Source organism: Camelus bactrianus, chromosome 4 (genome assembly GCF_048773025.1).
Source record: "Camelus bactrianus isolate YW-2024 breed Bactrian camel chromosome 4, ASM4877302v1, whole genome shotgun sequence".
Classification (NCBI taxonomy): Eukaryota; Metazoa; Chordata; class Mammalia; order Artiodactyla; family Camelidae; genus Camelus; species Camelus bactrianus.
In genome coordinates this window covers 30476319-31437477 of record NC_133542.1, presented here as the reverse complement: position 1 = coordinate 31437477, position 961159 = coordinate 30476319, and the positions used below count along the sequence as shown (strand labels likewise).

The following is a 961159-nucleotide window of genomic DNA, read 5'->3' as shown; positions in this document are numbered from 1 at the left end:
CAATACCTCTAGCCTCCAACACGCAGCTAAGCTGCTTATCCAAGACAATAACATCAGTAGAGCATTAGGGAGTTAAGTTCACCACTTGAGGCTTAATTTTTGCACCTGCAAAATAAGGATTTGGGGCCTACAAAAATTCACAATACTAAAGTAATAATTGCTACCATTATTGAGGTCCTACACTCCCCCAGACATTGTAGTGTTAGACATGCATTATCTCATTTAATCCTCACAACCACTATTAAGTACATAATATTCTCATTTTGGAGAAAACAGGCACAGAGTCTTAAAAGTCAGTGGCTTTATTTTACGACTCTGTGTCATGGAGGGTATTTCAGGAATACCCTGTTTATTTAAACAATAGATTCAAGAAAGTAATGTTGCCTTTGGTAATACAATGAGTTATAGAGGGTCTTATAATAACGTATTACCATGCAGTAGTGAACAGTGTTGAGCACAGTGCTAAAACGGAAAGGTTTCATGACCCACCGTGGTACTAGTCTCAGATGGGTGACAGTGTGGTGACCAACAGCGTTACACTCTTCAGATTTAGAATAATACTTTAGACATACACATGGGAAATAAAGTATGCATTCCAGCTGTATGAAAACTGGTGGTCATTATGAATATTCACTTCATTACATTTACAGATAAAGTCCTCTATTCCTATAATGGTGTGCGGGGCTGTTTGCTCACACTACACAGCTCTAAACAGCTTTGGTTCTATTGTCTGTTACAGTTTGCCTGTCCCTTCCCTCACTGTCAGCTGTTGCTTCTTACTGCTGTTAGTGAGCATAGTTCTATTATCCTCCCCACCCTTTTAATTTACTGCTTTTAATCTGTAGGCAAGAAAACCACATAATGAAGATTGTGCAAAACTGTATCTCAGGAGTACTTCAAGGAACTCTCCTTTAGAAAAAATGTATGACCTTTGTGCAAGGACACTGTAACATTGGTTTTAAGCTGCTTAGAGACATTTTTTACCTACTTCCTAATTTGGCCTTTTCCTGGGTATACATAAATATTTTAAGTGAGTTCTTTACAAGTTAGGATTTAGAAGACTTTTCCCTGTTTTAGAATAACTGATAGTATTACTTCTAATCACAGTGAGGTTACTGTAATATGAATTTTTCAATGTTACCACCACACTGAGTGAAATTACCAAGCTACCAATTCAAGGTACAGATTTGGAAACCTGCTAGATTATATATGCATGTATTTTTTAATGTTAAAACCGGTTCTAAAAGGTCCCAGAAGTCCCTTTGCCTGTAGTCAGTTTTGATAGGATCTCTGTTGTGGTCATTTATAAGCTGTATAGTTGGATCTTCACATATGTTGTATATATATTTCAGAAATAAACTGTAACTCAGAGAAAAGACGCAGCAGTGTGTCTAACATTTATCACCTGTTACAGTGCAATAAAAACACTGGGCTCAGTAAGAAAAAGTGTCTAACCAAAAAATATCTGACATTCCTTGACAAATTCAATAAACTGTCAATGCAATAATTATTTGTCAAGTATCCAAAATGGGCCATAGTTTCTGTCTGTAAAATGCCCAAAGTCAGTATCTGTGAATTTAAAATGCCGTATCCTTTAAACTTGCATTATTTTTGCTCTCAGCTTGGAGTGAATGGCAGAGACATCAGTTAAGACATAAGTTAAAAACACATTTGTACCTGAACCACTTGAAAAATAGGAAGCCCTGATTATCTATGTGTGGAGTACAGACTTTACAAATTACTTAAGTACATTCTCAAGGGTAAATTTCCTTTTCAATATTATCTATTAGGTTATTTCCTCCTATTGACATTTACTGCATATTCAAGAACTAATAAGTTACTTTAACATTAATGCTTTTAAAAGGAAAAGCTGCATACAAAAGATAAAATATTGATATGTGATAGGCTTACTTCCAAAAAATTGTATGTATGAGAGTTTTGAAAATTAACATATTGGGCTGTGGCAGCTTATCACTGGATTTGTGGTGAATCCTTTTATAAAGCAGAAATCACACCTGTTTAAAAGTGTTTCACTTGATTATAATATCTGAATTTCTTCAGTTGATAGATACCTAGAGTCTTCATACTCATATGGAAATGGTTTCATTTCAACCAGTATTTATTGAGTACTTATGATATGCAGAGCACTGGGAAATCAGACTACCAGATTACTGGTTGCCTTTACTAGATCTGAAGTTCTGTGGATATATGATCATAATCAATTATATCAGAGAGTGACAGAGGCCAAGGTCATTGAAAACTACATATTTTGCCACTATTCTCTGGAGTGTTCCTAACTACCCATTCCAACCCAAATTATATTTTGGTTTTGAAAATATTACAGTATTTTTTCTCATAGATTTGTCTTTATAATTGTATTTTATTTAAGTAGTACAAACCAACTGTATACTCAGCAGTCCTGAAATATGTCTGTCCTTATATATAACCTGGAATTAAAGTTTTACCCCAACAATGAAAGATGTTAATAGAATCATAAGTTCACTATCTTTTCTCAAGACCAAAATATCTTTTGATATACACATGCAGCTTTTTCACTTCAATTAATGCAGAATCTCAAATACAATATTTGCAGCATTAAAACCAAATAATTGGAAACAACTGAAATATCTATCCGATGGAAGATGGAAAACCAGATTGTGAAATATTCATGCATTGGAATACTACTGAACAATTAAAAGGGATGCATCTCAAAAACAGTATGTTCAGCAAAAGAAGCCAGGTGCAAAGAGTATATACTGTATGAATACAATTATGCATAGTGCAAAAACAGGAAAAACTAATCTATATTTAGTGTTTCCCTATGATGTCAGGGGCAGTGAGGTGGGATTTAGTGGAAAGGAACATGAGGGAACTATCTAGGGTGATGGAAATGTTCTGCACTGTTCAACTTTGTAGCCACTAGCTAACAAAATTCAATTGTACATTAATTAAAATTAAATGAAATTTAAAAGTCAGTTCTTTAGTTACACTAGCTACATTTTAAGTGCTCAGGAGCCACATGTGGCTAGTGGCTACCAAATGGGACAGTGCAAATCCAGACCATTTCTATTATTGCAGAAGTTCTACTAGAAAGTGCTGTTCTAGATCTGGTTTAAAGTAGTATTTACACGTGTTTTAAAATTGTCAAAATTGTAATACAAGGCACATAATATCATATATGCATTATATGTCAATAATACTTGCCCCCAAGCCCCAGAAAACACTAATAGAAGTATTTATTGCTAATTAACCACTTTTTCCTTAATATTTTATTCAACACTGCAGAGAGAAGGATAAATAATAGGTTGTAAAATTATCCTTGGCACATTTTCAAAAATGTACTAAATGTGACCAAACAGTAGGTAATGTTGATTTACTGCTGAAAGAAATGAGTTCTGAAAGAAAAAGATCACTTCATGGTCTTTAACACAACTAGAAACCAAAGGAATTGCTTTTGAAGGCCTAAAGTCATCTAGATGATTTAAGAGAATTTTTTTCCATTTCCCTATTGGAATCGCAATAGCTTAAACATGCTGGAGCTCATATAACCTTCTTCTGAGGTAACACTAGGAGTGTTTCAGAGATTTTCGTACTAACTCTTATGACCAGGTTGAGAAAATCATGTAAATTCTCTAGGTAACAATAAAGACAGACTCAGGGCTTGGAGGTGGAAGGAAATGTTTGTAAAGAAAGGATTAAAATACTTGAATGATCTCAATTCTAAATTCTAATTTTCATGGATTTTCAGAAATGGCACACCAGGTGAATTGATTCAAAATGCTAAACATGTATGTTCATGTTATACTTTTACTAAATGAGGACATAATTTTGGTAGAGTAAATACTATAAAGTTAACACATACTTCTACTAGCATTTATTAAGAATTCTGTGAACCCCAAGTAGATTTTTACAAGATAAAAAAACTTGAACTGAGTGAGAGATTAATTCTTATCAATTAATCAGCAGTTAATGTCACTAGTATATGCTGAAAACTGTTTTATTTTTACTCAATTATTATTAAAATTGTTCATCAAAAATGATTTTATTTTATCCAAAGTCTAACTGCTGAAGAAATTCTTAACTTGGCTCTCTCTCTCCCTTTACTTTTTTGCCCCCTTTAATGTAATGTACAGTATGGATAAAAACATCTCCCAACCTCCTGCAGGGCCACTATTCCTATGTTAAGTGTACTAACGTATCTTCCACTGGAGTATTTCATACATCTCACCCTCCCTGCCTCTAACATCACAGTACATTATACAGCCTACATTTAAATTGTTTTGGAATACTTATGTCAACTGTTAAAGCATATGACTGAATTTTTTCATCCATATATTATATACCAACTTAACCTCAGCCACTAGTTAAAAAAAATAAAGATCTCTGAATCAAATTACATGAATTTGTCCCTTTAGATGCCTTTTTATTTGTTTGAAAAGAAAGAATTTATGTGTATGGAATATTTTTCCAAAATTTTTTGTTTTGCTTACTAACATTTTTATTTTGAGGGACAAGGAATACAAAAAGTACACATTGTATAGTGAAATGTTTAAAACACACTTGCTTCCAAGCACTGTTTGAAATTTTACCTACTGCTTTCCTCTGGGAAAGAGATTACGGTCATTTTTAAGACTTTCATAGATCCGGCTCAGTGTGAAAACACTGATTAGAACTAGGTTTCCAATACCACATCCTATCAAATATATACCCCTTAAAATATGCATAGCGAAGAACTGAGTTTTTGAACAGCATATTAAGTTTTATAGACATCTGATTAAGCATTTGTTCATTTTGATTTGCAGCTTTCTTTTCATATTTTCAAGTCAACTTTTTCTTCAGATCCTTAACATTTTCAGAGGACCTTGAGAAACATATAAAGTCCTGAACACAGTGCTTAGTGAATAAAAGGCCCCAAAATATAGCAGGAAATTTGAATTTAACACAATTTGTCTCAGTTTGTTTTTCTTTCTTTCTAAGGGGTTGGGGTGTTAATTAACCAGAAAAACATAGAAATCTACTGAGGTAAGAAAACTACAGTTAACCTTTGATACTAGTTTCACAAAGATCAGAAAAAAACTAATATAATCAAGAAATAGAAAAATTATTTCCTAAGATGATGACTTAAGTGCACTTGAACTCAGTACCCTAATTTGGCACTACAATCTTTACCTCATTATAAAATTACACATTATAAAAAAAAAAAAGCAAAGACAATTGGATTTACATTACAGGATATCCTATTTGTAGCTTCAAATGTGTGACACATTAATTATAGGCTTCTTATTTAATGTGATATCAGTCTTCACCCAGAAGAAATAACCCTTAAAAAAAGAATACTAATTTGTGTTGAAGATTGATGAAAGACAAGAAATGTTAATGTGAATAATTTAAAAAGATATATAAAAGACTCTGACAAGGAATTTTTCATAGGGTTAAACATGCCTATTTTTGAAAGTGAATAATTTTTTAAGATTAAATTCTTGCTCAAAATCAAATCAAAAAGATAAAATCACATAAAATAACCATGTCATTTTCTTTTGAGTCAGCACTGATTCAATGACCCAACAATGTAATACAAAGCACTGTGTTTCTAGAAGAGCCAGAAACTGTATCAGCATCCAAGGAACCAGCTGTAGAGGTGGTGGAACTGAATGATGCATAAATAAGTAAATAAAAAATGGAGCTTTATCTGAATTCTCACTGCTGAGGGTAATTAAAGAAATATCCAATATAAGTAAGAGTAATTCTTTTAAGAATATTTTTGTTAACTTAGTTGTCTAATCAAAACATTACAGCTTATTAGCATCTCTTAAAAAAGCCACATTACTATATTTGGGTATCATCTTTGGAAAAGAAATACCCTAAAAGTTTATCAGAGACTTCAAAAGATACAGGTAAGGTAGGCTGGAAATTGTAACACTTTTAACAAGGACACTGACAGGAACCTTACTTAAATGTCCACAAGCAATCTTAATCTGATGTCAGCTATAATGAAGCAGTATAAAGGTGAGAGAAGGAGAAAATGTAATCAGAAAATATAATCAACTGAGATGTTTTTGTACAACTGAGTATTGTTTCATGGGTTGCTTTGCTTTGCTTGTTTTTGCATTTGTGCAGAATGAACCAAAAAGGAACTCTAAGGGAAGTAATAGTCCTAGAGGCAAAATGTAGTTAAGATGAGGATTAAGGCTGTAACTAGAAATAGTTACAGGTCATATTCTAAGGACTAGTAGAAAGGAAATATTTCCAGTACTTGACAATTACTGGGCATGTCTAATGTAATATTTTAAATCAACTATACCTCAACTTTAAAAATTTAACATTAAATCTGGAAAATCTAAAGTCTCTTTGACAATGAATAAAATGATAAAAGGATTAAGAAATAAATGCAAAAAGATAAAAAAAAGAAAATTATTGGGCATGAAAAATACCCAGTTCCCAGACATTCACTGAGGAACTGCTATATATGTTATGGTAGTTAATATGGACATTTGGGGGTTGGGGGAAGGAAACAAGGAAGAGAGGATACAAAAGATAAGTTGAAGTTCTTCCCTGGGCTAGATATCTTCAATTTGTTTCTCCACACTCACTCACTCTCTTCTCTTCTTCACCCACCTTTCTAGATGGCTGACATTCCTGGACCACGTGATTGCAGTACCATGCTTACTGGCTGTTAGTTGGTTTCCATCACTGGGCAGCACTGGCAGGAGACTGGAGGCAGGGAGGGAGGAGAGTGGGGTCAGGGTACTTATCAGCATTTTCCCTCCCTGCAAAGTTGCTTCAAGATGCAGCTGCATCCCTTCACTAAAAATTCTGATAAAGGCTCCTCCCCCTTTCACCTTGGGGTTTCCAGGTGGTAACAGCTCCACTGCTCCTTAGGTTAATGCATTATCCTTTTTGGTTCCCAGACACCCACATCATAGCAAATAGGCCCTTTGTCCTTTAAGTCTCCTCGAATTGCTTTCTTTTTTAGTGTGTCATCTGTTTCTTGTTGGGACTTTGATGACACCAAATAAGATCACAGCCTATGTATCACTTTGCTAGGGCTGCCATAACAATGCACCTCAAATTGAGTGGCTTAAACAACAGAAATTTATTTTCTCAAATCTGAGGCTAGAAGTTTAAGATCAAGATGTTTGTAGGGCTGGTCCCTTCTGAAGCCTCTCTCTTTGGCTTGCAGATGGTCATCTCCTTGTGTCTTCACAAAGTCTTTCAAATGTGTGTGTTCATGTCCTAATCGTGTCTTTTTAAATTGACACCAGTCACACTGGATTAGGGCCCACCCTAATGAACTCATTTTAACCAAATTACCTCTTTAAAAAGCTTATGTCCAAATACAGTCACATTCTGAGGTACTGGAAGTGAGGACTTCAACATATGAAATTGGGGGGATGGGGAGCACAATTTAGTCCATAAGGAACCAGTTGAAAAGAACAGAATATGTTAGAAAACAATATCTTGAGGTTACGACTACAGGTTTTCCTCGATTTATGATGGGGTTATACCCTGAAAGATCTATCGTAATTCGAAAATGCATTTAATATATTTAACCTACTGAACATCACAGCTTAGTCTAGCGTAACTTAAACATGCTCAGAACATATAGCCCACATTTTGACAAAATTATCTGACCAAAAGCCTATTTTATAATTACATGCTGAATATCTCATGTAATTAATTGAATACTGGACTGAAGGTGAAAAAGAGAATGGTTCTAAGCATTTCGGTGGTTCACCCTGGCGATCGGTGGTTGACTGGGGGCTGCAATTTGCTACCACTGCTCTGCATCACAAGAGAGTTGGTGTAGTACTGCTTATCACTAGCCTCAGAAAAAGATCAGAATTCAAAATTCTAAGTATATGGTTTCTTCCATGAATGCGTATTACATTTGCACCATCATTACGTCAAACCATCTCAAGTCAAGGACTGTTTGCAGAGTATGAATATTAGACAAGGATAGTATTACATTTATCCTGAGCAGAACATTAGAAAGGGAAGAAGAGAAGAATTTTTTTTAATGAGTACAGTTTTATAAACGTGCAAATTTCAGTGGCAGATTAAAGTGGAGAGGCATGTGAAAAAGAAATCACACGGGTTAGAAAGAACTATCAGGTCTGGAGACTGAAATGAGAGCCATTTTGGTAACAAAGTTAACAATAATAGCTAAGATTTATGGAGCTTGCTGACAAAGATTAGTGGTTATCTTCCTCTGTGATAACAGAATCACTCCTGTTTTTGCCAGCCTTTTCCACAAAATGACCTTTTCAGACTTCCTTTTCTGGTCTCACTTGAAGCTAGATGGAGAATTGTAACTAAGCTCTGGTCAATGGGATATATTCAAAAGTGTTCATGGGGACACTTCTAAGAAATCTTCCTTAAGAGGCACCTTGCTTGTGTCCTTTGCCACTTTATCCTCTTATCCCCTTCTCCATCCTGCTGCTTAGAACAAGGATGCCACAAACTTGGACCAAGACAAACACACAGGACAACAGAGTAGGAGGCTAAGTCACTAGTGATTGGGAGGCTGCTATACTGGCCCTGCACTGTGTTTACAGGGGAAAAGGAACAGCCATCAGGTTTTCTGCCTCACATGAAACATACCCTAGTTAATACAAGCATTTTCTGTGTGCTAGGTACTCTTCTCAGTTTTTTTACCTGTAGTATTTCACAATCCTGTAACAATTCTATATGTAGGTGCTATGATTATCTTCCATAAGGAAACAGACACAGAGAGATCAAATAATTTTCCCTAAACAACACACCATGTAGAGTTCAGTATTTAAACCAGACTAAGAGAGCATCTGACTCCAGAGACGGCCCTCTTAATCGCTACGTCAGTCGGCCACCCTCTAGTCTCTGGTCCGATGCCAAATCATCCCCTACGTGGTGAACACGGTTATTTTTGAAAGCTTTAAAGAGGAAAATCTTACTTGAATTTGGAACATTGTTACGCAGTCTATCAAGGGAGGGAAAGTGAAAGAAATAAAAACTTTGGTAACATTTTCTACATACCTGTAATCTTATTTTCATTGCTTACTTTAGCCTAAAATTTGCTGCAGTTTTGGTTACTCACAATCGGTCTCTTTCTAAACTTAATTTTTAAAAATTTTACTTTGTGAAACTCTATAAATCTAAAATGCATTTGCTTCCTAGTTATCTGGCTGTGATCAGCCCCAGAGAGCAAGACGGTGTTTTAGATCTATGCCACAAACAGCCATATTCTGCCAGAATCCTTCTCAGGATGCCAGCTGGGTTAATCTTTGGTGAGATCCAGGGGCAACTTCTGCACTTAATTGTCAGATTTCTCTTGAGAAAGACTCAGCTCTCAGTCAGGAGTCAGTCCTTATGGTGACAGTCTCTGTTGCACTCCCTTCAGCAGCAGGAGAGCTTTAAGAGGGTTACTGGGCTTTGTTAACCCCTCTCTTAAAGAAATTGGAGAAAAAAGGATTTTAAGGGCATCTTGGTTTTTTCTTTTTTTTTTTTTTTAAACGTTTGGAAAGAGGGAAAAACTGGACCAGTGGATATTGTTCTATTCCCTTTCCATCTGGCCACATAAAAGACTTCAGAAAGGCCATTGGATCTACTCAGAAGACATTAACGCACTATAAGTCTGTAAAGAAATAAGGCATAAATAAGGGGTCCGTTTATTCACTTGCAGTAAGAAGTTCTGAAGGCAGAACACAGAAGGCAAAGGACCTACGATGTCTCTCATACAATTTACTTTCAGGCTATTAATAGTACTGATCAAGAACAGCTTTATTAGGATGGGATTTTGAAATAAGTCTATCCCTATGCCTACTGTGGTCTTTAATTTCTACTTCTTATAACCAGTTTTTCCAGCTAACAAAGACATTTGAAAAGTACAATTTATAATCAGTATTATGCCATCTTGGGGTAGGAAAAAAGTGTAAATTCCTTTTAAAAACACCTTTACTGAGGTACAATTCACATAGAGTAAAATTCACCCATATTAACTGTACGATTTGAAAAAGTTTTAGCAATGTCGTTTGGTCATCACCCTATGTAACTATTGAACCTTTCTATCAATATCAAAAAAATTCCCTTGTGGCTCTTTGCATTCAATCCTCTCTCCTCCAACCCCTGCAACTCACCCCCACCCCTGAGTCCAGGAAAACTTTGATCTGCCATGACTGTATTTTTCCCTTTACTAGAATGTTATATAAATGGAAATATACAATCTTTTTTAAGAAAAAAATTGAGGGAGGGTCTGACTTCTTTTACTTGGCAGGATATTTTCCAGAGTCATCCATATTGATGTGTATTATCAGTTAAGTCATTTATTTTTATTGTGGAGTAGTTTTCCTTTTAATGGATATAGCACCATTGTTTTCTTTCTTTTTTTGTTGTTATTATAAATAATGCTGCTATGAGCATTTATATATAAGTTTTCTTGTGGACAGACGTTTTCATTTCACTTCGGTAGATATCTAGGAGTGAAATTTCTGTCATATGGTAGGTGTACATTTGACTTTCTAAGAAAATGCTGGAATGCTTTCCTAAGTGCCTTTTTCACTTTGTATCCTCATCATATGAGAGCTCTAGTTGCTCTACATCCTTGTCAACCTTTGTGGCAATGATTAAAATATCCTTTTAATTTTAGCTGTTCTAATGGATGTGTAGTAATACCTCATTGTAGTTTCATTTTGCATTTCACAAATGACTAGTAGTGTTGAGCATCTTTTCATGAGCTTACTGCCCATTCATATATCTTCTTTTGTGAAATATCTGCTCATCTTTTGTCATATTTTGAGTTATTTGTCTTCTTATTGAAGTATGAGCTCACAACATAGTTTGGATAGAAGTCCTTTGTCAGATACACATTTTGTAAATACTTCTGCCAGTGCATGGATTCATTTTCATTTCCTTAAAAGTATCTTTCAGAGAGCAAAATATTTTAATTTTGATGAAATCTAGCTTATCAATTTTTTATTTTATGATTTGTGCCCTTTTTTAAATCTAAGAAATCTTTGCCTAACCCAAGGTCATTTGATTTTTCTCCTCTATATCCTTAGCAAGATTTTATTATTTTAGCTCTTAAGTTTAGGTCTATGAACCATTTTGAATTAATTTTTGTGTAGGATGTGAGATAAGGATTGAGGTTCACAACTTTCTATACAGATATCCAACTATTCCAGCACCACTTGTTAAAAAGACTGTCCTTCTCCAGTGACTTGCTGCTCTACCTTTGTTAAAAATCAGTTGTTTGTACGTATGTGGGTCTATTTGGGGATTCTCTGTTCTGTTCCATTGTTATATCTGTCGCTCTCGACTCCATACCACATTATCTATTTACTGTAACTTTACACTAAATTTTAAAATCACATAGTATTAACTCTCCACTTCTGCTCTTCTTTTTCAAAGCTGTTTTGGATATTCTAGGTCCTTTGCCTTTCCACATGCATTTAAGTATTATCTTATCAATTTCTTCGAAAAGTCTTGCTGGGATTTGGATTGGCATTGTATTGAATCACCAGATCAGCCTGGTGAGGATTGACAGCTTAATAGTATAGAGTCTTCTGACCCATGAAAAAGATATACCTCTCCCTTTATTTAAGTCTTCTTTAATTTCTCTCAGTAAAATTTTCAAGTTTTTAGTATATAGGTCTTTCACATCTTTTGTCAGATGTATCCCTAAATATATCACAATTTTGAAGCTACTGTTAATAGTATTGCTTTAAAATTACTTTTGTTCATTGCTAGTGTAGAGAAATGCAATTGATTATACTGATCATATATCATGATACCTTGTTAAAGTCACTTACTATTTCTAGTAGCCTCTTTGTTGATTCCATCAGAATTTCTATGTAGACAATCATGTTGGCTGTGAATAAAGACAACTTTTACTTCCACCTTTTCCAAAAGTAAAAGACTTTCTTTCTTAACAATCCCCTCCCTACGTAGGTCTCAGAGTTCAGCACTGTTAACAATGTTTGATTTTAGTTCCTCTGGCAATCACAGCATTTATGTGGATCTGTGCTTCATATTTAAATAGTATCTATTGACACTCTACAATGAAAGATTAAAAAAAAATATTCTATTTTCCCTTCCTTCATCTTGTTTCCTCCCTCTGATTCCCATTTTCAAGTTACGTTAAACTTTTACATTGCCTAGATTTATAAAAATTATTTCCGTTTCTGATCATATTGTGGGCTAAACCTTCAACAAAAACCAGAAAATTCTGGGCAAAGTATTTTAAACCACTTATCAAGTGCATTGCTGAGGTGGCAAGAAAGAGAAATTCACAAAGATCTAGAAAGGAATGAAAGCCTAAATTTAAAAAAGTAAACCAGTGCTGAAGAGAAAAAAATCTACCATTCCTTAGTAAATGAGAGTTTCCATTTTAACGGTCTCTTGGAGACTGAAGACAAAGACTTGGACCTCACTGGATGAGAAGCTATAATCTGAAACTCCTCCACAAAGCCAAGAACTGAAAGCTGCACCTTCAATAGAAGTATGAATTAGGTAGAAGGAAAGAAACTGTCACATAAGAGAGAAGCAAAGAAGACGTGGAGGGCCGGGGGTCTTGGAAAAAGAAGGTCTTGTACAAAATCCTTTCTAGCATCAATTAAACCCTCCTTCACTTTTAGTTACATAATTATCATTTTCAGTGACTATGGATGAATAGAGTTTCATTTTAATATTTTCTGAATTTAGGAACCAAGTAAGGAAGAGTAGTTGTCCTCATTCTTAACCCTACCTGCAGCTAATCCACAGACAGCCAGCATACCAAAAATATCACTGAGTGTCCTATGCTTAAGGTAGGTCAAAATGAATTTGAATTTAATTTTTAAAATGTTTTTTGTGCTAGTTAAAGAATTAGTATTCTTGACTTTTTTTTTTCCTAGATTCAAATCTAAGATTGTAAGACACTGAGAAAAATACTGGAAAACTGTTGACAAATATATTAGCAATAATGAGTTTGTTTCAAAAACTAGGAAGTAAGGGTATAGAAGTTAAAATACTAATGAAAAATTTTAAACTATAACTTCAAAAAAATCACCAAACTCAATCTTTTGCTCCCTTAAATTGTCATTTCTTAATGTTCATGGTTTGGAATTCTTTTAATCTTGTAACTCCCCACAAATTGATTTATTGGTTCCGTAACTTCTTCTCCACAGAAAATATGAAAAGGTTCTTGATTTCTAACTTGTTATTGTGCTGCAGTTTTTCCTTCATGGTGTGTGTATTTTGTTAATTTAGGTGGATTTTAAAATAAACTTGGAGGCTATATAATCAGTCATTTTTTTCTTTTCCTGTTCTGAAGTATGCAAATGGGAACTTTTAAAGGAAGAAAAGTGGTTATCATCTTCATTCAAAATATCTTTATTCACCAATATGATACTAAATGTAACTTTTCGCTTATGGCGTCCAGAATGATTTGAAATCTGCTGCACTTCCTATTAAGAAAGTTGCGTATTACCCGTGTAATCTTCTCCTGGTGATCCAGCATCACAAGTGTTTACCCAACTTACTTTGAACGTGGGTTTTAGAACTAGCTTTATTACACTGCTATCTTGAGGAAATCATCTCACTTCACTAGGCTTCAATGTTTGATCTGAAAAAGGTTAGCAATTTTTTCAGTTTAAGGAATAGTCTAAAAAATGTGAACAATGTAGTGGTTTTACCATGTACACATAATTTGAAGTAGGTTACCTGATTATTGGTGAAATAACCTGAGACAGTATCATAATGTTTGAGCTCTTAGATTCATACATATTTCAACAGTTTCATTTTTGAATTTTTATCATTTTAATAGGTGTTTAAAATTCTACATTCTACTTGTTATTAGTAAAAGTACTAGGAAGGTTGCAACTGAAATGCTAGAACTTGAATTTGTATAAACTCTAGACTTTACATAAAAATTTTAACATAGTAAATTTTTGACAAAACAGCTATTCATTAAAGCAAATTTTCTTCATATAAATAGGCTTTTTATTGGTCTGATTAATGTAATTGTCTCTCACTATGGCAAAGTATGTTTGGATGACCCATATTTCTTTCTCTGTAAGTAAGCCTGACAAGCTACCTCCTAAAGGCTGTGGGGAAGGTTTTTGAAATATCTCTGAATTTCTTCAAGATTAGGGTTTTCTAAATGAAAAAAAAAAAAAATTTAGACTTATAAAGTATTTTGGAGTCTTTATGCTGTGTAAATCCAAAGTATTTTTTAAATATTCTTAATATATGTTCACTTTAACCACACTGTGACTATAATTCTCTTAATTGTATATCTTTCAAGATATATACTATTATTAATGTATTATATATTATATTATTAGTTAAATGACTTTAAAAAGTCAATGCAGCATGTAAATTTGCTATGTCTTATGCCTATGTTCACAAGGAATATGATTTTACCTTAAGTGAAATTAAAACTATGCAATAGTGAAAAGAAAAGAAAAAGAACTATGCAATAGTGAAATGAGATCATTTACAATGGAACTATGCTGTATTACTGTGGATAATAATGATACCTAACATATATTGAGGGTTTTCTTTGTGCCAGTCACTGATCTGAGAATTCACTCAATCCTCACTATAAGCCTAGAAGATAGATACTATTATAGTTCTCATTTTTACATAGTGAGAAAATGAGGCCCAGAAAGCTTAAATAATTTTTTCCAAGGTCACAGAGTGAAGCGATACACCCAGTCAAGGGCTTTCATTTTACTATGCTACCCCTCCAGAGTACTGATGGTTGTGTAAGTTTACAGAATACAAATCTGTTCTTTTTTTCCCCAAATAAATGAGTAGGCCAACCTGTATTAATGATGAATCCAGACTTTTAAAAAATGCTTTAAAAATTATGCCTATTAACATAGCAAAGGTAAAGTATATGACGGCTGAAGCTTCTGGAATGGTTCAAAAAAGTTAATCCAGTAATAATCAGGCCCTCTAAGATTTAGCCACGCATCCACAGTCACCAGACACTGACTTCCAGAACATAAGAATTCCTCATTTATAATAGAATACACAGACCTAGTCTGGAAAAAAGAATCATCTTCATAAGTATGTCCCTTCCTGTATGCTCACTCAAAAACATGAATGTTGGGGGAGCGGGTATAGCTCAGTGGTAGAGCACGTGCTTAGCATGCAGGAGGTCCTGGGTTCAATCCCCAGTACTTCCATTAAAAAATAGTAACAAAATTTTTAAAATAACAAAAAACAAAACAAACAAACATACATGAATATTTAAGAAGCCAAAACATCTCTGCTGATGGGAATCTCTGCTTAGAGTCCCACAAACACCTTCAACTCAAAACATACAAAATTTGGTCTCACTGTTTTTACCCCAAAATTTAATTTTTTATCCTGGATCCCCTTTCTTGATGAATGGCCTCAAGGCCCTTCCAGGTGCCTGAGCTAGAAATCTGCTAGTCATCTTAGACTCCTTTCTATTACTTGCCTCCCACAACCAATGAGTCACCAAGGCCAGCACATTCTATCTCCATTATCTCTTTTATGCTCACTGTTTTTGCTTCATTCCCACTACCGCTGCTTTACAACAGGTCCCATTGCACTGGGTTTGCCTGCACAGACACTCGCAATGGTTTTTCCTATACCCAGTCTAGGAACTGCTGCCAGAGTGATCTTAAAATAGAAATCTGATCATGTCTTTCCTCTATTTAAATTTCTCTAGCGGTTCTCCATAGTTTTTAGAAAAATGCTCAGATTCCTGAAGTCATAAAGCACATTATAATTTGGCACTGACCTATCTCTCTAGAAAACTGTCCAGGCATCCTCCCTGTCTGGCGGTGCTGGATCAGAGGTAGGCCAGGCTGGGGAGTATCCCAGAGGATGGCTGGAGTTCAAAGGTGAGGCATATTTCCACTGTTACGGTTCATAGAGCCAGTAGGCAAACACCAGGAATTGTGTCCTCTGAAGTGCATAGTCAGGTCTGTAGTAAACAATCCAAATCTGTCAGTTAAAGATTAAGAGCAGAAACCAAAAAAGGGAGCCAAACTGAATTCAGAAAACTAGGCGAATAAGGAGTGAGGAGTGTGGGTAGAAAGATACCTCTGAAGGAATTCCGGAGGTGGGTTACAAATGTTTGTAGCAAACTTTTGCCATTATTTACATGCTGGGTCTAATGAAGGCAAGTTAAAGTGAGATGGGTGTATACCACTCGCGGTTACCCAGAGATGTTATGCCGTTTCATGTCTGTGTCTAACTCACGTCATTCCCTCTCCCTGAAATGCTCTCTTCCACTTCCCTTTTCTCTAACTCTTACTCGTCCCATAAACTCATTTCAGGCATCATCTCTTCTGTAAACAGTACTAGCCAATATAATTTGGGCATTTACAATGTATAGGCCCTATGCCAGATGCTTTAGTACATAATCTCATTTAAATCTCATCAGGAAAGGTGCCTCTATTTTCCACGTTGTACAGATTAAGAAACTGATGTTTAGAGAGATGAATCAATTTGCACAAGGCCCTACAACACTTAAATAGGGAGTGGGGAATTAAATCCAGACAGTCTGACACTAGAGTTTGAGCTTATTAACCACCACTGGCCTTTACCAATTCCCCAGGCTGATTTGCTATGTATGCCTCTCTGTGTGCAACTGTGTTTACATCATCACAGCCCCATCCTTCTCAAATATAACCTTCTATTTATCTGTTTCTCCCCGTAAAGAAGCTTCTAAATCAAAGGTCAAATATCAGCTACACAAGTAGAATTTCAGTAAATGTTTAATTAATTAATTACTACTATCCATCAAGTTGCTAGGAAGCAATAATTAAGGATACTGGGTATTGACCCAAGGAAATTCATGTCAACTAAATGTGGCCTATTGTGTTATTCTTTTGTCCTTTCAGGATTTTTTTTTTTTTTTTAGTAAAATCTGGCATCAGTCAACTAAAATCAGAATATTCTCTAACCCAGACAGTATCAGATACAGATAAAATATTATTTTTCTTTGTCTTTCTTTATGTTTTATTTAACTGTTTGCTTTTGCTAATCATTATCATGCTACAGTTTTCAAGACAATCACTCCCACTGTATTCAAAATATTTAAGTAAAATGTTTTTCCTAACTCATCCAAGTTTCACCTTCATGAACTACTGTCTTATCCTTTTTCTAACTTTTATGTTTTGGGGTTTTAGTGGACACTAAGAGAATCGTTCGACTTTAATCCTGAGTGACTATATTAGACTCAAAGAGGTTTTTAAACAGTTATTTCAAATTGCAAGTTTTAGGGCTTTATTTTAGCCCACCAATAGGTACCCCTCAAGCTTCCAAGGGAAGGGAAAATAGAGGGGAAGAAGACTACAAATGCACCGTTGGGAAGGGTGCACATTTCAACCGGACTCAAGGACATTAGCCAGTATTCTTGTAAGACAGGTGCCTCTGGACCCAGAGGAATGAACTGAGAATCAGATCTATGTGCAAGGAGAGCAGCTGGCCAGCTCTTCCAGGCCCTGCCTGTCTACCACCCACAGCTCTAGGGGCAGCAAAGTGATTTTACTCTGGATCAGAAGGAGCACAGGGGAATTTTATTTCATTTGCTTCCAGATTTAATCCTACCCAATATCACTCAAACTTTTTTTTTTAAACAGGAAGAACAGTATAGACTGACAAAATATGAACATTCACCAAAACAACTTCACAGTACAAACACAAAGAAAAGAAATGGCTTAACCTTTGTCCGAGCTAATTACAGCACTTGTATTAGAAAGGAGAGAAAGACATCAGAAGCAGGTCAGTCAAGACCACAGATTTCACTGGAACAGCTTGCTAGGTGTTAGGAGGTGATGAGAACGTGGCGTGAAGTGTCCAGTGTGGGGCGGAGTAGGTCCCACCTCCAACTGCAGGCTTCATCTACCTTCAAGAGCAGAGGGCAGCCCTGGAGCCCCGGCCTCTGTCTCCAGTGCCTTCCTTCACAGCAGCTGTTCCATGGCCCATAAATGCCCCCCAGCGACCGACACACAGGAACAAGTCTCCAAAAATTTTTGTCTGTCATGTTGTAGCCAAACAGAGAAACCCTAGAAGATGTGTGCAAGATGGTTGAGGTACAAAGTGAAAATTGTCTCAGGAGAGCAAGAAATACTCATCTGTTGTGTCAAACTCCTGAGAAGTTAGAGTTTATCTGACAGAGCAACTCACTTTATCCTACCTAATTAGGCTTCCACAGACTGGCATGGGCCTGCAAACCCACAGGAAAAAAAACTGTATTTTCTGAGTCAGATCATCTAGTTTTCATTTGGCTCCCCTTCAATCTTTGATTAAACATTTTTAATATCTCAGTCCTGGCTCTGTTTCCTGACATTAGAGGAAGGATCACAGGTCAACTTTGGCTCACACTCAGACAGTTAAGGGAGGAGCAGCTCCTGTCAGAGACTAGATTTTTGGTGGTAGCAGCATTAATTAATTATTAGCATGCCTAGTAACAGGCATTAATGGAAAGACAAATCTTGAGAAGAGAAGCAGGAGTACATACAGTTCTCTTTTCAAAGGAGATTTTCCGCTGAGTCCCAACTCTGGAAACTCTAATATTTATTTGATATATTTTTATTTTGAGGTTGTTGGTTTCCTTTAGCTTTTATTTTTATTAGGGAAAATTGTATTTTTTTTTTGTACTAAGATCTTACCAGGTATGTCTTTATGCATATTTTAAAATATAAATGGCCATAAGTAAAGTAATTTTACAATGACCAAAAAATGTTTTCTTATATAGTTTACATTTCCATTAAAATAATATTTACAACTTCATGTATATAGTTTCAAGTTAAAATTCAGTGTAGCTTTTGGTCAAATTGTCATGTACTACAAGTTGGTGGGATATAAATTAATATTTGTATCAATTTGATCAATATGATCAACTGCCACCAAAATTTATCAGTATAAAATTAGAAGTTTCATATGTTGGTCTCAAAATGCAGTATGTCAAACCATGTTGTTACAGAAGGAAAAAAGAACACGTGCAGGTAGAATCACAGAGAAGTTACTTCCTTAAAAATCAGAACAGGAGATTCCTTAAAAAGCTCAAATTGCTCAAGAATTAGAACAAGTTCCAGACTTTCTGAAGAATTTTGGGACTTTTGGTTCTGAAAGCTCCCAACAGCACTAGGCACTGTCTCAAAGTATTTCAGGAAAGTAAGCTCTTTGTCATGTTATCTGAAAAAAAAAAAGTTCCCTTTTTACCATGGCTGACATTTACAATTCAAACAAGTAAAAAATACAAAATTGATATTCTCTGAAACATTTGAGTGGTGGGAAAGGGTGTATTTTATAATAAATTTTACAGTGCACCTGAGTGGAATTAGCTGATCATTTGAAAGCTTAAATCATATCCTATACGGCTTTTTAAAAGATACTAGCAGCAGAACCAATGTAGAAAACAAGAGACAGTAATATCTACACAGATTTCTAGTTGAACAGTAATTGTTCCTTTGTCTTTCATAAATCACCAAGGAGAATACTACTGTTAATTAATGGTGACTCACGCTCCAGTGATCTATTCCTATCCCCCGGCATGCTGCTCTGGAGGTGGTAAGCAGCAAAGTGTTGATGACTATATCGACTTAACTTGGAAAGAGATTAAGAATCTCAGTGTGACAACAAATATGTATTTTCCTGTTATAGAAATATTTCACTCTTCTGTTCAAAATCAACAGTAACTTTCTTAGCCCTTTTGAATAGCAGCCAAACTCCTCTGCCTAACCTTTAAGGCTCATTGTCAATTCACACCTTGTGCTCAATTTACTTATACAGACTCAACTCTTATTTATTTATTTTTTGTATGTGTCCCCTTTTGCATCACCAAAGTTGTTCCGTTCTCTTCTTCCATCCACGTCAACTGTGAAAATCTACTGTAGCTGTTGCAGGAGAGGAAGATAATACCCAGAAGTAATGGGGTGAATAGTATGTTTACCTGGTAACCTTCTATCGTGTTAGTAGAAGACACTGCTAGCTGCCTACCCAAAATCCAGCCCCCTTCACGCTCGGTAGCAGGATTCCGGTTTTGCTCAGGGTAGCAGTGTGTTTTCCTAAAAATACTTCTCCAGGCTCCCTTGCTGTTAGGCTGGGCTTGTGACACAACTCTGGACAATGAGACAGAAGTTAGGGCTTTCTTAGAAAGCTGTCATTTTTTTTTTTTTCATAAGGAGCCCTTTCGTTCTCTCCACCAGGAATATTGATGCAATATGTGCAGATACAGTGGTTTTTTGTCACCTTCAAGTGACAATCCTGAGGACAAAGACCTACGTGCTAAGGATGATGGAGTGGGAAAATGGAAAAAGCCTGGGCCCCTAATGTTACCCCTGAGCTGCCACGAATGGCCCTATTCTGCCTCCCTCCTCTCCCCTAGTCTCCTGTGAGTCACATAAACTTCTCTCTCTACGCTATTGGAGGGGTTTTCTTGCTCTTGTGGACAGACACATTCCCTAACTGCAACGACTCTTAGATTTTTTAACTGTAAGAATGAGTTACTTTTATAATAATAATTGTTTTAAGTTAAAAGAAAGTACACAAGAACCCAAGCTTTGGTGTCAGACAGGGCTAAATTGGAATCCAGATTTTCCACATACTAATTGTCTGACTTTTGACAACATAATTGATACTTTTGAGTCTCAATTTCCTTATCAATAACAAAAATAATAAAGATGATGACAATATCTAGCATAGCAAAATAAGGTGGTTGTAAGGCACACAGTGAGCATCAATATGGCTATTATTATTATTATTATTGCTACTAAGTATCCCAACATACACCCACCCCCTCCTCTGCTGTGTGTTCCTAAAACAGGCATGACATACACTGGAGGTCAAAAGAGTTGGTTTTCCTCTACCATCAGTATGCAAGACTTTGGGAAATACATTACTTTTCTTGGCACCAAAGTCCACATCTGAAATATAGGTGGGACAAGATTATCGCTAAGTAATTTCCAGCTTTAAAATTCCATAATTATTTTTAAAAAAACTTCAGGAAGCAATTGTTAAAAAATCAGAATAGTGGTTTTCTCTAGGGGACAGGAAGAGAGTTGTAATCGGGCAGAAGCACACAGGATGGGGAATTTCATGAGGGTGGAAATACCCTATTTATTTACTTAGTCGGTGGCTACCTAGTTGCTTGCTTTATAGTTGTTCATCAAACTGTTCACATATGCTTTGTATACTTTTTATATATATCTTATATTTCAGAATTTTAGAAAATCCTCATAAATTTCTGTTTATACATATACTGTTTGCCTCCGCCCAGTTACAAATTTTTTTTCTACTTGTGTTATTAGGAATCAGGTTTGTGATGCACTTCTCTATACATCCTCCTTGTGGTTAGGATGGCTTCTTCACTGTCGCCTTGCACCTTTATCTCCCAGTGGGAGGGGCTGGGTGGGGGGCAAATACCTCGTCAGGAAGGAGAAGGATGGACATAGGGTGAGTTCCTGAAAGCCAGTAGAGGTAAGTAAGAGATAGCTCTTCAGGGTTTTGGAGAGGGGGCTGGAAAAAGTAGATCAGTCATAAAGTCTTTGCTCACCTTCAAGCCTGAAACCCTGGAAAGGGATGACATAGATTAAAAACGAAACCTGAGGGGATGTGACTTTACAAAAATTAATAGACCACTCTTTGAGCAGTTTAAGGTTTATATAATATTGGAGTGAAAAGTACGGAGTTCTCATACACCTCCTTACTCACCACCCACAGTTTCCCCCATTATTAACACCTTTCATTGTTACCGTAACTTTATTACAGTTGATGCACCAACATTGATACATTTTATTAACTAAAGTCCATAGTTTATATTAGGGTTCACTTTTTGTATTGTACTTTCTATAGGTTTTGATAAATTTTTTTTTTTAGTTTTTTAAAACTTATTTTATTTGGGGTAGGTAGTTAGGTTTATTTATTCATTTTTTATATGGAGGTGCTGAGAATTGAACCCAGGCCCTCATGCATGCTAAGCATGTGCTCTACCACTTGAGCTATATGCTCACCTTGACAAATGTTTAATGATTTGTATCCAACATAACCATATCATACAGAATAGCTTCAACTGCCCTAAAGATTTCACGTTCCACCTTCATCCCTACCTCTCCCTGAAAACCTGGCAATCACTGATCCTTTTACGTTTTCCTATTCTTGCCTTTTTCATAATGTCATAAAGTTGGAATCTTGCAGTATGTAGCCTTTTCAGACTGGCTTCTTTTCCTTAGCAATACGCATTTAAGATTCTTCATGTCTTTCCTTCGCTTGATAGCTCATTTATTTCACTGAATAATATTCAGCCTATGGATGTACCACAGTTTGTTTATCCATTCACCTACTGAAGGACATCTTGGTTGCTTCCAAGTTTTGGCAATTCTGAATAGAGATGCTATAAACATTTATGTGCAGGATTTTGTATAGACCTAAGTTTTCAACTCATATAGGTAAATACATTTCATGCCTTTTTGGAGAGACACAGTATCAGACATGAAGTCCTTCCCCACTTCCTCTTGCAAGTTAGAAATGACAAATGGCATAGTAAATCTGGAGATCATTCCCAAGTTTGCACTGGAGCCATAGCTAGCTTGGAAGGGATTTCTGAATGTTCCCTTGTCTTAAGAAGGCCACAGAAGTAGTGAATCCAAGGACCAGCTGACTGGTGCCTGCCATTCCCATCCACCCTTACTCTAAAAGATTCTACCAGGGAAAAGAGATCTCATGCAGAGGATTTAGAGAAAGATACTGTCAGGAAAAAGGGAATGCAAAGACAGCACCTCTAAAGATCCCTGATGCCAGAAGGCTGTGGTGGTATGTGCCCAGCAGGTGTCTGATGAACATCAAGTGTGCCCCATGATACAACCAACCACTGGAACCCACCATTGACAGGAACCAGATTGGGTGAAGACAAGTGAATTCAGAGCCAGGAAAGAACAGCTCACAGACTTCAAAAGGAAGTGCCAATCCTAAACCTCACTGTCAGGTGGGACAAATGTCATCTTGAAAACCAATCAAAATACGTGAGAGATGAGGCAGGCAAAATACCTGCCTGGGTTCCTGAAACCCCTTCTCATCACTGCAAGGATGCAGTTGCTTCCTCTTGGACACAGACTTCATCTTTGAAAATAGAAGAGAGAAAGGAAACAGACCTAACAGGGATCTGAACTTTGATTTAAATGACTACTCACCTGAAATGGGTCTAAGAGACTTTTAATCAACATGATTAGGAATGCTCCCTTCCATTTCTTCCTACCCCTCCTTAACTAGAAAGAAGGGCCAGTATCTGTAAGGAAGTTTAAAACTTTAGGAGAAGGAGGAGGAGGAAGAGAAGGAAAAGAAGAAGTTGGTAGCCTAAGGGAGGGAGTGTGTTACATTTTCATACCACTATATGGGTTATGTTATATAACATAGTTTGCACAGAGTGCAGTGTGGTATAGTAAGACGTAAAGCACTGCTCAAAGGACAGCAGACGAGAATGTCCCATCCTAAAGGGAATGAGGTCCACCAGTCTAAGGGCTCAAAGCTTGAACTGCGTATGTCCGAATCCCAGCATCCTCACTTACCTTGAGCAAACTAATTAACCTGGCCAAGCATCAGATTATTATTTTTTAAAAAACAAAAATAAATAAACAAACAAAAAACTACTATTATTTACTTCATGGGCTGTTTCAATGTTTAAGTAAGAGATACATATAAATCTTAAGCATAGTACTTGACGCCAATCAAGTATTACTAAGCTCTAAGCCTTACACTTTGTACAGTGGAATATTATTCAGCCATAAAAGAGTGAAATTCTGCCATTTGCAACAACATGGGTTGACCTAGAGGGTACTATGGTTAGTGAAATAAGTCAGACAGAGAAAGACAAATAGTGTATGTTATCACTTATATGTGGAATCTAAAAAACTAAAACAAGCAAAGGTATATAACAAAACAGGAACAGGCTCACAGATACAGAGAACAAACCAGTGGTTATCAGCGGGGAGAGGGAAGGGAGAAAGGGCAAGTTAGGGGTAGAAGATTCAGAGATACAAACTACTATGTATAAAATAGATAAGCAACAAGGATATATTGTACAACACAGAGAAAAACAGCCATTGTTTTGTAATATTTACAAAAATATTGAATCACTATGTTGTACACCTGAAACTAATATTGTTTTTTTACTTATCTCTTTTAAGGGGAAGAAATTAGGTTTATTTACTTACTTATTTTAAATTGAGGTAGTGGGGATTGAACCCAGGACCTCATGCATGCTAAGCACACACTCAACCACCGAGCTATACCCTCTCCCACTGAAACTAATTTTATAAGTCAACTATACTTCAATAAAAATTGTAATAAAAATTAAAAAATAAACTTTCCACTTTGTACAAGTCACAAGGGCTATTTGATTCCAAATTTTTAATGTGTCATGAGAGAATTACCGCCTCCTTCACAGGTTGTAAGGATCATATGAGGTAACCTGAATAATGGGCGAGAGCATCATATATACTTAGAACATGTTAGTTTCCTCCCCCTTCATTTCTAATAACACCTAGAACAATGCAATGTTTATAATAGGTACTTAGAGCCCTTAAGGATCCGTTAAGAAACTAGCTTGTTTCCATTTCTGAAACTTCAAGTCTCTTTAGTGAATTATGTACCAGAGGAGACTAAATAATAGCTTTATAGCTCTTACGGCCCCAGAGTTGAGTCTGGTTAACTTCATGAAGGAAGTATGCAGCACTTTGTACGCCCTTGTTTCTCTCAGCACATTTTCCCCTTCTATCCTTCCTGACTCACATCTCCTTTCACTTCCCAGTGTCTCATTTCAGTCCTACCCAAGCCTCCTTCCCCTGGGCCACAATAACTCTTTTCTATCAAATCTTGTGCTCTGAGGGCTTTCTCCCCTGCTAACCAGTGGAGGGCTAGTGGCCTGAAAAATGGATCCTTCTTGGCTTCTTCATTAACAATAATGGGTTAATTAGTGTGTCAGTACTTTTACCAAAGTGTTCCATTTTAACAGGATACTCTGGTAGACTTTGTGCTTTTAACACAAAGGAATAATTTCTTAGTCCTAAAATCACATTTGAGTACTCATAATGAAGTATTTTGAAGTTAGACAGTCTTTGGAGGCCCCTCATATCACACTCAGGCCTGTGTACTCTGCCAACACATGGTACACCCCACTGAGGACAGTGTAAACACTGGTATCCTAGAGACCTGAGAATGTTAATTTATCCCCATCACATGGTGCCAGGGAGTAGCGTGGGGCATTGCAAGCATAAGCCAAATAAAGGAAATTTACTAAGTGGAAATAATTTTACTGACCTAGAGATAAAATTCTGCCCTCAAACCCTTATTCGAGTTCTACATTTTATATTGGAAACCTAAGAACACTATAAAATTCCCCTTAACATAGGCATTTCACAAAAAGTATATACGATAATGTGCTCATTGGGAACATACTGTGTTTATTTTTGTAAAAGCCAGCTTTGCCCAATGGTTGTGTCTGCCATGAATTTGGGACATTAAAAAAAAAAATCTCAAATCTGTGCTGTTATCACAGGGTTTTCATGCTTATCATCTTTGTTCTTTCCACAAAATACAGGCGCCATTACCATCGCCTCTCACCAGTTCTTGACAGAACCACTCCAGCCTGTTACGTAGAGGGAAAGAAAACAGCTCCTGCTCCCTTTGCCTCTCATCCAAAGGCAGGTTTTCTGCTGTCTCTCCCTTCTATCAGGTCACAATGGCGAGTCCTGCTATCCCTTCCTGACGAGCTGCAAACACTGTGTGTTTAGAGAAAACCGTAATAAGGTTAGATCCTAGAACTGATTCATGATAACACCACTTGGCTTAAAATATTTGAAAACTCCCTTCTTCATCATGAATTCATTCACTTAGCAATATCTGTTGAGCCCACCTACTCACAAGGCACCAATGCTAGAAACTGGTGGTTGCAAAGAATCATTTCTTCCCTGAATGGCTCTTAACAAAATACAGGGAAGGCAAAGATCACGCGATGTAACTGGGATGTTCCTTTAACACCAAGGATTGGCAAACTACAGCCCGTGGGCCAAATCTGCTTCATGGACTGTTTTATGTGGCCTGCAAGCTAAGAAAGGTTATGTATGTTTTTAAGGAATTGTAAAAAGCAAAACAAAATAAAAATGAAGATCATATGAGAGGCAGTAACGCCAATGGAGCCTAAGATAGTTACCATCTGGCCCTTCACAGAGAAAGTTCGCCAACCCCTGCTCCATGCAGCTCTGCATGTAAGTAATAGGAGACAGTTTCTCCCCAAGGGCAAATACTGGAGAACATTCTCATGGTCCCCGTACACATACACATTACACAAGCTCTTCTCTAATGTGTTTCCAATGGTCGCACATGTTTCTCTATGTCTTGAGAGAATTTTAGTCTGTCTCAGCGCCATCTCCTAGTGCTGACGTGTGCAGAAGGGCATTTGCAGCAGAATGGTAATAGCAGCCTTGACCAGTAGTTGTGTCCAAAACACAGAAGCGGGGTGAAGGCAGATCCCCAGCCTAATCCCTCTATACCCTGCTAAACAGGAGCCCCAAGTATTGGAGCACATAGCCATTAGCTCTCTGTTGTCACATCAGTCATCTTCTCAGCTCTGAGTTTCAGCACTCACTCCATCATGGACCCAGAATGTCTGCTCTCTTGCCTACCAGTCCAACTCTCACCCCAAAACTGGGAAGGCTTCTATTCACACCCAAGATCCTATGTTGTCATCCTTGCAACCAAATCTAGTTGCCGAAAGAATACTGGCTTGCACAGGGTCCACAATTCAAATCCATTACTCAGTGCTTTAAAAAAAAAAACCAAAACAGATTTCATGTAATACATGAAGATCTTCCAGAGCCCTAATCCGTGGGAGCTGAGTAGCAACTGTCCCATTAGAGGAGCCATAGGCTCTCCAAATGACCATTGTATCAGCCACTTCCTACTTTTTCTTGGACCCTGAGGACCAAGGTACCCGAATCTGGTACCATATACTATCTTAATGGGCCTACCTCACTTGCTCATAGTAAATTCCTTGGCCACTGTGGAAGTTTGATTTTGTAACTCCTGTTTTTAATCCTCAAAATGTAAAAGATCCACTTCATACCCTTTAGGATGACTATTGTCAAAAAACAGGAATAGAAAATACCAAGTGTTGGTGAGGATGTGGAGAAATTGGAACGTTTGTGCACTGCTAGTTGGAATATAAAATGGTGCAGCCAATGTGGAAAACAGTATTGTGGTTCCTCAAAAAATTAAAAATAGAACTACCATATGATCTAGTAATTCCACCACAGGATATATACTCAAAAGAACTGAAACAAGGACTTGAGCAGATATCTGTACATTTGTATTCATAATAGCATTACTGGCAATAGCCAAAGGCTGGAAGCAACTCAAGTGACCACTGACTGATGAATGGATAAACAAAATGTGTTATATACATACTGGAATATCATTCAGCCTTAAAAAAAGAAGAAAATTCTGACACATGCTACAACATGGATTAACTTGGAAGACATTATGCTAAGTTCACAAAAGGACAAATACTGTATGATTCCACTTACATGAAGTAGCTAGAGGAGACCAATTCATAGAGACAGAAAATAGAAATGGTGGTTTTCAGGGGCTAGGGGAGGAGAGAATGGAGAATTATTGTTTAATAGGTGCAGAGTTTCAGTTTTACAAGACAAAAACAATTCTACGAATTGATGGTGATCTAGTATCTACCTATTCAAAGTATTGTTTGTGAGAATTACAGGAGCATCTATTGTGAAGTGATTTGTAAATAGTAAACCACATTCCAGGTGGGGGATAAAGGCCACGTGAGTGATACAGGTGAATGAAATTTGCGTAGAGTTGTGATCACTTCCAATGGGAATAAAGGAAGAGGCTTTCATGAAGGACCTAGCATTTCAGCTGAGCTTCAAAGAATGGGCAGAATTTGAGAAGCTGCAGATACATCAGGGCATCTGGAACTGAGAGAGAGGCATAAGTGAAGGGCCTGAAGTGGACCAATAAATGGTATATTTGAGAAAATAATCATGTTTGATAGGAGGATAGGGTGAAAAAACCAAAAGCAAGGGGTTATGTTATGGAAAGTCTCGACTGCTTGCCTAAGAAATTCGATTTTCATTCAGTAGACAATGGGAAGCCATTGTGTTTCTAAGGAGAAGGCTTACTAGAGCTTTATTGGTACTATTGCAGAGGTATATAGAATAGATTAAAATATAGATAGACTGGAATAAAAGAGATCAGTTAAAAAGCTATAGATTTTCAAGTCATGAGTTATTCAGGGCTAAGCTAAGATGGTGGCAGGTGAAAGGGAAAGAAAAAGATACAAATCCAGATGTCAGACTAGTAAGAAAATCTTGTAGCCCCTTATTACCTTATGGTTGATGGAAGGCTGACAGTAATTTCAGATCTCTCTAACAGATAATTCCAAGAAGAGATTATATATCCAGTCAACATCTCTATTCCAGGTTTTAGAATCATCCATCCTTCTGCCTTTTGGGTATTGTCATCTGAATATTCTCCAGGCCCCTCAAATTAAGGATGTTCATTCTTGAACTTATAAACCTGCTTATTCTCCAATTTTCTGATTCTTAAAGAAATATCATTTATGCTTTTTTTCTCTTATTTAAAAAAGAAATATGTAGTATTTGTTGAACATTTGGAAAAATGATCACAGGGCAAAAATACAAAGCAAAATATAATCTTCATTCTACTCTAAAAAATTTTTGATAAATGTATTTGATAAACATATTTATAGTCTTTTTATACATAGGATTAACTTTTTAAGTAAGACGAAATTAGCATTGAACTTTACATACTATTTTGTAACTTTTTTTTTTGTTTTGGTGACCGATTATTATTATAAAATAATACACTAACACCATTTCCCCATATCCACATGGTTAATCATTAACCATGTGATCTTGAGTAAACCATCCCCCCTTCTATGTTCTTTACTCTAAAATGGGTATGCTAATACTTAGCTCGCTGCACTGTTGCAAGGGGTTCCTAAACCGTGCTGCACATTAGAATCACCCCATGAGCTAACATCCCAAGCTGCAGGTCACACTTCAGAATGTCTGGGAATGAGACCTAGGCATCGATCATTTTTAATCCAGGTGATTCCAACTTATAGCAAAGCGGAGGAGTCAAATTTAAGGTTTAAATGAGACGACATGTAAAAAGCACCTGGCAGGTAGAAAGCACACAATAAATAATAATCTCTCTCATTTCAGAATGTCTACCAGGTATCCCACACTGAACAATTCTGTATTCATTACTTCTTTTAACTCTCATCATATCCCTGTGAGGTTTTTTCTTTATCCTAATTTTACAAAGCAGGGAACTTAGATTGATTAAAACTTACTCAGTGTCACACAGCTCATAATTAAGGATCCATGATTCAAATCCAGGGCTCACGGACTGAAGTCTATCCCTTTTCCCCTTCAGTCTACCAGGCTACAGAAATATTATTGTTTTCCCCCTTTTCTTCCTAACTTCTCCAATTCTATTTAAATCAGTTTATCATAGTATTTTCCAAGCCGATTAAGTTGCCTACAAAGAAAAATTAAATCTGCATGTTGTGGGGTTTCTAGCCATATCTTCTGTAACTTTACTAATTCCCATTTTCAGCAAAGAAAATAGGGGTTAATTTGTGTGGCAGAAGCAGATTGTGAATGTCTGTTTGATATACACTGTTAATTGAGTGTAAAATGTATGTTTTATCCCTTTACCTAAAGGCCAGTTAACTACAAACAGATTAGAAACAATTATATTCATAGATTCCATCTGAGGCCCTATTCAGTCATCTTTTAACGAGGTAACATTTGCTATAAGAGAATCTGTATTGGCTTAAGGCAAACTAATCACCACCATTAGAAAATTAACCGCATATGTATACGCATTTTATATACACATATAATTGTTTTGAAACAGACAAAATTCCTGGCTACACCATGCTTATAAGGCCTGTAATGATGACTCTGCTCTAACACGTTGTCAGAGCAGTACTTCCATCTGTGGATAGTTAGGAATCGTGTCAGTTTTTATCATGTAGTAAGACACAGTCAAATTATTTCCAAAACTTTTGGAAGTTACTCATTTCACATTTTCTTTATTATTTTTTTTGGCATTTGAGGCTATTTTATTGCTCTGACCAAATGTCTATGTCTTGATAGCAAAAACATTTGCTTTCTTCTCATCTTGCTTGATATTTTTGGAAGAACAAATTGACAACTCCCATGAATGATTCTGAGCTAGCAGGAGAGCATCTGCTGCAGGATGGCTCTTCCTCTTTTGAAGTTCGCTGAGAAGCGAATTTCATCATTTTAAAAGCAAAAAAAAAGTGCCCAATCTGAGGTGACAATGAAAGGAATCTAGATGCAAAGTCTGGACCACTCACACCCAGGAAACATTAAAACGTTAATACTTGGTTGGTAGACGCTAGCAGATGCTGTCCATACCAATAATGCACGTCCATAAATATGACTCCTGAACTGGCCTATCTTGTATTCACTTACTTTTGGGTTTTGCCATTTATGTTTGAAAACTGGATATCCAGGATGGGTTTTATTTTCAAAAAGTTTAAGTGGTGGGGAAAGAAACACACTCATTATATTTGATAATACTTTCATGTTAAAATTGGTCAGTAAAATCATTTTCAAAGGAATTGTCATATCTAGTTAGTAATGGCACATGGATTCATTTCTTCATTCTTCATACTGTGAATTGTCTTCATCCAATTTTTAGCATTCCTTTAGTGGCCCATTTTTGCTACATATTTATTTTATTGACTAATTTTTTAAGGATGCATGGATCTTTCAAGATCTTTGGGAATATGTTCAAAAATGTTAAAACACTGGGCTTAGTAAAATTACAACAGGCAATATAAGCCAGATTGAGAAATATCTTGCCAAATAGTATTTCTCAGCAAGCCATTTGGAGACACTAATTTCTTTTTAAAAAATAGTTGATACCTTGATCAAAAAAAAAATTTTCTCCCTTTCCCCCTCTCTAAACATTAGTGTTCTTTTACACATATTAATTCCTACCTGGCTACAATTCTAAAATATTCCTGGCATTTGTATGAGAATGCATATAAATGTTTGTCTACAGAGAATCAAAAGGAATTCAGAGGTTCTCAGTGGCAGACATAATCTTTAGAAAATTAATTTGGGATTCTGTTATAACCGTTGGGCTCTGAAACCATGAGCTTTTTCCAAAGTAAGGTGGAGAGGTGGGTGGAGATCATTTTCTTAGTGACCAATCCAATATGTGAGATTTCCCTTGGGAGGCAAGTGTATTTGAGTGGCTGCTGACTTTGAGTCTTTGTGACCACCAGAAAAGAGAAAATCTCTGCCTACTTTAGGTAACAGGGTGGGTGTTGGGGTAGGGGAAAATCTATTTAGATGAGGTGGTCAGGAAATGCCTCTGAGGTGGCAAATTTAAAAACTGAATTCGGAAGCAAAGAAACGGAGCAACTGATGTGAAATGTGGAGTAGAGGAAAGAGTCCCACAAGGAAGGATTGTACTGGTTAAGACCCATCATTAGGGTCCTGGTAAGCATAGCAAAGAGTTCAAATTTTATTTTATGTTATTTATTGAGTAGAGTTTTAAGCAGAGCAGTGACATGATTTAACTTTGGTTTTAAAAAGACTACCCTGACGCCTAGAATATAAACTGGAAGAAGCAAGACCAATCAAGAAAGTTTTAAAAAACAGAAATGACCAAAACTGGCTCAAGGCCAAATCTGTTTCAAAACTGGCTATAGAACAAATCACAAAGGTTAAAAATTGATCACTGAAAAAAGACACCAGGCACAGAGGGTTTTAGAGATGAATTCATTCTAACCACTAATGAATATATAATTATTTTTAGTCCACCATTTCCAGACTGTAGAAACATATGAAAACCTCCTGAATAAAGTTAGAATAGCCTTAATAAAAAAAAACCCAATGAAAGTAACCAAAAAAGTTTGTACTTTTTCCTTTTTGAAATGAAGGTATCCACCAAACATTACAGGAGAAAAACTCTATGATTCTGTCAATGATTGTCATAGCGGTATTTGAGAGGTTCATTAGTCATTCCTAAGAAAAACTCTAAGTAAAATAGGAATAAAAGCTCTGCGGCAGGTCTAAGCAGTCAGAGGATGAGGGGGTATGGGCCAATTCATCCGCTGCTACAAAAGAACTAGTTTGTCTACCTGTACAGCCTGTGTTCTACCTGAGGGACCCCTGCCAGTGACAACAGGCGTGGAGGCCTTCAGCACCATTGGCAAGCAGCCCCAGTCCAAAACCTACTGCTGATCTCTACTTCTAGGCCCAGCAGAGTGAGCGGTCCTGCTTCACCAACTACCAGTGCTCTGAGGGTCAGCCCTTCACTCCCCAAGCCTGGCCACTTCTTTGGCCCAGGGGATGGGGTATTTTACAAGTAGTTTTGAGATACCCACTTCCCTTTCCCTCCCTCCAGGGGACGGGAGTCTTTAGAAGCTTGGCTAGGCAGAGTTTCTCAACCATGGCGCTGCTGACATTTGGCACCAGGTAAGTCTTTGTTGTAGGGAGCTGCCCCCACAAAAATATCCCACCCATTGTGGGATATTTGGCAGCAACCCTGGCCTTTATCCACTTGATACCAGCAGCACACAATACTCTCCCCGAGTGTGGCAACCGGAACTATCTCTAGACATTTCTAAATGTCCCCTGAGGGACAAAGTCACTGCAATTGAGAACTGCCGGGCTAGAAGACAATGGCATGACTATGTTTATCATAATTTATGGCTTTATATGATTGCATTTACACCAATAAATTCTCAGTTAGGAGGAAAAAAGGGAAACTATCTGTCTTAAGTCAGCTTGAGCTGACAAAAGAAAATACCATAGATTGAGTAGCTTTAAACAACAGAAATTTATTTTCTCACAGTTCTGGAGGATGGAAGTCTGAGATCAGGGTACCAGCAAATTTGGGTTCTGGTGAGATCTCTCTTCCTGGCTTGCGGATGGCTAACTTCTCACTGTGTCTTCACATGGCAGATAGAGACAGCTCTGGTGTCTCTTCTTTTTCTTATAAGAGCACTAGTTCTATTAAGCAGGGCTCCACCTTTATTATCTCATTAACCTTAATCACCTCTTTAAAGACTCTATCGCAATAGTCGCATAGGGAGTTACCTGTGCATAATATATGAATTTTGAGGTGACATAATTCAGCCCATGGCAATAACTAAATAAGACTTAAAAAATAAAACCAAAAAACTTCTCCCTAAACCCAACAACTACATTATATACAACAGCTGTTTATAAATTAATATCAGTAACATAACAGGGATCTCTGCTATTAGTACTATTCTTCAACACATTTGGAGATTGATAAGGCTATAAACTAAAACAGCAGTTTAAATATGAGGACTGAAAAGATGATACTATATTTCCAGTTGGTATGATTACATACTGAGAAAATACAAGATAGTCCGCTAAAGACCTACTAGCACTAATGAGTGAATTTGGTAATGTGGGTGGCCAGATACAAAATTAATAGCTTTTCTTTCTACTAATATTATGAAATTAGAAATTGAAGGGGGAAATAACCCATTCATAAGGACAATAAAAAGGTAAATTACCCAAAATAAATCTAAGAAGACAAGAACTGGATCTAAATGAAGAAAATAACATTTTATTAAAGGACGTGTTTATAAGATCTGAAATTGAAGACATAGTCCTTCCTATATTAATACATAAATTTATTGCAGTTCCAATCAATTTCAACTTTTTTTTTCCCAACTGGTCAAAATAGTTTAAAATTACATGGAAAAATAATATACAATAACTTTTCATTTAAAAATGATATTAAGGGTAGACCTACTCAATCAGATATTAAAAATACTGTAAGGCTACTGTGATCAAAACACCATGTACTAGCATACTAATAGAAAAATAGATACCTGGAATAAAATAAATTATAAAATGAACATAATAAATGGTAAAGTTGACATTTTGATTTAGGAGAAAAAAAAGTTTCTCTCTTAAATGATGTTAGCATTCCTGGTTAGTTATCTAGAGGAACATGAAAGTATCCTACAATGGCTAAAGACCTAAGTGTAAAAAAATTACAAGACAAAAATATCAAAAGAAAAATTAAAAAACTTTTTAAAACCTTGGAATGGAGAAAGCAAGGCAGTAAAGTCTTGAGAACATATAGAAAAAGCAGTAGATTTGGTTACAATATATTAAGATATTTCTCCCCTAGAAGCTGCTGCCGTCGTCCAAATGAGAGGTGAGAGTAGTTACAACAGTGATGGCCAAGGAGATGGAGAGAAGTAGACATACTGGATCTATGTCTTAAGGTGGCAAAAACAGGAATTTCAGATACAGTGGATGTGGATTTGAACATGGGAAGAAGGTAGAATTTGATCCAAGTTTTATGAGATCATTTTTAAGAAAAAAAATTAAAACTACTCACTCCAAATTAGATACAAGTGAATGTTTCTTTAGAATGAGAAAAGAAGCCACAACTAATTACAAATTTTAAAAAGCTGCCAAATACTATAAACATTACCAAATCCAAAAAAAAAAAAAAAATAGTAATGACATACGATTTTTAATCAATCAACTGCTTGAAACACTTTGGCAGTGGACTCTTTGATATCATCTTTTATATGTCAATGATTTTGTAAGATAATATGTTAAATAAAGAAAAGAAAGATTATTCACGCTGTGTTCTAGTATGGCTGATCAACTTTTTTTAATGGGAAATTGTGATATATAAAACGTGACATCACACATAGATGTACTTACTATCTGTAGTATAGCTTTAAGCTTGGGGTCTATATGAAAAATTCTAATAATTCAATTTCATTCAATTTTCATCTTTAAAAATATGGATTACTTCTAATTATATATGTTGCATTATTGAGGATTTGTGGCAAGAGAGAACTTGCATTTTGACTAGGCACCATTATGTCTCAAATATTTCAATATTTAGCTAAATAAATACTAAATAGCACATGTCTAATGATTGGGAAAATATTCCACAGACTAACATCTGGCTCCACAAATGTCAAGTAGTTCTCCTTTCTACACGATACTTCTGAGTGAGAAAGATCATGCCCATTCTGTAGGACCAACACAGGTCCTGAACTTGCGTCACAAAGCTGGGTAAGTCAGCAAAATGAGTGGTTAGGAACTTTCCTAGAGCTACTTCATGCAAGAATACTTAGTGATAACTTAATTATATACAGGAGTGTCTGTGGACAATATAAGCTTATCTCATTAAATCCAAACAAATTGTATCCATAATACAACTTCCTTGTAGACAGATCTCAAAAATGCCTGTGGCAAGGACATGAGGGGAATGTTTATCTCAGGGGAAAAAAAGGTGTAGTTTTAACTCATCGCAGTTAAAATATGCTACTTTTATAAATTTTAAAAAAATATGTGACCACGTGAACACATTTGGCTTCGAGAGTGTTCGACAGGGCTCTTGCAAGTGAGAAGCACTGAAACTTAAGCTTTATTAATTATTAGTAAATTCACTTCCGATTGACAGAGAGAAGAATCATATGATTTTCAGGTTTGTGGCTTGAGTAACACAAGCTAAACCCTTGAGTAAAGACATCTCCTTGTTTGAGGTTCATGTCATTTACCTAAAAGCCAAGTGGCTGGGTAACACCAGAAAGGTTGCCTGGTTCAGGAAGCTTTTGCTCTATGAGTCAAAGAGTCCCTTCCTCTATGTAGAGACACCAGACAGCCTGACTTGGGGAAACTTCTTCTGCCTTTTCAGGCAGCACTGTCATGGACCTTTGGGAGCTCCACTGGCATGAGATAATCACCAAGCAGATGAAAATTGTACCACAAGAGCTCTTAAAACTAAACTGTCTTTAGAATTGTCATAAAATGAAAGACTGAAATAGGATCCAGATTCTCCTAAGATAATAGCCAAAATGAGCAGGACGTGATTTTTTAAAGTCACCTATTACAAACCAATAAATAGGAAGATAACAGCTTGAACAAAAAAGTACAATAAACTGACATAACCAAGATGAATCAAATAATGAAATTATCCAACAAGGATTTTAAAGCAGCCACATTAAAAATGCTTCAATAAGCAATTACAAATTCTGTTGAAACAAATAAAACAGTAGAAAATCACAGAATCAGTGAACTCGAGGACAGATCAGTAGAATCTACCCATTATGAACAAGAGAGAAGAAATAGACTAAAAAAAACTGAACAATAGAAATTTGGAGTAATAATAAAAATTCCAACATTTATACTATTGGCTTCCTAGAAGGAGAGAAGAGAGTGGGATGAGAGAGTACTGGAAGAAATAATGGTTGAAAACTTTTTAAATTTGGTTAAAAAAACCCCAGAAAATAAAAAAAGCCCTAAAACTATAGAATTAAGAAGCTGAGCAAACTCTAAATAATATAAACTGAAAAAAATCTGTGCCAAGACATATAATTAAACTTCCAAAAACTAAAGACATAGAAAAAAATCTTGAAAGCAGCCCGAGAGAACCAACACATTAGCTAGAGGGAACACTACTTTGAATGGCAGTGATTTCTTATCTGAAACCATGGTGGCCAGAAGGATGTGCATCTTTCAAGTGTATAAAGAAAATAGCAGTCAATATCAAATTTTATATCTGGGAAAACTATCCTTCAGGAATGAAGAGGCAATAAAAACACAACCAGATGAAGAATTTGTTGCTAGTGTACCTCCCCTTCAAGGGTGCTAAATAATTTTTTTCAAATGGAAAGAAAATGATAAAAGAATCAATTTTCAGCATCAAAAAAAGAGTAAAGAACAGAAACACAGTACATGCAACAGACTATCCTCATGAGATTTGTAAGTCATATTTGTTGATTGAAACAAATATTACAATGCCATTTCATATTCAAAACAATGCCATATGGAAGTGGGGAAGGTAAAGAGAAATAAATGGAAGAAAGGATTCCATATTTCATTCAAAGTAATAAAATGTTAATATTAGTAGACTATTATACGTCATATCTGTATTTTATATTACCCAGAGCAACTACTATGAAAACTATATAAAGAGACACACTGTAAAAACCATAAATCAAGATGGAATGCTAAAAAATGTTTAAATAATCTGTTTAAGGAAGGCAAAAAAAGAGAAGCAGAGGAACAAGAGCCAGAAGAAACAAATAATACATGGCAGATTTAAGTTCTGCTATATCAATAATTACCTTAAGTGCAATTGTCTAAATACACCAATTAAAAGTACATCAAGAAACACAACCCAACCATATGCTGCTTATAAGAAACTCACTTAAAATTCAAAAACACAGGCTGAGAGTAAAAGGATGGAAAATTATACCATGCAAGTACTCATTTCAAAAAAGCAGGAGTGACTCTATTAATATTAGGTAAAGTAGACTTCAGAGCAAAAAGTATTGCTAGAGGCAAAGAGGCACATTACATAATGCTAACAGAGGATCAATCCACCAGGAAGACAGAACAATCCTAATGTGTATGCGCCACACCTCAAAAATACATGATGTGAAAATCAATACAGCTGAAAAGAGAAATAGACAAATTCAGACTTATTGTTTGGTCTTTAATACCCCCTCTTAGCAAGCAATAGAACTAACAGAAAATCAAGATGAAAATCAGAAAAATCAGAAGAAAAGGATGTAGAAGACCTGAACCATGTCCTGTATTTTCACTGTAAGATTCTTTGCAGTAAAGTTTTGCTGCAAGCATTTTTGCCGCAAACTTTTTTTGCCACATAACTAATTGGCTGTAAGGCATTTTACTGTGAACAGTAAAATAACTTGCTGACAGTTTGGTTTCAGATAGCTATGTTATTGATAGATTTTTTTGAGCTGACAGATGATGATGATTTGCCCCAAGAGTTGATTTCTTATTTTGAATATCACTACATTGGATGAGAAAGAGATTGAAGGCCTCAAATGCACAGAGTTAAACCCACATTTCCTGTAGAACCGAGGAATGTCTATCAATAGACGTGTGACAATGTGCCAAGAGCAAACAACAATGCAGAGGCTTCTGCAATGCAATACAAAGCTCAGGTGCAAACAGGCATCCTGTCACTTCAAAATTGATACATCTCTTAATGAAGGAAGATAGCTTAGCGAGAAAGTGTGATGCCGAACAAGAAGAATCAACAAACTACCAAAAAAAAAAAAAAAAAATTGAAAGGTACTGAACAAAAGACTTGGAAGACAATGCCTAAGTACAACTATAAAATAAAATAACTTATTTGTCCAGTATTGCCATGAATCTACATACATCTTGAATGTATTCAAGTATTTTGCATTTTGCAATAAGGAATTTAAAATTTGTTATTTATTTTCCATGTGTCATTCTACCTTTTTATGCCCCTCTTTTACTTTTTGTTATCTTACTTTTTTATGACAAAACTGCTTGACGGCCAATTAGTTATGCAGTGAAAATAATGGTTGGAGCAAAGATGTTTACTAGTGAAAGAACTAGTCTGAACAACACAATTAACCCACAGAAAATTGACATATATAGAACATTCTACCCAACAAGAACAGTATAGACGTTTTTCAAACATCCATGGAATATTTGCCAAATAGATAATATCTTGAGCCATAAAAAAAACCTTAATTGATTTAAACTAATTGAAATCATAGAAAGTATGTTCTCTAACCATAATGAAATCAAACTAGAAATCAGTAAGAGAGAAGAGGAAGATCTCCAAACACTTGGAAATTAACAACACATTTCTCAACAGTTGATCATAGAGAAAGTCTCAAAGGCAATTTAAAAATTCATAGAAGTAAATGAAAATGAAAACACACCATATAAAATATGGGGATGCAGCTAAAGAAGTGCTGAAAGGGAAATTACAGTGCTTACATTAGAAAAGGGGGACAGTCTCAAACCAATAATATAAGCTCCTATCTTAAGAAATTGCCAAGAAAAAAAAAAAAGCAAAATAACCCCAAAGCAAGCAGAAGAAAATATTGACCACACTCGATTCCTTTACTTCTGTTGTTACTAGGTCTAGATTCCACTGTCCAGCTTTATAATTATTCCCTCACAGCTGTCATTCATTACTCGATTATCTCTCTTACTTTTGTACATAACCAGAAAAAAAATCCTAACTTTCCTTATACAGGTAACTCTCTCAACATTTGTTCGCACTATCTCAGTGTTACTGGAGAAAATCATAGCAGGACTGAACAGAGTAATTTTAAATCCATGACCATACCCCTTGGTGGTCATTTGACACTGACAAACCTACTCCAGTTTTCTAGTAAATTCACTTTACACTATCATGGTGGATGATTCAATTCCTCCTATATCTTCTTCTCCCTTGTTCTAAGCTAAAAACTTGTCTGTATATTTTATACAAAAATAGTTCTACTCCAGTAAGAAATGCCTCATGTTTCAACTGGATGGCCCATCAACCCACTTGTACCTGTACACATACACTGACCTCCCTTCTAGTTATGATAGAAAAGGCACTGCTCCTATCTTAGCTCAACCTCTTCACTTACCTTTATTTTTAAAAAGAAATTTTTACAGTTATTTTTTTCTTTCTCGACTACATTATTAATTCCTCCCACTCTACTGGATCCTTCCCATCGAAACTGAAGCATCCTTTAAGATTACTTACCAAAACAGACAAAAAAAACTAAGCAAACAAACAAAAACTTTGTTGTGATTCCATATCATGCTCCAGCTACTGTTCATTTCTCTGCTGTCCTTCATAGAAAAATACAGCATTGTCTATACTCACTGTTCCTACTTCCTCACCTCCCATTTTCTCTTCAAATCATCCTAATTGGTATTTCTCTGACTTCTCTTAAAGAAAAAAGAAAAAAGAAAAAAAAACAGACCTTACCTCACCAATGACCTCATCGTGCTACAAAACTAATGTTCACTTCTCTGAGATCATCTTGTTTGTGCTCTTAACATTTGACACCAGGCACTATTCCCTCCTTCCTGACACACATTCCTCACTTTGTTTCCAGGATATCATACTTCCCTAGCTTTTCTCTCATCTCCTTGACTGCTCCATCTCAGACTCCCTTCCCTCTTCCCGCAGACCTCTAAGTGTTTTGGTGACCCAGGGCTTTCTTTTTGGCTCTCTTCTCACCTCGATGATCTCATCTGGATAATCGTAGCTAGTCCCAAGGCTTTAAATTCTGTCTTTAGCAGCCAACTGAAATTTATATCTCCAGTCTATTCCTCTCTTTAGAACTCCAAACTCCTATATTCTACTTGACATTTCAATTTGGATGTCTAATAGAAAACTTAAACATTTGGCCAAACAGAATTATTAATACCCTGTCCCAATTTGCTGCTGTAAAGTCTTCCACCTTTCACTAAACAGACTTATCATCTCTAATTGCTCAAGCAAACAAAAAAACACATAGGTTTGTAAATTCTTGATTCTTCTTTCTCTTGCAACCTATATCCAATCCATCAGTAGTAATGTAGGCATGACTTTCAATATGTCCTGAATCTGTCCACTTACTACCATCTCCATAGCTCTAACTTAACTCTACATCACCTACTCACCTCACATTTCCTTAACAAATGACTTTCTGAATTCCCTGAAAACTGAGACATGGCTGGCAGGTCATTTTAAAATGGTAGGACCTTAATGTTCTCCAGAGTCACATATTGTGTCTGAGCGTTTACTTTTAATTTGAGTCTTAAAAGATATTTTAGGGAGAAACTTGAAGAAACTACTACAGATATCGTTTCAGACTGGAACTGTCTGAGCTAATGTTTTGAAAAGACAAACAAAAAGCAGAAAGAGCTTTGTGGATAACCAGTGGTAAACTTAAACTGCTTTGTATGGATCTTTAAGGATGGATTAAGGCATAAATGCTCATGGAGCTAAAGTTTGTATAAAATGATAAGGCAAAAAGAGGAACACTTTAAAAGTCATACTAACGAGCAAGAAGAACAAACAGGAAGGGGTAGGCCCTCTGCTTGAGACAGATGGTGATAACAGATGACAAAAAGGAGGCAGGACCACTGCGTTCCTGTTCTGCCCGTCTTCTGCGTCAAAGACAATGATATTCAGACTGGAGAGGGTAGAACAAACTAGTTTACAAGGGAACTGATGTCGAAGATAGGGGGAATATTCAGAACACCGAGTGCCCTGGCTGAGATGAGCTTCATCACAGAGTTGGAGAGAACTGGGAGGTGAAACTTTCAAACCAGCAACTGTTACCTCTGAGGAGTGGTGAGGAAGGGGAGAGGTGTCACAGGACTGGAGTGAAGCAAATACAGTGCCAATTTTCAACCAGGGAAAAGTGCAAATTCTGCAGTTATGGATCAGTGAGCCTGACGTTAATCCCTGTGCAAAATTATAGAATGGGTAATTAAAATGGAAGGGTTTTCAAACACTGTAAAATGAGAGCATGTAAATTCTTACAAAGGGAAGTGGTATTCACTAAGACCCAGCATGGGCTCATTAAGATTGAGTGGTACCAGACCAACTTCACTTTCTTTTTGGGTGGGTTAACTACTACTGTTAAGAAGAGCTAATGTTTCTTTGGTGCTTACTCGATATTAGGCTCGAGGTTAAATGCTTTCTATGCATTTTCTTATTTGATCTTAAGTATTATTTCTCCCCATTTTATAGATGATAAGAGGTTTTAACTAGCCCAAGAACACAAAGCTAAAACTGGGGAACAAGAATTTAAGCACAGGTAGCCACATTACATAGGTAGTGCTATAATGCCATTAAATACAGGATGGGTATGTCTGAAGAATGCTATTGAAATGGTATATGGCTACAAAATAGAAAAGGATGAATTAGCTGATGGTACTCTTGAGGTGGTGCATAAACGATGGAATGATCATTTTCAAAGAGCACTGATTAATATGTCATTGTTTACTAAGAAAGAAATCTCCAGTGATCTTATCACAGAATTCCATCCTTGACCTATTGTTGGCTAACATTTTCAGGAACAACTTGGCTAAATAAATAAATGGCATCATATCAAATATGTGGTTGACCTGAAATCTGGTTGGTTAGTATGTGATGACAGAACTGGACTCCCTAAAGATCTTGGTACAGGTTGAATAAAACAAGAGGCAGTATATTAGTAATAAATGTTAAATCTATCACTTAGGTCTTTCAAAATCTACCCAATACCACATGGGGAAAAACAAAAAAGGTAACAACAGTTTATGAATAGCTCCCACTCATGTGGCCAGGGCAGTGGTATTACAGCCCCAGGATAAGGCAAAAAAAGGTCAGATAAGGAAGCTTAAGATGAGATCACTGAACTGACTTTTCATGGAAAAGCTCCAAAAACACAGGTGGAAAAAAAAGTGGTAAGAGTCAAGTCCAGAGAGTAACACAGAGGAAAAGATTAGAGAACAAGCAAGTTTAGTAACTGTGAGAATTTGAAGCAGGAGAAGCAGAAAGATTGCAGAAAAATCAAACACGTTCATGCTCCGTTTATTTTCTTACAGATACACCCTCTTTCCTCGCCTCTCTTACGTGTGCAGTGAAAGGCCTCCAGTTACTGAGGGCTTGATTATTTTCCCTGCCTGTACTATAAGCAGGCCTTCAAGTGGTTTGGTAGTAAATAACGTTTCTCAATTTATTATTTTAATGTTTAAAAAAATAAAATGTTTAGGTTTTTTTTTTTAATTGTTCCACATGTGTATTGGTTTAAAGGATTTTAGGCTTAATTATGCATGTGTCCCTTGATGTTAAGGGAGGCCCATTTTCAGACAATGGCAGGTCACTGAAGCTTTCTTTTTATTTAGCTCTTGGTAAGTATTTAGGAAAGTGTGTACAGAGGCTCTAAGGAGCTTTGAAGCTTATGAAAAATACATCTGATATAAATAAGAGTAAAGAGTATCATGGGGCTAGCAAAAAAGCTAAGGTGATTTGATACTACATTGATAGAATTATGATATACAGGAAGAAGGAACTGATTTTATATATATATACATATATATAAATACACACACACACACACACATATACATATATGTATACACACACCTAAACCTGCACATGGATGGATACCTAGTTCTGACACTTTAAGAGGATAAATAGAAATACCCCTGTATTCAGAGGCCACCTGGGTGATGAAGAGATTTGAAATCGTATGAGAAACTCTTAAAGAAATCGGGATGCTTTCTCCTGGAGAAGATGTTAGTCACTATTTATCAAACTGTGAAAGTGACTGGAGTAATAACAGGTTATAAGAGCAAATGGAAAACCAGAGCTTTATCACTTGACGGAGCAGTGCAGTGGCTGAAAGCACAGGTTCCAGAGCCAGGCTGCCCGGATTGACAGCCCAGGCCCGCCACTTACTAGTTGTTTAAACTTACTCGAGTTACTTAACTGCTCTGTGCAGTAGTTTTCCCAAGTGCATAATGGTCAAAATGCAGTTGACTCTTGAACAGCTTGGGTTTGAACTGCACGGGCCCACTTATACTTAAATTTTTTCCAGCCATAAATACTACAGCAGCACACGGTCTGTGGTTGGTTGAATCCGTGGATGTAGGGGAACCACGGATATGGAGGGCCACTGTGAGTCATACATGAATTAACCCCCTCATTGTTCGAGTACACATGTCATTAGGATTAAATGAATTAAGCTATGGAAAACACAGACAATATTGGCTGGTACATGTTAAGCACTTAATACATTTTAGTTTCTAATAAAGCCCAGTAGAAGTTTTCCTTTCGGATAACATAAACTAGTGTTCAGACTTTTGATGACGGTCAGTCAGGAAAGGGAGTGACGGGGGAGGAAAGAATAGTAATGGTCGGGTTTGAGAATTTGAGTTTCCTTGTCCTTATCATGGAATAAATACGGCTGAAGAAAGATACATCATAATTACTAAAGTTAGGATATATTAAACTATCTAGTGAGGTCCCATAACTTGGCAAAATCAAACACAAATTTATTGCTATTTGGTTTTTCAAAACTGTATCATCAAGAAGAGAAGTAATCTAGCAAACCCAGGCAAACTTCTTGAACTTTGCATAAAAAGGCAAGACAATAAAACTTGCAGAGACCAACTGGGAGGTTATGGCAATCGTCCTGACAAGAAATGGAGAAGACTTAGAAGCGGGTGGTGGTAATGGACATAAAGAGAAACAGATTTGGGGTAACATTTGGAGTTAGAAGTGACAGAATTTTCAGCTAGATTGAAGAGACAGAGCAAGCTAAATTACGGATGTATTCTAAGTTTTTGGCCTGAGAAACTTAGTAGAAGTGGTGCCATTTTCTGATATTTGCAATCTTTGGGAAGGAATAGATTTGGGTGGAGAAATAAAAAGTTATTTTTAGAGACAAATTAAGTTTTAGATGCCTATTAGTCACTCAAGAAGAGCAGCCAAGTATGAAGCTGAATATTTGAAATAAGTTTCAGAGGAGAGATGATAAATGGAGGATATTGATTTGAAAGCTTAGACTACCTGAGCCATGAGTGATACCACTTAGTACAGGGCCAAGTTACTGAGCTCGCGGTACTCCAACATTTAGAGACGGGGTAGAGGAAGAGAAGGAGCTAGAACCCAAGACAAAGAAAGGTCAACCTGTGAGTTAGGAGGAAAGGCAAGAGCGATACTAACCAGAAGGCCAAGAGAAGAAGTCATTTCAAGAAGGAGGGAGTGGTTAAATGTGTTGAGGGCGGTTGGGAAATGAGGTTAAGTTACGAACAAATCAAAGACCACTGGATTTGGCAGTCCCAGTGTAATTGTGGGTCCCAGAGCTCAGCTGGAATAAATTGATGAGTAACTGTGAGATGAGGAAAGAAGAGAGCTACTGAAAGAACTACTGACAGGACAAAGTGCCTCTAGAGATGTAATTATTACAGCCCCTTGGAACTGGGCAGGCCCACACATGATACTGGAGGAGCTCAAAGAAAGGGTCACAGTTAAATGAGGGGATTTGTGCATCTGTTTGTGAGGTGGACCAGATGACCTTGGAAATACCTATCATACAATGATGTTCTGGGATTTTTTTTATTCTGTAGTATTTATCTGATTGCTCTGTTGCTTGCCTAAATTGTCAGTGCAGTGTCCCCAGGCTGATCCCTCTGCAACCTTATCAAGGATAAATTATTTTCATTAGACTTTATAAAATACTGGAAATAGCTCTTGAATTTTTATTACTTTCTCAGTAGACTCTAGATTGGAAAAAATTGGTCTCATTCAACTGTCTTATAAAGTAGATAAGGCAATTAAGGCTCTGAGAAGTGAAATGATTAGTCAAATATAAAATTCAAAGACAATAGCAAAGCTAGGACTAGAACCCAAGTCTCCTAGTTTCATTTCTCATCATCTTATTACCCTTCTATTTTTGGTTTGTATCTTTCTAATTCTTATAAACTATCTGCTTACAATAAGAACTTTCAAAGTTCCATTGTTTAAAGTAGCAAAATAAAAAGCAAGCAAACAAACAAAAAACCCCCCAAGGAACACCTGAAATCCTCAGCATCAGAGACTTGAAGTTCCTCTTTCAGAAATGAGCTGAGGCATTCATTCCTCCAGCTGCTGGAGTACTGGCAGCTGATGGCTCCCATCTGAGTCCTTCCCTGGGGGTTCTCAAATCCTAGGGTCAGGTGGACTCAGTAGCAATCCATAATAAGACGGAAGTGGCAAATCCAGAATCAATCATAAATGGGATGGAAGGCACAATTCAGCTGCATTGCCCTTCTCCCTCAGCACGAACCTATGGCCACATGAGGGGTCCCTGATGAAGAGCTCACTGAGGAGGAAAAAGCCCAACAGATGGTTCACAGATGGGTCATCCTAATATGAAGTGCAAGCTGCAAATGGACTGCTGCTGTACTAACGACTCACTCAAGGGTGTCTATGAAAGAAAGCTGTGAAGGGAAATCCTCACAATGGGAAGCCCTTTAGGCTTTTCATCTGGTCCTCAACATTGCATGGAAAGAACAGTGGACCATTAAGTATACCATGATGTATACCAGTTCACGAGTGGAGGAAAATGATTGAGCTGGTTGTTCAGAAAGCAGGAATAAGAAAAATTAAATGATTGGTGAGAAGGGCATCTGGGGAAGATTTATGTGGATGGGCCTGTGGGAATGAGCCCATGTAAAGATCTTTGTATCACGTTAAGGCCCTCTAGAAAGCAGCCTTCTCTCCATCATCCTTCATAGAAGAAGCACTAAATAACCAAAAATACAGACTGGAGAAGCCAATTGCTATCAGCTAGCCTCTGTCATCAGCCATCCTAGTGCTGGGATAATGGTCACATAAACAGAAGTCACAGTGGCAGGGATGGAGGTTATGCGTGGGCCCAACAGCAGGGCTCCCCACTCACCAAGGTGAATCTAGCTTCTGCCACTCCCAAATACCCCACCTCCCAGCAACAGAGATCAGTGCTAAGTCCTGATATGATACTCCTCAAGGACACCAACCAGCTACTTGTGACAAATTGACCACTCTGAACACCTTCCACTCTGCAAGGGGAAGCAATTCACCCTGGCTGGAATCAACACGTATTTCAGGTATGAGTTTGCCTTTGCCAACCACAGGACCTCAGACAGCACCACTGTTCAAGGGCTTACAGAGGGTTTGACCCACTGACATGGGATCTTGTTCAACACTACAGCAGACTGAGACCCACTTGACAACAAAAGAGATAGAGCAGTGAACATATAACCTTGAGAGCCACTGGTGTGATCACGTACTACAGCATCCAGAAGTTGCCAATTGTAGAAAGAATAATGGAATAGCCTTTTGAAAGTGCAACTGAGACACCAGCTTGGATATGAGGCTCTACAAGAATGGGTGCTTATGCTGTCACACCTAGGTACAACCTAAATCAATGACTATTGTATGAAGTTATGTTCCCAATAGGACCTAAGAGAAGGAAGTTGTATCCCTGCTTACCATCCCTCCAAGTGACTAACTTATAGAATTTGTGCTTCCTATCTTTACAACTCTAGACAAGGTGGGTCTAAATGTTCTGCCCCCTCCAGAAGGGGATCTGTTCCATCAAAAGCTATAAAAAGTGTCCCATTAAACTTTAAATTAAAACTACTACTGTTGCTTTGGGGTTCTCATGAAAGAAGAAAGTAGTACACAAAGAAAGGTGTCACCATTCTGGCACCAGGTAGAAGTAGAGGTGCTGCTTCACATCAAAGGCAGGGAGGAATAGTATGTTTGGTACCCATGCAGTCCACTGGGGAATCTCTTGGTTTACTGCATTGCCCAATTCTGACAATGACGGGACAAGTACAACAGCCATGGCCTGAGAAAGACATGGTGACCTGGGCTCAGACTCATAAGGGATAAGGGTCTGAGTCACTGCACCATGTAAGCTACCTCGATCAGCTGAGATGGTAGCCAAGAGTGAGTGGAATCTAGAATAAACAGTAGAGGAGAGATACAATGAGAACTCACTAAAATATAAAAGCAAATTCAAATGGCACAGGAGACAGAGTATAGCAAATATTATTTTATGTCACCTGGATCCCCACTTTAGGACTGAGAGATTCATCACCTCGGTTGCTGGTAGCATTGGCAATTAATGGCCTCTGCCTCTGATTCTGTGAATCACCCCAGCTGAAAGGAGCTGCTTTGCATAAGGTCACATCACTCCTGGGGCATAGTTCCCATTCAATTACTGGATAATAAGAGGGTTCAAAGACTTAGCTCCTTTGCCTCAAGGAGGGACAACTCTGAAGGGCCACCCCAGCTCCAGAGCCTCCCAGAGTCTGTATTACAACTTCATTGTAGTTCCACTCCTCCCTCGACACAATCCTGCCTCCTTTACTTGCCCATGTAAGGGTTGATTCCCAAGGGCACCTACCAATAAAATTATTGCACACAAAACAAATCTCTTTCTTGAACTCTGTTTCTCAGGGATAGCTAGTTCAAAAAGCATATGGCATGTGAGATAATACTTGCTAGTCATGAGAATGATATTGTAGATTATTTCATGAAATGGGGAAAATTAGGTTAGGGCAATTGTGAAATGTGGGATCCCACTTTCATAAATGTACACAAATATATGTAAATATATCCTGGGAAGAAGCATAAAAAAAGCATAAAACATTAACAGTGGTATCTTTGGGTACTAGCCTTGTGATGTTTTTCTGTATTTTTAATAATCAACACTAGATATGTTACTTTTGATCAAATGTTATTTTACTAAAAATGTTGAGTGTGCAATATACCTATAAACCTACAGACGTATATAAAACAAAAGGAAGTAGCAACAGTAAACACAGAGTCCAATATAATTACTGTTTATCCCAGATGACACTTGATTTAAGAATGGAAAACAACTTACATCTCCCCCCACTAGATTGACTGAAGTTACCAGGTGAGATGGACAAATAGGAAACTAACACCTAGGAGTGGAATTGCTGGGTGATATGGTTACTCTACGTTTAACCTTTTAAGGAACTGCCAGATGGTTTTCCAAAGTGGCTGTGCCATTTTATGATCCTCAGTTATTAGATCATGTTATTTTTCCACCCTATTCCAAGCAGGTTTCTCTTATCATCTGAAGTATTCAGCCAGATTTAGATTAGTCTTTTCTCTTAGATGGGTCTGTGCAGGGTCCCTACCAAGAGAAAGACTAGGGAAAGTCAAAAGAATCTGATTGATTCCTGAGGCATCATGCATATGGGAGGAGTAAGGCAAACATCAGTTCTTCTTCAAGACTGACACTCAGCTCTTGGTGCATTTCCTCCCTATTCCTATTTAGTCATTTAAGGTGCACGTGACATTAGCCAACCCACTCAAGAATCTCTACATTAAAGGTGGAAACCTTCTCATTGGTTTGTATAGCCCTAAGATCCTCTCAAAGAAAGGAGCCTCATTACTACCCATTCAACTGCTTTCCTTGCACACTGTAATTAAAATCAGAAATTGTAAAAATTGTTTTTCAGTACAAGATTGTTTTTCTTGCTTTTTAAAAATTATACTCCATAACTTTTATGAACAAGTGATAATTTGCTTTACCTTTCTCCCCTCCCCAGGCTAGATCATTCCAAAATTTGTTAGGAAGTTAGCCGTATACTAGAGTTGAACATCAAATTCAACCCCCACATTCTTGGCACCAATTCTCATCTGATAAAAGGAAGCATACAGTTCTTAAAAACATTTTCTGGTACACAAATTTATATGGGAAGCTATGATTTATACAAGTGGCGTCACAGAGCCCAATGGTCACAATGTCTTTTAACAGTTTCACAGAAAAAGCAGAAGTGTTCTTCAAGTGGTTGTTCCATAATCAACTCTAAATAAAAACCAAATGAATCATATCAAAATAATTTTTTATGAGGATTTTTTTGGAGGAGGTTAATCAAAGGTAGTTCAAGAGCGACAAGGCTGCATTTAATGTGAATTTGAACTTCACTAATTTGAAGTGATGTGGTATGAAACATGAATAATGTCTATATGTACATATTTTGAAATAATTTGTATCCCTTTCAGTTATAAAAACAATCAAGAATTACATAATTCAAAGCTGAGTGAATAAACTATAAACTATGTTTTTGCTATTTTCATGAGGAGGTGGCAAATTAACTGGCAAACAGATCTACCATCCTTTGTCAGATCTGTTGAAATTTAGTCTTGAACTATTAGAAATAAGTGAGGCTTCCAGGAATGTATCATTCTCATTAATGCAACTGCCCTGTACCTAGCTTTCTGGTGTTCTGTCTCCATAGGAGAACTCCTTAATCTCTTAGACACATGGATATGTTACATACTACGTATTTACACATTATTACATTAATGTGTTGCACATTATCTATTTCTTGGCCTGGAGTTAAAATCCCAGCTGAACTGGAGAATTAACTGGAGAGTCATCTATAAGCCATGTTTTGCCATGAGTATTATAGAAGTAATATTTTTCAGTTATTTCTGAAAACATAGTATTTTCACTTGGCTCAAATTTCAAAAGTACAAAAGGTAATGCTGTGGTAAAAGTCTCTCTCCCACTCCTATCTGCCAACCACTCAGTTCTTCTCTACAGAGGTGAAACCAGTAGTACCAGCTTTTTGTGTAAACTTCCAGAGATATTTCACACATATATATGCAAATACGTATGTTCATCCTTTTTAACAGCACCGGTAACAAAGGATACATTGCCTTGCATTTTTCACTTGATAAAATGTCTTGAAGATTAGCCTATATCCTCACACAGAGAAGTTCCTCATTCTTTTTAGCATATGCATTGTGTATTATTGTATGGCTGTACCATAGGTTGTTCAGTCTACCCGGAAATTTTTTAAAAAAAATATTTGTTCCTGGACCCTCTCGTAGACCTGCAGAATCAAAATCTACAGGCCAGAGTGACTGTCATCCAGTCAAGCCAGCAGATTGGTTCTGGGGAATCACCATTCTAGGTTACCCAGTCTGAATATCATTATTTCCAGCTGAGTTTTTCACTGAGGCTAGAAAGCAGAGGTCATATTTTCTGGGAAGAGCCTGACTCATTGGTAGTACTTATTTTTATTGTTTGATTTATAGAACATTTTCAGAAAAAAAAATTATTCCTCTAGATTTCTACCAGGATAAAGTCACCTATTGATTTGCCCCGAATCACACTCAGCTGAAATGATTCTCAGCGAACCTCATCTTTTCTTCTGTTTTGCATAACTCCCCCCAGCACTTTTGTTTTCCCTAACACTCAGTGGTTCTCAGAGGGGAGCTGGAACACAGGAATAACAATGGCCACTGTTTTTGTAATATAGAAAGGCCACAGGAGAGACGCTGATCAAATTCCCAAGGGAAGGGCACCCACCCACCCAGTGGAGAAAAACTGATTCTGAACGAGAAGGCCATGAAAATCTCCTAGGTCACCCTATGTTCATTCAGTCAAGAGAAAATAATTTATTTTTATCAAATAGAAGAATAAAAGGCAATTGATAACATAGGTGTATCTCTCCCCCCACCCCCTTACCAGTATATAATATGTTTTTGCCCCCTCCTAGCCACTTGTGGTACAGGATAGTACATTATTCAACAGTATCTTCCTTAAAGGCCCTAATCATCTAATGCAGTAGTAATGAGTTTGTTTTTTTATCAACAATTCGGGTGGGTGTGGATCTGGAACTACACAACTTACGAAAATGTAAAATTAATTAAAAATATATATTTATACACACAGGTCATTTTGATTTAGAGCAAATTTAAAATATTTGTGAGTACATTGTATAAACTCCCTCTTCCCATCCATCTCTAAACTGAACCTTCATTCTTTAATATTTGCTTCCCTTCTGGTTTTATCAGGCTCGTTGTCAGTAGGAAGGCATAAGCAAAATGGTTCATCAGCTGATTTTTGCTTGGAGGCCTTGCAAGTAGATTTAGATCTAGTCCTGCTATAATTATACACTGGTTTTGTCTGAGCAATTTGAAAAAATAAACTGCTTAAAACAACGAAAAAAAAAGATGTGGTATTTCTTACTGCTTTGGATGTTAATGGTCCATGGATTCCCAGCATCTCAATCAATGATAATGACCTTTGAGACAGATTTCATGAAAGCAGGGAAGAAACTAACATGTACTGATTACATTTTATATAGATTACTTAAACTAAATATATGAAATGTAATCACATGTCCCCATTTTATAGGTGAAGAGATTGAGGCTCAAAGAGGTTGAATAACTTACCCAAATCACACATCTAGGTGAATGGCATAGCTAGGGCTGGAAGCTAGTTCTGGTTCCAAATATCATTTTGCTTCTACTAAATCATGTTCACTATACAGACAAATTACACAATTTAGAGACACGTTTACAAGAAAAAATAGTCAACATATTTAGATGAAAACATATTCACTATTTCATTATGAATCCCCAAACTGGGTAATTGAGGTGATTCAATTTACTAGACAAATATTTCTGACTGGATAATTATGGCGTCAACTGTGCTATCAGATCTTACAGATCACACGCTACTGGAAGAGTGGCTGTTCTAGATATATGGTACTGTGCATATATTGCATGAGTTTAGTTTTAGCTATAACTGAGTATAACAAGTTCCTGAGGGAGTTTCCAAATGAAAAAGTGATTTGCGCTTTTGTTGTTGCTGTTAATGGGTAGTCCTATACTAAATTTAATCAAATGTTTGTAAGTGTGCAGATTTAAATATTGGCTTTAAGTATGGATCACTGACACGCACTATCTCGTGCTTCTGTAACAATGTCACACAGAAAGAAATCAACCTCAATAAGACTAAATTTTTTTTTTTTTAAAAGCTGCTGACCTGTTTGGGACCTGAGTTCAGGAGTGTTGATGTAAGGTTTACCTAAGTTAGGCATCTATACCTAACAAAACCTAGAGAAATTATAGAATATTAGACTTTTATAAAAACAAGAATTTGTTTTAAAAGGATGAGAACTACAGAATTTAATGAGAGCAACATATACTCTACATCTAATCTAGTCATAAGTATAATTACGCATATACATGTATGCATGTGTGTGTGCATGTGTGTGCATGAGCACACATGTATTACATGGTGGATATTGACATCACCTTCCAGCCCTTGGCTAGGCTACGTCTACACCTTGGTCTGTTTTGGATTCTTCTTCCATATTCTGCCTGTCATTTTCCTAATGTCTCACCTTCTTGTCCTAACTGGATGGGATTTTAGGGCCCTTATTCTCATTACCTACTTATACATTTATAAAATTATAAAGTACATCAGAGTACAGTTTTTCTAATCTTTAAATATTTTAATATACACAAGAAACATGCATGTTCCCAACCCCAAGCTCCATCAGATTTACTATTTCGCTTTACTTTCTTTCATTTTTAAATTACAAAACATCGCTATAGTTGATTTTGAAGCTCCCTTAAACCCTTCACTAATCCCGTTTCCCCTCCTCTCTCCCCACATGAAAACCATGACCCTGAATTTGGTGTTAGTCATTCTCAAGCACGTTTTAATTTGTTTACTTAAAATGTTTGTATTTATAGACAATCTATAGGATTCCAGTTAAACATGTCAGACTGAACACACACACATTTATTTTCAGCCCCCCGAAACCTGATGAAGAATGCTCTAACAGCGTAATCATACAGAGAGAACAAGAACAAGTTATTATGCTTTGCCCATTTGACGGTGGGAGTATGTGGAGGGGGAATTTTTATTTCATCAAGATAGAAAACAAAGAAATCTAAAACACCTGGCACTTTTATCAGGAATGCAAAAACTTTCCCTGTTGACTTCTGCTTTTGTGTCATTGGTGAAGACTGAGCCACATGACCACCACAAGCTACAGTAGTCCTAGGACAGAAAGTATTTGCTTTTCCAACCTTAGAGCAGAAACAGGCAAGTGCATATGAGTTGACTAGCCAAACTACTGAGTTTGCCACAGGGCCTCAAGAATTGTACTTAGCTGGGGGAGAGACTGGAATTATCAATTGGGTTCTAGGAGACTGCTGCCTCACGTAAGTTTCATAAACAACATAAGTTTCATAAAATGCAAAATTCCTCCTTTGCTTACCAACACTATCTTTAGCTCTGATTTCCCCGAAGTGTTCTTCTTGGAATGGGATTCTGTGGGATATTTTTCAAGCTTATTTGACATAGCATTATGCAGTCAAATAAGCTTGAAAAATTAGAATTTACCTACTACATTGTTAAAATGTATTTTTACATTATTAAGTTGTATGTAATTTCTCTCTGTCTCAAAATTCCTATTTCTAATATATTATTTAGCAGGGAGTTACTGATCATTACTGATTTTCTTGCCCTTTTAAAATCAGTTTGTAAATGTTAAATTTTATATGAAATTATAGCATTTATAGCATCTCAGGACTCAACTCTAATTTCTGTCCTTTTATTCTAATTCCCTCAAGTAATATAAATCCAAAACATGATTTTATTATCATTTGAGGTTAGAATAATAAGACTTCATCTGCTTTCCTTCCAAGTATTTTTTTTCATATTTAAATTTTATTTTTAACTTATCAAAGTAACATAGGCACATAGTTTATGAAATCAAATAGTCCTAAAATGTTTACAACAAAAACAATGGTTCTATGCCTCACCTCTCTCCTCCTCCTGAGGGTCACTAATCTCATATTTATACATCTCTGTATTTATAAACAATATGCATATATCTTTATCTTTTTCCCTTCTTCAACTCATTTTTATCTCCTATTTCAGAAAATTCCAAACATATACAACAATAACATGAATAACTGAATTAGCCCCCATGTACCCATCATCCAAATTTAATACTTACTAACTTATAGCTAATCTTGTTGCATTAAATCCTCACGTACTTTCTCTTCTCGAGGATTATTTATTTTTCCACTTAAGTATTTTTCATTGGAGTATAACATACATATAGAAAACTGCAAATATCAAAATATATCACTCTCTGAATTTCCACAAAGTGAACACACCCATGGAACCAGTACCTGGATCAAGAACCAGAACATTAATAGTCCCCAGAGCCCCTCATTAGAGCCCCTCACTCATGCTTCTTTCCAGCCAATACCCCTCCAAGAGTAACCACTCTTACAACAGCAATTTCAGTTGTTTTCGTACATTATGTAAATGGATTCATACAACATGTACTTTTTGTTCTGATTTCTTTCGCTCATTAGTAAATTTCTGACATTCATTCCTATGGTTGTCTGATTTAAGCTGTTCTTTATTGTCACTGTTGAGTATTGCTTTAGGTAAATAGACCACAGTTTATTTAGTCATCCTACTGTTGATTGATGAACATTTCAGTCAGATCTGCTTTTTAGCTATTTCACATAGCATGGCTAAAAATATACTAAAACACGTTTTTGGTGACCATATGATTGCATTTTTGCTGGGGACATACGTAGGAGTGGTTCTGCTGGGTCATAGAGTACATATATGTTCAGCTATAGTACGTACTTCCAAAAAGTTTTCCAAAATTTATTATCTTAATATGCATCTTCACCAGCAGTGTATGGGAGCCTGAAGTTATTCCATATCTTTGACAACACTTGTTTTTTTTTTTTCTGGTTTTCATTTTAGCCATTCTGGTGGGACGAAGTGGTATCCCTTTTCTTTTTTTTTTTTTTTAATTTGAATTTCTTGGTAGACTAATGAAGTTGAACTATCTTCTCATATTTGCATTGTCCACTTGGATGTTTTCCTTTGTGAAGTGTCTTGTCTTTTGTCAACTTTCCTTACTGACTTGCAGAAGTTCTTTAAATGATCTGAATATGAGTCCCTTTTCAGCTAAATCTTCTACTCCTACTTGGGTTGCCTTTTCAACCCCATAGTGGTAGCATCTTTTGGTGAACAGAAGTTTTACATTTTAAAATAGTACTGCTATTTATCTTTAAAAATGTTGGCTAGTGTTATCTATGGGCTGTTTAGTAAATCTCTGCCTACCTCACTGTCATAAATATGCTCTCCTAGTTTAATTCTAAAGTCTTTATTGTTTCACCTTTCACGTTTAGAACTGCAGTCTAACTAGAAATACTCAAGTGATCCAGCACTACTTATTGAAAAACAAGCCTTTCTTTACTGTCATATTTGTCATAAATCAGCTCACTATATGGATCTTTCTGGAATCACCTCTTTTCTTTGGGTTTGTTCTTATTCAAATACCAGGTTTTAGTCACTATAACTTTATAATAGATATTGACATCTGTAGGGTAGGCTTTCTCCTTTTTAAAGATTGTCTTAGCCTTTTTTTTTTTTTTTTGGTTTATAACATTTCCATAAAATTTTTAATTACCTTTTTAATTGTTTGGGAAAAAAAGTAATAATAACCTGCTGGCATTTTTATTGGATTGAATTGAGTATATCGATTAATTTGGGGATAATGGGCCATTTTACAAGATTGGGTCTTCTGACTCATGAACAGGCTATACATCACCAGGTCTTATTTACTTTCTTTAAAAATGTCTCGAATTTTTTAGTGTGAACGTTTTGTACTTCTCAGTTAGATTTATTCCTAGGTATTGATTTTTTGATACTATTGTAAATCATATATTTTTAAAAATTTTATTTTCTCTCTTTATGTGGCTGGCGCATAGAGATACAATTGAAATTTTACATTGACTCTGAATTCAGCCATCTTATTAAATTCACTGTTCATTTAGATTCTTCTAGATTTTCTAGGTACACAATTATATTATGTGAAAACCATAATAGATTTCTTTCTTTCAATTCTCTTTACACTTTCTTTTTCCCTTCTAATTTTCCTGGCTAGGACCTCCAGTATGATTTTGAACAGAAGTGCAGATAGCAGGCATCTTTCTCTTGTACCCAATTTCACAGGAAAATTTTTCAATATTTCATGACTATCATATTTGTTACAGCTGTGTGTAACTTAAAAAAAATCACATTAGGAAAGTTTCTTTTACTTTCAGTTTACTAAGATTTATATTTAAATCATGTATCACTACACATATCTACCTAGATCAGAGGTTACCAAACTATGGTCAATGGGCTGGTTGCCTCTTTTTATAAATAAAGTTTTATTGAAACACTGCCATGTCCATTCATTTGTGTGTTATTTATAACTTCTTTTGCACTACAATGGCAAAGATGAGTAGTTGCAACAGAAATACACATGCCCTTCAAGCTTAAAATACTAACAGTCTGGCTCTTTAAGAAAAAGTTTGTCTCTCCCTGATCTAGATGATCATATACTTTTACTACTTCTTCCATTAATGGAGAACATTATTGATAAATTAGAATGGTAAACCAATCTTGCATATGTGGAATAACGTCATTTTGTCATGGTTATCCCTTTTATATTTTGCTGGATTGGATTTGCTAATTTTTATGTATTTATTTTTTCCTTTTAACTGCAATATAATTTTCATAGAGTGAAACACATACATTTTAAGCATAAATCTGGTAAGTTTTAAAGAAATGCATATGCACATGTAACCCACATACCTATCAAGATATGGAATATTTCTATCACCCCAAAATGTTCCCTCATGTAACCCCCACAATCAACTTTCACCCTCCCCACCCACCTAACTAGATGTGGTCTGCACTCTGAATTCTTTTATCACAAATTAGTTTTGTATGTCCTAGAACCCCATGTAAATGGTATCATTAAAGTATGTATTTATTTGTGCCTGACTTATTTCATTCAGCGTATTTTTTGAAGTTCACCCATTTTGTTGCATATAAAAGTAGTTCATTTCTCTATTGCTGAGTTGTATTCCGTTGAGTACATAACCGCCATTCTTCTGTTGACAGACATTTAGTTATTTTGAAGAAAGCTGTTATGAATATTCTGGTAGGATTTTTAGTGTACATATGTTTTCTTTACTCTTAAGTAAATATTAAAAAGTGGACTTGTTGTTGTTTAGTATAGTTGTGTATTTAACTTTATGTGAAAGTGCCAGAAATATTTTTAATGGACTATTTTATATTTGTACCATCAAAATATGAGTACTTCAAACTCCCAACAATATTTGAGACAGTCAGTTTATTTAATTTCAGCTATTCTAGTGAATATGTGGTGGCACCTTATTGTAATTTTAATTTGCATCTCTGATGACTAATGGTATTGAGCATTTTCATCTCTTTATGGGACATTTGCAGATATTCCAATCAAAAAGTGTCTACTCAAGTCTTTTTGCTCATTAAAAAAATTTAACCCATAAAAAATTGGGTTGCCTTTTAATTCTTTAGTTAGAGGAATTCTTTACATATTCTGGATACAGTTCCTCTGTCAGAAGTTGTGACTTGATATTTAACTTCTTAATGGTATTTTTCTACTGAACAGAAAATCTTTATTTTCATTAAGTCCAACTTATAAGTTTCTATTTTACTTTATAGTTTGTGCTTTTCCTGTCCTGTGCCCCCCCCCCCAAATCTTTGCTTGTCCCAAGGTTAAATTTTTTCCATTTTCTTCTAGGCATTTTAAAGTTTTAAAATTTACATTTAGGTTTACTACCCATTTTGGTCTTTTTCGGTATAAAAAAAGATATCCTGTGCTCACAGATTGGTGAGTTAATGTTTTTCAAATGTCCATGCTACTCAAAGGAATCTATGGATTTAATGCAATCCCTATCAAAATACCCATGACACTTTTCACAGAGCTAGGACAAATAATTCTAAAATTTGTGTAGAACCACAAAAGACTCCAAATAGTCAAAGCAAACTTAAGAAAAAACAAAGTTGGATGTATCATGCTCCCTGACTTAAGACTATACTACAAAGCTATAGTAATCAAAACATTACTGTACCAGCACAAAAACAGACACATCACTCAATGGAACTTAACAGAAAGTCCAGAAATAAATCCATACACATATGGTGAACTAACTTATGACACAGGAGGCAAGAATATACATTGAGGAAAAGACAGCCTATTCAATTATTGGTGTTGGGAAAACTAGACAACTACATTTAAAAGAATGAAATTAGAACATTTCTTTATGCCATATACAAAAACACATATACAAAATATATACAAATACATATACAAAATGGATTGAAAACTTGAATGTAAGACCTGAAACCATAAAACTAGAAGAAAACATAGGCAGTATATACTTTGACATAGTTCTTAGCAATATCTTTTTGGATGTGTCTCCTCAGGCAGGGAAACAAAAGCAAAAATAAACAACGGGACCTAATCAAACTTAAATACTTTTGCACAGCAAAGGAAACCATCAACAAAACAAAATGGCAACCTACTGAACAGGAGAAGATATTTGCAAATGATATGTGTGATAAGGGGTTCATATCTGAAACATATAAAGAACTCCCACAACTCAGTATCAAAACAACCTAGTTAAAAAATGGGCAGAGGATCTGAATAGGCATTTTTCCAAAAACATACGGCTGTCCAACAGGCACATGATAAGATGTTCAACATAACCAATCATCAGGGGAATGAAAATCTAAGTCACAATGAGCTTCACACCTGCCAGAATGGCTATTATCAAGAAACAACAAGTAACAAGTGTTGGCGAGGATGTGGAGAATAGGGAACCCTCATACATTGTTGGTGGGAACGTGAATAGGTACAGCCACTAGGGAAAACAGTATGAAGGTTTCTCAAAAAATTAAAAATAGAACTACCATATTAACCAAGAATTCCATTCCTGCATATATATCCAAAGAAAATGAAAACACTAATTTGAAAAGATACATGCACCCCAATGTTCATAGCAGGATTATTTACAATAGCCAAGACATGAAAGCAATTTAAGTGTTCATCAACAGATGAATGGATAAAGAAGATGTGGTATATATGTACAATGGAATATTATTCAAACATAAAAAGAATGAAAATTTACCATTTGCATCAACATAGATGGACCTGGAGGGTATTATGCTTAGTGAAACAAATTATACAGAGAAAGACAAATAGTGTATGTTTTCACTTATATGTGGAATCTAAAGTACAAGTGAATGAATATAACAAAACAGAAACAGGCTCACAGATATGGAGAACAAACTAGTGGTTACCAGTGAGGAGAGGGGGAGGGGAAGGGGCAAGATAGGTGAAGGGGATTAAGAGATACAAATTACTAGGTATAAAATAAATAAGATATTAGGATGTAATGTACAACACAAGGAATATACCCAATATTTTATAATAACTTTAAATGGAATATAAGCTATAAAAATATCAAATCACTATCTTACACACCTGAAACTAATATGATATTGTAAATCAACTATACTTCAAGAAAACAGAACAGAACCAAGTAATTTTCTTCACCTGACACAATTTTACTACTGTATTTCTATTTTTCTTATACTGTGAATTCTTTCATTAACTCACCAACATTGGATCCTTTGAATATTTAAGACAAATGGGGCCAGGCAATCACCCACTTGAATGGAGTAACCCCAAGACATCAGGGTAAACTTTAGGAGTCTTTCACGTGCACTGACGTTCTATGAAAATACACAAACTTATGGAGTCACCTGGGTGACTGAATGCTCTGAGGAACTCATCAGGGCCACACAATTTGCTCTGTGTGGGGTTAAAATCCTCAAAATTAGCTAATGAAATCATGACACTTAAGACACAGGAGGGAAAAAAACCTCAGAATTTTTTAGAGTATCTTTTAAAATGCAGAAATAAATAGATGGTCATCTGTGTGAGAGTTACAGTGACAGAGAATCTTCAGTTTTAAAATAACCAATGCTTCTCAAAATGCCAAATAATGCCCAAGAACAGAAAAATATAGAGAAGCTTAATTACTTCAAAGTAAAACATTTTCTTACAGTTTTGCATTAGATATTTTAGTAATTTAAATGAAATTGCTAATTTTGCTGTACATTAATTAGGATTCTCTCCTCTGCAAGTTGCAGAAATTCAAGTGATTTAAATAGTAATGAAATATATTGACTCACATAACTGAAGTCCAGAAGTACGGCAGACTTCAGAGTTGGCCTAATCTAGCAGTGCTAGCTTTCGGTCCCAGAGGTGGTTCTTTTGGCTCTGACCTCCTCTGTTTATTGCCTTCATGAAATGGTAGAACCAGCTTTCCCTGTACATAACCTCTTTCTGAATGCCTCACTTAAAGGTAAGAAAACATTTTCCAGAAACTTCCAACAAATTCTCCTTGACCTCCCTGACCAGTATTGTACCTTAGCTCTCATTCCTGAGCCAGTCATTAACCAGGGAGTGGAATTACTCCTGAACACATAGCTTTGGGTAAAGGAACTGTGGATGAATGAACGAAAATCAGGGTATTCTTGGTAGTAAAGGAATCAGTGTTGGGTGGGTAATCAACAAGGAGTAATTAAACATATTTGGAGGTTGGATGAAGCAGGGAATTACTTTAGTTTCATAAAATTCATTCTTCGTATAAAACTTGGCTTTTAAGCAATTATGAAAGAAAAGAATCCAAACCTTTTCCCATCTGGTTTTCCCCTTTGCTGAAATGACAACAATAATTTTGAGTGGGAATAACAATATTCTTATGTATCCTATCTCTAGCCAGGTTTTAGAATTCTCAAATGGCTCTGAACACTATCAAAATGTCTGGAGTTTGGAAAAACCTAAGTGGTAATTTGCCCTTAATTTTTAGAACATGGGATTTTTAGAAATGGAGAGGCAATCTGTATGTAATAATCTACACTTCAAAATGTTGTTATGTAACAGCTATTTGATGTTTGACAAGTTTTTGACATTCTTTAATGAGCTTGTTTATATCTTTAATCTCAGAAGTAAATTTTCCAAGTATAAATCTGCACACCAAGTATGATAAATTCAGCATTTTATCCTTGAAGAGTTGGAGTGGCATCTAAATTCAGCAAACCACTTCCTAATTTTCTTAAAGTAAAAACATACCTATATGTCTTAGTGATTTCAGTCTCAGTATCTTTATCTTTTTTTTTTTTTAAACCAAATTAACAACCATTTTCCTGTTACTAGAAACCTCTAAACTGTTGTTTGTGGAGATGAGTTTAATGACCTGAAGTCAGGAGAGCAGCATATAGGTGTCAAGGTAGTCAGGGGGAAAGACATTTTGCCTCTAAATCAGTTTTCTCCTCAGGTCGTTAGACTCTATGAGTCATTCATTCATTCATTCATTCATTCAATGAACATGAACTGACTGCCTATCATGGTGCTGGGAAGTGAAAAAAACCAAACTTGGTCCGGCTTTTAAGACGTTCACTGTAAAGCAACACAGACTGACATCTAGCACAAAGGAATTTTTAGGTGTGAGGTACAACGATGGGGATGTGATTTAGGAGTTTTACCTAGAAGGGATACATAGGTTAAGAGATGGATGAAGGGAAAGTTTTCTTGGAGATGATGATATCTAGCTGAGTATTAAAGAATGTGTAGGCATTAGCCAGCCAAAGGCAGGTTGGAGACAAGGTGAAGCTATTTAGAAAGAGAAGTGTGATTGAAGGCATGAAGTGAAGATGTAGCCTTGTGTATGGGAACCATAAACAATTTATGTTATCGGAGAAAAAATCGTGAAGCATGGAGTGGGAAAAAGGAAGGCTGGTGAGGTGTGCAGAAACCAGAAAGTCTTGAGAGACATTTTTCCTTGTAGGTGACAAGGATTCATAAATTATGTTTCTTAAGGGTTAGATTGAAACAATGTCAATGAGTTTTTCTAACAGTTTAATCTAAACCTGTTTAATTCTACTTGTGGATTTTATCTGAAACATTTAAAACAATCTGAAGGAACTGGTCTACAGTTTATTCTATAATTTTCCCTCCCCAACCTCATTGCCACGACATCATTATTAGTAAGGTACTAGGATATTTATTGAAGCCAAGCTTCTTTCTCTTATTCAATGGAACCAAAATAGTTGTGAAGCTTTTTTTTTTTCTTTTTTCAAGAAAGCACAACGGTGAATCAGTAAAGGGTTTGTCAAAGGAGTTCTGCAAAGCCCTAGCTGTTACCCTGCATTATTCCACCCTCAGTTCGATTTTCTTTCCATTTGCATAAGGTTAACTGTTTCCCAAATAACACAAACTTAAGAACTATCAGAGTAATCAGATTTGCCTTTGTACTCAGATACAAACAAAATTCTGAGTATTAAAACTAATTTTCCTTCTCTTCCTCTTTCAGGTCCTCCAGATCCTCCTCCTTCTTCTTTTACCTAGAAAAGTTTCCTATTAAGATGCAAATTTTAGAAGTTGAATTCCTGAAGCTATCATCTGATAATGGCAGCATGAATCATTGACTAAACAGATTGCCCAGAAGGGAAATGTGCTTGCCATCCACTGTCAAGCGGCCAGAGGTAGAAAAAGGTCTGGAAGTCTGAGAAGGCAGGACCAAACATCAGCTCTGCTTTTGACTGCCGAGAGCCAGGTTCAGCCAGTGTGGTTTTTCACTAGTAAAGCAATCTAAGGTCAAGAAATGCCTAATGCTTTTTAACAAAATAATAGAAAGCTTTATTATTCAGAAGGGGGTGAGCTCAAAGCCACTGAATAGAAGCCTATTTTCTTGTTATGACTACAGACAATATAGTCTTAGAAAATAATGGAATGCTCGCCATGTTGATGTGCAAAACTTTCTCAGTGACCTGGTAGGAAAAGTATTTGTGGCTCTCTACAACTGGGAAATGGACCTGAAATTGGAGCATCCATGGTCATCTTCCTCCTCGCTTATGGGATGAGTGTTTGTCCACCTGCCAAGACTCCCACACTTAGTTTGAATGAACAGATAAGAGATTCCATAAATCCTAGCAAAAAGTGGGACACCTTTCTCTCACAATCCCCCAGGAGAAGAGGTGAGATAACTAAAAACCTTGAAGAGGGTGCTCCATGGGGGTTTGAAGAAAGAGAGAGAAAGGTGGGTATGGCGGCTGTTTATGAGATAGAGAGGGAGAGAGCTTACAAGAGGAGCATTTTCCTCATGAGGCTTAAATCTGGAAGAGCTTTCCTGTGGGCTGTGCCAAAGAATGATTAAGTCAGAGAGAATTCCTATGACCTCTAGTCTTACTCATTGCCCCAAAAGGCTGGCTTCATGGATGTGCTATCTACACGGTCTTAATTTTTTCTTTGAACCTGATAAATGACAACGGAGCATGAGCAGAGATGTGTGCACTGACAATAGGCATGAGTGCCACCATTTTTTACTGCCCCGTTCACATCTGGTGTTCAGAATGCTCCATGAGAACAGAGTTCCTCCTGCCCCCTCAGTGAGTGGGAATTCAGTGAGATTCAAAGCAAGCACAAGGTAAGCCTGTTACATTTATGTCTGAGTAAGCAGAGGCTCTGACAACCACAAAAGGTCAGGCTTTCTGCTTGAACTAGAACTTACTTCAAATACAGAAAGAAGACAATGCTGTTCTAAGAAATACGAACTACCCGCATTACAGCCTTTCCTACTCAGTTACATCCCTTTATTAGCTAACTGCTTATGCTAAAATGATGTCAGTCCTCCTTTCTCATCAGTAACTGAAAGGTAGAAGGTGTTGGAAGAATGTGCAGAGATCAAGAAATGAAATAAAGACTGTAGTTTTGTGCAGTAATTTAAGTGTTCTAGTAAGAACAAAGTATATATGCAAATATGAGCTCTGAATGACAAATTCTGTAACTTCAATGATTCTGCAGGCAAGTTCAGTGTTCTTATATATGCATTTAAAACTGGTATTGTACAAGATAAAGAATAGTAAAATCCACACTAATAATTAAAACTTTTAATTTATCTTTACCTAGATCATTGAATAATGAAGTGAAAAAACACCATGACAATTTGAGACAGCCTTTCAAAAGAAGGAAAAGACTTTAAGTTTTAATACCATCAGTGACACTCTTTTCCTGCTTTTTGGACAAAGGGCCCCACATTTTTGTTTTACGCTGAACTCTACAAATTATGTTGTCAGCCCTGTGGCTTGACTTCTTGAGACCTACCTGAACTTTCAGTAAAAAATGTTGTATATCTTAACAGAACATGTTTAGGCTCGTGGGGTCTTGCTTTCCAGTAGGACTCACACACCGCATCCCAATCATCCTGTTTCTTGCCATCAGAAATAGGTTGGGGAGAACACTGCATTCCAACCCCTACTCTTAGGCATTATAAGTTAAGCTACCTCTCGTTCACTGAACGAGAGGGAGATCCCCTTGGCTGGAGAGACAATCGATTGAATTCCTTGATGACTTCCATAAATAAGCAAAGTACAATCTTAGAAAAAGATATAAGGGAAGACCCAGCTCACCGCTCTTTTTTTTTACTTGAATATATTTGACATGCAACATTGTGTAAGTTTAAGGTGTACAATGTGTTAATTTAACACATTTATGTATTGTAATATGATTGCTGCTGTAGTGATATTCAGCACCCCTATTATACAAATATCCTCTCTTCCAGCCCTCCATTCTTAACACTTGTGATTAATTTTCCCCCACCAGTATATAGGGGCCTGCATATTTACCCCTAGATTTCACTGAAAACAATCAAAGTCTCATCTGCAACATAATTCATGCTTCTAGCATCTTGCCCCCAAGTTCAGAAAGTGCTATCTCTATTAGTTAAGCTTCTGTTCAACGTGAGTGACAGAAAGATCCCCAAAATAGTGGCTATAGCAAGTTCAGAGTGCTTTTCTCTCCAATTTATAAACCTGGAAGTAAGTGATTCAGTGCTGGTGTATGCTCTGCAGTGAGAGCTGCCTGGGTCCACTCTGTCGTGTTGCTCTGCTATGCACAACCTCCATCCCAAGCTTACAGTGAGATTCAAGATGTCTGTAGGCATCAAGACTGTCTGCAGAATGGCAGGAATACTCAAAAGGAAGAAGGAAATGACCCATTCCTTAAAGAAACTTCTAGAAATTGAACCTACGACTTCCATTTACATCCTACCAGACTTAATTTAGACATACAGCTACACTAGGTGCAAAGGAGACTGGAAAATGTAATACTATGTCCTTAGCTAAAAAGATAGGGTTTTGTTACCAAGAAAAATTAGGAGGATGGAAGTTGTGGGAAACCATTACTGTGCCATATCATAGTTTCCAGTCACCCACGACCTCACCTTTCTGCAGAGTTGTCCTGTTAGTAAATCCCTCTAGTGCAGTGCCCAGTACATAACACAGTAGGTAACTGATGAATGCTGTTCACTTGGTTCATAAATAGTAATTACTTACACTTATGATGTCTCCTAACTTCTCTACTCATTTTGGTTGGTAACTCAGGAGCAGATAAAAAGAGTATTATTCCAATGCAATAGAAATATTTTTTAAAATAATAACATGCATTATCTTGATGTCTAATATGAAATCTGCCTGGACTCTGAAAGGTTACCTGGCCTTGCAAAGAAAAACTGTCTTCTTAAAATATAGCCTCAGAATAAAGGTGGGATAGTAAATGTCCATCAATGGGGTATTTGTTAAGTAAATTATAATCCATCCATTCAGTGGAATACTATACAGTCATTCAAAGAAATGTGAAGTAGCTGGAATGTGGATATGATGGCTGGAGCTGAGGTGACCATCTTGAATAAAGGTGCTCTTGGACAAAAAGGTCCCACGTGAAATAGCAATGAGATAGAAAAAGCCACATCCCTGAGGGCAAGAGGTGCTACACCAGCCTGGCCTGCCTTCCTCCAGCCTTGAGTACAAAAAAGACAAAAGTAAAACAAAACAAAAGTCCTTCCTTAAGCGACATCTAACTTTGGGCTTCTATGGTTTCCAAGGTGAAGATAATCAAAACCTATATGACAGGTGATGACAATGTATCACGGTGAGCAGCACTAGTTACACGAGGGGCTCCCCCGCCCAGTCTTGGGGGACTAGGGGAGCTTCCTGAGGAGGTCATAAATAAGGAGTAAGGTAGGCTCGAGTATGCTGACACGGTTCCAGTTCTCACATACATTGGTAAGTAAAGGGGGGCAAGGTATAGAACAATGTTTTAATAAACTATCAATAGTATAAAAAAGGATGTATATGTGTGTGCATGTGTGTATGTATATATAGTGTATGAATTTATCCAATATACATTATGTATAACATACACAATAAATATATGAAGAGAGAGAGAGAGAAGGGGGGAGGAATAGAGACAGAGAGACAGAAATAAGGGATAGCCAGGTCTAGGGGCCATAAGGATTTGAAAAGTCTTTATAGAGGAAATGAAACTTGAATGCATTTTTGAAAGATGAGGGTGGCAGGCTGACAAAAAGAGGAGCTAGTAACTAGGACAGAAGAAGCAACTGATACAAGAAAAGCCTGATTTGCTGAGCATGACCTCTTAGTAGAAATGCAAGCGCCTCAGTGTGGCTCAAGGTGAAGTGCACACAGGGTCGGGGCTGGAAGTGAGTCTGGACAGGCTGGTGCCAGATCACAGAGAGGTTTGATGCCATGCTGAGAGATAGGGCAACGGGGCAGCTTCAGGAAAGGAAATAGCACGATCAGGACCACGGTCTTGAGAGATCACTTTGACAGCAGCGTGGAGGGTGGTTAGTTGTGTGAAACAAGAGAGCACTGTTATGGTCTAGAGCAGAAAGGAGGAAAAACCCCTAAGCAAAGGCAGTCACAGTGGGGATGGAGAGGAGGGGGCGTGCAGAAGGACTCGGTGACTGCGGGAAGGTGTGGGAAACGGAAAAGCTGACCTTAAAAGGAAACCGTCTCAGTGTCGGCTGTAGAGACAGTGAATACAATTTGGAACTTACCAAATGGCCATTAGCTATGTGGGCCCATGGGTCTAATACTCACAGGAGACAGAGGTGTAAGACTGCTGCCTCTTAGGCTTAAGATCACCTCGTATCAATATGTTCCCGGAAAAGCTAGTCTGATAAAGTGTCTTCAGCAATAAATCAATACAAATAAGAAAATGACCTTTCATTTTGGTCTTGTGGTTGATCTCCAAGTTGCTTGCATCATACTCCACCTTCACAAAGGGATTTAGTCTGCTTGAAGAATCATTCATAACAGCCTTAATTTGGGGCCCCTCTGTTTGAAAATGATTAATGGTCCAAATTCTCCCATTTGACCAAGAGGTTTCAGCTTACTCCAAACGTCACATCACGAAAGATTCTGAGACATACTTCCTATTCTCAGAGTGAGATAGGGTACCAAAATGAAAAGAAATCCTGAAATGCACAGCAAATTGGTCTTCCTGGTACCCTGGTTATTGAATTTACAGCCACTCTTGATTTTGCAGTTCTTGAAGAGAGGAATGTTTTTAAAGCAACAGTAAAGTCCAGAAGACTTTTTGACAGGCCAGATACATTACAGTGGGAAACAGTGTGGCATGCCTCTGAAAGCTACTTGGCTTTGCCTGGTGTTGAAAGTGACCACAACTAATCAGGTCCAGAAGAGCATTCAGTAAAGCTGCTTTTCTGACTCTCTGCCTCTGCCCTTCTTGCTTCTGCTGCTGAGCAGATTGCAAGAGACCGGTGCCAACTCTACATCGCTTAATAATAATTCTCATTAGCATGCTGCCTTGGATGTGTATTGCAGAGCAAAATTTAGCTCCTCCTCGGTGTGAATCAAGACAAGAGCCATGAAATTCTCAGACTGAGTAAAGGTTGGGAGATCTCAGAAGAGGGGATACCGTTGGATGCCCAGAGCACCTTTTCTGTTCTCTCTCCGACATGGGTAGGATAGACAAAATGGCATTTTACTCCCTAACTGGGGACCTTGTGTTCTTTCTTCTTCTTCTTCATGTGTGGCCCCCGAGATTTCAGTTGTTTGTGGTTTCTCACCGCACAGTCTGATAAATTTCAAAAGTCTGCAGCCGGCCCAAGCCCAGTGGCCCTGCGGAGTGAACGCTATTAGCTCTGGTCTCTGCATTTGATCACTCGGCAACAGGCCGCGTGTACCTACAGCTCCATGACTTTCCTGAGGTTGTTCGCATTAGCTTTCGTTATGAAAGTGAACGGGACGCTGTTTCCTCTCCTGCAGATGCCAGGGTGACTGAACGACACTCTGAGGAGACACGCACAACCTTGCACGTTCACAGCCTATTTAACAAGGGCCATATTTCCCACAAAGGCTTTCACATGCCATCTGCTGTCACATGATACCACGTGCCAGGTCCTTATACGAAACGGATCTGATCACCCGGTTTCTCACTCCTCCTTTAGAAACAGCAAATTGAACAAGACACTAAGTAGGTTTCACACTAAAGGAATTATGTGCATATCAAATGTAGTGAATTAAAAGGGAATTTTTATTGTCATCGCCAGCTGCAAAGTGGCAATCACATACTCTTACAAAAAATTGAGAGAAGTTATCAGACTTAGTGGCTGGCAGAAAAGATACTTAATTTTTTTGTGTGTGAATTTACTTGCCAACAGAATAACAACAACGACAAATTCAGAAGGGGAGTCCAAGGCATTTTATGCTTCCATATTTTTTTTCATTCTCTTGTTGGCATATGATTTCTCTTGTCTGATCGAATGCTGAACTCAGTGGTAGGGAAGCGCCACATTGGGAAAGGCTAACAGGACCCAAGAGGGAAAGGGAACTTCTGCAAAGTGTCCCAGGGAACAGATGAATGAGTACATCCTGCCAGATCTCACTCTTGAAGGATGGCACCTTCTTTGTTAACTGAAAAGAAATGTAAAACGGGGGAAATAGCCAAAAAATTTTAAAAAGATAAAAGATTTCTGGCTCTCCTTTCTCCCTCCTCGTTCCTGACCTATGACAGCACCCTGTAATGTTTCCCAGCCCTACATTGTCATGTATTATTCTCATACTGTCTGTAGGGAGCCTGCAACGGGCTGCCGGAGAGACAGTCTGTAATTGAAAGTTCTTTTAAGAGAAGGACTTCTATCAGGCCTGCCAAGGGAATGGGAGCTCCACCTGCTGACTTTCTCATGTTTGGCGACTCCGAAAGAATGCAAAGCCTAAGGAAACTGAATGGCAGTTATTTCTTTTATAATTTCTCAGTGGAAATACCATTTTCAAAATTATCGATAAGATATACCAGCCCAACCAGGGCTTCAAGATGAAATTGCAATCTATAGCTTGTTTTAAGAGTGGGGATTATGTTTGGCTTCCCTGAGCCAGTCTAAGTAATTACTTTAATCTGTAACAACATATAAATTCCTAAGTTGTTGTCACTGTGGCTCTTAGGGAGTACTTGACTTTTCAAAGCCCGCATCTCTCAGCCATAAATTTACACTACACTGCTGGTCCACGTGTGTGTTGTTTTAAGAGGCTGCAGTCTCTTGTTATAGATGGTTTGGGGAAAATGCTAGGTGTTTCTGAGCTAAGGAATAAAGATCAAATCCTAGTGAAAACATTGTACTTTCGATAGCATAGACGTGATTCGACTATTTGTTGTCTGCATTTCACAGAGAAGCTTTGCAGCCATGAAATACCCATGTAAAACCATCAGCGGCTCATTTGTTTTCTCCTTGGTGAAAACGGCCATGAGGAATCATGGAACGCAATACAAATAGGCTTGGTTGCTTAGCTCTGTTGACGGCGAGACCCTGGAGGGCAGGTACATCTCCTAGCTCCTTACATCTCAGTGTTGTGGGTTTCATTTCTTATCTAGATTTTGTTCATTACCAGATGATAAGCTAATTACTTGCTGGATTTCACTGAAAAAATAAACCCTATACTTACGGCTTGGGTTTTGTGTTTAGAAAGACATCTTTGTATATTTTCATGGGTGAGTATCGTAAATCCTCTTCTGTACTCGTATGAGCCACTGGAAGTGGCAAAGGTCCCCACACTCAAGTATCCCCTCTGGCCCTATATCAGGAGAGCTGGATGATTCCTATGGAAGTCTTCATCAGTTGGTTTTTTGTCTTCCTAACAATCTTCCTCACGACTCTTCTTCTGGTGACAAACCACGCACCCCAAGAGCTGCCATCTACCCTTCTTCAGGTGTGGTCACATGACCAAGGCCCCTCCCCCTGGTCCAGTCAGAGTTCTTCCCTGGGATCAACACATGGCAGTGGGAGGAATATGCTCTCTTCTTCCTAAGGAGCTGCTAAGCTACAACGATGGTGGCCATGTTCTCTGCCACGCAGTCACCATCCATTTGAAGTGGAAAAAGTGAGCCAGTCCTCGAAGCAACATCAAGACTGACAGAGATGAGGAAACTGGCTGAGCAGCACCCCCGAGGCCCTGGTTCTACGGCCCTCCCTTTGTTTCTGGGGCTTCCCTCGCCATCTCCCCGTGAATCTCATTTCTGGAGTAGGTCCCTTTGAGATGGGTTTCTGTTTTCTGTAACCAAAAGAGGCCTGACTCCCATCCCCCCAGGCAGCAGAAATGAGAGTGATGAGGCTGACAGTGAAATACTTATGAGGACGTCTCCTGAGATGAGAATTATAAAGGATGGAGGAAGAGGAACAGGAAAATTTCTCAAGAGCATTAGAGAACAACAAAACCCAGCATTTGTGTAGGGCTCTACATTTTTCAAAGCACTTGCGTGATCGTTTTCTCATTTGGCCCTCACAATAGTTCTGGGAAGTGGAGGAAGTACAGTGTATAATTATACACATTTACCAACATAACAGAATGGCAAGTGGAAGTTTTCCCTGTGGGTCTGGATTTATAATGAAGGTCCATAGCTGAGCACAAAAGATCCTAAAGTGTTTTATATTATGAGTCCAGAAGACCCTAGTTTCTGGGCCCAGCTCTTCTCCACACAGGTTTACAGGGGAGACCCAGTTCAGAGACTCAACCCACGGACAGCCCAGAGCATCACCTGCGAATACAGGGCATCTGTAAGAAGTGGAGACTGGCATACCATCACCCAGGTGAACATCAGTTTCACCAGAAGCCCTGCCTTGCTGCCTCTAAACAGTTAGAGCACAGAAAATGAAAACTGAGAGAAAAAGTGGAATGGGGAACCAGTGTTCAGAAATGTTCCTTACCAAGGCCATAAACCAAGGTAGCAGCGGAGCTGGGGTCTGAATATAAACCAGTGATGCTCTGCGTTAGCATGTGTGAGCACCACGGAGGGTGTGGGTGGCACAGGGAGAACCATGGTAAAATCTCTGGCTCAGTGAGGATGGGTAAGGGTCCAAGGCTGCCTTTTTAATAACTTCCAGGTGATGCTGATGCCTTTGGCCCTGGGACCCCACTTGAGAGTATCACTCATCTAGATGATCTCGCTTCAAATTCTGGGCTTTGTAAGCTCCTACACTACATCCCCTTAACAACACATCAACAAGTGCTCGTTCCCTGTCCCTGACTGCCATCTCATCAATATTCTGAAATATAATTTTCCAAGAAATAATGTGACATATCAAATACACACTTTCAGTATACCTCTGCAATTTTTGCACTATGCACCTGAAATATAACAAATGCCATCCTGGTTATGAGCTACAAAGGCTGAGGTTGGAAGCAAAAATTCTCAACTCTGAAGTCCATGTTACTCTTAAGTGTGTTTTACTTCAGAAGAGTATGGTTTAGGAGCAGGGCTGGACTTTAGCAGTATACATGGGAAATGGTAACCGGCTTTGCACACGAAATGTACATCAGGAGAAAAAATAAAGCAGAAAATAAACAAGATGAACTCAAAATACTGTAGCAAATGTTGGGCTGAAACACTGCCAGGTGTGGAGGTGTAGAAAAATGAACACACATTTTGGTGGCAAGGCATAAAACTGTTTAAATCCTTTTGCAGAAGTTTCTGAAGACTGTAATTTTGGCCGAGATCTATGAGCAGAGTTACTGGATTTATCATGTACGCAAATCAACAATGTTCTGTGAGAATTGCCCTGTCCAGTCTTGAATGTTGCATAACTCCTCTAAAACATCACTTCCACATATGCCAAAGGATGGAACACAGAAATAAAATCTGAAAGTTTTCTGTGCAGTAAAAATATACTGGAACATCTGAATTCTCAATAAATGGGAACTACCTCCTGCTCTCTTAACAAAGTAATATTCCTACAAAAGGACTCAAACTGATATTTTATGGTATATGAGAATACATATACATAGATGTATATAAATATATTTTCTTTAAAACATTGTATTAGTTTGGTTTACTACAAATTCTAAAATTTCTGACTTCTGGTCAGTGTTGATAGCAGAGGAAGTCTGAGGTGGGAGAAATTAGGGTACGCATGTATGGTAGTGACCATCAAGTTTAAAATAATGACATCTCGAACCCTCATTTATTACCTAGAAAATGGCTGATGCAGGATAGGAGCGGAGGCAAGTGCCCCTGAACATATTTGTTTTGCAAAAAAAAGTAATGAAGTATTATAGCCATCACCATACAGTAACTGCTACCCTGGGGGATGTTCTTATCAGCCTCAAACCTCATCACAGAGCTCAAGGATGCTCAGGGAGCAGGGGAGACAGAGGACTGAGCTCTCTCCCTCTTGGGCTTCATTCCCCCTATGACTTTTCTGATTGTGGAGTCAAGACCCCACCTTACACAGAAGTGGAGAGAAAACACCCTGGGTAGGATACCCCTATCTGGATTTCCAGACATCAAACCATTATTTGGGAGAAAAATAGAAAAAGAAATAGAGGATGCTAGGATGAGGCCATTAGGGAAGGAAGCATGAGAAATCTGTGTACTGGTCAGGGAGTTTAGAAATGCCTTTGGGTTCCCCCAAAGTTTTCTCCTTCAGCTATGTCATCTGACTCGATTTAAAGGTAATACAAGGAGATTTTTACTCTTGTAAGCATAATACTAATAATAATACCAATGTGTGTGTATACATATATACCCAAACTATTGTGTTAAATAATATATTATCATTTATTTATATATAAACAAATTATCTAGGTACAGACTCTTACTAACTTCTAATCATCACTACAGTGTTCAGAGGAAGGTATTTTTAATCCGATAAATGAGAAAGTTTAAGGGTAGAGGCTTGTGCAGAATTTATAAATGAGTGAAGCAGGATGACTCAAAACCAGCTCTCTCTGACCCCAGAGCCCTGATGTTTCTCATGTACCACACTGAGTCCATGTCTTTGGGGATTTAATGGGATATGGGAAGTGAAGATATTTCTTAGTGGTTAGCATCTTGTAATGGATTTAGCAGTAACTATTTGAGAGTTGGGATACGGCATAAATCAAGGATTAGGGAAAGAGAGAAAGCAAAGGGAGAATTTAGGAATGACTGTGGAGATGCCCCTCCGAGGAAGAAGGAACCAATAAAATTAAACCGGCTTTTTAACCTGGTCTAGGTCTGTCCCTGGCATATATTAATTAACCAGTGTGCTGACACGTTTGCTGAGTGCTTCTCACACATCAAGCACCGCACTTGGGTTCGTAAGGCACGCTCACTGCTTTCATGCTGCTCATGAAATGGTTCTCATTCTGCAACTAGAATATTCCGAGAGCTTGGTGAAAGGTCTGATGCCAGGAACCCACCTCCAGCTATTTGGATTTCCTTGTTCTGGGGCGAGAGCTGTGTAGTATTATTATTTTTTAAGCTCCCCTGGTGTTTCTAATGAATAGCCAAAAGTGCAGACCTGTCTAATGGGTGAGATAAGTTCCCAGTGGTAGGACAGGAATGGGTTACAGGTACATTGAGATAATATGCCCCTCAGCCTTTGTAGTGACTGTACAAATATCATTTTCTATATCTGCTATGGTATGTGAAAGGTCAGGAAACACTAGAATTGTCAGCAAATAAACCACTGGCATCCATCACAGTGTACCGGTGGGTATTTGTGTCCGTGTGTCTCTGCAGAGGGGTGGTGGAAGGAAATCTGACCCATAATTTAAGGTAAAGTGCTCCAAGCAGTCTTTCACAGAATCTCCCTCAGTAGGGCATAAAACAAAGTCAGAGAACCACGGGGATCTTAGAAGTCATCTTCAAGCCCAACTCCTTTGTCTCAGAGATAAGGAAGCTGCTTCAAATCACAGAACAACTCAGGGTGGAGCCTGGCTGTGGATCCCCCTCTTCCACATCCTCTCCAAATAGCTTAATGGTAAATCATAACCCTGAATGGGATGTAGTATTTAATTGCAGAAAAGAAAAAATTCAGTTAACTGCCCAGGTCCTATTTATAACGAAGCATCACCCTGTAAGTACTTCACTCTGCCTTTGTTCCATATACTGCCTTCTAAGTAAAGTGACAGGCCAAGAGATAGACGCTCAAATGAAAGGGCCTCCCGAGAGGCTGATGATTTCCTTAAGCCCTACAAGAAAAAAAGAATGACACGCAAAGCTTTCTCCAGGTAGGTAAAATGCCAAGTTCCTGCCAAGCCTTCTTCCCTCTCCCTGGGTTGCCTCTCCAGTCCCTCTGCCAGCTGCTGTTTTCATTGCTATCATTATTTCTGTTTCTCCGAGGACAGCAGAAGGCTGCCAACCTGTTTCTGTCCTCCTCAGACTCTCTCATCTCACTGTTTTCTGAAGAGGCTTCCATCCAGCCCCTAGCCCATTTCTTTCTCTAGCTTTCACATTATTCCTCACTTCTCCTGAGGTTCTAACTGTCCCATCACTCACTTTCTGCCACGATTTCTACTGCTGCTGCTACTCTCAGCTGGCTTTTTGGCTTCAAGCGCCACCATTTCCAGTGGAAATTCTGGCTGTCCTAATTGTGAAAGTCTAAACACAGTTCCTCCATCCTCAATTATGTTTGGTGGATCTCTGCCAAAATGGGTTCAGAACATGAATTGGGTAGAAACTCTCACACTCGGTCTTCGGTACACTTGCTCCCAACAGCCCCCTGGACCTAGCACTCTGTCCCTGTCTTCTCTTTAATACCCTTCTTCACGGTGCCTCCTTCCACATATGCTATTTTTAGCCTTTTTTTTTAAGAGTTCCCAAACTATTTGATATGCTATCTTGCACACTGTTGATACTAAGGACTTTGGCATCAAATATCTTAAGTTGAATTCCAGTTTTGTCACATATTGGATGTGACCATACCTGGGCAAGTCACTGACCTTTCCAAGCCTTTGCAAATGGGGACAACAATGGTACCTACGCCACAGTGTTGTAAGGACTTATCCTGGACTTTTCCTTTTTCCTTCTCCTGGAATTTAGACATCAAGATGAGAGATGAGGGCAACACCGTAGGAAGTGGTTAAATGGGGGTAATACATATGAGGTACACAGCACAGTACTGGCACATAGCAGTTGTTCAGTAACATCAGCTGTTGTTGTTATTATTATTAGACTACACCCTATCAAGCATCTGTCTACAGATTATGATCTGTGTAAATTACATTCAAATTAAGAAAATCACGGATATCCAAACTCTCATCACTCATAATGACTGATGCCAATTAACTGAGAGAAGCTTTGGCATTAACCAAAAATTTCACATTGAAGTTGCACATTTGCTGCTACTCAGTGCAACCTGGTGACCTTTTGCTTTGTTCATTCTGTTCTCCATGGTTTCAAAGGCTATTCCTTTGCTTTTTTAGTGAATGCATATAACATTATATTCTCCTAGATTTCCATGGATAATTCTGTCACATAAACCTTCTTCCCTAAAATCATTATCCCTCAGAGATCAAGCTCACATTTCCTGGCACCATTATTCTTTTCATAAAATACTTTACATTAAAAATTTTAATCCAAATATTTCCATATCATTTTAGTGTATAGCTGAACTGCTGTAACAAACAGACCCCAAGTACAGTGGCCTAAATATTACAGAAGTGTATTTGTCTGTGATACAACAACCCAGAGGAATGTGTGTGGTCAAGGGCACACAAGCCAGAGGTCACCCACGACCCTGGGCTCTTTCTGCCTCATTGTTCTACCACCTCCTAGGGTGTTGCCCTCATCTGCATGGCTGGAGCTAGTTCATCTTGATGTCTAAATTCCAGAAGAAGGAAAAAGGAAAAGTTCAGGGTAAGTGGTTTCAACTTTAAGGAACTGACCTTAAGGAAGTTTTACATGTTAGTAATACTCACATCCATTGGCCAAAACTGAGCCACTACCTAGCTGGACACACCTTTCCAAGAGGCGGCACAAAGTAGTCCCTCTATTACTCAAAGGAAGTGGGAGAGTAGATACTGGGGACACTGAGTGGCCTCTGCCATAGTTACACATGAGTAAAAGTTCAACTAGCACAGAGAGGTGAAAATGAGAGTTATCTTCCCTACCTTTTCTTATCCTCAGTACCATTCCCCAAAGAAACCACTGGGGGAAACCAACTCTGTTGTCTCTTAGCTATTTTGAGGATTAAGATATTATGTAGAGATAAAGGTATAGACTCTAAATAATCTATCAAAATAGTATATCTCTACATACTATTGATGTCCTGTAATGCTAACTAGGTTTTTTCCCCCTCTTACTGAGGACAACTAAAGCAGTTGGATAAAGTACAAAATGTATCTTCTTGAAAGCATCAAAGACTTGCAAGATAGTGGGGAAATCTGAGGCCAAGGTATAGAAGACAACAAGAAACTAGAGGGGTAAATCTAGCCTTTGAAAATGCTTTTTTCCCGAGAGTTCCTGCCAAGTCTGGGAAGGCAGCTGCAAAGCTGAACCACCCTTTTAGTGATGTCCCCAGGGCTGACAAACAGAAGTTGAAGACTGAAGCCTGCCAGGAATAGGGATTGGGTAAATCAAGCTCCCTTTGGGTTGAGAATCTGAAGAGCCAGACCCTCAATATGAAGAGCAACTGCAAGTAAACCAGCCTTTTCATGGATTTGCAGTCAGCTTTGCATCATTTAACAGTACAAGCAAACTCAAGCTTTAATATTATAATAAGATATTCCTGGAATGATAACACCCACCGCTATTTGCAGAAGCAAATGTGTATCTCTCAGGAGGAAGACATCACCATACCAGGCCTGAAAATATCCTCCGAATAATTTGTAAAATATACCATCCAACATGCAACAACAACATCAACAACAAAAAAACAGGTTTCTAAGACAACAGGATGCAATGGGTGAGCAGCAGAAGAAAGGCAGACAACAGAAAGAAGACCCAAAACTTGAATTATCAGAATTATCAGACATGGTTCATAAAATAACCATGCCTGTTACAACTAAGGTAAAAAGTCCAAGCTTAAAAATATCAGAAGTGAACTAGAAACTCCAAATTTTACTGTGGAACATTAAACAACCCAAACTTAAAAAAAAATGTAATATTCAAAATGAAGATGGGGTTAAGGGCAAATTAAATGTAACTATACTAAAAATCTACAAAATGGAAGACAGAAATATGAAAATATCCCAAATGTAGCACAAAGAGACAAAAGGAAGAAAACTCTAAAAAGAAGGTAAAAGGTACATGGGATATCAGTGAGAAGTTCTAGCCTAAAAAGGAGAGAGTGAGAAAATGGGACAGAGGTAAAATTTGAAGGAGTGATAGCTCTGAATTTTTCAAAAGCAATAAAGACATCAATACACAATTTCAGAAATCTCAATGAACCCTGAGCAGAGTAAATGAAAATAAATCCACACCTAGATATTGTCATGAAACTGACAAACATGCATGAAGAGGAAGTCTTAAAAACAGCAGGAGAAAAAGGAAAATTTACTTTCAAAAGAAGAATAGTTAGACTGAGAACTGACTTCTCTACAGTAACAAAGAAGTCAGAAAACAATAGAATGGTATTTTCAGTTAACATTTGCTATGGTAAGAAAATGTTACTTGTGTTTCAGCCCCTTCAAAAATGGGAAAGATTACAATGTGGAAGCTAGTAGAGACAAAAATTGGAATGTCAAAAAAGGTAATCCAAACAGAACACTTGGGACAAGCAGCACAAGTAAGACCACAGATTTAACTCAAGTGTATCAGTTACTGCTTGAATAGAAAAGACTAAATATTCCATTTGAATTAGAGATGTGCAGAATGGATTTAAAACAAACAAACAAAAAAAAAACCAAAAACCAAAACTCAATTATATACTGTTTAAAAAGACATATTTAAAATATAAGGATATGAAAAGTTTGAGAGTAAAAGGGGAAAAAAGAGAAGTCATTTAATTGTAAACTGACTATACTTCAATAAAAAAAAAATCCTCTGCAGGTTTATTAACCTGACCAAAAAACAAACAAACAAACAAAAAAGCAAAAAACAAACAAAACAAAACAAAAAACCCCACTAACTCAAAGAAATCACCCGTAGTTATACCATAACAGGGTAGACTTTAAGATAGAAGGCATTAGCACAGATTCTATAGAGAAATGGCATTTCTGCATAACGATAAAATGTCCTATTCTCCATGAGAAAATAACAATTTAAAACTTGAATGTGCCTAATAACAAGGCCTAAAAACATATGGAGCAAGCGCTGACATAACTAAAATGAAAAATAGACAAGTCCACAATCATAGAAGTTTTTAGTACGTCTCTCCCAGTAACTAAAAGAATAGAACAAAAAAAGAAGGAATATACAAGACTTAGCATGATTAACAAGTGACCTAAGAGACACAGCTGAAGAACACACATTCTTTTCGAGTATGCACAGCCATAAAATTCTCAATAGACTGCATTTTCCAATACAATGAAATTATGGTAGATAATAAAAATAAGTAGAAAATTCCCATAAGTTTAGAAATTAAAAAATACATGTTTACATAATTAATGGGTAAAAGAAGAAATTACAATGGAGAATAAAAATAATTGGTACTGAACCTTGATGAAAATTCAGTAAATCACATCTTGTGGAAAGCAACTAATGCAGTACTTAAAAGGAAATTTATAGCCTTAAATGAATACATTAGAAAAGAAAAATGGCCAAAAAATAAGTGATTGAAGCATTCTTGTAAAGGAATTGTTAAGGAGCAGCAAATTAAACTCAAGAGAAATTAGAAGGAAGGAGATAATAATGATTATAGCACAAGTTAGTAACAAAGACAAACATACAACAGAGAGCATCAACCAAGCCAAAAGTTGGTCCTTTGAACAAGATGATAAAAGAAATAAGGCCCTGGTAGGACTGATCTAGAAGAGACAAAGCACATTAACTAGTATCAGGAATGAAAATGGGGCACTGCTACAGATTCTACAGATACGAAAAACATGACAAGATGATGCTATAAACTACCTATATCAACAAATACAAAAATTTCAGTGAAATCGAGGAATTCCTAGGTAAACTGAACTTACCATTTAAGAAATAGAGACTGTGAATAATTATACAAAATTGACAGATCAATTAAAACCATTCCCATAAATAAAACTCTTGGCCCCACCCAGATGGTTTTAACAGTGGGTTCTACCAAACATTTAAGGGAGAAATTATTACAGACTTTAAAAAAAAAACTCTTCCAGAGAATGAAAATATGAAGTCCCCAAATCACTTTATGAGACGAGCATAACCTTGATACCGAAATCTGACAAGTGAAAAAAGAGAAGGAAACGCTACCAGTCATCCTCACTCATGAATATAGATGCAAAAACCCTAAATAAAATATAAGCAAGCATATGACCGAGTTATATTTTCCCAGGACTATAAGGAACAACATCATCAAGTTCAACATCCGTTCATAATTAAAACGTATGACAAGTAAAAAAGGGAACTGTCTTATGCTGATAAACGGTACCTACGGCGAGGGGAAAGGAATCTAGTAACAAACATTCTTAAAGTTAAAACGTTGAAAATCTTTCCTCTGAAGTAAAAAGTTGAAAGTTTTCCCTCTGACATCAGGACAAAGTAACAGGAAAAAGATACTGTCTTTTCAACATTATGCCTTTTAACATTACTTACTGGTGTAGCAAGGCAAGAAAATAAGAGATTGGCAAACAGTATTGGGGGAAAATATTATTTACGGAATATATGATTGTATATGCAGAAATAAATAAGTGTTAAATTATTCAAATTCATAACTGAGTTTATAAGTTTGCAGGCTAAAATTCAATACACAAAAATCAGTATTTTCTGTAAGTTATAGATAACAGAATGAAATATTTTAAAGCTTCAATTTTTAAACTATATCAAAACACTATGTACACAGGAATACCTCTAAATAATAAAATATCTAATGCTTTTCCAGACAGAACTATAAAAATTTGTTGAGATATTTAGGAAGCTCTTAATAGAGAGGTATCCTATGAACATAGATTGAAAGCTGAATCCTGTAAAAACTGTAATTCTCCCAAAGTTGACATGTAGATTCCATGTAATTTCAATCAAAATCCTGAGAGATGGGTTAATGGGATTGGATAAACTGGTTTGAATTTTAATTTGAAATACAAAAGGATAAAAATAGCCAAGATTTTCTTGAAGACGAAGAGCAAGATGGGAAGACTCAACTCTACTTGATACCAAACAAGCAGGGTATCAGCATAGACCACAGACCTGGGGCAGGATGAAGGGGCAGAGAAACAAACATACACAAAAAATTGACACTTCAGTTGTGACAAAGGAGGCTCTGCAGCGAAGATGGGAGAGTCTTTTTGAAAAAAAAAAAAAAAAAAAAAGAGCTGGGACAATTAGATATCCAAATGGAAAAAAGAATGAAACTGTACCCTTACAGCACAATGTAACTAGATCAATACTAGATGGATTATAGAACTTAAAAGTGAAAGGCAAGACAGTAACACTTCGAGATGACAATGTAGGAGAGTATCTTCATGACTTTGCGTTAGTGGAAGTGTCTTGCACCTGCACCCAGAGCCTGTGCCGACACTGACAGTCTTTGAGGGCAGATTTGCTCAGTCTGCACTGGAACGCTTGCCAGCCCTGTAGGAGCAATAATGTGTCCCGTGTCATGAGTCTTTATGTCACTGCCACCTGGCTATTCTATGAGGCTGCTTCCCTGCTGTGCCACATGAGGACAACTTAAACCAAAGGCCACCTGTGGCACCTGGTGAGAAGGAGGAGAGCCCGAGCATCTTTATTTCTGGATAGAACTGGGCTTCTTGATGTATTCAGGCTGGAGAATGGGAGCTCTGGACATCAACCTTACAACAAGGAAGCTTGCACTGCTAGAACAAAGACAGTGGTTACCTCTTTTTACCTATTCTGAATTTTATGTCAGTGATTTTTTTGTATGTGGGTTAACTGGGGTGTGCAGTGTGGAGTTAAAAGCAGGAGAAAATGAGGTCTCTGCCAAGTTGAGAGTTTAAAAAAAAATTTGGTGGCCTACTTCACTGTAGTGTGTTTTAGTTTTCAAGCCCCAAAGCCTCAGCATGTAAGCAAAGCAAACAGGATTTAAACAGATCTGGAAGGCAAAGCACGTGGAAGAGTCAGGTTGATCCTGAAGTGGGTTACAGGTTGGGCAACTTTCCAGCATCTTCAAAGAGCTAGCTATTCAAGATGTGCACAATTAAAGAGCACCTTCTGGGAACGATACGGGAGCACTACAAAGTACTTCTCTTCCTTTCCTCTCCCTTTCCTCTTCCCCTACCCACCATTTTGAAATTTCTCTGACTTTTTCCACGATTTTTGAAATTTCACCTTGGAGGGATTTCCCCTTGAAGGAATTTCCTATTACAAGATGAGAAAACTCACTGTGGTTACCAGTCTTTTTGGTGTAACTCACTCTAGAAAATAGGTTTTGATGAGGAGAAAGCAGGAAGTACCAACAGGAGAGAAGCAATGGGTTTCTGAGGGGCAGAGGCAGAAAAGCAAGGAGCAGAAGTGGAAGCACACAGGTGCCCCCAGAAAAAGGTGGGACAGGTGGAGCCCAGGCTTGGATCTAAGCAGGAGGACCTGGCTAAATCTTGGGTTAGAATTGTGGCTGTGTTGGGTGACTTCACCAATCAGAGCCTCATTTTCCCACCTTTGTTTAAGAATTAAATGAGATATTTCTGTTAAAACACCTGATGGAATGTTGGTCCCAGCATGGGAGTTTATTAAGTGTTAGCTCCCATATTGCCAGTGATTTGGTTTTTTCCACTAACACATCTCTTTCAGTGGTATTTCCTTCATGGTATCTTACATCTATCTATACACTTACATATTTTCATCGTTCTATGGCTTTTGTGTGACTTAGGAAAATATTCTTTAGAAAAAAGCAGAATGAGCCTATTTTGTATTCCTTCTCTCTCTCTCTCTATATATATATATTTTTTGGGGGGGGTTCTCTTTTTCAGAGGAGCTACCAGGAGTCGGAAGAAAATGAAAATATCATTTGCTTTCGCATTTTTTCCTTACTTCAATTTGACAATGTTTCCTCCGTCTCTCTCCCGATGAAATGTATAGAAGTGCATCATGTGAAATAATATGTGAATAGTTTGGACATGACTCAAGGACACGTATGCTGAGAACGAAGTCTACCTTCCCAGAAGCAATGACACTGTCTTTGAATGAACAAGGCCAAAAGACAATCTAATTTGTTGAAAAAGAACATAGCTATTTCTTTCCCTTTTGAGCAATGGCTTTAAAATTTTTTTTTTTTACCTCAACCCACAGTAATAAATACATTTTACATGGTGAACCGACACACACATATGCATTGTATCTGAGTGTTTATCTGTCTGAAACGAAGTTTCATGGAATAAAACATACCCTTACTGTATTTCATACCCTCAGATATGTTCCTTTCTACTCCAATCTTTTAAAATGACGTTTGAGACCATTATATTGATTTTATGTTTCACACTTCCAAAACCATTATTCTAGGGTTTTACTTATTCTGAGTGAAAATCCTCCTCATGTTGGTTTTAAGTGCATTTAATTTGGTTCCAGTCCCATTTTTTGGATCTGTGTCTCCAAATATAAATATTAGCTAAGATGGAAGAATATTGAGAAGAATCAGTTTCTGATTGAATTGGTTAATTTATCCCCCACACAAGTAAAGGCAGTAAGGAAACTCACAGTCTCCTGTCTATTCAACTTCCTTTACTTTTCTCTATTCCTTTCTGATTTTTCCCAAATACTAATTTTCAGTTATTATGAGGCAAAACAGGATTACTGAGGAGAAGGGAGGTGACTAACATTTGGTGAGCACTGACTGCGTATCATTTCTTTTCAGTAACCACTCAGGTATTTTTTTTTAATGCATCTCTTTTTACTTATAAGGAAACCAGGATTTAGAGAAGTAAAGTAACTTGCCCAAGGTCAAAAATCTCGAAAAGCTAGTTCACATTAGAACTGATCCACAAAGCCAGGTCTGGCAAACAGTAAAATCACTGTAATGTATTTCTTTTATGTCAACATAAAGTTAAAACCACACACACACGTTAAGACCTTATGTTTTTAATCTGCTAAGGCCCGTTAAGCATGCTTGTTTCACTTCTCTTTGAATTGTTTGTTTTTGTTGTTGTTAGACTCATATTTACCAATTATTATACAGAACATATGTTGAACTTTCCAACATGTATGTATGCATTCATTCTCCAAGCACACCGTTTATTCATTGAGACCATTTTGGAGCTTATAACCTACTTACGTAATTTCTTCCCACAAGGATTCCATGTTCTGTTGGCTCCGAAACTCAACATTCTAGTTTATCTTTGCATTACAACATTTGCTTTTATATTAACCCCCTAAACATTGAAGAGAAAATTTAAAAAAAAAAAAAAAAAAAAGCTTTCCTCTGTCACCTTTAGTTCTCTGCAGAGGCCATTAGGGACTTTAAACTAATCATGTGTAAAACTGATTCTTGCACTGGTAAACACTTTGCATGAAGTTAAATAAACACTTTGCCTGTTCAAGGAGAGAGTGGATTAAATTAACCAGCAGTGCATGTCACTTGCCTGAAGTGACAGGAATAAAGAAGAGATTTTATCCACTCCTCTCCTCCCATGAAGCTGCCTCTTTCTCCTGAAATTGGACTGAGATTCCAGGGCACCTCTTAACCAACAGGAGACACTGGATCTAAGGTGCAAGCAGGTACGCAGTGCCTTCGGTAAATTAACAGCTCTGTTGAGTGATGATTTACACACCATACCCCAGGATGGCTTCTACCCACAACAAAATTTCTAACTTTGAAACGTGAAAGGAAAGAAATAACAATAACAAATTTCATGCTTCCACTGTTTTCATTCAACCTGACTCCCTTATAATTTCACTCCCATTTTTGTTCCCCAACCCTCGTTCCCCTGCTTATTGCTCCACACATGGTATACTGACACATCCACCCTGCTCGTTTCACCTGCGGCCTTTCAAGGATTCCACACCAATTACGTTTTATTCCAAGGTAAGAGCAACCATAAAATGGTATCATTAAACTGGAAAATGCAATCATCCCCATGTGAGGGCAGAACTACAATTACACCCGCTGCTTTCCCTTCAGAGAGAAGCAAATTGGCAGGAGGAGTGGAATGTGAGATATAATTTCTCAATCACCATTAACAGTTAATACCAAGTTTTAATAGGACTTGGATGGTAGCAGGAATGGAGACGGGCCCCGGTCTTTAGTGACTAACCAAAATGTGAGACGACTGTCATCCACGTGACGCCACCACGTCGCAGTGGGAACACCAGTGTTCTTTTCTGAAAGATGGTGTCGTTCTTGCATTATGATACTCCTTGTGCCAATTCTTTAATGCATCTAAAGCTGTCAGATATATAAACCTTGTTATAATATCGAAAAGGGCCTATGAAAACCTCCCAAAAATTTAGCCTTAGCTACATTACACTGTGAGTGTACGTTATTCTCAGGTTACAGTGGGAGACACCATCTAACAGGGCACCTGGCTGGAGAAAAGTTAATTTGTGTTTTTTACTCTTAGATGGAAATGGAACATGCCAGAAAACCAACTCTGGAACACACATCTAGAAAGAGGAGAGATGAGGACGTCCTGGAATCACTGAGCTTAGCTGTACTTCATGAGACTGGGCAGGGCAGGTCACCCTGTTTTGAGAGGACAAGGGTATAACGCAAGCCCGTGCTCCCAGCAGTGAGGGAGGAACAGGGGCTGCGCACTGTTTCGTCCCCTAACAGGAGGTTTAATCAGGCGGCTTATGTTTGTTTGCAGGTTAGAAAAGGGACAGTTACCTAAACCTAAGGGTGTAGATTTCCTGAAAGGAAAAGAGATCAATGGAAAAGCTGAGCATTAATGAAACAACTGAAAAGCAAAACTATAGGAAGCTATTTGGCTGAAAATAAAATGAAAGAGCTGCATCTCCTGAAGGACCACAGAGGCTCGAATGGGCATCTGGACAGTGAGGCAGCACCTCAGAGTGAACCAGAAGCTTCTGTGGGACTGCAAAGGGCAAATTCACAATAGCAACATGGCAGAAGCATGAGAAATATCTCAGGTCAAGAAGCTGTACTGTTTTGGACTACATAAGGTCCAGAATTTTTTTTAAAGTGATTTACAGAGACAGGAAGTATTGATTTTCTATTGCTGCTCTAACCAATTACCACAAACTTTAGTGGCTTGAAACAACACAGAATGATTATCTTATAGTTCTGGAGATCTGAAGTCCAAAGTGAGTCTCACTGAGTTAGGTTCAAGGTGCTCCGGGGGAGGGTACCCATTTCCTCACATTTTCCAGCACCTAGAGGCTGTCCACATTCCTTGGCTGGCAACCCCCTTGCTCGAGCACGGCAGGCTGAGTCCTCACACTGCCTCTGCCTGGTTCTTTCTTCTGTCTCCCTCTTCTTCTTACAAGGACCCTCGTGATTATATTGGGCTCACTTTGATAATTTCCTTATTTTAAGGACAGCTGATTAGCAACTTTTACTCTATTTGCCACCTTAATTCTCCATCTGCCACGTGGCCTAAGATATTCACAGGTTCCAGGGATTCGGAGACAGACATATTTTGGGAGGGGGCATTCATCTGCCTACCACACACTGAAACTCCAACAGGGAGATACTGAAGATCCTGGTAACACGGCAGGCGGGAAGCGAGTGCCAGCAAGCTGAGGGATGGACTCAACCCTGGTTCTCAATACTGGCTGTATATATAATCGTGTGGAAGGAAACATTTAAAAATACTAATGCTCAGCTTACACCCTCACGTGTTCTAAATTAATAGAATGGATTCCAGACATAGCAATGCTGGGAGACAGGGCTCTTTTTGACCCAGGTAGTCTTCATGTGCAGGCAGGGTCAGGAACCTGGGAAATGGCCGACGCTATCCTGACTCCAGGGGGCGAGGACATAAACCCAGGTCACGTGTGTCATGGGTCCTGGAGTTCTGTGTTCTTTCCTGACTCCCATCAGTTACTTCTGTTCTATATCAAGTTGTACGTCTTTAATCTACCTCTATCAAATTTAATTTATGGGTTTTAAATGTTCTTAGACGTAAAGAAATCTTTCCCTAGAAAAACTATTATTTAAAATTGCATTTTATACATTCTAATTTACTTTTCCAATCTGTCTAAACTTGTTTTCCAAAAGTACTTTTAACTGAAAAATTACATCATTAAGGGTTCATCAATAATAGTTTATTTCACTGTGTATACCTAGCTCATTTGTAATGAAGAGTTAAACTGTATTTCGTTTACCTTAATGAAGTGTAGTTTCATGAGGATTCACTCTCTAGTGTTTACTTCATAAACACTTGATGGTATTTCAAACAGTTTATGCTTTTTCTATTTTGTTACTTTTCTTATTTTATTTTATTTCATTCTTGCATATAAAATTGTTGGTAGTTGCCATGGCAATTCTAATTGATTTTGTTCTACTGTTTTTGTAGGCTTTTAAAGAGATTTGCACAATACATCATTCATATTGTTATTTTTATCTCTGTAAATTTGTAATGGCCTCAAAAAACACTGTGTAACAAGAGCATCAGATGTTGCTTTGCTCTGTGTTGAAGGCTGGGAGGAACAGAAGAGAACTGAGGAAGAAAAGCCACGCTGGGAAGGGCAATGAAGAAGAGGATTAGAATTCAGAAGTAAAAGAGTGTGCCACACGAAAGGAAGAGTTCAGGCACCCAAGTGAGTGGCAATGAAAAGGGCCAGAGATGTGCTTTTTAGGGACAATTGAACTTGTCAATGTGACTCAGCTCTAGAAGACCAATAAATGATGGAGGGAGAGGCAGGAGAGGCAAGCAGGTAACAATGTCACCATGTTCTTTGTTTATTTTCTGGTGAAAATCACACCTCTGTGCACACACAGACAAACGCAAACACACACACATACACGAGCATGCACTCACGGAATGCATCAGTATTGTCAAGACCAGCTAACACTGTCATTTCCATAACTAGAGATGTGTTCTCTGACAGATGCTGCTTGGTGTGATTAACTACCTTCTTCTAGGGAATGAGCCACCCTATTTGCAGCCCTAAAGATCATGAGAAAATGAGCAGAAAGATTCTTAGGGATCTGGAATACATTGGATATGGTTTTAGGTTCACTGTAGAATTCCATAAAGTTTATATATCTTTTTTTTTTTTTACTTATACCACATCTTTTCCCAAAACTTAATTGCTGTGGAGCACACACACACAAACAAATCTAATGCTGTACAATCAAATAACAAGAAAGTAAAGGTAAGTTCAAATCATTATGTTGTACACCTGAAACTAATATAATACTATGTAAATTATACATTAATGAAAAACAAAGAGAAAGTAAAGGTAGAAGAGAAGAGTAAACCAGAGCAAACTTAGGACACTAACAGGGGCACTATAAAGTCTGTGTAATGGTTAAAAACCAATTGTGAATTTGCCTCTGAGCTTCTTGGTGGCCAAAGCAAAGAAGAAAGTATGATCCAAATCAAGACTCCAAGTGCCTATGCGAAAAATATTTATCAGGTGTACCAGCGAAACAGTCTTTCCAAGAACTGAGACAAGTAAGAAATTCCCCCAGAGGAGGGGTTATTTTAATGCAACGTACGATCACCTTCACAGTACTCCTGCAGTATGAAACAGCAAGTTTCACACAGCCACTTTCCAAAAACCTCCACCAACCAAAGTCAAGGTATATCTCTTGGGTGTGGTGCTGGAACACAACTCAGAGAAAGCTCTTTAATGAAGGTTAAGACTTCTGAAACTCAAATATTCTGCTCTCAGATGATCTCGGTGATCCAGGAAGTCATTCTGTGTGGAAAGAACTACATAGCCAGCATATCTGCTTGAGAGAAAATGTATGCTCCATCCCATTGCATGGTAAATTTGAAAGATCTGATGATATTGTCCCCTACAAGCCTTTTCAGATTCCCACCTTACAGTAAAGAAACATCACCCCATTGTGATGCACTCATGAAAAGAGATCTTGGGAATAGAAAACGTAATTCATCTGAGAAACCCATTGTAAAAATTACATTACACAGGGCTATGTGAAATATGCAAAAGCTTTGGAAAATAAATGCCTAGCATAATCCACCATAAAACTTTTAGATAAATTATTACGACCCTGTTCTTCTGGTACAAGCATAAATGTGTTTCCGATAAATGTGTTTTATTATGTTTTGCTTCATAAGGCCACCCGATTATAAATTCAGGATGGTTAAAAGAAAAATTTAAGATCCTCTCCTCCTTTGGCAGTCAGAACAAGGTTTTTTTAAACCAAAAACATATGTTTAAATTTAGCTCCACATGTGCCAACTAGTTATTGACTGATTACTGACATGTGTTTGAGCTCTAGGGAGCTCAGATCTCTCTGCTTCTCTCCCCAGCTCCTCAACACCATGCATCTCACACACACGGACACATGCACGCACGCACACACGCACACGCATAGCACATACTGGGAATTCTGATATTTAGCAGGTAACTGGGATCTAGTATTCAGAGTAAACACATTCTGTGATGAAAGAACAGTATGGAATGCTGAGTGTAGTGCCTTGCCTTGCGGGGCACAAATGAATGATCCTTGCCAAATTCTGAACACCCCTTGAGCTTGTCTTGCTCGTTAGCAAATTGTTTCCCTCTGAATGTTTCTTGCTTATGTCCATGACATACTAAAAACAATGTATTTTTAAATCAGTTCTTCCCTAGGTAAGTGAAAACAACATTCTGCTGGTGGGATAATCTTAGCAAATTACAGTGAGAATATGGCTTTGAAAACCATCTGGTTTGGTTCCTCCTGGTTGTCAAATCCTGGGTCTGGTGGTAACGGTAATAGGCCTCACAGACCCCCAACCATAGGGAGCGGATTGACCAAGGCTCCAGCTGGGGCCCTCTGAAATCCATCACCACATTTGTGATTGGTGCCATTCTTCCCTCCTGCTCTCAGACAGTGGCTGAGGTGGGCAGGGATGCTAAGGCAGACCCATTCCTGGGAGACCCAGGACTCCCTGACAGCCTTGCATCCTGGGATGCCTCTGTTCAATCTTCCCTTCTTCTTTCCTGCACCTAGCATCAGACTGGCTTCAGGTCTCAAGATTCTTTTCCGGCTTCCTCCCCATTTTCTCTCACACAGGCAGTTCTCCTATGAAAAGCTTTGCCTGTTTAATCCTGTCTTGGCGTTGGCTTCTTGGAGGACCAGGACTAACATCACATACTCTGATTCGTTTTAAAGGTAGGCTATGTTACCTCCACTTAAGGAAATACATCTTCACAGAGTCAAGAACTGTGGTTCTAAATTAGTCTTCTGCTGGAAAAAGATGTATTTTACATTTTGAGCATAATATCGCCATGTAAATATTTGGATCCTGAACTGAAGCAGATTAAAATTCCTTATAAATGATATTCCAAAGTAAATTCCTAATTTCTTCTCTTGTCCGGGAAGCCACAATGTTTCTTCTAATCCTAAAGTGACGGATAATCCATCTATTCTTCTCAAGAATGTTGAGATTTTGTTTTCTAGAACCCCACCTTCACATAAACCATACCTGTTAATTTCATCCACTAGAATGTGCCAATTAACATACATTCTGTAGCCTAAGTCTCAGCCTTGTTATTGACGATATTGGCAATATTCAGCTTTATATTGTTGCTTATGTGAGAAATCCATCCTGAAATAATGTGGGCAAGTCAGTAACAGTTTAAGACCACTTAAGAAAATACAGGTGTTGGGGGTTCTCTGAAGTAGCAGTCAAACCCTATTCTTTCTCTGAATTTGGAACCAAAATATGGTCTTTTAATATTTGGATCATCTTGCATCTAGACCATGGGTTGCCCATCCAATCTAGGTAGTACAAATAGAAAACTGTCAGACTCCTGGCTGTAGGTCTGAACACAGCAGTGGATAGAATGCCCATGTGGCCAAAGGGAGGGTCCAAAGGGAAGAGCAAGTCCTATCTGAGAACAGGCGACCTCAAAAATGAAAGTCTCAGTCTGTTCTCTACCCTACAACTGAGCTAAGTTAATTGTCCTTCCTTGGGGAGCAGTGAGAGACGGACAGAGAGAAGCTCCCTAATTCTTCTGAAAAGACAGCAATTTTATTGTGTGGGCCAAGGTGGAAAATCCGAGAAAGAGAGAGAGAGAGAAATAGTATGTCCCACAAAACCCCAATCCTTGATCTACTGACAGGGAGGTCAGGGCATCCACTCTGTATGTGGGGACAGCAGCACGGGGCCACCCTACCTACAGGCCAGCTAGAACAGGTGTTGCACAGAAAACAAAGCAAACTTTCCTTTCCTTCATTACTCTTCACATGTTTCAGAACAATTCATTCAAGATTCACATAAAGTTAGCTATGGGCTTTTCTAAATAGAGCTCTTACAACTTAAAAATAAATCCAAGGCTTTTAAAGCTCTGCAATTATCTTGTCTATTATCTCATCTGCTGCTTCATCTTTCCTTCCCTCCCTTGGTCTTTTATCTGTATGGGGGTTTGCCATTTTTGCATAGCTTTTAAAGCAAATTCTGGATATTTTCAGAGATGGGGGGGAGGAGAATAGATATGTCGCAATTTGTGTTACTTACTCTTTTTTTGGGAAATTAACTCCTCAAGCACCTGATGAGTAACAGGCACCTGGGCATTTAGAATTTGAATAAGAATTTTAATTGTTTCGTTTCATTGCTGTGCTCGTACTTCAAGATGAAAATTCTTACAGTTTCCTGCACGGTGGCATTCAAACGTTTAAGTCACATTTTAAAATTGTGTTTTCTTAGGGACTCCATCCTGAATGATCTATATAACTAAGTTAGAGCTTAGTGAGCTTAGTGACCTCTGCAGAGTAAACCTACTCTTCTGACAGGGGGCAAATGTGTAGGAAAAATGTGATATATTTCAGAAAAAGTCATGTTTGAAATACCACATAAATAGATGTAAATTTATGGATGGTTTTCTGATTTAAAAAGTTTTACATACTCATGCAAAATTTAGAAATTAAAAAATATATAAGATAGAAGGAAAAGAATATAAAGTAGAATATAACCCATCTTTTTAATTATCACTTGATGCAACCATTAACATTTTGGTATCTTTCTTTGTAGTATTTTACATCACACACATACACACATACACACATAAACATAATGGGTCACACTATGTAGAGTTTTATATCCAGTTTTCTCATACGTGAGCATTCTCCTATGTCATTTTGTAGACATTAAAATATGTTTTTTAATGATGACATACATAAGAACTTATCCAGTATCTTGATAGACCACTCTTAAATATATATTTGTTATTCCAAAATTTCATTATAAATAATGCTGTCATAAATATTCTTGTACAAAGTTTTTGACTATATTGCTGATTTTTTTTTCTATAGGAAATAAAACAAAATTGCTGAATTAAAAGTTATTAACATTTGAAGGCTAAGATCAAATAACCAATTATTAAGCTACTTTGAGAGAACCCATGGAAACACTTCTTTTCTGGTTTCAGCATAACTGGAAAGCCAAATTAAGAGTCACAAGTGCCTTCAGAGAGTACGGAATTGGGGCAAGGGGTGGTGGTCTTGAAGTATATTTCATTTAGGTCATGGTGAGCCTGATATCTGTGACTTCCTCAGTTGAACTGTTGTCTTTATAATAAAATATTTTGTCATCACAAACCATATTTATACAGCAATTTAGATGGCTCTGGCTTGCCATATTTACCATATTATAAAGCACATTAAAACTCTGCATGTGCCCAGATCACACCACACAATCAACAAAGGGCTTCATTTGTCCCACCTTAAATGGGACACTTCTGAAAGGCCACTTCTGGGCCGTGGGCTTTCAGACGAGAGCTCACTGACGTCAACCAGGAAGAGACTGAGGCGTGCTGGAGAACTGAGCCTCGAGGGAGACAGGTGCACATGACACAGATCGAAGAAGAGAAGCAGATACTGATTGCTCAGAGATACTTACGATAGATACTCCTACTAGTAAAAGGTGTAATTTCTATTTTTTTTCACATTTTATATAAATAACCAATTTACTATATACTTTTGACTATTCTATTATTCTTCTGGCAATTTCAATATGTTTTCATTTCTCTTGGGAGTTGGAGGAGTTATGTATGTATTTGCCACTCTCTCACTCCAACTCTCACCCAAAGGTAGGTTTGGAGTCAGACGTGAAACCAAGTTCAAGTACCTGTGGAGACTGAGTAAGAAACTAGCAAGGAAGAGAGTCCGGGGCTTTTCACACCTGGGAAAGTTCACTGTGGTCGTCTTCCCAGTTCGACACGGATCTGCTTGCTTGCCTGAAAGGGGCACAAGCAGGCCAGGCGCTCTGCTGTGTAGCTCTTGGAGGCTCAGTTAGGCTGATTGACTCCTTCAGCTGTAGCTTTGGCGTTAGGAATAACCCTCAACTTGGCAGATCTTAAAAAATGTCAATAATGGAGCCAATATTTAACAAGTACAGAGGGGAAGAGGTACTTGGTGAGCTGAGGAGTGTTCAGAATTCAGAGTTCACTCAGTCCCAAACTGTGATTCATTCATTCCTTCAGCAAATATTTACTACACATTTATGATACTGTGACACTAACTAGGCACCGTGGATTGAGAGCTTAGCAAGACAGACAAGAACAGATCCTTGTTCTATTTTCTAAACTTATGATAGAAAATAAACATACACGAATGTGGTACAATGTTGAGTAGTTATAAGTGCTAGAAAGAAAAATGAAGCCATGTAAGGGGACGGAGAGTGACAGGAGCTCTAGGGGAGGCCAGACCTGAATGAAGTGATGGAGCAAAGCCATCAGAAGGCACAGAGGAAGAGTTCCCCAGGCGGAGGGAACTACAAGACCAAAGGTTCTGAGGCAGGAAGAAGCTAGGCATGTTTGAGATAAGGCAGAAAGGTGGAATGAGCAAGGGAGAGAATGCTAAAAAAATGAGCTCAAAGAAACAGAGGAAACCAAAACCTTCTACATAATGGACAGAAGTCTAGGTTTTATTTTCATTGCTCTGTAGAAAGTCTATGGAGGGGTTGATATGAAGAGTAACATAACCTAATATACCGTTGGAAAATCTAACTCTGGCTGCTCCGTGGAGGAGCAAACAGAGAAGCAGGAAGCCCGCTGGTAGTCCCGACAATGACAGAGTGACTTGGACTATGGGTGTGGTAGGAGAGAAGGTGAGTGGTCAGGTCGATGATAGGTTTTGAAACAGTCAGTAAAGCTTGCTGAAGACTGGATATGGGTTGTGAAGAAAAGAGAATAATAAGAGGATGAGGCATAATTTATTACTCCAGCAGCTGAGATGATAGTGATTTACTGAGAGTGGAAGCCTTAAGGGAATAATAGGTAAAGAAAGGAAGGGAATTAAAAGTTCTGTTTTGGACATGTTAAATTTGAGATGCCTTTTAGACACAGAAGTGGAACTACCAAGTAGGCAGTAAAGGTGAGTTTAGAATTTAGGGACGATGCCAGAGATGGAGGTATAAATTTGTGAGCTGGAATATAGATAATATTCAAAGCCATGGGACTGGATGAGATGGCTTATGGAGAGAGTATGGGTGGAGAAAAGAAGAGGAGAGAGAAGAGAGGTGATCTGAAAGCCTGGCATGTGCCAACATTTAGAGGTCAGTTAGAAGCACTACTGAGATGTTGAGAAAAATAGTACAGAGAAATGACCACTAAAATTTGCAACATGAGGGTCATTGGTAGGGTGATTTATAGTCCATGTAATTTATAGTTCAAACCATGATTTTAAGTAAAAATTGAAATGGAAGTTATTAATACTTTTACCAAGAAAATGAGTGCAAACTGGGACTGTCCTGGGCAAACAAGAACATACATAGGGTCCCCCTAGCCATAGGTGACCTCCATAAGACTGGTTTCAGTGGATTTGTAGTGATGGCACCCTGACTGGTGTGGGCTGAGGAGAGATAAAAGGTGAAGAAATGAAAACAGGAAGCATAGGCAGCCCTTTTGGAAAAAATTGCAATAAAGAAGCTGGTAGAAAATGGGACATGACTAGAGGGGGTAGGAAATCAAGAAAAGGGCTGATGCTTTTCATGGAGATACTACAGCATGTGCGTATGCTAATGTGAAGGATCTGGGAGAGAGGAAACATTCGATAATGCGAGGGGAAAGGAACAGCAACAGAAGCAGCTCTTCCCTGTGCAGAAGTAGGAGCACGAGAGTGGGATTTCGTGCACAAGTAGATGTAAATTGATTCGGCTCACCCATTATAATGAGGGAAGGCAGACTATTTGGATACAGGTGTACACAGTTGCTAGATCTGGCTGTGGGAAAATGAGGGGCCTGATCAGCCAAAGCGAGAGAGATCCCATTTTTTTGTGAAATCCTCTTTCTCTCCCACAAGGAGTCACGGTTTACCATTTGGGGCCAATTTGCTCCACAGGCGTTAAGAAGAGACATGTGAGCTATTTCTTCTCTCAGGAAAATGCTCCAGTGTGGAGCCTTTAATAGTTTACCAGCAAGTGTGAAAATTCTCCCAGGTCTAATTTAGATCTGGCAGAGAAGATGAATATTACTAGTCAGTCAGCAACTGCCTGTAACAGATGTTTTTGTTGAATGTGAACATTAACAGTTCTATTTGGCCCTTTCAGAATTGGAATTAAGAAATGTAAGAAATAGCCCAGGGTACATTGAGAACCAGGTAGAAAAAAATCCTTTGACCAGAGACACAAAATGGAACATCTAGTAAAAACCTGAGCACCCAAGAACTGTGTGACCCTAGGGAAATCACCGCGCTTTGATTGTTTGAGCTGTAGGAGGGAGAGGGTAAAAAGCACACGTCTAGCAGAATTCAGGGGGTTGTGGATATGTGTGGTCTCTATCAGACAACCACTGGTAGGAATTTCAGAGAAATGTAAGCTTTTTGTGGGGGCAGCACAAAATAACCAAGCAAATGAGTATTTCCAGCGATTTAATGTCTAGGAATAACCCAGTTCAATTGATTCAGCAGAGAAGACCAGAAGTGGGTTCAGATTCCAAATTATGTTCTTTCCAGAGTCAAACGCCCTTGACTCTGCTGCAAGGCAGGGATAAAAGCAAAGACCATTTTCTCCTTCTTTTATGAATTAGGCTTACATTTCTCTAGTCAGACAATGTACTCATCTGGAAAATGGGTCTGAGGAGTCATTTCCAGATACGCCTTTAGTTACTGCAGACACTGGCCCATGGCAATAGAAGTATAAAGCAGGTCCACTCGGCATTCTCCTGCCAAGGTACTGCAGGTAGGACCCAGGCCTTCACCAATGAGACACTGCTGCTCACACTGCTAACCTACAACCTACACATGCCACTGCCATAGTGAGAAATCAGCTACACTTGGAAAAAATCAGTGCTCTGTAAATCAGTTCATTACATGGTTAAAGACAGAGTCCCTAAGAACAAACTTTTAAATATGGCACAAGTGTAACAACTGATGGGTGCTGCACTACAGGACAGCTGAAAGAACTGTCTAATGTTCTTAGTTACTGATCCTGTGGACCATTCCGTTATTCAACGACTAAGTTCAACCTGGGTGTACTTGCTAGCCATTGCATCCAAAACCAGCTTCCCCACACTCATTGGGGTAAAAGTGAAGAATGCAATTTAATATAAGCAGTGGGAGATAAAACCAGCTCATCATCTCATAGTGATAACACCACTTACTGAGGAACATTTCCTGTGTGACTATATCCCACCAGTGGCATTTGCTTTAACTGAAACATGTTCTTTAAACTTCCTTTATTTAATGAACAAAATATTAGCTGGAAAAATAGATTAACTAAGGAATATAGTATTTCATGTCAAGTTCTCATTTAGGGTTCAGGCTCGGATGTTTATGAACCACTGCAATTTAGCCATTTCCTATGAACATTGACCTGCCATTCAGAATTCACCTGTGAGGAGCAGAGATCGTGGGCAGCATGATGTGAACTGTAACTGAGCACAAGATGAGGTTGTTTTAATCATTCACAGGCTCTGTGAACTCTTACTTTTGGAGGCCACCCATCTTTTACTACATATGTTAAAATGCATTTATATTCCACATTAAATGTAATATATATAGAAGAGCTGAGTTGAGTTGCCCTAAACTAATTGACATAATGCCACAATTTAAAGACCTTTAATTAAACACTTGTTCATTTCAATGCTGCTAACTTCCTTGCATATTGTGGTGCCAAGAAAATATTTTTTATGCTTCAAACATTTTTGTAGAGGTTTAATTAAACATTTGCTAATTTCAATATTGTAATCTTTTCTTGTAGGGGAGTCTTTTTTTTTTTTTTTTTGGTAATGTCTCACACAGGCTTATAAGCCCTTGACAAACTCACAGGTCTGGGTCATGGCACCTTAATGTTTAACTGGATAAAGTGGATATAGACAAGGACCTTGGCCCTAAACAGTGTCTGAAGCTTTAGCTATGTAAAATTTCAGAAAAATTGCACTGAGATGTAAATTCTTCACATGGCAGTCCACCTTCCAGTTATCAAATGCAATGGAATTGTTCTTCATGACTTTTCCACCTACACTCTGCTTTCCTTTTCTCCTTCCACCACCTTTTTTTTTTTTTTAACATATCTATCACATCAGACACAAAGTATTACAACAGACTTTTATTTTGCCTCCCTGCCTGAAATTCTCCCCTCCTTCAACAGGGGATCAACAGATCAGGCTTACTAAAATAATAGGTAACCAAACAATTAAGTATCACTCAATTAAATAGTTTAATTAATTAAATGGAAACACTCGGATGTTTTGTAGTGATGTTCCGTGTATTTTTGCTACTAAAACATGAATTTTTGGCTTTATCTGAAGTATCCTCTAACTTCCTAGCAAAGTTTTTCTACTTACTTTTCTCTGAATATGCTAAACACATTTTCACCCTTGTTTGTTCATTAATTCAGTCACTCAACAAGTATCATTAGTACCTAGTGTCGCAGACATTGTAATAATCACTGAGAATGCAAGGATGAGTAAGAGCAATCCTCGCCCTTAGGGTGGCCCCATTCTAGTGGGCGACAAAGAGTAAGACGCATTAACCTGGAATGCTCTGGAGGCTTTGACAGAGGTAGATATAAGCTACAGTGAAAAGCACAAATGAATAGCGGCCAGTTCTGCCTGAGGATGGTGGGTAGTAGAGGGTGGTTCAGGAAAAGCTTATTGAGGGAAAATGTCTAATCGTTGACCTGATACATACTTGGACAAGGACATTCCAGGCAGAAGTAGTAACAGGAGCAAAGTCATCAGGGCAAGATGTGGATTTTGAAAGTACTGAATTGATGAGTTCGTATTAATCAAAGCCAAGGCAGTAAATAAACTATTTAAACTTAAAATAATATTGTGAGTTTTAACATGCCTACTCTTCAACTTTTCAATTTTTAAAAACCAGTTTGATGTTCTAGAAAACAGTCATTCAAAAAAATATGGGAAAACTCATATCTAAGGGCACACATTTTTCCTTCCATCTCAGACTCCAATATGGCTTAATGTGGCACTATCAGATCCTATTTTCACTTGAAATTTTGACATTGTGTTCTTCATAGATCTTTTGCATTCATTTTTACTTTAAAAATTTGGTTAAAACATTAGTTATCTTGATTACCGAGTTTTCTGGCAGCCCCTTAAATTTTACACACAAGGTGAGTGCTTCACTCACCAGAACCCAGACCCATTAAAAAGCCATTAGATCTATATTTTAAAGATCATTCTCTCACAGTGCTGAGTATGGATTGCTAAAAATTTGGTGGGTAAGACTGGTGAAATGGGAGCAAAGTCAAAGTCTATTATAATGGTTTAGGTAGAAAATGATTGAACCAAGGCAACAAAAGGGATAGAGTGAAGGCAGGGCTGAAAGAAGGGTCAGGAATGAAGAACAGGGAGCATCTGACAAAAACTGGACATAGGGAAATGTTCTCTATCCTGGGATTCACTCTCCAAATTATGACTATCAAACCCCAACGGAGTTTCCCTCTTTCAGGAATTCTTTTAAGCCATTTCACACCATGGCAAATTTTTCCATCTCCATATTTTTATCTCTTCAAGTAGATTATAATCCTTTTGCTGCCAAAGACCATATTTATTTCTACTATAGTGCTATACACCCAAATGGATGCTCAGTAAATACCTGTTGGAAGAATTAGAATCATCAGTTCTTTTCAACATTGCTACAAGGCAGTGCCCGTAATAATTAAGCCAACAAAAGAAGAGTTTAAATCTTTTTCCTTGGGTATATTTTTAAGGTTAGGATACTCATTTATCTGGTCCAAGATGGCATAAATGACTTCACGGGACCCTTTCCATTACATGATTAACAGCCCTTTTCTGTAAAGGGTTTTATATATGTTACTCTAATGGCAAGAGGACTTCTCCTGGGGCCTTTTTCCCTTTTATGTGATTACACTGGTATTTTAGAGAAAATGAAATTACTGCATCTGAGCTGGGAGGTTCTTTTGAATTTGTAAAATGCAGAGATTGTAATAAGACTGTAAAGTTGAGGCAGGTCTCTTATCCAATCATCAGCAGATAATTTGGGTTTTTGTAAAATCCTTCTTACTAAAGTTCTACTGTGGTTACCGATGTCCAAGATTTGACATTAGTGTGGCCCTTGACAACTGAACCAGAGAGTTTCTCTGGAAACTATTCCAGTTAGAGTAAAAAGATAATTATAGTTGTAGAAAAATTTGAACTTAATACATCTGAGTGTGGCTTTGTCAGATTTCCATTTGTGGTGATATGTTGATCCAATTTTATCTGAAATTACTATTGTTGTTACTATTATCATTATTGCTATTATTCTGGACAAGGTGCTTTTAGTAAAGTTCTTTAAAAAGGGACTAGATCATTCCTGCCTGGACCCTTTGTCCTCTGCCTCTCCCCTTCCTGGATGAAGGATAAAACGCTGAAGGGAGAGCAGCCCCCTACCAGGGCGGGGGAGCTGTCATGCCAGCCCTGTATTAACTGCATCTGGACTTCTCATTTCATGGGAAAAAACAAAATCATTAATATGCTTGTGCCACTGTTTTTCAATTTTATATGATCCAGAGTTAAATATAATTTCCGACTGGTAACAGAATTTGTTGTCTAAAACTGGGGTGCTTAAGCAAACCTAGAATGTAACACTGATTTGGTGGGAGAAAATGGGGCTTTGGGCAATAAGGACTTAGATATTTTAAACTGGAAAGCTGGTGACCTTTGTTATGAAATGACAGAAAATGTGATGAAATGATTCTCTGCCTTACTTGGGATGCAGGCAATGGGCTGAGAGCGTCCAATTAGGAGAAATGGTAGCAAATATTTTATACGTTGGTGTGTGCGACCTCTAGCACTCTCAGCAAAATCCTGCTGAAGGGATGACATCAGACTAGAGCTACTTAGACTGCAAACAGGAAGGGAAGGAGGCACCATTTTTCCAAGCGAATCTTTCTCTGTCTGTGGTCTACAAGTTATGGTGAAGGGAGTCTTGAAGCCAACTGCTTCTGTCCTTCAAACGTAAAGCAGTTATAAACAGTGATGGACAGACAGTAACCTAAATACTGTGCTTCACTGTAAAGAGGACCAATGCCTGCCAGCAGTGATGGGCTCACGGATGCCGCCCTCCCACCGGAGCCCGTCGACCCTCACCATCTCAAAGCAGCAGCTATTGAACTTAGAGCAAGGGAGATGGGCGGTGTGTAGAGACCTGTATTAAAGGAGGAGATTCCTCAGGCTTAAAATCTACATCTGAACAAAACCCTTGGCTATTATTTCTGAAACTTGGACTTTACCAGAAGCCAATAGAGCCAAACTGTACTATGTCTACAGGGAACTGTGTTTCCAGAGAGATCCCCTGCCTCCCAGACTGGCCTGAAATAGCCTATGGCTAATAAATCACTTATACAGCCCCTGGTCCCTTCAACTACAACAACAGGACAGGAAGGTGGCTTTGAGAGCTTTGTAACCCCAGGAAGGGCATCTTTATCAAGCCATATCGGAGGGAAAAATCAGAGGCTGAGGGGAACAGGGATCCTGGGGTTCCTCCCTGAGAGAATAACCCGGCTCAGCGAGCTTGGCCAAGCAAGGAACTCATCCCACGGCAAGACAGGGAGTCTCTGCTCCTCCTGCCAAGTAGAATGGCTTACATGCTATGGGTAACTGACGGTTTTGTATTTCCCATCTTCTCCTTTTGGAATGGGATCTTATGGTCGCTATCCTGTTCCTTCTCCACTATCGTACAGCAAGGGCACACCATCTATCCTTTGATTTACAGACCAGTAGACCTATGACAAACCAAACACACCAACAACTTTCCATCTGTATCTGATGGAAAGACTGTATATCACCCAAAGAGTCTGCATTTTGAGCTGGATGTAAGAAATGCATTAGACTGAGGTTCTGTCTCTCAGGATGTTCTTTTTCTGGAAAGAAACTAGTGTTGTTGATAACTGCTTCACCACTGGCTGGGGTAGGGTTGCATGTGTTTATATACCTATATATGTTTATTGTAAGTTTTAGGGATACGAAGGATGTATGGTACATAATTTACAAATAATAGTATCATAGTCTTTATTATAAATCCCTTGCAGCCAATTGATTCTCACAGAATTTTTTTTTTCACAAACAAAGCAGCTGACAAATGAGTATAGTTCCGACATGAATGTTGGTTGATATGTTTGTTTATGTTAACAAGGAAAATGAAAGTGAAGTGATGACGATGTAACTCAGAATTCCGCTTGTTCATCAATAATGTGAGCAACTTTCAAATACTAGAAGAATATTTCCTCAATTTTTTGTGTTATTCACAATGCAAGGGCTATGATCACAACATATTTTGAAGTATAAGTTGTGTTAGTAACATTTTCTTCATCATTTTTAAGTCTAGACAGTCAAAAAAAAAAAAAAGCAATAAATCAAACTGATTTATAGTATGTGCTGATTTCCATGGCGTAAATACTCCTACTGTGGCTGATGTTAAGAGAACAACTTGATGTCGCTGAAGGCAGAGTTGGGAACACGCTGGTGCCTCACACCATACAGACACGACTGAAGCAAACTACCAAGAGCAGAGATGAGAGCAAAGTGTAGTAGACCAATTAGGAAGTGATGAATTTTAAATATTACCTTTGTTTTGAATACAACTGATTTAACTATGAGTTTATATAATTTCATTCTTAATAATGACTGTGTCTAACTACGAATTCACAGAATTCTTGAAAATGTAACAGCTGGCTTTTGTGAGCTGGTACAAGGCTTATTTCTCACCACTGGAAATGAGTGACTCTGAATGATGGGTAACCAAAGGGATGGCTGTGGCAAACAACACTAGTTATCTACCCAGTAGCTCTTGCTCTATTTTTTCCTTACCAACAAAATCTGATCTCATTAGATGAAGCATATGCCAAATTAAGAAGCGATATTTAGTAACCTTCCATGTAGATGGGGATGGCCCTGTAACACAGTTCAGGCTAATAAGATGTAAGTGAATAATGTTGAATGAGACTTAAAATCGCCTTAAAAGTGGGCTGGAAGAAACTGGCACGTGCCTTTTGTCCTTTGCCCTTCCCATGTGTGTTGGTCAGGTTAGGCTAGATTACGATGCAGTAACAATTTAATTCCCAAATATCGGAGGTTTAATGCAACAAAAGTTAATTTCTCACATCACGTCCACTGCCAGTTGCTGGGGCAGCTATGATCTGTGTAACACTCAGGGACCCAGGTTCAGGGGCTCCACCACCTTGCAGCTCACACCTCCATCTGCAATGCCCAGGCTCCCAAGGTGATATGACAGCTTTTCTATGCCCAGAAATGGAATACTTCATTCCCCCGTACAGCCTAATGGTCAGAATTATTCTTCTGGCTCTGTCCAACTGCAGGGCAAGCTAGGAATGTACCTTCGTTAAAGCCTTTAATTTGTTTCAGGTCATTACTTTTGGATTTCTGTTATAATTAAACACAATTCCTAAGCAATACAATTGTTACCAATTTGTATAAGCTAATACAAGTATAATCTACTATAGGTACAGTCAATGGCATACAGAGTGTGTTATATTCTAGTCCTGCCAGAAGTTTATCCAAGACCAACGACAGAAAGAACGTGGAACTATATGGAGCTGAGACCAACCCTCCTCTCATCAGGGAGGAAGACACACCTTCTAACAAGACACCACAGTTCTTGTCTACTCCTAGAGCAGAGAGGCATAAGGAATGTGATATTCACATGAGAAATAATCTTACATATTAATATGGCTTTCTCATTTGCCTTTCTGAGTATAAAACCTTTACCCCAATCCTCCCCCGGGTATCCATCTGCTTGAGAAGAGATTAGAAATTAAAGCAGAAGGTGTGCAAGAAGAAAGAAGAGGTAATATACAGCTCTTGATGTTAGAAATCAGATTATGCAATAAGAGAATGCCCAGTGAGCCAGAATATTTTCTTGAGAAAGGGTTTTTCCAAATTCCTGCCTGCCCCATATAGCATATCAAAGCCAGGTCTGTCCTTAAGTCTGAGCTACAGTCAGAAAGAGAAAAGACATGAGAAAGAATCAATAAGAAAACCCACCCATGTGGTCCCTGAAAAACAGTAGGAAGAGAGGGAAGGAAAGGAGACAGGGAAGGGGAATATTGTGACCAGACAGGAATGCCCTGGCTTTGTCCTCTCTGGGTTTAGACTGAAAGGCAGAGGGAAGTGCATTGAATCAGTGATGACAAACCTAGTGGTTAAGCTGAGGGGCAGCCACAGAAACACAACAGTCAGGGTGAGAGAGGAGCACCTGTGGTTTAGCATTTCCAAGCGGCTCTTAATTCTTACGTGGTGCAGATACTGAGTTGAAGCCGGTGGGCATTCTTTAAGGTCAGCCCTGACTTCATGAGACCCTAGGGGTGAATTGCCAAGTCAGAGGACAAGACAGACGATGCAGCCAGGGGCTCAGTGGGATCTGGTGCTGCAGGACTGAGTGAGGAGGGGGCAAGGAGGCACAGAACATCACAGGAGCATCACCTGGGTCAAAACAATGGACCCTAAGTCAAATCAGCCCCAGAATGCAGCATTTAAAGACGGTGGGGCAAGGATTACACATGTGGGCAAAGAACAGCATCCCAGAGATTCCAGCCAGCGCACACCCAAGAGCAGCATGTGTCTCTTCCCTATCTAACTTCACACCCCACACAGAAACATGGGCTCCCTTAGCCCTAAACACGGGGATGTCATTTCAGAGAAAGGAGCAGGAGAAAGAGCAGGCTCTTTGAGGACATGAACTTTTTTTTCCCCGGGAGAGACTAAATTTTATTGCAAGGAACCATTTAAATGACGAGGTTGGGCTAAATTTAATCTAGAGCAGATTACTTGATTTATTCACCTACTAACCAGTTAATTTATATTGATCCTCAGGAAGATCACAGGTAGCTATAGACAAAAATAAAGAAACTAGCTTATCCTCAGCAGCGGTGAGAGCTAAATTTTGTGATCTCAGCACAGAATATTTTGCAGGCAGCCTTCCACAAGAATACTTTGCAAAGTATACTTATGATGCTGCCCAGGGTGTAAACTGAACAGATATGTCCTGGAGCAGGGCTAGAGGCTTACTGGCAAAGATGTTTGATTGTGCCTCATTCACAAGTAGTTCATAGAATCAGTACCGTCCCTCCATCCATTCACTTGAATTACCTGGTGAATTACCTGGGATACCCCAGTAAACAGCCACAGTTTTGCCCTTAAAGTATGAATAGGGCTGGGATCTCTTCTCCTCCAAACACATATACATATCGAGACTGTGTGTGTCTGTGTGAGTGTGTGCATATATGTAGGACGGGCTACATAATTTGCAGGGTCTAGTGCAAAATGAAAATGCAGGATTCCTTGTTCAAAAATTATTAAGAATTTCAAGACAGCTGCAGCAGAGCATAAAACTAAATGTGGGGTCCTTCCAAGCAGGACCCTGTGAAACAGCATAAGTTGCTCACCCATGTGTGTGTGCACGTGTGTGTATGTGTGTGCTGTTGTTGAAGACTGCATTGTGCAATTCTTTTTGGAGAACTGCATGGTGTAAAGATACTGGTTTTTATTCATTTATATCTCATCTCATCATTTTTTAGAGTTCAGATTGCTCTGCATATGAGGGCTTTCTAAAAAAAAATGAACAGATTTTAGTCGAGGATAGTGTTTCGAATTTCCATTCACTAACTGCAGGTCTGTGGGTACATTACTTATCTTTCCTGTGCCTCAGCTTCCCAATCTACAAAATAGGGATAGAAAAAAAGACCTAGCTATACAGAGTTATTAAGGAGATGAAAGTCAATGAGTTAATATTGGGAAGTGCTTGGAGCAGGTCTTGCCATACAGTAAGCACTACGGAATTATCTGTTAAAGGAAAACTTTTCAAGGTTTTATTGTGTAAGAACTTAAACCTAACTCACCTCCCCTCTTCAGGACTACGGAACTATTCACTTTCTGCAGAAGAGAACCGTCTGTAGTTTAGCACTATTATAGTCCAGAGGCCACCTGGGGCAAGAAGGGCATGTTGATTTAGGAGTCCTCTATGATGCTAAGGGATGGGAACAAAAGACTTCCGATTAGGGAAACAAAGACACCTGGGGCTGACTACTCCCAACCTGCATGGATGCTTCCTGCTTTCATTAAATGTAAAGTAAATAAATCAAAATAAAAAGAAAGCCAACAACAACAACAAAACACCAAGACATTCTTTTAGTTGCCATGGCTCTAAAAGGAGTGGAGTATTGCAAGAAAGACAAAGCCAGATGACTCCTAAACTCTTTAGTGGTTTTATGGGCGCGACGGCTCCAGAGAAGGGTTAAGGGGTTATATGTAGCGCCTACCTCAACAGCCTGGGAGCTGGCAGAGTTGTCTTGCAATGTGTGGATAGGGAAGAAGACAGAGTCTATGGCTTGAGAAAGAGACAGAGAGAGACTCATGGGGAAAGAGATTGAGATCGAGAGAGACAGACAGACAGACAGACAGAGAAAATCTTAACACTTGCTGATTACATGTGCAAAGTCCAGATGACTGCCTTAATCTCTCTTTATTTGGACCATCGAGCATCCTTGGATTCCATGCAGTCAGCTTCAGGTTGGTATCTGGTGTCCCCCTTTCCTGTCTCCTCCCTTCACCTTGCCCTTGGTCTTCAAAATCAACTTCAAATGGCTTCACTTCATTTTTTTCTCAGCTTTCTCCTCCACAATGAAGAATCCATGAAATTGTGGTTTTTGAGGCATTAGTTTTTTTTTCTAAAAATTATATTAAATACATATATACTTAAACTTAAAAAAATGTTTTCCATATGCCTTCTAAAATTACCTCCTAAACTACAGGGGTTCTGACCTAATTGAGGCTAGAATTTTCAAAAGTGAATGCCTCACGAAAGCCTGAAGGGGATGCTGGACTAGGTGGGTGTCAGGAGATGGCCACGCTCCAGGTCACTTCTCCCTTTTCTCCATGAAGAAAGCCCGTGGGCAAAGGCTAGGGGAGAGTTCTCTCGGGGCTGAGCATTGGTGGGAGGTGTACTGGGCAGCAAGGAGAAATCAACAACAACAACAACAAACAGGACTGGACCAGATCATGTCTAACCACGGAGCTAAAATCTCAGCAGCACTGACCTGAGGACTTCAGGAAGCTGCTGAGCCTCTGCAAACCTCGACCCTGAGGGTCCTCGCTGCAGTAATAGGACTGGTGGGAAAGTGAGACAGTCAGAGAGGTTCCAGAGTCCCAGAAAGGGTGGCATCAAAAATGGCTGAACTTGGGGTCCACAGGGTCTGATGGACAAGGAGCAGCAGGAGGGCCTTTGGCTCAGTAGGGAGCGAGGAAGGTGTTTGGTGAGAATGAGCAAACGAGAAGATCAATTAAAGTAAAATACACACACAGCCACCTCCCCACACAGCTTTCTTCTTTCCCTCTAAGACGATTTTTAAAAGTCGATAGACCTTCCATTTGATCTTAAATCCCCTCTTAAAAAATGAAATAAAAGGATATCTCTGCTTCTGACATAAGCTCTGAAATGTCTAAGAAGTTCCTTGTAAAAATTTACAGTCTTCCGTAAAAATTTACAGTCTTTTTGAATGGATTTTTTTAATATTTTCAATTACAGATTTATGGCAGAATTTTTCATAGGCCTGAATTGTCTGTTTAATATTAAAACGATTCTTGTAGGGAGCCATCTGTTATATGATCAGGCATGGAAATTCTTTACCGGGCTTTACATCAGCACTCGCTCCAGTGTTTGTCATGCTTCGAATATCCTCAGGCACTTGTGTTTCCATTTAGAAGAGAAGGTGAAGGACTCAGAGGTAGGACACGATGTCTCCCTGATTATTCAGTGGCTGGTACTGAAAACACTGTGTTCAGCATATGGTTTGCTAAATTGTCTTTTTCTCTAAACTGCCCTCAACATTTTCCTTTACTATGACAAAACAAGATCTTGAGAAAAAAGGACATTTTGATAATCTTTGAATCTACTGTCAGAACAAACTTGGCTCCTTGCATTCATCAACTCATTTTTCTTCAAAACCCATTGTTCTATCTTTTTTAAGAATAATGTTTCAGCTTACTTTTCCCCTGAGTGCGATTATATTTGAACTAACTGTATTTTACCAAGCAGGTTTCATCACTGGGCTGAGAGCTGCCTGAAAAAGTGCACTGGGGAAGATTCCAAGGCTGTGCTAAGCTCAGCGGGGAAAAGCACCACGGCCGGTTACTTACGTCTGCCACGCGCCTACAGGTAGTGAGCGTGGGCCACACGAGCCATTTATTTGCCATCTCTGGCCTGTTCTTTTTCTCTGCCTGTCTCCTGCTATTGCGCTCATTAATAAATAGGGGGAAGTGGCTGATGCTGGGGCAAGCATACAGAGTAAAATTAACTCGCTAAACTGGAAACGGAACTTGAACCTGACACCACAATAATAATGTTAACAATGAGAATAATAGAAGCTGTGTTTGCTGAGCTTTTGCTGTTATAGGCGTCACTATAGGTACTTTATAAACATTAAATAATTTAATCTACTCTTCACAAACATTCCACAATATAGACATTGCTCCACCAATTTCAGAGAAAAGAAGACTAAATTTCAAAGAGGTTAAGTAACTTCACTGAGTTCACCCTTTTGGTCAAAGCATCCTCAGGAATTCATTTACATAGCTATCTCCTGGAAGAGGCCTTACACAATCTTTTCCCAGTTCTATTGAGATACAATTGACATACAACATTGTATTAGTTTCAGGTCCAAAATAATGGATTACTGAAATAAGTTCAGCTAACATCCATCACCTCACACAGTTATATGTTTCCTCTTGTGTACAATTTTTCTTAATTGCACCATTTAAAGAACTGCCTTACATAGAAAAGATGAAGTAAATGATTAGATTTTCATTCTTGTTACTGTCTCTCTGAATTGGAAACTTGCAGTCAGCCCATTCATCTCACTCCATCAATTCATTCAAGAACTCATTACATAAACATTTACAGAGTGGTTTTTAATATGCCAAGTACTGGGGATTCAGATACATACCAGACCCTCCCCCCACCCCACCATCTAACCCAGCAGACGTATTTCTGTTCCCAGTAGCAGTCCACACAGGAGATCACTCCCTCTTTGAAACACTCATGTCATTCCCGAACACCACACCCTTCGTATTTGCCTTCTACCTCACCAGCCACCTTTTTTTGGCCCTGTTACTGGCATTTTATCTTCTGCCTGGTCTTAGCCCAGGCCATTCCCTCATGTCTGTGTGCGTACTCTTTCTAGAAAGTGCAGGGCTGTCCGAAAAAAAAAAAAAGAATGCAAACCACATACGTGATTTGAGATTTTCTAGTAGCTGCATTAAGAAGATTAAAAAGAAAAGGTAATATTAATTTTAACAGTTTAGTTCATTTAACTCCATATACCCCAAATAGTATCAGTTCAACATGTAATCAGTATAAAAATTATTAACGCAAAATTTTACATTTTGGTACTAAATCTTCAAATTCTTGTGTGTGTTTTATACTTTGCATGTCCCAATTTACATGCTAAATTTTCATTGGTTCATACTTAGATTTCATAAAATTCACAGCAGAAAATGTAGATTCATATACTCAAGTTATTTTCAACATTTTTATGAGCCTACCAATAATTGAATTAAATATCGGTTTTTATATTTAAATTACTTAAAATTAAAGGTTCAGTTTCTCAGTCACACTAACCATATTTCAAGTGCTCAATAGCCACATGTGACTAGTGGCTATCATATTGGACACTGCAACTCTGGCTGCTCTCATATTTTCAAGGCTTCGAATACCTGATACACTGGTGAATCCAAAAGATATAGTTCCAGACAAACCTGTCCTCAGTTCTGAATTGTATACTGAATTGTATTAATTACCAACTTGGATGTCTCAAGGGCATCTCAAATTTGGTATTTCTAAAATGAAACTCTGGATTTCCCACCCCAAACCTGGTCCTCCCTAGTTGCTGAGGTTGGGTTTCCAGAGAAACAAACTCTGCGATCAAGATTTTCCTGCAGGCGGTTTGTCAGGGAGTGTTCTCAGACCAGCACCTGTGAGGCTATGATCACAGAAGTAGGAATGGGCAGTGGGGGGAGATGTTGAACTGTGCTGGAGTTGTGACAGGCCTCAGCTAATTGCATGGGGCACACCAGACCTGAGAGGGGCCTGCAGAGATGAGATGGGGCTGGGCCTTTGTACCCCCACATGAGCAGTCATTGTCTATGGGCTGTGCTTGAGGAGAGGTGTTACCTCAGTTGAGGGCACATCCCAGAGAGCCATGTAGCTATAAGCCCTGACGCTCCCTGCAGCTGGGGGATGCGGGCCACAGTTCAGCAGGGGCCTCTGAGAGGCACACCACACCAGTCTTCCCCGTCTTAGTAAGTAGTCTGATTCCCCACACCTCTCCTTAAGCCAGAACCCTAGGATCATCCTTTACTTCTCATTTCCAAATACTTAACAGAGTGAATGATTGAAACAACATTCAGTCTTCCCCCTAAGCCTGCATCCTGGAACCCTCCAGCCCTCTCTCACCCACATGTCCACTTACACACACCCTCCTTCTTACGTTCCCGGTCTCAGATTAATCACCGTATCCTCAGGAAGCCTCTACCTGACTCCTTTATCTAAAGTAACGCATTTCAGTTTGTAATTATCTTATTTCTTGTTTGCTTATTTTCTGATTCTCCCACTAGAACTGTAAGCTTCAGGAATATGGGTTTATTTGTTTATGGAACCCCGCACCTCGCGCCATGCGCACAGCCTGGAGACTCACTATATGAGTTTGTAGAATGGATCGCTATAAAAACAAACAAGTCAGTAGGATAGGGAGAAGAGAAAGACAATGGTCGTAAATGAACATGACCCGGTGTAGGTAGGTCAGAGCGCTATGGGGTCTGTAACTGAAAAAGCAGGAAGAATGTCCTGCAAAGGTGATGTGTCAGCTGAATATTGAGTGAGCAGTGGGGATCGGCCAGACAGGGAAGGGAAGACGGTGGACTTCCATGGCAGAGAAAACAACTGCCTCATTTCTTTTCTTTTCTTCTTATTGAACTATAGTTGCTTTACAATGTTGTGTTAGTTTCTGGTGTACAGTATAGTAATTCAGTTATACGTATATATATTCTTTTTCATTATAGGTTATTACAAGCTATTGAATATATTTCCCTGTGCTCTACAGTAGGACCTTGTTGTTTAAACAACAACTGTCTCATTTCTTAATGTAGTTCCCAGAACTCTCCTTTCTTACTGTTTTGGATACCTAGAATCACCAGCCCCTTCTATACCCACTCTTGTCATTTCCTTCCTTACATTCAAATCCCAGCTCCGTCTCTGCCTCTGTACATTTCTCCCTGCTTGGAAGACTCCCTTGATAAAGCAGAGAGAAATGCCAGTCTCAGCTCAGCTAAGTAGGACACTCTCTGAGGTCATGATCAGCTCTTCTCTGCTGCTATGAGATGTTACTCCCTATGACCCATTTTGGATAATTCACCCAAACCAGCCAATTGAACTGTTGATTCAATTACATTTTTAAAATTCCCCTTTCAGTGATTTGGTCAATTGCCTGCATTTTGAATTTAATTAAATTCTTATATATCTCAATTTAGTGGTCAAACAGTTAAGTGGATCCAATCTGGGCTTTTCAGTCATTGGTCAAAGTAAGTGATCAATGCCATCAACCTAATGGTCCTTCCAGGAAAATCAGTTGTGATCTTAGCGGTGAAAATACGGTGAAATGACTTTATGGTCATATCCCTCCATGCAAGACTGAAGTAGATAATAATTTTTAAAACGTGGTGAGTCTAGTTCCCTAGTGTAGCTCCTATTGCCAAGAAAGCCAAAACCCTGGTCCTATTGATGGCTGGCTTCAAAATCCTCCAATATAGATGTGAGTCAAACACAGGGTGTGGTACAGACTTGACTACAGCCTCCATTTACATCTTGTCAGGAACCAATACTAGTTCACTTGCTTTAGGAAAATAGCAAAAGAAAATCGCCTTTACGGTTAGGAGACAGAATTGGATGAGTGGTGCACTGTTATTTGCATGCAAATACAGGAAAGACAAAAATCCACCTAAGTTAATACCTTAGGCTCTGTTTATGTGTCTGTTTTCAAGGCTATCCGTGCTGTTTTGAATAAGCAAAGCTTTTGTTTGCCTTGTTAAGGCTTACTTTGCTTTGGGATGCTAGCACATGAAAGGGTTTGGTAAATTTCTCTCTTTGAGGCAAAAGTTGAGAAGTGAGAAATTTAGACACTTGTAAAATGCAAAGATATTTGCTTTTACTAAAGTCCACTTCCAAGACACACTCTTTTTATCCAACAGTTCTTTGGACAAAAGATGTGTGAACTGACCCAATTCACAACCTGACTCGGATACTCCCAGGATAGATACCACCTATTGTATGAGCTTCAGCTCTGATCTACCATTAAGAAAGTAAGGAGGCCAGTTGACTCCTCTCTACTTTTTCTATGAAAAAAAAGAAATTAATGTAAAGAGGTTTGCATTAATGATATCCTCTACTTCTCTGCTTTTTCCAGGATAAATAAAAATAGGTTTTTTTTATCTATCATTTTAGTAATGGATTCAGATTCCACCATCACGATGACTTTGACTCAAGTTCCCCAGCTTACTGAAAGTCTGGCATCTTTTCTTAATTTACCATTATTTAGTTTAATGCAATTCTAAAGCCTTTCCTCTGTCTTCTCTCAGTTCTAATACTATAGAAGCAGTTCCGTACCCAAATCAAAGATGCGTAACACTGTCTTTTCCCCTGCTGTTGCTTACTTCACACATTTAGAACCTCAGCAAGTGTTAGGTCTGATTTTTCCCATCTAAGGTAATGTTTTCCTTTCCCCTCTGCCCACAGATTCATGTTCCACTTATCAACAAGTGTGTGCAGTTCTTCCACCCTCTCTTCTTATATTCTACTTCTACATCTGATACAATCAAAGTATGCTGAAACAAGATTTCCCACCTTTCCTATCACTTGGATTTTGTCTTATTTTTTAAAGATATGAGCTACATCTCCAATTGTTTCCATATGCAAGGTGAATTCTCTGTTTCAAATTTCTCAATATCCCCTCTTCCCCCACCACATGACCCCAAGCCCCCGTGCCTGCCTTCGTTTCCCTTTCAATTCCACAACCAGACTGTTTCCTTGGACAGGGAGGGGATCATCGTATCCCCCAAATCACCTCAACCTCTCCTGGTATGCATTCTTGCTTACTTGCCAACTGGAATGATATGAAAAGGATTTTACATGAATGGGGTCCCTCATTCTTTCCAAGCTCTTCAAAGAACTACTTAAGGTTAAATAATTTTTACATTAGTTTCGTGGTAGCCACTACTCAAAGACAGACTTAAAATCCTTTAATCTATTTTTATCCATATTTCTTTTTCAGTAAAACCTTTGTATAATATGTTAGTACACTTGGTACATTTTTTTTTTTTTTTGACTTAGGAACTAATTATAAATGTTAGAAATCAATTTCGGGTTCTGCTGCTTGGGGCCAGTGGTTTGTTGCCATTTGATTTGCCACAGTATGCGGAAGGAGAACATAGGCAGCTTCCCTCTCTGGGGAAGTGGGTGGAACAGTGTGTCCCTGTCATCTGAGAGTGGAGGCAGGATCTGTAAATCTCCTGTGGTCCGCTACATCATGTACCTGAAAGAGGCAAAAATAACCCCTCCTCTCTCGGGTTCCACAAAGGAATGTACTCTGTGTAATTAGCTCACATTCAAAGCTTTTAAATTAGAGAACAAACTATTGGCTCATTCTCTACTTTTTGCCTCCCCGGTTCCCCACAATTGAAATCAGAATTATTTCACAGATTACAATTTGGTTCATTTTCTATCTAATCAACTTCATAACTCACCTTGCTAATGCTGATAAAATGTCTTTTATCATAACCTATCTTTGGTGAGTCTTCCCACAGGAGGATAGGGGCCAAGAGAGGGAATTATAAAAGAAAAACCCTTTGAAAGCTATTTTTTAGTAGTTTTGGAGAGGGGTTTGGTGATCCTGGCTCCACTCAAAAAATTATTTGGGAAGCATTTCCCCATCAGCTGTCTTCACTAATCACTTTCAGCTTCGTATGGACATTTATCTGTAGAGTTCATTTTTTATCACTTGTTTGTCTCTTTTCAGAGACATTAGTTAGTAAGGTACCCTTTTGATTTCAAGATAAATCGTCTTCTGAGAATAAAATTAGAGAAAAACAATGTTGTGGGAAAATATTTCAAGACGCAGAATGCTGTTTATGCTATATTCAGTGAAAAATGTCATAAAGCAACATGTATTGTGCAATCTCATTTGCATCTACCTACCTACCTACCTACCTACCAACCATCTTTCACATACACACATAGAGAGAGTCAAGAAAGCTGTATAAGGCCATGTACAAATTCTTAGGAGGAAGTCGAATAATTATGGCTGATTTTTATATCTTTTTTTCCCCAAACTTTTTCCAGAAATGATGCATTGTTTGTATTAAAAATATTTTTAAAAGAAAACAGTCTTTTTATTCTCCTTTATCACATGCTGTGGATTGTGAGCAGCAGAAACTATGTCAGAAAGCTTCCATTGCTAATGACTTTGAATGATAAAGACTGTCCTTTCTTGCATGCCTCTCTTTAAAAATTTCTTTTCAGCTGGTAATTTACCAAAATCAACAAGGAAAACAGGCTAACAGAAGGACAAGGGAGAGTCATTTCACTTTTCAGAAAGCACTAAACAATCACAGAACACATAGCTCCCTGACAGCTGTCTGCTTTAGCGTGAGTGGCGGAGAGACGGCTGCTCTGTTCCTGACATGAAGAGAAGGTACCTCAGGGTTGGAGAGGATTAGAGGCCTCCTCTCCCATCATTCTGCAGTCCTGGCCCCAGAAACGTGATACAAAGCTAATATTTGTTCAGTTTACTATATGTATACACAGTTTAAGGAACTTTTAATGTGTTAACTCATTTAGTCATCCCCTAAACCTTATATGGTGAGAACTATTATTACCTTGATTTAATAAGTAGGAAAACTAAAGCACAAAGACACTAATTTGCCAGTGAGCAGCAAACCTGGGGTTTGAATTAGGCAGTGCGGTTCCAGATCTCCTGCTTCTAAGGGCTGCTCCTTTATGACCGTCTGAAGCATCACAAAGAACCTGTCCCAGAGCTGTCCTGCTCAGGGCAGGGGAAGCTTGGGTATCCATCTACCAACAGCATCCCTTGTTGGTCGAAGATTTCCACTGAGAGCAACAAATCCCCAGCATGTCTGGGTTGTTCTACAACCAGGCTGAGCAGGATGCCCTGGTGCTGGAGGAAGCCCTCAGGCAGCAAAACAGAGAGGCTAATGGACCTGGGTGGGAAGCTCTCAGTGTGTAACAGCAACTGCCCCGTAGAGCCCCAGGAGAACTCAGAGGCAAGCTGTGGGTTTGGGAGCAGGGCCTCAACTGTGCTCCCATCAAACCAGTGCTGGCTTCAGTGTTCTTCAAGATGTTGTTGGAGGAAAGGCTGACGAGTCCTCAGGGGATCTCAGAGTGGCCCCCAGACCAGTAGCATCAGCATCACTTGGGAGCTTGTTAGAAATGCAAATTCTTGACCCTCTCCCCAGACCTCTGGAATGTGAAACTCAGGGAATGTTGCCCAGCGAGCTGTGTTTTTAAAGACCCTCTAGGTGATTCTGATGAACACTAAAACTCTGCAAACCACAGTTTTAAAGATGAAAAGGGCTCCATCCATAAATTGATTTATGTTCCTAGAGAAGATGGAGATTTAGAACTTTTCCAATGACAAATATCTAGAATTCAGGTCTCCAAACCCTAGCTTTTCACAGGAAGGATTCAGACATTTTCCCCTATAGGTTTGTGTATTAGTTATTGTAAATGCTAAGCTGCTGTAACAAAAAGACCCCAGAAGGCAATAGCTTAAATAAAATAGAAATGTATCTCCATGCAGTTCTGCTCTATGAAATCATTCTGGGACCCAGGTTCTTTCCTTCTTGGGGGCTCTGCCATCTCCTTGGGTGGTGTCCCATCTGGGTAGTCCAACTAAGTTGCTGTCTTACCCAAATTCTGGCTGTAGGATGTGGTGGATAGAGACAAAGTCAAGAACTAGAAGCTCATCTTAATTTGCAAGTGACCCAGTATTTGAACACATCATATCCTCAAATACTCTATTGTTCCAGACTTAGTCATATGACCACATGCAACTGCAAAGGGCTCTGAGAAACATAGTCTTCAGCTTAGCGACTTTGTTCCCAGGAAAAAAGGAAACAGAGGACAACCAGCAGACAGTCACAGCATATGCCACAGTAGCAGACTTCCTAACACCAGAGGTCTTACTGCTGTTATCTTTTTGTTTTGCTTTGTATCATATTTACTTACATCCTGACTGGTTCTAGGAAGGCACGGAGGCACCTTCAGTATGTGAGTTAGAAAATCTGATTCAGATGGCTTGTTAAGGCACACATATTATTTTGAAGGTGGGAAGCAGAATCAACTAATATCTTTCAATGAAATCCATGCTTAGGTGTAAGAGACCAGATACCTGTCATCCAGTCAAAAGGGAAGTTACTGTGAGAATGGGATTCAGATCAGAACAGTTCTAAAGGGATTAAAGGTGCACAACAGCATCAAGAAGTCTAGATAGAGGAGAAAGAGAGGGAGCAAAGAGAATAAACTCAAAGAAGTATCTGCCTTCAAACCTGTTCCCACTGAAGTTTGGCAGACTTGGCAGGCTCACGGGATGGGAATGTCCGTTCCTCATCTGTGAGTTCTGAATACACCCAGCTAAGGCGCTTGTCCAGCAGGTTAATGCCAAGGTTTGGCTTAGCAGAGGCTGAAACTGGGTGAGCAAGGTATCTAATCCATGGCGATACCGGGAGGAGGCAGGGCTGAAGTGCTGCCAGACTCCAAAGGTCCCAGGACAAAAGTGGAGTAAACTGCAGATCTGAAAGGGAAATATTCATCTTAAAAACAAAAAAAGAAGAAAGAGGGAGCAAAAATCCAGTAAAAGGCCAGGTGAAAAGAGAGCAGAATAAAACAAGGTGGAAAGCAAAGTGAGATGGGTGGTTCCTGATGGTCAGATTTTCCAGTTGCCGGGTGAGTTCTGTGGGTGTGATTTGGAATCCGGAAAAGAATGAGGGTTGGTGGGAAAGGAAAGCACGGAAACAAGGCTTTTCTGAACAGTGTTATTCTCAGAGCTGAAGGCAGAGAACCAAATCCCCATTACTTCTCAAGTAATATGTCACCTCCACACAGTCTCTGGGCATGGATTTCAAATAACAATTTAAAATAAATCACAATTAGAAAGCTAATTAACTGAGGCAACACATGATAAAAGATACAGGCCTTGAATCGTGCCCCCAGAGCCAGCTGACTTGTGCTTCTGCATTTTTTTTCTCCTAGGAAGAGGGCCTCTAGCTTATATCTAAATATATCTCAGTAAACCTAACCGTAAATAGGCTTGAGCACAAGTAAGCCACTCCACATAAAGCAAAGAACCTCACCAGTGTCAGCAAGCGGCAACGCCCTTTTAAATTTAAAGCTTCTATAAAGTCTAAAAGGAAATACCAATCAGCAACCCTTTATCCTTTTAACGAAGGCCAGCAGCTCTCATATTTTTATTTCTCTTTGCTCTCCACCACACAGATCTGGCCTCTGAGTATGTTGTTTTCTCTCTGCACGCCGCAGAATCAGCAGATTATACTTCCAACACGATTACTCTATTCTTTCATCATTTCCTTTGATAGACAAGAAATCTTCGGCACTATTTAATTAAGCTCACGTTGAGTTTCATATATGAAAAAACAATAGAGTTTTCTGGATATTTTAAAGATCCCGGCGTGCTGTGGGTGTCCCATGACTACCCACAGCTTTGCCCCAGGGCAAAGCAGCAGAAGCCTGTCTTTTGTAACCTCTCTTCCGCTTCTCTGTCCTGTGCCTTCTCCTCCACCTCCCGCCCAGGGTCACGATGCTTTCTCAGGATGACAGAATAATCTAGAGCTTAGATTCTGGGGCCACACTGCCTGAGGTCACGTTACAATTCTGCCATTAATAAATTGGTTGGGCGAGTTACTTAAGCTCTCTGAACTCGTTTCCTCCTCTACAAAATGATGACAAATCTAATAAATTTGTTGTGAGGATTAAGTGACAATATTGAGAAGCCCTTTAGAACAGTTCCTGACACACAGGAAGTACTCAGTACGTTAGATGCTTTTCCATCTCTGATTGCTCAGTGACTACACCATGGTGCACCCCGCGCCTGAGTCATGACAGTGTTCCAAGCCCTCAGATTACCCTGCCTGTCTTAGGTCTCAACTTCCTTTAAGTTCTTCCCTCAACCACTCGACGGGAGAGCAGGTTGAGCACAGGTCAGAGCAGAGCTTCTCAAATTTGTCCATACAAATTACATGCGGACCTTGTTATAAGGCCAGTTTGGATTCAGTAGGTCTAGAGGAGAGCCTGAGGCTCTGCTCATGCTGCTGGTCTGTGGACCATACTTTGAAGAACAAGAGGTCGGTGTCTTCTAAATCTAGAGTCTAATCCTCTCAAGAGCTCTGGGACCTAGGGTAGGTTTCTCGACTTCTGCCAGTCTGTTTAAGCTCAAAGGTATGTCAGTGGATCAATGTGATGATTAAATGAACATACAATGTTGTAAATGAATATAAAATGATGTAGAATGTTGAGCAAAGTACTTGGCATGCAGCAGTATATTCCCAATGATTGGTGCCTATTAAGTTGTTAGGAGCAGGGTTATTAGACAATAATTCCTAGGGGAACTTACATTTTAAAAGAGGTTAACATATCTGCTGAGTTTAACTGCTTTAATTCCAACTTGTAAAATCAAATGGAAACTATAAAGTAACCCTGACCACTGGTGTTACTGAAACCAACTTCAAGGGCAAAACTATGCAAAACAAGCTCCCTAATGCCCAAACAAAATTTCAGCTCTAAGAGCATAGACTCTATAACTCTCAAATCTCTTATCAGCCAGCCACACAGAATTCTTCTACTTCAAAACTTTACCAGTGACTTCTGGGCAAAATGTAGTATTTTTTTTCCTTCCCACCTGAAAGATACAAAGAAACAAACAAAAAGACAAAATATACAAAATTTTCAAGACAGTAGAATTAGATAGAGAGAGAAAAAGAGAAATAAATGAGGTGAGACTGACGATTGCTCCAGCTTACTGATCGCCGTGAGAGGACGTCCCTGCCATGGTCCAGGGCATGAGAACCCAAGTGGAGCCCGGGAGCCCCCCTCTTTCAGTTGAGACGGAGCTAGGATTCAGGGAGAACTGGTGGCCAGAGTTTTCAGAACAGAGGACTGGAGAGGAGAGACCTGCATAGAAAAAGATCCCTGCGCGGCTAGAAAATACAAATTAATCTGCATTGACAGAAATTAGATCCAGGAATAGTGGGAAAGAAGGAATTACCAAGGAGCGCTAGGAATCTTCGGGGCATGATAGATCTGTTCATTGTCTTGATTCTGGTGTATACATACGTCAAAGCTTTTCAGTATGCACACTTTATATGCAGTTTATTGTATGCCAATTATCCCTCAATAAAACTATCAAACAAAAAACTTCCCCTGCACCGCATTTCTGATTGTTTGCCTTGTAGTTCCAGGACACTGCAGAGACCATGCAGCAGGGGATGGCCACCGCGCTTGGACACGATTCATTCCATCCTCTTGATTCTCTGAACTCTCTTCCTGAATCATGTAAGTCCCTGATGCTGTCCCTTAAAGCAACTTCAGAATTACAATTTCACTTCATATTTTTGCATTTAACAACAGGAAGGATGTCTAGTATTTTTAAAGTAACAATCACTAAGGCACCTCAGAAAATACCCCCTGAGAATGGGCTTGGTTCTCATAAATACAACAATAACATTTTTTCTGGCACCCTAGCAAGGTCAGTCTGTCTAAAAGGTCTGAAACAAAGTTTGTATTGACACACAATCTAGTGGGGCCCTGGAATTTCTGTTGGACTCTTGGGTCCTTGTTATATGACCTTGCTTTACCCCCAACCCCAACAGCCTTAAAGATATTTCCCATTATCTTGTTTCATGAACTCTGCAGAAAGATATACAAGATAATTCACTCCTAAAGTTTAAACATTGGATAAAGTTTATCACTAGACAGAAAAGTAAACATCTTGTTATGTGATACTGAGACTCAGGGAACTAAATAAGTTTTTTGCCTCTCCACACGATGAGCATATGACCCAATTACATTTGCTGTTACACTTCACTGCTTTTACCTTGATCCAAGCAACCATCACCATTCACCTGATTACTGCAGCAGCTCCTTAACTCGTCTCCCTGGGTCCACCTTTGCCCTCTTTCAGTCTATTTGCAACACGGCTTACAAAGCCACCCTTTAAAAACATAAGCCAGATTGTGTCACTCCTCTACTCAAAGCCTCTCCTCAGCTCCCATTTCACTTAGAGTAAAATCCAACTGCTTCAGTATGTTCAAAGCCCTTTTGACCCGGCCATTGAAACCTCTGACCTCTCGTCCTGCCATTTTCATCAGTCTCATTCTTCTCAGTCTCCCTGGCCTGTGCTCTATTCCTGGGACTTGCCAGGGATGTTGCTGCCACCGGGCCTTTGCACCTGCTGTTCCTCTTGCCTATGAAGTTCTTTCCACGCAGCACCGTTGACTCCTTCCCCTTCTTCAAGTCTTTGCTCAAATGGCACAGTCTCAGCAAGGCCCATTCTGGCCATCCTATTTCAAATTGCAACCTGTGCCCCATTTAGTTTATTTATTTGTTGTTTATTGTCTGTCCATAAGGGCAGGGATTTTGCTGTGCTTTGTTCTCTGATTATCCTAAGCTACTAGAAAAGAGCCTGGCACATAGTAGGCACTTGATAAATATCTGTTAAATGAGTGATTGATTATCTATTCCTTGATCTAGACATGAATACTTGAATGACCTTGGCCTGCCTATATGTAAATAGGCCAAAGTGACCTTCCATTAGGAGGAAAGAACCTGAATTCCAATTTCAGGCAGGGTAGGGTGAGTACAGGTCACCTCTGGTTGCATTTCCAGCAAGTCAGGCAGTCAAGCTCTTAGCTTTTTAACCATTCTCCTTGAATTGTTTTTACAGTTTTATTATCGTGGCTACATTGCTTGTTCTGAGAGGCCCATCTGTCTCACAGCTCGTCCTCACTCCATCTGTCTTCTCATCGCAGGCTCTCCCCCACTTTCCCTCTCTTTGCCCTTATGATTTGAATAAGAGCAAAATGTCTTTGGCACTATCCAGGGAGAATTAAAAGCTGAAGGCTCTCTCTGTTGATACAACAGAGGGAAGCCAAGTAAATCAATTAGAGGAAAGGGGTGGAAGGGAGTGTGGGGTGAGAAGTTAGTTTGCTTGTTTACTTATTTATGTGTGTGTTTGTTTAAATTTCTTTCTAAAAAAAGAATTAAAGCTGAGCCAAGGGTAGGATTTGTTTTCCCTTTCTTTTTTTAGTCTAAGGCAGGGAACTAATAATTTTTAAACATTTTATTATTATTATTTTTAAATTTGGGTTTTTTTGGGGGGAGGGGTAGTTAGGTTTATTTATTTAATTATAATAGAGGTACTGGGGTTTGAAACCAGGACCTCACACATGCTAAGCACACAGTCTACCAGTAAGCCATCCCCACTCCCTAATGATTTTTAAACATCTACCAGTTGTGAAAGGTACTTTGTGTACACACACGTAAATTAAAATATGTATCTTACATATACAAATTTCAAATCAGTTCAGAATTTTTTAAATCATGAAAAATCTCAAATATGCAGAAAATTAGAAAAATGAACACTTACATACTCACTATTCCTAATTACAATTTTTAATGATCGGTCATAATTGTTTTAGCTAGATAAACTTTTACTGAGCTACTAAAAAATTATAGACATCAGGACACATCACCCGCAAGTATTTTAGCACCCATTTCTAAAGAAATTTCCTACATAACCCAAGACCATTAGTGAATTGAAAAATATACTTCCTGATATTCATAAATTTCCACAATTGACCATTGATTATTATTTTTTTGATATTCAAATTATCCTAAGTTTGGGCTGTGGAAGCTCCTCAGATCTAGTTCCTTTTGACACTACTCCCTTAATCTTTAAACATTTCTTAGCTTTCAGGCTCACCTTGCACAATCACTGCTGCAGACCAGAAATCACCTTTTTTTCCTTTAAAAACTCTGATTCCTTTTAGTAGCAAATAGTATTTAGCAACCTAAGTGTCCATCAAGAGATGAATGGATAAAGAAGATGTGGTATGAACAAAATGGACTATTACTCAGCTATAAAAAGAATGAAATTTTGCCCTTTGCAATAACATGGATGGACATGGAGATTATTATGCTTAGTGAAATAAGTCAGACAGAGAAAGGCAAATGCTGTATGTTATCACTTATGGGTAGAACCTAAAAGATAAAACAAACCAGTAAATATAACAAAAAAGAAACAGACTCACAGATATAGAAAACAAACTAGTGGTTATCAGTGGGGAGAGAATGGGGGAGGGGCAAGGAGTAGGAGATGAAGGAGATAAAACTACCATGTATAAAATAAAAACAGCTACAGTGATATGTTGTACAGCATAGAGAACATAGTCAGTATTCTATAAAAAACTATAAATGGAGTGCAAGCTATAAAATTTGTAAATCAGTATCTTGTACACCTGAATGTAATATAATATTGTAAATCAACCACACCTCAATAAAGAAAAGAATAGATTATTTCAGTAGTTGATTGTCTCCCAGAGGTTTTGATTATATCCCACCCCACCCCCCAGGCTTTCCCCTTTCCCTGTAACTATGGTTACAAAGTGTGGACCAGCCCAGATCAGCAGCATGAGCACCCCTGGGAACTGGTCAGAAATGCAAATCATCAGGCCCCACCTTGGACTTAATAAGAAACTCCGGTGTGAGGCCCAGTGATCTGTGTTCCACAAGCCCTCCAGAGCTTCTGGTCACGCTGCGGCTTGATTACCAGTGTTCTACACCTTAAGAGTTCTGCTCTGGAAAGTAAAATTCCCAAAGTCTTCCAAGGAGACAAAGGGTTTTCGTATTTTTGGGCCCCCACACATGCATATAAACTTATCCATAAATGATACAGATAATTTTTTCTATGAGTTTATTTTAAATGAACATACGTGACACCATTCCTTACATCTCGTTCCCCCTCTTACTTTTCTCACTCAGCATTACATTCGATATACATGAATGTAGGTACCTCTTGTGAGAATGAGATTGGAAACGGAGGATATGGAATGAAGAATAGAAAAATAAAAGAGGAACTGACATGGATCACCAATGATCATATGCCACAAATCAAAGAATATGATCACTCTGAAGTTCTTAGACATTTCAGCTTTTAAAACCCAGCTGCACAGAGGTTTCCTCTCACTGTCAAGCTCAAGCTCACTCTTAACGAAGAAACACTTTCATAATTTAAAGTATGCAGTGATCAGGTTAGTAGTACACGATGGGGCACTATGGTGGGATCTTACTACACCTATTTTACCCTTTTAAAGCGCCTATATTGTTGTAATAAGATGGTTATTACTGATCATGCTATCTCAGCTTAGACATATTTATGTCGCCTTGCTCTGTATTCTGCTTTTCCCATACTCAATAGCCCTTGGCACTCAAAATGACATGATTGGAGAGGGAGGGAGATACTCTGAAAGTCTCAAGTCTTATTAGGCATAAAGTCCACCCCCAATAAAAATCAGCAGTCACAACATTTCTCTCCTCATTACTCTTCTTTCTCTACATTTGGGGGGAGGTTATTTAAATCATTTGCATGGTGTCAATCATCACCTCTGTGTTGATGATCCACAAACTCAAATCTCCTGTCCACACCGTATTAGACCTGAGACCCACATATCTGACAGGTTGACAGACATCTTTGAGACCCAGGGATCCATCAGACTCACCTGCCTTCCATCTCCTCTTCCTGTGTTTTCATTATTTTTATACTGTTACTCTCCACCTCGACAGCAAGGCTAGAAACTTCTAACTCCTCTTGGTTCTCCAATTGGTGATGAAGTTATATCCATCCTCCTTTTAAAATGTCATGTGAATATAATCCCTTTTCATGCCTACAGTCTCTTTCAAGATTTAGGGCTTTATTATCTCTTACCTAGACAATTGCTATAGCTTAACTTTTTTCCTTGACTTCAATTTCTTCCTACCTCATTTCTCTTCCAGAAAATGTCTAACTATGATAACTGACATTCATCGAGTATTTACCATTTACAAATCACTGTTCCATGCACTTTCCATATGTTATCTCATTTAATCCTACAATGCATGTATTAATATATCATTTCACTCCCTAGCTCCAAAACCTTCAATAGCTCCCTGTTAGTTTCCCCATAAAACCCAAGGCTTTCCCAGTGCTCTCAACAGAGTTCTCCAGATAAAAACTCATACCATTCCTTCCCATATTCTCATATTCCCTATGTCCCAACCAAACTGGATTACTGATCATTTCCCTAATACATCATGTATCAATGGCTTTGTTTTTACCAATGCTACCACTCAGTCTTCCTAATCTTTCCAACCACCTTTTTTTTTTATTGAGTTATAGTCAGTTTACAATGTTGTGTCAACTTCTGGTGTACAGCACAATTCTTTAGTCATACATGAATATACATATATTCAATTTCATATTATTTTTCACCATGAGCTACTACAAGATATTAAATATATTTCCCTGTGCTATACAGTATAAACTTGTTTATCTATTTTATATATACCAGTCAGTATCTGCCAATCTCGAACTCCCGGTTTATCCCTTCCCACTCCCATCCCTTCTGGCAACCACAGGTCTGTATTCTATGTCTGCAAGTCTGTTTCTGTTTTATACATAAGTTCATTTGTCTTTTTTTTTTTTTAGATTCCACATATGAGTGATAACATATGGTATTTTTCTTTCTCTTTCTGGCTTACTTCACTTAGAATGACATTCTCCAGGGACATCCATGTTGCTGCAAATGGCATTATGTTATATCACTTTTTATGGCTGAGTAGTATTCCATTGTATAAATATACCACATCTTCTTTATCCATCCAGTCATCTGCTGATGGACATTTAGGCTGTTTCCATGTCTTGGCTATTGTAAATAGTGCTGCTATGAACATTGGGGTGTAGATGTCTTTTTGAATTAGGGTTCCTTCTGGATATATGCCCAGGAGTGGGATTGCTGGGTCATATGGTAAGTCTATTTTTAGTCTTTTGAGGAATCTCCATACTGTTTTCCACAATGGCTACACCAAACTGCATTGCCACCAACAGTGTAGGAATGTTCCCTTTTCTCCATACTCTCTCCAGCATTTATCATTTGCGGACTTTTGAATGATGGTCATTCTGACTGGTGTGAGGTGATAACTCATTGCAGTTTTGATTTGCATTTCTCTGATAATTAGTGATATTGAGCATTTTTTCATGTGCCTATTGGTCATTCGTATGTCTTCATTGGAGAATTGCTTGTTTAGGTCTTCTGCCCATTTTTGGATTGGGTTGTTTGTTTTTTTCTTATTAAGTTGTATGAGCTGTTTATATATTCTGGAAATCAAGCCCTTGTCAGTTTCATCTTTTGCAAATATTTTCTCCCATTCCGTAGGTTGTCATTTTGTTTTGCTTATGGTTCCTTTGCTGGGCAAAAGCTTGTAAGTTTAATTAGGTCTCATTTGTTTATTTTTGCTTTTATTTCTATTGCTTAGGTAGACTGCCTTAGGAGAACATTGCTGAGATGTATGTGAGATAATGTTTTCCCTATGTTTTCTTCCAGGAGTTTTATTATACCACCACCTTTTAAACTCCAGCTTAAATAGTATTTCCTCCACCAGACTTTTTCTATCTCTTAAAATAACTCTCTCACTATTGTTCTTTTTTTCATTTGTTATTCATTCAATGAACATTTATTTCCTTCATTAGTCTTTCAACAAAAGTTCTACTGCTAGGCACACCGGCTTCCATATCTATTCTATTTGCAAATTTGTATAGCTAGTACCTTTGTTAGAAATCTGTCTTGGAGTGGAGGTAAGATTAACATGCCTATTTCCTCTCCATGATTATAATCTCCTCGAGGATAAAGGTCATCTCTTTATTTCTGTAGCTCAATCCAGCACCCATTTGACATAGTGCTTAGAATTCATGCATGCGTGTGTTTATTCATTCAAAAATATTGCTTAAAAACTTATTATGTTCCAGGAACTGACAGTGAACAACAAATAACACAGTGACTACCCATTGGATTTTATAGTCTGGATGGTTATAAAAACCTGTTTACAAATAATTAGACTGCAATATGGCATACGCAGGAAAAATGGCAATTAGCCATGCCTTCTCAGGGCAGAGGCAGGTGGCACAGGGCATTTGAGCCAGGTCTTTAAGAATGAGTAGGAGTTCACTATAGGAGAAAGACAATCCAGAAAAAAACAAAGAGTATGTCAAGGAAGACACGAAAGAAACAGCATGATGGGATCAGGTGGAGATCAGTAAATCTGAGTTATCAGAACTCAAGCAGCCAGTGGAAGGAGATTCAGCTGACAGGTAGATGTCAGTCAGATTATGGAAGGCCTTGGATACCAGGCCAAGCAAACACAATTGTAGGAAGTTTAAGGTAATATTGAATAAATATTTGTTGGATACCTGAAGAATGTTTTCTCCACATTTGTATGGTTCTAGAATCTTAAACCATATTATGAATCAATTCCTTTCATCTACTTACATTTGTGGTTCAACACAAATTCTACAACCTCTTTCTGACTCCACAGTGTTCACATACACAATTCACATCCACTGGCAAAAGCTGTCATGAAATTAAGCTGTCATTCTAAGAGGAGAAAGGGCTCTGTGACATACTTCAAATAAGGAAAAGCAGCCTCCTCCAGACCTGGGAAATTCTGACCCAGTCCTCTGAGGAAGACTGTAGTCTTGAGAACAATGTAACTCACATCCCCTTCCTATGTGTAATGTTTTGTTGGTTTGGGTGTTTGTTAGTCTTAATGTGGGAAGAGTTAGTTTTTAAAAATTGATTGAATTATCAGTAAAATCATTCATTTTACTTAGGGGAATAAAATGCAAGAAATCTAAGTCTCAAGCAAAACTGCTCAGGTCAGCATTATTTTTCCAAATCAACTGACCCCCTCAAGCCTGCTCTATTAAGAAGAAAATCTAGGATCAAACATTTGCTGCACATCCATTCCCCTCCCCCTGCCACATAGCCAAACACAAAATGTCCAAGTACCTCAAAGACTGACTTAGACAAAGGAGAGACCTGAAGGTCCTTCAGGCTATAGGTGTCAAGCTTTGACCAGTGTGACCACTGAAACCCGGTCCTGCCCAGCCCAGGGGTTTCTCCTGCGGAGTTGCTCTTGCTTTGATGTTGCACTGGGCTCCACAGTTGTGCTCAGCTCACACTCCTGAGCTGTGGCTGCCCTGATCACTCCCCTCTTGGGCCTTGATGACCTTCAGGTTACAGGCACATCTTATGACAGAATCAGTGTCCCTTAGCCCACATGTTGGGCTTATGGGCTAGATAATCTGCCCAGATAATCTGCCCAAGGTTACACAGCTAGAGAGAACAGAGTTTGGATGCAAAATCAAGTCTTCAGATTCCTATCAATTTTCCATTAAATTCTGCTACCTCCAATTAGAGGAGGTTCTAGGTTCTAGGTTTTAAGTATTAAGAACTAGAAAACAAGTCTTGATATCTGTGAGGTATTTTGTGAGATACCTGAACCTTCAGGATCATGAAGACCTGGATCAGGTTACTAAGAACTTCTTATCATGCCCAGCTGCTCTTTTTCTGAAAGAAAGGATTCGCTGAGTCTGGAGTTGGATAGTTTCACGCTGTATCTTGTAGCTTAAAGCACATGATCTTGAGTCTGAAGGCATTTTGGACAGGCCATCCAACACTTCATGCAAAGCATTTCTGCCTCAGCGGCCTGCTGGCATCGTGCAGGGAGAGCCTTTTTAACTCGACAATTGCTCAATCAAAATATAAACATGAGGGATGAGCAAGATTCCAGACTGCATCAAATCTGGGTGAAAATTCTCAGAAATTTCTTGTAGCAATTGAGATGTATAGTATATAAATCATTAGCACTTTGTCCTTTGGCCACACAGTAGAAAATATGTGCCCAACCACATCAATAATGATATTACGACATACCTTTCAAATTATAATGCTCTGTGTAGGCTGTAACTCCTCTTTAAAACATATAATGAAATAATAAACATAGACGGATTGGGGGAGTTAAAATCAAAACACACTTTCTCTAATTGAAAAAGAAACTTTAAAATGATAAAATCAATGTATCTGCAAAGTGAGCTGTTTCTCAAAGTATCAATGTTTCATTATCTCCCCACCCCCACTTCACTTTTTTGTCAACAATCTACCCCAAATTTCCAAGGGTGACGTGGTCCCCTCTACAAAGACACAGCTCTTTCAACACACCCCGAGGAGGACCAAGCGAGGAAAAGGGTGGAACAGACCCCCGGAGCTCAGTCATGCAGTGCTGGAAACATCGCCCAACTCTAGGTTTCGGTTTGCTCGCCCGGGAATGGAGCCGGTGGTGGAGGAAGTGAATTAGAAAACATCTGAGATTCTTTCCACCTCTGAAATTTTAGACGTCTGCCTGGTAAATTGATTAAATTATCGGAATGCCAGCCTCCTCATCGACCAGGTGAGGACTGCTGTGTACGGCTGCGCTGAAGCTCTCGGACTTTTCTTACATGACTGCACATGAACCCCTGTGAACCCAGTGACGCGACTCAGATGGCTCCCCACCAAGCTGGAGCAAAGCTTTGGAGTATATAATGTTTCTCTTTAAAAAATATTTAATTTAGTGATCTTTTTTAGAAATAAAAACATAATTCCTAGTTGTGTGGTGATTATAAAGGGGGAGGGGTGAGGGAATAAATTCAACAACTCAACACCCCATGTACATCAATCTTAGAGATGTAAAAAAAAAAAAAAAAAAACTCCAGTCCAGGCAACAAAGACTTAAAAGCTAATGGCTATGGTACACAAATGACTAATAGTATCCGACCCTATAACTCAGTCAGGTAGATTCCCTTCTGAGTGATTACAACCAGGCACCTGGCATTACCATTTTTATAATCGAATGCCTGGGTGGACACCAAAAATGCCTACATCCCCCACCCCCACGCCCATTTTTTACAGTAGCAAGTTTCTTTCCTCTCCTGCCAGCGACAAAACAAAGCCTCCTTTCTGGCTCACACGTACCACACACTGGTCACAGACAGCTGTTTACGAAAACGCAGATTTTTGCTGCATAGGAGAGTATTTTAGCTGCTCCCAGGGTTTATAGACAAGCGAGTACCTCTAAACTCTGATTTTAAATTTGGGTTACATAAGATTTATTTGTCCTTCATAACTCCTCCATAAAACAATACTAAATATATACCTAGCCTGAAAGAAAGTTACAGATCTTGCTTTATGAAATCTTTAATTCCTAAATAACACTGTGTCTAACAAGGGTCATGGCACAGATAGAAAAAAGTGTATGCCCACGCATTGCTTAATCTTCCAACAGAGATCACCAAAATCAGGTTTGTTTGGAGGGATACAGATGCCTCAAGTCTGCAATGCATGTCTGTAATGAAAATGAAACAGGCAGTTGTGGGAGGAAACCCTTTGCCTTACTGGAGAGAGGAGCAATCCAGGGGGCTCTTGTACAAGGGAAGTCTGCGGCTGTAGCTGCATTTCAATGCAGTGCTTAGTTTATTCACCAGGGGTCATCAAAGGTCTGGATTTTCTTTGTCTACTTGTTGACTCTTATATGTACACCGTACACTCAGGAACTACTGAATTCTTCAGACCTGTGCATCTGGAAATGTGGCTGGCTGTTCCCTCTCCCCACGCTGCCAGGCCCACCCTGACTACTTAGCATCGAACTGTTCCTCTTTATAGACCTCCGCCAACGCATTACAGCAAGAATGTCAGTTAGGTGCGTGATGGAAATGCTTTTTCTAACTAAAACAACCTATTAAAAAGAAGGAGAAAGAGGAAATGATATCTAATCATTTTTTGTTTGTTTTAGTAATCTCAGCTTCCATTTTTCAAAGTTGGAAAATGGAAGGCTTAGCACACAACTGTTTTCTGGATCAATGAACTGAATAGCATGGTTGGAAAGCAAGTGGGTCATGACTCCCTTTTGTCAGATTTTACTCAGTAGCTGGGTTCCTAGAGGGCCAGAGTAGGTCAACAGAAGAACAAGTTAACATTATTCCATGAGGCTTTTTCAGCCCCATTGAACAGGTAAATAATGGAAGTTTTCCATGAAGATTTTGGCCCTGGCATGAAGGGCAGGGATCCCATAGGTCTCAGTGATCCTGACAGTGTCTGGATTGAATAAATCCTTTTGAGCAGCTCAGGGGACTAATCTCAGTTTTTCTGTGGCATCCTGAAATGTCTCTAGCATGAAGCTTTGGAGCCAAATTGATTCTTTCTTACCTGTACCTTCTGAATAAACCAAATTATATCCTTTGAAAGCTCAAGAGTGAGCCATGCTTCAGCTGCACCGAGGAGTCGATGCAGCTTCCAGAGTTCTCTCTGGGGTTGCCTAGCTCCTATTTAAAAATTGATGTGGCTCCGTATACCCTTCCCTCTGCCCCCAGATAGGCAGAAAAACAGCCTTGTTACTCAAGAGGAAGCATGTGATCTCTATTCCTTTTATGCTTTATTCTAAAATGCAGTATTAGAGCCAAAAAGTCACCTGGGCGTAGAATGTAAAAGCTGGATGTAGCCTCAAAATCCAATTCAATCCTCTTACCTGACATGTGTGCAAACTGAGCCTTAGAGAAGGTAAGTACTGCTTCAAGTCATTTGGTGACAAAAAGGAAACTCTTCACTTTATTCTACACTACTCTTCCCAGATAAAACGTGGGGGAAGACTTGCAATATGAAATACATAGGTAATACTGTTGAAAAAGGCAATCAAGACCATGGAGAGAAAGAGGGGGTCAATTCTGATGGATGGCACAGTTGATAAAGCCGGCTCTGGGCACCCAGGCCACAAGGTAGCACTCAGGACTCCCGCTGATCATCATGGCTTGTCCACGATGAAATGAAGATACTATGAGACATAGGGGGACCACATTTGCGTCAACACAAGATGATGGTTTGCTAAGGCTTGTGGTTAAGAGAGATTGTGAGAGTTGATGCAAGATGGGGAAACCTGGTCAGGCATAGCCCAGTGAGAAGCCAGAAGCCTCTGCAAATCGCCACTCCATACCAATCTCGAGCAAACATTTCCACAAAATGTACAACAGCATAATGCCTGATTTTCAAGTTAAGAAATTACTACTTATGACCTTTTAACCTCTTGACAGAGCAAGGATTTGTTATAATGAGAAAAGGTGTTGGCGGGAGGAGCCCAAGGCAAGATCTGTTACTTTTTATTTTCTCTTGGCACAAGCTCTTTCTTAAGAAGCAGGACTTGTCCGCTCACCCCATGCTGTTTCATGGGAAATCATATAACCCAACGTCAACTCCTGCGAAAGGACTACTTTTTCACGCATCCTCAAACTAAACAGCAGGGACAGTTACTTCAAAGTGACATTTATATTGTCAATGGGGAATAAATGGCTGAAGGGTAAGATAGTCATCAAGAGAAGATTTAATCCCAGGACCAAGAAGAGGCAGATACCTGTGAAAAAGATAAGAGAGCCCAGAGCTGCCCAAAGCTTCTTATTTTTAGACAATTGGGAAGTACTGCAAGTTGCAAAGGCTTTACTAGCATGTGTGTGTGTGTGTGTGTGTGTGTGTGTGTGTGTGTGTGTGTGTGTGTGTGTGTGTGTTACCAGAGTAAGAAACTATTGGCTTGGTCCACTACTTCTTACTTGTTTCTCCATTATTTCCTCTGATGATGGTTGATTTTTGCATCCTCAGATGCATCAGTTTTTGCCCCACTCTCCCCACACCCAGAAAATTATCAGTTAGTTAACATGTGTTTTATTGAGTCCAAAGTTTACTGACAACTATGGGGAAGGTGATCTTTTTAAAAAACCTCTATCTCTTAACCCCATTTTAGTTTGGAGGATTTAAGCACTCTGGAATATATTTCAAAAGTCTGCCTTCTCAGTACCCAAGATATTGTTTGTTTGCTTGTTTGTTTTTGTCTTGGAGGCTCTTTCCATGACTCCTATTTGATAGAGATTAAATGTTTTTAAGGGGCTTTAAAGAAAGATGAAGAAAACCCATAAGTTTCTGTTTTGTGAAGAGAAGGCTGCAGAGGACACTCCTTGTAACCATCAACCATAAAAAGTATAATTACAGCAGATGATGACCCTCTGTTTCCTGTAAAGCACAGCATGATGAAATGGGTTTTTGCAAAGAAGACTGCTGACAATTTAGAATGCATCAATGAGCAATCAGGAGGGCAAGAGACTGGGAAATACCTCAAAAAAAAAAAAAAAAAAAAGAATAATTGAAAGAACTGGGGGGTGTTTAGCCTAAAACTGGGAAGACATTAGGGCAACATGTTAGCTTTCTATAATAACCAAAAGGGCTATTAAAAGGAAGTTCAACTCTGTAGAACCATAACCTAGTAGGTGGAAGTTTTGAATAGGCAGGCTCAAAATTAACACAAGAAAGCCCTTCCCACCAACTGAAGGGGCTGCCTTATACCTTTAGTACTTTCTTACCAAAGACTTTTGCAGAGGCTGGATGACCATCTTACAGGAATGCTGTAGAGAGGATTCCGGGAATGGACAGAGGTGGCATTCGATGATTGCAAAGGCCCTCCCTGCTCAAACACTGTAGACTCAAGATGTGAATAATCTACAAAAGCAACCTACGAGTTGAGTTCATTTATACTCAGAGCTAAACCAGATATAAAACAACTAAATATCACTGCCTTGTTTTTTGTTAATTCTACTTAATATCACACTTGAGCCTTTTTTCCTCCTGCCCCCATACACATTGCTGATCCACATCCCATATCCTTAATGTCCAAAACACTGGGTAAAAATGCACTTGAATAATAATAATAATAGATTTTCAGCAAATCTGAGAGGGTATGTTAGATAGAATTATGCTATATATTCCAGAAAATCTCCAAGTAAAAGAAGATTTAATGAGATAATTAGTTATTTGCTCATCCTTCCCACTATTCTCATATGTGGTTTCCACCTCATGGTCCAAGATGGCTGTTAGAGGTCCTGCCCTTATCCCAGACAGCAGGAAGGGGGAAGGAGAGACAGACGCACACCTCCTGCCCTTTAAGCAGCTTCACTGGAACCCTCACAAAACATTTTCACCACATCTCATCAGCTAGATACAGATTCAAAGAAGGCTAGCAAATGAAACTGCTTATCTGGACAGCACTGGCCCAGCTGAAACTCAGCCTTCTGTTACCAGGGTAGAAGAAAAGAATAGATACTGGGAGGTAGCTGGCAATTTCTCCTAAAGAAGGTTTAGGTATTATAAAAAAACATCATATTATTGCCTGGATTTCTGTCTCCTCAATATTTTAAAGTGAATCCCCTTAAAGTGGAGACTAAAATTTTAAGGTAAACAGTGAGGGAAAATTTCAGGTGCAATTTTATCTTGAAAAATGATACTAAAATTCTGAAAACATATTTTATCTTACATTTAACAAGATTTAGGTGTATCAACTATTCATTAGTTTTTTCCAAAAATGAGTTAAATGCTGATTATTTAATTTGATGGCATTTTGATGAGAAAACAATGTAATCTAGTAGGGCACTGTTTGTGTCCACTTGTCTTTTGCTACATGACCATGGAGAGAATCTCTATGTGAAAATACGCATCACCTTTACCAAGAGCCTCTCTCAGGTTGTTGGTATTCAAATCATTCTTAAAGAGCCAATTCTAGTATCAAAATTCCATATGTTTTACTTCAGAATTTTCATTGGTCTACTTCTGCTAGACCCTTGTATGTCTGGAATTTTGAGAATGATATGATAAAGTTTTCAACATCACTTTCCTTGAAATCTTGTACCACTTGCAAGATATGCAACCTCAATTTGCAATCAATTTTTATTACCAGATGTTCAAAATGTACAATCTACTAGAGACTCATCTACAAATATTAGGATGGATTGGTAGAAATAGACACTACTCTTTAGTAGGGAGGATTTTGAATGTGTATTAATATAAGTGGACAGATCATTGCTAAATATTTTTGCATTATGATGACTCTTGTTTCCATAGACAATCTTATAAATACAGGATTACAGATAACAAAGTTTTGAATAATGGGGACTTTCTATTTTCTGCCCTATATGTTGTACTTCAGTTATGAATTTAGAAAAAGAAACAGAAATTATGTGTGTAAGAAACAGAAATTATATACATATGTATATCTATATTCCTATGTATGTTATATATACATAATTATGCATGTACATATGTAATTAATATATACACATATGTATGTGTACACATATATGTAAAGGGAGAGATGGAGAATTAATCCACCGTGTATCAGGTGCTATGCTAGAAGTATTTTCATGCTATTTCATATAACCCTCATAAGAAGCCTATAGAATAAAGTCTTTATTTCCATTTACCAATCAGAAACTGTAAAGAGTCCAAGTAATTGACAAATGCAGACAGATCGTAGAGCTCTAACTTAAATCCAGGACTGTCTGCCTCCAAGGCCCGTGCTCTTTGCTCCAGAAATACGTTATGCTTCAACGTTTTGATCAATTTGTTCTTAAGGATTGTCATTGTTCATGGAAAGAATAAGAAGGATAGAATATTTCTTTCTGGTTATCTTAACAGAAATCAGGCTTAAACTTCCCTGAAGGCTGGAGGCCTGTACATCTTCATGTTTCTCAGCCCCCATGCATATAAATTAAGATGCTTTCAGCTGTAAGTAATTGAAACCCTTGGCAATTGACTTTTAGACCAGTGATTATCAAAGTGTGATTCCCTAGAGCAGCAACATCAGCATCACCTGGGAACTTGTTAGAAATGCAAATTCCCCACTCCCACCAGGCTTCACTGAGTCAGAGACCCTGGGGGTGGGCCCAGCAAAGTACGTTTAACAAGCCCCTGCAGGTGATTCTGAGGAATGCTAACGTTTGAGAACTACTGTTTCAGACAATAGGGAAAAAATTTCCACACTAAGCCGGAAGTACAAAGACAGAATAGCTCTGGGTGCCGCAGGATCAGGGCTAGGTTCTACTTCTCTGTGATCCTCTGACTTTTATCATTCTCCTCAGGCTAACTCCCCTCATGGCCACCACACCCACCTGTGGAAAATGAGCCATTTCTTCCCTTATCTTTTTCAAAGAGTGGAGACATCTTTCCCAGAAGTCCTCCCAACAGGCTTGCCCTCATGTTTCAAGGCTAGATTTCTGCCACCCAACAACACCTTCAGCCAACTATTGGCAAATTGAACAGAACCAACCCGACTGGTTGAAACCAATCAAGACCCACCTCCTGCCATCTGGTGATACCAAGGAGGAAGCATACCTGAATAAAAGAGAGGCTCTTGTTGGAGAAGGAAAGCAGAGCAAGGAGGTGGCAAATGGGAATAGGTGCTCTACAGACAACCAAGGGTGTCAGCTACAGTCATGAGTAGAGTTGATTCACACCACAGCCAATTCTTAGCTACCTAAGAACGTCAACTTGGAATCTGTACATTTGTTTCAATAATCTGATCATTCTAATCTGTTAGCCTTTGAGGATTTCAGGTCAAAAGCAGCAACCTTCAGATCACTTTTTACGTTTTAGTAATTACGCTCTGACATTTAGAATCAGCTCAGCATAATAATACATTGGAGTCCTTCAGCGACATCATTTAGAGATCTATTTTATCTCTTTTAGCTTAATGTTCTATATTTTTATACCAGAGCTCTGAGACAGTTATTAAAAGGACACAAAACTACGATTAAAATGTGTATTTTCCCTCTACATTCTCTGTGCTTCTTCAAATGACAGGTGTTTCTTCAGAAAGGAAATTCTCTTCATTGCTATCTTTGCTATCTTTCCTCTAGCAAAAATGAATTTTAAATACTGACTTTTGAGAAGAGAGAAAATCTGAAATGAGCAGATTGCTTTGATCACTGCTTTGCTGAACAATACAGGCAGTTGTTTGGAGACAGGTTGCAATATAACAAACATTAAATTTTTGCTTGATTCAGACATGAAGCTATCAGTCGGGAAGGTTAGTAATTACCAAATCCTCAATTCGATCAGACATGAATGCCACACAGCCCTGCGCTTGGTTAGCTGGAATATGGAATTGATCTCAGCAGATGTAGTAAATGAGTTCATACACATAACAGCCTGAAAAAATTCACACAGCCTGCATTTCATTGTTGCTTCGTACTACAGCCATCCCCAGCTCTCCCATTTCTGGAGTTCTTCAATTAAGTGCTTTCCTCATTTATATTCTACATCTGATCAAATACCCAAAAATGTGGATTAGTCACATTCCTACATAAATTGAAACATTATGTAACAAGTGTCCTAGCAGTTTGAGAAGGAACCTCAAGGTGGCACATTGGAAAGAGCTCTGGGCTGGCTCTCTCTAGCTGCTCACCCCAGCTCTGCCACCAACCTGCTCCAATGTGGAGTGAATTAATTGACACTTTGGGGCCTCAGATTTCAGAGGTAAAATTAGGAGACTAGCACTCATCATTTCAAAATTCCCTGGCAGTTCTAACTGTCCTGACGGGAGAAAGATCAGAGGAGAGGCAGCTTGGCATAATTCAAAATCCTTAAAAACCCTTAAGTTCAAATCTCAGCTCAGCTACTTATTAACTGTGTGACCTTGGGCAAATTATTTTAAATCTCTGAGAGTGTTTTCTCATGGGCAGAATAGAGATAACATCAACCTACCTCTCAGGTTGTTATGAGACTTCGAGAAAAATATATTAGAAGTTTCTGCCTGTGGTCGTCACTATTATAATTTAAATGAAGAGGAAGAATTCCACCTCATTTGTTTTTTCCTCCATTCTTCAGGACTCAAATTCTTGGGGCAAAAGAACCACACACACACCAAAAAGCAGGTGGAGCCAGTATCTCCTGGCTCAATTTTCTTGCCACCCTCTCCTTTGTTAACCCCTTACTATCAAGAAATTAACACCTCAGACAAATACAATGTTCTATGTCAATTATATCTCAATAAACTGGAGAAAAAAAGATGAGAAAAAAGTCTGACATACCTTGATCTGCCACATCTCCAAGAAAAACTGAGAATGGGCTCTATCTCCTTCAGAAAGAAAGAGAGGGAGAGAGGGAGAGAGACAGAAAGAGAGAGACAGAGAGAAAGACAGAAAGAGAGAGAGAGAGAGAGAAAGAGAGAAAGAGAGAGAGGAAGAAAGAAAGGTAGCAGAGTACATTTTCTCCTCCACAATTTGCTTGAATGTGCTTCAGAATCACTATGGGGCTTGTGAAAATACAGAGTGCTGAGCTCCAGACCAACGGTTTCTGACTGGGGAGATCTGAGAACCTGGATTTCTTACCGTCACAGGTGCTGATGGTCTGAGGACCACTCTGAGAACCACTGAACTGGTCCACACTAGGCTGATCATCAGAATTTCTCTGAGAAGTTTACAAAAGAAGAAGTTTCTAGACCGCCTTTGGACGTTCTGATTCAGCAAGGCTGGGTTCGGTCCTAGAAATCAATTTTTTTAAAGCTCTCCCAGGTGATTTTCATGTTTAGCAGGTTAGGGGCTGCTGCTCTGGCTGGTTCTAGTTCTGTGAATGTGTTTCCCAAAGCTGCCTGGTGCTTTTGTTGGTGTCGCACATTCCTCTTACAATTCTTATTCCTTCGAGCCTCTCCTCCAATTTCACCAATTATCATGACTCTGAGTTACCTCAACTTTTCTTGATTTCCAGAGGAAACTGATTTCTCCTTGCTTTGATCCCTGTTATTACCAGAAATTGGAAGTCCCAATGCCTTATAATGTTATGTTTCTGCCTCTCAAGACATTTTTCTACATTGTTTTTAAAAGCCGAGGTAACACTGATTTATAACAGCGTGTAAGTTTCATGTGGACAACTGTATTCGACTTCTGTATACACTACAGCGTGCTCACCTCCAAAAGTTGTTTTCATCCATCACTGTACATTTGACCCCTTTACCCATTTTGCCCTCCCCCATACCCCTCTCCCCTGGGTGATCTCTGTTACTCTGCCTCCGTATCTAGGTGTTTGTTTTTGTTTGGTTTCATCTGTTCATTTACTTATTCATTTTTATATTCCACATGTGAATGAAATCATACAGTATTTGTCTTTCTCTAGCTTATTTTGCTTAGCATAATACTCTCAAGGTCCATTCATGTTGTCACAAATGGCAAGATTCCATCTTTTTATGGCTGAGTAGTATTCCATCATATGTGTATGTATGTATATATACACATCTATACACCACATCTTCATCCATTCATCCATCAATGGGCATTTGTTTCCTTGTGGCAACCGTAAATAAACTATGTATATATTTTATTTGTGTTGTTCCTTCTTTCTCACCCCAACTCCTCTCCCCAGCAGGACCAATAAGGTTCTTCAGGACAAGAATTGAGTCCTACTCAAACAACTCCCTAGTATAAAGACTTGCAAGTAGGTAATCAAAACAAAGATGCTAAACCAAAATGCAAGAAAGCCAGTCACCACCACCTCTACCGCCATTATCATAAACCTCTGCTTTCCCCAAAATGGTTCAGTAGTAATGGCCAACATTTATTAAGCTAACTTGATGGGCTTTCTGAGTGTGAGACACTGTTCCAAGCACTTTGTCTGTATCAACTCAAGTAATTCATTTAATAAGCTCAAGGCATCTTGAGGTCATCCAGTGATCTTTCCACCTTAAGCCATCCCCTTTAAGTCAGAGCAGTCATAACTCTCTTTAGCAGGTCAGTAAAATTGAAAGGACTAGATGAAAGATAAATAAGGAAAAGCTGGAAGTCATAGCTGGAAAAGGAAACTACACCTCTACTCCGGGAGCCAGCAAATCCTAACTTCTGCAATGCTGACTCAGTGGCCCTCAGTAAGTCTGAAAAGATCATCACACAGTGAAAACAAGCCTTCTCTTTTTGTATAAAATATGAACATGGGGGCAAAATCCTAAACCTAGTACAAGAAGATATGGGTCAACACCACTAATTAGGATGTACGTGAGTTAACCTCTATTAGCCTATTTCCTTACTAGTAAAAAAATGAGAATAATATCACCTCTCACTGAGATGATCTAATGAGACAGTATTGCTGGAAAGAGCCATTTTGGAAACTTACTGTACAAAATTGGTGGAATCCAACAGTTTCTATATTCAGGGGGTGTTTTTGGAAGTTCATAGGGTCTGGTTCTATTCCAATGATTTCAGATGCCTATGATTTGGGGAGCATTTGATTGGTGGGGATCAGAGATGCCATTTATACTGCAATGTGCAGACAATCCTGTACAATGAAAAATTGTCCTGCCTCCAGTGAATTTTCTAAAGTCACAGACTTAATTCGAGAAGCCAGACGTTTGTGTAAGTGAAAAACTTGTTTATAATAATCTTAGTGTAGGTCCTTACTTGGATTAATATATAAACACCAAGTAATTTTACATGGTTGGAACGTGCACTGAATTTTCCAGATGAAAATTGCCATGTAAATTGAAGAAACACAGAATTTAGTTTTGTTTAGAACTTTTCCAACAAAAGCAGTGTTGAGTCACAAATACAACACATGTGTTTCAGTTTGCATTTGTAATTGTAGTATTCACAGGAATTTATATATACATGCATATATAAACACATGCATACACACACATATATCATTTATATACATACACACATACATACTTACATAAACTTTTCTTTTTAAATATGAAAAAAGTTTAAACAGGAAGATGCTGGTTGAATATTAATTTCAAATTTGTGAATTTTAAGTATGTACAAGCATTTGACTACTTCGTGATTCTCTGAAGTCTAGGTGTACCTCAGTATTTAGATATTGACACACATATTATTTAATTATACATTACTTTTTTTTCATCGCCCTTTCTGCTCGTTAGGACATTATATGGAGGGTTTTGAAATTCCGCTTATAGATAAGTTATTTTATCCATGAATTTAATTTCAGAAAAGTTAAGAGGGCAACACAGAGTACACGCTTTATAAAGCAGAGCTGGGATGGGGAAGGTCGAGGACTACTACACTGAAGAAAAGTGAAGGATTGCTATTTGTCCTTGGTTTCACAAAAGAGACTGACTGAATTAGAATTACCTAGGGATAGAGGGTTCTCTGCTCTCTCTGATGTCAAGGCTGCTGTATTAAACATCTCCCTGTTTGCTTCTGTCCTCTAGTGTGTGTCCATTAGTTGTGGTTGGCTGGGGTCATCTATGAACAGATCATAGGCAGTTTTCTGAAAGAACAGTCAGCTATGGGTGTAAGCAGTAATCCTAAGGAACAATGGTTGCTGGCACAATTGGACCCTTAATTCGATACCCATGTGTGCATTTGTGTCTGGGGCTTAATGAGAATGCGGGTGTGTCTCTTGTCAGCAACTCTACTAAGTGCCAATTACTGTATTCTAACGCGACTATATCCTGGGCTTTGTTTCAAATATTACTCTACTTCTAACCACTTCCTAAGAAAACCTCTTCCCTCCAATATGTCGGTAAGTATGTCAAAATGTTCTTCTCTGAACATCTGAGGCGAGCAAAGATGATGTCAACCAAAAGTCAAGAATGAGACTCATTTCCTAACCTGAGCCCATATGCTAGACAACTCCACAGACAGTAACTTGTTCACTCTCAATCACTCGGAAAACTTGAATTATAACCTCAATTTTTACTTAAGGAAATGTAAACTAAAAATAATGGGTACATTTCGAGCTCATAGACAAGTGCAAAATTTGAGAACCAAACCCACGTTATTTGACTCCAAAGCTGACAGTCTTTCCAAGACATTTCTCTACTCTCTGTCGCTAGCCCATACAAATCTATTCATTTATCCAAACTGTCTGAGAGTCCCAATTGTTGGAAGGACACAGCAATGGATATGAGCTTGACTTTGCCTTTTGAGAAGCTCACAGAATTACAGGGTAGGCAGACAGTAAGAGACTACTGGGACCAAGGGTTTTACACAGCTGCAAAAGAGTGTCTATAAAGATGGCCACCATCACTTTCTTCTTCTCTGTCTGGGCAAGGCACTTGAAGCTCAGCTACCCTTCCGGGACGTGGGGCTTGACCATCCTCTATCTGTCGCAGATGCTCCAGCTGAGGCGCCACACGTGGGATGAAGCCTTCTGGGACCCTCCAGCCCCAGTGGATCTGCCCCAGCTAGGACAGCACAGAGCAGAGGTGAGCCCTGCTAAAACTCCTCACCCGTGGACTAAGGAGCAACACAACAGGTTTCCCACTAAACCATCTGTGTTGGGAAGGTCTGTTATACATAGCAGACATCAGAGATAGAAACACCTCGAACACCTGGACGTGACAGAGTGACTACTGGGGGGTTCTGAGGGGGGTTCATAGAAGAAGGAGCGTATGAGCCAGATCTTACAGGGGTGAGCGGACCCTCAGGGAAAACTTCCCATCGCTGCCCCCTCTCCCCACTTCCACTTTAGCACGTGTCCTATCTTAGGAGCAAAATACACAAATGACAGTTTAGCAAAAAACATAAAAAAAAGGCTCAAATGACCTGAATTTTTGCCTTTGAGATGAGGAAGAATGCCTCTCTTCTGCTGCAGTCTGAAAGAGACCATTGAGGAGTGAACCACCATATTCCATACATGTGTTCAAAGATGCTCCCCAGCTCAGCGTTGATTTTAAAGCTTTCCTCTACATCGAGGTCAGCCCCCTATTCCTCTTCAAAGACTCCCCCTCAATCTTACCAAGTGACTTTATTTGGAGCCATAAAAACATGCTAAGAATATTTTTTCCCCTAGTTAGTTTCTTAATTTTTACAACTTCCAAAGGAAGCACTTTCTAGTGCCTTTTTCCTAGTAGGTGCTCTTGAAATGGGTGTTGAATTATATGGTACTGAGTATGCAATTAATTTGTCATAAAGAAAAAAATTTTTTGCAAAGGAAGCAATAAAAGTCAGTGACTCTTGCTAGATTTCTTCTCACCAAAATGAGTCAATATGTGTCGAGAAGAAGAAATTAGTCAGAGAAGAACATATCCTATTAGACAGCTTCACTTTTGTGAGGGTGAGTCAGAGATTTCCTTGTTGCGGTGTTCTGGGCACCTGGCTGGATGAGTGCAGTTGGGGATGAAGAGAAGCTCTTTCTTAAAAGACTTAAAAGGAAATTCTAGCAGAGAAGTGTTTAAACAGCATCCAATTGAGAAAAAGCAAACCAGAGCCCAAACTTTGGTTCATATGAGAAAACATACGACATTGTTTTCTTCTATCCCACAAATCATCTCAACTTCTAATTGGTCTGAACAAAGGCACTGCCCCAATACACAAGATTAAACAGAAGTAAGATAAGCATTCAGTGTGGTGATTTCACAGCACACTCGGACCAAATAAACAACAGTTTTGACCCAGTGTATTGCACATGTGCCTTGTTTGAGCAACGACTATGTGTCAAGCCCTAAGCTAGGGTGACAGAGCCCAAGGTAAGCAAGCTCAGCCAGCCTTCCAAGGGGATGATACAGAGTGAAAGAGATAAACGACTAGGTGTTACGGTGATGGGACTGACAGGGGAAAACGGGCACAAATTTGTGGAACACAGTCTGAGAATGGAGCTCGCTTGCCTCTACTGCTTCCAAATTATAATGAAAGATTTTTGTTGGAGATGCTTTTAAATTCTACCCTGAGAGTTTAATTTGAGGGCAGGAGAAAGGAATGTATCTGCTTTCTTATATTTGGACAACCATATCTATATGAAGCATATTGCTGGAATCGAAGATGGGAGCCAAGACAAAAACCTTTGAAGTATATGTTATGAACTAAATGTTATGGGCTGAATGTCTCCAAAATTCATACATCGAAGCCCTAGTGTCAAGGTGATGGTATATGGATGTGGGACCTTAGGGAGGGAATTAGGTCATGAGGGTGGAGCCCTCAGGAATGGAATTAGTGTCCTTAATAGAAGAGGCCAAACAGCTAGTTCTCTCTTCTGTCTTGTGAAGCTACAATGAGAAGACAGCAGTGTGCAACTCAAAAGGAGGCTCTCACTGAAACCCAACCATGCTGTCACCCAGCTCTCGAACCTTCGGCCTCCAGAACTGTGAGAAATAAAGTTCTGTTGTTTATAGGCCACGTGGTGTGTGGTACTTTGTTGCAGCAGCCCAGGCTGACTAAGGCAGTATGAGATCAAGGTTGTAGTAGTCATAGCACGATGAGAAAGAAAAACACGTGTTCATTTTAAGGCCAAGTTCAGGGCCCTTGCCAATTTGTGTGTTATTGCACACAGTTCAAAATGCTTTTTATAAGTCCAAACTATCCAGTAATTAATAATATTAGGGCAAGGACTATCGCATGTTTGAACGGTGCTTTTTTATTTTTCAAAATCTTGATTTAAAAAAAAAATCATACTAGTAACTGGAAGGAGAGACATATGGGAGGGCACAGAAGTGGTAAGCAATTATTTTTAAGTTGGATATATTCAAGCCTCACTTCGGCAAGGACCCAACCAGTAAATATCACTGTGGGAATGCTAACATGGAAACTGGTTTCATCTTTGTTTATTTCGTATTTAATAAACATTTACGGGGAAGCTGCGTGCAGGGTATTGTGCCTCCTACAGACCTGCTCTTCCATCTGCCTGGTCAACCTTTCCATAGAGATAGATTGCCAGGACTGCAAGCTCAGCGGGTCCAAAACGAAACTCATCTGGCCCCCAAACCTGTTCCTCCGCCTGCGTTTCTTATCTCAGTAAATGACATCACCATCCTCCTAAATGTTCAGGCCCCCAGTTTTAGAATACTATTAGCTTTCTTCTCTCATTTCCCCTACACAGCACATCAATCACAAATACGATCATATTTCCTATTCATCTCTTTCTCTGCATTTAATTCTTCAAGCAACTTCTTGTCTGGTCTGTTCGACTATCCCCTAAATGATCTCCCCATTGTAAATGGGTAACTCAGTTCTCGCCACCTAGCATTTCCTGCTAAACCAGTAGTTGTTGGAAAGAGAGAAACTCTGTCCTCATGGATTTGAAGAAAAGAGGCTGGAAGATCTAGAGCTGCAGTGGTCTCATGACCACAGTGGGAGAGCCGTGTCTGAAAATGGAGCTACCACGGAGAAAGTCCACGTGGTCCTAATCCTCAGGTAAGGACCCTACTTTTTTCTCTTCCCCTTCCCAGCTGATCCATATATCACAGCTTATTATTACTCTCTCATAAAGTTCTAGTCATTCCTCTGATTAAAACTTACCATGATTCCCAAACAAGCAAAGAATAAATTGTTAACTTTTTAGCATTACCCCAAATCCCTACACAATCTGATCGTAATCTAATTTTCTATCACTTCTTAGTTTCCTTTCAAAATATTGTAAGTATCTCCTACGAACTTGAGTCTTCCAAGTAGGCTCTTTACTCTCATGCTTCTGCCATTTTTCTCCCCAGTTTTAACCTCCATTTGGAATGCTCTTTCTCCATGTTTCTGTTTGTTGAACTATTCAAACTGTGAAGCCCATCTCAACTGCTACCCTCAAGGTGACGCCTTCTTTGCTCCAATTCCCCATTCTCAGGCTTAATGAATAGCTTCCTCCTCGATGTATGTCAACCATTACGGCACTCACCGTGTTGTGCCTGGTGTTGCCTGTCGGTGTACCTACCTTTCCCCTTAAATTTTGAGTCTCTTGAGGGGAGGGACCATGTGTCTTATCCTTTCAGACCCTGTCGTCTGTCAAATGTTTGTTGAATTGATAAATCAATGACAAAACAAACAAATAATCCTCACAGTCTTCCAACACATAAACACTCTAGTCTTTAGCAACACCTGATCCTACACATTCTTCTGCTTTTACTGGAATAATAACAATGCAAACATTTTTTTGGTGTTTATTACATGCCATGTACCATTTCAAATGCTTTATGTTTCATAAGTCATTTAGACAACACAATAACTTTCTGCGGTTGGGCATTATTACTATCCAATCTGATAAATGGGAAAAATGAAGCACAGAAAGGTTAGGTAACTTTCTTTCAGTCTAAACTGTAGAGCTGAGACTTCAACTCCAACAGACTAAATCCAAAGTCAGTGCTGTGACCACTACACTACCTCACCACTCACTTTTTGAGGAAAATATTCTGGCTCACTTTTATCCAGTGCAAAACACACAGTTACAATTGTGCAAATCAATTGATAACCCCATTTTAAAAAAACCTGACAAGTCCAAGTGTTGGTGTGGACATACAGTGACAGGAACACTTGTTTGCCACTGGTGAGTAGTATCGATAGGAACAACCACTTTGGAAAGCTGTTTGGGATTATGTAGTAAAGCTGAAGATAAATAAAACTTGGGATCCAACAATCCATGCTCAGCCATAGGTACCCTAGATATATCTGTGTCTACATGCACCAGGATAAAACGCACAATACTGTTTATACCATCATTGTTCATAATAGCTCTCATGTCCCAGAAAGCCTTTGGCAGTAGAATGGATGATTACGTTGTGTCATATTCACACGATGGAAAGCTCCACAGCATTGGAAAGTAATGAACTGTAGTTTCCTCCAACCACACAGATAAAATGCTGAGTGAATGAAGCCAGTTACAAATGAATACATGTCTGATTTCACTTGTAGAAAATTCAGAAACTGGCAAAACTAAACTATACTGTTTATAGAGTCATCTTGGGGTGATAAAATTAGTAATTAGCAAAAGAGTAGTTACTACAGAAGTCAGACTAATGGTTACCCTGGGGAAGGAGAGAACTGCCAACAGAAGAGGTGTAACAGGGACTTCTATGTGGTGGCAAAGGACTACTTCTTGACTCAGATGGTCATTGCACATGTGTTCACTTTAAAGTAATCAGTTAAACTTTAAATATAGCACTTCCCTGCACTTCAGTTAGATTTCACTATAAATAATTTTTTAAAAGGATAAATGAAAAAAAGCCCAAAAGGAGGGGGAGAGAGGGAGAGAGAGAGAGAGAGAATGGGAGGAGAGGAAATGGGGACATCACTATCTTGTCTCCTTGTCTTTGCGTCAAAGTCAAGATGCCAAGACCCAAGAGAGAGCATCCTATTGGTCAGTCTGTGCCATGTGCCTGCAGCTGCCAGGGCAGGGAAGGGAGGATCTGGGCTATAATGTAGACGTCTCCAGAAGGTGTTCTAGGGTGTTACCAGGAAGGGGGATTTGAATGCCAGAAGGGTCCCCAAACCAGTAACATCCCATAGAAGTTCTAGAACCTTCAGAGATTTTTCTTTTCCACCTGTTAAACAGGGGATAACAGTTCATGTCGTTGTCATCTCAGTGAGAGAGAAGACCTAAAGTTACTCTGGAAATCCAAAAGCTCTGCATAAAACACGTGAGACTTGATTCATAACAGCAGCCCAGAGGGGCCTCGCCAAAGATGTGCTGTGTAATATTTTATGGTAAACCTTTGAGAGGGTCAACCCCATTTCTAGAAACAAGGGCGGGTTGTGGCCAAATTGGCCTAACACACTGACTGGAAAAGAACTGTGAAAACAATCAAGAAAGTTAAAAAAAAAAAAAAAAACCCCAAAACCCATTTCATTCTTTCTGTTCTTCCTTAGCAGAGAACAATGAAGCCACAGGCCGATGAGTTTTGGCAACTTGGCCACAGACCAAACCATGGGAGCGCACTGCCCTCTCACACACACGATTATGGTGGTGGTTGTTTTGAAAGCTGGAACCTGCTGTAACACTCATTTCAAAAAGCTTTTAGGGCTTTTGCTTGTTTTGTTCTCCCTTTCAACAAGAAAATCGAGGGACAACAAAATTCCACAAATTCTTTCATATAAATTATTGACCAGCTTTTCGGGTAACCTTTGTTATGCTAGAGTTATCTGCTACAAATGCACTTCCTGGAAACAAAACAGAAAGAAATCAAATTCCTATAGTCACAGCTTGGTGCAGGCATAGTCCATGGTTGTCCAGGTAGTGGGAGTCTGGCAGCTTCTCTGCCCAAACACTTCTACTAAAAGGACAACGATAACATCGATTCAGTACCCCTCAAACTAGATCAAGATTTATCTGTGATTTTTTTTTAAAAGCATGTCTTGATTGTTTCACTTTTCTTTCATTGCCTCTTCACTCATTTTGTTCTCCTGTCTTGGGTGAATTTGGCAATCTGGCTGGGTGAAAGAATTAAGACCAAAGCAAGGTCATTACCCTATTGAGAAGGAATGCGATGAGGGAGAATGTAAAAGGCTGGGAGTTTATGAGGCTTATGTTTTTCAGATTGTATCACAGCATAGATACAATTTTCCCACAAATAACATCCCTCATTGAACAAATAAGTGTGGTTTAAGCGTAGAGAAGTGTAACAATCTTTAAATGATGACAAGTATAACATGGGATAAATACAGATGCATTTCCACATAGTGTGTTAGTTAACATTTAAAAGCACACATGAGACTAAAAAAATCACTCATGGCCCTACTATCCAGATGAGTGTAAAACAACATTGTCACATCCATCGCTTCCACAGTATTTGCTCCTTTCTGTTTCAAATTATGTTCATTTACCTGGCCCAACCTATCTCACCAGAAGTCTCAAAACATGCCTAAATAAAAACTGAGGTCCCAAATGTGAACACATTAATTCATCTCATTATAAAATTCACAGAGATTTCCAAAATGAAGTGTCCCATCTAGTTTACATTAATAACAAATCAATCAAACTACAATCAATATTCCTCTTCCTCAATTTTTCATTCTGCTCTGTCTCAGCTAGTGAGTTCTCATCTAGGGCCCAGTAAGACCAGAACTCCATCAGACTGTATCCTGGTCTGTCTTCCACTAGAAAGGGCAAAATTCTGCCAGCAACTCCAAATTTTCAAAGTCCCTGGATTCAGTGCTCAGAAAATGTGGGTTAACTCTCAATCACCCCAGCAATTAACCTGGACAAAATGACCTCCCACACCAGCATCACTGCGTTCAGTCTGGACCACAGCAAACACAATTGCCATTTGGGGGAAAGGGAGGTACCATTGTAACAAATATTTCCCCCATTATATTGTTCGCCTTTTAATCTGGTTTATATTGTTTTTGGAAGCAGATTTTGACTGGGGTGTTTTTAGGTATGTATAATTAAATCTATAGACATTTTGCCCTGTGATCTTATTTCATTGCTTAAGGTGCTTCAAATTTAATTTGTAGGTAAGTTAGAAAATGCTTATGTCAGGAGTGTTGCTGATCACATCCCAGCCCAGATGTTTCCAACTGCTCAGTTCAGTGCTCTCCTCACCATCATTATCGACACAATTTTATTCATCATCAATATTGACACCACCCCTAGACACAATTTCTGGGCTGAAAAATACCTGTCACATTGTAAGGAGGGGTTGCCCATACCAAGTAGTGTGACAAGGACCAAGCCCAGTTTCCTGACACAGATGGGCACAACCCTTGATGACCAGGCAACTGGGGAGTCTCCGTGGGGACCGATTCCCTCCTGCACCTATTGGGGAATTTACTGTCATGGACCCGCATTCTGGCAACAGGAGGTTCTCACTCTGGGCCTGAGCATTTGGCTAGTGAACATAAGCCCTTTGAATATTGTCCTTTTAAGTGGTCCTTCTCCAAGTCCAATAGCCTCTTATCTTTTTTCTTTTCTTTTCTTTTTTTTTTCTTTCTTTTTTTTTTTTGGCTACCTTCCCCAGGATCAACTCCCAGATTATGGTAATATGTCCTGTGACTTTCTTGTTTTCTCCTTCTTTCCCCAGTTCTCACCTCACACTCAGAGCAAAGAAACTGATTATTTCACTGTCATCAAATCTTGAAACAGAATCACTACCAAGGGAAAAGCTGATTCTTCTGTCCTTTAGGGTTTAATCTTCATACTCCTCTGAGGAATATTTATAAATCAGCCTACAGGGAATGCTGTCCCCGTCCCTAGATTAAAATGGGTTAGAGTCTTCTAATGTAAACAAAGGGGAAGAAAAGGAAGAAAAACCATGTAGGTTTGTTTCCATATTAAAATAGGCTAAATTAAAAAAAAAAAAACTCATCTATACAGTGTAGCTGCATTTGCAGAGTTTGTTTCTAAAGTTAAAACAACATTAAAAAATCTGTTAAATAAAATAAAGTTGAACATTAAAAATCTTTTAAATCACTTGAAATAGACTTTACTTACATTAACACACTAAAGTTTGAGGTTTATTTCAGAAACCAGAGGAAGGAATTAAAGGATAATCTATATGCAGATGTATAATCATTCAAAGTATTCTGCCTGTAAAATAATAATGATATCCCTGGCAATAAATTGAGGAATGAGTAGGGACTTTTAAAGAGTTTCTGCTTTCCTTCAGAGATCATTCCATCCTATTTTGATACTAAACCCTATCATCATAATCTGTTTTAATAGATGTGTTTGTCACTCTGAAAATTAAATGAGATAGTGGAGTGGCAGCTTACCAGGAGGTAAATTACCAAATAAACAAGTAAATTAAATATATATCTATCTTTCTAACATGTATATATGTATCTCAACAGAGAGATTAGACAGATAGACGGACTCCACTGTAATCCTAACAAAATATGATTACTGCTAATTTAATACATTAGTATTTTCCCTCTAGATCTTTATACACACCCATTGTATATATTGCAACGAACCTTTTGTAGCTAAATATTTTCACACTGCCTAATTATTTCCCAGATTCGCTGTCTTTGGAATTTGTGTATTCTCTTTCTAAACATGCAAGTTTAAATTAAAAATTTTTGCCATCAAATGATGAGACTTAATAATTCATGCCATTTCTCTGTGTGCAATGTTTTTAAAAAGTCTTTGCACTTTAAGATGAAATGAATATTAATCATATTAATTTATACTTTATTTTATTAACTTATTATGTCATGTGCCTTTCCATTTATAGCTCAGCTTTCTTTTGGTGTAAGATGTGTGGTAGGGAATCAAGCTTTTCCCCCAAAATTGATAGCTGATTTTTAAAATTGAGGTACAGTTGATGTATCATTAGTTGATTTTTATCATCATTATTTATTTAATAATCTAGTCTTTCTCCACTACTTGAAAGGCCCCTTATATAATAAATTACATTCTTATTCTATTCTCAGGGTTTTATAACATTCCAGATATCTGACTATTCCTGCACGAGACTACATTGTTTTAATTACCACAGTTTTAGAATACATTTTATTAATCAAGAAAATCTACTTGTTTTTCCCACATAAATATTTTTCTAGATGGTAAGCTTAGCAACAAGGATCACATTGTTTAAGAACTGTATTCACTGAGCCTATACGTGGGCCCAGCACGTGTTAGGCAACAATAGTATCTCTTTTGTAGGTTATCATAGTTTTCAAAGCTTTCCTTTTATTTTCATATGACTTCTTCCACATTCCAATTTTCTTACTAGCCTTTCCTTATCCCTTGTGATAAAGGTTAGACCAAGTGGTCTAAGGCTTCTTTATGCCTCAAATACAGGCACAGGGTAGGTGCCCAGAGAATTCTCATTTGTCAGTCCATACTGCTTCATGTCCTGCTCAAGAGGGACAAACTAAAAAATGATGAGAACCATGATTTACAGCAGTGACTTAACATTCTGATGAAGTGAAGTATAAAAATAAAAGTTCTGTCCTGAACCTAAACAAAATTAGAAACCTCCTAAGACTTTGTTAGATCTGTTGTCTGGACTTGCGACTGCCCTGAACAAATGAATGGGTGAGAATGGGGTTTATGAAGCTTCACAAAGACACCATGGTGAGTGTATTAGGTTCCTATGGCTGCTGTAACAAATTACCACCAACTTGGTGGCTTAAAGCAACACAAATTTATTCTCTATGGCTCTGGACATCAGAAGTCTGAAAGCTGTTTCCCTGGGCTAAAATCGAGGGCCACTGCAGGGCTGGTGGTACCATTTTATGTAGGATAGTCAGAGAAGACCTGATCAGATTACATTTCGGCAAAGACGAAAAAGAAATCTAAAGGAAAAAGTCAGACAGGGGACAAGGGAAAGCGTATTCAAGGCCAGGGAACTAGCTCATGCAAAGGCCCTGGCATTTCACTGTGCTTTGTTTCAGGAATAGCAAAGGGGCCAGTATAACTTCATCCTCCCTAATCTCCCCCAACCACTCCCTCCTCCAGGCTCCCTACTTCTGCCTTCCTGTTCCAGCCCACTCAGCCCTTCACATGCCATTACTATTGTTTTTCTGAGTTCCTCTGGATTGCCTATTGTGTGTTAAGTAACATTCTAACCATAGTAACGAATCTAATTCCCTTTAACAAGTAGGTGAACTGAAGCAAGAGGAGGTTAAAACAAGTTGCCCAAAGTCATACAGCCAATAACTGGCATAGCTGGGATTTGAATCCAGGCAGTTTGGTTCCAGAGCCTGACCACCTACATCATTGCCTGTCATTCCACAGATGTCAAAGCTTTTGTCTTTCCCTAGAATACTCTGCTCCACCCATAAGACTGTCCTTAGGACTCAGCTTTTCTTGTTCCTCTAAATCACTCCCATGAGATTTTCTCCCAACTCCCTACTTCATGGCATTCAGCCCTGTCCATTATATTTAGGTAGTTACAGTCACTCTCCCAAAGGGACCATAAGTTCTCTGACACCAGGGCCATGCCCCAAATTTCGGCCCTTAGCATCCAAAGGCATTGGCACCCAAAGTGCTAGGAAAAAAACTGTGGACTAATGATCGCTTTTCATCAATTCAAAGATGCATACTTTTCCATCACATTTAACATCTCTGAAATCAGTCATTCAAGTGATGGTTTGTCAGAGTTAATTGGCAGGTTTCTTTTCTTTCTCAGCAGCCTCATAGATTTGATAAAACACAGTAATTAAAAATCTTGACCCTGCCCCTTCCTTTGGTGACTTGGTGACTATGAGAATTACTCAGCATGGTGGGGTGAGGAGGAAGTGACCTTGAGCTTTTCTGACCGCACCAGAGCTGCGGCAGAAAGCTCTCTGCTATGATGAGACACCCGCTCAGTCAAATTCCATTTATTATGTGACATCTGAAACAAAGGACACAGTTTTTGCATGTAGAAAATGGCGGTGAAAGACTTAGGACTTGTGTTACTCAAGGCTCATGGTACTGACCAGGAAAAGAGGAGCCCGCCACCCGACAGAAAGTTTTTGAAGTGCCCAGATAACATCTTCTACAATTTATTTTCTCTGCCGAAAAAAGAAACTCATGCAGGAAACATTTTCAAACCAAGTAAATAAAACAGAGATGCCCGCAATTTCCTGCACGTCTGATTAAAAATAGGAACTCTGCAATCATGAAAGTCGCTCAGCTGGCAGCTGCAGGGCTATACCTTGGGAAGCCGAAATCGCAGGCAGCTGCAGAAAGCAGTGCCTGGCAGGTGTCCGTACGTGCCTGGGTCGGGGTAGGGGTGGGGAGGCTACGTTTCAGAGGCTTATCTGGGCAAATAGATAAATGGCTTCTTAATAATAAAAGGTGTCAAAAATTATTTGATTTCTCTCCTGCTCATTTCCATCTCCACCCGCCTACCAATTGTTGCCCCATCCCTGTTCTCCAAAGTGAATTCCAATTCCTTGCAACTTAGAGACAGACTGAAATTCCCCCTAAAAAGGGGGCTGCAAATAAACATTAGAGTTTTACTCTCCCCTCCTTTATCATACCAAAAATATCGCAAGCGAATGCAGACATGAGCTCCGTTACAAATATTTATGGCTTTTTTTTTTTTTTTCTGCCTGAATTACAGGCACATGGATTGGATCTTCAAAGCAACGTACAGGGTTTAAGCTGAGCGATTCTCATGCAAGTCTGTGGGAGGCACACAGCAAGAATCCTGTAATATCTCAGAGGATTTATTCCTTTTTAAGTTCTTTTATAAGAAGCCTTTGCTAAGGGATTTACAAGGACTCAAGATTATTTAGTGATAATAGATGAGAAATGTTGCTGGAAGTGTAAAAGGCAGCCACATTCCCACCAAAAGAATTCCTGATAAATGTCATTATGGTACAAAGGATACCAAATGAACTTAATCATTAGCTTCTAATTGAAGGGCTCTGCCAAATTTGCTTCTCCTTGCTATGTTAGCTATTTTCTGTTCCGTGGGGCTCTGTCAAATGTAGACAAAGAGTAGGTGAAGGAGCATGATTAATTACAGAGCTGGCGAGTCCAGCCTGGACCAGGGGATGGGTGGTGGGAATGGAATATTGCATATTTTATTTCCCTCATGCCCCTCACTTGCCCATTAACTCCCAGAGGGGCCTCTTAATCAATAGATTTAGGCCAGTGGAAGTCAAATAGCGGCTTATTGAGGGACGCCAGGGTAAGATTCTCCTACACAAAGCAAGGGACAAGTAATGCTTCCAGATGGAAACAGAGCACTGTCTTTGAATGAATGTTTCCACTGGAAAAAAAAAAAAGTAACTCAGTGACATGCCACATTTTTAAGATAAGGACTTTACAGTCAAATAAACATTTCTAGGAATTCTTAAAGAGGACATGTATATACACAACTTTATATAGAAATCTTCATAAAAGTCTCAATTATCCAGAAAGCTCAGGGCCCAAATCAACTGGATTGTATAATTAATTAAACAATAACCAGACTTTTTCTCATTTAAGTGTTTGAAAAAACTCACTGGAAAGTATAAATGCATCCTCTTTCATGTCTTATTCAGTAAAGTGGTAGAATAACCATAGTTGACTCTTTTGGTAATTGGGGGTTTTCTAGTTACTCAGGGTTATCTTTTGACCATCAGTTCTATTTCTACAGAATTAGAGATCTAGAAGGCAGACTGACCCTAAGAAAAGTCCTACAAATTGTTTTAAGATCCTTGATATGAATTCTTAAAGCATCACCTCCCCTCTCCAAAAAAAGAAAGGGGAAATTCCAGTTAACTGGAGGTCCTTGTTAAAACAACTGAATGCTTATAATTCCATACTTTTCCATTCACTCAATTCTTACCCACATAAAACTATAGTCAAAATTTTTATTTCAGGATATTTAAATAGATGGTATTCCCTTAACCACGAAAGGGTTCATTGCAAATGAAATCTCTTAAATTTACCTGTACGAAAATATAGCACCTTCTAGGTAACTGTGATTGTGAGAGATGGTGAAATGCATTTCTCTTTTTCACTGCTGAGGCCAACACTGAAGGAAGACCCTCCGTTGTTCCACATGTTGGATGTTTGTTTGTGGAACGGAGACAAGATGGCTGGCTCACTGACAGTCTAGGTGAGAGAACTGCATGCCAGAGCCATCTGTTTTGTTACCTCACTGCACGAAAGAGGGACACTCTCCTACGAGAACACTCACGCCCCAGTACACCCTAATAGGAACACAAACCTTTTAAGGAGCTTCGTGCGGAGTTAGACAGCAGAGCTCCCTGAGTTCTCGGAAAGTCATGTACACCTACGGAGCAAATTTACTCAGGCCTGGGTACCAACGGGCTTCTCAGGGAAACGGCAACACCAAACATGCAGAGGAAGATCAGAGTTTCTAAAGTAATTCTCGTGAAGCCAGTCAGTGTGTAGGAATAAATATCTATATAACATTCTGTTCTAGAAACTTCCATCTAAGGCTACCACTCTGGTTCCCTGTCACTCCTCCACAGACTGGCCTTGTGGAAGAAGGCTTAGTTTATAGAGGTAAGAAAAATGAGAAGGAAAAAAAAGGAGATAAATAAGCAACTCTCTTATCCTCACTTCCTCTTTTTACTCAAAGCCCAGGAGAAGTGGGTATATAAAAAACTCAGGGATGTCTGGGGCTATCGCACCCAGACTACCTAGCTCATTTGGTTTCACTCTTTTGTTCAATTCGAGCTTCACTAAAGATAGAAGAGACACATAAAACCTTCATCCCTTCCTCTACTGTGCTGGCAGTGATGTAAAGCCATCCTTTGGGATCCAAAAAAATTTGGAATTCAAATGGAGTTGTTTTTCATAGAGAAAAGGCAGGGGGAAAAGATATAAGAATGTAAGCAGATCTTGTGAAATCATTCATATTTATATAGAACTTTCTGTTTTCAATGTGCACGGGACACATTGAAATGTTGGAAGAGTGCTTCCAGAAGCTGAGCAGCCAAAGGGGTGGACTGTGCCGCCAATCGATTTACCATCACCCCTCATCCCCAAATCAGCCTCACTGCCTACTCTGTGAAAATGGAGCTTGTCCTTTTAAAGTTTTCCTTTGCTAGATGGCACAATGTTTCTTGTTTGTATGGAGGTTTTTTCAATTGTTAAAAATTGAGACAAATCTGACATAACAGAAAATTCACCATTGTAAAGGTATACAACTCTGTGGATTTTCAGTATATCCACAATGCTGTGCAACCATTAGCACTATATAATTCCATAACATTTCCATCACCCCCAAAAGCCCTGGAAATGTTAGCAATTCCCATTGCCTCTCTTTCCCCCATTCCTTGACAACTAGTCTAATTCCTGCCTATAGATTTGCCCATTCACACAATATGTTGCCTTTGCTGTCTGGCTTCTTTCATTTACCATAGTGTTTTCCAGTTTCACCCATGCTGTAGCATGGATCAGTACTTCATTCCTTTTATTGGCTGAATAATATTTAATTTTATGGATATACCATGTTCTGTTTATCTACATTTTTGTTTATTCAGTTGATAGACATTTGAGTTGTGTCCCCTTTTCGGCTATTATGAATAATGCAGCTATGAACAAATTTTCAAAATTTTGGGTGAACATTTGTTTTTAATTCTCTTAAATATGTACCTAGGAGTGGAGTTTTTGGGTCATACAGTAATTCTACATTTAACTCTTTGAGGACCTGCCAAACTGTTTTCCACAGTAGTTACCATTTTCTATTCCCTCCAGTAACGTATGAGAGTTTCAATTGCCTTACATCCTCACCAACACTTGTTATCTTCTGTCTTTTTGATTGTCAATATCCTAGTGGGTGTGAAGTGATATATCATTGTGGTTTTGATTTGCGTTTCCCTAATGACAAGTAGTGTTTGTGTAATTTTAGTTTTGTATTTTGAACTATCTTTAGGCTTACAGAAAAATTTCAGAAATAGTATTTGGGTCAAATTCTGAACTTTCTATTCTATTCCACTGATCTTTAGTATTTGCCTACTCATGTGTCATCCTAGCTTATTTTAATTATGGGAGCTTAGAATGTATTTTAATGTCTGACTGTGCTAATCCTCCCTTCTAGGTGTTCTTTTTCAGTGATTTCCTAGTGATGCTTGCATGTTTGTTTCTCCATATGAATTTTAGCGTCAAGTTGTCTGTAAAATAACTTCTTGGGATTTTTATTGAACTTGTATTGAATTCATAAATTAACCTCAGAGGAACTGACATCTTTTTAATGTTGTCATCCTAGCCAAGAACAGACAATAGATTTCCAGTTGTTCAGGTCTGCTTTTATGTCTTTCAGGAGTGTTTCAAAATTGTCCCCATATAGGTTTTGCCCATTTTTGGTTAAATGTATTGCTAAGCATTTGATCTTCTGGGCTGCTATTGTAAGTGGAGTGTTCTTTGCCACTATATCCTCTGTTGTTTCATATGTGAAGGCTATTGATTCTGTTTGTTTATTTTATATTCTGCCACTTCACTAAATTCTTTTGTTGTATGAGTTGGTTTTATCATTGATTCTCTGGGTTTTTCACAGTACTATCATATCACCTTCAAACAGAGGTAGTTTTACTTCTTTTCCCATTCTCATGCCTCCAATTGGTCTCTCTTGTCTAACTGCACTGGCTAATGCATTTGGTACAATATTTAATTCTTGACTTGTTCTTGATCTTAATGACAATACCTCTAGTGTTTCCCCATGAAACAGAATATGAGCTTTAGGACTAAGGTATGCACATTTTATCATGTTGAGAAGATATCCCTCCGTTCCTATTTCCTTGAGCCTTTTTATCATAAATAGGTGATGAATTTAGTCAAAGTTTTCTCAGCATCTGCAGAAATAGTGTAATCCTTTGAATATATCCTATATATTAATCCCATTTACATTTTCATTTATTCAGCTGATAGACATTTGGGTTGGTAGTATCCAACACCACTTATTAAATATAACAAACAATATGACCAATAAATTACAATAATCTAATTATTATTGTATTTGTAATAAGCAATTACATATTGCTTACTATATTTAATAAGTGGTATGGGATTATGTTTGCTACTATTGTATTTGTTGGCTCCCTTTACTTTCCCCATACCTTTCTAAAGACTCCATTCAATAAATTTTCTTCAATCCTAGCTGGACTGGGAATTTTTTGTTCAGAATTTTTGCATTTATAATCATGAACAATACTGTCTATAGTCTTCTTTGCTTGTAGTCTTCATTATAACATTATGCACAATGTTATACTTTCTTCATAAAAGGAATTAGAAATTGTTTCTTTCTTTCTAATGATCTAGAATAATTTACAGAGCATTGGGACAATCTGGTCTTTGAAGATTTGATGTAAATCACCTGTGAACCCAGATGGATGGATATGGTAACATTTTTTATGTGGGTTAGTTTCTTATTAACACTCTCTATTTCTTCTGTAGAAATTAGTCTGTTTAAACTTTTTAAATCTGATGGTATCAAATTTGGTAATTTGAATTATCCATTTCATCTAGGTTTTCAAATTTACTTGCATAAAGATCTATAGTTTCTTATATTGTTTTAAATTTTTTTCTGCCTCAGTGGTCATATCCCCCTCATCATTTTAATTTGTATGTTTTTGCTTACTCTTTCTTTCCTTGGTCAAGTTAGCTTGTGGGTTGTCTATTTTGTTAATTTTTAATTACAATTTTTAATTGTTAATTAGATCTGCTGTTTTTCTCTTTGTTGGGCATTCTATCTCACCTTTAGAGTGTGTGGGGGCTATTCCTTATATCTGCTTTTCCTTTATTTTTTTTGAGCTCTCCTTGCCTCTTACTAGCCAATTCCTGATCACATCAATCACTTTTCATAGAGAATTATTCTTTATATTAAACTTTTCCCATTCATATGACTGTGGGGTAAGTCTCCTGATTAGATCCTGACTAGTACATTTGCCATCTCTCAGATTTGTCCTTTTTTTCCCCCACCCACTCAGTGTCCAGTTTCCTCCCACCTTCTCAAGTCTAGATAAATGCAATATTCCGTAATACCTTGTTGATCTCCAAGTCCCTAGTTATGGGTCCCACAACCTATCTTTCATGCTTTAGTCTGTCTAAAGTGCTATTGATCTAATCACTGCCACTCCCCAGTTTAAAAGCCCCCAGTGGACACACCACCCTAAATATGAAATCTAAATTCTAAGCATGGAACACAAGGCCACCTATGCTCTGGACCCTTCTTAACTCTTATTAACCAAATCTCTTGTCTCATCCCCTTTCTCTCTCCCTTCTTTGTGCACTTCAGACAATTTGAAGTTTCTTGAATAACTGGATTATTCCTCTCCTCTTTTAGTCCCTGTTAAATTGTTCCCTCTGCAGGGAACTCTGTCTCTGATTCCCGTCTGTCTGGTGAACACTCCTATCATTCCTCAAGACTCAGTTCCAGAATTCATTTATTTAGGTCTGTCTTCACCTCCTAGAACGGAAAATTTTCTCAAATCTTACTTGTCCTGAATTTCTAAATTCTTCCCCTAAGTAGGTACTAGATATATATGTGTTGAATGTTGAATGAATGAATGAATGTTTATAAATGTAATTAGTCTTGTTACTTTCAGATATCCAAGAAACGGCTAAGAACACAAGAGGGCATTGTTATTCCAAGACATTTTCTATTCTCCATGGTGTGACATTATGCAGGTGCAGAGATTCAAATCTCAAAGCCAGTTCCTGTTTCCTTGACACTGTAAGCTGGGTGTTCTGTAAGCCACTCTGAGAATGATACTTTAATGTCACAATTACCTGTATGACTTAGGACCTCAGCAAGAAACAGAGTGACCTCAACTTGGCTTTTGAAGAAAATCAATTACTGGAATCTTTATAAAGGATCAAGGAAAGCAGCAGGATAGAGTTTTGGGACATTGAGAAACTAGCAATAGTGAGAAGTCATTACCACTTAGTCCAAAAGGGACAAGTGAAGAAAGTGTTCCTGGAGCCTGATGTGACCTGGAGCTATGAAGGGAGGTACAGACTTAGAGATGCAGTTAACTGCCAGAACAAAGCAGCAGGGTGGCAGGGGAAGAAATATCCTGACTTCTCTCCCCTTCTGTCCCCCTATCTCTTGCCAGCACTTCCCCTTGGCACCTCTACTCAACTAGGAGTTACTGGCGAGGGCACCCGGGAGACACAGTCTGGAGAGTCAGCCCCATCGTCTCCAAACATGGAGCAGATGGGAGAGTGCAAGCAAAGAACAACCAATAAATCAGCTCATTTTTTTTATGGAGAGTAAAATACAGATGAACATAGTATATCAGTTATAAATTTTATGCAAAAAAGAATATTTTCTAAGTTCAGCATCAGCAGAAATACCAAATAATCAATAGTTTATTTTTTTCTGGAAAGAATGCTTGGAACAAGTACGGGAACTCTGCTATTCCTGTTCAGTCTGTGGTTGGATAGCTGTCTTGGTTAGAGCCTGGTGTTGCTAAGGCTGAATTAAGAGATTCGGTCCTATGAGCACAGTGTTGTGTGGACACAGGCTACAGTCCAGGCTTTGGCCGGTGTCCAGTCATATTATACCCAGAGCACACCGATCACCACTGCTTTTCAAACCATTGTAACAGTGTGTGCCCCACTGTAGGTAGACAGCAGAGGTGAGACATTCAGGCATTAGAAACAATCTTTATGTGATGTTTTTAAAAATCCGTAAGCCATTCCTAGTAATTAACCAAATCACATCCAACCACTCGATTATAAACTTCCTATAATAAATGCAAAGAGTGATGCCATGCAGCGGGTGTCAGATGGCAGTCCAGGGTATGACTGGAGAAATACCCCAAGGAACTTCTCCTCAAAAAATTTAACCCTATTTGTTGTCTCCACATTCTCATGTGAGAACCCTGGCAATTCTCACGTTAGCAATCCTCCTTTGGTTTATTAACAATTGCTTCAGAAGTTCCATCCTAAAATTATACACAAGGTACTTAAGGTTGGTGACAAATCTGCATGTAGCCCTATGATTTCATTTATCAGATCAGCTAGATCACCTGTTCATTCATCCAACAAGTGTCTGCCGAGAGCTTACTCTGCATTTACACAAAGCAAGAGCAGCACGAGGTACGGGGTATTTGGGGTGGAAGAAGGGTGGGAGGAGGTCACAGAATGTCCAGAGCTGGGGGCCTTATCAGAGAGGACACACTATGAGTGCCTTGTTAGACTCATTAGAGAGTGAAGGGAGAAGGCTAGGGACAGGGGCAAAGAGAAATAACATGAGCTCACTTCTGTCTGGCAAAGAGAAGTCTGGAAGGGAAGGTTGGTTAACCCTCAGGGAACCAGGGGTTGAGAAAGGAGACGAGAAGATTTCTGTCCAGACCCCTGGAGGGTTATAGCAGGGAATGGGGTAAGTGATGAGTCTGAGGACAGTGCGTCAATTACAACGATTCTCACAATTATGTGAGCGCTTACGTGCCCAACGGAGGATTAACATGTTAGAGATTTCTTTATCTTTAATTCTTCTCTCATATGGTGGGTACTGGGATACCCTTTCTTTTGATGAGAATACTGAGATTCAGAAAGGATGCAGTTCATCCATCTCCAAGAAGCTAATACATGATAAAGTCAAAAATCAAATTCAATTCTGTCTTCAGAATCTGCTTATGGGTGTGAATTAGCAGAACATCTTCTCTTACACCTAAAACCTGGCAATTTAAAAAACTGCTTAGACTTTAGTGGCTTACTGAAAAGAGCAAATTCTAAAGTGAATCTCTTACACTTCCAGAGAGCTTGTTGTGGTTCTGCCCTCATCAGTTTTGTTTTCTGAGGAGAAACTAAGAAGACACACTAATGGATTACTCAACAAATGTTTGGGGAGTGAATAGCACTATAATTAAGCAGCTAGAAGTCATGCAACACTATAACACGTAAAACACAAGAAGATGTCTCAATTCCTCCCTAAGACTCACTTCTCATTAAATCCCAATTTTCCACTTGATGAGCTGCAGACCCTCCCAGTACCAACAAAAATGAGGCAGTGTTTCCTTGCCAGATTGATGTTGTTGAGAAGCAAACTGTAACAAGTTGGGGCTGGACCAAATAAAAGACCAATAAATGAGTAACTTCGCCCTATGACTTTCTGGCTTTCTTGGCTTAGCACCTTCCATAGAGAAATAAAACGGGGCTGAGAAGATGAAATTTCAGGAAGTTCTGTCCTCTTCCTTGGAAGGTGTCGTTGTGGTTGGTTCCCAGGCATGGTTTGTCTCTTAATTACTGGCAGCCTCAGAACCACCAAGTTCCATGGAACGGGTGGACCTACAGAAAAATGTCTGTTCCCTGGCTGAATGGAAACCACCTAGACGATGACTACAAGAGGCGAGGAACAAAGCCCAAGCCAGTGGCTTCAGGACGTGGGGCCTGCTCCTCACACACTGTTTGTTTCCAGGGTGGGGCTGATGTAACTCAGTAGCAAGCACCTACTCCGTGTGAAACTGACAGACATAAAGAGAACACAGTTTTCCCAGACAAAACCACCAAAGCTTGGAGAGGCCTGCAAATCATGGAGAAGGACCTTGTACTTCTCTGGCCTGGATGAAACAGCATCCCTACTACAACCCTGTGGAAAGCAGCAGATCCATCTGGGCTTCTCATAAGATCCCCACCTGTCCGATTCTCCTTGTGATGCATCATGGGGACATATTTTGGTTCTTGCCTGACTGAAGGTGGGAGAAAGAAAGAAGCCAGCATATCTCCACCCGAGGCACTCCTCTCACCTGCCTTCCATCAGCATCGCCCCGATTTCCAGGGCTGGCTAAACCTCCTCCTCGTCTCTTGCTCCCACCAGACAGGCCCGCTATGGTCTCAGCTTCTATGGGGTAAACTTGGCTGCTGGGCTCCAGTAGTACCTCCACCTCTTTTTACCCTTCCAGCCCTAGAGGCGGCTGTGGCTTCCTGGCGTTGCTAATCTCTGGGTTGCCTTGTCATTTCATGGGGCTTCTCAGCTCCTCCATCACCCCTGTAATCAAGTCCCTGAATAATCCACTGTGTTATCAACTCTGGCAGTAGTTCCTGTTTTCCCGATTAGATTTTGACTGATACATGTGTATTCTTCCCTTTATTGTGAAGGCAAGACATCAAACACAATCTCAAGTTGCCCACCTCCAAAGCCAGTGTTTTTCCTGGTCTGCCTTCCTGCCAGCTAGACTGCGAGGTCACATGAAGGGTGAGGGAAACTGGAATGGCAGAGGGTGCTCAAAGAGGATCTATTGAGCAAATGAGTCTCCCTGGAATGTTGTGACATCCTGGGTCCCTGTGGCCAGCTTTCAGCCGGAAAGGAGGCAGTGCCATTCTGGGACGAAGCGGGCCTTCCTCCTCTGTGACCTGAGGTAATGCAAAGAGCTTGGTATTCTACAAAATGTTCTAGAAATAAAATTACTTTAGGACATGTCAGGACACTTTATTGCAACAAGAAATAGAAACTCAATCACATTAATTAAAGTCCCCCCCAAAAATATTGGCTGACATAATGGCAAAGTCCAGAGTCTCAGTTATGGCTGGGTTCAAACAAGGCCTTCAGGAGTCCACTCTGTCTCTCCCCATCTCTCTGACTTGCTCTCCTTTGTCTTCATTTCATTCTCAGACAGACCTTCCCCATGATTTCAACAGGGCTTCCAACAGCTCCAAGGTACATGGGATTTTAGTGCCCTCAGTGTCAGAAGGACAGACATTTTTCTCTCTCTGTGTGTGTCACTACTGTTCCTTAAGAAAGGACTCTGATTGGCCCTATGTGAATGTCATACACACCCCTGCACCAATCTCTCTGTCCTTGGGGATCAGGGGCACTGGGAGGACCCTACTCCTCAGCCATCTAGAGCAGGGGAGGCAGAGTCCTTCGACTGAATAAAAAAAGGAAAGAACCCTGGGCAGGTGGCAACAATATTGTGAGGCAGCCAGGAACTGAGGGAAAAGTACCCGAATTAGAAGACTTGAAACTGAGTTTTGACTCCATCACTGACTTGCTGTGGGCACCCGGCAGAGTATCTCACCTCTCTCACCCATGGTTTCCTCATATGCAAAACGAGTGGATTGGGCTTGGAAGAGTGATCTGTAAGCATTTTTAACTGCAAAACTCTCGATTTTAAAAAATCGCTATATGAAACTTGGAGAACCTTAGTGAAGCTGGCTGGAGACGTTGACGGGAGACCCGGCACCCGCATGCTCTTCTCCCCGTCTGTCCTCCTAGGGAGCCTCAGAGCTCCGTTTGAGAAACCTTGAAGTAGCAGATCTGCTGATCTCTCCAGGGCCTCTTCCAGCCTGAACTTTGGGGAATTCTATGTAGATTGTCCAACTCTCTTTAATCTAAATTTTCTCACTTTCTCTCTATTTATTTTTTGGCTAAAATCATGGATGTTGGCTATGTGTGAGAGGCCACTTAGGAAAAATAATCATTTATTCAAATGCCCAGCCAATTTACTTTGGCCTATTTGGAGCTTGTTTTTCCTGATGGGGAGAGAATAAATTTCCAAAACCCACTTTTAAGTTCAGGCTAGAAAAGGTGAGTGTACAAGTGAAGAAAAATGGGCAACGGAAGTTACCAAAGCTGAGCTGAGCTGGAAGCAATAATTCAGACAACCTCCCTCCCCCCCACAGGTGTGCCCCGCTGGGCCTCCAAGGCCAAGTGCATGCTCTGGAGCGGATGGCAGGGGAGGGCATTGTAGATTTTGGCTTCCCTTCTTGTGAAAACTTACTTTTCGGGAGACACCTTCAGCTTCGATATGAGTGTCTTTGATTGAAATAGAGCATCAGGCGAGAGGAAGGGGACAGGCCAGGGACACTGCCTTCCCGCAGCCAGAAGGCAGTGGGGTGAGAAGGAAGTCTTTGATCCACACAGCACCAGGAGAGAGAAACGAGAGCAGAGGCCATTTCAAAGGAAGCCCAGGACACCATCCGGGAAGCCTGGTATTCAGCTGTCATACGCAGGCTGGTTGTGGCTGGTGTTGAGTCTGAGGGGTCGGTGTCCAAGACACATCAGCCATTAAATACTTCAACATCATCCACACTTACGATGTGGGTGAAGTCCAGTAAGGTTTTTGCGTACACTCTGCTACGGGAGCACCGAGTGGGAAAATAACTCTGGGGGAGTTGCAGAAAATAACTCTACAGGGCTGGTGGCATCTGGTCTGCGTCCTAAAGGAGGGGCACTCTGTCACCAAGAGGTGGCGAGGAGGAGGGAAGGGCATTCTAGACCCAGGGGGAGCCACCCTGTTCTGTGGCCTGATTACGCGGCCAGAGGCCGGGAGGACGAGCACAAGCTGCCGGGGAAGGACTGCCGAGGAGGCGCCGGTGGAGCGAGATGGGCCTGTCGAGGCTGCTGACGACGGCCTGGCCTCGCTCACGGGCGCAGCCGGGAGCCGCCGAGCGTGAGCCGCTGAGGGAGGTGCTCAGGCCGGCGTCTGCAGCCGCTTCGCCAGGGCTCCAGGGCAGCTGCGGGAACAGGAAGCGGGAAGCCGCGCCCGCATCACCCCTGCACCGGGGCCCGACAGCTGGCTACGTGTCCCTCTCTGTTTAATGAAAGCCTGCATTTGTTGAGCATTTACTCTGCGCCGAGCCCCTGCGAACTCCTTCTTTCGTAACCCTCGGCACATTCCTGAATCTCCTGACTCCGAGTTACAGGCGGGGAGACCTAGGCTTCGAGAAGCTGCCGTTGGCCCTTTGGGAGGAGGAGCAGAGGGCTCCGAGGCTGCCGCGGAGGGAAAAAACGCTGAGTGAGTGCCGACCATGAGCCATCTCCGTGGGCTGTGCAACCCGTTTAATTCTGACAGAACAGATGCGCCTCATGGATGGCAGCTGCATTCCTCCAGTTGCTCAAGCTGACAGCTTCCGAGACACCCTCTTTCTCTTACATCCCATGTCCAATCCATCAAGATACCACGTGAGTCCTCTACCTTCACAAAACACCCAGAATTCAACCACTTCTCTCCCTTCACTGCGGCCAGCCTGGCCCAGCTCATCCTCTCTCTCCCGGATTCCGCCTCGCACGGAGGGTTCTCCATTACAGCAGCCTGGGTGATTCATGTAGAACCTGGGTCAGATCCCCTAACACTTCTGCTTAAAATCCTGCAGTGGCTCCCACATCACTGAAGTAAAGCCAATGTCCTAACATTTGTCTCTAATGACCAAGCTAACCCCAGCTTGCCATGGCCTCCTGACCTCCTCTCTTACTTCTCCCTGCATTGCTCACTTCACTCCAACCCCTCCAACTTCCTGCCTCTTCCTCAAACTCAGCAGGCACACTCCTGCCTCAGGACCTTTGCTCCAGCTGTGCCCTGTGTCTGGATCACTCTTCCCCAAGGTACTTCCTGCATCTAAGTCTCTTATCTTCAGATTTTTCCTTCTGAAAGCTGTGCTGAGTATGCTATGGAATTCTGGAACCTGATCTCCCAACACAAGGTAAATTTCTCACCCTTGACCTGATTTAGGTTTCTTCTCATATCAATCACCAGGTAAGTGGTAGGGCTAACATTTGTGCTCAGGTCTGCCCAGTGGCAAGTCCTGGACTCTTGCAGCCACGTCTGAGGGGAAAGGAAAGCCAATGGAAGCCTTGAAGGAGGCAGAGTGGGCATGTAGGAGGCCTGACACTAATCTTGCTGATAGGAGGCCACAGGGCAGAGGCTGCAGCAAAGAGGAAAGCCAGCTTCTCTTGATCTAATTTTGTTGCTGTAGTTTTTTAAAAAATAAAAATAAAAAATAAACCTCGGAGCTGAGAAGACATGGTGTGTGCATGTGTGCGTGCGTGCGTGTGTGTAGAGGCACTGGCCTTCATCCTAGAGACTTACCTCATTCAGCAGGCATTTAACAAAGGCAGCATTACTGAATACCAACTCATTATCTGGCAGCAGAGGGAGAGACTGAGCGATGCGGGCCAGGGTGCACCTGTGATGACAGGAGCCATTTGCAGACGTCCTTCAGAAGGAGGCAGAGCCCACAAGCGTGCTTTAGGAGCACCCTGTCCAAACCCTGTATTTACCATAAGTTTTCCAAACCTGAGCAGCTAGGCTGAATTTGCAGGAAAGAGCCTCAGAAGAGGCAGTGCTGCCGGCTGTCCCTGGAGTTGCTGCCCTGGACCCCATCCTGCCGCTGCCACCTGCCACCGGGGTTTGGAGCTGGGACCAGCTGATCCATGTCTCTATGCTCCAGGTTAATACTGTGCTTCTGCTGGTTAGTGCCGAGGACTGTCCCCTAGTATGAAGAGGATGCCACTTACCAAGGTGGCCCCATCTAGAAAGAAGGCTGGATTGGGAGGAGGCAGGGCACAAACACAGAGAAACGGAGGCCAGCCCTCATCCTGGCCAAGGGAGTCACATTCTTCCCTCAACTCTAAGCTCGCTCTAAATATTAAGGCTCAGAAGTGTGCCGTGCGGAGGGGTGGGGGGAGGTGTGTTTTGCTAAAATACATGGGTTCTCTGTAAGGCTCTGTTCAGAAGTGAACCACACCTTCCAGCTGTGGTGATGCATTAAGGGAGTAAGGCTACCAAGTTTCTGTGAGTGATCAACAGAGATAAGGAGGTGCCTCCTGGCTTCTTCCAGGTCACAGGCAGCCCTAGAAGGTAGGACTCTGCTGGATAAACTGCTGTTACGATGAAATTTATTTTGGCCAGAAATCAAATGATCACCCCCCCAAAAAGCTTTCCAAATTACTAGACTGAAAGATGACATTAAAATGTGAGCCCCTGAGGAATTTGTTATAAAATAGCTGCTTACAAGTGGTTTCTTCCACAGAAGAAACATCCAAATCTCCACTCTCCTCTCTTCCATCCCCAGCTTCCTTGTATCGCTGTGCAGAAAAGTACAGGGCTCCGGTAAGTCCTAACCCTGCTTCAGTCTCCACTTGTCAAATGTCATACCTGCCTGACTGCACCACTTGCAATTTGCAGCCTCTGTATCATAAAACACTCCTGATACAACATCATCCTGATCTTACCACTGCTTTTTCAAAGTTTTCATTATAAATGCTCATCATGTCTGCTCTACAGACTACAGTGATTCTGGACATCCTCTGTGCCAGGCGTTCTCATTGCATTCAGGTCTCCTGGAGGGCTGATTAAAATACAGGTCTCTGGGCCCCACCCCTAGAAGTTCTGATTCAAGAAAGTGGGCATTTCTGACAAGTTCCCAGGCAGTGCAGATCCTGCTGGCTCTGGTATCACACACTTAGTGAACCTCTGTTCATGCTTTATACTTGGATTTCTCCTTGAAGAAAAAATAAACAGTTATTTCAGAATTGAACCCAGGTAGAGTTAACAAAGTTCGCATAGCTGTGAGACCAAACAGCAGCAGGACGACCAGCTGGGAGCTGAGGGCTGGGCAGGGAAGTGAAGGTGGGTGTTGTTCATGCTCCTCACGGTTCCTTAGAAGATTTTCTTCATAGGGGAAGAACCCAAACAGTGAAATGGTCATATTGGTTTCAATTCTTTCAGTAGAAAATGACCCCCCCCAAAAAATAGAAGGCATTTATTGGCTCATGTAAATGAAAAGCCTAAAGATGGGCTGATTTCAGGCATGGCTTGATCCAGAAGCTCAAGTGAGTTTTTCTCTGTACCTCTGTCCTTTGCTTCCTCTCTATTTGCTCCATCCTTAAATGGACTCAGATCCTGGTGGCAAGATGAAGGAGAACCAGTTCCTCCCATTGGCTAACTTTTTATGAAGCTCTACTGTGTTATAGTTGCTTACAAAACAGCCGGGGGAGGTCACCTCCTCCCTGTGTGTTCCCGAACAGGAAAGAAAAAGGGCAAAGAGTGGACCAACGCACAGTATATTAACCAGAATAGCTATTATTGCTTAAATATGGAGGAAAGTTTTGACAATATAAAAATAGCACAGCACTATGTTTATCATCAAAGCTTCCTGTTATGCAAACCCAACCCTATCTAAGAAAATGACAACTTTTACCTTGGGAATTTTCACACAACTTTTATCTCCTTTGCCATTATCAAATGTGAAGTAGTTTACTGGTGGGCTTCATGGTGGAAACCTGTCATTTTAATATGAGAACTTGCCAGAGGGGATGGCATAGGCAAGGTGAAATTGTAGCCATCATTTCCCCCAGATCAACAATAACTTTTTAAAAAAATCTTTCCTCCTACTGAAAAACACCTGCCTAGCTACAGTATCAAATAGGAGACTCTGAGGGGACATAATGCTATTTTAAGTGCTATTTTCAGTCACATGGAGTTTTCATTTAGTTCTTCATGTAATAGGCACATGTACAAAAGCAATTAAACTAGAACAAAGCAGAAAATAACAGCAGGCAACTTGCTGCCTTCAGTTACAGTGCTCCCAATCGGGAACACTGTCAGTCATCACTGGAGCCTGCAGAATTAAATTAGTTGGGGGAAAAAATTTTTTTTTGGCTGAGTCAGCATCCAAATATAGGAATCCTTCTAAAGGAGTGCAGGTTTCTAGAGGGCTATGCTGGAGGCAGGGAGTAGACTGATTTTTAAAAGTCTATCCAGGAACAAAGAATTATTGCAAACTGTGCTAGCTTCCTGAGCCATGGTCTGGAAAAACCATTTCTGGGCCCTGGAATCTTGCCATCTGGTTTGAGACCTACACTTCGTCTTTATTTCATTATGCTGAGCCATTATGGTAATCATGTTCCTTGAATGATATACTCTAAAGGATGGGCTGGGGTTGTGTTTTAGTAAAGTTAGGTTGTAATTAATGGGAACTCAAACTCAATTAAGTGTCAAGGGGGTATGTTAGAAAGACACTGGAAGTTAACAGAATCAGAAGGAGAGAAACTGCTGAACTTAAGGGATTTGCTACCATCAAGGCCCACTCGCTCAACACCCTCTCTCCCACCACCTGTCTCTGTCTCCACTCTGCACACTTCTGCCCAGCTTCACCCCCTCCTGCTGAAACCAGATCTCCACAGATGGTGGAAAGCCATCACCAACAGCTTCTAATTCATGCCCTCCAACTTCCATGACCCAAAATACAAGACACTCTCCCTTTCCACTTGAGGATACAACCCAGAGGAAAAGGCGTCCATAGAGAACATCGGGGAAGGGATGCCCTGAGAGGAGGAGAGGAGCCAGCAGAGAACTGTGTCACAGAAGCCGGAGCAGGATTGAACTTTGAGGGGGAAGTGAGGGTCAGAAACATCAGACACCACAGAGGGATCAAGAAGAATGTGATGGAAGTGTTCCTGACAAAGTTAGTAATAGAAAAAAGTCCATGTCACGTGTATCTGTGCAGGTAATGCTGTGGATGTGTAAACATCAATATCACTGTCCTTTTATTAAAGTCTGGTGCCCCAGTGCTGTCACCAGACACATTAACTTGGGTAACTTGTCTATAAATTTGTGGCTCCATGTAGAAGTGGTTTTAGATGGTGGTTTTAAACTCTCTTACATAACATAAAAACAAAATTTGATAAAGGACCCATGAACAATGAAATGAATCTCAGAGAAGAGCCACGATGGGCTGAGCTTGGGTCACAAACCTGCCAAAGTAAAAGAGTTGGCCAGGCTGAGTCACAGCACAGCTTTTCCTGTGGGCAAGGGGCAAGAGGCCGAGTAATATGACTGGCAGCCCCACCAGGATTTCAAAACTGGGGCTGGGGAGAAGCTGCTTCCCAAGGAAGAGAAGAAAGAACGATACGTGGATGACCAACAAAAATGCTTACAGGAGCACAGCTAAGTGTAAACACATCCCCAGTCCTCTGACAGCAACGATTAGCCACATCCACATTTATGCTGCACCTATTATGCGTTACACGGGTGTTAGGTCTTGCATATACAAAGATAAGTGAAGTGAGATCCTGACCTTTCAGAGTTCAGGCTATTGATGGAGAGACATATGTGAAAATGAATCGGGTGCCATGGGGTGAGAACTATAGTTGGAAGGACTTGAAAAGCAGCGTAGGAGAAAGAGTGAGAAAGGGATGAATTCTACTGCGGAGGACGGGTCAGGGTGAGCTTCACGGGGAATCCAAGTTTAAAGGAGGGCTAGAAGGAGGCGACTTCCAGGTGGAGAAGATGGATTCCCAGAGAAGTCTCCCCAACCTAACTGACCACCAAGCCCAATTTCACTGGAGAACATTGTAAGTTTGTGTTGCATAGGACAACAGGGAAATATAGAGCTAATCCCAATTTCACACACAGAAACTAAAGTCTGTAGAGATGAAGTGATCTAACCAAAGTACCACCGCCAGAGAATGGCCAGCCTAGGGTCAGGCCCAGTCTTCTTGACCACCCAAGTAGTGCATCTGCCGTTCCTGCACAGAAAACCCTGAGTAACAAAGGTCAAGAGGAAAGCTGAGCCTTGCCCTGGTTTTTGATAGACCCAGTCTCGAGTGCAGATCCAACCACCATTACTGTGCACCCAGGGCAGGACCAACTCATCAGCCTTGAAGAATTCTAAGTAGCGAGTGCTCACTGTGACTTGTAAAATCACAAACAAGCTGTTGGAACAAATCTGTTTCTGAAAAACACAAATGGTCACCACAGACCAGTGAGTACCTCCCCGGGTTACATCCAATAACTAACAGACGTCGAATTGCTTCAATTAATTGATGAGGGCTGAGTTTTAGGATAGGTGATTTTCTTATTAGCGCTGTGACTCAGGGCAAACGGGGGGCGCTGTGGTTTCCATAAGAAAACAAAATCGCCAAGCTGAGAGGCCCCCTGTTTACTCACATGAACTGGTAGGGCAGACGGGCAGGGCAGACAGGAGCAGAGCGCTGAAGAGAGGACAGCTGGGAGGTCACTGAGCTGAGGCCACCGCTGTGGCTTTAGCATCTTCCTGTGGAAGGCTGAACTGGACACTCTTCCAGATTCCTAAGCAGAGACAGCACAGGACTGGGCTGGGCTGGGCAGTGGGGCCAGACACGCAGGAGGTGCGGTGTGCAGCTGTAGCTGGAGAGGCGACAGCAGCGGCCACGCAGGTAGAACAGGTGTGGGAGTCCCTGCCTTTCCCTACGCTGCCTCCTGGGCACCGGCAGCCTTGGCTCCGCAAATGCCATTCCCAACCAGAAACCGATGGAGGGCAGCAGGTGGGCCCTGTTTTTGAGTTAGGCAAAGGCATGGCCTCACCTGGGGAACGTGGTCTGAGCAGCTGTGTCAGGAATTGCACAGGTATCGTTGTTCACCATGAAGAGGCTGGGAGACTAGTGACAGAGGAATCCAGACAGAGCGGCACGCGCTCGTGGACGGCTGGTGAGGGAACGCGAGCCTCCCCAAAGTCTCAGTGTAATATCCTGTCATTCCAGAGAAAACATCAAAGCTCACAATGGTCAAGAGTGGGGGAGAAACTGTCAAGAGCACAGTAAACCAGCCATGTAAAATGTGAGGCGAGCTGTCATTCTCGCAGTGGGGGAAGAATTCCAAATTGTCATCAGAACAGGAAACAAAAGCAAAGCCTGTTAATGCCACCTCATGGAAAGACCCAATCCACTCAAGCCTAAGGTCACTGCCAGCCTTTCCTTCTCACCCCTTTTGACAACATGTACATTTTTCCTGTTGCAGTAATGTTACTGGTCTGCACTGGTTAGAGAATTTGGGGCCACTTCCTGTGAAGGACTGGGCTAGTGAGTAATTCTTGCTTGAGTATTTTTTTTGATTTTATAGACAGATTCTCCCTGGTATGAATCCTGGCTCTGCCACCGACGGTTTGTGTGAATTTGGGCAAGTTGCTCATCCTCTGTGTAACCCAACGTGAGTCAGAAAATGATGATTTTTTTGGTATGAGATAGTATCTGTACAGTACTGAGCACAGCACTGGAACAGAGCAGGTGCTCAAAATGGTTGCTGTTAATGTTGTTTTCACTGATAAAATTCAGTCATTGCCTTTGAACAGCTCACAGTCTAATGGGAAAAGCAGACCTGGGAGTGACTCACGCAGGATAGAATAGATCAGTTCTCTAAGTGCAGGTTGTAGTTATTTAAGATTGCTTTTGTATAATGTGTTCCAGGTAGATGGTGACAGCATTTGCAAAAGTTCCAAGGAAAAATCACAAAGACTCATCAGGCTAGGAGCATGTTCTAGATTCTAGAACACCTCAAGTTCTTTGTCTAATATGGAAAGGAAGAAGAGACCAAGAGATGCCAGCACCTTTGGGAAGCATGGGTCCCAACTTTGCACCAGGGGAGCTTTTAAAGTTCCAGTGCCCAGTCAACAAATATGCCAACACAATTCAACAAGGAATGGATAGTCTCTTTAACAAACGGTGCTGGAACAATTAACAGCCATATGCAAAACCTCACAACAGAAATAAAAACCAACTCAAAATGGATCATAGGCCTAAATGTAAGAGCTAGAACTTAAGACTTCTAGAAGAAAACATAAGAGAAAGCCTTCAAGACCTTGGATTAGCTGAAGAGTTCTTATATATGATACAAAAGTGTAGTCTACAAAGTGAAAAATTGGTATTTTGCACATCAGAATTAAAAGCATTTCAAAAAACATCAATAAGAAAATGAAAAGACAAAGACTGAGAGAAAATAATGGCAAATTACATAGTTGATAAGTCTTGTTTCTAGAATATATAAAGAATGATTATAAGCCACTAATAAGAAGACAATTTGGCGGAAAAAATGGGCAAAAAATTTGAATAGACATTTTACCAAAGAAAATAGACAAATGGCTAAAGCACTTGAAAAGATATTCAATATCATTAGTCATTATGGAAATACAAATTAACAATTAAAAACACTGACAATACTAAGTGTTAGCAAAATGAAACCCTTAATCATTGCTGTGAGGATATAAAATGGTACACACTGGAATCTAATTTGGCAGTTTCTTAAAAAGTTAAACATAAACTCACCATATGATTTGGCAATTCTGCTCTTAGAAATATACCTAAGAGAAATGTAAACATATTTCTACACAGAGGCATACACACAAATGTTCATAGAAACATTATTCATAATAGCCTCAAACTGGAAACAAACCAAATGTCCATCGTCTGCTGAATAAATGAAATGTGGCATATCTCTCTGGTGGAAAACTGTTCATCAGTAAAAAAGAACATGCTATAACACAGATGAACCTCAACAATACTATGAGAAGTGAAAGAAGCCAGATGCAAAAGACTACTTATGATTCTGATTCTGTCTATGTGGATGTCCACAAGAGATAAGCTGACAGTAGAAACGAGATTAGTGGCTGTCTGGGGCCAGAGGTGGGGGCAAGAACTGACTGCAAACCGGTAGGAGGGAAATTTGGGGGATGATGGAAATGATCTAAAACTAGATTATGGTGATGGCCACACAATTCTATAAATATATATTTTTAAATAATTGAGTTTATAATTACAACAGGTAAATTTTATGCTATATAAGTTAGATGTCAATAAAGCTATTTTTAAAAAATCCTAGTGTCCAAGCTTCCCTCCAGGTTCATTACATCAGAATCTTTGGGGCTGGGACCCAGGCATCAGTATTTTTTAAAGCTCCCCAGGATATTCTGATGAACAGTCAATGAGAACCACTGACGCAGAAGTAAAAGCATGAATTTGAATCGCCTTTTCACAACTCACCAGCTGTGCGTCTTGGAGCATATTATTTAATCTATCTGAACATTATTTTCCTTGTTTGCAAAATAAAGAAATAATACCTTGTCAAGTTTTTTTTTTTTTTTTGAGGCTAATGAGATAAATGTAAAAGAATGCAGAATAATATCAAGTGGAAAACTGTTCCATCTTGTAGGTCCACTGGGGTCAGCAGAGTCTATGTAGAAGAGATGATAGTCATAAGCTGTGAGTCTGAGACCTGGAAGTCAGCTTCAGGTTTGTCAAGAGACTCTGAGTACTACATATCATTATACCAGGATGAGCCCAAAGAGCCTAAGCTCCATGGTGTAGATTACTTTGATCTACGCTGATTTGGGACGATTTAACAGTCTCTCAAAAAGCACCTCAAAGAGATCAGGCTTCTAATACTAACAAACTGAACTAACCAAAAGTTTGCTTCGGCCTAACACTATCTGAACGTCATCAGTAATTTGGGATAATATTGCACTTGGAGACCGGGTCAAATAGTTGAGTTCCTGAAACCTCAAAATTGTCAGCCTAGCCTCTCACAGCTGCTATAGTGATAATCAAATATCTTGCACCAATTAGGCTGTGTTTGCCTGCAAGTAATAGAATATCTTATTCTTAATATCTTAAATCATGATTATTTTTCATTAGCAGATAGTCTGGAAGTAGACAAACAAAGTTTGTTTTGGAAATTCAGTTGTGGCATCAAGGACCAAGGCTTTTTACATTCTTGAGCTTTCTCATTCATCCCATGTGTGGGCAACGTTGCTCCTCATGGTCAGAAAATGGCTGCCAGATCTCCAAGCAACTCATTCTCACATGACAACATCACAAGGAGAAAGCTGGGGTTCCGGGTGGGGGCAGCAACAAAAGTTTTCTCTTCATATACCTCTCTCTAATTAGAAGGAATGAAAACTCTTTCTTTGGAGTCCCAAGAATACTATTGTTTAGCTGAAATGGGGTCAAATGTCCACCTGTTAGCAAGGAAGGAGGAATGATTGTTGGAGAGGAACAAAGAGTGTCCCCTATGTCGCTCACCTTCATATGGTGTTTTACAGCTATGCATATGCAGTAGACAATGTTCCTAATTACGAGCAATAGAAAATGTTCCTGGCTAATTTAACCAGAAAATTACTTTATTCATAGGATTCTGAGTAATTCAGAGTTGTCAGGATGTCTGAAGAATGACGCTTGAGCTTAAGCTGCAGGAAACAGTGTCCAAAATCACGAGCGCTATTCTAATGAAGACGCCCCCACTGCTGTCAGTCAGCACACACAGCACCTACTGCTTGGACCGTCGCTGTTTCTCTGATGAGAACTTGATCTTGCTTTCCCCGTTACTGCCGTAGCCAGCAAAGAAAGAGAGAGCGCGCACGCTCGCTGAACTTGACTGTTGTATCCCTGATGCCCAAGTCAAGGGGTGCTGTGAGTGTATCTGACTGGTGGAGCCTAGGTCATATGATTTTGCCTGACTGCAAAGGAGCATCTGGCATTGGGGGTATTTCTAACAGAAGAGAGTCGTCATCCTCAACCAAGACTCAGTAACTGGAGAATTTCTGACTTAGGTAGAGCTTTAGATTCTGGGGAGCTGGAGGGAATCACACATGTACACTTCAGAGCAGCTGAGGCTCAGAGGTGCCTTGCCATGTCCAAAAAGCTAAGCTCTACAGAAATATGCACATAAGCAGAGATTAATGTTCAAGCATGTTCACTGTGCATTGTTATAACAAATTAATTGAAAACAAACCAGATGTCCATCATTAGGTACTTGTTAATAGTCATTTGTTAGTAAATTATGATACATTTATACAATGGAATGCTATGTAACATTTTTTTAAATGAGGTAGATTTTATGTCCTGAGAAGAAAAGATGTTTAAGGATGTATTAAGGTGGAAAAAAATTTCCAAAATAATATGTATTGTATAACTCCAAATATATCTCCTTGCATATCAAACTGCTAACGCTTGCTGTCTCAGGGAGATATGAATAATGAGAATCTTCACTTTTTGTATTATATATTTTTTGCAAATTTTAAATCTTTTACAATAACTATGTGTTATTTTGCAAGCAACAGAACATGTGATAATTGAGTTTTTAATTGAGCTCACTGATTAGTTGCCAAATCAAGCATACAGGTAAGAGTCTCAGCTGTTTAGAGGATGGGAGGGTGGAGACTGGGAGCTCGTCCATGTTACTTAAGGGCACTTTTGCCTCTGGGACTGAGATGTTGAAATGAAAATTAATGAGGATCTCAAAGAGTATGGCCAGTGAGAGAGGAAAAAGGGAGCAAGCTCAGCATTCACTAGTGGCCAGGTCACAAGCTACTGGGGCCAGAGGGGTGACCTGTGGCTGAAGTTGTGGGAGGTCATGGAATAATGAGAGGATTCCAGGCAGCAGAAGAGTCAGTGCTTGGTCGCAGACTAGGGGAGGATCCCGCAGGCTGAGATAGGGTCAGGCAGAGGGACCAAGACCAGTGCCATGTGTCAAAGAGGCTGAACCTAGGTGGAGACTGGAGCAGGAAGAGTGTGGGAGGCAGAAACTGGGGCCAGGCTTGGGGCAGGGCCTGACTTTACTCTCAGGCACGAAGCTCAAGTCATGCTGTGGAATGCGGTTTTTCTTTTTAATGGTAAATATTTCTAACACAATTTATTATTGATGAAAATTGTTTCTAGCTATAGGAATCCTATATTCCAATATCACAGATGGTATAGTGAAATGGGCAAACACTGAAAGAGAGGCACTAAAGCTCAGTGGAGAAGACTGGGGATTTGCAGTTGGTGGTTTCTCAGGCAGTGCAGATGAAGAGTTGACACTGGATGACTCTAGGGGAGACTCTCTAAAGGAATGGATGGCTTTCGTCAATCCTCCTGAGAAGGATGGCTTCAGTATTGATGGAAACAGCCCAATCCAGGCTTCATCCTGATGTGTGTATGGCCTGGGCTTTAGTGGCAGGTGCTGTGGTGGTGGGAATCCCTCATGATCTAACTCTGAAATGCTCAGGCTTTTGCTATAAAAGAGCAAAACAAAAATGGGTAAAATGAACCAGCTCCAGTTTGTGCTGTAAATCTTATTGATGTGTCTGGAGAAAGTCAAAGCAAACAACGTTGCTCCTTAGCAAGTCAGAATGCCTGACTCCTACTCAACAGAGAAAAAGGATCTCAGCAGATGACCTGGCTGAAGGGTCCACCGTGTTGTCATCTCTCCCTTTGTTTGAGGCTTGATATTAGCAGCTCACTTTCCACACTCCCTATCACCCATGTGGTGTCTGCCAACGCAGGGATCACACAGCTCTGCTGAGGAGCTGTGCCTGCAGAGGCGGAAATCTGGAAAGATCCCCTAAGGCAATTAAGGAGGATGGTGTCCCTTGGCATGATCCTTCCGCATCCGTGTGAATTTTTGGCTAAGTCTCCTTGGTCAGTTCCCAGGCTGAAAATGTGACTTTGAGGCAGTTTACAGATACACCACATGTGTTGGGGTTTCTTCCTTCCCCATTTTGTTTTGCTTTGCTTTCCAGTTACCAAAGCAACTCTAAGCCACTAGACGTAGCCTCAATCCAGTGACTTCAGATGACTGACTTCCAAATGTGCTACCTGTAATCTGTCAGGTATACACACACACACACACACACACACACACACACACACACACATATACACATTACATATTCATGTATATACATACATAAAACAGTGGTTAAGGACATAAATGTCATCAGTCCCTGGGGACCCTGTAGCACCACACTCTAGAGTGTGAGCCCGGGAGCCTGACTGCCTGGGATTGAATCCTGACTCTACCACTAGAGCAAGTTTCGAATTTCTTTGTGTCTCAGTTTCCTCTTCTGTAAAATGATGATAATTATAGTACCAACCTCACAGGGATGTTGTGAGGATTAAATTCACTAATTTTCTTTTTTCCAAAAGGGTGTGCAGAGTAATAGTGCCTGCCATGTGGTAAGTGCTCAATAAATGGTAAGTGTTATTATTCAAGAAACGTGTCAGCTACAGGACCTCTTCTGCAGGCTCTACAGGACCTCACAGGGTGGGAGTGAGAGGGTGAATGGGCCTTGGGTGTTGTGGCGGGATGCGCACCTAGAAAAGTGGTCACCGCAGTGCCCTCACAGGTAAGGGGGCCGAGGGGATTATCCCACACAGATGACTCGCAGACTCACAAAAGGGTTTACTGCCCCTCTGCCAGTGTTTACCTACAGCAAGACTGAGAAAAGGCATGGGGGCCACGCAGGCATTCCTGTAGCAGGTCAGCGTGTCCTTCCCTACTGTGAAAATCTACGTGGGAAACCACGCTTTAATTTGAAAGTCACTTGGTGAACATGCAGGTAGAGCTGGTAACCTCCAACTGCGTATTTCATGCAGGCACCCCCACCATGTGAAGAGCATGTGGGATTTTCACCCACAAAAGGGTAAAGGTGTCTGGTCAGGAAACGCCACTTGTGAACAGGGCTGACACAGTCCTGGCTCTGGTTCCACACAGAACGTCCCATTGTGATAATATTTTTCTCGGGGACTGTGGAGGATTATAAAGAGGGAAGGTCGAAAGATTTGCATATGCTAATATGGCCCCTAGGTGTATCTGAAACTTGTCAGACGTTTGGGCTTCAGGTGAGTTTCTTTCAAACTGACCTAGGGCAGAGTGGACTTCCCAGCGCCTTGAGCGAGGAGGTGAAGCTTTTGATGTGAAATAGGAGGGATCTGCACTGAGCTGAACTCTTCTGAAGGACAGCCCTTCGCAGAGTTGAAGACTGTCTTAGGAGGCACTTGACGTCTGTGTGTGTGTGTGTGTGTGTGTGTGTGTGTGTGTGTGTGTGTGTGTGTGTGTGTGTGTGTGTTGCGGGGAGGGGTGTGCGGATGTGTTTGGACAGCAGTAGATACTCAGTGAATTGCATTCTGAGGTGTATGGCTCTATTAACCACAGGACTTCCGTTTTACAAAGTGGGAAGCAGAGTTGAGACAAGTGAGCGCTGTGCTAGGGTCAGAAAGAGAAGGAGGACCACGCTCTGGAGAGGCAGCCAGGAAGAAACGGACTTGTCAGATGCACGTGTTTGAGGTTGTAGCCACATGGGGAATTAGCCTCTAAAGTGAAAACTTTCTCTTACTCCACATGTGCAATCTCCAGTGAACCCTGACCTCCAAATAATAAAAAGTGCTGTGTGACTGTGGAAAGGGAAGTAAGGGCTTGATGTCTGCTAGACGCGCCTAGGAGGACAAGGATGAGAGGACTGCCCTGGAACCGGGTTTCGCACGGAAGCAGCAGTGGATTTAAAAGTGCTATTTTCCTTGAAGCTTCCGTAGAACTCTCTCTCCTTTGGAACTGGTCTTCTGTTTCACTTTTCCTCCTCGCCTATCCTTTCCCTTGGTCTCTCCTCCCTCCTCTCTTTCCCTTCCTCTCCCCTCCACTCTTGCTCTTCTGGTGCAGAAGGCCACAGCAGTGCCCATTGCCCAACTGTGCTGGGTGCTGCCTATTTTTTGACCCCCGTCCCCCACCGTCCCATTGATTTTGTGAGCTAAGCTATTGAGTATTTTCTGTGAATTCCCTTTTAAATTAATTAATTAGTTTACAGTGGAGCTAATTAGAATTGGTATGTGTTGTTTGTGGCCAAGAATTTTGAACGATACATTCTTATTTTAAAAAATATCCTTTCTCTCCCTCTCTGCCTCTGTCTCTCTGTCTGTCTGTCTGTCTGTCTCTCACTCCCTGTGGGTGATTTACACAGACACACAATGGCAACAAGGAGTAAGGGAGAAAATCAGGGCAAACAGAAAATTACCTAAGTATGGGACACTGCCGGAGTGATTTCAATACACAAAATTCATGATATACAGTTCCATGCTTTTTGTTACAGGTGGGAGCACATCTGAATCTAAGCTTCCTAGTAACCAAAGTGATGACAGGAACATAATTTCTTACACAATTCTCTGCCCATAGAAAAAATACAAACCAGTAGCTCTAGGAAGCCATGACTGATACTGATAGCAAAGAACAATTTCTCCCATGGGTCCTAAAAAGGACACAGAATAAGAAAGTTAACAACATCCTGCACTGTATCTACGTATCTTTGCACTAAATAGACTACAGTTTCGTGAAACTCCAGACGAGAAAAACCGAAGCTAAATGTAGCCCTTTCACCAAAGCATAACTCGGTGAGATGCCTTCTGGGGACACTAAAGCAGCTCAGCCCAGCTGTTGGGGTGGAGCCAGGGCTTAATTTAGGGATAGAACTGAACGAGTCAAGCTTCAAGCAGCCCTTATTTAACAAGGTTATGTTTCTCAACTGAAGTTTGGAAGAATACTGAGCCACATTAAAGTTCAGATTATATTTTCTGAACAAATACCTGGAATGCAGCTCTTCAGTGTTTGGGGGTTAATTGTGTTTGGGGGTTAATTGTAAGTTCATATGTTTCAACAGCTGACTGAACTGGGGTCAGGGATGACTTTCTTGTGAGATGTTAAGTATCTGAGGAGATGTACTTGAAGGGATAACCAACCCAGCTATTATCAGAGGTAGATCAAGGAAGTACCTATGAACAAGGTCAAATATTCTTAAAAAATAAATTAGGTGTCCACAGATGTTCACATCAGCACTATTTACCATAGCCAAAAGGTAGAAGCCACCCAAGTGGCCATCCATAGATGAATAGATAAACAAAACGTGGTATAACATACAATGAAATATTATGTAGCCTTAAAAAGGAAGGAAATTTGACATACAACACAGGTGAACCTTGAAGACTATGTAAGTGAAATAAACCAGTCACAAAAGGACAAATATTGTATGATTCCTCATTTACAAGAGGTGTCTAGACTAGTCAAAGGAAGGAAATAGGCAGGAAATAGAATGGTGGTTGCCAGGGGCTGAGGAAAGGGAGAATGGGGAGTTAGTGTTTAATGGGTGTAGAGTATTGGTTTGGGAAGATGACAAAGTTCTGGAGATGGATGGTGCTGATGGTTGCACAACAACGTGAATACACTTAATGCCACAGAACTGCACACTTAACATTGGTTAAAATGGTCAATTTTATGTTATGTATATTTTACCACAATTAGGAAATAAAGAATAGAAAAAAGTAGATTAGGACTAGCCCCCAAAATGGATCAATGGCCTCAAAGTTTCACATGGTAGAGCCTCACCACAATAATTTTAACTTGAAAACCTTTGAAAGTAGGCATTGCCAAACACCCACCTTGGCTATAAAAAATCCTAGTAAATCTTCCAGGTTTAGAATGTCTAATTTTGAGCAATGAAGTTCCCTAGTAAGCTCTCCAAGATAAACTGATTCTAAAACACACATTTGTGTAAATGGCTTTATTGGTTTTCTGTCTTGGGTTGTTCATGACAGCCGGTTGGGGCCATGATCTTATTAATCCCTGCAACCACCCTGTATAAGTCAGGGTCACTTTGCAGGTGACCAAACCAAGACTCAGAAAGATCCAGTAGCTTTCGTAAGGTCACAGAGCTAGGAAGTGGTGGATCTGGGGTTTCAACCAACCCTCTCTAATACGTATCTTGCCCACATAGGCTATAGGAGGCCCATTATCTTTCAGTACACCTAGTGTGTCCTCCAGCAATGGAAATTCCACCCTGGTTTCCCTCAGCTGGGTTTTACAGGCTCTCAGGGGCCAGTACAAGACAACTTAATTGTAACGAAAGGTAGCCGGCTCTACTTCTCCCAACACACTCAAAACTTACATAGGGGATGAGGGCAGACAGGGTATGTATGAATTTCCTTCACCATTTCATTTCACTTTATTTCGTCATTAGCAAACGTTATTGAAAATCTACTATGTGTCAGACTGGCCTGGAAACTGGGGGTGGGGGGTGGGGTGGGGGTGTCAAAACAATTCATCAAGAAAATATTTGATAGATTCAAGTAGGAAAATCCCCTTTGATTTTCCAATCCCTGTCCTCAAGCATCTGAGCACAGAGCCCATGGCAAGTCAGCTCAGAAAAGCCCTAAGCAGACCACCTTCCAGAGTCCTCCAGAGAAAAGATTACCCAATCAAGCCGGTTCCACATTCTACCTCTTGCCTCTAGCCCTTGTTAATTGCTCCTAATTACATACCTCAAGAATTCCTCTCTCCCTGGGTGTGTGTCGGGAACACATTATGTTTTGTCTTCTCCTGGGCTAATTAGGATCTGCTGAAGGAAGCAGCCGAGCTTGGAGCCCTCTGATCTTCCAGAGAGGCCCTGCCCTCATTTGTCTTCCTCACTGAATTTCCTCCACTCTGTCTGACTTCGTCTGTTTGGACACCTCAGCTGCATAGGGAGCCAGGTGCGGCCATCCTGCTGTCGGAGCAAAACGGTCCCTTCTCTCTTTGAGCAGGTCATTGTACCTCTGCAGACTAAAGAGTTTCTGCCTGGAGTGCTAAAAGCTCAATTTATGCCACTTTTTCTTTTCTGCTTTGCTTAATTGCAAGTCATATTTTATGAAGTTTCAGTGGCATTTTTCAAAGTAGAAAGTAAGTGATCTCCGTATCATTTATCTGTGTAATGTGATCACCTCTGAATCTTTTACACAATGTTTTCTGCTGCATTGGTACCCGCACTATTTATTCACTAACTGCAAGTTTATCTTTCCCCAACTTTTTGATTGATTTCCTCTTGATGATCACTAGAGGCAAAATAGATGTTTCACACCTTCTGTGTCCATATCGCCTTCTGGTCATGTCTTTTCTCCTTGGCCCTGCTGCTATTTCTGCAATAATATTGTAGAAATATTCCAATGCTCTTAAAGAGTTGCTGTGCCGGGTCAGATTTGGGGTGCTGCCCCGAGTGTTTTCTGAAGACGTTTGAAAAAACTGGCGTGTGTTGGAAGGAGAAATGGGCAGTAAGTCGGGAACCCAAGGTGCAAGCTATGATTCCACCATCAGTATCCTGAGGAAAGTTACTCTCTCTGCACCTCAGGGATCTCTAAAGTGAAAATGTTCTACTGGGTGACATCTGTTATTCTGTCTCCCTTTTGTTCCATCAACTTCTTGTTCATTTTGAGTTAAGAGATTTGATGTGTTTTGTTGACATACAAATTGGAGAAATCTCCAGTTGATCTTTATTTAGCCTTATCCTCCCAACAAATGGTTGTCTGGAACCAACTACTTCATTCAGTTCAGCCAACTTTTTTTTAACTGACCCCAAATGAAAAGTCCTCTCTGTTCCACCTGGATTTGTGACTTCCCTTCTCCACCCTCCACCCCCTAGACTCTCCTGGGTCTGGACCACTGCCCTTTCTCTTGGAAGACAGGTTCTCTGCTTTTTCTCCTGTGGAAATCCATTCTATTCCTTCTTCAATATTAATTTTACCCTACTCAATAGCTAAAACTCACCCATGTTTCTCTGAGAGATCTTTAGATTCAGAGAGTAGTATATATGAAGGTAAGACTTAAATTCTTATGAGCATTTGATATTAATTTGACACTGATCACACAAATCCAGAAATAGACTCTTTTTAGAGAGAGAGGAATCTGCTATAATTCCACCACTTGCCTTGGCTTGGAGGTTGCCATTTTGGACAGCAATGTGAGTTTTCTTTCTTTTTTTCCCCCTGATTCTGTGAATAAGGCAAAGCCAGAGACCTTCCCACACCCTCAGCCGACCCAGTACTCCCTGTTCAGGTGCTCCTGCCAACTAATTAACACCTCCTTCACAAGCTGTAAATTGGACGGCAGATGCACATGAATGCAAGACCCAGTGGGGAGTCTCGTGCTTTCTCTATGCACACATTTCACCAAAGGCAGGAAGTGAAATCAAGTAGGCTGATGGGAAACTCATTTTGCCAAAATGGCCACTCCTAGCATCTTAAATAAATTTACGGGGCTTTTCACGCAAAATAAATTTCTCATTATTTTTGTTTTTCAAATGTAATCCAGTGAGTTCTCAAAATTCCAGAAAAATGACTGAATATCTTTGAGCAGCCTTCGGATGGTACCAGAGGCACAGGCACGTTTGCACACCTACCCTGGGCCCATTAAACATTATTGTTCCAACCTCCAAAGACCAGAGTCTGGGTCATTAAATCCCTACCTCTGGCCTCTGCTCCAATCTATCCTTTATTTTGCTGCCAGTGTTCTGTCTACGAGCCCAGGAGGATCATGCCACGGCTTTAACAGTTTTATGCTTCTCCAAACCTCACAGGATATACTCTACACTTTTTAGTCAGGGTTCATGGCCCCTGAGGATTTGCTTCCTGCTTACCTTTCTCTCCTGATTCCTGCTCATACTGGACACAGCAGCCAGACAACTACAAGTCCTCTGCCCGGGTCCTCTCACAACTCTGCTTCTAGATCTGTCCCGGTCCCATTCTTACTCCAGAAGCCGTAATTCTCACTCTCTCCAATGAGCGTGGAAATAATTTTTTCACTCATCTGCAATTCAATTCAATAAATTCTGATGTACCTTTTCTGTGTCACACACTCTGCTGTCTCAGGAACTACAATGATACATAAGTCATAAGCTATCTCTCTGGGGAGTATGCGAGATAGCGGAGTAGGGGAGACGTCAGTAAATAACCATAATGAGCTCTGATGGGTCCTCCTAGAGGGGGTGCCCCAAGGCCTATGGCAGCACAGAATGATTTATTCTTCAGAAATGGTAGCCAGGATGGGAGAGGGCAAATGTGTTGGCGGAAAGCTTCAGAGAGGAGATGAACATTTGAATGGGTCTACTGAAGCTTTCTTATCTCTTTGCTTTGGTCTCATGCTTCCCGGTGGGTATAAGGCAGCTCTTTGTGCAAAACAGGAAGAAAACAACAGAGATGGATCAACCAAGTCACATGGAATGGGCCCAGAATGCCAGGGATATTAAGCATCGTGGATACTGGGAGATGTAAAGAAATAATCTCCCAAATATGCCAGAAATTGGCTAACTTCCCTTTAAGTAGAACTTGTCTTCCTTTCTAAGGGGGAAATGGCTATCTCTTCATACGTATGCACACTCATATCTATAGCAAATTGCCAGTGTTGTGCACAAGCAAAAATGTAGTCTTGTAACCTACTGAGTTTTAACTACAATTTCACAAAAGTTTGAAATTCCAGGTAGATGTGTGAAATAATGGAATAGGCAGATGCCAGAAATACAAGGCAGATGTATTTAAGTCTCCACTTTTTCCTTACTCAGAGGCAAGTAATGACCATAACCAGGATGTGCTAGGAAACAGCCTGTGTGGGTGTGGCCAGGGTCTTCAAACCTGTGCAGTTCAGGCCATACAGGGATGTCCACTTCTGATTTCGGTGCCCGTCTTTGTCTCTGCATCTGGTTCTCAAAGAGTGGTCCCCGATCAGCAGCATCGGCATCTCCCAGGAGCTTACTAGAAATGCAGAGTCCCAGTCCCTTCCTCAGACCTACTGAGTCAGAATGCGTGTTTTGTCAAGATCCTCACCTAATTCAAATGCACATTAAAGTCTGACGATCACTTTGTCACCTCATTCAAACTTCACATCATCCCTCTGGGGTTCTCAGCTCTGGCCTCAAGCACACAGGAGATGCCCGATCAAATCCCTGGCCATGTGTGCGCTCATGTGTAAAGCATCTCAGTTAAGAGAGGTGCCCCAGATTGTATTTACTTGCATTTCATCCCCCATCACATATGTGCACCATACACATTTTGAGAAGTAAATCAATAAAAAATGTTTTCCCCATTAAAACGTCACCTCTGCCTCTCCCCAACACATGCGTGCACGCACACGTGCACACACACACACACCGGTTACCAACTTTTAAGCAGCAATTATAAAGCCAGTGGGCAGGGAGGGGGACATCTGTCAAAGGGGTACCTGATTCATCTTGGAGGAATGAAGAAAAACTTAAATTCTTGTACACAAATTGTTAAGAGGAGTGAAGCCTTGTGAGCCCTCGCTCTTTTATTGTTTGTTGTTGTTGTTTTCTTTTAAATGTTACCTTATCAGTGGAACAGGATTGCCAAACCAACACCGGCCCCACTGAGGGAGACCAGCAGTGAGCAGGTGGGCCCCCGCACCCACACTGCGTCCTTCAGCCCAATGGTACTTCCGTTCTCAGCTGTTCTTGGATAGAACAGGTCATGTACGGAGACTGACAGCCCAATCTACCGGCAGCAAATGTGACTTCTTCTTCTCAAAAATCTCTCTCCCTACTCTTTCTTAAAGCAGTGGTATTTATTTCTGAAGGGGAGAACTAAGTACTGAGGAACTATTGGAAGGACTGACGTCAGGCACTGCTCTCCATGTTCCAAACCACCTGGCCATCTCCTCTTCTACTTCCTCCCCGGGCCAGGTGCCCCTCACAGCCTCCACAGCCACCTGCCAGGGCAAACAGCCATCCTTGCAGGTTCTGCTCTCTCCTGCCTCTGAAGTCTTCACTCTTAAACAGCCTCCAAAGGAACACTTACCTAGCAAGGTGCTTACTTTGAAAATTGTTTTCTGAGGTGATACCTTATTGTAGTTTTAATTTGCATTTCTCTGATAATTAGCAATACTGAGCATTTTGCATGTGCCTATTGGCCATTTGTATGTCTTCATTGGAGAATTGCTTGTTTAGGTTCTCTGCCCATTTTTGGACTGGGCTGTTTTTGTTTGTTTGTTTGTTTGTTTGTTTGTTTATTAAGCTGTATGAGCTGTTTATATATTCTGGAAATTAAGCCTTTGCCAGTCACATCATTTGCAAATATTTTCTCCCATTCCATAGGTTGTCATTTTGTCTTGTTTATGGTTTCCTCTGCTGTGCAAAAGCTTAAGTAGGTCCCATTTGTTTATTTTTGCTCCTATTTCTATTGCCTGGGTAAACTGCCCTAGGAGAACATTGCTAGGATTTATGTCAGAGAATGTTTTGCCTATGTTTTCTTCTAGGAGATTTATCATGTCTTGTCTTAAATTAAGTCTTTAAGCCATTTTGAGTTTATTTTTGAAAAGTCCATGAATGATAAATGCTGGAGAGGGTGTGGAGAAAAGGGAACCCTCCTACACTGCTGGTAGGAATGTAGTTTGGTACAGCCATTATGGAAAACAGTATGGAGATTCCTCAAAACACTAAAAATAGACTTATGATATGATCTAGCAGTCCCACTCCTGGGTATATATCTGGAGGGAACTCCAATTTGAAAAGATACATGTACCCCAGTGTTCATAGCAGCACTATATACAATAGCCAAGACATGGAAGCAACCTAAATGTCCTTCGACAGATGACTGGATAAAGACTGGATAAAGAAGTTGTGGTATATTTATATAATGGAATAGTAATCAGCCATGAAAAAGAATAAAATAATGCCATTTGCAGCAACATGGATGGACCTAGAGATCGTCAATCTAAGTGAAGTCAGAAAGAGAAAGAAAAATATCATATGATGTCACTCATATTTGGAATCTTAGAAAAAAGAAAAAGAAGGACATTGTGAACTCATCTGCAAAACAGAAACAGGCTTGCAGACATAGTAAACAACCTTATTTATGATTACTAGGGAAAGAGGGTGGGAAGGGATAAATTTGGGATTTACAAATGTTAACCACTATATATAAAAACAGATTTTAAAAAGTTTCTTCTGTATAGCACAGGGAACTTATGTTCAATATCTTGTAATAACCTTTAATGAAAATAATATGAAAACAATATATGTATGTATATGCATGACTGGGACATTGTGCTGTACACCAGAAACCGACAAATTGTAATTAACTATACTTCAATTGAAAAAAAAAAAGAAGAAAATTGTCTTCTGAGTGGTAAGCACTGTAGTAGGTACTCTGTTTACATTATCCTTTATGGCAGTAAAATATACCTAACATGAAATTTACCATTTTAACCATTTTTGAGTGTACAGCTTAGTGCCATGAAGTACAGTGGGCTCTTAGCATCCATGGGGGATTGGTTCCACCGACACCAAAATCCCTGGATGCTCAAATCCATTACATAAAATGATGGAGTACAGTCAGCTGGCTCAAAACTTATGGATACAGACGGCCGGCTGTACATGCATTGTTGGGTAGACCACACTTTGTTTATACATTCATCAGCTAATGGATATTTAGATTGTTTCACATTTTGGCTGCTGTGAATAATGCTGCTAGAACTGGTGTCCACGTAGCTGTTTTTAGCCCCTGTTTTCAATACTTCCGAGTATGTACATAACTGCTGGATCATATGGTAATTGTACATTTAATTTTTTGAGGACCTGCCAAGTTGCTTTCTACAGTGCTAACAAGGTAGTTTTTGGAAAAAAGCGGTTCCATGGTCAATAGATTTCATCCTCTCTTTCTTGGAGAGTCACAATGCACTTCAGCATAGTAAAGTCTCTGAGCAGTCTTGCATTAAAAAAAAATCAATGTAACTTTGACCCACTATTCCCTAAACCAATTTGACAGTGGAACCCTTTTTTTTTTTTTTTTTGCAGAGTAACTAGTAACAGTATCCCCTGCTGGGTTGGAAAACAATGCCCTGAGCTCAGTGGGGCCAATACTGGAAGGGCTGGGGCTCAGGGCCAGAGAAGAATCATTCAGAGCCCGGAGCCGGGCAACCTCCAACTCTCAAACTAGCTTGTTGGGTGATGCTGGCAGGTTACCTTCCTTCTCCTAGTGTCTCTGCACATGTGCTTTTTTCTGCCTGGCACATCCTTCTGTTGCATCTTTGCTTCTAGAAGATTAACTTAACCTTTAGGATTAAGGCAGCCATCCCTTCCCTCAGGAAACTCTGACCTTGCTCTCTTGTCTCCCTCGGCAGGGATTGGAAGCTCCTCTTCTGTTAGCTGTTATTAAACTATGTTGCCCTGTTAAATGGTCAGCTTCCTGCACTATATCAAGAGGGGGGTCAAATTCAGTTTGCATAAACAACCACCTGGACAGTTTATTAAGAATACGGATACAACCATCTTAACCCTAAAAATTCTAACTCAGTAACTCTGGGGTGTGCATTCAGTAGCTCTAGAGTGTGCATATTTAATACACACCTGGGGCAAGAACATTGGGCAGATGATTCTTGGAATCCCCCTGTTGTCAGCTGTGAGCATCAGAGCCACTTCTATCCGTGCGTATTTTACACAATAAATATTGAACAAATGAACGAAACAACCTCAGTTTCCTCCTCTGTAAAAGATGAGGTTGGACTGGATGTTGTCTAAGCTTTCTTTTGGTTAAACTTCTCTTTATAAAGTTCAGATTATTTCATCCAAGACACTGTGTTCCCTGCAGTTTAAAGATCCAAACCATACAGAATACACAAACCCAAGAACCCAAAGCCACCAGAGAGACCTGCTGAAGAGGATGTGGTCCATGCTAGTGTTTAGCAAGTGTCTCAGGAGTCACGAATAACCATTATCAATTTTATCACAAGCTAGAGAGACAAAGAGGGGCATACACTCGTGCTCATGTGAATTGAGCCTCATTCTCTCTCGTAAGCACGAGTAGCGGACAGGCGGCATTGTCAGGGCTGCCAACCCCTAAGTTTGGGAATTAGGGAGTGAGGCATCATGGGAAACCAGGGGCCAGAGAAGGTGCTGGTGGGTAGCTCTCCTGCTACATGGAGAGGGCGCAGACCACGAGCAGCATCAGGGCCCCCTGACTCTGCTCCAACCATTTCTCGGCAGAGTCTTTGAACATAAAACTCTGACCCGCCTCTCCCTGAGAACCCTGCAGGTTTTGAGAGGCCGCTTCAGCTTCTCACAAGAGCTACGGCCTGAGAAAAATGAAGTCTCCCACTACTTATAACCTCTCAGCATTTCAGAGGAAAAGGTTGGCTATGGCTGCCAAGATCCAGCAAATATTTGGTTAGCTTGGAAAGAATGGGTGCTCATTTTCCAATTCTCACAGATTTCTCTATGCCCAGTTCTTTTTATTAAAAACTCCAAATCCAGAGATAAAGTCAAATGGCACTCCAAGCTCTAAGCATTCATCTGTATCCCGGGGAGCAGAACCCAGAATCTAAACAAAGAAAAGCTTAATCAATAGAACTCATGAATTTCCTCCAGGAACAGTACCCAGCATAGCCAAGGAATAAGCAGAGGGGCTCCTCACGGCGGTTTTCTTTGGGTGGATATTTATGGGAGGGGCCACAGAATGTTCCCTCCGCTCACCAGGGCCAGCACACTGTGGCCAATGGGGCAAATCCTGCCTGCTGCCTTTTTCATTTGTTTCTGTACAGCCTGTGAAATACAATTTATTTACTGTTTTACATTTTTAAATATTTGAAAAAATCAAAAGAAAAAAACAATTTCATGACATCTGAAAACTACAGGAAATTCAAATTTGTCTCTATAAATGAAGTTTTATTGTAACACAGCCACACCCATTTGTTTGTATATTGTCTATGGCTGCTTTGGAGCTATGACAACAAAGTTGAGTAGCTGAGACCGAGGCCACATGGCCCTAAAAGCCTGAAATACGTCCTACCTGGCCCTTTGCAGAAAATGATTGTAGGCAGGCCCCCGGAGCAGAGGATGCAAGACTTGACCTTCACTGGTATTTGAACTAAAAACTAAAAAGTATTTATGCACAGTTAAGTAATTATAAAGCAAACACCTGTTTAACCTAACACGTGGGGTCAAGAAATAAAATATGGTTGGGCCGGACCCCGGAAGTCCTCGAGAGGTGTGCCCTTTCTTCCTGACTAGAGTTTAATCAGTACCTGGACCTTTGTGATAATATTTTCTGTGCTGGTGTTTACATGTCTGCCACCTAAATCCTGTATTTGAATTTCCTTGTTTTCAAACTGTATCTACATAGAATAACACTGTAAATTTGCTTTTGTGTCTTGTTCTTTTTTTCAACATAGTTTGTGAGACTCGGCTCTGAGTTACTGCATGTGGCCACAGTGGCCGCAGCCCTTGCTGCATCGCACTTCACTCCATTACTTTAGCACAGCTCACTTACTCTTTTTACTGCTGGTGGACAGTTGGGTCATTTCCAGTTTTTGGCTATTGAGGATGGCATTGCTATGAACATCTTGTATCTGAACCATCGTCAACTTATGCAAGAGTCTCCTGAGAGGGGTGTGGAACTGTTGGGTCGCAGGGTATGCGTATCTTCAACTCTTATCAGTTAACCAACTCTACAACATGATTCTCCAAACGGGTTGGACCAAATCACCCTCCCATCAGCTGCCTCCTTTTAGGGAGCACAGAAGCTCTTTGTGTCTTATCAGTCAGCACTATTTCCATCTCCAAGCCCTAAACCACCGGAGTGTGCTGCCTGTCCCTCGTCCCCAGTACTTTGAAGAGCCAGACAACATGGATGGGAGCCATCAGCCCTCTTGCTTTGTATCTTCCCTTAACGTAATTCTCAAGTCTTAAAAATTCAGTGAGAGAACTGCCAGCTTTCTAAGAATGATCCTTGTGAGAAATGTGATGTCTTTTAGAATCCTGTGCTTGGCAATAGGTTGGAGTGAAAGCATCCTGACCAATCTTTCCACTATCCCACCCCCCATGGATGGGAGCCAAGGAAACACGTTCATCACACCAGAGGGTCAGGCGGCCTCCCAAAGCCTGTAGATCAGACAAGACAGGGGATCGGGGAAATAGTACCTGCTCCTTTCCTTTCTCCTTCGGGAAATCAGAGGACTTCAAATGTCAGGGTATTAGGAAGCTGATGCCTGTGTCCTTCTCGGCAGGATTCTAGGAAAACTGGGCAGAAGGGGCCCACTCCGATGGCCAGCATGCCGTAACCCCATCACCTGGAGGACCACGAACTAGAGGCACTTCTGAGGCATGATGTAGCGCTGCACTGAAAAGGCATAAATAAACCCCAAACCCTAGCACACATTTATCCAGTTTTTGAAGCGGATTAATAGAATAACCAATAAAACATGTATAAAAGCTTTAATTAAATCTGATGAAATAAAACTTCATGTTTTATTTATGGACACTCCCAACATGTAAAGGATTCAGGGACACATGCATTTTTACTGCCATTTCATCCTCATATCTATAATTAAATCCAGGCTGCAGCTCTGGCCCAAAGCAACGCGGCATTTTAAAGCTGGCCTTGGCCACGCCCTCCCCAACCCCCATCTGCTTTTAATTATAATTACCATCCTAGTACGAGGGAGGCTGATGGTGAAACTAAACAAAATAATGAAACAAACAAACAAAAAATGGTTGTTGCCATTGGGTTTTAAAACGACACACTGAAGGAGTTCAGGCAGGTGGGTGCACCCTCTATTTCCAGTTTTATTATGTACCAAGTGCACAATCCCTTCATTTTACTTTTGACATATAAAAAGGACTCCATGAAACAAGACAAAATAACTTATGATTATATGAAACATAACTGTGACAAATCACAAAACTATACATATTAATAGAAAAAAAGTGTACCTAATTCTTTAAAAGATTTATGACAATAAGCACCAGATGTGCCCCTAGAGTAAAATCAGCCCCATATCCAGTATGATATATGCAGTTCATTTCTCTACGTGAGTGTGTATAACTATGTACAAGAGTCTGTGTGATTTATGGAAAACAGATTTCCACTTTTTTCCCCCAAAGTGCTTTATGTCAGCAACATTACACAGGATGCTCTGCTGTCTGTACAAAATAAATCTCTTCTTTTTTACACTCACCATTTGTCCATTGAGTGTTTTTGTTTTTTCTTTTTTTGCTTTGCTCATGACAAAAAAAAAAAAAAAAATGTAACCACAGAAATTCCACACCACCAACAAAATGTGCCATTAAAAATGCTGCTATAAAACATGGTCAAAACAGTCAAATAAAATACCAGATAATTAAATTGGACATTTACAATCACTATTTCCAATACGTCAAGGCAACTGGGAAGCAAGGTTGTTGGATAGGGGTTGAACATTCACCTCTGTCCTAGGGTGCTAATGTGCTTGACAACTGCTAATGTTAAAACAACAGAACAACACCAAAGCTCTGTTTCATCAGTGGAAACTTTGCTGTGATCTACTGAAGACCTTCTGTTCATTTTAGAATCACCTAGATAATTTGGGGGAGACACGGGTAAAGGGAGATGCCCCATAGGACTAGTAAATATTTAAATAATATTTAACAGCTGATCAGAGGCTAAATTACAACTTACATTTTGATGCAGTCCCTTTAGGGAATTAAGACAATGCAGCAAATGAAATGTCTCTAGGCATACTGATTTTTTTTTTTAATGTAATAGGATAATTGGCTTCGGGCTGTGTGTATTTTCACAAGCACAGGTTTTTTAAAAAGGGGGAATGACAGTCTCAGTTCGGATGTTTATGAAAATGGTTACATATCAAGAGTAAAAAGGCCAGGAAATGGAAGAGAATAATTTTCTGAAGTTTCCACTTTTACTACTACAAACATAATGATGAAAGCGTATATAAATCATGTGCAATGGGAAAGCAAGCAAGGGACAAATTTTAAGGTCAGGCGAGATCCTGGAATCTCAGGCCAGAGTGTATAGTCTTGAAGGAGCCTGGAGGTTTCATGTCTTGGGCCCTAAGCTCAAACCTGCAGCTGTGGGGAAACACGGTGTGGGGGGTGGGGTGGGGAGTGAGGGGCTTTGCAGGCTGCACTGAGCCCTCCCTCTGCTAAAAGGAATGCCCCTCAGGGGCAGGGCCAGTCCCTGCTGGGGAAGGAGGCCCTGTAGCGGCTGCTGCCAGGTGCCCCTTGGCTCCTTCCCTCCTCAGTGAGGCCAAATGCAGGCCTAGAGACATGCAGGAGCGTCTCCTTCAGCCAAAGTTTCTGAGGTTCAGCTTCTGGCTTTGTCCTCCTTCCCTGTTTCCACCTTAAGTTATAGCAAAAAGCCATGGGCAGGCTGACGTCAGCTGCAGTAGCAACCATCTTTCCATCTTCTTCCTCCTCATCACACAAATATGTTTTGAGTTCCCCACAGAGGATTCAGTATTGAATGGATAGATTGTCTCTCTAAGATATCAGAGCTTTCCCTTCTCTGAGGGTGTGACAAAGGACATGGGTCCCTTTTTAGGCCAAGGGACACAACCCACGAACCCTGCCAGAAGGGTGGGACTTTGTGTGCAGTCTGAGAGCTCATTTGGAAAGAAAGTCTGACGTGCGTCCTTTTGTAAAGCAGAAAAGATTTTTGTAAAGTGAATAACTCGTCTCTTTTGCAGACATGGACATCTGTGTCATGGCTCTTCTCAGATGGGAGCCCACTAGCCAGAGAAACTAGACTGACTGCGTGTGCTGAGTGCACGTAAAGACAGACCCCGTGCTTGGTTCTTTATGTGCCTTATTCTACCGCACGTCAGAGTGAAGTCCGGAATCAGGCAGAACACCACCTCCTGTGCAGCCAGACTGGAAGGACCTGCCTGTCAGGATACAAACTGTCACTGGATCCCAAGTCTGACACCAAGCTGTTTAATTGTCTTGTTGAAGGTTGTAATTATCTCGGTTTGACAAATAGCATTGTTTCATTTTTCTTCAGATAACATTTTTAAAGAGAGAGAAAAGAAATCATGAGACGTGAGAGCACTGGAATGTCACAATTTACTGGGGGTCTTTGGAGTTTGGCTTATTTTTATAGTCTCTGCTATAGGACTCCGGATCTTTTTAACAGCTTGGTAAAGGTGTTTTTAACAGCTTGGAAAATGGCTTCCTGTTTAGGTTTGATATCAAATGGCTAAGAGCTCTGTGAAAATTCCAGGCCCTCAAAAACAGAGTTTCAGTAAAAAAAGGTTGTTTCCTTCTGGCCACCTTTCCAGAGCTGCCCCTCTACCTGCCTTGGGCCAGACCTTGCTCAGAGCTGGTGTTCAGGCAATGGCGGATGGTGGGAGTGCCTGAAGCACAGTCAAGAAGAGGGTGAGAGCGATGCACAATGGGGAAGGGAGAGACAGACACACAGACAGACAGAGGGGAAGTCCTGGCGGAGGAAGCAGAGGCTGTAGGAAACAGCTGTGTGTCGGGCACTTCTGGTTCGGTTTTCTGGGAGAACCAGGAGCACACCTCCATGCTGCCTGCTCTCAGCTTCTAGCTGGTCTCTCGTCACAGCACCGGAGCGGAGGCGACGGGTGGACCTTTTCTTTTGAGCAAGGTCTTCAAGGTCGAGTCATGGAGCAGAGCAGTCAGCCCACGAGGGTCTCTGTGGCAGCACTGGGAAGGGGGTGCCCCCTCATCTCCCTCAGGTGGCCTTGGTTGAATGCAAAACTAACATTCCAGGTGCTCACAGGTGCTGCGAGGCAGGGCCAAGTGGAGGCCGAATGTACGGAGTTGGGGTGATGAAAATAATTATCTCCATCCAAAGAACAGACCTCTAAATATTTTTTTTAACCTTTTAAAGTAGGTATGAAGTCTTTAAAATGAAAGAACTAAGGTAGGTTGCAGGAATATAAAACAAGCTGTAGTGCTTTTCAAAGGACTGTGCTTGACAGACCTTCTTATCTTGCTTTTGGAGAAACACTGAAAAGCAACTGGTTAGCCTGGGAATATCTCAGGGGAGAGAGGCAGCCAGCTCACTGGCACACCAGGCCGGGGCTGGGAAGCCCGGGGCCCCTCTAGGAGCTGAGCCCCCACCGCGCTCCGGGCTCGGAATGTGGATTTCCCTGGCTGTGCCTGGCTTGGTGTCAGCCGGCAGCGAGGAGAGGACGAGCGCTGGGCCCCGCGGTTCACTGTGCTGCTGGCAATTTGGGCTGTTCTTCCCTATTTGGAGTTTTCAGCCAGGGTGATCCCCGAACTACATTTTCACCTGCACATCATTTCCTTGGTATCCTTTGAGGGTTGACAGGCAGGAAGTAACACGTATCCGGTAGAGTGAGACTCTGAATTCCCTTTGAAAAGAGTCCTGCCGGTTACCGGCAAACACAGAGAGAAAAAGGAGCAGCTGCAAACATGCCTGCAAAGCCCAGCTCTGACCATCTAGCCCTGCCTTCCAAAGACACACCTGTGACTTGGTAGGTTCTGTTGATTTGCTCGACATCCTTTTCTTGCAGTCTGTGAAAGCATGAGAACAAAAGGTGGCAAGGAACAGAAGATTCTGGATGCCGGTGGTACTGGAGGCTGGGGGGGCTTTTAGCCTTCAGTATAGACAGAGGAGAGCTGGCTAGGACAGCGGTCCACAGCACTGATCTGCAGGAACGTAGCGTCTTCAGGCCCGCTGCGAAGAGGCTCCCCAAAGAGGCTTGAGGAACCGGAAGGCAAATCATACACTGGAAGAGAAAGAACGCACAAGTAAACCTGGCCTTGGCACATCCGCCAGGCATGCAGGCGGCACCGGCTGACTGGGGGTCAAGGAGGCAGCCTTGCTGGGCCAGGCCCTGCAGTGGGTCTCTGTTTTCGGGCACCTTGAAAGGGACGAGGCTGATGTGCAGGCAGACAGCTAAAATCTGACTTGGCACAAAGTGGTCTGAGTAGGAGTAAAAGTGAAGTGCCGTAAAGAAGGGTGAGGGTGGCCTCAAAAAGGAGGTGATTTTAAATCTGAGTAAGAAAAGGACGGGATTCTCACAAATGGAGAGGTAGAGAAAGAACATTCCAGAAGGATGAAACAGGGAGCAAAGATAGAGAGTAGGGGCATATGGGGCAAGCGTGCCGGCAAAGTGCAGGCGCACAGCCTGTGAGGAAGACACGAGACATGGGAGGGCAGGTCGGGAGAGTTTGATCAGGCTCAACTCCTGGGGGCTCTGAATGCCTCACTGAGAAGAGCAGACTTTAGACACCTGGAAACTATTGACTGTATCTAAGCAGGAAATCACCTTCTTTTAGCCTTCAGTTTTGGAAGGCAATGGTTCTGGTAGCATGGAGGGCAGATGGTAAAGATAAGGAGCTGACTCAGGGACACCTGCTGGAAGGCTGTTGTCTTCGTCTGGGAGATGTGATGGCACGAACGAGGGTGGTGGGAGTGGAAGATGAAGAGGAGAGACACTTCATGGGCAGAGTGAACAGGGTTGATACGGTCTGGGGAAGCCCTCCCGGTCTCACTTGCTAGTCTGCCCGTGTGTCTAAGCCACAGAGAACAACAACACACCTGTAATGCCCGAGTGAGCCGAGAAGGCTCTGTGGAAAACGTCAAAGCCAGCCTGGCCCATGGACGCGGGGAGCAGGCAGTCCTCGAAGGAAGGCCCCACATTGCAGGAGCTGCTTGGTGGCACGGTTCTCTGAGAGTCAGGGTAGTGCGGGGGGCAGAGTGTCTGCAGCTGCCCATAAAATCCTGAAATGCAAGCACAGCCTTGAGCTACTGCAGGGCACAAGTTCCAAAGATCATTTCAACCCAGCAAGACCCTCACTCAGCCTGGCTTCCTATGACAAAATCCCTTTAACCCTAAGTCCACCTATAAAGCCTTCTGAGCAAGTCTCCATAATGCACTCTTTGAGCAGAAGCTCTTCTACCTTCAGGGAATTTCAAGTTTGCTGGTGATGACATTCTTTATTGCTTGCTCCAGTACCTGAAATGGAAGGGGTGCTCACCTTCCTAGACTCTCCAAACAGTCCTAAACACTGAAGATCTGACCTTTAGGGGACATTCCTACCCCCTGCCCTCCCACCAGGTTTTGAGTGCATCTTCCTTAACTTCCTGTATTCTATATCCTATTCCGTATTTCACATTTGGTAAAAAAAACCTGAAGAATACTCTTTTAACAATGCCTACCTTAAAAAAAAAAAAAAGCAACAAAGATTTATCCATTAGTCCTTCTAAGAGATACATCCATACATATTTATATCTTCCTCATTATTTTGAATAGGTACACAGTAGCCCATAGCTGGATATATTACAACTTACTTAACTATTATTACTGTTGATCTTTGCAGTAAATGGGAAAACTGTATGTGAATAAATCATATAATAAATATATGGGAAGATTTCTTAATATTTGAAAATAATCAACATTTGGCTAATCTTGTTTCATTTCTCGCTCTCAATTTTTTTCTTACTTAATGGAGTTTCTTCTTGTGGTCCTATGTGGTCCTTTTCTATGATCCTCCACACCGTCCATGATACCTTAATTTTTCATTCTTCTGTCTTGCCTCATGATAAATTTAAGTAATGGAGTATTTTCTTGAGTATATGTTTTTTTAAAAAAAGTAATGAAACTTTCATTCAATACTTTATTTCACAGTGTCTGTTTCCTCAACTCTAAAATATGGAAGTCACTATCTATTTCAGAGGGTGACTATGAACATTAAGCAAGTCATTGGAAGAGGAAGCCCATACATGGCATTTGAAAGCGCTTTATAAATGTCAGTTATTATTGATATCATGACTGTTTCTGGTGGAAAAAATGAGGGATTAGCAGAGGAAGTGCCCCAGGGTTCCTTCCACAAACATTACATGATGGAGAACACAAAACTAATTCATGGACTTTGAAGCCCTAGTCCTGTGTGCTTTCCTCCACTAGAACTGCTGCTTCTTACCCAAATCACCTATCAGCAGGTGGGGAAGGTGCTCTTTGGGTTCTTTTTAGCCCTCTTTAAGGAAAACTAAGGCGCAATGACACATCCAGCCTACTATGCTCACAGCTCTCTTCGTTTCTGACCAATACTCTCAAGGCAGCCCGTATAACTGCTCAGAGTCCCCTTGGCCAGGAGGCTTGTTCTATGGTGCTACGAACATCACCCTAGAATGTGTGCCGAACTGCTCATAAAGATACAGGCCAGCCCTCTAGGAGCTTAGAATTCAAGACAGAGGTGTGGATACAGATTTATGCACAGGGCACACTCGTAGTAGAAAACAAAATAATAATATCCATTATAAGCAACCAGTAGTATACCTTATATAGAATCAAGAGGAAAAATCCATATAAGGTTTGGGGGAAAGATTAAATGCACATTAGCAGTACTGACCAGGAAAATACATAAAGAAATTCCATGTCAAGGCAGGAGAAGAAAGAATGGAAAACTGCTGGCTCTTCTCTTTCCTAAGGCTTCTATGTGGACTCCATAGACAGATGGGCAAAGGATCCAAACAGACCACTCAAACACTCATATAATTATCAGCCAATATGGACAAATCGTCAGTCCTCTAGCCATCAAAGCAATACAAACCGAGACAATGACAAAATACTACATTCTACCTATCACATTAGCAAAGATTTCTGAAAGTCATTCTTGGTGCTGGAGTGAGGCTGGTGAAGAGGGCACAGTGTTGGAGACACTGCAAAAGAGTATAAGCCTCTGGAAAACAACCCGACAACCTGCGTCTAGAACCTAAATGTGTTCATATTTTGGACATGGGACTTTTACTTCCAAGAATGCTTCCTAAAAGTATATTCTGAAAAACAGAAGAAATTCTGCACAGAGGTAGACATCACAGAGCTAGTTGTTGTAACAGAAAACTGAAGAGTCAAAATAGCCAACCACAAGAGAATGGTGAAGCAAACAGTAATACACTTACATGATGGGAATACTAGGTAACCACTAAAATAATGTCTACAAGGAGTATTTAACATCATGGAAAAACCATTATTAAGGTTATAATGGGTTTTTTATAAAAGCAAGATACAAAATTGAATATGGAGACCGGGGTCGGCTATGGGGAATTCAATGTATAGGACAGATTGCAAGGCAACATATCTATAGTTGTCTTTGGGGGTGGTGGTTTGGCTTTGTATTTTTCTGAATTTTAATAGCGATGAAGAACAAGTACTCTGGAGCCAGACTTCCTGGGTTCAAATCCTAGCTCAACTACTTACCAACTGTGTAGCCCTGATGAATTACTTAGCCTCTGGGTGTTTCAGCTTTCTGCTTTGTAAAATGGAGTTAAAAGTAGTACCTACACCTCACTGAGTTATTATGAAGATTTAAATAGTTAATTAATTAAATATAATACATTTATATATTATATATTATGACTTGATTTAATTAATTATATAATTAATATTTATATGCTTTAATAATATAATTTATATAACTATGTTGCCAAATAAAAAAATTTAAAAGTAAAATTATTTCACAATAATGTAGTCAGTTCCTAGATCCTGCACTAATACACAGATCCTGATTTCTTCATTCATCCCAGTGCAGGCTCAAAACAGCAACACGTTTGAGTGGTCAGAAAGACCTGGGATGTTCACCTTCGTGGTTTGGGAGGTTCCTTGGACCCCTCTTGACTTTGGGTACCCAGTGGCCAGGCACACGTAATCACGGCATCCCCATCAGTAGGAAAATGTTACCATAAACCATCATGGTTGGTTTGTTAGAATGAAATGTCTCCTCACTGAGCAAAATAGACAATAATTGCTATTTATATTCCTATGACGCGCCACTCAAATCTGTCACCCATAAATACCCTGATAGCATTCCTCAGCGTAAAATTAACCTTCCAGGAAGAAAGACATTTTTCACTAAACTCCCACAACTCCCCAAATAGGGACATTAATCATTCAGGTATGTCAGGGACAGTGATAGAGACATTCACTGGCCTTTTGTGAAAACCAATTCATTCTCTCTTTCCTGTCTTCTCCCTGCTTTGAAGAGAGAGAGGAATTTCACATGGTTTCAATCTGCATTTGAATGTTGTGATGTATAAGAGTATAGATGGTTTGTGATGCAGTGAAATACACCGGGTGATGTTAAATAGTAAACCCAGTATTCTGGGCTCCATCTCCCAGTTTCCCCTGTCTGGATGAGTGAGAGGGCAGAGCAGACTGTAATTCCTGCCTGTGGGTGTCTTGGCTCACATGAGAAACAGTCGAGACCGGAATGGCTCCACAAGCATGTTTTATCACTCTCACAGCCAACTCAGGGAAAGAAAATCCTCCTTATGAAATCCCGTCCTCCATGAAGCCAGCTCCTAGAGATGCCAAATACACTGGTGTGGATGACTGTGGCCACTCAGATCAGCGGGCTTTAACGTACCCTCTTCCCACTGCTATTTCCATAAAACTAACAAAATTAAAAAAATTCCATTGGGGTCTTGCCACACACACAAACCCAGAGAAAGTCTAGCTCGTTTCTGATGAATGGCTCCTGTATTCCAGCTGTTGGATTTCATGGAGTAAATTTGGAAGGAACACTAGCTTTAGGACCCAAAGCAAAATGAGGCAAGATGTTAACACATTTCGTGGGCATAAAATATAAGAGGGATGGCAAAGTCGGCCAATCTGTCAGTCAGCCAGGCAATGATAGTTATCAAGTGCTGGTCAAGGTGCTTTTGGAGAGACCAAAGAGATGGAAGTTAAGATCGTGTCCTTGGGTATTGATAATGCAGTTGGAACAAGAACACATACACTTATAATAGCTTAAGAATGCACAAATAAGTTTATGTTAACAATAAATGTTAGCCATTACATTTAGTTAGCAAATCACCCCTTCCCCATTTTAGAAGTTATTTTACCTCCAAGAATGGAGGGGTTGGGGAGGAATTTGCCGCTCCTGAAGGTCAAGGAGAATCATTCCTCCTCTTGTCAATTTTGGCAAGTTTTTTCCTCTTCTCTAAAAACAAACTTGTTTTTCTAATTATAAAAATACTTGGAATTAAGTGTACCAATTAGAAAATATAGAATAGTATATGCAAAGAAAGGAAAAAAAAATTATCTTTATTTCCACAATTCTATATGAGCAGATGTATACACAACAAAACTAGAACATTATATACATTGATTTGCATCCTGTTTTCTCCCCTATTATCTATAGCTTTACATAGCACTACAACTCATTCTTAAAAATCCCTCCTCTTTACTTTGTCACATGGGGTCACTGATGGCTCTGTGGTGACTGGTTAGATCAGGAGAGCACTGTCACTCTTGTTGCTTAATGATAATAAAGCAGCCCCATGAAGCTGGGTGTGGACTGCCTTTCCAAAGTGGAAGGGGAGTGGAGGAAGTTAGAGGAGAAAGGAATCACATGACTAAATATGACAATGGAACAGTATTCTCCAGGGCAGCACCATCCAGTAGAACTCTGTGTGTTCATGGAAATGATCTATGTCTCACTGTCCAACACAGTAGCTGCGAGTGGTTACTGAGCACCTGAGATGTGGCTAGTATGACTGAGAAACTGACTTTTAAATTTTACTTTAGCTTTAATTAATTCAAATTTAAATGGCCACATATGGCTTGTGGCTACTGTACTGGACAGTACCCCTCCAGGGCAATCTGCATTCCCAGGTTTCACATACTTTGTTTCAGGAATGTTTCTGATTAAATTCATGGATTAAAAAAAACATATGACCCACCAAGAATTTAAATAAAAGCCAGATAATGATTTTTAGACTCCTGGCCTTCAAGATAGGAAGTCTACTAGACTCTATTACATTTATCTTTTCCTTACCAATTTACACTCTAGTCTTTGTGGAAGGAACTAGAGTATAAATACTTCAATATATAAATAATGGTCACTCAACTCACAACTCTCAGCAGGGCTGATGACCATTATTTTAAGCTAAACTTCCAGGGCATTTCCGCTTTCCTGCAGGAACCAGTTTCCCTTCTGGAAGTAAGAGATGGAAAAGGGAAGATGTCACCCACATTTCTTCCTGCGGACTGTGGGCCCAGTTCACTGTGCCTACTGGGAGTGGCCACAGCACAGGTGGGTCTCCAACTTCTCTAGCACTATGGTCAAGATGGAATAAAGTCCTACAGAGGCTCTGCCCAACTGCTACAGGAGGTAACTCATGGAGGGAGACGAATACCATCAGCTCCAACTTCGTCAAGGTGCTATGTCAGCAGCTGCCTACCTAGTGGGTTTGTTTATGTAGCAGATGGCTCTGCAAAACAAAATTCTTGTTCTCCTTTATGATGCAGCTGGGAACCACCACCGAACTCTGGGCACCAGGAAAAGTGCTGGATGGACAACATTCAGAAGCAGGACTGACCCTTCCCTGCAGTAGCCTCTTCCTGGACCATAATGACAATTTACAGATGCAGACAGCCCATGTGTGGAGCCCATCACAGGCATCAGGAAAGGCCCCCAGAACTAATTCCCCAACCAGAGTGTGGCCTGATCAGGCTGAGCAGGACCCTTTATGAGGCTCCTTGGAAACAACACTGCCAGTAATCGCTTCCCAAGATCCCTCATAATCTTCAGATGTGAAACCCTTCAACTCCTGTGTGGTCAGAGTATCATTCCAGGCATCCAGGCCAAACACTCTTGTTTTCAGATACTGGAATCCCAGGAGTCATCTGTTCCCTTGACCTTTCAGAAGAAACACTGGCTAAGTGTGTGCTTGCTTTTGCTATTGTGTTTTTCTAAAACGGGGGTGTTCATAGCGCCTACTTCACACAATAACTGCAACGATTAAAGAGGGTTAAGAGATGACCCATGCGAAGGGCTGAGCGTGTGCCTGGCACACAGCACTCCACAAATGTTACTCTTTATTTTTCTTCCCTGTTCTTCTAATAACACAAGCATTTCAACTTTTATGCTTTCATTCACTCAACAACTGTCAGTAACTAAGCACTCAGTCAAGTGCTGGAGACACAGTGGCGAATAAAACACACCCCATGCCTTTTGGAGTTTATGTTTTAGTGAGAAAAAAAGATAAACCTATAAATGAGAAACCAAATGATACAATTTAATATTGTACGTGATGGCAAAATGGAAATTTCCTTTACAGGATGTATAGAGATGCAACACTTTACCCCAGAATGCATTCAAAGTAGGAAGAGGAAAAAGCAACAAATAAGAAAGAAGTCTGGGTTTTTAAAGCTTTTTAAAAAGAGCAGTGGCTGTAGTTCCTTTTGTCTGGCCCCATCTGCTGATGGTAGACGTAATTAGGAGGCTATCCCACAGCTCACTGAGGACCGGCCCTGGCTGAGTGGTTTTTCTGCCAGTGGTGCCAATCAGTGGGGGCCTGGGTAGGAGAATAGGCAGCCATGAGTGGCAGAGGCAGAGCTGGCAGTGCCTCAGTTTTTTTGGGGTACAGGTGTTTGCTAGCCAAGTGGAAGGAAGGATGTATATTTATGAACTTAATGACTCTAATCATTTTTCTGCAGAGACTATAATTTTGTGGGTTACTGTAGGAAGGGTAGAGCTTTTGGCCTCACTCACATGACTGCTGCACATGCAGGGGCATGAATGAGCCCAAGTGATGAGCAAGAGGGCTCAAGTCAAGAGAGTTCCAGGGACAAGGACACAGAAAGAAGATGCACGACCCAACTCCCTTTGGCTTCCCTAATGTCTTCCTAACTCTCGTATGGCCCTCTGTGCATTCCCTCCTACTCTCTGGGGACCCTTGAGCTGCCCCCTTTGAATACCTTCTGTAATCCATAATATAAGCCACTGAACAGAAAGAGACAAAATAGGGAATTCTCTGGTAAAGCTCTTAAAGGCCATGAGACTATGACCTTTGGTGTCATATCTCAGCTTGATTTCATACACTCCCGACTTTACTCAGACAATGGCCCAGGGAATCACATACTAACTGCTCACATGGTAACTTAGTATTAGAAATCTTTTAAGATTCTTTCACGGGCGGCCTCTGATATACCTGTCTTGTAAGTAGGTGATTCAAACAAATATTCTAATTTTATGGACAAAGAGATGGAAGCAGAGGAGCCGTTGAATCCCTTGCCTTTATAACCAATACTTGGTTTATATGAAACTGTGCAAATAAGAGAAAAGTGAAAAATTCATATAATCATTTTAATATTTAAAAAACATCCAGATATTTGGAATTATCTATGGATCTAGCCTTTACCTTAAAACAAATGAGCAGCAGAGCTAAAATAGTCACCACATAATCTTCCACTAAGCCCAGCACTTTCTCATTTGTGGTCCTTTTGCTTAGGCTTTTTGGTAGACATTTTGGTTAGTGTTACACCTACACTTCAGACAATTATGTCAGAAGGAAGGAAAGAAACTAGTATTTATTTGCTCGGAGATGAGCATTGTCCTAGATATTTTATACGGAAAATCTTCATTCTTGAAACAATTTTTTTAAAAATTGAAGTATATAATTGATTTATAATTTGTGTTAGTTTCAGGTATACAGCAAAGTGATTCAGATATATATATATATATATATATATATATATATATATATATATATATATATATATATATATATATATTTCAGATTATTTTCCATTATAGGTTATTACAAGATATTGAATAGAGTTCCCTGTGCCACAGAGTAAATCCTTGCTGCTAATCTGTTTCATGTATAGTAGTTTCTATCTGTTAATCCCATACTCCTAATTTATCCTCTCTTTCCCCTTGAAACTATAAGTTTGTCTTCTATGTCTGTGAGTCTGTTTTTGTTTTGTATATAAATTCACCTGTATTATTTTTTCAGATTCCAATATAAGTGATACCATATAATGTTTTTCTCTGTCTGACTTAGCTCACTAAGCATAACATTCTCTAGGTCCATCCATGTTGCTACAAAGGGTAATATTTCATTCTTCTTTACTTAAAACAAATTTTGAGTTAAGTAGTATTGTCCCCTGTTTGTAGACAAGGAAAAGTTCAAATAACTTACCCAAATCCTCACAGCTACCAAGTTTCAGAACTAGGACTCAAATTCTGATCTGTTTGGTGATACAGTTCATACAAACAGCAGCTTAAGCTCATGAACCAATCAATTTAAACAAAATCTTTTCATTTTTGTTGAAGTCCCTCACTGTCAGATCACAGGCAGAATTACTCATGCTGGATCAACATTTCATAAAGTACAAAAATTTACCTTAGGGAGAAAAGCGTTGAATTAATTAACAAAATGATGAGATTACCTAAATACTGAAAAATTCAAAAAACTCTCAAGAGTAGAAATAGACATTTCAGAAATTTCTTTTGGCCAATTTTCTGATTTGTTCACTATTTTATTTTTATCCATTGCATATAAAACTTGGATCTGGGTTCAAATCAGAAATTTCTTTTGGCCAATTTTCTGATTTGTTCACTATTTTATTTTTATCCATTGCATATAAAACTTGGATCTGGGTTCAAATCCTGGATAACTTATTCATCAACTGTGTGTCTTTGGATGAATTATTTTCCTTCTTGAGCCTCATTTTCTTTTAAAATAGTACCTATTTTCTATGGTTGGAGACAGCATTATACATGAAAGTGTTTATAAAAGCATCTAGTGCATTCCCTGGCATGTTACAGACCCTTGGTAAATAACAGCAATTATTATTATTATCATGAAATGAGCTTGGGTATTTATAGATTCTGCATAATGCACAAGCAATTCTTGAGCAATTTTTCTCTCATCACCCACCACCCTTAGGTTAAAATGATCCTGCTCTTAAAAGTGAAATGTCTACAGTTTGGTTGCCATTTTTTTCCTTGGCTCCTGGTCTTGGCCAACAACCTCAGCCAGGTCTTCATCCAGTTAGAACTCTACTAAGCTTCCTCTCTGGAAGTGGTGGAGAAATTGACTCTTCATTTTAATACGGAGTCTATAAATGGGGGAGCTACAGGAACAGCTCACAGACTGTGTTAGGAAGACAGATTTTTCTTCATGCTGAGAACTGAACCAGCTTGCAAAGCACTCGAGCTATTTAAGACTGACATTTAAGCAACTACTGTACTAAGAAAGAGGAAAATAATGGAAATAATAACCCTTTAAATTCCATTTGGGCACATTTCTATTGAAGGAATCAGGTTACAGTGGTTGGAAAGCGGATCACTGGAGCAACCGCCTGGTCCCCTTGCCCTTGGTCAGATGGGCTGCAGCATGAGGGCTGCAAGTTAAAGTCCACCTGGTTCCAAGAAATGGGACCACTTTGACCTATAACTTCTACCACAGAGAGGTGCCCTCTGAACACTCTGGGTGCTCTCCTCTGCTGATGCCCCTCACAGCACCTCACCTGGTCTGCAAGAACCTGCTAACAGTATTTATTACTGTGAGCCACGTTCCTCCCCTCAGAGCTGAATACTCATGTCCGGGGGTGGGGTAGGGGAAGAGGGAGACAGTCTGCTACAGATGTCTGCAAAGGTTCAAGTAAGGGGATGGGAGTGGGCAGAGCATGTTGCCAAAAGGGACAAAAAGGAAACGGGAGAAAGCAGAGCGAGAAGGAAGGCGTGTGTAAAACACTCTTGGTGCAAAGATGTAATCGATTTTCATTTAAATAACTTCAACCCACCCAAAATCCTAATGCGTGGTGGCCTATGGCTTCCAGATTCTCAAAATGATAAGCTGCCAAAGTAAACTAATTGCAATGTGTCTCAGTAATTGCCATGTGTGGGTATATACAGTTATAGTAAAATGGTTCCGTGAATCCCGACGGTGATAAAGCACATTTGGCAATTACATAAAATAGAGACTCCCAAAACCAGAAAATCTGAAGATTCTTAAGAAGGATATGAAAGCAGGCTTTGCCACTAGTTGGCTGTACGTCCTTAAGGAAACCATAGCCTCTCTGAGCCGATGAGTCTCTATTTATAAATGGGAACAATAATACTACGTGGCAGCATAATTCTCACAGTAGGGGAAGAAACATGGGGAACAAATGGAAAGGGATTCAGTGCCCAGTTGCCCACAATTTGCCACCCACACTCTATCACCTGTCCGTGACCCCAAAATCCTGGATATAAATAAAGCCAAGAATGCAGGATGGAGAATCTGGACATTCTGGGTCTGATGGCCATGTGAAGTAAGCACTTTGGCCACTGGTCAAGAGTGATAAGAATGAGTTGGGAATTTCTCTATTGAGAGGGGGGCCACTATGTTGCTACTAGGTGGCTGCAAGGATCAAGTGAATTCTAAGTGTGGAAATATTCTGCAAACAGTAAAATGCACTGAAAATTCTAGCCCTCTACTGTCTCATAAGCCTGGTGTTATTTACCATCCTACCTTCTCTGAGTACAAAGGTAAATCTGCCCATGGTTGTGTGCAGCTCTGCTCCATGAAGCTCACAAGCAACTCTGTGACTCAAGGGTACTTGGGCCTAAAGCAGAACAAGGAAAGCATGGCAAAGAATGAAGAGTTAATTCTGTCTGCCCTTGCCCTTCCAAGCAAGCTTTGCTGTAAGAAAGGTCTGGCAGAGAAGAGGATTCCGGATGGAAATTAAAAGGGACATTAACATGAAGTGCTGTGGCTTCCCCTGAGGTCCCTGAAAGCCATCCTGGTTCTCTACAGCTCTGAGGTCGTGCTGCAGTTATAGGAGTTCCCCAGGAGGTAAAGGAAGAAGGCAGCTGGAAAGTATTCCCTCCCTCAGCCACCAGCCAGTTGCTTCCTTTGGATTATGTCTGATAGGGGAACCACAGCGAGGGGGCTCTGAGTCCTACACTTAGGGTCTAGGCCAGTGATTCTTACAGTGGGAGTCACAGCACCGGCCCACCTCAGCTCCACAGCAGACTCAGTGAATCAGAACCTCTGGGTGAAGGGCCTGAGAATGTTCATGCTAACTGGCTGTTTCCTATACTGAAGACTGAGAAGCCCTAAGAACATCTTTAGATGATCTTCAGTCTTTTAAACATTTCTCTAAAGAAATACCAATAGGAAAAAACAGAGCAGCTCTGATTTCATTTGAAATGGGGAGGAGGGCTCTTCCAATGGGCATCTCTTCCCCCTAAGCTGACCCCAAGCCCTTCCTGTCAGACTCCAGGGGCTCTTGGGGATAAAGTGATGATGAGTGTCCTAAAGTGACTTTGGATTACAGATATGGATCAAGACGGCCTTCCTCCCCACCCCGCTGCCTTCTCTCACATGTAAGCTCTTGGTCAAGGTGAAATCATGGGGCCTCATTTCAGTGACTCAGAAGTTTTGGTCTTACTGTTGGCCGCACACCGATCTTGTGGCCTAGACTTCTGCCAGCTAACTGTAACCAAACTCCCACATTATATCCGCTCCACCACCTAGGTGACTTCTTGCTTCTCCAAGTCCAAGGCTGTGATTATACAATTTTCCACACTCTCATCTAGGAGTGGGCCTCATCTCACACTTGCAAGAATGGCTGATTTCTCCCGCTGAACCTCTGCCTCACAGCTAAGTCCCTGTTACACACCATTAAGCCTCCCCAAAATTTGCTGTCCAGACTATTATGGTGAGATGAAATCTGGGCTTGAAGTAAAAGAAATCTATATAAGTGAGTTTGAGAAAGCAGAGTGGACTCTGCATTTGTAAAGCCTGAAGAATGGCACTGGGTCCCCAAATTCCTATCACTTGCTTCCATCTGGCCACAGGGAAACTTGCTTTTTGATCTTGTCAGACCTTGTGGGCACCGACTACTAATCTGGACAACTCAATTTATGATCTGCCATCCGCTGCTCCCCACCCCAGCCAGGCAGACTTCCTCCCACTGCCACCTGGGGGTTGCACCCTAACAAGTGTGTCTAGTCCACCGGGTCCTTCCTTTCCTGCTAATTTCATCCCACTGTACAACACAAGGTCTTGATTTTTAAGAATGTATTAGGCATCTAAAAATGTGCCAAGTGCTATAGAGAACAAATAGAGGACAGGATTCCTTGCCTATATATGGACCAGGAGGAGTATTCTCTCATGGTTGAGTTCAAAGGCTTTGCTTGCCAAGAATCTAAACTTAGGACACACAGGGGCTTTTGTCTATTTTTCTCTACTGACGTAGCTTTGGCACCCCAAACAGGACCTGGCACAGATGAATATTTGAGAATGAATACATGGATGAGTGAATGACATCCACAGGTACAGCCTTTGGTGAAGAAACTGATGGTAAGAGCGACTACAACTGAGCTCAAAGATTGTGATCTATGAGCCTTGTACACAGTAGCCTATCAGATGTTTCAGAAGAATAGTGACTTCCCTTTCTAATACTGAAATTTTCTTTAAGAGGAGGAAGAAACAAAGATGATGGAAATACAATTGACCCTGTCTCCAGGTGACCTGGAGAGTTTTGCTGCTCCAAGCCACCCTTTTCTGTTGCATTTCAGGAGGCCACTGAACCTAAAGAGAAAAAAGAGTGGGCAGGAGAATTAAGTGACACAAGTCATCCACAGAACACTTTGCACTCTTTTAAGAAACCATCCCAAGGTCAAGGAACTTAATCAACTAACCTGAGCTTCATCTTTGTAAGGGACAGAAATATATTTCTTACTCTCCTCACAAAGTTATTCTGAGGATTCAGGTATTTATCCAACAGATATTTTATTGAGCAGTTTCTTTATAGTTACCAGGCACTGATAACAATTTAGTACCTAGGAGTAATTTATGAAACATGTATTGCAATATAAAGGTAGGTACTATCACTGCCCTCAATGGTATTGATTTAAAATGCTGCATCAGCCCAGATCCACAGACACAAAAGACGCTGGGGTAAATACTTGGCTAATTCAGATCTCTTGAATCATTTCACCATACTGATGACAGAATTTAAGAACTTGAAGTAAAGGTTTTGCTTTGGGTGTGTGATATGAGATTGGGTTTGTGGAGGAATGTAGGAGGTGGGGCAGCTGGTCATTGCATCTAAATGATCTGGAAAAAATGCCTGAATTTTTTTTACTTCAATAGACTCACATCTTTAAGATCTAGTTCTCAAAGACCTTGCAAAAGAATGAAATGGAGAGTTTAGTCAGAACAATCTGGTTAGAGACGAACATTTTCTGTAATGAGAAAGAGCACTCAGAGTTTTAAGTACACCATCTAGAAATTCTAAGGGAACTAGGATAGTTTTGCTACATGGGCTAAGCCCAGACGATCTAAATGGGCACAGATCAAGCCAGTTCTATTGTTTTATTGTTGTTGTTCTGTTTTATGAACACAGTGGTCTTGTTACCAGCAACACAGATGTTCCTGATAACGTATGGGGTTTCCTCCCTTTAAGGAAACTCCAACCAAAGCTATTCACATTTTTTCTTCTAAACCATCAGTTGCTTATCATATTTACAAGGAAAATGCCAACTAAAAATACAAAAATTACAAGACACAGATTGTCATTAATATGTTCAGATCTGAAGAGTTGAAGTGAGCAGCCCCTAAAATAGAGTTATAAGAAAATATTTAACTTGATTTTAAGAGCTCTATTCACTAGAGGCTAAACTTCATGAGTTTCAGATACAAGACAAAACATTTGCTTCTGGAAAAAATGTCACTGCTTCCCCCAAAGAATGAAAAAGCACTAAATCTGAAATAATGTTCATTAAACACTTTTCTATGGAAGTTTCAAAGTTAACTGACTGAGAAGTCACAGTAGTCAAGAAACCAGAAATTTCCTGGATATTTCCTTTCTCCTCACTACAATTTGAGTTCCAATTAAGAAAACAAACTGTCACACTGCCAGTGACACAACTTGCCTGGCAGGTGAAAGAGCAAACAAACTACTTAATAAATCATAGAAACACCCAAGTAGCAGCTCCTGTTACTTAATCCCCATTATAACTAAATTACCTTCAGAGCTCAACAAAAACAGGAAAAACTGGTCAATCACATCACTAACCAAGGGAAAAATCAAGACAATTCTGCTGTACAAATTGGCAAGAATTAAAATGGTTGACGACATCTAGGGCGGGAAAATGGGCACTCTAAGGCACTGCTGGTCAGAGTCTAAATTGGTATAGACTTCGTAGATGACATTACCTGTCCATCTTTAAAATGTGCACAGCCGTCAGTCCAGCAATTTCTCTTTCAGAAGTATTTCCTAAAAGAAGTATGTAAAGATACATACATAGACGTGTGTGTGTCAGAGTGCTTGTGTAAACACACATATATACATAAAGAGATATGATACAGCATTGCTAATAAAAGCAAAAAATGAAAAAAACCCCAAATGTCTTTCAACAGTGGAATGACTAAAAAATGATGACTTTCTGTAAGTACTATATAATTTTTTTTAAAAAGGAGTTGATCTATATGTGTTGACCTAGAAAGCAAAAGCATATATTTTAAGTTTAAAAAAAACTAAGTCATAAAATAAAATGCAGAATATGAGTCCATTTTTATAATAGGGCACATGTATATGTACGTCCCTATATACATATATATATTTCATTTTCCACAGCATTTAAAAAGGTCTGAAAGAATACTCAGTAACCTTGATAGTCATTACCTTTGGGCAGGGAAACTAAGATGAGTATAGGCTGGAAAGCAGTTTAAACTCTTTATAAATGGCTTACGTACCCTAAGCACCTTTAAAAAAAGGAACAGGTAAATCTTTTCTTTTCTAATTTAAAAAGTCAGTAAGAGTTAAAGACTACATTTAAGGAACGTGTGCTAAGAGTCCAGTAACCCTGGTTTGTTGATTTAGTAATCAGGCTTCCAAACAGTGTCCCCCAGCACACATGCGCCTGAGCAAATGCAGCACATGAGACAATGAACACGTGCGCACACGCCCCTGCGCGGTCACAGCACTGGGGCCAATCAGAGAGTGAGCGCTTCCTTCCCCACAGGGACCGTGGCAGCACATTCACTGGTTAAGAGCGCAGACCCAGTTGTCACATGGTCCTGGGTGTAGTTTCCAGATCCACCATTTCAAGATTAAGAAATCGTGGGCAAGTTACTTAATGTTTTGGTGATTCGGATTTGTCATCTGATGGGAATAAACAATGCTTTCTTTATAGGGTTGTTTTGAGAACTAATGAGAAAGGGCACTGTAAGCATTCACCATACTGCCTGACACAGGAAAAAAAAAAAAAAGAAAGGCAAACATTTTCAGCAATTAGTATGCAAATACACAAGGCAAGCGGTTGGTGGGAAATCTCTTTGTCTCCTGAATCATAGTAGCTGTATTGCCAGCAGAATTTGAGCCCTGTAAGGAACCTCATTTTTAATGGTTCTACACTTAACCTTCACACAAAAATAATTCCCATGTAACTAAAAGCTTCCATAGTACTGTAACTACAGGCACCATCATGAAGGAGAATAAGTGTGGGCTTTGGGGTCAGACTGTCTTTATAAAACCAGCTCTGATCCTCACTAGGTATGTGACTTGGGGCAAGGTGCTTCATCTCTCAATCTCACCTGGGAGACTAGGGTACTTTAACATTTTTATTAATGTTACTGTGAGTATCCAGTGGAACCAGAATCTGGTAGATCAATAGAAAAATAACAACAACAATAATAACAATAGCTCTAAGTAACTGAGCATTACTGCAGGCTTGGCGTCTTCTCTCATTCTCATACCAATTCTGAAAGAGAGGTATCACTATTCTCTTATTATATATGGAATTTAAAACCAAAACAAAATGAAAGCACACTTATAGATACAGAGAACAAATGCGTGGTTTGCAAAGGGGAGGGTGGTCGGTGAAACAGGTGAAGGGGATTAAGAGATACAAACCTCCAGTCGTACAAAAAGTCGCAAGGATGTAATATACAGCATAAGGAATATGGTCAGTAATACTGTAAAAACTTTGGGGACAGATGGTTACTAGACTTGTGGTGATCATTTTATAATGCATGCAAATGTCAAACCACTGTGTGGTACACCTGAAACTAACATAATACTGTACACTGACTACACTTAATAAAAATAAGAGTCAGGAAACTGAGGTTCAGGACATTGCATGACTTGCTCATAAGATGCCAATTCAGATCTGCCTGACCCCGAAGTCTATTTATCTACTTTTTTCTACAGCTCATTGTTTCTCTTCCTGTATCACCCTGGACAAGTCGCGATTTCCTCTTTTGGTAATCTCGTCTTCTGAGATAAAATGACCTAATTATGAGGTACATAAGCTAGTGGCTATGAACGTTTAGAAAACGGAAAAGTTCTTTCGAAAACAAAGGACTTGCCCCTACGTGCCCTGGGAATGCCTCAAAATACCTCTCCCATAGGGCTGCCACTGCTCAGAATTTCACTCGTAGTGGACGCTCAGTGCCAGGTGTGTAAATACCCCTAAGGAGGAGTACTGTATTAAATTTACCTTCATGTTTAAGTGAGTCAGGACAGTGCCCTATTTCCTCTAGAGAGCGGTCTCAGGCAACTGGTAAGCACTAGATAGCTAAAGAGAGGCACAGGAAAATAGAAGGAAGTGCCCAGAGAAAAGAGGAGCGTTGAAAACTTGACTCTAAGTCGCAATTTTGCCAAGGGCTGGCTCCATCGATCAGTTTAAGAAGCCATGAGCAAAAATCCCTGTCCTCCTCCCCTTTTTATTCATTCATATTTATTCAATAAACTTTTGTTAAGCATTATCACGTGACAAACATTGTGAGAAGATACAGTTCCTGTCTCAAGGAAACTTAGAATTTAGTGATGTAGCTCATTCTGTCATCTTAATATCCTTACAGATAGATGGGTTTAATCTGTGAGTGTGTGTGCATGTGTGCAGATGCTTAATTACATGTATAATTATTCACAGTTCAGCTTTCCATAATCAATCAAACAGCTCTTGTGACTGATGACCATCTAACACCCCTCCCACAAAACTCAACAAGCTGAAATTTTGACTAGACCCATACATACACTTAAATTTAACTTTCTTTTTGTAGAATTAGCACACTGTCAGAATTTACCAAGTACTAGTTATGTAAAATTGCTCTCGGGATAATTTTGTAGTAATTAAATACATAAGAGTAAGAATTTCCCTGGTCCTAATCATCATTCCCTAGTACTATACGAGCATTAATAACATCCCGGGTGATTCCAAAAATACATCCTGATGATGACTGCTGATGATAACATCAGCTAATAACATCAGAGTAACATGCAGTACAATCACTGACTCCTCCTTGTGGATACGTCATAACTTCCTCAGTGAAGACTGTTACACTGCTGATGTGCACTCAACCTCATTTGTCTTCCTGAGATTTCAAGGGGAAGTTGTGACACATGCTGAAATTCTAAGCAAGACAATTTCCAGACTTACTGCCTAGTTATTTCACAACCTCACTTATGCAGATGTGACTAAATTTCCTGTTGGGGGGAGTATGTTTATTGTCTCTACAATTTGCCTTTAAAAAAATAACCTTTAAACATTTAACACTATAAGCCCCCAGAAATGAGATCAGTTATGGCTGTAGCCCGTAAGACTCTTCTGAAAAAGGACCATTGCACAATCACTGTTAAGTAAACAGCCAACACAGAGGAAGAAGTTAAACTGGTACCTGCCACTTCATTCTATTTAAATATCAATGCTCTGAGGTTTCTTCAGTTTGAAAGATGATTTGGTTGTTCAGTAGGACAAGCCATTTACAATGTGTTTTGTTCTTGGAGACCTGTTGGTGTCTGGAAATCTTTTGTTTTCAGATGCAGTCAATCCGAACTGGACTGACAAGCTTATTGCTCCACACTGAGGTGGGAAAATGCCACTATTGTCTGGGAGTGACTGGCTTGCTTCTTTAGGGCCTGCAGGCAGGGCACACTAAATCATGAGAAAGACAGCTTATGAACCACAGGAGCCAGGACCAACAGGGAAGGCTCCCACTCCCTGCTGCTGCTGCTGCCCTGATATCAATGGCCCAGGCTGGGGAGACAGCTTCATGGTGATTTCCTAATGAAATCTAACGACTGGATCATGGAGAATGGAAATCTTTTTGCTGGCTACTCACAACCCCGGACAGAAAATAAGAGCAAGCAGCGGAAAGTAGAGAAACCTAAGAGAACTGGGGGGAATGGGCATAAAACGGGGCAGAATACTCAGAAATAGGCCTCTATGGTCTACCACTGATTTCCAACAAGCAATCAGTGTGAATGGATCTGCAAGATAGTTCCATTTCACAGATTAGAAAACTGTTCCAGAGAATGTTTGGCAGACCCTGTGGTGTGTTTATCCAACAAACATTATTACAAAACCTCAGTTTTGTTAAGCATGGCAATGCACTAAAATATCTGTCTTCCATATGATCCAGCAATCCCACTTCTGGGTATATATCTGGAGGGAACTCTAATACGAAAAGATACATACACCCCAGTGTTCATAGCAGCACTATATACAATAGCCAAGACATGGAAGCAACCCAAATGTCCATTGACAGATGACTGGATAAAGAAGTTGTGGTATATTTATACAATGGAATACTACTCAGCCATGAAAAAGAACAATGCCATTTGCATCAACATGGATGGACCTAGAGATCGTCATTCTAAGTGAAGTAATCCAGAAATAGAAAGAATACCATATGATATCACTCATATGTGGAATCTAAAAAAAAAAAGAAAACAAAAGGACACTGTGAACTCATCTTCAAAACAGAAACAGACTCGCAGACAGTAAACAATCTTATGGTTACCACAGAAACAGGGTGGGAAGGGATACATATGGGGGTTTGACATTTGTAAATGTTAGCCACTATATATAAAAATGGATTTTTAAAAAAATGTGGATGAAGAATATTGTCTGCCCAATAGGTAAGCTAAGGATGTTGGGGTAATCAAGCCATCAGCTTCCACAACTACCCACAATGGTGCACCCTGAGGGGATCCAGGATGGAGAAGAACAGGATACTGATCCTAGATAGTTATGGTGCATATTAAAGGAATCATTTCAGTAAGTCCGGATTTTGCATCTTCCCAGAGAAAAGCACTAAATTCATTAGCTTGAGATGTCTAGTTGTCTTAAATTAATAGTAATCTTTTGATGTTCTGACTACCTGGGGTTTTCTGTTTTGTTTTGTTTTGTTTTTTTTGTTTTTTTGTTTTTTTTTGCAAAAACTCCTATATATCCTGGCTCCTCCCTTAGGACTTCTTCAGACAGTCCATCACAGCTACCTGACAGGCCTTCTCCTGGGCTTAAGTCCCCAGAAAGTCCACCCAATAAAACAGTTCTCACCTTTCAAGTTGTGCATTATTCTTTTTTCAGTCTACAGATACAATGTTCCTACCTCTCCCATTTCATTCTCTACACAGTGCTCTAGCTGACTTTCCTAAAATACCAGCTGGCTTCTTCACTTGGTAGCATTACACGTAGCATGGCCCCAAATCCCTTTAGGAGCTGGCCTGGCTGGTTCCTCAGCCTCCTCTCCCTCTGCCCCACTCCACTGCTTAACCTGGGTATCCCAGCCACACACAAACTGCCTCTGGCTCTTCTCTCCAGATACACCCCATGCTGTCAGTTGTGTTCTTGCCTGTGCACTTTGCTTCTGTCTGCCTGGAATGCATCTCCCCACTTGCATTATCCAATCAACTATTTATCTTCAGAACCTCATTCACGAGTCATTTCTACGACCCTTTCCCTGACACCATCCTCTGAATAAAGTGGCCTCTGGGTACTGATTAGATGATGTTCATGTTTGCCTGGCAAAAGTGGGTGACCAGTAAACACTTGGTGAATTGAACTTGGCCTCTCTTTGATGGGTACAGAAGCAGGACGATTGTGAAAATACTGTTCTAGGAATTCCCATGGCATTCTAACAGCCTGGAGTGAATAGGGCATTTAAAAAGAAATCATCCATTAGTACCACAACAAAATGTACAAATATCAACTCTCAGGCAACTAATCCAAGCAAAATTCTGAAGCTTGCCTGGACAAGAGAATGGTCCTAAAGAGAAAGAAAAGACTGGGGAATAAGCTTACATGATTGGAATGAGTTGTCCTTATGTTTACACCTAAAATAAAAGACTAAAAGGTACTAAGAAGTTGCCTTGGAGATGCTCCCCAAACAGAGACCTGTAAATGCTATCAGCATTCAAACATTAAAAGAAATGACACCTTATCCACCTTACTAATGAAGGCAGTGTGAATGGATGGAGTGGATGCAGAATCAACAAAACTGAGCTCTGGTCCTGGGTCACCTGCTAGTTAAGAGAAGTTGAAAAGCAGTGTTATTAATCTTTTCAAAGTATGCCTTTTACAAAATACCTCTTAATAAATATATACATAAAGCACACAACATCTAAGCTCTGTATCAATTAGTAAGGCATGAACGATACCCAATGGACCTCATTTTCTCTTTATCTGTAAGACCAAAGACCCTCTGAATACCAGTCTTTCATGGCTCCATGTGATGCAGCAGCATCTACATACAAGTGTATATTCCATGGAAAGATATAAATGCATATTTATTTTGATGTGCCTTGGATGTAGAAACAGGTAGATTAAGAATGTGGCTTGGAAATGTAGACTTCTTGTTAAAGATGCCCGTATCTTTTACCAAGGCAGCAATGCCTGTACACTTTATATTCTTCTATGTCTCAGTTCCCATCTCTAAAAATACAGTGATGACATTTTCCTCTGACCTCTACCTACCGCAGGGAGCATAGAGAGGATGGGGGTGATGATGCTCATTAAAGCCATGAACTTCTTGAAAGAAAGAACAAACATTCACCGTAGCTACGTGATAGCAAAATTGACACTGCTTGGGGCTTTAAAAATCTAGTTTTATTGGGGATAAAGTTCCTCGTTACCAAGATGCTATATAATACCATTGAGCAAACTAGTCCACCCAGAGCTGAAAGGCGTGGTCAGTAACTGCAACTCACTTAGAGGGTCTCTGCTCCTCTCACTCCCAGCACTGTATCACCCACTTGAAAAATATTAGATAAATTTGTCTCTTATCCTAGGGAGTAGTTGATGAGAAATGCTCTTATCCAGAAAGTTTCAGAAAAGCAATTTCAGAGAAAATGCTTGGAGAAGGAAGTGAGGCTGCATCTGGATCCCTACCCCATAATTCCTAGCACTGGCCCAGGTGCTAATGCATGGACACCCTCTTTGCAAGCTCATCGCTGTGGGCACTTGTCCATCTTCCCAGTAGAAAATCATAATTTCCCAAACTGCATAACTAATTTGGTCTCTTCCAGAAAGGCTTGTCATATGTATTTATTTTTACAGCTGCTATTGTCACTGGTAAAGTCTACTGCGGTCCCCAGGAAAAATAAGATGGAATCTAGGTGATAAGGTAAAACCTCTTCTTTTGTGCGGAGTCTAGTCTCATTTGCCTCTAGGGGGCCTTGCACCTAATATGTTGGATTAGAGTTCCCAGTGCAGAGCTGCTGTGCCACACCCTTCATCTTGGCGTGCATTGTGCATAAGCACTGAGCACGACACTGCAATTCAGGACGGGGATGGCATGCCATGCACAGAAACGCTGCACCAGACCTGCAAGAACTCTGCCCTTCCCTCTGTATAACAGAACCCTATAAAGCAGCCCAGCTTACAGCCTTTCCAGAGCAGTGTGTGCTCTAGAGCTTGAGTTTGCACCTCTTCATTCTTTGATCAAAGAATAAAGCTTTCCTTTACTTCTGAACCAAACTCAGTCTCGTTCTATGGCTCAAACGGCACTGGGCAGAAGGACCCTTGATAGTGACCAACTAGGGAGGGTCAGTAATACTATTAGCAGTTTCTCACTGGCCATGGGAGTTTTTAACAATTAAAGTGAAAGTTAAAAAAAAAAAAAAACCAAAATTTCAAGTTGACAAAATATTCAGTATTCAACTGAAAAAGAGAAATATGGAAGACTCCTTCACCAAGAGGTAGGGCAAAAATGATAAGGCAGGTCCCATTTTCTGTGTCTTCTTGTTTCACTGTTCTTCGGTTGAATGAGAGAGTGTCAATCACATATTCAGTAATAGTCACTAAATGCCTACTTTGCACCAAGTATTATGCTTGCCCTGAGGCTACAAATATTATTCCTATTCTGAAAGAGTCGAATAAAGAAAAGGGAATAGAAGGAAGAGGCTTAAATTAATTAAGCTCCTACACTCTGCCAGGTACTCTTCTTGTCGAATCCTCATAACAACTGAAGAAAGAAGGTAGGTAAGACTCCCCTCATTTAATTGAAGTGAACTGAGGTTCAATAATTTGTCCAGAGTCGTACAGTTGAGTAGATTGGTATTTGCATTCAAATCGGTCTAATTCCAAAATCTCTTTTAAAATTTCTTCATAAAGCAGAAAAAAGAAGAACAAAAAACATCCATTATCCTACCACTATGATTTAAAAAAAAAACTGTTAAGATTTTGGAGAATTTCCTTCCAATTTTTTTTCTACATGTAGGTTAATTTTTTAAATTTTAAAATGTGCTTCACAGTTGTAATCAAAGTGTGTTATACTGCGTTTCATTGGAACTATGACACCATTGACTATAAAATGTTCCATTGTTCTATATAGCACCAGAAAGAAAAATCACTGCCAATTATATGATGCCACTGACTGAGATACATTCAGATTTCAGCAATGTTAAAACATGAAGGTAAAAATCGTGTGTCTTAGAATCTGTGACCTATTCTATATGCTACATAGCCCCAACTCATGTTGTTTGCCTCCTACCTGCAGGTAAAGGTGGCTTCACAGCACCCGGATCCCCCGCAACATTAGACAAGCTCCTTGCCATGGTGAGGAGTCTCCTTTTCTCACACATTCACTGCTTTATGCATAGTAGGCACTCAGCGAATATTTCTTGGTTGAATAAACACATAACTAATGCTTGAGAAGAAACTTACTGTCAGAAGAAGGTAAAAAATTAACATAGGCCCCCAAAATGGTGGAAGCCAAAGTTTTGTTGGGGAACAGGGTGCTTGTGTGACTGTTCTCAGGGAGAGGGGAGAAGACATGGGTGGAACTTTGCGCCAGAGCCAGTGGCCCTGGGCTTTCCAAGATCCTTCCCTTCCAACAGCCTGCCATTGTCTCCACATTGTCTCCACTTCGGCTGTCCAGACCCTTCTTTGAAGCTCTCATCCAAACCAAACTCTGTAGCACTGCTTGATTCTTCCATCTTGGGGAGTTATTCACACTTGTCTGCACTCAGCTTGAATACTGATTTAGATTTGTTTGGGGACACTATCCATTAATTTCAAGTAATAATTCATACGGAGCAAATTCAGGAATCAACGAGAGACAGATGGAGGAGACTCGTATTTTTCAGGAGCTGAAACTCTCAGTTTAAATGGACAGTATCCCTTTGCTTATATAGGTGTCTGTCCCCAGAAAGTAAAAGGCTTTGTATTGTTTGAATCTATATGATTTGACAACATAACTTTCTAGGGGTGTTTGCTAAGACATATGCCAAAGTCAACAAAATTGGTTTAAGTAAAGAAAAGAAATTGAGCTAAATCAGTTCTCCGTGCACGTTCTAGGTTAAACACAAGATCTGCATATCATGATTTCTCTCGCCTTCCTTCCCTCCTCTTCTTCAGCCATGCACCTATCAAGCATCTATGTGTCTTACAAAATGTGAAGAACTGTGCTAAGTTCTCTAAGAGAAAGAACAATGGGTCAGAAAATTCTGACTTTAGAAAGAAGTTTATACATTACAAGTGAAGACAACTTTTACTCACAGAGAAGTAAATTACAAGGGAGGGAGAGCACAGGTAGTATCAGAAATACACGTGATATGCAATCAGAGTTTGGAGCCAGGAGAGAGTATGTCCAGAAAGGAGATCAGGAAAGGCTTGAGAGGAAGGGCCATTCCATCTGCGGCTTGAGGGATGGAGGGGACCTGGGCATATGGGAATGAGGGCAGAGACCTGTGAGAGAAGAGGTATGCATGGGCAAGAGGACTTCCATTGTTCCCTTTCACACTGTTTATTGTTTAAGAAACAAGATGCTGTGGTTAGGGTCTATCCGTGAGGTGCTAAAAGCTCTGGGTCAGTGAATGTATCATCACCTTGGGCTGACCACTCGGGGGTGTCGTAAGTCATACCATCTTAGGGTCAAAGCAGGAAAATACTGCAAGATGTCATGCTGAGTAAGTGTGAAATTTTAGAGGAAAGTCATAAGAGCCAAAGCCTGGTGGTGTACTACAGAACATCTGAAATCCCCAACAGGTAACTAAGACACTTGATTAAAAGGAACAGCACAACATCACTTTTCAAAACTCAAGGGATTGACAGCTACTTGCTTACCATGGACATGGATTCCATTTGGTTGAAAAGAAGAGTTTGTTTCTGGCTGGTAAGACTTCAGGTGTGATCCTGAGGGCTGCTGGGTATGAGGAGGCTGTGTTCTTTGCATTATTGAAGGAGCTGGAACCCTCCGGGGGCTGATGTGGTGAGGAGATGGAGCAGAAGGTGCAAACCTAAGAAAAACAATTATAAAAGGAAGCATGAGAGACGTAAAATAGCACAAGCAAAGACAAACCCTTCAAATTCTAAATCTCTGGCTGTACAAGCGCGACAAAAAGCTCTTTAAAAAAATCTTGACTTTTCTCTCCCATTTTTAACCACTGACTTCTCAACTGAGATACTGAAGGAATAAAAGACATAAACAAAGGGAAAATCTAGTCACAGTCTGAGTTTGTCAATTTTCTTTAAGTATATTTCAAATACTCTGGGTTTGGTGAAATTCAAAGCATATCTTTTGCCAGGCCCCCTTTCCGCTAATTTTTATACCCGTTTGCATTTTAGGGGAAATTTGATCTGTATGTTTCTTATTCATTTACACTTAGCTCATAAACACTTTGTTCTGTAAGACACATCTGAGGTCCAAGAAGTGTTACAAGACTTTATTATAAGCTTCTCTAATCCTATTCTCTTTACAATACATTTTCTTTTGCTAAGAATAAATTAACTTAAACCTCAAAGGTTGAGTGTGGTTTGAAATCCAGAACCCAAGAGATCTGTGTGGGTTCTGTGCTTGCAAAGAACATTGCCCAGGGTGTAACAGGAACACAATGTGGGACATCTTTTGCAGTCAGAAGTGCCAATCACAGTAAGACTACTGGTAGTTTTGGAGGGAGGACATACAGGTGTTTAAATAAGGTGACATCATCAACTAACCTGAGATATAAAATGGATAACTAGCCATTGATCTTCTAATCGTAAGGAAAAATGGCAGAATTGGACTCATTAGGTTTAAAATGACCATTTATACTTTCGAACATTGAATTTCCCTTGAAGTATACTTATGGGAACAATGTTCAAGTTGAGCAATGACCATAGACTATCAAAATGATACTTGATTTGCCAGTTCAGTAGGGGGCTGGTGCAAGTGTGGTGGAGAAAGGAGCAGGGACCCTGTCAGTGCAGTGAGAGGAAGCATCACAGTAATGTGGGAGGAGCTTTATCAGCAGTGAAGTGTTTAGTCTCCCCAAAGGCTCAGTACATTGAAAACTTTCAATAGGCCATTTCTTACGCTGTGTAGAAAGACAGGATTTGTTTTACTCTAACGTGTAAATGGTGCTGTCTGTATACACCACTTATTTCATAAAAACAGGTCCCTTTGTTTTGCTGGGCTTTTTGTGTTGTTGGGCTACAAATAATCAAAGGGAGGATGAACCAGTCAAATTTATCAAGCAATTTGCAATGTTTTGAACCAGAGTATTTAACAAGGCAGAGCTTCTACGTTTGTATTGCTGCAGTAAGATGAAATCCCATTTCTTTTTGCACACCCCTTGCTGAGGTCTGATGAGACTATGTAAGGAGGTGATGTAGGAACCAAGCAGGGAGGATTTGGACTAGTTAACCTCTGGAGAAGAGAAGTCAGAGGAGGCTTAAACCAACTAGCTGGGTTAGGATGCCTGCTCAATCAAAAATTTTTATCTCCACTCAGCTGGAAGAGAATAGTATCTGAGTGTCCTGTGCCTGGTAAATACCTATTTTCCAAGCACATCATCTGAATTGGAATTAGCCTGAAAAGATGTGCTGAATGGCCTTGAGAAAAAACATAGCACATGAATCCTGGCACTGTCCTGAGAACATCTAGTAAAAAACTTATATGTCATGATTCCCTGTATAGAGGTTATTTTCTTGGGGAACATGTCCTCACTGTGTGTCACAGGTCACTCCGAGGTTGTGCGAGAGGGAGGAGTAACTGTGGGGTCACAGACTTCTGGAAGGAGCCCACACTACATACCAACACTGGATCCTGTGGGCAGATCTCCAGGGAGGGAAAGGAGTGGATTTGAATAGGAAAGCAACCTATGTCATCACTGAATAGCCATCGCCAGCACCTCAATTTTGGTTTTGTTTTTTTTTTTTAGGAGGGTATGATATTTAGTAATTTGGAAATAAAAGGTGTAACATGCTCTCGATGGTTTTTCAGTCTTTACTTCTGGTACTTCTGCCACTTTCCCTTTCTGTTGAGGACTGACAAGAGCAGAGATGTGTGGATGGGGCAAGCTGCAGTGTTGAGAAGTATGACCCTGGTATCATCAGCTTGATGGAGGAGAACAATTTTGTTTCACAACTCCCTCCCCTACACCACAGTAAGTCTGACTCATAAACAAAGGTTTGATTAACAAAGGGTAGAAAATGTGTATGGGGAAAGGGAAGGAGGCAAAGATTATCAGCAATATAAAACCTTCTCTTTTTATAATTTGGGATGATGGGGCTATAGGGTGAATTATGATTACTAGCTATGAACAGAGGGCGTATTCAACTAACTAAATGAACAGAATTCAGTTGGGCATTTTAGGTGTCATCTAGAATGTTAATTCCATGTAACAGGTCCTTATATCTATATTTAGATTATTTATCTACATATAAATTATATGTCTTTGTACGTATCTATCTAGAGAGCATATAATTATATGCTTATTACAAATCATTCTTATCTATTCATTCACACAAGTTTCAAACCCTGGCCATGCTCTATATATTATTTAATGTAATAACAATGTTGAGCGAAGAAAAAAATGTGGAAGTACATACACCTCAAGATTTTAGCATCGTTTATCTCAGAGACCTGGGAGGAATAAAACAGTATTTACTGAGCCTTCGACTGGCTCTACATTTTGCTTTTTGCTAATTCAGACTGGATTTTTCCCCATGTTATTCAAATAAATAAGATTATATAGTATAAAGTTAATATACTTTCAAAATATAGTATGTCATGCCACATTAAGTATTAATGAAAATTTAAACTATTCTAAACAAAATAAATGTACACCTAAAGTAGTCTTTGATTTGAAAGAAAAGAATTGATAGAAAAATTCTAATTTTTACGTGTATAGAGAAAAGAGAAAAAGTAATAAAATGTGATCTTGATTATCCAGACAATTGCCAGGAACAAAGAGATAAACAAGAATTCAGCACTTAAAAGTCCAGTGTAAGAAATGAGTGCATAAATGTGACTGATTTTCAAGTACAGCGCATAGAATCAATTTGTTACTGCCTAAAAACACTACATGCTATTTCACTGAAGGCTCTCACAATCTCCCCGTTAATTTAAATTTAATTTTTATAAACTTGTTTAGTTGTTAACCAGCTCACAGTAGAGTAGAAACAGCAAATTAGAATCAGGGATGAGGGAGCAGGAGAGGAGTGGACAAGGTGAAAGAGAAGCCTACTGTTAGAGGCAAGGCCCTGGGAGCAACAAAAAACAATCACTAAGTCATAGCAAGAGACATGCCAGGAACGTTTTTAAAAAGCCAAAAGAACTCAAGAAACTTGAGTAGTTTGAGGCCATTTACTCTAGAAGCAAGCAAGCAAACAAAAACCCTGCACACTTAAACAAAAACTCACTAAGCAAAACTTAAATGTTCTGATTGTTACTGAAAGTAGGATGGGGGTATTCAGAATCCCATTTTCTCAGTGTTGTCACCTATTTTCCAACCTAGTCTTCTTAACACACACATACCTCAAATGAATATGGTCTGAATATTCTGCCCAAAAGAGAAAGCTTTTTTTTAAATCCAAAGAAGGTGAATTTAAAAATTTTGATGCTAAAATAAACAAACCATTTTGATGCTGACTATAAATTGTAGTGATTTATAATTTTTCTCCTATGGACTATCTAATTCCCCCATTATGTCAGAACAAGATGACATCACTCTAATTCATTCTGAGTTACAGCCAGAAGACAGAATGTCTGAAATTTCTAGGTCCGACTCTGTCCCCCAGCTGCTGATCCGCAGTTGACATTTCAGATTTCATTTGACATAGTTTACCAGTCTCTTCCTTGGCCTTTAATACTTCTTTGAAACAATAGAAGATTATTATGTAAAAATGCACACAACAGACTAGAATTAAAAAAAAAAAAATCATTGCTTATCAGAAACAGATCACACAAAAGCAAACCAGAGAACTGAGTCAACCATTTCCACTCATTTAGTAGAGGGGTTTATATAACCTTAGCATGAGCCATGGTTCAATGGCTTGCCAAAAAAAAAAAAAAAAAAGAGAGAGAGAGAGAGAAGGAAACAGATTTTAAAGGGCCCATAAAAGATCTGAAAAAAAAAAAAACTTAGGAAGGTTTCTGCAAATATTTATCTATACACACCTTAGAAAACGTCTGATTACTTAGGAGTATTTCCTTGGTTATGCTCCTACCCTTCTGCGGCCCTACTACCACCCTCTCTTCACACTTGGCTTCCAAACCTTGCTGTGAGGAGGGCCAGAAGCAAACAGGTCATCTCTCCCGTAAATTTAGTACTTAATCTTACATTGTTTGTAGAAGAGTAGATCCCAACTGAAACACATAAAGCTGGTGAGGTTCCTGTGCAGAAAAACTGCAAATGGCAGGAGAAGCAGATGGATGTCGCAGACGACAGATGGACTAAAAGTCAGGCCCACCTGGGTTTGGATTCTGGCTTCATCCCTTACTAGCTGGGTAATCCCGAATAAATTTCTTGACTTCTCCCAGCCTTGATTTCAAGTACAAAATAAAGATACTCTCGACACCTACTGGGGATCACAGAATTTGAGATAACGTATTCATTTTTTCACTTGAGAGGTATTCATTGAGCACCAACCAAGTACTCTGGGTACACTAGGGACAGAGCAACACATAACTCACATCTCTGTTTTTGTGGAACTTATATTTTGGTGAGGGGAGGCAGGTAATGAACAAATTTAAATGAGCAAACTATGTATTGAGCTAGAAGAAATGAGTATTGTAGAGAAAAATAAAGAATGGACGGGGCGAGTTGGGGGTGGACTGTAAACAATTTTAAATTGGGAACTCAGATATCAAAGTACTTTAGACAGTGAATGTCTGACACTTTTTATATGATCAATACACGTTCATAGAATGACTGCTTTAAATAGAATGTACATTTAAGGTATCCCTGACATTAAAATATACCCAATGCTTGAGAGTTATGTAAGAGTACTATGTTAGAATATCTATGGAGTTCTAAAAATAAAAAAATCTTAGGTTTCTTTTCTCCCTTGACTATTCAGATATGGAAGGAAGCTCAAAGAAAGTGAGGCGTTTACTCATCTGGCTAACTTTCTAGCTCTAGGAGCAGTTAGTTGTGGTCTCCTATAAGAGTCTCATTTTTTTTTTTTTTTAGTACTGGCTTTCCCAATGAATTATCCTGAGCTCACAAATCCATACAATCATAATTCAAGTTGAAGGGCAGTGGAGCACCATCTCATCTGGATGAGATAAAGCAGGCCCAGAGACATGAAATTATTTCCCAAAGTCACAAAGCTAGTTCTCCAGACCCTGCTTTATCCCAATAAGGTAAGATGCTCTCCAGTGAAGACGGAAAGCAAGGCAGAGGGATGGCGTGAGGGGGGATGGATGAGGACTCTTGTGGGTGTTTGAGGTTTTGATCCTCATTACTAGACAGCTGATGGGGAAGGGGGAATCAGTAACCTATGCCTTGAAGAAACTTGACAATGTGAGTGTTTTCCAGTTTGCTCTGGTGAATGTGCTCAGTTTGAAACTGGGGTTCTCTTTGCCCAAGCCAGGCTTATACTTTTAGACTTTCCAACTGGATAACTCCTTTCAGTTGCACTGTTTCCCTTGTCTATAAATCCAAAGTATTTTTATGTCAACTAACAATTGTATTTCTTCAAACAAAATTTACTAATAGATTGCATTACAAGTCAAACACATGCTATAAATATGTCTCACTTTTCTTCATTTGTACTGTATACGCAAGCAGTGCTAGCAAGCCATGTGGACTGTGTGTTTTTAGCACTGCTTTGGGGGTTAACACTTTGAAAAGAGGTGTTTACATGATCAACTAGATTAAATGCTGGCTGATATGTGCTTTGGATAGTCCCCTCTACCCCTACCCCGCTGCCTCATTCTTCCATGGGGGTTATAGACCTCCCAAAGAAGGAAGAATGCATCCTAACAGCTTGTTTCATTGTATTCACGTGAAAAATATTATTGATTTGCTGCCAGGGAGTAGAAATAATGAATAGAAACTGGTCTGTGGTGGATTTGGGGAGCTATTCTTTATTCCCCCGAAGAATTGTGGGGTATCATCTGTAGTGGTTTTAAAATTCATCTGTGAAAACTAATCAATGAAAAATGGCTTTAGCAGTTGGCTGACTGCAGAAGGGGAAAAAAGGAATCCTTTTCAAAACCTAAAAAGAAAAGCACAGTTTTAAGGATTTCACATTTGATTTAACATCTAAAAAAACCCCCCAATGATAATACCCCACTTTGTACAGCCAGACAGCGCTCCATTTTAGTAGACTTTAGTGGTCTTTATAACGATTTATGAATCACTTCATGAATTCCTGGCTGACTCATCTGGGTGACTATAGTATCTACTTATACTTCCCTTCTGTCTCACAAAAGAGACACTTGGACTCAGTTCAGTCCAGATTTGTCCCCGAATGAATCACAGCACGTTACTGGGGGAACTGCAAATTGAATTCTGCTTCTGAGACAATCAAGACCAGCTTTTAGTAATGAAGAAACGGCCTTGGGGAAGTGTGGGTAGTTGCAACACTGTCCATCTGGGCAGGACCAAAGCAGGCCAAGAGCTGTATGTCCATCTGAGGACTCTGTCCCAAACTAGTCAAAGAGCTGAATCCATCCCCTGGAAGGGCTTAGTGTTTCTCTCTCCTTGCAAGAGTCTGGGTCAATATTAACTGCAAAACACTTATCCCGTAGGACAAGACTAAGACTCAAAAATGATCGCCTGAGCTTCCACAGAGCACAACAAAATGAGGGCTGTGAAGTTGGCTATAGGTGAAATGATCACCAAGGCTTTATAAAGAAGGCACATATATATCATAATGAATGTTTGTGGGAAGGAGAAAGGATGACGTTCTGGAGGAATGTTACTCCACTTGGGTTTAGGGAGTAAACTGTAAGTCAAGAAAACAAAGTAATCAATGCCCAAGGCAAAGAAGCGTATTTTTTCCTCGCATTTACTGAAATTGGGTCCAGGGCATCACACAGTTTCTCCCCTGTGAAAATGCAAAGGGAGGAGGAGAGGACATCCAGGATATGTTACAGAAATTATGCAGGACACATTTAACCAAGAGCATTTTTTTTTTTTTGGAAGATCTTGACTACAGAATTGGCTGTGACTCAGTTGTTTGTCTATTTCAGAATCTGACATGATGGGGAGAGAGGAAGGAAAAATTTAATTCTGCCAAATCCTTCTTACAAAAAAGCGTCAACCGGAAGAAAATTTATCCAGAGTGGTCTCAGACATTTGATGTCAAAAGTTCTGCTGTGAAAAAAAAAAATTCTGTAATGATATCATCCTTTAGGGGCAGCTCTGAGTAGGTCACAGCAAGGGGGTTAACTCCTGGTCCTGTGCCAAAGGGAAGACTGTCTTGTTCAGCATGGTGTTAGGCACAGAATTCGGTCTGCTTTGCAATAGGAATGCATTAGATGAAAGGAGAACCTTCCGAAGAGAGTGTAATGAGAATGCGCAATGAGAAATGACAAAAAAAGGTATTATTTTTGTCTAAATATGAGGAGAGGTATAGGTAGATAAAAACCAGCTTCTTCCATGCCTTTCTTACAGTCTCAAACTGCAAACACGAGTCTCTTGACGACATCAGAACTTTCAGAACTAACTTCAAATGCAGTACTCCTGCCAAGTATGGCCAGGTCCCTTGGAAGCCATTGCCAAGTGAGACCTCAAAAATCAATAGAATCCATAAATTTGGAAAAAGAAACTAGCTGGGCGGTGGTCTGGTCAGTAAAACACGTGCTGTTTACCAGTGCTTTTTTTTTTTTTTCCTCTATCTGCAGGATGTCAGGTGATTTTTGTAGTAACCAAAAAAGGAATTTCCTGTATCTTCTCTTGAAGATGAGACTCAACTGGCTACAGAAATGAGTTAAAAGAAACAGTATATATTAAAAGAAGTCACAATTAGAGAAGGACTCTTGGCTCTTATAGATGGAAAGAACATCAGATCCTCAGATGTTTGCTACCACTTTGTATCTCCAGCACCCCATCCAGTACTATGCAAAGATGAGTCATAAATTTTGGCTGTTGCTGTTGAAGAAATACTCTGATGAACAGACCACTTGTCCCAGAGACATGGCTCCCAACTTTGTGCCAATTCTTCTGTCCAGGTAGATGGTACCTTCGTCTAATTGGTGCAAATGGCTAGTTGAATATAGTATTTTTCCAGAAACTACAATTTCTGTTTCTAAGGAGAGAATATCTCATTCAAGAGAATGATTCCAACCATCTACTCTGAGGAAGATGATTAAAACAGAAAAAATTTTCTCCTTGCAACCAGAGAAGCAACCAAGGCTATTTCTCAGAAAAGGAGGCAAAAAGACTACTCCAAAGAAGTTTGTCTCTTGGTTTCTGCTCACTTCTATGGTCTCCTCATCACTAATGAACAAACAGTTCTTCACCTGCAAAAAGACATACAGTCTTTTAGCAGCCAGTTTCTCCAGGTGTCTCCACCTGAGAAGGGGAAAAAATGAAGTTGATTTCCAGATCACACTGTCAAAACATTAAGCAGAGGCTTTCTTTGGAACAGCCTTTTCTATGTCAGAGATGAAGCACTTTGTAATATGTGGATGTCTGAGTTGAAAACAGAATGGCTTGTGTGCTTTTACTTTGGGAATTCTGGCTCCGCATGACCTGCTGTTTCAGAGCAAGCATGCAAAAAGAACACACGGAGACACTGAAGGCTACACGTTAGCTGGGACCCCAGGCTGCTTCATGCTAATGCAATAAAGCGGAGGTTGCAAGAAACGAAAATCCGATGTTACCTTAAAAGCCTTGTTACTGTCATGACTCACTTTCCTGACTGAAAAATCAAGGGGACTAAAAAAACATCATCTCGGACTTCACATGAGGTGGATTTGTTTGGAATGTGGGAACAAAATAAAGATGGCTGATTTGGCATTCAGAGGTGAACAACTTCACTGGCACTTAAAAATTATAGTTCCTTTTACAGACATTCTAATAGATTGTTTGTGATGTGTGCTTGTAATAGTATAAAACGAAGAAACAGTGCATTTCAAAATTAAAAATATATGGGAAAATATTTGAACAAGTCAAGCCAGTTGTTTGGTAGAGTAACACACATGCTCACATCAATGTCTCTTGCTCTGCCATGAAGTGACACAGAGGAGAATGGGGAGATGGAAGAGCAACAATCACCTGCTCAGGATTATTGCTCTTTCATGGAGATGGTAAAGGAATCACAGTCACAGTCCTCACTTCCATTCACAAACATTCATTCTTTCCACACAATTTCTCAGGTGCCCCTTCCCTACCTCCAGCCAAGCACTGAGAGGGTGAGGGTGGTGAAAAAGTTACTTGTAAGCCTGACACAGTCTCTGCTCTTGGGGAGCTTCCATGCTAGTAGAATGTAAGCAAATCAGTGAACAAAAAGTGTAACTTCAGGGAGTGTTAAATCTATAAAGAAAAATTAAGGAATAGAGTGAGGTTGGAGAGGGGGTGTTTTAGACAGAGTGGTCAAAAAAGGCCTTTCTGAGGATGTAACATTTTCACAGACACCAGAAATGAAGGTACAAGTCATGTAAAGTTCTGGTGAAGGTACATTTCAGGTTTCAGGAACAGCAAACACAAAGGCCCTGAGGCAAGTAGAGTTGGGGTTTTCCAGGAGCAGTAAGAAAGCCACTGCGGCTGGAGCAGATACAGCAGGAGGAGCAGTGGTAAATGAATCTGACTAAGGCCAGACCATAGAGGGCCATGTAGACTACAAAAAGAGTTTGGATTTGATTCCTAGTATGGTGGGAACACAGATGTGACCAGGAAATCCTCAGTGACTCCATTTACATTCCATTTACTTGAGAAGGGAGAGGATAGTAGTGAACAGGGTTGGAGGAGTAAGGCTGATGAGGCTTAAAATGTATTTGAAGATAGTGCTAAGGGGACTTACAGGTTAATAGTGAGAGGGTTTGGGCAAAGGGAGGAATGAAAGTTGACTCCTAGGCATTTGAGGCTTTTAATGTAAATTGAAGATAGCCACGTAGACTTAGCTCATTATTTTCCTCCATTATCAAGAAATTTACTGGGCTCTGAAAATAATGCTCATAAAACTTTTGCAGACCACACAGATATCTAAATTGCAGCTAATCAGAGAAGACTAGGGAAGCTAGTTCAGCAATGCTTTTTTGTTGTTGTTGTTTTCTTTTTCTTCCAAAGGAGCAATTCACAATTATTAGGTAAGAAGAAAGTAACAAATATCCCCAATTTCTCTGTATGTGTGACTCTGAGGAGTAAATCAGGGTGGCATATTTATAAGAAGCTATTAGTAGAGAGAGTTATCTCTGTGAGAAGAAAGGTCATTCCAAAGGCCAATCAATCAATTAATATTTTCCACTGAGGATAAAGCATGGTTATGGTCATGAATCAATATTTAAGAAGTTTAAAGACTGGTGGACTCTTCTGTCCTGGAATAAACATCAAGAAGTACTAGGAACTTTCCACAGATTTAAAAAAAAAACAAAATAGGAAAAGGACCCAAAGCTTTTCCAGTCTAAGACCCAATGCTCTAATCTCCATTTTCAAAGCTAGGATGTTGGAAGTTCTGCCTCTTCATTCTCACAGCATCAACATCAGGAACAAAGTTCACTGCATTCAGCAATCCTCAAGTAGATGTGTGTGGAGGGGATACATTTTGGACCCCACCTCTTTTAATTTTGAATATTTGTGGGAGTCAATTCTCTAGAAAGAAACTGACCCCTTTAATGGGATAATAAAAGTGGTAACTGTTTTCTGAACAGAAAATGTTGAAGCCCAAAAAGAAAGAATGATGCTTCTGATCACATGGCATTAGGTGAGCATCTCATCTATAGACTCTAACAGAGGACGATGTAGATACCAACACACAGGCTGGCAAAAATGGATATTTGAGGCTTATATTTATTTTTCGACTATGGCTTTTCTCAGTTAGTTCAATGATAAAGATTGATGAGCTTTGTTTTTTGGCCAATACTTATTTGTTTTCTTATAAGTTAGGTTATCTTTCTATACATGTGGGAAAGTGTCTGTAATACACATCAAGGAGCCTCACAGAGCAGGGCTCACTGGGTACACCGCAACTAAATTATGACACACAGCAATGTGGACACCTCTTAATAATACCCAAGGCTCCTCTGATATAGTAGGACAAGTGAGGCCAAGTTATTGATATTACAGCTCTAACTGTCAGATGTTTGTCACTTTGTCTCTAACTTGCAGGTAATTTTTTTTTTTTTGACACTGACTCTTCGAAATCCTCTTTATAGGTCATGACTATATAAAATACAAGCTTGGAATTTCTAGGGGGAAAAAACTGTCTTCAAATTGTGTTAAAAAAGGAAAATAACAGCAAACTCCTTGTGTTGCCTTATCAGTCTAGGATGTTCAAAGGACAGTCTCTGCCTGCTTGAGGACCAGATAAAGCATTTGTACATTCTTCATCATTTCTTCTTCTGTTGGGCACAGAATAGTTCTGAACTCTTTCTGGGTGGGTAATAGGATATGGAGCCCTTGGAATGTATGTCAGAGTCACTAGGGTACCTTTCTTGGCCAAACATACAAATCCCTGTCCTCAAGATAAAGCCAAAACTCCTTGATGCAATTCCTGAGGCTCCTCCTGTATTTATTGCTAAAGCTTCATCCCTGTTCTCTTTACTCTTAGCTTTTGTACATACAGTATTGCCTAGCTGGGTCCTACAGACCTCCAGATTTCAGAGAGACATTTCTTCTTCTATTCCCCCCTCCCTAATTTTGGGTTAGGTGCCTTTTCTGTGTGCCTCCCCAGCCTCCTATAGCACCCCTTCATAACATCGTCAATTATGATCACTTATTGACCTGGTTATTCTCAGAGGACTGGATGCTTTGAGATGGCAGGCCTCCTCCTGTCAGTCTTGTTGACCACTATATCCTCAGTGTTCAGTACACTGCCCCATGTCCAAATACCAGCTGAGTGAATAACTCATTAAATGAATGAACCCCAATGCAAGGACAGATTTTGATAAACTTTAACATTTTATACAATGCTTAGGATTGTATAATACAAGATTAAAAAGATAGAGGAGAGATTATGTGTAATGTGTGTGTGTGTGTGTGTGTGTGTACGGAAAAGCTGAGTAGGTGAAGATATCAGTGTCCCTGTTTGCTTAGAAAGTCCTGGAGAGGAAAGGACAGCAAAACAGTGGCTTAGTTTTGAGCTGTTCAGATACCACAGATGCAAATAAGAGAGAACAGTTAATATCAAGCTTCTAGTACTGAAGACCACAGGAAAGCCAAGGGAACCGCAGCAATGGGTGATGGCAAGAGACTCCTAGCAATGTGTGTATGTGGGCATGAATAGGTGTATTAGAGCAACTATGTGTTGTATGGAAGTATGCAGGTTATATGAGATGCTAGGGCCTTGAAAATCGGGGCCACCACCCTCAAAACCAATGAATTAGTGGGCTAATCCTTTCTAGGAAGCTCCCACCTGGACAGTGGGAGTTGGCAATGACCTCATGTTTCCCAGGCACTCCCCTCACTGGCCCACTTCCCTTGTCAAATCCTCCAGGCATCTACCACTGTGAATGACAGCACAGGAACCCTGGAGGGTACCAGGAAACACTAGGTTCCTTCCCTTGGAGAACTAATAGTACAGTTAGCAAGTGGACATTTGAGAAATGGAAAATAAAGGAAACAGATAATAAGAACCCAGGGATTTAACTGGGAAGCTGCAAGAGGCAAGGAGGCTTTCTGGGTCAAGAACTAGGCCAAGCTCCAGGCTGGTAACATTTAGTCAAGAATAAAACAATGAGAGGAGATCCTTATTGTATCTTTAGGTAGGAGAAGATCCTGAATTAAGATGCAGAAACAATGAAATTAAGTCAGTGAGCAGGCTGGTTTGACTAGAGATGAAGAAATGTACAGAATAAGAGAGACATTATGTAGAAAACAATTGCTATCTTTAACCCAGAAGCATCCAGGAAAGCTACAGTATGCTCGCAATACTGAATTAGAAAATGATATCTATGAAGACCAGCCCCGGTTACTCAGAGGCATAGAAAGACTGCACATACAAAGAATTCTAGAAATATCACATCTAATATGGATGTGAACTAGTAAGGCTTCCCAACACTCGATACAGAGTCAAGAAACTGATATTCCTTATTTGGTTAAGGTATTCTGATTGCTTTCACAGAAACAATTGTTCCTAACATTCTTTGCTGTTGATCCCTAAACTAGACTGTATACTCCCCAAGGAGACCACATCTTTTCCTTGTTTCAGTCTTCTCTGGCTCAGAGTGAGGGCTCAGAGGAAGCCAGCCCTTTACATGTCGCTCCACTGTGGTGAAGCCCCCTAAACTGTCACCTGTACTACACGCCTCACTGTGTTTGTGGGCTTCTTCAGAATGAAGAGAGGCAGCTGACAAGCTCTTGGACAAAATGAGTGGCACAAATCCAGCTGACTTATTCTTGGGATTGCAAGATTTCTCCATCTCAAAAAGGGACTCCCATTAATGTTTGTTTTCTCTGGTATAACGGAATTACTATGAAACCTAACAAATTAACATTTTCAAAGACGCTGGGTTCCTCTTATGGGAAGCCACTGTCATCAAGTACCACTGGCTTGTTCAACATGACATAGTAAAACACCACTTCCCATAATAATTTTAAATCAACATTAAGTGATGTGGTGTGGTGCTGCTTAAATCACTGAAACGATGTGTCATTCGGATAATATTTCAAAATAAAAGTGGAACCTCATCAAATTGAGAGAACTTGCATTAACTTTATTTTACGGTGGTAAGGATCAAAGAAACTGATGCTAACTGGGTAGACATGGTGGACCCTTCTTGACTTATGACAGTGACTCAGCTGTTTTATTAACAAGTTAAAGCTACATAAATGATGAATCAATGCCCACAAAGCAGGAAAAAATGCCAGTTTCCCACTAAAAATCGCAAAGTGTGATAAACCTATTTCCGTTAAGAAAACTGCTGGAGTTTTTACTGGGGGATTTCCCAGGCAAACAGAGGCAAAGATATATAAACCCAAAGCGGAAGGTAAGCACATTTCCTCTTAGTGTTTTTATGCTGGACACTAATGCAAACACAGTGAATAATTCAGAGCTGTTTCAAGTCATCCTCCTCTCCAAACCTGATCGGAAGAGATAACATCTTTTGAGCTTGCCCCTTCCAGTTGGGCTGGCGCAGGGAAAGGGCACACATCCTGTAGGGGGAGCAGAGCAGCAGGGGAACGCCACAAAAGTGAAAATATCCACTTCATCCAGTCATAGAAAGTACCACCACCTCTCCCTTCCTCTCCATTTTCACTTCCAGGATTATTTATCAGCCACTGCAATCACTTAGCAACATCCTCTGGCTTCCAAACCTGAATCTCTCAGCCATGCCAAGGTTGTCTGTCTTCACGCCATGTAACAGGCACTCTACCTGCTTTAGTTTATCTAATCCTAATTTCCCATGAGGTGCAAACTAAGGCTCAGAAGAGTGAAGGAACACCGCATCACCCAGGTGTCATTCCTGCCAAAAATGAATGACTCTGTTTAGGAGGAAAAATCCAGACAAGTCCAAACTGTGGGACATTCTGCAAAATAAATGTCTCGAGTTCTTCAAAAACTGTCAATGTCATGAAAAGCAATAATAATAATAATAAAGAAGATAATTTTTTTTAAAGCTGGAAATTTCCATTAGAGTCAAAAAGACTGAAAAAAAAAAAAGACAGAGAAAGAACTGTGATCCTGATTAGATCCTGGATCATAAAAAGAAAGAAAAGAAAAAGAAACTCTAGCTATAAGGAACATTATTCACACAAAGGGGGAAATCTGAGTATTGACTGCATGTTAGATAATAACACTTTATTGGCATAAATTTTCTGAATGTGATAACTACACTTTGATTATGTAGGAGAAATGTCCTTCTTAGGAGATCCCTCCTGAAGTAATTTGGGTTAAAGCTCATTGATATTCACAGCAATCTCTCAGATGGTTCAGAAACAACAAACAGGCAAGAAAACAAAGGATCACTCAAGTTAGAAAGAGACAGAGAGAGAAGGCGGCAAAATGCTAACAATGGGTGAATATGGGTGTGAGGTTTATAGGTATTCACTGTGCTAGTCTTGGAGTTTTTTATATGTAACAAATGTTCAAAAGAAGAAACTGAGAAAAATAATAAAACAAAATGTTAAACACAAAACCAGAAAGCAGCAGGAGCATCTAAGGAACACACTCAAACAATTAGCAGTTGGGATTTAATTGGGTACTTGCGGTGGTGTTTTTGACTCTGATAATGGCTAAAATCTTTTTCTACATGTATTCTTTTAAAGGCTATCTACAAAAAAGAAAACACATAGATTGCTCTTCTCTTGTATTCTTGTAGAGTCTTATGACTACTGATAGGAAGATGAGACAGAGGAAGAGGTCCCTATGGATAATTTCTTAACTTCACTACCTTGATTCTTGGCCCGGCAGAGTAAAATGGGATGATGAGAAGCCCATGGATAATATCATTTAAAACTCAACTGGACACCAAATAAAATCCTAAAATGAATAAAACCCTCAACTTACCGAATTACAACTAACTGGCAAGAATGCCTGTCCTCAGTGTCTGTGAACTTAATAGATGATTATCATTTGCATGGCTTTGCTGATGGATTCTGGGGGGAAAGGCTAATAATTTGTTTACATTTAACCATGTACACAGAACTGTAACGATAAGTCTAACATCTTTGGATCTGTGTTTCTAAATGCCTCTCAGACACACATCCACAGGGATATTTTACAGCCACCTACAACCCACAACCCTACCATCCATTTATTATCAGATTTCCTACTTTCCCACCTTCCCCTCTACTCAACACCCTCTTTTCTTCTGTTAATGGCACAATTTTCCATCTTGATGTTTAGGGGTATAACTCCGGAATGAATTTTGGTCCCTCCTCTTCACTCCACATATACATTAATAACTAGTAATTTGGCCTCCTAAATAATAGCCCTTGAATAAATTCTCTACCCTTACTTCAGGTCCTCATATTGCTCACAAGCACTCCTACAACAACCTCCTTCTTTTTTCCCCTACCTCTCATCCCTGCTTCTAGCCTTAATCACTCTACCAACTTGTCACCGGAGTTCCTTCTCTAAGATGACAATCTGATGTGTTTCTCTCCTAATAAAGGGCCTCTACTGGTTTTTTACTTCCAATAGGATACGAGGCAAAATCTTTAGCATAAAATATACGGTCCCACATGAGCCAACCCACTCTTACCTGACTTCATCGGCCATGTCTACCTGATGATGCTACCTGAGCTACTGGCACTTCCCTCCCTCCCTGTGTGCCCTCGCCCCTCTCATGTCTTATGTATGTTCTTCTGGTTACCCTGGGTGTTGTTCCCCATTTATCCACGTGGAAAGCCTTAGTCTTCCTACAATGCCTAGATTGTTCTGTCTTTCTTTTCACTCCCTCCCTGAGGCAAAGTTGGGTACACCCGTTTTGGGCTCCTGTGGCATCTCTGTCATGTCATTTATCCAACCAGTATTACTATACTTTATCAACTTGTCTGTCCTTGTCACTAAATCCTGTAAGGGCAGGACCAGGTTTTAATCATCTTTGCATTCTCAGCACAATGTCTGACACATAGCAGGTACCCAAAAGATACTTATTCAATGAACAGATGTGTTAATAAATAAAGGACAGGCATATATTTTAAAAACATAGTTTACTGGACTTAAAAACACATTAAAAAAAACCAACTCATAGATCAGGCTAACACCAGTGAAACCACAGACTGCTGGTGAAATCAAAGATTCTTGCCTATTCAACCCATTATGTTGTCCACCAAGTGCCTGTGACTCCAGGATCGCACAGGGGTGCCCGCAAGAACTTTGTTCCCTGTGAATGTCTGAGAGTAATCCCCACATAGGTCAATTCAAGCCAGATGACAAGTAGAGACGAGTGGCATGCTGTCCACATCACTGCAGGACTGGACAGTCCAAAGACAGGGACAGAAGTGTCAAGATCTTAAAACTTTCTCTCATAGAAACTCTCTATGAGGGTGGTACCTACACAAAGTATTCAGTGAACAGCCCCTTCCTGGTTGTGCATGTAAGATCCTGTGCCCTTTTGTGCTGTACTCTCCAGATAACACTACTAATCTATGTGCTGAAGGCACCATCTTACATCTGGAAAGCATTTCAACCTGTAGGGACATGACCTAAAAACTGGGTCCTTGAAACAAACTGAGGAAAGATAGGAAAATTCTGATGCATTTTCCCAGCCTCCAACTTCAGTTGGCTACTGCCAGTAACTTCATTTTCTCAGTGGAAAATAAAACAGATAATGAGACATTTGATCCACGTGCTTTGCGTATGTACTTTTAAAATGTCACCTTTGGGTAATTCAACCCCCCAATGGATTATTAATAAAATTCGGCAACTGTCAAAGCACTTCTCAGTGGAAGGAGGTTTGGCGGCGACACCTATTAGAAGATAGAGACAGATGGCCTTACCTCTCAGCTCCTGCGTCCACAGCTGCGAGTGGAGGTAACTGGGAGGAGGGGTTGTGGGGGCTCCCCTGTACGTTATGTCCCGGAGAAGGGTGACTGACAGGATGTGGGGGTGGCACGGCCACAGCAGCTGTTCCACTTCGGCTTGAGTGATTGCCCGAGAAAATGGAAGCTGCAATCAAGGGAGAACAAGCATCAGACTGCACACCACACGAAGAGCACGACTGTACATGCTGAAGGCTGACAGCAAGCATATTTTAGGGGCCTGTTTGTTTTTCTCTTGGTGGTTTTCAGGGAACAGCTCTTCCCTTCCTGGCTAGACACGGCTTTTGTTTTCATGGTGGAGCAGTTTCCCCACTAACATGCCTTTACTGCTGCCCGAGGAGTTCACGTTCAGCTTGCTCTAGGCTGACGTTCATGGTTGGTCTCGTAAGAGCTGCTTGGCCCGGCAAGTTTCCTGTCTGGACACCGTATAATTAGTCAGTCTTGTGATGTTGTCACCTGGGTGAAGGTCTGCGTATTAGCATTTTTCAGTCACCAGGGATGAGAGTCAGGTAACAGAATATTCTGTCTGCTGACCTGGAAGGGCACAGCACAGGCCTTCTTCCCATCCTCAGTGCTGCAGTAGGTTGCTGTGGGTCAGGCCCAGCTCCCTCCATCACTGCTAAATCAATGTAATGAGAACAGAGCTTCTGCCGATCCCCTAACCAACGCAGGAGCCCACATTCCTTTAACTTCACAGTCTAACCAACCCTGGGCATTTCCCCAGTGGTGTGATGGACAGAGGTACTGTTTTCATCAAAAGTGAGTCCTCTCCCAACACCACAAAATATGGAAAGGGGGCCTCAAATGCAGCTCTGGGATCTTCCCCTCCACTGTCCATTATGACAGAGAGAGTGAGTTACAGCCTCACTTTAGGAGGCAGCCTAGGCTTTGAGAACCGTATGTGACCTCACACTTAAATGTGTGCCCATTTAGATCAGCTAATTGGTACGATGTCACAGAAGAAACTGGGGCTTGTCACTTTCCGAGTCTATCACTACCAGGTGCCTGGACCTACTCAGCAGACATCTCATTATGCTGTAATCATACCAGCATCATTATGCTGACTCTCTTTAACTCCCTTTTCTATACACAGCTATTCTGAGCTTTATACCCATCTCTGCTCTTTTTGAACTTACTCTACTGATATCAAAGGATAAATGGATTTTTAAAATTTTTAAAAACTCAGGTTCAGGATTAAGAAAAAGAAGCCACATAATCAAAGAGATCTGAAGGTTTAAAAGTTCAAGAAGCTGTATTTTTAGACCAGTACCACTTTCCTCCAACCTCTCCAGGATAGAATTAATACCCCAGATGACCCAGCCCCCAAAAGCTTAATCCAATGGAATAAGAGTTCAAGTACTTAAAGGAACATGTAAAGAAGCAGAATTACCATCTTCCCGCTCAAAAAGCTACTGACAGGAGTGTGATCTCATTTGAAGGGTTTATTTCTGGTAAGTCAGCACTGTGTCATGTTAACTCTTGTCCTCAGAAGCCTGCACCCTCCACAGCCCTCCAAGTCTTGAAGAGGTGGTGAGACTAAGAAAATGCCTACCAGCTCAAAAGGGCAATGCAGAACTTCTGTTGTGTGTCAGCCTCCAGCAAAGCTGCACGTTTGCAAACTCGCTAGAGTCACCTTATGAATCACTACCCTCATTTCTGCTCAGCTCGCCCAGGCAACCACATTCTGCTTGTATTCCAAATAATAATTTTACCCACGGGAGAAGGCTGTTTGGATTGACTGTGGCAATTGTTTCAATACAGTGTTTGTCAGCATGAAGCTTGGTGTTTTATATACTATTCTAAAAACTAATGGAATAATAAGAGGTCACAGAGACACTGTGAAAACATAGCTAATTTTTTTTTCTGCCTTAATGTAGAAACGTGAGCTCCCCTATTTATTTTGTCGTAGCTGCTGAATGCACTCATCACTTATTATCCCCGGAGGTATTTTTGTATGTACATGTGTGTGTTTATCGCAAGGAAAGTGCTGCCTTGCTGTTTACAACCCACAGGCAACCGGGAAACTTGGTGCGTACACTCTGTGCTCTCCTCTATGGTTTAACAGAAAGTGTGCTGCTTCCCAAAGGTCTACATTAGCTATATTAGCTATGTTTTTGCACTATCTGCAATGAAACAGAGTGGGAAATTTGGTATTGTGTGCAGCCTGCCACACACTGATTAAGGTCCACTCCTTCATCCTATTTAAAAGCCAGGACCAACCATCCATCATCCAGCCATCCATCCACCCATCTGTCCATCCTCCAACCATTATTTTTTAAATTCAATATTTATTTGGTGCCTAATACATGCTAGTCACTCTACTATATGTGTCCCTGTCCTTGAGTAGGTTGCAGGTTTTTCAGTTGGGCATATTAATTTTATGTTTGTTTTTGTCTCAGGAAGAGAGACCAAAGATCTCTCTTTCTCAATTGGGGTGTAGGTGATTTACAATATCGTGTTAGTTTCTGGTGTACAGCATAGTGATTCAGTTATATACATACACATTTCTTTTCATTATAGATTATTACAAGCTACTGAATACAGTTCCCTGTGCTCTACAGTAGACCTTGTTGTTTATCTGTTTTATATAGTAGTTTGTGTCTGCTAACTAGGAGGCTGCAGTTTAATGAGGGGAACAGACCTCTATATGTCAATTATACCAAAATACTGAGACTTACTAGTATAGAGCATCAAACCCAATGCTTTAACATAATATCTTATTTGTGGCCCAAAAATGTGCCTTAAGCTCTGGCCAAATCAGACAACTGACCACACCTCAAATACGTCACGACAATTTATGCTACTGTGCTTTGGCCTGTAATGTCCTCTACCTTTCTGGACATATTTTAATACTTTGGTGGTATGTGCAGAGTTACTTGATTTCCCCTCATTCCTCTCTCAGCAGCCGATTACTCCACAAATATTAGTAGAGTATGTACCATGCGGCAGACACTGAGCTAAGTCCTGGGATAGACCAGACCAGACATCAGCATCATTCACATTTGTTTAGTAAACAAGGATGAACACAATCTAAATGCCACTGGAGCCCATTGTGGGCTCCACGAGTAGAGACAGAAAGGAACATTTATGCACCAACGCCTGTTCCCCACTGATCGAGGGCGTTACCTCACTCTCACTAACAAGTAGGCACACGTACCAGAGTGGCCAAAGGCTCTCACAGATGCCTAACGCTAGGGCATCAGAGAAGCCTGAGGGCAGAAAGCCCCCCTAAGAGGTGTACGGGTACAGAGCTGAAGGCTCAGAACATGCCCTCCAGTTGTGCTGAGGTCAAGTGTTGATTGACCAACAGTCACACACACACCTACAGCTCCTCCATCTCTGGCTACAGCCAGTGAACGGCACTGGAACAGGCAGAGAGACCCTTTGGCTGGGGGCCCCATGAGAGCAAGAAAGGGAGGGCTTTCAGGTTCACTTTAAAGTACATGGAACAGTTTCTTACACAGGGTATAAGAAATCACCTGTCAGCAAAATGAAGTCCGTGACTTGCCTCTGTTTTCTAACAGATGGAATGAGAAGTATAAGACACATTCTCTTCTGGTGTGATAACCTAGCTGAAGCTTATAATTCAGTGTTTACACAGAGTACTTGGCACGCAGAGTCCAGGACAAGACGGCTGTTTGTGGATGTTGCCTGAGACCAATATAATGACCAGAGATTTAGAGGAAGTAAAGATAGAGCATGGCTTTCCAACATTCACACAATCCCCATCTCACATACCCTTCATAAAAAATGGACAAGACTCTGGAGACAGGTAGGTATGGCTTCAGTAGGGTTGCCCTTGACCTCTACCAAAGAGCCACATTTCTCAGAAATTGCCACTGTGGCACAGGGCAATTTACCTCTCTTACTTACACTGACTTCTGGGAATTTCTGGCTGTCAAGGTCATACAACCAGGATTACCATGACTTACCACGGTCTAAGAATATTCATTCATTCATTCAAGCACAATTTTCCAGCCCCTACTCTGTACCAGGTAAGCGCTGGTCTCAACATTTGAAGTCAAATACCTGAGAACTTCACACAGGCCTGCCTACCACAACACATACTTACAAATGTTCAGGCTTTGCTAAGTGATTTTTAATCTCACAAAGAAAATCTCCATGTTAGAGTGCAAGTGTAAGGTTACTCACGTTGGAAAAATTTCCCTCCATACACACTCAAAATGATTTTCCCAGCTCCACCAATGGGACATACAATGAGGCCTATCAATGACAGCATAACCAAGAGAACGTATCCTCCAGAATCCAGGGCAATGTTAACAAAACTGTTGTGATCAAATCAAGCAGCACACACAGGCTACCCACGGGGAGAGCCTTCATTGTCTAGTGTCACCTCAGGGGTCAGTGTTGCTTTTAAGGCTGTAAGAGAGCTCTTAGGTGAGCCTCCAGAATGTGCTGATGAGTGGCAGCTGGAACAACTGATTAGGCACGGCAGAGGAACATATTGGAAATTCTTATTGCTTTTGTGATTAAGAGATGGTGGATTCCCCAAGGAAATAAAAGCCTGGTCTTGAGATGAATTTGTGAGCCCTGCTTTCAGCAGAGGACCAGGAGCTGGCCTCTCTGCGGCTCGAGGCTTTCTTTCTCTCTGAGGCTTGGCTTACTGCAGTCCCCCTACCCTGTTTCCTTGTAGAGGTAGGTGGAGGTGACTCAGGCTTTTTAATTTCAACAAAGCATCATCTGTTGATCTATGTGGTCTCCAGATGCCATCTCACCATCTATTGGGACCAGGGCCTTCTAGGCTTGAGCCTTTAACTGGCTTACGTTAATTTGGGTTAATAGGCAGCTCTCTTGCTATGTGTCCAAATGAAAACAATTAATGTATATTTCTAATAAGTATGGACAGGGCACCCTTGGGGATACTTCAGTGATCACATATTCACCATATGAGCAGAGGGAGGCAAAGAGTTCGTACCTTCCCAAAATGAAGACTGTCTTTCTCAGGCCCATCACCTGAGCCAGGGAAGGCTATCATGGGCGTCATTTGGTGACTATGTTTTCATCATTTGAGAGGGCAGAAGACCTCCCATGTTAGTCTGAGGTATATTGAAAATAGTCAGTTGGATGTTCTAAATCATCTGGGCAGCTAGAATCCTGCTTCTCAAGTTTTAATTTGCAAACAAATTACTAGGGTAAAATACTGATTCTGATTCACTAGGTCCTGGAGGCTGGGCGTGCTGAGATTCTGAACTTCTATCAAAGTCCCAGGCAATGCTAAGGCTGCTGGTCAGGGGACTTGACTTTGAGCAGTAGGTGCTGGAACATATTTCAGCTGCATTTCATCTTCTTGCTTGCCCCATGCCCCAGATTCAATAGTGAACATTTATTTAGTACTTTGCAAACCTTTCCCCAGTTTAGTGATGAGGAATCTGAGGCCTAATTAGGCTCCTGATTAGGTTACCTGGCCTAGGTCACGTGACTGGTAAGACATGAACCTGGAATTCAAACCCAGGAAACCAGACTGCAACCACATGCCCCTCACCAACATACTATATTGCCTGTCAAATGCAGGATGGGTGCAAGATAAGGCCTCAAAGTGCTGATCTGGATCAGAACCCCTGCACACTCCATTTGTAGAGCTGCTTGGAATCACTAGGCACTCTTCCTCTGCCACACACTACACACACAGGTACTTTCAATCACCAAAACGCTAGTTAGGGTCCAAAAAATAGATTTCCATTTCTGTTTCCACCCACCCTAAAAGCACTGAAGTGACCTCAACATGGCTGAAATTTTCCAGCTCTGAAAATTAACTCAGGCAAGAAATTAACTGAATTATTTGGTTTGGAAAACAAACAGCTGGTAGGAAATGTGCTTTTTCCAAAATAAAGATTTCAGATGCTTGTCAGAAGCACGTAGATCTATTGGTGGGAAAGAAGGAAGGCAACGAGGGAATATCCACGAGCAGTCAGATACATGCACTTGCTACCACCCACGAGCGAGCATCATGTCGCTGTCATGGGCTGAAAGGCCACTGCTTCTGTCAACAACGCATGAAGAAGAGATTTGCTGTGCAGATCTGCTGCCACCGAGCAGTTATAGTTATCTGCTTTTGGAGTCATTTATGATTACTTGAAAAGCCACAGTATTGCACTTCGTAGAGGGCCTGCTGTCATAGGAAAAGGGGAACCAGTCTTATCCATAGACTGTGAATTCATTTACAATCAGTGCCAGAGTAATGCTGGGACTCTGAAAAATGACATTTAACACCTGGTGCTGGTACCTGGGAAGAGGTATAGACTCGCCATTTGTTTCTTGGGCACTGTTTTCGGCGTCTGGGTATAGAAGCGGGTAAGCTAATTAATGAAACCAGATTAAGTCAACTTTCACAGGGGTATAGAAAAGCATTAGGGGCCCCATTCAAATGATGAGCTCAATCTTGCCTCTGCCCTTCCTCCCCACACGCCCCATCCAGGAGAAGTCTGAACCTAGGAAGGATTCAGGAAACAGCTGAACTGCAATGAAAATTTTAGTTCCTTTGGCCTCACCAGAAATTGAACACTCAAGAGAGCTGGTGTCAGGGTGGTTATTAAAGGAACAAAGAGTATACACTGGGAGTCAGATGGACGTGGGTTTGAATCTGAGCTTTACCAATTACTAGCAATGTATCTTGGGCAAGTCAATTAACCTAAGCTCAGCTTCTTCATCGTATACAAGGATAATACCTCACAGGAGGGTGAAGATTATACAATATACAGAAAACTCTTAAGACTGTGTCCAGACCATGGTTAAGTGCTTAATAAACTGTTGCTGCTATTCTTTTGCTACTTATATTACTGTAATTATTCTTATAATTAATAGGATGTGGAAGACAAAGGCATATATTGCTCCAAAATAGTAAACCCCCAACAAATTATGTCCTCTTACCTAAAGACGCAGTGAAGTATAAACTGTGAACTCGAGTCACTTTAAAATGCAGAACAGTATATACATCATACTCTCTAATAATAAGCAATTTTTGTTCACTTTTGCTAATGCAAGATGCTGTAACACGTTCAGGCCCTGCTCAAGAATCCTCATAGGGTTAAAATGTTGTATTTGATTTTACATGAGTAATACACACCTTTGAGTTATAATCCATAATGTGTTTCAGTTTAAAAGATAACAAGTCATTTTCATGCATGACTGCACTTCGTTAAGGAGCGAAAATGGGCTGTTACTAAAATGTCAACACAATTGTCCTTCTTGAAGCTTAGTTTATCTTGAAGTATTTTTACATTTTCAGCACTTCTTTGTGTTTGTTTCTCCAAAAGCATAAAGATCCAGCTGCAGTTAATTTTCAGAATTCAAAAAAGATTTCCCTTCAGTTATTCTGAAGAAAATGAACAACATGGGGTGACTGGAGTTTTGGTCCTCAATAGTGAAAATTCGGGCCCCAATACCTTCTGCAGTTCTTTGCATTTCACCATGGAACAATTTAATTGCACTGCTGTTCAGTGGAAAATGCTCTCATGACCTAAATTCACAAACCAGAGAGAGCTTTCTAGCAAGGAAAAGGCCCTGGCACGGTCACTTGGAAGGCTGCGTTTGATACTGAGGTTAACTGGAGAATGGGAGAGATGGGGCAGCTAATCCTTGCCTGGCTGCCTATGAGAAGAAGGAGCTAGTTTCTCTTTTTCTTTCCTCCTAATGTCTGGACACTTCCCCCTGTCCCCTCTTTCCCCATCAGGAAGGGTATCATTCCATATTCCATCTGTATTAGGAAAAAGAAGCTTCTCAAGGGTTTGCCCAGTCATCTCTCTAATCTTTCTCTTCTCCTTGAGGCATGAATAATTTTAATATTGCCAATCCCTAAAATTCTATTCTTTTTGCCTGTCTTTTTCTCCCTCCCATTTTGCAGTGTAGAGTATCATTATCCAGCAGCCCTGATAAGAGGATAATGAAACAATCCCTTCTCAACCGGATTGTGTGGCTGTCAGACTAAAATGACACCACCCATAAATCCTTGACATGCTACCCCAAGCTAATTGATGGCAAACAATGGTAACTGTCACCTGTGCACTAAGACAAAGAAAACACACTCATGTCACCTGATGGGAGAGCTACCTGGCAACAGATAAACAAATGTGTTAGGGAGATGTTCTATTAAGGTAAGAGAGGGTACATCTCTGAAGAACATGCCTATTAACTTTGAGCTTAAGAGCACTGCTGTTCACTGGGGAACAGAAATAAATAAGGTAAAATGAGGATTTATTGATGTCTGCACAGTAACATGAATATTCAGGTTCTCTTACAAATAGATATTCCCACATGAGCTCCAAACATCTATGCAGGCTGCCCAATTACATTTCCACATCACGCAGCTGGATTTATAGCCAGGAAAGAAGTTATTAGTGTCTGGAAGAGGATACATGCTTATATGCCTTTCTGGAATACACTGCAATAGAACTAGAAGATAATGGCTGACGTCGTCCATGTAAATGCCAAAGGTTACCATCAAACACTCTGAAATACCAGGTATAATTAAGTTCATGTTAGGAAAAGCTTCTGAAACATCTGCATTTCAGAACAAAGACATTTTCTTACATGTAGAATGGCATCATCTGGCAGCTCTCTCAGATTCTCTGGGACCAACACTTCATGCAATCCTCTCGGGCCTTTCCAGACAATGCATGACATACCTAACCTCAAATCTCATACCTTCTCTTTCTCTCCTTCACCTCCCAAGCTACCTACTTATTCACTCGCAGAGAGATAATTACACAGAAAGTCAATAAAATAATTTGAACAAGCCAACAACTCAGATTGCCCTGTGAGAAATCCAGTATTGCTTCTGTGTGTGATGTTACCCTATTCTGAGCAGAGAAGGTTAGCATAGAGAAAGAAGAAAGATGGAACAGGAATGGGCAGCCATTCCTGGAAGCTCTTACAGGAATGTTCCTCATCTCTTTTTTTGGAAATAAAGTCTGACTTGGTAACAAAAACCAAAGTTTTAGTAAAAAATACTGGATTCTCCGGCTCTTGATTATTCATCCCTTAGCTATCTCCTACCTGTACCACACTGACCACAAAAGAGGTTTCTTCCCTTTCAGACACTACTGAGACAACCCCACACACTCTAATTTCATATGACTTCTGAAAACATTTCACAGAAAAGGCTTTTTGGAAACAGATTTTTAGCACAGACAGTCAATCCAATTTTAATTGCAATATTCTCCTAGCCTACTCAAGGACGGATTTACCAGCTCTGAACTGTCTCATGAAATGTCTCCCTTTCCCAGCTCTGTACAACGGAGTTACAACAGCCCTTTTGGAGAACTGTGCTAGGGCAGGAAGCCGAAGTCTGCAATTACCACTAACCCTGGGAGAAACTGCATAGATGAGGAAGTTGGTTTTGTTGACTCCAGAGAACCCCCCTTTCCTCTTTTTTCACCCTTTGCCCATGAAGTGGACACTCTTCCCATTTCGCCTTCAGATACTCAGTGTTTCCTCCTAGTTTACTTTACTTTCAAGATAGACTCTGATAAATCATTCACATGTTATCCTGAGTTTTTGCCCACATACAACCTTCCTCAAGGAATCTAAAGGCTTTTCTCTATGTGTGGAATGGAGGGTTCAGTCTTCAGTTTTATGAATTTCAAGTATCTTTGTTGCTGGCAGAAAGTGTATTTTTGAAGAACAAAGTATCCTTCTTGTTGGAATGTGACCTCATGGGTTCCTAAAGTTCAGTATTTCAACTTTTTGCCTTCCTTTTGGACATTAATTTATGCATCTATAAGAGGCCTGGATTTTAGAAAACATAATCCTGGATATTCAAGAGGCTGAAACTCTTCTCTTTTTAGGAAGAAATAGACCTCGGTAGAATTAAACTGTGACTGCTGCCTCTCATGTCCCTGTCAGCCCTGGGTTCACCAAAACCAGAACCAAGTTCTGCCTGTCTTCTTGTAGATTCGTCCTACGAGGGAAGCACACTAGTGGGGGCTTACACACTCCCACCATGGCCCAGCCTGCATCTGCAGGTGTCTGCTTACTATGTGGCTACTTTAACTGATAATAATTTCATTTAAAAGCCACAACATTTGGGGTTCCACAGGATGCCCAGGGGAGGACAAGGAGTGCTGGGCAATGGGCAGTACAAGTGGTGTGGTTCCCTTCAACTGCAGCAGCTCTGCTGTGACCGGTTAAGCACTGGGCCTTATAAAAATCTCTGCAAACCCATAGGCTAGAAGATTACTGAAGTATTTGCTAAATCTAAAGTATTATAGAGGTCAAAAACAGGATATGGATGTACAGGCAGATTTTGAAAACAAAATACGATCAAATACATGGAAGTCATAAGCATCCTTGATCTTGCTCAGTCACTGATGAATGCCCCAAATGTGAATATAAAGCAGTGGTTGGCTAACCTCAATTCTTTGAGCAACTGTTCTTACCTAAAGGCTAAAAGTCTTTTTTTACATTTTACATTTAAAAATCTTAAAACCCTCCTTAGCTCTCAGGCCATGCAAAAACAGGAGACAGGCCAGCCAGATTGAAGTATGGTAGTACATTATCTGTTGCATGTTAACTACTAAGAACCCTCATGAAGATACTAGGGAACTGTTTTTGAAATATGGAAACCAAATTTGATGTAGGCAAATAGTCAAGAATAGTTTTTATACACCTTGGAGTATATTTTGAGAAAAATGACATGTCCTGGAAGAGTCTATTTACAAAATGACATTGGGAGGGATCAAGACTATACCTCAGCAAGGCTAACACATGAGTGTGTAAGATTGTGTTGGTCAAAGCCATCAATCCTATTTCTTCTTCCCTCCACCTCCCTCACCATCACGGATTCACTGCTGATTAAAGTCATTTATCAACCAGGCACATTTTCACTCTGTATAATCAGCCTAAATATACTTCTACTCTTCATGGCAACAAAAAAAAATGTCTTATTTACAGATCTGAAAATGGGTCTTAGAATATGGGAAATGAGTCCTTATCTTGACTTGAATTCTTCTTGGAAGGAACACTTCATCTCAGAACAGCTATTTCTGAACTCCAAGCAGCAGCACCCAATACTAAAAGGGGTTCTAGGGTTAGAAGGGGTTCTAGTCCCTGTCACAGACATAGACTTGGCTTGTGAGTAATTCTCTAAGCTTTTAAGCAAAGAGGAAGGAAGAAAGAAAAGCACATCAACTGAGCATCTACCAGCTGCAGGGAGTGTACTGAACTCTTACATGTGGTCTCACTTAATTCTCACAACAGTCCTACGGAGTCAGTCATCTTACCACCATTTTTACAAAGAGGAAAGATAACCACTGCAAACTAACCTCCTAGCGAGTGGTGAGCTAGGACTGGGGCTCAGATCTAGCTTCACGTTCTTTCTGCCATAGCACACTGTCTCTAAACAACAAAACAAACAAAAAAATCATGCTATTTCTGAATACACAAGCACGGTACCCATCAAAACACAATTCTGACTTTGTGATTCCAGGTGCATGGCCACCTCTGATTCCAATTTGTTTTTCCTCTAGAGACCTAGAGTAGACTGCCTTAATTTAAAAAAATGCTATGGGAACTACTGGGTAAATTACTGAAATGCAAAATATAAAGGATTATATATTTTAGTTTTCTTTTCTACTAAATGACGCTGATTAAATTTCCAATTTGTTCAGGCTTCCAGATTTTCACCATTTCTTAAACAATGGGAGTGGTGGGTAATTTCTGGCACTGTTCCCTATCTGCTCTACAGAACTATAACTTGTATTTTTCTAGTATTTGGATAAAAGTAACAATATTAACTATAGATGCTGAATACTTACTGTGTGCTAGGCACTGTTCTAAGCACTCTGTCATTTAATGTATGACAGGTAAGCAACTGATCTCAGTAAGAGGGAAATAAATTTCAGGTAGAGGAAGAAGTAACGCTTCCACTTACAAATGTTATATCTGAGCATAGATTGGCTACACAGTGGTCAGACCGCTTGTACAAAACATGGCCAGTAACGTAACTTAAGAAGAGATGCTAAATACTGTCTATCCTTACTTTTGTGCAGCTATAACCCCAAACTGCCTTCGTACTTCAGAACTACGAAACATAGATCATTGTTTCACCAACTGCAAAATCTTCAGGGGGGTTGATGCAATGCATTTTCATAAAGTGTATACATTTCTCAGAAAACCTGATAAGCATCCCTGTGAACCTGTCTGAGGAGCAAACCCCTATGCACACTGATGAGCCCTCAGGATCCTCAGTTGTCTCTGCACTTCCTCCACATTGGGTGATTCAACCAACCACGGACTGTGTGGTACTGTGTGTACGGTTGAAAAATATCCATGTGTAAGTGGACCCATGCATTTGAAGCCCATATTGTTCAAGGGGCAAGTGAGTAGTATACTTTCTGCTGCCTCTCCCAATAGGTGCAAATAAGCCTTTTATTAAATCCCCAGAGAAAGGTTACAGTGAAGATTATAAATCCCTGACTTTTTATAATGGGGTTATGTGTTAACAGATCTTTAGGGTGGGACTCAACTCTCAAATCAGAGATGATGGAGAGTCAGAGCAAAAGTCAGATGTGAGCAGTTAAGTTCACTAAGAGAGAACAGGACTAGAGTCCAAGTAGCAAAACACAGTAGAACTGGAAATAATGTTATGAAAGGGACGCTACAGTGGCCTCGAAACTTAGGAAGGAAACTTAAAACGCCACGGAGCAGCTGTAACTTCTGATGGATCAATGCCTACTGTTAGAGCAGTGTTAACAGTTCAAGGTATGGCCAGGACACCTGAACGGAATAGATAGTCCTCTGACAATATTGAGAAAACACTGTAAAATTCAGTCTTCAGAGTCAGTGCTGTTGGTGGCCCAGAAGGGTCAATTCCACAAAACCCTCTTTATACCGTGCTTGCAATATGCTCTCTTAATTACTGTTAGTTGTAAAACATGACAAATAATATTCAAGATAATGCAGTAATGTTCTTTACTTTAGAGTTTTATGTTATTCTTAACATTTATTTTCAGTGCTCATACATAGTAAAAAAAGAACTTTCACTATGGCTATAAACACCTTGAAAATGCCCACTTTCTTCTTTCTTTATTCTTCACATGAAAGAGACATAGCTACCTACTTCTCTCTTTCCTTTGAAGGAAAATTCAGTTGAAGCAGAAAGTCGAAGCTCTGGACTTAGAAGTTTGGCTCAGAACTTCCTAATCACAAAAGCTACTAGCTCCTCATTCCAGAAATCCTATCTGGAACTCTCCACCTTGCCATCCATCTGTTTCCTAAGACCTGCTTGGGGTACACTTCAAAGTAGAGCCAGTCTTTCCTTCCCTCATGCCTCTTGAGTGCCAGAAAAGTAACATAAAGTGAGGAAAACAAAAATAATAGTATAAAGACAACCAAGACTGCCCAATGGGAACACAGCTATGATCACCCAGCTTCACTAGCTTCCTCTCCTCTAGAAGGTGTGGAATTGTTTTTGCTCACCTACAAAAATATTTTTACAGCAAAAACTTGTACATATTGTAAAACTGAATAATTCAGCTTAATCTTGTGTGAAAACTAACATGAATACAAGGGAATAAGTGGATATGGAAAACTGAAGCACAAAATTAAGCAGCTTGCAAACATATAAAGTCATTAACATTAGCTGCATATATACAAATGTGCCCTGTGCTGGCTGGGAATCAGAATTTTAATTTTCTTCAATTGGGGGTTATAAAATCTCACTCTTAATCAAAATATGAGCAGTGCTATTATAACACTGGTGTGGGAGGACACACTTAATGTCTATCCATAAGGTCTCTGTAGCAAGAAACAGAAATATATACGACAGGGCAATTCTTTCTTCCCCCCACTATTTGATTCAGTTCTATTACCTTTGTAATTATTTAACTGTAAGGACCACAGCAGCATTATTCCATTTATCATTGTACATATACAGCATATTGGCAATATGTCTTTTATGGACAGATTTCTATTACACTGTTTTCACATGAAAAAAATGTGCCTCAATTTTTAAATACTTATTATTTAATTTCAATTTCGCTAAGGTACAACTGACATATACAATTGTAAGATATTTAAAGTGTGCATCTTGGTGATTTGCTAGATGTGTACACTGTGAAAGAATTCCTCCCATTTAGTTAATTAGGGGCAATTCTCATTGTTAACTCCTACCAGTCAAAATTCAGGTCATGTTTTGCTAGAAGTCATATTCCCACATTTTATGATCCAGAGCAATGGCTTTCAAAGTGTGGTCCCAGGACCAGCAGCACCTAGTGTTACCTGCGAAATTGTTAGAAACACTTGGCAAAAAATTCAAATTGTTATGGAACCACAAAAGACCTAAAATTGCTGAAGCATTACTGAAGAAAAAAGAAAGAGGCTGGAGGAATAACTCTCCCAGACTTCAGACAATACTACAGAGCTACAGTAATCAAGACAGCATGGTATTGGTACAAAAACAGACATATGGACCAATGGAGCAGAATAGAGAGCCCAGAAATGAACCCACAAACTTTTGGTCAACTAATCTGTGACAAAGGAGGTAAGAATATACAATGGAATAAAGACAGTCTCTTTAGCAAATGGTGTTGGGAAAACTGGACAGCAGCATGTAAATCAGTGAAGCTAGAACACTGCCTTACACCATACACAAAAATAAACTCAAAATGGATCAAAGACTTAAACATAAGACAAGATACAATAAACCTCCTAGAAAAAAACATAGGCAAAACATTATCTCACATACATCTCAAAATGTTCTCCTAGGGCAGTCTACCCAAGCAATAGAAATAAAAGCAAGAATAAACAAATGGGACCTAATGAAACTTACAAGCTTCTGCACAGCAAAGGAAACCATAAGTAAAACAAAACGACAACCTACGGAATGGGAGAAAATTTTTGCAAAAGATGAAACCGACAAAGGCTTGATCTCCAGAATATATAAGCGGCTCATACGACTTAATAAGAAAAAATACAGACAACCCAATCCAAAAATGGCAGAAGACCTAAACAAGCAATTCTCCAAAGAAGACATACAAATGATCAATAGGCACGTGAAAAAATGCTCAATATCACTAATTATCAGAGAAATGCAAATCAAAACTACAGTGAGGTATCATCTCAAACCAGTCAGAATGGCCATCATTCAACAGTCCACAAATGACAAATGCTGGAGAGGCTGTGGAGAAAAGGGAACCCTCCTACACTGCTGGTGGGAATGCAGTTTGGTGCAGCCACTGTGGAAAACAGTATGGAGATTCCTCAAAAGACTAGGAATAGACTTACCATATGACTCAGTCATCCCGCTCCTGGGCATATATCCAGATGGAGCTCTACTTCAAAATGACACCTGCACCCAATGTTCATAGCAGCACTATTTACAATAGCCAAGACATGGAAACAGCCTAAATGTCCATCGACAGACGACTGAATAAAGAAGCTGTGGTATATTTATACGATGGAATACTATTCAGCCATAAAAAGTGACAACATAATGCCATTTGCAGCAACATGGATGTTCCTGGAGAATGTCATTCTAAGTGAAGTAAGCCAGAAAGAGAAAGAAAAATACCATATGAGATCGCTCATATGCGGAATCTAAAAAAAAAAAAAGAAGAAGAAGAACAACATAAATACAAAACAGAAACAGACTCATAGACATAGAACACAAACTTGTGGTTGCCAAGGGGGAGGGGGTGGTAAGGGACAGACTGGGAGTTCAAAATTTGTAGATACTGACAGGCATATGTAGAATAGATAAACAAGATTATACTGTATAGCACAGGGAAATATATGTACAAGATCTTGTGGTAACTCACAGTGAAAAAGAATGTGGCAATGAATATATGTATGTTCAAGTATAACTGAAAAATTGTGCTCTACACTGGAATTTGACACAACATTGTAAAATGACTATAACTCAATAAAAATTTTTTTTAAAAATTCATATTTTCGTGACTCATTCAGACCTACTGAATCAGAAATTCTCGGGGCAGGGCCCAGCCATCTATTTTCATATATCTTTCGGGTGTTATAATACATACTACAGGATGGACTTAGGGGCAGGGAGGGCTAAATTTATAGGTTAAAAGTATCAGGGCCTATAACAGAGAAGGATGAGGCTTGCTCCTATCCTTACCAATCCAATCCAATCTGTGGATAATCCATGGATACAAGAGATGTTACAAAAACAATGCCAAGATTTTGACTGCAGTTCAAGGCAGTGTCAAAGAGACTTGACAAAGACTTTATTGCCAAATGTTTTCCTTTATATCCCTTCTGTAAGCCCAGTATTGACCTCTTCCTGTCCAACACCAATTCCAAATTGTTCTGTTCCTTTTTCCCCTCTTGTGAATTCTAAGCAAAGCAGTGCTTTTGAAGATAATGCAAGTAATAACTATTGCATTTTTATAATGTACTATGCCTTCTTAAGGACTTTTATATAGATCATATCATTTGATCTTCACAATTCTCCTGTAAAGTTTAACCTATTGGGAAATTTGTGTGCCAATTTTAAACTTTCTAATAAAGTCCCTGAATTAATGACCACTTTTTGAGAGTAGACTTTATGGAGGCAACTTTATATAAAATTATTTCTAACCTCTACAGCTCTGCAAGCTGTCCCAAGATAGTAAATATACTCAATTCAAGAATGTAGAAAATGTATTAAAACATATACTACAACATTACATTAAAATGAAACATTAACTATTTCATGAAGTATGCTAAATTCTGCATGAATTTAACATGGTGCTATTTATTACAAAAAGTGATGATATTGTAAGAGAGAAGCCTTCAATTTCTTGTAATGAGATGAAGGGAAGGGAATGACAATACAGTCATCCCTCAGTATCCTTGAGGGATTGGTTCCCGGATCCCCATAAATACCAGAATTCTTGGGGACCCTCAAGGCCCTCTGTATCCTCAAGTTACGCATCTGCAGATGTGGAGGACTGACAGTTATATGGCTTCAAAAATTCCTGCCCTAAAAAAGTCTTTGTTTTCCTTCCATAGTTCCTTAAGATATCTGAACATAATACTTTTTTTTCCTCCTGAAAAACCTACCATTATATTCAAAATTGGGATAATTCAATAGGACTTATAAGCTCTAAAATACAATTATTTTTATAACTCAGGAGAAGTAACAATAAAATTCCCTCATTCTTGCAGATTTCCTTGTTCCAGTTGCATTGGCTCTTCGTCTAATGGGTGGTTTCTGTGTGACTCAAACATCTCAGCCACACTGGCCTCTATGATGTCTTCATGGCTAAGGTCATTTGCAAAGGCCATGTTTCATTGACTCTGCAGTATGGTTTCAGTTTGGAGGGAGCCATAATCTTTGTGACCGCTCATGGGACAGATTTTACACAGAACACACTTTGTTAGCCCTGGCCCTGGCTGTCCATGATACTGCAGATTCACTAATTTTAAGGTAATCCACTTTATTAGTTCATTGAGGAAACTGAAGAGAAGATCTAAACAGGCATTAAGCCTTGAGTGTGGCTTTCACACCTTGATCTACTGGCCATGAAATATTTCTCCCTTAGATCATCAGATAAATCACCTAAATTTACAGGCTGGCCTGGGGCATTATCTATCTGGGTTATAGAACTTCTGAACCAAAGGACAGAAAATATAAGAGAGCCATCTTTGAGAATTACTCATCACTGCTCTGACCTCCCTGTTAGATCACAAAATTACTCTCAGGTTAACTCAGGAGCAGGCCTGGGGAGCCCTGGGATTTTCAGAATAGCAGACAAGTAAACACCTCAATTTAAAATTTTTCCTCAGTATGGCCTCAAATGATACTGGCTGCTTTAACCTGAGGCACAATTTTCTTCCAAAGAAATAAAAGCCTTTCCCAAAATCCTTTCCAATCAAACTCTGTCTTATCAACTGAAAAGTTTGTTTCAATAAGGGAAGCCAGTATGTTAGGAGACTTGTAAGATTTGTATGTGTCAGAACTGCCATCTTCCCTGTTCATCTTAATACTCTGCAAACTAACCCTGTCTTGGAATCTTACAAATTACTGTCTACTAGGCACTAAAAATTTCCATTTCAAAACCATGACTTCTTCAAACTAAGAGTCCTCAATCATTGCAGCTTCTTATAAATCATGATATTCACGTTGAACTGCTTTTGATCCTTTGCCCATACATACTCAACAGGTTTCCATCAAAATATTTTTATAATAAATCAGTTTACTTGCACTTAAAATTATAAGTTTTTGACAATCATTAAACAAATAATCTTTTGATTTTGTATAGTAGAATGTAAAGAGAGTGACTCCAAGTACTTTTGCCATTTAGCCAAGTCTTAATCTTTGTTAAATTACCTTAACACTTCAGATTTTACATGCAACTGAGGAACAGTTTCCTTTTCCTTTGGCATTTTTCACTGTTTGGCTTCTTTCCACAGATCTTAAGCACAGGTTGGAAACTGGTGTGAACATGCACTCCTGGCAAGTGCATTTCTAGAACTATAAAAGGAAGGCGTAACATTTTTGTGTTTTAGTCTTTCCTCTTGCCTTGTTCTGCTCTGGGTTTGTGCCTACTCAGCAAATCAGAAGGCATAATCAATTTTTTTTTTAAGTCAAGAACAAAGAAACTAAAATAGAACCCAAGGGACACAGGAATAAAGAAAGAAGCAGGCCAGATGAACTTTCATAGTTATAAGCTAACTAGAGAAGAAAAATTCCAAGAAAAAGTTAAGCAGGATGGCTGCCTGCCTGTTTCCAGCGTTCCCAGAGTCACAGAAAGTTTGAGTCATTCTAAAGATGCTCTGTTGACGCTGTGGGAATGGAGGCTCCTTGTCAGCTACAGCAGCTCACCCACCACAGTTAGAGGCTCAAAGCTATGAGCATTTTTTGAAGACCAAATGCAGAAAAGTGTCATGAACAGAAAGAGGAATTCTGTTTGGAATTACAAAGCCATTTCAAACTAAACCTCTTAAAAAAAAAACAAAACTTTTAACAATACTACCAGATATCCAAAAGCACACACAAAGACAAGTGTGACTCCTAAGTTTTGAAAACGAGCCATATGCTGTATGCCACAAAGAGCAAAGGTACTAATGTTTGTCACAGATACAGATATGATGGCTTCTCAAACCCATATGCAAGAGGTTTAAATGCAACAAGACTAGCCCATCACCATAAACCATTTATTTAGATTGGATGTTGGGACATTTTTCAATCAATTCTGGTTAGCTTTCACTCTTTAAATTTTGGGTTTCAGGTATCTAGTAAGATCGTGGATTTATGAACTGAAATGCTCTAAAGGCAGTTTTAAATTGATTGTTAATTTACTGTGCTAGAATAAATCTTCATATGTCAAATGTTTGGCAAATCAAACAGACGTATGTGCAAACAAAAGCCAGTCACGCTTTTTCATGTATATGTATAATATAAAATATTTGTGTGTTGATAACACTGTGCATTGGCATATTTCAAGTGTCATGTGTACCTGGACCCAAAACCTCTGTCAGATTTGGTCAGCCCTTCCAATAAGTTTTAACCTAATCTCCTAGGGTCTCAAAAAGCTGAGGCTTTGTCTTCTCCGAAAGTAAGTACCCAAAGCAACTGATAAAGGGCCACCAACACTGGGACAACATTAAGGATGCCTTGATGACTGACTCTCTCAAAATATTTGCTCAATGCTTTCCCCCCTGCATTTAGATCAACTGAAACTGTTGAGTTTAAAGTTACAAAAGCAAGTCTTTTTCCTACTCCATTGTTATGCATCAGTAGATTCTTCATTCTTTATGGCCTATTAGTACTTTTAAAACGAAAAAGCCGTCTGCTTCCAAAACCTGGCTGGGGAATCATGAAGTGGAAGCAGAATTTTAATTCACAGAAAACAGAAAATCCCCATTGTCTGGATTGTGGAGCTGGTGGGACTTTTGCTTTGATATTCACAGCATGACAGTAAGAGCTTTCTGTACATGAGGACGATACCCAATTACCTTTGCACAAGTATATCACCATTACAGAGAATGGAAAATGCACAAAAATCTGAGCCAAGAAAGTAAACGAAAAAAAAATAAAGTCCTTATTTTATAGTAAGCCTTTCTTATCTTTCACTGCATACACAAAATTTTCCACATATAGAGTCATCGATTATCCAGATTCAGGTGGAAGGAAGCTAGTCTGAGCGTGCCATCACACCCCTCCTCCCTCAGTGGTTGACAAACATTAATGGACATTCCCACAAGCTGATTTACTGATGAGAAATTTTTCTTAGAGACCTGGGGCTTCCTTTTACAATGCAAAGATGACAATGACTGTTCCATTAAGAAAGCCATATGCAGCTTGTTACCTGCTTAAGGGGGAAACATTTCCCTTGAGTCTAAATCAAATTAATAAATTTAAAATACCTGAGAGGGTTGTTTGGGTGCATTGGACTTTTGGCAGAAGTCCAGAACTCAAAAAGCTAATGCATTATTTTACTTTGTTTCTTTATGAGAAAAAAACAGTCTGCTGCCAATCACAGTTCAGGAATCAGATGGGGAGGAGAGGAAGGGGATAATTTGCAGTTCATTGATAATGTGAAATATAGATGATCTTAGGAGAAGTTTTCTATGTGAACATTCCCTTTAAACAGAGTGAAGGGCCGGGAGAAGGGTAGCGGATGTGGCTGGGTCTGCCTGTGCTGTCATTACCTGGGTAGAGGTCAGGCCCGGGCCCTGGGGAGCATCCCACCGCCCTATCGGCAGCGTCTCGTGGGGAAGTGGCGGGCTGCAGGGGCTGCACGGTGAGGCAATCCGTGAGCAGGTCAGGATGGAGCTCTGCACTGGACCGCAGCTAAGAGAAGGAGAAAACAGAAGACAGATGGAAAAGAAAGGCTATTCCTTGGAATACTTTCCTGGAAAGGATATCATGCCCTAAGGTTCATGCAGTTCAATCCATAAATATTTATCAAGCAACAACTATGAGTTAGGCATTAGACTTAACAGAGAGTCAATAAAAGGGTCAGTTTTCCAATTCTAATAACACCTGGCAGGTGTTACAGGAAAAAAATGCAGCTAGAGACAGATTTGACTTGGTATTTCCACTTCTGGGAACCCAACTTCCTATTATAGTTCCTTTTATTTGCTCTGTATCTTATCAGAACTTGTAGTGATAACAAAAACAAACTCAAGGATATTTAGTCCATATTGTAAAGTGCTTTTAAAATACAGAGATACTACCATGAAAATATCTTGGAGATAATTAAAAATGTCCTTTGAGATTTGATACCTATAGATTTTACATGAGAGGAAAATACACAAGTTAAATTTAAAAATATTATGGAGCATGATAAAGAGAAAAACCAAAGTCATTATGGACAACAAAATCTCAACAGTAAGTTATATTTAAAAATTAGATTTCATTTTATCAAAAGAACAAAATTAATTCTTTATATATTGAAGAGTTACATGTAAAAATTCAAACCATAAAAAAATACTAAAGTATCTGATTTCTTTATGAAAAAGGATTTTGTAAGAGTCTTTTGAATGGAAAAAAAAACAACGGAAGATTTAGTTACAGAAAAAAATACTAACCTTCTGTTTGTATAAAAACATAATACCTTAAAAAATCTAGAAATATATTTGTTACAGATATTGCAAACAGTTATCTTCAGTGTTTAAAAACAACATATAAAATAATTTTGTCTTCATCAAGATAAAACTAACCCTTTAGATATAGGACTGGTGTATACTTACTCATCAGAAACTCCTCTAGACTCTAGAGATACTGTCTTATGGACTTTGGAGGGGAAGAAGGTAATGAACAAATAAAGTATATACCACATCAGATGGTGATTGATGCTATGGAGAAGAGTGATGCAGAGAATGGAGGCAGTGAGTGGAGATAGGGAGGGCAACTCTAGAGAGCGGGATCCGGGAAAGCCTCATGGAGACGGCACTGGTCAAAAGTCTTGAAGGAAGTGAGGAAGTGAGCCCTGTAGATATATGGGGGAAGAACCTGCTTGCCCCATGGTGTGTCTGGATTGTCTGAGGAATAGTAAGGCTGGAATGGAGGGAGCCTGAGGCCTGGAGAAGAGAAATAGCAGAAAGCAGAGATGTAAGTAGGGGGCGGAGAAGCAAGTTTAGTGTCCCTGTCTTCCTCCTTCCCACATGAGAGGACCAGAAAAGGGCCTTCCCGATCATTGAAGGCTCTTAAAACATTCTCTAGTCCAGGAATTAACAAATGCATGAGGTGGGAGGCATACAGCTGAATTTTCCAGGAGAGGATTGCCTCACTGTGCAGCCCTTGACATGAGCAAAAGTTTTTTAAAAGGAGAAATAGAAATGAGAAAAAACATTAAAAAATTCAGCACAATTGCAAAGAAATGCAATGCTAAAATTAAAAAAAACTTATGAAATGATCAAAAACCATAAAAAAGAAGTAGTTTTAGTGAAGGCAGAATGAGAGAAGCATTCTTAAACACTTTTGGTAGGAGTGCATATTATTACAAACTTTTGAGATGATATTCTGGAATTTTTTTTCAAGACCTATAATTGAAATCATTTGCTTTCAGAATCTGTCTTTAGGAAACAGAAAGGTGAAGGAGATTTATACCCAGTGCTCTAATGTTATATAGCATTACTTATAGCAATATTAAAAATCAGAAAACGCTACCTAAATGTCTAACAATTATGGCTAATTAATGATGTTATATCAATTTGATGGAATATTATGTAACCATTAAAATGATATTCATGCAGATAAATGCAAAACAAAATTATATACACAAATTGATAACAATTACATTAAAACACACAAAATACTATAAGGAAATGTAATTGAATATTAAAAGTGATTTTTTTACTTCAATTATTAGGAAAAGCAAGTATCCTTACTTTGAAGTCCTTATTATTTCACAATTTTTTTAAAAAAAAAAAAGAAAGGCAAGCTTTCTGAAAGTTCAGACGCTTCTTTTAATCACCTCTACCAAGTATGGAAATCCTCTTCAGAGTCCTAGAAGCAAGGAATTCTGGTAGAATTCATGCTGGATAGCTCAGAATCAATATTCTTCAGAAAATGGATAGTTAAGGTGATTAAAAAAAAAGTGGTTTTTGTTCTCAGCAGCAGTATCATGAATTTATTTTCTCTGTTTTCTTTTTATCCTTTCCTCTGCTTTCCAAATTTTCTACATTTCAATGATGTGTTGGAGCTGGCTTGCACCAATCCAAGAGTGCCAATTATGTGTACTTTTTCCAAACTTTACATGCAATGTCAGACTGATGGCCTGAAATTGGTCCTGGTGATAACATTTACACTATGATAATTGAAAAATGCTACACATTGGGCTTTTTCTTCTGGAGAGCTGGTTGTTAAATACTACCAGCACACCACAGGCAATGACCCTGCTCAGAAAAATACACACGCACACATACAAAACATCAGTAAGTTACTATTTAGAGAGCAGTATTTCTTGGAACTCTAAAAGCTTTATTAAGAGACAAACATATGTCCAGGTCTTAATTCAAGAATATGAAAACGACACAGTGACCCTAAGTAAAGGTAAGGAGCGTGTAACACATGTAGTAAATACAACATAATTATATCATAATTTCTCCGTTTTGCCACATTAGAATCTCTGACCAAGATTATGTGGGTTAATGCCTAACCCTCTCAGAGTTTTGGAAGGTATGTTTGTTATTTTGGTACTAACCTAACATATGCCACGTAAGAAAAACTGGAAAAAAATCAAGGCTTAGAATGAGTTCTGGTGATCACTTTAAATTTATCTTTCATCGTTAAAATGTGATCTGGGACCCACATGTTCTACTAAAAGTAGACGTGAACATCTCTCTGCTTTCTATTACCAACCACTCTAGGGTTTTACAGATATGAGTACTGATGAAGTCTTTCCAAGGAATTTCACGGCCATGGTTACTCCTGGAATCAAAGGCAGACAATTCTTCCTTAGCTGCAACAAGTATTCATGCTTTCCAAGAGTGTGATTCCATACGACTCTGTGGTGAGAGTTAATTTGGTTTTCTCTGGGATTAGGCATGGTTCTAGAAAGTGCTTCTTAAATTGAACAAGCCTTGAGGACCTTATGCAAAATTTCCAAAGGCGGGCCACATGCATAGAAATGCAGTAATGATATGTAAGTTTAGCATCCCACTCTCCTTCCAGATTATTAGAACAGGAAAGAGCCTTCCAGATCATTTAAGGCTCTTAAACATTCTCTAGTCCAGGAATTATCAAATGGGTGAGTCAGGAGACACACAGCAGAATCTCCTGGGAGGGATATCATTCAATGTAATATGTTTTATAGTTGGAGTAAGAAACCCAATTATTTATGTAAAACATCTTCTTAGCTGCTAGGAATATAAAGAAGATAGAGGAAACTTTTTCAATGGGGGATGGTCTCTAAGTGCGGCTGTCAAACCTGGGCTTGAATCAGAATCACTTGCAGGCATGAGCTCAGAGCTGCTGACTCTGGAGTCTGCTGTGCATTGCTGAAAGCTTCCCAGGTCATGACGTTGCTGTTGTCTGGGAACCACACTTTTAGAGCCACTAAAAATCTTGATGAGAAGATTCTCTAGGAATCCTGATTAGAAGAGCTGAGATTTTTCTGGTTATGGGAAGAGGAAATGAATTGTAGAAGTAAGGAATTATAAAAACCAAATTGTCCTTAAGACATGAACCTCATGTAACTGTTTCTTATTATGTCTCCCTTCAGACCTCATAATAACAAATGGTTAGATGAAGTTCATTTCATAAGGATAATCTGGATTTTTATCATCTTTCACAGGGATTAAAAAGGGTTAAAAAATTTCAATCCAGTTTGATACCTGCCCTTAGAGGACAGCAAGGACTTACCCTTTATGAAGGCTTTACTGCCCTTTACAGAAAGAAGTGGAATTTGAACCCACCCATCATCAGTTTATCTGTTTGAAGGGGCTGCTGTGTTGCATCCCACTAAGGACCTTTATTCACATTTCAACCTATGTGAATGTCGCCCCTGGATTTGTTCACCTCACCTGCCCTAACCACACCCCACTAGTTCCAGAGTAGAACTGCTCTTCTTTATCCTTCTCTTTCATTCACTGAACAAATATTTCTTGGGTCTCAACCATACACCAGACGCTGTTCTAGGGCTTTGAAATGTGTCAGTAATCAAAATAGACAAAGATCCCTGCTGAGGAATCTACAGTCTAGAGCGGGGAGTAAACAGTAAATAAACAAACTAAATAAGTAAGTTGTATAGAAGGTGGTAAGTGCTATGGAAAAAAGAAAAAAAGAAGGGTAGGTGGGATTGGTAACGTTGGGGAGAAGTGAGGTCTTGTTGAGAAGAGATGGAAGGAGTTGAGGAAATTAGATAAGTGCACATCAAGAGGAAGAGAGCTCCAGAACGAGAAGGCCAGCGTGGCTGGAGTGGGGTGTGACCTAGGGAGGGAAGAAGGAGATAAGCTCTGAGAGGTGGGGTAGGGACAGAGCCAGATCACAGGACCCTGCAGCCCTCAATGAGCACTTTGGCTTTTAGTCTTAGCACAGTAGGAGACCCTCGTAGGGTCTTCATCATTTGCTTCCTGGGAGACTCCTCTCATCCCCTATTACCCACAGCCTCATAGGCGCTGTGTCTCTCCTTCTTTGAGAGTCCATAAGAGCTGTAAGGTAGGGATATACTGTTGGTCAGTTTTGTGTCAACGTGTCTGTATTACAGGATCCAATTATTCAATTGAACATTAAGTGTTGCTGGGAAGGAATTCTGTAGACAGGGTTAGCATGTACAGTCAGTTGACTTTAAGTAAAAGAGGTTATCTTCTATAACCTGGGTGGCCCTCATCTAATCCGTGAAAGACCTTAAGAGCAAAAACCTAAAGTTTACCTGAAAAAGAAGTAATTGTTCCTTTGACAGCAGCATTAGCTTTTGTCAGTTTCTAGCCTGTGAGTGTGCCCTACAGATTTCTGACTTGTCAGCCCCCACAACTGAGTAAGCCGGTTGAAATCAATCAGTCTTGCTCTATCCTCCATATATATCCTATGGGTTCTGTTTGTCTGGGCAAGACTGACTGATAAAGATCCCATTAGAATGCACTTTGAAAGACACTACCATATGATGATTATTTCCAATCAGGAAGAAAAGAGCAACATGCAGAAAAATCCAACAGAAAAGGGATGGATGTGCAGAGTCACACACTTTTAAAGATGGAATTTCAATTCAACAAGCATACATGGAATCCAAACAGTATACCTGACACTGTGTGCCTCACAGCAAACCTATGAGGTGCACGCTATTGTGGTTTCCAGTTTAGAGATGAGGAAACTGGAATGACACATCCAGCAAAGGTCAGGCTTGGATTCAGGTGTCAGAACCCCAAGCCAGACTCTTCAAAGTTACATTATTGGTATTGGCTCAAGAAATAACCCATTCCCACCTTCCTCTTTCCCCCCACCACAACTACTTCCTCCTTCCTCTTAGTACTTTTTAAAATTTTAGCCAGGAGACTATCATTCAGACTGATTTAGCTGGGGAAAGAGCAAAGGGTGCCCAGGTTCTCTGGAAAGGTTCCTGGGATATCCGATCACCACTGCGTAGATTCTGACACCGCCTTGACGGAAAGGGGTCTTTATTGGAGTAGAGATAGAGAAACAAAAGTGACCAATGCTATTTGGTTTTCACTGCCTCCTTTCCCAGACACTTGCCACCTGGCTTGGTCCTGGGCCAGTAATATGAATATCGGCAGTTGGGAAAAATAAAGCATGGCACCCAACATTCCTTAAGATCTGCATCCTAAGCACATGCAGAGTGGCCCCAGGGCACCTGAAGTGAGATGGTCTTAGTCCAGGGGCATCCTGACCTCAGTACCCATCTCCAAGAGAGGATACGTCACTTCTCTCTCTCCTGATTCTCTGACTCCCTGTTCCTCCCTTGGGTCCTCTTGCCCTTCCCATCCCTTCTCTGACTTCTCTTTGGTCTCACTCCTGCTTCGGGGAGGCTCAGCCAGACTTTGTGGGGAGAACGCTCACATCTCCATGCTTTCAGACATGGGGTCAGGGAAAGGACATTATGGGCTGTGACCTGAAAGAAATGAGAGAGCAAGATGTGCAGAAAGAGCATTTCACTCAGATGGAACAGGAAAGAAAGAAATCTAAAGAGGGAACAGGATGATGGAAAGGAAAGGAGGGAGCAAGGGAGCAAAAGAAAGGATATGGGTCATGGGGTTAAAGAAATAGCCAGAGGTCAGGTTCTGCCCAGCCTCTAACACAGGGAGATTTAGGCAGTCGTCCCTCAATATGCAAGGGGATTGGCTCCAGGACCCCTGTGGATACCAAAATTGGCAGAGGCTCAAGTCACTGATGTAAAATGGTACAGTGTTTGCATACAACCTACACACATTCCCCTGTACAGTTTAAATCATCTCTAGGTTACTTAAAATACCTAATACAATGAAAATGCTATGTAAATAGTTGGCGGTACATAACAAATTCAAGTTTTGCTTTTTGAAACTTTCTGGAATTTTTTCCCCCTATATTTTCTTTCTTTCTTTCTTTTTTTCTTTTTCTTTTTTTTTTTTTTTTACTTTTTTTACTGAGTTACAGTCATTTTACAATGTTGTGTCAAATTTCTGTGTAGAGCACAATTTTTCAGTTATACATGAACATACATACATTCATTGTCACATTCTCTTTCTCTGTGAGCCACCACAAGATCCTGTGTATACTTCCCTGTGCTACACAGTACAATTTTGTTTACCTATTCTACATTTTGAAATCCCAGTCTGTCCCTTCCCACCCTCCATTCCCCCTGGCAACCACAAGTTTGTATTCTATGTCTATGAGTCTGTTTCTGTTTTATATTTATGTTTTGTTTTTTTTTTAGATTCCGCATATGAGCGATCTCATATGGTATTTTTCTTTCTCTTTCTGGCTTACTTCACTTAGAATGACATTCTCCAGGAACATCCATGTTGCTGCAAATGGCATTATGTTGTCACTTTTTATGGCTGAATAGTATTCCATTGTATAAATATACCACAGCTTCTTTATTCAGTCGTCTGTCGATGGACATTTAGGCTGTTTCCATGTCTTGGCTATTGTAAATAGTGCTGCTATGAACATTGGGTGCAGGTGTCATTTTGAAGTAGAGCTCCATCTGGATATATGCCCAGGAGCGGGATGACTGAGTCATATGGCAAGTCTATTCCTAGTCTTTTGAGGAATCTCCATACTGTTTTCCACAGTGGCTGCACCAAACTGCATTCCCACCAGCAGTGTAGGAGGGTTCCCTTTTCTCCACAGCCTCTCCAGCATTTGTCATTTGTGGACTTTTGAATGATGGCCATTCTGACTGGTTTGAGATGATACCTCACTGTAGTTTTGATTTGCATTTCTCTGATAATTAGTGATATTGAGCATTTTTTCACGTGCCTATTGATCATTTGTATGTCTTCTTTGGAGAATTGCTTGTTTAGGTCTTCTGCCATTTTTGGATTGGGTTGTCTGTATTTTTTCTTATTAAGTCATATGAGCCGCTTATATATTCTGGAGATCAAGCCTTTGTCGGTTTCATCTTTTGCAAAAATTTTCTCCCATTCCGTAGGTTGTCGTTTTGTTTTACTTATGGTTTCCTTTGCTGTGCAGAAGCTTGTAAGTTTCATTAGGTCCCATTTGTTTATTCTTGCTTTTATTTCTATTGCTTGAATAGACTGCCCTAGGAGAACATTTTGAGATGTATGTGAGATAATGTTTTGCCTATGTTTTTTTCTAGGAGGTTTATTGTATCTTGTCTTATGTTTAAGTCTTTGATCCATTTTGAGTTTATTTTTGTGTATGGTGTAAGGCAGTGTACTAGCTTCACTGATTTACATGCTGCTGTCCAGTTTTCCCAACACCATTTGCTAAAGAGACTGTCTTTATTCCATTGTATATTCTTGCCTCCTTTGTCAAAGATTAGTTGACCAAAAGTTTGTGGATTCATTTCTGGGCTCTCTATTCTGCTCCATTGGTCCGTATGTCTGTTTTTGTACCAATACCATGCTGTCTTGATTACTGTAGCTCTGTAGTCCCTGTATTTTCGAACCACAGTTGGTTGAATCCAGAGATGCAGAATCCGAAGATACGGAGGGCCAATTATTTGATTGCAATGAAATGGCAACTAATGGGAGGCTGTGAGCAGGAAAACAACTGTTGTGTCTTATATTGTAAAAGGATCACACTGATTGTGTGGAAAACAGTAGGAGGACAAGGGAGCCCACTTAGAGGCTACTTCAACAATCCAGATGTGAGATGGCAAAGGCCTGCAGTCAGAAATGGTGAGAAGCGGTCAGTTTGTTTTGAAGGTGGGGCTGAATGAGGTGTGAAAGAGGAGAGTAAAGGACAGCTCCAAGTTTGAGCCTGAGGAACAGCAAAGGAAAACAAAGGAGCAGGTTGGTTTGAGACACATTAACTCTGAGAGGATTCTGGGACATCCAGGTGGAAAGAATCTGCAGACATCTGCACTTCAGAGGGTGGGGTTCAGGGGGCAAGATGGGGCTGGACCACTAATAGCGACCTCTGGGCTATACTTCTCCCTGCAGGCCCTCTTCCCTCACCAACCCATCCTGGGATTTCAGGCAGACTCTACTAAAATTGAGTTTATTATGTATGCCATACCCAAGAAACAAATATCCTCTCCTCTTATTTGGCACATCAGTCCCAAAAGGCTAAGATGAGAAGAGCTTCGCTGATGTGATTCCACCGCATACCAAGGATGGATATTTCCCCTAGGCCTCGACAAAAGCCTCTCTCTGCTCCTTTCAAGAGCACTGCCTCGCTGTCTGCAAACATTTCATTTATTATGCTGTTCATTCTTCCTGCCTGGAATGGCTTCCCTCCTCCCAACAGAACTCCTCCAAGACACAGTTTATGGCTCCACTCTTGAATGAAGCCCCCTCTGACCAGGTCAGCCCACATGGGGCCTCCTGTGGAACAGGGAGAGCTGAAGAGTCTGCTTTCAACAATTCTGAGACTGGACATAAGCTTTAGGCTTTGTTTCTTGTTATGAGTTTAGTCTGCACTGTTATTAAGTCCACGAGGACCTGGTTGGCTGACTGCCTTTTAAACTTTCAAAGCCCCACAGGACCTGGCAGGGTGGGACCAGCATTGAGGTAAATCTTTCAGTGCCGATTGGATTTGTAGGAATGAGATACCAATTGTTATCTAAAGGAGGTTACTACAATCTCTAGCAGTATGTGGATGTGTCTAAAAAATACAGTGTGGTCATGTCTTAATAACCCCTCCTGATGGAGATTTTTAAAAGATACAGATAATAGTAACTATAGCGGAGAGGTTGCTCCTGCTCTGCTCAGATCCCCTTTGATCCCTTTGATTAGCTCTGCACTGCCCCATCTCTTAGCTTTAATGTGCCCATCCCCCAGCTTCTGTGTACTCTGTAGCCAGCATCTAGCAGACATCCCCCACCAACACACATATGCATTACTAACCAGTGCTTCTTTGGCCCTGAGTGGGACAAACAGTGAGGTGTAAATTACACTCCAGTAGGATCACCCCTGTCTAGCTTGTCCCTTCCCTCATTCCTTTCCTGGATTCTCCTGGATACACTTCTTTAATAACTCACACGTACTTGAATCCTTGGCTCACAGTCTGCTTCTAGGAGCACCCAATTTAGTAAACACCACCAAATTCTTCTGAGTTGTTTCAGGAATGCAGAGAGCCAATCCGTAGCACTCATGAGATGCTCAGAGGCACACCATTCCCTTCTCTTTGGTGCTTGCTTGGTCGACATAGCAGGGGTATGGTAACTAGATGTTTAATGAAAGTGGGGGTATTCTGAGCCATTATGGATAATCCTAAATGCATAATTGTGGAGTCTAAGTTAACAACAAAACCCTAATTTACAAGAATAATCAGCATTCAAAAGAGCCTCAGATGTCACTGGAGCCAAGCCTCTATCTTATGTGTGACCTCCCTACAGCAACCCCAGTAAGAGGATCTCAGATGCTGCTTGATTCCTTGTAGTAAGGGGCAACTTACTTCCTCATCTTGGCAGTTAGCTTTAATTTTAGACAGTTCCAGTTGTCAGGAATTTTACTGTATACTGAATCCTGATCTAGCTCTTAGCAGCTATTAGGATTGCATGCATCCTTTTCTTCATAAACTTGCAGCAACGTTCATACTAGGAAGAGACAAGACATCTCTGAGTCTCAGAAACCAATCTGTGCATCTTTGAGTGTTAATGACCTGATTGTCAATGACCCATCTGGGGGTCAATTAATTTCTGGCCTATTCAGGTATAAGTAAACAAATTGGATCCTTAGCTTCTGTACAATCTCCCATTATGAACTATTTGTTCCAAATGATAGTTTTTCAACATTAATAATGAAATCATGCATCAAGTCTTGACAAGGTTTCTGCATTTGGAAATTTTAGCTGCTTCCCTAACAATGCAGGGATTTTTCCTAATATCAAAAAACAAGGCACCGTCAATTGTGATTTGTATTTGTTTTTTGTTCAAGACTATTCTGTTAATGTTTATAAGCTCTTGAAACAAGAGATGGAAATTCAATTCCTGTCATTTTCTCATTTCAGATATGACTGAATAATCGCCCAAGATTAAGTGAGTCAAGTGGAAATAATTAGGAAAGGGAAAAGGGCCCAGATTCTTCAATTTTCGGTTCCATTACATTTTATTCCAAGAGCAGAGGCATTCTGTTAGTCTGAAGCAGGACGCGCTTCCAAAAAAAAAACGAGGCACAATCAAAGGCCTTTTGTTTTCCCTTTCTCCAATGAGCATCGTCTATCTGGGCCGTGCATGTTTATGCATCACCTTGCAGGGATTCCTTTGTTCTCAGAAATCAAATGCCACCTAAATATGTTTCTGAAGAAACTCAGCCAGAAGCAAAGACAAATAGGACTTTTTTCCTGAGGGTTAAGGTTCAGTACCAGAACATTCTCATCAAGCATTCTCTATGACACTTTGAGCAATGTGGATCTTGGGAAATTAACTCATTGCCAAAAGGCTTAAAAATAATTACAATGAATTAACCTATTATATTAATTACAATTAATTTCCAGCTGAATCTAAAAATTCTCTCTCTAGGGGACTCCTCAGCACCGACATAAATGAAGTGGCTTTGGCATATCATAGGTAATTAATTTCTAACAATCTGCTAACAAATTCATTTCCTTTGGGAATGACCAATTTGCAAAGAAGAAAAGAAATAAGAGTTAAGACTAAGAAAAACAGTCCTGGAGGGAAACCTCTTTGGGAACAAGAGGTACTGTCCAATTGGATGCTCTGAATTTCTATAATAGGGTGTACCTATTTGGTTAGCAGTGACTCAAAAGGCCAAAAGTTTTATCTATAGCTAATTAAATGACCATGCCAAATATTTAACTAGATGTATGTAACAGGTTATATCTCAATAAGAGACTTGAAAAATCAGTTCTGGTATAAATACAAAAAATACTACTAGTTCTTTAGTCAAAAACGGTGATTGATGGGAACTGTTCACAGAAACAATTTCAAAGTACAAAGTAACTAGAGTCCAATAACATTATGCACCAATGCTACGGCAGTGCTGTCCAGCAGAACGCATGTACAGGAAAGTTCTGTATTGTACGAACTGATGGCCACTAGTCATAACGTGTAGCTAGTGCAACTAAGGAACCAAACTTTATTTTAATCTAGTTTTAAGTAATTTAAATAAGGTATTGAACTGCCCAAGATGGCTGCATATCAGGGTGGCAGTCCAGCCTTGTCTAAATTCCTTCGATGACAGGGAACTCACTTCCTTACTCCTCACTGCGCTCCACTATTAAACAGGTCTAATCATTAGAAAGGTTTGCCTCAAGTTTATCTGTAATCTGCCTCCCCATAATTTCCACTCACTGGAGTTTATTTCTCTCCTCCTCCCCCAGACCACACAGGATAACTTTGCTTGCAGTCTTCTTTATATTTCTTTTAATATTTGAGAAGCCTCAAATTACTATGGTATCACAGAATTTCAGCTCTGAAAGGAGCTGTGGTTTAGTTTCTTTGTCAGCCCTCCCTTGGCAGTTTTTTCTCCAGGCTGAAGATCTTTAGTGTTTTATAAAGATAAGAAGAATCTTAAGTAGGAGGAGCTTAGGCCTTTTAGTTTGACAAACTGTGGTTCAACTACTGTGATCCTGGGCAGATGAGTGTAGTTCCCCTTCTGTAAAATGAGGGTGATACCACTGAGCTATCTTGGTCACTTTAAGAAATAAATTAGATATGATTTAGAAAGTGCCTGGAACCATGCTTGATACAAAGAAGTCACTTACCTAAAATGTCAGTCCCCGATTTCTCATGTAGCGTTATCATTGCATCCACCACCCCAATTACTCTCAACACTGGACCTCACTGGATGTGTAAATATGTAAATGATACCCCAACACTAATAAAGTGGACTAGCTGTCTAACTAGGAGAGAGTATAAAAGAACAAATGCATCCCCTGTTCTAGACGTTCTACCTCTATCAATGCAATTTAAAGGAGTTAATGGCTTTTTAAAAATCCATGTTATATCATTCATTCATTCATTCCATTTATTGAGCCCTTACCTTGTTTCCCAAACTATACTAGGCCTAAAAGATTAAGTTGTGCCCAAGATAACCTAGCTCCCTGCTCTTAGGGAGTTTATAGTGTGGCTCAAATAAAACTTGCCATTAAGTAAAATCCCTAGATCTTCTTTAATATGACGCTCTTTATTTCTGATGGCTTTTTATACTCAGCAGTTAACTTTTTAAAGCTCCATTGTCATTTGGTGGAACAGAAGCTCTCGGTTGCATTTCGTTTGATTCTATCACTCAGCTGACTACTATATTCCCCACTTCAGTGCCATTTGCAAACTTGGTGAAAATATTCTCTGGCAGCAAAAAGGGTGTTAAATCTTTGCACAAGAGTGAGTTATCTCTAAAAAACAGTCTGTGCTCTATTGACACTAAGCCACTATCACCCCTTAAATAATAGTTTATCTATGACAAGAATCATGAAATATAAGAGTGTGGGCTCTGGACACTCTGGATTTGAGCTTTGCTGAACCTTTACTCATGAAGTGTTAGACAACTGTGAAAAGGTAGTTTAACATCTCTTTAGCTCAGTTTCCTCTGTACAGTGTGGATAATGGCACCTAATTTGTAAGGTTGCTGTTGGGGAATAACAGGTAAGATGAGACAATAAACTATTCCACCAATACCTGGTATATAGTCAATGTTCAACACACATTAACTAATATTTCTGTTATTACTTTTCCCTGTTAATATTCAATGTGGAAACATTGTAACACCGTATAATACGCACCTTTATTTTCTTTTTTCTCCCATTATTTTTAGATATTTTTCTCTTTCATCAACCTCTTCCTTTTGATACCATAATGTGGCAATATGACAAAGGAAAAGGAATGGAGACTTTGGGGTCAAGCAGATATAAGTTCAAATTTTTGCTCTGCTACCTACTAACATGTGGCCTTTGGCAAGATACTTAACCTTTAAAGGCTCCAGTATCATCCTCTGTAGAATGGGGGTGACAATACTCTGTGATGTTATTACAGGATTGTATCAGGTGACCATGGAAAGTGGCTAGCATAGTACATAGTTAATTTTTTTTCTTTTTTGCTTAAGAAGGAGAAGCTATTAAAATTGTTAGGAATAATACTTGTTAGAACCCCCTGTGGTCTTGCTTATTAGCCTCATAGACAGAGTCTGGGGCCAAACAGCACTGTAATCAAGACATCAGCCCAGTTTTCACAGATGAATATCACTCTGAAAATTATTCTATCTCAGAAGAATGTACTAACTTTTACTCAATTTTCCAATTGGACTTTTCTAAATCCAAAGTATGTAAGAAATCAAAACCCAAAATAGAACATTTTCAGAACACTTTAGGGGATGTTAATACTTATTTAGCTGTTCTATTTACCAAAATCTGTACCACTATCTAGCTATTCTGTAGAGTTGGGGAATTGAGGTTCAAAAGTATGTTGAAATCAGAAAGGCATGCAGATTGGATTTTCTGCATTGCTTACATTTGTAAAAACACCATTTTCCTCCTAAGTCAATATTATTCTAAAACTGACACCAAGAATCCTACATTTTTTTTTTCTGACTGGAAAATGGTAAGCAAATGGATATAGTCAAAGGTAGATTCCAACTTCATTCAGAGGAACATCTAAAAAACAGAACATTAAATTGAAGGGTGAATTCTTTTTTTAGACAGATACAGAAATATTAACATGGAATTTCACATGGCCATGAAAAACATCCTCCTTCACCCTTTGGGGGCCTGGTTATGAGGCTGTAAGACTCTAGCAAGACGAAGGGTTTGCTTCTCTCACAGCTTCATAAATTCCTCCTCACACTGGCTCATTGCACTAATGTGACCACACACATTCCATCCCATCCAGTCAACTGTAGCATTTTTCTTTCTATTCAAGAATTCTCAAGGTTTAATTATAGCAGCCAGCTATCCAGTAATTACTTCCCCCGTCCATCTTGCCAGCTCCTTATTGTCCCCCTTTGAATTGATTTCGGACTACAGTCCTTGCCTATGATATAGTTTAGGAAGTATGGGGAGAGACTAACTGCTGAAGCTATTTTTTTCTTTCCTTTTATTTAACTAAAATGGATTGTCTGGAAAAGATTTAAGGCTGATTTTCATGTACATGAGTGTTTGGACAATGTTTAAATGACTACTTCGAAAAGTTAAAGTTTGTCACTTCCACAGAGAGTACTTGCTTTCTGCTCTCCCATCCATCCCATACTCAATAGTCAGTTTAACTTTCCCCAAATACCCTGCTGACAATGACACTCCCTCTGTCAAAGGTCTTTAGTGACTCTCTACCAAGCATTATCTACAGCCCAAACCCACGGGCTTCAACAGGCTGGCTCTCATCTAGCCGCGTGGTTTCATGTCATATGCCTCCATGTCACACGCAGCCAAGATGCCCTCCTCTATAATCCTTGTTCATTCTCATTCAAGTCTCATGTGGTACTTCTGGCCACAAACTGCCTTCATCTGGGGTCCCCTTTACTCCAGACTATGCATATCTACAACACCTTCTGCATATTCTTCAAGATCCAATTCAATGTCACCTCTTGCTTGAGGTTTTCCCACGTCTTAACCATTCCAAAGTAATTTCTCCCTTTTTAGACATTCCAACAGCAATTTCTCTACATCATTCTGATGGTATCAAGGTTTTCTACATTCTATAATATTTATAAATTTTATGTGTGTGTGTGTCACAGAAAGACAAAATGCTCCTTGTAAACTGAAACCATGTCTGTTTAATCATCTAAGTTAAAACAATGCTTCTTTTCATACAAAAGGTACTCTATTAGTGTTTAGAGAAATGTGTGAACAAATGAATGAATAACAAATGAGTGAATAGCTGCTAAGGACTCATTAACTGATGCTTATCCTTTAGGGCAGCCACTAAAACAGATAAAATCATGTCTTCAATGCAGTAGAAGGGGTAAAAAGAGTGAGGCAGTTTAACATGCCAAAATTATCAACTAAGAACAAAATAGGAAATAGACAAGTGAAATCCTAACATACTTTTTTTAAAAGACACTTGGGAAGTTTATTTCCTTATAATACTCCATCTCCATTCATGCCAAAATTCACTAGATAACAGTACCTACATTTATGTATTACCTATTGGAATGTGCAAATGAGCAATCTTTCCAGTCGTAAATGCTCACTCATTACATTTATACTTCCTATCTCTCATTCATCTGGAATGGCTGGGAACAAATCTAATTTTCTACCTTGCTTTTAAAGAGTCAATGTCTAGCATATATTTGATAAGCAGAACACAGATATTTCGAGCCAAGTGGACCGAAAGGACACACTCTAGTACCCTTTTAGACAATCTACACAGCCAAGACAAGACCCTCCATCTTCCGGCCCCTGGCTGAATAAGTGACCAGCCATTGTCCCAGTGTTTCTGGTCACTGCTCCACATACAGCCTTTAATATTGCTCCAAGGTCTTCTTCCCCCTGAGGTAATGCCACCCAACATAAGAGCTTGCCTGTGGTGTTACATTAGTCAATGCACAGAAGCATTTTACTGATAGCGATTTCCCTGCTCTCATCTGAGGACTCTAAGTCTTAGAGTGCTGCGAGAATCACGTGACCTTTTAATGCTTTGGTGGGACGAAGCTCTTCTCTTTGGTCATTAGAAAGGAAGCCTAGCTTAGAGAAGTTCTTTAGGGTAAGGCCTGAGACAGGCACTGGACTCCTCCAGAGACTCCCCATGTTCTGCAGCTTCTGCCAAAGTCAGTTTCATGTTTAGAATCTACTATTCCTCCTTTGAACACTGACATTACTTTGTCTTTCTTATCATCTACCCCTTACAATGAACTCCAATCCCTCCCTCAAAAAAAAATTAACTGCACCCCAGAAATCTAGATTAGAAAGCCAAAAATCTAAGGAAAGATGAGACGCATGAGGATGGCTGCCCGCAGCCACTCGTGGTGCAGGGATTACGTCTCATAAACTCTGTCCGAGGCTACGTTAGCCTTGCTGGTTCTGACAGGATGGGGAGAAAAGAGACTAGGTCAAGATGAAGAAGCAGGAACAGGTGTTACCAGTGCTGCACTTTGTCCTCGAAGCTGGAGAAAACAATGCTATTTTTCTTCCCCAGATGTTCTGCCATCTGCAGGACTTAACACATATAATTTTGTTCTCAAGGTCAACAAGGAAATCCAGACTCAGCAATCCGCTGTGTCTAACTCCACTTTCAAATGCTCTAGGCCTCCTGTTGTTTGTCTGTCATTATTATTAGCAGCCCCTTAGGAAGATGACATTATTGGAAGTAATTTCACATTCTGATAATGCACAAAGCTAGGACAAGTTGTAGCTACTTCAATCTCTGCAAAGAGCTCTGTGTACTTGTAACTTTCAGTCCACTAGAAATAAAGATATACACACACACACACACACACACACACATATATATATATAGAGAGAGAGAGAGAGAGAGATGGAGAGAGACAAAAAGAATAGTGCTATCAAAAGACATGTCCCCTTTCATCCCCCCAAATCCTCCAAAATAGAAGGAAATTAGATGTATTGTAGAGTCAAACATCCAACATTTTAAGCCAGTGCATGAGGCATACTTTAGGTCTGACTTAAAATTTAAAAAAAAAAGTATTTTATTTTTAATCAGAAATTAACAAGCCAGCAGTATTCCATGTAAAAGAATATCTTACAAACAAAAAGTAGAGCCACTAAGAAATAATAATAATCTATCCTTTTGAGAATTCTGTTTTACTGTCCACAGAAAGTAAAGTCCATGGACAATAGACTTCACCAGAAACCCAAGAGTCTGTTGACAATGGAAAGCACACGTCTTTGTAAAATTCCCATAGTAATCAAACATCAAGGAAAGGTGGTATGTGAAATGCAGGCGACTTAATTTTTCCCTGGTATTTTGAAGATCAAAAGAATATCTCTATTCTACTGCAAGACACCTCCCCCTGCCACCCAGTCTTCTACCTCCCCACTGGGGGAACCAAGCAAATTCCTTGGTTTCTCATGTCATTACCACAGGCTGAAATGATGTAACAATAACAGCAAACAGGGGTGTCCCTCTGCGCCAACTCTCTAATCAGTTTCAAAGTGTGTTTTGTTGGTTCTCATTGACGCCACTCAAAGGAATTGGTCACTCGTGGTCTCAAAAGTTTTACAACAAATTGTGTGATTAAATTCCTTAAATACATCTGTCCATTACTAATCCTCTTTTGCCAACATCCTTTTCAGAGAAAAATCGCAGCACTCCATGGTGCCTGATTTATATTTCATTTTGAGAACAGGAAGTAAGGGGATTAAAGTTAAGGATTAAAACACTTACTCTTTACTGCATTTTTTTCTCCTCATGAATGGCTTCCTGGTTGCCATGGCTACTGTTCACTGGTCCTTAGTTGTGAATGCACCTCTTTGCATTAATAAAACATTTTAAATGCAACTTCATGGAAAACAATAGAGATGGTAGCTTTAAGTTCAACTGCTCTTGAAAGAAGAAACTAAAACTTTAAAAAAAAAAAATCTTTTTTCTTCGTTCTTTTATTGGTATCCTCAAGAGTGAAACGAACTAAAAGACAGCACAGGGACAGTCTAAAGATACACAAATGCAAAATCAGAATTATGCAGCAGAGTCACAAAGAGATTACTTGAGATAGTGAGTTGGCCCTTAGCTTACAAACCAGTGTTTGTAGGAAGATTAAGAGTCCCTGGGAATTTCTCAAACGTTGCAACACCACAGAACGCTTTAAAGACAAAATGCACGTAAATGCAGTGTTGCAATTCCACATTGCAAACATCAGTCAGGAAATGAAAAACTGAGGCTTTCACCACCACAAGTTAACTTAACCATGTGAATGTAAATATCACTGCTTTTGTATCCAAGTCACTGATGCATCTGCATAGGAGTGTGGCCAAAGGGGTGATAGCCACGAATAGCATGTGCTGTCAGGGCTCAAGATGTCTGCACGTACAGTGCACACAACTGATGCCGAGTTGGGCGTTGAAAAGGAAGGGTGACATTGACAGACAAGTGAGCAAACACAACTGCATTTGAGTTGTTCCTTTAAAAACACTCCCCTGACATTCATTTTAGAATGTACTGCCTACATTCCTTTAAGAAGCCAAGGAAAACTAAGGAGATGGAATCATAAAACTCTATTCTAAGATCTATTCTTAAAGTCCTATAGTAGTATAGGCTACAGGATAAACTGTGGTGTGACTTCTAAAGCACCACCCCAACCATTTTTTTCCCCAAAGCTCCCCCAATGCCTGGTTTTTCTCTGAAGTATCCACTCGTTTCAAACTATTCCTTTATCTGCCAAAGTTCCTATTAAAAATATATCCCCCAGATGCAAGTATATTTATCATTTCTCATTTTTTCTGATCCCATACTTTCACTAAAACCACCTTCCTCTCATAATACCCAGACATAGATGCTACTTGAAGACTTGTATTTGAAGTCATGCCTTCATTAATGGGAATGAAGGGACTGTTGCAATGCCTTTACTATATAACAGAACAAAATTATACAGGCATCTTCTGGAAACAATAACAGGAAAGAATGATTGTAATGGTGGTGATTCCAAGCATTGTAACAGGCCAGTGGTATGGATAATTTTAGGTATAGTTGAGTAACTCCCAAATCAAACCATGAGATAATCGGTGAATTACCCATGGACTAGACTGTAGCATCTGAAACAAACATGGATGGAAATGGTCAGTTACACACAGATCTACAAGGTATACAATCATGTCTCAAATATACATATTCCTTCTTTCCTGGTTTCAGTCTTTTCTTTTGGAAATCACTTATTTCGGAACAATACTGAAGATTTAAGGCCATCCCAGGACAGGCTGGGGTTACTGTTTGGCTATTCTTGTACATTTTCAATCAAGAGGGAGCAACAGGAACCTACTGCTGAGAGGCAATTCTCCATGGGTCTCTCAAGTTTCTCCATGTCTCAAGAGCAGAGGCACTGACTGCCTTTTTGGACTATCTTTTCTAAGGGTGTTTCTCCACCAAACAGCTTTGGAAAACTGACTAGGAGAGTACCTTCCTCCTTAGCATACTTTCACCCATCACAGGCATCCTCTGCTTTTCCAAAGTTCACTTTCTGCCACTTTGATTTTATGAAAGATGTACCTTCGTACTTGTTTTTGCTAACCAAAAGAAATTTGAGGAGGATTTTTGCTTTTATGGAAAAAGGCAAAAAGCAAAAATACTGTTCAGCAATGAGGTGTTATAGGGGTGTGAACCCTGAGCAGCAAGAGTGGCACCACCAAGCTCCTACCCCAGAAACTTCACTACACTCAGCATCTCAGCATCAAGCCACCACAACATTTAACTGTGTCTGTGAGCATCTCCGCTTTATCTTGATTTATTTTGTACATTTGTTAGCAAGATGTGTCCTAAAGTAGCTGCTTCTTTGCTTTATGCAATTTCTGCTTATGAAAGGTTCCATAGGAACATTCTACTTTTGGATAGCAGAGGGAATCTGTATAAAAGCTTTGGGGTCCCTAAGCTCACAACGTCCCTCTTGTGACACAATCCATTGAGTGTTCAAGTGTCACCTGGCCCTCTTCGTGTCATCTTGTGGGAACTGGGACTTTAAGAAACTTGCACAGGAAAAAGATGATACTCTGGTTACTGCTACTGTGATGAGCAATAAACTCTCCTTTGTCTCTGACCCAGGAGACATAGTTTGTTCTTGACATATTTTTTCATACAAAAGAACAAGGTTTAAAAAAAAAAAAAAAAGGAGTAGGGGAATGGATCATCCTTGATTGCTATTTTGAGCACAAAGAAATGAAATCTGATTTCTGTATTTGCTTACATACAAATGAGGAATCCTTTGACTATCACCTCAAAATACAGTTTCTATTCAAGGTCCACAATGGATAAATATTAACAAATCCCTACACCTAGTGCTTGTGTGCTAGGCTAGCTCAAAGCACTACTGTGGAACAGAGCTTCTTGTCTTTTGTGTTCTGTCACTTCTTTACCTATGCCTTCCCTGTTGAGTCTCCTTTTTCAGAGACCAGTGATGGTCTTGACAATAAAAGTGATAAAAGCTCCTTATGGCAGTGATTTTCTACTATATACTACTGAGTATAAAGAATCAAAACAGAGGGGCCCCATAATATGCTTATATATGATAGAAAAATACATGGAAAGATACGCAGAAGTGACAAGACACTGTGATCAACTATATCACAACTCTGCTACTACGTGGCTCCTGTATTTCTCATAGGTGAGAGTCCCAAATGGGAATTGTTAGAGAAACGATTGCTGGAAGTCGTGTGAGAGAGGGGAGCAAAGCCTAGCATAGGAGAGAAGATAGGAAGAGAGCCCACCTGGCTAGTCAGGGAATTCACGATTCTAAGGCTGTACGATCTCTGCTACCAAAACCACTTATAAGCCTGACTGTAAAAGTATGCTTTGAGAAAGTACAAAGGGATAAGGCACATAAAAATAAACAGAAACCCATACCTCAGATTTCAACAAGGCAAAAAAAGATAAAGCCTAGAAATGCAACTGATAACCAGAATGCTTAAAATTCATGCTTAGAAAGATCCTAGGAATAATATAAGTTGGTGAGCAGGTCCGAAGAAAGGAAATCAACAGGAGCTAGGATAGGCTTATTGGAAACAACCAGCGAATCCTCACTTCCTGTTCAGAAACCATTAGGTGAAAGCCACAGATATAATAAGCCTAGAATTCGACAACTTGTTCAGCGAAATCTCTTACGTTAGCATTATGCAGAAGACTGAGATACCTGGAATTGATAGCCCTGCTGGATGTAGTCACAGTTAGATGAGCCACTGTATCTAAACAACACTGATTAATGGAAATATGCCAACCTAATTACCTTGTATCCCTTCACCCTAAATCCCTAATTCATGCCCCCATTACCACCATAATTATCTTTCTAAATCAGAGATCTGACCATGGTCTATCTTTAAACATCTTAGTAGGATATATAAGACCCTTTAACATCAGTCCCCTTGTCAATTGTTTCAGCTCAGTGCTGCCTCAATAGCCAATAAATGACACTGCAGGTCTCATGTGACCCTAGCTGAGACTGTATTCTATGGTATGAACGAAATGGAGAGAATAGAGAGACGTGCAATCCATATGCTAAAAAATCTGGAAGCTGGGTAAGAAAGGTAAGAAGTAAGAATTGTAGGATGCCAGGGATATTAATGAAGAATTTCTACATACATCAGTAAGGTCATTAATGGAAACAAAGAAGCATCCTTAGAAGACAGAACTCGAGCCCATGTTGGTGTTTCAGGAAGGCAGGTTTTTTACTTAATAACATAAAGAATGTTTGAACATATTCGATTTACTAAATAACAAAATAAAAGAGATTGTCTTAAAAGTCTGAAAGCTTAAAATTTCATGAAGAGACTTTATGAATATCTCCTGGGACTCTCTGAATGTGACTCCCCATACTGGGCTGCAGGGAGGATGAGGTCCCAATTAAGGACACTTATAATTCTGACGGACTACAGCTGTGCCCACAGATGGCCCTGTGGAGTGGCAACACAGCAAGCACTGATCGCAGAAAGCCACTTGGGAAAACATCTTTCTATTCCAGTGAAAAGAAGAGCCTTATAGGGGCAGTGACTATCTGTAGTCCTCTCATATTACTTAAGAGTTAATCCGGATTCAACAAACAGCAGAAACAGTGAGTATTTAAGATGTCACATGACACTTCGCTAGAGTTTATAAAGAGGGGCTCTAGATTGCCGAGTGGGAGAATAATCTTTTGCCAAAACATTCTGTGGAATGCCAAGATTGCAAACAGTATGTCAAGTCTTAGCGGACGGCTTTGCATTAGGCAGTATTAACTAATTCTGGCGCATGTTCTGTAGGTCTTGTAGGAAAACAGCATACCACCTTTTGGCATCATACTTGGCTCCCTTTCCACTTCTAAACTTTCTCATTTCTCAGAAACAAACTAGAGAGAGTAGAAGTAGTAATAAAAAATTCATCCTCACTCTAAAGGCCAAAAAAACAAAATAAGATAATATACAGTATACAAAATGGCTCTGAAATATTAAAGCATTAATTGTGGGCAAAATTAGACCCTTTCTTTATTATCATTGTTACCACCAACACTATTAAAAAAACATCTGAATCTCAGAGACTGGATTCCACTTGATGAACAATTCAAATGGCACTTGCAAAAGGCTCAAAGATCCTAACTTCTCAAGCAAGAAACCACATAAACCAGCTGAGGCCGGAAAAATATCTTCTCCCCTTAGAAAATTCTTGCTATTATCTGACTTTTACCTCTGTACGTCACTAATTAAAGCCAATTTCCTCTGCAGAGATGAAGGAAAGCAAGGCATTCTCGTCTTTACTGTAACACCTTCTAATAATAACTCCCACCCCTGTGGCCACAGCTACCTATTCCGAGGATTGAGCTCTGTCTAGTGCAGGACTGCAGCAAGCACTGTGCATGTGTCTTCTCACTAGTAGCTACCACACACCTACAGGATTGCTGTTACTATCTAGATTTCACAAATGAGAGCATGAAGTTCAGAGACAGAGATGTTAAGTAGCTCATCTGAGGTTATGTCATTAAAACTGGTGATGTAAGGATTTGGATCCAGGTCCTTGACTCACAAGTCCATATGCAGAAGAAATGAGCAGAAAACCAAACAAAAGGAAATAAAAAAGCAAATAATTATAACAATAAGGAAATAATAAGAAGTTTTCTGTCAATTTAGAAGAGGCAAAGTCAGGAAACAAGGTCTAAAATGAGTATAAAAGTAAAACTCTTCTGCATGAAATCTATACCCATCCATCTCCCATTCACATAAAAGTATCTATAGGAAAACTGACAAATGACAGAGATTTTCAACCCACAGAGATGGCTTCTCTCCAGTAAGTCTGTCTGGCTGAGATTTTCAAACACATAAACATGACCACAAATGTATTTCTAGTATGAGAAAAAACAAAATGGATATATAAACAATTCACAATTATGTCATGATCTCAGTTTCTATTCATTGTTTTTAAATAGTTAAATTCTTTTTGAGGGTAAAATAAATTAATAGAGGAGTCTGGAGTAGAGAAAACCAGCTTAGCAGAATTTCAACAACCACTTGTCTTCTTTCTTAGAAACCCTTCATAGATAACATGATGTAATTCTAGTAGCAACAGCCAGCCTTTACTGACCATGTTTAACGTATCAGGCACCATGTTAAGTGTTTTACTGTCATTATTTCACTTAATATGCTATAAACACACTGTATTAACAAACATTATATGACATAAACTTAAGACAAAATGACTAAAAGTTAACATGATAAACTTGTATGATTCTGTAAATTCTCTGATACATAATGCAAAATACATGTTTAAAAAAGTACTTATTAGCTTCAAGTATAATCCTCTTGTACTCTCTTAGCATAGTATCTATAAATTGGCATGAACAAATTTGGTTTGAACCATCATTGGTATAAGGAAAGGGAGTAGGACCAGGAATATCTAATAGTTAGTTTCCTCATGTTTTCCTAGTGAATAAATCACTTTTCACTAATATAAAATATATTTTGATGTTTAACATGCCCCCCTATTGTGTGGCTGATGTCACCTTCAAATAAAGTAACCTTAGTTAAATTTTTAAATAATGGACTTTAGTTTGTGAGTGTGATGGTCAATTTTATGTGCCTGCTTGGCAAGCCTCTAGTCTCCAGTTATGCAATAAAACAATAATCTAGGTATTGCTCTGAAAGTAATTTTTAGATGTGATTAACATTTGCAATCAGCTGATTTTTACTCCAATTGGCCAAAAGTCCTTAAGAGCAAAACTGAGGTTTCTCTGAGGATGAAGAAATTTCACCTGTGGGCTGCTCAGCCAATCCTGGAAGCTAGGAACTCTGGTGCCATCTTGACTCTACCCTTCACCCAGGATCCAATCCATCCTGACCACTCATTTTCATCTCAACTGCCCTACCCTTGCCCAGGCCTCCATTAAATCTTGTAAAAGAGCATACTGTCCTAACTGGTGCAAATGCTTCAAACTCCTCCATTAATTTATTGTATCCTTCTCTCCACACTTCACTTTACTATCTATACAATCAGCCCATCCCTGTCAAAATCTAGCTTTAACATCTCTGATTGCTTCAAGAGAAAGGAGCCATTTTTTTACACCCAAGTGCTTAGCAAAATATCAGACACACTACATGTTGGATAAGTAGGAGTCAATCCTCCAGAACATGAGAAATAAAGATTCTTCTTAGTTGGGCAAAGTCTTTCTGGGTATTGTAACTAAAGCTATGTGAAACAGTCACGAGGCGTCCTACATTTCTTTTGGCTCAGAGGGTTTTTTTTTTTTTATTGACTTACAATCATTTTACAATGTTGTGTCAAATTCCAGTGTAGAGCACAATTTTTCAGTTATACATGAGGGGTTTTTTAAACAGCTTTACTGAGGTATATCTGACATACAGAGAACTGCATATATTTAATGTGTACAATTTGATGAGTTTGGACACATGCAAACACCCATGATACCATCACTGCAATCAAGGTAATAGATCTGTCACACCTCCTAGAGGGTTTCCTTGTATCTCTTTGTGGGTTTTTGTTTTTGTTTTTGTTTTTGTTTTCTTGGTCATCAGGAAATCTTAATTGCAGAGAGTCAGTGAAATCTATGGAGCTTCTCCATAGAAAAATATATTCTGCATAACTTCTGGGATTTCATCAACTTCCTAAAACCCATTCATCCACATACTGCCTTATGGTTCATGGACCCCAGGTTAATAAGTTCTGAATAGAACCAAATATCAGAAGTTCAAGTCTGATTTTAATTCCCTCTGGTTTGGGTCTCAGCATACTTTCCCTCATTTGGATCTTTTTTGCACCATCATCCAAGCATCCACATGACCTAGAAAGAACTAGCTGTAATCATCACTGAAAGAGGATTTCACCTGCAAGAATATTCAGTTCCCATGAAGAAAACTATTTCTAAAGACACTGTTGTTCTGTTGTCAGTGACAACAGACTGCCATGGATTGCAGGTATGTATTACAATGCTTTCTACTGAAATAGTCACCCCTTCACCTTTGAGGGCCCATGTTTGCTTTTCAAGTTAGCTATGAAGATGGGGAAGTGGAAAAACAAGGGGAATGTAACCTAAGCTAATTCACAACGCAATTCATAGCATTGCTTAAAAGAAGGCTGTATCTTCTGACATCCAATCCAAACACTACTCTAAGACAGTTACTTGCCCAGTATCCACCATGAAAAGTTTTTACATTAGGCTTATCCAAAGCCCTGTGTGAAGTTGCCCTGAAAATAAATCTTTAGAGCTCAGAGAGCCAAGATGCAAATGGGAAAATATTGCCCATGGATATCAAAGATAAAACTCAACTGAATTCGAAAAGGAAAGACAAGAGAGAACTAGTAGAGGAAGGAGTCATTGCACAAGGGACACATAAGTGTTCCTTTGCACTTCAGAGGTGGAAACAAACAGCAAAAACCAAAAAAGGGCCACAGTGAGCTGTGTCATGATATTTTAGCACCATATATTTAGGAAGCAGAAAATCTGAGCTAAATGCTTTTATTCTAAAATAATTTTTATCAAGAATCCACAAAATTTAGTAAGAGAAAAGGAATGAGAAGCTTAGAAGGTTTCTGTCTGTTGGTCAATTAATCAAAAAAGCAATTACAAGGGAGTTACAGTATTTCTACAGGGAAGCTGTGCTGTGCTCTGTACAGCCTTAATTGCTCATTAAAGCACCTGTCATACGGTCCTAATTCCTTACATAGTCGGCCAGAGCTGTGCCAAACACTCTTATTTTTTTGTCCCAGTTAAGAATTTTCAGGAGACTACAAATAAAACTACTTTGCCACATATGACCAAGAATTGTAATATAATCAAGAACAATAAAAAAACGTCACTGATCTCTCCATTGCTTTCAAATAATGGAACCGAAGACTTCACTCCTTAACAATCTCTATCATTCACAAAGGAACTCACAGATACCATGTTCCAGAAGCATCACCCTTTGTGCAATTGTACGACAGCATTTCTCCTACTATACAGAAAGAGCATGTCTCCATGTGTCTCTCACTGGAGTGTAACCTTCAGGAGGGCAAGTTCAGATCTCACTGGGTTTTAAGCGCTCAGCGCTGATGCCGGGCCTCACTTGTGCCACCTGCGCTGACTGCTCAGAGAGCCACAAATGCTGACCGTCTGAGTCATTTTCCTAGATGGGAGACATAAGCTATGCTTTTCACCGTCTAGCATCCAGTTCCTCTAACGCCACAGTGACTGAGGATAGGCTGCAGAGAAGTTTAATTATAACAAGCTAAGGTAATCCCGACATCTATTATTGTGCTCTTAGTTAGTACCAGAATCTTTTAAAAGAAACTCGAATGGAAAGCTGGAGTATTTTGACTTAAGCAGCGCTTTAAAAAATTTTGCAGCTAATACAGTTTTCTCATTTCTAAAGTGGTCATTTGAATGTGTTCCTGACCATCTCACCTCAACAGGTCCCCCTCTTTAATCTCCCTATCAACACATTCACTGCTTCCTTGCCTAGACTTCTGTTACTTATTTTCTGTTGATCTGTCTATTGTTGCTGGACTTCATCAAGACAACGTGGCTCTGTGAGGACAAAGAATATATCTGCCTTGTACACGCTTGCATCTGTGGGTCTAACCCAAGGCTTGACACATGGTAGGTGTGTAATAAATATTTGATGAACGGAATAAATGAAATTACTTGCAACTGTATTTCTCGAGTAATTTACCAGAAGAGTAGTTTGATGGGACGCTCTAGAGGAAAAAGAAGATCGTTTTGTTGGCCAAGTAATTTTGAACAATGCTTAAAGGTATCTTCCCTCTGGAATATTGGTATATCTAGGGCTTTGAGAACTCATACAAGAAGGAAACCATTGAATAGTATTCAATCCAGGATTTCCCAAATTTACGACAACAAAAAATTTCCAAAAGTATTATCTAATGAGACCCTGCAGATTGTATTCTAAGGAACACACTTAGGGAAACACTGCTTTAATGGCTAAAAAAGATACTGGGCTACTAGCCCAGAGATGTAAGTATGTATTTTTCTGTATTCTCAAAGCTCAAGGCAGCTTATCTGTTCTCTCCAGAAAGGAACAAGCTTTTTCTCACTATTTCATCTCATGGGCAACTGCCCTTACCCTCTACTTTCCCACACCCAAATGTAAATTCTCAATTCCTTTTTAATAGCTCCAATCATCAAGTGGCATCAAAATGTTCCTAAAAGCATAGCTGGTTTCATACTGGATCTACTTAAAATAGAAGCCTCCTGGCAACTGGTTTCAACTCTAAATCAGTACTATCAACTTCTTAACTTGACTTTTTCTTTTCATTTAAATGTAGTTACTAGTTAGCATCACTATTTTGAACCAAAGTTGCTTGTCTCACAAAAGCATACCCAGTACCTTACTTGAAATCCATTACCCTCAACTGAGACATCTGGACATTCAGGCAGGTAGTATGTCTCACCATCATTCTGAGGTGTGATGTAAGTACTTTGTCACCAACAATTGTTAAAGTAGAGAAGTTAGTGATTCACTTAACAAAAAATTAGTGCCATTTTAACGTAATCCCTGTAATAGCATCATTCTTACTTGAATTCCAATGTGATTTCCTAAATGTGAGAGGAAGGAGAGCTGCCAATTCATCTTAAAATATGTTGGTAATATGTGTCTATTACTGACATTCCTTTAAGAGTTGGAATAATTTTTAATTTATTCCTGAACAGAGTGAAAGGAAAGAAGGAAGGAAGGAATGATGAAGGAAAAGATGATGTCAAAATCTGGGAGGGTCTCTGATTGTGTCCCCACATGTACCTGCCTTCTGCCATGTAGATAATGACAGAAAACAACTGACAGCAACGTGAGCCTCACTAGCTCTTTGATATATGCTTTCGTTTAGGGGAAAATATATATTTTTTCACATAGGTTTTTTTTAAAGATTCCAAAAACTGCACAAAGCTAGGTGAGCCTAAGCTGTGCTTAATGGAATTCTTTATAGTTTTTGAGTACATATGGGATGGTGGAGGCCCTGAACAGATTTCAAAGAATCACCAGTTCAACATGAGGAGAGCTGCATTAAATAAGTAGCTCTATTTTGGCCAGAAAGCTACACAATGCTGTTCTCTAAAGTAGGAAATATAAATACATGTTGCATTCATATACATTTCAAATGCTGTGTTTGCCTGTGTTGATGTCACAAAAGTGAAAGTCATCAACCACGGTGGGTCAAAGGTGAATGTTTAACAAACGTTTAACAAATCACACCCAAAGTTTGGAATCTTTGTGGAAGTGTAAAATGGATGAAAGATTCACATCATCTCTATCTTTTGGCCCAGCATTCTTTGCGTTCACTTAAAAAAAGTCCATTTTGATAGTAGGCCAGAGTTGAAGGAAACCTCCCTGCTTATGGCACTTCCAAGGTGAAAATGAAAAATTCTGATAAAGCTCACAGCCTTGAGGAAAATTTCAAGTGGCTTACTACCTCAGTTTTCTCTTATTTCACCACTCATTATCAGAGAGAATTGAAGGACAAATTCTGCCTTTTGCTCTGCAGGCTAAATTCTATTCTCACTGGAGACCATAGCGGGTGACTTAAGTATTTTGCTACTCATTTATCTGTGTAGCCCTCTATTTAATGGACTCAAGATCTGCAAAGCACATTCGATGGAAGAAGTCTGTACATCAGCTGATGGGATGTGTGGGTGTGCAAACGCCAGACAAAGAGAAAAGTTACTCTCTACATGCAGTGAGTCAAACTATCCCAATTCCTTTGCAGAAAAGTTTTTTCTTTTTCTTTCTTTTCACCGCTTGAATAACATTTAGCTGAGACTTCAGGCTCTTGGTTTTCGGTAGGATCCAGCAGGTGTGGGAAAGGGCCACATGCCCACCACCAGGGCATCACTTATGAGATCGCTACCTCTCCTGATAAACATCCGTCTTACGGGTGAGGGTGCCTTGTCACTGGCCCTGATTTCAGAGAAAGGCTTCACAAAGCCAGCCACTTTAAGACCAAAATAATGTCATTTAGTGTCTAGGGGGAGGTTAAAAAGAGGATTAGAGGCAGGCAGGCAGGCAGGGTATATTAAACAAGTCCATGACTAACAGGGTGTGACAGAAAAGGGTTTTATTCTTTTCAACAAAACAATTCCCTAGGGCTGGGACCATTACTCCACTGTGCCTTTATCACCTTGGAATTTTTATGGTTATTTTTGATGAATTCACATTTTTGTAAAGGCTTTTTGAAATGATGCCAGTTTTCAATTTTTAATTAAAGTCATAAATAATCTTAATTCTGCCTTAAAAGGGTTATTGTTTCTTACTTTTTTTATTGTTGCTGCCAGGAAATATTTCAAATACCAAGCCCTGATGTGAGTTAGCAATTAGAATCTCTCTGAGGTCTAGTAACTATATTATACCATGTAAATATTACACACCAGTATACCAGTGCAAGGTTTAAAAATGTGGGTTGACTGATTTCAGGTTTATTAGCACTGCTTCTCCTGGGAGTTAGATTCACTCTTTTTATTGGATGGAGCAACTGTCATCATTTTAATTTCCACAAATTAGTCCATCACAGATCCACATAGGATTTTTTAAATCTCCAGATTAAAAGGACAGGTTAAAATTCAGAAAGTAAACACAGTAAACTTGTCACTGAGGACTAGGCAATGAAAGTCAGTCAAATCTAATTCAACCACTTGCAGGAAAAAGAGTGAACAAGTGAACATCAAAAGCTAAATCACTGGAGAGACAATATATCATTTTACATAAGAAAAAATTTGACAGACTATTGTAAAATTTGACATTAGATTACAACACTCCTGCTCCTTGAAAGTATATCCTTATTATCTGGGTTGCCTATTGAAGGTTGTCTGCAAATTGCCTATAAATTTATATATTGTAGTCTTAAGGTCTGATTTTCTTTTTTAAATTAGCACTTCAAGAATCTTTCACACAATTAAAACTACTCTTCCTTTATAAAGAGGCTGAAACATACCGTGTTTGAACAATAGAAACCATTAATAATTCCTGAAAATATCCATTATGTTTTCATACCTACTGTCAACCTGGCTTACCGTTTTAAGTTGAAGATCATATTGTTTATTTATCCAGACATGGGACTTACATTCCATCATGTCCATAACAACTGTTCCTTTCCAAGAAGATGCTCTTCAATCTCATGACAGATTTGCTATTATAGTAAAATCTCCCACATTTGGGACAATTTGGAGATGGAGAATGGTCAGATTTAGGAGGAAAAGCTCTCAGCAAGAGAGTTTATTATTATTATTTTTAACAAACACAACTCATTACTTCAACTTTGTAAGATATACACAGATACCGACAAAAACCATTTCAGACGGTAGTCCTGCTGAACAGTCAACAGTATGCAACAATGGTGTATTATTTCAAGATTATTAAGCATCCTCCTTACAATTTTATTTATATTATTAATTCACTTAGCAGTTCCTTTTCTATTTTAAAACACTGGAATTCAATCCATGTTGAATAATCATCTATTATCATCTGTTGATAATGATCATCTGTTATCAGTTTTGTCTCTTGAATTCCAATTAAAGAGACAACTGTATTTATACAGAGAAAAAAATAAATGATTTCACAATTGACTTACAAGAGTGGGTTTGTATGCTATTAAGAATATCTATCAAATCCGTCTAACTGGGCATTTTACTAACTCATGGGGAAGAGGTCAAATTATTTCCATATATGAGCCCTCAACCGGCACTGTGCTAACCCCTGGTAGTAAGCTCCTCATTTCCTAAGGTGTTAAAGCACAGCATGGCCAACCACTTGCTGGAGACATTCTGAGGTCAGGAGAGCAAGTCATGTGGGTTGGCAGGTTGATCTTTAACATTTCCTCCGAATCTGAGATACTATAATTTCCATGAACTTTGACAGATGAACTAAGCCCTCACTGAGGTCAAAGCAATTTCAGGTTCAATTCCTTTCTCAAACTTTCATACATAGTACCTGTTAAGGAATGTGTTTTTTCTACGCTTAAAGGAAGGAATGCTCTATACTTACTCTTCCTAGAGACGACCTACCTTCTTCATCAGAGCTAATGATTTTTGCCAGTTGATATTTTAAGAAAAAGCACTTATCTCCAGAAAGGCATTTTGTTGTGCTGTATTCCCCAATTCAACTTTCTTTAGCAATTTGGACTTAATTTTGTTACTTCCCAGTTTAGGTGACTTTCACTAATTTTCTCAAACTCCTATTATACAAACTTTCCCCAGAAATTCATATCTGGTTAAATCAGTTATGCAAATCATAGCCTTGCTATCACTTCATGGAAGACTTCTCTAGTTAAAGAGTCGAAAAAATGTTACACTTGAGAAGCAGTAGAATTACCAGTGCCCTGCAGAAGCTCCTGGTATTGCGAGAGGAATTTAAATGTGCGTTTCCTGACTGGACAAATTCTCTTTTAAAATTACCTTTTTCCTTGCTTGTTGATCTTTAGAAGAATGTGCCTTCACATGCTTTCTTAGAGAACTTGGGTCTGTGTAGCGTTTGGTGCATCCTGGAATTTGACAAGCGTAAGGTTTCTAGATAAGAAAGAAAGAAAAAAAGAAACAGTTGTGGTTAAATCATAACGGTAACTGGGGAAGGTTTACTCAAAGACTACTGTCTTCAGAGCATGAACTGTTACCAGCTGCCCAAGGTGAAATGCTTGGTGATCCTCATGCGTTTTCATTAGCAAGGCCAGTAAGTCTGCATCAAAGCAGAGAGACGAGTAAACTTTCAAGAAACAAAGAGATGTCTTATCTTTGATGATTTTTAAGAGGTTGCTGTAGACTGCACTTTTACCATGAAACTTCCTGTGGCATTGTTTAATATGGAAATTATTACTAAGTATCTCCAGCCATACTTACAGTTATGTTCCCCTGAAAACAATCTCTGGTGCTGTCAGAAATTAGGAAACACATATTCTTTAAGAGTTCAGGTACAAAGAAGCAGTAGGAAAGTCCAGAAAAGACTGGGAATGTTTCAGAAGAAACCTGATTCAAAAAGAGAGAGGGAGAGAATTAAAAGGCAAAATTAATGGAAAGTTAGCAAAAGACAGTAGGTTCCAAACAGCAGACACATGAAAAATCAGGCAGAGAAACATTAATATTATTAGTTGTAGAGGAGTCGCGGTGCTATGCGTGGGTTAGGTGAATAAGCCCTTGGCTGAGCATGATGAGAACGTAAGTTTTGGCTCCTCTGGTTCCCCCATGTGCCTGAGGGGATATGAGGTTGGAGTCGAAAGCAGTCTAGACTCCTTTTTATTTTTGTGTCCCTGCTGATTGGAATATGATAATTAGGAATGAATGAATGAGAGTACTACACATTGGTTCAAGATTTAGCTACTATGCCTACTGTAAGAACAAAATCCAAACCAGGGGTTTAAGAATATGGCTTTTAACTTGTGAAGTAAATACAAATCTGCTTATTCTAAAACTGAAAAAAAAAAATACAAGATTAACTGTGTTTATAAGATGTATTAACAGTCACTCATCCGCTTAGTATCTCATCAGGTGAGATATTAAAGCCGTGCCTGCACGAGGTGAAATGTAAGTAGGAGAACTGAGCCTCTGACTCTACAACGGCATTCTGGCTTTAGAAATCTGCTATTCTATTGACTCCCGCATCAAAATTTTTCAGATATTTTTCCTTACTGCTTATATTTTGTTCCTGTTTTCAAGTGCTTGGTTATCACTTTGTGGGCCAACATATATGTTGATGATACTGTTTGCCCTGCTGGAAACCATACATATGATTCACTTTTTTGTTGTTGTTATTTGTTGTCATTTTTTTAAATTCCAAGAACAAGGTAAAGTCATGAATACATAATTTAGTTTGACACTCCCAATTTGAATTGTACGTTTGATTATCTTAGGTGTTTGTTCATTGACTGATCGACTAACTAAATGAATCACCCAGCAGCAATTTTGCTTCCATAAGGTGCTGGGCATTTTATTATATATTAGGGATCCAACAATGAACAATGCACGAACAAGGCTCTCAACAGGTCACAGTTTTTGCAAAATGATGAGCCAATTATGGGCTGAAGTCACTTGCCAATGAAGTTTCCACTGGATAAGCAAAGGTTTTCTTTAACCTGGGAATTTTTTCTGGGTTCACATGGCTTTTTGCCCTAGTCTTCCCTATCCTGCCCCAGTGTTAGGGGGCAATTAGCCAATATCTTTATTGGCAGTCATGTTGTGATCACATAAGATCATGTTCTGAGCATTAGAGGAGATGCTGCACGTAAAAATCTTTGGGAATATTAATGTGTTATATAAATTTATTCCATTATTACCATGGTCACCATTATTTGGGTTGAAAAGAAATGTGTAATGTCATTTCATATTTGATTTAGAGATGTTCTTGAAGAAGGCTTGAATACTGAACATTCTCCCAGCTAGCTTTCACACTCCCCCTGCCATCAGCCAGCTGGGATTAGTATGCCAAAATAGCAAAGCCAGGGTGGTCTGAGCGGTACTGGTGTACTGGTCATTCTAACTCAGATTACGTAAACTTTAATGGCATGCTAGATTTCATCAAACTATATTTTTAAAATTTTCCATTTGTACTGTAAAATTATCTCCCCGGTTTAGATATTAAAATGCTAGCATAGAAATGAATTAATAATATTTTTCAGGGTTAGAATTAGGAACTCAGTAATCTTTACGGGGAAATCATTTTCCTATAAATAAAGAATCCATTTAGTTGAAAAAGATACTTTATCCAAAGTTCTGACAGCATTAGCATAAGGAGTGCTTAATGAAAGAGAATGGGGACCTAAATTTAAATAACAAATTCTTCAAGCAATTCCAGTTTGCTTTTTAAAATAAATGTTTAATATCTTAATATCTTAAAAGATTTTAAAAGAGCTTACCAATTTGTTAAATGTAATAAAAATTTAAACAGAAGGTAGTTTGGGTTAAAATGATGGGTTTAACAGATTTAACAGAGAAATACTTTTTAAAAACAAAAATAGCTAAGTTTTAAAGGCTACTGCATTGAACTGAATCATGAAATTATTATCGTAGGTAGCTTTCCTCAAAAGTTTTAAAAAAGGATGTATTTTTAAAATTCCAAAATGATTTTAGAAAATGCTCTTAGTTTGATTAGCTAAAATTAGCTCCAAGCAAAGAAAGGTATTGTAGAACCATAACACTTAGCCTCACAATAGTTCTTTCAAACTACAGATAACTAGCTAGAGTAGAAGCAATTTCTCAAGACAATCTTGTCTCATGAATGTTCATTCTTCCATGATAAAGTTTAATGACAAATTGGAAAATTTATTAGATTCTACCAAGACCACTTTAGACATACAAAGTAGGGCATTTTAACATAATTTATTCTTTTTTCATATTTCTACCTTTAAGAAATACTGCTATTCACCACAGTTATTCATTTAATATTTCATTCTGTTATTCCTAAAATCACTGTCAATTCAATTCAGCTAGAGCAGAAAGGGTCCAACTTACACCCATATTACTCTAATTATATTTCAGATATTTACTAGGCAAACTATCACATTTATGTATATTAGGAGATAATTCTGTTTAGAAAGGTTATGTGACACATAGCTAAAATGACTTCTATCGATATGACTAATAGAGACTAATATAAAATTTAATAAATATGTCAACTATAACATCAGAAGAATCTTAAATATGTATGAGAAGGTGCGTAAAAATAACAGTATCTTTTCAAAATTCAAATTCTGGTGTAGTTTAATAATAGACATCAGAATGTTAACACTGAAAAACTACTGTCATGAATACATTATTTATAAGAATGTAGGATAAAAGATCTGCGATGTGTATAATTCATTTATCCTGGTGGCTTTGTTAAGTGACCAAAAATTACATATAGCCTACCTGGCCTCATGTAAAGAAAATGGGACGAAAACCTGAGAAATGGATAGAACGACGATCAACATAATGGAGAAAATGAAAGACAAGCATCATGGAAAGGGCATTAGCAAATGAACAGAATGTTTCAGCAATAAGAGAGTTAAGGTGTAGTAATGAAAATCAATTGTTCTCATAGGGTTTATGTCAGTAGATACGTGGCTGTTAACACATAGCAAGTGTGATGAAACTGAACCTTTGGGAAAGATTTGCCAATTCTTTTTAGATCACTTGAAGGTGAAAACACCAGGTAGCTTCTAAAGCAAAAGGCCAGATTCACTTTAAAAAAATCATGGCAGCCTCAAAGTTCTTAGGTCAAAAGGAAAAGAATCAGGGTAAGGAAAAAAAAAATGCTTCCTAGTTTAAGCAATAGCATATCTTATCTATCTTAGTGTATCTTGATATTTGAAGACTTATTTTAATGTTCAATCTCTAGTGGTCATTCTCTTTACTAAAATCTACTATATGAGAGCCCCTAAACTGCTTCTGCTTTGTACACAGGTAATCAAGAAGCCTCCCTTCGTCCCAGGCAGCTGTAATATTTAGGATAACTTGTGACTACAGAAAAAAGAGGAAAGAGCCAAACAGGGCCCTTTCTGGCTCTTTACCAGGGCTCACTGCTGCCCTTGGCATTGTCCCTATAACCTGCAGACCATAAAGCAAACACCTTCACCATCCCACTATCAAATGGGCACTTCCTCACACCGGGACTTGGGGCTGGAAGTTGGAAAGCTCCTGCCACTCTTACAGTGTCCAGATGTGTCCTCTGGTGCTTGGCGCGGTCACTGGAGTTACTGAACGCCTTCTGACAGCCCGGATGCTGGCACAAATACGGCTTCTCGCCTGTGTGGCTCCGCAAATGAATCTTGAGATTTTCGAGCCTGGAAAAGGCCTTCTTGCAACCTTCAAACTGCAAAAAGAAAACAATTTTTGGTTGTTGAGAAGGACCTTGAATGTCCAGGGTTGGGGGACAGGAAAAATAAATGTCCTTAGTTTGTACTTAGCTTAACGCAAAAAAATAAAATGAAATCCAAACAGTAACAAATATTACTTCTAAAAATATCCATATGTTTATGTGAACTGCATTTTTCCACTGAATATACATGCCACTTTCCATACCAGATTTGGGTCCCAAACTGATTTCTGTGATTACTTATGTCAGAGAAAATTTGCTGTGAGCCATCTGGCTCAGTTAATAAAAATACAGTAATGCATGTCTTAAAGATTTGTTAAAAAATTAACACACTTTTCCATTTCCAAATTGGTCTAAATTGAAGGAACCAGGAAGGAAGAAACTTTTTACAACTAATAAACTAACAAAAATAATTCAGAGTGATGTACAAGAAAAAAAAAGTAACCTGAAGATCCAAGAGTCTGAGATGAAAAGGATATGTGTCTGCTGAATCATTATGATCATAAACTTTCTTAACTCTGTCTTAAGTGGTTTTCAACTCCCAAGAGTCACCTTGTTAACATACAGGGTGATGCCAAGCCTAACGAGATAAAGTTTTTAACATGCTTTAGAACGTGAAGACATTCTATTTAGTGTTAAACCATTTTCCAAATAAAGTAATAGTTTTATTCTTATTACTTTAAGAAATTTGTTACCTAGTTCTTGAAGAGAAGAATTAAAAATGAAAAGCTAAAGATTTCAAGAAATGCTTCATTGGTTTGTCAATAATATTTATTGATGGTAATATTTACTTAAAGTCTTCTGTGGGCAAAATATTAGCTACTATTAGAGGGTCAAAGTAATTTCAATTCTTGAAGTGCCAATCTAATAGGAAATGTGTTAGAGAAAGCCTATAAATGAAGCATAAATGTGAGATGAGCATTTATCCTTTAACTCTCTCTTTGGTGCTAAGCCCCAGAATATTTATGTTCACTTTGACAAATTTAATGCCATTTGAGTTCCCATTGCAAGGAAAACTTAGAAACATGGAAAAACTATCAGAATACAGCATAATATGCTTAAAGCAATTAAGAAACCTCACTTCTTAGGAATATAGGGGTTGATGATGAGGACAGAAGTAAAGAGGGTAAATTTAGGGTGGTTTTCATTAAAAATTAGCAAATATAACTTAAACTTACTACAAGAAATGTTATAAAATTACTTGGTTCTCTTATTACAATAGATGAGGGAGTATATTGTTCATGAAGGGATTACAGAGCTGGCCAGGTTTGGGGTATTTGAATTTTTACCTTTAAGTAAAGAATGAACTAAGGAGAAAGAATAATCAAACATGTCACAACTCCCTCTATTTAAGTTGTCCAGATTTTGCATGCTGGAATATTTTAAGAAATTTGTGAAAGTTGCACTTATTTTTGATTGAGAGTTATACATGTTTCACAGACATATGTTGGTTTATTTCAATTTTGATATTTTGCTTAAAATAATTTTGGTGTTTTCCTGATTTCTATTTCACATAAAAATAAATTTAGCCCGAACAGAAGATGATTGCTGACGAAGCCAACTATTTTTCAACAGAGTAAAAGACATACACTGTTTTATCGCTAGAGGGAGAGGGGATTTAAGTGGTTTATTTCTTCAGGTTTTCAAATGGGTATCAAGTTTGAGAATACAGAGGTTCAAAGAAATCCCAATTCATGGCTCAGAGGCCTCTGCCACTCAAACCTCTGTTTTTAAGGTTCATTCTGAATGATAACTCTGCAAGCTTCTGGAGCTCAGTTTATTTGTCTTGGAATCACCTGGTAGACCACATTTAGGTCTAAAATGAGCTTGTGGTATTCTACCCATCAAGCCTGCAGCCTCGTTCCTACCAACGCTCTTTGGGGGGGGGGCATCATCGTGGGGCCAACTCCAGGAGTGCATACCAAGACCCGAGTAGGCTTCAGCATCCACTCCCTTCTCTAGTCACCCCAGATCTTGGTCAGAAAGAAGACTGTATTGTCTCAGCACCAACACTCGCCTGGAGAACCATATTAGCGTAACAAGGTTTCTGTGAAGAAGACCCCCAGATCTACCACAGAGTGATGAGAGGGATCCCAGACACGTCCTAGACCTAACTCCACTGTCACTTCATCAGATATAAACTAACTGTAGACTAGTGTTCTAAACTTTCTCCAGTTAAATGCCCATGTAAATGTCCACTAAAGTGTCCAGTTAAATTGCTAGTTATTATTGTTAAGAGAAGCAATAATCAAAGACCAAAGAGCTTGCTGCATTCCACGCAAATCAGTGAAAAGTGAGCATCTGAGAACTTCTTGACTATTTTTTAAAAATAGCAAAGATGGACGAAATTATGGGCACCCAGACTGAAAATGACAACAAAAAGATTATTTTTTAAAAATCATGAAAATCCAGCTGATCTCAAATGTTTCCTCTGTAACAAGAAAGGCCAGGAGACAAAAGTATTTGTAGCACTTGTACTAAAATTTTAGTATTTTCAGGTGAAAAGACTAAGAGTGAAGAGGTTTGACAGCACTGAGTTAATAAAGGCAAGAGAAAGGAAACCTCATGTACTTTGGAGCTTATACATCACCACTCACTCATGTTGAAGAAATTCACTGGGAAGAAACCATGAACCTCAAACCAATAAAATCACTGAAGAATTGACAAATGGCTCCTAACACCCAACCCACCGAAGGAGTATGCAGAGAACCACACTTAACTGAACTTGTCACACTAACAATTCTGCTAGAAGAGAAATTAGGTGCTGTTCATTTCTCTAATGGTCTCTGGATGAAACTTGAAAGCAAACAATTTTGTAATGAATCATTATCATTCATTGTGGGAATAGCCCTGTAATTCAACAAAAGAATTTCCTCTCCTACAGGCAATTTTACCCCCAGATTTATAAATTCAATTAAATGCAAATGCATTAAAATTTAACGTTTATGTAGAACTACAAAAGATTGTTACAAAATACAGCCAAACTGGATGCTTTGGGTGTTTGAGTAAATGGATGCCTTGTTTTCTTCTTCTTCCTTTTTTCTTTTCTTTTCATGTTTTCCAAATCTTTAATGAGTGAGTAAATGAACATTTAAAGTAGGAAAGCAGGGACCATGGCGGAAGAGTTTCCTTCAGTTTGGCCAAATGCTTTCTCACCAAGACTCCTAAAGTGCAAAGTATATCCTGAGATCTAAGGTCCAAATTGTCACCTGACTGCTTGGGTCACTGCCACATACCAATCTCTACACAAAAATTGACAAATATCTTAGTCTCTGGTTATGTCCTTCCTGGAGTGACTGTGGAGTTAGGAACCCTGGTTCCAGTGACACACACAATTCTGGATCATCGGGCCTGAGGCTGCCTATGGCTCAAACCCAGGCCATATACAAGAAGTGAGAGAAAAACAACAAATTCTCAGAATCGAAGAGGGGTAGTAGAAGGAGGAGAAGTAGAACAAAAAGAAAGAAAAATGCAGAATGGTAATGTGGGAGGGAATGGTGGTGGGAAAGGGGTCTGATACACATTAGTCATTTTATCTTAATAGCATTCTTTTTTTCTCTAACAAATACTGAGTAAGCCCTATGAGCATGGCACTATGCATTGGCATTGGGAGGAACAAGATGAATAAAACTCAAACTTTACTCATGGGACGATAGAAGCAAGGTCCGTGCTTGGGCAGGACCTTGGGCAGATATACTGCTGAACCTTGAGCAGTGATTCTCAAAAACGTGGTGCCTGGACCAGCAGCATCAGCATATCCTGGGAACTTGTCAGAAATATAAATTCTCTGGCCCCACCACAGACTCACAGAACAGAACCTTAGGGGTGGAGGCCCAGACATCTGAGTGTTAACAAGCCTTCCAGGAGATTCTGATGCTACTACAGGTGCCTGTGAGTTCAGAATACCATTCATATCGTAATCACTGTTGATTTTCTTAAGAAAGTCTCCTGGCAATAATAAAGCATCTTGCAGAATTCATCCATTTCTAATTGGGACAACAGTCATATAGACTAGCAACAGCCCTGGACTGAAAAGGAACATCTCCATCCCAGGATAAAGCAGGGTTATCTCCATTTGCACCTCAAATGAGACAAAATTCCAGAACACTGATCTCACACTAGAGATTCTTTAAACGCCTGATTATTTAATCTGTTGCCAAGCATATGTCTAGTTCTGAAATAGGTATGCCTACAAGTTCCCTTGGTGGCCTCCTGACCAACAAAACACCCCACGTTTCTAATGCTCATTACATTCGGCTGTTGAGAAGAAGCACTGAAGGGGAGCCATCATTTTCCAATCATACATTTCAGTGGCTTTACAGACACACAGAAGAACAATGCATGAAACTGTAAGTGACAGAACTTTAAATCTCGTGGGTTTTGAAAATACTGCACTGCATAAAGCCTCATTCTGAGAAAAAAAAAAACAACAAAACTCTAACTCCAACGCTGTTTCCAAGTAACAAACCGTAATAAAAAAGTGTAAGTTGCCTCAAACCCAGAGAACCCCTTAGCTTGCATCACTTTGTTAATTTAGGAGATTATTTCATATTTAAAGGATCACAACTGGACTGTAATCACCATCTCTATATATTGGCTTGATTACAGATTGTTGACATTAAGTGGCATTAAGATGACCTTTGAAATATTACTTTCCCTTTCTATTAGAAGCTTTTATGTAAGGTTTTGAAAATGAAAGACTCATTAGACACCATTAAAATAGGATTTATTCCATATGTGTAACCAATAATCAAGTAGAATATTATGCCCTCCCCTAATCAGCTACTTAGAGTGCTGAGCAGCACAAATTCATATTCAAAGCAGTAAAAACAACAAACCTTTCCTGATCAGATTTTTATACCATGACTAGTGTCAACAAAGCCAAAACAGAAAGGAGTCTATGATGCTGGACATGCTTTTTAAAAATATACATTTGATTTCAATTAAGGCTCAGTGTTTATGACCCTTGGAGGTATAAGCTTTTATAACTTCATAGTCAAGACCAATTAATCCCATTAGTAACGGCTGAAGCTAAGGTATGTTGTGCAGCGCCTGGACTGACTGATGAATTATACGCTAGTTTGCATTTTCCACGTAAGCGCAAAGACAACAGAGATGAAAGGCGTTGGTGGAAAGGTCAGCAAATATTTATAATGCTGTGGATATATTCAAGGTGACTTCCACAATAAGCCCAAGAGTTCAAGTTCACTTGAATCATGGACATACCTGCAATAGGTGTAAATGAAAGATGGCTTCTCCTGTGATCAGAAAGAGGGAGCCAAAGCACAGCTGAGGGCCCAAGCCACTTCACACACCTGAGAAGAGGTGAGAAATCTGACTCACGTATTCATGTGAGATTTAGAAGCTTCCTTCCAAGACAGTGTTTCCACCTTTACGTGCTCATAAATCACTTGGGCATCTTGTTAAAATATAGATTCTAATTCAGTAGATGCAGATTAGGGCCCAAGATTCTGCATCTGTAACTGTCTCCAAGCTCATACTTCTAAATGTTGAATATTCAAACATTCCACTTTGAGAAGTAAGGTTCTTGGAATCATTAAACTTCCCTCAGGTTGAAAGTGTAATGGGATGGGATTTAAAGCACAAAAAAGAGATAAAATAAACAAAAGAATTAGAGCAAAAATGAAGGAATAAAGAAAGTGCTTGCTTTTGATGAACCAGATTACGGCAGCTTCATCCTTAAAAGTGTGAAACATTATGCTGTATACCAGAAATCGACATAACATTGTAAACTGATTATACTTCAATAAAAAAGAATGCAAATGTTTTAAGAAGTGTGGAAGACTAAAATCTAATTTTTAAATTTAGGTTTCCAGAAAGTGTTGTCTGGAAAAAAACTTAAAAAAAAAAGAAGAAAGAAAGAAAGAAAGAAAAGTCAGGGAAAAAAAAGACAAGGAACAAAACGGAAAGACTGCAGAAGCACACGGGGACCATCTGACTTCGTTTCTCCTTCAGTCTCATTCGCATTTGGACATCTGGCTCGCCTCGTGCCACGCTGTGGTTTCTGTTCCCAGTGCATTCTCCTTAGGACTGGATGCTCCAGCAAATCTTAGTATTTACCACCTCAGTTTGTAGAAAGTGTTACATAAAGGGAGAAAAAGAAAATAATCCAAATGTTTTGAGGCTTTTAAAAAGTGTCTAGTTCATGAATTTGTTACACTGAGTAATACGGAGTTCCTTCCTCTCCATGCTTCATTCAGACTACTAATTCTGTAATGAGGACAGAGAAGATGTCTCTGTTCTCACTTTGTGATTTTACTCATATTTTCAGTCTAATCACCTTCTTGTCCATAAGGGAACAATGTACCCACAGAAAGGGAGTTTCTGTTTCCATTTGGTTGTTAAATTGTAATACCGGTTTTATAATATTTCAAAGGTTCTAGGCAGAGAAATAGTGGCCTCATCGGAAATTTATTTAACACTGTGGTAGGATTACCTCTGGATAATCCTGAGAGTTCTCTTAACTTCAAGGAAATCAGTGCACCCTAAACTGATTTTCCAAAGTTTCCAAGTATCTGAATAGATTTGCACTTGCATTTCCGAGGACAGCCTTCAAAGTTTCCTGGTCTCCTTGGCTTGGCTGGGGCAGCCAGAGTGGGGAGGAGACTGACACTTTGGCCTCAGTGAGTCAACTCCTTCAGTGCATGCCACTCATCTGGCATTCTGAAGTGGTCTACAGTACTCATTCATCCAGATTTTCTGGAACCATTAACATTTAGTAGAATTAATATAAAACCCTTTCTGTAATGTTTTTCCTAAACCATAGTAATAAAGAGATTCCAGTTACTATGTTTTTCCTTGTTATTCTAGTGTACAAAATGAACCTACTAACTAGCTCATAAATACAACTTCCTGGCTTGTTGTGTTTCTTGTTTTTGATTAAGAAATCTGTATTAAACAAAGGTTACCTAAATGGGCAGTATGTATGTGTTTCCTATTGGTTTAAGGCAATTTGTTGTTTTTTTAACATTCTGGGTCATGGGCAGCAGCTGATCTTTAAAAGGGCACTTTAAACGAGGTGGCAAAATAAATGAGGGGGCAACATAAAAAATGAAAAGAGGAAAAAAATGTTTCTAGAAGCCACATGCCATTGTAGAGAGAAATATGTCATTTCTGTGCCAACATTTGAACCGTACTAAATTTTTATGGAAATTATCAAATGTCTGGTTTATAAAAATTGAAAGGAGCTGGGGACAAATGGAACCTCATCATGGGCATTATATTCTGGGAAAAGAATATTCCACAGCGCAACACTGAAATTTAAAACAGATCATATGGCTATCTCCAGTTATTCAACAAATATAAAGGATCATATATTATTCATGTCATGTCAATACAATGCCAGAAAACTACAATTTCAAGCAAATAATTATTTTGTGAGTGGGTAAATAATGAAAACTGGTTGTGTGGGGTTGTTTAAACATAACAAGAAGTAAGTTGCCTGGATTTTGTTGTTGTTGTTTGCTAGCACTGATTCCATGCGGTCTGCAAATACATATCTACCAGAGCATGTATCCTTCAGAGGTTCACAGTCAGACCTCAGTAAATGCACTTTGCTTGCATGCCAGTAGAGTAAATATATTTATGGCTACGTAATTGGTCCTGCATAAATATACCTAAAAGAACTTAAATTATTTAATTTTCTGTGTATCTGTGTTTCTGACCACCACAGAGTTAGATGTAATCCCATATACATGGATCTTCATAAGCACAATATTTCATGAAGTATATATAAAGTATATTTATAAAAGCAACTTTTAGATATTTTGCTCCTCTATATTTAGGAAAACAATTTTTCAAATTCTGTAAGTACCAATCTGTACACCAGCGGGCCAGGGAATACAGAGTTTCTTGCACATTCAGCCCTCTAGAGGCTGTGTGGATGGTCCACAATAACTGTCAGGTTCCATCCTACTTTTCCTGCATTCGTAGCACATGCCAGGAGGCAGACACACACTCAGAACAAATTTGGAATCTGACCCAGTCTGCTCCAAGACACCCTCAAATTATTTTCTATATACTAGGAGTGAGGATGAAGGGAAGTTGGAGGAATCAGCCTTTGGATTTTAGGCACTTTTTTTTTTTTTTTCATTTTAAAAATGTCAGAAACATTCTCTAAAGCCCTAGTTCCTCTCAAAGGTCTCTCAAGTTTAAGACAGATAGGGATGAATGAAGTAAAAGAGAACTAAGTAAGCAAAAGGAAAAGAGAAATGGAGAAACAGAAACAGAGGAGGAGAGAGACCACCTGTGACAGAAGGGCTGAGGATGTATGTGGCCAGGTCTGTCCCCTCCTCTCTGTCCTCCCACCTTTCCCATCGGGCTCCAGGCCAGGCCAGCTGCAGTTCCCTAACTCTATTTTGCCTCTGCCCCTGCTATTCTTTGTGCCTGGTGACATCCTACTGACCCTTTAGTTTGGCGTCACCTCCTCTGTGAGGCCCTCCTTTATGCTTTCACCAGGGTACAATGGATCACTCCCCCCACACCACCATGCCTTGCCCACTGCCTTGCTAATGCACAGAGGTACACTAATTAGACTGTTTGTCTCCCCCACTAGGCTGTCAGAGCTTTATGAGGATAAAGGACTGAGTCTTATTAATCTTTTTATTGCCAGCACTGGGTACAGTGCTTGGCATATACTCAAGTGACCGCAGATTACTTGCTAAATAAATGCTAAACAAAATGGAGAAAATGAACGCTTTGTAAAAAAAGCATATTGATGTCCTAGACTTCCTTGTGTAATAAGCTCATTAAGGCCTTTTAATTAGGTAGGGCCAGTCACCATTCATGATGACATCAAATAGTCAACATCGCAAAAGCTATAAAATGCATTTATGGGTTTTGCTGGATTTAATGTTCTACAGAATTACTGTAAAATATATAATTATTTTAATATCTAATCATGTTAGGGGAAACAATACTAACAACAACATATGGCTGTATTTTTTTTGTGGATGTGATGCATTAACTTCTTTATTGATGTTCTGAGAAATTTGTAGCAATACTGGTGAAGGGAGTGAGCTGTTTTCCTACCACACCCTTTTCCAAATCTTAGCTAAATATACACAGACCCATTGGGAACATGTTATTAGCAATAATAATTCAAGGCACATAAATGTGTGCCTTCTTCATACACAAAGGAAAAGAAACTGTTTTAAATTGCCCTAAACTGAGCTAATATGCCCTCAAATAAGCCAGGAAACAGCCTCTCATCAGAGCTTCTCATGCAAGGAAAAAAGATCTTTGGGACCCTGCCCTGAACTGCCCTGAGTCAAATATCCCCAAAAAGCTGGTCAAGCAATTTCCCACGCAATGCCTCTGCCCACCATCCTATAGCCAACCTCTCTGAATAGGAGGAAGAAACTACAATCTGATACAACCCAAGACTGTAACTACTCCTAGCTCCAGATATTTCTGTAGTCAGAGCACAGGAACTGCAGCAAGGCCTTGGCTCTGCCTTTTCTGTCGGCAGTGGACAGACTGCCCTGTAGTTGTCTTCAACTACAAAGAGAAGAAATGCCACTGCTTGTCTTCAGTTTTATTAAGAATTGGCGTGCCTAGCTTAAAGGAGCTAAGCAATATATTTATTTACTATGGTGTTTCCCAAAATGATTGCTGAATCCTGTCATCTCTTGACTGAGAAACTGTTTGCGGGTTGCAACAGAATGTATGCTAACATACATACAGCAACACAAACTTCCAAGACAAACTGTTTAAGTCAATTTGCTATCATATAGGCACATAGGTGCAAATATGTGCATATGCACTTGTGGGTACAGCCACGGGCACACACTAACACTTGCACACATATCCCACACAGATTCTTGTAATAACTGTGTGTATTTAAGATCTGTGTGCAGGGGTGTAGAGGCAAGCATGAATTTGCCAAAAGAGAAAAGGAAATTCACACATGAAGAGAATAATTTACCATAAATTGGCCCACACTGAGTTTATTCCAAAAAGCAGAGCACAGGATGCCAAATTTTTAATGGCTCTTACTATTCCAGATCTGGCCCTGACAAGCTCTGGAAAAGATGCAAGTGGGCAGGAAAGATGGGATTAAAAAATTATATCTTAAGCCTTTTCACTTTCAAATGTAAAATTTCCACCACTGTGACAGGGAGAAAGAGAGTGGCAGGGATATTTTCCCGACACCGTGCTGTTCTCAACAAAAAGCCGTCAATTTTCATTATGCATGGCTTAAATATAAATTCTGGTACTTGCTAAAAGTCATCAGCATCTGGCTGCTTAAAAAAAGAAGCAGATATGAAAATAATGGAACTCAAACCATGCGTTAGCCCTGGCAGCCACTACAGAGGTGCGAGTGCGGAGTGATGCTCCAGGGCAGCTCCACAGTCCCGGGACTGACAATTTTTTTGACAACCCGCAAGATTCATCAAGACTACTCACTCGCTTGCTTCCAAAAGGCCTCACCTCCAACATTCTTGCTTTCACAACTGATCTCTTCCACATGTCTCTCCCATCACGTGCCTCACTGGCATATAGCAGGTGCTCAGAAAACCTCCCATTCCTTCTCCTTGCTCTTCTTCCTTGTTCTGATTTTAAACTATCTAACTCCTCTTTGAGCCCTTTTCCTTCTTGTTTTTTGACGGAATCACTCTTACATCTTGCCCCTTCTTCCTATATATATCCCTATGGTTTAAGCATGGGCAAGAAACTATCATCAAATCCATTAACCCTTTCCATGTATGACCTTTTACATATTGAGACCCATGGGGTATTCAATCACTGTATGCATGTGCTGAGTTTGATCCCTGTAACTCTTAAGTAAATCTTTGGCTAAGAATTGTAATCTCAATTCCCTTGACTCTTCTACTTAACATAACTTCCTCCTCTTTCTGGAACCTGACTCCATGTACCAGAAGAATGGTAAAATTTCACCTAAATTGTCACATTTGAAGTGGATCATGGATATTTTGTTCTGATGAGAATACTGGCATATTATTTAGAGTAGTTGATCTTTTCACTGAATTTAAACTACTATTGTTTCTTATTCTCCAAAGAAATTTTAAAATGAGTAAAACATATTATTTCTAAGATGTTTATTTTATCTCCTTAGTCATCTTACAGAGCCAACAATCCTGACATGAAACTATTTAGCACACAGTAAATTCCCAATGAAAGTTAGCCATCATTATCATTATCTTAACATGTATTCAAATTATCGAATACTATTACCCTGATTTTACAAGTGAAGAGAATTGAGGCCTAGAGAGGTCAAGTGACTTGCCAAAGACACAGTAAGTGGCAGGTCGACAACTAGAATCATGATCAAAAGGACTCAGTCATTTAACAAAGATTTCCTCTGTGCAACTCCAAGGTAATGTTACTTCTCAAGAGGTTAAAGAGATAAAGAAAAAAATGTGTTTTGGAAGGAATCCAAACATGCTTTTTCTTTTGTTTTCTTACAAAGTGAAAAATATTAGTAGCTTAAATTTGCTATAGTGAATAGTGTCAAAATCCTAAATTATACCAATCATTCTCACCAAAGTCTGAGCATAGAGGGAAGTCATTAATAATGACTATAAAGCATTATGAGTCTTACGTTCTTGGCATACTCTTTTGTTTTTAATAACTGTGATTCTCAAATTAAAAAATAAAAGTGGTATGCATCTGTAAACCACTCAGACGCTTAGGCTGCTGAGAAACGAATGCAAAGTCAGACCTGTCATGAAATAGTCAACCTGAGCATTCTGGAAGGACTTCAAGGTTGCACATTCAGCCAAACAGTGAAATACTTTACAGAATGAACCCTCATTCATTTCATCAAATGAAGAAGCTCCTGAATTTACTACCAACTTAGTACCAGTGGTGACAAAACTTAATCCTTCTTAGTTGCCCACTTGGCTAAGCCTTTCCTCAAAGTAACCTTACTTATGGAGAAAAGAATGATATTTTAGAAGTTCCCATAATATAACAAGTGCCTAATATGTATTAGATGCTCAGTAAATGTTTTTTGAAAAATGGTTAATGATTCAATATTTGCCTAAATATTTGTTATAGCATTTTTAACTCCATTTGAAGTAAAATTCCTCAAGAAAGAGAAAAATAGTTCATTTTACTATTTTCCTTTGTTGGATATAAAAATCCAACCTGTATCATATCAGAAGGCACAGGGTTATCAACTGTTACACTTGGCCTGGACCTCTCCTCTGAGCTCCAGACCCTACTTCCTATTCAATGTTTCCATACTGATGGTTCACAGGTACCTCAAAGTAAATATTCCAACACTTAACAATGACTTTTCTCCTCATACAGCGCTTCACTCCCTGCTCTCTATTTATTCAACGGTGCAGCCCAGCACCCGGAAATAATCCTTGACATCTCTCTCTCCTACACACCCATCTCTAGTATCTAGGTATCTCTCAAACATCTCTACTTCTCTCCATCAACATTTGACCTCCCCTAGTCTAAGCCACCATCCTCTTCCACTTGGTCTACTTCAGTAATCTCCTAAAGACTCTCCTCCACCTACTTTTGCCCAAAATGGCTGCAGGAGTAATCTGATGAAAACTAGAAATCTGATCATGTTACTCCCTGTGGTAAACTCTTCAAAGATTTCCCACTGGTTTTGGATGAAGACCGAAGCCTAACCATGGCTTACAAGGTCCTGCTTGGTTTGGCTCCTGCCTACTCTCCCCCCTCCTCCTCACCTCCTCTTTCTTCCCTCTTGCTCCCTTGGCTGCAGCCAGACTGGTCTTTCAGTTCCCTGGAGATGCTGTGTCCTTTCTTACCTCAGGGCATTTGCACTTGTATTTCCTTAGCCTGGGAAAACATTTTCCTCCTATTTTCCTAGTTAAATATTACTTGTTTTTTCAAAGTGAGCTTAAATATCCCTTTTTCAGGAAAGCAGCCTCCATCCCCAAGCTTAGGTTTAGGCTCCCACACATATGCCTTACAACATCCTCACGGCGGTTGAGCTCCTTTAGGACAGGGACCGGGCTGGTCCTTTTCATGATGCACTAATGTGCACAGAAAACTCCCAATGCAGGTTTGTTCAATAATGCACAAATTAGTTATTATATATTAATATACAAGCTATTTATATTAAAACGCTTTCTTTTCCTCCCTCCCTTCCTTCCTCTTTTTAAAACTATGTTGCTAGGGCTTAAAATCCACTCAAGATAACTATATACTCACATGAACAGTACTTGTTCTAACAGTGAAGACTAATAAAACATAAGTAGAATTTAAAGAACAGACCCTCAGGTCTGAAGAAAAAAAATATTTGTGAAGCCCTCTAATATTTTTAAGTGCTACATGAAATGCAAATGTTTTCTAGATTCCAACTGCACACACAGAAATATCTCAATTCACTTTGACAAAGTTATCCACCAGGGAGATGAATAAATAGCTGCACTAAATACATATGGTGCAATTATACCCAGCAATAAGTGACAATAGGTCTTGCTTTATAGTAATCCAAAAAATTCAAAGCCCAATTATTTCAGCTGCTCAGTAAATAACACTGAAAAGACATGGTAGTAAAGCAACTTAAGAACAGACTGTATTAGTAAACACTAATGATCTCTTTATGATCCACAGAGCCACATCTTTTTCTTCTGAAGAAAAGAAAGCTTTTTGTAAATTAAGAAAAAAAAAAAAAAAGAAGACATCCATGAGCTACAGCCAAGAACAAAATGAAAGCAGGGAGTATTCCTTTTGATCTTTCAAGAGTAGTATTTAGTTAAAGAATGTATGCTGGACTACAGAAAAACACAACCAGAAACATGAGCATTTGGGACCTGAAAAATACAGTCGTTGGCAGCTGGCCTTTTAAAAATACATTTTTAAGGAAAAAAAAAAAAAAAAAGACTTGTCGCCATAGCTCCAAATTTCAGGGCAAACTGACACTGACTTTAATGAAAGGGGTCAGTTTCAGACTTCTTTTTTGGAATGCAGAAGCACTGCAAGTAATTGGTATAATTAGCAGTTTAGATATGCAAATCAAATTCAAACTTGAAATGACTGAGATGGAAAAGCAACCTCAACAAGAAAAACAGAAGGAATGTGAGGAGAGAGAGAAGCAGGAAAAAACAACATTGGCCCTCTGGCTGATTTGAGGTCAGCTGAAGCCATGGTAAAGATAGATGGGGATACTGCTGATCACTTTAAGACAACCCTGCTGAGGGCGAGAAGGAAAAGAGGAAGCTGCCTAGCCACAGGTTCACCCAGGCCAAGAGAATCTGGAGAACGACAATCAATAAAGCAGAGCTGGAACTACTGCCCCATTTAGAGCTCTTTTTTGCATGCTCTCTGGACTTGCGGTGTTTGTTATTTTTCTAATTTGAGCAAACGATGTAAGCTTTTGGCACCTCAAAAAATAAAATCATATGGCCAATAAAAATGTTTATTCAAGGGGAAAAAAGTTAGCTCAAAGGCAGCAGCTTCCTTCTTTCTTAGCCACCTTACTATTGGGAAATGGAAATCCACCTTGCTGCTCTTCTGCATACCTGGGGTCCACTTACTCAAGAGGTCCCCTTGAACCAGAAGCTTCCAAAGGGTAGGACCGCCTAAGGGGATCCCATGGCACTGTCTGATCTTCTGGACGCCACCGGGCTCACCCACTTGGCATCTTCTTTACACACTTTATTTCTCCTTCATAATTCTTTACTCATCTGCCATTAAGTAACAATTTAAATAATCATCTGCATAACAGTTATCTCCTGAGCTTGGCATCAATCCTGTCCATCTTTCTGTTTTCAGAGCCTAGCCCGGTGCATGGAACTTGCTGGGGCCCAATGAATGAGAGCGGAAAAATCTGGGATTGATGGGTAATGTTAAGTCAGATCATCCAAATGTCAAAGCTACTCTCAATCATCAGTTATTTAATGATCAAAAATCAATCACCAAAAGTTTATCCATTATTGTGTGGAGGTAATACATGAGACCTGAAACAATCACATAACAAGTGGAATCCTAGGATAGTGCTTCCTGGACTTAAATGTATACACAGATCTCCAGAGGAATTCATTATGAGGCTGACTCTGATCCAGCAGGTCTGGAGTGGGGCCTGAGAGTCTACATTTCTAAAAATACTCCCAAGAGATGCTAATGGTACTGAGGCCGCACTTTGTATAGAAAGTTCCCAGGGGTCAAACTGACAACCCAAACACAGCTTTTTCCCAGATGAATCTTAAAAAATCACATTGTGATTATTACCTAGGCGGTTCCTGGTTTAGATATTCATACAGATGTCTGCTTGGAAGGAGGAAGGATCACCATTTCTTGGTTTTCTCTGGGACTTGGGGTCTGTACTACATATATTCTTTGGTGAACTCTGTCTCTTCAGAAAGTTTAGTCATGTCTTCATTACCCCAGTGAAAGGTTTACTTGTGTCAAAAGAATCTGGCCAGGAAAAAAGTGAACTTGGATTTTCTATACTATCTACTTTTATGATAAAATCTTTCATAAATATTTGCCTTTTTTTAGGTTTTTTTTTTTTTTTTGAACAAATTAGTGCACATGCAGCACTTTGTTGTTTTTAAACACAGAGGGTCCTGCTTATCTACTAGGATTTCTTTCCATTTCTGTGATCGATGTTGCACAAATCTTTCTTTCCAGCAGTTTCCAAGCCATTGTGAAAGCCTGGAACAGGCTGATGGATACTGATATTTTGTTCTATTTTACACCAACTTCCACATCTATTAATAGTCAATGATTCTTTTGTAAAGTGACAGAGTTTGGGTTGTTTCCTCAAACAATGACACAATAATGTAGATGTTTTCTGCAGGCAGTGTCTGAGCATCTCTTTGTTCACATGGTCTGGCCTCAGCCACAATACAAAGAGCTGATCCATGTTTAATGATTTTTCTATAGATTAAAGGTAAAGAGTTTTAAATACCTTTTAGATAACAATTCTTTCTCTAGTACTTGATGTGGCTCTCCTGAAGGAGTATTGCCAATGGTAATTAGATTTGCTTCTTATGTAGATCCCTCCTCTACCACACACACACACACACACACACACAGCATGTACTTGCTGAAAAAGTCAACATGTGGCTTTATGTCTATAGTACACCAATCAACATATCAAAATCCAAATTTAGAATCCTAATTCACAATAACAGGTTTTTTTTTTTCCTTTTTTCTCCTCTTTACTTAGAGTAAATTAAATTCAGTCTTTGTTGGAAGGAAATGTAAAATGTGTTTCACACATACATTTAACGCTAATCTGTTCTCCCTATCTTAATTATGCTTTGAATTTCTGAGGGATCTTATATCCCAGGGACTCAATTTACTTTTATAAATATTCACTGATTCTTTTCCTCCTGCTTCTATTAGTGCTGCTAAACATTACCCTCCACTTTGCATTTGGAGAAACTGAGGCACTAAGGAGGAATCCAAGGATTAGAATCAAGAGTAGTCACAACTGTAGAGGTGAAAATGTGACTTAGACCCCTCTCATAGAGGCAACCCTCCTGCCAAAGCTTAGAAATAATGGTACAATGTTCAGGGATTAAATCAGAGACAGCCTGCTCGTATTCTAGGCACAGCTCTGTTCTTTACTTTGTCTTTTCCCTAGTACAAAGTGCAGTAACAGAATAGCTGCCCTGTGGTTAAAGAGAAATGCTTACAGAAAAGAACAGTTGGAGAAAACAAGGCAAAAGTACTTGGATTTTAGTCAGTGGGAGTCCATCACAGTAACTAATGGGCTGAGAATGTTTCTATTTTTTCACCACGTAATCCATATGCAAATTTCCCGCAGTATTCAATATGCACTTCCAAGCTCAGTAAATGTTTTCTATTCTTTTCTGCTTAGCTCTCTCAGCTTTTTCCAATTAGGCCCTGTTTATTTAGAAAAAAGAAAATGTCTAAAGAAAGGATTAAGCTCTGTATCTTATGGAGAAAAAAATGAATATTAGAAATTCTTTCAGGATCTAGAGGATGCATTCTTTACTCATACTCCCCGCTGGGATGGGTAATGAGAATAAAGTAAAAGGGGAATGAGGCTTTTTACTTCATTTGGTTTGCTCAGTTGAAAACATGCCTGTGACTGTCTGGAATTAAATCCAAAATTCATGACAATTCAGACAATGATGAACATGGAATAAGCCTGTGGGTAAAAATAAATAAATAAAATAGACACATGAAAGCTCAGAAGGACCCACCTGGTGAGCAGAAGTTCTGCAAAAGCAAGAGGATTCACGACATGGAGAGGACACGGGGATGGGCTAGGGAGAGAGAACATGAATGGCTGAAGCTAGCAGTTGTCTCAAATGAAGATGATGCACAAAGCAGAGCTGTACATCTGACAGATGTCTCAGAAACATGGCCTCTCAGAGTGGGAGCAAGGGAAGATGGAGAAAGTCAACTCTTTCCATCTCCAATCACCACACCCACAAAGACACGTGGTTTTCTGCCTGTCTCTTTCAGGATTTAAATTGAAAGCTGAAGGTCATTTTGTGCTGGAAGGAAGGGAGGGAGGGAAGGATGGAGGGAGGGAAGGAGGCAGAAAGGAAGGAAGGGAGGGAGGGAGGGAGGAAGGAAAGAAGGAAAGAAGGAAAGAAGGAAAGAAGGAAGGAAGGAAGGAAGGAAGTTAGTTCAACCAAGTGTTCTCAACAAAAATCCCCTACACTTGAATTCCATGAAAGACATAAGGATAAAGATATCATGGTGTCCAAGAAGGAATTTCTGCCACAGAGAATGGCCTGCTTCAAGAAGCTGTTGTGAAGTTCAAAGAGATAATGTATATAATACCTTGAAAACTTAAATGCATCATACCAATAAAAAAGGGGTCACAAGCAATGGTTAAGGTTGGCAATGGATTAAAGAACAGAAAATATCTATGATGCTTGTAGGGTCTCAAAACAGATTGTTACCAAATAAAGTTGTTAAGCATAAAAAGTACCAAAATGTCAGATTAATTTTCTCTCCCAGCATTTAGGGATTCAAAAGTCATAGGGAAAAATAACTGATAAACTATATGTAAGGATAGACTGTCTACCTGGCGATTGAATAATATACTGAGTTCTTTAAAAATCCCCACGTTGAGTTTGCTTGCCTAAGAGATGGAGCATAACAAGCAAAGCAGGTGTCAGTATAATCAGCAAAGAGAAGTTTCCTTTAATGGCAACTATGGGAAAGAGGAGGAACCTGAATGAGGTAATATAAATGCACAAGCCATTGGCCACAACCATATCATAGCCCATTTTCCCCATAAACATTTCCTACCACCATCTACATCCTCTAGATTTGGCAAAAAGGAAAGAAAAAAGAAAAGAATTCTTCAACTCTGGTCAAACCACCTGCTTACACTGTCCATGGGAAAAAAAAAAATTGTGGTTACATTACCCAACAGTCATTTATAAAAGTTAAATTCTATTCTTCAATGCAGCAGCTGAAAAAAAGAAAAATCATTTCCAAAAGCTTTTTAAATTTTAAGTTCCAAGACACAGCAATGTTCTCAAATTTCAATTCCTTATGTCTCAAGCTTAGAGAAAAATAAACTAAACAAAAGCCTGCCAAAAATCTGGACTGACTATTAAAATGTTACAACCAAGTGCCCTGGGACTGAGACTATAGTTGGTATCCAAATCAACAGAAACATCCTGGACAGAAGCCTTCTGATCACCATGGTACAGGCTTTGATGGCCTGTTTCATTCTGTGGAGATCCAATCCTCAAGCAGAATATGTTTGGCCCATCAAATAAAGGCCTTTCCCAGAAAGCCAAAGGGCTTGTAGACATCATTCTGGTTCTCAGTCCATTCTTAAGTAACTCAACCCACTGGAGCTCACCTCTAGTTTTGGGGTGCACCAGAAGACATTATTACATAGAGTTTCTTTTTTCTTTTGATCCCATGGACCAGATATATTTTTTTCTCCTTTCATCACCAAAATGGCCTCTTCCTCGAGCCAACTTTGAATGTCCCCAAACAGTAATTCTGTTACAGAAACAGCTTTGTACATGAGTGGACTGACCATGCTTTAATAATTCTGAATGTTTAGCTTTTATCTGGCCTTTTCTTCTGCAGCAATGCTGAAACGATGAGAGCTCCCCCAAAAGGAGAGATTTCTGCCTTGACTCTCAGACACATCAATAACAAGAATAATCTATACCTGCAGTCACAAACTGACTAAGCCCCTGCATCTTCCCTGGCACATCATCTAAGAACTTTGTCCCTGAGAACCTGCCCTGGAACTCACTACACCGTATACGCAGCTGGAACTAAAACCTGAAAAATCTTTACCAGGCCTCTAAGCCACCCGCTTCCCGCAGTGCTGTGGCACGGGAAGAAAATCTCAAAGTGGCTCCGTATCAATATATCTGTTCTTTCTTTGAAGGTGTGGCCGAGGGGTCTCAAATGGAAATGCGTGATAAAATCATCATCAAGCAGTGGGTTTGGAGTCCTTGCCTCAGAGCCTTTTACGCTGCCTACACATCAAACCTGTTCTCGTTTACACAGTAATCAATGTATTTGGATTGAATAACATTTCTCCAGTTTAGCTGCCTAGCCAATTAATGTCTTTGCTTTCACCTTTATAATTAGCACATTTAAAAGAAGACTGTAAAAGTTACTATTGAGATAGCTGTGAGGAGAAGGCACTGAGACTGTGTATGCACAAGGAACAAAGACCCAAACTACAGGGAGTTCAAGATGAAGCTCGAGATGGAATTTGCATAGTGCACACATGTCAACCAAGAGACTTATCGAGCCGCCCTAAGGATATACCACCAGGGCAGCACTGACATAGAAAATTAGATCCTCACCCCAGAAGCAACATGAGAGAACAGTGATTTTAAATAGAAGCCATATTTAAAACCTTGCTATTAGGCACATACATATACCACGACTCTGGAAAACAGACAAAGAAATCTTAGCACCGATAGACTTCACGGTGAGGTTTCTTTAATTCTCATTCCCATTATGGCTCGGGTGCACAAAGGAAAGAGCTTCTTAATGTTTTTCCTTTTGTCTTAAAAGTTAAGCATTTACATCATCTGCTCAGGTCCACACAAAGACTCACACCGTAGATGTTGCAAGACTGTGCAAAATGTTCTGCCTGAAATGCCCATGTTACAAATCAGGCAGCCTCTTGGGAATGGGAAATAAAGCCCCAAACAAAGGGATTATCACGGCTAATGAATCAGACCTTCAGTGCTGGTATTCTGTGGCAGCACATGTTACACTGTAAAAAGTTCTTTATAAAAAGCTGATTGGTAATGAAAAGCTGTGACTCCTCAATTTCTCCAAATCCCCGATTTTCCACCAGAATGTTGCAACACTGCCTTCCACTCTCTCAGTTCCCCAAAAACATATTTTTGAGGTAAACATCTGCCACGTATACAACTACCAAGCCCGCAAGTGAACAACTGCCCAATTCAGAGTTTTCATGAATCTTTCTGTGCTTTTCCCCACATGCAGTAACAGTAAGGCTTTCTGTAGATGAGAAGAGAAGGAAAGCATTACTTTATTGAGCATCTTGTTTGTGCCAGGCTATGGGCCAGGTGCAGTCACAAAGTTTCCTAAATTAATTCTGTTTAAAAAAAAAGTCATGAATCCGTTAGACTCATTTGACTAGTGAAGGAACGGAGGCTCCAAGAAGTTAAGTAACAATGCACAGAAGTAACACTAGTAAGGATTGAACTCAGATTCAGGTTGATGCACCTATAAAGCCCCCGTTCTTTCCACTCTACTCCACTAGTCCAAGAGTTCTTAATGGCTTCCCTTCTTCAGCACAATGCCGTCTTATATGTCATTTAGTCATTCATTTGGTAAATAAGGTGTTAGGCTCTGACTCTAAGCTGTGCACTGAGATAGGCTCTCAGCACACAAAGATGAATGGAGTTGGGGTCCTTGCCCTCAGGGAGCTAACCCAGCATTTGGTTAGGTGGGCACATAAACAAAGAAATGCAATACAATGTGATATAATCAAAGACATGAGCAAAGGCAGAGATGGATTGTGTGAATCTGGGATGATACCATACAAGAAGTAGTTTTCAAGATGGGTGTGAAAGTACGAATAGGAGTTCAATGTGCAGAGTGAGCACAGATAGAAGCAACATCACTGGCAAAGGCTAGAGGTGGGAAAACAGACAACATAATGTGGGAGCAGGCCACAAGAATGCAGCAAGAAGTCTGGTGATTAAATACAGGGTCAGAGTCCAGGGTAGGCTGTGGTGAAGACTGTAGAAAAGCCTTGAGCCCACTCTGCACTGGACACACTGCTTTGTTTTCAGTAGGTGCTCAATAATATAGGCTTTAAAATTAAAAGTACAACACATAGCTCCTCTGACTAAAATGCTCCACTGGCTTCCTATCATATTCAGAATAAGATCCAAACTCCTCCTTCAGTTGGCCAACAAGGCCCGTGTGATCTGGTCCTGCCACATCTCTGACCTAATGCCCTCCTGCATTGTCACAAGCATTCTAGCCACCCTTCCAAAGACACAGAAAGCCCTTCCCACATCTGGGTTTTTTACATGCAGTTTCTTCTGCCCAATACTCTGCCTCCACCTCTTCCCAGGACTGGTTCCTTCTTCCTCAGGTCTCAGTTCCATTATCACTCCCTCCAGGATGTGTTCTCTGAGCACTTTCTTTTGGGTAACAGAACTGCTGTTAGGGGTTGAATTGTGTCCCCTTCAAGATTCATATGTTGGAGTCCTGACCCCCAGTACCTCAGAATGTGACCTCACTTGAAGACAGGACCTTTACAGAGGTAATCAAATTAACATGAGGTCATGGGGGAAGGGACACTCATCCATATGACTGGTGTCCTTATAGAAAGGGGACATTTGGACACAGAGACTCACACAGAAGGAAGGTGATGTAAAAATAGAGGGAGAAGACAACCATCTATAAACCAGGGTGAGAGGCCTGGAAAATAGTTCCTTCACGGTGCTCAGAAGGAATCAACCTGCTGTGCTTTGATTTCAGGCCCATAGCTTCCAGAACTGTGAGATGACAAATTTCTATTATTTAAGTCACCCAGTTTGTGATACCTTGTTAAGGCAACTCTAGCAAACTAATACATCCGCCATATTCACTAGGGATTTCTTCCACTGCACTTGCACCATCCCTTGACCCCATCTGGTGGTAATCATCTGATTTATTTCTTATTTGTTTATAACATTAGAATGTAGTCTCCATGCAGGCAGGGGTCTTTCTTGCTTTGTCCATCTTATTCCCTAACCCCAGAATGGCCCTGACACAGAGTAAGTTCACAATAAATTTTTGTTGAATAAGTTAGTGAAAAGATTGTGTTTGGAAGGACTGGTAATTGACAATCATTTACTTATCATGCACTCTAAGGAATCTATGTTCACAGGGCCTCCCTACCCCAGACCAGTAAGAGAAAGCTAGCCTGTAGTGCACGAGCAGAACCTGCCAATTGTGAGATCAGCGTTATCCACTGGTGCCTTACAAAAATCCGCGTTTTGTTCTTTGCCCAAGTTTCTCGTAAGAACATAGTCTGAAAGATCCAGTTGTTTCTTTCAGTGTCCTGATGTCCCGCCAAATCAAATTCAATTGATTGAAATATAGCCTGCTGATGCTTTTGTAAGGCTAAAGAAGCGGATGGCAACCTTCCACCCCTTTGCTGAATGGTGTAATTGGCCTGCCATAGAGAATTGGGGAATTTTAACACATTCCCCATTTGGCTGAGCTCACCAATTATTCCCCAGTTGCTATCAGAGCCACAGACTTTTCTTCTTTGGGGTCATTAAGCTTGTCAAAACTAATTTGTCACCACAACGGCTGACCCTCATTGCTCTGACAACAGCACAAGGATCACCCTACACAGGCTCTTGCATGACAAGAAAGTAAATGGTTCCTGAGAACCCACTGTGCTCTTGCTGTATGGCTTCTACTAGCCTTCTGACCCCAGAAGATATGGAAACAGGACCCTGTAAGTGACACAAGTCTCAAAGCCTACAAACTAATCACTTTGGTGTTACCAAAAAAAAAAAAAAAAAAATATATATATATATATATATATATATATGTGTGTGTGTGTGTGTGTGTGTGTGTGTGTGTATACACAAGTAAAATGAATAAATGCTCAGAATACAGGCTTGAATCTGAGATGTGACAAAAATATGCTATTTTGGGCTTTGACAAAATTCGCACACATTCCATGTTCTCCCAATGCAACCATCCAATGGAGGTCTGGTGGAATCAAACATGCCATAAATCATGGGCTCCTAATAAGCCAGTCAGAATAACATTCTTTGAAAGTTTCTTGATTGTAAATGCAAAAATATTCCAAAATCAAGGTTGCCAACATTCAACAGGAAGAAGGAAACTTGCTGTGAGGAAATAGCATTCAGTTCTGAAACAGTACTTTGTGGGCTCACCCATATTGAGAATAGTTACTAACCATTTGCTACAGTTGGCAAGTTTAGCAGGTCTACATGCAAATCTCTGCACAATCAGACAAAGGTAAGAACAAGTCTATTAATTTCAAAAGAATGAGGGGATGTGTAGTGACTGCAAAGAAGGCAGCAGGAAAAGTTGCATTAACACTTTCATGCTCAAGGGTACCATTTAATACATGGACTAGTGTAATCCTCAATAAATTATGATCTCAATGTACCTTGATATAAATGTGTAATATGAAGTTAGCATTATCAAAAAGCTTTGGTTCTTTTCTTCTTAAAGATATTCAACCCTAAATATAACTGAGTTTAGAATAATTGGTTGCTACTAAATTTTCTTGGTTGCGCTACAGATTAGATACAATGATAACTTCAGTAAATAGAAACTGGAAATATCTGATGCACCAGCTCATGCCTCATTAGTGTCTTCCCCAGAAATACTAATTTTCTCCTTTTAGAAGGGGTACCAGTTCCCTAATGAAAACTAACATTTTAAGAATACAACTGGCAAAAGGATTAAATCTCTTGAAAAAAGGCCAAGTCTTTGGTTGTATATTTATATTTATTCAAACAAACCTGATAGGCTCATAGTTGGTCACTGATGTCATGCCGTCAGGCTGTTTTTGTTTGCTTTCAGTTTGAAAACTGACTGTAAGATGGGTTTCGGTGCAGTGAAGAAGAAGAAACAAAAAAAGGGGTTGGGGGAAGATGTGGAGGCCAGAATTTCATGGGAGCCACAGATTTAGCTGAGTTCTAATGATGTCACTCCAGTTTTACTCTAGCAACAGGGATCCCCCACCCTCAAACTGTACTTTCAGCGAGGAGTAAGCTGAAAACTTGGCAAACTTCATAGTAACAAAGTCCTGAATTGGCAGCCAAGATCTGGATGTGAATTTTAAGTTGTTTTCTCCCCAAATGTCCAACAAGATCTGCTGTGATTTTAAAAAGGGGGGAAAGAGATTTATTGATGTATAAAAAGCTACATTTCAGAGTTGCCAGTGCTAATCAATAACTGGAATTTCACAAAAGACCATGTTGGGCTCAATAATGAAAAGGACACACATATAAAGGCGAGTATAATTACATAGTATAAATAAGGAGAGGTTGCCAGAGTCTGCATGTTGCCAAATGCCTCAAATATTCATGTTCTTTGAAAGACTTATTTTTATGTCTATGGAGGATGAATAAACCTCACTAAAAAAATAAGGCTCTTCCCAAACCTTTGCTCATTTCTGGAACTGAACCCTTTTGCAGGTCCTGAAATGTTTAACTTTGTTTTTCATTAATTTGACGTGTTCACACATCCCCTGCACTTCTGGAGCTCTGAACAAAACTGGCAGGGAGAGTGCTGGAACAGCGAGGCGAGGACTGCTCCCGCAGTATTTCTGGCCCTGCTGGAGATGTGCTGCTTGTTCTCATAAGATGTGAAGTCAAACTCTGCTCCCCTGTAAAGTCTGAGTTATCGCAGGAAACCAGAGACATTTTGGTGCTTGGCCAAGTGGGATCCCATCTCCAAGTCCTTGGTGACTCAGCCAGAGTTCAAGTCAGCTCTGAGCAACTCGGGACTATCCTTTGATACAGACATCACATCTGAGGATCACTGACTGATGGATAAAGGGGGCTTCCTCCTCGATCCTAGGTTTCACACACACAGAGCAGAAAAGCCATTTAAGAGTCAACTTCTGCTTTCTGGCTCAGCTTTAGAAATGCAGGTAGAGCAAGGGGTGTTATCTTTCCCAACCCAGACTACTGCTGGGAGCTTTGGTTAGTGGGGACTGTCCCTTGGGGAGACAACCAAGGACAATGTTTGCAATGCAGAACATATAAAATAACAGGCTCTTCGGAAAAAGGGCACGGAAGCGCCTTCTGTATCCCTTGAGTCAGTTTTCAGTTGCGGTTTTGAATGATTGCCATGAAGCTGAAATGAATGGAACACTGCTAAACTGGGTGCTTTCTCCAATTGGTGAGGGTGTGTGAATGCTTCAGGCTGCTATGCATGTTTTAAGTAAACAACGGCCTCAATGCGCTAACTGGTAGAAGTTCCTGGTAGCTAGAGGCACTTTCCAAGCAGCAGAAGAGAGAGTGCTGGGCTGCAAAGTATCACTGCTGGCCCGGCCAGGCCACCAGCTTCATGGAGAGGATGGATTCTATTTACCACAGATTGATGGGACTAATTTACAGAATCATCAGTAAAAGCTATGTATCGACTCAAACTCTCACATAGCCTTTTGTAGACAGAAAGATAAATCTGAAGCTCAGAGCAAGCTCATTTAATTTTCACCTGACAGCCAGTAATAACAGAAGCATCATATAAAGGTTATGTTTCAATGAAAAAATCTATTAGTGGGCATATAAAACACACTTCACTAATTACATTTTCTTTGCACTGTATTTGACAAAAGGTCAAGAAATTACCAAAAAAAAAAAAAAAGAAGGTGGGGGGGGGGACATACGAAGAGAATTCTACTTATTTGAAATCTTTCTAATTTCCCAGGACTTTAATCACACATTCTGTACTTTAATTAGTGTCTATGTTTAATTAAATCTGATGTTCTGAAGAGGACTAGCCAAAAATATTATCAGGCACACAACAAGGATCAATTACTCTCCAACAGATGATGTTTCTGTATTTCTAAAGTTGCCCGTGTCTAGAACATATCTTGCCTGTCATGCTGGAATATTTAAAAAGAACAAGAGACAGAAACAGAATCTTTTATATTTTGTCTTCACAAAAGGCTATCAGGTGAAATGATTTAAAATAGACAATGTCAAGGCCTTTGTATTTTCAGTTTCTGAGTAGCAGTGGGGCATGAGGGTGAAGTGATTTTTTTAAGAAAATTATGGTGCTTTGACTTCAAAAGTTGTGAAATTGAAGGAGATCTGAAGAGACAAGAAAATTTCCTTAACTAAGAACTCTCCAGCAGAGTATGAGGTTAAGCCTATCGTTGCCTCTTAGAAGTCAGGTACAAACAATTCTATTCTAATCTTAGTTCTTCTAACTACCCATTCTGGACAAACTGAAAAAAAAAAAAAAAAAAGAAAAAGAAAAAAATTAGCAAAATACTCTGAGGGTCACAGTTTTCACGTTTAAGAATGAAAATTATAACAGATCCTTTCTAAGTTTTAAGCATCACAGAATGCTTAAGTGTACAGAGTAGGCACTCAAAATACCTTACCTCTTTCCTAATTCAATCACTATACAATGATTGATAACTTTTAGTAGCTTCCCAGGTTTTAATCATCAAGAATCTAGAAAAGAATTGTAAAAGAGCTACAAAAAAATTCAAGCTCCCTAACCTCTAGACCAAATATGTGGACAGGAAGGCCAGTGCAGAGGAAGGGGAGCCAGGAGATGCCACATCCACAACTAGCTATGCTTCTACTCCTTGGAGCAGGCAGCACCTCTCTCATCCAGCAAAAACACGCTGAACAGGTCCCAGGTGATGATCAAGGCTATTGTGCCCCACCCCTCCCACTCCCACCTATGCTGTTTATTTGGCTGGACCCCAGGAAATGGAGGGAACTGAGGAGAACACAGGCTATGAAATACAGTACAACCTCATATAATCATGGCTGTTGTGTATATACATGTCAACTGTATATTAAAACCTCGACCTCACGGTGTAGTCTTCAGACAAGCAGCATCACCATCACCTGACTGTCTGGGAGAAATCCAGAATTCCAGACAGCATCCCTACTGAACCAAAATCTGCATTTTTAACAAGAAAAATCTGGTAATTGATTTGGGGAGCCCTGCTTTAAAACACGAAATAATGGTCTTCTCTCCTTTCTTAGATTTAAGCTCGAGTATAAGCTTCAAGAAGGCAGGGATCTTCAACTTTCTTGGACACAGATAGATTTGAAATGACTAGGACAGTGCCTGGTACACACTGGGTACTCAGTATATAACTGCTGAATGAATGACTGAACAGGATTGATAAAATTCATCAGTGTCTAAATAAGATCATGGCTTTTTAAAACACCACCCTGGAAAATGAGTACTGCAATCAGCATGAGCAAAAAAAGTTTATTCCATTAAATGCAGAAGATAATTTGAGCAAAGTCCAAGAATTCTGAGACTGTAATAAATCAAACACGTGTTGGTGGGCTGAAATTGACTCTACTGAAGGAAAGCTTTTTTTTTCCTCAGATAATGCCAACTGATGATATAAAAAAGATGTCCCATTAACTGCTTTAAAAATTTACCTCTTTAAACAACTTTACTGAGGTGTAATTTATATATCATAAGATTCACTCAATTCAAAAGTACAATTCAATGATCTTTTAGTACATTTATGGAGTTCTGCAACTCTCACCATAATCCAATTTTAGAACATTCTCATGATCCCAAAGATGAGAATATCAGCTCAGCCCATTTACAGTTAATCTTTGTTCCCACCCCAGCCCCAGGCAATCTCTAACCTATTTTCTGCCAAAAAATTGACATTTTGAGGACTCCTGAATCATGTACACAATTGATTCAGTATGTGCAATTCATCTTGGGCATTTAGTAAAAAAACCCAGTAAGGATCTCTGTCTGCCTGTGCCTGAGTAACTTGTTTTCAGTTACTATATGCACCTGAAAACAGTTTTTTAAATCCACTTTTCTTTAAAAGTCCTCTATCCAATATCAATATTTATGAATAAATGTACAGTGTATTTATTGCTTTATTTGTTATAGGGGCAGAAAAATACAGCCTGACTCCTCATTATAATACATCAACACTACAGGCTGTGATGTGGATATTAAGAAGAATGTATTAGGGTTACATGAACTGACTTGGGGACATGTCTGTGATACACTGCTAAAAAAGAAGCGCAACGTGCTGAGAAATATGTGTAGTGTGATCTCATTTTGCAATAAGAAAAGAAAAAATCATGTGTGCATATCTTCGTATTTTTCTATAACCATCAAGAATGTATAGACAGACATACACCAAACTGTTAACATATTATTTTAAGAGGGAAGGTGATAAGGGGCAGGAGGAGAGGAAAATACTTGGCTCATTGTTGTTAGCAAATATTGCTTTGCTGTTTGAAAAGAAAAATCCCATAAATTTTATCTTTAAAACCTGTAATTATATTTTCCATTAACTCCTATTTGCTTCCTTATTCCTCCCTCCTCATCATAAATCTAAATTCATATGGTTTCACCAAATGTGTGGGCTAAATTTTTATAGACTGTGGAGACCTGTGGATTATAACTTAAGAGGTTTTGAAATTGGATTTTAAATTCACAGTGCTGGTGTGAGGTGATGAAGACCTCAACAACCTGACGTTATCATGCAGCAGAGTGGCATGGTATTCAGGGTGAAGTCTCACCTTTATCGGCTCTCAAAATTATTCCAACTGAATGGAGCAGTGGAGATACGGTAAGTGCTTAGACTCATTATGATGCTGATGAAGTGATATACAGTCCAATGGTACTAGTCTCAATACCCATTATAGTCTAATTAAATAAGACAGAAATCTTATCAGTAAAGTGACAAAGGATTTTTTTTTTAAAGGGAGATAACATTTTTCAGCATCGCAAAAAGAAATTGTGACTATATGTATATGAAAAATACATATTTGTGTGATAAACCTCCTATAAAAATGCTTAATAGAAGTACATTTGCAAAGACGTCTGATTAAACCACACAAACGGTATCTGGAAGCTCACTAAGGTGCTGTGGTTCTGTGGTTCTGTTTTTTTTTCCCATGAATAAGTCTTTTCCCCCTTTTATAAACTTTTGTTATTCTTGTCAACTTTGGCATTACTCTTTTTAAAATAAATGTTTTAATGTAAGTATTATATCTAGAAACCACACAAATGATATGCATACAGCTTAATTATTGCAAATTGACCACACTCATGTAACTGCCACATACATCAAGAAACAGAACATTTCATCATTATTCCTAAAAGAAATTCAATCTTTAATTCCAGAGAAAAAAGTCTGAATTACTAAATACATCTGATATATTTAGGCAGTTATTCCATCCACTGGGGTTTAGACAGGGCTGTCTGGGTAAAATTTAAATATGAGTGAGTGAGCAAATTTAAATATGACTCCACAGAGTCTAGAGACAAAACATCCCTTGGAAAATGTGTGAGGCTCCATCAACGTGACTTGCCACAGGTCTTTTCCATGTGTCAGAGGACAGACTGTCAGGACCAATGACTTGTCTGTTTTTGAGACACAGAACTCAAGCCAAACACTTGACTCATCTCTGGATTCATTTTTACCCCTAAGCTTCCTTTGTCACCAAGGTGTAGTGTAATGAAATGCATGTGACCTGATAAACGGAACAGAGCCTCACTGTTCAAAAAAGGTAAAACAGACGATTAATTTGTCAGCACAAAGTGAAGACTCAGAAGGCTGGAATATCAATCTCTTTTTCAACCTATCATTCTTTCTTTGAATAAAAGGTTGCTTAGAATCCACATTCAGGTTAGAAATGCAGAAGTTCAAAAGTGAACAGATCCTGCGTACTCCCTCTACCTGACAAGAAATATCTCCAAAGAAGAGTAGATCCTGGGAAAAGATTTACTAATGCCCAATATCTCCCCCAAAGTAGATCTTCTTTTGTTCTTGCACGTACCAGATGCACAGCTGTTTGATGACTCGATCAGAATTGATATAAGGTGATAGGGATCAGTTCCGTGAAAGCAGAGATCCAGAGCTACGAACCATTATGTGGTTGTTGCTCATAGCAAACAGCATTTTTTAGCTGTGTAAAAGCTTCTGAAAGTGCAGGATAGCTCTTTGATTCTTCTGGATATTTTTCCCCCCTGCAACCAAACAGAACGACTGTGAAGGACCCAGCTTGTTGTGTATAAATTAACCAAAATAACTTGGGTCCTTCATTTTTAAGTTCCATGCTCGCCTTGTTAGAAGCCCAAATGGTTGCTTTCAGAGCCCTCCTGATGACTGGAAAGTTAGGCAATCCAGCATCTCTGTCCAGAAATTGAGAAAAATTCAAAAAGAAGCATTTTCAGAGTATACTTTTAGGGGAAGAAAGCTGGATGAGGGGCTTTAAATTGATTCTGTTATTTCCTGTTTCAGGATATGTCTTGCAATTTGGTGGATAAATGCCACCTATGACAAAATATTTTATTTAGAATTGTACAGTAATTTTGTATTCCAAATGAATAGCATGCACTGCATTCACATACCCTCACTCTCAACCAGGAAGCCAGTAATTTAGTTTTAGCTTTCATCTCTGCTTAAGTAAAAAGCTGGCACATATGGTAATTTAAAAACAATTATTAAGGGTGGTTTTCAGAGCTGGTACACATATACAGTCACCAAATACATGGCACAGATCCCTCTGCTTAAGCTCAGAGATTTCCTAAAGTAGAGAATAAACAAGACCCTTGCTGTTTCACTAATGCTGATAAAGATTTGGGACTAAAATTGTTACAAAGAATACACTTTGATAGTGAAAAAACAAAAAAGTAATTTGATCTTACACACTTTTTGTCATGACAAGATAAACAGTTTTGATTCTTTTTTAACAGAAAATTCTGACAATTTATGGAACATGGCATTCAAAATGCAAAATTTTCTCTTTCCTAGTCAACCTGGGAAAACAAATGCATTATTTGGAGAAGAAGAAATTATCATTTTATCAGCCTGAAAGTTTGCCATAGCCAACCTCTTAAAAAATTTGGAAACAAGAGACCACCAGTGTTACATTCGAGAGCAGCGATTCTCAACCATGGGCAATTTTGCCTCCCAGGGAGCATTTGTCAATGTCTGGAGACATCTTTAAGATGTCACAACTGACAGTATATGTGTGTTGGGAGGGATTCATTACTACGGTCTACTAGGTAGAGGCCTGGGATACTGCTAAACATTCTTCAATGCACAGGACAGTCCCCAAACAAAGAATTATCCAGGCCAAAATGTCAGTAGTACTGAGGTTGAGAAGCCCCATCCTAGAACATGGTGATGCAAGATTATTTGTGGCAGCAGAAATTGAGATTGTTTTGATCATCAAAATATACACCAAACTCTCACTCCAGTCAACCTAGTTCAACCTCTTCTAAATTTCTGAGAATATTTATCAAGTAATCATCCTAATGTGAAGCTGACAATTAAAGAGAAGGATGAGAAGATGAGCATTACCTAAGTTCATAGTAGACTCAGAGGTTCAAAGTTTTGGCTATATTTGTCTTGCTATACGACCTTGGTCTTCTAGGGTAAGATACAAAAGGATGGGAAGGAAGAAAGGAAGGGAGAGAGGGAGAGAGGGAAGAAGGGAAGAAAGAGAAGGAGGAAGGAGGGGAGGAAGGGGGAGGAAGGAGCCTTATGGTTTCCATCATCAAGGATGAACAGAGTCATGGCAAGGTAGCCATGGTACTCCCCTTCAAGTGAGGACATTTTAGGGGCTCATTTCAGACCCTTCCTGTCAGCACAAAAACAACACATGCTATCTGTCTGATGTCACCCACATTAGAAGGAGCTTGAGGCTGAATTCTATTTTGTGTTTTAATGGTGTCACTGACACAAAGTGAGACTGGGTCATGGCAAAATTGACCCAGTGTAACAAAAGGAGTCATTATTCGATTTCTATGCAGTCATCATTTGCACCTAAAAATGGCATTCTTCAGAAATGAGAAAATTCTGAATACGCTATTTGGGGAAACTAATAACAGGTTTGTGAGAAGAGAGAAAGGGAAATGAAAAGAGATCTATCGCACAATTAAGATGCAGACGTAACTGACACACTTTGGCTCTGTTGGCACCATGACTGCCAGGATGCAAAGCTGGGTCTAAACACAATAAATTAATCTGTGGTACACACAGTAGCATAATAGGCATACGGTTATCTGATGGGTGTACTGCAACTGCTCTTTTCAGTATATTTACACTTAAGCCTATAATAATAGGTCCTTGAAAAGGACTGTTATATATTTAACTGATGATGTGGCTCCAGCAATTAAATCCTACTACACTTTAGAATGCCAAACTATTTCCAGAGTTGGAAAGAGACAAGCTGATTTACATCTCACCCTTCTCCTTCTGGTCAGCAATGTTCCCTGGAGGCAGTACTGCAGTACTGATGTTTTGAGTGGCACCTGTTTGCCAACAAGAAACTACTTGAGAAGTAGGCATGCTCCTGCCATTCACAATACAAGTAGAGGCTTCTGTTTGGAAAGGTGTATCAGGACACTTATCTTTTATGGAACATACTGTAATGGGTTAGCATTTTATATCTGCACTGGTTTTCATATCTAGATTAGGATGCCATAGAGAGGGATGCTGTTCTATGGAATGCTGAACTTGCACATTATTTTAAAAAAAAGGTTCTGTTTTCAAGAGTAGTGCCTGATTTGGGGAGGATGAAACTGGATATAACTCCTTTCCCCCTGCCCCACTGTATGACTTTGAGGGTTTGAGATCATTCTTTGTTTTAGGATAAAATTCATGCATATGACAAACCGTCTCAATTCTTTCTTTCTCTATCTAATATAACTTAAAACTTCCCTCATTTTACATTCTGGTTATTGGTTACCTGTGGATCCTGTGAATGGGGGAGAAGTGGGGAGTACATTTGATCAGTTTTGGAGGTCATGTTAGCTTCTTAGAGTGCAATGGCACTGCGTTGTAGATAATGATGTCCTAGACAGGGGCTCCCCAAGGAAGCATGAGCTTCTTCCTCAGTATTTTGGGCTGGAAAACTTCCACCTTATTTCTGGTTTCGTTCATTTTTTTTTTTAATACTTGAAAACAATTTATTTAAAAAATCTTTAAACATCAACAACAGTAGAAAGAACAGGGTGATGAACCTGAAATTCCCTTCATTACCATTCAACAATTAAGATTTTCGACATTTGCTTTACTTAACCCTTTTTCTTTCATTTCTGATATGTTTTAAAGTAAATCTCATATATGATACCATTTCAATACTACACAATTCAACATACCTTTTAAAAATATACACATATTTTGTTACATAACCACAACGCCATTATCAGATTTGGCAAAACTGTCCTGGGATTTTCTAAAGCACAGTCTAAGTTTTTAAAATTAAATTTAAAAATTAAATTTTGTCAATTGTGTCAAAATTATGTTTTTAACAGAGGTTGTTTGAATTAGTATCTCAATAAGGTCTGAACCTACCTTGAATTTTGTTGTTATATCTTTTGAGTCTCTTTATTGCTCTTTCCTGGACTGACATTTCAGAAAGGTTTTCTGTCTGATTTCTGGTGGATTATTACAGGGTCACTTCTCAGATGAGCTGTCTTTAAGTGCTCTTCTTTACTGAATAACATGAAATGTAGGGAAGCAACTCTAAGGATTTGAGCTTGTATTGCTATTTGAAAATCCTTCCCGTCTGTGGGTTTAGCTTATACCGTTACTTTACTAGTATTAGTAAATATATATGTATTTATTTATTCATTGTTTTAAAATTATTTGGGAGACTTCCTTATAGGAAAGCAAATTTTGACTTTTGTATTGTAATAATTCTTCCCAAACCACGTTTCAGTGAGTTAAGGTCATTCTAGAGAATTCTGCTTCTGACACTAACTGCAAGGGCTAACCAAACTTTAAAATTTGAGGGCACAATCCTCTACAAGACTGCCCTCACTTCTGACACCACCAGCAAGTTTGGAAGGTTCCCAAAGACCCTCAGGTTTGATAATTTGCTACATGGACCCATAGAATTCATTGAAAGCTATTATACTCAGAATTATGGATCACTCAGAGAAAGGATACAGATGAGCACCATCCAAGGGAAGAGATATAAGGAAAGAGTCTGAGAGGGCTCCAAATGTAAAAACTTGTCCCAAGAATGCATTACTCTCCCTGCATTGATCTGGACAATCTAGGAAGGTCACCTGAGTTTTAGTGTCCAGAGTTTTTACTGGAGCATAGGCATGATTGATTAGATTGATTGGTTGCTCTCAGGGTTGATCTCAGCCTCCAGGCTGACTGATATCACAAGGCCCAAAGCCCTCACCCTAAACCACATGGCTAGTCTTCCTCATGTGGTCAGCTCATCCTAAAATCTGGTGTGGCCAAATCCCACTCTAAAAAAGACACTCCTATCAGGTATAATGCAGATTACCTCCCAGAAGCCGAAGGCACAGGGACCACTCATTGGGCAAGGTCAAGTTCTTTATTACACAAATAATTTACCTGTTCTTACTGACCATGCTCATCCTAGCCTATTCCTCCTACTATGGAGGAATGATACTTTACTATGTGAATAATTTTCACACAAAACTGTTGGGAAATTCTAAAATGAGAAGCAAATTGAATCTGGGAATAAATATCTCTGATAACATAAAATTAAGACTATCAAAACAAGAAGGCAACCTCCAAATAACAGTTAAAAATAAAATGAGAGTCATGAAAGAACAACTTGAAAAATACACACCCCTTCAAAATATGTAATTAAGAAGGGAAAAATATAAATATTCTCAATATTTTATTTTTGTAAACTTTTACATGTTTACTGAACTTTGCTGTTGAAAGCTAACCAAATTTTTTTTTTTTTTTATTGTAATCGATCTGAAGCCTCATAGACTTAGGTGAGATATCCTAACAGAAAGAAAAATTCTTACAAAAATCAGCATTTTATGAGCTCAGATCACTTGTGATTCCTGTAAGTGCAAAAAATAAGTGGACATAAGGTACAAATTCTCATTCATTTCTACTTTATTTTGCAAGTGAGATGTGTAAAGCTCTTCAAGACCTTCTCAACCATACATGAAAATAGAGTAAAGAGTTCTGGATTTACACCTTTTTTTTTTCTTTCCCAACATGAAATTTTATGAATTATATACAGTGGCAGGTCAAGAACTGGGTTTGAATAAATTAATGAATGGTTTCTACTGCACTCCAAAAAAATCCATGAATATGAGGGAACCATGATTTAATTTAATCTTTTTTCTTGTTTGCTAATTAGTTTCTGGATCCAGAACCTCCCTCTGATGCAGAGATGACATGTTTCTATTCAAGAGAGCTTCTGGATTACCTGGTCCACACATAAAATGAGGTAGGTAGTCACTTCCATAAAGGATCCCTGCTCTATTTGAAATTTTTGTTTTTTAGTGATTTTAATGCAATTAAGGCACTGAATGTGGGTAGAAAACTTCCCTAAAGATACATGTGGCCTCTCCTATTTTCTAAAAGTCAATCAGCTCCATTCGTGTCTTCAGAAAAAGCAATCACTCACTATTAAGAGGACAGAAGGTACATGGGGAATTTACAGTGAAACTATCATGAGTTTAAAAGAACAGCATTCATTTGTTTTTTCCACCTCAGAAGTGTTAAAGACTATAGATTGCAGCTGAGGGAAAATTAAGGTCCCTATTTACAGGTTTCACTGTGCCTGTGAAGCTGAAAAAGAAATGAACTTAGTTGTGAAAGTACGCAGTTCACTCAGGCAATTTCATTGTTTTAGGATAGGGGAAAATGTCCTTTAATGTCATCAGCTAGAGAAAGGTGAATATTCAAGAACCAAAAAGCAGCCAGAAATGTTAACATGAAAAAGAAAAAATGAAAAGAAAAGGCATTGGGCTTAGAAAGCACGCTGATGCTGATGGAGGGTGTGGAAGAAGCAGCAGCTGGGAGAAGCCTCCTAAATCAGAGATTCCCAGCTGGGGTGGAAGAATATTAGAATCTCCTGGGGTTGTGGCATAGTTTTAAAAAGGGCATTAAGTATTATAATCTCATATTTTGAATACGGAAAGATATCTGTCATTTTTGTAACACAAACCTTGGCGAGTCCAGCTCTATAAAAGTTTTTGGCCAGTGGAGATAAGCCTGTTCTAACCCAGCAGCCAAGAAGATTCTCAACAGGAGAGGGAGTGGGAAGTCAGAGGAGAGATGCAAAATAAGTACTCTCCCCAGCCCCGCACAGGCGGGCAGGGGAGGGTTGGGATTATTGTGTCTGTTACCAAACTAGGGCATTTGGTTTAAAAGACTGACAAACACCGCCCTGAGTTGTCTGAAATATATGATGAATACTTTTAGAGCCCTATTTAGTAAGAGCCCTTGCTGTGATGTCAAGGTAGCCTTAGGGGCTCTTGACAGCCTGGAATACAGTTGACTTCTGGCAATTTCTAGAACCTAGCCGACCTCTCCATGGGACACTCTATTTTGTTTTTGTATTTGCAGGACATCTCTTTTGGAGAAGCTCAAAGTTCCTTACAGGTGCTTAGTTCTAAACTTCTCCAACTGCCTAAAATAGACTAGAAACAGTAATACTTAAGGCTTTACCTACACTCTCATATCATCAACATACCAAATCAACATATCTGGCTCTCTTTTATGCCCTTGGTTGTTGTCCATCTTGATAAGTCTCAGATTCACCGGGAATCACCAGCTCTCATCGTGTAAAGGTTCCACACACACACACACACGCGCGCAAAAAGCTTCAAAACCTCTCTGTTGACACAGCATGCATTAACCAACTGTACCTGTCAATGAACACAGATAAATTAGGTGACTGCAAGTGAAAACCTCTAAGGTAAATCAGTAACTAAAAAAAAAAAAAAAGCTGAACTCCACGTAGGTGATGCACTATAATTCTGTCGCTGGCTCACCAGATCAGTAGCCAATCAGGTCCTGGCAGGCCATATGTGTATTTATAAATATATCTGCTAATGTAAAGGTCGCGCTGCTCACTGCTCAGAGAAATCAGGCACATTTGGAATCATCCCTAGAAGATTTTGGTTTCTTAAAAAAAAATATTTTGACAATTTGTGACAAATGCAATCCTGCCCCCATATGTTTTGTACTATTTAAAGGGAAATGACACCCAATTCCCTTCACATCAACACATGAATTTCTTTTTTCTTTTAATAATGAAGTTAGAAGATGGGAAAGGAGGGAGGTTACCTGCCATACATACTTAGATGTAAATATATTTTCAAACTTCTTATTTCTACACTTGCCTAAGAGGACAGAGCTTCCAAAATCTGCTACTGTTCATGACTTAATAAATAACAAAATTTCTCTTCCAAATTAGAGGAGGAACTGAAAAAATAATGAATGACAAGAGAGTGTTGGTGGATTCTTGCTATGAAATGCGTTCTTCTGCCCCCTTGCTCCTTTTTTCTGTTCAGTAACTCCTCCTCCTTTCCTGGGCATGGGGAGGAAAAGAACTCTGCTTAAATGTTACCCTCTGCCAACCTCTGCAGAAATCTCTTTTGGATTAATTTAGAATATCCAGACATCTCAATCAGGACTGAGAATGGCATTTCAAAGCTGTGAGATCAGAAGTCCAGAATAAACTTTATACACAACACACTCATCTACTTGCATCCCACTCCGTTCTTTAGTACCAATAGAATAACAAGGTTTTCCCATGGCATGGAAGACAGAAACTTAAGGGAAAAAAAAAAAAACCACTCAAATGACATCTTTAGTTTAAAAAAAGAGAAAAGTTTCTGACAGGAGGGAAAGGTATGAAAATATTTTGAGAGAACTTGTTTAATCGCCCAGCAATGCCTTCCGTTCTTTTTAGCCCTCGAATCTGAATAACCATGACAGATGGTTTCTGCAAGTTAAAAAAAAAAATTAGCTAAATTTTCAGATAACGCAGCCTTCTGTCATGTTCTCCTACTCCGAGGTTTATGCAGTTTGTTTAGCAGGCTCTGACTGCAGGCTGCTCGCTGGTGACCAGTTTTCACTTAGTATCTGCAGAATTTACACCACTTGATACCGTATGCTCAGAATCCCAAGAGGGGAGAAATATTGTCAGTTCAGATGACAAAAGACCTTGATAGGCCACCACTCCCCAGCTCAGATATTAGATCCACATTTTATGCACAAAGCGGTATTTGAAATGTAAAGGGCCGAGAGGAGGGCTCTTGGCTCTATCAGCCCGGCCATCCCTTTGCAGCAGAATAAACTCATATCTGATGCTATACTTACAACCCTAATGGACACACTTAATTTATTTTGGAGAACTGAAGTTGATATCCACTAGTGCTATTATTAAAAAGACTAATGAGAGCTGCTCAGTAAGAAAAGAAAAGATTTATTGAATTCCTTTTGGCACCCGGCACAGCTTAGCAATTTTGAGAGCCCATCAAAACAGCAGATATATACCCTGCTCAGATGTGCTGTATGGGATGTGAGCTGGGTTTCAGATTTTCAATAACAAATCTGTCACTCTGATTTTAATTAGACGGCTTAAAGCAGCTACATCAATAATGGCAGAATGACGGCTTAGTTCAAAGATCATAGAGATGTTACTCTGCTTTAATAGTTCTTTTATACAAGTACATATTTCAGAAGTTTGTGAGGCATTCATCTTGACTACCCCTTTCACCAAAAAGGAGGAAAAAATATTCCTAATTGAACTGAACTCAGAACACTAGTAGTCATTACCATTTCTACGCCAGGCTGTTGCATCCAGCTGGTTAGGAGGTCTAATTTCACACCATGCAGCAATGAAATGCTGCTAACTTTTATTTGGAGTGTAAAACAGTAATATTTCATGACAGCAAAAGGCCAGTTGACGCCGCTGGGTGCACCCTCCCCTTAGCTGGTCTAAACCTGAGAGACAAATGGCAATCTTGGTTGAGTACTGACAAGCAGGCCTTTCTTGTGAAAACCTCATGGGAGAAGAGGACTCGACCTGGGAGGAAGGTAGAAGCCCTCCAGAGAAATTCACATGCAGTTAGGAATACTCCTCAGCCCACGAGAAGGTAGAGGTGATGACCTCTGAGAGAAAAACTACTGCCAAAGGCCCAGTCATTTCTTAAAGGGGTGGGTGTGCATATAATTACCACTGTATTTCTTTCCACTGATTCTTATTACCTGAATAAAAATGTATTCTTTGCATAAACACTGCTAATATCATGACGTATGTCCTTCTGTACTTTATCCCATGGAAATATATAAATGTATGTATATATACACACACACTTTTATTTAGAAAATGAAATCATGCTATATATATACTGTAAGGTTTTTTTTTTTTGCTTAATAACATAATTATCTTTCCATATAAGTAAATATATCTCAAAATTATCATTTTTAAAAACTGCATAATATTCCATTATGGATTGCTAATATTAGCTAATCAGTCCCCTCTTGGACATTTAGATAGTCCCCAATTATTTTGCAATGATATGTGTATATGTATAAAACTATTAATAATAATATAGAATACATAAACATGTTTTCTCCCTACATGAACATGTACTATACATATACACACAGGATTGGACTATTATGTTAAAGTATCTTAGGATAAATTCTTAGAACTGGAACCCCTAGGGCAAAGTATCTGCATTAAAAAAATTTTTTTCCATGTAAGGTAGCAACTGCCATTTTAATGCCCAGTCATGGAATGTTTGTTTTAGAAGCAACTTCTCCGGGGTCAAATCTTGAAAATTTCCCAAACCTGCTACTACCACTTTCAGAGTCATACAAATCCACAGTTTCATCTCCACTTCCTCAAGAGTGCTGTCTGTCATTCTCCAGAATAATGTGAATGTTCTCTGGACCCAATCCAGGTAAAGCATCCTGCTTGATCAATCTTCAACGATGTAGGCTTGGTTGTACTGATTCCCTGTTGGCATGACTGAAGTCCTGAAACTGACTTCTGCAGATCCCAAATATCAGGTGTTTAGAATGGAGACCAATGCCTTTGTGCCAGTGCCATGTCATTACTCTGTACCAGCTCTAATGCTTTTCAGTCTAACTGACTTTGAGACACTGGTTTATCCTCTATGAGGCTCAGTTTCTTCTGTGCTCAGGCTTCCTCCTCCAGGAAGCCTTCCTGGACGTCTGGATCAGATGCCTTTCTTTATGTCCCCACAACACTCCATACTTCACCCAGCACAACACTTAACCACAAAGTTCAATGGTTGCCTGATTACCTGTGTTTCCACAACACTAAACTATCAAAATAGGAACCATATGTGACACTATCAGTCACTACTTCATGCACTATTCATTGAAAAACATAATTATGAAGTGCCTGCTTTGTTCCAGGTACTAGGGAGACCTCTCTGCTAGAGATTTAGCAGAGAACACTACATGTGACATATACTCTAGTGGAGGAAGAGCAAACCAATAACCAAACGGGTCAATACACAGCATAGCAGATATGGTAACTTCCACAGTGAAAAACAGGACACAGTAAGGGGAAAGGAAAGCCAGAGGTGGCGGTGGGGGGTGGGGAGGGTGTGGTGCTTAGGTGGAATGGGGTCAGAGGAGGTCTCCCAAAAAGGTGACATGTAAACTAAGACCCGAAGGTGTCTAGAGTTGGGAGAGGTCACTCTCACTCCTTTGAGCAGCTAGCTCCTCCTTACGATTTCAGACACAAGTGCCCTGTATAATATTTTGTTTAATAAAAGGGATCTGCTGTTTTAAAACAACAACAACAAAAGGTATTTCAAACATATTCCCAGGTGTTACAGCTCTGTGCTAGGCACTGAAGAAAGTGACCTTTAGGCTAGCATAAGTCCCCAAATAATGAAAGCTTCTTATAGGAAGCTTTAAGTGTTTTAAATTTTAAGTGTTGAGGGAACTGATAACACACAAAGAGGCCAAGTTCACACCATAAGTGGCACAGCTGGGATTAAAATCCTTGTTTGCTACTCCTAGAGTCCACATCTCTCTACTCCACAAGAGATGTAAGCTGGACCAGCAGGCTGCCAAGTTGTTTTAGTTCCAATTTGACAGAGCTCCCACAGCACTGGCATCGCTTTGCCTTTCCCACATGACCTTGCTGTGTTTTTAGACACCTTTGACAGCCCACACTGAACATAACCTACAATGATCTTCACTTTAAGAGTTCATTGATTGTGCCTGTTCAAAATGATGATTTCTTAAAAATCAGAAGGCATTTTAATTGAGATTTCTCCTCAACAATGTAAGTAATTCTAACAGTCAACACAAGGTGAGTGTTTTTTAAGGATGTGCTTGGAAAGTATTGCTCCTAGCTGACTGTCTGCATCAGATCACTGTCCAGTTTTGCCTTCTGCTCCTCACTGCCTTTCTTCTTCTTCTTTTTTTTTTTTTTTTCCGCTTGCTTCCCTACTTCCAGCTGCCAGCAAGTCAGATAATTAAATGCCAAAGTAGTGACACTTGGCATTTCAATGAGCACTCTGTATTTACTACACGGTCTCTCTCGACAGCCCTCCTGCTCAGCATGCGTGCAAGCTCTATGCTGCTCTGCTGAACTGAAGCACTCCTTTGTTGCAGAGCTGGACGAACTGAAGAAAGATGAACTCGGGCAGCAGCCCAGAACTGAGAGGAGGGGAGCAGTAGATTCCCCAACTTCTCTCCTTGCCACCTCTCAGAGTTTATGTCCTCAATTCAATTAAACAAGCATTTGTTAAGACCTTAGCCCTCTGTGCTCAGCCCTCTGCTGGGATACTTTTAAAGTGGATTCTGTATTAAATGGAACAGAACTTTACGTCTTTCTATTTCAACCAGGTACTGGCAGAAAATTGCACTATACATGATTGGAAGGTGATTTCACCTTCATGGCTCACACAATTTTAAATGAAACCTATGTCAGAAGATACAGTGGACTTGAAAGTCTGACTCGCTTCCGAAGCTATAGTTTAGGCCTTGAAAGAACTGAGTTCATTCTAAAGTTTCTTCTTCACCAAAGGTATGTGTTCAGGCTGCAGCATAGCCATCACCTCCTCCTGGAAGCCCTCCCTGACTCAATGAGCCTGGGTTAAGTACCCTCCTAGGTGCTCTGATATAGCCAGTACTTCACATAGTTCTAGACCATAAGCTCAGGAGACAGAAAGCATATCTCACTCATGTTATGGCCTCAGTGCCAAGCACACTACCCACAGAATATCAATGGTGCAATACATAATTTCAACTAAACTGCTTTGTAAGTGAGATGGAAAAGTATTTTTAAATCCCTTTAAGCCATTATTGAGCTAAATATGGTCCTAAAATTATCATTATGATTATTAAATTCACAGATAATTTTTATCATTTTTCCATTCAAATAATACATATTTATTGAGTACTACTATTTTCCATATATTGTTCAAAAGACTTGTTAGTCAAATGTTCTTTTCTCTCCTCCTTTAAGAGCCTCTGTTTCTCTCATTCAAAAAGGCAATTCACAGGCTACATGCAAAAATTTGGCTCATGAGTGCTCTGGGGAAATTTTCAATCAATGACCACATTATGGTTAGTCTGAGGCAGGAACCATCACTCACTCTTTATACTGCTGGTGCCTTGCAAAGCATATGGCATCTGGATGTTCAATGAGTATTTGTGAAAAGTGAATAAATAAGCAACTCTAAACATGCTGACTACTATTGCATTAAAAAAAAGAAAGGAAGGAAGGAAAGAGTGAGCATTAACCCATATGAAAACAACTTACTATGGAAATTTTATTTTTAAATGAAATTAGTACCTAGTATTCAAAGAGACGATAAGATCCCTGAGTGGTACCCTCTCCACATATGCCTTCCTTCCCATTAATTTACAGTCAAGATGGAGTAACATGGACAGGTTTACTCTCTGACCTGAAACACACACACACACCAGATAAAATATATAAAACAACAGGTTCCAAGATACTGGACACCAAGCAATGAAATGCAGGGATCTGCAAGATAAAGAAAAAATGAGATGAGGCCTACTATTGCCCCAGCTTACTGCCTTAAGAAAATTTCTGGGTGGCAACACAGCAAAGAAAGAGCCAGGCAAAAGGCAGGAGAGTCCCTAAGTCAGGGAAACAGAGCAAGTGGGTACAAGGCAGCTGGGGTTCACAGGACAGAACAGATCAATGTACACAGAAGAAAACAGCTTAGAAAGGAAAGATTTGTACAGGGTCCCCTAAAGTGCTCAACTGATAACTGGTGAGTACACACATGTGAAGAAATTACCTAAGTATGAGGAAAATACCAAAGAGTTAGAGGAAAGAGTGCTGGGCACTCACAGAGGGTCCCAGTTACGCCTATCAGTCAGTTAGAGTTCACAGGACGTTGGGTAGAATACTCAGGTTATTAGTCCTCAGCAGTGAGGAATAATTAGCCCGAGACTGAGCACTGCTCCAGGGCTGCCTAACAAAGCAAGACTGGAAAGGATCAAATTGTTTTTTAGGCAACTTAACTACATTCCAGAGCACAGCTCAAGAATACTTACAGAAATGCAAAAATATTAAGCACCCAACAAGATAAAATTCACATTGTCTGGTATCCAATCAAAAATTACCAGAAATGCAAAGAAGTAGGAAAATGTGACCCACAATGTGGAAAAAAAATCAGTCTGGCTTTGATGGATTGTTACCTGACACAGATGTTAGAGTTGGCAGGCAAAGCCATTAAAATAGTTATTATAACTATATCCTTTATATTAAAAGAGTTAAGAAGAGATATGGAAGATGCTAAAAAAAAATCAGACTTCTAGAGGTGAAAACTACAATGTTTCATAAGAAAATTACACTAGAAGAGATTAATAGCAGATTTGACATTATAGAAGGAAAGGCTAGTGAGGCTGAAGACAGAGCAATAGAGGACATCCAAAATAAAACACAGAGAAGAGAATTTTAAAAAAAGTGAACAGAGTTTTTGACGGATGCCACAGATGTCTGGCTTCAGGGCAGACAGCCTGTGTTCTTTCTACTCTGCCATGCGACTTCCAGTTCCACATGATCAATGACACCATAACTACAGCAGTCTGCCTGCCTAGCTGAGGCGCCTCGTCAGGGTGGTGTTTACTATGAACGCTAAAAGGGGTGGAAAGTGTGTAAGAGTGTGTATGTGTCGGAGACAGTCTATATTCATGACCTTGCCTGTACAAATACCAGCTCTGGACCGAAATACATGAATAGATGTTGAGGGATGTGCTAAGTAAAAAACTCAGCCCCATGAGTGTTGGTTATGCCTAAAGTGATCAGGCTCTAGGAAAAACTACAGCAGAGCAAAGAGCTGCTTTTACAAAATAAATCCTTGTAAAAACCCCCAAAGTTCCGAATTTACACTTCACACATTAGTGTGGCCCAAGGGCATCTGAGAAACCAGCGTTTAATTAAAAATAAAATAAAGTTTTTACTATGGCCCACTACCCCACACATAAAATTCTTTTCCCATGAACATAGCTTATATTAATATGATGGTTAGCTCAACTACCTTTTTTTTTTTCTTGTAAGGAAAACAGGCTTGGCTTCCTGTCTCCTTTCATGTGGTGGGCTCTTTGGGCCAAGGGTGTAGATTCAGCACCAGTTCCAGCTGCTGGCACTGGATATTTGGCATGGACTCAGTCACCATTAATTCATTCAATCGTTCAACCAAGGGGTAGCACAGAATCACCAGGTAACAAAATTTCATGGTTGGAAGGAAAAATAACAGATCACCAGTCCATTTATCATTTTTAGCTGTCCAATATTCATTCTTCCTTCCTCATTCACCCTAACTTCTTTTGTGAGAACTAGTTTTTCATCATGAAGTATAGTATGAGTACAAGGATAAATCCAGGAGCTGGTCATTCTCTAGAGAAACCACAGGGACCAGTTCAGCCAGGGGCTGGGCATGTTATCTATTAAAACTTGGACCAGTATTGGACAGCCTCCCACCAGCACTGCATTTTGAGTAAGCAATTCAATTGTTAAAGAATTGGTTGAAGATTGTTCATCGTAGGCAAAGCGTACTAAACAAAATTAAGACTCATTCACAAACTCTAAAAGATGCTTTAGATTCCATTCAATCCCATGCACAGTCCTCAAGGCCCCTGTTGATCCTTTGAGCCCCCTACTATCCTGCCTTTGTTTACTGACCTTTGAACTAGGGCTAATAATAGTTCCTACTTCAAAAGGACATTAAGGGGAGTTAATGGATGTGAAGTGCTTAGAACAGTAGCTAGCACACAACAAATAAGTGTTATCAATAATAATAATAATGTTATTATTGCCATTATTTTCTATTTTATATCTACTAAATGGGAGAAGTATAGCTACCACATGAGTATATTTGGGACAAATACCATAATGTATGCCAAAGGTGTCATTAACCATACGGTACTACACAAATTTAGGCAATACTCATCAAAAGTTTGAACTCTTTAGGTTAGGGAGACTGATTCTTACACTCTGTGGATGAATTCAGAGAATCCATGGACCCCTTGAAATAGCATGCAAAGCTGTGCAAGTGTGTGTGTCCACACACAGTTCTACATTTGGGGATGGGGCAGGAGGAGAGGTTCATAGTCTTTATCAGAGTCCCAAAGTCAGCCATACCCTCAAAGGATGCACACCATTGTTTTGGAGCTTCTGGAGAAAGATGTAAGGTCCCTTCTGACCTTACTTGGTGCTCCTCCAAAATTCTGGGATAGGGCTTACAGTGGAAATAGCCTCCAGGGCAGCAGCTGTTCACAGCCAATTTTTGAGCTTGCCCAACATTTCAAGAACTTGCAAGATCCAAGGTCAACCTCGGGGCCAGCCTTTAAGAGGTTGGTGGCAGAAGTGGTTGCTTGCTGGCAGAAGTGGGTAGCCAGCTCTGGTTCTAAGATGCACCAATAGCTGTAAAGGAGCAGGTTTCTCATCTTTTTCGTTCCACTGAAAGCGGCTACTTTGGGGTTGTCTTTGAAGAAAAGTAGTGTAAGGAGGGCATTTTTAGTACAGTGATGACTCCAAAATTATTTCTAATGATTGAACAGAATGCTGGACCCCACCAAGGGATGCTAACATAGAAATTTTCAAAAATGACAGGGAAGGCAAAAATGGAGATCAAGTGACAACAGATTTAAAATGATCATTAAATACAGGAGAGAAAAGCTGAAAAAATTAAAATTTCACTTGTTTATAAAACTGGGCTATTTCATTATGAAAACAACATCTGCAAATTTTAAAGTAATTTAATATGAAATTCACTTCCTTTCTTAATTAAAAACCCAGACTATGTCACTTGCAATTTTAGGATGAAGAATATGAGAGGGAAAAAAGAGACAAGATCCTCTCCTGGGGAATGCCTGGTAATCCAACTTACATCCCCTGAAGTTGATTTTCTGCGCTCTTATCTATGGGGGAAGGAGGTGGCTGGCTTTGGAGCTTTGTAGCACTTAATACTCCACACTGGCCCTTGAAACTGCCTAACACTCGAGTCACAGATGCAGCCCACATGTTTTTCCTAAGGCCTCCCTGAAGAAATATGCCCTTTTGAAAATGCCTGTAAACCAATCCTCAACTCTATGCCCAGCCCCTTGGTTTCATCTGCTGTTCTCTAGTTCGAACTCACACATGCCAGCTATTCTGCAGCACACACATCCCCAACTATGCTTCCAATTTGGGTTAACACAAAAATAAATGAATAGTAAAACACAACTAAAGTTTCATTTTATAGTTAAAGGCTCTAATCAATTAGAAAATAATTTTACACTTCTATTGCTGCTAAGACATAGATAGTGAATGGCAGAGGCCATAAAGGCACGCAAACATGCATAAAACATAGTTCCTAGTTTTAAGGAGTTTACAATCCAATGGAGAAGATAAGAGAGACAGGAATTCAGACTGTGCAAAGCATTTAAGGAAAAGAGGGCCTGAGAGGCAGGGTTGATTCACAGTGAAGTAACACCTCAACAGTAGAGTATTTAGGAGGAGAAACAGTTCAAGGGTGGTGACTAACTGGTAATGGACAAGAGAGAGGGAGACAAGGCAAGTCAGGGACTTTCACATTTTCCACTTTCAGTAACTAAGAAAACACTGTTGTCATTTATAAGGTAAGAAAATAAAGGATAAGGGAGAGATTCAACCAGGAGACAGGAGGTTCTATTTGGGACTTTCTCTTTTTTAATATATCTATGGGGAAACCAAGAAATCTTTCTATTGGGCAGTGGGTGTAGGAGTAGAGGGTGTGCTCTAGAGTCTGACACCCAAGCTTGAAGCCTGGGCAAATTACTTAGCTTCTTAGGCCTCAATTTCCTATTCCACACAATGCAGATAATATTAATACTTACATTATATGGTTGTTCTGCAGTAAGGATACAATTATATAGCACCAGTATGATGCTTAGTATAGTGCTTATTGCATAATAAGCCTCAAATAAACTCTCTCATTGTCAGTCCTAGAGCTCAAGAGAAGACTCCAGATTCCAAGTCCCAAGGTCCAAAAGGGATTGCAAGTCACAGCTGATTCCAGCTTCTGCAAACATTCTCAGTATCCGGCTTCCTGCAATGGACATGATGTATCTCCCCAGAGTGTTTATTTTCTCTCCTGAGAAGGGTTCTGACCCAGACTTCTCCTAAGCTCCTCTTCACTTTGTTCCTACCTCCATTCCCCAATGCCACATAAGGACTTAGGTTTTCAGCACCTCTCACACTGGCTTCATCACATCTCTTACCGTCTTTGGTTTCTTGCTTGTCACCATAATTCTCTGAAAAATAAATGTGACTCTATCACTGGAATTCTTTAAAGGGCTGCATTTATCTTCATTTCTTTCAGGAGAAAGTCTTGAGGCAAGCACCTAAAGCTGGCACGTCCCCCTCTTCCACCCCGCCCCCTGCCATGTTCTTATCCGTAGGCATGACTGTCTAGTAACGGATTCCTACAGATATTGCACCTCTGTGCTCCAGCACATACTGCTCCTCTTCAGAGAAAACTCTTGTGTCCACCTCTGTGCTCTGGGCATAATTTGTACACCCTCAAAGATGCAGTTCAAAGGTCACCTCCTCAGCAAAGCCTTTCCTAACTCATTGAGCCAGTCACTCCTTCCTAATTCCAGAACTCACATGGGTTATGATTTAGAGGGCTATTCCATTTAAATGCAATCATGCTGGATCCAGGTTTCAGAACTCAAGGACAGCCCAAGAAACACCCAAGAAAGGCTCATTCCTCTGAACAAAAGATCTGAGATGGCTAAAGCAGTGTTACATGAATACAGTTCCCACTCTGCACAGAGAAAACTGGCATCAAGCTTATGGATGGGCTACGGACTACTGTGAATTTTCATAATGAGCATAATACAATTTCTTACCTTGAGCTTTCCTGTGTGGAATTACGCACAAAAGCAAATTGCCTTGATTGCTACTGGGAGCTAATTCAAGCTCATCAATTGTGGAACTCCTTGTTTGGCTGAACTGCATAACCAAGGCTCACCTTTTATTGATCTTCACTTTAATACTCTGAGGTTTCATTTGTGAATAATGTCATTCTTCTGCAGCAAAATGCATCCTAACCCCTTTTCATGCACACATTTCTGTAACATGCAGCCTCCCAATAACATTAAGCATCATCACACTCCTGTGGGTTAGACCTGACATGCTATTATTCAACAAAAATTCTAACAATCTACCCTTGGAGGTGTATTAAGAGTTAAAAAAATTGCCTGTTATCATCACATTTAAAAAACGCAAATAAGACCACAGAATTAAGCCTCTCAATCAGTTACCAACATCTAGTTTCAAGGTTAGAGGTTTATGTATGAGACTAGTTGGCCAGAGAAGTACTTCCAGGCTCCAGGGAATCAGAGCTGCTATTGTCTTTTGGCTCACTCGGACACTTGCTTGCGCTAACAGTATGCTACAGTATACTAACTCCCAGCATCCACTGCTTAACTGAAATGGAGACTGCAGAATGTCTGGCTTCAGTGCCGCCACAGCCTGCAACGAGTGTGAGATGTTTCTAGGGAGCAGGCTGTGTTAAAGATGCTGCTTGACAAGTTGATGTAAAAGAGGCTATAAATATGCCATTGGTTCCTGGGGCTGGAAAATTCTTCCTGACGTGAGAATGGTGTTTCTCACTGACGCTGAGAAAAAGCATTTTAGATTAGTTTCAGGCCAGCTGAATCTTGATGAATCTCTCAGTGAAGCTCTTGAGAAGAAGCCCCCTACCCCTTAATACTTTCAAAGCACCCTTTTATTTTTCTTTTGTGACTCTTAATCCATTTTAAGTAGATAATTCTGTATTCTTAGTCTCTCTCAGGAGGCTGCAAGCTCCATGAAAGCAGGGCCCTTGTGTGTGTCGGTTATAGCTGCACTACCCTCAGTTATTAGCAGATGTCCTGACACACAGTAGGCACTCAATAACTATTTATGGTATGAAAAATGCTGCAATGTATCCTTGCTTTCCTTACTCCAAACTCCCTCCACTTCCTCCGTTCTCATCTCCTCTCTATCCTGCCTCATGGATGGAGTATAACTAGCTCCAGGCACCTATTGTGGCTTCCAAAATTAAAAAATGTAGTTTGAACACTGACCTTGCTGGCGTGTAGATTATAAAATCAGCAGAGTTCGAGACACTCAGAGACACTATACTCTAAAAATTTCTGCCTTCACAGGAAGGGCTGTGAGTAGTGTTAGGGACAATGTACAGCAAAGAAGCACAGTTACTATTCTCACCAAATTTATAATTTAGTAGCAAAGATGAATTTGAAAAATTACAGGCAATAGACATGCCACACAGAGAAAGTGTTTAAATGACGCAGAAAGAAGGAATATCTCAAGGAATCAAAGATATAAGAGATGTGAAAATTACAGGTGTATCTTATTAAAAGTTGCCTGGCTTAATTTTACAAGAGAAATTTTCATGTTTTAAAGGGATCAAAATGGATCCTGATGAGCGATGTACAATTCAATTCTAATTCTAAATCTCCTGACTTTCAAGTAGGGTCCAAGAATTTATCTCTTCATTACTACTTAAAAATAACTTTCCTTATTTCTCTTGAGGGCCTCCAAAGAGATTAGAGAGATGGAGACAAATTAACATGTTGGTTTCTCTTCCTCATCAATACCCAGGATCTTTGGAGGCATTAAGTAGGTGTCACGGCCATGGAGTCAGCATTCGAATCAACTAGTACCCAGTGAGTACCTGCTACCAGGCACAGCTGAGCCACTATTTGAGCACTCTTAAAGAACGACCTTCTTTCTATCCTCAAAGAGCTTACAATGTTGTTGGGGAGACAAAATTAGAACATATGAAACATGGAGAGAATAGTTAAATGTTAAGAATTTGGAGAGATTATGGTTAAGGTAGTGGAAGTTGAGAGAAAGGAAATGACAGATTATAAGGGTTACGGAGGAGTTAGGACTAAGGAGACCTTGAACAATTTGGTAGGACAGGGAATAACAAAAAAAAGTTCACCACCATTGGGAAGGAGAGCCCTGGGAAAAGGCAGGGCTGGGCAGGCACTTGGAGTGTGTATGGGGCTGGGGGAGGGTGAGAAGTGGCCTACCTGCAGAGGAGGAACAGGGGCCACAAGTTGAACATATAGAATAGGGAGTCAAATCCATAGACAACCGAAAACTTTTGGGATCCTCAACAGGGAAAGTAGGTCCACTGTGGAATTATTTCTGGAAGGAAGCCCCCTTCCAAGATCCCAAAGGTTTGCTTTTCTCCCACACTTGAAAGAAAAATATTAAAATGCAAGTAGGAGGTAATATACAGAAACCCGTGCAAAGTAAATGTTTGTCAGTCAAAGACCAGAGGGCTGGTGTCAGAGTCGCTGTTAGGGACTTGGAAAGAGGCAAATAAAACAAATGGCTTTGGTTAAATAGAGAGGGGAAAGAGCAGCAGGCAAAGAATTCGATCCTAAAGGTAAAATGCAATGAAAAAGAGGGACAAGCAATTGACAAGTTAAACTCCAAAGACCTGCTATTTTGCCAAGGCTCACTTACAAGTGGCTGAGACAAAGCAGTGGAGCCAGGGAGATTGTTGTCCTGTTTGCCTGGGTGCAGTTCTGCTTCCCAAGATGCGTGAAGAGTCGTCTGTCCATTTTAGAGCTGGTTCAGAGTCATACCACTTATCATTTTGTCAGTTTATCAGGATATTTATTATTCTGGAAATCAACAAGTATGTAGAAACTAACCTTACACACTCTTTTGAAAATGTGTCTCATTGATAGTTAATTTGGTGGGGTACTTCCAGTGGAGGAAGGCTAGAACTCTCTCTTGGGTCATTAACAGAGGGTGACCTAAAGCTAATCCAGAGCTGTGTGTGGCTCTTGGATGACTTTAATATTGGTGTAAAGATCTTCCCAACACCCTGAACAAATAAGGACTTCAAAACTCATTGGATGGATGGTTGAATGGATGGGTGGATGGATGGAAGCTAGCCTACTCATACTTCTTGAATGTTTTCTAACAAGAGACTCTGTAAGAGAACCTTGTTACTCATGATTTACAACAAACTTAGGTCCACCCCAAGAACACTGGCTAGGGCCATGATGCGGCTGTCTGGTTTTCTGGGGTTTGGAAGGCATCACACATAAGCTAATCCTTGCCCTGAGATGTCATCTATCATATCACCTTACCAAGCAGGTCCAGAAGACTGTATCCTTCCCATGTGGATTCCCAATCACTTGCTAGCAAATTCTTTCACAGAATGACATCCTAAACCCTGAGAGACATCTAAAAAGTTTCTAGAGAGCTCTGGTAGGCTCTGAGCTCTGCATGTCTGCCACAGAAGGAGGGAGGGAATCACAGAACAGCTTTAATCATATTCCACCTGAAAAGGAGTTCCTGACACTTAAAAAAAAAAATCCTGGATTGGCCTGTCTGATTTTATTATGCCTTTCAAAATGGTACATTTTAATTCCTTTGTTGTTTCCATGTAGTGCTATTGTATTTACTGGCTAACACAGAGAACAGAAAAGAACATGACATTCCGAAATGTACTCTTTCCCATGATTTGCCCTTCTTCTACCAGCATGGGGTACCTTTAGTTCATTTTTTTTTCTACACAGCTGTATAAATTAAGAAAGGAATCAACTGACTACACTGCCTCCTTTTGTCTCCTTTTTCCCTCCTTCATATTAAATATGGCTCCTATCCAGGGTGATCTTGGCATGGAGACTCCATCTCTCCCCCAGGTCCCCTACTCTAGTAAAGTCATGCTTACTCTGCCAGGTTCTGCACAGCTTGTTACCACTCTAGTCTTTCCGACTTGTAAAGATCAAATGTTCTGCTACATACTACAATGTTTATATGTCTGACTGCATTCCTCTTTAACAAGTGGCCCATGAAGGAAAACAAGGGAGAAGTTTCTTTTTTTTTTGCTTGTTGATAAAAGTGGGGCCTTTTATGAACGCAGGCAAAGATGCTCTATAAATTTAATGTCTAAGTAAGCACAAACTATACATATATAACATTCCTTCAGTTTTTGCTCAGTCAGAAGGGCTAAACCTGGAAAAAATAATCTGTATCCACTGACATATTTAACTAATGGACAGTTTCAAATTTTTTTCTTTACCAAGGCTTTTCTCAGAAACAGAAAGGAAACTGGCTTACATCTTAACTTCCTTTATTTTTACTGTCATCTATAGAAGCCTTCAGGCAGCGAGCCAGAAAGAAGGTAGGGCAATTAAGGCCTAGGTCACTATAGGGTCACTGGCTCTTAAATATCATCAGGAATGATACAGCATCCAAAGTTTCCTGAATTAAAAGAGATCAGAGTCAATATTCAGGCGAAGGGCTATGACTGAGGCTCTTTCAGCCAGTGAACAACAATCTCTTGTAGTTGGTACACTCTCCTAATGTACCAAGTACAAGCTTAGTTCACTAAGAAAAATCTTTTTCACCATTTCAGTCAAAATTAGATGTAATTCTTGTGTCAGGAAGAGAATTCCACAATTTTAGGGATCATTCATTACAAAGCATTGATTTCTGGGCCAGAAGGTAAGTGTATACTCCTCTCTATAATATCACCTTTTACCACAGTGTGTGTGGATATATATCAGCTACTATCAGGTTTGCTGTTTTTTTTTTTTTTTAATAAAGTGTGTCAACTAGTAATAGCAAGAGATTGTTCAAGTAACTAAACATTTAAGCAAGGAAAGCAAGATCTGCTTTCCTGTAAGAAATCTCCAAATGCTCTGGAAAAGAAGAGTTTATTGATATGTAACACTTGATGGAAGCAGCGGTCATCTGTGTTAGGGGTATTACGAACAAACCCAAACAACTGAATGATGTAACAATCTAATTCTGTAAAAATTACTTCTTAATGTTTCCTTCTAGTTTTTGCAATTTCCAATTTAAATCAAAACTTTGCAATGTTACTAAACTACAAACTGCATAATTTGTTCTACCCACATCAATTATAAATTCATTTTCTGAGAAAAAGAAAAGAAATAAATCAGTCATGTTAATTAAAAAAAATTAAGTGAGGAATTGTCAAGAATAAGTTCCCTGAAGGAAAAGAAAGTATTTTTAGTTAAGTTATAGAATAATTTCTAGAAAATTAAAACTACTAAACAAATTCTCAATACTAGGTCCCATGACAAGAGACCCTCTGCCTTTTGCTAATACTGCACATGAGCAGAGCAGAGCCAAACGGGCTTGCTCAGCAGCCGAGGAGTCAGTGAAGACTGTAAAGTGGAGCCTGTGGGTGCTGCTGCTGCTAATTTGCTCTGGGGCTTTGATGATTACAAGAATCAAATTTTGAATATGGACCGAAATTTCCTTGTGTGATAATAAACTATTCAAAGAATTCTACCCCCATTGCTTGCCCCCATTCTGATCTCTCAAGTAGATTTACTGGAAACTGTAAAGTACAGAATATCTCATCATTAATCCACCATCTGATCTTTCATTCCACTGCCTTATGTACCACTGAATTCCCAATCAACATAAGTGATTCCTCACAGCTTGCTGTATTTTGAGGCGTAAGATTAGTCTCCCAGTGAAAAATTAAGTAAGTCTTGAGATCAGGACCAATTTTCAATAAAACATGACAACTGGTCAACAAGGTAACGCCTCTTGCATAGACTGGGGAGGAGTTTCAAATTGGTGAGTTACTTGTTCACATGAGATCATCCACATGGGCAGGCCATGAACCTCACTCGGGCGGCACTATGGCCTGAGGAGGGGAGGGAAAGAGAAGATGGATTGGTTGTGGAGGTGAGCAAACAGGACCAGATCCAATAAAACATACACAACCAAAGCACCGGGGGATGAGTTAGCAGATTATTACACATCAACCTGAGTAAGGTCCTGTGGGCCTAATGTTACTAACTCAACCCAATGCAGCACTAACTTCAATGGAACTTGTGCCCCAAGAAGCAAGCACGGTATGAGAAAGAAGGTACAACAGAAAAAGTAGAAATACTGCTACATACAGCAGATTATTATTTGTTCATGAGTTTTATAAATCACATTTGATCACTGAAACAAAAATTATAACACTCTAATACTTAAGACAATGATATTTAAAAGTGGGGAAGGAAAAAGGATTTAAATGGAAGTGAGGTTTCCATAGTTCACTCGAAATTTATAGGAGAGACACAGGCTCTAGAAAACCTAAAACAGTCCTAACAAAGAAGAATAAAGGGAGAATAATCACTCTAGTCTATATTAAGCCTTACTGTACAGCTATAGTAATTAAAACAGTATGATACTGATGAAAGGATAGGCACGTAGATCAATGGTACAGAATGGGGAACTCAGAAACTGGACCACACAAATATGTTCAACTGATACTTGACAAAGGTGCAAAAGCAATTCAAAGAAGGAAGGACAGTCTTTTCAACAAATGGTGCTGAACACCATAGACAAATGGATATCTGTAGACAAAAAATGAATTTTGACCTAAATCTCGTACCTTATACAAAAATCAATTCAAAATGGGTCATAAGCCTAAGTGTAGAACATAAAACTATACAGCTTTTAGGAAAAAACATGGGAAAAAATTCTTTGGCATCTAGAATTAGGCAAAGAGTTCTTAGACTTGACAACAAAAGCACAATCTAAAAAAGAAATATTGATAAGTTTATCCTCATCAAAATTAAAAGTGTTTGCTCTGTGAAAGCCCATGGAAAGAGGGTGAAAAGACAAGCTATGCTGGGAGAAAATGTTTGCAAATGCATACCCAACGGAAGACTAGTATAAAGGTTATAGATTTTTAAAATTCTCAAAATTCAACACAATAAAGCAAACAATCAAATTAGAAAATGGGAAAAGACATGAACAGACATTTCACAGAAAAAATATAAAGATAGCAAAGAAGCACATGAAAAAATTTCAACATCATTAGTCATCGGGAAAATTCAAATTAAAACCACGAGATATCACTAGTTGCCTATCATAAAGGCTAAAAACAAAAAAGCTGTCACAACAAATGCTGGCATGGAAGTGGAGGAATTGGATCATATATTGCTGGTAGGAATGTAATATAGTACAGTCACTATGGAAAACAGTTTAGTAGTTTCTTACAAAACTATCATACAGGATATGAAGTAAGATGGCGGAGTAGAAGGACGCTTGTAGCTCACCTTCTCCCACAAATACACCAAAACTCACATCTATGGACCCACTCAGCCAACCAGAGCACCTGCCAAACACCAACAGAACATCGCCCTCTTCGAAAGACAAAGACGCCAAAAATCTGGTAGGAGAAAAGGAAAAAAGAAAGAAGAAAAAGCAAAACAGTGCAGGACCAATCCCGCGGGGAAGGAGCGGCAAAGGAGGACTGGCGCTCATTCGCTGGGTCTCCCCTTCTCCAGCGGAGAGGCCAGTGGGATGGAGGGGGAGCCTCCAACGCTCGGATCTGCCCCAAGCACCCCTTGACTGACAGAACTGACTTAAATGGGCACAAAGGGTCCCCAAGACACCCAGCCTGAGATGCGAGCTGACAGCTGGGGGCCGGGACAGGCTGCCTGAGCTGGGCAGAGGACTGGGGCGACTGCACTGAGGCAGCACCAGGGGTACTGCAGGGTGCTGTGCGCCATGGCTGGGAGGGGATACAGAGCAGAACAACCTCAGTCCCCCATAAACTGCGAAAAAAGCAAAGCAACACGGCTGGTGTGCCCTGGGGTGAGGGGCGCAGTAGCCTTTGTCTCCTCAGACCTGCCCCGCCATTACTGGCGCTTCTTGCGAGAAGAGAGGCGGGGCGCAGCCACAGCCGCCCTCTCTTCCTGTGCGCAGCGCCTGGGCGGGGGCAGGGCCGAGCCCTGAATCCACACCGGGGGCTCCGCAACCTCCTAGGCAGGACTGAGACTTGTTTACAGCCCGAGGCAGATAGGATCTTTCTGCCCTGGCACCTCAGAGAACTCGCGCCGCCAAGACAAACAAGGAGCTGAGCTTTGGCACGAAGCAGGGGCGGGGGCTGTTCCGTGGTCTTCCCCGAGCCCGCCTTTGGAGTGCCGACCGGAGGGAGGGGGCAGCTGCACAGAGCAGCGGAGCGACTGGCGCTGGGAGAGGGTGGGAGTCAACCTGCTTTCCTGGCAGGAATGAAGCACCTGACCACGGTGCTGGGAGGGGGCACGATCCGCCCACCTGCCTCGCCCCAGTGCAACATCTGACTCCTGCATCGGGAGGGGGAGTGACCCACCTGCCCGCCCACCCACCGGGTAAGAGCTCAGCACCTGACCCAGTGTTGGGAGGGGACGCAGTCTGCTAGCTGACAGCCACTGGGAGCGGCACAGACAAGGGCGCCAACAGAGGGCCTCTGGAAACAGCAAGCTGAGTTCGTGAAACAGGGCGAAGACACAAAGACCTCTCAATAAATCATTAAGAGCACAGCGTCTCCAGGAGAACTAGATAACTGATACTCCTTAAGCCACAGTGCCAGAAAGACATGAGCAATATGAAGAAGCAGAGGAACCACTCCCAATTAAAAGATCAAGAGAAATCCCTTGATAGCACGATCAAGGAAATAGACATTGATGGCCTACTAGATCAAGATTTCAAAAAAGGAGTGATCAAAGTACTGAAGGAACTAAAAGAAATAGTGTTTAGAGATAGAAAATATGTCAAAAATGAAATAGAAGCTATAAAGAAGAACCAAGTAGAATTAGTAAATTCATTTGCTGAGATGAGCTCTGACCTAAAGGCTGTACAAAGCAGGCCAGATAATGCAGAGGAACGAATAAGTGACCTAGAAGACAGGACAACAGAAAGCACCCAATCAGAACAGCTGAGAGAAAAACAAATAAAAAACAATGAAAACGATATAAGGGACCTATGGGATAATACAAAGCATGCCAATCTACGCATAACAGGGGTTCCGGAAGGGGAAGAAAGAACAAAGGGAATTGAAAAGGTATTTGAAGAAATCATGACTGAAAACTTCCCAAACCTAAAGAAGGAATCAGATATCCAAGTACAGGAGGCTCCGAGGATCCCAAACAGGAAGAACCCAAACAGACCCACACCAAGACATATCATAATCAAGATGGCCAGAGTCAAGGATAAAGAAATATCCTAAAGGCAGCAAGAGAAAAACAAAGAGTGAGTTACAAGGGAACCCCCATAAGGCTCTCAGCTGATTCCTCTACACAAACACTACAGGCCAGAAGGGAGTGGCAAGATATATTCAAAGTCTTGAATGAAAAAAGATGCAGCCTAGGATACTCTATCCAGCAAGGCTATCTTTTAGAATAGAAGGAGAGACAAAGAACTTCACAAGCAAAAACTAAGAGTTTAGCAACACTAAATCCATGCTAAAAGAAATACTGACAGGTCTACTCTAAATAGAAAAGAAGCAGGATGCTACAAAAATGAGAAACTCATAACTGGAAAGGAGATAACTGCCATGAATTACAAAAAGAATAAACACAAAATTGTAAAAGAAGACATCTAAATCATTAAGAGTGGGAGAGGGAAGCAAGGAAAGCCACTGTGGAAAACAGTATGGAGATTCCTCAAAAGACTAGGGATAGACTTAACACATGACCCAGCAATCCCGCTCCTGGGCTTATATCCAGAAGGAACCCTACTTCAAAATGATACCTGCACCCCAATGTTCACAGCAGCACTATTTACAATAGCTAAGACATGGAAACAGCCTAAATGTCCATCAACAGATGACTGGATAAAGAAGATATAGAATATTTATATAATGGAATATTATTCAGCCATAAAAATCGACAACATAACGCAGTCTGCAGCAACATGGATGTTCCTGGAGAAAGTCATTCTAAGTGAAGTAAGCCAGAAAGAGAAAGAAAAATACCATATGAGATTGCTCATATGAGGAATCTAAAAAAAAAACCAAAAAACAAACAAACATAAATACAAAACAGAAACAGACTCATAGACATAGAATACAATCTTATGATTGCCAAGGGGGCATGGGGTGGGAAGGGACAGACTAGGATTTTAGGATGCAGAATAGATAAACAAGATTATACTGTATAGCACAGGGAAATATATACAAGATCTTGTGGTAGCTCATAGCGGAAAAAAAATGTGACAATGAATATATTTATGTTCGTGTATAACTGAAAAATTGTGCTCTACACTGGTATTTGACACAACATTGTAAAATGACTATCACTCAATAAAAAAATGTAAAAAAAAAAAAAAAAACCTATCATACAACCCAGAAATTGTACAAGTGGGTATTTACCCAGAGAAATGAAAATTTATGTCCATACAAAAACCTGTACACAAATGTTCATAGTAGTCTTATTTGTAATAGCCCCAAACTGGAATCATTCTAGTTGTCCTTCATCAGGTATATGGTTAAGCAAAGTGTGGAATACACATACCATACAAGATTACTCAGCAATAAAAAGGAATAAAATATTGATACATATAACAAATTGGACAAATTTCCAGTGAATTATGCTGAGTGAAAAAAGCCAACCCAAAGAGGTGACACACTGTGTAATTCCGTTTATGTAACATCTTTGAAGTGAAAAAATTCTAACAAAAGAAGACACATTAATGGTTGCCAAAAAGGTTAAAGATAGGGGATGGAAAGCAAGTTTTTATGGTTATGAAGAGGAAATAGGAGAGATCCTTGGGGTGTTAGAAACGTTCAGTATCTTGACTGTGGTAACGAACACAAGAGCCAATTGTATAGAACTTCACACACGTACATTTCTTACGATTATTATTACCTTATTATTTCTTACAAGTGCATGTGAACCTACAATTATTTCAATAAACATTTCCATTTTAAAAACCTGAATATTGTCACAATTTGAAAGATGAAACCAAGTAATATTTATACTATGAAGTTAATTTTCAAACATGGCATGTGGCAACCAAGACCAGGTGTACAGCATGGAGAGGATCTTGGGCAAACTGCCGTAGTGTGTAGTTTTTCATCATTTGTTTATCATCACTGAAAAGCCACTGCTTTACAAGAGAAAGGGGGAGGGAATGTTACATTCACACAGTATTAGAATCAATCAGGAGGAAGACAGATGCTAGTAAACATCCTATCAGTCAATTAGCAATTACTGATACCAGTAGGTCTGAAATTCCAGAGGGCAATGGCACATTTGTTTTATTCACCAAAGACTGATCGACATCTGGCATAGTCCCCGACTCATGGTAGGCACTCAGTAGGGTTGACTGATGAATGAAAAACAAATACACACCCAACACAGTGTGGCTAAGAAAGAACTTCCTGTCAACTAGGAGTTTACAATATTCTGGCTCTGTAGGTCAAGTAGGAATTTCCTGGCACCTTGACCATTGCCTAAGCCCATGCCTTCTGCTACACAGAAGAGTGAGAAGCACATACATAAGTGACCTGAAGCTGTCCAACCATAGAGCCAAAATTAGTTTTCAAATACTCAACCATATCCATGTTTATTTCATTATTTTAAAATATGTTAAATTTTATACAAATTAAATGACAGAACTGACCTTAATCCCACCCCTTCCAAACAAAGAAAGTTTCATCCCCGGCAGTTTGCATGCCCCCCAAATTTGAAAAACAGGTGCAAACAACAAAGGAGTCCTTTGACATATGTACTGTCAAAATAAAACAGTTTTGTTTAGCAAGGGATCAGATTGACATTTCTGGTGTAGAAAATGAGTGCTATGGAACTTGACAGGAGTCTCATATTATCTTTACTCCAACTAGTTCTCAAGCAGAAGTAGCTCCCAGCATATCAGCAGAAGTACCTAGTTCCTGTAACTACTTGTATACAGAGGGTATTATAAAGGAGTGGCACATAACACATATTGCAATACGAAATTATATCAGCCTTTAAAATTCGTAAGTATTTTATTGAGATGCCTTAGAGAGCAGTGTACAAATTGGTACATCAGTAGTCATTATTACGTTGAATGTCCATTTTGGTTTTTACTTTTAAAACCTCCCAAACCTTCTTTAATGAAGATGCCAAGGAGTCCACAGCTGTCACTAGGCTCAAATCTGCAGGGAGATTATTATATGCAAGGAACAGCAGAAGTAAAACAAAGTGAATCACGTAGGTAAAAAATCTGGATGTAACAGCTGAAGTTATGACTTCACTTGAAAGTTAATATGCTGGGAACACTTAGTAAAATTATATAAGTCCTGGACTCTGTTCACTCCATTTGCTATATCCTCATTTGCCATACTTCAAATGGTGACAAATGGAATTACTGATAGTTTCATTTTTGTTTTAATTTAATTATATTTTTGTATTTAGCTGTAGCTTACCCAGGGAGTTGGTAATATTTTATTATTACACAGTTCGTCATGACTATGTGGGTTGAATTTTTAATTGAAGTTTTAATGTATATTAAGGCCAATTACTTTTAGAGGAACTGAAGTCAGATTTTATACTATAAAGTCAATGAGAAAATAGGACTTCCCCTTGAAAATGTCGCTTTAGGGCAGCTTTGTCTGGTAAAGTCACAACCATAATTAATGATGTTAGAATGTAGACACTTAGAGGACAAAAATAGTGGCATTCACTTTAATTTTATATGGTGCCTAGGCTAATGCCTAATATTAAAAAAAAAACCAAACATGTTTTCCAAAAGTAATTTGGGGAGAAAAAGTGTTTTCTGTTTTCAGCTATTCAAAATGTACAAGTGCAAAAGCAAAGAAAAAGGATTAGTGAAAATTAGCTGTCTGTATACTTTAATGTTAGTTGCTTCTTTGAGAAAGGGAACAATGAAGAAATGCTTTGACTTGTTAAAAGTTCTCCTGAAAGTATTCAAAGAAACTGCATTGTCCACTCTCCCAATGAGTAAATGATTAATGTATAGAGGTTCCAAACCAAATCTCTCTCAAAGTAAAAGAGATGATCATCTATGAATAGACTTGGTAAGATTATTCACCTGGAAGCTCAATATGAATAGATACATTTTTTTCCATTATTAAGCAGTGGTATTATGGTATTAAAGCTGGGTAATAGGCATATTCATTATAACTATCTATCATACTTATGACAATTTTTGTGAATTTCCATAATAAAGGTTAAAATAAAGGTTAACAGTGGACTTGTTGTCTTTGTAAAGGTATTCCTGCTCTCTGAATATTATTTCAGGTTTAATTTAGTCAGTGTAAAACAAAAGACCAGACAGTGTGATATCCAATAATCTCTGACCAATTCTGACAAGGTCAAACACTTTCATCCCCTAGGAGGTGCTAGACAAAATTGTCTTAGTTTAGTTTGATGTGTATGAAGATTTTCCACTTGGGAATAAAATCCTTAGCAAATCCTCACAGAATGTTTTCCCTGTATGACATGAAGCCAACCAGCTAAGACGCTCAGTAAGGCTGGCTGCCAGTGTAAATCATATCTTTCCTGGCTTCACACGTGAGCCAGATGTTGGGGATTTTCTGAGCTACAGGATCATGGGGAAGAAAGTTTTTTGCATTTCCTGTGTTCTCACTCCAGCTCTCAAAATTTCAGGATTTATGGCCAGTCAACAGTGTCATGAACTGGCCTGAAAATATCCCCAGAGTAAAACCCATTGACAATGCACCTCACTCTGCCACGGCCTCATACCATCTGTCAGATCAGGATCTCTTTGTACTGCTTCTTCCCCCAACTGTTTCACAGAACGGCAATAAAGCAGGTGTAATCGTCAATCTTCTGAAGCCTGCAATTCAATGTAATTTGACTACAACTTAAAAATACTTTATTTCCTTATTGCTAATATTTATGAAATTAATATTTGTCTATCATGGATAATTTTGAAATACATAAAAGTATTAATATATATGTATATTACAAGTATATGTAAAAATATCCTCTAATCTCACCATCCATGGAATACCAACACCATTTTCATGTATTTCCAAGGACAAGCAAGGAATTCCCTAGGGTCCTGATGAATGTCTATATATGTCATTATAAGAATGTATGTTTGTATATGCATGCAAATATGTATTTAAACATTCCATTATAAACATTTTCTTCATTATTAAATACTTTTAAATAATTTTGATGACTGCATAATTTCATCAAATGCTTATACCATAATTCATTCTACTAGTACTGTCCTGTTAGACATTTAGTTTGCTCCCACTTTTTTTGTAGTTGTAAATAATTCGCTTTGCCTCATTTTGAAAGTATTTATGGGAAATCCAGTGGAAGATGGACTGTTTTCTGAACATCACTTCTTTTCTTTCTCAACCCAGCCTTCTTACGAATAGTAGTTTTCAAATTCTCGTATGCATCAGAACCATCCAGAAGTCTTGATAAACACAAACTTCTGGGTTCCACTTTCAGCATTTCTGATTAAGAAGGTCTTGGGTTGGATATGAGAATTTGCATTTCTGACAGGTTCCATGGTCTGTACCACACTTTCAGAAATACTGTTCTAGAGATGCACCTGCTGGATTTATGAAACGGATGCAGCGAGAGGTCTATCGTTACGGTATCTTTCTTTACTCTCCCCATTGAGAAATAAAAAGCTGCTTCAGCTGTTATCTCACAGCACAGTCCATGGCCTGGCATGTACTCAGGTGCCCCCTCTATGTTGAAAAATGTTTAGCAAATAAGGAATGCTGGCAGGAGAGACTGCAATTTTGACACGTATACCTCGATTTGGAGTTCTTTTTTCCCACACAAGCTTTGGCAAGTATAAGGTTAGGCTGTGAAAATACACTCTGATTCACAAACCTAGTTTAAAACACCACAAGGGATAAACAACTATTTTCAAAACTAATGAGTATTAAAGATCTTCATTTTGAGTTGTTTTACACGCTTTGCTTGTATAATGTGATCTAAGTATTTACACAGGATTTGTGCACTATTGTGTGAATAAATCATCAGAACCAAAAACTGTCTCTTTGCACCTATCCTCTCCTTGATGTCAGCCTATACTCAACCCTGCCACCTACATGTCTCTAAAAATCAAAACTGATATCCTATTTACTTCTGTCCCCAGCCATACCGCAAATGAGATGTTCAGAGAAATCACTTGTGAGGCAGCACATTTGAAAACGCTGGTTAAAATTTTTTGAAGAATGTATTTTTTAATGCAGGCCTGACCTGGCAATAGAGTAAGGGAATACTTTAGAGGTCAGAAATACACAACAAAACCCCCAGCAATCAAGGGTAAGCAAGTGCTGGGGATATTCTACTAATCCTAGGCACCCTAAAGCATGGCGTCTAAGGGGCCAGGTGGGGAAAAACAACAAAGCATGAATCCAGATTTGGATTTGAGTTCAGAAAAAGATCCATTCATAAAGAAGGAGTGTCTGAATGGCAACAAAATCAGCAAATGAAATAGGGAAGAAAAAAAAACCCTGACCTATGGAGTGAGACAGTGGGCAAAGATGTCTTTCTTGGCTGTTGAAAAGGCAGGAGAAAGTTCCCTTAAGAATTCCTAACCACAAAACCTGTATGGCCTAAGATATCTCAAACATTTTAGTTTAAAGTGATACAGAGTTGATAGAGTCTGTAACCTTTCAGCAGTAACAAAGGCAAACACTCCCTGGAAGAATGCACTTTCAACCTAGGCCACAAAGAATTTGCAAAGACCAAATCCTAAAGATTGTGAGCTCACAGTACACATTTACCACTGAGTGATAGTCAGCAGAAACCACACTAGAGAACAAGCTCTGAAAAAGATTAACAGCTATACAAGCACAGCAATATCAGGTTCATAAGTATGATTTAAATGTTTAAGAAGTAAGTAAGAAAAAAATACGTATGCCAAAGAAAAAAGAAATTTTAAAAACTGACTAGGCTGTTTTGAAAAATAAAAACTACTTCTAAAAATGAAAGATGTAATAATTAAAAATAAAGCTTTAATTTACGTTTTAAACAATGAAAAAGACATGGCTGAAGAAAGACTTAATCACCTAGAAAATGGATGTGTATAAATTAGGTAGGACACAGGTGAGAAACAAAGGGGTAAAAAATTATGAAAGACAGTTTAAAAGACAAAGAAGGAAAATAGAAAACATGCAGTAGCCTTATAATCAGAGTTTTAGGAGATGATAGCACAGTGATGGAGGGAAGGCAATATTTTGAAAAAGAATGAATAAGAATGTTCCTGAATTGAAAAAGACACAATGCCAGGTTTTAGGAATCTTAATGAATTTTAAGCAGAACAAATAACAAATTTATCCTGAGTCACAGTGCAGCAAAGGCAAGGAGGCGACTTTTAAAAAGAAGCTGTGGTATATTTATACAATGGACTACTACTCAGCCATAAAAAAGAATAAAATAATGCCAATTGCAGCAGCTTGGATGGACCTGGAGATCATCATTCTAAGTGAAGTAAGAAAGAAAAAGAAAAATACCATATGATATCACTCGTATGTGGACTCTAAAAAAGAAAAAAGATAACACTAATGAACTTATCTACAAAACAAAAACGGACTCACAGACATACTAAACAAACTTATGGTTACCTGGGGGAAAGGGGGTGGGAAGAGATAAATTGGGAATTTGAGATTTGCAAATATTAACTACTATATATAAAATAGATAAAAAAAAACAACAAGTTTCTTCTGTATAGCACAGGGAACTATATTCAATATCTTGTAGTAATCTATAATGAAAAGAATATGAAAATGAATATATGAATGTATATATATGACTGAAACATTATGCTGTACACCAGAAATTGACACACTGTAAACTGACTATACTTCAATTAAAAAAAGAAAAAAGAAAAAAATGAAAAAAAAAAGTAGTCCAAAAAACAGATTACTTACAAAGGAATGGCAGTTAAGACTCAAAAGCAACAACAGAAGCCAAACAACAGAGAATGATACCTTCAAATTGCTATGAGGAATAACTCTATCTAAAATTGAACATAAGGTATAAATATCTTTCAAGAACAAAAATGAAATAAAAATGTTTTCAGAAATACAAAAACTGGGACATTCTCATTAAAGAAACTTCTAAAGGATATCCTTCAAGAAAGAGTAAAATTATCTCAGAAGTAAGTTCTAAATACAAGAAAGATTGGGGACTGAAAAAAATAGAAACATGTGGGTAAATACAAATTGGCCATTAAAATAATAACACCAAGATTTAATTTGAAGGATAAAAAAAATAAAGGTTGATAAATTCTGGAGCATCCTCTCATTAAAATTTTGGTGAGGAAATGGAGTTAGAGTATCCTTTGGGAAAAGGTAAAACTATTGATTGACTTTACTTTTTGTTAAGTTAAAAATGTATGTTATAATGTCCAAATTTGTAGGATATAGCTAAAACAGTTCTTCCAGTGATATTCATAACCTGACATGCTTATGTTAGCAAACAAGAAACTATTAAGAGTTATGAAAAAAACTGCAAATTAACTCAAAGCAGAAGGGAAAAAAATTAGATAAAAAATTAATAACAGAAAACAAAAACAAAATAGAGGATGAATGAAGTCCAAAATTGCTTCTTTTAGAATAATAAACTTCGTAAATCTCTAGCAAGCCTAATAAAGTGGGAGAAGATGACACAAATTAATAATAAGACAGAAAAGGAGACATAATTACAGATGCAGTAAAGATTTAAAAGGTGATAATACTTTATGTCAATAAATTTGTAAACTGAGATGAAAAGGACAAGTGTCTAGAAGAATACAAATGACCAAAACAGACTTAAAAAGAAACAGAAACCCTGAATGATGCTATAGCCATTAAAATAATTGAAACAGACACTTAAAATCTTCCCACTTGGTCTAGATGACTTAACAGTTGAGTTCTACTAATATACAAGAAACAGAAAAGTTCACACTTACATAAAATCTACCAGAGAACAGAAATAAGACAAGACTAGAAGAAGAAATGAAAACTTTAGGTAATCCTCATTATTAACTCATTCAATACATAAAAAATACAACATATCATGACCAAATTGAACATTTTTCCTAGGAATGTAAGGGTTCATTAATCATGTCATTGAGAGTTTAAAAAGAAAACAATATAATTACCACTATATAAAAATGTTTAATAAAATGCAGCATTCAGGATAAAAACCTAGCAAACTAAGCATACAAAGGAACCAGTTAACCTGTTTAAAAAAATACAGCAAATATCATGCTAAATTGTGAAATATTTTAAAAGATGGCCTTAAGGGAATAAGAATAAGAAAAGGACATGAATTATCAGTATTTCTATTCAACATCAAACTGGAGGTTCTAATTTGTATAATAACGAAAAGAAAGAAAATGTACCAGGATTAGGGAAAAAGACAAAAGATCACCATATGTAGATTATATAATTGTATACATAAAAATCCCTAAAGAATCTACAAATTTTTCAAATTAAAAAGTTCAGTGAAGTTTCATTTATTTCCTTTTTATCACTATATAATAATTAATTGTTGTCACTGTTCTTTTTGATGTTTAAATTGACCCAAATGCCTGGGGAAATTCATTTAGGCCAGCTCCTGTGTTCTTCTGACCTAATCTTGATTATTCTTTGAGAGCTTCCCTGATTTCTGGTCCCAAAAGATGATCCAGGCTCATGCTGGTCCTTCCCTGCTCCAGTTCTGGAATCAGCTATTTTTGTAAGACTTCCTGTTTCTTTTTAGTTGGGAATGATACTTAGATACCAAGATCTGTGTGCTGATTGTGCTTATTACTAATAGTATGTCATTTTCCAGGTCTTTTCAATGCACAGAGCTAGGAAATATATGATTTAAATAATAAATTCATCTGGTAGAGCCAATTCAAATTTATTATCAGAATTTTTAACCTTCTTTTATTACATACTTACATCTCTTGGCATAATAAAAACAGTCATAATTATATCAGCATATTTACTTATCTACTTTATCCTACAATATTTTGTCATAATTATAATACAAATACTGCACTAAAAGTAAATCTATTAAGCAGAGTTTAAGATTTCTTTGCAGTTCTTTTTGTCCTTAGAATATATCCCATGAGAACATATATTCTGAATACTATGTTTAAAAATAGTGTGAATTAATTATTTATTCTGTGGTTATCTTACCTGGTTGATACACAGTTAGGATTCTTTTTGTTTCTTTTCAGTTTTAAGGTTTGATATTTTTCATCCTTTATGGTTGTAATTTTATCTTCATTAGGTAAAACATGCATATAGTTCAAAAGTGAAAACTAAGTAAGTACACTCCAGTCCCTATTACCCTCCACCCAGTTACCACTCACCCCATCTCATCAACCATTTTCATTACTTTTTGGTTTACGCTCCTACATTTCTTTCTGTAAAATTAAGCAAATACACAACCACACCTACCTACCTACATACATACATAGACTTATTTCCCTCTCTTTCTTAAACAAAACGTGGCATACAACACATACTCTTTTGTACCTTGCTTTTTTTTCACTTAACAAAATTTCTGGTTATCACACCATACTAGTTTATAGTAATACTACTCAGGATTTTACAGCTTCACAGTATACTCAATTGTATGGATATGCCATGGTTATTCAGTCTGTATAACCGAACATTTGGGTTTCCAATAGTTTTCCATTACAAGGAATACTACAACAAATAACTATACTTACATTGCTACATATTTGTAGATGTGTTTCAACAAGATAAAACTTTAGCAGTGGGACTATTAGGTCAAAGGGAAAATAAATATGTAGATTTGTTAGATATCATGAAATTTTCCATCATGGAGACTGTAATCATTTTGCATTCTCACTAGCAATGAAGGAGATTGTTTTTTTTTTCTAGACTCTCCAATAGAGTGCTTAAAAAAAAAGAAAAACCAGGCTGCATTTCTAAATACCAGCAATCATGAATTTAAAACAAAAATTTTTAAAGTTATCATTTATAAAATCAACAACAAAAACACATAACAACAAAAATACACCATGGGGGAAAATAACAAGATTTTTAGATAAACAAAGTATAAAACTTTACTGAAAAAGCTGTAAGAAGATATAAATGAGAGACAAAATATAATTATGGATCGAAAGACTTACTATTGTAAACATGTCAATGATCCTATAATTGAGCTACACATTCAGGGAGATTTTAATCAAAATCTCAGTAGGATTTTTCAAGGACCTTGATGAGCTTATTCTAAAATGCATAAAGGAAAGCCAACAGCCAAGAACAAGAGACCAAGACAGGCTTAAAGAAGAACTAGGTTTGGGGACTTGCTCTATCAAATAAGACTTAATCATTATGTAATTTAATATTTAAGCATGGAGACAGAAAAATACACCAATGGAAAAGAATAGATCCCATACACAGAACCCACTCAGATAAAGAAACCTGATATATGCAGAGCTGGCAGTGCAAATTATAAGGGAAGTACAGATTATTTAAAAATGCTGCCAGAACAACTGATGATCCAGAGGGGAAAAAAAATGAAAATAGAGTCTACCATTTAAAAAAAAATCTCAAATATATCAAGAACTTAAAAGTGGAAGACAAAAGGTTAATATAGTTAGGCAAAACATATAGGATAATATTTTGAAGCTCATAAAGTAGGAAAGGTGTCTTAAAGAAAACATAAGAAACACAAATCATAATGTAAAAATTAATGTTTAATTTAAATTTAAGAACGCTCATCAAAAGATGCTAAAGGGGATATAAAAGTCCCAGTCACAAACTGGAAGACGATAACCATCAAAGGATAGTATCTGGAACAAATGGAGGACTCCTACAAATCAATAAATGAAAGATAAACAACCCTATTTAAAAAAGGCAGAAAACCTAATACTTCATAGTAGAAGGAACACCAATAGCCAATGAGCATAAGAAAAGAGGCTCAGCTTGACTAGTCTGTAGAAAAGTGCAAATTAAAATTCTAGTGAGAAAATATTTTATATACAACAATGGGGAAAAGATTAAAAAGTCTGACAATATTCAGTAAGGATTTGAGGAAAGAATTCACATACTAGTGGAAGTATAAATCAATACATTCACTGTGGAAAAAGTTGTCAAAATTGAACATACACATATATGATAAACATACACATATCCATGATTTATCTCCCAGAGAAACTCTCATACACATGCCTCCAGTAAAACAGCACAGGAATAATTTAAACAGCACTATTCATAATAATACAAACTTGAAATAATGTAAATATCCATGATGGTAAAATGGATGATCAAAGTTGGTATAATCATTTAATAACTATAAGATAGTTGTGAAAGTTAATGATCCATAGGCCTACAGATCAACATGGATAAACCTCAAAAGCAAAATGGAGCAAGAAAGAGAATCTTAGAAGAAACACATTTAGTTTCCCTCCCCACCAAAAAAAGCCCAGAGTTTAAAAAAGAAAAGAAACACATTCAGTGTGATTCTCTTAAATATATTATATTAAAGCAGGTTAAAACCAAATAATATATTTTTAAGGATATATATACATGTGGTAAATCTTAAAGTAAAAGAGAGATAATTATTTAATACAATATTAAAATGGTAATCTCCCCTCATGGGGAGAAAGGTGCTATGATTGGTAAAATAGACACAGGGAGATCCTAAGAAATTGATAATCATCTGTCTCTTAAGCTGGATGTTAGAATAATCAATGTTATTTTATTTATTAGCATTTTAATTTGAAATATACAAATATGTTATATTCACTTTCTGGTAGATAAGATACATTTTATAATTTCAAAAGGTTTAACAGGAAGAAAGGAAAGATAACTTTCTTAGTCCTTTACCCAAAAGCTTTTAGTGGCTTCCTATTGTCTACAGAATAAAATCCAACTTCCTAGCAAGAAAAATGATGGGGTCTACCCCATCAGCCCCCCAACCACCTTTGCAACCTCATCTCCCACCATCTTTCCCCTCACCACTCCCTCGATTCACCTGTATTCTAGGGACACCTGATTTATCAGATCTCCAGGCACACACCTAAGCTATGCACCTGCAGCTCCCTCTGCCTGGCATTCACTCACCCTGTTTCAACCTAGCCAATTCCTGTTTTCAAATGAGGCAAATACCAGATCCTAGTCAAGTTTTCCCTGGAAATTCTGATGGATATTTTCTTCTGTGCTTTCATAAAGCTTTATTTCAATTTATATGTTTATATGTCCCTCCTTGCTTGCTGGTGAAATCTTTGTAGGCAGGGACTATATTTTCAATTCACTTCAACTAACATTTCCTATGTGTTAATTTTATGTCATGACTGTACTGGATACTGAATTCATTAGGAATAGGCCCTATTTTCTACCCTCAAAAAACCTGCTTATGTCTGTTTTCTTTATGCTGACTGCAGTGTATAGTATACTGCAGATTATTCAATTATGTCTGATGAATCAATGAATGAATCACTCAGTGAATGAACAAACTAAAGGACAAATAAGAACTATTTTCCTATTTAAAGAAAGAAATAAATGTTTTGGCAATGAATCATGCTTTCAGTGCATTTACAAATCCATGACTTTTTAAGGCTGTAAACTGTATCTATTGGTCAAAAACTAAAGTTTATCTAAGGAAAAAAACACCAAATGTGTATCTTAATGGAGATATTTTAATTATTCTGATGGAATTTCCAGAAAAGATTAAGCTCAGCCAACCAATTATAACTTGGATTCATTATACAACATAATACCAAGCAATAACATAAGTTGTGTGTGGAACTGTAAGATATTAATGAAAGTACTTCTTTTTGGTCTCTCGCATGTTAATCTCTGTTTGTAAACATGTTAACTTGCTGTTCACTTTCTTTAGAAGGAAAACATTTCCAAGAAACAGCCCAAATCAAGCATTCTTTTAATTTGTTAAAATTTCTAACTAGCTTCAGACATTCAGTGAGTTTTCAGATCTGCCACTTATAAATATTACATGCCAGAGATTACTTAAAATGATCCACCTCTCAGATACTAGTTTTCAACAAACCAAACACAGAAAAGTAAGTAAAGATCACCTACATAATATGGCTATGCCACTTGGATGCAGCTTCATTCTCCCCTCATTGGCCTCTATTCTTTGGTGGACAAATGTATTATCATTCTCAACAGACATCTTATTCTGCCCCTCTTGATTAATTACACTGAAACCATTCCCAACTCATTCTTCCTTGCTGCCTCACACAGCACTGGCTAGAAAGTCAAACACTCTTTCTCTGCCTTTCTTGCAATGAGGGATGACAGAATGACCCAGCTCAGGAAAATGAGGCATATATAGTTGTCTGCTGGGAGAAAGAGAAAATCTGAGGAAAACTTCTGCTTCCTTGATGAAAAGGAAAAATATGACCAGTATGACCACTTCCCTTTCTCCCGACCTTGCGTATGAGTTAGAGCTGCAGAGGCTGTCTTGCTATCATGACCTAAAGGCAAAGAGAACCATTAAGACATGTGGGCTCTGGTACTACTGAGTCACAGAGCCAAAGGTAGCAGTTGCCTACCTCTGGAAATGTCTGGTTTTATGAGAACAGCAGCTCCTTTTGTTTAAGCTACTGTAGTATAGTTGGTGTTACTTGCAGCTGAAAATTTTCTGATGCTCCCATTGTACCATAAGCAACCAGATCGTTGAGGCTTTGGAAAGTATAACAGAATCCTCCCTAGCACTTAATTTTATGCAGTAGTATATACAGGAAGGAGGGAAGGAAGGAAGGAAGGAAGGATGGAAGGAAGGATGGAAGGAAGGAAGGAAGGAAGGAAGGAAGGAAGGAAGGAAGGAAGGAAGAAAGGAATGAACAGACGGGGAGGGAGACAGAAAAGGAAGGGAAAAAAGGAAGAAAGCAACCCAAACCCAAACTTCAGTCACTGCTATGAAACTGTAAATTGAAAAAGAAACATTGAAGAACAGATGCATTCACCTTCATTGCCTGAAACTTACAGAATTACATGTTATAAATACACAATGAATAACTTGCAAGGACAATCAAGTTGGGACTTCCAAGTTCCCAATCAATCCTTCTAACATCAATGTATTGAGTGTCTCTAAGTCTCTCCACCACTATTCTGCAAACACAAATACCAAATTAACTCAAACCATTACTAAAGGAGGTTTCATTTGCTAGTTCCAAATAAAGTTCTCCAGTGTGCTGGAAACTAACATAAAATTTAGAGAGCAAAAATCTGGATTATAGTGAGCTGAATAGAGGAAATCAATGCCAAAGTAGATAGAAGCTTATTCTGAGAATGAAACTACTCTAGCAACTTTCAAAAATTCTCTCTTTGATGCTCCTATCATTAACTAATAAGATTTGAGATTTGTTCAAGTTCTTGGGTAAATCTTTAATGGCTAAGGGAGAGATCTAAAATGAGTTTTTTCATTAGAACATTCCATTTATAATGACTATTACTATGGTGTCCCAGTGTACCAAAACATTAGAGGCTAAAGTCAACAATCTATGTGGATGACATATTCAATGGCAGGCATAGAGCTAGAAATGGAGACAGAGAAATCACAGTCCTTGTCTCTAAGTGAAGCTCAGATTCTGCTTAAGTAATAGACATTAACAATAAATATATGTCACAGGTTGCAAGAGGAATTACAAATTCTTTGGGGGGAATGAGAGAACGAATAAAAAACATGAGCAAAAAACTTTCTTTGTATTGACTGATTGATTGAAGACCAGAACAAGGGTGATAAACAAGAAAAAGACTCCTTGACATTTGATAGGTCAACAGAGTAGGGGCTGTTTCAAGTAAGGAAAATAAAACACTAGAAAGAAATGATGGGGCAGTGGGAGATTTAATTTAATACATGAATTATTCTAATCCATCCACAAATACCAAAAATGTCTTTGGAGACAAGATTGGAGAATGAATTAACAGCTAGTAACAAAGTAATGCAAAAGATGAAGAATTAAAGGAGGATCCAGCTAGATACTGTTGGGTGAATACAAGCTGGAATAGCTGGAATAGAGAATGTTGGTCTATAGGACAAGCACAGTTTGAGGAAGTTCAGTGTCAATGAGCATCTCTTAAGCAGATCTAGGAGCAGCTGTCCATTGTGCAGGTTTACTGGTTTGGTGAAAGACTGTAAAGGGGAGCACTGGGATTAGTTACATGGTTTCACAGAACACTGAAAGAGATGGAGACTAGCATTTACTGAACAGACACTTTGTAGTCCTTACACATTAACCCATTTATTCCTTGCAATGACCCTGTGAGATACTGTTTAGTAATCCCATTCTACTAGACTAGATTTAGAATATAGATTTTAAACATACTTAGATTTGAGTCTTGCCTCTACCTTGTATTATATCTGTGATGACAAATTTAAAACGTGACTGAATGAAAAAATGTAGTAAACGTCCCAAAGCAAAGTCAAAGTAGGATTAAAATTTACAGCTCCTCAATTTACAGGCAGTGGTCTAACCCCTTGAATCACAATGCCCCCAGGGGTGAATTATCTGGTGTATTCTGAATTGCCATCAGAAACATTCAAACTTCAGCTTCTACCTTCACACATTTTGGTGTCATTTCTGCATTCAGTATTCTCTGTGGCATCCAGCAATGCAAATAAATATGTCTTGAAATAACTGTTACAAGAAGGTAAATTGGTGCATTTTATTTTGCCAGGTAGAAGTGGGGCAATTTGGCAATTCTTATCAAAATTTCAAATGCAAATACCCTTTACATAACAATCCCACTGCTAAGAATTTAATCTATAAAATATAAAATAAAGTATGTCCTATAAAATAAAAGTATGTCCTGCCAGAAAAGTATGGATGTGTATGGCACACAGCCACAAATACAGACAACACACACAAAAGGCTAACAGGAAACAGAGTAGTGTAGTGAATAAGGGCATGGCCACAGCAGCCATGAGCTCAAATCCTGCTTCTTTCTGCTTCTACCGATTTCTGATTGTGACCTTGGCCTCTTGGATCTCTATTCTTCAGTTTATTCATTAATAAAGTGGAGATAAGAATAGTACCTACCTCATAGACTTGTTGAAAGGATTAAATCAACTATACATGTAAAGGGTTTAGGCAAGCAAGTACAAAGTACTATATAAATGTTAGTTGTCTTCAGTATGATTTTCAGTCAAACATCATAATAGCTAAAGAATCTGAAAACAACCTAAACATCTGCCAAGAATAGGATGGCTGAATTCATGATGGTACATCATACAAAAAAGATGATACTGTCCCTGAGGATACTGAAGTACATCTGTATAAGCTGTTAGTCCAGAAGAGAAAGAACATACATGTGACAGGCAAAGAATTGTATCTGGGGCTCTGTGGGCTTTCTCCCTTCAGTTGTCTCTCAGCCATTTGTTGAATTAGGATAGTACTACTATGGTCTGAAGTGCTTTGGGATGAGTGGAAATGTGAGACCATACAGAGTAAAGTCATGAGTATTTTGTGTATTTATTGGCACATGGACATAACATCTTTACAGACCCACACAGGTCCTTCCCACCTGCTGCTTCACTCCTCAATTCACAGCTATCATGGAACAAAAACATGTGAGCTATCTTCCTCTCTTCCCTGCTTTCAACAGACTTTCCACAAAAGCTGCCAAAATAATTGGGAAGAATACATGTTCTCCTGCCTAGATCGACAGCATTAGGTTCTTTGCTGTAAATTCTCTCTTTCACACTCCTTGCCTGACAGGTAAATAGCATGAAAGCTCCCTTAATGAGTTATTCTGAGCATTGGTTTGAACTAAAGTTAGTCATATGATTCAAGAAAACTGGACTATTTCTAAATCACATGTAACCATCTGTATGGAAATTTTGAAAATAGAGCAAAGAGGGATACTAGCAGATGAGAATATAACTTAGCTGTAGGCCAGGTTATAAAAAACACGTTATCATTGAATTCAAGTCATGTCTCTAGCATATTAGAGACAAGGAACGTTGGATGACCTAGGATAGCCTGTGGGAGAGGAATGGGGTAGGCAGGGGAACCAAGGCATGTTGCCTGACTACCAAATGCCTGGCACTTTATGTACATGAAGTGCTCAGACAGATCCTATGAACTAAGAGTCACTGTCTCCATGCTGTAGATGAAAACACTGAGGCTTAGAGGGCCTGAAAGACTTGCCCGAGTTTATTTAGCAGAAAATGATAGAGATTAGATTGAAAAACCAGTTTGGCTAGTTCTAAAAACCATAATCTTTCTTCTAAAGCCTAAGATTTGGGGGTAAGTCATTAGATTTCAGTAACAGTAAAGGCTAAAGGGTAAAATGTAGAAATAGACAGAGGTCTATTAAAAACTCCTAATGGTGCTCCTTGACCCAGAGAAACACTGCAAGGTGACAGATGTTTCAGAAAGTCCTTCTGGGTCCAAGCTACCCAGGGAAGAGGCAAATGCTAACAGCCAAGGCCCAACGTCATTAATGCACTTCTTTGTGGGCCAAAATGAAACAATGATACATTGGTAACCCTAAGCATTTCTTGGACTCACTTGGAGGTTCTGTTTACTGAGAATAAGCCTTGAGACCGAAAATCTGACTCATCTTCCCAGAAGAAAACACTATTTGGAGAAAAGCGCAAGAAACCAGCTATAAATCCATACACTCAACAGGGCCCTACAGTGCTTGGTTCAGCTCTGCTTGAGCCTGGTGGGTGTCGTCCTACCTCAGGGGCTCCTAAAAGAGGGGACAAACATCCAGGATTAGGGTGAGTGGTAACAAAAAGCCCTGGCTGTCTTCCTTCTGACTGGACAGCAAAACAGCCAAGCTCTGAGCTTTAGATGGTATGACCCCTACCTCCACCCCTTTGGCTAATGTGAGAAATAGTGTCCAGCACTGTCCGTGTCCCTCTCCCTCTTCCCATTCAAGGACCCCTCCCCGACCCTGGTGCCAGCTGCAGCCCTCTCTCTGGATGCCAGCCTCTCTTTCTCTGCCAAAACTAAGAAATGTATCAATTCCTGCTAAAACGTCCACTAATAAAGAAACAGTACTAACAATCCAAGGGATAGTAGGAATTTCAGTGGAGATTCATTAACAATTTAAGAAAAAAGCCTAAAGAAACTAAAGAAAATGAGTATCTAGTGGTAGAATTTCAGATACTGAAAAAACTGATGATATACACAAATTCATACATGGCTTCACGGGCAAACATACACATAAGCTATAAAAGAAAGAAAACACACACAGGTATCATTTTTAAAGTGCGTACCTACAAGTTATAAATCAAGAAGTACATATGCATACTCTTGATTTGAAGGCATCAAGACTTGGGTAGCAATCACAGACTAAGGCTACTGCCTACCCCTGATGTCACTATGTACCAAATGTCCCTAGGAGTGTCGCTCCAGCCTTCTGTGAGACGGTCAAGACTCTGGAGCCAAAGGCCAGCCTTTCGTCAGGGCTTCTCTGTGTATACCAGGCTGCATGTGCTTGCTCCCTCTGCACCTAAACTCCCAAAGAAGCCTTTAATTCCACAGTTTCTTAAATTCGCCCTACCTAAACTTAATTCTAACAAATCCTCCTGGTCTCTGGAAAGTCTGTTGAGTAAAAAAGGCCTTGGAGTGGCTGAGATGGGACTGGCCTCGTTTTACACAAGGCTTGTAAAGGTATACTCTGAGATTCCTTAGGACCATTCCCATAGCCGGGCACAGAGCATGATGCTTTGCTCACAGTAGGCCCTACAATTATATTTGTTTAGTAACTGTGAACTGCTCAGCCAGGACAAGCCCAGCGTTTCAGATAGGCTCAGAAGTTGCCATCAGCCTCCAACATAAGCATTGATCCCAACTGCAGTGGCCAGTGCCTTTCCCTGCTCTCATTCTATTCTTAGATGAAGAGGTGGACAGAGCTGTCCAAAATGGTCCCAGTGTATGTTCTAAACCTAGCCCCCCACAAAACCTCCCTGGATAAAAGAGGCAGCGCTTGCAGAATTCTGCATGGGTTACTCTAGCTTCTTTTATCCTTAACCTGACATCTTTTAACACAGTGGGTAAAGACTGATGCGTGTGGCTTGGGGTAACTCTCAGAGGAGTCCATGTTCGTCTCTCCATCTAGAGCAATTCAGAGTACTGGCTCCACATGTTTATTTATGTGAATCCCATGACATAGTCAAAAAGACTACAGGCTGGGGATGGAGAAGTTTCTGACCTTGGTCTAAATGCTATGGACTGAACTCTAAAGTCACTGACGTTTAAAGTTGGAAGAAACTTTAAAGGTGATAATTTTCCAATATCTACCTTTTACAGATGAAGAAATCATGATAAGAAGTGAGGCATTTCAACCATGGTCATGCACTTGACCCAGCTAAGTCGTAACTCCCAGCCCAGTGCCCCTTGCACCTCAGCATCAGGGTTCTTGATGGGCTGGTATTCCGTGATACATAAGAGGTGTTCCTGTTACAAGAAAATGGATGCATCTACAGATGAATCTCATAGAATCTAAGTTAAAACACAGTCAGTCTCTCTATCCCTCTCTCTCTCTCTCACTAGCTCTCTTCTTCCAGAACACCATGTACGAGAGAAAACAACAGAATGGAAATTGCTCATATGGAGCATGAGGAGGCTGCCCACCTCCCTCGCACAGCCCGTGTGCAAAGACAGCCCCTCAGCTGTGCTGCAGACACAAGGTGGCTCATGCTCATTGTTTACTGTGACAGCTGACAAGCCAGCTGGCACGGAACACTCCTCACTTCCAACAGAGATGCCAACAGGACACGTGTGACAGGCACCAGCTGCCTCTCAAGAAGATGGGTGGTGTCCTTGATGGCCAGCAAGTACAGCCCATGGCTCAGGCCCTGGGTCCTGCAGCCCTCCACAGACTTCCCAGCAGAGAGCATAAGTGGGACTGGTTTCCTGCTGGCCGTGTGGAAAGGGGGCAGCAGTGCACTCATGCTGGCTGGGTTGTTGTGGCCACAGCTGGCACCAAAGTTTATTCTAAGTCTCCTGTGGCTGTGTTATATTTGGCAGACGAATGGCAATTCTGAACAGAGCAAGGAGAAGGAAGAGGCAAAGCACTGTACCTGAAAAACACTCTAGGCACTGCTAAAGATGTGGGCCAAACACAAAGGGATCTGGAAGTCTCTGGAATAGGAGGGCCTCCCATCCTCTGACCTTAGCCATATCCACATGGATTCACGGCAAAGGGAGAAACAGTCCTTTGTAGAGCTAGGGAAGTGGGAAGGGCCTGGCTGTCCTGACTCAGGGCACAAAGGAGAATCTCAAGTGGGAGATGCCAAGGAACAGTAGAAACCTCTTCTGCCCCCAAGTTTTTCCTCTGTCAGCCCACTCAGCATGGTGTAGAGAAGGGGTTCTCGGCCTCACACAGCTCACATTGGGATGGAAAATTCTTCATTGTGAGGGGCCTGTCCTATGCGTTGTAGGATGTTCAGCAGCATCCCTCTCCCCACTGAACCCCAGTAGAAACTCCCTCCCTCTAGTTGTGACAATCAAAAATATCTAGACATATACCCTGTCCCCAGTACAGGTTCCAATTGAGAATCACTGGTGTCAAGGTCAAGAGCACAGACTCAGACCCCAGACTGCCTGGGCTCTTAATCTCAACTCTGCCACTTGCTTAGATGAGGAACTTTGGCCACATCATTTGATCTTTGTGATTCAGTGTTCTGAGCTGTAAAATGGGAGGATAACAACAGAACTCATCTTATAAAGCAGTTCCAATATTAACGTACTTCATACATGGAAAACCTTCAGAATGGTGTCTGGCCCACAGTAAGCATTTCTCTCCCCCAGAGGAGCTCAGGAAATACTCCAGTCTTCCAGAATCACTACCAGCAGGGCTCCAGCCTTAGAACCTACTGGTGAAAGGCAGCTTGTGCAATTTTAGAAATGGAAGAGAAGGAGAACCCATTTCCCCCTCTAGGAATAGCAAACAGAGCCATGTGCAAGAACAGATTTGAAATTTACCTCAGATTCCAGACTTTCTCCGCTTTGGTGCTGTAAACGACTGAGGTCAGCTGTGACTCTTTTGATTTCTACACCCTCCTAATTTTTGGAAAGTCATGCAGTTTTCCGTGGCTCTTCCTCCACCAGCCTATCTAATGCTTCTATAAGTCATAGTTTCCTGTATGAGATCCCCTCCTTCTTAAAATACCTAGAGTAGATGGGTCCTGTTTTCCAGACCAAACTCTAACTTATGAACCCATTAACTTGATCAAGATACTAAAATCCTACTATCAGGAAAGTGTTCCTGGGAGTAGCGATGCAATGTATACATGTATGCGTTGTGTATGTATGCATGTATCTATAATAGAAACTGTACTTGCAAAGAAAAAATTTCTTTTTCTCCAAAAAGAAGACAGGTAAAAGTAGAGCTTCTTAAGGTAGACAGGTGTTGGGGGAGGGGTGCCCAGACAGCTTACCACTTGCTCATACCCCTCCCCTGCACCTGTAGAACCCTAACGCTCTGAAAGACCTTGTTTATAAATAGCTTTAGTAAGAGAAGAACCCTAACATATCCACCAGTTCCCTGCATACAAAGTGCTAGAGTAGAAGTTTGAATGAAGGATCCCTAGAGCCAGAGTAGGGAGCAAGCAACTGCTGATTGACTGCTGAGAGACTCTGGTTCCTACGTACACTGTGCCCGGCCCTGGTGAGAGAAGGGACTCAGAAAGAAGCAGGGTCTCTGTCCTCAAGAATTTCATAGCCAAATGGCAGATGAAAACAGAAGCACAGCCCAGAAGATGAAGAAAATAAGGTGACACGTGTTGGCGAGAGGCGCATGGCATCTGGTGGCCTAGAAGTGTCTCTGGTCCCTAGTAAGGCCTCAGCAAGCAGACTGGGCTATGCAGCACAGAGCGCTCTCCCTGCCTCACAGCTATGACAGGCAGCCCACTCCCACCCACAGAGGGTCTGAATGTAAAGCTGCGCAAGCAGGGGAGGGAATGAAAGAGCTGGCGTCCCATCTCCCTGGTGACTAAAGCACCGAACTGCTCCCAGCCTGCCATCCCTGGTCCAGCTGACCTCACCAATCAGGAGGAAGTCGCTGTATGATCATTATTTTCTGACTGATTTTTGGTCTACCTTGCTTTCATCTGGTGAGTTCGGTTGGGGTAGGCCAGATACCTTATCCCTGCACTTCATTTTTCATCTCTATGACTTTCATAAAACTCTATAGATATTCATGGGAAACTGCGCAAATCTGCTTTTAACATTTTGTTTTGTTTTGACACACTCACCAAGAGATTGGTCTCTCTTTCCAGCACTGCTTTCAAAAGTCAGGTTTTTATGGTTGGGAATTCTCATTAAAAATGATTACTTTTGGCAGCAGAAGTCAGAAAGGTGATAGGAGAGAGGGAAGTATTAGAGGCACTGTGATTTTTTTTTTTCTTCCATTTGCAGAAAGCCTGCCTGTAAAATAAACATCATGAGAATAAAAAAAAAAAGTTTTAAAATACAACAAAAACCCTTCTAGTGTTTGTGTCATTCAAAGCAATTTCATAAGTATAGGGGCTAAACCACTGCCCGTCTTACCTGTTCATATCTGCTCATTAGGCTGTAAACACCTTAAGCATGGGGCAGTGTTTTCCACAACTCTGATGTTTCTGCCGTAGTCACCACAATGCCTGGCACACAGGAGCACTGATAAATGCCCATGAATAAAAAAGTTGATGCGCTACTAATAATTATTAGAAGAGTGTAGACAAAAGTAGCCAATATGCACATTCTGGAGACCAAATGCAGGGCCTAGAAATCTAGGCAAAGTAAATTCTTTTTAGTAATTATTGTATTTAGTCTTTCACCTGTGTTACGGGCAAAGAAAGAAAAAGGTTGATGATCATTCCCAACTCTCCTCCCATAATTCTCTAAAGGAATTGAACGCATAAACCTTTCTTGATTCTTTTATTTAGATATCTATTCAATTTCTTGAGGACATCGAGATTCATGATTTTTTAAACTACTGTGTAAAAACATTCTTCCTTACAGTTTTGTGGAAACTACTGTGTCCCTTTATGAGCTGTCAGGAAATGGGGGGACCTGGTGGGCCCCAGCCACCATTTCTCTTGAACTTTGTTTTCTTCTAATACTTGTTCACATGTTGGATCTTAACCTGTCCTTGGTTTCTTGTACAGGAATAGAGCAAAATTGTGGCTGTCCTTTGAGAATCCTGAGCTATCTGTGGCAGCTGGGATTACAATGTAGTGATGCTTGTGAACTGATTTACTTCCTCTGGTGGCCCACGATGTCCCATGTCCCCAGCTCTCCAAACACTACAGCCCACATTTCTCGAGAATGAGCCAGTATAGACTTTAAGATAGCCTACAAGTTTAAAAACCACTTCCTTATCAGACTCAACTTCTCCCTTGTATATTTTCTCTTTTAATGATTGTTTTAACATTTATTCCCAATATCCAAGGAAGCAGTAGCAACTATGTTAAGATTCAAAGTCCACTTTCTCATGATACAATAAATTTTCTGTCCTTAGAGATTCATTGTTTCTTTCTATATGATTGTTGCATTTAAATATGTTAATAGGAATAAGATGCCTACTCTGTATACATATTTATAAGTTTATAATAGGTATATAGGGCCTGGCATATAGCAGGTCCTCAATAAACAGTCATTTGGCTTCTCTATCAAACATAGAACACAAGTAGGCTTGTGAGACCTACTATTACTAGCTTGTTATTTTATGTGTATGAAGTATTAGATCCCCTTTTCCTTCACTTTTCTAGTCAGTGCTTGGTCTCTTGGCAGCAAACAGGAAGTCTTTGTTAGGATAAGAGACTCCAAGGATTAGTCTAGTCACAGGAAGGCCAGATAGGCAGATGCAAGCCTGGAAGGCTCAAGTGTGAAGGGACAAGGTGAGATAAGGCAGAGGAACACAAGTCCAGGTAGGCATCTGTCAAAAATTTGGAGAGGTCAGGGCCTTAGCACAGTTCGGCAGACTGTACTCAACACAAGAATGCCCAGGGAAGGGGTTATGGGAGCTGAAATTCCAAACATAGGGGACACCTTTTACTCTTTCATTCAAAAGCACCACATGGGCATACTGTAATTCTGAGAGGCAAGGGCAATGAAAGGCAGACAAAATTGAGGAGAGAATTGACAAGGGTCCCAAGAAACAAGAAGATCTCCACTTGGACTCAACATTTCCTCTATAAATACTGATATATGCCCTACTGATGGCAACTCCAATTCCTGGATCTCATCCAACAGGGCCTGAAATGTTTCTAAGATCAGCATGAGGAGAGCAGAGATGGGAAGACAGGAGAATGGAAACACAGAAGGCTAAATCACAGAGTCAAAAAACCGAGAAAGGGTGTTAGAAGTTGTACTGGGCTGAACAGCGTCTCCCCGAAGTTCATGTCTACTTGGAGCCTCAGAATGTGACCTCATTTGGAAACAGAGTCTCTGCCGATGTAATCAGTTAAGATGAGGTCACATGAAGTAGGGTAGGCCTTAAATCCAATATGACTGGTGTCTTTATATGAAGAGGAGAGACACAGACACATGGAGGGAAGAAGGCCATGTGAAAACAAAGACAGAAATCAGTCATGAAACAAGGCAAGGAACACCAAAGACTGCCAGCAATCCCTAGAAGTTAGGAAGAGGCAAGGAAGGTCTTTTGCCTAGAACAATCAGAAGGAGCATGTTTCTGCTAGTGCCTTGATTTTAGACTTCTAGCCTCTAGAACTGTGAGAGAATAAATTTCTGTTGTTTTAAGCCGGCCAGTTTATGCTCCTTCATTACGGCAGGCACAGGAATCTAATACAGAAGTCATGAGTCCAGTGCCTCTGAGGGACACATGTACATACTGAGATCTAGAGAGATTTGGATGACTCACCCAATATCATCACAGGGCTGAATGCTGGCAGAGCTAGGATAATTCACCCATTCACTCACTCATTTGTTCATTACTTCAATAGACATTCATCAACCACTTTCTTACTTCTAAGAGGCCACTCTGCATTAGAGAACATGGCAACAACAGACCTGTTCTTCACGGGCCTTTCGTTCTAATAGAGTTAACAGAAAATAAACAACTATCTACACAATCAATTATTAAATCACAAGTGGGATAAAAGCTGCGGAGAGAAACACAGTGTCTGATGATGAGAGCACATGATGAGAATTCTGACCTAACCTGGAAATTAGGCAAAGGCTTCCGGGAAGGGACATTTGAGAGGAAATTGAAAAGATAAACTAAAGTTAGTTCACCACTCCATGGAAGGGTGCGTGTGCAGACATGTGATGAAAGGGGGTTTTGAGGTGACAGGGAGGTAGAACTGGAGGAGAATATTCCAGATAAAGATTCTGACCTTTTCATCAATCTTCTTTCTACCATAATACCTTTCCTGGAAACTCATACAAAAGTAAGATAATGACATTGTCCTATCAAACTATGTTAATGAGATGCTAACCACAAAATATTTACAGCCTAAAAAAGACAAAGGAACTCTCATTTGCAGTACATACTGAACTATACATGTCTGCCCTCAGAAATATTACAATATCTTATCTGAAATATTTCACCTTTTGTGAAGCCAAGAATACCCTCCTCTCCAATCTCTACCATTCCATACACGAAGTTACCTTTTTCCTGTCTACCAAGTTCAACAACAACAGCAAAGACTTTTCTCTGCAATAACTGGCATAACCAATCTGATCAGATAAATAGGAATTTGGTAAATACTATGCAGCTGATAAATTCTGTACCAATTATACATGCCTATCAAATTTAAAGTTTTTTTCTTTGGTAGGCTATTAAATGCATAGCTCAGTTACAACCTTGCATATAACATTTCTTCTCTGGTTAGGGTACCAATGCTAATTCAAAGAAGCATCGTATTTTCCACTTGAAGTTCATTACATTTAAAGTAAACTGAGTGTAGTGAATGACCGGCTGACTGCAACCACTAGTAACCCAGAAGGTCAATGGCCCCACAGCACTGTCATCCAATAAAAAGCCCCACACATCTGAATCTATTTTATGTGGAGTCAACCATGGAGTTGAAGGATGAATCAAAAACTACTGAAATCCCCATTGTTTCAGAAAAAGAGCTCCTGGCCAAACTTTCATTTTCCTTCTACAGTGGGCCATTAAGTTTTGTGATTCCTTTACTTTCTCATTTCTACTTCACACTAAATATGAAGAATTATATGAAAACTATATGAAGAATTATATGAAAACATGAAGAAAAATATGAAGAACAAAGAGACTGAATGAGCTCACTGCAATGTATCAGGCCAGAAATGCCAAAGGGGCATCTTAGAAGACTTCATGTGAAGTGACAGTGAGGTTCCCTAACACTGAAAAACAATGCAACTCCACTGCCTAGAGATTTCTGAGCTTGTTTGCAAAAAGGGCCTTTGCCCACCCATGCCATCTCATTCAGGGAAGGCTCTGATATTTTCCTGAAATTGCTCTGCTCTGATGCCAACTTGAAAAACTCCTCTACATGGATGCACTCAATCACACAGCATCAAATGAGACATCTAAGGATTCTGCCACTCACCATTTCTGTCATGTTTTCTCAGCCCTTTGAGGACTCCATTGTTGTGCAAAGCCACTACAACCCCATTACATGCTGGCATATGATCAAATGATAACTAAAGTGAACACAAACACTTAAACCGCACAAGGAGCTGCTGAGGTCTCCCTCTTGGGCAATGCAGCCCAAGAGATTTTTCTGAGACTCGATCCATAAGCAGAACAATCACATTGCAAAATGCTTTCAATGTCGAGGAACAACTATTCAATCAGCCATCATGTGCCTGTCATCTGGTCCTGAGTGCTTCTGAAAAAGGCAGCTTGGCCTTTATTCTTCTCTGAAAACCTTTTGTCTTTCAGAAACCACTAAGTTGTCCCAGTCTTCGTCCCACGACACCACCACTTAGACATTTGCAAAGACCAGTTCTTATTAGGGGCTAGCCTTAGGCTTGTCTCTGAATAGTGGCTAGATGCTAGCTGGGAAAATGAAAAGAGATGCTGGTTTAGTTCTAGGGTTGCTAGAGTTGTTAAACTACTCCTTGACTAATTTTCATCCTGTAGCAGGGAGCAGCAGGCAGTATGTATTTCTTCAACTAACAGATAATGCAACTTAGGTGCTGGACGCCATAAAATAAGCAGAAGATACAGTGTCTCCACCTTCCGCAAGTCAGCAATCTATTTATGGGCACATGCCCACATACACACACACACACACACACACACACACACACAAACTAGTAACACCAAGCAGCATATAAATGTCACATGAGGGATAGAAATAGAGTGAGGACAACTGTTTGAAGACGGCAGAAATCTCCTTTGCCTTCACATGGGCCCAGAAGTCTACCCAGAGCAGAGATGATCAGAGGCTGTGAAAGGTGGCTGGGATTTAGATACAAAGATCTGAAGTTCGTGGGGATTCCCAGTAGGGGAAGTATCACAAGCAAAGACAGAACTCTTAGAATGAATAGCCTAGTGACAGAAAAGTCTCAGAAGCTGCAGGAGGAATATAACCTCCTCAAAATACATGCTTGCAACAATATTTAAGCATGGGTGATAAGACTGATGAAAAAATTCAGCAGAAACTGTGTGACTGCAATGGTCAATCAGTTCAAAATGCATGTGCAAACATCAGCAGTAAGACTGTGAGATGTACTGACCAAACTGATCGAAAGCAACGTCTTCACATGGCTGCTCCTTCATCAACCAATGGGGCAAGCCTTGTCATCTGGGCCCAGCCCCACCCCCAGGGAACCCTCTCCTAATACAAAAACATGACTACATATCAAGGCTGTGGTATCTTCATAACCACATGATTGCTGAATGCTTAGCTTTACAGAGAAGCAAAACTCTTCCTATATATCACAATTTTCAAGTGCATCCTGACAGGAAGGAAAAGGAGCAGAAAAGAAGGAAGGGAGGGATGAAATTGAAATAAACTTGGCTACTTGTTAGTGTCATTTGTCCTGCCTTGATAGGAGGGATACTGAATATAAAATAGGCCAATTAGGTCGAGGTGTAGAGGTATGTTCTAGGCTGTGCTTCCTCCCTCCCCAGTTACACAAGAGCTGGCTCTGGCAGCCCTGGGGAGGAGGCACAGACCTGTTCCCAGAATCCAGAGTTGAAAGAGAAGTCACTGAGGAAGGAAATAAGATGAATCACCTCTCTTGCCAGTTGTTTTTCATGAGTTAAAGGAACACTTGGGATATTCTTTCTAAGTCACAGTTTATCATCTTTGAATTAAATTAAGCCTGTAAAACAAACTAAAATATAAGGGCCTTCACAGGGTCTTAGCTATAATTGGGATCTTGACTGGAATTAGTGGGCTCAGAGAAGGGAGAAGTTGAGAAGGGTAACTTAGGGAGTGGTTTTCAAGTCAAAAGTGCAATAGCCCTGACACCATCTTCAACCTAAACCCACAGTCTCCTCAGTAATAACTGTGGCAATGAGTCCCAATCCCCTGGGAGGCAGGTGTACACACCTGAAGAAGATTTTCCCCAGTGATACTGATACATGCCCCTTGGGAATCACTGTGATGGGGGACAGAATACAAATGGCAGCATGTTAACAAGACCCACTTCTCCTGACTAGAACAGAAAGATCATGTATTCTCTCTTAGAGGAACAAGCATGAAGAATCTGTGAATGACAGGCTGAAGTTCAAATTCCAGCCATCCTACTACTTACTGTGTGCACTCCTCTGGGTCTCTAATTCCTACTACAGATGAGCTCATAGTAGTTACTTCAGGCAGTCGTGATTAGTTGACATGAGTAAGGCATCCAGCACAGTCATCTAGCAGCAGTCAATAAATGCAATGTAAAGGATGATGGTTAAGAATTTGTTGAAAATACAAATAATCTTGGTTCTTTGGAACATTAAACCTCAATGACACAGGGTCAAAGTTTATAAGGGGTATTTAAACAGTGCTTTCATATTTGTGGCTCCTTTGTCCCTCACAAGCATCCTCAGGGATTATTAGGAGGCAATGTGGCCCAGGAGGTTCAGCCGCTTGCCTTAAATCATGCATCCGGCAAAGAAATTCAAAGATATGAACAGACCCTGTCTGCAGACCTCTTGGATTATATCAGACCACCTCAGGGTCTGGAAAACTTACCACTCAAGATATTTTTTTCCCAGCACTCATACCATGAATTTATTCAATTAGCAAATATTTGTTGAGTGCCTATTATGTACCACTTGAATCCATCTGTGAACAATACAGCAAAGAGCTCCATCCTCAGGGAGAAAAATGGGGAGAAAAGGCTAACAATAAGCAGGAAATGCATTAAGTCAATTCTACAGCATGCTGTAAGCTGGTAAATGCTCTGGAAAAAAGAAAAGTTAGAGCAGGGAAGGGGGACTGGGATCAGAGGAGGGTGTGGACTTCCGTTTTGAATAAGTTGCTAATAAGAGTAGATCTCATTAAAGAAGGTGACATTTGAGCAAAGCCTTGAAGGAGTTGAGAGTCAGTCGATAATGGCAGAAGGCAGTTCCAGATGGAGGAACAGCCAGTGCAAGGACGCTAAGTCAGGAGCAAGTCTTGTGTGCAGGAGGAACAGGGGCCTGGGTGACCAGCGTGGGATGAGAAGGGGCAGGTAACAGACGGGAAGATCCGTTTGTTTGTTTCTAGAAACTGGCATAAAAGACACTTGTATGTAAATATACCACAACTCTTCCTTCCAAGGACTTAGTTGTTAAGGCCCCTCAAACCAAGTATGCCACTGTCTGTCTACATTTATATTGTGCCCAAACATCTGGTCAATTTAAGGGAAATTTCACCAATCTTTTTATAAGTATTAGAGGAACCTAACTTTTAAAAAAGTCTCTGGGACTATATTTTTCACTCTTTAAACCTATCAGGTTGTCTTCATGCGCAGTTTAAGATCCTTAGGAAGAGTCACACACCTAACACTTATTTAGTAACATAGGTTCTGCTGTAGGCTTTTCACCTCGGTTTTAAACTTGAGATTTAATAACTTTTCCAACAAACCTGAACTGCCAGCTATGAGATGCTTTTTAGACTTCTCCCCAGTCATTTACATAGCATCAGATTATAAATGTCTGATATTGTGAGAATTAGTGCCGAGCTGCATCGAACAAAGTAAATAATTAGCAGCAGCAGCACACATGGTAGCTTCATTTCAAATTCTCTCTTGCTGTCACCCTGATATAAGCAAATGATACTGGTCATGCATCTTCTGATCACAGCCATGGTAACCCTCGCCACAAATCAACTTCCACCTGCTCGCAGTGCCAGAAATAGATCAGCTCAGAGATTTCTGTGTTCTAGAGAAAGTAGTGGGTCTTAGGGATTGAAAAAGACAGATCTGATGGAAAGCCTGTTCAAGAATAACAGGAATTGAGCATCCACAATTCTTGGATGAGCCCCTGAAAGGGCCTGAAGCTCTCTGAGTCTGCTACCTAATAATTTTACTACATTATATATAGTGTATATACACTATACTTTGCTATACTAGAATATATATCCTATATTATACTATGTTAGGAATAAAAATCAAGTTTGGAGGATGGTTCAAACTGGATAATGCAGACTATCAAAGAATAAAGCTGAATTACTAATTCCTATTCACTTATAAATGATTTATAACATTTTTCTTGTGATTTTGACGCAACTGAGTAAGAAATTTATCTCTGTCCTTTGCAAAACCTGACCTAGCCAAACTTACCTGACCGATGCTTAGTTTAATGAGTTAATTGCATTACCAGGTAAAGGCAAGATTTTAACCTCTATGCAGCAAAACTTCACAGAATACAGAAGCTTTGGCAAAATGTGGCTTCATATCTGCCTAACACGAGGTAACTTCAACCTTGGATAACTTCCCATTCTTCTTTTTTTTTTTTTTTTTGGCAATCTCTCTGGTTTTATTTTGTTAACTTTTTTTTTCTTGTTCACAACTAACCCAGATTACCCACTCCTGAATTTTTTTTAAATGAAATACTACTAACTTCCCATTCTTTACAAATGTGCTTTACAAATGCAAGCATCCATTGTGTCCCAGTCAAATTTCCTGTTCAACAATTTAACACACTTAAAATCTCATTTTTAACTAATATAAAGTAACACGGCATTTAACATAAAGAGGCTATTTTCATGTTTCTAGCAAATGTACTAAAGGGCCTAGAGACTTTCCCTGAGCCAGCTCTAAGAAGCTTCCCATTTTCTGTGAGAAGCAAGATGCTGAAGCACTTGCAAAGCTGCCTGTACTTTTTCCTGAACTAAACACATGACCAGCTGAGCATCACTTGGATAATTCACAAAGCAACTCTTAAGGCTTTTTGGTTTCATGTCACATGTCTCTACAATTTGAAGTTCCCAAAGTAGTAATTTTGGGGCATTCCTTAGCCAAAGAGTAGGGGCCAGATACATATAAGCACAAACCAAACATGTGAAATAGCAGTTCAATTTTTTTTATCTCCAGTGCAGCTTACATAGTTCTCAGATGGTTTCAGTAAGATACCTTCTTAAATACAACAAAGATGACAACACCTTAATATCTGAAGACTCGCTATGCTTAGATATTGTGCTAATGAGACCATTAGATAGAATTGCTCATTTAATTCTTACAGCAATGTTCTAAAACGTCACCCCACTACTATCATTCCCATTTTACAAATACGGAGGCCCTAGAGAGGTTGAGCAACTGGTCCATGTCACACAACCGGGAAATGATGGCGCTCAAGCCTCAGGTCCTGTGGTTGGTCTTACACTTAGAATTCACTCTACTCATATCTCAGAGATTTCCCTATTCTGAAAGTCTATTTTGTAAGAGCATATTTAAGTATGCATTTTTACAGAAAATCCTTAGCCTCCCCCAACCTGGTTCTATCCACTGATGTATAAAAACTAAACTTTCTAAAATGCAAATATGTATGCATTGCTTGATGGCTGGATTTAGCCAAAATGCCCTGTTCCAATTTCTTTAAAAGTTAAAAATATACCTATTATATGACCCAGACATTTTACTCCTAGGTATCTGCCCAAGGGAAATGCAAACATATGTCCACACTAAGTCTTGTACATAAACGATCATGGCTGTTTTATTCACATAAGTCAATAACTGGTAATAATTCAACAGGAAAGTGGATCAATAAAACATGTTGTATTCATAAAATGAAATACTACTCAGCATTGTAAAGGAATGAACTACTGAGACACATGACATGGATGACTCTCACGATAGTTATAGCAGTGAAAGAAGCCAGACACAAAAGAGAACATACTGTAAGATACCATTCATCTAAAATTCTAGCAAATGGAAACTAATCGGTAGTGACAAAATCCAGGTCGGTGGTTGCCTAGGATTGCAGGCTGAGAGAAGAATGGAGAAGGAAACTTTTGGGGGTGATGAAAACACTCTCTGTATCTTGTATGGAGCAATGATTTCATGGGTGTATACAGCTGCGAAACAACTTGCATCCTCTCTTTAAAAGAATATATTTTATTATATATACATTATACCTCAATAATTTTAAAATAAATGATACAGGTTTATATAAAGGAACCATGTATATACTGAACTCCAGTTATCAATTTTTTTAAAAAAACATACTCAAAATTTTGTGAAAGTGCCCAGCTCTCATGTGGAATAATATATAGTTTGAGCTACCCACACTATTTACCTTAGATTCTAAATTCTTGGTAGTCAAGAACGAGTTCTCATTTTTAAGCTTAAATTCTGTGTAGTTCCGAATACGTCATTAGGCATTGCAACTATTCAGAGAATTGTATCTAAACAGAACTCTATACTGCAACTTTTCACTGCTTCTCAAAGACATCCTGGAAGCAGAATCTAGAGTGAGCCTGCTAGCTTGGACATCAGACCCTCAAAAAATGTCACCAAGGAAATGTTTGCATTTGTTCCTAAACATATACAGGCATGCCTCAGAGGTATTGCAGGCTCAGTTCCAGACCACTGCAACAAAGTGAATATTGCAACAGAGCAAGTCACAAGAATTTTTTGGTTTCCCAGTGCATACTTACATTATACTGTAATCTACTAACTGTGCAATATCATTATGTCTAAAAAAATGTACATACATTAGTTAAAAAACAGTTTTTTGCTAAGAAATGCTAACCATCATTTGACAAGGCAGAATTGCCACAAATCTTCAATTTGTAAAAAACATAGTTTCGATACAAAGCACAATAAAGCAAAGCACAATACAATAAGGTTTGCCTGTAAAGACTGACAAAAACTCAAGACTGAGTGAAGTATCTCATCTGCAAGTAAGTTTCAAAACTTCTCCAAAATCTACATTGAGAGACGTATTACATTGTGTGGGTCATACAGGTAGTGTGGCCTCTGAAAGCCATGGCAATCCTGAGAAATATAAGACAAGGAATAAGGGAAAAGAAGGAAGTGAAATAGTTTAGCCCTCAAGAGGTTAGAGACTGGAAAGTATTCTCCGCTCGAGGTATGCTCACCACCCTGCTCTCTCATTGAGAGAGAAGCATTAGGATTACTAGTTTTGGGTCACAGACTATTTGTTACTGACATTCAGTGAGGTAAGTACAGAAACTGAGAGTGTTTAGAAGCTCATATAGCAATTTGACTTTGCTGTGGTGTGTGAATTTAATTTTCACCAAAAAGAGTATAGACCAGATCCACCGTTGTCAAACACATGCGGTGAATCCAGGCATGAACAGGAGGACCATGTTCCATTTACAGTGGCTTAAAATGAAAAAAGAAAAAACCTGACTCTCCACCACACATGGTTTTAAGAAGCACAGTGTTACAACATGGCTTACTCAGTGAAGGCGGATTTTTCCCAAAGTGATGATGGTGAGAGCCAGAAAGAGACTACTCGCTATCATCCACTCAAATCCATGCAGCCCCAGCCTGTCTGCAGGTGTTCAGACTGAGATTGTAGAGAGAAGTTAAATAAACCTTCTGTAAGAGGAAGTTTATCAAAAGTGCTATGTTTCCATTCTAATTAGTAGCACGGCTACAAATATGGTTATCCGTTCTAATTAGTAACAGGCTACCAATATGGTTATCATATCAAGAATCAAAATGAAGGTCATGATAATAACTATGTGGAAAGAATTAATTAATTCCCTTTTTTTTTCTTTCCTTTTTTTCCTTTTTATTTATTTTTTTCATCCCTGTAGAACAAATTTATTCCCGAATCAGCACCATTAGTTTCTGGAGCAGCAAAGGTAGCAGGCACAGATGGAGCTGCTCCATGTGGCCACTGCTTAAGTCTAATTAGGGTAGAACTAAACTAGGGTAGCCCAGAAACTCTGTCTCCTCATTTCTCACGTTTCTCGCAAAGATTAATTGGGTGGGGGTGGGGTGGGGGGCTCAGAGTGTATCACAGGCTGCCTAACATGACAGAGGAGAGCAGGGAAGGAGGTGTGCTCCTTACAATTGCTGCTGGAACTGTACACATTCAAATGGGCGAAATGGAGGCCAAGACTTTTGAGTTCATAGGCAAGAAATTGCTTAATGTTTATTCTTCCTTCATATCCCAGATCAACTGTCACTTTTCCAGACAGCCTTCCTCAACTTTCCTGATTAGACTGCTGCCTCCTGCTTGTCACAAACAGAATAAATTTAGTTCTGTGATATTTCTGATTGGTGTCCACGTCCTCTACTGTTTGGTTAGTGCCACAGGGCAACAGCCATCCTTGTCCTGTTTAGCACTAGGTTCCTAGCACTTAAACACAGCGATGAGCAAAAGAACATACTCAACACATGTTTGCTAAAAGAAGAAATGAATGAATAAATGAATAGATGAACAAATGAAGCCTCCAGATGTTAGATCATCTATACAATGTTTTGGCCTATGTTATCAGATAAAAAGATAAAATTAATCATGAGTCTCATATAACTATTAAAATTTTAAAGAAGATTGGGTAGCCCATGGAGGCCTTATTATCAGATCAAAAGGAAATAAAAATTCCTAAGAATTCAGGGGTAGAAAATATACTGTGAGTATATAAATCATGATTCTTGCCCATGAGGAGTTCTGCAAATGAAACAGCTCTCTTTTTGAAATAATCAATAGAGAAAGAGATTTGTGTTATTCTGTACTGCAATTAGGATAAAATGTTACAAATAATTTTTAAAAACAAAAGTCATGGTAGAGAAGAAAAATTGTATAATATACCCTTGCTTATGTTTTGGGTCAAATCACAATTCCTAAGAACTTTATCAATTACAGAGTAAAAGCCTGAGGGAATATGGTTAGCCTATGCTATAGACTGAATGTGTTCTCCCAAAATTCGTATGTTGAAACCTAATCCCCAATTATCATGGTATTTGGAGGTGGGGCCCTTGGGAAGTTATTAGGTCATGAAGGTGGAGCCTTCACGGATGGAATTAGTGCCCTTTTAAGAAACCCAAGAGAGTTCCGGTGCCCCTTCCACCGTATGAAGATGTAACGAGAAGATAGCTGTCAGTGAACCAGGAATCAGGCCCTCACTAGACACTGTGTCTTGATCTTGGACTTCCCAGCCTCCAGAATTATGAGAATTAAATTTATATTATTTATAAGTCTCTGGTACATGATTATAGTAGCTCAACTGCCTAACAGCCTACAAGGCTTTCTTCCACCATCAAGGTTATAAATACAAGTACTTTACCAAACGGCCCCTCAACATATTTGGAGCTAGTATATCACTATTTTAGGTGGAAAGAGAGGGTTTACCCATTTAGCATTTACTGAGAAATAATAAGCCCTTAGATTGTTATCAAGCAGTCTCAATTATCAAGCCCCATAAATATGGGTCCATTAATTTTTTCCTAGAAAATACACAACTACTTTTATCATTGGGTATCTGAATAAATGCTTTTCAATTATGCTAAAGCACAATGATTACAGTCAGTATTACTAACATACATTTAAGTATGAAAACTCATCAAAAGTATAAAAATCTATGTACTTTAAACTTCTTTGTCTTCTACTTTCCAAAAATACTTGAGGTGGCCCCAAAAGAGGATGTATACATATTATTTATATATCTTATATATAAATAATTATAGTATGTATTTATATATAAAATATACATATAACAGGCACATACAAACCAGAAAAAAAATCATCTGTATACACAAAACAGTTTATATAAAATAATACAGTAAAACATAAATCACTTTGTAATGAATGGTATACTTCCAAACCTAAAAGCCTCCAACAAGATTTTCTTTAAGCATACTTATTAGACTATTTTTAAATATGTTATACTTAAGCATTTTCTTTAAGCATAATTAGACTATTTTTAAATATGTTATACTTTTCAGTATTATTTCATCCATTTAAATTACCAAGGGTGAAAGGAGATAAGCGAAAAAGTTAACATTTATTGATGAGGCACTGTAAATATTACCTCATTTAATTCTGACACTATCTCTTCAAGATAGGTCTTATCACTCTTTTATAGATGAGAAGAGAGAATCAGAGAAAGATAAAAGTCACACAGCTGGTAAAAGAAGGGCCTGGATTCAAAGCTGAGTTTACCCGATTCCAAATGCCTTGGGTTCTCGGGCTTTGAGGACACAGGCTGGTGTGCCACGACAGCCAGAAGAGTAGACTGGGGGGTCAGCAGTGAGGCTCCTTCAAACCTCAATCCTGCCCCCTCTTTCTCTCAACAATAAATACAGGCCCATTAATCCTTAGGACACAAACAGACAGACACTATCTGTACACGATAATCAGTTCCACTGATATGACAGTTAGCAATCCAGCAGGATTCAATTTTAGTAACCTGGCTAACAGGACAGATCTATTTAATTGAACAAACTTCAGTCCTTTCAAAGTTGTTAGAAGAGTGGCAGAATATTCTGAAAGATCTATCCCAACAGGTCTGTAAGCCACAAGAAAACAATGTAATTCAGCAGTTGTTCACAGCAGGAGTTTTGCTAAAAAAGTTCACAATTGGATACACTAGAATGCCTTTCCCATTCCTACAATTGGTAAAGGACAACCAGTTCATCTGAGGATTGAAACATCTTCAAATTGCATTGTAAAATCAGACATATTTCCTCAATCTCTCTTTCTCTCTAGCTCTTGTGCTCTCTCTCTCTCTTTCCACCTCCTCTAAATTTGAGGCTCTTTCTTGTCTTTCAAATCTATTGTTCAGTTAATCTGTGCATGCTGGAATATTCTAATTTAAATATGAGCCTGGGACATGCTATATTTTGTTTCGAGCTGCAAGAGTGTGAATGCCATAAATAACATGTGCTGTGCTTGTTCTCTGTTCCTAAACAGTCCGATAAGCTCATATTGAAACCATTTCAGCAGTCACATTTGACAGCTCACTAGGATCATCCTGTTCAATCCAGCCTTCCTACCAGTCTATTATTCCTACCAGTTTCCAGGAGGATGAGGCAGTCAGACACCGAGCTCTAAATGAGAGGAGCCCTGCTGGAACTCTCTCAGGACAGGTATACTCTGCCTAACAGGTCATCAATTTGTCAGTATCTCTTAAGATTCCTCAGCCTTGTCCAACTGAAGGCCAGCTCAGAGCTGAGAGAAAGGGGAACCCAGTGGGTGGGGGTCCTGTCACTTCCACTTCCAGGGACTCATCTGCAAACTTGTGCCAGACCAAACCAGCTCAAACCAGATCCACTAGAGGAGCAGCACAGCACTTTCCTTCTCCTAATTAACTTATTCATACATTAAGTAAATAGTAATGGAACACTGACTAGGTTACAAAGGTAACATGTACTGTAGAGAACTTAGCAACCAGACAGCTCTAGGGCCAATTCCTGACTCCATTACACATAGCAATATGAGTCTCCCTAGGTTTCTTAAATGTTCTAGGCCTCAGTTTCTCTACCTGCAAGATGGGGTAACATACAGCATTGCACAGGATTGCTATGAAGACCAAATGAGATAATTCATTATGTAATACAATGCGTGACTCCACAGGAAATAAATTAGAGTATCAATTCCCTTCCTTTCTTCTCCCTTTATCAAACCCAAGATTTTCCTATTTTCCCAAATCATGTTGCCTTTATATTAAAATCAAGATGAGGAAGAAGCAAGGTTTTTTTCCCCCTTCTTTTTATTTTCTAGTAAAATGCTTACTCAAGTATAACATACATACAAAAAAGAGCATAAATCATAAGGGTACAGCTCCCTAGATTTTCACAAAGTGACACTCCCACATAACCCAGATCAGGAAAGAATTTAAGCAGTCCCCCAGGAGCCCTCTCAGGCCCAATTCCAGCCACTTCTCCTCCAATAATAACCTCTATCCTGAATCCCAACACCACAGATTACATGTGTCTGCTTTTGAATCAAGTGAATTTTTAATAATGTTGACAAATACAAAAGGCAAATGAGAATGCAGGATATTTTATATTGATTTGCAACTAATGAGCTAAGCCAAATGGACAGTAAGTTATAAAAATAAATAAATACATTGGCAGCAATGACAATGTGTTGCTAGGACTGTGTTGGGCTCTCTTCTCTCCTTACTCTTTATCCAAACATTGTAGAACAAAAAGGGGGAAATCTTACACATTCAGGAGGTGAGATTCACTGTATCTGCCTTCTAGTGTGGTACTAGATTGAGAAGACATACTACTTACATGATGGCAAAGAAGGAGGAGGAAGTGTATGTTGTAGAAAGAAGAAAAATTATTTAATTCTGAAAGTAACTGCCATCACCTAAATTTAAAATTCAAATCAGTAATTTCCCCAAAATATATCTAAAACTTAAACTACACTGATATCCTCCTGTAGTACTTTAAAAACTATCTTAGAAACCACTGGGATCCTTGGAAGAAAATTTTTTAAATTCTCATCTAGTCAACTCTAGTGGTATTTGCCCTTCAGGATTAGAAATTAGAAATGACCAACAGGTCTTCTTCTCCCACTGGACCAACATGGGTGCTTCCTGCCATTCTTGATGACATGGCAGTGAGAGTTCACATAACTCACATTCACCAAGAGGTTAACAGCACGTACACAAAGCTAGGATGAGGCAAGAAATGCTGAGTGGTCTGTTTTGTTGAAATATTCCACTGCAAAGTGTGTCTTAGTCACTGACATCATAACATCATGTACTGACTTATCAAGAAACTGCTCAAAAGATGTTCAACATTATTTGCCATCAAGGAAATGCAGATCAAACCCACAATGAGATACTACTTCATACCCACTGGGATGGCTATAATAAAAATGGAAAAGAAGTGGGAATGATATGGAGAATTGAAACATTCATGCATTGCTGATGAGAATGTAAAAAGATGCAGCTGCTGTGGAGAAAACAGCTCCCCAAAAAGTTAAACATAAAATTACCTATATGACACAGCAATTCCACTCCTAGGTATATACTCAAACGCAGTGAAAACAAGTATCCAAACAAATACTTGTACACATGCATTCAAAGCAGCATTACTCACAACAGCCAAAAGGTCCATCAAGGATAAGCAAATGCGGTATTTACATGCAATGGAATATTATTCAGCCATAAAAAGAAATGAAGTACTGATACATGCTAAATGTGGGTGAACCTCAAAAACATGTTAAGTGAAAGAGGCCAGACACAAAAGGTCACATGTTGTATGATTCCATTTACATGAAATGTCCAGAATAGGTAAATGTACTGCATGCCACTGATTATGCATGTTAATTGTATGTTACGTGAATTTCACTTCAATATTTTTAAAGAGAGAGATTAAAGAAAGAAAAAAGTGAAAAAAAGAGGGACAGGGGAGGAAAAAGAAACTGCTCATAGGTGCCAAAGAAAGAAACAGAGGTAGAGGTATAAAGGTGATGAGAAAACAAGTAACAATTCAACTGAGAGATCAGTTAGATATTGCTCCAATGGTTTCATCCCCTTTCTCTTCAGTGACACAACAAAGGTGTGAAATCATTCTTTTAAATCCTCATTTTTCATGCCAATATATAGGACACAAGGAGCCTAGAGTTCTGCTAGCCAAAAAGCCCTAGAAGATACAGAATTGAGACAGATAGAAGGTTAAGTTCAGCAAAATCCAAAGAACCTGGCAGGTCCTCTCAAGTCTGGCAGGAAGGGCTGGGTGTCCAGGAGGTCAGACAGAGGCAGCACAGGGGCACTGAGGAGCAAGGAATACTTAGGGAGATCCCCATTCTAAGTACCAGATCCTAAGTGCCTTGAGTCCTGCTAAGACTGCTTACTGTGCCAGGCCTGAGGGTCCTGCAACACAGCGGTTCACTGCATACAGAAGGAGGTTTCAAAAGTGCAGATGAATACTTAAAGCAGAACGAGAAATGCTAGGTTCAGCAGAAGACTCTTACTCCTTTCACTCAGCATCAGTCCTAAAATTCGTACCTGTAGCTACGAACTTCGATCCTCACTAGTCTCATCACCAAGAACCAACTTTTACAGAAACCTACCAAAATTATAAAATGTAAAAGCATATCATCTTATTTTCTTTCTTAGAGAATAATTTTTTAAAATTTTATATTAACTTCTATAATTTTTAAACAAATCTTATTTTTGAAAGAAACTTGTCCACTGATACATTTAAGGATGGCAGAATGGCCCATAAAACAAACTAAAGTTGTAGAACTGTATACCATGTAGCAGCCTAATAAATTTGAATATAACTAACGTGTATCAAGAAAATAAATACATGCAAAATGTCAAATGATGAGGGGATGAAGATCTCACTCTTCGGGGCTCATAAGGCAATCTTCTGGTAAGACCTCCCCTACTATTGTCTGCTCATTGCCCCAATTCAAGATAGGCAACTTCTGTCCACAAGCTGCCCCCAGTTCCTACTGACAATGGCATTCTCATTTTAAGTTACTCAAAGAACCTGAGGCTAGATTGCAGGTTGAATGCAGAATTCTCCAACTTCTCAGGCTTCTGCACTAAAATAGGGCTGTGCCAGGAGAGCCGCCCAAACTCTGACCTGCCCACCTCTTTCCACCTCAGTTCCATCTTATACCACAAGGGGCATCAACCACACATCTGCAACAGCTGGCCCTTAGCCACCCGTCAGACCTGGGGTGCACCCACTTCAGGTGAATGGACCTGAGGAAGAAGTCAGAGAAGACCCTAGAAGAAGGTACCATTTGCACAGGGAATTCTAGGAGTCCAAGTATCTACAGTAAGGTCTAGAAGGAGGGGGGACAGGTTATGGGTAGGTACATCTCCTTGGATCTGTGGATTTCTTGTCACATAGGGAAGGGATACGACAGAGAAGGGCCAGAGGGTCCTTCAGAACTAACCTCCTCAAAAGTGTGCTCTATCAACAGGAGTGTGGACACCATCTGGGAGCCTACTAGACATGGAGAATCCCAGGTCCCACCTGGACCCATTCAATCAAAATCTCTAGGGGATTCCTCTGCGTATTCAAGTTCAAGTATGGGACTAGCACAGGACTCTTTTTGTCCAAATCAAAGGGTGATGCTGTGTTTGGCAATTGTCAGTTCCTTGAATATACTACTTAAGCAACTTCAAAAATGAAGACCAACTATTTCAGATGAAATAACATTCCATTCATGTCATGATAACACAGGGACTTATTTAATTCTGCGACTCAGGCAAAGGATGAAAACCAGAATGACATGAGTCCTATCTATACTCCTGAGTTCAGATTGAGTCACAGAGTTTTTAAAAATTTTAACAGATACCCAGAAACTTTATTAATTCTGTCAGGTCATAATATCATCAGAAAATAAGTTAGACACCAAGAAGAATCTGGCTCTACAATTAAGAGTAGGATTCCACAATCTAATTATTATATTTTCAATTAAAGCTGAGCTCTTGGTATGTTTTTCCACTGTTTCTTGAATTAGCAGAAACCTGTGAGCATGTTCAGAGCAAGGATATGTTAATTAGGGAGAGAATTTCCCAGTAAGAAGCTCACCCCACACCACCTGATAATTAGGAATGTTGTAACAATTCACTGACCCTCTAGAGGCCCTTTCCTGGTGTTAGCTGCCCTCAGGGATTCACAGAAGGCCGTATCACAATTTCTCCCACTTGTCACTTTTGCTGCTGCTTTTGCAGACTGTCACATTTACAAGTCTTCAAGAAATAGTTTTGGGAGCCAAGTGACACTAGAATCACTGGCACTCCCTTTTTCGAGAGTGTCTGGCTTTCTGTCCTTAGGGGAACTTTAACTTCAGCTAGAGCACTTCTTGGCTGCAGATTTTAGCAGTGCTAGTCCTCACATTACAGAGTGCAGAATCTTATCTTCAGAACCTAAATGTCATTTGGTGTCCTAGGGTGTCTCTCCTCTTCACCTGGTGGTGAGTGGGGCCAAAACACAAATGTGGGAGGGTCTTCCTCACTTCAGATATTCTGGCAGCAGCAAGATGGTGCTTGATGTCACCACTCTGCTGTGTGTACTATTACTGCTAGGTGAGCCAGGACACTGGGACTCTGAGTATGTTTTGAGAAATATATGTTTCCAATAGAATTACAGATGAGACAACTGAGCAGAAATACAAAGAGGAGGAGGAGCAAGGCCAGCCTAAAAGTACTAGGAGTAGGAATAATTCCAACAAGATTGCTTACAAGATTGCTGTGCAGTATGCTAAGTACTTTCCAAACATGCATGTTCCCCCTCAGTCTTTAGCACAACCATTTATGGTAGATGTTATCCCCATTTTATGAATGGAAAAATTAAGGCCTGGATTGCTTACAGAAGATCACATAGCTTGTGAGCCATGGTTCAAAACCAGGTTTAATTAATTAAAAGCAAAGTTCTTGACCAGTGTACTGTACTGTAACGAAACCAGAAAAGGCTCCGGAAGATCCAATCAGATCCCCGCATGCTGGATAACCTCAGCATGTCCCAAACCTACCTCCTAACTTTCACTTCTTGCACATCCTGTCTCCTAGCTAACCTCCACATCTGGCCGAACCTTTTTACTTTTAGCTCCCATAGATTCTCTGTTTTCTACTTTCCATTTCCATTGCCAATGGCCTAGCTGGGGCCTGGTCAATTCTCTTCTCTGTTACAGCAACAGTGCTCTAACTGATCTCCCTCAATTCAGCCCCTCACTTTTATGACACAGCCTTCACTCTGATGCCAGAATGAGCTTCCCGAAGCAAGGTCGGGATATAGCCCTTCCTCAAAAATCATCCAGCTCCCTAAAAGGCACAGTCTCACACTAATCTCCCTTCCTGTCTTGCCTTCCACACTAGTCTTCTTAAACTTGACCCAAATGATTGTCTCCTTGTTTCACCCCAAACACAAGCCAATAACCTTGACCACGGCTCATACTATTTCCTAGAGCTGGAATGCCCATCTCTTCATTCTCCTCCACTCAAAATAAAATCTTTCCTTCAAGGTTTAACCAGGTGAAATCTCTTGTCAGAATGGGTCTTCCCTTCCTAGGCACTCCCATAGGTTTCACTTTGCCTGACTCACCTGCTAAATTGAAAGATTCAAGATCACCTTTATAACCACAGTGCCTAAAAGGCTTTCCATAGGGAATTGCCATCTGAAAGGAACCTTAAGTGAGAATTTTTCTTTAAAGTCTTTTCCACTTCATCAACAAGAATTTTGAAATCCACTGCATTTTACATTTTGGTTTTGCTTATTTGTTTTTTTTCCTGGCTAAGAAGCTGGAAGTCAAAAATCTCTCTTTATACTCAGGCCTTGCCCTGTTCTAATTTCTATTTTCTCCAATCTTTATTTTCCACTTTCCACTTGTATTCTGCTATTTTATACTTCCTTTAATTTACCTCAACTTCTATGGAACAAATGGGATATAAATAAATAGGTGTATGAATAAAGATTAGGTTTTTGAGAAATGATTGACAACTTGAATTTAAAGTAAGATCTTTATTGGGACAAAAGTGCAGAACTCAGCCCAAATTTGTTACAGTTTTTGTCAATAGCCAAAAGGGAAGGATACAGGACCAAAACAAAAAAGCAGTTTGCTCCCTGAGACTCAAAGGGTGCTACAGTGAAAAATGGGGGAGGGGGAGCTGCAGTGCTCTGAAGCTGCAGCCTTAATAAGCACTGAGGACCACATACTAAACAGGTACCCAGTAAACAGAGCATTACTAAGAATTCTGTACTTAACTCTGATTTCCCAAATCCACTCCCACCATAAAAAGTGACTGCTAGCTGTTCATGGGGCAGGGGCTGGAGAAAACTATCCTAGGGATTGGTGATATACCAGGAGAAATTGCAGAAAGGCCAGTATTTGGAACACTCCCTGATGCAAAAATCCCTCCCCACTCCTTTTGAGTGTAACTACTCAAAGAGAAATGAAAACTGGTAGAAGGGCAGGAAATAAAAGGGGAAGACTGCAGTGGATTCTGGTTCATAGCAGTTATTATTCCACTGCCCCTAAGGCAGAAATAAAGCCACAGATAAAGTCAGGGGGCCTCCAGGTTCCAACCTCTTGTCCCCATAACTTACTAGCCAGGTGAGTTTGGGAAAATCATCCACCTGCCCAAGCCTCATTTTTCTCCATCCTAAAATGGGAATAGCTATGCCTTCCTTACTGGGTGCTCTGAAGATCAAATGAAATGACATGTGAATTTGCTTTATAAACTCTTCATAGACAAGACCGTTATTTTCATTTCAACAAGTATTTATTGAGATAAGCAACACAGTAAAGGAACGTAGATCACAGGCTCTAAAACCACATGGCCTAGGATTTAAATTCCAGTCTGTCACTTCTTAGTTTTATGGCCTTAGGTATGTTACTAATTTGTCCAAGCCTCAGTTTCCCCATTTGTAAAATGGTCTATCTTATGGGGCTATCATGAGGAATAAATGAGTTAATTTTTTATCTAAAGAAGTATCTGACATAATAAATGTTATACATATGTTTCATAAATATATGAATTGTGAACATCTCATAGCCAGGTACTATGCTGTGCTGAGTACACACACATACACACAATAACAGTGATGCTGGCAGAATTTTCACAGGCCCAGGCATTACTCAACCTATGACCCAAGCAGTAAGAGATAAACAATAAACTTCTCAGAGCAGAAAACCAGATGACAACTCTGACAAGGGATTCTCATGCTGGAATACTCCTGAATTTCAAATTTCGTATTTTCATCCCACCCTTGTGGTCACTGATACACTTAAGCAGTATCTCTCCAAGACTTTCTGTGATTCATGTATGCTTGTGAAATGTTCAGACATCTTTTATACCATTTATTTAATGAACTATTATTATAACAGCAGTGGAGAAATTTCACTTTGGTGTTGAGGAATATTTTATACACAACTTTCAGCTGCCCACATTCAGGGAAGACATGAAATGAGGGGAGTGCAAAAAAAAAATCACTTCGTTGGGTGAAATTTTTACAAGATCCCTCATCTGTCTTTGTGAGTTCTGTAGCTTTTTTGTTTTTGCTTGTATGTTTGTTCTAAGCAGAACATTAATGAAAGAGAAGAACATCTTTTCCCTCTTCCTGTTCACCTGGCATAGAGGAGGTAACCTGGTAAAACTTCAATGAGGTCCAAGTAAATTTTGTCACTCTTGGATAATTCATTTTGTAATTAATCAAGTGTTTTATTTGAGGATGATTAGTGGCCGGCCATAGTCCAGTTCTGACATTCTAAAAACATGACCCCATGATTGACTACCTCTTTTGAAGTGCGGCAGAAAAGTTGTCCAACTCGTTACTAAGCTTCAAAACTCCTCTGTGTTGACACAGAGGAAAACCTCTAATTACATGAGTCACTTTAGTTTTACAACTGAATAAACTGTTAACTAAATTGGAAAAATTGTCATCAAGATGATAAAGGCCATTTTGGAACTCAATGCCAAAGCACTCCCAACTTTCAGAGAATGACCACTTGTAAAGAGACTGACGTCTGGGAGATTAAAGGTGAAATCTAATACACTTTCCCAGGTCTCAATAGGCTGCTTTACCCCGATTAAAAGGAAAAGGAATTTCCTGGGCATGCCCCTTCAGTGTTTTTGTCCTAGGAGGAGGCATGAGAAGCCACTCTGTAAGCCACTGTGTTAGCATGTCATAAAGATGACTGGCCCTCTGGCTTGTGACACAATTTGGTCATATGTATTCAACTTTCCAGTGCTTCTTTGTTCATTATTTTTCTTCAAAGTTTACATTTGTACAGCTTCCTTAATCTTGATTTCTTAAAGGCATGGACCTAGCCTCTTTATACACTAAACACTAGGCATGGAAGTATTCCTATCTGTGGGGAACATCATAAAGACACAGTAGACTCCCTCATAACTCTAGTCACCTGCTTTTCTCCTCCACTGATCTCCAAGGCAGCTTAATTTACACAAATGAGGAACTGCCTGGTAACCTCATGTCTTCTTTCACATTGAGTAAGGCTGAAGAGCTTGCCACAACATTAAGAACCATCAATCTCTTACAAACTCAGGGGAAAGAAAGAAAGAAAGAAAAGAAACACCAATGTTTGGGCACCAGACCTTACTCTCATCCTGCCTTCTGGGGAGTTGTTAAGAAGGGACATCTTAAAGAACGCTTTTTACACCCAGGCTGCTTCCACACTCTACCTGCTTAACACGGAATTTAATACTCCACCTGGTTATCCTTTGGAGAAGGTACAGCATACTCATTCAGTAAGGTATTTTGCATATATTAAAATTGGTTGTAAGAACTAAAATTCAAGGGTTTCATGAAAAAAAATTTTTTTTCCTAGCTGTCCAATGTAGTATTACTCAGGCACTGAAGGGCAACACAAAGAAGTCACCAAACATTTTCTATTCATGTCTTTCCCTCCTCTAAACAGTGTATTACCCTGCGTTACTGACGGGGAAGAAGCCCAACTTCATTGAAGCAGTTCTGCTCCCACATGCCTCCTAGACTACAGACTGCCTAACTTCGAATAATCATAGGACAGCAGCACTGGAGAGGAGCTTACACATCACCTGGTTTAACCCTCTCACTTTTCCAGATCAGAAAGATGAAGGCAGGATAAGTGAAGTGATCTGTCCAAGGTCACACTACTACTTAGTGTCAGAGCCTGGAGTAGAACCCAGTTCTGGCTTCCCAGTTCAGTGTGCTACTATATTTCCTAAGACCTATCTGTTTTCTTTCAAAATCTGTCCACATGGCTTCTGCTAGGATTTCTCACAGAAGTGTCTATGAGAAGTTGACTCTGCAGAGCCAATGTGCAAATACCAAACACAGGGCCAGTCCATCTCAAACTGTTTGGGAAGATTCGAGGGTCAAGGGGCAAGCTAAGGGCAGGCAGCCCTGCTTCTAAGCATTCTAAGCAGCTGGTAACAGACCTCCTGTTTAGTAAAATGACACCTCTGGTGATCCTGCAGAAAAGCCCCTTGCACAGCCCTGGTACTCAACTGACCAAATACATCTATCCATGAACACCTTCCTTATTTCTGAATGGATAGTTGTTTTAATGGGAGATATAAACACGGACACGTTAGTCATGGCCTTGGTCTTTAAAGAGTTTGAAACTTGTAAAGCAAGACAATCATGTTTTAAATAACATGTTTAAATTAGGAGGCCTTGCATCTCACAGGTTAAAAAGAACCAACCTACTACACTGAACATACAGCCTCCTAATTCCAAAGATTTCTGTGTCAAAAATTAACTTATTGTTTGAAAATCATGGTTAGATTTCTAAGTTAGTTCCCAAAGTCTATTTTAATAACAAAGTATTACAATATGCTACAATGAAAATGGAAGAAATCTCAGTGATGGTATATCACCAGATAAGGGCAATCTGAAAACAATAAAACTAAGTAAGAAATCTTTTCCTAAACTCTTTAATGCAAGCAAATGAAGAAAAACAGATTCAATGTATAAAGGTATGGAAGGCATGTGAAGTTTCTGAATAGAAATTCTGAGTGCTTCTCTAAGACTATTAAGGTTGATGACGATAACAGAATGCCTTCAATGGAACTATGTGGTCTGTGAGTTATGAAAGGCGGAGAAAGGAGAAAACTATGAGAAGATGAAACGAGGTGAGGAATAGTGATGACTGGTAGACAGTTCTATGTCTGTCATTAAGCGGTGCCACTGACTTGGGATAGCTGGACCACTGCTCCTCAGGGCAAAGGGTTGTGGTGACGGTCATCAGCAGTGGCTCTCAAGGTGGTTCCTGGTCAACAGCATCAGGACCACTTGGGAATTTTTCTGGAATGCAAAAATATCAGGCTCCACTCTGGACCTAATGAATCAGAAAGATTTCTTCCTCAACATCTAGCCCTTCAGGTGATTCTGATGCAAGCTAAAGTTTGAGAACTACTCACCAGTAGTCAGTTATATGGAATGAATAACAAGAAGCTGTTCATTACCCAGGATATTTGCAAGTCAGGAAATTTGGCCATGGATTACCAGTGACTGTACTTGAAAGCACTGATTCTCCAATGTGGCTGCACACTGGACATCCTGGGAAGTTTCCAAACACTCTGATGGTCTGGTTCCACCCCAGATATTCTGATTTAACTGACACCAGGGTGTGGCCAGAACGTCACGAGTTTTACAAGCCCCACAGATGACTCCAATATGTAACATTTGGAAACCAATTCTTTAAAGGGCTTCTATCATATTTTGCACTCAAGTTAAAAAATCTTATTCTAGACCTTCTCCTCATGGGTCTATGATTAAGCTTGTGCTTCATAACCTAGTTATCACTGGGAAATCCAGACCAGTTGAGGTCTACTTTCCACAGATCAGTAGTTCTCAACTAGAAGCAATTCTTCCCCCCAGGGGATGTTTGGCAATGTCTGGAGACATTTTTGGTTGTCAAAACAAGGGTGGAGAGAGTTTGCTACTGAAATCTAATGAGGAGAGAGGCCAGGAAGACTGCCAAACGTCCTACAATGCACAGGACAGCCCCCGCAGTAAAGAATTATCTGGTCCCAAATACCATTAGTGCTACTTTTGAGAAACCATGCTAAAGACAAATCAACTATTCTCAGTCCATTTTAGCTCTTGTACTTTAGACTGTGTGGAGGAAAGGATGCTCCACATGCACAGCCATTTTGACCCACTTCAGACTTACCAGAGCCCCCTTTCTTGTGGGGGTGTCTGTATGAGGTTATCAGGTGCCTGCTCAGTTAATAAGACGGTGCTTCATTTTCCATTCAAATATGGTTCTTATTGCATATGTTCTGTTGGTCAGGATCCCCAGAGGGAAGAAAGGATAAGTGTCAGTTCCCATAACTAACCTTGACTCTTCATTTGCAATTATCCAAGTTTTTTAAATTATCGAGCTGAAGGGCAGGCAAAATAGAGAAGTTAAGTGGGAACAGGGTCATATTTCAGAAAAACATAAACTCGACCTAAACTATCCGCATTCAGACAGATGGTGGGAGCTGCTGGTTCACCCCTGAGTATGTAAGACATGCCTGCTGCTGAGAACAAACTCTGCTACAGAGCCCCACACTTACTCGTCTGTTTTTATTCTGCCTAAAAAAAATGAGTAGAGCATAAACCCTCTTACCAACTACCATGTTTTACCCTCATATCTTCAACATCCACTGTTCCAAATATTTCCACACTGATTCAGAGCAATTTATGTCAGCCCAGATGTTTAAAGTTCCAGGTTGAAACATTTGGTTAATTAACATCATGCTGCAAACACTCAAAAATCACCTCAGCTGCCACTAGAATGGAACAAAAGTCCCAAAAACAAAAACTGTGGGGAAATACAAACAAATGGCAGTATTCTGTGAAAAACAATATATGACTTTAGCGACAATAAAAGCAGCAAGTGCTTTCTTGAATTAATACTGTGTTTCTGAAAAACGCTTTTCTAAAAGAAATTATATTGAATTTGAGTAAAGACTTCAAAGTACACGTATTTATAAGGAGAATGCAGCTATGTGCAGGATGCCAAATCATTAGCACTTTCTTGAAAAGAAAAAAGGCATAGTGAAAAAGCGGTGCAAACCCCGAGAGTAGCAATCTTGGAAATACCCAAAGAAATAGCCATTCTATTGAGAACCAAAAATGGTGTTTCTCCCCTAGTTTGAGTCACAATGCTCTCAGCTGTAGTTCTCCCCACAGCCCCAAGCATGGTCCCAGTTAAACTCTAGCATTTTAATTCTTTTAAACACCCATTTGTGCCTTTTTTCCGATCACTTTCAGTAAAACTTCACTTCTTTTGGAAAAAGGCCTGAAGTGGTTCTGTCAGAATTAATTTTTTTAAAGTATGAACTGGAGAGTGGTAAGAAATAAATGCTTTTCAGGCTGAGATCAGGGTGAAGTTTCAGTTTTCAATGTATTTTCTTCTTTTCCACATACTAAGGAGGGTGGAAGGAAGGTGGGGAACAGTTCTGGCTTGAGCCTTGGTTGAACTCCCAGGTTGCATTCAGGTGTGGCTGGTCGGAGGTGACTGACAGGCTGATGACTCCACCAGGGTCAGGCTGCAGGAAAGGCTTGGGAGGGACTCTCACATAAGATCCCAAGGATAGAGACAAGTTTAGTCCCAAACAATGCCTCAGTTGTTAAAGGGCTGGGGAAGACATGGTTTTGAGTACAGTATTTTGTCTACTACTCAGACTGCTCCCAGGAAGACCTTTTCACCCCATAAATCCTGGTAGCTATGGACTTATTAGTGAAGACCAAAGAAATATATGCAAAGTCCTATTTTCCTACCATATTTTGAGCTGTTGGGAACCAACACGGTACCTCTTTAGGAGAATGTAACCAAGTAACACAAAAAGGAGAAGAGATTCTCACTTAAGACAAAAACAAGATGCAGCTCTGCGGCTCCAGAGATACAATATAAATTTAGTGGGTTAAGGGCTGGCAAAGACTCTTGATTCTCTCCTTGACCAAACTTTACACAGGTTCCTCTGAGCCCTCTTTCAACTAGTCCTCATTCTTGGGCCTTGTCTTCAGCTTGTCTAGTCCAGTTGTAACAAGAATCCTGCTAAGTCATTTAAGCAGGAATGCCCCCCCATCCTTGATTTCTCCTTCTAGCAACTTTCTATCCACTATCCCCTCATCCTGCTCCTTGGATATAAATTCCCATGTGTCTTTGTATTTAGAAGTGCGCCTAGTTCTACACTGGAGTCTCTTTTACTCTATTGCAGTAATTACTGAGTAAAACCAAGCTTTACCACTTTAATGTGTGGCTCTGGTATTCTCTGACATGGCTCCCAGATACAGCAGCTGCAGGGACAGTGGAACCTAGCACATGGAGCATCAGCCAGCACCCACAGCCAGCTGCTGTCACCAACACTGGAAGGCTACACGTTGGGCACTCTCAAGCACAGGTAAGGGGCAAGAGACAAAGCAGATAAATGTCACCAATAGGAACCACTACAAAACAAGAAACTGGAAGATACTCTTCAGTATCCCAGAGAAGCTGGAAGAGCTCCTGGGGATGCCCAGTAGAAAGGAGATGAGGGAGGAATCTGATCTACTCAAGAGAAGAATGGAGCTCCTACACCAGAATGAAGAGTCAAGTCTTTGAAACACTGTGTGGCTCCTAACTCTACCTACAACTTCCCTCTCACCATTCCCTAGTGCCAAGTTCTATAAAACAGACATAAAGTACTTACGCATATGATTATATGGGTCTGCCCAAAGACTATAGGAGACAGTAAATAATCTTTGCCCCTTTCCCTTAGGAAAAGAGCAGCTAGTCTTTCTCTGATCTCTCATGGTCTCTCTGTGGGTTTTCATCTTTGTTCCTGTTTGCATGGTTCTGTTACCATTTTTGAGTTAGAAAGGGGATTCCTTTTCAGAGAGAAGAAATCTGATCAGCCCATCTCATCCTTGTATGGGAAGAGCGTTTTCCTAGCCAGCCCCTGGACCAGCTGGCTGTCTTTGGATTGGGCACACACCTGTCAATCAGTCAGCATGTTTGAGCCAGGGTCAAGTGGAGGAGAAAACAGGGTCCAGAAGGTGAGCAGTTATACTCAGAAAGAGATTGTGAGCATGAATGACAAGTGATTGTTCACAATTATGTCAAAGAGTTAGACAATTAGCAAGTTTTCTTGTATCTTCTTGAAAAGAAAAGCAAAAACCTGATGAACATTCAGTTCTATTAGGACAAATACAGGTTATTTAATTTTTTGAAGTTTTTGGGCAGATTCATTCCTAAATTACTCCAGACATCATCTTAAAAGCCCCCCTGGACAAGAGAATGGGGAAGAAATAGCCCACAAAATGCCATGGATGAGGTAAGGTTTTGACCAAGCTGAAAATATGGGTAAATGTAAATTCCAAAAATCAGTGAATTATAGCACAGAAGTAAAAGATAAAGCAAAGAAAGGAGCTGAGGGAATAAATAAACTAAGCCTGAGGTCAGCTCTATGGGTAGAAAAGAAAGAAAGGAAGAAAGAAGGGAGGGAGGAAGGGAGGTGAGCCTGTTCTTGACTCGGGGCTGGGTGGGCAGTCAGTGAACCACAGTTGCTACAGTAGGGTCCAGACAGCCTGTCCCTAGATTGCTGCTGATTTTTCAGTTCCAAGTCCTGGCCATTTCTTGATACAACTTTGTGTTTCTAAAGGCCCATTTCTGCTTTTCTTCCCACCTGCAGCCTTATAACAAGCTCTTTCACTTAAAGAAGCCCACTTGCAAATCAAAGAACCCAACAGACACACTGGGCCTTGTGCATTTAATAGAACTAGAAAGCTGCACGAAAATGAAGTGTTCTGGACTTCTTTTGCCATTAAAATGATTTTTCTTTCTGTTGTACATGCAATTTCAAAAAAATAGAAGTTCTGGCCTCAACAGCCAAGGCCTGGAGGAAATCAGACAACAGGCTTACGGTGAAATTAAACAGCCTCAGAATCACAGCCTAGATATTGAATCCTCGCAAAAGAGATTGCTAATGCTCTAGTCCTGTCAGAAATCTTTGAGTAATCGTGGAAAATGGAAGATGTGCCAAAAACTGTGGGACTGGCAAATGTCATTCATGTTTTCCAACTGAAGAAGAAGGTAGATTCAAAAAGTTGTATAGAGGTCACCTTGGGAGGTCTTGGGAAAAATCAGAAATGTTTATTAAAGGAATTGTTCATGACAAGCCAGAAAGAGAAACTGCAATCACCAGAAGGCAGCAAAATTTTACCCAGAATTGGCCATATCTGCCTAAGCTCATTTTTTCCTTTGACTATACCGAAACATGGACTTCAGCAATGCATTTTATGAGGTCTCTTATGATATTATATATTATGGAGGGGGGGTGGGTATGAAATGTCATAAACCATTCTCAAAGTTGACATTCACCATAAGAGAGGTTTCTAGCCATTTGCCACAGAACTGTATTCTTGGCTTGCCCAGTTGAACATTTTCATATGAACCTGAAGGAAGGCAGTAATAATAAGGGGACACCCATCAAATTCTTGAGGTCACACTGCTAAGAAGGGTAGCAAATACATCAAATGGCACAGTAAAGAGCCGAAGAGATTTAGCAGGCATGAGAGATGGGTTAGATCTAGCAGGATATAACGCTCTCTACTTGGGTCCAAATAAGCAATTACATAAGTAGAGGCTGAGAGATACCCAGCTTAAGCAACAGCATAGGAAAAAGGTACATTTTCATAAACAGAAAGCTAAACATGATTCAGTGATGGGACATGGTTGTCAATAAAGTTAATAAGGTAAGTTGCATTTAGTGTGTATAAGGCTTCTGGGATTAGAGAGGTAATAAACCCTTTCTACTCTGGACCATACATGGAATATCCCCTTTAGTTCTAGTGATGCATGATGTACACTCACTGGAAAATATTTAGAGAACAGCTACTAGGATAATGCAGAAACCCTAAATTGTATCATATGAGGAAAGACTGAACTGGGTGTGTTTACTTAGCAAGTGTGGGCAGGGGGACATGGCAATTTTTCTTGAAATAAATGAATGTTTGTTATGTAGAAGAGAGGCAATACTTTGTCTAGGTATCTCCAAAGGACAAAATTAGGAATGAAGCTATAGAAGATATTATAGCTCATTTGAAAATAAAGTAGGCTGCCATGGCAGGTGTTCAAAGGCCCAATAACCAATAAGTTATAGAGGAGGGTCGACCTTAAAAAGAGTAGTTGGGTTGGGTAATTCCTTAAGATCCTTTTTAATCTTAAGAGTCTATGCTTTTTAAAAAATACTACTTTTTTAGTCTTATATTCTGGTTCCAGTCATGTCATTTCACTAAAACCTGCTCTAGCTCCCAATTACACACAGACTTAAATCCACATCCTTAGACCTACCATTTAAAGACTCTACCAGATGTCTTCATTTGCCTTTCATTTTAGTTTCACAAATATTTACTGAGTACCTACTATAATCTGGGTACTATGCTAGGAGTTAAAGATATGAGAATTACCAATGCATGGTCCCTGGCCTCAACGAGCTCACAATCTAGGGAGAGAAAGAATTTTAAAATAATGCTGTCAGAGTGAAAAGAGATAGAGTGCATTCAGTGTGCTACATCACTGGAACACAGAAGAGGGGTCCTCTAGCTAAGCTAGGGAAGACTCTAGGGTAGACTGAAGCTAGCATTATGGCTTCAGAGCTGCTTTCTGGACCTCTCTGTATACTCTTTCTGTTACATGAAAAAGTAACTCCAAGTAGTTTAGGCAAGGCCAATGAACTATTGTGAGATGAACTGTTGGGACAGAAGGGATACAAGCAGAACCCTACTTCTCCAAACTCAAGCATCCAAGAAGGGGTTGCCAGAACCTTCCTTAGGAGAGAGATTTTCTATCTAAGGCTTCTGGTCCTCTTAGCCACTCCCTAGGGAAAGAGAGTATGACAAATACTAAGGAGACTCGGACATCCACTGGACCCAGTTAATCAGGAAGTTACACCCTCCATAACCAGCTGCTATCTGGTAGACCCAGGAAGGTTTTTTTTTTTTTTTGTTCTCTAGTTTCAGTTTTTCCATCTCTAGATGGAAGTCTGGGTAAGACTCAGGATTCAAGCAGTGAGGTAAGAGGCCCCACGGTGTTTTTCAATCTAACCCATAAAACTGATAACTTTGTCCTATTTACTGAAGTTCTATGTGTTCATACTGAATTTAGTCAAACCTGAAGAAGAGGGGTGAATGGTAAAATGGTAATATTTGAGCATCAAATCCTACTCTGACTCTCTAGTAGATTCTATCATACAAGGCATGTTAGAGTTAAATATAATGCAACATTTAAGCTGAACCATGGAGAGCAAACAGTATTTTTAAATTCTGAATGATGTTCATGAGGATCAAGAGAAGAAAACATATTTAGTGGAAGATGTAAAGGTACAAATCAAGCTGTGAGATGGTTCACGCACTGTAAGGGATCCTGCTGGAAACTTATTTCCCTATGGATCTATTTAAACAGTCCATCTTAAATGCTGATATTATACAGGGCTATCATACAGTCACGCCATGGCCCAGTATGTGCATAATATAAGCTACTCTCATAAATAGAAAAAGAAAGTTACTTGCACAGTCAGAAACAGCTTGCTTAACCACATTATGGTATTCAACTGTGTGCTTATTTTTAAATCACATTAAATCATTCTGAAGGCAATGACCTAATGAAGAGAAGCATCTCTTTATGGAGCACGTGAAAGCACCATTTAATATCAGGATTAAAAAGTGGCACCGTCTCTTCCAGCACTTAAGTCCTCTCTGTGGTGATCAGATGTCCCAGCCGCAAAATTTCTCAGTAAGTTCACCCCTCTCAAATGCTGTCCTTCCAGTCACCTATCACACAACCAGGCCTGGCCTGTACACCTATTATAACCCCTGCACAAACATCTTACCAACAATTTTGTTACTTCCAATATTTTAACCCTTTTCTGGAAACAGGCAATGTAGTCCTTCTGAAAAACCATCTCTGGAGAGCCAGTGACTACTGCATCCTTTCACTTCGAAATAGTCACCAACAAGCAGTAAGATGAGTTCAGAACAAGCCAGGACTCAAAATAGTTTTGTGCTCCTGATGTAGTCAGTAGGCCTCTATCATACTGAATGTCACAGGCGTAGAGATTAGTGACGACAAACAGCTGGGATCTAAACAGAAAGTCAGATGAACACCAAGGATATAAGAACAAGTTATCACACAAGCATACCGTCCAAGAAACAAACAACTAACAACCACCACCACAGCTGTCTTAGATACCAAGTAGGCTACATCTTGATAGGAACTGCTTTACAAGTCTAGGATACAGATAGATTCCCAGACCTGCAGCTTGTGTACTGGTTGTTGAAATATTCAAATGCATTCATACTGGTTGGTAAATAACCACTGCCCTGACACTTAGGAGTTCCCACATCACTAGCCTGGCCACCTGGATTCCTTCTATAGGACCCCTCCCCCATAACATAATAGCTAAAGGATGAAAGCCTGGCACAGAAAGGGCTGTCCAGGACTCTGCACCAGCAACATAGCTGGCAACCATTCCAAATGGTCAGTGCCCATGCCAGGCCAGCTATTAAAGACAGTGACTATCACCAAAGCCCACAGCCCAGGGACGCTAGCAGGAGAGTCCTGTGCTGAGCCCATTAATATTCCCTCATCCTCTTTTATACATATCTCCCTGCTTCCACCATATGTATGGACACACAGGATTAAGCCTTCTTCATTAAGAATCCTCTGAGAATGTCTTAAGATCACAGAGTATGTGTCTCTATACAGAAGAAGCAATGCTGGGTTAGGAGTCTTTCAGGGTTCAAATCTTTTAGTTGTAACTTTTTTCAATCTTCAAATACTAAGTTTCCACTGAAAGCACTAGTATCACTTTTATTAGCCTGGCTAGGGTCTAACCTCTCCCTACCCCCATCAGAGATAGGCCCATGTAAGACAGGATAAAGAGAGTAAGCTAAGCCTTCACACCTGCAGGTGAAACCCTAAACCTGCCTTCGGGGTCCTTATAGCTGAGGGAAGCTGAAAGTTTCACAATAAACTGCAAAGATTTGTTTTTCCTCCTGTTTGAGAACAATAAACTCCTTCTGGGGAATGCAGGATCCCAGGCAAGTAATTACTACTCAGGCACACGTTTCAGAGAACAGCCTGAAAGCATCCATTGATAATCTCCTCTGAGGCCTAAATTTTCCCTCTACTCCCAGTCCCAAAAGAAACTGGGTCAAAATGAAAGCAGACAATGGGCCTCAAATAAACAGAACAGACTCCACTTCTCTTCTCTCATGTGTTTATAAGGGAATTCAAGCACTGCTTCAGCAAGACATAGCATTGCTTATTTCCAATGCTGAGTGTGGTAGGAAAAGCAGACGAAGAAAAATGGAAGGTGTGTGTGGCAAGGGTGGCTGGGAGGCTGCCACTGACAAGCAGACAGAACCAATATGGAACATTCTGGATTGTTGGTCATTCTGACAACCCCAATATTTTCTTAGACAGTCTGGTGGAGTGCTTTCGTTACACCTGAACCTAAATATATAAAAAACCCATCTCTTCAAAAATATATCTAAACATACTTCCACCTCCTAATAACTGTATAGATCAGAGGAATTGGAAGAAAAACAAAGAGGCCTAGCTAGCAATTTATTTATGTCTCTCAGAGAAAGAATAAGGTCATAATGACTTGAAACACCAAATAAATATTACTTGAGAAATAATTTTTTTTATAAAGAACATAGCAAACAGAGGTTTGAAAACTCTTCAGATGTAATCAGTAATTTGCAGGGAGCTACAGAATTTTCACCAATTTCTCCCATTCTAAGAAATATCAGATGGATGACACACCAAACTCAACAAAGAAATATGGGACTACTGCTGTGGTTAATATTTTAAAGTTTGATCAAAGGGGTTTATTTTTCCCCATTTGTACTTACTTTAGCTACTAGGCTTGTGGAAGACATGAATTTTTATAGATAATACATATACACATGCAGTGAAATGGAATCCTAAGGGTACAAGGCAGGTTAAGAGTGGGCGAGGCCAGAACTAAAATCAGGCCCCTGCAATGCCAGGCTAGTGTTCTTGCCCTTCCTCCGTGCTACCTCTGTCTATGGCCACATCTTCAACTTAGTCTTGGGAGATCCTTCCAAACCTTCTCCACTTGTTTTAGTTTGAAATCTGGTCTCTTAATAATGAATATCACATCCTACTACCCACTTCTCAACCTAGAGCCTTCTCTTTTCACTAAGACCCCAAGGATACTCAACAAGCTTGCAGGTGAGAATGTTCCTCACATATAAAAAAGTTAGGGGTTACAGTGCATCATGGGGAGGATCATGTATAAAACATATTCAATTTACTTCTAAATAGCTTAAGACTTTAAAGGATAGATTCATAGGAGAAATGTGCACATCTGCATATTTGTACAACTGTGTTTGTGTTCAATTCTATCTTGATAAGTCTCTGAAAGCCCCGTTTCAGAGGGTGTGTGGGCCTAAACAAATAACGAATTAAACTTCCTTCCTGAAATAAAGAGCTAAGCCAGATAACCTACAACTAGTTTTCAGAATATACTCCCAGGGTGTATAAATGTCTCTAGGTATGGACTGATATCAAACATCACACTTGGTTTTTATTTTTTTTAATTGTTGTTAAATATACAAACCAATTTAACCATTTTAAAGTGTGCATTTCACTGGTATTAAGTACATTCACAGTGTTGTGCAACCATTGCCACTATCTAGTTCCAAAACATTTTCATTACCCTGAAAAGAAACCTCATACCAGTCACTCCCCATTCCCTGCTTCCTGCAACCCCTAGTCAACCATTAATCTATTGATCTCTGTGGATTTACCTAGTCTGGGCATGTCATATAAGTTGAACCATATAATATATGACTTTTTGTGTCTGGATTCTTTCACTTAGCATAGTGTTTTCAAAGGTCATCCATTCAAAGGTTTCAAAGGTTGTAGCACCTATCAGTACTTCATTTCCTTTTTTATGGCTGAACAATATTCCATTGTATGGATAGAACACATTTTGTTTACCCATTCATGCACTGATAGACATTTGGGTTTTTTCCACATTTTGGCTATTGTGAGTAGTGCTGCTTCAACATTCATGTACAACTTTTTGTTTGAACATCTGTTTTAAATTCTTTTGAATATATATACCTCGGAGTAGAATTGCTGGGTCATACGGTAAATTCTATATTTAACTTATTGAGGAACCACCAAATTGTATTCTTCAAGGGCTATCCCATTTTACATTTGTGTTTAATTTTGTAACTATTATTAAATAACATGAACAGCCAATGCAATAATAAGCATAAATTATGCTGGCTTCTCCGAATCATCCAGGTTCAGCTTACTAGGTACCTACCTCCTCAGACAGAACCTTTTGGTTACTCAATAGCTTCCAGGCTATTGTCCTGTTTCATTCTTTTCACAGCACTTTCAGATTCTCTGACATTATTTGTTTAATCATTTGCTTGTCAATTGCCTACCTCTCCCTTCTAGAATATATGCTCCATGAGAGCAGCACTCTTTTGTCTTGCTCACCACTATATCCACATTGCCTAAAACAGCATTGCACACAGCAGGCATTTCCTTAGTAGATAAATGTCTTAATAGATATCAGGCTAAAAAGAATTTCTACAAGACAAAAGAAGAGCCAGACCCAGTGCCTATTAATTTTCTTTCTTCCTAAAAATGACAACAACAACAAACAATTCTGAATGGCAACAGGCTCTAAAGTCCAAGAAAGGAAAAGAATATGGCCTCAAAGGCCACCAGATTAGTGATACCATTGAAACACTGTTCAGTTTTTATTGTGCATTTAAGGATCTGCTGTTCTTTCATAGACCATCAACACTGCAATTGGTGGTTTTGTTCCTGAGGTAAAGATAAAAGAGCTTACTAAACTTACCTACCTTAAGGTAAGTTTGCTTCAGGTTTTGATTTTGTTTTGTTCTGTTCTGTTTATCAAATGGAAGACTCTAAATACTCACTTTAAAGTCAGAGCAAAAAGTTACTCTACAAGATTCTTCAACATGTACACATTTGCTTTGACCCAGCATGGGTCTTTTTCACAATGATCATATTCTTGCTATTTGAATAAGAGAGAAAGAGGAACAAAGAGAAAATGTTTGAGTTGAACACAAAGCCTTCCAAAGGTTTAGCTCTTTCTTTTAGGAGAGGAAGATACCATGGCTTCACACAGTAAACTACTTATTCAAAGACACACAGCTCCTTGGTGGCAGGGCAGAGAGTCAGTTTACACTCGCCAGGAGAATGACAGCTCCATGATGGCAAAGATCTTCCCTTTTGTGGTCACTGCTTGATTTCAGGAAAGAGCAATGCCTTTCGTGGACTCAACAGATGTTCCTGCAACTACACAGCACTGCCACCCTTCCAAGCTCTCAAAGGCACAGGACAAATAAACTTGTTTTCCCAAGCTCTGAGGAACTACCTGAATTTGAGGGTTGACAATAAACACCTTGGTTGGAGTCACATGAGGATGTGCTCTGCAGTGAATTCAACAGTCAGGGCCTGTGGGTTCTGCAGGTACAGAAATGGCCTATGGGAGAAGTAGGCAGACACAGGCCTGATCAGGGGCTCAGGTGGGATCAGATCACAGGGCACACTGGTGACACAGCTACTTCCATGGCAATTCAGGTTTGAAGACATGATTACCATTTTTCCTGGCCCTCGGCTTACTTAGTCATTTCTTTTACAGACCTGTGCTGTTCCTCAGCTAAAAAATTAATAATAATAATAATAATAAATAATAATAATAATACATCAAGAATAGGCAAACTAGAATATTTCTAAACTAGTGATTTTTTAAAAATTCTGGTATGCAGCAGGAGCCGGGAGTCTTGACCAAATCATCCAAAAAAACAGAAGTTTTCAACATCTTGCTCCTTGGCACATTTGACCACTATGGGCTTTCAGTGCTTAGAAGAGTCTATTTTTAAAAATGACGATATTGGTCCAGTTAATGGTCTATCAAGGCTTTCCCCATGAGAGCTACTAGTTAACCTTTCTAGGATTTAACAAGAAGTGGTCTAACATTGATATCTAGGGCTATTTTGATTTTTTAAATTCTACTTTATTTTCCTGGTCTGGTGGGCAAGCCAGATACGCTTCATCTTTCTCCCTTCCATTACTTTTTCATCCTGGACCAAGAATGAACAGTGCAACTGGGGCTTCCTACTTCTTAGCGTCTGGAGTTGCATCCTTGACATCAATAGACTTGGCAAGAGCATCTGTTTCCTCCTTTCTGGGCTATTCTGGGAAATGAAGCTGCAGATGCAGAGTCTGACCAAGCAGAATCTGGCCTCAGGTTACGCTAAATTCCAGATAAAATGAAATCAAGGGTGCCTCTGTGCAGCCTGTTCTTGAGCCTATCTTTGAATGTCTCTCAGCAACACCAACAAGCTCCTATACTGAGCAGCACCTTCCATATGCCAAATTCAGGGCCAATAAATGGGGGTTTCAAGATGATCAAGACAGAGTAGCTGCCTCTTGAGGCTTACAATCATACTTGAAAGTTTAAAATAGGTAAATATGAGATAGAAAATGTGTAATGTTAAACTTTACAAGAGGGCTTAAAGGACCTTGCCACAGGGTTCAACTTGAAATTCTAAGCAAACATGTTGCTATGTAGATTGTTTAGAGGCCTGCTGAGGAAACAAGGCAGAGTGGTGCTCCCCTTTTCATTGACAACAGGCCTCAGTGACCAGGTTTGGGGCAGAATGCATAGAGATTTTCATTCTCTATGGATCGACTACAGGAAGCTGGCTCATTTTCAAGCACTGAGTGACTTTAAACAATAGCCAGCTTGCAGTTTGCTGGGGGAAGTAAAGTAGCCCTACAAATAGTCTGACTTTCACAACAGGACTTCTCCTCCTTCTTAATAATATTTCTTTTGCAGGTAAAACTGGGTTAAAACCAACATCAAGGGCAGCACTGAGGAAGGAAAGGTGTATATATTCTGAAAATAGTAAGCTAGCAAATGAAACCCTCCTTCCCCTGGTCGGGAGAATGGTGACAAGTCAATGTGCACAATTAACGCTATGTCCTGTTTGGTTCCATGTGTCAGCTACAGCCATCTCTGTAACAATTACTTCCTAGCCCCAGGTTTGGCCCTGATTCTGTGGACCCTAGAAAGGCTCAGAAGGGTAACATAGAACACTGGAATGGCTACCAATGAGGTTTATAGTAACAATTCTAACAGCATAGGGCCTTTCAAAGTAGAATCTCTAATTTATCTCTAAGTTCCCCTCCAGGTCAAAGAACCTGAATTTAAGGACTAACCTCAAAGTCTTGGGAATCAGACTATCCTGTTGTGGATATTATTCCTATTTCACTGTCATAGTATAAACTCCCCAGGGATGCAGCTTCAAATACAGGATTCCTTTTTAAGCTACTTGCTTCAGGAGTGTCTCGGATGGGTACCATATGCTCACAGCATTTCCTTTAAGTTTTTTAAATCTCCCTTTTCCCATTTAGAACTGAGGGTTTAAAATGGAATACTCCCTTGAAGATGGGACAAACTGAATGAAATTCAACCTAAGATTGAATGCCAGTTTCTCAGGAGACTTTCCATGGAAAGTCTCAGGCTTTCGAAGCAAATGTGGGAGAGAGGAGAAAAAAACAAAGAGAAGAAAACAGAGAGAAGAGAGAGACGAGAGAAAGGAGGAAACAGAGACAAAGATAGACACATACACACAAACTGTGAGGTCAAGTAGGCAGGGAAAGAGAAAATGTTGATGGATAGGGAAAAGGGAGTTGACAAAAGCAGCTACTACTTGCACAAATATCATCTTTTATTAGAAAAAGTTGCTCTTCTTCCTCAAGACACTCTTTTGACATTTGCCATGAAAAAGAAAAACACCATAATAATCATCTAAATCTGTGATGACTAAGAATGTGAATGGTGCTCCCTAGAATTGTGCAGTGTGCAACCTGCACAGCCTTACATGCTAGCCATGCATCTTTCATAACATCTAGGCTCCTAAATTTCATCTCATTCAAGACCATGATTCTAGAATATTTAGATGGGCAGCTTCATGAAAGATCAACAATGTCCTCGGGAACCGGAAACTGAGATAATCCTAATTCCAGGGCTGGCTTCATGTGCATGTAGTCACAAAGGGCCTTACCCTGAGAAGGGCTCCACATTTGGTTTAATGCTCTGCTATCACCATCTTAGAATTCTTAATGATTTTTGAACCGGGAGTTGCATATTTTCATCTTGCACTGGGCCCTGCAAATTATGGAGCTGGTTCTGACTAATTTCAAACTGAATTTTCTCAGGTTGGGTCCATATCCAAGAAAAAAACTAATAAAGACTTAAACTTCTAATTTAAAAAGCTGAACAGGAAAGCACAGAAATAGGTGACAATGACCAATTTTAAAATGGATAATCACAAATACAGAGAAGCACTTTTTTTTCATTTCCTGGTAAAGGCAGGCATTTGGGGTCTGTTTCAGATTCATTATTTGTCCTTGACCAAAAGGCATAACATAAAGTCACATTTTGTGTGAACCAGTTCACTTCTCTTCAAATAAAAGAAAATTGAAAAAGAAATAAAAAAGAAAGAAAGGTCAAGCTGACATCCTAGGGAACAGAAGAATGTAGCTTGAAAAAAACAGTTTACTCAACTTTTTCAATGATACCAAAAGGAGCCTTTGATGGTTCTTGGCAAAGGCATGATAAAACTTTAAATTCTGTAAGAAGTGGTCTTTACTGAGAAAACCTCAGAAAAGAGGGCTTGATGATAGGCTTATGCAAAAAGCACATGCCTCCTGCTATGAACTATGATCTCCTTTACAGGTTAAAACTAACTGTAAAGAAAATACAATGTTCTAAAAATATCTATAGATATTTATCTCAATTCTGGGCTTTAAACTCAGACGTTTTCTTCTGGTGCATCTGCTTCTTTTGGATGAGTGATTACTTCAAACAAAACTAAGAGAAAAGACAAAGAATATCACTCAGTGTGTGAATTGTACAGAATCACAAATGTATCCTATTCCTAGACAAAAGGAAGTGAATCCAGGATGTAGCTATAAGCCTAGCTTCTCATGCCACTGATTTCTCCAGCCCAAGAATTGCTTGTAGGCTTTTGCTTCTTTTCCTTTGTTTTGTTTTGTTTCTGGTTTTTGCTTTTTCATAATTAACAATTATGAACACACATGGAAAACAGGGAGCACAAAAGCATGGAAGAGAATAAGTAGACACTGCACTGAGTTTAGAAATCACATCCCTATTCAATGGGGCTTTTCTCTGCCTACTGATCTCTTTGAATTTCTAGACTCTCCTGCCCTAACTTTCAAAAAAGTTCCCATCTCTCTGCTAAAATTCCACATCTATTCTTGGATGTTATCCATTTTTTTCACTAGATACTTGAAAATTCTTAGAATAATCATTTAAAATCCTGCCTGATAATTACAAAGCTGGACCATCTCTAGGTCTACTTCTATTGACTATTTCCTCTCTCAGGCAAGAGTCACATTCAGTTGTGTCTTAAGTCTTATAACTTATTTTGTACATTTTGTGTAAAAGAACAAGGAAGAATAAGTTAACAATATTTATCCAAGAAAAGGCCTCATACCTTCTTTGGTAAGGCTACTGTTGGGGAGAGAGGGCAGTGTCATTTAATCTATAGTTGACCTGTGTCTGGATTTACTGCCGTTTTAGTTAGATTCAATTCAGCACTGGCTTCAGTACTCTAAGGGTGGGATCAGGACTCTGTCTTTTAGCAGAGCTTGAGATCTGAGCACTGATAAAAGTCCAGAGATCTCTCTGTGCTTTATAGGTAAACCATAAATTTCCCAAACTGGTGGATTTCTCTCTCAGCTTTAAAGTCTGGCAGGCTTATTTTTGGGTCATTAAGAAACTTTTCATTCTCCATTACAGCTCCTGGTTTTTGTACCTCTGGAAATCTCTCTCTGCCCTGCTTTTGGGTACCCTCAACCTTTGAATGGTGGCTACAAAACACTTCAGGCTGCCATGACAGGATTTCTCTCAGCTCTCTTCTCCTGTCCCCAGTCAGCCTTCACCAAGCCATTATCTTGCTCATGGGAAAGCCCACATGTACCTTACAAAGAAAGTATCAGCTTTCCTGCCTACTCTCAGCCTTCTGCTTGCCACCCTTATGCACTTAGTGAAAGCTCATGGGAAAGTTAGAGGGTGATGGAGGCTTGCTCTCTGGCTAAACAGTCATGCCAGCCAACATGCATCCACTCAAAGTTAGTTAAGAACTGGGCAATTTCCCTCTTACTCTGCTTATAAAAGATTCCGCCTCTTCCTACCACTCTGCCAGGGATGAAAGAAGTCCTGGGTTTCTTCTCTCCTGGGAAGGGAGAGAATTTGTATATATTTATTTGTGTCCTTGGCTCTCTCATGAGTTTAAAAACATCTGTGATATTACTGTTTATTCTCATTGTTAGAGCAGATGTAAAGGTATCTTGCAATTCTCTACATCTGAACAAGAACCTGACTCCTACTTTTAAGGCCATGTTGAAGTCTAGATACCCTCTTCCATCTGCAACTTAAGGCTCCTGGGCAGCCCAGTCAGCTTCTTTGAGCCCATTCGCCAGCCCCCACAGCACATACAAGACACTTTACTGGAAAAGATCTCAGCCAAACTCCTAGTTTGGAATTCCAGCCAAACCCAAACCTCTCACTTAATGGAATTTTTCACCCCTCATTCATTCTGTTTTCAGTTCTTCAGGACTAACTGCCTATACTCACTCTCCCATTTATGACTTTGACTTTCCAACTTAACAAGTATTATCTTGAAACAAATCTGGTTCCTAATTCTCCTCCCAACCAACTATTTCTTAACACCTTGGGTAACAGTTCCTCTCAACTGAGTCTAACCCTTGGTCTCTTGGTCCCACTCTCTTTTTTGCCTGCTTTGTGATGGCTATTGCTCAATTGTTAACATTACAGTGATACATAAGAAGAGGGAAAAAAGGGGAGGGCTTTCTATTCTAGACTCAGAGCCTCATGTAACATGGACACTTGTAAAGACTGCACTACACAGAGTACATATTGGTATGGTTTAGTGTCAAATGAGATGCCAGCAGTTCTTTTTAGTCTCATGTTTGTGTGTGTGTAAAATATCCAAATCACCAAAAGCATCATGAAGGTCAACATCATGAATATCTTGAAATGTTTCAAAAAGAAAAAAGCAACATGTTAATAATCTTTCTGTAAGACTGTACTGCATATATTTCATGAAGAATTATGCAAGAACACCATATGTGAGTAATAAGGACCACAAGCACATTTTACTCTGCTCCTTTGGCTTATGAGGGATCAGGGGACCCTGAGACAGCTACTTTCTCTGGGACAAATGAGCTTCTTTAAGTCAGGTGGTAAAAAGGGGCATGAGAGGTAGAGTGGATTTCAAGTGTCTTGGTCCTCCCAGTTCTCACCTCATTTGCTCTGAGGTTTGGGGTCCTAGCACCTCTCCCTGACATGACTTCATTACCCCCAATGTGTAGATTGAATTACTTCCTTGCATATCCACACTAAGTAGCCATATTGTTAAAGTTAATGTCTGTACAGGACTGTGTGTTCTTTGCCCCAAGGGAGATCAACAAATGCAGTTATGTTAAAATGATACATTGCCCCTGTGGCTTAGTGACTACTTTAATTTAGGAAATAAAGAAAAGGCAGTTTAAAATAAAAATATTCATGATGTTGTAAAGGTGTTTCTTGATGATTCCTTGTTAATTTCCTCATATTGAAATTACCAGTGGGTGGGGAGGTGAAAGGCAAAGAATGGGTTCTAAACTTTCCCTGCTTCTGTGCCAGTTTCTGCCACATAGAGTTTTTATCATACAAAAGTCCAAGACAGAGATGGGGTAAATACTGGTTTAGGATTAAGAAAACTTGGGGGTCTAGTCTCAACTGAATCACTTATTTGTCATATGAGCTCAGCTGAATCACTAATCTTCTCCTAACCTCAGTTTCATAGCTATACGATGGGGTGATAATAACTCTTCTGCCTGCCCCCATCACTGCTGTGAAGATTAATTTAGATGGCTTATGCTAAAAATGCTATGCATACAGTAAGTACAGTGTACAACTAACACAAATTTTTACTGCTGTTACACTGACTAAGTACTTGGAATAAAGTCATTTACATTCACTTGAATCCTTACCCTCACCAGATTAATATATTTATAATCAATAAACTAAGTTCCATTTCTGTAAAAAAAAAAAGCACAAAAAAATTATTTCTGACCCAAGAATATCTTAGGTCCATCTAGGAATGCAATTTGTACATTTTACAATATTACCAGGAGCAAAATGTATGAGCTTACCCTTTCTTCTTACTTATACTTCTTTTTTATTTCCTACTTAGTGAAATTCTAACTCTTACAAAACATGTAACACAATGGATAACTCATATAGAGTGGAAGAGATTTTTAGAGGTATGTAACAAATTATTCCGGAAGGAGTGTGATATGTTTGGCATGCTGGTGCAGAAAAGAAAAATATTATTGAAAAACCAAATCCTACCACCACAAATGGTTTATTATAGGAATGAATGATGATTAAACATCTGGAAATCTATTCATGTAATTCAGTACCTTAACAGAATCAGAAATCCAACCAGATGATTACCTCATTAGAGGTTTAAAAAGCTCTTCGTAAGATTCAATTCCAATTCATGATTTAAAAAAATTAATAATTCTAAAAATGGTATTGTATTGAAAGCATATTCACTAGTCAGAAGAAAGGCAAGTATGTTTGCTATTACCTACCCACTAAGAACTCAACTATGTATTGACGGTCCTAAAAAAAAAGCAATTAAAAGGAAACAAATGAGGTGTAAATATTAGAAAGGAATATCTAGAAAATCTAGGAAAATCAACTGAAAAGAAATATTAAGGCAAATAAAAAAGTTCAGTAAGTTGATCAAATATAAGGTCATCATAGAAAAAATAACTTTTCTACACACAACCAGTCGAAAGGTGAAGGTAATCAGTGTATGTGTATGTCTAGTATCCAATAATGAACCTACTGACAAAAGTGAAGCATGTATGTGAAGAAAGTCATAAAACTGTATTGCAGGACATGAAGGAAGACATGAAGAAATAGGGAAAACATCAAAAATTGAATGGTGAGATTTAATATTTATCTGTGAACTGAATGCAATTCCAATCAAAATCATAAGATTATTTATGGAATTTATCAAGCTGATTCTGAAGCCCATTAAAATTAAAAAGAAAACCTGTAAGGTCAACAAAATTTTGTAAAAGGCTAATAATGAGAGAAAACATCTTGTCCAGATATCAAAACATATTTTAAATCTACAAGACATTTTTTGTAAACTCTGAAATGTAGAGACTCAATAATTGACAACTAGACCACTGAAAGAGATAAGTAACAGAATAAGGCAAAAATTAGAATATAGTTTATGCTAAAGGTAGTATATTATCCCAGTAGAAAAATATAGTCCTTAATGATGCTGAGAAAACTTACATTTATTGAGGGAAGAAAAACCCTAGATTAGTACCTTGTACCATACACAGAAATGAATTCTACAAGGAATAAAGAGACAAAAGTGAGTAGAAGAATTGTAAGTATTAGAATTAAACACCAGAGAATTTTTTTTAAAATATTAGGATAAAAAGGCCTTCTTAAATGAGATAAAAATCCACAAATAATAGAACTGATTGAAGGATGGGACTATCAAAAATGTAATGCTTTTACACAAACACAGATATTACTTAAATAAAATGTATATATTAGTTCAAGGTTTTCCTTGACTGTCATATTTTCTACACTACTAATTTTTATTTCATAAAATAAAATTATTAGATTTAAAACCTTGGTTATGCAAGATCCACATCCCCTTTTAGCTCATCCCCTTCCTACCATACTCAGTTTCAGGCCCTCTGCTCAGAGAAGATGTATAAAATTAATCAGTGTCAGAGAGGAAACTATTTAATTCCCATTTCACTTCCATTTTCTCATATGGGGAAATGGGCTTCAAACTGAAAGTGAAGACGAATTTGGATGAAAAAAAAAGCAAGAGAGTATGTAGTCATTATAACTTCGGTCCCAGTGTCCTGGTGCAGATGGGGTCGTAGTCCCCCAGATGCTGTATTTGTAGATGTAACTGTTGTTCTGCTACCCACTTGTCTGACAGTAGAGCAGAGACACTTGAAGATTAAAGCTAGCAGGGTTCCTACGTTTTTGGAAAAGTAAAAAGTTTGATTCTGGAAATTACAAAGGGGTAATAAATTTAATCCAATGCCCCATCAAGATTATAGAACTATCTATTTTTGCTTCTGTAGGTCTGAATTTCTGTTTTTCCCCAGAACTCTCCCAGGCTGTGGAGTTTGCAAACCAGCCCCTCTCAGGGACAAAGGTTCCTCTGGGTCCCTGACTCAGAGCCATCCCTCCACAGAGTCCAGCTGCACCAGCAACACAACCCAGATAGAAAAAGGAGCAACCAGAGATACTGAACAAAGAATGAGTCAAGGGCAAGTGGAATTGCTTATTTTTTAAGTACTATAATATTTGTTTTATTCTCACATAATATATAAAACCTTTCATTTTTTATTTTACTTCTTTTGGATCTTTTCATACCAATTCTGTACAACAGCCCAAGTGAGAAATTATCTGTTGTTTTTCAAATTTTAATATCAAATTTGTTCGTTTTATACAAATTCCCAACTCTTCTGCCTTAATGTATTAAGTAACATAAATGTCATGCACTACTAATTAGTAAACAGGCTTACTAAAATAGAATTCTCTGTATTAACCTTATAAATTTCCTACAAGCCAGAAAAAAATGAATTAGCAAAACCCAAATGTTTCTAATCCGTAAATCAGTGTGATGCTAATTAACTAAACTGACAATCATAGACTATTCCAGGTGAAGAAGTCCGTTTAAGATGCTAGAGTTTGGCTACACTGTATGTATAGAGGACTCATAAAAATTAAATGGTTAAAGCATGCAGTATATTTTTAGCCCTGATGTCACATAGTTCTAAATTCAGTTTGAAGGGGCATAAGAAATACAGACTAAGAAGACTGGACTGTTTAATATAAGGTTAAAACAAGTATAGGAAAACAGATTTGTGACAGAGTTAAAAATATGAGACTTTGGGTGTCTAAGTATATACATTTAACTCTGCCTCCTTCCATAATTTTGTTAAAATGATCCAAAGAATATAAAAAACAGAGAAAACTTACATCCTTTAAGGAATTTAGAAAGGGTAGCATTCATACACGAGAAATTTCAAGGCATTTCTATTTAATAAAAGAGCAAATGGTATTTGTCTATAGGGAAGGCTGACCTTTTATGCAACGTGGTACAGAACGGGAGAGGCTCCAGCAGAAACTCATTAATACCCATTATTGTGGGGCAGTTGGGAACCTATCTGAACCCCAGCAGGGTTTATAGAAGCATCCAGGCAGGGAGGCCCCCTGAGTGGGAAAACCTCTAGAGTACATACTCCCAGTTTGCCCCTCATGCTGATGTCTGTACCATCTGCAGAGCAAGGGCACTGCCCCAGCCACCTCTTGGCTGTCAAGCAAGAATAAAAAAGCAACTCATCAGCACAAAGTTGATGCTCCTCACCACCAGTGCCATGGCTCCAGCTTTCTCCCTCTACTCCAGGCTGCCGAATTTCTGACCAGTTAATAAAAACCAATGGTAAAACTATTCCTTTTTCTTTCACTTGAGTCTCAAAGAGACCATCAGTGCCAGTTAGCAACTTATTGACTGTCAACTCCAGGCCATCCTTTTTTGCTCTGCTATGTAACACTAGAGCTGAATCCTGTAAACATTTCTCCTTTGCCAGCTGGTAAAATCTTTGTCAACAGAAGTAGCTGGAGGGCCACTGCAAGGCTAGTGGAAGAAGGGGCTTCTCATCCTAGTTCTGGTGTGCTTTTCTTCTGTTGCACTGCTGTAGCAGTGTGTGTGAGGCCCAGTGGTACTTACTTTCTATTGACTTTTTCTAGTACCCCAGTGCACATCATCCTGCAGACTAGCCCCAGCCCACTGGCACCATGATAAGTGACTTCCTTTTCAACAGCTGTGGCCAGCTGGCACTCCAGCTGGGGCTTCATGTGGAACAGCTCTGGACAGCCAGCACCCAGTGAACTTGACTGCCACAGTTAGCTGCAAACACACCCTTTCCAAGGAGGTCTAATTCTCAACTTTGGTTGGGCAACAGTGGATCCCTCTTCTAAATTTGTAGTTCCTTCCTTGAGCAGCTGCTTCAGCCCTAGAGGAAGCAACTGTTCCCTGAATTTGCCATTCATGTGTTCCTCAGAATCTTCTTATCCTTTTTAGTACTTAACACCTTTGATTGGTTAATAATACTTTATATTAAATTGTCCCTCTTCAAAACACTGACAAGAATTGTCTCCTGACTGGACCTGCCTGATATACTATTTCAATACTTTATTTTGCATAAACAAAGAAGCTGCTTTATAGGCATGAACAAAGCACAGAACACAGGAAAAGATGTTGTTTTAAAAGTCCTGTAAAAAGATGTTCCAAGAGAAGGAAGTAGCCAAAAAGGATCAAAGTTAAAGCATTCCTATGAAGTAGTTTTACTTAAAAGAACCAAGAGAAAACTTTTGAGGATTTCCGATTTGTGTTTTCAACAGGATTCAAGTAGGTGCTTTATGTATGAAACTAGAGCAAACCCTACTGAAGAGGAAATTCCTAAGGACAGTATAGAGATAAAGCAGAAATTTAAAACCACAGTTAAGATAGGGAATAATAGATTTGATTCTAGGAGAGAAAAAAAATGAATGTCTCATTTCAAGAAAAAAATAAGCATCAAAGCAAGAAAAAAAGGTTATTGGCAAAGAATTGATTGATTCCAGATTTCTCCTCCACAATATTAATTAGAAATAAAATGAAACAGCAACCACTGAGCTTTGAAAGAAAAAGATTATGATACAATTGTTCAATATCCTGTAGTCATCATTCTTAGGTAAAGATAACAGAAAAAGTTCTCATGGTATATGAAGTCATAAAGCATTACATTATATATCCTTCTTGAAAAGAGTTCTCAAAAAACTTGCAACTGGTAGAAAAAGGACTCAAAATTAAGAGCTCAAAAATGGAGAAGTAATGAAAAGGCTGGCAGTAAGCATGAGTTCAGAAATTAAATGTAATTAAAATTAAATGTCATAAGATTATAAAAACTTAAGGCAAATTCTTAAAAAATTTTAAATTAAAAGTATTAAGAGCAAAATGTAATAAAAATATTAACAATAACTTTTAAATCATAATAACAATTCTAAAGTTCAAGTTCAAGGAAGTTGTTGAAAGATACTGTATTTGTTAACCTACATTAAGTGGAAAATCAGCGGAGTATTTCATTCATAATTTTGACAGAGAAAAGGTTGTACACTAATTATAAAATTGATCATAACCTAAAAACAGTAATTTTCAAATAATAAAAGGTGAAAAGGGCAAAGAAACACATATATGCAAAGAAAAAAGACCAACATCCTAAAACATGATAAGTATTAAATGATAAAATTACTATTTTTCTTCCTTTATATTTTTCTGTGGTTTCCAATTTGTTTACAATGACCAAGTATAATCTATATAATCAGAAACAAAATAGTACACGTTAGAGAAATTCCTTGGACTTAAAAAGCTAGAATTTCAGAGAAGACATTGCCTCTGTCACCAACTTCAAAGTCTATCAGTCTATATGGTCCTCCAACTGCTTCCATAAGACCAGCTGAAGGAAACAGACTAGTCATGAGGTGGGAACACTGAAAGAGTGTTGTCAAGGGAGTTTTTCTTTCTTGACTACAGGTTTTTGGGGGTTTTTGCTCTGTGTGTGTGAGTATGTGTGTGTTGTTTATTATGTCTATTTTACTTCTCACTGCAGACTCCACCAATAAATCCCAGTCTGGTCAGTGATTAAAGAATATAAGAAAAACAAGGGATTGTAAAAATCATCCACAATCCAACCCCCCTTGTCTCACTCATGGAGAATTAAGGCCCAGAAAAGTAACTTGTTCATGTCCAGCCAATAGTTAGTTCCAATAAATGTATGGAATTAGCAGAATACTATAAAACTCATAGTTTTATGAATCCCTGAGGGCCTCGGATATGGTTCAATAAAAATGCCTTGTTGAATATGTAGAAAATTGCTGAGCAGAGTAGATTTCTAAGATACCAGCCAGTCCTAAAATTTTATAGTTGGGGAATTAATTGGCTACTTTGTCTTCCAGATTTTGAGACTTGCAGGTTGCTCCTTTGGGAGCCTCTGGGCCTTCAACCTCTGGGCCTAAAAACCATACAAGAGGCTGCCTGGCTGGCAGCTAAACTTGGATCAGCTCCTCAGCCATTCCAAACCTCAGACTCATAAATGTTTCAGTTGCTATCCCCAGGAGAGAACAGGATTAGAGATAAGATATTTACACATAAAAATCATTACTAGATTTGAATGCATAGGCCTACAAGCATATTAAAGGCCCAGTCTCTGAGTTTGTAACAGCCCACAGTGGCTTTCACAAAATAATATCTGAAAAACCTAAAGTTTCTTTTTAGACTGTCTGTGAAATACTAGGCTTTTTTTCCCCCCAGAACATCAAAAGGTTTTTTCCCAACTGCATGCCTACCACCATATTGAGGCAGAAAGTACCTTGACATGAAAGTGTGTGCAGAAGGGTGCTTTCTGGTCTACAGTGCATACTTACAGGGAAATTAAGTCATTAAATTTAGTCAAGAGCCTTTTACAGCTGTTTTGCTATTTTGCCAAAGCTCTTTTATGAAAGATTTGGGAATCATTCTAAAATACCACAGTGGATTTTAAAAGAAAACCAACCCCAAGGACACTCTGCCTTCTTCAGTTTGAAGTGTAACTTTGAAAATTTCCGTTTGGGAAGGGAAGCCTGTGGGTGACGAGAAGAGAAGCTCTGGACATGTTCCAGCCATCTGTGACATCACTGTCGGATTCAGACAGAGACCCACAGAACACAATACTAACGCACACAGATAGCCATTTCATCCGTAGTCTACTCAGCCCAGCTTGTATTTTGCAAGTGTCTTGTAATCAAGATGCTCAAGTCATTCTATCTGACTCAAAATGTTGTATATACGTATATACATATTTATATAATACACATGGTACTGTATTGTGTATATACATACAATTTACATACTGGATATTACTTCTGCCCTCACTATCTCTGCTAATGTTGAGATTTCATAGATGAGACAGCCGCATAGAAAAGGGCTTCAGATTCTTCAATTAGCTAAGCCCTTTCTTGTAAGAAGGTTCCATATAGATCCAGTCTGTGCTGAAATCTTGGGCCTAATGATTTAATAGATAGTGACTTAGGGTAAGTTCAGATTTGCACCAGGGAAGAATAACAAGAAAACTGACAAATAAGGACTGTTCCTTGGGAAATTTTGTTTGTTAAATAAGATCTCTCAGATATCTAAGACTATGTCCCCCAGACACGAGTACTGTCTCTCTAAACCATTTGGGATCAAAAAAGACACCAAAGGAGGTGGTAGGTGGTGATGACTCTGTGTGTATGTGTGTGTGTGCACACACATGTGTGTGTAAGCTCTGTGTAACTCTCTTTCACACAACCAAGTGAAAGAGTATGTGGGTAAAGCTATTACTCTGCCCCACAAATTCAAATTCTTATACCCCAGAGCAAGTAACCAGCACTCAAATATTTAAATAATTAAGTAATTAACTAATTAATTAATCTGATGCCTGTGAGTCTCCAATTATTTACAGGACACTTTTCACAGGTCTTTTATGGGCCAGCTAGAGAAGCTCTGCTAAGATAGAAAAGAGCTTCACAACATGGTGGCAAGGTTAAACCCCCTGCTTTATATATCTGTACTTTAGCACTCAGAGATATGCACATGTACACTCGCAGGAAGCAGCTTTCTTTGTCATTATTTTTCCTTTCACCACTGGGATCTTTTTTCTTCCTTTAAAACTGGTTTATGATGCTTTGACCAATATTATGCAAAGAGATCTGTAAGGGCTTTCAATTTCAAAGCGTCCTAATACACCGAAAGTTCCCACTCAGGAATTAGCAATTGTCACAAAGCATTCCTTGAATTTAAATAAGGAGACAATGCATCACTGGGAGGCATGGGCTTCAAATACCCATAGATGCATTTCAAAGATACAATGTGATGGGAAATATTCACAGCATATATCTGTTATGTAACCACTGGGCCAATATGAATAAGGAAAATAAAGTCACAAATAGATGTCCTTAATCTAAACCTTGCTTTTTTTCTCTTTCTTTTTTCCCCCCAAGGTACAGAGGAACTCCTTAAGCAATTCAGAAATCCTACGGAAATTCAAAATACTACCAGTTAACTGTCCCTAAGATAAATTTGATACTAGCTTTGCCAATGGAGTGTGCTGGGGTTGGATTAGAATCAAGGTTTGAAATGAGCTATTTCTAATTCTTCCATGACCTTGAGATCTCCACCAATGTTTCCTTTTCTATCCTGGATCTCAGATTTTGACTTTTAAAAGCAGTGCATGGATACCTGCAAAGTGTTAAGGAACAAAGTACCATGCAAACACCTGAGTGACAGCTGCCAATATTGTTACCTTTTAGGAGATCTCACTACTATATATCTGCTTCCAGGACTGCTATAACCAGAAGGGAAAGGATAAAATTCAGTTTCTCTTTGCCATAGTCCTTGGAATCCACAATTCCTAATTTGACATTTTTATTGTTTAGAAGAAAAATTACTAAGGTGGTTTTATAATTTAAGGTACTTTCTTAATATATCTTTTTAAAAGTGACGCTGAGAGTTTCATAAAACTCACAAGAACTCATCCTTCACAAAGCAAGAGATAAACAATGCAACATCATGAAACACACCCAAAGAGGAGAAGCAATAGGTTGTATTTACTTGCCTTGATAGCATCCCTTTTGACAGAAAAGGAAGCCCACAGATCTGTGCAACAAAAAGGATGGAGCTCTATATGCACCCACCTGCTAGGTCATCCTGTCACCTCAGGTGCTAGAGGAAGCCAGGCAAAGCTGTGTAGGGATGCCTCCTCTAATCATGGAAATAGTCCCCTCATCCTTTATTTCCAGTTCTGAGCCTCCCTCAGTGGTTCTTTCCTCCATGGACTGCTTTCAAACTACTCATCTTCTCTCTTAGAGAGTTCACCTTAATAATAATATCTAGGCTTGACCATTGTAGAAGATGGGCTCACACACAATTCAAATCCTTCAAAGATGGGCCTTCTGTGCTATTCACAACCATTACAAGGTTTGAACTATTTTGAAAATGGCCAGGCTATGAAGCCCTTAGTTGACAAGTGCACAAGGACCAGCATTCAATGTGCCCAACATGGTGAGTGGTTAGTTCCATGGCAGGTCCACTCTTCCCTGACAATGAAGTCAGTGTCTTCGATCCATCAATAACATTTGGGCAATAATGAGTTAATTTTCAGAAGGGAAGGGGAAGAGTTCTCTATAAAACTTGCAGGGACATTTTAAACAGCCGTTATTGAGCTATCAAAATTTAGTTCCTATGTATGAAATGCATTCACTGTAAATAAAACATGACATTTTTTCCTCTTTACAATTTACTGAATAGTCTAGCCAAGCATGAACTTCTTTTTATGACATCCTGCTTATAACAGAGATTTCTGCACATGACAGAGTTGGCTTTCTAGACAAGACTGTGCTTTCTTGTTGTTGTATTATTGTGCTGCTGTTGTGATTGTTTAATTTCTTTCTTATATAAAAATAGAGTGAACTAAAAGAGAATCTTGTGATATACATGAACAGCTTAACAAAGCCATGCTCATCAGTTTACAGTTCACATATAGCCCCAAACAGAACTGAAAGCCCAAATTAGTAGTAAAATAACTCTTTTAAAAAGGCATATGCTTTAGCCATAAAGCATGATGCATGTACTTATGATCCTTTTCCACTTGGGTTTATTGCTTTGTTTTTTAAATATTGGCCCCTTAAGTAAGTATCTCCCTCTCTTTTTTAAATGGCTGCCAATCTCAAATTGGAAACCAGCTTTATAACCTTGCAACCACTACATTTGTATTGCACACCTGCTCCTCTAATACCCACCACCTGATTTCTATAGTACAGCAGAGACAAAGATACATTTATCTGCAAAAATTTACAAGAATTATCACGACAGCTGGCTTTGCATAAGAGCATTGATGGGTAACATTCATCTAAATATAGTACGCTTAAAGCAGCAGTTCTCAAACCTTGATGTACATCCAAGGCACCTGGGCATTTGTTATACCTTCTAATTGTCAGGTCTCACCTCAAAAGTTTCAGATTCAGAATATCTTAGATGAAGCCTGGAATTCTGAATAAGCACCCAGGTCATTCCAAAATATCATGGGCTACTACACTTTGGGACTCACTTATAAGAGGAGCCTGCATCTCCACTCCCAGGCTTAAAGAGCTGATAGAGAGGCTCTCAGAGTATGACAACATAAGCAAAGCTGGCTAAGAAATACTCACAAAGCACAGCCACAAAGAAGAAACTCAGGATGGCCTCTACCCGGTAACACAGCATTCTTCCCCAGCCTTTACCAGGGCATGCCAGGTACAGGGCAACATAACATGGTGGTTGAGAGTGTAAATCCTGAAGTCAGACTGCCAAGGTTCAAGTCTTCGCTCCACCAAGGACTTAACTACTCTCTGTTTCAGTTTCTTAACTTCTGATATGAGAATAAAAATGAGCATCTACCTTAAAGAATTAATGGGAAGTTTAAGTAAACCAAATCACAAGGTATATAAAGCAGCACCTGACATATTCTCAGTGACTGACCTGTGTGTGTCTGATGTGTGTAAGTACGTAAATCCCTGCTTAAAATGCAGAACACAAAATAGCCACTGAAGAAGTAACCTGAAGAATTCCATTATACAAATTGAGAGCCAAGGGGCAGATTTTCAGTTTTATTCACTCAAATTTGTACAAGGAGCATGCTACAATCATTTTGACCCACTCTCCGGCATTTCTATCTCTCTGTCTCCCTTCCAGCTGGCTGGTTCCCCCTTCCTCCTTAACCCAAGGGACTATTGATCTAGCCACAGGCTGGGGATGGTCAGTGTCATGAACCAGGAGTCTGCAGAGGAGCAGGGCCATTTCATACGGGTGTCCCAAAACGTTTTGGTTTCAGGTTGAAACTGCTCCACCTAAGCCATGACTAGGCATCCTCATCACCTGGGCTTTGTCATTAAAATTCCAATAATTTAGTTCTCTTTTCTAAACACTTATTTTCTAAGCCCTTTGTGGCTTATATACCTCTAAACATACTCAACTACTCTTCCTGATCATTCTTTCTAGAGGGCCGGTGTTGCCAAACCCCACAATCTATCACATTTCAGCCCCCGCTCTCCATCTCTGTTCAGCTGTCAATCTCTAAACTCCTTTCCTCCTTTGTCAGATATGGAGATTCTACCCAACTGGGTTATATTCTCTGATGGTCTGTATTTTATAACTTGATCCCTTATTATATCATAGGGGATTCGTTCTCCATATTCCAGTGATTTGGAAATGTCATCATCTTGAAGAGCCACGTTTGGGGCCCTATCCCTGTACTAAGACCTTTTCTTAGCCTTAGTTAAAACCATCAACACAGGGTCTTGCAAGGGATCTAGTTACATTTCAGTCATCTTTTCTCAGCCATCTGTGTCATCTACAAAACCAACATGATCTTGGTAAATGTGATTTTGTCTCTATTTGGTCATCAGGCATTTTTACCAAACCACAGAATCCTAGAGCTAAAGCCAATCTAAGAGCATCATCTACTACGATCCTTCTGATTCTCCAGGTAGAGACACTTAAGTTTCTGTTTAAGAGACTTTCTCAAAGTCACAGTCAGGAGGCAGCTTATAGTTTTCTGACTGTATTTTCCACTGATTCAATTTCACAACGAAGATATAAAAGGCATATTCATTAAATAAGTAGTTGGCACATGATGAGAAGGATGACAAATACATTAGATGACAGAATTAGCTTTTAAAAGACTGAGATGAACTGACATGATGGAAATAAACCAAATAAAAGATGTTTAATAGGATCTAATATATAACCTTAGATATAGGTTTTAAAAAGATTTTAGGATGTTCACGGAAGGTTTATTCACAATAAGCCCAAATGAAATGCCCATCAAGTGTGTAAATAAACAAATTGTGACATATTCTTATAAATGCAATACTACTTAGCAATAAAAAGGAAGGAACTACTTCAATATACAACAACAAATGACTCTCAAGAACATTCACTACACAAAAGAAGCTAGGAACAAATTGTACATAGTGGATGATTCCATTTATGTAAAATTCGAAAAGGCAAATCTAATCTACGGTAACAGATAGCAAAGAAATGGTTGCCTCAGTCCAGAGTGGGCAGAGGCATTGGCTGCCAGCCAACACAAGAGGATTCTGCAGAGTGATAGAAACAGTCTATATACTGACTGGAGTGGGTGGTTTCACAGGTTTATACATTAGTCAAATTCATGGAATTTTATACTTAAAAATGAGTACACTCTACGAAATTTAAAGTCCAATAAAATTAATTAAAAATACATTTTAAATCTGTAGAGGATAGAGAAAGCTTGATTAATAAGTTCCACCTCCTATTCCATGAGAACCATGATCTGCACTTGAAAAAATATATTGAATTTTAAATGATTATAAGCTTATCATAGAGCAACAAAGTGACATAACTGCAGAAAAAAGAAAGAATGCAGTCTTATGCTGTCTTCATTGAACTATATTTTTTGGATGAAGAGAAATTTTAATTCCATTATACTATGCATTAGTCAAAAGATATCTATAGTCTTATGCTCCATTACCAAATTAATTTTGGGCTTATTACAAAAGGAAATATATTTTAATTGTAAAATAAATAACTAGAAACAAGAAAATTAAAACTGTCTACTACATCTCCACTTCAAAATAATCATATGCTGGATGTTTAGTGTATATCCTCCCAATCTTTTTTTTTTTAATGTGGGTATGGCATTCTATTGATTCTTATTTTGTAGTTGGCTTTATTCCTTTGATAACTACGTAAGTTTAAAAAGCTAAAGCTCTAATCTGTTCTTAGAAACAATGATCAGTACATATATGTAAACTAAAAAAAAGTGCAGTATATTGTGTATATGTATTTACATGCAATATAATGTACTGGTGCAGTCAAACTGTAATAATTCTACCTAATAAAACTGAAAAAGGAAAAAAATAAAAATCTTTTTAAAATGTGGGTATATATCTGTATCGAAAAGATGTAATGATGCCATTTCATAACCTGACTTTTTAACCTAAAAATATGTCTTTGTTTTCATATTGTTAAAGTTTATTCTTCATTGTCATATATAATATATGTGAGTACTCAACAGTATAACCAATCCCATTCTTGAACATTTACGGTTCTTCAAAGCTTTAAAAAAAATGATCAGTGACTTTGAAATTAATACCCTTATACCTAAATTTTTATGCAGACTATGAAAAATTCATAAGAATAAATTCCTAGAAGTGGAACTGCTTAGAAAAAGTATGCACATTCTTAAGGCTTTCAATAGGTACCAAAAGTTGAGAGCTATATTTAAAAGAGATACTGAAAAACTGGAAGGTGCCCAAAGGATGACAACGAAAATGTCTACACAACACGTCCTTGAGGCGGGCTGAAGGGGCTGGGTGTATTTAGCCTAGAGAAATGAACACTTGGGAAGGAAAGATAAATTCCCTCCAAAACGGAAAAGGTTTATGTTTTTTGCCTGTTTACTTGTTTTTTGTCTGTTTTTGTTTTTTGCCTGTTTACTTGTTTTTCACTTAAAGTTGATTCAACAATACACTAGGATAACTTGAGAAAGAGCAAGTTTCTATGCTGATTATTAAGCTATTACATGTCAGCTTCAAAACTGCCCTTCTGTGCTGTGCTATGTGATGATGCTAAGCCTGGGAAGCTGCAACTTATTTCTCCCTTGCCAGGTGGTTCCATTAGCCTCTACTAATAGGGGGTGCTAGAGGAAAACTGCAGGTGGGAGAAAGATCTGGCCCCTTTCATGTTCTTCTGTTCTCATCAGAATTATCTTAGGGAAAGGGCTTCATGTTGGCCAGAGTAATTAATTTCAATTTGTAGTATTTCCAATGCTTCCAGAACCAGCCTCATCAGCTCAGAGTTCCGTCCTCAGAAATCTGGTTCCCAACTCCCTGGGACCCTTCTCTAACCTCCTAAATTTTAACAATTCTGACCTCTTCTTATTCCTGTTTCAAGGCGTGACAGCTACTTCCCACAGTTACTTCCTCCACCCCCCCCCCCCTTTTTATTAACCTTTTGATTTTTCCCATACCTAGTTTGGAATTGTGAGAAAATGTTTAGAATTACTAAGAATACTAACAATTCTTTAATATTGAATTCTCTCTGTTAAGGTGACTGCCATGATTCTGGTCTCTTCAGTGGGCCCTGACTTATAGGTTCCCCGTTACTGGAGCTGGGTAAATTGAGAAGGAATCACTTCTGTTCTAGGATATTGTGAAGGAAATTCCTGGACTGAGAGAAAGTTATACCAGATCTGTAGCCTGAAAATTATTTTTACCAATGCAACCTTTTTTGCAAATATAATCTCATGCCAAGCTCAACATGTAAGCATATAAAAGCAAAGGTGCTTTGGTAAAATGGGGGTGTGGAGCATTCTGCCCCCTACTTGCATGGTCCCACTCTACCAGAGGCTTCTACAGATCCCTGCTCCACCTGCCCTGGCCCATCTTTCTGTGGAACTCTTGGGTTCAGTAGAACCCAGTCTAGCAACCACTGATCTAGACAATTTGAGTTCTCGTCCAAATCTTATATGATTCTATAACTATGTAAGTCTTCTTGCATGGCCCCAGGTCCCTGGAGATCTGTGTAGCCCTAATAATAGCTCCAGCAGAATAGAAGATTCCTGCCTCAGGGTGCCTGATAAACACCTACCTGTCCCATCTACAGCCCCATCTTTTGACCACAAAAGAAAACCAAGAGATCCTTTTCAGCCAGACTAGGGGTAATAGAGGAGAGAAACCATTATTATTGTAGTGCTGCCATTCCTGCTGTCAAGTTAAGGACAGGTCAGCATTTTTCACTATAATCCCTCTTCCTTTGGAAGTTTCTAACATGACTTTAAAATCTGCTCTAGCTTAAAGTTTGGCATGAAAGCTCTTGGCTCCAGGCTGTATTTTCTTTCAGTGAAGCTACTAAAAATGTATTTAGCTACTTTAGAGTTCATAGAGGGCACTGGAAGTTCTGAATAAGAGAAATTTATGCTTTGAAATGCCCTCCTTTCCCCCCCTAAAAACTATTAAGTTTTCTTTTCTTATAAAAAAAAAATTCCAGGCCATTTGATGAAAATGTAGTTTTGCTTCCTTAGGAAATTGTTAAACTGAACCAAGTCTTTGTGATACTCATACTCTTCAAATGTAAAACAGTTTAATGCAAAAAATATATTTCATATTAAAGGTGGTTTTCTTGCACTTATGTTCTGCTACAGTTGGCTTTCAGCTTATGTCTTTACATTCTTTGATCCTCCGAAATAGGGTCATATTGCTTTTGGAACAAATTCCAAACATTTAAATTTTTGTATAGGTGACATTTATAACTTGAAAATACTTTTTTCTTTATATCTTTTCACTAATTGTCAACAAAGGTGGTAAGTGACAAGTATTAGAATTATTCTCTCTTCACAGAAGAAAAGACTGAAGCAGAGAGAGTCTGACTTGCCTAAAATCCTAATCAAAGCCTGACTAGGGAAAAGACTGGCTGGATGCCTACCCTGTGCTCACTCTGAAAGGTATGCTGCTTTCCTAAATTGCAGTATCTGCAAACCAAAGTAAAGAAAGCAAAACAGGGAGGCCATCCAATCCAGAAACTTCTGCAAACCTGGAGCAACATCTTCCACTGATGGGATTTTCTTACCTGCCCCTCCAGTGAAGTTCCTCCAGTCAGCAGAGATCAGGGCATTTTCAAAGTCCCCACTTTACCTTTGGGACACAGTTCAAGTCACAACCAAAGAAACGCCTTTACCCCCAAGCATGCCCTCAGTGTTGGGAAGAGGATGGGCTTTGGAGCCAGAGAAACGAGGACTGAAATCCCAACTTTACTACTCAAAACCAGGATCATCCTCTACTTTCTCCTTTGAAAGAGGATTTTAAAAAATAAAAACAAACAAAAAACAGTACCTCAAAAGATGGCTGTAACCATTAAAAGCAACCAACACACAAGAGAAATTCAATGAATCATAGCTGCTCATAAATATAAACATTGCCCTCCCCCTCCAAAAAAAAACTAATAAAGCAAATTGAAGAAAAAAACAAAAAGTAGGTATTCCACAGATATTTGCTGATAAAAGAGAGGATACAATGAATACTCTCCTCCTAAAAGACGAAAAACATGCCCAGTCATTTAAGATTACAAACAAGGATCCATTTAGAAAATGCTGTCGTAAGAGTGTCCATGCAGGAGTATGTCTGCTTGTAAGAACTGAGGACCCTGAATGTACCGGGCTGCTAAGAAACATGGCCTGGAGACTGTGCACTCTGATTTCAAAACTATCCTTTCTTCCAATTCCAAGACCACCTCCTCTGTTAGTTTACCCACTATTTTTCCAGCATTCTTGCATTTGTAAGCATTTCTTGAATATCTGCCATACCTCAGGCATTGTACTAGACACTGGAGATGTAGAAGTAAACAAACCAGGGCTCAGACTCAAGTAAGCTGGGAGGAATTTGCCTCGAATCCACAATTTAAAGGGGCTCCAAAAACTCACTAGTCAAGATAAGTAACATTTCGATGCAGTATTTTCAGTCACCAACACCAATACAAAAAAATCCACTACGAATAAAACATTAAGATTTTAAATGAACAAGATCGTACACAGCACTGTGCTGAGCCATACAGGAGCTGAGGCAAAAGAAAAAAATCAGTAATAATGATCCTGTTCTATTTAAAATTTTGACATTTTGTCCACTACAGATTTTTCTATATTGATTACTCCAAGTCTTACATTAAAATCTATTTACCTTGATTGGTGAGCTTTTGGCATCCTCTTAGATTTCTGCCTCTAATCCTGGCCCTGAAGAAAACATACCTGATAGTTGGCTAAAACCTGAAATTCCACAGTCACCAATGAGGGCGGTCTAGGGGCATTAAAGACTTACTGCAGATACTGAGGCTGAGAAAAAGCAAGGGGACAAATGGCACAAGGTTGGTCAGCAGCAATACCTAAAACCAGCCCTTCTGTTGGATCTTACTGTGCTATATCACACAACTCTTCTACTCTGTCCACTTCTGAAGAAACAGCCTTTAAGGTGCTCTGTGTATCATTCACATGCAGCTCCACAGGGCAACTGGACTTCCGTAAGCAGGGCTTCCACTCCACAGGGCCTTTTTCCAGACTCTCTTGGCTGGCTCCTGGTCACAATGGGAGAGTCTGCTCCAGAACTGACTGGTCACCATGGCTCCCTTAGCTTCTTGGGTTACACAACAAGCTTCTATTCAATGCAGGCCATACACTCAAATTCCAACATAGCACTGAGGATTACCATGCTATGTGGGAATGTGACTGCCAGACACAACGAGTACAAAAATGACCCACTTGATTTCTTTCCAAAATATTCTTAAGCATCTAGTTCCTCTCTCCCAGGCTTCCCCATCCTGTCCTTACCACATTCAACCCTTTCTCTTCTGTTGCACATTCTTATCTTTGGTGGCAGAGGCTGTCTGCTGTTTAGTAATTCAGACTACATTTCTTAGCCCCCCTTGCACTGACATTTGGCCATGTGCCTCAGCACTAGCCAGTGGGACATGAACAGAAGGGACTTAGCCATTTTCAGACCTCCCACATGTAATCCTTTTCCTCTGTTCCTCATCTAAATAAATGGAGAGAATACTGTAAACCTCCTGGAAAATGGAGTCAAAGGTAGATAGAACACGGGTCCCTGGATGAATATGAGGAAAGCCCAACTTGGAAATAAGCTCTGATTAGAAATAAATAAAATAAGCTCACTCTGTAAGGCACTGAGATTTAGAGGTCTGGCATAGCAACTAGCCTATCCTGACTGATCTACGTCCTCAACTAGACTATAAAGTCCTCACTGGAGGAGGCTCTGTATCTGATGCATCTCTGCATTCTCAACAGTGAGCTACACACAGTAGGCATGCAACACAATTCTATAGTAAATTAACCAACTCTGTTACCCTCTTGAAGCTATTAGAAACAAATACTTCCACCACCATCACCAATAAAATGACTAATGACTAACTGCTCCCCATTCCTTTATATTCTCAACCATGAAAACAAAGGCAAAATATTCTTAGAAACCCCTGTTAATTATGATCACTAAATAGAATGATTCCTGCTTCTTAAATGCCACTTCATGTGCACAATCAGCTAATATCTAAATATAAGCAAACATCCAAAGCCAGAGGACAGACTCAGAATAGGAGCCCCAGACACATAACTTGAGTTTTCCTCTGGAAAGATTTCTAATGCACTACAGTGTCTTAGGATATATTTGTGCTCTGTGAATATCACAGTTGACATCTTGTCAAAACCAAGGGAAATAATTGCATCCCCGAGTAAGAGTATCATGCAGGCAGCAATTTAAACGTGGCATTGCTTATCAGCACTGATTTACTAACATCTTACTGTATATAACCATTCATGGTAGGAGAAGAACTTCACATCCTTACCAAGATTCAGGCATAAAAACAAAATTTGTTATGCTTCCAATTCAAAAGAAGATAGAACAAAGGAAAAGGGAATAAAATGAGAAGCTGTGTTTCTTCCTCTTAGAAATAAACTTTTAAAGAAATCTAAGTCTTCAACTTTTCATCTTCATTTGAGGTGGAGTAGTAAAGATACAAATCAGTTTGCTCAGGTCTTGAGGGAGGAAAAAAACAACCCAACTTATGAGGTTATTAAGCTAACATCTCAGCAAGCTGCAGGCATGCTACTCATTTACTACACAAAACCAAAATCTTCTGACAGTCCATAATTATGTGCTGAGAACTCTAATGAATAACTCTGCATCAGAAGGATTCACGAAACTTTGATCAGTGTCCCGAGAGGCAGCAGGTCAAGATGAACCTTGAAATCTGATTAATATCACCCATCCCCAGCTAGCATTCTAAAAATACTGTTTTGTAGCTCTCCACTCTTCACTTGGATATTTTGAAAACATAATCTTGTCAAACATCCTAGAGCAATTATAAAAATATTAGTATTCACTTTTGAAACAGACTTAAGATTTAGTTTATATAATTCCCTATACATATTTCTCTACACCATTTTGTTCCCAAGGCCATGATCTAAAAATGTCAAGTTTTAGGGCTCAATGATACACTATATTAGGTGGGTAACTGGCTACAGCTCAGTACCTTGTCCTCTGCAGGTGAACAAGTTTTTAGAATACCTGGGTTTGAAGTGGTGATGTATTTAACATAAGTCATCCACACACCCTTTTCTCTATTCCCCTTGGTTTTAAGACATGAATCAGGAAACAGAAATTTGATTGAAATGAAGCTGAATCAACAGAAAAAGGACTAGAACCCATGCCTATCGTTTCACCAATGATTCAGTTCAAATGAGGTGTGTATTTATGTGTATACGTGTGTATAAAATGAAAACAAAATTGCCCTGTGGTCCCTCTTAGTAGGATTAGAGAAGGAATGGTAAAAACTCAAAACTCACACCACCACTCCTCAATAACTATTCAGGGCAGACATCACTAATCAAAAATTCACTCTTTCCAACTGAGCTTGGCAGTCTATAATCCTTACCAGAGCTCCCTAGGTAGCTGCTCCCAGACACATGGAGTTGAAATACTAGGTGAAATCCAGTATTTCCAGCCCTGGATTTGTCTTATTATTAATGAATGTTTGAAAAGGACAAGACTTCAGAGTTTTTGTAGTTCAACTCCCCTATTCTACATGTAAAGAAACTGAGAAATGGAAATGCTAATGGACGTTTCAAAGGTCATACAGTCAATCCATGAAAAATTTTAATTGAAATCTTTGCAATGTTCTTTATATTCTTTCTGGTGTGATTTATACCAGTGAAGATGTGCACAACAAGATTTAAGAGTAAGGGGGGGGGGGGCCTGCCTCTCTCATTCCCTCATCTTCGAAGATGGCCTGCACTCTGTCTATGCAGTGTGTATCTATTTTTACTTTGACCTGAGCACCCAATCCCCACACCTCTTGGCCTTCCTCTCACCTTTTACAACAGCCTACACTCTATGTAGTATGTATCTCTCTAAATAAATCTACCCTTACTCAAAAAACAAAAAAGTTAAGGGGTGCAAGAAAAACATTTCAGGTATGTTCTATAAACTAAGCAAAAAAAAAAAAAAATTCCACTGCAAAAAGTGCAAGGAAGCTGTAAAAATTGCTCTCTACCTTGAAATTTGTGCAAGATGATCAATCAGTAAAGCTTACCATATACTCTTGCCTCAGGTACCATTTGCTTACATCAAGAATTTCTGATTTCACCTGCTATTTCATGACAGAATAAAAGACAATATATAGAGAAATTATCTCCAGAGAAATAAACCACCTCTGTTTGATCATTCTGGACTCATCATCATTTACACCACGGTCACATCTGATTGCCTACCTCTCGCCACAGGGTCAAATGGAGTCAGTCCTTCAGGGCTCAGTTACCATTCAGAATCTGAAGCCAGGTTTTTAAAAACAAAGCACAGTGACTTCTCTAGATCTGTTCGATAAAGCTTATACTGCGTTTTTAGCTGGGTAGCATTAAAAAGACAAGGAGTCTTATGGGAAGAGAGAAAACGACTACGAAGCCCTCAAAACCTCTCATCTTTCCTTCCTTTCTCTGTCTCTCTGTCACACACACACACACACACACACACACACACACACACACACCCACAATTCCCAGAATTCCCTTAAACTGACAAGACCCACGGAATAGTCTTCATCTTAGGGTTCCCTAAATGTGAAGAACCCTTGAGAGAAATGTTAGTGCAAGGTGAGGGGAAAATCCTAGCAGACTGCTAATGCTACAAAGCCAAAAGCCTCCGGTAGGTTCGCTGTGGTGGAGGAGAAACAACCATGAGGAAGGACTTCACACAAGAGACAAGGAGGAGCAGCTGGGGAGGAGGTGGAAGTGGGTGATGGAGACATGGAGCCAGAAACAGAGCTGTGAGGAAGAAGGGGAAAAAAGGCTGAGCAGCCGAAGGCTGGTGGTTAAAATAACTCGTGGTAACAGAGTGTTCTTTGTTACCACACACTGCTCTTTGTTATCACACATTACAGAAAGTTATAAACAACAGAAGCATGCCGTGCACTAAAGCTGTGCTTCAAGCTCCAGGCTCTGGTGACCTAACAAACTCCCCAGCCTCCCCCTTATATAGATTGACACTGTTTCCAGAAGACCCCATCAGGGCTGTGGCCATTAATTTGCACGTCTCAATCTACATACAGGAACCTTCTCTAACACCTGGCACTGTGCTTTTTTACAAGAAAGCCTCTTGCATTCTCACTATGCAGGTCAGAAAGATGCAAACAGGGTTGGTCCCATCTGTGATGAAAAGTGACTATCAAGTTTTACAAGCAAAAGGATGCAAAACTTTTTTGGAAAAAAAATTAGCCCAGAGAAAATGATCTCGTTTGAGTTTATACATAAAATTAGATACTCAACAGAAACAAGACAGCTTGGCAGTGAAGGCAGTGGACAGACATACCCCAGTCTCAGTGCCAGTAACAGAAGCCCCATCGTGGCTCTGCAGAACCTTCACCCTCTCCCTGCCTTGATGGCCCTCTTTCACAACTGCCATCCTTCACACTATAGACAATCACCTTTCTCTCCTTCACCTCCTACATTTGGCTTCACATTTACCAACCACCCGGGACAAAATTCACTGAGTAGATGGCACAAGGAGAGATGGTACGCCCAGCCCCACTTCTTTTCATGATGCCCACTTCATGGCCTATGGTTCATAGTCAGTTCATCTCCTCTCTCAAGGCCCTCCACTCTGACCTTTCTTTCTTGGCCAAATAAGTTATATTCTCCCTTAGAAGCCAACACTGATTTTCTAATTGCCAAAGCTGTCACAGTCTTCACTCTACCTGACTTCTCAGTAGCAATGGGCAGATGAGAAGGAACACTTTCTCCTTGTTCAAACTTTCACCACTGTGCTCTTCTAGACTGTCTGGTTCTGCTTTATAATCAACCACTTTGCTTCTACCACTGATGGCTTTTTATTCACCTTCCAATTAAACGTTGGTGGTTTCTAGGGATTCCCTTTACTTCTCATGTCTTACTCTGAATCCTGAAAATGCTCTGTTTCTCACTAGACTGTCAGACAAAGACTATTTCTAACTCATCTATGAGCACCCCTTAGCAAGGGCACAAATCCTGAGATAGGAACATGACCAGTGGGTTCCTGTTATCTTCAGAGCCTGTCACTTCTCCTTCTGTGATGTTTCTCAGATCTTTTTTCTCTTCATTTACACTGCCACCTTCTCAAGTCATCCCGTTCAGGTGGTAGCCAGAGTTATAATTCCAACTGATCCCCACACGTACACTTTCTCCTCTGCCCATTCCACCCTTCAGAGGACCACCAAAATTATCCTTCCAAAAAATAGATGTGCTTCATATTCCTACTATTCTTATACTCCTTCAGTGACTTCCTTTCATCCTTATATGGGATGACATCTAAACTTTGTGGGATGAGAAATCTGATGTTCCTGACAATTTGTCCTCAACCTCCAGATGTTTACCGCTGCACACATCCTACACTCTAACTTACTGATATGCTCAATATGTATTTTCAGTCTCTATTTATTTGAATACATGGCTGTTTCTACCTCAGACTAGTGAATTCTTCATTCCCAAGTCCCAGCTGAAGGATCATGACCTCTATAAAACTGCACCATCCCCACCCAAGGGCAATGAGTCATTCATTTCTTCCTCTGAGTTATCAGAACACTTATCCCGTATCTCTACCAAATCACTGAACATGTTATATTCCAAGCTTTATCTTTATATGTATCATACTGTGAACTCTCAGAGATCAGAAACCTAGTCTTGCATTACCAATACCTAATACAGCACCTGGCATGTTTGCAGAATTTTTATTATGTTGGGTTGAACTCAATGACATTTTAAAAAGGATCTTCAAGAAATAAATTTTTAACAATTAATCAGACACAGGAAATTGTGAAAACTGGGTGTCTCTAGAGGGGAAAGATGACGGAATATGTTAAGAGATAGACTTACTTTTCATTGTATATCCTTTTATAGAGTTTTAGAGTTTTCACCACCCATGTGTACTATGTTTCAACATAGCCCAAGGAGGCACTACAGTATGTGCCTGGCACTGTGCACAGTGGGGATTTTAGGTATCATGGAACAATTTCACCAACCAAAGAAATCCATGAACTTAGACAACCTCTGTGTAGAATATTCTTTTCCACTCTCAACTCCCACAGTGCTGTGATGTTCTTCAGTTGTAACATTCTGCAAAGTCTAAATGATAATAGAATGATTTACAGATGTGTCCTCTATGCTGGATCATGAACCCCGTAGAAGGCAGGGACCCTTCACTCCTCACCTTCATGCTACAAGCTTCTAATATAGTGCTATGCATACACTTGGCAGTCAGCTTGTAACAGTTTAATTGAATTGTACTGACCATGAAAATATGGCTAAGTTTTAAATTAAAACAGCCATAATTATACTAGTTTTCAGCTAATAATCCATGTTAAGTGGAGGCAGGAAAGAGAAAATACAAAATACTGCTAATAGGTAATAGCAATAAATATTATGTTTACTTTGGTTACAATGAGTGCAGAGGTAGAACAGCTGTAAAAAAAATGTATTAACTGTTTTGTCATCCATTATTTAGGTTGTGGATAAATATATTCTCTACTTATATTGCCAAAACATGTATTTTACTTTCAAGTGAGAGTCTTGAATATATGCACAGCCAAAACTGTATAGAACCACTACTGAGTGAAGATGATAAAAAGTTTTGAGATAAAAGAGGGAAGGGCAAGTGGATTCTGAAATGATATCCTTATAAACAAAATAAGAAAACAATCAGCAATTTCCCAATAGATCTAAAACCTAACTCCTTTGGTGAAAATACTCCAACTAAATCCTTTAGTGCCTGGGAAACAGTTTAAAAGCCTCCTGCTATGAAGAAGAACAAAAAGTGCAGGATGTGGACTCTATCCTCAAAGAGCTGAAAATACAGTTATTTTGACAATCACATTAAAAGTTAGAAAACAGTAGGATATTTGAGGAGAAAAAGTGCAACAACATGGAATTCATGTATGTGAGATAACTATTCATTGAGCACCTAATGTGGAAGTATGCACTATCCACATTCCTCTGTGAGATGACAGTCTTAAGGTATCCATCCTATTACACAGGCCGAACCTGACCATTTCCTCCAGGAAGTTTTCACTTTTCCTCCTCCTTCCCTCTCTTCCTCCCTCCCCCTCCACACACACAGGATGGTTCTCTCTGGCCTCTGAAAACACATCCAGAGATCTATACGTCTCTGCTTATCCCATTTTCCACTGTCCATTTTGTCTTACAGTTAGTTAGAGCCCTGTGATCATCTCAATGAACTTTAGATCACTTGCAGATAGACTCTACATCTCATTCACTAATCAACTCTCAATGCATTTGCCACAATGGAACAGAGCTGACTGGCTAGGCAATGTTTGGTCACAGCATGGTAGATCTGGGTTTGTCCTCTATCCCTGCATACCCTACAAGAATTCTACTTCTCAAAGGGAGAAAGAATAAAGAAGACAGGAAAGAAAAAATGATAAAAGAGAGGTTAGTACCATGTAGATAAGTCCTTATCAAGGCACCTACAATAATTAATTTACTGACCTGCTGCTTTTTGAAGAAAGTACTACATTTTATCTATCTTTGCCATCCTATAGCCTAGCCCAATCCTTGACATAAAACATATGCCTAACAAGTATTAGGTGAATCAATTAGTTAACTAAAGGGGAAAGAAAGGTAAGAAAAATAAATGTTCTCACTTAATTAGTACCTACTGAAATAAGAAATGAATGAAGGTCAACAGAAGAGAAGTCCAATCCTCCCTTATTTCCCCCATCCTAAGATGGCCTAAAGTGATTCAATGAGGTGTCTGTCCCTGAAGCCAAAGTTGAAAAGATATTATAAATAAAAATTCACAGGACAATTATCTTCTCAAAACTGCCTACTTGCCATTTTAAACTGAATTCACTTCAATAAATATTTATTGAGCACCAACTATACATGATGTACGTTTCCAATGCCAGAAGAAAGAGATAAGTGACCTTGTCCTTTCCCTCCAGGATCTTACAATCTAGTGTTATGTTCCTTGTATACTGCAATGCCTTTTACTATGATGCAAAAAGCATGATGATATTTCACAATATTCATGAAGTCCTGTATTTTAAAACCATGGCCAAGAGAGATGTGATCAAAAAGAAGAATATTCATTTTTATTCGAAGAAGTGGTTCTTCCCCCTATGTACTATGCTTTTGGCATAAGGGGTGTTATGTCCAAGAACTGCTCCTTGTTGGGTCCTTTCTGCCCTGTGTCAGTGAGAGCTCTCCTGCCTGGGCTCCCAGGGACTTTAGGAAGTGTATTTCCCATTTCCACCCCATCTAGGTCAAAGTATTTGTCCCAGAAATAGTATGAAGCAGACCTGTGATACAGATGGTCTGCACTGTCTTTTCACTTCTACAGTGCCCTCATCATCTTCTAGAAAACACTAGACCTCTTAGTGCTAGCTTCTGACCCACAACAGATCCAAAACTGTGGTCTTGGTTTAATCAATATTTGATGCAAGTTTAAGAAAACCCCTCAAATTCATTCATTCTGAGGATCTTAAACAGACATTCAATGAAAACAAAACAAAAGACTTGATTATAGCTCCTATGATGTGTCACAAGAGAATTCATATTTTAACCTTCTTTGGGACTTAAAAAAAAAAAAATGAGTCTTCTCAAACAGAATCAGATAAGAGAAAGCTAAAGGTAGAAGGAGAAAGAAAAGCTTCCAAGTCCACTGAATCCCCATTGCTATCCTGCCTGACATACTTAGGCCACCTGGTCCAGGACATGGAATCTGGACTACAGACACTGAGAATGGTATTAAGGCCCAAAACAGGGGAATCAGACAGATGTAGGCTCAAACTATGGCTCAGCTACACAGCTGAGTTCCTCAGTTTCCTCATCAGCAGGGATTCTAATGGCACCTCCCTCACAAGGCATGTGAAGTAGAGAGGAACCCTTAGCTCTAGTCTGGTATTACTACTTTTACTGCTGTTTCTGGGGCTGCCAATAATACTACTGCCAGCATGCTGGAGTCAGTAGATTGTGTGCTCTATGATGTGAACTTCCATGCAAAGCATAGTGGTTAAAACTGTAGACTCCAGACACTGACCTCAAATCCCAGCTGGGCCATTTTCTGACTTTGGAGTTGAACAATTTATTTAACCTCTATGTACCTTAGTTTCCTCAAATTAAAAAAAAAAAAAAAAGGCTAATAACATCCATGGAGTTATTGTGAGTGAAAGTTGTATGTGTAAAAGGTTTTCAACAGTTGTACCTAGTAAGCCTTTTTTCCACTTATCTTAGTGTCTGAAGTAAAAATAATAATATTATTAATGACAACAAGCATACAAGATCACTTACTATAAGGTAGGCACTTTGTTAAGCTACATACACAAACATCCATGTAAGTACATACATATGTATATTTAATTATCCTCATTTACGGATGAGAAAACTGAGTCACAGAGTGTGTGAGTAACATGCTGAGTGGTAGAGATACGAGAGTCATGATTTAAGCCTAGGCAGTCTGGATCCAGAGCCCATGCTATGCTGCCTGAAAAAAAAATATATTAAATCAATAAATGAATGTTCCTGCTTAGAAAAATACTGAAAAGAGTCAATCACCATGACCCTACTGTTTTTAGTGTGAACACGGACAGTTGTTGCAAAGTGCACATGAAGGGAGGACAAAGGCATGTGGAGGGTAGAGAAGGGTCAACTCAGTTTCCCCTGTGCAGGTCTGGCAGGGGCTTCCCAGTCAAAGACAGAACATAAGAGTGGACTAAAGACACAAAAAGGAACTCAGAGTTTTGGCCCTGAATCCAAAGTCATTTTGTTTATAGCATGTTTTAAACTGACAAGGAACAAAAGCCTATTATCGGCTTGGCCTTCTATAGTACCATGAGGGATTGTATATAACCATAAGGCTGGATATGGGTTTTGAGGAAGCTTACAGGAGGCCAAGGCATCTTCACCTTCCCTCCAAACGCAGAGACGAGGTTGACTTGTCCTTTTACAACTTTCCTAGACTGCAGTGCTTATACTGTACTTGGTATTATTGCACACCCATTTGAACTTTAGGCCATTGGAGATCAAAGACATATTCGCTGGTCACAATAGGACAAGTTGACCAGAAGGCCTTATTAATTCCTCAATATCCCAGAGGCCTCATCTCATAAAATCCCATTCCAAAAACCTAGGAATTTTAGGTCAACCATGTGTTAAATCAGTATTTTGCTAATGACTAATTCTTGGGAATATATGCTGTCTTTTTCATCCTCTTTGAATTCAGCTTCCTGCAAATGTCTCAACTTTGGATCCTTTTTGGTCATCTTTTCAGTGCATGCTTCCCAATAAAAGACTTACAGTAAAATCTAAAATCTCAACCAAAAACACCGGCTAATGGACAGAAAGAGAAAGGGAAGGAAAATGACAGGGAAGTCAGAAGAGAACAAGGTAGACAATCAAAATGGATCACTGAATTCTTAACAAGATGAACATTTTTCATTTAGTAGATTAGCAAATATCAAAGCTGGCTGACATACTATGTTAGGTGTGGAAGAAACTGGTACTCATATGGTTACTGAGAGTGCAAATCAGAAATTGCCCATTGAGGTGAAATCTGCCAACATCTGTGCACACCCTCTGAACAACCCATTCTTTGAACATTAACCTTATAACTGGGTACCATCTCATGCTATACCAAAAAAACATCCAAGTTCTGAATACTTCTAAATTTCAGGAAAGATATTAATAAAAGGGTTTCATGATAACCACAGAGGTGTAAGTTATTCTTAGTATAACTTTGTCTTAATTAACAAAATATTATAACAAACATGATGTCCAAGTAGACAGAGATCATATTTGCTAATATTCCTTTGGTGACTAGATTTGGAAATTTGGTTAGGCGGCTGTTATATTTTACAGAGCTCAGGGGTAAGGATTATTGGATCAAGGGACAAACTATACTGTAAGGGGAAAGGTCTGGGTTTGAGAAAGGAGGACATATGGGTTCTAATTTCTCCTTAGCCAATAATTCTATCTTCTTGAATAAGATACTTCACTCTGATTTCTCTCATCTGTGAATGACAAATGTGAATTAGCTATAAACTTGCTTCATTTTAATGATCCATCTATACAGCAGCTAAATTAAGCTGAACCTCAATCTGCTGACACAAAAGGAAAATGCAACTAACACTTAAGAAACGAGCTCCTAGCAACCCAAGATGGTAGTGTAGAACGATCCTGAACTCACCTCCTCCCTTGGACATACCAAATCTACAGTTATATATGGAATAACTCCTTCTGAAAAAGAACGGGAAACTAGCTGAACTGTTCATCCGAGGCGAAGGATAAAAGAACCACAAGTAGACAGGTAGGATAGGCAGAAATGTGGTCTTGCCAAAAACCCTACCCCTGGCTGCTGACCCACAATAGACAGGGATCTCACAAGTCTGGAGCTTCTCTCAGAGGAGTAAAGTGTTTGTGCCCTGTATCAGGCACTTCAGCCCTTGGGACCTGCACCAGAGAGATGAGCCCGCAAAACAACTGGCTTAAAAAACCAACAAGGCTTATGTCCAAGGGACCCACAGAGCTACAGGGAATTGAGATTCTCCTTTTAAAGGGCTCGCAGGCAGTCTCATTCGCCCCAGAATCCAACACCAAAGCAAAAGTTTGAAAGTGACTGGACTCTATGTGAAGGAGATTCATTTGCTAAACCAGTATCTGCTGGAGGGGCAGGGGACACTTGAGACTATCTCCAGAGATGGAGGCACTGGTAAACAGCATTTATGTATTCTCCCTCTACTCTGCTAGCACAAGTGGGTGTGTGCAAACATGGCACCCTCCCACTGCCTTGTGAAGGCCTGTGGGGCAAGAAGGCATGGCACTATCCCGCTGCTTTGCTGAAGCCAGCAAGTGCAGACAGTTGCAGCACTCCCCTGCTTCCAGCCTGTGGCTGACCAGAGTGAGCAGTCATAGTATTCTCTGGCTCCTCTGCTAAAGCCAGGGGCATGTGCAGACAAAGCACTCTCCCACTGCACTGATGAAGCCAGAGAGCATGCTCTGCCCCCTGTGCTCTCCAGCTGCACCATTAAAGCTGGCAGGCATGGGCAGTCAACACAGGAGACACCTCTAGATCTCCTGACCCTGGTGGTCATGGGGGCTTGCGTGTCTGGGCTCTATAGGATTATAACAATCATAAGGAGCTGTTCTTGGCAGGCCACAACTCTCAGGGCACTGCACAGACAGCAGAATGAAAAACATCCCGTCTTCATGTTAAAAAGACCTATTTACTTGTCCTGGAGCCTCAGCATGAGGGACAGACTTCAGGTTTGCCACACATCTAGAGGCTACAGAGGCATTCCCAGGTAACATAATTAGAGAGACACTATCCTGAGCACTCTTCTGGCCTCACTCCAGCTCACTGATACCTTCCAGAAAAGAGTTTGTATACTCGTCTGGAGTATTTTTGCATCTGTCACCCAGGGGATGCCACTTCCAGATCTTCTGGTCTGGAGACCAACAGGGCTTATGATTGCAGCCCTATGGGACTATACATACATGCATACCTTAAAAGCTGCTGCTTGAGGGTATGGCTTCCAATTAGCCTGAAACTAGATGCTAAATGATATCCCTCCCCTTGGAACAATGACAGGTCTTGGCAGACCCTCAGAAATAAGGACCTACTACCAAAAATAAATCAGGCTGCTTAGACAATCACAAAGGTTCAAGAAACAACCAAGAGCTAGGATAAGGTTGAATGATAAGGTTCATCACCTACACAAGGCCACTTCTTTAAAACTGGGGGAAGTAGCTGTTTTGCCTAATAAATAGAAACAAAGAGAGTCAAGCAAAATGAGGAAACAAAGGAACATGTTCCAAACAAAAGAACAAGATAAAACCTCAGAGAAAGATCTTAATGTAATAGAGATAATCACTTGATAAAAAATTTTAAATAATGATCATAAAGATGCTCACTGAACTAAGAAGAATGAATGAACACAGTGAAAACGTCAACAAAGAGATAGAAAACACAAAAAAGTACCAAAAGGAAGTCACAGAGCTGAAGAATACAATAACTAAACTAAAAAATATACTAGGGGGATTCAGCAGCAGACTAGATGAAACAGAAGAATGGATCAGTGATCTGGAGGCAGGGCAATGGAACTCATCTAAAAAGAACACTAAATAGAAAAAAACGATTTAAAAAAGAGAAAAGATAGATTAAGAGACATATTAGACAACATCAAGATAAATAACATTTGCACCATAGGGGTCCCAGAAGGAAAAGAGAGAGAGACATAGGTAAAAAGCTTATTTGAATAAATAACTGCAGAAAAGTTCCCTAGCCTGTGGAAGGACACAGACATCCAGGTCCAGGAAACCCAAAAATAAATAAGGTGAACCTAAAGAGATCCACACCAAGACACATTATAATTAAAATGACAAAAGTTAAAGATAAAGAAAAAATCTTGAAAGCAGCAAGAGAAAAACAACTTGTTACATACATAACATCATCATCAAATTTCTCAGCAGAAACTCTGCAGGCCAGAAGGGAGTGGCATGACATATTCAAAATATGGAAAAGGAAAAACTTTCAACCAATAATTCTCCACCTAGCAAGTTATCATTCAGAAAGGAAGGAGAGATAAAGAGTTTTCCAGACAATCAAAAGCTCACCAGTAAGTCGACCTTACAAGAAATGTTAAAGGTACTTCTTTAAGCTGAAAAACAATGGCACTAATTAATAACAAGAAAGCATACAAAAATGAAAATCTCACTGGTAACGGTAGCTATAAGGTAAAGGTAGTAAATTAATCACTTGTAAAGTTCATATGAAGATTAAAAGCCAAAAGCTGTAAAATTAATTTAAACTGGAATAATTAATTAAGGAATATATAGATAAAAAGATGTAAAATGTGGTACAAAAAACATTATAAAAATGTGGTGGTGGAGTAAAAATGTAAAATTTTGGAATGAATTCAAATTTAAGTTGCTATCAGCTTAAAATAAACTGTTGTGTACATAGGATGCTACATGTGAGCCTCACAGTAGCCAAAGAACAAAGATCTACAGAAGATACACAAAAGAAAATGAGAGAGGAGTCTAAACACAACACTAAAGAAAGTCATCAAGCCACAATGGAAGAGAGCAAGAGAAGAAAGAAACAGAGAGGAACTATAAAACAACCAGAAAACAATTAACAATATGGCAGTAAGTACATACCTATCAATAATTATTTTAAAGGTAAATAGACTAAATTCTCCAATCAAAGGACATAGCGTGGCTGAATGGATTAAAAAAAAAATAAGACTAACCTATGTGCTTCCTATAAGACACTTATTTGCAAAGTAAGAACACACACAGAGTGAAAGTGAAGGGATAGAGAGAGACAGCCCATGCTAATGGAAACAAAAAGAAAGTTGATGTAGCTATACTCATATCAGGCAAAATAGGCTTTAAAATAATGACTGTAATATAAGGCAAAGAAGAGCATTACATAATGACGAAGGGGTTAATTCAAAAAGAAGACACAACATTTGTAAGTAAATGTGTATCCAACATAAGAGAACCAAATATGTAAAGGAACTATTAACAGACCTAAAGGGAGAAGCTGATGCTAATACAATAATTCCAGGGGACTTTAACACCCCACTCACATCAATGAAGAGATCATCCAGACAGAAAATCAAAAAAGAGACATCAGCCTTAAATGACACATTAGACCAGATGCACTTAATATATAAATAACATATCATCTGAATCAGTAGAACACACATTTTTCTCAAATGTACATGAAACATTCTTCCAGGATAGATTACATGTTAGGCCACAAAACAAGTCTCAATAAATTTAAAAAGACTGAAATCGTAACAAGCCATCTTTTCTGAACACAATGGTATGAAACTAGAAATCAATTACAAGAACAAAACTGGAAAAATCACAAATAAAAATCATATAATCATCTCAATAGATGCAAAAAAATCATCTGACAAAATTCAACACCCACTTATGATAAAAATTCTCAAGCAAGTGAGTAGAGAGGGAACGTACCTCAACATAATAAAAGCTGTATCTCTCAAGCCCACAGCTAACATCATACTCAATGGTGAAAAGCTGAAAGCATTTTTTCTAAGATCAGAAACAACAAGCATGACCTCTCTCCTCACTTTTGTTCTTCAGAGTATTAAAAGTCCTTACAAGAAATAGAAATAAAAGTCATCCAAATTGGAAAGGAACAAGTAAAACTGTTGCTATTTGTGAATGATATATTTTATACGTAGAAAACCCTAAAGACGCCACCAAAAAATTGTTAGAATAAACAAGTTCAGTAACATGGCAGGGACAAAATTAGCATACAAAAATCTGTTCTGTTTCTAGACACTAACAACGAGCTATCAGAAAGAGAAATTAAGAAAATAATCCCATTTATAACTGCATCAAAAAGAATAAAATACCCAGAAATAAATTTAACCAAAGAGGTGAATGAACTGTACACTGGAAACTGTAAGTTACTGATGAAAGAAATTGAAGAAGGCACAAAGAAATAGAAAGATATTCCATGCTCATGGACTGGTAGAGTTAATATTGTTAAAATGTCCACATTACCCACAGCAATATACAGATTCAATGCAATCCTATCAAAATTCCAATGATACTTCTCACAGAAATAGAACAATCCTAAAATTTGTATAGGACAAAAAAAGGAACCCAATTAGCCAAAGCTAACTTGAGAAAGAAGAACAAAGCTGGAGGCATAATGGCCCTGGTTTCAAACTATATTACAAAGATATAGTAATCAAAACAGTATGGTATTGACATTTAAAACAGTCACATCCACCAATGGAACAAAACAGAGAACCCAAAGATGAACCCAAAGGTAAACCCACATATATTTAGCCAATTAATTTACAACAAATGAGACATGATATACAATGGTGAAAAGATAATCTCTTCAATAAGTTACATTGGGAAAATCAGACAGCCACACACAAAAGAATTGAACTAGACCACTGTCTTACACCACACACAAAAAATAATTCAAAATGGATTAAAGACTTGAATGTAAGACCTGGAGCCATTAAACTCCTAGAAGAAAACATATGCAGCAAGCTACCTGACATTGGATTGGTGAGGAATTTTTGGATCTGATTCCAAAAGCAAAAATAAACAAATGAGACTCAAAATCAAACCAAAAGTTTCCACATAGCAAAAGAAACTAAGCCAAAAGTTTCTGCACAACAAAAGAAACCAATAACAAAATAAAAAGGCAACCTACTGAATGGGAAAAAATATTTGCAAATCATATATCAGATAAATGGTTAATATCCAAAATATATAAAGGACTCATACCACTCAATAGCAAAAAAACAAAACAAAACAAAAAAAACTTGCTTAAAAAACGGGCAGAGGAGCTGAATAGATATTTTCCCAAAGAAGATGTACTGATGATCGATAGGCACATGAAAAGATGCTCAGTATCACTAATCATCAGGAAAATGAAAATCAAAACCACAATGAGATACTATTTCACCCTTGTTAGAACGGCTATTACCAAAAAGACAAGGAATAACAAGTGTTGGTAAGGATGTGGAGATAAGGGAGTCCACATGCATTGCTGGTGGGAAAGTAAATTGGTACAGCCATTATGGAAAACAGTATTGAGGTTCTTCTTAAAAACAGAACTATCATGTGATCCAGCAATTCTACTTCTAGGTATTTATCTGAAGTAAACAAAAACACTAATTCAAAATGATATATGTACCCCCATGTTCACTGCAGCATATTTACAATAGCCAAGACATGGAAATAGCCTAAGTGTCCATCACTGAATGAGTACATTAAGAAGATGTGGTATATACAAACAACAGAGCACTACTCAACCATAAAACAGAATGAAATCTTGCCATTTGTGACAACATGGATAGACTCTGAAAGCATTACGGTAAGCTAAATAAGTCAGACAGAGAAAGACAAATACCATATTATTTCACTTACATATGGAATCCAAAAAAACAAAACAAAACAAAAATCATAGAAACAGAGAAGAGAATGGTGATTGCCAGAAGGGAGTGGGGTTGGGGAGTGTGTGAAACAGGTGAAAGGGGTCAAGAGTTTTAGTTATAAAATAGTAATATAAACTTCTAGTTATAAAATAAATAATATATAACATGTCTACTGTAGTCAATAATATTGTAGAGCAACCTTGAAAGTTACCAAGATAGTAAATCCTAAAAGTTAACTTTGTATAGTGATGGATGTATGGTAACTAGACTTACTGTAGTGATTATTACACAGTGTATACAAAAATTGAATTACTATGTTGTACACCTAAAACCAATATAATGCTATATGTCAATTACACTTAAACAACAAAAAAATTAAAACGAAACAAAAACAACAAGCGAGTCCCTACTAATTGCTTGCCATTGTAGTTCTTCATTTCTTAACCCTGCCAACAACTTCATAAGGTAAGTATCATTATCTCCCTTTCACAGGCTGGGAAACTGAAGCTCAGAGGAGTTAAGTAGTTTTCCAGACTCCAGAATCAGGAAGTGACAGAACAAGGAATCAAACCCAGCTGGATTTAACCCCAAATCTGGGTTCTTTACTCTTTGCTGTATTTTTTTCTATATCCAGTAATCCAGACTTACAAAAAAAAAAATTCTCTACCACAGATTTCACTATAACAGAAATACACCTGAATGCAAGAGCAAAAAGAGAAAATATTTTAAAATATGAAATCTTGAAAAAGAACAAAGATAAATTTGTTCACCAAAGAATAAAGTAGATAATTAAAGAAAAAAACACTTTTCTGAATCACTGCAAGTGACTTAAGATCCGTTTCTACATAGTGCTAAAATAACCAAAAGATTTGTTGTTAATTGACTCTATTTAGAATAATGCAAATATGGGTGTTTGGTTCCTTTTTTCCTACTAGTTGTTTTATAAAGACATAGACTGAATCACTCCTACACCTAATCCAGGAATAGTTTCAACTGAAAGGTCACTTGTATTGTTAACTCATACCAAAAAAAAAAAAAAAAAAAAAAAAAAAGTAACACATTTATTCTCTGAGTAACTCCAGAAGTCTTAAGTTCTCAATGGCCCTTTCTTTAATTCGGTGACCATTTATAATTTTTTAAAAATGGAATTGTGGGATGAGAGGGTGTAGTCATTACTTAACTTACTTAAGTCTAGTGGTTGAAGGACTAAGTTAAAATAGTGGGTTATCTTTAATCTGAGGTTATTCATAGTGGGGATTATTCACTCTCTGAATTTAGGAGTTACCTGAGATGTAATCTAGTCTTCAAAACAGAGCTAGAGGGAGAGGGGAGGAGAAACGTAGAGACAGGGTCGGGGAAGACAGCTTATAAACTAATGCAAGAAAGAAAACAAAGGGTGGAATAAGCTAAAAAGAAGTCACACCTCACTCCATGGGGAGGGTTCTGTTTGCAGAAATTTTTCTGCCAAGAATTTACAGGTTTGGAGAGTAGCACACCTTCAATATGCTGAGGTAAGAGTATTCTCCCAGAATTTCTTACAATCCAAAGCCAGTTGGAACCAAGGTTGCCTGTACTGTAAACTGAGGCAAAGGAAAAGTTTCTCCTAGATTGGAGAGTGAAAAGGTTAGAGTGAGTCTCTGCTGAGTAAAAACCTATGCACTAAAAGGATGTCTACCCTGTAAGAAAGAATAGGAAGAAACGTGGGCCTAGATGAAATCCCGGGCTTCAGGGCCCATCTGGGAGCAGAAGAGTGGGCTCACCTGATGCTCTTGTCACTTCGTCTTAGAAGTCCACCTGTGCACCCTTTAGTAAGAAGGGAAGAGGGAGGTAGCATTTCCCATGACCACTGCTACCACTGCTACCAGTGCTTTCCTCACTCTTCTGGGGCTTTTGACTGAAGACATCACAGTGGGTATTTCAATGCAAGATGTCAAACATTCTAACAGCATCACACACAAACCAAAATACTTTGCCAGCGTAAAATATTTCTTAAAAATATAATCAAGGGTATGTGCTTTGCTGTTGCTGTAGAATGTAAGTGCTTTGCTCAGTGTCAGTAATACCTCCTCATTATATCCTGACTATGATCAACACAGGGGATTTACTGAGATGATGAATCAAGAACCCAAAGGTCCTGGTCTGCATCACCTGCAAAAGTAGCAGGAAGGCCCACTATCCAGTTAAAGCAACAAAACAAAACCACCCAGAATTCTGAAATACTAAGTTTCCATTTATTTGTGGGTCATTTCTGGGTTCTACTCTATTCCACTGGTCTACTTGAGTGTTCACTCTAGTATTTGTCCAGCCTTATATATGTCAGAAATAGTTCATAACTTTTTTAAGTCATCTGTGGGCCTCTTGGTATCACATTAAGAGGCCCACAGATTCTTCTACACAGCAGGACACTGGATGATTAAAGAAGGAAGAGCTGGTACAGCTGAGAGATACGAAAATAAAAACAAATTTCGATCTCTCAGAATTCGATTTCTCACTGAAGCTAAGGAAGGCTCCACTTTCAAGACTCTCTCACACTTTCTTACTTAAATGCTAATTCCGTCTTGCAATTCTGAGTAATGACTGCTTTTTAAAAATCTTATAGCAACACACAGAGCCATGCCATTTACTGACCTTGGTATATTCCTAATGAGATGTCCCTCTGTGATACAAGAATTACTGATGGGGGATAAGAATAATGAACGGGGGAATGGAAGATGAATGATACAGAAGGGACACCATTAACATTTTCCATGAGCATGATCGATAACGCTATGTGATAGCAACATAATAAATCGCTTTATCTACAAACTCTCACCCCTGAAGAAAGCAACTCATAGGTTTGGCAGAATAATTCAGTAAACAAATTATCCTGAGACATTAACTGGATGTGAACTAAGGCCTCTCTCTGCAGCATTTCTCTCTTACAACTGTACACAGTACAGTTGCCTTAAAACTAACAGGATGGCTCTAAACTTAATCTAATTTCTAAGTTGTTGAAATATTCTCTCTGATCCCTTGCTATAACATCATTCTTCACCTTTTTACTTTCTCTTTATAGCAAAAAAAAAAAAAAGGATCAAAGCTGAGATACAAAATCTGTGGGTTCTTGATTCACACACAGATAGACACATGATTCAATTTCCTCTAGAAGCTTACTCATCCCATCTCTCCAAGTTAGCTCTCACATACTTTCAAAAGACACTGAACAAATCTGCATGCAGAGCTCAAAATAAGGAGGCCTCTGCCCAGGGCAGGGTATAACAATCCCCAAACTCCCATGAGTTGGGCTTCAGAAACATGCACCACAAGGGTGTTGGAGCCCTGATGCAGGCAGACCAGAACGTGTGCCACAAGCCATCTGGTCCACCCTTCTCCAGCCCACAAGCTAAGAGACTGATGCAGATGAGGCTGTACTGAGACCTAAGGCAAAGATGAGACTTCAGTGGCTCCTCACACGGTTCATACCCTCAACAAGACCATCATTTCTCAACAAGACCAGCATAAAAACCTTCTTACAATTCTGTGGTCTTCCTCCTACCATGCTTCCTAAATCAGTCTCCATATTGCAGCCAAAGTGATCATTTAAAACACAGATATAATCATTTCCTTCTCCTCTGAAAACATTCCAGTGGCTCCCCACTGCCTTCAAGATAAAGTCCAGTATTCTGCAGCTTACTACAGTTACGACAGCAAGAAGCAAAAGCAACAGCAGCAGCGGCACCTAAGCAGCTTGTTGAAGGCAAGCACAGAGGGAAGTCTTCATTAGTTTCCTGGGGCTGTTGTAACAAAGCACCACAAACAAGGCGGCTTAAAATAACAGAAATTTGTTGTCTCACAGCTCTGGAGGCTAGAAGTCCAAAATCAGGGTGTTGGCAGTGTTGGTTCCTTCTGAGGGCTGTGAGGGAGGATTAGTTCTGTGCTCTTCTAGGTTCTGTTGATTTTCTGGCAATCTTTGGCTTGTAGACAGATCATTCCAGTATCTCCCTTCATCTTCATATGGCATTCTCCACGTATTTCTGTGCACATTGTCTTTCTTTTGTGTATGTCTGTTTTTGTGTCCAACTTTTCTCTTCTGATAAGGACACCAGTCATACTGGATTAGGGTCCACCCAAACGATCTCATTTTAACTTGATTACCTCTATAATTATAGACCCTATTTCCAAATACAATCACATCCTGAGGTCCCAGGGGTGATGACTTCAACATATCTTTTAAGGGGGACACAATTCAACTCATAACAAACCCCTGTTACAAGATGAGGTTTGACTCTCAAAGCCCTTCACAAACCTAATTTCTATTGGTTTCTGTTTTACAGGACATATTAAGTAAGTTACATATTAAGTATGAACTGAAATATGTGACTTCGTGTTTTAAGAAGTTGTTTGCAACTTACCTCACCTCATTCAACAAATAATTTAAATTGCTTGAAATGTGGTTTAATCTTTGAATTCCTAACATCATTTTGGGTGAAAATGATTTAAGATTTACAGCATAAATAAAGAAGACTCTGTCATATAATTTGTTAACTTTTGAGCAGTTCTCTCACATAACTTCTCAGAGCCTCAGTTGCCTAGCCTGTAAAATGGAAATAGTAAGACTGCCCATTTTGCCATCCATGTTGAATTTTGCGACAATAAAATGACACATACTAAAGAAGGAAATTTTGGTGTAAAACGGTGTAAAATAAAAAGTTCAGTATTCTTACCCTTACTTAGTTTTCTGTTATATAGAAATCGGAGTTCTTGCAACAGAAACCAGAACAGGTGAGGTAGTATAGGAGAACGAGGTTTACACTGGCAGGAAGTTTTCCTTCCATCTTAACTGGCCTCACTGTCCACCAGGGCTGATCTGTTAAAGTGTACACTATCCTAGTCACTAACCTTCTCTCGTGCGTTTTGGTCCCACAAAACTGATTGCTCATGTAAGGAGGACAAATAACTTTTGGAAAATATGAGAGACTGTATTAGTATATTTTTAATGGAGCGGGTGTACAACAAAATAATATGAAAGATACCTAAATAGGAATAGCAACATTTTTTAAAAGCCCACTTTCAAAACTCTTTGATAATATGGTTCAGAAATATGTAGCTTTGTTATAAGTAAAAATGTGCTTTTTCAAGAATAACCAAATTCAAAAGAACAAAATTACATCATCCTAAACAAGATGAAATGATTCTATGTCAAGATACCAGGGTCTTTCTTTTACCAAAGGAAAAGAAACAGTGCTACCTTTCTTTTTTTTAATTTTGCAGGATATGAGTGGCCATTTTCACAAGTAATATTAGAGAGTTATATGGTATTTTAAGTGGTATGATATTGAGAGGAGAAAAAAAGGGGGGAAAATGATTCTTGTAAAGTTTCCAAGCATAGAGAGCCACTTTACTCACCCACCGTATCACTGTGCAGTTGTAATTAACAGAGATAGAAACTGCTCTGATGGATGCAATTCCATGTAGCCTATGTACATGGTGCATCTCCAGGGACCCTCTAGTCACAAAATACCAGGGAGCATGCAAAATGAATGGTTCCCCAGGAGCTGTGCAATGTAGCTGTCCTAGTGCGGGTAGGGGCAGGAACTAGAATTGAGATCCTAGAGAAGAGCAGAGTATGAAATGGAATAAACATAACTCACAATAGCTTCATGGAGGGCTGTGTTGGAATGGGAAAAAGCTCTGGTCCAGGAGTCCAACACACCTGGGTCCTGGCTTACAATCCAGTACTTAAAATAGAAACGAAAACTGCAACTACCTTTTCTACCTCTAAGAATTATTGTGAGAATCTAATGAGATTATGCATAAGACAGTGCTTTGTAAACTTGATTTAAACGCAAGATGTTATTATTTTGGGTAGAGTTCAGCTTCCCTATAATGTGTGTCAAACCATGAAAACCTCTTTCTCTCAGGGTCCAAAAGTAAATGTCCAAATACAGCTGTTAATTAATTTTCTTCTGTCATGAGCATAGTGGGCTTTTTATTATTCTGTATAAACCATACGAGGACATTCTCATTTGTCAATGTCTATTATTATTGCCACTAATCATTCTGTGTAAAACATCTCCAAATCCAGTCTTAATTCAAAAGGTCTCCTGGGTGGAACAGGTTAGCATCTTATATTCTGGAAATTATTCTTCTAGGATAATACATACTGATAATTATACCTGTGGTTTCCTAATGAAGATCTAGAAAGACGTTTATTTTTAAACTGCTTCCAATTAACTGACTTCAATAGTTTAACCTCATAAGCACTGATGGCTAGACACAGTTGTAGATCTCAGGATTCTTTTGGCTTTTCTTAACAAAGTCAAGTAGTGATGGAAAGAACCTTTTCCTGTTAATGAATCATTTCTAACCAGTGTCATCTTGGGCACCAAAAATGCATCATTTCAATGACTTATTCTAAATGGAAGAGTGAAATGGGCTTCACTTCTAGAATCAAGAGTCAGAGTATCCCCAGAACAGACAGTGAAACTGCAAACCTGTAACTCCAAATTTCTGTATATTTTCAATACTTTGGTTTCACTATGAATACTGAAACTGGTGAGAAGATGAACTTTGACAGGAATTATTCTCACCTAAGGCGAGGATTCTGGCTTAAAATATCACACTATTTCTGCTCTAGATATTTCCCCATCAGAAGGGGATATATTCTAGAAACAACCATTCTTCTAGGACAGGGAACCAACCCTCCATTTACATCAGTATTTCTATAAGAAAAGGAAATTCCAGGTCAACTAGATACTTAAAATAATTTACATCCTTTTCTACTACAATCCTGAATGCATCAAGGATGCCTTCTTCATCAGCTAGTCATCAAAAGTTGCAGAGGTTATGACCGGGGTCGTTGGTGAGGCCAGAGAAGAGGTTCTCACAAGCTCTCACTTGGTATTGCCAAGTGAAGATTTTTCTAAGTCAAGTATTTGTATTTCAGGCACTGGCTGTAACCTCAAAATAGCTGCCCTATCTCCAAATGAATAAGGCAGATAAATTCAGGCTCCCCTAACTGAGTGGTTCTCAACCTGTGGCAACTTTGCCCCACAGGAGACATATACCAATGCCTAGAGACATTTTTGCTACTACCAAGGATAAAGGGGGTGCTACTGGCATCAACTGGGTAGAGGTCAGGGATGCAAATAAACATCCTACAATGCTCAAGAAAGTCCCTGATCAACAAAGAATTATCTGGTCCAGAATGTCAATACTGTGAGGTTTTGAAGCCCTGCCTAACTAGTAGGACAGTATACCTTGCTAAAGGATATAGACAATCTCCAAAACAGATACAAACTCTATAAGATATAGACTTAAATATTAAATGTCACTGTTTTAAAGCCCTGAATATGCTTTCTTTCATAGTCACTGGATGGAAACACACAGAGTTTTTAAGCACTGTTACAACCTCTATTTTCTCTTTGCACTCACTCTCAATAGCTTTGCATAGAAAGAAAAAACAAAGTGAACGAGGAGATGCTAGAAAATGGGGGGATGGGGATGGGAGGAAACAGAAGGGGAAAATAAATGTTAAAAAAAAACTCCCTATCACTTCTCTGGATATAGACATGACATAACACTTCAGGCAAACAAATGGGCATCCTGCTGGAGCCAACAGTTTTATTGCCATAGACATGAACATCATAAAATTTTCCAAAAGCTAAAATGTAAGGTTTCGTTTCCTAGCTATCATAATCTACAGTAAACAAACCCAAATACATGGTACACAAAAGGTTTTTCATTAAGCTGTTTTTTAGAATAAGAAGAAATAAAATTGTGTGATCTAAAAATTAAAAGTATTTCCACAGACTCATTGGGTTTCAATGGCCAAGAACAAAGACCCTGAGCCATTCACACAACATACACATTTAGAACATGAACCTGAATACAACCCCTGAGCGCCTCCAACCCACCATAGCCATTTCATATTGCTCCCTATCAAAACGATGGAAACGTGTGGCACAGGCTCTCCAAGCAGAAATCAGCCAGGCTATTGAGAACATGTATTCTGGAACATAAGCTACCATTAAATTCACTGAGAGACTGATTTATTAAAAGACAGAATCTCAGCGTTGGAAAGGGAGGAAAAAACTACCCATTATTTTTTGAATCCCCTCAACAAAACTGATCAAGAAGTCATCCAGTCTGTTCCTAGACTCCATGTCATTTCAGTGTCACCCCAGTGGTAGAACAGACTTAAGACGATTTCTTAAGTGCTTACACACTGTTAAGTTTTGTATGAACTAAGATACATTGATCTTGTTATTAATGACCTCCCAATTTCAAAGGCATAAGACTATGATGGTAGAAACCTGTTTTTTTCTCTTAAAGTATGTCCTCATTTTCTGTCTGCCTATCTTCTGGTCTGGAGACAAATACTGATATATCAACGGCAGTCCAACTTGAAACAACCTCTTCAACCCCATCTTTTTCTCTCCAATGGCACCGTGAAATTCTCCTAGATACATGGGAAGTACAATCAGGACAACACCAACAAAGCAGGACAAAAGAGATACAAGCTGTTTGGTAAAGAGGACTTCACTCTACTACTCATCTCTCCTTTCACCCACCCCTCATAGAATTCGGGAGTACAGATACCAATTTTTTTCATGACTCTATTTCTTACTTCACTTTCAATCAGATCAGCCAATCTCATAACCCTGAATACTACCTACACAGGTGACCTCCAAATTGTATCAGTCTAGACTTCCCTGATCTCTAGACTCACCCTGGGACTCATCACAGGCTCCTGGCTCCTGAAACTTAAGTCTAAAATCAAATTCTCTGTTTCCTCCCCAAAACCCCCACAATCAACCCCATCTCAGTTAAAGGTAACTGCCATCCTTTCACATATGCAAACCAAACCTTGGAGTCACCCCTGACACTTCCATCTCCCACATCTCATATCCTATCCATTAGGAAATCCTGTAAGGGCTGGCTATGTTTATATAGCCAGAACCCAGTTAATTATCTCAACTTCCACCACTGAACATGAGCAGGAAGACCAGAGAGAAGACTACTGCAACGATCCTAGTCATGGAGGCTTGGTCTTCGTGCTTCTATTCTTTGTTCCTCTTCAATATACTCTATACACAGCACTCAGTGATTATATTAAAACATAAACCAGATCCTCTCACTCAAAACTATCCATCCTAAACAATCTAGAATCCTTTTTGTCCAATCATTTTTGTCCCTGAATTCCTTTTCCCTTTCATCCTTGTTCACCTCTCTCCAGCTACTCCAGACTCCTTGATGTTTCTAGAACACACCAGGGCAACACTATTGCCTCAAAACCTGTGCACTTGCTGTTCTCTCTGTCTGAAACTTTCTTCCCCCAGGTATCTGCATTATTTACTGTCTTGTCTTCTAGAGTGTAAGCTCCAAGAAGACAGGGAGTTTGGGGTCTGAACTGTTCACTGCTATATCCCAGGGCCTAGAAGAGTGATTGGCATGAAACAGTTGCTCAATAAATAGTTGAATGAGTGAAATAGAGATATTCATCAGTGATTTCTCTTTCTGTCACACACCTAAGGGTCACTTTTAGATACCATAGAGAGCATGTACACCCATAATTAGATGAATGACTCAGTATTAAAATGTAAACATAAACCAAATATTTAAATATCAAAAAAATTTAATTGAAACAAAATTTATAAAACAAAAGTTAAAAATAACGTTATAATCTTTTCCATATTATGATGCTTTGCTTTCATATTATTCTCTTTTGGATTTTATATAATACGTATGTTAGGAAAAAAGAAGGAGGAAACAAAATAACTTAGAAATGGTCAGTACAATGTTTTTTAGAAATGCATGGATTCTGTATTTAAGAATTTTAAATACTGTCCCCTCATTGTAGACACCTTCAATCAAACCTATTCTAATCTCGGTGAAGTGAGAATCCAACTTCAAAATTTCACTCCCAGGCACAACTGTTTGACAAGTGCAGCAGAAGCCTGTCAAGCCATTTGGCAGCACTGTTCCTTCAGAACGCAATGGGCTTCTTCGTTGGTGGGGGGCAACCCCTATTACTCACTGGTGGTGATTAGCAAGCCAGTCTTTGGAGGAAGTACACAATCAGGCAACAAAAATGCCTTTTATGAAACTCCTCCTTGAAACTAAATCATTGACACTGCAGATGGTCAATATGTACTCTTAATTTTGAATTAAATTGCCCATTGATTTACCAAGATCTATGTTCCTGACCCTATGCTCTAGTGAAATTCATTTTTCTGAAGTTCTGAATTCAAGAAAAGTGACAGCGACACAGATGTTGATTTTGATTTACTACCTCAATGGAGTTGAGCAATTAGAGTGATTTCTCCATTATTTGCTCTGATTATACAGCTCCTTCCTTGCCTAGTTCCATCACAAAGACCCCACTTCATGGGCATAGCACAAAACCAGGGTTACAATCGAAAGCTGGTCTTCCTGGGACACACAATGGAGCAGGATCAGACTGACCCAGACAGCCAGAGTTGCTGGAGTCCTCACCAGCAGTGCATCAATGCTCTGGGCTGTTGGGGGAAATACTTGCTACAGGGACGACTGAAGATAATCGCTCTAAACTCAGTCCTTGCTTCAGAAACCTGAATACTCCCCACCTCAATTTATGATGTAGTTTGGACTTTTCAGAAAAAAAAACAGCACCTGTCTCATTGTCACCTTTATAACAACTTATATTCCAGCACACCTCCGACCAACACCTTCAACAAGTTTCGACAAGTGCAGCTTGAGATAGGCCAAAAGGTCAGGGCCCTGAAACTGTCAGCTTGATTATCTAAAGCCGCTGGAAAGCGCTCCATGTGTTTCAGAGAACAGGTAGACTTTCCACTACACAAAAGCAGCTTTGTTTCTGTCTGTGTGACGCCTCCTAATTAGAATCAATGATTTTTTTTTATTGTCGTTCCTGATAAGCTTGTTTGCCTAGCTTCACTTTCCTAAAACACTTTAAACGTTTCTAGGAAGGGTGAATGTCGGCAGAACACTGAGACAGGCCTTGAACCAGGGCTGTGGTATTGCATGATGTTTACAATTTGTCATCCTTGGGGGTAATTTTGCAAGCTTAAACACACTAAAGAATACATTACAAAGAGCCAGGCCATTTCATTTTGTTTGAATATATTTATGGAAATGGACCAAAAGTGTCCATAGAGGCACATTGTCATTTTTTCCTTTTGTGTGTGCCAGTTCATGACCAAAAGCAAGCATTGAGAGAATAGAAGAGCATTTATGACCACACTGTGTGTGTCAAATAAGTTACTTTTATGAACAGATGGGGAATATTGTGTTTCAGGGTCTTAGTAAAACAGCCCTTCACACCACATTTCTGTTCACAATGGTGGATCTCTCTGTGATTCATTTATGACCTTGCCCTTGATAATGAGCAGATCTCCCTCAAGGGTGAGTGCCTGTGGGACATGAAGACATCACACATCCTTATGACTTAAAGAGATGATGAGCAGGGGAATTATGCACCAAGAACATATAATTTGGACAAGGTGGGAAAAACTGAGTAACTCACTTGAGATAACAAAAGTTTTCCCAGCAGTGGTGACTATACGGCAATGGAATCCTTGGAGAGTAAATAAGAAAAAAAATGGTTAGGCTGGGAAAGATTTAGTAAGTTGAAAAGCAAGTTACAGAAGTCAGCACTGATAAGAAAAAAGAAATGGTCTTTAACAAAACCACTTTGATGAGACAGGGTGGCCACTCATGAAAAACTCAAAAATCAAAACTTGAATGTTTCCTCTTTTCAAGAGGATACAGAGAACCAGGATAAGTCAGGGGAGAGGCAGGAGAGGGACGTCTAGTTCCCTGCTACAGATGTGTTTAATGTCCTCCTGTGCACACATAAAGACCACACTTTCCAAACCTCCCTTGCAGCTAGTGGGGTCATGTGATTGAGTTCCAGCCAATGCAAGAAGAAGTGAAGTGTGTCTCTTGCAGACCCAGCTCCTAAAACCTTCTGCACAATCTTCAATATTTTCCCCCTAGACTCAGACTGCAGAGCCATGAGATTGAAGGATCCTGCGAAAATTGTATACTCACAAGGAGCAAGTTGTATTAGAATATGAGTAAGAAATGAACTTTAATTATACCAAGTCACTGAGATGTGGGGCAGTCTGTTACAGAAGTTAGATTATCAACGTATATTCCAATAACGCTTCCTTGTTATATCATTTCCCTTTTCAAATGTCACGCTATTGCCTAAGAGCTATCTCTCATCTCATTTTTAAGCAGAGTTATTTCAGAGACCTACAAGAGCAATGGAAAAATTAATTAGCTTTCAGATCAGAACACAGGAAAAAAAAACGGCTGGCAATATTTTCTGAGGTGTTAGAGAGAACAAACTGTCCTTTCCTGTAAACTAACTCAGAAACTTATTTACTTATTTATTTTTAAACTTTTTATTACAGAAAATTTCAAATCTTCACACAAGCAGAAACAACAGAATAATGAACCTCCATGTATCTATCACCTAGCTCCAAGAATATATATACCTACACATACACATATATGCACAGATATTGACAGCAGATAAAACTGATTGTTAAATAGATAGATACGTATATATATTTGAGAGCTACTACATGTTAATCTAATCATTGATCCAGGCGCTATGGGTAGGACTCAAAGGTGAATAAAGATCTGAGTATATAGTAAAAAGAAGAGAATATAAGTCTCAAACTCCACAAATTACTTCACTCTGAGGGCTATAAATGAGGATTAAAGTAATCTAGTAGCTCAGAATTTGTAACATGTTAATTTTCTTTCCTCTTCTGCTTCCCTGAAGGAATTTCTAAGAGAGAGGTTTAACACTTTCTTCCTAGTAAAAATAGTAACTATCCCTGGGAGGGCCTGAATCTTTTCTTAGCCATTCACCATTTATATGTATGAATTTTATCTTTGCTGAAGTTCTTTCCCAAAAGCAAGCCTCGAATAGATGGAAGGAAAACATAAGGAGCAAAAGCAAGGGGCTGTGAGGCAGCATGGGAATTCTGAGACAGTAGGAGTCACTAAAAATGTAATGGAAAACAAATTTCCATTTCAAAATTTTGTTTAAAGTGGGGTCCCCCACTTTACCTTCATTACAACAGCTCTCCAACCCCCAAGTCCACTCTCCTGGCTAACAAAGCATCATTTGGTGGTTTCACACTAGAAACTGTGACTGGAAATGGGAGAAGGGAGTGGCAGAAGAGAAAGAGTTTAGTTGTAGCAATATTTCTCATCAAAGGATGGGCTTATCAGGCCCCAAATCCATGCCCCAGCTTACAAATTAAAGCATTCTCAAATAAACATTCTAAAACACAGAAAGGAAACTGTTCTAGAAATACAAGCCTGAAACGCTGCCTCATAAATTTTAAGAAAGAGACCAATCAGATGCCCTCTCTGAACACTCTGAACACTGATGTCTACTGATGTTATCTCCTGGCTATGCTCTCTGTTCACATAGGCAAATGGCCCCACATTGGGAGGCTCAAACCCCAGATACAGTGAATGCTATAAGAGCAGGAAGCTCAAGTAACAAAAGGCCAGGCTTTCCTCTCACTCTGTCTTCCCCAATCTAGAGAGGCATGTGGCCCTAGGGTGTTGTGGAGTGAATGTCCAGGAATCAGTGCCATTTTGATGAGAACTGATTTAATGTGCACTCCTCTAATCATGTCAAACATTTAGCTCTGCTGTGTATTAATTCAATCTGAGCACAAAAAAATTCCAATGCAAACCTTAGCAGTCAGGGGTACGTCTGGGAAGGGCTGACAAGCTCAGTATGACGAGCACCAGTCCAACCTTTGCTAAATGGTACTTCACTCTCTTCACAGATTATAAAAGGAAATGTTTAACAAATGAAAGACTACTCACACACAGGATAATGTATGCAGCCTCTGTCCATATCTTAAGTCACTCAACATAACTATCAAACAGCCTTTGGTCTCTAGTCTTCCTCAGGTTCTTAATTTTTTTCTTTAAAGCCCATCATAGAAAATGCTTTTACGTTTGTCTCCATTTATGTGTTTCCCTGGCTGATCACTTGGCACATGAAAAATCTGTGTTTCACATGATAGCTGCCAAGAGATATGTTTTAATGAAGAATGAAACTATAAACTTTAAGACAATGAGATGGTTTGGGGAAGTCAAAGTTTCATTTCACACGCACTAAAGTGCAGTGCTTGCTACCTCAGTGATATTGCCTCCGAAGTTTTTTTTTGTTTGTTTTAACTGAATTTGAATTTGTATTAACTAGGTGTGTAATTCTTTCTAACTTTCAAAACATTATCCCTATTTAATAGTAAAAATCCCTTGTTATTGACCCAAGGTAAATTTCCAGCCTCCCTCCCCCTCCTACCTAGTCTTGGACCGTCAAACTTCCTGGGGATTGTTTCTTTCCAGGACTCTTTCACACACCCCTGTGTTATCATACATTATGGTGCTCCACTTGAATAGCCTCCTTCCCCTTCTCTGCAAGAATTAGTCTTCTTTCAAGATGCAGTCAGCTCTAAGAAGCTTGCCCAGATTCTACATAGTTGGAAGCTTCTTCCTCTGTTTTTCCATTAAAACAATTTGCATAGACCTGCATCATAGCCCTTGTTTCATTACTATGTAAATAACTACTTACACAGCTGTCACCCCTAGAAGACTGCAAGCTCCTTGAGGGAATGTCCCATTTATTTCTATATCCACCCACCCCCAGATTCCAGGACAGGATATGGCACGTGGCTTGTACTCAGAGACCAAATGAATGAATAAGCATGCGTTGATCAAATGAATGAATGAGCATGCGCTGATTGGGTGACCATCAATGTGTATACTATTTGGGTAGTATACATCTATACATCCTGGTTTTTCCAGGACAAGCCTGGTTTACACTAATATTCTAGGGAAAGAGAACCCCTTTCACTCTCAAGAGTGTCTCAATTTGAATAATAAATTGTATGCTCATTCTAAGTTTGAAGCACCATGTAATTACTCATGCACATTGCCCCTGCCTGCCCAGAATTAGGTCATCTCATTTTCCAGTTTCTCAATAACTTTTCAAATAACTCATTTTTTAATTCTTCAAAATTCAGAAGTATTAGTTATTCTCCCTACTCAAGTCCGGTATCTGTATCCCAAGAAAATAAAAATAAATACTGTGCTGCAAAATAAGAAACACAGGTTTCATTCCATTTTCTCACCAAATTCCTGTCTACACCAACCTCCCACATGAGTGAAGATGCTGGTCTTCCTTTTGGATGAGGCTGCCCATAGTTGAAGCAGATGCAGAATTGAGCCTGCTTGCCCAGGTTCTATTTACCAACCACACATCTACTGCCTGCAGTTACAACATTCATTGTCTTCTTGATAATTTAGAAGCCCTGACTCAATAATTACAGTAGAAACTAATGAATCTGCCTGTAAAAAAAAAAAAAAAAAAAAAAAAATCTCTTTTCCACATAATTCTACCCAGAGCTTGAAAAAAATACTTCTGAAAGATTAAAGCGAATCAGACTACCTCTTTTTTGAAAAAAATTAATGTGTTTGGTCTTTTACTCTACATACTCAAATTCTATTTGGACTGGAAGATGTCAACATGACCACTCATAGCAAAGGTAATCAAGAAATATTCCAAAAGTCAAAAAAGACATTTCTAATAAATTGTCAAATTAATTTTCCACACCAGTGTAAGCTGAATGAACTAAGAAAATACAGTTTTAAATCTACATATGAACAGACCTCAAAAGGTCTGAAACACATTTCCTTAATCAGATTACTTATGAAAAAGATTTACCTAATTTTTTCCAATGTTACAAACATAATTTCTGGACATGAAATTAGAGAAAAACCACAAAACAAATCCGAACTAAAAGGAATATTAACTATCATGTAGTTAATGATTTTGATTAATAAGGATAAATGCTCAAATATTTAACCTCTTAGCGTTTCTCTCATTATCTATTATTGTTTTTCATTAATCCTAGAATCACAGGGCAAAGAAACATACCATGATTTGCTTTGAAACATTTGCCCAAATCTGTTATGAATTTATTTCCAGGACAAAGTTCATGAAAGGCCAGCTCCTCAGGTAAAGTGGATTAAATGCCTTCTAAAGGGAAATAAAATTAAACCACTACCAAATGGAAGGTTTCTAAACTGTGTTTTCAGATGTGAAATCCGATTTGACAGACACCTTATAAACTGTGGTCAGTGCCCCATCTGATGGGAATTTCTGTGGTTTTGCTTTTACCTATACTAACGGGTTTATAATTTATGGTGACATATATATGTCTACAGTATGTTGGCCATGTATATACACAGATAAATATGCCAGTATCTCTTTCTTATATAAAATGATTGGGGAAAAAATCTTGTGATTTAGATGTATTTTTTAAAATCATTCAGTTTGCATTAAATATTTGACAGACTGATGCCTTGTGGGATGCGATTTGGAAGCTACACTCTCTCTGATCTTTACCAGATGTTTCACTGGTGGTGTTTCAGCCTCAAGAGACAAAGAGGATATTAATGTTAATTTTATTTATTTAATCATATCAGGCAGATTTGATAAAAGGGAAAATTCAATATTTTGGTAATTTACCAACTCTTCAGAAATATCCATAGTAGCAAAAATGTTTTGAAGATCATTTTACATTAAAAGCAGAAAGGCTGAATTGTAGTTGGAAGGGAGAACACTCTATTCTTACCTTTAAAAATGGGGACAGTGTGACAGATTTGTCAGTTCCACTTTTAATTCAGGAAGGCAAGGAGGTGGAGATGATATTCATTGCTCAACAGTCTCATCTCAACCTTTAACTGACCATCAGTTGCAGAGAAAGAGTACTCTGAATCTGAATGGACACTCACTCAGTTGAAAGCCTTCTGTCACTACCAGAGTTGCTCTATTATCTTATCTCTTGTCTTGAATTTTGTGCTCCCTTGAATTTTGTACCAAGGGAGCACAAAATTACCCTAATCATTGTCAGGACATTAATGATAATGAAGACGTACTTGCTACTGAACACTGCCTCCCTACACCTTAAGTGAAATGACAGGGTAGGTTTTCATCTATCTAGAGTTCTACGTCAGAACGTGGAAGCTTTTAGGGCACTGGTTCTCACCTTGACTGCATGTTAGAATCACCAGTTACATCACAGACTCTGGGGGTGGGACCCAGGTATGGGTACTTTATAAAGCTCTTCAGGTGATTTCAATGTCAGCCAAGTTGGAAAACCATCACCTTGGAGGTACTAAATGGGCAACAGAAAAACAACTTTCTAGTCTTGGAAAAATCACTTAATTTCCCTATGCTTTGTTCTCCTCATCTGAAAAAATAGTACATGTGTGGAAGGGAACTGGAATGTTATACTCATTGATTTTCTTTTATTCTTAGAAAAAATATATACTTACAGTTATGAAATATTTCAAACAGGTAGTAAAGCATAGAAAATAGTATGATACCCATGACACCTATATCACCACCACCAAGCTAAAAAAAAAGTAGTATTTTGCCATATTTGTTTCATTTCTCTCCATCTTTGGAAAAAAGATAAAGCAAAATCCCTACATCCTATATCTTCCTATTTCTTTTCTCCCTAGAATTATCCACTATCTTAAGATTACTGATTATCCTGCCCACATGATTTTACTGTTTAACCAACTAATTAAGTATCTACAACAACTATAAAATAGTTAGCATGTGTTTAAATGTACATAAATTGTATTATACTATATATATCATTTTGCATTTAATTTTTTCATTCAACATTGTTATCTATCCATGTTGTCTACCTATAGATATACTGATTTACATACAGTTCATTAATTTTAAATTCCCTTATACTATTTCTTTAGGGATAAAACATAGTTTATTGATTTACCTTATCTATGGACAGATAGGTTATTTATATTTTTTTAAATAACAAAGGTGCAATAAACACCTTTTTGCATGTCTCCTTGTCACCATATGCAAGAGTTGCTCTAGAGCAGACACTTAGATATGGTTTTGTTGAATATGCTCATCTTCGTGTTTGCTACATATTCCCAAATTTTTTCCAAAGTGGTCACATTAATTTACTTTTACTAGCAATGTTAAAGCAGTGCCTTCTCCATACCCTCCAATACTTGACATTATGAGAATTTATTAATTGTTGCCAATATGAGGGTAGTAGAGTGGTAACTAACAGTTATGCTTAGGTGATAATTTCCTGAGGTCTCTTCTAGTCATATAATTGTGGTCATCACATCAATGCCAAGTCTCATCAAAATAATAAAATAAAGGATGTGGAAAAAACATCCTTCTACATTTTACAATGAATTTACTTTTCCTCAAGAAATGTCTTACATGGCTAAAGCTGGCCCATGAACCCATAAATCAGGCCATAAAAGAGGAATGGGGACATGGCCCCAGCTCTGTATTTATTTTCTTGTATTCCATAATCCAATGTTACTTAAAAAGCAAATGGCCCAATATTCAAGCCAAAGCAAATACTCTGGATTTTGCCAGGCAAAATGCCTGTGGAGAAATGAGTCAATTCATACAAAATTCAAAGCTGTCTTTGGTCAGTGACATTTTCGTGAAAATCTGTGGGTGGGTAAAAGTTTTGCAAAATTCCTTTTTGCTATTGGATAAAACTCATCCAGGAAAAATAAGCAAAATTTAAGTGGCGACCCTCATTCCTCCTAATTCCCTTATTAACACTCCCTAACCTCCAGCACAACTGCTTTCTATTGTGCACCAAGGCAAGCCCTCAGTGTTTCTGATCCTGGCAAGAGAATTCTGTCCCTCTGCTCACTCTGCTCTGATCAGATAGGCTTTCTCATGAGAAGTACTGGCAGACAGAGCGTGCCTGATCTCATTTAGAACACACCTCCCTGGGAACGCTACCCAGGTGTTGCACATTCTTCAACTTAATGACAAAAAGATCTATGGCAAAAACATTCTCAGTATGCACTCTGTTAGAACGATGACTATGGCTACTGTTAGGGATGCTGAGTGTACATCTATAGTTCAGAGTTATACTTTATGTCGTCCTTTTAGGAACACAAAACAAGGATTTGGAAAAGAAAATAATTCTAAGGCTCCATTATTTACTCTGACTTGAGAATTTGAAATCTTATCTCAGAAAAAAATGTAACAGAATTCAGCAAAGTTATACCTGGGAATGCTCAAAAGTTTTGATAATTCTGAGATTCATCAATGTTGAGGCACCTGCAAATTGCTTTATTAGTAGACAGAAGTGAATGGACTCAGGAATTTTTAATATAATATTGCCATATCTCAGTTTCTGATTTCACTGAGGTCTGTCTGCCTGCTAAGGCCTTTATTTCTCAAGGTCTTTGCCATTGGCTGGGAATATCTCTGTAATCAAGGCCAAGACTAGGAAGAGAGCAGCTGGTTTGGCTTTCCACAGAAGCAATGAGAACGAGATCTACAGAAGGATGAAGTTGTTTGGGTGGGAAACAGAAAAGAAACCATTTTCTTCTTCCAGTAAGTTAACCAAATAATAAATTAACAATCCTCCCCCAGTTCTGCCACCTAGAATCCTGAGTGATCTGAATCCCAGAGTTCTGGGTAAGGCTGAGGAGTTACAGTCATAGATTCTGAGAATGCATTCTCCCATGCATGAAAGGAATTTGGCGTCAAGGGAGGACACCAGTGGTAGCCTCTTACTGTAAGCTGTCACTGAATAGCCCTTTCACACACCCTACTTTTACCATGACTTTCAGAAGCTCATTGTGCTGCCTGTAGTCATGGTCACTGAACACAATTGGGTCATCACATCTTTCTTAGGTCAATAAGCTAAGTGACTGAAAATGATGACTAACCCTAACTATGGTCCACAGAAAATTAACAGCAGTTAAACATACATAAAACAAAAGTGGACTGGGTCTTATAATTTAAATTGCTCCTAGCCTTTGCAGCATGTGACACAGCCACAAAAACCCAAAGATCACTTCATGTCTCCAAAAGAATGTGGTCATTTTACTTGGCAAGGATCTTGAGCTTTGAATCAACTACTATCAGCTTCCAAAGAAGTGGGAGATGAAACATTTCAGTTTTAACAGTTCTTTGCATCTGGATTCCAAAAGTGTATGGACTGGTTTTGCAAAAGGGAGAAAAATGCATCTCTTTCAGATGGACAACCACTTTAAGCCCATGTCTTCTCTCTGTGGACTACAATTTGAAAGGACTGCTGAACTTTGACAGCAACATTATTTGCTGCAGTTAGCTTTAACTGTATTAATCAAGCAGATGACGTGTAGCAACATTAAGTTTTCCAAAGACACAATGCTCATGATATGTATGTTTTATATGAAAATGTATGTCTTCCTGCTAAAAATATATAGTCCCAAGATGAGAACTGCAGCATTAGTCAGCCCCTAAGAAACCCTGTTTTGTACAAATACATTTGCACTATAATGTGTAATCTAATGCTTTATGATTCTAGATTTGATATGCTATTAAACCTAGCAATCAAAATTTTGCTAAGATTCCATATAGAAGTGGGGAGTAGGCAGACTAGGGGAGACAGAAATCGCTTCCCATTCCCACCCTGAATAATACCTATGGAGAGGTCTGCAAACATTCACTTCTCAGCTTATTCTTTCACTGAAGTATTTCTATTCTTAAGTCATAATACACTTTAGTGAAAGTCAACTTTATAAAGTTATATGCCTTTTCAAAATCTGAGAGTAGTAGGGAAATGAGGAAATCCTATTGCACAAAAATTAATTTTGCAATGCAAAAAATATTTTTTGGATAATTCAAACCATTATGTTTATTTCAGTAAAGCCAAATCCAACAAACTATTTTCAGCCAGGATTAGTCAGAACTAAAAGGTTGGACTGTTTTCCTTCAGAGACTGAATATCTTTCTTGCCTGCAATAGGCTGGTGTGTTCCAAACAGAGTAAAAAGAATTGCCTTCAATTGCTTGTCTCTTTCTTGCATTTTTAGTGCAGAACCTTACCGACAGAGTAAGGTTTTGCTGGCTGGAATGTAACGATTCCTTTCACTCATATAACCTGGCATTCTCACAACGTATCAGCTTTAGGTTTTCCTTAAGGAAAATCACAACATGGGGCATAATGTGATGACAAGAAATGCAATTTCATTCCTCAAGAAATTCTTAAAACTCTTTCAAAAATACCTAATGGATGGTGAAAAAGTGCTTCTAATACTTGTCTTACAACTATCATGTTTGTTTACTTTTACATGAATCAGACAACTTAGCTAATCTACAATCAACCATAAACATGGCTCAGATTCTTTATCATCAAGATAAATAAGTTCCTTTTCAACATGGTTTATATATTTTACACATTTAGTGACCTGTAGCATATTCAATATCCAAGGAATATCTACAATTCTCAGATTTTAACTCTCAAACAAATATTTCTGTCCATCTAAACTAATGTAAAACACATGCTCTTCTTTTTCAAGAGTTAAGTGAGCTGTCTGAGATTGTGCAAACCTGCCCTGGGATCCCAAGGGTGATGTCTTGCTTGTAAACCCTGAGGGTTTCTGTTAGGTGCAAAATGGTCATGCAATCATTTAAAAATCGTATTATTCAAAAACAGTAAATTTTACCAAGAAACAGAGATAGTTCTAGGATTGATGTTATGAAAGGTGGAGGCAGGGGGAAGGAGACACCATGCCCACTTCCTTCAAAGGCACAGTCCCCTCTGGGTTCCTTCTCATTATAGATTTCCACCAAATTCCTTCTCCTTAAAATTCAGTGAGATCCTGTAAGATTCTGCTCCTGTGGTATCCCTGAGTATTTTCATGCTGGCTATAAAGCATTAACTAGTCTTACAATCCTGGAGTTTGCAGTGTGCAGGCATGTGGGTGTATGCAGCAACATTTTTACTAGCCAAGTTGCTAAGTGTGAGTTCCTCTCCAAATATCAGAACCACCCCTTTAACCCCAATGCTCGCCTAGTTATTGGAGGGAAGGGGAAAATCACTGAATATTTACTTTGGAAAAGAGTTAAAAGTTTGGTGGTGGTGCGGTGTGTGTTCCTCTGCCTCCACTTTTCAGCAACTTCAAGTTGGTGCCTGGTAGGAATCAATTTTCCAAGATTTTGGACATGGTGGCAAATGAACCTCCCCTGATTATGTATATTTGCAGAAGAGAATCTAGAAGTAGAGAGATACTCCAGCCACTAATAATTAAAGAAATCTTCCCCTTCCTCAGGCTGTAGAGGAGTCAAATCTCATGGATACCTAGACTCCCTGCATCCAAAACTCCACAAAAGAAAATGTTCCCTGACTTGTGGTCACATTTGGAAAACCACATGCACCTTTAGTGAACTGCTTTGGGCCCTAGGAGACTCACCGAACACTTGTTGGGCTTCTCCCCGGAGTGGACTCTCATGTGGATCAGCAGTTTATAGCGGGCATTGAAAGGCTTGTACCTTCGGGGACAACCGGCCCAGAAGCACGTGAAGTCTTCCCCTTTGCGCTGGTCTATGTGAACCTTCTCTATGTGCCGCACTAGTTCCTCCTGCTGGTCATACAAGGCGCTGCAGTCGATCCAGCGACAGCAGTGCTTGCCCCCTACGTCATCCACCTCCCCGTCCTCCTCCAGGGTGGCCTGAGGCAAGGCCAGCGGCTGGGCGTGGTGGGCCAGCTCTGGGTGATGCAGATGTGGGTGGGCGTGGTAGGGGGGCGGGGGGCCTTGGGGGGGCGGTGGCAGAGGTGGCAGAGGTGGGGCCGGGGGCAGGTCCAGGGCACCGCCCGGAAAATCATCCAAACGCTCAGTCTTCAGCAGGCTGGCCGGCTGGCTGTCGGGGTCCGGCAGGCCGTGCTGCACCACCATGTTGTTGACCAGGCCGGGCTGGAGGCCGCCGTGCTCCAGCTGCTGCATGCGCTCGTACTCCGGTGCGCCGTCCTCGCCGTAGGCGGGGAGAGCCAGGCCGCCGCTGGCCACGCGCACACCCTTCTGGCTACTTGGCACCGAGCACGACTGGGGAATACAGCTGCCGCGCACCCCTAGGAAATGCCCATAGACTTCAGGTTGTGGGGACATGTTGGCGGGGGAAGCCCTTGACCCATTGATGTAGGCGACCAAGGACGTGGGTGAGGTGCGGATGATGGTATTGAAGTCTATCCCAATGCCATCGGATAGCGGGGACAAGGACAGCGCTCTCTTCTTGGAACGAGCTGAGTGGGACCTGGCCGAAGAGTGCCGGGTACTAGGGTATGGAGAGTGGCTGTTTTCCATCCCGAAAAGGTAGGATGGCAATGAATTAGAGACACTGTTGCTGGACATCGCTGTCCCAGGAGGAAGGCTAAGGAGGTCCCCTAGATCAATTCCATTCTGAGAGCCGTGGTTGGAGGAGAGCGAAGGAAGAGCCCTGTAGCCGTGAGACCATTCCTGTTTCACACTCAAGGCCGACTGACTTTCAGTCAGACTCAAAGTCGAGGACGCCAAAGATTCACGCGAAATAAGGGACCTGGAACAGCAACCAGAAAAGGGGGGGAAAAAAGACAAACATTTTAGCAGGATATGGATTGCTTAAGAGCTAAAAGAACATTGCATTGACAATTCCTTAAGCATTTCCCCTAACTACATTCTCGGCTAAACACACATTCTTTGGCTAAGATAAAACCCAAGGCTTTTAGTTCCAGGTAAATACAATTTTACCAAGAAGAACAATAAAGGCTAATGCTCACTGGAATAATAAAACAAAAGATCTATTGTTATAATAATCTTAATACTTTAATGATAATAAATAGTCCTTTCTTTATTTTTAAATATCTTTTTAATACAGAGGGAAATTAGATACCTAGGAATAATTATTGATGCTTATCATGGCAAACCAAATAAGCAAGCATTTATTAAGTACCTACTGTGTGCAGCACACTACAAATAGGAATTGCAGGGACTGCAAGTCTAAACAGAGCCTGAGTCTTTGAGTGTAATCTATTTGGTGAGGTAAAATATAAACCTACACCTGATCTGAAAAAAAAAAAAAAAAGTAAATCTTCCAAGTCAAAGGGTCATCCAGGGGACCAAATAATTTCACAAACTCATTTCACTGAAACTAAGGAATTTTAAATATTTCTTTAAAAGATAGCACTTCACACTATTAGTACTCAGTCACAACATCAAATTAACCTAGAAGTAAAAAAATACGTATATAATATATATATGTGTATGTGTGTGTGTATATATATATATATATATGTGTATATATATATATATACACATATATATATATGTATATAATACAGCTATAATATATAAGGGAGTGATAGCCAGAAATTGAGTCATATTTGGAATTATGCAAATACTCGGACCATGCAGCGTTTAATCACACCTGTTAATTTTGGATTTTCCATGAGCTCTTGTCCTCAGATTTAGAGCAGATTTGGACCAAGAGCAGATTCCATTTGTTTTTAGTACCTCACTCTTGCAAGAATTCCTCTCCTGTTCTTACCCTTTACAAAACATGCTTCACATGTCACGATATTTACCTGCATATCAAAATGCTTTGTAATACAGTCTGGCCACTTTAAAACTGATTTTGCTTTACTATGACACAATTACCTCAAAATTCATTGAAGAAAAAAGCTATGCCCCTTGGATGGAAAATTTGTCACAAAGAGGCTAGACATAATTCACTATGCTTTCCAACTCAGACATAGTGTATATCAGAAAAACCTGGCTTTTTTATATGTACTTGCACTGGCTTTCTAGAGAGATCTCTTTTCTAACAAAAAATTAATCAAGATAAAATATTATATAGAATGCCTATCTTCCCAGAATGAACCCATTTACTACTTCCAGCTGTTACACAGCAACCTGTTGCAAAGGAACTGAAGAAAAAATAGAAGCATTTTCATCCCATCTGTTCCTCTTACTTTTTTTCACAAAATGGAAGCCAAGAACACTGTTTCCTACAAGCATGAGATATTAGCAAGAAAACATCTCGGCTCCGAAATGCACAGTGTAAGGTGACAGATAACACCATTGTCGATGTGGTGTTTCCATCAAGTGAAGTAATGTTTACCAATGACAAACACAGCAGGAAATTACGTCCAGTTGCCCTTGACACAGATTTTTTTCTCTGTCCACATCCTTATATTTGGGCTGAAGTCCTTTTGCAAGCCCCAAAGTGGTTTCTGAACCATCTGTTTTTTAATTCCCGGTGGACACTTTCAATTATTTTCCCAGCACACCCACAGCATGTAGCTCTTCCTGAAGAGCTCAGCTGAAGGCTCCTGGTGATTGGATGTCAAGGGCCTTTTGGTCCTTTCCCCAGGGAGAGTCAGAAATTGCTTTCTGACCCAAGCCAAATTAGTAGTTATGTCATATATGAGGCAAAAACAACTGACTTTGCTTTACACCCTGAGATTGAGATGGTTTATAGAACAACTCAAATGCTGCATTCGCCTGGTCACTGTCCTACTGGAGTACTTCAGATTTTTAGGCAGTGAATAGCAGGCAGAAAGTATTTTACCCACCTGTATATACTTTGCATTTGAAATTATATTATTTGGTTTGAGGGCAGCCTATAGTGAGACATTTTCATTTGTTCCATTGTCAAGAGATGTTTCTTATTTTTCTCAAATTACACCGAAGTATGGCTCCATTTAAATCTGAGCATAACCCCATGCAGGCACATTCCTTAACTCCTTGAACATCTGTTTTCTAAGACAGTTATCATATATTTTTCAGAAAGCAAATTCTATATTCTATTCACTAAGGCAGTAACATGAATGGAAAAGTCTTTCTTCTAACTTGAACACCTAACAAGAACAAAACTTCCAACAATGGCCGTTGCCTAGTGGCTCACCTCCCTTCTGTGCAATTACCCAGATCTTTTAATATTTCAAAGTTCTGAACCATGAAACCTGCCCCAAAGATAGTAGCTCTCAGTAAAAGTCCTATTTCCAGAGAAATTATATACTGTCCATACTGAGCCTTAAACGTAGCTAGCTTCAGACATCTGTGGATGTTATCTTCCTCAATAAAATTCAAAGTCTTTCAATAGAAGGAATTACTTATCTCCTCCAGTACCTGCCAGAGTGTTAGATAAGTAAGTTTTCCAAAAAAATGTTGTTTAAGGTGAGTAAGCAATCAATCAAGATAATGATAACCATCATTTATAATACAAACTATTTCCCTATATACTATCTCATTTAATACAGCCTTTGAAGTAAATAAATTGGATTTTTAAATAACCTGTATTTTACAAAGAATAAAACAGAGGTTCTGTAAAATTCATCCCAATGACATCCCAGAAAAGACCAAAATTCTTATAGAAGGACAAATAAAGCAGCATTTGACAGGCAGCCACCTAGCTAGATCACATACATCCTCTGTTGTTTTCCCCACATCATACCCTACATGTGGTCCACGATGCTCTGCTTGATTAAAAGACCAAGTAAAAGAGGCTTAAAGTCACACAAGCTACAACTGGGACCCACATTTTCTGTTCTCTTTCAGCAACAATATGTTGAATGATTGTGAAAGATTCCAAAGAACTCTTGCATATAATCCCTGCTGTTACCCACACCAGGCCTATGGGGAAAAAAAGTGACAAAGATCTGTGGTTCTATCGCCATACTGAGAGAAATCTCAATGTCCATATGTTCACCTGACCCTAAGCATATTATTTCTTGTAACTGGTTAATTGGGAGCTATATGTGAAAGAAATACAACTCAAACAAAATAAAAGCAATGTGAAAAACTCAGAGACCATCAGAGAAATAGCTTAGTATGGCTGGTGAAGCAAGAGCTCAGAACTCTCATGGGGCCACAAGAGGTGTGATGACCAGGCTGAAATGCTTGGTTCAATGCCAAGCTCAAAAGAAATACTTACATATGATGTGGAATTCCTCAAAATGATACTCCAGAGAATGAATCTATATATACACATACATATATATACATACATACACGTCATGAAAAGGAGATGTACAACAAGAGTTACAGAACTGATCCAATAAAGATTACTTACAATACTGAAGTTAAAGGAAATAAATAAATGCCCAGTAATAAGAGGCTGATAAAAATTACAGTTTTATTTATACATTTTTGAATAAAAGGGAATCTTGGGCAGGAAGAAGTCATTATATGATGCTAAAGATTTTTTTACTACCAAAGATTATTACAAAAGAAAGGGTTTATATTAACTAAAAAAAGCAATTATAATATTGTGTAGATTACTATAGATCAATTTGATGGAAACCTATGCTTACAATGTATATGTCTGCAGAGAGCTAGAAGGGTGTATTTCAAAATTCTACCTATAGTTGCCTGTCAGTGGCAGGATTCAGGATGACTATCATTTACTGTCTTGATTTTTTTCCATGTTTTCTACAATGAGTAAGAATTACATAGATAACCAGAGGAAAAAAAAACAATAAATGTTACAGCTTTTTAGAGGGCTGCCATCACTCAGACTGAACAGTTCACACCCCTACCCAGCCTCCCACCCTATCCTCCCCATCTCCCTGGCCATAACCCCCAATAAATTAAACTCAAAGCTGATTCTCTCTCCATCTTCTCTTTATCTCTAGATAGCAAAATGCCTTCAAGTTGAACTGTTGCCTCCTAGCCTATCTCTCCTCTGATGGAACACACAAACCAATTTAAGCATCACAAATAATGCAATCTTTCTAAATTGATAAAAGTAAATTCAACACTTCACCAAGCCACTTCCCAACTCTTGTTTCTTTGCTCATCCTGCAAAAAATTATTTCCATAGAAGGACTCACAAAACACAGACAAAACTTATGTCAATTGCTATGATGTTGTCTTTTAAGGATAAAAAATTATGCTAAGGAATCAAATCTGCTAGAAAACTCTTGTGAAAATGACCCTTCTCTGGTGGACCCATGAAAGGAACTGCATTAGGTACATGGTTGGAGCAGCCTATGCCCTGCCTACCTGCAGTCTCTCCATTAATTATGACTCTCTGCCTTCAAGGCATGGGCTGGACTTGCCACAGACAGGAAGCTGAAGGCTTCCCAATGACACCTACTCCGCAAGTACAGTTAATTTTACATGCAATACTCAGCAAGTCTGAGGAGTCCCTCAAGGCATAATCATCAATGGGAAAATGACAGCAGCAGCTTCCTATCATAAAAAAAATCTCAGGTGAAAAACAAGTTTCCATCTCATGAGAAAATTGGCATAAAAAAAAAGATCCAGGAAACTGATTTCAGAGTGTCAAACAGCAGCTAGGAGTGCAGAGACACAAGAGGCGAAGGGGGATGGGAGGAAAAGAAGGAAAGGGAGGAAGGAGAGAAAGAAACAGGATCCCAGAACTACAAGGCATCTCAGTGGATTCCAGCCCCTCAAGAAGAGGAAGCAGAGATCCAGAGTCCAATTCCTTTGCAAAATCACAGAGCTGGGACTAAGGCAAAAACTTTGGATTGTATTTCTCCACGAAGACCACTCATAAAAGATGAAATAATTCATTTAAATACATTGCAGAGTATTTTAGTTTTATGTCCCCTGTAATATCAACCTTGAGAGATATAAAAATTTGTCTGAGGAGATGATTTCCCTATTCAATTATCTTCCATGGAGAGAGAGACATGGCATTTAAGGGACCTACCTATTCCAACACCTAATCAGACATTGTGTTGAAATGATATGTAACACAGACATGAAATATCTCTTCCCAGACACGTCATAAAGTCTTGAAATTCATGACTTCTATCTTTACTTTTTTGACTATCTCCCTAAACTTCAATTATTAAGCTGGCAGTAAGTACTTAAGATACTTTGGTAGATGGGTTAATGGATGCATGGATGGACAGACAAAACAGACTGTAAAGCAGCCTTAGCACACTGCAACATGTATACTAAAAAACAAACAGCTAAGGTAGATGTGTATGGGACATCTCATCTTTCTACACCATGATATGAGCTGCTTCACCAGGAATCAACAGATTAACACATGGTCTTTAGTCACTGAGTCCTAAAAATCTCAAAGCGGGCATTAATTTCACTCACAACATAAGACAGCAGGTATTATACCATTCTTCCCAATTAAGATGATATCATGGCACACACAGTTTTTATACACATTCCCCTACACAGCTCAAAATGAAAGAGCTGCTTGAGTGAGCATGTGTGGGGAGAGTGTGTGTACGCGTGTTGTATGGGCATGTGTTCAGAAGGGAAAGAGAAAACACTCACAGGTGTGATTATACCACAAGAAGGGGGGAAAAAAAAAGTAACTTGAGACCTGGTATCTGAAGGAGGTATATTCAGGTTGGCTGCATTCATTGCCCTCTGTAAGCTAGGACTGATCTGGTTGCATGCTGTAGAGACCTGGCTTGCTGGAGGTGAAATGGGTCCCAGTCGCTGAACCATCATGGGACTGCTGGTGACCACTAGATTGTTGCAGCTGCCTTTTCCAATGGACTTGCACTGAGGCCCAAAGCCAAGAGCCCCTAAAAACAAATGAATCAGGTTAGCTTTCATGTCCCTTACATCAGAAATCAGTAAACACACACATGTGCACACTTATATCAGGACTCATCTTTTAGAGACAGTCCTTAGATTATCTTTTTTGTTTTAAGAATTAGTGATACCAAAAAGCTTTCTCTAATTCCAAGAAAAAACCCATAATGCTACAATAGATACCCTTCTATAATCATCTATAATCACCACTCATATAAAATACACTTACATTTTGCTCCTTTTATATAGAAGTGTCCAGTTGTATTAAGAATCATAATTTATCATCTCCTTACTTAAAGGGTTAAGGTGGTGAGAAGATGGGATTACTTATATCAAACCATATTTTTTTCTAGAATAGCTAATATCTTGAATCACCCAGCAAAGAAAGTTGACACTGCTGAAAAAACTTGTTTAACTGGTTCACTTCATTTCAATTCTGGCCTTCCAAAAAGACTCTTTAAAAGGATAGAGTTTGGCTGCGTCTCTCCAAACTTGATTTTTCCTCTTCATCCTAATACATTGTCATTGGACAGACACCCAATTTAAAAAAAAAAATCAGGGTGAGAGAGCCATAAACAAAACACTCACTCTAAAAGTAGCATGGTAGCCAAATTTGACATAGATTTTTCATTTCATTAGCAACAATCTTGGAATGTAGTAAAATCTGGTACATACCCAAAGGGGAAATTAAAAAAAAAGAAACCCACAAGAATCTGTGCCGTTACGGAAAAGTGAAAAGCAAAGAGGAGAAAGGTAAACATGCCATGAATCATTTATAAAAAAAAAATAATAGTGGTTAAATTATTCTAGACATTCTTTTTACACAGATATACTTTTTCAAACATTTTTTGCAAACTACCTGGTCAAGTCTCAGTGACTGTACACTCTGTTTCCATTTCAAACAAATGAAAATAAACATGATCTCAGGGCTTTGGGATTTTTTTTTCAAATTAGGCTCTAAAATTTTCTCACCAAATTCCTCATCTTTCTCATTGATATATTTGGGATCAAAGTAGTAGAAAACATCACAGTAACTTTCCTTAGCCCTAGGGGGCATACTTTTTTGTTCTGTGTTTCCAAAAATTAAATTAATAGCCAAAAAATTACTTTTTCATCTTCTGTAACATTCGCTTCCAAGAGTCCACAAAACTAAGGATAAACAAGATCTTGGAGTAACCACCAATGCTCTCATCAGTGAAACCACATCTCAAAAGCTCTAGGAGAGTCACAGGAAGCCTTCTCTAGTCTGGCCCTCTGGGAAAGTAAAATCCCAGTGGTAACTGATTTCCTCAAGGTCACACGAGGATTTATTGACTGAGCTGAAACGGAGTCTACGAGAGTGTATTTTTCATGGCACCTGTGTGCTTAAGTTTAGGTGATTGTTGCTTAGTTTCTTCCTTGGATACTTTCTAAGATCATTAGGTCCAACAGAAATTTCTCCTGATTTTTTTTCCAGATACACAAACCAGAATGTTCCCTCTACCTCTCCCACTGCAGTTTATAACTGATGCATCTTCTTGTGCCTTGAAAGATCAATTATAGATAGTCTCTCTGTTTTTACAACTCATATAACACTGTACCATCAAGGCTTCATCTTAGCACTAAGAGTAGTGGGTACTTTTTTGGGCAGTGATCATAAACTTAGTATCTTTGTAAATTCTAACAAGCTACATGTGATTTGCTTTTCAAACCCCCTTTTCACCTTGGAGAGAAGACTAGTGCAGTATATAAGACACTCGAATTCTCTCCCCAGGTTCCATCCCTACTAGCCACTGCTATTAAAAGCAACATCTGATGTCAGGTATTTTGTCAAATTCAATGTCATGTATTCATCCAAGGAACTCTTTCATTTCATGCCTGTTTCCTTCACAATAAAAAAGTTTTAATATCTACCTCTAAAACAAGGATACGCTAGCAGCTGGAACAGCACACCCAAAAACACTACTTGGTGTAAAAGCATATTAATACATTATTTCATCAAATCTTAGATGTCATATATTATAAGGCATATTATTTTATATGCCAGTAAGAGCATACGCTGTCAATTAAGCTAGTGCTTGGTGTTGATAATTTCAGAGATATTCTGATGTGAAAATAATGCATACCTTAGAATAAATAAATACCAGAATGATTGCTGAAAAATAATTTTAATCCTTTTCTTGTTCATGCTTTTCTCTCTGCTTGGCACACTCTTACCCTAACTTGTCTACCTAATGAGCCCTTCTCTCTATCTTCAAGGTCTTGATTCAAAGGTCTTCTCTATGACTCCCCCTCCCCTGCTGCCAGGTGGGCAAATTTGACCAATTCTTTTTTTCATTCCCCCACAGTTTCTCATCACACATTGCTTCAACACCTTCAAGTAACTGAAATGTTTACATGCCTGTCATCCTATTATACTTTATTGCTTTTTAAAGATAAAGCCCTTGATTGAAATATTGCTGCTTCCTCGGCACCTAGCCCAGGGCCTGTACAGTACACCATAAAGTCTGTCAATGAAGCTAAGAATGAGTGAATAACTGATAAAAAAAGACAGCTATACACAATATGAAATAGTGACACATTATTTCCACTGAAGCCCTCCTGGTCTTCTTTTCCAAAACAGTGCTATTTTTCATAAACAGACTCCAACTAAGTCAATCCTTTGATGTTTCTCCACACTACTTCTAACTAGGTCTGAACAGAAGATGAAGCTAATGGGAGCAATAATTATAAACTCATCTCCCTTGGCTAGAATTTTACATCGGTCAAGGCTGCCCTCATAACACTATACCCTGGATTCTCATGTTCACAGTACTTTCTCGCTCTATAATAAAGAAATGTTAATTCTTCCCTCCTCAGTGTCTCTATCATTTTTACTACAATACCTCCTACTCCCAAATTCATGAGTCAACACGAGACTCATCTAACCACAGAAAAGTGACAGCTTCTGACAGGTATCATAAACGGTGTCCCTGAAGCACAACACTGAATGGTAAATTTCTTGGGAACACAAAATGTTTGTGGTGCAGCTGTGAGAATGTTATGGAAAATGGCATCATCAGTCTCACAAGTGAAGGCAAATAACAATTTGACCAAGAACCACTGTGCTCAATGCAACCATCTAACTCCATTTTTTTTTCATAATGCCAGACAGAATGAACACCTCCAGACTGCTCAGAATCGTGCAGTACATTGTGGTATGGAGACAGCCTGTCTGAGCTCCCCCAAACCGAGTTGGCTGAGTAACTTAGGCAAATTACTTAAACATTTCTGTGCCTTATCTCTGTCAGTGTCTTCTCATCTGTAAAATGGGAATACAGATAGCACCACCTCATATGGTTGTTGTGTGTCTAGTATTAATCACACATGGAAAGAATGCCACATATTGCCTAGCACAGAGTAAGCACTCAATGGATATTAGCTGCAATTTTTGTTATTATTATCATTGTTCACGCATGTCACTTTTTTTTTTTTGCTACATTCTCTTTCTTGAAGTAAGAAGAAAACAGTTCTTTATAATTCTTTGCACAAAACAAGATACAAGTAAATGATACTATTTAATTCTCTACCCGTTTCTAATGTTCTTTCTGCTTTGAGCCTGGAGCCAATTTTTTTAAAACCAGGTGTCATCACAGAAGAAAAGTTTTCAGTTGGCCAAGTTTGAATGTTCCTTGGCTTGTCATTCCCTGAAAACAAACCATACAACTTTTCTGACTACCAGATGTGCCAACTACTTATGTGCTGGTTTTCATTTTGAAATACCGCTTATTTTTAGAGACTGCACAATGTTTTTAAAAAATGTGTTTACTTCTCAAATAAGGATTCAAGTGGATGGCATTCTGAGTACCAAATACATTCTAGCCAAAATCCCTGCATGCTGGTGGGGAGTGCAGACATCTTGCATTTTCTGAACCAAGAGGTCATCTTAGCAGAAGCATGCTTTTAATTAACATCTTCATTAGTTAAAAGAGTTCTCTTGAAGTCAAATAGTTGATTATGTTGCAATTATCCCTGCTGAGGCTGCATCTTTCAGAACAATTATGTTTATCCACTGGTTCCTCTAAAAATGACAGAGATATGGGGAGGGGGGACAGAAATGGCATACATATAGGAGGGGTGTAGGGAGAAGTAATCAAAGTGGTTTCTGGTTATTACTGTTCATTCAGCCGTCACTAATCAAATGCCATCCATGAGCCAGGCAGTCCCTGGAGACAATGGTGAGCAAGATAGAGAGTCCTATTCCCCCACAGCCCACGATCTGTCCATGAAGACAAATACCAAAGCAACAATTCTACAAAAGAGATCCCTGCTCCTAGGTTGGGTCATATGAAATGTCTTTCTTTACAGGTCAAACATGATCAAATAAGAGCAATTTCTGTACGGTTCAATCTAATACATATGCAGGGTATTTTGAAAACAGAAATCATACATATCAGGATTTGAATCCTGCTCCTCCACCCACTGGCTGTGTGACACTGAACAAAGTCCTTGAAAGTCTCTGTTCCTCAGTGTCCTGTCTCTAAAATGAGGACAGTAATAGTACCTAACCCATAGGCCTGTTATGAGGTTAGTATATATTATTATATGCTTTACTATCTCTAAGGATCAGGGTTTTCTCCCCAATCTTTCACTTAAAACATTTCAAATCTGCAGAATAACTGTAAGACTAGTACTTGAAATCTCTTTATCTAATTTATCAAGTGATAGATTTTATCTGTTTATCTATTTAGTCATCCAGCCCTCTCTATACAAGCTTATTATTGTTTTTATTATCATTAATTTGCTGAACTATTTAAGAATAAGCCATAGATTTTATGCCCTTCACCCCTAAATATATAACCATAACACAATCATCAAATTCAAGACATTTAGCAATTAAATGATACAGCACTAGTATGCAGTGTACCATTTATATTCGAATATTACTAATTATCCCAATAATACCCTTTAGAGCAATTGTTTTCCACTCCAGGATCATGCATTTCAAGGAAAAGTTTTCATATGCATGCCGAGGTGGGTATTCAAGAATGGGATAGTAAATCAGTGGACATCAGGGACACTGAAGGTTGACGGAAAAGTAGAAAATCAGAGAATGTAAAAAAATAAGAGGTAAAAGCACACAGCACAATAGTTAAGAGCATGAATTTGCACCCTAGGTCACCACTGAATGGCCATGTGACCTTGGGCAACTTAAGCTCTGTGTGCCTCAGTGGCCTAATCTCTAAAATGGGGTTAATACTAGTACTTAACCTCACTGAGTTGTTCTAAGGATTAAAAGAACTAATATATGTAATATATGTAGGGCCTGGCACTTAACAAATGCATTAAAAGTGTTAGTTATATTTTATTAAATAACTCATCTCTGGTACCTTTCTGATATTCTTTCCAGCACCTTTTCTCCTGAATGACAAAGGACTGCATGCTGATACCTCCCTGTCCAAGACCTTCCTCTCGACACACAGTAGGCTTATCCTCCCTGCAGTGGACTCCCAGTTTTCAGCCTTCCTTCACTCCCATCTTATTTTACTCTTAGACTCTCCCCAGCTTTCATTCATATTCTTCCCTAGAACTAGAAATAAGAAATTCTTACATACTAAACGTATTAGGTTTGCTAGGTATTGTTTTGTCAAATTTGTAATGTTTCACTGCTGAGATACAGGGGTGACAACTTCATGAATATATGTGAGTGTGCAGTGTGTTCACTTGAAATACAGTAAGACAAAGGTGAATGGCTAAGAACAAAAAGGATGAAAATAGGAATGACATAACTGGTTTCTATATTTAGGGGCAAAGCATGTAAGTTTAGGATATGTTACAAAAGCTCAAAACTGCACAAAAACTATGAGAGGTAAGGAATACTAAGTAGAGCATCCTGACTCCATGGAGCTTACAGCTCTGTAGAGATAAGACATACTCACCCAGGAACAATCAGATAATGATACTGAACTGTACAGAATAAAGCACAAGACTGGGTAATAGAGTTTAGAAAAGGGGGCAATCTCTATGTACCAGATAATTCATTGAAGAAGAACAACTTTAACCAAAAAGGCATTTCCCAAAGATCTTCAGAAAGTCCAAAGGTGTTCAATTATAACAAATAAGGCAGGGTCATGGAGAGATACATAAGCAAATAGCTTTGGGAAACCCTAAATATAATGAAGTTAAACATATCTCTTTACTACAGGTCTTCTCAGAGCCTTTAAAAATGCAAATGCACGTAATAAATTTCCCAGAGGAGCAAATAATGTGCAAAATATATTTGTTTAGGGTGCCTTTTTTCCCTATGGACTCATCCAAGATGGCATACTAAGGAACACTCTTTAGAAAACAAGCTGAAACATGAAGGAAGAATGAATACGTGAATGAGAAGGAGATAGGACGGTGTAGACATGGAAACAGAAGAGAGGAGACATGGTATGTGGTGGGGGAAATGAAGAGAAGACAGAGCCGCCTGCAAGAGGGGGCTCTGACTAGAAAAAAAGAAGACAATCTTTGGGGACTTGGCTAGTTAGCCTGCTGGACTTGATTTAACAACAGGACATTATACATCCACCAATGGCTCCAAACCTGGCTGCACATTAGTCACCAGGAAAGCTTTTCAAAAATACAGATTCATAGGCTTCACCTCAAACCAACTAAGCCCGATGACAGTGGAACAACTGACCTGCTGACATACATCTGGGACCCTGTGCTGAAGACAGTGGTGTAATCCACTAGAAGCCAAGTTCATCCAAGATTAATCTGGCGGAGATAGGGAGAAAGGCTGGAGGAGTAAATGAACTAGAAGCTGAATGAACAATAAGGAGAAGCCCACATGATAGTAAATGACAGCATAAGAAGGCAAGGGTTATGGAAACGTTAGAGTAAGACTGCAGATTATATAATTAGTTGATATAGATTTAGCAGATCAAATTTTATAAGGAGGAGGAGGTCATATAAAGGCTATTTTTGTAACTTTAATCTGAAATCAATTACTCTGTCCCAGACAATAAGAAGATTAAATCTGAATCCAGATTAATGAAGATTCCCACGAATAGTGCTATCTCCCACCACTTTGTCCCCAGGAGTTCAACTTGAATCTACCAAGTTTATCCCACAAAGAATATAACTTTCACACCAACACTCTTCTAATCTTAGTCAGTATTCAGGAATGTTGGCCACAAAATATGGAATCACCAGCATTACTCATTTCACTTTATCCCTGCATTAAATGGAATCGTATTTTTATTCTGAGAGGTTAAAAAATATCATATTCCTTTCTGCACCACTCAGTGCCCTGGATTCCTGGACAAGAAGGCTCAATTTTGCTCCCCACCACTAGGCACTCCTGATAAGATGTTATTAAGAACACACAGCTCCGAACCACCTCATAAAGATGTAAAGATATATTAAACAGCATTCTCGAAGTTTATATTCTAAAGTCCCATCACTCAGCTATTGTACATCAATTATCAACTAATTAGTAGAGAGCACTTATGCTGACCTTTCTGTTCTCTCTTGTAATGATTTGCCAAGTTAACTGAAAGCTGCTTTGCTCCACAGAGACTCTTAGTATAGCAAGAGTGTTAAATAAAGTTCACCAACAATTAGCCTAGAAAACCAAAGAGGAAATGTAAGTACATTTTACTGCTTTTCCCTCAGCGCATTTTTTAATAATCCCATGGGAAGAGGACAGATATATCTGTTAAATAAGCAAAGCATTAGTCTGAAAAACTGAAATATCAGTACTAGCATAGTTTATTAATTTAACACTCACTGACCAGGTCATTTGTTGTGCCCCTGTATACCCTGGGGAGTGTAGACACTTAGATGAGTTAAACAATTCTTGCTTACTATCTAGTTTAATAGGTTTACATCACAGTTTATCCATGGGATTAATCTGTGAAAATATATGATTTCAAGGTGAAACTATACTAACTCTATAAAGAAGTGACTTCCATAAATATAAGAAAGGATGAGAGGAAGGGAGGGAGGAAGCATGCTTTAATGGGAGAAAACTGCCTCAGTTTCCCAAAGACCATGAACAGGTTATGTTAATTAAGCACTACCTGTGCGCTTCGTGCTGTGCTGTGCTTATGGAGTCCTAGGCCATTGATTTTTTTCCCCCAAAGAGCTTCTGACCAGTTGGAAAGATTTTTTATCAACACATGAAACAATTAGGAAACACCCAATATTAAACTGAGTTGCCATAATGCTGAGCAAAGAAAAAGATCAAACAAGAAAAAGATCTGTGTAAACTGGAGGAAGCTTGGTGAAGGAAGTGAAACTTGAGCTGAGGCTTTTAATGGCCAGAGGGAAGTGTGCGGTACAAAAAGTGGGCTGTCCAAAGCGAAGTGAGGAGAGTGCGCTAGGAAAGCGATGTGGAGGCAGCATGGGGAGGTGGTAAAGGATAGAGAAGCCAGAGCCAGAATGGCTTCATTTCCCAGATGTGTAACCTTGGGCAAGTTTCTTAAACTCCCTGAGCCTCTGTTTCCTCATCTGGAAAATGGGGATGATCATTGCACCTACCTTCGTGAGGCTGTTGGAAAACTAGTAAGTCAACATATGGAAGCATTTAGAATAGTGTCCAGAACACAGTAAATACTCTGTAAGTCTTAGGCATTCATGTTTTTATTAAAGCATTATTAGATTACACCGGCCCTCCAAGGCCAGACCCTACAAAAGAATGATACTAGGTTTTTAAGCATGGGTATGATGGGATAAGGGACAATGAAGAAGATAGTTTCACAATTTTCAGCACTTAAGAAAGCAGAAGAAGGCAGGAAGATGTTGCTATGAGCTCAGGATGCAGTGACGAGGCCTGGACCAGACTGGGCAGAGGCAAATTCAGGGAACAAAGTAACCCTAAAGTATATTATAAATAAAACAAATAAGGGTTGTTGAAGGGCCTGTAAGAAATACTATATTCCAAACCCTCTTTCATAAGTTAAGGTCATGTTTTCCCTAAGCTGCTTTTCCCCACCAGGCTAAACAAAAGCAGAGACTGGAAGAGAAATGACAAAGCTGCCTACTGGCAAGACCCTTAGCAGTATGGGACAATGACTGAGACCCCTCTGTCAGAGAGTAGGTGCTCAACAACTATTTGTTGGATCAATGAATAAAAAAGATGACTTTTAAGGCAAATAAAGTTCAAGGCCACAAATGAAGTCGAGAAGTTCCCCATTAAATGTGAGCTGTGATGTAGGACAAAGACAGACAGCCTTGGTGAACACAATTGTTGGTATGTCCTTGTCTCTAAGTTCCCCAACAGCTGGAAGTATTACTAGTTTGCCACCTCCCTCCATGCTCCCTCCACATACACAAGCACACACAACTTGATATCAAGGGAGTGTGGTCTAAGCCACTCAATAGAAATCAATTGAACTTTTTTTTTCAGGATCTGGTTCTAAGGGAAAACCCCATTCAGTCCTTCAAAACAGAGATAACTGCTTGGTATCTAAAAAGCACTGCTTATACAGACATTAAAAGCTCTAGACTATCTTTCTTTTCCTTCAACAGTAATTCCTCAGAACTGTCCAAAGAAACACATATTCTATCATAAATTTTTTGTTACACATTCTACATGGGTTTGCAAGTTCAGTTGGGACACTCAGAAGCATGACCCACAAGAAATGGGAGATGGTTATGGAGCTTACATTCTCTTATATTAAAAATTAAGTCACCCATATTTCTAAGAACCAGAAAGTACCCAGCTTCCTGAATCCAGAAGTCCCCCAAGGTTGTTCGGCTGTCTCATCAACCAGGTTATCTTTGGCCTCTAACCTGTAGATTCTTGACTCTGTGCTCCAAAGCCCATTCAGCGGCCCAAGTTTATGCAAGAAAATTTGCTGAGCTATTATTTGTATACTGTCTCCTTTTTCTCAGGGGAGTTATTACAATAGGGCTAGAAGTTGACACTGCTTGATTTCGTCCTCTCTTTTAGTCATGTGGGGAAGCCTAAATCCACTGAGATTACCCAGATACTCTGAGTATCTCTGAGTGCCTCTGAGGAGGAAGTCAGAAAGGAGGCTGCCCAAAGTCTGAGGAGAAGAGCAGTTTGACATTCCGCCAAGTAGTGAGGCAGCTCTCAGAGAAGGCAGTGGAGGTGGAGAACACGGCTGCGGGGCAAATGTACAAAGGCCAGGCTCTGGGTCCAGAAGCTCCCCGTTCCCCAGCTCTGGCAAAGCTTTCTGTGCCTGAGCATAGCAGCAAACTTCTAGAGACCACGTGGACATGGTCAGTAGGTAGCTCAGCAGGAACCTGGATCAAGAACCAGAAGAGCTCTTGGGATGTTATGCTCTGTACAATGACCCTGGGGTCTTGTCTCTCCGGCAAGGTATTAGGTACTCCAAACAATAGTGACTGAGATTAAATTTCCTACTCATCAGCAAGATAGGGTCTTGGAGTCTGATTTGTTTTCAATTAACGCAAAGAACTCTTTCATGTATATGTGAATTGTAAGTCACATCCACTATAGATTCAATTAAAATTGGAGAGAGAGGCTCAAGTAACTTGTCATTGTATAAACTTACATAACGTTAACCAAACTACCAAAATATTTTTTGAAACTCCAACATCACAAATATTAACACACAGACAATGTGGCCAAGGCTACAAAGTGTAAGTTTCCTTCTGTTTCTTTTATTTAATGCCATTTTTTAACCTATAAGAGAACTAGAGTAATTTAAGGATGTCTGTAAACATAATTGGGGTGTGAGTTAATATTAAAGTAAATGCGACTATTTTATCTCTACAGGTGCTAATTCAGACACTGTATCAACAATAAATCAACTAATAATAAAGAAATTAGGTCAAACAACAAGAAGGAACACCACTTCCAACCCAAATTCTTTCTCATCAAGACAAAAAAGCAATCATAATATGGGGTGATGCCAGCATGAAAAAAAAAATCTAAATTAAAAGTAGTGCTTATGTTTGCCCTAAAGTAATACTTTTTTAAGCTAGTATTTTTAATCTGTATTTGAAAGTGAAAGCTGAAAATAAATGTGACTAGAAGGCTGAATGTTAACTGAATTGAAAACTTATTTCCTAAATAATATGTAATTCTTAAAAGAGAACTAATAACAAATCATCAGCAACGTAAGAGCCTATGGCTTTCAAAATAAATGGGAAGGAGAGAAATAAAACTGCTCCCCAAGTCTCCAGAGATCAGTTAAGCAAAGGCCTTGATTTAGTGGTAAGAGTACCTCCTCTTTTGACTACTCCAGGTGAACCAAATTAGAAACTCTGCCAGAATTTGTTCTCCTCTTTGTTCTAAACATTCTACAGCAAAACAAAAGTAATGAAAGGCAAAGTCTCACTTTGACCTTCTTGCACGAGAGGACATGAACCTTGACACAAATCTATAGTTTGGAATAAAGCATTACAATAAACACCTACAAATCACTGGGTAATATCAGCTACTTACAGTGAGCAGAAAAATTATGAAAGTATCTCTAAAATATTTTCAATAAAGAAGACTGTTCAGGCAATAATCTTAAGAGAGATCATTCTAACTCTAAATTCTTAAAATGGAGTCAATATAATTTGCTTCCAAATAAACCTACTTAGATAGTAGGTTTGATAAAATTAGATAAATTTTAGACCTTAGAGATATGCATGTTTCAGAGTTAGAGTACTTTGAGAAATCAAATTTTTTTTTTAAGGCTGAAGGATTAGTGAGAAAATAAATAACCTTCACCAACTTTCACAGTTATCTCTTTCATTTCTTCTCTCTTATAGCTATTAAGTACTAGTTAACCAAATCTACTCTCTTAGGTATTCATCTTGTGAAATATCCAAAAATAATAATAATAAAAGGAGGTAACTTTTCTTGGGTCTTCTGTTTTCAAGCACACCAAGCTATCTCTGGTGAAACCACCACAAAATTCAGAAGAGATTTTGCTCCATGTTCAAATTCTAGGACCAAGTCAATGAGAACAAAAGGGAATGGACAATTTCTTCCTTCCTGTTAAAGCACAGTGAGCTCCTTTGTTTGGAAAGATTTTCCTACCACCTTCTTTCAAAAATGTGTCAGTCAGAGTGGTCTGGGGGAGGGTGGGAAGATATGGCAACTGGGATCTTTGTTATTGTACCTCAGGGAAGAAGGTGAGGGGATAAAGATTGAGAAATCTTGCCCCATGAATATTGATTGCTCTGTCATCTGACACCAGCAGCACAAGGAATTCTAGTAACACCTTCGTCTAGAGGAGGAAAGAATAGAGTCTGAAAAAAAAATTGTAAAGAAGACATATAATTCAGCTCAACCAACTTGTTTTTTGACATGTAGCCTTGAAAAGAACAATTTTACTTCAAAAACTTGGCAAATACAAACTGATTTTTTGATAAGTTTTAACATGCATTTTACTAAATACATGAAGAGAGAGTGAGGGAGAGAAAGGCCAGGTATCCAAAGACAGGGAGGCTGTCAGGTTTTTCTTTTCTGTGTCATTTTTGTTTAGTTGGTCAAACGAAAATTCAAAACCATATAATTAGATGGTTGTTTATACATGATTAAGCATGAGCTCATTGGACTTTACATGCCAAAAAGTCAGAGATGTGGTTAAGGGCAAGAAGGAACTATTAATAAAAGGAAATAAAGCTGTAATACATTTTTCACTTATGAATAAAAATAATTCAAAGATCTCTAGATGGAAAAAGGGAAAAAAATCAACCATGAGTCGGGGCAAGAAACCAGATAATTCTGTAAATGGTTAGAATTCATGAGATATAAAACATTAGCCACTGGTACAAAAAAAGCTTTTCCTCCTCTATGATTCTAATCCTATTTTTATTTCTTGTAAACATAACTCACAATAAGAACATAACAAAACTTACCTGTATTATATTTCTTTAGAATTGTTCTGGGAAATATTTAAGCAAGAATATATTGTTCATTTAAAAGAGTTACTAGTTCTCTTCATGACTGTCTTCACCAGTAATCTCTGGAGAAACCAACAGCTGTCACCTCCCTTGAAAAAGGCAAGTGTCCTTCATTTTTCAGAAATGCAAAATTTTTTTCCCCCAAAATGAACTGAGCCCATCAAAAGCAAGGTTTAACTGGCCATAAGTTTCATAAAGGTAAGGCAGACCTTCCCAGATCCCCCAGAGAATCTGTGACCTCAGACTGGAGCTGTAAAGAGTGGTGAATCAATTTCTCACACAGATCAAACACTAAGTTATGGATGAGATCAAATTCTTTCAAATGACAGACAGATTGCTTACTCCACCTTAGGTGAGGTTTTCAAGCCACAGTTACAACCTCTCCACACTGGAAAGTACACCAATACATTCCACCTCTGGGCAAACCCCAGAGATGGTTCAATTGTGTGTGCTATTTCCTCAACCAGATGACTCTTTGTGTTGCCAATGTTGTGACTGCTGTGATATCATACAGAAGAGCCAAATAATCAGAATGAGTAAAGCCCATAGGAAACCCGACACACAGTCCTTAAGACTGAGGCTAAAATGAATCTAATAATATACAAAAAGCCCATCGTGCCTAAGAAGCATAAACATTGACTTTTACAGCCTGAGTCAGAGCAAGGTCTCCAAGTCGCATCAACGTCTTTCTGTCAGAGAGACGTTCCATCTCAACCTCTCTCTCTCTCTCTCATCTCTCTCCTCTCTCTTCCCTTTCACCCTCCAACCCCTCACAGATACACACACAATAATGAGCATCAACCAGTAGTGACTCCCAGAGCTATTTTAATCCCGTACACACCCGCCCACAGGAATTTGACCAGAGTATACTTCACTTAAACCTATATGATAAACGACAAAATATAGAAACTCCTAAAAAGCTCATTTCTAAGAAACTAAGATGATCACAGGGTGCATACTTGAAATGGCTCAGATATTTGAGACAAAGCACAATACTCACAACTAATTTGGCAATTTTAACCTGCAGAGCTTTATATGTTATCTACAAGTCTTTCATAAAATATGTACTTTGTTCTAAAGATACAAAATTTAACTGTTGATCTAATTTGGTTAAATAAAGCTCTTAATATGTTCATTTAGTGTTAAAAGCCACCTAAAGCTAAGGAAAAGTACACTTTCAGAAAAACTTTTTGAGCCGGAAATTCATGAACTTTTGTCTTTAATGTTGAAGGAAGAGGGAAAATCTTGTTAAATTAATAAATATTGATTATTTGAAACAGTTTAATATCTACCATGGTTCCAGATAAGAAATGTGATAATTTATTCCAAAACAATGTGTGGCATGTAACTCAAAACTGCTTTTCATCAATAACTAATATTAATAATTAACAAGTATAAACAACAAAAATACCTTTTGGAAATGTTTCAACCTGGCCCTTTCCTCATTCCACAGTCTGCCTATTGCCCCCCTTTACCCTCTACGTAGGGTTAATAACTAAACTTCCCTCATCTCTGACATGCAACACTACCCAGCAGCAATCTTCCCAAGAATGTGCATGAACACGTAAGATTAAAAAGAAAAAAGTCTTATCAGAGTCACCTAAATTTGGCAAATGGATTTCCAAATTAGCATCTGCAGTTACAATCTACTCAACAGTGAATTAGGTTTTTCTTCAGTAAGGCTAGAGCCCTGAAGAAAGTGCACCTCAAACACCTATTCTTCTACCTACAGATGGAATGTCTTATGTCTCTAATCCAGGGATTAGCCTGGTAATAAAAACTAAACAGTCCTCTAGATAAACACAGTGGAAAGAGAGGATAATGCAAAAACTAGTTATTTAAAGAGGCCAGAACCAATGTACCAGGATTCTATTTGGCACTCATTCTGAAAAGCAGTCAGTTTGACTTTTTGAAACTACACTGCTCCTCTTTCTCCATTTTGACTGTCTGCAAAAGAATAGCATGTTCAGAGTCAAACACATTCACTCTTATACTAAATCAAAGGCGTTACACCTACCATCTGCCTCTTACTTTTCTAGCCACCCTGCCGTAGCACCCATTCAAAATTTTTTAATCCATTGAAATTTATCTCTTTCAGCCATTCATTCCCTCACCAAACTGAATGTTATGCTGACAATATCCTAAATTCTTAAAGTTCAACACCATTGTATATTTTAAGTTCTTACAGCAAATATAGAGTCTACAATCTCTGATTCCCTTCTTCCATGCACCACCATTCAATACGTTACCATTATTCTTCCTCAAAAGTCATCACAATCACCAGCAAAAACACCTCATGCTTAAGTTATTCATGTTCCCGGGCTGTTTGGTCACTGACATTTAAACATGTTAGAAGTAAGAAGCCCTCCCACTGGGGAGCTTCCACAGGCAGTTTGTGTGAAGGTGTGAGGATAAAGGTGTTTACATCTTTTTCTTGGCTGGGGGCCTCAGACAGCTGTGCAGAGTGCTTTGCATACATTTCCAGGGCTAGCTGCTCTTTGGTTTCATAAAGTATGCACGCGGCTTGTACATTCAGGGACTGCTAGGACGTTCATCAAGGGCTGGTGTTCAGACAGGAAAGCATCTGACAAATGCAGCCTAAGAAACAATGTCTCCCTTCAAGTGGAACTGCTGGTTAAGTCAGCCAGCACTGGCCAGCGTGAACAATACTAGGCAGGTCATTAACTTGCCCGGTTCAGACGGTGATGAGCTCACCCACCTTTCTGGAAGTGCTATTTTAGCTGCTGAGTTTATACAAATAAAACCCATAATTTTCTAATGGCTAAACTAGGAATGTGTTCGAAAATAGCTAACTCTCTGAGAACCCTGCAGAAGCCACACAGGGAACTCACGGAGGTGCGTCTGCAGTCTGTTGTTCAAGTTTGCACACATCTTTATAATCGCTACTTATGTATTACCTTGAAAATAAGCAACCACATAAGCAAACCTCAATGTTTTAAAAAATTAGGCGGTTACTGAATTGTATTTTCTCCCTCTCTTTTTTCTTTTGCATAAGAAAGAGTAAGTTAGTCATTAACTACACAAAGGAGTTAACATTTAACTCTGAATACTGAGATTGCTTTAGTTCTCAACCCCTCCCCCCTCTTTCTTCTTATAGCAAAAACAGGTTCAGGAAAACTCTCACTCATAATTGTAGATCCTGGATGAGATCTGCCTACATCAATTTCCTTGCTGTGCTTATAGGAGGCCCCAGTTCCTTCACACATATGCCACTCCAGCAGCCCGAAATCCCTGCCCTCCACCCCTCATTTGCCCACAACCCCCAACTCCCATCATTAAAGATCAGCTTAAAAGCTGCCTCCTCCTTGACATAAATCTACCAGGTTCCTGCCTCCTATTCCAAGTTTAGGCTGCATTATCCCTCTTCTAAAATCCCAAGTAACGTTATTTTTGCATCTTTTGTGTTACTGATTACTTCTACCTTAAATATTAGCTGTACCTATAGCTTACCCTTCTCCCCTTAACTGGCAAGACCATGAGGACAGAGAATTTACCTTATCCACCTTCACCCTCAACCCCTCATCCCCATAGTACCAGACCACAGCATTCTGCTCAGGGCAGACACTCACTAAATATTTACTGACAAGTAATGCCTGTAACTTTTAGTTTTAGTACTGGGCCTCTTTCCACAGATAGGTAGGGGTATGGCTAAAAGGAAAAAATATTTCATTATTTAAAACCGGGAGATTGCTGGGAGGCCCAGGGTCGGGGTGGCAGAGGGCCTTTCTTGTGTTGCCCCTGCCATTCCTAACCTGTCCTCCACTCTCACTTCCCACTGGCAGACCCAACACTTCATTGCACACATAGTTCCTCCCCATGGACGCAGCCCTTTCCAAACTGTTGGACTTGACACCTTTTTCATGAAGCCCTCTGTGGAAGCAGGAGTATAACAAACCTCTCTTGGCTATTCGTAAGTACCACAGAGGAGATGTAGAGGTTACCTAGATATCAACTTGGTGATCCTATTTCCTCACCAAGAACTTACACTTTTACTACTGCTGCTACTACTACTACTAATGCTAATACTACAACTATACACTAACAACAAAAAGAAAGCTAACATTGGTGAAGGACTTGCTTGGTACCACAGGAGGATGCCTGGCTCTGTACCTGGATTAACCCAGTCACATCAAACAACAACCTGATTATTACAGTCCCATTTCACAGAGGAGACAACCTGAGGTTTAGAAAACATAGTATCTCGATAAGAGTGAGGATTCAAACCCAGGTAGTCCCACACGAAAAACACGCACAGATGTCTTTGAGCTCATACATCCTTGACCACCACCCTCCACATGACTGGGCAGATATAACTAAATGGGGAGGAGATAGGGCAGCTGGAACTGATTCTTCTCTCCCAAAGCTGGAACAAACATTCACCCACAGACTCTAACATCTTGGTTTCCATATATGAGCAACAATCAGGAATAACACCTTAATTTGTTCTCTATAGGTGCCATAAATTGTGTCATGCATTCAAATACATAAATAGATGACATCATCCTAACCTTTACAGTAGAGGTTCAATGTCCGTTACATAACCCCTCTCACTTTCAGGAATTTTCAGTACAAAACATCAACTTCATTTCTCCATTCACTCATTCAGGGGTTAAACTGCATGGAAAGAGCAGGTAAAACAGAGATCAAGAGAATTACAACACAAAATGATGTCTGCTAAATAAGGTAATTTCAAAAAGCTGTTGAGACACTGAGGAGACACTGATGATGATGAAGATGATGATGGTGGTGATATTTAGGAACATGTATGAAAATACTCATCTGCACGAATCTTACTGTAGAAAGTATTTACTGATTTTATACTGATTCAATAGTCTTGAGTGTGCACCATTCATCAGGATATATATATTACAAATATAAAAACATAATAGGTGCATACATGCACACACACACACAGACGAGCACAAAGACAATTACACAATGTGTAATTAGATCAAACAAGAAGTAAATATAAGGTGCCTTGAAGGGCCAACCTCCCATGCAGTTTAATAGGGTCCCTTTCTACTAGAAATTTCAATCTTAAAAACAATATAAACAAAGCCTTTAAAGGCAATCTTTTTCTAAAATTCTGCCTTAAGATTGCATCTTTCAAAACTGCACTGACCTAAAAGCAGAGTTTAATCAGCCACCAACTGTCCCCGGGCATGTGACTGCTCTTTCCTTTCACTATGAAATAAAAATATTAACATAAGGCAGAGAGACATGTGGATGTATGAGTGGGCGTGGTAAGCAGTATGGAGATGAGAGGGGTCTATGCCTGCTGGAGCCAAGGCCAGGAGGCTAAGTTTGGTCTGTGGCTATGCAGCTGTGTGGTTGTGACCAAATCACTTAGACTGAACCTCCCTGTCAAGCCCAGCTTGGTAAGTTCATATAATGAACTATCTAGCACCCAGTCTGGCACAAACCAAATGCTCAGTAAGTATTAATTCCCCTTCTTACCTGTAGATCACATCTGAAAACCTTTCATCTCTCATAATTTAAAAGACTACCTTCAAAGCAGAATAGATAATGGAATCATTTCAAGAGCTTCCCTCTTGAGAAAATGATGTATCTGTGCTCCCATCATGCTTTGAATTCATAGATTGATACTCCAAGAAGGAATATTAGAAATCATTTCCAATTTCTTTATTTTACATATGGTAAAACTCAAGTCCAGAAAAGTAAAGCGATTTATCTTAGGTCACATGGCTATTTAATGGCAAACTCAGGATAAAAATCCGAGTAAACAGGGGCCCACTCAATCCCACTTTCTACAGTATCCTACTACATTCATTGGACTGTCAGTTATAAATGATGCTTAATGGTGCAAATACCTCTGAGACAGTTAAAAATGTCTCTTGCCTTCAAAATAGAATGAAGATGGCAGGTGGTAGACTCCTCCTACACTAGAAGCATTGAGTTTGGGACAGGAGTGTTCATGAAGAGATGAAGAGCTGGAAGAGAAAAGGGGTAAGCACAGAGAGAGGGATAAGGGATGAAAGGGACACAGAGATCCCCTACCTTATAACTGTGCCTAAAGATCAATTCCATTTAGTCCACAAATGGAATCTGGGAGTGACCCATACAGATTTCTCTCTCCCTTTGGTTACAAGCCTAGAGGATACAAAAACTACCACTCTCCAGATCAGACAAAATGTATGAGTTATCAGGAGAAAGGAGAAATGAGATTGTCTACCTTCAATAATTTAAAAAAGAGGTTCAACTTGAGTTTGCTCAAATCTCCTTAAAACTTAAATTTCAGTAGAACCACTGCTGAACCACAGGTTTTAGTGGAACCAATGCCTGCTTATTTATCTGCCAAATGTAAATTTGCCATGGGACCAATGTTCAGGCTGCTCAGGGACAGCAAGCACCTTGTTAAGGAAAGGGGGAAAAAATCTACTTTGAGCAAATCAAACTTGACAGCATAATTTTTTAAAAGATTCCTATCTCAAAGAAAGTTTACAAGGAGTGAGTGAGGCTTTAAGGAGATTATTTCCAGGCATAATAATAATTGCAGAAAATTGTCCAATTAGCAGTTAAGCACTGAGGGAATTCCTTTGCATTGTAGCCTTGCTGTCTTTGTCTTTGTTCTGAAGAAAAATTCTTCCTTCAGGAGTCCGAAATAATGAAAGAGTTCTTCATTATGTCAATAAGAGTTTGGATGGAGTCCCTTGGCATAGGGAGGGACCTTGCCTGGTAATGAAGCCTGGTAAGGAAGCATAAGAATCATCTGTTTCTAGCTAAACATGCTCTTAACCTCGAGGGCAGGGGGGAACCCTGGCTGAAGCTCCAACAAAAGGAGAACCTCTGGAAGGTGACAGAACCAGAGGCATTTGGAGTTAAGACCTTGAGTCATTCTTGGGCCAAACTCTTACCTATAGTTCTCTCAAAACAAAACAAAAAACTAGAAAACAAAATCATATAAAATTAAATTCTATTCAAGTATTTATGGAATATCTAGTTTACAAGGGTCTTGCACACTTGGAAACTGGAACTTCAAACCCTCCCAACCCCATATATCACCTAGCCAACTAACCAGTAATGCTATTTCTTTCCCATTGCCCTTCAAGCCTCTGTTAGTTGCCACTTCAGCAGCTGGTGAAAGCTCTGCTTCCTCCAGCCATTCAACCACAAAGGGTGTGTGAGCCTCAAGAAGGCAGAATACAGCTCAATAAAAAGAAGAACTTTCTAGCAAGCAGAAGTGACTTGGGAACACTTTGTAAGGCAGAGTTCTTGTCCCTAAAAGAATACAAAGAGGGGTTGCCAGGATACTGCAGAGAATGTAGAGGGGAAAGGATTGGAAGAGAACATTTCTAAGGTCATTCCTCACTCTTTGTAACATCCCAAAAGGCTTAAAACACAGTGTTAAAGTTTTACATTTTTATGTAAATTATGAGATTTTTCAGTGCCCTCATCTGAAGGTTATTTTTTGTGTTTCTTTTTACTCTAGGCTTCTACTATGTAACACAAGGCAGGTAAATTAACTTCTCTAGGCCTCAGGTTTATCATCACTTAATGAAAGCAAAGGATTAAGCAATCTCTCAAGTTCTTTCTAGTTCAAACATTTTCTAAGTGATCACTGAATTTAACTCTCTCTCCTTTTTACCAAATAAAATTTCAGGAACTGTATCTACCTATAAAATCCAACAGAATCCCCTAAAAATCACTCCACAGAAAAAGAACATTCATTAAGGTGACAACACACAATATAAATATGACAAAAGCATTAGGTGCCATATATACTCTCAACCATGATTTTCAAAATAAATGGGAAAAAAGTTTAATTGAAGAATACCTAGGAATAGCATGTAATATGAAAAAAACTATTTTTTTTTCTGAAGACATGAAAAAATATATATACATGTTCCCAGGTGACAAAACTAAACAGTAATTCTTCCAAATTATTTCATAGACTTAATGAAGGCTTCCTCAGCTTCTGTATTAATGATGATTGTGCCAAATAATTCTTTGGGCTTTTCCTGCTGGAGGAGAGGGATGCTCTGTGCACTGTAGGATGCTGAGCAGCATCGCTAGCCTCTACCTATTTGATGCCAGCAGCACTCCCCCTAGTTGTGACAATGAAAACTAAATGCTCCACAGACTACCAAATATCCCCAAGGGATGACATCATTCAGGTAGAGAATCATTGATATAATGCGAAGTCCTAACCGACAATTTCTCATTCACTACCTGACAATGGATTCTAAAGTTCATCTGGAAGAATAAACTATACTAACAGTCAAAAAAGCTTTGAAAAATAAAATAAATATATTATAGAGCTATGAAAGTAAAAACTATGACATACAGAAGGAAGGCTAGTTAAACTGAACAAAGAAACAGAACAGAAGCAAAAGATCATGACCTCAGATAATAATAAAATGATAATAACAATTAGCATACGGTGGCATTACAAATGAGTGAGAGAAAGGAGATTGTTCGTTAAATGGTAGGGAGGCAACTTTTTATAGTTTGGGGGTAAAAAATCAAAGCTAAATCCTTATTAATACTACGTAAGTTCTGATTATTTTTTTAACATTTTTTATTGATTTATAATCATTTTACAATGTTGTGTCAAATTCCAGTGTTCAGCACAATTTTTCAGTTATTCATGGACATATACACACTCATTGTCACATTTTTTTCTCTGTGAGTTATCATAACATTTTGTGTATATTTCTCTGTGCTATACAGTGTAGTCTATTCTACAATTTTGAAATCCCAGTCTATCCCTTCCCACCCTCCACCCCCCTGGTAACCACAAGTCTGTATTCTCTGTCTGTGAGTCTATTTCTGTCCTGTATTTACGCTTTGTTTTTGTTTGTTTGTTTGTTTTTGTTTTTTGTTTTTTAGATTCCACATATGAGCGATCTCATAGGGTATTTTTCTTTCTCTTTCTGGCTTACTTCACTTAGAATGACATTCTCCAGGAGCATCCATGTTGCTGCAAATGGCATTATGTTGTCAGTTTTTATGGCTGAGTAGTATTCCATTGTATAAATATACCACTTCTTCTTTATCCAGTCACCTGTTGATGGACATTTAGGCTGTTTCCGTGTTTTTGCTATTGTAAATAGTGCTGCTATGAACACTGGGGTGCAGATGTCATCCTGAAGTAGGGTTCCTTCTGGATACAAGCCCAGGAGTGGGATTCCTGGGTCATACGGTGAGTCTATTCCTAGTCTTTTGAGGAATCTCCACACTGTTTTCCATAGTGGCTGCACCAAACTGCATTCCCACCAGCAGTGTAGGAGGGTTCCCCTTTCTCCACAGTCTCTCCAGCATTTGTCATTTGTGGATTTTTGAACGACAGCCATTCTGACTGGTGTGAGGTGATACCTCATTGTAGCTTTGATTTGCATTTCTCTGAGAATTAGTGATATTGAGCATTTTTTCATGTGCTTTTTGATCATTTGTATGTCCTCCTTGGAGAACTGCTTGTTTAGGTCTTCTGCCCATTTTTGGATTGGGTTGTTTATTTTTTTCTTATTGAGTCGTATGAGCTGCTTATATATTCTGGAGATCAAGCCTTTGTCGGTTTCACTTGTAAAAATTTTCTCCCATTCCGTAGGTTTTCTTCTTGTTTTATTTCTGGTTTCTTTTGCTGTGCAGAAGCTTGTAAGTTTCATTAGGTCCCATTTGTTTATTCTTGCTTTTATTTCTTCTAGGAGAAAATTTTTGAAATGTATGTCAGATAATGTTTTGCCTATGTTTTCCTCTAGGAGGTTTATTGTATCTTGTCTTATATTTAAGTCTTTAATCCATTTTGAGTTGATTTTTGTATATGGTGTAAGGGAGTGTTCTGGCTTCATTGTTTTACATGCTGCTGTCCAGTTTTCCCAACACCATTTGCTGAAGAGACTGTCTTTATTCCATTGTATATTCTTGCCTCCTTTGTCAAAGATGAGTTGACCAAAAGTTTGTGGGTTCATTTCTGGGCTCTCTGTTCTGTTCCATTGGTCTATATGTCTGTTTTTGTACCAATACCATGCTGTCTTGATGACTGTAGCTCTGTAGTATTGTCTGAAGTCTGGGAGAGTTATTCCTCCAGCCTCTTTCTTTCTCTTCAGTAATGCTTTGGCAATTCTAGGTCTTTGATGGTTCCATATGAATTTTATTATGATTTTTTCTAGTTCTGTGAAATATGTCCTGGGTAATTGGATAGGGATTGCATTAAATCTGTAGATTGCCTTGGGCAGAGTGACCATTTTAACAATATTGATTCTTCCAATCCAAGAGCATGGAATATCTTTCCATTTTTTAAAGTCTTCTTTAATTTCCTTCATCAGTGGTTTATAGTTTTCTGTGTATAATTCTTTCACCTGCTTGGTTAGATTTATTCCCAGATATTTTATTACTTTGGGTGCTATTTTAAAGGGGATTGTTTCTTTACTTTCTTCTTCTGTTGATTTATCATTAGTGTAAAGAAATGCAACTGATTTTTGAACGTTAATTTTGTAACCTGCTACCTTGCTGAATTCTTCAATCAGCTCTAGTAGTTTTTGTGTGGACCTTTTAGGGTTTTCTATATATAGTAACATGTCATCAGCATATAATGACACAAGTTCTGATTATTTATTGCTACATAACAAACCACCCCAAAACTTAGGGTCTTTAAAACAACAATTCATTATTATCTCTTGTGGTTTGGAGTGTTGAATGGGCTCAACAAGGTGCTTCTCTCTTGGAGTCTCTTATGCATTGTAGTCTGAAGTCAGCTAGAGCTGCAATTATCTGAAGGGTAAACTGCATTGACTTCTAAGGTAGTTCTTTTATTTGCTGGCCGACAATGAGAACTTCTAAACATGGCCTCTGCATATGGCTTAGGTTTCTCAAAGCATAGCCCCTAACTTGCATGACTGGCTACTTTCAGGCCAGCCAAGGGCCATGCTGGCCATAAGCACAGCATCACATCTGCCATATATTATTGGCCAAAGAAATCTCAAGGCTCACCCAAAATCCAAGGGGTAAAGAAATAAACTTTACCTCTTGAAAAGGGAATAACAAAGTGGCACCACAGACAAGCATATGGAATCGGAGAGATGGTTTCAGTCACCATCGGAAAATACAATCAACCATAACATATTAAAATAAATTCCAAGGAAATTAAGGGCTAAATATTATTAACAAATATTTATTAAAATTAAAATATAATACACAAGACATGGTAGCAACCTAAGTGTCCATCAAGAGATGAATGAATAAAAGATCTGATGTGTGTGTGTGTGTGTATTCCATATAATGGAATATATATATATAGTGGAATATATATAATGGAATATTACTCAGCCATAAAAAAGAATGAAATAATGCCATTTGCAGCAACATGGATGGACCTAGAGATTATCATACTAAGTGAAGCAAGGCAGGCAGAGAAAGACAAATATTGCATGGTATGGAACCTAAAAAAAAGTACAATGTGGAACCTAAAAAAAAGTACAATGAATTTATTTACAAAACAGAAACAGACTCATAGACTTATGACTCAAACTTATGGTTACCAAAGGCGAAGGTGGGGGAGAGATAAATTAGGGGTATGGGATTAACAGATACACACAACCAAACTACAAAACAGAGAAACAACAAGGATTTACTGTATAGTGTAGAAAACCATATTCAATATCTTGTAATAATCTATAATGGAGAAGAATAAAAAAGAATATATATGTATAAAGCTGAATCACTTTGCTGCATACCTGAAACTAACACAATACTGTATATAAACTGTACTTCAATTTAAAAAATAAAATATGAAACAACTAAAAGAAAATATATCTGAGATGTTTCTTAAATTTTAGGATGCAGAAGGCAAAGAGAAATAGATGTAACTGCAAAAATATTTTAGCTCAAGAAGTACCATAAACAAAATTTAAAAGTAAACAAAAGACTAGGAAAATACCAGCATTCTACATAACAAAGAGTCATGGGCTTAAGACATAAAGAGGCCTCACAAATCAATAATAAAGAAATATTCCTATGGGAGAAAAAAGGCAAAGGACATAAGTAGTTCACAAAAGAAGAATCCAGTAGACAAGACATAAAATAGACACTCTCAATATTTTGCAAGTAGATTGAGTAGAGAATATAAAAAGTGATATAATCCCTCTGAGAATCAAACTGGCAATACAGTGAAGGGTATTTAAAATGTTCATTTGACACAATAATCTAGCATCATTTAAAAAGATATTTTTAATTATATAGTTTCAACCAAAAAGAAAGCAAACTTGATTAAATAAATATAGTACACTTTCCATACACTTAAAAAATTTCTGCTGTACTTTCAAATAATACTGAAATACATGGGGGAAATTACTATGTATTTTTCACTAAGTACTATTACTATGGGTCTTAATGATTTGTCATACTCTTTTATTAGTATAAGAATATTGTTTTCAGAAAGGTGCAAAATGGAATTATAAACTACTCATTGAAAGCCAAGCTCTGTGACAACAGGGCAGAGAGTAGGTGCCTTTGGCTGAGTAGGAAACCACTGGCTAAAAAAGAAGATGGTCATTGATAAAGGTCAATGTGAACAGCTCTGTTATCAGTTAAGTAGTTTGCCTCCCAAACTGGTGCAACTTGCAATGACTGCCAAAGCAGAGTGGTTTTTAAAATTAGAGCTCTCAACAGGGCATGTCTTCACATGCATTTGAAAAAGGTCCCTAAGAATCCCTGCTGCACAATGAAATGTTCATCTCATGTTATTTAGCATCCCTGGTCTTCCTTTGGTGGGGAAAGGGGAGGGAGGAAGATGCGTATTTTTAGAACCAGGGAACGATTCATCATTCAATGAAACAGCATAGACAGAGGCTTAAATCAAGTGTGTGGAAATAATATGCTGTTATTACTAGTCTTAACTCTGCTAAATTATAACCTATAAACCCTGCAACGCTTGACTTAAATATCCCATCCACATTTGCAGGAAATCTAAATGGTTATTTCCTCTTTTATTGCACGCATTACAAGAGGATTTACTGTTGCTCCACAAAGCACATATGAGGAGCATGTTATCTAGGATGTCAGTGTAACCAGGCACGATTGATAAGCACACAGCCCACATCACGTATGTATTCTGGGAGCCTTTATGTGCAGTTAATTAGTTTAGCTATTGCTTTCATGGTTCATTTAGAAGCTTCATGCTTCATTAAATATCAATAAATTTTATCCTCAAAAAACCTTTTCAGTAAAAATACAATTGTCTCTTCAAGTGATAATCTTGTTAATGGATGTATACATTGCAAGCACGTCTATCAGGAATGACAAAACTCTGAATTGCCATGGTTGCAGTACCCTGAAGTAATATGCAAATTTTATTCTATAGTTTAAAACATGCCTCATCTACACACATTTTCTTACAGTAGGGGAAAAAAAGTCTTCTTTAACTTTCCAAAAATGATGCATCTTTTCAATTTCTATTTTTATTTCATCAAGAATGCCTACTTATGTTTCATAAGCTCCTTTTATGTATTACATCAATTCCAAGTTCTCTTTATTGGAAAGATAAGCCTTTAGCAACTTTTCGTAGCATGAAAGAGAAGTTTTTAGGAAACATGTTCTTCACTTCCCTGATAGGTGCATCCAGAGGGGGCACGGGTCACAATTACTGGGCTTATCCTGTCAGGTAGTATAGTCAACTCTAGCAGTGAATGATCTGGGCTGTTCACTGAATGTCAGCAGCAGGTGGGTCAACTAGAGAGGGTCAGAATGAGGCAGGAAGAGCTTCCTCTACCTAAGCAGAACCAATGCCTTCTGATATACTCTCCTGCCTTCCAGGTCCAGCTCACACATCTCTGTGGAGATATCCCATCTACTCAGAGAACCTACCACTCTTTTCCTCATTTTCCTATAGCACTTTGTTAACGCTTCCATTACACAGTGCATTATATATATATTATAGTTATCCATTCATCCATTCACCTACTCATTTAACAAATTGGTAAATGAGACAAGTAAGATCTTCTCTTCAAGAAGGTATACATTCAAGTGGTGAGGAGATACACAATAAAACAAGTGAATGAATAAATGAACAAGATAATTTCAAACAAGGATAAGTCCCATGAAAGAAAGAAAACAGGTAGATGGGCTTAAAAATCATGAAGAGAGGGTGCTAGTCTTTGAACTGAGAGGCAGGAAGGCCTGTGATAAATATGGCTCATAAGCAGATATGAAAATGGTGCAACCAGCCATGCAACAACATGGGGCAGAATCCCAGGCAGAGGAAGTTGCAAGTGCAAAGACCAAAAGGCTGATCCAACATGCCATGTTGGAGGAAGGAAAAGAAAAATAGGCTGACTAGAATGTACTCAGCAAAGGAGAACATAGTACCAGATAAATTTGGAGATGACTTGCCAATCTTTTGACTCTGTAATATGAGATCCTAGAAAGCAGGGCCTGTGTCTCACTTGAGTTGGCATCTTTAGTCCTCAGTCTCATATATGACACATGGTAAACAAATTTACATTGAATGAATAAAATGAATGAGCCATTTCCCAAGGTCATATGTGAAACATTGGGGATTTTTATTTTCTATAACTTTGCACAATCTGCCTTCTCTCAGTTCCCTCTTTCAACGTGGATGATCATCTTTTATATTTTCTATGCAAAGATAACATATAATAGACTCAATGCTGAAGAAGATTATTTTAGCTATTTTTCTATCAGAGACAATGAGTTTGCGCATGGAGGTCCATATGGTTTCACTGATGGCTTTTGTGACCAAGTGTGAAATATACTCAGAAGAAGAGAACCAGGAGTTAAAATGGCAACTCAGTCAGTTTTCAAAAAGTAGCTCAGAAAAGCTCAGACTCGTCTCTCAGGATATGTTCATTTATATAGTACTTAAATTCAGCTAATAATGGACAACCAAGAATGAACACTAATATTAACATCATCACCACCACCATCATCATCATCAACACTTTGAACGCAAAATAACAGAAATGAACTTTCCCAGTGGACTTTATTATCCAGATAGATGAGGAGGAACAGGAAAAAGAGATAACTGACTAGAATTACTTCCATTTCTACTGTACAAGACATTTTCAGTCCTCTCAAAAATGGCTTATTTTGCCTCTTCTGTTTCTTCCTCATAATAGGCATGGTAGATGGAAAACAATTTTTGAATAATGGATGAACATTTGGTTTCATTCCTTCAGAATAACCCCCAGTCGTGATGAGGAAATGACCAGGTTGGCACTTACAGGCTTTAAGACCACCACAAATCCAGAAAGTCAAGTGTGACCACATTGGATATGTGTGGGAAATGCAAACTTGCTGGATTTATGCACACCAGTAAAAATTCCAAAGGGGCCTGGTGCCAGGAAAATGCCTTATTTTGTCAGAAAGTACATCTCCCACACAGCAGCAGGTCTGGCATAGCTTGAACCACATGTTAAAAACAAAGCAAAGTGACATGTGATACGGGCCTCACTGCCTGATGACAGAATTCACGAGCTGTCTTCACTCTGAGCTTTTCTGAAACAAACTGAGTCCACATAGCCCTAGCCTGTTTGATAGTTTTGTCTTATTATCACGTTGTTTTCTGCAAAGTCCTCGCCTTTTAGGGAACTAAGATTTATTTTTCTTTTTACAATTTCAATATTCATTCCCAAATTACAACTGATAGAATCTAATTCTACAGAACTCTGTACTTTCCAATCTATTCTATAGACAAGTTAGTGTTTCCAAAATACTAACCATTTTTCAACCTCTGGAAGCACATAGGTGACTTCAAAAAAAACATTCAAATCAACTGACAAACCATGTATTATTCATCGAATGGCCCACACTTCAGTATCTTATTGGTAATCATCATAGTTTATAGTATACTGGTTTTACGAAAATCAAAATTTAAAAAATGTTGGCCTACTAAAAATTCAATTTTCATTAACTTTTTTGTTTTGTCATTTCCATGACACCTGGATCAGAAGAGTAAAAAGAGCTTTTACTTACACTCAGCAGAAGAGCCATGATGATAACAAATGGCTTCCAAATCACCCCTTTGTGGATGCACTGCATTTTCCCCCTTAGTCAAAGTCTATTTGCCTCTCTCCCACTCATTCAGCCTTGATTAATATTAGTAACAGGTACCTTACTTGCAATAACACTTTCCAAGAGCTGCCATAACAAAAGTACTACAAACTAGGTGGCTTTAAATAACAGAAATTTATTCTCTCACAGCTTTGGAGGCTAGAAGTCCTAAATTAAAGTATCAGCAGGGCCATTTTCTCTCTGAAGGCTCTAGGAGAGGATCTTTCCTTGTCTCTTTCTAGCTTCTGGTGGTTGCCAATAAACAATCCTTGGCATTCCTTGGCTTGTAGACACATCACTACAACCTCACCTCTGTGATCACATGGTGTTCTCCCCGTGTTTCTTCTGTATTCACATGGCATTCTCACCTCAGTATCCATGTCCAAATTCCTCTCTTTTTATAAGGAAACCAGTTATTGGATTAGGTCCCACCCTAATCCAGTATGAAATCACCTTTTAACTTGATTACATCTACAAAACACAATTTCCAAATGGGTCATATTCTGAGATTCCAGGTGCTCATGAATTTGAGGAGGACAATATTCAACCCATATGATTGTTAAGCAACATCCTTTCAAGGAGTCTGAAGAACATTTGCAGAGACTATAACTGCTCAAGGAAGAAAAGTGAGAGAAAGGTAACATAACTCAATAAAAAAAAAAAGTCTAACAGGAAAACTGCCAGCAGCTTGATGATATCAGATCTGAATTATTCTCACTTATGAGGTCAATTACCAACAGACCCGTCATGCAAAGTACCTACACAGCCACTTCTTCAGGGAAAATGACCATTTTGGCTGAACCAACCTCTTCTCTGGACTCAGCTCCCTAAGTGGGGCATATTCTACCCAACTCTCATGTCCTCTGCATGAGGACAAACAGAAGCACCAACACAGCATCATGCCAGACACTCTATACACATAGTATTATCATTTCCAATGGAGAAGAAAAGAAACTAAAGTTCACAAAGATAAAGTCATCAGCCCCAAGTCATATGGGAGAGTTAAACAGGTAGAGATCTATCTGAATCCAAAGCTGTTACTTCATTTTTTTTACGTCTGAGCATGTGCGTGTGCACACACACACACTTCAAAAATGACCATTTCATTTACTCTGTACTAAAACACATCATTTTCTTAAAACCTCAAAATATTCTTAGAACTGAAAAACATCTCAGCTATCATCTAATATAACAATTTCATTTTATAGATGAACACACTGAAGATAAGAAATGATAACTGAATGCCTTGGTCACTGGGAAAAACTAGAGATCAACTGGGAATAGAGTCTCAGATGTTCTGCTTCCTAGTCCAGGCTGACAACATCTAGCCTCTGTAGTAGCAACAACATCTAGCCTCTGTAGTAGTTTATGTAGTAAGACCATATTTCACAGACAGGTGGACATGGTGGTTTGGAGTATGAACACTAAAATTATTAGAATGTATCAATTCAAATCTTGGCTTGTCACTTATATATGTGGGCCAGCCACTTAATATTTTAGCCTCAATAGTCTTGAGTATAAAATAGAGGTAATAAAGACATGAGTCACATAGTATCTAATGTCTAACAGGATTGCTGAGAGGATTAAATATGCTTAGAATAGTGCCTACTGCACATTAAATGCTTAGTATATGTTAGTTGTTAGTAGTAGTTTTGTTGTAGTTCTATTACTTCCTCCTCTTCCTCCTCATCCTCATCATCATCACTCAATAAAAAGCTACAAATGAGTAACTTCAGTGTTTTTCAGCACTATATGTTTTTAGCAGACAAACTGGTTGCAAGTACTCCCTCATTCAAGGGCACAATGATACAGTGATTTACCGGTCCTTCATAATAATTAACTTCTACTTTATTTCATAATCTACTTTATGCCAGCCCAGTTGCCATGTTTTTCTCTGAACACAAAATGTGCAAAGGGTCTGTATTCTGGTTTTAATTTCCTTGATTGTGTGAGTCCACATTTAACTGCCTTCTTCAAATGATGGTGGGTCATTTAGTGTCCTGAAAAGCCAACAGTGTTATTACATCCTGATTCTGACAAATACTTGTTCTTGTCTCTCTCATCTTATCTCTTTAAGTCTCAGGAAGGCAAATCCTGGGAAAATTATACAAACAGCCCCAAATATTTCAAGTCAGCATTGTCCTTACATTCACATGACTCTCCGAAAGCTTAGAGCATTTCTCTTTCAGTTTAATTCTTTCATTAGCTCACAGCTTGCTAATTAATTAGAATTTTCCAGGGCTTTTGTTGTTGTGACAAAGTCGAACAATGCAAAATCTCATTCCTTCTTGTTAAAGAGGTCCATCCACCCTGTAAAGAGTAGCACAAAGACGGCTGGGATAAGAGGGAGGATTAAGTCGACTTTGAAAGGGTCAGACTTCATGAGTTCCTGTGCTGCCCCTCCCCTGCCCACAGCTGCCTTCATCTTCACCAAAACTGATTTATGGGAAGTGACATCTTAACCATGGCTTTTATCCAAAGGAGAGGCTGCTTAGAGGACATTATGCAGGATCTAAAATTAGATGGCAAAGAACATCCTATAAACAATACGGGAGGCAAAAAAATACTGTATTAGGTGAGAGGGCTATTTAAGAACAAAAATTTATAAATTAGGGAGATAGGCAGTAAAACCCAGATGAACACTCCCAAGCAAGGCACAAACCAGACTTAAAAGAAACAAGAAGATGCTTAATCTTGGCAAAAATAGTGCTGCTTAAACCAAAGATAGCAGAGCAGCTGGAGACTAGGAGTAGGGAAGCAGAGTGAAGAGAGATTAATTCTGAATTTTGCTCTTGGTTTCTCTTTCAAGGTATCATGCTATGGTTTGATACACTGAGCTACTGGAACTTGTGGAAACCCTTATGGGCTGTGTCTCATCCAAACTGTGAGACGCCCTAAAGCACCTCTGCCTTTGAGGCTCCAGGGGTTCAGGATAACAGAGGCCAGATGGGTCCTCATACATGGTGAAGAGGCCATTTCCAACTTCATCCCTGCAGAATTCCTTCTGATATGAACACCTAATTGAATATCCAAGGCAAAAAAACAAAACAAAAAATCATCCTATGCTTTTTAAAACTACATTGCTTTCCACAGAAAATAAGGTATTCTAATTTGTTTATAGGTGAATGCTTATTTTAAAAAATTTCTAATATCCAGACCCACACATTATGACATGAAGCTATACCTAGAGTTTCATTGCAGCAGAACCTGAGAAGCTTTCAAAATACTTCCTCCTCCAGGCTGATGCATGAAGGGCAATCCCTCCAGTCACCTAAGGTGCCATACAGTTTGAACAAGTTGAGTATGAGGAATCTGTGTAGCTATCCAGATAGAACTACATAGACAGTTGGAAGAGAGAGCCTAGAAATGAGGCTAGAACCAGGTTCTGGGGGGTATCAACAAGTATACAATGCAGGTGAGATTGCTCAAGTATCACATACATAGGGGATGAAGAATAGGAAAAATGACGGAACTCTGAGAATCTCCAATGTTTAGGGCTGGAGGCAAAAAGTAATCTGCAAAAGAGGAAGATCAGTATGTTTGGGGTGAGGTGGGGTGAGCAGGAGAGAGCAAAGTGGGAGACCACAATATTTAAAGACACAGACTCTGGAGTGAGACCGCTTAGCTTCAAATCCTGAAAGTACTGCTTACAGTGATTGGAAACCCAAGTGAAATACAGAGCTTCCCTATACTCCCATTTTCCCCTCTGGGAAATGGGAAAAGCAACAGCACATCACCTAGTTGTTCTAATAGGAAGTACCTGATACAGTGTCTTGCTCATACTAAGCATCCAAAAACTGTTCGCCATGATTAGTATGTTTACTAAGAAGCAAAGAGGAATAGATATAGAAGGTTATGGGTGACTAGGAGCATCTCAGATGCTTTCCTAAAACTGCTCTGGATACACTGAAGAGTGGAAAGGAAAGCCTCAGCCCAGGGGACGGTGGGGAGAACCCCATAAGGCAAAGAGAGATCACAGAATGAGGAAAATGGGAGACCCAAGAAAATCTTTATCAAAAAAGAGACCATGATGTTTGATTGCCTAAGAAGTGATGTGGAGAATAAACCATAAAAATAACCATTCTTATAGCAATGGCAGAGTGAAAGAGAACTGCACTAGGGATGTGAGGTCAAGTTCTGACCTGACTGCTAACCAAAGGCACATCCTTGAAAAGTTTCCTTTCCCTTCTGCAACTTCAGTTTTATATATGCAAAATGGCCACTAAAGCCTCTTCCAGTTCTCACCATTTAGGATTTTTGGTATTCTATAAGTCAGCCTAAGGATTCAGGGGCTACAACTCAAAGCAGTAACACTGGTAAAGACATTAGGGATGACATTAGGGACTTTAGCCTCTAGTGTTCTCAGTATGAAACAGAGAACCCAAGAATCACGGGGAGTTTACGAAGTGGAGACAGCCATATCTTCCCTCCTCTCCTTTTTCCTCCTCTATTTGTCCCAAAACCAGAGATGAGATGAAAGAAAAGGATAAAATCACCTGAAATAAAGGTTGAAACCAAAGCATCATTCCTGTTCATCAGCAACTGCAACAAACCTTTGAAAGCGGAAGAAGGGGAAGGTGGATATTAAGAGAGACAAAAATGCATGTAATACTGATTCAAGTGGAGAATTAGAAGTAAACCCAATTAATACTGGATCCAAAAGGATAAAGACCATGCCTAACTAATTCACAATCCTCATTTTACCACTGAACGAAATGATTCCCAAGGTAAAATGAGTCACCCACGAGCAGCTAGCGACACAAAGCTGGAATAGGAGTCCATGTTTGCTGACTCAGTTCAGTACCAAAGAATTATGCATTCCATAGAAATATGCATCTAACTGGTACGCATCAAATTTCCAATTATGACATTTCCTAATAAGAGGTTTTGTGTGGGAGGTAATGGGAATAATTGACTGTAATTGCTAAATTCTTGGGAAATCTTTGGATTTCCCCATTTTCATTGGAAAGCTGAGAGGACAAACAGGAAAGGGAAATAAAATACATTAAAGGCCCTATGTGCCAGACATTCAGCTAGGTGATTTCATATATGTTCTCACACATCTCATCACTCTGTGAGTCTCACAGGTTTTGAACTCCCGGAGGAAAGGAGCAGCCTCTTATCAATTCATGAACCTCAGTCCTTGACAGAGTGCTAGTACACAGTAGATGCCCAATGTATGTTTGCTGAAAGAGTGTAAGATTTTCTGGTGCATAAAATGAGGATCAGAGGAATTAAGTAATGTATTCAAGGTGGTCAGGTTGCTAGTAAAAGCACTGGAATTTGAATTTGGGATTGTCTGATCCCATAGTATATTCATGTTCCTTTCACTGCATGGACCACCTTTCACAAACTTTCCTCCAATTCCAACAAGAACATTTATTTTCTAACAGACGCAGTGGCTGATTTGTATAATGCACATGGCTGTTACATCCTCTTTTTTAAATCCTAGGTTGCTTTCAAAGTGCTTTCTTCAAGATGTCATTTTTTTGGTCAAATTACTCCTCTCCAATGGTCAAGCATGGTCAGGATGTCTAAGGGTGCTGATGAGAACACACCCTCAGTGGCCAGCAGTGAGGAGGCACAGAACAATGGGAGGAATATGCTGGTTTCCATTTTGAGGTCTGTTCCTATCATGTAGAAATAACATAACTGACTTTGTTAAATGCAATCTTTCCTTCCCTCCTTGACAGCAAAGGTTTCAACTTAAAACTGAACAAGCAAGTCAGATGAATCGTTGTCTTTCTTTTCTTTCCCCCTCTCTCTCTTTCTCCTCTCTTGCTTGCGAAAGCTTCAGACTAGCTCTGTTGTAAATGATTATCTAAAGTATACCCAAAGATGGAGTTTTTTTCCCCTAATTATATATACAAGAGAAGTCATGTCTTTCAGATATTTTTTACTTGAGGCTGTTAACTGGACTCTATTTTTGCCATCCAAGAAAACCCAAAGAAATGGATGATGATCCAAAACAGACTACATCTGAACAGTTCTGTATATTATATGCAAAGAAATCTTCCCACAACAAAGTCACTAAATGAATGACACTGTGCCTGAATAGAGGAATAAAATTGAATTGTGATAAAAGCGAGTTCTTTAAAGGATATTCAGTTCATGTCTACCAAATTATCCTGAACTTTATGTACTAAACAAAGGATCTGAAACTCAGTATTAAGTAATAGAAACACTTTGAGAAATAAGCCGACCTTTTTTACTTTAAAAAAAGATTTATGTATCATTTTTTGGTTTTATGGGTATTGTAATTGTCCTCCAAACCTCTGAATAGTGTCAAATTCTCTTTCAGCTGAATATCTCCTTTACTATGTTCTCTTTAATGCTGGAGGCCATGTTGGGATACCTTACAGTAAATTAAACAAGAAACTCCATGGAAATAGACATAAGACTTGGTCCCTAATTAAATGTAACCACTGAAACACCATTCTGTTTAATATATATTCTCTAACTGGTTTATAAGATTCAGATTTACTGGATTTCTCTATCTGGATTTTTTTAGAATTTAGATGAAAATTATGGCAGCAATGTTGGAAAATACATGTTACTTAATTTGTAAGTGATGACCTATTTAAACTTAAACTCACAGTATTCTGGTATTTTTTCCTATGGAGTCAAAAATCATCACCACCATCTTCAATGAGGAAGGAGGAAAGAACTGATTGTTCTGTCTCTACATTTCAGGCATCTCCAACTCTAGTTAATTGTTGGCCAAGGTTCTGCTGCTGTCAAATATTGTCTACTGGTAGTTCTCTGAGTTTCAATCTCATAAATGAGACCTCTACTGCTTGGCATACACAAAGCATGAAGAATGACATCAAGATTTCTACTTTGCATTCCCTGACCTTTAAAAAAATAGTATCATTACCACCCCTGATTCTAGAGGTTACTAAACAGCTCTGAAAGCCCTAAGAAGTTTACCAAGGCTTTCAGATAACTCCATGGTGTTGTCAGAAATGTTGTTTTGATGTAGACAGGCAGAAAGAACATGGGAGAACGAGCTGAAAGAGCTGGGCTAGTCTCACAGCTGCCCCTTATATGTGATTCAGGATTTTCCTTTGCTGTAAAGGACACTGGGATAATTGGCAAAAGCACTAAGGTAGTATATTAGATAACAGTATGTATCGATATGAATTTCCTGATTATGGTAATTGTACTGTGGTTACATAAGAGAATTTTCTTGTTTTTAGGAAGTACACACTAGAGAATTTAGGAGTAAAGGGGCACTATGTCTGCAACTTAATTTAAACGATTCAGAAAAAAAAAAAAAGAGAGAGGGAATAATGGCACAAATGTGGTACAAAGTTAACATTTGAGAAATCTGAGTAAAGAGTATAAGGAAATTCTCTGTACTGTTCCTGCAACTTTTCTAATAAGTCTGTAATTATATAAAAATAAAAATTTAAAATAAAATAAATCCTATGTATATAGCTGGCAATTGGTAAATATTCACAGAATCTCAATTTAACTTTTCTTGGACATAGTACCCTCATACTTACAATGAGAGAGAAATGAACCAGAGGGTTTTTTTTTTAAAATCTAGCTATCCCCAAGTGTCTCTGATTCCATGATAAGTAGTAAATCACTGATATAGTCATTTTTCTGTAACACATGGAGAAAATAATAACAGAGGTAGACATGATTCCTGCCTTCAAGAAGGCTGAAATGATTAAAAAAAAAAAAAAAGGGATAAGTGTTCAGGATGAGTTAAAGCTAAAGGGAGAAACTTTCTAGAAGATACAAGTTTCAAATGGGGTATTAGAAGTAGTAAAGATATGAATTAGCAATGAAGTTATGTGAAGGCCACTCTTTTGAACAGAGGGGTGGCAGCAGGCCTGAGGGAGTTTCCTGCCAGGAAGACCAAGCAAGTTTGGCTAGGATGAGGGAAGCTACTAGGTTAGTCAATGGGGCTGTGCTGTTTTGATCAATTTTGAAACCACACACAAGGATGCAAACAAGTCATGGGAGCTGGAGTTAGAGCACCCTCCCAGCCTGAGAGGAAACCTCTAACTCAATATGGCACGTATAGTGTGTTAGTCTTTGAGACAGTCACTCTAGGAGCATACATACCTTGTTCTCCAAGCACATTCCCAATACAACATTCCAAAGATCAAGCACTGTATGCAGTCAACACATTGCTCTCACCCACAAGTAGTAAAGTCTCATTTGGGACTAAAACGTATAGTGGAACTCCTTTCCCCACTCTGAAGTCTTCAGGAAAGTACCCATGTTCTATCCAATATCTGTATGTTTAGGGTATGTGTTTTATTAGTAACTACTTTATTAGTAGCTTTACATAAGCAGGAACATTCCAAAGACTTCCACTACAAATACTAAGTAAAAAACTTCCTTGAACCTCTCATAACTGGGGATCACACACAGACTCAGGCAGGGAACACAGTAAGGTAGAAAAATGAGTTGATCAATTAACAATTATTTAAAAAGTCACATACCTAGAACTGTGTTCATGATACTTAGCACATACAGGTCACACAAAGGGAGTCACATGAGAGTGACCAAGCTTTTACATGAGATAAGATTTATCACCACCCATGTATATAGTGAATGCATTTTTATTAGTATCACCTGTAAGTCCTATTTAGCATACCAGACATTCACTCCTGAAAAGCTGCATTTCTGTCATGGAGAGGGTATTTATTATAATTCAATTCCGTAGGGATGGCCATGACAATACACATATAAGTACAATATTCACCAAAATAGTATGAAGATAAGAGAGTTCTTTTTATTCACTAAAAAGTCTGGGGAATAGCTTAAGTTAAACCTTAAAATGAAATGTGTTGTATCCAAATCTAGTAATAAAGATTCTATAGAAGCTGCTTAGAGAGAGATTAGATTAAAATTTAACCTATCACATTCTGTTCTTCACCTTAAAAGAAATTATAAACTCTGCCTCTGGGCTTCCATTTTTAGTGTCAAAAAAAAAAAAATGAGAGAGAGAAAGAAACACAGATGGAATAAACCTTATTCACTTAATTTGAAAATCAGATTCAGACTTCAAAATTTGGAATAAGGAAAGATTCTTGCTGGTTGACTGCTTTAAAGGATTTATCTTTAGCTATCTGAGAGAAGAATTGCTTACATCATCCACTGTAGCTTTAATGGACAGATAAGTTATCACATGACATAAAAATGTATGACAAAAGCAGTCATATGGAAGGAATTTGAGATGGTTTGAATTCTTTTTCTTTTAATATAGGTTAACCTTAAAATTGGGTCTAAACGGTGTTTAGACTTTGCAGGTCTTCAATGAGCATAATTTGGAACTACAGTACCACACACAGGACAAAAATGCCCAAATGTCAACTGGCTGAAAGATTAAATGACTGCAAAGACTGGCTTCTAAGGAATAAAATTTTAGAAGTCATTTAAAAGGAAACCAACAATCAAAAGTTGAGAAACCTTGGTATTTTGTTTGTATCTGAGAAAATAATGACCAAAAATTTTTTGTTGTTTTTCAAAAAGTCCAACAATTAATAGATTTGCTAAATATTTCTTTTTTGTGAAATGCCCCTTTTACACCAGATACCTTGTATTTAAGGGTATGTGAAAACTGAAGTTTAGCTCTGCCTCCAAATGCTAGGATCTGAGAAAAAAATAAGTGAACCCCAAATGAATCACACTCAGGTTTGGAATAAATATATACAAATATACTTTTTAAAATTTACTTGGAGAGCCTTATATTTGCATCTGTCTTTCTTACTATCAGTGAGCTTTCTTTTCTGGGGTAATGGCTCACTTTCAATCTTTACTATATATAGCCTCTTAGCTGTATCATTCCTAAGAGGAAGCTGGGCACTGACAGGGGTGTAGTATTGCCTGGTCCACTGAGGTCCAACTGGGTAATTGCTAGACTACAAGTAGTTTCTCCCAGTGAGAATCTTGATTTGATCCTAAATATCTAAGACTATCCCAATCCCAAATCCCAATGTATAGTATTTCTAAAGTGCTCTTCATATGGGCTATTTAGCACTTTCTAAAACATCAACTATAGACAATGTTACCTAGACTTAAGGGGTTTTTTGAATTGTTTCTTTAAGGCACTTTTTTTTTAATTGAAGTATACTTGATTTACACTGTTGTGTTAGTTTCAGGTATACAGCAAAGTGATTCAGTTATACATCTATATCTATTCTTTTTCAGATTCTTTTCCATCGTAGGTTATTACAAGATAAGTATAGTTCCCTGTGCTACATAGTAGGTAGTCTTATTGGTTATCTCTTTTATATATAGTGGTGTGTATATGTTAATCCCAAACCCCTAATTTACCCCTCCCCATTCCCTTTCCCCTTTGGTAACCGTAAGTTTGTTTTCTGTGTCTGCGAATCTATTTCTGTTTTGTAAGTTCATTTGTATCTTTTTTTAGATTCCATATATAAGTTATATCATATGATACTCGTTTTTCTCTGACTTACTCCACTTAGTATGATAATCTCTAGGTCCACTGATGTTGCTGCAAATGGCATTATTTTATCCTTTTTCGTGCCTAAGTAGTATTCCATCATATATACATACCACATCTTGTTTATTCAATCATCTGTCAGTGGACAGTTAGGTTGCTTCCATGTCTTGGCTATTGTTAAAAGTGCTGCTGTGCACACTGGGGTGGAGGTATCTTTCAAATTAGAGCTTTCTCCAGATATATGCCCAAGAATGAAATTGCTGGATCATAGGGTAACTCTATTTTAGTTTTTTGAGAAAACTCCACACTGTTTTCCATAGTAGCTGCACAAATTTACATCCCCACCAATAGTGTAGGAGGGTTCTTTTTCTCCACACTCTCTCCAGCATTTATTACTTACAGACTTTTCAATGAAGGCTACTCTGACTGCTGTGAGGTGATACCTCATTATAGTTTTGATTTGCATTTCTCTAATTATTAGTGATGTTGAGCATCTTTTCATATGCCTATTGATCATCTGCTTGTCTACTTTGGAGAAATGTCTGTTTAGACCTTCTTCCCATTTTTTGATTGGGTTGTTTGTTTTTTGATATTGAGCTGTATGAGCTGTTTGTACATTTTGGAAGTTAATCCCTTGTCAGTTGTATCATTTGCAAATATTTTCTCCCATTCTGTGGGTTGCCTTTTACTTTTGTTTATGGTTTCCTTTGCTCTGCAAAAGCTTTTAAGTTTAATGAGGTCCCATTTGTTTATTTTTGTTTTTATTTCCATTACTCTAGGAGATGGATGCAAAAATATACTGCTGCAATTTATGTCAAAGAATGTTCTGCCTATGTTTTCCTCTAGGAGTTTTAGAGTATCCAGTCTTACATTTAGATCTTTACTCCGTCTTTGAGTTTATTTTTGTATATGGTGTTAGAGAATGTTCTGATTTCATTCTTTTACATGTAGCTGTCCAGTTTTCCCAGCATCACTTATTGAAGAGTTTTGGTAGCAAACATAAATGTTTTTGAAAATATTTGCAAATGATGTGACTGCAAGGGCTTAATTTCCAGAATATATAAACAGCTCATACAACTCAATTACAAAAAACAATCTAATCAAGAAATGAGCAGAAGACCTAAACAAACATTTCTCCAATGGAGACATACAAATGGCCAATAGGCAAATGAAAAAATGCTCAATATTGCTATTATCAGAGAAATGCAAATCAAAACTGCAATGAGGTATCACCTCATACCAGAATGGCCATCATTAAAAATGTCCATAAATGATCAATACTGGAGAGGCTGTGGAGAAAAAGGAACCCTCCTACACTGTTAGTGGGAATGTAGTTTGTTGCAGCCACTATGGAAAACAGTATGGAGTTTCGTTAAAAAACTGAAAATAGACTTACCCTATGATCCAGCCATCCCACTCCTAGGCATATATCTGGAGAAAACTCTAATTCAAAAAAAAAAAAAAAAACATGCCATTTGCAGATACATGGATCATCATACTAAGTGAAGTAAGCCAGAAAGAGAACGAAAAATACCATATGATATCCCCTGAATGTGGAATCTCAAAAAAAAGGACACAAATGAACTTATTTCTTATTTACAAAACAGAAGTAGACTCATAGACATAGAAAACAAACTTGTGGTTACATGGAGGGGGTGAAGGGGGAGAAGATAAGGAGGGATAAATTAGGAGTTTGGGATTTGTAGATACTAACTACTATACATAAAATATATAAACAAGGTTCTACTGTATAGCACAGGGAACTACATTCAATACCTTGTAATGGCCTACAATGAATAAAAATATGAAAAGGAATATATATATACATGAATATATATATATATGAATTCCTATGCTGTACACCAGAAATTAACATATTGTAAATTGACTATACTTCAATTAAAAAAAACAAGTTTTTGTAATGAATGAGTAAATGAATGAATCTTGAATAAGGATGTATCAACTAAGATGAATTTATGGTACAACAACCTCTGAATGTGCTCTCCACAGATAAGGGTGTGAGGGAAGTTTATAATGAGGCAAAAATCATAAGACAATCACTAGGAAAAAAAGCTAAAGCTGGGCATTACTTATCCTGTCTCTGTTAGATTGCAAGCTCTTTGCAAGCAGAGCCATCTTCATCAGGAGCCATGCTCACAAATGCCCTCTGAGGCCAGACAGAATGCTCCATGTAAAGAAGGCAGGGGCGGCTTGCTATTATGTAGGAAATTAGCCTGGATGCTTAGTTACTCTTTCAACCTTCCAAGAGAAGCCAAAAGTCTGAATTTTTATGTGCAATCCTCTCCTTTCTAAATGTTAGCTCTGTATATTTTTAACACCATGTGGACTTAACAAAATGACTGTGAGCCACATTCGGCCCAAGGACTACCCTTGAGTAATCTCTCATCTAAATCTTTCTACATATCAATAAGAACTCACTGCTTATCTTTACCTTATCTTCAAGCCTGGCGAAGGATGGGAGGTGGGAGTGGCATACCGGTATCACTGAAGAAACCAGCCAAAACCAGAATATAAATGGGAAAAACTCAAAAAAAAAAAATTTAAAAATGGGAAAACCAAGTATAGGTTTTAAGTGGCTAAATTCAGGAATTTATATAATATTAAGTCCTTAATGTTCTCAGTCTCAGTAATTATGTTAAAACTTCAGATGGCAATTTGTTTCCTCCTATTATATCACCCACATTCTCACCCCTTAATTTGCCCCTACTTCTTCCTATTTATTAATCATGCCATGTATGCCTTTTTTTCTTTTTATAAATAGCTTCAAATTCTTTTGTAAAGAGGTGGGGTGCAAGTAAATTTTTTAAAAAAATAGTCCTTCAGATGTTCATGATATTCTAATTACAGGCAAGTGTATTACTATACTTAGGAGCTATATATTTTTGATGCAAGAAGTGATCCCGGAGGGGTGAAGTTTTTCTGAAGAATGTTACTGGAAAATTCTATATCCAAAATTTTCACTGGAAAAACCTGGAAGATCCTCATTTCAAACGATTTATGTTCTTAAGCCTTTAGCAAAATAAGGAAGGAATTCTAGTTCAAACACCCAGTTAAAATACACATACACATGTGCATGCATTTCCATGTAGAAAAATATAAATAAAAAAGAAACAATCTTAGATTTCCACATCTCTATTTCAGTTTTAATTCTCTTGTTTCAGTATATTTAGACCTCTGAAGGAAATTCTACTTAAGTAGGTGTGCCCATGAAAATCTTTTGCAGCAGAGACCTCTCTTTGAATAAAAAGCAACTAAATAGTAGTTTACCCCCCTACAGAATAAAGGTACATACAAATATGCTAAGGATAAAACAATAAAATGTGATTTTCTTCATATTACAATAAGATGCATTTAAGTTCTCGTTATCAGCAAATTAAACAAGACTCCTGTATTATATATACTTAGATAACCTGTGAACTTCAGCTCACAAAGATTACTTGGACATGCCAAAGAAAATACATGCCTGAATAGATAATTTCCAATTCAATGATTAAAAAAAAAAAAAAAACTCCAAAATTCTAAAGACAAATGGCACACCAAAAAAACATAAAATCTTTCAACTTCGAATATTTAAATCATAAAAAGACATAGGGTGTAAGAACCACATTCTATTCTAAAACAACATCTCAGTGAGGGTCATGAGAGGGAAAAATAACTAGATTATGCAAAAGCAATTAGCATACATATCATAAATTATTTAACTGACATTTTATAAATCTATCACTACTTTGCTTTTTATTGCATATGCTAAACAAGCAGATGCTAAGTCTGTAAACTGTGAATTAACCTCTCTTTTTAATTAATTGTTCCTTTGGAATTACTGGCTTTTAAAGTTGCTTTATCTTAGAGATGTGTGCCAATCTTGCATCCAGGTTTCCGGGCTATGTTCCAGGAGGCAGTAAACATCAATTCAGTTTTTAATTATTTAATGATCCATTTGCATTTTATTTATATATTGGCATCTGACTTGGTTTAATTTTAGGTTCTTCCAACATAAGCCCTCCGACCTGCAGGAATCTAGATCTGGCCATCTTCACAGAAAATACGGCTGGTGACACTGGAGTAATGAGATGACTCAGAAACAGGCCAAGGACACAAAGGAAAGGGAACAAAAGAACAATGCACTGATAGTGATAGTGGTGGCCCTCCTTAAGCACTTGGTCTTTTTGAACTCAGTCCTCCTTTCTTTTAAAGAGCAAACAGTCCAAACAGGAGATTTCCCAGGAGTTATTTTAAGGTCCTTCTGGAAGGTCTCTCTACATCCAAAATTCTCTCTTGCTAATTGGGCCTTAGAATCCCTCCATTAGAACACTATGCTCTTAGTTCTAAACCTCATTAAAACTAAAACTGAAAGAAAAAAATTTAAGAAAAACAAGCAAAAAAGCCCCCAAACCCAAACCAAACAAAACAAAACCCCAAAAGATCACATACTATATGATTCCATTTGTATAACACTTTTACAATGACGAAATTAAAGAAATGAAGACCATGTTAGTGATAGCCAATAGTTAAATGTGGAGGGGAGATGGGAGGGGAAGGGCGGGAGGGGACATCCTTGTGGCGATGGACCTGTTTTGTGTTACCACTCTGTCAGTGTTAATATCCTAGTTGTGTCATTGCACTGTAGTTTTGCAAGATGTAACCATTGGGGAAAACTGGGGAAAGGATATGCAAGATCTTTTTCTGTTGTTTCTTACAACTGCAGGTGGGTCTACAGTTATCTCAAAATGTTTTTTAAAATTTAAACACATGAAACATTACAAGTTTGGCTTAACTTTTGAAAATTAATTAATGTAATTCACCACAACAAACTAAAAGATGCAGGAAAAAATTGATAAAATTCAATTGTCTTTTCTTGATTAAAAAAACAATAAATGGAGAGACATACTACAAAAAAAAAAAAACAAAGTAAAGGCATCTAAGAAGGGTAACAACAAAATCTGTTAATACTGATATTTTTTTCCCAAATGAAGGATTTGACAACAGTTTTCTGAAAAGGTAAAGAGGCAGATAGAGAAATTTAGGGTACTGGGTACTGAGTGGATGGAAGTGGACTAAGGAGGCTGAAAAGTAATGTCTCCTCCACAGTTCTGGAACTGATTCTGCGCTAGGCGCCTTCTCCTAGTCACAAATACATAATAATAAAAGGTTGGATCTCCGCTACTGAAGACAAGTGACTGTATTTTTATATGTCCTCTGAGACACACACATAAACCAAGTTCTTAACCATGCTGGTCCACAGCCTCTGAAAAATAAAAACTGCCATTTGTCATTCTCTTGGAGTTGCCAGAATGATCTACCCACCTAGGACTATCCTTCTGATTCTTAGGATTGTATCTACCAAAGTCTCTACAGTATTGGACAAGGAATAAATTTTCAAGCCCAAGTACTTTCCTCCTTACAAACTCCCATAATAAAGGGAGGAGGCTCAGAGTCAGTAAAGCAATGGAACAAACACAGATAGAAGGTTTCTTTTACATTAACAGTATGCACTACTTAACATCATATTCCTTTACTGTTGTGCATTTAGGGTAGTGATGATTTTCACTATTAAAAAAATATTTTGCAAAGAACATTTCTATGTACATTTATTCTACTATACTTCAAATTATTTTCTTAGCATCAATTTCTAAAAATGGGTTATTGGGCTATATGAGAGAGTGACAGTCAACACCTTCAATCTCTGTACAGCATGGGTATCTCCCAGTCAGAATGCACATATGGACCAGTTATAAAGAATGCGGCTGTGAACATCTACTAGATTGCACCAGAGTTTACCAGCTGACAATGTCTTAAATATTTTTTCAAACTCTCTAAATATGGCCCCCAAAATTTATACCCCCAAAACATACATTGAGAATTCCAATCTCAATGTGTTCTGCTTATCCACTATTATCATCTTTGCCAATTTGATAAAGACAAAAAAATCACCATTGCTTTCGTTTATATTCCCAAATTCAGTGAGGCCCAGCATTTTCTAAAAAGTCCAATTTCCTCTTTATGAGTGTGACTTTCATGATTCCATCTGTTGATAGCAGTTTATGGCCTTGGTTTCCTTCTCATAAAGTGCAGCAGTATAACAAGACAGAAGAAGACAGAAGATTCATAGATCAGGAGACATATTCTATACCTAGACCTTGCTTTTAACTAGCTGGAACACTTGGGACTAACCACTTCACACAGATCAAAAGCTTTCAAATTCTGGTTGACATGGTCAAGAGAATTTTACAGAGCCCACTGTATAAAACAGATAAAAATGAAGGTGCTGGCCGGACACAGAAAACAAACTATGGTTACCAAAGGGAAAAGAGCAGAAGAGGGATAAATTAGGAGTTTGGGACTAACAGATACACATTATTATATATAAAATAGATAAATAAGGACCTACTGTATAATACAGGGAACTGTATTCAATGTCTTGTAATAACATAATGGAAAAGAATCTTAAAATATATATATATACACACATATATATATTTAACTGAATCTGCTGTACACCTGAAACTAACACTGTAAATCAACTACACTTCAATAAAAAATAAAACTAAAAATAAAAGAAAGAAAAAAATGAAGGTGCTGGAGTTGAAACAAGGGATCTTATATGCTTATGCAAAGGTCCCTCATAGCTTCTGAAACACCTTGGAGGAACCCTAGGGCTCTAAAGAATAAAATAAAACACCACTGAGCATGTTGATTTCTAAGATCTCTTTGAGCTTCTATGAAACCAACCTTTCCCAGAGTGCAAAAAAAAGTCTTAAAAACCACACTAAGATTTGGTAAGTTCAGGAAGTCAGCATCCCAGAGGCACAGTAAGAAGCCTTCATGTAGAAAGTATTCCTGGTGAGTTTGAAGAGTTTCTTCCTCTCTCTCTGAAAGTGCGGTTGGTGCAGAGGGAAAAAAAAAAAAAAAAAAAGCAGTACTGAATAAACTATATGACAGGAAGACAGGAGTATTCCAAATGCTGAATGTTTCCAGCAGATGTATCAGCAATTCCTCAGAATTCACTAAGTCCCATCACAGCTTGGGTCTTGGATAAGACAAATCAATGTGAAATATTTCTTCCTCAGTTCTTCCAGCTGAAGCTGAGAGTCAAAGAACATTGATTATCACTACCTTCAGGGAAATATAGTGATTTATGGAGCGAAGCTAGCAACTATTGCATCCTTTATCAAAGGCTTCACATTTCAGTACATCTTTTCACAGGACTTTCTATTCTTAAGGATACGTTCTTATTTCCAAGTGAACTAAGATGACTGTGGTCAGTTGCATAATGAAAGATGAGTAGGTGGAATGAACAATAAGGGATGCTGAGAAAGATACCCTTACCCCCAAAATTTGTGTCCCCACAATTGACTTTCCCATAGTGCCTGAAAGTCCTACTCACTCTTCTAAAGTCACTGTTCTAAAAGATATTCTACAAAAAAAAAAAAAAAAAAAAAAAAAAGGTGGCATAGGAGATAATGTGAACCATTATCACTTATAAACAGCCTTTAGGTTGAGAAGAGACCAGAATCTTAAGGCAAAGAGACAGGATAAGGAAGAGTTGGGGATCACTTGGGGATACATAAAAAAAAATCTGGAGCTAGGAACATCCAGTGTCTAGACTGCTGAAAACAAACAGCATTGAGTGTTTTTGAATTTTGCCTGTTTCATTTTGCTTAGGGCTTGTCCTACATATACCTACATATAAAAGTTTGGAATACCTGTATTCCAAACTTTTAAGTATGTATAATTCATGTCAGTGGAATGACAATTAACTATGATAAAAATTGGAAAATATAAATCCAAACTTCCTAAAGAAATTCAGAGGGTCTGACACACCATTTTCTAGTGTACAGAATTACTTCTGATGGATATTGATTTATAAGAAGTCTTGCATGAAAGACATTTTTCCATTATCCAACCCTCATCCATTATCCACTAATAATATTTATTAAAAATCACTAAGAAAAGAAACAAACATCTTTGAGGGTATGTAGCATTGAACACTATTTATTTAAATAAAGCTAATATTGAGGATGAGGTTTTACTATTTGGGTTTTTATTTTACAGCTTCTACCAACTTAAAAATAAATGTTTAAAGATAATATGAATTATTTAGGGCTGTAATAACCACAGTTTTTGTTATACAACTTGGCAAACATCCATTTTGCAATCACAAAAAGTCACATTTCAATCTGAGTTATGGATGGTGCAATAATTCACACCTTGGACATTGTTTCACTTCGTATCTTACTGCTTCATTAAAGATGTTTTTATTTGGATAGTCTGCAAATGTTCAGTATGAAAGACAGAATCTAAATGTGGGAACCAGACAAAAGAAACAACGGCAATTTGAAAGCACTGGGCTATTAATAAATAGCAAGCCAAAAAGTTATTCTTCCTTTCACTGTTCAGAAGTCTGCCCTGAAGACACGCGTGTATTTTCTTTAAAATTATTAAGACACTATCTGAAACAACTTGTCATCAAATTATAAAATATGTGCAAGTGGTCTCCAACTTTCAAAAGTGTTCTATACTAAAATTCCCTTAGCTATATGTCCCTATTTATCTGGGATAGTCCTGGAGATTATTAATAGTGCCCCCTTCCACTCTCAAAAGTGCTCAGTTTGGATGATTTATTATTTGGAAACTCTATTAAGTCTTTCTATCTTTTAAACCAGGATACAACTTCCCATAGAAACAGAAGAAATACAAGCCTTTTTAAAAAAAAATCATTTAAAATTAATTTCTAGCAAAAGAAATGAACTACTTGTGTAATAGCATTTCTATGAGGAGAGTAGGCTTGAAATTCAAACTTGACATTTCTCCATAAGCCCACATCACTACTTGGACCTGCAACTTTTCTGCCACTTGACAGAGACCTGATTTAGAGATTTCTCCAGCTCCAAGTTATCAACAATTACCTATGTCAAGGCTGAGCTGGAGAGGGTCAGTGAGAGGTAGAGACAGAGATCCTGAGGCAGGGAACAGATTGGGGATACTGAGGGGGTCATGCCTAGGAGAGGGGGAGACTGGGGAGAATTAGGAGGAAAGAGGTATGAGGCAAAGTCTCCTATCAATCAGCATGATTCCCAAAGCTACTTTAGTCCTAGATTACCGATAAGCCCACCCGATTCAGATGTCTCCACCTTGCTCCCCCATATAGTCACAGGAAGCAGTATGACACAAGGAAAGAACATGAGGCTCAGCCTCTTCCTAGCTCAGTGGGCACACTCGGTGTTCAGCTGCTCTTAGCTTCAGTTTCCTCGACAACAATGAGGAAAAATTTTAGGGTTATTTTGGGAACAAATGAAAACTCTTTGTGACTTACTACCCGCTACTGCACATAGCTGATACTCATCAAATATCAAGTCTGTCATTAGAAATTTTTTTTCTTTTTGGGGGGAAACCTTCTCTTTCCAGTTTTAACCAGGGGATTCTTTCTTTCTGGCCTCACCAGAGAACAGACCCCACTCAGGTAACTTTCTCCTACTCCCTTATCCTAAGGCAAGTTAGTAGACCATTTGAAAAAAAAATAAAAGGCCATAAATTCCTCCCATCTCACACACAAGTCCTTGGGGTGGCAGGCATCAGGAGGTAAACAGCCAGTGAACAAACTCAAACTGATTTTCTTCAGATTTATCCAAGTACAGGTGCTGGGTGGGTGGCATCTCTTCCACTCTGTGTCTGCCACCATCTGCCTAACTACCCAAAATGCCATTCTCTATTTTGGAGGAGGGGGGAAGGGTAAGGGGAATTACAAATGCCCCTGGACGTTAAAGCAGGATGTCCACCTCATGTAAGTAAGATAAGCTGAGCAAAGTCTCCAGACACAGGTGGGTGTCAATCCCGCTGGAAGGTGAGCAGATAGATGCCTGGCAGTCACCCATCCTAGGGATGCTTTTGCTTGATGGAAGTGAGAAGGGCCTCAGGCATATCTCCTATCCATAGGCATAATTCAGAGATGTTCCTTTAAGGATCTGTGGGTGTTGATCAGGCCCCAGCTATCTCCTGGACACTGGGGCTGACCATGGACAGCACTCACTCTGTGCAGACACCCTTTTCTCCTTTGTTCTGCATGATCCATGAGGCCATGGGCACCATCCTCAGATACGCTCCAGCCATTTGGCTACTCTGCCTGTTCCTCCCCATCTCTCTGAGCTCTGATGACAGCTAGATACTCCAGCATGACTGTGCTCCATGACATCAGGCTGCTATTGCCAGGCTGTGCCTAAAGGACTGTAGAGGACATCTGTCCTTTTTGCCTGACCACTCTCCTTTCTATATTTGGAGAAATTCCCACTAAGTAGAGCCCTCTTTACCTACAGAAACAAAAATTACCATACAGTTTCCCAGGCACATGCAGATGACTTTGCCATTCCCCTCACCAAGAGGTAGAGTGTATGTACTCTTTGAATCTGTGCATGGCTATGTGACTTGCTCTGGCCAACGGTGCATTCACAAATGTGACGCAAGCAGAGGTTTGAAAAGCACTCAAGCATTGGAGCTCATTGCTGCTGGGAACCTTCTGATCACAGTGTGAAGAAGTCTGGGTTAGCATCCTTGAGATGAAGAGGCCACAAGGAGAGAGAGTCTGTCCCAATATTCTCAGCTAAGAGCCCAGATATGTCAGTGAGGCATCCTAGGTCATTAAGTCCCAGCTGAGCCAGCCTAGACTAGAAGATTCACTCAACCAACCCACAGAATTGTGAGACACAATAAACATGCATTGTTTTAAGCAATTAAGTTTTGGAGTGGTCTGTTATGCTTCCACAGATAACTGATAAAGCAAACATAGCTTCTCAAAGATGCAAATGTATCCATTCTTTAAGTACATACACTGTGAGCTATTATGTGCCAATGGGAAGATAGAAAAGGAATTCAAATGCTCCAGCGAAGAACCTTTTGTACTTTTAGGTTTGTTAATATGGTTGTTCATTTTGATCAGAGTTATCAAATTGGTACAATCTGGCTGAATTCTGTAGACAAAGAGTTTAATTGAGAAGAGCATTGAAATTTTTTTTTGAAATGTGAATCCCTTTAGATAGGGCATGTACTCTTCAGTTCAGCCACACTTCTTGCTATTTTATGGTATTTTAGGCCACACCTCGTACAACCATTTAACTTATCTACCTGGTCCTAGAGACATTTGATATTCCCCCAATTTTGACCATTTATAGTGATAAGCTATGGGGGACTGGGTATAGAAAACTTGAACCTTATTTGCTATAGAAATAAATTCTAATTTTGCTGTTAATGTATTTGAGATTTTTATAGTTATGCTTCATTTGTGTTTTCAATATTCACTGTATGGTTGTTTGAGTAGTAAGTGTCACAGTTTTTTAATGTTAAAATCATGTGTTGTTTAATTTTTGCACTTGAATTCAAATTCTTTTAAAAAAAGATTCCTCCACTGTTAGAAATATTTTATCATCAGTGATAGGACAAAACAGAGGTATGAACTGAAAAGTAGATTAAAACCTGAGGAGGTGATGAGAAGGCCTAAAGACTTGGGAGTAGAACTGACATCTTGGAAAATGTTCACAATCTACAAGAGCTCAGTCTTCATCTTCTTCTATGTGGGCAAGTTTTCCATGAGTTATGGTTCCCCCAGTGAAGAAATTAAAAAATAAGACAACACATTGAATCAGTTATCTATTCCTGCATAACAAATTACTCTGAAACCTAACAGCTTAAAACAATAATAAACTTTCATTATCTTTTCAGTTTCTGTGGGTCAGAAATTTGGGAGTATCTTGGCTAGGCAGTTCTGATTTGAGGTCTCTCCTGAGGCTGTAGTTGTATGTCATTGAGGCTGCAATTACTGAAAGACTTGTCAGCTATATCTGCTTCTAGGGTGACTCACTCACATGGCTGGCAAGCTGGCACTGGCTGTCAGCAAGAGGTCACAGTTCTCCACATGAGCTTCTCCACAAGGCTGCTTCAGTGTCCTTACAACATAGTGGCTTCCCTCATAATGAGTAATTCAAAATACCAAGACAGACGCTTCTTGGTCTTTTTTATGACCTAGCTTCAAAAGTCACATGCCTTCTGCAATATTTTATTTGTCACATAGGCCAGCCCTGATTCAATACTAGAGAGGACTATACATGGTATAACCACCAGGAAATGAGGAATATTGGATGCTATCTTAGAGACTAGCTACCACTAATGTCTTGAAAAAGCAACAGTAATTCTGAATAGGATCACTCAAGGGTAATGATAACTGCCACCAGGTTTTGAACATCTAATATATATATGAAACCATCATTCTAAATGCTTTATAGCATCTCATCTGATTCTCCCAAATAAGGGAAGTGAGGAGCGGAGATAAATGCAACACGTTAATGGCCACACAAAAGCTAGTGAATGGCACTCAGTCTCTCTACTCTAATGCCCTTTCTCAGTCCCAGTGAAAGATGATTACATGTAGTTGACACAGAGAGTGGTGAGGCCAGTGTGCTGCCTGGAAGGCATTTTCCATTGTGCTGTTTGGCCTGGAGAGGCCTGGAGAGACAGTCGACTATCTTTGGATTGTTAAGGCACTGCCAAATCAAAGAATAGTACATGACTTCCAAGCTACTTTTGAGAAACAAAGCTGAAACCAGGTGGTAGATATCTTAGGTACAAAAATTGAAACTCAACATAAAACTTTAAGGAAAAATTCAGCGAGTGTTGGGGGCCATTTCAACAAAGAAAAGTCCAGGGTTCTGTGAAAGCAATACCAACCATGTAGCTCAGGAGTTCTGCAATGCACTCACATTTCTACACACAGATGTTACCATGCCACCCATTAATTTGATAAATTTCCTAAGCAAAGATTTCATGTCTTTTTTATTAACTTAATTAGCCTCATTTTCATTAACTTAATGTAGCTTCATTATATGGTCTAGCACACCATACTGGAGGAAAGTATGAGTCCTGATTCCTTTACTCCAAGCTATGTGACCTTATAAATAAAGTCCCTCTACCAGATTAGACTTGAGTTTCTCCATTTATAAAATAAGGGCACTAAATAGATTTATTTCAAAGGTCTCTTTGAGATCCAACTTTTTCTTATTATATTACTTTATCTCTAAAATTTTTTAAAAATAATAATGCTTCCTAAATCACTTTTAATAGACTAGCTTTAGTGCCAACTAATTAGGGAATTCCTTCTATTTCTTCCTGCCTTGTCAGGATCCTGACATTTATTTTGGGTCTTTTATAGGTTAGTTGTTCACATGTCTTACTTTCCATTAGCCTTTCAGGTCCGTAAGGGCAGAGAACTATAGATAATTCTTCTAATATAATGCTGCTGCCTAGCATGCTAGGCACTTTATTTAAACTACATAGTTAAATTCAATAAAATTGCAATTTAAATTCATACTACAAATTTCAACATCTTTTATTTTTATTGCCATAGGAAGTCAACAGGGAACATGAAAAATTGACTTTGTGGTTATAAACAAAAATAAGCCCTGAAAAAAAATTTTAACTCAGATCATTTATACTGAAAACACAAATTAACAGGAAATAATATTTATGTATAATCAATCATGCATTCCAAATCAAAGTATAAGTGATTACAGCCAACTCTTGATTGTCCTTGGCAATGTGGGAGGGTATGGATTAAAAGCAAATTTGTGGATAAACATTGTCTAATCTAAATCTAATCTAAATTCAACAAAAGGGAGCCCTTAATTCTTGTGTGAAGATATGTGAAATCACAAGGATGTTGTTCAGGAGAAAAATGGATAAAAAGTTTATTTCATCCATAAAATGAACTATCATACAGCAATTAACTAGAATAAGAAATGCAATAATAGATTTCTGGTCAAGATGGTGGCATGACAGGACCATGAGCTAGCCTCTCCTCGCGACTACAGTGAAACCACAACTGTGCTAAACAACCATCGAGAAAAAGACTGGAACCTAGCAAAAGAGATCTTCTGCAACTAGAAACATAAAGAGGGAACCACAGCAGGACGGTAGGAGGGGCATGTTTGCGATATAATTGGGCCCCATATCCTCCAAAGGGGGCGACCCACAAGTTGAAGAATAGTTAAGTCACAGAGGCCCTCTCACAGGAGTGAGTTCTAAGCACCACATCAGGCTCCCCAAAATGGGGTTCTGGCATTGGGAGGAGAAGGAGATGCCAAGATATCTAGTTTTGAAGGCTAGTGGGGGGCTCCAGGAGCCCCACAGGGCTGGGAAACAGAGACTTCACTTGCTTGGGAAGTGTACGTGGAAACTCACGTGCACAAGGTCCAAGGACAGAAGCAGCGATTTCATAGGAACCTGGGCCAGGCCTGCCTCCTGGAGACATGAGGGACAGCTGAAGCTCACCAAGGGGACATAAAAGCTGGTGGTAGACACAGTGGGAGTGTTCATCTACATGAGTTTTTCTGAAGGCTGACATCTTGATTGGATCATTAGCACCAAGACCTAGCCCCACCCAACAGCCCATAGGGAAGCCCCAGGCCAAACAACATACCAGGTGGGAACACAGCCCCACCCATCAGCAGACTTCCTAAGCTGCAAAGGCCTCTAGACATGGCCCTACCTACCAGAGGTCCAAGACCAAGCTTCACTCAGCAGTGGGCAGGCACCGGCTCCTCCTGCCATGTAACCTGCATAAGCCTCTAGTCCAGCCTCATCCACCAGTCAGCAGATACTAGAAATAAGATAACAACAATCCCAAAGCCTGTGGAAGGAATTCACAAACACAGGACAGACTCTATACTGGGACTAGCTGGACCCTGACCCTTGGGTGACAAGAGAGGAGTGTACTGCTGGGACACATAGGACATCTTCCACAGAGGGCCACCTTTCAAGGTCAAGAAACATAACTAACTTACCTAAAAATACAAATAGAAAGATCAACAATATGAGGAGGCAAAGGAGTATCTCCCATGCCAAGGCATAAGATAAAATCCCAGAAGAAGAAATAAGTGATGAGGAGATAGGCAATTTATCTGAGAAAGAGTTTAAAGTAATGATGGCAAAGATATTCAGAGAACTCAAGAGGAGTACAGATGCACAGAGTGAAGTTTTTAGCAAATAGTTGGATAATATAAAGAATACCCAAACAGAAGTGAAGAATAAAATCACTGAAATGAATAACACACTAGAAGGAACCAAGAACAGACTATATGAGGCAGAAGAACGGATTAAAAGACAGATTAGTAGAAACCATTACTGCAGAACAGAAAAAAAAAAAAAGAATGAAAAGAAATGAGGATAGTTTAAGAAATCTCTGGGACAACATGAAGCACACTAATATTTGCATTATAGGGATCCCAGAAAGAGGAGAGAGAAAGGACCTGAGAAAATTTCTGGAGAGATAATAATCGAAAACTTCCCCAACTTGGGAAAGGAAATAGTTACTCAAGTCCAGGAAGTGCAGAGAGTTTCACACAGGATCATCCCAAAGAGGAACACACCAAGGCACACAGTCATCAAATTGACAACAATTAAGGACAAGGAGAAAATATTAAAATTAGAAAGAGAAAAGCAACAAATAACATACAAGGGAACTCTCACAAGGTTATCAGCTGATTTTCCAGCAGAAACTCTACAGGCCAGAAGGGAGTGGCATGATATATTTAAAGAAAAACTTACAACCAAGAATATCTCTCCAGCAAGGCTCTCGTTCAGATTTGATGGAGAAATCAAAAGTTCCACAGATAAAACAAAAGCTAAAAGAATTCAGCACCACCAAACCAGCTTTACAACAAATGTTAAAGGACCTTCTCTAGTCATGAAACCATAAGAAAAGGGAACAAAAGAAGAAAGAGAAAAAAAGAAAAAACACCTACTAAAGTTTGCTTTGGCTGTTCAGGATCTTTTGTCATTCCTCATAAATTTTGGAATTGTTTGTTCTAGTTCTGTGAGGAATGTCATGAATATTTTGATGGGGGTTGCATTGGATCTGTGGATTGCACACATTGCAAAATGTGTGGCCATTTTTATAGCATTAATTCTCCAATCTAAGAGCACAAGATAGCTTTCCATTTCTTTGTGTCATTTCAGTTTTAGGTCTTCAGAGTATACGTGACCTCCTTGATTAAGTTTATTTCTAGGTATTTTGTTGTTTTTGATGCAATGGAAATGTTTATGCCAGTTATAAAATTCTGGTTTTCAAAGTGAAAAATAAAAGTGAATGAAGGGCCACAAATGGCAAAATATCCTTCTTTTTAATGGGTGAGTTGTATTCTATTATATATATATATATATATACTGCATCTTCTTTATCTATTCATCTGTTGATGTGTACTTGGGATACTTCCACTTCTTGGCAATTATAAATAATGTTGCTGTTAATAGCAGGGTGTATGTATCTTTTTTAATTAATTCTTATTTTGTGGTTGGCTTTATTTCTTTGATAACTATGTAAGTTTAAAAAGCTAAAGCTCTAAATGTTCTTAGAAACAATGAACAGTACATATATGTAAATTTTAAAAAATATGTGCAGTAAAAAATGTTGTATTAGTTTCTGGTGTACAGTATGAATGGACTTGGAAGGCATTATGCTAAGTGAAATAAGTCAGACAGAAAGACAAATACTGTAAGGTATCACTTATTTGTGGAATCTTAAAAAATACAACTAGTGAATATAACAGAAAATAAACAGACTCACAAATGTAGAGAAGGAACTAGTGGTACTGGGGGGAGAGGGAAGGCAGAGGGGCAAGATGGAGGTGGGAGGATTAAGAGATACAAACTATCAGGTATAAAACAAGCTACAAGTATGTGTTGTACAACTTGGGGAATATAGCCAATATTTTATAATAACTATAAATGGAGTATAACCTTTAAAAACTTGTGAGTCATTATATTGTATACCTGTAACATATAATATTCGACACCAACTATACTTCAATTTTTAAAAAATGATATTGTAGAATTAATTTTTAAAAAAGAAAAAAAGAAATGTAACAATGCAAAGATAATCGTATTTTTCTTAGCAGCTATATTGTAATACTCCTACCCCAAAAAGAGAGACTTGCTTTTCTGTTGGGTGAATGCTTGGATAGGCCTCTTTGGTGGACATTTGAGACTGAGAGACCATTAGAAATTAGGACTGAGAGACACAGACTGAACTACTCTCCAGCAAGTATGATCAATAATTTGTTTGCTAGAGAGAAGAGGAGATGGGAGGGGCCAAAGTGAGGAGAATGGAGGAGAAAGAACGGCAGGGGAGGAGAGAGGAGAGGAGAAAAGAGGAGAAGAGTAACTCAGCTTGACACTGCATGGAGGGGAAAATTTCCAGGGATGGGGAAGCCCGTGGTTGGAGGAGAAGCCTGGAGAGACCTAGGACAGCAGACCCCTCTGTTGTGAACACTAACTCTCCCCTGTAAAATCTTTGGTAAGAGTCTATAGCACTTTCAGTCCTTTTAAGAAAGTAGATTATTTGGGGGTGGGGTGGGGAATACGGAAGGGACTGAAGGTATGCATCAGTACTGCATAGCAGAAACACAGAATTATATACAAAAGTACTAAACATATGGGTTATAGTTATAGCCATAGCTACTGACAAAAAAAGATATCCAAGATGTACTTTTTCCAAAACAACATAATTATTTACACAACACAAAAGTCACTCATTTTAAGTGTACAACTCAATGAATTTTAGTAAATTTACCAAGTTGTGTAATGATTACCATAATCTAGAACATTGCCATCATGCAATAATATCCACGGTGCCTGCATACAGCTAATCCCAGCTCCCATCCGCCAGCACTAGGAAACCACTAATCAACTTTCTGTGTCTATTGATTTGAGTTTTTGAGCATTTAATAAAATTGGAAACAAAATATGTGGCCTTTTGTGACTGGCTTCTTACACTTCGAATACTGTTTTTGAGGTTTATCTATGTTGTAACATGTTTCAGAATTCATTCATTTTTATTGCTGAATAATATTGCATTATATGGATAAACTACATTTCACTTATCTGGTTTCTAGTTGATAGACATTCGAATGGGTTGTTTCTACTTTTCAGCTATTATGAATAATGCTTCTATGAATGTTCACATGCAAGTCTTTGTGTTGATATACCAACATAGATTTTTATGTGCGGGTGGGGGAAAGTTGTAGAACAGCATCAAAACCAAGAGCTTCATGTTTTAACATCTCAGAAATTAGGATGTGTCTTACAATCAATCACTTATACATCAGTCAAAGTTTCAAGAGGAAACAGATGGTGGCATGCTCAAATTAGGATAATTTGTGGAAGGTTTAATAAAGGGATTAAATGTAAAGGTAAAAGTAGGGCTGAGGAGGGTGAGTTAGTCATGTATAGATAAGAGTCTGCCACCTTGAGAAGAAAGTGCCCTTCTACCAAGGAGCACACTCAGCACAAGATACCCTGGAACAGTTATAGGAATAAATTCTCCTTCTTCACTCTTCTTCCGTCTCATCTCCTGCAGAGGTTCCCCATTGGCCAAACCCAACTGAAAGCCAGAGGGCAAGGGAGACCACTGACATGGTCCATACAGATCATTCAGCTTTCCAGAGCACAGAGCAGGGTGGAGAAGGGTAGAAAACTATACATAAACATATATATATACATGTATGTATATATATATGTCTGATGCAGCATAGATTGGCAAAGTTTTCTCCTTTTTTTTAGTGATACACAAAATAATAGTGCATATTTAATTAAGAATTTTAGATTTGATGAAATGGTATGACCCCAATTTTATAAAAATCATTATTAATAATATATGTTCATGTACATGAAATAAAATCTTGACATATACCTGTGACAGGGGAGTTTAAGGTGAAATTTACTTGTCCATTTAAAGAATTTTTCTAATGTTAAGATTTTTTAATATTGAGTATATTCTATTACCAAGACTTAGATCTTCATGGTTTCTGAATACCAAGCCTTGCTCTTGCTCCTCAAACTTTCTTTCATTCCTACTAACTCCACTTTGTCCTTTTGAAACCTTTTCCCTAACTGATGCAGAGCTGGCCTTCTGCCTTAGATTTAAGAAGCATTTTGAAATATGCATCAAATAGAGGAAAGATTTAAAAAACAATTCAATTAATAAATGAAAGTGACTTGAGGATAGTCATCTTATCATCCATCCCACTGGTGTTTACCTGACCTCTTAGCCAAGATACAAGGAAATTGAACACTACAAGAAAAATATCAATGAACCAGAGAGAAAAATGAGAAGAAAAAGAAAAAAGGAGAAACTACAATTCTAAAACAAGAAGGAAAAAAAGCTAAGATAAAATAAAGTTAAATTTTGCTGAAGGTGACTAGAAATAAATGGTTAAGAAGATAACTTTTGCCTCTAAATGTTTCTATGTATCATTTACATCTGAGTCAAAAATTAGCATAATCTTTTCTGATAAGCCCAAAAAAAGTTCTAATGATAAACATTTATCATAGCAAAGAAAACTGTAAGTTTTGAAGTGGTACTGAAAAAATTAAAAACCTGATGCCCATGAAAACATTCAGTTTCCCACAGAATTTTTCAGAATCACTCTACTTTCTTTTCCACACTAAGCCTTTACCAGCATTCAGTTTTGTTTTATTTATAATATTAAAAAAAAAAAAAAACAGGAAACACCTTTTAACATTTTTAGATGAAATGTGAGCTTATAATATTTTAATAGCATGGAACTATGACATCTTAGTTATTATTTTTTAATTGTTTAAAATTTCAACTCCACAGTTCAGTGACATGATGCATCAAATAACCTTTTGTGGAGTAGAGTTAACAGGAATAATTTACAACATCATTTATGTGAGAAAATGTGTTCCAAGTTCTGAAGAATCAACTTACAAACAAACTTTTGGAACCCAACCCATTCCTATGTTAAGAACTGGTTTCAACCTGTGAGCTCACCAACACTTTGGTCAGGGTTGTTAGCAAAATAGCTAAAGTGGCTCATTTAACTATTCCATTCCCCTTATTCATTTGTCCATTCATTCATGCATGCATGCATTCAGCAAATATTTATTGAGTGCCTACTTTAGCAAAGCACTGGGCTAGAAGTGAGATAATGGGGACACAAAGCAGAGTAATACATGGCTCAGCCAGCAGGAAATTATTAGTGGAGAAAACAAATCAACAATTCTAATATATTGTGGAGGAAAAAGGAAGGAAAGAGGGAAGGAAGGAATGGAGGAAGGAAGAGAGGAAGGAAGAGGGGAAGACATTCCAAGAAGAGCAGTCAAGACCCTGGGGAAAAAAAGTAGCTCAATGTGAGCTGGTAACTGCAAGGAAGTCAGTATTCTGAACTGTGCTGTCCAAGACTTGAATTGGCAAGCTATAAGGCTGAAGCTCTGATCACAAAGGAATTAACAGACCATTTCAAGGAAGATAGACCTTATTCTGTTTCCCATGTTCGCAAATCACTGATGATGGATTTAAGCCTGCAAATAAAATGTTCAGATTTATATTTTGGTTATCTCATTCTGGTAACCCTGTAAAATTTGGGTCAGCAAACTGCAGCCTGCAGGACTTTTGTATGGCCTGTGTACTAAGAAGAGTTTTTACATTTTTAATGTTTTTTTAAAAAGCAGAAGTGAAGAAAATATCTTGTAACACATGAAAACTGTATGAAATTCAAATTTCTCTACTATAAATAAAGTTTTATTGAAACACAGCCACAATCATCTATTTACACAGCGTCAATGACTGCTATTGCAAAGCAGGGTTGAGTAGTTGGAAGAGACTGTATGGCCTGCAAAGTCTATAGTATTTACTATCTGTCCTTTTATAGAAAAGTTTGCTTTACCCCTGGTATAGAAGATGGATAAAAGAAGGAAGACCAGTTGAAAAATGATATGGAGTTGAATTAGGGTAAGTGGTAATAGGGATGGAGAGGGCAGGGCAGTTTCACGACAGAAGGCATCAAATCAACAAACAGTGTGAATGAAATCATGTCAGGGATAATCTCAGGTTACTGTTTTGAACAACTAGGGAGGGTGGTGGTGTCTCCACCTGAGCTAGAGAATGCAGGAGGGATGCTAAAGGATGAGGTGCCCTTGAAGAACCCTCTGTGGAGATGTCTTAGAGGCAATTGGATATACGTGGGCTAGAAATGTAAAATGCAATGAACCCTCATTCATTTCACCTTTGCACATTGTATAGTAAAATCCATAAATCGCTTTTCAAATGCCAAATATGGACTTTGCTTCCTTAGCTGAAGAATAAATATTTTGAGCAATCACATGGTGATAATGTGTATCAGCCAGATGTTCAGTTCTGGTAGTAGTAACATTTTCACTCAACGATGTTTGTGTAATTTTTTGGCTACTGGGGTTTATTACATTTGGAGCTTACTGTTTTATTAACCAAAAAAAAAAAAAAAAAAAAAGGTAAAAGAAAACTGAAATGCCAATACTAGCGATAAAAAAATAAACTTCAAAAAAGTCAGAAATTACTGTATAGAGATATATGGATTCTAAATTGATGATAGCATGATCCATTATGAAGGAAAAGCACTAAATTAAAGAAAATAGGTACATATTTTTTTAAAATATCTTCTGGTTGACAATAATGTTTAAAAGGAGAGGTATAATTAGTTTTACAACTATTTTTTCAACACACATCTCAATGCCATCTAGAATATATTTGACTTTTGTATGTGTAACCATCTGACACATTTTCAGAAACTCACTACATTTGAGAGTAGGAAACTCCATGCATTAATCTGGGAGAAGTAGCTGAGAAGACAAAGAAGATGAAAGTAATCAAAGAGAGCAAAAGAAGCAAGAATAAAGAGTTGAATCCTGAAGAAACCAATGTTTATTGACAACAGAGTAAGAGGAGCCCACAAAGGAAACTGAAGTAAGACAAACTAAGAAATATGAGAACCAAGAAAGTGAGATACCATGATAGAATTGATACCAATGGAATTAAGTTTCAAGAAGGAATGTTATGACCATTTCAGAGGCAGCAGCGACTGTTGTCACAGCCCAACATCCTCTTCTTTTTTGTTAATAGCGTTCCAATTTTGCCCATTCTTAGTCATGTGATCTGGATTTACTGATCCCACGCATAGTTCCAAAGATAAGCCATAACTGATTTCAGTCATTCCCCATTATCAAAACTCCTGACCAGAGTGACCAATTGGTTCAGGGATGGGCTGGAATTCCAGCAGGGACAATAGGATGCAAGCAGATATTTGCTGGGGCTTCTGAGGAAAAAAAGACATTTTCTGTCTTTTCCTGTAAGGTTTAACATGAGAATGTGATGTCTGGAACTACTTACAGATACAATGCTGTAAGAGGAGCAACTCTAGAGCTGAGATATGGAAAGGTAAGTAAATGGCACTGAGGACCCTAAGAATGAAGCCAAAACATGGAAGAAATTTTTTTGCATTATGCCTTTACCTCAAAATGATGCTTACAGAGTAATTTAGAGACAAGCTACAAATTTGGGATTAATGATTTTTTCTATTTAAAGTTAATAATAGTAGCTAAAAATAATGACTAACATATTACTATGCACCTTACACATAGTAAGATCTTGATGAATATTGTTTCATTTCATCTTCACAGCAATACTATGACTAGAATCATTATTTTTCTCATTGTGTCTGCATTGTAGATGAGGAAACAGCAGCACAGAGGGCATAAACAGGTTGCTCAAGGTCACACAGTTAATGAGTGATAGAGGGGGCATTCAGAGCCAGCAGCCGGGCCCAGGGCCCATGCCCTTAACCACTGTATTACACTCTCTGAGCAGGGTAGGACACAAAGAAGCAAATGGAATCGTTTTTTAGATCACTTTTAGGTCAGTTATTCTACGATTCTAACCTTACTTTATCTGGCTAAAGTATTTCCATCTTAACGGCCACAGAAATACCACATGTCCTTTGAGCAAACCTGAGGGCAATAACAGGGTGCTTAAAACAGCACAGTTAGTGTGTGTGACTCAATAACCATTCTGTTCACCAACAGCAAAGTTACTTCTATTCTACTAACGTCACATTAATCTCCTTTCCTGCCAAGTACAAGCTTAACCAGGCCTGCAGTTTTCATTTTAGTTCATTCCCTGGGGAGAAAAGCTTTTATTTATCAAAGCAGATTCCTGCCACACATAAGCAATCTAAGAAACTAGCTGATTTCTAAAATATGCCTTCTATATATGACTACCAAACACACATTCCCCCAAGTTAAATGATAAAGGGAGAACTGATAATTAACAAGTTCGGGAATGGGGGATAGAGAAGATTTCTATTTCAGATCTTGAGACTACAATGGCTGTGGACAACTTCTGGTCTCCCTGCAGCTCCGACTGACGTCAATGGAAAGGGGACTGAGTGAGAGATCCATGCCTCTGAGCAGCTTTCAAAGAGTGGCCTTAAGAATATAAAGTCTACTAAGTTGCTCAACATGGTGTAGCATGAGTGTCTGAAAACAAGTGTGCTATTCTGCTCGAGCTGAAGTGGGCAGGGTTGGAAGAGGCCGTTGCTACTCAGGGTCCTTTTGTGAGTAGCGATTATGCAATTTGACCATGTCCCTATGCTCTTTGTAAAGTGTGAATCAAATTTTCTGTTAGGGAATAGTATTTTCCACACTCGTGTAGAGAATAATTTGAAAAACCCCAGTAGCTTGCCAGTTCTTACAAAATCTGGCTCTATGTGACAAGGGAACGTGTAATTTTTTGCCCAAAGCCCTATGTCAGTCTCCACATGCTGAGAGATGAAGCTCTGTGGGTGGTTACTTCTTGGTGACACTCACGTCCATCACCTTATGTGCCCTTCAACACAGGTAAATCCATGCCCAGAAAGTCTGCAGCTCCCGTGACATTCATTTCCTTCCCCAAACTTAGGTTGCCTGAATAGGAACAGAGTTCCTAACTTCTCGATAGTGTGCCCCTTCAGTAGAACACTACTGAGCATGCCCGTCATAAATGTACATTCATTTTCATTTAAATTATGTACTCATGCTACTGCCCATGCCAGATACATTATAAAATATACATAAAAGTGCCATTTTAAAAGATCACATGAAAAATAGATAAAACTATAGATTTTCTTCCTGCATTAAAATGAATGCCCATCCTCCACTTTGGAGTCTCCTGATGTAACCCAATCCCCTCATTTTATAGCTAAAGATGCTCAGCTCAAAGAAGTAAAATTAATTCTAACGGGAGTCAACAAGATCACCTAAACCCACACATCCTGATCCTAGATCAGTGTTCCTTCATGAAGGTTCTCAACATTAGTCTATGCCACTTTCCCTCAGGGCATATGGAAGAACATGAGGTCTCTGAGTTTGTCACAGTACCTGGGTGTGGTACTGGCATTCATGAGTGTGGGTCCAGGATGCTAAACAACCTGCAGTCCATAGAACAGTCCTCCACACAAAGAATCCTCTACTCCACATGGCAGCAGGGCCCTTGCTGGGAGCAACCTTCTCAAGATGGGTTTCCTTTTCCCAAGAGAAACTTCAGCAGTGACAAGTCTGTGTTATTCTCACTGCACCAGCTATGCTCTTGGACTCTTATAAGTTATATTCATTCCATTTCACTTTTCTCCACAACCTTAGTAATAATTTTTGTCAGAGAGACTCACTGCTAGAGCCTTTGTAGAATTCCTATCATTTTATGTTCCTCTCTGCCAAGGTTTCTTAATCTCAGTACCATTGGCATTTAAAGCTAGATCATTTTTGTGTGGGGAGTTGTCCTGTGCACTGCAGATGTTGAGCAGCATTCCTGACCCCTATCCACCAGAATCCAGTAGCATCCCCCCAGTATGACAATCAAAATGTCTCCAGACATTGCCAAAATCACCCACAGTTGAGAACCACTGCTCCAGGTCAAAGATACAAGTAAGAAATCTACATTGGCATAAGGAGACAACTCATCCCATCACCTTACCCCTAATTTTTTCTGTTCGTATCAGTCTATGGGTCTATAGCTTGGTGTGAATATAGGGCACATAGTTCACAGAATTGAAGGGTCATTTTTTTTCAGCTTGATATCTCCAGTGCTAGTACAATGCCTGGCACACAGCAGCCACACCATAAGTATTTACTGAAAGAAAGAAGCTTTCTTCAGAACAATACATACCTTCGTGAAATCAAGCCTTAATAAATGAGCCTAATTCCAGTAACAGAAGCCCCAAAAACCTTCTTGAGAAAACATCAGAAAAGTACCTATTATGATAGCTTTGCAATATATAAAGGATTTGTGGTGCGGTTAATCATTTCATCTTTGAACAATTCAACCAGAAAGTAACCATCAGATTATTGTGCCTCTTGTTATCAGTGAAGTTCAGCATCCAATTGCCTTTCCTATTTTGCGGTGGCCTTAGTTTATCTTAGCATCCCACTGTATTATCTGGGAAAGTATTTGAATTGCCAATCTGAAGACAGGGCTATGCAACATGCTTTGAATTAGAATAGAATTTCAAATTTAGCCTGCTTAAATTCATATCTAGCAAGCTACTTATGACTGCTAAGCAGGATTTTTTTTTTTAAGAGCAAACTTTAGTGAGCTTCCCTGAGAATTTTTTTTTCTTGTGTTGGGATTCTACAATCCAGAAAACCTTAATCTTGTGTTTAAAAATAAGCAAGGCTCCCTGGAAAATGATAAAGCCACAAAACACAGAAAGAAATACAACACTTATCCTTCTAGTCTGAGGAAGAAAGGCACCAACAGGCCCCCACTAGGCTCCAGGTCTTGATACAGCTTCACTTGCCCACTTCTATTTTCCACAGCTCTGGTCAAGATGTCTCCTTATGTGTCATGGGTCATCTCAGTTATGACCCCCATGTGGGATGTGCCCCATTTCCCTCTTCCAAGGTAAACCCCATGTATTCTTACCTTCCCTCATCCAGGAAGCCACCTCGGACACTGCCAGCTCTCTTGGACAGTCCTCTCTTAAGAGTTGTTACCACACATCATCTGTACCACACCCTTCCCCACTTAAGCAAATGCTGTCTTAGAGGGTTTGGCTGTGGCTTCCTTTGGATTAAATTGGTCTCCCACATGAGACTAAATTCCTTGGGCATCTATGCCACCCACACTTCACCAGCATCTAGCTCAATCAATCGTGGCCATGCAGTAAGTGGTCAATAAAAACTTGTTAACTGGACTATTCCAGACTGCTAAATATATGAATCTGTGCCCTGTTCTTTATGTACATTTCTTTTGGATTCCATGTGATTGTGTAAATTCAAGGTCCACTTGGCCCCACTCTAACAAAGCTACAAAATGGATTCTCAATGGGATGGCTTTGCACAGTGAGTTAGTTTTCCAGCAGGCTCCTAAGATAGAGTATTCCTGGGGAGATTTCATTCACACTCAGTGCAGAAAGAGACCTACCAAGTTTTGCCACCATCCTGCCAATCCCCTGTTCTGTAAGGAAAAAGACATTGTGTTACTTAACTGCCAGCTCACAACACCAGGTGAGAGAGAAAAGGGTATGCAGCCTTGGTTAAAATTAGCCCTCAAGAACAAGGGTCACACCAGATACACTGCTGGTAGGAACTCGTAAAATGGTGTAGCAACTTTGGAAAACGTTTTGGCAATTTCTTAAAAAGTTAAACATCACACCCATTAGGATGACTCTATTTTTTAAAAAGTTTTTTTTTTTTAACAGAAAATAGCAACTGTTGGGGAGGATGTGGAGAAATTAAAACCCTGGTGCAGCAGTATGGAAAACAGTATGGAAGTTCCTCAAAAAATTAAGCATAGAAATATCATATGATCCAGCAACTCCATTTCTTGGTATTTACACAAAGCAGTTGAAAGCAGGGTCCCAAAGAGATATTTGTACACCCATGTCCATTATCTACAATTGTCAAAAAGTGGAAGCAACCCAAGTACACATCCACAGATGAATGGATAAATAAAATGAGTCATATACATAAAATGCAATATTATTCAGCCTTAAAAAGAAAAGAAATTCTGACACACAGTACAACATGGATGAACCTTGAGGACATTACGCTAAGTGTAATAAGTCAGTCACAAAAAAGACAAATACTGTAGGATTCCACTTATATGGGTACCTAGAGTAGTCAAATTCACAGAGACAGAAAGTAGAATGGTGGTTGTCGGGGGTTTGGGGGAAGAGAGAACGGGAAGTTGTTACTTAATGAGTATAGAATTTTAGTTTTGCAAGATGCAGAGAATTCTAGGTATTGGCTGCACAACAACATGAATGTATTTACATGGCTGAACTGAACACTTAAAGATGGTTAATACAGTTAATTTAATGTTCCATGCATTTTGCCATAATTAAAATTTTTAAAAATTTTTACACTTAAACATAAATATACCCAGCAACCCCACTCCTCGGTATCTACCCACAGCATATATCCACAGAAAGATCTGTATGCAAATGCCTGTATTAACATTATTCATAATAGCCAAAAAGTGGAAACAACCCAAATAGCCATCAACTGAAGAATGGATAAATAAAATGTGGTATATCCATACAACAGAATATTACTGAATATAAAAAGAATTAAATACCAATACTTGCTACAACAAGGATGAATCTTAAGAACAGTATGCTAAAAGAAAGAAGACAGACACAAGAGACCACATATTGGATGATTCCATTTATATTAAATGCCCAGAAGAGACAAATCCACAGAGACAAAAAGTAGATTAATGGTTGCCTAAGACTAGGAGTAGAAACAAAGATTAACTGTAAATGCACAAAAGCAATTTTATTGGGGTGACAAATATGTCCTAAAGCTGGATTATGATCATAGGTGCACAATTCTATAAGTTTACCTGAACTCATTGGCTTGCATGTTTCCATGCATAGTAGTAAACTGCATATGAAATTAAACTTCAATTAAAAATTAAGTATAAAAACAAATAACAAGGGTTCTTGGTCTGCTTTCTTCACAGACTGATGTCCACCTCTTTTTCCCCCTAATGGTTGAATTTTAGGAGCTTCCTCTAATGGGCCCTTTCATTTCAGAACTATACTTGTTATTGATCATACCTTGGAAAGGAGGATGGATCATCAAATCTATTCATTAATTCCATAAGCAAATATTTCTTGAGGCACTATGCGGGGTACTTGTGGCAAAAAAAGGAAACAAGACAGATGGGGCTCCTTGCAGTCCCAGGGCTAAAAATTACAGACACACAAGCAGGCAAAATAAGACAGTGTAGTATGTTCTACAAAAGGGGAACACACAGATGTGACAGGGCACACGGTGGGGCACCTCACCTTGATTTTGATATCAGGGGATTCTGAAGAAACGCTCAGCTGAGGTCTGAAAAACAAGTATGGAAACAAAGATGAGGCAGGGAAAAGGAATAGTTTTCCATGCAGAGGGAACAGCAGGTGCAAAGGCCCAGAGGCAAGAGAGATGAAATATTTGGAGAACTGATGCTACTGTGTCATAGCGTGAGAGGTGGAGAGTAGGAAAAGAAACCTAAATAAGGGAAACAGGAGCTGGACAATAAAGAGTCTCATAGGCCCATTAAGGAGTTTGGGCTTTTTCCTAAGTGGTATGGGGAGGCAGCAAGTGAACAACATGATCAAATTTGGAGCTTGTTGGAGATGAAACAGGACAACTCAAAACTAGAAGCAGAAAGATCTTTCAGGAGACTGCTATAGATTGATGGTGAGCTGAGCCTGAGAAGAGACAGAAACTGCCACAACAAAAATATCTCCCTGCATGGGAGGTGCCTTATTCCCACACGCATTCTGTCCATTCACATGAAGACTTCAAAATAAAATACAAGGTCCTCCTGTAGCTAACCAAATTAAGGCACTTATTCTAGCCCCATATCCTCCAGCTGTTTCTTTTGACTCAGACACTCCTCTTAGCTTGTCTAATCCCTATGTATTCTTGATTTCTCAGTTTAGAAGCCTTTCCTCCAGAAAACCATCTCTGACAATCCCTGAAAGCCACATGCTAGGCTAAAAGCCTCTCCTACATTCTTCTTTTTAAACATGTGCTTATTCTCTACACAGCATGTATTATACCCCTCTGCAAACTGATCTGTTTTATCACTAAATATGTGCTATTCAATAGAACTTTACATGATAATGACAATATTTTACATCTGCTCTGTCCAATGTAGCAGCCACACGTAAGCACTTGAATGTAGCTAGTGTGATTAAGGAATAGAACCTTTAAATTTATTTATTTTTAATTAATTTACACTAAATTTACATAGCCACACGTGGCTACCATACTGGACAGCACAGCACTACACACCTACACACTGTAATCTGTAAACACAGATGCTGTTATCTTGTTCACTGCTGAAACAGGCATACAAAAAAGCATGGGCTATACCTAACAGGAACTTGATAAATATATTTATATAATGAATAAATAATACACACAGACTCAGAATGGCAATAACTTCATTCATTCATTCATTCAACAAACATTTATCAAGCACCTACAAAGTTCCCAGTATTGTTCAAGATGCCAGGGTTACAGATCAAGTCCCCTCCTTTTGTGGCACTTACACTTTAATGGGAAGGCAGAAGCAAACACTAAGCAAAAGAAAAACAAACAATTTCAGAGAGAGAGGTGCTATGAAAAAATAAAGCGAGCTAAGGGGATAAAGAGTAATGGAGAGAGTGTGTGCTAGTTTTAATGATACTTTATCTTAGCAATAGTATTTGCCAGAGCTTCTGCTGTCCCAGCATAAGTCGCATTCTAGCCCATATCAAACAAAACTCATGATGAAAGTTAATGGAACAAACTTTAACAGAAAGTAAGATAATTGCTCAGAAATAAATTCTGTTCTCTGATCATCTTGTCATAAAAGCTTTCAAGTATGCATTTTTGTGGAAAGAAGGCAGTGGCAAAATTGACCCATATTCTGTTTCAAAGCTATTAATGTGTCAAATGGTTAGCCCCAGCAGGCAGAGAATTTCTGCAAACTTTGGGGGAAAACATCTTCTGAATTACTTAGTGTCACAACGTGTGTCAGAACCGGCAGCCAATCAAAATCTCCATCTGCAGCATGTGTCTTCTGTTCTGCAATTCAATTCACTCCACATTTACTGAGCATCTCCCTAAGTGTGAGGGACAGAAATCCACTAGTGCCTACCCTCCAAGAGCTCTCACACCAGGAAGAACAAGAGAAACCACACATTAATAAAAAAGACAACTTGGACAGGGCATGTCACACCATTTTCTTTCTTTTTGTTTTCATTTAGCTTGTGAATGTTCTTTACTCCAAGAATGCTGTATTCTTTCCTAAGACCAAAGTTACTTCATAATTCAGTATCCTTCATGAAATGAAATTTCCCTTAGCTACTACAGCATCTAACACCATTGGGATTACAAATCGTGTACCTGGGAAACGTGTCAGGATATAAAGTGCATTTAGCAAGCTGGAAAAAAAAAATTGTAAAGCTGGTCAACAGCATGTAATTTATGCTAATCACCTGCCTAAGAGGAAATTCTCCAATAGGATCACCTGGACTTTAAAAATATCTGCCCACCTCTCCTGACTGGAAGAGTTAGGTGAAACGGGGCAGGAAAGCACTTTGTAGTTTAAAAAGCCCTGTAAAAATGGTCATGAATATAAAAATGATGAGTCTATCTTCATAGCACTAGTTGACTGGTGCATATAGGTAAACCAATATTCAAACACAGAGAAGAGAGATAAAAACTTAGCCTCGTGAAGACAGGGGCAAAACTTAGCTGAGATGATCTCCAGCCCTCTTGATAGAGCAGAGGATTAATATGCGAGCAGATAAATCAATGTGCAAACCCTCTCACCTTATCTCTGAGATTCTCCAGTTAGAACTAGTCTGAACTTCTGCATGCACAGTCATTAGTCACATGTTTGCTTTTGAGGAGACAGGAAAGACACATGCATGTGTGTGTGTGCACATATAAATACGTGTGCATATGTTATATATACACTCATTTTCAGATGGGAAGGGAGCTCATCTCTTTTGTTAATTATGATGGCCAGCTTTTGTGGAGGATGACACATCACTTATCATTTATGACGAAGAAAAAGTCTGTTTGGTCTCATTACCACTCTATTAAGAGATGATTCCTAGAATTTCCAGTGTTCTACTTTAATCTTCCAAGCATCAAAAACCCTGGAGTTTTACTATAATGCCATTACCTGGGTCTATGCCATGAAATCATCCTTCTATGATTCAATTTTGATGCACTGAATGTTCCCATCATCAGCTTCCACTTCCAACACCTACTGAAAGCGCTAGACTCAGAAAACATGTCTGCAATTGAACCCCTTCAAAGTTTCCTCATGACACTGTATTACTACAAAGTCATGTTCCAGCTCTCAATGTTTGTTTTCAATAGTACAACAATACCTGGTTGGTACTTGCTGGATTTTAAAAGAAAGATGAACTCAGTTGTTTTCAAAATCCTTTCCTTAAAATGGTTCTACAATATAGGGATAGACACAGGAGACTTAAAAGTCAAAAATCTGGTTCTAATGCAATTGCTTATTCTAAATTGCAATTCTAAATTCAAGTATAATTCTCATTTTGATACTGGACTCCATGTTGTTTGGTGTGATAGTCCCATTGAGGCCTTCCTAATGTTAGAGAAAATCATGTCCACATAAATTCATTACATATGTTCAGTGAAGATTGTTTTTTCAAAAAGTCTTTGACTTTTCCTTCTATTTAAATAGACAGATGCCAGGGCAGTTTTTCTTCCCTAGTTCTAAATTAATTCCATGCAAGGGGAAAATGTGGGTTGAATTGGCAAACGCACTGGACTTAGAGAACCCCAACAGGGTTCTGAAGGAAGGCTAGAGAGAGCCAAGTTCAGCTGCCACATGGAAGTTCACCGTGATGCATACCTGGTTGTTCTTTGTTTTCAGTCCTACCCAAGTATTTCTATAGTTTCTAGTACACGCCAAGTCCAATGTGGCCCAGGACTCAGGTTTCAAAACTCCTCACACTTTTCTGGTAAGTTTATTCTGACTATAGCTATGGATTTGTAAATATTCATTCTCTATCTGATGAGCAGGATGTGGGGGAGGGGGCTGTCACAATAAAAAGAGATGAAGCAGACAAAGAATGTCACATGCATTGTATGAAAAATCAGAACTCCTCCTCTCTTGAATAGCAAATTGGAATCGATCTGATTCGCACAACAGCGTAAGAGAATGGAGACCTCAGTACATTAAAGAGTGAACATTCAAAGGGAAACAGAGCTACACTAAGGGGACTGCTGCTGCCAGGAGCTGAGGCTTTGGAAAATGTGCTAGTGAAGCAAACAAAGGAGAGGGTAATGTTTCCCAAGTTAACTCCAGATTGCTTTTGTCAGCCTATTCTGTGATCTCTTCCACTCCCATGGAACAATAAACGGGGTCTGCAAATGTGAAGCAGGGCACCAGGGTAATTGGTTCATAAGCACAAAAGTGGTCAACCCAAAACCCAGAAGCCAAAGAGAACTTTCATGCTTCAGAAGAATTGTGCGGGGAAGCACACAGAGCATGATGTAACACATTCACTTGGCTCAGACCCCATACCTGTTTGTAAGCCATTAACCATAAAAGCATTGTGGCATTAAAAAAAAATTGTTTAGCCTTCCCTTCATGACAACTGTTATGGGCCTCTCACCCTAAACATGGGCAGGCAAATGATTCCCTCCAAAAAGGGGTAACATTGGCAGAGGTTTTTAAGAGTGAAAAACTTCAAGCATGTGCACCCACATAGCAGTACACAGCATGGACTGTCCTTGTTTCTGAAAGTAGCACCCGTCTGTAAAGAGACCAAGAAATGTGATTTGGTTCTGAGGCAAGCCACTTGCAGTAACCTCATCCCCTACAATTCCTTCTTTAGAAGACATGGCTTGCTTATATATTTTAAAGTGGTAAGCTCCAAACAGGTAAAGCTAATATAGTTTAATTTATGTGTCAAAGTCTGAGCCACGGTCCTATACCTGTGGTCCCTTAATAAGTAACTCTTTAGCAGAGAATCACGAGCAAACCCTCTATTTTCTGGTCACTTTCAGTTGGCATCCCAAATCACAATTCAAACAAAATTAAAATAAACAAAGGGATTTCTGTGGAATTAAATTTTGCAGCAGCATGAAATAGTATTTAATAAAACAACCAACAGACAATAATGGCCTCTTTAAAATTAAAGCAAGATGAGGACTTACAAACATATGGGACTTATTTAGCATCTGTTATGAGATTGAAAAACTCATCAAAATGGACTTTTCCTTCTCCCTCTACTTCCATTAAGATTTATTTAGATTCTGCTCTAGAAGATGGCATGACACGCCTAAAGAAGAACTCTCTTGATTCATATGCTCCATCCTGCTCCTCCTCAGTCTTACCAATCTACCCCAGTTGCTCAAGCAGAAAAGCCACACATCATTCTTTATTTGTTGCTTCCCTTTTACACCACCATATCGTATCAATCAGGAAGTCTTGATGATACTTCCCAAATCCATCCCCAATCCATCTACTTCTCCCCATCTCCATTACAATCACCAGGGTCTAAACCAGAGCTGTCTGATATAACTTTCTGCAATGATGGAAATGTTCTATACGTGTACTGTCCAATACAGCAGATCCAACCACAGGTATCTACTGAGCACTGGAAATGTGGCTAGTGTAACTGAAAAAAAAATTACTTTAGGTTAATTAATTTGCAGTGGGGGAGGGGTATATAAATGTTTTTAATTTCCTTTCCATATTCTATTTCTTGAGATATGTGGATTGGCTCTCTCCCCTTCTTTCTCCTCTAGCCTCAAGTCATCTTGCTACTTTTTTCTTCCCTCTTTCTCCGCTCATCTTTCTTTTACTCAACAAACTTCTGCTTATCTCTCACGTTCCGGTGTAGAAAATTTTAACTAGTTCTTATTTTGTAACTGTTTTTATAAAAAACTGTGGTAAAACATACACATAAAATTTATGATTTTAATCATTTTTAAGTGTACAGTTCAGAAGTGGTAAGTATATTCACATTGTTGTGCAACTATCCTCCAGAATTTTTCATCTTGTAAAACTGAAACTGTGTTGTTAAACTACAACTCCCTTTCCTCAGTCCCTGGCAACCACAATTCTGCTTTGTCTCTTTGAATCTGACTACTCTAGATACCTCATACAAATGGCATCACACAGTATTTATCTTTTTGTGACTGGCTCATTTCAGTTAGCATAATGTCATTCAGGCTCATCCATATTATAGCATGCATCAGATATGTTAATTAATTTTGAATTAAATTTAAACTGCCACATATGGCTAGTGGCTACCATACTGGATAGCCAAGTCTAAATCATCACCATCTTCTAGTCTCCCTTACTCACTCTTTACCCCCTAAAACCAATTCCTTACATAACAGTCAAATTGAGCTTTTAAAAATACAAATCACAATGTACCAAATCAGCCCATATACCCCCCACCTTAAAACACTCCCATGGATTAATTTTTTTCATAGAACTCATAGCTATTTGAAATAATCCTTATCACTATTATCTGTTACCGTCTCTAAAATATGAACCTTAGAGAGACAAAATTGGTCATTACTGTATCCTTATTAACTCAAACAGTGCCTGGCACATAAGTAGAGCTCAAAAAGTAACTGCTGAATGAATAAATAAATGAATTTGGAATAGACACTTCTTTAATTTTAATTTTATCTTCTGTTTTTTGCTTTATAGCAATCCTCCACTAATGGAGGTGAGGCCTCCATTAGCAAGAACAAATGCTTGGAGCTTCTGCACCTAACACGCCAGGGGGTTGTTGTAAAATATCCATGCCATCTTACATAGTCCTCTGTGACCACTGACACAAGTCTGACAGAGAACTGACCAACATCAGGCACATAAGCTAGAATTGGGTCCTTTAACTATGTTAGCTACTTAGTAGTACCATGGTCTAAACCAGAGTTTCCAAAACAGTATGTTCTTACTGGGTGACAGGTGTAACAAGACGAGGGAACCTGAATACCCACAGCCCCCAGGCCTGTTGACTGCATCCTCTACAAATCTTACTTATTTGACTTTGTGTGGTGAACAAATATCACCATTTCCTACATGTCTCAAGATACAAAAATTCTTTTGAAGCACTGCTAACCCACTGAACCCACCCTTCAATAAATGTGACCAAATCCAAAACCCTCAAAATATCATTCAAATATTTAGAAATCAGTTACTTCCCTCATACCCATAGTGAACAAAGAGAAAGATGGGGGAAAAAACACCAGATATAAATCTGACTTTAGCTAAAGTGATCACTATTCTGAGCTTTTTCAATGAAAAAATATTAATATTTTTTAAAACTTACAAATAATGCAGCTGAGCTAAGTGAAGGGTGAGGCCTTAGCTGGTATAGTTAGCATGGGTAGCAGGTCCATAGTGGGCAGAGCAGGGATTGGGGTTTGTCTCACATGACTGTTATGTTGAAGATGCTGGACCTAGGAGGCAGCCCACATGGCCAGGAAATTGAGAAAATAAGCAAATATACCGAGAATAAAAGGAGCAGGGTTCTCATTGTTGGAGAAGGAGATACAAACAGGAAAAGGGACACAATCTGGATAAGCCCCTGTGGTGTTAAACTGGAATTGAAGGTATTAGTACAAACTCAAGTTTTTTAATATCTACAGTTAGACAGATATAGAAAGACATAAAGATGTTTGTGTGTGTATGATATGTTTGTGTGTGTGTGTGTGTATTTCCAAGACATTTCAAAAGGACTCAGAAGGCAGTTTGAAAGGGTTATTACCACTGGACAAAGCTGAGACATACTGAACATTAAAATAAATATTGAGAGCAATGGTTTATAACATACTGAGAAAATTAAAATTCATGACATACTGTATAAACAATATTTTTACTGTGGAATAAAATAAATTTAGAAGGAATGATGGGATTAGAAAATAATGATACAATAAAAGCAGAGTAAAAGTGTGATGAGGAATAGGATATTTAAAAAATACTTCCATATCAAAACTCACTAGTCACTTATAAATTCCTGAATACAAAATATTAATCAACTTTACAGAGAAGAAACCTGGCATACACTATTCTGACCAAGTGACAGAAGTTAACGTCACCAGCACTGGACACAATGATGCCCCTGACTTGATTTCTTGAGAAAAACACAGTATCACATCTGAGGCCTTCCCGCCCAAAGCACACCACCTCATCATGAGCAACATGGACAATATAAGAGGCAGGTGCTCATCAAAAAAAGACTAAGGAACTATTCCTGATTAAAGGAAACTAAAGAGACATGATGAAAACAATGTGGGACTCTAGGTTGGATACCACTAGAGCAAAAAGGAAATGGAAAAATAAGAGAAGAGTTTCTTTTTTATCTTCTCAGAAATATACCCTGAAATATCTCAAGGTGTTGGAACATGCTTATAATTTACTCTCAAATGATTCAGAAAAAAATACATATAGAGAGATATATGTCAAAAGTCGACATTTTTGAAGAGCAGAGAGAATGATATGCTAAAAATCAGGGGGAAATGTTAAAATCTGGGGAATCTGGGTGAAGAGCATATGGGAATTCTTTTCTGTAAGTCTGAAATTGATTAAAAATTTTACATTTAACCAAAAAAATATAGGTAATTTTTTAAATAATTTTTTATTCGGCATTTTCTTGGAACCCTCAAGCATGCACAAAATACATGTATAATACAGGGGCCATGAATTAGCTGGAAAAAGATTTTCTCCCATCTTCCTTAGATGAATGAGAACATAAAGATCAATTAGTGACCTAACAGGCTTTGATATTTCTCTAGATTCAATTATGGCACCTGACCTGATTTTTTTTTTCCACAACCCTCGTTTGATATCAAAGAATGTCTGAAGAAAGAACTACCAACGCACAGAATGGAAAATCTAACATTTGCCTTTGGCTACCTTGTGATTATACCCTGCGAGAAAGGGGCAAAGATAACATGGAAATACCAAGAGGCAGGTTGAGAAAAGCACTGCATGTGCTGACAATGAAAGAAAGAAGAGGTCAAGGCAAACATGATGATAGGAATCAGACAGTCCGAAAAAGAAGTATCATCTGTCTTTAAGAAAGAGGAAGTCCCAGTGCTGGGAATCATCTCCAAGAGCTCTTGAAAGGGGCCCCAGAGGTCACCTAGGTAAATTTCCCCATGTAAAGAGGAGGAAATTGATAACTGGAGCTGGACCACGGCTTGTCTCTTAGCCTGACAAAACTAGATAAAACCCAGAGACCCTGCCTCTCAGGCTACCATGTCACCATCTTCTATGCAAAACAGTTCTTTCAGGACAAAGGTGATTCCCCTTTATGGAAAGACCAAGAGAAAAGTTTTATGCCACAGATTAAGGAATTAAGTCTCCATTTTGCATTCAGGTCTGGGAAGAATATCCAGATCAGCTATGCTTGGACAGAACCTGAAAGAGAAGGAGGAAGAAGCTACTCAGGCTCTCAGGACAATGGAGTTGGAGCTTTGCCATGGGCCCAAAGGACCCTCCAGAAGTCTTTGTCTTTGACCATTCATGCCACCAGTGCCACCTCCAGACTCTTTTCCCTCCTTCCCTTTTCTCCACCTAGAGTCAGCGAGATCATGTGTGTTTGGGAAGTTTTAAGCTTTGCATAAACATAAACCATTACAGTCCACAACTTCTCCAGACGCTGTAGCAAAGTACACCTTTCTCTTTCTCTTCTATTGCAACTCGCAAGCAAATACTCTTCTCTCTACCCAGCTTCTCCCACTATCCATTTATCTAAAAGTCAACCTCTCAGTATCAGATTCCTCATGATTCAGCTCTTCCAGCAAGCTTTACACTGACCCACCTTAGGATCTAAAAAATGGACACAGAAATGAGACGCTTAGAACGGGCCCACCCTTTCCCCTTGTGTTTAACCTTTCCATTTGTGAATCACTTAACACTCACCACCAACAGCAAACATAACCAGATCCAGCCAAGACTTTGCTTAACCCCACAGGACTGGAGCTTGCCAAATGTTTCAAGTCAGTGTCACTATCTATCCAATGTCAAGTGCTTGTACAGATCACTAATTCAGTAGGCACGTTTTTGGATGTGAGGGTCAAAGAACAGTGGTACTTTAAAAGAAAGAATAAAGGCATCACCTGAATCAAGTCTGGGCAGTACCAAGTCCAGGGAAATGTGTTATACTTTAACTATGCACTCGCAATTTGAGTAAAAAACGCGGTATATCTTAACACATTGGCTTAGCAAGTGCACACATTTGAGATAAAAGACATCAAATTAATTTTGTCAGTAAGATGAAAAAGATGCAACATTCTATTTCTTGAGCCAAAGTGTTCATTCAGAGGGTTATAACAAGCAGGAGGGGAATAATAGAGTATGGCCTGCTTTGTTTATCTCAGTCGCCTTCGGGTTAACTTACTGCTATTCCTTAGAGAATTAGAGAAAAAAATACTTTTTAGGTAGGCTGAGGTTTTTTAAGGAAACAGAAAGATTACTTTTTAAGTACTTACATCTCCTACACCTACGCTCCACAAGAATTTTTTAGATTTAAGAAATTGCTTTGAGATAATTTGGCCCCAATTTTTAATTTTACAAATTAGGAAACAAAAAGGCAGACGGAGAAGGGACTTAACATCTGCACTGCCTCCTCTTCCCCTCTAGTCCAGCACATCCCCACATATCTCAGAGCTGGAGTGAGAATATTCAAGTCTCGGTCCTTTGTACTTTGTGACTCTGGTCAACTCATTTAACCTCGTGGGTGAGATAGATACGATGTCTTCTCACAACCACTGCTTCCAATGTTTACATTCTATGATTCACCACCCCTAGGCTAAAAGTTTATACATGTGCTTCTCTCAAAGACACAATCCAACCGCCTGACCATAAAGAGTCAAATGCTAGATAAAATTTGACTTTCAGAGACCCACGCTCATTTTCTTTAGAACCTGGGCCCCCTTGTTTATTCTCACAGCTGATCTCATGGTTCCTTGATGAAAAAAATTTGTTTTAATCAGCCTCTAAAACACCCCAGGAACCTCTTGAACGACTGCAGCTTACATTAGAAGCCACCTTCCATGAGTGGGAGCAAGTAAATTCACTACAGAAGCCAACCTAAAATTCCCTTGGGTTTTTAAACAGTATTTTAAAACTCCATCTATGCTTCAAAATTAAAGTTTTGAATTTTTGAAATTTGCTTAAAATATTGATGGTTTTCTGCATTTTCTAGTTATGTCTTTGATGATAGTGTTAAGGATACTTTATGAGGAGGGGCATTCCAGGCAGCGTAAGTACAAATTTTGGAAATTCTGTATTTTGAAATTGTTATCTATAAATTTCAGACCCAATTTTGCAGGCTTATCAGCAACTTCTACAGTGAAAACAATATAAAACAAAGAATAAAGGAAAATACCATTAAATTCAATAGCTTCTATACTCTACAACAAACAGCCAGAAAAAACCCACCACACTAAACTGCTAAACTCACAATTAGAAACATGTTGAAAGTGCCAGGTGGTATTTATATCAAGACAAGGACAGCTCCCACGATCACACAGAATGGGCTCAGAGGAAATTGTCTTCACTTGAAGACTTTGTGCTCTGATACAAATCGACCACCTAACCCTGAGCTTTTACCCAACTCCTGTAGGCCTCAGTTTCCTAATCTATAAAACAAAAAGAGGTACCAAGGTCATCTCAAACATTATTCCTAGTCCTAACAAAAGTTCAATCATGATTATAACCGAGTAACTAAAAGCTTGCTAACAAACAGTGAATTTGCCAATTTTTCATCTGGCAATCACACCGATAACTTGAAAAAAGTGTATGAATGCTTATCATCAAGGTGTTTTGTAGGATGTTTCTCATCATGCCCTGTTCTCTTTTATGAAGACTCCTTGGGAAAATCTTTCATCTTGTGTTTCATTAGGAATAGCCCTATTTCACTATCTAATCTTAAAGGCACTATGATTCACACAGTTGATTATGTTTTCCCTCCTCGCACTGGCAGCAGGAAAACTGAGAACCCAATCTCTGACTCGCCTCTAGCAGATGGTACAGGGCCCCATGAGATGCATTTGAGGTCCTAACTTTGCTTCATCCCACTTTCCATTCTCCCCATTTCCTCACTTACCTGTTTTCATCTTTTTTGTATTTTTTGTATCTTTGTAATCTCCTTTTAACCTTTTTTTTGACACAAAGGAGATATTTCAAGCTAGTTTCATTTTCTGACATCAGCGTTGAACAGCAGAACCGTTCCTTTAGTGACTTGCATCTTTAAACACTGTCACTACACCAACACATAAAAGCATCAGAGCACCATTTAATGTTCTCTTATACATAATTCTATGCCAAAATTTAAATCACAATTGTCACTTTGAGTATCATTATCATTACAACACTTTTAAGCCCTTATATTTACATAAATCTTCATAGTATTTTTCTAGTGAGATTTCATATTTGTTATCTCATTTGATTTCCTCAACAATCATACAGAATAGTTGTAGCAGGTATTAATATGACTATCTTCATGTTTACAGATGAGGAAAACAGGTTTGGAGAAGTTAAGTAGCTTGCCCATACTGACAAAGTAAGTTAATAAGGCAAGACCACAGGTTTTTTCCCCCAAGTCTAGCATTTTTCTCCATAACTACAAAAAAATGTCTCTTATATAGTTTACTCTTTGAAATTTTGTCCTAGGATCCATGACTCAGATGTTTTATTTAGTTAGTTTTCTAAGTAGTATCAGCCTGCTAGTCAAAATCATATCAATTACCCTTTGGTAATGGAACATCAGCATGATGAGAACTAAACAGCCAAGACTCTGGAAAATTTTTTAGCCATTAGAAAATGCATGAGTAATTTCTTTCCTCCTTTGGAATTCAGTGATGGCATTAAGAAAACTCATTCCTGCAACCTAACAAGGAACATAAATGCTTTAATGTGGTCTGCTAAAGTAGTCACACAGAGTAAAACTGCCTCTTGAGTCACCAGAACTAGTAAAAACCATTTAGTTGTAGAAGATGAAATTTAGACAAGGCAGACTGAAGAGAAGATCTAACCAACTGTTTCTTGATGATGAGCTCACACTACTTCAACCACATCTAAGGGAAAGAATCATGAAGTTCAAATCATATTAATTTCCAAGTCATTGACATTGCTAATGTATGAGAGGGTGAAATGCTGACAACTTGAACTCTTGAGACCTTGAATAAACCAGAGTCGATTCATCCTACAAGTCATGAATTTGGGAAGTAAGGGAGCACTGCATATGCAATTTCTCTGAGTTTTAATTTCTCCAGGGAAAGTGAGGAAGGAGAAGGTCAAACACTTTGTAACTCAATGTTCTATGAATGTATGAATGTCTATTAGCGCCATCTACCTGAAATATTATCAACAATTGGCCAGATTTTTAAAATATATTTATATAATGTGTGAGTAATGGGTAAACGTCCCAGCACATTTAAATCATTATTCAGGAATTTGACTATTTTCCTTTAATCAACTTCAAACATTACTGGTTTGAATTACTAATTCCTGTCCATGAGACAATGTATTCACATAAGTGTCTTTTCTCAGCAGGCTGTGCATTGGATACTCAAGTCAATTCTGCTTTCCAATATCTTGACAATAAGAATGAGCAGAAGTAAGCTGGTATTTTATTTGGTTAATTTTTTAATATACATACAGCCTGCATTCTCCCCAAGTAATGTATAAAACTCTATGAAGATAGAACCATATATGTCTTTTTAACAACTGTATGCTCAGTACCTGACATAGTCATTAGATTAAATATATGTTGAATAAGTGAAAATAAAAAAAAAAAAACCAACAAATACAAATTACAAAACTCAAACAGAAATACTAGCTTTTCCCAAGATAAGGTTAGCAGATGCTATGCCTAGGCTCAAACTCTGTATCACAACCCGTCTATGCCTAAGGGAGAGTGAATGGTAAGAAAGAGCTAAGCAAGGATAAGAGAATTGTATGGCTTCCTGCTTCTTACTGAAGTAGAACCTTATAGTGTTGCTTCAAAGTGTGGAGATAGCAAGGTATGAAGCAGAGCCAAGTCTCCTTCTGGCTACTCCTTATCTGTATGACCTTAGGCAAGTTATTTAACTTTCCTGACCTTTGATTTCCTCCACGGCAAATGGGGCAGGAGTAACAGTGTTCACCTCTTAGAGTTGTTGATGAGGACTAAAAAGAAAATGAGTGCAAAGTGTCTAGTTTATAGCATGACCTCAGTAAGTGGTGGCTAGTGTTATTAATTAATTAGTTTGAAGTAACTTCTAGAATATCCCTCCACCCAGTTTTTAAAAGAATCAGAATTATTCATCTCTGAGAGGGGTACAGTTGGTGAGATAGATAGATAGATAGATAGATAGATAGATAGATAGATAGATAGATAGATAGATAGATATAAATCACACATGATATGTATATGAAATCCAGTGAAATCTGCTGAGAATAATAATTAGGAGTGTCCTTGGTTGGGGAAAAGTCCTAGCACACGAGGAAGAAGCCTGGTGTGGGGAGAGGTCTGCAGAAAGATGATACAGCAGTTCTGTCCCTTTGCTTTGCTGATGGGGAGTGTGCAGAAGGAGACAGTGAGCTCTGCAGTAGTTGGCAGCCTCACCAAGCACCCCTATTTTTCTCTTTCTCTCTCTCTCGGGTATTCCCCTCTAAGGCAGGTGATCTTTGCTGGTCCCAGAAAGACAGGTATGAGCTTGCCAGACTCCAAAAGATAGTTCTGGGTCATGTCATGTTACAAAATCAAACAAACAAACCCTTAGGTCCACATAATGATGGTCTGTCTGGAATGGAAAGTTGGGAAGAGCTACTGAAGTTTTCAAAGCAAAAATTGTATAAAAGGCAGTGACTTCAGGATTATATTGACCTCTATGGTACAGATCCCTGTCCTAACACAATGGCAAAATATGGGGCTGATAAAGTAGAAACTTTGAGCACAAGGAATAGTATAATTCTGAATGGGTACTCTGATATTTCTGTATAACTTACTATTGACTGAAAGAGTGACTTGAATAAGCCACTGATACCTGAAAAATATTTGAATAACACCTGAAAATGCCAGTATCTCTAAGAGTCAAGTACTGATTTACAGAACACAAAAGAAGATTTATGAACTCTGGAACGTGTAAGTTCTTGGCATAAAGATATACAGCAGAGCTCTCTGAGACTTCTGTGAAATCAAAAGGTTCTATGCAGATAGAAACCCACAAGTATCATCATGGGAGGAAACCAAAGCATGATACCTGGTGATGGCCAAGAAGTTCTAAACTCCCTCCAGGAAGAAAAAGAAAGGAGAAGCAATGTTGATTCAATTGAAAGCCAACACTGTGGAGGATCATATAACCTTCCTTCACTTCCTCATTTCCTAGGGTTGCCCTTGGACCCAAGGGATATAGGCAAAGGGATGATGACATCAGAATGTGTGTGTTCACACCTGTACTGAATTACATAGTTTGTTGGAATCAGTACGTGTTTAACTTAGAAAAACTTGTTGAGGACTTCTCTATCAATTTTCCATCCTCAAGTCAGGAAGTTTATTCTCCCTCTACTTAAAAAGAACAGAAGGGGAGTGGGGAGAAGAATTACAGAGTTATAAAGGGACCAAAGCCTTGGACTGTAAGGGAACAAAAATAAAGCAAATTTTTGAAATACAAAAGGGTGAATTAGAAATTGGTGGAGGGAAGTCTAAGGTGGCAATAAAAAGAAAAGGGGCCTGCAATCTGGGGAATAATGATGAATTTAGTTTTTTTAATGCTGTGTTTTAAATGCTGAGGGGACATTCTAGACACAGCTGACAGGGAACATGGGGTAGCAGGAGGGGCTGAGACAGAGAGATGAGAACTGCAACACAAATGTAGCAGGTTAAACTATGAGAAAACATAACTCCTCACTGCAATGACAAATTCTCATTTATGTGGCCAAGGAACAAATTTCTACCAAAATCAATCTCAAAAGATTCACCTGCAAAGATCTATTTTGTATATATAAAATCATATTTATAATTAAATAAATGTATGAACTAAATGTCTGCTCTCTAGACAACTGCTACAAATACAGGGCTGGGGAAGAGAAGTAGCACAGTATTCCAGGTACCTCTCTACAAAGTGCTTCTTAATCCCCCACGTACGTATGCATGCTTGTGCAAGCCTCCTGGCTTTCAGGTAAACACATCTTTGCTCTTAATAACCTGTGAACACAGCAATATGAAATGAAAAATGATCAAAACAACGATGCTTCCCATCAACATACAGCCCAAATACAGAAATTGCTAGTGCCACCTATTGCTGAAAACACAGAACTGAAAGCTAGCTTAGGCGCTGACTTCCATACGTGAAACTGCTCTGTTATCTACTCACATATGAAGTTCAAAATCCACCCACCAGGAGAGCCCAATAAAGAGAGTTCACTTTACTCTAAAATAAAACAAACCTGCCATGGATATTAACAGCTCCTACATAAAGCTTTATGGAATATAAGAAGATTCTAGCAATAATTAACAGTTTTAATATAAAAAAATCATGAGGCAGACTTATATATACTAATAGAGGATGAGCTCCAGAATAAGTTAGGTGTAAAAAACAAGATTCAGAACGGTGTATATGATATGCTGCCATTTATGAAAAAAGGGAGTATGCACATATGTGCATAAAAGATCTCAGGAAGGAAATACAGAACAGCAAGACTGATTATTTCTTAGGAGGACACCTGAAGGAATGGGAAAGAATTGGGAGACTTGCTGGGGGAAGTTACAGCTCAGTGTTAGAGTACATGCCTAGCATGCACAAGGTCCTAGGTTTAATCCTCAGTATTTCCATCAAAAAAACACATAAGTAAACCTAATTACCTATCCAACAACAACAACAACAAAGAATTGGAGACTTGATTTTACTGAATATGCTTTGTGTGAGAATTTTACCATGCACACATACTATCTTTTCAAAAGATTTTTAAAAGTCATTTATATTATTTACTAAAATAAATCAATTATCAATTAAAATAAATAAAAAATTGAAAACAATAGTTGATATTAAACTATTGTACATAAAGTAAAGATTTCAAGAGATCTAACTTAGGTTGGTTACCATGACCAGTCCCCAGACTTCAGGATCTGAGCATAAGAGCACAGCCTACTGGAATGACAGGAAAGTTATGGTGTGTCTTCAACAGTCTTTGAAGGAGGACTGGAAGTGTTTACAACACAACGTTACCTTGAAACCTGAAGTATTCAAAGTACATTTAAAAGTGCCCTGAAACGTGGATATTTTCTGGTTTGGGGGAATTTATTAAGATGTGAAAAAAATAAATATGTGCAGTTTTATTAACATTTGCCCTTTTTAAAGCTTTGATATAAAGGAAGTCTTTACTACAATATTATTTCTTATTTAAAAGAAAAAGAAAGAAAACCCAACAACTCATGAAGCTTTTTCAGCTATTTCATAACAATGCAGATGAAAGCCAAGTGGAAGTTTATACTTGAGTACACATCATATCAAATGTCACATCTCCTGAAAATTGGTTCTGGAGAATAATTTCTGTAAACTTACTTATTTCTTAACATTATTTTCCTTAACTCAAGATAATACTGACATATACACTGAAGATAGAGTCTTGAAATTTATTCTTAATATTGCCCAATCAAAGCAACATCGGGAAGAAAGTAAATCTCTTAATTTCTGAAGCAATTCTATAAGAGAGGGAGAAAGGAAAGGCCGACAGCAATACAATAGTACCTTGGCACTCCTGGGAAATGACTTTAAGACAGTCAGACTGGCAAAGTGAAAATGGTACAATTCAGATCAAGTCAGCCCTACAAGTCTAAGCTCCAAAACAGCTTCTCTGATCCAAACACATTTTACATTTGAAAGTTTAATTTTATAAAGAGAAAATCAATAAGATATCATCAATCTCAAAGGCAAGATAAATCTCCATAAACTAGAAAAGAAACAAAAATAAAGTAGAGATGAAGCCTGGCTTACTGCTTGAAGTCAGGGAGGGACTTACATGAGGCTCCCTTCCTCCTCTGCAGATATTCAAGTACCCACACATTGGTGAAAGAAAGCTTGATGTAGTAACAGAGAAACTACTGCCTGAGACTCCTAAGCTTTCTCAGCAGCTATAGGCATAGGGAAAGAGGAAAGAAGTCTTAGCAGAGGAATTGAGTCTGACTGCCTGCTTGCTTCATAAATCTGTGATATTCCCCAAAACAACACAGAGCAGAGACATAGTAAACACTGTTCTAATGCTCAGTTATGGACTGGGCCTGAGGCACCAGGTGAAAGCAAATGCAATCTCACGAAAGCATTAGTCAAGGAGGAGGAATGAGAGAAAGAAGCAACAGAAGAAAGTAAAAAGCCCTCGCATTCAAAATGAATCCACAAACTAAAATTCCAAACATATAAAAGGATCTGATTCTAAGAAAGTCAAATCAACCATCAAGTTATGAATTCTGCCCAAATGAAATTAATTTCACATAACAAAGAGTTTAAAGTTCAAAGATTTAGAATGATCAATAAGTAAAAAAGCAATATCCATTGACAATAAGAGTGGATTCATGAAATTTAAAAAAACAGAATAGGAATAGGTAGATATAAAAAAGAAACATTTTAAAATTTTGGAAAAGTAGAATAACTGAACCAGAAAAATTCAATAGATGAGGTAAAAATCTACATTTCATATACCTAAAAGGAATAGTGAATTAGAAGACAATACTAAGGAGGTATCATTTTATTTCATCCAAAAGGAAACAGAAGGGAAAAAAACATTTTTCTTCAAACATTAAATTTCCATTAAGAGATTCAGAAGACAGATTCAAAGGCTCCACTACATATCTAATATAACAATTCCAGAAATAAAATACAGGGAATTATAAAGTTGGAGTATTTGGAGATATCTCCCATAACTGGAGAAAGAAACAAGTCCTTAGATTGAAAGCATAAACAGGATAAAGATAAATCCATAACTAATACACTCAGATTAAAACAGAAAAACATTAGAATAAAGCAAAACTCTTAAAGGAACTATTTTCAGATGGTTAGTAAACTTTTTAAAAACAAAACTGAAGGTCAATGATGCTAAGATCTTTTAAATTCTGAGGAAAATTCCTATCACTTAGAATTGTATGGCCAACTAAACTATCTAATTTAACCAGTAAGGCAAAATAAAGACATTTTCAGAGACTCAAAGATCAAGATTTTACTACTCATAGACACTTTTAGGAAGTACTATTAAATGGTATTCCTACTCACAGATCCTCATGGGAAACACTGTTAAATACACAAACCAAATGGAAGGCATGGGATTTAAAACAGTGGCATCTACAAAGCTGATGAAGGCCTATGATTGGCATCATGTTCCCATTAAAACTTCCCTCTGTTCTACAATAGTTAATTTGCCCAAACAATACTTTTTCCTGACTTAACAGAAATCAAGAGAAACAATTTCTTTAAACCTTTAGTTTTTTAAAAAGTAAGATTTGTAGTAATTTGTTTTTTAACTCGCTGTTTTACAATTTAAAAAAAAGTTTAAAGAATGAAACAAAAAATCTAACTTAAGCACTATACCTTTTTAGGTTCCTATCTGCCACTAGCTGTGTGACTTTGAGCAATTAGATAACTTCCCTGAATCTCAATATGTTAACTAAAACATAGATAATAATCTCTAGCTTATTGGTTTGTTTAGGGGTTAATACATAAGAAATTTTCTAAACACGAACCTCTCTGGATCTGAATTTCGTCACAGATACAACAGGATGCACCTGGATGCACTGTCATAGATTTAAATGAGATAGCAGCTGTAACATGCTTAAGTATGTGCCCCATATATAGTGAAGGCTCAATTAGTATTAAACTATTATTACATTAATCCATTATTTGTATGTTTATTCCTAATATTGAGAGGTTAAGTAACTTGCTGAAGGTCACACAGCTATTAAGAGACAGTGCTAAGATGAGAACATAGGTCTGTGTGTATTAGACTCCAAAGTCCCAGCTCTTAGGCACTGTACTCTTTGTCTCCTCACAAACACTCTGATATTCCCTGGCACCAGTCTCACTTGCCTCATTCAGGCATGGAAATCTACATTCCACTGAACTTAATAAAAACGTGATGGTGGGGGGCAGTTACTGAGTGGGAAATGTTGGAAAGAGTCTCCTGAAATATGCTCACAGGGAGAAGGCTCACATATGTGCCACTCCTTCAGGCTCAAAATGAAATTTTTATCAGCTTCAAATTTCTAACAACTTGACCTCAGTGATTCAGCCATGGTGGAATTAAGCTCAGAATGTTTCTTGTAGTGATTCAGTCCTTTTGGTAAGTGCCAAACAGAGCAGAAGAACTCATTCACCCCCATTTACTCCTACTGGCTTTAGACTAACACCCTTTCTAAGAGCCAACAGTCATCCTTTCTGTACTTCTTGGAATCAAGGTCCTCCTCTGTTAAGTGTGAAATATGTGAGTGTATATGTGTGTTTGTGTGTGTGAGTGTGTAAAAAAAAAAAACAAGGCACTCCATCGGGGCACCAAAGAATTCCCAAAGCTAGAAAAATCTGTCATCCTGGATGGAAATCAAGATCATTATCATTTAATCACTTTGCTGTATTCAAACATCAATAGTAATAGGGCTGTGTGCTGGTGAAAACTGATTAAAGAGAATCAAAAGAAAGAAACAGAGGAATGAGTCAAGCTTTCTCTGTAGAGAGCATCCCGGCATACTGATGAACTTCTTTTTCAGATGGTGCCAATTGACAGAGACAACAATAACCCCTAAAAAGCAAAATAACTATGTAAAAGAGATTTTGAGTATGGCTCAAGCTGCTTACTGATTAACGCTTTTGCACACAACCCTCTGCACAAACCTGCACAGTCATTGTTCCTAGTAAAACAAGCCTTTGTTGACAACTGGAACCAAGTGATCCTTACTAACCAAGTTCACTGTTCTCACACAGCTTAATGGTTGGAGCACTGCTCCCTGGCCACAGCCAGGAAAACTTGACGTGGTTGTCAAAAAAAAAAAAAAAAGAAAAGAAAAGAAGGAAAGAAAGAAAGAAAGGAAAAGGAAAGAAAAAAGAAAAACTAGAGAAGAGAGAAAACTTTTTGTTTTTAAGGTGAGAAAGAGTCTGAATGATCTCATGCACTAAACATGTTTGTGGTTTACATCAGTATGTCTCCTTCACTTATTAAAGCTGTGAGTTTTTAAATAGTTCCTGATCCAACCAACCAACTTATTAAGAATTCTCACTTTTAAAAGCATCTCTTTTCCACATAGGTTGGGATGTGACAAACTGAGTATTTGTTTTTATGTTTAAATGGGTTTTTTTCTTACAGCATTTGCAAATATTGGCTGTAGTAGTGAACTGTAGAAGCATATCCCATTTTAAGAAAACCTTCATGGAAAAATATCTTAAATTTCAACCAGAATAGTCTAATTTCTGTTCTGTTGATCAAAAAAAACCTCATTCATTTCAGGGTCAATTTCAATGACAAGTTTCCCACTGCATTTTTCATTTACTCGCAAATATTACTGAGGCCCACCATGCATAAGGCATCCTTAGGTGCTGTCTTATAAAAACCAAAATTCAATTTATTAAAGTTGTATTTAGGCCCCAAAAATCTTACATAAGACAATGTAAACCTAAATTAAATAATTAAATAAAACCCTTCCATTGAAGGCTATCTAAAGCTTCTGATTGGCAGATGCTTTTCTGGTCCAGAGAAATTCATTAAAAATCTTTTTAGAGACCAAGATTCCCCTGGGAGATGACTCAACATCACCTCAAGTGAGAATCATTTCCAGTTGCATTAAATCTAGGGGACCTTTCATGCTGTATAACCTCATTAGGCACAAGTAACCACGTCCACGCTTAACTCCCCCGTGTGAAAATCATAGAAATGTTTTAGAAAGCAATTTGATGTAAGGATAAAGAGTCATCAAGATGCTCATTTCCTTCACCCATCCTATTTCAAAATAATTTTAAGGAAATAATCCAAAATAAGGGAGAAAAAGTATATTATGCAAAGATGTTCATAGCAGATTATTCATAATAGCAAAAAAATGCCCTTTGAAAAAACATAGATATCTAACATAAGACACAGTTAAGTGCAGCCTCTAGGTAGAATATTATGGGGGGGGGGATTAGGTTTATTTATTTATTATTGCTGTTTTTTATTTAACTGACATACTGGGGATCAAACTCATGACCTCATGCAGGCTAGGCATGTGCTCTACCATTGAGCTATACCCTCCCCACTTCTAGGTAGAATAGATATGATGCCATAAAAATTATGACAGCGTAAACTAACCACTCATCACAACTTTACGTTAACTGAGAAAAAAATCAGATTATAGAATTAAATCTATACCATAACTATAAATAGTCTCAAATAGATACACAAAAAAGGAAAAATAGTGTCTCTAGTGAAAGCAAGAAACCTCTACTTCAGGGTCAGTAGTGAGCCTTGAGGCGTGGCTGAAAACCTAGAACTGGGATCTTTTATCATTTCAGAGTACTTTTTTAAACCACAAGTCCAGGTTTTTGGTGTAGCACTTTCATTACAAATTTCTAGTACCCTTTTTGCCTCCAACTTCATAAACGTAAACTTTTTAACATAGTTTATCAAACTGTTGATTCTCACAACATGACTAACCCTCTCGTAAGATGTATCTTTTTATCACATTTTTTCCACTGTTTTACTTGAGATTAATTCTAAATTGAGAGAATAACAACTAACAGGTTCATTCTCTCTTCCTGTTTTTGGAAACACTAGAAACATATTTTCTCTTTTCCAGTCCTCAGCTACTTTAGTGCTTTATCCAATTGGTGTAGCTTTAAATAACTTTCCCTTCCTCAGTTCATTCACTAGCCCAGCAGGTTTCACAAGGACAGCCTGAGTCCCTCACATCTTCTCTTACTCTACCTTTGACCAGTGACTGTCCAGAATTCCTTCCTCAGAATTTCTACCTAAGAATGCTCTAGAACAAAAAATTTCCCCCAAATCTCCTGTCGCCAATTTCTTGTTGTCCCTAGTACATCTTGTTTCCATACTGCTGAGCACAACATCAGGGTTAAGCCTTCAGGTTCACTCCCTTGAGAAAGGAATGACCTTAGTCTGTTTCCTGTGAAGTTGATTCTCCTACAGAGCTTCCTAAGAGACAGTGTAAAACAACATAGCTAAAAGGAAAACCAAAAGGAGGGAGGTGATCTCTTAATAGACACTCAGTATTTATCCCTTACCATCCCTAACCTCTGCCCAGAATAGAATTGACAGAGAGGAGAGGGAACTGTTACTTCTCTAGTAAAGAGGAATGTAATGTGAATATACTCCTTTTTGTTTAAGAGAGAATCTACCTGCATGAGAGAAAATGTTAATCATCCCCCAACATTCCCTTCCTGAAATATACCTACACCTACCAGTTCACACACACGCACACACACACACACACAAAAAATCAAGTGCCAAATATCCCCCCACCCTGCAGTGCTAAAACCACTGTAGCTACCTGAACTCAGAAGGCCTCTATACAGCAACCAAAGAATCTTTAACCATTTATGGGCAGCATAACACAAGCACTACCAATGCTCTCTCAGTTACTAATAACAGGAAAATGAACAATTTTCTGAACAAGCGTTCTCCCTGTGTGTCATTCCTCGTGAGTCAGATACCTTCTGTCACTGTATTGTGTGCCTACCTGACATCTTTCTTCCAGAGAGCTGTCTTTAATTAAACCCTGAAGCACTTATGTCCCAAAGCATTCTGTGAGTCAGGCTTTCCCTGGGGTCCGGACTTTTGAAATGGCCAGCTGAGAGATGTGCTGTAACTACTGTTGACTACTGCAGTTGCAGCTGTTGCTGCTGTGAACTCTTCACCATAGGAAAGCCAGTTTAAAACAAATTATTATAGACAGTTGTTCTCTCTAGCCACAGCAGCCACAGCTTCTTTTCCTCTGTGACTGGGGGTGATGAAGTTCTTACACTTCTGTATTCCTATGAATAGACCTAGGTTGTGGGCTGTAGGCTCTGCACCATTCCTAGAGACCTGGGTGCCAACTCTAGTACTTTCATCATTTATGAGTAAACAAATGGCAGTCACTAAGATCTTGGCATCAAGGTTGAGAACCACTACACTAATGCTCCCTATCTTTTCTTAAATTCAATACAACAGAAGGCCTAGACTTTGGGAGCTGTAGGATCTGATCATTAGGTCCCCTTCTTTTTCAGAGAGCATTACTGAAAAAGATGATCTAAAAATTTTTTATGGTTTTCCACCACCTATTTCCCTTCTCTTATTAGACTACACTGAGAATATTAAATAAATATAAATATCAAGTAGTTTCCACTTAACTATGCCAGCAGCTGATTAAAAAGTACTGTGATGCTATGCCTAGGTAAAGTCGAAAAGAGGACCATGGACGATGAGCTATCCACCATGATCACTAGATTTCAGGAGCGTCAAGCAGATGATGTCATCTGTTTCCTCACTCTGAACCATTAGATCTTTAGCAGAATAAAGGATGAAAGATCCTGTCTCATCCATCTGCATTATGCCATTCACTAAGTTACTTTTTTTGACTTTAGTTTTTTCATGCTGAATTTATATCTGCAACCAACTAACTTGATCTTTTTTCAAATGTAATTGCAACCGATAGATAAAATTATAATCTAAGTGATGGACATATATCTCATCTTTCTTATGATTATTTCATCACCTAGAAGCCTAACTTCAAGCCTCTGTTCCTATGGTTTTCCTTCCAGAAAAACTAAAATAGCGATAATCACAAACAAGATTACAAGATGTCACTAACATTACAATACTAATATTGATAACTTTACCTTATTCATATAGTCATATGCATTAATAAGTCAAATAAGGCAAGAATGTCAGAAAAGATTTAAAATATAACTAGGATATATATAAATATCAAATCATTATGTTGTATATCTGAAACTAATATAATATTATGTATTAACTGTATCTCAATAAAATTAAATAAAACACAAGTTGGAATCCTAAAGGGAATAAAATAAGACAACTATCTAAACAGCATATCCCTAGTTATTGAATTTCAATAAGAGAAATATTCAAATGAAAATAAATCTCATAGAGTGAAAGAAGACAACTATAGCTACTCTAAGAAAATATGTATGTGTATATGTGTGTATGTGTGTGTATTTTCCAGACTAAATTTCTACTGAGATTAACTTTAACAGGCATTTGTTGTCCTTTCCTTTCAAAATATTGATTTCAAAAGAACTTCACTCCCACCACTGGAAAACCCCCCTTTATAATTATGAACTTACTAGAGTTTCTTGCCTTTTTGTGCACAGCCTAGAACCTGAAAGTCCGTTAAACTCAAGACTGGAAGAAGTGTGGTGGGGTACACGGGAAAGGCAGCACTTCTACAAGTATTCCTAACAAGTAAAGGAAAATGAGCTCTAAGCCCAAGGAAAAAGATGGTGTGTCCCAAAGTAATTCACTGTCAATTTTTTTTTTTTTACAAAACTTGTGTTTTATGTTTTAAAATTAAAAGGGATTTTGTACTAAACTAATAATATAGCTATATTTGTTTTAATACAAAAATAATATTGCTTTCTCTTCCTAAGTCTTAGAGTAAAATTATACCATATTTATCCTGTGGCTTTGGGTCCTTTAGCAATGAAAAGAAACTCACAGGGGTGCCCCAGGAGTCTGAACAGTAGAGGAAAGTAAGTTTGCTGCTATGGACACTTCGTGACCCATCCCAGACCCCTGGAAACAACCTTCAACCTAGTCAGTTTCAGTACATTGTGTCTTACAGTCCCTCACTGTATAACACTTGACTGTTTTTCACTTCTAATTCTCTGGCATCTCCAGGAAGTGAAAAAAATGTGTGCCAACCAATCTATAGAAAACCTGCTCAGGCTTGGCTATTATCCAGGAAATCCTATACTTGTTGCTCAACAACTTTCTTTCTGAGGAACAATTCTCTTTATTCAAAGCTCTACAGGAATCAATCTGTTCCTTCTGAGGTGAAATCAAACACACAGTGGTATTCTAAACCCCGTGCTCAACAAAACACTCTGATTCCAGCTACTTATTGGGCATGACCAGTGCATATTATGGAACCGCACTGGCTGATGGAGGCTGTCTGACAACAGGCTCTCCATACCTAGTGGGATCCAACACTCAGAAATTACATCTTCCCTGTCCTCCCTATGTCCTCTGTCAACCTGCACTATTCAACTGAGTAGCCACCAGCCATATGTGGGTAGCTACTGAGTGTTTAAAATGTTGCTAATCCAAATAGAGATGCATTACACAAAATACACAGATTTAGAAGACTTACTACAAAAAAAAGTAAAATATCTCATTGATAAATTTTTACATTGATTACATGTTAATAAGTACTATTTTAGATATAATGTGTTAAATAAAATCTATTTTAAAAATTAATTTCACTTGTTTCTTTTTACTTTTTTACTGTGGCTACTAAAAGCGTTAAATTACATATGTGTGCCTTACATTATATTTCTATTGGACAGCACTGATCCAGATAAACTATGCACACAGAGAGCCCAGCTTTGTATGTATATTAATGAATTTTCAGTGTGTCCCTGGGCAAACTAGTTTGCATGATTAACACTGCAACCACTTGGTCCCACATTAGAGATTCCAGGCCTTGGGTCTTCAAGATCTATGTCTTCAAGGCCGCCTGTCTCCAAGAATTCTCTCTTAAGAAACAACCCTAAGGAGATTGATACCTTAATCCATTTTTTAGTAACAAACCCCCTCAATAATCAGGAGGAGCTTAGCCAACTGATATGAAGATCAGCTCTTATTTAACTTGTGACAGATTATAGAACACAGTAAGGAGGAAGAAGTGGCCAAAAGGATCAGCCAGAGGTAGCTTTGGTAAAAAGGTATCAATTAACTTTCCCTGCTGTCAGGTGAACGCAGACAAAACCTTGACATTCTGACTTTCAAGTTACAGCTAAGAGACTGACTTTGGCACCATCATCTTTTAGTTTCCAAAAGCTATGATACGTGTACATATACATATGTGCATTTGTGTGTACATATTATATTTATACATTGTGTTTTGGACACATATTTATGTTTATACATGCATATGTATGTATACATATGTACATCTATACAGACATACACATATACACATAGTATTAACATATATACACACACACACACACACACAGTACCAACACCCTTTATGGTTGATGCAAAATTGTGAATGGAAAATCTATGTTTTGTGATTTCTCTTTCTTTCTATGTAATAAACTCAGAATAAAGAATATATGAAATGATCGTTCTATCACTTTGGGATAATCCAGCCTATACATTGGAAGAAAGATTTAATAATAATTTTTAAATATGTGAAGGATTATTTCAGAGGGCCGGGACATCAGAATAGATCACTAAAGGAAATCAAATGCTTTTCTGGTAGTCTTCTTAAAATAGGGTAGCCCTTGATCTGTCTGGGATGGGTTAGGTGTAGTCCACATTGGAGGGGGGAGACGAAATTGCTACCACCATGATTTTATTTACATTAGGAAGTAAATCCAAACCCTCACCAAATCCATCTTACATGAGATTTCCTTCATGAAGCAGAATTTAGAAGAGGATTTTGAATAGAGGAAGTTGGTCTATCGGACTACCCACTTTTTTGTATTCCAAGGAAATGGACTCCCTTCCTTTGCTGAGAACATCTGGCCATTCCCTGCTTTTTCCCTATTTCTCTCTCTACGTTGCTGTCTCTGTCTCTCTCTCAGGTTTCCTCACACCCATGCACACACACCTCCCTGCTCAACACACACACACACACACACACACACACACACACACACACACACACAACTAGAACTCCTCTTCCTAAATCCTACCCACCTTTCCAGCCCCAATAAATATTCCAAGCCATCCATAAATCTTTCTGGACCACCTCAACCCACCCACACTCTGCCCCTTTAGTGGTGTATGCTGCTATATGTTACACTGCAGCTGAATCTCTCTTAACCAACTCACCAAAATGGCTGATGTCCTCCATTCCCTCTGAGAAATAGTCTGACTGTTGCCCATGGCACTGTGAATGCTCTTGGCTAGGAAGCTACTTTCAAATATGCCAGTGTAATTCAGCTCCCACCAATTGAGTTGGATATTTACCAAGAGTCATTGTGTTTGTTCCCAAACCCATTTATGACAGACATGTTTATGACAGTTGTACGCTGTTATATTTACATACTTTAATTAAAGATTACATAAAATGAACAGAAAAAGAAGGCAGGTTGTTCTTCTACGAAAACTACATTGGAAAGAGTTTTGAAAACAAAAGTCAACGCTAAAAAAAAAACTGCTGTTAAATTAGGCGTGGGGTAGATATTTGTAAAAGATTTTAGGAGGAAATTTTTAAATCTAAAGTGATTCTACACTCAAAATTACTTCACAGATGTTTTACGTTCTCACTCTACATTAAATAAACCAATACTTTTAAATTATAAAAGAGGTAAGCTAGATAGATGATTGAAGGGGACTCCAAGAAGACCCTTAATCAAAGACAAGACCTTGGTCCCAAATCAAAAGACTAGTACATAAATATGCATTTAGATGCTTTAAGTTGCTGTAACATGTTTAAGGCACGTATGTATAGCAGCTTTATTATTTCCCAGATAAACTTTATTTTTTACTTAGCTGAACAGTAACTAGTCCAGATCATGCTGGCTAAGAGGGATTCTACTTCTTAGTAGGTATGTGACCTCAGACCCCACAAGAACTGTCCCTCTCTCAGAGAAGAGATTACTGTGGCCCACAGTCCTTAGCATTCCACACAGAATTAAGTATTGTACAAAAGGAAGATGTCACATTTTTTAAGAAATCAGAAGATTCAAATTCTAGTCCAAATTCACTACTTTTCCAGCTCTTGACTTTGAGCAATTTTCAGATTCTCTGTCTGTAAAATAAGAACCATAACATCATTCCTACTACCTTCATAGGATAGTTATAGGAAACAAGACAGATAATATTGTAAAGGGACTTTGAAAAGTGCAAGTAACTATGTGTGTGTGTGTGTGTGTGTGTGTATGTATGCATACACAGATACATATATTAACATATACATATATATATGTAAGGATGTAATGGTAGATGCTGAGCATTTTTTCCCAAAAGAATGATTAAAAAGATGAATACACAAAGGAAAAAGGATGGAAATAAAGGAGCAACTCTCCAAGACCCTGATTACATGGAGAAAGGGTTGTTTTAGAAACTGATGTTATGACTAAACGCAACCAAAAGGCATTGCTATTCTTTCCCCAAATGCCTGGTCATTTTCTGCCAAAACAGTCTTCTTAAAACACAGTTCAAATCATGTCATTTCTTTCCTCAACATCCTTCAGTAACTCACCTCTGCCAACACAGTAAAAATTGCATTGAAGGACATCAAAGTATAGCTCCATAGTCTTGTCTCTCTTACCATGAGTCACAACAGTCTGAAGGCTCTACCTGAATACTTTCATGCCCCCAGGCTTTGCCTCACTTATACTGGGGCCCACAATGGACTTCTTCCAGAAATCCATCTCTGGGTTGAAAAGTTCAAAAACTCTCTATCTTTTCCATTCCTTCAGTTCCTCTAGGCTCCGATAATACTACACATTTTTATTATAATCCTATACCTGCCTTATGTTATAGTTAAACTTTCCCTGCTTGTTAAATGCCTCTAGGACAGAAAACTCCCTTTTTAGCTCTGAGTCATCACAGAGTATATCAAAGTGCCCTATGCTAAGCAAGGTAGGCCTAAATGCAGAATTCCAACTATCAAAGTAGTTAAAGCTCACGGGTTTTGTTCACTCTCATATCTTCTACTCCTTACTTTGACATTTATTTTTTCTTTTCCAGTCTGACTTAGCAAACTACATAAAGAATAATCAGGGAAAAGTAATTCTTGGCTATGTTTCTACCTCCTCTATCTGCTAGAAAAGGAAAGACCCTATTTCTAGAAGGGCCCATATCATTTGAGTCTAATAAGCAATAAATCCTCTTAAAACATTTCTTTCACTTTAAATAGTTAATAATGATTTTGCTGATTGGCATTTGGAGTGCTTTTTGCACACACAGAACAATGCATATGATGAAGTCAGTCATTGCCTACAGGAAGAAATAGGCCACATTGTATTCCCAAATATACAGAGAGGAAGTGGACTTCTCCAGCTCTTGTTTAAGGTAAAATAATTCCACAACTCCATAGGGGATTCTGTATGACTACAATTTACATGCATTTTCTCTAAGTGCCATTTTCAGTTGTTTCAGGATTTCTAATGGCTCCCACTAAAATTTAAGTGGTGAGTAATTGCTGAGAAAGCCACAGCCATCACTTTAGTAATGTATTTTCTAAACTGAGACGGGGCTTCGGAATCCCCACTAACTGCTGCTGACTAAAGACATCTACCTGATATGAAATTTGCTAAGGTTAAAGGAAAGAACTGGTCTCATCCTTTTCCTCCTGTCACTTCCTAAAACAAAATTGTGTTTAGCCCATTGTAGAGCTTATTTGGAGCCCTTAAACAGGTCTGTTCCTTTTAACTCCTGACATAAACTGTAAATTGTATTTCATTTGTTTTAATGAATATAGTCCAATGAGATAGTCTCTGTCATTTTTCTGAGGCTTTTTCATATCCTTTAATGAAACACTGACACCAAAGGAAGTAAAAGCAGCTGTACTCTAAATTTGGTTAGTTTGGTTTAAGCATAAACTAACACATTTGTGAGGTGGTTATAGTTTCTATTCAATATGTTTTGTCATTCAAACATCTGAGTGTTTCAAAGACCGTAGATTTTATTTAAAAAAAAAAAAAAAACAAACAAACACCTTGTCAGTCATCCTTGCCTTGGTCTTCATGAGTTCAATGTATACTAAAATGCCATTAAAGTAGCCTCTCTTTGCCATTTGCAAGCATCTCCAGCCTCTAACAAAGTTTAAATCTCACAACTGCCTGGATTTTCTCAATAGCTGTTTTCCCCTCTGCTAACAGTATCATCAGTCAAAACCAGCTAATTTAAGGGAACATATCTTTAAAGCTCAAAGGACAGTTGTTTTAAAACAAATAAAAGAAAAGATGAACTCAAACAAATGATAATAATCTCAAGGTAAAAAGAAGTACAAGAATAAAGAGATACATTGTCTACATGATTAAAATGATGTTTTTAATTTTAATGTAAAATATATTAAAATATAACATTATATAAGAATAGATATATAAATATAAATATTCTCTCCCACACACAACCTCTCTCATCAAATCAAGTTTGCAAATATATCTAGGGTTTAACAGACCCTTCCTAAAGCCCATCTATAGATCTCTAAAGATGCTAAGAATTTTTGCACTAGAAAGCATATCTATTAAAATCAGGGACAAGAATGTTTGCTACTACCATTATAATTTAACATGACTTCGAAAATACAGACAATTCAATAAGGTATGAAAGAAAACATTTAAATCTTAAAACAGAGCTATCATTACTTATAGAATGATAATATGCTGAGAAAATCCAAGATTAAGAACCGAAAACTAACTGAATTAAGTGAGAAATTCAACAGTGACTGGATAACAAGGAAAAATTACAAAAATCAATTATTTCAACAAACACAACATTTACTGCATGTCAGGTAATGTGCTAATAATGAGCACAAGGAGTAAAAAATAAATAAGGTTCAAGCCCTATTCAATAACCTCTACTAGTAAAAAGAAAATCAGAAGATATTTGGAAATGAAGATTCCACTCAAAGTAACAACATCAACAGTAAAACATAAATATTGACAAGAAATGCATTAATTCTATTTGAGGAAACGTACAAATCACTTTAAGAAACACAGAATTTTTTAAAAGACTGAATACAGAAACATGCCACAATACTGACTGAGAAAACTAGCAATTATAAAGCAATTCTAATGAAATTGGACAGCCTATATTCCTTTCTGAAAATTGGCAAAATGTTTCCAAGTTCATCAAGAAAGGCTGGAAGAACTAAAACATTTTTGAAATAAAAAGATAAGGAATTTGCCCAAGCCCTATATAAAAAGGGTTTTAATGGTAAAATAATAATGGTACTAGCCAAAGATAAATCACTGGAACAAATGAATGATCCCAGATAGAGACACTCCTATAAAAAAGAACATAACAGTCCAGTGAGAACAGGATAGGAAATATTCAACAATTACAGTTTGGGGGAGCAGTATGTAGAAAGAGGCTTTTTAGATCTTTATATCTTCAGTACATGTAAATTTAATCAGTAATGGTTTAAAACATTAAGTATAACATATTCATTTCTATAAACTAAGAAAATATAGGTGACTAGTCAACTCTAGTGACAGAGAAATGCAAATTAAATAATAAAAGACCCAACTTTTCGCCTATAAAACTGTGAAAATTTAAAAAAAAAAACTGTGAAAATTAAAAATTATGTTCATTGCTGGTAAAGGTGAAGTAAGGTATCTCAAAGGATACTTTGGGAATATAAGTTGGTACCATGTTTCTGGATGCTAACTTGGCAATATACACAAAGGCAGGTCCACTTATCCGGTAATTCCACTCTTAGAAATTTATCCTAAGAACATCATCAGAGAAGTGGTTAAAAAAAATTATAGTGTAGCCAAAATTAGAAAGAGCCTAAGGGCTGTTTATCAATAAATAAATAATTACACAATGGACTATGACTTTTTAAAATTGTACATCTGATTTGAAGATTATTAACTAAATATATTTCACCTAAGGTAATATATGAAAAATATGCAATTCAAAACTATACCATAGACATAATGAACTTCATTTGCTAATGCATACATATTTACATACAACACAAAATTAGATCAAGGATGGAGTTAGAATTAATTTTATTTTTTATTTATATTTTCAGTATTTTCCTAATTTCTACAAAGAAAAAATACATATATATTTCATTTTCAGAGGGAAAGAGAATTATTCAAATACATAAAGTAGTATCACAGCAGACAACATCAAATTTAAAAAAAAAACTGAAATGAATTAATAGATTAAAAGATCCACAATGGACGCATGCAATTTAAATATATAGTCTGGAGTTTAGTTAATGGTTATATACCAATTCTGGTTTCTTAGCTTTGACAAATGTAATATAAGGTAATTTAGGTAATACTGGCCAGTAAGATGTGATTGGGAAATACTTCAAAGTTCATTGTCAGTCCTCAAATAACCTTAGTTAGATAGTTGGTCTGCTGGAAAGTATCAGGGGCTTGTCTTTGGGGCTTTGTCTCTGTATTATCTTTGCAACTTCTCTGTAAATCTAAAATAGTTCCAAAATAAAAAGTTCACTTTTAAAAAAAAGGCAGACTCATAATGGGTAAAGAAGTAGCATATTTGGAAGATGGCCTTTTGCTTCTCAGGATATCATCACCAACAGGAATCATGTTCACTTATAAATCCCCCCTCAGAACTCTCAGAAATAACAAAAAACTAGACCAGTTGATTTTCTGTGACAGAAGTTATGGGTGATTTATGTTTTCATGTGTTTTCATAATTTGCCTTTTTAATTGCTACAACAATAAGTTTAAATATATTTAAAATTTTGAAATCCCTTGGAAACAAAATACTGGACTACACCAGTATGACATTACTTGGATTCTTTCCTTTCTTCTTTTATCCAAGCAACCTTCCACATTCTTAATACATGGAAATTATTCAACCTCTGTATTTCTCCAATTCTATTTCTAAACACAGTTCTTTAACTATCACAAAGCCCCAGATGTCATCCAACAAACAAATTTACTCTGGTAAACACCAATGGACCCTTATGGGTTTGCCATCTCCTACCTGTCCCCATCACCCTGCATAACCCTACCCCTCACCAAACATTCCAGGCACTCCTTTGTCTATCATTAATGGAGATCCCATCACTCAGATCCTACATGTTCACTGCAAGAGCATAGATGAGCAACACTTCAAGGATTCCACAAAACTCAGAAACCTAGAAACTGAGACTACTAAAGGACTTTATCAGATGTAATGAGATCCAAGGGTCTCCAGTTGCTCATTTCTAAGTAAAGCCAGATAACTGATTGTAGAACAGAGTTCTCAATCCCTACTAGTGCAGTCAGCACCCTCTACCTTTCCCTTTGCACATGAGGAATGGAAAACAGACCTTGGGGAAAAACACTGGAGATTTCTCATCTAATCAAACTCCTCATTTAATAGGGAAGAAAATAAATGGAAGTTAAGTATGGGGAGAGTAAGGTGAGAGGGATTAAAGCTGACCATGTTCCCATTTTATTTACCTAGTTACTGACAACTCACCAATTCCCCACCCCCATAGCCCTATCTCTTCATCCTCAGAGCAGACTCAGACCAAAGTTAAATAGGGGAGCTTTCAGTTTATGCTGTGATGGTGTTATGCAAGAGTAACCCAAAGAACACAAGATAATGCTTAACCAAGGTGAAAGGAGCAGGGCCTGTTCAAACTTGTCTCTATTCACAGATGGGGGGTGGAGGTAAGTAGCACCTTCCTGTCACTCATTGTGACGTGCAAAGTATTAAAATGTATTACTTAAATTTGCTGACTTTTGAGACTTTCTCGGACAAGATGTAATTGCAAGGAAAAAGGTAAATCTGTGCCACGTGGATCAAGGTGAAAAAAGGAAGAGAATGTGTTTCAGGACAAAAAGGACTTACTAGAGCTCTTAACTGCTAAGTTATTTTCACCAGCAGAACTACACTTTATTTGTTTAAGTCCTAGGCTTCCAAGAAGTGGGGACATTTAAGCATGGGAGGTGGAAATAGAGAGGGAGAAGGGGAATTGGGTGGTTGTATAGAAAGACTGGTAGTGACTCCTAGCCCTCAAGTCAAGTCCCCAGATCCCTCAGCCAACCAGCTATTTTGATTAAGTTCATTAAAAGACTGACACAACTTAAAAGTGCTTCCCAAGTCCATCTTATTAGCCAAGCACCTGCTCCATTCACTCATCATTCTGGAAGTATGAAACTCAAGAAATACTTTTGGTTCATTAACTGCCTAAAACCAGTCTTTCTCTTCATGTCCCACCTACTACCTGGTGCTTCACTGTCCAATCAGTAGCCACTAGCACATGTAGCTCCAAACAATGAAATGTGGCTCATCTAAATTGAGATGCCTTAAGTATAAAACACACGCTGAATTTCAAAGACTTAGTGGGAAAAAAAGAATGTAAAATATCTCATTAATCTCTTTTTATTCTGATTACATGTTGGGACAATCATGTTTGAATATATTTGGTTAAATAAAATATATTATTAAAATTAATTTCACTATATGATTTTTTACTTTTTTGTGGCACACTAAAAAAATTTAAATTGCATCTGTGGCTCATGTTTGAGGCTACCATAATATATCTACAGGGCATTACTGATCTGGAGATAAAGTGGTCCTAGAATTAGACGTTTAAACCCAAGCAGCAAGCACAGGCTAATCTTTCTGAATTTATGGAATTCTAGAAAACCGATGAGAGAAGCGAGTCCCAGTTAACTCATCCTAGGGAAAACTCATTTATAGAGATCATCTGAATCCCATCCATGAGTTTAACACAGAAAATATCAAAAAGTTTTGATACTCAATTCAGGTCTGGGGTAAATACCCACAATTCAATATGAGTACATCTTTCCTTTGGGGATACTTGAGAGTGAGACATGGGACTTAAGGACTCTGCTGTGACGGAAGCAATGAAGAGGAGATATGGGGATGGAGGAGAAGGAAACAGAGAGAGCAGGGAGAGGGAAGAAGAGAGGAGGGGGAGGGGTAGATTGAGATGGAAAGAGAACAGAGGGGATGGTGAAAGTACAGATGGAAAGATGGAGATAAGGAAGAAACAAAGATAGGGAAGAATATCTTTATGGTGGAGAAAAATCAAATACCCTTCCCAACTGCTCAGAGTAATTCTGAAGGCTAAGACTGAGAAGGCCAGTATCAAGAATAAACTGACAAGTGACTAAAGAGATCATTCAAGAGAGTCACCCCACTCAGAAAAAAAAGGCACAAAAGTGAAGGTAAAGAGACACTTCTGGCACTCTGAGCTCTTAGAATACCACTGAGCAAAATGGACAAATCCGTATCATGTGACTCAGTCACTTCTCTGCCTTTCATCTTTGTCAGTAGTCATAAATCCACAATTTCCCTAAGCACAATTCCCATTTCAGAGTCTTAAAGCGCATGACACTGCTCATGAACCTGCAAAATGAATCTTTTTCCCTCTTTTTTCTTGAATCTCACACACACAAAGCATCATACTCTTCCTGTGAACAGATATGGATTTCTTAAGTTTTTAAGGGCAAAACATAATACATCATAACTAAGTGTATCCTCTAATATCTCCAGAGAGGGCTCTCCACAGATCCAGCTGATCCCCATGTTACAAAGGGCTGTGCTCTGAAAGTTCACGCGTTAGGTAGTTTTCTAATGCTCAAAACATATTGTCATGAAGACGAAAATAAAACAGAAATGAATGGTTATGAGAAAGGCCCAGGCTAGTCCAGTCTCTTTAACTATAAACCTGAACCTGGTTCTTGGAGCTGTGGTACAGTGCTCGAGGAGGAGAAAGAGGAAAAGGGGACAGAAAATGCCGTCACTCTCCCCTGGGTGGGAGATAACATTGGCCACTTTAAGTAGGGCTGTCAGCACAGCTGTAATTTAAGAATGTTCATCAATATCTGTTAAGTTTGAAAATTCACCTAACCAGTCACAAGAATGGCTCACAGACTACCAAGTGGCATAGACTTAGGTGAGATACGGGGCAGCAAACAGGCCAGGCTGGAGACAGCAGCAGGACCATTCCCTCTCTCCTCTTCTTGCTAGAAGCCTAAGAGGCTAACCCAGAAGTTCTCAAACTTTCTTGGCTCATCCTGGTGTCTTGGTATTTTTTCATAGCACCCCTAGGCCAAGAGAAACACCTGATCTGTTAAATAGGTAGATCCAAACAACTCAATAAGTATTTCTGCACTGACAACTTGGTAGCCATTCAAGAAAACAACAGGCATAAATATATAGGAAAGTAATGTTTTTATTTCATCCTTAAATAACCACAATTAATAAAATGTATACACTTTGGGCACTACACATCTTCTCAAATTTTGAAATCAGTTTGAATTCCATTATCCCATTTCCTGCTCTATCTTAATCTTTATACACTACTGGTTTTTTAAGAACAGTGAACCCCAAAAGTCCAGCTTTGAAAAGATATGACATCACTAAAAAGGAATGCAGTGATCTAATATTGAAACTATGAACTACCTTGAGCCAATAGTTCACAGAGTAACTGACAGATGTTGACTATTTCTGTTTTCCTCAAGAAAAAAAAACTAATTCCACAGCCTCCCTGTGAATTCACTGTTGCACCTCAAGGTACCTCAAAGGACAGTTTGCGAAACTGCAAGGCTGGACTTATCCCACTATAACCAATTGAGAGTATCCTGTCTGGTTTACATCACAAAGTGAGGGAAAAAGATCTGTGCGGCCCAGACTGCAATGGCCTAAAGTAAACTCTGCCCTGTTCTACTAAAAGTGTTCTACATTCAAGCCACAGCAGCCTTTGGGTGACTGATAAACACCAGAGTGACTCAGAGAGACTCTGCAGATTCAGAACAGGGAGGACAGGGGATGTGGTGTTAATGCACCGATCACTTCTTTAACTACTTCACTCTACTGTATAATGAAGGACATTGTCTAGAACTATGGTGGCTTATATATTTTTCATTAATTAACAAGTGAGATAAATGTTGAGTCAATATTACAGAATGTTAGCTGAGAGAAAGCAGGTGCCATGTGCATGCTTTATTATAATCATATGATTTTGTCCCTGATATGACTAAATACTAAAATCTAAAATGAACAAAGACTACAGTGAGACTACAAAAAGGAGGAAAGTCTGGTTTGTCAATTCAGTCATTCATTCATTCATTTATCCAAAAATCTACAGATGTTTTTTAGGTTTCTATCTTGTTCCAGACTCAGTGCATTTCACAGGGAACACATCAGTGAACAAGCCAGACACAACATGGACTTTGTCCTCTTGCCAAGGCCAACAGTGACCTCCATCTTCCCCAATTCAATAGAGATTTTCAGGCTCCATCTTACCCAATCTCTTAGCCACATTTGACCAAGTTGATAACTCCTTCTTTCTTGAACATTTTGTTCACTTGGCTCCCGAGATATCTTCTACTTTCACGTTCCTCCTACCTCACTGGTTGCACCTTCTCAGTTTGTTCTTCTTCTCAGCCTCCAACACTGGCTTCCCCAAAGCTCAGTTCTTGGTCATTTTCCCCATCTTCACTCTCTCCCTGCATGGTCCCTTATAGTCCCATGACATCAACTATCATCTCTAATGTGTTAACTCCCACATTTCTATCTCTAGCTCTCACTTCACTCCAGAGCTCCAGACTTACATATCTAACTATGTACCTGACATCTTCACTTAGAGGACTAAATAGGTATCACAAATATAATATGTTCAAAATAAAATCCTGACAGCCTACCCTCAAACTCAGATTTTTTTTCCATGTCAGGAAATGGTACTGCCACTCACTACATACTCAGGCAAAACACCTATAACTCTTCCTTGATTCTTCTGTTTCTTAACATCATATCCAATCCTTAAGCAAGTCTTATCTTCAAAACCTATCTCAAATATGAACCATTCATCTATCTTACTTGGGGCTGCTGCAAGAACCTGATTTTCGTATTTCCACTCTTGCCCTCCCACCCAGTCTATTCTCAACACAGTAACCAGAACTTCCTTTTTATAAATTAGATCATATCAGTTCTCTGCTTAAAAGTCCTTTAAAGGAGGTCCTATCATACTTAACATCTCTGACCTCCCTACTTCAGTCTCTGAGGACCGAAATGATCAGACTATACCAAACGACATCAGGTCCTATGCACTTGTTTTTATCTCTTCGAGGAACACTCTTTCTTAGACCTTCAAATGGCTTATTCCACGCTTAAATCAGAGAAGTCCTCTCTGGATGCATTTTCTAAAATATTCTCCCCATTGCTCTGAACCCCATTACTTTGCTCTGCTTCTCTTTATTGCACCTACTACCTTATAAAATTATACTTTAGGTATTTACTTGTTGGCTGCTAATTCCCATCAAAACATAAGGTGAGACTTTGTCTTGTTCATAAGAGCATACAGTGGGCTCTTAAATACTTAGTGAAACAACAGTCTTCTGTCCTCACAGAGTTTACATCTGGTGAAAGATGACAAGGAAAAGACTTTGAGCTCAAAAGACCTGGTTATCTGATCTAAAGTCTGTTGTTTTCTGTGCTAACTTCTCACTATGTGACTTAACATATTAGCATTTCTTATGCACCAATAATTATGTGAAATTCTGGATGTACATTATCTTAATTTTTTTAAGTTTCTATGAGGGAGGTACAAATGTTATCTCTTAGTTACTTGCTCAAGGTCCCAGAGGTGATCCTAGGGAGAGTTTGGATTCAATCTCAGATCTATCACACTCCTGGTCTACCCCTTAACCAATATGCTACTCTATGTACTGCATCTACATCTCATTATCTGGCAAATGGAAGGTTTGAGCTAGAATGATCTCTAATACTTCAATTTTACTTCATATCACACACACAAAAATGCTGTCACTTGTTTTCCTTGAAATTTAATTTCTATACTAAATCACAAGAACTCATTTACACAAATAGAATTCATTGAAGACAACTGACCACAGGCCAATGCATAAAGATGTACATACATACAGAGACCACATGCCATGTTAGAGTGGTGAAGCATCAAATAAGACATCTGTCATACTATTTCATCATCCATATTACTCACATTATGAATTATCTCCTTCTAAAGATTATAAATTTAAATACAAACTAGAGGTGACAAGTTCACAACCTGGAATCAACCAAAGCCAAATATTTCAGTGAAACACATTTATCCTGGTTCTTCACCTGTCACCAGAAAAATCAGCTGCTTGGCTTATGGAGAAAGAAGCAAACCAAATTCTTACCTCAAACTTCCAGTAACCCCTGACTGTGCAGGATGGAGTGCCTCAGATGTACCCTTCTTAGTTTGACACAGCTCTAAGAAAATCCTCTGAGACACTCCAGCTCAATTCTAGAACAGCATAAGACCTAAGAACAGGTACCACAAATTCAGAGGTGCAGTAAAGTGACTCTGCTTCTTTAATCTACTGAAATATAAATTAGGAACAACCCATATGTGTACTCTATCAAGATACCTCTGGTTCTCACTGCCCACGCTATCTAGCATCCACAACTGCAGGCCTACATTTCACACACACACATCCTCCTTACCAACCTTATGATTTTTGATTGTATATGGGATAGATATCATCCTTTATTATAATGGTACGTTTATTTCACTGCAAAATATTATAAATAGTAAAACATATCCTGACACAATTCAAAGATTATAAAGAATTATTTGGAAAACAAACTATGTATCTGTATTCCTCTTTACTACTAAACATGAGCCAAAATTATTCATTGCTCTAAATTTACCAAAACTAGCATTAATTGTGACATTTGGCAACATTTAGAACCTAATTTGAAATCACTTTTGACTCTAAATAAACCCATAACTTTCATAGAACTGCTGGTTAAGCGTTACACACTGTGATACAACTCACTTATGTAAAGGCTTCGAGTTCTTTCATAAAAATTAAGGCTTTGGACAATGTGGGTGGGAGAGAAGGAACAGGAAAAAAGAAGAATGCTTGAGAGTAAAAGGAAATGTCACTCCTTAGGGAATAAGAGAAAAGCTTTACCCACAAACATACACCCACCCCACACACACCCAGTTCCCTCTATAACATTAGGATAAGATTTGTTAAGCCAATGCAACTCACCTCCCACCTTCTAATCTGGGAACATTTTTGCTAGATTTTTCTAGTTTTTCATGGGCATTTTTTGCTCTCTGAACCACAGCTCTCTAGTCTTCAGATTTAAGATTTGAAGTCTAAAGGTAGGTTATCTATAAATTGGGAAAGTAGACAGCCCCTTAGTAGCAAGGGAAGCTATCAAAAGGGACACACATCCTCTCTTGGATAAAGCCCCAGAGATAAAATAACTTCTAAGCACTGTTTTGCAAGAAGTATTGGATCTAAGATTGACTCCTAGATACAGAAAAATGGAAATTCAGCAAAAAATAGTAAATTAAAACAATTGCCAACCCCACAGTGCTCAAATGTTTTAAAAAATGAGTCCTTATTCTGTTTGTCCTTGAGAGTCCCTAGTTACTTTAGCTATCAACAGCACTACCACTACCAAGTCTATGTCTGACACATATTAGAAAATTGCTAACTTCCCCAGCAAGTCAGGCTTCATCTCTAGCTTCCAATTCCTAAAAGGTAACCAGGCTCGTCACAAATCATTAAACAATGATAGTTAGAAAGAATCTCAAAAATAATTTCATTCAATTTCCTCATTTTACAAAGAGCTCAAATTGCTATGGTGACTCTCTTAAAATCTTTAAGAAAATCAGTAGAAGACCTAGGTTCTGAACCTCATTCTCCCAATCCCCAAGCCAGAATTCCTATTACATTACATCATTGCTGAAGAAATCAATGGATTTGCTAATCCATTCACAGATAAATAAGAACCCGGGTTTTATAGATATAAATTGCCTATACAGCTTAGTATTTAAGATCACATAACTGGCTGGGTTTATATCCCAACTTACCACTAACTGGCTGTGTGACCTTGGGCAAGGTATTAAATCATACCTCAGTTTCCTCATCTATAAAATGGGAAGAATAACAGTAACAACAGCAACTGGCAGGATAGTAGTCACCTCACTGGATTTGGGGGTCAACTTAAATGAGATAATATGCCCTATTAATACATTAAAAATGAGATATCAAGCACTTAAAATAGTATCTACCACATCATAAGTGTTATGCAAGTATTAGATATCATTATTTTTATCTGATTAAGACTATAAAGAAATCATAAAAAGGTTAAGGTCTCACTTTGCTTTTATTTCTCTGGGCTTCTTCTGAACACTTTTCAAATATACAAGCTTCACTTGACACAAACCGCTTGAAAGGAATGCAGTAGTATGGTTTAATGGATTTTGCCTCGATCTAACTAGTGTAATTATTCTAGGTAATTTAAGAACAAGAATAAAAGGGAGGAAAGGTACTACTTGTGTTTAGATCTAATCCATGACTTTTGTGTTGAGAATTGTTACTGACTTGACATCTGTATAGAGCACTCCAAGGTCTGTAGTGATGCTTCACAGAGATTAGTAGCCCATACTTGTTGCTCTGATTCTGGAAGAGCCACTCAAAGGGCAGTGTGTTCCAGCTCTACAAAGTACCAGCACCAGCTAAGCACACCACCTGAGAGGGCTGGGTCCCAGCTCTGGGGGCTCCTCCTCCAAGGTTCAGGTTCTAGTAACTTCTGATTTCTTCCTTTGATCCTCCAACCCTAAGGTGGTAGCTGCTTCTGCAGTTATGATCTATATTATGTTATCACCTCAGAGTTCTGCCCATTCCCCCTTTTTACTTCTTCAAAATTTGCTTAGCAATTTGTGATATTAGATTCTCTCTGTTGAAATAACTGAAGTGGCTTCTATTTTCCTGACTAGGCTTTGGCTGATACATCACTGGATGAGCATTTAGCTCCAGCTTCCTCACACTATATTAAATCATCCATTACCATTTAAATCAATAGAGAATGCAATTCCAACCCTTGACCCTTATGCCCTTCAAAAGGAGCACCACTTCAGATATGAGATCTTCTTCTCTTAGCTTATCTTCTCCTCTTGAGAATGAAAACTAAAGACATACTTCACACTGCCCATACACAGCCTATGTCATCTGTACATACTGTGTGACAAGACCAGTCTCAGCAGTCTTGATACGAAATTTCTCATACTATCTACTACCCTTCTCATTTTCCCTTTTCTTTCAGTATGTAAATGAGCTTCCAACTATAAAGAACACCATCTAAAAGTATCTATGTATGAACATATATTTCTAATGTATAATAATGGAGGAAAAAGTTGCCTCTGGGTACTCTGACTTAGTCATGTAACACAGGGCTTTATATGTAAATTGTAGTATATTATATAGTTATATACATTATATATAATATGCATAGTATATTATATAGTACACATAATATATATTTCACAGACTTTATATATTTATGTTACAAGTTACGTATTATATATAAGTACATAAAGACTGTGAAATTTACTTGTTGTTAATGAACCATCATTTATGCAATCTCTTGCTTTTTAAAGTTTCTCCTTTCTTCATATTTGATTGTATTTATATTGATTCTCTTATTTATATATATGTAACAGCTCCCTGAAGGTATATACACAAATGTGTGTATATATATTTATATACATAAGTATACACACATATTTATATATATCTACAGCACACCCAGTATTGTGCCCTGCCCTGTAAATGTGTGCTGGACTGAGTTACAATAACAAGTATATGGAGATTTCAGGCCACATTTTCTTCACCTTTGACCCCCAGTAGCCAGCACATCACCTTGGTTAAAGCTAATGCTCAGAAAATATCAGTTGATTGTTTGACAGCACTAGATACATAGAGAAGCTCTTAAAATACAGTCAGAAAATTTAAAAAGAATTTGACTTAGCACAGCAAAGGAAACTGTAAGTAAAACAAAAAGACAACCTATGGAATGGGAGAAAAATTTTGCAAATGAAACCAACAAAGGCTTGATCTCCAGAATATATAAGCAGCTCATACAACTCAATAAGAAACAACCAAACAACCCAATCCAAAAATGGGCAAAAGACCTAAACAAGCAATTCTCCAAGGAAGACATACAAATGACCAATAGGCACATAAAAAAATGCTCAATATCACTAATTATCAGAGAAATGCAAATCAAAACTACAATGAGGTATCATCTCACACCAGTCAGAATGGCCATCATTCAAAAATCCACAAATGACAAATGCTGGAGAGGCTGTGGAGAAAGGGGAACCCTCCTACACTGCTAGTGGGAATGCAGTTTGGTGCAGCCACTGTGGAAAACAGTATGGAGATTCCTCAAAAGACTAGGAATAGACTTACCATATGACCCAGGAATCCTGCTCCTGGGCATATATCCAGAAGGAACCCTACTTCAGGATGACACCTGCACCCCAGTGTTCACAGCAGCACTATTTACAATAGCCAAAACACGGAAACAGCCTAAATGCCCATCAACAGGTGACTGGATAAAGAAGAAGTGGTATATTTATACAATGGAATACTACTCAGCCATAAAAACTGACAACATAATGCCATTTGCAGCAACATGGATGCTCCTGGAGAATGTCATTCTAAGTGAAGTAAGCCAGAAAGAGAAAAATACCCTATGAGATCGCTCATATGTGGAATCTAAAAAACAAACAAACAAACAAAGCATAAATATAAAACAGAAACAGACCCATAGACGTAGAATACAAACTTGTGGTTGCCAAGGGGGCGGAGGGTGGGAAGGGACAGACAGGATTTCAAAACTGTAGAACAGATAAACAAGATTATACTATATAGCACAGGGAAATATACACAAGATCTTATGGTAGCTCACAGAGAAAAATATGTGACAATGAATATATATATGTTCATGTATAACTGAAAAATTGTGCTCTACACTGGAATTTGACACAACATTGTAAAATTATTATAAATCAATAAAAAATGTTAAAAAAAAGAATTTGACTTAGAAAGAGATATAATTTGTCTTCTAAAGTGTATATGGAACATAAAGGGATATAAGAAAGGCTAGAATCAAAAATATAAAGAGTAAATAAATTCCATGTAGTTTAAGAGTTGCAAAAAGGGCATTTTCTTCTCTCACACTGCCACTTTCTTCACCTGCCACAAACAAATTCCACCATGATGATGTCTTTCTTTGTCTTAAGGTATTGACCCAAGTAAAACATAAACACTTCTGCAAATTATAATACTTTAATCAGTTGATCAGCTTTTGTTGAAAACAGATTTAGATTCAGTTCGGTGAGTTTGGGGGTTTTACCACTGATGTCATTCAGTGGTGAAGGCAGGGATGCCACACAGTCCCGCATAATAAAAATTATCCCACATCCCACATGATTTGCAAGTGTCTCACCAGACACTCACCTAGGTAAAAACCTGTTTATAATCGTCTGAGTTTAGATCCTAAGTCAGTTTTATTTTCATGATTCTTATTAACACTAAATTATCTAAAATGAAGTTATAGTGCAAATCAAGTGAATTATTGTTTTGATAGAAATATTATGAAATATTGTCCACCATTTCATGAAATCCTATCACTGAAAGCAAAGCAACTAGATATCTGAGCCACCAACACAAGGAATACAATTCTAAATCAGCAGAATTTTAGCTAATTCCACATTTAGGTGGAAGCTTATCTACTTCATTGTCTTCTAGAATAGTTGTGCTGAAACATTTTCATATTTAAATGCATTTATTTTATTATACATTATTTCCCTTATATTTCAGTTATGAAATTATATTGATATTTTAAAATTATGTGTGTGTAGGTAGACAATACTGTCTATGCATTTTGCTTGAGAATAATAAAAAGGCAGTAAAAAATAGGGCTGTGAAACACAGATTTAGATGACAATAGGGGGCAGGAAGACAGAAGCAAAAGAATACCTGGCAGGAACATATCACTGAGAAGAAAGATGGGGGAGGGGGGTGAGTCCTGGCAACAAGCCACAGAAGGTACTTGGTTACTTGGTGAATGCTTAAAAATGAACTGTCTTGGTTTAATCCTTTTTTCTAGGCAAAAATGCCACACCAGTGTTTGTCACAGCTTGCAGGAATTAGCCAGATGCATGGAAGGAACAAGGACACTGGAATAAGACAGACCTGCTTTCAAACCCTGGTTCTGCCTCTTATGAGTCACATAAACTTGGGCAAATAATTTTACTTCTCTGAATGTTTATTTCCACATTTGTGAAATAGAGGTAACAAAAAAAAAGGCCTTACAAGTTGGCTCCGCTGAATCTTAGAGCCTATCACCATATCTGCCATACCACGGGCCCTTAACAGAGGTTAATTCCTGTGCACCTGCTCCTAGACGTTGCCTAATTTTCTAGTGCCTCTTAAAAGGGAGAAAAGTCCAGGCAATAATTGTATTAGTTATTTACTGCTATATAACAAATTACCACCAACTTAGTAGCCTAAAACAATATACATGTATCATTATCTCAGCTTCTGTGGGTTAGGAATCTGAATATGGCTTCTGCTTCAGGGTCTTTCACAATCAGGTAGAGTTAGAGTCTTATCTGAGGGCTCAACTGTGGAAGAATCTGCTTCAAACCTTACATGGCTGTTGGCAGAATTTAGTTTCTTTAAGGTTGATGGACTGAGGACTGAGTTCCTCACTGTCTGTTAGCCAGAGCCCCTACTCTTATCTGCTACTTGGGCCTTTCTAACATCACAGCATTCTTCATCAAAGCATACAAACCAAGAAGACAATAAAAAGAGCCTTCAAGCAAAACAGTCAAATCTTTTGTAACCTAATGATATAGGTGACATTTCAGCACCTTTATCATGGTTAAAGGTAAGACCCTAAGTCCAGCCTATAGTCAACAGGTGGCTATTACACAAGGGCATGAATTCCAAGAGGTGGGAAAGGCTGAGGGCCATCTTAGAGTCTGCCTGCCACAATAATGCACAGATGATTGAACAGAATTTGCTTCTACCTATGTGGAAAAATTACCTGGGTCAAATATGCAGAGAAAATATGTTTTCAACACCCAATCCATGTACCCCAAATTTTAAAAATTTAACTCACTGATTAATTGTATGTGTTTTGTGCCTGACAGGTTCCTATTAAAACTGGAGTAAAAGCTGAGAGTATTCAAATCGTGAATGGATGTTCTTTGATTATATAACCCAAGGCAACAGGAAACAGCTACGCTGAAAATTTTCAAATCTGACAGCCAAACTACTTCAAATTGCTGTGTTCTTCAAGATGATTTCAAATAGAAATCATAGGTCTGTATACCTGAACCCTGGCAATCCTCCCCTTCACTAAATTCTAAATGCAAAATAAACCTAAATGCTTAATGGATCAACTATTAAATGCTCTTTCTTAATTTCCACATCCAGGAATGAAAATCTGGGTAAAATCTGAAAAAATGGGTTACCTTATAAAATGTAGTTGCCACGACCAAAAGCTGATGCAAAGATCACAATTACAATCACAGTTCAGTAGGTCACCTTTTAAATAGAAAAATAAATTTTTAAAAAATAACTTTTCCTAGGATTAACTGTTGCTAGTGGTCATACTTCCAAAATCTTCTCCCTTACTCTGGAATCATTCTGGCTAAAGAACATGATTACTGTGATAGCTTTGAAAATGTCACTGTTATTTGAAGCATATCCCCAAAACCACCTTCATTTAGGAGACTAAGTCCTAGTTATCATTCAACCCACACTCTCCTTTCTGAGCTGGTGGGACCCGTGTTTATTCCATGAGGCTCTCCCTATCTCAGCTGGATGAAATCAGACCTGACCTAAGCTGGACCAACCAGACTCTCTTCCCAAGGAACCTAAAAATGGGATAGAGGGACACTATCAATTGACTCACAGCACGTAAGTTCTGAGTATATTACATGTTTGGGCTGGGGAAGAAAGTCATGTTGAGGCCATGGATATTGTGATGGTTAATTTTGATGGTTAACTGTGATGTGTCAACTTGATAAGGCCGTAGGGTGAACAGATATTTGGTCAAATTACTCTGGGTATGTTTGTGAGGGTGTTTCTAGATGAGATTAACATCTGAAATAGTAGACTGAGTTAAGCAGAATGTCCTCCCCAATATGGATGAACCTATTCCAACCTGTTGAAGGTATACACAGAACAAAAAAGTGGATCCTCCCACAAGCAAGGAGACACTTTTCCTGTCTGACTGCTTTGAGCTAGGACCTTGATCTTTTCCAGCCTTTGGACTCAAACTGAAACACCAGCTGTGCTCAGATCTCGAGTATGCTTGCTTTTGGACTGGCACTTACACCATAGGCTCTCCTGGTTATCAGGTCTTCGGACTTCGACTAAAACTAAAATCAAGGCCTCCTGGGTCCCCAGCTTGCTGACTACAGATTTTGGTACTTCCCAGCCTCCATAACTGCATAAGCCAATTCCTTATAATAAATCTCTTTTAACATATATAAATAAATATCCTATTGGTTCTCTTTCTCTGGAGAGCCCTGACTAACACAGACACTTAAAAAAAAAACAGAAAAGCAATCTGCAGGGAGAAGAATAAAGTAATGTGCAAAAAGAAGCAAAGATAAAAGATCACATTGCGTACGGAGAAGGAGTGTGGTGAAGTATCTTGCTCTTTTAGTCCTTCAAAAGATCTGGTTGTCCATCCTCTTTTTGGGTGCCATGAAACACCTTTTACACAAGCTAACACAGTGTATTTCAGTTACTTGCAACCAAAAGAGTCTTGAATAAGGTACTTGCTGTATCAGTGCACTTGCAACAGAAAGCCCCGGACTCCAGCTCAGCCCCCATAACCTGACTCATCCCAACAGAACACAGTAGGATGGTTAAGACCAAAGTCTCTCGGATCAGACAGCATCTGAATTCAACTCCCAGCTTTGCTGCATACTAGCCACATGACTGCTGCTAAGTTACTCACCTCTTCAAACCTTGGTTTTCTTAATCTAATGATATGGGGCGGGAGGTGGGGTTACAAGAATTAAAAGAGAAGCTGAGCTCCAGGGCCATCATATTAGGCCTTCCAGGTTGTTCTCTAGTTGAATGGCCCAACAGCTCTGCTCTTTGCAGCAGTTAGGACAGAGTAAGGACTCAAAAAAAATTAGCCATTACTGTATCTTTCATTTTACATCACACTGCCTACCTGATTGCCACCAAAACTACTATCTTAAGCAAGTAAGGAGGAACAATTTTAACACAAATTGACACAAATACCTGCAACAGTTTACTTGACAGTGGTTCTCTGCTTCAGCTCACTGTTCTTTTCAAAATAAATATATACCACACACAACACTACTACACATAGTAGAAATTATGGTAGACATAAAATGTCTTCCAGGAAATCATACTCAAAGGCCAAGAACCTAGCCTGTTGAGGCAAACCCTGTGCCAAAAAAACAAAACAACACCCTACAGAAGTACTTAAGTCTCTGAAGTCAGCAACGCATAGGCTAAAATACCCCTGTGGTTTTGGTGAAGTTTCTTAATCTTTCTAAGCCTCCCTTCCCTCATGTTTTCAATGGGGATACTTCATAGAGCTGAGAAGGATTAAATTACATAAAGCTAAGCACAGTTATAGTAAATACAAAGTGCTAAATAACTGTTAGCTCACTTATTTTCAACCCTAGAACAATAAGAAACTAATATATTCTACATAATATACTAATAATCACTCAATGACCTCAAGAAATAATTTTGAAAGAAATAACTTATATGGGGCTAATCCTGTCAAGTAGGTTGAATGACTTTACCTTAAAGCAGTTGAGTAAAATGCTAAATCTAAACTCAATTAAAAGTTTCCGCTGCCTGCATCCCAGTTCATCCAGGGTAGTCCTGGGCATAATTATTAATAGGGCCCCATTTCACTCTTGAAAGTATCCTGGTTTGTATGATAAATTATATGATCACTTTATTTAAAGTAAAACCTTTAGGTGGAGGACAAACTTAAAATATGTTATTTCACCTAAATGCTTGTTTATTGTGTTTTAATGTTTTTCTCTCCAGCTTTTGAGGCAAACTGTGAAAACAAAGAGCATTTAGGGTTCTACATCCACACAACAAGTAGCTGTTCATACTGCCCAGACTTGGGATATACGACTAAGCTAATGGCCTTTATTTCAAAGGACGAGTCTGTGAATGAATAGAGTATTGGGGTGAGGCCATCCCATTCAGCAGCAGGTGCTGTGGTTTATGGAGATCCATACCACCTTACACTGATTTGTAATTAGGGAAGAACAATACTTTACATGTCTCTGGCAGCGTGCAGTGTAAAATGCATTTTCACATTTATCATCAAATTTAACTCTCAAGAACAAATGCATTTTCTGTTCCACCATTTCAGGTGCACCTGAAATTTCCACGCAAGTGGGCAAAACCACCTGTAAAGTCTATGCATGTAGCTCGCAAGTTCTCTGATGCTCACTTCTCCCTACCCACAATCCCAGTCCCTGGCTTCTTCAGTTCCTTGACTCTTGCTTTCCATCAACTCCCAAAGATTTGAAGACCTGGTTTTTGACCTTATTCTTCCATTCTGAACCATGCCTTCTACCTCGACTCTCAGGCCATGATTTCCGGGTTTGTTTATTAGTCTCACGAAATCAAAGACAAGAATGAGAGATGTCCTGGACACTCAAAGACATGTGGCTGGATCTGCCCTTTACCTCAACCCTACCCATTTGGAAAGGGGCATAAGACATCCCCCCCTTACAAGTGAGGGAACTGAGGCAGGGAGGTCAAGTGGCTTGCCCAATGTTACACACGAGAAGAGCCTGAATTAGATGTGGGTCTTGAGTCTGTCATCCATGCTCTGTCTCTTATACTAATGCTTCTCAAATTGCAACGTGCACTTGCAAGGTCAGCTGCCTAATTTACAGGGGCCAAAATGAAAACGCTGGGTCCCTCGCTGAAAACGCAGGAAAACAACATTTTCCTTTCTTCCCCCAACTCTCTCTTGACTTGTCATGGTGTTTTTTAATTTTCTATTTAGCACTGGGCTGCGTCTGCTGAAAGATACTCACAGAGTGAAAGCAGGCCTTCAAAGGTGCCCAGAGCCTCACACATGATTGGGCACGCGGGGCACACACATCTTACCCAGACCTCCCCACACCAATGCTCACGTCCCTGCTGAGGCAGAGGGCAGTAGTGGACACTGGGTGGGGACAGGAGAGCCAGTGGCTACCCTGGCAGGATGTGGAACCATGTATGAATTGAGACTCCAAGCCCCTTTGCCCTTGCAAGCTCCAGTGTCCCACCCGACTTCACTTACAAAACAGTTTCAAAGACAAAATTAGTGAGAATGTCAAGTCAGTGACCACAGAGCATTATACCCCAAGCTCAGGGCACCCCTTCTGAGAAGGGACCCTGTGGAGCCGCTGTTCACACAGCCCTTAAGCTAGCCCTGTGCATATGAATCACCTAGGGATCATTTTAAAATGCAAGACCTGACTCAGTAGATCCAGGGCAGTCCTGAGACTACGTTTCTAACCAGCTCCCCGAGGATGCTAACGCTGTTGGCCTCAGACTATTCCTTGAGTGTCGAGGTCCTACACCACAAGTCTTATTTTCTAATTTGTTTTGCATGTCAGAGCCAATTACAGACCTTCTATTTCTTTCATTATTCAAATAAGGCAGCCATGAAAATAGATATTAAATACAAGTCACCATCCATTGTATCCTTATAATCTGATGCATCAGAAGTAGCAAATGTATTCATATTCATGATATTCTCCGGCCTGGGTTTAAAGATTTCATACTTGTATATATGCTGGTGTCACTCAGGTGGCCATCAGACAAAGGCTGCCTGACTCCTGCCCAGGTAGACAATGCCCTCCCTGCTGAGAAGGATCTATTGTCGAAAACTGACAAGTACAATTTTCCAAAACAAGAGCAAAGGCCCATTTCCTCAGCTCATGGATAAAATGACCCCTGAATAGTTTTGAATTGGCAGCAATCTTAGACTCTAATGGAGAGATGGGGCAAGATTTATCAGAATTCCTATAGCAGGAGCTTTCAGATTGTAGAGTCTAATTCCATGTCAATCTATGCAGCACATGAAAAATGAGATCGCTAGAAAAGTGAGCCTCAGTCTCCTCATCCCTAAAATGGGCTCAGTTACACTTGCCCCACCTCATAGGATGATGTCTTTGATCAAATCATATGAAATAGTTAATATGAAAGGTCATGAACTACAAAGTACTGTACAAGTCCAAAGTTGTTGCTGTTTAATAGCCTCAGAAAACACTAGAGATAACTAATGCATGTAATATTTCAACTTCATGTCCTATAGCATTTGAGGTATGTGAAGACAGCAGCGGTGTTAATGGAATACATTGTCTTAAAGGTGGAATGTTACAAGATTGACAAACTACTTTTATAACTGGAACAAACCGTGCCTGCCATTCAGTAATACTTGGAAATCCATCATCAATTTGATTTACACCCAGCATCAATAAATCATACAAAGTGGACCCTGTGTAGCCCAAGGAGTAAACAAAAGTAAACATTGTGTTTCACCTGCCTTGTTGGCGAGACAAAATGAAAACTCTGGCTACCTCAACTGGAATAATGCCCTTAGTCTCTGACTGGTTTGGTTATTTTTGGAATCTTTTATGGAATATTAACTTTATTTGCTCTAATTCTGCAGGAAGCCAAATTGGAAGTGCAAGGAAATATAAATGACTAAAAAGCAGAAGTGGAAAAAAAAAGTAATGACATATTTTGCCCCAATTTTCTTAAGCTGTATCTCTTAAAAAATATGGGATCCCCAATTGCCATTTTTGCCCCAGTTCCTAACATGATAACATTCAACATGGTTTACTCACCAGTGTCAGCAGATTTTTTTTTTCATTGTCTGTTATTTTTCCTGGGATTAACATAAGTGAAGGAGTGATATGAGAAAGTGATATTTTAAAGCAGTGGCAGTATTTTAAAATTTATAATGTAGCAATGGGAGAAAAATATGAAGCGTGTTGACCCACTAAGAAATCAAGCTCTAACCTAACCTCCAGGTTATAACCAAGTGAATTAGCAAACCACAAATAATGAAAAATAAAAATAAAATGATGTATTATTTAAACATTAGTTTTAGACCTCCCAGGTTCACACGATACATTATTTTTCTTAGACCAAGTCTTTACAAGAGACACAAGCCTTAAGTGACACAAAAAGAGTTTTAAAATCCCAATTAGTCTGATGTCCTTTGTTGATATTATTCTGCCTTTTCTGACCAACAATAATGAATAACCCACATGCACTAATGAATAACTAACTCCCTTTGTCTCCAAGGACAGAAGAACCCAATAAGAAATGTCAGAGGCCCTGAAGTAAAATAAAAAACCTTTACAATGAAAAATCTTCCAATTATATAGTCCTACAGGTACTATAAATATGGAATTGTCTTAAATATTTAAATAGCTGTGTCAAATGTGCTTAAAGCGGGGATCATAAAACTGATTTCCCAGATGCTCTGAAAAATACATTTCTACCAGTCTAATTACAACTTGTAACTGTTGAGCAGGAAGTAGAGGGAAATGCCATTACTGGCACAATATAATTGGGATTCTATACTCACCCATTCTAGCAGGTCCAGAAAGTTGCCAGCTGCAGAATGTCCTCCACACTCACTCAGTGGCAACGATAAAAATAAAAATTCTTATCTCAGCACACTGAAAATTTACATGAAGTAAACAATCATTTTTAAAACAAATGTCTATATATTAGAAATACAATGCTAAAAGTAACCTTTTTCTCTGCTATAGTATAGAGCAAATGAACAAATATTCTTACGTTGTTGAGAACCAGGGTCTCACCGAAAATTAGCAATGAGGAAATGTAAGGAAGAACTCTGATGTTGTATTTTTAACTGGAACTTGTTATCTTGTTCTGGTTTTTTTTCCTCACTTGTCCACAGAAAGGACCTACAAAGCAATGACATCCCAGAGCCCATAAGAACACCCTTTTATCCAGTTTTCCAAATATCATTTCCCACTAAAAAGGACCTGAGATTTTTGGGAAAATGGCTGATTTCAGGTTTGGGCCAAGGGAGTAGAAGTAAGCCTAGAACATCCAGTTATGTCTCAAAGCAAGAAAGTGCTGAATAGGAACATGTCAAAAGGACGTAAGAACTAACCTGAAGGGGCTCCCACCAGCCAAATCTGGAACAGTTGAGCATCAGAAAAAATGGTGATGGTAATAAATTACAGCATAGTGAATTTTTTTTAAAGAATACATCAATCTGCAGTGATTCTCAAAAAAAGAAGGGAAAGAAGCTCTCCTTCCCAAAAGAATACTGGCTAATAAACACAGAAGGAATGATAAAATCAGAAAATAACCATTATGCAGTCAGGAACATAGTAACTATTTCAGTCAATGATCATCAATGGATGCTATGAAAGGCCGTTGGAGAACAAGATATTTGCATATGATTATTTATTAATTTTGAAAAATGTCCTTCACAATGCAGAGATCTGTGACATCACCTTAGCCAGGCAACCAAAAGCAGCATCACAAATATTAGGGTGAATGAACATTTAGGGCTTCCTGGATCAATCCAATGGGTGGTACACAAATAACCTATGTAGTATTCCCACCAAAAAATATTTCATCTGAACCCAATCATGAAGAAATGACCAAATAAATCAGATTGTAATCAGCTGACAAGACAACTGACCTAAACTCTAAAAATATCAACACATTCTGTCATGAAACACAAAAAAATGGCAGAGGGAGAGGGCCATTCTAGATTAAAGGCACCAAAGAGACATGACAATGAAATGTAATACCTGATCTTTGATTAGATCCTGGATTAAAAGGAAAAAATGGCTACAAAGGACGCTAGATTATAAGAGAGGAAAGAAAAGAATATATTATAAATTACAGTATAAGTAACATAAAATATAAAATGACATAAAATTAACTTGAATATGAACTATACTTCTAAGATACAACTGTGTGTAAATACTATTATGATATCAAAGCTAAGTTTCTTGGTTATGATTAATGTGTTTCAGTTATATGGCATGAAAGATAACTGCTTACGAATTTGTGGGTGATGAATCACAGTGTCTGCAACTTAGTTTCAAGTGTTTCAACTCACTTGTGAGAAAGTTAATGCTAAAAAGTAAAATACAATAGAACATAATACAAAATAAGACAAAATCTAACTATTTTTTAAAGGTTTATTCAGAAATGAAGAATGAGTTTTACTTAAGAAATCAGTTGTGTACAATTGGCTAATTAAGTGTTAATAGTTGAGTGGGGCTCCTGGGAAAGCCAATTAAAGGGAGTCGATTGCAGGGGAGTAGTCTCTTTTGAATTTTTGCCTTTGTCCTTCTTCCTTCCTCCTTCACTATCTTCAGAAGACTGAATCCACAGAGGGAGCTGGAGTGAGGCAGCCATTATGCAATCAAGAGGGAAAGACTAAGGGAAGCTCTGTCATCTTGGGCCTATCTTCCCTGAGGTTCTAACCATCAGCAGCAAACACCTACCCTTGCCTGCTCTTGGTATGAGAAAAATGAACTCCTAAGACAGAGGCTCCCAAATGTTCTCAGTTTATGGCATTCTTAGTGTCTTGGTAATTTATTCATGGTGCCCCTAGGCCAAATGGAACAACCTGACAGTTTCATTTATTAAGTAGTCAGGTGTCAATAACTTAATAGTATGTATGTACTATTTTATTATTAACAATAAAATATATTATTAATATAATATATTAACTATTTGAAAATAATTTATTAACTATTTGAAAAAATAACATAAATTTAAAATAAAAACATTTTTGTTTCATTTTTAAATAATCACAGTTACTAATGGGAAGTTTCAATTATGCCCTCTACTGCTTCTCAAACCTTAGAATCAGACTGGACATTCCCTGCTTCATCTTCTATTCCACACTGATTTTCAGAGAACTTGGTTGTTTTTTTTTTAAATTGTGGTAAAATAACATAAAATTTACCATCTTAACCATTTTTAAGTGTACAGTTCAGTGGCATTAAATATATTAATATTGTTGTGCAACCATCATCACCACTCATTTCTCTAACTTTTTCATCTTCCCAAGAAGCTCTGTACCCATTAAACAACAGCTCCCCATTCTCTCCTCCCCCAGTCCACAACAACCAGCATTCTCCTTTCTCTCTCTATGAATCTGACTATTCTAGGAACCTCAGAGAAGAGGAATCATACAATATCTGTCCTTTTGTGTCTGGCATATTTCACTTTTGTGTTTTTAGCATAAAGTCTTAAAGGTTCATCCATGTTGTAGTATTTGTCAGAATTTCTGTCCTTTGAAGGCTGAATAATATTCCATTGTATAGATATGACACATATTATTTACCCATTCATCCACTGATGGACACTTGTGTTACTTCTACCTTTGGCGATTATCAAACTACATGCTTTCTTTAATCCCAAATACCAGATATATAGTTTCTCAAAGATATGATATCATCAAAAGTAACATACTGCAATCTAATAGTGAAACTATGAAACTTCTCAAGCTAGTAGTTTGCCTGGTGTTCAGGGATGTCACATATTCCCTTGTTTCCTCCAAAATTTAAAATATCTCAGGCTCCCTCTGAGTTTCCTGTGACACCCCAGTGCCCTGGACACACTATTTGAGAACCACACCCAACAATGTTAAAACCACAGTTATTTGAGTTTTCATATGAGCAGAACTCAATCTTTAAGAAACATAAACATTACAACCAAATTTATATTTCTCATGAAGCTCCCATTGGAAATTTTGAGTCTTCCAGCCAGATTTTTGTCTGTGTGACAATCCCTGGGTAACTAATTCTATTAGAGATACACAGAGAGATACACAGCTCCTACTGGTTCTGTTTCTCTGGAGAACCCTAATATACCCAAAGAGTCACAGGCACTAATCCTTCTAGAGCATGACATTCTCAATAATGCATGGGAAAGCAGAAGCAAAGTCAGGGAGAGATGTCAACCTCGCTTATCACATCATCCCCAAGGTTACAATCCTTCCACAGCTCTCCAGTGTCCTCAAGATAGATCCAAATTCCTCGGCGTGTCACTCATGACCCTTTATCTAGCTAATGCTTATTCTTTTCCACCCTCACCTCTTACCAGTCTCTGCAATTCCCCACAATGTGAAATTGGGTAGAAGTTCATGAAATTCACCATGATCTCTTCTCTCCAAGTTTTGAGTGTCCTTTTCTTTCTACCCAGAGTAAGTTCCAGACAGCCCTGCTCCTTCACAGGCATGCACATGCACACATGCAGATACACACACACACACACACACATACACAGGATATATTCTCCCATGACTGTAAGGCTAGCTCCTCATCCTTCAGGTGTTTTCCTAGATATCATATTCTCCTCCCAGATCCACTTTTCAAGCACAGACTGGAAACCCCTCCAAATATTGCCATAACACCCTGAGATATCCGTACCAGAGCCTTAATTGTGCTTTATTTTAACTATCCACTTATTTGACTGAATTCTCAACTCCTTGAGGTCCTGGACTATGTTTTACTGGCTATTATATCCCACAAACAGTTGCTTACCTACAATATATACTCAATAATTATTTATTGAGCAAATAATTGGGTGAAGTTCAAACAGCCCAAGATCACCATTCTCAACCAGTTATTGGCCTAGTTTAGGAACTGTCAACCAAGATCTGAAAGGGACACATCCAGCCATTCCTAGCACCACCCAGACCACAGGTGTTATCCAAGCTGCAAGGCCAAGGAGGATAATAATACAGTTGTCCTCAACCCCCTTATCCATGTGAATGCATGCTGCAACCATGTAGATCCAGAATAGGCACTACAAGCTTGGAAACTGAGCAAGGAGCCAGAAAATCAAAAAGCAAATCAGGAAGCAGTGCTGATTTTTACATAAATTCCAAGATGTATTAACCCTGAGAGTTCATTATTCCTTAAGTACCTGAAGCATTTTTTATAAACCATGATTATAATTATACCCACTTCTAGTCACTATTAAGGCAGCATTCCCAGTTACTGCCTTGGTAGTGCTTAAGTCACTTACTCTTCCTAGACATTAGTTCCCCTATCAGTTCATCAACAATAGCTTACAACTCAGGGCTGTTGTGAGGAATAACTGAGCCTATGTACTGGAAAGCACTTAACACAGTGCTTGGTACATGCTGAGTTATGATATAATAAATGAAAGTTATTAATATTATGACCATTATTATTGCCAGTCGGGATTTCAAACACAAGTATATATAAAAGCAAGCTACAGTTCATTAGTCAAGCATGAGCTGAAAGATTTCACTGGCCTCAGCCCCTGAATATACAAACACATGAGCTTGACATTAAGAAACTTAGTTTGCCACACCATGAACATAGCAACCCAACAATGACAGAGCATTGTGGATGCAGCCCCCAGGGAAAATGTTTCCTATACTTACACTAAAGATTAATAGCTTTGAGAAATAAAACAACTTAAAACCAAACCTAGATCAAAATAGAAAAAATTTTTAAAGGAAAAAAGTTACACATGTTTAGTATTTTCTTTATAAATCTACTCATTTATATCAATTTCTCCATACACAGAAATACAAACACTAAAACAACCAACTTTGGGGCTACTTGCCTGATATAAATCATTATTCACTATAACTGGATGTGCTATGAGTTAACTGGGTAAATGGCTATTCACAGGGCTGCTAGTAATTTTATTTGGTGTATAAACATTTAACCTAAATGCTTAAAATATCTAAAAGAATATATAATTGTACTATTTTACATAACAAAGCTATATTTTACGTGGGATACATATTCTTTCATCTTCTAGTCCAAATAGACATATCATTAGCAATAAGTCAACATCAGTTTCTATAGAGAGACTGTCATTTAAATAATCTGTTATTCTCCAATAATTATTCTTTAATTTAAAATGTATAATAATTCAAACACTACTGAATTAAAAGCATTCTCTCTGCATTTCAAATTAACAAGTTTTTCTAGTTCTCTATAAGCACAAAAATACATCTTTTCATTATATTCTTCATTTCCTTTTCTATTGTCACTAGTTACATTATAAAAATCGTAGGTTCTGCTCTTAGAATAACTTTTTACCATTTTTATGTACTAGTTCCTCATTTTATTGGCTATTAAAATTTCTCCCTTTTTAATCCTTTTCCCTCCAAATCACTTTTATTCTAGCACCCAACTAACATAATGACAGTTCCAGCCACCCATCTCCTCCCTGGCCTGCAGAATGGAGGTCCTGGTGAACCAGGGTGAGCTCTGTGTGTCCCGAGGGCAGAATCATTCTAAACTTGCTTTGCCCTTCCTCCACCACCACAAACTCTACCTCCCTGTTTCTGACCTTTCTATCTCATCTTCCATTCTGTTTCATAGTCCCGTGAGGTGTCACATTTACTAATGTGGCTCCCTTGCCTTCACACACATCCACATTCACATTCTTTCTGTCAAAGCTGGATATCATGATGAGACCATCAAGTTTGACCCTAACACTGAATCATGTATTTTTCCATAAGACTTGCTGGAAGAGAAGAGAGTAGAAAGAGAAAAAAGCATCCACATTTAAAAGATCCCAGAAAACAATCCTACCTTTCCCAGGATTTGGAGGAAAAGGGCTTCCAAACTCCTGCTGCTTTGGCTTTAAATTGTGTGTCCCTGACATGTCTCCAGCCTGGGTAACTTGGAATCGTGGCTTCCCATTGGTGAGCACTTGTCTCCTGGGGCTCAAGGCAGGCAGATGGATGGGGCTCTCAGTCATGTTGCTCGGAGGAGCCATCCCTCCTCCTGAGGGCATCTTGAGATGGAGGCTGTTAGCAAGGCTTCCAATAGCAGGACTCGGTGTGCTGCCACAGGATGATGGGCCAGAAGTCCCTGAGTGGGCTCGGATGGGAGGAATGTGCTGACCACTGACCATCCCAGGCCCCTGAGGGGTTCCTGATGCCCGGTGGAGATTCATGCTGCATGACCTTCCATTCATTCTGAAAAAACCTGTAGCCAGGGTGGTCAAATATCCAATGACAATAATGACTCCTTTCAGGCAAAGTCCAATAAGTTATCCATGGTGGGTTATTAGCCTGTTTAAAAAAATAAATGCAGGCATTTTTAAAAGTAAAAACGAAAATAAGTTACAGTAAGTTTTCAACCCCTGTACCATTCACATCAGGAAGAAAAGAAGCACCGTCAGCAAAATGGGTCTTTTACGTATAAGAGGGTTATAGAATACATACATGGTTGACTGGCAAGCACTCTCCCATTCTGCATTCACAGTAGGCATGGATTATGGATCACTGCATTGTGTTTTTTTTGCCACCAATCCCTTATCAATATAGTGCTCTTGGCAACTACAACCAATCTACTGGTGCCGGCTTGCAAAATGAAACTTATTTTGCTCCCTAGAGGATCTGTCTGGACTAGTTCACTTTTGCTACAGTGTGTCTTGGGAAACCCAAAACCATCAGCTTCATGAGCTGTGAGACTAGTGCTTTGAAGGTTCCAGTAAACAAAAAGCAGATATAACCTCTAAGTGAGATTATGAGGACATTAAAATTCTCAGATTTTTCACTCTATGAGCAACTTTTTCACAGTCCGTAGATTTACGAAAGATAAAAATATAGGCCTGGGGAATCTCACAAAGGCTTCGTACATCCATATATCCAAATATTCACAGCAGTCTTGGTCCCATATTGATCCTGAGTTATGGGGATGGAAACAGAATTAACATCACAATACTCTTACCTTCCAGTAAGACCCTAGAAAAAGAAAGTGCTGTGCAAAAATGCCTCACAGAAAGCACAAGGACAGAACAGCGTTTCTAAAGGTGAGTACATTCACCATGCACCACACACATGAAGCTTCTGTTTGCTATCCAACCACCCCCTTCCTCATGTGACAGAGGGAGAACCAAAAGTAGTGATCTGGCCACAAAACATCACCATCCATCCATATATAATAATGTCAGTCAGCACTCCCTGGTTACAAATCATTAGGAAAGACCTTTTCCTCCCTTAATCAATAGCTCCCCAAAAAGTATACAACGACTTGACTAAGTGCCACTACTCCAAATAAATGACTGACACAGTCATAATCTGTATTCTTTTATATAGACATGATAGTCATGGAAAGAAGTCAAAGCTGAACAAACACAAGAAATACAGACTGAGTGCAAAGTAGTAATGGCCAGATATCCTCAACTGGATGACTCCTACTTTTTCTCTATGAGCCACTCAAACTCTTAGGCAAATATTTCCAACTCAACTCCCAGATGAATGCTCCATAAATCATCAAGGACAGGATATCAAGGAGGGCAAATTTTTTTTGCAAAGAGTTTTTTCCTTTATCATTTTAGAAAATCAGAAGTACAGGTATCCCTTGCTTTTCAAAAGTTCACTTTACACTGTTCACTTTTACAAAAGAACTACATAAATACCTGTTTTGCTAACCAAAAGAAATCCGATATTATGAAAAACTATATGGAACCAAACTGGATAACCTAGAGGAGATGGACAAGTTTCTGGAAACATACTGTCCACCAAGACTTAATCAAGAAGAATCTGAACACTTGAACAATCCGATCACTAGAAAGGAAATAGAAATAGCAATTAAAAACCTCCCTACAAATAAAAGTCCAGGACCGGACGGCTTCACCGGGGAATTCTACCAAACATACAAAGAAGAACTCATACCAGTCCTTCTCAAACTCTTCCAGATGATTGAAAAGGAGGGAATACTCCCAAACTCATTCTATGAAGCCACCATCACCCTGATACCAAAACCAGGCAAAGACACTACAAAAAAAGAGAATTATAGGCCAATATCACTGATGAACATAGATGCCAAAATCCTCACCAAAATTTTAGCAAATAGAATCCAACAACACATAAAAAAGATTATACATCATGACCAAGTGGGGTTCATCCCAGGGACACAAGGATGGTTCGACATACGCAAATCAATGTAATACATCACATCAACAAGAGAAAGGACAAAAACCACATGATCATCTCAATCGATGCAGAAAAAGCATTTGATAAAATTCAACACCCATTTATGATAAAAACTCTCACCAAAGTGGGTATAGAGGGAATATATCTCATCATAATAAAAGCTATATATGACAAACCTACAGCCAGCATAGTACTCAACGGTGAAAAACTCAAAAGCTTCCCACTAAAATCTGGGACAAGGATGCCCACTATCACCACTCCTATTCAACATAGTCCTGGAAGTCCTAGCCACAGCAATCAGGCAAGAGTAAGAAATAAAAGGGATCCAAATTGGAAAAGAAGAGGTAAAAGTGTCACTATATGCTGATGACATGTTACTATATATAGAAAACCCTAAAAGGTCCACACAAAAACTATTAGAGCTGATTGAAGAATTCAGCAAGGTAGCAGGTTACAAAATTAACGTTCAAAAATCAGTTGCATTTCTTTACACTAACAATGAATCAACAGAAAAAGAAAGTAAAGAAACAATCCCCTTTAAAATAGCACCCAAAGTAATAAAATATCTGGGAATAAATCTAACCAAGCAGGTGAAAGAATTATACACAGAAAACTATAAACCACTGATGAAGGAAATTAAAGAAGACTTTAAAAAATGGAAAGATATTCCATGCTCTTGGATTGGAAGAATCAATATTGTTAAAATGGTCACACTGCCCAAGGCAATCTACAGATTTAATGCAATCCCTATCCAATTACCCAGGACATATTTCACAGAACTAGAAAAAATCATAATAAAATTCATATGGAACCATCAAAGACCTAGAATTGCCAAAGCATTACTGAAGAGAAAGAAAGAGGCTGGAGGAATAACTCTCCCAGACTTCAGACAATACTACAGAGCTACAGTCATCAAGACAGCATGGTATTGGTACAAAAACAGACATATAGACCAATGGAACAGAACAGAGAGCCCAGAAATGAACCCACAAACATTTGGTCAACTCATCTTTGACAAAGGAGGCAAGAATATACAATGGAATAAAGACAGTCTCTTCAGCAAATGGTGTTGGGAAAACTGGACAGCAGCATGTAAAACAATGAAGCTAGAACACTCCCTTACACCATATACAAAAATCAACTCAAAATGGATCAAAGACTTAAACATAAGACAAGATACAATAAACCTCCTAGAGGAAAACATAGGCAAAACATTATCTGACATACATTTCAAAAATTTTCTCCTAGAAGAAATAAAAGCAAGAATAAACAAATGGGACCTAATGAAACTTACAAGCTTCTGCACAGCAAAGGAAACCAGAAGTAAAACAAGAAGACAACCTACAGAATGGGAGAAAATTTTTGCAAATGAAACCGACAAAGGCTTGATCTCCAGAATATATAAGCAGCTCATATGACTCAATAAGAAAAAAATAAACAACCCAATCCAAAAATGGGCAGAAGACCTAAACAAGCAATTCTCCAAGGAAGACATACAAATGATCAAAAAGCACATGAAAAAATGCTCAATATCACTAATTCTCAGAGAAATACAAATCAAAACTACAATGAGGTATCACCTCACACCAGTCAGAATGGCTGTCGTTCAAAAATCCACAAATGACAAATGCTGGAGAGACTGTGGAGAAAGGGGAACCCTCCTACACTGCTGGTGGGAATGCAGTTTGGTGCAGCCACTATGGAAAACAGTGTGGAGATTCCTCAAAAGACTAGGAATAGACTCACCGTATGACCCAGGAATCCCACTCCTGGGCTTGTATCCAGAAGGAACCCTACTTCAGGATGACACCTGCACCCCAGTGTTCATAGCAGCACTATTTACAATAGCCGAAACATGAAAACAGCCTAAATGTCCATCAACAGGTGACTGGATAAAGAAGAAGTGGTATATTTATACAATGGAATACTACTCAGCCATAAAAACCGACAACATAATGCCATTTGCAGCAACATGGATGCTCCTGGAGAATGTCATTCTAAGTGAAGTAAGCCAGAAAGAGAAAGAAAAATATCATATAAGATCGCTCATATGTGGAATCTAAAAAACAAAAACAAACAAACAAACAAACAAAAACAAAGCGTAAATACAGGACAGAAATAGACTCATAGACAGAGAATACAGACTTGTGGTTGCCAGGGGGGGTGGAGGGTGGGAAGGGATAGACTGGGATTTCAAAATTGTAGAATAGATAAACAAGATTATACTGTATAGCACAGGGAAATATACACAAAATGTTATGATAACTCACAGAGAAAAAAGTGTGACAATGAGTGTGTATATGTCCATGAATGACTGAAAAATTGTGCTGAACACTGGAATTTGGCACAACATTGTAAAATGATTACAGATCAATAAAAAATGTTTAAAAAAAGAAAAGAAAAGAAAAGAAATCCGAGAATTTCCACTTTTATGAAAAAAGGTGAAATGCAAAAACAGCGTTCAGCACTTGTTTTGCAGGAGGCACTTACAGTGGCAGTGCTCACCCTGAGCAGCGAGAGTGGCACCAACAAGCTCCTTCCCTGGGAACTACACTCAGCACCTCAGCTTCAAGCTGCTACAACTCTGAACCGGGTCTGTGAGCATCTGTGCTTTATCTTGATTTATTTTGTGTATCCCTCAGCAATCTGTGTCCTAAGGTAACTGCTTCTTCACTTTTTGCGATTTCAGCTGATGAAAGGTTTCATAAGAACGCTCTACTTTCAGATAGTGGTGGGAACCCTGTAGTATTTAATTTTCAAGTCAAGCACTCACTGTATCTTCTACAAAGTTGACTGTGTGCCCATACATTTAGGAACTTCAAAAATTATCAACAATATAAATCTGGAATGTTTTCTTCATCTTTACCAATTCTCCATTTTATTAAGAATTTTAAGGGGTTCCAGAAGGGGAAGAAAGAACAAAGGGGACTGAAAAGGTATTTGAAGAAATCATAACTGAAAACTTCCCAAACCTAAAGAAGGAATCAGATATCCAAGTACAGGAGGCTCAGTGTAGAGTGTATAACTGAAAAATTGTGCTCTACACTAGAATTTGACACAACATTGTAAAATGATTATTACTCAATATAAATAAATAAATAAATAAATAAATAAATAAATAAATAAATAAATAAATAAATAAAATAAATTAAAAAAATTAATTTTAGGGGGTGGGTATAGCTGAGTAGTAGAGCACATACTTAGCATGCAGGAGGTCCTGGATTCAATGTCCAGTATCTTCATTTAAAAAAAAAAGAAGACGACAACTTCTATCAGTCTGTCACATTTAATACTGACGTACCAACTAGTCCTCAGTAATGATCCTAGGTCTCACTCCTGTCCTTCCCTTCACTACATAAAGCTGCCAAGAAGGAACAGATAAATCCAATTCAGATTATCCAAATCTGCATTATTTAAATTTGTTTATGGAACAATAAGAAATGAACCCTGGTATCAGACTAGTTGTAAAAATTTTTTTTCATGCTGGAAATATTCCAATGCCTTTTCTGCTATGTCGGTTTAGAAGAACTCAAATGTATTACTAGCTGGTCTATTGATTCACTGGTTGACTATGGGCAATAGCCATTTAATGTCTCTGTGCTTTGCCAGATGATATTGCCCATCTATCGCCACTCACTGATAAAATAGTGTTTTCTGAGCACTCTGAACCCTGCAGAAGAAAGCACTTATTCAGTACTAACCAAAAAAAGAAAAAAAAAAAGGCAAAATAAATATGTTGCGTTGGCAATTTGTTGAAAATGAGGAATTATCCAACATAACTGGAAATATGAGCCACTAAGACCATGGTCCAACTGACAAGTGTCTGCAGATTTGCAGACTATGCCCATATCCAGGTTTTTAAAAATAAGGGAGTCAGTTTTGGCAGCAAGTTCATACACAAGCAGGAATTCTCATCAAAAATCTGGATAAAAACATTAGGTTAGATCATTAAGAAGGTGAGTGTGTAAGAAGGAAATATAATTAAAGCACTGAGAACTTAATTATCACACACTCATACTTGCCTATCTTAGACTAGATATTTATTTTTTTATAAACCACACTCCTCTTTTAAATAGCTTTAGGTTGAAAGCAAAAACAACAACAAAAATGCACTTAAATTTTATTACTGAAAAAGCAACAGCCAGAAAGTAAAGTAATTAATACCATAAAGAAAAACCAACAGGTCAATGGTGTGTGAGCTGAGGAAAACCAGCCCCAAGACAAAAATATAACAAATTGTATGAGAAAACATGCCTAATAATCCAGTTTTCACATTAATTATACCAATATATTTTTCAAGCATTAGATACCAAAATTTAAAAATCAATTTTGTCTATTTGTATTATAGCATTTTTGGCCAGTCTGAATGATCCCGTATCATTCTAAGTCTACTTAGTAACAAAAAAGGAATAAACAGCTAAGTTTTAAGAGGGACACATCTTCACTGAGTCAGAGGGAAAAGCATACTCAAATAGAATTTAGGACACCTGAGTTCTACTTGTGGCAAATTATTTATAACTTCTCTGGACAGTTGTTCATTCATAAAATGAAGAATTTGGTGATAATCACTACCCTCTCTTGAAACTTCGTTCTTCCAGATAATTAAGAAAAGGAAAACTACGGAAAATACCCATTTACTATGATGAAGGATAAATCTGTAGACTTTATACCTATGGCACTTAAATCAAGGAGATTGCATAGATACAAAAGCAAAAATAACAGTAATCTCTATCGACTCCATCTAAGCAAGAGCTGATAGGAGGCTTTCATGTCAGCAATGTGCTGAAAGACAACACTCACCTTGAAAAATGAACACTGGGGTTAAATTTCCCAACACTTTGCCAAAAAGTAAAATAACAACTAATCAGTATCAAAACCTAACTGGCAAGATTCCACCAGAAAAGCATCTTTCTACTTAAAAACATAATCAAGTTCTCCAGTATTACTTTCTCCTTGGCCTTCCATCTACCCCAGGCTATCAATAGAAAAAAAAAGAAGAAGAAAAGCAAGGAACATCCAGAAGTATAAATTTATGGTACTTTAGGTCTAACATATTGATACATTTAGATTTTTAATACTCTGTTCAAACAATGAAAATGTTCACTTGTTCTTCTTTATGAGTGAACATGAGTTTATAAGTCTTTCCTTTTGACCACTTGCAAACTCTTAAAAAGCACACTCCCGTTAAGTTCGGCCAGAAAGGAAATTACTTAACACGTAAGGAAACCAAGGCACAAAATCATTTGATAATAATTTCATTAGATTTCTGGAAAAGTTATGATTTTAATCAAAATACAAAATCATGACTCTACCTTCTACCCAAGGCTCCAGGCACTGTTCTTGTGGATTAAAAGATTAAACAAACAATGTTAACTCACCCATTCAAGAAAATTCCAAAAATACAAGTTCCATAATGTCTATTTACAGCCAAAAGCCCCTTCTTAGTAAATATTATTAATAGACTCATCTAGAATCATAATTCATCTGATGAGCCAGTTAATAATTAATTTTCATACATCATTTCATTTCCTTAGGCTACATTTAGCCTTTGTTACATTTTCCATTCCTTATGCTACAAGCATTTCTTACACTGAATAGCAAATCTGATAATGAGACACAAAATACTGGTCAGCAAATGTACTGCTCCTGGGCTGGCTTCTTACATGTACATCTCAGCCATCTGAAAAAGTTTTTATTGATTCTTTTTATTTTTCTCCCTTCAGGTTAACGATTGTATAATTTCATTAACACTGCCTATTCAACATTACTGCCTTGATCGTTAATAGACCCATGCTATTCCCATGGGTTTCTCTAGTTACAGCTTTTGCAGCCAGAAGAATATAGAAATGAAAAGCCTATTGATAGATAATATAAGTTATTCTCATGCACGGCTGCGGTGTGAAGCACATTTTGCAATTCAATCAAGGACAGATAGAGCTGAATGTTCTTAGATCCTGGGAGTTCATTTTAATAAGCAGAATGTACCTTGTCCTAACACAGGTGACTGACTCACCAGAAAAGATTGTATAAACAAAAACCAATCGTGTAAGTCATTTTATTGGCAACAATATAAACACAGTTATATTAGATGTCACCAATAAATCAAAATTATTCTTGTCTGCAATTTTAACAAAAGGAAAGTGCAAACATGTGCCTGTGAAGCTGGAGGATATTATAGAGGAAATGCATTGGATGTGTACAATATCATTTCTCTAAACTGAAAGTATATTATGATAAAGTAACCAACAACAAAATATAGTTGATCAGTTCTGTGGTTTCATAACTTTATTCACTGAGACTGACAGATTCACAGACTTTACAACAGAAGCTACACAGAAACAAGGCTGAAATAATTCCACATCACTGGGATGTGGAGTGGAAACTTAGGGAGGTTACACCTGGTAACTAGTACATATAGACCATATAGCCATTTGGGCAGTTCCAAGGTTTAATGTTGGTAATCCAAGAATATTAACATGTTTATTTTGAATACTAAGATGGACAGGTATTCTCAAGCAATAATAATCACCAATAAAATGAAATCAAACAGCTTTAGCTTTGAGTTATACCAATTAAAAATATGAAGACAAATTAGTGTCCCCTCCAAATATTCAAGTCCATTCTACCGAAGACCACTCCATAAAGATAATATAATGAACTTATGGATCCCATCTAATAGAATTCCTGACTTTGTTTTGTGGATTCCAATCCCTTTCTATCGAATAAGAGATATACACATTTTAGCTTTTTTATATAAAATTTTCTCAAAAATAAAAATAATCTTCCCTAAGTTTATGGAGTAAAATATCTGGCAGTGACTTTTTAAAATCAAGCTAGTGGCTATATTAAAAATATGGGCAGTAAATATGGACAGTACACTAAGGAAAGCAAGGGGAGGGGAAGGAGAGAGAGGGACAGAAAGAGGAAGAAGAAGGGAGGGAAGGGGGAGGGAGTGTAAATAAAGGAAACCAAATCTAACGCAGGGATTTATTTTGTAGTCAGTCAATCCTAAGTTAAAATTTTAAAGCAGCATTAAGAAACTTCCACACAATTCTAGTGATTACAGACTTCTAGAAGAAATTCAGAACTTTCAGAAAAGTCCTGCTGGAGGGCAATATTAAAAGATCAGTAACCTCTTTTAAAATCCACTTTCCACACTCCAACGCGTCTACACAACTCTCATATTCCTCAACTTACTAAATGTCACTACTTTTAGAGGTAATTACCTACAAGTGTTTCATCAACTTTGCCTCAGTCATTTAACTCATCAATGAGTACAGGCAGTTCTAGAAAAACGTGGCCCTACCAAAAATGGCAAGGGAGAGGATACTTAGGGATTTCCTTGGTCAGCATAAGAAATCACACAAAATGTGAATGAACTTGGAACCAAAAAGATTTTTAAGACTAACATAGGTAAGTTCATAAAGGTAACCATGCCTTGGTCCATGTATTGGACCCAGTTGAGTATGAGCCATAAGTTCCTAGGTCTTTGTTTAACACAGTACTCTTTCTAAAGCAGTGTTTTTCAAATTGGTTGCAATCCACTGTGGGCCTGAAATCAATTACTCAATGGCGAAAGCCTTTTTTAATGAAACAGAACCAACTAGAATAAAATAGAAGCTATCAATGTGCATCAAATATATTAATGGTTAAGAACTATTTTATTTCAGTGATTTGTGGGTATACATGTCTGCGTATCTATATGTATATAGTGTGTTCTGGGTAAAATGAAAAATATATTTTCTGATGGGTTACAGTCAAAAAAGCATTAAGCCACTGTTATAAAAGCATTTGGACTATCTGCCTGCCCAGGTACCTATCAAGAACAGCTGTAGATACAAACAGAGTTAAACAGCCAAAGTAAAACAAATAGCAAAATATAGCTGTAATGAAAAGAAGATTCTAAATGTTTGACATTTTTAGCTTTATGAAAAATAAGGTTTAAGTAACACAAAGCTACACTCCTACAATTGCTATCCTTCACTCTGCCTTTTATTTAGTATCAATTGATCAGTTGTGCTCTATAAATATCAATTAGCCAACTGACTAACAGAATCAGGATCAATATGACTGACAGTTTTAGAAATTCCTTGTTGCAGAGGGTGAACGACCTTCCCTAGAATAAAACTTCACTCTTAAATGCTAAAAGTGGGAAAGTTTAAATTAACACATAACTGCCTTTGAGCATTGAGTTTTCCAAATGTGTTCTTAATATGAGTTAACCATCAGATCCTATGAAGAGGAATTTGAAATGGAAAAATGAACACATTCCCTATGATGTCACCACTGAATTAATTACCTGAATTGCACAGAGTGAACAGCACATGGCTATGGTTTAAGACACAAAGGCTTCTTCAGAAATATAAAAGAAAAGTAACTGGTTGGAGATTTTTCTTTAAAAAAAAAAATCCATCCTCACACAAGGAGATACATAGGTTGTAAAAGATGGCAAATGAAGGCACATTCTTTGTCATCTAGTGTGTATAAATAACTACTCAGCAGATGTGAGTAACTATTTGCAAAGTTAAAAATCACAATCCTTTCTAAAGAGTAATAAACATCTACCTATGGAAGATTCTAGAAATAAACTGAATTTAGCACTCACTAAACCAAATATTCAAGTATATTAAAATGTCTCTATCACATGTATAACTGAGTGATTTCTTTCCCTCAGTGTAGTTAGTTATTGCTTAAAAGTGACCAATGTAACTATTTTTAGCTGTTGGTAGACAGAAGTTTTATACAAGTTAAATTATGTTCACTGACATCACTGCAGAAGTATGAACGTCCACAACAATGACTAGGCCCTTAACCAACATGACAACATATTTATTTAAAAAAAAAAAAAAAGCCCTACATGAATGACTCAGTCAAGTTACAGACAGAAGTGGAATCTATTGGTCATGCTGCAAAGGTTGGGAAAACATTAATCCATTTCTTCACACACAGGAATAACAAGAATTCATACACTGCCCTGGCATCTGGTTAGTTTTCTGTGCACAGTATTCAGTAGGCCTAGAAACGAAACTTCATAGATCTGGCTCAGAATTTCAGAAATAACTGATATTCAGAACATCTGATCTCTTTATCAAGGAGCATAGGACAGGGTCTGACCTTGCACTGTAATTCTATCTGCCCATCTGCAGCTCAGTAAAGCTTGCTACACCTGAAAAAGTGTGCAGTTGCTCCCGTTCTTGGCCTTGAAGAGATGTCAGACAAAAATGGCCCTGCCAGCTTTCTTTATTTCAAGTCTGCTCTCAATTAATTAGAGCCTTCATGATCCAGTTTTAGAGACAAATCCCCTGATTTTCTTACCAAAGTAGAACATAATTGGATCTGTTTCTGTTCATCCTACATATTGCCTTAGAGTCCACCTGAATGGTCTTTCCCCTCTTCCCTCCTTTTGCCCTCTTTTTCCCCTAAATCCAGATCCTACTTACCCTCTGGGCCCACTGCACCTTTGGTCTTCCCTGATCATCTATTAATCGCTATGTCCCTGATCTGTAAAATGGTGAGACATACACTATTGTACCTAGTTCACAGCATTACAGAATATTAAATGAGATAATGCATGTTACTCACTTAGTACAGTGCCTGGTACACAGAAGGATCTGAGATGTTAACTATTTTACTCTATGTACCCCCTCTTTTAACACTCACAACTTTCTACATTGCCTTGTATTTATTTCCCTGTGTTTCATCTTCCTGTCTAAATTCTAATTTCATTAAGTTTGGGGTCTATGTCTAATTTATCTCTGAACTCTCCATAGCTCTTACATGTACATAGATTATTTTATATTATATCTTTATATTTTTCATATTATATGTACAATAAAGATTTTTCATATACACATATGTGCACATGTTTATTATATTTATATTTATCATTCTGTACTGCTCTTTTATACTGTAAAGTATGGCATAAATGAAGCATATAATTACATATTTATATATTCATATCCTATATTTATCCCATATTGCCAGAATAAATATAGTCTAAGTAAGGTGTGACCTTACAATCATGAACCCTATGCTCTGTCTCGTGGAACCAGTTTAATTACAGTTGCATGTTTCCTGATCTATTCCTTCTAATCTATTCCTCTCTCTATTAGGAAAAAAGCAGCACGAAAATGCTATTCCACTCTTCTGAGAAGCCACATTATTCTTGCCTTTATCTTGGCATACTCGTGAACAATGAAAAATACTAGGTAAAAGCCACGAAACAAATGTAGACATTTCAGTACGAAGACCAGGCACTTCTTTTGTTGTGGGAGTTGTTGGTTCTAACAGAGAGACTGCCAAATGCATTTGGGGTTGTCATGGTAGAAGTTGCTCCTCAGCATTCTCCTTGCTCACCCTAAGCTGGCTTCACAGTATACTTTCACTCATGTCTGGTTAGTCTCCCTAATCAGACAGTCATCAGGATAGAGAATAGGACTTTTATTTCATTCATGTTTTTCCTTAATTCTATCATACTAAGTAATGATTGACCAACTAATTTCTGCCAGCCAAACTGTCCACACAAACTTTAAAGGGGAGTCCAGACTATTTGACCCATTGAAAGGTTGTTATATCAGTGAAAGAAGCCAGACCCAAGAGTGTACACTGAATTATTCCATTTATATAAGGTATTTAAAAACAGGCAAACGTATTATATCTGTTAGATATAATAAGTTAAGGCAGTCATTATTCTCGAGGAGAACACAGTGACTGGAAGCGTTGTGGGAACACAGTGACAAGAAGAGAGTAAGAGTGACATTTCTAGGGTATTAACACTGTTCCATTTCTTAATCTGGATGCTAATTATTCAGTTGTGTTCAGCTTGATGAATTTTCATCAAGCTTAAGATAAGTGTATTTTTCTGTATCAGTATTTTATTTTATCTCAATAAAAATTTTGGCTTTTGTATAAGTGGTTAATATCCAGCATATTTAAACAGCTCATACAACTCAACATCAAAAAAAGAAACAACCCCATTAAAAAATGGGCAGGAGAACTGAACAGTCATTTCTCCAAAGAGGAAATGCAGATGGCCAATAGGAACATGAAAAGATGCTCAACATCACTAATCATCAGGAAAATGGAAATCAAAACCACAGTGATATATTAGCTCACACCTGTCAGAACGGCTACCATCAAAAAGAAAGCAAATAACAAATGTTGGCAAGAATGTGGAGAAAAGAAAATCTTTGCACAGTGTTGGTAGAAATGTAAACTGGTGCAGCCACCACCTAAAACAGTATGGAGGTTTGTCAAAAAACTAAAAATATAACTACCATATAACCCAGCAATTCTACTTCTGGGTATATATCTGCAAAAATGAAAAACACTAATTCTAAAAGATACATGCACCCTAATGTTCATAGCAGCATTATTTACAATTGCCAAGATGTGGAAGCAATCCAAAGTGTCCATCACAGATGAATGGATAAAGATGTGATACACACACACACACACTGAAATACTACTAAGCCATAAAAAGAATAAAATTTTGCCATTTGCAGCAACATGAATAGATTTGGAGGGCATTTTGCTAAGCGAAGTAAGTCAGAAAAGGACAAACACGGTATGATATCACTTATACGTACAATCTAAAAAATACTACAAACTAGTGGATTTAATAGAAAAAAAAAGAAGCAGAATCACAGATATAGAGAACAAACTTGTGGTTACCAGTGGGAAGTGGGGAGGGAAACTACAGGGGTGGGGGAGTGGGAGGTACAAACTATTGGGTGTAAGATAAGCTCAAGGATGTATTGTACAACACAGGGAATATAGTCAATACTTCGTAATAACTATAAATGAAAAGTAACTTTTAGAAACTATTTTTTTTTAACTTGGCTCTTGTGTCAACTCTGCCTAAATTAAAGTAAGTGGGAAACTAGGAAAACTTGGAACTTGAACATCTTTTATTCAAACTATGTGTTAATGTAATTTAAAGATTTTTATTGTAAGTTTCATCCTCCTGGAATGAGTAAGGCAGCACATTTTTATTGCACAGATTGATATGTGCCATTTATTTAATTTTTCATTGTATTTTCAGTCCTCACTGTCTATGAGCCAACCAAACTTCATGAAAAGTTAGTTAAGCCCTATATTTCAACCTTCTTTATAATATAATATCCTCTACAGAAAATAATTACAGAAACAGAAAAATGACTTCTCCAAGGAAGATAATGATGCCACTTTCTGAATTATCTCTTTCAAGAAGTACTCCTTCTATATTTTGGAAGAATTACAAATTAATATTCCAACTCCAGAAATCAGTAACTACAATATGAGAGCGACAACACTGGAAAGAATGTCCTGAGATTTAATTTACTAGCAGGAAAGAACTCTCTGAGAAAAAAGACTGAGAACACTGAGCTCTCTTTTGAAAAGATGGAAAGACCACTTTCTGCCACATAAATGAAGTCAGGACTGGTACAAAACATTAACTTGCTATTATTTAACCTCCCCATCCTGCCTATTTTGGCCTAATAGGAATGTCACCCACTAGGTAGACCCTGGAGTCCACCCCCATCCCCAAAATTCTGCTTTTCCTTTCTGGAATAATGATCACTTCCTCCCAAACAAACCAACCAAACCCAAGTATTGAACCTCTGACAAACTATTATTAAGGAAATTGGATGGGATCAGGGATCAGAGAAAAGATACTCTCTCAAACCAGTCTAAGGTGAACCAAGAAGAGAAGGAGTTGTAGCAGCAATTAGATTTAACTGTGCAGGTTGAAGGATTATTGATTCCTTTGAGCAACAAAGGAAAGGATTTCAACTACCAATAAGGAAAGGTGTTTCAAAGTAACTGGAAAAGAAATACCCCCACTCTTTCTTTCCAAGGTAGTGTTAGGGCTAGTTTGGCTGCATAAACAACTAGTGAAAACATACGAAAACTGTAATGTATTCAAAGGCAATCCTTAAACTTCAGCGGTTCCCAATGGCAAAAATAATATCTAATATCACACACTCCTATCTCTAAATGTTTTCAAAATTTCCCCCAACAACGTTTATTGTGGTAGATCCTTATTCTACAAATCTTTGCAGGTTGCACCTGTTTCATACATCACCACCATAAGCAAACTTAGAGGAGGGAGAAAAGAAGGAATGGGAAATTTTAAACCAATACAAATCAATTTTATACACACACACACACACACACACACACACACACACAAACAACTGTTCCCTGTTTATGTAAAAAGTGGGGTCCAGTGGTAAATGTGACAGAGGGGGAAACAGACATCTGGCTAACTCCCAAGGCAAAAATCATGACTCAACGAAGTTTTCAGACGGGACAGAATGAGACTTTGCATTTGTCTTGAGTTCACCTTCAGGCCAAGAAATGCTCTCTGAACTGGGTGCTGGGAAACTTGAGTGTTTGCCGTGCATCTGTGACAACTGACTTTGAGGCCTTGGGCAAAACTAAAAGTCTCTGGGTCTCAGTTTCCTCATCCGTAGGTGATCGCCCAAATCCCACATAGCCTTATAGTATATACTTGAGATTCCCTCTTTTCACAACCTAAAGGGAATTGGTCCACTGGGGGGAGCTGCAGAACACCCCTCTCCTCACAAACTCCAGGGCCTCAGGGCCTCAGGGCCTCAGGGCCTCAGACCCAAATTCTGGGAAGATGCTGATGTCCTAGAAGTAGGTGGGTAGAAGGTGCAAAGCCCTCTTTGTAAGAGGGTGGCCACAATTTCAGGATTCTGGTCCCTGAGATTCCGAAACTACCCTCCACCCCAACCCCCTGATTCCGTTTAGATGCCGCTGGAATGAGGGCCCAGCTGATGCCCGGAAAGCCTAGCAAGGGGTTGAGAAATATCAAGATTGGGGGGGGAGGGGGGCGGGGGGTAGCTCTCCAGCCTGGAGGAGGGCTGAAACAGAAAGAGGTGCTGGGGACCCGCCGGGCAGGGGAAAGGCGCATGGGGCTGGACAGGAAAAGGGCAGCCCTTATCTGCTGCTGAGCCCCCTAGCCTGGCCAGAGGGGATCCAAGGCCCGCGCCTCCTGGGCTCACTGGCGCGGAGCGAGGGGGTCGGTTCGGGAGCAGAGGCGACAGAGCCCGGTGGGGACGCGCTGCTGCGACCCCATCACTCCCTAGCAGCTTCTGACCCATCCCTCGGCCTTGTCCACAAGAAAGCGCAGCAAAACAAACTCGTGCCGGCTTCCTGTTGTGCAACCCTGTCCCGAGTAGGTCGGGCCGAATGTGCGCCGCCGCTGGCCGGCAGCTGGGAAGCCCAAGAGGCAGAGACTTGAGTGTTGTCCGGCCCAAGCCCGGATCCGAGGGAAGCCATATCCCCTCTCCCTCGCAGCTCCCCGGGGGCACGCCCCCAGCGCCGCACCCGCGGCGAGGGCCCGGAGCCCCCAGCGAACTAGTGTCCTAATCCTCTGGTCTCCTTTCACTTCTTGCCTCCTAAACACCGCCAAGAAGTCGAGGGCGCGACCTGCGAAGCCAGAAACAACCTTTCCCAAAGTTTCTCCGTACAGGTACCTAATTGAATCATCCATAGGATGACAAATCCGTCAGGGCCAAGTTTTCCAGACACTTGGGTGACTTCCTCATCACCGAGGTGACTTGTTAGCTCCAATGAGTAACTTGGAAGCGTCGCTCGCGGCAAGGTGTGAGTCTAGGAGAAAGCCGGCTGCTCACTCACGCTTTCCAGAGAGCGGCCCCGGGCGACTTCAAAACACACACAGGGTCATTTATAGTGACTGGAGCCGTGCGCAGGTACTGAGACATTTTCCAAACAGCGCTGACATTTTGTCGGGCTCCATAAAAATGTAAACGCGAGGTGACAAACCTGGTGGGTAGAGTGCGCGCCTCAAACTGTCCGCGCATTTTGCGGCGTGGGAGGTCATAGTTATAGACCCGGCGGCTTCGAGTCTCTGGACCCATCCCTGCGAGAAGCTAACGCACCCCCAATTCGAGGACCTCCCGGAGCAATGGGGAGGTATATCGGCTTGGGTGAGACACAGGGTGGAAAAGAGCCTTCGTTGGAGCTCCACAAACACGTGGAACTGGAAAAGGCAATTATAGCCCCGTGTGCGCTTGAGAGACCTCTCGTCACCCCATCAAGTCCCACTTCTCTTAAGTTCCCCTTCAGTGGGGACTCACGAGTGGCGTGCAGGACCATTCCCTTGAGTCCTGTAACTTGCCCTGATTTTGTAGCCTTCAAGACCCTGCAGGTTAGAGGAAAAGCCAAAAACAAAAAACTCTTCCTAATTAGAAAAACTTTAAAACCTTGTTTATTCCCTTTCCATCTCCTACACTGGACGCTTTTAGGCAACAGACAAGAACACAGCTTGATTCCTAATTGAGGGTTGCTATCTGTCTCAGTAAACAGATCTTTTAGAGAATCCGGGTGTTGAGGTGCGCTTATTCTTAAACCCGCGATAACACCATCAGCTCAGCGTCCAGCACTATTTCTAACCCCTAGTTCGTGTCTCTGAGCACTGTAACTCCCCCACACTCTCAAGCGCCCGGCTTCTCCCGTCTCTCGCCTGCGAGCAAAGTTCCTAAGGCATCCACTTACCAGGTAACCGGGATTTCCACAACAAAGCCTGACGTTCGGGTCCCTTCCCCCGGCCAGCCAGAGAGAGTGACAGAGGGCGGCCAGCGCTGGCGAGGAAAAACTTGAGGCTCCAGCCCTTCAGCGCGCTCCACGGGCTTTGCCTCCTTCGGAAATGAAAACTCCCATCCAAGCCGGGGGACCGAGCGCCGAAACCCGGCCCAAGAGCCGTGTGTGCGCGCGCGCGCGTGTGCGAGGGCAGTGGCGGCAGGGAGAGGAGGAGGCAGAAGGGGGGTGGCTGGACCCTCGGCATCAGCTCATTCTGACCCCACCCCACCCCCCCCGCAAACACACAGACATACACACGCACATGTTGTTTTTAAAAAGTTGAGTTTCGACTTTGTGCCTCGCCCGTCCTGCTCATCCTCGCCCTGGGCCGGGGGGGTGCGTCTGGGGGCCTGCGCGGGATTCTGGCTAATTGCTTTCGGCGGGTTCCGTCGGGGAAACGCTGGTGCCAGCCTAGACGGCTGCGGGCGGCGAACGGGGCTGCGGGGAGGGGCAGCGGTGGCGGCCCCAGCGCTGGTGCCCGTGCGCGCCGCGCTCTGGGCTGCCCGGGCGGCGCAGTGTGGACGCGGCTGCAGGGAGAGGGGAAGAGGGAAGGAGGGAGGGAGGGAGGCGGCCCGGCGAGGAGTGTGGATGTGTGTGCGGCCGCGAGGGCCGGCCTGTAGCCAGCTGCTTCCTGAGTGTGAGCTATGGAGGGGGAGGGAGGAAGGGTGGGGGCGGGCTCTCTGGTCACCAGGCTGGCCAATTCGAAGGCCGAGCTGTGTCTCTCTCTCAACGCTTTCAAGCATACACTCCTTTCTGTGCGCCAGGGAGTCGAAGAACTCCACAACAGGGTAACAGCAGAGAGATACTTCACCTCCTTCTTGGGCCTTATTTGTTGAACTGTTGTTTTTTGGGTTTGGGGGGTTTTTTGGTTGTTTTTATTTTTTTAACACGAAAAAGTGTTAGCATTTCTACAAGAGTTCATGTCAAATAGTAAACAAGTTTAAAACAATACCCAGTAATAAAAAGGAGAGAAAAACTAAAAAGTGAAAAATGGCAAAAGGGTCTTTCTAATAATATACAGTATTAGATGCACATAACTTCAGAAATGGATAAGTGAAGATGCCCTTGGCAACTTTTTAAAGTAAAGAATAAGCAAAGAAGAGAGGAGGGTGATGGAAGTGTTACTAAGATGTAAAATTCTAGCACGGGCTGCTAGGAATGGAGGCATATTCCCTGCGTATGTTGTATCTATATAGTGGACCATACTCTTTTAAGAATTCAACATCCTCAGCTTCATACTCCACCTAAGCTGTGACGCCTGCCCTTCTGCTTCGGTTGGTCAGAGCCCCAGAAGGCCAACTATTAGTGGTTCCATACATGTACTGCCACGGATGCACAGAATTCCATCTTCGGAGTCAATTTATACAAAGCACACAATATCCTCCAGTTAGGCGTTTCTATAGTATTATTCACCTTCCTGAATGAAATGAATGAGGATACCTCAAGACACTTCGAATTTCACCAGTCCTTATATTCTATTCCAGGGCTCTCACTCAAATATAAATTACCATTCAGCTAGTAGATGCTATGATCCAGATAAAAGCCCTCAAGTACAGATGACTCGCCAGAGATTGTTAACAATTTTCATTTCTCTTACTTCAGAAATATTACTAGAATTTGGTCTATATCCAAGATACTGACGTCACCAAAAAGTCCAGTTTTCACAATACTTCCTATGTCTCGTTATGATCTGCTTTTCAAGATTCCTTCAGGGAAAGCATTTTTTTCCCTTTCCCAAAGACACAAACTCATCAGAGTATTAATCACCAGAATATTTGTCAGCAGAAGTGGAGGGAGGGAAATAAAGTAATAAGTTCTTAGGATATGTCATTCTGTCAGTTTTCCAGTTTCTCCCTCTGATCTTCAACCATCCAAGCCCAAGATGGCAATAGATGGGTTCAACCACACATAAGAAAAGAATATACTCATAAAATGAAGCATGCAGCAACATCACAAAAACAAAGAAACCAAGTGGTGGAAGTTGCCATGACTATTTCATTGTGGCTAGTTATTGCAACATGCTTGACATTCACATAAAAACTCCTCCTCATTAACTCCAGCCTTCAGGAGCAGAGCAAGATGGGAACACTGACCCTGCAATGCATCACAGGAAATTCTCTTCATCATGACTCTCATACTGTACAGACTGCTCCCCAGAACAAGAGAAGCCTTAGTGGAGGTTGCAAAAAACCTGTCCAAAGTCCCTCAAATATCATTTCAAATACAATAGTTTTGATGCATGAAATTATATCCTAGTGGGTTGCAGAAGCTTCGCAAACTTCCCACTTGATGGGAATAGCTTAGTTGTAAGAGAAAAATATAGTGCTACACCCTACTTTAATCAATGGCTCATGGAAATAAAACACTAGGAAAGTTCTGAGTCATCAACCTGGAGATCCCCAAAATTCTCTTCATTTATAAAAGCCCAAGGGTGGGAATGTCATTTTTGACTGAAGTGGTATTTTCATGAGTTTCTAACATTCCCAAAACATTTACCACTAAACAGGTACAATGTGTTGGCTGACTTTTATTTTTTTTTGGCCAGGGATGTAGATCTGCAATGTCCATATTCCATGGGATATAGTAAAAATACAGTGTTTCCAATATAACCATGGAGTGACTCAGAATGAGATCTGTACCTCTTCTGGACTGAAATGGTCAACAGGAGTGGGGGTTGGGAAGAGTAATGAGAGAAGGTGGGAAAGGAAATAGTGCAGTTCAGAAATGACACTCTCCTTTCCCCATGAGCTCTCCATTTTTCTTAGGAATCACACCATGGTAGCCTTTCAGCCAGATAGGTGGGAACTACAACCCAGTTTTATCTTCCCTCTCTGGAGTCATTAGTTGTACGCATCTCAACTGCTGACTCAGGACAGCTGACTCAGCAGACAGAGCCCTGCTGCCAGCTCAAGTCCAGTTCTCATTTGAGAAATATTCAGTGAGTACCTACTCTGTCCCAGGATTGAGGGTAAAAAAGTTAACGTTTAGGCATTTTACATGGGAGGATGTTACATAAAGCATTTGCCCAGAGCCTGGGATATAGCAAACACTCAAGAAATGGTGACTCTTTGAATATGTTGTCTCATCAAAGCAATCATATGAGATAGCCACTGGCAGCCTCCTATTTAGATGAAAGGAAGCTGAAGCTCAGTAAACAGTTAAAGAGAGTGGGAGGCAGAGCGAGGTTCGCCAGTCTAGAAGCCCCTAGTTCTTTCAACATGGCTCCCCTACAAGATAACCATGCATGCTCTTTGAATGTGTGCAGAATACAACGCAAGTGTGTAAAGTACAAGGTATCTTGTGATCAATGTCAGATAAGCACAACTTAGTATGGAGGAGGCAGGAATAATTTCCTACTACAAAACATGGGGTAAGTAGCTTGGCTATTTAAGCTGAACTTCAGAGAATGGGTAGAGAATTGGTAAGCAAAGAAAACCATTCCAAGAAGAGTAATAAGCACCAGAAAGGGCACAAAGAGCTAAGTCCTGTGTATCTGCTCATACAAAGCTAGAGTACAAAATAGGAACATTCACAATCTCAAAGCTATATAGCAATGGAACACAGTGGACTCCTGGAGAGAACATCCTAATTGCAAACCTTCAGGAAAACTGTTATTTGTGTTAGTCTGAGTGATCTGACAGCAAATCACTTATAAACTTACAAAGAACAATGATCAGGTTCATACTCCTATAAAGTATCTAGAGAGAGTTTTGACTCCAAAATGCAGATAAGTTGAGCTAACACCACCAGTGATAGTATCCCTAGCTATTAACACACACACACACACACACACACACACACACACACACACACACACACGAGCTGGCAAGAGTCCAATTATGTAGAAATGCAGTGGAAAAAGTCAGTGTTTGCCAACTTAAAGAGAGGAACTATAAATATGTAAGATGAAAAATTTCCATTTTACCTTCCTAAGCAAGTAGTACAAAATAGTGGAATGTTATCAGTGCTTGATAACCTAATAAAACTTTTAAGTTGATCTTTCTACTAATTTTGCCACAAGTGCAGTGATCCCAGACTCTCCTGCTTACACCTCATGCAATTTTTAAAAATTATTATTTATACTCATTACGTCCACAGCATCATACCTCTTTTCCTTTCTAAGGTCAAAACTGTAAATCAGAGTCTAAAATGTATCACTCCACATGCAACTGACCTAAATGTGAAATATTTTACTCTATACAGTCTCTCTATCTTTTCTCACTGGTAAAATTTTTCTTCCTATTTTATATACACCCAATTGAGATGCATCTTATATTCTACAAAGTTTGATAGGATATTTCTTGACATATTACTAAGGGATATCTACAAAGAGTTTACCTAAACAAAAATAAAGTATTAGATACACAGAATGTTTCACAGGCAGCCAGTTTCCTGTGGTAGTTTCCAGTTTCACTTAACTCCAAACTGGGCAATTAAATATGGCACTGTAAAATTAATTACCCGGTCATGATGCCATCTTAGCCGTAACTGCCTTCTATACCTGCCTTCTACTGGCCAGAATTTACATTTCTTCATAAGTCTTTCATGGCCTAACAGCACTGGGCACTAGAAAGTAATTAATGCTAAGTGAATGTCTGAATTAATGAGGAAGTGAAAGAATGTTTCCCTACTTTCAGATTGGTGAATATACACTGTCTTTGTGTATATGTGCAATCATTTCAATACTCTAAAAGAGTCTAAATACCTGTCATTCTCTTTCTGTGCCCCGAGGCTCTTCACTGTTAACTGAAGATTAAAATATTACTTCCTATTTCCTGTGGAAGAAAATTCACAGTCTCTGTGCAATGTTTAGAATCAGGAAGGTGAAATTCCTTCTCCAATGCCAAGATGATCTTTACTTATCTGACACCCCACTACCTCCTTTACACCACTCCAAACCGGCTCATTTGCATCACACCCTGTGTTCTCCCCAGCCCCCACTCTCCTCCCAGAATATCTGTACTAAATTATGGACAGAAAAAAGGGAAAATACAGAATGAGGATGCAGAGAGGAAAATGAATGTTTTAAAAATGAGAGGAAATAAAGAAGGCAGGGCAGCATTAGGACACCATCAGGATAACTGAGAACAATGAACAAGTTTTGGGTAGAATTAAGCTTTGAAAAAAAGTGATTCAGTAGCTTTTTGGACTCTTCCCCCAACTCACCTCAAGTTCCAAATACCTTTGTAAAGGGGTTTGAATACACTTGAAAGTTTTCTACAAATTCTAAATCCCTATGACTCTGAAGCACTCAGGAGATTTTTACATGTATAAACACTTCTATTCCCTTTTAGTTCTGTACAGCAGAGAGAAGTGTTATATTATTGTCCAGGCTTCAAAGAGAAATATTCTCCCACATTAACCATTACTCTTTTACTCTTTCAGGGCAGGGGGCTCTGCTTCCACCATACATTTATTTGTTCATTCACTCAGGGAGGGTGTGTTAGAAGGAGGGTGCACTTTGGAATCAGAAAACCTAGAAATTCTAACTCCACCACTTACTGTGAAAGCTTGAGCTGGTTCCTGGACCACTAGGGACATCAGTTCAGCTACCTGAGTTACTGCAAAAACTGAATGGGAATTGCAACATTAGTCAGCACATATATGCAACCAGGGGCTTCCTCTATTGATAAGGGACACAACCCACATACTTCAAGGGAAATGTATCCAAGCCCCAGCTCCCGGAATGGGCTTAATGACTCTGAGAAAATCTCCCTCCCCTGGCCAAAGAGAATTGCTCATAAATCCAGACCTAAGCCAATCAATGTATGACATTCAACTGGCCATAAGGGTTGGTCCATTGATGAGCATGCAACCCAATTTGGGCCAATAAGATGTGAAAAGGAAATCCCTGGTCACAGGGATTGGCTCAGAGATAGGCATGTGACCCAATTTAAGCCAGTGAGATGTTCTCATGAGAGGAATTTTCTTTGGTAGTTTCTAAGGAAAGTGGCTTCTCCTCTTTCTAGGGAGCCACCGAAAAGGTGGCCTTTCCTCTTCTATGTGTTGTGAAGAGACGAAAGTGAAGCTGTCTTCCTCTCAACCTGAAGAGAGCTGATACTTTGTGGAAGGCAGGGTGTATACGTTGCAGAAAGCAAGGGCCAGAGCCCTAGTAGAACCACACCTGATCTCTGTCTGACATCTAGACTTTTTCATTTGTAGGAGCCAGTAAGTAGATCCCTTTCTTTTTTAGGTAGCTGACAACAACTTATGGAAGTACCCATGGTGTTCTATAAGGCACCATGGAGGATAGAAAGATAAGCAAGACAAATTTAAAGGCACTCACTACCTAGTAACTACTTAAGTAGTTTTTGTGATATCATTTTAGACTGATTAAAAAAAATAAATTATAACTCATGCTCTTCTCAAGATAGTCCTACCATTTGGCAGTATAATATTAAGCAAGAAACATTCTACTTCCACAGTAATTATACAATGCGCCCTTTCAGACCAGCCAGTCAACTTTTGGGGGGTCAGCTAGAATAGTTTATCCATTTGGTTGTCAGACAACTGACTTGAAAAGCCAGGCCATTTCTACGTGTCCTCAGTTACTGGTTAACAAATGTAGTCCCAGAACTCAACATATAATAGGAAATACATGCATTCCTAAATTCCTATTGAAATTTGACTTTATCTCATTCCCAAAGCACAACCAAGATTTTCCTGGAATGACTTTCAGATATAAAACAAATTTGTATCCAGGCATCTCTGAGTCCCACTCATTTTTGTTGTTGTTGCTCTTGTTATTAACTCTACCTTAGAAGGTTCAGTTCAGCCAGGAACACCCCTCCTCCAATCTCATGCTTTTCTGTTTCCTAACCAAATGTCATTTAAAACTCAGCTATAGATACCATTTGACGTAAGCGGCAGGGGCAGAGAGTCCTTAGATTCCAGATTGAATTTAGGGCCCAGCAGTTAGATAATTTGAGCCTGAGAATAATGATGTTATCTCAGCAGATTGCATAGGTCAGAAATGTTCTTCCTGTCACTGCTTTTTCTTTTTTTTTTTTTTTTTCCAGCAAGAAGTGGACATTAAGGGGAAAAGTGAGAATGGCAAGTTATACATCATTAGCTTAAGACACAGTTTAAGTATGGCAAAGTACTTGAGATTCTTGATCTCATTTAGTCCTCAGAGGTATCCGTCTAGTAACTGGTGGAGGTGGGACCTGAACCTACCCTCCATGACTCCAAGGCGCATGCCCTTAGCTGCAACACTGCCCCCACAGAGTACTGCTTATTATAAGATGTTTTGCTGAGATATATGGTGAACATCATTATATGTAAAATTTAAGAACAAAATATACTTTATAAATGGTACATGTAATGGCCTATTGTATGACACTACAAAGCAACACTGAACAGTAGTTCCTCAAAACCTACCTCAACACTCTCCAAAGTCCCCAAGCCTTTGTATTTGCTGTTCTGTCTACACGAAATGATCTTTACTTCTCCTCCTACTCTGTGGGGCTTTCTGTTGTAGAAAGATTAATGTCCCTCCCAAAATGTTGATATCCAAATCCTTGGAATTTTGAGTATGTTGGGACACAAGGCAAAAGGGAATGAAGATGCAGATGAAATTAAGGTTGCTAGTAAAATAACCTTAATATACGGAGATTATCCTGGGTTATCCAGGTGGGTTCAGTGTAATCACAAGAGCCCTTACAAGTAGTAAAGGAGGCAGAAGAAGAAAGGCAGAGAAAGTAATGAGATGACTGTGGAAGCAGGGCCAGAGAGATGCTATCTGGCTGGCTTTGAAAATGGAGGAAGGAACCATGAACCAAGAAGTGTAAGCAGGCTCTAGATGCTAGAAATAGCAGTGAAACAGATTCTTTCCTAGAGCATCCAGAAAGAAATGCAGCCCTGCCAGTGAGACTCAGGTCAGGCTTCTATCTTATAGAACTGTAAGATATGAATTTAAGTTATTTAAGCCACTATATTGAGAGTAATTTGTTAGAACAGCAAAAGAAAACTAGTACACTTCCAAGCTCTCTTCTCTGCCCTCACCCTGAGAGCCAGGCACGATATGCTCTAGGTCCCCACAGAATACAGTTCCTTACCAATATTTAACATTAATTATAAGATTTAGGAATTGGGTCTATACTTCCAGACTTTCCTTTAATTCCATTCAGGAGCACTATGAATGGGTCTTACAACTGACCCAAAAGCCTCTACTCTGCTCACCTCCTGCTGGAAGGAGGGACAATGTTAAGTGACATGACCAAAAGGTCATGAACTGGAAAAGACTGAGCAGCAGAAGGACACAAGAAGGAAGGGGATATAGGGGTTGACAGGAGAGGAAGACAGAAGCAAAGGAAAGAAGGGGACGATGAGGTCTGAAAAGAGGAGAAAAAAGGAATGGTAGCTGGAGGAAGATCCAAAAGCATGGTGGTGGGAGAGAAGAGGCAAAGAGAAAGAGGAAGAACCTTTTTCTCTGCTTCTCCATCTCCCACCTGACCACCCTCTCTCTCCTCCTACCTTTTGAGCTCCAGCCCACTCTCCAGGATCCAGTTTTTAGTGCCTTCTCCCTGCAGTGGTTCCCATGATGACTTGACTGCCCTTTAGAATACGTGGAGAAGCTATTTGTATAACTGACCAGGCCTCAACTCTTGAGGCTGTGATTTAATTAGATGGATGTAATCAAACTGTAGGACCTTTTTTTTAAACTTCCCAGATCACTGTAATGGGCAGCCACTGTCATAGAGCCCTCTCTGACCTCTCCAGCTCACCTAGAATGGTTCTGCTGTCAAATTCAGAGCCCTTGCCTGTGTCTCGCACTTGGGATTCATCTCCTAAAGCTGGGGAGGCTGCACCAAGATGATTTAAGGACCCAGGCCCTGGAGCCAAACTGCTGGGATTTAGTCTAATAGCTGAGTGACTCTATGAAAGTCACTTAACCTCTGTGCCTGTCTCTCCATCTGTAGAACAGAAATGAATATAGTACTAATATCAGAGCATTGTTTTAAAGACTAAATGAGTTAAAACATTTGTTTTGAAGACTAAATGAGTTAATATCTGAGAAGCACTTAGAACAGTGTCTGCCACACTGAATGTACATTTGCTAGATAAAATCAGCTTGCATCATCTCCAAGTTGTTACTCTATCTTGCCATGCTGTTTAACTTTTTGTGTATGTGACCCCAGTCCCCAATTAACAACTGGGCTCTCTCGTAATTCCCACTACATCAGAGCCAGTATGTATAATACACACTTAATACTCATTTACCCCTGGAGCTCCTCCCTAACAGCAAGGCCCACAGAAAAGGGGCACAGGACACAGGCATTTGAAGGGCAGTAGAAGTGAAAGGAAGTGCATGCTTGGCAGATGGAGGAGTCCCGAAGCAAGTACTGACACCAGGCAATCCTGATTCTTTCACTGGGAACAATCAAAAGTAGCTTGAGAAAGAAGAGACGTGGAGGTGATGGAGGAATATCTAGGTAAGGGGAGTGAAAGGCCTTTCCTCCATCACAACTGTGCCTAAGGTTGGCCCAGTCGAGATTTCTATTTGGATGGCTGATTTGCATACATGCTCGTATACATTTTAATTCTCAAAGTAGACGTTCCATATGTGTTTTATTTACTCTCATTTCTTTTTTATCTTTACCAGTTGGCCTTTTTTTTTTTCTCTTTACATTACATCAGGAGACCCTCAATGCAACAGGCCGCTCAGCTTGGGGATGGTGGAATAACTACAAAAAAGACATTTGAGACAAGAGGTAAAACTTTGTATTAGGGTACAATAATGTTTACAAGGCACAAATTGGCAGCCAAAACACTTCTCTCGAAAGTATGAAAAAATGCCTGTGCTCTATTTTCAAAGAAACCAAATAAGACATGGTCCTTGAATCACTGTCTCAATGCAAACAGCATTTGGCTTTGATCTGAGTTGTTGAAAACTATGACCAATTTATCCTACAGATGCCAAACCATCAGAGAATGTTTTTAAGTCTAGATTTCTATATCGGGATTCAGCTACACACTTTTCCTCTTCACTTCACATTACACAGGGCCAACCCAAAATAGTACTTCCAGCAATGGATGTAGTTAGGATGATGATTTCCATTTCAAGTTATGGGGCAAGAAGTAGAAAAACCCTTTTCCTATAGACATTCCTGTGGCCTGGGGAAAAATATAAAAACATAATCAAACAGTAAATGAGATTATTTTATGTAAACCCCTCCTCTACTGTATTAATAATGACTTCATAGGCAAGCCCAGCCAATTTCCAATTGAATGGGTAATTTTTTAAAAAATCTCAGAAACTCACCTTTCTAGTGTATTTGCCCCAATGAATTCGCCCTGGGTAATGCCTGCTGCTAGCCTTCCCCTTGCCCTCCACCTGGTGCAAGAAGAGTCACTCGTGATTTTCTGAATTTTATTTGCAAACTTAAACCCCAAATATGCCCATCTGGGGATGGGGGAATGGATCCAACCCCACAAGGAAGCGCATCAGCCATTCTATCCTGCAAGCATGTAGAATATACCAAGAACCTCATGCAATGAGTCAATAAATCGGGATTACCTGCCTCTGGTTCTTAACAGAATTTTTTTGGAACATTACGAGGATCTGATCAGCATATAGTCTCCAAAGCACTTTCCACTCTGGAAAAATCCTTCTGAAATTAGTAAACGGAGGTGTGATGTTGATGTTTTACCCCAACTTCTCTACATTTTAGGGTATCCAGACCACCTGAAGTTAAGCCCTCATCCAAAATCAGTCTGGAGCCAGAGATTTGGACTCTTTCTGCATTCTAGGGGTATCTTCAGGTTTCTATGCAGACAGAATTTAGAGGATTCTGAGGGCAAAAGGGAGCTTCTAAGGATGGAGACTTTACTGAAATACCAAATCTTAAAACTGGATGTGTCCATATAGGAATTCTGAATGCTAAGAGGTCTGTGGATAAAAGATAACCTTTTGTAATCTCAAGTCTTTTATTTTAGGCATTAAAACCTTTTTTTTTTTTTTTTGAAAAGAGATCCCTAAGCTTCATGAGACTCCCAAAGAGATTTATAGCCCAAAGTTTCCTACCCCCACACCTCTCCACTTCAGCACCCTTACTGTGGACCTGTCTATGCCCTCTGCCCCCTCCCTCCCATACCAGATTCATTTCAAATTAAACTACCAGATCTGCATCATCTGCCACTCAAACCCCTACCATGATATTCCCTCTCTGCTCTCCCCAACACCAAGCCTTGTGGCCATAACTCTCCTGCATCCAACTTTGTCAACCATGTTTTTTTCAGTTGTCTCCCCTACTTTCTATGATACTATATAAAGTCCTGTGTTTTTATTTTTTCAAAGTCTGCTAGCTGTGACTATCTGACAGGGGAGCAGAGGAGGTGGTTAGATCACAGGAATTTAATTCTATGATGTTTTAATTTTTACAGTTAGGCTATCTCAATTTAACAAGCAGAAAAACAGGAAAGGTTTTTTTAAGTTCTTTTTTTAGTGAAGTATAGTTGATTTACAATGTTGCATTAGTTCCAGGTGTACAGAAAAGTGATTCAGTTATACATATACATACATAAATTGTTTTTCAAATTCTTTTCCATTATAGGTTATTACAAGATATTGAATATAGTTCCTGTTCTCTGTGCTATACTGTAGGACTTTTGGGTTATCTATTTTATATATAGTAGTGTGTATATGTTAATCCCAAATTCTTAATTGATCTGCCCCCCAACTCCTTTCCCCTTTGATAACCATAGTTTGGTTTCTAAATCTGTGAGACTATTTCCTGATTGTAAGTAAGTTCATTTGTATCTTTTTTTTTTAGATTCCACATATAAGTGATATCATATAATATTTGTCTTTCTCTGTCTGCCTTACTTCACTTAATATGATAATCTCTAGGTCCACCCATGTTGCTGCAAATGGCATTATTTCATTCTTCTTTATGGCTGAGTAATATTCTGTTGTATATATACCACATCGTTTTTATCCATTTATCTGTCGATGGACACTTAGGTTGCTTCCATGTCTTGGCTATTGTAAACAGTGCTGCTATGAACACTGGGGTGCATCTTTTTGATTTAGTGTTTTCTCCAGATATATTCCCAGGAGTGGGATTGCTGGATCATACGGTAACTCTATTTTTAGTTTTTTAAGAAACTTCCATGCTGTTCTCCATAGTGGCTGCACCAATTTACATTTCCACCAACAGTGTAGGAGGGTTCCTTTTTCCCACATTCTTTCCAGCATTTATTATTTGTAGACGTTTTAATGATGGCCATTCTGACCAGTGCAAGGTGTTAACCTCACAGTTCTGATTTGCATTTCTCTAATAATTAGCAATGATGAACATCCTTTCATGTGCCTGTTGGCTATCTGTATGTCTTCTTTGGAGAAACGTCTCTTTAGGTTTCTGACTATTTTTGAAGGTTGTTTGTTTTTAGATATTAAGCTGTATGAGCTGTTTGTATATTTTGGAAATCAATTCCTTGTCAGTAGCACCATTTACAAATATTTTCTTCCATTGTCTTTTTGTTTTGTTTATGCTTTCCTTTGCTCTGCAAAAGCTTTTAAGTTTAATTAGGTCCCATTGGCTTATTTTTGCTTTTATTTCCATTACTGTAGGAGACAGATCAAAAAATATATATTGCTACAATTATATCAAAGAGTGTTCTGCCTATGTTTTCCTCTAGGAGTTTTAGAGTATCCAGTCTTACATTTAGGTTTTTAATCCATTTTGAGTTTATTTTTGTATATGGTGTTAGAGGATGTTCTAATTTCATTCTTTTATATGTAGCTGTCCAGTTTTCCCAGCATCACTTATTAAAGAGACCACCTTTCTCCATTGCATATTATTAGCTCCTTTGCCATAGATTAATTGACCATAAGGATGTGGATTTATTTCTGGGCTGTCTAACCTGTTCCATTGATCTGTCTTTGTGCCAGTACCATACTGTTTTGATTACTATAGCTTTGTAGTATAGTCTGAAGTCAGAGAGCATGATTCATCCAGCTCTGTTCTACTTCAAGATTGTTTTGGCTATTTGAGATCTTTTGTGTTTACATACAAATAAAAAAAAAATTTTGTTCCACTTCTGTGGAAAATGCCGTTGGTAATTGAATGGGGATTACATTGAATCTCTATAACGCCTTGGGTAGTATGACCATTTTAACAATATTGATTGTTCCAATCCAAGAATATGGTATATCTTTCCATCTGTATGTGTGTCTTCAATTTCTTGCATCATTATTTTACAGTTTTCTGAGTACAGTTCTTTTGACTCCTCAAGTAGGTTTATTCCTAGGTATTTTATTCTTTTTGATGCAGTGGTAAATGGGACTGCTTCCTTAACTTCTTTTTCTGATATTTCATTGTTAGTATATTCAAATGTAACTAGTGTCTGTATATTCATTTTGTATCCTGCAACTTTACCAGATTTGTTGATGAGCTCTAGTAGTTTTTCTGGTAGCACCTTAAGGATTTTGTATGTATCATATCATGTCATCTGCAGTGACAGTTTTACTTCTTTTTCCAATTTGGGTCCATTTTATTATCTTTGCATCTCTGGGGTAAATCCCACTTGATCATGGTGTATGATCTTTGTAATGTATTGCTAGAGTCAGTTTACTAGTATTTTGCTGAGGATTTTTACATATATGTTCATAACTGATATTGGCCTATAATTTTGTCTTTTTTGTTATATCTTTGTCTGGTTTTGGTATCAGGATGATAGTGGCCTCATAGAATGAGTTTGGAAGTGTTCCTTCCTCTGAAATTTTTGGAATAGCTTCAGAATTATTGGCATTAACTCTTCTCTAAATGTTTGGCAGAATTCAACTGTGAAGCCACCTGGTCCTGGATTTTTGTTTGCTGGGAGTTTTCAAATTAGTGCCTGGATTTCAGTACTGGTAATTGGTCTGTTCATATTTTCTATTTCTTACTGGTTCACTCTTGGGAGATTGTGCCTTTGTAAGAATTTGTCCATTTCTTCTAGGTTGTCAATTTCATTTGTGTAAAGTTGCTCACAGTAGCCTCTTATCATCCTTTGCATTTCTGTGGTGTCAGTTGTTACTTCTCCTTTTTCATTTCTGATTTTATTGATTTGCACCCTCTCCCTTTTTTTCTGGATGAGTCTGGCTAAAGGTTTATCAATTTTGTTTATCTTTTCAATGAATCAGCTTTTAGTTTCATTGATCTTTTCTATTATTCTTTTTTATTCTTTATTCAATTTATTTCTGCTCTCATCCTTATGATTTCTTTCCTTCTATGACTTTGAGTTTTGTTTTTCTTTCTCTAGTTGCTTTAGGTGTAAGGTTAGGTTGCTTATTTAAGATTTTTCTTGTTTCCTGAGATAAGCTTGTATTGCTACAAATTTCCCTTTTAGAACTGCTTTTGCTCTGTCCCACAGGTTTGGGATTATCTTGTCTTCATTTTGATTTTTCTCTAGGTATTTCTTTTTTTCCCTTAATTTCTTCAATGATCCATTGCTTGTTTAGTAGCATATTGTTTAGCCTCCACATGTTTGTGTTTTTTGCATTTTTTTCTTGTATTTGATGTCTAATCTCACAGTGTTGTAGTCAGAAAAGATGCTTGATATGATTTCAGTTTTCTTAAGTTTACCAAGGTTTGCTTTGTGGCCCAGCATGTGATCTATCTTGGAGAACGTTCCATATGCACTTGAGAAGAATGTATAATCTACCTTTGGATGGAATGCTCTATAAATAAGTCCATCTCGTACAATGTGTCATTTAAGGCCTCTGCTTCCTTAGTGATTTCCTGTCTGGATGATCTGTCCATTAATGTAAGTGGGGTGTTAAAGTCCCTCACTATTAGTGTGTTACTGTCAATTTCTCCCTTTATGTCTGTTAACATTTGTCTTATATACTGAGGTGCTCTTATGTGAGGTGTGTATATATTTGCAATTGTTAGATCTTCTTGGATTGATCCCTTGATCATTATGTAGTATCCTTCTTTGTCTCTTGTAACCATCTTTATTTTAAAGTCTATGTTGTCTGATATAAGTATTGCTACTCTAAGGGAGGAGGATATGGCTCAAGTGGTAGAGTGCATGCTTAGCATATGCAAAGTCCTGGGTTCAATCTCCAGCACGTCCCCCAAGAATAAAACAAATAAGTAAACCTAGTTACTTCCACCCCTCAAAAAACTAAAAACTAAATAATTTTTTTAAAGGATGCATAAAAAAGTATTGCTACTCCAGCTTTCTTTTGATTTCTCTTTGCATAGAATATCTTTTTCCATCCCTTCACTTTCAGTCTGTATGTGTTACTAGATCTGAAATGAGTCTCCTATATTCAGTAAATACACAGGTCTTGTTTTTGTCTCCATTCAGCCCATCTGTATCTTTTGGTCAGAGCATTTAGTCCATTTACATTTAAGGTAATTGTTAATATATGTGTTTTTATTGCCACTTTGTTAATTGTGTTAGATTTGTTTTGCAGGTCTTTTTTTGTTCTCTTCTCTTATGATTTGGTGACTATCTTTAGTATTATGTTCAGATTCCTTTTTCTTTTTCTGTGTGTATATATATTGTAGATTTTAAGTTTCCAGTTACCATAAGGTTTTGGTACAGCAATCTATATATATATGGGATTGCTTTAAGTTACTGATATCTCAATTTCAATGCATTTTAAATACCTTGCATTTGTATGCTCCTCCCCTCATGATTACTGTTTTTTATATATTTTATATTTAATTGTGGCTATATCCCTTAACTGCTTATTGTGGATACAGATGATTTTACTACTTTTCTCTTTTAACCTTCCTTCTAGTTTCTATGTGGATGATTTCCTACCTTTAATGTATGTTTGCCTTTACCAGTGAGATTTTCCATTTTGTAGTTTTCTTTCTAGTTGTAGCCTTTTCTTTTCCTCCTAGAGAAGTTCCTCTAGCATTTGTTGTAAAGCTGGTTTGGTGGTGCTGAATTCTTATCGCTTTTGCTTGTCTGTAAACATTTTGATTTCTCCATCAAATCTGAAAAAGAGCCTTGCTGGGTAGAATACTCTTGGTTGTAGGTTTTTCCCTTTCATCACTTAATTATATCATGCCACTCCCTTCTGGCCTGTATACTTTTTGCTGAAAATTCAGCTGATAGTCTTACAGGAGTTCCCTTGTATGTTACTTGTTGCTTTTCCCTTGTTGCTATTAATAGTCTCTCTTTATCTTTAATTTTTGTCATTTTAATTATATATTTAGGTGTGTTCCACTTAGGGTTAATCCTGTATGGGACGCTCTGCATTTCCTAGATTTGGGTAACTGTTCCCTTTCCTTGGTTAGGGAAGTTTTCAGCTATTATCTCTTTAAATATTTTCTCAGGTCCTTTCTCTCCTCCTTCTGAGATCCCTATAATGTGAGTATTATTGCACTTCATGTTGTCCCAGAGGTCTCTTCAACTGTCCTCATTTCTTTTTATTCTTTTCTCTTTTTTCTGTTCTGAGGTAGTGATTTCCACTACTGTCTTCTAGCTCACTGATCCATTCTTTTGCATCATTTAGTCTACTATTCATTCCTTCTAGTGTATTTTTCATTTCAGTTACTGTATTCTTCAGTTCTGTTTGGTTGTTCTTTATATATTTTCTAACTTCTTGTTAAAGACTTCTAACTTCTTGCTCTGTGCATCCAATCTTCTCCCAAGTTCTCTGATCATCTTTATGATCATTACTCTGAACTCCTTCTCAAGTAGATTGACTATCTCCACATCACTTAGTTCTTCTGGGATTTTATCTGATTCCTTTGTCTGAAACACATTCCTCTGCTGCCTCATTTTGTCTAAATTTCTATTTAGAATTTTTTTTTAATTTTTAAGTATTTTTATGTATGTGGTAGGTTAATTGGGTTTCTTGACCATGGAGAAATGGCCCTCTGTAGGAGATGCCTTATGCATCCCAGCAATGTACTCCCCTCTCATCACCCAAGGTCCAGGGGTCAGCTGGTCCCAGAGTAGAGCCTGGCCAGCATTTGTGGACTCGTTCTACATGCTGCAGGATCATAGTTTTCTTGCTTCTGGTGTCTGCCCCCTGGTGGGTGAGACTGGTCTAGAGGCTTATGCAGGCTTCCTGGCAAGAGGGGTCAGTGCCTGCCCACTGGTGGGTGGAGCTTATCTTGCCCCTCTGGTGGGCAGGGTCATGTTTAGGGCATGTCTAGAAGTGGCTGTGGGCTCAGGAAGTCTATAAGGCAGCCTGTCTGCTGTTAGTTGCTTGGCCTGAGTGATCCCAGTACTGGAGCCTACAGGCTGTTAGGTGGGGCCAGGTCTTGGTGCTAATGACCCAAGCAAGATGTCAGCCTTGAGGAGAGTTCATGCAGATAAATACTCCCTGTTATGTCTGCCACCAGATTTTATACACCCAGGATGAGCCACAGCCACTCCTACCTCATCAGGAGCCTCTCCAAGACCCACAGGTAGGTCTGGCCCAGGTTTCTACGAAGTTACTGCTTTTGCCCTTCATCCCTGTGTGCATGAGATTTTGTGTGTGCCCTTTAAGAATGTATTCTCTGTTTCCCCTAGTCCTGTGGGGCTCCTGCAATTAAGCCCCACTGGCCATCAAAGCCAAATGCTCTGGAAACTCCTTTTCCTGATGATAGACCCCTGGGCTTGAGGGTCTGACATGGGGTTCAGGACTCTCACTCTTATGGGAGAACCTCTGCAATATAATTTGTGGGTCACCCACCTGGTGGATATAGAATTTTATTATAGCATGAGTGCACCTCTCCGACTGTCTCACTGTGGTTCCTTCTTTATGTCTTTAGATGTAGGTCTTTTTTGGTAGGCTCCAAACATTCTTATCAATACTTGTTCAGCAGTTAGTTTTGATTTCTTATGTTCATGAGAGGAGGTGAGCTTAAGGTCCTTCTACTCCACCATCCTAATACTGAATCTCTTTTTAAAGTTCTTTATTCCTGTTCTTCCTCATAATTTCTTTTGTTCCTTCTTGTATTCCTTTTCATTCTTCTGCTACCTGATGTGCTTTTCCCATTATCCTCTTCACTATTTTCTCATCTTTTTTAGGGTTCTGCTCTCAATCCAGCACGGCACAGTAGAAATTAAGGAGAACTTATGGATGGGCCTGGGTTTGAATCCTGCCTCTGCTTGCTATGTGTCCTCAACCAGTCATTTCATCTCTCTGCTCCTCAGTTTGCTCATCAATAGGAATAATCAATATTTCCTATGTGCTTACTTAAGCCAGGCATTATATATATATATTTATATGTGTGTATATATTTATATTTATATATACACACACACACATATATATATTAATCTGTTTAAACCTCACAACAGTACTATGAAGTGGGTGACGTTAACCCCATTTTACACATGCATATACTGAGGTACAGAAAGATTAAAGTTCCTGTCCAGGATACACAACTAGTCAGTAGCTCCTCTACTTTTTCTAGGCTTCTGGCTTCAGAGTCTCCCCTCCTAGCACTGTGCTATCCTGCCTCTTTGGGGAAGGAAAAATCCTCTAAAATGAAAGCTACACACTAGTATATTGAGTATGTTGATTAGAGATACTGCAGATGGAGGAATGCCTGGCATACACCTATCATTATCATATCCCTCCAAAGATCATTACTCTGAGCTTCAGCCACATAAATCTAATAGCTCTGATCAAGCATGTCTGCCTACAAAGTCCACAGAAATGGACTTCTTAGTTTGAAGAAGTCAGCAATTGAACTGTGCTTCTTTGCAAGCCACGGTTAAACCTCTCACTTAGCCATTCTGCTCATTGTACCACCTCCTCTATCCTGTCTCAGCCTCACCATCCCACTTTCCTGATGTTTCTGGCATCAATCCCCATGGTTAAATCCCTGCCTCCTCCACCCAACTTAAGATCCTCAGTTTTCTGACCACCACAATGGTCTCCTTGCCTCCAGTCTCTCCCCACATGAATTTGACTTACATGTAAGATAGTTAATGGTCCTGGATGTGGGTCCTTAATCCCTTTCCCTCTGGCAGTGTCCTCTGCCCAATACCCTGTTCTTCAGTCAAAATGGACTAGTTACTAGAGTCCCCAAAGTCACCTTGAACTTTACTTCTGCCTGGGATGCCCCTTTTGGCCCAGTATCCAGGCTTAAGATCAAGTTCCAATGCCCAGTCTTCCTGCAGCTCTCCCTGGTGATGCCAACCGCATGTGGACTCCTTCTCCTTTGCATTTTGCACTCTGTGTGTGTGTTGGGGGGTGGCATCTATGTGCATGGGATCTTCCATGTCTACCTGAGCTATAAGGTCTTACACAAGCTTGGAACTCAGTATTCACTAAAAGATATGAATTTATAAGTGGGGAAAACTAAAGCCCAAAAAGCTTAACTGACACAACTCAGTTAGCTGAGAGACAATATTACATAATAGTTACTGTAGTAAGCCAGCCTGCCTGAGTTTAAGCCAAATTCCTAGCATTTATTAGGCTGGTATGACTTAGGGCATGCAAGTAACTTAACCTCTGTGCAACTCAATTTTCTCGTCATTAAAATAGGAATAATAATACACTTATCCATAGGATGGTCATGAGGATTAAGTAAATTAATACATGTAAAATGTTTGGAATGTACTTGACACATTGTAAACACTCAGATGTTAGCTGCTGCTATTATTGTTGTTGCTGTAGTAAGTGGCAGAGCCAGAGTTAGAATCGAGGACGCCTGACTTCTAGTCCAGTGCTCTTTATTTCAGGGTCCATCTCCTGGAACTGTGTAGCTTACTGCTCTCCACTGCTTCAGCGTCTCTACTCTTGGTTCAGCAAACCCACTTCATGCAAAAAGATGCATATACATGTACATGTGTGCACACATACATACACAAGCATGTTCACATCAATAGGTAAGTATTGCTTTTTCATTTCAGTTAATCTAGAACTTTGGAGAAGCTACAGTTTTCAGTCAAAAGAAAAAAAGAAAAGAAATTAGGGGGCTCTCTGTCAACCACGGCACAGGAGAGCCTCTTATATCTAAAAAAGGTGAGCCATGGGTCTTCTGTAGCTTCTCTAGCTCCAAGATAATTCTACTAGCAATTTCTGAAATGTCACATGGATTAGAACACTTATTCTAGAGTCAGGCAGAACTGGATTCAGACCTCAGCCCTCTCACTCATTAGCTCTGGGACATTAGCAAGTTTCTTAGTCTTCATCCCTGAGTGCATAATATTCCTACTTCACTGAACTGTAGGGAGCACCCGTTAGTTGATCTGTGGACAGCACTTGGCCCAGTGCCTGATACCAGTAAGCACTGGCTGTTAGTACGACTTCTTTGGGCTAAGCAGCACTCCCTTCCTCTCATTCTAGTTGAGGTGAAACCCTCCTGAGAGTGCATCTCAGTGGAGGGTTAAATTTAATGTGACTTTGTTTATCAGGATCCAGAGGGCTGGAATTCCCCAGGGATTAAGGGCTGCTGAGGGTGATAGTGGGAAGCCCCCAAAAGCCAGTTTGCCAAGATGCAGCTCATAAAGTCCTTCTCCAGCTGCTATAGGAACATTTCCTTCTCTTCTCTCATGATCCTTCCACTCTCTCATTTCCTTGTGTACTGACTCAACCAAAGTGTCTTTTCTTTAAGATGCCACTCCCACCAAAGAAGCAAAAGAATCTAAATTGAGATTTCAGTTGATTTAGGAAGTAGCTTTTCTCACATCTGCAATCATGTGTCTCGAATGCATTTTCCTGGTGAAGGAAACAAATCCTATCCGTCTACCTTATTAACCTCTAATGTACTTTTCAAAATGACCCAGCACGGTCTTGAGAAGACAAGTAACTATGGCCATCGCCTAGACAAGGAGCTTGACACTGAGTGGTTTACCAGGAGACACTGGTACCCTTTCTGTCAGTGTCCCATCATTTCCATCAACATAAACTAAATAAAAAGAGTAAAACTTTTTATATATAAACTCCCCATTTAATAATATGTTAGAGAATAAAATTTTATTTTTAAATGAAAAAAATTTTTAACCTTTAATGGATTCAAACCCTTCTAAATCAGAGTTAAGTCCTAAATTTCACTCTCTGTTCCCTCCACCCCTTAACAACACAACTGTATTTGAAATCCATGTGATGGAACCATAGCTTTATACAACACCATTCAACCAAATATTAGTTCTGTTATTTTCTGCACTGAGGCTGCTATTTTTCTTCAAAGGAGAACTCCTTTCCTGAAAGAGATTCTTACAGAGTACATACACTTGGAATACCTCACTTTATGTGGCTATGCCCTTATGAACCTCCCCATGAAATACAGTGGGTGTTAGCAGACAACTTCCCTGGGTCTCTTACACCATCCTCTTTGAGGCAAGAGCTCTGAGCCAAACCAAATGTGAGGCTACTGGCAGGAAACAGTGTGACTACTGCTGGTCAGTAGGTGGCACCCTTTCACCAGCGTTGGCCATGACGCCAGCTCAGAGGTACCTGGACATGTTCTTCCAGGTCTGGACTAGCAGAATGTAAAACTTTCAGATCAGAAGTCTTGTGTTACCTCATAGGATGCTATTGTCCAAAACATGATACTACCCTAACATATGTAAGGGAACCAGAATAGGCATTACCCACTGTATTTTTAAAAGAAAGTACTTCTCATCTGAAATGATGATCACAATGGAATTTATTTTTTCATTAAAGCCATTCCCTTTTACAAAACACACACCAGACCTCCACTCCCTCTCCCAATTCCACTGCCATTTCACCCCCACCAAAAATGATTTCCTCAACTTTTTCTCAGTTTGGAAGAGAGGGTAGAGTCCTACAAACTAAATTCTAAGGAATAATCATTAAATTCATCTAAATACCCTTCGAATTCAATGACAGCTCACATGACAGTCAGTTTAACCCCATCACAGATTATCCTAGAAAGTTCCACAACTTGTCTTTCATACTTTTAAAATCCATCTTCATTTTGTGTGGGTCTTTTGACTTTATTACAGGTCAACAGATATTTTAGCACTCCTACTACTTGGCCAGGGACAGAGTGGCACCTTAAAATTTGGATGAAAGATTAAAATGCCTAAGCAGGGTACTCCATGATGGGGACCAAACAGAGGGTGCAGGCCAAGAGTGTCACTGTGAGTCACAGAAAGGGGAATTCACTGATGCCTGTGAGGTCAAGGGTTCTTCACAGGGGAAATGAGACTGAAATAGAGGTTTGAGGCATGGCCAGGTATTGTACTATTAGAGAAGAGGAGGGACAGTCCTTTTGTGAGGAGAAGTAAGAAGAAAGTAATTAAGGGGCCTGGAAAACAAGACTCAGAGAGCTCTCATTAATAAAAGTACAGTGAGTACAGCAATAAAGGTAGGAGTGAGCAAAGGGCAGTCAAGGATGAGGAGTAAAACAGCTTTGCTGGAGGGAACAATTCATGTTGAGAACCAGTGGGGATGAAAGTCTGCAAGCTAGGCTGGGATTACAGATGGCATTTCTTATATACTGACCCAAGGAATGACTGGGCAAGTATCTATCTATAAGGCTACACTACATTATAACAACAACAACGACGACGATTTGCAAGCAGTTACCTTAGAACAGTTTAAGAACAAAGGTTTTGGTTTCAAAAAGTTCCTGGGTTAAGTCTCTCTGCTTTATGATCTATATGACCTAGTTTGCTTTTTAAGATATTTAAACCTCAGTTTTGTCACCTATAAAATGGGTTTGATAATAGTGATCCACTTCATAAGGCTGTTAGAAAATTTCCCTGTGGTGCTAAACACAAAACTGAAGATAAACCTAAATATGGAATATAAGACTCTGAAGCAGCAAATCCTTGGCTTTTCCATCTCAGTATTTCCCAGCTTGTTTGACGGTAAGAATTACCCAGGAAGCTTTAATAATCAAATTGACAAAAATTAAGGATAAGAAGAAAATATTAAAATTAACAAGAGAAAAGCAACAAATAACATACAAGGGAACTCCCATAAGGCTATCAGTTGATTTTTCAGCAGAAACTCTACAGGCCAGAAGGGAGTGGCACAATATATTTAAAGTGATGAAAAGGAAAAACCTACAACCAAGAATACTCTATCCAGCAAGGCTCTAGTTCAGATTTGATGGAGAAATCAAAAGGTTCACAGATAAACAAAAGCTAGAAAGATTTCAGCACTACCAAACCAGCTTTGCAACAAATGTTAAAGGAACTTCTCTAGTCATCAAACCATAAGAAAAGAGAGGAAAAACAAGAGAGAGGGGAAAAAAGACCTACAAAAGATTGCCTTGGCAGTTTGGAGTCTTTTATGGTTCCATATAAATTTTGGAATTGTTTGTTCTAGTTCTGTGAAAAATGTTGTGAGTACTTTGACAGGGGTTGCACTGGATCTGTGGATTGCTTTGGGTAGTACAGCCATTTTGACAGTGTTGATTCTTCCAATCCAAGAGCACAAGATATCTTTCCAATTCTTTGTATCATCTTCAATATCCTTCACCAATGTTTTACAGTTTTCAGAGTATAGGTAACCTCTTTGGTTAAGTTTATTTCTAGGTATTTTGTTGTTTTTGATGCAATAGAAACGTTTATGCCAATTATAAAATTCTGGTTTTTGAAGTGGAAAAAAAGTGAATGAAGGGCTGCAAACGGCAAAATATCCTTCTTTCTTATGGGTGAGTTGTATTCCATTACATATATGCTGCATCTTCTTTATCCATTCATCTACTGATGTGCACTTATGATTCTTCCAGATCTTGGCAATTATAAATAATGTTGCTGTTAATAGTGGGGTGTATGTATCTTTTTGAATTAATTCTTATTTTGTGGTTGGCTTTATTCTTTTGATAACTATGTAAGTTTAAAAAGCTAAAGCTCTAAATGTTCTTAGAAACAATGTATAGTACATATATGTAAATTGTTAAAAATATGTGCAGTATATTGTGTATATGTATTTATAGGCAATACATTGTATATGTGCAGTCAAATTGTAACAATTCTACCTAATAAAAGTGAAAAATGTAAAAGAAAAAAAAAAAAGAATCACCTGGGAAGCTTGTTCATATACAGATTACCCACCTCTTCCCATGTAATTTTAATTCAGTAGATCCACAATGAAGCCCAGATTTGGGTTTGTTTGTTTTTTTAAGTATGCTAAATGATGCTTCTCACCCAAGAAGCATGAGAAACCCTGGCAGTGTTTCTCAAAACAGTGGTTCTCAAATTTTATCCTATATTAGAATTCTTGAGGGCCTGTGAAAATACAGACTGCTGATGCCCACTTCCAGAGTTTCTGATTCAGTAGGTCTGGGGTACGGCCTGAGAATATGAATTTCTAACAGGTTCCTAGGTGACATGGTAGTGCATGGGAGGAAGAGGGAAGGACCACTTTCTGAAAACCACTGTTCAAAGCCAAGTCCAAGGACCTGGTAAATCAGTTACTTAGCGTGCTGGTTAACCCTGGCCCTTTCAAAAGGAAGGCTTGAAACCTGTCTAAGATTCCACATTTATAACAAGTACTCCAAATATTTCTAATGCACACTGAGGTTTAAGAACCCTGCTCTAGATATGGCTTTAGAATGTTACAACACATGTATGTGCATGTGCAAACGGGCATGCGTGTACACGCACACACACCCTTAATTTTAGGTCATGACATATTTCAGAAACACAGAAATGTAAAAATCATGTAAATTTTAGAATAAAGAAAATACGGCTGGCTAGTGAAAAAAATAAGAGTATGTTCAGTGCCTTTCATCTGTGAGTTCAAGCTCAAAATACATTCTTGCATACTTTAAGTACCAATCTTTAAATCAGAAATCAGGCCCAGATCAAGCTCCCTCGAGTTTAGCTGTGACCTAAGCCACTATCACCAAAGCTTAGTACAGCTTTCCCTTACCAGCGTAGTGGCTGCTAATTGGAATTGTCCGGGCAGTTTTAAGAAGTACTGATGCCTATCCTAAAGATTCTGATTTGATGGTGAGAGATGCAGCCCTCACTCATCTCTCCCCAAGCAATTCTATGATTGGAGTCACATTTGAAAACCACTGCTTTAAAGGCATCTGTATTTTAGTGTATGTTTAGGAAGCGGACATATTTTTTAAAATATCAGTCTAAGACACAAATCCTACAAAATAACAATGGTAAGAAATGATGATATGAGTATAAGCATTTTTAGATCATCTATTGCTGAGAATTATTCATGCTTTTATATAACTGTTTTCATCCACCATAGATTCTACATGTATCTTTTTAAAAATCAGCACATATTACTTGAGTCCTACCATGTGAAACACTCAAGAAGCTCTGGGTTTATGTATTGTTCATTTTGTCTGGGACCTAAAAAATTCAAACCACTACGAGTAAATGAAATAGTATATGTAAAGAAATACTTTGGAAGCTGTAAACTGTCAAGCAGATGGAAGTTATTATCAACAACCCTCATTTTAGCTTCACTCAAAACAAGGTATCATTCTTTGTATGATTGATAATAAATAATATTAATATAGTACTTCTACAGGGTGAAATCTTTGCAAAGACACACTTAGATAAACCTGAACATGCTTATAATGTGAAAAAAAATAAACTACAAAAAACCATAGGAACTCAGGAATGTCAAAATAAATCATCTCAGCAGTTGGGAAAGGAGGGAGGAAAGGAGGAAAGCTCCTTTGCTTTAAAATTCATTCTTTAAATGAGCAAATATATCAATGTTGTTAGGAGCCTTGTATTCAGTGTGGGAGAAAGGAGATGCATCTGTGGACTGAGGGAAAGCAATGAAGAGCCCTCTATTCTGTCCCCTGAAAGCACCTAGGATCAATGACATTTCAGTAGTGATGAGTACCCCTAGTCTCTGATTTTGGTTCTAAATACATTCCCCACTAAAAGGAAGCAGGGCTCCTTGGGTAAACGGCAGATTTCAGGGGTAGGATGGGGAAAGTACAAAGTGAGCCACAACAAAGTAAATCCTCAAAAACTGATGGAGAGATGTCAACATAGCAACCAGCTTGAAGGTGCTCCCACTAGCCAATTGTGGGCAATTTTAGCATCAAAACAACAATAACAGGTTAGAAAACATTGGCTACAAATGAATCCAAGTAGCTATACAGACGCAAAAAGATAGACGAAGTAAATAAGTCAAGGGGAAGAGAAAGCTCTTCTTTACAGTGGAATGCTAATACATGTAGAAGAAAACTTAGGGGTTTGGGGTTTGTTTGTTTTTTAATCACAAATTTGCAAACCCCATAATAGGAATAGATTCAGATGGGAATTTTCAATGGATGCTAAACCTACTGGGTGAAAGTGTGTTGCTGAAAAGAGTATTTGCAGAGCCTTGAACTATCTCCCCACAGATTACTTGCTGATTACAAAGAGGATAAGGTAAGTGCCTGTAAGTGGGGAAATCTGGCAGACACAACTTGCTCAAAATGATCTAAGTGACATCATGTGCCTCTGATGTGATGCACTGAGGACACAACAATATATACACAGTATTTCTGCCAAAAATGCATAACCTAAGTCTAATGATGAGGAAATAATCAAGCAAACTCACATTGAGGGGCATTCTATAAAACAGCTTGCCTGTACTCTTCAACAATGTCAATGTCATAAAAGACATGAGGAACTGTTCCAGATTAAAGGAAACTAAATATACATGACAGCCAAATACAATGGGTGATTCACCTTGGATTCTGGATCAGAAAAAAACTGCAAAATTGAATATTAACTAAATTGAATATTAACTATATATTAGATAATAGTATTATTTTCAATCCTCAATTTGATCATTGCATTGCGGGTTATGTAAGAGAATGTCACTGTACAGGGAATACATGCTAAAGTATTAGAGGTCATGATGTCTGTAACTAATTCTGAAATGGTTCAGTTGGTGGGGGGGCAGGGGCCAAGGAAGTGGTGGGAAGAGATGTTAAGTCAAATGTTAAGATATGCTAGAAAAGGTGAATCTGGGTGAAGAAATTATTATTCTATTCTTGCAACTTTTTTTGAGAATTTAGTATTTTTCAAAACGAAAATTTCAAATATTAAAAAATAATGTCTTAAAATTGAGTATACAGTACATTTTGGTAAAACTGAAATGCAAATAGCTCTTAACAGTGCTATATTATCAGAAAATTTCTATCCCAATAAAGCACTGAAATGTACTTGGTCAATAATATAATGAATAAATTAATACAAATGAATGATTTAGAACCAAAATTCTAATCTAGCTACCTATGGGTCACAGATTAGTTTTGTTTGGCCCACCCACAGGATTGGCCCTTGCAGTAGGGTTTTTTGTTGTTATTTAAGTGTTGAATTAGTTTCTAACTAATAATCATAAAAATCATGATTTTTTTCACTTTTCTTGAAAAATCAAGAGTCTACAACATGTAGCCTCCCAATGGGCTAAGTCACAGCTCCCACCACCTCCTCTTTGATGGATCATGTTCTCTACAGGTCACTAAAGTCCTCACCATTCTGAATGTCTCTCTGACTCAGTCTGCTTCACTCACTCCAGTAACCTGCCTGGCCCAGAAAGAATTCAAGTTTCTGAGCTCTCATTTAGGCAACAAAGGGGAAAGTGAATATCATCTCTGGAAAGGAGCTAAGAAAGAGGTGGAACCTGAAAAAGCATCTTAAATTCAGCATGCCTCTAACTGAATTATTGACTTATTTTTCCTGCCTTATCCCCACTTTACTGACAAACCCAAAACCTAGGAATTATCCTTGATGTCTTCCTCTCCATCTACACATATATCAAACATCTATCCCAAATTCTATAGATTTTACTTCCTATGTGTTCTCAAATCTGTCCACTTAGCTCTTTCTCCAACATTAAAACCACTATCACCTCTAGCACCACTATAATCACTACCACCATTACGACAACCAACACCAACACCACCGTCACCAACATCAACACCACCATCATCATCATCACCACTACCACTGCAACACCCACCATATCCTAAGCTCCCACTATCTTACATCTAGACAAACCTTTCTAAGTGATTCATCCACATTCTGGCCTCTCTCCAATTTGGTCACTACACTGAAGGCAAAGTGATTTTTTTCAAAATGCAAATTTTGAAGCGTATCACTTGCTTAAAAACCCTTCAGTAGCTCCCACAGCTCTTGGGATAAAGGGATAACTCCCTGAAAAGGCCTGCAAGACATGGTTCAGAGCTCAGCCATCTGTGCCACCTCATTTCCTATCTGTCCCCCTCTGCCTTTCTATTCCAACCATCGTGATATTCTTTAAGTCCCCAACATTCAGCATAATCCCCTTATTTATTTTTTATACAAATTTTAAAGGTTACACTCCATTTACAGTTATTACAAAATATTGGCTATACTCTTCATGTTGTACAATACATCCCTGTAGCCTATCTTACACCCAGTTTGTACCTCCCAGTCCCACCCCAATATTGCCCCCATCACTAGTAACCACTACTCTTGTTCTCTATATCCCTTAAAAACAAACAAACAAAAAAAAAAAACTCAGGTGCCCAAAATTGGATTAATTGTAATTCTTGGTTTACCACACCATTAAAATTGGCTGATGCACAGTGCTCTTTATTTATTTTAAGTAATATAACGAGCTTTTTAGAACGCCCCATCCACCCTAGTATCTAGAAATCACCAAAAATCTACATGTCCCTTTATGAACTTCCTCATCCCTTCCCCCACCACTCCTCCTCCAAATTTTGACTCTAAATTTTGTGTTTATTTTTTGTTGCCTTTTTAAAACATCACATATATTTGTGTATCTAAGTGCCACATTGTTTAGTTTTTCTTGTTTTTAAACAGTATAAAAAGGTATCATGTGAAAAAATGCTCAGTATCACTAATTATCAGAGAAATGAAAATCAAAACTACAATGAGGTATCACCTCACACCAGTCAGAACAGCCATTATTTTAAAAGTCCATGAATGATAAATGCTGGAGAGGGTATGGAGAAAAGGCAACCCTCCTACACTGTTGGTGGGAATGTAGTTTGGTGCAGCCATTATAGAAGAGAGTATGGATATTCCTCTAAAAACTAAAAATAGACCTACCATATGATCCAGTAATCCCATTCCTGGGCATATACCCAGAGGGAACGTTAATTCAAAAAGACACATGCACCCCAATGTTCATAGCAGCACTATTTACAATAGCCAAGACATGGAAAAACCTAAATGTTCATCAACAGATGACTAGATAAAGAAGTTGTGGCATATTTATACAATGGAATACTACTCAGCCATAAGAAACAATAAAATAATGCTATTTGTAGCAATATGGATGGACCTGTAGGATGTCATTCTAAGTGAAGTAAGCCAGAAAGAGAAAGAAAAACACCATATGATATCACTTATATGTGGAATCTAAAAAAAAAGACAAACAAACTTATTTACAAAACAGAAACAGACTCACAGACATAGAAAACAAACTTATGGTTACCGGGGGTGAAGGTGGTGGGAAGAGATAAATTGGGAGTTTGAGATTTTCAGATTCTAACTGATACATATATAAAATAAACAAGTTTATAATGTACAGCACAGGGAATCATATTCAATATCTTACAGTAACTTATGGTGAAAAAAGAATATGAAAACAAATATATGTATACTCCTATATGACTAAAGTATAGAACATCCTTTTTTTCACCCAACATCATGTTGCCAATATTCATCCATAGATATAGTTGTGGGTAGCTGTGAGTGGCAGAGATTCATTCATTTTCATTTCTGTGTAATACTCCATTATGTGAATGTCCCCATGCCTACAATGCAATGTTTCTTCTTGGCCCAGTTAACTCTTATTTATCTCTCAGGTCAGGTGTCATTTCATCAGGTATTTCCTGACCTTCATAGCCAGGTAAGACCCCCTTATTTATTATAAAACTTCAAACACTTTGTATGCCTCTGTTATAGCCATTACCACAGTAGTAATTTCACATCATGGGATTGTTTGTGATCTGTCCCCCCACCCACCTGGCTGTGAGCTTCTCAAGAGTAGGCACCATGTGTATGTTTGACTGCTATTAAATTCCTAGCTTCTAGTATATCATAAGGACTCAATAAGACCTGTTACTTGAAATGAGTGAATGAATCCTGAAAATAAGTATTTCTCTCTACTGAACAGTACATCCAATTAAACAAGTTCGAAGATAAATAACTGTAAACCAGTGTCTCTTACTGACTTTTCGTATATTTTTAATGCCATCATCATTCTTTAACAGTCACCCAGGCTTAAAATTTTTGACATTAGGTCTGATTCTGGTCTTTCCCCAACCCCTCACATTTAATTGTTTGCTCACTTCTGTTCTTTCTACTTTGAAAATGACACTACCCTAATATACAATCCCAACCCAGTATGACTTCCACGTGCACTGTTCTCAATTATCTCATCTATGCCTGATATTTTCCCATCACCGTATCTTTGGTTATGCAATTCTCTCTTCCCAGAGAGTTCTTTCTTCATTTCTGAGTATTTAGATCCTACACAATGCCTACTTCAAATGCCACATTCCCCCAAAATATCTCCCTGATTTCCCAAATGGGACGATCTCTTCAATCTCTAGGCTGTTATCACATACTACTTTACACAGCAATTACCTGCGCATGATCTAAAGTACTTCTTGATGTATTGGAACAAACACGGGCTTTGTATTTACGCCTGAGTTCAAATTCTTTCTCCTATTACCTCCTTATTACCTTTAGAAATTATCTATACAGTCTTCCCTCACTATCCATAGGGGGATTGGTCTCAGGGATCCCTGACACAAATAACAAATTTGAGGATTCTCAAGTCTCATATAAAATGGTGTAGTACAGTCGGTCCTCTGTTTCTGCAGGTTCTGCATCTGCAGATTCAACCAACTGCTCTAACTCTTGGAAATGCTGGTCACATTAAAGTAGATAAATACCTGGAAAATGCTAGATAGGAATCCCCTTTCCACTTAACCTCAGTTTTCCTGTTGTAACACTTTTGGCCTCACTCCCTACTTCTTACTCACTTTTCCCCTGGGAAGGAGGAGGAATGATTTAACAGATTAGTGAATTTAGGAGAAGTCAACATCCAAGCTTCAGTCGCAATGGTTGCCTCCTCCTCTTCCTTCTCTTTCTCTCTCTCCTCTTTAACCCTCCCTTGCCCCTCCCCCACACATACCCCCTAGCCCCCTGCACTCAACCCTTCTCTGCCCTCCATCCTTCACCAACTCTCATCAGTCTGGCTGCAAAATTCAGACATTCCGCTATGCTCTGCCCCTCTACAGTGTGGTACAGTAGTGAGACAGGCTCCACCCTGGGGGTGGGGGTGAGGGCTGTGATTGGTGTGAAAGTCTCTAACTCTGGGCTGAGTTGTTGGCAACCCTTTTGGCCACAGCTCTCAAGTCAGTTCTCCCATCTTATCAGTGATGAAGTTCACACTTTGATCTCCATCTGTCTATTTTCCCTGTCTCATTTCTCAACCGGTAGTGAACTCAGGTGGGGAAGAAAGGGAGATATTTATTGACTTCCTAAAACCACAACCATAAAGTATATGACCGTTGTGTTTCAACACACATATCAGAACTTTCGCACACAAATAAGGGATGCCCGTCACAACAGCCCCCTGAGGGGAAAAAAATGGGGGGGAGGGAAATCAGTGGTAGAGTGTGTGCTTAGCATGCAGGAGATCCTGGGTTCAATTTCCAGTACCGCCATTAAAAACAAACAAACCTAAACACCCCCTCCCAGGGCAAAAAAAAAGTTCCTTGAGGAAGTGACACATATATTCCAATAAGGCTACTCTGGTTTAAAATCTTTCGGATGTATCATTAGAGCTTGTGGATTTTATTTGAGTATCTTTATTGATCTCAAGTTGCATCTGAAGAGGGTGAATTTTAGTTTTGAAAACAGCAAAAAGTAATTTAGAGCCAAGGTTAATGAATTACTGGGCATTTTGGATCCATAATGGGAAGGAATTTTAAAATAATGAAATGTTAATGTGTGTGTGTGTATGTGTGTGGTAACTGGAAAAGCATCCAAAAATGCTTGCAAAACAGCCACATTTTCAAAATAGCTCACAGCACCCAAAAGTGACCTCTGAAAAACAACACTCATCTGGCTACATGGAACAGGGTGTGTTTACTATTATTTAAATTACTTCATAGTGATGCTAGTAGCACAGAATGCTGACTTTTTCTAAATGCACAGGAATTGGAGTTATGAACCTTGCCACTTATTTTCTGTGTCATCTTAGACAAGTTATTCAACTTCTTTTGATTTCAGTATTTTCATCAGTAAAATCAAATTAATAAAAACACTCACCATAGATACCACAGAATCCATCACAGGATTATTTTGAAGTAAAACAGGTGAAAAAGCTCTTTGTCAACCATAAGAGGAAATACAAATGTTAGTTGTATTATAGTAGCTATTATTTTGATTAATATTCTTTCTTGATTGTTTCAAACTTTTCCCCCTCCTTTGACATAAGTTTGGCAGCAGATATGGATTCTGAAATATCTTCTCATAAAGAGACTGAGGTCAATCTGTACACATATTCCAGGATTCAAATAAATTGTTAAGGAAAATGCAAGGAAGCAGGAAGCCTGCAAATGAGTCAGTAAGCATCATTTTCTGTAAATCATTTGATTTGGTTTGCCCCCTTTCTGTAAGTCACTTGATTTGTTTTGGCTTTGGGTGATTTGCTCAAGTTTGTTTAAAAGAGGACTAATTTTGGAAATCATTTTCTCTTACTTTGCTTTAAAAACTAAAAGATGTACACCAATAAGCTTAAATAGCACCTTTACCCACTGAATGGCAGTACATTTACTGAGAACTTACTATGTACTGGGTAATATGTTAAATACTTTAATCCTCAACAACAGCCTGATGCTATGAGTACTAGTTTTGTTCCTACTTTATAGACAAGACCATGGAGTCACTGAGAAATTAAATAAGTTGCCCAGGCCACCCAGTGGGTAAATCCTTAAGCTGGGATGTGAACTGAATGTAACTGGTGTGACTGAAAAGCCCGTATTCTTCAGCATACTCTTGACCTTTAAATGCATAGATCTGGGTTTTCCAGACTGCAGACCCAATCACATTTTTTCTCCTTTATGTTTTACTTTTGAGGCCAGAACAGGACCTATTCTGGGGCTGTTTGTGTGTTCTTGATGAGTGACAAGTTCCCCTTGAAACCACTTTAAAGAGTAGAGGACCCCCTAATGTGGTGACTAGAACTCTGAGAAATGTGCTAGGGCATAACATTTGGGCAAGCATGAAAAAGAGCAAGACTTAAGGAACAACACAGTTCATCTTTAAATCAGCATCTGTGATGGACTTTCAAGGCCTACTAGGAATTTTTACTAAGCCCATGTCTCAAAGCCTGTCCTCATTTAGCCTTCTGGTCACTGTCCAATCTCTGATATGCATCCCCTTCCTAGAAAACACCTATGTTTCTGCAATCACCTGCAAAACAAAGGGTGCTTCTTCAACCTTCTCAAACTTTCATCTGCACTAAAACGGGACAAAGCACCCTTTAGATTTACTTTCACATATAGCTGACATTAAAAGCAACTCCTTTAGTTTTCAGATAAATACCTTGTTTTATTTTTATTTTTTTTCAATTATAAAAGTAGTCCTATTCATGATATGAAGCTTAAGAAAGGAAAAGATGCTCTGGGTGAGAGGACTACATGTCAGTTATCTGTGTCCAAAAGCCTAACATAGCGCCTGGTACTTGGAGATGCTCAATAAATGTAGATGATGAGTGAATTTTTTGAAGACCTGTGAGCATTCAATGCCAGTCGTCTCCACTGCTGCTATATGTCCAGGGACCCGGGCATTGCTCACTGGTCAGAAACACTTAGTGGGCACTTGCAAAACAAGAATACTCAAACAAGTACAATAATGAGGGTCCAGGCTCACAGTGGGCCCTGCATATATGTCTTTTGAATCATACACAGGAAAAAGAAGATCCTGCAAAGCCTACTGTCTAGTTTGGGGCAGACTGCACAGCACACATTTACCTCCTCATTAGAATGTTGTCTTCACCCACCTCTCCTACAGGGCCTGCCAGTTGTTAAGGCCAGCCCACAGCTTTCTATAGGAAGCCTCTCAGGTAGGCTGAATAATGCCCTCACATACACAACATGCCCACATCCTAATGAAACCTGTGAATTTTTACCTTGTATGGCAAAAGGGAATTTGCAGTGTGACTAAGTTAAGGATCCTGAGGTGGGGAGATTATCCATGTATGCCTGATGTAATCACTATGGCCCTAAGAGGGAAGCATGAGGAGTCAGATTCAGAAAACGAGATGCAGTGATGGAAGCAGATACTAGAGTGATGCGCTTTCAGGATGGAGGAAAGGGCCACAAGCTGAGGAATAAAGAAGGTAACCAGAAGCTGAAAAGGACAAGGAAACGGTTCCCTCTCAGAGCCCCTAGAAGGAAACAGCCCTACTAACATGCTGACTTTAGCCCTGTGTAGACCTCTGGCCTCCAGAGAGAATAAATTTGTGTTGTTTTAAGTCATTAAGTTTTTGGTAACATATTACAGCAGCAATAGGAAATGAACATACCTCTCTAACACTCAGGCCCACTTTGATTTCTGTCTCCTCTAAATTCTGAGTAAGTTTCAATACATAATATAGCATTCAGAACTCTACAGAACCTGTTTCCTCATCCAAGAGTAAGTGCCATTTGGGGCACAGACTTTCTCCATGCATGTTTAATTTCTCAGAGAAGGGAATGTCTAACTTGGAGCCACCTCAGTGAAAGACTTTAATACTTTTTGGGAAAAAGTGAATACTCAATTCAAGACTTTATTACATCAAGATGAGGGAGATATCATCGTTTGATCTTACAATTATAGCATGTCATTAAAAATGGAGTCCATTGAACAGATTTTTATACACTTATGTCCATAGCAGCATTATTCACAATAGTCAAAAGGTGGAAACAACCCAAATGTCCATCAGTGGATGAGTTAATAAACAAAATGTGATATATATAGAGCAATATATAAATACAGAGAGAGATTTTTACAGTGGAATATTACTCAGTCTTAAAAAGGAAGGAAATTCTGACATATGTTACAACATAGATTAACCTTGAAGACACTATTCTAAGTGAAGTAAGCCAATTACAAAAAGGCAAATATTGTATGATTCCACTTATACAAGGTACTCAGAGGTACCTAGAGCAGTGAAAATCATAGAGACAGAAAGTAGAATAGTGGTTACCGAGGGGAAGAGGGAGGAGGGGTTATTGTTAAATGGGTACAGAGTTTCAATCTGGAATGATGCAAAAGTTCTAGAGACAGATGTTGGTGATGGTTGCACAACAATGTGAACATACTTCATACCACTGAACTATACACTTAAAATGGTAATTTTTATGTTATATTCATTTTACAACAATTTTTTTAAAACAGAGTCTGTAACTACAGTGGGGACAAAGAACAAGAGTGATTTGGAAATGTACTCAGGCTGGAAGCACTTGAAGCAGAGGAGGTGTGAGGCTTGGTTTGGGAGGACAGAGGGGCTGGCATTGGTGTGAAGAATCTGTGGCTGTGGGATTGCCTGTCCTCTCACAGTGACAGTTTTCCCTTCTCCCACCAAAGGGCAAAGCAATTCCTTGAACAACAAGATGTATGTATTGAGTATCCTGTGCTGACACTGGGGGTACGGCACTAAACAAGATATATAGCTTAGAGTCACATGGGAAAGAAAGACATAAAACAGATAATCACATATGGAGGTTACAACGTGATTCACATCAAGGAAGTCTGATGAGGAAGTGAGGCATGAGCTAAAAATGAGGAATGAAAGAGATTTAATGCTGCAGAGGAGTGGCGATGAGAAGGGAGTGTCTCCTAGGCAGAGAGAACAGCAGGTTTCCAGGACCTGAACAGAACAGTGAAAGTGAGAGAGCAAAGGGAGCAGGATGGTTATGGTGAGGTGGCAGAGCATAGATATCAGGGCCTGGGGCCATGTTCAAACCTCTGGTCTTTATCTGAGGAGCAAAGAGGAATCATTTGAATAGTGTTGGGGTTGGGAGTGGGATAAAGAAGGAGGTTGAAATGTCATTATCAGATTTGCATTTTGTTAAGAAGGATCAAGAGAAACATGGGGAGATCAGTTAGGAGGCTACTCCAGTAGTTTAAGTGAGGGACAACAAAAGTGAGAGGATAGAGAAGTGCTGGAGGAGATGAGGAGACTAGGCAGATTCAAATGGGATTTAGATTTTGAGACGAATCAGATACTATGACATTATGATTAATACTAAGAATTTTTTTAAATTAACTAAACAAGGAGGCCATTAGTCTGATGTGGCTTTAAGGCCGTTGCAGTCTATGTAAGCAAACCAAAATCTAAGCCTATAAATGCCTCAAGGTTACAAAATTAAAACCACTAAGGACAACTAATCATTAACAGCCAACTAGGCTTTAAGCTATAGCCAATCAATAATTTCCTTACTTTTCTTCTGCCTTTAGTCTATAAAAGTCTCTCCCTAAGCACCTGCTAGTATAGTGCTCCTAACCACTTCTGGTTTGGTGCTGCCTAATTCAAATTGATTTTTGCTCAAATAAACTCAGCATTTAAAAAAAAAAATTCTTTTTCTCTTAACATTTTTAACATGCCTCAGTTTACATTTTAACAGTTTTGATATCAGAAGAGGGAACTGAAGAATACCCCCTCCCATGATCCCGAGGAGCAACAGGCAACCAGGGGAAGCTGTCAAGGGACAAGGTGGGCCTGTGTCACAGAGGGTAAAGGAATTTACCAAAGGCAAAGGATGCGAATAGAGTTTATTAGGTTACGCTGCCATAGACAACAGTGGGCCACAGATGAGATGCCTTTGTGAGCCCTGAGGGTCGGTTACTGAAGTCTTTTATTAGGGACGGTTACATCAGATACTGCACAAGTTTTTGACTGGTTGAGGTGACCTAGTTTAGGGTCCAAGAAGGGGCATTAGGGTTTATGACTGATAAGGTGGGCTGAAACAAACCAGCCTGAGCAATTGTGAGATTAGGCATTACATAGGTCTATTAGTGTGTTAGGGCAAACATGCCCAGTAAAGAATGTACTTTATCTGTTGAGGGATTGCAGGTAGACATCTGAGGGCCCAGGAATAGGGGTCATCGTTGGACTTTGAAGGATGCCAGTTGGCCCCACAGAAGCTGTCTGCTGAGGCCCTTTGCTGTTTTCTTGCTGCTTTTAGAGGTGGTGGGTAAGTACCTCTCAGATCCTAGCTCTACAGTTTTTGCATTATGAACTTTCAGACTTTATTTGAGCATGTTTCTTTTTCCAGACGGGGTCCAAAATTGGCCAGAGTCAGACTGCATTTGACTTGGAAACCAGACTGGGTCTGGGGTTGGACTGGATCCACTTAAGCTGGACTGGAACCAACGTGAAGCCTCAGGTGAATAAAATTTTGTTTTAAAGCTGAAGAAGCAGGTTAAACTTACCAAAGATAATCTTGAATTACAGTGGCCACAGTGGAGAACTTTTAACCTAGATAAGCTTATCCTTTTAGAAGATACTCTAGAGAAAAATGGGTCTGAGCCAAGCATTCACCATAAAAGGTAGAAGGAAAATTATTTTCTTCTGTGGTGCCTGGTCAAGAGAGGAAGGTAAAATTTCACATTGTCCCTTCCTTTCCAAATTCAGATTGGCAGGAAAAAAACATTTGTGAGAATAAGGTCTTTGAACTGTGACTCATAAATTTGCTTTGGGATAGCCACTGGATGTCAGTCCTTTCTATCTCAGGGACAGCTTCTTGTTTGTTTCATTTTTGTGTCCTGAGAACTTGTCCTGGTAACCATCAGGTTGGGGGCTCCCAAAATATGGCTGGGCAGAAGTGTGGGTTGCATTCCATTTGTGGCTAGGGTCTTACTCACTGCTGCCAGCTCTCAGGGGAATCGTCTAAGCTTTTCTTTAGGCATGGCCCTGAATATTGGGAGGATAGTACCTCTTTGGGTATGTGTCTTATATTCATGGAGTGGTTCAATACTACCAAGAAAACTGACAAGATATTTGAAAGAATTTTTTTTAAGAAGCTCTAAGGTCTTAAATTGGCTAAACTGGAAGTTGATATTCATTCAGAGCCTGACAGGAAAGAGGTTTCTCTGTTTTGCTCTTTTTTTAGATCTCCTCCCCTAAGCGAAATGAAACTACCCAGAGAAGAAAAATATTCAAAGGTAAATAGCTCTAAATCTAGAACATAGGAATTTTTGATTTCCATATTAGTTGCAGATCTTTTCCCCAACATAAAGAAGCAAACTGAAGATAATGTAGTTGGATGGGTCAGCCTTAGTAACATTTAGGCTCAACCCAATTCTTTAAGGAATTAAAAACAACTGTACTTGTCTTACTCATCAAGTCTTTGTAAGAATGGAAATGCTGCCCTAGAAACAATTCAAAGCCCACCTATCCTTTTTACCAGGCCTCCCTATTCACCTCAAAAGGCTTGTAGAAACAAAGTCCTTCTTGAAGGAACCTGCATTCTTTCCTTGTGCCTTTGACATGTAAATACTCTACCCCGGTGAAGACAAGCCTGCAGCCCAGCCTCTGCAGCCACTCACAATGGTGCACTACGAGGGGACTCAGGATAATAAAGGACAAGATACTGGCCCTAGATAGCTAGATGCTTGTCAAAGGAATGAATTCAATGAGCCCAAATGTTTGCTTCCTCCCATACATAAAAAAGCATTAAATTCTTTAACTTGAGATGCCTGTTTTTCTTTAGATAACAAGTAATCTTTTATTGTTCCAACTCCTGGTCTTTGTTGTAAAGCTCCTATATATCCTAGCTCCTCCCCTACCTCTTCGGAGCAGTCCCTCAGAGCGATCTGAGAGGCTGTCATCCCAGCTCAAGTCCTCCCACCAAATAAAACATAACTCTCAACTTTTAGGTTGCGCTTTTATTTCAGTCAACATACATATGTTACAGATATATAATATTTTTCTACCCCTGGATGGTATTGCTAAAATTAGTTTATAAAGAGCTCTATTTAATTGGCTTAAGGACAAATAAGTATTATATAAATTAAGTATATTTTCAGAAGTAAAACACTAATCTAAATGTTTTTCAACTCACATGGTCTAGGATAATCTTTGGTACATAAAAGATAGTTTCAGTTTGTTAATTAAAACAGGTATATCTTTAGAGTTATCAGCATTAAATATAATTTTTTTTTTAGGTTTACTTAAAGTCAAAAAAGCTCATGTTATCTCTGGTACAGAATTTATCAGCAAGAAAGATAAGATGATGGTGAGCTGTTTAATATCTCATAAAATTTTCATGAGTAATCTTAACATAACTGTTAAGAACAAATAAATTAAATAGATGTAAGTGAAGTAGGAGGAAAAGGGACAGGGCACAGCCGTTGAAGGAATGACACAGCAACTGAGAGGACAAACTGGCTGGAACCAAGATGGTGGAAGATTTGACTTCTAGTAGACCTTGAGCCTCATGGCACGCCCACAGGCGCCATGACAATTCCTAGGCTGACCATAAAAGGTCAAAAATTGGGCGGTGGGGGGGGTGGTATTTCCTGGAAATCCTTGCCCCTTCCTCAAAGTAGTTGGAATAATCCTCCTACTCATTAGCATTTGAAATTACCAAGCCCATAAAACCTAACTCTGGCACCTCGTGGTTTCTCTCGCTACATCGTGCTCACCTTCTGAGGTGGCCCGCACTCTGTCTATGAATTGTGTATCCACTTCTACTTTAAACACTCCACACCTCTCAGCTTCTCTCCCTCTCACCTTTCTGGGATGGCCCACATTCTGCCTATGGAGTGCGTATCTCCTAAGCCATTTTCCCTTCCGAGAGAGACAGACTGCACTCTGTCGGTGGAGTGTGTATCTCTCTAAATAAACTTACTTTCACTTTACCATGTCTTGCTCTTGAATTCTTTTCTGCATGAGGCAAGAATCTATTCTCCCCAACATAAGTAACATAAAAGTTTACAAATGAAGCTTTAAAGGATAATTATGCTTTATGATATATTTACTTAAAAATAGTTTCCAATATATAAAAAAAAAGAAAAGGTTTCCAAAATCATTTTGGTAACTTGAAATCTTAAAGCTATACTGAAATAAGTTAAATGATGAATATTCATTGACTATCTAGATCACTTCCAAATAAGGTATAACACTGAAACATTAATTACTGAACGTAGGTTTATCTACTTTTGGGTTATTATAGAGGAACTAAAGATAATTGGGTCTATTAGTAAAAGTGCTAGTGCTTCACTAAAAAATTATGCTGTGAGGAAGCATATGCTTCTAGAAATTATTAAACCTGTATTCATAAATTTGCAATCTAAAGAATGCTGCTGTTACAGTTTACAATTGCTTACTTCTTACTTTTCACTGAAATTAAGGTTCCTGAGGACTAAGAATTCTAATTAATGTGTAATAAAAAGCACTAGAAATAATAAGGAAAACAACTTTGTATGCAAGGAAAGTAAGATCTGTTTTTGACTAAGAAAAATGTATGAAGTATGGAGATGCATTTTTGTTAAGAACAATTAAAGTAATTTTGTCCTAAAACAGTATACTTATATAAAAGTAGAACTTAATTTCCTTTCATGTGCCAAGAGGACAAAATTTTCCTGGACTACTGTTCTGCTCTTTATAAGAAGAGACTGTGAATGGTTTTCCTTTACCTTTTAAGTAAGCTGCCTAGAAAGCAAAGATTTTGTGTTTTGCTAAAATAATTTCCTGTGTTTTGTACTGTCCTTATCAGGTCTTCAATTAAGAAAACTGAGTCTTCTCAATACTAAAAGAGCTAAGTTTTGCTCACAACTATGTAACCTGTATTTGCCTTTAAAATTTTTTGTTGCTTTGGTTAAACAGATAACTAAGTACATTGTTTCATAATGATCTGCAATCCTATTTAGTCAAGCGTTTAAAACCATTTGATATCTTTGCAAACTTCCCAAAATCAAACTCTAAATTAAGTCTTTTTGACCTGAAAGTTACTTTGGGATTCTGCAGAGGGACCCTGCAAGGCCTCAAAAGATTTGTTCTCTCTCTTTATAAAAAAAAAGAGATATTAAACTAATTAGGCTTATCTGGTATGTTATATTACATGGGGAGCACTGTCAAATAAGAAGTAATAACTATGTCTTATTTATATGTATATAGGTTATCAATATAAGTATCCTAGAAATTTTGTATGTCCTGGTATAATATTGTCACTTGTGATTCTAGTTATTAACTTAAAATGTTGTATATCACAGAAATAACCAAGTTTTTTTTGTCAACAGCATAAGGAACTCTCACCAGTCTTTAACGATGGCCATTTTTAAGACTTTTGCCACTTACAGACAGTAACTGTTTTACTCTGATGCTTTTGCAAAAATGTTCCTGCAAAAGTACTTCATCTTCAGGGAGACTCATGGAAAAGACTCTTAACAAATCCAAGTTTCTGATAACTTTCAGATTATACCACTGAACTGAGTAAGAATTTGCAGAAAGCTAATAGAGAAACTGATGGCTTCATAAAACTGCTAACAAAAGATCAAGATCAACAAGAATTAATTACATAGGGCTAAATGTATTGATGAGGATGATTATAAATTTTAAGACTTTTGTTTGAAACACTGTGGTTCTTTAATGTTTTGTTTTCCCAGATTTAAGGAAACCTTTTTTTCTCTTTCATCTTAAGCTATCAGCAATCTGGTAAAACATACTTTTTTGAACAAAGATGACTATCTTTTTCTCCCTACCTGATCCCTCCAGTATTCAGAAACTCTATTCTTATTTTCATGGCTACACAGTTATTTGCATAAGTTCAGTAAGAATCTGTTTTCCCTGTAACAGGGCAAAATTGGAAACATTGGTTATATTACCAAAGCTTTGACTAGAATGTCATATTGGAGAATATGCATAAAATCAGATATGGGCAGACAATTTTAAGGAACTAAAGTTGACTTAATGGAGCAAATAAAAGCCCCTTAGGAAAACTGGCCTGGTTCCTTGTTTGCAGGGTTCCCAGAAGCCTCACCAGGTGAGTAAGGAAGGTCACCACTTGACAGGCTCAGAAACCCCGAGATATTTTGGACCACAAGAAGAGAGGAATTCACGTAAATCTATAGGTATTGCAAGTGATGTTTGATGGTGAATTACTGGCTTGGGTTCTTAGCCTGTAGTGGCTTTTAAAACTCCAATCTAAGATTCCTTTTGAAAAGTTCAGCAAAGCAGATTTTAAAATAGCATATATGGTCAATGACTGTTCCTACTGCTCTTATGTAAAAAATCAGGCCAAGTTTAATGAGTCTGGACTATTTATGCAAACAAATTAGTCTTATTATGATTATTTTTGATAGAAATTAAGGTGATTATAGAGGAAAAAATTGTATTTCAGTAGAAAATTATAACACAATCTTGTGGATATCATAGTCTAGTCCTGTTTATTGTCTTTGAGGTTTTGTTATACACCTATAAACTGAACTAGATCCTGAAGTTGTCACATTTTCTCAAATATCTGGCTACATCTCTCCAAACTAATATTTCCAGTTTTCTCTCACTCTTCTGATGTGGAATAACTAAAAACAAAGACTGCCCTTGAACCACCTTGGAAGGAATCATACCAGGTTCTCCTCACTACCCAGATGGCAGTCAAATTTCAGGCACTTGAGTCTTGGGTCCACATCTCCCATTTAAAAAGGGCTCCTCTTGACTCTCTCTGGGAACTGCACACCAGCTCCACATATTAAATTAAAACTGATGAGGGAGGGTCCTCCCCCGAAGTAGACAGTATCTTGAGGTGGACAAGTTCTCCCAAGATCACAGATCAAGATCTTCATCTCCAATATGAAAATTTTCTTTTTGCCTTTTTCCCTATTTGCTTTTTCTCTTTATTAATGCACAGGAAGACAATGCTCCTTAACTCTGTAAACTATTGCTGAATCTATTGCTAAGGTCCTGCTAAGACTTTCTTGCTAAGTTGGTTTTAGATGACATAAACGCTTTAGATACTTATCGGCTGAATGAAGAGCCGTCTATGCCAGAGCAAATATCTCCTGCTGTACCTCAGGTATTATAGTGAATACAAGAAATTAACAAACAAGCCAATTAGCTTAAACAGGCTGATGCCCCTTCAGGTATATTTGCTTTACTTGATACCAACTGATTTGGTTTATGGGAGCCCTGGCTGAGGAGTATACTTCAGTCTCTTGGTATTCTCCCGTTACCATTATAGTCTCCCTGGTACACTATGTTCTCTCAAAGATCTTAAATGAATGTTTGTAGCATCGCCATCAGCAGTCCTATTATCAGATGGTCTCACTCCACTTGGAAAAACAGAAAACAGGATGAGCAATGAGATGAACAGCAAAAACCATTCTCCCGTGTATCTGACATCATAACCTGAGTTTCACAATGAGGGAAAAGCAACTTTGATGGTGACTGAGAATGGCACTAATACCAATTTTTCTGGTCAATTTCTCATGTATGAGAGGATGACAAAAAAGGGGGGAAACTGTTAAATTAATTTAACAGAGAAGCAATTAGACTGATGTGACCCTAATGCCATGGTGACTATAAAACCCTCTCCCTGAGTTCCTGCTTGTGGAGCAATCCTGACCACTTTTGGTTTGGCATTGCCCAAATATATTTTTGCTCAAATAAACTCTTAAATTTTTTAATATGCTCAGTTTATCTTTTAACAAAACATACACTTGGTCTTCAACCCCTTTCCTGACACATAACTACTAAAACCCTTGGAATTCCTAACTGATGAGAGTAATAATGGTGTCTTTTGTTATGTTAATGAAGCGACTCTTGGACTGCACCTAAAGATGGGGGCTGGTTGCCAGGAGGACCAATCATATGATCAGAGGGTTAGAATTTTCAGCCCATCCCAGACCTCTGAGGACAAAAGAAGGGCTGAAAGTTGAATCAATTGCCAATGGCCAATGATATAATCACTCACACCTATGTAATGAAGCTTCCACAAAAACTCAAAAGGACAAGGTTCAGAGAGCTTCTGGGTTGGTGAACACATGGAGATTTGGGGGAAAGTGGCCCTCTCAAAGAGGGTATGGAAGCTCCTTGCCCTTTCCCCACACCTTGCCCTATGCAGCTCTTCCCTCTGGCTGTCCCTGAGTTATATCTTTTTAAAATAAAACAAGAATCTAGAAAGTAAAGTCCTTTGAGTTCTGTGAGCCACTCCAGCAAATTAATAGAACCCAAGGAGTGGGTCATTGGAAACTCTGATCTATAGCTAGTCAGTCAGATACACAGGTAGCAACCTGGACTTGTGATTGGCATCTGAAATGTGTATGGGAGGACAACATGTGAGATATGACTCTATCTCCAGGTAGATAATGTCAGAACTGAGCTGAACTGTAGGACACCCAGCTAGTATCTGAGAATTGCTTGTTGGGGGGGGGGGGGGATTAGAAATCGGTGCAGAATCAGGTGATACAAAGGATGAAAAAGAAAGAGTCACAAATATATCTGAACTTCCTGCTTTGTGAAGCTGGATGGATAGGGCCTTCAAACTCACTAAATAAAGGCTCGATTACTGTCACCACACTGCACAACTCCAGGGGTCACCATCCACTTTGCAGTCAATGTCAATGGTGCCCCTGGAGTTGTGCACAAGCAACAGCCTCACATAACATGTGACACAAAGACAATGTGGCTCCCTAACCTGGGCCTAGCTTCCTCCTATCTACCATTTTCTTCCTGGTAAACTTAAGGGTTGTGGTCAATGGCCAATGTGCCTGAAGGCCAGTGGAATTAAATGTTTTGTGTTTAACTATTCAAGTCAAATTCCACTTGAATAACATCATGAACCTAGGCCTTCAGAGGAATTCTGGGCAAAGAGAAAGTAGGAAGAAGAAAACTCCATGAGCACATGACTCATGTTGCAGGCATGTTGGAGGGTTGTTCACTCTCTCCCCACTCATCACTGATATCAATGCAATGCTCATGTAGCCCAGCACATATGGGTTTCCACTCATGTGGTCCACTGATGGGAAGAGCCTTGGATGCTGCTACTTCTGGGCTTCAGTGCCAGTAAGTTGTGTTCCATAGAGTCTGACCAGAGGCCTGAGACTGACTCACCCGTTGCAGCTTGAAAAGGCTGAAGCAAGAGAACAAAGACCTCTCCAAGCTTCCTCTGGGTTCTCCAAGGCAGCCCACAGGATGCTGTGGTCCCTAAAGAATGGCTTGGCCACAGCTCCTCCTAGGGTTTCAGTTGACTAAAGCCAGAAAAGGACCCATTCTAAATGGCAGCAGATGGCAGTGTTCACATCTCAGAAAGTCACAGAAACACAGCAGCATGGGGTAGAATCCAGGGATGCTCACCTGCCATTCTGCCTCCCACCTTCTTGCTTGTATATACAGGTATACTGTAGCTCCACCTCAAAGCATGTTCCACTGGCAGATCAGCCTCTGTGAAGCAGGGAACCTAGAGAAACCAAGCCCTGAGTCCAAGAAAGATTGAGTCTTCTGACTCCTGAAACCAAGCATGATTATGTATGTTAAGGAGTTTATAGGGGAATCATCCTGAAGTCTTGTTGGCCTGGGTTGGAATCCTGCTATAGCTTATCTTTAGCAATGTGACCTTGGATGAGATTCCTAAGCTTTCTGTGCCTCAGTTTTCTCATCTGTAAAATGAGGATGATAATAATTGTTTTTATCATAGAGGGAAAAATTTTAGACACATACAGCATTTAGATCAGTGCCTGATGTGGTAAACATCTAATAAACATTCACTATTATTACTCCATTAGAACTGGAGTATGACACTTATGGCTCTTAGGACATCAATGGCAAGCTAACAAGTTGCAGTTCCGTGCCTGCTTCCCTTGAGCTCCAGTGACCATAGTTTGTGAGGTGAGTGCCAAGGGAACACAGGCAAGCTACCAACAGCATTTGTCACAAAATGCCTCCAGTGGGGAATAAGACTCTCAAATCCTGTCTTATTGCCAAGCTACAATTTTAACACTTAAAGAAATGACCTGAAACCTTTTTCATTCCCCCAATATATTCTCTACTTAGACAGCTGTATGGGGTCAAGAAGTTTTCCACCTCTGTGGGACACAGTTTCCTTGAATGTAAACCAAAAATTCTCTGAGGTCCCCTCTAGCAATAACATTCTGAGTCTGTGAACCCAGGCCTGCATAAAACCAGCCAGGGCACCTTTGCATTTACTCTTTTATTTCTTTTTCTTACTCTTTCTTTTTCAGCTTGTTTCTGATAATTAACATTTCAATATCAAAGCAAGAATAATCCTCCAAATTTACAAATGTGACAGCCAGCGGCAGGCGGGGGGGCGGGCCGGGGTGGGGGGAGGATATACCGCTGAATGGTAAAATATTTCTCAATGGGTATTTCTAACACTTCACAAATTGTTCTAGAACTAAGCGGTGACCAGCAGCCCATAATAGAGTCACTGTAACCCCACCCACCTCACTAGAGAAGTCAAAAGGCTATAAAGCATTTATCAATTAAAATGAGCTAGACACTGTACCAAGCTCTGCTCTCTATCTCTGCAGGATCCTACAACAAAGAGTTACAGCATTCCAGGGTGGAAAAGAACTTTAAAATCCATCATATGTGACCACTCATCTGATACAAGAACCTCCTCTACAATATCCCTCCAGTAGCATCTACTCTGTGTTTAAACTCCTCCAGTAATGGGAAATTCACAATTTTTATAATTTATTAGTTTTTTCACCTGTTCAACAAGTGACCAGACACAATGGTGAATCAGACTGAAATAATCCTTGTCCTCAAAGAGCTTACAGTCTAGATAGAGATACAGATGAATAAATGAATGCAGTGAGATATTGTACTGAGCTATTAATCTTTGTGCTTTTCCATATTTCTCTGAATAACACCCTTCCTCAAGTCAGCCAAAGGCTTTTACATATCCTTAATGAAAATGAGGATTATTCCAGCAGAAATGCTAATAGGCAGAAATGCTAATAGACAGAAATGGTTAAAACTTACTTTTGGTATATCCAATGTAAGCTCACAGAAGAAACAACAGTTTCAAAAGCCAAACCATTTTAATTCATATGGTCTGGATTCTGCCAAGAGAAGAAAAGGCTCTTTAAAATCAAAAAGCAAGATCTCAAGGACAGCAAGGCAGAGGCCAATAGTTCTCAAAATTTGGTGCTTATTATTAGAATTACCTGGAGGGACTGCAAAAACACCTATTACTGGTATCCACCCAGAATTTCTAATTCAGTACGTCTGGGATAAACCCGAGTATCTGCACTACTAAAACCTTCCCAAGTGATGCTGTTGCTACTGGTCCAGGCACCACACTTTAAGAACCATTAGTGTAGAGTTTAGACCTTTGACAGTGGATTGGAAAGAGAAAGATCCAGGCTAAGGTCTGGGGGAAATTAAATGACCTGCATCTGGGCTGGGAAGCAAAATAGAGATGAAATAAAAGGCGGTACCTGGGAAGTGGCTGAGCTTACTGAGAAAAGGAACTGGATTCAGGATAACTTGGAAAAACTGGAGTCAACAGTGAGAAGCTTTTCATAATCACCCATTACAAGCACCAGGTGAGCCAGGAAGGAGCTAAGTCAGTACATACAAATCACCCATTGCCATTTGCACAAGCACTGCATGTTACTCACATGAAGGATAACATTAGCTATTCTTCCCACTGCTGAATGGTCACTACCCTCTACTGACTGCTACATGCATGCCACCCTAAGATGATCTAGTAGAAAGGCCCATGCCCTGGGCCATCTGTATTAGTTTCTTAGGGCTACCTTAACAAATTACCACAAATGAGGTGGCTTAAAACAATAAAAATTGATTCTTAAAGTTCCGTCGTCAAGGTATCAGCAGGCCACGCTCCCTCTGAGGCCTCTGGAGAAGAACGATCCCCCTTCCCTCTTTCAGGTTCTGGAGGCCCCAGGCATTCCTTGACTTGTGGGAACATAACCCTAATATTCACATGGCTTTCACAAGCCTCCATATTCACGTGGCTTTCTTCTCTGTGTAGGTCTCTCTGTGTCCCTCCTCTTCTTATCAGGATACCAGTCACTGGATTTAGGGCCCATCTAATTCAATATGACCTCATCTTAACTTATGTGTGTAAAGACTCTACTTCCAAATAAGTTCACACTCCACAGTTCCAGGTGCACATTTTGGGAGGTCACTATACCATTCAAACTACCATTACAGAACTGCCCTCACTCTCCCTTTTCAACATCTCAGGACATTCATTGGTCCCTTAAAACAGAAGGTGGAACTCCTGACCTCCGGAGAAGTGACTGAGCAGCAGGAAAACCCCCTAAGCCTATGCTTAGGCGAGAGTGGTTGGTGGTAAATATCACCTATTGCCCAATTATGATAGATTTTGATAGGTTACGATGAGGAAATGTGGGATGCCATGGGAACACAGAAGGCAGACACTAAACACCGACTTGGAGTGTTAAGCAAGGTTTCTCAAATTTTGGAATGTCTAAGGTAAGATCTGAAGGACGAGATGGTCAGATGAAGTCAGATGAAGATATGGTGGGAAGAGAGACACGGGGCAAGAGTATTCCAGACAGAGGGAACACAGGGACAATGGCCTAGAAGTGAGAAAAATATAATTCATTACAGGAGCACAAAGACATTCAAAATGGCTGGGTTGTAAAGTGGTGCAAGGGGGTGGGAGGAAGAGCATATGGGGACTGAAGTCTGAGTATCTGTCTCTTATCTCTTGAAGCCATATAGAACAATCCTAACCATTCTTCAACTTGGGAGTCCTTAAGCATTTAAAGACAGATATCTAGTTATCCCTACATTTTCTCATTTCCAGGTTAAATATATTTAATTCCTCCAAGGATTTCTCATATACTTTGTAGTCTCATCTCACCACTAACTATCCTGGTTTAAGTCTTCCAAACTCACTCCAGCTTGCCTAAATCTTTAGTAGAAGTAGAAACTTGAAATGAAAGATAATACTCCAACCCAACACCAAAGGATCAACACTTTGACTGTAATGATCAATGTTTACTGATAGCACCTTCCTTGATCTAGTTTTTGAGGCAGAGACTGCTAACTGGCTCTCCATATGCATCATTATTTTCTTCTTAATGATAAAAGCCCCCCAAGGTTTAGCTGAGCACCTGGCTGGCCAAACAGCCTTCCCTGTAGCCAAGCATGGTCATGCGACTATGTTCTGGTCTACAACCTTCTTAACAAAGCCACTTACTCTCATCTTCCTCCCTCCCCTGCCCTGCTGGCTGAAAATAGGGACAACTGTGGCAGCCTTGTGCCCAAAGATGGAAGCCCCATGTTGAAACAGCAGAGCAGACCAGCCCACCTGGGTTTCTGGATGACTTCCTGAGACAGAGACCAGTCAACCCACCCTACATGGCCCACCCATCTCTGGACTGCTAGATGAGGTAGAAAGAAACTTCTATAATCTTTCAGCCACTGTAACTAATGCAGGAGTCATCCTCATGTGGTCCCTATTGATAAAGATTGCATTCAGAATAGATGTATATTTAGGCATTCTTAAGCCCATCAATCCATTCATTAAATATATTGAACATTTACTAGGTGCTAGACACCATGTATTCTAAACCTTATACGTGGTGGTATCAACATTTCTGGAATAGGCAGTATATTTCTCTTTGTTTACAATTTTTATTGTTATGACATCAGGGGATTCTTGGTTCAATGATAGTCTTTTCAGCTCCTTGTTAGTCTTTATAGCATTGTGTACTCTGTGACCGCTGCTTCATCTGAGCTACCCCCTTCAATTCTCATAACAACTTTATGAGACAGGTTATTGTTACTCTCATCTTACAAATTAAAAAACTAAGCCTTCTCTTAAAAATTGACTTCAGTTTCCTTAAGAATCAGCAAGTAATAAAATCTTAAGAGACAGGGAGAGATTTCCAGCATTTTCTAAGCAGTAAAGAATGACAGAACAAGATCTTGATCAAAGGCCTTTCAAAACTGCTCTGAGCTAGTTTCTTAAATTCAATCCACTGAACAATAGATCTCCTGCTCTGTGGGAAAAAATATGGTTTCTTGGTCAAATAAGTTTGAGGAATATTGCATAATGAGATTCACACTGTGCATTAAAATATTTAAGTCTCTGACAAAGACCTGCAGAAAAGAGACCTGTTCAACCTGATTTAACCTAATGTTTCCCAAATGAACTTGACTATGAGGCCTTTTTTTCAAGTAATGCTATTAACTTCTCTCAGACTTTAAAGAAGGGCTGCTCTAGACATGACTGTGATGCAATGAGATGGGAGGAACCTTTCTGTTTCACCTGCTTTCATTCCCCATAATTTCCAGGTTACACCCGATTGGAGTTATCTTCCCATGAGAAATCATATTCTCATAAATCTTCAAATAGTGCTTTACAAAAAGGTGGAATTTCAGGAAACACCAGAGAAAAACATTTTTCTTTGGGAACTTCTTTGATTCCTCAGATCCTACCTGGAATGCTGCCACCATGTCTGCTTTGCTGACCTTTCAAGGACAGGACAGGACAAGATTTACTGTTAGAGGGTTAAGCACTTAGAAACAAAAGTGACTTCTTCATGAGGCAGGCAATATGATAGTATCATTATTCAGGGTGTCCGAATTTGAATTTCAAGACCAACAGTTAGTTACAGCAAGTGTGACTCGGCAGTGTGATCTCATATAAGTCCAGTCAAGTTTAGGAAATGGGAGCTGATTCTTTTACAGGTGAAGAAATTGAGTCAAGGGGATAATGAAAGGCCATCTGTACAGGAAAAGTCCCCGGCAGGTTGTATATCTCCTATTTCTAAAGGAGTTTCCTTCATACAATATTCAGTCCGTCTACAAATTAAAAAAAGAAAGCACAGAATCACCTCAAAACAAGCAACTGTAAAAACAAGCAGCTCTGGGGTATACAGATGGGCAGAAAAAGTGGGGTTGTCAAGGAGCTGGATGGAGAGGCTGGGAAGCTGGTGAATGCCCTCTGCCCCCTCCACCCTTCCGGAAATGATTGCAGCACAAATGCATGCTCATTAAGCAGCAGGCCTACTGAAGGGCAGACTTTTCTGGCCCTGTTTGCAATACCAGGGACCTTGCTTTAATGTTGCCATGGGAAGTTATTGTCATCTTCCTGGCAACAGGTTACCTAGGTGAACACCAAACAGCCTGACCTGGCCCAGTGAGCAGTGGGCCTGGTGTAGTATGCTGTCCCTATGCTGCCTTGCCCGCCCTCTCCTTTCACTCCCACAATCCCTCATGTACACTACCGCCTTTACGAGAGGCAGCATTCATTCCTGTGCACAAAGACACTACAGAAGGCCATCTGTACGAGGGAGGGGGTATCCACAGCCCTTTTCTACTTCTGACCTTCAAAAGTGTGGCCAGCCATGGGCAGTCATTAACTAAAATGAGAACAGCTCTCAGAAGAAACACCCTGTTCCATCTATTTTTACTGAGCATCTCAGTGCCATAATTAAAACAAGTTACAAGCATAAGAAATACCTCCAGTGATAATCAAAGTCTATACCACAAAACAAAATGAAGCCCTAAGCCAATTAACCTGTGAATCTGATCAATTAATTTTAGACAGCTAAATGAAATGATTCAGTTAAAGCAAATCCTCAATTGCTCGTAGGGGTGCCAGATTTAGCAGATAGAATTATCCAGCAATGCTACTCAGCAAAGAGTTTTTGCTCAAATTGAAATGTCATTTCAACTCTATGTGCTTCCTGTGTTAACAAAGCTTTCAGGTCTGGAAAAAGAGAGGCACAATGCAATGATTTCAGGGTCCATCCCTACCCCACTAGCCCTGGGAATGGCACTGACCCAGCTTCTGTCTAGCATGTCACCTACAGGGCCCAGGATAGCCCAGGGCTAAATGGAGGTACTTTCAACATTGCTTAGGATAAGGTTTAAACCTTAAACATCAGGATGCATTCAGGTTATTCTAGAGGGATCCAAGAGGGCCCCTAGGTCCCCTGTCCTTTACTGAAGTGCCCTAAGTTCCCTTCCTCCACTGAACCTGATAGGGGAACAAGGTTAGGGGGCTGACTGACCCTTCCCTCAATCCATCCTTGGTGTTTGTATCTAGGTTCAAGAAATTCAGGTAGGTAATACAGTACTATTATCACCTAATGTAAAAATGTGCTGACTTGGAGAAATTTTTTAGTGACAAGCAGATGTAGAAGAGCAATGACTGGTAAGTCAGGAGACCTATGTCTGAAAGAGATGGGCTATGTGATCTTGAGCAAGTCACTGCACCTTGGGCCTCCATTTCCCCATCTGTTTATTATCTGTAGGCCACATAGCATGATGTTAAAGGGAGATTACAAAAGCAGCAGAAACAATATTTCTCTAGCTCTAGCCCACAGCAAAACCCTCTCCCTGCCCTAGTTTTGGGAGTCTCCAAACAGTATCTGAGAACAAGTCCTCTACATTGCAACATTATGTCATTTAAACCTCACAAAACACTATGAGACAAATAGTAGCCCATTTGAAAGATAAAGAAACTGGGACTCAGAGAGATGAAAATACTTGCCCCAAACCACACAGTTAATGTGTTGCTAAGCAGTGGCTAGAACTCAGATCTGACTTCAGAATGCTTTGCTCTTTCCTGAATATCTAACTGGTAAGGTTGGAAAGAAGACTGCACTGACTTCTAAAAATTTTTTGAAATACAAAAATTATATTTCTCCACAGCATGACTTCTTTTCTTAATAGTCAGGACACCTCTTGATTCTAATCCTGTCCCTTCTTCTAACTGGCCAAGTGACCTTGATCAAGTCATATCCGCTCTGAGATTATGATACCTCTAGATATTGGAAGCATTGGACTAGATCAGTTTTCCCCAAAAGCTTAACTTGTTAAAACGCAACTTTCCAGGTCTTTCTACACAACTACTAAATGAGACTTTCTGGGGTTGAGCCCAGAAATATATATTTTAACAAGCTCCCTGGGTTATTCTTATTCAGGATAATAATTGGCTCTGTACTGGTATTTGGGAACCATCACACTAGACAATCTATGAACTATCTTTCATATCTACCAGTCAACTACTATGTGGTAGGGCCCCAAGTTTGAGGGCAAGGTGTAGCCATCATTGGATTTCAGATCTGGGATGGTGTGCATAAGGTACTAGAGATGGGCCCACTAGGGATAGGTTTGCTTAAGGTTTAGAGCAGATCAGAAGAGAAGAGAAATTGAGGGAAAGCGTGTGAGTATGGGAGATTGGTCCCTGCTCCCAACCCCAAGGACCCCAGTCTGAACTCCAGAGGAAAGGGCTATGAACAGAAAGCGAAAGGAACCAAAGAGGTAGCTTTACATTATGACACCTAAGGAGTTTTAAAAAGTACTGTTGCCCGGATCCCACTGCCAGATCCTTACTTAACTGGTTTAGGGTATGTACCTGAACCTTGGGGTTTTTAAAAGCTTCCCAAGTGATTCCATTTTGAAGCTAAGGTTGAGACTCTGCTCTAGCACACAAGACACAAAGCTCTGGAAATAAGATAAGCATTTAAATGGTTGAAAACTGGTATTTCAAGGACCTTCCTGGTGAGTTCACAAGGAAAAATAATCATCATCCTTTGGATTTAAAAACAATTGAGACTCTCAATACAAAACTCATTACATTTTTGGGATAAACTCAACACCTCAGTCATGTTTCAGTGGCTCAGCTTATATGTTTAGCTACACAGAAAGGATTCAGTCACCAGGTGTGTGAGTCACATGAAGCCCATCCTAACTGACTGGATTTTTCTTTTTCACTGAAGTGAGTGAATTGATCTGTTGTTTTGTCACTGCCTAGCTAAAGCCAGTGGGAAGGTGCCAGTTATCATTTGGAGAAAAGGTATCATTTTGAAGTGCCAGAGGCAGCAGATGAATTGTGTTCATGAAATAGATGTTTCACTCTACTTTTTAATTTGCTCCTGTTTGAGTTAACTGAGCGTTTCATCTTTATTTTTAAAGAATGACATTTACACAGCAGATCAAACTGCCAATCTGTTACATAAACAGCCTCCTTTTACAAAAGGCTGGCGCCGCCTAGAGGCCAAATATGTGCAGGGTTTTAGATTTCTGTTCTGAAGGAGCCTCTTCAACCTGTTGCTTCTGGCTTCAGTCACAAGGAGTTGAGTCAAGTGAAGCAAATCAGATTTTTCATACAGTGAAGTTTCCTAAACAAGGGTGGGGACACCAGAGTGACATTTCAAAGCCAGACTGCAATGCAGTTATGGGGCTGGGGAGACGTGGAACACAAGAAAGTTTCTCTTGATGTGTATGTGCTGACATAAAATGATCTCTAAGACAAAATATCAAGTGAATAAAGCAAATTACTAATTTAAAAAAAAAAAAAGAAGAAGAAAGCTTTCTTGCTGACATCAAAAGTGTCACTTTGGAACCAGATGCCGGGAAGACCTCAGCCAGTGACTCTGCACACAGTGACCTGGGTTTGCTACCCATACATATGTACGGAGGAGCCCAGACCATCTGAAGCTGAACCAGGGTTAATATCTGAAGGTCTCACAAATTGGTCTTACAAAGCCTCAAGACACTAGTGCATAAAACCAATGTTTTCCCAGAGTTTGGTTTACACACCACTTACATCAGCATCACTATGGGCGCCCATTTAAAATGCTATTTCCTGGTGCCACCTCACACCCAGAGAACCAGAATCCGTTGGCATGAGGCTCAGGAAGCTGAATTTAACAGTCTACTGCAAGTGGTGTCCAGGGTTTAGTTCTCACCAAAGCCTGGAACAGCTGTTGAAAGCCCTTGGGTTGCCTTGGGTGGGCTGGGCTCTCTCTTGGTAGAGCGTGACTTTTCCAGTGAGGAAGAACCCACGTGTGCAGGGCTGATGAGAGCTCTTTGTTTCCCACTTATACCTGTAGGTTGACCTTTCCGAGAAGCCTTACACTGGGCACCCCTCATCCAGGGATATATGTACAATGCCAGCCTTTCCCACTGTCTCAGCTGAAATTGACTGGGTCAAGTCTCTTGAATCCAAGTGTCATTCAGCTAATGTGATCCATGAATCATTGCTAATTGATTCATGCTTATTAGCAAGGTCTAATCCCTGGTTCTCAATCCTTAGTTTGTAATAGAATCAACTGAAGCACTGTTAAAGCAGATTACTAGGCTCCACCCCCAGAGCTTCCAATTCAGTAGACCTGGGGTGTGGCCTGAGAATTTGCAATTCTAACTAGTTTCCAGAAGATAATGCTGATGCCACTGACCCAGCGACTACTGGTTCTCAGGCTTTGTTGGATATGAGAATCACCTAAAGAACTTTAAAAAAAAATCTGTACAAGCAGGTCAATCAGATTCAACTCCAATTCAATCAGAATACCTGGGGGTGAGACAGGGCTATCAATACTTTTTAAATTATTCTAGGTGATTACAATTTATAGTCAAGTTTGAGAATTATTATCTAGAACCTTGGAATGTGGCCTAAGATGGTTCTGAATGATCCATTCTCTCAGGTGCTCATGCCTCTGATTCCACTGGGAAGCTTCCTCATTGCCCTTCTCTGCCCACTGGATCACTGATGAACATACAACTTTAAGCACTGCACAAAGCCCTTGGAAAACCCACTCTGCCCTCATTTCATCTCCATTCTTAGAGTATACATGATTCTCCTGAGCTGCCGTGGTCTTTGGCTTGGATTGTAAAAAGACAAAATCTACAAACAGCTGCAGCAGTGTCAAATCACAGGACACTGCCCATTTGGGTACTGATGACATCTAAGATGCAGTCCAAGAGCTAATCAGGGGGATCACTAATTCACCTCAGAGTCAAAGTGCAAAACTGGAAATCTCCCTAATGCATGTGATGCTGAAAGCTCCACAGCAATTTTTGTTCAAAAAAGGAGATCAGAAAGTTTTGGGTGGTAGAGTGGACTTCTCTGAGCAGACATTCTCATGTTGATATTGACCAAGATACAAAGACTGGGGCGAAGTCAAGATCTAACACCACCTGGTGACAAGTGGCTTTGCTTCTTGCTCATCGGTGAAGTCACAAGATCTTGACAGCTTCATGGTCTAGTGTGACGTTAGTATTCCTCTAGAATGTCTGGATCTATCCCCTTTTTCTTAGACTCTTCATACTTTAAATATTTTCTTACATGGCCAAACTTTAATTACTACAGGGAAAAACAATATGTATGTTTTAAATCCCTAAATAATCCACAATGTCTATACCCAAGCACAAGAGTATGAATTACAAATCAAACGAGAAAAAATTATGTTGCTTTCCTCTATTTCCCACAACTGATAACATCTGACTTCTTTTTGAAAATGTGTTTTTAATGCTTTTTCTAATGTATTCAACAAATACTTCAAATAGCTGGGACTAAATTTAATAAAAGAGGTACAATCACTCTATAATGAAAACTATGAAATGTTGCTGAAAATAAACATAAATGAATTGAGTTATATCCTATTCATGAAACAGAATTCTCAACATCATTAAGATATAAATTCTGTTCAAATTGAACTACAGATTCATTTTAATCCACAAACTCCCAGGAAGAATTTTTGTGGAAATTGGTAAGCTAACTTTTCATTGAGGTATAGTTGACTTACAATATTACGTTAGTTTCAGGAGTACAACAAAGTGGATATCATCTGATTTTGAGCTCCTGGTCTGCCCAGGGGTAGAAGTGAGAGGAGTAGGGGAAGACTTCAACTTATCAATTGACTATAACTCAGTTAATTCCATATAAAACATTTTAAAATTCTGTCCCACCCCAATGTCTTTGGAAGAAATGCTCCACCTTTCAGGGTGTATCCTCCTTCCCTATTTTTCTTATCAAGATGGCTCCTGGGCATGGGCGTGAACTTCCAAGTACTTATGGTGGCAGGAGGGTAGGAGTGGGAAGGATGGCCCACATGTCCTTGCTGCTGTCCCCCAGAGCAACATAGGGACTGGGCATCTTCTCCCTGGACACTTGAACCTACTGACCTTTGTGCAGACCTGATTCCACCTGATTCTTTTGGAAACTGTACAAATACCCAAAGAAGGAGTTTCTTATCCTTGAGGTATCCTCTGGTTGCAAATCTGGCTTATCTCTAGTCTAAATGATCTTTTATCTTTTTGGTCCATTGTTTCTCTTAGTATTTCTGTGTTCCCTTTGGGGGACAGTTTTTCCTACTTGGGTTCTCTGACCCCACAGGCACATGCTACATTCTGTGAGTCAAGACTGCTCTCTGCCCAACCACATCCATCATTCTTCATCCATCATTTCCAACCTAGCACCCTGGCAACACTGGAGCTTAACATTTTCCCAGCCTATACCCAAGGAAGTGAGGAATAAACTCATGATTATGAAGACTGGTTTCATTTTAAACTGAGGACATTGATCTCAACAAGTAGCCCTTAGTGCTGCCCTAGAGCATTTATTCTCCCACCCTCCACCATGACTCACTTCATACTGTCTCCCATCTCCCCAAACTCCCATACTCATTTTCTCTTCCTCACCCATACTCATTTTCAGCTGATGAGAGGTCATCTAATTCATTGAGAACATGTAAACTGATAGAAAAGCATCCACAGACTTACACCACCACTTCTAACCAGCTCTTGCATCTGTGCTCGTATATTCTGCCTTCCCTCTTGTTACTGCGAACAAGCAATCCATTCTCCTGATTAAGACAACTCCTCCACTTTAGCATTAGATCCCATTGCCAGTAATTCTGCCATGTCATCATCTTTCTTTCTCTCTACTAATTTAATCTCATAACACTTAAAAATACTGAAATTTCTTTTCCTACCTTGAACTTACATCCTCTTCCATTCTCTTTCATCTATCATCACCCCGCCTCTCTGCTCCCTTTTACAACAAAACTCCTGTTAGGATTTGGCTGTATTCATTTCGATTTCCTCCATAGTTCCCCTCTTTCTCCCCAAGACCATTCCACTGATACTGCTCTTTAATGCCATTAATGGCCCCCATATTGCTCAAACTAGTGGTCAATTCTCAATCTTCATCCTATGTAACATAACCAGCAGTATTTGACAAACTTGGTTGAGTTTTCTTTTTGATATACTTTCTTTATTTGACTTCTTAGAAATCCTGGTTTTCTTCTGACTTCCTTATCAGCTCTTCTCCCACCTTCCTGTGACTTCTAAATGTGGAGTGACCCAGGACTCAGTCCTCTGGCCTCTTCTCTTCTCCTGTCTTCTCTTCTCACTCATTCCTTTGGTGTTCTCATCTAACCTCCTGGCTTTAAATATCATCCATTCTAATGATTCTCAAATTTCATTTTCAGTCTAAACCTCTTCCATGATTCAAGTATCAAACTGTCTAATCCACAGTTTCACTTGGAAAACCAAGAAGGATCTCAGACCTGACCTGTCCACACCTAAATTCTGATCTTCCCCGCTAAAACCAACTACTTCTACAATTTTCCTCAATACAGGAAGCAGCAATTCTCTGCTTCCAGTATCTCAGGCCAAATTTCCTGGTCTCTTCTCTTCTTCTCAGATTGCCAAACCTCATCCATTAGCAATCCTGCTGACTCTACTTTCAAAATATATGCAGAATTCACACCTCTCAGTGTCTTCACCATTGCAACTCTGGTCCAACTTGTACTTATCTCTCAGTTGGATTATGGCATTAGTCACCTGACTGATCTCCTGCTTCCACCTTCTCTCTCTTCAGTCTATTCTCAAAACAATAGCTGGAAAGATCCCTTTAAACCAAAGTCAAAGTAGGTCACTACTCTATTCAAAAGTCTCCAGAAGTTTCCATCTCAGAGTAAAAGCTGAAGTGTTTACAAAGTCCAACACAATCTGTTCTCACCCTTCCCTGCCACTGAGCCCCACCATTAACTCAATGACCTTATTTCCTACTTCTGTCCTTCCTTCAATGTGCTCTTCTTGGAATACTTTTAGCCAGTACCCTCACCTACTTTAGGCACTTGTAAAGATGTTGCCATCTCAGTCAGGCTTTCTATAATGATCTTAGTTAAAAAATCACAAGCCTACTCCCCATCTCACATCTTTACGCTATCCTACTTGCTTTGTTTTCTCCAAACCTTTTTTTATATATACCGATTGACATATGTGTTTAACACATTTACTTATTGTGTGGATTTCTCAAAAGAATACAAGCTTATAAGAGCATTTTACTAGAACACAATAGCATGCAGTAAATATTTTTAATATATCTAATTATTTCTAACACTCAGTACCCCCCTAGCTGAGGTTCTGACCTGCAGAGGAGAAACCAAGGTCCACATATCTCACCACCTGCCTTTGTTCTTCATTCTCCCCTTCCTTAAAGATTCTCTGTGGCAGATTTAAAGCAGGTGTTTACCTCCATTTCCCAAACTCATTTTCCAAAGCAGGAAGTCAATAAATAATTTTTAAAAGTTAAAAGTCAAAGTTACATGTAATTTTGAAATATGGTAGTAACCACCAGAAAATAAAGAGAATTGAAAGTGGTTGCCTCTGAGGAGTCAGAATTTGGGGATAGGGAAGAGTAAGGCAAGGGATTACATTCTTCAGTTTGTTTCTTTGTTGTTAACTTTTGTTATTTAAGCATTAGAGTACAATTTGAATGCAAAATTTAAAAAGAAACAGATAAAATAAAGTTATAGTAGAAGATTTTAATATACTTCTTTCAAATCAGTGAGATCTACGAGACAAAAAATAAATACAGACACAGAAGAACTGAATATTACAATCAACTCACTTATTTTAATTGCTAAAGAATTTGGCATCTATTGAAGGAAAGACATATTATAAAAACTTATCATGTACATGGCTGTAAAAAAATCCTCAAGAAAATACAAAAGTAGAGATTTTACAGAGGTTATTCTCTAATAAGAATCCAGTATCATTAGAAATAAATGATATATAAAGGGAGCTTAGAAATTTAGAAATTCCTTCTCTCTCTTGATGCAGCCTAGCTTTCAACAGCATTTTGTCTCTTGGGACACAATACATTAAAAAGCTTCATTTGACAGTCAAAGCTGAGTGATGACTTTGGTGTTCTAGCCAGTGACTACCCTGCCCCTGAAGCATTGAAACTCATTGATTAAAAGGATGGGAAGCCATATGGCATCTTGATTTAAGAGGAATAAAAAATACATTAAATAATTCCTAAAATATCATATCCATTATTCATAAGTATAGCCATTACTTTAAATCCAGAGCCACAAAATGTCAATCAGCTGATGGAAAGAACTGGAATTGCCAATCTCAGTTGCACCTCTATGCCCACCTTTGGTCAGCTTCTCTGGAAGAATTAATAAACAGTGAGGTAGTAAGATTTATGATGGATGGTATTTCAGCCAATAGTTGAAAAAACTCTTTAAAGTATCTGGATAAGTGCTTCTCAAAGTGGTGTGCCAGTTAAAATGCATACGCCTGTGCCCCACTCCTGACAACTAAATCAGAATATGTGAAGCTCAGAAGTCTCCTTTTCCAACAGGCTTTTAGATGGATTTTTAAATGTGCTGAGTTTGAGAACTACTTACTTACATAATCCAATAATAATCTAACAATAATAATCTCTCAATAATCCACAGTAAACTAAAAATCATGGAAGGAAGGGGACCCAGCATTGTAGCTTTGTGTGTGTGTGTGTGTGTGTGTGTGTGTGTATGTTTGTCTATTGCTTTACAATTAAATGAAATGAAAGTCTTAAGAACACCTAAGAAAGTTGAAACACAACTATTTTATTGGGTTATTTTTTGTAATTTTGACTTTGAGCCATTTTAGTAAAGGAAATCGGAGAGCGGAGTTTTAGCTTGATATGGGGACATCTGGCTCACATCTACATTTCCCATGTATGTCAGTCATTTCCCAGTAACTCGCCTTTACTCAGTGCCCACATATTCCCACCATATTTGCTCATTGCTCAAGAAGCTCCCCAACAAAACTGCCTTCTCAAGTTAAGCAAGATATTTCACAAAACAATACAAAAGTTCACAAATATTTTAACTGACAATTCAAACCCGTAGGAATATATTCAAAACTTTCTCAATTGTGCAGAGATGTTTGGACAAGTAAGCTAATTGCAGCATAGTTTATAACAGCACAAAGTCAGAATCAGCGTAAGTATCTGTATCAGTTAGAGCTGTTTGTCTGCATGTAAGAGAACATTTAAAATTATCACCACTTAAACAAAACAGAAATATATTTCTCCCTTACCTGAAAGAAGTTGAGAGGAGGTAGGCAATCCAGGGCTGATATGGCATCATCGGAGTGTCATCAGGAACCTTGGTTCCATTCTTGCCAGTTCACCATCTTCAGGAATTTGTTTCCATTCTTTAAGGTCCACATCATGACCATGTTTGCTACTTCTCGACATCCACTCACCACCTGGGAGAGCAAAGGGAGAATAGGTGGAAATCTGAGCAGTTGCATATGTTTAAATCAAGAACAAAAATTAAGTTTAAAGGGATTGTTTCAATTATTGTACTGAACCAAGTTTACTGGGTTTGACTTAAAATTAGATTTTTCTTCCTACTTCTATATGGATGGGAACTACTGATGAAATTTGGATAATTAATAGAAAATTTCTTTAAACCACATTTTCTATGTTCACCTGAGTACAGCATGAGTAAATTTACAATCCTAGTGACTGATATCTCTTTGAAATTTTTAAAAATGTTTTCATCTTGGTGTCTCTTTCAGATTGCTTTACTATCTCAGTTTTAGAGGTGGGGGGTTGAATTCTCCTTCCAGAGTCCAAAGTGTTAAATGGGACAAAAAGAACCCACCTTTGGTGTTTCTCTCAAGTCACAGAATATCCTCTTTCCTGGACCAAAAAGAAAATGGAATTCATGTGTCTCACTCACTGTCTCTCCTGCCTCTTCAACCCACAATGCTCTGGGTTCAATAAAGGTCAGTTTTTCTTTTACTTCCTCTTCCTGTCTCTCAGGACTTCTCCTAGTACCAGGACCAGCTACTTAATTTTTGGAGCCCAGTGCAAAATGAATAAAGTCCCCTTGTTCAAAAATTTTTAGGAATTTCAAGATGGTGACAGCAGAGTATTAAACCAAGTACAGGGCCCTTCTAAGTATGAGGCCCTGCATGACTATCCAAGTTGCATGCCCACATAACTCATCCTGCCTACACCCAGATCTTGAAGCGGTGGGTTTTGGATTTTCACTTTCCGTACTAATTCTGGCTTCCTGCTTAGAACTTAAGGCTGATTAAAATAACTTCTTTACATTTAAAGGAGCCTGGACTTCAAGTTTATTTTCTTGTTGTGGAGTCAAACAAAATCTAACTTGATGATAAAAGCTGATTAATGTCTTTTAAGAAAATAGTCGGCCTTTTTTATCCCCTTTCCTAAAAGCCCTGTCAGTCACACTGCAGTGCGGATGATAAGATTTTCAGGACAGAAATATAAAACACCTGAAAATATCTTAAAAATAGTATCCTTGTTACAAAGGGGAAAAATACAAATCTCTAATCTAAGAATAGGAGATTATGCAACAAGAACAATCAGATTTGTAAAAGAATTGATTAAAAACCCAAGAAATAAAATATGCTCATTTAAATAAAAAAAGAAACAACTGAGAAGAGAATTGGTGAACTGAAAAAAATAACAGGAAACATAGCATAAAGAAATAAATTAAAAATTAACAATTTGAATAAGACACTAAGAGACATGGAAGAAAGGGGGAAAGTATAATTCTAGTAGAAATTTCAAAAGAATGGAATAGAGAAATGGGGAAGAGGCAATATTTAAAGAGATAATGGATAAGAATTTTTAGAACTGAAGAAACACTTAAGATTAAAAAATAAATAAAAACCACTTTGAGTCAAGAGCAGGATAAATAAAAGCAATTCCAAACACTAACATGTTGTAGTGATAACTATAGAATATAAGAGAAAATCCGAAAATCAAACAGAAAGCAAAGGTAGATTATCTCAAACTGAAAAATCACACATTCATACTGGCTGCAGACTGACAGCAAACTTCTCTCTGAACACAACAGACGCCAGAAGAGAATGAATTATATCTTCAAAGTATTCAAGGGGAAAAACTGACATAATAGAATTCTATCCACAAATAAATGATCATTGAAGAGTGAAAGCAATATAAATACATTTTTTATACATCCAAAGCCCAAGAGAGTTAACTGATCCTCACCAAAAGAACTACTGAAAGAGATTAACAAAAAAGAACAAGAAGCCAGAATGAAAGATGGAATTCAAGAGCAATGGTAAGAAAATAAAACAAACAAAAAAGACTGGTAAAGACGTTAACTAACAATAATTAAACATTCTTTTGTATTTAAAAACAAGGTAGAACTAAAACTCTAAACAAAACATGAGAAACTGAAGAGAACTGTTTATAGCAAGAATGTGCTAAATTCCTTGCCTGTTTAGAAGGAGAATATAAATTAAATTTTTAATTTTTTTATTGAAATATAGTCAGTTTACAATGTTGTGCGATTTCTGGTGTACAGCATAACGTTTCAGTCATACATATAGATACATATGTTTGTTTTTATATTCTTTTTCATATAGGTTACTACACCATATTGAAATTCCCTGTGCTATACAAAAGAAACTTGTTGCTTATCTATTTTATATATACTAGTTAGTATTTGTAAATATCGAACTCCCAGTACTTTTTTATTTAAAAATAACATGAGTAGTGTATAACAAAAATTTAAAGGTACCTGCTAAAGGACTAGAATAGAATGTGTAACTTTCAAACTAGTAAAAAAGGGAAAATAAAGAAAACTTGACCATTTAATAGTAGATGTGAAGAGACTGAAAAGGCAAGTAAAATGGAAAAACAAAAGAAAGCAAAAAATAAATAAATAAAATGGTATAAGCAATTCCAAATATGTCATATATCATAAATAATATAAACAATTAAGATTCATCTACTAATTGAGATATTCATGTTTAAATCAATATTGAATGAGAAAAGCAACTTGTAAGATGATACTTACAAGCAAATATGTAGGGTAAACTGTCCTTGTATAATTAAAACACACACACATACACTAGTACATACTATCCTTTGATACATAAGTATGCACATAAAAAGTATTAAAAATATTTTAAGAGTACATCTTAAATTCATAACAGCAATTGTCTCTGGGAATGGGATAAGACAAAATGGGAAACAAAGATGACTTCAATTTCATTTGTACTGTCTTATTTTTTTTAATTTTTAAATTAAAAAACACTAAAAACAAATACAATAAAATGTTAATGAGTAGTGCATAATAGGTTGTTTATTGTCATATTGTTCTGTATTTTTTACACTTCCAAAATTAAGAACAATTTAACAAAATATAAATCAAGATGGGAGGGGTGAGGAGAAATCTTTCACATGTCTCAGAAAATACTGTTTTGTGCTTGAGCTTACAAAGTATTTAAATATAGTTTAAAACACAAAAATATCTTTCTCTAAGAATTATTAATTATTCAGATTTTACAATGATTGAATGAACTTTTCATTTAATTGATCGGTATTAGTGAAGCTATCATGGGCAAAAAGAGCAAAAAGTTTGTAATTTGTATTCCCTAATGATAGACAGTAAATGATAATGGAAGATTTTGTTTTCAAAAAAATACTATAGTCCCTTGAACTAGGAGCATAAAATGGTACTCAAAGTACTCTCTGTCGCTTATTGATGAGTGTTAGGTTTTTAAAATTATTTTCTGAACCTCTTCAAAGAATCCAATTTTATCTCTGAGCTAGAAATCTGGAGCACAAAGAAGTCAGAATTCAGAGAAAATGAATGTGCAGTTTTCTTTAAAAAAAAAAATTCAAGATTCTGAATCTGGAGGAAAAACTAAAACGAAATGCTTCTATTTGAGGTGTTTCAGATCTTAGAAGCTTAATTTAACCCTTAGAGGGTTAATAGCTGTTCTTGGTTAAGAAATAAATAAGTTAGATCATTTTGTAAAATATCCTGCTTTTCATAAAGTGTTCAGTGTAAGCTTGAAATATCGTGTTCATGAAGTTAGATTCACAATTGGTGTGGAAAAGGGGATTTTTGTCATTATAGAAGAAGCCTCTCTAAATTTCACCCTATTCATTCTTTAATAAAAAATGCAGTATCATATTGAGTTTTGACAACATTGGTAAAGTTCAGGCAACACCCACTAGTGTCTTGCGGATGGCTAACTGATTTTCTCAAGGTCACATAGGGCTATGGCTCAGGGACAAGAGGAAAACCTGAGGTTGGCCTATGACTACTAAAATTACACTGGGCTCTTTACGTAAGGCCTTGGTCATTGATCTACAATTTTTAAACAGCTCACAATTCATCTTGGGTCCTTTTAGCCTGTAAGGGCACAGGAACACAGATGGCTGACGCATAGTGGGGCATCTACTGGGTAAAACCAAGAGACTTTCCTGATCCCCAGTATTAGCACAGAATGGTAACCAAACAGCCATGCCTCTTATAGATGATCATTAAAGGAACTGTCTTGGGTTAGGTTGTCTCTGTGTAAAGAGATTTCTTCCATTGGCCACCCACAGGCTTTCATGGGCGCAGAGACAATCAGGACCAAGGCAGCTGGAGGGGAGATGATCAGGACCAAGGCAGCCTGAAGGGCTAGGTATGGTCTTGGGCAGTTCAGCTTGCCATTGTACCTTTGTGCCACAGACTCCAAGAAACAACATTTTGATGGAGTGGTCAAAGGAATGAGTTGCTCATAAATTAAAATTCTCAGAAACTGGCCAAAAATAAATATTCTTTGTTTGGTGAACCATAGAAAGGTTTTGTGAACTACAAAAGAAAAACATATCCTTTGATGCACAAAAACATCCTGTTCTCTACACATTTAGCAGGTGTAAGCAGCAACCCTTCAGGCTGAGATATGGGGGGTCCTTGCACTCCTTCAGAGCTCTAGTCTTTGGTGGTTTGTTGGCTTATCAGTTTGGTTAGGAGGTCAGTTACCTCTTTGGAAAGTTATGTCAGTCTGGAGTATGGTAGCCAACACTCCCAAGACTCTGTTTCATCTTTGATCCCTGAGTGAACAAACACAACTTGACCCAACCTCTGTATTTCTCTCAGACTCTGAAAAGTGTCCCATCTTGATATCCCTGTGCCGATATTAAAGGCCAAAATTGCTGAGGCAAAGGCAATCAGTTTGATGTGCCCTATCAAATAGGCTAAACCACAGGCTGGGTGCAAACTTCTGTAGCCGAGCAATCCTTCAAAGCCTCCTCTGTCTTGTTCTGAATGCAACTGTGTGCTGTATGAACTACTTTTCCGAAGTCTCAGGACTCTAACCTCAGGCAGCTTTCTTTAAAAGATGAGAAGGAGGTGTGGAAGTTCACTAGCACTAAAACTAATCAAGTTTACTGAGCCTCAGCATTTCCAAAGTTGAGGGCCAGGGTTTGTGTCTCTGGATTCAGCCCAGCTCAAAAATGACTAAGGCATTTCCAGAACAGCTTCTGGGCATTGGCCAAAGGGTGCATGTGTATCTGTGTGTTACCAACAAAACTAAGGACCACACTCTAACTTCTAGCCTAAGAATGTCTCTCAGCAAGTCCAAGGTCAAGAAGTTACCAAAAAGGGGGTCTTAATCAGTAGTAGGCTAGAGTCTGGGATGCTCCTGAGACAGACCTAGAGTCTCCCCATAAACTGAACAGCAGAACAGTTCTCAGTTGTTTCTCCTGAGACCTGCTTATCCCCTACACAGAGAAGTATGTTCTGAATTATATGTGCTACACTTAATTTGGTGCCTGAAGCTGTTGAGTTGCTTTTATTTCTCATAGTCTGCTCTGTATCACTTCAGGAAAACTCCTAATAGCCAAGAGGGCTTTTTTTAAAAAAAGACTATTAGGCTAAAATTGACAACGACAAGCAAAGGTATCTGAATGAAATTAGATGCCCCAAAGGAAATTCTGAATATTCTCTCAGGCAAAACTTCCTAAGCATTTTCTTTGTGAATACTATTCAGTTTGCACCCTTAAACCAGAACACCTCTCATTATGCTGTGAGGAAGAGGACAGAGCACCCATTTAGTAGACATGAGGTCCCTAGCCAGAGTCACTCTCTTGAATGAGTTAATGATGATTTCTTTTTCTGTTCCTGTAATTAACATCGTTACATATTATGGCCTGCAATCTCACTTTTTATAGGTGATATTGCCTATAATAACTGCTTTCCCTTCAGAATCCATTTGTTTCATCTTACTGAGTCCAAAACCCCAGTGAATAGAATTGTCCCAAACACAGTTAAGCACAGTAGAACTCATGCAAAGCAGTGCACTGTTGCTGGGGCTTTCTTAGGCCTTTCTGACTACAGTGCTAGGACCAGGAGAACGACCACACTGACAGCACTAGAGTCATACGTAAGTTGTCCATGAGTTCCTGGGTCAGATGTCATTCTTCCTTCAGAAAGATATGCTACCTCAAATTATACCTTCAAAGAGTTATTCCTTTGGGTGAAGGCATTGTCATCTTCAAGAGTTTCCTGAGGCAGGACAGGAGAATAGAAAATGTCCTGACTGCAGAGTTGGGCAGATCTGGTTCTCAATGCAAACTCTGTACTTACCAGCTATCTAACTGTGGGCCAGTGACTTAACCTGGTCAATTCTCAGTTTGGCCTTATGTAAAATCCAAAAACATTATACAGCTCCTATAAGGCAATGTCCATTTAGGCAACATATATAGAGTACTAAAGACATGCTGAATATATAATGTAGTTTCCAATAAAATGCAGATGTCACTATGATTATTAAATACAGACATTTCAAGGAACAAAGTTATTAATACCTTGACAAAAAATGGACTACTCAGCTCACATTATAAAGGTAATTAGCTAGCTAAAAACAGAGTACAGAATTAAGTGGGAGTTAGACAGAACCAGTGATGTTTCACAGTCCAGGAGCTATAAGAAAGATTTTAGAAAAGGGTAAGAAGAACCAAAGGCAAGCTTGATCACGTTTACAATCTGGCTCCCCACCATACTCCATCCTATAATAGCTAGAGACACTGACTCAGTGAAACTGCTTGCTTAATATCACACAGTTAACTGAACAAGAACTGGAAGGAGAACCCATATACCCTGTTTCTAGCTCTGGGCTCTTTTTGCCAAATGATGAATGTAACTATATGATGGTGAAAGGGTCAGCAGTGGCTTGAACACTAGATCAGGAGTGAAAAATCTGCTTTCCAACTAGAAAGGAACATCGGGAAATTCCTTAGGGTAATGAAATGTTCTGTATCTTGACTGGTTGTGGGTGTGTTGGTTATGATTACATAGATATATCCATTTGTCAAAATGTCTCAACTGGACACTTTAGTTATGTGCATTTTATAGTTTGCAAATTACATCTCAATTAAATTATTTAATAAAAATATATGCTTTCCAGCCCCAGCTCTGACACCAATTAGCTAGGTGGTCTTGGTCAAGTCAGTTCCCCTCCCTGGGTCTCAGCTCTCTTATCTATATAATGAAGGGTTACAATTAGATAACAGCTAGGGTCCCCTTCCAGCTCAATACTTTGAAACAGTAAATAAGACCTCTTCCTTTCATTTCTGGCTCTATTTTATGCCTGCTGGATTCGGCAGCAGGGTCAGAGAGATTGGCACACAATTTAGGAGAAGTGGGCAGGAACTTCATGGTATGTGCAGGGGATCCAGCGTCTTTCTATTGTATCATTAACTTTCCAGCCACACTTTAAAGAACACAATTGGTTTTCCACAGGGATCCGGCAATGCTACATGATTGAACTCTGGGATGAGGATGATCTGGCCCCAGAGAAGTTGTATCTGCCATCAGAGATAACAACTTTCACATGGAGAACAGAGAGAATATTTCCTGGACAATAGGAATGACTGACAGATATTAAACAGAAGGAAACCGAAGGCTCTGCCAAGTTTCATGATAAAATGCTATTTCTCACGATAAGGTCAAGCTGTCTCTAGTACAGCTACTGCTTTTAAAACACAAAGGGAGCAGAGCAGATTCAACAGAGCGCATCAAGCTTTGCAAAAAGTATGTGATCAAAGGTCACTTGTTTCACTTATAAATGAAACTGAATGACTATTATAGTGATAAAAATCACCAAGAGTAAATTTGGAATTTGCTGATGAACTAAAAGCTGAGAAATATTAGTAAGGAAACCTCTAAAGGTTTGATCCCAAAGCCCTCTGGATATAAAATGCCCACTGATGTTTGCAAGATTATATACATAAAAGGAAGGTTAAATTAGACTTCCAGGGGAGAGTATTATGCCAGGAGCTAGGGTTGACATTACCGTAACACATTACAATAATGAGTGTTTTAAAAGGTGGAATATATTCACTGGCACTAAATCTTATACTTCCCAAAGACAATATAAAAACAAAATTTAACACATGAGTCATTAAGTATTAGTGCATTTACTTAGGCAAACAGGACAGAAATAAAAGTCATATCTTAGTCTCAAGTTGCATTTTAAAAGGTGAGTATTTGCTTCTCACTTTAAATCTTCAAGGAACAACACTTATGATGGTTAATTCTGTCTGTCAATTTGACTAGGTCACAGGGCATCCAGATGCCTGATTGAACATTATTCTGGATATGTCTGTGAAGGTGCTTCTGGATGAGATTAACATTTGAATTACTAGACTGAGTAAAGCAGATTACCCTCCCAAATGTGGGTGGGCCTCATCTAATACGTTGAAGGCCTCAATAGAACAAAAGGCTAGGTAAGAAAAGAATTTGCTCTCTCTGTCTGACTCTCTTCTAGCTGTGACATCCAGCTCCTGCCTCCAGATTCATACTTGGACCTTTGGCTCTCCTGTTCTCAGGTCTTTCTACTTGAATTGAAACTATAGCATCGCTCTCCAGGGTCCCCACTTGGCCAACTGCAAATCTTGGGACTTGTCACCATCCATAATCATGTGAGCCAAATCCTTATAACAAATCTCTTAGTCGATAGATAGATAGATAGACAGATAGATAGGTGATAGAGAATAAACAGGAGACATTTGTATTATATTATATTATATTACATTATATTATATATCATATCATATCATATCATATCATATCATATCATATCATATCATATCTCTTTGGAGAACCTGACTAATACAGACTCCCACAAATTAATCATCGATTCATGTTAACATTATTCATCATTTTGGAGATTAGATATCAAAATTTACATTGAGCATAGCCTTTGACCCAGCAATTGTCCTTCTAGAAATTTATCCTACAGAAATACTTGGACATGTGTGCAAAAGACTAAGTATAAGGATCAAGGCCACTGCATTCCACAATGTTGGTTCAGGAAGCACTATTCCCATTGAGGCTATGTCAATGGTGCCCCTGAAGCATGACAAAGATGTTCACTGTTACATTGTCTGAAATGGCAAGTGACTCAGAACGATGCAAACTTCCACTATTGGAGGATGATTAAATAAGCTATGTTACATCTACATGATATAATATACTATAGCTATTGTATGTTTATTGAAAAAAATGAAGTAGATCTACATGATCTGATAAAGAAAGACATCCAGAACAAGAAAGGCGAACTCAAGTGCAAAACAGAGTAGAGCATGTTCCCCTACATACACATAAACTGTAAATACTAGTTGATGCTGGAAAGTGAGACTGGTGGCCAGAGTGGTAAGGAGTTGTACTTTTTGTTACGCACTGTTTTTTAATGTTTGGGTTTTATTTTCCACCAAGACCAGGTATTACCTTTGTAATTAAAAAAAAACCTAAACTAATACAAAAGTCCATCCATTCATTCCATAACTAAGGATCACATACTGAGCAACATGCTAAGTACCTTTCCAAGCTGAAGTGTTCCTCATCCAGTGAAATTCTCTAGTTTGCTGGTACGATTATTCTTGGTAGTGCAGTTGGTGTTAGCATTATGGGTATTGAAATAATACATATTTCATTCAACAAATATTTATTGTGCACCTACTATGTGCTGGCACTCTTCCAGGTGCTAGGGATGTATCACTGACCAAAAGATAGAAAAATATTTGCCTTCATAGTTCTCAGTCTACCTATCTGGATTGAAAATTTTGTAGTCTGTGCATCACATTCATGTGGCCCTGATATACCTCATACAGTGATGACCTCTAAAAATGCTCCCAGAGGGATGGGGACACAGGTGTGTATGTGTGCACATGATGTGTGTGTACACATGTGTGTATGTAACATATGTGTCTGGGTTACATTCTGACTGGCATTCACATAGACAACCCTCTACAGTGAAGTCTCCATTCACAGCAGATAAGACAGGTGTGGAAAATGTCCCTGTAACATGTAAAATCTTACAACGAGAGTCATCTTACAGAACCAGTGGGGGCTCCCTCTGCCGCTGCTGCCTCCACTTCTCCACTCCAAAACCCTCCAGGCTGGCTACAGTTCCGGAGACAGCCAGGTCCCTAAATTCCAGGCTGGCTGTAGTTTAGGAGATGGCTGGGTCCCTAAATCCTTAAAATTTGTCACTAGTTCCATTCTTGACATTTCCATCTGCTAAGACTGTCAGCTTATAGAAACAGAGGCTTGCATTCACCAAAGGGAGATTACAACTACCTCATCTGGGTTGTCATCCTAGGTACCACTCTCTGGGTGTTGAAAGTGGCTCCTTCCAACCAAGTCAGTTGTTACAGTTGTTTCAAAACATACCAAACCTCAAAAGCCCAGGAATGCCCACAGCTGTGCACACCCATAGCCAAACACATTTGTCCATGCAGGTACTTCTTCCCAACTTCTTACTGGCTCCACTGCCAGAGTGGCTGGAGCTGGCATCTGGCTTATCAGACCTCTTCTCTTTCCTCTCCTGCTTTGACCTTATAGATTCACCTGAACTGCTTGGAACCACTAGCCTCAGGCAGTCAGAAACAACTGTTTGTCTTCCTTCATGGCAAAGATCAGGACAGATTTCTGATTGCTATTTCTACTATAATGAGACTCAGCCCTACCATCTTGCTGGATGACTCCTTTGAGTACCCACTGCTTACCTTTTATCACCTTATAATGATTCCTTCCCATATAAAGAGGAATAATAGCTTCTGACTGGTGACAGGGGCAATAGACCCAATAAATGTTTCATTTAACATTTTGTAGAAATAACACAGTACCCATGAGCTACCAAGACCCAGATTTTAATTTAATTTTAGAACCAAAATTTATTTTAATTTAATTTTTACTTTTTAAATTTTTAGGTTTTTTGCGGGGGGGGGGGAGTGGTAGGTCATTAAGTTTATCTATTTATTTATTACTTTTGGTGGAGGTACCGGGGATTGAACCCAGGACTTCATGCATGCCAGGAAAGTGCTCTACCACTGAGGTATACCCTCTCCTCTACTAAAATTTATTTTAAAAGGTAGAGTTGCCTGCTTTGGTTCTTGGGAGTACAATAAGCAGACATTGATATGTGCTGAAGTTAACAACAAGAATTATTGAACTGAGAAGTGTAAGCTGCCCTGATTTACACCTCAATCAATAATTACCTTGATGTTAAGTAAAAGCAAGCACCAATATATGTATCCTTTTTTGCATGCTGAGACAAACGTCAGATAGATAGATAGATAGATAGATAGATAGATAGATAGATAGATAGAATTTTAATAGAATACCAGAATTTGTAAAAGCTTAAATTACAAAAATTAAAGCCTACCTATGGTATTCTCCATTTCCTCATTATTTCCCTCTGCCATCCTTAATCTACGAGGGCACCTGCTTTATGCAGACAGTGTTATTTGCTCCCAATGAGGCATCAGGTTTAGAAACAGCAGAGACATCTGACCCACTCTTGGCTCTTAGACTGTTTAATATCAAAGGGCTCTGTCTCTCAACATGTCTTCCAAGAGTGAAAAGTAGTGACAACAATAGAGCACATAACTGACTACATTTGGTTGTTCTAAGAAAAACATAATCCATCTCAGAAACACTGTCACTCTCCCAAAGTCCACCTGCATCTTGCACCTGGAAAACACATACTCACTAGCTCAGACAGATGTTGCTGATGGCTAATAATGCTTTTCTATATATTATTAGTAGTATAAAACTGCTGTTAACTAAATCACTGCTACCATGCATTTAGCTCTTGGCATTTACCATGCTAGCTCTGGCCCTGTACAAGGATTATTTCATTTATTCTTCACTTAACCCCAAAAAGTTGATATTATTGGTCTTTTTTCATAAATGAAAAAAAAATCTCATTCCTGAGAGTGTTGCTGCTGCCAATGGTGGTTGCTGACAGCTCCCAGCTGGCCTTCTTTGGGAACTGCCCTCTGCAGAAGGGAGTGGCTTCACTCAAGGTTACAACCCTTCCTGTAGGCAGCCTTTATGTAATGACTGGTGGATGTAGGGGAGTATCAAGGTCTGGACCTTTTGCCTCAAGAAAGGACCCTCTGATGATCCCAAGGACTGGCTGAAATCTCTCTTGCAATTGCAGGGCAGTTCAATTTCTCCTTCTGCCAAATCCTGCTTCCCTCACTCCCTCAAAGATGATGTTCTCTTTCCTAGAGAATTCAACCTGAAACAACAGTTCTCATAAAAAATTATTTGATGGTTGTTCTCTTTCCCTTCCATCCCAAGTGTCAGCAAGGTTCTACATGCAAGGAGATTTAGATTTACAAAGCTGTGGTGTATCAACCGTTCCTCCTTGGGTAACTTATCAAGGGGCCAACATCAATTCTGAGATAAATTCCAGGTGGAAGATCAAGCTTCCAGATCCCCACATTCTTACTCTAGTCACCCTCTAAGCAGTCCTGATTTGAACTTTCTCCAATTCTGCAAACATATCTGGGAAGGCTTGGCATCAAAAGTCAGTGAAAGCTCCTAACCACTTCTCCTGACCTTCCTGTAGGACAATGATTTTATTACATCTTAAAGCCCTGAATTTCACTGTACATCAGCAGAAAATTGATAGCCTAATTTGAAGCTCCTCCCCTAATGATAAAAGGAAGGATCTTGTAATCTTTGAAGTTTTTATTTTGTTTTTGCAAGTTTGGATTATCTCTCTTCTCCCCATCCAAAAGAAATAAAATGTGTGAACAGTTTAATGAGAAAAATCTAAGTGAAATTCTAATGATCAACTGATACCCTTTTTCTAGCTTGTAAAGCAGAAATAAGCAAGAGATACGGTCAGTAAAGGAAGATATATTTACTTACATAATAGTGAATCATTAAAAAGTGTTAATCAGTTCCCTTCTAATAACCTCATGTACCTAGAGAAGCAACTGTTAGGACAAGATCTAAGACAAGCTATATATCAAACTAATCTCTTCCCCAAAACCAGTGGAGGCAGAGGACTTTTTTTTAACACATTTTTTGTCATGGAGTTTTTTCCTTCTTCTTTTTATCTTTCTTTTCCTCTTTTAAAAGAATATTCTCTCAGCTAGGGAGGAAAGGAAACTCTCATTTTTCTGCTGACTGGCTTATGCACAACTGGAAATTATAAAAGAAATTGCTGTATCATTGATGTAGGAAGAAAACAGGAAGACAATTTTCATCCCAAAATGAGCCCTCTCAGCTGAAGCTCCCTTTGTAGTTGATGACCACATGCTTTCCATCTCGGCATGGGGCCAATTTTATTAAAATTCTATAGCAACAGCTTCTTTTTCAAACAAAACTCAAAAAAATGCAATTTATGATGAATTTCCCTTAAGTTGCTCATGGTCATGTGCTTGCCACCTTCAACGATTCCACTGGAAAAGAGATCTTGCCTCATTGGGCAAAGTCTGAACATTATTCTTGTGATCAAAAGCATTTGTTGAGCCCTCAGGTAATGCTCAAGCAAAGAGGCAGATGCGCATCAAAGTACAGAAAAACTGGGGATCCCACTCTTAGTACATCACTTCCCTAAACAAAAAGAGAAAACTCCGTAGGACCTGCAGTAAACTCTGCCAGAAAACCCAGCTATTATGCTGGAGAATGACGGAAAAACATAAAAGATGCCTAATTTAGAGAAGACTGACTCAGAAAGAAGTAGAATTTGAGGAGTTAAAGGAAGGAAGAAGAGAGGTGAAAAGGGTAGTGAAGAAGAAATACTAGTAACACAAAGAGAAGATGATGGCAGAAGAAGAAAAGGAAAGAAAGGAGAAAAGAAAAGAGAAGTGGACCCTGGTTCATTATTTACTCTGTAAATTGGAGATCAGTTCTATTAACCCCAAGGGAGAGCCTTGATCTAGAAAACCACCAAGAACAGAAGTAATCAATGAACTAAAGATAGTTTTAAAACACTTAATTGCATTGGTACCAAGTAACTAGAGAATTTAAGGGCATAAATGATGAAAATTAACTTGCCTTTAAAAAATAAAGTGTTTAAACTTCTCCAAGAATATATAAGGCATTTAGAAATCAAACACAAATTCTGGAGTAGAAATTCTATACACTTCAGTAACAATAGTCCTGTCCAAGAGATGTTTCCTAGCGACTGAGCTGTTAACATTGAAAGGCACCTTAACTGCCAGCTTCTCCAGCACTATTTAATCCAGACTGGATTCTTTCCACCTCTATTACATACTGAACAAATAGGTACTCAACATTTCTAAGTATACTGGTTTTTCATTTTCATCTTTTCTCTATCTACAGTAAATTCATTTAATTCTTCTGCTCTGAAAATACATACATACAAACATACAACTGTCATTGGTCAACCCTTTATACCAGCTAAGATAATCTCACAAGGGCTGGATGGCCGTTGAGGTTAATAAACTGGGTTACAATCTCTTGTGGCAATTCTTCCTGCCAGGCTCCAACAGTGTTGCCAGTAATGAGGAAGCAGAGCAGGACTCCCAGTCCAGTATTACAAAGGAGGTTTCTATAATCCTCAATTTCTTGCTTAAATTCCCCTTTAGTAACTCTGATTCAACAGTAGTCTGGAAGTGTATATTAAATATTGAAAGCATACAGCTGACACAAAATGCATAGTCAAGTCATAAAATCTGCCCTTTCAGGTTAAACCTGAGCTGAAAACTGAATGGAATACTCAAGGTTCTCCTTGTAAGAGTAGAAACACTTGACTATTCTCATTTGATCTTAAGATACCCTTGAGTCTACTGATGAACTATTACCAAAAAGGACAACCAATCCATCTCCAAATCTCTGTAGGCCTTTGGTCTCTCTCTGAAGTTAATTCTGAAAAACTAGATAGAACCTAGAACCAAAGTATTTTTAGTGAACATTAGTGAATTTCTTCTTCAAAAACAGTGTGATATCTCCTGGGCAAGGGTAAATCTCAGGATACAATATTTGGCCATTTAAAAATGTGAACAGTTCCATTAATAGGTGACCAGTTACACTGCGTAAGGAAATGATAATACTTTCAGGTAAAGAAATTGTGTATTCCTGATTAAAACGATGGTATAAACAATGCTCTCAATATGTAATTAAGTGAATAAAATCAGGTTGTGAAATAACCACAATACAATCTCCCTCATTTCTGTTTGAAAAATCACTATATATACATAGAAAAATATCTGAACAGTTTCAAATGTTTCAAAATGTTAATAGTTTAACAGTGATTATTCTCTAAAAATGTGATCGTGCCTGTATTTTTTTATTTTCTTCTTCATATTTTCTATTACATTTTATATATATTCTATACCTTTCTGCTGTCATCATGTATATTGCTTTTAAAATGAAACTATAAAATGATTTCCATTTTGGAATAAAAAGAAATGGGGTATTCTTAACTTACTTTTAAAAATTCCATGTGCTTTCAAGATGATGTTTTTATAAAAGAGGAATTTCCCTCTTCAGATTTTGTGTCAGTTGTACATCTTTCCCAGACACTATCATCAAACAGTAATTCTAGTTTCCACAGATACGCTGTTACATGCTATTTACGAGGATGGGAAGGAAGCTGAAATAGAGATGGCTTAGCATATGAAAAATATTATATGCAAATGAGAAAGATCAAATCAAACATAATGGAAACCTGTGTTATGTCTTATCACACTGACTTGCTCACATGGAGACAAAAGTTGAGACTTCAAAAACAGCATCAAACGTAGATTACTACCCACTCGCAGTTCTGAGAAGCCTTGCTCCAACTCACCCCATTCCATCAACTGCCAAAATATTGTGCTCCTAAAATGCCACCACCAAATATTCATTTGGGTACCAAAATCTCCCAAGGGTCAGGGAGCTTGAGAGTATGCTGGGTATTCTTACATTAACACATTCGAGTTTATTAAAATATTATAGTAAGTCAATTTAATAAAATATCTTTGTTTCAAACTCAGAGGTTCGACAATTTCATTCAAAAGTGTAGGCAAGAGAACAAGCAGGGCAGGAGAGGTCCTTGGAAATACTTTGGAGGGGAAATGAAGTCTGATCTTGGGTATAAGGGGATTGGGAAGAAATAGACTCAAGGAGGCAGGAGAGAACATAGAAAGGGTGATAAGAATGGTTAAAGATGAACCCCACAGTTTCCCCAGGCTATATCCTATCCTCATAGCTGTATTAAACTAATCAAAGAAAATCAGGCCATTTGACTCTTTTAATCGGATTTTACTTTATCATATACCTAGCCAGAATCACTATCTTCAAATAATTTAAAGTAGAAAAAAGAAATACTGAATTTCTTCAACTGGTTGCCTAAGACTGAATACTCTCAAGTGAATCCAATGCAATGAATAGAAAGTGAAAAAAATTTATAACCTTTCCTTGGAATGGAAGGGAAAGGGGTCTATACCATGCCAAATAATTGGCTTGACTAGATTTTTCCTGCCTGAGATGACCCACAACTTGGATGTCATGTAGACACAGCCTCTCTGTTTCTTTCCTGTACTTGGAGAAGGAACGTTCCATTCCACGCAATTCATGAATTTTAAAAAACCATGAACCTTCCTTCACATTCCAGAGGAACACAAACGTTTTCCTGTCAGAGAGCTGTTTTCAGCATAAATGCTCAAGTGATTGCAATGGTGACAGGGAAAGGCCTTTTCAGACTAAGTCTTTGTTCTGAGCTGGCTGGAGGCTCCAGGACTAGGTCAGTCTGGACATATGGTTGGGCACAGAGAGTAAGGACTGAATTTACCAACAACCAACTGCCATAACGGCCTTGTCCCTGGAAAATGGCCAACTGTTGAGCCAACTGCCAGTGCTACCATGTTGTCATTAGACAATGGTCCAACAGAAAATTACTAGACCACAGAAGACCACTGGCTCCCCCTTGTGGCAGAGCACAATGGCTAAGTCCAGCCACTTTTCCATTAGAAAGACATCCCTGAATTCCATGAACAAAGGATGAAGGCAATTTCTGAAGCAATCCTATCAACCCATTTGAATACTGGCCTTTATCTATACACTTCTAGAGAGCTAATATCTACAGGGTTCTAATTTCAATGACAAAAACCATATCACTTGAATTCATAAACTGTCCAATGACTCCCCACTGCCCTTAAAATTAATTTCCAAAATCACTGCCATGGGTTGTAAACCCCAAAGGATGTATTTCCTGCCTACCTCTCCAGCTATCTCAATTGTCACCGTCCCCTCACTTTAACTCTCTCCCTTCAATATTTTCACACTGGATTTCTGCCTCTGTTAGGAGTAATTCTGACTTCCTCTCCCTACCTTCACCTCATTTCATGACTAAATCCTATGCATGTATTAAGATTAAACTTAAGTATCACCTCCTCAGGGAAGCCTTTCTTGATCCCCTTAACAAGATCTCCTTGTTCAGTCTGGATTTAGCACCCTGCATTTCCTTATTTAAGCAACCATAACACTCAATCATAATTGCTTATTTAATGTCTATCTTGCCCATTAAAAGATGTTCTCTATGAGGGCAGATACTGTGCTCGCCATTCACCTCTTTATCTTTCACACCCAACACAGGGACTATATTTACTGAGAGAATGTGCTTGAAGAAACAAATTCTAGAATAGAAAAAGATGGCTGACACATTATTGTGTGCACAAGGCATTAGTTATATATTTGTGTATCTGTCATTTCATTTAATCTTCATTTAATACAACCAAGGAAAGTACTATTATCTTCAATTTATTTTAGTGTTTATTTTAGTGGTATTTATTTTAGGTGGTATTTTTGTTCTTCCATTTTAAAAGAGATATTTCAAAATGAGATATTCAGTTTCTTTTGTTTTTAATTGAAGTATAGTCAGCTACAATGTGTCAATTTCTGGTGTACAGCATAATGTTTCAGTCATACATATGCATACATACATTCATTTTCATATTCTTTTTCATTATAGGTTACTGGAAGATATTGAATATAGTTCCCTGTGCTATACATAAGAAATTTGTTTTTTAACTATTTTATATACAGTTATTAATATTTGCAAATCTTGAATTTCCAATTTATCCCTTCCCACTCCCCTTCCCTTCTAGTAACCATAGGATTGTTTATGGTTTAAGAGGTGTTCTCAGGATCCACTAATGACCTACTGAACCAGAATCTGGGAGTGATGTAGGGGATTTTTAAAGGCTCTTCCATGTGATTCTCATATGATCGATCCACAAACCAGCATTTGGGTACCACTGCCTTAAGATGACAAACTGTTAAAGCTGCATATGTTTCTGAGGCCCAACTTAATTTACACCAAGAATCAATTTGAGTTACATAAATGTTGTAACTCTTGGCCAAATTCTTTTTCCGGGATCTAAGAAAGACTTTTCAACACTCAGTGTGAAATTAATGATTTTCCTCATCTAGGGGAAAAACATGAAATTTTCAGGCTATGACTACTGAAAAATTTACATTGTATGTGTGCATTTTTTTTGACAGTTACATTTCACATCTTGTAATGAATGGAACAGGCAGTACAATGCTTTCAGGTAGTTTAAGAAATCTGTCCAAATGCATATCTCTGCTATTTAATTTTGCTACTGATGTACAGAGAAAGACTTGCCTGTTGAAACTGTCTCAGTGATACTGCTTTCTGATTACACGCCATCACTGCCAAGTATCTGTGCTCCAAGAGCAGTTACAAAATGAGTTAGAACAACTGCCCTCCTGAAGTAACGGCTGTTGTAGGCAAAACCCTTATGCCCTACTTCCTACTCTACTTACTCTTCCAAAGCAAAAAGATAGAAGGTGCTGTTATTCAATTTCAGCTATCCGAAAATTTCCACTTCATAGCATGTTTTAAATGAACCAATATTGGGGTTAACACAGACGGGACTTCCAATTATTGGCCAGCCCCTAAAAGAACATTTCACACAGGCGCAGCCTGAGGCCCTCGAGACAGCTATGTCTATCCAGGTCAAGCTCACACATGGCATCTGTCTCCCTGGCATTCCCTTCTTGGGGATCTATGCCCCCTTCCTACTCTGTGTGATTCTGATGAGGCTGTCAACCCAGGCATCACATCTCCACCATAAGGATAGGAATGAAACCTCTGTTGGCAACAGAGCTTTTCCATCTCCTGGATGAGTGATCACATACACAAAGTAGGCTTATCAAAGAAAATGCGGGTTATACTCAAAGTCAAAAAATAAATAAATGAACTACACTTTTCAGAGAGAACCACTGTTACTCATTTATTGCACATCCCTTTCCATGCACAGACACAAGCACACGTGTGCACACAACTGAATATACTGTTTTGAAATCCACTTTTTTCACTTAACACTACATCTTGAGCATTTTCCTATGTGATGAAATATTCTTCTGCAGCTTGTTACTTACTATCTGCAACAATATGCCATTACATGGCTGTCCCACCTCATTCCCTACTGTTGGATTTTAGCATTGTTTCTAACTATTATAAATAATGCTGATTGCTCTCTCTGTTTGACCTTCAATTCCAATCCTGTCTTCTCCTGAAACAGGACACTATTCTTTTTTAAATTTTTTTATTTTTCAGTTGAAGTATAGTCAGTTTACAATGCTGTGTCAATTCCTGGTATACAGTGTAATGTTTCAGTCAAAAATATACATACATATATTCATTTTCATATTCTTTTTCATTATAGGTAACTACAAGATATTGAATATTGTTCCCCATGCTATACAGTATAAACTTGTTTATCTATTTTATAGATAGTAGTTAGTAACTGCAAATCTCTACACTAGTCTTAGTCATTTAATATTTTGAAACTGAATTTTAAATCCTTCCTGGAGGGCTGGCCCCTACAGTCAGCTCTTTCCAAAGAAGGAACACTCAGGTTTGAAGGGAAGGGGAGTTTCAGTCAACCATAATCGACCCCCAGATTCCTACTTCAGTAGAAGTGAAAGAGATGAAACATTCTTACAGAACAAACAGAACCTTGGCTTTTTTTAGGGTGACAAGATGGGTGTAAAGAAAAGGAGTATATTACAGTATAGTATACAAATTTCCTTTTTCCTTTTTACCTTTAATGAAGAAGCGGAACAACTTTAGTCTATTTTAGAATACAAGGGCTAGCCTTCTTCTGTGTTCCTGCTACATTTAACCTAAGATTAATCATTTTTCTGTTGAGTTTTCTAAATTCTCCCACATCTGACCCTTGCTCTTTCTAGGCTGTGCAAGGGTACCATCTTGTGGCTGACACAGAAGATAATCGAAAGACACATGGCTTTCTAGTACTGTGAAGGAATGAGAAATACCACGTTAAGTGTGACTGCAAGCCCCTCTTTAAGGGAATGTTTGCTTCTACAGTAATAGAATATACACATCATTGTTTATTGATTTTTTTTAAGTGCAACATAAAGCAAATAATGCTCAGAGAGTTTCCTCTCCCCAACTGATAACATTCTGGCATAGTAGGAAAGTATCAGAACCTTCTAGAATACTTGAGAGAGGAAAAATGACTATGTGAGTATTTAGCTCTCTTGTTGTAACAGTAAGTCATTCACAAGAAACTCTGGAGTAATAAAAAGATCACAGGAGCAGGAGGTAAAATAATCAGCCTCCGGTCCTAGCTACACGAGTTTCAGTGGCCTTGGGTCACTTAACCTCTCAATCTCTGATTCTTTATCTGGGAGGGAGAGAGTACCTGAGCTGTGGGCTTCACAGGGATGCTGAGGTCACATCACATATGGGAAAGGTGCTGAAATCTGCTAAAACACCAAACAGAACACACTTTCCTCTAACTTAGTTCCATGCAGCCTCTCCATGTGAAGAATGTACAGAGTATACCTACTATATGCCAACACAGGCTGAGATTTGAACTTAAAAGTCAATGGAAAGTATAATTATTTTTCAAAATAAGTGCATTTCAGACATGCTATTCTATTTACCATATACAAACTCACTCTAATAAGATTTTCTGAAAAATGTACTGCAGGGAAAAAAGAAGAATCAGAGAAAAAGACTGGGTACAAAAAAGAAAGGGCGAGCAAAAAACCAATTTAAATAAACATTAATTATAAAAAAAAAATTTTTAAAACACAAACAGAATATAAAGCCTTCTTGCTGTTCAGCTGGATTACCAATCTGGATTTTTAATAAGAATAGTTTAGCCTTGTTCTTTAAATATTCTCAGACATGATCCCAGTGGAAGAAAGAAATCCCTGAAGGAGGAGCAAAGTTCTTCTGTCAGAAGATGTTAAGAGGAAAAGGTATCAGTAGGGAAAGGTTCAGAAAGAAAAAGTAATCCATTTTTTTAGGTGTCAGGTATCTAAAAAATTAGGAGGCTCCAAGGAGAGCTTTCAGAAGCTGAAGAAAGTTTTTCTAGGTAAAGGCTCTGAAAAAGCAATGGATTACAATGTCAAGTTTAAAATGTTGGATCTATATGCTCTCAAAGCCCAAGAGGAACAGAATAAAACATAAAAGAAAAGACTGAAATATTTCTCTCTCTTTATAATTAAACTTAACAAGCCAAAGGTCCAAACACAAAAACTGAAAAACAAGCAAACTTGATTTTTGCAAGTCCTTTGCAACAAATGACAACAGGATTCATGTGATTGGTTTGTTTAGTTCTAACATGCCAAAGGGTATGGATATAAATACACACCTTATAAAAGAAGAAATATGATTTTTAAGCTGTATGAAAAAGAAAGCTCAACTTTTTGTAATCAAATAAATACAACTTAGTAACTATTAGGTACTATTTGTCACATAGCAGATGTGAAAAAAAAGTTTTAAAGAGAATACTCAATGCTAAAAAGGCTATGTTGAGATGCTCCATCCCTGATAGAAGAGTATACAGGTGCAATCTTTCTGAAAAGCAATTTGGCGATGTGCATCAAGATGCTTACAAATATGTGTATTATATGAGTCATTGATTCCACTGCTGGAGGCTAAATAGTGCTATGGATAAGAAGGCAGGCTCTGAGCCAGTTCACCTGAAATTGTCTTCCAGCTCCACTGATTACTAGGAAACAACTGGGCAGGAAATTGCCTGGTCTCTTCGTGTCTCAGATTCCTCATCCATAAGGTGGGGTAATAATGCTACCTATTTCACAAAACAATGTGAAGATTATCACTAGTAAATGTAAGCCATCTAGAATATGTCTGGTACATCATGAGATGGTATTAATATTACTCTTGTTATTTTCATTATTAGAAGAATCTAGCAATAACCTGGAAGTTGCATTCATTTAGGAAATATGTATTGAGCAATATCTTTAGTTGGGCAATGGAAAACAAAAGTCATGGTCTCTGACCTAAGGAGCTCATAAAGTAGTTACAAAAAAAAAATGCTCTTAGATGGTCATTTCAATAATATTTATAGTAGCAATGACTGGAAATAAGACCAATATTCAAAAATATATGTTTATAAAACAGAAGATTATACAGCATACTGTGGATTATTCTACAGTCAGTAAAACATGTTTATGAGGCTTAATTTCTCCATGTGGTAGGTGGAATATCATAGAGTTATTAAGAGAATCAGAATAGTGATGAATATGAGGCTTTGGAAATAGTAAAAGTAACATACAAATGCTAATTATCATTACTTCTTAGGGTCTTATGAAAGTAATTTTAATGAACATTTACTATGTGCCAGATACTATACACAAATAATCTTACCTAATTCTCAATCCAAGGCGCAAAGTTTAAAAAATAAAAATACATAATACAAATTAAATTTTAATGTCAGATAAACAATTTTTAGTATGTCCAAAATGCAATATTCATTGCTTCTATCTGAAATATTTGGAATGTACTAATACTAAAAATTTATCTGTTGTTCATCTGACATTAAAATTTAACTTAGCATCTTGTATTTTATCTAGCAATCCTACATCAGTCTTACGAAACAGATAAAATAATTATACATGTGAGAGAAAGACAGAGAGAGAAAAAAACAGAGGCAGAGACAGATAGAGTCACAGACAGAAACAGTCTGTCAATTCAGTTTTGGTTGGTGCAGTGGGAGATTACCCAGCATTCCTACTATGGATGATATATAGGAGGAAGTACTAAATCAAGAGGCAGAATGAGAAAGGTAGATATTATTACCTGGTTCTTACTGCTGTGTTACTATTATTAAAAATGTTACAATTTCTCAGAATACATTAAGCCCAAATTCAAATACTAAACATAAAAATATGTTGCAAAGCCAAATCTAAATGACTAGGGAATTAGCAGTCATTCTGGAAGACCGACAACATCAGTTCCTTCTTTTAATGCAAATTATCTAGAGATAGAAGGGTAAACATGTCAATACGTGTAAATGCTTATAAGCTGTTTTGAGTTGATGAGATTTCAGGATCTGGGAGCTAAACCTCAAGTCGCTTCATGTCCATTGGGTGGTGGCAGCTGACTTGTTTTCTGCTATTTCAATGGACCTTGAAATTATCATAACTATTTGCTTCACTTCAGTGTGCACCATCCCTTCCCATTTCTAATCAGCACCACTGGAGGAGTAAACTGTTAATTCACAATGACCCTGCTGACAACAGAGGCATTTTCAAACACCTTTTTGTTCTTGGAGAAAAGACGTCACTTCACTTTTGCAAAAGGTGGGTACATAAAAAAGGCTGAAGTTCAGTACTTGTCACAGTACACTGCAAATGGTGGAAGCCTGTGTGTGTGTTTGTATGTCTTTTAACACAGATATCAATCCAAAAAAAGGAGGTCTTAGCTGGGGGAAGATACAGTGAAGGGGTCCCAGATGGCCTAGGCTCCAGTATCAGCTCTGCAGTATCTAGCTGTGTGACCTTCCATCAGTCCCTTACTCTTTCTGAACCTCATTTTCGCTATCTGTAGCCTGACATCATTATACGCTCTACTCCCCAGGAGTATTTTAAGACAAGGTTTCAAACCTAGAAGGTGTCCTGGCAATATGCTACTATGATAAGAAAGATTATAGCTGGTTCAAAGTGAAATGATTTCAGAAATTAAGGACGCAAACTGCCCATCTGGGAAGTCAGATGGTAAGACAGTATTCTGTTAAAGGCAACAGTATTTTCAAAAGCATCAAAGGAGGTGAGAATTTCAGAGCTTCAGAGCTTGAAGACAAAGGTTTCTATCACTGCATCTCACACTTTCATGTGATTAGAATCATCTGGGGAACTACTGTTAAACATGCAAATTTCTAGACCACAGAGTAGAGATTGTAAGTCAGTAGGACTGAAGTTAGCTAAGGAATCTGGGTGATTCAGAGGCAGGAGGTCCACTTAGGACATTTTTGAGAAACATCAATCTTTACAAATCAAATATAAATATGTAGTTAAGATTTTTTAAGACAATGAAGTAAAAGGAAAATGGGAGAAAGCAGACTTGATTACATATAAAGTTCTGAGACAGAAGAGACAAGACCCTTCTAAGAGCTAGGCAAGAAAGGATTCACAGCAATGTTTGATCTCTCAAAACATCTCTAAAGTTGATCTATAAGAGCCAGATGGTGAAGATAATGGAGGAAAAAGGACAAACCCAGGAGTCTAAGAAGCCAGATAATACTGGAAGAAAAACATGGGAAGATGGGCAGAAATGGCCACAGGATACAAGGATGGTAACACTGTTGGGGCCTACAAAGAAGGAAGAGATTCAGGAAAGTCACTGGTCTAAGGAAAAAAACCTTTTCATCAGAAAAGACATTAAGAGCCAGGTGAATGAGAAAACAGTAAAAATGTGAGTATCCTTACATTTATAAGAAAATTATTTACAATGTTCATGGGAAGTTTGTTGGCAGGAAATAAAAATATGTTCAACATGAAATTATCTTCTCAAACTATCCTACAAGAATTTTAGAATAGGAGATAAGGAACCATTTTGAAAAGCATAAAGAATAAATGATATGGTTATTGCTTGCAGCATTTTCTGTGACCATCAAATTTGTCCACTGCCGGCCTGGTTTGGAATCTAGTTAAGGAGGCCTATATGGCATCATCTTTGTATCCCCAGTGTGTGCCAGACAGTCTGGCATATAATAGGCATTAACTGGATGGATGGATGGATGGATAGAAGGATAGATGGATGAATAGACGGATGGATGGGTAGATGGATGGGTCGGTGAATCAGATTAACATAGGAAAAGTCAAGGGAAGAGTTGCATGTTCACACAGTATTCACCAAACTTCACAAGCTTCATTCTCTACTTTTCTTAGCCTGCGCTGCTAAGTGGTTGTCACAAGACTCAGGCATATTTGAGTACTAATACCTGCTGACAGTCATGCATGAACCTCTGACTGAGGAATGTTTGTCTTCCTAAAGGAAGTATGTCTTGATTCCTTTTACTTCGTGTACCAGCTATCTACCTGTTGTTCCTCAGCTCCACATACACCTCCTTCCAACTATTCTGTATTGCTGGGGCATGGTATCTACAAATTACATTTCCCAGACTCTCTTACCAGCTGGATATCTGTTATATTTTGGCAAGAGAAAGAACCGTTATTTCTTTCTTATACTCCTTTGCTTCTGCTAGTGTTTCTGGAAGTAGCAGTGTCCCATTAGTGATCCGAGCTTCTCTTGTAACTACCCTTCTTTGGTAGTTACAGCTCTGGCCAAGGAGATAGTCCTCTACAGTCATAGCCATTGACTGGTAGAACCCCTAGAAGCCTGCTCTTGGGCTTTTATAAAAACTCCTCTTCCCTTTTATTCCCCTAGTCCCTAGAGCTAACAGCCATTTCCTACAAATACTCATCTCTGAGAATCACTCTTTCTCCTTTTTGCTTCTCAAGCTCCCTTGCTTTTTCTCTTTTTTTCTTCCATCCCTTCCAACACCCATAAGACCAAGATTTGTGTTAAATTCCCTCTGTTTGAAACTTCTATTTGAAACAGAAGTGTTTTCTGTTTTTCTGACAATACTCTGATACATATGGTAAAATCAGGGGAAACAAGATTACACTAGGTTAGTGAAAGCACGGACTAGAGAACATTTCATATGTTCCATAAGAATTCAGAATACAATCTAAAATCAAATTGGAGAATTAGATTATTATTTAATAGCATACACAGGGCATAAATTACCTTCCCCTGATCTTAGAATACCTCCTAGCTTATATTACCTTATTATTATTTTTATTTATATCCTCTCTACTTTTTTACACAGATCTGTAAGAACCTCCTCCTCATGGAAGCCTCTCTGATTACCCCAGCTAAATTTGATCTTACTTACTCTGAATTCTTTTGGTTCTTTGGTTCTCTCATTTCTAGAGTACTTCTACAAGTAAGTTACTAATCAGTGTCTTTCCCTAAATCACTCTCTAAGCCTGAGTGATCATCAGATTTCTCAGAAAAATATGTACAGATACCAGGACACTACTCCCACTCCTAACCTCCTGAATCAGAATTTCTGGAGTAAGGGGTGGGACAGATGGGGTAGAAATGGCATATATAATATTCCTCAGATAATAAACCCCTCAAGGTCAGGGCCCTTCCATTTCTTATGTAGCTTTTACTGTGCCTAACACAGTTTAAGCAGAAGCAATAAAAATTTGTCCATTTTTCCAAACAATTAAGTGAAGATTCCCAGGAAGACCAGGTGGTGTCACTACTGCCTAATTAATATTTCTGGCCCAATGAAAAGCATCTCTAGCAAAATTTGACCTTCCCTGGACTCAGTGATTCCATATTTGTATCCATCTTTCCATTAGCTTCCTTTCCTGAGAGAGAACTACATAAACCTAGTCATGAACGTAGACAGCAAAACCTTAACAGTGCAAATAATCTGAGTTCTCTAAGGAAAGGAAGGAAATGATGGCCTGTCCTGAGGCTGCTAGGCTTCACAGGAGGAAACAAGAACTAAAAAGAGCAGAAGTAAGCCTCTTGCTGGCCTGAGGCCTGAGATTTCACTGCATTAGGTTGTCATTAGCATTCCGAAGAGCAAACTTAAGAAACAAATACTTAATGAGCTTGCAAGAAAAACTAAACTCCAAACAGACTGCACTTTTATTCACCTTTTGCAATCCTATTAGTTGTTAATAACATTTGGAGTTGGTATTTGAAATCTTAATTTTCCTTTTATGTCTATTACTTTCACATTATTGACTTAAATAATTTCTGACTCCTGGATGAGCAAACCTCTTTAGGTTTACCATGAGCTATTTACTATGTTACTTTTCAGAACCTTCACCTATGACAGAAACTGTTCAGTAATTAATTCTAGTTAATAACAGGTTGAGAACACCATGTTTTCCAAAAGCAGCTTCCATATAAGCTCAGATTTGGCTATATTTTAACATTTCTGAATTTCGATTCTCCAGTTGCATTAAAAATCCATTAAGATGATTGAAAAGAAGTAAATTCTAGATTTATGGGTCCAATAGGGGCCTTCAAAGGTCCCTTATAACCTTTCTCAGGTAACGTCATGCCTTGATCTTCTCCATTTGAGCATCTATCTCCAGAAAAGTAGATTTCCTGGATAACTTGTCCTTTCTTCATATTTATTGACTACAAATTACTGTGTTCAGAGGCTTAAATTTCAATGAAGAGGCAAGTATTAAGAGGTAGACTGGGATTTCAAAATGTAGAATAAACAAGATTATACTGTATAGCACAGGGAAATATATACAAGATCTTGTGGTAGCTCACAGTGAAAAAAAATGTAACAATGAATATATGTATGTTCATGTATAACTGAAAAATTGTGCTCTACACTGGAATTTGACACAACATTGTAAAATGACTATAACTCAATAAAAATGTTACGAGGTAAATGGATCTCCAGTTGTAAAAATGGGCCCCCTCCTTATCCTTTATTAGCTGGGTGGTCTGGTCTTAGGGCGACCCTAAATCCTTAAATACCCCTGGATTCCTTTCCTTCAAGACTTAGCCCCCTAAATATGCAGTGAACTACCCCCATTTTCCCACTGAACAGCCAGATTCTACTTACATTTTATAATAATCTGCTGGAGGAGTTTGTGTGTCCTTGGCTGCCCATCAGTCACTTCACTTACAGGGCATCAATCTAGTCCCCATCTGTTCCCCACTTAGTACTGAAGAAGTTGTGGCCTTTTGGGTTTAACTAGTTACTTCCCAGCATGCTGTTCAGAGATTGTGTCAATAATATTTACAAATTTTCCTCCCACTCATTTTGTGGGACCCACACTTGTGATGAATGCCAAGCTGCTGGATCTAGATGAATTTTGGGTTTCAGTCATAGAGGAGGGGTCTTTTGAAATAATAGCAATGCTGCAGAAAAAAAAATTAGCAGCAAGCAGCTTTTTGGGCAATACTCTTGATTTAGCCAGGGCTCACTCTCATTGTAAAAGAACTTTCTAGAGACTCCCTATGAAGGTAAAAGTTAATTTTCTAAGTTGTCAATATCAGCTTTGTGTTCTTTAACAAGGATTATTACCCACGGTCAAGTGTTTGCCAATGGCATTGAAATTCACTCCCCACCCCCACCCCCCCATTCTTTCTTGTATTCCTGGTCTTTGAAAAAAGAAAAGAAAAGCCGCTCTCTCCTTCATTCCCCAAAAAGCAAGATGTCACACACTGCCTTACTTCCAGACCTAAATCACTGTCTACCAGCTTCCTGCATGTCCAAAGGCTAGGTAATGACTGCCTTTCTTTGTGACAAGCTTATCACACGAGCTGGTTAATATCTATAAAATCGTGTGACCTGCCCTGACTCCCTGACACAGCCCTGGTGTCCAAAGCGTATCAGATAAAAGACTTTCCATTCCTTAATATCCAAATTGGGAACTTAAGCCTCATTGAGATATTGTTGTGCAACACTGGGTTATAAGTGTCATTGTCACAATTTCAAGTCACCTGTCAACATTCAGCTGCTCCAATTTCATGATGTTGCCCTGCAGAGGGTGAGAAACCAAGGGCAGATGCATCAGCCTTTTAGAAAACGCTTGTAAAATAACAACAGAATGAGAGATTTTGAAGTGTGTTTCAAATTTCTAAATAAAGGAAAATCTCCTGACACACATCAGGGACAGTTTGTTCCCAATGAACTCATGGCAGCTAGGGTACCATCTGTTGCAGTTTGACAGCAAGACTGTTTCTGCAACCTCTTGCACTTTCTGTATTCAGTTTCTCCTCAGCTTCCCTTTGCAAATAAAAATTTCAGGGATTTCCAAAAGTCCAAAGATAGAAAGAAGTTGCTTGCTACCTGATTCCCAAAAGCTGCATTTTCCAAGCCACATAGATGTTAGATTTTTTCACGGACTTCAGACCTCACATGGGATTCTAGAAAATACAGTTATTTTTCCTGCTTTGTAAGGCTCACCTCTTTCCTAAATCCATCCAGAGAGCCTCAAAGTCTTTTAATCTCCTGTAGTACTTATCATTTGTACCACTTACTGGCCACATAAAATGCTTCAGGGTGCATAGAAACCTTAAGACAACCTACCCCTATTCCCATCTGATGCTGGTATCTTCCCTGTCTCCTCATTCAAGGACCAACTAGTAATACACCACCACCCCTGGGGATAATGAATTGACTCCTTCCTTACATGCTTTGCTATTATTGATCTTTTTATTGCAACAACTTACATACACAGTAGAAAATTAAAGGAGGAAAAAACAGAGAGAGAGAGAGAGACAGAGAGACAGAGAGAGACAGAGGCAGAGAATAAAAATAAACTCTTCCCATAATCACCACACTCAGAAAAAATGTTGATCATCAAAGAGTATTAGAGTGCTATCCCATAAAAATAATAAAATTATTTACATAAATATATACTATAGGGTTGTAATAAAGATTTTTTTCTGGCTAAATCTCTGTGGGTAACCATGAAATTTTTTTTAAGATAAAGTCTTAGAAATAAAATTAATCAAAAATTTAAGATGTCCAATAACAGTAATCACAATACTATTAATATTAATGACAAGTATTCCTTAAGCATACTGTATGTCAGGTACTCTGTCACATACTTTAAATTCACAACAATTTTAGGAGATGAATATTGTAGCATTCTAATTTTTAAAAAGAAGAAATTGAGCCTTGGAAACTTACCTGAACTCTCTCAATAAGTGTGCTAAAAAAAATGACAAATCAGGGATTCAAATCCACGTCTATTTCTACAAATCATGCTCTTTCCATTCTATACACAAAGGAGGATTCCCTCACTGTGCTACAACGAATAAATGACTAGTGTTCTTAGTAAAACAACTCAAGGTCAGTGAACTAAAGGATGTCATATTGGGAAGAGCCAAAAAGTCCTTAAATTCAACCCTCAACTGATATGTGAGTGCTCCCCTCAAAACAAACTCCCTCTCAGACATTTCACTTTTGGACTACTCTAACAATCAGAAAATTCATTTTTATTCTGCACTGGTAATTATCTCCTTTTAGCCACCAACCATCACTCTAGGTCTAGCCCCCAAGGACATAGACATTATTCCTCCTCCCAAATGATGTGACAGTCCTTTGTACGTGTCATCCACTCCCTGCGCCCTACTCAGGGCTTTTCCAAGCCTAGGGTTCCTTTAACTTTTCTTCCTAACTTAGACCATTGAGTGTCCTCACCACTGGGAAGACTTCTGCTGATCATTATTCAGGCTGTATATCTTTCAACAAAGCCAGGCACCAGCTGGGACACTAGATGGGCCATGATTTGAGACTACGGAGCATGATCCAAAGCTCTACTCTACACTCACCCTAACAATGCCCATAACCAAGCCTTGGCAGGATCCTCAGAGGAGACAGAGCTTAGAAGTTGGGTTCTGCCTTTGAAACCATAAAACTCTAGAAGAAACCATAACACTCTAGAAGAATACATAGGTGATAAGCTTCTTGACATCAGTCTTGGCAATGATTCTTTGGATCTGATTCCAAAAGCAAAGGCGACAAAAGCAAAAATAAACAGGTGGGACTACAACAAACTAGGTGGGGAAAAGGGGGTGGGAGTACCACCCGTTGTTGATTTAAAAAGGACTTGCACATACAAAATCAAAGAAAGCACTTAAGCCAACTGAGGTGCCAAAGCCTATTCAGTCTGCCTGAACTCTGATAGAATGATGCAACAGCCACTGAGTACCCACCCTGAGCTGGATCTTTTATATGCATTCCTTCAATCTTTATGAAAACCCTGTGACACAGGTATTATTTATCATCCCCCATATGATTTTTCCAGATGATATCACTGAGGCTAGGAGAGGTTCAGTAGCTTGTCCAAAGCTGCATATCTAATAAGGAGTGGAGGTGAGATTCAAACCCAGCGCTGATTCCAAAATCTGTTCTCCTAACAACTATGCTAACCTGCCTCCCTCTAGGTTGCTCACTGGCAATGTCTCTTTCTCTTCAAGGAATCCCTGGATTCCTCTCATATACCAAGGCTGGGGGTGTCAAGGCCTATAGCCCAGAACCCACAGGCTGTGGAGGAAGAAAACTTACCTTGTCTGCAGATCTCATAGCACATAGGGCCACTTCAGGACTTCCACAGGCTGCTGAAACTCAAAAAACCTGTCTATGACATACGATTCTATAAAGTCTGCATTTCCAAAGACTCTTTGGATCTTGAACTAATTAAAACTCGGAGTTCAAGACAAGGATCTAAATAAAAAATAATCAGCTGAGTATACTTCTTGGTCCTGGACCCTGGACTTCTGCCCAGGAATCATGTAAAGCCAGAAAACCACATCATAAAGATGCCTGCATTTAAGGACAGTACATAGACTGCACTGATACCCAAGTGCAGTGAATAAGCAAATGCCCAAGAGTGAACAAAGTTTCAAGTCAATTCAACAATAATTTGTTGAGCATCTACTATATTTCAAGCACTGTTCTGTTTATTCTGCCAGGATCCCTGGAGGGGGGCGGGTACACTGTGGGCCTGGTAAAGCATGGGTCAGTTCATGGTGAAGACAGGCACCATTATCACTTTCGAGCACGCTCACAACATGCGGGTGATGAAATTCAGCGTGAGACCCACCGTCAGGGTCGCTGAAGAGGCCAAGAACCTAGCTGACCTGTCCAAGATGGTGGAGGAGCTGAAAGGCTGGCACCTACTGATCTGCCTGAAAGACCTAAAGGAGAAACACACCTGCATTCTCATTAAGAAATCCTACTTAGTCGTGTTTTACCGAGAGACAGCAAGGAGTCGAGCATGCTATGCCTACCCAAGACCCCCAACAAGCACAATCCGCTGTACAGGAAGCCGCGGCCCTTTCCTGACTGCCTGGCAAAGGACACCCACAAGGGCCAGGAGCTCAGGCACGGGGCCTCAGTCAGGCCGACAAGTACGGGTAGGACATGGCCGAGGCCGGAAAGACGTAGTGCTTTGGGCCCTCAAGCACCAGCCCCAAACGCTCCCTGACGTCCCCAAGGGCGCGCAGTACCTCAGCGAGATGCGGACAGCGTGGCCGCCGGCCTCCACTGGGCCACCAAGCAGAAGGACAGTAGAAGGAGAACGCGCAGGGCATGCGCATCGACGCCCGCGATGTGACGCTGCGTGCGGCTTCGTCTAGGGCGTCCCCACGGCGGGCGCTGCCTCTGCGCCGCGTGCTGACCGCCGGCCGGCTGGGGAGCCCGTCTGTCTGTGGAGATCCGGTGTCTGCAACAAGAGGTTGGTGGTGTCCGCGGGGGCATGAGCGGGAAGCCAGACCACGTCTCAGAGGAATCTGGGGCGTCCGGCACCCCATGCGTGTCGTGAAGGCCCGTCAACAAGTCCTTTGGCTTCACCGCAGACCTGAGGGCCACAGGGGCGGCCAGGCCTTCCGCAGGTGCGTGTTTGACCCCTGTCCGACCCTGCTCCCAGGCCCCTTCGACCACTCCAGCGCCCCAGCCAGGTCGTGGGGCAGCCGCGCAAGCCAAAGGCCTGAAGGAAGGCGTCCCAGCCCGGACAGCTTCCACGACAGACTAGACGGCCTCCCTCTGTCCGGGCGGGACTCTTTGCAGCACCTGCGTCCAGCCGCGAGCTCTTGCGGGCGCCTCACGACATCTCGCGAGACTGTCCAGACCGCGGATGGCCTGCCTGAAGGTTTTCGTGAGCCCACGCACTCGCCGCCAGCGCCCAACGTGAACGTTTGATGCCGTTTCTTTCCGTATCTATTGCAAGATTTCAGAGGAACGGAAATGCCCTCGCAGCAGATATGTTTTTGGCGGGAGGAGGTGGAACACCTAACACTTTTTTTTTTTTTTCACTTCAGAGGGAAACTCAATGCCCACCCCCCCAAATTTTAAAGTAAACGCATTAAGAGGTTTAATTTGAGTAAATTGCCTATTGTGGATTTTCTCCCAGAAAGGGGTAAAGAACATGTGTCCATTCTCTCTGGACAGAAACTAGAAGGCAGGAAATCTTGTGCCAGGTCACAGTGAGCATTTCCAACTGTATTACTGCCATTGGAATAATAAATTTGATATAGCGGTGACGAAAAAAAAGAAGTGTCTGGGGCTGAGAGAAGTAAATAGGTAACATGGCACAATAAGTGAATGACTTACACATACTGAAGGTTCCAAGATAGCACAGAGAAGGGAGTAATTCTCTCTGTGGGGACGAAGGAGTTATTCATTCATTCATTCATTCATTCCATAAACATTTCTGGAATACATACTATATGCTGCAGTGAGCCAAAACCTGGACAAATACATTTCCCAGCTAAGAGGTAAAAAGAGACATTTCAGGCAGGGAGACCCTTATACATGTATAAATGCTTGAAAGATCATGGTGTGTTTGAAGAGCTATAAGACGTTCCAAATTGTGGAGAATAAAATTTGCGGAAGAAAAGCAGCAGATGAGTATGCAATAATTTTGAAGTATCCAATAATTCTGAACTATACAATAATTCATACTATGTATTGAGAGCAACATTTCATAATATGTATAGGATGCAGTCATTCATGCTATGTGCAGGAAACATCAGTAAATTCTGTGGAGGTTCAGACTCCCAGATAGTGCTTGTGTTTATTAGGTGCTTGATAAAAGCCTTAAACTGCTAGTAGCCTGTGACCCTTTTGAGAGGGTGGAGTGGAGGTGAAGGGAGGAAGGGAATCACCTTACTCTCCTCAGGCTGGAGGACCCTCAGCTGGTGGTGGGCCTTCCCCTCCCAGCAGTCCACCACGGGACAAGATGTAGCATGCCTTCTTCTCCTTATGCTAACTTTCTCACCCTCCCTTAAGTCCCCTAGGAGAAGATTTCAATCAGTCTTTTTCTGAAAGATTCATTTATGACCCAAAGAAGTAGAGAGAGGCAGAAACAGAAATTGTGCCTTAAAAAAAATAGCTAACATCCTTCTTATTTCTCAGAAGGGAATACGTTGTCTGTATTTGGGAACGTCTAGAAAGAATCTCCACAGTCTTCTTCCCATCCTAAGTCTTCCTCTGGCTCATCTTTCTGTCTTCTCCTCCTCTATTTGGTCCCCAGTCTTCCCCATCTCTCCTTCCCCTTTCTCTCATTCCCCACTATTCCTGCCAGGATGTAGAGTCCTGGTTCCAGCCACTTGTTGAGTCTGGAATATTCTGCAAACTCAGGTTTCAGCCAGATGCCAGAGGCGGCTTTCTCTAATCCCCCTTTTGTAAAACTCTTCTGTAGGGTTCATTCTCCTGTGGAAGGGACATGTGGTGGGGGTGCTTCACCGTCAATGGGCCTGCCTCCAGACTGCCTTCTGACATTCCTTAAAGACAAACGAACTTTGTGAAAGAGTCATTTCTTCCAAAGATTACCCTGTCTAATCTCTATAAAGAGTGTGTTCCCTTAATATAGTTTTAACCCTGCTCCTTTTGAATTAGTAACACTAGACCTTCCTCTAGGCCTAGTTTTCATTAAGGCTTTCTGCATTAACTGAAAAATTACTCTACCTGGGTCACCTGAGGCAATGGGACTGTATGCAAATGGTTTCTTCCTCATTAAAAAGGTTTCTTTCTGATAAAAGTTTAAGAGGAGTGGGTGTGTGTGGGTGTGGGTGTGTGTGTGTGTGTGTTAGGTTGGGTAGGATGGAGTGTTCACTTTAGTTCACCAGATATGTAAATAATTATTTGAAATTTGAAAAGTAATCACATTTCTCCATCTCCACTGAGGACAGGAAAACCAGAAAGAGGCTTGCTTTGTCAAGAGTTTCAGTAAAGCACTTAGCACCAGGAAACACACATCCAATACCTGGAGGCTATCATTATTCTTACAAAAGGTACATGTCCCCAGGGAGCCTTAGGGTGCACTGGTTTAGGTAGAACCTGCCTCCTTCTAGGCCTAGCTGGGGTTTGTGGCCCCTTTGGGGGAAGGGAGATTGAAGCCAATTACCTCTCAGTACAGCCCTGAACCTTAGATTGTAATGGGGAACACGGTGATAGGCTTTTCTTTTTTTATCTGATCCAAGAAGTTAATCTGTTTTCTTTTACTACCTAGATTTTCCTCCGTATGAAACATTCTTTCAAACTGCCTTTGAAACTAAGGCAGGAAGGACACACTTTTTATGATATCCTTTTGTTTCTAGGTGAATTAATCATTTATTTCTAATACCATCTAAGGGAGCACCTCAAAGGAGCCCCATTCTGAGTCAATACTACTGGTGCTTATAGTGATAAATGGAAGTGGTAGAGGACACAGAGATGTCACTTGTCGGAGTGAAATAACTGGAAAAAAAAAATCCAGAACTACTTCTTTTAGGTCACTGTTCTTCCTGAATCACTGCTTCTGTTGTGTCCCCTAAATATTACAGCTTAATTTGTTTTTTTAAGTGAGGGCATTTTCTTTAATCCAGCAATCCCACTTTAGGGATTTGACAGAAATAAAATTATGGTGTATGTAAAAATACTTAATGCAGCATTCTTTATAGGATCAAATTTTTTAAGTTAATTTTTCTTTCTTTTCCATTATTTTGCTGATTGCTATGGGTGCATACTTATCCTTTTAGATTTGGAAAGGAAAGTTAATGTACAGCATGATTTGTTTTAATCGTGAGGATAGCAGGGGTGATCAGTGGGGGGAAAAAAGCACTTCAAAATGACATTATGACCCAGTGTACTAGTCATTGTTTATTGTCTAACTTGGCCATTCAAAAGAGGCTAATACGTATCAGAACTGGCATCAGGAGATACCTTATACCATGCAAGTCTTTGTTTTCCTTTGGACAAGGAAGAGTTTCTTTGGTGAATAAGAGTTTCTTTCTAGGAAAACAGTTTTAAAATCAAACTGTCATACTTTCAGCTCCCAGCTGGTACATTTATGTTCTGAGCATGTTCAGGTTAGGCTAGCAGAGATTTACTGAGCAACTATTATGTTTCAGGCAGAGTGCTAGAAAGATACAAGGCAGTGAAAATGAATAAGACATGGCTCAGCTCTCAAGGTACACAGATTAATTGGGTAGAGATGGGAAGGGCAGTAGATATATAAAGGAGGAGGATAGTGCTGGTGATGATGGCTGTTGGTGTGATGTACTTTTGTGGAAAGAAGAGCACATTGGTTACTGGACCTGCAGAAATAAAGGCATGGGGATGTATGGATGAGCCTGTGAACATTTGGTATTATTGGAGTAGGAGGTACAAGACAAGGAGGGACAGTAAAAGCAACTGGGAAAACAGGTTTTGCCCAGGCCACAGAAGACCTTACATGGTATTCCATGGGACTTGGAGGTTATTTCCCATAAGCAATGAGGAGCCATGCAAAGGCTTTCAAAAGGAGAGTGATATGGTCATTTCAGCTAGAGCACTCCAGTCCCAGACATTTTCACAAAGGCAGGGAGTCCAGGTAGGTGAGAGAGGAATAGTCTCAATGAGAGACAGTGGGGCCTACATGTGGGCAGTGATACAAGGATGGAGAGGAAGGGTGACTTTGAGTGAGATTTGGACTAAAATAGGTACAATTAAGTAACTGATTAGATGTGGGATGAACGAGAACATAAGATGATTCCTAGGGTTTTAGTTTGGATGTCTGGGTGGATGACAATAAATAATAGAGGAAGACAAGTGTATTAGGAGGAGGAAGATAAGTTTAGTTTTAGAAAAGTTCTGAAATGACTATGAGATATACAAATAGAGATGTCTTGTAAGCAGTTGGCCATATAAATCTGGGATTCAGGAAAGAAGTCAGGGCTAGAGCTATGAACTTGGAAATCATGGGATGCACTTGGTTGGCTGGATCTAGGAGTCACATTCATTATGGGCCAGGCACTGCACTTGACTCTGGGTATACAATAGATGCACAAAATATTCTTGGTTCTTGTCCTCATAGGGTTAACCATCTAGTGGAGGAGACAGACATTAATCAAAAAAGGCACATAAACTTCTTGCAAATTGTGCTTGTGCTAAGTGCTATATGGGAAAGGTGAAGCTACTGCAAGATAGTACGAGAAAAGGACCACATTTGCAACTGGGGGTCATAGAAGTTCTGTCTAAGGAGATAATGTGTGGGGGTAAAGTCATGATCCAGGCAACATCAAAATGTACAGATTGGGAAAGGAGAACTGAAAAGGAGGAAAAAGGCAGAAATGTAGGTGGAAAAATAGAACTATTGTCATGGAAGACAAGGAAGTAGAAAATTTCAAAAGAGAATGTTCCAACAATGTTGAATTTAGCACAGAAGATGAGTAACACAGGGCTAAAAAGACCCATTGATTATAAATATGGAGGTCGTTGGTGATCTTGACAAACAGTGCACTATGGAAACAGAAGCCAGATTTTAGTGAGTTGAGGAATGCATGAGAGGTCACAAAATGTTAAGGGGAAGAGAGAGAGACCTAGCACAGTAGGTAGAGTGGGGCTTGAAGCAAAGGAGAGGTTGATTTTAGGATCAAAGACACTTTAACAGTGGGTCACAATTATAGGAAAGACGAATAAAGGTCCCAGAGGAAATAGAAAGGCTGGGATCAAAGAACCAGCAGAAAAGGTAGCTTGGATTTGGGGAAAGCACTCTATGCTTGGTTGGCAGAAGAGGTAAAGGTGGATACCAATGTAGGTGGAGGGAGACCTGGAATGTTGAGATACTTCATCACCAGAGGCCTCTCTGTTGTAGTTTATGTAGGAGACTACTTCTCTGCTAAGAATGAGGGACCTGAGGATTGTGGAGAAAGTCAGCAGTAGTTGCTGAGGGGAAAGGGAGAAGAGCTGGCAGCTGACAAGTAAAAGGTTTGAGCCACTATGCTGACCCTGGCTTAGTAGTGGAGCCAACCCACCTGGAGAGGTGATTTTCTCCAACATCACTTAACAATTTGGGTAGAGAAGGAAAGCCACATTGCAAATTTCAAAATTAATTTTGCCTTGTGACTGTGACAAAAAGCCAGGCTGCAGAAGAATTAAGAAATTGAGTGGAATTATAGCTTAGGTCATCAATTACATGGGCTCAGTCAAGAAAGAAAACAAGTGAGGCTAGAAGGGGATGATTGGATTAACAGGCTGAGATGTAGGGAGCAGGAAGTACATGAGATTGGGAAGGACTGGGGTTTGATCAGAGAGTAGTTACTCAGGATTTCTGATGTGGAATGGTTCCAAGCCAAAGATGGAGGTAGCTCCAGTAGAGTGAGATTTACTGGAGTAGGGGCTAAGAAATTGAGGCTTAGGTGTTGGATGGCTCATCCACATGGGCATCTGAGGCACATGGGCTATCAGCAGGTAATGGGAAAGGGTGGACAAGAATGGAGCCAAAGGGTCAGTGTACCTGTTACGAATGGCCAGGAGGTTGGTAGTTTTCAGTGATCAGAAGGAGTAGAGAAGGTATGTCCTACTGGCAGGACCCTTAAAAGAGCAAGGATTTTTTTTTATTACTGTATAGTTGGTGCCCAATATTATATGTTACAGGTGTGCAACATAGTGATTCACAATGTTTAAAGGTTATATTCCATTTATAGTTATTATAGAATATTGGTTGTATTCCTTGTGTTGTACAATATATCCTTGCAGTTTATCTTATACACAATAGTTTGTACCTGTTAATCCTATACCCTTATATACCTCTCTGTGCTGGTAACCACTAATTTGTTCTCTGTATCTGTGAGTCTGGCTTTTTTTTTTTTTTTGGTGGTGTTGCATTCACTAGTTTGTTGTATTTTTTAAATTCCACATACAAGTGATGTCATACAGTATTTGTCTTTCTCTGTTTTATTTCATTTAGCATAATACCCTCCAGGTCCATGCATGTACTGCAAATGGCAAGATTTCATTTTTTATGTCTGAGTAATGTTTCGTGTGTGTGTGTGTGTGTGTGTGTGTGTGTGTGTGTGTGTGTGTGTGTGTCTACACATATATACCACATCTTCTTTATTCATTCATCTGTTGTTGGACTGCTGTTGCTTCCATACCTTGGCAATTGTAAATTATGCTGCTGTGAACATTGGGGTGCGTGTATCTTTTCAAATTAGCATTTTGTTTCCTTTGGATATATACCCAGGAGTGGAATTGCTGGGTCATAAGTAGTTCTATTTTTAATTTTTTTGAGAAACTTCCATATTGTTTTCCACAGTGGCTGCACCAATTTACATTCCCACAAGCAATGTAGGATGATTCCCTTTTCTCCATATCCTCACTAACATTTGTTATTTGTGCTCTTTTTGATAATAGCCATTCTGACAGGTGTGAGGTGATATCTTGTGGTTTTGATTTGAATTTCCCTGATGTAGAGCATTTGGAAAAATGCTATTCAGGTCTTCTGCCATTTTTTAATTGTTTTTTTTTTTTATGTTGAATTGTATGAGCTGTTTATATATGTTGGATACTAACCCCTTATCAGTCATATCATTTGCAAATATTTTCTCCCATTCTTTAGGTTGTCTTTTCATTTTTTTGCTGATTTCCTTTGCTGTGCAAAAACTTTTAAGTTGAATTAGGTTCCACTTGTTTATTTTTGCTATTATTTCCTTTGCTTTAGGAGACAAATCCAAAAAAATGTTGCTACGATTTATGTCAAAAGAGTATTCTGGCTATGTTCTCCTCTAGGCACTTTATGGTTTCAGGTCTTACATTTAGTTCTTTAATTCATTTTGAGTTACTTTTGAATTTGGTGTTAGACAATTTTCTTTTTTTTTTTTTTTTAGTGTCTGTATAGGAATTCTTTTTTTTTTTTAATTTAAGTATAGTCAGTTACAACGTGTCAATATCTTGTGTGCAGCATAATGTCTCAGTCATGCATACATATTCATATATTCATTTTCATTAAAGGTTATTACAACATATTGGATATAATTCTCTGTGCTATACAGAAGAAATTTGTTTTTTATCTATTTTTATATATAGTGGTTAACATTTGCAAATCTCAAACTCCCAAATTTATCCCTTCCCACTCCCTTTCCCCTGGTAACCATAAGATTGTTTACTATGTCTACAAGTCTGTTTCTGTTTTGTAGATGAGTTCATTAGTGTCCTCTTTTTCCTTTTTTTTTTTTTTTTAGATTCCACATGTAAATGATATCATACGGTATTTTTCTTTCTCTTTCTGGCTTACTTCACTTAGAATGACATTCTCCAGGTCCATCCATATTGCTGCAAATGGCATTATTTTATTAATTTTTATGGCTGAGTTGTATTCCATTGTATAAATATACCATAACTTCTTTATCTAGTCATCTGTCAACAGACATTTAGGTTGCTTCCATGTCTTGGCTATTGTAAATAGTGCTGCTATGAACATTGGGATGTACGTATCTTTTCATATTAGAGTTCCCTCCAGATATATGCCCAGGAGTGGGATTCTGAATCATATTGTAAGTCTATTTTTAGTTTTTTGAGAATCTCCATACTGTTTTCCATAATGTCTGCACCAAACTACATTCCCACCAGCAGTGTAGGAGAGTTCCCTTTTCTCCACATCCTCTCCAGCATTTATCTTTCCTGGACTTCTTGATGATGGTCATTCTGACTGGTGAGGTGATACCTCATTGTAGTTTTGATTTGCACTTCTGTGATGATTACTGATATTGAGCATTTCTTCATGTGCCTTAGGCCATTTGTATGTCTTCATTAGAGAATTGCTTGTTTAGGTCTTCTGCTCATTTTTGGATTGGATTGTTTGATTTTGTTGTTACCAAGTTGTATGAGCTGTTTATATATTCTGGAAATTAAACCTCTGTCAGTCACATCATTTGCAGATATTTTTTCCCATTCTGTAGGTTGTTGTTTTGTTTTGCTTATGGTTTCCTTTGCTATGCAAAAGCTTATAAGTTTAATTAGGTCCCATTTGTTTATTTCTTCTTTTATTTCTATTGCCTGGGTAGACTGCCCTAGGAGAACATTGCTAAGGTTTATGTCAGAGAATGTTTTGCCTGTGTTTCTTCTAGGAGCTTTATAGTGTCTTGTCTTATATTTAAGTCTTTAAGCCATTTTGAATTTATTTTTGTATATGGTGTGAGGAGGTGTTCTAATTTCATTGATTTACATGCAGCTGTCCAGTTTTCCCAACATCACTTGCTGTAGAGACTGTCTTTTCTCCATTGTATATTCTTGCCTCCTTTGTCATAGATAAATTGACCATAAGGGCGTGGATTTATTTCAGGGCTCTCTATCCTGTTCTGTTGATCTATGTGTCTGTTTTTGTGCCAGTACCATACTGTTTTGATTACTGTAGCTTTGTTTTATAGTCTGAAGTCAGAGAACGTGAGTCCTCCAGCTCTGTTCTTCTTTCTCAAGATTGTTTTGGCTATTTGGGGCCATTTGTGTTTCCATACAAATTTGAAAATTATTTGTCCTAGTTCAGAAATGCCACTGGTATTTTGATAGGGATTGCATTGAATCTGTAGATTGCCCTGGGTAGTAAAGTCATTTTAACAATATTAATTCTTTCAATACACAAATGTGATATATTCTTCCATCTGTGTCATCTTCAGTTCCTTTCTTCAGCATCTTATAGTTTCTGAGTACAGATCTTTTACCTCCTTATGTAGGTTTATTCCTAGGTATTTTATTCTTTTTGATGCAGTGATAAATGGGATTGTTTCCTTAATTTATCTTTCAGGAAGTTCATTGTTAGTGTATAGAAATGCAACAGATTTCTGTATATTAATTTTGTATCCTGGAACTTTATTGAACTCATTGATGAAAAAGAGTAGAGATTCTTACCAATTGATGTAGGAGGAGTTTGAAGCAATTCTGGCATATTAGTTTCCTAGGGCTGCCATAAGAGTACCACACACTGGTTAGCTTAAAACAACAAACATTTATTCTGACACAGTTCTAGATGCTAGAAGTCCAAAATCCGGGTGTAAGTGGGATTGGTTCCTTCTGGAGGCTCTGAGGGAGAATCTGTTCCATACTGCTCTCCTAGCTTCTGGTTACCTGGCAATCCTTGGCACTCCTTGGCCTCTAGATGCATCACTCCATTCTCTGCCTCTTGTATCTTCACATCATCTTCTTGTAAGGACATCAGACCTACTGGATTCAAGGCCCACCCTACTCCAGTATGACCTCATCTAATCTTAACTAATGCAATGACCCTGTTTCCAAATAAGGTCACATTCTGAGGTACTAGGGGTTAGGACTTCAACATATCTTTTAGGGGGACGCAGTTCAACACTGAACAATTGGAAAAGGCCAATACTATCAAAGGAATGTGAGTCGCATGAGAAACAGAACAATGAACATCTTTGTTGGAGAGGGGCATAGGGGCAGCAGCATCCTGAGGTTGGAACCAACTATTACTTAAAGAAATGAGAAGGAGGGGAATTGGTAGGGGTTCCAGTGAGCATCAGGGAGAAGTACAGGGCTAAGGAGGGCACCAGGAAGGAAGAGAATAAGAACATCAAAGGAGATGGCTGGTCAGGGGGTTTTACAGATGGGGTAATGGCTGAGGAGACCAGAGATCTGCCGAGGGACTGGCCATCCTCTGGCCCCAGAAGTAACTTCAGTGCTCATATGTGCACATGGCTGTGTGGAGACAGGCTTTTGCATTGAAGGAGGAGTGTATTAGAGCCAGCTTAGAATTCCCAGAGAAACTTCCTTTAGAAATGTCTGAGTGGTAACCAGCATGCATATATAAAAAATACCTCCTGTAGAGAGGAGAGTATAGTGGCCAAACCCTCAGGTTTGGCATTGGACAATCCAGGATAAGACCAGACCTCTCTGTCACTTAACAATCACTTAACTTCTCTAGGCCTCAGTTTCTGCCTCTGTAAAATGGGGCAGTTCTATCTCACAAATCAGTTGTGGGAATTACATGAGCTAATGTATGTATAACATCTAGAGCATGGCTTCATGAGCAGTAAATGCTCAATAAATGACAGCCGTTTCTTATATTACAAGATACCTTTTTATATGGCAATAATTGTACGAGGAATTCCTGTATACTTTTTACATAAATTCACCAACTGCTTACATTTTCCATTTTTCTGCATTTGTTATACATACATGTCTCTCTATATACACACATTTCTATCCATATCTCTATTTCTATTTCTACTTTTGTCTCTATCTGTGATTTTCCTTTCCTAACTCATTTGAGAGTAAATTTGGAGACACTGTGCCCCTTTACTAAATAATTCAGTGTGTATTTCATAAGAACAAGGATGTCCTCTTATAACCACACTTTGATTATCAAAACCTGATACAATACTATTAACAATCTGTAATCTTTTTTTAAAAGACTTTATTTATTTAGAACAGTTTTAGGTTTACAACAAAATTGGAGGAAGGTACAGAGATTTCCCATATACCCCCCTGTCCCCACATGTGTGTGATTTCCCCCATTATCAACATCACTTGCCAGAATGGTACATTATCTTTATCAAGGATTAACCTACATTGACATATCATAATCATCCAAAGTGTATAGTTTACCTTAGGGTGCATGTTGTACATTCTTTGAGTTTGGCAAGTGTATAATGATGTGTATCCATCATTCTAATATCATACAGAATATTTTCGCTGCCCTAAAAATCCTCTGTGTTCTGCCTATTCATCTCTCCTCACCTCCACTCCTGGCAACCACTGCTCTTTTTACTGTCTCCATGGTTTCACCTTTCCAGAATGTCATACAGTTGGAATTATACAGTGTGTAGCCTTTTTAGATTAGCTTCTTTCACTTGGTAATATGTATTTACGGTTCCTCCATATCTTTTCATCACTTGATAGCTTATAATTTTTAGCATTGAATAATATTCCATCTTCTGGATGTACTACAGTTTGTCCATTCACCTACTGAAGGACATCTTGGTTGCTTCCAAGTTTTTACAATTATGAATAAAGCTGCTGTAAACATCCTTTTGCAGGTTTTTGTGTAGACATAAGTTTTCAGCTCTTTGGGGTAAAGATAAAGGAGCATGATTGCTGGAACATATGGTAAGAGTATGTTTAGTTTTATAAGAAACCACCAATCTGTCTTCCAAAGTGGCTGTACCATTGTTTTCCCTACAATGTATGAGAGTTCCTATTGTCCCACTTCATCTCCAGCATTAATGTTGTCAGTGTTCTAGATTTTGGCCATTCTAAATGTGGGTGGTTATATCTCATTGTTGTCTCAGTTTACATTTCCCTGATGATATATAATGTGGAGTACCTTCCATATTAATTTTTCATCAATTGTCTAAAAATATTTTTTCTAACTACTTGAATTTTCTCAGTCCAGGATCTAATCCTGTATGACACATTTCATTAGTTTTCAAGCTTCTTTATTCCACTTTAATCTGGAACAGGTTTCTTAGCCTTTCTTTGTGTTATTTGACCTTGGTATTTATGAAAAGTACAAGCCAGTTACTTTCTAGAATGTCTCACAGGTTGGGTTTGCTTGATGTTTCCTCATGATTAGGTTCAGGTTATTCATTTTTATCAGGAAAACCAAAGAAGTAATGTTCTGTCCTTCTTGGTACATCATATCAGGAGGCACATGATGTTAGTTTGTCTGTTTTTAGTGATTAACTTTGATCACTTAATTAATGGGAGACCGTCTTTTTGTCACTGTTGTTAAAAATGTGAGGGACTTTGTTTTAATATGATTCTCTTTTTACTGCCAATAAAATCTTTATCTTTCCTGTGGCCTTCATGAATCAGTACACCTGCATTTGGACTTTTCACCCTACTCACTGGGTAACCAAAACTGGAACAGAAAGTGGTCCATCTGGGTGAACCAGAAGGAGATAAAACTTGGATTTGCTGAGCCTGGTTCCATTAAAAGTTCAATTCTAGGAAAATTGCTCTGCATTAAAAAAAAAAATCCCTTCCATATTCTGCATCTATTTTTGACTGAATTTATTTCTAAATTTATTGTGCTTGCCTTGGTCTGCTCACTGTGACAATTCAGGATTCTTCTCAGGGAATGCATAAAGCACAGAGCAGTTTGAGATGAGGTTTGGTACTTTCATACCTTTCTTTTAGGAGAACTCAATTCAATGACATTTTTCAGAGCCCCTAACTCAAGGACTAAAGGAGTGATCTGGGGCTGTTCTGAGTGTTCAGTCTCTGGGAACATGGAGTTAGGCTTTTGGAGTCTGTGCTTCAAATATTGGAGAATTCTTTATGGTCATAGTTCTTGAACAACAAGCAAAGGAAAACCATAATCTTCGAGCTTTAATTTGGTGGTGCTCTGTATCATCCAGTGGGTGGGAGGGAGGAAGACTTACCTTAAATTCAGATGAAATATTTGTGAGAAGTCCATATCCATTCAAAAGGTCAGCTTTGTATCTCATGCCAAAGTTTTTCGTAAAAGGTGGCTCTGCATTCATTTGATTTTCCTCTTTTTGCATATCTAACTCTACATTTGTTTTTACAGAGTACAGACTAATGCAAGTGTACTCTTCATCCTTTAACCACTAATGAGCAAAGATTATAACTCATATAGCTTCCTTTGTATTACAGTAATAGCAAAACACTGCCATATATAGCCATGTGTAACTATTATGAATATCTTTAAGCTTCAGGACCAGAGCTAGGATAGCTAGCACTATAATTAGCTGTTTAGTCAGACTGGCTTGGGAAAACATACTGTGTGTACTATTATTGCACTAGATATCCAGTAGATGACTAATTGTTAATTTAAAAATTCAGAACCATAACTCTGTAGAATGTCTATAACAGTGTAAAATGCTTTCCAATTATTCATTAAGGAAAAAATTATGGTCCTCTATGGCATATCTCCAATCTACTAAAGGTTAATGTTGAGGGTTTTATGCAGACCATGTTCATAAATTTACAAATTATGCATGTGAATTTAAATCCTAGTAATTCAACTTATTAAACTCCAATCACATCTTCTCCCTTAAAAGGCTGTGTTTTACAAGTAGAATATAAATGTATTCATTGACAAGTGATTACTTACATGACTTCCAAAATAAGGTGAGTTGTATGTGTAGTCTGATTATTTTGTTGAGGTGCTGACATGATTTTCTATTTCCCCCTACTCACTATAATATTTGTGTGCACATATGCCTGTTACAGAGATTTCAATCTGCTTTCCTTCTTATGCCTCAGGCTCAAAAAGCAGCCTGAAATCTGTGGTGGTGTTCACTGTCCACCCAACTCTGATGCTCCAGCCAAAGGAAAGGGATCTCCACACAATCCGTGGGTCACTTTGGTGTTGGTGCTCGGGGAGGGTGACAGCTCTTCTTCCATAAAGGGCTGAGCCCACCCCAAACTGGTCCGTGGAGTATCCTTATATGGATACTTCACCAGGGATTGCTGCTACCTTCCAGCAGGCTTTTGCCCCTGGTCTGGCTGAATTCCAGATCAGGTGACGGCCCTCCTATCTAAATTTCCCTACAAGTTCAAGTTGGTAAAATATGATTATCCTGCCTAACAAGAAAGGCATTTGACCCTAGAGGCAGTTGAATTAGTGACAGGTCATTTGTAGAACAAAGATCCAGATTATTTTAATTCTTATTGACAAGATTTCTAGTCCCCTCCCCCAACCCTCACTATTGTTTCATTATTTTCATTGGCAAGAGTATCAGAGACAGATTTCTAGCCAGCTTTTGTTTTGATGTCAGTGATTCTTTTTTTTTTTTTTTCTTTAGAGGGGGTGGGTAATTAGGTTTATTTATTTATGTTTAGAGGAGGTACTGGGGTAGAACCCAGGACCTCGCGCATGCTAAGCGTGTGCTCTACCACTTGAGCTATACCCTTCCCCACGGAAGTCAGTGATTCTTAACCACTTTTTTATGTCCATTTGATATACAAATGAAAGCTAGGTAGCCTCTCCAAAGAAAGATATACTTATGCACATACATATAATTTTTGCACATAATTTTAGGAAATTCAAAGCCACCACCTCTCCAAGCTCTTTTCTAGACCCCTGATTAAGATTTTATGTTTTAAAACTAGTGCCAGTTCCTTCAGTTTTGGTTTTGTGACATTATGAAATAAAGCAAACCTGAAATGGCTGATAAAGTTTGACCATCATAATGGCTTTGCTTTTTTCTAGGTAAACACTCTAGGCACTGTTAACCTTTTCCCAGGCACCCTGTTCTCATCTCCCTTGTCATTGTGGCCTCTGTGTTTTTGCTAACCTATTATTGCTCTTTGTTTTAGTTACTGATTTTATAGCAAAAGAGCCATATTACTCCAACAATAGTAGATGCGAGGTGTCCCACCCTCGCTTCTGCCTACCCGCCACCCAGCAGCCGCTGAAGAGAACCTAGCAGGGCCTTTTGAGGCTAATGCAATCCTGCTGTGAGCTATCCCTCTCATCAAGCCCACCTCTCCTGCAAAGAAAGAAATCATATGCACAAAAGTGCTGATGAGCAATCCAAAGGATTCCTTGGAAGGGAAGAAAAGAACTTCTAAATATCTACATAGACCCTCCTCCAATGCGGGTCCCTGTTTCTGCAGTTCCCCCAACCAATCTCTGTTTCCTCCTGCCCCCTCGCCTATGCTCTCATACCCAGGTGTGCCACTCGTCCTGGTACACAGACAAAAAAGGCCTTGAAGTTAGTGGGGACCCCCCTCCTGAGAAGGCAGTTTAAGATCATTAATAATTATTTAAACACGTACTTTGTTGAGTCACTCTCCCTCACCTCAAACCCCAGTAACTTATCAAAGTATTTTTTTCCAAATTCATAGAGTATTCTTCCCCAAAGGAATTCTCATGTTGCCTACTAAGAGGCTAATAGATTTTCCATATCATTACACCAGTAAGAGATGGCATAACTGGTTATTTTCTACATCCTTGCTACTCAAAGTATACTCTCTGGACCAGGAGCATTAGCATTACCAAGGAATTTGTTAGAAATGCAGAAATCTCAGGCTCCCCTTTGATTTACTGAATCCTAAACTACATTTTAAAAACAGCCGCAGGTGATTTGTATACACAATGAAGTGCCCGCTACCACCATGTTTAAGTCCTTATCGCCTAAGCTGGAGTTGCCTTGGGGTCCCGGAGTGCATTGCCTCATTCCTCCTCCATTTTTGAGCCCAAACTGAAGAGTGGTTCCATCTAAGGGACAAGTCAGTAGATTTCCTTTAGCTAAAAGTGGCTCCTCAGTCCCACCCCACCCCATATCCAGCACCATCGTTTGGACCCTTGAAATGTTTGTTCAAGCTCTTACAGTCCTTTGTCTTCTGTTCCCTCCTTCATATATCTCATGCTTTGTGGGGGCTGGGGAGGAGGGTGCAAACCAGAACATTGTACAATAGTAACCACTTCTTACGAGTAGTCTAATATGTCCAGGGCCTTGTGCTAGGTACTTTTATATATATATATATATATATAATTTCACTGAACCTCATAACAATCTTGAAGTAGGTAGTCTAATCACCATTTACAGATGAGGAAATGAAGGCTCAGGACAATCAAATAACTTGTCTAAGTTCTCATAGCTGGTCAGGAGGCAAAGGCAGGATCAAGCCCTGGTCTGTCCTTTCCTCTGTACCATGCTGACTTCTTTTATAATCACGATGCCAGGTGTAATTCATGACCAGGTACTCAGGATCGATATATAGATGTAGGTACAGATATATCTGAATGAAATTCTTTTTCTGAAGACCTTGTCCCCTTCTTCAAGCATCCCATATCCAGAGACTGTCACTAACAAGTGAATTGGCAACACAGTGTGATATGTGATACTGTGGTGCTAAATGTAGGATGCTATGAGCACCCACAGGAGGAACATCTAATTCAGCACTGGGTATGAGGTTAAATTTACTTTGAAGCATGAAATTCTAGCTGAAACCTGAGAGAAAAGATGGGGAGGAGTATATTTGAGCAGAGGAAACAGTGTGAAGGTCAGAGGCAAGGGACCATGTGGCTGGTTCAAGGAACAGAAAGAAATACAGTATGGCTGCAGCAGGATAGGGGAGGCTGGAGGGAGGAGGGGAGGAGGGAGGATGGGCAATGGGAGGAGGGAGGATGGGCAATGGGATGAGAAAATGTCCAGAGGGAAGCAGGATTTTGATTACGAAGAAACTTAGAAGCCACATAAGGAGTCTGAGGACAAGGAGTGTCTTTGAAGTTTTTAAACACAGGAGAAACATGATCACATTTGTGTTTTAGAAAAGATGGCTCTTCTATGTGATGATGGGTTGAAGGGAGGGCATGAGAAAAATGATGCCCTTGCACTAGAAGGCAATTGAAATAATATGGACAAGAGATGATGGTGGCCTCAATTAGAATAATAGAGGGAAGGACAGAGACGGAAAGGGTTGAGCTGTTCAGGAGGTAAACCTAAGTAGGGCTTGATTGATGAAATGTGAATGTGACAGAGATGGGGCTATCAGGATGATGCCCTCCATTTTTGGCTTAGGCAGGCGTGTAGGTATTAGTACCACACATTTGAGTATGTTATCAAAAATATTCCAACAAGTTTTCTCCTAATTAATATATGAATGCCACTTCATCTACTAATACACTTACAGCTGAATTTGCCCTTGTCATGTTTACAGGAAGTCTCCTCTGTCATTTATTACAGGTGAACATGCGTACTTGTGTAACTGGATGATTACAGGGTATACACAGTGAGAATTATTGTCACAGCATGTTGTCATAAACAAAAACCATTAGGGAAGACATTGAAGATTCTAGTTATTTCAACAAAATTATGCGTCTAATTGCAAACAGTCATTTGGTTGGAGAATTATTAATCATAGGTTAAAACAAGAGAGGAACAGATATTAAGTCACAAACTATAGACGTGAAAAAAAGGAACTGGTCATAAAAAATTAGACTGTCTAGGAAAAACAATATTGGCCACAGGAAAAGCAAACCTGGAGGCCTTTTTAAGATCATTGTTATTGGCTAGTTCTAATTTCAGGCATGACTACTGGAAGTTCCTCCCTCCCCAAATGCCTGTAAATGATTTTCAGTATCTTTCTCAACAGTATACATAAAAACAGGAATAATTTCTTGAAAACCTCATGTATTTTAAATCTGAAGGACTAGGTTCTAGATAAGTTAAATTTTTTTTTTTCATATATTAAGAGGAAGCTAGAACAGCAGAGAAGCTGTTGTGTATTCTCTTTAGCACAAATACAGGGAGAAAAGGCAACTTTATTTTTTTAGTTACAGTTGTAGACCAAAATGTAAAAATGAATTATGAAAATAATATTAGGATTTCAAATGTATATAGGGAATTTATGCATATACTGAAACTGTGATCAAAAAACATTCACAATGATTTCACATGAATCAGTTATAATTTTGTTTGAATTAGTTGCATGTTTGCTTTGGTCTATGACTGTCATTTTAACTGGCACATATCCTCCTTTGCCTTGCATCAAAGGATGCTATAGAAATACTGGCGTTAAACTTACTGTTTTAGTGATCAGGGTTTGTTGTCGAGGATACTAACCTTCCACTCTTCAGTATCACTCTTATAGGTTCTCCCTGGGGAAATTTTGTTTAACTGCTTCTTCTGAGCAAATATAGTATTTTTTATCTTATAGATAAGATGGATCTTTAGCTAATCAAGTTCCTCTTTCTTTTAGTTTTGGCCACCAAGAAGGTCAGTGCAGACTTTTGTGGTCTAGCTTTAGTCATTACATAAGACATAATTCTCACGAACACTTGGGTTTTTTCTTCGGTTATGTAGGAACCTAAAAGGAGTTAGAAATTCCTTATGTTTATAGTCCTTAGACAATTATAAGAACCAAAACAAGTATACAAAATCTAATGCAAACAAAATGTTAAAATGAATACAATTCATTTTATATGTTTGTATGTTAAACATTTGTACTTTAAAACAAATACAGTTTATTAGTGAACAGGACGAATGAAGCTACAATGACGAAACTGATCACCACTCACAGTGTTTTCTTGAACCTGTAATTATGGCATGGTGTGATGACTAAGTTCTCTCACTCCTTTTATTCATTTAAATTACTGTGAAACTTTCACTCAGATGGTGTGTTGTAATGACATTTGGGCTTTGTTTGGTGCAAACATATCATTTAGGCTTTAGGTCCATCTCTATGCTTTTCTCATTAGGCCCCAGATCATCCAACTGTAAACATAAACACAGTCTCAAGGATGAAAAATCTCATGGCAATACTGAGTGGTCATACAGATGACCTGGGGCATTCTTACATTATTTTCTAAATTACCATAAAAATCAGTATGCCAAAGTATTAAACGCTTATAGAAAACTAACATTCCCTGAGAATGTATCTCGTATCTACTAGCTGAGAACCACTGATTTAGGGGTTAGTGACACATCAGTTTTCCCTTTGGTCCCATCTTTGCATTCTGCTTTTATTTTCTACTTGACCTCATTTTTAGAAAATCCATATTTTTGATTTATTGTGCTGTATGCTCTATGGTAAACTCCTTAAACTCCTTTTCTGAAGCAGAATAGAATAAAAAACCCACAGCTCATGCTCCCAAAAAATAACCTGAGGCCACTGACTTAAAACACTATCAGCCACTGTTTTATGCTGAAATCTCTGTTTTTTTTTCATCTGAAATCCTCCTCTCCTATTAGTTTTGATGTGTAGTCTCAAAGTCATAGAAAGCTAATGAAATAATTTTTAAAAACATTTTCTGTTAAACATGCCATTTACCATCTTGGCTCATTTATAGTCCTAAGTATTGTAGATAAAATAAGTTGGCCTAATACCAAATGAGCTTTAGACATAGAAAATACATATTTCAAGAGATGGCACAAAATCTTAGTATGGTTATCAAGAGAGAACATCGTCAAGTCCTGTGACCAAATTTCCCAAGTCTCTAATAGCATTCCTGTCCTCAGTGACTTTCTGAGAATGTCTTGCTCATCCCACCACCCACATAGCCCAGAAGCCGTCCGAAAGGTTAGGCGGGGCTCTTCTAAGAAGCACTCCTGTTTAGGCCTAGCAAGATGGAATGCTTATCCTGTTATGACAACTTGATAATGTGAAAGTGAAGCATGAGAAACACTAAGAATTTAAGTGTTCTATTTCTTTGTGAAAAATTTAGCAAGAATCCTTGCCTTCTTTTTGTCATATAACTTGATATGGAGAGAGTGTCTTTTCTATGCTTTGGTGAATTGTCATACTCCTTTTAAAATCTGGATCAATTTCCAACATTTCATCCTTTATGCTTTCAAAGTCATGAAGTAATTCTAAGAGTTCCTTTCATGTGAAATTTTCTGCTGGTGTCACTCCCTCTGAGACAGCTTCATCCTTTTTCTCACAATAATTTCTGGTGTTTATGTTGGTAAGTGGATCTTCACTGAGTTTCTCCTGATTCATCTTAAGTGTCTCAAATGGCAGCAGCGTCAATGTTTCCGTGGTCAGCTATTTCTTCTACATCTCCATTTTGTGAAATTCAGAATTTACTCTCCAGCATTATCACTACTCTTTTCACTGCTGCACCTGATTCTCTCTTTGATGATCCATTTCTATCAAATGTCATGTATGTTTATCACTGGAAGACTAAGGGACAAACAACTACTTGTTTTGCCATCTCTTTGTGAATGGAGTAATAAATGTGCAGTGATCTTTCACCAACAGGCACTGAAGGAAGTTTCAGTGAGTAGTCATGGATCATGGTGTGCATCTATTATTTCTGTAATGATCTGTGGATTGAAGAGGTAGCAACAAACTTTGTACTCTATCCAATGACTCACAGTTAATGCACCCTGGTAGCTAAAATTGAAACCATGTTGTTGTGGAACTGGAGCTATTTAACTAACCCTAGTAAAGAATTTCTTTATATGAGAACTGTGCAAAGTGAGAATTGCCTGTATGTATATATGTACATGTATGCACTTTGAAGAAAAACAGATCATATCATGCATCCATTGCCTCACTTTTTTCTCTTTAATATATCTTGGCGCTCGTTCCATATGCTCACATCCCATCATATGGATGTGCTGATGCTTATTTAACCATTCTCCTACTGATGGACATATAAATTGTTCTCACTTTTTTGTGATGGCAACCAGTGTTGTAATGAACATTCCTGTTATGCAACTTTGAGCCTTTACATAAATATATCCACAGGATAAATTTCTAGTAGTGAAGTATTGTCCTCAAAAGGTTACATCATGTCACATTCTCACCTACATAACGTGAGAATTCCTGTTTAACCAACCAGATATCATCAAGCTTTATCATCTATGTCCTGATAATATGCCCAGGACAATTTGCATATAATTTCAGAGTGAGTTTTAGAAGCTTTCTTTTCTCCAAACCAAGTTTTTAGTTTTGTTTTTTAATTATTTTATAATGTGGATTGGTTAGAATCTGCCAGAATGGGTGTGGATATAAGGACAATTTATACTTTTAGTGAGATAACTCTTTTTCTATACATTGCAAAGCATCTAGCATTCCTGGCTCACACCCACTAAATGCCACCTCCAGTCTCTGTGATAACCACATACATATTTCCAGAACCCTCTTAGGAGTAGACCACCTAGCTGAAAACCACTGGGTAGATGTCTCAGTCTTCTTACCAAGACTTAACAGTCGCTCATGAGCCATCCCAAACAAATGAACTGGATATAGCCAGATGTCCTTTGATAAGTCACCCTGAACGTGCTAGAGAATAGTGAAGCAATTTTTAAAGTTCCACAAATATGTATTGTAGGAAAGAAACTTGACTTTAACTGTTGCGGTCACTGCACTCAGATGGGAGAGATAGACATGTAGACTATAATCTTATGCAAATCATAACATTGCCCAAATGATAAGGTTGAAATGAGGATGTTATAGGATTTGCTCTATCTGTAAAACATTCTGAATTAATTATTTGAAAGTACTGTGTAAGAATTTTGAAAAGACTAAAATAGAAATACAAAATGGTATAAAAATGTTGGCAAAAGATGCTGATTCAGGCCTTGAAGAGAGTATGGCATTCTTGAGTAGTATTTGAGTTGGATCTCCAAGGATGAGTAGGAATTCCTACATTACATGTAGGAGGAGAAATATGAGCCAGGACAAGGGGTGGAAACGTTCAGGACTTTTTTAGGGAACAAGATGCTTCCCTGTATGGTGGAAAGGTAGAGTATGGCACACAGTCAACCCAAGAGAAAGCTAGAGAAGGAAGTGAAGACCAAATTGCTGAATCCCAATCTTTTGGGAATACGACACAGACCTTGCAATCTGTCATTAAGCAATTAGACTACAACCCAGTAAGTTACAAAATACCTTCATATTGCTGAAGGCTAGAATTTCAAAATTCTCTTAAAAAGAATTAGTCTGGGAGTATTGCTTTCTGACCTCAGATATGGGAGACTTTTGGTCACTTTCTCTCTCAAAAGTTCAATTTTCCAATTACATTAGAGAGAAGGACTCTATTTGGTGCTTCTCTGGTTTGAACAGCTGCTAATTCTGTTTTGAACAGGAGAGTGGGCTAAGAACTATCTATAGAAATCTAAACAGAATCATTGAGAGTAGTTGGAGGGTTTAGAGCAGTGGTTCTGAACCCTGGCTGCTCAGTGCAATCACCTGGGAAACTTTAAAAACTCCTGGAGTAGGGCCCAGGCATATGTGGTTATTAAAAAAAAAAAAAAAAAAAAAAAATCACTCCCAGGTGATTCCAATGAGCAGTGGTTTTTTCCAGGATAGACCACAGATTTGAGGAACCATCAAACAGCAGGCCACAGACCCTTCATGGAAGGCAAGAAGCAATTTGGGAATCATGAATCCATAAGTCCACTGACTGCCACATTTGCAGATAAGCCAGGAATTTTACAGAGTTCAAGAAGTTCATTTTCTTCCATTGCTTAATCCATATTCCATTACCTTGACTGTCTTATCTGAGAAAGCACATACCCCACAAACTTAAAGAGAGATAATTCAATGATTGTATAGCTGGACAAGCATCTCTACCCCAAACCATTACTTGTAGGGAATTGTGATTCAAGGAAGTTATAATTAGTCACCACTTAGTATCATATTGAGCAAGTCAATCAATTTGAGACAAGGATGGGTGGGGAACAAGGAGCATATTTACTATTTGATCTGCATGATAACACAGGAAGATGGGTTCCACTGTGCAATTATAATAAAGCAGGTCCATGCATAGCATCTAGTTTTTATAGCCACCTTTAATTGCTATTTATTTCTCAAGCTATTTATCCTTTCCCCTATTAAGAAATAGATCCTTTATTTTTATAGCACTTTCATGAATATTCATTTGTCCTTAACTGTCTTACAAAGCATTCCAAAATTTTTGAGACACGTCTGCTACCAAGAGATGCATGTTGGCATCTGTGCTGCTGATACATTAGGAATTTTTTTTAAAGCATTGAATAATGAATTAGACTTTGTCTCCACCAGCCCTGAGTTTTCACTGAAGTCCTATCAGTGAGAGCAATAATCCATATAGCACTGATTTTTCCAGCTGATATTCATGAGAGCCTGAAATTACGTCTTACCCGATAATAGAGCCAGATTTCTAGTGAGCCCAGTGTCCCAGGGGCCCTCCTCCCACTCAGCAGGAAGAAGGGTTCCTCCACGATGACTTGCCCAGGGCAGGTGGTGGTGGTGAGGCTAGTGCCAACTGAGGGGTGCTGTCAGGATAAAAGGGCTGTGGCTGCAAAAGCTCTGATCTTGCTGACAGGAAACAGGGCCCAGGCTTTTCTTCCTTCCTTCTTTCCCTCCACAAATGTGTAACAAGTACCTGCCACTGTGCCTTTGGGACGAGGGTTAAAATGGTGAACCAAACCTAAGTGATATTTTTTAGTGCAGGAATTCTTAACTTGGTGAAGGTGGTCCATGGACCGACCCCCACCCCCCCACAACCTGTGGATAGACTTCAGGGGTTAATGAACTTGAATGGGAAAAAAAATACATCTTAATTTTCACTAATCTCTAACTGAAATTTAGTATTTGATTTAATAATAAATGTAGGCAACAAAACAGCGTATTAAAAGTACCTGTGGCTGTGTCACCAATAGAAATCACAGACATTTTTATCTCACATTACAGTTTTTGCAGACATGTTAAAAAACCAGTTATGCTCACCACCACTTAGAAATTATGGTAGGTTTTGTTACTTAATGTATTAATGAAGAAGCACATGTAACTATCATAAATTTATATTTTAATATTTTGATGGTTTTGTTTGAATATTTGGTTTCCTTTATAATCCCTATGTATTTTACTTTATACATTTTAAAACAGTATTCTGAGAAGGGACTCATAGGCTTCACCAAAGTGAATCTTGGGACAAAATGGTTATGAATCCTTGCCCTAGTAGGAGACATAGACCTTAAAGAAATAATCACACCAGTATGTAACTGAAAACAGTGCTAAGAGCACTAAAAAAAAGTCCAGGTGTGTGAGATGCCTTAAAGTAGAAGACATGGCCCCCCAGTATCTAGTCTAGTGGGACCTGCCTGGATTCTGCTTCCATCTCTCCTGTGCCAGGCCCTGTTTTGGTCCTGGGGATACAGCATCTGTGTCTGCCAGTCTAGTGGAGGAAGTTAGAGCCAACCACACATAAGGAAATACGTAGCCGAGATGGTTTCATTTAGAGAGCAGAGCCCCAGAGAAAATGAGCTGGGGTAATGAGATAAAGAGTGAATGCCAAGAGGCACTCTGGGACATCTAGAGGGACAGGGAGGGGCCATTCCTCAGAGAGGTGACATTCATGTTAGACTGGGAGGAAGAGATCTGGGGGGAGGAATTTTACAGACAGATAGGACAAAGGCCCTGAGAGAGAAACAGGTAAACGCTCAGTTCCTTGAATTAGTGGTAATTGTTTCCTGCCAGGCCCTACTTTTGGAGAAAGAGACAAATCACAAGCATCAGAAGAGGAAACTGGGGGTGGCTGAGGGTGTGAGATGGACACAAGCGGTCAGAGCAGCAAGGTGGGTATGTCTCAAGGACCCTCACATATGCCACGTCCAGACCCTCCACATGTGGAGTACCCTGAAGACAGACGGGGCACCCCTTCACCTCTAAACAACCCTGAGCCTTTCCTCAACCAGTTCATCAGTCTGCCTTTCATATAAGAAGTAGCTACTATCAGAGGTCCCACCTCATTCCTGGAGAAGACCCATAGATATGTTTCACCAGATATCACAGAGCCTACACCCTTATTTTTCAGAGGCCTACAGCAATGAAATAACCTCTCTACTACAGGGACTAGGGGATGGCAGCTATTTGCCTCTAAGATGCATCTTAGTTTTACCCTCCAAGGCCTCCTGGTGGGTACCAAAGTTCTATTCCACCCATCTTTTCCTAGCTGGATCCAGGGAAAGCTACTCATTTTGCCCCTATGCCATTGACCTTTAGGAGAATCACTCTTTCCTAATGAAAAACTCTATCAAAGCTCCTATCTGGCAGCAGCCTCTACAACACTGCTTATAGCTTACTAAAATCTAAAGAAATCCTACCAAGGGGCCATTAAACAGGCTCATATAAAGGATTTTTTAAAAACCAGTAATTTCAGGAGATATCACAAGGTCGTTGAACATTCAGCCTAATGCCCTATAATAAATGTTGGCTAAATTCTTGCACATATAAGGCATATGGGCATATGGAACTACTTTTATTGAAAAGTGGACCAGTTGCTTATATCAGACTACCTTTCTGGATACTTCTAAACCTTCAATTGCCTTGTTTTTGTTCATAGCGTCCCCCACACACATACTTAAAATGTCACAAGAAAATCAAGGAAGCTTTGACATCTCATAAAATGTTGCTCATCTCTTTCCTATGCAGTCTATATATACACTAAAGTCTGAGGTCAGAAGTGAGACTGGGGCTGACAGACAACAGACTTAACCCACTCCAAAACTGTGCATAATTTAAGAAAAAATAAATTCCATCCTGAAAAAAGACAGGAAAGTGGATTAGTAAATGTTAGAAATATTTCCCCAAACCAAGAGTTGAGGCAAAAGGATTTTTGGCAGAAAGTTCAGTAAATATCAGAAATAAACTTGATACTTTATTTGGCATCTTCTAGGAACAGGAGGGCATGGATTGAGGCCTCATGAGTCTAGGTCTTCAGATGAGAGAGAGAGAGAGAAGACAATGGTTACAACCAGAAAGTCCAGAGTGTGTGTAGTTACCTCCAGAACTCATCACTGTTAACTCAGCCTGGGCTTCATGACAGTCATAGAAGTAGATTCCTTACTTAAATAATAAGACAGTTTCAGGGGGAAAAAAGTGATATTTTAAGAGAAGCCTGGGGTAGCAGAAAGAGCCCTGGACTTGAAATCAGTTGATGTAAACTCCAGAACTAGCTTTGCAACTGATTCTTTGTGTGAACTTGAGCAGGTTTTACTCTGTACTGTTTTGTCTCTCTGTGCCTGTTTCCTCACCTGTAAAATTACTCATCTGAGTTAAAAGAGATTATTTCTAAGACCTCTTACAGCTCTAAAACTCTGCCTCTCTAATTATGATAGGTACATGTGGCACTAGGCAATAGATTACTAACAGGAACGTGATCCTAGCATGTGTCTTCAAACTTCCAATTTGGTCTACTAAGAGATGCATGATCACTGTGACAGTCATATAGGATATTTAGGCAGTGGTGAATTTTTCTCTTTTAATTAGAGATTTACTGATTAAAAGAATACATCTTGAGGGAGGTGTAGCTTAGTGGTATAGAGTGTGTGCTCAGCAGGCATGAGGTCCTGGGTTCAATCCCCAGTACCTCCATTTAGATAAATAAATATACCTAATTACCCTCCCCACCTCAAATATATCTGGCATTATATTTCCTATCTTTTCCATGCCACTTGACTTTAGCCTCTCTGGGATGGTTTGTACCATTTCTGATGGAATATCTCCTAAGAATGAAGTCTCCTCAAGAGAAAAGAGAGAGGAGCAACAGTTCCCACTCATCCTGGGGAGATCCATTGTTCTCCATTACCTTTTTTTAAGAAGAATTTCCAGATCAGAGGAATTTGGGGAGTGCTCCATATGTTTTCCTCTCATGCAGATTTACAGTGAATACTAGCACAGTAAAGCGTCTGAGAAGTCCTGCAGTAAAAATTCCTGCCTAGCTTTAACTCAGAGTTTCCCAAACTCATTTGCCTGCAGTGCCGTTTTTCATAACACCTACAATCATCTCATGGAACCAGTGTCATATGAACACATTTTTGGAAGGCTCGAGTGCCGATCAGGGGCTCACTGAGAAAGAGCCCAATCGGGATACATTTTCACTGGGATACCCACCTGCAGTGAGTTTAGTGGTGGCCTCCAAAAGATATGTCCACCTGAACCTCAGAATGTGATCTTATTTCAAAGAAGGGTTTTTGCAGGTGAATTAAGTTTAGGATTTTGAGATTAAATCATCCGGGCTTAGTGTGAGCCCTAAATCCAATGATGAATGTCCTTGTAAGAGACACAGGCAAGAAGGCCATGTGAAGACAGAGGCAGAGAATGGAGCTATGTCGCCACAGCCAAGAAAGCTGGAGTCACCAGAGGCTGGAAGAGGCAAGCAAGGATCCTCCCCTGGAGTCTTGAGAGTGGCCCTGCATGGCCCTGTTGACACCTCATTTTCAGAATTCTGGCTTCCAGGATGGTTAGAGAACAAATTTCTGATGTTTTAACTCACCCCGTTTGTGACACTTTGTTACAGCAGTCCTAGGAAACTACTGGCCCACCCTTCCGTTCCTTTTTCACCACTGACTAGCTGAGTCATTTGACAGAAATTAATGCCTTTGATAGTCATTTTCTTCACCTTCAGAAAGAGGAAAGAATACCTATTCTGTACATCTCCAGGTATTTTTGAGTCTCGAAATGAAAAATGGACACAAAGGTGCCATTTAAAGAGTTCAGAGGTGTGAGGCCAACACCCTTCAGTTAGGTATCAGGCCCAGCTACGAGGGTTGGGATCTCAAGCAGAGACAGCACATTGAATCAGAGAACACTGCTGGTCAGACTTTCCACATGTTCATGTATTCATTCATTTACTGTTCCAGGCAATGTCATAGGACACAGAAATGAACAAAACATACAAAATCCCTGCCCTTGTGGAATTCATATAGTCAGTAAAAGAGTTAGACAGTGAACACATAAGTAACCCCCTTAATGTGTCAGAGAGAGACAGAAGGTGTCTTGGGTTCTGATGCAGCCTATAGTCCTCACTTCCAGGTCACCATTAATTTAGCACACCTGATGGTTTTGGCCACAAAGATGGCATGGGATAATAGCAATGTGGTCATGAAATCAGCACACCCTCCACCCCCCTGCCCCATACACACTTTCCACCTGGTGAAGATTTTGAAAATAAGTAATTTAGTGGCACTAGAGGCATTACCTTTGATAACAAAATGAACAGGTATCAAAAGCCAAGGTGACCCAGTAATTCTACTGCTAGGAATATACCCAGGAGATATGAAAACACAGGTCCATGCAGAATTGAAAAGAGGCATTCCAACAAATTCTCATACACAATGCTCATAACAGCATTATTGACAATAGCCGAAAGGGGGAAACAACCCAAGTGTCTATCAATGGATAAATGGATAAATAAGAAGTGGTGTAGCTACACAATGCAATATTATTCAGCCATGAAAAGGAACTGAAATAATGATACATTCTACAATGTGGATGAACCTCAAAACATTAAGCTTAGTGAAAAAAGTAAAACACAAAAGGCCGTGTAACATATTATATTATTCAATTTATTTGAAGTGACCAAAATAAATCCAGAGACATAAAGCAGATGGTGGCTGCCAGGGCCTTGGAGGAAGGGACAAATGGGGAGTGACTACTTAATTGGGACAGGGTCTTCTTTTGGGGTGAAGAAAATGTTTTGGAACTAGATACAGGTGATGGTTGCACAACATTACGCATGTACTAAATGCCATTAAATTATAAAATTTAAAATACTTTGTTATGTGAATTTCACCAATTACACACACAAAACCAGTGTGACTCTTTTATGTTGCTGCCTGGTCTGCGGGTAGGAGGGGTAGGAACATCCCAGGGCTCTCACTACTGTTGCTCAAGTTCAAAGCCAGAGCCCTGCCAGTAGGGAAATAGGAGACGTAGTCTTATTTAAAGGATACTTACTATGGGATTTGCCACACTCATAGCTTACAGTGGGAGGGCTGGGGTAGGAGTGGACCATGAATTGTCCATGACACAAAGATGGAAGTCCTGACCAGAAACTGAGGAGCATCCTTGGAGGGTTGGAGACAGCCCCCTTGGGAAAGCCCACAATCCTGAAGTACTTTTCCTTGTATGATACAAGGGAAAGTTCACATTAGCCAACCCCTCTGCTTTTGTTCTTGCACCATGATTCCTTTCTGAAATTTTCCCTTCATGTAAAGAAATTCACATGCACATCACAAGACAGCATGTTAGGGATAGGGTGTGCATTAGCTCCCTATTGCTGCTGTAACAAATTACCAAATACTTAATGACAAGCTATATACATTATTTTTTACAGTTCCATAGAAGTCTGATGTGGGTCTCACTGGGCTAAAATAAAGGGTTTGGCAGGGCTGTGCACCTTCTAAAGGCTCTAGAGAGGAATCCATTCCTTGCCTTCTCCAGCTTCTAGAGGCTGCCCTCATTCTCTTGATCATGGGCTTCTCCCATTTTCCAAGCTAGCAACTGCATTGTTCCAACATCTGTTCCATCGTCATATCTCCTTCTCTGACTCTCTGTCCCCCTCTCCCATATTTTAAGGACTTTTGTGATTACATTGGGCCCTCTTTGGTAATCCATGGTAATCTCCCCATCTATTGGTCTTTAACTGAGTCTTATCAGCAAAATTCCTTTTGCCATGTAAAGTAACATATTAACAGGTTCCAAGGATTAGGAGGGATGGACATCTTTGGGACATTATTCTGCCTACCTAGAGTAGCTGGGGAAGGAGACATCTGCTGTGCAGAACCACTGTTGACCATCAGCAGAGACACTCACAACCTGGAGGGCACAAGAGAAGAACTGAGTGAGAGAGCCCCAATTTTTTGATTGTTCCCTAAATTAGCAAAGGCTACCCTATTAGAAGAAAAGGAGGAACCCAACAATATGTGATTATAAGAATAAAAGCATGTATGAAGCATTTACTAGGTGCTAGCCTCCCACCAGAAAAGTATTGTATTTGGTATGTACCATTATTAAGCCACATTTTATAAATGTCAGAGAGATTAGTAGAAGTCACCTGATATCTCACAGCTAGTGAGTACTGCACATGACATTTGAATATAGTTCTATCTGATATGAGAGCTTAGCCCTCAACCTAGTGTTGTATTAGAGCAGGCTATCTGCTGAACACCCTCCTACCAGAAGCTTAAGATGAGAAGTAGATTTCTTGCCCATGTAACAGTCCTGTGTGGACACTTGGTGGGCAGCCTTCCCTGGGGTGATTCTGGAGCCTGGGCTTCTTCTACATGTGGCCCTGCCATCTGCTAAGCCTCAGGGTTCCTTGCTTCCAGAGGCAGATAGGAAAATAGAAGACAGAGAAACCATGCTTGCTTTTTAACCACCTCCTCCCAGAGGGATGCACCTCCTCTGCTCACATTTCATTAGCAAAAGGTGGGGTCACATGGGAGGCTAAGAAGTCTAGACCATGGCTGGACAACTACTTCCCAGAAACAACTCTATGCTTTGAATAGGAAGCATAAATGTAGTAGATAGCTGAGGATCTCTGCCATGACAGTACTGATACATGAATAAATGAGTGAGTGAATGAATGAATGAGTGAATGAAGAAATCTTGCTTTTCACACTCCTGCTAACAAAAATAAAGGATGTTATCTGTATATATAAAGGAACCCACTATGGCAGGAGGAGAACTAAGTAACCCAAAGAAGTAAAGGAGTATCCAGACTTGCTAAGGTCTCTAGGGCTATCAAAACAGCATCAAAACATTCCATCTTTTCTTGAGGACACTGCAGAGACATCTAGTTGTATGTGTGTATGTATACGTAGAATAGAACCCCCAGTATTTCACTAGACACTTGGGTGCCCATATTGAAGACTACATTCCAACCAGCTTCAACACTAGTTTTGGCCAGTGTGTTCTGGACAATGGGATGTGAACAGAACTGCAACAGGAGACTTCTGAGGAAGGAAGGTCCTTAAAGGATGTGAGCTTCTTTCTTCCTCTTTTCCTCCTTCCTCCAGGCTGGAGGTTGAGGAGCCAGCGGCTCCCTAGGTCGGATAGAGGAACAAGCTAGGGGGAGCCTGGTTCCCTGCTGATCATGGAGTTGCCAAACCAGTCCCAGATAGTCCAACTCCAGATTTGGTTTACATGAGAGAGAGAGATGGATTTCTATCATGTTTAAGCCACTGTTGCCTTCAGTTTCCTATCACCTGCAGACCGTCTTAATCCTGACTAATAGACACAAGACTCTGTTTATCTTTATGAAAGAGTATTATTATGCGAAACTCACCACTAATGACCAAACCAGCCTCCACCACAACTGTTTCTGCAAATCAAAGGATTTACCAGGAAACCTTGTTTTCATCAGTGGCATTTCCACCTTCCCACCCTCAGTCACCTCAGCTGATGTCAGGGATGGCAGGGCCTGCTGGGCAAGCTTTGAAATGACTTGACAAACAGGAGGAAATGAAGGGTTTCCTCATAGGTCTAGACCACAAGTTGCCTCAGTGTCAAGCCTGTTTTACTGTTGAATGACTCTCATAGGTTTGGTTAAAAGTGCAATGGTAGAAATCCTTCCAGACAGCTGTCATCTGCCTAGAAATTGCACTTCCATTACCCTTGTAAACCTCCAGGGACAGCAGCTCTAAAGTGACCCAGTTCCTACTGACACATTTACAATGAGATTTGCCTTCCCTAATACCTCCCTGGTTGGGACTGCTAACCAAGATAACATGCAGTCCTGGGGCAGAGGCTGACACAAGGCAGGCCCCTGCTGATGCATGGTGATGATATTTCTGTGAAACTTTTGCTTGTCAATGGGGAATTCAAACTCTCAGGTTTGACTTCAGCGAAATCTCAAAATTTCAATACCCTCAATAGGACATTGGTTCTAGTTCCTGACTCCAAGGGAGGCCCCACTGAGATCGTTGCTGACTTTTTCTCCTCAGACATGTGGGGAATGAACACTTAGAAAAAGTGATGCATCTTATGGACCACCTCCCTAGACATGAAGCATATATGTTCATACAACACAAAACTTGGCCCATAATTTCCTGAGGTTCCAGGTCCCCTGAAGCCCATTCATGAGTCCAGAACCCCTGGGTTAAGAAGTCTTGCCTTTGAACCTCAGAGCAGATTTAATAACCTCTGAGGTCATCCAGTTTTGCAGTTGGGGGATAGATTCTCTACTGCTTTCGAATGAGAGGACACTGAGTCAATTCTAGATGCTTCAATTATTCATAGGCTTTACTGTTATTTATGACAAACAATGAGAGGAATGCTGCACATGCCTCCCCACCTCCTGCCCTGAAGTCCTTTATCTGAAATTCTAGTCCCAACTAACTCTCCTTTCCTGTCTTATCTCATGTAAACAACCCATAATCCACCATGCTAGATTGTTTATTTGCAGTTTCCCAAACATGCCAGGGTGCCTTCTGTCCTCTGCCTTTGCTCAGACAATTTCCTACCCCTGGACACCTCTTTGCCCATCATCAGCTGTCAAATACCACTCATTCTTCAAGGCCTTGGAAAAACAGAATTCTTTATAAAGTGTTTCCTGAATCCTTCCTTTGTGTTCTCAGCCTGAGCCTAAAGGTCTGTTATGGTACATATTACCTTCTATCACAGATTATTTGGGCCTCCATACAGCAGAATATTTGAACCCTTGAGGTCTGAAATCAGAATGATTGGGTTTTAGTCCTGACTGTTTCTTTCTTGCTATGTGACCTTGATACGTTTCTTAATCTTTCTGTGCTTCAGCTCCTTCACTGACAAAATGAAGACATTAACAGCCTACTTCATAGTGTTAAATGAGCTAATCCATGTAAAATTCTTACTGCAGTGCCTGGCACATTGAAACCATTTGATAAGGGGTAGTTATTTTTATTTTAGTTAATTGTATGCTTTTGTTCCTATCCCCTAACATTAAGCTATAAAGTAGATGAGGGTAGAGACTGGGTCTCAGTCATCACTTTATAACCTTATAGAGCCGGGGGTGGGGGTGGGGTGGGGAAGCTTTGCACAGAGTAACTAGTATCTGATCTTTTAATGAAAATGAGTCATCCATAAAAATTTTATCTAAGAACTCCAGACGGCATTGTTTTCATCTATATTTTATGAATAGGTAAGAAGCCACAGAACAGTGAGATGGATGCTTTATTGACACTACAAATCATTCTGAGTCTTGAAAAAAATCCTGATTACATCTCTCTACCCAAATCCCAGGATTTTTATTCCACCATGAAGGATACGCCCAAAATTCCCACCTTCTCTAATTATAATTTTTTTCAATTCCTGTTCAAATATACAGACATTTATTCAGCAACTGTTGGGTGTGAGAAACTGTAGTGAGGGGTGTGGATCAGAGATGTCCTGTTTGGGCTCCTGCAAATTACCTGCCCTTTAGCACTGGAATTCAAGCTCAGGACCCATGTCATATACATGTTTTTATATTCTATGAGCTTGAAGCCCAATGCCAGTGGCAACCAGTCTGCAGGATTTTCCTCTCTTGTCAGAGGTATGTACTTATGTCAAATGGCAGAAATGCGTGTAATACTTCTTTATAAAATAGTTCTAATATGTGTAGAAAATTACCTAGACCCATTCTGACCACCCAGCCCACTGAGCTGACCCAGATACGCCCCTTACCACATAGAAATGCTAGATACCATGTAACAAAAGTATTTTCCATGTAACCAAGTTTGATAAGAAAAAGAGGAAAGTTTCAGGTGCCAAGAATGAATCACATTAAAGGAATGAATATGAGTGATACCAGGAGGAGGCCACAGGAGCTTCAGATAGAGTTATGGACCCCCTGAGGCAAGGGAGCTAGGTTTCTAACACCTATAGAAAACAAACAAAAAAATGTAAGTTCAGTCCTGAAGGAGAGAAAGAACGAAACTAAACTTCCTGCTTAAACATACCATCTGCCAGGGGTTTTGAGAGGGGTAAAAATAGTCACCTGTAAAAATCAAAACTCTGAGCCCAGACCACATGGATTTGGAGCCTTAATTTATAAAACTTTCATAATGTGGAACCTCTAGCTGGTAATTTAACATAGCCCAGGGTCATTCATCCCCCCAGGAATTCAGCTAAAGCCAAGGCAGGATGTTTCTGGACAGACACTTTCGAAGTCCATCTCCTCTTGGTTGTTGCAAAGGTACTTTGCACTCAGTGTGGAGTCATCCCTGCTTTCCAAACCTGGTCATCTGCCAAAGCACCCTACTCATGAATGGCACCACTTCCCATTAAGACACACACGTCTAGGACTTGTTCTTGATACGCTACACCAACCATCACTAAGGCTCACTGATTTGACCTTCTAAATATCTATCAGATCTGTCCATTTCTCTCCATTTCCAATACTCCATCCTAGTCCTAGTTCACTATCATCTCTCGCCACCCTCCTAATTAGGTTACCCTGCATCCACTCTATCAGGTGAAATCATATGAAACTGCCATTTTGTAAGGCAAATAGTCTGGAAGTGGCAATTTCATAGAATTCAACCTGCTATTTCTTCCTATCTGATTTCCACACTACAAAGAAAGTTACCTTTTCATAAGGCAAATTTGATAATGTTGCCCCTGCCCCCTGCTTAAACTGTCCATGGCTTTCCCACTGCTCTTAAGATAAAGATTAAGCTCCTAAGCATGGCCTACAGTGCCATTTGATCCCTACCTCCTCCCCAGTTGCGCATTCCCCACTCTTCCTTGTTCCCTCTACTCTGTATCTCTTCTAGTGCCTCATCCTCTGCATGTTCCTCTCCCCACAGACCTTTTACACATGCTATTCCCACAGCCTAGAATATTCACCCCTCTTCAATTGTACAACTCCTTATCCTTTAGATCTTGAGAGCCTTGTCTGACTTCCCTGGCCTCATCAAGGGCCCCATCACATGTTCTCTTAATGCCAGGTTCGTCTCCTTCATAGCTGTCCCAATGACAATCTTACATTTATCTGTGTGATTATTTATGTCTGCCTCCCCCATTAAAACTATAAGTCTCATGACGATAGTAACTGAGTCTGTTCTCACTAACCATTGAATCCCCAGCCCAATGCTAGGCACAGAGTAGGTGTTTCACACGTTTTTGAGTAAACGAAACATTGTAAACCATGGAATGGAGGAGTGAAGAGACTGGATATAGGGTGACCAAGGTGGAACCTGATGCAAGGGTCCTGCAGGGGAAGGGGAGGGCCTGAAACTAAGACTGTTTTTTCATGTATTGCTTTGGCTAATCTTCAGAACATTCCATCTTTTGCTTAAGGAAACTAAAGATATCAGATGACTTGCTTAGAGTCACATAATGGTAGATCTAAGACACCTATTCAGGTTACCTGACTCCAAATCCAGCCCTCTTTCTATTTAAAACAATTGAGATAAGCAGAGGAGACAGCAAGGAACCCTGGCGTGAGAGCCAGGAACTCCAGGGCCTACAGGAGCTAGGCAGGTAATGTTAAGGCTGAGGAAGGCCAGAACTGAGATAAGAGGGAGTGTTAGGAACCACATCCAGCTGGATGATGCATGGCTATATAATTCTAGCTCTAAATTAGTGGTGGTACATGGGAATGCAGGCCCAGTACTTTTTAGGCTGTTCTAATTTTTAAGAGAAGTTCAAACTTGGACTTTTATGTGTAATCATTCTGATTTAAAACACTGTAGATCAAACAGAACATGTCTGCAAGAGGAATGTAGGCTATGGATACCAGTTCATAATCCCCAGTCTAGGTGAATGGGAAAGTAGCAGGAAAGAAGCACTATTGTCAGTACACACCTAGGCTTGGAACTTACATGAAAAATATTTGGGTAGGGCCCTCATAAATAATCTTAGCAATAGTTATCCAACTTGAACTTTGATGGTTCCACGAAACTGAGAAGTTAGGATCAGTTAATCTATAATCAGCTTAATTGTTCCAAGATCACTATGTTCTCTTAAAGCAAAGTAACAATAACCACAGGAGGATAAACATCTCCATTCCATGATCCTGAGGAAGGCAATGGGCAAGGAACCCAAATGGCCACTTCTGGAGAATGTGTAGATTACTGACTAGGCTGTTCTCCTTCCAAAGAAAGCATAGTTCAAAGATAAGCTGATAATGGCCTTTAACTAAATGCAAGGTCCCATTAGGAATTGCGGTCGCTTTCTATACACCACAGATCATGAGAAAATTCATCTTTATCTCATTCTGGTTCCTTTCCCTAAGGTTTTTCATTGAAGGAATAAAAGGATATCACAAATTGCTCTTCAAGAGAGAAGCTGTGATCAAACAAATACCCACTTTTTGGTTTCAGTTCCTCTAACTCCAGAGGGCTCTGGCATGTAGAAGAGCTTCACAAACGTTCTCAGTTTGACCTTCCCCATGCAAACACCCACTTGTACATGCCTCAGAAATTGTTGGAATCTTTTTTCCTAAGGTGTTTATTTACTCAATTAAACCATTAGCAACTCAGTTGCCATGACCTTCATGAAAGCTATTTTCCAAAGCATATTCCTAATTTGAGGTCCCAGAATTTCTCTTATATTCATCTGTAATGTATAAAGGGCATCAGAAGCCAACAGGAGAATTCAGTGACAACCCTCACTTGGATCAGGGAAAGAGAAATCATTTGGTTGCTGTCCTGGATAGATAGCATATTTACATCACTCTTGTATTAGTGAGGGGAGGCTAACTAGTGGATCAAATAACCTGGAAGTTTTGACTTATGAACAGAATAAAAGTTTGTTTCTTATTTCCATCACAGTTCAATGCAGGTTGGTGAGATGGGGGAACCAAGAATTCTACTTCACGTGGTTAATCAAAGACACAGGATCCTTCCATTATGTGCTTTCACCACCCTCTCAGTCCAGGGGTTGACAGACTGTAAGAGCCATATAATAAACATTTTAGGCTCTGTGGGCCATATGATCTCTGTCAGAACTGTTCAACTCTGCTACTGCAGCATAAAAGCAGCCAGAAACAATGTGGAAACAGATGACATGGCTATGTTCCAATAAAACTTTATTTATAAAAACAAGCGGGTAGGGGAGGGTATAGATCAAATGGTAGAGCGCATGCTTAGCATGCATGAGGTCCTGGGTTCAATCCCCAGTACCTCCTCTAAACATAAATAAACCCAATTACGCCACCCTACCAAAAAAAAAAAAAAAAAAATCCAAACAGGCATCGGGCTGTAATTTGTTGTCCCCTGCCCTAGGACCTTGTCCCTCTTTGTATTCAGGCAGTAGATAAAGAGTGAACACCATGGAAGATGCACATGTAAAATTAATGCCTATCCCCATATAACTGTCTTGAGGATTACTAAACAATGTTTGTGAAGTGCTTAGTGCAAACGTCTGTAAAAAGGATTTGCTCAATAAATTGCACTGTCATTTTTTTTTAACACAGGGATTAAGTACCTTTGGTATTTGCAGGAGCAAATGGTCATACTTAATTGAGGGAGATCAGGAAAGGTTACAGTTGATTCTCAAAAGCAGAATAGGATTTTAACAGAAGTGGGAAACAACTTGAGCAAATGTGTAGCAGCTGTAGGCACTGTTGGTTTAATAAGCACATGTAGTTTGGCTGTAACATAGGGTTATTTGGAGGAATCATGGGACATAAGCCTGGAAAGGTAAGAAGGCTTTGAACACCAGGTTTAAGGTTTAGACATATAGTGGCAATTGAGAGCCTCTGAAAGTGGTTGAGACGTATACACACAAATCTTGTGTGCCAAAATCTGTTTGTAAATGTGCTGTTTGGAACCCAGACTGATTTCTCACATGTTAAAAGCAATGGGAGTTAAAGTCCCAGACTGGTCTACAGAAGCTTGTTTCTCAGGTGGTTATAACCTGTAAGTATCTGCAAAGAAGAATTGTTTTACTCAACCAACATACCCAGAAAATTATTCAGCTATAGAGCTATATAAATGTTGCTCTGATTCTCATTGTCTTAATCTAAAATAAGCTTCCCTAGGAAAAGTTCCTCAGTTAACGTGTACAGAGATTTATTGCCAACTATTGAAATTCCTGGAAGGGTATGCCATGATAAAATATAGACTCAATTTTTTTTTTTTTGCCAACTCATTTGGATGCTGAGAAATAATCTGCATAGAGGTGGAACCATGAAATCAGAAGCTTATTTAGCTAGGCCTTCATTTCTAGATTGTTAAAATGGACTACTTACTCCTAATTGATGCAGACCTGTTGGGCTTGTTTGTCAGAACCCATCTGTGTTGAAAGCATTGATTTTAGCTTCCTTCCGTGCAGGAATCCCAGCTTCCACCTGCTGCTGGAGAAATCTGATATTCTGATATTCAGGTAAGGTCTACCTAATCTGCAACTGAATGGAAGCCTTAAAATTGGGAGCGCCCAAGGCCAGGGCCTCATTCTGACATTTAAGGTTAGTAGTCATTTATTCACTCATTTATTCCACAAATATTTATGAGTATGTGCTGTGTGCCAGATATTGCACTGGTTCCAGAGGTAGCAGATACTGTGAGAGTCACACTGAAAGCAACTCTTTCCCCAGCTCCCCAGAAGACAGTCTTTTTGTTCGTCATTCTATTAAGTTAAAAAAATTTTTTTTCAAGACCTGTTTCTTCTTTTTTTTTTAATCTTTTTTTCCTGGGAGGGGATAGTAATTAGGCTTATTTATTTATTTGTTTTTGATGGAGGTTCTAAGGATTGAACCCAGGATCTCATGCATGTTAGGCACACACTCTACCACTGAGCTATACCCTCCCCTCTCCAAGTCAAAAATTAAATCTGGACAATGAGAGATTTTTCATCGTAATGCACAGTTTTAAGTACATGGGATACTGAATGCAACTCGATACTCAATGTGAGCCCAGTGCTGAGTTGTGTGCTCGGGAATGATGCCAAAGGAGATTCGATCCAAGTCACCAATAAATTATAATCTCACTGGAGAATCAAGATTTGTATTCAAGAAATAAATCAGAATAAAGCCAGCAAGTACCAAATTGTATGATTTGGACTTAAAGTTATAAAAGAATTTGGGATGTTCACAACCAGTAATACAACTGAAGTTCAGAGTTCTGTCTCTCACAGATAAGTCTCTGAAACGATTTGTGGAGATAAGCTTCTTTGAGCTGGTTGAGAAGGTTTGAATATGGCCAACCTAAAGAATTTCTCGAGGTTCCTCCCTTCCATGACAGTATGTCTGGCCTGGCAGATACTTTCTATGCTTGCTTCTTTCCTTTTTCTCCCACTTACTTCATTATCCCCTCTCCCCACTGTCTGTTTCATACTTGTAATTACAACTGATAGAGCAAATGGAATGAGATTATGAAACTCAATGGTAGGAGATGGGGACAAGGAAGGCTGGATAAAATCCCAGAACAATAAATCAAAAGGCAGAGTTTCCAGGAGCTGAGCAGATTCTCATTTCTTCATTTGAAAGTGGAGAGTATGCCTTAGACTGCCAGACAAATGTCCCTTTGCCTTTTCTGGGTCTCTTGACCATTGTCACAAGACCCTCAAAAGGTCTTTTAATACTAATTTTATATGATCCTGGGTCTGTCTAGTATTTAAAGACAGATTCGCCACACCACTGAAAAGCCTCTTAAATTTAAATCTATGCAAAGAAAGCTAGGACAATAGCCTGTAACAAAAATCTCCCCCTAAATATTCTGTGGATTGTAGCTATCCTAAGGATATTCAGTGTAAATGTGGATACTTGAAAAAAACTCATTTGTGACTCACAACATTGGTGGAGACTTTTCTTTTTACTATGAAAAAAGCAGTAGATATTTGGTATATCCTTGAACCCAACAATGCCTCTTCTATGAATTTAGATATAAATATAGATAGAGCCATGATGGGGCTCATCAAAGCTTTGTTTATAGTAATAAAATCTTGGAAACAACCATAGAAAAATGTTTAATTTACATTATGGGATACTATGCAAGGAAAATGGTGTTAGAGAAAAGTACTAAAGAGAAATATTCATAATATAGTAAATTAAATAGTTGGTTTCAAATTAATATAAACTGTATTATCTCATGTTAATAGAAAATATAAAAATTGTAACATTGTAATAGCCACAGTCTTCCTCCCTCTCCTCCAAAGTGAATCCAGTCTTTCCCTGCCCAGGTTCCCAATACTGCTGCCACTGCGACCCTCAGGCTACCTATGCCATCCCTATCAGTGACATCTTACCTTGAGGAAAGAGTTCTGGTTTTTTTTAGACAAACTCTTTGAGTTTTGTGATGTGTAATCTGAATAATGGAGAGAAATATAATTAAAGAGGGAGAAAAAGGAGGACTTCCACCTAAAAGGCAACTAAATCTACATAATAAAGCACTGTAATATAGAGAAAAGCTATCCTGAACTGAGGAAGAGGGTGGGTTTCCTAGGGGGTGTGGAACAGCACTGGGGCATGGAACAGCATTGGGGTGTGAGAAAATGGGATAGAAGAGGAAAGTTGTGAAATATGGAAATGTATTTGAACACCTTCATGATTTTGTAGAAGTGGCAGTGAAGAATTTGAGTTCTTAAATAGTAATTTTGCCTGTTGGACCCAAAACTACATGAGGGGCTTGAATATATTAGGATTATATTTATATGCACATCCACAAGGAAAAAGAGATGCAGGTTTATTCATTAAGATATTAATATGATTTGAATGACATGGTTTTATTCTTTTTACATATCTATATTTTCTAAATTCTCTAGCTCTGCATTTGTGTATATATAATTTTTTTTTTCACTCAATCCTCAAGTACCTCTATGAAGTAGGCATCATGATGACCCCTTTTTACAGATTAGGAAACTGAAGCACGGAGAGAGAGGTTTGGCAACTTGCCTGAAGTCACCCAGAAGGTAGTTGAAGAGTTAGGAAATGACCCCAAGCAATCTGACTCTAGAAACAGTGCCCAAAACACTGACATCACCTACATGACACCTTACTCTTTTTTATTTTATAATTTTATTTTCAAATGAAATCTTTCTATTCTACAACAGAGTTTAATAATGAGACTGAAATAACCAGTACTCAGGTACCCATCATGCCACCCTAATAAATCTTAATGCTTTGCCATATTTTCTTCAAATATACAGGCTTAAAAAAAATTATAGGTACAGCTAAAAATGTTTGGGTAGTGAAGACCATATTAATTAAAAATAATGAAAGGCCAGGTAACACGTAGGCCAGATAACTGTGTTTGTCCACATCCCAGTGAAGTCCTCCCACCCACCCTGTGGTCAACAATAGGAAAATGGAGACCAATTCTCACTTCTGATGGAGGGTGGAATGGACCAAAGAGAATGTGACATGTGATGGTAGCGATGGGAAGTATTTTTTCCCTGGTTCCAGCACCACTTCAAAGCAAAAGCTTATCTTGAATCTGGTGTTTATCATTTCCTTCCATTTTTTGTATAATCCTGTAACATATATAGATTTTCATTAAATACAGCATTGTCTGGCCTGCTTTTAGGAATCATATACATGGGGTCATAATGTACAATCAGAATGTACCCAATGGTCAGTGTTGCTCCCTCTTAACCTCAATCTACTGTCTCTTCAACATGCTTTAATTTTTTTGTCACTTTGTCTCTGTGCTGTGTTCTGAGTGAATTCTTAGTACTACCTTACAGTTCATTAATACTCCCTACAAGTATGAAATTTTGTATTTCAAAGACTACAATTTTTTCCTATTTTCCAGGATTTCTAATTCATCCTTCTTCATTTCTGATTTCATTTCCATTTCTCTGGTCTACAATTTCTTATTTTCAGTGAATCTTATGCCTTCATTTTTTTCCCCTTAAATACCTTAAAAATATAGTTAGTGCAAAAGTCTTTGTCAGATAAATTTTTAAAAATAAATTAATTAATAAGCTAATCTCATCTATAATGAATTCATGTCTTTCTTACCATTAGATTCTTTTATATGTTTACATTTATTAATTTGCAGGTTTATTTTAAATCAAATGGATTTTTTCATTTTCTCTTTCTCCTTCTTTGCTGTCCTTCACCCTAGCAGTTTTGAAGCTGCCTTCACCTATTGCTCCTGAACCCAATCCAGAACTCAACCCCATTACAACAGTTTAGAGATGCCCTGGGATGATAATTAGGATATTACCAATAAAGGCAATGAGCCAGCAGGCAGTTTTGTTCAGTTGCTGGTTAAACCATTGAGCCTGTGTCCTCCTTCTTCCCAAATCAAGAATGTGACAGGATGCATAGGCTCTAAGAATTATATGGTAGCAGTTTTTAATCCCCCTAAGCTTCTTTGTATCAGTCCTATCCCAGTACCTGGCTTCAAGTAACAATCCTACGTCCAGTCCTCCAACTCTCTTGGAACATTTTCAAGTCCCTGTTACCTGAAGCCCCTAACAGTTACCATCTGCTTCCAGATCCAGAGCCCAGCAGTCTGTAACTCCAAGCCCTCACTCACCACCTGCACTTTGTTCATTTCTGACACATAGAGATATTTAATCTTATGTTTTTCATCCATTAATATTTTAAGGTGAACTATATAAAATTTCTAAAATTCAGCAATTTTAAACTATGAGAACTGCAATAACAGAAGATTCAATTTAATCTTTTGGGGGCGTTGGTTTTGTTGGGAGGAGGTAATTGGGTTCATTTATTTATGTATTTATTTTAATGGAGGTACTGGGGATTGAACCCAGGACCTCATGTGTGCTAAGCATGCGCTCTACCACTGAGCTATACCAATCCCCTCCCCTAGTTTTCTTTTTTCATATTTTATCTGTTGTGTCTACATTTTGGAGCAGAAGGAGTGTGTCCAAATATGAATTAACTTTTCCAATTTGACCAGAAGTCTCTTCTCTCCCTTAAAAGGAAATTCTCATTTAGGTTGAGTTAGAAACTGACTCTCAGAAAAATAAACAATGAAAATGCAGGGTTCTTAAGGCCAAAAAGAAAGATCAAAGGAAAGAAGTGTCACTCAGTTAAGGAGACAAAAATGGGAGGAAGCAATGATGGAGAAGAAAACAACCAGGGTTGAAAAGCAGGGCAAGATGCAATTAAGGAATCAAGAGAATGCTGTTAGGGAACACACTTGTGAAACATGTTTCTTGAGGCCAGTGCAAGAAGTGAGTGTGAGGTCCAGGAAAAGGAATAATAAGCTTATATGTCAAGTGATTGCAAAGAAAGCAGATTTGACCTACACTCTGGATTGCCCTGGGAATTCAGAAAGGTCCTTTTTTTCCCCACAAATGCAAAAGTAAATAGCTTAGCTGGCCTGGGTTCAAAGAGGTAGGTTCAGAGAAGCCCAAATTATGTTAATCCATCTCAGGTTGACATGCTGCAATTCTGCTGTGTGCAACCATGTCTATTGTCTGGCTGTAGAGAGGTTCTATTCCAAGTTTCTCCAAAATAGAGTCAAGAAGACTTGACTCCCTACAGCTGTGTGAGGTACTGGTGATTCACCACAGAGGAGCAGCCCTGGAAAGAACTAAGGGAATTAAGGGGTAGGACCGTGGTGGAAGGAAGAGAAATCTCTATCTGGTGGTTGATCATTGAAGTGATGACCAGGGGAAAGTGACAGGAGCTGATTATTTGAAATGTGATCTTGGGTTTTTTCATTCAGCTTAGATGCCCTTCCACAAATCAGCAACTCAAAGGCTCTTCTGCAAAATAACATAATCACAAGAGCATCATAGTAACAATTCTGCTTCACATACACAATGATAAAGACACCTAAGCAATGCCCTTCTGTTCCCCCATCAGAAGTGATATGTAATCACATGCTAAGCTTTCCCCTCGCCTTTCTGAGTTAGCATCATTATCTTAATCATCTTCCAGTTCACGTACTTTTCTTGAATGAACTGGAGTGATGAGTTTTTGGCTCTGGTCTGGTCTGTCATATATGAATCATTAAACTAGACTCCTGTAATTCCACTGTATATCAGTCTGGTTTTTTTTTTCCAGCAACTTCAAATTCACCTGTATGAAGCAAAACATCTGGTTGCTGGACATGACTTCACAAGTCTGGTATTCTGATTACCTTGTTGGTTATCATGAAGATAGCAAGCCATTCCATCATTAGAAGTCTGGCTTCCTCTCCTTTTAGATGAACACATAAGAAGAGCCAAAGCTTCTGGGATATACAGAACCAGTGACATTTACATTCCCTGTAGACACATCCTCTCACCCTCACTAGTCCAGGCTTTATTGCATCTGAGAATTTAAATATCATTTTCAGACTTGATTACAAGATTGTTTCAAAGATGTTATGCTTGAATAAATTGTCTGAAAAGGACTGAGTGAAAATCTTATGAGCTGTCTTAGCTCCTTCTTCAAGGCGCCAAAACATTTCACAAGAAACATGAGGGTTAAAACATATATTTTGTCATATGGAATCTGTCCTGTTGCCTTGGAGTTGCAGCTCATACATGCTAGTTGGTTGCATTTTGATATTTTAGTCATTATACACCAGCCCTGGGGAATATGAGAAAAAAGAAATTCAAGCACAGCATTACATTTAGTGTAGTGTGAGAGAAAGAGCACAGGATGTTTCTTAGCCTCTCTGGACCTCAGTTTACTCATCTGTTCATTTGGGAATGTAGTAGTTAGCCCACAGAAGCTGTGACAAATGTATACAAAATCTTTGAAAGCTGAAGTGTTAGAGCATTTGTCATCACTGTTTTAATTCTAATAGAATCACACAGTGATGGAGCAGGAAGTGACCCTGGAAATAAACTAGTTAGGATTTAAGAAATGAGGAAACTGGGGGCCAGAGGGGCTAAATGACAGCACTGTGAGGGGGGCAACTCAAACTCTGAATACAGGCATCTGAATTCTCAGGTACTCTCACTACTACAAAGGCCATGCAGATAAAAAGAGAGGGAGAGAGGCTGGCTGGCAGTTAAGGAATCAGTGGAGAGTACTGGGGACTGTGGAGAACTGGAAATGCATATGCCCCTTTCACAGAAGACAGATCATATTTGTTTCTGGGTAATTTTTACCATATCAGCATGAGGCTCAGGATTGCCAGTCTTCTGATTTTTTTCTAAGAAGACCAGAAGTCCAGATTTTTTTCATATATGAAACCTCCTAATTTTTAAATGTTATTTCAGTTTTTAAAATAATGTGTAGGCCAAACAAAGTATCTCAGGGTCAAAATTAGCCCATGGTTTACCAATCTGTCACCTCTGAACTACAGAGAAATGTCCATATTCTTTCTCATGGTATCAAAGGCCTCTCATAATCTAGCCCCTGCTTTTTCTTCAGCTCACTTCCTGTCTGTCTTTGCCTGTGCTTAAGCAGCAGCAGCACTGAACAGCTTGTAATTCTATAAACACACCTACTGATTCATGCAAAGATGCCCACTGACTGTCACTCTGCTACCCTTGCTCCTGTTCATGTTGTACCTGATGCCTGCGATGAACCTTTCTCCCATAACTCTTATATTTCCATCAGGAAATTATCCCTGAACAGTCTTCCCACCACACCACCACATATTGTGTTCATCCATTATATTCTTACAATGTCCTGTGCTTACCTCATAGTGCAAGTGCTTGTTTTATGTCTGTTGTGGCAACCAGAATCTCAACGAATGTTGAACTGAAATTAAACTCTTAATTCTTACTCCAGTGTACCCATTGATCACCCTTCCTGAACCACACTCTGCTTCTAGACTTAAGTCTTTGACTCAAAGCACTACTGATCTGCTAGAAGAGATGCTGAAATTTTCTCTCTAATGGGTGGCTTCATGGAGGACACTGTCCCCAAGGACCCAGGTGACTTTACCTCTTCTTTTGATGGGAGGTTGTGGAAAGCAGTCCACTTCCTGAGCACAGTCCTCTTTACAGTACCTGAGACCAGCTTATTCCATGTTCAGGTCCTGCTTTTTCTGGGTCCCTTTTACATTACTTTTCACTTTTGTTTCTGTCCTGTTTTTGCTCCAAAATAGCTAAGTTTTCTCTAACTGGGACTAGCCACTAAAGTTAACTCCTTGGAGCTCTCATCTGATTCAGCCCAGTTTTGGATCTTGCAGGATTATGATCCCTCTCTGCAACAATGAGGGGTACACGGGGGTGGGAAGGAGAGTTCAGCTCTACCTGAATCATAGGGAAAGATGGAGAGTGATTGATTGGTCAAAGGAAAATCATGATGCTGTTAACTGAAGAAGGGTAAATGAATGCCAGACAGACAAAAAGCACAGATGAGCACTGCTCCATATCCTGTTAATGCCCAGTCTAGGATTTCTTTCACAGCTCCCGATTACCTCAATCTGAGCGGCTACTTGAGTGTCTGCTTTCAGATTCTTGATGTTTAACCAGAATAAACTCTAACTTGGGTTATTTATCATAATAAAGCCTTTGAAGTACAGTTGTAAAGATTTCACTTCAAAATGGCAGAACCATGGACAGCGCACAAGTTTGCACCATAAATTCTTATCATCTGAAGCAGGAAGAGATCTTTGCAACATGTTAAAGCCCTCTAATTTTACAGATGAGGAAAAACAAAAACAAAAATAAAACACTAAGGCCCCAAGAGGTTATTATGACTTGTCCAAGCTTATAGAGAGCTGAAGGTCAAATGTAAGTCTTAAAATCCAGGTCCCCTCTGCCCTATACCCTACTTTGACAACACATTATAACACGGGTGAAAAGACAAAGGGACAAATCTAGGAGACCGTAGTAGACATCTGTTATTTCTCTCTTTCCAGCATGCATCTCCTCTTATTTTGGTAAATATACCTCCATTTCTGTTTTGGAGAACTACCCTTCCCCTACCGCAGGGAATATAACCTGCTCTCCTCTGGTCAGTGGGTGTGATGTGTCTCAGACTGGGCCTGTTAGGTTCTCTCTCCCATGACTTCAATATGAGTGGGCTTATTCAAGAAAGCACATATACTGGAGGTGACACATTCCCTTCCTGGCATCCTGAAGTGGATCTTCCAAATTTGAGGAAACTTTGACTTCATGTAACCTAAAATTGTGCATGTGTGAAGATAAATATTTTTTATTTTATTCTCTTTAATATTTATTATAGCTCTTCCTTATTCTCATACCATTCACTTCTCCAAAACTTTCGAGAATAAGAAGTGTTTAGTATTTTTCTACTTCCCTTGTTAATTCATGTTTTCCCAGAGTCCTGGATAGATAGTGGAAAGTGAAATTTAGCTCTGAGATAATAATCAATTTCTCATTCTAAAATAGAAATATTAAAAAAAAATCTATTCAGAATGAGCCTTAAACCTGCCTTTGTGACATATTCTAAAATTATTATTTTTCCACATGGATGGGCCCATAAATTGCTTAGTTTGATTTATATTTCATTCACAGCTTATGTGAGATTGCCTTCCATCTCAGTCTTCAGTTACCCTGAGTTCATTTAAAATCTGTCACCATACTCTTTGCAGACAACTAAATAGCCTTATCTACAATTTATTGATGGAGAGATTATTAAGAGTTTACATAGCTGTATGTCACCTCAGAGAACAGAATGCGAGTGAAAGGATAAGGAAAAGAGGAAGAATGAGGCATTTTGTGTAGTAAAAAGAGTCTGGGCTGAGGGTCAAACAGACTTGGGATACTCAGGTTTTGTTTCTAGCTCTGTCATTAACCAAGTTATCCTGGGTTGATCAGACTTCTCTGGGTGGATGAAATTGCCTCTAACATTTCTTCAAACCTAACATTATAAAATTTCTCTAGGCATTTATGCAAGTAATTTTTAAAAGTCTGTTCTTAATATCATCATAAACTGACCAATAATGGGGCAAAGGTGGTGTGCTGCTTGTTCCTTCTCAGATCCTGACAATGTATATTTATAAGGGAATCGACTGCCCCTCTAGTAGAAGGAAAGCAGACATTTAGCAAGTTTAGCAGGATATCATTCACCTTTGACACCTCTGTGGCCTTCTTTCAGGTGGATTTTGGCACCTATATCTTTGGCCCTGTACTCACGTAAGGGCTTTGAACTGCAGAAATGCCTAGTGTGATGCTGGATTAAAAATCCAAGACTTGGATTCTGGCCCTATAGCTCCTTCTGTACATATGACTGTGGTGTGCTTGTGAGGACTCTGTACATACAGAAAGCTAACTCAAGGCCACTTAGCCACTAAAGTCCATAGACTCCATGGGAGCACTGAACCACCAAACTGCAGGAGATCAGAAATGCACCTGAGCACCACGAATAATCAGGGACTCAGGTTCAGCCAGGACTCACCTTTCACCTGGTCTCTGCTCCTCCCAGTATGCTGGCTTTGTTCTCTCTTATTTCAGACTGGTTTTCTCTGCCTCCATAAGTCCTAGACTGTTACATTTATTTGTTCATTAAATCAGCTGTTGTCTTTGAGCCTGACTACATGGCAGGCACTGCTCTAGGCACTAGGGACATAGGAGTGACAAGGAAAACGTCTGCCTCGGGTATTTCATGTTCTCGTGGAGTAGAGAAAGTCACAGAATAAACAAATGTACAAATAATATACACGGTAGTGTTAACTGCTATGGAGAAAAACCAGCATAAAGGGTTAGGGAGTACTGAGTGGTTGTGGCGGAGGTGGTGGTGTGTGTTGTTTTATAAAATTGGTCAGGGAAAGTCTTCTAATATTTGGTGACATTTGGACAAATCAAGAAATTAGGGAGAAGTAATAATATTTGGTAGACCAGCAAACACAAAGACTCTTAAGTGGGAACATACTCTCGACATGTTCAAGGACAAGCAGTGGGTCAGTATGCTAGAGCAGAAGTGGGAAGAGTGCTAAGACATAAGATCAGAAAGGAGGCAACGGCCAGACCCCATAGATCCAAGATCATTGTAAGGATCTGAGTGTTTATTCTGGGATGCAAAGTCATTGGAAAATATTGAGCTGAGAAGTGACAGGATCTGGTTTATGTTTTAGAAGAACCACTCTGGCTGCTGCATGGAGATTAAACTGTGGGGGTGGATGTGGTGCAAAGTGGAGGCAGGGGGCCTATTTAGAAAGCTAGTTCAAAAATCTAGATAAGAGATTATGTGGTAGAGTTGGTAAGAGGTGGTCAGATGCGGAGTATATTTTGAAGGTAGTCAACATTATATATTTAACCATTGAATGTGGAAGTAAAAGAGAAGAGAACCAAAGATAACCCAAGATAGAGAAGAGAAGAGGCCTAAAGACTGAGCCCCAGAGCTCTCCAGCCTTTGGAGATTGGGATCTGGGAACAAACCTGCAAGGAAGGAAAACCAGCAAGGTAGGAGGAGAAACAAGAGAGAGTGGTATCCGAGAAGCCACCTCGGGGAAATGGAGCAGTAGGAAGTGATCAACCTTGCTGAATGCTGCTGAATCATGGAGAGAAATGAGGCCTGAGAACTGACCACTAGATAGGACCATGGGGGTGGGGAAGTCACAGATGACCTTGACAAGAGCTCTTTTCAGTGGAATGATGGAGACAAACACTCTAAAAGTTTTTGCCACTGAAGAGGTGCTGAATTCTCAGTTCCAGTTTTTAAAATCCTAAAGATGGACACTGATTAATGTGGTTCATATAAAGTACTCATCTTAAGACCAATAAACTGTGACCAAGGGGAAGGGTAATTTGATGGGTTAGTGGAATACTGATCAACAGTATGGGATCTCAGGCTGTAAGGCAAGAACATGGGCCCCTAAGATATATGCGTGGATGGAGAAAGGAGGCAGGAAGGAGGAAGAGGAGGTGACCATGGCTCTCCCCAGCACTGGGTTTGTAACTTAACCTTTAATTATAAAATGGGGTTGAATGTCCCAGTTTCACAGAACTAGTTTCAGAATCAGATCAAATAAGAGTATGGGATGAATAAACTCTACACATACTGTAACTCCTATACAGGGATGTTAGGGACACAACAAATACATTGGGTTACCATCATGCCAGAGTGGAAGTACACATCCATGTGGCACACCTTCAGGCATCACTCCCTGGCCACACTGTGCCCTATGAAGAAGCTGTAGGCATATATATTTAAAACAACTATAACTGGACATTTTGGCTGGAACAACACAGTTCTTTCTGCCAAGTTTAAACATCGGGAGCATTTAGGAGAATGCACTCGATAAATCTTAAAATAGGAAGTTGAAAAAGGCATCCCAAGAGTAGCAAAAGGCAAGAAGAAAAGAAAGAAGGAAAGTAAAGGAATGAAAGAAAGCAAGGAAGGAAGAAAGAAAGAGGGGAAGGGAAAAGGGAAGGGAGGGGAAGAGAAGGGGGAAAATTATTGGCAAGGAGGGAAAGAAAAGAGGCAAATAAGAAGTTTTATTTTATTTTTTCTCCTACATGCAGCGGGGATTTGTCCTTGTTCTTTCTTTCTACTTCTGATAAGCCATTTCAAATCTGAAGTGTTTTAAAAATAAAAGAGATCTCGAAGGGCACTAACCCCAAATGAGCCCAGTTACTCCATGGCTGTATGTTAGACACTTAAGGAGGCTTATTAAGTCTTTGATAGGAAATGAGCCCTGTTTGAAGAAAGGTTTAAGGAAATTTTGTTCCTATCCTCAGAGAACTGATCATTTTTAAAAACTGTTAAGACCTCTCTGACTTCTTCTCTGGGAACTGTAGATGTCCTATCTTATTTTACCAAATCAGGAATTCTCTGAAAAGTTTCAGAACATGAAAATGTTACTTTTTCTCTGTGATATTCTCATCTTCTAAAATGAATCATGCAAATCAAGATAAAAGACATTGAAGTTTTGAAACCTCACACATAAATTGAGTTAGTATTGGATTAGTCTTTATTCTCTTTTGTGTATACTTTACATTCATGCTTATTAATATCTAATCCCTATATACTCCAGCAGAGAGATGAATAAATTCCCATGTTTCTGTTTTTAATATAAATCATCTATACTTCTTACATAGGGGATACATTTTCTACTTATGACACTTAAACACCTACTCTTACAGAGCCTTTAAGATGGAGTAAAATAAAGAATTAATATTGTTAAAATGTCCATACTACCCTAAGCCACCTATAGATTCAGTGCAATCCCCATCAAGATTCCAATAACAGTTTCTACAGAAATAGAAAAACAATACTAAAATTCATATGGAACCACAAAAGACCCCGAATAGTCAAAGCAATTCTGAGAAATAACAAAGCTGGAGGCATCACAATTCTTGATTTCAAACTATATTACGAAATTATAGTGCTCAATACATTATGGTATTAGCAAAAAAAGATACATGGACCAATTAAACAGTTGAGGGCCCAAAATTAAACTCACGTATATATGGACATCTAATATTTGATGTAGAAGCCAAGAATATTCAATGAAGAAAAGATAGATAGTATTGGGAAAATTGGATATTCACCTGCGAAAGAATGAAAGTGGACTCTTTCTTATACTACTCACAAAAATTAACTGTAAATGGATTAAAGACTTGTAAGGCCTGAAACGATAAAACTCCTAAAAGAAAACATAGGAGAAAAGCCCCTTGACATTGGTCTTAGCAATGATTTTATGGATATGACACCAAAGCCCACGTAACAAAAACAAAAATAAATGAGAGGGACTACATCAAACTAAAAAGCTTTTGAAAAGCAAACAACACACACACACACACACACACACACACACACACACACACACACACAAGAATATTATTCAGCTTTGAAAAAGAAGAAAATCCTGCCATTAGCAAAAACATGGATGAACCTTGAGGGCATTATGCTAAGCAAAATAAGTCAGACAGAAATCCAAATGATGGATGATCTCACATATATGGAATCTAAAAAACAAAACAAAACAAAAACTGAACTCATAGAAACAGAGAGCAGATAGGTGGTTGCCAGGAGTGTTGGGTGGGGGAAATGGGTGAAGGTAGGTACAAACCTCCAGTTTCAAGATGAATGAGTTCTGGGGATGAAATGTTCAGCATGGTAACTGTAGTTAAATACTGTATTGTATATTTGAAAGTTGCTCAGAGAGTAAATCTTATAAATTCTCACCACACACAGAAAAAATTGTAATTATGTGACATAATGAATATGTAACCTAATGTTATTGTGGCAATCATTTCTCAATATATACATATATCAAACCATTACATTGTACACTTTAAACTTACACAGCGTTATATGTCAGTTATATCTCATTAAAGCTGGACAAAAAGAGTAAAATGTTCTCAAATGGGTACTGAAATTAGTAAAAGTAATTTTCTTTCTCTTGGTTATGGAATAGATTCCCCACAATTTGAAACGCCTCTCTGCTCTTTCCACAACTCTCACTCAGATTTTAACAGCATGTGTCATAGGTGTTACTAGTTTTAATTCTTTGCTGCCCCTCCTCCCAGGCCCCTCCACCTGGGAGGTTATACATCCCTGACTCATTGACTTCAGGTTTGGTCATGTGACTTGCTTTGGCCATTGAAATATGAGAGAAGGTAATGTGTACACTTTTGGTAGAGCTTTAAGAGCTATCACATGGCTGCCATCTTCTCTCTTCCCTGACCACAAGACCAGCAATGTTCCACTTAGACTACTCTTACTGTGGGTCCTAAAATGAAGATAAATTGGAGCTGAGCTGAAATGGACCCATGATGGACACAAAGCATGAACAAGAAATAAATGTTTGTTGTTATAAAGCTCAGAGATGTCAGGGATCATTTGTTATGGCAGCATAAATTAACCTGACAGAAAGTGCTTTACAAATTATTTTACACATCATGTTTATGTAATATAATAATTGGCAAAAATTATAATAAGATCTTCAAATTTTCTGGGCTCCTAATTTTATGGTAGAGTTTTATAAAATGAGAATAGCAATAAGAGCGTGCCAAGTGAGTTGGAAAATTCATGTTACAAACCAATAATTCTTGGATTATTTTTGTCCATGGACCATACTGTTATTATTACATTTACTTTAGGTCAGTAAAAGGACTCACCAGGGCTGGAGGGGTCTTGTCATTTTATAACAGGAACTCTCAGAGCACCCCGACTAGATCAGTCTACTCAAAGCATGGTCTTTGAAATTTTTTTTAATCGGTCCTCAATGTGTTAAGTCCAGAAATTATGAGTATGTGTTTAGAAGTCCTTATAGCAATTTGATATTACCAGAACATCCAAGCTCAGGCTTAATCAAACTGTCTTGCTGAGCAAGGTAACAGAACAACGTGTGCCTTGTCAGACTGGTGTGGTGAGTCACATGTGGCACAAGCTTCACACTAGGATTGCTCTGCCATGGATCAGAGAGACACATACACACAAATCCTGGTCCTTCACCACAGACAGTTTGAAAAGCACTGATCCAGAACCTGCCTGAAAGTCATCAGAAGAACCATTGCACTTAGCGTGATAAGAAACCTAACACAGGACCCAAAACACACAGAAACACCATAAGCAAAATTGAACTGTTCTTCTGGGGAAATTCATATCCATACTAACAATCTTCCTGACATTTTCTGTCTCACTGGAAATTTACAAAGGCAGACAATAGTAATAACATTCCTTAGTTACCCACTGCGTATGGAGCACTGCACAGTTCTCAGGTTACAAAATACTGTGTCACACGACACAGAAGACATTTTCTCTTAGAAGAAATTTTACTAACGGTGGGGAGAATCCTAGCCTATAAAAGTCTAATAATCTAAGAACTAGCTGAACTGTGTAATTTTCTATACTAATCTAACTTAAGAGTCTCTAGAACAGAAATTAAGGTGATAGTGTGAGAAGGAGGGGAAAGAGAGAAACTGTTAAACTACGCTAAACTTCTGAGACTCTCACATTTTTCTATTTATCTTCTGTCTCTCAATGCCTCCTCAGCCAACTGTCTCACCTCTTGTCCTCCCCTAGGCTTCCAAAATACACTACTCATCAGAATTATTTCATTCCCTTTCCTTCAATGTAGGCAATTTCAAGTATTAAGGAAATAAGTGGATTGGAATAATTTGTACTAAGGTAGAGGGTCACTGATGGCCTCTTAAACCTCCTAGAGGCATCTGCCTTTTTTGGAGAATTTTAATTCAAATCTCAAAGAGGAAGTGCAAGGAAATGAAAATGTTTGGGTAAATAGAGGAAACTATTCTAGGTCAAGGAGGCAGAATGATTTTTGCCTGAGTCGCCTTCTCCTAATCATTTCCTGCTTTTCACAATTTCCCTCCTTTTTCTATTTCTTATATAAAATTCCCTTTTTTTTTTTTTCATAGTCTCAGCACTAAAAATGGAGGTGGTCATTGGTGAAAAGGAATAGTTTGTACGTGAGGTGTAAGTCAAGGACAGTTTGCGTGAGTAAGAACTGAGGGAGGAAATACACAATTGGTTGGAAGAGAAAATATTTGAAACACCATAGATGTTGCAAGCTGAAAGTGACCTAGGAGATGATCTAACTCAGTGGATGCCTGAAAGAGAGCAGGCCCAGGGCTCAGAGTCTTCAACAGGCAGTGATCTCTTTGTATTACTTAATAAAAGTGCTTTGTTTTCACTGGTTTTTTGTTTTGTTTTGTTTTTACCATGATCTTGGAAAGTGGTATTGGTTTTCAATTTGTGATAGTGATATTAAGTTTCTTTTAAAATACATGCATTTAGGAAAAAGAAAATTAGTTCAAAGAAAATCTTAGATAAATTGTATAAGTGGTACATAGATGTGGAAAAGAATTACAAAGGCGGTATGCAGAATCTTGAAGCTAGGGAAACAGTGTTCTAGCCAGAATGAACTTCACACTTGAATTTAAAACTGATGAGAGAGATACGCACGCATGTATGTGGCAGGGAAGTGCAAGGGGGACCCAGAAATGGTGTTAAGATAATACAAAAGCCTGTCATCTATAGGTGGTGTACTTAAATTCCTCCAAACAGCCCCACTTGCAGAAACTGTAAAGGAATGTGGCCACAAGGTTAGAGCTTATAAGCTTCAGTGACAAAACACTTAGGAACCTCTTTTATATCTGCTTATTCATCCTTCAGCATTACCAGAATCAGGGCATCTTTTCACCTCTTCTTCTTATGAGACAACCCTTGGGAATTTCCACTATTTATAGATCTTTCAGCACATTTTTCTGTTTGTGGCCAGAAAAAGGATAATCCTATAAGAATAATACAGGAAGTTTACACATGATATTGTATACATTTTTAGTCTAAATAATGATAATAAACAACAATTCAGCATGATCTGGATTAATTCAGGTATTGCCAATAATTATGGGCATGTGTATGAGAATTTTAGCCATTCATATAAAATAGCTTTGGTTGAGCTCAACAAAGGTTTATTAAACACCAAAATATGTTCCAGAAATTGTGCTAGGTGTTCAGGAATCACGATCAAAAGGACTGAGTCCTTGCCTCCAAGGCATCCACAATTGTACAAATTAAATATGGGCCATACTATATTCATAAATTCTTCACAGTTCATAAAACAGTTTCACATTGGAATACTTAATACTTACAGAAGCATTGTGATATAAGATATTATTATTACCCCCACTTTACAGACAAGGAAACTAAAGCTTAGTCAAGTTGACTTGCCCAAGGTTATTAACAGCAATACCAGTAAGCAACAGAGGAAAGTCTTGAACCCAAGAATCCTCTCACCAAATCAGTGCTTTTCCTGCAATATCAGCCACCCAAAATTATTTCTCTTACATTTCTGTTCCTGGCTAAAATGAAGTAACATGTGTTCTTGCTGAGAACAACTTGATAAGCCAGAAAAGATACGAAAATTAAGTCTATTTAAAGGCACTGAATCTATTTGATGTCATTATAAAATTGCCTTAGCGGCCAGAATTTTACAGTACAAGATCAGAGAGATGAGAGTACCCTGAAAATGTGGCCTACTGACCAGAAAAACAATGTAGAAAATCAACAAACCCAAAAACTGGTTCTGTAGGGCGGGGTGGGGGGATTAATAAAATTCACAAGTCCTGCCCAGACTGATCAAGAAAAATATGAAGCGAAGATACAAGTCACCAATATCAGGACTGAAAAAGGACGTCACTACCGACCTAAAAGATATTAAGGACATAAAGCTATATTACGAACAACTATTAATGTGAAAACATGGATGAAATGGACACATTCATTGAAAGACATATATTATCAAAAATTGGCCCAAGAAGAAACAGAAAACTTGAACATCCCAATATCAATAAAGAAGCAGAATTTATAGTTAACTTCCACAAAGAAACTCCAGGCCCAGATAACTTCATTGGTGAATTCCATCCAACATTTAAGAAAGAAATAATATCAATCCTACACACACTTTTTTGAGAAAATAGAAAAGAAGGAAACACCAAATCATTTTATGAGTCCAGTATTACCCTGGTTCCAAAAACAAACAAAGACATCAAAAGAAAACAGAATTACAGAACATTACCCCTCATAACGTAGATATAAAACTTCTTAACCAAATATTAGCAAATTTAATCCAACAATATATATCTATTATACTGGATAATATGTACCCAATAAAGATAATGCATAATGACCAATGGGGTTTATCCTGGGGATGCATGTTGATGTATCTGGAGAGAGAAATCACACTGGGGTCACTGGGAGAGAGAGTAATTTAAATGGGGAAATTTTGATATAAAAAAATCACTAATTCCAAAGGGATATAACTATACATATATAAAGAGAATGCTAAAGCCCTGAGAAAAGTACCTAAGGATGGACAAATTTAGAAGAAGGTCCTCTGAGATGCAGATCTAAGTTGGAGAAGATGGAGTTATAGCCCACTTGATGGAGAAGAAGTTCTCTGGGTTGCCCAGGTAAGAAATGGTCCACAGTTACCAGGCAAGCAAGACATATTCTCCCAAGTTTCAGGTGGGCCAATGCTGGTGCTGTGGGCATGAGGAGGGCATCAGGCATCAGGAGCCCAGTCACTAGCAGGGAAGCACAAGGCCTGGGGCATGAAGTACCTGCACTGGGCCAGAAAAGGAGTGAAAACAAAGACAAATACTTTCTTTGATAGTGAATGTAAAATAAAGACATTTCCAGATAAACAAAGACAAAGATAACTCATTGCTGTGAGACCAACACCATGAGAACTATTAAAGGGGATTCTTCAGGAAAAAGAAAAATGATCCCAAGCTGAAATACAGAATGTAGAAAGGAATTAAGAGCCCCAGAAAAGGTAAATATATGAGTAAACCTAAATGAATATTGACTGTATGAAAAAAATACTAGTATTAGGGGGGAAGATACATAGCTCAGTGGTAGAGGGCATGCCTAGCAGCAAGAAATCCTGGTTCAATCCCCAGTACCTCCATTAAAAAATAAATAAACCTAATTACCTCCTCCCCAGCAAAACAAACAAGTGAAATAAATTAATTTTAATTTTAATTTAAAAAAATTAAAAATACTAGTATTAGTACTATTAATTCTGTCTTGGTAGGTTTTATATTTATGCAAAATTAAAAATGCATGACAACATAAGCATCAAAGGTAAACAGAGTTAACATGTTCTAAGGTCATATCATTATGTAGGATATACTAATTTATACTAGACACTAATAACTCAAGAATAAATGTAGTAATCTCTAGCATAACCACTAAAGGAATAAAGATGTATAACTAACCAAGTTGATTGGAATGATAAAAAATACTTGATTAAGCCAAAAAAGATGCAGTAAGAGGGAAAAGAGGAGCATAAAACAGGTAGGAAAAGTATTAAGTTTATAGAACCCAAATATATTAGTAATTGCATTAACATAAATGAATTAAATTGTAATGTAAAAAGTATGATTTTTTTTCCAGACTGAAAATAAAATCAAAGCCAACTGTTTCCTGCATACAAGAGACATACTTTAAATAAGGACACAGATGTTTTTAAAAGTATGGAAAATTAAATATTATGAAAACACTAATTAAGATTAAGTTGGTATAATTATACCAATGTTAGAAAAGACTTTTAGATAGGAAACATTACAAAAGATTGAGTGATATTCCATAAAAATAAAAGTGTCCTCTTAACCTTTCTTTAAGAGTCTGTAAGGCTGAGTACACGTAATGACTCTTTCTCTAGCCTGGCATCTTCTAAAGATGTGTCAGTTCCTGCATACTCCTTTATGACAGTGTTAAACTTGTCAACTATCTGGGATTATTCTAAATTTGTGCAGCCAGTTTTTCTGCAAGCTGCATTTCATGTCTTACGTAAAGTTTCCTTCTAACAGATTGAGTAAGTTTGAATATAAATAAGAAACTCACCAATAATCAGATGACATATGGATACACGACTGTCTCCCACTGGAGGCTATGGAAAGTGAGTTGTGGACTCAAGTCATTGGATAGCAGTTCTACCACCATCTCACTCAGCTTCCCAAGGATCATCCCAAAGCCAAACTTCACAGAAGATTGATCGTAGCCCTCCATAGTACTGATCCACCATAGAGCTCTGCCAAGTAACCACGTAGCCACTAGACACAGCAAGCCTCAGGGAACACCCCAACATTCTACCCGGAACCCAACCAGCACTGGGCAATCTGGGTTTGGCAGTTATATTGTTGGTGGTGGAGGGGAGAGGGTGATTTGTAAATAAAACATACTTCTCTCAAGAAAAGAAGGTATGGAAAATTTTTTTCATGAAAACACTAATTAAAATAAAGGTGGTATAATGATACTTGTAATTAGGAAAGACTTTTATAAAGGAATTTGTACTAAAAATTAAGGGTGCTATTTCATAAAAAATGTGTCAATATATCACAAAATTATATATTTCAAAGTTGTATGTGCCTAATAATACAGATTTGAAATATGTAAAGCAAAAATTGACAGCACTAAAAGAATAAATAGATAAATCCATAGTTACAATAGGAGATTTTTAACTTACACATCTTAGTAACTTAAAGAGTAATCAAGGAAAAAAATTAGTAAATATATAGAAGATCTGGATAACCTGATTAACAAACTTAATATAATTAGCATATGTAAAACACAGAACCAAACAATGGCAGAATATTTTTAATTTTCAAGACATAGGGAACATTTACTAAAGTTGACTATATAGTAGGCCTAAAGACATTTCAAATGTTAAAATCATTCAGAATGTTTTATGAATTCAGCAGAACTGAGCCAGAAAATAACAAAACAGATATCTAGTGAATTCGTCCAAAGACATAATGAGGGGGAAAAAAAGGAACAAATCTTAAATAAATTCTTCCTGGGAAGGAAAAAGAATGCATACTTCTTAGCCAAGTCCTGAAGCCTGTAAAACCTTTATACCAAAACCTGACAAGGGCATTATAAGAAAGTAAAATAATATGCTTGTATGGCTATTGAACATAGAAGCAAAATGAATTTTTTTAATTAGCAAATTTAACACAGAAAAAAAACATAAAAAGGATAACACATCATGACCAAGTTGGGCTTATTCCAAGAATGCAAGTATTAATATTTAAAATCTAATTACCATAATTCACCACATTGACAGGAAAAGAGGACAAAATCATACAATTATCTCTACAGATGTGAAAAAAAAAGCATTTGATATAATTCAACACCCATTTACTAAGAAAACACTTAGGTAACTAAAAGGAACTCTCATAATCTTATAAAGAATAGCTCTACATCTTATTTAAGGTGAAATAGTGAAAGCTTTTCTACCAAGCATGTGAAGAAGGCATGGATCTGTTATCACTACATCTGTTCAATGTTCTACCCAATACAAGAAAGAGAAGGCGAGGAAACGAAAGGACAAAATTGTTATTATTTACAGATAACATGTTTGTATATATGGAGAATCAAAAATAATATATAATTATTAGAATCAAATGAATTTAGGAAGATTGCTGGAAAGAAGATTAATACAACAAAAGCGATCATGTTTTAGATATCATTTACAAACAACTGGAAAATAGAATTTTTAAAAAGGTACAATTTACAAATAGTAAAAACCTAGTGAAAGATGCCCAAGACTTCTACACAGAAAACTATAAAATATTATTTAGAAAAACTAATGAAGACATAAGTAAATGAAGGAATATACCAAGTTCATGTATTAAAAGATTAAAAATCCAAGAACCTAGTATATTGTAAAGATGCCAGTTCTTCTCCACACTGATCTAAAGATTAAAAAGAAAATCCCCCAATTTTTTTCTTTGTACATTCACAAACTGTCTAAACTTTATAAGGAAATCCAAAGGATCATTAATAGGCAAGATAATCTTAAAGAACTAAAAGAGGACTTACAAGATCAAATATCCAAGCTCACTATAAAGCTACAATAATTAGAACAGATTGGGGATTGGTGGAAAGACAGACAAATAGATCAGCAGAACTAAATAGGAAGTCCAGAAAGAGGTCCACACATGTACATGTACACATACAAAAGTGACACTGCAGTGCAGTGCAGAAAGGATGATCTTTTCAATGAATGCTCCTGGATTAACTGGCTACCCATGTACAGAAAAATGGATCTTGACCTCTATCCCACAACAGAGTAATGAATTCCAGATGGATTTTAGATCAAACGAGAGAAATAAAACAATATGCCCCAAGAACATCATATATAATATCTTCATGCCCCTGGGGTATACAACCATTTCTTAAACAAAATCCTAAATACACCAAATTTAACAAAAAGTTTGATAGAGTGAACTATGTTAAAATTTTAAAATTCAGGAAATCAGAAGAAATCATTAAGAGAGTAAAAAGGCAAGCCACAATGAGAAAAGATATTTGAAATACATCTATTCATCAATGGCTCATAGTAAGAAAAAATAAAATGGACAACCTAACAGAAAAGTGAGCAAAGACTTGAACAGACACTTCACAAAAGAGATTTCCAAATGCCCATTAAATATATGAAAAGGTGCTCATTCTCATTAGTCATTGGGGAAATGAAAATTAAAGCTACAGTGATATACCATTACATGCCCACTAATGGTCAAAATTAAAGTTTTAGAAAATTTGACAACTCTATCATAGGTCTGGAAACACACTCTGGCACCTTCAAATTTGTATGCAAGTAAGTTTATCAGAGAATGTTCTTGGAAACAACATCTATGAGGTGTGAGGTAAGCAGGAATGGGGACGAGGGGGAAATCCTGCAACAGAGGCCTCAGTTATTTTGGCAAGGAGCACTCAAGTCGGGATGGCCCTTGGAAATTGCCTGTATCTCACCATCACCACCATTACTACCTCCAGCAGAAGCAGCACCACCATCACCACCACCAGCACCACCAGCATAATATGTAGATGATCCTAGTACTAGCTAGCTTAGGCAGATAGAACTTTCTGTTCAAGTATTAGAACAAAGTGTACATTCAATCTTGTGCCAGCTCACAAGAGCTGACTGTTTAATCCTCAGGAATATCTATGAGCTGGTTGTGAAACAATTTCATTTTTAAAAATAAAATTATACAAATGTGAAACTAAATAAATTATATCAAAAAACAAAGGTAATAAATGCTCAAAATAATTTATTTTTATAGCCTTTTACTATTATTTATGCCCTTGAATTTATTTATGTATGTTCTGTCCATAGGGTAGCAACACTCATAATGGTGTATTACTATGTGTCTCTTTCTAAGAACATCACATTCTGTGATTTCATGTTGGCAGCTTAAAATTGGCCATGGTGGAAATATTTCACCATGGAATTCAGCAAATGTTAAAAAATCAGAGCTTTTTTTTTTTCCCCTGAAGAGCTTATTGGTAAACATTTAGAAACATACTACTGAGTGAGGTCAATGCTATCCCTGTGGTATTATTTCTAATAGCAAAATACTGTAAACAAACCAAATGTCTATCAGTAGGGAGCTTGTTAAATAAACCATGGGTTTATACACACAGTCTAGTATTCCATAGCAGTTCAAAGGAATGAGGAAGATTTCTTTATAATAAGAACAACACAAAGAAGTATTGAATAGAAAAAGGAATGAGGAAGATCTCTGTATGGTAACATTGAGCTAGCACCAGGATAAATGAAAAAAAAGCAAGGCAAAGAACAAGGCTTGTAAAATGTCACTTTTGTGTAATAAAGGGAAGGAGAATATGACTATAAATATTTGTTTCGGTTTCCTAAAAAGAAGCAACTGAAGGATAAACCAAATAGTAAGAGATATCTGCTAATTATTAAATATGGTGGGAGGGAGGGGAGTAAATGAAGAGAGGAGATGGAGATTAAAATGAGAATTCTCTGACTGTGCTGTTTTATAGTTTTGACTGAACTATGTAAATATTTTACGTACTTTAAAAATAGTTCATTTTTTAAAAACAAATTTCTAAAATTTGAAAACAAATGGAAACCTATGATCTTAATTGCATTATCAGATTGATGGCATAACCACAGAAGGAAAATAATTATTTTGAGTGCCATCTTTCAAGTTTTGTATTCAGGTAGAATTCACATAACACACAGTTAACCATCTTTAAGTGTACATACAGTTCAGTGGCATTTAGTGCGATCACAATGTTGTGCTGCTTTATCATTTTTGACTCTTAGGTCATTTTCCTTGGAATTCTACCAGTGGATTCTTTTTTTTCTTCTAGTTTTACTGAGATATAATTGGTATACAGCACTGTATAAGGTGTACAGCATCATGATTTGACTTACATATATCATGAAATTATTACTATAATAAGTTTAGTGAACATCCATCATCTCATACAGACATGACATTAAAGAAATTGAAAAAAATTTTTTCCTTATGCTGAGAATTCTTAGAATTTATTCTCTTAACAACCTTTACATATAACATACAGCAGTGTTAATTATATTACATCCCTAGGACTTACTTATCTTATAACTAGAAGTTTGTAGCTTTCATTACCTTCATCCAATTCCTTCTCCCCCCACCCCTGGTAACCACAAATCGATTCTCCTTTTGTGTGAGTTTGTTTGTTTGTTTGTTTTTGAAGTACGATTGACCTGCAACACTAGGTTAGTTCCTGGTACTGCATAGTGATTCAATATTTCTATACATTTCAAAATGACTACCATGATAAGTATAGTTGTCATCTGTGACCAAAGAGATTACATAATTACTGAATATATTCCCCACACTGTACATTTCATACCTGTGACTCATTTATTTTATAACTGAAAGTTTGTACCTCTTAATCTCCCTCACCTATTTCTCTCATCCACCCCTCCCCCATCCCAGGCAACCAACCACCTGTTTGTTCTCTGTATCTAAGACTCTGTCTCTGTTTAATTATGTTTGTCAAGTGACTTTTAAGCACAGAAATTTGACCATATATCCCTTGTGGTATATATCCTGGTGATAAAAGAACCACAAAGAAATCTTAAACTGCATTCAGTGGTCTAATTATTAAAAGTAATATTGATACTTAAAAAAAAACTACTATATATACATTACAGGATTAGGAAATATATACTTCAATAAATGTCTTGAAGAATGATTTTTTTCAAACTAAAGAGAAAATCAATATGAGTAAAATCAAAGAAGTTTAACCAAAACTCTGTAATCTTAAATTTAAACTGATTCACACCCATTAGAATACCTAATATTAAAACAACAAGTATTGGTGAGGATGTGGAGAAATTGGAACCCTTGTGCATTGCTGATTGGAATGCAAAATGGTGCAGCCAATGTAAAACACATGGAAGTTCCTCAAAATATTAAACATAGAATTACCATCTGATCCAGTAATTCTGCTTCCAAGTATATACACAAAAGAAGTGAAAGCAGGGACTCAAAGAGATATTTATACACCCATTTTATGTTCCACAGTCCAGTGAATTTTTACATACTGAGTCAATCTTTAGCGAATCCACTTTACTAGACAGTTAAGTTGTTTCCAGCTCAGTTGGGATGAACAGCCCTTTAGTTTCTTTTTGGTATAAATTTCCAGAGGTAGAATGGTTGAGTTTAAGAATACAAACACTTGTGATGGAAGGTGTTACAAATTGCCTAATGATCCTTAGAAAAGTCATAGCATTTTCTAGGTCCACCAGCAGTGTGTGACACTGCCCATTTCTCCATACCACCTCTAAGTTTATAATTTACAATGTTAAAATTATAAATTTAAAATATTTTATGTTTATGTTAAAATATCTTTGTTCAGCCAGTAAACGAATCTTGGTTTAAATTTTCACTTCTTTAAGTACTAGTGAGATTGAAATTTTTTTTCATGTTTCAAATATGTATTGACCATTTGCATTTATTACTTTAAACGATATATTCAGATGTGAACATTGAGGTTCAGGAGATTAAATGACTTGTTCAAGAACATACAGCTTCTGTGAAGCAGACAACTTTTTTTTTTTTGTAATCTAAAATGAAATGAAATTGTTCTTCAGTTTCTCAGAGTCACCAATAAAGCCTATGGGACAAAGTTCTGTTGAACCCAAGAGTTCAAGGATATTTAACTAACATGTCTCTTCAGCAAAATCACCTTTATAAAATATTGCTTGGAGAATTATTGTGAAGATTTAATGGCGTATGGTTCTTTTACTCTTTGGAATTTATAATTTTAAGAGAAATCTGAATCAAGATTGGAAGATAAAGAGAAGACTGCTAAAAAGGGTATCTAAATATGCTGACATCATCTGTTATAACATCTATCGGTCATGAACGGCTGCACAGCTGTAGATGCTAAAGGAGACTCTGGTACCCATGACCTCTTTCTCCCCATTACCACACCATGAGGACAAAGCATCCAACTGCACATGTTTTATGATGGTAGAATGCAACCAGCATACTATTTTAGGAAATGCTCAGAAGCTGATGCCTTACTTTTTGATTCTAAATGCCCTTTTTCATTTCTATCCTAATTAATATATAAGGCCAGGCTGTTACCTGCTGGTTTAACTTTGTGTGGCAAAGTCAAAGTCTCCTTTCTTTAGTAACTAACAAGAGAGTCCATGAGTTAACAATTGAAAGGAAGGAAGGAAGGAGGGAAGGAAGGATGGAAAGAAGGAAAGAAGGAAGGAAGGAAGAAAAAAAGAAAATAAAGGAAAAGAAAAGAAGAAAGAAAGAGGAAACAGAAGGAAGGAAGGGAAGGAAAGAAGGAAAAAGCAAGCAAGCAAGCACACTGGCAAAATGTAACCTAGTAAAAACTGGACAAAGGTGTATTTCAACAGAATGAAGGAATTTGAGGGACCTGGCAAATGGGAGATGTTAACATCTACTGGAGGGGGTAAAATCCTAGCAATTCTCTCTGCTTGGCTTTAAGGTCTTATCCCAGGAGAGTGATGTTTTTGTTCCAGGAGCTAAGTGGTCAAGATCCCCTCAGACAAAGTTTATATATAAGGGAAATGCCTCTTAATTCTTGTCCAGTTTATGATCATTTGTGTCCATGACTATCACAGGCTAAGAAAGTAAAAAAGAATAGAACTTAAGCACTAGGGATCTCCAATCTCCCCTTCTCCCTAAAGTGATGCTTCCTAAACATACATTTCTAGTCTTAGGCAGAGAAATCATATAGAATTATTAAGTTTCAGTAGCAGCAATGTTGAGAGAATTCGAGAGTTCAACCACTGCCCCATAAAATGTATGCAGTTTCTACTTGAGCACAGCACTATAAGTCACCATAGTGTCACCTAGATGTGGACAGACAGATTCTTGAAGATCTTGCATAAAGTAAAATTCACATAACTCAAGAAGAATTTTCCCATAACAATTCTGTATTTGTTCTTCATATAAGAGGTAGTGGTTTAATGTAGAGTCTGTGCATTTAGCTCGAGCCTGACCAACTAGTTCAATCCTTGATCCTTCTCTAACTAATGGAGGGAATTTAAGCAAATTACTTAACCTCTTTTTTGCCTCAGATTCCTCAGCTGTAAAATGAAGACAATGATAATATGTAATATCTCATTTGATTCCTCCAACAGCCCCATGAAGTAACAATAGTCCTTACTTCATTAAGTTGCTATGAGGACCAAAGGAGTAACTATGTATAAAGTAATTACAAAGGTGTCTGGCAAATGTTAAGTGCACTATAAGTGTTTGCTTATTAATTATCTTTCGTTACCAGTTAAAATGGAACTGCCATGTAGCAATAGCATAAACACAGTTTATAATTCACTTTGCCCACCTGCTTTGAACTTTTGAGACTCCTGACTTCTGTCTTTAATTTAGATTTTAATTATTTCAAAATAAGTGTATATATTTAGACTTTATTCATATTTTTATATTGCACTATTTTAAACTTGCATAATTTAAATAAGCATAAAATGAATATGTACTGTATGAGCTTTATGTGTGAAAGTGCAATAGATTTAGGGTCCACTGATTGCAATTCTAAAGGGCAAAAACTATTGATCAATAGAGAAGGGTTCTTGTGGGTGTGAGGTGGCTCAGGGTGTGTTTAGAAGAGGCAGGCAACAAGAGAGAGGAAGTAAGAAGGGAAATAAGCAGATGCCTGCCCAAGTAAAACTCATAATGACACTTGTTGTGTGCCATGCACATACATTCTTGTATTCAATTCTTACAATACCTTTATGAGATAAATATTATTAATGTCCCCATTTTACAGATGTAGAAACTGAGACAAAAAATTTAAGCAACTTGCCCAAGGTCACCCAGCAGGTAAGTGGTGGTGCTAGGATTTAAATCTAAATATCCTACTCCCAAAACCCAGGTCTGTCTTATTACACCTCAAAAAATTGTGATGTACAAAATTTATCTTAGGTTCTTCCACTTTTCTCTCCCTTGAGGGCCTGTTTATTTCTTAAATACAGCCCTATCCACAACTGTAATGGGTGTGGGTATGCTTATGGTAAACACTGTTGAAACTACAGAAAGATAGAAAGCAAAAAGATTCAAACATGGTATTATCACCCAAAGATGACCACTGTTAAAATTTTATGTATTTCCTTCTAGACGTTTTTATAAGTGCATGGCTTTGTTTCATATGTTTGTTTTACATAGTTGTGACCACACTATATATACGATTTTAATCTCATTTTCCCTCATATTATGACACGTGCTATCCCATGCTATTAGAAATTTCATAAACTTCCTTTAGATAGTCTGCATAATGTGTAGTTGCACGGCAGTTCCATAATACAGTTACCATTTTTTTCATGTTGGACATCTGAGTATTTCCAGCTTTTTTACTGTGGGATGGTTATCTTTGTCCCCTCTTTCTTGATAGTTTCCCTTTTGACATTTCTTCAAATGTTCCTCAGGCACACAATGACCTTGGTATTCCTTTATCTTTCCTTCTCTCAAAATTTGTTTTCTGGAAAGGAGTTGATAAACTCATTCATACTAAAGTGTACATGGTTCATAAAGCTTAATTTATTATCACTTCAAGGATTCTTGTATCAATTTAAGCCAAAGGAATGAAGTTCTAATTGTGGGCTTTTAGTTATCAGAAAATCTAGCTGAGATTTCCTGCACTCTCCCCAATAGGAGTCGACTCCACAATAGCAAAAAGATACAAGGCTTACTTAATGTTAGTAAGAAAGCTGGTAAGAAGGCAGACTACAGCTGCGGAGGTGGTGGTGTGGTAAAGGGAAGGAAAAAGTTTTGTATAAGTGAGGGTGAAAAAAAACGGGTAGAAAAATGGAAGAAAATTAGAAAATTCACTTAGCACTTACCCAGTTTCTCCAACTCTCCTGTGTTTGCCTTTCTGAGGCGTTTCGCCTTAGGGGGTGGGCCCGCCCACCTTCTCATCAGAACAGCTTGGTTGGGTTCTCAGTCCTAATTATTCTGCCAAGTCTCACAACTTTGGGGCCTTTGGCGGCCACGGAGCCAGTCGCAGGGAGCGGAAGTGGAGTTCTAACAGGGCCCATTTCAAACTCTGGATACACAGACAATTTAGTTGGAGCTTCACCTCCCTTGCCTCAAAGAGGAGAGTTAGTTAATAATACCTGTGGGGGGAGGGGGGTTAGAGGCCTCGTGTTAAAGTTTAGAAAGTCCTGTTCTGTCCCCCAGCACTCTTTCTTTTTTCCTGGAGGTTTCAGGCTTTCTAGGCTACTGGCAAATGCTAGGCTGCAGTGGAGAAGCAAAGGGGACCCAAGACAGAACTCAGCTTCCCCCCAACTCTTCACCACTCCAGAGCCGCACTAGCAATGGCCGGTGAGTAGAAAGGGGGGAGGGTGAGGGTGTGCAGGATGAAGTCCTAGCCAAAGGGGCCAGTGACTCCGCCCCTCTGGATTAGGGAGAACAGGGAACCCTAAATCCGAAAACCTTGCCTGACCAAAAACAAAACAAAACAAAACAAAACAAAACAAAACAGAACAGAACAAAACAAAAAAACAAACGCGAGAGGCTCCACACTACGGCGAGGGCGGGGCTCAGTAGTCCCAGAGTAACTCCAGGTTCCAGCCACAGTGCCGGAGGCCCTCCCACGCCTGCCGCACAGGGACCCCGGGCACACCAAGCACGCACCCACCTCCTGCCTCCCTCGGCTCGCCGCTCCTCCCTCTTTCCTCGCTGGTTGGCCCGGGCGCCGCAGAGCGCGGCGGCGGCGGGAGGAGTCGGGCGCGCCCGCCACGCACAGCCACAGAGCTAGCGCGGGAGGCAGGCGCGGCGCGCGGTCTCAGGTGGCGGTAGCGGCGGTGACAGCAGCGGCGGTGACAGCAGCAGTGGCGACAGCGGCGGTTGCAGCAGCCAGCGCACACCCTCTCCCCAGCGCGGCCGCATCCCTCCTCCACTGCGCCGCGGAGCCTCCCGCGGTCCCCGGGTACCCCGGCCCCCGCGCGCGCGCGCGCGCGCGCGGCCGAACCCCACGCACAATAGCGGCCGCCTCTGCTGTGGTTCCGAGCTCCGACGTCCGCCATGGGGAAGCCGGCGAGGAAGGGATGCGACTGGAAGAGATTCCTGAGGAATAACTGGCTGCTGCTCTCCACCGTTGCCGCGGTGGTGTTAGGTGAGCGGCGTGGTGGGTGGGCGACGCGCGCACCCTCACGCACTGGGCATGGCGCTGGCGCACCCGGTGCCCGGGTCCCTCGGCGCCCCCTGGACCTCGAACACCACGCGGGGGCTTTCTCTGGAGGGTGTTGATTTCTGTGTGCGAAGAACAGAGCTCCTCAGGGACTCCCATTTGGGTGCTCGGCGAGTTGCGGGTTCCGGCTTTACCCAAAACGACCAAAGGGGCTTGCAAGGGGTACAGGGAAGCACATAGCTCTCGGTTCTTCCCGTATGGAAGCAAATGCGGTTTAATTTTTTAAATCCTATCTGCTCCCCCCGCCCTTTTTCTTCAACCACGCGTTGTCAGACAGTCGTGTTGTTGGACAGAGATTGAAGGTGGATGATGGTTCGCAGTTGGACTGCCTTAACCTCGGGGGTGACCAGGCCCCCGGGGGGAGTGAGGGTGTAGATGTTACAGTCTGTCGCTCACCCTGGGCAGTGGCTGGAAAGGTGCCTTCTTACGCGGAGAGCCGCTGCCCGCAGTGAGGCACGGAAAACCTGCCAGTTTCGTGCTCAAATTCAGGGGTGTGCAGTTATAGCCCACAGGAAGTCAAGAAGATAGCTTTCAGATTTCTCCCTTTCCCACTCTGCAAATCTACCGAAGTAGCCTCCCTGAGCTTCCTTGCTCTCCACATTGCTTTTCTATTGAAAGTAATTTTTAAGTCATTTTTGCTTGGTTTTAAACAAGGTGTGTTGACGTGATTTATTCCTGACAGATCAAAGGACTAGGTGGATGTATGAGCCGTTGCTCAGCGGTATGAGTTGTTCCCACATAGACTCGGAATTTCTGCCAGGTTGTATTTTACAACTTGGGCCCTGGGATGCTCCTCTTTGGGGTTGGAGCCAAGTCTTCTCCTTGCCTCTATGAGCTGGTAGGGATGGAGACTCCCAGCAGGTGAGGCTCCTTTGAAGTCCCCATGTTCTATTTGGAAACTGAAGCTCAGGGGGGAGGGCAACCTGGGCCACTCCCAACCTCTTGCACCTTTCTTTCCAGCTGGTGCTTCTGAAAATCAGAATATTTGGTGTTGCCAGCTCCTCCTCTTGATGCCTTCCCTGCCAAAAAACAAAACAAAACAAAACAAAACAAAACAAAACAAAAAAACTATGGAAGTTAATGGAATCCTCAAGTCCTGATCCTTGTGCAAAGTCAAGTCAGGTTTCTAGTAAATAAATAACATCTTGGAATTACCTTAACAGAAGCCATTTGTGGGAGGAAAAGAGAGCAGGGGAGCAAGTCTTGACTGCTTAACTCTTTCCCCCAAGAGCTGAGTGATTTGGGGTGTCTTTTAGAGACGGGTTATCCAGCTCCATCACATTTTAAATAACAGATGTCTCAAAGAGAGTAATTTGATTTCCCTGTAGCCAAATAGATGAGATGGACTTTGTTAGCCTAGCAAGAAGAGTCCAGAATTACTTGTTAAATCCCATTTTAAGGATGATTTTGGGTAGACTGGTATTTCCCTTCTAATTCCCTGTGGAAGTGGAATGATCCTGCCTTTTCAGCTGTTGGGTTTTCCAGAGATAATGCACCTGTTAACCAAGTGTCACACACCGGTTTACCGATTTTACTGGAGGCTGTTTTGGAAAAGATTCTGAACAGCTGTTCCCTGGTCTTTGGAACCTGTTGCATAAATATGTCTTCAGGGTCAAGGGGAATAACATGTGTATTCTGTAGACATGGCTTTTGGTGTCAGATGGTCAATTTCCTTCAATTTTAGTGTCGGTCAGCCCCAGGAGCTTGATTCAGATGCTTTGCTCCAGAAAGGAAAAACAAGGTATAAAAATTCTAAGTGCCACACATTTGCCCATCCAGGAACAACATAGGGCAGTCCCTGAATGTTTCAGCTCCTGGTCTGAGAATTGTTAAGCCTAGGCTAACCACAATGTTCCTGTCACTGTCACTTCCCAGGGTCCTGCTCTTTTCCTTCTTCTTCAGAGCCCTGGGCCTGAGTGCAAAAATCCTACCTCTGTGTAGCCTGTGCTAACTCGTTCTGGCTTAAACCCAGAAGTGAAATTCCAGCCAACTTATAACAGTGACGCTAAGCCCATCCATAAGCCCTTTAGGTCATGATAGTGAGTTTATTTTTATAACAGTCCTAACTGATAGAGAAAATCACAAGTGCTCTCATGCAGCCTTCTTTCTGAGCCTTTTGGCATGTGGATCTTAAGGAAGAAAGAACTGTTAAATGTATTAACTACCCTGACAGAATGTCATTTTCTGATTATAGCCATTGAGATTTTGGTCCCTGCTATAATTCAGCAACCCTGACACTTTAAAATATTTTGATTTTTGAAGGGAGGGGCAAAGATTTTTACCACCCAGCTTAAAGCCTCTGATTTTTCAAGACATCATGTGAGGGGAAATGAAATTAAGTCATCTTTATTTGGTGTAAAAGTTAGTTCTTTTCATGGAAAAGGAGTGCTAAAAGCTAAATATTTCCTCATATTCTTATTCATGAGATAAAGGGATTGAATAGTTACGTGACTATCTTTGTTAATTTCTGTGAAACCTTACAAGGTCTTGGATTTTCAGATAAGAAGCCCTCACTAAAATGTGATTAGAAACAATTTTCATTGCATTCATTACAGTTCTTATAGGCTTTTCCTCTGCTTCTGTCACATAGTATGAGCACAGAGCCTGGAAGCAGGAGTCCTAGATTTGAATTCTGATACTACCACCTCTACCATTTAGACAAAATCTCTGATTCTCTGGAATCCTCAATTTCCCCATCTGGAAAATAGGGATATAGGGCATTACCTCATTCATATTGGGGTTGATTAATATAATGTGAAAATACCTAGTTGTGTGACTGGCATATAATAAGCGCTCAATAAATGTTATTTTAAGGTGATTTGAATAATTTGATTATGAGGAAATTACTATTTTCTTAATGATAAAAGGTCTCTCTTTTACTTGGTGTTCAGCCTAGAAAACAGAGTCCAGATGATTCAAGTGTTTGGATGACATATTCTATCTTGGCGAATACCAGCCTCTAGAGCACTTGTCCTTTTTTTAAAAGGATATGAAAAGGATTGATCGTTTTGGTTGGTGATCCATAGCCTGATTTCACTTAACAGGCAGAAATTCTGAAGGGAGAATTTTTGTGTTTTAAGTGGGAATTCTGTCCAAGCAGAATCTCTGCGTATGAGAATTCTGTGTCAGAGGATTGTAATTGAAGTCACCCAACGATGGTAATATCGTATATAATGTTGGTAAGACACCCGTGGAACGCTCACCCCATTCATGACAGGAAGCCTGATCTTTCTGTCCAGGCAGATTGTGCTTTGTTTCAGTCATTTGAAAAATCTGATTTCCAGCTGATAGATTTTCAGGAAAAGAAATAGCTGTTGTTATTTATACTACAGAGCTGGCCTGCTTATTCATTCTGAATAACTTTTTCTTCAGAGCACCCTAGGAAGCAGTCATTTATAGATTCAGATTCCATTGTCTCAAGTCGAGAACAGTTCCTTCGTGTTCTTAGTGATACTCTCACCCCACCCAGCCTCACGCCTCCTAGGCTGGAACTCCTGTAACATGTATCTGGAGGGGCTAAGTTGAGTCGAGGCGTATGCTCTCTTGCTCTGTGAAGCTCCTGAGGACAGGGGGCTGCTGCAGCTCAGGCTGGTTCCAGGCCCAGCACCTTCACGGAGCCTTGCGAACCACGAAGTTCAGAATGTGTTTTGTTTTTGATGAAACTCATTTGCTCTGGCATGTCCTAGGCCGGGTAGTGCTGGACCTTTGATCAGCTCAGCTTTGGAATACCTCTGCAGTAACGATGCTTAAATCATTCACTTATTCTACAAATATATATTGAGTGCCTACTCTGTGCCAGGGACTGTTCTGGAGCCAGGGCAACACAACAGTGAATAAAAACCTTGTCCTCGTGGAACTATGTTCAAGTGGAGAGAGGGAGACAGTAAACAGGGTAAATCAGTAAAGTACAACATAGAGGATAGCAGTTGGTTAGAGTGTTCTAGAGGACATAATGCAGGGCAGGGCCGGGAGATTGCAGGTGTAAACGGGTGATAGGGAAGGCCCTGCTGAGAAGGTGACAATTGAACTGAGACTGGAAAGAGGTGAAAGAACACATGCACAGGTATCTGGGGAGATGCTGGCATGTTAGAGGAAGCACATGGAGGTGGGGAAGGGAAGTGAGGGGAGAGGCGGGAGGCCAGGAGTGGGGACAGCAGTAGGATAGTGTGAGCTCTTATAAGGACTTTGACTTTTACTGGGAGTTGGGAAACCATTAAAAGGTTTTGTGCAGAGCAGTGACATGGTCTGATTGTCCTTTAATCTGCCCTCCCTGGCTGCTCTTTTGAACATAGACAGCAGAGACATGGGTGGAAGCAGAGAGACCCGTTTAGGAGGCCAGTGACATTAACCTGCTACGTATTTTACTTATTACACCTTTCTAATCTCATTTCCATCATGGCTAGTGAAATCTTAGGAAATGCTTATAGAACAATCAATGAAAAACTTTTGCAGCTATGAAGTAGGCATTATTGTTGTGCCATTATGTATGAGAAACCAAACTCAGAACAGTGCAGGACTTGCAGAATCAATCAGATAATAACTGGCAATACTGGGTCTTCCTGTACCTTTCCTTCCCCTCCTTCAGACTGCTTTCCTACGTCTTGCTCCCCATCTCCCTGTCCTGTATGGCCCTTGCCAAACCTCCTGGGAGCAATGGTGGTCTGGCTGTGTGCTGTGTCGTGGTAGGGAATGAGGGTTCTATAGTGTGCACTTTGGGCTGTCATTGCCCCTTTCTGCCCTGAGACTGAGAAGGGACAGACACACACCTCCACAGGACTCTCATCATTGCAGTGTGTACCTCAGAGGAATACTGCTCCTGTGGGATTTGCCAGATTGATTAGCCAGGCTGATCTCCACTCTAGGCTCAGACCCACCCTTTATCTCTGTCCATGAGGCTGCCCTGCTATTCTTTCCACCTTCAAAGTCTGCCCTTCCTACTTTCAAACTAAGTGGCTTGGTGTGACTGGCACAGAGGGTGTGATTGAGGGACTTGGGAAAACAGAAAAAGCAAGACTGCCAAGGAGGTCAGGGCCAGATCCGAGAGGACCTGGATTGCCATGCTTATGAGTTCGGGTATGGTCCTGAGGATTAAGCTGGGCATGATATAATCAGAGCTGTGCTTAGAGAAGATCATTGAGGCAGATGGATGTGGAAAATGGATCCAAGGAGGGCAATCTTGCAAGTGGGCCGAACACTCAGGGGATTACGGTCAAGGTCCAGGTAGAGAGAGAGAGCAGCAGTGGAAGAGGACAGGAAAAGACAGCTCTGTGAGGTGTTCAGCAGGTTAACCTGGTGGGGCTTGACTGGGTATGGCCCTCGGGAGAAGTGGGTAACTTGGAAAAGAACTTTTGTGCTCTCCCACTGTATAGAACCAATATCTACTTGGTATTTATTACTCGGTAGTTAGAATATATTCTGACTTTCTGCCTTCTCCTCTGACCTATGAACCCTTGGGGGAAGGAATTCTGTGTTACCCCTCTCCATACCTGTCACAATGCCTGGTGGGTTCAGTACATTTGTTGAATTGTTGAGTCATTTATGATCCAAAGAGATAATAAGCAGTTATCCTTGTCTATTGAATAAGTAAATAAGCCCTAAGCTAAGCTTAAATTCCAACATACATTCTTCTCTGCCTATTTTAGCCTCCTCTGATTTGCATCAGTAAGACAGATTAACACTTAATTTACATATATTTGTCAAGCAGGTTAAACTTCTCTTTCTCAAAACTAGAGTATAGACCCCTAGAGGGCAAAAGCATTCCTATTACCCATAGCAGGCACTGGAAAATGAAAGGAGACCTGAAAGTAATGGGACTTTTATCTTAAATGCTATGTAAGAAAGTGTATCTTATTAAGATGGCGGGAGGTTTGACTTCTAGTAGACCTTGAGCTTCATTATACGCTCATTGTAGCATATCAGCGTGATCAATAACATGCCCGCAGGCACCATGACAGTCCTAAGGCTAACTACAGAAGGTCAAAGAGTGGGTGGTGGCCCAATTCCTGGGAATCCCAGCCCTTTCCCCAGGGTGGTTAGAATGGTCCCACCTGTAGGCTTGTGAAGCTACCGAGACCATGAAAACTGGCAACACCTCGCCTGGCTGCCCTTTTTAGCTCCCTCCCCTTCTGTCTGTGGGGTGTGTACCTACTTTTACTTTAATCTGAGCACCCAACTCCCACACCTCTTTCCTTGCCTTACACTCTATGCAGTATGTATCTCTAAATAAATCTACCTTTACTCAAAAAAAATAAAGTATATCTGATACTTAGACTCTCTGGATCTTTGTTTCTAATCAAAGGGAAGTGAGGTTTGGATTAGCTGGAAGAACAAAGAGATTTCATTCATGTGCCAACTCCCTTTATAGGCAGTGGACTGTCTGATGTGATATTTGTTGAGAAAGAATTGGAAACAGAAGTTCAGAAATTGATTACTGATGTCTGCCAAGGGCTTAAGATCAGGAAATTGTGGCATGTGTGCTACATACTTGTTCACCCTGGGTCAGAAACTCTCTCAAGTTTTTTCTAGGTTTAAGGTCCCTTAGCTCTATAATTGTATAGTCATTCCTCAGTTTATTGCTACAAGCCAGAGGAACTCTTCCACAGGGAACTAATGGTCATTATTGGAGGATAAAATGACCTTAATGTTGAATCAGTCATTCTATATCTGTGACTTGGGGTATAATAATGTAAATTGTGGGTGGGACTGTTACCAGGATAATGTTCTATGTCAGCCTTTGATTATTCATTACAGCAGTAGTACAAGGTCTAATACACTTACGTTTCTATCTGTGTGTGTGTGTGTGTGTGTGTATCTTGCATATACCTGCTTAATTAAGTACCTTAGAAAAAAGATCCTTTAGCTGAGTTGGCCCCAGTTTCACATATTGAAGAATTAGGGAAACAGTTTTGGACTTTGAGTGCTTGATGCTTTCATTTTTGAAACCAAATCAAAACCCACCACAGTGGGGGAATCACTGAAAATACTCTGATTTTTGGTTGATCAAGCTTACCCATCTGTCAAAAATTTGAGCAGCAAGAATAAGAAATAAAGGAAGCTTCAAATGAAGACACAAGATGTAGAAAATTATGTGCCAAATTTGTACTTAGTGGAGTTCCTTATAGTAGTTCTGATGGGTTAAAAACCCTGGGTTGGTCAGACAAGGTATAAATAAATAGGATGGAATTAACTCTTGGAGAGCATAGGCATGCTCATGTGAGCACTCACTTCTAAAGAGAGAAAGCTTTCCACATTAATTACTTGTGAGAAATTGTGATTACCTTTAACAGAGCTGAGACTGAAAATAGCCGTCCTGCAGGGAGTCTGTGACACGCTGGCCTGGTGCCAGGGAGCTCTGTTCGCCTGAGAACTGCGGATCCCCCCCGTGTTTATGTCTCTGGACATGTGGGGTCACGTATACTGTGGGGTCTAGAGCACTCTCGAAGGAAAATGAACTCATTTGAGATGACATTGAGTGGCCCACTTAAACTCCCCTGCAGCAGTGTCTGTTAAAGTAGCAAGTGTTTTCAGTGGCCTTCCCTATTTTGAATGTTAAACATACATTTAATAGAACACAATATTGGAGACAGTTACTATTAAGCCAATAATTCACTCTGGAGCTATAGTTGAGCACGACGAATAGATTTAGAAGGAGCTAATTCATTATACTTGCTGAGGAGACAGCTCTACACTGCAACAAAGAGTGCTCTGTTGTAATTAGTACACTCCACAGTAACACCTCTGTTAATGGAAAGGAAGTGTTTCGATGACTCACTCGTTGCCAGAAATGTTACTACCCTACGTTTGAAAAATATCTGCTGACTGCCTGTTCCATTACCAGAGGTAGAATATTTCCTTTCCAGCAAATACTCCTGTGCTTTCCGGGATGGACAGACCTTGTCCCATCTCACAGACACTTCATGCTGTGTGTCCTCGGTGATTCCTCTCCCAGGCCCAGCCCCAGCTGTGTGAGCCCTGGGCAGTGGTCCCCACTCCCCCAGCACAGGCAGGGCATTGTGCTTCGTTCTCTACCACGAGACCCAGAACCAGCACAGAGGAGACCAGTCCCTCCCCACTCAGGCTAAGGTCTTTGTTCTCAGGGCCCTTCTTGGTCACTTAGTCCCTAATTGTGTCCACAGGCAGGACAGTGGTCACAGCAGATCTCCAGTGTGTCCAGGAAGGGTCCTGATCCGAGCATCATGTGACTCTGCTAGGTCTGCATTATTGAAGCAAAGTGATGGCCTTTGGAATTGGAACTTTGTCCAGAAATGGTCTCAGCGAGGGTCTGCATTGAGTGTTTATTCTTATGGCTGCCCTAAGACAACGATTTGGGCCCGGTGCTCTTGGGGTTAAAACTACCCTTACTCAACTAAGGAGGAAACCCTTAGATGAGAATGCTCAAAAAAAATAAATTATTTTTCTTTCACTGTTCTGTTGCTTGAGAGTTATCTGGTTACCTATAATTCCGTAAAGAATTAAGTCTAAAAAAAAGCACCATCACCAGAAATGCCTAACCACAGAAAGCCTGATTTCTAAGCATCTTCCAATTACTGGAAAATAAACTGATTCTGTTCCATTTCTGTGGCTATTTTATGTACTTAATTGTTTTCTGAGCCGCTTAAGCACTTCACAGGTTTCATATAGTACTCCCCAAAGCATGAGGCAGTGAGGGAGACACATTTTCTCCTTTGAAATTTTCTTTTTCTTGTGGTTAACCAAGCCTAATAGCTAATATTTACTGACGGCTTGTTACGACTTTTATGCACATTATTTTCCCACTTGACCCTCAGCACAGTGAGGTAAGAAGTTTACTTATTTTACAGATAAGAAGACTGAAACTTTGTGACTAGGGTTACAGTCAGAGCTGGGATTTGCACCCAGGACTGCCTGACTCCAAAACTGAGGTTATTAACCATTAAGCACGGCTACTTCCTAGCAAACCTTGCTGCACCTAATTGCTAGTTGAGAGCATTCTTGCAGACTTCACTCCTGTACAGTAGCTAAATAAAGCTTAGTATCTTCCTTGCTCCATTACTTGTCTGTCTGTTGGCTTTTCTTTATCCTGTCCCTTAACTGGGGGCATTCCACAGTGTTTAGTCTTTTCTTCCATTCATCTCCCACATAAACTTTCCATTTGAACTTACTCTAGTGGTGCTTGTCCAAGAATTGCTTTCCCAGGGTGTGTTGTACTCCTGCCCCACAGCTTTTGCTCCTGTGTTTCACCCACTGTTATCGTACGCATCCTTGATGATGGATCTAATTTTATCATATAGCCTCCTCTGACTGCCATTTGGAGGTGATTTCCCTTCTCTGTGCTCTTATGACCCTTAATTTATATTCCCAAATTATACTGCATTTGAACCACTACTCCCAGCCCTGCCCTGTGGCAGACATCACTAACTGATGACAGCACATTTTACCCCAGAGGTTTGTTATAGCCTCAGAATCCTCAAAACTGTCCTAAAGGCAACCACTGTTAATCAAAGGGAACTGTCATGAAAGATGAAAAGTATTGTCCATTTCTGGGAAAATCTATTTGTTTAACAACCAATTTAAATCGAACAAGTATCGGGGTTACTGGCAAGAGCTGCACAGTTGAAGTCTGTGTCTTGTCTTAGTCTGTGAGAGGCAGTGTGTGCACGGAAACCACTAAATAAGCCCAAGCGTTGTAAATGTTGCAGGAAAGCTACAACGTGCCTTGGGCCTTCGAAGAAGAGAGGGTATCAAGAAAGACGCGAAATTGGGAATTGAAGGAGGAATGGCCTTGAGCAGCTGTGGTAGGATTTGTGGGCTTGAGGATTGAAAAGAAGACAACCCCAGGTAGAGATGATGATACAGTACAGGAGTCTTTGTCTTATGTCCAATTTCAGAATTGTACTTCTCTTTTTTGTCTCAGTTTTTTGAGAATAAAAAATGCCGTCTTGTATGGGTCTGTCACCCTTGTAGCATCTCACACTGCACCTACTTCATAGGAGTTGCCCCCAAATATTTTTGACTGATTACAGAACCTCTTTCATTGAAGAAGAGACTATCCCATTGATCCCCTAGTTACCTTCTCATTCATGTGGGTTTTTGAGTGAAGATCCAGGGGAACTCTTATCCAGTCCCGAGACACCTGAATTATACTTTCCTCCTAGTTTGGAAATCCCAGAAGAGCAAACCTGGTCACTAACAGTTCTGAGGCCATTTTAGTGTGCGCTCAGCATGGCCCTGAAGTTCTCAGACTAGACTAGACCCTGAGGAAGATCTGACTTTATCAGGAAACCAGCACCAGAACTAGCCTGATCTCCAGAGAATTCTTTGGGCTGATTGTACTAATAGTTCCATACAACACTGAAATTGGACAGAATTCTAGAGACTGGAAGATCCACCTAGCTTCCCAACGCTGGGCCATGGCATGAAGGTGAATAATGCTTGGATGGTGGAGTGTGGTATTTAGCACAGAATTTTTAAATGTGGTATTTAGCAACTCCTATGTCTTTTAGTGAATTTATTTCTAGATTTTCCACCTCCATGCATCCTTTCACATCCTTGTCCAAATTCTGCCCATTTCTGTCCCTGTCTGGAGATTATTTCTGTGATAAGAAATTAATTAGCCTGTCTGTGCTGTGTGTTCTAGTAGACCTTGAGCTTTAACTGCTTGGATAAACACTAGACTTGGTCATTAAAGAGCCTGAAGATGGGTTTTTACTTTTTAATTAACAAAAGTTAATTGTCAACCCAGAGATATAAAGGTCCATTTCTGCTTCCTTTTCATTGATTTTTTTCCTACACCAGGAGATTTTCCTGAGGTTTCATCACATAAGGGAGATTCTGGGGTTCACCGCGTAGCAGAGGTTGAGATCTTGTTGCCAACTCAGGACCGACAGACCCTGAGAAACATGTCCAGATCCCCTCTGTGACTGGTTTACCACCTGCATTGATTATTAGTATTTTCTAGTAATCTCTAACTAGCTTGTTTATTTTGAAAAAAAGAATTAGAAGTTTACAGCTACCATTGTTTAAGTAGAAATGATTGGTTAAATTTTGGTTGCTTTATTAACCTCAACCATAAACATAGAAGAATGGATTTATTGAATCTGAGATCTAGATCCTGAAGTTACCTGAGGTGCTGAGATTTTCATGGGCTTTGTGAATCCTGCTCAGGGCTCTGTGCTCTAGGGGGAAATGTGGCTAGATTTCAGTAAGTGGGGTTTGCAGCTCTGACTTTTTGCTTAGATACTATCTCTCTCTCACTCCCCTTTTACACCCTCCCCACCATCCCATGCCCCAGAACATCTGTTCATGAGGGCAGTACTGAGAGAGGAAACTGAAGGTCTCACAAACATAAAACATTCCAAGATCCCAAGAGGAAACAAAATCCTCAAGCATTACTGTGAAAAGATTATATTCACCATGTTTGATTTTTTTTTTTTTTTTTTTTTTTTTTGGTCTCTGGTAGTCATCTTAAATGCGTTTATAGTCATTTATAGACCTTAAATCTAATCTATTGTTGTTATCAAATGAACTGATACATGTGGAGGTACTTTATAAAACTATAATGTCTTATAAGTGTTTATTGTTGTTTCCCAGAAACAAAAAAAGTAGGACATGCAAGTAGCAAAACTTAGGTCCTGATCATGTTATTCCTTGAAGACACTGGTATATAATGTTATCTCTGTGTGTTTTCTGGGGCTCTACTCTCATTCCCTGTGAAAAGGCATTGGGCCCCTTTTTGTGGCTATATGGCATGTTTAATACTCTATACATGAGTATTCTTTCCTTTCAGAAATGATAAACAAGCAGGCCTGTCTTTGCCTTTTTTCTTCCAGTGAGGATTAAGACAAGCATCTGAAGTATTTAGAGACAGATTCCTGACCCAAACTTTCAGCATTGGGGACCACTTTCATTTTAATTTAAGAAATATTGTAAAATTCTTCAAATACATCTTAACTCATTTGAAGATAAAAGTAAATATTTCTGCCATCCTTCTGGGAGCAGGGAAGGAGGAGTTGGAGTTTCAGCTCCACAGAAGTTAGGAGAGAGGGGTAAATAGTTGGTAGGCAGGCAGCATGGCAAGAATAGAGTTCAGGGTGACAAAAGTTTTTGAAGCAGAGGTGAGGATGGGCTGAGGAAGTTGGGGAGTCCCAGCTACTCAGTCTTAGCATTCTGGGTGCAGGGTTCATCAAGCTGGGAATTCCTGGCTTGTGACAGGTATAGAAATGCCAGGATGACTGGCTGCCTTCTTTCTCCTAGACATCCATCTGTTTCCCTGCTCTCAAATTGTTCCTAAAACTCGCTGTGGGGTAGTCTTTTACAGATGGAAAGAAACCTTCCTAAGAGTGTATAATGAACCAGGAAGGTGTTTATGGGAGTTGTCAAACTGGTTATTGCAAACAGGTAATGTTCCCAGTTAATCTGGTGTTAAACCTGAGGAAAAGGTGTGTCCTTCAGGTAAAGGGTTCCAGGGCCTCTCCAAACTGTTGAAGTCTGAGTGAGGAGGCTTGTCATTCCTTCAGGACTTGGAGACCAAGGAGGGGAAAGAGTGGAGTGTGATCACAAGGTAGAGGAAGATCTTTCACAGGAATGTATAAAACAAGCTGATGGGTGAAATCACCCATGAATTTAGCAGATAGGAACCATTTTAAGAGGGAAAAAAAGAAATAGAATTTTAAAAATCCAACAGGTAGAAAATGGGAGATTTTAGAACCCACAAGTCAGGTCATAGATAGCTATCTCAGGAAATAACCCAAACACACAGATGTGGGACTGACACAGCTCAGCGGGAGAGCAAGAGTCTGGCTGTTCCCTGATTGAAAGAGTCACTCATGAGCTGGGCTTCTCAGCCAGTTGAATGCTTCCTGTAGAGACTGGATTCCTGTGGGCTGGTCCTATAAGCAGCATTATTCCCACTTGAACCTAAGGGGTCTTTGGACTGCAGGGGCCCCAGAAGCCTGGAAGAAGTCCCACAGTATAGGAACCAGGCACCTGACTTCTCAGGGGTGCAGTACTGTAGCCACTGTCAACTACAAAGAGGCCATATTTGATTTGATGGCCCTGGAACAATGTGGCAGAACTTGTACCCACATTCCTGTGGCCTAGTTTTCACACTCTGCTAATGACACCCTCTCTCAGCTACTTCCTCCTGCCTTTTGTAATCAGGTTTGATGAGTAAAGAGTCGACAATGCAGTGACATCTTGGGCAGTTGCGTTAAATAGCAGTTGTAATACATTCCTGGTTCTGGTCAATGCAGCAGGTACTGATCAAACACCTGTGGAGTGTCAGGCCCGGTGCTTGGGACATTGTGTGGTACAGAAGTAGCATGCAGTGCTTATGCCGCAGGAACTAGAGATGGGGAGTGGAGAAGAGACAGAGGTCCATTAGAGGAGGTCATAGATGCACATGAAGCTCTGCGGGGTCCAGAGAAGAGACTCATTCTACCTGGGAAGAGACCCTGGGAAAGGCTTTCTAGACGAGGTAACACTTTACATTTTGAGGGGTAAGTAGGAGTTCACTAGGCAACAGTAGTGAAAAGATTTTCCTAGGAGGGGGATCTGTGTGAACAAGGACACAAAAGCAAGGAGCATCTTTAAGAAATAGCAAGGAGTTTGCTTTGACTAGATATGATGGGATCAATGATGATGAGGATGTGAGGGCCTGTACCAGTTAGGGGCCTGGCGGGAAACCCATGATACACTCACTCTAAAGTGGTTAACTGAACAGAATGTAATCAAGGGACTGTTTACAGAGTTAGTTGGGGTTAAGGGAACCACCAATGGATGGTGAGGCACCCAGGGCTAATAACTGGGAAACTGTCAGCTCCTCTATGCCTGAATGGACAAGGGGAGGGAGAACAGTGTTATCACAGTCCAGGAGGGGCTGGAGCTGTGCAGAGGGGCCACACGACAGGACCTGTCTGGCCACAGAAGAATATAACACTACCAGAACCGTGGCGGGACAGGGTGGGAATGAGGACAGCAAGCACCCTGACCTGTCTCTCTCTGTCTTAAGATTCTCAGGTAGTGCCTCTCCTTGGCTAAACCCTGCTAAGCAAGGAGGGCAAGCAACCACGGGTTACACAGTTGGTAGAGATCAGTCTCCCAGGACAACGCAGGGCAAAGAAGGATAGGAGATAAATTTAAAGGGCAAAGGGAGTGTAACTAGCACAGAGTCTATGGCATTAAGCGCCATGCTAATAGGTTTTCTCAGGACATAGTTACCAAAAAGAAGTGTCGACAAGAGACACTGTCTGAATGACTGCAGAGAAGTTAGTCTGATGATGCCTGGTAACACTGGTGGTCTCTGCTTATTGGCATTATAAGAAGTAAATGGTATAATGACTCCTGCAACCTCTGTAACTATGTACCAGCGTGACCACTCTCCCACCTTGCTCTGTGCCATGGACCCATTCCGCTGGCCCCCGTGACCAGAAGGCCCTGTCCTCACATCAGCCAGCCTTCCATGCAAAGAGGGCAAGTGTGGTTGATGGAGGAGGCACCCAAAATATTAGTGACACCTTCTCTCTCCCCTCATTATTTTAGAACTCTAATTGGAGGTTTGACAGAAAATCCCGATTAAACAGGCTTAAGGCAGAAAGGTGGGGGATGAGGCGTAGAATTTATGGCTCAGATAACTTAAGAGCTCCGAAATACTAACTGGTTTCAGGTACAGCTGGATTCAGGGGTTCAAACGGTATCCTTCCGTCCTGTTCTCTCTTTACGTATAGTGCCTGCACTTTTGTCTTGTTTCTATTCTCAGTCAAGACATTCTCATTGGCTGCGAGATAGCTCCTAGCACAGCTCAAGGTTTCCATTTACCTGCTTTATACCCAGCAGAAAAGAGAAAGTTTCTATCTGTTCAAACAAGACTCTGCAGCCTTAGCCTGAGTTTCAGGCAGTCATAATTGGGTCCTATAACCATTCCATAATCTCTCTTGGATCTGAGGGAATGTGGTTATCTGATGGACCAGTCCAAAGTCACTCCTTCATCCCATCCTCTTCCCCCAACTTCTGAACTAGTTACAGCTTCATCTCCACCCGAAACAGTTTGAGAGTTGGGAGGTATGCTGTTAACAGCAGGTACAGTGGATATTGACTGGCAGTTACAATGAATGTTTTGCCTTTTATCTGTTATGCCCCTTAGCTATTTCCTGAATGCACTCAGTATATACTCATAGCTAGGTTTTATTGAATTCATAGCATTACAGAAACATTTGAAGAAGTTTAGATAATAACCACATACTTGGAAAATAATTAAATTTAGCCATAAGCTGCTTTAAAGGCTGAGAGAGGGAAAAGAAAATTAAGCATGGACCACAATTGAATTTTTGCTTCAAACTCTTTAAGAATTCTTAAAAAACAACAACAAAAACAAAAACCCAACCTACCACTAGCATCATATTTAGTGATGAAAGCCTGAATACTTTCTCCTTAAAATGAGGATGTCCACTCTTAGCACTTCTAGTCAGTATCTCACTAGAAGCCTGAGTCAGTGCAATATGGCAAGAAAAATAAAGAACATAGATTGGAGAGAAATAAAACTGTCCCTATTCACAGATGTCCTTATTCATCATTTTCTACATAGGAAATCCCAAGGACTGTACAAAATAATTCCCCAAACTAGTAAGTGATTTAGCAAGGTTGTAAGATACAAAATTAACACACACACAAAAGCATTTATTTCTATATACTAACAATGTACAATTGGAAATTGCATATATTTGAGTTGATGAGACAGTGTGTGAATTTTTGCACTATTTCCATTAGAGCTGTTATAATATTGCTTGTGCAGTAAATATATTTCTAAGGGCTTAAAAATAAAATCTTTACAGATACAGAGGCATCTGTTTTTTGAGCCAAAGTTCATGTAAGGAGCTTGCATTGGTGGAGCTACTCAGCTTCAAAGGAAAAAGATGAGAAAAAGAGACAGATGTATTTCAGTGGAAGGATGAGATAGAGGAACCAGCTTCCCATCTATTCAGTAGATGCACATAGTCATTTGTTAATAACTTATTCATTCCATACTTTTTATTTTTCGGTTGTCAGTGTTCATCTTAGATTGGCTCCTGAGGGGCTTAATCTAGTGTTTAAAATAGTGCATAGCATGATGGCATGGATAGATAACTATTTCAGTGATGATTAAAACTATTTTTTCCTTTGCCAATAATTCTTATTTAATCAAGATAGACTCAATCTGTGTACTATTCTGGGGCTTTGATTAAAAACCACAGAAGATTTTAATCTCCTTTCTGCAAATAACCTAAAAAAGGAGCAATTCTGTTTTCATAAATCTGAATCAAATGCAATTCAGCTACTTATCCCTGGATTAATTTTTGTAACTATTAAAAAAAAAACCCACATACATAAGAACAAAGACTGGGTAGGATCTGGAAAATGGCAAGGGGAAAGGAGTGGCTAGGTTAGTATAGTTAACTGTGTATGACTTCTTTCTTTTATTTTGATTTCCAGAATTACTTCATGAACAATAACTTTCTATAAACTTAGTAGAAAAAAATTACCCCATTACCTCCAAAATAGGGCTGCTAGACTCACAGGTGCTGTTTGAGACAACATGAACATGAAGAGATGACATTGTGTGTGTCTTCTCTTTTAAACTTAAGTTTTTGAACATGAACTTAGAGAATAAATCTGTAGCTGAGGTCTTGTTTCTCCCTAGTTTTTCCCTTCCCTGATTTACCAACATGCTTACATTTTGCATAAAAACTGGAGAAAGCGTGGCCACTTCTCTAGGAGCTAATGAGCTGGTTTTATGGTCCCATTTTAAAGCTGAGGACACCAAGGCTCAGAGATGATCACAGCATAGAAGGGACCTTTTGCCTCATCTCCAATCCCACCTCTTGACAATGGGAGAAGTTAAAGTCATGGCTCAGGTTATGCGCCTTGTAAGTGGTGGAACCAGAACTAGAGCCTGCTCTTCTAACACTGTATTCTTCCCATGCTGCCTCAGTACCTGCTTGGGATCTTCCTGCATGGGTGGGTGAAGGCAGCCCAAGAATGAGTTCCTGGTAATTAAGGGGGGGCTACAGAGGTCTAGGGAACAATTTGACCCGTAGGCTTACTTGTTGGCTCTGCTGCGGGTCTCTGTAAAGCTGTACCATCCAGAGAGGTTCATGATCTTCATCTTCTCTGGTTCTGGGAGTGGCCCTACCATGTGTGTCTGACCTGTGCTGGAACTTATTCCCAGCAGCCTTTGCCTATCAAGACCTCTCCATGCTCCTTAATCCAGTATAAGGTTCTGACTCTAGAAAAGGATAGGGAAAGACTGTGCCCTGTGAAATCCTGACCTCATCTTGGAACCTGGAAAATCCTCCAGTGATTTTTCTTATCCTGCATCTCATTTTTACAAACTTGTTTGAGACCAAGGTAAAGCACATTCATTTACAAGTGTAACACCAGCCACTTCTTGTTCTTGAGGGTCCTAGGATGACATCTCTGGCCCAGAGTGAATCTCCCAACTGCTTTTCCCGGTCTTGCTTGGTATTTATATTCTTCTTCTTTTCAATTAAAAAAAGAATCAGTATAATTTATAATACTCAACTTCAAGAACAAGCTTGATGGAAAGCATTCATTACTAAATATAGTAACCTATTCATGGTGCTTGTCACCTTTGGTTGCTTTCAGATGACTCCTGTGGTGACTCTTCTCTCCCCTAAACACCCATATCTGGCTAACGGCTGAAAAATAGCAAGTACATTTCTTTCTAACCACCTGCATTCACTTGGGGTAGAGATGATTAGAGGCACAGTTAATCGTTAGTAATATAAACCATATGTGTTCTTTTGCTACTCAACAGAGTGCTTTTGTGGCTGGTTTTGAACCACAGACACATCTCCTTTATTTTTATGTACAGACCTTTCTTTTTTGTACAAATCAAAAATTTACTTGAAGCAGCCTAAATAGTATGAGAGAGAATGTCTGTTTGGTTTTTTTCTGTTTGTTTGAAGCATTGACCATTACAAAGTCTCCTTACAGCATAATATAGTTCCATATAGAACAGCTGAACATAGGCAGTTTATTAAGTCAAAGAGAGCACAACATGCTTTTTAAATTCACTTAGAACATTTTGAATCATTGGTGTTCTTAACCATTCAGGAGTCTCTCAGACGAGGTTTTGAAATATGAACCAAATAGGATTGATAATAGGGAGGGGGTCTTTCTTGTCTTAGCTATGATTTGACAGATGTCTACGTGTTTGTGTTTGTTCCAAAAATAATTTAGAATGATCAGAAATACATTCAGTAATGTATAAAGAGATAAAGGCAAAGGTAGAATAAGTAGAAAAATAAAAATAAGCTGAAGATGAGGTTATTACACAAATGTATCTTATGAAGTTCATCTATTTGGTCTACTAGTAGGCATGAGAAGTATACTAGAATTTAAATGAAAGCTCTAATATTGATTACAGCTCTTTTCATTTGCCCTAGTGTTTTCAACTGTGCCAAAATAACTAAAATTTTCACTAACCATTTGAATGTGTGAATCAGCATATTCAGGGATATGCTCCTTGAATCTTCCTGCCCTCTGGTCATTTTCTTTCCAAATAGGATGTCATCCATCAGAGGCTGATAAAGGAAAAAAGATGTGTGAGTCATCCTAGTCCATTTAATTTCTTGGTTAATAACAGGTAGTATGGAGTGAGGGTGCATAGGGGTGGGGCAGAGTAGGGCAACTAGATGTTGTTAGAACCATTTGAAAGAGGATAGAGAAGAAATACTTAAAATTGTCAAATTCATCACAAGTGATGGAGTTCATATCGACATCTTATTAAGGCGAGCTTTTGGAGAATATATAATGTTTCTTGATAATGAACATTTCCCTACACTCACGTAACAATAAGCCTCAATATCCAAGGTTCTCGGGATGAGAAATGTCATTAAAAAGCCTCTTGATCAGACAAACTTCAACACATCATTCTCTAGAAATAACTGAAAAGAATGCAAAGCATTGGAGAGCACAGTTAACAATGTGGTAAATTTATCAAACCAATGGAATCTTATGTTGCTATTAAAATTATTAAAATTGTGTAGAGTATCATTAAAAATTATAAAATGAGTATCAGAAAAAATACAGATATGTAAACTATACCATATGTAGATTATCTATAGGTAGACAAAGATTAAAAATAGTGTGTAAAAACAAAAATTATATTGGGTTAAGACAAATATTTTTTCTTTCTCACAGTATTCTTTGATGTTTTGTCATAATAAATATAATTGAAGGGGAAGAAAAAAAAGTTTTCACATGAACTATACTTTTTACAGATTTACTGAATAATGTATACTTTTACTCATTATCTTTTAAAACGTGATTTGTTTTTTAAGTCTAACATTTACAAACTCGTGGGAGATCATCTAAATTGTTTTTCTTCACATTAAAATTTGCATTTGGAGGGGGTAGTGTTCCACAGAAATGTATACAGAAGAACTCAATCATGTTTCTCTTCTTTTCTTTCCAATCCTTGTTTTTCTTAGGGATTGCCACAGGAGTCTTGGTTCGAGAATACAGCAAGCTCTCTAACCTGGAGAAATTCTACTTTTCATTTCCTGGAGAGATTCTAATGAGAATGCTGAAACTCGTCATTTTACCATTAATTATATCCAGCATGATTACAGGTACCTTGAAAACTCATATTCTCTATGATTATATAAGGAGCCATCATATCACCTGAGGTGTTCTTTTCTTATCATGGAAAAAGTCTACATGCATTTGGTACGTCACGCACACGCGCACACACACACACCCCTCACTTGGAAAGTGTATATTTGCTTGAGTGAAATATTTCATTATTCACAAAGTGGCATTGCTCTGCCTGTAGCACTGTCCGCCACAGCTCAAGTCTTCATTTGATCAGCCATATGATTGCTTGCAAGGAAGAAAAGAAAGGTGTATTTGGTCATCAGAATGTCAGCCAATGTCCTCAGGCAAAATATGGTTGTCAGTTTTGATCATGTTTTCAGTAGTTAACTCATTTGTTTCTCAGCTGTAGCCGTCCTGCCCCTACCCTCTCAGTAGCAGCCTTCCGAGTGCTCTGTACCCCTTCACTCATGTCCACTCCTGCCCGGAACCCAGAACTTGCTCCATAGTTGCCCTGGAAATTTGCTCAGGGGACCAGCAGTTACATGCTGTGGGAAAGGTTTAATGATGAGTTGGCACCATGTTTTAAAAGTCTGGTATTTTAAAATCTGAACTTGTGATACAGTTGAATTTGGAAATGACTTTTCCCTTATTGATCATTACATTACTGGGCCCCTTTAAAGAACAAGCTCCCTTATGTAGATAGAGATTAATTTGGTTTAGAAAAATGTCATTTGTCTGGGTATGGAAAGCGTCTCTGTGCATTCCATAGTTTCCTGTACTTATCCTCATTCTCGCAGTAGGTAAAATGTGGCAGTCATTAGTGTTGCCAGCTTGAAAATCACTGTTTTATACAACCATGCACTTAGGGTTCTTGATATGTACTCTTCTAGAACATTTTCCATCGCTGCCACTGAAGAGTCCTAGGACTGATCTATGTAGAGTACTGGACATTGGCTGGGGGAAGAGAGAGTTGGTGTCAGGATGCGCTGCACTCAGTAACTGCATTGCTTGAGCTGCAGATTTAGTCGTTGAACTTTTTTTTCTTTTCTTTTTTTAAATTTTCTTTTATTTATTTTTACCTATTTTTCTTTTTATGTTTTAGTTTGGCCACTGAAATTTTGAAGTGGTGGCCAAACTCCATTTATACTAGAGTCCCTTGAGAGCCTTGTTCTTAAATCGTCTTGGTATTCTTGGCTTATCATAGACCTAAACAGAGTTTTTAATTACTTTTATTTATATATTATGTTTTGAAATGCCAGGCTTCTTTTAGGCCCTGCAGCCAGAGGGCCAAATCACAAGACAGTTGTTTGTACCACGTAATATTTGTTTTATTTGTTTAACTTTAAATTACTGGTAAGCATTTAAAATTTGGAAGACTTCATGTAAGGATCCAGATTTCTGGCTTCCTCTGAAAATAATTAAGATCAGGAAACAATGGACCCATGTTCTCATACACCAGCAGTGGTATGGAGCTGAGAAATAGCTACTGTGTTTAGTTGGAGCAAATGCATTTGAGGATGTCACAGTCCCCACCGCTCCCTATTGCCTAATGCCTCATCCACTTTACTTATTTGCATAGTTGCTTTCCCATGTAGGCATTGCCATTACAACCCCATAGAATTTTCTCCATATCAAAAATTCTTAATCTATTCTTAGGCTCCTTTGAGAACATGATAAAAGCTTTGGACTCTCTTCCAAGAAGAGTGTTCACAGTTTTACATATATACTGTATTTTGCCTGCCCTTGCAAAAGTTTCATAAACTACTTAATGATTAGTACTCATGTCTATGGACGAAGCTATGGAAGATTAGGCAGCAAATCCAAAACTCATGCAGTACACCAGGTTTTAGAAGAAAAGGTAACAGTGCATGTATGAATACACTAGTTATAGAATATTGAATGTTTGAAAATATGTACTGCTCTTGGCAGTCAATAACTAGTGAGATTTTTGCAGTTTGGCTGTTTTGGGTGCTAGCTCAGCCTTGCAGATAACCTGGGAAAATAATTTGCAACCCTCAACATTCCACTCACATAGCCCAGCTGCTTTTTGAAGGTGTAGCACAGGTCTGGACATTCTACATTTTTCCTTCACCAAATCCCCTCAGTTAACCAGGAATTACAGAGCAGAACCACTGCCTATTCTTTTGACATAAAGTGATAAAATGGTCAAAGATTCAAGGAACATGAACAAAGTAGGGTGGTAACATTGATGCTATATTCATGTTTTAAATTGTCAGATTAAAAGAAAAAATAATAATACTTAAGCAAGGTTATGGGAAAGTAGGCTCATTCATACGCTTTTAGTTACTGTATAAATTGGAACAAACTTGCTGGGGGGCAGTTTGGAATGTGTTCTGATCTTTCCACTTATTTCTACTTTTATGAATTTATCATAAAGAAATAATCAGAGATATGTTCAAAGATTTAGGTACAAGGATGGTCAGGGTAACTTTAAAAAAAGATAATGGTGATTAAGGGGGAGTATATAGCTCAGTGCTTAATATGCATGAGGTCCTGGATTCAACCCCCAGTACCTCCATTTAAAATAAATAAATAAAATAAACCTAATTACCTTCCCCCCAAATTACTATAAATAAATAAAATAATGGTGATTCATTATAAGCAATCTAAATGTGTGTTGTACCCATAAGTTAGGAGTCTATGCAACTATTAAAATTTTTGTTTGGAAAACATTTAGTGAAGGTGGAAATGTTCCTAATATACAAAGTAGGAGGATAAAACAAATTACACAAGATATTGTGTACAATCCAAATTTTAATAAAATTTATGTACATTTTTAAAGTTGGGATCAAAATGACTAGATGTGTAACAAAAGAAAAAGAAGTGATTCGCTGATGTTTCTTTACATTTTCAAGGCAAATACATGTTATTTTTGTTTTGTATTTTCTTCCTTCCTTCCTCCCTCCCTCCCTCTCTCCCTAGAAGACAGTGGGATGGATTCTGCTCTGTGCTCCTCCTCTTGCCTCTGGTAGTCTCACTACTCCTCTCCTCCCCATCTCTTCTCCTATCCCTGCAGCTCAGTACCACCTTTACCTGGTGTGTGATCCTTCCCCCAAACCCTGCTGTGGTCCTTAGCCTCCTCACCCAGCCCAGAGCCAGGATGGTAAAGTGGAAGATGGCTGTAGAAAACCCACAGGAAGAACAGTTTCCAAGTTTTGAAAGCCTTTATAAATCCAGCAGATCAATAGCTTATTTTATACACTTATTAGTACAAAGGACAATACATGTTGGAAGCTGGGGGGAGTTGAGTGAGGGCCCTGAGGATACGTAAGTTAGAGGAAGAGACGGCAAAATTGAGACCTGAGACTAATAATCTGTGCTCCTGCATGAAGGAAATTCTCTTGCCAAATTAACAAGTAGGAACAAAACCTTTGCCATGAAAGCCTCTGCTGACATAAAAGTACTTATTTTGTAGCTATTTTTTAAAAAGGAAGAATCTCTCTTCTTTAAAAAGGATGATGAGGATGTCACATTAATCAGGAAAACTTTGAGTATAGACTGGCTATTAGATGGTATCAAGAAATTGTTGATAATTTTGTTAGTGGTGATAATGGTATTTAGTTATGTAAGAAAATGTTCCTTTTTTAAACGCTTATGGAATTGTGCAGCTATGAAATGACAATGTCTAGAATTTGCTTTAAAACAGAAAAAAGAGCAAGAGAGAAGGCACAAGTAGACATAATCTCAAGCATTTTCAGAGGCAGATAGTATAGGCACTAACAGAATCCTGCCTATAATTTACATCCTGAGGGACATGCTCGTCCCATATGCAGAATATCTATGTTTGGGCCATTAACATTTAGGTCTGTAAGCTGTATTATATCAAACTGCCAGGGAAATGGCAAGGGAAATGGCTCTGGAAAATCCTGGTCCAGATCTTACCAGCCAGTGAGTTTAAATTCAGGTCACATTTTCTTTAATACCTAATTATAATGACTTGCGCCTCCAGCACAGGAATGGAATAGCCCCTGGGCTCCCACTCTGAGAGAGTCCCTGAGCATCTTTCCAGGATACGGTCTTACTCCCCTGATAGAGAAGCTGGAATTACAATCATTTGATCTCAACTCTAAGGGCAAAGATTTTCCATTACTGTTTTAACCAAGGCATAGATATAAACAGTATTTATTAAACAACAGCCAGATACAGAATATATGTGAGTAGGTTTCCTTTCAAGCAGGGATCTGGAAACTTTTTTTGCAAAGGGCCAGATAGTGAATATTTTAGGCTTTTTGAGCCATACAGTCTCTGTCCAGCTGCCCAACTGCTTGTCATAGATGGATTGCAATAGATAATATGTAAATGATCGGGCATGGCTATGTTGCCAATGAAACATTTATTTGCAAAAAATGGCAGATGAAAAATAAGACTGGATTCTAACTCTCAGGATACAGTCTAGTTGAGATGGAATCTGAATGACAGACCAACATACCAAGCAATTATTACTCATACCAAGTGATGAATGTAAATGTCCTGAAGAGACACTGAAGAATGGAGGATGGAGCAGAGAGAGTGCAATCGCAAGTATTTGGAAAACCCCATTTTCAAATTCAGGCTTTTCGGGTGGTGACTTTACTTGGATCCTTTGGGCTGGGAAAGGCATTTTTTTTAAGGGATGAATTTACTCATAAGTGGCTGTGTACTTGGAAGCCATCCCACACCCTCCAGTGGAAAGAACCGTGCCATGTGCTTCCCTGAAACAGGTTCAGTTTAATTCAGCAAACACTTTTAACTGCGTGAAAACAGACTAACCCTACGACGGGTGAAGTTCCTGCCATCCCTCTGGTCATGGACACCAGGTCTTCTGCTAGCCCTCTCTGTAAGCCCCCTTGTTGACGAGAAGTATTGAGAGTTGAAGATGCACGTATCATTTGGTGGCACAGCTTGTGATTAAGTAGCTATGGGGGAAAAGTATGCATGCTTTTCGGAAATTTGGTGGTTTTTTAATATAGTTCTGTCTCTACGAAAACTGCTGTTTCAAGATGGATTATAAATTTAAAACTTAACGCTGGAGCTTAAAGTCATACAGGCTGAGGACGAACATCTTGCCTCATTTAGAACATCTGGAACCACTGGGCTATGCCTGCATTTCCAGAAGTGCCTCCTTCCTCTTTTTCCAGCCGTGTTTGGGAACCAGGCAAGAAAGATGGCCTAAACAGCCTTGCACACATGAATTAATCATTTCCCGAAGACCAGCAAGAAATTTTTGAGTTTGAACACAGCTATTGCAGCCAGAGGTCTTGTTATATTAATTGGATTTCTACGATGCCTTTTCTCCAAGGAAGGAAGGGACACATTGTGTGCATAAGGAGTGAAGTTCCCATAATGAGTGTGACACTTGCTACAGTCATAGAGAGAAAAGTGGCAAGAGATAAATAATCCCTGCTTCAGTCTCTGACATACTGAAGCCCAGAGAGTCCACCGTGAATGAGCTTGCTTGCTGCCTAAACCAGTACTAGACTCGGTCACAGCTCTGTTTGACTATGATGTAACCTGGTTTTGTTTCTTAAAAAAGAAAAGAGTGACCCTCATATAGTTTAGTCACTTCTCTACAGTTGCCTCTCTTTGTCAATCTAATGTAAAAGCAAGTAGGTTCTGCTATTTCTTTGGGACTTCATTCTTTATGAATGTCACGTAAAACTTGTATTAAATAAATGTGTATACTTTTCTTATGTTTAAAAAGAAGAAAGAAAAAAATGAGTGCGAAACCACGTGGGGATTCTAAAGAACCTCCTATGTTGAATGCATGGACCTAGGAGGCTCATTTGTTCGTTCATTCATTCTTTCATCTTCAATGTCACAGGCTCTGTGATGGGCACACAAGATATGAAGAGAAGTCCTGTCCTTCAAGAAAGGAAGAGTATATTGCAGTGCTGTGTGATAAGTGCTTTGAAGGAATGCGGATGGGGAGGGGACACTGGGATAGAGTTTTGAAGAAAAGATAGGAATCAGATGAAGTGGGGCAAGCATTCCAGGCAGAAGAAAACAGCAGAAGGCATGGTATCTTGGGAGGACAGTGAGACTTTGCCCGGAACGCTGCACACCTGGGGGTGAGGGGTGGCTTCATGGGGTCTGTGTGCCTTCCTGAGGGGTCTGAACCTGAGCCTGTAGGTAAGGGGAAGCAAGTGAGAGCAGCACCTCTCACCTGTGCCATTTTCTCCAAAGGGACACCCTGAACAAGCTTCAGGTGGGGAAGTATTGTTCAAAAAGGAAATTCAATGACATACAAAACTGTTAAGGCAGACTTTGTTCAAGACCATCACAGTAGATGGAGGGACCACTGCAATGGGAGAGAGATTGGGCTTAACTCTGAATGAATACAGCGTGAGTCAGTGGGAACTGATAGCCAAGCAGCTGGGTAGGGGGATCAGTGGATGGAAAAGTACTAAGAGGAAACCTCAGAAGTAAGGGGGATTCTGGCTAAACCAATCTAACAGGATTCTTGCTGAAGACAGACCGGGGTGATCAGATTTCACCCTGGGTGGGGCTGAGGGTGGTGAATGAGGAACTTGATTTAGATGTGGAGAGTGATCAGATACTGAGGACTGGGGGTTCTGGTTAAACTGACTTAGCAGGGTTCTTGCTAAAACTAGAAGGTTCAAGAGTGTGACTAAAGTGTGGTCAAGCAGAGAATCTTTGTCAGTATCAATCACAGAGGGTCAGGAGAGCCTAGCGGTTAAGAACACAGACTCAGGAACCAGATGCCTAGCTTTGAATCTTGCCTCTGCCACTTACTAGCTCTGAAACCTTGAACAAGTTACTTAACACGTCCTCAATTGTAAAGTCAAAATAATGGTAGTACTATGTCATGGCGTGGTTAAAGTGCTCTGTGGTCTGTTTACTCTTTTTTGTCTGATGCTGTTGGAAGTTTCTAAACAGCCCCTCCATTGGCATCAGAAGCTGCAGGGCCAGTATCAGAATTGAGCCAACACAGGTGAGTACACACAATGTGTTCCTTCTGGAAATGAAAACAATATGAAAAGGCTTGCTCTGACAGTAGTTTGTTAGGTTCCCCAGCATGCAAGCAGCTTCCACCCAGAAGCCTGAGCTACCAACTTTATAAGATAAGGAGAAGCAAAGAGAGAGTTCAATAAGAATTAGGTTGTGGTAGAAAACCGGAAAAGTCTCACTGAGCCGTTAGCTCTCCTGACGTCAAAGCATGGACTTTGAAGAGAACATCTGAGCTCCTCAGATCGTCTGAGATGTGTTTAATGCTTATTGAACGAAAAGCCTCCTATAAAAGCACATTGGGTCTTCTAAAAAATCAGTCCCAACTATAAATACCATCGTCCTCTGTGGTGTTAAAAAAAGTTACAACAGTTCCTGGACTGCTGAAGAACCAGGAGACCAGCGGCTGCTTCTTGACAGATGTTTTGAACATCATATGTGGACCTGCTGACAAAGGCTGCAAGTGAGAAGCTTTAACTGGTTTTGCCAAGGGCCAGTTTATTTTGTTTGCTTCACACAATAGTGTAGGGGGTGAGAGAACCTATCTTAAGGGAATTCTTTGTATTAGTGTTTCTAAGGAAGATCGATGTTATAGCTGAAGCATGCACAGAAATATATTTTGCATGCTCCCCTCTGCCTTTTCTTCCCTTTTAACGTCCCAAGAGTGTTAATCCAGGCTGCCCTGGATCAACAGAGTGAGAAGACATACCGTCTTGTTCTCCCTGGGAAATGAACTTGACTTTAATCCTCATAGCAAAGCAATGAAAGTAAGTGGGACCTTACCTCTGTCTTTAAAGATGACACAGGAGGTTGAAGAGAAGTTAAGCCAATTTTCCAAGATCACGCAGATCATAAGGGCAGCATCTAGGACTGATGCAGTCTCAAGTTCCACTCTGGAACCTTCTGCTGCCTGGAGCCCAGAGCCTGGGCAGAGGGATCTGGGGGCAGGCAGCCATAGATAACTAGGTTATTCATTCAGTCAACACATGTTTATGGAGCTCCGCCTGTGTGTCGGCAGTGGGTGGACACTGGTGAACAGGCAGATAGCTAGGTCCCCTACCCTCAAGGAGCTTACAGTCTAGTGAGAAAGACAGACATTAAATAAGGAGCCCACTGATGATAATCGTGAAACATGATATGAACAGGATGCCAGGTGAGGAAAGCAGGGAAGCCTGATTCAGCCTGGAGACGCAGGGGAGGGCTCGGAGGAAGAGACTTCAAAGTGGTCAGACAAGGGGGCGGAAAGCCATCCAGCAGAGGGAAGAGCCTGCGCAAAGACTTTGAACTGGGAGGGAGCTGGGTCTGCTTGATGAGGGCTGGCCTGGCGGAGGGCGCTCCTCCTGCAGGACCTCGGTAGCCTCGTAAGAAACTTGTGTTTTAAGTACCATTGGAGGCTCATACTTGCGTGTGAAATGGCCTGACTTATGTTTTTAAACGATTTCTTCCGTGGCCATGTGATGAAGGAATACAGAAGGATTATAGACAGAGGAGTGAGGAATGAATGAGTTAACACTTGTGAAGTGGCTTCCACATGCTCGTGACACGCTTCATGTTGATCATTTCATTCAGTAATCATGGAGGCTGCTGACCGAGTGAAATTGTTTTAGGCACTGCACAGTCATACAACATGGGGTTGTTCACTTTGTTCCTGACAATTACCCGTTAGGAGGTAGAAGCACTGAAAACCTCCATTTTATAGACGGGAAAACTGAGTTTGGGAGGAGAAGGCTGAGATTTGAGCCCAGGCTGTCCCACCTAAGCCTATACTCATTTCTCTCCATGCTGGTGGCCTCTCTGCTGGTGGCAGAGAGACAGGAGTCATCTGGATGAGAGGATGCCCCAGTGCAACAATGAGCTTCTTGAATGATGTGTCTGTTTCACAGATGTGAAGCACCATCAAATACCAGACCAAAAAAAATTCCAATAATGGAGTTAATTCTGACACCTTAATCACAAGGTGGAGAGAGATTGTCACGAAATTTTGTTCTCTTGTGGGTGGTAGCTTAATCAGAGAGCTCTCAGAGGAGTCTTGCCCTCAGGTGTTTATTTTAAAACATGCTATTGTTTAGCCCACGAGGACTGCTTCCTTTGCAATGTTTTTTATTAAAAGTATTTTAAAAAATTCTAGTAGATCGTTACTGCTTTGGCCAGGAGCCAGCACCCCAGTTCATCAGAGCCTTATTCCTAAGGTGAAAAACAACTGTAGTTTCCTTCTTTGCTTTCTTTCTTTTTTTCTTTCTTTATCTTCCTTCCTTCCTCTTTTTCTTTGTTAATGGAGGTACTGGGGATTGAACCCAGGACCTCGTGCATGCTTACCATCTGCTCTACCACTGAGCTATACCCACCCACCAGGGTGGTTTCTTAAAGAGCTAGCATGTGCCCCTAACTTCCAAGGACAACCTTGGATTATATCCCTGGCTCTAGGCCACAGCTCAGCCTCAAAAACTGTCCCTGGTTTTAAAAGGGCAACCCTGGACTCACTGGTAACTGGACTTGTTAAAGAAAAAAAAAAAAAACAAAATCTGACGCTTGTTAAAGATGGTAAGTCAGGACCATTGAGCTAGGTGTAGGGACCACCTATGCAATAGGATTTTGCAGTGGGAGGAAGAGATTGGGCTCAACTCTGAATATAGTGTGGACAAGTGGGAATTTATAGCCAAGAAGCAGGGTGGGGATCAGGGGATGGACAGTTACTAAGAAGAAACATCATGGGCAAGGAGGATTCTGGCTAAACCAACCCAACAAGGTTCATGTGAAAGACAGGCCTGAGTAATCAGACATCACCTGGGAGATGGTGGAGGCTAAGGGACCTTACCAGTTATCTAGGGTGACCAGTTATTGAGGGTCAGGGGTTCTGGTTAAACTGATTTAGCAGGGTTCTTGCTGAGACTGGATTTTGCAAGAAAGTACACAGACGGGCCTACGAGAAGGTTTAGAAACTTGACAAAAGCATGGCCAAGCAAAGAATCTTTGTCAGAATCCTGCTTATCTTTCTCTGCTCAATTCAGGTGCTACCCGTTGCAAGTTGCTCCTGGTCCCCTCAGCCTGGTGACACCTCGGGCTCTGAAAGCCCATGGTACCTGTCCTCTGCACCAGAGCTTTACAGAGCATCCAGTTTTTAAAGTGGGTGGGAAAGGTCAGTTTTCTTAATTTCCAAACTGTCACAAATAATCTCTGTAAACTATAATAGAAATGCATTACTACAAAAAGATATAAAAGACAAAGACATAAAATGCTAGCCCTATTTTTTATTACATTCAGCAGGCATAAAATTACTGTTCAATTGCTATGAACGTTTTTAAATTCTTACCTTTGATTTCTATGGAGATCTGTCACACCTGGTTTGCAGTGTATCAGTGCACAGTCCCTTCCCATTTGTCAGCTCCTAAAGGTCTGGTGTCAGCTTCCAAAAGAATTGAGTTCTGGGAGTGGACTGTAAGGAGAGTTGGTCCTTGAGACTTCGCCAGGCATGAGCATGGCCTGAACACAAGGAATCCAGGGGGCTCTTTATAGTAAAACCCCAGGATAAAGTACAGTGATGTTTTACTGATATGGGACTAAGGTGGACCTGCCGTCTGACCTCCCTCCCAGTGAGTGATGGGGGCCATATTCTTAACCATTATGTCATACTCACTCTACCACGCACGACAGAATTCTAGACAAGCACTGCCTAGTAGAACTTCCTGCGATGATGGAAATGGTCTCTGTTTGTCCTGTCCTTTGCAGTAGCCACAAGTTACACGTGACTAGTGATCACTTGTAGCGAGCATGTGTGACTGGGGAACCAATGGAGAGGCACCATCTTTAGAGTCCAGTGTCTGGATTAAGTTACCATTTGCAGGACAACATCCATTAAACTAGTCCACATGTTTTCAGTAGGAGCAATATGGCCCCAAGGCAGCAAAAGCTGGTTCTTGGGAATAAGGGGGAGAGATGTACTCTTTTCATGTAAAAAGCACATGTATACATTTTGTACATGAAGAGATGTGCGGTTTGTCTAGGCTATTAAAATTTCATGAAGTGGTAATGAAAAATGTCTAAAAGGCTGGGGGAGGGACAAGCGCTGTGGAGCACACAATAATGAAAAAAAAGGTAGAGAAACACTGAGATGCTAAACATGTTGTCACATGGAGGTCTGTTATGGGTGGAAAGCATTTTTGTTGGCCACCCTGGAAACCAAACCAAACTGCCCTGTATGAGTGGTTTTGAAGGAGACCACCTGCCCAGTTCCTAATCTCAGACACTGAAGTAGATCTTTGAAATGGGATCACTTTGTAAGGAGAGGACTACCCATAAAAAGTGCAGTTCTGTCACATGGAAAGCAGGTAACGATTCATAAAGCACCTTATTTAATGCACTGGAGATCCAGAGAAGAGAAGCATCAGGCCTTAGAACCTAAAGGCACTCACCCCCCCCCATCCTAAAAATTGTGTTATAAATCATCCAAGAGCCTGGATTTTGGGGGTAGCTCTGCCCCCAATCAGCAGTGGCTAGAGAAGTAGGTGGGTACCTCTAGAGATGATTGCTGATTGGAATACATTTCTGATGTATCCAGGAGAATTGTAGATTCTAGGTAGATTGAGGAATGGGGAACAAACCTCTTCCTTAAAGTAACGAGAGTTGCTGTACTACAGCAGAGACGAGCTGGCTGACTGCTTTGAGGGATGTGTTTTTTAAGATATTTCCACCAAGAATCTCATTATTATGAAGCCCTTTATGGCCAGCTGGGACCTGGAATAAAAGCAGAGGCACCAGCCCATGGCAAAATCATTAAGACAAATTAAGACATATTAACATATGCTGGGAACAATTACCCACATAGACTTAATTTGTTTCACTGCTGGAAGAAAATCCTGAGAGGGCACGAAACACATACCCGAGAACAGTTCTGCAGCCAGCCTGTGCACCTGTCACTTGCCAGCACCTTAGGGGTTGGGAGATACTTAAGTTGGATATCTACCAAAGAACAGTGTACCTGAAAATACATCTTCTGTTAGCTCAGGAATGCAGGTGCTTATACAGGTTACTTGGAGTTTTGTTAAGTTGGTGATTTTCTCTCTTTTAACCTACCATTATTATAGATAATAATTGTTTATCAGAATAATGTACAGAGGTCAAAAATGGAATAGGTTCATTTTATAATCAAATAATATACTCAGCAAGCTTATTATATATTTGCATTATTGTTTGCCTTTTTTTTTAAAGAAAATGAGGCTAAATATGAGATAGTTTATTGGTTTCTGAATTATGGCCTTCGGTATCTCTTGATTTTGTTGTTATTGTTGTCATTATTACTGTTTCTTGTGGAACTGTTATTTTTTAAAATTGTTTTACCATTAGGAAAAGAAAGTCTGCTCAGCATACCAAACTGCGTTTTTTTTCCCCCGAAGAAAGAAAATAGAATCTATCCTCAGGGTTATTCTAGGATGTGACTGTTGCAACATGCCCATCATATGGTAATTGCACAATCTTGCTCCGGAGGTTGACGAATGAGCCCTTAACAACATCCTGGTGTGACTGCTAAAGAGGCCGGAGCCCTTTCTTGCAAAATGTAAACTTCCAGAGGAGCAATCAACAGTCAGAGGAATGGCGTGTTGAGAGTGAGAGATGACTTGTCCTGTGATCATCATGATGATAGCTTCCTTACAGATTTTTCCTGTACATCAACCACGTATGATTGTATTTGAAGACCATAATCCCCTAGGCACTTAAAAAAGTGGATAGGCCTTTTATAGTGCGAGGAGTGAATATAAAAGCTACCTGTGCATGCTGATGGCCTGCAGATTTACTACCTTTTCCTTGGGGTTGCCTCATGACAACCTCTTCATTTTTCCTGCTACCTTGTCCTTCAGGTTTTGCAGTTCTGGAACAACTCATGCGTGCTGAAGACTCAAAAAATCATTTTCTCTGCTGATGATTGGATTCAAAATGTGATTCTCATTTTGGAAATCGGGCAGGGTAGTCTGAAATCTCCAGATGAAAGCTTGCTGGAAGATGATTTGGTTGCTTCTCAACTTGCCTCGTGTCCCACATAGATGCAGTCCAGTTAGAGAGCTCCATCATTTGACTCTACGTATATGAGCATCTTTGATGGAGGGCAAGGATTTCTAACAAGGAGGGATGTATGCCTTCCGCCTGCCTCCATAGCTTCCTTGGCATTCTGTACAACCCTTTCAGGCCAGGCAACATTCAGTCTTTTTATTGGCAACCAAAGACCATCTGAAACTATACCTAACAATGTGGTCCTAAGTCTCTTATACCTGTTCTCTCAGAAATTTTTATTTATATCCTAACTTCTTAAAACAGATTTTTAAGGAGTCTCACAATCAGGTCAAACAGAATAAGATTGTTAATGTGAAAGCAATGTGAAAATCATGAAAGGAAGGAAATATGCTAGCCAGGATGGATAATGAAATTACTATGATTTATTACTGAATTTGGCCCTGAGATTAAAGATCCGTCACTAAGTATTTGATCAATTAACTCTAGTGTAATCACATAACAGATCATGTAGCCCTTAAAAGTATCCACAGGGTGTAACAGTAAGATAAATGCTTGTAATATATGCTTGTAATAAAATAATTAAAAATGATAAAATGATCTCAGCTGTGTTCACAAAAAATTGAGAAAAAACTAATTGGAGGAAAATTCACCGGAGTATTAACTATGGCTGATGACATGAAGTGATTTTTGTTTTCATCTTTATATTTTTCTCTTTTCTTCAGGTAATTATAATGAACATATATAGAACTTTTATAATCACATGGAAAAGTTACCTTTTTTAGTTGACTCTGAGCTTCCTGACAGAAGAGGCAGAAAGGGAAATAGTCATGAGTTACATGATTTTTATTATGTGATAAAAGATCAAGGTAAAATCTTCCTTGATAATGAATTCCAAAGGATGTTGAGTGATATAATATACAAATCTTGATAAAGTTCTTAGAGCCAGTGCAGAAGGGGGACTCCTGACTGTCTCATGACCACCCATAAGAGGAGCCAAAGACACAGCACTCACCATGGGCTGAGGTAGGGGGGCTTCATCTCTTAGTTCTGCAGTTGGGATGTGGAAGTGCTTCTTTTGCCCATTGCATTTATTCAAACAAAATGTGTGAAATAGGCCTGGCAGATGCAGAGACAGCTCTCAGCTCTTTATTTCACACCTTGAGGATCGAATCACCAAGAGTCCTGCAAATTAATTTTTTTTAATTACTGTAATTTGACTTCTCCTCCCTTTCAGGTGTTGCTGCACTGGATTCCAACATATCTGGAAAAATTGGTCTGCGTGCTGTCGTGTATTACTTCTGTACCACTGTCATTGCTGTAATTCTAGGTAAAATTTATTTCTGAATCCTTATTTCCTTGTATAATGTGACTTTTCATTTAAAAGTAAAAGAGGCTTTTTTAAATGAAACCTTTTTTTTTTTTAAATTAGAAAGTACAATTGTCAAACTACTGTGAAGCTTTTTGGCTTGAAGTCTGCACGGTGCCTTTTATATGAAACAAATATAATATTGACTGAATTTCAGCCATGGTACTATTGCTCATTAATGTCTCTAGGAAGAAACAGAAAGAGGGTGACCATTCTGTGCCTTATCAGGATCATTGGATAGAAGGAAATAAAGCCAAGAGCTTATATAATCTTTAAACTGGATAATTAATCGTTAAGAGTGGAGTTGAGTATAATTATTAAGTATTTCCAGAAAGATAGCATTTCAGTACATTTCAAATTTCACATAGGACCAAGAGCTATCAGAGTCTGTGAGTGCCTGGCCAGCAGGGTGACTTCAGAGGCACGTGACCCGTATGCTTGCACAGGGCCCCATGCTTGGTTTAATCAAGGGGCTTAAATTCCACTTGAAAGAGAGAATGTTCTAATAAGAGAATAAGGTTGCTCTTACATGGTTGGCACTCTTTTTTGAAGAAAGTATGGGCCATTCTTTGTGACCTAGTATGACATTTTAAGAAGGATGCCCAGAGTGGGAAGAGAGGAAGGAAGTGTTCTCAGATGTAGCAGCTTGACTTTTGCAGCTCTGCTTTAATGAACTGATAAAAGTTGATGTGGATGTGGTGAGATTTTAGCGGTACTAGTCCAGGGGACCTAGGAGGGGCTAACCCTGCCTTAAACCAGCGCCACATCTCTTGAGGTTCCTGAGGGAGGCCAATACAAAGGAAAAAGTTGGGTGCATATCTTTTCTGCAACACTGAGAGGTAACGGTGGACCACGCCCATCCACGGCCTCTGTATTGCCCAGTGACCCCTCTCACAAGCACAACTGACCCATTTAGCATCCTGAAGTCCTACCTTTTCTTCTTCACTCCTTTCCAGTCAAACAGCCTGGTCTTTCCTAAAACCCACCTCTGCTTGGACACCTCAAGAGGAACCCATTACCTCCAGAGGCCAAAATGGCACTTTTAAGATGCTCTCCGTTCAGACAGTTCTTCCTTACAGTGAGAAGAACTCTCTCTCTCTGGGACTCCTGCCTATTTTTCATCCCTTCACCCTCTAAGAGTCATACAAAACAACACTTCTTAATCCAAACCCTTTTATGGATTGCATGATAGCTTTCCAGGTGTTTGAAAGCTTGTCCGTGGAAAGAAGATAAAGCTTGTTCTGTATGACCCTCAGGAAGATCACCAGCATCTGGGGGTAAGAGTTACAGAATGATGTTGAATGAGTGCCCTAGTTGGAAAATGAATCATTCTCACCCCAACCCCTTTCTAGGCTGATTTCACAAGCTAAAGAACAGAAAAAGAGTATTCTCATCAGCAGGTGCTTCCAGAAGCAGTTCTAGAATGCAGCCCCTTCATTTTTAAAAATGGCACAGGAAGAGTTCCTTCTGCTTCATTTAAATGGAAAAATAATTAAGGCCGCTGCTGAGGCTCAGAGTTTTGGTTAGACCTCAGGGTCCAAATCCCAGTACTGCCTGGGACCAGCAGGCCTACTGGTTCCAAGATGGTTGCACAAGGAGTGCCAGGTGCCCTGTGAGGTTCTTAATGCTCTGTGGGTGCTATGCTTGGCCACAGGTATTGTGCTGGTGGTGAGCATCAAGCCTGGTGTCACCCAGAAAGTGGCCGAAATTGACCGGACAGGCAGCACCCCTGAAGTCAGTACAGTGGACGCCATGTTAGACCTGATCAGGTGAGTGCCTGGCCAGCAGGGTGACTTCAGAGGCACGTGACCCGTGTGCTTGCACAGGGCCCCATGCTTGATTTAATGCTCTGCTGTTGCCATCTTGACATTTTTAATAATTTTTGAATTATTATGCATTTTCCTGTTGCCTTGGACCCCACAAATTACATATCCAGTCCTGCTTGCAAGATCCCAGTTTCAAGAGGGAGTGGGAGGAACAGGCTCCTGTCAGGGATTAGGATGGACAGATGTGCACAAAGTATACTTGTTGCATTTAGATGCTGGGCTGGGTTGGGTGGTCTTTTTTGAAGCATACTTGAAGAAACACATTTTCAAATTGTGCATAAGATACCCTCTTATCTGAAGCTGGAATCAGGGCTGGAAATTGGTCAGTTAATTAAAAAAAAACAGCAATTAAAACAGAATCATAAAAAATGATACAGATATGCATTACGTATTTTGTCTTGATGTAGGGCCAAGGTCTTTTCTTCAAATGCGTCAGCTGATTGTAATTTCGTATCATTTCTGTTGCCTAGGCTGCCTTTATAAATGAGTCATCTACAATTCCCAGGTTCAGTGGAGCAACAAAACCCTTAGAAGTTGCAAAGAAAGCTGAGTGCCGAGTCCTTCCAGTTGTTCTTTACATTTCACTTCTCTTCCGTTACCTAATGTAACCACAAGAGTTTGGCTCACCTGCCTTGACTGAGTGTCCAGGCATTCAGCTTGGTTTTTATAGAAACCAATCCTTCCTTTTCACATTCATATTGCATTGATTTACATAATTTTTAATTCAATAATTTAATGACATTTGCAGTTGGCATAAAGAATTTGGGAACAAGTGCGGTGGACTCACATTGATGAAAACAGAAGGGTGCAGAATATTAAAGAAGCCTCTTAGCTGTGTGTGTAATGTTTCACCAGGGTCAGCAAGCATATCATGATGCTACTCAGTGAATCAGTTAAGTGTGACAGTTGGTCAGGAGAGCTCTCTACACCTGGTGGAAATTCCACAGGGAAAAATAAATCTTAATACAAGGAGGTATTATGCAAAGGAGAGGCCAGAAGAGAAACCAGAGTAGATTCTATTATACTCATCTCCACGTGTATTGGGTATGACCCCCAAAACCCTACTTTTGCCTTAACGTAATACTGTTTTTCATGTCTCCAACAGAAATATGTTCCCTGAGAACCTTGTCCAAGCCTGTTTTCAGCAGGTGAGAACAAGAACTTTTGCCCTTCAGTTGCCCCCCACTTCCCTATTACCGATTAATTTTTTTTTCCTGCTGTGACCCAAGAAATGGAACTAGCCCGTCAAAAATGGCAGGAAGTGGAGGGGGTGTATCTCTCAGTGGCAGAGCGCACACTGAGCATGTTCAAGGTCCTGGGTTCAATCCCCAGTACCTCCATATGAAAAAACAAAAATTTTTTTTTAAATGGCAGGACCTGTACCTGGGGAGGGAGGGGTTTTAGGTGACTGTGTATAACCCTGGTCTTTCTGGCCACAGGAAAGTGCCTGCTACGTACGCTTATGCTGCTCCCTTTCCCTCAGGCTCAACTGGAGCAAGTCAGGAATTAGCAAGTCAATCAGTGTTTTACAATGTGGCTCCTAGTACATGTTTTTGGAGAACCACATTGCATTTGTGAGGAACCTTAGCCTATCTACAGGTACAGTGCAGCGGGAAAGGTAGTCCTCCACCTCCTCTCTCCTTTCCCTCTCGTGCTGGGAAGTCAGTATCTGACCCACACGGGTGGTTAGTGTTCCTAGTATTTGGTCTTTTCCTCAGTCTTTGTGTGCCCATTGCTGGCACTCTACAGAGCCACGTGACAAAGCCATGATTTTTCCCTTAGGAAAGTTTAATAATCTCTTCACTCCATTTCCTTTAAGCCTTTTTCTCTTGTTTCTCTCTGCACTTTAAGACAGCTGAGTCTATCACAAGCTGCGGAATTCATTTACATAAATTACATAAACAGAGACCTCTATGTATACCAATAAAAATGGCAATTAACTTGCTCCCTGCCGACCTCCAAGAGGCACAGAACCACCTCTGTTTAGGGGTGCCTTTGCGGTTCAGCCACAGTGGTCATTTGTAAGGTACTTGGTGTTGGCAGAGCCTCATAGGAGCGACATGTATGCCCGATGTGATGGGATACTAGCTCTTTCTTCAGCCTCCGTGCTGAAGCCGGGCAGAACCAAACAGGGCTGAAGGAAGGGAATTCAACAGAAATCTCGCTCATGGAATAGCCCTAAAGGGACTGTTGATTTTGGAACAACTGTATAGTTCTTGATGTTTATTAAAGTCATGGTAGCTACATTTATCAAAGTGATGAGGGTTTTTTTTTTCCCCAGATTAAAAATAATTAATGAATAAGTAAATCAGAACAAAAATGATTGACAGGATCCCTATGGAGTCTGTCTGTTAAAGCACCTACAAATAAAACCCATACTTACTTTCACATTATTGCTCCATTAATTGGTCCCTTGTTATGAAAGTGAGAGAAAATTTTGACACCATTGAATGATGACTGTGGCAGTCAGGGGTTTGGATGTCTCGATCCCACTTTTGCTTCCAAAGCTTCATGGGAAGTACCATCCAAAACTGAAGCCAACAGAGGCCTCGGAGGTAGAACCCTTGCGTGGCATGGCACTTCTCTGGTCAAAGTAATATTCCTGTGGCTTAGCCTCAGAAGCTTAAAAAATTCTTTTCTTGTTTGTTTCTTTGACCTTTTTTTCCTTCCACCATGCAGTACAAAACCACACGTGAGGAAGTGCCTCTTCCCAGTGAGCCAGGGACAAATGAGACGGAAGCGTCCGTCACAGCCTTCGTGACCAGTGCTGTTCCCAAGGTACCGTTTCCATCCTGTTGTTTGCTCCCTTCCTTCCCCGGTAGGCAAGGGCCAAGCCACAAGTGAACAGGAGATGGAAATAAGTCAGTCCTCACTGTTCACAGATTCCACATTTGTGAATTCACCCCCTCACTAAAATGCATTTGTAACCCCCACAATCATGGTCATTCGCAGACCCACAAAGAGTGGTGAAAAGTTTAAGTTGCCCAACACACGTGTTCCCAGCCAAGGTTGAGCAAGGCTGTGCTCTGCCTTCTTGCTTGAGCTCTTACAGGGTAAAGAAATGTCCTCTGTGCGGTGTGTTTATGCCTCATTTTTCTCATTTTTTGTGCTTTGTTTTGGTCATTTCGCTGCTTGAAATCCCCCCCAAGCATAGTGCTGCAGTGATGGCTGGTGCGTGCTCTGAAGTGCAGGAAGGCTGAGATGTACCTGCCCTGCGAACAGATACTTGTGTTAGATAAGCTCATTCAGGCGTGAGTTCAAGTGTGTTGGCTGTGAGTTCAGTGTTAATGACTAAATAATATAATTAAATAAGGTGTCTTTGAGGAGAAACACACAGAAAGCAAGGTTTTATATTGATTATTTGATAAAACTGTGGTGGCTGTTGGTTCCCAGGAACCGCATCCTCTTTCTCCCCCTAGGAACAGTGATTCAATACTCGCTAATTCAGTCTTGGTGGCCGCTTTACAGAGTGTAACTTCTGAGAATAAGGAGAAGCCACTGAACCACTCAGAGAAAAGAATGAGCCCTTCCACTTCCGTATCTGCCACTCAGAGTCGAGTTGGGCACCTCTGGGAACTACGTTAGACTTGCTAGACTACAGGGAGCGCAGGCCTATGGTTCCTTGTCTGAAACTCTGCCCAGATGTCATTCAGAGTCCAGAGCTTTTCAGTTTAGAAGGGCCAGGTGGTGTGTGTTCTGTGTGTTATACAACATCCTTAAGTGGGATTGCTGATAACATTCTAGAATCAAGCACGTCAATATTTCTGCAACTACCTTATGAATGTTATGCCGCGTAAGGAAAATAGGCTCTAAGTAGCCTCACCTCAGTTCAGGATAGGTTTTGCCACCAAGAGTTTGCCATAAACTCAACAATGAAATCAGTGGGCTCTGAGAGCTTTTGAGACTTCAGTGTTGGAGATCAGATCATGTGAGTCTGAAGTAGTACATTTGTAGTCCTCTAGTAGCTTTCTCCTGGATGTCCTCTGCCCTCACACCAGAAGGAAAGATTTAAGGAAAAAAGAAATACTCAGTAGACTAAAGGATTCAGTTAAATAGGCCACGGGCGGCTCCCTGTTTCCTTCTACAGATGGCGCTCCACGACCTGGCTCCTCCCTCGTTTCCCCGCTTACTTCTCAGTGAGCCCCCTCTATTCTGTCCAGATCCACCTCTTCAGTTTGTCCCTATTCCTGCTTCTTGATGTGGCTCCACAAAGACTTTCTGAGCACTCTCCATGAGCCAGGCCCTGCTGGGCCTGGGTTACAATAGAGAGAAGACAGATGTGACATCTGCCCTCATGTGAAGAGTGATGACTATTACAATAGGGAGGAATAGAATACTCTGGAGCTTTCAACACAGAGGTTGAAATTAGTTTGGGGGCCATAAAGGGTGAGTAGGAATCATCCCAGCAGGGTACAGGGCCCTGGAGCATGATGACTTTGCCTTTGCTTACCATTTCTTCTGGACTGTGCCTTCATCTCCTGGCTGCCTGCTCCCCAGGCCTAGCTTTCCCTAACCTCACAGCCCTCATCCATGTCCCCAGTCTCCATATGATGCCTATAACTCATAGCTCGGCTGTACAGTTAATTACACACCTTCCTGCTTTCACTGGCTCATGTCTCTCAGTTAGTTTTGTTTGTCCAGCTGCATTTTAAGGCCTTGTGCTGTAGCCAATGTCGGTAGCACACTAGCTGCTCAATAAATGTCTTTGCCCATATCAGATCATAAGTAAGAAATAATTAGTACCCCAATGGCTCATCCACATAATTCTTTATAAACCTAGTTTGCACCAGTCAGAATACATTATCTCCCTATGAAATCTCTCAGTAAATCTCATGCTGCACAACTCAGATTGAGTTATCTCTCAGTATATCTCATGCTATTTTTACCCAGGGTAAAATGAAGAAATGGTTCATAGTAGTAAATATCTGGTTAAGTTTTATATCTCTAAAATCCTATTGGTCATCCAAGATTAGAGGCAGTAAAGAATGTTCCTGTGTACATTATCAGGATAAAACAAAAAGTAAAATGTCCTAAAAATGTCCACCCCGGTAAATATTTTGAGCTTCCTGCATTATTAATTTGTATCTTTTTCACGCAGACTCCAAATGTAACTAGTAGTTAAAATAACTCTGAAAACAGTGCCTTGATTTCTTCAAGTTCTTATTTAAAATTTAAGGCATCCCAGAATTAGAAATCTTCAAAAGAAGTATTCAAATATGAATTTATTGAGAGAGAAAAAACACTTTAAACTTCAATGGCAGAGGGTGGAGGCAGTAAAGTTTGACATATGCGTAGGTTGGCGGTTTTTTTTGTTTGTTTGTTTCCATTATATTTTCCAAAGTTGTTGATCCAAAGTTGTTGGTAGATCACTAGTTTGTTTGGCTATCATATTTTCTTGTTTCAGGGCCTGTTATGCATTGTAATAAGATTATAACCATGCATCAATGTATTTTCTTGGTTTGACCCACAGAACGAAACAAAGGACTACAAAGTCGTAGGCATGTATTCAGATGGCATAAATGTTCTGGGCTTGATTGTCTTTTGCCTCGTCTTTGGACTTGTCATTGGAAAAATGGGAGAAAGGGGACAGATTCTGGTGGATTTCTTCAATGCACTGAGTGATGCAACCATGAAAATCGTTCAAATCATTATGTGGTGAGCAGACACCGATTAATGCCATCTTGCTTCCCCTGATGACTGACCCCTTCAAAATTAGAATGAAGAGGCTTATGTTTCTCAGCTGATCTCACCCTCGAGAGGGCAAATATCAATACACTGGAGTATTAAGTAATTTCATGTATTACTTAGGAGTTAATTCACTAACAAGTCTAGATACCAGCCATTGTCTTTTTCTACCCAAGCACTTGATCATCTTGTACCTAAGCAGCATTTATGTAAGAAATAACTCTTAAAAGAATGATTTGAAGAAGTTTCTTGCACATCAGAACACAAAGTGCCTTCCTCATTAGGCCCCATGCAGAAATAATATTGAGGGTATTTACAGCTGGTACAGCATGGGCACTAACCCACCCAAATGAAAGCTGCCATTGGTGAGCATAGTGGCCACACCAGCTGAGCATCTGCCCTGTCCCTGGAGATGCCAAAAAGTCCAAATTTCCTAGGAGACCTCTGCCCCACTAATCCCACAGCAAGTTGATGCAACATTTAATCCAAAGTATAGACACTGACAGTGATGTAAAGGGTTCAGTTATTTCAGTCATTTAATCTCACTGACTGTAATCATCAACTGTAAAAAAAAAAAAAAAAAGATAATAAAGTCTACCCCTGGAGTTGGGAGGAGTACATTAAGTGAAATGACGCATGTAATATACTTAATCCAATGCAAAGCATGTAATGACAGCTCCACAAACAGAACTATTACAGCCACCTCCGCTATTAATTCTGTCCGTCTGTTGCTGATACCACTACCTGAGAAACAAGATAACCATGGCTAGAAAGAGCCTAGTGGCCATATTTAGAGGGTCACTTAAAGAGAGATCTGCAGAAGTGACGTCAGCAGGGAGTATGTGTACGAGGATCAAGGCATGGGATATGCACCAGTTTAACCACACCTTCTTACCAAGTGTGCCCCTTACGGTAGCTTAGGTGGGAAGAAGTTGAGGTGCACAGGGTGCTGAAACCTGAAGCCACTGTGATCCAGGTTTCCGAAACTGAGACCTTAGCTTCACTGTGTACCCTGTGCTCCTCCCAGCTGAGTGCACACCCTACGCCAGGTGCATGCCCTGGCTTATTTCTTCGCCATCATTCCACCCTGAGAAAATACGTGATGACAGGAGTGTGTCTTTGTGGTGCTTACTTTCTAGTTACATGCCAGTTGGTATTTTGTTCCTGATTGCCGGCAAGATCATAGAAGTTGAAGACTGGGAAATATTCCGCAAGCTGGGCCTTTACATGGCCACCGTCATCAGTGGGTATGTCACATTCAAGAGAAGAAACAGAAACCTCATTTGAGCCAGTGAATCGCCGCTGAGAGCCTGGGTTTCAGTTGGTTAAATCAGCTTCTTTTGCAGGGAAGGATGGGGTTCAGAGATAAGAGAGCAGGCGGGGAGGAGGGCTGCCCTTTAACAGCTGAACTGGAGGTGGATCACACGGTGCTAATTGCCAGATCTTGGCAGAACAGCCTGGACCATGCTTTGTCACTGCCTTTATTAGTTGTGTGAAAATCATTTTTTAAAACAAGAGCAAAACCCACTGGTAGGCCCTCTTGGCCCTCTCCTGGCCTTCACTTCTTCAAGGATGTAAACTAACCAAAGAAGTAAGAGCAGTCCCATGTACCCCATGCCTGAAAGAAATTAGGCAGGGCCTAAATGAAATCAGACTTGAGCAAGTAGGAGTGGGATGGCTGGTTGGTTTCAACCCTGTTGGTGCAGCTGGTAAACACTGTCACATCCTGCATCATCAGAGAAGGTACTGGGGATATCCTCAGATTGGTAGGAAATGTGGAAGGCAGGAAGGCAGGAGGACACAGGTCGTTTGCATATTTATTACAGCCCAGGTATTGGTTCCTTGAGGGGGCCATGGTGGGATAAGTTATGAATGGTGCCCCCAGATACCTTCGTGGGGACAGGCTATGTCACATGTGCTAAGACATATGCACCAAGAGAATTAGTAAACATCATCAATTTGACTCCCACAGGTCAATGCCCCCAAACACCCTACTGGAGCAGTCAGCTCGCCTATTGGGACTTGATTGCACTGGAGAGCTTTCAGTGGAGAGTTTCATTTGGTTCTTAATCTGTGTTTACCAGAAGCACAGCCCTGCTGGCCAATGAAGAAGAAGCCAGTTTTCCTATAGTGTAAGGGCCCGTTTACATCCCAGGGCCCCAGTGGTAAAGGAGGTGGGATCATCCTCCTTACTGGAGGCCAGGGGCTGTGTCCAGGCTGCGATGTGGCTGAGGTTTTTTGGGCTTAGCCATTCCTTAATGGGCTTCTGTGGGTGTCCGTTCTCTCAACCTGTCTAGGTTTCTAACAGAAAACTGAAAGTCAGCCTCTCGTAGTTCTAAGCCTCCATTGTTGCAAGCTCCATCTAGAAGACTCTTTTTCCTGACCTCTAGGATCTGTGTTTTCAATGACCATTTCTTCTTACTTCAGCTTCACATAGCTGATCTGTAACCTCTACATTGTCTCTTACATGGTGTCTGCAGAAACAGTCTCATTTCTTAAGTCCCCTGTTTTGTGTAACCTGTGTTATTTCCATGTGAGACAAGGAATAGTTTTGGAAGGCAGGAATAACAAATAAAAGAAGGCCAGTCCTGAAGTATGGTTGTGGAAGAGCAGGGATTTCTTCCTCCTTAACCGCACCCTGACTCCCCTCTTAGATGGCAGGTGCCATCCTGCAGGACAGCAGGTCCAGGCTGTGTGCTGTGAGAAGGCCTGTAATAGAGGCTGGTATGGGAGACAGAGTCACCAAGGAAAGAAGGGTCAGCTCGACCTGGGAAGATAAGAGAAGGCCTCCTGGAGGAGGGGGATGTTTCGCTGAATCTTAGAGGTGGAAGATTTCAGCAGCAGAAGGAAGTGAAAGCATGTTAGCACGTACAGCAGGAAGAGCTTGCACAGGGCTCGGCAGCATGACATCACTGTTCTGTGAGCTCTAAAACGTGGACCCAGCTGCTGGCTTAGCCACTAACTTTGACAAGATATTTGATGTGCTGAGTCTCTTCTTCCTCATAGGTACAAAGGAGACATATATTCCTGCCCTTGTTCTCATTTTCTCATTGGGTCATTAATGAAAGTTGAATGATATTTCATGAGTCAAAAATCTGTTGAAAAAAGAATTTGAAGAGATGGTACCATCTATGAACCTGTTTCTCTCTCCTGTTTACAGGCTTGCAATCCACTCCATTGTAATTCTCCCACTGATATATTTTATAATCGTACGAAAGAACCCTTTCCAATTTGCCATGGGAATGGCCCAGGCTCTCCTGACAGCTCTCATGATCTCCTCCAGGTAAACAGAAGACGGGTGTCTGGAAGAAGTCTGTGAGTCAAGCTTTATCAACTCTACCCTCGCTTGATGAAGCACTGGCTGTAGCTGGTGGGTTTTGTAGCTGCCTTCAATTTGAGAAATGACCTCCATAGTCTCTGCCCATGTCCTTGAAAATATTTTCTCACCCTGTTGGATATTTCCTGCCTTCTAGGCATGGCCTGCAGCCCAGGAATGGGTTATGGTGTACCTGGGAGCAGTGGCGAGCACAGTACCTTCTGATTCCTGGACCTACCAAAAGTGCCAGCATGCTTCGAGCTCTTGGTTTAGTTTTTGGAACAAATGTGTCTCTTCAGGCAGGGATTGAGGACCAGCATTCCTAGACCATCAGTTCCTTTCTCTTTTTATCACACAGTTCAGCAACACTGCCTGTCACTTTCCGCTGTGCTGAAGAGAGGAACCGGGTGGACAAGAGGATCACTCGATTTGTGTTACCTGTTGGTGCTACAATCAACATGGATGGGACCGCACTCTACGAAGCAGTGGCAGCTGTGTTCATCGCACAGCTGAATGACTTGGACATGGGCATTGGGCAGATCATCACTATCAGGTAGGGCAGGAAGTCACACTCATTTTCATCTCTGTTACTAGAACTGCCTCAAGTAAAAATCATCTGTGAAGGGAGATCAAGAATGATCTGGTGATAGACTGATTTTCTTAGTCTACAAGTCCCTTCCCAAGATTGAGCACAACTATAGTACAGCTAGTCAGCTTGTGGTACACAAGACTCTGCTTCAGGTCTGGGTAGACAAAAGCATCCCTGTGCTCTCAGTTCAGTGTACCCACTAGGTGCCAGGCACAGAGTAGGTACCAAGGACTCAAGGTTGAATAAGGGCCAGTTCCTGCTTTCAAGGGGATCTCAGTAGATAGGTAGGGGATACAGATATCTAAGTCAATGCTGAGTGGTACAGTAAAGGCTGTAATAGAGGTTTGAATGTGGGGCACAGAAGGCACCGAAGAAGGAAGGGTTGGCTCCACCTGGGAAGGAGAGGAAAAGCTTCTTAGAGGAGGGGGAAGTTTAGCTAAGTCTTAGAAAAGGAAAAAGAATTTAGTAGGAGAAGAGGGATGCTAAGAGCATTTTGGATAAACAACGGTCTTGATGTGACCATGGCCTAGTTACAGAGTACAGATTATTTGGCATGGCTGGCATAAAAAGGACCATGTGGAGAACATAGACAAATTAGGAGGCAGGGATCATGTTATGAGAGGCTTTGTGTGAGGAGCTCATGGAAGGATCTTAGACAGTCTTTCATATAATGGACAGATCTGCATTTTGGAAAGGTAGCTGGCAATGTGGTGGACGGATGGAATGAGGCAGGAACCATAAGCTGGAAGACCAGTTAGGAGACAGCTGCAGGTAAGACATGAAAAGGCCTACAGTAAGGTGCTGATGTGGGGGATGCAGGAGAGCTGATGAGTTCAAGAGGCATCTATCTACTGGGTTCAGAGTGAGGGACAGAGGAAGGCAACCCCAGGATCGGTGAGTGGTTCTGGATTGGTGGATGGTACTTATCAGAACAGGGACCAGTTTAAGAAGCAAGTATGGGTGGGAAGATAAAGAGCTTATACTTTTTGACACATTGAATTTGAAGTGCCTTTAAGACATCCAGGTGGAAATATGCAGTGAGAAATATGGTCTCGATTGCAGATGCAAAGTCAGAGTCATCAGCTTGGTGGTGGTCATCACACATGCGGGTTGTGAGTCAGTTGTCTGTCTGACTCTTAGCTTCACCATGATTAGCTGTGACCTTGGCCAAGCTATTTGAATTCTCTAAGCTTCCATTTTCTCACCTGCAAAATGAGGATAATAATATACCTACATTTTATGCAAATAGTGATGATTAAGTCAGATGATGCAGATAAAATGCTTAGAACGGTACCTACATACTGAGCACTCAGTAAATGTTGGGAATGGATGACATTCCTTAGGGAGAGTTTATAGGGAAGAGGAAGAGACTAAGGACTGAGCCCTCGAAAATGCTAATATTAAGAGGCAGGCAGAGAGTGGGGAACCCAAGAGGGAGAATGAGAAGGAACAGAAAAGTGGTAAGAGAGCTGTGAAAACATGGTGTCAAGGACACCCAGAGAAGAAAGATTTTCAAGGATAAAATGATCAACAGAGTCAAATACTACACAGAATTCTAGTCAAATGAAGACTAAAATTGTCCTCTCAAGTAGATGGTGAAAATGTCATCAGTGAATTTTGCCAGACTTGTTTCTTTGGAACAGCTCTGTTCATTCAATGTGGTATCCATTAGCCACACACACAAATTGGACAGAGCAGACATAGAAGGTTTTATCATTGGAGAAGTAGGTGCCATCACAGGGGAAATTCTACTGAACAGTGCTGCTTTCAAGTGATGGGTTGGAATTCGAGTTAATCCTGAGATTTCAGTTCACTTTAGAATGGAAGTTTAAGACTAAACGGGGTTCCTTGGCCTACACACAGCTGAATCTGAACCTTTCAGGGTTAACTCACTCTTGCATCCTAAGCACTTGACAAAGGCATAAATCAATCCCAGGCATAAAGTAAGTTCTAACAGTAGTTTGAGTACAGCACATTTAAAAATCTTCCCAACCCTAAATCATAAAGCATTCATTGCAGTTTGCTTGAAATTAACTGAAGACAAGTGCAAACTAGACTGTTTGGTGCGTCAGGTGGGAAACTACACCAGTGCTGTGTGATCTGTAAAAAGTACTTGCAGCTTGGGAGCCTGAGCCCAAAGAGCATGAGTAAAGTTCTGTAGTTTGAATAGCAGCAAGTACGTTAAAATTGAAACCCTGAATCATGCTTGAGAAAGTGCCACAACCACTGTGGTTCCCGCGGCTGTTCCTTTTATGTCTCTGAGTGTTTCTTCCCACCGCCCTCACCCTGGCCTGTGGAACCTGGTCTGTACTGAACTGATTTCCAAGGAGCAGTTGTATGAGATGTCACTTCTTTTGGGTATTTGCTACTTTTTTCTTCTTTCTTTTTTTAAGTATAGTTGATTTACAATGCTATGTTAGTTTCAGTGATTCAATTTTATATATATACATATATTCTTTTTCATATTCTTTTTAGGTTATTACAGGATATTGAATATAATTCCCTGTGCTATACAGTAGGACCTTGTTGTTTATCTATTTTATATATAGCAGTTTGTTTTAATTTAATTTTTTTAATTGAAGTATAATTCATTTACAATGTTGGGTCAATTTCTGGTGTACAGTATATTTCAGTCATACATATGTATACATATTCCTTTTCATATCCTTTTTCATTATAGTTTACTACACGATACTGAATATAGTTGCCTGTGCTATACAGTATGAACTTGTTGTTAATCTATTTTATATATAGTAGTTAGTACCTGCAAATCTTGTGCTTGTACTCCCATTTTATCCCTTCCTACCCCCTTTCTGCCCAGTAACCATGAGTTTGTTTTCTGTGTCTGAGTCTGTTTTGTGAATAATTTCATTTATGTCTTTTTTTTTTTTTAAGATTCTACACATGAGTGATATCATATGGTAATTTTCTTTCTCTTTCTGGCTTACTTCATTTAAATGACCATCTCCAGGTGCACCCATGTTGCTGCAAATGGCATTATTTTATTCTTTTTTATGGCTGAGTAGTATTCCATTGTAGAAATATACCATAACTATTTTATCCAGTCATCTGTCAATGGACATTTAGGTTGTTTCTTTGTTATATATAGTAGTTCGTATTTGCTAATCAAAAACTCCTTATTTATCCCTCCCTCTCCTTTCCCCTTTCGTAACCATGTTTGTTTTCTATGTCTCTGAGTCAGTTTGTTTTGTAAATAAGTTCATTTGTGTCACTTTTTTAGACTCCACATGTAAGTGATAGCATGTGGTATTAGTCTTTCTCCATCTGACTTACTTCACTCAGTATGATGATCTCTAAGTACATCCATTTTGCTGCAAATGGAATTATTTCATTCTTTTTGATGGCTGAGTAATATTCCTGTGTGTGTGTGTGTGTGTGTGTGTGTGTGTGTGTGTGTGTGTGTGTGTATAAATATCCAGTCATCTGTCAGTGGACATTTAGGTTGCTTCCATGTCTTGACTATTGTAAATAGTGCTGTGAACATTGTGGTGCATGTATCTTTTCAAATTAGAGTTTTCTCTGGATATACACCCAGGAATGCAATGACTGAATTGTAGGGTAAGTCTATTTTTAGTTTTTTAAGCAATCTCCATACTGTTTTTCAAAGTGGCTGCACCAGATTACATTCCCACCAACAATGTAAGAGGGTTTCTTTTTCTCCACGCCCTCTCCAGCATTTATTATTTGTAGAATTTTTAATGATGGCCATTTTGGTGATACCTCATTGTAGTTTTGATTTGCCTTTCTCTGATAATTAACAATATTGAACATCTTTTCATGCGCCTCTTGGCCATCTGTGTGTCTTCATTGGAGAAATATCTGTTTAGGCTTCTGGGTAATTTGATAAGATCACATTAAATCTGTAGATTGCTTTGGGTAGTATGGCCATTTTGACATTAATTCTTCTAATCCAAGAGCATGAGATATCTTTCCATTTTAAAAATCATCTTTTATTTCCTTTATCAGTGTTTTGTAGTCTCAGTGTATAAGTCTTACACCTCCTTGGTCAGGTTTATTCCTAAGTATTTTTTTGATGTGATTTTAAAAAGGATTGTTTCTTTACTTTCCTTTTCTGATATTTCATTGTTAGTGTAAAGAAATGCGACAGATTTCTGTGTGTTCATCTTGAAACCTGCTTGTAACATTGCTGAATTCATTTATCAGCCCTAGTAGTTTCTGTGTGAAGTCTTTAGAGTTTTCTATGTAAGTTTCATGTCACCTGCATATAGTGACAATTTTACATCTTCCCTTCCAATTTGTGTCTCCTTTCTTTTTCTTGTCTGATTGCTCTATGGTTAGAACTTCCAATACTATGTTGAATAAAAGTGGTGAGAGCAGTCATCCTTGTCTTGTTTCAGATTTTAGTGGGAAGGCTTCCAACTTGTCACCATTGAGTATTATGTTGGCTGTGAGTTTGTCATAAATAGCTTATATTATGTTCCTTCTATACACATTTTGGTTAAGAGTTTTTATAATGAATGAATTCATTATAAATTGAATTTTATCAAATGCTTTTTCTGCATCTATATAGATGATCATGTGATTTTTGTCCTTTCTTTTGTTGATGTGCTATATGTTGCATTGATTGATTTGCATATGTTGAACCATCATTGTGATCCTGGAATGAATTCAACTTGACCATAGGGAATGATCTTTTTTATGAGTTGTTGGATTTGGTTTCCTAATATTTTGTTGAGAATTTTTGCATTTATATTCATCAAAGATATTGGCCAGTAATTTTCTTTTTTTGGTAGTGTCTTTGTCTGGTTTTGGTGTCAGGGTGATGGTGGCTTTATTGAATGAGTTTGGGGGTATTCACTCCTCTTCAGTCTTTTGGAAGAGTTTGAGAAGGACCAGTGTAAGTTCTTCTTTGTATGTTTGGTAGAATTCCCCAGTTAAACCATTTGGTCTTGGACTTCTATTTGCAGGGTTTTTTTTTTTTATTATTACAGATTCTATTTCACTTCTGGTGATCAGTCTGTTCAAATTATTTCTTCTTGATTCAGTTTTGGTGGACTGTATGTTTTTAGAAACTTGTCCACTTCTTCTAGGTTGTCCAGTTTGTTGGCATTTAATTGTTCATAGTATTCTCTTATGGTCTTCTTATTTCTGTGGTATCAGTTTTCATTGCTTCTCTTTCATTTCTTATTTTGTCTATTTAGGTCCTATTTTCTTCTTGGTGAGTCTGGCCAGAAGTTTGTTGATTTTATTTACCCTTTCAGAAAACCAGCTCTTTGTTTTATTGATTTTTTTCCTATTATTTTTTAATCTTTAGTTATTTCCTCCCTGATCTTTATTATTTCTTTCCCTCTATGCTTCTACTGACTTTAGGTTTTGTTTGTTCTTCTTTTTCTGGTTCTTCTACGTGGTAGGTTAGGTTGTTTGAGATTTTTGTTTTTTGAGGAAGGGCTGTATCACTATGAACTTCCCTCTTAGGATTGTTTTTGCTGCATCCCATAGATTTTTTGTGGCTGAGTTTTCATTGTCATTTGTCTCAAGGTATTTTAAATTTCCTCTTTAATTTCATCATTGACCCATTGATTTTTTTTTGGCAGCATGTTATTTGGTCTCCATGCAGTCATTCTTTTTTTCATTTCTCTTTCTGTGGTTGATTTCTAGTTTCATGCAATTGTGATCAGAAAAGATGCTTAAAATAATTTCTATCCTTTTAAATGTGTTGAGACTTGTTTTGTTTCTGAGTATGTGATCTATCCTAGAGAATGTTCATGTGCACCTGAAAAGAATGTATATTCTGTTTTTTGTTTTGTTTTGTTTTTTTTGATATAATGTACTGGAAATAAGTCTAATTGTTCTATTAGGATTGCTTCCACTGCGAGAGGAGCCACTGAATATTCCTCCACAGAGGTGTCTACCGGGAAGTGCCCTCTGTGTTGTTGCCTGTCACCTGTCATGCAGGCTCACAAAATACACCGTTGTTGGTGCTGCCCTTGGCCTCACCTCAGCTGTGGGAATGCAGGCAGTATCCTCAGGAACTGTGCTCACAAAGGCACCATGACCCACTGGCTGTAGTTGCACGTAGTCGCACACCTGGGTCTGCTGTGAGCTACAGGGTCAGTGCAAACCCCAGCCCTGCCTCTGCATGAACATGCCCACTGCTAACACCAAGTATTCTCCTTGGATGTCCTGCATGCAGTGAGTTTACAAAGGCACCATTGGTGTAAATCCGCCCAAGCCACCTGGGACAGGGCTCAAATTTTAGCCCCACCTCCACTTGGGGGCAACCCACCAGGGATTGTATCCTTCTAGAGCAAGCCAAGAAGGATGCTGCTATGGCAGGGTCCTGCCTCTCCCTTCACGCAATATCATTGGAGCTTTTTATGGCGGACCTGGACTGCTTTGCACACACTCCCAGTTTCAGCCCATACCACACTCCAGCCCCTTCAGGCTATCTCTGCACAGCCAACCCCAGTCCTCTCCCTGGGTCTGTCCTCTGAAGCCTGAGCTTCAGCAGCCAGTCCCCAGCAGGCTCACGTCTCAGACCGGGGACTGCAGATCGTCTTGCTGGTTTCTCACTCTTCTGCCACAAAGAGGCTGCTGTGCTCTCCCCAAGCCTCTGAAGCTCCCCTTTCTGTCCCAGCTGATCTCTCTGCTGGCAAAGGGGCTTCCCAGGGTGAGGGCACTTTCCCTCTTTCACTGCTCCCTCCCCAGGGTGCAGGTCCCATCCTGATTCTTTTTTTTTTGTACCCTATCTGGTTACCTGGAGATGATTCTTGTAGGTTTACTTGTGTAAGATCTTCAGCTAGAGTTCAGTAGGTATTCTGTGAGAATTGTTCCACATGTAGATGTACTTTTGATGTACTTGTGGTAGAAGGTGGACTCTGTGTCCTTCTATTCTGCCATCTTGAAGCCCCACCTCCTGCCACTTTCTGATGAATTCTTTATCTCTGCCTCAGCCATACATTTACTAGATCTTTTTAAACCTTTTTTTTTTAAAAACCTCACTGCTAGAGGAATAAACTTTGGACCTAGAGACTAAATTATTAATTCACATGAAAACTTCTCTCCCTGCCCTGTGTATTCTTAAATCAGACTTGCTGATAACTACTGGCCCAGAGCAGATAACAACTGTGAGCCCAGAGTAATTATGGACTTAAAAGAATCCTCTCTGGGTCTTCTTGGGAGAGAATGAAATAAGAAGCGTGATTTTTGTAATTCTACAAGTTACACTTGTACATCATGCGGTTGATGGTTAAAGAGATTTTTAGACCCAAAGATTCTCTCCTTCTGGGGTCCTTTTGGACTAGACGTCAGAGAAACAGGCATCATCCAGCCACAACATACCCTTTTGTGGTTTTGTCATAATATTCACTTATCAAAGGTTACAATGGATTGCAAGTGGGATAAATTTTCTTATAAAGGAAGATAATTATGGGATTTGGGGCCTAGAAAGAGCTTAGAGGAAAACAGTGACAGCAGTAGTAATAGTAGTAGTTGTTTTGTGATGGGGGCATACCAGCCACAGCAGCAGCAGTTGAAACGGCAGAAATAGCACCAGTTGAAGTATCTACTGCATCCAGGCACTACACCTAGATGCCTTACACATATTACCTCATTTAATGTTAGCAGCAGCCGTGCAAAGTAGACATGTTCCCCATTGTACAGGCAAGAAACTGAGGCTCAGAGAGGTAACTTTCCTAAGGATACACTGTAAGTAAAACAGCAGAGCCAGGTCTGTCGGCCTCTAAAACCTGAGCTCGCTCTATTTCACGACCCAGTCCTCAACCTGCGTGGAGAGCAGAGTTAAATGGCCTGAACTAAAACTAGATCTCAGTGCTAGGAAAGAACTCTCTACCAATGATTGTTGTGTTTTCTTCTGCAAAAGCCCTCTAAAGTCAAAGTAAGATATAGTCAAGCAGAATGTGTAGGTTTTTATATTTTCACCCCCAAGTTTCAGACCTGAGCCAGTCAAATGGCTGAAGTTTAATCAGCAAGGTTGAGGCTAAAGGGCAAAGTTTTCTTTGAAAAATGGATTTTGAGTTTCAAGCCCAGCCTCAAGTCATAGGGATGTGGTTAACCGTTGGGGCTTCCAGGGGGGAATCAGTGAGTATGGGCACAAATTACTTCTGACAAAACCCACTGATGCATTCAGTTTAAGTGTTTTCAACCAGCGTTGAAATAAACTTAGGTTTTTCCAAAGACTACTTAAGTGAGAACAGATTGAAAGGGTTATGCAAGCCTGAAACTTTTAGAGGAATTGGGACAGCCCCAGAAATCTGTAATTTACTGTAAGTTGGTGGTCACAGCCACGAAGGAAACCACACTTGCCAAAGAACTTCGTGTGACCTGTGTTTGACCGTGCCCTCAAATACCACCTGTGACATCACTAGGCAGATGAATGAGCAGTAGAATCAGTTTGGTAAGAACTCTGAGGCTTTTTAAGCCCACAAAATATGGATTTGTGGATAGAATCAGGGATGCTTCTAGTTTAAATTGACAGCGTCTGCATCATGAGTGGTCAACCCAGTGATCCTTGGCCCAAGGATGAGAACGTGTGTCCAGAAAATATAGTGGGTCTCCTCAAGCTCATTCAAATTCAGGCACTTTTCAGGGCATGGTGAGCCCCTGTTTTCTCCAAAATGACCAGATTTAAATAAGGAAGGTGTTCCTGATGGAAAACTGCACATTCCAAAGAAAAAAATTCCTAGTGCCACATTCTATCGGCCCAAGAGGGATCTTTTTAAACACATGGTAATGAAGTTCACTTGGCTGCCTCTCCTGGTTTCCAGATCCCTCTTCCTTTTGCACAAAGTGCATCCACTGGCAAAAAGGAACAGTCAGGAACACTTGTACCTTGGACAGGAGTCATAGCTATTTCTCAACTCAGTGCCCTAAAGGGCAGCTCCCAGAGAGGTCAAGAGTCTTGTGATATCAGAGGAGTGCATGAAATCTACTTGGCTGTTGCCTCATTCCTTTTTCCTTCACCTGAAATATCCTTTCCTGGCTACCCCAACCACCATCCCGCTACCATCCTTCATGGCAGTGTAAATTCCTGGCACATATTAGGTGCCCAATAAATGACTGGTTGGGTGAGTAGATCGAACAAGGGAGGAAGAAAGCAGGTGGGTAGGTCCTTCGTATTTGTTCATCCATGGATGGGTGGATAAAGCCCTCCATTAACACCCTGGTTGGCAAACTCTTGCCTTCCTCTTAAATCTCTTTCTAGCTCATTTTTTTGTGTGCGTGCCACTCATGCAGTTCTTCTCCACTTCCTTGCCTTAGAATGATGTGCCGTATCTCCCCCTGGAGAAGATCATACTCCCCTCAGTTTCCCACAGCTAAGGAGGCAGAGCTGATGCTCAGAAGATAACAGATTCTGTCTGGCCAATTAAGGGACACTGCAGTCAGCCAACAGGACTAACCATTTTGGCCCGGGGACCTTGAAGGGAGAAATGGGTGTCTAACTCCTTTGGTGCTGATGTGTTTTTGCTTTAGTGTCACGGCCACAGCCGCCAGCATCGGAGCAGCTGGTGTGCCCCAGGCTGGCCTGGTGACCATGGTGATTGTGCTGAGTGCCGTGGGCCTGCCTGCTGAGGATGTCACCCTGATCATCGCTGTCGACTGGCTCCTGTGAGTTGGAATAAAAGCGCGGCCTCTGCTGGTTGGGAAGGTGGGCTTCCCAGCCATGCAGAATCTGCAGTCTGTCATCATTCTCTCCTCAGATTGCCTGACGAGCCATCTGTTGCTGCTTTAATTTCCCTCTGACCAGGCCATCTGATAACATGCTTAAAAATTAACTCCCCATAACCTTGAGCAGCAATTTTGAAAAGCCAGTGATCTCTCTTAGCTCATTATACTTGGTAATGCTCAAGATTAAGAGCTGGGTGTGGCATGAGATAAACATGAAATAATAGGTGAAGCAGCTGGGCCAGGGCCCAGACACTCCAAACCCCATCAGCCACCATAGCCTCTCCCAGCCCTGGGTCAGCACCATCGTCAGCCCACCTTTCCAAGATCGTGGCACAAGCAAAGGCTTTGGGATAAGACTGATTTGAGTTTGAGCCACTGATTTGGCTGTTTGACCTTGAGCAAGTTACTTAACCTCACTGAGGCCCAGCTGCATTATCTGAGAGATGGGAAGATTCTGTCTAGTTCTTGGGGTTGTTGTAAGGGCGGAGCCAGTGTAAGAGGTTTGTTACGATTAGAATGAGTTGAACCATTTAGGCCTCAACCAACCATTCATTCATTCTCTCTCTCCCTCCAACCATTCATTCATTCTCTCTCTCCCTCCAACCATTCATTCATTCATTCATACACACACACACACACACACACACACCAGAATATCTGCACAAGAACATGCCTTTTGTGACCCTCAGAGCTGAAGTTAGAACAAGCCTGGTTTCTGGCTTTATCCTTGATACCCACTCTGTGCAATGAGCTCCCAACATCTGGTTCTGGCTCTGTCTCCTGGCCATTAGGGGAAGTCAGCTCAGAAACAGCCAGGCTTACTGGGGAGTTCAGTGTCATGTAGTTTGCAGGAAGCAGCTGAGATGGTAGAAAGGGAAGCAGAAACATTCCATGTGGGATTGAAGATACAGTCACATCCCAGAAGGCAGACGCTCCTGCATTTGGGACAGCTAGCTGGTTCTACAAGGCCTAACTGAGGTGTAGCACCTGTCTTGCCAAGATACCCTACCATTGAGGAAGGTACTTCAGTCTTTCTTTCTAGTGGTTATGGTGGATCTGCACTTCTTTCCTTTCCCTGGTTTTTCCTGGAACCAGTGACCTTCACATCCAAGACATTCAGAGAAGTCAAAGGTCTGATATGATCCATGGGACAAAAAGACACTAGCTGGTCCATGCCAGGGTCTAAATAACAGAAGGGCACCCAGAATGATGTGTGTAAGCTCTGTTGGCCTTTTCTGTCCTACAGCTGTAGTTTTTCACAAGAATATTCATGTACAACAATGCTCCAGTATTCAGTACGCCTTCTCCACCTACACCTCTTCCCACCACCAGCCTCCTCCAGGCTGTCTGGGAGTTAGGACCGGCTGAGGGTCCCACAAGGAGAAAGCCGGTCCCAGGCTGGCCTGGTTTTTCTGACTCTGTGCTCAGTGGCATCCCTGCTGGCTGGTTCATGGAGTGACCTAGTGTGGGAAGAAGGGAACACACCAGGGACACACAAGCACACAGGACCACTTAGATGTGTGCACGCACATGCATGCACACCCCCCCCCACTTGGTATGTATACCACCCACACAACATCCACATTCTCACACCTCAGCCAAGAGAGAGCCCAGAAATGCCCACAAGACAGGGGTTGGGGTAAAGGACTTATGAATCCTGACCCTCCCTCAGCTCCCCCAAAGTATCTTTGAAGACTGTTCACATTTCTGTGGGAGGAGACGAATGAATTTGGGGAGATTGGTACTAGATTCAGCAGAGTCATTGTGACTTATGGGGTGCACAGACCCAGAGCAGCCTGTGTGCTCGTTCTGTACCTTTATGAAGCACCTCTGCCCAGGCCTGTGAAATGACGAGCCTCTGGTCAGCCAGCCACAAGGACAGCACTTTGTGCTTTGCTTAATTCATAACTGAATTCTTGGGGTCCTTTCCTGTCTCCAGCATCAAAGGAAAATGAAATCTGGGCTTTTCCTCTGACGCACCCTGTCCTCCCCAGGGACCGGTTCAGGACCATGGTGAACGTCCTTGGTGATGCGTTCGGGACCGGGATCGTGGAGAAGCTCTCTAAGAAGGAGCTGGAGCAGATGGACGTTTCATCTGAAGTCAACATCGTGAACCCCTTTGCCTTGGAATCCGCAACACTCGACAATGAAGATTCAGACACCAAGAAGTCCTACATCAACGGAGGCTTTGCCGTTGACAAGTCCGACACTATCTCGTTCACTCAGACCTCACAGTTCTAGGGCTCCTGGCTTCAGAAGACTGGAAATGGTGAAGGACAGCTCCAGGAGAGCCATCTCTTTGCAAAGTCAAACATTAAATAAGGAAAAGAAAAACACTAATGGCCAATTGTACATTTGATTTGATAGACAGACTTCCGGATTATTTTCTATATTGGATTCACAGCTTTTGCTCTCTGGGTTCTGGGATTTGGGGGTGGGGTAAGAGGAGAGGAAATTGATTAAAAGGAAAGCTGTATTATCTGGAATTTTTAAATTCTATAAGAGGCAGAGGTTGGAAATATTTAAATTTGTAACTGTTGGAATTAGGTAATAGATATCGAAGAGAAACTGCTTTCTCATGCACAGACCAATGTTTTGGGTTTTTAAAAAATATTCTGTCACTGACTACAAATTTCTACTCAGGCTTTCTTTTGGCATGGATTTCCTTTGACCTTCACATTTTTATAAAGATTATAATGCATATAAACAACTCCCCTCACCTTGCCCAGTTAACGTGCCAAATTAACCATTTTGAACTCATGTCCAGCCAGGTTCAAAGAAACTATTTTGAAAGAAACAGACCAGCACAGTTCTGCACTAACAGTTTTAAGATGGGTGTGGGAGAAGGGTTCTTTTTTTTCCAATGTACTGTATTGGGACACTGGTGACCGTTAGCCCAGTGTTCAGTATAGAGCTAGGTATACATATATGTATATATTTATTATTTTCATATAACTTGACAGAGATCATAACTGAACCGTCAATGTGAAATAAAGAGCTCTCCTTGTACTTGAATAATAACTGCGATTTCAGTCCAAATCTGCTTTGGGGCTTATCAGAACTCCCCTGTTAGGAGCACCAGATGAGAAATCATGTCGTTTGATCGTTTCACATCCGTGTATTAGCCCCAAGGCAGAGATGTATTCTGTTGATACTCTGAGGTGGCATAGCCATTCTTTTCTAACCTTCAGATTCTACTGCTGGGAGAAAATCCGTATCAGCTCTGTGTAAGATTATATAGAAGGGTGTCACTCACATAAGGCTGACTGTTTTTATCCAACTGGAAGGCTTCATTCTTCCAAGGTCAATTATACCCACTGAAAATTGACAGTACTTTGCCCTTTTGTACCCATCAGGGCCCAAACAACAGTGGCGAGCTACCAGCTAAGTTGTATTTTAGTATGGGTTTGATGGGTTAAACATGTCACACTGTCCCTACCCTGGATTCTTGCAGAGTAAATCCTATGACATGAGACATTGGTATCAATGGTTCAGGGAAATTCTTCCATTATATGAAACTTACCTCTTCCTCCAGGGAGGGTTGTTCTAACTAACTAGTAGTCTAGTAATCTTGGCCCCTGCTCATTAAAATCCATTGCCTGTCATTCTCCTGCTCATTTGTGAAGATAGCATATTAAAGTCTGTGCTTTGGCTCACATCTTGTAAATAATGCTTAACATAAACTTGTATATATACCAAGATCCAAAATAGTCCTATTTCTGCAGCATTGACTAGCCAATTTAAGCCTGTGCTTTTATATTTAAGAAACCAGAAACTGTGCCAAAGATCACAGAATAGTAAATAAATGCTCAGTATTGATGACAACTTGCACCTGAAATCTACAAGAGAATTGATACCAAATGGTCATGTAAACATAAAATTCTGACCAGTGATTCAATGTGAATTTTAAAATGAAAATACTGGTGGTGTTTATAGGAAGTAATTCTAAATATAAATACTGTTGAATCAGTGATTTATCGTGGGCTGAATGGTTCTACCCCCTTGGCAGGCTGCTCCGATTTGAGGCACTGGAGTTGGCAGAGCTGTTCGTGAACTGCAGGTCATCCTCATTTTGAAGTGAGTTTGTAACCAGCCTCTTAATACACTGTGCTGTTAACTCATAAACGAGAACAATGTTCCATTCTGAATAAACATTTCCGTCATTCTTTCTTCCCCTCCATTTTCTTCCTTTATCTGCTCTTTTATCGCACTCACCTGGATGGGTGTGAGAAGGTGGAGACCTGGACAGTTGATTCAGATTGTACACGGATTATTGTTTTCAAAGCTCTGTTTATACCCCAGAATGAAAAAGCAGGGCTTGAGGAACAGTAATCAGATTCTTCATGCTAATCAGTGGGGATTATAAGGCTGAAATAACAGTACCCCTGTGAACAGTTTGCCCACACTTATAACTGAGATGAAAGGAAAGGTAGAATTTGGTTCGAAATACTAAAGTGGGAGATAGTCTTATCTCAATATGAGGGTGACTTGCTTTCACTGAAGGACCAACCCTGCCCTCTGAAATGTGACTACAAAATACAGAGAGCTATATTCAGGGAGCTCTTTAAAGATGGCACAGTTCTGCCTAGAACCTGAGCTGTGACAGTATTCTGCTGGGTGGACTCACTCGTCTGTGATAGAAAACAAGGGCATGGACAGCTCCCTAGGCCCCGCTGAGAGAGTAAAGTATCTCATAGAAATGCTTACCGCTACCTGGCCATACTAACTCAGAATAATTTCCTCTTTTGGCAACATGGACTAAAATACCCAACAACACAACTCCTTAGATCTGTTTGGAAGAGTTCATGCATCTGAGGAAGGCCCCCATATGACTTTGACTTTGCCCAAAATATACTCTTTTTCAGAGGAATCGTGTTACCAGCTCTAGCTAATTATTTTTCAACAAATCTTTGTGAGCCCACTGTGTACAAGGCCCTTTATTAAACACACCCCATTCCGAGAACAGCCTGAGGAAACCATGGCTTATAATCAGGCAGTGGGCCAGCAGCAGTGCTGGTTTTACAGATGTTACAGAATCTTCCCTCCCAGAACAGAAAGAGGAAATGGTCATGCGGAGCCTTGGCAGAATGCTAGAAGGTTCTGTGCAACAGGATTGATACTCTGTATTTGTATTCACTGAAGTGATTAAGGACTGTTCTCACCATTTGAGGTTAGCTGGGTTATTACAGCAGAGTACATCCAATCTAGTGAGACTTAATAACTCCCATTCTATAAAGGGGAAACCCCTTTTTGAAAATGGGACATTCTCCTTTAAATGGTATAAGATTCAGAATATTTTGTCCTGTAAGGTGTATCATGTGGGGGCTAAGCAAAAAGAAGACTCAGTCTTTTTCTATTGTCTGAGACAGAGGGGTTTGCAATACTCAGGCTGCATGGGAGGGGGCAGATGCACATTCATGCAGCACCCTTCACATGTCCTGAGGTTACAGAATGACAGGAAGTTCACTTGTGCCATCTTGGCTGTGAATCTCACGCAACTGTTGCCACCTGCTGGAAGGAGACTTTGTTCTGGGCCCCACAAGGGGCTTTTTAATACTGCCTATGCTAGTAAATGTGCCTTCTTCCCCTGCCATCTTGGGCTTTTTAAGTGAAAACCATATAATATAAACAACCAGAAGTCAGCCTTGTTAAATTAGCTATGGGAACAATATATTGGATCATATATATTGAATTAGCCGACTGCCCCTAAGTATAAGAGATTACTGACCATGGATGGAGATGAATGGGGACATTTCTCAAAGGCCTAGGCTACATAATACCACAAAACTCCTAAGCAAGCAATAAGATCTAACCACACAGTCCCATTTCTTCTCCCACTAGGCTCTCTCTCCAGGAGACACTTGTAGTTTCAGAGACACTTGTACAAATCTACAAATCTCCATTTCATCTGCCAATCTGAAGTTATTACAGAGTTCAGAACAGTTATTAGTAAACTCCCAAAGCCAAGATAAAAACCAGTATCATGTTTGCGATTCTCGTTGGAGTAAAGGGGAAAGGAAAGCAATGACCTCATCCAGAGAAGTTCCACTGATTTCTAGAAGGCCTCAGCAGCCTGGAGCTGCAAAGCTGGGGCCTCCTGAGAGCAGGACTGGGATATTACCTAGAGAAGAGCTTACCCCACAAAAGTACCATTTACAAAAAGACAGAAAAGAAAACCTCCAACTAAAAGGCGGAATCAACCAAACTCCTGAGCGTTAGAGTTTGGATTCCAATCCCAACCCCACTCCCAGCCACCCCTGTCTTCCTTCTGAGAAGCTGCCTTCTTCTGATAGACTGGAGGCTCTGGGAGCTGCCGTTCCTCCGTGACTCGTGCAGACAGGAAAGCTGTCAGCAAGGACACAAGGATATCACATTCTGTACCCTCACTCTAGGGCATCTGCGGGAATGCAAAGCAGGATTATATCACCTGGTATTTCAGAGTCAAAGGTCTGGCTGCCAGGGGAAGAAATGAGGAGTCTGGACGCCTGGCACCAGCCAGGGGGTCTGCTTTATCTTGTCTGGGCCCACGAGAAAAGTATGTTGTCTAAGGTGAAGGCAAGACTGATTGAAATGAACTGAGTGGTCCCTAGACGGGAGGAGGAAAGGCACCACTCCGTCAAGGCACAGGTGTTTCATTTCACAGACAAGCCTAAACTAAGTGCTGAAGGCATGCAAGTTTTAGATTTGAGATTTAGGTTTTAGATTAGATTTTAGGTTTAAATTTTGATGTTGATTTTAGAAGGCATGCACATTAATGATGACTTTGACCTTCCTCCAAGCATTCAAATGTAAGTTTCATTTAAGGAGTCCTTGTGTTGTGTTTCCAAGGTCATTACTTTAGCCTGGCAAGAATAACGAGAGGCCAGCAGAAAGGTTTGTCTGAGCTGAGGTCTTTGGGGAAGGGGGAAAAAAAAAAGGTTCTCCAAAATGAATACAAGGATTATGAAGTGCCCAAGTCTTTAGGAAACCAGGTGGTTCAGACAAGTGTCAAAGAAGTGTTACTGTGTAACTCACAGTTATACTATGAATAAAAGCAATCCTGGTTGCAACAGAGGACACTGGATGAGCTTTTCCAACAGGTGCTTTTGTCTTCCCAGCACAGCAGTTGGCTTTAATTCCCAGAGTTTACACACTAATCCCCCATTTCCTAATTTAATCAGAAAGATTAAGACGGACAAGAATGTGTCAACTTCACATTAAGCACACATGAACTCAAGGCTCTTTGCTCAGTCAGGAGAGGTCAGTTAAGTTAAAAAAATATGCCACTTGCACTAGATGAGAAAAAAAATTAGAAGTACAAACAATAAGGCAGATTCAGGCTTTTCTGGCACTAAGAAGAAGATTGCGCCTGTATCACTCCAGGAAGCCAGCCACAGCACCATCACCTTTCACAGAGATGACAATCTAAGGGAAAAAAAAAAGGTCCAGTTTCTTTGAAGATGTTGACCTAACACCTAACTGCTGCAGGCACTAAACTGTTAGAACTAATAAACAAATCCAGTAAAGTTGCAGAATACAAAATTAATACACAAAAATCAGTTGTGTTTCTTACTATACACTAACAGCAAACTACTGGGAGAAAAAATTGATAAAACAATGTAATTTACAATAGCACCAAAAAAGAATTAAAATACTTAGGAATAAATTTAACCAAGGAGGTAAAAGATCTCCACAATGAAAACTGTACAAAACTGAGGAAAGAAATTGAAGAAGATACAAATAAATACAAAGAAATTGAAGATATAAACAAATAAATGTTCATGAATTGGAATAATTAACATTGTAAAATGTTCATACAATCCAAAGCTATCTACAGTTTCAATGGAATCCCTATCAAAAATCCAATGGCATTTTTCATTGAAATAGAAATAGCAAGCCTAAAATTTTTATGGAACCACAAGAGACCTCCAATAGACAAAGTAATCTTGGAAAAAAGAACAAAGCTGAAGGCATCACATTTCTTGATTTCAAGCTATATTACAAAGCTATAGTAATTAAAAAACAGTATGATATGGCATTAAAACAGACACGCATCAATGGAACAGAATAAGCAGCCCCAAAATAAACCTATGCATATATGGTCAATTAATTTTCAACCAAGAAGCCAAAACATATAACGGGGAAAGGATAGTCTCCTCACTAAATGATGTTGGGAAAACTGGACGCCTACAAGCAAAAGAATGAAACTGGACCCTTATCCTACACCATACACAAAAATCAACTCAAAATGGATTAGACACTTACATGAGATCTGAAACCGTAACTGGGAAACAAATATTTGCAAACGTGAAAAACAACAGCTTAATTTCCAAAATATACAAACAGCTCACACAACTCAATAACAACAACAAAATAACAACAACAACCCAATCAAAAACTGGGCAGGAGACCTAAATAGACATTTATCCAAAGAAGACATATAGATAGGCAATAGGCACATGAAAAGATGCTCAACATTGCTAATTATCAGAGAAATGCAAATCAAAAGTACGGCAAGGTATCACCTCACATCAGTCAAAATGGCCATCATTAAAGAGTCTACAGTTAATAAACGCTGGAGAGGGTATGGAGAAAAAGTAACATGCCGACATTGTTGGTGGCAATGTAAATTGGTGCAGCCACTATGGAAAACAGTATGGAGATTCCTTAAAAAACTAAAACTGGAGTTACCATATAATCCAGCAATCCCACTCCTGGGCATATACCCAGAGAAAACCCTAATTCAAAAAGATACGTGCACTCCAATGTTCATAGAAACACTATTTACAATAGTTAAGACATGGAAGCAACTTAAACGTCCAATGACAGATGATCCAATAAAGATGTGGTACACAGACAGACAGACACACACACACACACACACACAATAGATTATTAGTCAGCCATAGAAAGGAATGAAATAATGCCATTTGCAGCAACATGGTGGTGAGAATGCAAACTGATACAGCAATTACAGAAAACAGCATGGAGGTTCCTCAAGAAATTAGAAAACAGAACTACTATACGATCCAGCAGTCCCACTCCTGGGTTTATATGTGAAGGAGACAAAATCACTCTCTGGAAGACATGTCTGTATTCCCATGTTCACTGCAACACTACTCACAATAGCCGAACTTCAGATCCACACTTCCAACTTCTAATACATATTTTTCCCTCTGGCCCTTCCAGCATCTTTTAAACTGAACTTATCCAAAATCAACCTTGTAAATTTATTCTACAGTCTGTCTTTCCTAAATAGGGTGTTGGGTCTTCAAAATCAACATTATTTCCACTGCAACCTAGGTTCATAGCAATTTCTAGAGGTTTGAGGGTGCAAGGCAGGTCTATGGAGGTTCGTTCACTTATTCTAATCCCTCCGCTTTGGTGGGTGAGGGCTTCAGGTGTGAGCCCAAGTGACAGTGCTGCCTCTCTGTGAAGCGGGTGGCCCAAGACTTAGCCTCTGTACAGACATGAATAACTGGCAGTGGTGCAGCCCTACATTTTCTCTTCCCATTAATTCTTGAAAAAACAATGTGTATTTTGATAACCCACTAAATCATATTACAACAATGAGAACTTCACAATGAAAACAAGATTCAGAGGGAAAACAAACAGACAAAAACAGCTAAATCTAAGAGAAGTCATCCCCCATTGCCTCTGAGCCTGGGCAACCCCACCTCCCAGGGATTCTGAGCCTTCCCTATTCTGTCCCTACCACACACACACACACACACACACACACACACACACACACAGTCCCTCCTCAAAAGGTTTTATTTGGCCTCCTATTTTATTCTCTTAATCTTGAGTTCATCTCACCTCATAGCATAAAGAATGTGAATCTAGGAAATGAAGGACATTGTGTCCTCATATCTGCAGATTTATTCTCTCAAACAATACTTCATTCCTGGTGATTAAATAGCTCTCCTTCACTTTGCAACACAGCCCAGGCCAGCTGACTTACCAGTTTCTTCCTTAAAGGAGTCAGACTCCCCCTCCTTCCACACCCACACTGTTAAAGCACCATTAAAGTAAGTTGCCTGAGGATTTCTTCCCACTCCCAATGTTTTATGAGCCCCTTTCTTCTCTATGACCCTCCCACCAGGTCCAGGCTCTGTTACCCAGTTTCCCAGATTTCTTCAATGGCTTTGTCATAGTCTCCCTGCCGCCAGCTCCTATCCACTCCCAAACCACCCTGAACAAGACCATCATATTAATGGTCTGCTTTCCTATCCCCAAACTCTGGCTTCTTATTGTCCACAGCACAAAGTCTAAAATACCAGGCCTAATGTTTAAGACACTTCAGAAGACATACCTGGGAGAAATGTCCTTCTTCCCCATACACACATCCTTCATTAGATTCCAATATCCTTGCTTCTCACAAACCTCTTCTCCATGTGGCCTACCTAATCCTTCATGTTAAAAATACATTCTTGGTCCTCAGCCCCAAGACCCCACTATTTCTTACCTCATGGGACCTAGAGAACTAACAGTAAGTATCTTAGTACCTAATCAAATCTTACTTAATATTAAGTTAATCAACATGAGACGATTACTACACCACGAAATTGAGTTTCACAAACTTCACTGTAAATCAACGTCTCTATTTCATGTTATTTAATAAGAGATGAAACTGGTGGCCGTAAGCAAGATTCAGCTTCAGACCGGCTTCATGTGGCTAGAGAGCCTCTGTCGTTTTAGATTTGAATTTGAAGAACTTGCATGCCTTGTGGGAAGTGGAGGGAGTGGGGTTACATTCTCCACTTCACCCCAGTCCCCATCACTCACCATTATTTCAAACCCCAGTGCCTCTAACAGTTACAAATGGTGCCTGGTCACGAAGGTGTTTGAGTTTGCAACACCCTTTGATAGTCACACTTGAAACATCTCTTTGCCTGACTAAGTCCAGAGACTCCAGAAGGGCACGAGTTGTATCTTACACTCCTTAGCATACCTCGCCCCATACCCCACAGGGCACAGGAAAATACTGAGCACACAGAAAGGGCTTACTAAGTACAAACAAAGTAATTAGATGCGAGGCTGCAGAATCACTTCAGCTAATGGTTAGGGCTGGAACCACATGACTCAATGAACAAAGGCTGTCATCATTCGCCACGCTGACCTTCCCTCATACAACGACAAATGAGCTTCCATGATGAGGAGTTCTCACCATGAATCCGACACTTCCAGCAGTGACACCTATCACACACAGTCTGTTCCTGAAAGTCATCCCACTAAAATAGGTGTGGTATTTACCTCTGTTGAAGATACCAATTTAAATGAGTCTCAGTTCCTGGAGGAAAAGGAACAGGGATATTTATTTTGGGGTGGGGGAAGGGGAATGGCTTCCTAAAAATGCTATTTACAAACATAATATTCCAATGACAGGAAATAAGAGCAGAAAGTATCTTCTACTGGCCTAAACAAGAAGTGGTTAAGACTCGTTCCAACTTCCGTCAAGAGACCTTAGTTACCCTGTCACTCTGCTGAAGGACTCCGATTTTTTTTTTCCCCAAACCATATAGGTTGAATTATGCACAAGCTTCAGGGACAATCAGGTGACAACCAAAGGGTGGCAGAAAGTGTTAGAAAGAACAGGCTATTTGGAGACAAGACAGACCAGGTTTGGAAATTGGCTCTGACACGCACTGGCTTTTCTGAACCTCAGCGTCTCCAGCAAAAAAAAAAAAAAAAAAGGAAAAATGCTTTCGTCAATAATTACAGCGAGAATAACAGCAGCTAACACTTACTGAGTGCTTATTCTGTGCCTGACACTGATTTAAAGTGCTTTAAGTGTGTTAACTCATCTACTTACGACAACACTATGAGGCAGATGCTATTACTGCCTCCATTTCACACAAACACTGAGACACAAAAAAGGTTAATTGCCCACGTCACTCGGCCAGTAAATGGCAAAACCAGGATTCAAATCCAGGTGTTCTCACTCCCGAGTCCTCAATCTTAACAGCGACTACACTAGAAAGCCCTTGTGAAGCATTGATACAGCAACTGGCAAACCGAAGCACTAAACACAGGAATCAAAGGGCTGGTGGTGGACAGGAAGGAGGAAAACCTTTACTGCATCTCCCTCCTGGGACTCCAGACCTCCCAAAGTTAGTCGGTAAGGTCTTTAAAAGACTGCAGCTCTCCCAAGCCCCTCAACCTTGCCCTTGCCCTGGCCTCCTCTGTGGAAGAACCTAGAATAAACCACCTCACCCCACCCCATGCGACGGAGGACATGCAGTGACATACCTTGGCTGGTTCAAAAGCATCCCCAACCAATCGCAAACCAAAGGCCCGAAACCCCTCATGAGCATCTCAGCTCTCTTACCTCTGAGCAAATGCTCTGCCTTGCCAGAGGTCTCCCTCCTTTCTCTTTGTTTGAAAATCTTTCATGGTGTCTCCACAGCTTAACAGCCCCCAAATCCCCACACCATTTCTGGGGCAGGCGTGGTGGCCCTCAGGGCTGTCATCTCAGAGTGCTGGAATTGAGATGATCCTCCCACACACACAAAGCAAACCCAGTCATGCCTGATGCTGTATCGTCTGTCCTATGGACCTGCATGGTCTTGGAGAGGCAAAGCTGTGGTCACCACAGAGAGCAAACGAGCCCCAGCAGGTGATTCTCATGGGTGAATGATGAGGAGAGTTGATAATTACACTATGAGCTACAGGGTACTTTTAAAATCAAGATAAGAAAAAGGAAGAAATAAATTTTTATAAATATAAAAATATGTACTTACGGGGTGCTGCAGGATCACTCTAAAGATACAGAATCCCGAGGGGGAAGTTTCAGACTGCTGAAGAAGCTCCGATAAGCCAGCCAGCCACTTGCACCAGGGAAAAGCGCTTGTCCTAGGCATGACACTGAATTTGCTGAATTTCCTAGTTTCGAGGGTAAAGCCAAGCATAGGCGCTTTCTTCTGATGAACAACATAACTACTGCTGCCTCGCCACCCCACGTGGAGAAGCTGGGAGAGCAGACCCAAGGAGTTGCTGGGTTCCTCTGCTCACTGCAGCAGCGTTTCCAGTACATGAGAATAGGGGAGGGGTTCTCGCCAAGACCTGCACTTTCCCAAGGAATGCTGGGATGGGTCCCCCTTCAGAGAACAGCACTTCCGTCAGGCGGCGCTAGTAGGTTCATTGGTTACACTTGGATGAGAAGGCAAGTCCTTTTCTTAAGCTACCCTCAGAGAGGTCAGGGCTCCTTTAATGGAACTAATCAGGTAGAGTCATGGCCATTAGTAGGAGTGGCCAGGCATTCAGAGGCCAGGCTGAACTTGCACACATAACCTCTCAGTCCTCTCCAATTATACATTTAAAAGTCACCTCCTTCTTGTATGTTAAACATATCATGTACACTCTCATTTTAAAATTTTTATTAATAATTAAAGGTCTGTAGGCTTCAGCTAACTTTGCGTCAGTCAGGTGGCCGTAGGGAAATGGCCTTATTGTACGGTGGCTTTTATTTGGAGGGCCCAGACTCCCCCAAGATTTTCCCTGGAGCCTCTGTAAACGCAGACCCTGTGAATCATGCTCGTAAAATACAATCCAAGCTTTGCTAGATCTGCAACTATGAAAAGGAATAATAAACTGAAGCAAGACAGGTGGGACTTTTTATTACATTTAGTAACACAGATCTTCCCAAAGGAATCCAAACCCCAATAATCGCAAAATCATGTTATTATATACTCCAAACGCAAAATCCTGTTGCAATCCTGGCTCAATAGGTTTCCTCAAAACTGAAATAACTCACTAAGAAATAAAAAGGTAAAAAAGGAATAATATAAGCAACAGAGTTAGCAGATGAGAAAGTGAGCAAAAGGAAGATTGATTCGTGAAAGAAAAAAAAGACTAAATAAGAATGAGCACTTAAGATCTTATCCCTAAATTGAATTAAGGAATTATGCTCAAAACATTTTAAAAAACTGAACAGTGAGTGTCATAGTGTGTATTTGAACATAAACTGGCATGGGACACCAATTCATTAGAACTAATTTCCTTCAGCTGTTTATAATCTTTCTAAGTAGCCCTTTTCTGAGAATTGTACCACAGTCTTAGTGTAACGCAGTACCTTTATTATTGATGACTACTTAGACATCAAAATAACAAATTGACAACTACAGTTTCACACACCCTGAGAACATATAAGCAGGTGTAATTTAAGCATGTTTTCCAAATGTGGAATGCTTGCTAGGCTAAATATCTTTATTTGGCTAAAATTCTGAGAAGGGGATAAATGCACTTTGTTTTATTATTCTTTTGGACTTTTTTCCTCCTTTAATTTTTAATTTCCTTTTCCTAATTTATCTAACAAACTTAATTCCCATGGTCACAATGAGAAAAGAAAACTTGACTCACATTGAATCTTGTAAAAACTTAAGGGGTTTTAGGGCACAGTAGAGGAAAATGCTTAGGTTATACTATGATGCCAAGACAAAGGTTTCCATTTTCAGGCCCCTTCTTCCCTGGGTCTATACCCATGGAGCCAAATGTCCACTTCACCCCATCTCTGTCTTCTTCTTGCTCCTCAAACTGGGTAAGCATTTCTTAAAGCATCCTTCTAACTAATTTTAAATCTGGTTTTGGCAGTCATATCTGCCAAGAACTTAGCAGAGAAATATTTGAAGGTTTTATTCCTCATATAAATTCACTAAGAATTGATGGACAAAAAGGGGTAGATGACAGGAGTAGTTTAAACTACAGTCCAAAGAAATTAACCTCCTCTTAAAATTGTGTCACAGAAAGTAAATCTTTAAAGCAAGATCTGAATTATTCAGAAGTAATGCTCCCTCTTCCTACGTAGTTTTTCAGTGGACTTCATGTAAATCAAGCCTAATGCTAAAAAGTAAACAAACAACCACAAAAAAAGATTTACAAAAAAATGGTAAATCAGAGTGAGTCTTTTCCTGGAGGATTTATCAGGTTATTCCTCTAAATAGCAGCTTCCTGGAACTCACGGAAAATGTAAGAGGAATTGAAAGGGAAGGGAAGTGGAGGTGGGAGAGGGAGAGAGGGAAGGAGGAAAGATGGACAAAGCGGGGAGAAAAGAACTTTTCAAGAACACATCCACTGCCAAAAATGAGGAACACCTGAAAAGGCATCTTGACGGTTTCCTCAGAATTCTAAGTGCTTTCCAGATGAAAAAGCATCTGCCACCCAACTACTGTTATTTTTTATTTCAAGCTCAAAACAAACATACAAACTTTCCAGCTTGGCAAGAAAATATGAGCCCCCAACAGCAAATACTTTAATCAACAACTCTTACCTGGGTACAAAAGACTGAGTACAGGTTTGATTTAAAGGGGGTTAGACACTGGTGATTTGATACACAGAATAAAAACTGTTGTTCAGTTGGCTTGATGAGAGTTCTTCATGTTGCTTCTCCAGCTTTCATTTAGTTTCCCCTGTAAAATTTGAAGAAACTTCATATACTACATGTGGTACTGAGAAAAGGGCACGCAATCAACACAATCAAGGAGAAAAAGGTTTTACTCTGTCCTGTTCTTGGCCCGCAGCTCTCCCTTGGGACCACCTGGTCTCTGAGTCCCTTCTCCTACATTCCCCGTAGAATGAGGCAGAATGAGGCAGTATTAGCTTAGCAAGACAGACATTTGTGTGACCATGGGCAAGTCACCTGCCCTCCTTGTATAATCAGGACGAGGATAAGCAGAGTATCTACCTTTTAGTGTTACTCTGAGGACTTAGTACAATCCTTGGCACATATAAATGTGCAGAAATTGCTAGGTATTATTGAACTAAACTGTTAAATATGCCCCATACCAATTCTATTCTATGGAACAATTATTTCTGAGTGTGGAAGGAGTCAGTATAGAATTTGGAGGTGTTCCAAGTCCCCCATCCTAGGGCACTTGCTGCCCACCGCAGAGATTCTCAGTCCTTAATTTAGTGCATCAGAATCTCCTGAGGAACCTTTATAAAAGTACCTATGCCAGGCGCCACCTGCAGAGATTCCAATTAAGTTGGTCTGGAGTGGGGCCCAGGCATCAGTCTTTTTCAAAGCCCCCAGGTGATCCTAATACTCACTGAGGACTGCTGACCCAGTAATGCGCCTTCTAATTTGGATGCACGGTCAGTGCCTGTGTGGTCTGTTAGACTGACAGGACCAGGAGCTCCTGGGATGAAGAGAGGTTATCCTTATCCATCATGTCAATCCCCACAGGCCACCATGTGACAAATCCCTCGGAAACTGGTGACCAAATCAGACAGGAGTGCCCCCAAGGTTGGAGCTTGGCATCTGCAGGCTGCTTTGCTTCTTCCTTTGGTTGTAATGGAGATGAAGAGGCCCCTGCGGGAGGTCGTAAAATGGCTCCTGCCTGCCCAGCAGAGAAGGGTGAGGTAGGAAGCGATACCAGCCCCTGCCTTTGGAGCTGGAGGCCTAATGAGCTATGATGGAATCAGAAACCAGCACTTTAATTGACTCGTCCCTTTTTTTCCTTGTCTTAGTTTATTCCCTTTTTGTTATTTTTTGGTTTTAGGAAAATGTTTGTGCTACAATTCTTGTCGGTGTCTGAGGACGTCCAGGCCCAGGTTGCCCTCCCTCCAGCTGGGAGCATTACATGTGGACCAGCTCCTGCGGCAGGCCGGCCACAGTGGCGGGAGCTGGGGGCATGGGAGCTGCTCACCGGGACGGAACACTCAGGGGACCAGAGTTGGTACCGCTTAGTCCGTCTCCCCTCCCTTCACAGACACCCCTTCATGGCCTCTGCCCACTTCTTGGGAGAGTTCTCATGAAAAAAACCAACTACAACACAAAGCTGACGGAATAAGGTACTTAGTGGATGCACGTGGAGGGGCAGGAGGCAGAAGGCTTGAGTCCGCCTGAGGGATCCACAGGTTTCACAGAGGACGCCCAGTGAGCCCACCCTTTAAAGTGGAATCTCAGTGGGCACACACCAGACCTGGGCAGTCAGCTCACACATCTGGTAAGGACCCTGACAAAGAGGCAATCACGCCTCCAGGAGAACTGGGGATAATCTGTGTGTCTGTGTGTGTGTTTATGGGAGTGTTTTTGTGGTAAAATTCATGTAACATAAAATTCACCGTCTTAAAGTATACAAAGGATAACCTGTGTTATACCTAAAGTACCTGAATAAACCAAACCATCCTGAATAAGGAGAAGCAGATGTATTACAACCCCTTCTACCCATGTCCTCCAGCCATTCCCTGGTCGGACAATTGGACTCACCATTTCTGGTCCAAGAGCCTCTGACATTTTTGTGATCAGAATCTCTTTTTCACTTCCCCCAAATCTTGAGATCACTAGAGAACCAGGAGAGGGAAAGATGATCGGCAGGGAAAGAGCAGAAGTGGAGAAGGGAAGGACAAGAACTGGTGCAGCAAGCCAGAGACAGTCCTTGAGAAAAACAGGTGGGGGGACACGGGGTGGAAACCCACTGGGTCTTCTGCCCAAAGCTCCTCTCTGGGACTGTCTCCTCAGCTCAAAGGGGTGGCTCTAGCTGTCCCATTTGACAGCCTTGCTTGTTTGAACGAATCTTCCCTGGATCAGTGAGACACTCAGCATCTTTCTACTAAATGCCCTGTTTGCTTAAGACAAGTCAAATTCACCTGGGTTTTTTACAACCATGAAAACTTTCATGAATCCAGCCCTCCAGGACCCCTGCCTCACCAGGGATCCATGACCAAATGGAGGCAGGGGTAGGATGGCATGGAGAGCTTTCAGAGAAGGCCTATGAGCATATTCCAAACCACTGAGTGGGAACTCATGTTATGAAGGAAACCCATTTTCTAAGACAGAATTTATTAGTTTTTTCTTACCTTCTCTCTATCCTCAGGGTCCACATATCAGCTGGTTCAGGGCTTTATGTAACTTGATGTTAGCCGTGTTAAAATTCAACACAATTTGGCATTTGGTAATTATGTGGGCCATGTTCCCTAAGTGGTAATTATGTGGGCTATGTTCCGTATAACCACCTAATAAATACTTAGATGACTATTTTTGCAACTGGAGATTAGGTAGCCCAGAATCCACCCTTTAATCTACCAAGCAGAACGTTCTAAGGTAGAAGCCTACACGATGGGAAATCACTGAACTGTCTTCTCCATTCCTCTGTGCTGAAGGCAGGAAGTCCTGGCCAGCCCTGGGCAAGGCAACTTGCACCCTGAAGCATGAATGACCCTCAAACCAGACTTTCAGGAGCCTGACAGCAGTGAAAACCTAGCACATCATCCCACTCTCCTGTATTGTTTAAAAAGATTCATAATTATTCTGATGTTGCTAGGAGAGACGGCACGATACAACACCACAGGACCCTCTTGGGAGAGCTTCAAGGGCAATGTCCACAAGCTCTGCTTGGGTTCCAAAGGGCTCCGCTCTGTCTTTCTCCCCAGGGTTCTCCTGTCACACACTCTAGTCTTGGAGAACAATGGAATGTAATGGTTAAAAGCATGGTCACTGAAGCCAGATCACCTGGGTTCAGATTCCAGCTGTGCCATTCGCTAGCCATGCTACCTTGAGCAAGGCAACTAACCTCCCCTTGACTCAGTTTCACTATCTGTAAAATGTAACTGATAGTAGTACCTACTTCACAGGGTTGTTGTGAGAATTAACTATTAACTCATTTAATATACGTGAAGGATTTGGACCTGTTCCTGGCACTCAGGAAGCAAAAATAAGGAAGAGCTGTTCTTATTCTGAGTCTGGGTAGGAAGAGAAAGAAAAGAAAACCTGAGAAACAACAGCCCACAATATGACTAACTTCTTCCCACACATCTGAATTCTAGAGTTGCCTCATTCAACAGCCACTTATAAAAAATATTTACTGAGCACCAACCACAGTGGAAGGTCATCTGATGCAAGAGTGGCAACAGGGCGGTGGAGGGCAGCCAGGTTCTTGTTCAGGGCACACACCTGGCATGTGTGGTTGAGTTCACCTAAGTTAAATGGGGTCCCACTGTAATCCTGGCATAACATAGTGAGCAGGACGAGAGTCCCTGACCTTGGGAAGGTTTCATTCAAGTAGGAAGGGCAGACTTTGAAGCAATCAACCCATATAAAGATATAATAAACTGTGTCACATTTTGTGGAAGAAAAGTGCAGGGTGCTGAGATGATGTCCCTTGGAGGGTGAGGGGTGCCATGGAAAGCCATGAGACATGAAGGATAAACAGAAGTGACCCAAGCAGGGTCTGGAAGAAGTGTTCCCGACAGAGTGAGCAGCATGTGCAAAGGCCCTACAGCAGGAAAGAACTTGTGTTTCAGGAGCTGGAAGAGGGGCCATTAGATCAGGAGAGAGACAGAGACAGAAAGGAATACAAGAGGAGGCAAGACTGCTGGCAGACCCACGCACGTGTTGTCGTAATTGTACTACATGGAGGAAGAACGTGGCTCTTATCACCTCCTTGACTCCAGTCCACCACATTTTCTAGTTACTTCAATATTGACAGCAGGAAACAAATCATTTTAGTAAATCAAGAAGAAGCACTTAAGCTGCTTACTTACATAGGACAGCAGCTTAAAAATAACTCTGTTCATGCACTGGATATTTCTTCAGAGGGTAGCTTGGTCTTTCAAGGATATACTTTACTTCAGACACAGGATCTTCCTATAATAAAAACAAATTGAGCAATTGCATTACTAATATTGTAATATGGATCAGTGATACCCAGGTGGGTTGTTTTGCATTTAAGAGGTCCATGAATCCCATACACGTTGTATATGTTGTGTTCACGATATATGTGTGTACGTGGATACTATTCCTTTCTTTTCTCTCTTCCTCCCTCTCTCCCTCCTCTCTTCCCTCTCCCTTTTCCTCCCTCCCTCCTTTCCTTCTTTTCTTTTTACGTTTTGAAGTGATTCCCTTACTTGAAAAGATTGGGAATTAACAAAGCAAATGACTTTGCAGAGAGGAAGTAAAGTAGTTCACCAGCCTGGTGACTAGGATAATCAATGTTCATTTACAAGTATGATCCTATAAATCTAGGCTATATCAGCATTTAAATAAGTCAAGATGACCAGTTCAACTACATGGTATGGTTTAATCCAACTACAGGGGCCTCTGTCAACCTTTCATTTGAATTCTTTTGAAGTGGTGACAGATCACTTAGCTAATGGTTGTACATCTGCAGTAGACAGAGTACCGGGTAGACCTATCTATGCATCAGAAACACTCCCCTCACTCCCACAGAAGTCAAACAGTCAAAAACACCATCTTAACTTTGAGGAAAACTTTATCTTCCATGCTGTGGGCTCACATAGACCACACACTCCCTGATTCTTCCCTGGACTGGGATTCCTGTCTGTGGTGGAGAATGTGCTTCAGGCCAGTTACACTGTCTTCTCTAAGTCCTTGGAAAGGACCATGCTCCCTCTCACTGGAGGACCTCTGCCTGCTGCATACTGTGCTCCCAAGTAGCTGCTACTCATTGCTCAGACTGAAGCTCCACTCTCTCTTCCTTGAGGAAGCCTGCCCTGACCCCCAGCCTAGTCAAATGCTCCCTTTCACACTCTTCAGGATACCATGTACCCTTCTTGGCAAGCGTCACAATTGTCCATTTATTTCCATGGTTACTTGATATATGTCTTGTCTCCCCCTCTAGGCTGTAAGACCCAGTTCCCATATTATTTTGTCAGCAGAGACTGAATTTCATCAGAAGCCTCGACCTTGCTGAGGTGCTGCTGAGCTCTGTGGGATGTCAGAAGACTGCATACCCTTTCGTGGATCTTCTTCCACGTGGACTGAGAACCCGGAGAGAACCTGCTCAACAGAGGAAATATGGTGGAGTATTATGCAGTTAAGAAAATGGATATTTATAGTATATAACAATAAGGGTCGATATTTCTTACTTAACAGTAAGAAAAAAGCAGCAATGTGCAAAAGAGTATACAGAGTGTGGTTTCAATGTCTTCATTAAACCTATGCATAGGGAAAACATTGGGAATAAAAACCACCAAGATGTTAAAAACACTCTGTGTTTCAGTGTGTGGCTATGAGTGGTTCTTTTCTTCTTTGTACTTTCCGGTATATTTTAGATATTTCTCTAAAGAACAAATCCTGCTTTTACATTTAAAATTTTAATCCAAAAACTTTAAATACAAAATTTAGCCCCAACTGTTTTCCACCACAAGGATTTTATATCTCACCTACTTCAAGCCACCCAGGCCAAAACTAAACCACAGGTCTTACAGTGTCTTTCAGCTTCTCAAACATAAAGCATTTCTCCCTTCCATGGGCATTTTCCAATACTGCTCCCTCCACCCAAAATGCTGCCACCCCCAACCCCCATCCTCACTCGTGTTAACTCCCATCCACCCTTCAGAGCTCAGTTCAACTACTGATTTCTCAGGAAAGTCCTTCCTGAGCCCCTCCTGTAGAGGAAGTCAACTTTCCTATTTTACACACTTGGAGTCCATCTACCCCTCACACATAGCACTTCCCCAGGGGACATTTTGTCATTATTTAGTTAATGTCTGTCTCTCCTCCTAGACTGAAATTAAGACTGAGGCTCTTGAGCTAATAGCTCATCCCAGGAACTTGTAGGTACCACCCACCCTAAAACTGGGCCTGCACAGATGTCCGGTGAATAACCTTTGACATCAGAGGGCCGAAAACTGCACCCTCAGATCATGTGAAGTGCCTCCATTTTTTAGCATGCATCCCACGAAGATGTATGTAACCCAGGTATACCTGTGCGAAGCACAGATTACCTCACTTTTCCTTACCTCTAATCACAATTCCCCATGCCCAAGACTGCCCTGCTTCTTCACTCCATAAATATCTCAAGCCCCTTGTCTTCTGGGAGGTAAGATTTGTTCTCCCGGCTCCTTACTTGGCTGCTTTGTGAGTAAACTCTTTCTCCGCCACAAAAGCTCCCTACTGCCTTCCATCTGAACCCAAACTCCTTAGCTTGGTTTCCACAGTCCTCTTCAGACCCTCAGCTTTGCCACCCACTATTCCCCCCAAGCTTCTCTAACTTCCAGAAGCTGACAGCACCTCCCATTCCTCCCCTCCATTAACTATCATAATCCAACCCCCTTCCCTCGAGGCCCACGTGAACATGCCACCTTCTCCATGAGACATTCCAGGGTGCCCTCTTTCCCCTTTAGCCACCATTTGGTCCATACTGTTCTTGAAGTTCAGCCTTATAGAAAGCCCTCTGTGTACTTTTTCTTTTTTTAACATCCTCTGCTAGGCTGCAAGTTCTCAGAGATCAGGAGGAATGTCTTAAATCTTAGGATTTCTATTTCAGGCCTACCAGATTGACTATCAATCCTGTTTTACTTCTGAGACACTATTTTTTCCCTTGTGTCAGCAAAACTAAGGGCCATGAATTGGTAACTGAGTCTTCATGTGTCTATTTTTTTAATTGAGGTAGAATTGGTAAGTATCACAACTGTACATTTTAAAGGCACTCTTTTAACCACAGAGATTCCAATCTACCCTCCACACACCCAGTTCTAATCCCAAGGATTTTGACTCAATGAGTCGATACAAGGCAATTCTTTAGTGAGCCTGAGTTGAGAATCACTGTCCTACTGCATAAGATACTCATGGAAGACTGGCTGAATGAACGCATAAACCATCTAACAAATTACCTTAAAAAGAAATGAGGCCTCCCTAGATCTTCCCCTTATGGAGTTAACCTCCTCCTGCTCTGTCTTTCCCATACATTTGGATTGTACATCTGTTAGGTGCACATCACAATCCATCTCATATTTAGTGACATGGGAGGATGTTTGCCTCCCCATCTAGCGTGTAAGCTGCAGGCAAGCAAGGACGTGTCACGATCACATACACTTTACATAATAGGTACCCAGTCCATGTATACTCAACTCAGTCCCTCAGAAGAGCACGCTATGCTAATTATAAGGACTTTGGGTGATGTATAAAAACAAGACACATGAACAAAAGTCATGGGCTTTCTCTAGTTATGGCAGCAGAGAAGCATCTGGGGCTGTAAGAGGATGGATCGTTGATCACTACACCCATTTTACAGGTGAGGAAATGAAGGTCTAGAAGGCCGAGTACTTGTGTGAGATTACACGGCACTTAGGGACAGGAGAACACTAGAGCTCAAGTCTCCTGACTGCCACCAGTTGAAGATTCCTTCCCTTCTCTCTTTAAAATCAATTCTAAGTCTTCACATCTGGCGTAACCCCAGCCCCTGCTTTGCACACGTGCTGAGTTGCAGGCTGGCAGAAAGAGACTGAGCCAGAACAGAAAGGATGTCAGGTACAGAGACGGGTGTGAATGTGTCTCTGACCAACCATCTCTGGGACCCAAGGCCAATTTTTTCTAATCTATGTTGTGATATTTTCTTCCAATAAAGTAACTAATCAGGAACTCACCATTCTTTAATAGATTTTACTAAAATATTTTATGTGGTTTCAAGTCCATTTTAATATAAAGGTATTCTATCATTTCTGAAAAATACTAGGAATGCATTATCACTTTCTTAGTCTACCTCAAACTTAACATCCTTCCTACTAAACTTTCAGTGCCACTTTTGTTCTGGGATCCTTACTACAAGTTCTTCTGTGAGCAATTGTGTTATTTTGATACGGGGTTTTCTCTTCTTATTCTCATCACTAACACTACAGAGAAAAGCAGACTGGCCTAGCCTTCATTCAAAACAACTATCTTAAAAATAGTATCTTTGAGGCTACTTCCTGGATTTAAGGTGATGAAATGTCCCAGTGTGCCTGAGACTAGGAAGTTTCCCAGAATGCAGGACTGTCAAGGTTAAAATTGGGACACTCCTGGGCAAACCGCATGGTTAGTCACATTAGCAGGGAGTCCAGTTTGGAAAATAAAGGTTCCTGCTCTAAATCTCTCACTTTCCCTCCAGTCACACGCAGTCATCAGAATATTTGTGTGACAAATACAGAGTGTGTGTGTGACAATAATATAAACAAGCCAACAAACCATGTCTAGAAAAAAAGAAAGAAAATATACCCATACATTAATAATGTTTGTCTTTGGGTGGCAGGACTATGGGTGATTTTTTTTTCACACCTTTTTATTTTTCTGTAATTTCCAAACTTTCTATAGTGAACTCATGTATACTGCTGAAATCAAAAGCTTGAGTTTTAAAATTTATGACAGATAATAATGGACTGATAAATAGTATCTATGCCAATTAGCTGTCTGTCCCATTTTCAACAAACATTCTGAGATATGCTTTCCAGAGGTAAGAGAAAAGTTACAATTCTTACTTTTGGGATTATTTTCCAAGGAATAATAGTTTTCATATCAAGGTGACCCCAGCTGAATGTTCCTAAGGAAGCAAACTGATGAAGTGACCCTCCCTTACTCCTGCCAGACCACAAGGCACTCTTGGAGCAAAGAGATGGGTGCTTGCCGCTGACCTTTCTCGGAGAAGGGGCTGGTCCAGAAGAGGGCTGGGAGTTCTGGAGTGCTGGGAGGTGGCAAATGAAGTTTCCTGGTGGAAATCGGCATCCCCTTGGTTACTGTAACTGGGTGAGGGCTTTCCAAACTTACTTGAATCTAAAGGTGATGGTGATTCATTCCTTAAAACAATCCGTTCATCTGGCTCTTTGATAACCTGAGTGACAATGTGCATTAATCTTTGGTTGTAGTTTTTGGTTTGTTTGTTTAAATTAGAGCTGGGGGGTGGGTGGGACAAGGAAGAGAACTGAGGGCAAGATGACAGAATACCTGCCCTGGGGATTTCCTGCAAATAAAAAAGGGGCCAGAGTAGAGAAGACTAGAAACAAAAAGCTTAGGAGTCAAGATCAAGGAATGATAACCAAAATTCTGTACTTTTGGCATATATTAACAAGCCAAAATAAACTCATGCTCTGAACTTTGACTTATGAGGACTAGGGATTATTGGGTTTGGGAAAGATAAAATTTTTAACAAAATATTTAAATGCTGCAGCATAAGAAGCACAGTATACTCCATTTTCTTTGCATATATTAATTCTCATGTTTTTAACACAGAAGTTTGCACCTTTATCCGAACAAACCAATCAAACTTTAAGAACAAGTGATGAGGAGGGATGGTATAGCTCAGTGGTAGAATGCATGCTTAGCATGCAGGAGGTCATGGGTTCGATCCCTAGTACCTCCGTTAAATTTTTAAAAAATAAAAAAATTAAAAAAATAAATAAACAACAAGTGATTTATCACCTCTCTATATAAAGGTATTCAATTAGAGAAAAAGCAATGAAAATCCCTACTGATAGAGTAGGTATTGGGCCTACATACACCCTCACTGGTGATTCATCCTACAAATGATAACAGGGGAACAAACCAACTAAAGCAAAGCAACTCAAGTTAAACTACAGCAATTCCACAGGCAGCATTAGCTAGAAAATATATTTTCCACCACTCATGGGAGAAAGCACAACAACTGACATTAGGTAGCTGACAATATGCCATTTTACAAATGCTACTCATAAAATTACCTTTACGTTAGCTGCAAGGCTGTCAAGAGAAGAAGCTGGAAAAAAAAGAAACAGGTGTTTCAATGACTTATTATTACCAGTTACCCCTAAAGCTGCCATTACATTTATTCCACAGCAGTACAAAAATATTACACAATGAATGAATTATTAGAGAACTTAAATGCTCCCTTGTAAATTATACTATCACTTTTAAGTCTCCCTCGAGTCACAGCAATTTTAGCTGTGAGTTTTTCTCGCCTCTTGAGGTCAACAATGAGGTTATATTAATGACAGCATGTTGGATGGACATAGGAAAGTTAAAAGAGAGTCTAATGTGAAGCAATACGTTCAGTAGCCCTTGAGCAGCCTGGAAAACCCCAGGTGCCCAGAGCTTGAAAGAAAGTCACGTGGCTCTAATACACAACACATATACTCTGCCATTCCCTTTATATTTGGTTTACATCAAATCCTACTTATGCAGAAATTCTTGAGTACACTTGTCCAAGGTAGACACATAAATGAATATGTAAAAGCTTGGAAAAACAACACAGCAAAAGTAAATCATTATGATTACCCTAAATAATCTTAATAAGTAAGAAGACCTAATGCCAGAGAATGGTAAGAATTACTAGAAGTGAAGTAATAAATACACATAGACAAAACCAAGACTAAATGAGATTTTTCCAGATTGAAAAAAAAAATCCTTTTGAAATGAGTATTTGCAAGGCTATGCTAAGGCCACCTTGACTTCCCCCAGGAAGACTGGGGCTTGGGCAGTGACAAGGGACTGCTGATTTCCCTTTGCCACTGGCAATAAGAAGGAAGATACAAAAAGGGATCTTTTTATGCATGCTAATTGTCATATCCTCTGGGCATGCACGTATGTGTGTGGCCATCTCATCCTGGAAGCTGTCTTCTACCCCACTCCCAGCTGATCAGGGAGTCTACGATGCTAAGGCCTTTTTCAGCTATAGCCACAAACCTGCCCTGTTGCCTAGTAAGCCCCTTGCTACTGATTTTGAACACTCCCTTTCACAGGAGGCTGGCCCTTGGTCCCTTGCTTCTCAAAGTGTAGTCCATGGACCAGCAGCATCGGTATCACCTGGAAGCTTGTTAGAAAAGAAGGATCCCAGGCCCCACCCCAGCCCTACTGAATCAGAATCTGCAGTTTAACAAGATCCCCAGGTGATTCAAATGTACATTCAAGTTTGAGAAGCACAGCTTTATTCTACCTTAGGCCTGGATGAATGAGCTGACAGGTGACCTAAGGAAAGGTCTGGCTTGGAAGCCACAGGGATTCCAAGCATCTGAGCCCAGAGGTCTGAACGTCTTCTCTAAATGTAGGTATGCCAAAAACTTGGTGTGTGACCTGTACACATTCTGTAACCTCTCTGGAATCTTAGTTCTCCACCTGCCAGGATTAAGAAAAGACAAAGGCCAAGACCAATATGATATATGAGTCCCACTGTAACTGAGCTAGCATTAAGCCCAATTGTCCCCCCAGGAAAGGACATTTGCTGTTGCTTGATTTCACAGTAATGGGGAAGACAATGCAGCTTTTACAGGCTGCATGGGTGATTTTCAATCCAAAGCACTTAAATTAAATGTCAGAGGTGATGAAGCACTTTCTGCTTCAAACCCTATCTTCTGTCCTTGGTTTGCTGCTGTGAAACAGTCACTGTGATCCAAGAACACCAGCTTGAGTTACCACAGAACACTGTGTAGCCCCTTAAAAGGGTAAACCTTCAAGCCTAAGATAGAAAACCCTGTTGTCAGGGATGGTACAGACCTAGTCTCACCAAGAGTTGAGAGAATGGGCTACCACCATCCCTTGCTAACTTAAGAATCTTTATTCAGTTCAGGAATAGTTTAAATTCACTGTCATGAGATGATTCACATATTTCAATCATAAATTAAAGGCCTCCAAGGGATGCCTTAACCCAATGACTCTCAACTTGCGATCCAGGGACATCCCCAGGGGTCCCCAAGACCTTTCAGGAGATCTGCAAAGTCAAAACTCTTCTCCTAATAATAGTAAAACATGCCTTGTCTTTTTCACTCACATTCTCTCACGACTATACAATGGAGTTTTCCAAAAGCTATACGATCTATCATGACGTCACCCCTCTGATGGCTAACGAAATGTGTTTGTGTATTCTTGTATCTTACAAATTTCTTAGTTTTAATTTTTAATGCTAAATATTTGATAGATATCAATACACATATACAAAAACTCTTTGGGGTCTTCAGTAATAGTTAAGAACGCAAAAGCATCATGAAACCTAAACATTAGAGATCCCTTGCCTTAACCTCACTGCTTCAGATAGAACTGGCTCCTCTTCTCGCTGACATAGAACCTTGTAAAGCAAATGCTGCGTTGCCTGATCTCCACCAATCCCTTGCTCTTCCCCATCCAGAGAAATAGCAAGTCTTATATGTTAGCTATCAGTGGTGCCTTTGCAAAGAGTTCCCACCAGGGAAAGTTGCTCCCTGCTTTTCCAGCCTGGCCAGGGAACAACCAGAAGCAGAGCACCCTTGGTGCTCACATGACTCAGAGCAGTCTCCTTCAATAGCTCAGGGAACTCTGAAATGGACAGCTTCTCGGCTGACTGCCCGTGGGAACTCCCTTCTGGGAAACTCCACAATGGGAGGGGACCTAAGAACTAGGTCTTGAGTTTCCAAAGAAACATGGGATTCATCAGAATGAAAGAAGGCTTAGAGGTAGGATGCATTTGTTCCCACAGGGAAATTATACAGAGGTAACATGTAACTTGAGTACCTCTTCTCATTGGAAATGGAAAGTTTGAAAAGTTAGATTTCCTTCTAGACTTCTGGGAATGATGCTTTGAACTGTTCTCACCAAAGGGCTTTGCACTGTCCACCTGAAAGAAAAGGAAAGAAATAAGACTTAATGCCATTGTAGCTTGTATTACCCTCTGCTCATTACCTGTAATGACTCTCTCCCCCTCAAAGTTATGCAGGTGAGAAAAGAGAAGGCTGGGAACAAACTGAATCAGAGTCTCGAAGTATGTAAAGGTTAGACCCAATAGGGAAACCTGTGTATCTCTGCCTTCGCTGAGGCTAGAACACAAGGACATGGGCTAATGCTGGACACAAATCATATTCTAACCACTGGTAAGGCTCCAGCCCAGAAAAGAGGGAGTGAAGTTTATTTCATGTACTTTGAAAACAAGACAGAGTTTCATGTTCCTAAACAGTCTAAGCAGTGCTGGCCTAGGCAGGGTCCTCCTTGAAGACAAGGGATTATCACAGGATAACATTTCAGCCTTCCACATTCCCTTCCAATCTGAGAGCCTATAACCTTCGAAAAAACAATAGTGGTCACTTAAGGTGACCATATTTTCCTAAACTGGACAACATGATCTGTGAACAGGTCAAAAATACTTGAAATAAGGACCCTTCCAGAACAGCTATGACATAGAATTGCTGGATTTTTTTTTAACTTTGTTTATTTCTGTTTGTTTTTTCTTTAGTTCAAGAAGGCATATTATGATATTACTCTTCATTCTACTTCAAGAAATATATTGACTAGAATTCACAGTCTTGACAACATCACATCCTCTATATTTTAATGCTTCTACTTAAATATCAAAATATCAGGAAAACTGGCTAAATAAAAGAGTTAATATGTATAAAGCATTTAGAAAAGAATTTGACACATAGTAAAGACTGTATAAGAATTTGTTAAATGAAAATATCAAGCAAGTTTTAATTCTCTAAGAAAACTTCCAAGATTTTAAGGTTATTTAGCCCATAATGGCATACACTAAAGTCGTATTATATAAAAATTTATATCAGATGGAATAAATCAGACTCAAAAAACTCAATTTGATAATTTTTTTATGAAGTCATGTTTAAAGAGTTGGTTGCTAGATTTTTTGCCAGACATTTTGACCCAGGTCACCATAAAGAAAACAGTTATCCTGTATTTTCTAGTCAAACAACATCTCTGTTCTACCTACAAACCAATTTTGTATCCAGTCATCTCAAAAGCACTTCTCAACTCTGGGATTTACCATGCTTCATTTCTTATGCCTAATACATAAACACGCTCACTGGTGACTTTAAGTCAAAGTATCAACTTGACAACCTGACCATAGTTACCATTCTGGAGAATAAGCCATGAACCAGAATGTGGGATGGTGTTCATGAAGTATATGAACGAATACTGGAAATGCTTTTAATGTGATATTAACTGTAAATACCAAGATTAGTTAATCTGTTATGTACAGTATAATTACAACTGTGGAAAAAAGTAAAGCCTTAGAATACAAAAAAAGTGAAAGAAGAATGCATCAAATTAATAAAACAATGATTTTATTATTCTGCTGAACCTATGGACAATTTTTTTCTTGAACTTTTCTGTATTTGTCTTTACTTTTATAGTAGTCAAAAAATTTGAGACTAAGAGGACAAGTGTGATTAAATTTTCTCACTACTTCCTGAGGGCTAAATCCAAGCTAACTTCAATTAAGGGCTTTGACTGGGGCACATCATTGCTTTTCCCTGCAAATAAGTGCTTTCTGCTCTTAAAGTAAAGCCACTGAGCAGCAACCTTATTAAGAAAATTCCAGCAGTTTTCTTTAAATCTGCTGAGGCTTCAGTTTCAGATTGCTACAGAGTATACAAAAGCCTTCAATATGCATCTTCTACCATTGTCACTTTACTGATTCTTTTGGATAAAGGCGAGTTATCATAGGTAGATAACACTATTGATAATTTTCAAAAATTAAAAATAGGAATAGCAGACATTTACTGAACAAGCCCTCTTTATAGGAGTTTCCTGACAATGACTCTAGGAAGTGAATGTAATGTAATCATAGTTGTTCTTCAATTTGAATTTCCTCTGTTTACTTACCCATTTGTCTTCATGGTCCAGCCTTCCTATATTCCACCCTCATTCACACCCTCACCATTCCAAAGGACTCTGAAAAATAATTTTAGGCTCACGTGTCTTACTACAAATGGAGGTTTGCTTTCTCCTGGTATTTTGAAATTATTCCCAAGGTTCATTTGAGCTGGCTGGTCCTGAAAGAAACGCCTGGTAGAATATGGAGAGGGTGCCCAGGATCGCATGCCTTGGACCGGTCTATCAAGATTACTCTCCCTTGGCTTCACCTTTATATTACTTAAGGGGAATTTTGGTCCATATGATGTAGATAAAGGCCTTTGTGACTTGTATCTTTCCTCCTGAAACCAAAAAACAAAAAAAAAAAAAAGAAAAGAAAAAAATTTTTAATACAAAAATGTTTTAAAGAAGAAAATTCAATCAGAATATAACTGTATTTAACCAAATTTTGTTTAACTAAGATAGAAGACTGAACATCTCAGATTTACAAACCATGAACTTAAGGAAGGGCATTTCTCTTCTTAATTTTTCTTCAGGTCAGTTTAATATCACTAGTGTAACATATTTCAACTATTAACAGTGAGATTTATTTGTATTAGGAGAAATTTGGAAAGTATCAGATACCCCCACCCCAAAATGGAAAATGATTGACAGATACAGAAATACAGTGAGAGAGAGAACCTGGCATATACTTGGGTCCAGCAATTTCACTTCAAGGAATTTATTATGGCTATATATATAGCTACAGAAATTCTTAGAATAGTTCACGAATTAGAAACCAATTATATTGGTAAGTAAGCAATTTCCTCTCAGCTCTAAATCCACCTTTCTATATTCAGCTTCAAGGTATTCTGCAAACCCCTCCTTCTGCTTTCCCAGCTGTTCTGTTAGGCTCCAACACTAGAAGGTGCTAGAGGGAGGCTACAAGACTGGAGAAGGAAGACTGACCCGCAACTTCCACTTTTGCATTCCATTCCTGTCAGCATCACCCCAGCAACCATTCTTCACCTTGACAGCAGCAAATGGCTCCAGTTTATTGTGTTTTTCCCACCATAATCCAGAACTAGACAGCTGGCCAGAGCCCTTGCTCAGAGATTTGAGTGTAGCCCTACAGGATCTTTCCTCCAAGCTCTTGAGGCACCAGCAGTGATCAGAGTCCCTCCTCAGGGGTTTGAGTCCCAGATCATCAGAGTCTCCCCTCTGAATTCGTGAGGAAGCACCAGGAGAGCAGCCCCTCTCCACAGGTCTGGGTGCCTTTCCTAGGGGGTCTCTTTTTCAAGCTTCTATGTTCTAATGACCCAACCTCTTCCCTTTGTTCCCCCAACTCTGGAGGTGGAAGCTGCTTCCTGCAGGTACTGTCTCCATCACTTCAGTGTGCCGCTTTTCCTTTCAGTCTTCCAACTCTGTCTAGCCTTCTTTTTTCACATTAAATCTTTCTGTTAAAATAACAGAAACTGGACCCTGACTGATAGATACATCAGCTAAGTATTCAACAACAGGAAAATGATTGGCATAAAAATTACAGTACATCTGTCTGTACAGTAGAATACTATGAAGCCATGAAAAACAGTCTGGCTTAAGAAAACTTAAGGCCATGAGAACATGTTCATGATATATCAAATGAAAAAAAGGATATGAAATAATACACAGGTGTAGTATGATCCTAATCTTTTAAAAATTAAAAGTGTGCATGTATGTGTACAGAAGACTATATTCAAAAAAATTAGTCATGGTCATTTCTAGATAGTAAGAATGACAGGTAATTTTTATTTCTATTTTGTCCTTTTTGCTTATCTGTACTTTAAGTAAAATAAATGGAATAGTTTTGTTATAAGAAAACAATAAAACCGATTATTTCACAATCTGTTTTTTAAGGTAATATAGGAAGGTACTTAAAAAAGGTAATATAGGAAGATCTATATTAGGAGGTTAAAACAAGATTAAAATGACGAGGTGGAAGAAAAAGAATAATAAACTGAAAAAAATCACTGTGCACACATATCAGATTGGAGAAAACAGTAGGTAAATAAGAAGAAACTAAAAAGCACCTATTGCCTTCCTTAAAATTAATCACTGGCTTCACATTTATGAGATATGATGCTCAGGGGGTTGATGGATTTGCACAGATTAGCGACCCTTCTCATTCAGTACCCTTTATCCCAAAGCCCACATTTACAAGGTATTCTTCCAGGACCACAGGTTAGATTCAGGGAGAAGCTCCACAAGTTATTTCATTAATTCTCCATATCATTTTAGAAAGAATTTTACATGGCTGCAAAATTACAGACAATAAAGTAAAACAAAAAAAGAAAAAAAAACAGGGTGAAGGAGAAATCAGAGCTAAACAAGAGAGTAAAATGAAGGTAGTGCTCATGGCTGCCCCAAGATCATCATGGTTACCAAGATGGCCCACAAATACAACGCTGAGCTTCAGCCTCAGCACAGAAGGAAGGAAATACTATGATCATAAAATCAAGAGTAAAAGTCATGGGCCAACAATAACAAAAGCTTACTAGCCTACATGTCAGGCTTGTGATCACAGCTTCTGGGTCACTCTGACCAACTATGCCATGATGAATACATGCCAAACATACTCTAATGTGATAGGCTGAACAGTCTGAATATGGAAATTCAAACCTAGCAATAGGTGTCCAGGTTTCTACTTGTCCAGTTGCATCTAAACTTGGAAAACTGAGTTTGGGCTGAAGTTCCTTAAATTTGTGGAGAAAATTCCTGACATTTCTATCACTGGCTTCTTGATTATACTTACAAGAAATCTGTTTCTATGCAGAAACACACCTTCTCTGATAGCTGTCCTTGTAGAAAACTCTATTTTGGGAGCAATGCCCTGAAAATAAGATGGCATGAAAGAAACAAATAAAATTATTGGAAAGACAATCTTTGCTCATCCCATCTTAATTTGAAATCATGCAAGAATCTAATTGCTCTTTTATGTAGTTGGCATAACCTACACACATTATCCTAAACATATACATAACAAACACATATACAATGGAATATTATTCAGTCTTTAAAAAGAAGGACACCCTGCATTTGTGACAACATGGAAGAACGTGGAGGACACAACACTAAGTGAATAAGCCAGACACAGAAAGACAAACACTGCATGTCTCACTTATATGCGGAATATGAAATAGTCAAACTCACAGAAGCAGATAATAAAATGTTGGTTGACAGGGGCTGAAGGACAGGGGAAATGGGGAGATGTTGTTCAAAGGGGACAAAGTTTCAAACAGGCAAGATGAATACATTCTGGAAATGGAATGTACAGCAATGTGACTAGAGTTAACAATACCATACTGTAGATTTGAAATCTCCTGAGAGGGTAGATTTTAAGTGTTTTCACCACAAAAAAAGAAGAAAGAAATAACCATAACAATATTAAATGATGGATATGTTAATTAGCTTGATTGTGGCAATTATTTCACAATGTATATGTACATCAAAACATGAAGTTGTACACTTTAAGTGTATGCAATTTTTGCCAATTATACAACAAGGCTGAAAAAATAAAAATATATATATACATAATAAGAATAGCCAAACCCTTATATAATGCTACGTATTATGTGCCAGAGACTGACCAAAGTGCTTTGCATATGTTAACTCATCTAATCCTCACAACAATTAACCCATGAGGTTAATCCTAATAGTATGACCAGGTTTGTAAATGAGAAAGCTAAGACACAAAGAGTTGAATCAACTTGTCCAGTTAGTAATGGCAGAGCTGCTAACTGAATCCAGGCATTCCAACTCTAGTGTCCATACACTTAGCTACTCTATTTAAAACACTGGACCATGGACTTGAATGAGATTACCTAGGGGGAGGGACAGACAGAAATTCTCCTTTGCTACCTACCAGCTTTGAAAATGGGCCTTATATATTATACAAAATATTTATGTTCATTTCCAAACTTTTCATTTTGTTTCACTGATCAATACTTCAATTTCTTCTCAGTACCATATGGTCTAAAACACTGTGATATATTTATATATCATATACATATACCCTCTCCTACTTACTTCTCATAATCCTATAAGGAAGGTAAAGTTATTACCACCAACTCAGTTTATAAATGATAAAACTGACAATTGGACAAAAACCTGAAGTAACCCAAATGTTCTTCATAGGTGAGTAAACTGCAGTATATCTGTATGATGTGATCTACTCAGTAATAGCAAGGAACAAATTACTGATACAGACAACTAACTACATGGATGAATCTCAAAAGCATTTTTCTAAGTGAAAGAAGCCAGTCTCAAATGATTAAGACTATGTGATTTCATTTATGTGACACTCTCAAAAGGAAACAAAACTATAGTGATGGAGAACAGATTAGCAGATTATGAAGGAGGATGTGTCTATCAAGGGATAACAAGAGGGAGATTTGGGGAGTGATAGAACTGTTCTGTTTCCTGATCATGATGGTGGTTTCACAAATCTATACATATATTAAAAATTCATAGAACTGTGCATCAAAAAAGTCAATTTTACTGTACGGTCATTTAAAATACAATTATTTTTCTAAAAAAAAAAAAGGAAGCTTAGAGAGATATAAAGCAATTTTTCCAAGGTCATTAGTCTTGTAAATGTCAAAACAGAAGGAGGACTTGGATCTGACTGAGTTACACTGTCTTCAGTTGACCCCATCAACTCACCTGCAGATTCTCTGAACAGGACCCTCTGCTTGCCTCTCCCACAGATACCACCACCTGCCCAGGTACTCCTTGTCCCAAGGGTGTTCCCCCATCCCCGCTTTTGTCCCAAAGCCTGGCCGCACCCTCATTCCTCAGTCCTGTTTCCTATGTATTCATTAATTCCTATGCACATGCATTCCTGTGCATTCATCTTGTCTGACAGAACAAGTCCTCACAGATACAACCTACATCTCAAGCTCCTTTTTTTCCCCTCTAGAATGCACAGTATGCCCGTAAGAGTGCTAAGCCTGGACTGGTAACTCAAGATTTCCAGGTTTATAAGCACAAGAGCCCTGTTGCTGCATGGATTTGGATAATCGGGGGGCAGGGGGAGGCATTTAATAAAATAATGTAACCAGCACAGTTTCACCTCCAGTTATCAAGACTGCCCACACAAGAGGAGGGTGGGGAACAGGGGGTTCCTGAGTTCACAGCACTACTGATGGAATACAAAACCTCATACATGCGCGAAGCCTCAGGTTCCCCGTGGCCCAGTTGCCTGAGCCTGAACAAGTCATCTCATGAGCCACAGACTGGTGCAATCTTCTCATTGCCCCATAGGATATTATGCTAAATGCTATACGTATGTTATCTCATTTAACCTGCACAATAACCCTGTAAGTGAAGAACTATTATCACTCCCATTTTACAGTTGAGGAAACTAAGGTATATGGAGATTAAGTAATTTACCCAAAGTCACACAGTCACTGAGTAACAAAACTGGGATTGAACCCAGGCAAACTGAGTCCACACTTTAACCACTATACATGCAGCTGCCCAATAGGTCTTCAAACCTCTGTTCCACTCTGCCTGGAGAAGAAGAGGAGGGTCCCCTGTCAGTAAGGAGTTCACAACCTGTAAACACATTGTTGTTCACCTATATGAACTCTATTCCTGGCAACGACCGAAGGACAATAAGGAGGGAAGGTTTTCTTTTCACAGCACAACAGTTTAGAACTGAAATTTATAGGCTCTATCTTGTGCAATCTCCTTAGCAGTTGGATGATAGATACAGTGGTTAGGTCAATAAATGGATTTAACGGTAGAATTTTTCTAGAATCACTGCATTAAGGAAAAAACACAATTATTAACTAAAAGTCAATAATTTTAAAAACTAATATTCTTTCTGCTTATTTTATAAATTCAGTCTTCAATTAACAAGAAAACAAATTATGTCTGTCCCCACCAAAATTCTTGACCTCAGCAGAAAAAGGAGGGAAAAAAGGCTGTTAGGGTATCAGGTGAAATGAAACAAAATATGGAAATACAAAGAAAAAGTCACATGTTAGTGGAGGAAATAAATCTCTTTCTCAATGAATTAACAAGAGAAAATAAATGAAGTGAATGGTTTGTCTGACCTACACATGTCATTTATTTTCCTGTCCTACAATATTAATGAAAAGCAATTAGACACCAGGCTGAAATAAACATGAACGAATATGCATCATGCAGTGACTAAGAGTGCAAACTTTGAAGTCCAACAGGCCAGCATGAGAATTTCTGCTCTATCGCTCACCAGTTCTATGACTCCGAGTACATTCCTTAAATTCCCCATGCCAGCTTCCCCAAACCTAAAATGAGGAAAATAATAGTAACCACCTTACAGGGTTAAGGAGGATTGAACAAGATAATCCATGTAAGGAACTCAGCACAGTAACTGGAATCTAGCTAGCATGAACGTCAGCTATTATTAAAATTTCGGCAATTGGTTTTGTTTTGCTTTACAGAACATCTGAGAGAAATCGAGCTCCTCTATCTTTTTACAAATTGCTTAAAATATACTTTGATTAACTTCATTGCAAGAAACGACACTTTACCTCTAATGCATGGAGGTCTTTCCCTGCAGTTTTAAAGCTCCTTCTCTGATGATTACCTTACATTTAGTAAGTAACTACAAATACAACTTTCTGTAGGTTCTTCTTCTTACTTACGTCCATAAAGTTAAACAGAGACAATGTCTGGGAAAATACAAGAAAGTGTGTTTCTTCTTGTCTTGAGACTTGGCTGGATACTATCCCACTGTTTGAAGGTGGATTTTATTTCACAGAAAACTTAGGAAAGCCAAAGTTAATATGAAGGGTATCCCTTACCTGATTCTTATCAGTTTTTATCCCTTTTTTGCCTCTGAAGAGCAAAATCCCAATAACTCAAAATAATAAAGGTGAGCATCTTACGAGTACCACAAATATAAGTGATATACAAAGAACATCTCTGAGAAAAAGAAAACATCAGTGATATTCACCAAACCCTCCAAGACTGTGGGGGGCTTAAGGATATGGTCATTAGGAATTCTGATTAGGAGAACTTCTGATGAATGTTTGCTGGTTGAAGTATTAGAACCTGAAGTCCTATCATCATAAACATCATAGAAACAGAGGTCCTGTGTGTTATATATTCTGCATGGTACTCTCAACAAAATGGAGACAATAACATATTATTAAATTTAAATAATAGCGATTCATGGGGCAGTACCAGAAGAGTTGAGTATTAAATATGCTTTTTATAATTCACAAAGATGTGGCCCTTAAAACAGAGGTCATCCAAGTGATATAAAAGTAGAGAACATTGTCAGAGTTGCTGCAGAGTTAGAAATCATCACAGATAACATCAAAATGAGTATTTTGAATTTGGGTTCAGATAATGTCACCCCAAATAGATAGTCAACTAAATAACTGCTCTGTCTTTTCAGATCCTTCAATAATACCAGTCTGTGAACCTCTGTCAGTTTCTCCTCCATTATATGGAGATCATATTATCTGCCTTGGCTGACTTAAGAACTGTTAGGAGGAAAATGAGATATCATATCATAAGAAAAAACAAAAGCACAAAATAAATGAGAGGCAGCATTATTATTATTACTGCTCTATGTCACTGTTATTATGCGTTAATTATTGTTTTAAATGGCTATGATTAAAGAAACTGATATTAAATCTTTCAATTACTCTGCATTAAGAGGAATTGAAAAAAGCAATCTTTTTGTAACTATGTGACAATGTGAATATGGCAATGATTGAGCCTGATTAGGTAAGACTCCCACCTCTCAGATCAATAGTGGGAATCAGGATAACTCAGTACCTTGAGTGGGGCATCTAATCGGGGCTGCTAAACAGAACAACTGGGGTACTAACCAAGATGAAGCGGTCTGTCCAAGAGCAGGCCCTACCAGGAATAAAATGTTCAGAATTTCTCTCCCAGTAGCAGCCCAGCCAGGCATGGACCACTTACTGGAAAACCTTCGGCCGTCTTCATGAGCACCTCCCTGCACATCCCAGGGTGAGGAGTCAGCTTGGGCTCAGGGAAAAGAAAATCCCGTGTGTTTTCTTCATAGTAGGCCAACTCTTCCCACACTAGAAAGAAAGTAGAAAAGGCAAATATAGATTTACTTTCTGAAAACGATGTATCTACATCCCCAAGTTTAACAAAACAAAAGCTTAGACAGGTGATGGCAGAGACAGCACTCAGATAAAATAGACATTTTGATTACAGCCCCTGTCATTCAAGAGGCAGATGACTTCCCACTACATTCTATCTCATGGATACTTTTTAAAAATCTTCCCAAGACATAACAGATAAAAAGACTATCTAAAGAGTCGCTACACAAAACAGACAAAAAAGAAAATCTCTTTCCATCCATCCGTTCATTCTTTCCTCAACAAATGCTTTCTAAGGACATACTGTGGGCCAGATCCTAGGGACAGAACACTGTCTGCCTTGTTCACCCAAAGGGAACAGTGTAGATTAGGGTTCATTGTGTTCTGTGATGCAGGAATGTCAGTGTCCCAGTGGCCCAGAGAACAGCCAGAGCTGTGGTTCTCAGCAGTACTGGTACCAACCTCAAGGACATTTTGGAAATTCATGGGGAAATTTCATGGGCAGGAACCAGAGTTTAGGGTGTCCTACAATGCCCAAAACACTCCTGCACGACTTTCTAACATCCTACCAGATGTTCTTTCAGGTGAGAAGCCGTTTTATAGTTATCCGAGCCTGGAACCTAACAGTTACACACAAACAATTTTTTTGCACAATTTAAAAATACCTTGAATTTTCAGGAATGCACATACCACGTAAATTAAGGAACAATTGAACTTTGCTTTGTTTGGATCTTTACCAAGGCTCTTTTGGCATTTTGAAAGTCATGTCACATCCAAATACCACATTTTGCTCAACATTTATGCATTAGTATACATGTCATTTTATTTTAAATCACTTTCCTTTTTGTTTCTCCTTTATATAATGGCTGGAATACCATACGGATTTTTTTGCAGTGATCTGTATAAGTTGTTTATATTAACCAAGAATATGATTTCAGTACGGTAAAAGGGTTACTACTAAATACTTATTACCAAAAGAAGATCTTGGGTGTAAGAGGATTAAGAATTACTGAGCTGAAGGAAGGAGAAGCTGCCATCTGAGCCCTCCTTGCCTACAAAGCAGGTGCTCCACAAGTGGTCTGGACCAAGAGTGGCCCCTGTACTAGCAAAGAAAAAAGCTGTAGACAGTGAGGCTGCTTTACTGTTTCATGACTGCTATTTCACTTGTGAGAAGAATTCTGATGAGAGTATATTTTGGTGCATCAACTGTAGAAAATAACTGATCTTACGTCAAACAATTTGACGGATTAATTTCTTCCTTCTTACTCTACATAATAAGAATGTTTGAATTCTAATAAGGATCAAAGTGCAAAAGAATATATTCCATATTTTTCAATATAACAATTCTTTCTACTCTTTTCTTCTCAGACATGCTTCAGCCACAATGAACTGACAATGCATCTTTCTCCCATGGCCATGCACTTCCTTAGCCGACGCTGTTTTTAAGGAAACATCCATTCTTCCTTCCCATCCTATTGAGATCCTATCCATCTTCCAAGTTTCACCTTAAATGCCCTGTAGTATCTCCAACATAACAGGTCCAAATTAGAACTTTTCATTTTTTTCCCCACAAATAAGCTCTCTCCTACCTTCCATCAGAGGAACCAGTACTAGATACCCCAAGCCAAAAATCTAGGATTAGGGGGAGGGTATAGCTCAATGGTAGAGTGTGTGCCTAGCATGCACAAGGTCCTGGGTTCAATCCCCAGTACCTCCATCAAAAATCAAAAATAAAATAAATCACTAAACAAACCTAATTATCTCCCCCATAAAAAATTTAAAAAATAAAAAATCAAGGATTTACCCTTGATTCCACTCTTTCACTCCTTACATCAATCCATTAGCAAGTCCTGTTGACTAATCTCCAAATTAAATCTAAAGTCTGTTCCCTTCTCTCTATCATTATATCTACTGCCATGGTCCAAGCCCCTACCTGCTCTCTCCTGGACGGCTGCCCTGACCATTCCTGCACTCACATCTCTTCTCCACACACTGCGATGTTATAAATACATTAGGTTGGGACTTTTACCTAAGCATCTTATCCTAGCCTGTAAGACTCTATAATCAGGCCTCTGATCACCTCTCCCATGTCATTTACCAACACTCTCCTCCTTGATCATTCCATAGCATCCCTTTTGTCCTTCCTGCTGACCATCAAACACACCAAGGTCGCCTCTACCTTAGAGGTTTGTTCCACTGTTCTTCTCCTTGTAATGTTCCTTCCCTGGATCTTTGCATGGCTAGCTCCCTCCTATCAGATGACGGGCCTTGGTTCAAAGTCATTTCATCGGAATAGTGGCAACTCCACCTAAAGGACCCTGCCTCTCCCTATCACATCACCCTATTTTATTTTCAACCTAACAGTTACTACTGACTGATATTTTTGTTCAGGTATTTATTTATAATCTGTTTCCACGAATGTTCTATCAAAGCAGTGACTCTGTCTGCTCCATTCATTATTAAATTTCTGGCAAGGCTGTCCCTATAAAGGGCAGTTACTTCTCAGGGCAGTTACCTGTACAAGGCCCAGCCAAGATAATCTCACCTGAAAGGGGGCCATACTGTCAACATCTTTCAAAGGCCCCTTGAGAGATCATTCATGACAGACATCTTAAAAACGAATTTTAGTGATGTTCAGAAAAGAGCAGCAAAGTGCAGCAACCTGGAAACTGCCCCAAGCCTATGGAACAGTGCCTGGTACATAATGAGCTCTTGATAAATGCTTCTTGAATGAAGGAACTAGCAATTAAAATGAGATAACTTACTTAAGTACCTGCTTACATTAGCTACTCAGTAAGCACTAGTTACCCTCCGTGAGACTCAAGTTTCCCCAACTGTTAAAAAAAAAAAAAGACAGACTAAATGTTCTCTAAAATCTTTGCCAACTCTTACTACTCATTCATTTTTCAATAATTTCTTTTCATTCATACATTCAAGAAATATGCATTGAGAACCCACTATGTGCCATGAGTTCTAGACACTAGATATATACTAGTGAACAAGATGAATACAATTCCTGCCCTCCTGAAGCTTACAGTCTACAAGTGTTAGTAATTCAAATAAATATACAATTTAAAATGATGATAAAGAGATAAAGAGGAAGGGGGGAAGTAAGTGGGAAGGTGGGTGGAATTCTGAAATCAATATTCTACTTCATTTACTAAGTCTCATCCAGGCCTCCCATTTCATCAATGCTTCTTTTTAAAATGCTCGCTGCGATGGTCATGACCTTCCCACCTTTGTTGGCCAGACACAGACTTCCTCCATTCAGGGCTCAGAAGTGCTCCTGAAAATAGGAAGGGAAGTAACAGTTTCCTCACCCCTTATTAGCAACAAAATACAGCTTTTTACTGAAGCCCAGAGCACAATGGTTAAAAATTGTTTCTAGGTTCAGACAGAGCTGGGCTCAAATTCTCACTTCACCAATAAGCAGCTACATGACTTTGAGCAAATCATATGTACTCCTTAACTTCATTTTCCTCTTTGGGAAAATGTAAAGCTCATAATAACATCTGTCCCTTAGGACTACTGTAAGAACAAATGATAATCACATGTGAAGTGCAGGGCACAGTGCCTAACATCACCTACCATGATCCTGACTGTAGTGTGATACCAGCCCCACAGTGGTCCCAGTACTGTTCCGGTCTTCATGAACGTCATGAGTTTTCAATCACACGTTCTACTGGGAACAAACACCTGGATGCACGGTACAGTGCTCTACACAGTGGGCTTCTCCTTTTTCCTTTCATATGTTCTTGGCTAGTTCTTGTCACTGCACCCAAAATGACAGCTACTAATTACTATTCCTACATTTAGCAAGAATTTAGATAAAAATGAGAGGTCCGAGAATTGGAAGTGAGCTCATTCACTATCTTTAGCATCACATGAATAAAAAGAGACTGAAATAGGGTTAGAGAAATAGAATGCTGTGACGCTTCTCAATTCTGTCTCTCTTGTTTGGCCATTTTCTAAAGATCCAAACTGCCACCCAGTATGAAAATGTCAGCATACCAAGGGGATGTTACAGCAAGAGCCTACGTTATAAATAATAAACAAACATGTCCACAGGCTGAGCCAGCCTCATAGGCCAAGTGAAATGTCTGGAAGAACCCAATGATCTCAATAGACTAATGGTGTAGAAAGGGACATCATCAGTGCCATCAGTGAAAAACTTCTCCCTGAAAAAGGAAACAAATGAGACTTCAAGAGAAATAATAATTTTAATAATAATATTGGTTTGACTTCTAACATTTATAGAGCATACTAGAATTGACAGCTTGCTTCCCAATATGAAGTCTCATTTGATTCCCTCTTTACAGATAAGGAAACTGAGGCTCTGAGAGTTGAAGACACCTGTCATGATGCCACATGGCAAAGAGGGAACTCAAAACCAGACCATCCAAGGCAGGAGTTCTTTCCTTGCTGATGCGTAGTAAACATTACAACAAAGTATAACAAGCTCTGATTCAGGGAAGGGATGCCCACTAGCATAGGATTTTACAGCTGGACTGAATATACATGACTTTTCCCAAAGTGTAAATTTTTATTTAAGAGGTTGATAAAAGAAAGCACCAAGCTCACTGTCAGGAGATAGGACGATGCTGCCCCCCTGTGTCTATTTGCTTTTTCCCATCTTTGCAAACTGAAGCCCCAGACTGTCTTTATTGCTTCTAAGCCAAAACATTGGACAGCCTCATTCTTTAGCAGGAAAGCCATATGCAAATCTGACTTGTATCACAAGCTTGATGGTAATAATACGTCTTTTGACTATAATAAGTGCATTTGAAAGTTCTATGAAAAAAAATATCAAACAATAAAGTAGTATCTACAGCAAATGAAAAGGGAACAATTCAGCCAATGAAGAAATGGTCCCTGAGGACCTAAATGTGGCCCATGTGACCCCACAGTATAAATCACTTGAAACTTTGAGCAAATCATTTTTACTTAATTATCTGGTGTTGAGAAGCAGCAGGTCAAGAGGGCACACCATCACCACTCTGTGCCTGCTGCCACTGGCATAATTCCAGGAAGTGGCACAGCACAGGGCATATTCTAAGTACACCTTCAACAAACATATGCTGGAAAAATTAAGGGATCAATCTGTGATGCATCTGAAGCTGAAAGAAATTAATTATTTTGAGCAATTCAAATTTAATTCCACTAAAATTACAATTTGAAATTGAGGAATTATAGAAAAGGAAGACAAGTAGAATAAAGCCTCCATGTTGTATCTGATTAACTTCTGAGTTATAACCAGTAAGCACACACCCTGCTTCAATATTCTCCAATCATCATGGTTTTGTACTATTCTTGCAACCTTCTTACAGATGGATTGCTGGTCAAGTGAAACACATATGGCAGTCTAAAATATACTAATTTTTTGAAGTTGCAGGAAATACATATTCAACATATATATATACACACACACACACTAAGTATACATATACTAAATACAAGATGTATGTAATATATATGTACACATATGTGTGTGTTTGTATATCTATGTATTTTAGGATTGGCTGAATATATTAAATGTACTGTATATGTTAAATGCATTATAAAAGGCATAAAAACTGCAACAAATTGTTAATAGTAATTATTGTCAGGGGTTGTTGATGAAGTGGCTTTTGACTTTTTATTTCATATAATTTTGTTAGTTAAAATTTTTACAGTGAGAATATTTAAGTATTGGGTAATTTTTAAAATTCAAATTAAATTAAATATGACCAAAATGGTCCTGCTTCTATTTTATTAGCATACTAAAATATAACTTGCCAATTAACAGTGATATACGTTTGAACATAAAATTGGGTCAAATTAAAAAAACTTACGGAAAAAAACTCAATGTCCTGATTTTAGCCTGTCACTTTGAGGCTCAAAAACATTCAGTGAGAATGTCTGAAAAGCAGGTAGGAGGCATCCCTGATCTTCCCTCTGTTCTGCTAGCCTAATAAAGCACAGACATATACAAGAACGTCCATCACTAGCTCCACCAACAGTGGGGTTCTTGTCTGTTTTCAGGATCTGTCTCTGCCAATGAACCAAGAGGGAGAAAAAGAACTACAGACTCCCGAGTCCACTCCACTCCACGGGGCCCCACCCTCTCCAGCGGGCAGAGCCATGGGCTTCACAAAAGCCTCCACAGCCTCCTCTGCTTTAGCTGAGGCATCTGCCAGGCTCGCCTTCCTTTGCTCATGCTTTCTTTGAAAAAGAAAATTCCTCACAATAAAATATCAAAATAATGCCACAAAATAGAGGAAATACACATGTTAAACATAACTAATTAAAAACTTTGTTTAAAAATATCAGGAATGTGTACCAAAATGCAATGTTAACATTCAGACATCACTCCATAGGTAATCAAAGGACACTGACAGTCACATTATACAGGAGGAAAGAAAGAAAACAAATGGTAATATGAGAAAATGGAAATTTTAAAGAAGCGAATTTAAAATGTTAAGGTTGTCACAAATCATATCTAAAAAGAAAGACAAGAAAATGCAGTAAGATATATTTTAAAGAAATTATGATACACTTCATAAACACAAAAAAATCCAAAAGCTAACATGCAGCATTAGCTGGAATATGGGGAATGGGCACACCATACAGCGCTGAATGCAGCAGAAAGAATGGAAACTTGCTGGAGATCAGTTTACGCCCAGGTTACAAGATACGGTTCAATCTAGCAATTCTATTCTTTACCAATATACCAAGAGAAAAAAATAATTTTTATACATACGCGAAAGACAAAGAATACCTAAATGCTCAATAATATGAATTTAAGGATAATAATAATGCTATAGAAAAATACATAACTATTGAAAATGATAATAAGTAAACTATAGGTAACAATGTGAAGTGAAAAAATAAACCCCAAAATATTATGTACATACTATTTACAGCCCTATAGAAACATATAAGTAAATTCACAAATTCTTCATGATATTAAAAATACTTTAAGATCTATGCTTTTAAAAATTACAATATAACAGTAACATATAATCAAGGAAGCTAGTAACAGGAGAAAATGTATGTGACAGTATTTATGTAAAAATTCCATATCTATGTGTTCTTCTAACCATAGAGAAATATCAAGAAACATGGTCACCAAAATATAAACAGATGTTTCTTCGGTGGGGAGGGTATAACTCAGTGGTAGAGTGCAGTACCTCCATTAAAATAAATAAATAAATAAACCTAATTACCACCCCCTCCAAAGAAAAAAAAGGTTTCCTCATCATTTGGCGATTATTTTCACAAATGAAAACTATGAAGCTGTTTTCATTTTGGAAAGGGAAACAGGCAAAGTGCATAGTAGCAAAGATCAGAAGACAATTAGAAATGTTTCCAAGTTTTAGGTATTCTGTCTCTGTCTGTCAGTCTGTCTCTCTCTCACACACACACATACACAAACTCTAAAATCACCAGATAATCAGCCACACAGAGAGACTCTGAGAACTGGTGACCCCAGGGGGCAGTTCCTACTTTCTTTCACTAGCTCAAGTCTCTTGCCACTCAGGACACAACACAAAGCAAAGACACCACAGAACAGCTTCCTCCTAAAGCCCATGACTCTAACGCCGAGGTCACAAACTCTTCTACAAAGAGCCAGAGAGTAAATGTGTTAGGCTTTGCAAGCCATGTGGTCACAACTACTCAACTCTCACTGCAGTGTAAAAGCAGCCATAAACAGCACTTCAACAAAAGAGTATGGGTAAAACTTCATTGACAACGAAATTTGAACTTCATATAATTTTCACATATCAGTAAATATTCTTCTTATTTTAATGTTTTTCCCAAACATTTAAAAATGTAAAAGCCAAAGACAGTTTGGCAGTTCCTTAAAGAGTTAAACACAGAATTACCATATGACCCAGGAATTCCACTCCTAGGTATACGCGCAACTATATACCCAAGATAACTGAAAACACATACTCACAACTTGTACAGGAATGTTCACTGAAGTGTTACTTGTGATACCCAAAATCTGGGAACAACTCTAATGTCCATCAACTGACAAATGGATAAACAAAATGTGGCATATTCATATAAAAGAGTATTATTTGCCATATAAAGGAATGAAGTACTGATAGATGAAACATGCTCAGTGAAAGAAGTCAGACATTAAAGGACACACATCCTCTGATTCCATTTACATGAAATGTTCAGAATGGGCAAATCCATTTGAGACAGATAGTGGCAGCCAGGGGCTGGGAAGAGGAGGGAATGAGGAGTCACTGCAAACGAGTACAGGGTTTCTTTTGGGGCGTAATAAAAATTATAAAATTAGATAGTGGTGACGGTTACACAACCTTGTGAACATACTAAAAACAACTAAATTATACACTTTAAAATGGTGAGTTCTGTAGTATAAGAATTAAATCTCAATTTTTAAAAATGTAGAAATCGTCTTCAACTCACAGGACATACGAAAACAGACTGCAGGCTGGATATGGCCTGGGGGGCTGTAGTTTGCCAAACCTGTTCTAGCAACTAACAGAGAAGCTAGCTTTGAGTTTTATACGTAAACACACATACACACACACACACACACACACACACTCCACAAATTACAACAAAAACAAAACCAAAAACTTGAAAGAAGCTGGGCATGAACTAAAAAAATTATTTGATGAATATTAGCTAAAGTGATGAAAAAATAGAAAGTCAAAGAACCTGTTTAAGTTAAGCTCACTGCCACCAAACCCATAAAGTTACTTTTCTGAAAGTGGACAAGATTCAACAGACTGGTTGGGGGAGAAAAAGTGTGTGTTATATAAAGCATAACTTTTAAATACCAGTTCTGACTTTGTCATGCCATGCTAAGATCCTTTTCAAAGTAAACTAATTTAGAAACTTTAATGAATGCTGACACATTACCTGGAGGCACTAGCTGTATTAATTCAAACCTGGTTAGAAAGCCTAAAAAGAAGAAAAATGAGATTTTAATACTTTAAAATGTTGCCAGAGTTTTCCATTAATTACTGAGTTTAAAACTGCCATAACACCCCCATTTACATTATTAATAATAATAAATGCCATACCAACAATGACTAAGGTACTTCTAGACTCAATAAATTGAGAGCATGTGGTGAGAGTAACTGAGTTACAAGAACAGCATTTCATCCCCTGAAAAGTACTGACAAAACGGATGTAATATTTTCTCTCTTAGAGATGTAGTCATAAACCACTGAATACATACATAAATCAACACATTTTTCATTTTAAAAATTCAAAATACAATTGTTATCCATTAATCTATAAAAGTTTATCTTACTTAAAACAGTATGCTATATGACTAAACAAGTTAGACATAATTTGCTATATAAATTAGACATAAAATGTAACATTTTTTAATATTTCCTGAGATCAAAGTATATTTAGAAACAGTGAGCCCATGTACAATGTCTATTAGGACAAGGATAAAATTCAAATCTTAAAAGTAATTTAAGGGGGAGGGTATAGCTCAGTGGTAGGGTACATGCTTAGCATGCGTGAGGTCCTGGATTCAATCCCCAGTACGTCCACTTAAAAAGAAATAAACCTAGTTACCTCCCCCCAAAAATGTAAGTAATAATTTTCTTAAAAACTAATTTAAAACATAAATGGTATAACAATAAAAATCAATAAAGATAATTCCTACAAAATATTAGAAGTGAAAACATTATTATAATAGACAATAATGGTGATTATAGTTAATAATACTATATTATATACTTGAAAGTTACTAAGAGAGTAGAACTTAAATGTTCTTACTACAAAAAAATGAATGGTAATTATGTGATGTAATGAAGGTGTTGGCTAACACTAAGGTAGTAATCATTTGCAATATATAAGTGTATCAAATCAACATGTTGTACACTTGAAACTTACACAATGTTGTATGTCAATTATATCTCAAAAAAGCTAAAAAAAAACCACAATGAAACTAAAATTCTCCATTAGTAGACTTATAAAAAAATGAATGCATAAGGACAGAATTTTAAATGACAACAAACCTAAAAGCCAAAACAGCCTGTAATCTTTCCAAAGAGGGACTATACCCTTGCCAACCATCACCCCAATGATAATGTTGAGCACTTAATATCTCAGGCTCTAAATTTCTTACATTCAATTAATTCTCACCACATGCCATGTTCATGAATTGAAAGACTTAATATTGTTAAGATGACAATAGTCTCCAAATTGATCTACAGGTTCAATGCAATCCCTATCAAAACTTAGCTGGCTTCTTTGCAGAAATTGACAAGCTGATCCTAAAATTCATATGGCAAACCAAGGGAATCCAAAAAGCAAAAGCAGTCTTGAAAAAGAAAAACTAAGTTGAAGGACTCACACTTCCTGATTTTAAAACTTACTACACAAAGCTACAATAATCAAAATTGTGTCACACTGACAAAATGGTAGATATATGGATCAATGGAATAGAACTGAAACCCCTAAAATAAACCCTCACATTTACAGTCAGTTGGTTTTCCATAAGAGTGTCAAGACTATTCAATGGGGGAAAACTATTCTTAGTAACAATGTTCCTGGGACAATTGAAAATCCAGATGCAAAAGAATGAAGTTGGATCCTTTCTTCATATCATTTACAAAAATCAACTCACTATGTATTACAGACCTAAATGTAAGACCCCAAACCATAAAACTCTTAGAATAAAACACACATATAAATCTTTGGCCTGAATTAGACAATGGTTTCTTATTATGACATCAAAAGCACAAGTAATAAGAGAAAAATAGATAACACAGAATTCATCAAAATTAAAAACTTTCATGTTTCAAAGAACACCATTAAGAAAGTGAAAAGACAATCCAAAGAATGGGAGAAAATATTTGTCAATCATACATCTGATATGGAACTTGGATCTACAATATATAAAGAACTTACAACTCAATAAAAAAAAACTCAATTAAAATACAGGCAAAGAATCTGAGTAGACTTTTCTCCAAGTAAGATATACAAATGGCCAATAAACACATGAGATAATGCTCAACATCATTGCTTTCAGAGAAATGCAAATAAAAACAACAGGATACCACTTCATATCCATAAGGATGGCTACCAATCAAAAAAGATAATAATAACAAGTGTTGGCTATGATGTGGAGAAATCGAACCTCATATATTGCTGTTGGAATATAAAATGATACAGCTCCTTTGGTACAGTCTGGAAGTTCCTCAAAAGATTAAACAGAGTTACCCTATGACCCAGCAATTACACTCCCAAGTATATACCCAAGAGAAATGAAAACATGTTCACAAAAAAACCCGTACACAAATATTCACAGCAGCACTACTCATCACAGCCCCAAAATGAAAACAATCCAAATGTCCATCATCTGATGAATGGATAAACAAAATGTATATCCATACAATGGAACATTACTTAGACATAAAAAGAAATGAAATATTGACACATACTATAGCAAGAAAGAACCTTGAAAACATCATCATCCATGAAATAAGCCAATCACAAAAGATCACATATCGTATTATTCAATTTATATGAAATACCCAGAAAAAGCAAATCTATAGAAGCAGAAAGATTAGTTGGTAGTTGCCTAGGGCTAGAAGGGATCAGGAAGAATGGGTACAGGGTTTCTTCCTGTGGTGATGAAAATGTTCTAAAATCAATTAAGATGATAGTTATACAACTCTGTTATATACAAAAACTATTTAATTGTAATAAAACAAACAGAATCATACCATCAAGTAAATCCCATCTATATCTAGAAAACGGATTGTAATTAAACCAAAAACATGGTTCAAATTTTACATAGTCTATCCTGAATATAAATATGCATCAAACACGAATCCATCACAACTTAGAAAATAGTAGAATTTTATATCTGTGAATTACATATACATAGTAGTCTCTCTCTTTCTCTCTGTCTTTTTTTTTTTTTTTTTGGAGAGTACCTACTTTCTAAAATGTCTGCTACAGCTCCAGGGTCTATCGCATTTTCAAACACCTGTAGGAAAAAAAAATGGGGAAAATAAATTTTCAAACTTTTATTAATATATGCTTTTAGAAACTCTAAATTATATTCTTCCAAATAATTAACACATGTCAAGTCCAGCCATATAACATTTTAAGATTCAACAGCAGTATCTTTAACAGGCATGTGGTTAAAAGTTCAAGTAATGACTACAGAATAAATGAATGAGAATTAACACAACAATACCAAGTACAAGGAAAATCTGAGTTAGCTGCATCTCCTACATATTCAAAATATCATCAACTTCACCTAGCCCTACAGTTTGTTGCACATCTGGCATCAACCTCGAAAGAGTCTTGTCTGAGTACCTAGAAAAACATTCTGAATATGACAGATACTCATTATATTTGTTAACTGAATGAATGACTTCTCTTCCCAGGCAATTGGTTGTGCTAAAGATGAATAAAAATTCTATCTATGTGTAACACAAAAGGAAAATTAGGTACTCATAGCTAGGTTCCCATAGAATCCAAAAACAGCAAGAAAGGGAAAGCCTCAGGAGTTTTAGGTGTACCATGAAGCACAAGAAAAACATTTTGATACCTGTCCAGCCACTTCCAATGTGCTTATTTTGTCCTTGAGATTAAAGGGCCTGGGATAGGACTGAAATAAAGGCATATCATGTCCCTCTCCTTGAACTCTAGAATGCTGTAAGAAAGACAAGTTTCCAGTGGAGTTTGATTTTGGGCATTAAATTGCTGATTTAAATGGTGTTTAACCTTAAGCATGATTAAAATTTGCTATTGATCCAAAACCAGGTCTGCTTTAACTACAAAAAAGGAAGCTACCCCTTGTAACACATTTTTGTCTTACTGACTTTGATTTAACAAGCAAATGTGGGTGTTTTTTTTTTTCCTCAAAATTATTTCAGTAATTCTATCCCTTCTCTTCATCCCTGTCTAAGAATTTTCTCAAGGATAATTGTGGGGAGTAAATAATCAACAAGAACTGCTCAAACACAATGGCTCATACATTCCTTATGAGTAATTTCTTATTTATCTAAATGCTTTAATGTAATTCAATTCTGAATTACCAAAAAGGTCCAAGGAGGAGAAAATACTTTTGCCACTTGCTACAACTACTTGCAGCTAGAGAATGGAACAGACACAAGAAAGCTGGAGCCAGCTGGTAGAAAGCTTGAATATGAATCCAAATGGCTCATGCAAGAAGGCAATTTTTCAAAATTTAAAATAAAGCATTTAGTTAATTGCACTTTATAAAATGAAAAATGTTCCATGATATTTTTGATTAGTAATCTCAAACACACAACGTTGCAACACAGCAGTAGTGGCATCGAGAGTTTGACTCTAAGGCTCACTCTCCTCTTCTGCAAGTCAGGGAGATTAGACTAGATGACCTCCAAGGTCATTTACAGATTGATTTACAGCTTCTATGATTTTATGTTCCTCGGCTTCTTATAAAAATATTTTTAAGGTCTTCTAAAGAAGTAAATTTAAAATTCAAAAAACTAATAAAGAAATTCTTGGGGAAAAAAATAAACTGGATTTTCAACACCCACACTTAATCACTATCACATCCTAAGTGGTAGAATTAGGTTCCTTTGGATTCTGACTGTATGTTCCAAGGTTATGTCCATTTATTTCTCTCCTCTCTTATCCAGCCTGTTTGGAAGTGAAAGTGATAGGCCCTACCCTGGAGCCTTCCCATACTCATCTCCTCCCCAAAGGAACCACCTCAGTGATATTGTTTTGGACAAAATCATAAACTTATCAAGGTTAAAATTCATTCCACCTCCAAATTTCAAAACAAAAACTTTAAGGAACTGTCGGTGATTCAATAGTAATGAAATTATTTCATTAAATACTAAAGTGAGAAAAAAGCTGGTAATGCTTTGGCTATTTATATCATAATCACATTCACTGGAACAGAATTTAGTCTTTATCACTGCAGCTAAGTAAACCAGATATGACCCAAGAAAACACAGTAAATCTGAAGAGCTTTCTTGTTTTGTTACAAAATTTCAGATACGAATTTAACGAACTTGGTTAGTTTTGGGTTATTTTTCTGAGTCTAAAAAAAGTTTGTTTCTAAGGTCTGCTAGTTTATTGATAATCTCTGTCAGAAATGTAATGCAACTGCCTCTAACACCTCCAAGAACATTCAGAAAATGCTCTCTGCTCCAGTTAGAAAATGCCATGGGAGTTCCAAGAATAGAAAACATCCACCAGGGTATTTAGCACTAGTTTGACAGAACTTGGCTCAGACCTGAAATCCAAAAGCAAGTCCTCCAACTAAGGTTTTGCACTGTGCTGAGGTGCCTTCATGTAATTTTGTTACAGAAAATTTACAAGATAAGTTTATAAAAACTGTGTTCTTCAGAAGGAACTAGTAAATGATCTTCAGACAACAGAATCTAAGTTTCTCTAGCAATGAGAAAGTCAGGATCACCTTTTCAAACATCATGCTCCGCTGAATCATAATAGGGAACACAGAAGGGAAGTTATCCGTCTTCAGGTACTGATTCAGGAGGTAAACCCCAAGGTACACATCCTGCTTGCCAGGAAGGAACACTCCTGGGCAAGAAATCTTAAAAAGAAAGAAAGAAAGAAAGAAAAAGAACAGGGTTTGTTTTGTTTTGTAAAAGGGACTCTATATTCCCTAACCTCCTATAATGTCAAATTTCCCCCACCACAGCACCTGTACTTCCCACACCACCACCCTCCCCTCTCCTCTCCTTCCTCAAATTGGAAATTCCAATTTCCTCCCTCGTCTCCGCCAGGTGTCACAATCGTCCTCTAGCAGGCTCCTCTCCCCGCCCCTCCAGGATGGCAGTGCGGAAGCGGAAGAGGCTGCAAGGCCGGGAAGCCTCTCCTGAGGCCAGCGGGGTCCTGCGGTCCGGGCCGCCCGCCGTGATGTCGAGCCCCCGGAGGAACGTCGAGGGACGCCCGCTGGGTACCTGTGCCCCCAGCAGCAGCAGCAGCAATTCCGTCAGCCCAGCCCACGGCGGCGGCGGCGGCAGCAGGTTCGAGTTTCAATCCCTGCTCAGCAGCCGCGCGCTGGGCACCGACCCCACCTGCGGCCGGCTCCGCGCGTCCGAGAGCCCGGTGCACCGCCGCGGCTCGTTCCCTCCCGCCGGGGCAGGCCCCTCGCAGGCGTCCCCGCCCCCGCCGCCCGAGGAAGACCGCATGGACCTCAACCCGTCCTTCCTGGGCATCGCCCTGCGCTCCCTGCTGGCCATCGACCTGTGGCTGTCTAAGAAGCTGGGGGTGTGCGCGGGGGAGAGCTCGTCCTGGGGCAGCGTGCGGCCCCTTATGAAGCTGCTGGAGATCTCGGGACACGGCATCCTCTGGCTGCTGGGCACCCTCTACTGCCTGTCCAGGAGCGACAGCTGGGCCGGGCGCGAGGTGCTGATGAACCTGCTCTTCGCCCTACTGTTGGACCTGCTGCTGGTGGCCTTGATCAAGGGGCTGGTCCGCAGGCGCCGCCCGGCCCACAACCAGATGGACATGTTTTTCACCCTTTCGGTGGACAAGTACTCTTTCCCTTCGGGCCATGCCACCAGGGCCGCCCTGGTGTCGCGGTTCATCCTGAACCACCTGGTGCTGGCCATTCCGCTGAGGGTGCTGGTGGTACTGTGGACTCTCATCTTGGGCCTCTCCAGGATCATGCTGGGGCGGCACAATGTCACCGACGTGGCTTTTGGCTTTTTTCTGGGTTACATGCAGTATTGCATCGTGGACTATTGCTGGCTCTCACCGCACAATGCTCCGGTCCTCTTTGTACTGTGGAACCAACAGTGACACCATCTCATTCATTATGGCACCAGGAGATCTGGAGGTCTCCACATGTGATGATGCTGACATAAACCAGCAGCCATCCTGCTTGCCCCTCTAAGGAAATTTCAGGTTTCCTTTGGGATTTCAGGTGTCCTACCATCTTGATGGGTTGCTAGGCTGGAGCACGTGCTGGCCATTACTGATCACAGCCATATTGTAGAAAGCAAAAAAACAAACAAAAACCCTTTTATTATATACTTATTCAACAACTGTTTATATCTCCAGGACAACTGCAAAGAAACCAAGTTGGGGTGATTATAATGTTGCTTCTTTTTAAAAGTTGACATCAGTAAATTTTGTGTTTTGTAGTAATCTCATGAGTCAACACATCACTGGTAAATTGAACTTTGAAAAAAAAATCATCATCATTCTGTAAATATACATGCAGGTGAGCCACATATTAATCCTAGTTCTTTTCCTGAGGTAGATTTTAAACAGTATTGTAAGAGTCTAAGACATAGATTTTTCTTATTCATTCCCTGAATATCTGGGGAGATTTCTTCTTAATCTTGATTTTCTTGGTAAGCTTTTTTAGTTTATTGTCTCTCCCATCTTTGCAGATTGGGTAGTGAGAAGACAGATTATAGTACATTTCTTTCTCTTCTTTTCTTCTACCTCTTCAAAAGGTCTTTTAAACAGATATTTTTTCCACCAGTCTCTAATTCTGTCTTTTGCAATATTGCCTTTCTGTATTCAGAGAACAAGCCAAGAACTTACTTTGAAGAAGAAACACTTAAAGGCTGGTGCCCTTATCTACGGTGCCCATAGAAAAGGAAAGATGAGACTGTGGCCTCATGCTTAATTCTGTTGACAGCCAATAGCATGGTATGACAGGGGACAAAAAAGCTAAGTTGCTAGGAGGGCAGAGGAACTGAGAGTCTAGGGGAAGGCTCACTACATATTATGTCAGTGGACAAACATGTTAGGAATGGGCCCTGCTGCCTGTCATCTCAACTGAGTAAAGAATAATGCTCCTTTACTAAGGTAATAAAGTGGGAAAATAACTTGATTCTTTGCAATGCAAAAGCATAAGCTTTCTCATATATATCACAGGATGACCCTGTTATTACAGATTTTCATATGGAATTCTGTTTCCCTGTATACAGCACAATTTAGTTAACAGTATTTAACTTGAAATTCATCAAGTGGAAGCTACTGCTATACCAGGCACAAAATATAACTCCTAAAATTCCGTTGTATTGATTCGCCTCCCCAAATCACACCACAAAAGACCACCAAACGCAGGGTGGACTCTGTTCACTATTCTTTGACCAGGAAAGACAAAAGAGAGTGTGTGCTTTAAATGCTGCTCTACCTGAAAATAAGGACCTTTAAATTACCTATGGAACTGGTGTCTTCAGATAATCTTAATGACCAACTGTTTTGACATTTATAAGTAGAGAGGATTATGGCCTTTGATCTATCATATAGAGGAACACAGAGGAATCTGGAGAATGGCTGTGACAAGTAGGCTCAGACCGGTAGAAGTGTGAACTCTCCGAGCATGAGAGGCACACTGAAAAAGCAGTAGCTACTCTTCAAAATAAAATAAAATTACTTGTATTCCCACAATAGCCTGAACACAGACTACCTCTTCACTTCCTGAATCAGCCACACTGTGAAGCTCTAAGTGGTTTCCTTTATTGTTTAGTCCTAGAGAGATCCTTTTATTTTAATTGCAGCAATATTCAGGCCAGATATTTGGAAGCAATGATATTTCCTCTTGTCATGTCCACAAGTCTAAATATTGGGGGCTCAAAATTAAGCTGATCTTCTGGTTCCTGGTTATTCTTCTGGAATTCCCTATCTTGGTTGCTGGCTTTTAAAGCACAGATCAGTTCACCTGCTGATTTTGGAACATCCTAAGTACTGTAGAATAAAAAACTGATTTCACTGTTAATTGTATACTGAAGAATGCCTTTTAAAAGTCAAAATAAAATTAACCAGTAATGCTGAATGAAGTAAGATGAAAACTTGTTGAATTTTTGCCTTGATGAGGAGGAAGAATGATTTCAGTCGGCTTCTCAAGAATTCCTTCATCTTACTGCACAATTTTGAGAGCTCACAACTAATATAACACAATTGATACAGTCTGGTCCTATTTGCTGTCAGCAAAGTAGGACAAATCCAGGAAATTTCTATCTTTGTTTTAGAGCTGCACATATGAGGAAATCAGCATTTGTCACTTACATGGAGGCTAACCAGATTTTTCCATGGCCGTAACCTGTTGGTGTTGTGCTTATAATCATGGCCAGTAGAGCCCCTTATAGCTTGCAGGCAAAGCTGCTTGACAGTCTGTCCCTAACTACAGATGGAGGGATTGAAAAATGGAAGCTGAAATCAGAGGAATGACTGACCCCACACAGGAAAAATGGAGTCACTCTGCCACAGCACCTCACTTAAAAAGGATTCAGTGGATAATTATAAGAGTTATTGATTGATTTCCCTTTTGTAATTAGCAAGACCAAACCATTTGCAGGGGAAATGGCTTAGAAAATATTTGATTGATTTATAGAGATGGCAAATTATCAGGAAGTGACAGGGCTTTTTGAACTTAAACTCTTTCCTGGTTATTTAAAGGAGGGGCTTTTTAACCGTTTCACAAATCTTTATCCTGGAAAAGAAAATAAAATCATTCTTGGACCTGATGCAAGGTTATTTTAAAGAACAGAAAAATTCAGGATAAATCTAAGTAACAAGCTGGCTTTGGAGGCGGGGCATGAAGAAAATAAGAAGAGGTTATGCTGAATTAAATGTTATAAACCCAGGAAAGACCAATGTAGAGAATCTTAGGGACAGAGATATGATTTGTCCCCAAAGATAATGATGCGGGTGGTGGCGGGGAGGGTGAAAACGACCCAAGATGATTTAAGAAGCCTGGGGAAAGAGTATGCTTTGGGGCAAGGAGGAGAGGTTTGTAGATCTCTTACCGCCCGGATCTGCAGTTCCACCACCACCTCCAAAGGCATAGTTCCCTACGTGGGCGAAAAGACTGGAATGAAAAGATCCTTTTGTGCAGAGCTCTGGACCGATTTCTCTTAGTTTAGCTCAATCGGCAGATGGTCCCAGAAGTTTCCCCAGTCCCCCACCCTCTCGTACTCCCATCAGTACCCCCAGCCCAGGTCCCTCCCACTAGGACGGGTCTCACACAGCCGGAGCTGGAGCCAAGGCTTCCAGAAGGCGGAAGCAGCGCGTTGCCATGGACACTCAAAAACGCAACCTTCCACCCAGGAACGTCAGCGAGACTCTGGCGCAGGCGTGTGCGCCTCCAGCGAGCCACTTGGAACTCGCGGTCCCGACGTCGGCTTCCCAGACTGTGCGCTAGCGGAAGAGATTGACCGGTGTACTGCCATGGTGACCGGCTCAGGAGACGCTAAGAGCCTCAGTTTCCTTTCCACCAAAACTTTCCAGCAGCAGTCCTTATGTTAAAACGTTTACTGTGTCCATTCCAAAAGTGAAATGTGATCATAGCTCCGTTATAACTTAAGCGCTGCCCATTTTTACTACCTATACGACCCCAAGCCCTGGAAATTCTGTAACAATTCTAATTAATATAGTAGTATGTCCCTAAAGGAACTCTCTTGCTTGTGAAATGTTATGTCCTCACGCTTGGTTTCGAAACCATGCCACTGTCAATTAGAAATGAAACGCGTGCTAATTAAAAATACAAGGTTAATTCTTAAAGAGGTTTAAAAGTTAGGTATCCCATGTTAGCCACAATAGAAATTTTTTTCAGCCTCTTTACTAAGGTTTAGTTAACTTAAGACAAGCATCGAATTACATTATCTCCCAATGGGTGGTTACTGTAGTTGTTAAAGCCAGGGTTACACTGTAAAAAACCGTCAGAAGTGGCAGGCAGAGCAAGAGTTCTTAACCAGTAGGGGAAATTGCATTCTTTTCCACTCACAGTATTTAACAGACAACAAATGAATGAAGAGAGGAGGGAGTGGCTGCTTTTGGCTATTAGAAAAATCTAGGAGGGCTGGTGCTATCTCCAAACAGAAAATTTTTAATCGGTATTAGTTATTTATTACTAACATTTAGCATTGGAGATTTATGCAATTCAGGAATGTGAGTGTATTAGGTATTCATTTTGGTAATTGGATTGCTTTTCCCTGGAAGAGAAAAACTTAGTATGATGAAGGAAGATGTACTATGTCCTTATCCAATCCTCATTCCTCTGTGTGTCTGCATACCAGGAGGCACACAAATGGGTGCTTGGCTCTCTACAGTATCCAGAGCACTGATTTGTCAGCTCACAGCAGCATGCTGGCACCCTTACTAATGCAGTGATATAAGGGACAGAACCTGCCTTGACCCTCACAAGTTCATCATCAACACCAATAATAAAGCATCAAGGAGAGTGACAACCAAAACATGACTCAGCAAGCGATTAGACACAATGGAAGGGAGGAATCAGTCTTTACTGAGAACCTTTAAAGTGCTAGGCATGTTGCTTACACTAGTTAGTTTCATCTCTACAATAACTCTTTGAGGGAGATATTATTATTCCATTTACAGATGCAGAATCTGAGGCCAGACAGCCTTTTGTCCAAGGCCACACAGCTAAGGGGAAGCAGCCACACTTGAATCCAGGTGTGCTCTACCACATCACTGCCCCTGCAACATAGGCATCCTTCTGATCCCTAGAGACACAGTGTCCTGTTCTATGCTCCTCCTAGCCTTAACTGGACTCTCCTGGCTTAACTGAACTCTCTTTGATATAATTAGAATCTCCTTGGTTGTCTCCTAGGGCACAGTCCTCTTTTGGTTCCCTTCAATTCCCTGGCCATTCTTCCTCTGTCTCTATTCATCTTCCTCTCCCTGGATAAGCAGTATTTCTAGGTCCTTTCTTTTCCTCACTTGAATATCCTCTACCTAGTGTGTCGTCCAGTGTAGGTCTGGAATAGCACACGTACACAGATTTATATATCCCACACAAACCTCTCTTATGCTCTTGCAGACCAGATGGAGTCTCACTATTACATATGTATCTCCTCTTTTTGGCAACTGCCACAATAATAGGTTTATATTTTCTCCTGATCGTTGATTACTATTTGCCTCTTTAAACTGTAAGCCCTGCATGGCTAAGAGTTTGTATCTTAAGTACCTAACATAGTAGATGCTCAGTAATTATCCTGAATAGATGTTAAATGCAGAGGTGCTCAAGCCAGTCTATAAAGTTTACTGTACATGGGTAAGGGGAGGTCCTACCACTACAGTGCAAACTAAATATGCAAAATGAGAAAGTACCCGGCACAACTACTTCTGCTAGTCTGCCATGGGGGTATTAAATGACTTGATAGGAAATACTTACATTCTGTTCACTTCCTCCACCATGGTCACCTGAGGCACTCAGCTGCCAGAGAGATGCAGACATTGCTACATACACAATGCCTCTGGCCCTTGCAAAGATTGAGGCTGCCACCTCCACTGGAGGCCAAGGAAAGACATTCAAAGATTAAATTGTCCTGTCAACACTTCCAGAGATTGGCTTTATTACCTGTGTAGGTGGCGGAAAACAAATCCCATTGAACAACTCTTATTCCCAGAGTGTTTCTGCAGTGCAGGCTGGTCAGCAGTGATATCAGCACTGCAGAAATGACACATCAGTAATACATCCTGGTCACATCCTGGCCACTGCCAAGAAAATGGCACATGTCCCAAATGGGAATTTTCCAAAGAGTTAATTATAATATGCAAAGAACAAAAGTTATGACAGATAATTATTGCTGAAATTTTCCTTTTAACTAAAAAAAAATTATAGAACACTAAATTGTAAACACGTCTTTTCAAATAACATAGGAAGGAGTATTCATATGAGGGAAGGAAACTATAAAAAAAGGAAGCACTAATGGCAGGGATATGGGAAAACACATTCATACATTGGTAGAAGAGTAAAAAAATACACACACACACACACACACACACACACACACACACACACACACACACACACACATAGTATAGTAATTTTCTATGGCTACTTTAACAAATTACCACAAACTTACTGGCTTAAACAAGACAAATTTATCATTTTTGGTTTTGTGGGTCAGAAATCCAACACAGATCTCTAAAAGCAAACTGTGAGCAGGGCTGCATTCCTTGCCTTTTCTGTTTCCTCGGTTTTCCAGCTTCTATGGGGCTGCCTTCGTTCCTTGGCTTGTAGCTCCCTTCTTTCATCTTCAAAGCCAGAAACACTGATCCAAGTCTTTCTCATGCTACCATCTCTCTGGTTCCACTTTTAAGGATCTTTATAACAACACAGTGCCCACCAGATAGTCCAGGATAATTTCCCTATTAAACTTAGCTGATTTGAAACTGTAATTCCATCTGTGAGTCAATTTCCCTTTGCCATGGAAGGTAATATAGTCAAAGGTTCCAGGGATTAAGGAATGGATATCTTTAGGGGCCATTATTCTGCCTAACACATAGAACTTCTCTGGAGAGCAATTTATTAACATCTATCAAAAACTTTCATTTTACTCAGCAGTTCCACTGCTAGGAATAAGTATATATGGGTATACTTTCAAAAGTACACCAAAACATATACTGCAACATTATTTATAGTTAAAAAAAGACTGGAAACCACCTAAATGATCCTTAAATATGATTAGATTAAATCAATTATGGTTAAGCCTCAAGATAGAACAGTATGCAGCATGGAAAAAGAATAAAGCAGAGCTGTTAAGTCCTTGCAGTAAAAACTAAAATATAGGACTAAGGAGGAAAAAAAAACATGGAACAAAAATGTGTAAAGTGTGCTTTCATTTGGAAAGTTGACAGGGAATATGATATGTACACATATGCTCAGAATATTCCTCAAAGGATACACTAGAAACTGCTCACAGTTAGTGCCTCTGGGGAGAGGATCTGAAGTACAGAGATAGAGAGGAAACTTACTTTTCACTGAATATCCTCAGGTACTTCAAAAATATTTTTGCCAAGTAGTTGCATTATATAGACCAAAAAGGAAAACAAATTAAAACAAGTAGAAAACATAAAATGGAAAGGATAAATCTGGGAACACAGGAAGGGCCAGGAACTTGCTTCCTCAGCTTCTGGGGCTCCATGCTGTGAGAATGTCCATGCAAATGTGTCTGCTACTTCTGCTTCTAGTGCAGTGTCTTATTCTGTGATCCCTGGCTGTCTCAGGGATCCTAATCCTCCTGAAATGACAGGTAACCTTTTATGCACATGTATAGGTGCATTTTTCTGGGAAGAGAGACTGTAGTTTTCATCAGTCTGGAAGGAATAGAGTTAGTGGTTTTAGAACCACTGCTCTGCCCTCTATTCTGCCATCAGTCCCCTCCTACAGCAAAAAAAAAAAAAAAAAAAAAAGGGGGGCACCCATGTGGCCCTTTTCTGACAAGGCGGTAGATAAGGAAAGAGAGGCTTTTCTCTCCATCACATTCATACCCACTTACTAGAGCCAATTATCTCTTCAAGGGCAGCTTTATTCAATAATAAGTGAGAAAGAGCTTCAAAGTTCTATTCTAGGCCATTAGTTTATGTCCGGATTCAGACTCATTTGTGAGGCCCTACAATCTTTTGTGCCAGTGAATTATTCATTAGCAAATGTGAGTAACACCAGCAGATTGAGTTTCTAAAGTGAGTTGTTCATTAGTATTTGTGAGAACTGCCTGGAGAAAAACAAAACAAAACAGAACAAAAAACCCTTAAGTACATGAGACAATCTGGATTATTTCAACAGTAATGCAATGCCAGATAACTGACTTTTTTTTTAAAAAAACAGAACCAGCCTCAAGACTCAAGCAATAATTGTGCTTTTACTGGCCTTCCTCAAAGTCTTTCTCCGAAATGTTTTTTAACAGTTTAGTTTTCTCACAGTCTGATATGCAGATGAGAAAAGTATACTTTTCTGACTTTTACTACAAATGTATAAAAGAGCTCAATGAGCTATCTTAGGTTCTTTCTTTGATTCTCATAAACTGCGCAAAGATGAAGTTTATTACTAAAAAAATCTTAATGTTAAAATCATATTCTTTGGGGGGAATGTTATATTAGAAGGACCAGGCTGCCACCATACAAACCCACTGTTCAAGCGTAACATCACTAAAGATGGTATCACATGTCCTCTTCCTATGTGATTCATAGGAAAGCACCTATAAAGCACCTTTGTCAAGAAAGCTGAAGTTGAATCTAATTGAGCCTCTAGAGCTACACGGTCTAATAAGGTAGCCTTATATGGCTATTTAAATTTAAATTAACTAAGACTAAATAAAATTTTAACTTCAGTTCCTCACTTGCACTAGTCACGTTTAAAGTGCTCAGTAGCCACATCTGCCTAGTGGCCACTGTATTGGACAGTACAAGTAGAGTATTTCCATCATCACAGAAACTGCCTTGGGAACAGTGTTGCTCTAGAGCTAACTTCACTTAAAGGAAATACGGGGGATGGAAAGACATGTTAATGACACCACAAGGAAGCAAACATATGTAGAATGTGAGATATTCTATAGGACAACTGATCCAGTTGGTCTGCAACAAGTCAATGACACAAATTAAAAAAAAAAAAGGAAGCGGCAGAAATACTCTAGATTAAGATAATTCTAAGACCTGACAACCAAATGTAATATGTGATTTTGTTGGGAAACCCAATTCAAACAAACCAACTTAAACAGAATATCTGACACTATAGGGGAAATTTGATTATTGTTTGGGTATTAGATAATACCAAGGAATTAATTTTGATAGGTATGATAATGTCCTTGTGTTTATGGAAGCCAAATATCAACATTGTTTGGAGATGCATATTCAGATATGTAGCAAAAATTATCTAATATCTAAGATTTTGTTTCTGAATACTTCAGCAAATGAATAAAAGGGATGGATAAAGGTAATGTAGTAAAATCTTGATAATTGTTGATCTGGACAATGGATATATTGGGCTTACTGTAATTCTATACTTTTGTGTATTTTAAAATATTCAAAATAACAATTTTAAAATCTTTAACACATATTTAAATAAGAAAAGCAATAAAATCCTTATGTAAACTCTATTCTGTCTTAAAATAGCCCCTCAAGAGGATTCTTGGTGGCATCACTATGGAATTGCCTTCAATAGAAATCTTCATAGGTTTAAAGAGAAAAATATAGTGGATCTATTCACTTCAAATGCAGATGACATAAGAAAATTACTGTAGTGTGTAATACTTTACAAGTAATTCAGAGAGAAACCCACACAAGAAAAAAAGCAGTGTATTATATGAATAGTGATCTCTCTATATATAAAAATAGATTTTAAAAAAAGTTTCTTCAGTATAGCACAGGGAACTATATTCAATATCTTGTAATAACCTTTAAGGAAAAAGAATATGAAAACGAATATATGTATGTATATGCATGACTGGGTCATAGGGCTGCACATCAGAAATTGACACATTGTAACTGACTGTACTTCAATTTTAAAAAAAGGGAAAAAAAGAATAATGGTCTCTGCATGAATATCAAAAATAGGAGCTGACAATTTGAGTATTTCTTTAAGCATACACACTTCTCAAGAATTTTCCCCAAGTATCAGGAATACTTCCATGGAAGGAATTAAATTGCAATTAGACAGGGTTGGACATTCTAGACTATGTGCATAGTCCATAAACTTCCATCTTAAAGTAATTTCTATTCAGAAAATATAATTTGCTCCTTTGAGTCTCAAGAGGGCTAGTTCTAGATCCACGGGAGTGGTAGGCTAATTATGACTCAAAGCAATTTCCAAGGAATTATATTTATTATTCAATATAAGAAAGTAGAAAAGAGTGTGATTTAGTCCCAACACTTGTAAAAAGTGTCTGCTGTACCCGGGCGCAGGATTTAGGCCCCAAATGCAGCCATGTCTAAGATGAGGCTATTTTTTATGTTGTTATATCTACCCTTTCTTCTGGAAACATAACTGTTTCCATTTCCTTTTTACCCTCTTCTGTCTTTATTTAATCCTACACCTTTCCTTTTATACTTGTTTCCATTTATGTGCTCCCTATTCACCTATTGACATGTATTATTGAGTACCTACAATGTGCTAGGTACTGTTCTGGGCAATGGAGGCATAAGGGTGAACAAAAAACAATCTATGCCTTTGTGGACCTTACATTCTAATGGGGTAAGAAATATAATAAAGTGAACATAGATAACAACAGTATGATTAATGCTAGGAAGAGAGTATCGGCTGGGTTGGGGAGAGAGAAAGTTACAGGTTGGAGAGGGACTTAAAACCCAATTTACACCCAGTGGAAAGGTCAGCGTCTCTAACAGTTATGACATTTGATATAAGATCTAAACAGAAAAGATCACTAGCAAGACTTTTAAAGAACTAAGAGAAAAGACATCGAGGCAAAGGGAACAGTAAATGTAAAAGGCCATGAGTCAGAAAAGAAATGGGTATGTTTGAGGAACTGAAAGGAAGCCAGTGAGCTTACTAAGAGAGACCTGGGCAGGGAGTAGAAGAGGTTCAGAAATGACACTTAAAAGAGTTAGGGTGGCACTAGATAGCCAGAAACTTACAGTTATTGAAGACAATGTGATTGTCTAACCAAGAGACATAAGCTCTTCTTCCTTCCCATTAGCAACCCAGTTTTGCTTGGGTGGCAATGGATCTAGCTCCAGGGAATAAATCACTATTTATTTAAGCCAATTCTGGCCAGTCACTGAAGTTTTTGAGAAATGTTTTTGAAGTAATAGAAAGCTGCAAGTGAATAAAGCTGTTTTTGTCTTCTCTCCCTCTATGCTTTAGCTACTGCCATGTTTTCTCCTATGGCTTTCACTCCTAAATGCAAAATGTTTAGGTACAGTGCTCCTCAACTTTTATTTGTAATTAATTTCTAAGGTATAATATATATTCATTGGAAAATATTCAAACAGCATAATATAGGAGAGCTAAAAGTGGGAAGTAAAGGTGCCCAGAAACTTTACTCTACAGCCTTATCCACCAGGAGTATTCATTAATATTAATAATTCTTGTTTACCCTCCAGGAATTTTCTATACACATGTACACGCACATACACAGAGAACTGTTTTTACACAAGTTGCATTATCTCTTAATACATATAGATATATAAACATACATCTAAAAAAGCAAGTTGCTTTTTTAAACTCGCATTTTGGGGATATTTCTGTATCAGCACATTTATATCTACTTTACTCATTTTAAAGACTGATAATATCCTATTGTATTAATTATACACTATAACTTTTTTAAGGTCTTCTATTGGTAGGCAATTAGATCGTTTCCTCTGTTTTTTTCCTTGCTCCTCGCCCCCCAATGCTGCAATAAACACCTATGTAGATAAATCAGTGGTGCAAAAACAACTGTTGGATAATTTCCTGGTAGTCAGATTGCTGCATCAAAGCACTTAAACCTCTGATACCGTCAATCTACCCCTCCCAAAACGTTACTCAAATGACATTCTAACAGCATTTCCTCACACCTTGCCTACACTCGATATTGACAGACTTCAAAAGATTGAAAAAATGGCGTCTTACTATTTTTATTTGGGTCTCTTCATTTATGAGTAGCGCAGCAATGCCCGACTGTTAAACGTGAACGTTTTTAAGTCCTATTCCCTGGGCTGATCCTACCTCTTCCCCTTTAAATGTGTGACCTTAGACATGCTAGGTCTTTTTCTTCTACTCAAAAAAGGGGTAACGAGAGCACAAATCTTTACGATTAAACGAGATACGTAGAAACACAGTAAGCCCTTTGTACACGTTCGCTATTAGTAGTACTATTTTTTAAAACCCTGTTTGCTCCAGTACCTTATCTTTGGCATACTCCTCCTCCCAGCCAAGTTTCGCAGAATTCTTGTCGCTTGTAACTCAAAATAAGAGGAAAATTGGCTCTGCTTTTCAAAATTCTCCTCATTTCAACCGCCCCTCCCCCCACCCCATCCCCGTCGCTTCAAAACTACTGGTTTACTTAACAGTGTACAGGAATGAGTTGCAGTTTTTAAATAATACGCAAAGTGAACAACGCTTGGCCCGAGCACCCCCCGGCCTCCAGGACCCACTGCGCGGTTGAGAGTAAATCTGCAGCGCTGAAAGACTGCAGGAAAAAAGAGTTTTAAACTAGGAAGAGTTCCAGACGCAAGCTCCTCAGCAAGCCACGGGAACCACCTCCCACGGCCCCGCCTTCCAATCCGGAAGTGACGCACCTACTGGAGCCCGTCCTTTTCCGCCGTCCGCCCGAGAAGCGGCCCAGGCTAGCGCAGGGCGTGCGTCGGCGTCGCAGCCACCAGAGGGATTCTGGGTAACGGCCCCAGCCGGCTGGGGCGGCTGGCTCAGCGTAGCAGGTTCTGCTCACGCCAAGTCGGTTGGCAGTAGGGATAGTCGGGCCAGGGGCAGCTGGACATGGAGCAGCCGTGGCCACCGCCAGGACCTTGGACCCTTCCTCGGGCAGAGGGTGAGGCTGAGGAAGAGAGTGACTTGGACGTGTCCCCCTGTTCTCCCCGCTGCCCGCAGCTGCCGGGCGGCAGCGCCCAGGTGAGAAGGGGCCGGTGTTCTGCGGGGTACGGGGAGGTGCCGTCACCAGGGGCCCAGAGTCCTCTCTCTTTGCGATCCTCTTGGTGCCCCGTTCGGAGCCCCCACCTCACCTCCTGGCGCCGAGGGCCTAATGCCATCCCAGCGCTTTGTAGCATCTTCTGAGGGCTTCGAAGAGGGGCTCATTTATTCCCAGCCTCCATCTCCACGCACACCTTTTTCACCTTGACTGATTCCTCACCCTTGGAAAAAAGTTCCACCCCGTCACCCCTCTTCTGACAACACCCAGGTTTGGGGCGGCTCACAGAACACTGACCCTTTGTCCTTTTGTGCCTGCTTTTATCCGAGCACGTTATTCTGTTGAGGGCTCTAATATTTGTGTACAGTTGATAGGAACAGTGAATGTTATTGAATGTCAACAATTCGCTGAACTCCTGACATAAAGGTTTCAGATCCAGTTTACTTCACTGACTTTTGTCATCTGAGCAAATTCTTTAAAGCTTGCTTTCTATACTGGTGTAAATCTCTCCCATTCGCGTGACCATTTCCCCCTTACGGTTATGATTTTAGTTTTGCTTCACAGCATTCTTCGGTAAAAACATGTAGGCACACGTTTGCCTTTCCCTTCAGACCTTTTCTCTGATTCCTGATGCTACTTGTGGTTTTCAGCCCAGCCTTCCTTCCTCGGAAACTTATCCAAATGTGATAAACTACCATTTAGGATTTTTCTGGATCCTATCTTAGGGAGAGCTTACATACTCATATCACTATGTCCTGGTTTTTCTTCTAACCTGAGCGTGTTGTCTTTATTTCAGCGTCACAGACTACACACTAATATGTTTAATGAAATGGATTATAGGTGTCTGCTTTCTAGGCTTTTTGCGAAATGGGGTCCCTGAGTGCTTAACTGAATTGATACAGTTTTTCTCTAGACTCATTTTACTAGTTGTTGATGAAAATGAGTGATTTAAATCGTTTGCCAGTAAACGTAGGGTCATCGATCCTGTGCCCAGCTCACAGGGTTAGTTGGCTGCACAGGGAAAAATGCTGTTTCATAACCACAGACTGTACTTCGGCCAGCCAGTCACTGGGAAAGTGCAAGACATTTTTTAGGAGGACGGAATGAGAGTTGATAGGTCAGTAGTCACCCACTAATTATGGATCACTGGTGTCATCTTTATATACAAAATGTGTTATATAAGCACATAATAAATGTGTTACAGAGAAAAGGGGAATGCACAGCGGCTGCCATTGTCAATTTTGAAGGCATATGGAGAGGATAGAAAGATCTCAAGAATTTTTATTGCATTGTGGTTGAATCTAAAGAGTACCCTAAGAGAAACTCTTAATTTAAAAAATAGATGTATATTAATTTTTACTTGTGTACTTGGAACGATAAACTTATTTAGCTGAAGGGAATTTTAGAAGTTGAATAAGCTTATCTCTTTCATTAAAAGTGATTTCCCTGAGACCATGTAGCTAGTCAGTGGCAGAATTAAAACTAGAACCCAGTTCTGAGACCTAGTACAGTGTTTTTTCCCACCTCCTGCAGTGCCCATTCTGTGATGTTATGTAAAACTTTCTTCGACTGAAACAAACTTAAAGGTGCTAAACTTTGCGAAGTGATTACTAATCCTATGTTAGTTCACGTGTTTATAACAGACCTACTTACTTGTCTTGCTGTTAAGTTTTAGGACTTAAGTTCTCTATTGGAATATTTGGAAAGAATAAAATGTTTAGTTCAATTTATAAACATTTATTGATCTTTATAAAAACAGCCTTGGTTTAATTTTTACCAAATGTGGGGAATCTAGACGTCTTAATGTCATATGTGATGTATAGTTCTGAGATTCAGTTAATGTAGAAGCAGTTTGAAACGTAGAGATGCTGTTTGAAAGTTTATGTAGTTATATTAGTAGACCTTGATGCTAACAGTTCATTTTTCGAATCTGTGTTCATTAAGATATAATTATGTTTAATGTCCCTCTAAAAAACCTCAATATGTTCACAGATAAAATATGACCTTTTAGGGGTGGGAAGGGAGTAGCTCAGTGATAGAGTACGTGCTTAGCTTACATGAGGTCCTGGGTTCAATCCCCAATACCTCCATTAAAAATAAGTAAATAAACCTAATTACCTCCCCTCCCTCCCCCCAAAGATTTTATTTCATCCTCTAGATACATGTAGGATAGTTTCCTCAAATGCCCAAACATTGTCTGTGTAGTCTGTGGAGAAGAATTTAAACGTAAATCATTTTTAGAATTTGGAAATAAGATTTATGTGTTTGATTTGAGAGATGATTTGGTGATTTGCTTCCGTATAATTTGACAATGCAATATATTTCCATTTGTCCTTGCCTTTGTTAGTGTTTCTCTGTCTTTTCTTACAAAATAAATTTCAAACTTCGTTTTTCTCCTTCTCCTGGTCCCTTCTTAAGCATAGCTAGTATACAGTTAATCTTGATCCTATTCTAAGATAGCAAAAACTAAAAATAAATACTTTACTTGCTTGGTTAGGACCATGTGGTTCCTGGCTCCAAACCTGCTAAATGAGTAACTAAAACATCTAATAACAGTGTCTACATTCACCCCAATAGAAATCCAAGCTTGCTGAAGACTTGGCTAAGAGCCTTGCATGCTACTTGCCTTAGAATTCTTTACCACCACCAGTCTGTTCCAAGAAGTCAAGAGTTACTTATTCATCTAAGATTTATTGAATTCTAGCCTCTCAAGAAACAAATAAGCACAATACTGTGTGGAAACACCATTATAGAAGTATGCATAACTTGGGGCAAAATGGATAGGATAGGAGGGAAACAAAGTGATGCCAGAATCTGGAATGGAGATAGGAATTGGGGCGGAGGGCAGTTGCCACATTGTAAGGGAGGATGGAAAGAATAAGCAAACAAGTAGAAGATAACTAGAAGAGCTAGTAGAAGTTACCTAGAACTGAATCTAGAGAGATAACAGGAAGACAGATCATGAAGGACCATGCTGTGCCACAGAGTTTGCACTGTATCCCAGGACTCTACGAATGAATAAACTATCGGATTTGTTTCTTGGAGAGATCAATCCAAGTCTAGTAGAGAATGGCTTAAGATGAGAAAGGCTGTATTTATATAATTTAAGTGTGAAGTTATAAGGGCTTAATTACTAGTGCTGCAGATAAGGGAATAGGTTAGAGTAAAATTATTCTGAATACCTAACTTGAAATTTATCTACATTTTGGCTAAGAATGTGCCTTCAGATTTTGTTTTATAGAGCTGAGGAATATAAGGAATTAAACATCCATCACAATGCTTTACATGTGGTGGTTCAATAAATGTTAAAACTAATCGCTGTTGCTTATGAATGGACCAGAGTCACCAGGATAGACCAGTGACTATTTTTCATACAACTTTGCTTATTTTGATTAGGATTAAGTTAAATAATATCTAGCTGATATAGTCAGTTATAAACAGAAATTTCCAGTAGGAACTTCTTAGATTACCAAAGGTTGGGGTAAAACAGAAAGAAAATAGAAACCAAGAAATGATTACTTCTACATAAAAGATTCTTTGCAGTGAGAAACTTACAGAGCCAAACTGTAAAGGTCTGGTTTACAGCATGTTGAGTAATAAGGTGATAAACTAGATTTAAGCCTTTGTTCTCATTATTGTGGTTTCAGGATTATGAAGACTATAAATCAGATTTTTGTTGAGCCCCCACTTGTTGGATATTGCTAGTTGCTAGGCTTTTTGTTGCTGTTAGTTGTCAGAGCAGAGGCATAAATTAACAAAGAAGCTTAGAGTGTAGTTGATGAAACAAGGCCTATAACATAAAACTGTAAATACATGCACAAAGGCATGATACCTATGTACCAGAAACATTGTACAGAAATCCTTGACTAAAAGAAAGTTGAACTGTATTCTGTAAACATACCTGTTCTGTTGCTGTCTTCATTTCTTACAAATATTGTTTTTTATCCAGATGTATAGCCATGGAATTGAATTGGCTTGCCAAAAGCAAAAAGAGTTTGTGAAGAGCTCTGTGGCATGCAAATGGAATCTCGCTGAAGCTCAGCAGAAACTTGGTAGCTTAGCACTGCATAACTCTGAGTCCTTGGATCAGGAACATGCCAAAGCACAAACAGCAGTGTCAGAACTGAGGCAACGGGAAGAAGAATGGCGGCAGAAAGAAGAGGCTCTAGTACAAAGAGAGAGAATGTGTCTGTGGAATGTGGATGCCATTAGCAAGGATGTTTTTAATAAGGTACTACCTTTTATTGGACCATAATGAAAGAAGAAAAAACTAAAGTGTCTGTACAAACCAGTTGTGCATATCTAGTAACAAAGCAACAGAATCCTGTAAACAGTATTCAGTTTTGACAGTTTATGAAAAGTGATTGTTGCAGAAACATATATCTCCAGTAGTGTCTAATGTGCTTAGTCCTTAATACAATTATGTGGCTGCAGCATAGCACACACAGTGAATGTAAGAGTAGGTTCTGCAGTCAGACTGCCTTAAATCTCAACTTTGTCACATGCTGGCTTTGTGACCTTGGGCAAGTCACTTAACTTCTCTCTGCCTCAGTTTCCTCAACTATGTAGAGTGAAGACTAAATAAGGTAATGTCTTAAAAGCAGGTAGGAAGGGGCTTACCATATGGTAAAGCTCACATGTCACGAGCACTTTCTGATGTTATTGTGGTATCAACTTGCTATCAGTTTTGTAATGCTAATGTATAGTTACTGGATTTATCAAATAAAACAAGTTTCTTACTGTTATTTACCAGTATGTAATTAGTACACCTCAGATAGTAATCTGGACTTAGTGTTACAAGCATTGTTACTAGAAGGAGTAGTGTAGTACTTATGCCAACTTCGTTTATTACAAGCAGTCCTCTGTTTTTCACTGGAATGGACAGGACCTTACTCATTGACTGTTGTATCTGAAAAAGAAATGGGCATTTTCAATGCCCATTTTCAATTAATGTGTAAATTAGTACTTGTTTCTGTTTGTACTAAACTTAACTCTCAAGCTTCAGGGATAGATTGGTCATTCTTGTCTAAGTACATATTCATTTTCTTTAATCCTCATTAATAATTCTCTAGATGTAGTCTTTAACACTACTTGTTTCTGCTCTGGTGTCCACTCTCAACACCTGCGCCCTGCCTCCTGCAAGCATCTTTAATTTCCTTCCCTTGGACCAGCTCTAATTCTGCTACAGCATCAAGTAATACACACACATAGATAAATGTACACCACCACTAGCCCTATCAGTACTTTATTCTTATTAATGGAGATAAATTATCAGATTACAATATGCTTCTTGTTAAAAAAAAACAAAAGCATGTAAAATAGAATTGAAAGGCTTCCTTCACTTCCATTTCTGTTTCCCAGAGAGAACCACTTTTAACAACGAGTCATATCTTTCTAGACCTTTTCTGTGCTTGTACCAATTTATATATGTATATTTTTCCTCTCCCACAACAGGATCATTCTTTAGTGAATGATTTGTGATATTTACATATATTGCCTTAAAGAGTGTGTCTTCTTATTTTATTTCCAGTTTGCATTTATACTCCAAAACTATTTAAAATAATTTTTTACTAGAGAGGGAATGGTCAAACCAGTTTCTGTGTTTTATAATGTCTCTTCTGTTAACACAGTGGTCACAAAGAAAATATTTTCATTTGTCTCTGCTTTTAATTATTTTGCTTTTTTTTTAACTTAGGTTCTAACATAGCCTACATTTATACCACAAATTAATTAGGACTATCTTTGTGTTCCAGTCATTTGCTAAAAATCGTACATTGATTTTGTCTGGGAGCTTGAGACTTGAGAGGACTGGTCTAGATCTGCGCAGTCCAACTTGATAGCCACTAGCCACATGTGCTATTAAGCACTTTAAACGTGACTAGTCTGAATTGAGATGTGCTGTAAGTGTAAAATGCACACCAGATTCTGGTGACTTAGTACCAAAAAGAGTAAAATATTTTATTAATCTTTTTGTATTGCTTACATGGTGAAATGATAGTATGTTGGATATGTTGGGTTAGATAGATATGTTATTAATTTCATCTGTTTCTTTTTGCTTTTTTAATGTAGCTGATAGAAAACTTTAAATTACATTTGTGACTTGATTGTATTTCTGTTGGACAGTGCTGGTCTAGATAGCAGAATATATAAAGGAAAAATGCTTTTATTTTGAAATAAATAAACTTGTGTGCTTCCTGATTGTAAACTGGCAGAAAGCTAGTTTTTGATTTTCATTTTTGGCAGTGATGAGCTGAAGGTTTAAATGTGATCACAGAATGTTCTGAGAAACTGTTCTGCCAGTTTTTCTGGCCAGATGAAAATTTCATCTTGGTCTGTTTTAATGACTTATTTAACTGAAAATAAGCACTTCCTTAATAGAAATTTGTACTTGATTTCAGAATCAAACCGGTCTTGCCTAAGAAAAGTTTACAACAAAGGTGTATCTTAGGTTTATGTCTTATCAAAGAATTTGTAGTAAATATACTTTTATTTTCTATATGCTTGAATTTCTGAGTTTGTTTCCAGCAAGAACTCCAAAGATTAGACTAGAGCTGCAAATATTTAATGGAAACAAATAATGCAAAATAAATTACGCATGTAAAGGATCTTTCTATACCTGCCTTTGATTTGTAAATTTAGATTTACAGAAAGGTTAATTCATTTGTTTTTCTGTGTAATTTCTAAAATAATTCTGTAATTTTCTACATATATATCATTTTAAATAAGACTAATGAAACTCCATTACAAGAAAATTTTAATTTTTAATAGAGTTTAACAGATAAATTTAATGATACAATATCAGTTTAGTGTCTCACCTTTTTTAGTGTCTAAGGATTGCTAGACATTCAGTAGCTGAGAAAGAAGATCCAATTAGAATACAAAATCTGATTTTAACTTCAAATTTTTTTCTCAGAGTTTTATAAATCAAGATAAAAGAAAAGAAACAGAAGATGAAGATAAATCAAAATCATTTATGCAGAAATATGAGCAAAAAATCAGACATTTTGGTAAGTCTACTACTTGAGTTTCCTTCTTTTGTAATGTTTGGTATCATCAATATATGTACAAAGAGTGGGTTTATAAAATGGGGACCAAAAAGAAGCTATGGGACAAAACTCCAGTTGTGTAGCTACTTCCGGCAGAGTTTTACAGCTCTTGTTTTAGATTTTTTTTTTATATATTTATAAAAAATAGAGTGACAGAGTAAATCAAATTGTGAAGAAAAGAAAATTCAGTCTCTTACTACATAATCCTACCCTCTAAGGTTTGGTCTATTTTATTCCATAGACTTCTTTTCCCAGCTAGTCTTTACTTTTGTCTTTTCTGCTTCCTTGGTATCTGATTATCTTATGGTTGTAAGATTAGCATTCATTTTTTTTTTCAGGTTTTGGATATGATGCTATACAATTGATGCAGATCTTTAAACTTTTACTGAGATAAATAATAAGTAATAGAATATACTTCATAATAATAAATGATAAGTAATAGAAATATGTATACAGAGAACTGTAAAGTAGTTTTCTCTATTGAGGAAAAGCAGTGGGGATGGGATTGATGTAAGTGAAGGCTTTCCAGCAGAGGTAACGTCAGCTAGATTATGAGGCATACATAGGAGTTTTTCATGTAGGTAAGGGAAGCAAGGCAACAACAATGGCATGTGCAAAGTCTGAGTCAGGAAATAGTATGCTCTGTTCTAAGAATTATAAGCAGTGTGATACTGCTGGAGTGAAAATGCTGTTGGGAAGTGTAATGTGTTAATTTAGTAACCATAGTTTTTTATTTGTAATATGTTATAAGTTTTTTAAATGAAACTTTGAGACCTTTTTCCTATTGGTATTTTCCCAAAGTATTTAGAATTTCATTTGTCCTTCAGTTATGTCAGCACAGTGGATACTACTTAAGATTTTTTTCCCTTTTTATGGAGTTACTCAGAAAATTTATTAATTTTTCTCAAACGTTTTATTTTTAAAAAATAAAATAAGCTGTGTATTCTATTTAATTCAACAATAGTATCTGAAGAAATAAATAAAATTTATTTTTGCACATATTAACATTCCAGTACTATTCACAATAGAAAAAAATGGATATATCGCCCTCCCTTGGATAGATATTAAAATTTTTAAATGAGCACAGCCCTGAATTATAAAAACAAAAATTTTGCAAATGAGCCTTAGTTGTGATAATGTGATTTGCAGCTCCCACCCACAGTCCTTTCTTCCTAGTCCTGTGTCCTGCTGTATGTAGGAAAAGGAGTACCCTGTACTGATTGCTCTTTCAGAGCATAACTGCGTCTGGTAGAATAGCATCCTTCAAGGTGCTTTCACACAACTGGAATTCTATAGGCTAGTTGCTTTGGAGCAACGGGGAACCTAGTGAATGTGAAATAAATAGTTCCCTCAGTTTTGCTATAAACTGAGTGCTGTGGTCAGAAGCAATTTTGTTTGGGAAAATATCCCTATCTCACCTGGCACTGTAACCCACCTGGCACTATAATTATGTAAGTCTTCAATAAACATTTTACCACTCTATAATTCTGGGTAGTGAATTTCATAAGCTTGTTGCCTTCATTTCTTTTGCTGTAAATTGAGTTTTGGGGTCAAGAAATAATGTGGTATGGGGAATGCCTCATTTAGTAAGGCCTCAGATGCATTACTGTTTGCGTGGCAGGGAGGACAGGCAATACTAGATCTCAAATGGGCTTGTTCAAGTGAGGAACCACTGGTGCCTCCAAATGAAACGGGACCAAGATAATCAACCTGTTATTTGATGGTTGGCTAATCTCTCTAGCATATAGTGCCAATATTGAGGTTTCAGCATTGGTTTCTGCTACTGGCATATTAGGTATTTAGTGGCTAACCTGGAATATCCTTGATGGAGACATCCTATGCTATTGATTCTCTGCATAATCTCAAATCTACCAGCATGACTCCTTAGTTTCTAAAATACTGATACAAGCAATCGTATGGCTGGAGAAAAAGACTAACAGGACATCCACAAGTGACTGATAAACAATTATTTTGCCATTGCATGTGTGGGCTGCCAGTGTCTCATTTTTTAATATTAACCAGAGCCTTATTGTCTTCAAAGCCGACCAGACCTGGTAGCCATACCCAGATTCACATTGTTCCTGTTTCTTAGTGGAAATGCATATTGACTTTTCAGTTTGGAGGAGATATCCTACTTGCTGCAACCCATTGGGTCTCAGAACTGTTACTAAGGTAGCATGCTCCCAGAATTTTCTTGTTTTATTTTCCAATTTCTGGCTTGTTTGTATCTTACCAAGGCATATGGGATACCTGCCACTTCCTGCTCACCAGTTTCCATCAGAGTGAAGTAAACCAGTTGCAGTCATGTGGGATGATGTGATAGTCAAAGTTCCTGCAGACTAAATTATGGCACAGAGTTGATGGTGACTGAGGCAAGACAGTGAAAGTTTAATACTGTCCCTTCTGGGTAGAAGCAGGTGTTTTTGGTGTTGTGTGTTTCTTGTAGTAAAGGGGGGGGAAGCATTTACCACAATAATGACTATATCAATATATTCCTTTGAAGTAAACACATCTGGAATAGCAGCTGTAATGAAAGCTTCTAGCTGGAGGCTTTCCAAACTTGGTTTGCATTCCAGATTCTTGGAAGACATGGGCCTGGAACATGGAAGGCTGTGCAGGGCTGCAAAGGCTTCACACCTTACTTCTCTGTGGTCTCATATGTACCTACATTCTTTAAAGTTCTTCCTAACTTTCCCTTATGATATTTGTTGACTATCTTTCTTATGTTGCTTGTGCTCTTATAATTAGTTAGAATTTACCATCTAATGATAAATGGTACAACAGTATCATGGAATATTGTGAAGTATTGAAATCTTGATTTTTCCCCCTGTATCTGTATTTAATATATTAATTTAGTTAATTCTTGTTTTATAAATATAAAATATCAATTTGGAAACAGTCTGTTTTCTTTTAAATTTCACAAAAGTTTTATTCAGTCATTATGCATCTTTGACATCACTGTCTTTATGATCATGAGAGCTGCTTTTTGATGATCTCACATAAGTTTTCATGACATGTCATCTGTTCACTTCCAACCAGAGTTAGCTGTGGTTCATCATTTTTTGAATTTGTGTAAGATGTTGCCACTGGAAATTTTATTAAAAGCTGTGAATATTTGCATAGATACTCTGATAGAATCAGTTGTGCTGCAGGTGGATATCAGTCTCTTCAATGTAAACACTTATATATTGCTTTTCAAAAACACATCAATATCTTATTTTTGAAAAGACATTTAATAAAAGTACTCTTGAATAGAATGTGAAGTGAAATGAATAGAAAATTAGTATGTATGATATGATTCTAATTTTGTTTCTCTAAAAGTCGTTAAAAATAAGCCAGAAGGAAATACATCAAAATGTTAATGTTAATTATTTCTTTTAGAATTGCAGGTGATTTTTATTTTCTGGATTTTTTCAAATTCTTCACAATGAATATAGTTTATTTTTATAATCTGAAAGAAATATTTTAAAAGGCTTTATCCTAAGAATTCAAGAATGGCTTAACTTTAGAAGATTCTTTAATGTGGTTCACCATATTAACAGATTGTAATAGCATAACCACAGGATCTAGTGATAAGTTTGATGTGGGAGGAATGGAAATGTCAGAAGAATTTCTGGAATGCCTGATTGGGTGACATGGAGCTTAGGAAGCAGTGTAAATGACAGGGAGAGAAGAATGGGTTTGATTTCAAACAAGGTGAGTTTATGCGCAGGCATGTAGGTAGAAATAGCTGTCTGGTGGTAGGTGATTGGGAATACAGGAGATCTGGAGCTCAGGAAATAGAGAAAAAGAGGTCATATCATTCTTCAGAAATTCACAACCTAGTTGGGAAATTTTCAGTGCTTTGAGAAGTTTATGCTTAGTGTAATTTAAAGTTTATTATTCTATAAGTATAATGCACAGAGGAAAGGGAAATCAATAAGGACGTGTATTTGGGGACCATTTTAGGAATCAGGTGGAATATTAATAGCTAATAGGTGAATTGGGATTTAGATGTTCCCTAGAAAAACATGTGGGTGAAGATACATAATTAAAGTATTTCAGTTTGTCAGAGTAAGTTTTTCAAGCATTTAGAGAAATTGGTTGTCTAGTTTAGATGACTAGATTATCCTTAACCAAAGGATTAGCTTAATATTTGATGGATGAATGAATGAATGGTTCATATTGTGTTAATAATACCTAACATCTATCAAGTGTTTACTCTCTGTCATATTGTTTTAAGTGCTATATATGTATCAACTCATTTAATCCTCACAAAAAAATCTTGTGCATTAGATACTATTTTTAGCCCTATTTTTACAGATGAGGAAATGGAGGAGTAGAAATATAAAGGAACTTACCCAAGGTGTGGTTAGTGGTGATGCTGGTATTCGAACCTAGGCAGTTTAGCCCTAGAATCATCATGCTACATTGTGTTACTTTCCATTTCTTTTTAAGTTTGCTTATAAATTCCAAAATAACATTTGTAATTTCAGTTATGTTCTGTTCCACTAAGCCGTTGATTCTCTTCATATATTTTGTTCATAAAATTCCACACGCTTCCATAGAGGTCTATATGGGCTACCTGTAACATGACTTCCCAATTTCATAGTAATTTGGTAGGCATTTTTGAAATCAATTATTGACAATTATTTCTCAGATGAAAAAAAGCTATGGTCATCCTCAAGTGTTAATTTTGTCTCAGGTATTAAATAGGTAGTTTAAAACTTTAATGACATTCTTCTTCATGGCCCCTACAAATGTCACTAACCCTTTCATGTATTACTTTCCTGCCAGAGAGACCAAAATGGATAGGATTTGGGTACCTGGGTAAGTCATGATGCTGCCATGGAGAAGTTAACAGGAGAAGCAATGATCTTTCTATGGATAGTAGATAGAGTTGAAAATATTATCTCTTTAAGTGTAACAAAGCTAAGGCAAAATTGCTTTATAGGATTTATTTTATGGTTTCAGGTATAAGAAATATGGATTATGCTTTTTTAGATCTACCCCCCAGAAGTTATTATACTCTTTAACTGTAGTTTGAGGAGTAGTTTTTTTTAATTTTTTAACTATTTAAAAATTTATTTGTGTTTATTTTACAATATCATATTTTAAAATTGAAGTATAGTTGATGTACAATATTATATGTTACAGGTATACAGTATAGTGATTCACAAATTCTTAAAGGTTATACTCCATTTATAGTTATTATAAAATATTGGCTATATTCCCCATGTTGTACAATATATCCTTGTAGCTTATGTTATACCTGATAGTTTGTGCTTCTTAATCCTCCATCTTGCCCCTCCCCCTTCCCTCTCCCCACTGGTACCACTAGTTCCTTCTCTATATCTGTGAGTCTGTTTCTTTTCTATTATATTCACTAGTTTGTTGTATTGTTTTAGATTCCACATGTTAAGTGATAATAGTATTTGTCTTTCTCTGTCTGACGTATTTTACGTAGCATAATGCCCTCCAAGTATGTCCATGCTGTACACCAGAAACTAATGCAACATTTTAAGTCAACTATATTTTGAGAAGTAGTTTTAAGTAACTTAAATATCAGTTTCTCAGAATTTAAAATGACCTAATCAGTGTATTCAAAGTGTTGAGGAAATAACCTTGTCAAGCTTGTTAAACTCTTTATGAGAAAATGCTAAAATGCTTTTTTTTTTCAATTTTTTAAATAAGGAGAAAATCATTTATTTTCAGCTGATATCCATGTGTTACTGTGTATTTCTCAATAAGACGTTTGTCCTCAGTTTTGTTTTTTCTTGTGTTCTGATGTGGAATGTTAATATATAGAAATTCATTTTGTATCTAGAGGAAAAATTTATTGACAAACTATTGAGATAGCCTTATAAAATTTCCATGATGATTCACCTACATCCAGACTTTCTTGGTTGGATGAGTATAAAGCCCAGCACTTTACTGGTTTTGTGATTACTTGACTGGTATTGACTTTTTGACCAGATTTCTTACTAATTTGGGTAAAGATGAAAGGATACCTTTAGTAGTTTAGGTTAGTTTGGTATTTTGAAGCAAAATGGCAGCCATTTTCAAATATTAACTAATTTAAAAAATTTTTTTTCTCCGTGTATATAGTCATCATGACTAAATGGTTAACATGACTCAAATGGTTAAAATTTATTTACTGTTATAACACTGACTGGATTGGTTTCCCATGCCATCAGCATTTTACTGTATCATCTTAGACATGTTTTAATAAATTGGGAAAAATGTAGTTTTTAAAAATCTTTTATTGTCTTTGTTTGCCAAGTGTAGTTTCTAGAAGTTTTGCTTTCTTTTGTATCTTTCTAATAGAAAAATTTGTATTCCATGAATAAATAATATTGCATCTCTTGAAATTATCTGTACTGACTTTACCCGAGGATGACCAGCCATCTCTCTTTGCCCAGGTCTTCAAGGCATTTCCCAGATGCAAGACTTGTGGCTTTAAACCAGTCACCCTACTTTAGGCTGACAAATTATTTGAAATAAAACTCTGAATTTTGAAAGCTAGTTCCAATGTACTGGGTATTGCTTTATTATATTTCTTTATTACCTCTTTTACCATAAAATATTGCTGTGGTAATATGAGTTGTCTTTAAAGAGACATTTAAAAATACCATTTTTTTTTGTTTACGAGAGGAAAGTATTTGACATTCATGGTTTAATTCTTTTTTTACAGGTATGTTAAGTCGATGGGATGATAGTCAGAGATTTTTGTCTGACTATCCATACCTTGTATGTGAAGAAACTGCTAAATATCTTATTTTATGGTGTTTTCATCTAGAAGCTGAACAGGTATCATGTGAACCCTGAATTTCTGGGAACCTAAATGGAATTCTGGTTTACTTCTATGTTTTGTTTTTTACATTATTTATTTTAAATGAAAGCAGGAAGGTCATTAAATGAAATTACAATTTTTTGTTTTGTTTTGTTTTCAGATCTACTTGAGTTTATCATTGGAATTCTTTTTAGTTATTTCAGTTAGCATAGGGAAACTTTTACCCATGTGCTTTCCCTGTCCCCCCCCGCCCCCCCTCATTTCTCTTGTTCCTGTATACTATAAAGGTTTTTTTCTTTTTTAACCTAGTTAAACATCATGTTTTAAAAACCCAAGTAGTAATCACAATATTAAATATATTTCCAGAGATAATAATTTTAATGTTTATTTTCAGAAAGGGGCTCTAATGGAACAAATAGCACATCAAGCTGTTGTAATGCAGTTTATTATGGAAATGGCCAAAAACTGTAATGTGGATCCAAGAGGATGTTTTCGTTTATTTTTCCAGAAAGCCAAAGTAAGTAGCTGTTTGGTGTTTTTAAATGGGAAGGTTAAGCTTTATCTGAGACCTCTTTTGTCCATACGCATCAAAGGAAACTATCCAACTAGGATGCCACATGCTAAATTCTGAAGATTTTTTTAATAAAAATTTATATTTGTGTCCTTATGCTAATTTAGACTTAAAGGAGCTATGTAAAAGGTTGTACTGTAGCACGTATGTGAAATTGAGATCCATTCAAATGAATGTATGTATTCAGGAAAATTAGAGGAATGGTTAAAAACAAACCTGTGCTATACAGAATATTATGTAGCCATCAAAGTTATATTTATGAAGAATTTTTAATGATCTGAGAAAATGCTTTGCTATAGAGCCAAAAGAAGGGATACATATTTGTATTTACAGATGATGTCAGCTGTATTAAAGAAAAATAACTATGTCTAGAAAGATTAAACAGCATTTCACACTCACTAGATTAGTAATAATTTGAAAGTTGTAAAAGAAGTAGAGCAGTAAGAATTCACAGTCACTGCCTATGGGAGTATAAGTTGGTATAACCACTTTGGAAAATTTCCTGGTAAATTTGAACAAGTGCTAACACCCAGAAATTCTCCTAGGTATATATACCCTAGAGAATAGATTTCTCAGTGTGGGGTCCAGGGACACTTGATGGTCTTTAAGACCTTTTCAGGAGGCCCTGAGTCAAAACTATTTTCACGATAATTCTAAGATGTTATTTGTCATCGCTTCTCGGCCTTTTGGCTAAGATCAAGTGTTAAGATGTTATTTGTCATTTTCATGCTCATTCTCTCATGACTGTATAGCAGAGCTTGATACAAAATGTGTGAATCCGCTATCTTCTATTAAGCCAGGCTTTTCACTAAATTTTTTTGTTTTGGAAATACAGTTTCTTAACAAAAATATGTTATAAATGTTAATACATAATGAGTTTGTTATTATATTTCAGTTAATATTTTTTAAACTCCTCAGTTTTAATTTCTGACACACATAAATATTGATAGATAATAGCCCACATAAACAGGGAAGTTTGAGAATTGCTGCCGTAGAGAAACTCATGTGCACATCATAGAACTGTTCATAATAGCAAAAAGTCTAGGAATAACCCAAATGTCTGTTAACAGTAGAATGAATAAATTGTGGTATGTTCACTTGGTAAAATACTAATCAGCACTGGCATGGATTAAAAAAAGACAAGAAAGTGAAAAAAAAAGTCACAGAATGATATATCCGGTATCATTAAAAAAATATTTTTTTATAAAGTTCAAAAACAAGCAGAACTAAACACTGTGTTGTTGAGGGATACATAAATAAGTGGTAAAACTGAAGAGGCAAAAGAGTGATTAAGACAAGTCATGATAAAGCTAACCTCAGAGAGAGAGAGAGATGGAATGCTCTTTGAAACTTAGATGGAATGACCTATTCCCTAATTTCTATGGGTATATAGTGGGGGTTTTGCCCAATAAACTGTACTTACATATTTTACATGCTGGTTTTTGCATGTATGGTACATTTTAGCATACACAATTAGAAGTTAGAAGGAAATACACCAAAAGTTTAACTTTGATTATACTTGGATAGTAGAATTATAAATGATTTCCATTTTCTTTTTCATATACTACAATGAACATACTTCTTTTTATAAATAGAGAAAAACATTTTATTTTTAAATTAAAAAAAATTGTATCAGGGTGGCAGTAGTCCTACCTTCTACTTTGACTTTGACTATTAAAATAAGAAATTTTCCCCAAATAGTAGTTTTAATGAGTAAAACATTGAGTTGGTATTTTAATTAGGCTTCTGATGACTGTTCAAAATTTTCACTTAACACACAGACATAAAAAAAAATTCTTTTTCATCTTACGTTAATGATATGTTTGACCTAGTGCTTAATAGGATAATGGAACATAGCCAAACTATACATATTCTTCAAAATTTACTTTGATAAAACAGAACTGAAGGGCTCTGAAATCTTTAGGTCTTAATAATTTTTCTTTAAATTAAGGAATAATTTTCATGGGGTGCTTACTTTGTGCCACATTATTATTCTAAGCACTTTACACGGATTAACTCATTAAATTCTACTAACATTTTATGAGGATTATTATTTCTTTTTTACAAGTCAGGAAATTAGCATAGGAAAATTGAGCAAGTAACCCATAGATTACTTAATAAAGTAAAAATCAAGTCTCTCTAGCTCTAAATCCCTAGGCCTTAGGCATGTGAAGGTCAGCAGTTGTGTCACTTGATTCATTTAATGGTTGCATAACCATTTCAGAAGGATTACTTTTGGATATGAAGGCTAACATTCCATGTGTCTACACAAGTACCATATAGTGACAAAAGCAAAGTTCTGTAATATAATTAAGAAAATGATTCGTATATTCATAAAAAGATAGGATGGCAGCACAGAACACTGTCTGCATTATTTGTATAGATAATGATGCTAATCATTAATCCATAGATTTTAATCCAGTTACACAACATAAACCACATTAAAAAAAATACCATTGCAGACAAACGGGACCAATGATATTCAATAATGGGACTTTGACAAAAATCTCTTCCACCACTTGAACGCAAAACTTATGTTCTGTTAGTGTAGGATATGCTATGTCATGTTTTATCTGCAAAGGAGACATTTATAAATGGAGGCTACTGCCACAAGTGTGTTCTGCATCAAGAATTTTACTTATATACATTGTTGGAGAGAGTGTCCTCTCAACATAACCCATATTTTTCTTTCCGTAATCTTGAAAAGAAGGTACTTGCTTAACTAAAACACTAAGATATTTCCATAATGAAGTTGAATGTTGAGTGTAATTGTTCTTCATGGCTTTTACAAATAGGGATTTTAAAGTGTGAGAATTACTAATAACAGGTTAGACTGCCCCTCATTAACTGATGGAGAATCAAAAAGTTTTAAGAAAATCCCTTGGTTGTTGGCTTGGCAGCGGGAAGAGGAGAGAAGAATGGTAGAGGTTAAATGAGGGCTGTTTTGCAAATGCATGTAGGAAGATTTTATTTAAATAAAGTTCAAAACCAGGCAAACTAAATATATATTTTAGGGATAATGCATAAATGATAAAACTATAAAGAAAAGTAAAGAAATTATTATGACAAACATTAGAATAGCAGCGAAGGGAGGGATGAAGCCAGAGACAGAAGTCTGAACACAAGACTCTTCTAAGGCACCAGTCATCTATGTCTCAACACAAGTGGTGGATGCTAACTTTGTAATTATTTTAAAAGTTGTATATGTATGTTTTATATACTCTTCTTTATGTATAACATTTTTGTAATAAAGAATAAGTGAACACCAAAAAAAAAAAAAATGAGGGCTGTATTGGATCCTGTCAAGATACAGATTAGAGAAATACAGAGGAAGTTTATTTAGTTCATTATATCTCTGTGTATGTATGAAGAGACGTTGTTTCTTACTCATCTGTTTTATTTTGCTGAAGCAGAGGAAAATGGAACAAACCAATCTTAATTTTGTATAAAATAGGCAGTTTTCACAAATCTGACATGGATCTTGGTGGTCTCTACATTTAAATAATTCACCTCATCTTTACTTCTTCCACTTCAGGCCTGACGTATGCTTGTTAGAATTTACAGTGTGGTCTGGAAGTATTGAAGAAAAAAAAAGTCTCTTTTTTGTGTTTTCTAGGCAGAGGAAGAAGGTTATTTTGAAGCATTCAAAAATGAACTTGAAGCTTTCAAGTCAAGAGTCAGACTTTATTCTCAATCACCAAGTTTTCAACCTGTGGCTGTTCAGAATCATGTTCCCCATTCTGGTGTTGGATCTATAGGTTTATTAGAATCCTTACCACAGGTAGGTTAGGAAAGTGAATATTTATTTTATAAATGTATTCATTCACATAATTTTTGCTCTTTTGGACTACTGTTTCTTCTTACATGTTATATATGTGTAGTCTTTTTAAATGTTCTTGCCTCAGAAGACAATTCTTGAGTTTCATCTCATGCCATCTCTTATGTATTTAGAGAGACACCAAATTCCACTCTTTTAAATATAGAAGAGATGAGATCTGCCTAAGCATTCTTAAGAACAAGTGTTACGTATTGATCATCTCAGTCATAAACTTCTCAGGATAGCTCCTAAGGAACACCTGAGTAGAACTATATCTTAAGAATTTATTAAGATGAATTAGCTTCAGAGTATATGTCCAAGTAGCAATCAAGGTGATCTGTTGCACAAGTTTATTAGTATTATCTTTTTAAATGTTGGTGTTACCTACTAGATGTGACATTTTAGTACACATTAATGTAACTAATGCTGAGCTATTCTTTCTGATAATATTGGCCAACTGTTTAAGCTTCTTGTAAGTCTGCTATTACATTAAAATAAAACTGTGTCAGTGTGAAAGAATTTATGTCAAAAAGAGGAGGTTGGACCACTGGTCTTCCTGATACTATTTAAGATTGTAATTTTAAGTTATCATTAGAAAGTTGCTGTCCATTTGGTTTTAGTGGCATTTAAATGAACCAGTCATCTCTCATTTTCATGCCTCAAGACTTTAAGACCAACTTAGGCAGTTTATTCTGTTGCCTGCACAGTGAAAAGGGAAGTCTCATTCAAAAGACAATGTGAGAGGAGTCCTATACTTATTTTTAAATCTCATGAAGTGGTAGGAATTGAGATTTTGGAATATCTTGACCTTATGTCTCTATAATTTCACTATTCCAGTTACATGTATTGTAGGCCAAAGGTACAGTTTAAGAAAAGCAGTTGATCATATTCAGCTCAGCCAAAAATATTACTCTCAAGGATGGAAATAATCAAGGTCTGATTTTTAAGTAATTAGTAATGTTACCCCTTAGTTAGACATGTAAGTGATATTCCCCCTTGATTTGTCCTACAGATTATCTCTTAATGCTGTTTAAATAAAGACAATTTTTTTCTTCAGTTCCACGAGACATAGCCCACAGGAAAGCAGTCTTTCCCAAGGAATTTTATGACTAAGTCACTGTAAAGTCTGATGTATAAATGTCCTAAAATTAAGATGTCACATAATGAATGCAAAGGAAAAAAGAGACTTTTGAAGGATGTTGTTGATTCTAAACATAAGAAGGAAAAGATAAGATTTCAGCTAGATGCACAGGAGCACTGTCATCTGTTTGAGGGAAATAGGGTAACATGAGAGGCAACTTGAGGGACTAAGTTGTCACCTGAGAGGAGATTCGGAAGAACAACTTAGCATAATAATAACATCCCATTTTCATTGTATTAGTTTATAGATTGCAAAACACTTGTACATGGTGTATCATTTAATCTGCTCAAAAACCCTGATTCATTTTCATTCATTTTACGGATGAATAAATGGAAACTCCTGAGGTTAAGTAATTTGCCTGAAGTCAATACAATAAGTGATAGAGCTAATATTCTTCTTTTTTTTTTTTAATCTTTTTATTTATTTTTTGTTGGTGGGGAGGTAATTAGGTTTAACTGTTCATTTATTTCTTCTTATTGGAGGTGCTGGGGATTGAACCCAGGACCTCATGCTTGCTAGACATGCATTCTACCACTGCACTATACCCTCCCCCGTTGGAGCTAATATTCAAATCCTGGATTTCTGTCTTACTGCACTGCTCATTCACCTGCATCATAGACTGTTGTTGAATCATATCCTAGAAATAAGACAAAATGCTCAGTCATATGCTCTTGGGAAGAACTGGTCTCTGGGACAAGAAATGTGTTGAGGATGATACTAGATGAGAATATGGGGTAGTCAGTAGGATTTAGGTGTACATTAGGTTAGGTATATTGATTGCTTTATTTTTTTTTTTTAAGTCTTTCCATGATAATGCCTTCTGTTCTTAAGGAGATGGTAGTTGAATTCTAGAAAATGTCTCTAGCGAATTTTAATACTCAAAATTCTCTAGTGAAAAACTAGAGCCTAGTCTTGCTGGAGTGTGTAAGCTCTGTTCTGAAGTCCTTTAGAATTGGGCCTGGGTGGTCAGAAAAAAAAGATTTAGCACTCTGTTCCTTTGGAGAATGGGATAATGTAGGAAGATTACTAATAATTTTTTTATAAAACTTAAATTTGGGTAATACTTTAGCTTTTAATTTATTTTTTTAATTGACAACAGTCTTATGAAATAAGCCAAATAGCATTATCCTTAGTTTTGAAAGAACTAAACCAAGGCCTTTTGGATAGAGACATAAGTGACTGTTCTTAGACTATCCTATATACTAGCTTTTAATTTTATTAAATGTTGATAAATTATTTTCTCTTTGAGGATAGCATTATACTAAGTGGTAGAGGTGAGGTTAGAACTGAGGTCCAGTGTTATTTTAGTGTCCCAAACCTTAGTCAGTTATTTGTGCCACTTTCTTCATAAAGATTTGATTGGGAATAATCCAACTAACCTCTGGCTCGCTTTTTGACTTTTACAATAAAAGAATCATAAAGTTTTGTACTTTATTAATAAGATCTTTTGAAAACCCTGCCTCCCTCTGGGATGGAGAGATTTAAGATGTCGATACCCTGTTTTGACTGTTTTCCTCACTGATGTTTATCAAATAAAATAAACAAATGAAAGTAGGTGATATGTTAAAAAAAAAAAACTCTAAATAGCTAGCACATATTCAGAGCAACTGAGTAGACAATATTGAATTCTTGGGAAAGAATTTCCTAAAGTCCTAGGTCTTAAGGATTTAACGTTCCTTATTTGTGGTACTTTAACAATGGTTTTACTTTTGCACTTATTGAATAAGGTTTTCTGTTCCTGCTTTAGAAATGAGCAGATTAGAACATTTGTGAGTTGTTCTTCTGTTTAAAAAATAAAACCTAAATTAAACTTCTTTTGTTTTTGTTTTTAACTTTTTAAATAGGAGTCTAGTTACCTTTCAAAAGATTGATTCCTCACTTGAGTTTGTTTTAACATTTGAGAAACCAAAATAGACTCTGAAGATAGCTATAATTTTTACTTGGTAAATTTTTTTCCTTATTCAGGCGTTTTGCAATTTTAGTATTTACTGTTGTAATTAGATGGTAATCATCAAAATACATTGCTGGCTTAAAGCCACATTTATCTTTTAAATTATCAATAGCTGTGAACATATAATCACATGGAAGATACAGCCTTATATGATTAAATAATTAAAATTATACAGTTTTTTTAAAGAGGAAAAAGATAGTATTTATTATATTTCTATTTTTCACATACATCATTCTGTCTTTATCACATCTCTTTGGATTAAGTGGTAATAGTCTCATTTTTTTCTTTATCTTGGGTTTCTACCCAAGTCTGACTTCAAAGTCCATCTTTTTTCCTATTCTGCTACACTGCAGAAAAATATAGAATGTGAAACTGAATATGTCGTTGCATATACTGGCATAAAACTGGTTATTATCATCCATTGTTTCTTCTCTATACTTTTTCTTTTTCCAGAATCCAGATTATCTTCAGTATTCTATCAATACAGCTCTCTGCGGTTTAAACTCAGTGGTACATAAAGAAGATGATGAACCCAAAATGATGGACACTGTATAATTTGGTTAAGACTGCTGAAGCCAAGTGCTATTTTGTTACAAGAAAGGAAGAACTTGGCTATTTTCTTGACACTTTTATGGGTGCTGCACTTTATTTTTGTTTGGTTTTTGATGGGAGGGAAAAAAAGAGTACTGAAACGTTTTGTAAATTTTTTTTTTTTTTTTATGTGCTGCTAGGTCTTTTTGTTTTGTTTTTCTGAAGAGAGGAGTGGTACGATATGTTTCAGGAAGTCAAACTGGACTTTTTTGGGGGTTTTTTGGCTACTAAAATTTGCCTTTAATCTTACTGTTCTCAATTTTGGAATCAAAGTATGAAAATCTGCACAAATGCAATGTTTACAAGAACTGGTTGATTCTAGGAGGCATCTGCTACAGTCTTTTTTTTATATGGATATGTACATGTCCTCTGCAAAAATGATTAAAGATAAAAATGTACTTGTATCCTACTGCTAATTTAGCTGTCAAATCTGGTGTTTCATCATATTAAAAGCAATAAATCAGTAGTTCATAATCTACTTTACTAAATAAGCTGGGTGGTACAAATTAAAACAAAGTCTTTCCCCTTAAAGAAACATTATATTTGTTTTTCGGCACCATCAGTTATATCCTTGACTATAAAATCAATTTTCTATGGATACTAAATTTACCCCCAAGTATTCTGAGAACTGTATTAGAAGCTGATTTTACCATTCTGACATCTTAATATTAAGGGTTATAGTGGTATAAAAAGTGATAAAGCTAATACGGACTTTTTTTTAAATAAGATCAACTTCAAGCTCACTCTTAGTTTCCTTACTTGACATAGTCTGGGATCTCTCAGGGAGCAAGTTTTCAAAGAACACTAATGGCCTGTAAGAAAAAACAGGAAAAAATTTTTAAATTGTGGTTATTGGTTGTTTCACTCAGAAGTGGCTTAAGGACTTTTTTAAAACGCATATCTTCTTGAGTTAACTGCTTATTTCTAAGAATTTGGTGATCCTCATTGGTAATGATGGGTTTTACTACATTTGTCATTCCTCTCTTTAGCTCAGTTACCATAGAATGCTTCTGAGCTTTACTACTTCCTATATAATCCACTTTAAATCTGTCAGGATATTTGATGATTCATTTTATTTGGAATAAGATGACAATGTTAATTATGCTGTCCTTATTATTTGAGGATTAATCATCTGACTTACAGGAACATGAGCTTTGATGGGTATTGGATATAGTCTTTGGCTCAGTCCCATTAAGAGTGGTAGCAAACATTCAGAAGATGACTAAACGGGATTTGGAATACATGTCTCAATTTGAAAAACCAAATAATGCTAAGGGACCCAAATGGTGATGAGACCTGTGACCTTGACCCATTTGTACCTTGTTTTAACTAACTAAGGTAATAAGGCACTTAGTACCCATAGAAATGGACTGGAATTACTGAATCATATGTACGTTACATCACAATCTTCCTGGTTTTCAGAATAAAACTCTCTTTGTGCTTTTGATATAAATATATACTCTATAATAAAATGGTTGGCTAATTTATATGGTAGTATTCATCAGCCTGTTTTTTTTTTTTTTTTTCTTAAACCAGTGACCTAGTTCTAGTTCTAGAAGTTTTTTCTTTTTTTTTTTCCCCCTTTTTTTCCTGTTTTGGAGCAAGCTCTTGTTTTTTTTCCTTCCTATCAAATGGAAAATATGAACATAGGGGTAAAATCCCCAGTTTCACAGAAATGTTAATTGAACCAGTATTTTCCATTCTTCAGCTTCACTCTTCTTTGTAAGCACTCAAATTGTTTTGAATTTTATTTTGCCCTAAGTTAAGAGGTATTAAAGGCTGAAGACTAGAAGCAGAGAAATTATCAACAAACTAAGTAAACTACTCCTGAAGGGTGTTTTTGATTTTGTTTTCTAAAGTAGGACTTATTGAAGAGATATTTTAAAATGTGGCTTATGTATGTTCTTTCACTTTCAAAGGGAAGTGTTCTAATGTTTTGAATGTGAAAGTGACTGGATTTATTTTGGGAACTACTGACTGATGTCACAATTTGCACTTAAGATCATAATTGACATAGTTAGCAGTACTTTAGTACTAAGAATGATAAATTTACATCCTTTTTATTTTTCTTTATTTTGCTTTAGTACTAAGAACTAACTCCTACTAGAAGAAATGTCTTCTGTTTGTTAAATAATTAATATACTAAGCAAAGGGATAATCTGTATTTCAGGTTGGACAACTTTCTCCAAATTATATAAACCATGGAAAGTCCAAACGAAAGAAACACCATTAACACCAAAGTATCCATCAAAGATTCTTGTGTCATTTGATAAAATTAATCTTCTAATAAGAGATTAAAAGAAATAGTTATCACTCTATTTTTCGCCTGTTAACTCAGTGTCATTTAATCAGTGGTAGTGGAAATAGTACTGATTGAAGGAGAGAGAGATGGGTAACATTCTCAGCCAGTTATACCATTAGTGGGCTCTTTCAAATTTTGCCTAATGAACTCACAATTTCCTATGACTTCTCTTTAGGAAAATTGGGACTTCTTTCAGACTGGCATTCCTGTTACGCTTTTAAAAGTGAATTAACATGCTGCCCAAAGAACGTGAATCTAGTTGAGTAAGTGGATTATTTTATAGGATGAAAACAGTGATTGTGGGTTTAGGCAAAGTGATCCTGATGTTAAACTTGGGATATTTTCAGAGAAAAAGAGATGTCAATTTACTGTTCTCAAAGTCAGTCATGTATTTCAGTTCTTAAATTGATGTGGAACAGAAACTTACTTGTCTGGGTTGAGGTCAGGCTTTTCATTTCAGTTTTGCCACTATATCATATGCATTTTAGTAAGTTCTTAAAAGTATGCATCCATTGCCCATCTGTAATGGACATATATGTACTGTTTCACAGGTCGCCTGAGAAGCTGACTCATCCAATAAGTATTCATTTGCTTGCTTACTATGTGAGCTAATGGTGGGGGAGAGGGGTACTAAGAGGAGTAAAAGTTGACTACGAATCCCTTACCATCTAATAATGAAGCTGAAACCTTAAATTCTTAAATTCTCTTAAGCCTTGAAAAATTAGATTTGAAGTTTGCTCTTTTTTAAGTATGAAAATGATAAGAAAATCCCATATATTTCACTTGTTTCTTTAAAGCATGATTTTTTTCATGCTATTTACTCTTCAGACACTCAGAGTCCTTTGGTAAAATATGACATATCACCAAACTGATTTATACCTTGGTGAAATTCTTCCAAAGTGCATTTTGGCATGACAGTTTACTCAGTGCTATATGTATGGAAAAACAGGTGGTCACTAGTGAGCTAAAGGTAAAAAACAAAAGCTAGAGTAGGGTATGGACTCTACAAAACTTTTACCAGAAGCTTTAAACACAGCTAAACTATTTTGACTGTGTTTCAGAATCTTGAATGGCAAAGGTAGGAAGGCTATTTCTGCAGTTTACCAGTGCCTGGGAATATTTTCTTTTTGTCAGTGAAAAGACAACTTTTAAACATACTTCAAAATACAATTTATTCTTGCTATTGGTTACAGCAATTTAATATAATCTGAGGTGAGGTCTGTAATTATCATGATTTGCTTTTAACATAGGTAAAATTTGTCTAAAAATGAATGTCCAAAATATTTTATTTTGCTCAAGTGCCATTGTAAATAGCTGAGGGAAAAGCAGCCCTGGGCTACAGTTTAGAATCAGCCATTTCAAATGGAATTGAGAAATAAAATTGCCAGATGGTACTAACTGCCAATTTGCACTTCCAACAGCACACCCTGCTTATGAAAGGTGTACCAAAATAAGTATTGTACTCCAGGAAACAGGGGTGATGGGTTGAAATACTGTTCTTATTAGCCTTTAACTAAGGTATATTAGCTTCTAGCCTTGGCATTCAGCTCCAGACATATTTCCATGTGGCACATAAATCATAATTATAGTTATTACAGCAGAAAATAAGTTCTTTTTGTAATAGTGCAGGCATTACCCAAATGGATGTATGTGCAAAACTTTGGGTTGTTTTAGGGGTGGGGAGGAGTGATCACAGGAAGAAGGGTCTTAATTTTCATGTTCTTCTATCCTTCTGGATTTCCAAATCTAAGGTGTCAAGAAGGCCAGGTTGGTGCTAATACTATAGCAGGAGATAGAAAATGAAACCAGCGTATGTACTGTTTTAAGACAGTTATTAGAAAGCAGTCACTAATTCAGAAACCAATGAGACATCAGGGCAGCAGAACAGAAGGTGAGAGAGTGTGCCCTGTAAATTACCAAAGACAAAGTAATATCCATAGTTCTAAATTTCCATTTAATTCTAATATGTTGATATTAATGTATGCTTGATAATTCATAAGTTTAGTAGTTCACAACATTTTAAGAAAAGCATATGATACTAACATTCAAATAAGGCATTAAAGGAAGCTTTTGTAAATAATGAAATGTTTATTGTAATCCTTTTTAAAAGCCTTGGTACATTTTCAAAAGATCAACACTGAACTTTTAAAAATCAAAAGAAAGAAAAATAAGTTTTTTTCCCACAAAATACATAAGAGAATCACTTGCTGGCATTTGTATTTTCAGTGGTTGGAATAAAATGGGCCAAATTTTCAAAGGCAGTTAATAACAGCTTGTACAATGTTTCATTTGTTTCATTTGACCTAGCACCAACTAAGTGTAGATATTGCCATTGAAGACATTGTCTGATTTCTCCTTAACCTCATATTACCTCATTCTCCCCACCAGGCTACAGTACATAAGCATGTATCCTGTCGCCCCACTAGAGAATCAAATCATCTTCATTTAAAAATGGCTGCTTGGATTACATTCACTGGCAGATTCTTCCCCTTTAAGGTAGGATAGCAGTGAACACTAGTAGGTGTCACCTTCTTTGATTAGGAGTAAAGAACTCTTCCAAGCAAAATCAATTAGTTTCTTGGTCTTTTTAAACATGATGTGTAAATCCTGTAATTGCTACACCTATTTACGAATTAAGATTGTTATTTATGTCAAGTGAATTTTCCTCAGGCAAACCTGATCTATTTCTTAATGACAAAGTGTGCTTACTTTACCTAGTACCCTAGGTTTTCTTTTATGCTTTTTTCTTTTTTTGGTTGTAGTTTAATTTGTTACTCATTAAGGCAGATCATACATTTAGATCAAAAAGAGAAACTGGCAAGTAGTTCCCAAAGCACACATTTCTTAACCTGAGTAACCTTGTCTGAAAAGACAAGTATTTGATAAATTTTCTACTGAAAATTCAACTTCGGTGCTTTGCAAGAACTTATGGTGTCAGTCTCTAACAAATATCCCTCGGTACTCAAGTATTTTCAAGAGAAAATAAGTCACAGGAAAATATATTTTCCTATATGCTAACTGATACATTTTTATAGCAAATTGAAATTTTAGAGTAAACAGTATGTTTAACAACAAAATGCAGCATATATGGCTATTGTAAGTTTGCTAGTGTAAAGTGTAAAAACACTAACAAACAGAAACCTTAATTAAAATAGAAGACCAGAAGGGGGAGCCCTCATGCCTTGTGAAGACAGTGGAGCCCAACAGGAAGAAGACACACTCTTCTTTCCAGGCAAGGACTCAGCCAATGAAAAGCCATGCACTCTTTGTTTACTACAGCCCTCCCAACTTCCTTTTACCCTCTATAAAAGCATTCTCATTCCCTTGCTGTGCAGAGGATTTGCACACCATGGCTCATTTGCACATGTGGCTCACCATGGTTACAGACCCCAAATTGCAATTTTCTACTGATCTGGGATAATCCCATTTTTGCTGGAGAAATATCTGGCAGTCTGTTTGTTTTAGTTAGGTCATTAAAAGGCAGCAGTGAACTTTCATCCTGCAACTAATCTATAAATCCAGTTGCTTTTTTTTCTGGAATTTTATAGACATAGTGTCCCATAAAACTTTACCACAGTGCTAGAGATCTCTTTTTTTTGGCATCGGTCTACACAAAAGCCTCTGATAAGATGCTTTCCATAAATGACTTAGAATTTTTTTTTACTTTTCCAAAAAATAAGGAAATTTTATCAACCACTTTTCTTCTGAACAAAAGTTTAGATTATTACTAATTGCTCTTTTAATTATGCTCAAGATTTTTCAAAAGTTAGACACCTCTGGTGTTTTTGAATTGCACACCCATAGAAGATAATAAAACACACTAGATATTTCAAAAGAAGAATCTTTCTCTATGACTCATTTGGCACATCCTTAATTTCCAGAATAAAATCAGTAGAAATAAAACTAATACAATTGTCAAAGAATTTATACATGCAAGATTCTTAGGACAAGGAACTTCTAAATGCACAGAGGAGCTTCTACTCATCTTATGTTATACGCACTTTTTCTCACGGAGTAACTGGTGCTTTCTCGTTTATTTGTGGAATTTTGGTTTGTAAGAACGCATATACATGTGGCCAGATCTTGTTGGTTTCTGTTCCAGAGAATGTTTCCAACACCCCTTTTTTCCTAAAGATGATAAAAAAGAAAAAGAAAAAGACAAGTCTGACACCACAAAAAAAGAAAATCACAGGTCAATGTTACTGATGAACATAAATGCAAAAATCCTCAACAAAATGTTAGCAAACCAAATTCAACAATAAGGATCATACACCATGATCAAATGGGACTTATCCCAGGAATGCAGAGATGTTTACATATCTGAAAATATGTGATATATTACATTAATAAATTGAAGAATAAAATCAGATGATCATCTCAATAGATGGAAAATAGCTTTTGACAAAATTCACAATAAATTTATGATAAAAACGCTAAACAATGTGGGTATGGAGGGAACATAACTCTGTAATAAAGGCCACCTATGACAAATCAACAGCCAACATCATACTCAACAGTGAAAAGCTGAAAGCATTTCCTCTAAGATCAGAAACAAGAAAAGGATGCTCACTCTTACCACTTTTATTGAACATAGCGTTGGAAGTCCTAGCCACAGCAAGCAGACAAGAAAAAAAAAAGGAATTCAAATTGGAAAAGAAGAAATAAAACTGTCACTGTTTGCAGATGACATGATACTATATATAAAAAATCCTAAATATGCCACCCCAAAACTAGTAGAACTAATAAATGAATTCAGTAAAGTTGCAGGATACAAAATTAATACTAAAGAAATCTGACACATTTGTATACACTAATAACAAACTATCAGAAATTAAGAAAACAATCCCACTTACAAATGCATCAAAAAAAAAAATACTAGAAATAAATCTAACCAAGGACGTAAAAGACCTATACTTGGAAAACTATAAGGCATCAAATAAAGAAACTGAAAACAACACAAACAAATGGAAAGATATACTGTGTTCATGGATCAGAAGAATTAATATTGTTAAAAATGACTATACTACCCAAGGCGATCTACAGATACAATGCAGTCTCTATCAAACACCAATGACATTTTTCACAGAACTGGAACAAAAATGTTAAAATTTGTATGGAAACACAAAAAGACTTCCAATAGCCAAAACAGTCTTGAGAAAGAAGAACAGAGCTGGAGGAATCAGGCTCCCTGACTTCAGACTATACTATAATGCTACAGTTATCAAAACAGTATAGTACTGGCACAAAAACAGGAACATAGATCAATGGAACCAAACAGATAACTCAGAAATGAACCTACACTTATATGGTCAACTAATCTATGACAAAGGAGGCAAGAATATACAGTGGGGGAAAAGTAGCCTCTTCTGTAAATGGGGCCAGGAAAACTGGACAGCTACATGCAAAAGAATCAGACTGGACTATTTTCTCACACCCTCTACACAAATAAACTCAAGATGGACTAAAGACTTAAATGTAAGACCTGAAACCATAAAACTACTAGAAGAAAACATAGGCAGTATGCTCTTTGACATCAGTCGTAACTTTTTTTTTGGATATGTCTCCTCAGGCAAGAGAAACAAAAGCAAAGTTAAACAAATGGGACTACATCAAACTAAAAAGCTTTTTCATAGCCAAGGAAACTATCAACAAAATAAAATGGCAGCCTACTGAATGGGAGAAGATACTTGCAAACAATATATCTGATAAGGGGTTAATATCCTATATATATATATAAACTCATACAACTCAACATCCAAAAAACAAAGAACCTGATTAAAAAATGGGCAGAGGACCTGAGCAGACATTTTTCCAAAGAAGACACACAGATGGCCAAGAGACACATAAAAAGATGTTCACCATCACTAGTCATCAGGAAATGCAAATCAAAACCAAAATGACCTGACCAAAACCATACCTTTTATCAAATTGCTTTTATCAAAAAGCAAAAAAAATAAAATAACAAGTGTTGATGAGGACGTGGAGAAAAGGGAACCCTCATGCACGGTTGGTGGAAATGTAAATTGGTGCAGGCACTAGGAATAAAGTGTAGAGGTTTCTCAAAAAATTAAAAATAGAATTACAGTATGATCCAGCAATTCTACTTCTGGTTTTTATCAAAGAGAAAAAAAAAACTTGAAAAGCTATATGCACCCCCATGTTCACGGTAGCATTATTTACAAAAGCCTAGATACGGAAACAACCTAAGTGTGCATCAATGGAGGAATGCATAAAGAAGATGTAGTATGTACATACAGTGTAATATTATTCAGCCATTTAAAAGAATAAAATCTTGTCATGTGCAAGAACACGGATGCACCTAGAGGGTATTATGCTAAATGAAGTAAGACAGAGAAATACAAATATTGTATCATTTCGCTTATATGTGGAACCTAAGAAACAAATGAATAAACATAACAAAACAGAAACAGACTCAGATACAGAGAACAAACTGGTGGTTGTCAGAGGGGAGGGAGGTAGGGGAATAAGGGAAATAGGTGAGGAAGATTAAGAGGTACAAACTTCTGGTTATAGAATAAATGTCATGGGGATGTAATGTACATCATAAGGAATAGAGTCAGTAATACTGTATTAATTTTGTATGGTGACAGATGGTAGCTAGACTTGTGATCATTTGGTAATGTATAAAAATACTGAATCACTGTATTGCACACTGGAGACTAATATAATATTGTATGTCAATTATACTTCAATTTTAAGAAAAGGAAAGAAAACACCCCCATGCACAGAGACCTGAGTCTTCCTAATGAGCTTTTCAAAGTGATTCTTAAAAGATGATAGTGTGGATTTAAGGGTCTCAGTAAGTATAGGTCTGTGTAATGAAGAGAGAAAGGCACTTGGCTGGGTGTTGGAAAACAGATTTTAGTTTCAGTTATGCCCTCTGGCTAACAGAAATGGTTACTTAAAAAATAATAGCACCTGTCAATTTTTTTTTTAGCATATTCTAAGTGCTTTACATATAATAGTTCATTTAATCCTTTTTAAAATCCATTTCCTTACTTACTGATAAAACTATTAGAAATGTAAGGTATTAGTTCAAATCACCAAAACGGTAGGTTTCCAAACATAGTGCCTGCCAGACACCAGAACACCCTTAGCTTTCTCTACTTATGCGTTTGCAAAACAGCTTTCTAATACTTGATTATCCTTCCTTCTTTTCACCTAGGTTTATTTTTTTCCTCTATGCTCTCCTTCTGAATTTTAGAGGAAAGGAGAATAAAAAAAGTGTTGTCTTTATTGGGTTTCCTGTTTGGTTTCTCCATTTCTTTCCAGGCAGATTTGTCTGGATCGTTACCAGCAGCCAAAGCCTATTCATTCCACTTTCCTGGAGTTTCGATGGTGAGGAGAATCAGAATCCAGGGGCTGCTTTTCAAAACACAGACTCCTGCCAGTGATTCTGGCATTCCTCTTGTTTACCCTTCTCCAACCTCACTCATACACACACTGGCTTAAAGGCTTCATAAGAACAAATGAAGAACTCGGGTATATTGCTTTCTAAAAATAGGATCAGTCATACCTCTGTAACCTTTCCACTAGATTTTAAGATGTTTCACTGGGGACAAAAGTATTCCTTTCTGATTACCTCATAAGATTGGTTACAGTTAAGACTAAAATAATTCCCACTGTTTTCTTTGTAAGAAACATCTGCTAAAGCCCTCCTGCTTCTAAATTCACAGCCATCTTGTTAAGCTTCTTAACTGCTGTAAGCCTCTTGAAGAGACATCTTAAAATCAAGCCAATGTCACAAGTGGGTTAATTACTGGGGGAACAACTATAGGCACCTTTTCAATCCTAAAGCTGTACTTTGGATGAACATTTGTCACCTGAATTTCTATGGAATAAAATAGAATCAGCTTCAGCTATCAGTCCTCTAAAGAGTAAGAGCATCATGTTGCTTTTAAACACATCTAATTATGCTATCAAATGTCCCACAGCTGAGAAGAGTTCTAAAAACAACAATACAACTGTCAGTATTTTAAAATTACAATGCTGACTCTTGCTAAGGTTGTTGCCAATGCCACTGTACACTGTTGGTTAAGTCCAGTTCTAGTTCTGTGCACAGGAGCTTAGAAGGAAATGCTTCAATTAATAGCAAGAGGGACAAAAGCCAGAAGCCTAGAAAGACTAGGGTATCTCCTGAGACAGTGACCTGGGCCATCCACTTCATCTCAGCTTTCCCCAACTTTCCTTCCCATGTTTTACAGAACTAATCCCTACAGCCAGTGTACTTCCACTGCATTCGGTTATTACCTCTATTAATAGCCTGGCAGTGTTATTATCAGCTCAGGAACAATGTGTTCTCCCTTCTTCTGGTTACTTTTGAATGAATAACAAACCCCTTTTGGGAAACAATCTCTTCACCAAACTCAGTCTATGAGATTGGAATGAGACTGTCTCCACTTCCCAGCTTCCAGGATAGACATGATTAGAGCCAGTCAGTCTTAATTCCAGGACTTTTGCAGGCAGAGGCTCTCTTTTCTGCTGAGGTAGATGAACTGGTAGGAGATGAGCTCTAATGCTGAGGGGCTCACACAGGGAGAGCCCACCTGAGATTGAAGCTAACACAGGAAAATGGAGCTGAGTGTGACCGAGGCCTGATGACACCAAACACCTGGACCCAGCCATCTACCTTTGCACCTTTTAGTTACATGACCAGTAAATTTCCCTTTTGCTTAAGCTAGTGTGAATTAGGTTCCTGATTGATATAAACACATAACATTGTATGATCAGTAGCGTTTACCCAGCACTCTGCGTCATAAAGGTGAGTTTCTTTGGGGCTTGGCAGGAACTGGGTCTAGTTATCTGTGTGGACCAAGGGCCTAGCACAGTGTCAACAGAGTAAATAATAATTGTTAACACTGAGTGATTTACAGTGCCAGGGCTGTTGTAAGTCTTTACCTGGACTCTCTCACTTAATTTCCTTTACAACTCTATAAAGTAGGTACTATTCAATACTGATCTGACTTTACAAATGAAGAATTTGTGCACAGAGGTGAAAAGCCCTTGCCCAGGTCCACACAGCTGGTAATCTGCAGAGCCTGGCTCATTATACAATCACCAAATTATAGCAACAACTACTATAGAAAGTGAATCGCCAACTTCCTTGTAATTTCACCCTCCAGAAATAACTGTTAAAATAATTTGGAGACTGTTGCTTCAGGTTTCACTGCATAGTTATCCCATTACAACAAGAACAATAATAATAGGTAATAATTATATAGTGCTATGTGTCAGACACAATTCTAAGAGTTACACATATTAACTCCATCTTTCAACTTTCTATTCTCACCTCTCTTTTACAGAGCAGAAAACAGAGGTTAAGCAAGAGGTTTAATGCCAAGTTAATAAATGGCGAACTAGGATTTGAACTTAGGCTGTCTGGCTCCAGAGTCTGCTCTAACCACAACACTGGACAGTCTTGGTGCTGAGTCATTACTCAGGAAGTAAATAGATGAAAGTGGATGTAATCAATCCCCTGTTAGGAGAGGGGAAAGGCTGAGTAAAGAAGCTGAACTGTTTCTTAGCCTGAGGCAAATACTAATTCAGTAGTGTTCCCAAATTTGTTGTGGGGTATGAATTCTCTCAAGGGCTAACAAAACCATATCAGAATATAAGCTTTTAAAGACTATTTGCCAAACAGATATCTGAGGATTAGTTGCCCTTTGAGACTCTTCTATGCTGTTGTCACAGGTAGTGAGCACTATTAGGTTTGCCTCCCCAGCATTCATTCCAACCCTCCTGATACCAGACAGCAAAGTTTGGGAGAGACTGACCCACTCCCCACTCTGGGCGTAGACCAATCAGTGTAATCTCTCCCATCCCAGGGACTGGTTCAGGAATGGGCAGTAACCTGGGTCTAAAATGCAAGGCATTCCCTGACCACAGTGGCTGTTCAAGTTGGTTCAATCTAGAGCTTTTGTTCATTGGGGGAAAGGTGACCCCTTAGCCTTTCATAAAGAGGACACTGTAGCTGTTCCTGGCAACTGTCTGCAACTATGCAGGAAGCCTATACAAAGCTGAGAGGATGGCAAAATTCTGATCAAACCTAGGGGCAACTGAAGCCCAAACTACCTTTTGGACTTCTCTGTTACATAAGCAAATACATTTCTGTCATCATTAAAACCAATTTGAGTTAGATCTAATGGTGTTTTAGCATTTTGGCTGTAAAGCATGGATAATAAAAAATAATTTACTGCTTCATCATACAAAATGATATATCATACAAGTGCCTCACATAAGAGAAATTCAGAAAAGTGACAGACTCACTGGTAGTATTCCAGGACGGGCTCTGTTTGGGCTTCGTAAGCTTTCAGTCTCTTGACAACCGTCTCTGGTCTGTCATCCTCACGCTGAACAAGAGGCTCCCCAGTCAGATCGTCAATGCCCTAAACAGGAGTTAGAAGACACTAGCATCAATAATACCATAGTTTTTAAGGAGATTTTTATACGTAGTTCAGACAGACATCTTATCTGTGCAAGCACCAAGCACAAAAATGTGCTTTTAAATAAATGGAATCAAATCCAAACCCAGGTCATTTCAACACAGAGCTGTAAGACCCCAGGATCATTTCCACAGTGTCAGTCACCTTCTCCTTAGAGCAAAGGGTTTTCTAAGTGGTCTCTAAATATTTTCATATTATACATGTGTGAATACGTGTGTGTGTGTGTGTGTGTGTGTGTGTATACATACACAGAAAGATTCAGCTACAGACTAGGAATTTCAGCTACAAGACCTAAATAAACCAAGCTAATCCCCATTGCCCCAACTTCTAACACACTCCCTGATGCAGAGTAGGAAATCAATCAATGCTTCTGAAGGAATAACAAATCCCTGTTACTCCTGGGGATGCCTTTACTACCAAGCTAACTGGACTAGCCTAGCTGACTACACCAAGTACCCTGAAAATATGCCCTCAGGAGTTCTGGTCATCTAAGGGTATCCAAAGTCATCTGTGAGGGCAAGAGGTCTGGAAACCATCGACTATGTGGAAGGCAGAGTCAGTTCCAACACAACTACTCACCATGGTTTTGGGAGGGTTGAATTCAAGATTGTAGACACGGCCACTGCCTGGATGGATCCAGCGAGCCGTGAGGCGCTGCTTGATAACCTCAAAGGGCACGTTCAGATTAATCACTGTGTCTATCTGATGAGCTCTATCCAGGGCTTCTGCCTGTGGAAGTGTCCTTGGAAAGCCTCGAGAAATTAAAAAAAATGAACAAAGGAAGAAAGGGAAGAAGGAAGAAAATTCGTTAACATTGAGGAATCTGAACATAAGCAATTAACACCAGAAGATGGCTGGCCCAAAACACCAGGGTGGTAAATAGTAGCTCTCGGGCCCCCTGCCCACCACCTGGGATGTCTGTCTGTAGCCTGTGAAATGCTCACTCTCCTGTCTGCACACATCATTTTGGGTACCTGAAATATTCTCAATATTCCACTTACCATCCAACAGCCAGCTATACTGGGTGAGATTTTTCAACTCATGAAGGACCAACCGAGTCATGACATCATCTGGGATGAGCTTCCCTTGATCAATGAAAGTCTTGGCTAACACACCAATTTCTATAGCAGAGGCAGGAAAAAATGCAAATCAGCGAGAGCATTTGTTCTGTCCCATTCTAGGCCTCGGGGAACCCGTTTGCCTAAAGAAGACCTCTGGGTAGCATACTCAGATGAAAATATGCATCATCAACTTTTGTGATAAAAACAGAGGGAACAAAATAATCTGCCTATTTCAAAATCTCCATTATGTCAAAATATGTAAACGTAAAAATAATGGAAAGCTATAGACCAATATGTTAACAGTAGTCATCTCTGTGTGATAGAATTATGTGATTTTTTTTTACATATTTGCACTTTTCTGTACTTTCTAAATTTTCTATCAGGAAAAAAATATATATATAAGGGGGAGGGAAATAGCTCAGTGGTAGTGCCTGCTTAGCATGCATGAGGTCCTGAGTTCAATCCCCGGTACCTCTATTAAAAAAAAAAAACAAAAGCAGCAGCTAAAAAAAAAAAGAAAAATATTGAGAAAAAAATATATAGACTAACTGAAATTATTTTCTTTTTAAATAAGAAATTGAAATAATCATTATTTTAAGTGGCTCAGTTTAAGTGCCTGCAATCATGTTACTGTAGAGCTTTTTCTTATCCTCTAAAATAGATCCTGCTGTCACAATTCAGTTTTTGACCAGATTAGCACCATAATTGTGTTACATTTTTATTAATAAAACACCCTGGAAAAGAATTTATGAACAATCTAAACATATTACCCAGGGGGGTGGGGTATAGCTCAATGGCAGAGAGCATGCTTAGCATGCACGAGGTCCTGGGTTCAATCCTCAGTACTTCCATTAAATAAATAAATGAATGAATAAATGAATAAATAAATAAATATATTAAATCTAATTGTCTCCCCACCAAAAAAATAAAAATATTACCCACAACTAAATGTCATTCTTACACGATAGTATTTTAATTCCTCATCAACTCTTACCAAACTATTTATATATATCCCTAATTATAATACCACTGTAATAATCTGTGTATTTATAGTTTTGTATTCTTTTTTCACTTAGTATCATTGTGTAAATACTTTTCAGTGATTTTATATATTCATTTAGTCATTTTTGGTAACTGTAATACTCCATAAATATATATCTATGTTATATCTATGTATATATTTATATATTTATATAGATATATACACACTCTATCACGGCAGTACACACTGTTGGTCATTTAAACTCTTTAAATTAGTCTTGATTTTTCCCTATCACTGCTGCTTTTAAAGATCTTAACACTCTTTTTCTTTTCCTTCTCTCTTTTTTTTGGGGGGGTGGGGGTGCTTCTAAGTTATTTCTGATGGATAAGTTCTCAGGAGTCAGAGATAAAAAGAACCAAAGTTTATGACTGTTTTCATAATTCTTGGTATGAGTTGACATACTGACTTCAGAACAGATTCTAAATTGTCAAATCCGTGAAACTTTAGATTTCTAACTAAGCACATGACTTGCATGAAAACTGGCTGCCATTTGACAGGTGTACTGCCAGGGTTTCCAAACAGCTTCTGGAAGAGGCCCTAAGTTCCAAGAGCACTCAGGACTCACTAAAATGCCCTCTTGGGAAGGTCCACAAACATATGTGTGCACCTTTGTCATCAGGATTCTGACCACTGCTCTGGGGGACATAGAGCTCCAACTTATTTACAGTGTTTGGGAGAAAACTTGGAATTCTCCAGGGCTGAGTCCGCAAAACTGCTATTGGACCCTCCCCTCCCTTTTCACTCTTCAGGCCAAGCCCTCTTCTAAACCCCCAACTAATGGCAACAAAATGGATTGACAGGGGATTAATAAAGTACTTAATTTCATATTAAATATAAGAATAGCCTTAGGAAAAGATGATCTGTTCTTGCCACTTCAACATTGTACCATAGACTGCAGCCAGGTCAATCAGTCCAGAAAAAGAACTAAAAGACATCCAGAAAGGAACAAGTAAAATACTCTATTTGCAGATGATATGATCTTGTATATAGAAAATCCTAAGGAATCTACTAAAAAACTATTAGAACTAATAAATGAGTTTAGCAAAATTGCAGGGTACAAGATCAACAGTATATAAAAATGAACAATACGAAAGTGAAATTAAAAATTAAGAAAATTCCATTTACAATTGTGTCAAAAAGAATAAAAAACTTGGCAATGTACCTTTTAAAAAAAAGTACAAAACTGGTAGTCTGAGAACTACAACACTGTTGTTAGAAACTAAAGACATAACTGAATGGAAAGGCAGCTCATATTCATGGATTTGAAAAGTTAATATTAAGATGGCAATATTCCCTGAAAATGATCTATAGATTCAATGCAATCCTATCAAAATCCCAGTTGGTGTCTGCAGAAATTGACAAAATGACTATAAATTTCACATGGAAATACAAGGGACCCAGACTAGCTGAAACAATCTTGAAAAAGAAGAACTATGTTGGAGGGCACACACTTCGGATTTCAAAAGACTGTTGGAACTATAAAGATAGGCATATAGATTAATGGAACAGAATTGAGAGCCCAGAAGGAACCCCTTACATTTACGGTCAATTGATTTTCTACAAGGATACCAAGACAGTTCACTGGGGGAAGGAATAGTCTTCTCAATAAATGGTGCTGGGACAACTGAATATCCATCTACAAAATAAGTTAGGTTAGGTGGACCTCTACCTAACACCATATAAAAAAATTAACTCAATATGTATCATAGACCTAATTGTAAGAGCTAAAACTACAAAACTCTTAACTGGACTTCATTAAAATTTCACACTTTCATGCTTCAAAAACACCATCACAAAAGTGAAAAGACAATCCACTGAATGGGAGAACATTTCTGTAAATCATGTATCTAATAAGGAACCTTTATCTAGAATATCTAAAGTAATGTTACAACTCAACAATAAAAAGACAACACATATTTTTTAAAAGGGCAAAGGATCTGAATACAAAAAGCAGATACACAAATGGCCAATAAACACTTGGAGAGATGTTCAACATCATTAGTCACTAAGGAAATAACAAGTGGAAACCACAGTGAGTTACCACTTCACACTCACCAGGCTGGCCATAATCAAAAATACGTAACAAGGGTTGACAAGAATGCTGAGAAACTGAAACCCCTACATAATGCTGGTAGGATTATAGATGGTATAGCCAAATGGGAAAACAGTGTGGCAGTTTTTCAAAAGGTTAAACAGAGTTATATGACATAGCAATTCCACTCCTAGGTTTATTTTTCAAAAGAAATAAAAACATAAGTTCACATAAAAACTTATGTATGAAATGTTCAAGGCAACATTATTCACGATAGCCAAAAAGTGGAAACAACCCAAATGTTTATCAAGTGACAAGTGGATAAATAAAATGTGGTATACTCATAAAATTATCTACTTAGCCATAAAAAAGAAGTACTGATACATGTTACAAAGTGTATGAACTCTGAAAACATGCAAAGTGGAAAATTCCAGACACAAAAGCCAGACATAATTCCATTTAGATGAAACGTTCAGAGTAGGCAAATCTATAGAGACAGAAGGAAGGTCAGTGGTTGCCCAGGGCTGGGAGCATGGGGGAAAATGAGGAGTGACTGCTAATGGGAATAGGATTCCTTTTGGGGTAGAAAAAAGTCCTAAAATTGGTTGTGGTGATGGCTGCATAATTCTGAATAGGATAAAAAACAATGAATCATACTTTAAGAGGGTTAATTTATGGCATGTGAATTATATCTCAATAAAGATGTTTAAAAAAAGGGAAAGATGAAAAATACCTAGTAGGCAAAACAAAAGAAAAAGCCACTCACAATCCCAACACTACTCAGAGACAATTGTCATTAAAACTGTTAATATTAAAAACGTCCAAATATTTTGTTTTGTGACTAGATAGTCCTATGGTCTAATAATCTTTTTCATTATCATTAATAAATTTCTGTATCAAAAAACATTTATTTATAAAAGTTATTAAAATCTGAAGCCTGTCATGCTTCATTTAAAGGAAAAATAAAAAAAGATTCAACTCTATGTCAAAGTCTAAGCCATTTGTTTATTACATTTCAAGTTTTTACCCACTTCCAAAATTATGCAAGGATTTGTCCAGCATATTTTTTGAACACTTAGTAAATTTTTATTCCCTTGACTGCCTATAATTTAATACTGTATATAAATAGACTCCTCATTAAAAAATGATTTCCTTTTAGATTCAAAAAAATTAATTTGGGAGCTTCCACACCTACAAAACACAAAAAGCTAGTTTAGATGCTGATTTTTTTTTTTTTTTGGTAGGGGGGAGGTAATTAGGTTTACTTATTTATTTATTCTTAGAGGACTAAACCCAGGACCTCATGCATGCTAAGCATGCAGCCTACCACTTGAGCTATACCCTCCCCCTACAAAGGAACTAGTTTAAACGTGCATTATTCAAAATAAACTTATCTATAAAGTTACACACAAATAAAAATAGAAGAGGAAGGTTAAAGGAAAACACAGAAGGATTAAAACTAACTTCTAATTTTAAGGATAATAATCAAATTCTAAAACATGGAAACATTAATCTGAGAGATGGTGTTTGTATTATATAAAAAGCCATTTTTAATTCTGTATCTCCTTTTAATGTCTGGTCATTCTTACAATACTACCCAAACCAACCACACCTCATATCTGAGTAAGCTGGAAACAACTTAATTGTCTGAGCAATTATGAAGTACAAATGAGGGGCCTGGCCAACTGTAAATACAGTTCTCTTCGATATATACCAAGAGAAAGGGCTACAGAGAATTAACCTAGTTCCTGCCAAAGTTGCTTTTAACATTGTTATAACATACATAAAATTTTAATAACACGTTTAAACAAAACAAAATAAAACTAGGAGAACAAGAGGGAATGAGTCAAATGATAGCTTTATACCCAATCAAGGGCTTAAAAAAAAAAACTTTCTCAAATAATTAGAGGCTCTGAGTCAACACAGTGGTTACCTCTAGGGGACAGGAAGGAGATGTGATGGGTGGGCATAGATGGGGACCCCAAAGAACTGGTGGGCAAATAAGTATTCATTTTATTCTTCTTCTAACCATCATACAAATTATAATACCTTCATGCATGGGATATTTCACAAGAATTATACTGAAAATCAAAATCTCCCTTGACATTGGTCCTCCCTCCAACCATCACCCAATCTGACTCCTCTTCAGTGAAGAACCTAAAAGAATTCCTATTCCAGGTCTACAGTCCTCCCATCCCTACTCTGCTTCAGGACAAAATCTCAACTAAGAACTGTATAAAAGCCCAAGTGGCTCTGGCCTCATCTTAACTCTCCCCCACCTACCTTCCCGCCATTTGCACCCCACCCTCAAACCATGGCCCCAGCAAGAGCCCCGCATACTCTGGGTCCTCCTAGTCTTTGCACAAGCTTCTTTCCCCTCTCTGTTGCCTGATAAGCTCTTACTCATCTTTCAAGATACATCTTAAAGGGCCCTTCATGGTGCGGTGTCCTTGAACCTCCAAGGTAACCAAAAGTTTCTCCTCTGAACTTCTGTAATGTCACAGACTTGTCTCTGTTGGAGCATTTATCACACTGCTGAAACTATCTATTTACACATTGGTATGGACTGAATTTTGTCCCTTAAAATCCATATGCCCAAGCCCTGACCCCCAGTGTGGCTGTCTTTAAAAATGGGGCCCTTAAGGAGGTAATTAAGGTTAAATGAGGTCATAAAGGGGGACCTTAATCCAATGTGACTGGTGTCCTTATAGAAGAGGAAGAGACATCTAGAATGTACACAACAGAGGAAAGGCCACATGAGGACACAGTGAGAAGGTGGCCATTTGCAAGCCAGGAAGAAAAGCCGCACCAGAAACCAACCCTGCTGGCACTTCGATCTTGGATTTCTAGTCTCCAGAACTAGGAGAAAATAAATTTCTACTGTTTAAGCTGCCTGGTCTGTTTTACTCTGTTATGGCAGCCTGAGTAAACTACTGGCCACCTGCCTGCCCATGTTCTGATTGTGAGCACCTCCAGTGAAAGATTTGTCCCTGTATCTCCAGTACCCAGCACACACTGGGTGCTTGACAAATTCACGGATGGATGGATGGAGAGAAGAGCTGCCTGGATTATCCTGGATTCTAGCTATGGAATTTTTAAATGGCCTAACTTATTTTGTTTGAAAAAAAAAAAAGAAATGGAGCAATCCTTATGGAAAGCAATATTGTTAAAGGTAGAAAATACTATATACAGTTTACTATCACTTGTATAAAAAAGAAAACAAAAAAAACAGAGAAGAAGAGGTAAACAGTGGATTATATGTCCATGAAATAGCTCTGGAAGGATCTTTTCACTAAATTTCCTTTTGGAATTCCAAACCATGTAAATGTATTGCTTATTACAAATAAAAAATTTTGCCATTACAGAAACATTGTGCTCTACTGTCAGTATCACTCTAATTAGGCACATCTATGCTGCATGGGTGTATATAATAGAAGTTCTGTTAGACATACATACAGAATCTTGAGAGCCGACAGAGGCTTTGAGGATTACCTCTTGAGCTCAATTACCCACTTTACAAATGAGGACAAATGACATTCAAAAAGGGTAGTCATCTAGTCCAGGAGTATGTCTTTGAGAAGCGCTAACCTGCAGTGCAGTTTCTCAAACTTTGGGCAATCATACGGCAACCTTACAATCGCTGCCATAACTGAACTATTATTTCCTATTTTCTTCAAAACGATTCAGTTTTTCAATTTAATAAGCTATAATGTTCATGAAATTAAAGGATTGTTGTGCCAGTTATTATTTTTCAAATATACTTTGAAATAAAAATTTTTATTAATTTTTTAATTTGAACTTTATTTTTGAGATTAAAAATTTTTTCTCTACCTGAAATTATCTCATGAATCTCAATTAGCGAAATACTGCATAATGGAAAGAGTAATTTAATTGGCATACAAGGAGATTTGTGTGTTCACCCTTGTCTCCCAGTAACTACTGTTTATTATTGAGCAAGTTCTTTAACCTCTCTTGAACTCAGTTTCCTCATCTTCAAATATGAGGGCTGGACTAATGACAAAGGGACAGACTCAAGTTCCCTGACTCCAGAGTTCAGTGATCATCTACAGTTACTTCAGGTTTGCTGCTGTCAACAGGTTGCCTCGTAATTCCAGTGTCTTTACCACATCCGCTGGGGTGCTTTTAAACTTTACCTATAAAATACAGCACCATCATGAAACAGTGGTTGGAAAGTAAATTGACACTGTCCTTCCTTAGCAGTACTTGATGGTACCATGCTTATAGAAATTCCACACTAGGGGATTTATTTAAAGAAAATAAGTAGAGACGTTGCCAAATGTTCATGTACAAGCATAGTCATAACAGTATTAATTATAGCAAAGAATGGTTAACAACATAAGTGTACAATAGGAAAACGTTTAAAATAATAACTGTGCAATCTTGATGAAATTAAACATGATTTAAAAGATGCTTAATGAGTGAATGTACTCACAGTAAGGGAGAAAAAAGTATCTAACCAATCATTTAGAATATAACAATTTTGTAAACACATACAAATGCAGCAGAGAAAAAAAGAGAAAAAAAACAATGTAAGAAAAAGCCCCAAAGAATTAATTATAATTGTCTCTGGGTGGTGGAATCATAGAGGATTTAATTTTCATTTTTATATTTTTGTGAGATGTTTTTCTCACCTTATAATAATATACTTTACTCTTAATATCAAAAAACATTAAGCAGTATTTTTTTTTAGTGCAGGGAGGTAATTAGGTTTATTTATTTTTTAATGGAGGTACAGGGAATTGAACCCAGGACCTCGTGCATGCTAAGCAGGCACTCTACCACCGAGCTATGCCCTCCACCAAGCAGTATTTTTTTTTTAAATAAAAGATTACACCTCTCCTTTGGCTCTGATCCTGTGGGAAATATCCATTCCATTCACAAATATTTATTGAGAATATATTCTTAGTCCTGAAATACAGAACATCTGTAATAACAATCTCATGACACCTCCTTAAACTCTGTTTTCTGTTTTCTTTGTTAAAGAATTGCCTGTAAAGACTAGAAAAAGCAGGCACCTGAAGCACGCTGAACATCTTTCCCAGAGATCCTCTTCTCCCTCCCTCTGGCCTCTTTCATGTTGTGGAGCCAGGAATAGGACAGCAGGAATGTTATAGGATGTTAAGGATAAGCAAAGGCTTGTTTCTTTTTCTTTATTAAAAAAGAATTGTTGTTTGTTTTGTTTGTTTGTTTTGAGAGGGAGTTTATTAGGTTTATTTATTTTAATGGAGGTACTAGGGATTGAACCCAGGACCTTGCGCATGCTAGGCATGTGCTCTATCACTTGAGCTGTACCCTCTCCCATAAGAGGCTTGTTTCTTAATTAAAAAAAATTTTTTTTTACTTAAAAGCAATGCTCTAAATTAAATTTTAAAAAATACTTTGTGTTTTCACAAATTCATGTATTTTTAACTCTTCACTGAAGGTGTTCTCTAACCACAGTTATGCTTCATTGCTGAGTTATTTTTCAGAGAATCGCTTAAGGATTCTTTAATCCTTTCCATTTTGGATAACCTTGCCCCAATCGGCTGCAGTACTGGAGACTGTTTTTATCATTACCTAACTACTATGTTGCATCAAGAACACTTAGCAAGTGAGCCAAACAGTTTAACCTTATGAAAAGTTTAAAATACTTAAGGATTTTTAAAAGATCAATGTTAGAAGAGGAAAATAAAAGTAATAATTCACCAGATTAGGTGCTGAACCAAAGAACTCCAAGAAACAAGCTAAAAGCAGTGAAATGATTCTTCTTTTCATTTACATGTCAGTATTTTGAAACAAACAAAAAAAAAATCCCATCTAGAAATAACCTATATAACCTATCAACAGGGGGTCAGTTAAATAAATCATAGTAGATTCAAAAATAGAAACCTATACAAACATTAAATAATGAAATAGATTACTATGTTTTCACGTAAAGATATCCCAGATAAAAAGTGAAAACATACTGGTGCAGAATACATATATAGTAGGATTACATATTGCATAAAATAAGTGGCATACACATATGTGCTTATACATAAACATATTTCTATAAGGAAACGTCACTGTTCCCCTCTGAAGAATGGGACTGAGGCAGGGAGTGAGAGAGTGCTTTACTTTAACTTCACATACTTTAAGATATAATTTACATAAGATAAAATCCACCCATTGTAACGTGTACAGTTTGTTCAGTAGATTTTGTGCTGAGTTGTAAGAATTTATTTGGAGCGAGAAACTAATCCTTCAGATAACCATGCATAAGAATACTTTCACGTCTAAGAAACCTCTGGGCGGGGCGGGTATCAAACATCTAAGCCAATTCTGTGACAGCAACGAGGGTAAGTAACACTCGACCTTCAGATTACGGGGGAAAGGTCAGAACCAGAACATCCCATGACGTTTAACAAAAAAAGAAAAGTAAAAAAAGAAAGAGCTAACAGTGCCAGGGGCAAGGCCAGGGGGAGAATAAGCCACACACAGCTCGATGGATCCTTAGGAGCAGCTGAGACTGGGGCTGGACTTGCCTCTCAAAACCACGTGGTTTCTTTAATCTTTTAACTTCGGACGTGTCCTAACTTCCTAGTTCCTTCCCTCAACCTACCTGAAGCTGTCCACGGAGACCAGAACTTTCGGGGAACGGTCGCTCAGCAGCCCGGGGCGACAACTGGGAGATGCTGCACCCCAAACCCTGGACCCGTATCCTCACTTTCCCCGCCAGGGCCCCTCCGCCCACAAATCCCCACCCGGGCGACAGAGCACGGCCACCCCTCCCGCCCGGGCTCCCACCTGTGCCCCGAAGCATATTGTCTCGGAGCAGGTCCCCGCTGGAGAGGTGCTTCAGCTCGAAGTGTTTGGTGATGCGCGAGGACACGGTGCCCTTGCCGGAGCCCGGCGCCCCCATTATCGCTGCACGCAGTAGCCGCGCAGACGCCCCCATGACCGCAGAGAGAGGCCCGGGCCTGGCTGCGCGCTCTCCCGCTCCGTGGCGCGGAGCCGGCCGGCTGGCAGCGATGCAGGCTGGTGACGACCGCAGCGCCCAGGCGCTTCCGGAAGTGAGGCGATAGCCGCCCCGGCGGTCCCGCCCGCGCCCCGCCGGGCTGCAGCGCCCGCCCCTCAGGACTCAGGGCACCCCGCCCCCAACCGCGCGCGCGCCCCGCTCCGCCCAGCCCAGCGCCGCCTGGCTCGCGCAAAGCCGCGCCCCCACGGCGCTCGCGCGTCGACCCCTACGAGCCGCTCGGCCTCCCGGCGTGCCTCCTCCTCACCCGCCGGCTCTGATCCGAACCACCTTTGCGACTCCTGCATGCCCCCAACTTCCCTCAGGTCCACACCCGGCACCTGTCGGCGCCCCACCTTGTCCTTGCCCAGTCCCAGTCTGAGAGACCTCGCCCCGTTCCGTGCACCCTTGGCAACTCCTGTGTGCCTCCTCCTGACCCCTGGCCGCCCCTCCGCACCTCTTAGTTACGGGATGTCACCTCTCCCACCAAGACCCTCTCCTCACGCCTCGCCCCTCACCCACACCAGGCCCTGTCCTGCCCGGCCCAGCTGGACCGACTGCGCCTGCCCGGTGCCCCTCCCAACCCCTGCGCCTTCCTCCGCGTGACTCCCACTTGTTGCCCCCTCGCCGCCACCCGTGCCCCTCCGCTCTCCTGGGTCACCAGACGCTCCTCTTCTCCTACTCTACCCTGCAGCACGCAGTTTCCTCCCCGCCCTTCTCTCCTGGGCTGCCGGGCAACTCTTCTCCCTTGCTTTCTCACGCTAATTGTTAAGGTATGTTTATCTGCGTAGAAACACCGTCGGTGACAATTAGCCAAAAGGGCCTTCCCCCCGCATTTCACAGGAGAGGAAACCCAGTTGAAACTGAGTGAGGTGATCCAGTCACACGTCTATTGAGGGGTGTCTCTTACCTCCCAGGACCACTTTAAGATTCAAAAGTAGCTACTATTTTTACCCAGCAGAGCCTAAAAGTACTGGCTTCTCCTCAGGCAATGCATTGATTCCATAAACATTTATTCAGTGCCTCCTTTGTGCCAGATCTTGTTTTAAGGGGTCTGCAGAATGCTGTGGTAAGCAAGCACTAAATTTCTGCTCCTTAGAGTTTAAAGTGTAGTGGTGGAGGCGGATCATAACAAGGAAATGGATAAATGAACAAGGTGATTTGAGATAGTACTATGAAGAAAATAAAATCGATTGCGTGGAGGGTGGGTGTTTTACATCAATCAGTAAAGCTTTGAAGAAATATCGTTTGCTCTTCGTACTGAATGGAAAATTGGAGTGAGAGGGACAAAGGCAAGGAGAAAAGGTCCCAAAATGGAATGTTTGGCATGTTCCAGGAATAGAAACACAAGACCAAACATTTGGTGCCCACTTCCTCTATAAAATGGGCCTGGAAGACTAGTATGGAGTTGTTAAAATATTGTGTGTAAAGTACAGTGCCGGCTACAGGGTGTGTTCAATATTACATTAAAGTTAGCTATTATTAATATCATTTCTTTGTGGTAGGATACTGATAAAGCAGAGAGAAGGCTCTGTGAAAATAAACACAGTATCATCCTCCTCACAGATTGCCAAATGAGTAGCCCAATTTAAAAGTTAGAAATTATTTCAGAGAGGGGTGATGAGGGAAAGCGTACTCCCCAGTGAATCTGAGCTGGGTGAATGGATGGGGGGATTCAATAAGTAGACAGCACTGTACTTAGAAAGAAATTCAGCAGCTCATACATGTTTATTAGAAAGAGTGAAAATAAATGAATTAAACATTCAACTCACATAGTTAGAAAAAGGACATCAAAATAACCCATGGAAAGCAAAGGAAGGGATTAAGTAAAGAAAACATAAATGAAAGGATCAGAAAACTTAAGAAATACAACTAACAAAACAAGGAAAAGGTCTGGACAAGTACCAGTTACAAAACACTAGAGATCCTGAAAGTGTATAGAGAGTCCTTCCAGTCTCCAAAGCTGGGAACATTTGTGGTTTTAGCTTCAAAAGAGATCTGAAAGAAAGTCTTGGGGATATTTGGCTTAGAAAGAACACAAACAAACAAAACAGCTGAGGAATCATCCGCTGGGGAGAAAAGTTGAGTGTTGTGGTCATATCATTAGGCCCCACGAAATGCCACCTAACTGCAGCTTTGCTAAAGTTTGTTGATTACGAAGGAGAAATGAGTAAGTTAACTGCCAGACTGGGAAATCTCCTGGCAGCTGGACTTAGCACAGTCACTTGGCAATGTATTCGCATTTGTATGGGCTGGTTCTTCACCCTTGAACTTGCCCCAGTGGTAAAGACACTGAGCTCAAGTAATACATTCGTATGTCAGAAAGTGTGAGTCGAAAAGAGACTTAATAAGTGCTTATATGTTGGGGCTTGCCCTCTAGGACTCCTGAAGAAGCCAGGATCTGAAGAAGCCTGAGCGATGACCATGTGGAGGGAGGCCCAGCTGTCCGAGTCCGTCCAGGCTTCCAGCTGCTGCCCGTTGTAGCCACAGGAGTGAACCCAGGGGTAGGTGGATTAGAGAATGGAAAAGGAGTTTCTCCTTGAGCTACTAGGAGAATAGAACTGTCATTGACTGCGATTGGAAAGACTGTAAGAGAAACATGTTTGGGGAGAATATCAGTGTTGTTTTTGGATAAGTTGGAGATGCCTTTGGGACACCCAGAGGAGTTGATAAGGAAGCAATTAGATGTACAGATTTTGAGTATGTAGTAGAAGTCCAGGCTGGAGAGACAAAATTTGGAAGTTCTTGGTCTATTTTATTTGAAATCATAAGATACTACCAAGTCACTTAGGGATTATAGACAAGAGAAGAAAAGGTCTAAAATCTCATTTCTGGGGTTCTCTAACATTTAGAGGATGAGGAGGAAATACTGAAGGAGCCTGGGAGGAGAGGCAGGTTAATTAGGAAGAAAACGGGTGCATGTGGTGTCTTGGAAGTTGATGGAATGTTGTTTCAAGGAGCGAGTGATTGAATGAGTCATTTTGCTGATAAGACTGACTGAAGTTATCTCTAATTGTAAAAAAATTAAAAACCTGTGAAATAGATTATTTTTCATTTACAATGTTCATTTGAAAAAAATTGGAGGATAGTTTTGTCCCAAATCCTGTGGGTATTCAGCAAGTGAATTAGAAATTTCAAAAAATACTAGAAATATAGAGAATGCTTCCTTGGAGAAACTTCTGGGAATAGAATTCAGACTGTCCAGAACAAAGATATTAGAGGAAAAAGAAAGACGATCTAGACAGAAGTAGGGGAACAGAACAGAGTAGGCAGAAATCAGAAAATGCAAGGCAGTATTTGTTAACACTGCAAAAGCAACAGAAGAGGGAGCCTTAGAGCTGAGATAGTTTTATTATAATGTTCATTTGAAAGGATAAATGAGTGAGAAAAAGCTCTGAAAAAGAAGAAAAAGAGGATCTAGTCCCATCAGTTATTAAAACATTATAAAGGCTATATAATAAGAAGATGGTATTGGGACCTGAATACATAGATCAATAAAACAGAATAAAAAATCCAAAAATAAACCTGATTGCATCTGAAAGTTTAATATGTGATAAAGGTGCTCATGGAGGTACAAGACCTTTATAAATAGTGTGGGGGTAAGTAGATAGCCAGTGGAGAAAGATACAAGCATATCTGTTTATTCATGCAAGGTGAATTCCAAATAGATCAAAAATTTACATTTTTTAAAGAAATAAAACTATATAAATACTAGTACAAAGCACAAGTGACTTCCTGTACAATCAAGGAACTGCGGAAATTTTTCTAATTAACTTAAAATCCAGAGACAATAAAGGAAAAGACTGAAACTTGGACTCTCCAAAACAACAGCAACAGTAAAACTTTTGCATAGCAAAACACATCATAAGCAAAATAAAAAGACAGATTACAAACTAGGAAAAACACTTCCAATTTATAGTATAGACAAAGGAATAATGTCTAGAGGTGTGTTCTGGAGAGGAAGGTGAGAAGGAGCCCT

At 39.0% G+C, this 961159-nt stretch overlaps 6 protein-coding genes, 2 long non-coding RNA genes and 1 pseudogene across 25 annotated transcripts; 5 read left to right on the top strand and 4 right to left on the bottom strand.

Annotated features, from left to right (window-relative positions):
- Nucleotides 1-115606: 115606 nt before the first annotated feature.
- On the top strand, nucleotides 115607-127514 carry LOC105079179 (uncharacterized). The gene is made up of 3 exons (XR_836234.3): nucleotides 115607-115788; nucleotides 118311-118410; nucleotides 127123-127514. It is a non-coding gene; the product is annotated as an uncharacterized LOC105079179 (long non-coding RNA).
- Nucleotides 127515-190409: 62895 nt separating this feature from the next.
- On the bottom strand, nucleotides 190410-688963 carry GLIS3 (GLIS family zinc finger 3). 6 transcript variants are annotated; one of them, XM_074361627.1, is made up of 11 exons: nucleotides 688795-688963; nucleotides 609880-610364; nucleotides 483161-483368; nucleotides 476287-477406; nucleotides 294666-294827; nucleotides 290447-290557; nucleotides 258119-258260; nucleotides 237464-237632; nucleotides 219771-219943; nucleotides 195229-195411; nucleotides 190410-194413 (listed from the first exon to the last, which is right to left on the bottom strand). In XM_074361627.1, exons 2-11 carry the CDS (start codon nucleotides 610265-610267, stop codon nucleotides 194277-194279), a joined length of 2793 nt encoding a protein of 930 aa, XP_074217728.1. In that variant the 5' UTR covers nucleotides 610268-610364; nucleotides 688795-688963; the 3' UTR covers nucleotides 190410-194276. The 6 variants fall into 6 exon arrangements, 5 of the variants coding, with proteins under 5 accessions (XP_074217728.1, XP_074217729.1, XP_045360940.2 ...); XM_074361628.1 differs by lacking the exon at nucleotides 688795-688963 and adding an exon at nucleotides 628108-628446; XM_045504984.2 differs by lacking the exon at nucleotides 688795-688963 and adding an exon at nucleotides 627762-627900.
- A 31664-nt stretch (nucleotides 688964-720627) lies between these two features.
- On the top strand, nucleotides 720628-721939 carry LOC123612124 (elongation factor 2-like; annotated as a pseudogene).
- A 66743-nt stretch (nucleotides 721940-788682) lies between these two features.
- SLC1A1 (solute carrier family 1 member 1) lies at nucleotides 788683-848927 on the top strand. 2 transcript variants are annotated; one of them, XM_074361625.1, is made up of 12 exons: nucleotides 788683-788899; nucleotides 809234-809374; nucleotides 823543-823635; nucleotides 825329-825443; nucleotides 826606-826648; nucleotides 828180-828278; nucleotides 830971-831155; nucleotides 832325-832432; nucleotides 834346-834468; nucleotides 834860-835054; nucleotides 844565-844699; nucleotides 846754-848927. In XM_074361625.1, the coding sequence occupies exons 1-12, from the start codon at nucleotides 788893-788895 to the stop codon at nucleotides 846998-847000; spliced, it is 1491 nt and encodes a 496-aa protein (XP_074217726.1). In that variant the 5' UTR covers nucleotides 788683-788892; the 3' UTR covers nucleotides 847001-848927. The 2 variants fall into 2 exon arrangements, with proteins under 2 accessions (XP_074217726.1, XP_010966190.2); XM_010967888.3 differs by lacking the exon at nucleotides 788683-788899 and adding an exon at nucleotides 789027-789692.
- On the bottom strand, nucleotides 789722-857908 carry LOC123612118 (uncharacterized). Its single transcript, XR_006719288.2, has 3 exons — nucleotides 857482-857908; nucleotides 808227-808324; nucleotides 789722-790786 (listed from the first exon to the last, which is right to left on the bottom strand). It is a non-coding gene; the product is annotated as an uncharacterized LOC123612118 (long non-coding RNA).
- A 433-nt stretch (nucleotides 857909-858341) lies between these two features.
- SPATA6L (spermatogenesis associated 6 like) lies at nucleotides 858342-910772 on the bottom strand. Of its 12 annotated transcripts, XM_074361620.1 has the most exons (15): nucleotides 910659-910733; nucleotides 904392-906531; nucleotides 901819-901863; nucleotides 897501-897638; nucleotides 895016-895064; nucleotides 891968-892009; nucleotides 882942-883063; nucleotides 877768-877845; nucleotides 875099-875338; nucleotides 872907-873009; nucleotides 870149-870183; nucleotides 869087-869283; nucleotides 865382-865475; nucleotides 864221-864323; nucleotides 858342-860145 (listed from the first exon to the last, which is right to left on the bottom strand). In XM_074361620.1, exons 3-14 carry the CDS (start codon nucleotides 901855-901857, stop codon nucleotides 864234-864236), a joined length of 1227 nt encoding a protein of 408 aa, XP_074217721.1. In that variant the 5' UTR covers nucleotides 901858-901863; nucleotides 904392-906531; nucleotides 910659-910733; the 3' UTR covers nucleotides 858342-860145; nucleotides 864221-864233. The 12 variants fall into 12 exon arrangements, 10 of the variants coding, with proteins under 10 accessions (XP_074217721.1, XP_010966187.2, XP_074217720.1 ...); XR_012506356.1 differs by lacking the exons at nucleotides 904392-906531; nucleotides 910659-910733 and adding an exon at nucleotides 860786-861047 and having other exon boundaries at nucleotides 901819-901994; XR_012506357.1 differs by lacking the exons at nucleotides 904392-906531; nucleotides 910659-910733 and adding an exon at nucleotides 860786-860874 and having other exon boundaries at nucleotides 901819-901994.
- PLPP6 (phospholipid phosphatase 6) lies at nucleotides 897789-900861 on the top strand. The gene has a single exon (XM_045504973.2). The coding sequence runs from the start codon at nucleotides 897878-897880 to the stop codon at nucleotides 898850-898852; it is 975 nt and encodes a 324-aa protein (XP_045360929.2). The 5' UTR covers nucleotides 897789-897877; the 3' UTR covers nucleotides 898853-900861.
- A 298-nt stretch (nucleotides 910773-911070) lies between the features above and the next one.
- Nucleotides 911071-934773, top strand: CDC37L1 (cell division cycle 37 like 1, HSP90 cochaperone). Its single transcript, XM_010967884.3, has 7 exons — nucleotides 911071-911381; nucleotides 915347-915628; nucleotides 918311-918404; nucleotides 925117-925232; nucleotides 925610-925732; nucleotides 929403-929567; nucleotides 933149-934773. The coding sequence occupies exons 1-7, from the start codon at nucleotides 911250-911252 to the stop codon at nucleotides 933248-933250; spliced, it is 1014 nt and encodes a 337-aa protein (XP_010966186.1). The 5' UTR covers nucleotides 911071-911249; the 3' UTR covers nucleotides 933251-934773.
- Nucleotides 933751-957292, bottom strand: AK3 (adenylate kinase 3). The gene is made up of 6 exons (XM_010967883.3): nucleotides 956973-957292; nucleotides 947053-947172; nucleotides 946631-946803; nucleotides 945876-945994; nucleotides 939590-939716; nucleotides 933751-934098 (listed from the first exon to the last, which is right to left on the bottom strand). The coding sequence occupies exons 1-5, from the start codon at nucleotides 957121-957123 to the stop codon at nucleotides 939596-939598; spliced, it is 684 nt and encodes a 227-aa protein (XP_010966185.1). The 5' UTR covers nucleotides 957124-957292; the 3' UTR covers nucleotides 933751-934098; nucleotides 939590-939595.
- Nucleotides 957293-961159: the final 3867 nt, after the last annotated feature.

What these genes read in the sequence shown, in the direction of transcription:
- GLIS3 (XM_074361627.1), bottom strand. Translation starts at nt 610,267, where the DNA reads ATGAATGGAAGGTCATGCAGCATGAATCTCCACCGGGCATCAGGAACC. An exon ending in AGAAGCCCAACAAGTGTTCG is followed by an intron (nt 294,828 to 476,286) that starts GTGAGTCTCCTA and finishes TTCTTTTTGCAG; the next exon opens with TTTGAAGGTTGCAAGAAGGC. An exon ending in CGGGCCTGACCTCTACCCAG is followed by an intron (nt 237,633 to 258,118) that starts GTAATGACAGCA and finishes CCTTGATTGCAG; the next exon opens with CTTCCATTTTCTCGGGCAAT.
- SLC1A1 (XM_010967888.3), top strand. Translation starts at nt 789,602, where the DNA reads ATGGGGAAGCCGGCGAGGAAGGGATGCGACTGGAAGAGATTCCTGAGG. An exon ending in CGTTGCCGCGGTGGTGTTAG is followed by an intron (nt 789,693 to 809,233) that starts GTGAGCGGCGTG and finishes TGTTTTTCTTAG; the next exon opens with GGATTGCCACAGGAGTCTTG. An exon ending in GGGCAGATCATCACTATCAG is followed by an intron (nt 835,055 to 844,564) that starts GTAGGGCAGGAA and finishes TTTTTGCTTTAG; the next exon opens with TGTCACGGCCACAGCCGCCA.
- PLPP6 (XM_045504973.2), top strand. Translation starts at nt 897,878, where the DNA reads ATGGCAGTGCGGAAGCGGAAGAGGCTGCAAGGCCGGGAAGCCTCTCCT.
- SPATA6L (XM_074361620.1), bottom strand. Translation starts at nt 901,857, where the DNA reads ATGCCTTTGGAGGTGGTGGTGGAACTGCAGATCCGGGCG. An exon ending in CTCCATTTGTAGTAAGACAC is followed by an intron (nt 873,010 to 875,098) that starts GTGAGCCTAAAA and finishes CTTTTCTTTCAG; the next exon opens with GTGGACAGTGCAAAGCCCTT. An exon ending in TCCATTTCCAATGAGAAGAG is followed by an intron (nt 870,184 to 872,906) that starts GTACTCAAGTTA and finishes TTTTTTTTCCAG; the next exon opens with CTTCTTCTCTTGACAGCCTT.
- CDC37L1 (XM_010967884.3), top strand. Translation starts at nt 911,250, where the DNA reads ATGGAGCAGCCGTGGCCACCGCCAGGACCTTGGACCCTTCCTCGGGCA. An exon ending in GCAAGGATGTTTTTAATAAG is followed by an intron (nt 915,629 to 918,310) that starts GTACTACCTTTT and finishes TTTTTTTCTCAG; the next exon opens with AGTTTTATAAATCAAGATAA. An exon ending in TTCATCTAGAAGCTGAACAG is followed by an intron (nt 925,233 to 925,609) that starts GTATCATGTGAA and finishes GTTTATTTTCAG; the next exon opens with AAAGGGGCTCTAATGGAACA.
- AK3 (XM_010967883.3), bottom strand. Translation starts at nt 957,123, where the DNA reads ATGGGGGCGTCTGCGCGGCTACTGCGTGCAGCGATAATGGGGGCGCCG. An exon ending in TCAACCCTCCCAAAACCATG is followed by an intron (nt 945,995 to 946,630) that starts GTGAGTAGTTGT and finishes ACTCCTGTTTAG; the next exon opens with GGCATTGACGATCTGACTGG. An exon ending in CCCGTCCTGGAATACTACCA is followed by an intron (nt 939,717 to 945,875) that starts GTGAGTCTGTCA and finishes TATCATCTTTAG; the next exon opens with GAAAAAAGGGGTGTTGGAAA.